Raw genomic sequence first — 1,052,896 nt, forward strand, 5'->3', positions numbered from 1 at the left:
TAATCATTTTTATGTATATTTTATGGCTTGTGAGCTTTGTATTGGTTTATATATACCATTTGCCTCTCCTATACTAAAATTACTTATTTTTAAAATTTTTCTTAATTTTTAAAAATTTAAAATTAAAAATATTTCTGTGCATCTGCCTTTAAATTTTAAATTTTAATTTTATACTTTTTATTTTACAGTCCACCTGGAATTAATTTTAGTGTATGAGTTAGTTACTTGTCTTAATACAATTTATTGAACAAGCCACCATTTTCTCCTTCAAGTTGAAAGGCCATCTCCATCATATACTCTGTTCCTTATTATATCAGAGTCTAGTTTTTCTAGACTCTGTTCAGTTCTGCACATCCACTCATGAATGGTTGTAGTTTTAATTACTGCAGTGTTTTATAACATATTTTACTAATAGTAGGGATAGTCCCTTCACTTCCTTTTACAAATTTTCTGGTTATTCTTGCCATTTATACTTTCATTAGACTTTACAGTCATATTATCTCATTTTTTGATAATTCTGATTGTTATTTTTAATTGAGATGAGGTTAAATTTTTAGATTAATAATTAATCATGACAGTATTTGTCTTCCTATCCAAGAGCAAGGTATTTGTTTTCATTTATACAAATTATCTTCTGTGTTCTTAATAGCATTTAATTTTTTCTTCAAGTAGATCTTTCACATTTCTTTACATTGCCATTTGAACCAATGTGTTGTATTCCATTGTGTAAATATACCATAATTAATTTAAACAATTCCATATCATTGGCCATATAGTAATAGATCATTTCCAATTTTTACTGATTAAAAACCTAGGGCCAGGCATGGTAGCTTGCACCTGTAATCCCAACTACTTGGGAGACTGAGGCAGGAGGACTGCTTGAGCCCAGGAGTTTCAGTACAGCCTATGCAACAAAGCAAGACTCCTTCTCTAAAAATTAAAAAATAATTAAAAAATAATTTAGCAATGAACACACTTGTAGCTATATATTTTAATATGTTCATAATGATTTAGTTAGGATAAATTCCTGGAAATTGAGTCTTTAGGGGTATGAACTTTTTGGGCGGCTTTTGATGCATAATGCTAAATTACATTCCCAAAATGTTTCAGAAATGTTTGTTCTAATTTTTGTAAATTATAAGTGTTACATGTGGTATAGTAAGGTCTCATCATACAATCAATAACTTACTTGAATTAAACTTTAAGGGTCAGGAAAGAAAGAGAAAGAGGAAAATGGCCTGTATTACAGGGGTTCTGCCTGTCCTTTCACTTCATGACTTCATGAGAAGGCGCCCTGTGCTGATGATACTAGAGAGGTGGCTCTGCTGTTTCCTCCATAGACCTCGGTTCCTATGACAACCCCACACTCTGTGTGTGTGATTCTAGTGTTCACACATCCATATTGTTTGTACAACATGATCCTAAGCACCTCCACAGCTTCAGTTGGAAATGAACAAAACTGGAAAGTGATCTGATCCACAGCCTGAGGAAAAGCTCATTGTGTTAGACCACTATGAGCCATATAAATAATTTTTTACTGTATCAAATTTTTGCCTTAAACATTGACATTGATATGGAAACTCAACATCAAGTGTACCTACACCCAGAGTTGATCTACCATGAAGATAAAGCATACGTTTTAGGACATCTAATTAGGAGCCTGGGAATGACTCTAGCAGTATATTAACATGATTAGATGTCTTTAATAAAATGTGCAAAATTAAAGATTTTTATTAAAATCTGTTAAGACAGCTGTTTTTTCTAGTTCTCAATCACACTTCTCCTTGTGCTGAGTGTTATCCAAGTGGCTGGAGGCATTTTTGGAAGTTGGCTACGATGAAATTGAAAATACATTTAAAGTTTGGTGGGACATATGTATGGAGCTACAGTGACTTCCATGTCCGTTTTAGCTATGGTTGCTCCCCAATAAAGGAATGGCTTCCCAAAACACTCCTACTGCCCACTGTGTCAACTCACTCAGCTCCACAACACCATAGGCAGAGATAAAGATTGTATCCTACTATGATCGTGGCCTGCAGCCTTGGTCCTGGAACTGCTTGAAGAGTAGAAGAGAAACACAGTTTGAAATGTACAGAGCCAGCATCTAGTCTGTATCTATTCTTCCAGTCATCAGATGTGGAAAACTGTGAATGGAGGGTTCAGTTCTCATCTGTACCCAGTCAAAATGATTCTCCTCTTTCAGGAACATACTCCATAATGCAGTATAGACCACTACAAATGCACTACATCTATTTTTTTAACTTTTTTGGTGGGCATGATGTGAAAGAGAACATATTAGAATGCCTGACTTTATAAAGCACAAACCTATAGCAGTGTTACAAACAGCAAGCAAATCTATGTGTGGAGTCATACGTTTTATGAATCTCAACTCTAAATAAGAAGAAATATAGTTCAATAAACTGTTAGGACAAATTATATTTGTATCCTCTCTACAGAAAATAGCAATACAAAGTTGTTGTCAAATGAAGAAATGATGAAAGTGTAGGCATCCAGAAAATATAGGAAAAAAATTATAAACAAGTCTTAGTCAATAAAAATAATATGTTATTTTTGCTGTTTTTTGACACTTGTGGGTTTTTTTAGCATTTGAAACATTATAGTTTGCTGTGATTTATTTTCTTATTCCAAATAATTTTTTTTTTTTTTTTAGTATTTATTGATTATTCTTGGGTGTTTCTCGGAGAGGGGGATGGCAGGGGCATAGGATAATAGTGGAGAGAAGGTCAGCAGATAAACACGTGAACAAAGGTCTCTGGTTTTCCTAGGCAGAGGTCCCTGAGGCCTTTCGCAGTGTTTGTGTCCCTGGGTACTTGAGATTAGGGAGTGGTGATGACTCTTAACGAGCATGCTGCCTTCAAGCATCTGTTTAACAAAGCACATCTTGCACCATCCTTAATCCATTTAACCCTGAGTTGACACAGCACATGTTTCAGAGAGCGCGGGGTTGGGGGTAAGGTTATAGATTAACAGCATCCCAAGGCAGAAGAATTTTTCTTAGTACAGAACAAAATGGAGTCTCCTATGTCTACTTCTTTCTACACAGACACAGTAGCAATCTGATCTCTCTTTCTTTTCCCCACATTTCCCCCTTTTCTTTTCAACAAAACTGCCATTGTCATCATGGCCCGTTCTCGATGGTCGCTGTCTCTTTGGAGCTGTTGGGTACACCTGCAGAAAGGCTATCACTTCACACTTGGAAGATTGCACAGCGGCCAGGCAGAGGCGCTCCTCACTTCCCAGAGTGGGTGGCGGCCGGGCAGAGGCGCTCCTCACCTCCCAGACGGGGCCAAATAAAATTCTTATTCATACTTAGTTTTGAAATAACAGTTTTGGAGACCCAGCTCCCACATTTTTTTAAGTTTCAGGCTTCACAAAACCTGAATATGTCCCCGTGTATTTTATTGTATTTAATTTGCATTCTCTACTGTATTCAGTGAAGTTGAATTTCATCTAATTGATTAATTCAATTTCTTTTTTTGGGAGTTGCCTTTCCTTATTCCTTACCATTTTTCTATCGAAGTGTGTGGGGGTTTTTTGTTTTTGTTTTTGTTTTGCCACTTTCTTATTGGTTTGCAAGAGTTCTTTGTATAAGGATAACAAACTTTCATATTTTATTGTGTTGTAATTTTCCCAGTATGTAATTTTTCTTTTAAATTTATCCATGGTATTTTTGACATACAGAATTTTAAAATATATATTCATTTATATTTTATCTTAATAGAGCAATTCATCTTCCTCCCTAATGCAAAAATTTTACATTTATTCCTTTTTTTTTTCTTCACAGAGAATCAGAAAGGAGTAATCGGGGTGTTGCAAGTCCTGATTACGCAGAGACATTAACCACATTTCATGCATCTCCAATCAGCCTATTCTTCCTGCCCTCCAAAAGGAGAAACAGGTAAGAATTATCCCACCTGATGATGCATTTATTCCTGTTCCAGTTTGTGTGTTTTATCTGGAGCAAGTCTTCCGGTCTTAGATTATTTTTAATCCTGATTCCATTATCAGTGGTATTAATGATCAGGACCAGTATGCCTGTTAGATTGTCTTCAGCTGTGAGTAACAGCACATCCAACCAAATGATATAAGTTCATCTTTCTCACATGACAAAAAGTCCATTTGAAGGTTGTGGGTTTAACAGCTCAACAATATCACGGCCCTGGGTCACCTTCTGTCATGGTTGAGCCAGGGCTTCAGTGGCTGCAGACAGTAAATCCTCACATGACCATCTCTCAGGCAGGAATGAAGGCAGAGGAGGCTTTCCTTCAGTGCTGCCCGGAGGCTGCCCACAGACTTTCCCTCACATTTCAGAGGCCAGAGCAGAGTCGAGTGTCATCCCCTCCACGATTCCTTGCAAAGGGAAATGAATGTACTGTGACTGGCTTGGGCCACTCATTTTCCCTCGAGTATCGGGCCACCTTCCCTGAGCACATTTCTGTGTGATGCTGAACAAACTCAGGGTTATGATGTAAGGAGAATGGGTGAATGGCAGCCGGGTAGGCAACCAGCAGTGTCTCATCTACAAGAAGGATAAATTGCTGTTTGGTTTGCTAATGGACTACCGTAACAAATTACCACAAAGTAGGAGGCTTAAAACCACAGAAATTTACTGTCTGTCAGTTCTGGAGGCTGAGAGTCTGAAACCAAGGTGTTGGCAGGGCCATGCACCCCTCAAGGATCCAGGAATAATCGCTCCTCAGGTCTCCCAGCTTCTGGTGGTTGCCGGCAGCCCTTCGCATTCCTTGGCCTCACTTCAATCTCTGCCTCTGAATTCACGTGCTCATCTTCCTTTGGTGTCTGTTTGTGCATCTCCACATGGCTTTCTTATAAGGAGAACAGTCATTGAATTTAGGGCGCACCCTGATCCAGTATGATCTCATCTTAATGAATTATCTGCAAAGATCCTATTTCCAAATAAGGTCACACTCACAGGTACTGAGGGTTAGGATGTCAACATTTCTTTACGACGGACACAACTCAGCCCCCAACAACTATTATTCATGCCTCCATCCAAATATCTGATGCAATGCTGAGAGACCGAGGCTGGGACAGACCCTCAGTGCATACTTCCAGGGTCCTCACCTACAGCAGTCAGGTGTCCTACTCCACATGATGGCCCTCTCGATGGCTCACATCCTAAAATCTCTCCCTGCTTTCCCAAAAGAAGCTCCATTTTCACCAGTCTCCCAGCCTCCAGCCTCTCCTGGAGCCCACTCCAGAGTGTTTGACTCACCCTGCTTCAGACAGACGAGAACCTTCTCAACCACAGGGCCTAGCTCCTGCCAATATCCCCATCCAATGGCAACTCTGACATCTTCCTTCAGTTAGCCTCACCCCTGCTGCCAATTCTCACCTTCAGGTTCAGAGAACCTGTAAGGACAAAGTAACTTTTTGGGGGCTTACTGGCAGCTTTAGAAATTAGGAGGAAGGGCTGGGCATGGTGGCTCATGCCTGTAATACCAGAACTTTGGGAGGCTGAGGTGGGTGGATCATCTGAGGTCAACAGTTGGAGACCAGCCTGGCCAACATGGTGAAATCCCATCTCCATTAAAAATACAAAAAAATTAGCCGGGTATGGTGGTGGGTGCCTGTAATCCCACCTGCTCAGGAGGCTGAGGCAGGAGAATCACTTGAACCTGGGAGGCGGAGGTTGCAGTAAGCCTAGATCATGCCACTGCACTCCAGCCTGGGCAACAGAGCGAGATTCTGTCCACGTCCCCACCCCAAACCCCTGCCAAAAAAAAAAAAAAAAAAAAAAAAGATATAATGAAAAGGGAGTGGTGTCCAAATTGGGACTGAGAAAAACAGGCTTCAGACAATGGTCTCAAGTCTCACTGGGCTTCTAGCTTCTACCTAGAAAAACCCACACCAGGACATCGATGATAGGGACAATCTGAGGAGTGCAGTGGGGAAAGGAAAGGAGGAACAAACAACCTTGAGCCCTGGCCCTAGCCAAGATCTCAGAAATTCGCCTGGCCTCTTGACCTGTGGATTTTGGTCATGTTGTACTGAGGTACCTAGCACGTAGGAGGGCTGCCTGACTCACAGGGGAAAACTCAGACATGGGAAGGTGGGGTCTGAGAGATCAAGTCTGGGTTGACACCTTCTCCCTGGCCATCATAGATTGACCCAGGGGTGGATAACTGACTCAAGCCAAACCTTCTCTGAGATTTTTCAAGCTGGAATCAGGGAAATGTAATAATCCCACTCTGATGGAGAGTGCATGGCTCAGAAGCTGTTGCTCTCATTTCCCCCTTTATGTGGAAGAAGACCATCAGGCTTAGGAGGAATTTAGGCTGACATACAGCAACAAGAGAAGGGAAGGAAGATGTCAATAGCACAATATCTTTGGTTCTAGAGCTCTGGGTCCAGCTTCATCCCTGACCTTCCCGTTTTTGTGAATATTCCAACCACACACCCTCTTTGGGCATAGGGTGAGCTTCTGGCACTTGCAAGGAAGAGTCCTGAGAAATAAATGTATTTCCCTGTGGGGCTGTTGGCTCCTGGCCAGTCCACCTTCTCAGAGACCCCAGTGAGGGATGGCCCAGATGGCACTGCTAAATTTTTTTTTTTTGGGCGGGGGGTGAACAGAGTCTCTCTCTGTCAACCTGGAGTGCAGTGGCACAATTTCAGCTCACTGCAACCTCCGCCTCCCGGGTTCAAGCGATTCTTCTACCTCAGCCTCCCGAGTAGCTGGGACTGCAGGTGCACACCACCGTGGCCAGCTAATTTTTATATTTTTAGTAGAGACAGGTTTTCACCATGTTGGGCTGGTCTCAAACTCCTCACCTCAGGTGATCTGCCCACCTCGGCCTCCCAAAGTGCTGGGATTACAGGCATGAGACACCATGCCCAGATGAGCACTGCTCTTACCACACATGCATCATGGCTGTTGAATAGCTCAGGTTGTCCATATTCCCCCAGCCATAGGCCAGGGAAGGGCAGCATAGACACAAGTGGGTTAATGTCCATGCTGGAGATGGGATTCATACAGTCAGGCTGGCCTGCAAAAGGCAGAGGGACAATAAGGGCAAAATCCTTGAAGGCAAACAGTTAAAACTCAGAGAAGCAAAATCTGATGCAGAGCCCACGAATGGGGGGGCCAGAGGGGGGCCTGAAAAGCTGGTTCATGGGACTAGATCAGCCAAGGAGGAAGGCAGGTCCCTGGCCTCTCTGCAAGCAGTGATAGGCATCTACAGCCCCTTTGCCTGCTTGGTGAGGGGATATGGTCAGCTGGATTAAAGGTTTGTGTTGAGAGGCCATGAGAACACGAAAATGCAGAGAGGCAGACATTTAGTGCAGTACTTTACTAGTTTGGGGTGAATTTATTGGCCTTTATGAGCCTAATTTCTTTCATCTATAAAATAGAAATAATGATACACACTTTATCTTGTTGTAAAGGCTAAATGTAAAACAACAACATCAATGCGGTGGTATTTTAAAATGTGAATTCTTTGACGCTCCTTTAATCAAGAGGTGGGGTCTATCTCGCATTCTGTTGGATCTGGGTGAGGATGTGATGGCCTCAATTAATATATTACAGAGGAAGTGACTTCATATGACTTCCAAGGCTAGGTCATAAAAGGCCACGTAGTTTCTGCTTATGTATTACACATTCTTGGAGCACTGAGCCACCAGGCTCATAAAAGAATGTGACTTCCCTGAGGCTACCATGCTATGAGGAAGCCCAAGGCACATGGAGAGGCCACATGTGGGTGCTTAGTTGATATTCCCAGCTGAGCCCAGCCTTTAAATCACCCCAGGCTAGGCACCAGACATGTGAGTGAAGAAGTCTTTGAATGATTCTAGACCTCAGTCATTAGAGTCACCCCTGGCCATCTGAGTCTTCCCAGCTGAGTCTCAATATATCTTGGAACAGAGACAAGGCCTCCCTCTCTCCCTTGCCTCTATTCCTGACCCACAGTATCTGTGGGTGTACATTTTGGGGTAAATTGTTACACAGCAATAGATGGGTAACCTGGATGCCATGTAAAGGGCCAGGTATAGTAGCAGAGTTGGGATTTGAACTTATCTAGCTGATTCTACAGATTGTGAACTTTCTACTTTACTAGTGGTTCCTGAAAGCTGGTGACTATCAGTGATAGCATTTTAGTGAGAGAAAAAAAAAGATCAGGAAAATGTAGTAAATTTTTTAATAAAGCCAATGTATTCCACTGAAAAAAATTATATATATATAAATTTATATATATAAATTTATATAAATATATATATAATTTATATATAATTTATATATATTTATATATAATTTATATATATTTTTATATATATATAAATTTATATATATATATATATATATATAGAGAGAGAGAGAGAGAGAGAGAGAGAGAGAGAGAGAGAGAGAAAGAGTCTCTCTTTGTTGCCCCGGCTGGAGTGCAGTGGCACAATCACAGCTCACTGCAGCCTTGACCTCCTGGGCTCAGTCAATCCTCCCACCTCAGCCTACTGAATAGCTGGGACTACAGGTGTGCACCACCATGCTTGGCTAATTTTTTAAAAAAACTTTTTGTAGAGATAGGATCTTGCTATATGCTCAGCCTGGCCTCAAACCTCTAGGCTTAAGCAGTCCTCCCACCTCAGCCTCCCAGAGTGCTGGGACTACAGGCACGAGCCACTGTGCCCAGCCAAAAAAAACAAATATTATTCTGAGATTGTCTTTCCTACCTTGGGAGTTATCCATATGTCATTTCTTTTATGACATAATGGTGATGGCACTTAGTGGTGGTTATTTTATTAATGTCCTTACTCAGCAAAGTAAAAAATTATGAAGCTTATGTTATTCCATTCAGTTACCTTTCCTTTTTAAAGCTTCACTGGTCTTTGACATTCAAAAGTCCAGGAGCCCCTGCTCTGTTCTCTCCTTGGGTATCCTAGATCAGAGGTGGATCCATTGGAAGCTTGACATTGTTGTAGGGTTGTGCGTTGTCTTTGGTCGTTCCCTGTGATGGTTGAGGTGCTGGCTTGACTGGAGATTGCTGGTAAAGCGTTGCTTCTGGGTGTGTCTGTGAGGGTGTTTCCTGAGAAGACTGGCATGTGAGTCAGTGGACTCAGTGGGGAAGAGTCACCCTCCATGTGGGTGGGCACCATCCAATCAGCTGGGGCCCCAGATAGAACAAAAAAGGAGAGAATAGGATTTCCTCCCTCTGTCTCCTGGAGCTGGGACACTCTTCTCTCCTGACCTGGGACATCAGAACTCCAGGGTTCTTGCCCTTTGGACTCCAGGACTTATGCCAGCAACCCTCCACTGCCACCCTGAGAATTACACGGTCTGCTTCCCTGGCTCTGAGGCTTTTGGACTTGGACTGAGCCGTGCTGCAGGCAACCCAGTGTCTCCAACTTGAAGACAACCTGTGGTGGAAAATCCCCGCCTCCAAAATTGCGTGAGCCGATTCCCCTAATAAATCCCCTGCCATCTATCTATCATCTACATATGTATATCCTATTGGTGGTGTCTCTCTAGAGAACCCTGACTAATACATTCCCTATTCCCTTTTAGGATTAGCACATGTGTTCATTTATAGTTTATACCCCCACCTGTTTCCAAAAAGGATAGTCTTTCTCCAGACACACCCCAGATTCCTGTAACAGTTACTGAGTCAGATGGGGCCCTTCCCCAGGCGCCAAGAGGATTCAAACAGTGGATGACAAGAGTGAATGAGGGATGACCTTGCACTCCCTGTTGAAGGCAAGGTCATCCCTCACCCACCCCCGGCCACTGTTTGAGATCTTTGTTGCCACAGTGGCCCTTGCCAGCGCTTGGCATGAAAGGCAGAGATTGAGACCAGTGGCCCTTAGCCCTCATCCTGGTCCAGCCCTCAAACGTGGGCTGGCAGCTGTGGCTTCTTCTGTTTCCTGGTGTGTGGCTCTTCAGACACCTGTCTTCAGGCTGTAAGGCTTTATCTTAGGCAACATGTCTTCTTAGGTGGCTGGCAAGTCTTTCTAGCCGTGCTTATAACGGATCACCCATGGTGGAATCCAAGAACTTACTCTTGGAAGGCTGGTGTGACCGAGGGGTTAAGAGTCTCATTTCCAGAGCCAGAGTGCCTGGATTGAACCCTGATTCTGCCACGTACTAGGTGTGTTGTACCCTTGGGCAAGCTACTTAACCTTTCTGTGCCTTAGTTTCCCTGTCTGTAAAATGGGAATAATAATAATGTGTACTTCATAAGGTTGTTGTGAGAAGTAAGTTAATAAAGCACTTAAAAAAGTGCCTGGGAAAGGCCATTTAAAGCCATGTTGAGATATCCCACCCACCCATGAGAACAGCTATAATTAAAAAGACTGACAGTACCCAGTGCTGTTATGCCTGAGGAGCACTGCAACTTTTGAACATTGTTGATGGGAATGTGAAAGGATACAACCACTTTGGATAATAGGGTGGCATTTTCCTATGAAGTGAAATATGCACTTAAAATGCATTAATATGAAAAAAGGCATATATTTTTACAAAACAAATAATTTTTTACCACACAGTCCAGCAACTTTACTGCTGGGTATGCACCCAAGAGGAATAAAAATGTGATTACACAAAGACTTGTACATGAATGTTCATAGTAGCATTGTACTGTGAACATTATAACAGCTAAAAAGGTAAGCAATCCAAATGGCCTTCAACAGGTGCATGGGTAGAGAAAATGGGTTTTGTGTATGTGTGCAATGGAATACTACTTAGCAATAGAGAGGAATGGACCACTGATACATGCAACAACATGGATGAATCTTGAAAACTTTCTGATGAGCAAAAGAACCCAGTAGCCAAAAATGGACTGTATGAGTCCATTTGTATTAAACTTCAGGGAAGACAAATACAACCTAGACTGACAGAAAGCAGCTAAGCGTTTCTATAGGGAAGACAGAGAAGATTGAGTTGGAAAGGGCACAGGAACTTTCTGTAGATGATGGAAATCTCTATGTTGATTGTAGTGGCAGTTGCACAGTATATACTTTTTTTAATGCAATAAATATGCCAGGCATGGTGGCTCACGCCTGTAACCCCAGCAATTTGGGAGACCAAGGCAGGCAGATCACCTGAGGTCAGGAGTTGGAGACTAGCCTGGCCAACACGGCAAAACCCTGTCTGTACTAAAAATACAAAAACTAGCCGGGCGTGGTGGCACACACCTGTAATCCCAGCTGCTCGGGAGGCTGAGGCAGGAGAATTGCTTACTGGCAGAGGTGCCAGTAAGCCAAGATTGTACCACTGCACTCCAGCCTGGGTGACAGTGCGAGACTGTCTCAAAAAATAAAATAAAATAAAAAAATAAAATAAAATTAAGGTACACTTGAAATGGTATGGATTGTATTATATGGAAATAACATCCCAATAAAACTGTTTTTCAAAACTTCTATCTATATGGAATGTGATGCCCTGGCTAAACGTTGGGCTACAAAGTATTTTGGAATTATAAAAGGAAGACACAAAAGGTGAGATGGAAGAATGAACTATTATTTAATCTTTGCTAGAAGATGTCTGTTCTAGAGCTCTAGTCTGGAATAGAAACTGCACAAGGGCAGAGCTCTTAGTTGGTTTTATTCTGCAATGGATCCCAAGCACTTCAAATAGCACCTGACACTTGGCTGGAACTCAATTAATGTGTTGAATGAATGAATCTTTGGGACATACTGTTTCTTTGACTTGACAAAAATGGCCAAAACCAGTAAAACTTTATGTGTCCGAAAGGTAAAGCAAGTGCTCACCCATTATTCTTGGGAAGATGAGGCCGTTGCTGTCATATGGTTACATGTCAGCATTAAGAGCCCTGGCTGGGAATGTGAAGTTGTTTTGCGCTCTTGCACCCTGTAGCTGTGGGATATATCCAGCCTTTCCTCTGTCTCTCTGCTTATCCTTAATTTCCAACCATGAGTAAATGTTATGTGGCTGGGAATGAATCTAGAAGGCAGTCTCCTTGAGAGGCTTCCTCTTGCTGTTGTGATGGGGGTGGATTTTGGTTTGGTTTAGTTGGGGGAGGGGCGTCACTTGCTGGGTCTGAGGATGGAGGGGAAGATAGGAAGGGCCTGACTTAATGAGAGAGTGTATGGAGCCTGAGACACAGGCTAGGCTGCTTGGAGACTGGGGTGAAGATGTGTGGTATTAGGGAGCGAGGAAAGGGTGTCCTTGACCTCTGCAGACAAACTGGACCTGCTTTGGCACGTGGATGAGGGAGCCGGGAGCCAGGGAGGCAGCTCCTTTGGCACAGTCCTCAAGATACGCAGGTGCACCACTGGCAGTGGCCATGCTGACATTGTCTCAGGTCTTTGGAACAAGAAAGGAAGGACATTGCAGCTGCTGAGTGGGAACCTTAGTGGACAGAGAGATTTGTGGATTCATGTGACGTGCTCCTTGGGGACCCTTGCGATAACCGAGGAAGACACTTTGTGGCGCTAGGAGGACCTGAGAATCAATAATCGAGGCACTGGGGTCTTGAGCAATTGTTTATTGAACATTAAAATTAATGAGAATCCAATAACCAATATTGTATATTATTTATGGGCATATACATATAGAGTAAAAATAGAAATAAAAAATACTAAAATGGAGATCCTTTACCTTTGGGCAGGAAATGGAGGGGGTATCATCAGATACAAATACACAGGATGTATCAGCCAGAGATGCAAAAACACCAGAAGATTATCTATCTATCTATCCATCTATGTATCTGTCTATCTATCTATCTATCTATCTATCTATCTATCTCTCTATCTACCTATCTATCTATCATCCATCCATCCCCCCACCCATCCATCCATCACTACATGTTCTCTGTTACAAGATTTGATCTTATGCAATTGTGGGATCTGGTTAAATGGTTTCTGGAAAGCTGTTATCTTCTCTGATGCTGGAGTTTAAAGTCCCCAGGGCAGGCAGTCAGGAAGGGGAGATGGATGTAAACTGGGGAAGAATGAGGACAAGATGGAACCCAGGAATATGAGCGGAAACCCACAAGAATGGGCAAGAAACTGTGTCAGTCACTCACCACCTCCCACCTTGATGAAGGGTGTCCTGCAGGAAAAGCTGGTACCCTTTGTCATGGAGCTAGACACACACCTGGCTCAGCAGTCATAGAACTGAAGGAAGGAGCAGGGCCAGGGGGAGCAGGTGCAGGCCCGGACGCCGTCCCCGCCAACAAGGTAAGCAGAGAGGCAACAACGTGCAATAAAAGCACCCACCTAGGCCTTCCATGTGTAAAAAATAATATGGCTGTTGCTTCAGCTCTGTCCTCCAAATCTCAAAGATGGTCTCCTGTGGCCCACTGAAGCAGAAACATCCAGGGAAGGGGATTCTGGGAAATGTAGCTCAGCCCAACCAAGTGGACCGATTACAAAGCCACTTTGAATTTGCAGTTTCATGTCTAAAAACTGGTAAGTATGTAAGTGTTCATTATGTAATTCTCTATTTTTTTGCATGATTGATATGTTTGATAAAAGTTAAAAATGAATTGCAGACATGTTGGTTACACCTGTCCCTAACCTATAGGGCCTGTACACAGTTGTAATCATAGATGTGGCAACTCAGACCCAGGGTCACCCAGCCAGCAATGGGCAGGACTAGGACAGCCTTTCATGTTCTTTCCTCTACCAGGGGTGTCCAATTTTTTGGCTTTCCTGGGCCACATTGGAAGAAGAATAATTGTCTTGGGCCATACATAAAATACACTGACACTAATGATAGCCAATAAGCTAAAAAATGCAAAAAAATCTCATAGTGTTTTAAGAAAGTTTATGAATTTGTGTTGGTCCACTTTCAAAGTTGTCCTGGGCTGCATGTGGCCCATGGGCCACGGGTTGGATAAGCTTGCTCTAGATCAAGCTGTCTTCAACAAATAGGAGTTACAGGTGACCTAAAGAGGCGGCTGCTATGTTGCACTATCTTTTTTCCTTAATATTCTGTTTTATTGTCTGTCTCTTGTCACTAAAATGTAAGCTCCATGAAAGCAAGGATATGTGTTCATTTTGGTCACTACTGTATCATCAGAACCTAGAATAGTTACTGGCATATAGCAGGTGCTCAATAAATACTTGTTGAATGAATGAATAAATGCTCTTAGAGGAATCAGAATGTTATATTCCTTACATCAGAGGAGAGCTTTGGATATAATCTTATTGAACCCAACAAGACATCAATAAATCTGAAGTGGGAGCCCCAGCCCCACCCCCTCCAGCCTAGGCTTCTAAATATCAGCCAAATATTCCAGAGTCATCATGGCTAGTTATAACCTTTCTAAGCTTCAGGGTTTCGTCTCCACCTGTGAAGTAACAATGATCTTTGCCCTTCTTACCTCATGTGATTGTTGTGAGGCTCAAATAAGACTGCTCTGTAAAGTCCTCCACGTGATTCTTGTTATCCCCATGAGATGTTTATTCCTTCCTGGAGTAGAGAGGAAAACAAGACTTGGATGTGAACATAAAGGTGTACAAAGGGCCCCTCTTCCCATCAAAGGCTTTCTGACCGCTGAGGAGCCCTGGAGGCTACGGGATATTCACCAACAGCCACTACAGGCATTGCAAGCCTCTGTGCTGGTTCTCTGTGAGGGGAACCCTGATGCCTACATCCACACCCCAGACCCCAAACCACACCTCAGCTCAGAAAGCCTCTCAAGAGTTTCATGTTCCTTCATAATTTATCACTTTCTCCTATGCTACGTGCAGTAGATCCTCATTATTTGCAGATTCTGGGTGTGTAAATTTGCCTACTTGCTAAAATTTATTTGTAACCCCACAATCAACACACACAGAACTTTCTCAGTCATATGCAGACTGTAGGGTCCCCCAGGTACCCCTGCTTTTGCTCTTGTGCTGACCAAGAAACACAGAGTGCTTTGACTGCTCTGTGACCCAGCCAGCTACTTGTTTTTCCCAGCAGGTTTGAACCCAAGCTGGAGCATTGAACATCTTCAGGCACTGATAAAGTTATCCAGGTGTTGCCCAAAGCACTGAAAGAAACAGCCCCAGCCCTGAGCCAAATTTCTTAAACCCTCATGTAAACTCCATACCCTGACCCGTTGCTGCAGACACACCTAGGTAGAACACCCGCTCCTTTCACCATCCCCCCCACCCCCCTGAGCACTGGCAGCGGCTCTCCTCTGTGAGTTCCCCTAGTAAATGCTTTGGATTGATCACCCTGAGGTTTAGTGCTTTTTTATTTTTTTTATTATTATTATACTTTAAGCTCTAGCGTACATGTGCACAACGTGCAGATTTGTTACATATGTATACCTGTGCCATGTTGGTGTGCTGCACCCATTAACTCATCGTTTAGCATTAGGTATATCTCCTAATGCTATCCCTCCCCCCTCCCCCACCCCACAACAGTCCCTGGTGTGTGATGTTCCCCTTCCTGTGTCCATGTGTTCTCATTGTTCAATTCCCACCTACGATTGAGAACATGTGGTGTTTGGTGGTTTGTCCTTGCGATAGTTTGCTGAGAATAATGGTTTCCAGCTTCATCCATGTCCCTACAAAGGACCTGAACTCATCCTTTTTTATGGCTGCATAGTATTCCATGGTGTATATGTGCCACATTTTCTTAATCCAGTCTATCATTGATGGATATTTGGGTTGGTTCCAAGTCTTTGCTATTGTGAATAGTGCCACAATAAACATACGTGTGCATGTGTCTTTATAGTAGCATGTGCTTTTTTCTTTGAAATCCCAATCACTCTATCTTGGGACATTTTGGAAGCACCCTCTTGTGGGAATTCCCCTGCCTCCCCTTGTGGGGTGAATCCAGCCATGGGTTCTGCCAGAGGGAACAGAATGGTGCACAGAACCAGACGTGCACAGAATGGTGAAAATTTTGAGTTGTCCAACGTGCAAGTTAGCAGCTGAGGTTGAACAAGCCAGTGTTCTGCTTTCTTGTTTCGGTTCTCATACTGTCATCAAGTGTCCTTTCTGTGATCTACTTCCTGTCCTCTTTTTTTTTTTTTGCTGAATTTTTGAGCTTTATGTTGGTGATTGTGCTGTCTGAAATGGCCCCAAACATAGTGTTGAAGTGCTGGCTAGTGTTCCCAAGTGCAGGAAGCTGTGATATGTCTCATGGAGAAAATGTGCATTAGATAAGCTTCATTCAGGCAAGAGTTATAGTGCTGTGGCAGTGAGTTCAATGTTGGTGAATCAATAATATATATTAAACAAGTTGTCATAAGATAGAAACACACATAAAGCAAGGTTATGTATTGATTGGTTGATGAAAATGTCATGTCCAGAGTCTCATAGGAACCTCACCCTGTATTGCCTCTAGAAGCACAAGTCCAGTATTTGCTAATTCAGTGTTTGTAGGTACTTTGTAGATCAGGACAAGTGGGAATAAGGACAATAGATTGTACTTTGTTAATTTATTTTATTTACTATCTCTCTCCCTGACTAGAATGTAAACTTACCTGGTTCATCCCCTGCCTTCAGGAAACAAAATTTTAGCTATTCTAGGAAGAAGAGTCTATCTCAGTAGAAATAATAATAGCAACAATAATTTATTATTAACTGTAGCTTTGGAAACCTCACTTTCCTTATCCACAAATGGTGCACAGGGTTGATTACAAGATAAAATGAAATCAGGTGAGGTAACACACATGAAGCAGATAGCACCAGGGAAGCCACAAAGAAATCACTCCATAAATTTCAGCTGCTTCCCTGCCACAACTGCAATGAAAGAAGATTGTTTTGTTAAAATAATAGTACCTGGCTATTGAATGAAAAGAATATAAATATATATTCATGTATAAATAAATAATATCTATATGCTCAAATATATTTATATAATTATTTAAAATACAAATATATAATATAAATACTACTTATATATGTGTGTATATATATATTTATATATATATATATTTTTTGAGATGGAGTCTTGCTCCATTGCCCAGGCTGGAGTGCAGTGGCACGATCTCAGCTCACTGTAACCTCCATCTCCCGGGTTCAAGCAATTCTCCTGCCTCAGTCTCTCAAGTAGCTGGGATTACAGGCGTGTACCACCACACCCAGCTAATTTTTGTATTTTTAGTAGAGACAGGGTTTCACCATGTTGACCAGGCTGATCTCGAACTCCTGACCTCAGGTGATCCACCTGCCTCGGCCTCCCTAAGTGCTGGGGCTACAGGTGTGAGTCACCATGCCTGGCCTATATAAGTATATATTTAAATAAACAATATATAAATATTATATGTATACTGCCTATTTATGTTATTTTCATTTGTACAAAACATTCTACCTTAACAAAACAATCTTTTGTTTTTATCTTTGAATTGATTTAGTTTTAAATGGTTACTTCAAAAACAAGATCAGAGTTAATACTTTGAGCCAGATTAGTGTGTGAAACTTGAAATTCTGGCTGTAATTTTAAGTCTGCTTTCTCTGATTGGTAGACTGGATTTTTTTTCTAGTTATTTTAATTCAGAATCAATTAAAGCCTTTTCTTTTTCTCTCCACGCAGAAGAGGGTTCTGTGAAAGCCTGGTGAATTACCACCATAAAGTCTAATTATTCCTTCCAGAGACACGTTATTGTAGTGAGTGCTGGTTAGTCGCTGCACAGGAGGGCCAGGCTTGCAGGACACTTGGATTCAGAGGTGGGAAGCATTTAAGCTTAGAGCCAGGGCCACAAGAAAAGCCTGCTTTGTTCTTACCGTTGAGCTCATTAAAGTGCATTACCATCAGGACAACCAACCCCCAAATGACAAACTCAGTTGTGCTGCAAGAGTCCTTTAGGAGTCTGTTGTGGAAGCAGGAATGCATTTCCCCATGGAAACTGTGCTGCCCATAGCGGTAAGGTGCCAGCCAGCATCGATGTCTGATTAACCCACATAGTAGCCGGGTATTCCAGCCCGGATTCTGGATTCCAACAGCAGGGAGCCCAAGGTGTGGGAGGAAAATGATCCTGGTGGGTTGTTTCTCTTCTCCAGACTGCAAGGAGCTGCCTTTCGACCTGAGGGTGTGAACCTGGGACCTACGAACCCTTTGTTAGTCCTGAAAAGTTTGTGTAAATGTTGGTTCATGTTTGCATACATGCATTGTTCCAGGGAGTGGATCCAAAGCTTCCACACAACTCTGAAAGATGTCATTGATAGCCCCACTCCCCAAAAGGGCTGAAAATCTTCATCCTGAAATTGCCAAGTGTATATCTAATCTCCCCTCCCACCTGTTCTGCTTCCACCTCCCGCTCCTGGCAACTCTCCTCATGACAGCCTGCCCCACCACACACAGGCCCCTCATTCAGGGGGCAGGGTGGGCCGAGGTTAAAGACTCACCTAGCCAGCTGGGGGTCTCCCTAGGGCCATCTCTTGGGACCTGCTCTTGTTTTTTTAATATTTAGGGCCATTACTGAAGACACAGATCTCTTTTTTCCTCTGGGTGCAGTCAGATCATAATGTTCAAATGCAAATTCCTCAGCCCCACTAGTCCAAATGTCCAGGAGTGGCAGGGCTAACATATCCGCCAGGCACAGTAGTCACCATGCCCAGGGGCCACATATATTTCGGACCCATGAAAATGTTTAAATTTCTTTTAAAAAGGGAAGGGAAAAAAATGAACATAAGTCTAGCCTGGATCATGTACTTTGTATCCATGGCATAGTAAAATATAATTTTTAATATATTTTTATGGACAAAGGGGCCATGAAAATTGAGCAAGTAGGTGCTCTATATGTTGACTGTCTGTGTGCTAAGGGCAGAGTAACTGGTCCATTTTTTAGAGGGAGGGTCTCACTCAGTTACCCAGGCTGGAGTGCTTACCTTAACCTTGAACTCCTGGGCTCAAGAGATCCTTTTCCCTCAGCCTTTTGAGTAGCTAGGACTATAGGCATGCACCACCACACCCAGCTAACTTTCTAAATTTTAAAAATTTTTTGTAGAGACTGGGTCTCAATATATTGCCCAAGCTGGTTTGGAACTTCTGGCCTCAAGGGATCCTCCTGCCTCAGCTTCCCAAAGTATTGGGATTACAGGCATGAGTCACCATGCCTAGCCATTGTTTTGTTTTACATGCCCCCAAATTGGAACAGCAATCAGACAAATACAAATATGCTGCTTTGGATAATGAGTGGATTGTCTCAGAAAACACAGGAAGCAGAAAGTCCTTAGTTATAAATCTTGAAAACATTCAGGCAGCACCTCAAAAACCCAGTATTTAAAAATCTTTTGGCTGGGTGCAGTGGCTCATGCCTGTAATCTCAGCAATTTCGGAGGCAGAGGTGGCTGAATCACCTGAGGTCAGGAGTTTGAGACCAGCCTGGGCAACATGGCAAAACCCCGTCTCTACTAAAAATACAAAAATTAGCCGGGCATTGTGGTGCGTGCCTGTAATCCCAACTACTCGAGAGGCTGAGACAGGAGAGTCACTTGAACCTGAGAGACAGAGGTTGTGGTGAGCTGAGATCATGCCACTGCACTCCAGCCTGGGCAGCAGAGTGAAACTCCATCTTAAAAAAAAAAAAAAAATCTTTCAAGCCAAGACATCTATCTTTACATTTTATTCAAATGCTGCATGCTATTATATGAACGTTTGCGTCCCCCCCAAGGCTTATATGTTGAAATCCTAACCCCCAAGGTGATGGAATTAAGAGGTGGAGCCTGTGGCTGATGATTAGGTTGTGTGGGCTCTGCCCCCATGATTAGTATCAGTGCCCTTTAAAAGAGGCCCAAAAGAGACCCTTCACTCCTTCCACCATGTGAGAATGCAGCAGGAAGGCACCATCTAGGAACTAGGAAACGGGCCCTCAACAGACACTGAATCAGTCTTGATCTTGGGCCTTCTGGCCTCCAGAACTGTGAGAAATACATTTTTGTTGTTTATAAACTACCCAGTTTATGATATTTTGTTATAGCAGCCCATAACTACACTTTAATGAATTTATACAAGTTCTTTCCATATCTGGCTTTGGTAGTGAATTATAAAAATATCCACAAGGCTGGGTGCAGTGGCTCATGCCTGTAATCCCAGCACTTTGAGAGGCCGAGGTGGGTGGATAACCTGAGGTTAGGAGTTGGAGACTAGCCTGGCCAACATGGTGAAATCCCCATCTCTACCAAAAATACAAGAATTAGCCAGGCATGCTGGCACACACCTATAATCCCAGCTACTTGGGAGGCTAAGACAAGACAATCTCTTGAACCCGAGAAGTGAAGATTGCAGTAAGCCGAAATTGCACCATTGCACTCCAGCCTGGGGGACAAGAGCAAAACTCTGTCTAAAAAAAAAAAAAATCCCCAAACACTAACCATCATTTTCTCAAAAATCACTGGGAGGTCTTCCTGTCAGATGTGAAGTCAGGGCTAAATTTGTGACACTGTATTTTTTTTCCCCTCTATATCCCTGCTACTACTCTCCCTCACTCTCAGTGAACAATAGCATCAGATCAATTCAAACATCATGTTCTAGCCCTGTAAAGATGCACCAATTAGAGGAGAGTCTTTCTGTGTTTCTTTGAATCTAAGTCCAGTCTCATGGATTTGTAGACCATGTCTCTCTCTCTCCCTGTGAGGGACCATTGGGTCAGATCCTAGGAACAGCAGTACTGCCACTGATGGGATGGGAGGTGAGAGAGTGAGCCTGTTGAATAGTGTCCCCTTCTTAATTCATAGTTAATAAAAGATATTTCTGGCTGGGAGCAGTGGCTCTTGCCTGTAATCCCAGCACTTTGGGAGGCCGAGGTGGGCAGATCACCTGAGGTCAGGAGCTCGAAACCAGCCTGGACAATATGGTGAAACCCTGTCTCTACTAAAAATGAAAAATTAGCCGGGTGTGGTGGCGCATGCCTGTAATCCCAGCTACTCAGGAGGATGAGGCAGGAGAATCGCTTGAACCCGGGAGGTGGAGGTTGCAGTGAGCCAAGATTGTACCACTGCACTCTAGCCTGGTCAACAGAGAGAGACTCTGTCTCAAAAAAAAGAAAGAAAAGATTTCTGATGTGCTAAACAAACTTTTGGAGACAAATTAGCAGCATGACTAATTTAGCCATTGCTGTCAGTTACCTTCAGACAAGTATCATCAGTTTCATAATACATTCTATATTTCTTTGCATTGTGTGATGTTTTTGTATATTTAAAAAATTGAAAGAAGAAATGTGTAGTGTGTTACGCCATTCTTGCATTGCTATAAAGAGATACCAAAGACTGGGAAGTTTATAAAGAAAAGAGGTTTGATTGGCTCACAGTTCTGTAGGCTTTACAGGAAGCATGGTGCTGGCACCTGCTCAGCTTCTAGGGAGGCCTCAGGAAGTTTACAATCATGGCAGAAGGTGAAGGGGAAGCAGACATATTACATGGCCAGAGCAGGAGCAAGGGGGTGGGAGGTGGGTGCGACACACTTTTTTGGGGGGGCTGTGTCGGGGAACGGTGTCTCGCTCAGTCACCCAGGCTGGAGTGCAATGGCGTGATCTTGGCTCACTGCAACCTCCGCCTCTCAAGTTCAAGCAATTCTCCCGTTTCAGCCTCCTAAGTAGCTGGGATTACAGGCACCGGCCATCATGCCCAGCTATTTTTTTTTTTTTGTATGGATAGGGGTTCACTATGTTGGCCAGGCTGGTCTCGAACTCCTGACCACCTTGGCATCCCAAAGTGCTGGGATTACAGGTGTGAGCCACTGCACCCAGCCCGGTGCCACACACTTTTAAACAACCAGATCTCATGAAAACTCACTCACTATCAATAAGACAGCACCAAGCCATGAGGGATCTGCCCTCATGACCCAAACACCTCCCACCAGGCCCCACCTCCAGCACTGGGGATTACAATTCAACATGAAATTTGGGTGGGGACAAATATCTAAACTACATCACATAGCTACTCAGAATCTGAGAATGTGACCTTATTTGGAAATAGTGTCTTTGCGGATGTAATTAGTTAAGATGAGGTCATACTGGGTTAAGCTGGGTCCTGAATCCAGTATCTAGGGTCCTTATAAGAGCAGGAAAAGACACACAGAGACACATCCAAGGAAGAAGACCATGTGATGATGGAGACAGAGATGCGAGTAATGCAGCTGCAGGCCAGGGAATGCCAAGGATTGCTGGCAATTGCCAGAAGCCAGGAGAGGGGCACACAAGAGATTCTCCCTCAGAGCCTCCAGAAGCCGCCAACCCTGCCAACACCTTGATTTTGTACTTCTGGCCTCTGGAACTGTGAGAAAATAAATTTCTGTTGTGTTAAGCTCCCCAGATTATGGTAGTTTGCTATGGCAGCCCTAGGGGATCATACAGGGAGGTTCCCTTCAGAGTCCCCCTTGGAGCTGCCTTTGCTTCTCCATGTCCTCTGTGGTCAGGGCTCTTCCTGCATCACCCACAGGGCCCAGGGTGGGACTCTCAGTTGTATGAGCACAGCATACAGGACTGTGGCTTTGTCACAGCCAGCCACAGGGTGGTCCTTCGAAAATAGCCCTTTGCAAAGTCCAGGGATTGGCTGAGAGCCAGGATGCACTGCGCATCTCAGTTCCCCACCCCCACTACAATAGAGATGATGATATACCCTAAGTGTGCAGGTAATATTAGTGAATCAGCAGAATTTTGTTAAAACTATGCAAGGCTGAGTGCACAGGAGACAACTAGGAGGCCACAAGCATTTAAAGGCTATAATCTAGTTCTTATTAATAATGTAATGACAAAACTGCCATTTATTGAGCACTTAGCATGGGCACAGAGCACTTTATAAGCATTGTGTCATTTTAGCCTCCCATCAGGACTTATGATGTAAATAACGTGCCCAAGGTCAAGAAGCTAGTAAGTAACAGAAGAGGGCAGATAAGACATGTGCTCTTTAAAAGAAAGGAAGGAACAACAGAGCTGAAGATAGCATGTGCGTAGGACACAATTTCGCAGAAGAAGCAACATGCAGTGGTAGAAAAATCTGTAAAATGGAGACAAAATAATTCCAAATTCATGGGGTTGTTCTGAAGTCTAAATGAGCTAATGTTTCAAAGGATTTTTCCTCAGGTGTCTAGCATATAGTAAGGTCTCAACAAACATGAGCTGTGCTAATTATTATTAAAATGCATGGGGCAGACATCCAGAGCCTTCCAGATGGAAAGACTGTCTAGAGAAAAAGTAGAGATTCAGAAGGGTATATTTTATCCTAAAGTCAGGTGTAGACCCTGAGCATGAAGATGAAGAAAACAGTTATGGGTGGCTAAATAACACTAAAGGCATTGGGAAAGTACTCTGTGGTCTCTGGAGCTGGAGGGTCCTGAGACTTGCTGGGGGAGGGATAGGTAGGAATTAGGTGACACAGGGCTCCAGGCCCTTTCCTACCTCCTCCACCCTGAGCCAAACTGCACTGAGCTGGGGTTTTTTTTTTTTTTTTGTCTCACTCTGTCACCCAGGCTGGAGTGCAGTGGCACAATCTCAGCTCACTACAACCTCCGCCACCCCAGCCCAAGCGATTATTGTGCCTCAGCCTCCTGAGTAGCTGGGATCAAGGCGCGCGCCATGACACCCAGGTAATTTTTAGTAATTTTAGTACAGACAGGGTTTCACCATGTTGGCCAGGCTGGTCTCAAACTCCTGGCCTCATGTGATCCACCTGCGTTGGCCTGCCCAAAGTGCTGGGATTACAGGTGTGAACCACTGCACCTGGCCAACACTGAGCTGTTTACCCACAGTATTTCATTATGGGATTATGTCTATGGAATGCTTAATTTTGCTCCCTGTAGCCTTGTGATGTTGGACACATCTCTTCACCTCTTCACCTGTCTGAACATCGGTGTCCCCATTGTGAAATGGGATAATATAGCACCTGTCTCTGAGGGTGGCCAGTAGCATTCTATTATTCAATGCATGTCAAGAGCATAGAACAGTGTGGACACCTAGTACTAGCCAAAAGATTCTGCTATCACTTATAGAGAGGAAACTGCTGACAAGAGACAGGAAACAACTTCTGCAGGTGGCCAGGCTGGCTAGTAACAAAGCCAAGCCAAACCAATCTTTGACCTGTCAGATAACACTCCCATAATCCTGACCTATGCTTCTTCTATGCCAGGCACTGCTAAGGGCCTCACAAATATCATTCTTTTAAACTCATGACAATCCTGAGAGGTGAATATTATTATTTTCTCACTTTACAGATAAGAAAACTGAGAGCCAGAACAGTTAGATAATTTGCACAAGGGCTCAGAGCTGGTTAGTGACAGAGCTGGGATGCAAACCCAGGCAGCCTGGCACCAGACTATTAAACTTTGCCTCACTCAGGTGATATATCCATTTGTGGTCCAATCTCAAGAGAGAGTCGGTAAGGGACAAAAGTCAAGAGGTCTGGGATATAATTTCAGGAGCAGAGGGAGGTTTGCTGGGCTGTGTGTGGGGCAGGCAGGCCTGGGTCCTTGGCCTTTGTAACTAGCTCTTAGGGGAGCTCTGGGGACAATGTCCTCCAAGACCCAGCCTGCTGGTCAATCCTGTCTCCTTGCTGAGTCCCCTTTGCCCTTGTCCAGGTGCCCTTTGCCTTGAGCTTCTGCAGTGCCCTGGCTTCCAAACAACCTACTCTGATAAGCTGCACAGTCTTTCAACTCCCAGGTTCAAAGCCCAGCTCTGCTACCTGCTGTCCTTGGATGAGTTTTTTATTTATCCTCCTTACACCTCATTCCTCACCTGTAAAACAGGGATGGTTTTCTTATATTTGCTTTGCTTTATTCCAAGGATGATATCAGACAGTGTCTGCAAAACAAATGGCACATAGTATTACTAAATTCACGTTGGTTCCTCCCCACCCCCAGTCTACTCTGCTCCCTCCTTATCTATCCCCACTTTCCTCTAATTGTGGAATCGCAATCGTGGCTCTTTTCTGCAAACATCCCTCCATCAGATGACAAAATACTCAACTCAAACAGAAGTCAATCGATCCAAACTTAATAGTAACTAATATAACAGTGCTATGCACCAGGCTGGAGGAAAGTGCTTTAAATGCATTTTCTCCTTAAATCTTCAAATGAATCGTGCAATTTCCTGTGGTTTCAGAGACCTCAGTGAGTAACTTGCCCAAGGTCACACAGGGATTTAGTGTCAGAGCAGGATTTGGATCCACCCACCAAACCCAAGCAGACGGCTCCTGTCCAGTGCCTGCACCCTGCCGTCTGTTCCTGTGAGAAGCCAGTCCGGGCCACCCAGTTTCTCTCCCCAGAGAGCCCCCTGTCCCAGAGAAGGACCCTGTTCTGCAACCCAGAGAAGGGGACTCCTTGGGGATTTGGCCTGGGGCGGGTGCGCCCTCTGGGGGAGCCAGCAGAGAACGCCTGGGAAAAAAAAAAAAAAAAAAAAAAAAAAAACGCGGTGGGTGGGAAGGAGGCGGGGCTTGAAAAACCAAATTGCTTTCAACAGGTACTTGGCCAATCGCGAGGTACCGCAGCTCAGTGAAATCCCTAAGTTAAACCCAAGTACCATCCAGACTGATTGAACACTTATCTCCTGTGAGGGTCTGGAATGAATTGGTAACAGATGGATGAGAATTTCAAAACCAGAGAGGTGCCCACAGGAGCCAGCATGGGGGACAGTCCCTAGTGCTGGTGAGCTGACATCTAGGCATCATTGTTCAGTCCTGGGCTCATCAGAGGCAGCCAGGCGAGGTGGAAACTGTTCATGTCCAACTCAGAGAGTGTCAGATGCAAGAGGAATAGGACAACTGGGAGCACTGGTGGTCAAAGGGATTTCTGCTTCGGGTGCAAAATTGGAATTAAAAAAAAAACAACTCTGGAGATTCTATGATTGAAATATCTGTCAAGAATCTGTGATTCTATTACAGGTGCTGCTCTAGGAAAAAATGCACTGTGGGGGTCCTGCTCACACCTGGGGTTAATCTAAGGATTACAGAAGTGCATTTGGAGGGAATATTGAAGCAGACGGAGTGGGCTAGCCTAGTGGGTCTGCGTGTGGCCCCTGAAGAGCGGCTTCAGTGTCACTTGGGACTTGGTAAAAACACAAACTTGAGGTTCCAACCCCAGGCCTACCGAGTTAGAAACTGTACAAGTAGGGCCCAGGAATCTGTTTTAATAAGCCCTCCCAGGGACTCTGATGCAAGCTAAAGTTTCAGAATCACTCTCTAGAGTTCATCTTAATCTGGTGGTTATTTTCCTCTGTATTTTCATCACACAGTACTGATATTTACTACTGTTAATATAACAATAGAGCATCCATCAATTCGGCATTTATTATGAACCAACACAAAAATGAAAAAGACGTAGTACCTTCTTAGTAGGAGCTCACAAAATGATGAGAAACTCAATTTTAACCCAGACAACTGTCATGCGCACCCCAGCCAAGGGATGAACACACTAAGGGTGCAGAGGAAGAAGGGATTCATTTCTACTGATAAGCTGGCAGAAAGAATCACTGAAACAATGATTCGTGATTTGGATTTTGAAGGACATGTATCATGTTCAGCAAGCAGAGAAAGAGAAATTGATTATTACTTAATAATAGTTCAACCGTCCTTAAACCAAGGGTTTGCTTTTAGACCAAACAGAGCAGAATAGTTGTTTTCCTTGATATCTTTATTTGTGGGGCAAGTCAGGCAGCATCATCTGCTGGTGGTTCTCATGGTAATGGGAAAGCAAAAATAAATGATCTTCATCAGTTCATAAGGTTGCTAATCACCCAAGGTCAGGACTGGAGACTGTGAACCCAGACGCCACTGGTTTTGAGTAGAGGAGCAATATGCAGAGAGGAGAACTACCTGGTGACAGCAAGGATGTGTTGCTGTGTGTGGAGGGCCAGGCGTCCAAAATGGGGAGCGGGAGATGGAAGAGACATCAGCAGAGAGGAGGAGAGAAGAAATGAAGGAGGATTTGACTGAACTTGGTGGAGGCTTTCAGGAAAGAAGAAGAATCAATCGTTCAGTAGTACCTGTATTTGGCCTCCTAAATTAAATGTAAATAAGGCTTTGCAGCCTGAAAGCATAAGAGGAAATTTAAGCCAGAGTTTCAATTATTTAAAACTGCAACACAGTACACTTGGAGCTGGGATCCAGACTGTTCTGAGGAGTCAAACCACATCACTCATTAGACAGATCTTCTCTGAGCTCAGGACAAGCTAGCCCCTGGATCAGTCAGGGCCTAAGCAGAAGAGAGACACCACACAATAATTTGAACAGGAAAAGTTCAATATAAAGAATAAATCATAAAAGTGAATTGGATAACAGGGGATTGGCTAAAAGAACAAAAAGAGAACTCTAAAGAATAGAGGAATGGCAGACATAAGAAGCAGCTGCTATGCTGGGGGCTACTTAGGCCCATATGATAGCAGAGTTGCTTAGGTGCTTGCCAGCACAACTTGCTGGAAGTCAGTCTTCTAGGGTGCTAGGGAAAGCTGCTCCTAGGGAGGTGTCAGTGGAGGCACTCCACTATAAAACTACCACAGGTGGAGTGCCAGGGGAAGCTGCTGGCCTCCAGATGTTGCAGGAGCCTGGGACTGGAGAAGCTGTGCTTGCCACAGGAACCTATTGAACTAGGCAGTACACTGGAAGCAGGAAGCAAAACTCTTTCCTCCTGCAATGTCTCTCCAGCGCCCTCTACTCACAAAACTTTCCTTGGAAAAAGAAAAATATTTATAGGTCCCAGCTTAATTTTCACAGAGCAAGCAAAAAGGGTGAATTTGGAGTTGAAAAGCAATGAATTGGTAACTGGGACACCCCATAACTATCTTAGAAGGTTCAGGACACTCAAAAAGGGTATCGTTTGATTCCATATTACCGTAGAAAACAGTTTAATCTTGTCTAAGTTTGGACTTTAAGCAGGTAGAGGCTTGCCTGATGGGTACCTGGCCATGTGTGCATCAAAAACTTTATAAAAATTGATGCCTTTTCATCTAGGACTTCCATTTCTAAGGACAAGCAGAGGTAAACAGTGGTTCATTGCTGTGATATTTATTAGAAAGACAGAAAACGTGCTTAGAAGTCTGATATCTGGGGAATGGTTCAATAAGTTCTGATGTGTTTACAAGGTGAAATATAGGTCATTAAAATGATATTTTAAAATAATTTTTAATGGAATGAGAATATACTCATGATATAATGTAAAAAGGAAAAAAAGGACATGAATAGTATCTGTGGTACATTCCCAATTATGTTAAAATGTAAAAGAGTGTGTGTGTATGTTTAATAAAACAGAAGGCATGATAATGGTGTTTATCTCTGGATGGTGATTTTTATTTTTCTTCTCCATGCTTCTCTATATTTTTCATATTTCCTAGACTGAGCATGTGTTACCTTTATAATTTAAAAAATGTGAGCATGTTTTAAGGAATATGTACATCTCCAGCATTCAGTAGCAGGAGAGAAGCCTGGCTTCACGATTCCTTCTGGAAGCTTACGTTTAAGATCTGATTTTTCTTCAGGAGTACAGACTTTTAACGGCCTGTTTACAGCTCCACTGGGGTGTGGGTGGAGACAGAGCTCTTTCTGCCCATATCATTTCCTCTTCCTATATCTCTTGAATCTTTCCTTCCTTTGTGCAGAAGAAGAGAGAGAACAAAAATATACAGCAGTGTGATAACATGGCCTTCATAAAACTCTGCTCCTGACAGCAGCCACTGTGTATTTACTGACTGCAGAACTTCCCTCCCTCCTGCTCAACCCTCCCTCCTCCTCTGCTAGATATTTACCAATTCATTTGTATCCGATGTTCCTTCTGAAACAATCACTGGGATAAGATGAGATTCTCTTTTTCTGAGGTTTTCGCTTGCCAGAACAGCATTCCAGAATTCTGGTTTTGTTTTTCTTTTTTAAAAGAACTCAGTTATGGTAAAGATATGCATGCTGCATAATGATAAAATAATCTAACTTTCAAGTCAAAAAATAAAATATATTAATCTATATTATTTTAATAGCTTCTTATACAATAAAAAAGCATTGAATTTTCATAGGACACTTTTAATAAGTCACAGTGTGACCAACTCCTTCCTCTTTTCAAGAGTCTGATGGAAGTCCAGCAATTTAATAACAGATATCACTAAGGAAACATGAAAGAATAAGATGAATGGGATAGCTACCGGGAGGGTTGTTTAAACTATCAACCAATATGGCCCCCCTATACTCACACACACACATGGTCACACACACATGCACACTAGAAAGGACATGAAACTCCTCTCTGGCCTGTGGGGGCAGAAGACAGCTGGAGAGGAAGCAAGACCTCAAATTAATTGAAATTTCAATACCCACACGAGGCTACGGCTCCTGTTTGGACAGCATAAACAGAGGCAGAGTAAGTTTGGAGAGCTGAGAGCAGAGGAGCTCTGTTCGCTCTTTCTCTCCAGAACTCTGGTACCTCATAGGAGTGTCTCATGCCCTTTTGCAGTGGAAACTGTAGCGTGACAATGACTGAATGGGATGCCAGGGACACAGGGGTTCTGGGACAGTCTTACCTGTATTCCCACGGCTCTTAAGTGGCATGAGGGAGCTGTCACATTTTTCTGAGCCTCCCTTCCCCAAGAAAGATACAGTAGTTAGATTTTAAAAAAGGAGAGAAATGCTAATCTCCAGGATCCCTTTGCCTTGAGGGAATACTGGGTAGAAAGTGGTGTGAACTCTATGACTGCTATCATATGAGACCAGACCAAGACTGGAGGCCTGGCTATCATGGGTTCTGGGGCACTCCTCCCATATCCCTTCTCCAGGGCAGATGCACTCATCTCTCAGCTGCTGAGAATACTGGTTGCTGACCAGTATCCACTGGGAATTGCCCTGGCTGTGGGGAATTGGCCCCCGGGTGGGAGCAGTCCACACATAGTCAGTGACTGGCTGAGGTAGGGATACAAAAGCCAGCCTGTCCTGCTTCAATTTGGAGCAATCATAAGGCATTGTTCCAGCTCAAGAGCTCCCCCTGGGATCTAGGATCTGTCACCACATTACAGGACGGTTTCTATCTCTCCCCATTCCTGCCTTCCTTGTTCCCTTATTCCCATCTGCAAGACGCATAACTGCCAACACTTTCCAATAACCCCTCTGTAAGCCTTTTTCCATCTCAGAATGTGAATTCATTGTAATATAGTTGGTGCCGGGAGTGGTCCTAGGAAGCCAACTGCAAAAAGGGATTTTGGAAATGGGTCATTTGCTGGCTAGCTGGCAATGAGAACCCTAGACCTGGTGGCTGAGCATATGCATGGGACAAGAGCCCCAGAGTGTGCTGGACAGGTAACATTGTTCTGATCAGCACTAACACAGCTCCTTGGAGGACATTGCAGGGTCTCTGGCTTGCATTTTGAGAAGCCAGTGGAGGATTTTGAGTACAGAAGTGATTTAACCTCACTAATTTACAGGGAATATAGGGAGAAGAGAAACATGTTAAAAGACACCAAGGGGAAACAATCAGAAAAATCCAGGCTGGCAGAAATCCTACAGGATAAACAATGTTGTTTGATTATGTAAAAATATCTTGAAAGATGGAAGACACTATAAGCCAGGTTAGATGACATAAGTGTGTCTACGCATACAGCAGCTCAGGAATGTTACCCAAGAAACTGGTAATGGATGTGCTGGGACCAGATGTAGGCAGCTGTAATACAGAGTGAGGAGGAAAATTACCTTTTGAAGTATTTTCTTTTTTGCATGTTGTTTACTTCACCACCCTATCCAAATAATTCTATTTTGGTATCAAGTAATTGTATTATTTCTTTGGAAACAATACCAATAAATAAATATATCTTTTAAAAAAGGTAGCAATAGACTGGGAAAATCGACATTAATATTCCCAATATACAAATATTTTCTACAAGTCAATAAGAAGAAGATGAACAGCGAAACAGGAAAAAAGCTATTCATCAATCCATCTTTTTCGAATGGTTTTGATGAATCCCAAGCACGTGCCCAGCACTATTCTACATGCTGAGGATAGGGTGCTGAAGTAAACAAACAAAGACTCTGCAATCCAGAGGCTAACATTCAGTAATGGTGGGGTGTGCACGGAAGAAGAGCACATCTACAGGCAATTGACAGGAACAGAAATTCTAATGGTTATAAAGAAATAAAAAATTCTCGACCTCAAAAACAAATATATACAAAGTGAAACAGGAAGACATGATTTTAACCCATGGAGTGTCAAAGATTAAGTAGACCTAGAGCATCCATCCACAGTGAGAGTGGGGGAATTGGAACTCCTTTGTAATGTTGAATGGTATGTAAACCAGTGCAAGAGTGAAAGAGCATAATTTGCCTGTGTGTGTTAAAATAGAAATTATACATACACTTATAGCCAGCAATAACACACTTAGGAAACTTTGGAAATAATACCAAAAGTGCAGAAAGGCATATTGAGAAGCAGTGTTTATTACAGCATTTTTTTGAAACAGTGAAAATGTAAAAACAATCTCGATGCTCATCAGTAGATGATAGTTAAATAAATTATGATATATCCATAAGTACAAAATAGTACTATTTTGATGTTAAAAGAATGAGGTAAAGAATGAGGTAATTCTATAGATATTCACCTGGAAAAAGAAGGTTGCCAAGCAGAATATAGGAATTGTTCCCTGTTGGGTTTTTAAAAAGCTCTATCTGTATGATAAAACTTAATTTGTTAAAAAACAAAACTCTGTATGTGTGTTTTAAACTTTTCTTTTTGGAATAATTATAGACTCACAGAAAGTTTTTAAACTGTCTTTTAATTTTTTTACTTTTAATTGACACAAAAATTGTACATATTTATGGGATACATGTGATATTTCAATACATGCATACAATGTATAATGATCAAATCAGGGTAATTGGCATATCCATCACTCAAACATTTATCATTTCTTTGTGTTAAGAACATCTGAAATCATTTCTAGCTATTTTGAAATATACAATAAATTATTGTTACCCATAGGTACCCTACTGTGCTATAGAACACTGGAACAAATTCCTCCTGTGTGACTGTAATTTGCACCATCAATCATTCTCTCCTTATCTCCCCCTCCCTTTATCCTTCCCAGCCTCTAGTAACATCTAGTGTTTCACTCTATACTTCTATGAGATCAACTTTTTCAGCTCCCACATATGAATGAGAACATGCAATGTTTGTCGTTCTGTGTCTGGCTTATTTCATTTAACATGATGTCCCCCAGCACCAGGCTCATCCACTTTGCCTCAAATGACAGGATTTCATTTCTCTCTCTCTCTCTCTCTCTCTCTCTCTCTCTCTCTCTTTCTCTCTCTCTCTCTTTCTCCAGGGTCTTGCTCTGTTGCCCAGGCTGCGGTGTAGCAGTGCGGAGTGTAACAGTGCGAACATGACACACTGCAGCCTTGACCCCCCGGGGTCAAGAGATCCTGCCTCAGCCTCCCATGTAGTTGAGACCACAGGTGTGTGCCACCATACCTCGCTAATTTTTTATTTTTATTTTTTGTAGAGATGGGGTCTCACTTTTTTGCCCAGGCAGGTCTCAAACTCCTGGGCTCAAGTGATCCTCCCACCTCAAACCTCCCAAGGGCTGGGAGCACAGGTGTGAGCCACCACAGTCAGCCATCAGAATTTCATTAATTTTTATGGCTGAATAATATTCCATTATGTATATATACCATGTTATCTTTATTCATTCATCTGTTAATGGACACATAGTTGATTCTGTATCTTTGCTACTGTGAATAGTGATGCAATAAATATGGGAGTGTAGATATCTCTTTGACATACTGATATGATTAGGCTTTGTGTCCTCACCCAAATTTCATCTTGAATTGTAATCCCCGTAATCCCCATGTGTCAAGGGAGAGACTGAGTGGAGGTAATTGAATTATGGGGGCAGTCCCCCTTACCATGCTGTTCTCATGATAGTGACTGGGTTCTCATGAGATCTGATGGTTTTATAATGGGCTCTTCTCCTCTTCACTCAGCATTTCTCCTTCCTGCCACCTTGTGAAGAAGGTGCCTTGCTTCCCCTTCACCTTCTGCCATGATTGTAAGATTCCTAAGCCTACCGAGCCATGTTGGGCTGTGAGTCAATTAAACCTCTTTCCTTTATAAATTACCCAGTCTCAGGCAGTTCTTTATAGCAGTATGAAATCGGACTAATACACATACTGAATTTTATTTTGTTTGCTGCATACCCAGTGGTGGTATGGCTGGATCATATGGTATTTCTAGTTTTAGTTTTTAAAGGAAACTCCATACTGTTTTCCATAATGACTGTCCTAATTTACATCCCCACCAGCAGTGTATAAAAGTTCACCTTTCTCCACATCCTTACCAGCATTTGTTATTTTTTGTCTGTTTGATAACAGCTACTTTAAGTGGGGTGAGATAATATTTAATTGTGGTTTTTATTAGTATTTCCCTGACAATTAGTGGTGTTGAGCATTTTTTTCACATACCTGTCAGCCATTTGTATGTCTTCTTTTGAGAAATGTCTTTTCAGATCATTTGCCCATTTTTAAACCAAATTATTACTATTATTATTATTTTAATTTTATTTATTTATTTTTTTGAGATGGAGTCTCACTCTGTTGCCCAGGCTGGAGTACAGTGGCGCCATCTTAGCTCACGGCAAACTCTGCCTCCTGGGTTCAAGCGATTCTCCTGCCTCAGCCTCCTGAGTAGCTGGGATTACAGGTGTGTACCACCATGCCAGGGTAATTTTTGTAATTTTAGTAGAGATGGGGTTTCACCATGTTGGCCAGGCTGGTCTCACTCAAACTCCTCACCTCACGTGATCCGCCCACCTTGGCCTCCCAAAGTGTTGGGATTATAGGTGTGAGCCAGAGCGCCCAGCCTATCTCTATTATTTTTGCTGTTGAGTTGTTTGAGTTCCCTCTATATCCAGGATATTAATCCTTTGTTGGATAGATAATTTGCAAATATTTTCTCCTACTTTGTATGTTGTCTCTTCACTCTGTTGATTGGCTCCTTTGCTGCGCAGAAGTTTTAAAAATTTTATATAATCCCATTTGTCTGTTTTTGTTTTTGTTGCCTGTGCTTTCGAGGTCTTATCCATAAAAATCTTTGCCCAGACTAACATCCTAACACATTTCTCCTGTTTTCTTCTAGTAGTTTCATTGTTTCTCGTCTTTAATTTAACTCTTTACTCTATCTTGAATTGGTTTTTGTATATGGTGAGAGATAGTGGTCTAGTTTTATTCTTCCAAGTATTCTTCAATTGTCCCAGCACCATTTATTGAAAAGACTGTCCTTTCCCTAATATATGTTCTTGGCACTTTTGTTGAAAATCAGGTAGCAAATCGGTGAATTTATTTCTGGGTTCTCTATTCTGTTTCATTGGTCTATGTGCCTGTTTTTATGCTAGTAGCCTTGTAGAATATTCTGAAGTCAGGTAGAGTGATGCCTCCAGCTTTGTTCTTTTTGCTCATGATGTCTTTGGCTATTCAGGCTCCTTGTGGTTCCATACACATTTTTGGATTGTTTTTTCTATTTCTGTGAAGAATGTCACTGGTATTTTAATAAGAATTGCATTGAATCTGTAGATCACTTTGGGTAGTGTGGACATTTTAATAATATTATTTCTTACAACCTCTGAACATAGTATGTCTTTCCATTTTTTATGTCCTCTTTATTTCATCAGTGTTTTATAGTTTTCATTGGAAATATCTTTCACTTTCTTGGTTAAATTTACTTCTAGGCATTTTTATAGCTATTATAAATAAAATTGCTTTCTTAATTTTTTTAGATTGTTTGCTATTAGTGTACAGAAATGCTACTTTTTTTTTTTTAAGACAAAGTCTCACTGTGTCGCACAGGCTGGAGTGCAGTGGTGTGATCTCAGCTCACTGCAACCTCCACCTCCTGGGTTCAAGCAATTCTACTGCCTCAGCCTCCCGAGTAGCTGGGACTACAGGCCCACACCACCATGCCCAGTTAATTTTTTGTATTTTTAGGAGAGACAGGGTTTCACTATGTTGGTCAGGCTGCTCCCCAACTCCTGACCTCAGGTGATCTCCTGCCTCGGCCTCCCAAAGTGCTGGGATTACAGGCATGAGCCACTGCTCCCAGCCGTTACTAATTTTTGTACATTGATTTTTGTATTATCCAACTTTACTGAATTCATCGATCAGTTCTAACAGTTTTTTAGTGGAGTCTTTAGGATTTTTAAAATATGAGATCAAGTTGTTTGCAAACAGGAAGATTTTGATTTTCTCTTTTCCAATTTAGATGCCCTTTTCTTTTCTTTTTTTTTTTTTTGAGACGGAGTCTCGCTCTGCCGCCCAGGCTGGAGTGCAGTGGACGATCTCGGCTCACTGCAACCTCCGCCTCCCAGGTTCACGCCATTCTCCTGCCTCAGCCTCCTGAGTAGCTGGGACTACAGGTGCCTGCCACCATGCCCGGCTAATTTTTGTATTTTTAGTAGAGACAGAGTTTCACCATGTTAGCCAAGATGGTTTCAATCTCCTGACCTCGTGATCCGCTCACCTTGGCGTCCCATTTCTTTTCTTTTCTTTTCTTTTCTTTTCTTTCCTTTCCTTTGCTTTCCTTTCCTTTCCTTTTCTTTTCCTTTCCTTTTCTTTCTCTCTTTCTTTCTCTCTCTTTCTTTCTTTCTCTCTTTTTTTTTTTTGCCTAATTGCTCTGACCTTAGACTTCCAGTGCTATGTTGAATAAAAGTAGTTAAAGTAGGCATCCTTGTCTTGTTCCAGATCTTAGTGGAAAGGCTTTCAAATTTTCCCTGTTCAGTATAACATTAGGTGTGAGTTTGTCATATATGGCCTTTATTGTTTTGAAGTACATTTCTTTGATACCTGATTTGTTGAGAGTTCTTATCATAAGAAATGTTGAATTGTATCAAATGCTTTTTCTGCATCTATTGAGATAATCATATGGTTTCTGTCCTTCATTCTGTTCAAGCAACGTATCACAGTTGTTGATTTGTGTATGTTGAATCATCTTTGCATCCCTAGATAAGTCCTACTTGACCATGGTGTTTTATTTTTTTGATGTGCTGTTGCATTCAGTTTGCTAGTATTTTGTTGAGGATTTTTGCATCTATGGTCATCAGGGATATTAGTCTGTAGTTTTCTTTTGTGTGTGTGTCCTTCTCTGGTTTTGGTATCAGGGTAATGCTGGCCTTGTAGAGTGAGTTAGAAAGAATTCCCTCCTCTGGAGTTTTTTGGAAAAGTTTGAGAAGAATTGGTATTAATTCTTCTTTGCAAGTTTGGTAGAATTCAACAGTCAAACCATCCAGTCATTGACTTGTCTTATTGGGAGACTTTTTATTACTGATTCAATCTCATTATGTATTATTGGCCTGTTTATGTTTTCTATTTTTTCATGGTTCAATCTTAGCAGGTTGTATGTGTCTAAGAGTTTACTCATTTCCTCTAGGTTTTTCAATTTATTGGCACATAGTTTTTCATACTAGTCTCTAATAATTCCTTGTATTCTGTGGTATCACATGTAACATATTTTCTAAATCTCAGATTCTATTTCTTAATCTAGCTAAAGGCTTGTCAATTTTGTTTACCTTTTTTTAAAACTAACTTTTGTTATGTTAATCTTTTATATTATTTTAGTCTCAATTTCATTTATTTCTGCTCTAATCTTTATTATTTCTTTCATCGTACTAATTTTGGATTTGTTTTGTTCTTGCTTTTCTAGTTCCTTGAGGTATATCATTAGTTTGTTTATTTGACATTTTTTGACTTTCTTGATGTAGGTGTTTATGGCTATAAACTTCCCTATCGGTACTACTTTTGTTGTGTCCCATATGTTTTGGTATGGTGTGTTTCATTTTCATTTGTTTTAATAAATATTTAAACTTTCTTCTCAATTTCTTCACTGACCCTTTGGTCATTGAGCAGCATGTTGTAAAATGTACGTGCATTTGTACAGTTTCCAAAGTTCCTCTCTTATTGATATCTAATTTTATTCCATTGTGGTCAGAAAAGATACTTGATATGATCTTGATTTTAAAAAATATTTTGTGGCTTGTCTTGTGGCTTAACATATGGTCTATCCTGGAGAATGTTCCATATGCTAATAAGAATGTGTATTCTGCATCTATTGGATAAAATGTTCTGTAAATGTCCATTGGGTCCATTTGGTCTATAGTGTAGTTTAACTCTAATGTTTCCTTGTTGATTTTCTGTCTGGATGACCTTTCCATTGCTGAAAGTGAGCCATTGAAATATCCTACTATTATGGCATCGCAGTCAATCTCTCCCTTTAGGTCTATTAATATATTTGCTTTCTATATTTAGATGTCCAGTGTTGGGCATATATGTATTTATCATTTTTATACCCTCTTGCTCTATTGACTCATTTATAAATACATAATGGCCTTCTTTGCCTTTTTTTTTTTTTTTGCCATTCTTACTTAAAGTCTATTTTAGTATAGATATCCTGCTCATTTTTGGTTTCTTGTCTAATATAAGTACAGCTATTCCTTTTTTTTTTTTTTTTTTTTTTTGAGATGGAGTCTTGCTCTGTCACCCAGGCTGGAGCGCAGTGGCACCATCTTGGCTCACTGCAGCCTCTGCCTCCTGGGTTCAAGTGATTCTCCTGCCTCAGCCTCCCAAGTAGCTGGGATTACAGGTGCGTGCCACCATGCCCAGCTAATTTTCTTATATTTTCAGTAGAGACGGGATTTCACCATGTTGGCCAGACTCCTGACCTCAGGTGATCCACCCACCTTGCCCTCCCAAAGTGCTGGGATTACAGGCTTGAGCCACCATGCCCAGACCTGGTTTTTATCTAATATAAGTATAGCTATTCCATTTTTCATCGAAATATCTTTTTCCATTTTTTCACTTTCAGTCTTGTGTGTATCTTTTTCCATTTTTTCACTTTCAGTCTTGTGTGTATTTATAGGTGAAGTGAGTTTCTTGTAGGCAACGTATAGTTAGGTCTTATTTTTTCTTTAATCCATTCAGCCACTCTGTGTCTTTTAATTGGATAATTAAATTCATTTACATTCAAGATTATTATTGATAGGTAAGGACTTACTACTACCATTTTGTCACTTGTTTTCTGGTTTGTTTTGTAGACTCTTTCTTCCTTTTTTCTGTCTTCCTTTGTAGTTACGTGGTTTTCCCTAGTAGAGATGTTTTGATTGCATGCTATTTATTTTTCTATTATAAATGTATCTATTATAAATTTTTGCTTTGTGGTTACCATGAAGCTTATAAAACACTCTTACAGTTATAACATGTTATTTTAAATGGATAACGACTTAACTTTATTAACAAAGCAAAGAAACAAAATTAAACTCTACACTTTAACAATATCTCCTCCACTTTTTGGCTTTCTGATATTTCAAATTACATCTTTTTATATTGCCTTCTAACCCATTATTACAGTTATTATTATCTTTAATACTGTTATATTTTAGTCAATACTAAAAATATAAGTGGTTTTGATGCCTTAATTATAGTATTAGAGTATTCTGAATTTATCTGTATATTCACTTTTACTAGTAAGTTTTATAAGTTTTACACCTTTAGATGTTTTCTTGTTACACATTAGCAGCTATCTTTCAGATTGAAGAACTTCCTTAGCATTTCTGTTAAGAGAGGTCTGGTGTTGATAAATTCTCTCAGCTTTTATTTGTTTGAGAAAGTCTTTGTCACACTATCATGTTTGAAGGATAGCTTTTCTGGGTACAGTATTCTTGACTGTTTTTTCCCCCCTTTCAAAACATTGAATATACCATCCTACTCTCTCTAGGCCTGCAGGGTTTCTCTTGAGAAATCTGCTGAAGGTCATGTTGGGGCTTTGTTGAATGTGATATATTTTTCTCTCTTTTTCTTGCTGCGTTCAGTATTCTCCTTTTGTCTTTGATTTTTGATAACGTGATTATGACGTGCCTTGGGGAACTCCTCTTTGGGTTGAATTTGATTGGTGACCTCTGAGCTTCCTGTATCTGGATGGTGTTGTCTTTTTCCATATTTGGGAAATTATCACCTATTATCTCCTTAAATATGTGTTCTAGGCCTTTTTCTCTCTTATCTCCTTTGGGAACTCCTGTTATGCAGATGTTATTTCACTTGATAGTGTCTCATAATTCCTGTAGGCCTTCCTCACTTTTTAAATTGTTTTTTCTTTTTGCTGTTCTGATTAGGTAATTTCAAATGTTCTGTCTTTGGGCTCTCAGATTCTTTCCTGTTTGACCAACTTAATTGCTAACCTTTAAGTTGCTTCTGAGTCAGGGAGACATTCCATATGAGCATGTGGGCTGTATGGGAAATCCGGCCAGGGATTTGGGCCTTCCTGTGGATCGTGCACCTCTGAAGCACTATGGTGCCCCACTGATCAGAATGAAGAGCATCTACTGAGATCTGCATGGTAGTTGCTGAGATCAGCACTCCTACTCTTTGTCTCCAGATCACCTCAGGTGGGTCAGCCCTCTTGTTACTCCCAATGCTTCTGGTAGAACAGGACCAAAGCAGGTTTTCCATGAAGATTCCGAGACTAGTAGGGAGATCAAACATCCACCTCCAATTCCCTCCTCCCAGCTCAGAAACTGTAGGTCCATCCATGGAAATTCTCCATGAATGGCATTATTCCAGCTTAGGGGAGTGGGTGGTGCAGTCTAAAACGACCTTTTCTTTTACTAGTTGTGGCTTTTCTCATTTCTGTGGGCCCAGGGAGCTTCTCTACTTCTCCCCCAAGTTCTGTGAATTCAGGATGGTATTGTTGTTTCTCAGTAGTTGCTAGTTGTACTTTTGTGCTGGGGGTTGTCTATTCACCATCTTGCTGACACCACTCTGGAAGTTTTAAAAATAGTACAGAAAGAGCTTGTGTATCCTTCACCCCACTCTCCCCAGTGATAAAATTGTACACAACTATAAATATCAAAACTTGGAAATTGACATGGGTACAATACCAACTAGGTTATAAAGCTTATTCAGAGTTCATCGGTTTTTATATGCCAATTTGCATATAAAAACCTCATTTGAGTGTTTGCATATGTAGGTTCTATGCAATTTTATCACATGTATAAATTCATATAAGCATGGCCACAATTAAGACACAGAACTATTACATTACATCACCAAAAGGAACTATCTCCTGCTACCCCTTCTCTAATGCCTGGCAACACTTATCTGCTCTCCATAGCTATAATTTTGTCATTTTAAGAATGTTATATAGATGGAATAATACAGCATGTGACTTTTGAGATTGGTTTTTTTCATTCATCATATTGTTCTTGAGATCCAAATTGTGTATATCAAAGGTTTGTTTCTTTTTACAGCTAGGTAGCATTTCATTATATGAATATACCATTATATTGTGTTTTTACAACAGCGTGCCTTTATAAGCAGTGGTGAATTTAGGAAATGATAAATTATAAACTGTAGGCAAGGTTAACTCTGGAGACTGAAATAGGAGCAGTCAGAAGCAAGGATTTTCACATATTTTTGTAACTCAAAAGAGAGGAGCTTAGGGGTATGTTTTCTTTTATTTTGTTTTCAGTGTCTTTTCCCCAAAGAATTAAAACACACTAAAATAAAGAAAATTAACTAGGCCAAAAAACTTGAACTGAATGTGTGGCAGTTTTCAAGAAATTTTATTATATATTCATATGTCTTTCTTATGTTGAATGAAACTTTGACTCCTACCTAAAGAAAAGTCAACAAAATATTTTTTGTTGCAGAGCAATTCTTGCTGCTCTGGATCCTTCCCCAATTAGGAACTCCACCCCCCACCAACACATATCTTTAGAGTTCAATTTAACAACAATATTTATAAACCTCATCCTGATGTTGTTTGTTTCTGAAAATACCCAGTGAGATGGACAAGGCTGGTATTATTTTTCCCATGCATCAAATACACCAAGGCTTGGAGAGCTGTGGATAGTGAAAGAATGACTATTGCCTCATCTAATGCTTTTCTCACTACATCAGGAAGGCAGAGTCTGGCTAAGAGCCCACCAAAACAGTTGCATTATGCTCCTGGCCACATAATTAAACAATACTTCCCAGCTCACTTGCCCTTGGGTTGGGGCCTGTGACTGAGTTCTGGACAATGAACTGTAGAGAGAAGTGGCATCACCGCTTCCAGACCTGCCTGGCCTACAATACCACCTATGTGATCTCAATTCTCTCTTCTCCATCCTTAGTACTGTTGGCAGGTCTGTGTTGAAAAAAGCAGCACTGTTAGATATGTATTTATTCTTACAGTTCTTCTGTTTATGGCATTTGATATCTATTTAGGTAAAAAACAAAAGGCATACCAAGAAAAAATTAACAAATGGTAGAAAGACATGTGAGGGAAAAATCATACAGGCAGTGCATGCGCAGGGTAGAAACATTGCATTACAACCGACCACATTTCTATTTTGAGTGCAGGCATGATCACTGGAGGTGAGTATAAGAGTGAAGAGATAGGCCAGGAGTGGTGGCTCACGCCTGTAATCCCAGCACTTTGGACGGCTGAGGCGGGCAGATCACAAGGTTAGGAGTTCGAGACCAGCCTGGCCAACATAGTGAAACCCCGTCTCTACTAAAAATACAAAAATTAGCCAGGCGTGGTGGTGTGTGCCTGTAGTCCCAGCTACTGAGGGAGGCTGAGGCAGGAGAATCGCTTGAACCTGGGAGGTGGAGGTTGCAGTGAGCTGAGATCATGCCATTGCACTCCAGCCTGGGCAATAGAGTGAGATTCTGTCTCAAAAAAAAAAAAAAAAAAAAGAGTGAAGAGATGAAAGACAGGGTGAATCTGGGGCGACATTGTGGGAGAGCTGTTCCTAGAGCATCCTGTGGCAGCTGTAAAAGTGTGTTGGGCAGGACAGGATGAGCAGTTCAAGCTTGCCCCAGTGACCCAGGATTCAATAAATACACAGTCAATGTGTGCGTAACTGGTCCCCAACATCTGAGTAAAAGCCTCCTTTCGGGAAGAATGCATATGTCTCTCTATTTGTGTCCCATGGCTGCTGGCCTGAGGCTGAACACTCAGGAGGTCATTTGGAATGTCAGGCATGGTAACTCTGGTGGAGGGGCAGGTGAGGTCTGAGATTTCAGTGCACCCTGAGTTCTGAGGGGATCACACTCCCCTGGCTGTCCCAGGTGAGCCACCTGCTGGAGCCCATGTTCAGACAGTTATGGCCTGTAGAAAACTTGGGAAGGCTCTGGAGTTTTAGCAGCTTGGGGATACCCACTTCCTGCAGCCCCTTGGCTCCTGCTGCTCTGGTGTGCATGGAAGGAGTAGAAATAGGGAATTTCAGAGAGCGGGTTAAGAGGGAATTGCATGAGGGGGAGCAGCCATGCCCACGGGAATGGCCCATCTGTGTCCTCTGCCCCTGAGGCCTCCTGGGCAGCTGCAAGGTGAGGAAATCTGAGGAGAGGCAGGTTGAGGTTACCCCCCTGGCTCTCATGGCTTGCTGGGTAGAAAGAGGTGGAATCCCTTTCTCACACAACTGTCTTCGTCACTCTCCACATGTCAGGCCCCAGACTCAGCTCCCCAAACCCCTGAGGCCCTGGGAATGCATGGTGTAGTGGTGGAGACAGCAGGTAAGTGGCTTTTTTACCTCAAGGCCAAGGAAGAGGAACAGAGGCCCCAGCCATGAGATGTGGGGCACAAGCAGAGAGGAACCTGGATGCGGGGCAGCCCCATGAGTTGAGGACCCTCACAGAGCTGACATAACTCAGATGTGGGGAGGGAAAGGAGGAGGAGCCAGTGGAATTCAATAGCACCCATGGCCCATCCTGATTCTTACCAGGTGCGATCATCTATTGAAAAAGTAGAAAATAATTGTTTTTCTCCTCTTTGTGCCCCCCTCCACTTTTCTCTTGTCCTCTCCCAGTTTTCCCAGGTGGCCAAGCTAAGTGGTCCCTTACCATCTGGACTTTTCTTGAAGCAGAACATCAGGATGGTGTTGAGAGAGAGCCCTGTCTGCTGTCATGGTGCAGGTCACCGCTAAAAGTATTATGATGGGTGTGTACACAGGTGCAACGCCTTTGAGAATCAGGCCCTCCCCCTGCACTCACACACAATTGAAAGGAAAGGGAACCAGGTCCGGAGGCATGTGAGCTGTGGTCACTCTTACCCTGCATGAGAGGGTAGCCAGGCCTCAGGAGGATGAGTGAGTATGGAGAAGAGGGAGGCTGAGACCCCAGTAGGGCATCCCCAACCTCAGCAAAGTTTCCTGGGCTCCATATGTGACCTCAAAGCAAAAAGGTACCCTACCTGGAAATACTACAGGCCTGGACAATGAGGAAGACAGAGGCAGCTGTGATGAAATGCAGAGTAGGGATGTTCCTCTGATTCTCAGGGCTCTATAGCAGCATCTTGGACACCCCGGCAGGAAGAAGAACCTAACAGTGTCCAACATGGATTATGTAGGAAGGACAAGGTCCTGGGGTCAGATTTAAGTTGGTTTAAGGAAAACAAATGTAGCAAGAGTGAGATTCATACCAATTATATTTATTTGATTGTACAGCTCCCTCTTTCCTACCTCACCCCCCTTAAAGTAGATTATGTATAAGCTATGTTAAAAGTAGATATGTATAAGCTATTTTACACACACACACACACACACACACACACACACACACACACTTATTTTTAGAACAGTTTTGGGATCACATCAAAATTGAGCAGAAAGTAGAGAGATTTCTTATATGTCCCCTGCGCCACATGTGCACAGCCTCCCCAGCTATTGACATCCTGCCCCAGAGTGGTACATTTGTTACAATCCATAAACCTACACTGCTACTTCCCCACTGTATAGTTAACATTTAGGGACTTTTCCATTTATAGTTTACACTGGGGACTGCTCTTGCTGTGGTACATTCTATGTGTTTGGGCGAATGCACAATTACATGTATCCCTCATTGCAGTATCATACAAAATAGTTTCACTGCCCTAAAAAATCCTCTATGTTCTGCCTATTTAATCCCTCCTTCCCTCAACCCCTGGCAACTACTTATCTTTTTTATAGTCTCCATAGTTTTGCCTTTTCCAGAATTCCAAGAGTTGGAATCATACTGTATATAGCCTTTTCAGCCTGGCTACTTTCACCTAGTAATATGCATTTAAGTTTCCTCCATGTTGTTTCATGGCTTGATAGCTCGTTTCTTTTTAGTAGTGAATAATACTCTATTGCCTGGGGGTATCACAGTTTATTTATCCATTCCCTACTGAGAGACATTTTGGTTGCTTCCCAGTTTTGGCAATTATGATTAAAGCCATTATAAACATTCGTGTGCAAGTTTTCGTGTAGACAATGTTTTCAATTCATTTGGGTAAATACCAAGTAGTGTGATTGCTGGATCATCTAGTAAGAGCATGTTTCGTTTTGCAAGAAACTGCCAAATTGCCTTCTGAAGTGGCCATACAGTTTTTCATTCTCACCAGCAATGGATGAGTGTTCCTTTACTCCACATCCTTACCAGCATTTGGTGGTGTCAGTGTTCTGAATTTTGATCATTCTAACGGGTGCGTAGCAGTGTCTCATTGTTGTTTTAATTTGCAATTCCCTCATGACATATGATGTTGAACTTCTTTTTGTATGCATACTATTTGTATATATTTTTTGGTGTGGTGTTTATTCAGGTATTTTCCCATTTTTTAATTGGGTTGTTCATTTTCTTATTGTTGAGACTTCTTTGTATATTTTGGATGATAGTCTTTTATCAGATGTGTCTTTTGCAAATATTTTCTCCCAAACTGTGGCTTATCTTCTTGTTCTTTTGACATTGTTTTTCACAGAGCAGAATTTTTTAATCTTAATGAGGTCCCTCTTATCAATTCTTTCTCTCATAGATCTGTCTTTGTTGTTGTATTGAAAAAGTCATTGCCAAGGCCAAGGTCACCTAGATTTTCTCCTATGTTATCTTCTAGGAGCTTACAGTTTTGTGTATTATGTTCAGATCTATAATCCATTTTTAGTTCATTCCTGTGAAGGGCATAAGGTCTGTGTCTAGATGAATTTTTTTTTATGTGGATGTCTAGTTGTTCCAACATCATTTGTTCAAATAACCATCTTTGTTCCACTGTATTACCCTTGCTCCTTTGCCAAAGATAATTATATTTATGTGGGTCTATTTCTGGGCTTTCTATTCTATTCTGTTCCATTGCCCAATTTGTCTTTTTTTTTTTTTTTTTTTTTTTTTTTTTTTTTTTTTTTTGAGACAGGACCTCACTCTGTCACACAGGCTGGGATGTGGTGGCACAATCACAGCTCACTGTAGCCTCAACTTCAAACCCTTGGGCTCAAGTGATCCCCTCACCTTAGCCTCCTGAGTAGCATGCACCACCATACCTGACTAATTTTTCTATTTTTTATAGAGACGAGGTCTCACTATGTAGCCTTGGCTGGTCTCGAACTCTTGGACTCAAGCGATCCTCCCACCTCAGCCTCCCAAAGTGCTAGGATCACAGGTGTGAGCCACCATGCTTAGCCTGTTTTTAAATTAATACCACACTGGCCAGTCGTGGTGGGTCACACCTGTAATCCCAGCACTTTGGGAGGCCGATGTTGGCGGATCACTTGAGGCCGGGAGTTCAAGGCCACCCTGGCCAACATGACAAAACTCTGTCTCTACTAAAAATACAAAAATTAGCCATATATGATTGTGTGGGCCTGTAATCTCAACTACTTGGGAGGGTGAGGCACAAGAATCACTTGAACCTGGGAGGTGGAGGTTGCAGTGAGCCAAGATTGTGCCACTTGCACTCCAGCCTGGGCAGTAGAGTGAGAGTCTGTCTCAAAACACAACAAAACATTATCAAGCTTAAAAAAAAATTAGTGTTACACTGTCTTTATTACCATAGCTCTGTAATAACTTTTGAAGCCAGGTAGTGTCACTCTTCTGATTTTCTTCCTCTCCTTCAATATTGAGTTGGTTATTCTGAGTCTTTTGCCTCTCCATATGAACTTTAGAATTGGTCTATAGATATCCACAAAATAATTTACTAAGATTTTGAGTTGGATTGCATTGAATGCATAGGTAAAATTGAAAAGAGCTGACATCTTGAAAATATTGAGTCTTCCTATCCATGAACATGAAATATCTCTTCCATTATTTAGTTTTTCTTTGCTATCTTTCAGAGTTTTACAGTTCCGTTCATATGAATCATATACATATTTGATAGATTTATAACTAAGTATTTCATTTTGAGGGGTGCTAATGTAAACGGTAGTGTGTTTTCATTTCTTTATTTTTATTTTTTACCATGTTCTATCATCAGTGTTTAAGTGGTTACATGTTTTAAAATTCAAATTCTACTTGTTTGTTGCTAGTATAAAGGAAAGTTATTGACTTTTGTATATTAACCTTATATTCTGCAATCTTGCTACAATCACTTATTAGTTCTAGGAGTTTTTTGTTGATTCTGTTGGATTTTCTTCATAGACAGTCAGGTCATCTTCAAACAAAGACGGTTTTGTTTCTTCTCTCTCAATCTGTGTACCTTTTTTTGTTTGTTTCTTGTCTTGTGTATTAGCTAGGACTTCCAATACAATGTTGAAAAGGAATGGTGTGATGGGACATCTTTGCCTTGTTCCTGATCTTGTGAAAAAGCTTTGAGTTTCTCACCATTAAATAAGATGTTAGTTGTATACTGTTTTGTAGATACCCTTTATCAAATTGGGGGAGGTCCCCTCTATTCTGTTTGCTGAGAGTTTCTAACATAAATGGGTATTGGAATTTGTCAAATGCTTTTTCTGAATCTATTGGTATGATCATGTACTTTTTCTTCTTTAGCTCGTTGATGTGTTGGATTACATTAACTGATTTTTGAATGCTGAACAAGTCTTGAATACCAGGTGTATATCCCACTTGTCCATGGTGTATAATTCTTTTTATACATGGTTAGATTCAATTATCTAATGTTTGTTGAGAGTTTTTGCATCTATATTCATGAGAGATATTGGTCTGTAGTTTTATTTTCTTAGAATGCCTTTGTTTAATTTTGTTATTAGATTGATGCTGACCTCATAAAATAAGTTAAGGTGTACTTCCTCTGCTTCTGTCTTCTGGAAGAGATTGTAGAAAATAGGTATATGTTTTTCCTTTAATATTTGGTAGAATTCACCAGTGAAGCCATGTGGAGTTGGTGCTTTCTGTTTTGGAAATTTATTATTTATTCAATCTCTCTAATTGTTATAGGTCTATTCAGATTGTCTATTTATTCTTAGGTGAGTTTTGGCAAAATGTGACTTCCAGGGAATTGGCCCATTTTATCTAGGTTAACAAATTTATGGGCACAGTGTTGTTCATAGTATTCCTTTATCATTCCTTCAGTGTTCTTGGGATCTGTAGTGATGTCCCCTCTTTCATTTTTTATATTAGTAATTTGTGTTTTCTTTCTTTTTGCCTTATTTAGCTTGGCTAGAGGCTTATCAATTTTTTTCATCTTTTCAAAGAACCAGCTTTTGGCTTTGTTGATTTTCTCTGTTGCTTTTCTGTTTTGAATTTCATTGATTTCTGCTTTAATTTTTATTTATCTTTTCTGTTACTTTACATTTAATTTTCTCTTTTTGTTGCAGTTTCCAAAAGTGGAAGCTTAGATGATTGATTTTACATCTTTCTTCTTTTCTAATATATAAATTCAATGCTATACATTTTCCTCTTAGTATTGCTTTCACTATATACCACAAATTTTGATAAGTTGTATTTTTATTTTTATTTAGTTAAAAATATCTTTAAATCTCTATTGAGATTTCTTCTTTGGCCTATGTTTTCTTTAAAAGTGTATTGTTTAATCTCCAAGTATTTGGCTATTTTCCAGCTATCTTTCTTTTCTTTTCTTTTCTTTTTTAAACAAACCACATGACTGTGTTAGCCACCTCTTTAGTTTTGCTTTTTTTAAAATTTATTATACTTTAAGTTCTGGGATACATGTGCAGAACGTGCAGGTTTGTTACATAGGTATACATGTGCCATGGTGGTTTGCTGCACCATAAACCCATCATCTACATTAGGTATTTCTCCTAATGCTATCCTTCCCCTAACCCCTCACCCCCAAACAGGCCCTGGTGTGTGATATTCCTCTCCCTGTGTCCATGTGTTCTCATTGTTCGACTCCCACTTATGAGTGAGAAGATGCAGTGTTTGGTTTTCTGTTTCTGTGTTAGTTTGCTGAGAATGATGGTTTCCAGCTTCATCCATGTCCCTGCAAAGGACATAAACTCATCCTTTTTATGGCTGCATAGTATTCCATGGTGTATATGTGACATATTTTCTTTATCCAGTCTATCATTGATGGGCCTTTGGGTTGGTTCCAAGTCTTTGCTATTGTGAACAGTGCTACAATAAACATACGTGTGCATGTGTCTTTATAGTAGAATGATTTATAATCTTTTGGGTATATATGCAGTAATGGGATTGCTGGGTCAAATGGTATTTCTGGCTCTAGATCCTTGAGGAATCGCCACACTGTCTTCCACAATGGTTGAACTAATTTACACTCCCACCAACAATGTAAAAGCGTTCCTGTTTCTCCACATCCTTTCCAGCATCTGTTGTTTCCTGACTTTTTAATGATCGCCATTCTAACTGGCGTGAGATGGTATCTCATTGTGGTTTTGATTTGCATTTGTCTAATGACCAGTGATGATGAGCTTTTTTTCATACGTTTGTTGGCTACATAAATGTCTTCTTTTGAGACATGTCTGTTCATATCCTTCGCCCACCTTTTGATGAGGTTGTTATTTTCTTGTGAATTTGCTTAAGTGCCTTATAGATTCTGGATATTAGCCCTTTGTCAGATGGATAGATTGCAAATTTTTTCTCCCATTCTGTAGATTGCCTGTTCATTCTGATGATAGTTACTTTTGCTGTGCAGAAGCTCTTTAGTTTAATTAGATCCCATTTGTCAATTTTGGCTTTTGTTGCCGTTGCTTTTGGTGTTTTATTCATGAAGTCCTTGCCCATGCCTATGTCCTGAATGGTATTGCCTAGGTTTTCTTCTATAGTTTTTATGGTGTTAGGTCTTAGGTTTAAGTCTTTAATCCATCTTGAGTTACTGTTTTTATAAGGTGTAAGGAAGGGGTCCAGTTTCAGTTTTCTCATATGGCTAGCCAGTTTTCCCAACACCATTTATTAAATAGGGAATCCTTTCCCCATTGCTTGTTTTTGTCAGGTTCCTCAAAGATCAGATGGTTGTAGATGTGTGGCATGATTTCTGAGGCCTCTGTCTTGTTCCGTTGGTCTATATATCTGTTTCAGTATCAGTACCATGCTGTTTTGCTTACTGTAGCCTTGTAGTATAGTTTGAAGTCAGGCAGCATGATGCCTCCAGCTTTGTTCTTTTTGCTTAGGATTGTCTTGGCTATATGGGCTCTTTTTTGGTTCCATATGAAATTTGGAACTCCTGACCTCAGGTGATCCACCCACCTTGGCCTCTCAAAGTGCTGGGATTACAGGCATGAGCCACCACACCCAGCCAATGATGAATTTTTTAAGAGAAAATAGCATTAGGAAGAATTAAAAGGAAGGCAAAGCCTCTGAAAGATCCAGAGGAAAATTTTAGGAAAGAGTTTGACCATAACCATGTTTTGGCCACTGGTGTATGGCATATACTGCATGCTATGGGGCAGCACCCTAGCCTCCCAGCTGTCACTGTAACTGAGCCCTCCACAGGCCATTCCACTGTTTAATCAAGCCAGCTGATTTGGGGTGATGTGTAGCACATGGCAAAAACAGTGAATTCTATAGATACAAGTAATGAGCTCACGTCTATAGAATGCCCTTCACCATAAAATGATCTCCTTAATAAAGGCAATTTTGTGTGAGTTGCAGATGTTGAGTAAGGCATTATTTAAGCCCACAAATGGTGCTGGCAGAAGGACTTCTATGGTGGGCATAGAAGACAAACTCGTATCTTGAATAAGTATCTATTCCCATAAAGACAAATTGCTGTCTCCTCCGCAATGGAAAATGTCCAGTATAATCAACCTAAGACATTGGGGCTGGCTGGCAGCCCAAGGATAGGTGTCATAATGAGGCCCCAGTGTTATCTCTGCTGTTAGAACATTGGGCACCCAGCAGTGACGTTAGCTAGATTAATCTTGGCGAGAGGAATCCAGCTTGGTGAGCTCATGTAAAATCTACCCCTGCCACCGTGGACATTTTGTTTATGGGCCCATTGAGTAAGCATCAAAATGTTTAGGGAAAGGAAATCACTTTCAGCCACACATGGGTTGTTTTGTGCACTCCACTAGACCACAGAGAGCTGCCTCTTCAGTAGATGCCCTTTGGTGAGCATTCATAGTGGTTACAAATATGTACATTTTTAGTGCCTGTTTTGAAGAGTTAATTCACATACTTCCTGAAGACTTCCTTGTCACTAGTCTTCCAATCTTGCTCCTCAGAAGTCAGTGACCACTCTTCTAATCCATTAATCCTTGATCATAAATTGGTATAGTTGCATACTCCAGGGCATCTCGCCTTCTACAGTAAGTGGACAACAGATGTACTGCTTAAAATTCTGCCTATTAAGAGGATTTCCTTTCACCCTTGCCTTTCAGACTCACTCTTCAGGGGAGCTGTAAAACAGCAGCTGTTCACTTGCAGCCCTATCATGCAGACCCACTGCAAACCAAGCCTGTGCTTTTTCTTCTTCTGTCAGCTAGTCCTAGGCAACTCCCCTTGAGGCCACTGGTGTGGGCTGAGAGAGGTGGTAAAGTAGTAGAAGCAAAAAATGTGGGAGGGTGAGCCACCTGCTTATGCAATATTCTTGAGCCTTTTATACCTGCTTGGGCCTTATCTTGTAAACACCATTTCCATTTTATACTGAGTACTGCTGCACATTCCAATTTTATGACTCAGTGGATTAGATAATGCCCAGTTCACAATGGACAGTTTGAGTTGCCTAGCTTGCCATAGTCAGGATTCAGACTCTATCAGGGACTAAATTCAGCCTTGTTCTGGGAATTGGTGCCTAGGTCTTGTGGTTTCATGGGGTTTTCTGGACTCTCTAAAGTTGGCACAGGGCTTCCTGTATGCAAAAGAAATCCCTACACTAAAGACTTCCCTGACATGATTGTGTTGCTGCATAAACTGTGATAATAATGACTAACCTGACTTTCACTTTTATTTAGTTAAGCTTCATAACAATTTGGTGAAGTAGGTTTTATGTTCTCCATTTAATCAGAAGAGAAAAACCTTGATACAGCTCTAGAGGTTAAATGCCTTGTCTGAGGCTACATGGCTCACAAGTGGTGACAGCTGGAGTCAGACTGCCAACTGCAATACTGTCCCCTTGGCCACCCGAAGTAGCTTCCCAAAGGCATATTTATATCAGCCACCTGCAGAGTCCTTTCAGTGCACAGAGACAAATTAGATTCATCTAGCCTGGGCCAAGGTATAGGGCATAGAGTAGGGTAGGTAAAGGCAAGGATATCAGTGGGTCTTGGTACAGGATGATTTTGTTGAATTCCTAAGGACCACATTCTCAATGGTGATGCCCACATTATAATATATACTGAAGCAATTATTGATAAAATGATATAATTTCTAAAATTTGCTTTAAATTAGCCAGGAAGAGAGAAACCAGTGATGAAATAAGATTGGCCATGTGTTGATAACAGTTGAAGCCTAGTGATGAAAATATAGTTCATTATACTGTTTTTCCACATACTAAAAAGTAAAAAATATATTCTATTCACCATGGCAGACCACATTATGGGCCATGCACCTATCTTAGCAAGTTTAAAACAACAGAAACTACACAATATCTGCTCTCAGACTACAATAGAATTAAATCAGAAATTGATAAAAGAAAGATAGCTAGGGCCGGGCACGGTGGCTCACGCCTGTAATCCCAGGACTTTGGGAGGCTGAGGCGGGTGGATCACGAGGTCAGGAGTTCGAGACCAACCTGGTCAACATGGTGAAACCCCATCTCTACTAAAAACACAAAAATTAGCCAGGCATGGTGGCACGCACCTGTAATCCCAGCTACTCGGGAGGCTGAGGCAGGAGAATTGCTTGAATCCAGGAGGTGGAGGTTGCAGTGAGCTGAGATCATGCCACTGCACTCCAGCCTGGGTGACAGAGCAAGACTATGTTAAAAAAAAATCATTATTTTGTTGTAAATCCAATATTGTTTTAAATTATTTAAATGTCACTTTAAATGTTGTTATAAATCCAGTTCTCTTCACTCCGCATCAAACAAGGCAAGGTGTGATCACACAGACTATTTGGGGGTGGGTGGCTGTGGGTCGTCATCTCCACAGTGCTTGGTTTCTCTTCTCAAATCTACAGCTTGGAGTAGGTTGATTTCCCTGCCTGTTTCCCAGGGAAGCGTTGCACTACCCATATGGCAGCTTTCTCATACTCCCTGTCTGCATTCCTCTGTTTCCCTAAATGAATGGAATATCTTGGATGAACTACTGCAAGGTCCTTTGGGTCTCTCCCACACAGTTTTGGCTCACTGCAACCTCTGCCTCCTGAGTTCAAGCGATTCTCCTGCCTCAGCCTCCTGAGTAGCTGGGATTACAGGTGCCTGCCACCACACCTGGCTAATTTTTGTATTTTTAGAAGAGACTAGGTTTCACCACGTTGGCCGTGCTGGTCTCGAGCTCCTGATCTCAGGGGATCTGCCCGCCTCGGCCTCCCAAAGTGCTGGGATTACAGGCATGAGCCACCACACCTGGCCCGATAATTCTTTACTCCTAGAACTAACTTCCCAAGATGTACTATACACACACTCACTTCCCCCAACCCCCACTCAACATACACATACACAAGACTCACTTACTGCCCCATTCCCTGGAATTGGTAGCCTCTATCTCCAGAAATATGGGATGTGAGAATGGAGGGTATAAAAGAGAAGGGAAGTGTACAAAAAATGCACAAAGTGCATAAATAAATATCCAAGGGATTTAGAGGGTGGATTAAATGCCAGCTTTTGTTCTTCCTATGTTTTGTGTGTCTGAGCCCAAGGACAAAACCTAGATGGAAGAATCAAGCTTGCTTACTTACATCCAGCACTCAGAAGGCAAAGCTGGGGTTCGTACCAGGAGCTGTAGCTTGGGTGCTTTCCTCAAAATGGTTATATCTGCCTCATAATCAGATCCCAATTTATCTGTCTATTGATTGCCTGTTGGTCGTAGTTTTCAGTGCTGCTGCAAGATCTGGTTATTTTCTTCATCTTCGTGGACAAAACACTGGAGGCAGTATTTTGAGGACTGCTACTCCTTCCCATGCTATTCAATAAATCTCCCCCAGTTCAGTCAGAAACACTGAGAAGTTACCCTGTGCCAAGCCCTGGATCAGGTGGCACAGGCTCCATGATCATTGTGTATGGGTGAGCTCATAGTCTAGAGCCAGTGCCAGCCGTGGGACTCGGTTAATGCCTCAGCAAACCTCCTGGCTCTCTGCCCCCCACCCCCTTCGCCCTTCGCTGACTTTCCCTTCATGACCCTGGTCTTTCCGTTGTGCCCGTTTCTATTTGCATAGACAAATACTTTAGCTATGCACCTATCTTGATTCTAGAAACTTAGGCTGTGTTTCAAGAAATGGATTGTTGTGGTCTCCATTTTGCCTCTGGAGCAGTGCATAGTCCACAGGGAGGCAGCATAGTCCACAAGCCAGGGTCCATGCTGAATTCCAGATAGAGATAGCAGCTGTGTGGCCTTGAGCTTCATGTCTCCAGCTCCCTCATCTGTCAAATGGGGATAATAATGTGCACCTGATAGAATTTTGTGGTAAGAAAATGAGAGGAAATATATTACAACACAAAGCACAGTCCCTGAAACAAAATGAAAGCTGTATAATACTCTTTTTCTTCCCCATCTTATACATAATGTGAAAACATTCCCTAAAAAACTTGGTTTTGGTCGGGCGTGGTGGCTCATGCCTGTAATCCCAGCACTTTGGGAGGCCAAGGCGGGTGGATCATGAGGTCAGGAGATCCAGACCATCCTGGCTAACACGGTGAAACCCCGTCTCTACTAGAAAATACAAAAAATTAGCTGGGCGTGGTGGTGGGCACCTGTAGTCCCAGCTACTCGGGAGGCTGAGGCAAGAGAATGGTGTGAGCCCGGGAGGCAGAGCTTGCAGTGAGCCGAGATTGCGCCACTGCACTCCAGCCTGGGCAACAGAGCGAGACTCCATCTCAAAAAAAAAAAAAAAAAAAAAAAAAAGAAAGAAAAAACAACTTGGTTTTGCCAGTATGACCTGTGAAGCTTTTCTGTATTCCTAGAAAAGAGTATTGTGTGAGTTGGATGACTGTGTGTGTGTGTGCACGTACACTCGGTCACACATGCACACTCTCCAGGTCTGCTAAATGGGGAATGCTAAAGTTAGTCTATTTTTGTTTGTTTGTTTGTTTGTTTGTTTGAGATGAGGTCTCACTCTGTCTCCCAGGCTGGAGTGCAGTGGCGTGATCTCAAGATCTCCTCCTGGGCTCAAGTGATTCTCACACCTCAGCCTATCAAGTAGCTGGGATCACAGGTGCACACCACCATGCCCAGCTAATTTTTGTATTTTTTGGTAGAGACAGGGTTTTGCTATGTTGGCCAGGCTGATCTCAAACTCCTGAGCTCAAGCGATCCTCCCACCTTGGCCTCCCAAAGTGCTGGGATTATAGGCATGAGCCACCATGCCTGGCCACCAAACTTAGTCTGTGTGTGTATGTGAGTATGTGATGTGCATATGCTCGTGCACACTTGCATGCCTGTCTTGGAGAAAAGAAATGACTCAGTTAAATTTGATTCGGATAATTGTCTAATAAATTAGTCTTTAATCAATCAGCAGGTCTTCCTAAAACCCTCACTTGCTCTAGATGCCAAGAGGCACAGATTGATAGAAAATATATCTTCTGCCTACAAGGATTTGCTGGTCAAAACTCTTTAAATTAGCTTAGGCACAAGGGTAAAATGTATTGGCTCAGGGAGAAAGACTATAGAAAGAGTAGGTTCAGCTGGATCCAGGGCTTAAACCGCCAGGACTCTCATACTGTCCTTGGGGCTCTGTTCTTATCTCCTTGCTAGCTTTGTTTTCTTAGACTGGCTTCTCCATAAGATAAGGGATGTGGCCGTGGGCAGTCCCAGCATTACATCCACACCGTGTGCAACCACAGCTCTCCTTTCCAAGTTTGAATGATAAAAATCTAACAAGAAAACTCTGATTGGCCAGGCTTAGGTCATGTGTCAATTCCCGGCCCAAACCAAGCCCTTGGGAGTTAATACTCCACTTGTGTCACCTGCATTCACTGGTGGCCAGAACACAGAGTATCACAAATGGCAGACTCATGTGGCTAGGGGGCAGTTTCCCGGAAGAAGGATGTTGCTATTATGAGCAGATGAGATAAATAATTACCTACGACACAGATGCATGCTAAATTTTGCAGTGGAGGAAATTAAGTCAGTGAAATAGTAAGTCGGTATTTTTTGAATTCTATTTTGATGGTGTCGGTGATATATTTATATAACTTTTACCCAGTTGGAACAAGCTATTTGCTTTTTGATAATATAAATGAACCACTTTAGTCAAAGTTTCATAAAAAAGGTATATTGATCCAGTTATTTTCAGCAAATTACTGTGGTTTTACAGCTCAATGCATGCCCATGAGATGAGTATTTTCTCATTTACTTTATAGTAACCTTTGTTAAGAGACTTATTAAGTCATAGCTTGTGGTACAAAGAATTTAAGTCATCTCTCCTCTCTATTCCACAAATGTCTAGGGCTTCTTTCTTTTTTGACCACTAATGCCTATAATTTCCAGTATTAATATCTTCTGACATGAACACGATAACATGAATCTACTAGATATAAACAGATGTAACAGCCATGGAATCCATTAGTGATGCTTTCAGAAAAAGAAATTTGGGATCCCAGGATCTGTCCCAACATTTGTAATATCTTGGGATAGGACCAGAAATTATGCAAGACTAAATAGAAGGCATGGATGGTCTTGGACTTACATATGGACTCAACTTACTGAGGTGGTGGTGAAATGGGGAGAGAGTGAATGAGTCAAGAATTGCAGAGACAAGATCAAGAGGCCTTGGCAACTGCTTGGGAAGGGGAACAAAGTAGAGGGAGGAGCCTGAGATGACACTGAAGTGGGGTGGAGGAGCAACTCACAGAACTAGGAGACAGGGAGGGGAAGCAGGTTGGAGGAAGAGTCCATTCCAGACACGGTGAAGACGAGCTACCAGGATTTGTTGGTAATATGGGAGATTTGTTGGTAATGCGAGATTGAAGCTCAGGAGAGAAAACAGATACTGGCTGAGCCATGATGGCGAGTAAGATCAGCAAGTCAAAAAGTGTAGAGAGAGAAGAGAAGACAAAGGAACTTTGAGGAACACTCCCTTAGTGACTGGAGGAAGTACTTGGAGCCAGAGAAAGAAGCAGAGAAGGAGCATCAGAGAGAATGCAGACACTGGAGAATGCCGTGTCGCATTAAAGAGCTTTGGAAGGAGAGTGGCCCATGGTGTCAAATGTGAAGAGGAGCCTGAGAAGGAGTCCCTGAAGCCAAACTGGAAAGTCTCTGCTAGGTTGGTGCAATGGACTGAAAGTGTGTGTCCCCCCACCCCACAAATTCTTATGTTGAAGCTCTAATCCCAGTGTGATGATATTAGCAGTTTGTGCCTTTAGGAGGTGATAAGGTCATGAAGGTGGAACCCTCATGAATGGGATTTGTGCCCTTATAAGAAAAGGTCAGAGAGTTAATACACTCTCCCTCGTGAGGATGTAAGAAGTCAGCTGTCTGTCACTGGAGGAAACCCTCACCCGAACCCAACCATGCCAGCACCTGTTCTCTGATTTCCGGCCTCCAGAACTGTTAAATTTGATTCAGATAATTTAAGAAAACTGTGAGAAATAAATTTCTGTTATTTATAAGCCACCCAGTATATTACTCTTCATTACAGCAGCCCAAAGGGACTAAGAAGGTTGGGCTTCCCTCATTTAGGAGAGATTCCTCAGAAGCAGTCTTGTGCAGTCGACTTATTCCAGAAGACATCTCTGAGGGTGTGGGGGGCAGCAGGACGGGGAAAGGTGTAGTACACTGGAAGAGGCATATCATGGCTATAAGATTAATGGCAGCCATAAGGCCCACTCATGCATCTTGCAGGGCTGGTACTACTGGTCACTTGGTAGTATGCTACAACCTGACCTGGAGATTTCCAACTCTGGTCCATGGATTTCCAGGAGACAAGGCCACCTCAGCATAGATGCAACTTTCATAAATCATAAAACAAAGCTTACTCTTACAAGAATAGCTTCAACTCCATTTATGAAAGAAACACTTTGTAACTGAGGTAATTGACCTGGACTGAATGCAGGTATAAGAAAGGGGGAAGGATCCCCCAAACTCTGAGAACAGTCTCCAGATGGAGACCCTCTCTGTCATTTGTCATCTGATCCCCTGACTGTATCTAGCCCATGCCACCAGCCTGCTCCTGTCTTATAAAAGTGCTGCCAGAATAAATTCCTTGAGCATTAGACAGTGTCTAAGACTCATGTCTGATGCAAATCTAACTGAAGGGGAAATATCACTCTTGGAGAAGCTGGTTAACTCAGACCACTCGAAAACCCCCAACACAACAAAAGCACAGCAGGTAAGCAAGGTGCAATTTCCAGCAAGTCCCAAGGAGGGGAGCTCCAGGCTGACCCTGCAGTGGGTGCTCTGGGCTTGCATTAGTCAAGGTTCTCCAGAGAAACAGAACTAATAGGATATATAGATGCTCCTCAACTTACAATGGGGTCACATCTTGATAAACCTGGCATAATTTGAACATATTATAAGTAAAAAAAAAAAAAATGCACTTAAGGGGCCAGGTGTGTTGTCTCAGGCCTGTAATCCCAGAACTTTGGGAAGCCAAGGCAGACAGATCACCTGAGGTGAATAGTCTGAGACCAGCCCAGTCAACATAATGATATCCCACCTCTACTAAAAACAGAAACTAACTGGGTGTGGTGGCACATGCCTATAATCCCAGCTGCTCAGGAGGCTGAGGCAGGAGAATCACTTGAACCCGGGAGGCGGAGGTTGCAGTGAGCTGAGATTGCACCACTGCACTCCACCCTGGGCGAGAGTGAGATTTTGTCTCAAAAAAAAAAAAAAAAAAAAAAAAAAGCACTTAATACACACGACCTACCTGAACATAATAGCTTAGCCTAGTCTACCTCACACGCGCTCAGAACACTTACTCTAGCCTACAGTTGGGCAAAATGATCTAACACAAGCTTATTTTATACTAAAGTGTTGACTATCTCATGTAATTTATTGAATACTATACTGAATGTGAAAAACAGAAAATGGTTGTATGAGTACTCAAAGTATAATTTCTACTGAATGCCTATTGCCTTTGCACCACTGTAAAGTAAAGAAATTGTAAAGTCGAGCCATTATAAGTCAGGCACAGTCTCTCTCTCTCTCTCTCTCTCTCTCTCTCTCCCTCTGTCTGTCTCTGTCTCTCTCTCTCTCTGTATACATATATGTGGAAATTTATTATAATAATTGGCTCACATGATTATGGAGGCCAAGAAGTCCCACAATTTGTTGTTTGCATCGTGGAGAACCAGGAAAACCAGTGTTGTAATTCAGTCTGAGTCCAAAGGCCTGAGAACAGTGGAGACAATGTTGTAACATATAATCCAAGTCCAAAGGTCTAAGAAGTAGGGGGCAGTTGGTATAAGTCCCAAAGTCCAAAGGTCTGATAACCAAGAGCTCTGATGTCCAAGGGCAATGGATGTTCCACTTCAAGAGAGAGATAATGCCCTCTTCCTCTGCCTTTTTGTTCTATCTGAGCCCTCAATGAATAGATTAATGCCCATTCACATTGAGTGAGGTTGGATCTTCTTTACTCAGTCTGTGATTCAAATGCTAATCTGTTTACCAGCTCTCTGTTTTACCAGCTATCTGGGCATCCCTTAGCCCAGTCAAGTTGACACCCAACATTAATCATCACAAAGTTGTCTTAGTGCATTTTAGTGTGTTACAGTGTTACAGGCTCACACCTGTAATCCCAGCACTTTGGGAGGCTGAGATAGGTGGATCGCTTGAGGTCAGGAGTTCGAGACCAGCCTGGCCAACATGGTGAAACCCCATCTCTACTAAAAATACAAAAATTATCTGGGCATAGTGGCCCATGCCTGTGGTCCCAACCACTCAGGAGGCTGAGGCAGGAGAATCGCTTGAACCTGGGAGGCAGAGGTTGTGGTGAGCCGAGATCATGCCACTGCACTCCACTCTGGGTGACAGAGTGAGATTCCTTCTCAAAAATAAAAATAAAAATAAACTATGTAAAAAAAAAAAAAAGAAGGTAGTGAATGAAACAGAACAACACCCCAGGGTAGAGAACAGTACCCTGGGGAAGCCTCCATCCTTCCTAGCTGAGCAAACAAGGCAATCTTGACTTGCCAGCAATGTGAGACAGGGAGAGAAGATCCCCTATTCTCTTGTACTGGGTTCCATCCCATCTCCACAATGCCTGGCAAAAGTGCTAATGGAAAGGTCTGAAGCTTTCTGTGCCATGCTTTGCCCATGAGCAATAATTACAAATGTGTATGGCCCAGGGCAGTTTCCAGAGCATTTTCCTGGATTTTCTAATTTAATGGCTGTGACAACCCCATGACATCAATGTTATTATTGCACCTTTATGAATGAGGAAACAGGCTCTGATAAGTAACTTGCCAATCTCCAAAGTGAAACATTGGAAGAACTGAAATGCAGACTCCAAGTCCCCAGCTGTAGCAAACTTAGTTAAAATGAGGGGTTGGGGTGAGATCTGAGGGGTATATGCAGGAGGCCTAGTTCCAAGAGCAATTTTTAATTTCCTGCTTTCATTTGATGATAATGTCAAAAATCGTTTAAACCATTTCTAAAGACAATATGTGAGCTTTTCTCAAACTGGGGGACAAGGACCTTGGGGTCCACAAAATGAGTTTCAGGGATTTTGTGAATTTTTTTTTCTGTTTAAAACAATTGTAAATTGTATTTAAGTTTGAGAAGCACTAGATTAGATGCCCTCGAAGAGGGGATCCAGCTCTAATATGCATTTCATAGATTTACTGTCAAGTAGGAACTGGGTGACTTGTTAGATTCTTTCAACATCTATTCATTTATTCATTTTTTTTTTTTTTTTGGTTAACCATTTATTGAATGCCTAGTATGCTTTGGGATTAAAGATGTTGGAAAAAATTAGACTGTATTCCTGGCTTTGTGGAGCAATGTCCAGTGAGTGAGCAAGATGTGAGGGAAAAACTAAGATACACATACACAAAAATGATATAATGCCCTATGTATTGCAATGGAAGAATTTACAGGGTAATATTATGCACAGGAGGTTGAGGAATTGGTTATGCCTCAAGGAGGAGCTATCGGTGGGGTGAAAGGCACAGCCATGGTTAGTGGAGGAATGAAAGGATGAGTAGCAGTGTTGGGGCCAGGGCCAGGGTGAAGCAAGTGAGGAAACTGGGGGACGATTTAAGGATGTGCTCCCTCTCAGGTATCAAGCCTGCACTTGTGTGACCCTGAGAGTGGGTGCCTTAATCACCTCACCTTAGACCCAGCTCTGAGTGATGTAATGGAACTCTGTTGTCGCCTACCCAGATCCCTTTATGTGAGTAAGACATCCATCCCCCAGCTGCTGTGGAGTTGGCCGCTAACAGCTCATGGCTGACTTTTTCTCCAGAGAATTGCCCTCAGCCAAATGGGAGCTGTCTCACTTCGGACATCATTTCCCTTCCCATTCCCCATTCATGAGTAGCCCATAGCCAAAGAAGAGAAATTGCTAGCATGACAGTGTCAGGGGCACTGTGGACCCACTCCTCAGTGAAACTGGTGACAATTATTTTAAAAAAAAAACCATTTAAAATATCTGGAAATGGTCCCAAGGACATATAGCAAATGAAGAAATATTTATTTAAGAAAATATAGGCCGGGTGCAGTGGCTCACACCTGTAATCCCAGCACCTCGGGAGGCTGAGGCAGGCAGATCACGAGGTCAGGAGTTCAAGACCAGCCTGGCCAACATGATAAAACCCTGTCTCTACTAAAAATACAAAAATTAGACAGGCGTGGTGGTGCGTGCCTGTAATCCCAGCTACTTGGGAGGCTGAGGCAGGAGAATTGCCTGAACCCAGGAGGCGGAGGCTGCAGTGAGCAGAGATCGCGCCACTACGCTCCAGCCTAGGTGGGCAACAGAGCAAGACTCCATCTCAAAAAAAAGAAAGAAAGAAAGAATGAAAATATAATAAAATTTGACATGAAAAGCAAGAGTCTGTTATATTTGAACCCAGACATGCTCCCTCCCTCCACCTTCCCAACTCAGTGAGATGGAAACTCCACTCCAGACTGGTTTAGCAAAGAACATAGGGCTCCTTCTCTCCCCAGTTCCCAGTTGGAGGTAAAGGGCATCAGTATTTCTCATCTGGCCTTCAGTTACCTATCCCAAATATCCCAAGTAAGTGTGGCTGACTGGTGGGGGCTCCTGTCTTCCTCTCAGCTTGCACTCATGGGGTGGAGACTACCTTGGGCAGTAGTACCCACTGAGAATACTGGGACCCCAATTTCCCTCACTCCAGCTTATAAGGCAGTGATCACTTGAGGTCAGGAGTTCAAGAAAAGCCTGGCCAACATGGTGAGACCCCATTTCTACTAAAAATACAAAAATTAGCCAGGTATGGGGCGCCTGTAATCCCAGATGCTCAGGAGGCTGAGATGGGAAAATCGCTTGAACTCAGGGGGCGGAGATTGCAGTGAGCTGAGATCATGCCATTGGACTCCAAATTGAGTGACAGAGTGAGACCCTGTCTCAAAATAAATAAATAAATAAATAAAGTAAAAAAGAAATGACTCCAGATAGTAACTCAAATCCAGAAAAACAAATGAAAAGAACTGGAAGTGATCAGTAAGAAGATTAATATAACAAAACCTATGAAATAAATCCTTATTGTCATTTCTTCTCTCAGCTTCTGTAAGACACAAGAAAACATATATAATAATGATTAAAACAATATATTTTTGGGTTTGTAACATTTATAAATGTAATATGTATAATAATAATACCACAAAAAAGAGAAAAGGGAATAGAGCTATATAGGAATAATGTTTCTATATCTCATTGGAATTAAGTTAGCATAAACCTAAATTTGTCCCTGAAGTTTTGTTGCATATAATGAGCCCTAGAATAACCACTAAGGAAATAACTCAAAATATATAGTAAAAATCATTAAAGTAATTATATGGCTGCATTAAAAACATGCATTTGAGGCATTAAATGAGTATTTAATGAATATATAATACATCAAATGAATATTTAAATGATTAAAGCTGTAAAGGAGGAATAGAGGAACAAAAAACATATGACACATAGAAAACAAAAAAGTCAAATGGCATGCATAAATCCAACTATATAAATAAAAACATTAAACGTGAATGAATTAGACAATACAATCAAAAGAAAAAATCATCAGACTGGATTAAAGAAAGCAAGATCTAACTATATGCTGTCCACAGGAGAAATATTTTGATTCAAAGATACAAATAGATTGAAAGTAAAAGATTAAGAAAATATATAGCATGCAAGTAGCAACCACAAGAAAGCTGGAGTGGGTATACTACTACCAGATTAAATAGAGTTTAAAATTTAAAAACATTAGTAGAGATTTTAAAAAGGATCATTATAAAATGTCAGTCCATGAGGAAGATATAACAACTATAGACATATATGTACCTAGTTACAGAGCACCAAAATATATGTGACAAAAATGGACAGAAATGAAGGGAGAAATAGGAAATTCAATAATACTTGGAGACTTCTATACTCTATTTACAATAATAAATAGAACAACTAGGCCAGAAGACTGAGAAGGAAGTAGAATACTTAACACTCTAAAACTAAGAGGCATTTATGTAACATTCCATTCAACAACACCAGAATATATATTCTTCTTAAGAGTACATGGATTCCTCTCCATGATAGACCATCTGCTGAGCCATAAAATAAACCTCAATAAGTTTAAAAGAATAGAACTAATACAAAGTATGTTCTCCCATCACGATGGAATGATGTTAAAAAGTGAAAACAGAAACTCAGGAAACTCACAATTATGTGGAAATTTTAAAAACACAATCCTAAATAACCAATAGATCAAAGAAAAAATCCAAAGGGAAATTAGACAATGCTCTGAGATGAATGAAAATGAAGACACAACATTTCCAAACTTATGAGATGCAGCTAAAATAGTGCTTAGAAGGAAGTTTATAGTTGTAAATACCTACATTAAGAAATAAGAAAGATCTTGGCCAGGCACGGTGGCTCATGCCTGTAATCCCAGCATTTTGGGAGGCTGAGGCAGGGGAATCACAAGGTCAGGAGTTCGAGACCAGCCTGGCCAAGATGGTGAAACCCCGTCTCTACTAAAAATACAAAAAATTAGCCGGGCGCGGTGGCGGGCGCCTGTAGTCCCAGCTACTCGGGAGGCTGAGGCAGGAGAATGGCGTGAACCCGGGAGGCGGAGCTTGCAGTGAGCCGAGATTGCGCCACTGCAGTCTGCAGTCCGGCCTGGGCGACAGAGCGAGACTCCGTCTCAAAAAAAAAAAAAAAAAAAAAAAAAAAATACAAAAATTAGCCAGGCACAGTGGCAGGAGCCTGTAGTCCCAGCTACTCGGGAGGCTGAGGCAGGAGAATCACTTGAACCCGGGAGGTGGAGGTTGCAGTGAGCCGAGATTGTGCCACTACACTGTAGCCTGGGCGACAGAGCAAGACTCCATCTCAAAAAAAAAAAAAAAAAGAAGAAAGATCTCAAATTGTAACCTCACATTCCATCTTAAGACACTAAAAAAAGAAGATCAAACTAAACCCCAAAAAAGCAGGAGGAAGGAAATATTGAATATTAGACCAGAAATCAATAAAATAGAGAATAGAAAAATTGCAAAATCACTTAAACCACAATTTGGTTTTTTGAAAGATCGACAAAACTGACAAACTTTAGCTAGATTAATCAAGGAAAAAAGAAAGAAGACTGAAGTGATCAGAATCAGAAATAAAAGAGGAAACATTATTACTGACCACATAGAAATAAATAGCATTGTAAAGGAATACTATGAACTGTTATATGCCAATAAATTAGATATCTTAGGTGAAATGGACACATTTCTGAAAAGACACAAACTACCAAAACAGACTCAAAAAGAAATAGACAATCTACATAGATCTATAACAAATAAAGAGATTGAATTAGTAGTATAAAACTGCACACAAAGAAAAGCCCAGGCCCAGAGAGCCACTCTGCTAATCCTATCAAACATTTATAAAAAACAGTACCAAGGCTTCACAGACTTTTCCAAAAATAGAAGAGAACACTTCCCAACTAATTCTGTGAGGCCAATATTACCCTGATACCAAAACCAAAGACATCAAAAGAAAAGAAAGCTACAGGCCAGTATCTTTTATAAATATGGACACAAAAATGCACAACAAAAAAGCAGACTCTGGAAGCATATAAAAAGAATTATATACCATGACCAAGTGAGATTTATCCCAGGAATGAAAAGTTGGTTTAACATTCAAAACGTGATATACCATATCAATAGTAAAAAAACAAAACCACATAATTGTCTCAATAAACACAGAAAAAGCATTTGACAAAAGTCAAACACGCATGCCTCTATCATAACATCTCATGTACCTCATAAATATATACACCTACTATTTAGTACCCACAAAACTTAAAAATAAAAACCTTAGGGCCAGGCACAGTGGCTCATGCCTGTTATCCCAACACTTTGGGAGCTTGAGACAGGAGGATTGCTTGAGTTCAGGGGTTCAAGACAAGCCTGGGCAAAATAGTGAGACTCTGTCTCTACAAAAAATAAAAACCAGGCATGGTGGCACATGCCTGTGGGTCCAGCCACTCAGGAGTCTGAGGCGGGAGGATCGTTTGAGCCTAGGAGGCTGAGCCTGCAGTGAGCCGTGATCGTGACACTGTACTCCAGCCTGGGCAACAGAGCAAGACCCTGCCTTAGAAAAAAAAAAAAGTCCAACACCCTTTTATAATAAAAACACTAAAAAACTGGGAATAGAAGGCAACTAAACCTGATAAAGAGCATCTACAGGAAACCACAATTAACATCATGGTGAAAGACTGTGTGCTTTGCTTTCCTCCTGAGATCAGGAACAAGATAAAAATGCCTACTTTTACCATGTCTATTCAACATTGTACTGGAGATTTTAGCCAGAGCAATTAGGCAAGAACAAGAAATAAAAGGCGTCCAGGTTGGATAGGGAGTAAAACTATCTTTATTCACAGATCTTATATATATTAATAGAAACCCTAAGGAATCTACTAAAGAACTATTAGAACTAATAATTGAATTCAGCATGGTTACAGGATATAACATAAGAAAAAGATCAACTGTATTTTTATATACTTGCATTGAACAATCCAAAAATGAAATTAAAAACAATTTTGTCAGGCATGGTGGGACATGCTTATAATTCAGTGCTTTGGAAGGCTGAGACAAAGAATTGTTTCTGGCCAGGAGTTTAAGATGAGCATAGACATCTTAGCAAGATCCCATCTCTACAAAAATAAATAAATAAATACACAAAAAATTAGCCAGATGTAGTGGCATGTGCCTGTAGTTTGGGCTACTTAGGAGGCTGAAGTGGGATGATTGCTTGAGCCCAGGAGGTTGAGGCTACAGTGAGCTATCACCATGGTACTGCACTCCAGCCTGGGTAATAGAGCAAGACCCTGTCTCAAAATGAACAAACAAACAAAACAATTTCAGTTAGCATAGCATCAAAAATAACACTCAGGAATAAATTTAACAAAACAAGTGCAAAACCTACACTCTGAAAACTAGAAAATATTATTGAAGGAAATTCAAGATCTAAATAAGACAATGTTGTTAAGGTGACAATATTTCCCAAATTTATCTATAGATTCAATGCCTACCTGAATCCCCATCTGAATCCCAGTAGACTTCATTGTAGAAATTAACAAGCTGATTCTAAAATTCATATGGAATTGCAAGGGACTCAGAATAGAACAATTTTGAAAAAAAAAGAACAACGTAAAAAGACTCAAATTTCCTAATTTCAAAACTTACTACAAAACAACATTAATCAGCTAGGCACAATGGCTCACATCTGTAGTCCTAGCATTTTGGGAGGCTGAAGTGGGAGGATTGCTTGAGCCCAGGAGTTCAAGATAAGCCTGGGCAACACGTGAGACTCTGTCTCTATAAAAAATACAAAAATTAGCTGAGTGTGGTGGTGCACACATATGATCCCAGCTACTTGGAGGGTGAGGTGGGAGGATCACTTGAGCCCAGGAGGCTGAGGCTGCAGTGAGCTGTGTTTGCATCACTGCACTCCAGCCTGGCTGACAGCGTGGGACCCTGCCTCAAAACAAAACCCAACATTAATCAAGACAGTGTGGCACTGACAGAAGGATAGACATCGGGATCAATAGAATAGAACTGACGGTCCATAAATAAATATGTCTATGGCCAACTGATTTTTGAAAAGAGTGCCAAGATCATTTAATGGGGAAAGAATAATCTTTTCAACAAATGGTGCTGGGACAATTGCATAGTCACATGCAAAAGAATAAACTTGGATGCTAACTTCACACCATATACAAAAATTAACTCAAAATGGATCAAAGACCTAAATGTAAAAGCTAAACCTATAAAACTCTCAGGCAGGTATGTTGTCTCATGCCTGTAATCCCAACACTTTGGGAGGCCAAGATGGGAGGATTGCATGAGGCCAGCAGTTCAAGACCAGGCTGGGAAACATAGTGAGACCCCTTTTCTACAAAAACAAAAACAAAAACAAAAAAAATTAACTAGCTGGGCATTGTGGTACACACCCGTAGTCGTAGCTACTCAGGAGGCTGAGGTGAGAGGATCACTTGAGTCCAAGAGTTCGAGGTGGCAGTGAGCTATGATCATGTTTTCCAGCCTAGGCAACAAAGCAAGATCCCATCTGTTAAGCAAACAAACAAACAAACAAACAAACAAAAAACTCTCAGAAGAAAACATAGGGGTAAATCTTCATGACTTTGACTTGACAATGGATTCTTATATATGGCACCAAATGTGTGACCAATAAAAGAAAAAATAAATTAGACTTCATTAAAATGAAAAACTTTTGTGCTTCAAAGGACACCATCAAGAAAATTAAAATACCCACAGAATGGAGGAACATATTTGCAAATAATATGTCTGATAATGGACTTGTACTAGAATGTATAAAGAATTCCTCCAGTTCAATAATAAAAAGATATTCCAATTATAAAATGGGCAATAAATCTAAACAGACATTTCTCCAAAGACGATATATGAATGGCTAATGAGCACTTAGAAACATGCTCAACATCATTAGTCAGCAGGGGAATGCAAATCAAATCACAATAAGATACCACTTCACACCCACAAGGATGTCTAGAATCAAAAGTCCAGAGAAGAGCAGGTATTGGGGAGCATCTAGAGAAATCAGAATTCTCAAATGCTGCTCATTGGAATGTAAAATGGTATAGCCACTTTGGAAAACAGTCTGGCAGTTTTCTCAAACAATTATACAGAGAGTTACCATATAACTAAGAAATTTCACCTCTAAATATATACACAAGAGAAATGCAAACCTGTGTCTAGACAAACATACAAATTTTTATAGCAGCACTCTTCATAGCAGTCAGAAGGTAGACACAACCCAAATTTCTATCAACTGATGAATGAATAAATAAAATGTGGTATATCCATACAGAGGAATATTATTTGGCCACAAAAAGGAATGAAATACATGCTACAACATGGATGAATCTTGAAAACATTATGCTAAGTGAAAGATGCCAGTCTTAAAAGACTGCATATTGTGTATGACTCCATTTATATGAAATGTTCACAGTAAGGAAATTTACAGTGACAGAAAGTAGATTAGTGGTTGCTTAGGGCTGGAAGGGATGGAGTATAGGGAGGTGATAATTAAGGGTACAGGGTTTCTTTTTGATGTGATGAAAATCTTCTAAAATTAATAGTGGTGATTGTTGCATATGTCTGTAAATATACTAAAACCATTAAAGTGTATCCTTTTAAATGGGTGAATTGTATGGTATATGTATATCTCAATAAAGATGTCTTTAAAAAGCCGGCTGGGTACGGTGACTCACGCCTGTAATCCCAGCACTTTGGGAGGCCGAGGTGGGCAGATCACAAGGTCAAGAGATCGACACCATCCTGGCCAACATGGTGAAACCCCGTCTCTAATAAAAATACAAAAAATTAGCTGGGCATGGTGATGCGTCCTTGTAGTCCCAGCTACTGGGGAGGCTGAGGCAGGAAGATCGCTTGAACCAGGGAGGTGGAGGCTGCAGTGAGCCGAGATCGCGCCACTGCACTCCAGCCTGGAGACAGAGTGAGACCCTGTCTCAAAAAAAAAAAAAAAAAAAAAAAAAGCCAGCTTCCTGACTCAAGGCAGGATCAGCACTGTAGTACAATTCACACTTCAGAGGTTCCTGAGTGGTCAGGCTGCTCAGGCTGAGACCACATCCTTGCCTAGCTCCTTCTCCCTGTTATCTAGCTTCCTCATTCCCTCTCTTCTGACGGCGTGGCCTTAACAAATCACATGCCCTCAATAATTCCATCTCAGGTTCCGCTTCCAGGGAACTTGATGATTGGTATTGAAATCAGTTCTAGGAAGCAGACTCTAAGAATGGAAATTGCTATGACATTCACCTGGGGTGAACTAGGATGGAATATACAGATGGAATACACAGGCTCATATCACCTCTCTGGCATTTGAGAGTACAGGAGTGTATCAGGTATCTATTGCTATGTAACAAATCACCCCTAAACATAATGGCTTAAAAATGATAATTTATTATTTCTGACAATTCCGTCATAAATTCTGTTCCAACGATCGTCATGGCATGGGTTGACTGGCTAATTCTTCTACTCCACATGGTATAGACTGGGGTAGGCGATGAACTGGTAGGTCAGCTGGGCTCAGCTGAAGTTAGTAGTCTATTTTCTTTTCTAAAATAGCCTGCTTGCTTGCTCTTTCTTTCTTTCTCTTTCCTTCTTTCTTCCTCCCTTCCTTTCTTCCTTCCTTCCTTCCTTTCTTCCTTCCTTCCTCTTTCTTTCTTTTCTTTCGTTCTCGTTCTTTCTTTCTTCCTTTCTTTTTCTTTCTTTCTTTCCTTCCTTCTCCTTCCTTCCTTCGTTCCTTTGTTCCTTCCCTCCTTCTTCCTTCTTCTCCCTTTCTTTTCTCTCTCTCTCTCTCTCTCACAGTGGTGTGATCATAGCCCACTGCAGCCTTGAACTCCTGGGTTCAAATAATCCTCCTGCCTCAGCCTCCCAAGTAGCTGGGACTACAAGCATGTGCCACCATGCCCAGTTAATTTAAAAAAAAATTTTTTTTTTTGAGATGGAGTCTCACTCTGCCACCCAGGCTGGAAAGCAGTGGCACAATCTCGGCTCACTGCAACCTCCGCCTCCTGGGTTCAAGTGATTCTCCTGCTTCAGCCTCCTGAGTAGCTGGGACTACAGGCAGCCACCACCACGCCTGGGTAATTTTTTTTGTATTTTTAGTAGAGATGGGGTTTCACCATGTTGGTCAGGCTGGTCTCAAACTCCTGACCTCAAATGATCTGCTGGCCTTGGCCTCCCAAAGTGATGGGATTACAGGTGTGAGCCACCACGCCTGGCCTAAAAAAAAATTTGTAGAGAAGGGTTGTCTCACTTTGTTGCTCAGGTCCTGGCTTCAAGTAATCCTTCCACATCAGCCTCCAAAAGAGTTGGGATTACAGGTGTGAGCCATTACACCTGGCCAAAACACAGATGTGTTTTTTTTTAAAAAAAAAAACACAATTGGAGTAAATGATACACATTGTTTTACACTGGCTTTTCCATTTAATAATATGGCCTGACAATCATTCCCTGCTACTTCCTTTCTTTTTCCCTGCTGCATAGTATCCCAGAGTTGTATCATACTTTATTTAACCAGTCTCTTAGTCTTATAGTGAACGTCTTTACATAAGTCACTGAGCATGTGCACATGAGCCTGAGTAGACCAGGAGGACAAAGTCTTTAAGATGGAACTGTAGAGTCAAGGGTAAGTGCTTACTACATTATGATAAATGTTGCCAAATGGTTCCTCCTAGAGTCTCAGCCTCAGTTTTCTCATCTGCAAAGTAGGTTTTAATAAAAGTAACTACTCCAAAGTGATGTTGCAAGGTTTCCACTCAATAATCCATGCCAGTAACATAAGGCAAGAAGATTCCACCCACACAGATGCCAAAAAGAAGATGGATCTTAAGTAAAGCCACCCTTAGAGAAGCTAACGGTTAGAAAAACCTTAGGAAAATTGACCAGTCTGGGAGTTTACTATGGAAATCAAGAGTCATTGGGTCATCCACATCAACAATGAAATCACCTGGGATGATTGCAGAACTACTGTCAAGCAGGAACTAAATTCTTCCTGGAATGTGGATGAGTGAGAATAAGGAGGGAAGGTGATACAAGCCAGTGGAACCAGTCTCTAAGGAGGAGGTGTTTTTACACAAAGGTGGAAAGGTTTGGGTTAAAAAGAGCACTGGCCTTTCCTCTAGGATGAAGAATGAAAATGAACTCCCCAACTCAAGATGCTACAGCAGAAGAGGGTTGCAGTTAAGGCCAGGAGATGAAAGAGGTTGAGGCTAGGAAGACTGGCTTAGCAGAGAATGCAGTTCCAGAGATGCAACTCATTGGTTCCATACAGAGTTCTGAGGGCTAGTCCTGACCTAGGTTTGGGAGGGGTGGGAACACTAGGAGGGTGGAGAGAAGGAGTGGAAGGACAGCGACAGCGCAGCTCTGGCAAATGAGAGGAGGTCTCCACAGCCGGGAAGTCTCTCGTGTCAGGAAGGGTGATTTATTTCTCTTATTGTTCTTTTCAAGTTTTTTCAGTAGTGCTGAAGAGCATGTGAAATCTATTAAGAAAAGCCAGCGAGACAGCTGTAGCCATAGCTGCAAATAAATCTCCCCAGTTTACGATGAGTTTTTCCCGAAGCTTTCAATTTCCCACCAACTTCCTGATAACCATTATGAAAACAAACAGTAAAGAGTCAAATTTAAGAATAGGAAGAAATAGATAAAACTATTAAGATGAAAAGCTATGTTTCTAAGGGGAAAAAGTAAAAAAATAAAAAGAGGAAGGAAAGAATCATGGTTCAAAGGCATGAAACAAATTCAAAACAGAAAAACCAGAAGCTTAATCATTCATCTGGGAAAATTAATGGCACAGTTTAAGTATAAAATTATTTTTAAAAGAATTTAAAATCATATAAAATATGAAAATGAACAGCAACAAAAAGTACCAAAATGACCTTTAAATAAATCCCAAAGCCAGTATGCCATGCTCAGTTAATAAAAGGGAATAAAAGGCAAAGAGCAGAAATTATAAAATAAATAAAAATAAAGAAGCTAAATATAAAGTTCTTTAAATGGCCTATAAAACTAAGCTAAATAATTTAAAACATAAATAATTTTTTAAAAAGACGGAAACAAGTAAAACTAGAAGATCAAAAATATTGAAGATAAAATAGTGATTGCTAAAGTATAGCAGGGTGAAAAAAGAAAAAGATTAAAGAAAGAAAAACAGCCCCCCAAAAACATTAAAAATAAAACAAAATGCTAGAAATAATTGTATGCAATTGTTCAAATTGCATACAAAATAAAAAGTTTAGGAAGAAAACATTCAAAACAGAAATATGAAAAGATTGGAAAGATAAAATTAGAAAATAGCAAAACTTGAAAGGTGAATAAAATAATACAATGTCAGAATAAAAAAACATACTAAGACAACACAAAGGTACAAAGGCAAAAATACTTCAGATTAAATCCTTAATGAGGTACAAAATGCACATGAAAAATATTTAAGGGTGAGTGTTTAAGAAGGAATTTAGGGTTGCAGTAGCCACGACAGGGAACTGAAAGGAGGTCCTGGATGGGGGCAGAGAAAGGGAGCAGGACCCCAGCCCCCACCCCCCAGTGGGAGCCCCCGGAAAGCTTCTCCAGGAAAGGAACCACACTGCAATAATAAGCAGCTGGCAGCCCAAATCTGTCAAAGCAACAGAGCCTGCCAGGAGGCCCCCTCACCCCTTGCATGTGCCCAGCGGCAGCTGCAGCAGTCAATAATCTCTATGGATGACAGGCACCTTTTCACTCTGAGAGTCATAAACAGTACAGGACCTGTAAACACATGCACCAACTTGAAGACACACTAATTCCTCCTTTGTAGCTCCATGCTCTTAGGTAAGTTTCCTAACTTCTCGAAGCCTCAAGTTTCTCATCAGAAAAACAGGAATAATTACACCTATCTTATAAGGCTATTTTGAAGACTCCACAAGATAAAGCTTACAAATTATGTTACAAACCATGAATGAATGACAGTCTTTATTATTTATATTATTCACTTGCTAGAAGAAAAAAAGTTCTTTTTTATTACAGCTATACAGAAAAAAAGACAAAATATTTTTAAGGTGTTAGGATTTTCTTGAGGGGGAACCGAAAAGGCTCAACTGGGATATCTTTTTTTTTTTTGGCTTAAAACACCACAAATTTATTATTTTACAGTTCTGGAGCTCAGAATGTTTAAAGTCAAGGTGGCAACAGAGCTGTGTTCCTGTTGGAGACTCAAGGGGAGAATCCATTTCCTTGTCTCTTCCAGCTTTCAATGCCACCTGCATTCCTTGGTTTTTGACCTCTTGCCCCCATCTTCAAAGTCAGCAGCATCTTCAACCCTCCCCCTCCCTTTCTTTCTCTTCCATGACTCCCATTTCCATTATCACATCTCCTTCTGAATCTATCTTTCTGAATCTGAAAAAAGACTTTTGTGATTATATCAGGCCCACTTGGATAATCCAGGTTAATCTTCCCATTTCAAAATCCTTAACTTATACACATCTGCAAAGTCTCTTTTGCATGTAAGGTGACACATTCACAGGTTCCAAGGATTAGGATATAGACATCTTTAGGGTATCATTATTCTGTCTACCACATCCCCTGAAAGGATTAGCCTAGTATCCATTGAAATGTGCATAGGTTTAAGCCCTAACTCTTAGTAGGGGCAAATTATTCAGATCTGGCTCTGAAGACCATCTAGACATCAGACCTCTGCAGTTAAGATTGTTGCTCCAGATCCTTGATCCTTATGCAAAAGGAGCCCAGCACTGAGTCCGGTGGCAAACAGAATCTTCCTCAAAAAGTGCCAGGGGGAGGAGGACTGGAGGCCCAGTGGTTTGTGGTGAAAGCCAAGGGGGCAATGTGCCCTAGACATGTTACCATCCCTGCCCAACAGGAAGTCACAAGGAAGGTAAAAAAGGAAGGAAAACTGGTCAGAAGGAGAAAGAACTCAACCAGCTTTCTACACTTTCTCAGCTCCATTTGAATAGGCTGCATGTGTGTGCGTGTGTGTATGGTGAAATTCACATAACATAAAATTCACCATCTCAATTATTTTAAAGTATACAGTTCAGTGCTGTTAGTACCTTCACAATGCTGTGCAACCACCACCACTGTCTAGTTCCAGAACATTTTCATCACAACCCCCTATGAAATCCCTATATCCACTAAGCTGTCACTCCCCATTGCCCACTCCTTCCAACCCCTAGCCACCATTAATCTTCCTTCTGTCTCTTTGGAATGTCATATTCTGAATATTTCATATAAATTGAATCACACAACATGTGGCTTTGTGTCTGATTTCTTTCACTTAGCCTACTGTTTTCAAGGTCCATCCCTGTCGTAGCACGTGTCAGTACTTTATTACCTCTTATGGCCTAAGGATATTCCATTGTATGGATATAGTGAATTTTGTTTATCCGTTCATTAGTTGACGAACATTTGGGTTGGTTCTACCTTTTGGCTGCTGTGAATAGTGCTGCTTATAAATATTTGTGTATAATTTTTCATTTTGTTTATTCGTTCACTAGTTGATGAACATTTGGGTTGTTTCTACCTTTTGGCTATTGTGAATAGTGCTGCTTATAAATATTTGTGTATAATTTTTCATTCAAGTACCGGTTTTCATTTCTTTTGAGAATGTAACTAGAAGTGGAATTGCTGGGCCATATGGTAAACATATGTTTTTAATAGACCATCTTTAAAAAATACTACATAAATAAAACAATTTTTAAAAATTATTATTATATTCTATTAGTAAGAAAGAGCTCTCAAGCAACCATGAGAAAGGAAAAGAAAGAGAAAAAAACAAAACAAAACATGCATTAGGATGCAGATTCCATTGCTATAAAAGAAACCAAAGTAACAATGGCCTGGACAAAATGTTAGTTTATCTTTCAATTAGGCAACAGTCATGAGGTGAGGGCCACTTCCTTCTGTCTTCAGCATGCAGCTCCCAAAATGACTCCTCCAGTCCCTACTACACTTAAGGTGACCAACCCATCAGTTTGCCTGAAACTTTACCAGTTTTTTCACAGAAACTCCTGCATCAGGAACCCATATAAACTGAGACACTCCAACCTGTATCACTCCAGCTAACTGGAGAGGGAGAAGAGAAAGTGAAGTAGAAATCATGTTTTCCCTTTAAAGAGAAGACCTGGAGGTATATTTACTGTTTCTGTTCTTATCTTATTAGCCAACAGTCCCATGAGCACATCTATTTATAAGGAAGGCTTGGAAATGTAATGTGGAGCTGGACAACTATGGGCCCAGATAAAAACTGAGGATTCATGACTAAAGAAAGGGGAGAATGGCTAGGCAGAGACAACTAGCTGTCTCTGCCAACACACGTGGTAAAGAAAGGTACCAGGACACGATGCAAGTAGGGAGAGATGTGCAAGGAAAAAATGTGGTATGTCACATGTGGTATGTCATTAATTGGTTTATAAGTTTGGTTGTTAAGTGATTATTTCTTCTTTGGATACTTATGATTCACCAGCTGGTAGTAGTGCCATATTAAACAGGTGTCCCTTCCTTCCTTCCTTCCTTCCTCCCTTCCTTCCTTCCTTCCTTCCTTCCTTCCTTCCTTCCTCCCTCTTTCCGTCTTCCTTTTTCATAAGGAACATGACTTTATCAGTCAGGATCCTGGCAGTAGTAGCATGGGTAAGAGATGACTGAGGAGAGTGGAATGAAGGGACTATACACAGGGGAAGGGAAACCACAGGGATGGTGTAATACTCCAGGGCTAGCAACCAGGTAGAACCATTACCACCCCTTGTCTGAAAGGAAGGAGGGGTTATGGGAGCTTGGAAGGAGCAGCTGTGGTTGTTCAGAGGGCCACCCAGCAGGGGCTGTGGCCTCCACTAGAGGAATAAAGTTAACCCAAGACCCAGCAGGGAAAGAAAGAGCCTTGGGAATAAACATTCACCTCTCTCTCCTTCCCTCCAATCTCCTGCCCGACAGGAGGATCAGCCTCTTGGGGCACAGAGAAAGGAGAAGGGCCAATCTGCAGGGGCAGGTACAAAATAGCCAGCAAATCAACTTTTCATTAAAACAGTCCTACTGTACAGTTAATAACTTAAATGAATTAATAAACATTACATAGTTACCTTACCTTTGAAATTAGCCTTAGTATTGTTGATTATAACTTCATTGAATCCAGGCCGGGCACAGTGGCTCACCCCTGTAATCCCACCATTTTGGGAGGCCAAGGTGGGCGGATCACTTGAGGTCAGGGGTTCGAGACCAGCCTGGCCAACATGGTGAAACCCCATCTCTACTAAAAATACCAAAAAAAAAAAAAAAATTAGACAGGCGTGGTGGTATATGCCTGTAATCCTTGGTACTCGGGAGGCTGAGTGGGAGGATTGCTTGAACCCGGGAGGCAGAGGTTGAAGTGAGCCGAGATCACTGCATACTCCAGCCTGGGCAACAGAGCAAGACTCCGTCTCAAAAGCAAACAAAAAACGCTTCACTGAATCCTGGTCTCATATAGATTTGCAATTCCCACCGCAACTCACCTTGAATCTGATTTTGAAACCTGATCTAGGACTCCTGCTTATCCACCAGATTCACTTTGTAGGTTTCTGTCTCTGTTTTCAGTAGGGTATTTTACCATATTATGAAATATATTTTGTTTATCCCTGCAATTATTCCTTTGAGGTAGCTTATTTGATAGCAATGCACTCCCCCTTCCAATAAAAACAAATAAGCCAAACAAAACAAGCCATCTTTCTGAGTATGCATTTATCTGGGGCTTCCAATGAGATGTTTTAAATAGGTTCCACGCTACCAGTAGTTATTAATCTTAAAAAAATCTACTTTTCCTTATAAAGAAGGCATATAAATCAGTAAGACCGGCACTATCTCCCTAACTAATCAATGGACAAGGATATAAATAAATTTTTTAAAAAAGGTAAGAAATATTCAGCTTTACTTGGAATCTAAGAAAATCAGTTTTAAAACCAACCAGGTACAAATTTGTTTACTAGAAAATTCAGGGAGAATGAAAGGATTTAGTATTTCAAAATATTATGCAGCACACAAGAACTGAAAGCACATGCTTCTTGAAGGTCATAATAAGAGGATACAGAACTTGGATAAATTATTTTTTTGGTGAGTTAAAGATACCATAATTGGCACCGTCAAGCTCAAAAACCCATGGAAATAGACTGTGGTGGCCCACAGAAGTAAGCACAGCCACTTTGGGAATGTCCCACAAAGAGCATCTGTGAGTAAGGCCACTGTGTGAAAATGGGGTGATACGTTGGCATGGGTTGCATCCTGAATCTCCTATTTTTCACAGCTCACAGCCAATCCATTGGCAAAGCCTTTAAAATACATCTATAATCTGATCATCTCTCACCACCTCCAGTGCTACCAATATCTCTCACCTGGACCAATAGCCTCCTAACTGGACCCCCAACTTCTGCTGTTGTCCCAAAGAGGATTGTGTTCAAACACGTCAGATCATTATCTGAAAGCCTTCCAGTGGCTTCCCATTTTGCTGAGACTAGAAACCAGAGTCTTGCACTGTCTATAAGGACTGACACTGGCCTTCTGTGGCCTGTTGACCTCATTCCCCTTCACTCACCCTCCTGCAGCCACTCTGGTCTCCATGGGGCATGCCAGGCACACTCCTGCCTTACAGCATGGGCTGGCCCCTCTGCCAGGAATGCTCTTTCCACAGTTACCCACATGGCTTGTTCTCTCACATCCTCAGGTCTCTGCCCAGAGGTCCACCTTCTCACTTAGGAGCCTGTTCTTAGCTTTATTTTTCTTCATAGCACTTTTTACCTTCTGACATTCTGTGCAATAGACTAATTTACTTTTTGCCATCTCCCTACTAGCATCTAAGTTCCAGGAGGGCAAGATTTTTTTCTGTTTTATTAATTATGGCATTCCTAGTGCCTAGAAACAAGGCCAAGCACATAGTAGGTGTTCGGTAAGTCTATACCTATTTCTCCACTATATCTGATAAATACAAAATTAAGCTGTAAGTATCCTTGGGCTGGACTCGCATCGGAACTAAAACAACTTTCCTACCAGTCTCCTATCTCACGGATAGTGTCATCATCTACTCCATGGCTCAAGCCAGAAAGCTGGGAATCATCCTGGATTCCTCCTATACTTTCAGCTCCTCTCTAAGCATCACCAAGTCCTGCTGATTGTTCCTCATTGTTTTCCAGTCCCTTCTATGTCCTTCCACCCTGACTGCCACTAGTCTGGATTAAGCCACTATCATCTCCCCTCTAGATTAAGAAAAGTCTCCCAACTCATCTTCCTGCTGCTCTCACCTCTTCCAATTTATAATTTATGATGTAGTTAATCAAAGGGATATTTCAGAATGCAGATCTGCACAGAGATGCTTAAGCTCCTTCAGTGGTTGCCCCTTACCTTAAGCATATGGTTCATATTCCTTAACATGGCTTAAAAAACCCTTTTCATCTGGGCACCATCTAACTATTTAGCCTCTTTTCTGTAGGCCTACATGCTCTTCCCATGGTATTAAATACTCTCTACATCTCCTCTTTGCCTGGTTTACAGATTTGGTGTCACTTCTTCCAGAAGGCTGGAGCTTTGACAGAACGCTGTACTTCCCTATCATAGCATCCACCACCCACTTTGTCGACTACTCCCACACCCCACCTCACTTACTCACCCTATTCTGTGAGTCCTGCAAGAACGATAATGAAGGCTTGGTGCTCAGCCCAGTCTCAGGGAGTGAGAGATGGCATTGGAGCTATGTCTCAAAGGCAAGCAGGAATTAGGCTTTGGAGAAGGGATGGGTATTCTGGGTTCTCAGTAAAGCATGAGAAAAATCACGAAATCAAGAAACAGCAGCATAGGGATGCGGAAGTACAGCTATGTTCACATTAATCAAGGTTAATATGAGCAGAGGAGGAACAAGTGGGGAGAGGGACAGAGGAGCTCAAAAGCCATCAAGGGTCTTTAGATTGTTCTTTCCAGCCACTGAAGGGTTTTTGCTATGGTCAGATTACACTTCAGGTGGACCATTCTGGTAGTTTTGAGGATGACACATAGGAGGTCAGGGGAGCAGTGAGGGGATTCCACTTCCCTACAGTACATCATGCATGATGACTATGTCCTCAAATCTTCCTTATCAATGGTTGTAACAGCCAAAACAAGCTTTCAGTTTCAATAATTAAGCCAATAATATGCCTAAGTTTTTATGGAGGTGAGAAAATAGTCATAATAATTTTTCTGTTGGAGAAATATTTAAGATAATCTCTGAATTATTTCATTTTTCATGACACTTCCCCAGTTTTCCAAGGTTAGGTTTTCTACAGCTCTTGTTAAACCAGGAACTAGAAGGAGGAAACTCAAAGAATGGATAAAATCATTTAATTTATTGTGGCTTTGTGATAAGAAATGAGAGGAATGCCTCTCTGACTTTAGGCAAATAAGATAGAGTTCAGAAAAACTCTAGACCAAAATAATCTATCAGACTTAAAAAAAATTCATTGATGGTTTTCACCATGAATTTTCTTAACACCATCTCACTTTTATTAATCCCTTGATCTTACCAGTCCAACTGTGAGCTCCTGGATAGTTTAAGAGTTATGACTCTTTGTGCCTTACATATATGTTTCATATTTCACAAAGTGAACCATCTCTTTCTTGATCTATTTGGATAATTTTTCTTATTCTTCAAAGGAACATGCTGTAATACTTTGCTATTTTTAAATCAATTTTATAAATACTGTGATGGAATATGTAGGCAAAATATGCATAACTAAACAACCTCTTTTCTTTCATTAAAATATTTCCATATCTGCCTATCTATCTAATGTATGTTATTTTATCTAACCCTATGTGGTAGGTGTTAGTGGAATAATTTTATCTTTGAGAAAACCAAGCCCCAATCAAATTAGATAATGTGCCCAATCATCCAGTAAGTGACAAAGCTAGGGCACAAATCAGGGCTTGTGAGTCAAGCCTTGTTCTTTCCATTGTGTAATTGCCTCTCCTTTTGTCTATTATTCTACTAGTGCAATTAAAAGCCTACAGCAACACCATGAATATCACCAAAAGAAAGACCCCTCACCCCCAGGAAAGATCTTAAAGGCTAAAAGGACTCTGTGGGAGATAAACCTGATGACAAAAGTAGAGATCTGAGGGGGCAAGACCCAGAAGCACAGCTGATTGTGGGTATGTTGAGATACAGGTGAGAAAGCTTTGTAGAGTCTTTGAAACACCTCTCAGATTCTACTATTACAGTCTACACCTAAGGCAGAGCCATTATGTTGGATTTATGTTTATTTCACAGGTCATCATTGCTTTACTGCCTGTTTTACTCTTATTTTAGATCTGTAAGCCCTTAGATACTTGATTAGAAGGCAGCAATATGAAAAATAAAATGAGTTATTTAAAAATTCTTAATTTTCTTTGAGTACCTTTATGGTTTCTTTTTTTCCTGGTTTCTCTGACCTTCTGGTATAAGGTGTGAGGTAGGGATTCAACTTCACCTGTTTTCACATGACTACTCAGTTTGTGTTGTGGGACTATTTGTCCTATTTGTAGCCACCCAGTGTCATTTGAATCATATTTCTATACTTGTGGATGTTCTAAAATTGTATTCTGTCTCATCAAAGTAAGGCAGATACAAAGTCAATTCCCCAGCTTCTCCTGTGGCTCTGAAGAAGGTGCATGACCTAGGTTTCATCAACTAGGTATGCATTCACGAAATCTTGATTTGGAAAAAACATCATGAGAAGGCAGGTACTACAAAACATAGTTCCCGAAGAGGGTGATGAAGCACAGCAGAAAAACATGGAGAAGTTAGCAACAGCAACAGCAACAGCAACAGCACAACTATGGTGTGAAGTATGTTGCCAGCACCAGAATGCTGCAGTCATTCCTTTGAATAGTTTGACAGGCTAATTCAGTTTCCAAGTGCTTCACCTCAAAGCCTAACTCTCTGGCCCATCTGGAAAATTTGTAATCTATTAATAATGTTTAATATACTTCTTTTCTGTTAAAACTGTCTCAGATTTTATCCTGTAATTGCAAATTAGAACCTATTAATATGTATCTTGACACCATTTATTGAATAATTTATCTTTTCCTCCACTGAGATGAATTGCACTTTTGGTGGACTTCTATTAGTTTCTGATACTGTTTCTGGAAAGATAGTATCAGGAACCAGATTTACCTTCTTGTATGAAACAACAAACAAACAGAAAAACTAGACAAAATATATGAAACAATGGGGTTCAGACATGACATCAAGTGGGGCAGGACAGTGATCCCTAAGAAAGGCAAAGCAAATAAAGTGAGCCCTATGATTACCCCAGCTTACTTTCTTTTTATTTTTTTTCCCTCCCTTCCTCAGATCCTCAGTTCCATCATGGAGCAACTTACTTTCTTGAGAGAGTTTTCAGGCCACAGTGCAGTATGCAGGAACTCAGGCAAGACCTGGAGGTCTCTCTGAATTGAATAGAGTTGGGAGATTGGGAAGTCTAAGGCACCTAGAGTTCCCACACACAGTGGCACAGGGGAAAGAGTTGCATAAAGAGAAAGTTCTAGATTCTGTAAAAGATTCACCTTGTCATCAGCTAAATACTGATCACAGCATGCAAGTAACTACTCAAAGCTAGAGAAATAACTGTCTCAATGGAATGTAGTCAGCAGAGCTCACAGAAGGCTAGGAATAGTCCATGGTTATACCAGGCAGAGTGAAAAACATCATAACTCAGGGGGCATTGGGTAGAGTCCTCTGAAGGGAAAAACAAGCCCTAGACTAATTGCCTCAATAGTATGGTAAAGTTAGCCCTATTGTAATAGCTGCTTGTCCCAGTTAACAAAGTCAAAAAGAAGTCTCAAAAGGATCCAACTGTTTTTACATAACTTAGCTGCATCTCATAACAAAGCTCAGTAATATTTGAAGGAATATAAGAATATCCAGCACCCAGCAGAGTGAAATTCACAATATCTGGCATTTGATCAAAAATTATGAGACACACTATGCAAAATGTGGAGGAAAAAAGATCAGTCAATTGAAACAGACCAAGAAATGTCAAAGAGGGTAGAATTAGTAGACAAGGGTATAAAAACAATTATTATAAATATCTTATATGATCAAGAAATAGAGGAAAGCATGAGCATATGAAGGAGAGACAAGGAAAATGACCCAACCGTACTTCTAGAGATGACAAAAACCAATGTCTGTAATGAAAAATACCAAGGAAGGGATTAGTAGCAGATTAGACATTATAGAAGAAAAAAATTAGGAAACTTGAAGCCAGAGAAACAAAAAATAATCTAAAATAAAACACGTAGGGTGAAAAGACTGAAAGACAATTTAACAGAACATCAAAGAGCTGTGGGACATCAAATGGTCTAATCTATATCCAATAAGAGTAACGAAAGGAGATGAGAGAGGAGAAAACAAACAACATTAAAGAACCCAAAGATTTTCAAATCATTTGAAAATAAAAAACCTACAGGTCCAAGAAAATCAATAATTTCAAGCATAAAAGCATGAATAAGACTATCTCTAGGCATATCATAAGCGAATTGCCTAAACTCACCAGCACACATACACTACAATAAATATTAAAGAAAGTCCTTCAGGCAGAAGGAAAAGGACACCAGATGGAAATCTGGATCTATGTAAAGGGATGAAAAAATCACAAATGGTAACTACATGGATAAATAGATAAGACTTTTTCTTATTATCTTATTCTCTTAATAGACAATTGACTTTAAACAAAAATAATAAAAATGTATTGTGGAGTTTATGACATTTGTGAAAGTAAAATGCAAAACAAATATAAAGGACTGAAAATGGCAGAGTAAGGAAGTTCAAAACTGTGTCTGTCTTCTAAAGCAATGATTAAGTTAGCAAGAGCTGTCATAATCAACTTTTACAGAAATCTGGAACATAATAAAAAACTTAACAACCAGGGGATGCTAAATGAAGAAAGAAGCAGCTACATTTTAGTAAGGGAGCATTGTAGCATTTTAACTTACCCACCTACAAAATTCACTCTCCAGATCATCAGCAGCAGCCACTAAACAAGTCTTAACACATTTTAAAAGATTGAAATTATATAAGATATCTTTTTGACCCCAGTAGAATTAAACTAGAAATCATTAACAGAAAGAAAACTAGAAAATTCACAAAGTATAAATTAAACAACACAGTCTTAACCAATGAGTCAAAGAAGAATCACAAGGGAAGTTAGAATATATCTTGAGGCAAAGGAAAATAAAAACACAACATAACAAAACTTATGAGATCCAGCAAAAACAGTGCTCAGAGGGAAATTCATACTGAAACATGGCATTAAAAAAAGAGAAAGATCTTAAATCAATAATTTAACTGTATACCTTAAGAAACTAGTAAAAGGAGAACAAAGTCCAAAGCTAGGAGAATGAAGGAAGTAATAAAAATTGAAGATAAATGCAACAGAGATTAGAAAAATAATAGAGTTAATGACCCCCAAAGTTGATTCTTTCAATATCAACGAAATTGACAAACATTTAGCTAGACTGATCAAGAAAAAAAGAGAGAAGTCTCAAATTACTAAAATTGGAAATGAAAGTGGAGATATTACTATGAACCTTATAACAATAAAAATATTACAATACTATGAACAATTGTATACCAACAAATTAGATAACATAGATGAAATGGAAAATTCCTAAAAACATACAAACCACTAAAACTTATGAAGAAGAAATAGAATATCTGAACAGATCTATGAGTGAAGAGACTGTAATCTCTTAATCAGTAATCAAAAACCTCCCAGCAAAGAAAACTACAAGACTATATGGCATCAATGGTGATTTCTACCTGGTTTCTTTAAGCATATTGTCTTGCTTTGTCCGTTTTTTCTTTTCAGCTATTTGTGCCCTGTCTTTGAATGCCAAGCATTTAAAATTCTCTTCTACTATGGGTATGTATGTGCCAAGGTTTTTCTCTAGTTATGCTCTGCTCACCTGCTAAGTCTGCCTGGTATATTTGCTGATCTCATAGATACGCTGGTATTTCTTGTCCCTCCTAGCCATGCCTGGTCATGTTCAATGTGCCGAAATGGATCCTGGACAACACAAACAGAGAAAAAGGCAAGGAATCAGGTAATCGAAGAACTATGCAAAAAAGATGTTGCTTCAGAATATAGAAGGTTAGAGGAATTGAGAAGGAATATGTGAGCAATAGATTTAAACTGTCCAAGGTCAGCACAATGTTTATTGAGCAACAACAGTGTGCTAGTAACTATAGATTCAAAGGAAAATAATACAGGATTGAAAAGCCAAAGCAGAATCTTAGAATAAGAAGACAGGCAAGCCCAGTTCAGATGCAGGGAATACAAAAAGATTAGGGTCAAGGTTGAGTCAAAGGCAAGTTGATCAGAGATCATGTTCATCTAAGGACTAAGAGTTTCAAATAGTGGATCAGAGTCAGCCCAGCTGTTATCAGAGGAGTAATAAAAGTAAACAAGAGACTGCTGCCTCTACTCTGGATGTAGAACGCTTCAAGATAATATTGTTCTAACTGTAATGATGAGAATGAGTTAAGAATGTACAGAAGCATAGCTATTTTAAGCCCCTTAGAGAGCTTGCAAAGAAACCTAATGAATGAAAATCCAAGAACTGGCAAGCCCTCCTAGGAAAGAATGGACCCATGGTAAAGTAGCAACTTCAGCAGAAGAGAATATCCATAGATGTACGCAATAACAAAGCAGCTGAGGCTGGGTGCAGTGGCTCATGCCTGTAATCCTGGCACTTTGGGAGGCTGAGGTGAAAAGGATTGCTTGAACCCAGGAGTTTGAAACTAGCCTGGGCAACATAGCGAGACATCATCTCTATTAAAAATAATAATAATAACAATAATAAATTTAAAAAGAAAAAAACAGCTGAATCTTTAATGCAATTGTAATGATGGAATGTGGGACAGTTTCGAATTCCTGGATGGTGAAGACACAGGGGAGTCTGAACCAAATTGATAACTCTTTTCCACAGGACTTTCCAATGAGTGCTCACAAAACAGGTTAGGGTAAAAGACCTGAGAGACAGATGTGCTACACCTGTTGAAATCTGAGGGTGAAGCAAGAGAATGGAGGAGCAATCTGGGCCTTACACAGAATATGAGGGAGCAATTGCCTACCAGTGGGGAAGAGACAGATAAGCTGAGAGACAACCTCCCTGAATCAGGCAGCAGCCATTTATGGCTTGGGGGAGCTCAGTGAGATCCCCTGAGGAGCAGTCACATGGACCCTGCTGACATTTGTGCACACATCAAAAGAAGGAAGGCAAATCCTCCAGGAACTCAGACTCCAAGCCCTGCTAAAAGAAACGTCTTGATATTAGAGGGCCAGGACTAAGGTGAGGCAAATAAGGTGAATGAGGCACTTGCCTTGGGCACAAAAGGGGGAGGCAAGAACACTCAATTAATCAATAAATAATATTTTAATGCAATATTTTAAAAATTCAGTTTGTGCAAAAAGTCCATGATGAGAAAAATATGAAAAAATTTAAAAAGGCCTGAAGTGTGGCTCAGGCCTATAATCCCAGCACTTTGAGGGTCCAAGGCAGGAGGACTGCTTGAGCCCAGGGGTTTGAGACCAGACTAGGCATCATAGGACGACCCTGTCTCTACAAAAATAAAAAAAACAAAATAAAACAAGATTTTTTTAATTAAAAAAAAGTTTTAATAAAGACAGAAATGGTCTTATTGATTTTTCCTTCTGCTTCAGGATTCAATATTTCTTGGTATAGCCCTTACTGATCCTCTCTCTTTCTGCACCTCAGCAAATGCCTCACTTGCCTCATCTTAGTCCTGGCCTTGATCTGCTCTCAATAATTCAAAGTATGTACTAAACTGAGTCTAATTAACATATACAAAGCCCAGTCGCATTCAATTTCAGACTAGATTGTCCCAACCCACTACATTAACAGTATGACAGAAGAAGAGATACACCTTTTCTGAATGTAAGTATTATTTACCCCAAGCTCTTCTGTTATTTGACACACAGTATATGCCAATAAATTTAAGATAGATCCAATCCCCAAGCATCTGAGAACAGCAAGATGCTGCCAGACTCCAGAATCTTGATCTATAAAGTCATCAAGGTGGCTGACTAGAGGTGCCCAACACTCACTTCCTCCACAAAGGACCAAAACAACAAATAACTGCACTTTGAGTAGAGTGCCTAAGAGAGGACAATGGAGTCCAGGAAGGAAGAAACAACAACTCTCTGAAGCACAAAATGTCAAGATGGCAGCATAGAGAGGGAAGTGCAACACCCAGCCAGGATTGGCTCAAAAGAAAGAGGGACACCCTACTGTAGGGAAAAAGTAAGCAGGAAATCCCCAGCAGCCCCCATTACCAACAGTCCTAGCCACAGGAGAACCCCACAGTCCTCATGGGCTTTGAGCACAGTACCAAGAGCTTCCTGGAGTCCACATGGCAGCAATATTCCAGAAAAAAAACCCATGCTAGGAAATTTCCACTCCCTAGGACCAAAGTCACTAAGGCACAGTGCCATTTTGAGAACACAGCCACTGCTAGAGTACATCCTGCTCTGGGTCTCGATAGCCACTGCATCTTCACATTGTTGGGGACCCAACATCAACCCACAATGCCCACACAAGAGGCTGCAATGCCACTACCCCAGCTAGACCCAGCAGTACAGCCATGGCACTGGCACAATTCAAGCCCACATAGCACCATACACCCCAAGGAACAGGGAGTCCTGCACAGCAGGGAGGCGGCCCCAAAGACTGAGGGAGATAATGTGTGTGTTTCCCAGGGCTTGAGAACCTCCTGCCTGGCCCCTGCCACTGCCAGCAACTCCACCCTCTTGACCAGTGGAACTGCTGAGCATGTGCCCCAGGAAATGGAAGCTAGCTTATCTAGTACCCACCACTGCCAGCAACTCTGATCCCTTGACTGGTGGAGCTGCCACGTGCAGAGCTCACCTCAGGGAGTGGGGACCAAGGACCAGCTGATTTGACACCTACTGCCACTTGTGCTGCCCCTCAAACTGGCAGAGCCACCATACCTGACATGGGACACTCTTCCACCCCCAGGGCTTGAGAACTGGCTGACTTGGCAATTTCTGCCCACAGAAAAGCCACACAATTGCCTCCACAAATGCTCATAATCTAGGCCACTCATGCACTTTCAAATACCACTGATGTTAATTATAGCCAAAGAAATCATATGGAGACTACATTGCTGTGCCCAGGCAGAAACAAAGCCAAAGCACCCTATCCAACTGACAGTATAGAATACACAGAAAAAAAAAAAAGTCCTTCCCTACAAAAGCTACTCCACAAAATTGGAAGAGGTAACTGTTCCACCAGATGTGCAAATATCAATGCAGAGACATAAGAAACACAAAAAAGCCAGGAAACATAATATCTCCAAAGAAGCACAATGATTCTCCGGTAATAGACCTCCCAAAAAGGAAATCTATGAAATGTCAGAAAAGGAATTCAGAATAATGATCTTACGGAAACTCAGCAAGACACAAGATAATACAAATAGGCAGCTTGATGGAATCAGAAAAACTATTCATGATCTGAAAGACAAACTCAACAAAGAGATACATTTCATAAAAAAGAACCAGACATAAATCTTGGGTCTAAAGAATTCACTGATCGGAATTAAAAAAAAAAACAAATGAGAGATTCAACAATAGATTGGATCAAGCAGAAGAAATAATTTCTGACCCAAAGACAAGTCTTTTGAAATAACCCCATCAGACCAAAAATAATAAAAATAATAATATTAAGAATAAAGAAGGCATACAGGACTTATGGGACACCAATAAATGAACAAATTTTCACATTTTGGGAGTTTCAGGAGGAGAAGAGATGGGAAAAGTCATATAAAATATATGTAATGAAATAATAAATGAAAACTTTCCAAGTCTTGGGAGAAACATAGATATCCAGATCCATGAAGCTCAGCGGTCCCTAATAGATCCAACACAAAAGGTTCTCTCTGAGGAACATTATAGTCAAACTGTCAAGAGATAATTAAAGACAATGAGATAATTCCACAAACAGCAGGAGAAAAGTGTTAAGTCACATGTACAAGAATCCCTATTAGGTTAACAGCAGATTTATCTGCAGAAACCTTACAGACCAGGAAAGAATGGAAAGATATGCTGAATACTCTGGGAGAAAATCCAAACTCATTGCCAAGAATACTATATCCAGAGCAAACATCCTTCAGAAATGAAGGAAAAGTAAAGTTTCTCCCAGAAAGCAAAATCTGAAGGAATTCATCACCAGTAAGCTGGCCTTACAAGAAATGCTTAAGAAAGTCCTACATCTTGAAGTGAAAAGATGATAATTAACACCATAACACATGGGAGTATAAAACTCAGTGGTAGAGCAGATGCACAAATGAGAAAGAGAAGAGAATAAAATCTTATCCCTGTAGAAAACCACCAAACTGCAAAGATAAACAAAAAAAGAGGACAAAAAATCAAAAACAAAATATATACAAAACAACCAAAAACAATTAACCAAATGAGAGGAGTTAGTCCTTACCTATCAATAATAACTTTGAATGTAAATAGATTAAATTCTCCAATTAAAAGGTATAGATTGGCTGAAGGGATTTTTAAAAGGCCAAACTATTATATAACATATGCTGCCTTCGAAAAAATTCACTTCACCTATAAAGACACATACGGACTAACAGCAAAAGTATGAAAGAAAGATATTACACACAAATGTAAACCCAAAAGAACCAGGAGTAGCTATACATATATCAGATAAAATAGACTTTAAGTCAAAAACTAAAAGAATACAACGAAGGCCATTCTATAATGATAAAAGGACTAATTCAAAAAGAAGATATAACAGTTGTAAATATACGTATGCATCCAACACTGGAGCTTACAGTTATATAAAGCAAATATTATTATATATTATATATAAAAGGAGAGATAGACTCCAATGCAATAATAGTTGAAGGTTTTAATATCCCAATCTCAACATTGGACAGATCATCTACACAGAAAACCAACAAAGAAACATGAAATTTAAACTGCATAATAGGGCCAGGCATGGTGGCTTACACCTGTAATTCCAGCATTTTGGGTGGTTGAGGCAGGCAGATCTCTTGAGCTCAGGAGTTTGAGACCAGCCTGGGCAACATGGTGAAACCCCACCTCTACAAAAAATACAAAAATTAGCTGAGTGTGGTGGCATGTGCCTGTAGCCCCAGGCACCTGGGGGGCTGAGGCGGGAGGATCACTTGAACCTGGGAGGTTGAGGCTACAGTGAGTCATGATTGTGCCACTGCACTCCAGCCCGGGCAACAGAGCAAGACTCTGTTTCAAAAATAAATAAATAAACTGCACAATAGACTGAATGGACCTAACAGTTATTTACAGAACATTGCATTCAAAAGATAAAGAATACACATTCTTCTCACCACCCATGGAACATTCTTCAGGATAGACCGGATGTCAGGCCATGAAACAAGTCAACCAATTTTTAAAAATTGAAATTATATCGAGTATTTTTTTCTGACCACAATATAACAAAATTAGAAATCAAAGGCAAGAGGAACTTTTAAAACTGTACAAATGCACGGAAATTAAACAACATGCTCTTAAACAACCAATGAATCAATGAAGACATTAAGAAGCAAATTTAAATATTTTTTGAAACAAATGAAAATGGAAATACAACACACCAAAACATATGGGATACAACAATAACAGTACTAAGAGGGAATTCATAGCAATAAATGCTTATATCAAAAAAGTAGAAAGGTTTCAAATAATCTAATGAAGGACCCTAAGAAACTAGAAAAGAAAGAACCAAACCCAAAATCACAGAAGGAAAGAAATAATAAATATCAGAGCAGAAATAAATGGAATAGAGACTAAAACAGAACTAGAAAGGATCAACAAAATGAAAAGTTTGTTTTTTGGAAAGACAAAATTAACAAACCATTAGCTAGACAAAGAAGAAAGAAGACTCAAAATAAATAAAACCAGAAATAAAAAGGAACATTACAACTGATGCCAGAGATATATAAAGGATTATTAGAGACTATTATGAACAACTATATGCCAACAAATTGGAAAATATAGAGAAAACAGATAAATTCCTGAACATATACAACCTACCACAACTGAACCAAGAAGAAATAGAAAACCTGCACAGATGAATAATGAAAAATGAGACTAAAACAGTAATAAAAAGCCTCTCAACAAAGAAAATCCCAGGACTGGATGGCTTCACTGATGAATTCTATAAAATATTTAAAGAAGAACTAATACCAGTTCTTCTCAAACTATTCCAAAAAATTGAAGACGAGGAAGTTCTTGCTAACTCATTTCACAATGCCAGCATTACCCTGATACCAAGACCAGCAAGAATGCAACAACAACAAAAGAAAACTGCAGGCTAATATCCTTGATGAACATAGATGTGAACCTCATTAACAAAATACTGGCAAACCAAATTCAACAGCACATCCAAAAGATTATATATCATGATCAAGTAGGAGATTTATCCCAGTGATGCAAGGAAGGCTCAGCATATGCACATCAATAAATATGATACACCACATTAACAGAATGGAAAAAAACACATATGACCATCTCAATAGATGCAGAAAAAGCATTTGATAAAATTCAATATCTCTCCATGATAAAAACTATAAAAAACTTAGGTATGGAGGGAACATACCTCAAAACAGTAAAGGCCACATATAACAAACTGACAGCCTACATCATACTGAGTGAAGAAAAGTTGAAAGCTTTTTCTCTAAGAACTAGAACAAGACAAACATTCCCACTTGCACCACTTGTATTCAACATAGTACTGGAAGCCGTAGGCCAGCCCAGAGGAATTATGCAAGAGAAAGAAAGGGCATTCAAATTGGAAAAGAGGAAGTCAAATTGTCCTGTGTGCAGATAACATGATTTATACATAAAAAAATCAAGACTCCACCAAAAAACTCTTAGAACTGATAAATTCAGTAAAGTTGGAGGATATAAAATCAATCTACAAAAATCCAAAAAATCAAAAATGAAGGTGAGGTTGGGTGCAGTGCCTAACACCTGTAATCCCAACGCTTTGGGAGGCCAAGGTAGGAGGATCACTTGAGGCCAGGAGTTTGAGACTAGCCTGGACAACATAGCAAGATCCTGTCTCTAAAAAAAATGAAGGTGAAATTAAAACCTATTGAATAGATGAAAGCTGAAATAATTTATCTCCAGCAGGTCTCAACTTCAAGATATACTAAAATAAGTTCATTAGAGTAAAATAAGAGCTAGACTTTACCTGAAAGCTGCAAAAATTAATAGTTTAGATTTATGTATAATAAACTTATTTAAACTTATTCCATAAGAAGAAAAATTAAGACAACTTATTTGAAAACAAAGATGAAGTCTCATCTTCCAATTGACTTTCTCATTAGTTTCTTCCAAAGTAAGGTCTCAAAGTGGTGACTGACACTTTTTTCATAATGAACCCTTTCACAACATTGTATAGCCTGTGGTAAGTACAAAGGTAAAGGAAGACATATTTAAGAGCTTTACTATCAGTATTAACTCTTCCTGGTTCAATTGTGTTCTTTTTTTGTCTATTAAGTTAAAATACAAACCAACATTGATATTCACTTTCCAATATGTTAAAACATAATGTTACTTATGAAAAATATTTTTCATGTAATTGTGTTATGTCTTGTATATATACCTCAAAGTCAAATGAATATCTTTCATGTATGTTCTAAAACAACATAAACAACACAACATTAATAATATCCTTAATTATAAACATAGTAAGATGTTTTGCCATTGCTGCTAAATGACATTTTGTACTTCTTTCCTTATGCTCTCTGTATTGTATTAAACAACTCCCAGTGCTGTTGAACTGCTCTTATTTTAAAAAACAAAACAAGAAAAAACCTTGACATTGCATACATTTTTTGGTTAATCAAATCATATACATAGAAACATGTAATGCAACTGAGTTGAATATATATCAAATTCTTGACTTAGTATTACCAATGAGCAGAAATGCACAGTAAGCAAATATTTTATTATGCCCTTTATTTGTCCTTATTGATATCTAAATTACTGAAAAAGGTATGAATCTATTTCTTAAGGCTGATTAGGCTGAAGGGAAATTATATCAGATGGAAGTCTGGTTTTTCAGGAAGAGATGCAGAAAGAGTAAAAATGTTGGAAAATATAAAGAGCAGAAAAGGAAAACAAATAAAACATTAAGAAGTGTTTTTAAACCCAAACATATTCATCGTATCCAAGAACTGAAAACAGTTCAGATATCCATCAACAAAGCATGGACATATTGGCTGGGCACTGTGGCTCACACCTGTAATCCCGGCACTTTGGGAGGCTGAGGCAGGTGGATCACCTGAGGTTAGGAGTACGAGACCAGCCTGGCCAACATGGTGAAACCCCATCTCTACTAAAAAACTACAAAAACTAGTCAGGCATGGTGGCACGCCCCTGTAGTCCCAGCTACTTGGGAGGCTGAGGCTGAGGGAGGAGAATTGGTTGAACCGCGGAGGCAGAGATTGCAGTGAGCTGAGATCACGCCACTGTACTCTAGCCTGGGCAACAGAGCAAGATGCTGTCTCAAAATAAAACAAAACAAAAAAAGCGTGGACATACAAACTGTGGCATATTCAGACATCGGGATACTACCCAGCAATGAAAAGGAACAAAATTCCTATAGATGTGATGACCTGGATGACTCTCAAAAACATGTTGAGTAAAGGAAGCTAGACACAAAAGAGTATATACTGTATTACTGCCTTTAAATTAAACAACGGGCAAAGGTAATTTATGATGATAGAAACTGGAACAACAGTTACTCTGGGAAGGAGTACTTCCTTCCCAGCATGAGGGAATATTTAGAGGTCATGGAAATATTCTGTCTCAGACTTTGGCAAATCTTTTCTATAAGGAGCAAAAGTATTATTATTTTTGGCTTTCAAGGACATACAGTCTCTGTTATAACTACTTAAGTTTATCACTGTAGTGTGAAATCAGCCATAGATAAAACATAAACAAATGGGTATGGCTATGTTCTATTAAAATATTCTTTATAGCTGAGTGCAGTGGCTCAGGCCTGTAATCCCAGCACTTTGGGAGGCCAAGGCAGGTGGATCACTTGAGCTCAGGAGTTCGAGAGCAGCCTGGACAACATGGCGAGACTCCATCTCTATTTTTAAAAAAATTATTAATAAAATAAAAATTAAAACAATATTATTTGTAGACACAAAGAATATAATAATAATATAATAATTTCTCACCAATTATATAAAATTTGAATTTTATATAATTTTAATGTGTCACAAAACATTGTTCTCGCTTCCCCCTCATATATTAAAAAATGTAAAAACCACTCTTGAAACGCTGTAGAAAATTAGGCAGTGGAACAGATTTGGCCTGTGGCTGTAGTTTGCTGACCCCTGTTCTATATCTTGATGGGGTGTAGGTTATTTGGATGCATGTAATTCATAAGCTGATAAAAATGTTCACTTAAGATCTATGCTTTTCTCTGGATATAAATTATTCCTCAACAGAAAAAGTCTTTAAAATACCCAGAGGCAAGGAGCTTAGCGCTGACACTCTGGGATGACTTCATTAATTGTCACAGGTGCTTTGCCTTAACAGAAATAGCATAAGACATTTAGATTTTCACATAAAACACGAGTTATTCTTGTGCTATTTCAGGGAAGCAGATTTAGGCAAAAATATTGTGCTCTAATTGTTTTGAAATTGAGAAATCAAGGTCAAGCATATTCCAAATTTTCTGTTGCCAACTTTCTTAAGGCATTTGGGAACTTCTGATGTCCTCTGGAGCTAGGGTTGACACAGCAAGTTAGTGTCAGGATTTGACTGGAATATATACCCTGAAGCTTGGATAATTTTTACTAACCAGTGGAAGTTATTTCTGGCAATACCCAGTGGCTAAAATATATTTGTTGGCAGTTTCAATATCCTGCTGCTCAGTCCTCCATCTGTCTTCACCTCAGTGTATCCTTTGACCTTACTGCATGGTCTTCCAAGTTGAAACTCTTTTTGGCTTGCTTCCAGAATGTACCTCTCACCTGGTTCTCCTGCTGCTTCTAAGAGATCTCTTGGTCTTTTCAGTGCCCACTGCTGGTCCCTACATGAATGCCCTCCTCACCCTCCTTGGGGTCTGACATCCATGTCAAATCACTCTCCTACACACTCTCCTCCCCCTCCTCAGGCTCTGTTACTCATGCCAGGCTTTCTTCTCATGTAAACAGTCTCTTCACTCTGTTTGGGCTCCAACATACCACACTAGGCTGCCCCCATTCATGGATGCCCTCCTCACCTCACTTGGACTCTAGATAACCCAGGCTAGGTTAACCTTTTGTGTGTCTACCCTTCTCACCCCACTTGGGCTCTGACTGTCTATGCCCGGCTATTACTCCTTACTCTTTAGAGCTCTAACATCCCATGGCTGACAGCCTCTCCTTATTAACACCTATCTTGCTCTGCCCCTCCTAATGGCCTCAAGACTGAAATGTTTAGAAAGAGGAAAGGAAAGAGAAAAAAGTAGAAGAGAGGAGGGAATTTTAAAATATTTTATTGGATTTTAAAATATGTAGCATTTTGATCTACCTGGAACTTATTTTCGTGAATGTTGGTGTAGGAATCTTGGTTATATATACATTATATACTTTTTTTTTTTGAGACAGAGTCTTGCTTCGTCATCCAGGCTGGAGTGCAGTGGCGTGATCTCAGCTCACTGCAACCTCTGCTTCCTGGGTTTAAGGTTCAAGTGATTCTTCTGTCTCAGCCTCCCGAGTAGCTGGGATTGTGGATGTGCACCACAACAGCCAGCTAATTTTTACAGTAGCGATGAGGTCTCACCATGTTGGCCAGGCTGGTCTCAAACTCCTGACCTGAAGTGATCTGCCACCTCAGCTTCCCAAAATGCTGGGATTACAGGCATAAGTCACTGCGCCCGGCTTATATATACATTTTTAATGGATAATCAATAGACCTCAAAGCATGTATTGCATAGTTTATTCTTTACACCCACTAGAAATATGTCGATCACAAACTAATTTTTAATATACACTGGGTCTGTTTCTTTGTTCTCTTCATTACTTATATATTTATGTCTTGATGTTTTTATTTGTTGTTTTGTTAGAGGAGAAATGACATATTTATCAGATCATATCAAGAGACAGAATTTTTCATCTTCTTTATACATGTCAGCAAAGTCTAATTTTCTTCATATAGGTTGTGTTCATTTCATGTATTAATTTTTAGGGATTACATGTTTTATTATCATTAATGGTTTTTATTTTTCTACTGTATGTTCTAATTGATGCTTGCTAAGGAATAGGAATTCTTTTGATTTTCGTTTGTTGATCTTTTATTGCATTATCTTTTTGATTCTTGTTTTAATTCTAATAATTTGTCACTGATGCTTTTGATTTATCTACAAATGTTTTGGGCTTTTTCTTCCATTCCAATGTTTACATTGTATTATTTTTCTTGTCTTATTACATTAGCAATTAACCTCTATTGTAACTTGAATAGTAATGACAGCATTGGGCATCCTTATCTTGCTCCTGACTTTATTGGGAATTTTTCTAAAATTTCACAATTAAGTACAATGTTTAAGTATATTTCTGGTAGATATCCTTTATAGAGTTATAAAATTTTCTTTTCTTGATAGTTTGCTAAGAGTTTTTATAATGAATGAAAATGAAGTATATAAAATTTTTGGTGTATCTATTGAGATAATCATATGTATTTTCTCCTTTAATTTGTTAATGTAGCAGATTCCATTAATGAGAGTTAAAAATTAAATTTTAAAAGTAACATGTGAGTACATTTACCTTATAAAATGAGAGAATTACAGGGAGTGGGGAGATTGGGTAGATGTTGGTCAAAGGACACAAAATTTCAGTTAGACAGGAGGAATAAGTTCAAATGATCTAATGTACATCATGGTGACTACAGTTAATGACAATATATTGTATATTTGAAAATTGCTAAGAGTGGATTTTAAGTGTTCTCACCACACAAAAAAAGATGAGTATGTGAGGGAATGCATATGTAAAATAATTTGATATAGCCATTCCACAATGTATATCTATACCAAAACATCATATTGTACACCATATAGTTTTACCTGTCAATTAAAAATAAGGTGATAAAAATGTAAATACAAAAAAAGTGTATTTATAAAAAATTAGAATTACAAATAATATGTGTTGTCTTTGACTAATACCCCTAATTCTAGTGTGCACCCCCTAATACCAGTAACCATTACTGTAAGTTTTAATAACCATATTTAACAGAACATATATACTGTTGTTTTTGTATGTGTATTTTGAAATAGTACCAAATGCAAATTTCTTTTTCATTCATAATGTATTTTGGTAACTATTTTTATTGGAACATCTAGCTGCTTTGACTCCTTTACAAATCCTCTACAACTTTCCAATATATGCATTACATTCCATTTATTGTTAATAATTTTATTTATTCCTTCTCCAACTGGAGTACACTTAGGTTATTTGCAGATGTTTTTTCGTTCATATGTGTGTGGGTGTTTTTCTGTGGTACGTAACTTATATTCCTAGGTTTTTAGAAAGTTTAAAAACATTTTTTAAAAATTATGGGTGGTATTGAATATAAGTGTACACTTATAATCTTCTTAGTTTTCTATGTAATTTAAAAATACTCTTAAGATCACAAGTGTTCAATGTGACTGCATGCTCTATTTAGCCCTAAGGTGAATATACGATTTTTCTTTTTTAACCTGTCATGGTGAATTTTAGTAATTTTCTAATCTTGAAGTATCTTTGCATTCATATAACACTAATTAATCATATCAATTACCTAAAAAAAATGCTGCTGGATTTAATTTGCTGGTATTTTATAAAAGAATTTCCCATCTATGTTCCTAAGTATAATTGAACCATAGTTTTTCTTTCTTATACTCGCCCAGTTCAGAATTTGTGAAACGGTTTTATAACTTTTATAAAATGCATTGGATATCTTTCCATCTTTTCTAAGCTCTGAAATAATGAATTCAACATAGAAAGTATATGTTCCTTCAGGTTCAATAGAATTTTTCCCTTGAGTTGTTTTTCAAATTAATATTTAATTACATAATCTAAGTTCTCCATATCTTCCCTTATATTTTACATTTGAGTTGCATATTTCTGAGATATTTATGTCTTCTACTCTGAAAACAAATTGTCAAATTTGTAAAATTTCTCATCGTTCATAGCGTCACCTTAGGATAGGCCATGTTTTTAGATTCATAACAGTTCAGGAGACCATACTGTCTTCATGGACTTTATCTTTAATATAAAATCCTTTCTCTTTTGATACTTTTAATTGTATTAATATTGCTATACTGCTTTCATTTGGCTACCATTTGATTAAATATTTTAGCCCAGTATTTTCAAGCTTCCTGTTTTGTAAGCATTTGCTTATGGTCAATTTATAGCTGGATTGTCCTTTTATTCCCAACTGTCTTTTAAAACTTGTGAGTGAAATTAACCCATTTACATTTATTGTAAATACTGATGTTTGGACTTTTCACATGAAAAACATTTTTACCATATGTTCTGGTTTCTTTTGCTTATCTCGTTCCCATTTCTGCCTTCTTTCAGCTGGATAGGTTTTTTCTTCTCATTTAGCAGCCCCCTTCCTTTAAATGGTCTACAGATTATAAATCCAATTTAATTCTTGTTACTAACTTTAAAAACTTAAAATCACATTCAGAATATGTATATTGAAAATCAACATCCAGAGTTGATTTGCATCTATAATCCCTTATATGTTTCCAAACATTCTCTGATTATACGTTTCCACGCTTGTAAAATGGGAGGCATGAGTTCTTCTTAAGGATTAAATGTGATGTAATGTCAAACACTAGCCTTTATGAACATATCTTCAATTTCTTCATTCCATTTCTTTTTCATTCAATCAAAATACTTCAGGTCCAGAGCACACAATCACCTCTAAACTCCTTTGTCCTTCAAAGTCACCTTCTCTTTCATCTCTTCCATCATTCATTATGGCCTTCAACTACTTTAAATTTCTTTGTAAGTATCTGAATACCTTCTCAATCCCACTTTGGAGAAAAAAAAATCTCATTATACATTGTATTTAAAGGTCTCTTTTGCTCTAAATTTAATGAACGTCATTATCCAGTAACTCCACGCCTTTCTTCATTTATCCTTCAAAATGGCGGACTTTAGACGTTCCACGATCAGTACCACGTGCGCCTGCGCCTCCCGCAGCCATTTCGCCCAGCAGCCTAAGCTCGGCGAGGCGCCTGCGCACGAGCCTCCAGAGCACTATCGCTCCTCCCTCTAGCTGAGTACGCCTGAAACCGCACGTTCTCTTCCCTGCCCTCCCCCGCTAACCCTGCACCGCCCTCACCCTTTCCTGTGAGATTCTTCCGCCAAGTGGAAGGCTCATCTTCGGTCGACAGCCTACGCGGTTGAAGAACAATCCAGTAGGCACTTATAGCTCAGGGTCTCGCCATTCAGTCTTATCTATGCGCCACAGCAATTTTCCTCCGGGCCCCAAAGTTGATAACCGATTTCGCGGGACTTTTTTTTTGCATACTGTGAGGCAACAAATGGAAAGAATAGGCCTATGGCGGAGGGATCACTCGCTTATTCTCTGTGTACTTTAACCTAATGGGGGTCGCCCGGGAGTCGGAAGGGGGAGGGGAAAGGGAGGAGGCAGCCAAGGAATTGTTTTTTTCTCTGGCCCCGCCCTCGCCCGGGGGGCCAATGGTGATGATCTGTTTCCCCCGGAGCCTCGCCCAGCTCCTGTGTTTCAGCCAATGAGCGGCGGAAGCGGCTCCGAGGGGGGCGGGTCCGGGAGGCTGTGCGTGTCTTGTGAGAGCTCTTGAACCAAGTCAGCGCTGGAGTCGGCTAGGCGGCTGGAAACGGCGGCTGCCGCCGGTGACTCAGGGAGGCGGGAGGCGGGGTAAGAGCGCCGCGGCCTCGGCTGCGGGGAGAGGGGAGAGAAAGGTGAAAGCGCCGAGCGCGCGGCCCCGTCGCCCGTTGGCAGCGGCGCAGGCCCGGGAGACGGGCGCCCGGGGTTCGGGGCCGGGGAGCTGGGCGCCGGGGCGGGGCGGCGGGGCAAGTGCGGAATCGCGGGCTCGCCCACCCTCCCCCGTGGGGCCGCCCGGGGCGGGGACCCAGCCGCCCGGGACCGGCTCTCTGCACCAGGGGCCTTTTCTTTTCGGGGCTGGGGGCTGAGCACTTTCAAATCCACTCGAGCCGCAGATAATTTTTCCCTCACTCCCTCTGCGGTTGCGTTTGAGCTGTTAGAAAAGCCAAACTTGGGAGAGCGAGGGTCACGCGGCGCTGGGGCCCGGGTGTGTGGCGGGGGAGGGCGGCGGGGGGCGGGAGGGCGCAGGAGGGGGGCTCGGTGCGGGTCCGCCCGGGGCCGCGTCCTCGCGCGGGTTCGGCGCCCTCCGCCCGCCCTCCCTGCTGTCTCCGCCCGGCCCCCTCCCACCGGCCGCCCCCGTCGCATTTTGTTTTTGTGTTTTTGCAGGGAGGAGCTCTTCCTGCAGGCGTGGAAACCATGGTGCTCACGCTCGGAGAAAGTTGGCCGGTATTGGTGGGGAGGAGGTTTCTCAGTCTGTCCGCAGCCGACGGCAGCGATGGCAGCCACGACAGCTGGGACGTGGAGCGCGTCGCCGAGTGGCCCTGGCTCTCCGGGACCATTCGAGCTGTTTCCCACACCGACGTTACCAAGAAGGATCTGAAGGTACAGGCGGCTCCGGGCCTCTGCCACCGGACGTTTCGCAGTTACCGTGGTAACGCGACCATCGGTTCCCTCCTTCCGTTTTCTGAAAACGGAGACCAGAAAGTTGGCATATGATCTGAAGGTGCAGGAAGCTAGATCTTGAAAGTCTTTGGAATGGTTGTATAGAGCCGAGTTGTGTTTGGCCCACAGCTCCTGGCTGCCTGGCTTTAATAATGGGCTTAGGGTTGTTCAGACACGCTTCATTAATGCCGGTGCTGTGTCCCACCAGGACTGTCTCATCTTTACTGCAGAGGAGGAGGAGTATTTTTGTTAGCGTTAGGTAGGGCCTGTAAGTGACGTTTGGAGTCATTAAGAATTGAAGGTTAGTGCTTGGAAGTACTTTCAGCTGGTTTTGTTTGTTTGTTCCTGTTAATTTATTCACTCAACTTTTAAAAAAACTTTCAGACTTGTTAAAAATGAAGTGAGTGTAGAGGGAGGAGCTTAAGTTCTGTTTGGCGTATTAGGATGGGTGTTTGTCCGTATATGGTGGGTCAGGGCAGGAGTGGGTTCCTGGTTGTCTGTGATGAGCCGGTGGGTGGGTGTGGGATATGACCATATATGGAGGGATGGGGTGGAGCTGTCCCATATATGGCATATTGGAGGACTGGCTTAGAAATACTGCACTTGGACGCATGAGGGGAGGGAGAGAATTGGGAACAAGTGCGGCCAGTGATTTTTTTTTAAATCATTATGACACTCAGAACCTTTTTCTGTTAGATCTTTTCAAAGACAGATGAATTCTGATTGTGCTCCCTAATAGAAGTATTGATGTGAAAGGATTGTCTGGGAACAAGCAGTGAGGAAGCCATTGTACCAACAAAGACTCCTTTGTGCGAAAATAACTGAAAAAAGGTTCCTAACAAAGACTCCAAAGTGGTGATAACTTGAAGGAAGCTTGTCAGAACAGAAGATATTTCCACCCTGCCTAGTAGATGTGTTTCAGAATCTTCACTTGGCCATCATCTTTGCTTTTTCTTAAACTATGTTCAAATAAAGGCAGCAAGTTTTAGCATTGGCAGTTGATTATATGTTGATTTCTGAAACACTGTTCATTTGAACACTTTCAGGGTGACAGTGTATGCCCAAACTGGTATTTATCTGCAAAGAGTTGTAGGAAAGGGGTATGCTGTTAGGCATGTTTTAAAGCTTCAGTGTTGTGCCTTGTCTCTTGTTGAAAAGGAGGAGTGACCGAAGAGCATTTAACCATGTGGCAAGCACTTCACAACTATGATCTCGTTTAATCCTTACAGCAGTTCTTGGGGGTAGGTACTAATATTGCCCCCATTTTATGGATGAAACTACTGTGCCTGAGGGACGTTAAGCATCTTGCCAAGGACACATACGTAGGAATTGACATAGCCTGTATTCTGTCAAACCCAGGAAGTTTTACTCCAGAAGCTGCCCTCTTAACCATCAGGCCAGTGATCAAGAGCTATGCCACAGCAGAGCTCCTGTCATAGGCTGTGAGGTTTGGTTTTTTCCTGCATTCGGCTCATTCTCCTGCCAAATCAGGTTTTGATGTTTATAGAGATAATATATTGTGGTGCAAGAATGGCCAACCTTTTTGCTTTGGGCTTATAACCTTTCTGTAAGCTGGGCTTTGTGTACTAGATTTCAGTCGTGCTTGTTGTGGTTTATTTCGCCTGCCAAATAAAATTTTCTCTAGTGCATTTGTTTTTATGTGATTTGAATGGAAACAAGATTTTATTTAAACTTTCCAGTCTTTAGTTCTTTGGCAGATGTTGAGAGACTAGGCGTTCCCTTCCCTTCTGTAGCAGCAATTGAGGACCTGTTGGGTTAGGCAGGCAATCTAGGAGGAACTTCACATGTATATATTTTTTAAATCTCCTCCCTCCGCCCCCATCCTTTGAGGAGGTGGTGATATCTTCATTTTCAGAATGAGGAAATAGATTTAGGAAAAGGAATCTTGTCCAGATTTGCATAATTAGCTGCGGAGGGAGGCTGCGAATCCAGATTGGGCCCAGTGTCTTCTCCACTGCACTTTGGTGCCTAACCTGAAGACAACTGGGAATTCATGTCAAAAACAATTTTGGCTAGGTTGGATTTTTGCCTTACTTGTACACATCACAACTCAACCCTCATGTAAGATGCCAATCTTCTGTCTCTTTTCTAGTCATGATTTATCACTGCATTCCTTAGTTGAGTAGCAGATGTTAAGTTTGGGGGCCATGTTGCATTAAAAAAAACCAGGATTTTATTTTACCTTGATTTTAGAGTTGGGGGGTCTTGTTGCCCAGGCTGGTCTGGAACTCCTGGGCTCAAAACACCAAAACCAATTTGTGCTTGGTGAGATGGAGGCAGGAACCAAGTAACTAAGACCATGCTTACACTAGGGTTTAGGGGCATTAAGTTTTTGGGGGGTGAGATGGGGGTGGGGCGAGGGGCTGAGATGAATGTCAATAAATAACATTCAAGTAATATGTAACCATTCTTCTATTATTAGGACAAATACAAGTCTGTCTAGACTGGCTTGTTTAGATAGTTATGGATGATATTAATGAGGCCAAGGCTTGTTAACTTTGTTTCACCTAGAGAGACTTTATAACAAAACCACTTACTTAGATGACAAAAAGAGAATATGTCTAGTAGTTGGTTACAGAGAAGTTAAGGTGAAGACATAATAACAGTGGATAACTATGATTAAATGGTTACATCAGGATTTAGCAAAGAAAAAATAATCATTAAATGGATATTATGTGGCGATTACTTCATTTAATCCTCACAAATATCCTAGATGGTAAACTACATTTTTAGTGTCAAAAACTGAGGCTTAAAGAAGTTAAATAACTTGAGTTTGTCTCCAGACCTTAAACACTAGGCTTTAATATTCAGGTAGAGCGAGGTTAGAGCATTTTATTTTGCTAGCCTCTATATCCCTAGCACCGAGAACACTGCTTGGCATGTAGTGTGTGCTCAGCTATTTGAATGGATAAGTGAAGGAATCATAAAATTATTACCTCTCCTATGGAGAAACAGTTTAGAAAGAATCTACTGATGAGGCAGTAGCATTCTCTTCATCTGGAATAACAACAGATCTTAATTAGATGTGGCTATAAAGACTGCTTTAATCTTATTTTTATCCTGCTCTTTCTACTTGAGTATGAAATGAGTTGCTTCCTAGCTGATTTTGTTCACATAATTATGCGTGGTGGGAATGCCCTGCTTCCTTAACTTGTCCTTTTTTCTTTGAAGCCTACCTTTTTCTTGAGTCTAATGCCCTGCTTCCTTAACTTGTCCTTTTTTCTTTGAAGCCTACCTGTTTCTTGCGTCTAATGCCCCTTCTTAGTCCTTACAGGTGTCCTTAGCAGGCAATTAGTCCTTGCCATCTGTATGTACCATTTCCTGCTATTGTCAGCAATTTGGTGCCTTGACTAATGCCTAGCCTTTCATTTTTGCACACCATTGAAACTTTAATGTTAGTGCAATCTGCTGCCAGTCAAGCCATGTAAAATGAAAAAACTTCTAGCACGGTATAAAAACTGTTTACCCCTTTTAATTGAATGCTGGACCTTGGGATCTTCGACAAACATTTAGGCATAAGAAGACATAAGTGGAAGCACAAGGAATTAATTTCTTTGTGGAGTAGTGAATTAAGTGGTATCCTGCATTGTAGTGCAAGGCATAAAATAGACATGTAATTAAAAATTTGTCTAAAAACCATATCATTCTGTGCTCCTGCTTTTAAACTTGGAAACATTTTCATTGGTGTTTCTGATGGCCTTTATAATCATATAGTCAGGTGAGATGAGAGTATGGTAAGAGTGGGAGATTTTGATATTAGTTTATTAGATACAATATTAATTCATATATCAGAAAGATTTTCTGTTGGGGAAACATTGGCTTGAAAAATCTGAAATATCGAGCATTTGGTCAAGGTGTTTCATAGGTACTAATAAGGTACACATTTGCAAAATACCCATTAAAAGAAGAGCAGATTTCACAATTATAGGTAGTGAATCATAGTTGACTCTGGCCTTTGAAGCCACACAGTGTAAGTCACATCTCATTGTGGGCCAAAGGAGCATGGGTGAAATAACACAATTTAGAATAGAAACTAGCTGCATCTGTCAGCTTGCATGAGCTTGGTCAAGTCACTTTAGTTCTTACTGAATTTAAATGTCTTTTTAGGCCAGGCGCAGTGGCTCATGTCTGTAATCCCAATAATTTGGTAGGCCAAGACGGGTGGATCATCTGGTCAGGAGGTCAGGAGTTCAAGACCAACCTGGCCAACATGGTGAAACCCAGTCTCTACTAAAAATGCAAAAATTAGCCAGGTGTGGGTGGCACTCACCTGTAATCCCAGCTACTTGGGAGTCTGAGGCACGAGAATCACCTGCATCTGGGAGGCAGAGGATGCAGTGAGCTGAGATCGCGCCACTACACTCCAGCTTGGGCAACAGATTGAGACTCTGTCTCAAAAAATAAAATAAGTGTTTTTTTGTAGAAATGTCCACAGAAGAAGCTTTTTTGGGGGATGTCATTAAGTGTAAAACCTCAAACCTTAAGGCACAAATGAAAGATGCTTTGTTTTTTCTGGAAATGGGGTCTCACTCTGTCACCCAGGCTGAAGTGCAGTGGCACAATCATAGCTGACTGCAGCCTCAACTTCCTTGGCTCAAGCAATTCTCCCACCTCAGCCTCCTGAATATCTAGGACCACAGGTGGGCACCACCACTCCTGGTTAATTTTTGTATTTTTTGTAGAGACGAAGTTTCCCCACGTTGCCTTGGCTGGTTTAGAACTCCTGGACTCGAGTGATCCTCCTGTCTTGGCCTCCCAAAGTGCCGGGATTACAGGTGTGAGTCACCATGCCTGACTGACATATATGGTTTTGATAGGAAACTTTTGAACAATATTGAAGAAAGCTCACAACTTGTTGGTTTTCTTATATATTTTTTAAAGTCATCTTTTTCCAAACCAAAATAATGTGATTTTTGGCTAATACAGCATAATATTTGAAAGTCATAAACTTAAATTGTTTTTAAGGAGGTAAACTTTTTTTTTTTTTTTTCAAATCACTCAAAAATTGGGATATGGAAAGGGGCCCTGTCTGTCTTTTGGTTTAGGGTTATCTTAAGCTTTAGATAGTGATCTGGTAAGAACTGTGATGTTGCTTAAGTTTTGGGAAACCACTTAAGATCTTAATCCTTCTTAATTCTGCACTTTTTTTTTTTTTTGCTGAATAGATATTAGATAATTGTGTTGAAGATCCTCTTTCCCCTGCTCCTAACTTAATAAGTGATACCTTGATAAGATTTGAATTAACCATGGAGGTATTAAAACTACCTAGTTGTCTTGCCAGACACTTTACATACACTGTCTTTTAAAATATGCCTAACTATGCAATGAGAGGTGTCACTTTTTTCATTTTGAAAAACATTGAGAGAACTTAGATTTTCTAAGTGAGGGTTCTTAACCTGGGGTGCAAGTTAGTTGGTTTCCTTTGTAATCATAAGTATTTTATTTTATACATGTAAAATCATTCTAAGAGAGATTCAGTGTAGCTGGGAATTCAAGGTCTCTGAATCTGGATCTAGAATTTGTGTGTGCTCATTCCTCTTATACCACATTGCTGATAAATAAGAAAACTGTCTACCTAAAGCTTGGTTGGGTTTGAGGTTGATGTGAATATGGAGCAGAAAGACTAGCCAATTTAGGGGAGATGTCAGAGCATATGGATTCTGTGGCTAGGAAACAGAAAGGAAGATGGGCAGTCTCTGCCCACCTTTATGAAAGACCATTTGGTTGATTACAGTGATAGAAAACATATAACCAGGGAGAAACGTATGTGGGCCTTGCCACGTGGGTGTTCACATTTATTCTGATTTGGAAAGTATTCAGTAATAACTGCAAAGTTAAAAGCCTAAAATACCAAGAAGATATGTAGTTTCCTAGGTAAAGTCGCCTGGGAGGTTAGGGATGCATGTTTTGTTGGCTGAGAAGGGTAGGATAGATCTTAGATTTCATTTATTTTTATCCTGTAGACTGGAGAAGGTTTGGGATTGGGGCTAATGTGGGAATTTAGTGCCTTCTAAGCAGGTGAGAGAAACAAGATAGGAACCCAATGCAGAGGGAAATTTATTCATTAATCTATGCTAACAAGTATTTGAGTACCAATTAGATTCCATATACTAGTGATATACAGTTGTAAGCAAAAGCAGAGACAGACTTTGACCTATTAGAATTTAATTGTCAATCAGTTAACAAATAAATAATGCAAAGTGTGGATAAGAGCTAAGACGGAAAAGTACAAAACTTTGAGTACAGTTAGTATGGGGACCTCTCTTGGGAGAGAGAGGCACTTTGGTAAGGGAAGGTTTGTTTGAGGAAAGGATATATGAATTGTGCTCTGATAGATGAAGTTAACTAGTTAATAAACTGAAGGTTGAAAAGGGATGTATGAGTGATGTCTGTAAAATGATGAACAGATTTGATAGATGATAGATGTATTAACTAATTCCTGGAAACCAAAATGAGAGACCTCTTTAGTAAGAGGAGGAATTTTAAATCAAATAAAAACAGTGATTTTTACACTGAATATCGAGGGAGTTTATTGTCATTGGTAGAATACAAAAAGCATTGAAGAGGACCTAGAGTAAGTTAAGGGGTAGCATATTTATAATAGGTTAAGGAAGCTGGAGTGTTTCAATGCTTTTATATGACTTTGAGTTTTATGGTTTTGTAAACAATTCCTACTCATAGATCACTCCCAGAAGCCCACTTTTAGACTGAATTTTCTTAATGTCTTTAAATATGTATACAGGTTTTAAGAGTTGTAGCCTTAGGGTTAAAAGTATTATGCAGGTCAGAAGCAGAAAACATTACAATTACTTGGAAAACAATATTTCAAGGTAGTTTAACTTTCATATAAGAAGCTAGAGATAGTTCTGAAAAACTTTGTGGTCATTTTGTTAATCACTCGTTTCTATGTTATCCAACAAGTAGTTTAAGACTCCAAATTCTGTGGTAAATTTCCTAGCTTATTCAACTGAAAGGGATATTGAAGATGTGCTGTATATTAGGCCTTGTGCTAAATTTACTCATTCCAGAGGAATTCAAAAGGAGGTGGTGGATTGTGGTGATGGGGGGTCATCTTAAGCCCACTTATATTGTCAATAGACAATTACAGTGCAGTTTTATTAAGTACATCTTTTGAGTTTCAAATTTTTGTCTTGCAATTCCAAAAGCTCAGATGTCTAATTAATGTATGTAAACGCCTGATAAGTAGGGGTTGTTTGGTTTCTGGGCTTCCCAGGGGTTTACTTTAGGGACACAGACTGGCCCAAAAAGCCTTGACTTCTGCATCCCGAAGTGAGTTGGGAGCCAAAGCCTGGTTCATGTGTGATTATGTATTGTGGGCTGTGACAGGAAGTGAGGGAGCTGGAAGGGGGAAAGCACATCCAGATAAAGGATTCAAATAGAATAATGAAGGTATAGTTCAGCTGGGGCATTTGTAATGCTTATTTTAATAAATTGAATCTGCTTCCCCCACCCCCCAATTTTGTCTGTCTAGGTGTGTGTGGAATTTGATGGGGAATCTTGGAGGAAAAGAAGATGGATAGAAGTCTACAGCCTTCTAAGGAGAGCATTTTTAGTAGAACATAATTTGGTTTTAGCTGAACGAAAGTCACCTGAAATTTCTGAACGAATTGTACAGTGGCCTGCAATAGTGAGTAAAACTTGGGCTTATTGAACTCCTGAGAAGAGGGCATTTTATCCATTGTGGGTACAAAAGGAATATGTAAATGTAATGCCAGAAAGTCAGAAAAGCTCCCAGGATCTCCTGCCAGCCCTTTTAAGAACTCTGCACTTCTGAGCGAGTCCCTTGACTTTGTTGGACCTCGTGTTCACTTGACAAATAGGGATGGAGGTAGTAGTGGGAATGTCTAGGTCAGAAGGCAGGAACTAGCAGTCATATGCAAACATATAGATCTGTTTGGTTTGGCCCTTGCAGTACTTTCAAAACATTTGAATTAATTGCCTACTTTAAAAAATGTGGAGAATACATCTGAAAATCTAGATTTCCATTGTCTCTTAAAAAATCTACAAGATAATGGCAACACTGGAGCCTTATGGCAGCAATGGGCTAGAGCCAAATAGTAGCTGTTGCCTTGCTCTCTGTAGGGTTTCCAGTCTTGATCTTATGATCTTTAAGGTTCCCTCTGGATTATTATATTTTTTGGCTTTAAAGATACTATAAGTCAGTATATGATTGTGCTATATCCACATTGTAAAGTGTGGTGCAAAGAGAAGAGTGAGCGCTGTCTGGAGAGGGCACTTTAGTCTTTATGGGACTTGAGCTGGTGCTTCAAGGAGGGAAGGTTGGATCTGGATAGTTTGGAAAGGCCGGGAGAATGGTTGAAGGCTGATCAGATTGTGATCTGATTTTGCCCATGAGTGAAAAGAGCTGCTATGGAGATTCTTGAGAGATGAGGGTTGTGGTTAAAGTTTTATTTTGCTCTTTGTATTTTTTTTTCCAGCTGTTTAGAACTGGTTAAAAACACAGGCCTGTCTCCCCAGAGAAGTGTGCATACAAACAGTTTTTGCATAAATTTTTGGGACACCATGAATCTGTGAACCCAGTCTTGAATATTAATAACTCCCAAATGTCTATCTGGTTTAAATTATTGGGTTTGAATAAAAATTGTATTATCTATGGCTGCATAAATAGTTGTTATGAGATAACTTGCAGTAAATAAAAAAAATTAGTGGCTTTATCACTTTCTCTGTGTGTGGAAAATTGCCAGTTCCTATTTTCAGAATTATGCTGACAGCAGTTATGATGCTAAAGTGTTTTCTTTTGTTTTAGACGTACAAACCTCTGTTGGACAAAGCTGGTTTGGGATCCATAACTTCTGTTCGCTTTCTGGGAGATCAACAAAGAGTATTTCTTTCTAAAGACCTTTTGAAGCCTATACAGGTAAAACATAGAAACAGTAGTAAACATTAGAAACAGAAATACGAACTCCTTTAACATGAGAAGTAAAGTACAGTTGAACCTTAAATAGTGTGGGTATTATGGATGCCTACTCCTTGCACAGTAAAACATCTACATATAACTTTGATTCCCTCCAAACTCTACTAATAGCTTACTGTTGACCATAAGCCTTATTGATAAACAGTTGGTTAACATATATTTTGTATATATATTATGTACTGTATTCTTACAATAAAATTAGCTAGATAAAAGAAAATGTTATTAAAATCATAAGCAGAATACATTTAGTATTCATTAAGTGGAAGTAGATCATTATAAAAGGTTTTTGTCCTTGTCTTCATGTTGAGTAGACTTTCGGTCTTGCAATCTCGGGTGACAGAGGTGGAAGGAAATCTGTTTATAATGGGGCCTGCACAGTCCACAACTGTGTTGTTCAGTGGCCAACTGTATATTGATGTTGACTGCTCTAATTTAAATACCTAACAGGAAAGAACCCATCCCATCAGCAGTTAGGTGTTAGACATCATTCCTCAATGTTAGCTTTTAGGTTAGTGCTGTCCATTTACGGTTGAAAGGACAAGGGTATTATAGTTGATGGTGTGTGTGTATGGAAACACTTAGGTGATATGAAAATAATATTTAAAAGTAGACCGTTGTTTATATACATATATGTGCATGCATACATAGACACTCATGCATACATATATACAAGCAATCCTCATTATTTGTAGATTCTATGTTTGTGAATTTACCTATTTGCTAAAATATATTTGTAACCCCAAATCAATACTTGTGGTGGTTCATGGTCATTCACCAGTACTTGCAGAGCTGCAAATAATTTGAGTTGCATGATGCAGGTTCCCAGCTCCTAGCTAAGGTTAAATAAGGTGATGTTCCACCTTGTTTCACTTATGCTGTAAACAGGTGTGCTTTTTGCAGTCTATTTAGTGCTGCATTTTTGTGCTTTTTTTTTTTTTTTGGTGATTTCACTGTTTAAAATGGCCCCCAAAAGCAGTGCTGAAGTGCCATGATGTGTCTTAAGAACAAAATACATGTGTTAGATAAGCTTCATTCGTCTGAGTTATAGTGCTCTTGGCTGTGAATTCAAGGTTAGTGCATAAGCAGTATATATTAAATAAGATGTCTTTCAACAGAAACACATAAAACAAGATTATGTGTCAATTGGTTGTTGAAAATGTGACCAGAGGCTTGAAGGAACCTACACCTGTATTTCCCCTAGGAGCAATGGTTCAGTATTTGTTAATAAAACATTTTTTTGCAACTTGATAAAACATAACTACTGCAAATGATGAGAATAGACTGCACACACGCATACAAACACACACATTATAATAATATTCATCTTTTAGATATCATTTATAAAGCTGAATAATCTTCTTTACCGCCTTCTGTTTTGTGACTTCATACCTGACTTGTTTCTTTGGGGTATAGAACTATGAAACCTATTTGCTAAAAGTAGTTTGGGGTCAGTGGTTATCAGGTTGCCGAGCCTGTATCGGGAAGCCCAAAGCACTGGCTTTTCCTCTACTTGAGTCTCATCCATACTTCCATATCTGGAAAGTGAGTGAAAACAGGATTCATAATCTGAACCTTATTTTATAATGTTTAAGTAATGGAACAGAGGAAGATGCTTTCACTTAGTTAATTTCAGACACAAGTTCTTGTGTTATACCCATCTTGATATTTTTCCTGACTTAAAAGGAAGACTGACTTGCTTGCAGGGATCAAATAACATACAGGGGGGTTGTGGATATTTTGCTTTACTGAGTAATAAAAGGAATTTTTTATTCTTAGTGCTGTTTTCTGAATTTACATCTTTCCTGTATTTAAGGTTTTCAATTAAGGTAGAACCCTAGTTTTGTTTCTTGGGATTGAGAAAGAAACATCTAAATTAGTAAGTTTATATTTGTTCTCGGGAAGAGGGGCTGTGGGGCTGTGAGCCATCAGTGTGAATGTTGTCATTAATACGATATACAATTAACTGGGAGAACTATAATGTGTGGTCTTGACTTTTAGTGATGTTGAGTTTTCAAAGTTTAGTACTTCAGAGAATTATCTTGTAGATATGGGTGTTCACAGTAGGCTGTACGAAATTCCACGTTGGGGGATGTGATTACCCCAGTAGGATACTTGCTCTAGATAATGCACAGAGCACCTGAAAATCATTTGGCATGTGGAAAAATTGGGATTGAAAGTTAGGGTCCGTCTTTAGATTGAATTTTACTCAGTTATCTGTTGGTAAGAAAAAGATAAGGTATCTGGACAACTATCTTGCACTTTCGTTAAGCCCTAAACTCTCCTAGGCAGCCTAATATTTTTCTACTTTATTGAAGCCCTTTGCGGCTCTTTCCATTGATACATACTTTCATCTTGTAGTAGGAATTGGAGAATATAATTAAATTTTTTGAAATTGCATAAACAATACATGCATGAGAAAAAAACAAAAACTAACCCATTCTGGTAATTAATGTTGATCTCTTATGGAGTCCCTAGGTTTGTCTAATGTTACTTGGCAAAAGAAATACATTTTTCCAGCACAGCTTCTCTAACAGACTAGTTATCCTTCCCAGTGGGAAAAATGGATGACCCATTCTTGGTCATTATCCATTTCACAGTGGCAGAAAAGCATAAAGCCCTGATATTGGAAGGGCTTCTGTGTTGAGCACTGTTTTTTCTTTGCCCTGCTAGAATTCGGTTTGGCAAGTTATTCCTATTGACAGTTTCTGTATTACATTTATCATAACTGGGTGTGCACACAAAGCCAGAAGACTGTGGAATAGTGCCAAGAATGGAGCTGCTGCCAAGAATTGAATGTTTCAGAACTGGCTTACTCTGACGCCTTAGGCTATTCATTCAGATTTTCTGTTTGTCCCCCCACCTCCCTTTTTGTAAAAAAGAATGCATTTTGTAATACTAGTTAGGTTAAATGAATCTGTGTGAAATGAGTTGTTAAAAACAGCAGTTTCTTACCAGGAAGGGAGCTGAAGCTTGGTCAGCTTTAAGGGGCCTTAGAAAATAGGGTTTTGGCCTAGGTAACCAGGCTGAGATGTGGTTCAAAATTTTCCCTAAAATTGCCATCATGGGTGCATGCTTGCTCATCCCCAGGGTGGCCACTGGGCACAGCCATGGGTTTACTAATGGGAATATGGAAAAAAGGGCTGCCCATTATCAGTGGACTTTGGTGGAAAGAGATATGTGTACCTCTGGAGTTAATCTTTACAATGTGTCAAAAGGTTTGGAGAACATTGATCAAGGAAACATTTTTCTGATTGATGAATAAACTAACTCTCAGTTATGGTCATCTACCCCTGCTAGTAGGTTACACAGTGTATTATATAGTACATGCAGTGTGTTATATAAAATAAAAAAAAAACCCAGACAGTAATTGCAATGAATCGACCATATACATCTGTCTCTTGTGTGTCATATCTGTGTTTTTTGTCCCTTGGATTTGGATTGTGATTTCCCCATCCCCAGTATTTAGGATACAGAGTGTTTTTTACTTGGATTGACCAGCTGTTTGTTTGCTTACTTTTTTCCCATTGCCAAAGTTAGTCATTTTTAAAATTATGCTTTGAGTTCCTCTTAATATTTCTCATGCTTCTAGCTTGGGATGACTTTACTTCAGTCTGCCTTATAGCTGTGATCATTTGATGGTCTAGGACTTTTTGAGCCATCTGGTTTACTGGAATTGGAATGATTTGGGCTATCACATGGTTTGTTGACACTACTTTAACCCATTTGATTAACCAATTGAAATAGCCCACTGGAATTTAAATAACTCTTCTTATTAACTGTTACCCTTAACATGTAATGATCTTTCATTTTTCAGGATGTAAACAGTCTTCGACTTTCTCTTACGGATAATCAGATTGTCAGTAAAGAATTTCAAGCTTTGATTGTGAAGCATTTAGATGAAAGCCATCTTTTAAAAGGTATATGCATTATCTAGTGGTGATAGTTCACGAGTTGACCAATGATTAGCTTGTGAGAAACTAGGGTTTAGCCTCTCATTCATTTGCTCATGGAAATTTCTTTTTTCTTTTTTTTTTTTTTTGAGACAGTCTAGTTCCTAGGCTGGAGTGCCAGTGGTGCTGTCTTGGCTCACTGCAACCTCTGCCTTACAAGTAGCTAGGACTACAGGCACGCACCACCACACCCGGCTAGTTTTTGTATTTTTAGTAGAGACAAGATTTCACTATTTCACCATGTTGGCCAGGCTGGTGTCAAACTCCTGGCCTTAAGTGATCTGCCTGCCAAGTGTGAGCCATCACGCCGGGCCATTTCTTACTTTTTTTCTAAAATAAATTTTTAAGAAATTTAAAATTTAAAATTCAAAAAATGTGTGTGTTGCTAAAACCTCTGAAATTTGGAAAGTTCAGGGATTATATGAAACTAACAGTAAAGTAGGGCCAGGCACAGTGGCTCAAGCCTGTGATCCCAGCACTTTGGGACATCCAAAGTGGGAGGATTGCTTGAGCCTAGGATAGGAGTTCAAGACCAGCTTGGGCAACACAGGGAGACGTCGATCTCTACAAAACATTTTTAAAAAAATTAGCCCGGTGTGGTGGCACATGCCTGTAATCCCAGCTACTCAGGAGGCTGAGGCAGGAGGATCACTTGAACCCAGGAGGTCAAGGCTACAGTGATCCCTGATTACACTGCTACACTCCAGCCTGGGTGAGAGCAAGACCCTGTCTCAAAAAAAAAAAAAAAAAAAAGAAAAGAAAAAAGATATTTTTAAAGCTCAGCTATATTTTGATGTGGAATTTGATATGTTTGGAATATCAGCCATATAAAATGGATAAGGCATTAATTTGATACTCCTTACCTTCCCATTTGTGTTACTGAGTTTCTACAATCATACATTTTTTTTCTGTGTTTTTTAGATTATCAGACATAGTATTTTTGTTGGGGTTCCTGAATTTGATTCCTCTAAAACTACACAGGACAGTGAGTGAGGTCTTGATGAATTGTCTAATACTACTTTGGTCCGATACAAAATAAAAAGTTTAAATTTTCTCATAGCTTTTCTGAAATGTCAGTCATCTTATGTTTGTAGTGATTCTTTTAATGTTTACTTTTGCGTTTTTTTAAAAAAGACTTAGGAAAAGATTGTCCTGGATGATGTTGCTATTGGGAGATAATGCAAATTGCTCTAAGATTTTTTTTTTTTTTTTTTTTTTAAGGTGACAAAAACTTAGTTGGTTCAGAAGTAAAAATTTATAGCTTGGACCCATCTACTCAGTGGTTTTCAGCAACCGTTATAAATGGAAACCCAGCATCAAAAACTCTTCAAGTCAACTGTGAGGAGGTAAAGACAACAATAACTCTTTGTAAGATAACTCGACAAAGCATGATAACTATACAAAGCATTTATGATTTTCTAGGCACTAAATACCTTTATTATTTTATAGGGTAGAAATAATTACAGTTGTTTTAAAAAGAAATTATTCATAAGAAGCTCCTATTGTTATGTTAATGAACCTGATTTTCAGTATGTTCTTGAGCATTTTTTATTTTCCGGTATCTTTGTTTCATTTATTTTTAAGATTCCAGCACTGAAAATTGTTGATCCGTCACTGATTCATGTTGAAGTTGTACACGATAACCTTGTGACATGTGGTAAGATATGTTATTAAAATCTTTCTTCTCCTTCCTCCTTTCCTCCGTTCTTCTCACATTAAGAGAAACAGGGAAGCCAACTTAACCTATTTTTAAATATTTTAGGTAATTCTGCAAGAATTGGAGCTGTAAAACGCAAGTCTTCTGAGAATAATGGAACCCTGGTTTCCAAACAAGCAAAATCTTGCTCTGAGGTAACCTTTATTTATGTCACTTGTGTAAAGCTTTCCTTAACTCCAACATTGCATGGCTAGTTTTTATTTTTTATTATTTATTTAATTATTTTTATTTTTTTAGAGATAGGATCTCACTCTGTCACTCAGACTGGAGTGCAGTGGTGCAACCAGAGCTTACTGCAGCCTTGAACTCCTGCCTCCATAGTAGCTGGGACTGCAGGCATGTGTCATGCATGACACCTGGCTAATTTTTGTGTTTTTTGTAGAGACAGGGTCTTGGTATGTTGACCAGACTGGTCTTGAATTCCTGGGCTCAAGCGATCCTCCCGCCTCAGCTTCCCAAACTGCTGAGATTACAGTCATGAGTGAGCTACTGCCCCTGGCTGCGTGGCAAATTTTTTTAGTGTTATATTGCTGTCTGCTCTTCTTTGCTAGTTCCAGATCTTGGCCATAATTTCTACACTGAAGCAGATGGAGATAATATAAGTTTATGGTTCACTATTTTATGTAAAAAAGTTTCATTTTTTGGTATTTGCTGGAGATTCTCAATAGATTTGACAATTTCACCATGTGGAAGTGTTCTTAAAGGTAAATTGAGTTGTGTGTGTCAATGCCTGGCATGAAAAGAGGGAAGGAGCCTTAGAATTCTGAGTAGTTTGGGTGTTGAAATAGGACCTTCACCTTCTCAATAATAAGGAATTTAATTGGTCATTTATGATTGGGTAAACAAATGTATTTCAAGGAAAGTGATTGGTTTGCCATTACTAATTTCTGTCCAGAAAAGTATAGGCTTTTGTGAATGCTACTGTGGGTTCAGGTACCAGATTTAATTCTATTCTGAAATAGTTACCATTTGGACCGAGACTATTTCTCTTTTAGGTGAATTAAATCATTAGGACCTATTCCAATACAAATAACTTTCTGGCACCTTAGGAATCCAAATGCCTAAATGTCACATGGATAGTTTCCTGTGTTATAATTATCAAAAACTCCTTTATAATGCTCTGCCCCAGGCTGGAGTTTAAAATTTAAAAACTGACCAAGGCCAGGAGAAATGGCATGGGGAGTGGGCCAGGAAGCCAATGAATAAATCTGGGTTTCTTGATTAAGGGCAGACTGGACTACAGCATCGACTAGAACCAAAGCTAGCACTGTGCCACACAAACACTTGAGTCTGTGTAGCTAGGATGGTTAATTGGCTTTCTTGAATCTTTCCTGTATACAGGCAACAGGAACTTTGATACTTCACCAAAAGCTTTGTAAACCAGTGTCTGAAGCCTCTGTCCTCCTTTGAAGGGTATAGGCTTTGACCTCTTGAGGCTCAGGTTGTTTAGGAAAGAATGAAGAGTTAAGTATGGAAATTAGTCTTACTACCTTTCATTTTTGCCTTAAAGTTTACAAGGTAATTTCAAGTACATCCATCCAAGAAACCATAGTTACTGTATTAAGTACTCACTGTGTGGTGGATACTTGGTCCTGGAGATTGAAAGGTATCTGGAGTTCCTGTCTCAGATTCCATAGGATAGTGAGGGAGACAGACTTCCAGAGGGCTCCCACAAGTGCAGGGAGAGTGCTCTGGTCAGGAGCTCTGCAGGTGCCTCAAGAAGCAGCCTGGGCAGAGCCTCTCAGACAGGGAGGACGTGTCTTGTTTGGTGAAGGGCAAATGTTTCATTGTGGCAGGGGCACAGGAGGCATGGAAAAAGAGAAGCAGGGTCAGAGATAGGAAGTTTGGGTTTTATGCTGCAGATGAAGAGGGGGTGTCTGGGGTGTTCAGGGGTTTTAAGTTCAGGAGATTGACTTAAGCTCTGTAGATGATGGATGAGGGAAGGACATGAGAATAGAAATGAGGGCACTGATGAGGTTAGTTGTATTGCACATCATAAATAGGCTTGAGGTGAGGCGGTAGCTAAGGGGGTGGAGAGCTATTTAGGAGACAGCAGTAGTTGGATTTGGTGGAAGACTAGGTGTTAGGACTGAAGAAGCACAGGAATCTAGCTAATGAAGTAGGTAGAACAAATGGAATGTCTGCCTCAAAGAACATGACAGTTCTAGCTTAGGAAGCCCAAGTGACATGGTCAGGCAATTATTTATGATACTATATAGTCTCCCAGTATAGAAAGGGGCTGAGCTGCTGAGGAATAGGGGTCCCTGGTCTAGAAGGGAACAGATAGTAAGGCTCTGGGTAATTAATGTGGCCAGGACTACACAGAGGATGTCAAGCTCAGAGACAATATTGTCAAGTAATCCATAGTATTAGAAGCTGAGAGATAAACAGGATATAATAATAATTTCTTTATGTCAGGTTTTAACGTTAGAGAAATTGTTGGCAGTCTAGAGTTAGAAGTAGTAAATATCAGTTTGGAGAAGTTGGTTGTGTGTTGCCTGTCATGGGGAATGTGTCAGTGTAAATTGGGAGTATGATGAAGAGGAGAGCTGAGCTGTGAGACTTGCTGAGGAAGAAGGGTTGGGAATAGGAATGACGTATCCTGTTGGATGGTGGAGCGATCAATCTGGGGTGCAAGCAGAACTGAGGTCAGTGGGAACCTCCCTTGGGGGAAGGTGCCTTCAGAATGTTGAGTGTGTCAGCAATGAGAAAGGTGTTTGAGCAAGTAAATTTCTAACCTTCAAGGAGGTACTTGTAAAATGTGGGCATATAGACATATATGATATGATCCTGTCTCCTTGATTCAAATTCTTGCAAGGCCAGAAGCATTACTTTTTTATCTTTCTCAGCATGTTGCCCATACTATGTGTGCTATTGAGCTGATTGTTGGGCACATTAGAAGCTATTAAAAAAATAAGCCTGCACTTCAGCCTGGAGATAAGTTTCTTAACTTCTGCATCTAATATGATAAACTAAATTAAGTGTTTTAAAAATGTACATTGCAGCTCTTGAGCTCTATGCTAGTCACGTCATTCTAAAGGAAGTCGAAGGTGGATTTTTACCTGGGTTTCAGAAGTTCTTGAAAATATTTTTTTGATTGTGAAGCTCATCTCATTTGAAAATTTTTGGTTAACCTAGAAAAGTATAGTAAAGAATAGAATCATCACTTGTAATCATACTTCTCAGAGACTCTCTGTTTACATTTTGAAATACTTCAAATGTAATGTAAGGAAATACTTTCCTTCTGTCTCTTCTCCCCCTGTATTTATCACAGAGACCTGATTTTTTTTGTTAGTTTTTTAAAACTAAAAACCATACTCTTGTAGCCTCCTTGATTCCCTTGCAATGTATTATAACTATTATTCCATATCGGTAAATGTCTTTCGTTCTGGGTGATTCTTGTAGTCAGACAAGTTTTGGATACACTGGCCTGGCCTAGATTTCAGGAGGGCTGGAGAGATAAAGGGAGCAGTGGGGAAAGAAAGTTTTTGAAAATGTATGAGTGAAAGGTGAGTACAGTAATGCACTCAGCACGATTCTCACTGTGTTTGCACTTCCCAGATGTGTTGGACTGGCACTTTTAGGGTGGTCTTTAGAAGACAGGCATTTGGGACTAGTAGGCAAGACTCTTGACTGTCTTGATGAATACTTTTGGTTAAGATAAACCTGTTTGCCAGTGATACCTGGCTCCTTGAAGGTCTTCTCTGCCTAGCAGACTATTCCTCAGAGTTACGACGTTGCCTGGTTAGTTGGGAAAGAGTCTGCTGAGGAATGTGAGCCGGCAGTGTCCTTTTTAGAATTCTATCATACACTCAATTATATTATCTCCGTCTGCTGGCAGGGAGGAACTATTGCCATGACTGGTATAGAAGACCTTCAGGGAAAACTCTTCAGGTAAGAAGAAACTTTGACCCTTTGTTGAGTCAGAGGCCAGTGCGGAGGTGCACTCGTGAACATGGGTTTGGGAATTGGAGTCCTGTTCCTGTTGAGCTAAACCTTAGGAAAGTTGTAGAAGGAAATACTTGAGTTTCTTAAAGGAAAAGCACGCTAAGTTGTGCTAATTCTAACACACGGTGACAGAATTGAGAAAATTTTCGCAATGTTTTTCTGCTTTAAGACAGCTCATCTCTAAAATTGATTTCAGCGCCAGGCACTATGGTAAAAGCACAGCCCTGTAAAGTATACTTCATGGGAAGAAAGTGCTAGGAAGTGTTAGAGACTGAATTTCAAACCAAAGGCTAACACCAAAATCCAGTACTCTTCATCACTGTGCTGTTGCCACTGCTCTCCAAATCTTCTCCTTGGTGTGGTGAATCACCCTTGTAAAAATAGCAGATTTCTCCTTTCTTCCCTCCTTCCCTCTGTTCCTCCATCCCTCCTTCCAACAAGTATTTATTGCATATTTAGTGTATGCTAGACTGATCTACAGTGGTGATCATCACTTCCTGTCACTTCAGGTAACTCATAAGACTTATTGATTTATAGCTATTTAGAAATGTTACATGCTAACAGCATTCACTCCTTGGTATGTTCATTCCACCAGTCTTATTTATTGAGCATCCACTGTATGTTTGGTTTTATGAGGTTATAACAGTGGGCGCAACAGCAGGGCCTCTGCCCATAAACAGTGTGTGTCCCATTGTGAGGAGACTGACAGTGAATAAGTGAAAGGTACTTTCATGGTGTGATAAGGGCTATGAAAGGTATAAACAGAAAAATGATAAAGAGTAAGGGACGGCTTTTGGGATGCTACTTCAGAAAGAGTAATCAGAAATTCTGAGAGTGTGACATATTAACAGACTTGAGGGTGAACAGAGAGAACCAACCAGCCACTGAAAACGATGTAGCCAGAGAGATAACAAGTACAAAGGCCCAGGCAAGAAAGGGCTTAGAACACTAGGAGATGAGAAAGGAAGCAAGTGTAGTTGGAGTACTGTGAGCAAGCGGGGCAGTGAAAGAGATGGGGGGAGGAGGAGCAGGAGTGGTAAGGAGACTGGACCACATGGGATTCTTGTAGGCAGTGGACTGCCGTGATCTTATTTGATTTATGTTTTATAGAGATTGCTCTGTGGTAGAAGAGATCTTGGGTAGGATGCAGAGGATTCAACAAGAATGGAAGGAAGGTTGGTTAGGACATGTGTAGCTTAGGGGAAAGATGGTAGTAGTAGTGACATGAAAAGAAATGGGTAGATTCAATACATACTTTGCAAATAGAGGCAAGATTTATTGGTTTATTGATTACATATGGGAAATTAGATGGAGGGTTTTTTTTTTTAACTTGAGCGGCTTGATTTTATACAGAGTAAAAATTTATGCTTAGGTTTATAATCCAAATTTCTTAAGTATGTTGCTCTTGGGAGAGTGAGGAAAGGTATTAGTGCATCAATTCTAAACATATTCAGAATAAGGAAGGTGACCAATATGAGGAAAGATAATTGGTAAAATTGAGCCTTGAATAAGCATTTCAAAATGATTTAGCATTAAACTTTGGGAGACTAACCTCAGATTAACAGGGAATTGCAAACTATTACAAGCAAAAGGGACTTTAGGAATAAACAAATTTCCTCATTTAAAGGATTAGGAAACTCAAAAAACACCCAAAACCAACCATCACACCTTCTGGAGAACATTAAGGTACTATTTAACCAAAATTGAGTTGACTGAAATAGTGTAATATATGATCAGATAATTTAGTGCCTAAAAATAGTTGAAACTATGCCAAAACTTTGCCAGTGATTAAATTCTTATTTTTCAGATATATCTGTATATGCTAGCTAGTCTTTTCAAGGCTGTCAAGTAAATTTCTGAGAAAAGCATTCATGAGTAGAGTACATATAAATATATTCGAAATTGTCAGGTTTTAAAAACCTGCTGGCCAGGCACAGTGGCTCATGCCTGTAATCCCAGCACTTTAGGAGGCCAAGGCAGGCAGATTACTTGAGGCCAAGAGTTGGACACCAGCCTTAACATAGCAAAATCCTGTCTCTACTAAAAACACGAAAAACTAGCCGAGCATGGTGGTACATGCCTGTAATCCCAGCTACTCGGGAGGCTGAGCCCTGAGAATTGCTAGAACCCTGGAGGCAGAGGTTGCAATGAACCAAGATGGCGCTGCTGCACTCTAGCCTGGGTGATAATAGTGAGACTGTCTCAAAAACAAAAAACAAAACAGAAAACCTATTAGTGGAAGTTGTAATCAAACTTTAGAAGTTAATGACTAGAAGATGAAGAAACTTTGGAGATTCTTCAAGTTTAGATTTGGTGGTAAGGCAAGACGATTGAGAAAGGTATATGACTTAAAAATTTAAGGTATATAACTTAAAAATTTAAGCACATGTGAGGAGCCTGGTGAAATGGGTGAATTGGTTTCACCTGGTTCAGCCTTAGACTAGTTGTCTTGAGTTTCTCCTTTCTTTTTTATGGTGGGAAGTTTATTTTTGTGAATGGTATAAACTGTTAAGAAGTTGATTCAATACTTCCTTTTTTTGAAGATTAAGTTACCTGAAAAGGGAACTGGGACAGGTGTCCCAACTTTGCCCACAGGCCTGTCATAACTTGATATTTTTTGCAGCTTGGGATGACTTCTGTGACTTGATGAGCCACATAAGAGCAAGAACTGTCCTCAACTTTTATTGCATTGCAAAGGCTTATCTGGGTACCAAATAGGCATCCCTGCCTACAAGAGTCCTATGTGGTCTGGTCTCCTGCCAAACTATGCAGTAAGTGCGTGGTGGGCACTCAAGTCATGCCAAAGTGAATGCATGTGAAGCTGCCACCATTTAAAACTGTCACTTAAAAGTTCACCTCTGCGTTGCATTAGTAAAGTAATTGCCACCTGACTGTTTTCCTGGCACAGTGGTTCAGAGGTCTGAAAAAGATAAGCTTGTGATCCTTTGTAGGAAGACATAAGTTTTGTGAAAAGCTGGAGTGATTACTTACAGTCTTAAAGCCCTGAATTGTATAGTTTATCACTTGTTTCACTTTCCTGTTTCTTTTTATTTGGCAATGGTATTATGTTTGTTTAGTATTAAGCAAATGATCTTAAATTTGGTAGCATTTTATTATTTCCTAACTAGGGACTTCCTTTTAATATCTGTTGGTTTGGTATCTTCTAGGCCTCTCCCAGTATGTGTCCTGTGCAGTCTGTACCTACAACAGTTTTTAAGGAGATACTGCTTGGCTGTACTGCGGCAACTCCACCTAGTAAGGACCCAAGACAGCAAAGTACTCCCCAGGCTGCCAACTCTCCACCTAACCTTGGAGCAAAAATTCCTCAAGGGTGAGTAGTGATTTGTTAAAGATGTTTAATTATAATAATAAAAAATTATTTTAGTCATGGCTCATTGTTTTTATCCCTGGTTGTCCAGGGAGGTTTTTCGTTAGAGTTTCTGAGAAAAGATGGATAGATGCTTTTGAAGGTGAAAAGTATAGAAGGCACACAGAGCAACATAGAAAATGGTATAGAAGTGAAAGGGGGCATGAGAAAAGAGACTGTCTTGATACAGTGTGAAGGAGCAATTGAAATAGTACCTTTGTAAAACAGGTGTCTTCTTTTAAGGAAAAGGGAACAGATTGGTTGTACATGGAAGACTGAGGTCAGTGGGAGTGTGAAGAAGCAGTGAGACATGGTTACAGTGAGAGATTCTCCGCAGCCTCGACATGAATTGACCCAAGTATAGTTGAGAAATTTGGCAGTAGAGAGGACTCTAAGAATAATAGAAATGAGGAAGCAATATCTGTAGGTGGTAACTGTTACTAACTTGTAGAGGAAGAAAATGAGTACGAAATGTAAAGTTTCACTAGAAAGTTTAAAGTAGGTACAAGGTTGACAGAGCAAGTAGTTTCAAGGGAAGGATCTCTTCTGGGAAGTGGTGGTGGCCTGCGTAGGCAGGCAGTTGATACAGCCTTAAGATGTAGGTCAGAGAGACTGTGGTATAGAAAAGTAGGTTTGGAAGGTGGGAGAGTGGCTGAGCACACTGGTTCACTGGGAAAAAGTAGTCAGTCTGGGATAGAGCTTGGAGGATGGCCATGTGGCAGTCAGACAGGAGGAGGAGCAGTCTTCAAAATAGAAACGGAGGGAACATTAGGAAGTTCAGTGATATCCAAGGAAAGATTTTTCATCTGAGTGTTTAAATGAAAAATTCTTCTCCAGGGTGAAGTCCTTTGGTAGAGGCAGGAACAAACAGGTATAATAGAAAAAAAGGACTTTGCATTTTTCTGGAGAAAGAACTCTAGGATGCTAAGAAACAAAAGTTCTTCAAGGCTATCCCTAGTAAGATGTACAGGGAAAATACCAAATCGTTCTGTGAATAACCAAGTAATCAATCAGCTATTCTATTTGCTCTGTGTGCTGATCACTGAACAAACAAGAATGAAATTATTCTCTGTTAGGGCTGGTTACATGTTGCTCATAGCAGAAAAGGGTTTTGTGCTGCTGCCAGTTTGTTAGTTTTTTTTTAGTTTTTGAGGTTTTTTAGAGACAGGATCTTGCTCTGTTGCCCAGGAGGGAGTGCAGTTGCAGTGGTACAGTCAAAGTTTAAGTTTACTGCAGCTTTGAACTCCTGGGCTCAATTGATCCTCTTGCCTTAGCCTCCCAAGTAGCTGGGACTACAGGCGCGTGCCACCACACCAGGCTAATTTTTAATTTTTTTGTAGAGATGGGGGACTTGCTATTTTGCCCAGTCTGGTCATGAACTCCTGGCCTCTAGCAGTCCTCTCATCTTGGCCTCCCAGAATCCTGGGATTACAGGTGTGAGCCCTTGTGCCTTGCCCATTGTTCGTTTTTAATTAGATTTTGTGTGAATATCTTTGAAGGGATTTCTAACATTTTTTATATACGTATATATTTTAGAATTTTTATCTTGACACATTGACCTTTACTAGAGGTTCAATTTTTGACTCTTGGCAAGTAGCAAGAATGGAGTTTTATCTTTAAAATTCAAACATAATCTTTACTATAGAAGAAAGAGTTTTAGCAGAGGTTTCTCTGAAATTTACACACAAAAAAAAAAAAAAAAAAAGAAGAAAGAAAACTTTCGGAATTGCCCCTACACAGACTTCTGGTTTTGATACTTATAAACCAGCTTATCTGCTGAGTATATTCTTTGGTTTCATACAATATTTTGTTTTGAGGGAAAGCTAAGGTTCATTGTGCTGTGAGAAGTAGAACTAACGTAAGAAGTTAAAGATTTCTGAGAACGTGCAGACATAATTTAGGGTTGTATTTTTCTGAGTGTTTATGATTTTTGCAGAACCATTGACTGATGACTTTTAACTCTAGCTCACAGAAATCTATCCTAAATTCTGTAACATATGAGAAATTTTCTTTTTTCTTTCATACTCGTTACCTTAGGGAACCAAACAGTTTGTTTGGGGAAGATAATGGAGAGATAAAAAGAGGCCTGGATGCTAGCTTTCTATATTATATTTTTCAGATGTCATAAACAAAGTTTACCAGAGGAAATTTCTTCCTGTCTAAATACAAAGTCTGAAGCTCTGAGAACAAAACCAGATGTCTGCAAAGCAGGGTTGCTCTCAAAGTCCTCTCAGATTGGAACTGGAGACTTGAAAATTCTGACTGAGCCAAAAGGCAGCTGTACTCAGCCTAAGACAAACACTGATCAGGAAAACAGATTGGAGTCTGTTCCACAAGCATTGACTGGCCTTCCTAAGGAGTGCTTACCTACAAAGGCTTCTTCTAAGGCAGAATTGGAAATTGCCAATCCTCCTGAACTGCAGAAGCACCTAGAACATGCACCTTCCCCATCGGATGTTTCAAATGCACCAGAAGTGAAAGCAGGTGTCAATAGTGATAGCCCTAATAACTGTTCAGGAAAAAAGGTAGAACCTTCAGCTTTAGCTTGCCGATCACAGAATTTAAAGGAATCTTCAGTAAAAGTAGATAATGAAAGCTGTTGTTCAAGAAGCAACAATAAAATCCAGAATGGTGAGTGTTTCTCAATATCTTTATTGGTAGAAGGTAAGAAATGGTAGATATATATATCTCTTTCTTGTCCTATGAGAAACTATGTGAAAATGACTTTGTAGAAATAGTTTATACAGTCAGAAAAGTTGAAAGAAGGTATAATTCCCAAATCTCAGAAACGATTACTGTTAATATTTTGGTGTACCTGGTTTCATGTATATAGAAATACAGATAAACTGTATTACACAAATGGGTTCATGCCAATAATTTTACCCTGTGAATTAGTGTAGGTGTCTATTAGTATTTTAAAGCAAGGATTCCATTATGTTCATTTACCATAGGATTTAACTGGTTCCTATTAGGTGGGTAATTAGGTGGTTCCCAATTCTTAGGTTAAGAAAATTTTGAAACAAAATCTAAAGTAATCTGGTGTTTACTTTATTTCAGCTTGTCACTGATCTTTCTGTTACATCCAGGTTGGAGTAGGAAGAGGTGATCTGTGACAGGTAGCTAAGATTTGAAATTTTAGAAAAGATGCAGAATTGTATCATTTCTGGAAAAAGGACTTGGGTTAAAGATGTTACGGATAGGGCTGAACTACCAGGAAGAGTCTCTTTGCTTAAGGGGAGGTCCTGCTGCACCCACAATTTAAAACTACTCTTCTTATGGGGAAATTGGTACGTTGTACTTGATGCTACTTATATGAAGTTTGAGGATGCATTATAATGGTGGTAGTTATCAGAAGCTCTGTTACTAGAGTTAGAAGAACAAAATGTTTTCAGCATGTCAAAAGGTTTAGAGCTATTAGAATTTAAAGATGCCTTTTGATCACTGTTAGCTATGTGGGAAATTGATATGGATTTTGTTAATGTTTTAGGCTGGGCATAGTAGCTAACACCTGTAATCCTAATACTTTGGGAGACCACTGTGGGAGGATTGCTTCAGACCAGGAGTTTGAGACCAGCCTGGGCAACATAGTGAGACCCCATCTCCACAAAAAATTTTTTTAAAAATCAGCCAGGCATGGTGGGGCACACCTGTTATTCCTAGCTACTGGAGAAGCTGAGGCAGGGGGGTTGCTTGACCCCAGGAGTTGGAGGCTGCGGTGAGTTATGATTGTACCACTGTACTCTAGCCTGGGCAACAGAGTGAGAGCTTGGCTCAAAAAACAAACAAACGAAAACAACCTACGAAAACAATTTATTTATTTGGATCAGTAAAAATGAATATATCTACACTATCTTTTTAACTGCAGGCCTCTGTGAAATTAGAGGGCAAGATGGCTGGATTTGACTTGCGAATCTTTTTAGTATAGCATTGGAAGAATAGAAAGAACTTTCTTTGCCTAGCAATACTTCTAACCTAGCTTCTTCATTGAGGCTTAAGTTAATATAGCTGTTAATTTGCATAAAATTAATTGCATAAGATTATCCTGTTCTCAGAAATTAGGTAACACTCAAAAGAAAGTACATATTCATAACCATATCCTTGTTCTATTTGTTGTTTTTGAATCATCAGCTCTCACACACAGCTAGTTTTTGAAGCAAATTTAATATTATGTGACGAAACAGTAAAGATTCTAGTGCAATAAGCACATGATAGATACACAAGTGAGTTACGGAGTCCAGCTTTGTCTCATTTAATATGTTATGTAGCTATTCCCCATCTAATGGATTTTAAAAGAAGTGAAAAACTTACATCCTGGAGTAGCACATCCTGCTATCTACTGTGACTTTTTTTTTTTGGTTGAGGTGTGAGAGTGTGATCAGAAGCCTACCGGGACTTCTGAGCTGTGTCCACTAGTACTGCATGTTAGTACAGAAGGCTTGGAAAACTTTTCTGCTCCTTTCTTCCACTTGGGGTCTAGAAAACAAAAGCAAACTGGAGTCAAACAGCTGCCTTTTTTTCCGTTCAGATAGATACGTGGCTCCTCGGAAGTGGGCGTTGCATTTTTCTCTTGACTTGGCTTTGAATTCAGAGAATCACTGATGGTAGCACCTGTTGCTCTCCTCAGTAAAGAGCTAGATTTAGACAGTTCAGCTTTCTTGTTTCTAGATATTTCCTCTTGTGAGCCAGGATAGAACAGATAAGATAACCTTCTTGCCTGTGATCTGTGGAAGCCTGGCTCAACTCAAAGGATGTCTTTCAATATCTGAGTAATTAAAATTACATCCTTGAACTACTAATCTCTTTATTTTCTCTCCTTTCTTACTTTACCTTCTCTTTCACTATAACTGAGTAGGAGTGTTTAAGGGATCAAGGACTAACAGCATCATGTAGAAATTTACATGTGGTCTAGTCCTGCTTTAAAAGAGAGGTAAGATTAGATCACCTCTAAGGTAATTATTGAAGATGTTTACTTTATTTAAAACCTTCTTTGGTTTGGGATCTTCCAATTTTCTCCAAGACTCACCTCTCCCACCCATCTCTCAACTAGTTCCCCAGAAGCTGTTGGTTTTTGACTTTCGTTTGTTTGCCTAAAAACCCACTTCCCTCTTCTCAGCTCTCTGGGACCCTAAGAAAAGGTCTTTTCTGTTTTCTATGAAATACTCCTTAAGGCTCTTGACATACAAATGGATTCCTTACTTTGTTATTTTCTCTGACACGGTGATTGCTCTTTCCTGATACATGTCTACCTTGTCTTTAGAAACCATGTTAACATTTCAAATTCTCCGGCCTATTACAAGTTAAAACATAAAATCTGCATTTACTTAGAATGATAATCCTGTCTGTAGCCAGTGCTCTTAATCCTGCTTGGACCACATGTGTGAAAGAAGGGGAGACATGTCAGGAGTCAAGTGACAGGCATTTAGAAGATGCTCTAACTCCATAGACCCAGGGGCTACGTAGGAAAGTGATTCGTTTATTGTTATTTTTAGAATGGTTAGCTTTTGCATTGTACTTTTAAAAACACACCTTAAACCAGTCTTTTTTGAATTTGGAAAGTGACAGAATGGACATCTACTAAGTCAGGCCTCTGCAGAAGTGAGCCTCGAGATCGAGTTTGAATTAAATGTCTGATTTGAAAACATCCTAAAATGTAGAGTTGTGAATAGAAGTATACATTAACTTTGAATTGTGAGTCTGGCTGTTTAATTTGGGGTTTTATGTTGCCAAATGGATTGAGCAAATAAGAATTGTTTTATAAAGAGAGTAAAACTTTCCCAGTTATTCTGATAGTTGTCTTCTGTTGAGCCATTTTTAGAAATTACAATTGAACCAGGAATTGAGAAGGGAGTTCTCTTTAAGGGAATATTGGGTTTTTGAATAGAATTCAGTCATATATGAATGTGATTTTTAAAAATTTGAGGTCCTGTCTCCTTAATCTTTTGTTTTCCTAGCCCCATCCAGGAAGTCGGTTTTGACAGACCCAGCTAAACTCAAAAAGCTGCAACAGAGTGGCGAGGCCTTCGTACAGGATGATTCTTGTGTGAACATCGTGGCACAGTTGCCTAAATGCCGAGAGTGTCGCTTGGACAGTCTCCGCAAGGATAAGGAGCAACAGAAGGACTCACCTGTGTTTTGCCGCTTCTTTCACTTCAGGAGGTGAGGCATTTTGGGAAAAGTTCAGATAATCTGGGCATACTTGTTATGCTAGATCATCTGGCATACTTTTGTTACTCTTTTATCAACAGTAAATCTAGAAGTAAAAAGGTGGTAGATGTTGCATTTATAATCTCTAGGTTGGAGAATCTAGATCTTATTGCATGTTACTTTTCATTCTTATTTTTGATTTTTTTTAAAGTAACAAAGCTTAAAAATATAAACTTCTATTTCAAAAAGTAACAGTCATTATAGAAAAATGTCGAAGGTTCTGAAAAACCACTACAAATAACTACTGTTAACTTTTCAGTGCACTGTATGATCATAAAATGTATACCTAGTTGGTATACCTAGTTGGTATATTGCACACCCTGTTTTGAATCTTACTTTCCCATTACATAGTAGGAACCTCTTGATCATAACCTTTTTCTTTAAATACTTTTGAATTTCTGTGTAAGAGCACATTATAGTAATGTTTGATAATTTATTTCACCAATTCCCTTGTTGGTATTAAGATTATTTTGTATTTTTTGTGACTGGAAGTAATGCAGAAATGATCTTCTTGTCCATGTCCCTGATTATTTGCTTTGGGAGGATTACTAGAAGTGGCATTTCTGGGTCAGAAGGTGTGTGTGTTTTAAGGCTTTGATACACCTGTTCTGCCAAGTTATCCTACAGGAAGGTCGCACCTGTGTCCTTGACAACTGCAGGGTTTGAGCATGCTCCCATGGTCTCTGTACCATTGCCAGCAGGGAGAGGCATACCTTTTTAAAAAATCTTTTCCAATTTTATAGGCAAAATTTTCATATATATATATGTGTGTGTGTGTATGTATATGTGAATATATGTGTGTATATATATGTGTATATATGTGTGTATATATGTATATATGTGTGTATGTGTATATATGTGTATATGTGTATGTGTGTATATATGTATATATGTGTGTGTGTATATGTGTATATATGTATATATATGTGTGTATATATATATATTTTCAAAATCATTTTCTTTAAATTCTTCTATCCTGAGTGAAGAAAAAAGCAGCCCTATCTTTTTTGTTCATATAGAAATGAACAGTGTTGGTATAGTTGAACTTGAGATATAATTCACTTTCTCAGAAATCTAGGTACTTTCAGGTTGGACTAACTCTAATCATAAACAGAAGAGTTGATTTCAATTCCTATTCTCCTCCTCCCTTTTCATTTTATCTAAGTTAAAAGATTGCTGATGAGCTGAATTAAATGCACAGGGAATTTAGATCATTATATCTGTGCTCGTAACTTTCAGATTCAGGCTTATTTAACGAAGTAAGAGTTTTTTAGGTACTAGTTTGCCCCATTCATCCCTTTGTAAATTGCAAAAGCACGTCATAAAGCATGTGGGTAGCATTTAGAGCTGTAATACTGTTAACGTATGTTAACATATGCATATATTAATATATTCTGAATAACGCCTGGCCCAGAATAAGCTGTTAGTAGAGGGTAACTCTGTTTCCCTTCCTCTCGAGAATTTTCTTCTTAAACAGTGTGTTACAATGCATATTCATTTGTATGTGTATGAATTTTGAAGACACTGAAATGGTTATGCTTTGTACAGGTCTTTGTGTTTCTATTCACTTGATTTCATGTTGTTATGGCTCCTCTGCTATGAAAAATATAACTAGATTGGATGAGAGAGTGGTTTAAGTTGCAAAGGCATTTTAGGGAAGGGATAATTTTTTTTTCTTTCTTTTGTTCTTTGTAATATGATTAGAGCTTTTTTTTTTAACCCACTACATTTTTGTAACAGTCTAGAAGTCATTGACTTTATGACTTAGCTGTTTTTTTCATTTTTGACTTCTTTAAAGGGGAAAGTACCTTTGCCTAATGCTGCGTAGTAGAAGCCAGTGTAGTAGAAACCAGAAGAAACTCATATCTTGGTAAAAGAATATCATAATTTAACTTTTTTCCTGATGTTTAGAGTGAAGATTGAGGCTGTCATTAGCCTCCTCATCAAGTTTGTATCTCATTAAACTCTTCTGCAAATAAAATAGGAGTAGGGGTAGGGTCTCAGTGGTAAGGCTCAGCTGCTAGGTCCTATTGCCATTACCTCCCACTTTGAAATGCTTTCAAATTTATTTTTTTGTGTTATGACTATCTCTAATTTGGGCCATCTTAAAAAATTAAAAACTTTCATCTCTCATTTTGACTGCTTGAAATAATTTGCGTGTGTTAGGTAACAGTGTCTTGTCCTTCCAGTTTATTCTACACTCTTTTGGACAAATGGTTTTTCTAAAACACAACTTTGCATGTGTCTCACATGATGACTTTTGATAGCTGCCCACTGCCTAGCAAAGTCAAGGTCCCCAATGAAATACTGAAGGCTTTCAGCAGTTGACCCCAACTTACCTCTGCAAGTTCTTCCTGATTCTTACCTATTTGAATAAACCCTTTAGTCTAATTAGTCTATTGCCACCCTGTTCACCTCTAGTTTTCTTGCTTTTATATGAAGTACTGTCTCTTGGACATACCTTCTTTACCTAATTGTCTACCTTTTCTTGCCAAAGCAAGCTCAATTACTCTCTTTATTATGAAGTCCTTGTCGTATTGGCCCACAAAACTCATAGTCAGCAGTCAGCACTTCCTCCTCTGCTCTTATAAGAATTAATGACTGTTAGGATATCTGTTACAGGCTACTTCATTGTGTTTTATATCTATTTCTTATGTCTCCTACTAGAAATATTTGTTTGTATGTATGTATGCATGTATGTATTTACTTATTTATGTTTAGAGACAGAATCTTGCTCTGCTGCCCAGGCTGGAGTGCATTGGCACGATCATAGCTCACTGTGTAACCTCAAACTCCTGTGCTCAAGTGATCCTCCCATCTCAGCTTCCCAGGTAGCTAGGACTACAGGCTTGTGCTACCATGCCTGGCTAATTAGAAAAATTTTTTTTTGTAGAGACAGGGTCTTGTTGTGTTCTCTGGGCTGGTCTCAAACTGAATCTGTCTCAGCCTCCCAAAGTGCTGTGATTACAGTGAGCCATTGTGCCTAGACAGAATACTGTACTTTTAGGCTGGGTATGGTGGTTCATGTTTGTAATCGAAGCACTTCAGGAGACCAAGGTGGGAGGATCGCTTGAGCCCAGGAGTTTGACAGCAGCTTGGGCAACAGGGCAAAACCCTGTCTCTACAAAAAATAGAAAAAGAAAATTAGCTGGGCGTGGTGGCACATGCCTGCCTTCCCAGCCACTTGAGAGGCTAAGGTGGGAGGATTGCTGAAGTCTGGGAGTGGGGGTTGCCATGAGCCGTAATCATACCACTGTACTCCAGCCTGGGCATTGGAGTGAGAGCCTGTCTCAAAAAGAAAAAGAAAAATTTTGTGTTTCAAAAATTTAAAACTAATACATAGCTTATGAAAAGAACATTCAAGTGTTATACAGTATTGAAGGCAGATAATGAACAAATGTTCTGCCCTTTGTTCCACTTCTTAGGTTCTGAGGCCCATTTTAATGCTTCCCTCTTTCCAGAAGCTTGGACGGTAACGTGCAGCTGGAATTTATATAGGCACCAAGTACCTCACAGACCAGTGTGGTCATTGCTTCAGTGACTATCTAGGGGTTACCCTTCTTTAGCTGAGCTTTTTTCTTGAAGCAGTAGTTGTATTTAAATCTGATCAGATTATTTATCACCTTCTGTTTGTTAACGACTTAACTTCTGTAGTAACTTGTGATTTTCCTTGCTCTTAAGTGTCAAGTCCAGCAAGTTGAACAACTATCCCTGGAGGCAGTATGATTATATTGGTTTGAGTGCAAAATATACCTCTCTCCCCTTCTCCTCCCTCCTCTTTCCCCTGTCTAGCTTGTCTTTTGGGGAAAAAGTGTTTTTAATCTTCCTACTGACATTGCCAAATAATCATTGGCTGTGATTAGCCATGGAGATTACAGAAAACTAGGAAGGACTTTGTTGATTTAAATAGTAATTACAAGTTGTGGATGGGCACGGTGGCTCATGCCTGTAGTCCCAGCACTTTGGGAGGCTGAGGCAGGCGTATCACCTGAGGTCAGGAGTTCAAGACCAGCCTGGCCAACATAGCGAAACCCCATTTCTACTAAAAATACAAAAATTAGGCGGGAGTGGTGGCAGGCGCCTGTAATCCCAGCTACGGGGGAAGCTGAGGCAGGGAGAGTTGCTTGAATTTGGGAGGCAGAGGTTGCAGTGAGCCGAGATGGCACCACTGCACTCCAGCCTGGGTGACAGAGCGAGACTCCATCCCAAAAAAAAAAAAAAAGTAATTACAAGTTGTAAATAAGTTGTGTGTGTGTGTGTGTGTGTGTGTGTGTGTGTGTGTGTGTACATTACATCTTTTTTTCCCCTGCTTCCCCTAGGTTACAATTCAACAAACATGGTGTGTTGCGGGTAGAAGGCTTCTTAACACCAAACAAGTATGACAATGAAGCAATTGGCTTGTGGTTACCTTTAACCAAAAACGTTGTGGGGATTGATTTGGACACAGCAAAGTACATCTTGGCCAACATTGGAGACCACTTCTGTCAAATGGTGATTTCTGAAAAGGAAGCTATGTCAACTATTGAGCCACACAGTAAGAGCATCTCTTAGGGGGTAGGATTTTCGAGCCCAATTTGATTTTTGTTCCTAAGTGACACCTAAGTCCTAATTGCTTGGGTTTTTTTTCACCCAGAAGTTTAGATAACTTTGGTATAATGAGGTTGCATTTTTCCTTTTGCAACAGGTTTGATCAGAGTTAGCCACCTATCTTTGGGGTTTATTTTGGGCCAATTAACAGAGGAGTGGAACTCCTTTTTTGTTAGGAAAGGTGAAGTGAGGGTGGAATTTGCACAGCCTCACCAGCAGTGCAGGCACACTAAAAGGGGATGAGGTCTCAGATTGGTTTATTTTAAAACAAAGGTTCTTAATCATGAATACATTTCGAGGAAAATAAGAATGGGAAGGCTGACTCTCAGACCTACCGAGTTAGAGTCTGCAGGGCTGGGTCCCAGACTTGAGAATGAGAACAGGTTCAGAATGGAAATGATTGTTAGAGTCAAGGTTTGAAGGGAATACTTGGAGGTTCTAGATGTGCATGTGCTTGTGTCTTCCCCTCTTTGGGAGCACTGTTACACTGATCTGGCAGCCATTAAGCCACAGGAATCAGGGTAGGTGGCACATTAGAGCCAGACCTCCTTCATGACATCTCAAGCTAGGATGTTTGGAGGACGGTGCAGCGTCTTCCTATCCATGTCCCTCTGTGGAAATGAGTTATCCAGCCAGAAGCACCATGGGGCATCTGTCTTGTAAGCCTCATATTTTCTTCCATCATTTTATCTTTACCAGTGGTTGAAGTTAAAAGTGAAGCCTTTCTATTCCTCTGGTGTGTCTCTTTTTAGACTTTGCTTAACCAAGTATGTTTGAATACAAGCATCCATGCCAGTCTTAAGAATTTTGATTTATTACCAGCAACTAACAACCTAGCTTAAGCACAAAAATAACTTATTGAATATATGTGGATACTGTCTCAGAGTCCAAGGAACAGGACTAGGTCATTCCCAGCTCTAGGAATCCAGAGCTGCCTGGGAGAAAGGGAATTGCGAGTGCCTGGGACAACCAGAGCTATTCTTTAGAATTACTTCATTCTGCTGGGGTAGTGGAGACTCTAAGTCAAGAGTCTTATTATACTTTTCCCCCTGTAGTCTGTTTAAGACAAGCAATATTAGTTTTCCATTTTCAATAGAGATACAAAGTTTCTTTATTAAATATATTTAAGTAAAAGTAGTAGATTGAAAGAAAAATTCCTAAGTAACTGGTCTGGCAGTGGTACATACATGACTGCAATGTGGAAACACTTTTTTGGAATGTATTAGTGGCTTTGCTCCTGAATCAGCAGAGCTGTTTTAAGCAAGTGATGGCTTTTTCTTTGATAAAGATGAGTCATCTAAAAAATGTTTTTTTCATATAGAAAAAGGCACAGTTATCTTTTACAGCATAATTAAGAAACTCTCCTTGAAGATTTAAATGGGATTAACCTCTCCTCCTTGCCTTTTTGATTATCCTGTTGCTCTTTCTTTTCTCTGTGACAAGCTGGTCAGACTGGAGAGAGAAACTCACTGTGAGTGATACTGAAATATGCCACCATACCCAGAAGAGTTTACCTCTGATCCTGAGATTAGGGAGCAGATCTCGACTATTACTACTTTTATTCTGTCCTTTCAGTGACAAATAATCATTAAACAGGTGGCTAAGAGATCTAAGAGTACTTTCTGATGAAACAGTCTAATCCAGGTGTCCAAGATGAAGTTCATAAAATCTCATTTGTAAGATGCCTAAAGCTATATGAATTGTGCCCTGTGCAATACATTATAATGTAATGGCAGAAGTTCATTCAGCAGTTGGATTGATTTTGTATAAACTAAAGCTTGGTCATTTGGGTTGTGTTCAGTCTGAAGAAGGAATGAGTTAACCCCAAACTGGATTAGGAAAAAGATGTTCTCCATAGAACAGGAGTGCAGCAGCTTTGATCCAGTGTTGTTCAGGAGAGAGAGAGACTGACTGCCAGGAGTCTCCTAGTCAGGAGACCTTGGGCTTTTCTGTGACCCACAGAAATGTCCTCCCTTTGCTCATACTTCTGAAAGCTTGCTGATAACCTGGTTTGGTTCCCTGATTTGGCACTCCTCCATCTAGGGGAAGGGTTCAATGGCCCATCCAGTTTTGGAAGGCCTCTCCCTCCAGTTATTAGGTCTTGGCCACTGGAACAGAAAATGCTGCTTTGTGGAATCCCCGGTCGTGCCTTAATCTGCTGGATGTTTGGTTAGTGTGAGTTAGTCCTGGGTGCCTGCATCATTCCTGGCACTGGCTAAATCGAATTTCTGACTGACTGGTGAAGAAACTGATCTTGGACCATTGTGCCTGCACAAAGTTAATGTGCAACTCCCTCCAGGCCCCCTGAGAACCTTGGAGTTTTTAATGGGCAGTCTGAGTGGATGTAGGGTATCTGAATAACCTGATACTCAGTGCAGATTACTGGGTTTGTGGATCTGAGTAAATTTTTCTTTTTTCCTTTGGAGAAAGCCTGGAACATGCTGCCTTTAAATTCTGAAAGGGACTCATGACTCAGAGGTTAAGAACCACTGTTGTGTGATAACCTGTGTCTGAGCTCCAACTTGTGTAACTACTGCTGCACAGTCTGAATAGGGATTCTGCTTGGAGTTCATTCTCCTAGAGGGAGGTGAGACTGTGCCTGAATACATAAAGTGAGAAGAGGCATGAATCTGAAGTACAAATTCAAGTTACTAGGAGTGCTGAGGGGATCCAGGAACACTTCATGGGGTGGAGGACAGCATTTGCAATGAAGCCTGAACAAAGTTAATTTGAAGTCTAGTCACAGGGAGGAATGACAATAACCCCTACCTTTCGTTTTTGGTTTCAGAAGCCCTCTCCTTCCAAAGACTAAGTGATTTACTGATTTTTGCAGGACAGGTTGCTTGGAAGCGAGCTGTCAAAGGTGTTCGAGAAATGTGTGATGTGTGCGACACCACCATCTTCAACCTGCACTGGGTGTGTCCTCGGTGTGGGTTTGGAGTATGTGTGGACTGCTACCGGATGAAGAGAAAGAATTGCCAACAGGGTGAGAACCGATTTGATTCTCCTCCAGCCCCTCTACACAGTTAAATCAAGTGTTTTTGTTGATTTGTGTTTGGCGGGTTTCTTGAAGCATGTGGAGACAGAGTCTGTAAAGAACAGTTACTACAAATCAGTTATTTGCAGGTGCTGCTTACAAGACTTTCTCTTGGCTAAAATGTGTGAAGAGTCAGATACATGAACCAGAGAACTTAATGCCCACACAGATCATTCCTGGAAAAGGTATTTCATGTGCTGCAGTGATTTTCTTTCCCCTTGTCTTGGTTAACTCATGGGAGCTGGTAGTTTTGTTTTCCTTTATTACTCGTTAAGTTTATTTTAGTGTGTATTGTAAGTTGTCCAGAAATATATTAGATAATTCCTCCAACACTTTTCGAGTCAAGTTTTGTGGGATAGTTTTGTAGTAGAAAAGAAAATGCATTTTGGGGAAGGCCTCTGGAGCAGGATGAAAAGGAGGGAGTGGGAAAAGTAATCCTGTGGGGAATGCCAGCTTCTGCTCTGTAATGTTGAGGTTGAAAGTTCCTAATATCCTTGTTCAGATGTTTGCCTCTGCCCTTTCTTTAGCACTCTATGATGTTGGAGACATTGTTCATTCTGTAAGAGCGAAATGGGGAATAAAGGCAAACTGCCCTTGTTCAAACAGGCAATTCAAACTCTTTTCAAAGCCAGCCTCAAAGGAAGACCTAAAACAGGTATTTACTGCTTATGTTAAATTCAACATCTCTTGTAATTGTCATTTGTCTGTTTTTCAAATAACCCAAGGATTTCTATCAGTGCATTTGAAAGGAACCTGGGGATAGCTATCAAGTGGAAAGAGAGAGAGAAAGAATTCATACAGTTCATGTGACAGTTCAGAGACCCGTTCTGACTTTTCACATTACTTTCGTAGACTCTACTGTGGCCTCTTGTAGTAGGTTTTACATTTTTGTTTCTTGAAGAAGCACAAAGTTCTAAAGTAGTCTACCTAATAAGTAGCTGTCGAATTTGTAAAGGGTTTAAAAAAATTTTTTGTGTATTTTGCAGAATTAAAATTATTAAGATAAGCTTTAACATTTTTAAAATTACTAAATATATTTTGCCTGTGTTTATGCAGAGTTGAAGGAAATGATGAAATGAACCTTTAGTTGCCCATCACACAATGTAAAAAATGTTAATTTTCTCAGTCCTCATATGTCTCTCCTTGGTGGCATCCCTCTCCTCCCCACCATCACATGTACGTCTTGCTGTCCCTTCTCCCCCTCGTTCCAGTAATCAGTATGCCGCATTGTGTTTAATAATCAGAAATTTACATTTCTATAAAGCTGTGGTGTCATAAGGCAGGATGGGAGAGCAGAAGACTTGTAATATTTGGAGTCAGAACTGAATTTGAGTTCTTTTCCTTCCACGTGCTAGTTGTGTTACTTTGGCTGAAGTGAGCTGGTTTCTATGTGCTTCAGCTTCCTCATCAGTAATATAGAAATAAGAAGCAATATTGATGATTGGGCATCACAGAATTACATCACATGTAAAGAGAGGGCCTGGACCACAACAGGGGTTTGAATATTTTTTTTCCTCCTTCTTATGTATGTATAAACTCACTCTTGCCAGTTTTTAAAATTATTTTCTTCTACAGCAGTCATCTTAGATTTAATTTATGGGTTCTTTTAAGAGCTCATCACATTTTTAAAGCTAAGTCAAAATAGCATTTTCTCTTTCTCTGCATCCCATTTCCTTCTGAAATCACCGCTTTACCTTTCCTGCCTGCGTCATTTATTCGTTTTTAACCATGTTTTCTGTGCCTATCCTGAATTCTGGGATGAGTTCATAGGGGAGACAGGCACAAACTGGTCATTTTAAACCAGCATGGTACATAGAGTAATAGGGATATGTACCAGCAGGGGCTGGTGAAAGGGTGCGGGGGGTAATACCTTGCTGTGTTTAAGTTGCTGACATCTCTCCTACCTTTTAGTTATTCTCTACTAGTGCGGGATTACTGCAGCTGTGGGGATACCCAGGGCTAACTATTAGGTGGTTTTGTTCTGGATATTTATCTTACTTGTTGGTCGGCTATTAGGAGAGAAGAAAAGAAAAGGAAGCTGTCATTCTTCAGCTTATGTAAAATCGTCCTTTAATGCTTAACACAGACTTCTTTAGCTGGAGAAAAACCGACTCTTGGTGCAGTGCTCCAGCAGAATCCCTCAGTGTTGGAGCCAGCAGCTGTGGGTGGGGAAGCAGCCTCCAAGCCAGCCGGCAGCATGAAGCCTGCCTGTCCAGCCAGCACATCTCCTCTAAACTGGCTGGCCGACCTAACCAGCGGGAATGTCAACAAGGAAAACAAGGGTGAGTGTTTCCTGCTTTTGTGTTTGTTCTTGAGTATTTTAGTCCATTCGTGGAAGGACTTGAGAGAACAGTGGTTAGAAGTCGTGTGGAATGGAAAGTGCTTCTCTGGAGTCATCCTGGAACCTGCCACAAATGAAAGTGTTTTTGAAATGCAGCACCAAAGAGGAGAAATTTTGCTGCATTAAAATTTAGGGACTTCCACCTTCTGGCTGTGTTACAGAAGAGAAGAATTGCAGGCCACTTCTTTCATGCAAAGATCTGGAGCAAAATTTTAATGAATCAAATTTGACACTGTAAATGAAGGAATATTTGAATGTTAGACTACATCTGAATTTCTGGAAAAACCTTTATATAGCTTTAAAAATGTGATAAGGAGCTCTTAAAAGAACTCATAAATTAAGTCTAAGATGACTGTTGTAGAAAAAAATAATTTGAAAAGCTGGCAAGAGCACAGCTGGTGAGTTTATACATACCTTAGAAAGAGGAAAAGGAATATTCAAACTCCTGTTGTGGTCCAGGCCCTCTCTTTACATGTGATGTAATTCTGTGATGCCCAATCATCAATACTGCTCATTATTTCTGTATTACTGATGAGGAAGCTGAAGCATATAGAAACCAGCTCATTTGAGCCGAAGTAAGACAATTAGCAAGTGGCCGGAAAAGAATTCAAGTTTTTCAAGGTTTTTCCAGAAATGAAGATACAGTCTGACATTCAAAAATGTAGAAGAATCATGGGACAAGATGCAGGAAAACATTAAGTAAAATTCAGTACCTGTTAATGATTTACAAAAAACTTCTTAAATTAAGAACATTCTTAATCAAGAGTTTAAACCAAAAAACAAGACTGGAGACATCATAAATAGTCGTTGAATTTTTTTAAAAATTTGTTTTGAGTTTTTTTGAGACGGAATCTTGCTCTGTCCAGCCAGGCTGGAGTGCAGTGGCATGATCTTGGCTCACTGCAACACTGCACTCTGCCTCCCAGGTTCAAGCCATTGTCCTGCCTCAGCCTCCTAAATAGCTAGGATTATAGACGCCTGCCACCACGCCCTGCTAACATTTGTATTTTTAGTAGAAGTGGGGTTTTGCCATGTTGGCCAAGCTGGTCTTTGAGGTTTTTGTTTGTTTGGTTTTGTTTTTTTTTTTTTAAACAGTTTCTGTGTTCAAGAACAAGACAAAGGATATCTGTTTTCACTCTTTATTAAGCATTGTACTGGAAGTCCTGGTCAGTGCATTCAGGGAAAAAAAATGTGTAAAGAGAATGCTGCCAATATTTGTAGACAGTACATGCAAAAAATCCAAAAGAATCTACATTTACTAAACATTTGTCAGGGTTGCTAGATACAAAGGTCAATTTACAAAATTCCATTGTACTGGATAGTTATTGTTTTTAACATCAGTGAGGAATCGTCTAAGTAAATCATATCATTCATACTTACTCCCTAAAGTATTTTTTTTGTTTCAGTAAATAGAAAGCAAGTTCTAAAGTAATTCTGCTAGTAGAATACTAATAAGGGATTTGCCTTTCAGAATGTTTTTTCATCTGGATGTTTTGGTTTTATTTTAGAAAAACAACCAACAATGCCAATTTTAAAGAATGAAATCAAATGCCTTCCACCCCTCCCACCTTTAAGCAAATCCAGCACAGTCCTCCATACGTTTAACAGCACAATTTTGACACCCGTAAGCAACAACAATTCTGGTTTCCTCCGGAATCTCTTGAATTCTTCTACAGGAAAGGTATGTGTTTGTTTGTTGGTATTCCATGTTTTAAAGTTGAAGACAGAACAGGAAGAGAGTAGAGAAGTTGGAACTGAAAGTAGAAAGGAGACTGAATCACATACTTACCTTTGTGGGTTCAGAAGGCTGAGTCACTGGAGGATGGGTTTTATGGGACTATAGTTCTGAGCTGGGCCACTTTCTCCTGTTACCTCACTTCTATGAGTTGTCAAGTGGGGACAGGGGACGTACCTTTTTGCCTGGGGGTCCTGGCTTGGAATCTTCTGGATATGTAATCTATACTCATTATGGGAATGGAGTTTCTTGATGGTAAGGGAATGACATATTTGAGACTTTTGTTCTTTCTCCAATTCAGACAGAAAATGGACTCAAGAATACACCAAAAATCCTTGATGACATCTTTGCCTCTTTGGTGCAAAATAAGACGACTTCTGATTTATCTAAGAGGCCTCAAGGACTAACCATCAAGCCCAGCATTCTGGGCTTTGACACTCCTCACTATTGGCTTTGTGATAATCGCTTGCTGTGCTTGCAAGACCCCAACAATAAGAGCAACTGGAATGTGTTTAGGGAGTGCTGGAAACAAGGGCAGGTAATGTAGGCCTCCCATCCTCCTGCCCTATTCAGAACCCCCTTCTCAGTTCCTTTAGCAGACTTCTGACAACCCCACCCCAGGCTTTCCCCCTCCTTCACCTCCTGTTTTATTCTTTATTGTTTCAGGTGAATATAATCAGGTCAGGATGTGGCCATGGGTCTTACTTTTTAAAGCAGATGGTCCTAAGCTGGACTTTTCCAGTCAGGTTTTTGTTGCTTCCTACCAGTCCCTGTTGGGTTTTTGACGAGGGCATCCAGGCTTGGTGATTCCTATGGTAAACTTCAGCAGAGGAAGTGAGGGTGTGACTACAGGCTGATGGGATTTGGGAGATCAGACAAAATGTGCTACAAAATCATGCACCCCTCTTACCTGAATGAAAAGCCTGTGCTGAAGGCAGTTCTAGGTGGGCTAGGGCCGCGTGGTGTCACATAGTCCCCAGGTGCCTGCTTCAAAGGGCAGTGTTGTTGGATCTTAAGTGCCGGTTAATATCTTTAGGAGAATTTCTAGGCCTGCTTCTGTGCTTTCTTGTTTTGGTTCTGTTTTCTGGATCTCTGGCTTCTCTGTTTGGCCAGATAGGGTCTTTGCTAAAGGAACACTCTGCTCTTGGACAAGAATTTGGGAGAATTGCCAAACAGAAAGATGTGAGTGTTTAACCAAAAATAAATTTCCAAAATGTTTTTCTCCATCCAGTGTACTAATAGGATTTGCTCATTTAATCATATATAGACAAGAAACAAAATGATGGGCTGAATACAGTTTATCGGCAGGCTTTCTTTCTTGCTTGTCAATATTTTAATGTTAGACTATTTCACATAAAGGTTAGAGCTTCTGGGTTGTCTTAGACGGCCAAAAGATTTGGCACCCTCACACAGCCAGTAGTAGTGAGGGGTGTCACAGGCCATATTCCTGCTTGGCAATAACAGGCTCAAGTACGGTGGGGTCAGTCACCCTGTTTCACTGGTGACTGGTGTCACTGGACACTCCTTCCAGCGCTTGTCTTCTTCACAGTCCGTCTTGCTGTAAGTAATGAGATCTTACTAGGAGAGGTGATCCTTTCTCCTAGATGCTTACCCATGTAGTTTGAGAGCAAGGGTGTGTAGCAGATGAATGGTGAAGGTTGGAGGTGCTTTGGGAGCTCAGAGAACTAAGCCGAAACTGTCACATCACCATCTGAGACGGAGCACCAGCTCCATGGAAATATACCAATAGCAGTGTGAAGAGGGACTGCCTTCGGGAGTGGGGACAGAGCTGGCAGAGTTCAGACTAAAGTTTTCCTTCTCTTCATTTAGCCAGTGATGGTGTCTGGAGTGCATCATAAATTGAACTCTGAACTTTGGAAACCTGAATCCTTCAGGAAAGAGTTTGGTGAGCAGGAAGTAGACCTAGTTAATTGTAGGACCAATGAAATCATCACAGGAGCCACAGTAGGAGACTTCTGGGATGGATTTGAAGATGTTCCAAGTATGTATGAAAGATCTTTTAAGGGGGTTGGGGATGTGAAAGGAGGGGACACAGGAATGGCAGGAGTCTGAGACCCATCAGTGGCAGCCGCAGCATTTTCCAGGATTTTGGAGTTTAAAATTAACGTCTCTCCTCCCCTTCCTTGTTACAATGTTTATGCTTTTAAACACTGAGGCATTATTACCTGTTCTGTTGGTCTTTGTTGTCCCTGGACAGAACATCAGATAGGGTCAGTCTCTCTCTCTGAGCAGAATAAGTAATTTCTGTTGCATGCTGGCCTCAGAAAAATGGGTTTACTAAACACCTGTGACCCTTGATGGTTGACGTGCATTGCTGTTGGTTAGTTGGGATGCTGCTCACTTCTTCTGGAACACTGTAGAGGAGGAGCAGATTGGATCGATGACAGCTGTTGAAATACCACCTACATGCAGTGGGCAAAAGGGAGCGGCTGAATCTCCCAAGAATGAGTAGCAGCTTAATAAGCTTCTAGGAAAGACAAGGCCCTGACACAGATCCATTAGTTGGTGATCTTTATTTTGCTGCACCTTGCTGCCTCCTGGGTACAAATGGATTTTTTTACACTGCAGAAATAAAATGGTGGATAGTTGGTAGGAGGGGAAAATTAAGGAAAAGTAATATTTGTATACTAAATTTATCAGGTTATGAAAATTTTGCAGAGACATATTTTATTTGTATTGTTGAGGCATAAAATGCTAATTTGTCATTTATTTTGGTCTGTTTCTGAATTATAAATAGTAATAGTTCATTCTGTTTACCTTTCAGATCGTTTGAAAAATGAAAAAGAACCAATGGTGTTGAAACTTAAGGACTGGCCACCAGGAGAAGATTTTAGAGATATGATGCCTTCCAGGTATGATTATGAAGGTGGGGAGAGATGATTCTGTCCTTCACTTGGTAGGATAAATTCTTTTTTGAGGTAGTGAGAAAACAGTTTTCAAGAAAATAACAAAAGTTCTGTAATTATACTGCCACTGATTTTTCATTTCTAGTCTGTAGTCATTGGAGGCATGTTTATTTTTAGATGAGATGAAGAAGTGATTGGCTTTTAGGCCTGGCTGACTAATGGAACACCACAGATTTTCCATGGTAGGCCCTGCTAGAGAAGAGGCTCACTTTTTCTTACAAGGCTGATTTGGAGGCAGTTGTGGAATCTGACCTGTCAGGGTCAGGACAATGTAGTCACAGCACTGAGTTAGACAAGAAGACATCTACTGGGTAGATCTATTTTCCTGACTGAGCTTGAAACTTTGAAAAGGGTGTCACAACTAATCAATGATATATCTCTAAGAATAACTTTTTGTCTAGAATTTATTGCTGAGATCTTTTGTCTGAACGGTTACAGCTGATTTTGACACATTGGTGTGTTGTAGGAGAGAGAGAAGACATCTTTGTAACTGCTGTACTTCTCATCTTAAATATTTGATGGCTGTCAGTCTGCATGATCACAGATGGATTTGTTCCTTTTGGTGTAGAAGGAACAAAACAGGTTACACAATAATGAATTAGAAAAGCAATCTAACTTTGCAAATTCCTGGTTCTGTTGTTCTAGGTTTGATGATCTGATGGCCAACATTCCACTGCCCGAGTACACAAGGCGAGATGGCAAACTGAATTTGGCCTCTAGGCTGCCAAACTACTTTGTTCGGCCAGATCTGGGCCCCAAGATGTATAATGCTTATGGTAAGGAGGAGATGGCTAACTTTAAAATGGAAATAAAACAATTCAAAATGTTTGGAAAATTGATTTTGTGGGAGGGAGAGGTGGAAAACACCCATAATCCTAATGCGTAATACAGCCACAGCTTTCATTTTTACATATTTCCTTTCGTTCCCTGGCCACATGTTTGTGTGTTTCTTTTCATAGTTGCAGTTGTAGGGCATATGCAATTTTGTGTTTTTCCCTTTACTGTACCTAATTTTACATTGTAAAATCTTTACATGTTACTTAATAGTCTTTAGATGACTTTTAATGGTGTGTGATACATCATTGAGAGAATGTACTTTTATTAGTGATTTCAGTGTTCGGACATTTAGGTCAATCTGCTGGCATTCTAGCTGTCTTAACATCTGCTACAATTAAATGCAGTGTTCTGTGTTGTTGAGTAGAAGTTAGTTACTTAGGATTCAAAGTACCCTTTGAGTTGGACTTTTATTCTTTTGACATGACTCAATACTCACTGTCTAACAAGGAGGATGCCTGGGATAAAGATTGGTTTCTCCATTTACCAGAGCTTTCTTTCATCATCATTATAACTGAGATCTTCGTCAGTTTTACACATGGCCTTTAATTAGGGCTGGATTCGAGTTGGCCATTTTGAAGGAAGTATGTATTGTTGAATGCAGTTCTAGTTGTTTGAATATTTCAGTGAATTTTATTTACTCATTTTTACTATTTGGCCCCTACTTTTCCAGTCCTCCTGGAAATTACTTATTTCTTCCTGCCATAATTACTTCCATGTCATTTTCCATTTCTAGCCTTAGACCTGTGGGTGTCTTTCTCAAAAAGGACAAGGTCTGTTGTTGTCTTCGCTATGTTCTCCAAAGACTGTTGGGGGAGGGAAGGGAAGGAGGGGCAAGGACTCCAGCCCCACAATTCTGTTACGGTTGAGTCAGCTCAGGGAACCACTAGGAGTGTAGTTGGGGACTGTTGTGACAGGGGAGTGTTTTTGTGTGCAAGCTCCCAGCAGTCTCCATGCCCAAGATAGTTCTGCCAGGGTAGGGGTACCAGAGAAATTGTGTGTGGGTGAGAAGACCCGGTGGGCACAAGGCCTCTTGCCTGTTCCTCACTTCTCAGGTCTCTGTTGGTGAGTCCTCCATGTGCTGTGGGTCTGCAGTGTGCTCTCTCGAGGTCCTGTCCCTCGAGCCCCTCAGAGACTGATTAAAGCAGCTGCATGGTTGGGATCTTGGGCAAACTTAAGTATATAAGAGCATTTTTCCAATAAATTGTATAGTTTATCCATGCTTTATAGAAATCCTGAAGCTTTAAAGGTGGGTATCTGAGAAATTTTCAAAAGAATTGCTTGCGTGGTTTAACTAGCTTGGCAGCGGGTCTTTCCCCCTAGACACTAATAGATGGCAGTGTTACTCTATAAAAGCTTTTCCTATGACAAAATGGTTCCCATCCAGAAGCAAGCATTCAGAAGGATGAAAATAATGATGTGTTCATTTTCAAACACCTTATATCTTATTGTAAACATCATTAAAGAGTGGTCTTTTCAAAGGTTGTGTGATTGAGCTGTGACTCTTCCATGAGAGTAAGTGCAAAGGCTCTTTGGAGAGATCATATAATCCAGCCTCTCTTCAGTTCCTGCAACACCCCCCATTTTGCAAATGAGGACCAGGACTTGCGGACAGTAGAAGGGGCATTGACTTGTTCAGGATCTCCAAGGGGCAGCTAGTGGCAGGTCTGAAACTAGTACTTAGATCTCCTGATTTCCAAGCTAGAGCCCATTTCCCTACTCTTCCCCCACTCTTAACTCCCCATCACCCAACAGCCCCTACTGTTTCAGCTTTTTTTCCCCCTTAAAAGTCCATGGTGTTTTGTTTCAGGATGTTTTGTTGTCTAGCACTCCTTTCCCTTTGACCATTATGTTTTTACAATTTTGGTTTCATCTCAGTTTACCATGGTTTAGAGTCTGGTTTTATCAATGTACAGTTACCCATGACTGGGATCCAGTGGACTTTGGGCCAGTGGCTGGGCAGCAGTTATTTCCTTGCTCGTTTTGCACTGTGGCACTGGCTGGATCAGCAGGCAGCCAGTCCTGCTGAGGCTTTGCCTCCTAGTCTCCTTTCCTTACTTTTCTTGCCAGCTCCATCCTCTTCCTATTGCCCTTAGTCTAACCACCATCTTCAAGTTTGTGTTTATCGTTTGCTTATATTTACAATTTTAACATATATATTTGTATTCCTGCACAATATTCTTTCAGTTTTTAGCCTGCTTTTGAACTTCATATAAATAGAATCAGATTTTTTATATTCATCCATGCTGTCATATATCATCCATGTGTTCATTTCATTCATTTTATTTCTATTACATTAATTGCTTTTTTCTGAAATTTTGCTTTTTACTATGGAACTATTTTTCAAATACAGTGAAAACTTGAGAGTCTGGTAGTGACTCCATATAACTCATCACCCAGTTATATAACAGCTTTTAACTTTTTGCCATAATCGTTTCATTGTCTTCTCTCTTTATGTTTTTTCATCATCCTCTCAACTATCCTATGATTTCACCCTAATACCAAACGCTTTACCTACTCCCAGGACTGATATTTCAGCAAGCTGGAAAGAAAGGAAAGTACAACAGGGCTCTGGGGGCCCTGGTCCCAAGCTGGAGTGAAGAAATGTGCCCTCTCAAAAGTATAGCCCCTCTAAAACCAAAGCCCCAGGCAAGCCAGAGATAAAGCCTTCCTCCAAAACAGTATTATGGGGCGTTTTCAGAGGCTGGCAGGTTAGAAAACAGCCGCTGCTTGCTCACTACAAGCTGTGCTTCTCCCTACTGCCCAGTCTAAGAAGCAGAGTCCTGGTGTTACAATGGGTTGCCCAAAGTGACTGCAGGGTAAGCTTCAGGATGATTGTTGAGCAAGGTGAGCTTTCTCCTGTGAGCAAGGAATTAGCCACAGACTGAACACTGTGGGGGACCTGTCTTTCTGGCTCACTCCTCACCCCTCCTCTTTTACAGTTGAGAGAACCAAGGAATGCGTTGGGCAGTATTCCTTCTTATACTCATGATAGCCATTTGACGTTCCAGGTTTATGTGTGTGTGTGGGTGGGTGCTTTCCCTTGGACTCCCCATCTCGAGTGGTCCTTGGGCTTTGTCTCTTGCCCCAGAACTCCTAGGCTGTGGCAACAATCAAAGCCTGAGCTCACTTGATCTAGCAGATGTCCTTTTGGCAAATCCCAGCTTCGGAAGCCTGCTTTAACCACTTCCATTTCCTGCTGTTTTTGGCTTCTGAGTATTCCTTCTTTTCTTGCTAGCACATCGATTGGTTAAAGAATTTTTTTGCAATAATTTGATCCAGAATTTTTATTCTCAGCAGAAGAGTCAATCAGGGACCTACCATCCCCCAGGTAGGTAGTGGAAAGACTGTGGCAGCCTTTGTTGTCTTTTGTAAAACTTAAGGCACTTTGTTTTTGCAGGATTAATCACTCCTGAAGATCGGAAATATGGAACAACAAATCTTCACTTAGATGTATCTGATGCAGCTAATGTCATGGTCTATGTGGGAATTCCCAAAGGACAGTGTGAGCAAGAAGAAGGTAGGGTGCTGAGCATAAAAGGAGGGCTTACTCTTTGAGCCAGGGCTTGTGGTCTGATATCTGCTTTCTCTTCTTGCTCTAGAAGTCCTTAAGACCATCCAAGATGGAGATTCTGACGAACTCACAATAAAGCGATTTATTGAAGGAAAAGAGAAGCCAGGAGCACTGTGGCACATATATGCTGCAAAGGACACGGAGAAGATAAGGGAATTTCTTAAAAAGGTGTGCTGCTTATGGCATGTGTGAACAGAGGCATAAGGAATAGCAATATTATGTTACTACATGTGGTGAACTGACTGGCTTGGCTAGGGGAATTGTCACAACCTGAAAAGTTAAATCTGTACCTGTCAGATTGAATAGGCTGAAGGTGGTTGCTAAGGAACAAGGATTCTAAATGATTAGGGTTACACTTCTAAAAAAAGCAGGCCTTGTCTTTTATGTCTGTGTTTTGTGTTAGAGTGCATTTAGAGATTTTTGTTCTCTGCTTTCAAGTTAGAAGTTAGTTCATCTGATCATCTCCCAGCATATATCTGTTTTTATTGCCTTGAGAATCTGAGCACTTCAGACGTTCATGTATCCTTGGCCCTGAGTGACCATGTTCTGAGTGAGTTGCTAAGTTTGGTTTTGTCCACTGTCATGTAGCAAGTGGTCCTACTTGTTACTAGCAAGGGTTGCAGGGATTTGGAAGATTCTAGGTTTCCCCTGTAGTTGGCAGGTTTTTTTTTCAGCAAGGGCTATGTGTGGAAATTCTAGGCAACTAGAAAGATGAGTCGTGTTCAGTTTTAAAATTGTTTGGCACTGAGGCTGCCGGTTGCAACTCAGGTGTCTTTGGCTGATATTCTTCAGTCATTCATGAGTCTTGGATATGAACATTCGTAACCTGTTAGCTGGCCCCAAGTATGTCTTTAACAAGCATTTGTTTGAATCAAAGTGTTTCTGGCTAAGGATCATTTGGCTCTTCCAGAAAACCGGCTTGGTCACCATATTGTTCTTTTGATATTGTCACTCTGAGTCTCTGCTTTACCAGTTACTGGATCAAGGATAAACAAGTCTAATCTGCAGCTGTCTTTGGGACTGTTTCGTAAGTCAGATTAAGTAAAGGCAGGTTTCTAATAACTTTAAAACAAGTTCATTTATAAGGATACTGAGCCTACTTATGTTTAAAAATCTAGACTAAAATATTGTTTAAATACAGTATTTACAAACTTATGCAGAGCCTGTCAGTCATGGTTTATGGGAACTGACATCACATTTTCTTCGTCATTCTTCTGTTGGTTCATTCAGCTGAAGTCTTTGATACTACTAGTCGTCTTCTGCCAATGGGGGCACTTAAGTTGAAGAAGGCCTGACATTTATGAACTGCCAACACTGTTTAGAGGAAAAAAATGGCTTATTGGGCCTTAGCATGTTACTGAGTTGCATAATATTTTGAATGTATTCTAGGTATCAGAAGAGCAAGGTCAAGAAAACCCAGCAGACCACGATCCTATTCATGATCAAAGCTGGTATTTAGACCGATCATTAAGAAAACGTCTTCATCAAGAGTATGGAGTTCAAGGCTGGGCTATTGTACAGTTTCTTGGGGATGTGGTGTTTATCCCGGCAGGAGCTCCACATCAGGCAAGAATCATTACTTTTTCTTTAATCTCTTTATGTCATGAACTTTTGGGTTTGTTACTGATATATTACTTGGTGTTTTTCAGGTTCATAACTTATATAGCTGCATCAAAGTGGCTGAAGATTTTGTTTCTCCAGAGCATGTTAAACACTGCTTCTGGCTTACTCAGGAATTCCGATATCTGTCACAGACTCATACCAATCACGAAGATAAATTACAGGTAAAAATAGCACCAATTCCTAGCATTCTTTGGCTATGGCTATGGCTTCATGGCCCATTCTTCACCTTATAAAGAGAGTCAGTGAACTTGGCCATATCGTACTTAGTACACAGTGAGTCGAGGAACTTGCTTTATATCTAGTACTACTATCTACTTAAGTGAGGGAGGAACAAGAGGAAATCTCACCTTGGTTTGATTTGATATTGTTTAGAATCTATAAGGGACTGTCCCCACAGAGAAAGGCCTTAGTACTGAAAATGAATAGATGTGACTTCTGATCTTGGCCCAGCTGCCTGTCGGGGTCTTGAACACAGTGCTTAACCTTCAGTGCTGCAGTGTTCTCATCACTCTTAGGTAGAGCAGAACTGAATCTCTGAGACTCAAAGAGGTCTGAGGGGGTGGTATTTTCAAAAGGATTTCAGTAATGAATTATGTAACATAATTTCATGTTTGGAAAATAAGGGAAAAATGATAAAAGCTGTACCTTGGAACTTGCCTCTCCCTGTACTCACTGTGAGTAGGTCTACGTGGTATCAAAACCTCTAAAAGGGGGAAAATGAGTTCTTGAAATCATGGGTTTAAAATGTATGTGAAATACTGGTCTGAAGGAGCCCAGGGACCTTTTGCAATGTTGACATTTCATACGAATATTGAATTTTAAATTCTGAGAGAAGGTAATAAAATTAGTAGGAGGAAGCTTATTCTTAGTGACAGGTTTTAGATTTAAATGTAAAATGCCCATATTTTCTCCTACTATTTTTAGGTGAAGAATGTTATCTACCATGCAGTGAAAGATGCAGTTGCTATGCTGAAAGCCAGTGAATCCAGTTTTGGCAAACCTTAATCTCCCTGCACATTGGAAATGAATTACAGGCAGCTGTTCAAACTCTTCAGGCAGGATTCCTGTGGACTTTGAGATTCATGTTACCTCATCTTCTTTTTTAAACTGTACCCAACTTGTGAGGGTACTCTGTCTAATGTATATTTCTAGTGTTTACAGACAGTAAATGTGTATATGTAGTAACTATTTACAGAACATGCATCCTTAAACTGTGACTTCTCACCTAGTGCAGAACTTTTACCAGGCTGTAAAAGCAAAACCTCGTATCAGCTCTGGAACAATACCTGCAGTTATTCTTCAGCTGTTTGGACAACTTAGATTGGGTTTATAACTATTAGGAATCACTGCACAGTTTATTTGGGTTGTGTTTTGTGTCTGAGTCCCCTCCCTCATCCCTTAGGGTCCAGAAGAGCAATGGAGGAAGTGACAGCTAATGTTGCAGTTCTTATTGTATGGCATAGGACTGGCATTATATAGCAGAAATCAACTACTGTACAATTTCTTGGGGTTAACCATCTTTAGTTAAATGGAATTTTAATTTAAATGACGCTTTGCTAATTTTAAGTGTTAAGCATTTTGCATTAAAATATTCATATAATATTTTGGCTCAGTTTATTGGCATTATCCTCTCATTGTGGTTTCAACACAACTTTCTTCAAATGCAGGTGTAATGGATTGCTCCAAGAACTCTTCTTAAAAGCAAAGAAATCAGATGCTATAGTGATTTTCTTAGTGATTATTACAAAGCTAACATGGAAATTTCTGCTCAGCCAGGTAGAAACCCTGTCACACTTTGTCAAGGAAACACCACCAATTAATTAAATTTAGAAACAGGAATTAACCAAGAAACCAAATAGTGCCAGGCTAAATGGTTCTAAAAAGGTAAGTAATGAAACACTTTGTTTTATGGCCCTTCATAATGTTAAGTTTATGAAGGAAAATGAAATTATAAGTTCTAGGACAGTACTACCTAAAATATTCATCTCTGTGAAGGAAAAAAATTCACAAAGAAGCGCCTTTCTTTAGCCCACTGATTCTCCTAGGCCACTCTTTCATTTAATTTCTTTAAAAAAAGGAATTAAACATAGAAATCAGATAGTACATAGACAAAGCCTAGAACCTGAGTTTTAATTTGTGAGCTGAGTAGGAGGCCAGAGGATCCGTATTAAATTTCAGAACCCATTGTCAAATCTAAGGTCAAAGATTTGCTCTAATGTTTTCTTCTAGGAGTTTTAAAATTTTAGCCCTTAAATTAAGTCTTTGACCTATTTTGAGTTAATTATTAAATATGGTGTAAAGATTCAACTTCATTTTTTTGAATATGGATATCCAGTTTTCCCAGCAACATTTGTCGTCAAACACTGTTCTTTCCCCCATTGAATGGTCTTGGCACTCTAGTTAAAAATCAATTGATCGTAGATGGGAAAGCATATTACTAGGCTCTCATATTCCACTGGTCTGTGTATCTGTCTTTATGCCAGTACTGCACTGTTTTGATTTCTGCTACTTTGTAGTAAGTTTTAAAATCAACAACTGTGAGTTCTCCAACTCTGGTCTTCTTTTTCATGATTGTTTTAATCAGGGTCACTGGAAATTCCGTACGAATTTTGGGATAGGTTTTTTTATTTCTGCAAAAAACACCATCTGGGTATTAATAGAGATTGCATTGAACCTGTATGTTCCTTTGGGTGTCATCTTAACAATCTAATTCTTGCAATCCATGAGCATGGGATGTTGTGTTTCCATTTATTGGTGTCTTCTTTAATGTCTTTCAGCAATGTTTTGTAGTTTTCAGTTGCATGAGTTTTGTACCTTCATGGTTAAATTTATTCCTAGGTATTTTATTCTTTTTTTGCTATGATAAATGAAATTATTTTTCTTTTTGTATTGCTAGCATTTATAAGTGCAACTGATTTTTGGTGTTGGTTTGTATTTTGCAACTGTACATATAAAATCATGCCATCCGTGAACAGGGATAATTTTACTTACTCCTGTATATAATCTGGATACCTTTCTTTTTCTTGCCTAATTGCTCTGGTTAGAATTTTCAGTTCCATGTTCAATAAAAGTAGTGAAAGTGGGCATCCTTGTCTTGTTCCTCATCTTTAGGGGAAAGCTTTCAGAGTGATTTAGCTGTGTATTTTTCATCTATGGCCTTTATGCTGTTAAGGAAGTTCTCTTCTATTTCTTAAGTTTTTATTGTTTTCTTTTTTTATCCTGAAAGGGTGTTGGATTTTGTCATATGCTTTTTTCTGCAACAGTAGAAACCACGTGGTTTTTCCTCCATTCTTCATTCTATTAATGTGGCATATACATTGAATAATTTTCATATGATGAACCACCTGTGTATTCTTAAGATAAATCTCACTTGGTTGTGGTGTATAGTCCATTTAATAGGTTACTGGACTTGGTTTTCTAGTATTTGGAAGATGTCTGCATCTGTAACCATAAGGGTTTGTTGTAGTTTTTCTTGTGGTATCTTTGTCTGAAATTGGTATCAGGATATTGCTGATATATTGAGATACAATTGTTTATAGCATTCTCTTAAAATCCTTTTTATTTGTGTAAAGTGGGTGGTGGTTTCTCCCATTTCGTATCTGATTTCAGTAACTTCTGCCCTCATCCTCATTCTCCTATAGTCAGTCTAGCTCTAGGCTTGTTAATTTTGTTGGTATTTTTATAGAACTGTCTTTTGATTTTGTTGATTTTCTGTACTATTTTTCTGTTTCCAATTTCATTTATTTCTGCTCTAATCTTTGTCTGTCCTTCGGCTAGCCCTCGGTTTAGTTTGTTCCTCTTTTTTTCTGGTTCCTTAAGGTGTACAGTTAGGTTATTGCTATGGTCTGAATGTTGTTGACTCTCAAAATTCATATATTGGAATCTAATATCCAATGTAAGAGTATTAAGAGGTGGAGCCTTTGGAAAGTAAGTTACGAGGGCTTCACCTTCATGAGTGGGATTAGGGCCCTTATCAAAGAGGCTCAAGCAAGTTCCCCTAACCTTTCGGGAATGTGAAAACACAGCTAGAAGGCACCATCCATGAAGCAGAGAGCAAGCCCTTACCAGACCATTATTTTTGCTGCCTCCCCTATGTTTCGGCACGTTTTGTTTTCATTTTCATTTATCTCAGGTTTTTTTTTTTTTTTTTTTTGAGACAGAGTCTTGTTCTGTCACCAGGCTGGAGTGGAGTGGTGCGATCTCAGCTCACTGCAACCTCTGCCTCCTGGGTTCAAACGATTCTCCTGCCTCAGCCTCCCAAGTAGCTGGCACTGCAGGTACGTGCCACCATGCCCAGCTAATTTTTGTATTTTTGGTAGAGACGGGTTTTCACCATGTTGGCCAGGGTGGTCTCAATCTCTTGACCTCATGATACGCCCACCTCGGCCTCCCAAAGTGCTGGGATTACAGGCGTGAGCCATATCTCAGGTATTTTCTAATTTCCCTTGTGATTTCTTCCTTGACCCTTTGATTGTTTTAAGATTGTGTTAATTTCCACATATTTGTGAATTTTTTAGTTTTCCTCTGTTACTGATTTCTAATTTTATTCCATCCTGGTTGGCAAAGATATTTTGTATAATTTCAGTCTTTTTAAATTTCTTGAGACTTGTTTTGTGCCCATATGGTTTATGCTGGAGAATGTCCCATTTGCATTTGAGAACAATGTATATTTTGCTGTTGTTGGGTGGGTCATTCTGTATGTCTGTTGGGTCTATTTGGTATATAGTGTCATCCAAGTCCTCTGTTTCTTTATTGATGTTCTGCCTGGTTGTCATGTTGGTTATTGAAAGTGGGATATTGAAGTCGCCAGCTATTACTGTAGAACTATTTCTGTCTTCAATTCTGGCAATTTTTGCTTCATGTCTTTTGGAATTTCTGTTGTTAGGTGCATATATGTTTATAATTATCATATCTTCTTAATGGATTGGTCCTTTCATCAACATATAATGTCCTTCTTTGGTGTCCTGAAATCTTAAACTGAAATCTGTTTTGTCTGACAATTATATAGATAACCCCAGCTTTCTCGTGGTTACCATTTCTATGGGCTCTTTTCCATCCTTTTACTTTTTTAACCTTTTTTTCTTTGTATCTAAATTGTCAGCATATATAGGTAGATCATGTTTTTTTATCCCTTCCATCTGCCTTTTAATTGGAGTTTAATACATTTAGAGTAATTAGATGACTGACTTCTGCTTTTTATCTGGTATGTTTTATCTGGTTTTTGTTACTTAAAATCCCACCATTACTGCTTTATTTCATATTTAGTTGAAACTTTGTACTGTACCATTGTTTCCCCTTTTCTTTCCTTTTGTATATATTTTTAAGTTATTTTCTTGGTTATTCTCTCAGGAACTGCAGTTAACATCTTAAGCTTTACAAACTTTGGGAGTTTTTCTTGTTTCATTTTTGAGACAGGGCCTCACTGTGTCACCCAGGCTGGAGTGCAGTGGCACAGTCTTGGCTCACTACATCTGCCACCTGGGCTCAAGTGATCTTCCCACCTGTTTCCTGAGTAGCTGGGACTACAGGCATGCGCCACCACACTCAGCTAATTTTTTTATTTTTTATTTTTTTGTAGAGACGAGGTCTCACTGTTGCCCAGACTGGTCTCAAACTCCTGGGCTCAAGCAGTCCACCCACCTCAGCCTCCTGAAGTGCTAAGATCACAGGCGTGAGCCATTGCACCTGGCTTATAAACTGCAATAGTATACAAAAACTTTGCTGCTATACATCTTCATCCCTCCTTATTTATAGTGTTATTGTCACAGATTACATCTCTATACATTGTGCCCATTAACATAGTTTTTATTTATGCATATTTGCCTTAAGGCAAAAAATAGGAAAAAATGAATTACAAACCAGAAGTATAACTGGCTTTTATATTTACTTGGAATTATCTTTACTAGTGCTCTTATTATTTTTTTGTATGACTTTAAGTTAGTCTAGTGTTCTTTCATTTCAGCCTTAAGGTCTCGCTTTAGCATTTACTATATGGCAGATCTGCTAGAAACAAACTCCCTTCATTTTTGCTTTTCAGGGAATGTCTTAGTTTCTCCTTCATTCTTGAAGGATAATTTCCCTGGAATATAATTCTTCATTGACAGCTTTTTTCTCCCCAGCATCTTGAATATGTTATCCTTACAGCCGTCTGGCCCCCGTGGATTCTGATAAGAAATTACATTGAGGATCACTTTTACATAGTGAGTCACTTCTCTCTTGCTGCTTTAAATATTTTTTTTTTTTTAAGTTTGTCTGTCGTGTCTCATTGTGGATCCCTTTGGGTTTATCCTGTTTGGAATTCAGTTTCTTGGATTCTTATCTTTCAGATTTTAGAGGTTTTCAACCATTATATCATCTTCAAATATTGTCTTTTTGTCTCCCTCTGATACTGCCATAATGTGTATGTTGGTGAGCTTGATGGGCTTCCACAAGTCCTTTGGCTTTTCTTCATTCTTTTCTCTTTCTGTTCCTTAGACTGATTTTTTGAGACAGGGTCTCACTCTGTCACCCAGGCTGGAGTGCAGTGGCATGATCACAGCTCATTGCAGCCTCAACCTCCCAGGCTGAGGTGATCCTCCTCCCAGTTCAGCCTCCAAGTTGCTGGGAACTACAGGTGTGTGCCACTATGCCTGGCTAATTTTTTTTTTTTTTTTGTAGAGATGGGGTCTTGCCATGTTGCCCAGGCTAGTTTCAAACTCCTGTGCTCAAGCAATTCTCCCGCCTTGGCCTCCCAAAGTGCTGGGATTACAGGCATGAGCCACCAAGCCCAGCCTCAGACTGTATTTTTTTCAATTATTCTGTTTTCAAGTTTGCTGGTTCCTCTTTGTACCTACTCAAACCTGCTGTTGAACCCCTCTAGTGTATTTTCAAAAATTTCAAGTTAGTATACATTTGAGCTCCAGCGTTTCTGTGTGGTTCTATTTTATACTTTGTTTCTTTATTGAGATTTCATTCATAGTGTTTTCCTGGTTTCCTTTTTAGTTCATTTGTCCATGGTTTCTTTTACCTCCCCAGCTTTTCTTCCCAGGTTTTAGGCAGTCCATTGTATATTTATTTCAACTATAATCTTTTACCTCAGATAAAAGGCGCACTTTTTTCCTGATTGCCTTACAGTGTTTTCAAGCAATGCCTTCAGCTTTTCTGCCAAGGAGGTTCTCAGGCAAACCGGAGATGAGCACCTTGTGTTAGTCTCCCAGACAGGTTTATGGCAGACACATATAACTTGTGAATAAGGCCTGCTTTGTTCCCTCTGGAACCAAGGACCAGGGTCTGTGGGCTGCTGTATTCAAGACCACTGCCATGCTGGGAGGGGCAAGTAAAAATGACACAAAGCTTTCTTACCAGTATTAAGTTTCCTTTTTCTTAATCCAGATTTACTTGGTTGCTTTACAGTAACCTTTGTTTTCCAGAGCTCTGACAAAGTGGGTTCAGGGGTGTTCCCCTCTCTGGAAGGATGGGTGTTTGAACCTGTCTACTCCAACATCTTGCTGATATTCTATAAATCTATTTTTGAAACTATAATTACGTACAGGAAAGAACTTCCTTACCCTAAAACAAGGTATTTCCCCACTATGGCTTAGATCTGCATTTCTGAGATGGTTCAGTGGCTGGGGGATGTTAATTCTGATGCCTCAAAAGAAAACTGTATTGGTCAAATAAATTTGGAAAAAGCATATGAAAGCCTTAGAAACGTTCTAAAGAAAACCTGTTTTATGTTTATTTTAACCAAACATTTCCAAGTCCTAAGATCCTTTTCTTACTGATAATCAAGATTACCATTTGAAGAGCACCTGTCACTACAGTAGGACAAGAAAAATGGTCCCAGTTAATTGAAAGCTTTGAAAGCTGTATGATTTGTCAGTTGTGGGATTGGAAAAAGGCCCAAAGCAGACATGACTAGTACTATTTGGAAACAAATGAGTCAGAACCCCATCTCTCCAGGAGTTCCAAGACAAACAAACACACACCTGGAAATACATAATCAAGGTGCCTAAAGCCATGTGAGCTGTATAATTGCTAAGTGTTCTGGAAGACAGACATCTTTGATAGGAGATTAGACGGATGGTCAGGTTACAGCCTGCCTGGAGTGAACTACTAGGTGACCACCTCAAGCTGAAAAGTGATTTTTAAAAAGCTATGTTTCAAAACAAACAAAAATGAGATGGTGGTATGAAATGATAGTTTGAGTGCCCTTGGAAATGAATAAATGGTTTTATTAGGGCACCAAGTAGATCCTATATGTGTTTGTTTGGGGTGAGATGTGGGATGGGGTGGGTGGGAGCTGATGCTGCTATTGCTGGATCCAAGTTGAGTACCTGAAAATGGAGAAACTTTTATTGCACGCCTGTACAACCATTATTTGCCTTCCACATCATAACGCCTTCTAGGGCTAAGTGTCTGACTCATTTTGTCTCCAGTGATGCGTGTGTTAGTCCATTCTCACGCTGCTATAAAGAACTACCTGAGACTGGATAATTTATGAAGAAAAGAGGTTTAATTAACTCACAGTTCTGCAGGCTGTACAGGAAGCATGGCTGCGAGGCCTCAAGAAACTTACAGTCATGGCAGAAGGGCGAAGGGAAAGCAAGCACCTTCTTCACATGGCAGAGGGAGAGAGCAAGCAAAGGGGGAAGTGCTACACACTTAACCAGATCTCATGAGAACTCACTGTCATGAGAACAGCAAGGGGGAAATCTGCCCCCATGATCCAATCACCTCCCACCAGGCTCTACCTCCAAGACTCAGGATCACAATTCAACATGAGATTTGGGTGGGGGGACACAGCCAAACCATATCATTCCACCCCGGCCCCTCCCAAATCTCATGTCCTCACATTTCAAAACACAATCATGCCTTCCCAATAGCCCCCTAAAGTCTTAACTCATTCCAGCATTAACTCAAATGTCCAAGTCAAGTCTCATCTGAGACCAGCCAAGTCCCTTCCTCCTGTGAGCCTGTAAAATCAAAAACAAGTCAGTTATTTCCAAGATACAATGGGGATACAGGCATTGGGTAAATGCTCCCATTCCAAATAGGAGAAATCAGCCAAAACAAAGGGGCTATGGGCCCCATGCAAGTCCAAAATCCAGGAGGGCAGTCATTAAATCTCAAACCTCCAAAATGATCTTTGACTCCACGTCTCACATCCAGGCCACACTGACACAAGGAGTGGGCTCCCAAGGCTCTGGGCAGCTCTGCCTCTGTGGCTCTGCATATAGTCCCCACAGCTGCTTTCACAGGCTAGCATTAACTGCCTGCAACTTTTACAGGTGCATAGTGCAAGCTGTCAGTGGATCTACAATTCTGGGGTCTGGTGGATGGTGGCCCTCTTCTCATAGCTCCACTAGGCAGTGCCCCAGTGGGGACTCTGTGTGGGCTCCAACCCCACATTTCCCCTCCACACTGCCCTCGCAGAGGTTATCTATGAGGGCTCTGCCTCTGCAGCAAACTTCTGCCTGGACATCCGGGCATTTCCATACATCCTCTGAAATCTAGGTAGAGGTTCCTAAACCTCAACTCTTCTGCACACCTGCCTAACACCACATGGAAGCCACCAAGGCTTGGGGCTTGCACCCTCTGAAGCAGCAGCCCAAGCTGTACCTTGGCCCCTTTTAGTCACAGCTGGAGCTGGAGTGGCTGGGATGCAGGGCACCATGTCCCAAGGCTGCACAGAACAGTGGGGCCCTGGGCTGGCCCACAAAAGCATTTCTTCCTCCTGGGCTTCCATGCCTGTGATGGGAGGAGCTGCTGTGAAGGTCTCTGAAATGCTCTAGAGGCATTTTCCTCACTCTCTTGGCTGTTAACATGAGGCTCTTCTTATGCAAATTTCTGCAGCCTTGAATTCCTCCCCAGAAAATGGATTTTTCTTTTTCACCACATGGTTGGGCTGCAAATTCTCCAAACTTTTATAAAAGCTCAGCTTCTGTTTTAAATATAAGTTCCACTTTGTTCATGCAAATGAGCATAGGCTTTTAGAAGCAATCAGGCCACATCTTGAACACTTTGCTGCTTAGAAATTTTTTCTGCCAGATACCCTCTCGAGTTCAGAGTTCACAGATCTCTAGAGCAGGGGCACAATGCCACCACTCTCTTTGCTAAAGCACAGCCAAGAGTGACCTTCACTCCAGTTCGGAATAAGATTCTCATCTCCCATCTGAGACCAACTCAGCCTGGACTTCACTGTCCATATCACTATCAGCACTTTGGTCACAACCATTCAACAAGTCTCTAGGAAGCTGCAAACTTTCCCTCATCTTCCTGTCTTCTTCTGAGCCCTCCAAACTGTTCCAACCTCTGCCCATTACCCAGTTCCAAAGTCACTTCCACATTTTCAGGTATTTTATAGCAATATCCCACTTCTCTGGTACCAATTTTCTGTATTAGTCCGTTCTCACACTGCCATAAAAAACCACCTGAGAGTGGGTAATTAATGAAGAAAAGAGGTTTAACTGACAGTTCCGCAGGCTGTACAGGAGGCATGGCTGGGGAGGCCTCAGGAAACACAGTCGTGGCGGAAGGGCAAAGGCACCTTCTTCACATGGTGGAGTGGGAGAGAGTGAAGCAGGAAGTGCTATACACTTTTAAACAACCAGATCTCATGAGAACTCACTATCATGAGAACAGCAAGGGGAAAATCCGCCCCCATGATCCAGTCGTCTCCCGCGAGGCCCCACCTCCAACACTCAGGATCACAATTCAACATGAGATTTGGGTGGGAACACAGAGCCAAACCATATCAGTGCCCAACAAAGTGTATGAGGGAAAAAGGAATGCGTGAACCAACAGTGCTCTTTCCTTACCTGAGAGCAAGCAAGAATGGAAAAAACGTGACCTCTCAACAATTAAACCAACCCTACGTTTATATCATTTTCTTTGAGTGGCTGGAAGAGAGGTTATTACTATTCTGGCTATCCAACCATCCACCCAGAACAAGTTTAATTATCCACATAAAAAATATTCAGGGATTATGAGCATCCCATATTTTCAACATCATCCTGTGAAGAAACTAGCTGGATTAAGGCTATCACAAAACAATAAACTGGCATTGCTGTATGTCAGTTTTTGCCAACTTGACCTGTGGATTCAATGCAATCCCAATCAAAACCCAGCAAAGTATTTTGTGGATCCTGACAAACTGGTTCTAAAGTTTACATGGAAAGGCAAAAGACCCAGAATAGCTGGCACAATATTGAAAGAGAAAAAGGTCAGAAGACTGATATTACCCAACTTTAAGACTCACTATAAAGCTACAGTAATTAAGATAGGGTGGTAATGGTGAAAAAATAGACATAATCACTGGAAACAAATAGGGAGCCCAGAAATAGCCCCACACAAATATAGTCAACTGATCTTTGACAAGGAAGCAAACGCAATACAATGGAGAAAAGACAGTCTTGGCTGGGGCAGTGGCTCATGCCTGTAATCCCAGCACTTTGGGAGGCCAAAGAGGAAGGATCACTTAAGTCCAGGAGTTCGAGACCAGCCTGGGCAATATAGTGAAACCTCATCTCTACAAAAACACCTTTAAAATTTAGCTGAGCATGATGGCATGCACCAGGGGAAGGATCACTTGAGCCCAGGAAGCAGAGGTTGCAGTAAGCCAAAATGGCATCACTCCACTCCAGCATGGGTCGACAGAGTGAGACCCTGTCTCAAAAGAAGTATTTTCAACATCAACAAATGGTGAACAACTGGACATGCACATGCAAAAAAAAAAAAAGAAATCAATCTAGACACAGACTTTAACACCCTCACAAAAATTAACTCAAAGTAGATCACAGACCTAAATGTAAAACACAAAATTCCTGGAAGATAACAGGAGAAAATCTAGATGGCTGTGGGTTTGGTGATGATTTTTTAAAATACAACACTAAAGGCACAATCCATGAAAAACACAGATAAGCTGGATTTCAATAAAAATAAAAACTTCTGCTTTGTGAAAGCCACTGTCAAGATAATGAGAAGACAAACCACAGACTGGGATAAAATATTTGCAAAAGGCACATCTGATAAAGGACTGTTAGCCAAAATAGACAACACTTAAAATTCAATAATCAGAAATACCCAATTAAACAACAGGCAAAAGACCTGAAAAGACAACTTACCAAGAAGCAAGCATATGAAAAGATGTTCAACATATGTCATGAGGGGACTGCAAATGTCAATCAATCAGGTACCACCACATAACCATTAGCATAGCCAAAACCCAGAACGCTTACACCACCAAATGCTGGTGAGGGTGTGGAGCAACAGGAACTCATTAATTGCTGGTGGGAATGCAAACGGTACACTTTGACAGTCAAACGAGACAAACCATATGATCCAGCACTGAAGCTCTTGGTATTTATTCAAATGAATTAAAAACATGCCCATAGAAAAACCTGCACAAAGATGTTTACAACAGCTTTATTCATAATTGCCAAAACTTGGAAACCACCAAGAAGTCTTTCAATAGGTGAATGGATAAACTATTCATCTAGACAATGGAGTATTATTCAGTGCTAAAAATAAATGCACTATTAAGCCATGAAATGACATGGAGGAACCTTAATTGCATATTATTAAGTGAAAGAAGCCAGTCTGAAAAGGCTACATACTATATGATTCCAATATGACATTCTAGAAAAGGAAGAACTATGGCGACAGTAAAAAGTGGTTGCCAAAGAAAGATCATGTCCTTTGCAGGAACATGGATGGGGCTGGAGGCCATTATCCTTAACAAACTAACATAGGAACAGGAAACCAAATATTCCATGTTCTCACAAGTGGGAGTGAAATAACATGGACACAAAGGAATAACATACTGGGGCCTACCTGAGGGTGGAGGGTGGGAAAAGGGACAGGACCAGAAAAGTAACTATTGGGTACTAGGCTTAGTACCTGGGTCACTAAATAATCTGTATAACAAACCCCCTTGTCACGAGTTTACCTGCACATGTACCCCCTGAACCTAATTTTTTTTTTAAAGTGGTTGCCAGGGGATTAGGGAAGAAAGGGATGAACAGGTGAAGCATAGAGAAGTTTTAGGGCAGTGAAACTATTCTGTATGATTCTATAATTGTAGATATCATCATACATTTGTCTAAGCCCATACAATGTACAACACCAGAGTGAATCTTCATGTAAACTATGGACTTTGGGTGATAATGATGTGTCAATGGAGGTTTATTGATTGTAACAAATGTACCACTCTGGTGTGGGATACTGATAGTGGTGGGAGGCTATGCATGTGTGAGGGCAGGGGATATATGAGAAATTTCTTTTTGTCCACTTTTGCTGTGAACCTACAACTGATTTAAAAAAATAATTATTTAAAATAATTTTTTAACTACACTCTGAAGATGAAATCAAGAGTAATAGGAGGGTCCTCTGGACTCAAAAATGAAATTTTTTTTTTTTTTTTTTTTTTTTTTTGGAGAGACAGGATCTTGCTATGTTGCCCAGGCTGGTCTTGAACTCCTATTCTCAAGAGAGCCTCCTGCCTCAGCCTTGTAAAGCACTGGGATTATAGGCATGAACCACCGCACCCAGCCAAGATTGCCATTTTGTATGATGAGACTGGAAGGACCCCATTGTTTCAGGATTTTGCTACAATATACAAAAAACAATCTGTGAGACAGTGGCTGGGCTTTTTTCCTGCCTGATTAGTTCAGTGCACATACAACTTGGACCAGAGGATCTGGGTTTGAATCCCATCTCTGATACTTCCCAAACTGAGCTGTTTTCCTTATTTGTAAAGACTAAGATCGCGTATGTCAAAGAGCTCTGTAAACTCTCAACACATACAAAGTACTACTGCTGAAATGATTTATAAATGTATCTTAAGAATGTCCCAGATGAGTGAATGTTGGTTATGATGCATGACCACACCTTAGTGTGCTCCTGGTCAGCTCCTGACTTTGAGAAAACACAGATAGGAAGGCCCATGTCCCACGCACAAGACAACCAGCTCGAAGCAGGGACAGGCAATGAGAGGTGAAAGAGACCTAGTACTACAGCTGTCTCATCTGGGTGCAACTTGCAATGGGAAGGAAGGGACAGAAGCTCTAAATAGACCCACATGCACACCCCAGGACATAATGCAGCCACCAGCCAACAGGACAAGCAGCACAATTCCCCAGCATCCTCTTGGTTAAATAGATAAAAGAATGGCTGCCATACCATGTCTGTGAAAGCCGGGGAGCAGCAACCACAGAGCAGAAGTCACTTCTGCTGAGCTTCCAAATCCCATATGCCTGGCCATAGCAACTCTTTCCACACCCAGCAAATGAAGCAATCTGGGGCAGCCGACACCTTGAAAGTTTACTGCACAGGGCAATCTACAATGGGGCCAAGTGCTAAAGCAAAAATTTATTAAAATTCATTTATATAGTGTTTTATAGACAAAAGTAGAGTCTTCGACATTCAGGCAATCACCTATATTTTCAGAAGTGCTTCATGAGCAGATGGATTTCTTTCCCCTCCCCACAATAAGATATATCTGTCTATACTCCTAAAAATGATGCATTTATTTATGCCACTTTTATAAGAACAATCCCTTTGCGATCCCAAAACCTGGGCAGAGAATGAAAAGAGACAAACAGAACCTTCTCCAAAATGGTAGTCCTCACAACAGAGGTGTAGTGCAAGAGACACATAAAATGGCAGCTCTTGAGAGGAGTGTGTGCACACCCAGCGGGGTAGGCAGCCCCTAGCTGCGGAGTGTGGCCAGCCGGGACTGCATGGCCTCCAGAGCCTCTTCCTCCTCCTCCTCATCCTCTGAGGCAGCCATCGCTCCTGGAGGTTCTGGCTCTGGAAGGGCATCAGTCACTTTACTGGGTGCTTTGCCCAAGGCCCCTGAAAAGAAAGAGCAAAGATGAACACCACATTGGCTTAAGGAAGCAGCCCCTCAATCTTCCCTGCCTTTCATTCCTGGACCAATCTGACCAGATACAAAAATGAGACAGTACAGCAAGCTGTTTTTGGGGGGGTTTACTCACTCTGGGAAATGTGCAAATAGCTACCTGTAATGATACCAAAGTCATAATAATTGTAAGGATTTTAAGAATCTCGGTTCTGAAGCTCCTAATCTAAATTCCTAAATGCTACTGAAAACTTTAAATCTTCTTTCTGAATAAAACTAAATTGTTTCTAAATCTTCACAAAATATTTTCTTGGAGTAACTGTCTTCCTTTCCCCAACAACTTAAACCCAACAAATGAACTAATAAAAATTAAACCCCACCATTTTTTTAATTAAACATAAAACTCAGAAAATCTAGAAGTAAAAATAAAGTTTAAAAACTCATTAACCATCACTTGGAGATTACTATTTTTATCATCTCCCTTCCAGACTTCTATAGACATGTTTTTACACAAAAGTATGTATTTCAGTAAAAAGGCTTTATTCACATGTTGTAAACATCATTCCATGTTAACGAGTATATTTCTATACCATCTATCACAATATATAGTATTCCATTAAAATAAATATAACACAAATGATTTTATTAGGCATTTAGTTTGTTTCGAACCTTTTTTTTTTTTTTTTTTTGAGACAGGCTGGACTGCAGTAGTGCGATCATGGCCAACTGCAGCCTGGACCTCCTGGGCTCAAGCAATCCTCCCACCTCAGTCTCCCAAGCAGCTGGGACTAAGGTGTGTGCCACCACACCCACCTACCTAATTTTTATATTTTTTGTAGAGACAGGGTTTCACCATGTTGCCCAGGCTGGGCTCCTGAGTTCAACCAATCCACTTGCCTCAGCCTCCCTCACAAGGTGTTGGGATTACAGGCATAAGCCACTGCACCTGGCCCTCAAACGTTTCATTTTTATAAATAATGCTACTACAGACATCCTTGAATTAAATATTTCAGCACATTCTTAATTATTTCATTAAACTCCCAGAAGTCAATCTATTAGGTCAAATTTTTTTTTTTAATATATATTTTTTTGAGATGCGGTCTTGCTATGGTTGCCCAGGCTGGTCTCAAACTCCTGGGCTCAAGCGATCCCCCACCTGAGCCTCCCAAAGTGCTGGGATAACAGGCGTGAGCCATCGCACTTGGCGAAGGCAAGGGCTTTTGAATGGCTATGGCCAAATTGCTTTCAAGAAAGTCTACACCAGTTTAAAATCCCAACAGCAGTATATGAGAGCAGTATCTTCCTTTAAAATCATGCAAACTCTAAAAATTTTAAGAATTGTGTTTTTTAAAAGATGGTTATAGATATTGTGCTTACTTTTCAAGAAATAAGCTGCACAGTGTAAAACGTTAAAAATGTAGAAGGGAGTTAATGCCTAAAGAAAAAGCTACTAGCTAATTTAGTGAATGAAGGAAGAATGGCCATAAAAAGAGAGGAGAAAGGATGGATCTCACGGTCATACCTGCTGTAATTTCAAAGAGAATTCTGTCAATTTCCATTTCTGCTTCTTCCTCCATTTCTTCCTGATCGTCCATGCTTTCAAAAGTGTCCTCTAACATCTCCTCTATGATCCCAGCCTAAACAGAATAAATATGTCACTTCGGTCAACTGTTAAATCTGTTCCCATCAGACACCCTACACATCACCTAGACCGAGCTCTAGCCTAAGTCCAGTCTATCCTTTCAAGAGCTGACACACGAGACAGCTGGCCAAAGGAAACACTGGATGTTGTCCTCTCTGCAGAAATGCAAAAGCCCCAAAGGGAAACGGCTCTCTAAATTTAACACCCTAGGGGTGGGGAGTGCTACTACTGGCTGTCAGCAGAGCTTCCTAAAGTAACCCAGACTTAATATAATGGCAGCACCTGAGAAACAGCTCACTGACAGATGAGTGTATTTCCAGCGCTGTTTTGGGAAGCATCTGTCCTAACACTGCAAATATAATCCGTGAACGCAGGGGTTGGAATATGGTATGAAAAGTGGTTGGAGCCGTAGTAGATGCCGTGATAAAAAAATGCCAACAGCAGGGTAAAAGCCAAAAAAGGCCTGAAGAGGACTCCAGCTTGTCCAGGTTACATCTGCCAGAATGGGGTAATCTGGTAGGTCTGCAAGGATCAATTAACCAAAATCTGATCACCCACTCCTGGGAGAACTAAGACAATACTTCTGGACTCAACAAGGTAAAGGCCAGACACTTTTCTGGAAGTCCTGTGCCTGGCAGCCTGCAGGAGCCAGCCAGTCAGCCTCCTCTGTTCTCAAGGCAGCATGGCACCACTGCAGGACACAAGCAAATGGCTTTAACACTGGCCCAACCCAACCTAGCCCTGCAGTCTTTGTGCTCAGCAGTTCCTCAACTCCCAGATAGGGCCCTACTGAATGTTCTTTGTTACTGAAGCAAAGGGTCGGAACAGCAACCTCCAAAGTCAACAAGAGGGCTGCTGACATCCCTGGGCAGAACAGGTACTGGGGGTGCTGAGTGGCTGTGGTGGAGGGCATGGGTTCAGGTTTCTGAGAAGTTGCTAGAAAAAGAAAATCCTGGTTGTCTTGCCACCTGAAAAAACTAAGTCCCTTGCTTTGTACCTTGATGTTTTGGTGATTCAAGGAGCAGAAGGTCACATGTAGCAGCTCCGGCCCTGGCTCCCTTGTACTCAGCCAGGGTACAATTCTCAGTGACTATGCTGAAGGGTTCAGATTTAAAGCAACCCTCTATCCTGCCTGCCTGAATCTAACTAGCACCCTATTCTGCCCATCCTCAGATCCGTTCTTCCCAACCAAAATGAACAAATAAATTCATATTCATGTTCACCCAGGTGAAACCCTAGGGCCTTCCTGAATGGGATCATCTTAGTACTGGGGGCTACCATAAAAGAAGTGCAATAAATGCTTGCTAATTGGTTAAAAAGAGTCCACCAGAATCCTAATTGTAATAGCCCTTCACACTCTGGAGGTAGAAGTTGTCATTTATTTATTCATTCAATCAGCAACGATTCATCAAAGTCCTGCTCTGTGCCACACAATAGGCCTGGGATAAACAGAATGACTAAGATGTGTTCTTGCCCTTGAGGAGCTGAGCCCCTACTGGGGCCTTCAGAATGTACTACACGCAAGCCTTCCTCCAAATCTGTATTACTCCCAGTATTCAGAAACCATTATGAAAAAGATCCCAGATTCTGAAAAAGGCTTCCCTCTCAGATCCTGGTGGCTGAGTTAAAATGAGCAAGCCTGAAGGCACTCCAAGAATGATCTTCTTATCTGGTTCTAGATGAACAGTGATCACCAACTTGGGGGCAAGACACCTACATGCTATTTGTAAAGGACATACCCTCCTGACCCAGTTCCTTCCTTACTGCTACTGCCCAAGGAGTTCTCATTCAAACAACCTGGGCCCTGGGCTTTCTATGTCATTTTTCTGCAATTTTCTTTTCCAGCCCCTCTCTCCCATGCCCTAAACCCTGTACATAATTCAAGTTCATAAATGAAATTCCCTGAGAGGAAGGGAGGTGATTTCTATGCACAGCCTCTATACAAGAATTTGAGGTGTACACTCTTGGTTGTCAGCCACAGGTCTGAAGCATGAAACAGCATCTGTGTGAGGGACCTCCCATCCTCATTTCCTCTGTGACAACTCACGTGATAAGGTCAGACTGCAGTGCCCCAACTCTATATCTTCACTTACAACCAAGGTGACCTTAGGGAAACTACCTGATGACCCAAAAGCTCAGTTTCTGTCTATGTAAAACGAGGACAAAAATCCCTACTTCTCACGATGGCTAGAAGAACAGACTAGGAGATAGGACAGTATGTGGCTGCCGGGGCTCGGCAGCAATGCCTTCTTTATCCCTGTCCTTGTCTGAGGGCCACGAGTACAGGTCCTTGCCAGACCCTGATCCTGGGGGTGGCAGGTATTTACGCACTTTCTATTTGATTCTCAGTCTCTCCTTTTTTAGTTTAAAACAGGGATCAGCAAACTACAGCTGCTGCAGGCCAAATACGGTCTCTGCCTGTTTTTGTAAATCAAGTTTCTTTCCATCTCCTTGCCTATGTTGGACCCTGCAAACTTTATTTCCTTGATCCCTAAATGGTTGCTCCTTGGATCCCCCACCTCCTCTAGAGCTCTGGGTAGACTTTTGCTTCTTCTACAGAACACTCTGGCAATCTGACCCAGCCTCTGCTATGCTGAGCTCAAATGGTTTCAATCAATGTTAACAGCTACTCCTTAAAATTAATTCTGTCTAGCAGGTGTAGTCTGTTCATCCCCACCCACCCTCATCCCTAGCCCCCTGTTACTTGTTTAGAGTGACTCTGGGGTTTGGAAAGGAAAGCAGGGCTAGCCCCAAGTCACCTTCATCATTTCTTTGGACAACTCCCTCATGGTGGCCTGAATCTCTGGAATCTTCACAAGACTTTGCATGGCCTTCATCACTTCTGTGCTCTTCTGCAGGGAACCAGCCACTCGCAAGACCGCTGAAAGAGAATGTGTACAGTCAGGATTGTTCAACAGGATGGAATAGAGAGAGACAGCCAAATTATGAGCCATTCCAATAAATGACAGCAGTAGCAGATGGACTCCCGAAGTTATTTGTGTGCCTTTAAATTAATTACTGTGCTAGTTGACCAAGAGATTGACTTTCCTAAATTGTATGCTATCTGGGTTACTACTGATGTGAATTCAATGAGCATGCACACCACATGACCAATCTGGAGAGTGGCCTGAAGCCACTCTTGACTTTTAGGAAAGGAAGCCAGCTTGGAGTAACTGTGACACCCAGGAAAATCACAAATGGGAGAAAGAGCTCCAGACCTTGTAAAGGCCACACTAGGAAAGAGAAGGCTTCAGGACCCGAGCAGAGCTCCCCACACACCAGCCTATGGACAGTATCTGTTCAGTATGGAGCCAGCTTATCATTGGTCCTCAGAAAAATGAGAGAAACTAGGACAGATACAGTGAATATGTGTATGTGTGTCAATGTGAGGTGGTTCCTTACTAGAGAAAAACCTTCTGTAGTCTGAGATTGTATGCCTACTACAATCTTCTTTATAAGAAATCACGGTAGTATCAAAAGATCATTGCCCCACCCTCAATGTCTTTAACATGTCAAAGAGTTGGCAACCATCTAAACCTGTTTTGGAATTTCATGAGACTTGAAGTTCTGAGAGCTGTCATATACAAGCTGTTCCCTAAAACCGGCACACAGACTTCCTTCCTCCTGGCTAAACCAGGAGTCACTACAGGTTTACTTCTGGTGGAATCCAGACCCTAGGAAGCTTTCACATCTAAGGGAAAACAAGAGTGACCAGAGAAATGCCTGTCTGACATTCATAGCACTGTGATTTTTCTAAAGGAGTAAGGGAGTTTGCTAGTTGCAGAGAACACTTCATTTCTCTTAACACTGAAATGGGAAAATAAAATATTTATTAATATTAGTAGAATGACAGAGGAAGTGCCAAGAATCTGTGAGGCTGAAATAAGCAATAAATTACATATGCCATTAAAATGATAAAAAAGTTATAATTACTTTTATAAATTTACTTTTATAAATTTATAAAATTTTATAATTTTATAAAAAGTTAAAAATTACTATTGATTATATAAAGGTGGGAAGAAAAGGGTAAAAATAAAGCAAATTCCATCCAGTTTTGTTTATAAAGCCTGATGTCTACATGAGCCTGTAGTTGTATTATTATTTTATAATTTGCATCCTGATACATCCTTATACATATTATAAGTTGTATTATTATTTGCATCCTGAGTCTGTAACCCAGAGAGAGTACCTGAACATGGTATGTGTTCAGTAAACATTTTTGGGCTGAATTAGTGAAAATAAGTAAACAGATGGGAGACATGGAAAAAACTGTGACTAGAGAAGTATTTAAACACTGAATCATTTGTATTCTGAAAAAGGTATAAATTTCTGATTATTAGAAGGTACAAGAAGGGAAGAGTCAATGTTGTAGGAAAAAGGGGACACAAAAATAAACTTAGAAATAAAACTTATTACAAAAACACTCAAGTTGATAACCAACCAAAATGGATTAGGTAAGTGGATTTTTAAAAGGCCAGACTAATTGTATGTTGTACACTTGAAACTCAAGACAAAGGTGGTTGCTATGGTTTGAATACGTCCTCTCCAAAATTCAGGTGTTGCCACTGTGATAAGTATTAAGAGGTGGAGTTTTTAAGAGGTGATTAGGCCATGAGGTTCCACCCTCCTGAATGGATTAGGTGCCCTTAGAAAAGGGCCTACAGGAGGCAGTTCGTTCTCCGTTGCCCTTCCTCCTGCCACGTGAGAACACAGCATGCCTACCCTCCAGAAAATGCAGCCCTCACCAGACAACCAACCCTGCCAGCACCTTAATCTTGAACTTCCCAGACTCCAGAACTGCATGAAATAAAATTCTACTCTGAATAAATTACTCAGTCTCAGGTATTCTGCTATAGCAGCACAAAAGAAACTAAGACAGGTATTTAAAAAATGTATTTCCTATGTTCCAAAAGGAAAAACGAAAAAAGGTGTGGCAGGTAAAAATTATTTCATAATAAAAATAGCCACACCTTCAAAAGAATGAAAAGGCAAGCCCCAAGCTGCAGGAAAATATTTGCAAAAGACATATCTGATAAAGGACTGCTATCCACAACATACAAAAAACTCGTAAAACTCAATAATGAGAAAATAACTGAACTTAAAAATGGGCAAAAGACCTGAACAGATAACTCACCAACATGATATATTAATATAAATGGCAAGTAAGCATATGAAAAGATGTTCAACATCTTATGTCATTTGGGGACTGTAAATTAAAACAATGAGATACCACTAAAAACCCCTTAGAATGGCCCAATCCAGACCACTGACAATACCAAATGCTGGCGAGAATGTGCAGCAACAGGAACTCTCATTCATTACTGATGGGAATGCAAAATGGTACAGCCACTTTGGAAGACAAAGCCAGACACACACCTACCATATGATCCAGCAAGTGTGCTCCTTGGTAGTTATCATAATGAATTAAAAATATGTCCACAGAAAAACCTGCACACAGATGTCTTATAGCAGCTTTATTCATAACTGCCAAAACTTGTCAGAAACCAAGATGTCTTTCAGCAGGTGTACGGATAAACAAACTGGTACGTCCAGACAATGGAATATTATCCAGTACTAAAAATAAATGAGCTTTCAAGCCATGAAAAGACAAGGAAGAAACTTAAATGCATATTACTAAGTGAAAGAAGCCAGTCTGAAAAGGCTACATATTGTATGATTCCAACTATATGACATTCTAGAAAAGGCAAAACTATGGAGACAGTAATAAAATCAGTGGTTGCCAAGAGTTAGTAGGGAAAAAAGATGAATAAACAGCACAGAGAATTTTTAGGGCAGTGAAACTATTTTGTATGATACTATAATTGTGGATATCATTATATATGTGTCCAAACCCATCGAATGTACAACACCAAGAGTGAATCCTAATGTAAACTATGGACTTTGGGTGATAATGACATGTAAATAGAGGCTTACTGATTGTAACAAATGTACCACTCTTGTGTGGGATGTTGACAGTGAATGAGGCTATGCAAGTGTGAGGGCAGGGGTATGTGGATTTTCTGTACTTTCTATTCAATTTTGCTGTGAACCTAAAACTGCTCAAAAAATAAGTTTACTAAAAAATAAAAACAACTATACCCTGAAGGTGAAATCAAGAGTAATAGAAGGGTCGTCTGCATTCAAGATTGCCATTTGTATCATGAGACTGAAAGGACTCCACTGCAGCAACACCTGGCATCAGGCATTCCATCCAGAATCTACAAAACCAACCTGCCAGAGAGCCGTTGGGCTTTTTTCCTGCCTGATTGTTTTAGTGCACATATGACTTAGACTAGAGATAATTGGGTTTGAACCCCAGCTCCGCCATTTCCTCACTGCCATCTTAAGCAAGCTGAATTATTTTCCTTATTCGTGAAGATTGAATGAGATCACATATGTCAAAGAGCTTTGTAAACTCTCACACACATACAAATATAAAGTGCTACTGCTGAAGCAGTTTATAAATATATCTTAAGAATGTCCCAGATGAGTGAGAGTTGGTTAGGATGCATGACCACACCTTGGTGTGCTGCTGGTCAGCTCCTGACTCTGAGAAAGCACTGATGGAAAGGCCCATGTCCCATGTACAAGATAACCAGCTCGAAGCAGGGACAGGCAATGAGAGGTGAAAGAGGCCTAGTTCCACAATTCTGTTCTAATATAAGCCACAGTGGTCAAGTTTTCCGTTATTTGCTGCTGAACATATTCCTTAGTTAATATAACAAAAGAAAGCAAAAATATCATCCATTATATTTTATGAAGTATATGTAACACTAATTCTAAAGTCTGAACAAAACTCTAATCATAGTTTTGCCAGATAGCATTCTAATGAGCTCACGTGCTATTTAAAGTATAAAACTATCCTCAAATAGACTGTACAAACCCATTAAGACCACAGTGGATTCACATTCAATAGGCATGGGTGGCTTAATCTTAAAATACCACATTCAAAAACCAAGAACACACATTATATACTAAAATATAAATGGCATCAGGGTAGTGACTGCGTCCCACTGTGTTAACAATATGTTGAATGCATAGAATGCAATCAACAAATAGGTGCTGAATGAATAAATGAATCAATCTATAAACAAAGCATTATTTAATGGTAGAAAGTCCCAGAAAGCATGTGTTAGACTGAAACAGAAATTCCTATCTAAAATCTTCAAAAGACTAGAGCATTCAAAGTATCGTTATATATTTAATTAAAATGTTAATTAAAATGCCAAATTTCCTGCTTAAAAATGGTTAAAATGGCAAATTTTCGTACATATATTTTACTATAAAACCTCCCCACATCCCCCAAAAAAGGTTAAAATTCTAGAGAAAACATTACTAAGTCAGTAATGTAAAAGCTAGTTGACCACATTTAAAACAACAAAGATCAAAGTAACACAGAGAGGAATATGAAATAAACTGGGCAGCATTTCATTGGTCACAGCTCTTTTTGCTGAAATCCTTCCCCACCCCAGGCCTGTCTGCAGATCTCTCTGGGTTCAGGCTCTCTCCAACTTCAGGGTCTCTCCACATGGTCCTCCCTCAGTGTGGAGTGCCAGTCCCACTGACAGCCCCATATGTAGAGGCTTGGGGGACAAAGTTAAAAAAAAAAAAATGGAATGCTTCAGAAGTTTGTATTTATCCTTGTGCAGGGCCACATTAATCTTCTCAGTATTGTTCCAATTTTAGTATATGTGCTGCCCAAGAGAACACTAGATTTCTTTCTTTCTTTCTTTCTTTTTCTTTTGAGACAGTCTCGCTCTGTTGCCCAGCTAGAGTGCAGTGGCACGATCTCAGCTCACTGCAAACTCTGCCTCCCGGGTTCTAAGCGATTCTCCTGCCTCAGCCTCCTGAGTAGTTGGGATTATAGGTGTGCGCCACCATGCCAGCTAATTTTGTATTTCTAGTAGAAGTGGGGTTTCACTATGTTGGTCAGGCTGGTCTCGAACTCCTGACCTCAGGTGATCCACCCGCCTCAGCCTCCCAAAGTGCTGAGATTACAGGTGTAAGCCACTGTGCCCAGCCACTAGATTCCTTTTATTTGGAGGACAACTCACTATTTTATTCCCAGTGCCTAGCACTGTGCCTGACACAGCCAACAATCAAATATTTGTTGAAAAAAACAATAAATGAATTTAACACTGAGGTGATTTTATAAAGACTCAAGTGCTCCTACATAGAATGAAAGATTTAGTATTGGGTCAGAAATATGTTTTCTCTTTTCTTTTTTGTATTGATCATTAAAATTCCAGAACATTTCTTTATTTAAAAAAAATTTTTGGCTGGGCATGGTGGCTCACCCCTGTAATCCCAATACTTTGTGAGGCTGATGTGGGTGGATCACGAGGTCAGGAGATCCAGGCCAACATGGTGAAACCCCGTCTCCACTAAAAAATACAAAAACCAGCTGGGTGTGGTGGCGCACGCCTGTAATCCCAGCTACTCAGGAGGCTGAGACAGGGAAATCACTTCAACCCGGGAGGCGGAGACTGCAGTGAGCCGAGATCGCACCACTGCACTCCAGCCTGGCGACAGAGCAAGACTCCATCTCAAAAAAAAAAAAAAAAAAGAAAAAAAAATTTATATGGCAAAAAGTGGGGAGAAGGAAATAGAAGCTCATTCTCCCAGTGTTTTAAATTACAGACAGAACATCCACATACTGGTGACAAAAAGCAACTGATGTAGGAAAAGAAATTAAAAACCAGAAATAAAAAAGGGTTCACTTTTAAACATTTCATCAAAGAGAATTTTGAAGACACAGAAAAGTAGAGAAGTATCATTTCACCAAAGAGGAGATACGGATGGCAAATAAGCACATGAAAAGATTAGCCACTATGGAAATGCAAAGTAAAACCACAATCAGCACCATAGACCTACCAGAATGCCTAAAATAAAAAATAGTGACAACAACAAATGTTGGAGAAGATGTAGAAAAACAGGATCACTCATACATTGGCTGGTGGGAATTTAAACCTGTACACTTTTATAGCAGCTTTATTCATAATAGCCAACAACTGGAAGCAACTGAGAAGGCCTACAATGGGTAAATGGTTAAATAAACTGGTATATCCATATAATGGAATACCACTCAGCAATAAAAAGAAATGAACTATGGATACATGTAAACACTTGAGTTAATTTCCATAGAAGTATGCTGAGTGAAAAAAGCCAATCCCAAGAAGTTACATAACTACATAATTCCATTTATACAACATTCTTAAAGTAACAAAATTATAGAAATGGAGAATTAGTGGCTGCTAAGGAGAAGGTGGAGATGGGAGGAAAGTACGTGTGGCTATACAAGGGCAACATGACGGATTCTTGTATTTATGGAAATGTTCTGTAGTTTGATTGCATCGATGGCAATATCCTGATTGTGAGATTGTACTCTGGTTTTGCAAGATGTTACTATCGGGGGAAACTAGGTGAAGGGTACACAGAATCTCTCTGTATTATTTCTTGCAAATACAGGTGTACTACATGTATGTGAGTCTACTATTTTCTAAAAACATAAGCCTTAATTTAAAAAAAATTAAAGCATATAAAAATAAAGTAACATTACATTCCCACACCTGATACAAATGAAAAAAGGATATTGTATGCATAAAACAATTTCTGCTATAAATATGACCATGTTGTAATATCAACAACTAACGCTGGAAGCAAAATAACTAAAAAATTAGTTTCATGGCCAGGAGCAGTGGCTCACGCCTGTAATCCCAGCACTTTGGGAGACTGAGGAGGGCAGATCATGAGGTCAGGAGATCGAGACCATCCTGGCTAACACAGTGAAACCTGGTCTCTACTAAAAATACAAAAAATTAGCTGGGTGTGGTGGCGGGCACCTGTAGTCCCAGCTACTCGGGAGGCTGAGGCAGGAGAATGGCGTGAACCCAGGAGGTGGAGCTTGCAGTGAGCCAAGATCGTGCCACCGCACTCCAGCCTGGGAGACAGAGCGAGACTCCGTCTCAAAAAAAAAAAAAAAAAAAAATTAGTTTCATAATCAGTAGATGTGGAACCCAGTGAAAATATTCTGAAAAGAATCTGGACACCAATAATGAAAGCAACAAAAACAGAGAATTCTCTCTACCTATCACAGGCTCTCATGGGAATTACAGTTAAATTTTTTAAAAATTAGCAAATAAAAATAGGGCCAGGCATAGTGGCTCACACCTGTAATCCCAGCACTTTGAGAGACCCAGGCAAGCGGATCACTTGAGCACAGGAGACCGAGACCAGCCTGGGCAACATGGTGAAACCCCATCTCTACAAAAAACTAGCTGGGTGAGGTGGCTCGTGCTTGTAGTCCCAGATACCCAGGAGGCTGAGGTGGGAGGATCACCTAAGCCACGGAGGTTGAGGCTATGAGAGCCATGATCACACCACTGCACTCCTGACTGGGCAACAGACCCTATCTCAAAAATAAAATGAAGTAAAAATATTGACACACTAGACCAACAGTGTGGGTTTTAAAAGCCAACTTAAAACAGGCATTTACAAACACAATGAATCAGATTATAAGAAAATATGAAATCTTATGACATTTCTGACAAATGAAAGCTCAGAGAAGGGATATTAAAAACATTTGAGCCTCAAAAGTAAAAATCCCTTGAGAGTAAGACAACTTTTCCTTGAAACAAGGTTAAGAAAAAAGAAAAGTTAAAAGGTACATCATGATTTCCAAAGAAATCTCTAACACATAATAATAATGAACAGAAAGATAAAAATCATAAGAAAAAGGAGATAGTACAAACATTCTATAATATGGTGAACCAAAACCAAAAGGATGTCACAAAAGAATGTTGAAACCATGTACATTTCAGAAACTTTAAAAATTTAAAGTCACGTTTATTTATGACTTACATGCCTCCACTTGAAAAAAAATAACTTGAAGCAGTTTATTAAAAAGATGTATATGGCAGATACAATAAAATAAAAAAAGCTCAAAAGTGTGAGTTGATTCCATAAATGTGGGCTGGAGTATCTCAACAACCACACTATTGACAGTCCGGGCTGGGTAATTCTTTTGTTGGAGGCAGCTGTTTTACGCATTCTAGGGTGTTCAGCAGCAGCCCTGGTTTCTGCCCACTAGATGCCAGTAGCAGCACCCCTTTTCCTCCTAGTTGTGACAACCAAAAATGGCCCCAAATACTGCCAAATGTCCCCCAAGGGGCAAAAATGCCCCTAGTTGAGAATCAGTGGCGTAGGCTAATAAAAGCTACTGCAACTGAGATAAAGTTTAGCTGTATCTCAACAGCTAAAACATGAAAGTTAATCATGTTTTGGGTTGCAGGACACTCACTGGTAAAAGCAACACTGTTTCACTGGGAAAAACTTTTTTTCAGGCTAAGTTCTAAGATAAATGTATTCCATGGCTTTTAATATTAAGGAATATTAAAGTATATAATCTTTATTGACTGCACCACTGATTGTATAGACGTTATAGAAATAATCTCCATGTGGCTGTTTCTTATCCACCATAAAAAAGCAAAGGAGGGCCGGGCACGGTGGCTCACGCCTGTAATCCCAGCACTTAGGGAGGCCCAGGCAGGTGGATCACCTGAGGTCAGAAGTTCAAGACCAGGCTCCTCAACATGGTGAAACCCCATCTCTACTAAATATACAAAAATTAGCCAGGCATGGTGGTGGGCACCTGTAATCCCAGCTACTTGGGAGGCTGAGTAGCTTGAACCCAGGAGGCAGAGGTGGCAGTGAGCCGAGATTGTGCCACTGCGCTCCAGCCTGGGCAACAAGAGCAAAACTTCATCTCAAAAAAAAAAAAAAAAGCAAAGGAATACTATGAAAACAGCTCAGCAAAGCCATTTCTGTGGGAAGAAACTGGAGGACGGAAAAGGGTTTCTGAGGATCCAGCTTGCTAACAGGAATTGGACTTTAAAATTCTAGAGGGAAGACTGCCTCATGTCACTCTCACTTAATGCCAATGATGTGTTTTTATATGGTATTTACAGAGTATAAAATAAACATTCATATGAGTATATGAGTATAATGAAAATAAACATTCATACAGTGTAAAATAAACATTCATATGAATAACAACTAAAATATGAAACAATCAGTTTGTGAGGAAGGCAGATGATTTTCACTCCCTTTAAAAATTTCATTTAATGTTGTATTTTGTTTATGCAGGGGAAAATATTTCATTTGAAAAAGACAATTATGAACTGTAGAACTTAAATCTGTAAAAGTTTTGGAGTGGAAAACTTAAAACCCTTGAATAAACACATCATGAACAATACATGACACAGATATGTATTTATTTTAGGAAATTACTTATTATTCAGCAAGCCTTAAAGAAACTGAATTTTAATCTTATATATGCTAGATCACAATTTAATATTAAATGCAAAATCCGTTTATTTAACGGCTCAAATTTGTAGACCTGAGTAATAAATGTGTGTGGTATGTATAAAATGACATAATGTTAGACTAACAAAAGCAAACTGCAGGACAGTTCATATAGCACTTGAATAGTAGTTATCAGTGGGTAAGGGGGCTGAGGCCAAGACAAAGAAATTGGTGAACAATTACTTTTATTTTATATATTTCTGTAGCATTTTTAAAAGCAATGTCAATATTAGTCCATTCTCACACTGCTGTAAAGACATACCTGAGACTGGGTTGTTTATAAAGAAAAGAGGTTTAATCAGCTCACAGTTCTGTGGGCTGTACAGGCTTCTGCTTCTGGGGAGGCCTCAGTAAACTTACACCATGGTGGAAGGCAAAGGGGAAGCAGGCACATCTCCACTGGCCGGCAGGAGACAGAGAGAGAGAGAGAGATAGGGGAGGTGCTATACACTTTCAAACAACCAGATCATGAGAATTCTATCATGAGACACCACTAGGGGGATGGTGCTAAACCATTAGAAACCACCCCCATGATCCAATCACCTCCCACCAGGACCACCTTCAACACTCAGGATCACAATTCAACATGAGATTTAGGTGCAGACACAGAGCCAAATCATATCAAAGTCTGTAACACATAAGTTAAAAATACTAGAACAGTCTTTAAAAATGTGTTTTGATTCAACAAATTGGTTTAAATTTCACAAACGTTATGCTTGACCCCAAAGATCCATACCTTGCAAATTCATTTTCAGGTACTCCAATCAAAGCACAGAACAAAACAAAACAAAAGGACAAAGGTAGCTAGGTGGATGTACTATCCTACCTGGGCCTCCCTTTTATTGCATGGCCTGTCCTTCTAGACACACTGTCATCACTATTGTCAGGCCTCTGAGCCCAAGCCAAGCCATCGCATCCCCTGTGACTTGCACGTATACATCCAGATGGCTTGAAGTAACTGAAGAACCACAAAAGAAGTAAAAATGATGACATTCCACCATTGTGATTTGTTTCTGCCCCACCCTCACTGATCAATGTACTTTGTAATCTCCGCCACCCTTAAGAAGGTTCTTTATAATTTCCCCCACCCTTAAGAAGGTTCTTTGTAATTCTCCCCACCCTTGAGAATGTACTTTGTGAGATCCACCCCTGTCCGCAAAACATTGCTCTTAACTTCACCGCCTATCCCCAAACCTATAAGAACTAATGATAATCCACCACCCTTTGCTGACTCTCTTTTTGGACTCAGCCCACCTGCACCCAGGTGAAATAAACAGCTTTATTGCTCATACAAAGCCTGTTTGGTGGTCTCTTCACATGGACGCGCATGAAAACTATATAAGAGCTTGGAGCTCTCATGCATCTCTGCCACTCAGAATCCCACGATAGCTCAGCACTCACACCTACCCCACTGCTTTAATAGTAAAATATACATAACATAAAATACATTATTTTAACCCAAAATTATACATAACATAAAATTTGTAACTTTTATCCATTTTTAAGTATATAGTTAAGTGGCATTAGGTACATTCATTCACATTTTTGTGTAACCATCACCGCCATCCATCTCCAGAACTTTTCTCATCTTCCCAAACTGAACCTCTGCACCATCACTCAATCAATCCCCATTTCCCCTTACCCTTGGCAACCAACACTCTACTTTCTGCCTCTACATTTGAGAATTCAAGGTACATCATATAAGTGGAATCACGTAGTATTCATCCTTTTTTGAGGTGCTCATTTCACTTAGCATAATGCCTTCAAGATTCGTCCATATTGTTGTAGCATAAGTCAGAATTTCCTCCCTTTTTACGGCTGAATAATATTCTATTATACAGACATATCACATTTTGTTTACCCATTCATCTGTCAATGGACACTTGGGTTGCTTCTACCTTTTGGCTATTGTGAATGCTGCTGCTATGAACACTGGCATCCAAATACCTATTTGAGTCCCTGCCTTCCATTCTTTCGGGTATATCTCAAAAGTGGAATAGCTGGAGCATATGGTAATTCTATTTCCTGCCCCACCTTTGAACCTCTCCCTTAACCCTCTCTTCCAATCAAAACACACTCATCATCTGTCTTACACTGCAAGGAGCTGCTGTCAGAAAGCTGTCACCTGGAAAGCACCTAATCATGACAATGTATTAATAGGTGACAAGGCTGAATAGATTACCCCTCCCCAGAGGCATCTGCATTTTAATAGGGGAACATCTTAAGAAAGAGGAATGACTTTGTCAAATCTTGGCTTTTCAATGCAGCAACAGGCTAGGGGTGGGATGGGGCCATAGAAAGATGACAAAGACATCTCAGGAACTTTGGTTACACTTAGTTTTCTCTTTTTCCACTCCCAAAATGTAGCCTTTTCCTTCCTGCCTTGTCCCAAGTTCTATCCTCGTACCTACTCTGCTGTATTTAATCTCCCAACAAGCAACACTCCACTATAAACCAACACAACAACCCTGTCTAGGAATCCTTCCTGTCAGCAAAAGCTTAGGTGCTGCAGAAGCCAGGTGAACCAAATAGCCACTGATTTCCTGGGGCTAGTCTGGTCAGCCCAAGTGAAGATTCCTCTCTTAGACCTGTTCCTCTCCCTGTGTTTCCAGTGTCTGTTAATGGCCCTGCAGTCTCTTTCCAGGCTCAAAGGCTCAGAGCATCTCAGCCTTGTTTATACCTTCACTCTGCACCTGTTCTTCTGTCTTCTACTCCATTCTCACTAGACTAACCTATTCCATTCCCCTACTCCACTCCATTACCTCTTAGGTCCCACTGCCTCCAATCACACTGCACTGTCCCTCCCTGCACCTGTGCTCTGTGCTTATAATGTGCTAAAGCTTTCAAATGTCTACAGAATAATTTAAATTCCTCAGCCTGATATCTCAGAACTCTGACTCCAACTTACCTTTCCAGTCTCACCTCCCACTGCTCCCCTTCATGCATTCCTGTCAAACTGTTTCCTGAACATAGCCTGAAATATTTCAACTGTGCCTTTGTATACCTAATCCCTCTACACTCAGACGCTGCCCTGATTCTCCCCAAAATACTTTTCCTCTTAACTCCCATTGCACTTTATCTGCATTGCTACAGCACGTCTTATTTTGAACTTGTCTTGGAGAAGCATTGCTCTCCTAACAGCTGTAAAAATTGTCATCTTCACCTCCTTGCCCATCCTCTCCAGCTATCCCTCCCACTTGCTCGGTACCCAACCTCCCAGACCTTCCTTCCGTGTTGGGAATGCACAGTTCTTTTTGGCCCCAGGGCCTTCACACATGCTAGCCATCCAAGTTGGCACACCACTTCCCACACCCCCACAAACTTAATAGTTCATCTTCTTTCAGGATTCATCAGTGCCTGAAAGGAGCCATTCCTGACTCTACATTTCTCTTTCACGTTCTCCTAGTGCATATCACAGTAAGCAATTATAAATATCCATTTGATTATTAAATTTATTATTTTTATTTTTTATTATATTTCTTCAATCATCTGCAATTTACCCCATACCTAGAGGGCAGTGATTGCGCCTGTAATATTCACGATTTTAACCCCAGTGCCCAGAAGTATGCCTAGCACATAATAGGGCTAAAAGAGATATTTATTAAATGAATTAACATTTTGGTTTTTGTAGCTCAGTCTATATGCCTGAAAAGACGAGGGAGGGCAGGTACTCAGAAAGCGTATACTTAAATCTAGCTTCCCCTACCCTCCTCCCTTCCACTCTCTCCTCTGCCTCCCTCCCTCCCACCTCTTTCTTTAAAAAGAGAAGTGGGATAGGAAAGAAGAGGATGATTGGGAGAAGCAGTTCTGAGAAACAATACACAGAATGTAAGAAAATTTCAAAAAGACAACTGTCATTAACAAAAGACAATACTGCACCAACGAGGAAGAATGGAATGATTTTTTAAAAAATAAGAAACTGAGAACTTTCTTGAAAATTAAGGTTAAGATAGCCAAAATAAAGAATTCATGAGAAAAAATGGAAAATAAAGTTGAGGAAATTTTGCAGAAAGTAGATTACACAGACAAAATTGATCATGATAATGATGATAATATTTAGAACCTATATATACAGCAATTACTATGCCAGGCAATGAAGTGAGCCTCACAACCTGCTTATGAGGAAGGTACTAACTATTATTATCCTCAAAATGGAACATGGGAAAGGTAAGAAAATTAAAGGAACAGTCTGAGAAATCCAATAACTAAGACTGTTTGCTTTCAGAAAGAAACAGAAAATACAGTGCAAAGGCAATGTACATGCACACATCCAAGCACTGTAGGATACAAGTCCCCAGGACTGAAAGGATGCACCAAGGAATAGAAGGATACAACACTTTTCTTTTAGAAATCCATATGTAAATACTTATAGATGAAATTACAGTTGGTCCTCCATATCTGTGGGTTCAGTGTTTGTAAATTCAACCAACCAAAGACAACAAAATATTCAATATCAAAAATATTCAACAACAACGAAAATGAAAGGCTGTGTCTGTACCAAACACGTATAAGCTTTTTGTCATTATTCCCTAAACAATATAGTATAACTATTATTTACATAGCATTTGCATTGTATTAGGTATTATATAATTAATCTAGAGGTTAAAGTATACAGGAAGATATGTGTAGGTTATATGCAAATACTACCTCATTTTATATAAGGGACTTGAACATCCACAAATTTTGGTATCTGTGGGGATCCTGGAACCAATCCCCTGTGGACACCGAGGGATAAATGTATATGGATTCCCAGAGGAAAATATAGGGACTAGGTGGGATGAATATAAATTCAGTAAAATCAGCCAAGAGTTGACAATTGTTTAAGCTGGGTGATAGGTACATAGAGATTCATTTGGGTATTCACTCTGCTTTTGTATATGCTTAATATTTCCATAATAAGAAGTTAAAGAGAAAACAATACAGGATGATTCAAACAATCCAACTTCTCTCCTCAGAAGTGAACCTTTTTCAGACCTCTGTTTATCCATTTATCATTTATTTACACAACTACACAAACACATCCTCTACTTATTTACAGAGTGCTATCATGCTATATATACTGTTCTGCAACTTGCTTTCTTATTAAATGATGCATCATTAACATCTTTCTGTAGCTGAATACTATGCTGAAACCTAAATAAATCATAATTTACTGATTCAGTCCTCCACTGAAGAAAAATAAAATGTTAGCAGTTCCCCTGTTACCAATAACTTTCTGTTGTTGGCTTTAATTATGTGTATTTTACTAATTGGGTAAAAATTCCCAATGCCTATAATTGTACAATTATAAAACTATTTCAAAAACAAAATTAAATACAAAAAACTTCAAAATCAATAAAATTCACATTAACAACGTAAATTTCATGTGATACTTTGCTGAACTAAAACACCACTTATAATGTGGGTTACGCTACAGGTAAAATACTTGATAACTATGCATATATATACTGTTCTCATCTATCTGTCTGGTGACTCCTTTCCCGCTTTTCTCCATTAAGACTACTGAGGTTGCAGTGAGCCGAGATGGCACCACTGCACTCCAGCCTGGGCGACAGTGCGAGATCTTGTCTCAAAAAAAAAAAAAAAAACTACTTAAAATCCTTGCATCAGATGGGATTCCCTCGGCAAGGACATTTACACAGTAAGTTGGGTTTTGCTCTTTTCACACTGGATTGCCACAGTGAAATTTGACACCAAACCTCATAAACAAAAATGCAAATGGGGGATTCAAGTCTCATGAAACTCATCAATTATAAGGTAACCCAGAGTATACATATGTTTAATTTTTTAATGATGCCAAAAATTAAAATAAAAAAAAATTCTCATAGTAGAAAGACTGGAAGAAGACAAAGTGGTGGGAGAAGGAAAATCAAGATTTTTTTATATCAATTTTGAGATACCCCTTGAGACATCTGAGTGGAGATGCCAATTACGCACTTAGAGATAAAGTCAGCCCTGAAGATAAAACTCAATGGCATTTAAAGGCATGGGGTTAGATAAGATCGACTACTGGGAGTAAAGATGGAAAGGAGCAGAGGATCTAGAATAGAGCCCTCGAGCACCTTAACATTCAGAGGCCAAAGAGCAAATACTTTACTTTTCAATTCTGGTAAAGCTACAGTATATATGAAATGAACAACTTAACATATTGTTATGGGTGTACATTTAAACGATAGGCTCTTATGTGCAGTGCACAGGGAAGCTTTTGTTATGTATACTGCTGAAAGTGTATGATAAAAGAGTTTTTGCATGCAGACTAATGATTACTTACTATGACGATAACTGGCTGAAAAGGTATTTTGGAATCAGGACACAGGAAGAAAGGGCAAAGAAAAGAGAATGCTCGAGTTTAGTAGCTCTGAGAGAACTATTAACACAAGATAACATTTCTCAAAAATAAAAAAGTCTGACAATACCAAGTCAAAAAGGTGAAAAGGTATGGAAAAAAAGAACTCATGAACTGCTGCTGGAAATATAAATTAGTAAAGCTTCTTTGGAGAGCAATTTTGTAATTCTAGCAAAATTTAAACCCAGCTACTTACTTAGCAATTCTACTTCTGAGTATACAACTGTCCTAAACCTTTACACACAGCAAAAACTGAAAATAACCTTAATATCCATCAAAAGGGGAACAGAAAAATAAAATGTGATACATCAATGTAATTTCATCTAGTAGTTCAAATCAATGGACTAGAGCATGCTCTCTCTCTCTCTCTCTCTCTATATATATATACACATACACATAGATAATTTTATTGTGGTTGCTGTTGTTTTGTTTTGTCTTGTTTTATAGAGACAGGGTTTCATTATGTTTCCCAGGCTGGTTTTGAACTCCTGGCTCAAGTGATCCTCCTGCCACAGCCTCCCAAAGGGCTGGCATTACAGGTATGAGCCACTGCACCCTGCCTACATTTATCCACATGAACATATTTCAAAAACGATGATAAATGGAGCAAAAAGACGCAGAATGGTATCTATAGTATGATACCATTCATAAAAATTTTAAGATTCATGATAGTGGCTTTCTCTGGAGAGGTTGGGAGAGAAGAGAATGAAACTGGGAAGGTGTATTAAAGGAGCTTCAACTTTTGTAATAATGCTTTTTTTATATATATATAATATAGAAGCAGGCAAATACAACAAAACGTTAAATTGTATTAGTTCTGGGCCAGGTGCAGCGGCTCACAACTATAATCCCAGCACTTTGGAAGACTGAGGCAGTGGATCACTTGAGCTCAGCAGTTCAAGACCATCCTGGGCAACATGGTAAAACCCCGTCTCTACCAAAAAAAAAAAAGATAAATTTTATTAGTTCTGTATAATAGGTACATAAAGACTTATTACATTATCCTCTGCTTTCATCTCTACAATTGGAAAAAAAAGAGGCTGTGCATACACTGCTTTATTCATAGAGGGAAAAAGGCAAAATAAGCAATAAGGAAAGAGTGAAAAATGTTTAAACAAGCTTATCATGGTCAACTGAACATGTGTCTTTTGAGCATGTTGCAGGAAAAATTGAGAATCAATCTGAATTTTTCAAGCTGGCTATAAAAGACAATAATACTTGAGCTTTCAACATGACAGGATTAAACTATTTCTTTATGGCACTGATACTCAGTTTGATCAAAAGGCATATCTAGGTGATATATCCAGTATTTCAAGAGCCTAAAATCATCATTTTAGGGCTGTAATAACATGGCATTTAAAAGTGAAGATAGGCCGGAAGTGGTGGCTCATGCCTGTAATCCCAGCACTTTGCAGAGCCGAGGAAGGTAGATCACCTGAGGTCAGGAGTTTGAGACCAGCCTGGGTAACATGGCGAAACCCCGTCTCTACTAAAAATACAAAAATTAGCTGGGAGTAGTGGTGGGCACCTGTAATCCCAGCTACTTGGGAGGGTGAGGCGGGCGAATCGCTTGAGCCTGGGAGGCGCAGATTGCATTTAGCCGAGATCACACCACTGCACTCCAGCCTGGGTGACAGAGAAAGACTCTATCTCAAAAAAACAAAAATAAATAAATAAAAGATAATCTTGATAGATTTTTTAAAGGATGATGTGGTACAAACATTTTGTCATTTTTTTTTTACTCTTTCCCAGCCCATGATTATTCTCTTCAGTATCTCGAGAAAGAAACTAATGATACATTCATGGTTAGGCATATTTTAAAACCACATTCGAATGTTAAAATTGAATGTGAAGAAAATACCTTCAGAACGAAATACAACCAAATAATGCATTAGAAACCCATTTGGCACCATCCTATAAATTAAAACACTTCATCTTCTAACTTCTTTTGAGTGTGATCAATGAAGTATCTGACAGAGAGTTGAAAATATTCTTCAGTGAAAAATTTCTCCATAATTTATTTCTTTTTTAGACACAGTCTTGCTATATTTATTGTCCAGGCTCAGGCACAGTGGTTATTCACAGGTGTAATCAGAGCTCACTGTGGCCTCAAACCCCTGGGCTCAAGCACTTAATTCTCCTTGCTCAGCCTCCTGAGCAGCTGGGACTACAACTGCATGCCACCATGCCTGGCTCTCCATGATTTCTGAGTCTGTATTCAATCTAAATATCTGACAGTCACTTGCTGCCATTACCAAAGAACTATAGTTCTGAGTTAGGACTACTTCATAATTTAATGGAAATTAAGAAAAGAAACCAACTAGATGAACGACCACAAACAGTACTGTACTGGACACTGAAAGGAAACAATGTTTATTCCTATTTTAAATATCATGAGTTCCTAAAAGTCATCTAAAATGGAGAGTTCACATGTATGCTGAATACCCATCACGTGGTCTACAGATTCCTAAGATGTGAGGAAGCATTAGGTAGGCAGAGATGAAGCAGAAAAGGAGGTGAACCAAAGCCCCACAGCCTGTTGTAACATTTTGCCTGGGGCTGCTCTGGACCTAGGACAAAGGTAGAAAGCTCTTTTCTTCATCCTCCCTCCAAACATCTAGGCTGGCCTCTTACTCCTACAACTCAATTCTCAGGCCACGTGATAACACTGTTCAATACATTCTAACTTCTAAACAAAGCAGATTTATATGTAGATTTCATTACTATTTAGAAAATACTAACAAAAGAAAACAAACAACATTATTATATTTTGCATTTCTACAACACTCAACACTAAGAAAATACAAAGAATAAAAACCAGAGTTGAGTTTTTCCTATTCAAGGAACCCGTGTTGATAATAACAGCAACCCCGGCATTATGAGGTGACTGTAAGGTAAGTGCAGCCTTACCGAGCTGGTTCTTCATCCCCATGAGCACTGAGTTCATGTGTGCTTTGGATGCATACAGCTTGCTCACAGCCTTCCTTGACCTGATCATCTCCTTGGCCAGAACTATGCAGACATCCTTCTGGCCCTTCTTGGCAGCATCTTTCACAGATCGTTTCACTTTTTCTTCTTCTCTTTGGATATCTAAATTTAGAACAGAACACCAAAAATCAAGGGTAAGTCAGGTTTATTGGCACTCAAATACATTCTTATTGTGATCTAAATGTATCTATTAAATAGAAAAACATATAGAAGGATATACATAAAATCAAAATAACGTAGTGAATATTCATCATTTCCAGAAACAACATCAAAGTTTAAAAGAAAAGTACGATCCTATTATACTTGAATTTCTAAACACCTTTCTAACATTTGTTGGTACTGGCCCTAAGAATTTTTAAAAAATTACTGTAAATGCATTCCAGAGCTTGCTCCAATAATCAATAAGTAGTATTCCCACAATTATAAGAGTACAGTTTCTATACAGTCACCAATCATTTCTAAAAACCTGCAACTTAAGGAAAGCCTGAACATATTATAAGTCTCATACTGGCATCAGCTAAAGGTAAGATAAGTCTTTATTATATGCTTTATGATCAGTAGTGTTTTCTCCAATTTTTAAAACTGTGGTAAAATACATAAAATATAACATCTTAACCATTTTTAAGTATACAATCAGTGGAATAAAGTAACATTCACATTGTTGTGCAACCGTCACCTCCACCCAGACACCCCGAACTCTTTTTTTTTTATTTTTTGAGATGGAGTTTCACTCTTGTTGCCCACGCTGGAGTGCAATGGTGCAGTCTCAGCTCACTGCAACCTCCACCTCCCGGGTTTGAAGTGATTCTGCCTCAGCCTCCCAAGTAGCTGGGATTACAAGCACCCACCACGATGCCTGGCTAATTTTTGCATTTTTAGCAGAGATGGGGTTTCACCATGTTGGCCAGGCTGGTCTCGAACTGCTGACCTCAGGTGATCCACCTGCCTCGGCCTCCCAAAGTGCTGAAATTACAGGCATGAGCCACCGCACCTGGCCCAGAACTCTTCATCTTTCCCAAAACTAAAATTCTGCACCCATTGAACAGTAACTCCCCATTTCTCCTTTCCCCTAACTCCTGGCATCCACCATTCTGTTTTCTGTCTTTACGAATTTTACTACCCTTGGTACTTCCTTTAAGTGGAATCATAATATTTTTCTTTTTCTGACTGGCTTATTTCACTAAGCATAATATTTTTAAGGTTCAAGCATTTTGTAGCATATGTCAGAACTTTCTTTTTAAAGCTCAATAATATTCCATTGTATGTATATACGACATTTTACTTAACCATTCGTCAGTGGACACTTGGGTTACTTCCAACTTTTAGCTATTGTGAAGAACATGAATGTACAAATGTCTTTGAGACCCTGCTATCTTTTGTGTATATGCCTAAAAGTAGAACTGTTAGGTTATAGGGTAATTCTATTTTTAATTTTTTGAGGAACAGCTGTACTGTTTTTCACAGTGGCTTCATCATTTTACATTCTCACTAACAGTATACAAAGTTCCAATTTTACCACATACTCACCAACACTGGTTATTTCCTGGGGGTTTTGTTGTTGTTGTTTTGATAGTAGTCATCCTAACGGGTATGAGGTCGTTTTGATTTGCATTTCCCTAATAATTAGTGATGTTAAACATCTTTTCATGTACTTACTGACAATTTGTACAGCTTATTTGGAGAAATTCCAAAAGTCTATTGAAGTCTTTTGCCCATTTTTGAATTAAGTCGTTTTATTGTTGTGGCATTTTAGGTGTTCTGTATATACTCTGAATACAACCTCTCATCAGATAAATGATTTGCAAATGCTTTCTCCCATTCTATGAGTTGCCTTTTCCTCCGTTGGTAACATCTTTTTATTTTTTTAATGTACAATTTTTCTTTTTCTTTTTTTGTAGAGATGGGGTTTCGCCACGTTGCCCAGGCTGGTCTCAAACACCTGGGCTCAAGCAATCTACCCACCACAGCCTCCCAAAGTGCTGGAATTACAGGTGTGAACCACTGTGCCCTGCCAGGTAATCTTTTTAAGATGCACAAAAATTTTTGATTTTCATGAAGTCCAGTTTGTCTACTCTTTTTTATTTTTTGGAGATGGATCTATGTTGCTCAGGGTGTAGTGCAGTGGCTATTCACAGGCATGATTATAGCACATTACAGCTTCATACTCCTGGCCTCAACTGGTCTTCCAGCCTCAGCCTCCCGAGTAGCTGGGACTACAGGCACACATCACCACGCCCAGCAGTTTGTTCTTCAAGTTGTGAAGTTTTACTCTGTGTTTTTTTCTAAGAGTTTTATAGTTTTAGCTCTTACATTTAGGTCTTTGATCCATTTGGGGTTAGTTTCTGTATACATTGTTAGGTAAAGGTCCAACTGAATTCTTTTGCATATGGATATCCAGTTTTCCCAGCACCATTTGCTGAAAACTGTCCTTTCCTCCACTGAATGGTCTTGCTACCCTTGTCAAAAATCAGTTGACAACAGACACATAGTTTTTCTGGATACCTATTTCTATTCCATTCGTTTATATGTCTTTATGTCAGTACTACATTGATTTTATCTCTGTAGCTTTGTGGCAAGTTTTGAAACCAGGAAGTGAGTTGTTAAACTTTCTTTTTTTAAGACTATTTTGATTATTTAGGGTCTCTTAAGATTCTATAAGAATTTTAGGACAGATATCTCTATTTCTACAAAAAATGTCATTGGGATTTTGATAAGGATTGCACTTTGAATGTATAAGATTGCTTTGGGGTACTACTGACATCTTAACAATATCTAATCTCCCAATACATGAAAATGTGATGTCTTTCCATTTATTTATGTCCAATTCCTTTCAGTAATATTTCATCATTTTCATTATACAAGTCTTTTGCCTCCTTGGTTAAGTAAATTCCTAAGTATTTGATTATTTTTGATGCTATTGAGAATGGGTTTTCTTAATTTCCTTTTCAGATTGTCCATCGTTAATATAGAGAAATACAATTTTTTTTGGTGCTGATTTTGTATCTTGCTGCTTAATGAATTTATTAGTTCTAATAGGTCTTTTTTGAAAAATCTTTAGGGTATTATACATATAGTATCAGCTGCAAACAGAGATTTTTACTTATTCCTTTCCAATTTACATACTTTTAACTATTTTTTTCTTGTCCAACTCCTTTGGCTAGAAGTTCAGTATCGTGTTAAAGAGAAGTGGCAAAAGTGGGTATCCTTGCCTTGTTCCTGATCTTAGACGAAAAGCTTTTAGTCTTTCACCATTTATTTTGATAGTCCCTGTGGTTTTTTTCATACATGGTTTTTACTATGTTCAGGTAATTTCTTTCTATTCCTAGTTGTTGTTTTTAGCATGAAAGGGTGCTAAATTTGGCCAAATGCTTTTTCTGCATCAATTGAGATGATAATGTGAGTTTCTTTTCCCCTTCATGCTGTTAATGTGATATATTACACTGATCAAATTTTACATGTTGAATCATTCTTGCATTCCAGGATAAATCCCACTGGCCGTGATGTATACTCATTTTAATGTGTTGCTGGATTTGGTTTGCTAGTATTCTGTTGAAGATTTTTGCACCAATGTTCATAAGAGACACTGGTCTATAGTTTTCTTGCAGCATCTTTGTCTGATATGATATCAGGACAATACTGGCAACATAGAATGAATAAGGAAGTGTTTTCTTCTCTTCAATTTCTTGAAGTTTGAGAAGCATTGGTGTTAGTTCTTCTTTAACTGTTTGATAGAATTTACCAGTGAAGTCATCAGGTCCACAGCTTTTCTTTGTCAGGATATTTTTGATCACTGATTCACTCTCCCTACTAGGTATAAGTCTGTTCACATTTTCTATTTCTTTATGTTTCAATCTTGGTAAGTTTCATGTTTCTAGTAATTTGTCCATCACATCTAGGTTACACAATTTATTAACATACAATTGTCCATCGTATTCTTATAATCTTTATTTCTGTGGAATCAGTAGTAATGTCTCCACTTTCAACTCTGATTTTAGTACTTTCAACTTTCTCTTCTTCCTTAGTCAATCTAGTTAAGGTGTATACATTTTTTTGTCTTTTTCAAGAACCAACTATGGATTTTGTTAATGCTCTCTATTCTTTTTCTGTTCTGTCTCTGCTTTAATCTTTATTATTTTCTTCCTTCTGCTAGATTTGGGTTGACTTTGTTCTTGTTCTGTTTCCTTTAAGTTGAAAGCCAGGTTGCTCATCTGAGATTTTTTTTTTTGAGACAGGGTTTCACTCCCGTCACCCAGGCTGGAGTGCAAGGTTGGTCACCATCACAACTCACTGTAACTTCTGCCTCTGGGTTCAAGCAATCTTCCCTCCTCAGCCTCCCAAGTAGCTGCGACTACCCACAGACCACAGCACCTAGCTAACTTTTGTATTTTTGATAGAGACAGGGTTTCGCCATGTTGCCTAGGCTGGCCTCAAACTCCTGGGCTCAAGTGATCTGCCCGCCTTGGCCTCCCAAAGTGTTGGGATTAAGCCACCACACCTGGCCTTCATTCTTAATGTAAGCATTTATAGCTATTAATTTTCCTCTGAGTGTTGCTTTTGCTGCACCTTCTAACTTTAGGTATGTTCTGATTTGGTTTTTACTTGTCTGTAAGTATTTTCTGATTTGCTTTGTGATTTCTTTTTTCACCCATTGGTTAAGAATGTGTTGCTTAATTTCCATACATCTGTGAATTTTCCAGTATTCTTTCTGTTACTGATTTCTAATTTCATCCTGTTGTGGTCAGAGAAGATACCTTATATATCTTTTAAATTTGACTGAGACTTGATTTACAGTCTAACATATGGTCTATCCTAAAGAATGTCTTGTGTATATGTGAGAAGAATGTGTAGTTTGTTGTTGGGTAGTATTCTGTATACATCTTTAGATCCAATTGCTTTATTTCTTTTTTTTTTTTTTTTTTTTTTTTTTGAGATGGAGCCTGTCTCCCAGGCTGGACTGTGGTGGCACAATCTCGGCTCACTGCAACCTCCACCTCCCAGGTTCAAGCAATTCTCCTACCTCAGCCTCCCGTACCTGGGATTACAGGCACACACCATGACACCCAGCAATTTTTGTATTTTTAGTAGAGACAGGGTTTTGCCAAGTTGGCCAGGCTGGTCTCAAACTCCTGACATCAGGTGATCCAACTGCCTCGGCCTCCCAAAGTGCTAGGATTACAGGTGTGAGCCACTGCACTCTGCCTTCGTTCTTCAAGTCCCCTGTTTTCCTACCTAATTCCTATCTAGTTGATATACCCATTGTTGACAGTGCAGTATTATCTAACTATTATGGAAGAACTATTTCTGTCTTCAATTCTGTCCACTTTTGCTGCATATGTTTTGACAGTCTGTTACTGTATACAAAAATATGTACACTTGTATTATCTTCTTGCTGTATTTAATCTTTAATTAATATATAATGTCCTTTGTCTCATATAATCTTTATTTAAAATCTATTTTATCTGATAATAACATAGCTGTCCCTGCTGTCTTTTATTTACTATGTCCACAAAATATCTTTTTCCATCCTTTTGCTTCCAATCTATTTGTGTTTTTGGATCTAAAGTCTCACTCTTGTAGACAGTATATATGTTTTTAAATATAATATTATGTTTTGTAAAATCCATTCTGCCAATTTGATTAGAGACTTTAAATCCATTTACATTCAAAGTAATTACTGTGGGCTGGGCACAGTGGCTCATGCCTGTAATCCTAGCACTTTGGGAGGCCAAGGCAGGAGGATTGCTTGAGTCCAGGAGTTCCAGACTAGCCTAGGCAACATGATGAAACCCTGTCTCTACAAAAAATATAAAAATTAGCTGGTGCAGTGGCATGCATCTATAGTCCCAGGTACTTGGCAGGCTGAGATGGGAGGATTGCTAGAGCCCAGGAGGTCGAGGCTGCTGTGAGCTGTGTCACGACGCTGCACTCCAGCCTGGGTGACAGAGCAAGACCCTATCTCCAAAAAAAAAAAAAAAAAAGGAATTATTGATAAGGACAAATTTTCTTCTGCCAACTTGCCATTTATTTTCTGTATGGCATAGCTATTTTGTCCCTTATTTCCTGCATTAATGTTTTCTTGTGTGTTTACTTGATTTTTTTGGTTAATGAAATGTTTTTATTCCCTTCTTATTTCCTTTTGTACAGCCATTTTCTTTGTGGATACCATGAGGATTATGCTTAACATCCTAAACTTATAACACTCTAATGTGAATCTGCATGAGCTTCTCTTTTTGAGTCTCACTTTATCACTCAGGCTAGAGTGCAGTGGCATCATGATCTCAGCTCACTGCAACCTCCGGCCCCCAGGTTCAAGCGATTCTCCTGCCTCAGCCTCCACAGTAGTTGCTATTACAGGCGCGCACCACACGCCCAGCTAATTTTTGTATTTTTAGTAGAAACTGGGTTTCACCATGTTGGTCAGTCTGGTCTCGAACTCCTGGCCTTAGGTGATCCGCCCACCTTGGCCTCCCAAAGTGCAGGGATTACAGGTATAAGCCACTGCGCCCAGCCTGCATGAGCTTAATTTCAAAAGCAGTAAGAAAACTATGCTCTCATAAAACTCTGTCTCTACCCCAGTTCAGTTACTGATGTCACAATGTTACATTTAGGCACTATGTGTCCAAAAACAGACTACCTTTTATTTCTTATTCATGTCTCTTAAATCATGTAGAATACAAAAAGTAGAGTTATAAACCTTTCTTTTTTTTTTTTTTTTTTTGAGACGGAGTCTCGCTCTGTCGCCCAGGCTGGAGTGCAGTGGCGGGATCTCGGCTCACTGCAAGCTCCGCCTCCCGGGTTCACGCCATTCTCCTGCCTCAGCCTCCCAAGTAGCTGGGACTACAGGCGCCCGCCACTACGCCCGGCTAATTTTTTTTTGTATTTTTAGTAGAGACGGGGTTTCACCGTTTTAGCCGGGATGGTCTCGATCTCCTGACCTCGTGATCCGCCCGCCTCGGCCTCCCAAAGTGCTGGGATTACAGGCGTGAGCCACCACGCCCGGCCTAAACCTTTCTAATTGTCCATGAATCTACCTTTAATGGAGATACTTATTTCTTCATACATCATCAAGTTACTGTATAATGTCCTTTCATTTCAACCTGAAGGACTCCCTTTATTACCTCTTGCAAGTCAGGTCTAGCTGTAATAAACTCCCATGGCTTTTGTTTATCTGACAGTTTTGCTAGACATAAAATTTTGGTTGATAGGCCTTTTCTTTCAGTATTGAATCCACTGCTTTCTGGCCTCTAATGTTTCGGATGAGAAATCTTCTAAAATCTTACGAGGATCCTTTGTATGTGACAAGATGTTTCTCTCTTGCTCCTTTTAAGATTCTCTCACTGTCTATGGCTTTCTACAGTTTGATTATAATGTGTCTTTCTTGGCAAGATCTCACTTGAGTTTATCCTACCTGGAGTTCACTGAACTTCTTGGATGTTTATATTCCTATCTTTCATCAAATCTAGGAAGTTTTTAGCCATTATTTCTTCAAATAATCTCTCTGCACCTTTCTCTCTCTCTTCTCCTAAAGTTTCCACAATGCATGTTGGTCTACTTGATGATGTCTGACAGGTCTCTTAGGCTCTGCCCATTTTTTTTTCTTTTTCTTTTTTTTCAGTAGACAGGGTCTTGCTCTGTTGCCCATGCTGGAGTGCAATGGCATGATCATGGCTTACTACAGCCTCAACTTCCTGGGTAGGTAGGACTACAGGCATGTACCACCACACCTGGCTAATTTTTGTTTTTATTTTTTGTAGAGATGAGGTTTTGCCGTGTTGCCCAGGCTGGTCTCAAACTCCTGGCCTCAAGCAACACACCTGCCTCAGCCTCCCAAAGTGTTGGGATTACAGGCGTTAGCCATTGCACCCAGTCTCTTTTTTTTCTTTCTGTTCCTCAGACTTGATAATTTCAATTGCTCTATTTTGAAGTCTGCTGATGCTTTATTTTACCTGCTCAAATATGCTTTTGAATCATTCTAGTAAGGTTTTCACTTCAGTTATTGTACTTTTCAGCTCTGGAATTTTGGGGTTTCTTTTCTTGTTTTCTAGCTTTCCATCGATTATTTCCATTTTGTTCACACTTCGTTTTTTAACTTAATCCACCTTTTCCTTTAGTTCTTTGCACATCGATACTTGCTTTAAGTCTTTGTTTAGCAAATCTACCATCTAGTCTTTCTCAGCAAGTTTCTGGTGACTTACTTTTTCCTGCTTTGAGTAGGCCATATTTTCCTGTTTCTTTGTATGCCTTATGATTTTACTGTTGTTGAAAACTGAATGTTTGAATCTTCTAATGTGGTAACTCTGGAGATCAGATGCTGATTCCCCAGGGCTCATCAGGTTTGGTTTGGTTTTCTTTTTTGCTTTTTTAAAATTGGCATAGGGTGTCTGTAGTAAAGATCAGCACAAGGTATAAACTCAAGGTCTTCTGAGCTATTTTATGAGCCTGTACCATTCCCTGGGCACGCACAGTGACTTCTACATTCCCTCATATATACAGTTACTTTTGAGTAGCCTAGCTCTTGATGATAGGAATGTAAAATGGCACAGCTGCCATGGAAAACAGTAAATGGTTCCCCCCAAAATTAAAGATACAATTATTTGATCCAGTAATGCTACTTTTGTTTATGTACGCAAAAGTACTGAAAAGAATTGAAAGCAAAACAGATATCTGTACATCCATCTTCAGAGCAGCATTATTCACAATAGCCAAAAGGTGGACACAATCTAAATGTCCATCAGCAGATGAGTATATAAATAAAATATGGTATATACAGACAACGGAATATTACTCAGCCTTAAAAAGGAATGAAATTCTGATACCTGCTACAACATGGATGATCCTTAAAAACATTATGTTAAGTGAAATAAGCCAGACACAAAAAGACAAAAATTATTTGATTCTACTTATATGAGGTACTTAGAATCGTCAAATACTTAGATACAGAAAGTAGAATAGTGGTTACCAGGGGCTGGGGGTAGAGAGAAATAGGAAGTTATTGTTTAATAGGTACAGAGTTTCAGTATGGATGAGGAAACAGATCTGGAGATGGATAGTGGTGATGGTTGCACAACATTATGAATGCACCTAATGCCACTGAACTGTACACTTAAAAATGGTTAAGATGGTCAGCTTTATGTAAATTTTACAATATAAATAAAAATCAGCAGCAAGACTAGTATGACTCACTTATAAACAAATGTTTGGGTATAAATACAAAAACAGAGAGAAATATATCTGGAAAAGGATGATCACCAAAGTGTTTGTGGTGGTTATCTCTAAGTGGTCGAACTTCAGGGTGATTTTAACTTTCTACTTTTCTGCATTTTCACATGTGTATAACTACCTTTATAGTCATGAGTGCTCACCCAAGCTGATTATTTTCATTTGAGGAGCAGATGAAATGAATTACCTAAATTCTTTCCAATTATTGCCTATAATGAGTGTTCAAAATGTGTTACATTTGACTGAAAACTAAAAATGTGGACTACCATAAATCTTCCATGAGAAGCTAGAACTCCCTATAGTTATATTTTGCTTTAAGTTGCTATTATTTTTCTTTAACTTGTTATTTAAGTATAACATATATACAGAAAAGTAAACATAACTGTACAGCTATATACATTTTCACAAATTAAACACACTCATGTAACCAGGACCTAGATTAAGAAACAGAATATTACGAACATGCCACAAGGCCCCCTTACGTTACCTTTAATCCACCATTCCCCCCGAGTAAGTATAGCCAATAGCTTGACTTCTGAGAACATAAATTCATTTTGCAGTTGCTCATTTTTACCCTAGTATTTCTTTTTAGATCCATTCACCTTGACTGCTAGCATAAAACCAAATGAAAGATCCTGATAGTGTTTCTGTGATAAATCCTCACATGCTTTCTTTCACAAGTAACATTTAAAGCAATCACATTACTTCATAGTCACACTTTATCAAAGTGCCCCATCCCCTTTTTTGGTATCACCATCAAGTAGTGAAGTCTCTACTGCATGCCAGGTACTGTCCTAAACACTTTATACATATTCACAGACTTAACTGTCACAACAATTCTATGAGATTCAAAGAAGTTTACTAAGGACAGGTGATATCAGAGTTTAAACCTGGTAATGTTAAGACTCCAAAATCCATGATCTTTTTCCTATATCATGTTAGAGTAAATTAATAAATTACTATTAATGACAAATAACAGGAAACCTACATGAAAGATATTGGGCTTGAAGATCATCATTTAAAAGGAAAAATGAGCTATGGATGTGAGAAGAATTATAGTAAGCATAGCACAAAAAAGGAATATGCAAGGCTGTGAGACACTAATGAAACTTATGAAGTTTCTAACATTTATTTTTGACACTGATCAATTATTATCATTGTCATACATTTTACCTCTACATGTTACAAGCCCCACAATACATTATTATTTTTACTTTTAAGAGTCAGTAAGTTAAAAACATTCTTAAGAGGAAAAAATAATTTATATTTACTTACATATTTACCATTTCCAGCATGCTTTATTCCTTCATATAAATCCAAGTTTCTATCTGGTATGATTTTTCTTCAGCCTACAACTTCTTTTAACATTTATTGTATTGGCAACAAATTCTTTCTGGCTTTTGTTTGAAAATATCTTTATTTCACCTTCACCTATGAATGTTATTTTCATTGGACTTAAGTCTAGGATAACATAGGGTTGTTTTGTGGGGTTTTTCTCACCATATGAAAGATATTCTAGTTTGCATCGTTTCTAATAAGAATTTTAAAATCATTCTTATCACTGTTTATTGGACCTAAATTTGTCTTTTTGGGGGGTTATCTTTTCGGTTTTCAGTAATCTTTTTGGTTTTCAGTAATTTGATTATGCTTTGCCTTTGTATGGTTTTGTGTTTATTCAATTTGGAGATGAGTTCCTTGGATCTGCAAGCTTAATAGTTTTCATCATGTTTGAAAAACATTCAGCTACAATTTCATATGATCCTTCCTGACCCCTCTTCTCCTGAGACTCAAATTATACACATTAGCTCACTTGATACTAGAAGCTCTGTGTTGTTGTTTTTTTCTTTTTTCTGTCTGTACTACAGTTTGGATAATTTGTATTACAGGTTGAATATCTCTTATCCAACATGCTTGGGACCAAATGTCTTTCAGGCTTTAGATTTTGGAATGTTTGCATCATACCATGCATCATACCAGTTGTGTATCCCTAATCAGAAAATCCGAAATCCAAAATCTGAAATATTTGGGTTGCTGACAGGATACTCAAAGGAAATGTTCATTTGAACATTTTGGATTTTGTATATCTTCAATTTCACTGATCTTGTTTTCTGTAGTGTCTAATTTGCTGTTAAACCCATTCAGTGATTCTTCATTTAATTTCACTTCATTTCAGATCTTTCAACTCTAGAAATTCCATTTTGTTGTTTTCTGTATTTTGTATTTATCTCCTCATTATGTTTAAGTTATCCTTTAATCTCAACATATTTATAATAGCTGCTTAAAAATCCTTGACTGCAAATTCAATCATCTTTTTTTGTGGGGGTTTTGGGTGTTTTTTTTTTTTAAATCTATTTCTATTACCTGGCTTTTCTCCTGTTTTGGGGTCACATTTTCCTGCTTCTTCATAATAGTATCTTATTGGATGCTGGCCACTGTATATGTTTCATTGTTGGGTGCCTGCATTTTGTAGTCTTCCCTTAAACAGTGTTAATCTTTACTTTGGCAGGCAGTCAAATTACCTGCAAATCAGCCGTGAAGTCTTTTAAGTCTTGTTGGTTGGTTGGTATGGGCTTGTGGTAGCCTTTTTTCTAGGACTACCTACCTGATCCTTATTATTAAGGTGTGACTCTTCTGAGGTCTCTATTGAACATCCCAGAGGTTCAACAAAGTCTCTTTTCTGTGTCTGATCAGAGCTCAACCACTTCTCAATCCTTTATTAGCTCTAAGAATTATTCAGCTTACAGCTTCCTGGTAGTTGTTCTGTTCCTAGTAATTGTTCTTTGCCCAGTCTCTTGAAATTTCACTCTAAGCATGCACAGCTTAGTATTCAGCCAAAGACTCCAATGGATCCTATGGAGACATTTGAAGTTCTTTCTCTGAGTATTTCCATTCTCTCTGATACTCGGCCCCACAAATTCCAGCCACTCCCTGAACCCTTATCTCTATTCTCAACCCAGTGAAACCACTATGCTCTGCTTGGAATGTCCTTCCATGGGCTATAATCCAGAAAGTATCTCCAAGCAGAATGACAGGGTCATATTAAGACTCTCTGTCTTTGTTTCTATTCTCTCAGTGATCACAACCCTGTACTGCCAGCTGCCCAATGTTTGAAAACAGCTGTTTCACAGATTTTTGTCCAGTTTTTTTCTCTCTTGCTTTGTCCAAATTTTTATTTACGATGAGAATGCAAGTTGAAAAGCAATTACTCCTTCATGGCTGGGAGTGGAATTTCCCTCTCCAATTCTTTTTAAAGAAAGTGATACTGGGATACCTTTATGATATTAACTCTTCTCCAATCATGAAAGTGTTAAAAACCTTAAAAGTTTTAAATATTACCATCCCTTTGCAAATCATCTTAAATGGTACTAAACAAAAAAAATCAACTTTATTTATAAACATACTGTCCTCAATTTACAGTCATGCTAAGATAGAGCAGTGACAATGAAATTGTATTTCTTACTTATGTATAATTTATTTAATTTGAATTCCATAAAAGGCATTTCTTTATAAGTAGCAAGAGGTTTCTTTTGCTCTTCCAAAATATAAAGTTTCTTCTAACTCATTATCTTTTTTTAATACTGATTACAGAATTAAAAAGCAAAATCAGTCAGACAGCTATAAATAACTGATATAGGAATAAACTATGTCTTATGATATATAAATGCAGTTTATTTTTATGAACTGAAGCAAAATATACCAAGAGGGTGAAAAATAGAAGACATAAAATGATAACTTACCCCTTATTTGCCTGTCAACAACTCTCATTTCCTTTCTTATCTTCAATGACCACTCATTGACCTGGGAAAATTTTTAGAAAAGGAATGAGGAGAAAAGCCGAAACTCCTAACTCAATCTAATTTAAGAATTTTGTATTAACTCCACATTTATTACAGACACAAAATTTAAAAAGCCATTTTCAAAGACAGAGCTTTAGGGTCAAATTTTACTTTTTTTTAATTTCACCTCTTTTTATTCACAGTGCACAGGAGTTTTAAGTTATTCAAAGATTCGTAGCCGAGGGCAGGCTGTAAGCAGCACTTTATATAAAACCTCGGAAAGAGTACGGTACTGTCTAGGTACACAAAGATTTGAAGAGGTCCAAGTGCACAGTTAGCTTTAAGAGCATCAGAAAATTTTCATCTTTCACAGGTAGTCATTTCAAAAACTACTCTGTCTGTGTCATGAGAACTCATCTTTCCCTTTTTCCCTTTAAAAATAATGCTTTTCCATTTTACAAAAGAAAAACATTCCCCTAACCTATGTCTCTTATTACCATGGTAGTTTCCTGACAGGCAAAAATTTCTGAAGCACTAAACATAGGGTGGACTGGAAATGCTGGTGGAGGTGTTGAGAAAGTAGTAAATTACTCTAATGATTACCAAATTATTATGCAAGTGAACTGTTTTCCAATTCTTCACGTTTCAAAAACACTGAAGGAAAACCTGAGTTATGAGTCAATTAATCATTAAAAGTCAATTTTATGCTAAATTACTATGTGCTTTTTAGTACATGACTCAGAAGCTCAAAAAACTGAGTGACACTGCTATAACTAAACTCCTTCCATTACCATTTTATTACATCAACAAGGTTTCTCAGCACTTGAGTCTGATAAATCATAAAACAGAACAGAATTTATGCTGAACCCTTGTAGCATTCATTCATGTAGCAGTCATCCATGGACATACAGACTAAATGGCATTTTTTAAAAGTCCATACCATTAGAAGATGAATTTCCAATAAATTTCATTTTTAATGTTTAATATTGAACAAAATCTGTAAAATATTTATTATGCAACAACAATTGTAATAATTTGTGAAAGTTGTCAGAATCAAAATGAAGTCACTAGTGTATTAAAAAATCTGACATATAGAGCTGGAAAGGCTAAGAGGGTTCTCACACTTGTATACCTAAACAAAACCTATCACAAAAGATTCTGCAAAAACCACAGCCTTGCTTGCTCAAAGGCACTGCAATCTTACACAAAAAATACTTCCACAAGGACATCTGCCCAGCAACTGCCTGTCCAAACTTGGACTGGCATCACTCTTGTTATTGACCTCTGTAGCCTATCATAATCATTTTAAAACAATTACATAATCCTCCTTTTCCCTTTAAAAATCTGTCTTCCTTTACGTCCTTGAATATATACATAGTTTACCACGGCAAGTACATTCCCACTGCAATGCTGTTGCCAAATAACCATCATTTTCTTCTAGGGAACCTCTCTCTGTTTTTTATTTAGGTTGACCAACTCCACTCAGAAAAAATACTTATGCACTTAAAACTGTGTGGTCATACAAGTTTTAAAAATCTAATCAGGTTTATGTACTTTTTTTGGAAGTGAAATTTATATAATTAACCATTTTAAAGTATACAATTCACTGGCATTTAGTGCATTTACAATGTCATACAACCACCACCTCCCTATACCCTTTAAATAATCTCTTCCTATCTCCCCCTCCCCAGTTCCCTGGCAACCACTAATTTGCTTCCTGTCTCTATGGGATTGCTTATTCTGAATATGAAAGGAATCACACAATGTGTTAACTTTTCGTTTCTGGTTTATTTAACATGATGTTTTCAAGGTGCCTCCATGTTGTAGCCTGTATCAGTACTTCAGTCCTTTTTATGGCTGGAAATTATTCTTTTATATGTGTATAACACAACTCGTTTATCCATTCAACTGTTAATGGAAATCTGGGTTGTTTACACCTTTTGGTTACCATTTCTACCACATCTCACCAATACCTGTTATTTTCTAATTTTTTTATGATAGCTGTCTGCTGAGTGTGAAGTGGTATCTCACTGTTTTGATTTACATTTTCTTTTTTTTTTTTTTTTAGTACTTATTGATCATTCTTGGGTGTTTCTCAAAGAGGGGGATGTGGCAGGGTCATAGGATAATAGTGGAGAGAAGGTCAGCAGATAAACACGTGAACAAAGGTCTCTGGTTTTCCTAGGCAGAGGTCCCTGAGGCCTTCCGCAGTGTTTGTGTCCCTGGGTACTTGAGATTAGGGAGTGGTGATGACTCTTAACGAGCATGCTGCCTTCAAGCATCTGTTTAACAAAGCACATCTTGCACCACCCTTAATCCATTTAACCCTGAGTTGACACAGCACATGTTTCAGAGAGCACCGGGTTTGGGGTAAGGTTATAGATTAACAGCATCCCAAGGCAGAAGAATTTTTCTTAGTACAGAACAAAATGGAGTCTCCTATGTCTACTTCTTTCTACACAGACACAGTAACATCTGATCTCTCTTTTCCCCACATTTGCCCCTTTTCTTTTTGACAAAACTGCCATCGTCATCATGGCCCGTTCTTGATGGTTGCTGTCTCTTCGGAGCTGTTGGGTACACTTCCCAGACGGGGCGACCGGGCAGAGGCGCTCCTCACTTCCCAGACGGGGCAGCCGGGCAGAGACGCTCACTTCCTAGACGGGGCGGCCGGGCAGAGGCGCTCCTCACCTCCCAGACGAAGGGCGGCCGGGCAGAGGCGCTCCTCACCTCCCGGACGAAGGGCGGCCGGGCAGAGGCGCTCCTCACCTCCCGGACGAAGGGCGGCCGGGCAGAGGCGCTCCTCACCTCCCGGACGAAGGGCGGCCGGGCAGAGGCGCTCCTCACCTCCCGGACGAAGGGCGGCCGGGCAGAGGCGCTCCTCACCTCCCGGACGAAGGGCGGCCGGGCAGAGGCGCTCCTCACCTCCCGGACGAAGGGCGGCCGGGCAGAGGCGCTCCTCACCTCCCGGACGAAGGGCGGCCGGGCAGAGGCGCTCCTCACCTCCCGGACGAAGGGCGGCCGGGCAGAGGCGCTCCTCACCTCCCGGACGAAGGGCGGCCGGGCAGAGGCGCTCCTCACCTCCCGGACGGGGTGGCCGGGCAGAGGCGCTCCCCACTTCCCAGACGGGGTGGCCGGGCAGAGGCGCTCCTCACTCCCCACTTCCTGGACGGGGCGGCCGGGCAGAGGCGCTCCTCACATCCCAGATGGGGCGACTGCCGGGCAGAGGCGCTCCTCACTTCCCAGACGGGGCGACTGCCGGGCAGAGGCGCTCCTCACTTCCCAGACGGGGCGACTGCCGGGCAGAGGCGCTCCTCACTTCTCAGATGGGGTGGCCGGGCAGAGGCGCTCCTCAGTTCCCAGACGGGGTGGCCGGGCAGAGGCACTCCTCAGTTCCCAGATAGGGCGGCCAGGCAGAGGTGCTCCTCACATCCCAGATGGGGCGGCTGGGCAGAGGCGCTCCTCACTTCTCAGACGATGGGTGGCCGGGCAGAGGCGCTCCTCACCTCCCAGATGGGGTGGCCAGGCAGAGGCGCTCCTCACTTCCCAGACAGGGCGGCAGGGCAGAGGCGCTCCTCACTTCCCAGACAGGGCGGCCGGGCAGAGCGGCTCCTCACATCCCAGAGGATGGGCGGCCAGGCAGAGACACTCCTCACTTCCTAGACGGGGTGGTGGCTGGGCAGAGGCTGTAATCTTAGTACTTTGGGAGGCCAAGGCAGGCGGCTGGGAGGTGGAGGTTGTAGCGAGCTGAGATCACGCCACTGCACTCCAGCCTGGGCAACGTTGAGCATTGAGTGAGCGAGACTCCGTCTGCAATCCCAGCACCTCGGGAGGCCGAGGCAGGCAGATCACTCGAGGTCAGGAGCTGGAGACCAGCCCGGTCAACACAGTGAAACCCCGTCGTCTCCACCAGAAATACAAAAACCAGTCAGGTGTGGCGGTGCGTGCCTGCAATCCTAGGCACTCGGCAGGCCGGAGGCAGGAGAATCATGGGAGCCCAAGGCAGGGAGGTTGCAGCGAGCTGAGATCACGGCAGTACAGTCCAGCCTCGGCAACAGAGGGAGACCCGAAGGGAGGGGAAGGGGGGGAGGGGGAGGGGGAGTAGGAGAGCTTGATTTACATTTTCTTAATGCCCAGTGAAGTTGGACTTTTTTTTTTTTTTTTGAGACGGACTTTCGCTCTTGTTGGCCAGGCTGGAGTACAGTGGCGCAATCTCAGCTCACTGCAACCTCCACCTCCAGCGTTTAAGTGATTCTCCTGCCTCAGCCTCCCAAGTAGCTGGGATTACAGGCGCTCACCACCACACCTGGCTAATTTTTGCATTTTCAGTAGAGACGGGATTTCACCACGTTGGCCAGGCTTGTCTACACCTCCTGACCTCAGGTAATCCACCTGCCTCAGCCTCCCAAAGTGCTGGGATTAAAGGTGTGAGCCACTGCACCCAGCCGAAGTTGGACATCTTTTCATGTGCTTGTTGGTCATTTGTATATCTCCTCTGGAGAATTGTTTATTCATATCTTCTGCCCATTTTTTAATTGAGTTGTCTGTTTGTTGGGTTGTATGAGTTCTTTTTACCTTCTGATAGTAGTAGACCCTTTACTGATATGGGATTTGCAAATATTTTCTCCCATTCAAGAAAGTCTTCTTTCTCAATAATGTCCTTTGAAACACAAGTTTTTAATTTTGAAAAAGTCCAGTTTATCTAAAGAATGTGTTTTCTGAACTTCTTCTTAAAGTCTCAGCTTAAATGTTACTTCAGGGAGACATTCCCTGACTCACAGAATAGGTTCAACCCTCCAGGCAGTACAACTGCACAGAACCCTATACCCCCACCTCTTTTGGAGAGCTCATTATACTTATGATTACTTACAAATATAGACTATAAGCTCCAGAAAGTCAAAGACCTTCTCTTATTCACCAAGCCCTTGCATAATGCCTGGCACAAAGGATAATAAATATCTGTTGAATTTGATTGCACGGAATACAAGATGTGATGGGACAAAAAATTTCAGCCATAAATAACACTTATGTAACAATCTTCAGAAACTTTCTATGTATGTTTTTAAATGTCAAAGAGTAAAAGTTTCATAAAATCTGTCAAAAAGAGAAATTCCTTCTAAACTTGTAAAATCAAAAGGGGCTTTGCAAAAAAGAAAAACTTACCTAAGAGAAATCTGAAGAACCAAAAGTATCCAGTCATGTCTCCGACCAGTGCTTCTCAACCTGAACTACACAAAAGTCAACTGGGAAACTTTAAAAATACTAATTTAACTGGGCCAGAGGTAGAGCCCAAATGACAGGTAGCATTTAAAATCTCTTCAGGTGACTATAATGTTATGTTAGAGTTAAGAAACACAGTCTAAGACAAAGAGCTCAAGAAAATGTATCAAGCAAGTCTCATAACTGTAAAGACTACTACAATAAAAGGAAATTTAAAACAGATGTAAAGAAAATTTGACAAATATTTATTTAGTGCCAATAGGATTTCAGTAGTAAATGAGGCCCTTATAATTAAGTAAAACAGAACATAACGTGTACAGAATAAAAAATCAACTAGTAAATTAGACAATATATTTGAAAACCACAAGGAACCTATAGAAAGAGTTTCACACTACCAAAATATTATCCTTTATTCAAATTCATTCACAGAGGTCTATTATATGCGAAACTAGGCAAAGGAAACTAACACCATTAAGAGGTTATTTTCCATGAACAATGCTGAGAGACAGCTTAAGACAAATAGAAAACAAAATGATTGAATTCCTGTTCCATCCTTCACTGAAATTCATTCTAGGTGGACTGAAGACATATGGAATGCAAAACTGTGGTGTTTTAAGAAGACAGTATAGGAGAATACATTTATGATTTCAGGTTAGAGGAGGAGTTCTCTTTTTTTTTTTTTTTTTTTTTAGTATTTATTGATCATTCTTGGGTGTTTCTCAAAGAGGGGGATGTGGCAGGGTCATAGGATAATAGTGGAGAGAAGGTCAGCAGATAAACACGTGAACAAAGGTCTCTGGTTTTCCTAGGCAGAGGTTCCTGCGGCCTTCCGCAGTATTTGTGTCCCTGGGTACGTGAGATTAGGGAGTGGAGATGACTCTTAATGAGCATGCTGCCTTCAAGCATCTGTTTAACAAAGCACATCTTGCACCACCCTTAATCCATTTAACCCTGAGTTGACACAGCACATGTTTCAGAGAGCACGGGGTTGGGGGTAAGGTTATAGATTAACAGCATCCCAAGGCAGAAGAATTTTTCTTAGTACAGAACAAAATGGTGTCTCCTATGTCTCCTTCTTTCTACACAGACACAGTAACCATCTGATCTGTCTTTCTTTTCCCCACATTTCCCCCTTTTCTTTTCAACAAAACCGCCATCGTCATCATGGCCTGTTCTCGATGGTCACTGTCTCTTCGGAGCTATTGGGTACACTTCCCAGATGGGGTGGCCGGGCAGAGGCACTCCTCACTTCCCAGACGGGGCAGCCGGGCAGAGGTGCTCCTCACCTCCCAGACGGGGCGGCCGGGCAGAGGCGCACCTCACTTCCCAGATGGGGTGGTGGCCGGGCAGAGGCGCTCCTCACATCCCAGACGATGGGCAGCCGGGCAGAGGTGCTCCCCACCTCCCAGATGATGGGCCGGGCAGAGGTGCTCCCCACCTCCCAGATGATGGGCAGCTGGGCAGAGGCGCTCCTAGCCTCCCAGATGGGGCGGCCAGGCAGAGGCGCTCCCCACCTCCCAGATGAAGGGCAGCCGGGCAGAGGCGCCCCCCACTTCCCAGACGGGGTGGCGGCCGGGCAGAGACGCCCCTCACCTCCCAGACGGGGCGGCCGGGAAGAGGCGCCCCTCACGTCCCAGACGGGGCGGCCGGGCAGAGGCGCCCACTTCCCAGACTGGGCAGCCGGGCAGAGGCGCTCCTCGCCTCCCAGACAGGGCGGCCGGGCAGAGGCGCTCCTCGCCTCCCAGACGGGGCGGCAGGGCAGAGGCGCTCCTCGCCTCCCAGACGGGGCGGCCGGGCAGAGGCATTTCTCACTTCCCAGATGATGGGCGGCCGGGCAGAGACGCTCCTCACTTCCCAGATGGGGTGGCGGCTGGGCAGAGGCACTCCTCCCTTCCCAGACGGGGCGGCCGGGCAGAGGCGCTCCTCAGTTCCCAGATGGGGTGGCCGGGCAGAGGCGCTCCTCACTTCCCAGACGGGGCGGCCGGGCAGAGGCGCTCCTCACTTCCCAGACAGGGCGGCCAGGCAGAGGCGCTCCTCACTTCCCAGATGGGGTTGCAGTCAGGCAGAGACGCCCCTCCCCTCCCAGAAGGGTCGGCCGGGAAGAGGCACTCCTCACCTCCCAGACGGGGCGGCCGGGCAGAGGCGCCCCTCACTTCCCAGATGGGGTGGCGGCCGGGCAGAGACGCCCCTCACCTCCCAGATGGGGCGGCCGGGCAGAGGCACCCACTTCGCAGACGGGGCGGCCAGGCAGAGGCGCTCCTCGCCTCCCAGACGGGGCGGCCGGGCAGAGGTGCTCCTCGCCTCCCAGGCGGGGTGGCCGGGAAGAGGCGCTCCTCGCCTCCCAGATGGGGCAGCCGGGCAGAGGCGCTCCTCGCCTCCCAGACGGGGCGGCCGGGCAGAGGCGCTTCTCACTTCCCAGACAATGGGCGGCTGGGCTGATACGCTCCTCACTTCCCAGACGGGGTGGCGGCCGGGCAGAGGCTGTAATCTTAGCACTTTGGGAGGCCAAGGCAGGTGGCTGGAAGGTGGAGGTTGCAGCGAGCTGAGATCACGCCACTGCACTCCAGCCTGGGCAACATTGAGCATTGAGTGAGTGAGACTCCGTCTGCAATCCCAGCACCCCGGGAGGCCACGACGGGCAGACCACTTGAGGTCAGGAGCCGGAGACCAGCCAGGTCAACAGGGCAAAACCCCGTCTCCTCCAAAAATGCAAAAACCAGTCAGGCGTGGCGGCGCACGCCCGCAATCCCAGGCACTTGGCAGGCCGAGGTAGGAGAACCACGGGAGCCCGGGGCAGGGAGGCTGCAGCGAGCCGAGACCACGGCAGTACAGTCCAGCCTCGGCAACAGAGGGAGACGGAGACGGAGAGGAGAGGGAGAGAGGGAGAGAGGGGGAGAGGGAGAAAGGGAGAGGGAGAAAGGGAGAGGGAGAAAGGGAGAGGGAGAGAGAGAGGGGAGTTCTTAAACAAGACACAAAGGCAATAACCACTAAAAGGAAAAGGCTTCTTATATTTATCTATATTGAAATTAAGAATTTTTATTCATCATGACTCCATTAAGAAAGTAAAATGTTACAAACTGGGAGATATATTCGTAATCATATAAATGGTAATAAATAAAAGGCATTTACTTATTTTTTAAGAATGGAATTCTCAATATTGTACAGTCAGCCCACTATATCCATGGGTTCTACATGTGTGGATTCAACCAACTACAGCTCAAAAATATTTAAAAAAACAAATGGTTGGCTGCATCTGTATGGAACATGTAGACTTTTCCCATCATTATTCCCTAAATACAGTGTAACAACTATTTACAGAGCATTTACATTGCATTAGGTATTATAAGTAATCTAGAGATTAAAGTACACAGGAGGATGTACATACGTTATATGCAATTACCTTTTTCTTTTTAAATCAAGTACTTCAGCATCCATGGATTTTGGTATGGGCGGAGGGACCCTGGAACCAATCCTCCTCAGATACCGAGAAATGACTACATATGAAAATCTGCAGGATAATTTAAGTTTCTGAATGATATTGTCTTCTTCCAAAGAGGAATTACATTTGCTTCTGGCAAACATATAGCTTAAGTGTCCTGGCAATTGGTTCTTAACTAATCTTAATTAATCCTATCAGGGGATAGAGATTATTTGAAACTGGTCTTCAGTCTTTGTGAAAGCCAGTCTACTTCCAGGTCACTATTATTGCTAAGGGGTATTCTTTCAGAGTCCCAACCACAAGCCCTGAATATCTGCTTATGAACTCCAATTTTTTTTTTTTTTTTGAGATGGAGTCTCTCTCTGTCACCCATCTCGGCTCACTGCAACCTCTGCCTCCCAGGTTCAAGCAATTCTCCTGCCTCAGCCTCCCAAGTAGCTGGGACTATAGATGCCTGCCACCACGCCCAGCTACTTTTTGTATTCTTAGTAGGCACGGGGTTTCACCATGTTGGCCAGGCTGGTCTCAAACAACTGACCTCAGGGGATCTGCCCACCTCGGCCTCCCAAAGTGCTGGGATTACAGGTGTGAGCCACCATGCCCGGCCATGAACTCCAATTTTTATACTCCCCAACCACAGGGTTTGTCAAAAACTCTACTCAAATTCTATTTGTCACCCACTGCATTAGGAATTAGAGGATCTCTTTAGGGGGAAGGTAGTCCCAAATGATTGGGTTCATGTAACTGAGCTTCCCTCTTTGCTGAGATCTTGATTTTGCAATTTCTCACTGCCCTGGTAGCTTTCAGTGATTTCAAATAGTTACACTTTTTGTTTAGCTCTTTTAGTTATTTTTGGCAAAGGGTTGGTTCAAAGCAACTTAGTCTATAAACACCTTCATGATTTTTTAAAGAACATGTTTCCCAGTTCTGTTCCATAAAAAGGCTTAGAAGCAGGGATACTCGAATAGCAAGAAGCATCAGGCTCACTCAAATTTTGGTATCTAAATAGCATTCCCGCTAAAAGAAACCACTGCATCTTGGAGAAATGGCCGATTTCAGGTCTCAGGCTAGGAATTCACAAATCATACCAGGATATATGCTAGAAAACAAGGAAGTATTCAAAGATTAGTAAAGTTATGCTAAAAGCAGATAGGAACTGGCTTGAAATAGCTCCCACTGACCAAATGTATAAGTTTTTCAGTATCAAACAGAATAATGGTTAGAACTATAACACACTAAATATATAAAAATCCATGAGTCCAAAACGGTGCTTCTGAGAGGAACGGGTGGAGAGAGAATGCAGTTGATACCACCGGATATTATTATACCAATTCTTTATTCTAAATATTAGCAATTAAATAAAGAGCATTAAGCACTTATCCTGCATTTTCAATAGAAACTCTATGTCAAGGTAACCAAATAGCCCCAGCTAATAAGGGACAGATCTTTATAGAACACTGCCAGCTAAAAATGAAAAAGAAATCAGAGAATTAGAAAAATCACCACTCTAAAAACCCTTATAGAATAGCTGATTCAGGAAAGGGACACCTATAAATGTTAATGTGTCTAAGTGAAGGATTACTGAAGAGCTGGACATTCACATGGTGCTAAAATATCACCCCTCAGGTTAGTTACTAGCATAAAAAGGAAAACATAATGTAAAGATCTGGTGTGTCACTACCTCAACCAGGTGGCCAAAGTTATTAGCATCATTAATTACAAGACAGACATTATATGCCTCCTGATGTGATACACTATGAATCACACAGGTTACCTGTGAGGCATTCTTGCTAAAATTGTTTAACCTGGATCTTATCAAACTTAGATCCAACTTCCATTTCATAGAAAACACAGGGGGTAGAGAAAAAAGCTAACCACAAAAGGAACAAGATCATGTCCTTTGTAGGGACATGGAAGGAGCTAGAAGCCATTATCCTCAGCAAACTAATGCAGGATCAGAAAACCAAACACTGCATGTTCTCGCTTATAAGTGGGAGTTGAATGATGAGAACACATGGGCACATGGAGGGCAACAACACACACTGGAGCCTGTCAGCCGGGGGTGGAGATCGGGTGGGGGCAGCTTGATGGGGGATGGTGGGGGAGGAACAGCATCAGGAAGAACAGCTAATGGATACTGGGCTTAATACCTAGGTGATGGGATGATGTGCGCGGCAAACCACCATGGCACATGTTTACCTATGTAACAAACCGGCACATCCTGCACATACACCCTTGAACTTAAAAGTTGGAGGAAAAAAAAAAAAAGCGATAACCACAAGACATAGACAAAACCATAACAAGGAACATTCTACAAAACAAATGCTCTATTTTACAAACGAGTCTTTATTCTTACAATGCTATAAGTAGAAAGCAGGGGATATTTATTTATTTATTTATTGAGATGGAGTCTTGCTCTGTCGCCAGCCTGGAGTGCAGTGGCACAATCTAGGCTCACTGCAACCTCCGACTCCCTGGTTAAAGCAATTCTCCTGCCTCAGCCTCCCGAGTAGCTGGGATTATAGGTGCACGCCACCACGCCCAGCTAATTTTTGTATTTTTAGTAGAGATGGGGTTTCGCCATGTTGGCCAGGATGATCTCAATCTCCCGACCTCATGTTCCACCCGCCTCGGCCTCCCAAAGTGCTGGAATTATAGGCGTGAGCCACCGCGCCCGACCCCAAACAGATTTTTAAATAAAATCAAGTAACAGCCAAACACAAACCTCGCTGAATCCTAAGTTTTAAAAAGTTATAAAAGACATACTGGGAACACCTGGGAAAATTTAAATATGGACTAGATATTCAATGATATGAAGGTATTTTTGTTATACAGAATTTCCATATATTCCAGAGATGCAATATGAAATGTTGCAAAATGTGTTATATTTATAATCTATTTCAAACTGACCGAGCTGAAAAATATATATCAAATAATAGCAAAGTGCTATCAACATTTGATTATACAGGTTTTCACTGTACGATCTGCTGTGGTATGAATGTTGGTGCATGTCCCCAAATTCGTATGTTGAAATCCTAATCCTCAAAGTGACAGTATCAGGAGGCGGTGCCTTTTGAGAGGTTATTAGGTCCCTTAGGAATGGAATTAATGCCCTTATAAAATAGGCCCAAGGTAGCTCTTTTGCCCCTTCAACCATGTGAGGACAGCAAGAAGGCACCATCTATGAACCAAAAAGCAGTGCCCTCACCAGACACTGTACCTGTCAGCGCCTTAATCACCGACTTCCTGGTCTCCATAACTGTAGAAAATAAATTTCTATTGTTTATAAATTACTCAGCTGGTAGTATTTTGTGATAGCAACTCAAATGTACTAACCACTGCTATTACTTCTACTTTTCTAAAAATTTAAAAATTTTCATAATAAAACTTTAAAATAAAGTAGTTGGCATTTCATAGGTGTTCTATTTCAAGAAGAAATTAAACTTGACAAAGTCTTTATGATAATATACACAATAATGAAATGACAAGTCACATAACTGGAGAAGATAAAGATGTTCAATCTCACTGATAATCAGGAAAAAGCCTGATATTCATTTCATTCCTCTAAGACTGGCAAAAGTCAAAAATTCAGTTAATAACAAGTGCTAGAGAAGAATATAAAGACAAGCAACTTTCATATATTGCTGATGAATGTACAAATCAGTTCAATCCCTTTAGAAACCAATTTGGCAGTATTTTTGTACAAAGAAGTCATATCCTAAGATCCAAAAATTTCCCTTGTACATAGCCTAAAGAAACTCTCTCACAAATACACAAGCATACAGGTATTAGAATGTTCATTGGATTGTTGTATTACACAAGGAAACAATCTAGAAGTCCATCAATAGAATAAATGTGTGTGCGCGCGTGTGTGTGTGTGTGTGTGTGTGTGTGTGTAGATTTTTTTTTTTTTTTTGAGATGGAGTCCCGCTCTGTCGCCCAGGCTAGAGTGCAGTGGGTGATCTCGGCTCACTGCGACCTCTGCCTCCTGTGTTCAAGCAATTCTCCTGCCTCAGCCTCCGGAGTAGCTGGGATTACAGGTGCCTGCCACCACAACCAGCTAATTTTTGTATTTTTTAGTAGAGACGGGGTTTCACTATGTTGGCCAGGCTGGTCTTGAACTCCTGACCTCAAGTGATCTGCTCGCCCCAGCCTCCCAAAGTGCTGGGATTACAGGCATGAGCCACCGCTCCCGGCCTTAGAACTAATATGTTGTCATAGATTTATACAATCAAACTCCATGAAGTTAAAATACATGAAATACATCTACATATATTGGTATGAATAAACTTCATTTTCAAAATATACAAACAATACTGAGCAGAAAGAAATCATACCAAATTTATGACAGTGACTGTCACTCTGTGTGCTGACGTAAGAAAATGCAATAAAGAGAGTAAGCATGTATATAAGTGTATTGTTTCCTGAGGCTGCCATAACAAAGTACTTAAAACATAAATGAGAATCAACTGAACCCAGGAGGTGGAGACTGCAGTGAGCCGAGATCGCACCACTGCACTCCAGCCTGGCGACAGAGCAAGACTCCATCTCAAAAAAAAAAATAAATAAATAAATAATAAATGTGCTGTTTCACAGTTCTAAAGCCAGAAATCTGAGTATCACTAAGCCAAAATCAAGGTAGCAGGAAGGCCATGCTTCCTCCAGTGGATCTAGGGAAGAATCCATTTCTTGCCTTCCAACTTTTAATGGCTACCAGCATTCCTTAGTTTGCAGTCTCACCATCCAATCTTCAAGGCCAGCATCTTCAGTGCTGTCTCTGCTCCATCCTCACATTGCCTTCTCTTCTTCTGTGTATGTCAAATCTCCCTCTAAATCCCTCTTATAAGGATACAGGTGATTGCATTTAGGAGCCACCTGAATAACTCCCCATCTCAAGAACCTTAATTTATTCATACCTGCAAGGACTCTTTTTCCAAATAAGGAACATAAATAGGTTCCAGGGATTAGGACCTGATCTCTTTGGGGGTGGGGAGCTTTTTCAGCCTACCACAATGGATATGTTATCCTCTGTTTTTTAACTTAAAATATTAAAGATTTTTTTACATATTTAAGAGCGAAATTAAAGGACTGGAAAAATATAACAAGCAAATCCTTAAAATACAGAAATACATAAAATCAATTTAAAGTAGGAAAATAACTACTGACTCCAGAAAACATTTTTAAGATAATTCCAGACTAGATAATACATTTTAATGGTACAAATTCAACAGCTATAGAAAGGCAAATAGTGAAAAGTTTCCCTCCCATTTTTGACCCTCAGCTACGTAGCTCCTCTCCTGGAGGCAATCTAGGATTTTGCATATCTTTCAAGACAATCTAAAATATACATAAAACTAGAAATCAGCCAAAAGCAACAAATACAAGTGACCTTAGATCAAAATCTGCCTATTCCTGTCACTGTCAGCTGAGTATATATCAGCTCAATCATGCTAGATTTCAAATGTCCAGGTGTTTTCTCTCACCATTGTAGGAGATCGGTCAGGGTGGTGGGAAAAATTGTAAAAAGATGCAAAGCTTCATGGAAGGTCGGGAGGTTTTTACAAAAGCTTCAGAAAAGGATTTGGCTGAAGGCAGCCAGATTCTCTTACCTGGGAGATGTAAGGGGATGTAAAGAAACTGATCTAGATAAGTTAGTTTACTTAGGCCTCGGAACCTGGCCTTTAATCATCCGCCAGCAGGACTGCTCTCTCGGGGAAGGCGGGGAGGGACCATGTTAATTACCCACAAGTGTGTTGACTCAAAGCCTTTGTCATTACATCTGTACTGAATAAATACTCGCAGCGCCGGCTTGTCAGGGCCGCGGTTGCTACAACACCCTCCTCGGGGTCTGTGAGCAGCCTGGTCCCCTAGCCCGCTTTTTCACTGGATACCTGTGTCTGAGTGTATTCTTTCATCCGTCGTTTGGCCAGGATCTGCGGGTCGGACCCGGAACACCATCCCTACTCCTGTCCATGAAACAAGTACCTGACGAGCTCTTTACACTTCCTGAGAAAGTTCAACATTATGCCAGCCCAGTGGATGATAGAGAATAAACAGAAACATAATCCTTGCTCTTAAGTTTACAATTTTGCTGAGGACACAAAGCAGAAGAGAAAAATATTCTTCCAGAATTTCCCTGTGTCTATCTTCTCTCATCTCTTAAATTCTGTCCAAAACTGAGCTCTGGCTCCTTCTCCTCCACTATCACCATTCCCAACAAACTTGCTCCTTTCCTGAATTCTCTCCATTTCAGCTCATGGCACTGCCATTCAGGGGGATGAACAGGTTTGACTGGGGTAGGGTTAAACAGAAACCTAAGAATCATCTTTGCACTCATCCCACATGCAGTAGTTCAGCAAATTCTGACTATCTATGCTAAATATTTCTAAAACTCATCCTATCCTCTCCATTCCCATTGCCATTCTAAGGCTCACATCATCTATCACCTGGGCCACTAACCGGCCTCCCTACCTAAATCTCTTCCTTCTAGTTCATGCCCTAACCCACTGTTCTGATTGCTCCCCATCTTTAGTAGGCATGACACACAGACCTTTATTAATCTGCCCTCTACCTACCTCTCCAATGTTACATCTTACCACTACCATCACTCCTCTTGCATTCCACTCAGAATAGCATTTCATCCTCCAACCATTCTGAATTTTTTCCCTAGTTCCTCTAACATATGTTCCACACTTCTAAACCCTGCATATTCAGTTCACTTTGCTAGGGATGCCTCCCCTTTCCTGATCCTATATCTACCGTCCACCTGGTGAATGCCACTTGTGACAAGACCGAGACCGTCCCTGACCAGCTTCCGTTCCCCATTCTGAATAATCACTCCCTCCACTATGGCATCAAAGACTTTGTATATACTTAAATTATTGCTCCTATCTCCCTACAGTGTTTATTTACATGTCAGTCTCCTCCAGTAAACTATATTCTTTGAAGTCATCTAGTGTCTTATTTTTGTAAGCCTTATTCCAATCCAACGCACACCAAAATCACTCGATATTTGTTGTATGAACTCCATCTCCCTTTCTCATTTTCTTCCCTTTTCTGATAGAATCCCACAACCATGAGTCATGACCCAGTCTAAGAACATAAGTCATATGATTTAAGAATTCTGATGCCATGGAAGGGGGCACTCTACCCCAAGACTAAATTAGTGAAGTCCCTAAGTAAGACAGAACAATTTTCCCAGCAGAACCTCAAGTCTAAGAGAAGAATCTCTTTCCAGCAGAATTCCATGTCCTCCTGATTCCCACCCCAAGACTGTTACAGGTTTCTAAATGGATTTTAAGGCATCCTCATCCTCAGCAGGCCCAGTCTGGTCTTTACTTGCATCCTTTAAAACAGAATAGATTCACCACTAAAATGTCTCCACCACAGTTTGTGCAGGGGCAAAGATTTTAGTCTGCAGAGGCTCCTAACATAGTTAATGTTTCCCTAGAGAGTTCCTTGAAACATTGCTCATCTTGGGACTACCTGACCTTAAACCCTACTAAACCTTATTCTGATACTCACTCATCATTTAACAAATATTTACTTAGCACCCACTGCACGCTGCATATTATATCAGAGCTCTGGAGATACCACCCATAATGTATCTTACTTGCCCGAATTGACCTGTCACCATGGCCTAAATGGTACCATGTGTGACAACCATGATGGTGTGATATGACTACACCTGGCCTCTGCTTATCCTGTGCCAGGACCCAGACCCACCTGCCTGCATCTTTCAGCCCCCAACAGAAGGAGCTGTCTTGTAAGTTTATCCCAACTCAAAAACTGCCCAGCTGAGACTACAGCATTTAGTCAATTCCCTCTCTCTCTAATGCCCCTTCCATTTCTGCCAACATTTTCTTATCTTTGAAAATTTCCTTCACTTGGCCTCTTAAGTATTTTCTTTCTCCCTTAAAAGAAAAAAAAAAAAAAAGCCAAACTAACATTACTTGGCTTCTTATTCATACACAGCTCTCAATACTTTATCAGTGCATCAGCAGTTCTACAGAGAAAAAAGTATTTCCCATCTGTGATGGTTAATTTTAGGTATCTCCTCAGCTGGGTTGAGGGATACCCAGATAGCTGGTAAAGCACTATTTCTGAATATGTCTATGAGGGTGTTTCTGGAAGAGATTGGCATTTCAATCAGTGAACTAAAGAAGATCAGCCCCCACCCAATGTAAGTGGGCACCATCCAATCAGTTGAGGGTCTGGACATAACAAAAAGGCAGAAGAAAGGCAAATTCTTGCTCTCTTCTGCATCTGGGATACCCGTCTCCTGCTCTTAGACATCAGAACTGTAGGTTCTCTACTCTCTGGACTCTGGGACTTCCATCAGTGCTACCCCAACTCACTAGGTTCTCCGGCCTTCAACCCTGGACTGAGCTACACCACTGGCTTCTCTGGGTCTCCAGCTTACAGACAGCATATGATAGTACTTCTCAGCCTTCATAATCCCCAGTCAATTTCCATATTAAATTCCCTCTCAACTACCTATCTATCCATCCATCCTATTGGTTCTACTTCTCTGGAAAACCCTGACTAATACACCATCCCTGCTTTATTGGCACCTTCTTGAATTACAGACTAATGCTAAGTAACCACAGCTGGTGACAAAACACTTTCTTTGTTCACAAGTCACAGGTGTGAGAGAAAGCCTGGCACTTGGTAGAAGCTGACCCTAAAGTGGATGGACATTCTTCTAACAAACTAAAACATATCAAAACTGAATGGGTACCTTGAAGAACTGAGGAGGAACTTGAAGAAAACCTTGGGCAGGGTATCTCCAGCACCAGATAAAGTGGATAATCTAACACTAAAAATCCTACTAAATAGTCAAGAACCCATTCATAGGCAGGAAGAGGATGGAACACATGACAGTGAAAGGTCAAACTGTTTCTGATCATCTCAGCCTGGAGATAATCACTCCAACCACTGAACTCCTATACCTGTGTATGTGGTACTGTATTAGTCGGTTCTTACATTGCTATAAAGAAATACCTGAGACTGCGTAATTCATAAAAAGAAAAGAGGGCCGGGCGCGGTGGCTTACACCTGTAATCCCAGACTTTCGGAGGCCAAGGCGGGCAGATCACGAGGTCAGGAGATCAAGACCATCCTGGCTAACACGGTGAAACTCTGTCTCTACTAAACACACAAAAAATTAGCCAGATGTGGTGGCACGGGCCTGTAGTCCCAGCTACTCAGGAGACTGAGGCAGGAGAATCCCTTGAACCCAGGAGGCGGAGGTTGCAGTGAGCTGAGATCGCGCCACTGCACTGCCTGGGCGACAGAGCGAGACTCCATCTCAAAAAAAAAAAATTATTGCAGCACTATTCACAATAGCAAAGACTTGGAACCAACCCAAATGTCCATCAATCATAGACTGGATTAAGAAAATGTGGCACCATGGAATACTATGAAGCCATAAAAAAGGATGAGTTCACGTCCTTTGCAGGGACATGGATGAAGCTGGAAACCATCATTCTCAGCAAACTATCACAAGATCAGAAAACCGAACACCGCATGTTCTCACTCATAAGTGGGAATTGAACAATGAGAACATATGGACACAGGGAGGGGATCATCACACACCGGGGCCTGTCAGGGGTTGGGGGTTGGGGAGGGATAACATTAGCAAAAATACCTAATGTAGGTGACCAGTTGATGGGTGCAGCAAACCACCACAGCACGTGTATATATGTAACAAAACTGCACGTTCTGCACATGTAACCCAGAACTTAAAGTATAATTTAAAAAAAAAAAAAAGAAAAGAGGTTTAACTGGCTCACAGTTCTGCAGACTGTACGGGAAGCACAGCAGCTTCTGCTTTTGGGGAGGCCTCAGGAAGCTTCCAATCATGGGGGAAGGCAAAGAAATAGGCATCTTACATGGCAGGAGCAAGAGAGAATGAGGGAGAAGGTGCTACACACTTTTAAACAACCAGATCTCATGAGAACTCACTATCTCAAGGACAGTACCAAAGGTGATAGTGCTAAACCACTCATGGGAAATCTGCTCCCATGATCCAATCACCTCATACTAGGTCCCACCTCCAACACTGGGGATGACAATTTGACATGAGATTTGGCGGGGACACAGATCCAAACCATATCAGGTGCCCTATCCAAACCAGCTCTTAAAATGTTTATCTTACTTGCTAGAAGTTAAGTTCTTTGGCTTCTTATTTCACCTTTATAATCCCTCTTTGGGAGGTAGTATAAATGGCATGATAATTCTAAGTATAGGCCTTAGAATACATAACCTCTGGTGCTGTAATTCACAAACTGTATGACCTTGGGCAAATTACCTAAATACTGTATGCCTCAGTTGCCACCTGTAAAGTGGAGACAATAACAGTTCCTACCTCATAACATTGCAGAGTGCTTAACACAATGCCTGGTTCAATATGTTAGCTAAAGGTGGTGGTAGTTAGGGCTAATCTTAATTCACTCTACAATCTTGCTACTCAAGTGTAGACCAGCAGCATCAACATCACCTGGGAGCTTATTAGAAATCTCAGACCCTATCCAAGACCTACTGAATCAGATTTTGAATTCTGACAAGATCCCTAATGATTAGTGTGCACACTAATGCTTGAGAAGCACTGCTCTACAATACCCAGACTTGTCCATAATGGGGGGAAAAACAACTAAAATTTTTTATTCAATAAATGATCTTACCTGTTCGGCTCTGGCAAGCATAGTTTTAAAAACCAATCTCATGCATCAACCCTGCCATTTTCCAGTGTCAATCAGCTTTCTCAGGTAGATTACCCTACTGAAGAGTGTACCAATATCGTGTTCTTAGCAATTTATCATTTAAAAACAATCTAAGTGTACAATATACTAGAGTAGTATAGTAGTACATATACTAGAGACTAGTTTAAACAATAAAGCAACCATTTCCCCAGCATCTTTTTTGCTTCTCCATAATCTTATCTCAATTTACGAATGGCAATGCCAAGGCCAAACACTGAAGACAACAAATAATCTCTCCCTACCACACTTCTACAATAACAAGAATCTTAGAATATACAGATGTCACAAAATGTGCATCTATATAATGTTCTATAGTTTCCAAAGTGATGTTATACCGTTATTTCATTTAAGCGCCACAATTTTTATTTTACCAAGGAGCAAAACTGAGTAAGTTTCCTGACGAAAATAATGAGTGTCTACTGTTCTAGGGCCTTTAACAACAACAACAACAAATTTACATTAACGCACATTATGTGCCAGGAATTGCAAGATGCATAAGATTAGTTTTTAAAATGTGCCTGCTAGAGCTGAACAGGTAAGATCATTTATTAAAGGATTTCAGGATTTTTTTTTTCCATTATGGACAAGCCTAGGTGTTGCAGAGCAGTGCTTCTCAAAGCACTGATGTGCACACTAATCATTAGGGAGCTTGTCAGAATTCAAAATCTGACTCAGTGGGTCTGGAGTGGTGTCCGAGATTTAACAAGCTCCCAGGTGATGTTGATGCTGCTGGTTGGCATTTGAGTAGCAAAGCTGTGCCGTATTTAAAGAATTAGCCCTAACTACCAATATGAAAACTTTACATCCCTGAATCTTCAATTACTCTGAGGTGACACTACTATTATTCTGGCTTCACAGTCGAGAAGGCACTGAGAAGTGAACTTTCCAGAGATCACAGAGCTGAGATGTGGGAAGGCAGGATTCAAACTTAGGTTGACTGACTGCAGGGCATTTTCAACTGTTTGCCTCCCAATATTATCTCAATTAATAGGTAACGAGAGTTCGAAGCCGGGTCCAGAGCTATCTTCTGTAACATTCTTCTGGGTCGAGTCCCTGCCCCGCTACGGTATGTGCCTAGGGTCAACACAAGGGCTGGGGAAAGAGGAAACTGAGCCTCTTTTTCAACACAACAGGGAGGACGGAGAACAGACGGCTCCTCCGGCAGACGCGACCCGGCCCGCTCCAAACAACGCTTCGGGCAGGAGAAGGTTCTCCGGGTGGTCCGCAGCCGGGCTGGAGGGGTGGGGCCTACGCTGGGAAAAGGTTCCGGGCGGGTCGTACCAACGCGCGCAGGGGGAAGAGGTTTCCGAGGCCAGGACGGTGTCGCTGCCTACGCGCTCAGTGGCGAGGTGGAGAAACTCTTCATCCACCCTCGGCTACCTGTTCGAGAGCCATGGCACCAGGAGCTCTCGCGTCCCACAGCCGACTCCTAAAGACTCTTCCTCCGGCCCCCCTGTCGAGTGGGAGTCCCCGGAAATGGGGGCCGGGCGGTATCGGGCAGGCGGTGGGGAGAAGAGTGTCCTGTCATTTACCAACTTCACTACGCCCCACACAGATCCACCCGCTTATCTGCCGCCGCCGTAGCCCTTACCAGTTCTTTGGGCGGCTTCTCCTGGGTCTTTCCAAACAGCCCCATGACGAACTGAACCCGTCTTGCCCCTTCCGGCTTTCAGTTCCCCGCGCCCAGGCAGGTCACGGGCAGCCGCCTGGGCGGGGCCCGCGGAAAAGGAGGTAGTCCCAACCCCCAGAGTAGGGAGCGGCGGCACTAGGGGATGTTGCGCATGCGCCATACGCCTGCGCAGAATCGAGTGAGTGGGAGACTAGTCAAAAAGGCTGACGTCATCGCACATGTTCTGGTCATGTCTGTGTGGGGGAGACCACGGATTCGGTGCTTTTCGTAAGGTGTAGAAATGATTGCTCTGAAAGATACGAATTTGTTGGCTACAACTGCTTCTAATACTTCACCTAAACCTAGATGTTGCACCAGAAGTCTGGATCTCCACGCAGACGTGTACACTTAGCATCACTTTCCCGACAGCTTCATCTTTGTGTCCAGTAGGCAACTCACAGGTGACAAACCAAAAATAACCTCTTTTTCCTCCCGCCAACCCACTCCTCCCCTCTGCTTGCACCACCATCACCTGGTCACTAAACCCTAGGCATCGTCCTCTCTCCCCTCTTACCAAGTCCCAACCATTCTAACTTCAATATGTCTGAACTTCAACCCTCCCCTTTCCATCCCAACTGCGGTCGTTTTTTTTCAGGCCATCGCCCTTTCCAGCGTGGGCGATTCCTGCCTAGCATTTGTCCATGTGTGTCCCGTCCTACACGCCACACTGACCGTGAGCTTAATCACACTCTCAAAGGAATCTGACTAAAGAGAACTAGACACATTTTAGCACGGACAGTTCCTGATTAGGCCTATACGGTGAGCTGATGGTTACTGTCATTAACTCATCCGAGGATGGTGAAGGGGACCATTTGTTACCTCAGCCCCATACTCCTGTCTCTGGTGGAATCATAAAATGGTTCGGCAGCTTTGAAAACATTTTGACAATTTCTTAAAATGCTAAACAAAGCCAGCCTTCCATTCCTAGCTATTTACCCAAGAGGGAAAAAAGCATATGTTCTTACAAAGACTTGTACACAAATGTTCATAGCAGCTCTATTTGTAATAGCCATAAACTGGAAACAATCCAAATGTCTATCAACAAGTGAATGGATAAACCAGTCGTGATTGATCCATACGAAGGAATAGTACTGAGCAATAAAAAAGTAAACTATTGATAAATGCAACAGCATGGATGAATCTCAAAATAATTCTGCCAAGTGAAAGAAGCCAGAACCGTATGATTCCATTTACATAACATTCTGGAAAATGCAAACTAATACATAGTGACAGAGAGTACATGGGCGGTTGCTAGCGGATAGGAGTGGGGTCAGAAAGAGGCAGAAAAGAGGGATTACAAAGAGACACGAAGTTTAGGGGGATGATGGATAATATCTTGATTGTGATGATGGTTTCACAGATGTATACAATATCAAAACTTACCAGGTTGGACACTAAGTATGTGCGATTTATTTTATGTCCAATCATACTTCAATAAAGTTGTTTTTAAAAAAGCACTGCCTGTTCATTGTGAAAAGTTAAACCCTCATTCTCACTTCCTCAGGGGAAAAGGTCTCAAAGGATTCACACCAACTATTAAATATAGTGTGAATCTTCTGAAACCTTTTCCTTTGGAAAATATACTTTTATTTTTATTTATGTATTTGTTTTTGAGACCGGGTATCACTTTGTCACCCAGGCTGGAGTGCAGTGGCAGGATCTTGCCTCACTGCAGCCTCTACCTCCCAGATTCAAGTGATCCTCCCACCTTAGCCTCCTGAGTAGCTGGGTGTCAGCCACCACGCCCACTGTGTTTTTAATTTTTCTGTAGAGACAAGGGTTAGCCATGTTGCCCAGGCGGGTCTCAAACTCCTGGGCTCAAGCGATCCTCCCACCTCAGCCTCTCAAAGTGTTGGGATTACAGGTGTTAGCCACCTTGCCCGGGCCTATTTTTACTTAGTTGAGATTATATTATATACATTGAGCCACCTCTCCCAGCCCTATTTTTATTTAATTGATATTATGTTATATACGTTGTCCTACAATTTCCTTTTAAACACATTTTATGTAGACTTTCATCAGTGTCAATACCTATGGCAGTCCATAGCAAGAATGTACCATAATTTATTTAACCATTTCCCTATTATATAAGATTGTTTCTAGTTTTTCCCTAGTAAATAATCCTGCAAATATAGGCACAGTTAAAAATTTTAAACTTAATACCAGTATCTTCCATATACATTGCACTATTGTGAACTCCTACCAATAGTGTATACCAGCACTCTTATTCCCTAAATCCATGCTAAAAGTGAATTTTAGCAATATTTAAAATTTTTGCCAATCTAAGGGCATAAAATATTGTTTTTAACTTTAATTTCCCGGACTATTAGTCTGGATAAGCATCTTTTCATATATTTGTTGGTCATTTGAATTTCTTCTGTGACTTGCTTCTTCATAACCCTTGTTCATTTTCCATTTATCTCCCTCCTTCCCTTCCTTATTTCCTTTCTTCCTTCCATTTTAAAGGTGAAGGAGTTCCTTGAAAATGTGGAATTTTTTTAAGTCTCTTTCACCTTTTTTTGAGAATAAACTATAAGCATTTTTTTCAAGTAGGAGGATACTGGATCGCCAATTAGTCAACAGTATTTCTCAAATGCCTACTATATGTCAGGCATTTTATAGGCTTCAGGAAAATGGCAGTGAGCAGAAAAAAATCTCCTACAATCTGATGAGAAGGACAATAGTATTAAACAATGGTTATAGACGAAATTGTATTACTACAAATGTGCAAAATTCTGACTATAAGAAGAAAGTGCTGATCAGTGACTCTTCCCTGAACAGATGACAAATAAGCTGAGACCTGAAGGATGAGCTAGCAGAGAGAGGAAGAGTATCCAGAGTAAAAGAAACAGCATGTGCCAAAGAGCCTTCCCTGTTTCTGGGTGGAGGATTTAGGCCACAGCCATTTCAGATCCTAAAGCTGCAGTTGTTCTAAAGCTGGCCATCAATGGCAGAGAGGCCTGGCAGGGTGTGGAGGAAGGTTTGACTTGGCACATGGCCTCTCAATGTCGTACAGAGCTCATAGGTACTGACAGAGCCCTATCAACACATCAGTGCAGTTCCTCTGCACCGTGCATCTTGCTTCCACACATTTTTTAGGCTCTATCTTTAGAGTAACGTGTACTCTCCATTTGTGTCCTGATACTGCTTTTGCATTGGACAGAGCACTCCTTAGTTGCGGCTGGGGCTCAAGTTCGTCCTTCCTACATGGACCTCAGGAAGCAAGCTACAGATCCTCCCACCTGCTAAGACTCACACATCTGAGTGGGTGGGAAGAACTAAGTGAGCAGGCATTCTAGCTCTTTACTCCTGCCAAACACAGCAAGTGTTTAACAGGATCACACTCCCCTGCCATATGTTCACATAGACGTTTGTTCACACACATTTTCAAAGGCTTTATGTGCATTCTCCTCCTGATCTCTGAAAAATATAAATAGATGTGTATCCTTGAGAGGTACTTCAATGCCTATGCTTTAAATCCTCCCCTGAATTTGAAATGAAAAACAGAAAGGACTGTTTTTCCTCCACCTTCCAGTTTTCCTTGCTCATTTCACTAAGATATCCAGTCTTAGGGAGCTTCCTGGCTCACAACTGTTCCCCATTTGCCAGGTAGATTGTTAAATGAAATGCTTTGGGCAAGAAAATCATAACCCAATTCCTGGCAAGACTTTTGGCTTTCTAAAGCCAAGATACACCTTGTTTTATACAACAGATGGACCCTGGAAATGTTAGATATAAATCAATGTTTGGAAACTGAACTCCCTCCCATGACTTATATAATAATTTTGGAGTGGATTTATCTTTATGACTAAACTTCAGGACCAAGGGTCTCCCAACCCACAACTTACGACTTGAGATAAGGCGAAGACAGACCTTGAGTCACCTCCTGTCCATTTCCAACCATTCTCCACCAAACTTACAATAATCCTTGTGTTGATTTCCTAGGACTGCCATAACAAAATGCCACAAACTGGGTGGCTTAAAACAATAGAAATGTATTCTTTCAAAGTTCTGGAGACTAGAAGTCCAAAATCAAGGTGTCAGCAGGGTCATGCTCCCTCTGACACTCTGAATAGAATTCTTACTTGCCTCTTCCTACCTTCTAGTGATGGCTGTCAATCATCAGCATTCCTTGGCTTGCTGCTGCATCGCTCCAATCTGCTATGAACATATAACCCGATTATATGTTCTCCCCATATGTCTCACTCCAGTCATATTGGATTAAGGGCCAATCCTAAATTCAGTATGACCTTATCCCAACTTACTGTTTACATCTGCGGTTATTATACCTTATTTTCAAATAAGGGTCATATTATGAGGTACTAGGGGTTAGGACTTCAACATAATCTTAACAGGTCACAATTCAATCTATTAACAACCCTTATAGACACATATGGGTGCCTCACCTTAAAGAAAAAAGAGTGTGGCCAGGCATGGTGGCTCACACCTGTAATCCCAGCACTTTGGGAGCCCGAGGCCAGCAGATCCTGAGGTCAGGACTTCGAGACCAGCCTGACCAATATGGTGAAACCCCGTCTCTACTAAAAATACAAAAATTAGCCAGGTGTGGTGGCACGCGCCTGTAGTTCCAGCTACTCCAGAGGCTGAGGCAGAAGAATTGCTTGAACCTGGGAGGCGAAGGGTGCAGTGAGCCGAGATTGTGCCATTGCACTTTGGCCGGGAGACAGAGTGAGACTCCATCTCAAAAAAAAAAAAAAAAAAAAAGAAAGAAAGAAAGAAAAGAAAAAAGAGGATGATAGAGGGTGAGGGGAGAATGGTTAGCTGAATCCTTCTAAAATAAACAGACCTCTATCCTCCATGATCAGGAAGGGAAAGTAGAGCTCTCAGGCTTGACCCTAGCTTGGAAGTGGCACCTTCCCCCCGGGAATCATAAAAATCACTGTGGCTGCCTCACATTGCCCTGTAGAGCACGATTTTTACCACTAAAGGTCCTCTCATGGAGGATTCACACACCTTTCCTTATTTCCCTGCAGCAGAGAAAAAGCCTGAAAAATCCAACTGGAATATTTAAACAATACTAAAGTCTCCAAAAACAGTATCAGAATTAGAAGAGTGGCATGTGACTTACACATTCAACATTATGGTAGAGTGGATGAAAAACCCACTACAAACACAGAATTTTGGTAAAATATAACCAGAATTATTTTATGTGCATGGATGATCTCTTTTTAAAAAGTAAGAGAAATCAGGAATGTCTGCCAATAACAGGAACCCAGAACCTGTTTGCATAATTTTTTTGATGTGATAAAGCCTATAGTAAGTAAAATGCACAGATCTTAAGTGTAAAACATGATTAATTTTTACAAATGTGTGTAAAAGCGCTATGTAAATATTTAAAACGTGTTCTAAATCTAAACTGGCTCCTTCATGCCCATTCTCAGGCAGTACCCTCAAAAGATAACCATTATTCTGATTTCTACCTCTGTAGATTAGTGTTGCCTGGGTGCGGTGGCTCATGCCTGTAATCCCAGCACTTTGGGAGGCCCAGGCGGGCGGACCATGAGGTCAGGAGATCGAGACTATCCTGGCCAACACGGTGAAACCCCATCTCTACTAAAAATACAAAAAAAAAAAAAAATTAGCTGGGCATGGTGGCGGGCGCCTGTAGTCCCAGCTACTTGGGAGGCTGAGGCAGGAGAATAGCGTGAACCCAGGAGGCGGAGCTTGCAGTGAGCCGAGATCATGCCATTGCACTCCAGCCTGGGCGACAGAGCGAAACTCCGTCTCAAAAAAAAAAAAAAAAGAAATAAATAAAATAGTGCTTGGTTTTAACGTTTGGGCAGGGGAACAAGAGGCAAGGCTTTTGGCTGGGCAAAATGGTGAAGCAAAATTGAGATGCCCTAAAGCTGGGAGCTTTAAAGACCTCATTCTCAGTGAAAAGACAGGCTAGGGAAAAAAAAAAAAAAAAAAAAAAAAATATATATATATATATATATATATCTGCCAACAAAGGGAGCCAACCAGAAAATGTTTGTTTTAGGCTGTAGCTCTGGTGAAAAAATAAAAATAGAGGTTTCCTTGAGAAACCACAATCATAAGGCTGCCCTCCTATAAGTCTAAATTTAGTCTACTTTCATGGTATTGGAAATCCCAAGCCTAGATATTAATTTAAACTGTTCTTAGGTTGATAACATCCTGGGGATCTGACGAAAGCAGTACAGACTCTTTTTGAATGAACATACTCCAAATCCAGACACTGTAGTATTTCTACAAATTATGGCCAACAAAAATTACCAAATATATGAGACAAACATTAATGGCCAGGAGTAAATTTTAAAAGCATCACATTTATGTTTCAAAGCACTTCAGATACTAGAATTCTCAAATGTAGAGTATAAAATGTTATGCTTAAAATGTTCACAGAAATAAAAGAGAGACTTGGAAGAAACAAGAGACCATTAAAAAATGACCAAGTAAAAGAAAGAAAGAAAAAAAAAAAACAAACAAAAATTGACCAGGTAAAATTAAAAATAAAAGAATTTCTAGACATGAAAAATGTAGTAATTGAAATAAGAAACATAGTCACTAAATAAACCTCAAGGACTAAGTTAAGCAACAGATTACACATAAGAAAGAACAAGTAAATCAGAAGATAGATTTGAATTATCCAAAATAATAACGCCTGAAGATACAAAGACATGAATATATAAGAAAGAAGATGAGATACAGATGTTAGAATATGGATATCAATTACATTAATTGAAGTTCCAGAAAGATTGACATGAGAAACTGGAAGAGACAAGATTTTGAAAAGATAATGGCTAAGAATTTCCCCAGATTTATTAAGATGTTAATCTTGAAGATTCAGGAAGTAGTCATGCATCACTTAATGACGGGGATACATTCTGAGAAATGCATTGTTACGTGATTTCATCATTGTGCAAACATCATAGAGTGTACTTACGCAAATCTAGATGGTATAGCCTACTAGATACCTAGGCTATATAAACTATTGCTACTAAGCTAAAAACATATATGGCATGTTACTATACTGAATACTGTTGGCAGTTGTAACACAATGGTAAGTATTTGTGTATCTAAACATAGAAAAGATACAGGAACAATATATATGATATTATAATCTTGTGGAACCACTGTTGCCTGAAAGGTTGTCATACAATGCATAACTGTACATAAATCTTAGGCAGATTAAATACAAACAGCTACACGTTATAGTGGCAGTGCAGAACATCGAAGACACCAAGATTTTAAAAGCAACCAGAGGCTGGGCCCAGTGGCTCACGCCTGTAATCTGAGCACTTTGGGAGGCCGAGGTGGGCAGATCATGAGATCAGGAGATCGAAACCATCTTGGATAACATGGTGAAAACCCATCTCTACTAAAAATACAAAAACAAAATTAGCCGGGCGTGGTGGTGGGCACCTGTAGTCCCAGCTACTTGGAAGACTGAAGCGGGAGAATGGCGTGAACCCGGGAGGCGGAGCTTGCAGTGAGCCAAGATCGTGCCACTGCACTCCAGCCTGGGCGACAAAGCGAGACTCTGTCTCAAAAAAAAAAAAAAAAAAAAAAAAAAAAAAAACAGAGAGAAAAGATAGAATACATACAAGAAGACAACACACACTGTCAACATCCTACTCAACAGCAACAATGGAAGCTAAAAGAAAGTGAAAGAACGTCTTCAAATACTGAGGGGAAAAAAAATCCCCAAAGATCTAAAAATCAAAACAATTGAACTCATGGAGATCAAGAGCAGAAGGATGGTGACCAGAGGCTGGGAAAAGTAGTGAGGGGTTTGGGGAAGGTGGGGATGGTTAATGGGTACAAAAAAAATTCTAAAGAATGAATAAGACCAAGTATTTGATAGCACAACAGGGTGACTACAGTCAGTAGTAATTTAATTGTACATTTAAAAACAACTAAGAGAGTATAATTGGATTGTTTCTAACACAAAGGATAAATGCTTGAGGGGATGGGTACGCCATTTTCCAGGACATGATTATTTTATATTGCATGTTGTATCAATACATCTCTTGTGTCCCGTAATTATATATACCCTGTGTACCCACAAGAATTAAAAATTAAAACATTTTTAAAATCCTCAAAATAATAACTTATAGTCATGCCCTGCTAAATTATCACCCCTATGTGAAAGTAAAATAAAGACATCTTTAATGGGGACAAAAACCTAACGACAGACACAAAAAGCCCACAAACCAACAGATCAACACTAAACAAAATTCTAAAGAATGTAGTTTAGAAAGAATAACCATGATCTCAGAAGAAAGGCCCTTACATATAAGAAGAAATCATGACAATTTAGTTAACTTGTGGTTAATCTTTAAAAAGCTGATTATATAAAACTCATCTAATTTGGGAAGTTCAAAAAGATGGAAGTAAAGCATTTTACCACAATCATATGAAAAAATAGATGAGAAGTCATTGAAGTTAAAATGATTCTGGACTCTAATTTTTTTTGAGAAAAGGTAAAGACATTGACTAATTTATATACTAAGTAAGTTTGTTAGAATTTTAAGGATAGCTGCTAAAATAAAAGCAGTACTTCCAAATGGTAGAGAAAAAATGGAATTAAGAATATTACTCAAAATAAGGTAGGACGGACAATACAGAAAAGTGGAAGACACAAAAGACAATTACAGAATTAAATTAATTAAGTTAAATTAAAGATACATTTGTATTCATAATAAAATGAACTAAATTCTCCAGTAAAAAGAGAGATTTTCAAACTAGATTTTTTTTACATCTAGTTTTAAGCTATTTAAAAGAGACACACGTACAACATAGGATACAGCAAGACTGAAAGTAAAAAAGTAAGAAAGACATGAAAAATCATATTTACCAGACAAATATTAACCAAAATAAAGCTGTTATAACTATATTATTATCAGATAAAATAGAGTTTCAGGCAAAATAACTTTTTAGGGATAAAAAAGTTTATTACAAAATGATAAATTTTTCAATTTACCCAGATGCTAATCATGTAGTCTCAAAAAAAGTGAAGCAAAAGTGACAGAATTTCAAGGAGAAATATAAACCCACTATATTAGTCTTCTCAGGCTGCCATAACAAAATACCAAACACTGAATGGCTTAAGCAACAAGAATTTATTTTCTCATAATTCTGGAGGATAGAGGACCCAGACTTCTCCCTGTGACCACACATGGCCTCTTCTCCATGTACCCACAAAGGGAGAGAGAGAGAGATCTGTGGGAATCTCGTCCTCCTTTTAGAAGGGCACCATCAGCTCTATCAGATTAGGGCTTCATCCTTATGATTTCATTTAACCTTAATTACCTCTCTAAAGGCCCTATGTGCAAATACAGTTACATTGGGGGTTAAGGCTTAAACATCTGAATTTCATGGGGACACAATTCAGTCCATAACACCCACCATCATGAAGGGAAATTTTAAGATTTTTCTTTCATTAATTAATTGCTTAAGAAGACAAACATTTGATAAAGACAGAGAAGACATGAAAACAAGATATGCTTGATTGAATTGTCACATCCTGCCCACATCAAGTAAATAATAAGTTACCACATATGGAATATTTATAAAAATTGACTATGTATTAGAATATAAAGGAAGTGAAGAAATCACTCTAATGCACATCACATTTCATGACCACATTTCAATTGGGTTAGAAATCAATGACAAAAAAGAAATCAAAACAAATATTTTGTAAATATAAGAACATATTTCCAGGCCGGGCATGGTGGCTCACGCCTGTAATCTCAGCACTTTGGGAGGCTGAGATGGGCAGATCACGAGGTCAGGAGATCGAGACCATCCTGGCTAACAAGGTGAAACCCCGTCTCTACTAAAAATACAAAAAAATTAGCCGGGCGTGGTGGTGGGCGCCTGTAGTCCCAGCTACTCAGGAGGCTGAGGCAGGAGAATGGCGTGAACCTGGGAGGCGGAGCTTGCAGTGAGCCGAGATCGCGCCACTGCACTCCAGCCTGGGCGACTGAGTGAGACTCCATCTCCAAAAAAAAAAAAAAGAAAAAGAAAGAAAGAAAGAAAGAAAGAAAAAAACATATTTCGAAATAACTCAAAAGTTAAAGAAATCATAATGGAAATTGGGGAGGCTGGATTTCCACCACATCTGGTAGTAACAAGACAACCATGGGGTGGTGTCAGAGAGGGCTAGTGGAGACCCAGAACTTTCACCATCACCCAGTGATAATGAGAGCACCCCTACCACTGTGTCTTTTGAAAATGTGTAGAGAACTGGAGCTCCCACCTCTGCTCAGCATTAAGCAGGAAGCTCTCCTAGATCTCACTGGAACTAAGCAGGGAACTTGGACTTCTACGTCCGCCTAGAAGCAACAAGGTGGCTCCCCGACTTTTCCTCCAAAGCAGCATCAGAGAAAGCCAGCAGAAACTGAAGTTTGAGTGGAATGCAGAATCTCAGGGCATAATATGAAAGTCCAGATTTCAAATGAAAATCACTCATCATACCAAGAACCAGGAAGATTTCAAACTCAATGAAAATAGACAATCAATAGATGCTTTACTGGATTGAGGAATGTCTCCCAAAAATTCATGTTCACCCGGAGCCTGTGAATGTGACCTTATTTGGAAATAGGGTCTTTGCAGATAAATCAAGTTAAGATGTCATACAGGGCCAGGCGCAATGGCTCACACCTGTAATCCCAGCACTTTGGGAGGCTGAGGCAGGTGGATCACTTGAGGTCAGGAATTTAAGACCAGCCTGGCCAACATGGTGAATCCCTGTCTCTACTAAAAATACAAAAATTAGCGAGGCATGGTGGCACAGGCCTGTAATCCTAGCTACTCAGGAGACTGAGGCATGAGAATCTCTTGAACCTGTGAGGTGGAGGTTGCAGTGAGCTGAGACCACACCACTGCACTCCAGCCTGGACAACAGAGCTGTCTAAAAAAAAAATGTCATACAAGACTAGAGGAGGCCCTAAATCCAATATGACTGGTGACTGTATATGGGAAATTTGGATATACACACACAGGGAAGAAAGTCATGTAGAGACAGGGGCAGAGACTAGAGATGCATCTAAATGCCAAAGAACACCAAAGGATTGTCTGCAACCACCAGAAGCTGGATGAGGCAAGGGAGGATTCTCCCCTAGCACCTTCACAGGGAGTATGACCATGCCAACAGCTTGATTTCAGACTTCTAGCCTCAACAGCCATGAGAGAATAAATTGATGTTATTTTAAGCCATCTAGTTTATAGTAATTTCTTACTAATATAGATGACAAGACCTAGATGATAGAGATGTTAGAATTATCTAGTAAAGATGTTTAAAATGTATTTTTAATTGAAAAATAAAAAGTATATATTTATGTGTACAACATAATATTTTGAAATATGTATACATTGTGGAATGGCTATATTGAGCTAATTAGTAATATGCATTACCTCATATGTATCATTTTTGTGTGTGCCAAGAACACCTAAAATCTACTCTCTTAGCCATTTTCAAGTATATAATACATTATTATTAACTTACAGTTACCATATTGTCCAATAGGTCTCTTGAGCTTATTCTTCCAGTATAACTAAAATTTTGGATCCTTTAGCCAACATCTCCCCATCCTCCTTCCCACACCCCAAATCCCTGGTAACTATCATTCTATTCTCTGCATCTAGGAATTTGATGTTTTTTCAGATTCCACATATCAGTGAGATCATGCAGTATATCTATGTGGCTGACTTACTGCACTTAATATAATGTCCTCCAGGTTCATCCATGTTGTCAGAAATGACAAGATTTCCTTCTTTTGTTTTTAGGAAATTGGGTAACTATGTTGCTCAGGCTGGTCAAAACTCCTGGCCTCAAGCTATCCCTCCACCTCAGCCTCCCAGAGTGCTGGGATTACAGGCATGAGCCACTGCACCTGGCTTCCTTGTTTTTTTTTTGTTTAAGTCTGAATAGTATTCCATTGTGTATATATGCAACATTTTCTTTATCCATTCACTTGTTGGTAGACATTTAGGTTGATTACGTATCTTGGCTATTGTGAATAATGCTGCAATGAACGTAAGAGTGAAGCTATCTCTTTGACATGCTGATTTCATTTTTTTTGGATATATATCAAATAGTGGATTGCTGGGTCAATCGTAGATCTATTTTTTTTTTTTTTTCACCCAGGCTGGAGTGCAGTGGCACGATCTCGGCTCACAGCAACCTCCACCTCCCAGGTTCAAGCGATTCTCCTGCCTCAGCCTCCTGAGTAGCTGGGACTACAGGCGTGCACCACCACATTTGACTAATTTTTTTTTTTTTTTTTTTTTTTTTTAGCACAGATGGGGTTTCACCACATTGGCCAGGCTGGTCTCAAACTCCTGACCTCAAGTAATTGGCTGGCCTTGGCTTCCCAAAGTGTTGGGATTACAGGTGTGAGCCACTGTGCCCGGCCAATAGTAGATCTGTTTTTAATTATTGAGTAACCTCTATACTGTTGTTTTCCATATGACTGTACTCTAACAAAGGTATAACAGCTACAATTTTTAAAAAATGCTTTAATAAGCGATTAAAAATATGCTTAAAACAAATGAAAAAAATGCAAAGTCTCAGCAATGAAAAGGAATATATAAAGAAGAACCAAATGAAAATTTTATAATTGAAAAATACAATAACCAAAATAAAAAAGCTCAGTGGATGGGCTCAACAGTATATTGGAGAAGACAGAGGAGAAAATTAGTGAAGTAGAAGATAGAACAATAGAAATTACCGACCAGGCACGGTGGCTCCGCCTGTAATCCTAACACTTTGGGAGGCTAGGGTGGGTGGATCATTTGAGGTCAGGAGTTTGAGACTAGCCTGGCCAATATGATGAAACCTTGTCTCTACTAAAAATAAAAATAAAATATATATACCTGGGCATGGTGGCAGGTGCCTGTAATCTCAGCTACTTGGGAGGTTGAGTCAAGAGAATTACTTGAACCTGGGAGGCAGGGGCGGCAGGGGTTGCAGTGAGCCAAGATTATGCCACTGCACTTCAGCCTGAGTGACAGAGTGAGACTCCATCTCAAAAAAAAAAAAAAAAGAAAAAGAAAAAGAAAAAAGAAATCACCCAATCTGACCAACAGAAATAAAATGGACTGGAAAAACAAACAAACAAACAAACAAAAAACAGAACAGAGCCTCAGCAACCTGTGGGACTATAACAAAAGATGTAACATTTATACAATCAGAAAACTGGAAGAAGAAAAGAAAGAGGGAGGGCTAAAAAAGTGCTTGAAAGCAGCAAGAGAAAAACAACACCTTACCTCTACAGAAGAAAACAGTTCAAGTGACAGTGGATTTCTCATCAGAAACCATAAAGGATGGCAGGAAGAGATGCAATATTTTTCCAGTACTAGAAGAAAAGAACTGTCACCCTAGAATCCTGTATCCAGAGAAAATATTCTTCAAGAATGAAAAATGTGGTGACTAATTTTAGGTGGCAACTCGACTAGGTTAGGGGATACCTAGATAGGTGATAAGGCATTATTTCTGGGTGTGTCTGTGAGGCTGTTTCTGGAAGACATTGACATATAAGTCAGTGCACTCAGTGGGGAAAATCTGTCCTCAATGTGGGCGAGCACCATCCAGTCGACTGGGGGCCTTGATAGAACAAAAAGGCAGAGGAAAGGTGAATTCACTCTTTCTGTCTCCTGGAGCTGGGACCCCTTTTTCTCCTGTCTTTGGACATAGAACTCTAGGGTCTCCAGTCTTTGGACTTCAGGGTTTGCACCAGTGGCTCCCTGGTTCTCAGGCCTTTGGCCTTGAACTGAGAGTTATACCATCAGCTTCCTTGGTTCTGAGGCTTTCAGATTTGGACTGAGTCATGCCACCAGCTTTCCTGGGTTTCCAGTTTGCAAATGGCCTATCATGGGACTTCTCAGACTCCATAATCACATGAGCCAATTTTCTTATAAATCTCTTCTCATCCATCTATGTATGTATTTATGTGTGTGTGTGTGTATCAGTCAATCAATTTACCTCCTATTGATTCCATTGCTATGGAGAACACTGATGGGAAATCAAGACATTCTCAGATAAAAGTAAACTAAGAGAATGTGTCACCAGAAGACTACCCTAAAAGAATGGGTAGTCTCTAAACAGAAAGTTCTCTAAACAGGAAAGAAATGATAAAAGAAGGAACCCAGTAACACTAGAAAGGAAGAAAGAACACAGTAGGTAAAAATACGGATAAATATTAATACCATAGGTTTTTATTCTCCTTTCAAATTTTCTAAGATGCATTTGACAACTGAAGCAAAAATTTTAACACTGTCTACCTAATGTGGTTCTAAAAGTACATAAAGGAGATAGTTAAGATAATTATATTGTAAATGGAGAAGAAAAGGGGACTTAAAGGGATGTAAGGTTTCTATACATCATTCAAACTGGTAAAATGATGGCACTAGTAGATTGTAATAAATTTTGTATATATAATATAACACCTACAGCAACCACTAAAAAGCATATGCAAAGACATACACTCAAAAATGCCATAGACATTAACCATCAGGGAAATGCAATCAAAACCACAATGAGATCCACTTCACACACTAGGATTGTATAATAATTTTTAAAAAGACAGATAATACCAAGTGTTTGCAAGAACCTGGAGAAACGGGAACCTTCATACACTGCTTGCAAGAAGGTAAAATGTTGCAGTAATATTGCAAAACAGTTTGGCAGTTCCTCAAAAAGTTAAATATAGAGATACCATATGATCCAGGAATTCCACATTAGGTATATACTGCCAAGAAATTTAAATGTATGCTCACACAAAAACTTGTACACAGATATTCATAGTTGTATTATTCAAAGTAGCCCAATAGTGTAAACAACACAAATATCCATCAACTGATGAATGGATAAATAAAATGTGGTATATCCATATAATGGAATATTACTCAACCATAAAAAGAAATGAAGTACGGGTTCAAGCTACAACACTGATGAAAAATTGAAAACATTACACTAAGTGAAAGAAACCAGACCCAAATGACACATATTATATGATTGCATTTATATGAATTATCTAGAATAGATACCACAGAGAGAGAAAGTAGACTGATGGTTTCCAGGGCCTAGGGGGAAGGCAGACTGGGTTGTAACTGCTAAGATATGGGGTTTCTTTTGGGGGGTGGTGAAAATGTTCTGGAATTAAATAGTGGTAATGATTACACAACCTTGTGAAGACACTAAAAGTCATTAAATTGTATGCTTTAAATGGGTGAATTGTACAGTATGTGGATTCTCTCTCAATAAATCTATTATAAAACCCTATAGAGATATCAAAATGGAATTCTAAAAAATGTTCAAGTTACACACAAGAAAAGAGGGAAAGAAAACAAAGAGGACAAATGGGAAACAAAATATAAAAGACATATTTAGTTCTAACATGTTGATAATTACATTAATTGTAAATGGCTTAAGTATAATAATAGAAGAAATTGGCAGAGTGGATTTAAAAACATGACCCAATTATATGCCATCTACAATACACTCACTTCAAATATAATATGAGAAGGTTGAAAGTAAGAGAATGGAAAAAAAAACTTTATCATGTAAACATTAATCAAAAGCATGAGTGGCTATATATACATACATATATATATATATATATATTTTTTTTTTTTTTTTTTTTTTTTTTTTTTTGAGATAGAGTCTCACTCTGTCCCCCAGGCTGGAGTGTAGTGGTGCAATCTTGGCTCACTGCAACCTCCACCTCCCGGGTTCAAGCAATTCTCCTGCCTCAGCCTCCCAAGTGCTGGGATTACAGGTGCCTGCCACCATGCCTGGCTAATTTTTGTATTTTTAGTAGAGACGGGGTTTCACTATGTTGGCTAGGCTGGTCTTGAACTCCTGACCTCAAGTGATGCACCCGCCTCGGCCTCCCAAAGTGCTGGGATTACAGGTGAGTGGCCATATTAATATCAGATAAAGTAGACCTCAGAAGAAAGAAACTCACCAGAGACAGACATACACATCATGATAAGAGTGTCAGTGCACCAAGAAGATACACCAATCCTAAATGTGCATACACCAATAGTAGAACTGCAAAATATATGAAGTAAATTTGATAGAACTGAAATGAAGAAATATACAGATCCATAATTACAGTTGGTCGCTTCAACACCCTTCTCTCAACGACTGATAGAACAACTAGACAGAAAATACACAAGGATATAGAACATCATCAACCAACAGGATCAAATTGAAATTTATAGGACCCTCCACCCAACAACGAAATACACATTCTTTTCAAGTGCCCACAGAACATCAAGATAGACTCTATCCTGGACCATGAAACAAACCTCCAGAAATTTAAAAGAATTGAAATCATACTGAGTATGTTATTCAACCACAGTGCAATTAAACTAGAAATCAATAACAGAAAAATCCCCCTTAAAACTTGGAAACTAAACAATACACTTCTAAATAATCAATGAATCAAAGAGAAGCCCCTAGGGAAATTTTAAAAGACACATTGAACTGAATGAAAATAAAAATATAACATATCAATGTTTGTGTGGTACAGCTAAAGCTGTGTTGAGAAGGGAATGTATAGTACTAAATTCATATATTAGGAAAAATTTCAGATCAGTAATCTAAGTTTACACCTCAAGAACATAAAAGTGAAGAGCAAAATAAACCCAAAACAAGCAGAAGGAAGGAGAGAAAAATAAGAGCAGAAATCAATAAAATTGAAAACAGAAAAGCAACAAAGAACATTAATGAAACAAAGAGCTGATTTTTTGAAAAGACAAAATTCACAAACCTCTAGAAAGACTGACAAAGAAAAAGAGAGAGGACATAAATGATCAATATCAAGAATTAAATAAAATATCACTACAGATCCTGCAGACATGAAAGGAATACTAAAGGATGAAATGGACTAATTTTCCCCAAACACAAACTGACAACCATCCAATATGAAATATGTAATATAATAGATATTGATAATACAATAGATGATATTTAATTAATAAAATTGAATTTATAATTTTAAAACTCCCAAAAAGAAATCTTTAGGCCAAGATAGTTATTCCACCAATGTTTAAAGAAGAATTAACAACTGTTATCAAAATCTCTCCCAGAAAATAGAAAATCGAGCCTTTCCCAATTCCTTTTATGAAGTTAGTATTACCCTTATATCAAAACTAGATACAGAAAACAGTATAAAATAAGAAAACTACAGACTAAAGTCCCTTGTGACATAGCCATAAAAATTAACAAAATATAGCAAATAGAATTCAGCAATATAGAAAAAGAGTTATAGATCATGATCAAGTAGAGTTTATTTCAGGGATACAAAGATATATCTATCTATCTATCTACATCTATCTATCTATCTATCTATCTATCTAGATAGATAATGGATATCTAGATAGATAGATATGGATATCTAGATAGATATCTCTAGATAGATAGAACTAGATAGATCTAGATAGATAGATAGACAGATGATAGATAGATAGATAGATAGATAGATAGATAGATAGATAGATAGATAATGTCTATATAGTCCCAAACTCCTGGCCTCAAGTGATCTTCCCACCTTGACCTCCCAAAGTGCTGGAATTACAAGTGTGAGCCACTGCACCCAGACTATTTTTAAAAAATAAGTGTAAGCCACCTTATTCATGGACTAAAGGAGAAATATCTCATGACCATATCAACTGATGCTGAAAAAGCATTTGACAAAATTAAATACCTATTCATAATAAAACAAAGCAAAAATCTCTCAGAAAAATAGAAACAGAGGGGAACTTTCTCAACTTGATAAAGATTGTCTACAAAAAACACAGCTAACATTAAACTTAATGGTGAAAGACTGAAAGTTTTCCCATAAGATTGGGATATCCACTTCCACCACTCAACATAGTGCTGGAAGATCTAACTACTGCAATAGGGTAAGAAAAGGAAATAAAAAAAATACCAACCAGAAAGAAAGAAATTAAACTTTTGTTGTTTGAAGACAATATGATTGTCTATGTAGAAATCCCCAGACATCTACCAAAAACTCCTAGAACTAAAGATGAGTTCTGTAAGGTCGCAGAATAAAGATAAATTTACAAAAAAATAATTTTATATATCATTCTATATACTAGCAATGAATACATGAGCACCAAAGTTTAAAATATATACCATTTACAATCACTCAAAAATGAAATACTTAGATCTAAATCTAACAAAACAGGTACAGGACTTGTATGCTAAAAATCACACAACACTAATGAAAGAAATTAATGATCTAAATAAAATGGAGACACATACTATGTTAATAGACTGGAAAATGCAATGTAGTAAAGATGTCAATTCTCCCCACATTGGCATATATAGGTTTAACATAATTTCTACCAATAAAAGCTAGTTATATATATATATATATATATATATATATATATATATATATATAGTGTTTCTATACACAAGCAATAGTTACAAAACGAAATTTATAAAACATTATTATTTGCAATAGCATGAGAAAATCAAATTCCTAAGAATACATTCAAAGAAAGATATACAAGACTCCTTTACAGGCAACCACAAAACACTGATGACAGAAATCAAAGATCTAAAAACATGGAGAAATATACCACGTATTGGAAGACTCAATATTGTAAAGATAACAATTCACCCCAAAAGTGATCTACAGATTTAATGCAATCCAGTTAAAATCACAGAAGTGCTTTTGGTAGTGAGTTTTGATAAGCTAATTCACAAATTTTATGTGGAAATGCAAAATACTAAAGTCAGAAGATTCATGCTACCTGATATGAATGGTATTTTTAAATTCTGAAAACTAAAATTCAATAGTGTTGTGAAATTATTATAGAGAACAATGGAACAGAATAGAGAATCGAGTAGCACAAAGATACATAAACACTGTCAGTTGATTTACAACAAATGCTACCACAATTTAGCGGAAGACGTGATATTCTTTCCATTAAGTTTTGTTAGGTCTATTTAGATATCCACAAGAAGGCCAGGCGCGGTGGCTCACGCCTGTAATCCCAGTACTTTGGGAGGCCGAGAGAGGCGGATCACGAGGTCAGGAGTTCGAGACCAGCCTGGCCAACACGGTGAAACCCTGTCTCTACTAAAAATACAAAAATTAGCCGGGTGTGGTGGCATGTGCCTGTAGTCTCAGCTACTCAGGAGCCTGAGGCAGGAGAATCGCTTGAACTTGGGAGGCAGAGCTTGCAGTGAGCCACGATCGCGCCATTGTACTCCAGCCTGGGTGACAGAGCTAGACTCCGTCTCAAAAAAAAAAAAAAAAAAAAAAAAGATATCCACAAGAAAAAGTGAACATAAATCTCTACCTCACACCACACACAAAATTAATCTGAGATGGTCCAGGCACGGTGGCTCATGCCTGTAATCCTAGCACTTTGAGAGGCTGAGGCAGGCGGATTGCCTGAGTTCAGGAGTTTGAGACCAGCCTGGGCAACATGGTGAAACCCTGTCTCTACTGAAATACAAAAAATTAGCTGGGCGTGTGGCATGCACCTGTAGTCCTAGCTACTCGGGAGGCTGAGGCAGGAGAATTGCTTGAACCCGGGAGGCGGAGGTTACAATGAGCTGAGATCATGCCACTGCACTCCACCCTGGGACAGAGGAAGACTCCATCTCCAAAAAAAAAAAAAAATTTAATCTGAGATGGATTGAAACTGAAATAAGACAGGTAAACAGACAAAGCATCCAAAACAGGAAAATATTTTCATAACTTTGAGGTAGGCAAAGGTGACTTAAACAGAACACAAATTTTAATTAGCTATAAAAAATTGCTAAATTGGATTTCTTAAACATTAAGAACTTCTGTTCATTAAAAGACGCCATTAAGAGAGTAAAAAAGGTCTGGATGTGGTGGTTCATGCCTGTAATCCCAGCACATTGGGAAGCCAAGGCAGGTGGATCACTTGAGGTCAGGAGTTCGAGACCAGCCTGGCCAATATGGTGAAACCCCATCTCTGTTGAAAATACAAAAATCAGCTGGGCATGGCGGCGCACACCTATAGCTCCAGCTATTTGGGAGGCTGAGGCAGGAGAATTGTTTGAACCCAGGAGGCGGAGGTTGCAGTGAGCCGAGATCACACTACTGCACTCCAGCCCGGGCAACAGAGTGAGACTCCATATCAAAAAAAAAAAAAAAAAAAAAAAAAAGAGAGAGAGAGAGTAAAACAAGAAGCCAGAGACTGTTAACATATTTTCAACAGAATACTCATATCAAGAATACAGAACTCTTGCAAATTAATAACTCATCATAATTTTTAAATGAGCAAAGTACTTAAATAGGCACTTCACAAAATAAGATATTAAAAGTGCCAATAACAGTATGAAAGGATGATTAATATCATATTCATCAGAGAAATAAAAACCATACTGAAATACCATGGAAAGCACTCACAATATCAAATGTTGGAAAATGATATGGAGCAACAGGGACTCATACACTGCTAGATAGAGTGTACATTGGTACAACCAGATTGGAAAATTCTTTAGCAGAATCTACTAAAGCTAAACATATTAAACCTTATGATAGAACAATTCTATTCCTTACATATATTCAAAATAAATAAGTGGTTATGTCCACTGAAAGTCATGTACAATAATATTCAAGGCAGTTTTATTCATAATAGCAAAAACTGGAAACAAATGTTCATCAGCCACAAAATGAATGCATAAATTGTGGGATATTTATACAATATAATATACAACAATATTAGTTTTTAAAGAAAGAACTATGGATACATGCAGCATTATGGCTGAATCTCATAGGAACCACCACGCTTTGCTTGGACTCAAGCTTTTTGCACTGCAGTCAGGAAACTGTCCTATGCAGACAGCTGAGTAATCATGGAGCCTACCCTGTTAGTTTCCTTTCTCTCAAAGATCTCAATCTTGTACTTATCTTGTACTTCCTGTTATTCATTGCCTGAAAACAGCTATCTCATGTATTTTTGTCTGGTTTTACAGTTATTTGTAGCAAGAGGACTAGTCCAGTGCCAATTACTCCATCACAGCCAGAAGTAGAAATCCTGAGTCATTTTAAGAGGTAGCACTGCACTTGGGAAAACTGGATGTTGGGGTTGAGAGCAGAATGAAGATTAGATGACTACAGGGGCCTTTACTCAGACTGGCATTATGGCATACAATATATAGGTGGAAAGATGACTAGCAAATTTTGGATATGGTGTGATTAAGATGCTGTCATAGTTAAAGGCTAAGCTGCTATAACAGATACCTCAAAATGCAATGACTTAAATAAAATAGAAGTTTATTTCTGTTTTGTGGAATAATCCAGTAATTTCCATAGTAGGGCAGCTCTGCTCTGTGAAGTCATGCAGAAACATTGGCTGGCTAAGCAACTGTGTCTGCCAGTCATACCTAACTTTCAAGGTTGCATCCATTATTAACATATCTAGCAGGTTAGAAGTAGGAAGAGAAAGAAATAACACACATACCCAATGTTTTAAGTCAAAACCCAAAACCGGCAGGCATTATTTTTGCTTACATTCTATTGGCAAGAATTAGTCACATTGCCCACACCTAGCTACAATGTGGGTTGAGAAATATAGTTAACAACTGGGTATTTGTTCAGCTAAATTTCTAGTATACTGATCAAAATCAAGGCAAGGATGTCCCTTCTTATCCTTCCTTTCAACATTATACTGAAAGTCCCAATGAATGCAATAAGACAAGAAAGTAAGAGGTATACTGATTGGGAAGGAAGAAATAAATCTTTGTTCAAACATGACATGATCATCTATGTAGAAAATCCAAAAGAACTGACAAAAAAAAAGAGAAAATAAAAAACCTTCTGGAGCTAATAAGCAATTATAACAAGGTTGCAGGATACAAGGTTTATATATGAAAATCAATTGCATTCCTATACAAATGGTCCCCAACTTACAATGGTTCAACTTACAATGGGGCAAAAGTGATTGGCAACCATGAAGTTTCAGATTTTAACCACTGGTGATTCTTTGTCCAGAGACTCTCTGGGCTGCATTTCAGGCTTACAACATTTTCAACATGGGTCTATTGGTACATAACTCCACCGTAAGTCAAGGAGCATCTACATACAGCAATGAACAAGTGGAATTTGAAATTTAAAACACAATAACATTGACATCAGCAACCCCTCCCCAGGAAGTACTTAGATGTAAATCTAACAAAGTAAGTACAAGATCTATATGAAGAAAATTACAAAACTCTGATGGAAAAAATCAAAGAAGAACTAAATAAATTGAAAGATCTTCTATAGGATAGGAAGACTCAATATTGTCAAGATGTCAGTTTTTCCCAACTTGATCAATAGTCAATGAAATTTCAATCAAAATCCCAGCAAGTTATTTTGTGAATATCAACAAACAAATTCTAAAATTTATGCAGGGGACAATAGGCAGAATAGCCAACACAATATTGAAAGAGAACAAAGTTGGAGGACTAAGATTATACAACTTCAAGACTTATTTTTAAGCTACAATAATAATATCACGATTAAAACAGTGTGATAATGTCAAAAGAATAAACAAATAGACCAATGGAACAGAATAGACAGCCCAGAAATAATCCCACATAAATAAAATAGTCTATTGGTATCCACAGGGGATTGGTTCCTGGACCTCCTGCAGATATCAAAACCCACGGATGCTCAAGTCTCTGATTTAAAATGGCATAGTATTTGCATATTACTTATGCACATCCTCCTGGGTACTTAAAATCATCTCTAGATTACTTATAATACTCAATACAACATAAATGCTATGTATTAGGTTGGTGCAAAAGTAATTGCAGTTTTTGCCATTACTTTCAAAGGTAAAAACCACAATTACTTTTGCACCAACCTAATAAATAAGTTGTTACACTGCATTGTTTAGGGAACATGTTCAGTATATTTCTAATATTTTTGATCGATGTTTAGTTGAATCCATGGATGTGGAACCCACGAATATGAAGGGCTGAATGTACAGTCAACTGATCTTTGACAAAGGAGCAAAGGCACCACAAGGGAGGAAAAGATAGTCTTTTCAACAAATGGTGCTGGGACAACTGGACATCCACATTGAAAAAAAAAAAAGGAATCTGGACACAGACTACACCCTACACAAAAATTAACTCAAATCGGATCATTGACCTAAATGTAAAATGCAAAACTATAAAACTACTGGAAGATAACATAGGAGAAAATCTAGATGACCTTGGGTTTGGTGATGATATAACTTGGTGATGATATAACACCAAAGTCACAATGCATGAAAAAAATTGATAAGCTGAATTTCATTAAAAGAAAAAACTTCTGCTTTGTAAAAGACAATATCAACAGAGTAAAAAGACAAGCCATAGAAAATGGGAGAAAATATTTGCAATAAACTCATTTGATAAAGGACTATTATCCAAAATACACAAAGAACTCTTTCAACTCACCTGGGGATGGTAGCATGAGGCTATAATTCCAGGTATTTGGGAGGCTGAGGCAGAAAAGTCTGTTAAGCCCAGGAGTTTGAGACTAGCTTGGGCAACATGGAGAGATACTATCTCAAAAAAAAAAAAAAATTGAGCTTTTGAAGCTCAGCAATAGGAAAACAAACAACTCCATTAAGAAATAGTTCAAAGACTTTGACACCTCATTAAAGAAGATATATAGATGGCAAATGAGCATGTGAAAAGATGCTCCACGTTATAAGTCATCAGGGAAATGCAAGTTAAAACAATAATGAGATACCACTGCACACCTACTAGAATGACCAAAATCTGGAACAACTGATAACAGGCAACACTGGTGAGAATGTGGACCAACAAGAACTCTCATGGGAAGCCAAGATGGAAGCCACTTTGGAAGACAGTTTGTCAGTTTCTTACAAAACTAAACACTCTTAACATGAGATCCAGCATTAGTATTTATTTAAAGGAGGTGAAAACAAAAATGTACACATGTATGTTTATAGCTGTTTTATTCATAATTGCCAAAACTTGGAAGCAACCAAGATGTCTTTCAGTAGGTGAATGGATAAACTGGTACATCCAGACAATGAACTGTTTATTCAGTGCTAAAAAGAAATGATCTATGAAGCCATGAAAAGACATGGAAGATGGCTGGGCGCAGTGACTCACGCCTGTAATTCCAGCACTTTGGAAGTCCAAGGCAGGCAGATCACTTGAGGTCAGGCATTTGAGACCAGCCTGGCCAAGATGGTGAAACCCCACCTTTACTAAAAATACAAAAAAAAATAGCTAGGCATAGTGGCGTGCGCCTGTAATCCCAGCTATTAGGGAGGCTAAGGCAGGAGAATCATTTGAATCCGGGAGACGGAGGTTGCAGTAAACTGAGATCACACCACTGCACTCCAGACTGGGTGACAGAGCGAGTCTCCGTCTTAAAAAAAAAAAAAAAAAGATAGAAGAAATTTAAATGCATATTAGCAAGTTAAAGAAGCCAGTCTGAAAAGGCTACATACTGTATAATTCTAACCACAGGACATTCTGGGAAAGGCAAAACTATGGAGATGGTAAAAAGACCAGTGGTTGCCAGGGGTTGGATGGAGGGAGGGTTGAATAGGTGTAGCACAGAGGATTTTTAGGGTAGTAAAACGACTCTGTATGATACTACAATGATGGATACATGCCATTATATATTTGTCCAAATTCACAGAATGTATAACACCAAGAGTGAACCCTAACGTAAACTCTGGACTTCGGGTGAGTATAACATGTCAATATAGGTTCATCAATTGTAACAAACGTACCACTCTGTGGGGGATGTTGATACCGGGGAGGCTACACATGTGTGGTGGCATGGCGTATAAGGGAAACCTCTGTACCTTCTCTCTTTTGCTGTGAACCTAAGAGCTCTAAAAAAAGTTCTAATTTTAAAAAACTTTGAAATCTAGTATAATGGAAGAATGGATTAGAGCTGGGGGAGGCAATCAGCAGTCTGCCTTGGATGCCTGTGGGTCATCCAAGTGAGATGTCCAGCAGATAGTCTATTTGCAGATCTGGTATTGAATAGAGTGTTCTGGACTACAGATGTAGATTCAGTATGTGGGAGTCAAAGACATGAGTATTGATGAAATCACCCAAATTGATTAAAAACTGGAACAGAACTCTAGGAAAACAATAACTCTGAAGAAGCAAGGGAGGAAGAAAATTCCAGGAAGGAAATTATGAAGGGAAGATCAGAGAAGTAGGTGAAAATCAGGTAGAGTAGTACCACAGAAGTTCAAGGGAAAGGAATTGCAAGGAGGAAATGCTTAACAGAGTCACCATAGGCAGAGAGCTAAAGTAATATAAGTAAGAAAATGCATTCACTGGATTTAACTATTAATTCAATTAGATATAATCCAATTAATATAGGAAGAATAAATAAATGACTGTTAAATTAAGTATTAAAGGCCTAACAGTTAAATAATGGAAACAAAAGGGCAGATTAGGGCAATGGAAGAGGGTGATTTTTAGTGAGGATATAGCTGAAACAAGGTTGGCTATGAGTCGATAATTGTTGAAGTTGAGTAGATGGGAATTAATCATATTAATCTCTCTACTTTTGTATATAATTGAAATTTCCTAAGAAAAAAAAAAGATTTAAAAAACCTTCTTCCTCCTAAAAAAGGAAAGCCACAGATTGGGAGAAAACATTTGCAATACATATATTTGACAAAGCACTCATATCTAAAATATGTACATAACTCTTATAATTCAATAAGAAAAAGATAGACAGAAACCCAATAGAAAAATGGGCAAAAGATTTTAACAAGCACTTCCCAAAAGAGGTTTTTCAAATTACTAATAAACATGACAACGGTTTTAGCCTCATTAGTCATTGGAGAAGTGCAAATTTTTCCGTTTGTTTTAACTTTTATTTTAGGTTCAGGAATACATGTGCAGGTTTGTTGTATAGGTAAATTCATGTCGCGGGGGTTTTGTTGTACAGATTACTTCATCACTTAGGTACTAACAAGGACGCAATAGCTATTTGTTCTGCTTCTCTCCCTCCTCTCACCCTCCACCTTCAATTGGTCCCTAGTGTCTGCTGCTCCCCTCTTTGTGTCCATGAGTTCTCATCATTTAGTTCCCACTTGTAAGAGAGAACATGCAGGATTTGGTTTTTTGTTCCTGCATTAGTTTGCTAAGGATAATGGCCTCCAGCTCCATCCATGTTTCTGCAGATGACATGATCTCATTTTCTTTTGTTTTTTGTTTTGTTTTGTTTTGGTTTTTTTGAGACAGAGTCTTGGCTCTGTCACCCAGGCTGGAGTGCAATGGCGCAATCTTGGCTCACTGCAACATCTGCCTCCTGGGTTCAAGCGATTCTCCTGCCTCAGCCTCCTGAGTAGCTGGGACTACAAGCACATGCCACCATGCCTGGCTAATTTCTGTATTTTTAGTAGAGACAGGGTTTCGCCATGTTGGCCAGGCTGGTCTCAAACTTCTGACCTCAGATGATCCTCCCGCCTCGGCCTCCCAAAGTGCTGGAATTACAGGTGTGAGCCACTGTGCCAGCCGATCTTGTTCTTTTTTATGGCTGCATAATATTCCATGGTCTACATGTACCACAATTTTTTTTATCCAATCTGTCACTGATGGTCATTTAGGTTGATTCCATGTCTTTGATATTGTGAATAGTGCTTCAATGAACATGTGTCTTTATGGCAGAATGATTTGTATTCTTCTGGATATATAACCGGTAATGGGATTGCTGGGTTGAATGGTAGTCCTGTTTTTAACTCTTTGAGAAATCACCATACTGCTTTCCACAATGACTGAAATAATTTATACTCCCACCAACAATGTATAAATGTTCCCTTTTCTCTGCAACCTTGCCAGCATCTGTTATTTTTTGACTTTTTAATAATAACCATTCTAACTGGTGTGAGATGGTTTGGTGGTTTTGATTCACATTTCTCTAATGATCTGTGATATTAAGCTTTTATTCATATGCTTGTTGGACATACGTATGCCTTCTATTGAAAATTGTCTATTCATGTCCTTTGCCCACTTTTTAGTGGGGTTTTTTTTCTTGTAAATTTGTTTAAGTTTTTTATAGATGCTGAATATTAGACCTTTGTCAGATGCATAGTTTGCAAATGGTTTCTCCTATTCTGTAGGTTGTTTGTTTACTCTGTTGATAGTTTCTTTTGCTATGCAGCTCTTAAGTTTAATTAGATCCCATTTGTCAACTTTTGCTTTTGTTATCTTTGTCCTGAAATCTTTGCCTGTTCCTGTGACCAGAATGGTATTGCCTAGGCTGTCTTTCAGGGTTTTTATAGTTTTGGGTTTTACATTTAAGTCTTTAATCCATCTTGAGTTGATTTTGGTATATGGTGTAAGGAAGGGGTCCAATTTCAATATTCTGCATATGGCTAGTCAGTTATCCCAGCACCATTTATTGAATAGGGAGTCTTTTCCTCTTTGCTTGTTTTTGTCAGCTTTGTCAAAGATCAGATGGTTGTGGGTGTGTGGTCTTATTTCTGGGCTCTCTATTCTGTTCCATTGGTCTATGTGTCTATTTTTGTAACAGAACCATGCTGTTTTGGTTCCTGTAGCCCTGTAGTATAGTTTGAAGTCAGGTAATGCGATGCCTCCAGCTTTGTTATTTTTGCTTAGGATTGCCTTGGCTATTCGAGCTCTTTTTTGGTTCCATATGAATTTTAAAATAGTTTTTTTCTAGTTCTGTGAAGAATGTCATTGGTAGTTTGATAGGAATAGCATTGAATCTGCATATTGCTTTGGGCAGTATGGCCATTTTAATGATATTTTTCTTCCTATCCATGAGCATAGACTGTTTTTCCATTTGTTTGTGTCAGCTCTGATTTCTTTGAGCAGTGTCTTGTTATTCTTATTGTAGAGATTTTCCACCTTCCTGGTTAGTTGTATTCCTAGCTACTTTTTTCTTTTTGTGGCAGTTGTGAATGGGATTGCGTTCCTGATTTGGCTTGTGGCTTGGTTCGTGTTGGTGTATAGGAATGAGAAATGCAAATTAAAACCACAAAGAGATATACCTCTATACAGTCACCAGAAATGCTAATATGAAAAAATATATGTAACATCAAATGTTAGTAAGAATATGAAACACTGGAACTCTCTTATACCACTGAAGAAAATGTAAATTGGTACAACTACTTTAGAACACTATTCGTGTTTACCAGAAATGAACATAGCACACTCAATAACGCAACACCCTCAAGAGAAATGTGAATATATATGAACCAAAATTATATACAAGAATATTCATAGAAGTAGTCTTTTTTGTCTTACTGTTTTTATTTTTTTATATTTATTTATAGTAGTACTATTTGTAATTGCCAAAAACTGAAAATAAGCTAGATTGCTCACCACAATATAATGAATAACTATAAATTGTGGTGTGTTCATACAATTCTACACAGTACTGAAGATGAACAAGCTACTACTACATATGACAGAGATGAACCTCACAATTGTAAATAAAAGAAACTGTAGGCAAATGACTATATCCTACATGATTTAAATTGTATAACACTTAAAAAGAGGCAAAACGAATCTATGAATGTAGAAGTTATCATAGAGATTACATTTGGGGAGAAATGTGAAGGTAGAACCTCCCTCTGGTTCCTTCTGAATGTGACAATTGTTCTGTTTCTTTATCTGGGTGATGGGTTACATGAGGGTGTTGACTTTGTGACAAATTAATATTCTTCATATTTGAAACTTGTATACTTTTACGAAGACATATTTCCCTTCAATGAAAGCTTTAACTAAAGGAATAAAATAATGTATTTTCCCTAGATGGCTGGAAATGGTCAAACAAGAGTTGGTGAGGATGCTGCACATTTGTTCCATCCCTTTCCTGTCCCAGCCCTCTCCTTTTTAGCTAATGAATACATGCTACGAGGCATCAAAAGCTCTTTCCACTTCCTACATGTGGTTTGCCCTATAGGAATATTATTTCAGAAAACACTACTACTCCATTCAGACTGTGGAATAACTCTCAGATAACATGTAGCTTATAGTTAACACCACATGTTCCTTGACTAAAAAATCCAAGCTGCTTGAACAAAATCTAGGACTCTGAAGACATGTTTTTCCAGAATAGGTTAATCAGATACATTCCTGCTTAGGTTAAAGGAATACAACTGAATGAGTTACTGCAGGCTTTTCTCATCCTTAGAAATCTTTGAAATTGTAAAGGGTCTTTAATTTCTGCATAGCCCAATCTAGTGCATAGTATGCAACAAACTCTCTTTTGCTTTGGTAGTGTTACCTCTCATCCTTTTCATGCTTTGGTAGTATTACTTCTCATCCTTCCCATAGCCACAGAAATATAGCAAAGTCTGTGTAAATCTGCCCTTGTTCAGTAACAGCAGAGAGTATGCTTGGCTGAAGCAGAAGAAAGCTGCTCTCTTGCCTCCTGTTCCCTTTTTTGGAGATGTTCAGGGTAGTAAAATGAGTTCAGTGCTGAACTCATGAGGATGATCTTTACTACCTTACATTCACAGGTTTCTCTCTAAATAAAAATCCTGGTTAACTATGAGCCATTTTGATGAATAATGGAAATATATTTCAGAGCAAGTAGGTTCTATTAGAACTAGCTTTTTAAAAAAGATAAACTCCTGACTCATCCTGCCTCCCAAAGATGATGACTGGGAAGTGTCCAACAAAGTGTCCAGATCTGGGCTTTCAGCACTTGCTCTTGCTGCGTTGCCAGCTCACTGCTCGCTTTTCTGTGGATCCTGGCAGGTGGAATGTTTATAGATTTTTGCAAATGTAGCATGCCTTTTGTCAGATGATAAGTGTGCCAATTTGTAACCGGGACATAAAAGATCTAAATTCATAGAGAAAATTGTACTAAATGACCTTCACATTTGCTTCTGACACTCAGATTCTATTATTTTAAACAGAAAAACTGTAAGAATCACATTCTTTTTTTTCCTCACTAAACAAACCTAGGTGCTTTTAAAGCAAAGCAATATACGTCAAGATTGGTCACCAAGTCCACCACATTCAAAACTAATAAGTAATTTTAACAAGATGGTTTTAAAATTCCAAGACATTGCCATGTTTGACATTTTGAGAGGTATCTCTTACCTAAGCCTCTGGCAACAAAGCTAGGAGTCAGCTTGAGGAATTCTGTTCCAGAAACCTACTGTTTTAGCCACTTGGCTCAGAAATTAAGTGAAAATAAATGAAGAGCACTTAAACCATAAAAATAAAAGCTACCCTGAAAATATCAAGAAGTTCTAATTTTCCTTTTGCTGTGCCTGAAACCCTACTACTTCATCTTTGTGAAAGGACCTCACAAAACCAAGTTACGCATGTGGAAACGTGGCCCAAGACTCTGTTTTGTCAATAAATAGACAGCATTCTCAAAGCAACTTCCCCAATGAAAAGAGCTCACATAATTTTAGAACAGTAGTGACACTAAATACACACTGCATGTGAACATCATTTTTATATTATACAACTGATGGCATGGTTTAAGGCAAAATTGGTGAGACTGTTAGGCCATTAACCTTTTTTTTTTTTTTCTTCCCATGTTCAAGCAATTCTCCTGCCTTAGCCCCACAAGTATCTGGGACTACAGGCATGCGTGCCACCATGCCTGGCTAATTTTTGTATTTTTTAGAGATTGAGTTTCACCATGTTGCCCAGGCTGGCATTGAACTCCTGAGCGCAAGCGATCTCCCCACCCCAGCCTCCATTAACCTTTTATAAGGGAATCTAGGAACAAGATTTCTGTCCTTCTCACTCCACCCCCCAAAATGAGTTTTCCTAGAAACAGAAACTTTTCACTTTGCCAAAACATTTCAAAGTTAATTGTTTCGAATTTTATAAAATGAATCTTCCTGACTTCTTGTGCAGATGATACTGGTAAAATATTTTTCTTGGTGACACAGAATCATTGTCGGCAAGATAGTGACATTCTTTCAAGACATTATTTGTTACTGCACTACCTGGCCACAAACTACTGTCTTTTGTTTTGTTTCTTCATAACTTCCATCCTTTACACCAAAGTTTGTAACTATGACCTCTTTGGCCTGCCTCTGGCACGCCCCTCCCTTACTCCATAGCTTCTATAGGTGTGACTCCTGAAGACTGGGAAGCCAGATCAACAAGCTCATTGAAATCTATGCAAAGTAAAAATAAATTCTCTCTGGCTCCTCATTCATTCAGTAGATGCTTATGAATAAGAAAACGTCTGCATGCCTTTGACATCTCTTTAGGTGCTTCTCTATTTTCAAGCTTACTTTTGTTCTTCATTATTAGATAAATAGGCTATAAATTTAGTTAAGTATCCTCTATGTCAACACAAAGAGTGTATTTTAAAAGAGACTGTAAATAAGAGTATTCAAAAACCATTTAACGTCTAATGTAAGGAGTCTACTATCCCATTATGCACATAAACAAAGGGAACTTGACAGTAATAAGTGTCAGGGATACCTTGTTTTACTGCATTTCACCTTACTGTGCACCACAGATACTGTGGGTTTTTTCTTTTTTTTCAGATGGAGTTTTGCTGTTGTCACCCAGGCTGGAGTGCAATGGCACGATTTCTGCTCACTGTAACCTCCACCTACCGGGTTCAAGCAATTCTCCTGCCTCAGCCTCCCGAGTAGCTGGGATTACAGGTGCGTGCCACCATGCCCAGCAATTTTTTTAAATTTTTATTTTTAGTAGAGACAGGGGTTCACCACGTTGGCCAGACTGGTTTCGAACTCCTGACCTCAGGTGATCCACCCACCTCGGCCTCCCGAAGTGCTGGGATTACAGGCGTGAGCCACTGCGCCTGGCTAGATACTGTGCTTTTTTTTTACAAATGGAAGGTTTGTTGTAATCCTGTGTCAAGCAATTCTATCAGTGTTATTTTTCCAACAGCATGTGGCTCACTTTGTGTCTCTGTGTCACATTTTGGTAATTCTAGCAATATATCAAACTATTTCACTATGATTATATCTGTTATGGTGATCTGTAATCCGTGATCATTGATGTTACTATCGTAACTGTTTTGGGGCATCATGAACTGAACCCATATAATACAAGGAACTTAATTGATAAATGCTGCATGTATTCTGACTGCTGCACTGGCCAGACATCTTCAATTAGGCCAATTAATAACCCTACAATGGCCTCTAAGTGTTCAAGTGAAAGAGTTGCAGGTCTCACATTAAATCAAAAGCTAGAAATGATTAAGATTAGTGAGGAAGGCATGTTGAAAACTGAGATAGGCTGAATGCTAGGTCTCTTGTGCCAAACAGCCAAGTCGTGAATGCAAAGGAAAGGTTCTTGAAGGAAATTTAAAGTGCTACTCCAGTGAATATATGAATGATAAGAAAATGAAACAGCCTTATTGCTGATATGAAGAAAGTTGTAGTGGTCTGGATAGAAGATCAAACTAGCTACAAAATTCCCTTAAGCCAAAGCCTAATCCAGAGCAAGGCCCCAACTCTCTTCAATTCTGAAGGCTGAGAGAAGTGAGGAAGCCGCAGAGGGAAAGTTGGAAGCTAGCAGAGGTTGGTTGATTCATGAGGTTTAAGGAAAGAAGCTGTCTCTGTAACGTAAAAGTGTAAGGTGAAGCTGTAAGTGCTGATGTAGAAGCTGCAGCAAATTATCCTGAAGATCTAGCTAAGATCACTGATGAAGGTGAGTACACTAAACAACAGATTTTCAGTGTAGGCAAAACAGCCTTCCATTGGAAGAAGATGCCATCTAGGACCTTCACAGCTAGAGAGAAGTCAACACCTGGTTTCAAAGCTTCAAAGGACAGGTTGACTCTCTTGTTAGGGGTTAATACAGCTGGTGACTTTAAGTTGAAGCCAATGCTCATTAACCATCCCCCAAGTTCTAGGACACTTAAAATTTATGCTAAATCCACTCTGCCTGTGCGCTATAAATGGAACAACAGAACCTGGACAACAGCACATCTGTTTACAGCATGGTTCACTGGATATTTTAAGCTCACTGATAAGATTTACTGCTCAGAAAAAAAGATTCAGTTCTAAATATTACTGCTCTTTGACAACGTGCCTGGTCACCCAAGAGCTCTGATGGAACTCTATAAGGAGATTGGTTTCATGCCTGCTAATGTGTGACAACATCCATTCTTCAGCCCATGGGTCAAGGAGTAATTTTTATTTTTAGTCTTATTACTTAAGAAATATAGTTCTTAAGGCTATAGCTGCCATAGATAGTGGTTTCTGTGATGGATCTGGGCAGAGTAAACTGAAAACCTTCTGGAAAGGATTCACTGTTATAGATGTCATTAAGAACATTCATGATTCATGGGATGAGGTCAAAATATCAACATTAACAGGAGTTTGGAAGAAGTTGATTCCAATCCTATGGATAACTTTGGGAAAGTAACTGCAGATGTGGTGGAAATGCCAAAAGAACACGAAGTGGAGCCTAAAGATGTGACTGAATTGCTGCAATCTCATGTTAAAACTTGAGTGGATGAGGAGTCACTTCTTATGGATGAGCAAAGTGACCTTTTTTTTTTTTTAGATAAAATGTAGTCCTGGTGAAAATGCTGTGCACATTGTTAAAATTACAAGAAAGGGCTTAGAATAGTACATAAACTTAGTTGATGAAGCAGCAGCAGGATTTGAGAGGACTGACTTCAATTTTGAAAAAGGTCTGTGGGTAAAATGCTGTCAGACAGCATCGCATGTTAGAGAGAAATCTTTTGTGAAAGAAAGAGTCAATTGATACGGTCAACTTCATTGTCACAGCCACCCCAACTTTCAGCAACGACCACCCTGCTCAGTCAGCAGCCATCAACATTGAGGCAAGACCCTCCACCAGCACATGATTATGACTTGCTGAAGGCTCAGGTGATCATTAACATTTTTTAGCAATAAAATATTTTTAAATTAAGGTATATACATTTTAAAAGACATAATGCTGGTCGGGAGTGGTGGATCATGCCTGTAATCCCAGCACTTTGGGAGGCTGAGGCGGGTGGATTGCCTGAGGTCAGGAGTTCGAGACCAGCCTGGCCAACCTGGTGAAACCCTGTCTCTACCAAAAGTACAAAAATTAGTCAGGCATAGTGGTGGGCACCTGTGATTCCAGCTACTCAGGAGGCTGAGGCAGGAGAATCGCTTTAACCCGGGAGGCAGAGGTTGCAGTGAGCCGAGATCAAGCCACTGCACTCCAGCCTTGGCAACAGAGCGAGACTCCGTCTAAAAAAAAAAAAAAATTAAAGGCAGATCATACACACTTCTGCTCTCATCACCCGACTTAAACTTTCCTGGGACCCTGAAGATATGCAAATTTGAAAGCTGCATCCTAGTCACATCTGTAACTATCTGCGTTGTCCTGAGTTCTTGATCGTCTGGTAAGTGGGAATTCTTCTACTCGACCTGTTGCACAGGGATTTTATGAAGTGAAATAATCTAGTATATATAAAACAATAAAATATTTTGATGAGATTTTACATCATTACAAAAAGTGTAATGATTTTACATCATTACATTTATTAAAAAATTAAATGAAAAGATTGCCTAAATTGATCATGTCAATATATTTAATTGACAACAAAGAACAAGAATGATTAAAACACAGATGATTAAAACATATTTTAACAATTAAATTTCAATTTATTCTTCTTTGAGTTTTTAATCAGATCCAACAGCAAAAAGGACCTAACACAAGATCCAGATCTTTCTCTACGTCACGTCCCTTTGGTAGAATTTTAAGGAATAATAAAATGGCCAAGGAGAAAAACGTGGGAGAGCAAGGAGAAAGATCACATAAATAATCTCCCAGGCTCTCAAACAATGTAAGGAATAGACGAAAAGAAGTATGTAACTATGGGGAACAATTAAGATTTTTGTCTTGGAGCAGGCCATAAATATTAATATTTTTGTCACTTCTAATGGGCACTAAAAATATAATCTGTTTTCTTCAATCTTTTCCACCTATTCTAAATGGATAGTAAAAAGTTTGGCAAAAGCTGGCACGGTGGCTCATGCCTGTAATCCCACCACTTTGGGAGGCTGAAGTGGGTTGATTACTTGAGGTCAGGAGTTCAAGACCAGCTTGGCCAACATGGTGAAACCCCGACTCTACTAAAAATACAAAAATTAGCCAGGTGCAGTGGTGTGCGCCTGTAATCCCAGCTACTCAGGAGGCTGAGGCAGAAGAATCACTTGAAACCAGGAGGAGGAGGTTGCAGTGAGCCAAGATCGTGCCACTGCACTCCAGCCTGGGCAACAGAATGAGACTCCATCTCAAAAATAAATAAATAAATAAATAAATAAATAAATAAATAAATAAATAAATAAAAGTTTGGTAAAGGGAAAAAATAAAATAGATTCTTAAAGTTCAAGCCAACAATTATTGACCGAATATCTACTCTGGTTCTAATATGTTAAGGATATAAGAGTAGATTATAGTGTTACTCCTGCCCTCAGAGAGCTTATCATCCTTAAAGAAAGAAAAGGCTACACAAGGAATTATTAGAGAAGACAGTAGAAAAACTCTTGATCAGAAGAAATTATCTGTCCTACCTACTATTACAGTTAACCATAGAGTTCAGTAACTACATAGCCCACGTACTTGAAATCCGTAGCTCATTACATGAGATAGGTTGTTCTAAGAATTCAAACGTTTATTTTAAACACAGCTAAAGTTTACAGTCTATCAACCTTAAATATTTCCTTCAATGCTCCACCTCCAGGAAAATCTGACAAAAGCATTATTACTTGTTGTGCTTGACAATTAAGTGATGAGTCAAGCTTGCCTGGAGACATGTAACTTTGGCAATTATTTTCCCACTGATCTCATTGTAATATTTTTATTGCATATCTAACGTTGAAAATGTATTATGTCTATTTTGTGCCGTCACTGTGGATACTTGGACAAACAAAACAGTTCCTACCATAAAGGAGCTCACCAAAGACACAGAGTTTTAATTCAATGCAGCTAAGTGTGACAGGCATGTACATGGTATATCAGTGGGATATGGAGGAAAGGCACACATTGGATGATGATAAGTTTGATCACTTGGGTGACATTCACCTGAGTGTCCATTGCATATTTTTGTCTCTTTATAAGCCTGGTGAGGAAGGAGAAGATAGGTAGGAAGGGACAGAATTTCTGGAGAATGTGGGATTTTGCCAGGCAAAGCAGAGAGGAAGGAGTGAGAATATCAGGTAGAGGGAATAGCAAAGCACCAAGCTGGGAAAAATTAGAGCATGAGCCTGGGCCACAAGCAGAATAGAGTGTCATGATGAGTGTAAGAGGTAGGCCAGGAGCAGATTATGAACCTTGAAAGCCAGTGTTAGAGATTGGTTTATCTTCCAAGTTAGTAGTCTCCAACATATGGTGTGCCCTGGAATACTGGGGAAATTTTAATTCTCTTAAAAAATTTCTATGCTTTTGTGTATATTTCATATGCATGCACGTGTATATATGTATATAAATATACACACATACATATATATACACGTGTATATATATAATTTTTCATTCACTGAAATCAGGACCTTAATTAAGAGGATGACTGGGGGTGGGATAAATGAATAAAAAAGCTCTCTTAGGGTCATTAAGTACTTAAAAACATGAGGAGAAGCTGTCCAGCAGACAGCTATAAATGAAAGTGAAGATCTAGGAGGGGTCTTTGCTTAGATATGTAGATTTAGGAGACATCCAATGAAGAGAGAAAAAAAATCAATGAACCAATGGCAGAATCTTGGGAAACACTAACATTTACAATAATATGGGCACTTAAAAATTTTTTAAAATTTGTTTTTATGCTCATATTTGAGAACTGTGAATGATTACTTTTTTCAAAAGTAAAATTAGAGCACAAGAAGCAGTGCTTGCACTTTTATTTAAAAACTCCCAAATATTAATACAAAGTAACTGCTAGGCCTTATTATTCCTTAGCATATGAAAGTGAGACACAATGCATCATGAAGGGGAAAAAATGTCAGCAGCAATTCAGAATGAAAAAAATTTCTTGCCATTTTGGGGGGCATCCAATTAAGGATTTTACAAGTCTACCATGAAACGGGCACTTTGAAGAAATGGCTGATTACAGGGCTGGCTCAGGGAAAATACAAAGTGAACTTAGGATACCTTTGTGTCAAAAGGCAAGGAAGTGCTTCGAGATTAAAGGGACTGTCAATAGGACATAAGAGCCGGCTTAGAGAGGCTCCCTCTAGCCTAATCTGGGATGATTTGAAAATCAAGAAGAATCATAAATTCTAACACATAGGGTATTTTAAAAAATCTGTGAATCAAAAGTGTGAAAAATGGAAAGTTCTTGTTCACAAAAAAGTCAATAAATGTAGAATGAATGATGGTATTAGAAAACCCCCATCTTAGCCAGGCACGGTGGCTCACGCCTGTAATCCCAGCAATTTAAGAAGCTAAGGCGGGTGGATCACTTGAGCCCAGGAGTTTGAGACCAGCCTGGCAACATGGCGAAACCCTGTCTCTAACAAAAAAATACAAAAATTAGCTGGATGTGGTGCCACACACCTGTGGTCCCAGCTACCCAGGAAGTTGAGGCTGCAGTGAGCTGTGATCATGCCACTGCAACTGCAGCCTGTGTGACCAAGACCCTGTCTTGAAATAAATAAATGAAATTCCCATGTTGCAACTCTTCTTTAATAACTGATTGATGCAAAGAATCAACAGATGTTAAAGCCATTGGGTTAGATTGTTGAGGAATAGGATATTTGCATAGTCTCAACAGGTTCCTTCTTAAAGTGAAAAAGTATCTTAGAATGGAAAGAAAAGGCAAATATCACTTTAACCAAATGTCACCAATAATAGGACAAACTGACATGTGCCTTCTGATGCCATACAAATGGAAAGTACATACCTTCCAGACAATATCCTTTAAATCTAATCATGAAAGAAACAGACAAATCTAGAATGTGGAGCATTTTATAAGTCAACCATCCTGTAGTCTCCAAAAATGTTAGTACCAAAAAAAGGCAACTAGCAAGGCATTATGGCTTATGCCTGTAACCCCAGCTACTCAGGAGGATTGCTTGAGCCTAGGAGTTCAAGACCAGCCTAGGCAACAAAGCAAGACTCCAACTCTCAAAAACAACAACAACAAAACAAACAAAAAACAAAACAAAACAAAACTTAGCACTGTGGCTTGAGCCTGTAGTTCCAGCTACTTGGGAGGCTGAGGCAGGAGGATCGCTTGAGCCCAGGAGTTTGAGGCTGCAGTGAGCTATGATGATGCCACTGCACTCTAGCATGGGCAACAGAGCAAGACCTTGTCTCAATAAAATTAAAATAAAATAAAATAATAAAATAAAATAAAATAAATAAAATAAAATAAAAAAATAAAATAAAAATAAGTAAAACAAATTGGCCAGGTGTGGTGACACATGCCTGTAATCCCATCACTTTGGGAGGCCGAGGTGGGCAGATCACCTGAGGCTGGGAGTTCGAGACAAGCCTGGCCTACATAGTGAAACCGCATCTCTACTAAAAATACAAAAATTAGCCAGGCATGGTGGTGCATGTCCGTAATCCCAGCTACTCGGGAGGCTGAGGCAGGGGAATCGCCTGAACCAGGGAGGCGGAGGTTGCAGTGAGCTGAGACCATGCCACTGCACTCCAGCCTGGGCGACAGAGAGAGGCTCCATCTCAAAAAAAGAAAAAAATGATAAAAGAAAAATAAAACAGAACACCAGAGAGAAATCAAAGAAGAGTCTACTTTTTTAAAAAGGGGGCAGGGGCCTAGCGCCGTGGCTCACGCCTGTAATCCCAGCACTTTGGGAGCCGGGGCGGGCAGATTACCTGAGGTCGGGAGTTTGAGACCAGCCTGGCCAACATGGAGAAACCCCGTCTCTACTAAAAGTACAAACATTAGCTGGGCGTGGTGGCGGGTGCCTGTTATCCCAGCTACTCGGGAAGCTGAGGCAGGAGAATCGCTTGGACCCGGGAGGTGGAGGCTGCGGTGAGCTGAGATCGCGCCATTGCACTCCAGCCGGGGCAACAAGAGGGAAACTGTCTTTAAAAAAAAAGAAAAGAAAAGAAAAAGAAAAAAAAGGGGTGGCGGCAGGGGGAATTACTCTAGAGGAAAGGATGAAAAGGAGGAGACTAAACTTAATGTATCGACTATGTCTGAGTTCACAATAAAAATAAAACAAAAACATTTAGATATAAAGGATATTTCAGGAGCAATTGGGGAGTATCGATTTTATATACATTAGCTATTATTGAGTCAATGTTAAATTTCTTGGGTGTCATAATGGTATAGTGGTTACATAAAAGAATGTCCTTGTTCTTAGATATGTGGTGATATATTTAGCAGTCAGTCATCATGATGACTGAAATTTATTTTCAAAAGGATCAGCGGCCGGGTGCGGTGGCTCATGCTTGTAATCCCAGCACTTTAGGAGGCCGAGGCGGGCGGATCACGAGGTCGGGAGATCGGGACCGTCCTGGCTAACACGGTGAAACCCCGTCTCTACTGAAAATACAAAAAATTAGCCGGGCGTGGTGGTGGGCACCTGTAGACCCTGCTACTCCTGTGAACCCAGGAGGCGGAGCTTGCAGTGAGCCGAGATTGCACCACTGCACTACAGCCTGGGCGACCCAGTGAGACTCCATCTCAAAAAAAAAAAAAAAAAAAAAGAAATATACACATAAGAGATAGGAGATAAAACATATAACAAAATGTGAACACTTGGTGAATTAGATAAAAAGAAATGGATGTTCACTGTACTATGTTTACAGCTTTCTGTAGCTTTAAAAAATTTCAAAAGTCAGAAAAAACATAATTTATGTGTGGCTAATATGCTATAGTTGATTTTATTTAGATGAATGTGCTAAGTACTGATAAATTATTTAGTACTTTTTCAAAAGCCCACCATGAAACTCTTTCCCATCACAGCTAACCAAGCTAAAAGGTGAACTGTCACATCTAGCAAGTGCCAGCAACATTTTGTCTTCCTCCCCAACGTGAGTCAAGAATCATGTTTGATCTATCTGTGAAATTAACAAACCAGCAAAACACCTATATCATTCAGCCACCTTATCAAAAAAATTTAACATTGGAAAATCTGTAATCTTCTGGTTTTAAAATAATTTATTTCATAGGTCTGTTTTAATTTCATGTCTCACAGCATACATTATTTAACCAAGAGGTGCTGGACAGAGATTGTAAAAAGGGAGGAAACATTTAGGATAAGAAACCGGCTCAATTCCATTAGAATTTGATCCTATCTTGTAAAGTCTTGCTAGGATAAATTTCTATAATACTTCTTTTGTGCTTACAAAAAAACATTAACTTCTGAATTTCCAATGTTGTAAATAAAAAAATTTTACAATTAGGTATGCATTCAATTAACACACAAGGCAACCAAATAAATTCTGTCATCAACATTAGCATAATGTGTATTTCCCGTCACTGCACTAACATTAAACTAAACTTCAAACCACAAAAACATTGTGACTAACATTAAAAAGGCAAGCTGTAAGATACTCAAAGCTTATAAAGGACAAATTGCACATGGTTAAGATGGGACATCATTTGACAAGGGCTGGTGTTGTGCATATGGCTGCTTTTTTTTATAAGAAGGCCACCGGCAAACAGGGCAACAATGTCGGCCCCCAGCCAACCACATCACAATGCAATTCTGATGAAACACATGACCACAAGGCAACCCCATTAGCAAACATCCATTTTCAAAATTCTCTAGGCAAACAACACATTCAGTACAGTGCAGCATATCAGCAGGCCAAGTTAACCAATCAGGTTCCATATCTTCATTAGTGTTATATGATCCATATGACCTCCCCTTCCTTTCACATGGGCTGGTCTGACAATATTTATTGGCACATGAACAAGCCTCAGCATCACAGTGACTTGCTGTTCCTGGAGAATTGTGAAGTACGCTTTGCTTATCTTCAAATACTTCCTTCTCACTACTCAAAGTGTCTGTGTTCTCACTTTCCGAGTCATTTTCAGTATCTTGAGACCCCTCCGACATTTCCTCTTCAGACTGGACTCCAAGACATTTAAATCGCCACATTGGTAAGTTTTTAATATAATCAGTTGGTATCAGAGGGTGAAGCCAAAGGTCAGGGAAAGCTAAGCGCTCCAAGAATAAGTCAGGGTCTTCGTCCCAATCAGATTCTACAGGAAAGTTCTGAAAAGAAGCAATCGGGTGGAAGAGGTAGCTGGTGTACCAGTCCCACAGACTTGATAACCATTCTAAGTTATTGGCATTGACTTCATCATTGTTGTTGTTGCGCCTTCTCTTCTTCTCAAAGTAATCAATTAGTAAACCATGACCAAGGTATGTACTGAGAAACAGGGCTGGGTGTGAAGAGTAAAACATCCAGTCTGCCCTTACCCATGAAGCCAGTGTGGTTGTATTGGAATATCTCAACAATTTTAAGCTATATTCATAAAAGCTATCTAAGTAAGGTAGCTGTAAAAAGCCCAACACAGGTAGCCAGGAAATAATTAATAGAGAATTATATGTCCCTAAAGTGCTTATGAGAACCACAAATCGCTTTATGGTAGCTCCTTGTGTAATAAATAAGTCCATCCAAGCCATAAGATTAACTAGAACCAAGCTCAAAACAAACAGATCATTTACCTCGGGTTGTAATGAGCGCAAAAATGAATCCATGGCCTGAAGGGATATAAATTCGCCTGTGTGGTTTCCATACCTGTAAATTCCTTCAGGAGTTCTAAGTATGTATGATGGCATATTATATATGCCAATATCTGTCATATAACTCTTGTTGTCCCAATTTTCTACATTAACAAAAATAAACTCAACTCTTCCAGTAAACTTTATACTTAGTGCAGAGAAGAAAGCTGGGGGCTGGTCAAGGTTTGCAAATAGGTATATTTTTAACCAATACTGATCACTTTTATTCCATTCTTCTTTCAAGTGTTCAGCATTATAAATGGTTTTGATCCGAGAAGCTGCATGAGCAGTTATCCATTTAAAAATGTGCTCTACTTCAATCTTGCGTCCACTGTATTCTTTAAGCATGACTTTCCCTTTTGAAGTACTTGTTTGTGGAACAGACATAATGAGTGTGGATCGGACCCAGCCTCTTCTCCTGCAATATCTACAAGAGAGGAAACTGTAAATAAACAGCTAGGCTGTAATGCAAACAATTTATCTTCCCTGACAAATTTCTTTAGCACCTCACCCCAAAGCCAAATAATTTCCAAATAATCAAAAAGTGGTACCACTACTTGGCAGCTGTGAAAAACAAGCTCTGTTTTTCTAGTTTGTTTTGTATTTCTGTGTTTCTTTTTTTTTTATTAAATAAAGTGTATCTTGAAAAGCCTCTGAGTCAAAGGAATCAGCAAATACTTCAGCATCTCTCATGTACCTACAACTGCGTTATGTGCTAAGATCCAGAAGACAAGAAAATAATTCATGTTCAGAAGGAATTTAAAATCCTATTAATGAGACAAAATAGAGATAAAACTGTATATATTCTGTTGCTAAATAATGCAAAAGAAGTTCAAAGTTTGGGCTGGTGCAGATTTCATGAATGGTTTAGGAATTGAACTAGGTCTTGAAGGATGGTTAGAATCCAGATGGGTGGAGAAAAGAGAAGAAAACAGATTATCCTAAGGCTGAGTCACTGGTTTGGTGCAAGCTCCTTGAGGGTAGGAGTCATGCTTACCCATTTAATTAACAACTACCACAATGCCTGACTGCTACAAAGTAATCTGCACAAAAGCCAACCAAGAAAAGAGCAACAGCAAGCCCCATATATTTTTGTATTCTCTTATTTCTTCAGTGAAGATCATGAAGGGGAGTATTTAACAAGAGGAAACAAAAACAGGAAGTATTTAGATTAAGAGGTTCACTTCAAGAATGATCCCCATTTTACAGCAGATTATATTCAGAAGAATTTAACTAAAATTAAATCATTCATTTAGATTTATGCAGTAGGATCATGACTCTTCCTTTTGGAAACCTGTCTATTGACAGGTTCTTGCTAGGATATTTGTGATATCCATCTTCCCTTAAAAAAGTAGGTAATGAGAGAAAAGAAATATTAAAAACTGAAAACAGGCTGGGTGCAGTGGCTCACACCTGTAATCCCAGCACTTTGGGAGGCCAAGGTGGGCAGATCACAAAGTCAGGAGATTGAGACCATCCTGGCCAACATGGTGAAACCCCATCTCTACCAAAAATATAAAAATTAGCTGGGCATGGCAACGCGTGCCTGTAATCCCAGCTACTTGGGAGGCTGAGGCAGGAGAACCGCTTGAACCCGGGAGGCAGAGGGTGCAGTGAGCCGAGATCACGCCACTGCACTCCAGCCTGGGCGACAGAGCAAAACTTCGTCTCAAAAAAAAAAAAAAAAAAAAAAAAAGAAAGAACAATGAAAACAGCTGTTGTATCCCAGTAAAGAGACTGTAAGTGAAAATATTTTCCTTTTGTTTTTATTTTTTAATTTTTAGTTATTTTATTTTTATAATAAGAGATAGGGTCTTTCCCTGTCACCTAGGCTGGAGTGCACTGATGCAATCACAGTTCATTGCAGTCTTGAACTCCTGGGCTCAAGCGATTCTCCTGCCTCAGCCTCCTTGAGTAGCTAGGACCACATATGCACGCCACCATGCTAGGCTAAGTTTTAAAAGAATTTTTTGTAGAGTTGGGGTCTCACCATGTCGCCCAGGCTGCCTTTTGTTTTTGGTTTTAGTTAGTTTTTCATGTACCACACAGAAGAGTTAATCTTTTGTTTTTAAAAAGTATTTTTTTTTCCAAAACCTACCATGTGAAATTTTTAAGTAAAATTTACCTCAATAAAGTTGTAAAAAAGACAATCTACCACATGGAAACGTTTTATTTGTTACAGATTTGTATATGCATAGTAATAAATATCTGACTTCGCATTTTGCTACTCAGAATATTGATGTAAAAGTCATAGATGTTATGCTTTACTTAGCATGGATTATATTTTATTAAATAAACATATTACACATCATATGATCAGATGAAGAGAAGAGTCTTGACGTAGGTAGCATATGGCTGTATAATGATAATATGACTAATTTTATCTCAGGGATTCTGTGATATAGTTTAAGATAAATGAAGACAACACGCTATGTCTTAAGACAAGGTTAGTGATGACTCTGGAAAACTGTCTAGGTGACTCAAAATCACAGACTGTGACTCTTAGCTTCTTGTTGAGTTGATTCACTACCTTAATAAGACAGATTCCATTAATATCATTACTGTTTTAACTGAAATGGTCTGAAAAGTATATATTCCTACAAAATAAATATCTTCTACTCAATGCAAAATAATAATTCATTGATTGACATGAATTCTATTTTTACCGTATCCCAAAAAAGTAACAAGTCAAATGCATATGGACAACTGTCTTATTTATATCTTAAATATCTTCAAGTATCTTTAATGTTTTCATTGCACTTGATATTTGTGATGACACATTTCAACTCTTGGCCATCTATTTTATCTTCCTACTATGGCCTCTGATTTGTGTCATAAATTAAATGACAGCCTTTCTGACAGAAAACTTACTTTGTAAAATGAACAAGTTCTAAGTGCAGACATTTCTTCACATAAGAAAACAAACATATTATGTGCTTTCTTTTCAGCTCAGAGCTAAGTAATAATTTTATCATTCCAGATAGAATAAGGTTGTATTACCTTACATCAATATAAAAACTTTTATTGCCAATTCAAAAAAAATTTTTTTATGATCTGAACAAATTCAATGACAATACCATGAAAATATCCTCTAGTTTTTAAACTAAACCTTTTGAGTTCTCTTAGAGAATTTTAAGACTAAAAACGATAGGAAATATGCCTTGTGAGTTTTGGTCTTCCAGTTGCTGATGTGGCATGCTATATTTAAGAAGAAGCAGGGCTCAGTGGCTCACACCTGTAATCCCAGCACTTTGGGAGGCCAAGGTGGGTGGATCACTTGAGGCCAGGAGTTTGAGAACAGTCTGGCCAACATGGTGAAACGCTGTCTCTACTGAAAATACAAAAATTAGCTGGGCATGGTGGCACGCACCTGTAATCCCAGCTACTTGGGGGGCTGAGACACAAGAATCGCCTGAACCCAGTAGGCTGAGGTTGCAGTGAGTTGAGATCGTGCCACTGTACTCCAGCCTGGGCAATAGAGTGAGACTCCATCTCAAAAAAAAAAAAAAAAAAAAAAAAGGAAGAAAGGAAGAGAGAGAAACCTTAACATTTCTGTTTATATATGCTGTTTTTTCAGACAAGGTCATTGGCCTCCTTGGTTTTCCTCGCTCTCTCTGCAATCCCCCCTTCTCTTCTCCTTCCCCGTTTTTTCCACAGGCCACCATCCCTGACACTCTTGCCATAAGGCTTCCTGTTTACCACTCAGCTCCTGCAATTTCCATGTCCTCTATCTTCTCTTTACTAATCCCCATCTCCCCAACCCTCTCTACACATCATTACCACCTCATCTCCTACTTTGTCAAAAAAAGTACAGAGTATGAACCTCACAGGAAAAGCCCTCTGAAATCGATCTGCTGGTTAGGGAATGAGAAGAGGTAGAGCCAGGCAAGGCCACTCCTTCTGGGTACATAGGGAAAGAAATTAAAGCTGCTACAACTAGACAGTCAGAAGTTGCTCAGAAGTGGTAGTCCTAAATGTTCTTAAGGGAGCTACTCTGGTTTGGTTATGGTTTGTCTGTCCCCACCAAACCTCATGTTGACATTTTCTTCCCAGTGTGGCAGTGTTGAGAGGTGAGGCCTAGTGGGAGGTGTCTGGGTCATGGAGGTGGATCCCTCATGAACACTTAGTGCTGCTCTCAAGTTAGTGAGTTCTAGCTTTGGCAAGACTGAATTAGTTCTTGTGGAAATGGAGTAGTTTCCTCGAGAGTGGGCTGACATAAAGCCACATGCCCTTCACATGTGTCCACTTCCCCTTTGACCTTCTCTACCATGTTCTGGCAGCACAGAAGCCTCACCAGAAGCTGAGCAGATGCTGGCACCATGGTTCTTATACAGCCTGCAGAACAGTGAGCTAAATAAATCTATTTTCTTCATAAATTACTCAGCCTCAGGTATTTTTTTTTTTTTTTTTTGAGACAGAGTCTCGCTCTTGTCACCCAGGCTTGGAGTGCAGTGGTGCAATCTCGGCTCACTGCAACCTCCACCTCCTGGGTTCAGGTGATTCTCTTGCCTCAGTCTCCCGAGTAGCTGGGATTACAGGCACCCGCCACCACGCCTGGCTAATTTTTGTATTTTTAGTAGAGACAGGTTTCACCATGTTGGCCAGGCTGGTCTCCAACTCCTTACCTCCGGTGATCTACCTGCCTCAGCCTCCCAAAGTGCTGGGATTACAGGCGTGAGCCACCACTCAGCCTCAGGTATTCTTATACAGCAACACAAAACAGACTAAGGCAGGAGCTAAACAGGTCAGGAAAGTACAGCTGTACAGTGGGACCAGCACACTGAAGTCAGCTGCCCAGAGGCCACCCCAGAGAAGGGACTACAGTCAAAGAATGCAGCATAGACAGTGGGGCACAGAGTTTTGGTATTTTTAAAACTCCAAAATCAAGATGATGACTCAATTATTCAAAATATGTGATTAAAACACTTCCTGAATAACACTATTCTCTGCCCACTTACACCCTGCATTGAAATTCTGAACACTCTTCTCTATATCTCTAAATTTTGTTCTTCTATATCTCCATAGTCATCAAAAGAAAAGAAAAATGACCCTGACTAAGCATAGCTTCTATGGCAAGAACAATTCTTATTCCAGTTGGAGGACTTTCCAAATGAGGAGTCATGGGCACATTATTGGAACTGGTACAAGTCACTGTGCAACAAAATCATTTTCTGATGAAGCTGAGTAGAAGTACTTTTTTAAATAACAAAAACTATAGCTACAATCAACAAAAAAGCAAAAAGTTATCCAAAAAAACATTGCTTCAATTGTAAATAAGAGGTAGGATTATTTGAAGATGAAGGATTTAGAGGAAAACATCTGGAGCTAGCTTGTATGTATCTCTTCACCATTTCTCAGCTAATACAGAATCAGAGCTTTTCAAAAGAAGAGCTAAATAAATTTGCACTAAAATCCACTGGACTGAATTATGATACTTCTGATGCACTCTGATTTATAAGATTATAAGATTATGGTTTGTCTGCCCCCACCAAATCATTCTTTCAGTTTTTCACGTTTAACAGATTATTTTTATTTTGTTTTTGAATTCTTTATTATCTAATAACATTAGACTTTAATTAATGCATTCAACTTTATATATTTTTAAAATGTGTTTTTATTTGATGTTTTCTAATATATTTATAAACTATAATGTTTGAAATGTATTATTTAGTTCCACTGATTTTTAAAAAATACATTGGGTATTTTAAAAGAAAATAGTGATATGAATACTGACTTTTGGCATAACTAAAAAAATCAAAATATCAGCATTATCATTTGTTCTAGTATTGTAAAAATCAGTGAGGAAGAAAAAGACCTTTCACTTTGACTCTATTTGGAAATGATGGAATCAGATCAAATCCTAAGTCTTTGGTAAATGACGAATGGAGATCAGAATGATTTCCTTTTCAAAAGAACATTAAGACTTAAGCTATCTCAGACATTTCAACAAAAGACATTGGGATGTGACTAAGATTCTGTGGTTACCAGCCTGGGCAACATAGCAAGACTCCATCTCTACAAAAAAAAAAAAAAAATTAGCCAGGTGTGGTGATGCATGCATGTAGTCCCAGCTACTTGGAATGCTGAGGTGGGAAGATCACTTGAGCCCATCCATCAGCTGGAGGTTGCAGTGAGCTATGATCACACCACTGCACTACAGCCTGAGTCACAGAGCCAAATCCTGTCTCAAAAAAAAAAAAAATCAGAAAAAAAGACTTTGTGGTGAAGATGAGCATGACAGCTTTGCAGGTAGATAAGGAGACTAAATGTGAGTTAAGAGATACAGGAACTTCCCTCCTATTCCCAACTCTTAGAGGAACTCTACCATCCATCTCACCCTATATTACTAGTGGGCAAAACAAGGGTTCTAAGCAGAAGAGAAGTAAATGTAAGGCTAAGGAAAGGAGGTATAGTAATGGTTTAGGAGAGTTTTCTACAATCAATGAATGAGACTAAGTTATAACTTGGTAGCAAGAGAAATGGAAAAAAAGGCATTTCAAAGAAGAAATAATGGAATAATAAAACAAGAAATAATGTGACAGACTGAATACTGGAAATGATGACAAAAAAACAAAACATAAACAAAAACACCTCTGAGGATTCTTATTTGAGAAAATGGGGGGGAAAACCGGCGAAGGACAGAAAAAAGAAAGGTAGAAGGATACATGGATGATTAAAGAAAAAGAGGATGAATCTGATTTCAGATACTAGGTTTCAGGGAAAAGAATATATCTAGGGATAGTTGCAGAGCAAATGGAAATAAGCAAAGAAATGCAAACTAGAGGTCAGAATGATAGAAGATTTATATCAGCACAGAGGTGTCACCTAAAGCCATGAATGTGCTGAGATCTCTTTGGAAAAGAAAGGTGAAATGAAAAGGACTAAAGACACAATCTTAAGAGATATCTTCAATAGAAAAAACACAGAAGAGCCAGAGAAAGGGACGGGGAGAGAGAGGGAGATAGAGGAGACAGAGAGAGATCTTAGAGTGAAAGTCATTAGCTGCCAGTTTATCAAAAACCATTAATCAAGCACCTATGTAACTAAGAGTGTGCTACACATTATAATAAGCTTTCAGTTCAAGCAGGCTTCTAGTATCATTGCCCTTTTTAAATAAGAAAGATCCTGGTCAGGACTCAAATTCTAAGAATTGCCTAATCAACTTACCTGGGATCACTGGAACAGTTAAATGTGCCTGTACGTATTCCAAATCTTGACACCTTTTTAACCATTTTCTCCCAGTGAATTTTGCCCACCAAGGGACTTCTGTCATTTGCTATGACCTATTCCCAAAAATAGAGAAAAAGAAACTTGAATTACCTAAAATGGAGTCAAGCCAACCGTTTACATCAACAATATAATTTCACTTAAAAAAAAAGATATTCTGTTCCCAGTTCTTGTTTACTGTATCATCACATTATCATTACAATTCTTATAGAAGGAGCAACTATCCAATAGGAAAAAGACTTGAAACACTGAAACGTAAATTAAACTCTCCCACACTCTGTGGCAGTTACAAAGAGAGGGAGGGAGTCAAAACTGTATTAAAAGGCTAGCCACATTCTCCACCATGTGGCCTCTTCTCTCTAATTAAGTTACACAGGAAGAAAATGGCCCTTGGAATAATTTCTCTTTGCTCTGAAAAGAAAATTTTAAACAATAATCCAAATAGAGCTTACTAAAAATTATCACATGTAGGTTCAACAAGTTCAAATTTCACTTTTTAAAAAGTATAATTATGGAGCCAAGAGTCAAACACATGTTTTCTATTAAAGGGTGCTTTGACTAAATCAATAAATACTACTAGTTCTATGGCTTTTTGCTTAATCATGAACGGCTCTAACATACAATAAGAATTACCATTCTTCTTATTCATTCTTTAATGTAATGAATTTTACATTATTGAACTTGTACTTCAAATTTGCAAGAGCTTTCAAACACAATTAGGATTAGGAAAAGCAAAAGATTCTTAAGAAAAGAAAAAGAGGCCAGGTGTGGTGGCTCACGCCTGTAATCCCAACATGTTGGGAGGCCGAGGCAGATGCATCACTTGAGTCGAAGAGTTCAAGACCAGCCTGGCCAACATGGCAAAACCCCGTCTCTACTAGAAATACAAAAATTAGCCAGGCATGGTGGCAGGCACCTATAGTCCCAGCTGCTCAGAAGGCTGAAGCATGAGAATCACTTGAACCTGTGAGGTGGAGGTTGCAGTGAGTAGAGGTTGCACCACTGCAATCCAGCCTGGGTGACAGAGCAAGACCTTCAAAATATGTCAAGACTTCTCTTATAAGTGTCAGCCTTTCTAATCATTACCACCTTTTCCCTTTATCTCCTAATCTTCCTGCCTTTAATGAAGGCAGAATTTCAATGCAGATACCAGTAAAAACCAAAAAACATTAAAAACAAGACCATAAAAATAACTAAATGGGAAGTTAAAGGAAAGCCAAAAATGTCTAAAGTCATCATGAAACCATCTGTTTAAGTCCAGGGTATATAGGCCAAGTTTATTTTCATAAATGTTATATTTCTGATACTATACAATTCAAAATTACAACATAATACTCTGGGGGCCTCTACTCTTTCTGGGAGGAAGGACCATTTTCACACTCACAAAGCCTCCAGGAAGTGAAGTTGCAGGTGGGTGTGTAAAATGAGTGCTGACAGTCAACTCCTTGGGAGACGCAAGAGGTGGTGCAGCCACCTCATCTGTGGCCTCTGTGCTAGAACGTCTAACAAATGTCAGAGGGCAGCAGAAGAAACAGCACATTGTGATGACAAGTGACTTGAAGTTCACTTTATGTGCCAAATAACCTCTGTGACACTCCACTACCATCCTCATACTTACCGAGACACACGTGCATACATAACATCTTATCACATAAGTTTGAAGCTTAATGAATACATATACACAATTTAGGGCATTAAGCAAATGGTTTTGATATTACATTTTTTTTTAAGGGACAGGGTCTCACTCTGTTCCCCAGGCTGAAGTGCAATGGCTCAATCATGGCTCACTGCAGCCTCAAATACCTGGCCTCAGGGTTCCTTCTGCCTCGGCCTCCCAAGTGTTGGAATTACAGGCATGAACCACTGCACCCAACCATGGTTTTGATAGTACTTTTTAATGAAAATAAGTGGTCTTATTGAGGCAGATACAATTTATTCAAATACTCAGACAGCTGAAGTAACCAGGAAGAAGGCAATCTGGGGACATGCACTTAATAGGTGAAAGCTCTTTTGAAGGATGCTCACACGTTTCCCTACCCAGTAAGTCCCTAGCTTTACATTTTTCTCTGGTCCAAAAGTACTTTATAAGTTTTACCTAGAAGGCCAGGTACAGTGGCTCATGCCTTTAATCCCAGCACTTTTGGAGGCTGAGGCTGGTGGATCATTTGAGGTCAGGAGTTCAAGACCAGCCTGGCCAACATGGCGAAACCCCGCCTCTATTAAAAAAAACAAAAATTTGCCGGGCGTGGTGGTGCACACCTGTAATCCTAGCTACTTGGGAGGCTGAGGCAGCAGAATCGCTTGAACCTGGGAAGCAGAGGTTGCAGTGAGCCGAGATTATGCCACTGCACTCCAGCCTGGGTAACAGAGCAAGACTCCATCTCAAAAAAAAGAGAGAAAAAAAAGTTGTACCTAGAAAATTAGGAAGATCAAGCAAAGCAGGCGCCTATTGCCTCTTGTTCTTTATTTTATTTTATTTTTATTGCTACCACTCAAGAGTCAATCTGGTAGTTCTTTTGGTCAAATAATCAAAGACAAGTTTAACTTATTTTTCAGATTCCTTAGGAAGATTAAGAAGTATCTGTGCAATCATACTACCATACTCTCTACTCTTTGCCCTCTTTTAAAAATAACTCACTTTTCAGGCATTATCCCATTTCTTGATCAAGGTTGCAAATAACCCAAACATTTCAGGTCTGTGTGCAGAATGACACTGCTCCAAGGAGTTTAGAGGTTGCCTCGCCAGTGTAAATATTTAGTTCCTAAGTCTGGAGGCATCTTTCAGTGAAGATCTTGTTCACTGCACAGGTATCTTTGAGACATGTGATAAGAGCTCCAATGTTAGGAAAAGAAGGAGGAATGAGAGGGGTTCTTCCCAGGTACCTCTTGGTTATAGCAGAGATAGTAGAAGTGAGTGAAAAGAGTTGGGAACATACCTGGGGCAGGTACAAGACAATGTTCAATGCCAGGGCCTTATTTATTCAGCAACGTGTTCTAGCATTTGGTTTTGAAGAGTTTAAGGATCCCTGACTGACAGAGCTACACAAAAATGAAAAATCTTGTAGGCATTGCATGAAAGCATTTTATATTACTTTATAGTTATATTTATGCAATTAAAAATGTGTCCAATGTCCTACATAGTTATATAATTCAACTGAAGGTTTAGCATAAATTAAATTTGGTGGAGTTTAAATTAACCAACCACTATAAAAATGCTAATATTTTCACAAAATAACTCATCTGGTTGAGTCACACAGCACAACAAAATATTCTCAGCCTAATATATATATATACATATGCCTTATATATATATATATATAATATATATACACACACACACTATGTCATACCAGTAAGAGTCCCCAATTTATAGCTCATATCCTAGAAGGATGCATGATGATTCTGAGTGGCATTCATATGGCTGGTCTCATTAAAAGGGGAGACATTTTCCTCAGCAGCTCAGGAAGGAACACTGTATGTGGGGAACATTTTTAAAGACTACAAAAAAACTGGACAAAGTACAGCTTGAGTTCCAGGTGTGGAACAGACCTGGCAATACAGGCTAGAAGTGAAGCAATCTTTCCATTCCCTTTCCCAGGGTATCTGCCTCTGGCATCCCCACACTTGCTCACCACTGTAGTCCCTGCAGCTAATACAGTGCCCAACTCATATGGGTGCTCAATAAGTATTTATGTCAAACCAAACAATTTCAGCTTCTTACAGTTTAATAACTCATTCTTCTAGTTCTGATTACACAGAGTCTCTAAAGGAAACTCTTAAGCTTTTGATTTCTGTTATAATCAAAGTCCCTTCCCCAGCAACCTGTACCAAGATGTTTTCTGGACAAACAGTGGCATAAATGGTACCCTGCTAAGCAACTGCATATTAATGTTCTTGACCTCAGTCAGACATAAAGATGTTTAATTCAGTGCATTTTAAAATGCCCATTATTTAGAGGTGAGGTTTATTACTGATCAAACCATGTGGCATACCCCTTTTAATACTGTTAATCTCCATACAACGACATCCAGGTTTAGTTAAGTAACATAACTCCCTGGAACAATGAGAGTATTGTGCTATGATATTTTCTGCATTCTCAGTATTTCATTATAATAGGGAGTCTCTACTTTCAAAATCATAAGCCAACCTAGTATATACATGCAAACTATATAAAACCATTAAGAGTAAGGACAAGTGATTGACAAAAAACAGTGGTCTTTTAATTTTTTTGTATTCTTACATAGAATTTATAAAATTTTTTACCAATACAAAATATAAGATAAAGTGGCTTGCTATGTGCTTCACCTCCATAGCAGTATCAAGAAAGAAATACGTAATTTAGAATCTCCTCGAACAAAACTTTTGTCTAGGAGCAAAGATAAACAAGTTTAAAATCAGCTATTAACTCTTGTCAGCCAAACAGGAAATATATTGATGTAATACTTCAGTAAATATTGACCCAAAGCTTTATTTTAAATCATATGATGCTTCTCACTGCTACCTCAATTCCAGTGACTTTAAATTCCATATGATGTAACACAGCCAGTAGGGAACAAATATGTCCTTCTTTGAACTATGACAAAAGTCAAAACGGAGAAACAGAAATGTTAGGAGGAGGATAAATCCATAAAACCCATAAATTATGCTAACTTCTCCACTTCAGAAGCCTATCCACTGTGCCATCTGCCTCTCTGACCAAGGGTCTTTTGAAAGAAAAGTAACCATCTTCTATTTGTAATGCTATGAAGACTGGGGCCAAAGAATCCACAAAACTGTTAAATGAATAGCTAATGAAAGATATGAGCTTGGGTTAGGGACAAAGGAGAAAAACAATGTTAGGAATAACTTAGAAAAAAGAGCACTTGGTTCTACATGTATTTCATAGTGTGTCATTGGTAAAGATGTCATATGTATGTTGCTACCTTGAAAACTAAAATAAATTCTGTTCACATTACAGAGACTATACGTAACATGGACCTGGAAAAGCTTAAAAATATGAAGAGGATTGAACTGGCTGCCATCTGTGCATCTTCATTTATGAAAACACTCCTCATAGACTTAAAACAAATGACAGAGAACAAATTAGTCAGCTTCTTCTAAAATACAGTGGTCTCCCCTTACCCTCAGTTTCACTTTCTGCAGTCAACTGCAGTCCGAAAATACTACATACAATTAGATATTCGGAGAGAGAGACACCACATTTACATAAATGTTATTTCAGTATACTGTTATAATTGTTCTATTTTTATTAGTTGTTGTTGTTACTGTGCCTAACTTACACATTAAACTTTATCACAGGTATGTATGTATAGGAAAAAACATAGACTATATAGGATTTGGTACTATCCACGGTTTCAGGCATCCACTGGGGGTCTTGGAACGCATCCCCCTCAGATAAGGGGGGACTACTGTAAACAGAAAATAACAACAATTCAAATTGTTAAAAACAATTCTTGAAAGTTATCCTTTACAATAGATTAATATATATGATCTGAGCTGAAAGAATGGCAAGCAATGGAGACAATATTTCTCTTCTGTTTCTAGTAGATATTTTCAATTTTAAGCATAGTTTTAAAAAGTACAACCCTCTTTTAAGGGCTTAAACCAAGGTGGCTGTGCTGATTGGCTTAGCTGGCTAGTTCACAGTGCCAAGGACAGGGTTTCAATCTCATTCTTCTCAGTTGTCCTGCCAGAGATTGTTCTTTCAGACCAGGCCAGCCATTTGACAGATGTAAGCCACTGGCCTCAAGGAACACAAGCCAGACAGTGGTGGTCAATGCAAACCTTGAGCATCACTGGAAAAATTAAGCAGGTGTCCTACTGCATTATTTCCATACATAGAAAAACCACAGAAATACATTCTATTTTTAAAGAGTTGTTTTTCAACTATTAATACCTATAAGGTTTAAAAATATTTTCAGAGAAAAAAAATTTAGCAACTAGAATTTATAATGCTACCATTTACTATCATTATTTGTCCTTCACTTCATTTGTCACCTTACCAGAGAATTCCTTGCCACTCTCATCTCCTTAATCTGCTTATTTTTCTTCTTACTACTTTCCACTAACTGATGTTATATTAAATATTTATTTATTTGGTGTCTGCCTCTCCCAACTAGAATGTGAGCTGCCTGACAGAGCAAGGCCTTAGCTTGGTGTGTGTTTCTGGTATATCTTCAGGGCCCAGAACAGGGCCTGGCACACCCACAACTGAATAAACTTTTGATGAATTCTGTCACATATTTATTACAGGAGCTTAATTCATGGATATCTTTAACAGGACATCAAAAACAGTAGATCATTTACAAGCCAAGAACATACTGCTAACTATTGAACCAGAATGTATTTGTTGTCTATAGGCAGCAGCCTATATAGCAAAAGAACTCAAGACTTTTGACATAGCCCTTCCAAGTTTCAAAGGTGTGCAACATCTTCACCATTTATTTCCATGGGATCATTCAATGTGGGTGACATTTAGACACTGAAAGCAGGGCAGTGGGACTGGCTATTCAATTCATCCTCAGTAATAAAATCTAAAATTATCAAAACCAGTGTCTTTCTCAATCAGACTATTAGAAATAAGTACCAGAGAAAAGAAACAGAATAACAATATACTTATACATTAAAGCTTTAAAAAAGCTCCACCTTATTTTTCAACTCCAACTGACACAGAAATAAACTAAAATTTAAATAGATAATGTATAGACTACACTCATACTCTCACATTCTCTCCCATTGCTGAACTTAAAAATTACTGAATTAGATTATCCGGAAGGTAAAAGGACAAATGCAATAGGAAGGATACAATAAAGAAAGGCCATGGATGAACAATGTAAATCTCTGGAAGAATTCCCAAACCTCAACCCTTTAGCACAGTGGACTACAGTACCATTTTATCCTTTTTAGATGTATATGTATTTATTTGAGGCCACGTGCAACAGAAAAATATACCTATTTACAATCATACTGCTAGTCAGTGACAGTACCAGACCTGTAACAGCGACAGTACCAGACCTGCAACTAATGTCTCTGAACTCATAGCTTTTCCTACCATATTTTGCAGTCTTTACTCTCAGAAAGAAATATGAAGAAACTGTTTTAATTTTCATGCCCTGAATCAAACTTTGCCCACTCCAGTGTGAAATGATAAGAGTACCAGTCAAGAAATCAGAAGACCTGGGTTTCATCCTGGTTCAATACTACCAACTAGTTCCATGACCTTGGGCAAGCTACTTCACCTCTCAGAGTCTCAGAAAGGGTTAGTCTGATATAATTTCCAAGCTTCAGCCATTCACAGACTACATTAATAATTTTAGCCACATTCACGCTGTTAATTTACTTGATATGTCACTTTGAATGTACAGTTTTAAAATGTAAATAACTTTAGTCCTGTCCTAAGCAAAATTTATGAAATTTATGTTAATATAATTTTTCTAATTTACATTAAAATATGTAAATGATAATGCATGCCCACTCACCATAAATTACATCTTGGAAAGCATAAAATATTTTTAAGGTCCATCATAGCTCTAAAATTCTAATATGCTAATTAAGTCTCACAGTTTTGCTATCATAAAAACAAGGGTTAAAAATTATAATCTCATCATCCTGAGTTACGTAATGAGCACCCCCACCATTTTCCACAACAGCTCCTCTATAGTCACAAAGTTGGCTATTTCCCTAATACAATGATTCCTTTACTTTTACTTTAGGGTTCTTACTTATATATAAAAATTACTCAGGCCACTGAATTAAAAACTGGAGATAATAAAAACTAAGAGAAACAGTGCAAATCACTAAATAAAAGGGATATATATGTGTATTTCTCAATTCAACAAAGGTCCAATAACTAAAATAGATTTGCTTCTGGGGATTCTAAACAAAAAGTTGACCCCCATCCCCCATCTTTCTCTTTCCCACTACTCAATTTTCATCTTCCTCAGTCTCCAAAACCTTTTTAAGAAGATACTGGAGCCTCCCTAAGAGAACTGAGTTATGTGTGAGAAACAAGACACAAGGACACGGAAGTGTCACTGGCTGGTACATACTATTTTGGTAAAAATAATTTTTTTAGGGCTCTCGAATTATCAAATTATTACTGCTTTTCATACCTGAACCAGCCAGATGCCATCTTTTGTGTCTTCCACAAGCTCATAGAAGTGCATTTCACCACTGAAATTGGTACTAGAAACCGATTCGGATGCTTCTTCTTCCTTGAGAGCAGAATAGAGCTCACCCTCCATCAAGTCACCTGAAGAAAGGAAAAGAATAACACTAATAAGGTTGCAAGAATCCTAGATTCCCAATTTCAGTAATTCTATTTTTTACACTGTTAAGAATCATGATATTGTACTTTCATTGTATTTTATAGACAAGAACTACTAGAAGAACCTGGATATACCCACTTAGGAGTCATACATTCAATAAATATGTAGTAAGAACTTCCTATGCATCAGGGAAAAGTGAACAAAATAGACAAAAATCCATCTCTTATAGAACAGGGCTTATATTTTAGTGGGGTTATCACATAATTATTAGGAACTTACCAAATTTGTACCACTCCAAAAAGGCACAACTTTCTTAATTATTTAGTTTTATGAATGACACATACAGGCTTCATATACATTTTTAAACAGTATGGCTTATATGCTTCTTACTTAAAAGATGTAGAATTGGGTTCACAGAATTTGCCATCAGCCCTGCTTAAAAGAGCAACAGGGTTTGTATGACTTGGAGGTTAGAACTTTACCTGTTAGACAGAACAAACTCCATATTCATATACAAATTTATATTATAAATTTAGAGCTTGTATCATTAAACAAAAAGGAAAGGAAAACACTAAAATCAAATTATTTTAACTTTCGCCTTAAATATTAAACAGTGAGAAACCAAGTACTGCACCATGATAGCAGCAAAACCATTCACAATAAACACTTAAATTTTAAACTGCTATACCATGACTTTTCTGCCATAAAACGTGTGATTTGAGTCATACTGGGCTGTGCGTCTTAAAGTTAAATGTGGACTTCTAGTACATTCAATGTGCCAAGTATTTTTAGGCCCAAAAGAAGGCAATAATAAATAACAGTCAAAAGAAAAAAAAATGTGTGACCAAATTATTTTCCATAAAAAAATGATGGCTTTGGCAGTTGAGACACTTCTCATCTCTAAACCAAGAGAGTTTATTTATTAGAGATCTTTTACCCTAGTTACTCCACTTCTTCCCCCTATGGTAGAAATAAGAATCGCCATAAACCAGTCAGCAAACAAGGGGCAAGAATAATATACGATTTTATATTTTCTCTAAAGAAACATTTATCACTTCTGCAGAGTGTGTTCCTCTCCTCTACCCTAATAGTGAGATATGAGTTTTATAACCCGCAACCTACAAATATCCAAGTGTTAAACTGCTAGCGAGCTCATACTCTTGTCTATCACGCTACATGTCTATAAGGTACTAAAGAAGGAAAAGATTTGTCTTGTAAAAGATACAGCTGACAAAAATACTTGAAACAACAAAAAAGATAACCATCAGTTTCAGCTGCTTCCCACAGCAACGCAGAAAGCCTTTCTCAAATTACATTCCACTTTCAGGAAGTATATCCAAAGATATACTTTGTGCAGCAGTGAAAAAAATTAACCATATTTCTCACCCAATCCTACCAAAACCAACAATTACTAAAAACACATTCTTTAAGACATTGAATATTCTCTCAGCACTATTTCACGTATATTTCTCAACCCATTAAACAATGCAAGGGTACCTGTGACACAGAAGACAAAAAAAATTTTTCTTTTACACATCCAAGATGCAAATTTTTAAAAATCCTAACAGAAATATAATATAAACTCGAACATGGCAGGCATTTATACAAAATGCTCGCCTTATTTTCACCAAACTTAAAGTCTGAAAAGCTAATACTGTACGGTGTATACTGTCTATATTCAAACTCATGATTTAACATTTAAATCCTAGGCCCAAGTGCCTCTGATAGTAAGTATTCCAAAGATGTGTCCCCACTCTGGGTATCTTATTATTACTATCGTGACAAATATTGCTATTGACAGACAACGTTTTGGAGTTTTTCTTACGTTTTTATGAACTTCAACTGACAAATAATGCTTTCCAGTTTGTAACTAGTTGATATTCCAGAATTTTGAGAAAATCACTCAACTTAGTAAACAACGCTAAGAAGCCACACTTTAAACTGTCATTTTACGATAACCTTAAAAGGATACACCAACACTCCTCCAAATAATTTCAGACTCCTCCTCAAAGCTGGGATCCGCATACTTGATTGTAGGAAGCTTGGACGAAGAAACCTGGGCAGCTTTAACGCTTCCAGGAAAGGCCTCACTCTGGGGGAACAGCCAGGTACCAGGAGGTACAGGTCGTCCCCTCTCCCAGGTGGAGGGGACCCTAGGGGAAGCCCGATACTCGCCTGACTTTTCCACCAGCTCCCGGACATCCTTCTTCTCGGGCAACCCTGAGTAGCCCAACCCCCGGCACTCCAAAATGGTCTTCAGCTTCTTGAAGCTCAGCGCCACCGGATCCACCAGCTGGGTGGCAAAGATGCCAGTTTCATACCACACAATGGCCTCAAAAAACCTGGCCAGGACGAACAGGACCAGGAAATAGAGGAGCAAGAAAAAAAGCTTCAGCCACATCTTCCCTGGAGTTTCCTCTCTTTCCAGAGAGCTCGGAATACGGGAGAGAGAAGGGTCGAGGGCGGGGGCCGCGGCTCGGTGGCAGCTTGGGCGAGGGCCCCGTGTCCACGCGCGGGCCACCCGGCGCCGTCACTGGCCGGCCATCCCCGGCGGGGAAGCAGGTGACGGGATCCGCGCGGGCGCGAGGCGGCGACGAGGGACGCAGAGACGCAGAGCCTCGCGCCGGGCCTCCCAGTCAAGAGCCGACAAAAATAAAGGGGAAAAACTCAAAACCCCCATCCATTAAGCACAGAAAGGAGAGGGGCGCGGGGAGAGCTCGCGGGGAAGAACAAAACGAGGGACGCTTCCCCCGGGGCGGGCACTGACCCAGGTGGCGGGGTCGGCCCTCCGGTGCCGCGATCTCAAGGGGGAGGGGGAGACCAAAAAATAACTCAGATCCGCCCAGGAGGCGGGGATCCGGGCGGCAGGCCGGGGCCCGAGGGGCCGTGGGGGCCGGACTCCCGCGGCCGCGGGTCAGGAGGGCGCGGCGCTCGGCCGGGCCAGGCCCGGGGCCCAGCGTGTTCTGCGCGGGGAGGAGCGGCCGCCGCAACGCCGCGCCCGAAGCCCAGGCCCCAGGCCCCGCCGACCGCCCAGGCTCCGCGAGAAGAGCGGCGGGCACGGCGGCGGCTCCAGGTTCGCTCGGGCCGGCTGGCGGGCGGCGCCTCTCAGGCGGGCGGGCACTGCGGCCCGGCCCAGGATGGGGCGTCGCGGTCTCTGCAGATGGAATCGGTCTCGGAGGGAAAAAACCAATAATAGGCCCCGAGACTGCTCCTCCAGGCGGCTACCCGGCTGCCTCCCGGCCACTCAGCGCCCGTCCCGCTCGGATGGGCAGTGCCGGTCGCAGCACCCGTCCCCAACACCCCCGCCACCTCCGGAGACCGCGGCCGTACCCTCCACAACCGTGTATCAGCGGCGGCCGCGGCCGGAGCCGAGACATAACAACTGACGTCGCGATGAGGCGGGGCCGGGGCGGGGCCTGCAGGGTGCGCCCGCAGGGGCCGAGGGCGGGGAATTCGGGGAGCCGCGGGGCTACCGGACTACCGAACGAGGGGCGGGAGGAGAGGCGGAGCCGCAGCGTGGTCGGGGCCTTCCCGCGGTGCCGAAAGTTGCCTCTCCGTGCTTTTGCGGCGTGGTCTCCCCTTTTGCCCCTCCAATGTTTAGCAATTGATTTTGTCTGAGGATTAGTCTTTAGATTGTATCACTTTGTGTATTTTTTGTAAAAATAGAGCAGTTAATTATTCTCTTAAAATCGGTGAAAATAGAAATGTACGTTTTTTGATGAATCCTGGTGAACAGGGAAATTTTTGGCACAGTTGGTTTGAGATGGTAGAAGGTTAAACCCAGAAAGCAAATGTTTTGCCCCCTCTTCATGAGAATGTGGCTTTGCACATGTGTGTTGGAGGAGGTTTGGCCAAAACTGGAGTTCGCGTTATACTAGGCCCAGTTGTCGCTGCCAGTTACAGCCTTTTCCCTCCTTCAGTCTCAAGGGTGTTAAAAGCCTGGTGTGGACTCCCTGAGTTCCTAGGACAAAGATTGTCGAGTGTAGATAAGTCCAGGTGCAAAGTTCCGGGTGCTTTATTTTGTACATGGGCCTGGCACAGTGGCTCACGCCTGTAATCCCAGCACTTTGGGAGGCCGAGGCGGGCAGATCACGAGGTCAGGAGTTCGAGACCATCCTGGTTAACACGGTGAAACCCTGCCTCTATTAAAAATACAAAAAATTAGGCCGGCGTGGTGGTGGGCCCCTGTAGTCCCAGCTACTCGGGAGGCTAAGGCAGGAGAATGGCGTGAACCCGGGAGGCGGAGCTTGTAGGGAGCTGAGATCGCGCCACTGCACTCCATCCAGCCTGGGTGACATAGCAAGACTCCGTCTCAAAAAAAAAAAAAAAAAAAAAAAAAAAAAAAGAAAGAAAGAAAAGAAAAAAAAGAGTCACATGGACAAGCATGCGATACCTGGTTCTGTGCTTATAAATTTAACCGGGCCGAGCGTACTCTTTACGTCAATCTCTGTGTCAGTCTTGAGGGAGGAAGGAGTTGGGTTCATAAACTGAACAAGGTTGGCTTTGACCAGCCCCTTTTGATAAGGAAGGAAAAAAAAAACAGTAATTACGGGGAAATGTTACTATTTGTGCAAAACTGTCAACTATCTGAAACTAGGGGTGAAAGTTTTAGGAAGAAAGGGATCATGATCCCAGGTCATGGAGCAAGGGAGGAACGGGAAGCAAAGAATGGACTGTGAGAATGTAGCCTCCGAATGGTGCCCATTTAAAATAAAGTGAACAAGGGCATTTCAGTGCCGGGCTAGTGGGGGAGGAGTTGGAAGGGGATGGGCCCAGGGAGCATTGAGAATCAGAGGAGGAGGTGTAGGAATGTCCAGCCAGCAACTGGACACTGCCCCTGTGTCTTTAGCTTCCATGTGGCTTTGTTCTCGTGGCTGGCAGATCAGTGTGGGAGACTGTGTTAAACAACTGATTCTAACAAGCCTGGTTCTGAAATTTCAGAATTCTTGGGCATGTCTTGGTGACCCTTTGATGATATTGTCCAAACCTTGACACTGAAGGTGATGTCCCTCACCTCAAAGGAATGTATGTACTCGCTAGTGAGGAGAGACTGACCCAATCTCAAAAATACAGAATAGGCATGGGCAGGGAAAGTTGGTGTGTGAGCTGAGGGTGGAACCAGTCAGGCCAGAGTTCCAAATTGGAAAAAAACATTAGAGTGTGGGAGGGACTAGAAAGAAGGAATTAAAGAACTCTTTTTAAATTTCTTGTTTGTTTCAACTGCCTCCCATCCCAACCCCCTTGCTTTGTTTCATTCATGGTTAACCCACAGGAGGGATAAAAGCATTGATAAGAGAACACATTGGGTCATCTGAATAAGAGAGTATGGACAAGCACATTCTATGTTGGTGGGGTATACAATGTGGGTTAGAAGCCCCCCATAAAATACAAGCTCTTTGGCACAGTAATCTCTCTTCAGGAAATTTATCTTGAGGAATAATTGGACATGGGCACAAAGATGTGTGTATAGAATTTCGTCGTTGTTGCAGAGTTAATGCTGGAAAGAAAAAAGGAAGAACCCAAATATCTAGTGACAGAGGATTGATCAAATACAGTAATTCAAATGATGAACCATGAGGCAGCCACTAAAAAGAAAAATGTAGACACACGGTTATGGACATGGAACCATGTCCAAAATATAGTGTTTGGTGAAAAAAACCAGGTGACTGAGAAGTTTGCGTCATATGATCCTATTTTTGTATCTGTATTACAAAAAGACAGAGATGTATCCACTAAATTGTTAGGTGTATTCACCTCTAAGTGATGGGATTTAGAATATTTTTTCTTTTATGCTATATCTCTGTTTTATTATATTTTCTGAAATAATCATGTATTACTTTGTAATCTAAAAAAAAAACAACAACAACAAAACAAAACAAAAAAACCCACTAGGACTGTTTTCCTGGTCCGGAGGTTTAGCGGCAGCGGTTCATCCTCTGGGACTCCAAAGATGACAGGGGTTGGAGGTGTGGGCTGTCTTCCCATGAGATTGATTTCAGTTTCCACTAAGCCTAGCTGGGCAGACTAATTAGAATTTATTTTCAAAAACAGAAGAATGTATGAATTATTCATTTTCATAATCTGTTTTTCTAATAGGCTATTAATCTGGGTTATTGGTTTTATATCTCAGATTCTGTTCATATGTAGGATGGCTTAAATGCTTTATCATTTGATATTGTGGCAAGAGTGTGCAAACTGCAATTAAAGGGCCTGGTCCAGTGGACTAGTGTCACCTTGGTAGACAATCAGAAGACCTCCCTAACCTCTTTTTTTTTTTTTTTTTTTTTTTTTGGGAGTTTTCCTCTGTTGTCAGGCTGGAGTTCAGTAGCACGATCTCAGTTCACTGCAACCTCCGCCTCCTGGGTTCAAGCAATTCCCCTGCCTCAGCCTCCCAGGTAGCTGGGACTACAGGCACGTGCCACCACGCCGGGCTAATTTTTTGTATTTTAGTAGAGATGGGGTTTCACCGTGTTGGCCAGGATGGTCTCAATCTCCTGACCTTGTGACCTGCCTGCCTTAGCCTCCCAAAGTGCTGGGATTACAGGCATGAGCCACTGCGCCCGGCCCCTCATTTTTATTATCTATAAAATGGGATAGGATGCTTACCCTATGAAGCTGTCGTAAGGATTAAATGAGTGAGTGATTGTAAAAGTGCTTTGAAGTACACATTGCTTGTAATTAATTTAAAATGAAGAATTAGTTTTTGGATACATTCTAATGTACAGAGGGTAAAAATTGAAAAAAAAAAAACCAAGAATCGGTTTTTGGAAAAAAGAAAATTAAAGTCTTTGACTGAGCTTGATGAACCAGAGTTATTTTATTTAAGGTCCAAAGAGCCTTCTCTTTTTATTTCACTGTTATCAAAATATCATGCACACATAGTTTAAAAAATGAAGTAGCATTTCAGGGCTACATACAAAACTGGGACAACTTTGGGAGTAAAAGGGGCAATGGTAATGAAATTATACCAGACTAGGGAGGAAAAACTGAGAATGTCCCTGACAAACCCTGCTTATAAAAAAACACATTGGCCAGAAGAGGTGGCTCACCTGTAATTGTAGCATTTTGGGAAGCCAAGGCAGGAGGATCACTTGAGCCCAGGAGTTCCAGACCATCCTGGGCAGCATAGTGAGACCCTGTCTCTACAAAAAAATACAAAAAATAAAAATAAACTGGGCATGGTGGGCACCCTCCTGTAGTTCCAGCTACTCAGGAGGCTGAGGCGGAAGGATTGCTTGAGCCCAGGAGTTTGAGGCTGCTGCAGTGAGATGTGATCCCGCCACGGTACTGCAGCCTGGGTGAGAGAGTGAGACCCTGTCTCAACAAAACAAAACAAAACAAAAGACCACATCCCCTGCTTTTCCCTACCATCTCTGATTCCCATTCCTCAGAGACACTGCCTTCAATTATTTTAGCAATTTTTTCATGTTTACCTCTATATTTTCAAAGAATAGGTTTTTACTGCTTTTCTTGCTTTTTCCATTTTATACATTATCTATTGATTTCTTACTATGGACGATGAGGAATTCTGTCTTTTATGCCCTGTATTCATACACCATTTCCCTCCCCTCATTCCCAACATGATTATATTATATATTCATCTTTATATTAATATGCCCATATAAATCTTGTTCATAGCTGAACCATGTAAGAAACCTTTCTTGTGCAATTGTTCATTGCCTCTGGAGTTAATAATTAACTCAAATTTTGGTTTGTTCTATTTTCTATGGCCCCAGCCACTTATTCATCCCCAAACTCTCTGAACTCTAAGATTACTCAAACAGCTAATCTATTAGTTTCATATTTTATTGGAAATAAACCTTCTGTCCTCAGTCCTCCCACTCCAGGTCAGCCTGGCTCCTGTCCAGAGCCACCCACAGCTGTTGTCTCAGGACTTCCCGTCTCTTCTCTTTTGTGCTGGATTCTCTGTTTTCTTGATCCCATGGTTGCACTTTAGTTCTTTCATTTTCTTGTTTGCATGAACACCTCCACGTCTACAGTGGCTTAGTAAGAAAGTGGGCACGGAGATAAACTTTGGATGCCCTACATGTCTAAAAATTCCTTTATTTTACCCCCATTAGTTGTATGGGTTTTTTTTTTTATCAAACTTGGAGAAGACTTAACTTGCAAGAATATTACAAAAAGTGTCCTTACCAATTCACCAATTGTTAACCTTTTGCCCTATTTGTTGAATTACATCTTTTCTCTAGATTATAAGCGCATACTTTTTTTTTTTTTGTGAACCGTTTGAGAGTTAGTTGCAGTTATCCTCATGTTGGATGATAGTTTGGCCAAATATAGAATTCTAAGCTGGACATCATTTTCCCTCAGAAGTTTGAAAGCACTGATCTATTAGCCTTTGGCTTCTATTGTTGCTGTTGGAAGGCTAGCATCGTTCTGACTCCTGCCCTTTAAAAGTGACTTGTTTGTTCTATCTGTATGTTTTTTGAACTTCCTTTCATCTTTGGTGTTCTGAACTTTTATGATATACCTTAATCCAAGTTTCCTTCCCTTCATTATGTTGAGTACTTTTCAATATAGCAACTCATGACGTTCAGTTCTGGGAATTTCTTTGATAATTTCCTCTGTCCATTTTCATTAGCAAGATGTTGGAACTCCTAAATTGATCCTATAATTGTATTCTCTTTTTTCTCCAGTTTTTCTTTCTTTGCCATTCATTTCACTTTCTAAGAGATGTCTTCGCCTTTATCTTTTGCTCCTTCTACTAAATTCTTTTTTTTTAGAGACAGGGTTTTGCTCTGCCACCCAGGCTTCAGTGCAGTGGTGCAATCATAGCTCACTGCAGCCTTGAACTCCCGGGTTCAAGTGATCCTCCTGGCTCATCCTCCGAAGTAGGTGGGACCATAGGCATGCACCATTGTGCCCAGCCAATTTTAAAATTTTTCTCTTGTTGAGATGGAGTCTTTCTATGCTGCCTAGGCTGGTCTCGAACCCTTGGCCACAAGGGATCCTCCCATCTCAGCCTTCCAAAGTACTGGCATCACAAGCGTGAGCCACCATAACTGCCTAAATTTCTAATTTTGTCTATACTCCTTTTTCATTTTCAAAAGCTCTTTCTTGTTACTGGGATGTGCCTTTTCTGTGGCATCCTATTCTTTTTATGTATGCAATATGTTTATTCTCCTATCTTTCTGAAGATATTAAGTATAGTGGTCCCCCCTGAGGTTTCTTTTGCCCTTTGCAGTGCCTCTGGATTCATTTTCTATTTGTTTGCTTTTGACTTTGCCTTTCACATTAGAGGCTCCCTTTAATTGCTCAGTAATTCTTGGGTCTGTATTCACAGGTCCATAAACTTGAGGCACTGAAAAGCTCATTAGAAATTCTTTGAGAGTGAATGGGGCTCACTGTAGGTGAAAGAGAAGAGCCCTACCCATTTCACTGGGAGGATCTATCTATAAGTCCTTTCTCCACGCTGTTCTCTTTCTTAAGAGAGGAATCCTGCCTAGAGAGTTCAAGTATGGCTGCCAGCATTCTGGGACTGAGTGGGAAAAGGAGCTGGGGTTATCAAGTCTTAGCCGTTAGGCTTGTGCCTAATCCCATGGTTTTCAGTAGGGTGTCTCATCTCTTCTCCCTTGCTTAGCTCTGAGCTAGGAGAGCCAATCCATTCACTTCAGAGGATAAACCTCCCACCTTCCACTGGGCTAGGAGAGGGGCAAGTGCCTGGCTGCACAGGGCCCAACTGTACTTTATGAGACTTTGGGCAAATCCTCGGTTTTGTGCCTCACCCTCCACCCTGGGCTTCTAAAGCGCTGTGCTTCCCATTTCTGACTTTTCCTGGGTTCTGTGGCACTAACTGGTTAGTGTGGCAGAGGTCATGCCACGGATCCAGCATGTCATTGTGTCTTCCCAGGAGTCTAAACGGACCATACCTTATGGCCTTTCTTGCAGTTAGGTTGGGTAAGTGACTGAATTGTAATTAGTGGGAGTGATGCCCACCCCTTTCAGACCTGACCCTAAAAAACAGCCTCTAGCCCTTTCCAGACTGTGTGGCCAGGGAGTGGGGTGGGCCCAGAGCACAGCCCTGAGACCTTTGCTCTATAGCAGGCCCTTTAAACTAGGGATGAAAGAGTTGGGCCCTGGGGCCCCTGGGATTTGTTCTCATCTTTAGCTGAGATATACATATCGCTCCCTCACACACATGTACACATACATACATACATATATATTTGCTATAGAGCCGTCTGCATCCAAGACGCAGTCAATTCCAGAGTACCAGGGGAGTAAGGCCCGGGCTCCCAGGAACCTGAGAATTGGGAGCATAGGAAAAATAATCCTTCACTACCTTGCTTTCTGTTGGGGCAAGGAGAGTGGCAGACAGAGGCAAAGGAAAAGACTCTATTGTCTTTACTTCGCTCCCTAACTGCATTATTAAGAACACATTTTGGTTTAAAAAAAGTGTAAAAATGGCTAGAAATGGTAAAAAAAAAAAAAAGGCTAGAAATCTGCATCTTACTTAGATAGATGGGATGGGTCGGTTTATTATCTTAGATCTGGCTGATAAACACAGCTAGGCACAGATTTTAGGCAGGTAAGCAAGTGACTTTAAGTCTGTCTCCTGGCCGGGCATGGTGGCTCATGCCTGTAATCCCAGTACTTTGGGAGGCTGAGGCGGGCGGATCACAAGGTCAGGAGATCGAGACCATCCTGGCTAACATGGTGAAACCCCATCTCTACTAAAAATACAAAAAAATTAGCTGAGCGTGGTGGTGGGTGCCTGTAGTCCCAGCTACTCTGGAGGCTGAGGCAGGAGAATGGCGTGAACCCAGGAGGTGGAGCTTGCAGTGAGCCAAGATCATGCCACTGCGGTCCAGCCTGGGCAACAGAGCGAGACTCCGTCTCAAAAAGAAAAAAAAAAAGTCTGTCTCCAGCATGTAGACATATTCGATATTTCATTTGGGGACATAAATATTAATTTCATTAGCGACTAATAATAAACAGTATGATATGGGTTTCCCTTGACCTAGGAAAGTTCACCCTTCAGCAGTTCGCCCTGGGGGCTCTTTGCCAGTTCCACAACTGTTACAAGGTGAAGCCAGGAGGTGCACACACACACACCCTGCCACCTACAGTCCCCCTGGATTCTTCCCTCTCAGCCCAAGCTCCTCTTCCCTTTTCTAGCCCTTTCCTCCCACATTTCCCACACTTACACAAGCCCACTTCCGGGGAGTCCCCTAAACAGTTAAACAAAGATCATTGAAAATACTTATAATCGATTTCTGTATTCCCAGACTGATTTACATTTTGAAAGCTTACCACTGGGCAGTATGTAATTGTATCATTTATAGTTGATTTAAATATGGCATTTATGGTCAATAAAAAAGGAGAGTTAAGATTAAGCCGTCAGCACGCACCTACCTACTGTATCGGTGCTGTGAGAAAATCCAACTTGCCACAGAATACCTTCTCCAGGCCCAGCCCCTGCTGCGATTGTGAGCCTCTTTCCTGTCCTTCCTGTGTGGAGATGACCCTGTTGACTGACTCACCACAGCATTGGTCCCAAGCTGCTTTTCCCAATGCATTAAGGCCATTATCTGCAGGAATGAGCAATGCCAAGTGCTTTATTCCGAGCTCTATCTGGCACTCGAGCTGGTGTCTTCAAAAGAAGGACTGCCTTTTCACCAGAGAGATACCTGTAGAAACTGGCTTTCAATAAAGCTGAAAGGAATGCACCCTGGGGCAGCTCGCTTTGTACATTGCCATCCCGATAATAAACAGCTCTTCTACTCTGGCCAGCCAGCCTGCCAGTCAGCTTTTTGAGTGATTTCCTTGAAGATGAGGTTGCCAAAATGAGGAATACACAGCGTCAAAACAGAACATTACAGGACTGCAGTTATGGGAGGTGATGGTTAGTCACACAGTTTAATAATCTCAAATTCCTGATTTCTCATTTCCCTTTTTTCCACCACCTTTTCCCATGCACAGTCAAAAAATTATATCAGGGCTGGGCACGGTGGCTCACGCCTATGATCCCAGCACTTTGGGAGGTCAAGGTGGGCGGATCACTTGAGGTCAGGAGTTTGAGACCAGCCTGGCCAACATGGTGAAACCCCTTCTCTACCAAAAATAAAAAAATTAGCCAGGCATGGTGGTGCATGCCAGTAGTAATCCCAGTTATTAGGGAGGCTGAGGCACAAGAATCGCTTGAACCCGGGAGGCAGAGGTTGCAGTGACCCAAGATCGTGCCACTGCACTCTAGCCTGGGCAACAGAACAAAACTCTGTCTCAAAAAAAAAAAGAAAAAAGAAAAAAGAAAAGAAGAAATTATATCAACGGTTGGCAGCTTCCTCTGCAGAAAACAGTCACCAGTGCTATCTTCTGCCAACACCAGTAACAGCAGGCAGTAGGACTCCCTGAATAAACATTTTGAAGGCAAAGGTAAAGAAGGGTGGAATAAGCAAATAAGAAGTCACCATTCCTCCTGGAGTAAACCATTCCCTCCTCTGATTGCCTGAAGCTAACCATGAGACAGCAGGACTGGCTACATAATTTTCCAGCCTAGTACAAAATGAAAATGCAGGCCCTTGTTCAAAAGGCTAGGAAGAAAAAGTGCCATTAAAAGTGCTGAAATACAAAGCTTTTCCTTTCTTTCACCATCTATCTTGACCTGTCGGTCATGATGTGCTTTTAAAATTTGCTCTTTAATATAGTTCGCCTTTGGGCAGGGGATACTCCCAGGGCAAGTGTGAGTCCTCACAGGCTCCGGGGTCCCCCTCCCTCCAGCCACAGGCCAATGCTTGGTGCCGGGCCAACCTGCAGCAGATGGTTGGCCCTGAAGGGATTGAAACCTCAGTGCCAGGACAAGCTCAGTGCCTGGATTGGGGGTGGGGCAGAGGCGAGTTGCCCCCTAACAGTTGTGGTGCTGCCAGGCCCTGCTGCAAAGAGACCCTGGATGCCCAGCCTCAAGTCTCCCCGGGTGCAACTCCAGGTCCCTATTGAAAGCAGAGGATGACAGCAGAATGTTACCCCCCAACCCCCACCTCTGCCAGACACAACATAGTTGCCATCCCAGTTAAAGGCAGGCAGGGGCCACAGTGGGGAGAGCAGATGTGGAGAGGGGGTGGCTGGGCAGGGTCCCAGGAACCAGGCAATGGAGAACAGGCTGCCAAGGACCTATTCTCAGGGAGGTGGGGAGCTGGCAGCAGGCAGAACCGCATGTAAGCTAATGGCACGTGCTTCAATGTCCATTGGACTTCACTTGCAAAACACAAATTCAAAGATTAAATTATTAAGAATTCAAGACACAAATTCAAAGATTAAATTATTAAGAATATCAAGCAACTGCAGAGCATTAAACTCCAAGCATGCAGGGCTCTTCTGAACCTGGGGCCATGTGCAGCTGCACTGTTCCCATACCCATGAAATCCGTCCTCTGCAACCAAATTATTGAAATCAGTGAAGGTCCAGAAAATGTGTGTTCAGAAACGTATTTGTAGCATTTCTCATATGCTGCCTTGTACATAGTCTTATTTCTATACTACCCTCTTTCCTTCCTGCATGCCATCTGCATGGCCTAGCTCCTGTGCTTTCAGGCTAATCTCTAGCATGTTAGAGCTCCCCTCTCTAACCCTGATCTGTAAAATGGAAACAATAATGATGATCTCATAAAAGTGTTGTGAGGACCAAATGAAGTAAAGCTTAGAAGCCATTTAGCCCAGAGCCTGGCACATGTTTGTTTGTTTGTTTTTGTTTTTGAGATGGAGTCTCGCTTTGTCACCCAGGCTGGAGTGCAGTGGCGTGATCTCAACTCACTACAACCTCCGCCTCCCGAGTTCAAGCTATTCTCCTACCTCAGCCTCCTGAGTAGCTGGGACTACAGACGTGCCCCACCATGCCCAGCTAATTTTTCTATTTTTAGTAGAGATGGGGTTTCACCATGTTGGTCAGGCTGGTCTCAAACTCCTGACCTTGTGATCTGCCTGCCTCGGCCTCCCAAAGTGCTGGGATTATAGCGTAAGCCACCGCGCCCGTCCAAGGCATATGTTTTATACATGCAAACACACACACACACACACACACACACACACACACGTGCCCACATACACTGATAGGAATGCATCTCTGCTATGACACATAGGGACAGTACCAGAGTACACAGAAGACACTTAATAAGTCTATTTTTAGACAAAAGAACACAGGGTGAACATGTTTTAAGTGTCAATCTGGCTAATGTATATTTTAAATGAAATGTAGTGCAAATGGAAGTCTGTTAAGTTACAGAGAGACTAGAAAAGGATTTTTCAAAAATTAAAGTCATTATGGTAGAGTAATTCTGAAAGTAAGCTCAATTTAATTAAGCACATGGCAAAAATAAAGTCTTAAAAAGCTTGATAAATATAATTTTAGTATGAAAATTAGGTCTTCTAAGGAAAGATGAAGAAAATTGGAATTGGTTAGCATGAAGAAAAGAAAGAGAAAGAGAACTTCAAGATAGCGAAATTGCTCTCAATTAAAAGGGGGAGATTAAAGTGTACATTTTGTGGACTGGGGTGGTGGCTAACGCCTGTAATCCCAGCACTTTGGGAGGCCGAGGAGGATTACTTGAGCCCAGGAGTTTGAAACCAGCCTAGCCAACATGATGAAACCCTGTCTCTACTAACAACACAAAAATTAGCCCGGTGTGGTAGTGCACACCTGTAGTCCCAGCTACTAGGGAGGCTGAGACATGAGAATCGCTTGAACCCTGGAGGTGGAGGTCGCAGTGAGCCGAGACTGTGCCACTGCACTCCAGCCTAGGCGACACAGCAAGGCTCTGTCTTAAAAAAATAATAAACAGTAGATTCTGAAACAGCTTTCCTTGCATGTCTAAAATAAAAGTATTGCATGTAAAAAAATAAATAAAATAAAGTGTACATTTTGTTACAAAAGTAATTCATATTTATTATAGAAGCATTAAAAAATACACATAAGCAAAAAGAAGAAAATGTAAAATAGGCATAATCCCACCACTCTCATATAGCAAACAAGTTCATATAAACTGAATATCCTACTGTAAATATAGGTTTGATAACCTCAATAGTTCTGGGCATTTTCATTTTTAAAAATATTTGCCAGTTTTGCAGCTGAAATGGTATCTCATTGCTATTTTAACTTAAATTACTTCTTAGAATAATAAATTACTTATTTCCTCATATGTTTATTGTTTACACATATTTTTCTTTCATGAATTGCCCATGTCCTCTTAGACCTTTGTTTTTGTTTTGTTTTGTTTTGTTTTGTTTTTAAGACAGGGTCTTATTCTGTCACCCAGGCTGGAGTGCAGTGGTGCAATCGTAGCTCACTGCAGTCTTGATCTCCTGGGCTCGAGAGATCCTCCCACCTCAGCCTTCCGAGTAGCTGGGACTACAGTTATATGCCACCACGCCCAGCACTTTTTTAGTTTTATTTATGTATTTATTTATTTTTGCAGAGACAGGGTCTTGCTATGTTGCCCAGACTAGTGTCAAACTCCTCACCTCACACAATTTTCTTGCCTTGGCCTCCAAAAATGCTGGTATTACAGGTGTGAGCCACCGCACCTGGCTTAGACCATTTTTTATATCCTAAATGGATATAACAAACATCCTAGTTTGTTTTTCTCTTAAAAAGTTATCAACATTTAAAAGAACATATAAAAAGTACAGAAAGTAACACAGCAGGCACAGTGTTTCTATGTGTGTTTCAGAAAAAGGGGCCTGCTAGGGGTGGGAGAGGGACTATATTAACACAATCGGCCATGTGGCTAGAAAAATAAGCAAAATGTCTTTTTTCCATGCTGACGTGCAAGAATGTTTTTGTACATTAAAGATGCTAACCCTTTCACATGCTATGAAGCTTTGGCCTGGATATTTCTGATCAATTCATCAGGGTGACTACTAAGAACAGAACAAAAGGAAATTTATTTAAATAAAAATAAACATTTTTAAGCAAAGCACAGTGGCACATGCTTGCAGTCCCAGCTACTTGGAAGGCTGAGGTGGGAGGATCCCTTGAGCCCAGGAGTTCAAGGCCAACCTGGGCAGAAAAGCAAGACCTTGTCTCTAAAAAGTAAAATAAATAAATTAAAAAAAAATTTAGTTGGATATGAAAAATAATTTCTTGACCACGAAGAGAATCAATTCAGGAAAAATTAATTTATCATTATGGAGTCATTCTCTGATCCACCATCCCCTGTCTATAATTTACATTAAACTTCATGGGCCAGAAGACAGGGGCTAGACCAAATGGTTGTTCATCCTTTCTTCTAGTTTAGTTTCTTTCTACGTTTATTTTCTTATATTCCAAGAAGTAGTAATTTCTAAAAGATTTGGGTTACCTGGTTAATCTTATTTAACTTTTGATCCTCCCCATCACAAGCAAAACAAGATCAATCTTTGCAGAAGTTTTGAGTCAGGGCTGCTAAGTCTAATGTTATTTGGTGGTTCTGCAAATGAATGTCAATTCTATTATGTAACAATTGGAACAAGTGCTTTATTTATTAAGAAACAGGGCCAGGTGCTGTGGCTCACGCCTGTAATCCTAGCGCTTTGGGAGGCCAAGGCGAGTAGATTGCTTGAGCTCAGGATTTTGAAACCAGCCTGAGCAACATGGTGAAACCCCGTCTCTACCAAAAATTAGCCAGGTGTAGTGGTGTGTAACTGTGGTCTCAGCTACTTGGGAGACTGATATGGGAGGATTGCTTGAGCCTGGGAGGCAGCGGTTGCAGTGAGCTGAGATTGCACCACTGCACTCCAACCTGGGTGACAGAGTGAGACCCCATCTCAAAAAGAAGGGAAGAGAAGAGAAGAGAGGAGGGGAGGGGAGGGGAGGGGAGGGGAGGGGAGGGGAGGGGAGGGGAGGGGAGGGAAGGGAAGGGAAGGGAAGGGGAGAACACCATGCTTACTGCAGAGTGTGGTAGTCATTAGTACTATATACAAATATTCAACTATTCTTCCAAACATGTGGTGAGAATGTACTCTCCGGCCTCCCTGGAGTTAGGTGTGGACATTTGGACTTTGACTGGCCAATGAAACATGAGAAGAAGTGACATTTTTCACTTCTGGGCTGAAGTTAAAAAAAAAAACACTTTATTTCTAAATGTGCACTTTATTGTACGTCAATTATATCTCAATAAAAATAGATATATGTGTATATATATATACACACACGCTAAAGTTTACACATAAATTTTATATTCAGATACATAAGCTTTATATATATAAACTTTACAGTAAACTACATGTTTAAAGTCTACAATTTTCTTTTTTTTTTTTTGAGATGGAGTTTCGCTCTTGTCACCCAGGCTGGAGTGCAATGGCGCAATCTCGGCTCACTGCAACCTCTGCCTCCCGGGTTCAAGTGATTCTCTTGTCTCAGCCTCCTGAGTAGCTGAGATTACAGGTGACTGCTACCATGCCTGGCTAATTTTTTGTATTTTTGGTAGAGACGGGGTTTCACCACGTTGGCTAGGCTGGTCTCGAACTCCTGACCTCAGCTGATCTGCCCACCTCAGCCTCCCAAAGTGCTGGGATTACAGGCGTGAGCCACTGTGCTCGGCCCAAGTCTACAATTTTTACATGTGTATACACGCATGAAATCCTCACTGCAGTTGAGACAGTGAACATACCTATCACCCCCAAAAGTTTTCTCATAAGCCATTGTAATCCCTCCCTCCCACACCATCTCATCTCCCATCTCTAAGCAGACACTGATCTGCTTTATGTCACTATGGATTGTTTGCATTTTCTAGTTTTATATACATTTAATCATATAGTATGTACTCTTTTTTTTAAGCAGGCTTCTTTCACTCAGTATGATAATTTTAAGATTCATCCATATGTTGTATATAGCAATCACTATTTTTATGGCTGAGTAGTATTCCATTTTACAGGTATGCCATAGTTTATCCATTCACCTCTTGATGGACAGTGGCGCTATTTCCAGCTTTTGGCTATTACAAGTAAAGCTTTTATGAATATTTGTATAAAAGTGTTTATATGGTTATATATTGAATTTCCTCTTGAGTAAATATCCAGGAGAGGAATGGGTGGATCATGCTGTCATGATCCATGAACATTATATGTTCAACTTCTTAAGAAACTGCCTAATTGTTTTCCAAAGTGGTTCTACCATTTACATTATCACAAAAATTCACAAGAGTGCAGTTCCTCCACATCTTCATAATGCTTGGCATGTCAATCTTTTAAATTTTAGCCATTCTAATAGGTGTGTAGTGTTATCTCATTGTGGATTTAATTTGCATTTTCCTAATGGCTAATAATGTTGAACACTTTAGTATGTGCTTCTGCAGAAGAGATATTTGCCTAATCTGAGGTCACAAAGACTTTCTCCTATGTTTTCTTCTAGAAATTGTATAGATTTATGTTTCTAAATTTAGGTCTATGATCCATTTTGGGTTAATCTTTGCATGTGGTGTGAGCTTGGTTCTAAGTTCATTTTTTCCCACGTGCTTATGCAATTGCTCCAGCATGATTTGTTGAGAAGGCTATCCTTTCTCTACTTCATTACCTTTGCACCTCAGTCAAAAATCAGTTGCCTATATTTGTGTGGATTTATTTATGTACTTTTCATTCTGTTCTGTTGAGTTATTTTTTAAACTTTATATCAATTTCATACTGTATTCATTAATGCTGCATTATAATAATTCTTGAAATCAGGTTGTGTCATCCCAACCTTGTCTTTTTCAGAGTTGTTTGGTTATTCTAGGTTCTTCGTATTTCCATAAAAATTTCAGATCCAGCTTGTCAATTCTGGAAAAAAAAAACCCTTCTGGGACTTTGAGTAGGATTGTATAGGATCCATAGATCAATTTGAGAGCAACTGATATCTTTATAACACTGAGTCTTCTGATCTATGAGCAGGGCATATCTCTCCATTTGTTTAGGTCTTCTTTAATTTCTTTCAGCAATATTTTGTAGTTTTAGTGTATAGGTAGTTTGCTAATTTTGTGAAGTTTATCTCTAAGTATTTCATTTTTGTATTTTCATAAGTGATATTTTTAAACATTTCAATTTCCAATTATTTGTTGCTAGTATAGAAAAATATATTTGATTTTTTATATTTTGTTCTATTCTAGAATCATGCTAGTCTCAATTATTAGTTCTAATTGATTTCTTTGTAGATTCTATGATATTTCCTACACAGTCATGTCACCTGCAATAAAAATAGTTCTATTTCTTCCTTTTCAATCTTGATGACTTTTATTTCTTTTTCTTGCCCAATCACACTGGCTAAAACCATTGGTACAATGTTGAATTTAAGTGCTAATAGCAGACATTCCTGACTTGTTCCTGGTGTTAGGGGGGAAGTATTTAGGCTTTCATCATTAACTATGATGGTTGCTATAGGTTTCTTAGCTGCCTGTTTTCAGGTTGAAGAAGTTTCCTTTTAATTTGAGTTTTCTGAGAGTGTTTATCAGGAATGAATGTTTAACTTTGTTAAATGTTTTCTCAACATCTATTGAGATAATCATATAATTTTTTTTAGTTTGTTAATATGTTGAATTATATTGATTAACTTTCAAATGTTAAGCCCTGCATTCCAGAGATAAATCTCACTTGGCCATATGATATATTGTCCTTTTAATAATTGTTGAATTCAGTTTGTTACCATTTTGTATATGGCTTATTTATGAGAGATATTGGTCTATAGTGTTCTCTTCCTGTAATGTTTTTGTCTGATTTTGTTTTAAGGGTAATCCTGCCCTTGGAGAAAGAATTGGGAACTATTCCCCTATTTTAAATATTTTTGAAGAACTTTGTGTAGAATTAGTATTACTTGTTTTCCGTAAGTGTTTGGTAGAATTCACCCATGATGTCTTCTGGGCCTGGAGTTTTCTTTGTGGTAGGTTTTTGAACTATGTCATTTTCTCTAATAAGCATAGGGCTATTTAGACTATTTATTTCTTTTTGAGTGAGTTCTGGTAATTTGTGACATTCAAGGAAATTATTAATTTCATCTAAATTGTCATATTTATTGGCTTAAATTGTTCATAATATTCCCTTATTATCCTTATAATATCTGTAGCATCTGAAATGATGTCACCTCTCTTATTCCTCTCATTGTCATTTGTTTATTCGTTTTCCACTAATATGTCTAGCAACATTTCTTATCAATTTTATTGATTTTCTCAAAGAACCACCTTTCGATTTCATTGATTTTATCTATTCTTTTTCTATTTTCTTTTTTTGAGATAGAGTTTCACTCACCACCCAGGTGGGAGTGCAATGGCGCAATCTCGGCTCACTGCAACCTCCACCTTCAGCAATTCTCCTGCCTCAGCCTCCTGAGTAGCTGGGATTACAGGCACCCGCCACCACACCCAACTAATTTTTGTATTTTTAGTAGAAACAGTTTCACTATGTTGGCCAGGCTGGTCTCGAACTCCTCACCTCAGATGATCCACCCGCTTCAACCTCACAAAGTGCTGGGGTGAAGACGTGAGCCACCATGCCTGGCCTGTTTTTCTATTTTCTGTTTCATTAATTTTGCCTTGATCTTATTTTTTGTTTTCTTCTGCTTAGTTTTGATTTAATTGTCTCTGCTTTTTCCAGTGCCTTAAAGAGGAAGTTGAGGTTATTTATTTGAAAACTTTCTTTTACTGTAAGTGTTTGGTGCTATAAATTTCCCTCTAAAAAATGCCCTAGCAACATCTCAAAAGTTCTGATTTGTTATGTTTTTCTTTTTAAAAATTTTTCAGCTGAATTTAAAATTTGTTTTTTTTTATTTTTACCCATTCAAAATAATTTTAATCACTTTTTAATTTATTCTACCTATATGTTATTTAGAAGTATATCATTTAGTTTCCAAATATTTGGGGATTTATCTAAAAATATATGTTATTAATATCTAATGTTACTCCATTATGGTCAAAGAACATACTTTGCACGGCTTGAATCTTTTTGAATGTATTGAGACTTGTTTTATGACCAGAATATGATCTATTTTGGTGAATGTTCCATACACACTTGAGAACAATATGTATTTGACTGTTATTGGTGTTTGATAAGTGACAATCAAGTCAAGTTGGTTAATATTATTTACATCTGCTTTATCCTTGCTGAATTTCTGCAAACGGTATTGAAATCTCCAATTCAACTTGTGGATTTGTCTACTTGACACTATCAATTTTTGTTTCATGTATTTTGAAGCTCTGTCACTAAGTGCATCATTTTGATTATCATTATGAAATGAACCATTATCCACAGTGATATCCTTTGTTTTGAGATCTACTTAGTCTGAAACTAGTGCAGGTATTTTAGCTTTCTTATGGTGCATCTTTTTCTCTTCTTTTACTTTGAACTTAGATCACTTGGTTAACATGGTGTCTGTCAGGTTTTTTAAATGAAAAGTTGTTACTGTTCTCTTTGTAATTAGTAAGTATCTGTGGAGAGATACTTAAAAACTATCCTGTTTCTCTTTTTTATTTATTTTTTGTGTGTGTGTGAGACAGAGTCTTGCTTTGTCACACAGGCTGCAGTGCAGTGGCTCGATCTCTGCTCACTGCAACCCCTGCCTCCCTGGTTCAAATGATTCTTGTGCCTCAGCCTCCTGAGTAGCTGGGATTACAAGTGTGTGCCACAAGGTTCGGCTAATTTTGTTTGTATTTTTAGTAGAGATAGGGTTTTGCTACATTGGTCAGGCTGATCTCAAACTCCTGGACTCAAGTGATCCATCCACCTGGGCCTCCCAAAGTGCTAGGATTACATGTGTGAGCCACCTGCCTGCCCCTCCCCCACTTTTTTTTTTTTTTAAGACCAGGTCTCACTATGTTGCCTAGGCTGGACTCAAACTCCTAGCCTGAAGTGATCCTCCCATCTCAGCCTCCTGAGTAGCTGGGACTACATGTGCCTGCCACCACACCCTCATTATACTTTGTCCATGAATTTTAGCATTCTTTGCTAAAATGATGCTTGCCTGCAACAGTTACTATTGTGGTATTTGCCAAATGGTGATTTTCTGTCTTCATCTTTCTATCTACATTTGTTAATTGGAATTCTCCTTCAAGGAAAAGCTGTCTATTCTCCTCCAATTATTTACTTATTCAATTTTTATATTAGTATGTACTCAAGGGTATTTATTTTATTCTATGATTTACAATCCATTACTATTCTTATTTTTATTGGTCACATTGTCCCAGATTTGGCCACTGGGAGCACCTTCACATTGACTCATCTATGTTTTTCAATATTCCCCTGGGATTTTTTAGCATTTTCTTACTTTCTTTTTCCAGAAGATGTTCTAGGCTTTTGTAACTTTTTGCCCTAACTTTGGAAAAAGACATTTCTCTGAGAAGCCCTGGTTTCCTTTAATGGAGAATGGAATTTTGAAACCAAGATCTCGATTCTAGGTGTGCTCATTGCTTCTAGGGTGTCATTGCTTCTAGACTCAACAGAGAGAACTAAGAAATGTATGTATGTTTGCACATACATATGCACACATCTACATTTATTTCTGTACTTATCTATTTGCATATATGTTGGAAACCAACAGTCCACTCTGAAACCTTCACTGCCAATCCAACACTATCAAGTTCATTCTAAACTCCCTGTTTCCTTTTTCCCTCTTCTGACAGTGAGAAACCTGGCTGTCATTATCCATAATACATTTATTTATTTTTGTAGTCCTAGAATACCCATAAAGTAGTTTTAGAATTGTTCATCTGTTTCTCTGTGAAAAACAAATTTATTAATTAGAATGCAATATTTGTGTTCCTTTTACTGTCAGCCTTGCAGTAGCCAGTCAAAATACTCTTTCCCAGTTACTTAGGTTAGTTCTTTTCTTTCCTACCACCTTCAGTACTGTTATTCATATGTATTACAGCTAGGTTGATTTGTTATCATTTGTATCTACTTGCATTTCCTCTGACACTTGTGGCTGATTTTATTTACGTATTTAGTTTAAAAGTTAAGATACAATTCACATTCCATAAAATTCACCATTTTAAAGTATACAATTCAGTGGTTATTAGTATGTTCACAAAGTTAGTCAATCACTATCATTTTCTAATTCCAGAGCATTTCATCCCTTAAAAAGAAACTGATATGGTTTGGATCTGTGTCCCCACCCAAACTTCATGTTGAATTGTAATCCCCAGTGTTCGATGTGGGGCCTGGTGGGAGGTGACTGGATCATGGGGGAGGTTTCTAATGAATGGTTTAGCACCATCCTCTTGATGCTGTCCTTGCAATACTGAGTGAGTTCTGTGAGATCTGGTTGTTTGAAAGTGTGTACCACCTCCCCAGCCCTTGCTCCTGCTCCGGCCATGTGAATATCTGCTCCCCCTTTGCCTTCCATCATGACTGTAAGTTTCCTGAGGCCTCCCCAGAAGCCACCAGATGCCAGCATCATGCTTCCTGTACAGCCTGTGGAATCATGAGACAATTAAATTTATTTTCTGATAAATTACCCAGTCTCAGGTATTTCTTTCTTTCTTTTCTTTTCTTTCTTTTTTTTTTTCTTTTTGAGACTCAGGGTGGAGTGCAGTGGTGCCATCTCAGCACACTGCAACCTCTGTCTCCTGGGTTCAAGTGATTCTCCTACCTCAGCCTCCTGAGTAGCTGGGATTACAGGCTTGTGCCATCACGCCCGGCTAATTTTTGTATTTTTAGTAGAGACGGGGTTTCACCGTGTTGGCCAGGATGGTCTCGATCTCTTGACCTCATGATCTGCCCGCCTCGGCCTCCCAAAGTGTTGGGGTTACAGGCATGAGCCACCACGCCCAGCCAAGTCTCAACTATTTCTTTATAGCAATGTGAGAATGGACTAATACAGAAACCCAGTACCCATTTGCAGTCGTTCCATATTACCCTTCTCAACCCCCCACCCCTAACACAGCTTCTGGTTACCACTAATCTGCTTTCTGTCTCTGGATTTGTCTGTCTGGATATGTTATATATTCTTCATCTAGCATAATGTTTTCAAGATTCTCCATCCTATAGAATGCATCAGTACTTCATTTCTTATTACATTCTTATTATATTTCTTGAATAATATCCCATTGTATGAATATACCAAATTTCATTTAGTCTATTTATTTTTTAGTTTGTGGAATCTCAACATGGTTCTAAAAGTTAGAACTATACAAAAAGGTATAATCAGAGAAGTGTAACTTCCCCTCAATCCTTTATCCTGTTCTTCCTCCTCCATTCTTCCCATCCTGGTCCCATCCGCTCTCTGCAGTTAGTTTCTGATGCATCCTTACTTTATTTCTTTTTGCAAAAATAAGATCATGTATACTTTCTTATAAACCTTTCTTTTTCACATGAAAGGTAGCATACACTCAACACTTTTCTTGAACTTTAGAAAGCAAAATTTTAAAATTTGTGAGTTGTGATAGGAAAATTATAACTTGGTGTTAACTGGTTACTGTCTTATTCCTCAGAAGCCCTCACAGCCAACCAAAGCTGTTGTCATGGTCTAGTTCCCAGTTTAATTCAAGTTGACAAGTGTTGGTTGAACACTGATTACAAATGCTCAAGCCCTCGCTTCTGAATGGATTACAAAAATAAGGAAAGCAAAGTGCCTGCTTTCAAGGAATTTACAATCTAAACATGAACTACTAAAACTAGGAAAGACATGGTAAATTCAAAAAGGGGATTAAACAAAGAGCAATGGGCATTCAAAAAAGGGAAAAATTAGGAAAGGTATCACCTAGGAGGTGGCACTTGAGAAGGGTCTTGACAAAAACAGCTCAATTTTGACAGATGGAGATAGTAGGGGCAGTCCTCCAGAGTCCTCCAGAGGAAACAGCATAGGCTCTGAGACAGGAAAACACAGTGTATGCTTGGGGAACATCATTTTGACTGGAGTTTTGGGAAGTAGTGAGAGATAAGGCTGTAAGGATAGCTTGGAGAATATTTATAAGACCCTGAAGTCTTTATACTTAGTTGGATAGGCATTTGCATGCCATTGACATTTTTTAGAGCAAAAGAATCTTTTCTTTTCGCCTCCTACCTTCAGGCCCTGGTGGGGCTACATCTACCATCAAGGTCTGGAAAATTTCAAGTGGTTGGATTACATCACTAACTCCCTTGCTTAAAACCCTTTACTGGTTCCCACTGCACTTAGGATAATCAAAATTTCTTTCCAGGCTCTGCATGGTTTGCCTTCTAACTATCTTATTTCCTATCTTTCTTTCCCCCCACTTTGTTCAGTACATTCTGCTTCCATCAGCCTCCTCTCACTTCCTCAAACACAACCAGGGTCTCTTTGCTCTAGACCTTCCCTCTGCCCTGAACATTCTTTCCCAGCACTTTGCATCCATGGTACAATAGGCAGTTTCTAAGATGGCCCCACTCACCCCTGCCTCCTGGTATTCACACCTTTGTAGAATCCCCACCCCTTGAGTACGGGTTGGATTTAGTGACTCGCTTATAGTGAATAGAATGCAGTGAAAATGATGGGTTACTCGAAGAAGGCAGCTCCCATTCAGGCTGCCCTCTCTCTCTCACCTTGCTGGCTTGCTCTGAGGGAAGTGCCTCCTACCTATTGTCAGCTGCCGAATGGACAGGCCCATATGACAAAGAACTGATGTTTCTGGCCAACAGCCAGTGAGAACCCAGAGCCTGCCAATAGTCATGTGGGTGCAATTGGAAGCCCATTCTCCTGCAGGACAGCCTTGGGCTGACTGGAGATCCAGCTAATACCCAGAATTTAGCCTCATGAGAAAGAAACCCTGAGCCAGACAAACCCAGGCAAGCCATGCTCTGATCACTGACCCACAGAAACTGTGAGATAACAAATGCTTGTAATTTTAAGCTGCTACATTGTGGGATAAGTTGTTATGCAGCAATAGGTAACAAACATACATGGCCGGCTTGCTCTCATCCTTCACCACTCAGCTCAAGCATCACCTTCTCAACAGCCTTTCCTAACCACCCTGGCTAAAGCAACTTTCTCCCTGTCTTGCTTCTTCCCCAAGTTACTTCCTAATATGGTGCCCGGTTTTCTTTCTTTCATAGCACTTATTACCATCTTTAATTCCTTTACTGTGTATTATCTGACATCCCACAACTGGAATGTAAACTCCTAAAGGGTAGGGCACTGGACTGGCTAGTTCACTGCTCTAACCCCAATACCTAGAACAATACCTGGCTCAAGTACTTGGCGAGTACATGGAAGGGAGTAATGTTTCTGAATTACTTTCTCCAGAAATTTCCTGGTGTTCAGAAAAGCCAAATCCGATGAGGCGAGCATAATCTATGCTTTGATAAGAACCTTGACAGCCAACAAGTCCTGGGGCTGTTTTCAGGTTTTAGCACAAGGCCTGCTTTTATTTTTTGGATCAGGAAAGTTACTTGCCAGAGCCACAGAGCTAGCAAGTGTCACAGCTGGGATTCAAACCAAGGTCTACCTGAGTTCAACGCCCAGATTGCCACAAAAAGAATATAAATAAATAAAATAAAAATACTTAAAGCAAAATAGAAGAAAGGAGACAATAATCAAGGAGATGGGGGAGGAGATGAAAACCACATACTGGTCCATGGACAATAGAAGTGGAAAAAACCTGGGACCTTGGGCTTGTTTAGAAGCCTCCTGGGTATGAGAAGGATCACATAGGGAGCAGCCTAACTGTGAGTGAGATGTGTCATGGTAGAAGCATTCACACTACCTTGGTGCCTGTTACCAACCCCTGTAATACTGGAAATATTTGCATCTCTTTCACATGCAAGTGTCAAGTAATAATCCATAGATAACTTGCAAGCACTGCATGAATTCCACCTACGGCCATTGTTTGTCACACTATATCATAATACATATTTATCACAATATAGAACATCCTTATTCTATTTCTCCAGCTTTCAGCTGGACATTTATGTTTACAATTATTCTTCTAGAAGCAAATAAAAGAGAGAAGAAACTAAAGGTGCTCCACATAGATAATTGTTACTGATGAAGACAATGACAAAAATGTTGGGGACATTTTTTCCTCAAATTTAATATAAATAGATTGAATTCAAACAGAATTTATTTAAAGATCACATGTGCATGCTACTCTGAGATGACCCATGTAGGGGAAAATTCTCAATTGTGGTATAAGGCTGATGTTTGGAATTATTATTATTATTATTGAGACAGAGTTTTGCTCTTGTTGCCCAGGCTGGAATACAATCGCGTGATCTCAGCTCACTGCAACCTCCACCTCCCGAGTTCAAGCAATTCTCCTGCCCTAGCCTCCCGAGTAGCTGGGATTACAGGCACCTGCCACCACGCCTGGCTAATTTTTGTATTTTAAGTAGAGACAGCGTTTCACCATATTGGTCAGGCTGGTCTCGAACTCCTGGCCTCAGGTGATCCGCCCGCCTCGGCCTTCCAAAGTTCTGGGATTACAGGCATGAGCCACTGCGCCCGGCTGATGTTTGGAATTATTTTAAGGTGTAGGTTTGTTTGCCAGCTCTTGGTAAGTTGAATGTGCCCCATCCATACTAGGCCTACTCTTTGCTCAGCCACCATGGTGTCTTGAACTGGATGTGTCTTGAACTGGATAGCCATGGAGAACTATGGTGTCTTGAACTGGATAGCCACGGAGAACTACCTCAAAGACTTTCCCAGGCATGCACAAAATTCTGAATATCAGAATCACCACTGCCTTTTCATTCTTCATAGGCCATATCAAACCCAACACTTCATCCCACAGAGTTTTCCGTGGAAATGTCTCCCACACATGACCTTGCCTTTCCATTGACCTTTTACTTTGTCACACTTTAGCATGCCTCCAAACCATTTCCTCGGAATACCTTTCTGTTGCTCTCCATTTGTCCATATCAGAACCATTCTTAAATTTGCAGGGTTTTTTTCTTTCTTTTCTTTTCACATGACAGTTTTTATTATTTTTATGCTGGAACTTGTATAATCAAGAGTTGTGCTCTTGAAGATAGTCAATCATCTTGGTTGAATTTACATGACTTTCTTTTTTTGAGAAGTTGTTTCAGAACATGCCTTTATTGTATTATTTCACACACCTTCAGCAGAACCTCATCTTGCTTCTTTTAGGGCAGCTTTGATTTCTCGAAATAGCCAAAATTCATCTGAAATGAAATCTACCAGGTAGAACTGGTAAACCAAAGAGATACCTAGATTTTTTATGCTGATGGAGATGTGGCTTTGAAATGATAACACTGATTTTGTATTTGGATTTTGAACTGGCCTTAATGACTGCGAGATAAACATAATGGCAGACTTATTGGTTTATATGATTTATAGGTTTATAATTCCTGAGGTTGCTTTTTCTTTTCTTTCTCCCTCTCTTCTCCCTGAAGCTACTCAGGTCCTTCTCTTGCTGCTTCTCCTGCCTCTGGCATCTCAGCTAATGATATTACCCACCAGGAGACAACCTCTTCTGAAGGAAGATATTCTTCTTCCTTTGAGACCAGCCAAAAGACATAGTTATCCATTGAGTCACTAGCAGCTGCCTCAGCCCGTGCTATCAATTCTTTTTCTGAATCCCCATCCTAGCTAAGTCCATACCTCAGAATGACTTACATGTCCTTAAACGTTTAGTTTACCAATTGTGTGTATATGGGCTATTCCTTGCACTATGCTTGTCCCAGATTGCTGTGTGAAGAAAATTTGAAGGCCATGACATAGGGAGGTAGAGCTGATGCAGGGACTAGCAGTCTCCCTAAGTTGAGGAAATGAAGCTCAGAATATGTGAAGACCAAGGGGGCTAGAGTTTGCCAGACAGAGTACCAAAGAGAGAATTTCACAGAGAGACTACTCCAGAAATTTTCAAAGGGTTCTCCTAAAGCATTTAGCTGAGCATTGATCAGCACATGCATGTGAAGGAACTGCCCAAGGTTGGGTAATGAACCATTTGAAAGGATTAGAGGTAACAGTGACTGCCATTCATACAGGGCTGGGAGTAGTCCCTCTTACCACCAGCCAGACTGAAAAAGTTTATGATTTACAGAGCATTGGCTCACATACAGGGAAGGATGTTGTCTCAATAGTGGAATAATTAGCTACGAACTGAGCACTGGTCCAGTTCCACCTAACAAATCATGATAGCAAGGTCCAAAGTATTAAACTGTTGCCAAGTAACTTAGCTACATGCCAGAACAAAGCTCAAGAATATTTATAGAAATCAAAAATATCCATCTCCCAACAAGGTGAAATTTACAATGTCTGGCATCCAATCAAAGATTGCCAGACATGGAAAGAAGCAGGAAAATATGTCTCATAGGAGGATTTTAAAAAAATCAATCAGAAATGAACCAGAACTGACACAACTTTTAGAATCAGCAGTTGATAACATTACAACAGTTACTATAACTGCTTTCTATAGGCTCAAAGTTAACTAGAGACATGAAGATATAAAACCACCCAAGTTGAATTTATAGAGATGAAAACTATAATGTCTGAGATTAAAAATACACTGGATGCTATTAATGGCAGATTAGACATTGCTGGAAAAAAAGATTAGTGAACTGAAAACCTAGCACTAAAAACTATCCAATGGAATACAGAGGGAAAAGTGAATTTATTAAAGAGAAAAGAAAATAAAAAGAACATTAGTAAGCTGTGGGACAACTTAAAGGCTAATATACATTTAATTGGCATCTCTAGAGGAGGTGGGAAAGAAATTAGAAAGCTGAAAAAATTTGAAGATATAATGGCCAAAATTTTCTTATATTTTATGAAAACTATAAACCCACAGATCCAAGATGCTCAGTAACTGCCCAAAACAAGAAATATGAAAAAAACTGCACTAGGTCACATCATAATCAAATTGCTAAAAAAAAATTGATAAAAAAAGTCTTAAAAGCAGCTAGAGGGAAAAGACACATTACAGAGGAATATTTATTAGAATAACAGCAGATCTTATTGAAAATAAGATGAAATGACAATTAAAAAAATCTTTAAAGAATTATAAGGAAAGAACTGTCAACCTAGAATTCTTTACCCAGCAAAAGTATCTTTCAAACATGAAGGACTTAGAGATAGAAAATAGATGAGTGTGACAAGATCTGTGGGGAGGGGAGAATGGGCAGTGGCTATCAATGAGTATAGGGTTTTGGGGGGATAAATGTCCTGGAATTAGATAGTGATGATAGTAGTGCAACCTTGTGAACATACTAAAAGCCACTGAATTATACACTTTAAAAATGGTAAATTTTATGATATGAGTTATATTTCAATTTTTAAAAACTAAAAATGAAAAAAATAATAAAGACTTTTCCAGACATACAAAAGATGAAAGAATTTATCATGAACCAACCTGCATTGCAAGAAATGTTAAAGAAAATACTTCAAGCAGAGGAAAATGATACCAGATAGAAATATAGATCTATACAAAGGAAGGGAGTACATTAGAGACATTATACAGTAAATATATAACTTTTTATTATAATTTAAATATCTTTAAAAGACAACTTTTTAAATGAAAATAATGAAATAATAAAAATGCACGATGGGGTTTATACCACATGTATTAGTAAAATGTATGACGACAATAGCATGGAGCAAGAAGTGACATCACTACATATTTTACAGATATTAAAAAATAATAAGGGAAGTTTATAAACTTCTTTATGCCAATAAAGTCAACAACTTAGAAGAAATAGTCGAATTCCTTGAGTGACACAAACTATCAAAGTTTACTCAAGAAGAAATAAATGATGCAAATAGCTCTATTTAAAAAATTGAGTTTGGGCCAGATGTAGCTCATACCTGTAATCCCAGCACTTTAGGAGGCTGAGGTGGGATGATTGCTTGAGCCCAGGAGTTCAAGACCAGCCTAGGCAACATAGTAAGACCCCCATCTCTACAAAAAAAATACAGAAAAAAATATTAGCTGGGTGTCGTGTCATGCACCTGTGGTCCCAGCTACTTGCGAGGCTGAGGTGGAAGGATCAGTTGCGCCTAGGAGGTCAAGGCTGCAGTGAGTTGAGATTGCACCACTGCACTCCAGCCTGGGCAACAGAGTGAGACTCTGTCTCAAAAATAACAATAACTAATTATTAAAAATAGAATTTATAGTTAAAAACCTTCCCAAAATGAAGACTCCAGGCCCTGTAACTTCACTGAATTCTACCAAATATGTAAGAAGTAAATAATATTGGGATTATACAAACTCATCCCTGATATCAAAACCAGAAAAAGACTTTACAGGAGAAGAAAACTGCAGAACAATATCCTTTATGAACATATACGCAAAATTTCTAAACAAAATCTTAGCAAATCAAATCCAACAATAAATAAAAAGGGTAATATTGAGAGGCTGAGGCTCACTTCAGGCCAGGAGTCTGGGGCCAGCTTGGGAAACATAGCAAGACCTGGTCTCTACAAAGTATAAAAAAATTAGCTGTGCATGGTGGTATGTGACTGTAGTCCCAGCTAGTTAGGAGTTTGAGGCAGGAGGATTGCTTGAGCTCAGGAGTTCAAGGTGGCAGTGAGCTATGATTGTGCTATGATCAGGCCACTGCACTCCAGTCTGGAGTGAGACTCTTAAAAAAAAAAAAAGGGTAATACATTGTGAGCAAATGGGGTTTAGTTTATGCCAGGGATGCAGGTTGATGTAACATTTGAAAAATCAGTCAATGTTATTTGTCATATTAACAAACTAATAAAGAAAAGCCATATGATCATCTCAATAGACACAGGAGAAGCATTTGTGATAAAAACTCTCAGCAAAGGAGAAATTGATGGGAATTTCCACAACCTGATAAAGGGCATCCAGAAAACCTACAGCTACCATCACACTTAATGGTGAAAGACTGCTTTCCACTCTGTTCCTCACTATGCTAGAGGTTCTAGCCAGTGCAATAAGCAAGTAAAACAAATAAATGGCATCCAGATTGGTCAGGAAGAGGTAAAATTGTCTTTGAGATGACATCATAGTCTACATAGGGAATCCAATTCTATTGTGGGTTTAGAAAAAGTAAGCTTAGTTAGTCATAAGATGCAAGATCAATTTTTTTAAAATCTTATATATCCTGTAGTAAACAATGGGAAATTGATATAAAAGTTACCATTTACAATAATATTTTAAAAAATCAAATAGAGATATATCTGACAAAAGATACGAAACACCAGTACACTGAATACTATAAAACATTACTGAGAGAAATTTAAAAAATTTTAAAATATAGAGATATACTGTGTTGATGGGTCAGAAGACTCAATATTGTTAAGATGTTATTTCTCCTAAAATTGGTCTATAGGTTTAATGCAATCTTAATAAAAATCAAAGCAAGTTTTTTAATGATAAAAATTGACAAGCTGATTCTTTTTTTTTGAGATGGAGTTTCGCTCTTGTTGCCCAGGCTAGAGTGCAATGGTGCGATCTTGGCTCACTGCAACCTCCGCCTCCCGAGTTCAAGTGATTCTCCTGCCTCAGCCTTCTGAGTAGCTGGGATTACAGGCGCACACCACCACGCCTGGATAATTTTTTGTATTTTTAGTAGAGATGGGGTTTCACCATGGCCAGGCTGGTCTTGAACTCCTGACCTCAGGTGATCCGCCTGCCTTGGCCTCCCAGAGTGCTGGGATTACAGGTGTGAGCCACCACACCCGGCTGACAAGCTGATTCTAAAATTCATATGGAAATACAAAGGATCTGAAATAGTTAAAACATTTGAAAAAGTAGGACAAAGTTAGAGAACTAACACTACCTGATTTCAAAAATTATTATAAAACTATAGTAATCAGGACAGTGTAGTATTGGCACAAAATCTGAAAAATAGATTAGTAAAACAGAATAGAGATACTAGCAATAAACCCAGGCATATATGGACAACTGATTTTTTACAAAGGTACAGGCAATTTAGTGGAGAAAGGAAAGTCTTGTCATCGAATGGTGCTAAAACAATTGGAGATATTCACATGCAAAAACAAAACAAAACAAAAACCACTTCAATCCATACCTGTATCATATATAAAAATTTACTCAAAATAGACTTAGATCTAAAACTATAAAATTTCCAGAAAAAAACAAAGTAGATAATCTTTGTGATCTTGGCTTATATAAACATTTCTTAGGTATATTATCAAAAGTAGAATTCATTTTTTTAAAAAACCCAAATTAATAAATTGGACTTAAAATTAAACACTTCTACTCTTTGGAAGACAATGTTGAGAGAATGAAAAGAGAAGCTACAGATCGAGAGAAAATATTTTAAAATCATGTATCTGGGCCAGGCACACTGGCTCATGCCTGTAATCCCAGCACTTTGGGAGGCTGAGGTGGGCAGATCACTTGAGGCCAGGAGTTTGAGACTAGCCTGGCTAACATGGCGAAACCCTATCTCTACTAAAAATACAAAAATTAGCCAGGTGTGGTGATGCATGCCTGTAGTCCCAGCTACTTGGGAGGTAAGGCATGAGAATCACTTGAACCTGTGAGGTGGAGGTTGCAGTGAGCTGAGATCTATACTACACTCCAGCCTGGGTGACAGAGTAAGACTCCATCTCAAAAATAAATAAATAAATAAATAAATAAAATATATGTCTGATATAAAAAGTTGTGGATCCAGAATGTATAAAATCTTTCAAAACTCAGTAATAAGCAAACCAACAACCCATGTAAAAGTCAGAAAACTATTTTAATAGACCCTTAGTTAAAGAAGACACATGGTGGGCAAATATACATCTAATAAGGTTTTCAACATCATTAGCCATTAGGAAAATACAGATTAAAACCATAATGAGATACCATTACGTGCTCACTAGAATGGCTAAGATAAAAAAAACTCACTGTTCCTAGTGTTAGAACTCTCACACACTGCTGGTGGAACTATAAAATGAATATCCACTTTGGAAAAACCATTTGGCAGGTTTTATTTATTTTTTATTTTTAAAGTTAAACCTATCCCTACTGTGTGACCCAGCCATTCCCTTCCTGGGTATTTTCCCAAGAGAAAATAAAGCATATATCCAAACAAAGACTTGTATATGAATGTGCATAGCAGCTTTTTTTTTTTTTTATGTTTTAATTATTTTAATGGTACTTTTTCCCTGCATTTTGAACAAGGAGAATCCCATTTTCATTTTGCACTGGGCTCTGCAAATTATATAGCCAGAGAAAATGCCCTTTGTTTTTTGGCTACATGGCTGCAGCTGCTATTTGGTTAATCTGCCCCTTATATTTGTAGGCTACTCAAGTTTTCTTTTCTCAAAAAGCAATCCAATAAACCAATTTTGTATTTCTGCTAGAATATTTTCCAACTTCCTCCAGAGGTGAAGTGATGTTTGAAGCTAGGTCAGGTGCTTTTTTCCTTTTAACCCAGGTTTGCCCCATTTGAGTTAGCTTATGGAAATCCTTTTTACAGACCAATTAATTAGGTTAATAGAATAAGCTTTTTACTCAGCTGGATCTGAATGTGAATTCTGACTCCACTCTCTATTTACAATGTCATCTTGAGCAAGTTACCTATCCTCCTTAAATCTGTTTGCCAAGCTCTACCCTCAGAGACTCTGAGGCAGTCTGACTTTATAATCAATTGACTAAGTGCTTATATGTAGATAGTATGCATACTGCTACTTGGGATTTCCTGGATAGGATAATTTTTAATTTGCCTTTTTATCCTTTGAGTTCATGATTCTATGAAGTACACAAGCTCCTCAGGTCCTTGCTGTGTATATGCCTTAGAATGAGGTATTTTCTGTTTCCTATAAAAAGAGCCAAATTCCTCATTAAGATGGGATCCTCAACAGCATGGTATGCAGGACAAAGCAAGTCTTTCTTAATCTGATCCAAATATCAGACAAAATGTGATATTATTATAAGGTTATAGATTTTCTTTTTTTTTTTTTTAAATTTTTTTTTTTTATTATACTCTAAGTTTTAGGGTACATGTGCACATTGTGCAGGTTAGTTACATATGTATACATGTGCCATGCTGGTGCGCTGCACCCACTAACTCATCATCTAGCCTTAGGTATATCTCCCAATGCTATCCCTCCCCCCTCCCCCGACCCCACCACAGTCCCCAGAGTGTGATATTCCCCTTCCTGTGTCCATGTGATCTCATTGTTCAATTCCCACCTATGAGTGAGAATATGCGGTGTTTGGTTTTTTGTTCTTGCGATAGTTTACTGAGAATGATGGTTTCCAATTTCATCCATGTCCCTACAAAGGACATGAACTCATCATTTTTTATGGCTGCATAGTATTCCATGGTGTATATGTGCCACATTTTCTTAATCCAGTCTATCATTGTTGGACATTTGGGTTGGTTCCAAGTCTTTGCTATTGTGAATAGTGCCTCAATAAACATACGTGTGCATGTGTCTTTATAGCAGCATGATTTATAGTCCTTTGGGTATATACCCAGTAATGGGATGGCTGGGTCAAATGGTATTTCTAGTTCTAGATCCCTGAGGAATCGCCACACTGACTTCCACAATGGTTGAACTAGTTTACAGTCCCACCAACAGTGTGAAAGTGTTCCTATTTCTCCACATCCTCTCCAGCACCTGTTGTTTCCTGACTTTTTAATGATTGCCATTCTAACTGGTGTGAGATGATATCTCATAGTGGTTTTGATTTGCATTTCTCTGATGGCCAGTGATGATGAGCATTTCTTCATGTGTTTTTTGGCTGCATAAATGTCTTCTTTTGAGAAGTGTCTGTTCATGTCCTTCGCCCACTTTTTGATGGGGTTGTTTGTTTTTTTCTTGTAAATTTGTTTGAGTTCATTGTAGATTCTGGATATTAGCCCTTTGTCAGATGAGTAGGTTGCGAAAATTTTCTCCCATGTTGTAGGTTGCCTGTTCACTCTGATGGTAGTTTCTTTTGCTGTGCAGAAGCTCTTGAGTTTAATTAGATCCCATTTGTCAATTTTGGCTTTTGTTGCCATTGCTTTTGGTGTTTTGGACATGAAGTCCTTGCCCACGCCTATGTCCTGAATGGTAATGCCTAGGTTTTCTTCTAGGGTTTTTATGGTTTTAGGTCTAACGTTTAAATCTTTAATCCATCTTGAATTGATTTTTGTATAAGGTGTAAGGAAGGGATCCAGTTTCAGCTTTCTACATATGGCTAGCCAGTTTTCCCAGCACCATTTATTAAACAGGGAATCCTTTCCCCATTGCTTGTTTTTCTCAGGTTTGTCAAAGATCAGATAGTTGTAGATATGCGGCATTATTTCTGAGGGCTCTGTTCTGTTCCATTGATCTATATCTCTGTTTTGGTACCAGTACCATGCTGTTTTGGTTACTGTAGCCTTGTAGTATAGTTTGAAGTCAGGTAGTGTGATGCCTCCAGCTTTGTTCTTTTGGCTTAGGATTGACTTGGCGATGCGGGCTCTTTTTTGGTTCCATATGAACTTTAAAGTAGTTTTTTCCAATTCTGTGAAGAAAGTCATTGGTAGCTTGATGGGGATGGCATTGAATCTGTAAATTACCTTGGGCAGTATGGCCATTTTCACGATATTGATTCTTCCTACCCACGAGCATGGAATGTTCTTCCATTTGTTTGTGTCCTCTTTTATTTCCTTGAGCAGTGGTTTGTAGTTCTCCTTGAAGAGGTCCTTCACATCCCTTGTAAGTTGGATTCCTAGGTATTTTATTCTCTTTGAAGCAATTGTGAATGGGAGTTCACTCATGATTTGGCTCTCTGTTTGTCTGTTGTTGGTGTATAAGAATGCTTGTGATTTTTGTACATTGATTTTGTATCCTGAGACTTTGCTGAAGTTGCTTATCAGCTTAAGGAGATTTTGGGCTGAGACGATGGGGTTTTCTAGATAAACAATCATGTCGTCTGCAAACAGGGACAATTTGACTTCCTCTTTTCCTAATTGAATACCCTTTATTTCCTTCTCCTGCCTGATTGCCCTGGCCAGAACTTCCAACACTATGTTGAATAGGAGCGGTGAGAGAGGGCATCCCTGTCTTGTGCCAGTTTTCAAAGGGAATGCTTCCAGTTTTTGCCCATTCAGTATGATATTGGCTGTGGGTTTGTCATAGATAGCTCTTATTATTTTGAAATACGTCCCATCAATACCTAATTTATTGAGAGTTTTTAGCATGAAGGGTTGTTGAATTTTGTCAAAGGCTTTTTCTGCATCTATTGAGATAATCATGTGGTTTTTGTCTTTGGCTCTGTTTATATGCTGGATTACATTTATTGATTTGCGTATATTGAACCAGCCTTGCATCCCAGGGATGAAGCCCACTTGATCATGGTGGATAAGCTTTTTGATGTGCTGCTGGATTCGGTTTGCCAGTATTTTATTGAGGATTTTTGCATCAATGTTCATCAAGGATATTGGTCTAAAATTCTCTTTTTTGGTTGTGTCTCTGCCCGGCTTTGGTATCAGAATGATGCTGGCCTCATAAAATGAGTTAGGGAGGATTCCCTCTTTTTCTATTGATTGGAATCGTTTCAGAAGGAATGGTACCAGTTCCTCCTTGTACCTCTGGTAGAATTCGGCTGTGAATCCATCTGGTCCTGGACTCTTTTTGGTTGGTAAACTATTGATTATTGCCACAATTTCAGAGCCTGTTATTGGTCTATTCAGAGATTCAACTTCTTCCTGGTTTAGTCTTGGGAGAGTGTATGTGTCGAGGAATGTATCCATTTCTTCTAGATTTTCTAGTTTATTTGCGTAGAGGTGTTTGTAGTATTCTCTGATGGTAGTTTGTATTTCTGTGGGATCGGTGGTGATATCCCCTTTATCATTTTTTATTGTGTCTATTTGATTCTTCTCTCTTTTTTTCTTTATTAGTCTTGCTAGCGGTCTATCAATTTTGTTGATCCTTTCAAAAAACCAGCTCCTGGATTCATTGATTTTTTGAAGGGTTTTTTGTGTCTCTATTTCCTTCAGTTCTGCTCTGATTTTAGTTATTTCTTGCCTTCTGCTAGCTTTTGAATGTGTTTGCTCTTGCTTTTCTAGTTCTTTTAATTGTGATGTTAGGGTGTCAATTTTGGATCTTTCCTGCTTTCTCTTGTAGGCATTTAGTGCTATAAATTTCCCTCTACACACTGCTTTGAATGCGTCCCAGAGATTCTGGTATGTGGTATCTTTGTTCTCGTTGGTTTCAAAGAACATCTTTATTTCTGCCTTCATTTCGTTATGTACCCAGTAGTCATTCAGGAGCAGGTTGTTCAGTTTCCATGTAGTTGAGCGGCTTTGAGTGAGATTCTTAATCCTGAGTTCTAGTTTGATTGCACTGTGGTCTGAGAGATAGTTTGTTATAATTTCTGTTCTTTTACATTTGCTGAGGAGAGCTTTACTTCCAACTATGTGGTCAATTTTGGAATAGGTGTGGTGTGGTGCTGAAAAAAATGTATATTCTGCTGATTTGGGGTGGAGAGTTCTGTAGATGTCTATTAGGTCTGCTTGGTGCAGAGCTGAGTTCAATTCCTGGGTATCCTTGTTGACTTTCTGTCTCGTTGATCTGTCTAATGTTGACAGTGGGGTGTTAAAGTCTCCCATTATTAATGTGTGGGAGTCTAAGTCTCTTTGTAGGTCACTCAGGACTTGCTTTATGAATCTGGGTGCTCCTGTATTGGGTGCATACATATTTAGGATAGTTAGCTCCTCTTGTTGAATTGATCCCTTTACCATTATGTAATGGCCTTCTTTGTCTCTTTTGATCTTTGTTGGTTTAAAGTCTGTTTTATCAGAGACTAGGATTGCAACCCCTGCCTTTTTTTGTTTTCCATTGGCTTGGTAGATCTTCCTCCATCCTTTTATTTTGAGCCTATGTGTGTCTCTGCACATGAGATGGGTTTCCTGAATACAGCACACTGATGGGTCTTGACTCTTTATCCAACTTGCCAGTCTGTGTCTTTTAATTGCAGAATTTAGTCCATTTATATTTAAAGTTAATATTGTTATGTGTGAATTTGATCCTGTCATTATGATGTTAGCTGGTGATTTTGCTCATTAGTTGATGCAGTTTCTTCCTAGTCTCGATGGTCTTTACATTTTGGCATGATTTTGCAGCGGCTGGTACCGGTTGTTCCTTTCCATGTTTAGCGCTTCCTTCAGGAGCTCTTTTAGGGCAGGCCTGGTGGTGACAAAATCTCTCAGCATTTGCTTGTCTATAAAGTATTTTATTTCTCCTTCACTTATGAAGCTTAGTTTGGCTGGATATGAAATTCTGGGTTGAAAATTCTTTTCTTTAAGAATGTTGAATATTGGCCCCCACTCTCTTCTGGCTTGTAGGGTTTCTGCCGAGAGATCCGCTGTTAGTCTGATGGGCTTTCCTTTGAGGGTAACCTGACCTTTCTCTCTGGCTGCCCTTAACATTTTTTCCTTCATTTCAACTTTGGTGAATCTGACAATTATGTGTCTTGGAGTTGCTCTTCTCGAGGAGTATCTTTGTGGCATTCTCTGTATTTCCTGAATCTGAACGTTGGCCTGCCTTGCTAGATTGGGGAAGTTCTCCTGGATAATATCCTGCAGAGTGTTTTCCAACTTGGTTCCATTCTCCACATCACTTTCAGGTACACCAATCAGACGTAGATTTGGTCTTTTCACATAGTCCCATATTTCTTGGAGGCTTTGCTCATTTCTTTTTATTCTTTTTTCTCTAAACTTCCCTTCTTGCTTCATTTCATTCATTTCATCTTCCATTGCTGATACCCTTTCTTCCAGTTGATCGCATCGGCTCCTGAGGCTTCTGCATTCTTCACATAGTTCTCGAGCCTTGGTTTTCAGCTCCATCAGCTCCTTTAAGCACTTCTCTGTATTGGTTATTCTAGTTATACATTCTTCTAAATTTTTTTCAAAGTTTTCAACTTCTTTGCCTTTGGTTTGAATGTCCTCCCGTAGCTCAGAGTAATTTGATCGTCTGAAGCCTTCTTCTCTCAGCTCGTCAAAATCATTCTCCATCCAGCTTTGTTCTGTTGCTGGTGAGGAACTGCGTTCCTTTGGAGGAGGAGAGGCACTCTGCGTTTTAGAGTTTCCAGTTTTTCTGTTCTGTTTTTTCCCCATCTTTGTGGTTTTATCTACTTTTGGTCTTTGATGATGGTGATGTACAGATGGGTTTTCGGTGTAGATGTCCTTTCTGGTTGTTAGTTTTCCTTCTAACAGACAGGACCCTCAGCTGCAGGTCTGTTGGAATACCCTGCTGTGTGAGGTGTCAGTGTGCCCCTGCTGGGGGGTGCCTCCCAGTTAGGCTGCTTGGGGGTCAGGGGTCAGGGACCCACTTGAGGAGGCAGTCTGCCCGTTCTCAGATCTCCAGCTGCGTGCTGGGAGAACCACTGCTCTCTTCAAAGCTGTCAGACAGGGACACTTAAGTCTGCAGAGGTTACTGCTGTCTTTTTGTTTGTCTGTGCCCTGCCCCCAGAGGTGGAGCCTACAGAGGCAGGCAGGCCTCCTTGAGCTGTGGTGGGCTCCACCCAGTTCGAGCTTCCCAGCTGCTTTGTTTACCTAAGCAAGCCTGGGCAATGGCGGGCGCCCCTCCCCCAGCCTCGTTGCCACCTTGCAGTTTGATCTCAGACTGCTGTGCTAGCAATCAGCTCGATTCCGTGGGCGTAGGACCCTCTGAGCCAGGTGTGGGATATAGTCTCGTGGTGCGCCGTTTCTTAAGCCGGTCTGAAAAGCGCAATATTCGGGTGGGAGTGACCCGATTTTCCAGGTGCGTCCGTCACCCCTTTCTTTGACTCGGAAAGGGAACTCCCTGACCCCTTGCGCTTCCCAGGTGAGGCAATGCCTCGCCCTGCTTCGGCTCACGCACAGTGCGCACACACACTGGCCTGCGCCCACTGTCTGGCACTCCCTAGTGAGATGAACCTGGTACCTCAGATGGAAATGCAGAAATCACCCGTCTTCTGCGTCGCTCACGCTGGGAGCTGTAGACCGGAGCTGTTCCTATTTGGCCATCTTGGCTCCTCCCCGCATAGCAGCTTTATTTGTGATAGCTATTGTCAGTTTTGAACCCCAGCTGAGGCCCAAGGGGAATGGGTGGACGGGGGGCAGGGAGCTGGAAGAATACTCAAGAGACAGCAGGTAGATGGGACATGGCTTCATTCAGCCCCACTCTCACAGTATCAGTGCTGCATTTATATGCCTCACAGACAACAGTGGCTCAGAGCCAGGTGATGAGCTTTCTTATCTTATGGCTACATAGCTGTGATTATATAATGTATGAAATTGTGCGCCTGTGCTCCAATCCTGCTGAGTCATGCAGGATGTTTGCCTCTGCCTATGCCTGCCTGGCTGCAGCACAGCCATGTTCCTTACAGCCATGTATTCACTTATCTAAAATTCACAACCATCCTATAAGTAAGTACCCTCCATATCCTTATTTTCCAGAATATTGTTAGGAAGTGGGGAAGTGTTGCGTTAGCCACTTAACACTTGTTCGCCAACTGGGCTAATAACAGCACCTGCTTCAAAATAGGTTGGGAACTTCAAATTGAATAATACATATAGAGTACCCAGTCCAGTGCTTAGCACATTGTGTATTCTCAATAATATAATTGATGATGATGCTGAAAATGATTATTTTATAGCAGGGCAATGATAGTCCAAATCCATGTAGTCAGATGCTAGAATTAAGAGGATCTAAGATATATGGGATTCTTTGCCATATTTTACTATATATCTTAGAGAAGTTAAAAATAAAGAGCTTGTTTTGTAAGGAAACAGTAACAAATTTTAATAAAATACTATTGAATTCTGGAGGCAGGCAGGAAGGTATGCAGATTTCATTCCTTTAGGAAACAGGCAAATCTACTGAATTAGGACCAAACTGTCTGCATCAGGGCCTCCAGATGAGAAGCCTCTAGTTCCTCACACCTTTACAGTTGTATGAGCAGAGGTGGTCAGGGTATAACATTAGAAGATCTGTTTTCTGAAGACATATTTCCTTGTGTCAGAAGGGCAGGCCCACAGTGCAACACTCTTTAGTGGCCTGGGAGAAGCAGGTAACTACTTATCTGGATAGGCAGGACTGTTAACTCTTCACTTAAGGTATTTTCCTTCCAGCCATCAAGACATTTTTTATTGTTGTCATTTGACTACACAAGTAATTTGTGATCTTCCAAGGAAAACAGAAAAATGTGATCAAACAAGATGAGAGTATAGAAGCCTTACGACCCCACCTATCTATTAATGCCTTCATGGATATCTTTCCAGAACTTTTTCTAAGCAGTTTTAAAAAGAAACAAAAATGGGATAATGGCACACATACATATTGTTTGTAAATTGATTTTTTTCACCTGACAATAGATTCTGAATTTTTTTTCATTTCAGTTGATGCATTTCTGTAACATCGTTAATCTTTGTATAGGTATATCATCATCTATTTAACTAATCCCCTAATTGTGGACATTTCCAATTATTTGATATTCTAACAGGGCTTTTCTGACCATTTTTAATCCTACCATATGATTCAACAAATTATCATGACTGATAATTTTCTTAGTGGAAACTGTCTAAAAGAGAAATTGCCTAGTGAAAGGGTAGGAACATTTTAAAGATTTTTTGATGCATTTCCAATTTCCCATCAATGAAGGTGTGCAACTCTCACTGTCAGTGCACATAATGTTACTTTAAGATAAACTCCATAAGGGAGAGAGTGTAATAAATTCATGTATTACTAGTGTATACCTTTTTATCTGTAAGCAGTCAAATAGTATGCAAATGGGGTCACTTTGTACATCTAAATTGGGATTAGGGTAGGCAGCTCAGGGTAATCAGGTCAAGGCAGATGGATTTATCCCAAGCTGAGGAGCATGAAACATTAACCAAAAGATAAAAATAGAAGAAATAGAAGTGAAAAGCCTACTCAAGGAAAGATGAAGCAATCAATAGTGTATTTTTTTGCTGTTGATCTTGTAAAATTGCTCCTATCTATCTATCTATCTATCTATCTATCTATCTATCTACCTATCTGTTGATCAAGATGGTGTCCTGCTATGTTGTCCAGGCTAGAATCAAACTCCTGGGCTCAAGGGAGCCTACTGTTTCCACCTCTCAAGTAGCTGGGACTACAGGTGCTCACTACTGTGCCCAGCGATATATGTATCAGAGTATGTTACACAGGCAGGAATGCAGTGGCGTGATCTCAGTTCACTGCAACCTCTGCCTCCCAGGTTCAAGCGATCCTCTTGCCTCAACCCCCCAAGTAGCTGGGATTACAGGCATGCGCCACCATGCCCGGCTAATTTTTGCATTTTTGATAGAGATGGGGTTTCGCCATGTTGGCCAGGTTGGTCTTGAACTCCTGACCTCAGGTGATCCAACTGCTTTGGCCTCCCAAAGTGCTGGGATTACAGGCATATATAGTTCTAAAAGAACAAAGGGGGATTCCATTCCAAGATGGCCCAATAGGAACAGCTCCGGTCTGCAGCTCCCAGTGTGATTGATGCAGAAGACGGTGATTTCTGCATTTCTAATTGAAGTACCTGGTTCATCTCACTGGGACTGGCTGGACAGTGGGTGCAGCCCACAGAGGGTGGGCTGAAGCAGGGTGGGGCATCGCCTTACCCGGAAAGCACAAGGGGTCAGGGGATTTCCCTTTCCTAGCCAAGGGAAGCCATGACAGACTGTACCTGGAAAATCAGGACACTTCCGCCCAAATACTGCGCTTTTCCAATGGTCTTAGCAAATGGCACACCAGAAGATTATATCCCACGCCTGGTTCGGTGGGTCCTATGCCCATGGAGCCTTGCTCACTGCTAGAGCAGCAGTCTGAGATTGACCTGCAAGGCAGCAGTCTGGCAGGGGGAGTGGTGTCCACCATTGCTGAGGCTTGAGTAGGTAAACAAAGCAACTGGGGAATCTCAAACTGGGCGGAGCCCATCGCAGCTGTGCAAGGCCTGCTGCTTCTGTAGACCCCACCTCTGGGGGCAGGGCATAGCTGAACAAAAGGCAGCAGAAACTTTTGCAGACTTAAACATCCCTGTCTGATAGCTCTGAAGAGAGCAGTGGTTCTCCCAGCATGGTGTTTGAGCTCTAAGAATAGACAGACTGCCTCCTGAAGTGGGTCCCTGACCCCCATGTAGCCTAACTGGGAGATACCTCCCAATAGGGGCCGACTGACACCTCACACAGACAGGTGCCCCTCTGGGACGAAGCTTCCAGAGGAAGGATCAGGCAGCAATATTTGCTGTTCTGCAATATTTGCTGTCCTGCAGCCTCCGCTGGTGATACCCAGGAAACAGGGTCTGGAGTGGACCTCCAGCAAACTCCAACAGAACTGCAGCTAAGGGACCTGATTGTTAAAAGGAAAACTAAAAAACAGAAAGGAATAGCATCAACATCAACATAAAGGACATGCACACCAAAACCCCATCTGTAGGTCACCAGCATCAAAACCAAAGGTAGATAGAACCACAAAGATGGGGAGAAACCAGAGCAGAAAAGCTGAAAATTCTAAAAACCAGAGCACCTCTTCTCCTCCAAAGGATCACAGCTCCTCACCAGCAAAGGAACAAAGCTGGATGGAGAATCACTTTGATGAGCTGACAAAAGTAGTCTTCGGAAAGTTGGTAATAACAAACTTCTCCAAGCTAAAGGAGGATGTTTGAACCCATTGCAAAGAAGCTAAAAACCTTGAAAAAAGATTAGACAAATGGCTGACTAGAATAAACAGTGTAGAGAAGACCTTAAGTGACCTGATGGAGCTGAAAACCATGGCATGAGAACTACATGACACATGCACAAGCTTCAATAGCTGATTTGATCAAGTGGAAGAAAGAGTATCAGTGATTGAAGATCAAATTAGTGAAATAAGGTGAGAAGAGAAGTTTAGAGAAAAAAACAGTAAAAAGAAACAAACAAAGCCTCCAAGAAATATGGGACTATGTGAAAAGATCAAATCTACATTTGATTGGTGTACCTGAAAGTGACGGGGAGAATGGAACCAAATTGGAAAACACTTTTCAGGATATTATCCAGGAGAACTTCCCCAACCTAGCAAGGCAGACCAACATTCAAATTCAGGAAATACAGAGAACACCACAAAGATACTCCTCAAGAAGAGCAACCCCAAGACACATAATTGTCAGATTCACCAAGGTTGAAATGAAGGAAAAAATGTTAAGGGCAGCCAGAGAGAAAGGTCGGGTTACCCACAAAGGGAAGCCCATCAGACTAACAGCGGATCTCTCGGCAGAAACTCTACAAGCCAGAAGAGAGTGGGGGCCAATATTCCATTCTTAAAGAAAAGAATTTTCAACCCAGAATTTCATATCCAGCCAAACTAAGCTTCATAAGTGAAGGAGAAATAAAATCCTTTACAGACAAGCAAATGCTGAGAGATTTTGTCACCACCAGGCCTACCTTACAAGAGCTCCTGAAGGAAGCACTAAACATGGGAAGGAACAACCAGTACCAGTCACTGCAAAAACATGCTAAATTGTAAAGACCATCGATGCTAGGAAGAAACTACATCAACTAACGGGCAAAATAACCAGCTAACATCAGAATGACAGGATCAAATTCACACATAACAATATTAACCTTAAATGTAAATGGGCTAAATGCCCCAATTAAAAGACCCAGACTGGCAAATTGGATAAAGAGTCAAGACCCATCAGTGTGCTGTATTCATGAGACCCATCTCATGTGCAGAGAGACACATAGGCTCAAAATAAAGAGATGGAGGAAGATCTACCAAGCAAATGGAAAGCAAAAAAAAAAAAAAAAAAAAAAGCAGGGGTTGCAATCCTAGTCTCTTATAAAACACACTTTAAACCAACAAAGATCAAAAGAGACAAAGAAGGTCATTACATAATGGTAAAGGGATCAATTCAACAAGAAGAACTAACTATCCTAAATATATATGCACCCAATACAGGAGCACCCAGATTCATAAAGCAAATCCTTAGAGACCTACAAAGAGACTTAGACTCCCACACAATAATAATGGGAGATTTTAACACCCCACTGTCAATATTAGACAGATCAACGAGACAGAAGTTTAACAAGGGTGTCCAGGACTTGAACTCAGCTCTGCACCAAACGGACCTAATAGACATCTACAGAACTCTCCACCCCAAATCAACAGAATATACATTCTTCTCAGCACCACATTGCACTTATTCCAAAATAGTTGCAAGTAAAGCACTCCTCAGAAAATGTAAATGAACAGAAATCACAACAAACTGTCTCTCAGACCACAGTGCAATCAAATTAGAACTCAGGATTAAGAAACTCACTCAAAACTGCAAAACTACATGGAAACTGAACAACCTGCTCCTGAATGACTACTGCGTAAATAATGAAATGAAGGCAGAAATAAAGATGTTCTTTGAAACCAATGAGAACAAAGACACAATGTACCAGAGTCTCTGGGACACATTTAAAGCAGTGTGTAGAGGGAAATTTATAGCACCAAATGCCCACAAGAGAAACCAGGAAAGATCTAAAATCGACACCCTAACATCACAATTAAAAGAACTAGAGAAGCAAGAGCAAACAAATTCAAAAGCTAGCAGAAGACAAGAAATAACTAATATCAGAGCAGAACTGAAGGAGATAGAGACACAAAAAACCCTTCAAAAAATCAATGAATCCAGGAGCTGGTTTTTTGAAAGGAGTGACAAAATTGATCGACCATTAGCAAGACTAATAAAGAAGAAAAGAGAGAAGACTCAAGTAGATGCAATAAAAAATGATAAAGGGGATATCACCACTGATCCTACAGAAATACAAACTACCATCAGAGAATACTACAAACACCTCTATGCAAATAAACTAGAAAATCTAGAAGAAATGGATAAATTCATGGACACATACCCCCTTCCAAGACTAAACCAGGAAGAAGTTGAATCTCTGAATAGACCAATAACAGGATCTGAAATTGAGGCAATAATTAATAGCCTACCAACCAAAAAAAGTCCAGGACCAGATGGATTCACAGCTGAATTTTACCAGAGGTACAAAGAGAAGCTGGTGTCATTCCTTCTGAAACTATTCCAATCAATAGAAAAAGAGTGAATCCTCCCTAAATCATTTTATGAGACCAGCAACATCCTGATACCAAAGCCTGGCAGAGACACACTAAAAAAAGAGAATTTAAGACCAATATCTCTAATATGATGAACATAGATGCAAAAATCCTCAATAAAATACTGGCAAATCGAATCCAGCAGCACATCAAAAAGCTTATCCACCACGATCAAGTTGGCTTCATCCCTGGGATGCAAGGCTGGTTCAACATATGCAAATCAATAGACGTAATCCATCACATAAACAGAACCAACGAAAAAAAACACACGATTATCTCAGTAGATGTAGAAAAGGCCTCGGCAAAATTCAACAGCCTTCATGCTAAAAACTCTCTATAAACTAGATATTGATGGAATGTATCTCAAAATAATAACAGCTATTTATGACAAACCCACAGCCAATATCATACTGAATGGGAAAAACTGGAAGCATTCCCTTTGAAAACTGGCACAAGACAGGGATGCCCTCTCTCACCACTCCTATTCAACATAGTGTTGGAAGTTCTGGCCAGGGCAATCAGGCAAAAGAAAGGAATAAAGTGTATTCAATTAGGAAAAGAGGGAGTCAAATTGTCCGTCTTTGCAGATGACATGATTGTATATTTAGAAAACCCCATCATCTCAGCCCAAAATCTCCTCAAGCTGATAAGCAACTTCAGCAAAATCTCAGGATACAAAATCAATGTGCAAAAATCACAACCATTCCTATACACCAATAACAGACAGACAGAGAGCCAAATCATGAGTGAACTCCCATTCACAATTGCTTCAAAGAGAATAAAATACCTAGGAATCCACCAAGGGATGTGAAGGACCTCTTCAAGGACAGCTACAAACCACTGCTCAACAAAATAAAAGAGGACACAAACAAATGGAAGAACATTCCATGCTCATGGATATAAAGAATCAATATCGTGAAAATGGCCATATTGCCCAAGGTAATTTATAGATTCAATGCCATCCCCATCAAGCTACCAATGACTTTCTTCACAGGATTGGAAAAAACTACTTTAAAGTTCGTATGGAACCAAAAAAGAGCCCGCATTGCCAAGACAATCCTAAGCAAAAAGAACAAAGCTGGAGGCATCATGCTACCTGACTTCAAACTATACTACAAGGATACAGTAACCAAAACAGCATGGTACTGGTACCAAAACAGAGAGATAGACCAATGCAACAGAACAGAGGTCTAAGCAATAACACCACACATCTACAACCATCTGATCTTTGACAAACCTGACAAAAACAAGAAATGGGGAAAGGATACCCTATTTAATAAATTGTGCTGGGAAAACTGGGTAGCCATATGTAGAAAGCTGAAACTGGATCCCTTCCTTACACATTATACAAAAATTAATTCAAGATGGATTGAAGACTTAAATGTTCGATCTACAACCATAAAAACCCTAGAAGAAAACCTAGGCAATACCATTCAGGACACAGGCATGGGAAAGGACTTCATGACTAAAACACCAAAAGCAGTGGCAACAAAAGCCAAAATTGACAAATGGGATCTCATTAAACTAAAGAGCTTCTGCACAGCAAAAGAAACTACCATCAGAGTGAACAGGCAACCTACAGAATGGTAGAAAAATTTTGCAATCTACCCATCTGACAAAGGGCTAATATCCAGAATCTACAAAGAAGTTAATCAAATTTACAAGAAAAAAACAACCCCATCAAAAAGTGGGCAAAGGATATGAACAGACACTTCTCAAAAGAAGACATTTATGCAGCCAACAGACACATGAAAAAATGCTCATCGTCACTGGTCATCAGATAAATGCAAATCAAAACCACAATGAGATACCATCTCACACCAGTTAGAATGGCGATCATTAAAAAGTCAGGAAACAACAGATGCTGGAGAGGATGTGGAGAAATAGGAATGCTTTTACACTGTTGTTGGGAGTGTAAACTAGTTCAACCATTGTGGAAGACAGTGTGGTGATTCCTGAAGGATCTGGAACTAGAAATACCAGTTGACCCAGCAATCCCATTACTGGGTATACACCCAAAGGATTATAAATCATGCTACTATAAAGACACATGCACACGTATGTTTATTGCGGCACTATTCACAATAGCAAAAACTTGGAACAAACCCAAATGTCCATCAATGATAGGCTGGATTAAGAAAATGTGGCACATATACACCATGGAATACTATGCAGCCATAAAAAAGGATGAGTAAATGTCCTTTGTAGTGACGTGGATGAAGGTGGAAACCATCATTCTGATCAAACCATCACAAGGACAGAAAACCAATCACCGCATATCCTCACTCATAGGTGGCAACTGAACAATGAGAACACTTGGAAACAGGGCGGGGAACATCACACATGGGGGCCTGTCATGGGGTGGGGGCAGGGGGAGGTATAGCATTAGGAGAAATACCTAATGTAAATGACAAGTTAATGGGTGCAGCAAACCAACATGGCACATATATCCCTATGTATCAAACCCGCACATCGTGAACATGTGCCCTAGAACTTGAAGTATAATAATAATAAAATTAAAAAAAATTCAAGAATAAAATAGATTCAGATTCTGCAATATCCATTGCTATCTGAACTTTCTCTTCAAACTATGTGAACTCAAGAACTAAATAGATTTGAATAAGAAGTGGAGAAAAAAAATAAAAAGAACAAAGCGTCTTCAGGGAGGTCATTCCAAGGCTGGAGGATGAAGGCATTAGGAGGGGGCTTGCAGGATCAAAAGCCAGTGGAAAAGAGTACCTTAGGAGGTCTGAATGGAAAATCTAATGATGAATTGTTAGTAACTTATGCTTATATAGCACTTTACAGTTTACACAGTCCTTTTAATGGTGCAAAGGAAGGCAACAGGAGCTGGTGGTGAATGGTGCTGGGGTTTTCAGCACTAGAGCTGTACAAACCATTCCTGACTTCTTGTAACTTGAGGGATATAAACCACTCGCTTTGTTTAACCACCATAGCCAACTATCTCTTACATGCAGGCAAATGCAATTCTAACTTACACAAATGATTAAATAATTTATAAAATTCCTAAGGGGGAGAGTGTTGTAAGATTTTATAGAACTGTGACAGAGTAAACAAAAGCATAGGGTCAGAAAAAGTCACAAAGCAAAGGAAATGCTGGCATATATGCTGGTGATAGGGCCGTGGAGAGTGGTCATTGTCACAGGGAGAATGTGAATAGTGAGGAAGAGAAAAGGGCCAAGGCAAAAACCCAAGGAAAGCTGAATCTTGGAGGTGGGTAGGGCCAGGGAAGAGCGGGCAGAGGAGGAAAAGAAGGAATGGCAAGACACCCAGGAAGAAACCAGCAGTAGGGTCACTGGCTGGAGAAGGAAGGCCACATATGCTGTGTTAACATATTTGAAGTTTCCTTATGGAAAAGGGATTAAACTTGTTTTTTGTTTGTTTGTTTGTTTGTTGTTTTTTGAGACGGAGTTTTGCTCTTGTTGCCCAGACTGGAGTGCAATGGCGCGATCTCGGCTCACCGCAACCTCCACCTCCCAGGTTCAAGCAATTCTCCTGCCTCAGCCTCCTGTGTAGCTGGGATTACATAAACTTGTTTTATATAAAAAGTAGGTAACAAGTATTTATCTAATATGAAAGGTAAAACAAAGCACAGTGGGTGAAGATGCAGGTAGGGGAATCTATTTCAATTCAATGTAGAAGTAGTAGTTCTTGTCTGTCAGGATGCCTTCACCTTTCCAGCTTCTTCTGTTAACAACCTGGTACTTGGTTATAGGAATGGGCAAGAGGCTGGGTGCGGGTGGCTCACGCCTGTAATCCCAGCATTTTGGGAGGCAGAGACAGGTGGATCACTTAAGGTCAGGAGTTTGGGACCAGCCTGGCAACATGGTGAAACCTGGTCTCTACTCAAAATACAAAAATTATCTGGGCATGGTGGCGCATGCCTGTAATCCCAGCTATTGGGAGGCTGAGGCATGAGAATCACTTGAATCTGGGAGGTAGAGGCTGCAGTGAGCCAAGATCATGCAACTGCACTCTAGCCTGGGCGAGAGAGTAAGATTCTGTCTCAAAACAACAACAACAAAAAAAATGGGCAAGGTCCCAGGTTGAATGAATAATATTATTCCATCCATCTGGCCACAGTGGCTGGTCCACGGATGGACATATGGCCCCAGCCAGGACAATCAGGATCCTTAGCCAAATACTTTCTAACTGGACTAGTCTTTTCTTCTCTTTTGGTTGCTGAATTTTTTGGCTATGGGCCCAGAACAGTTTGAGGGCATGCTCCCTGCTGCACAGGGAAAGTTCATCTGCAGAAGGCCTTCAACACAAGTGTTCATAGCATGAATTGGTTATGAGGTGATTGATCGATTAGAAAACATGATCTGTGTGATATTCCAACTGCTATTATTATACCCTCATCTAAAACTAGCAAGTAGAGCAGGAAAAACATAGTTGGAAACAACACCAGCTGCAATGTCTGAGTGACCTCATGCTTTGTTTATCAAAGCACTGGGTGATAACGTTGATAAGAATGTGTACGAGTTGTTCTAATGATAAGGGTGGTGGAGATGGTAAAAGAAGGGTCATCACTCTTGAGAAAGAGCCATATATAATGTAGAAATGGAAGACAATTAAAAGCCTAGAAACCCTTAGATTCAGACTAGGTTAATATTAAATGGTGAGAAGTGTTGGAATAATAAAATACAGATCACTATATAATAAACTTCTCTATGAGAAAAGGAGGAATCCTAAGGAAGACTAAAGAGGTCAGGGAAGGGCCTTATTTAAATTGAAATCGATTAGATAACTCATACGAAATGACTTTTTTTTCTAGGTCATATCTGTCAAATGACAGCAATTTCATATGATTCTCTTTAATACATAGGCTCTGTCTTTTGTTATGTCAAATGAGAAGCAAGATAGTTTCTGAGATATTAAATGGCTAATTACAAAGTTCCTGTTTAATATCCCAGGAAGGTTTTTTTTTTTTTTTTTTTTTTTTTTTGAGACAGGGTGTTGGCCTGTTACCCAGGTTGAAGTGCGGTGATGCAATCATAGCTCACTGTAACCTCAAACTCCTGTGCTTAAGTGATCCTCCTGCCTCCTGTCCCCCAAAATGCTGGGATTACAGGTGTGAGCTGCCATGACCAGCCCTTGGAAGGTAATATTTAATTGCAACTACATAGTAGGATTTGGGAATGCTTCAAGAAGAGGTATTTGCAATGGGTATTGAAGGCTGTTTGAATTAATGATGGAGATGGAATAGAAAAATATTCCAGATCAAGGACAGTAGCATAAGAGAATGCATGAAGAATAGAAGAGAATGGGTATAGTATTCTACCATATATATAAGAAAGGAAAACAAAGTGCATATTATTTACTTGTATAAATTTTTTAAATTTCTGAATACTCACAAAAAAACTCGTATCAGTGGTTGACTGTTTGGAATGGTGTGGATTCCAGGTGGATAAGGACAGAGGTGGATGGAAGATTAACTACTGGAACTAGAGTTTAAGGTCGCAAAGAGGATTTAGTGGACAGCAGGACTAAGATCTTGTTAGATCAGCAGAATCTTGAATGCTTTCCTATGAGGTTTATAGTTTAGTTTCTTAGTAATGGAGAGCCACTACAGAACTCTAAACACAAGACGGACATAATAAAATCTTCATGGAAGGCTTCAGAGTTTGTTCTGCAACACTAAAGTGCAAGAAATGTTACATTCCTTTGTGTTCCAAAATCAAATCAAATTTGCTTCAGCCCCCATTTGCCAGAGTTGGCAAAAAATCCCAGTCTCATTGGACATGGCAGTGGTGAGGAGGCATTCTTCCCAACCCCTCAACTCTGTTAGAATCATATGAGTTCTGAGAGCTTACGGGTTTCCTAAAGAGGAATCTTTCAGCCTGTGGTCTGAACTTTGCTCTCTCTTCCCACCCTAGGATCAGGACCAGCTACATAATTTGCAGGGCTCAGTATGCAATGAAAACACAGCCCCTTGTTCAAAAATTACTAAGAATTTCAAAATGGTAACAAGTGAGCATTACACCAAACACAGGGCCCTTTGGAGTACAGGGCCCTGTGTGACAGCACAGATCATAGGCCCATGAAGCTGGCCCTGCCTTGAAGGCAGGTAACCTAGGGTGGGACACACTTCTTTGCCAAACTGAGGTCTAGGAGTCTCAGCTGTGTTTTCCCCAAACCTGGTGCTCATTGTGTAGGCCCTGAACTCTTACCTCGTTAACACCAGCTGTGATTCTGCCACCTCCAGAGCACTGCTGCCCTGCTTCTTCAGGCCCTCCTCAATTTTTTTAATCATCTAAGGCTGGGTTCCCTGGAAGGAGAACCTGAAACAAGGATTTGGATTTAATAGTTTATTTGGGAAGTTGACCCAGAAGAAAGAGTGAGAGATAGGGGCAGCCGATGAGGGAAAGAGTGCAAGGCAATGTATAGATATATAAGTGAGCTGGACGCTGCTGACCACTGCTACTAGCGATTACTGCTGGAGTCAGAGGTGAGGCCAAGGGGATTTAAAGCGTTGAAAGTGAGGCACAAAAGGTATCCCTTACAATGCTTCCCAGACTTCAGTGTGCACCAATCACATACGGATCTTGTTAAAATGCAGATTCTGATTCAGTAGGTCTGGGTGGCACCTGAGATTCTGCATTTCTACAAACTCCCAGGTGCTGCTGGTGCTGCTGGTCTGTAGGCCACATTTTGAGCAGCAGGGCATGACACCATTACCTAGATGCACCTCAGCCTCAGCCCTCAGCCTCTCCTCCTGTCTTTCCAAGGGCTCAGACTTGGTATCCAACCTATTAGCACACAGAGACCTGGCTGCCAAGGATGGGGAAGGAGGCAGAGTTCCCTTTCTGTCTACAAGCTAGAAGACACATGATACTTAATTTCCTCATCAGGTTACCGGGACAGGTCTGTTTTGTAAAGATAACACAGGTGGCACTATGAGGCATGAAAAAGAACCACAGAGAGAGAGAGAAGGGCAGTTATAATCAGACAAGCTGATGAAGGCTGAATTGGGGCCCTTTGGGGATTAGAATGGAAGCAACCAGAGAGACTTTCCAGGAGTTGATTCAGTTGGCTGAGAAAGCCAACTGGATGTTAGCAGGAAAGTGAGAAGGAACAAAGTTCCAGAGTTTTGACCCTGGGATGTGGTTGGAATGATGAGGGTGCTATTACCAGAAGCAGATGGAGAGCAGCAACAGCTTGTGGGAGGAAAGGAATTCAGTTTTAGCCACATTAGGTTTTAGGAGCTGTATATCCATATATCTAGGACAAGTCCTAGGCATCTATCTAGGCAAGAAGAAATCAAATCAAAATGGTAAAAGAAATACAATAATGGGCATCAAATGAGTTCAGATATGAAGTACAAAGGTTTTCTAGAAATAAGAATGTGAGGCCAGGCACAGTGGCTCACGCCTGTAATCCCAACACTTTGGGAGGCCGAGGCAGGTGGATCACCTGATGTCAGGAGTTCGAGACCAGCCTGACCAACATGGTGAAACCCTGTCGCTACTACAAATACAAAAATTAGCCGGGCGTGGTGGCAGGTGCCTGTAATCCCAGCTACTTGGGAGGCTGAGGCAGGAGAATTGCTTGAACCCAGGAGGCGGAGGATGCAGTGAGCTGAGATCGTGCCATTGCACTCCAGCCTGGGGGACTACAGCGAGACTTTGTCTCAAAAAAAAAAAAAAAAGAAAAGAAAGAAAGAAATAAGAATGTGAGGACAAATGTTCACTGAGTGGAAGAAAACTAAAATAATGTAGTGTGGAGAGAGCTGTTTCGGTGGCATAGGGTAATGCTACTCAGAAGTCTAGGGGAAATAAAAAAAAACCTTTGCTTATAAGCAGGTATGTAGCATTTTCTTCTATAACAACCCATGAAAAATCTTTTGGAAAATCTTTGTGCAAAGCTTCCAAGAAAGCCGATCTGGTCCTTGCCATTGTCTGCTTTGTTGTTAAATATAGAATCTGAGGCTCTGGACTTGCTCATCTGGTATCTTTTATGAGTACTGCTTGTACATAAAATATTCTTCTGTGTCCCATTTAGTGTAGTCAAATGAATATATTTAGGCATGCGAGGTTTTTTTCCCTTAGGGCTTTTTTTAAACTGACAATTTTATGAGGAAAAAATTCATACCTATAAAACAACCTGCTACAGCTTTTTTGGATGTTTCTCCAATCCTTATCAGTGTAAACATATATGATGTACATCTTCACTTTAAGATTGGCTGTGAATCATTGGTGTGTAGACTGTTTAATGACCACATATTCCTCCCATCCCTTTTCTTATCCCCCTTCACCCTAGCTTCACCTCAGCCTCAACCCTCAGCCTCTCCTGCTGTCTCTCCAAGGGCTCAGACTTGGTGCCCAACCTATTAGCACACAGAGCCCTGGCTGCCAAGGATGGGAAAGGAGGCAGAGTTTCCTTTCTGTCTGCAACCTAGAAGACACATGGTACTTAATTTCCTCATCAGGTTACCTGGACAGGTCTGTTTTGTAAAGATAATACAGGTGGTAGTATGAGGCATGCCACCTAGAGGTGAAGTTGATTGCGTCTCCTCTTGAATCTCTGTTGGTCTTATGAACGGCTTTGCCCAACAGATTGTAGTTTCTGCTCTTGCCCTCCTGCAATGCTGCTGTCGTCATGTGAAGGAGCTTGGAATAGCCTCCTTGCTATGACAGACCATGTGGAGACAGAAAGGCCCACTTTCAAACACCAGACATGTGAGCAAGGCCTTTTTATACCATCCAACTTGAGTTGAGCTACTAGATGACTATAGTCACAAGAGTAAACCCAGACCAGGCCAACCAAGAGACCATTTAGCTGAGCCCAGCCCAAATTGCTGACCCACAGAATTGTGGGTAAATAAAATGGTTCTTGTTTTAAGTCATTAACTTTTAGGTAGTTTGTACATAATAATAGATAACTGATATAATTTGGTATCTGATATTTGCATTCTGATTTTGGAATCAACATTAATTTTTATATAATTTTTCATGTATTGAATAAGTTGTAAGATAATTTAAAAAGACCATACACAGTTCTATTATATTATCTTACCATACTTTACTTAAACTTTTCGCAATAATTGGACTTTTGGTTTATATAGAGTTTTTCATTTTTATGGATAATATTGTTCTAAACGTATTTGTACAAATGGTTTGTAAATTCTTTCCTGTTGATTTCTTAGAAAAATTTCTTACCAAAAGTGAATTAGTAGAGGAAAGAATGCCAAGTGTTAACTCTCTTTACATATTACTTGACTGCTTTCCAAAAGATTTTTATCAATTTATAGGGCAGCCAGCTGTGTACCTGTCTCCCTGTGCCCCCTCAGCAATTTTTTTTAATTTAGCAATATTTTTTTACCGAGGGGGATGGAGTTTTGCTCTTGTTGCCCAAGCTGGAGTGCAATGGCATGATCTCAGCTCACTGCAACCTCTGCCTCCCGGGTTCAAGCAATTCTTCTGCCTCAGCCTCCCAAGTAGCTGGGATTACAGGCGTGCGCCACCACGCTCGGCTAATTTTTTGTATTGTTAGTAGAAACAGGGTTTCACCATGCTAGCCAGGATGTTCTCAATCTCCTGACCTCATGATCTGCCTGCCTCAGCCTCCCAAAGTTCTGGGATTACAGGCGTGAGCCACCACGCCCTGCCTAATTTAGCAATTTTTAAATTGAGATGTGCTATGATCTGAAAGTTTGTGTCCCCCCAAAATCTGTATATTGAAATCGTAATCCCCAAAATGATGGTATAGGAGGTGGGGGCCTTTGAGAGATGATTAGGTCATGAGGTTAGAGCCTTGTGAATGGGATTAGTGTCCTGATGAAAGTGGCCAGAGAGATACCCCTTGCTATTTCTGCCATGTGAGGTTACAGCCAGAAGATCGTTAACCCTGAGAAAGCAGGCCCCCACCAGACACTGACTCTGCCAGTGCCTTGATCTTGGACTTCCCAGCCTCCAGAATTATGAGAAATAAATTCCTATTGTTTATAATCCACCTAGTTTATGGCATTTTGTTATAGCAACTCAAACGGACTAAAACAGGGTGTAACATATATGTGGCAAAGCATACAAATCTTAATTATATGGCTTGATTAATATCTACAGATAGAGATGGATAGATAGATAAATATACAGGCTCTGTGTAATCACCACCCATATGAAGATTCAAAACATTTCCAGCTCTCCAGAAGTTTCTCTTGTGCCCCTTCCTAGTCAATACCAGCTGCAGAAGTAACCACATTCTGACTTCCACAACCATAGATTAATTTTGCCTAATCTTGAACTTCACATAAATGGAACCATACTCTTGTGTACTCTTGCATGCCTGCCTTCTTTTGCTCATCACTATATCTGTGAAATCCATCCATCTGGTTGTTGCATATGGCAGTGGGTCATTCTTTTCATTACTAAGTGTTACTCCACTAAGTGAGGATGCCACCTTTTCTTTACCCATTCTTCATTTGACGGGCATATGTGTAGTTTTTCTTTTGATGTTATTAAACAATGTTTTTAAAAACTTTTTTCAATTATTTTAATAGCTCAATAGATGTGTGTTGGTGCCTTAGAGGTGATTCATTATTAATATCCTCAATTAGTGTTGGAGTGTAGCAGAGGAGGGACCAGGGACTAGTTTGAATGAGTGGGTGGGGAGCAGATGATAAAGGCTTTGTGAGCCATGCTGAGGAACTTGGACTTTGCAGCATGGACAGAGGGGAGTCACTGAAGGATTTGAAGCAAGAGAGGGAATTTCTCAAATTTGCATTTTAGGGAAATAACTCTGGCAGTGGGAAGGAGAATAGATGATTTGAGGAAAAGCCTGAAGGAGGAAGATTCCTAGGCAGAAGGCTAGGCAATAGCACAGATGAGAGATAAGCTGGGCCTTAGCTAATGTAGTGGCAACAGAACTAGTATCTGATGGGACTTGGGAGATGAGAAGGCAGGAGGCAGTAACTAAGGGTTTCTGCTGGGTAACTACGGTGGTGATAGGGTGGTGATACAGGCATGGACTAAAATAAGAAGTGAGGTTGGGGAGCAGGAAGAGACAATACATTGAGAAAGATGCCAAGGTTATCTTGGATATGTTGAATTTAAGATATCTGTGGCATGTCCAGGTGGAGCTACATAACGGCTGGATATGTAGCTCCAGAATTTGGGAAAGCAGTCCTATTAGAGATAGAGATTTCATCAGCACATGGTAGAAAATCCTGGAAGGTTGATGAGGTTAGTTAGAAAATCACTGAGGGCAAGAAGGTAGGCAGTGAAAAGGGAAGCCAACGAAGGAGGTAACAGGAAAGAAGTGGGTCTTAGAAGTCCAGGGGAGAAAATTTTAAAAAGGAAGTACCCACAGAGTGGGAGCCAGATTGCAGGGAGTTGAGGAGATGGAAGCAAGTCATTAGATTTCCTTTTTCAGAAACTGAGCTGCAGATAAGAAGAAAAATGATGGTGTCACGGCCGAGATCAACATCTTCTTCTTTTTTTCTTTTTTTTTGACCCAGGGTCTGTGTTGCCCAGGCTGAAGTGCAGTAGTGGCACAATCACAGCTCACTGCAGCCTTGACCTCCTGGGCTCAGGTGATCCTCCCATCTCCCACCTCAGGCTCCCAAGTAGCCAGGACTATAGGCACACCACACCATGCCAGCTGATTTTTTACTTTTTGTAGAGATGGGGTCTCGCTATGCTGCCCAGCCTGCAAGATCAACTTTTTTGTTTGTTTATTTTTTAAGCAATAGAGATATGAACATGTTTATAGGATGTGGAGAATAAAAGACTGAACAAGTATGGAAGGGAGACAATAATTGATGGAATGAGATCCTGGAGTTGGGAGCAGGGGGTGGGGATTATGCATAGAGATAGAGGGATTGAATAGGTAGAAGAGGCCATTTTATCCTCTGAGATGGGGGAAACCCCCAATAGAAAATGAAAATCATCAATCTGTGGAAATACTACCCTACTCAGTGGTGTGGTTTGCCCCAGAAGCTTTCAGCAACTTGGGTATAGGGGATTGTCTGGTTCTGCTACTGTTGATCACTGAGATAGCTTCTAGTTCTTCAATATTTTAGTAATGGAAAAAATTTATTTTTCATCACTTCCTCTCTTTCCTAAAAAATATAACATTACTAATAGAATTGAACACCTGATCACATTTCTTTCCTCTTCTTTGAGGTAACCACTATTCTGAAGTAGCAATGGTGTTCTCTACAGCTAATGTTATATTTTCACTAAGCCTGTAGTACCCATAACTAATATAAAGCATTGTTTTATATGCTTTAAGACTGTAAAAAAAATTGGTATCCTACTATATTATTCTGCAACTTGCTTTTATTCATTATCATATTTTTTGAAAATTATCTATATTAACTCATGAGGATAAAATCAGCTCCAATGTATTTTAGCTGCTGTGTTTTTTATTTTCAAAAAATGCCAATTTATTTATCAGTTCTCCAATTTTGTTTCCAGTGTTTCATTATTACAAAAAATGAACATATACAAAGCTTTCTTTGTGATAATGATTTCTTTTCTTTCTTTCTTTCTTTCTTTGTTTCTTTTTTTTTTTTTTTTAAGATGGAGTCTCACTCTGTTGCCCAGGCTGGAGTGCAGTGGCCCAATCTTGGCTTACTACAACCTCCACCTCCCAGGTTCAAGCGATTCTCCTGCCTCAGCCTCCTGAGAAGCTAGGACTATAGGTGTGTGCCACCAGGCCTGGCTAATTTTTTGTATTTTTAGTACAAACGGGGTTTCACTGTGTTAGCCAGGATGGTCTCAATCTCCTGACCTTGTGATCCGCCTGCCTCAGCCTCCCAAAGTGCTGAGATTACAGGCGTGAACCACCACGCCCGGCCATGATGATGATTTTCACATTAAAAGAATGTGTATCCTTTTTTTTTAGGCAGTATTTTGTGTAAACATCAATGAAATCAAGTTGCTCAGTAGTGTTGCTGAAATCTCTTGCGTCTTTACTAACTTTGTCTGTTCTATCAATTACTGAGAGAAGGGTATTAAACTGTTCAAGCATGGTTGTGGGTTTGTCTGTTTCTCCCTTTAGTTCTGTAGGTTTTGCTTTATATACTTGAAACTTTATTACTATATGTATACACATGTATAAGATTATGTCTTATTGATGAATTGACTCTTTTATCATTAAAATGTCCTCCTTTTTTTAAACTTTAAACTCACAACTACACTTAGAATATGTCTTCTTATTTCTGTTCATAATCCTTAACTTGAAGTCTATTTTGTCTAATATTAATATAGCCACTCCAGTATTCTTATGATAGTAAGTGTTTGCTTGGTACATTTTTGCTATCCCTTTACTTTCATCCTCCACCCTTCACAGGATGGAGAGCACAGCTGAGCAGGTGCAGGAGCTGGGGCGAGTACTTCTGGGTGTGGACAGGAGCAAAACTTTGTGTGGGCCCCGCAGCAGCATCTAGTAGGGAGTACCCATGACTCTTGAAACCCCAGAAGGAATGTTACAGGCAGCGCTCTTTTAGCTTTTCCATCCGCAGATGGCTTAAGTGTTTAACAGCTCAGTGGACCCTCTGCCTTTTCACAAGGGTAGTGGGTCACTGTTATAGGCTTCTGTATCCCAAGCTCTTGTCCAGAGTCAAGGAAAAATCAGATCGCATGGATGAATTGACGGATAGTAAATATAGGGGATTTTCTTGCTGATGGAAGTGGCTCTCAGTGGGAAAGGGAACTACAAAGGGGATGGAGCAGGAAGGTATTCTTCCCGGGATGTCCAGCTGTCTCTGGCCAGACTCTTCTCCTAAGTCCTGCTGTCAAGCTGTCCCTCTGAAGTCAAGAGACTTCTCTAACGTTCAGCTGCTTCTTCTCCCTTTCTCTGCTCTCTGCCAGTGGAGCCTGGGGTTTTCATAGGTACAGGATGTGGGGTGGAGTGGGCCAGGGGTGGTTTTGGAAAAGGTGACATTCAAGCGGGGAAAATGGGGATGGAAAGTTCTCATTCGGGGCTGTGGTTCCAGACTTCAGGGTGTGGCCCTCACCAGGGACCCCACTCTTTTCTGCCTAGAATTTCTCTGCCTCCTGTCCGAATCAATGATCACGCCACTGCACTCCAGCCTGGGTGACAAAGAAAGATCCTGATTTAAAATAAAAAGAAAGAAAAGAAAAAGAAAGCGAGAAAGGAAGGATTCTAAATAGCAAATAAATTTTCATCTTCCCTGATGACAATAAATTGTTCCTGTAAACTAATCAGAATATGTAATGTTTATGGATTTTTTTTTTTTTCCAAGACAGAATCTTGCTCTGTCATCCAGGCTGCAGTGCAGCGGCACGATCTCGGCTCACTGCAACCTTTGCCTCCAGGGTTCAAGCGATTCTCGTGTCTCAGCCTCCCAGGGAGCTGGGATTACAGGCACTTGCCACCACGCCTCGCCAAGTTTTGTATTTTAGTAGAGTCGGGGGTTTCACCATTTTGGCCAGGCTGGTCTCAAACTCCTGATGTCAAGTGATCTGCCCACCTCAGCCTCCCAAATTGCTGGGATCAGAGATGTGAGCCACCGCACCCAGCCTTAATGTTTATGTTTTAAATAAATATGTTCAAAATTCATTTAGAGTGCTCTGGAAAACCTCTAAGTAGGTTAGAAAATCCTGTTTAAAAGTTGTTTGCTTTTTATATTTAACTATGCAGATGGAGTTTTTAAAAATAATTTTTAAAGCAGTTTTAGTTTTACAATAATTGATAGGCTTAATTTTTTTTAAAGCAGTTTTAGTTTTACAGAAAAGCTGAGCAGAAAGTACAGGGAACTCTCATATTCTTCCCTTCTCTCTGCACCCACTTTGGTCCTCATTTCCCCTATTATTAATGCCTTACATTAGAAGTTTTATAGTTTTGCATTTTACATGTAGTTTTGCATTTTACATGAAGTTTTATAGTTTTGCATTTTACATAGTACATTTTACTATGATCCATTTTGAGTTAATTTTTGTGAAAGATGTAAGGCATGTGTCTACATTCATTTTTTTCCCATGTGAATGTCCAATTGTTTCAGTATCATTTGCTGAAGACTGTCCTTTCTTCGTTGAATTGCCTTTGCTTGTCTGTCAAAGATCAGTTGGCTATATTTGTGTGTTTCTTTCTGGCCTCTCTATTCTGTTCCATTAATCTATTTGTCTATTCTTTCACCAATACCACACTGTCTTGATTACTGTACAGTAAGTCTTGAAGTTTTGCAGCGTCAGTTCTCTGACTTTTTCTCGTCAATATTGTGTTGGCTATTCTGGGTCTTTTGCTTTTCCATATTAACCTTAGAATCTGTTAGTCAATATCTACAAAACGACTTGTAATTTTTATTGGTATTGCGTTAAATGTATAGATCATGTTGTAAAGAACTGACATTTTAACAATATTGAGTTTCCTATCCATGATTCTTTCATGACAGTTTAATAGTGTTCCTTATATAGCTCTTGTACATATTTTGCTAAATTTATACCTAAGTATTTCTCTTTTTCTTTCAGGGTGCTAATGTAAATGATGTTGTGTCTTTATTTTTATTTTTTATTTTCTTTCTTAAGCTAAGGACGCTACTGAAGATGTGTTATCAATTTCAAATTCCAATAGGTCATTGCTGGTATAGAGGAAAGCAACTGACTTTGTATATTAACCTTGTATCCTACAACTTTGCTATAAGTGCGTATCAGCTCCAGGAATTAGTTGCCTTTTTTGTTTGTTTTGTCAATTCTTTGGGATTTTCTACATAGAAAATCATCATCTGTAAACAAAGACAGTTTTATTTCTTCCTTCTTGATCTGTATATCTTTCGTTTTTTTTTGAGACGGAGTCTTACTCTGTTGCCCAGGCTGGAGTGCAGTGGGGTGATCTCGGCTCACTGCAACCTCTGCCTCCTGGGTTCAAGTGATTCTCCTGTCTCAGCCTCCCGAGTAGCTGGGATTATAGGCACACACCGTCATGCCCGGCTAATTTTTTTGTATTTCAGTAGAGACGGGGTTTCACCATGTTGCCCAGGCTGGTCTCGAACTCCTGAGCTCAGGCAATCCACCCACCTCAGCCTCCCAAAGTGTTGGGATTACAGGCGTGAGCCACCGCGACTGGCCAATCTGTATATCTTTTATTTCCTTGTCTTGTCTTATTGTGTTAGCCATGACTCTCAGAATGATGTTGAATAAGACTGGTGAAAGTATACTCTTTTGTGTAGCTCCTAATTTTAGGAAGAAAGCATCATCAGTACCTATGACATTAGCTGTAGGGGTTTTTGTAGATGTTCTTTATCAAACTGAGGAAGTCCCCCTCTACTCCTAGTTTGCTGAGAGTTTTTATGATGAATGGGTGATGGATTTTGTCAAATTCTCTTTCTGTATTTGATCATATGATTTATCTTCTTTAGTGTCTTGGTGTAATAACTTACATTAATTCATCTCTTCTCAGCCTTTTGGCTAAGATCAAATGTAGTCATATTAATTGATTTTGCATATTAGTCTTGTATACCTAAAATAAATCCCACTTGGTCATGGTGTATAATTCTTTTTAGATTTGTTGAATTTTATTTGTTAATATTTTGTTGAGGACTTTTGTATCTATATTCATGAGAGATATTGGTCTGTAGTTGTTTTTTCTTGTAATATCTTTGGTTTTAGTATTAGGGTAATGCTGTCCTCAAAGAATGTTAGAATGTATTCCCTCTGCTTCTATTTCCTGGAAGAGACTATAGAGAATTGTTATAATTTACTTCTTAAATATTTGGTAGAATTCACCAGTGAATCCATCTGAGCCTGGTACATTCTGTCTTGGAAAGTTATTAATTATTGATTCAATTTATTTAGTAGATACAGGCCTATTTATATCATCTATTTCTCCTTGTGAGAGTTTCGGTAGATTGTCTTTTAAGGAACTGGTCTACTTCATCTAGATTATCAAATTTGTGGGCATATAATTATTTATCACATTCTTTTATTACGCTTTTAATGTTCATAGTGATATGCCTTCTTTCATTTCTGATATTAGTAATTTGTGTCTCCTATTTTTATTCATTAGTTTGAGTAAAGATTTATAAATTTCACTGATCTTTGCAAAGAAACAGTTTTGGGTTGATTGATTCTTTTTCTATTGATTTCCTGTTTTCAATTTCGATGTTTTCTGCCCTGATTTTTATAATTTCTCTTTTTCTGCTTATGTTTAATTTAATTTACTCCTCCTTTTCTTCCTTCCTCCCTCCCTTCCTTCCTTTTTTTTTTTTTTTTTTTTTTTGGCATTTTGCTCTTGTTGCCCAGACTGTAGTGCAATGGTGCGATCTCAGCTCACCGCAACCTCTGCCTCCCAGGTTCAAGTGATTTTCCTGCCTCAGCCTCCCGAGTAGCTGGGATTACAGGCATGTGCCACCAAGCCTGGCTAATTTTTTTTTTTTGAGATGGATTCTTGCTCTGTTGCCCAGGCTAGAGTGCAGTGGCACGATCTCGGTTTACTGCAACCTCCACCTCCCAGGGTTCAAGCGATTCTCCTGTCTCAGCCTCCCGAGTAGCTGGGACTGCAGGTGCCTACCACTGTGCCCAGCTAATTTTTTTGTATTTTTAGTAGAGACAGGGTTTCACCATCTGGGCCAGGCTGGTCTCAAACTCCTGACCTTGTCATCCTCCTGCCTCGGCCTCCCAAAGTGCTGGGGTTACAGTGGTGAGCCACCGCGCTCTGCCTATTTTGTATTTTTTTTAGTAGAGACGGGGTTCCTCCATGTTGGTCAGGCTGGTCTCGAATTCCCGACCTCAGGTGATCCCCCAGCCTCAGCCTCCCAAAGTGCTAGGATTACAGGCATCAGCCATGACGCCTGGCCAATTTGCACCTCCTTTTCTAGTTTCCTGAGACAGAAACTTAAGTGATTAATTTTAGGTCTTTTTTATTTTCCTATATAAGCATTTAATGGTATAAATTTTCCTTTAAGCACTGCTTTCACTGCATCTGACAAATTTTGATAAGTCATAATTTCATTTTTATTGAGTTAAAATATTTTAAAATTTCACTTCTCTTGAGGCTTCTTCCTTGACCTACTGATTATTTAGAAATGTGTAGTTTAATTGCCAAATATTTTTGGATTTTCGAGCTATCTTTCTGTTATTATTTCTAGTTTAATCCCATTGTCAAGATTTGTTTTATCACCCAGAATGTGGTCTCTCTTGGTGAATGTTCCATGTGAGCTTGGGAAGAATGTGTATTTTGTTGCTGTTGGATGAAGTATTTTATAAATGTCAATTAGATTCAGTTGATTGATGGTGCTGTTTATGTTTAGTTCAACTATATAATTACTGATTTCATGCCTACTGGATCTGTCAACTACTAATAGAGGGGTGTTGAAGTCTCTAAGTATTATAGTGTATTCATCAATTTCTCCTTGCAGTTCTATCAGTTTCACTGCATGTATTTTGACACTCTTGTTAGGTATGTACACATTAAGGATTGTTATATTTTCTTGGAGATTTTTAAAATCTTGTACTGCTCCTCTGTATCCCTGAGAATTTCCCTTGTGCTAAATTCTTTGTCTGAAATTAATGTAGAACTCCGGTTTTCTTTTGACTAGTATTAGCATGGCATAATTCTTTAAGTTTTTATTTTTATTCTATTTGCATCTTTATATTTAAAATGGGTTTCTTTTAAACAAAATTTAGTTAGGCCTTTTTTTTTCTAATTTTTTCATCTTGTGGGGACTTGTTTTTTTTAACCACTCTGACAGTCTTTTTTAATTGGTGTACTTAGGCCATTCACATTTAAAGTGAATATTGATATCATTGGATTAATACCTACTGTATTTTAAACTTTTCTATTCATTGCTTTTGTTCTGTTTCTTTTTTTATCTTCCACTCTTTTTCTGCCTTCTCTGTTTTTGTTTTTGTTTTTGTTTTTTTGCCTTCTCTGGTTTTAATTGTGCATTTTAAGATTCCATTTTCTCTTCTCTCATATCAATTATATTTCTTTTTAGTGGTTTCCCTAAAATTTTTAATATACATGTATAACTAATGCAAGCCCACTTTAAAGTAATAGTGTACTGCTTCACAGTACAAGTACCTTATAATGGTTTTCCCAGTGCCTCCCTCCCACGCCTTACAGCATGCGTCCATTCATTTCACTTATTCATAAGCAATGGTCACTGAAAGCATGGATTGTATAGGTTAGAACTAAATTGGTATAGCGAAAATTTCATTTATTTTGTAAATAATTTTTCCCGTGTGGCTGTTATTGTGCTCTACCATTTTATATTTTATTAGTGATCCAGTGATTTTTGAAGACAAGGTATGAGACAGAAGAAAATATTATAGGCCTAGATCCATGGACTCTTCTGATGGGGTTGATGAAGAGTTTTAACCGATATTTATTTATTTATTTATTTATTTATTTATTTATTTATTTATTTATTTTGGGGATAGGGTCTCACTCTGTCGCCCAGGCTAGAGTGCAGCGGTGTAATTATAGCTCACTGTAGCCTCAAACTCCTGGGCTCAAATGATCCTCCTGCCTTAGCCTTCAGAGTAGCTAGGACTACAGGCATGTGCCACCATGCCTTGTTATTTTCTTGTTGTTGTAGAGAAGAGATCTTGCTATGTTGCCCAGGTGTTTTCAAACTACTAGCCTCAACCAATCCTACCATGTTAGCCTCCCAAAGTGCTGGGATTACAGATGAGAGCCACCATGCCCAGTCAAGAATTTTAATCCTTTGAAGCATTTTACTACACCAGACAACAAGGAACTCTGGTAATCCAAATTGTTCCATTCCTTTGTGCATTGTCTGTGGTAAACAACTTACACATCCAGCAATGGCTCTGGCAAAACTGCAAAGACTCTTAACTCCAAAGCACAGACATTTGACAAGTAAAAGGGCAGATTATTTTCGGTGGTTACTGGAACATTGAAAGACAGTAAAGCTTTTGTTAAAAAACAAACAAACAAAAAAAAGTCGTAGTCAGTGAATAGCCTCAGGAAGCAAGCTATTTAGTAGCAGTTATTTAATGTCCAGAAAAGGAAAATGCACACAGTAATGAGAACCTAAATTAGAGTAAATAAAATGCTAGGGCCAGCTCGAGCCCAGGATTGAGTCCAGTTTGGGCAACATAACGAGATGCTGTCTCTAAAAACAAACAAACATAAAATACTAGGACAAGATGTAGCATGCGAAAATGAAAAGTTTTCTCTCTCAATACCATTAGTCAACGTATTGATGATACATGCCATAAACGGAAACAAATGGTTCTCTATGTAGGTTGATGAATCAACAGATTTTACCAATAAATGTCATATTATAACATTAGTGGTTGTTGTTTGAGATGGAATCTCGCTCTGTTGCCCAGGCTGGAGTGCAGTGGTGCGATCTCGTTCACTGCAACCTCAGCCTCCCAGGTCCAAGCGATTCTCCTGCCTCAGCCTCTCAAGTAGCTGGGACTACAGGCACAGGCCACCACACCTGGCTAATTAATATCATAACATTTGTAAGATTTTTAAACAAGGTGGTTTTCAAGACTTTTTTTTTTTCTGGTGCAAAGAGCTGTCCCAAACAAGCAAAATCCCGGATAAATTTTTTTTTTTTTTTTTTTTTTTTTTGAGACGGAGTCTCGCTCTGTCACCCAGGCCGGAGCGCAATGGCGCGATCTCGGCCCACTGCAACCTCCGCCTACCGGGTTCAAGTGATTGTCCTGCCTCAGCCTCCCAAGTAGCTGGGATTACAGGCATGCACCACGACGCCCAGCTAATTTTGTATTTTTAATAGAGACAGGTTTCTCCATTTTGGTCAGGCTGGTCTGAACTGCTGACCTCAGGTGATCCGCCCGCCTCGGCCTCCCAAAGTGCTGGAATTACAGGCGTGAGCCACAGTGCCCGGCCCCGGGTGCATTTAATGTTCTGTCGTTGTATCTGGAATGAAAAGGTCTGATCTGGAAGAAATATGTGGGCATCTATACTGACAGGACTCACCAGTGAACTCCAGGAGCGGCAAAGGGAACACAGGAAATTCTGACTTCGTTCACAACACACTCTTTTCTTCATAGAGAGGTGCTGGTGTCAAAGCCTGTCAAAGAAGAAATTTTAAAAGTCTGGATGATGTGACAAAAATAGTCAACTTTCTTAAATAGAGCTACAGTCTGATCATGTACTGAAGATGAGATTTACTCATCTATCTCTTGACAAACTGGATTTCTATGAAAAAATAGTTTTCTGATATTCACGGGAAAGCAACGAACACCTCGGTGGTTTTTAACTTCTTTTTTTTGAGATGGAGTTTTGCTCTTGTTGCCCAGGCTGGAGTGCAATGGCTCAATTTTGGCTTTTGGCAACCTCTGCCTCCCGGGTTCAAGCAATTCTCCTGCCTCAGCCTCCCGAGTAGCTGGGATTACAGTCATGCGCCACCATGCACGACTAATTTTGTATTTTTAGTAGAGACTTGGATTTCTCCATGTTGGTCAGGCTGGTCTCGAACTCCTGACCTTAGGTGATCCTCCCATCTCGGCATCCCAAAGTGCTGGGATTACAGGCGTGAGCCACCATGCCTTGTTGGTTTTTAACTTCTTAAACTTGTAAATAAACTTTTTCTTGTTTTTGTTTTTTGAGACAAGGTCTCATTCTGTTGCCCAGGCTGGTGCAGTGGCATGATCAGAGCTCACTGCAGCCTCAACTTCCCGGCCTCAGGCCATCCTCCCACCTCAGTCTCATGAGTAGCTCAGACAACACATGCATGCCATCACACCTGGCTATTTTTCTTTCTTTTTTTTTTGCGGAGGCAGGATCGCCTTATATTGCTCAGGCTGGTTTTTCTTCTTTAAGAAGCATTTGAAATTGTCATATTTATGTTGAAAATTGTGTATTTGACAAGCAAATACACAAGCACAAGTTTCAATTAAGGGGTAGAGTCCATTCTTTAGTTTTAGTTTAAAAAAAGTGTTTAATACACTTTTAATACTTTTATATAGACCAATTAAAGAGATCAAGAAAGTAATACATGTATATAATAATTTTGTAATTGCTAGGCCTACATGGGAGTGTGTTAGTCCATTTTGTGTTGCCATAAAGGAATACCTGAGGCTGGGTAATTTATAAAGAGGTTTATTTTGCTCACGGTTCTGCAGGCTATACAAGAAGCATGATGCCAACATCTGCTCCTGGCTAGGCCTTCAGGAAGCTTCCAATCATGGCTGAAGGTGAAGGGGGCCCAGAATGTCACAAAGTGAGAGAGGAAAAGGGAGAGAAGGTGGAGGGCAGTGTTTTCTTAAACAACTAATTCTCGTATAAACTAACAGAGCAAGAACTCATTCATTACCACCAGGACAGCCTCAAACCATTCATGAGGGATCTGCTCCCATGATCCAAACTCCTCCCATTAGGCCCCACCTCCAACTTTATCATATTTCAACATGAAATTTGGAGGGAACAAATATCCAAACCGTATCAGGCAGCCTGATCATGTCACTCAGTAAGGAAACGCTTTTAAACTGTCTTAAAACAGTCTTAGGCCATTTTTATTCATATTGTTTTCTTTGCAGTTTTACTAACTTTCTTTTAACATTTTCAATAAATTTTCATGTTGTAAATAACATTAATTAAAATCAATTTACAACCTTTATATAAATTAAATCAACTCCTTCTACCTTTAGAAAAATTTCATTTTGTCTTAAGCCTGTATAACAAAAATGTATTATTTTTACTATATGAGTTTTAAAATTTTATGAAAAGCCACTAGGGAGATTCATTTCAAGAAAGGTAAGCTAATCTTAACTATCTGATTTTATTTCAGGGACAGATGGTTAAAAAGACATAGCAACCACAGTAGAATCTCATTTAGTAGAAATTTGTGATAAGAGTTTGGGACCTACTTGGATAAGGTAAAAATTGAAGTAGACATAATGTCTTTTTTTGGGAGGAGGAACCACATAAAAAGATAGGCAAATAAGTAAGCCAAAATAAACAGATCTTCAGGAAAAGATATCATTCTCTACTCAAAAGAGCATTGGCAATTATTATTGGATTGTTATATCTACAACTTACTGATCATGCTAATGTACTATGGGCTTAGATAAAATAATTTTTATACAGAGGTCCCCTGAGACCTGGAAATTATTTCAAGAGCTCCTCCAGAGGAGAAAGACTATGCTGGTCAACCTGCCTGTGGGATAAAAAAAATTGCATAGTATCTCCTCATCTCAGTACAAAGTACTGTATAGAGTCTATCACTTAGAATTTTAAAAATATTAATCATGTTCATGACATCCTGTAGCAAATACACTGTAATTTGTAACAATATACAAAAAATAAAAAGTATATGATACTATCTATAAATATACTTTTCATTTTAATAATTATATATAATTTTAGCAAATTATATACATAATACATTAAATTATATATATATAAAATTTCAATAATTTCTTTTTTTTTGAGACAGAGTCTTGCTGTGTCATCAAAGCTGGAGCATAGTGGCATGATTGCAGCTCACTGCTGCCTCGACCTCCTGGACTTAAGAGATCTTCCTGGCTCAGGCTCTTGAGTAGCTGGGACTACAGGCATGTGCCACCATGCCCGGCTAATTCTTATTTTAAAATTTTTAAAATATTTTGTAGAGATAGGGTCTCACTATGTTGTCCAGGCTGGTCTTGAACTCTTGGGCTCAGTGATCTTCCCACTTTGGCCAACCAAAGTGCCAGGATTACAGATGTAAGACACCACACCTGGCCTAATTTTAATAATTTCTTTCTGTACCTCAATAAATCATTTTTCATACATTTAGGGATGCATACACCCACTTTGGAAGCTACTGTTCCAGTCATAGAATTTTATCATTAACACTACCAACTAACCTCATTTGATTAAGATTTATTGACCATTCCACCCCACAACAACAGAATGTAAATTCTTTTCAAGTGACAATGGGAATATTTATTAAAATATAGCATATTTTGGGCCATAAAGCAAGTGTCAATAAGCTAAAAAGAATTTAAGTCACGTATAGTATGTTCTCTGACAACGATGGAAATAAATTAGAAATCAATGACTGCTGAAAAATTGCTGGGTAGACCCCAAATATTAGGGAACTAAATAACAGACTTCTAAATAATCAGTGGGCCAAGAAGAAATCGAAAGAGAAATGAGAGTATTTTAAATGGAGTGAAAATGAAAATCCAATATATCAAAATGTCTGGGATGCCCTTGAAGCAGCACTTAAGGAAAATTTTACAACACAAAACACTTATGTTAGAATAGAAAAAAAGGTCTCAAATCAGTGACTTCAGCTTCCATGTTAAGACACCAGAAAAAGAAGATTAAACTCAACATGCACAGAAAAAAGAAAATAATAAAGATTACAGCAAAAATAATGAAATAAAAATCAGAAAAACAACAGCAAAAGTCTGTGAAACCAAAACTGCTTCTTTGAAAAAATAAATCAATAAAATTAATAGACCTCTAGCTAAGGTGATTAGGAAAAAAAGATAGAAGATGCAAATTAACAATATCAGTAATGTGGGATGCAACATCACTGCAAGTTATACAGATATTAAAAGATAATAATGGAATATTATGAATGACTCTACACCAACGAATTCAACAAGTTAGAGCAAATTCTTTGAAAGGAACAAAATACCAAAGCTCACTCAAGCGGAAATAGCCTAAATAGTCCTATACTTATTTTAAACATTTAATTTGTAGTTAAAGGCTTTGTCACAAAAGACTCCATATCCAGATGGCTTGCTGCTCTGATGAAGTCTACAAAATCACAAAAATAAAATAAGACTAATTCTACTGAAATTCTTTTAGAAAATTGAAAAGTAGGGAATATTGCAATGAATTCCATAAATGAAGGATTAACCTGATACCAAAAAGCAGACAAAGAAAAGCAAACTACAGACCAATATTCCTCATGAGCACAGATGCAAAAATTCTAAACAAAATATTAGCAAATTTAATTCAACAATATATAAAAAGGATAATGTGGCTGGGAAGGGTGGCTCACGCCTGTAATCCCAACACTTTTGGAGGCTGAGGTGGATGGATCATGAGGTCAGGAGTTCAAAACCAGCCTGGCCAATGTGGTGACACCCCATCTTTACCAAAAATACAAAAAAAATTAGCCGGACATGGTGGCTCACGCTTGTAGTCCCAGCTACTCGGGAGGCTGAGGCAGAAGAATTGCTTGAACCCACAAGGTGGAGGTTGCAGTGAGCCAAGATGGTGCCACAGCACTCCAGCCTGGGTCACAGAGTGAGACTCCATCTCAAAAAAAAAAAAAAAAAAAAAAAAAAAGGATAATGCATCATGACCAAAGTGGGGTTTATTCTAAGAATGCAAGGCTGGTTTGAAATCCAGAAGCCAATCAAGGCCAGGTGCAGTGGCTCATGCCTGTAATTCTAGCACTTTGGGAGGCCAAGACAGGGGGATCACTTCAGCCCAAGAGTTCAAGAACAGCCTGGGCAACATAATGAGCCCCTGTCTTGACCAAAAAATAAAATAAAATAAAAAAAAGCCAGCTGTGCTGGCACTTGCCTATAGTCCTAGGTACTTGGGAGGCTGAAGTGGGAGGATCACTTGAGCCAGGGAGGTCAAAAGTGCAGTAAGCCATGATTTCACTACTGCACTCCAGCTTGGGTGACAGTGAGAAGCTGTCTCTTAAAAACAAACAAACAAAAACCAAAAACCAATCAATGTAATTTCCTATATTAACAAGCCAAAAAGAAAAAACATATGATCTTCTCAATAGATGAAGAAAATTCATTTAGCAAAACTCAACAACAATTTCTGATAAAAACTCTAAGCAAATTACTATTAGAACATCCTGAACTTGATAAAGGGCATCTAAAAAAATTACAGTTACCATTATACCTACTAGCAAAAACCTAAATGCTTTCTTCCTAACATCAGGAACAGATAAGGATGTTTATTTTCACCACTGCTATTCAATATGGCACTGGAGATTACAACCAGTGCAATCAGACAAGAAAAAGAAGTAAAGGGCATCCAGACTGAAAAGGAAGAAGTAAAATTGTTATTATTTGAAGACAACATGATCATTACGGAAAATTCAAAGGAATTTGCAAAACAGGTAGATGTTAGAAGTGACAAGTGATTAGAAGTAGGTTTAACAAGGTTATAGGATACAAGGTCAAAATACAAAATTCAATTGTATTTCCATACACTATTGAAGAACAATTTGAAACTGAAAAAAATTTAAAAGCCACACATATGATTGCATAAAAAATTAAATACTTAATGATGACTGAAAACTACAAAATATTGCCAAAAGAAATTAAAGAAGACCTAAATGGAGAAACACACTTTGTTCATGGATTGGAAGACTCAACATTAAGATGTCAACTGTCCCCAAATTGATTTATATATTCAATGCAATCCCAATTAAAATCTCAATAGGCTTTTTGTAAAAATTGACAAATTGATTATTAAATTCAAATGGAAATACAAAGTACCTAGAATAGCCAAAACAACTTTTACAAAAGAAGAACAAAATTAAAGAACTTTCATTACATGATTCCAAGGCACTATAAAACTACAGTAATCGAGACAGTATGGAATTGGCATTAAGACAGACAAATAGATAAATGGAAAGATGGTGGATCCCAGAAATAAACCCACATATATGTAAACAACTGATGTTTTCATAAACTTTAAAGGCAATTCTATTTTTTTCAACAAATTTTACTGGAACAATTGGATAGCCATATCCCCCCCCAAAAAAAAAGAAAAAAAGAAAATGAACTTTGATCCATACCACACAGTACACAAAAAAATTAATTCAAACTGGATCACAAACCTAAATGTAAAATCTAAAAGTATAAATGTTCTAGAAGAAAACACAGGAGAAAGTCTTTGTGACCCTGGTTTGGTCAATGGTTTCTTAGAAACAATACCAAAATCACAATCCATCTATAATTTTTTTTTACTTTATCCAAATGAAGAACTTCTGCTCTTTGAAAAACACTGTTAAGAGAATGAAAAGACAAGAGACAAGTGTTGGAAAAATATTTGTAAATCACATATCTGATAAAGAACTGTGTCCTTTAATGTGCAAAGAATATATATATTTTCAAAACTAACTAATAAAAGTTTAAAAAATTAACAACCTGCCGGGCACAGTGGCTCAGGTCTGTAATGCCAGCACTTTGGGAGGCCAAGATGGGCAGATCATGAGGTCAGGAGATCGAGACCATCCCGGCCAACACGGTGAAACCCTGTCTTTACTAAAAAAATACAAAAAAATTAGCCGGGCATGGTGGTGGGTGCCTGTAGTCCCAGCTACTCAGGAGGCTGAGGCAGGAGAATGGCATGAACCTGGGAGGCGGAGCTTGCAGTGAGCCGAGATTGTGCTACTGCTCTCCAGCCTGAGCGACAGAGCAAGACTCTGTCTCAAAAAAAAAAAAAAGAAAAAAAAAACATTAACAACCCAACACAAAAATGGGCAAAATAAGACTTCATCAAAGAAGATACACAGACGGCAAATAAGAAAATGAAGAGATGTTCAAAAAATCATTAGCCATTAGATAAATACAAATTAAAAATCATGATGAGATTCTTCCACACCCCAATTGGAACATCTTAAATTTTGAAGACTGTCCATGCCAAGTGTTGTCAAGGATGTGGAGCAACTGTAACTCTTATATATAGCTGGTGGGAATGAAAAATGGTTAACCACTTTGAAAAACAGTTTGGCAGTTTCTTAAAATTTAAACATACACTTACCATATAACCCAGTTGTAGGATATAATAAATTCCTCTTCAAAGGTTTTAGCCTGTAAATTGTTAAGTACAATGAGTTCTGGTATCAGTAAGTTCAGCTCCCTGTTCTTTATTTTAAAGCTTAACTTCCTCGTTCTCTTCTCTCCTTGCCCCTAGTTTCAGTAAACAAACTCCTCCTAGCCTCTATCACCTGCTCCATCCTGAGTCACCTCTGGTCACCTGCTCTGTCCTGAGTCATCCCTGGTCAGCTGCTCTGACCTGAGTCATCCTGAGTCACCTGTTCTGTAACCGTCTTCCCCGCTAAACAACGCACCCCACCACTCTGACTCATACCCCTGCTCTCTTTAAAATAGCCAATTGGAATTGGCTTAGACTGTGTCGTCCCACCCTAGCCAATAGGGGAACAACACAGCAGTAGGGGCTACCTGTGTCAGGAATAAGAACCCCTTCCCCTTCCTTGTTCAGATGTGCTCTCGCCATTGCTCCATCCACGAGGTGCGCCCTTCTATAGAAGTAAAATTGCCTTGCTGAGAAAATTAAATTTATGTTCGAGTGCTATTTCTTTTGTGGCATCAAAAATTTATTTCTAACACAGTCATTCTATTCCTAGGTATTTACCTAGAAGAAATGAAAGCATATGCCCATAAAATTTCTTTTGCACAATTGTTCATACCAACTTTATTTGTAAGAGCCTCAGACTAGAAATAACCCAAAAGTGCATCAATAGGTTAATGGATAAACAAATTGTGGTAAATTTGTACAATGGAATACTACTCATTCTAAGGAACAATAAAATAAATGAAATATTGATACATGCTATAACATGGATGAATCTCAAACTAATTACATGAAGTACAAGAGGGCAGGCAAAAAAGAGTACATATTGTATAACTCCATTTATGTAAAAGTCTAGAAAATGCAAAATAATCTATAACAACAGGAAGTATATCATGTGGATGGGCATAAGGCAGGGAAGTGCAGGAGGGAGAGATTACCAAGTGGCACATGATCCTTTTGGTGTGATGGGTGTATTCATTGGCTGGACTGTGATGATTGTTTCACAGATGTACACATATGTCAAAACTCACCAATTGTATACTTTAAACATGTGCTGTTTATTGTATATTAACCACATCTCAATAAAGCTCCATTATATTCTGTATTTCCTCCTTGAAGAAAATCTGTTTTAAAATAATGTTTTATCCTTATGGTTAGGTACTTTACAATGCTGTATTAATTATCATTTGGAATTCTATAAAATCATTTATAGAATTTACACTTTATGTCTATTGTGTAGTTCTTACAAAAGATTCATTAGAATATTTTGAAATCACTTAAAAGGAAGTACAGTTATAGATTTTGTATTGGTTCCATTTTATTCATTGTATTATTCAAACCTATTGTATCTTTACGAAATTTTTAAATTATTTTGATAATGTAGATTTATTGTCTTCAATTATAATTACACATTTATTGTTTCATTGATGATAGATGATTCTTTTACATATGCTTGACTGGGGTGTGGGGAGGGAGTCTTTTTTGAGGGTGGTTCTGTGGAGGCAACTTGAAATTTCTTAAACTCTACATTAAGTTGGGGCTCTTTTTTTAATTGCTTCAGAAATTTTATCTTCAATTATTCCTTTTTTTTTTTTCTTTTGACAAGGTCTCACTCTGTCACCCAGGCTGGAGTGAAGTGGCCCAATCATGGCTCACTGCAGCCTCGACCTCCCTGGCTCAAGTGATCCTCCCACTTCAGCCTCCTGAGAAGTTGGGACTACAGGCAAGCTCCATTACACCCAGCTTTTTTTCTTTTTTTTTTCCTTTTTTTTGAGACAGAGTCTCACTCTATTGCCAGGCTGGAGTGCAGTGGTGTGATTTTGGCTCACTGTAACCTCCACCTCCCAGGTTCAAGCAATTCTCCTGCCTCAGCCTCCTGAGTAGCTGGGACTACAAGCGCATGCCACCACGCCCAGCTAATTTTTGTATTTTTAGTAGAGACAGGGTTTCACTGGGTTGGCCAGGATGGTCTTGATCTCTTGACCTCGTGATCCACCCGCCTTGGCCTCCCAAAGTGCTGGGATTACAGGTGTGAGCCACCACGCCTGGCCTTTTTTTTTTTTTTTCAAGTACAGATGAGGTCTTGCTACGTTGCCCAGGCTGGTCTTGAACTCCTGGGCTGAAGTGATCCTTTCACCTCGGCCTCCCAAAGTGCTGGGTTTACAGGTATGAGCCACCACACCCAGCTTAATTATTTCTTAAATTGTGCCTATTGGCTGGGTGCGATGGCTCGCGCCTGTAATCCCAGCACTTTGGGAGGCCGAGGCAGGTGGATCACCTGAGGTCAGGAGTTGGAGACCAGCCTGGCCAACGACTCTGGAGACTAAGGCAGGAGAACTGCTTGAACCCAGGAGGCAGAGGTTACAGTGAGCCGAGATCGCACCATTGTACTCCAGCCTGGGCAACAAGAGCGAAACTCCGTCTAAAAAAAAAAATTGTGCATATTGCTGGCCTTTTCTTTACCTTCTTATATAGCTCTGTGTCTTGTCAGTTGGAGCTTAGATGCACAGAGCCACATCTTTTTTGGAAGAGACTTTGGATACTATGATCTCCCAACCTCTTCAACTTATAGACAAGGAAACAAAGGCACAGAGAATGTCTTACCTAAGGCCAAATAACTGGGTGAACTGGTTTGGAACATCAAAGTTTTAATTTCCTGTTCTATGTCCTTTGTACTCCACATCCTCTTTTTCATCTTTTTAGGATGGATCATCATTTCCATTTAAGGGTTCTCTGCTTAACTTCCCTGTGGCTTGAGACATGTTTTCATGTTGTTTCCTTTATTACTTGTTAGCTACATTGTCTCATTTCTCTTGGGGAAGCAAACCTGTGTTGTGTGAGAAAGCTTTTAATAACCTTTTCCCCCACCCTGCTACTCTATGACTATGACCTATCTTTTGATAAACTGTTTCCTAATTTTTAGTCCTCAGGTCTTGTTTTTTGGTTTTACTTTCTTTTCTTACAGTCAATTCAGTTGCTTCAGTCTCATGTTTGTGGTTCTTAAGATTTTCCCTCTATTTTCTTCCTTTTTCTTTGGGATCTTGAGGTTATAAAACCTTTCCCTCCCACCCTCATTATGACTGAGACTTACTTTGTTAATTCACGTCTTGTTTAATCTTATTTTGTTTGTCTTCTACATCTCTATTGTTACTTTAGTGGGTTTTCTCAAAACACTCATATTCATTCCATCTTCTTCACAGAACCCTTTTGCTTATAACTCGGGAAAACACAGAAGTTCAATTGTATTCTACAAACTATCATGTGAAGTAAATTATCAATAAAGATTAGGATGGTAAATAGTTTTTGTCTGACTCCTCCCCTTGTGAGCCATCTCTCTGAGCACCTCTTGTTTCCCTGATGAGCTCTTGCTACCAGGTATAGTAAACAGAATTGATATGAGATCAAATGAGAAAGTGTGCATGAAAATAATTTAACTAAGAATACACTGAGCAAATATATTAGTGTCAAAATCATGATATCAATTAACTAAGATTATTAATTAATGTTAAACTTTAAAATAAAAGATAAAGGATAGTTACATGTATATTACAGTTAAATTAAATGCTGCTTTTGTGGGGGCACATGGTGGACCCCTGTACTAGAATTCCTTTTCCCAGAACTATGCAGGCCAGAGCCACATTTCAGAAACTATTTTTTTAAAGGATCAGAAATCAATTGGAATTATAATAAAACATATGACACATCTGATGAAACATAATGTTCATATAAAATAAAATGTGCTTACTTGTTTGCAATTATCTATATGTATACATTTTTATATACAGTAAAAACAATCATCTATTTTTCAGACACTGAGCTGGAACCACCCAAGTAAGCTACTCCTGGATTTCTGAATGTCTGAAACTGTGTAACATGTTTGTTTTTTCAAGCTGCTAAGTATTGGGATAATTTGTTATGCAGCCATACTTAACTAATACAGCAACTCTGCCATGACATTTCCTCCAAACTCTTTCAGGGTACAAGGGACTGGGTAATGAGAAGGGAGGACCAGCTCAGGAAATTGTTCCAGGGCTTTCATCATTGGGAGTGGTTAGATCAATGCTTTGTCACTTCTTTTCCAATAGTAAATCGAGTCATGGATTTCCAGCACTCCCTTAGTTCTAAAGGGAGAACCATGACTCTGTTCATAGCAAGAACATGGAGTCTCTTACAGAAGGCATTTTTCTCTTTATGTGTGTATAAAGTTGATGTGTTGAGGCCGGGCATGGTGGCTCATGCCTGTAATCCCAGCACTTTGGGAGGCGGAGATGGGCGGATCACCTGAGGTCAGGAGTTCCAGACCAGCCTGGCCAACATGGTGAAAACGCATCTCTACTCAAAATACAAAATTAGCTGCGCGGTGGTGCTCGCCTGTAATCCCAGCTACTCGGGAGGCTGAGTCAGGAGAATCGCTTGAACCTGGGAGGCAGAGGGAGGTTGCGGTGAGCTGAGATCGTGTCACTGCACTCCAGCCTGGGCGACAGAGGGAGACTCCGTTTCAAAAAAAAAAAAAAAAGATAATCTGTTGAAAAATTAAGCAGTATCATCATCTTGAGCCCTCATCAACAGGCATTAAATGTAATTTTTTGTTTGTTTTTGAGACGGAGTCTCTCTTTTGTCCTCCAGGCTGGAGTGTAGTGGCGGAATCTTGGCTCACCGCAACCTCTGCCTCCCGGGTTCAAGTGATTCTTCTGCCTCAGCCTCCCAAGTAGCTGAGATTACAGGTGCGTGCCACTGCGCCCGGCTAACTTTTGTATTTTTACTAGAGATGGGGTTTCACCGTGTTGGCCAGGCTGGTCTGGAACTCCTGACCTCAGGTGATCCGCCCACCTCCGCCTCCCAAAGTGATGGGATTACAGGTGTAAGCCACTGTGCCCAGCAATGTAATGTATTAAACTGCTAATTATTCATTGGTCTTAAAAATTTCATTTCTAACAAGTGAAATTTATATAATTACGGTTAATATTAATGGTAATAGAAAAGGAGGAGACCTAGAATTTTTCTTAACAGTCAGTGCATCGCATTGACATATTATAATTTTTGTATTATAGAACAGAATTTTTGTTTTTTGATACAGGGTCTCACTCTGTCATCCAGGCTAGAGTGCAGTGGTGCGATCACGACTCACTGCAGCCTCAACCCTCAGGGCTCAAGTGATCCTCCCACTTCAGAGTCCTAAATCACTGGGAATATAGGCGCATGCAACCATGCCCAGCTAATTTTTAAATTTTTTGGAGAGAAGGGTCTTGCTATGTTTTGCAGGCTGGTCTTGAACTCCTGGGCTCAAGTGATCCTCCTGCTTTGGCCTCCCAAAGTGCTGGGATTACATGGATGAGCTACCACGCCTGGCATAAAACATAATTTTAATTCAGTGCTTCTATACTACTTAAATACTAGTGCTAAATTGGGAGAGGTGCAGGGAAGAGAAAATTGAAGATAAATTGACAATTTAGTGATCGGGTATGTTGAAACCAGTTATTTTTCTGTTCTCCTAAAAGGGATGCTGTCACTTTAAATTTAATATAAACCAAACACTGGTCTGCCAAGGGAAACTGGCAAAAGAGTTGTTAAATTGGTAACTTAGGTTAGTAAGTTAAAATTGCCAAACTGGGTTCCTAAGATGGCCACGGAAGACAGTAAAATTAGGTTGAATTTTCCTAAGTGGCTGAAAACTATCTTCTGTTTGGTGGAAAATATGCAAGAAGTTTTGGCTCCTGACTATAACACAGTGTCTTGTATGTTTTATATGGAGAAATGAGAGTGAGAAAAGTGAGAGTGCGGTTGGAAAAATATGTGACAAGCTGCCCAAGGAAGATTGAAAAAATCTTGTCACTGTTTTTACAATTTCTTTCAGAAGCATGTAGATATTTTACTTCTGAGTCTCAGGAGCAGTCATATAAAATTCTTCCCAGAAAAAGTAGTAAATTTGACAAACTGCCAACAAAAGGACTTAGTCTAAGTAAAACTTCAGGAAATTTAGAAAATTATAGAGTTTTAGAGGGCATTAAGAAACCATGAGGAAAGAAATCCATATGTGTCATAGAATATATACACACATGCATATACACACACATGCACACTCATGTATAATATTTTTAGTAAGATACTCTAAGGAAATATTGGCTTGGCCGGGCACGGTGGCTCACGCCTGTAATCCCAGAACTTTGGGAGGCCGAGGCGGGTGGATCACCTGAGGTCAGGAGTTCGAGACCAGCCTGGCCAACATGATAAAATCCTGTCTCTACTAATAATACAAAAAAAATTAGTCAGGCATGGTGGTGTACACCCATAATCCCAACTACTCAGGAGGATGACGCAGGAGAATCACTTGAGAGGTGGAGGTTACAGTGAGCTGAGATGGTGCCATTGCACTCCAGCCTGGGCAATAAGAGTGAGACTCTGTCTCAAAAATATATAGATAGATAGATAGATAGATAGATATAGATATAGATAGATAGATAGATAGATAGATAGATAGATAGATATAGGCTTTAGGTGACTTTAATTGCAAATTGTTTTAGCTGATTTCTGTGCTGTGTTTTGGAAGTCTAACTTTGGTATAGGGTCAGGCAGAAACCCACCATTTAATTAAGGAAAGACATCTTCTGCTCCTGCACCTTTCCCAAGGATTCCAAGAAAATGTAGCACTGTTTACCACCACTTGGTAAAGTTGTACAGCATCTGCAGGACTAACTCCCCCCTTCATAGACGTATTTAATCTCCAAAGGTCTAAAATTGCAAAACAATTCTCATGATATAACAGCTTTATGGTGGACACATTTATGAAAAGGTTATATTATAGTGGTTCATACCTGTAATCTCAGCACTTTGGGAGGCTGAGGCGGGTGGATCACTTGAGGTCAATAGTTCGAGACCAGCCTGGCCAACATGGTGAAATCTGTCTGCATGAAAAAATATAAAAATTATCCAGGCGTGGTGGCACACACCTGTAGTCCCAGCTACTCGGAGGCTGAGGCAGGAGAATTGCTTGAACCCGGGAGGTGAAGGCTGCAGTGAGCCGAGATCACGCCATTGCACTCCACCCTGGGCAACAGACAGAGATTCTGTTTCAAAAAAAAAGGTTATAGGCCTGGCCTGGTGGCTCACACCTGTAATCCTAGCACGTTGGGGGCTGAGGTGGCTGGATTGCTTGAGTCCAGAAGTTCAAGACCAGCCTGGGCAGCATAGTGAAACTCTGTCTCTACAAAAAATAAAAAATTAGCGGGTATGGTGGTGCACACCTGTAGTCCCCACTACTCAGGAGGCTGAGGCAGGAGGATTGCTTGAGGCTGGGAGGTGGAGGTTGCAGTGAGTCAAAATTACGCTACTGCACTCCAGTCCAGGTGGCAGAACCAGACTCTGTCTCAAAAAAAAAAAAAAAAAAGAAAAGAAAAAAAAAGGTTATAACTAAACAGAGAGTATTTGGTGAAGAACCAGAGTAAGCAGTGACAATTTTACCTACAAGAGAAATGTAGGCGGGAGAGGTCCCAGAGGGCTCCTGTGATGTAGAGAGGCTTCAAGGAAAAGGTGTGATTTCTGCTGGGCTCTGACAGTAGGAACAGATTTGGGATTGAGAGGAAGGCACTAGATTAGCAGAGGAGCTGAGGGGAGCACCAAGAACAGTGTGAACAGACAAAATGAGGCAATGAATTTAGATCAGGAGTAAAGGCTTATGCCGGGAAGTAATTTCCAGAACCAATGGATCAGTTGAGAGAGACAAGGAAGGTTATTGGGTTTAATAAATGGGCAGTGCATGGAGACCCCTGGAGGTGCTATTTCAGCAGATTAGTCATCTATGGACAGAACTATTTATTATTTATAATAAACCATTTGATTTTTTTGTGAATAAATTCCTTCATAGTTTTTTATGAAAAATAATATTTTATCCTAAAGATCCCTACTGGAGGACTTTATTGCTTTTTTTTGGCAGGATAAGGTACAAGGATTTTTATCCCTGATAGATGAAGTAGCTTGAGAAGCTCCCCTTATTTCAGTAATTTAAACCTAAAAACCTTTGTCTTCAAATCCTTGTTTAAAAAGAGGAAAACCATTTTCTGGCCCACTAGACCAGTAACAACCAAAAAAAAAAAAGATTTCAGTCATTATGCCATCGAAATATACACCTTGAGCAGACCTGTAGACTTTAGGTTCATTTCCTTCAATTTGCTTCAAGGCATTGAACTCAACTCTTCATTGAAAAAGCTGTTGCAGACCCAAGCCAGAGGATCCCGGCAAAGTATGAATAGTTGGTTCTGTGGCTTTTGCTTATGCCTTGGAAAATCATGGAGAGGAGGGTTAGAGAGAAAAGGGCACATGGTACTATGTATACCTACTCTGTTTTTCTTCCATATCACGGGGTGTAGACACTAAGACTGAATGCGCCCATATCTAGGGATTGGAGAAGTACCCCGGATATGATTGGATGAGAAATGATCTATTTCAATGCAATAATGTGTTTTAGCTGATTGTACATTATTGGATAACCATGATCGGGGTTGATTTGGAAAAAGGTGTATAAATTATCCATATTCCTTGCAATTGTGAACCCAACAGTAAACAGAATTATATGAACGAGCTTATTAAAATTTAAAACATAAAATGAGGTTTTACCTTCTGATCTCTTGCATCTTTGCCCTTGAATCAAACATGGATGTGAAATAAAATGATGCATGTTTAAAATGTAGTTATTAAATTCTCCAACTATATCAGTGTTGGAGGCCAAAAGAATGAGGGTTGTGATTAACTCAGTATACCACTGGAGGCTATATGAGTAAACAGCAAACTGTTCTCATAAAGGCAGAATGTTGGCAAACTGACAAATTGCGTCTGCCACCCAGAGGGAACGCTGAGTGCAGTCACGCCTCAGGCGCAAGTGTTTCTTGTGATTAGGCACATCTGAAGCCTGTTAGCAATAATGGGAACCTATGATCAATCAAGCAGCTGACGGATCGCTACCTCCTCCTCCCTGCTCTTTCTATCCAATAAATACGGAGGGCTGTGAAAGCTCAAGGCCCTTGCTCACTAGAAGCAAGGAGCCCCCGACCCCTTCTTTAAAATAGATTCTTTTGTCTTAAGTTTTCATTTCTGCGTTCGTCCTCTTTCATTCAGTCCCGTAGTAACTGTCACAAGCGGCGTTTGTCCTCCTTTGTTCAGTCTCGTAGTGACTGTTACATATTAGGGTATACAAAATTACAGCTAAGAAAAAAATCTTATTCTTTATTGTATTTTTATGGAATTTTATTCATATGGCTTTAGTTTTAGAGACATGAGTTTCTATACTTCTCTTTCATAATGAAGATTACCCTTTTCCTTTTGTTCAAATCAATAAGAAAAAGTGGCTGCAGTTACAAATAAGTTACAGTCACCTACATACAATGGGATGAGGCTCTGGGGGACTTCAGGAGGCAGTGAGTATATTGTGCATGTGGAATGTGAATCACGGGGGTCAGAAGGTAGACTGGGGTAGGCAGCCCCCAGATGGCTCCCAGTGACAGCAGCCTCCTCTTATTCTTGTTCTTGTATAATTCCCTCACATTGATTGTGGCCTGGATCTAGTGACTCGCTTCTAACAAATAGAATGCCAGAAAGGTGAGTCACTTCTGAGATTAGGTTATAAAAATAGGGTGAAGTCTATCTTGCTCTCTTGCTTGCTTATTCTGAGGGGGGCCAGCTGCCTTGTTGTAAGCACCCCACGGACAAGCCCTATGTGGCAAAGAACTGAGAGTGGCCTCTGGCCAACAGCTAGTGAAGAACTGAGGCTGAATCTAACAACCCATGAGGACTTGAATCCTGCCAACAACCACGTGAGTGAGCTTGAAAACAGATGAAGCCTTCAGATGACTGCAGGCTCAGCCAACACCTTAATTGCATCCTGTGAGTGACCCAGCTAAGCACTCCCAGATTCCTGACCCACCTGTGAGACAATGTTAAGTCAAGTTTTGGAGTAAGTTTGGAGTAATTTACAGCTTAATTTACACAGCCCTCAAGTAGCATATGGTCTAATTAAGTAAACTAAGCACATAAATAATAGCTAACAAGTATAATATTTACTATATGCCAGAGATTCTTCTAAGCATTTTACATTTAGTTAATCATTAATCATTTTTATTTATTTATTTTTTGAGACGGGGTCTCACTCTGTCACCCAGACTGGAGTGCAGTGGCGTGATCACTGCTCACTGCAGCCTCAAACTCCCCAGGCTCAGGTAATCCTCCCACCTCAGCCTTCCAAGTAGCTGGGAATACAGGTGCGTGTCACCACACCCAGCTAATTTTTGTATTTTTTGTAGAGATGGGGTTTCGACATGTTGCCCAGGCTGGTGGTCTTGATCTCCTGAGCTCAAGTGATCCACCCACCTCGGCCTCTCACAGTGCTGGGATTACAGGCATGAGCCATCACTCCTGGCCAATCATTAATCTTTATTTCTTTTTTCTTTTTCAGACAGTGTCTTGCTCTGTCACCCAGGCTGGAGTGCAGTGGCATGATCTCAGCTCACTGCAACTGCAACCTCTGTCTTCTGGGTTCAAGTGATTCTCCTGCCTCAGCCTCCCGAGTAGCTGGGATTACAGGCTTCCACCACCATGCTCGGCTTATTTTTTTTTTTTTTTTGTACTTTTAGTAGAGACGGGGTTTTGCCATGTTGGGCAGGTTGGTCTCAAACTCCTGACCTCAAGAGATCTCCCCACCTTGGCCTCCCAAAGTGCTGGGATTACAGGTGTGAGCTACCGTGCCCAGCCAATCATTTCACCTTTATGACAACTCTATTAGGTATTATTACTATCACCATTTTATAAAGAAATTAAGGCAACATGAGGTTAAATAACTTGCTCATGGTCACACAGTAGAGCTGAGTGTCAAACTCAGTTTGGTGCCGGATTTCACGTTCATTTGTACTGCCTCTTGCCATTTCATATACCGTAATAGAAGTATGTACGCTTTGTGGAAGTACTACAGCATGGAGAATGATTGTATCTGTAGGATAAAAGGGTCAGAAGATTTGCAGAGACTTAAGTAGGATTTGAAAGATGGAGGAAAGGGATTCCAGTCAGATGGAATAGCATATGTTAAGGTATGGGGGCACAGACTGACTGTTACTATTCCTTTCAAATGTTTGTAATCAGGTAGTGTGGTCTTCTTCATATTCTGACCTTCATTTCTATTGATAAACACCACCCTCTCTGAATTCTAGTAAACCATTACTCTTTTCAAGAAAAGTGTAATTCCTGATTCTGAACCAAGTGCAGTGACAGAGGCTCAGAATAAGTTGAGCAGAAAAATCACCTTGTTTGTTTTAACACGAGGTGATTTAGGGGATTAGCAATGGAGGCACTTGTCTCTTGTAGCAACAGCAGCACATTGTTTACACACTGTCTACATGCTGTCCACTTGGAGTGCCCAACCACTACAATGCTGTCCACTGATCTTGGGAATAAGGGGAAGATCAGTCATAAATTTGATAACCACAATCAAGTTTCTATATTTAAATGTAACTTTAAATAATCTTGGCTGGGTGTGGTGGCTCACGCCCGTAGTCCCAGCACTTTGGGGAGCTGAGGCGGGCGGATCACGTGAGGTCTGGAGTTTGCGACCAGCCTGGCCAACATGGTGAAACCCTGTCTGTACTAAAAATACAAAAATTAGCCAGGTGTGGTGGCGGGCTCCCATAATCCCAGCTACTCAGGAGGCTGAGGCATGAGAATTCCTTGAACCTGGGAGGCGGAGGTTGCAGTGAGCCGAGATTGCACCACTGCACTCCGGCCTGGGGGATGGAGTGAGACTCTGACTCCAAAAAATAAAAATAAAAATAAATAAATAATGTCACATCAGACCCAAATATGACAGAAGAAATGAAAACAGAAAAAAGGGGGGATTAATTATTCACTGGAAAAATTAAAAGAGGTAACACTAAAAACAGAAGAGGCTGTAGATATAACTAGTGACATAAAAAGAGTGGTTGCCTTTTCCCCTCATTATCATAATTATCCTTAAAGGGTCATTAAAATGGTTTTGAGATAGTTGTAGATTTAATGCAGTTGTAAGAAATAATGCAGCGTGATCCCATATACCCTTCACCCAGTTTCCCCCAATGATAACATTTTGCCTAACTACAGCGTGACATTACAACCAAAAAATTAACATTGATGAGTCCATGGAATTTATTCCATTTTCTTCAGTTTTACATGCACTTGTGTGTGTATGTGCTTACTTCTATGCAATTTTATCATGTGTGTAGAATTGTGTGACCACCACAATCAAGGTACAGAACTGTTCCATCACAAGGATCCTTCATGCCACACTTCTGTAGCCGCAGCCATTTCTATCCCTCTTATTGTCCCCAGTCCCTGGCAACCACCAATCTGTTCTTCATCTCTACAGTTTTGTCATTTCAAGAACACTATATAAAAATAATCTTTTGAGGCTGACTTTTTTCACTGAGCATAATTCCTTTGAGATTCATCCATGTTGTTGTGGTATTAACAGTTCATTCCAATTTATTGCTGAGTTGCATTCCATGGTATGGATGTACCGCAGTTTAACTGTTCACCCACTGAAGGGCATTTGGGTTGTTTCTTATGTGGAGCTATCACAAATACAGTTTATATGAGCATTTGTGTACAGGTTTTTGTGGGAACATAAGTGCCCAAGAATGTAATTGCTGAATGCATGTTTAGTTTTGTAAATGAAACAAAACAAAACACCATACTCTGTTCCAGAGTGGCTGTATCTTTTTATACTCCCACCAGCAACGTATAAGTAATCCCAATTTTTCTGCATCCTCAGCAGCATTTGGTATATTACTATATTTTATTTTAGCCATCTTGATAGGTGTGTAGCAGTATCTCATTGTGGTATACATTTGTATTTTGCTAATAACTAATAATTGTTGAATTCTTTTCATGTCCTTATTTGCCATCTGTATAGCCTCTTTAATGAAATGTATGTTCGTCCTTTACCTTTTTCTGATAGGATTTTTTGTACTGTTGAGTTTTAAGAGTTCTATGTATATAGTCTAGATACAAGTCCTTAGCAGGAGATGTGGTTTGCAAAGGTATTCTCTCAGCCTGTATTTTGTTTTTTCCAACATCTTCACAGAATCCTTTGCAGAGTAAAAGTTTTTAATTTTGATGAAGTTCAGTTTAACAACTTTTCATTTCATAGACTGTGCTTTTGGTGTCAAATTTAAGACCTCTTTGTGTAGTCCTGTGTTCCAAAGATTTTCATCTATTTTTTGTAAGTTTTACATTTTACATTAAACGTTTTATTTATTTATTTATTTATTTATTTATTTATTTATTTATTTATCTTTGAGACTGAGTCTCACTCTGTTGCCCAGGCTGGAGTGCAGTGGTATGATCTCAGCTCACTACAACCTCAGCCTCCTGGGTTGAAGCGATTCTCCTGCCTCAGCCTCCTGAGTACCTGAGATTACAGGCGCCCACCACCACACCCGGCTAATCTTTGTATTTTTAGTAGTGACGGGGTTTCACCATGTTTCCCAGGCTGGTTTCAAACTCCTGACCTCGTGATCCGCCCGCCTCGGCCTCCCAAAGTGCTGGGATTACAGGCATGAGCCACCGCACCCGGCCTCCTCTGTTGTTTTCATTTTCAATTTCATTGGGTTTTTTTCTTTATTATTTCCTTCCTTCTGCTTGCTTTGAGTTTATTTTGCTCTTCTTTTTCTTGTGTCTTGAAGTGAGACTTCCTTTCTGACCCATGGATTTTTAGAAACGTGCTGGTTAGTTCCCAAGTGTTTGGAGACTTTCCTGTTATCTTTCTGTTCGATTGTTTCTGGTTCAATTCCACTGTGCTCACAGAACATAACTTCAATTTCAATTGAACAAATTGAACAAATTTCAATTTTTTATAATTTGTTGAGTTTTGTTCTATGGCTCAGGATATGATCTATGTTGGTATATGTTTCATGGGCACTGAAAAAGAATGTGTATTCTTGGTGTTATTGGGTGGAGTATTCTATAATGTTGATTAAATCATGTCTGTTGGTGGTGATGCTGAGTTTTTTCAAATCCCTGCTGATTTTGTCTAGTTGTTCTATCAATCATTGATAGATGGGTGTTGAAATCTCCAACTATTATTTTGAATTGATCTATTTCTCCTTCCAGTTCTATCAGTTTTTTATTTCACATATCTTGCTGTTCTGTTGTCTAGTGCTTATATATTTTGAATTGCCATGTCTTCTTGACCCTCTTATCACTATATAACGTCCAATTCTGTCACTGGTAATTTTCTTTGCTCTGAAGTCTTCTTTAGGTGGTATTAATATAGCCATTTATGTTTTCTTTTGATTATGTTTGCATATCTTTTTACATTTAACCTGTCTGTATCATTATGTTTGAAATGAACTTATTGCAGACATCATAGAGTTGGGTCATTTTTCTTTTTCTTTTGAGTAAGGGTCTTGCTATGCTGCCCAGGCTGGTCTCAAACTCCTGGGCTGAAGTGATCCTCCTGCCTCAGCCTCCTGAGTAGCTGGGATTACAGGTATGCACCACAGCACCTGGCTTTTAATCCACTCTGCCAATCTCATTTTTAATTGTTATATTTGCAAATGTACATTTACATTTAATGTAATTACATGTTAGGGCTTATGTATGCCATTTTTTTGTTTCTGTGTGTTCTCTTTGTTTTCATTTATCTGATTTCCTGTATCCTGCCAGCCTGTGGGTTATTTGTTCAATCACCACTATTCATCTCCAGAATCTTTTCATCACCCCAAACAGAAACTCTCTACCCATTAAACAATAACACCCCTTCCCCTTTATCTACGTTTTTATTGCACCCCTTTGTATATCTTTTTAGTGGTTGCTCTAGGTTTTACATTATATATATTCATCAGAGTCTACTGGTGTCATCTTTTTACCAGTTTAAATATAGAAACCTTACCTCCCTTTACATTATCACCCTGTTTATAATAGTCTTAAATATTTTCTCTACATGCATTTAGAACTACATCAAACAATGCTATAATTTTTGCTTCCACTATCAATTCAGAAATTTTAAAAACTCAAGAGGAGGAAAGTTTATTGTATATACCCATATTTTTTTGCTGTGGTTTTCCTTCGTGTTCCAAGTTTCCTTCTTTTATAATTTCCTTTCTGTTTAGGAAATTTCTTTAGCCATTCTTTTTGGTAGGTCTGCTGGTGACAAATTCTCTTACCTTTCCTTCATCTGAGATGTCTCCATTTCCCTTTCATTACTGAAGGACATTTTCACTGGACATTGGATTCTAGGTAGACAATTATTTTAGTTCAGTACTTGAAGAATGTTATGCCATTTCCCTCTGGTCTCCATGGTTTCAGGTTAAAAATCTGCTGTCACTTGAATTGGTTCTCCCCTATCAATAATGCACCATTTCTCTCTGGCTGTTTTCAGTATCAATATTTTTTCTTTATCTTCAACCTTCAGAAGCTTAATTATCACATGTCTTAGCATCATAGATTTCTTTCAGTTTATCCTACTTGGGATGTGTTCAGTTTCCTGAATCTGAAGGTTCATCTCGTTTGCCAAGTAAGGGGAATTTTCAGCTATTCTTTGAATTTTTTTTCCTTTTAAATATCATGCAGATCCTTGAGACCCTGTTCATTATTTCCCCTATCTCTATTGTTCAGATTGGGTAAGTTCTATCTGTCTGTCCTCAATCACTGATTCTATCCTATGGTATCTTCAATCTACTATCGAGCCCATACAGCAAGTTTTAAAATTTTACTTGTACTTGTTTTCTGTTCTATAATTTTCATTTAATTCTTTAATAAATTCTATTTTTTTTTGCTGGGTTTTAAATTTTTGTTTCAAGAGAATTTGAATGATTGTTGAAGCATTTTATGATGCTATTTTAATATCATTGTTAGATAATTTGAACACTTGATTTATCTCATCATTTGACAGCCGTTGATTGCTTTTCTCATCCGTGTTGTGATTTTTCTGGTTCTTGGATGAATGATTTTTTATTGTATCCTGGATATTTTGGATAGCATATTATAAGAGTTTGGATTTGTATCCTATTTAATAATTCTTCTTCTTCTTCTTCCTTCTTCCTTCTTCTTCACAGGCATGTTTAGTTTCCCTCTGGGCCCCACTGACAGTAACTTGGCAAAACTGAAGTACTGACTCACATGGTCTTATTGCAAATGGTGGGCTGGAAGTTCAGCTCTCCTATTGCTCCACTGACAACATCCCAGTGAAAGTGTGGCACCATCTTCGACCACCTTGATGCCTCTGATTGGGGATGTAAGCTTGTCTCCTTGCTCAATCTGCTGGGGGAACTGGAGCATTGTCTGCTTCTATAAGGTAGGGAATAAAAGGTCAGCTCCCAGACAGACCTACCAAAGTCACCCACAGGGAACTGGAGAGCTGCCTCCCACTTCCATAGGTTAAGGGGTAGAGTGGAATATCAACTTCCTGGTTGGCTCTGCTGAAACTGTGCTGGGGGTTGAGGTTTGGGGAATGCAGTTGTTCCATCAGTGTTTGGTTGGACTAGGGAAGAAGCTGATGAGGTTTTTCATTGTTGGGCCACACTTTTTTCTATTCTTTGACTCAGGAAAACAGGCTTTCCATTGGTCTTTGTTTTGTCTGTGCCTATTCATGGTGCAGGGCTGCAGAATTCTGTAGTGCCTTGTCCGACATTTAGGAGGAAATGAGGAAACTAGGGAATTTACCACATGTCATTCCTCAAGTCTTGGGATCCCTAGGCAGTCTGACTTCTTTCCAACTTTCAAAGTCTTCCTATGCTTGTTTTTTGTGTTATATCCAGGTTTTTCTGAGAGGGCCTAGGAAAAATGGGACTACTCTATCTTGGTGGAACCAGAAGTCTCAAAAGGCCATTTTTATTTTATTTTATTTTTTGAAACAGGGTGTGGCTCTGTTGCCTAGGCTGGAATGCAGTGTTGTGATTTAGGCTGACTGCAACCTCTACCTCCTGGGCTCAAGCTATCCTTCTACCTCAGCCTCCCAAGTAGCTGGGACTACAGGCACATGCCACCATGCCCTGCTAATTTTTTATATTTTTTGTAGAGATGGCGTTTCGCCGTGGTGCCCAGGCTGGTCTTGAACTCCTCGGTTCAAGCAATCTCCCCACCTTGGCCTCCCAAACTGCTGGGATTACAGGTGTGAGCCACAGTGCCTGGCCTCAAAAGGCCATTTTTAAACACTTGCTTTAGTTTACCGCCTAGAGTCTCCTCCAGGTTGTCAAAAGCCATGAATCGTGTACTTTATCAATTTACAACCCAAACCTTACCCTGCACAGATGCATAAGATATATAAACAGGCTGAATCAAATACATAGGAAGACTTCCAGTTTCCAGTTTATGTAAGGAGTTTGGAAGTCATCACTCCATTCTAACCACAAGCAAAAACTGAACAAACTCTTCTTAGATTTTGTTTTGAGACAGGGTGTCTTTTTGCCTAAGCTGAGTGCGGGGGCACAATCATGGCTTACTACAGCCTCGACCTCCTGGGCTCAAGTTATCCTCCTGCCTCAGCCTCCTGCATAGCTGGGACTATAGGCGCACATCACCTTGCCTGGCTCATTTTTTGTAGAGGTGTTTTCCACCATATTGCTGAGGCCAGTATTCTTAGATTCTTCACAGACGTGAGGTCACAGGGCAAACTGCTGCCTCCTAAGCTGGGGGGTCAGATAAGCAGATACAGAGAATTGCAACATGCTGGAGCATCATCTCAGAAACAGAAATCTCTGAGTGAAGCAGTACTCATGAGGAAAACCTAAACTGTAATTGAAGAAATGCTGAGACTCACAGTGGACAAGTCTGAGAGTTAAAAACCCTAGGATGGGGCAGTGGGGCGAGGCTGCATGGAAGCTTCTCACACTTGTGTGGGTTTTACCTCTTAGAGCTTTGGTAGGTTCTCACAGTGAATATCAGAGAAAAAAAATCCATGCTTCTGGAAGGAGAAAGGAAAAAGTTATTTTGAAATATGCCAGAGCATTCAATGATAAAGAAAAAATTCTTGGAAGAGCCAGAGGAGAAAAGTACCTTACCTATAGAAGAACAAAGGTAAGAATTATATCAGGACTTCTCAGAAACTATGCAAGCAAGAAGGGAGTAGAATGAAGTAGTTCAAGTGTTGAGAAAAAACCCTCCAACGTAGAATTCTGTATCCTGTGGAATTATCCTTCAAAAACGAAGGAGAAATAAGCACTTTCTCAGACAAACGAAAATTGAGGGAATTTGTTGCCAGTAGACCTGCCTTGCAAGAAATGTTAAAAGAAGTTCTTCAGAGAGAAGGAAAATGATGTAGGTCAGAAATTCTGATCTACATGGAGAAAGGAAGAGCAATAGAGAAAGAATAGTTGAAAATAAAGTAAAAAACTTAACTTTTTCTTGTTGATCTAACAGATGATAGTTTATTCAAAATGATAGCAATGATGTATTGAATGATTATAGTTTATATATAAATGCAAAGAATGACAGCAGTTATACTGGAGGGAATAATTAGGGATATTTCATTATTATAAAGTATTTGCACTACCCATGAAGTGGTACAGTGCTATTTGAAAGTGGACTTGGATTAGTTGTAAATGTATATTGCAACTTTAGGGCAACTACTAAAAAAAGTTGAAAAAAGAAGTACAATTCATATGCTAAGAAATGAAAGACAGAAAGTGAAATCATAAGAGGAAATAATAGCACCCTGCACTTCTGTGGGGCTTCATGGTTTATGAGCACTTAAAAAAATCATATATATAAAAATATGTGTATATTTTTAAATATATGTGTAATTTAAAAATACATATTTAACAATGTTTACTTCACCTACCTTGCAACATTAATATATATTCTCTCAACAATGTTGCAAGGTAGGTGGAGTAGACTTTGTTATTGAAAACAAAACAAAACAAAACAATGAAGTTTGGTTAAAGTTTCCTTTATTCTACTGGACATAGCATGCTTAACAAGTAATCATGGAGCATAATTTCCCCTTTTGAAGTACAATGACTTACAAGTTATAGAGTCAGAAAGATTTGAATTCAAATTCCAGCTCTACCACTTTATCAGCTGTGTAATCTTGGATAAATTACTAATCCCCTCTGTGCCTCAATTTCTTCATCTGTTAACACAGGGATAATAATCCAAATACTATTTATTTTTAAATTTTATTATTTATTTATTTATTTATTTATTTATTTATTTATTTATTTTGAGACAGAGTTTTGCTCTCGTTGTCCAACCTAGAGTGAAATGGCACGATTTCGGCTCACCGCAACCTCTGCCTCCGGGGTTCAAGCAATTCTCCCGCCCCAGGCTCCCGAGTAGCTGGGATTACAGGCATGCGCCACCATGCCTGGCTAATTTTGTATTTTTAGCAGAGACAAGGTTTCTCCACGTTGGTCAAGCTGGTCTTAAACTCCCAACCTCAGGTGATCTGCCAGCCTCGGCCTCCCAGAGTGCTGAGATTACAGGCATGAGCCACCACACCCGGCATTATTTACTTTAAAAGGTTGCTTTGAGGACTGAGATAATCCCACATTTAAAGCAGAATGCCTAGCATGTTATAAGCACTCAATAAATTGTAGCTATTTATTAAAACCAAAATCAAAAATCAAAAATCCAAACCAAAACAAAAAAACAAACCTCATCACGTTTCCATAATGAGGAAGTAATGATTCAGACTCCAAGCTTTCGAAAACAGGAAAGATGCCTCTGTCTATTCCTGTTTGGTTGTGTTGCACCTCACATGTTACTTAATAAGCCCTGGCATCTCTGTAATTTTAGAACTGGAAGGAACTTAAAGGTCATCTATTCCAAGCTTCTCATTTTATAGATAAAGAATCTGAGGCTGAGAGGGGTTGAATGAATTACAAGATTACAGTGCTAGCACTCTTCCTGCTACAGCTGGTAAAGCACACCAACAGTGAGCAGGAAACAAACCTAAGAAAAACATCCAGATTCCAGAAAGGAAAAGACTCAGACAATAAAACCTGAGAGAGCAGGTTTCAAAAGTTATAAATAACCCCCTACAGGCTAAGCACCCAGGTACGAGGGCAGTGCCTACAAACTATACTCAAGGAAGTCAATGAGGTCCTCATGGAAGTCTATTAGGGGGTAATTTAACTGGTAGTCAACCAGACTAGAACTGCCCTGGACTTCAAGAGTGGTGAAGGCCACAGTGAGGAGGGCTATGCCGCTGAGCAGAGGCTATCTTCTACAAACAGTGGAGCTGAAAGACGGGGATGGTGGACACAGAAGTGCAATACTGTCAATACTGCATATCCAATCCCTAAGAGTCAGTCATAATGGCGAGCAAGTATCATTAATCCAGCCAGCAAACAGGCCCCAAACCACACAGGTGACATAAAAGATGTAGAAAATATTCAGATTAAGACTTTTTGCTAATAGTTGTGCTTTCACCCATTTCTTCAACTGGTCATAGCAGCAATTCCCAGAAATGTCTCAGATAGATATATATATTTTACTTGAAAATGATAAAAATGTGCCAGGCGCAGTGGGTAACTCATGCCTGTAATCTCAACTACTTGGGAGGCTGAAGCAGGAAAATCGCTTGAGCCCAGGAGTTTGAGACTACAGTGAGCCATAATTGCACCACTGCAGTCTGGCCTGGGTGACACAGCGAGACACTAACTCTTAAAACACAAAACAAAACAAAACAAGATAAAAATTGATTTGTTTAAATGAGAAGAAATGCTATTTTTTGCAATTCAGAATTTCTTTTAATAACACATTTTGTCAGTTTACTTTTACTTTTATATTAGTTGTGAGCTAGAGTAGTCAGGAAATTAGTTAGTTCTTTGCCAACCTCCCTGATTCATTTTTATTAACAGAATTATAAATGTAGTCCTTCTTACCCTTATCTGAAAGTGTGTTTTGCATAAAAGCAGAAGGTTTTTAAAAATATAATTTCTCAAATTTAAGAGATGAAATTTTTCCTTTTTCTATCTTGTCTCTCTCTGGTTTCAGTCTTCTAAGAATAATTCAAAGTGAAAATATGTATGAGATATGTTGAATAAGCTATAAGCTAGTGTAACAGCTATTAAGCATTTTAAAAAGATGTCAAAAGCAGTTCTAAAAACTGTTTTTGTTGTTGGAGGAACGTTAAGAGGACAACAAAAGCTGTTTACAAAATAGTAAATACAATGAGAGCGTTCTTTCATAAAAATGTGCATATGAGTTTATGTGTATGCACAAAAAAGAAAAATATCTGTGGAAATTCACCCCGAATGTTAAAACTGATTTTCTTTTTCTGGGTCTTGGGCTTTCATGGGACTTTTATTTCTGTTTACTTGTTTGTATTTTCTAATTTTCCTACAATAAATATGTATTTTGGCTGAAAGACAAAAGGTTTTCTTTTTCCTGTCTTTTTTTGATGTTTACTTACATTTTACAGAGTCAAATCTGGAGTGGAGGGGAAGACAAGAGCAAAGTCCAGAATGAGTATCAATTAAAGCTTCTCCAGGCTGAACAGCATGTGGGGGCAGGAGTCCACTTGATACTAAAGTGGGATTTTGTGTGTGTGTGTGTGTGTGTGTGTGTTCTTCCTTATTGTGTGGTGAAAATGCAATTATAGAAAACTAATTTGCGCGGCGCGCGGTGGCTCATGCCTGTAATCCCAGCACTTTGGGAGGCCGAGGCGCGTGGATCACGGGGTCAGGAGATCGAGATCATCCTGGCTAACACAGTGAAACCCCGTCTCTAGTAAAAATACAAAAAAAGATTAGCTGGGTGTGGTGGCGGGCGCCTGTAGTCCCAGCTACTCGGGAGGCTGAGGCAGGAGAATGGCGTGAACCCAGGAGGCGGAGCTTGCAGAGAGCCGAGATCGCGCCACTGCACTCCAGCCTGGGCGACAGATCGAGACGCTGGCTCAAAAAAAAAAAAAAAAAAAAAAAAAAAAACTAATTTGCAGTTGCTCTGAAAACTAAATTTCTTTCCCTGTTGTTTCTAGAGGTGCTTCTTTGACAATTCACAGTTTAGGCTTAAGGCAATTAGGCACTGTGTAGAAAGGGCCAATACAAAGTGAAGAAGCAACATAAATCTCTGCCCTTACAAGTACTATTTTTCTCTCCCAGCTAACTCTGAAGCCTCTTCTCCTCTAATCTGCGTATTCTTTTTCCTTTAACAAACACTTTTTTTCATGCTGATTAAATCATGGGAGATAAAAAGAAGTCAGCCCAGATCTGAAAACTGATAGTCTAGTTGAGTCAAAAAGGCACATGTTGGAAAAGTTAACTAAAAATATGGGGGCAGTATGCACTAAGGCATGAAATGACTTACACAGAGGTCTTACAGCAGTTAAAGGTAGGGCTGGTAACTTTACTGTGGTCATGGTCTAGATCAGCACTGTCCAACAAAACTTTTCTACAGTGATGGAAATATTTATTTTGCGCTGATTAATACAGTAGCCACCAGCTACATGTGGTTATTATTTGATATGTGGTTAGCACAATTGGGGAACTAAATTTTAAATTATCTAGCTTATATTTCAATTTAAATAGCTACACGTGGGTCGGGTGCGGTGGCTCACGCCTATAAATCCCAGCACTTTGGGAGGCTGAGGCGGGTGGATCACGAGGCCAGGAGTTTGAGACCAGCCAGGCCAATATGGTGAAACCCTGTCTCTACCAAAAATACAAAAATTAGCTGGGCGTGGTGGTGTGTGCCTGTAGTCCCAGCTGCTCAGGAGGCTGAGGTAGGAGAATCACTTGAACCCGGGAGGCAGAGGTTGCAGTCAGCCGAGATCCCACCACTGCACTCCAGCCTTGGTGACAGAGTAAGACTCCATCTCAAAACAAAAAAACAAAAAAACAAACAAACAAAAAAACCTGCTTGTGGCTGGTGATTATGGTATTGAAGAGTGCAGGACTAGGTTCTAGAAGGTGTCACTAGTTAAAGTAAGACTTGTCTTGTTACTTGAAGAAAGGGAGGATTCGAAAAACAGAATAAAGAAAAGTGTCCCAGAAGAAGGCAAAGTATGAATGGGCTGTACTCAAGTCACACTAAGGGTGGGAAAGTGCTTCATGCCTGGATAGGGGTTTGTGCTGTGTTGCTACACAGGGCAGACCATGTCCTTGAGAGAGGATCTGAAGCTGTAGGTAATGAGGAGTCATTGATTATTTGTGATCAGTGGATTATCATGGCTCTTACCTTGTGCCAGGCATTTTGTTGAGTGCCTTAAATGGAATATTTCATACTATAACAACCCTTTGAAGGAGAAGAAAAAAAAAAGACTGAGAAAAGGGTGACTGAGCTTATCAAGGAGATCCTTGAAGAAAAGGGAGGAATAAACATAGATTTGTCTAGGCAGTTTGGCAGTGAAAGAAATGAGTGCTTGAGGAGGGTTAAATTAAGTTTCCTCCCCCAGGTAGGTCAAACCCATTTGGGCTGAAAGTAGAAAGGAAGAACCTACTGCAGAGAAAGAGGGGGAAGATCTGGACAGGGGTGAGAGGCAGCCCGCAGGCCCCAACGGCTGTCTTGGAAAGGGAGAAGGGACTCCTGGTCCTTTGGGTACATGAGAATGTTCACAAAATGGGTGGTACACAGCAATACTTGGAGAAGAGTGATAGAAGTTGCTGGAGCTAGATTTTTTTTTTTTTTTTAATCTCAGTGAAGAATCAGAGACATCTGCCAAGAGGGAAGAAAAATGGGGTGGGGAGAAGGGAGATCTGAAATAATACCAGTTGGGGCTGCCCTAATAATGACTACTACCACCTTTATCATGTGGTTATCATGAGCCTATTATGGGTATTTACATATATTCTCCTTTATCTAACAATTTAGTTAAGTATTAATTCCAATTATTTCTCAGTTATACGGAAGTTAAGGCTCAAAAACGTTATCACGTTAATTTAAGAAAAAGAATTGCCTACCACCTCACGCCAGGGGCTGTTCTAGGCAAAAAATTTAGACAAGCAGGGGGCCTGCCGTCATGGTTTTATGTAAGTGGTGCAGACAGAAAAATAAAACATCAGATCATTTCAGAGTTTAAGTGGTGTGGAAATAATAAAATGTGTTATGGTATTAACGGTGGGGAGGAAGTACATTAGTGTGGTCAGCCAGGGGAGGACCCTGTAAGGGGACAAGTGAGCTGAGAAGAACTTCAGGATGAAAAAGGTAGGAGGAAGAGTTTTCTGGGCCAAGGAAAGGGCAAGTGCAGAGGCCCTGAGGCACGAACTAGCTGGGCTCCTGAAGAAATGCAAAGGTAGTGCAGCCGATGCTGATCAAGGAGGTCTAGGCCAAGGCTGCAGACGCCATAGCAAGCGATGGGAAGGATTTACCCGAGGGGGTAAAGCCGATCCGATCCGATAGCATAAGGCTTCCTAGGGAGCAAGGGCCAGGCTGCCCGGCTCTCCAGCGCGTGTTCTTTCCACCCGGCTAAGCTGCCCGGCACATGGCTCTGGGGCGAGGCCACCGTCAGGAGAGGTTCCAGGCCAAGGGGCCAAAGGGCCACGGTCCGCGGGGGATGGGGACATGACCTCCTGGGTGTCGCAAGCCCGGGGCAGCGCTGACAGCCGGCGCGGGCCTTTCGCGAGCAGCAAGCGGCTCCCCTCACCCGGGCCCAATCACCCCCGCCTTTAATTCCCATTAGGGACCCCCCGCCGACGCAGAACCAGCCCCCGGGCGGCCTGGCTTGGTTTTTCATTCCCGGGAGATGGATCCGTCGCCCAAAAGTTCGGAATGACGGTACCCCTTTCCCTTAAGATCGATGAGGAGACGAAATAAATTGGGATCAGGGCGACGTCCTATGGAAAACAGCCTTTTGTATTTTTGTCTAGTTTTCCCCCAAGGCTTTCCATAAACTACTCGTTTCTCGGTACGCTCTCCAAGTCACCCCCTCCAACAGCGAGCCCGTTGGTTTGGCCCCTCAGCCCGGATTGGCTGAAGGCTTACGCCTCGGCCAGGGATTGGCTTCTTACCACTCCCCGCGCCCATTGGTTGGGGTTCCCCGCTTCTGGGCGGAGTGGTGAGGGCCGGTTTCCGCCTCCTTGTTTATGGAGCGCGTAGTTGTTGCGCTCTCCGAGCGCTGGGGCTGTCTCCAAAGTTCCCTATTTAGCTCCTCAGGCCAATTGGGGCCTCGCTCCACCCTCGCCCTCTCCCTCGCACGCCTTCCGTGTGGTACGGCCCACACCATTAGAGTGGCGGCGCGTGTGGGCGCCCGTCGCGTTCCTCCGCCCGTTCTCGCCGGGTCGCACCCCCCACCCCGAGGGTGTACTTGGTACGGCCCGCGCCGCCTCCTTTCCTCGCCCGGGTGGCCATCCCCCTCCCCCCAGTCGGCGGCGCTTGGTGCCGCCCGGGAGAACCAGGTCATCGGTCGGTTCCCGTGAAAACAAAAACAATCGGCCGCGCCGTCGCAGGCACCCGAACGTCGCGAGCGGGGCCTGGGGACGCGGAGCCGAGTGCAGCGAGCGAACGGGAGCAGCGGCGACTCGCCGGGGGGCTAGGGCGCCATGGGGCAGGCGGGCTCCGGCTGCGCGGGGCTCCCCCGGCGCCGCGGCTAGTGCGCCCGCCGCCTCGGCCGCCTCAGCCTCCCGCGCCGCCCGCTTGGGGAACGAGGAGCAGGACGCGGCCTCGGTGGGGCCCGGGCCGAACGGCTGCGGACACCTGGGCGCCGAGGAGCCGAGCGCCGCCGCCTCCGGCATGGATCAGTGCGTGACGGTGGAGCGCGAGCTGGAGAAGGTGCTGCACAAGTTCTCAGGCTACGGGCAGCTGTGCGAGCGCGGCCTGGAGGAGCTCATCGACTACACCGGCGGCCTCAAGCACGAGATCCTGCAGAGCCACGGTAGGGCGGCCCGCGTGGGCGCGCGGGGCATGGCCCACTGCCCGAGCCCCGGTCCCGGCCCCGCGGCGGGAATCCCTCACCCACCCTCGCGCCTCTGGCCCGGCCCTTGCCTCCCCTGAGGCGCGGAGGCCCCCAGACCCCTGAGACTTTTTCCCCTCTTCGTCCGATTTACCTCGAACCTGCCGCGACCTCGCTGCCAATTCAGAAGGAGCGCGAACCACCCGGAAACCCAGCCGGGAGCGGCGGGCTCCAGTCCGGATAAACGTGGGTGAGGGGGCCGCCCATCGCACCTGCAAACTGCCGACCCCCGAGTGGGCGCCCCTCGTCCCCCGCTCCCAGCCGGCCCCGGGAGTCTCACGTGGTGCCCGCGGCGCTGTTCTGTGGGCGGTGACTGAATCGCCTGGGACCCCAGGTTCTGAGTGATGAGGGCAGTGCAGGAAGCTCCGTTTCCCCTCTGTGCCGCCCCGAATCCTTGGCCAGGGGACTTCGTTTCTTCGTTTTATTTTGGAAAGTCGAGCGTTATTCTTAGCTGTGGGTTAACAACAGCCGCTCCTGCAACTTCATGATTTGGCTGCTGTGTGGACGCAGCTCTTAACTCCGCAGCGGCTCTGACATGGTTCCTTGGAAACCAGCTCAATTCAACCCTTCTGTTCTCCCAGTGTACCTTCTGATGACACCGAGGAGGAACGGGCGACATTTGCCCAAGTAAATTGTGCACATGTTGCTAGTTACTTGCTTTGCCTGGTTAAGTTCGTTCAAAAAAAATAAATTTTCCTATAGAAGGTGTTTCACCTAGATTGTTTTTTTTTTTACTGCCCCAAGCCCTGAGGACAGGTACTTTTAAAGGTTTGGTTTTCTTACACTTTAGAAGTCACAGCGATGATTCCTTTTGATCAAGAAGTGAAGGACTTATTTAATGGGTCTTTAATAAGAGGCTGAGGGGGCTTTTCAGCTTGTGGGCTGAACAGAAATTTATGTGAAGGACGGTTTGGTAGCTGGGGGAAGATGCAGATTATTTGTGGCAGGTGAGATGAGGGCAGTGGCGTTAGCTGAGTGTCTCTCTCCTTCTCCTTCATTTTTTCACACTTTCCCAGACTGCGTTTCAGTTGAGGATGGGTGCTGGTCCATGGGAAAGGAGTCTTACAGCAGCTTCTCATTCTGGACACTGCAGTCATTTTTGAACTCCAGGAAGGAAGCAAACCTGCAGTCATAGTGGATGAGATTTTAATATGGAAAAACCGTATTAATTCTCATAGGAGTTGCAATACTAGTATGGAAAAACGAGCAGACCTTGGTGGCTGCCTGTGAAGGGAAATTTGACTGACGTGGCGATGATGATATAGTTGGTAGATACAGGGAAGTGAAGGTGGAATGGGACAGGAATCCTGGGAAGACTTTGAATTTGGTTTTGGACATGTGAAGTAAGGTTGAAGGGCTTAATGAAGATAGAATCGAGGGCTTTCCTATTTACTGGTGGCTGGAGATGCATAGGTCTAAGATTGTTTTCTGATGTCATTTCTAGGAGGACAGTGGAGGGGATCACTTAGATTGCACAGAAGAAAGACTAGAGTCTAACCACAGTCTTGAATTTTCCTTGGCGAGTGGAGAGCCAAGGCTAGATAGAGCCAGCAGAAATCGAAAAGGGCGAGGACTTAGAAAAGGAGAGATTGGTCAGCTTTTATTTGGCTATTGGGAGTCAGTAACCCTCTGTGCTTGCAGTTTCATAGAATTGCTAAGACAAGCCAGATTACTGGGGGTTAAGAAGAAAAATTCGATGTGAACCGAGGTGTGGGAAATCCAGTACAGCGGTGGGAGGTATTCCCTCTGTGCTCCCGGCCCTGCCAAGGAACCAGTGGAGGAAGAGAATGAAGGGCCTAGACTTGGAGAGGTGGAAGGAACATTTCGTTTTTAGGGACCAGGTCATAGGCAGAGTTTGAGAGGAAAATGATGGAACAGAAAGTACCTTTCTTCCATGAGAGAGGATGTAAGTTGAAGGGGGATGTGATTGTGAGCTTTGTTTTAGAAAATTTAGGGCCAGGCTCAGATGGATAAAATGATGGTGAGAAATTGCTGAGGCAGGAATTTGTTTTTGACTCTCCACTGGGTACTAGGGAACTTTTCTCAGAATTTATGGTTTGAGGGGTATTGGCCACACAGTATGCTATGCTGTTAAAAACAGTCTGAGTTGGTGAGTTTGTGTGTTCCCTTTTCAGCCTCCTAATTTTTTCCCTCTTGTCTACCAAATTGCTAGTCTTATATTGGTATCTCTTTGATTTCCTTTAATTCTTCAATAATAGGATTAAGTGACTAAAGGTAGTTATAAAACATGAAAGAAAATAAATACCACAAGTGCCAGGTCTAGTTTCCCAAATAAAATCTTTCTTCTTTTGGTGTTTTTTTGTGTAAAGATAAACATCATGCTTTGGCATCTGGGCTATGGTATTTTTGAAAACAGATGATTTCTAAATTAAAGTTCTCGGCAGGTGATGTGGTAGATATTACATTGAAACTTAAATATGCCCTTCTCAAAGGTATTTTACTGAAAACTGAGTTTGGAACTCTATTTTCAAGTTTAAAGGGAAGATTTTTGGGCTTCTGAATATACCTGTCTGGGCAAATGATTCTGATAACCTGAGAGGCTCTAATTGGGACCCCTCTGTCAGGACTTTGGACCTCATTCTCTGAGATTACTTGTGGTAATACTTGCAAGAATCTGGTATGAATAAAACAGAATTTTTGAGGACTATATAGAACACATCATTGCATCATACTGGTGAATGACTGTTGCAGAAGCATCCTTTAGCCAACCTAAAGGGATTGGTTCAGTTTCTGAGGATGAATGTTTTATGTTAAAATTTTTTTTTCATCTCTGAAGTTGTGAGCAGACAGCTATATACTAAATGAGCTGTTAGGATAGTTTGTGATGGAAACTGATCATACATAAATAAGAGTTTAGTTAGTAAGCCCATTGACAACCCTTTTCTAGTCTCAGCACCCTTATTCCAGATTGTAAATACTGCCTGATTGCTGGCTGGGAGATAGTCCTGCAGTGAGCCCTAAAATTTCTCAGGTGGTCTAAATCACCTTTAAGTAGCTTGAAATTCTTTTACATAAAATTTCTCTCGTTAATCTTTTTTAAAATGCAAGTTTCTTAATGCAGATACACTTGGGGAAATGAGGATAGTATGGGCTGGTCTCTCATACCTGGTGAATTGGTTTGTGCTCTGCCATTTAATCCACCTCTGGCCAAATCCGTCAGCCTGACAACAGGAATATCTTTTTTTTTTTTTCTTTTAAATGGGGTTGGACTGGTATCAGGCCTGCAGCAGAGAACAATAATGGAATATAAGGCTCTGAGAGGGAAGTGCAGGCTTCGACTTGGTGCCATAGACAGTTAGGGAATATTGGTGGTTCAGGGACAACATAGGTGTAATAGAAACATGAAGAGGCAATAAGAACCAGGGAGAATACTGAAGAGCTCTGCCGAGGCCAAGACATTCCTCTCCCTGGAGACTGACTCTAGACTTCTCTTCATGCCTTTGGAATTAGAAACCTTAGGGTGGTAGATAGGAGGGTGGGGAGTGATCCAGAGCCTGCAGTGAGGTGTCCAAGGTAAGAGGAATAGAGATCACAGCTTCTGTCATTTAGTTGTGCCAGCCTTTCAGTGAGAGTTTCCCTGTGAGCACGAAGTTTGGTCTAAGTTCATTGTGGTTAATGTAGGCTGGTGGTCATTCCCAGTGTGCCTCGATCTAATTTGTATAGTGCACTGGTGCTTCTAAAACTTCACTCATACACATGTGCACTCTTATTTTTCAGATGGATTCACGATTTTACTTAAGTAGATTTATCTTAGGCAGTGATATTTGTGTAGTCCTACATGTGGTATGTAGGTATTAGGTATAATAAACTACATGTTAAAATAAATTCATAACAATTAAAATATTAGTTTACATACTAGCTAAAATTACCATTCGCATCAGTGGTATGGGAGCGGTGCTTTGGATAACCCTGGCTTAACAGGGTTAACTACTGTATGGTTAACTTTTAGTGATTTGATTTGTGAGTATATGCCTTTTAGCATTTTTTTCCTATTGGCAAATTTATATTGTTTCCCATTAGCACCTCTGTGGTGGAAGGGAAAAACAGAAAAGAACTATTTATCATGTTTTGCTGGTATTCTGCACTCATACTTTGTGAAAGAAAATTAGGCAGAAACAGTTGGTAATGGTTTCAGGACACATTTAAAAGTATACTTGGGAAAATTGCAGTTTTTGTAAGAGTAAAGGACATGCAGTATTCTTTTCTGATTATTTTTAGACTAACGGAGTTCTAATGTGGTTTCTGAAAGTGACTTTCAAGGAATTTTCTAAATTTAAAATTTATTTATTAATTTTTAGTAAGTCATACATTCAAATGGTATCCATTCAAACAATGAAAAAGATAACCCAGTGAATAGTACATTCAAATGGTATAAACTCAAATGATAAAAAAGGACACCCATTGAAAAATCTTTCTACTCTTGTTCCTGGACCACCTGGTTGCCCACTTCACAGACATAAATGCCAGTCTCCAGAAAAAAAATTTTTTTGTTGTTTTTTGAGACAGCCTCCCTCTGTCACCCAGGCTGGAGTGCAGTGGTGCGATCTTAGCTCACTGCAACCTCCGCCTCCTGGCTTCAGGCAATTCTCCTGCCTCAGCCTCCTGAGTAGCTGGGATTACAGGCACCACCTGCCACCATGCCTGGCTAATTTTTGTATTTTTAGTAGAGACGGGGTTTCAACATGTGGGTCAGGCTGGTCTTGAACACCTGACCTCAAGCAGTCCACGCGCCTCGGCCTTCCAAACTGCAGGGATTACAGGCGTGAGCCACTGCGCCCGACCTCCAGAAAAAATTTTAAAAGAATCCAGTGAAATGACGATTTGTCACTTTTCCTTTTTTCTTTAACGCATCAGATATGTATTTCCATTTACTATGATTAAGGCTTAGTGTTATCTCACTTTGCAAGTTGGTAAAGATGTCTTCATCTGTGGGAGTGATCAACATATACTGTATTAGCACCTAAAACTCCTTTGGTGTGTGTGTATGTTGTGACTTCTAGTAGTAAAACTCATGTAAACCATAACTCCTACCCTTATCTCTTTGGTGAATCAAAGAAACTGTTGAAACTTTGGTTACCAGTTGGAGAACTGCTTTCTTTTTAAAAATGTGAAGGTAACAAATGAGAAGGTAAGTAGGCAAGTAAAACATGAAAAACAAAAAAAGAAACTTGTGGAGGTCACATTTTTAACTCATTGCTGTGGTATGATATTGCATCAGTACACAAAAACCAGAGGTTGAGGGTCGCATGTTAGGTATAATCTTCCAATCTAGAATTTGGGTTGTGTATATTAAACACATGTGTTGAAAAGTATGCTTATTTGTATATATGAATGATCTGTGCTTTTTCAGAGCCGACCAGTGTTGAATATATTGTTTTGAATGAAAGTAAATGTATTATATCGGGGCTTGGTAGACTTGTAGCTTGTTTACCTTTTTAGCCTTATTCTTTGGTGTGCATGGAGTAGGCCTCATAGCCAGGTTGCCCATTTGTTACCCAGACTTTTGCTAAATACTAACAAGACACTCTTGAGAGAATAGTGACTTTGTTTTGAATACAATTTGATATCTGTTTTTAACATCTAGTCTGGAAAATAGTATATCAGTAGGTCATAAATAAAAGTTTGGGAGGACATTGTTCAAACATTCTAAGAGAAGAACAGACTGGTTCTCAAGTTATTTAGGCCATTTTAGGTGGTAAGAATAAAAAGTCAGTATATTGGTGTTTCCAGTTGGGTTTAGAAGTAGATTTAACTTTGTTAGCCATTCTTTTTCCAGACGTACTCTGGAGATAATTAATTCTTTTTTATTTGGCACCGTATTCATTTAGACTGGCAGGTGACATAATAGTGTTCATTAAAATGGAATTTGTTGATGTATAAATAGGCTGAGGTTAGGGCTAGGCTGGCTCCAGGGGCACCAGGCATGTCATCAGGACTGATCTTGTTCTCTTCTGTCAACTGTTGGCTTTATTTTCAGGGTAGTTTTCTTCACATGGGGTAGAGATGACCAATGGAGCTCAAAAGACAGGAACATGGCCATTTTGTTGGAGATACTCCAGGGAGTACCTTTATTATTCCGTTATGGATCCTTTCCCTGAATCAGTAACTGGGACCAGGGAGTGAGGTCTTCTGGCCACCTTGAGCTGTGCTCACCCCCTCAGGAGGTATATGGCCTTATAATACACTGTTCATCAGGTAAAGAGACAGTTCTAGAAAGGAACACTTAAACCCAGACAGAGTAATATATGTCTATTACAGTGCAACAGCTACATGTTATATCAGTAACATTCTCTGAGATGTTTTCCTGACTAGCCTCGCCTTCTCAGCTTTTGCCTGGCCTCCTAACTATAATGCTCATATAATTCAAGTAGTGAGTTGTTAGTATGACTTAATCTATAGACTAGAGAATACAACTTGGTTCATGTTCCTCTAGAACTTTTTTGAAATTACTTTAATGCTTGACATAGTAAAGTAATTTTCCTAAAGTTATTTTATTTCTAAAGTAGTTTCTAACTCTGGATAATAACATTGGTAAGGAGAAACTTGCCAACACTTCTGTGATACTGTCATACTAGAGCTAATAGAGAAGTTTCTGTTGTTTTCATGTCTTAGTCTCTTAGTCTTTAGGATGATGAAAATGGTGTTTTAGCAAACTGTTCACTTGGAATATTAAAACTAACTTATTTTTATTTAGGGCCCTGCTTCTTCATCTGTAAGGCTTCCAAAATCTTTAAAAATGATCCAAAAATGCAGTTTAGGGAGAAAATTGTGGAGGGCCCTGGCTCTGAGCTATGTGTACTTGGAGACCCGTGGTACTTCCAGGAGATGATGCTCTCTAACTGGACGTTTCCTTGAAAGCTCTGAGAGTAGCAGACACTTCTGGCCATTCTCTTTAGATTAGATGTTAACTCAACCCTTCAGAGAACAAAGACTAGACTGTCTGGCAGGACTCGAGGATTTTGAGAAATACAGTATGCTTTCACCTTATATGGGTGTGGTGATTGTGTGGCTGAGCTCAAAATGGTTGTTTGGGAATGTCGCTTGGAGAGGCCATAGGCTTATATTACCAAGTCTTTCTCCACTTAAGATGGAGGCCTGGATGGTGATTTCGTCTGTTATGGGGGCACAATGTAGTGTCAGGCTGTGTGTTATTTATGATGAGTTTGTTGTATCTGCAGAATTCATATAGGTTTAATTCATCTTATTGATACATGAAGACATTTGGGAGGAGATGAGGAGAGAATCTTTTAAAAGAAACATTATTCATGGCCCTGGTCCTCCAGGAACTTGGAGGCTAATTGAGAAGATGAATCTGTATTTGTGGAATAGTACCTAAAATTTTGACCCTGGGCCCAGGAGGTCTGGGTTTGAATCCTTGCACTGCCAATTTACTGGTTCTACAATCTTTTTTTTTTTTTTTGGAGACAGAGTCTCACTCTGTCACCTAGGCTGGAGTGCAGTGGTGTGTGATCTCAGCTCACTGCAACCTCTGCCTCCAGGGTTCAAGCGATTCTTGTGCTCCCAAGTAGCTGGGATTACAGGTGTGCACAATGCATGGCTAATTTTTGTATTTTTAGTAGTGACGGAGTTTCACTATGTTGGCTAGGCGGATCTTGAACTCCTGGGCTCAAGTAATCCACCCGTCTCAGCCTCCCAAAGTGCTGGGATTACAGGCATGAGCCACCACGCCCGGCCTGATCCTACAATCTTGCTTAGCCAGTTTTTCCTTCAGTAAACTGACATCACAGAGTTATGAGAGTGAAATAAATAATAGACGTGAACTGGCTTTGAAATTTGTAAAACAGGGTAGACGTGTTATTTATAAAGTCTGTGCCTTAAGTGGTGTTAAGCTTTTTTTTTTTTGAGGCTGAGTCTCGCTCTGTCACCCAGGCTGGAGTGCAGTGGCATGATCTTGGCTCACTGCAACCTCTGCCTCCCAAGTTCAAGCGATTCCCCTGCCTCAGCCCCCGAGTAGCTGCGATTACAGGCGCATGCCACCAGGCCTGACTATTTTTTTTTTGTATTTTAGTAGAGACGAGATTTTACCATGTTGGCCAGGATGGTCTCGATCTCTTGACCTCGTAATCTGCCCGCCTTGGCCTCCCAAAGTGCTAGGATTATAGGCGTGAGCCACCACGCCGGGCCCAAGCACTGTTTAATTGAGACATTTTGGGTAATATTTAGGTGTCTTTATTACTGGTTTATGTTAAATACCACTCTGTGTCCAGTGGTCTGCTTAACATTGTAAAGAATGCTTAAAAGGTATAAGAAAGAGTCTTTAAGGAACTTAGAAGTTAGTTGGAGAGACCAGACTCATATTTGAAAGGGGGAAAAAACAAGACCACGGCACACAGTGTATAACAGTGCTTCTGGTGAGTACAGACACCAGTGAAGAGAGAGAGCCCTTAGAAAGAACTGCATGGGAGTAGATGGGCATTATTTCAACTGAACTTTAGATCACCTCATCAGTAGTTATTAATCACCATTTATAGGTAGAACTAAGCAAAATCTTCTAGGAGTTACAAAGAACAAGCATTTTCATCCTCTAAGAACTTTGTGTCCAGTTAGGGAGATGAGACTGGCATTTTTTAACAAACACACAAACAAAAGCAGTGCCCTGTAATGCACGGTTATGTATCTAGGCTAGATGCTACATGAGTGGTGTGGACAAAAAGGGGTGGGATTTGAGACAAGGAGAGACTCTTTTTACCTATGGGAAGTTTTAGTAGCAGAGATTGAATATGGATAGCAGAAAGAGCAGATGGAGTGCCTGGAGGGGAGGATGGCAAGAACAAAGGTGTAGAGGAGTGAGAGGTGAAGGACCAGATTGCAGGGGAAAGGCGATAAGAGCATTAAAATTAAATTGGAATCAGGTTTTGTAAAGCCATGGATACCAGGGAAAGTAGTAGACTGGGAAGATATTGAATTACTTTGGGGTGGGGTGGGGACATTTTGAATAGGGAGGGGACAGGGACACGATCAGAGACCAGTTGTCAGCAGTATTTAGGTTGGTTTGGAGTTGGGAGTGAGGTTTGACTAGAGGCAAGAACGTTAGCTAAGGCTAAGTGTCAACCTAGATTTGATGAAATAGGGACCTGTCTTTGGGTACTGGTGGTAGAAATTTAAAGGGACACATGAAAGGGATTTCTGAGGGAAGGAATGACCAGGAGTTGGTGCACAGATGGAGTCTGGCAGAGTAGGAGAAAAGGGCAGGAAAAACCAAAGGTTAATCCAAGGTTTTAAACATGAATGATGGGTAGATCATTATGGAACCAGGTAGAAAATAGGAAGTTTAGGAGAGGGGAAGGTGGAAATCTGAGTTTGATTTTTTTTTGTTTTTGTTTTTGTTTTTTTGGGGGGTGGGGGAGGGGGGGTCTCATTCTGTTGCCCAGACTGGATTGCAGTGTCTCGGCTTACCACAATCTCTGCCTCCTGGGTTCAAGTGTTTCTTCTGCCTCAGCCTCCTGAATAGCTGGGATTACAGGCATGCGCCACTACCGCCTGGCTAATTTTTGTAGTTTTAGTAGAGATGGGGTTTCACCATGTTGGCCAGGCTGGTCTTGAACTCCTGAACTCAAATGATCCACCCACCTCGGCCTCCCAGAGTGCTGGGATTATAGGCGTGAGCCACTGCACCTGGCCTGAGTTTGATTTTTAAATATGAAATCCAGATTCCAATGCTACAGGAAACCTAATGTGGTTCCACCATTCATTTCAGAGATAAATGAGATGCCTAGAGATTAAGTCTTTATATTTGGAATTTGAAGGGAGTGAATAGGTTCTCTAAAATGTGACTGTCACAGACATATGTTTAAAATCTTGTGCCTGTATCTTTTTTCTTCTCTCTGCAATTCTTGCCTCATATACTTTGAAGCCTTTCCTGTCTTCTCTATGATAGTCATTGATACTGTTCTTTGCTCCAGGAGCACTATTAGTCTGTACCATGTAATTTCACTCTAAATATTAACTTTATTTCGTTTTTTTCCCCTCATGTTTGGTTTGCAGCACACTGTGCCTCTAATTTGATGCACAGTCTTTAATAATCTCTCTGGATCAGAACACGTGTCTGTCAGTCTACTGTTCTCTGAAAGGTCAGGAGTTGAACACCAAATACCATACTTTCTTTTACTTTGCAGATTTACCAGCTACTAATATACTGGAAAAATTTTGTTTTCAGTGTTTACCTCCTCCAGAAAAAAATGAATGTGTTCTATTTGTGCCTTTTCTCTTTCCTCTAAGCAGCCGCTGTGTCCTAGGTGCTGAAGTAGCTCACAAGAATCCCAAATTTCAATGGGCCGCAGTTTATTTTACTACAGACAAAATGAAATAGTCCCTTATTTTTAAAAAATTCCAACCTTACCTTTTCAAGTTTCAAGTTTTTCTATTCTAGTACTTCGCAAGGATATCCATGGTCACCTTGTCAGTGACTTTTCTAGAGTCAGTCTTAGATCTTTTTATCCTTTATCTACTTTATTCCCATTCTAAATTTCTTAAATCTGTGTAGAAATTGGTAACATGGGAAAAGTATCTTGAACATTGCTGACACAGGCCTTCAGCACTCAATAAATGTTAATTGACTCTAAATGTTATAGTTCTCCCTTTTACATTTTTTTCTGTTTTTTCTTGGTTTCATTTTGTATTTTAAGGCATCAAGGCTTTTATAAGAGTGGTATATCATAGATTTCCCCCCCCACCAGCCTTCTTAGTGATGCCTAATACTCTTTTAGCTTTCTGATTTTAGTGTTTTTATTTAAATAGCTAATCTAGAATGAATTCTGGAGTATATCTCTATGAGGTCTGAGTTTTCATTTAGGTACAGTTAGGTTTGTTTCCTAAATGGATTTCTTTGTATTTATCTGCATCAAAACTTGTGTTCCATTTTGCTTTCCACTTAATTCTAAATTTAAGATCTCTGTCCATCTTATGAAAGTGGAGTTAACTTTTCATAACTCAGAAGAGCTCAAATGCGATACATGTAATATTTATAAACTTGGATATTTTAAATTTTTACTGCCTATAGGATATTCATTAAAATGTCAAGCCAGGTCTTAGTGATTTCTGCGGAATCTTATTTCTGTGGAAATATTCCAGTCTTAGGTGGTGATACTTTCAACCTTCTTGAAAATCATCACCATAACAATACTTTTTTATATTGTGCCTCCCTATTTTTTTATAGAGTGCTCTCAAGTATGGTGGGTCTCATCTCTCATGTGTTTGACTCGTGGGCAGCATGTATTTCATGGTGTAATTGACACCTTTAAACTGCCTTTTATAGACCAAATTAGAACTTTTTATTATCTCCTGATGGCAGACATTTCAGGCTGCAACATGGTGTGCTGCCTACCAACCAGCTGTTTAGTTTTAGCAATGCTATCTTTAACAGTGTGTTTGTGCAGTTGAACCCCCTCCCCCCATATCATAAAAATAAGTGGCAGACGGAAAATTAAAAGTGCAGATACTGAGTAGGGATGAGAAACGTACTTGTCAATATTAATGATATATTTGTCTAGATTGTATTAAGGTGAGCCAAAATAGTGGGTAAATCTTGTCACGGAGCTGGACACGAGACGTGCTTTTTTTTGAGGCTTGTGATCAGTAGGGAAGAAAGTAAAACAAATGTATGTACAAAATGCTAAAAGTGTATTGAAGGTGTAACCAAGGTATTAGTAGGGATTTTATAGTTTTTAGCTTTGTGCAAACCAGTCACCCTTTTAATGTGTACGTTTGTTATACCTTCCTATATTCTGACTTAGAATATACTTTTATAGGGTCACATTATATATTAGAGATGTTTCATTGCATCTTTGACAAATGTGGAAATAGTTTTGTAAAAAAGAAACTGTCTCAAAAGTGACTTGAGTCAGAGCACAAGCCCATTAATTCCTGGGGTTGGTGGGAGAGGTCATTATTTGGAAGAGAGAAGGAACTTATAACTGATGCCAGGGGACTCTTTTGTGAATGTGTCTTATTTGAAAATATGTGTGCATATGTGTGTTTGTATGTTTGTGTTGATCTTGGGTACTGTGACCTTGTTGAACTCTCATCTATTCTTGGATTGTGTTTGTGTGTAGATTCTTTGGGATTTTCTACTTAGGCAATAATGTTATTGACAGACAGGAACAGTATTATTTCCTAACTTACTTGGTATTTGCAGAACTTAGGCTGCAGTGTTACTGTGTAGAAGATGCTAAACATTCTGTGAGAGAGTGAGGGGTCAGTGGACTGCTGAGTGAAACTGCTGGCAATTTCAGAGGGTGTTGGTAGTACCAGACAGTCTTCAATGCTGGGTTTGAAATTGAGATTATGTAATACATAATTAATTATTTTCATATTTATTCTTTTGGTAACTAGTTACTGAACGTGTAGTATTTGCCAGTTACTATACTAAACGTTGGGGATTGGTCATATTTCCTACTAAAGTTAATTTTGTGGGAGTAATGGACAAATAACTATTTACAACAAAGTGTGAAACTCTGATAGGGAAGTATAGGATGCTATGGAAACAAACATTTTTCTTATTTATTGTTTCTGTGAAACTAGTGGGCATACATCCTAAAATGGCAAAGCAGTGAGGCTCAAGGGCAGAACTTGAAAATTTTGAGTATCGTGCTTAAAATCTGTTTATATGATAAAAGGTGCTGTTCTATTTTATTGAAAATTTTAACTTAATAAAGCAACACACGTAGATGGTCTACATATGTTCGTTCTTTGCTTATATTGAACATGCTAATTCTTACACTTGTTTAATCATAAAACTGACTTTAAAAAGTACTTGTGACCCTCCAGTGATGAGTGAGCATTGCGTCAGAGTTGTTTCTTTCAGGCTCATGCATTGGGCCTGGGTTCCCTGGGTTTACTACATTGGAAGACACAGTTAGTGCAGGACTTTCTTCTGGGTGACAAGTGACCACCGCAGTGGCCAACCTGGATGTAGTTATGGTGGAGATGGCTGTCACAGTAATTCCCCAGCTTTTCTTCTAGGAACTGAATCCAGTTTCTTTCACATAAAGGTTCTCCTAGAAGCAGGTTGTGTTTTCATACAGAGAAATCAAAAGAACATTAGAACTCTCCCAGTAGGACTTATAGAAGTTTGGTTGACTGTCAGTCTGGTCATTATAGCAATTTTCAAACCTGTTTTAAACCTTTGGCTGCTTTCCACTGAGTCCATTTGAAAATGCATTAGTGAACTCTTTCTCTCTTAACAGGGCTTTCCCAGGGTTCTCTTTCAGATTATTCCATTCTGCTTTTCTTGAGTTTCCAAATACCTTACAGAAATTATTTTTCCTTGGAGCATTCTGAGAACTCTCAGTATTAATTAATTGGCCATAAACTGCTTGTATCTGTCATTCATAAAATTGAAAACCAAAAATTAGAGGAATTTGTAGATGGTAAAGGAAGAAAAGGAGGTAACAAATAGCACCAAACTCCAGATATGTAAGTTACTACGATTTGAAAATATCAGTGGATTTCAAGGTTGGTGCGTGGAAGTTCAGTGGTAAATTCTAGGTGACCTCTTTCCTCCAGCTTGGCTTCATCCTTTTTTATTTTTATTATTATTGTTTTCGAGACCGAGTCTCGCTCTGTCACCGAGGCTGCAGTGCAGTGGCGCAATCTCGGCTTACTGCAGCCTCTGCCTCCAGGGTTCAAGCTATTCTCTTGCCTCAGCCTCCTTAGTAGCTGGGATTGCAGGTGCTCACCACCACGCCCAGCTAATTTTTGTATTTTTAGGAGAGATGGGATTTCACCATATTGGCCAGGCTGGTCTCAGACTCCTGACCTCAAGTGATCCGCCTGCCTCGGCCTTCCTTAGTGCTGGAATTACAGGCGTGAGCCATCGTACCTGGCACCCTTTTTATTTTTTGTATTTTTCCTACCTTGTTGTCTGCTGGTTGTAGAAATAAATGTGTCTGGATGGATAGGAGGTATGACTTCTTTTTAAAAACATTTTCTTTATTTCTGAAAGAAATCCAGTACTCATTAACAGTCACTCTCCATTCCCACCCTGTCTCCTCCCACTCCAAATACCATTAATCTATGTCTGTCTCTATAGATTTGTCTATTCTGTACCTTCCATGCAAATGAAATGACACAATATGTGGCCTTTTGTGTCTGGCTTATTGAATACTTAATGTAATATTTTCAAGGTTCATCTGTGTCATAGTATGTATCAGTACCTCATTTCCTTTAATGACTGGATAATCCATTGTTTATCCATTCATTCTTTGGAGGTTTGGTTTCTTACCAGTTTTTGTCTTATGAATAATGCTACTGTGAACATTCTGATTCAGGTTTTTGTGTGGACATGTTGTTCTTTTGGGTATATAACTAGGATATAACTAGGAGTGGAATTTCTGGGTCATATAGTAACTGTTTAACGTTCTGAGGAACTGCCAAATTGTTTTCTATGGTGTCTGCACCATTTTATATTCCACTAGCAATGGATAAGGCTTTGAATTTCTCCACATCCTTTCCAACAGTTATTATTGTGTTTTCCTGATAGCCAATCTTGTGGGCATGAAGTAGTATCTCATTGTAGTTTTGATTTTCATCTCATAATGACCAATAATATTGAGCATCTTTTTGTGTGCCTGTTGGCTATTTGTATATCTTCTTTTGAAAAATGTCTATTCAAATCCTTGACCTTTTTTTTTTGAGTTAGGGTCTTGTTTTTCATCCAGGCTGGAATGCAGTGGCGCAATCATAGCTCACTGCAGCCTCAGCCTCCTGGGCTCAAGGGATCCACTTGCCTCGGCCTCCCTAGTTGCTATGACTACTGGCATGAGCCACTGTGCCCAGCCACATTTTTGTATTTTTTTTGTAGAGACAGAGTCTCGCCTTGTTGTCCAGGCTAGTCTCAAACTCCTGGGCTCAAGTGGTTCACCTGCCTTGGCCTCCCAGAGTGCTGGGATTACAGGCGTGAACTGTGCCTTGTGCTTTGCCCATTTTTAAATTGCATTGTTTGTCTTGTTATTGTTGAGCTTTAAGAGTTCTTTATATTATTCTGGATACTAAACCCTTATCAGAATGTGATTTGCAAATATTTGCTCCCCTTCTATGAATTGTCTTTTCACTTTATTGATAGTGTTTGCAACACAAGTTTTTAATTTTGATGAAGTCCATTTTAATTATTTTTTCTTTGGTTGCTTGTGCTTGTGGTGTCATAGCTGAAAAACCATTGCCTAATTCAAGGTCAGAAATGCATCTGTTTTCTTTTAAGAATTTGATAGTTTCAGCTCTTACATTTAGGTCTTTATTCCATTTGAGTTAATTTTTATTTTTGACTTTATTTTTTTGAGACAGGGTCTCACTCTGTTGCCCAGGCTGGAGTGTAGTGACATGCTTACAGTTCACTGCAGCCTCTACCTTCTGGGCTCAAGCAGTCCTCCCACCTCAGCCTCCCTAGAAGCTTGGACTGTGGGCGTGCACCACCACCCCCTGCTAATTTTTGTATTCTTTGTAGGGATGGAGTTCTGCCATGTTGCCCAAGTTAGTCTCAAACTCCTGGGCTCAAGCAATCCACCCACCTCGGGCTCCCAAAGTGCTTGTATTACAGGCTTGAACCACTGCATTTGGCTCATTTGAATTAGTTTTTATATATTATGTGATTCTTTTGCATGTGGATATCTTGTTGTCTCAGCACCATTTGTTGAATATGGCTCTAACAAAAGCAAAAACAAAAACTATTTTTTCCTCACTTTATTTACCATCAATTCAGATACTTATATGTCTTGCACATTTGCAGGCACTATTAATATAAAACTGGAGTATACAATTTATAATAAGGACTTGGTCTTCCCTTGGGGGCTTATGTTTAGTAGAGACTGATGACGGTATATATATATGAAATTGTTAAAATGGGTTATAATTAAGTGCTGGGGGAGTAGGGGAGAGATCAGAAGTTACCAGGAATTCAGAAGAGGGAGTAAGTCTGTGGTCAGATGGGTTCATAGAGAAGATGAGGCTGTTGAGGTTAGGTGTGCTTTAGGTACAGAAAGATCAGAAATGGCCAGAACAGAGCTGCTGAAGCAATTAGATGCTTTTGGTCCAAGAAATCTGTGGAACACCTTTTAAACAGATTTTGAAATTTTCTTGAAGTACCAAGTCTTGCCTTAGCCTAAATTATGTTATTAGAAGTTGGAAGCCTAATTGTGTTATTGGAAGTTGGAAACACTTGATAGAAACTTTGTGCAACTGTATTTAGAGATAAGGAAAGCTTTTTTCTTATCTTTTCATTTATCTCAGTAGTTGTCATTGAACCAGACTTAATATAGTCCCTCTTCACAGTTCCCTGTAACCTTTTAGGATTTCTTTTCATAGAATTTTAGAGACACTATTCTTGTCATCGTCACTGATTACTTCCACATTGTAAATCCAGTGGCCAATTCTCAGTCCCCATCTTACTTGACCTAGTAGCACATCAACACAGCTGGTTACTCCTCCTTCCTTGACACATTTTCTTCTCTTGGTTTCCCCAACATTATACTTTTCTTGAGTTTCCTCCTCCATCACAGTTAGTGCTTCAGTAGTCTTTGTTAGCCTCCTTTTCCAGTTCTATTTCTTCCCAGCCTCATAAACTTGGAGTTCTCAAGACTCAGTTCTTTTATCACTTCTCTGTGTCTGTACTGACTCCCCTGGTGATTTCATATAGTCCCATGCATTAAGTATCATATATATATATATATATATGTCAGTGACTCACAAATTTGTATCTCCAGCACTAACACTGCTGTTGAACTCCAGGTTTGTATATCTCACCAACTCCTCCACTTATGCACTGTGGTGCCTACTCAATGTCTCAAACTTAACAAGCCCCAAACTGAACTTTCTCTCTCTCCTCTCCCCTCATACCTGCTTAGCCTTTATTCTTTTTTGGCAGGATGGGGAGTTGAGGTCTCGCTCTGTCACTCAGGCTGGAGTGCAGTGCTGTAGCTCCCTGCAGCCGAGACGTCCCAGGCTGAAGTGATCCTCGCACCTCAGCTTCCCAAGTAGCTGGGACCACAGTCGTGTGCCACCATGCCCAGCTAATTTTTGTATGTTTTGTAGAGACAGGGTCTGACTCTGTTGCCCAAGGTTGGTTTCAAACTCCTGTGCTCAAGTGATCCTCCTGCCTTGGCCTCCTGAAGTGCTGAGATTGTTTTTGTTTTAACTGAAGACAACTCCATCTTTCTAGTTGACCCAGGCTAGAAATCTTGGAGACATCTGTGAGTCCTTTTCTTCACTCATGTCCAGTCATGAAATCCTGGACTGAGCCAGTGTCATTTCTCATCTGGATTGCTGCCACAGCCTCTTATTTTCCTGCTCAGTTCTGGTACTCCCGTTGCCAGTTAGACTGACCATATTGAAATGTTTTATCGGCCAGGCATGGTGGCTCACGCCTGTAATCCGAGTACTTTGGGAGGCCGAGGCAGGAGGATTGCTTCAGCACAGAAGTTTGAGACCAGCCTGGGCAACATAATGAAGCCCTGTCTCTGCAAAAAATACAAAAATTATCCGGTGTGGTGGTGGGCGCCTGTCATCCAAGCTACTTGGGAGGCTGAGGTAGGAGGATTGCTTAAGCACGGGAAGCAGAGGTTGCAGTGAGCCCAGATTGTGCCACTGCACTCCAGTGTGGGCAACAGAGCGAGACCCTGTCTCAAAAAAAAAAAATGTTTTTTGTGGGTTTTTTTTTTAATTAGTTTACATGCCTTCTCTGCTCAAAACCTTGCAGTGGTCCCTTTCAGTCAAAGTAAAAGCATAAGTCTTTACAATGCCAAAGAGATCCTACCAAACCAGGACCATTATCTCTTGGACCTCTTCTTCTATTTTCCTTGGCCAGAAATCCACTTTTGACATGCTGACCTCTTTGTTGTTTGAATAGTCTAGGTGTATTTTTGCAGTAGGGCTTTTCTCCCCGCAGCCTGGCATGCTTACCCCAAAGTAGCCAGCCACATGGTAATTCCTTCACTTTTTTCAAGTCTTGCCTCCAGTGTCATCTACTCAGTGAAGCCTACCATGCCAGCACTGTTTTGAAGTTGCGGCTGCTCCACCCACACACACTCCCCATCTCGCTTACCCTGCTTTTCTTTCCCAGGTAGCATGTATCATCTTTTGTCGTAGTATATAATTTGCTTATTTTGTGTGTTACGTCTCTTGCCAGAAGTTAAGTTGTTGGGAAGGGATTTTTGGTTATTTTGTTTCACTGCTGTACCTGTCATATATAGTGAGTGCTCAATAAATATTGGTTAAATGAGCAGGCATCCTAGGGCTGTTTTACTCTTGGGCTCCTTGTTTAAATTCTCAGGTTCCATCCCGGACCTATTGAATGAGAAACTCTGGGGATGGGGTCCAGCTACTTTGTTTTAACTTTAAGTGATTCTGATGTAAATTAAAATTCAAGAAGCTCTTCTATATAATGTTGGTTAGGATTTCAGAAACCAGGCCTGTTGCTTACAGGTGGGAATACGTAGATAGAGAGAGAAATGACAAATACCATAACTGGGTTTGTTTTATCTGTCTGTTTTTCTCCCTTCTCCTCCTTTTTTTCCTGCTATAGGAACAAAATTTGGAGGGAGGTAGCTCAGGGAAAGGATGTAAACTGTAGTAACTTTTGGTTGATCTCATGTGTGTCAGGGGTCTTCAAAACCACCTTTAGGTTCCAGTGATTCATTAAAAGGAGTCACACAATTCAGCATATAATCATACTCTTAGCTAGAATTTATTACAGCAAAAGGGTGTAAAGCAAAATCACCAAAGGGAAAAGACTCATGGGGCAGAAGTCCAAAGTCCAAAGTTAGGCAGTCCAGAGTTAGGCAGTGGGTGCCCTGGTGACCAGCCCCCAATAAAAACCCTGGGCACTGAGCTTCTAATGAGCTTCCCTGGTAGGCAACACTTAACACTTCTCACAAACCATGGCTGCAGGAATTAAGCATATTCCATGTGACTTCACTGGGAGAGGACTATTGGAAGCTTTCTCCAAGCCAGGAGAAAGCCAGGTACTCACTGCCTAGCATGTATCAACATTCTAGATTCCCAGAAGGAAAGCAGATGTTCACCATAAATCACACTGTACAACAGTTTAGGCACAATGAGCCATTCTTTTCAGCTAGGGCAGGGGTCTCCAAACCCCCGGGTATGGACCAGTACCCCTCTGTGGCCTGTTAGGAACCAGGCCGTGCACAGCAGGAGGCAAGCAGCGGTGAACGAGCATTGCCGCCTGAGCTCCACCCACTGTCAGATCAGCGGCAGCATTAGATTCTCATAGGGGCATGAACCCTGTTGTGAACTGCACATTCGAGGGATCTGGCTCACGTGCTCCTTAGGAGAATCTAACTAACGCCTGATCTGAGGTGGAACAGTTTCATCCTGAAACCATTCCCCCCAGCCCTCGTCCGTGGAAGAAATGTCTTCCACGAAACTGGTCCCTAGTGCCAAAAAGGTTGGGGAACACTGAGTTAGGGAGTGATGGGAACACTCCCAAACTCCCAGGTTTCTATATGCCAGCCAAGAGGTGACTTTGTAAGCAGGACTTTCTAAGGGTAGTAGTCTATGACCTGCTGTGTTAACTCCTTTCTGCACATCGTGGTACCCAGGGAAGTTTGTTTTCTTCTACCTCTTTATATGGAATATGAAGCATTTGCACTAAATCATCTCTCTTGAGGAAATTTAGTAACAACCAGAACGTTTTGAGAATGACTTGAACAGTGTAACTGGGTTTAATAAGTGAGTTTATTCACTTAGACATATTTTCTCAAAAATAATACTGCCTTGACAGTATTATTCACAGCCTGTGCTGGTTGTTGTAATGATAAAAATGATTCCTTTCACAGTAAAATTTTCTTATTTCCAAAAATAAAAAAATTATATCTTTCTGAGTATCCATTTGAAAAATCACATCTATGAATGTGACCATCAGCTTCAAAGCAGATACTGGTTTTTCTTCACTTTTCTTCCATCTTTCATGGTCCAAAAGGCCCATTAGAAACTTGCCATCTTTGGGTTTGCTTAAGTGAGTAACCAATCCTTCCTTTGTTTTTTTATAGGCCAAGATGCTGAATTATCAGGGACACTTTCACTTGTTTTGACACAGTGCTGTAAAAGAATAAAGGATACTGTTCAAAAATTGGCCTCCGACCACAAAGACATCCACAGCAGTGTTTCTCGGGTTGGAAAAGCCATTGATAAGGTATGGTATTGAAAGAAGTGTTTTGTATTTTTTAGCATCATTCTTTTTCTTCTGTCAGTGCTTTGATAATACTAGCTTTCACAAATTACTTTATGCTATTCCTGTCATGTTTGCTTTTGATGACTTTTACAGGTCTAGTTTTACTATGTTATTCTTACTAAAGTTCCTTGTTGCTATTATTTAAAAAATAAAAGCAAAATTAAAACCCTCTGCTTTTATAGCTTTGTTGTTTATCCATTTGCATATATGACTAGAGCTCCTAGGGTCATGATAAATAAAGTTCCAAAGAAATTTTAACCCAGTATGTGGGAGTTTGTTTACCAGAAGTAACTTTTCCTAATTCCTGAATAATTCCCTAGCTGTGACTCTGTCTCTGTTATGGGATGATTAGAATAACAGCCTTGTATCAGTCTCCCCTGCATCATCCTAACTGTTTTCTTCCTATGGGCGTCCCAGCTACCTTTCAATTTTGCCTTCTGTGTGAATGAGTGAGTGAGTTGGTTGCTAGGCAGTGAGGCTGGTCACTTTGATTTGATGTTTTTTTTCTTGTGACATTTTTTGAGTAAGCCATCTTTGACCTGGTGGTTGACTTATAAGCAGTTACCATTTTTAGTACCAGCTGATTTTATTCATGGAGTTCATAGTCCTATTGGCACCTAAGAGAAGTAGTTCAAGGTTACTGTGTGATACCTCTGACTACTTCAGACATTGGGGAGATTGTGACTGGTTGGGGCATTTCTCTTCACACATCGTAAATGTCTGGGAGGGTAGGAAGAACTTTCGAGGAGTGCCCTTTGTAGCAAAGGCATCTTCTAAACAGTCTTATGAGTTAACTTAGTCTGTACTCACAAGAGTGATAGTTGTAACAGAGGTAATAGAAGCTCATTGAATCTGGAGAGTGGTTCGTGTAACTCATGGGTAGACCCAACTGTTAGAAATTATCCTGTGAAAAGGCTAGGCTTGACGCTGCTTGAGTCAGAACTATATGCTTATAAGGCAATACTGTTCACTGGTAGGTGTGGTATGACAAGACTGTGAGTGGCATGGGCTCAGAGGACTTGTTTTGGTAGTTGTGGCTTACAGAAGTGTTAGTGGCCTTTCAGAAAGTTCTCACTACTCCCATAGTGGTGTGAGGGGTTTGACTTGGCCAGAGAGTCGGAGGGTGGTTTTGGCAGCAGCAGGGTTCCAGCCACGTTGTTATGTCAGTGATGGCAGTCACCAGCAAAGTCTGGGAAGGCAGACTCTGGGGAGATTGTGACTGGGGAGATTGTGGGGAGATTGAGACTTTGGGGAGATTGTGAAATGGCTTTGAGGTTGTGAAGCCTGTTTGGTAACTCCAAGAGAGTGAACACAGTTTTAGAAGTGGGTTTGGCATCAACCCTCTCTGGTACTATGATATTTGAAGTCTTCAGTTGGTTCCTGGAGTGGTTGTTGGTGTGTATGAGCTTAAGAACTGTGGGAGTGGTGGTGGGACACTTTATTTTCTTCCAGCAGCTGTATCCTTCTAGAATGTGATGGGGCACTTTAGAGATGGTCTTCATTTGTGGGTGAAGAACCCTCAGTTCCTCTAGAGGTACAGTAACTACTGGTGGTGTCTAAGAAGATTCACATTTTGATGTTGACAGTGACCAAGGCATCCTGGTGATTCTAAATGGCTCAAAGTTCAGAGAGAACCCCAGGAAGTTCTTGGGGACATCTGCTTGACCACCAGGCTGCCTGCAGTTATAACAGAAGGTCAGCATTTGGACAGTAGAACCAAAGGTGGTATGACAGTGAGAAGAGCTAAAGCTTCCAAGGCAGCCAATCAGAGATTCTTGGAATAAGGGGGGATGGGCTCAGCAACTATAATTCTAGTGTGTGGGCTACTGACCAGGATCTGGAGCAGTTGGGCAAATAATTCACCAATTATGCTTTCTGCAGCTGGTAGGCTGACCATATATGCCATGTATGTCCCTGTTTCCTAGTTTATGTTTTTTGTCCTGTCATGATGATCAGAATCTTCTTCTGCTCTTGTCCTGCTTGCTCCTGGTGCCTGGCTGAGCATCTCTTACTCCAGACCTAGCAGGTCTTTATAGATATTCATAAGGGTTGTCAGATATTTTGACTAATCTTTAAGGCAAAACATTATCTGGATGTACTTGGTGCCAAACATGGAAGTATCTTTTTGGAAGTGGATATCAAGGGAACACATTTATAATGAATAATCTACATTCTGGCTTATTTGGGCAGGGGGATGTGTTCATGGTAAAGATTCCTAATCACATATTTTAATTTACTCATTGCTCTTTTGAGGACTTTTTTTTTTTTTATGCCCTTGGAAGTTATAAGGACTTTTTCAAGTAATTCTTATACAGTTTCTTTCAAAAAAATTGGGGTGTTTTTGGTTTTTGTTTTTGTTTCTGTTTTTGTTTTGAGAAGGACTCTCACTCTTTTTGCCCAAGCTGGAGTGCAGTGGCACCATCTCAGCTCACTGCAAACTCTGCCTCCCAGGTTCAAGCGATTCTCCTGCCTCAGCCTCCTGAGTAGTGCCCAGCCCAAAAAATTGTTTCATGTTCCTGTGAAAGTAGTTTTGGTTCTAGGTGACCTGGATTCTGGATTCTTCTCATTCGTCATATGAAACTATATTATTTAGTCGGCTGGGCGTGGTGGCTCACACTTGTAATCCCAGCACTTTGGGAGGCCGAGGCAGGCGGATCACCTGAGGTGAGGAGTTCGAGACTAGCTTGGCCAATATGGCAAACTCCCATCTCTACTAAAAATACAAAAAAAAATTAGGCACATTCCTCTAATCCCAGTTACTTGGGAGGCTGAGGGAGGAGAATCGCTTGAACCTGGGAGGCGGAGGTTGCAGTGAGTCGAGATTGCACCACTGCACTCCAGTCTGGGCAACAGAGCGAGACTCCATCTCAAAAAAAAAAAAAAAATACATACATACATACTATATTATTTAGCTGACACTGAATAGTGTTTGTGGTACTGTAGTCTGCCACCACAGAGGAAAGCCTGGATCTTTTAGCTCAGTTCCCTAGTATCTTTCAGTACACACTCTCCCCGTATTTTTGGCATCTACTTGGCCTCAGCTGAAGAGGAAGCTGTTTCCCCAATAGAAGTACCTAGACGTTGTGAATGGGCTTCTCACATACATCAGGAATTCCGTGTAGGCTGTTTCACATAAGACTGCATTGACTTGTTAAGTCCTCCAGGAGCTCTTTTAATTTGAACCTGGTAGTTGTGTAAGCTCTGGGCAGCCTGTTGTAAAGGCTGGGTGGACCTGATTGGTGGTGACCAAACAGGATAAAGCTGAATCCAGTGTGGCATAAGGCTTTTAAGAACCATGCCAAACAGACCTGAGTAATAAACTGGAATGTCCATCAGCCTGTGAGTACCACTTTATGGACACATGCTCCCACCCTTACAGGATGAGGACAAAGAAGCCAGTGGCTCCTGTATGAGCAGGCTGGTTTTGAGTGAGAAACATTAGTAAATTTTAGTCATGCTCAGTGGTATTTTTCCTTTTATATTTTAATACTTATGTTTTAAAGTTCCCTACCTATCATGTCTCTGAAAATATAAGCAGAATAGAAGTTTCTGGTGGTGGTAGCCAAGATATTGTTTGGCTTTTAATTATTATGAACAGAGTCTCGCTCTGTTGCCTAGGCTGGAGTGCAGTGACACCATCACAGCTCACTACAGCCTTGACCTCCCTGGGCTCGAGTGGTCCTCCCACCTCAGCATCCAAGTCCCAGACAAGTAGCTGGGCCTACATGCGCTTGCTACCATGCCCAGTTAATTTTTTTCATTTTTGCGTAGAGATGTGGTCTTGCAGTGTTGCCCAGGATAGTCTTGAACTCCTGGCCTCCCATTGTTGGGATTATTGGTGTGAGCCACTGTGCCTGGCCCATTATTTATTTAAAATAAATAATATTTGTTCTGTGACAATTTTTTTTTTTTTAGTAAAAATAATGTATTTGGGCTGTTCTTGATTTCCTCTCCCATTTTTAGATAATCTAGAATTCAGTCCAGTTTAGGGTATTTTATTCAGTATTTTATTTAGTCAATTGACTTTTAAAGTTTACTTCCTAAGAAAAGTCAATAAAAATGATTATTGCTTTAGACTTCTAGGTATGTGTGCATATGTGTTAAATAGTACTAAAGATTTTAATATCTCAAATCTGATGTGGTATAATTAAAAGCTGACCACATACTACATGTCCTTTATAAGATTGCTGTTTTGTATATGTAAAATAACTGGAAAAATTCTGAGGCTACATGAAAGAAGTTTGCATGGAATAGACACTGCTTATTATAAAGTAAAGGTAGTTGCTATCTTAAATTTGACTTGGAAGAGTGGGTAAGATTTAGAGCAGCAGAACAGTGAGATGAGATTTTTCCTTGAGGCTCGGAAAGGGCAAAACAGCAACTGAGAATATGCCTGACTCATGTTTAAGATGCTTCAAGATTGACTTGATTAGAGTGACTGCTCCTGTTGGGAATAGGGAAAGGTAAATGATGGAAGGCCTGAGAGGTGTGGATTTGATCAGATGATGAAAGCAGTTGAGGATTTACTTGACCTCATTAAGTAGGATGAAAACAGACTAAATAGTAGTCATAGGTAGGAGGATAATAGCTATCACATATTGAGTGTTGACCATGTTCCAGATAGTGAGCTAAGTGCTTTACATACATTTATATCTATCCCATGATGCAGGGACATTATTCCCATTTTATATATGAGGAAACTGAGACTCAATACCCAGGTATATAATTTGGAAGTAGTGGATCAAGGTTTGGAAAAAGTTTTTACTCAAGAATCTGTTCTTAAACACTGTGCTGTACTAGGAAATCACTGAGGCCATTGCAGAGCTGGTAATGTTGAAGGGGAACAATAATAGTTAAAAAAAATTTTAAACCTCATTATCTAAACAGATCTTTTGCCACTGGGTGGAGTATCTACATTGGTGAGGCAAAATGCTGACTGTATTAAGGAGTGAATGGAGTAATGGTATAAAAAAATGACATATAGAATATTTTAAGATAGTTCTGGGTGAGCAGTCCAGAACTGCCTTTTATGTTGGTATGTGATAAACAAGGTCTGTGTGTTGGGTAGAGAGGGACAAAAGGACTTAATATCCATTAAACTGTGCTAGCTAATCCAGTCTGCAATTGCATTTAAGTGCTTTTAAATTAATGAATATTAATATCTCTGCATGCTTTCGTGTATTTGTTTTTGTTTATATTTTCTAATAAGGATTCTTTTAAATACAGAAGCAGAAGGTTTGGTGGCAACCTGGCCCTCAGATTCAGCTTTGGTTAGGTTTGGCCTGGCTCTCAGATTCAGCTACTGTGTATTAAAGGTTTACTGATGGATGGATACTCATAGAGGTTTTCATGTACATTATTTACCTTTATCTTCACCAAAGACTTGTAAGGTCGAGATTATTGTCTCTAGATACAGATGTGAAAACTTAGATTTGTAAGTAACCTGCCTGAAGTCACAGAGTTGGGATTAAAACCCAGATTTTAAGACTTGGAGGAACCTTTCTCAACTGGAGTTCCTTGAGAGAATTCATCTCTAGTGCCCTGAGGGCACCCACTCTACATATGAATTTCTCTCCTTTCCATAGAATGGTAAGAGATACATATCATCCTTGGAAGAATTAATAAAATAGCCACAGAAAGGCAGATAACTAATAGTGGAGGGATAGGGATGCAAATGTGACAGAAAGGCCTGGCAGAGTGGTTTGGCACGTTACTCCCTCATTTTTTAAATAAAGCAATAACATAACAGTGTGAATCTACCTTTCTCTTAATGTTGATAACCAAAGAAGAGGTATAAATACCGTAAGGAGAATATGGAATGTCTACATCAAAAAATGCATCTACAAAATGCTGATTATGACACACTACCAAGTTTATTTTCCAGCCCTTGGTTTGTAAAGCACTGCTATCTGGTATATGCCTAAATATGGATTATTTCATCATAGGACAGGTGCCTCATTATCAGCTTTACTAGGTATTGTAAAATTTTCCCCTGAAGGGTTTATACCAATTTACAGCCCTACCAAACACCTATAACACTTCCTGCTTCCTCATTTCTCACCTATACCTGGTATTATCAGACTTCAAATGTTTAAAGATTAATCAGATGGGTGTGAAGTAGTATCTAGTTGTACTAATTTTGCCTTTCTTTGACCATCTTGAAGGTGGGGCATCTTCTCATGTTTAACATTAGGAATTTCCCATTTGTGCATTTCATGTTCTGTCCATTTTTTCTGTTAAGTTATCTTTCTTATTGAGAGGTGTGTGTTTGTTTCAAACTCTTCTGAATACTAATCTTGTGTGGTTTGTATGCGAAGTAGCTATCGTCTGTTAGTCTGAGGAGAACCAGAATCCAGGTCTTCTTACTCTGTTAAGTATCCTTTGCTGTCTGCCTCTCACTGCTAAACCAGATTAACTGGATGCTTAAAAGGGAAATTAATTCCTGGTAGGTGCAACAATAGCACATTTTGTTGGTTCATACACTAATTTTTCTTCAAAGTAGATGGAGAAGTTTCAAAATACATGTTAATACTATTAGGGAATTGGTACTTAGGAATTAAATACTGAGTTTTATATATATTGTGACCACTGTCTGCTCAGTCATTATAATTTTATAAAATATATTTGAGAAACGGATGGGTTTTTGACGGTAAACAGTGAAAGCCATTTCCGACTGATTTGTGTATTCATGATACGGCATGATACGGCCTGTTTAGATCGCACACTTTCATAATGATGTTGTATCAAAGTTATTTACTCCTCTTCTGCCTCAGCTTCTAGATTTAGTATGTCCTGGATTTCTCCTTCCAAGTCAGAACATCCTCTCCGGATGGACACACCCTTGGATGTGTGCTTTTTTGCTTTTGGTTCTTGTTTGGATCCTTTCTTCCCAATTAAGAACAGGATGCCAAAGCTTTTCTTTGCTTAAAAAATATGAAAAGAAAAAGTATAGTAAGACAGAAGATGTTAATTATAGATGGTATTTCTCTTCATTAGCCACCTCTTGGCTGGTTTGCAGTGCTGTGGATTTTCTGGACAGCCATGCAAATGAGCTTGGTTACCTAGCAACAGAAGCTGGAACTAATGCTAGCTCTGATGCAACAGTGAGTAAGAACCTGCAGTTATAACAAAAGGAGTTTGACAGTGTATTGCATTTCCTCAACCTCTATATATTTTATAATCTTAGCTTTAATTTTTAATGCATGTGACCAGAAAATAAGCTATGGAAGTTTACTTATCTACCTCAGTAGTTTATACTGGAAAATCAGAATGGTAGAAGGGAGCTCAGAAGTGTCCAGAAAACAATCGAATGCATTGCTTATTCATGCTTCTTTTCCAAGAGCAGCAAATAAGTTACGAGCTTGAATGTAGTTAGATTTTGAGTGTAAGGGTGTTTGACTTTTCTTACCTATGTAGTAGTGACCATAGTAAGCCTTAAGAAAATAGAGATACACATAGGGCATTGTTGTAAAACTTTGTAGCAAACCCAAAGAAAATTGTTTAAATATTAGACTCTTTTTGTAATTTTCTAGTTGATGAATATTTACTTTTAATATGTATATTAAGGAAAGAATTGAAGGGATTATTTTGTTTGATCTGAGCAAGTACTGTCAGATGGTAGCTTATTAAAATTCTGACCTAATATATATATTACCGGATAAAATTGTTTCAACATGATCTGTGCTTTGAGCTGACCAGCGTGTCTTCCAGCGTTGTTTTATTTTTCCCTAAGGAATAGGTACTAATAAATTTGTTGTTTGGGGAAAAATCATTAAATGAATAAGTAGAAACCTGAAGGTTGTATTTGGATTTAATGCAGTTGATAAGTTAGTGAGAGAACTTTCTTAATTCATCTCTCTATTCTTTCCTTATACTGTGCATTTAGACATTTAGAGAGTTATGGGCAGGTTCCTGAGTTTGTAATAAACTCATCTTCAGATCTTTAGAAACCCATTCCTTTATGCATTTGAATGGCCCTTTGGGAAGTGGAATTTGGGAGAGAACAGCGTTGATCAGCCTCTGAGCTCTACTCCAGAAGAGACAGAAAGCAGTACCATCTCCGGTGTTGTAGTTGTCATAGACAGCATAAAGATAAAATAATTTACTTAAAAATACTGATGAACTGTTATAAAATTAGCTCTCAACAGGCAGAATCTGATAAATAGAAATTAAACATAATCTTATACAAGCAGTTGTGGTTCTTCAGTGCTAGTTAACAGTTTTTTCATTATATGCATGGATGCTCTTGCTTTAGCATCTAGGTACTTTGTATTATTTCTTTTTCTTTCTTTTTTTTTTTGAGATGGAGTCTTGCTCTGTCTCTCAGGCTGGAGTGCAATGGCGTGATCTCGGCTCACTGCAACCTCTGCCTCCCTGGGTTCAAGCGATTCTCCTTCCTCAGCCTCCCAAGTAGATGGGATCACAGGCACCCACCACCACGCCCAGCTAATTTTGTATTTTTAGTAGAGACGAGGTTTCACCATGTTGGCCAGGTTGGTCTTGAACTCCTGACTTCAGGTGATCCTCCCACCTCGGCCTCCCAAAGTGCTGGGATTACAGGAGTGAGCCATCATGCCCACCCCGTTATTTCTATTCTTTAGGTTAAATACTTGGCTAAGAAAAATGTCTGTGAAAAGGAAATGAATAAAAATTAAGACTGACAATATTCTTGGTTTTTTGTGTTTGTTTTGTCTTGAGTGATTCCAAACCTTAATGTATGTATTCAGTTTTAGGCTACTGTTTTCACATCTAGAGATAGGGTAGATAGCTGTTTATAGGGAGAAAAATGTGCTTAATTTTGGAGAAAAGCACTCCTGCATTGTGATTGTAAATAGTGGGTTGTTTGCAGTTGCTGTTGCTGGTTACTTACTACCTGTTCTTGTACATCATGTAAAATAATCCCATATTGGTTGGACTGTATATTTAAGCAGTGGTTGACTAGGATTGCAATTTTAGTTAAATCTAAATGGCCTTGTCTAGTTAAGTTTATATATTTTTAAAAAGAAATGCAAAACATTTATTAGGGAGCAATGCCTATGAAAGATAAAGGGTGCTGAAGTGGAATTAGGCTGGGAAAGCTTTCACACTGTGATGTACGTTTGCTCTTCTTTCACTCTTGATGTTTCATGTTCCTTCTGGTGTCATTTTCTTCTGTCTGAAGACTTTAGCAATACTTTTAGAGCAAGTCTGATGGCAGTAAATTCAGTTTCCCTCCGTCTGAGAATGTCTTTATTTCATCTTCATTCCTGAAGGATATTTTCACTGGATATAGAATTCTAGGATGACAGTTATTTTCTTTCAGTACTTGACAAATGTCATGCCACTTCTTTCTGGCCTCCATAGTTTCTGTTGAGAAATCTGTAGTCATTTGAATCATGGTTCCCCTGTAAGTAACATGTCACTTTTCTCTGGCTGCCTGCAAGATTTTTTGCTTTATCTTTAGTTTTAACAGTTTGAATGTGAGATGTTTGGGTCAGATTTCTTTGAATTTGTCCATGTTGGAGTTCACTGACCTTCTAGAATCTGAGATTTATGTCTTTTGCTAAACTTGGGAAATACTCTTCAACTATTTTTTTCTGTACCATACTGTTTCTCTTCTCCTAGTATTCCGATGACACACACGTTAGAGCTTTTGTAATTTTCCCACAGGTCCCTGAGGCTCTGTTTTTTTTTTTTTTTTAAACTGGTGTTCAGATTGGATGAATTCTATTGATTTTCACTGACTTTTTGCACTGCCACTTTGCTTCTGCTGTTGAAAAATTCATCCAATGAATTTTTTATTTTGGTTACTCTATCAGCTTTTTCCTTGCTAAGTCTCTCCCTTTGTTTCAAGATTGTTTGTATTTTTATAATAACTGCCCTAAAGTTTTGGATGGTTCCAGCATCTCTGTCATGTTGGCATTGGTGTCTGTTGATCATCTTTTTCCATGTGAGTTGAGATTTTCTTGGTTCTTTGTATGCCAAGTAATTTTGCAGTATCTTGAACATTTTGAATATGTATTATAGTACTCTGGGTCTTGTTTAAGTTCTGTGGAGAGTGTTGGTATTTTTGTTTTAGCAGGCAATCAACCTTGTTGGATTCAGGCCACAAGTTCTAACCAGTCTTTTCTGGGTTGTAGTTTCAGTGTTAGTTTTGTTTCTAAAGCCATTACAGTTATTTAGATTTGTCCTGTGTGTGTAACACCTGGTAGCCAATATGGGACCTAGGAATTAGGTCTATTCCCTAGTTCAGTTTTCAAAATCTGTAGTATGCTGTTTAGAGTCAGGACCATGCATGTATAGCTCAAAGGCAAACCCAGAGGTGTAGATAAACCACTCTCTTAACTAGTTGGCCATGCCCCCACAACCACTTTCAGCCTCAATACTGCAGTTGTTGGGATGTGCCATGGATTATTATGTTGATAGGCATATGTGTTTTCTCCTTTTTTCCCCTCCCATTATAGACAGTGCTGCAGTGGGCATGCTTTTACAGGTCATCATTGCATTCCTCTAAAAATATTGCTGCATATAATGCCTAGAAATCAGTTCATTCGCTTGATTTTATTTTATTCATGGACACCATTATTAAATCTACTTTAAAAAAACATTATCTAAAAATATACCTATTTACTCTTCTAGCATGACAAGTTTTAGAAAGGAGCAGTGGAAAAATTCCTTCCTTTGGGACGCTATAAATTGCAGTTGGGTTCTTATTGGGGTATCTCAGACTGAAACAAAGACCATTTTTTTCCTGTTAAGTGGGGTGAAAATAATCTATTTATGATTCCCTTTCTCTTTCTTTTCCCCAGAATTTTGATTCTGACATTAGCAGTGTGGGAATAGATGGCTGCTGGCAGGCAGACAGCCAAAGGCTTCTCAATGAGGTGATGGTGGAGCACTTCTTTCGACAAGGAATGCTGGATGTGGCTGAGGAGCTCTGTCAGGTAACAGTGTGCCAACTGGGAGGATATGAAAAAGAAACAAGGGAACTCCTTGGAGTTTATAGTATTTGCAGGGTGGGGTTTTGAGTCTTCCTCTAGCTATAGATAGATTTTTAATATTTAAATTATCAGAGATGACCTCATTTTACTAGGAGTATTTTGGGGAATTTTTTAAGTGGCAAAAATTATAGTTCTAGAACTTGTTATCCAGATCATTTTTTTCTTGTTCCTGTCCCAGAAGGTTAGTCCCAGTTCATGAATCAAAGGGCGCAAAAGCGATATTCTTTCTTCATGTCCATTTTTGATATAGAAGGTTAGTATAGCAGACAAGAGGAAAGGGACAAAAACATTGATGTTTGTTCTTCTGTTCTAGCCCAGCTTAAACGATTTTATCAAATGAATTTCCAGCTAAAATTTTTTACTTCGCATTAGCAGCATTTGTCTTTTATTTCTATCACACATGAGTTAGAACTCTACAACAGTTTACCAATACCATGTAGTCATAATAGTAGTAGCTGCCATATATTGAGTGCTTACCTTAAGCCAAGCCCTGCCTTTATTCCTTGCTGCAATCCCATGAAGTAAAAATTATTGTTTCCATTCTACAGATGAAAAATCTAAGGTCTGGAGAAGTAAGTTGCCCGAGGCCTTAACAGGTTCTTTGTGAAAGAACTGGGATTCAGTCCCTGATTCATATGTCTTCACACTCCGTTCTAAGCCACCATGTGCTGTTGCATTTTTGTTTGGAAACATGAAGGACCGAAAGAATTAGTTTAAAATCAGTCTGTAAACCAAACCTCTAATCTAAGCCTTTTCTATTTTAAACAATTCAGATAAATGATAACTCGGTTTTTCTCTGTACCTTACAGGGATTTTGTGTATGTGTCCATGTAATTTCCTGCAGTAAACTGTCATTGAGGATTGTTTGCTTTTAAGTAACAAAAGACCCACAATTACAGTGGCTTAAGCAAAAGTGAAATTTTTTTCTTGCACAGAAATCGGTAGTAAGACGTCCACAGCATGTTTGGTAGCTCTGCATTGTGAAACTCTTAGGGACTTAGCACCTTGTACCTCTGTTATTCCCAGGGTGTCTCCTGTCTTCAGAGTCCAGGATAGCAGCCAAAGCTCCAGCCATACCTTTGTATCCCAGAAAGGGGCAGAGTGCATATTTATGTTTCATTGGTCAGAACTTAACGTCTTACAAAGCCATACCCAGCTTTATTCCATTTGCTTATGTACCCTGCTGAAATTTGGGGATTCTACTATGGAAAAGAGGGGAAGAATGTACTAGGGGGCAGTCATCAGTCTCTACTATAGGGAATTATCTTTAATGGCTTGCCCCATATTTTACAATCTAGAATATACTTTTACCACTAGCTCCTTACCCTGATTACTGCTAACAAAAGTTCTTTCTTTCTTTCTTTTTCCAGGAATCTGGTCTTTCTGTAGACCCAAGTCAGAAGGAACCATTTGTGGAGTTAAATAGAATATTAGAGGCATTAAAGGTCAGAGTTCTGAGACCTGCTCTGGAGTGAGTATTGAGTTTGCTTTCTTTTGAGTACTTTGAGAACTCTCTGTAAGAAAACTCAATCAGAAAACACATTAGAGATTTTTAGATATATTTATCTTACCTGTGGTAGACTTCAGAGAAATCAAAGGAGAATTATTTTATTTATTTTGGCTAAGTGAAATATGGGGGGTGTGCAATATGAGAAAATGGTTGGAGCTTATTTCACTTATCAGTTGGTCTGAATTCCCATGAGAGAAAAGGGTTTTCTGTTTCCAGGCTACACCACCACTTTGTGTGGGCTGACATTACAACAAGCACTATTGTTCAGCCAGTGCAAGTTTGATATTTAAGCTTCCTTCATGTGCTGGGTTTTGCTGGGTTTTATGCTAGCATTCTAAGAAATTATTGGTTATTGGAACTAGGTGGTGTGGATGAAGAGAACAAATATTTTTATAAAGCTACTCTATTCTTAATTACTGTGGATTTTGGTAATTGACCATGAACCTCTCATTGATAAGAATTGTCTGAAATTACTCTGTAAGCTATAATAAATATTATTCTAGAGCAGGGTCAGCAAGCTTTTCCATAAAGGACCAAGTAGGAAATATTTTAGGCTTTTCATTTCACATAAGGTCTCTGTCGCATATTCTTCATTTTATTTTACAACCCTTTAAAAATTTAAAAACCCATTCTTGGCCATCTGCTATACAAAACAGGCAGCAAGCTGTATGTGGCCTGTGCCATAGTTTGCTGGCCCCAGTCCTAAAATTTTTTACTGTGAGGATTACCAGGTTATTTGTAATAAATAGCTCATAAAATAAAGGGAAGAAACTGGATTATAGAAGCAGTGATTTGTTGTGAGCTTATAGCTTTGGAATCCTGGTATTTTAAAACCAGAAAAATTAACCATCAGTGTTACAGGGTTAGCTGGGAAGTTGACTTTTATAAAATGTACACTTTTTCCCTTAAAATTTAGTTCCACTAACCCATTTAATTCTTCATAGCTTAGTTTTTTCTTTCTAATCATTTCTCAGTTCTTTCTCCTTTTTGAGACAGGGTCTCACTGTCACCCAGGCTAGAGTGCAGTGGCATAATCATGGCTCACTCCAGCCCCAACCCCCCAACCTCCCGCCTTAGCCTCCTGAGTAGTTGGGACTACAGGACTGTGCCGTTATGCCCAGCTAATTAAAAAAAATTTTTTTTTGTAGAGACAGGATCTCACTATGTTACCCAGGCTGGTTTCGAACTCCTGAGCTCAAGTGATTCTCCCACCTCGGCTTCCCAAAGTGCTGGAATTACAGACTTGAGCCTCTGTACTTGGCCATTTCTCAGTTCTGAGAAAATTTTGTGTAGTTCTAAAACCAGCCCAGATGACTAGACAGAAATTCCTGTATAAATTTATATAAAATTCTTGTATAAATTATAATAGATCTCACTTAAGAACTGTATCTCTGTGTAAGATGCATATTACCTTTGTAGAATTTGTTTAAGCAAATTTCAGATTGTGACACATCTGGGAGATAAATTCAACCAAATACCTCTAACACCTCTTAAACAAAATATGGCAACAACTACTTTTTTTTTTTTTTTTCCCAAAGAGACAGAGTCTTGCTCTGTGGCCCAGGCTAGAGTGCAGTGGGATGATCATAGCTCACTGCACACTCTCAAACTCCTGGGCTTAAGTAATCCTCCTGCCCCGGCCTCCTGAGTAGCTAAGACTACAGGTGCACACCACCACACCTGGCTAATTTTTAAATATTTTATAGAGACAGGATTTCTCTATGTCGCTCAGGCTGGTCTCAAACTTCTGGCCTCAAGTGATCCTCCTGGAGCGTCAGCTGCCCGAAGTACTGGGATTATAGGCATGGGCCAATGTGCCCGAGAAAGCCTACATACATATATGAACATGTAATGGGTTTCCCAGTTGTTTTATAGTGATTAGCAAATAATATTTGGGTTGTTATTCAAGGTAATATTCACTTATCTATGCGTTTCTTAGGTTTTTTCATTAAACTTTGTTCATATGTGCTAGTCATGTACGTACTATGACTATATCTGTAGTCACTGGCACATAGTATTTGCTACCTTAGCCTTCAGAGTACTCCAGACTTTTCTCCTAAGAGCCTTTTAAACTTTGTGCGTATATAAGATATGTTTCTTATTGATAAGCATGTTATGTATATTGATTATTTCTGTAAATTTTGTCTATTATTTGTTGCCTTAAAACAATTCCTCTCAGGCAGAGAGAGGACTTGTTCCATAAGTAAAAATTTTCTCATTTCATGTTTCTGGGAGTAGTGTTTAATATCAGCATGAGGGAATGTAGTGGTAATCATAGTTAACTCTGCTTGAGTGGTTATTGTATGCCTAGCATCGTTCTAAGCATTTTACGTGTCTTAACCTATTCAACCCTCATATTAACCTATGAGGTAAGTCATCTTACAGAGAAGCAATTAGGGCCTAGAAGATCCTCTGTGAAAAAAAGTCAAAAGATTATATGAGAAATGCTTTACATAATAGTCCCCCAGTATTCTCATTTGAGGTTCATTTTAACTTATTAAGTGTATCATCAAGCCAGGTGCAGTGGCTCACACCTGTAAGCCCAGCACTTTGGGAAGCTGAGGTGGGCAGATCGCTTGAGCCCAGGAGTTCGAGACCAGCCTGGGCAACATAGCAAAACCCTATCTCTACAAAAAAATAGAAAAATTAGCTGGGTATGGTGGTGTACGCCTGTAGTCTGAACTACTCAGGAGGCTGAAATGGGAGGATCACTTGAGCCCAGGAGGCGGAGTCTGCAGTGAACCAAGACCACACCACCACTCCAGAGCCGAATCCTGTCTCAAAAAATAAGAAAATAAATAGAAGTAAAAACGTACCATCAGTAATCCTACAGTAAAGAAACTCATTTAACTTGGTATAACCCAGTGTTTTCTCTGTGTATTTGACCAATCTTGTTTTCCCTCCAGATAACACATTTAAAACCCATAAAATTGGAGTTATACAAAACATAAGATTTAATAGAAATCGTCATTACAACAATTCAGATTTTTCCAATTCTTGCCTATTGTGGGTGCAGAGCAGATACTGACTAAGCATCTTTCATGAGCTAGGTACAGAAAATTCCCTTTACTCAACTTACAGCAAAAGTTGAATGATATGGGACTCCAATTTGGGGAATTCTAGTTAAGGTACAAGGCGGGAGATATCTGCCAGTTATGCAGCATCCCATTTGTTCCTGCTGGGAAGGATATCATGGAGCTCACAAGGGAAAAGAGGAAGGAGAGGATGCAGCAATTCCTCCAGACTGCCTATGCGGTGAGAAGGCAGAGGCCAGCCAAAAATTTGAGGTGGCTAGGCCGGGCACGGTGGCTCATGCCTGTAATCCCAGCACTTTGGGAGGCCAAGGCGGGCGAATCATCTGAGGTCAGGAGTTCAAGACGAGCCTGACCAACGTGGAGAAACCCCATCTCTATTAAAAATACAAAATTAGCCAGGTATGGTGGCGCATGCCTGTAATCCCAGCTACTCAGGAAGGCTGAGGCAGGAGAATCGCTTGAACCCGGGAGGCGGAGGTTGCGGTGAGCCAAGATCGCGCCACTGCACTCCAGCCTGGGCAACAAGAGTGAAACTCAGTCTCAAAAAAAAAAAAAAAAAAAAAAAAAAAAAAAAAGTGGAGGTGGCTAAAGGCCATTGAGGGCCTAGGGGAATGGTGATATTGTGGAGAGAAGTGGCAGAACAACACCTGATTACATAGATCTAATCAGGACCTTGCCTGCTCCTGTGTTCCGTGCCCTTGTACCTCTGAGTTTGTACAGATTTTCCCCCTCATCCAGATTTCTTTTATGCTCACCCAGATTGTTTTATTTGCTTTTTGAATTTCTCTTGGCGCCTAGAGTAGTGCTTACCTCATAGTAGGCCCTCAATGAATAACAGTAATCTGCAGGAGAATTTAGAGCAAACTTGTCATCCTCTTCCATGGTGGCAGATAGAAAGCCAAAAATAGTGTTAACGAGAGAATAGTAACTTAATACAACGAGGTGGGGGAAATATTAGAAAAAATAGGAACTGTCCTTGTAGCTATGCCATTATTAACATACATATTGAAAGAAAGCACTATCTTTAGGGGAAGCTACTTGGTTGCCTTCCTAAACGTGTCTCAAAGAGTAATACTACCTTGCTGGATTTGCCACAGTCTAGTATCTGACTTTCAGCTTTGCAGACTTGGAAACTTGTTTTTGGTGTCCTTATTTTGTTTTGTTTTCACTAAGAACAGGCCTTTAAAAACGATAAAAACCTGAATTGCTAAGCTGCGTACATAGTTTGGATTATTAGGGGCTGTGAAACAAGCTTGTGGTAGGCAGGTCCATGTGGAAGGCACATGAGCTTGCAAAGCCTGGAGTTGGAACAAGAGGAGATTGTTCTAGAAAATGTTCAAAGTTCTCAGGCTAAAATGTCCTGATGCCATTATGTCCACCATGGAGGTTGTGTTGCAGAGCCGTTGGGCAGTTCAGACTTCATTCACTGACTCCTTTTCTCAAAATTGTCCTTGGCTTGCCTTGGTCGAGTTTTGAGTCAGCATTAAGTATCCCAATAGGTAATAAATAAGAGTACAAAATCAAAAGGCACAACAAGATAAAAATACAGTGAAAAGTAAATCTCCCCACCTTTGCCTTCTAATCACAGTTACTCTCCAAACAGGCAGCCACCATTAACTGTATTATGTATACGTACATTTTTATGCACAAGTGGTTGCATACTATACACAGTGTTCTGCTTTTTACTTGAAAAATTTTGAAGTATTTGCCTATATCAGAGCATATAGAACTATTTTTTTTTTTTGGTGGCTGCTTAGTGTTCTCTTTTAGGGATTATACCTTAATTTTATTTAGCCAGTTCCTATGGATGGACGTTTGTAGTTTCCGATATTTTGCTTTATAAGTGATGCAGCATTGAATATCCGTTGCACATTATTTTGAGCATGCCTGCTAGATATGTTGTCCAATATGGTGACCACTCCTATGTGTAGCTCTTACTAATCTCTGCATTACTGAGAACCTCATGTAAAAGGGTGTGTGTGTGTGTCTTAAATAGAGTCAGATATGCAATACCATAGTTTGTGTGGTTTCTTAAATAGCATGTGAAAAGGACAGAGACTCACACCAACTCTGAGATGAGTTTAATGGTAGTAGTTCCAGCAGTGGACTCAGCCCATAGCTGAAAAATTACCATTTGAAAATATCTAAGAAATGAAACACTGAGTGTTCTTTTCAGTCTCTAAAGCAAAGTTACAGAGTTCCTCACTTTTTTGACTGAACTTTTTGTCAGGTTTGCCATTCTCTGAATTTTTTTAAGCATTTGATTCATGTTACTAAGGACATTTCACCAGGTCCACACCTGTGGAGTAAAAATCAATGTCATTCATTCCCCTGAACTTCAGCTTTTACCCCCAAGAGTATAGCCTTAAAGGAAATTAGAAAAAGAGGTTTTTGTAAGCCTTTAAATGCTGTGAAAGGTTACAGTGGAATGTGCTGTGGGATTGGCAAGAGGCTTTTTTTCCCTAGTATTACTAGAAATAGACACCCACCCAGGCTGGCAAAATTGTAAGATTAGAGAGATAAGCCCACTAATGCTGTCTGTTAGGTTCCTGAGGGAGAACCGCTAACTATGAAGGTGAAATCTTGTATTTATTTTTGGAATGATGTAGAAATTCTAAATATGGAGGTAACTGTGTGCCAAGTCTTTTCACAGGCCTGACAATTAAGATAATTAATGCTAATGTTTCTGCTGGGTAATTGTATAGATGTGGATTGCTTCTAACTTAGTCTTCTCATAAGTAATATTGTTTTGGGGTTTGTTGGTGGAAAGGCCCCAAAAGGCTCTTCATCAGAAGAATGTAGTGGCAGAGATCAGTGTAACACTGTTGATCTTACTGTCATTTTTGGGGTTCAGTGTTTCTCTAAATGGAGTAATTCCAAAGGTGACAGTGTTCTCGTGGTCCACGCTGGAAATTTGGGATCAGAATTTTTTTAAAAAAATTATAGAGTTAATAATTTCACTGCATTTTTAGTTTGCTTGCCCCCCCGCCCCCCACCATCTCTACTAAAAATACAAAATTTGCCAGGCGCGGTGGTGAGCACCTGTAACCCCAGCTACTCGGGAGGCTGAGGCACAAGAATCACTTGAACCCGGGAGGCAGAGGTTGCAGTGAGCCGAGATCACGCCACTGTACTCCAGCCTGGGCAACAGAATGAGACTCTGTCTCAAAAACAAAAACGTGGGGAGGAAGGAAGGGGGAGGGGCAGGGGCAGGAATCATTTTAGTGAGAAATAGAAAACGAATTTCGTTTTCTTTGTAATTCTTTAAGATTTATGAGAATGGGCCACAGACACCCTGACTTGCTCAGGTTCTCAAACTTTATGTCTTTCCTCATTATATCAGTCTGGAACTTCTTTGTCTTTATAAAGTAACCTCTTACCACTGAGATCTCTGTGTCCTTTCTCTCCTGTTTGTATTCTTTTTTTTTTGAGACGGAGTTTCACTCTTGTTGCCCAGGCTGGAGTGCAATGGCGCAATCTTGGCTCACCACAACCTCTGCCTCCCGAGTTCAAGCGATTCTCCTGCCTCAGCCTCCTGAGTAGCTGGGATTACAGGCATGCGCCACCACACCCGACTAATTTTGTATTTTCAGTAGAGATGGGGTTTCTCCATGTTCATCAGGCTGGCCTCAAACTCCCAGCATCAGGTGGTCCACCCACCTCGGCCTCCCAAAGTGCTGGGATTACAGGCCTAAGCCACTGCACCCAGCCCTTGTATTCTTTATTGAACCTATGGGCAGTCTTTGCAGGTTTCTAACATACATAAATTCGTTTTTACCACAGTTTAGTTAAATAACACCTGGCTGCCAACAACACAGTTCAGATTTCAGTCACCATGATGTATTAACTGTGAGCAATTGTATAAAATACAGACTTCTCTGCCAGCTCTTCAGTCTACACATCTGGACATAACAGGAGCATCATGGTCATGACCAGTTTTGTCACTTCGCTCTTGATCACTGCACATCTACTGTCAGTTACTCTCAGGCAACAGCTGTGTGGGTTGTGTCACCTCTTTAACTCCCAGGGATAAACCCACGTGACATTTTACAAAAATGGATAATTGGAAGACGGACTTGGCAACAAGAAAAACCTCTAGAAGTGAAATTGAATGTGATTAGAAAGATTTGAAAAAGGACAACAGCAAGATGAAGCTAGGGCAAGACCTAAGCCTACAGGAAGCTAATGGTACAAAGCATATTGGAAAAGTCCTGTCACTATAAAGACGAGGGTAAAGTCACTTCACCATCTTTTCACTTATATTGCACTAGAATAGAAAGATGCTTGTGGTTTAGATGGAACATTTACTTCTACTTTGGATTGAGAGAGAGAAGTGTGTGTGTGTGTGTGTGTGTGTGTGTGTGTGTGTGTGAATCAGTTTGGCTACTATTCGGGCCAAATTGATAATAGTTGCCTTATTGAAAGAAGATGGTAATTACAAGGATATTGAAGAACTTCACAGCCAGTAAAAGATGCTTTTATCATGTTCAGAAGTTGTGAATTGACTAAAGCTATCTGAGGAAGCTGCTATTGTGAGTAAGGATGCTGCTGTGAAATTTGTACTCAGATGTCAAGGATTCATTAAGGCGGATGTTAACAATGATCATCACAGAAGGCAACTCTTGATACCAGAGCTTAGCAAGAGGCATAGAATAGTGAAGAATAGTGAATAGAGTTAAAAATAGATTGACTTTCTTATTAGGAGGCAGCTGCGGAGAGTGACTTTGAATAAAACCTATGCTTATTTGGCCAGTTAACTGTGGCCAGGGAATTGAGGTCAAGAAAATACAAATGTGGGTTTCTGGGTACAATCCTGGAGGTATAAGAGAGAGGTCCTATCATGTCAGGTGAGGATTTCACCTTAATTGCTTACATGTGCTTCAATGTTTGGGAGAGTTAAAAGTGGGGTATCTCATCCTTGGTTTAGAAAATGACATTTTGCCAGGGAGGGAGAAGCTTGGAAGTCCCTTGCCTTGTACAATTTAGTCTTAATATAGTATTAAGAAGTTAAATGAGGACAGTATTGTTTCAGAATAGGATGCAAAGAAATACGACTTTTAAGAAATTTGAAAACTTGTATTCTATGAATTTGGGTTTTGTGTTGTCCTCTCCTCCTCCCAGTTCCTTTTTGTAAAGGTATCTACTTACTTTTCTAAATATTTCTTGGCAAGGAGTGGGGAGGAATTAAGCAATGCTAGTTTTTTTCTTATTTCATAGCCTTGTTTATAGCAAAATTTGAAACTGTGCAAACATAAATTTAGTACATTAAAAATTATATTTGTCTAAATAAATGCCTCTCCAGGTTAAGTGGCGTACAGGTGTTTATAGCTTATAAAGCTTAAATTGATAATTCATAACTTTCAGGAAAAGTAATTTATAATTACTCTATAGGCCTGTTCATTTAAAAAAAGGAAGTTAAGAAATTTTACTTTTACATTAGCTTAAAAAGTTACTGCCTTTTAAAGTATAAAATTAATACATGTTCATTACAGAAAACCTGGAAAATATAGGACAGCATAGACTGTTACAGAAATCACTGTAATATGGTATTGATTGGTGTGTCTTCCTGGTGGTTTCAGACCCCTGGTGCTGATCTAAGAGTTGGTGCCTTGTTCCGATTAGTCATGGCCCATGGTATAGCAGTTGATAAATAATGCTTGAAATCCCAGAGTCATTACTGCTAAACATTCTGGTGTCTAAAAATTACTTTAAAAAATGTATCACTCTTTTGGCTGGGCATGGTGGCTCACGCCTGTAATCCCAGCACTTTGGGAGGCCAAGGTGGGTGGATCACCTGAGGCCAGGAGTTCAAGACCAGCCTGGCCAACATGGTGAGACCCTATCTCTACTAAAAATGCAAAAATGAGCTGGATGCAGTGGTGCATGCTTGTAGTCCCACCTACTTGGGAGGCCGAGGCAGGAGAATGGCTTGAACCTGGGAGGCGAAGGTTGCAGTGAGCTGAGATCTTGCCACTGCACTCCAGCCTGGGCAACAGAGTGAAACTCTGTCTCAAAAAAAAAAAATATTTTTTTATATATATATATATCATATATATATCATATATATCATATATATCATATATATCATATATATCATATATATCATATATATATATCACACTTTCAAGCTGAGCACAATTGCTCACACCTGTAATCCCAGCACTTTGGGAGGCCAAGGCGGGAGGATGGCTTGAGCCCAGAAGTTCGAGACCAGCCTGGGCAACATGGTGAAACCTTGTCTCTTCAAAAAAATACAAAACAGCTGGGTGCGGTGGCGTGCACCTATGGTGCCAGCTACTTGGGAAGCTGAGGCGGGAGAATCGCTTGAGCCTGGGAGGCGGAGGTTGCAGTGGTGAGCTGAGACTGCACCACTGCACTGCAGCCTGGGCAACGAAAGTGAAACCCTTTCTCAAAAATAAAAATAAAAAATAGAAAATCACACTTTCCTCCCATTTAACACTATATCATGAACATATTCCTATGAAAATGAGTTTTTTTGTGAATTGTCTATTTATGAATTTTTCGTTTTTTTCTATTGACTTTTTTAAAATTAAAATTTGTAGTTACTCTATTAGCTCCAGTCTTTGACTTTACAAGCCCTTACACATACATCTCGTATCAGAAAGAGAAAAAAGAAAAATCTTACTGCCTTTCCTTACTTGCTAGTAGGAAAACATACTCATGCTTATATGATTGAAGGGGTGTATAAACTTTTGAAAGTGATCTAATTTAAATGCACTACTTGGAACTGGAAATCTGTAAGGTGCCTGGCAGACTAGAGACTGCAAAAAGCACAGTGCTGTTGGTACTGTTGATTGATGTGGGGCATTCACGAAAGACCACTGCCAGAAGTATTTTGCTGGTTGGCCAGGCACGGAAGCTCACACCTGTAACCGCAGCACTTTGGGAAGCTGAGGCGGGAGGATCACTTGAGCCCAGGAGTTCAAAATCAGCTTGGGCAACATAGTGTTTACAAAAACAATTTTTAAAAAAATTAGCCAGGAATGGCAGCATACACCTGTGGTCCTAGCTACTTCAGAGACTGAGGTAGGAGGATCACTTGAGCCCGAGAGGCTGAGGCTGCAGTGAGCCACGATTACACTACTGCACAGAAGCCTGGGTGGCAGAGTGAGACCCCGTCTCCAAAAAAAAAAAAAGTACATTATTGTCAGCAGGTTTACCTGACTTGGTGTTACCACTTGACTGCATCATTTTAGTGCCAGGCAAGGAACCAAGGCTTACAAATTTAGGTAAATATTTCCAAGATCCAGATGATTAATATTTTTAAAAATCACTTTGACTTTGAAGTCAAAGAAGCCTCATGATTTGACTGTAAGGTGTGAATACATCAGCAAGTTAATTAGAATGTTTACATGCTTGTGCAGCCCTTTCTGGGAAGGTTAGGACCCAGTAAAAGTGCAGCTCTGTGAAGTCCAATCTCAATCAGCAAATTCATTATAAATAATTTGAAAGATTTTACTCTTGTGGTTTATGGAGTTACTGAGATTTTGTATTCTTACCCAGTTCAGATTCTAGTGGTCTTTGGTGAATTAGGTTAGGTGGGGAGTATTTGTCTAACTGATGGTCAAATTAAATAATATAATGCTAACAGCTTCTATATATTAATATATTTAGAGAAATAAAGTACTGTTTCCTTATTGCCTTATTGCAAAATTTGATTTTAACAGCTGGCTATATACTTTCCTGCCTTTGCCCTCACCTGACTTGGTAGTTCCAGTTCAAGATTGATTATTCCAACTGTTCTATAGAAGCCCGAGGGGCTGTATTTTGGCTCATTTAAAATTGAATCTTGTTTTTTCCCTTATTAGAACTATGTTTGTACAAATCATTTTGCACAGTAAGATTTACTGTATGATACTTGTCTAGCTTTATCTTCCTGATCAGATTGAAAGCACCTTGAGGGGAAATAATGGTATTTACTGTTTTTAATCACAAAGTGAACAAAATCTTGCAACTATTGAAAGTTTAAAAGTATAGTTCCCTTTCAGGATCTTTGATTCATGCTTGTATATATTAGGCCAGTTTTGTAGGAAAAGAGCAGTGGATCTAGGCAATTTAATTGTGAATCTCGTGGCTGACACCGCTTCAAAGTGTGGTCCTATGCAAGTTCAGATGCATCATGTGACACATGAGAGTCATTCTAGTGATTGTCTATCTTAATGCTTTTTCTTTCACTGGCTGAAGGGCCTCTGCAAGTGTAGTTATTGGTGGTTACTTTCCTGACAAAGGTCTGGGCCCTAGGGATTGATGTTACCATAGACTTCCACAAGATGGCAGACCAAGCCCCTTTTTTGTTTTACTGGGTTTCAAATAGTTTTTAAGACACCTTGCTTATGCTTTTGATTCTTAAAGTCTTTTTTGCCTTTTCTTTAGGTGGGCAGTGTCAAACCGGGAAATGCTTATAGCTCAAAACAGCTCCTTGGAATTTAAGCTACACAGACTGTATTTTATTAGCTTGTTAATGGGTGGAACCACAAATCAGCGAGAGGCATTACAATATGCTAAAAATTTTCAGCCATTTGCCCTAAATCATCAAAAAGGTGAGTCTAGAGTCAGATGTTATTAATGTTTGAAACAGGGCTATAGCCACCACTGTAACTTAACAGTTCTTAACTAGAGCTAATACCTGTTTGCCAGTAAACAGTTGTAGTTGATAATCACTTACAGGAAAAGTTCTGACTGGCTCTAGACAAAAACAAAAATATTAAAGCCTCTTAGAAGTCAGAGATGTTGCAGATTTTGGAATTCCATATTAAACTTAGAGGAGATGTGAGAAAGAGCAAGGTGTGCACTTGCTCTTTTCCACCCCCACCTGGCTGTATGCTGCTGCTCTTGCCACAGCAAAGTGTCAGAGAGCCAAGGTGGCAACTGTCAACCCCACGAAACTGTGTAGGAAACATTAACTCTGCAGTCAGAGATAATGTGATGACATAATTGTTACTTCTCTAGGTAATGGTAATTATACTATGCTGTAGAGAAGAATTTAAATTATAAGTTCAGTATTTTCACTGCTTTCCTTTTCTTCCCTTTTCTCTCCATGCTGTTTAATTTAGGATGAAGGAAGAAACCAAGCTTAAGGACCAGAATTTTAAAAGACCTGTTAATACATTATTTTAGGCTGTATCAGTATGGGTGGGGGTATTCTTGCTTTTCGCAGCTTATTACTGCAAGCAAACTAATGCTTTCTTGCTGGTGCTTTTTTTAGACATTCAGGTTTTGATGGGAAGCCTTGTGTACCTGAGACAAGGGATTGAGAACTCACCATATGTTCACCTACTTGATGCAAACCAGTGGGCTGATATCTGTGACATCTTTACACGGGATGCTTGTGCCCTCCTGGGGCTCTCCGTGGAGTCCCCTCTCAGTGTCAGGTATGGAAATTAGCCCTGTCTGTTATTGAAGTATGCACTGCATTATCACCTTCCCTTAACTTGTTTGGTTCTTGATGTTTAAAGCCAAAATAACTTTTGTCTTTCCAAAGAAGAGTGCAATTGGTATTTCAAAAGATATCACAATTGGCAGTGATGCTGTTTTAGAGAAGCAGTTTTGAAAGTGTGGTGTATGAACCTCACAGGATCCTGAGAGCCTTTTCCACTGTATTGACATTAGTACAGATGGTCCAGAAACAGTGGTGGACTAAACTGCTAGAGCCTTAGCACAAGTTGGGGCGGTGGTACAAACTCCACGAATAGCTGGATTCCTCACCACCACACACTTGCAGTTTAAGAAATGCTAGTTTTACTTAACCACGTCTGTAATCTCAGCATTTTAGGAGGCCTAGGAGGGTGGATCACGAGATCAGGAGTTTGAGACCAGCCTGGCCAACATAGTGAAACCCGCCTCTACTAAAAACACAAAAAATTAGCTGGACGTGGTGGCGGGTACCTTTAATCCCAGCTAGTCGGGAAGCCGAGGCAGAAGAATCGCTTGAACCCAGGAGGCGGAGGTTGCTGTGAGCCAAGATTGCACCATTGCACTCCAGCCCGTGCAACAATGCGAGACTGTCTCAAAAAAAAAAAAAAAAAAAAAGAAAAGAAAAAAAGAATATTCTTGGCCTGGTGTGGTGGCTCACATCTGTAATTCCAGCACTTTGGGAGGCTGAGGTGGGGGGAATCTCTTGAGGCCAGGAATTCAAGACCCACCCGGGTAACACAGCTAGACTCCATTTCTACAGAAAACTTTTTTAAAAAAGGATGTTCTTGGTGAAACATTAAAATTATTAGTTTTATTAAATCTTGACCTTTCAGTACACATCATCTTAATAATTTGTATGACAAAATAGGAAATCCACATAAAGCACTTCAGTTTCATGTCAAAGTATGGTAATTGTCTTGAGAAAAAGTATGTTGTTTTGAGTTATGAGCTAGCTGGTCACTTTTTTTCATGGAATACTTGTTTTGTTTGTTACTTGTTTTTTTCTTGCTTTTTTGAGATGGAGTCTCCCTCTGTCCCCTGGCTGGAGTGTAGTGGCGCAATCTCAGCTCACTGCAGCCTCCACCTCTTGGGTTCAAGCGATTCTCCTGCCTCAGCCTCTGGAGTAGCTGGGATTACAGGCGCCTGCCACCACGCCCAGCTAATTTTTGTATTTTTAGTAGAGACAAGGTTTCATCATGTTGGCCATGCTGGTCTCGAATTCCTGACCTCAGGCGATCCACTGCCTTGGCCTCCCAAGGTGCTGGGTTTATAGGCGTGAGCCACCGCACCAGCCTTGGAATAGTTTTTACTTGGAAGAATCATTAACATAGTTACGCACACTCAGGTTTTTGGCAGTCTTTTTTTTTTTTTTTTTTTTTGTCTTTTTTCTTAAATTTTTAAGACATTCTTGCTATGTTGTTCAGGTTGGACTCAAACTCCTGGGCTCAAGTGATTCTCCTGCCTCAGGCTCCTGAGTAGCTGGGAGTACAGTTGTGTGCCACATCACCCAGCCATTTTTTTAAGTGAACGAAGCAAGCCTGTCACATTTGAAAGGTCTTAATTAAGTATGATTTTACAAAAGCATGCATGAGTAAAAGAGTCATTCAAAGTACAAGACAGACAAATGGATTTTAATGTAGCAGGGTACAAAAAGTTTAATGGTAAAGTTTCAGATTCTGCTCTGCAGCGAACCTTTAGAAAACTACTACCTGTTTTGGCCAAAACTATGAAAAGTCAGTTTTCGTGTGGTATTAAGGAGGAGTATCCACAATGATCCAAAGTGATCAAAGTAGTACTACACATATGTGTGAAACAAGGTTTTTTTTCATTTACCTCAACCAGAAGAACGTATCACAATAGATTTAATGCAGAGTAAACTATAAGAATCCAGCTGTCTTTCTGTTAAGGTAGGCATTCAGGAGAGTTGTGAGAGTTTGGAACAGTGCCACTCTTCTCACACATATATTTTTGTTTTGGAAACTGTAGTTATTTTTTTATAAGAATGTTTGCAATAATGGCATGGTATTTTATTTTTACATGAACTAATCGGCACCTTTTATGTTTCTCATTTTAATTTCTAATGTATTAAAGATATAATCCACAAAAAGAAAAGCTCTTTGAGATCCTTAATACTTAAGCATATAAAGGGGTCCTGAAACCAAAACATTTTAAGAAACTGTTGTAAGAAAATAACTCTTTTTTAGCTCTTCTATTCATTTAATTCCACAAATGTTTTGCATACCTGCTATGTGCCAGGCACTGTGGGCACTGTGTTGGATATGAAGATGAATAAGGTGCATTCCACAGGGTGCTCCATCCTAGCGTAGGAGTGGACAGATGCAATTAGCTATAATGTGAGGCGCTGATGCCATCAAGTTCTCTGAGGAAGACTCTAAAGTGGGAATGTACATGCAGAAAGTTTACTGACATCAGCACCTGTGGGAGAATGAAAACAGCAGGATTGGGCAGAGAGGAAAGTTGGACTGTATTAGAGTGGCAACAAGGTGTCTCCCATCCGTGAGGAGCTCTGGAGCTGCTGTGGGCCCGTGGAGTTGTCCCAAATTGGGCCTATAGGGCTGGGGTTTTGTACCCTCACATGGAGCAATTGCTGGATGTGACTCTGGTCAGATGACTCTCTTCAACTGAGGACAGTCCTGAAGAGACGGACACAGCTGAGAGTTGGCTGCCAACACTTCCAGATCTGAGAAATGAGTGCTTCCACCCTGGACAGGGGTGATCTGGGGATAAGAGGAACTATGCAAAAAAAATGTTTCAGGAGCAAGCATGTCATTTGACTGATAAGCTGAGCCCATTAAATCCAGTTGTTTTGTGCAATATAAAACCTTTTTTGGCACTAATGTAAGATTATTATGAAATTCTTTATATTTTACTTTTTGAAACAGGGTCTCATTCTGTTGCCCAGGTTGGAGTGCAGTGGCACGATCGTGGCTCACTGCAGCCTCAACCTCCTGGCATCCTCCCACCTCAGCCTGCTCAGTAGCTGGGACTCTAGGCACATGCTACCATACCTGGCTAATGGCTAATTTTTATATCTTTTGTAGAGACGGGGGTCTCACTGTGTTTCCCAGGCTGGTCTCAAACTCTCAAACTTAGGTAATCCTCCCACCTTGGCCTCCCAAAGTGCTGCAATTACAGGAGTGAGCCACCACCATCTGCTGTTATTAAATTCTCTAAAAACCTTATTCTCAATTCTGTACTTCTTTCCTGTGGATTGAAAATGGTGTGTAAATCAGCACCATCTGCAGACCACATTTTGAGTATCATTGTTCTAATTAGCGTATACCTTGGAGCACATTTTGTAAGAAAAATAAGTCTGGTGGTATATGGTCTGTAAGGAAGGGAATAGGAAAGGAAGTTATGTCTTGTATATTGCTGAGTGAAGAATTTTGTGCAAGAACATCTCTTTTTCCTTCAAACTCAGATGCTAAAACTACTGTATTTGGAAGAGTGTAGTAGTTCTTAATTCCTGCTCTTCATTTGAATTAATTGGTTCTCCAAAGCTGCTTTCTTTTTTAAAATGCATGTTTTAAAACTTTATTTTTCTATTTTCTGAGGAAGTAAGCTAAAGTTAAATTACCCTAGCAGATGAGTTTTTTTTTTTTAACGTTTGCGTTCTTTAACTGCATTTACCCCCATATTGGTGAGGTTTATTTAGAAAATTTAGAGTTTTATTTTTTGTTTTGTTTTTTAACTGGGATTGGTTTTCAGTAACTTCAGGAAATATACCAGTGGGCCTGGGGAAGAAGGGGAGGGAAAACAAGTTATTTCTCTTCTAGTGGAAATGGCTGGATTTACTTTTAGCAGAACAGAAAGCTCTCACCCTGTCCAGTGGCCAGGGTCTGCAGCACATAGAGTCTGGAGAAATTGATGTCTCCTTGGACCAAGCGGCCTGACCCCTGGCCTGGCACTGACGTTTCCTCTTCTGCTCTCCCAGTTTCTCAGCAGGTTGTGTGGCGCTGCCAGCTTTAATTAACATCAAAGCCGTGATTGAACAGAGGCAGTGTACTGGAGTTTGGAACCAGAAAGATGAATTACCTGTGAGTTCCATTTTCTATTGGCTATTTACTTTTACTGCCATTAGAAGAATATGGCATCTTTAAATGTTCATCTTACCTTTTAACCAGGAAACATTGTAGCCATTTGACAGGAGTTCTTTTATGGATATATAAAAGATTAAACAATACAAATGAAGAGCCTAGTACATTTTGGGGACCCTGGAGGAGGAGTATTATAATTTTGACTTGAAGTGCCTTTGAAAGCTGGTGAAGGGAAACATCAGAAGTGGGGAGGGCTGTACATACAGTAGCAGGCAGTGTGTTCTGCAGTGCAGTTCACAGACCACTCCTGTGATTGTTTTTCTAATATAAACGCAAATTTAATTGGTTTTACTTTTGTCTTAACTATTGCTGTCGATAAGATCACGAGTTTGTGCTGGTTACATTTGCCAATAGAATAAGTATAGAGCTCTTAAAGGTCGTAACACCTGCAGTCATCAGTGGGTCTCTAGTACTGTATTTCTACTGCTCTCATGGAAAGGACCATGGTTTTAAACATCAGCACGATCACTTGCCAACTCTAGAACTTCTCTAAGCAGTAGTGTATTCATCTCTAAGACAAGCACCAGCTTTCTCTTTATGGGGCTGCTGAAGGCTAGAGATAACATAAGCATGCTTAGAATAAGACGGGATACATGGTAGGCACTCAAATTGTGGCTGCCATGGTGCAGTTATGATGTGAAGTGGCGAAGGTCATTGTATGTATGTTTCCACCAGGTCTCTGACAGGCACTGAGGCTCTGGCCTGGAATTGTCGTTCCTGTCATGATTGTGTCACAGACCCTGAAAAGCTAACATACGCATTTGTTTTTTTGCCCGTTTTATACCACACCTGTACACGGGTTTATTTGCAGTTACCTTGTTCTTCCAGCAGGTAACCCTGTCAGTTGGTTGCCCCAGCTTCTCCTCAAAGATCTTTTCTGATTAAAGGCACAGGTGCAGTCCTGGTCCTGAGTGTGGTCAGGACACAAGTAGCACTCCTGCTCTACTGCCGCTAACTTGAACAAGTGAAAAGAACTTGAGCCTTCACTTGTTTTGTGGAGGCAGGTGCCTGGCATCTGGCAGTTTCCCATTTATGTTGTAAGCATCTCTGACATGCACTAAGAGCAGACTGAAATCTGAATTCACCTAAAGACTGTGTGTCAAGCCAGTAAAGCCATTAGAGGTGGTGATCAGGTCATTGTTTGTCAGACTTGTTTTTACACTTTGTCAGCTTTCTTGAAAATAATCTTGAAGGCTAATTTAACACTTTGAATCACTAAGACTGTCCATCTGAGTTAGAAGAGTGCTATAGAAAGTTACATTCAGGTGAATAGATCTGATCAATGTTCTTTGCTGCACAGTGTATATTACCATGTGGATGGTTTTGTGAAATATGACTTCAGCTTTTTTACTTTTTTTTTTTTTTTTAACAGATTGAAGTGGACCTTGGTAAAAAGTGCTGGTATCACTCTATATTTGCCTGCCCCATTCTTCGTCAGCAAACAACAGATAACAATCCACCCATGAAATTGGTCTGTGGTCATATTATATCAAGAGATGCCCTGAATAAAATGTTTAATGGTAGCAAGTAAGTGTCTGACTTTTAAAAAATGTTAGCAAATAAATTTTGTTTTGGAACTTGGTAGGAGGATAAGAAGTGATGAGGATTAAAAAAATGTAGCTAGATTTAGAACTAAATAAATTTCTTAACTATTCATTTGGCAAAGTTGGTGGTATCTGATTTGAGTATTTTTAATGTGTCTATGGATTTGGTGATTAGATTTATAAGCATGTCTTTAACTTAACTTTTGGGGTAGGTGATAGATTTTCCCCTTTTTTATACAAATGGTCGCATACTAAAAAATGTTCTGTACTTTGCTGTTTTCACTTAGTGATGTATTTTGGAGATCTTTTTCTGTGCTGCAGAAACAGCCCTCATTATTTTTTTGTTAAAGCTGCAGTATATTCTACTGTATAGAAATATGATTGGGTAGCCAGTTCCCTATTGATGAACATTTGTTTCTCTAAACAGTGCTAAGTGAAGGCCAGGTGTGGTGGCTTATGCCTGTAATCCCAGCACTGTGGGAGGCCGAGGCAGGCGGATCACGAGGTCAGGAGATTGAGACCATCCTGGCTAACACGGTGAAATCCCATCTCTACTAAAAATACAAAAACAAAAAATTAGCCGGGTGTGGTGGCGGACACCTGTAGTCCCAGTTACTCAGGAGGCTGAGGCAGGAGAAGGGCGTGAACCCGAGAGGCAGAGCTTGCAGGGAGCCGAGATTGTGCCACTGCACTCCAGCCTGGGCGACAGAGCAAGACTCCATCTCAAAAAACAAAAACAAAAAACAAAACAAAACAAAAAAACATAGTGCTAAGTGAATTATCTATACCTGATACATAAATTCCTAGAACTGAAATTGCTGGTTCAAAGGATATATGCATTTGTAATTTATTTTAGTTAGTGAGCTCAGCTTTTTTTTTTTTTGCGATTGAGTCTCACTCCATCATTCAGGCTGGAGTGCAGTGGTGCTGTCTCAGCTCACTGCAACCTCTGCCTCCTGGGTTCAAGCAATTTTCATGCCTCAGCTTCCTGAGTAGCTGGAATTACAGACGCACACCACCACACTTGGCTGATTTTTGTATTTTTAGTAGAGACAGGGTTTCGCCATGTCGCTCAGGCTGTTCTCAAACTCCTGAGCTCAAGCATCCACCCACCTCAGCCTCCCAGGTGTGAGCCACCTTGCCTGGCCAAAATTGTTGATCTTAGTTCAGGCTGTACTGGTTTCATGTGTCACTGTGAGGCATGTGGGCCGTTCTTGGTGTGGGCTTGTAGCTGCCATCAGATTTGCTGCCCTTGAATGGATTGTGTGACCAGTACATTTGAAATTCATTTAAAGACTGTTGCAACCTAAACCTTTGGGAAAGAGAAATTGAATTTATTTTCGAAACCCCAAAAACAATTTCCAGAAAAGTTACCTTTGTTTTGTTTAAGAAACAATTTAGGATCTGGCATGGGTGGTATGTATTTGTGACCCTTCAAATCTTGGCAGTTATATTAAGGGAAAGCATAGTTCATCCTCAAAGCAAAATACAAACAGACTTGTTTTTGTGTGTTCTTATATGTGTGTATAATTGTTAAAGATACTCTATAACTAGATAAAAATTGAATACACAGTACTGAGCCTGCTCCTTCACTCAGTGTTTTCTTCTTTGTCTTTAGATTAAAATGTCCCTACTGTCCAATGGAACAAAGTCCAGGAGATGCCAAACAGATATTTTTCTGAAGAGATAACTTTAGTTTGCAATTTGTAAGTGAAACTGAATCGTGGGTGCATTTCAGAAGAGAACGTTCCATATAATGCAGCTAACCAAGGACTCCTGTGTTTCTATAAGCTAATGCTCCAGAAACTTTGCCAACCTGTTAGTGTACACACACTGAGGGGAGTGCTCCCGGTGAATATTATCATAGGGCTTTATTATATTCTTGGTCTTCATTTCTGATCAAGTAAATACACCAGCAGTTGTCATTCAATGCAGGTTTTTGTACTTAATTATATGGTGATTTTTTTACTTTTTAAGAGCAGAAACGGAAATTGACCTCCCCGCCATGTGTTTAATATTCCTCCTGCTTTTACTTTTGTCATTTTCTTGATAATCGTAAGCCTTGAGAGTGTTTGTGAAAAAGTTTTATTTCCTGTTATGTATACATAATTAAATGAAAATTCTTCAGAAAAAGTTTGATAAATTGAATTGTGGTTATGAAACTAATTTGCATTTTTATTTGCTTAAGAAAGAAAGCTGTGATAGATTCCAGATATGCTTTTTGATGTTTTCCTCTGCTCCAGCTCCAAGAAGTCAGCACACCTGCATTTTAGCTCTGCATGCAGCCCCAGCAGGCTGCGTGTTTAAGAATTTCATTGTTTAACTGGCTGGTGTGAGAAGTCTTCCGTTAGCATAGAGTGGAAGGAGTACTATTGTTTGGTTGGGTTTTTGTTTGTTTGTTTTTTGTTTTTGCTTTTATTGCCAAGAGGTGCTTGTTTTAAAAGTATGTTTAATAAAATGAAATTCTAAAGTTAGAAGTGTTCTTAAGTTGATATTTACTCTCTTGGTCTTGGTAGCCCTATTATATCATTGCAGACACAGTGTTGTGCATGTGTGTATTGTATATGTGCACCAGCATCAAACATTGTGTATCTGGAAGGAAAGCAGCATGTTCCAGTTCTAAAATGCAGTTACCAGACCCATCACTTTAAATCCTTAAAGTTAGAAGCTAGCAAATTTTCTGTAGTGCAGAACGTTTATTGCTGTTTTTGTGTTTGAATAGTATAATGTTTGATGCCTCTCTTCTGCAAAGCGTATCATCTCATTGACTGTGAATCTGTATATTATTCTGATGGATACAGATAATGATCTTTTCTCTTGTGAGGTATCTTCATTTATGCACTGTCCAAAAATAGCCATGTGTAAGAGTCTTTCTGTATGACGAACTACATGGAAAAGACTTCTGTGGACATAATTCTGACCGAAACCCATGAAGTTACTTCAGTATAAGAAGAACGTTACACGGAAATCACCAAATATTTTGCAACTTTATTTCTTCTGACATGGAGTGAACATCAATAGGAATACTTTCAAAGAAAATGAAAACACAGAAGCAAAGAGAAATGTGGCACTTCACATTTTAAACTACAGATGGACTTGGTTTGAGGGAGGGGGAATCACAGATTTGGTGCTAAGTTAATTAGAAACTGGCAGCGTTTTACAGTAGTACACCAGCCTGGATGTTTTTTCTAAAATGTTTACCTGGGAGAGCTGGGGTTTGTTTGTGAGGAGAAAGAGTACTGTGGAAAACCTCTGCTTGAGTACCATGTGGCCAGGCCTATGTGGATGGCTACTCCGTGCTGTGCGGCTTCACCAGCGGTTGGGATTGGCCCAGCTTGGAGTGCTTGTGTGGTCCAACCTCAGTCTGGCCCCATAGCGACTTTTGCCCCATGATTCTGCTTCACTGTTGGAATCCTCTTTGAAGTTCCCCCTCTCTTTGCTAAAGCAGTGAAGGAAGAGAACAGAGACAAACTCTTTGGACTGTGAAAGAGAAGGTAGAGAATTCCAGGCAACAGTCTGACCAAGGGTGTAAACCAGTTTATTATATATATATTTTTCCTTTGAATTAAAACCTAGAGTGTTGTATTTTTCTTTCTTTCTTTTTTTTTTTTTTTTTTTTTACCCTTTTTCTCCTTAGGCCAAGTTTAGCTTATTCTTATCTTTCCACCCAAACACCTACACAACGTTTAGGCTTCCTGTAAGGTTTGAATGAGACAGATGTACTCTGAAGGCTGGTGGTAAATGTGTTTGATGACCAGACTCTTCATACAGTCGGCTTGGGCCACTTTAAAGGACAAAAGCCAGAGCTCAGCTTTATCCCTCTCCCAGTGCTGGGAGCCAAAAAACTGTTGACGGTTTTTTGTGCAGCTCAAGAAAACTTTGAAAAGAACATGCTTTAACTGAAGCATTGGACTCTGCAGCTTTCTGTGTAAGGCCCGTGTACTCCCACTGGGCAGGGTGAGGACCAAAAATCTGAAACTCTTATGAATCTGACATATTATATGGAAATTATATCTTGTGACCGTCTTCAAGTGCATGGACTTAAAATTCATGAGAGACTAAATGTGAGGGAGAGGTGGATTTAAAGAGGCCAGACCTTAACCAAAGATGCTGAGATACAGCATTCTGTCCCCCCTGCCCTAGAAACTCCATAAATGCTGTCACAACCCTATCATCGCTGATGCTTTCTGCATGTCAGCAGTCCAGGAGGATGCTTTTTGTCTCTCTTTGCCTCCACTTTACAAAAGATAATATGATAGAGGCAACGTTTATAACAGTCACATTTAATTATAATGTACATCAAAGGCAGAATTTCAGAATGGTTTCTTAAATTTCCTTGGGAACCGTTTCCACATATCAGTTATAGACAAAGGCCATGGGACTATGCTAAACCAATAAAACCTTATTAGCAAATCTTTAGATTCTGACTTAGCCAGAGCATCTGAGTGTTCAAGTACAGTTTTACAGTGGCTAAGGTTGTCTCTTGATCTTTTTTCTCCGTTGTGTGATCACAGATGCTATTTCTGTTTTATTGGTGATTATACGAGACTTCTAATACATAAATGAACGGGTATTGGTGCCTCTTTATTTTAAAAAATTTGAAGAAAAGAGCCACCTCATATTCATAGGGTGTGTATTTTTTGAGTGTGAGCATTTAATTGAAAATAAGAAAGCTATGAAGTAAATGTTAACTTCTCTGTAGCAGCTAATGCATAGAGACACTAAAACCCACACCACATTTTGTGGGAAATGAGGATCCTGATCCTCTTTTGTCCTCTCCAGGTAGTCTCGCAGGTTATGCAGCTTAAGTTCAGTCTTCTTTATGCTGCGATTGATTTCCACCTCAGTGGCTTAGCCTTTGGGACAGTGGATACTGCAACAGCCAAGAACTCTTGGTTATCCGCACAAGCTGCTGGTAGACTACATTAGCCCTCTGGTTTTCCAGCTCAACCTCTGATAAAGTGGACTGAGAGCCACGCTGCTCAGTCTGTTTCGTCAGCCGACTCAGGTTATTTTCAGGGAAGGCATGGAGGCATAGTTTGGTTAGTTTCATCACTAGGATGTATAAGGTGACGACACAAACCAAATACCTTTCTTTCATCACTTAACTATACGTACTTTATCTCTGGTAACACTAGAATGCTGTGGTCTTGAGGGAATGTTAGCAAGGAACACATAGAAGATTTGGTGTTTCATAAGCCTGTCTAGGTGTGGCAGGTTTTGTGTGGTACACTGATGTTTACCATAAGCAGGTACAAGCTTCATGAACCGTTCTTAATGAACTATAATTGAATAGATACCAAAAATAGAATGACAAATGTATTTTAATAGCAGATGAGGCAGTTTTAGGATGAATTTTCCACTGTTGATTTTACTTCAAGACATAGCAAGAGAAACAAAATTTTGTTTTCAAGACATTTCCACTGCAGTTTCAAGCTGTAGTGGGCATATGCTTCATTTACTTCCAAAGAGGCAAAAGCAGCTGGAATTGGCTTACAGCACATGCTTTGTTTCATGTTATGGGTGAGGACCTACATACACTCTTACTTTAGCAGTCACTTAACCTTCTCCAGCAAGGCAGTTGTGGGGTTCACTAGGATTTAGTGCCTGATCTTTTTTTTGGGAAGGGGCGGGAATGAATGTGTTGGGGCTGGGAGGGAAGCAGAAGAAAATGGGAGTGTGAGTGAGTGTGCATGTGTCTGAAGTTCACCATTGCCCCCACCTGCACCTAGCAAGGAACAGGTGTTTGATGTATTTTGCTCATGACTGCAGTATGCATGTATTTTTTTCCTTCTCTGTGTTTTCTAAACTTACACTAAAGGATTCATCAAATCATCTTGTTCAGATGGCTCAGGATTGTATTTATTTTGCTTACCCCGTGCTCTTGGGTTCTATAGTATTTCTATAATTATGTAACGAGAATAGTGTTGCACTGTAATCTATCATATAGAGCTATATGTATGGAAAATTTTGATCAATTTTTTAAGAAATGTATCCTGTTTGCAAAGGCACAGTAAAGTTGCATCTTATAGACTATAGGCAATAAAGCTAACAATAAACCTTATTTAACACAAACCACATCCATATCCTCTGTTCATTTGATTTTGGAAAAAGTAGCATATCCAGTAGTTTCAGGGAATTCATTTTAACTTTAAGAATTCTGATATATTTAATTTATAAATTTCGGACTGATATAATAGAGTTTTGGAAAACTATAAGAAATGCTTTGTTAATGTGTGTATTCCTATGTAAAACACATGGCTTTTCCTGTGTATATTTTTAAAAATTAAAGAAATGCACATTTAAAAAGTGTTTTGTGGAACCAGTCTGTATAAATGTGCCAGGTGACAAAGGTATGAGGGAGGGAGTAGGGAGGTGCTGACTGTGAGAAGAGAAAATTGCTGTCTGTATTTGCTAAGGGTCTGCATGTCAAGAATTTAAGAAAATATCTGTCCCCATCTTACTGTGTTTCTGTGCCACCAACAGTGAGAAGAGAAGGTGACTGAGCAGTGTCCCGAGTTGTTTTTTGTTGTTGTTTTGAGACAGACTCTCACTCTGTTGCCTGGGCTGGAGTGCAGTAGCCCAATCTCGGCTCACTGCAACCTCCACCTCCTGGGTCCAAGCGATTCTCGTGCCTCAGCCTCCCGGGTAGCTGGGATTACAGGCATGTGCCACCATGCCCAGCTAATTTTTTTTTATTTTTAGTAGACAGTGTTTCACCATGTTGGCCAGGCTGGTCTCGAACTCCTGACCCTCAAGTGATCTGCCCACCTCAGCCTCCCAAAGTGCTGGGATTACAGGCGTGAGCCACTGCACCTGGCTGAGTCCCGAGTTTCTGAGTAGGGGATTGTTTTAATGTTTCCAGGCTGCTGCCCCCTCTCGCCCCTCCTGTGCACAGCGGGGACCCTGCCCTGTGTACTGACCAGAGTGGCAGTGAGTGTATGATTGGTAAAGTGGAGCCCGGAAACAGCTCGATGTCCAGGCTGCTGGAGGGGGTAGAACTTGTGCTGTCAGCATTACCAGGGAAGACCAGAAACTGAATTGCCTTGTCCTCCATGGCAGGCCAAGGTTGTAGAGACCAAGCACTTATTTGTACTCCTTTTGTATATTTTTTAAGAGAAAGACTTAGTGTTACCTGAGATTTTAGAATGTTTCTTACCTATGGAAACCCTTGTGGTCCCATCCAGTCAGGTTGGAGCTAGTGGCCCAGGTAGTATAGAAGAGGCCTGGCAGGCCAGGCCAAGGTCTCACCACCTTTCCCTCCAGCATTTGGGCTCCTCAGGACTCAAAGTGTGGTCCATGGACCAGCAGCATCAGCATCACCTGGGAGCCTGTGAGAAATGCAGAATCTCAGGCCTCAGCTCAACCCTGCTGAACCAAAGTCTGCATGGTCATGAGAAAACGGGCTTCCCTTATAAGGAGTGTCCTGGATGCTTCCTATTTCAGGAAGTATCCTCCCTCTTAAATGTGGCAGGTCAAGATCACACGTACTGAACAGAATTTACCCTTGAGGACTAAGGGTAAATCTGTTAGTCATCAAGAAAATTTAAATTTAGTGTGCTTTGAACTCTAGTTATTTTAAAAATCAGTGTATTTCTTTAAGCATCTAGGTAATTGAGGGAGTACTGTATTTGCAGTATGGTAAAAAGCATTTTCCACCCCCTCCACCAAAATGGGGAAGGTGAGTGTCAAAGATGAAAAATAATTTTCATAATGACAAAATAAGGACTAAAAATGCATCCTTAAACAAAACAGCTTGATGCTTCTTACCCCCCAGCAGAGAAACTTGATAATAAACAATATCCCAGCAGAAAATAGGCTTTCTTAACTTTTCTTTTTCCTTCAGCACCCAGTAAGAAGCTTAATAGCATAACCCTGTGTACACAAAATTTAGAATTCTGAAATATTTTACAAAACAATATTTAGTGCTACAAATGTGTGATTTTATTTTTAATGCTCACCAAGACTGATTTGATTTTGTGACCTGCTAATGAGCCAGTTTTTACAACCTTGCATGACGGGACAATGATGCAGTGGTCCACTTACCTACCAAACTTCTTTGAAATCTGTCAATATATCTGTGATAGAAAGTACTTAAAAAAAAAAAACACTTTCCTTGTAGGGTGTTTCATACCCTTGTGTGAGCCTCCTATGCTAGCAAATGTGGCGATACATTCAATGTTAGAAGGCTTGTATAATCCAGAGCTACTAATTACTGAGCTCTCCTGTGTGCCAGGCAATGTTGCATTTACTTAGCTATACTTCCTTTCAGCTTAGAAAAGTACAAAGTGCTTCATGCTAAACATTGGCACGTAAAGTAGAATCCTTTAATAAAAAGACGTGTAGTTTAACATGTTGTAGTATGACATCTTAGCAGTCACTCATCTAACAGATTTTTTAAATTCCACTCTGCTGGGCACTGAGATGAAACAGCCTACAAACTGCTGGAAAGTACAGAAAAGTAGAGCCAAGGTCCTGTAATGAGGTTAATAACAAGAGGGTGTTGGAAGAGAAAGGAGAGCTGTAATCGTGTATTTTTAAGGCCCACTCTAGCTACAATGGGATGAAGGGTGGTTGGGGAGGGGATAAGGCTAGAGCCAGGGAGGACAGTAGGTAGTTAAGGTCAATGTATTTATTGAGTATTGGTCTCGGGTACTCTTGGAGGTCTCGGATAGACTGGCGAATGAGGCAGACTTGTTCTCTAAGTGAGAATCAAGGTCATGAAGGAAATACAGGAAGGCAATGTGCTCATCACACAGTGCTCTGAACCTCCCATTATTTAGAGAAGCAGTATGATGTTCTTGTCTCAAGTGATAGTGGGCTTCCGTGCTCTAGCGTTTTAACTGTATTCCCACTTCTTTCTATTAGCTATGTTTTCTAGAAGGATGAATTTCTAACTTCACCAGTCTCTTTATATTGCTCTCCTACACTGTGTGGGTTATGTAAAATTCTCCCAAATTCCACTTGGGGCTGGCCTTTTTACTCTATTTAAAGACATTTAGTGGCTGGGCACGGTGGCTTATGTCTGTAATCCCAGCACTTTTGGAGGCTGAGATGGGGGGATCACTTGAGGTCAGGAGTTCGAGACCAGCCTGGCCAACATGGCGAAACACTGTCTCTACTAAAAAATACAAAACTTACCTGGGCACGGTGGTGTGCAGCTGTAGTCCCAGCTACTTGGGAGACTGAGGCGGGGGAATTGCATGAACCCGGGAGGTGGAGGTTGCAGTGAGCTGAAATTGGGCTACTGCACTCCAGCCTGGGCAACAGAGCGAGACTCTGTCTCTAAATAAATAAATAATATATAAGACATTTAGCCACCGCTCAAGTGTTGGATCCATTCAAACGAAGGATTCTGGTGTGTCATTTCCTCTCTGAAGTAAAAATGTCCTCAGCATTCTTAGAAGACATGTCCTCTTAGAAGACATGTCCTCAGCATTCAAGACCAAGCTCTCCCCTTCAGAATAGATTAGAAACGCATTTTAGGTTTTCTTTCATTCTTAAGCACAAGACTGTGCTGCCTTTAGTTATTTCAGATTAGTGAGCTAATCTGCCCTAAAGACGAATTTCACAAGGAATTATTAAGTTGTCTTGAAAACTTTCAAGGGTAGCTCAGGAAATATGGGGCTGAGGGCCTCTGTCCTTCCTAGGGTGTACCGTTAGGACTAGGCTTGGTGGCAGGTGTGGAGTAGGTAGCATGGGGTTTGTATGGTGGCTTCATGACCATCAGGGTCCGAGACTCCTTTCTGCTCCGTGGCCTTAACATACGACCTCAAATTTACCCTTGTCTAATCCTAGTTGTGTTCCAGGCAGGAAGGAAGAGGAAGTGGGCGGGGAAATAGCGAACTTCCCCATTGAGATAGCCCCTCTAGGAGTCCTTCCTGGAAGCCCCACCTGGCAACTTATTCACTGTGTATGGCTGCAGGTTGTCCGGGAAACGTGGTCTTTTAGGTGGACACAATACCACCTTTTCGGATTCTAATTGTGTGGTCTTGGGCAAGTGATAGAAACTTCCTACACTTTTGCTTCCTCATCTGCAAAGTAGAATGATAGTAGTTCCTATATCATAGTTTTGATGAGACCTAAATGAGGTACTGACCTATGGTGAATGTTGAATAAACTGGTGGTTTTATTAAGTCAATAAAACATAAATGACATTTGCAGACCACAGTCAGCTAAGGGGGAACAGAAAAGGAGGAGATAGTGACTGGCACTCAGAAGTGAGATGTGTCTGAAGGGATGGAGGGGCCTTCAGTAGGTGCCGAGACGGCAAAATGGTATAGCACACTTTTTTCCTTTTCTGCCTTTCCTCAGCTGCCCAGAGGATGACAGAGCTCCCTTGTGGAATGAATGGCCATAGCCATCAACAGCAGAAGTGGGGTGGTGGCACTCGGGATTCAAGGCTGAGGGGAATTTCAAATGACACAGTGCTGTCAGGGGCTGAGTCTATCTGGGATGGAGCTTTCCTGAGATGTTGCCCTGCCGTGCACTGGGTGCTGAGATCCTGGGGTATATGTAATAACATATATACTGGTCAGAAAGGGCTACTGTTTACCTGGGGGAAGAATAGAAATGAGAAGAATCAGACTCAAGTAGCTACATTCAGAGTATAATCAGTACGACACTGGTTTGGAAAATTCAGTACAAGTTCATTTTTTCAGCATATATTTATTATTTGCTTACCATGTTCCATGAGCTGTTTTAGGCAACTGAGAAAACATGTATAAACTCATGTACTTTGAGGTAGGGACTATTATTAGTTCCATTTTATAAGTGGGGAAACTGAGGGATCAAGACATTAAGTCGCTTGCCAGAGAACACGTAGTTAACAAGTAGCAGAGCCAGGAGGTTGGTTTATTTTGTTTTTGTTTGAGACAGTCGTGCTCCATTGCGCAGGATGAAGTACAGTGGCACGGTCTTGGCTCACTGAAGCCTCAAACGTCTGGGCTCAAGAGATCCTCCTGAGTAGCTGGGACTACAGGTGTGTGCCACCATACCTGGCTAATTTTTTTGTATTTTTTGTAGAAATGGGGTTTCACCATGTTTCCCAGGCTGGTCTCGAACTCTTGGACTCAGTCGATCTGCCTGTCATGGCCTCCCGAAGTGCTGGGATTACAGACCTGAGCTGCTGTGCCTGGCGTCAGGAGGCTGGTTTAGAGCCTCTGCGTTTAACCACTATGCTACTGAGGCCTCCTTTAGTTCCCTTTGGTGGAGAAATGCTGCTCAACCCTGCTTTTAGGAGCAGCTTAAGTGGTGCTGCCTCTTAAGCACCTCTTAAGGTATTGATAAAATTGCGTACAGAGAAGTATTTGCACACAGACCCAGGGCAGGAATGGGGGCAGTTTCCGGCTGATAGAAAAGGGAGATTTCTTCCTAACCCACTTGGATAAAGATTCACAGGGAATTTTCAAAGGTAGAATGGGCTCTCTTAAAACCAGCTGAAAGCTGGAGAAGGAAAATGACAAATTTCTCTCTGGCTTGTCTCTTCCACAAATAGGATATTTTTTATTAAATGAATGAATATTAAATGAACCACACTGAGGCTGGATTCCAGCAGCTGATACCAAGTTTACAGCATAATAGAGGAGTCATTTCTATCCTTTGTGTTTTTCAGGGTCAAAAAGAGCCTGTTATGGGCATCTTCCACATAGTAAGAGGGTTTGTAGAACCAATGTCTCAGGCTAGCAAGTGGCAAATAAACATTGTTGGACCCGAGGCTGGCAGGTCTGAACTGTTGGGTGCTCCTTCTGCACGTGTAGAATGAACAAGTTGGAGGTCTGTGGTTGTCAGTGATTGCTAAGCCTGAATTCACAGCCCACCATGAGCATGCTTTAGGCCTGCATGGCTTGCAGATTTGTTTTCTATTTTCTTCCTGGTCCAGAGGGCCAACTCTAATGAATGGATGTTCCTATATTGATATTTTTAATTTCCAAATTACTGTTTACCATTTTACTTGTGGCAAGTGAAATCCTGGTTGTTTTGAGGATATTAAAAAAATCAGTAAGTATTTGGCCCTCTCTGGAGCCTCCCAAGGGTGGCCTCTCCACCGCCCACCACCACCAACTTTGAGCTCAAGGTTGAAGAGGAAATGCTGCTTTTGGCAGAAATGCCCTTTTCCTGTTTTTGCCCTGGCACAGATTCTTTGACATTCATTGGTGCTCCAGGGTCAACTTCACAAGTTTCTCCCATGAGAAGGGGAGCGACCTGTTGTGAGATGCTCATCCTTCCCAGGGAATTCAGAGATAGCCCCGAGCCCAGGCCCTGCTTCCACAGGAGGCCTCAAAACCTGGCACCTGCCTTGACTGGGTGTGCTGGGCACCTCCTGGCCCTGTCAGCTGGGCTCAGGGAGGAGCGACATGGGGAATTTGTCTCATGGGTAATTTATCAGCTTTCTCTTCTGCTTTCACACATAGGCTACTTCATTTAGAGAACAGAAAGCCACTCTTGCTTTCCATTCTCTAAAAGTATCTTGGTTTTAAAACTAACGACAGACTTCTGGAGGGCTGATTACATGGGTGTGTTTGCTTTATGATGTCATCGAGCTGTACATTTACGACTTAAGCAATTTTCAGTACGAATATTTTACCTCAACAACAAGATGACTTAGTGATTTATCATGAAAGGAGCATCGTCTCCTCTGTTACCAAGAAAGAACAAAAGGAAGAAGGGTAATGCAGGATGAAGCTAATCTGTTTTGATTGATGTGAAAATGGCAGGCTCAGGTGAAGGTGGGGACTGATTCAATAATTTTACTTTTAGGTCTTTATCCTAAAGAAACAAAAATATATGCAACATTTTAAGAGTGTTATAGTAGGAAAAGGTTGGAAACAACTAAATATCAGGTAATAGTTAAATAAATGATGGCACAACCAAAATCGGATGCTGTTTACCCATTAAAGAGGATGCTACAAATGTTTATTCATTAAAGCCACTCATAACAGCATAGTACAACCCTATTTAAAAAAGAAAGACATATTTTACATGTATGTGTAGAAAATAATCAGGAAGAATGTACACCATATTAACAGGAGATTATTCCTAAGGTGAAGAATTATGAGTGGTTCTTATTTCCTTATCTACTTAAGTTTTTTCTCTCCAATGGGCAGGCATTGCTTGTACCATACCTTAAGCAAGGAAGTGCATGTTTGGGACAGCAGTTTGGGCTCTCAGCCTCCTTAAGAGAGTCAGGTCTGCCTCATCCCTGTATCTGCTAGTTGAGCAGAGGCCAGGGCTGTGTGAGGGGCTCTCCAACAATTGTCTTTACAAAGTATAAAAAGTCATCAGTGATCCCAGGAACATGTTTGTATCTCAAATTCAGAGATTCAAGAGGGCCTTAGTTTAACCTCACTGATGCTCAAATTCTATTTGTAAAGGGGTAGCCTGTCCTCTTTCATGGGCCCCTCTGCAATGCAAGGGCTGGGAGAGCAATTCCGCCTCCACATAGGGGTTTCACAGAGATTTTCTTTAGAGATAGAGGGATTCATTTTCCAGGGTTAAGCTCACCACTTCATTTTATTTTAGGTCTATACAATTTTAGGCTTGATTATAAAAAAAAAAAGTCTGATATTGTTTACATTATAGAACTCTGCCAAAGGCAGTTCTCTTCTTTAATTCATTACCTCCTCGAGGCTCTGGGCACAGTATCCCAGGTATCAAGAAGTACTTGTTCCCTTGCCGTTGGAGACTCAAGCACCTCACCCTGAGACAGGGGCCTCGGAAAGAAAGACCTGAATGGTGTGGAGGAAAGAGCCCTGAGCTGGGAGACAAGGTCCCTCCAGCTACTGCTCCAACCCTGACTTGCTGTGTGCCTTTGATCAAGCTGTCTCTGGGCTTTAGCCTCCCCCTTTGTAAAACGGGCGGGGAAGAGGTTGAGATGGCATGGGTGCCTCCAGCTCTCTCAGCATGATTCTGAGAACTCTGCGGGTAGCTCTGGCCTGCCCCTTTCCACGCCCTACCGCGATGTGCGCACAACAGTATTGTGACCCTTGTGGTGTACTGTAGATTTTACCTAGTTTTGTTTCCCGTCAAACACATAAAGAAAAAGTAATCTTTCCCACCCCGCCCCCACTAAAATAATAATCATGAGAATGAATACACAGGGAGGAAGACTGGAAAAAATGAAAGGGAAGGACTTGCTCCCTCAAAAGGAAGGATCTCAGTTTGAAGTAATGTAGTGGCTGTTGCACAGGGTTAGACGTATCTCGCCGAAAGGCTGGGCTTGTCTCCCGATTTGACCACAGGCCTGAAAGAGAGGAAAGCGACCATCATTGTAGCCAGAACCCCGCCAGTGCAGCATCCATCCAGCCACGTCCAGCCTCCCAATCCCCCAGCCTTTGAAAGGTCTGAGAACCTGTTCCTGGGGCACCAGCATGGGACTGGGTGAATGACGTCAGCACAGCACCCGTGCTAAATGCCTTACTTGCACCATCTCATGTAATCCTCACAGCAGCCTTAAGGGTGGGCACTGAGATTGAGAAGTTAAACTTGCCCAAGGTCACACATCTAGGAGGTGGCTGAGCCAGGATCTAAACCGAGTTAGTCTAGCTTCCTGGAGCCCCTGTCAAGGTCTCCACAGAGGTGTGAGAGTGAGACTGATAACCAAAGTCATTAGCTGACCTGATTCTCAGCCCCGGAGGATGACAGGGAGAGAGGAGGATGTGAGCAAATCACCACCATCAGCCAAATGATGTTACGCTAAAAACGTGTTAATTCAGCACCAGGCTAGCACCTTGTAAACATGCTAATTCATCATGAGCGTCATGTCTGCACTCTCAGCCCTCTAAAACCTCTCTGTTGAAGCTGAGCGGCCCACCATCATCACTGAGTATATTAACTCGGGTGTTGGAATTTCCCAGGTGTGTTTAATCTGTATAGCTTTGTATTTTAAGGCAGAACTTTATTCTCAGTTATTCATCTCAAAATGAGAGTTTTCAGAAAAGATCGAGAAAAGGGATGGTCCTTCTGCAAAAGTTCCAAAGTGCACCCTGAATAATAAAAATGCTAAAAACTGGCCGGGTGCGGTAGCTCACGCCTATAATCCCAGCACTTTGGGAGGCCAAGGCGGGCGGATCACGAGGTCAGGAGATCGAGACCATCCTGGCTAACACGGTGAAACCCCGTCTCTACTAAAAATACAAAAAATTAGCCGGGTGTTGTGGCGGGTGCCTGTAGTCCCAGCTACTTGGGAGGTTGAGGCAGGAGAATGGCGTGAACCCGGGAGGCGGAGCTTGCAGTGAGCCGAGATCGCACCACTGCACTCAAGCCTGGGCGACATAGCGAGACTCCGTCTCAAAAAAAAAAAAAAAAAAAAAGAAAAGAAAAGAAAAGAAAAGCTAAAAACTTCCCCCCCCACTTTTTTTTTTTTTTTTTGTGAGATGGAATCTTGCTCTGTTACCCAGGCTGGAGTGCAGTGGTACGATCTCAGCTCACTGCAACCTCCGCCTCCCACGTTCAAGCGATTCTCCTGCCTCAGCCTCCTGAGTAGCCCGGATTATAGGCATGCACCACAATACCCGGCTCATTTTCAAAGTCTTTATCCCCTTGGTATATCACCTGTAACATATGCATTGGAAATCCATTGCATTTCCATTGCTAAAAACAACAATGTGTAAAGTCCTGAACTTGGATTCCCTCAGAAAAATGTAAAGGAGTATAAAATGCAAACTCCAGGTATAAAATGTAAAATATTTCATCTACTGAAAAGAACTGGTGTACACAGTCGGTTATCCTTAACACTTCAGCCTGCAGCCATGGGGAAGGTGTCTGAGCTTTGGATGGAAGTTGCAGCTCCCGGGCAGTATGACCTTGGACAAATCACTAAATGTTCTAAGCCTCAGTTTCCTTATCTGTAAAATGCAGGTAATCATGACTACTTTAAAAGTTGTCATAAAACTTAAAATTAAAAAAAATCTATAAAGCAAGTAACGTGCGTTGTAGGCTTTCATCAAATGGTTATTACTATTGATAATCTGAGTTTAATGTGCCTTTGCCACTTTACTAATCCCTGAGCCATGAGATGGCACAAAGTTGCTGTGAGGATTAAGAGAGATGGGGAGTATTACCCCTATCACAGTGCCTGACTAGAGCAGGCACTTGTTAGATGCTACCACAGGGATGCCTCAGCCAACGGGTGGAGAGAGGTTTTTAACAGAGAGGGAGAGAGAGAGAGAGTGTGTGTGTGTGTGTGTGTGTGTGTGTGATCATGGGCTGAAACTGGATGAGGCAGTCACTTGAGCTGCCAGATAGCCAATTGTCCCTGCATCTCGTTCCCCTTTTTTCTACTCCAGTCCTTGGCAGCAAACCAAGGTCCTACATGACACAGAGAAGTTAGCAACCAAAGCCATTATTATTTTGGTTCAGCTGATAAAAGATTGGCTCTCCCTCAAAAAACTAGACCAGCCAAGTAGGAAAAAAAATTGTTTTCTTAAGAAAACAACAAAACCCAGATGGAATAATCAGAATAAAGAGGAGGTCAGGTCCTACGAGGAGCTAGGATAAATTGGGGGAATCCCTCAGGTTTTTTTTTTTTTTTTTTGGAAGTGCCAGGTCAAATAAGATGGAGATTTACTGGAGTCACACTGCTGTTGGCACCCGCCTAACCCGGGCCTCCTTTTTCTCAAAGACACAGGCCAGATGCCAGCCTTGGCCTCTCTTTGCTCAGGAACTGGCTGACTCCCTGCCCCAGGATTTCACGGCCATGACCTCTCTCTGGGAAAAGTTCCCACTATTTGCTGCTGGGGAAACCAGGACCCCACCCCAGGGCTGGCCAAGGTGAGCAGGCTGAGTTCAAAAGAGACTCACCGGGGACATTTGCAAACACGTCTTCGGTTCCCTGGATAAGGAAAAAGAAGGGAAAAAGTGAGTGCCCCTATCCATCAATAGTCCCCAAAGACAGTGTATTTTTTGTTGTTGCTGTTGTTGTTGCTGCTGTTTTTTGGTTTTACAAAAAATCATTTCAGAACGATCATGGGCTGAAATTGGATGAGGCAAATAGGGAATTGCCTCTACGAATTCTCCTTCCTTTCCCCTATTTCTTTGAGGATTATAACTCTTGAGAGCCGGGTAAGGGCTTCTTATCCATCCTTCGTCTCAAGCATCAATTAAAAAAAATTGCAACTACAGACGCGGGCGAAAGCGGGGAGCCTGCAGACCTGATCCGGCACCTCTCTTGCATGGGACCCAAAGCAGGGTGGGCGGTTCGCCGAAGAGGGCCAAGGACGAACCTCAAACTGATGGTGGTTTTGACTAACCCTCCTGGGCACTTGACTCGGCCACAGCGGCCCCCTCCCGGCGGGCGTTTGTCATGTGTCCAGACATGTGCGCGCGCGCTGCGGGCTTCGTCGACGGAACACACCCGCTGCAGCGGCTCTGGGAACGCGGCTTTGTCTCCCAAAACCTCTCCGAGAGCGCAAGGAGCGGGAAGGGCTTTCTCGCATTCTATCTCCCAGAAAGAAGTGCCTGTACCTGCGGGGCAGCTCGGGAGTCCCAGAAAACTCAACCCCAAGCTCCCCCCTCGCAAGGTCCGCCTGGAGCTAGCAGAGCCAAGGGCAGGAGCGGGGCCGACTCCTTCCCGCCGCGATTCCTCGGGACTTACTGTGGTTGCAGTAAAGGGTGATAACCAGTGACAGGAGAAGGACCCCACAAGTCCCGGCCAAGGGCGCCCAGATGTAGATATCACAGGCGAAGTCCAGCCCCCTCGTGTGCACTGACGACACCAAAGACGCCGACATTTAGGAGAGGGCCCGGGACCTCCCAACCGCCCCACCGTCCCGGGAACGTCTCTCCGCCTCAGATCTCGGTTTCCCACCACTTGGACAGCCCTTGACTCTACCTACAGTATCAGGGCTGTCCCTGGCATGGGCTCTCCCCGCGGTGCGTGCCGCCCCCGCCCCGGGCCCCCGCACGCCTCACCTGCGCCCCCCGCCGCTGGCCGGCACGCCTCTGGGCGCAGGGACAGGGGCTGCGACGCGATGGTGGGCGCCGGTGTTGGTGGTCGCGGCGCTGGCGTCGTGGTGGGCTTCGCTGCAAGAGCAACAGAGCGTGGTTGGGGGCCAGGCTGGGGTTATGGAGGCGCCCCAGCCCCGGCCTCGCGCACCTTTCCCCACGGGGACGCCTCCCCCCGGTTTTCCTGGGAGAAGGGATAGCAGAGGAGACAGGATGGGGACCCCGGGATGCGCGCGGACCCCTGTGCTCGGGCCTCGGCTCAGCCCAGCGCACCCGGCGCCCAGAGCCGGAGCGCAGGAGCCAGCTCCCCTGCACCTGGCCTCTCTCCCGGGCTGAACCAGCAACCCTGGAGCGCGGGTTGATTGCTGTCCGCATTTTACCCACGAGCAAACGGAGGCGCAGATAATTTAAGTCATTTGCCCAGAATCACACAAGAATCCGAACTCGAGTCCAGATCGGCCGGACGTAAAAAGCCATCCCCAGTCCCTACTCAGCCTCGCGTTAGCCTCAGTTTGCTGTGTCTGTGAAATGGGAACAGTATCTAAGTCGCTTCCAGGTGCGCTAAGAGGCTTGAAAGCAGGGCCCAGGTGTGGAAAACAGGTTGAGGTGAACCCCAAGCCCCACGCGGAGAGGTGCCGCAACCCGGCGCGCGGACCTGGCAGGAAGACCGGCACGAAGTGGCTGAAGTACATGATGGAGTTGCTCAGGGCCGAGCAGAAATAGTAGCCCTCGTTCTCTCGGCGGAAGTCGCTCAGGGTGAGGACGAAGGTGTCCCCCAACCTCTTGCCCGAGAACCGCTGGGTGTCCAGCCCCTCGGCCGCCTTGGGCTTGTTTTGGGAGAGGTATAGGAGGAAGGTGGGACTGGCGGCGGCGCCGCGCGGCTGGAAGAGCCACGAGCAGCCCGACGTCGGGTTGGACAGCAGCACCTGGCACTTCAGCTCCACTGTCTCGCCCAGGTTCCAGGTCCGATCCAGCGGCGACACCCGGAACTGGCTCGGCCTGGCGGCGTCTGCAGGCGGCAAGCAGCGAGGCTGAGCCCGCAGTCCCGCGCCCCCCGCCCCCCGCCCGCCCCATCCCCTGCCTTCCCGGGCGTCTCAAACTCACGGAGCAGCAAGGCCAGCGGCAGGAGCAAGGCGGTCACTGGTAAGGCCATGACGCGCTCCCCAGGACGCTGCTTGGCTCGAAGCTCGGGCGCGAGGGGAGGCGCGCGGGAGCCGGTGGGGCGCCGAGGGGGGAAAGTTGCGCCCTTCGGCCGGCCCGGAGCCTGATTTCGCATTTGGAGGATGTGATGTCACCCGAAGCCCCCGCCGAGGAGAGTCACCCTCCTTTTCGCGGTTGTCGCCTTCCAGCCCGGCGAGGAGGCTGGGGCCCGTGAATAGGGCCGTCGAGGCAGCCTGGCCAGGCAACTGGGGGCAGCTGAAAACTGCGGGTTTGGGGATGAGGAAAAGGGCTTGGAAATAGTCCTTGGAAATGGTTGTCTTGTGAGAGTGACAGAGTGGGTGAAGGGAGACCAAAGATTTCAAGAAGTGAGGGCGAGAGTAGGCAGCAAAGGAGGGGAGTGTCCCTTCCTTTGCCTTCACTAAAGGCGTCTCTTGTACTGTCACCTTGGGACTTTTTATTGGCAAAATGGGCACTGAGGGCTGAAAAGGAAGAGGAACTAGCGACCTGCCCGCTTCTGAGGAACTCGCTAGAGCAGCCCCAGTTTTCACCGAGGAAGGACCCTCTCCCTTCCCCCAGGAGATTTCCATGAGAGCGGCAGCAGCCGAAGCTTTGGGTGTCGGTGTCAGTGCGCTGCTGACCTCATTCTTCCGGCCTTTCATCCAGCGGCTAAACTCACCACACAGCCTCATCTCTTCTTGGAGCCATTGCAACAGCCTTCAATTCACACCAGTCTCTCTCCTGATCAGTCCTCCAGCCACGTTGTTATAAAAATTATTATTCTCACAAAGGGGATCTGACAGCGTCACTGCTGCAGCCTCCCATGGCCTGCATTGCTGGATGGAAATTCAACCCCCAGCTTGGTTGACCAGCCCTTGGGTGCTGGCTCCTCCCAGCCTCCGCACAGCCCCCTGCCCTGCCTTTCCCATACACCTGCAGCTGCAGCTTCACAGGCTTGAAGTCATTCAACCCCTGCGCTCTGTGCTTTCACGCCCTTGCACTTGCGGTCCCTCGGCCTGGAATGCTGGTCTGTTTAAGCCCTGGAGGCAGCTCCTGTGCTGTCTCATTTGGACCTCATTTCTTTCACCCCCAGCTCTGGGTGCTCTGCAGGGAGGTGTGGGTGATGTGGGTGAATGCTTGGGTAGAGGCGGTTTTCTCTTTTCTGTCCCTAACACATGTGTGTCCCCTTCCTTTTTGTTTCTTTAAAAAATAAAATAAAATAAAAAAGACTGGAGTCTCGCTGTTTTGCTCAGGCTGGCCTTGGGACTCCTGAGCTCCAGTGATCCTCCCACCCCAGCCCCCTGAGTAGCTGGGACTACAGGCTCATCTTTCCTTTTTGACTGTTGCTGTCCTGAAACCTTCCAGCTCCAGTGGCATGCCCTCTTCCCATTTCTTCAGGGTTTCTGAGTCTTTCCACTTTGAATCCCATAGTGGCTGCACCTCACATTGCTACTGCTTGATCCTAGAGACAAGACACCTGGCATTCTGTGTTCCATGTGTCTGCCCCACCCATTAGTTCTGCTGGGCGAGGACCATGCCGAGACTTCATGATGTGTCCTCCATCCCCAGAAACACAGCATGGGCTGAGCTGTGCTTGTTGAACTGCATTCTCCTTGTCCTTGTGAAGTACAAACTTAAGTGTTGGATGGGTTCTTTGTCGTTGTTGCTATTTTTTTTTTTGAGATGGGGTCTGGCTGTGTTGCCCAGGCTGGAGTGCAGTGTGGCACCACCTCGGCTCACTGCAGCCTCTACCTCCCAGGCTCAAGTGATCCTTCCACCTCAGCCTCCCAAGTAGCTGGGACCACAGGAGCACACCACCATGCCCAGCTAATTTTTTGTATTTTTGGTAGAGATGGGGTTTCACCATGTTGCCCAGGCTGGTCTCCAATGCCCGAGGTCAGGCGCTTTGCCCCGCCTTGGCCTCCAAAGTGTTGAGATTACAGGTGTGAGCCACCATATCAGGGCCTGGATGGGCTTTTTTTTTTTTTTTTAATTATTTTGATTTCAGTACCTCCTTCCAGCTCCCTCAAAGCATCCAAGATGCTTATTCTAGCATGGAACATGTAACATTTTATATTCAGAAATTTTTAAAAATGTCTTTTAAGTGACAACAGTGCAATATATTCTTGTACGAAAACAAACACAAAGTTCCCTGTCTCAACTCTCCTCACTGTCACCTGCTCCCCACAGAAAACCACTGTTACAGTTGAATGTGTCCCTTAGATATTATCTGTACATAAACAGATGTTTATACATCATCTTAGACACATGGGATTGTATGAGATAAATATTTTTTTGCAACCTATCTTGTTTCACAGTAGAAGGAGAGCGTTCAGCAGATGAAGATCCACCCCATTCTTATAAATGGGTGCATTATATATGGGTGTTCCATAATTTAATTCTGCTGTTAGTGGACATTTAGGCGATTTCTCATTATTGCAACACTAGCAAGGCTGTGGTAGATATAATGTATCTGTATCACTGAGGGCTTGCACCAGTACCTGCAGCTTTTTCAAATGGGAGATGAGGGAGTTGGGGAAGAAAACACCTTTACAATGATGGTTATAACTGGCCTATCGATGTATGCATGTGTGTGTGTGTGTGCATGGTATGAGGGTCCCTCGCTGTGTAGACACAGTGCTGTCCCTCAACTCACATGAATGAGGGAGACAAGGAAGCAATCAAGTCCAGACAGGCCACCAACACATCAATTCTTGCTGTAGATGGTAGTTTGCCATTTTGCTCAGCACCACCAGCACTGTATCAGGAGTGTCAAATGGCCCTGCTGGCCAAAGGCTACAATCAACAGGGTGGTAAGGAAGATGGCTAGACACGAAACTGCACTTGCCCAGTGGTGGAAGCACTGAGGGGGCCAGAGTCAACCTCCACCTATTTGGATCTTGAGAATCAGGCCCCTGAGTGTGATGATGGCCAGATTTGGGGGTGTACTGCTTTAAAATAGACTAGTTCCATCTTAGTCTCACGGAAATCAGCTTGGGGGCCTTCTAGCCCTGCAGCTCAGAAAAGTGTCAGCCAGTGGGGTGGCAGCCCCTTTGTACAGAGCACCATGGGGGTTGGGGTGGGGAGGATAAGGCAACATGTCAAACCCATCAAGGAGGCTTTGTGACCCCAGTGATATTTTTTGCAGAACGTGGTGGATTTTCGATGTGACCACAATGACATCCGCCTTGCAGTGGCAGAACAGATGCAATTGCACAAGTTCTGGAGAAACTTTCTGTAGACCAGGTGTGCAGAGGGCTGGGTTGGGCCTGTCCATCACTGCCAGGTAAGTTCCCAAACCCCACACTGTAGCACTGACTTGGGATGGCATGAAGAAATGTGAATGACTGCACTCCTTTAAGCAAGCCCCTTATTTAAAAAAATATCCAGAAGTAGATAGAGTAAGATAGTAACCAGTTTCTATGCTGATTTAAACTGGTCCATGGAAATGGAAAACTTTAATGTAGATTAAAGACATATTCAAAATGCAAAACCGGGCAGAGCAGTGGTAGGAAATCCATCAGGGTTCTGTGCCACTGCTCCTAAGACATGAACTGCAGGGACAACTTGGAATCATGGCTGGGAAATTGCCTGCTGTGTCCCCATCGCCAATTCAGGTCTATGGAGATGTTACTGTTCTTGGAAGGAGTTAGCTTGTCCAGGGCTAGAAACTCTAGAGTTATCAGGGCTTGTTTTATCTTAATTGGAAATACCAATCAATTTGGCCTCACTTCTGTCACCTTTCTTTTCCTCCACCCCGAGTTCCCCAAGTTCATCTAGCTGCTGTCCTTCTTTCCTGGACTTTTGCAATGGCCTCTTAACTGGCCAACCCCATTTCTGCTCTGGTCCCTTCTAGAGAAAATCTCATCATGCCAACCCCCTGCTTCAACCTGAAAGGACTTCCTGGTGTCCCTAGTAGAATGTCGGGGATCCCTAATGTTGCCTGTGAGGCCCTGCACACTTGGTTTCATAGTCTCTGTCCTCTTGTCTGTCACCTTCTTCACTCCTCCTAGGTTCCGCATCTCTCATTTCTCAAGCGGACCCTAGTCCTTTCCACTTCAGAGCCATTAAACATGCTATTCCCTCAGCCAAGAATGTTCTCACCTCTGCTCTCTGCTTACCAAACTCCTCTCCCTTAAGACCCAGCTCAAGCATCTCCTTCCTGTGGGGTTTAGCTCCTTCCCCCTCCCACTCCCAGACAGTACAGACCACATCCTTCTCTTCTCTGTGTCACCCGGACCTTGGGTATCTGCAGACTGGAGCACAATGGTTTGTTTGCCTGTCCAGCTTGACAACCAAACCCTTGGTCCCTTGAGGAAGGAGCCTTGTCCCTCTCATGTTTACACCAGGGTGCCAAACAGAGGGCTTGGCACACACTTGAGTGGCACACACTCAAGAAATTCTTGCTCAGTAAAAGCTAAAGGAAGGTAGAAGTAGGGTACAGCAGACCAGAGGAGGCTTAGATAGTTCATTCCAAGTAAGAGTGGTCAGGAAAGGCTTCACATATAGTTGGGTTTGAAGATAAAGGAAGAATTAGGAGAGAGGTTGTTTAGAATGAGGCATTTGATATGTCTGATCAAGATCAGCTGATACCATGCTTTAACATATAGCAATGGTATAGTTAAAAACAAAAGAAGAGGAGGAAGGGGAGAAGGCAGATGTACTCAAAAGCAAGATAAACGTCTTCAAGGATGTAGTTGCAGGACAATGGCTGGAATCAGGGGCTGGCTTGCTGGGATCTGTTCTTAGCAAACCATTCTTGGGCCTGGGTCTTGAGGGTCTGTTCTTAGTGTAGAGGCACCAAGAGTTTGACTCCTTCAGCTAACAGAGTTTCACAGTGCTTTGCCTATAGAGGAAGGCTGGAGCCAGGCTCTCTGCTTGAAACAGGGATTTGGATCTGATTTTCTCTTGATTGAAAGAGAGCCCACAGCCACCCATGTAAGGCCTAGTTCTGACTGTGGGCCCTGGAAAGTCAGAGGCTACTTTAAAAAACTCAGGAAAAGAGAGAGTAAAGAGAGGAAGAGATTTTCAAAAATTTCTATTCAAGATAACCCTGCACACACACTCGAAATTCAAAGTATACATAAAAAAGACTCAACAAGTGGAATGTGAATTCACTTCCAAAAAGAGGCAAATTATTGAACAATTTGAAAAATGTTTAAAACAAAGAGAACAACAAATGTAGAAAATGCAGAAATTAAAGAAGAACAGTTGAAGATGATAAATACTGAGCATACTGGAAATGAACACTCTACATATTAAACAAGGATATACTCTAGGTTGGACATAGTTGAAGGGATAATTAATGAATTGGAAGCTAGCATTGAGAAATTCATAGAGAATGCAACACAGGGAGATGAAGACAGAAGCAGTTTGAAAAAGCTGTTGAGATGTATATTAGCATGGTGAAGTGTTTAATAGGATTTCAGAAAGGGGAGAACAAAGGGAATGTGGAGAAGAAATATGGGAAGAAAGCATGGCTGAAAATTTTTCACAATTAAAGACAAACATTCTCAGATCAAAAATACTCTTAGTGCCAAGTATAAAAACATATACATCTTTGCACATATCAAGGTGAATTATAAACATCAAGAGTAAAGAGAAGAGGGCATCCCAGGAAGCTAGGATGTTTGAAATATAATTGGGAGAATCCTTGTTGCAGTTTGGATTGGGCAGAGAGGGTAAGAAGCTGAACTGTAATGGGGAAAAATATACACATTTTGGTTACACCTTGCATTGACTCTCTGTCATCCCCTCCCTTGGTGCTGACACATGCTTACTGTAAAACTGATCCAATGATCCCATAGAGTTGATGTTTGTGGTTTCTTTGAATAAACATATAAATTGATCCTTGCCTTCTTAAAACCTGAGAAAGTTACATTTGTCTTATCTGAGTTCCTTTCTAGGGAAACCAACTATCAGGCCTCCCAGATGGTAGCAATGAGCTGAAACTCACCAGATCACTTATTATGAACAATAAGACGTCAGACTCTTCACCTGGTATGATGGCCTAACTAACCTCCTGTTTCCTGTTGTCCAACTCCTTTTCCTTACTCCTCCCAACTTCCTGTTTTCCCACACATGATTACATGTCTTCCCTGCTATATAAACCCCTTAATTTTAGTCAGGTCAGAGGGATGGATTTGAGACTGATCTCCTATCTCCTTGGCTGCAGCACCTGACTAAATTCTTCTTCCTTGGCAATACTTGTTGTCTCAGTGATTGGCTTTCTGTGAGGTGAGCAGAAGGACCTAGATGGATCCCCCGGTGTTTCGGTAACAAAATTGTTTTGGATCTTTAATCTCAGTAACACTGAAACAGAAGCGTTCTGAATGCAACTGGAGAGCCAGGATTTGAGTTCAGAAGAGGGGTCAGGGCTGGGGATGTAGCCTTGGGAAGGAGGTGATAAGTTGTGAGAGTGGGTGTCATTGCAAAGGGAGGTGGTGTGGAAAGAACATACAGAAGAGTATATGGAACCTTCAGGGAAGGCTCGTATTGAAGAGCAGGAAATAAAACATTGGCAAGGAATCCAGGTAGTGCAGGAAATTCAGAATGGGGCTTGAGAAGGTGGAAGAACTTCACAGGGGAGGTTTGGGCTATAAGAGAAGCACAGAGAGGACATCAAAGCCTGTGGCAGGTAGAGATTGTAAGCTCATGTCTGCCCCTGACCCACATGAGGATGTCCCACATGTTTGCCATTGGTGGATGATAAGATGAGGAGGACTCACAGGAGAAAGGCCAACAAGGGAGGGTAGGGGCAGCATGGGGACTTGTGGAGGGCAATGTCAGATGAAGTGATGTTGACTTCTGAACTTCATTCATTATTCACTCATTTAAATATTTCTGCTATTCACTTTTTTAAAAAAAAGTTTTGAAAACATTTTAACATAGAACAATATGTCAAATAATATAAAATGCCCACTCTTTATAAGTGTTAGCATTTTGTCGCATTTCCTTCACATGAACATTACAGATAAAACTGTACCCTCCCAAGTACCACCCCACCCGCCTTCTCATGAAAAGCTAAATTTGGAGTTTTGTTCATTAATTATGACAGAAAGATGGTAAGTTTTTTAATTTTTAATCTGTTAACCTTTCCTATGGAGCTGAGAGAGAAGGATGCCGAATGTCCAATGAGTGTGGATTTGTCTATTTCTCCTTTTAATTCAGTTCATATTTTGTCTCCTATATTTTGAAGCTTTGTTATTAGGTGCATACACATTTAGAATTGTGCCTTCTGGATGAATTCACTCTTTTATCATTATGAAATGTTCGTCTTTACCTCTGCCTCTGGTAATACTTTGTTGTGAAGTCTACCTTTTATTCATAAGGAACAGAGCTTTCTTTCTTTTTTTTTTTTTTGAGATGGAGTTTCCCTCTTGTTGCTCAGGTTGGAGTGCAATGGCACGATGTTGGCTCACCGCAACCTCCACCTCCCAGGTTCAAGCTATTCTCCTGCCTCAGCCTCCCGAGTAGCTGGGATTACAGGCATGCACCACCACGTCCGGCTAATTTTGTATTTTTAGTAGAGACAGGGTTTCTCCATGTTGGTCAGGCTGGTCTCGAACTCCCAACCTCAGGTGATCCACCTGCCTCAGCCTCCCAAAGTGCTGGGATTACAGGCATGAGCCACTGTGCCCGGCCAGAAACACAACTTTCTTATGCTTCCCGTTTGCATAATGTATCTTTTCCTTTTTCTTTTTTTTTTTTGAGGCAGAGTCTAGCTCTGTTGCCCAGGCTGCAGTGCAGTGGTGCGATCTCATCTCACTGCAACCTTTGCCTCCAGGGTTCAAGCAATTCTCCTGTCTCAGCCTCCTGAGTAGCTAGGACTACAGGTGCACGGCACCATGCCCAGCTAATTTTTATATTTTTAGTAGAGATGGGGTTTCACTATGTTGGCCAGGCTGGTTTTGAACTCCTGACCTCAGGCAATCTGCCCACCTGGCCTTCCAAAGTGCTGGGATTACAGGCATGAACCACTGTGCCCAGCCTGCATAATGTATCTTTTTCTATCCATTTACTTTCAACTTCCCCTTCTCTGTTTTGAAATGTTTACTAGATATGTATACATGTATATGTGTATATATATCTATAAATGCTATATAATTTTATTTTCTGAGAGTTTCAAAATACAGAAATGTCATCATATTGTGTGTCTTTGAGCTATGTTGATACATATAGATTTATTTTAAATGCTGTGTGGTGTATTATCCTGTGAATGTGCCACAGTTTCATGTTCAGTGGTTCTTGAACCAGAGTGTTCATCTCTCTGGAAGTATATGGAGGCTGTCCTTGGGGATACACATAATTTTAAGGAAATTGTTTTCCAGATTCTCAACTCCCATTGGTTCTCTTCTCATAAAATGGACCTGCCCAAGAACAAGTCCCTGTGTTTAGGCTTTGTGCTCGTTCTCCTTTCTGGCCTATTCTTTCATGATTATTTTATTTCCCACTTTAAAACTGAAAGGCAAACTTCCCGCCCTCCTGTTCCTTACTATGCTCCAGAGGTGGGCACGTAATCCTCTGGGCCACCAATAAAAAGACAAATCCAAACATTTTTCATGTAATTTCCATCCGTTAGAAATTGCCAAAGAATGCATTTCTCCTGAGCAGAGTCCCCAGTATCCAGGTAGAGTCATCTGGGGGCCGGGCACGGTGGCTCACGCTTGTAATCCCAGCACTTTGGAAGGCCGAGGTGGGCGGATCACGAAGTCAGGAGATCGAGACCATCCTGGCTAACACGGTGAAACCCCATCTCTACCAAAAATACAAAAAATTAGCCGGGCACGGTGGCGGGCGCCTGTAGTCCCAGCGACTCGGGAGGCTGCGGCAGGAGAATGGCTTGAACCCGGGAAGTGGAGCTTCCAGTGAGCCAAGATCACACCACTGCACTCCAGCCTGGGCGACAGAGCGAGACTCTGTCTCAAAAAAAAAAGAAAGAAAAGAGTCATCTGGGAGGGATGCAGGAGGCAGAGTGCCTCACAGCAGGCTTTGGGGCCTCATCCCTCTACTCAGCTCTCTATCATCGAGCTAGAATTCAGAGGTGAGACAGTCATTATGAGGATGCATATTAACGTGTTCATTATGATTACAAAAGGAATCAGAATTCTTTTTTTTTTTTTTAACAGAAATTAAGTCTGAGTTGTTAATTGGTTTGACATTGAAGACCAGCTTTGCCAATGAGGTTAATGGCAGTATTTTAACTTTCCTTGAATCTAGTGAGCTAAATCTTTAGCTCCAAGGTTTTGATGAGAATCAAGTTTAGCGCTAAAGAAACAGCTTAGAAAAAGAAAGAAAAGAAAACACTTTTAACAAGTTTAAAATCTATGATAAGATAAAAGCATTTTGGCCAGGTGCGGTGGCTCATGCCTGTAATCCCAGCACTCTGGGAGGCCGCAGTGGGTGGATCACAAGGTCAGGAGTTTGAGACTAGCCTGGCCAACATGGTGAAACCCCGTCTCTACTAAAAATACAAAGAAAATTTAGTCGGGCATGGTGGCAAGCGCCTGTAATCCCAGCTACTCAGGAGGCTGAGGCAGGAGAATTGCTTGAACCCAGGAGGTGGAGGTAGCAGTGAGCCGAGATCACACCACTGCACTCCAGCCTGGGCGACAGAAAAAAAAAAAAAGAAAGAAAAAAAAAGATAAAAACATTATATCACAATATTGTTTGTATTGGAATTTGTCTTGAAATTAAATTAAAAATATTTCTAATACCCCAACACTTTCCAAGTTAATCAATTTCAGCAATCGTTTTTAAGTGAAAGAAGAATGATGTCATTGATGGCTACTTGGTAGGCTTCGGTAAAACCTAGTTTAGGGCTTCCAAAACCCAAGAAAGTGAATAAATCTAAAAATGGTAACAAACCCATGTGCAGGTCAGTGGTTCCCAAGTGTTTGCTTTCAACAAAATTGGAAGAAGGCCTTCTAGATTTGGCAACTATCACAGGTTGAATTGTGTCCCCCCAAGTATATTTGTTGAAGTCTTATACTCTAGCATCTCAGAATGTGACCTTATTTGGAGACAAGGTCCTTACAGAGGTAATCAAGTTCAAATGAGGCCAATAGGATGGGTCCTAATCCAATATAACTGGTGTCCTTGTGGAAAGGGGCAATCAGGACACACACACAGAGAACATCATCTGAAAACAAGGCAGAGATGGGGTGATGTTTCTACAAGTCAAGGAATGCCAAAGATTGCCAGCAACTGACTAGAAGCTAGGTGAGAAGCATGGAACAAATTCCTTCTGTAGCCCTCAGAAGGAACACACCCAGCTGACACCTTGATCCTGAACTTCTAGCTTCTAGAACTGTGAGGCAATAAATTTCTTTTGTTGAAGCCACCTAGTTTGTGGTACTTTGTTAAAACAGCCCTGGCAAACTAATACAGCAACTAATAGATCATTAAAATTAATTTTTGATGATAGATAACATTGTCTCCCTCCCTCCCTGCCTCCCTCCCTTCCTTCCTTCCTTCCCTCCTTCCCGCTCTCTTTCTCTCTCTCTTTTTCCCTTTCTCCCTTTCTCTCTCTCTCTCTCTTTCTCCCTTGGAGAAAGGGTCTTGCACTTTCGCCCAGGCTGGAGTGCAGTGGAGTCACTGCAGCCTCAACCTCCTGGGCTCAAACAGTCCTCCCACCTCAGCCTCCCAAGTAGCTGGGACTATGGGTGCACACCATCATACCTGGCTAAATTTTTGTAGAGATGGGGGTTCACCATGTTGCCCAGGCTGGTCTTGAACTCCTGGACTCAAGGAATCCATCCATCCACCTTGGCCTCCAAAATGCTGGGATTACAGACGTGAGCCACTGCACCTGGTTCATGCTTTTGTCTTTTTGAAAAAAAAAGGAAAAAGTTAAAAGATTTAGTGATTCTGCTGTAACAAAGCCAACTATTTATTTATGGAGACAAAATTTCTCAGTACTTACATTGTATGACAAACAAAAGCAAAACAAAATTAATACTGAACTCTGTCTCATTCTAGCAATCAATAAATAAAATAAATCCTGTTATTTTATGGGTTCATTAATTAATTGGACCACAAAATTCATTTGTGGGGGGTCCATTTCATTAAGAGCTGAATTTTCCCCCAAAATTATGTTTTAAAAAGCTTTTTTTGAGATAATTGTAGATTGACATGCACATACAAGAAAGGGTACAGAGAATTCCATACCCTTCACCCAGTTTCCCCTAACAAAGGTTACTTTTATATTTATTTATTTATTTTTAGAGACAGAGCATTCTTCTGTTGCCCAGGCTGGAGTGCAGTGGTGTGATCTGGGCCCACTGCAACCTCCGCCTCCTGGATTCAAGTGAGTCTCTTGCTTCAGCCTCCCTAGTAGCTGGGATTACAGGCACCCGCCATCATGTCTGGCTAATTTTTGTATTTTTAGTAGAGACAGGATTTCACCATGTTAGCCAGGCTGGTCTCAAACTCCTGAACTCTAGTAATCTGCCTGCCTCGGCCTCCCAAAGTGCTGGGATTACAGGTGTGAGCCACCATGCCTGGCCAAAGGTTACTTTTAATGTTCATTAATTTTGAAGACTTGCAGTTTATTTATGCTATAAAGGACAATTGTGCACTATTAATAGTCGCAATGATGACATAATCTAAGACTTTTAATATTTAGAAACTTATGGTTGCAGGAAATTAAAAATTCATCTCATGTGCTTTTTTGGCAGAGAAGTATGAAATATTGATCAATATAAGGTCCTTAAGCATATGCACCTATTAAACTTTTATGGAGGAAGTAGAATAGAATTCATAAGTCCATTTGTTTTTACTCTTTATTTTTTTGAGACAGAGTCTCACTCTGCCGCCCAGGCTGGACCGCAGTGGCACAATCTCCACTCACTGCAACCTCTGCCTCCTTGGTTCAAGTGATTCTCGTGTCTCAGCCACCTGAGTAGCTGGGATTGCTACTCAGGTGTGCACCACCACACCCGACTAATTTTTGTATTTTTAGTAGAGATGGGATTTCACCCCTTTGGCCAGGTTGGTCTTGAACTCTTGGCCTCAAGTGATCTGCCTGCCTTGGCTTCCCAAAATGCTGGGATTACAGGTGTGAACCATCGCGCCTGGCCTAGAATTCATAAGTTTAAGGAGAAAAAGGAGTGATGAAAAATTTCCAAAAGTTAAGAACTTTTTCTTGTATTTTAAAAATGAGTGACGGTTGAAACAAAATTGATATATTATTTATGTGCTATTAGAAATAATTAAAAAGAATAAGGTTTTCTTTTTTAAAAATCAACATTTACTTTGGAAATTATGTCCTTTATAGTGATGAAAAATGTTTGATGTCAAGTTAAAAGTGAGTAAAGAAGTACATTCATTTTATAACAGCATTTTTCACAGTAGCTAAAATGTGGTAGCAACCCAAGTGTTTATTACTGGATGAATAGATAAACAAAATGTGGACTCAGGCATCTCTCTTCTGGGCTCATACCCAAAGGAAATGAAATCACCACCTCACCAAGGTATCTGTACTCCTGTGTTTATTGTAGCATTATTCATAATAACCAAGATATGGAGACAACCTAGACAACCATCAATGGACGAATGGTTTAAGAAATTGTGGTACGGATATATACAAGGGAATTCAGCCTTAAAAAAGGAGGAGATAGCATTTGCCATAACCTAGACGGGCCTGGAGGACATTATGCTAAATGAAAGAAGCCAGACACAGAAAAAAAATATTGCACGATCTTACCTGTATGTGGAATCTTTTATTTATTTATTTTCTTAGACGGAGTCTCACTCTGTTGCCCACGCTGGAGTGCAGTGGCGCAATTTTGGCTCACCGCAACCTCTGCCTCCTGGGTTCAAGTAATTCTCCTGCCTCAGCCTCCTGAGTAGCTGGGACTACAGGCACCTGCCACCACACCTGGCTAATTGTATTTTTAGTAGATATGGGGTTTTGCCATGTTGGCCAGGCTGGTCTCAAACTCCTGACCTCAGATGATCCACCTGCCTTGGCCTCCCAAAGTGCTGGGATTACAGGTGTGAGCTACCATGCCTGGCCTGTGGAATCTTTTAAAAAGGTCAAATATATAGAGAATAAAACAGTGGTTATCAAGATTGGAGTAGGAGAGAGGAAATGGGCAGATGTAGGCCTAAGGATACGAAGTAGCAAACATATAGGATGAACAAGTCAAATAAAGTACAATATGAAGACTACAATTAATAATAGCATATTATTCCAGGATTTTTGCTAGATGAGCATAGTTGCTTTTGCTACAGGAGGAAATAAATGGGTAACTAAGTGAGATGATGCATAAGTCAATTTGTTTCACTATAGTATCCATTCTACTAAATATGTGTGTCTTATACCATGATGTTGTATATACCTTATATATACACAATAAAATTTATTTAAACAAACAAAATGTGGTATATACATAGAGTGGAATATTATTCAGCCTTAAAAAGGAAGTTCTGACACATGCCACAATATGGATGAATCTTGAGGATATTATGCTAAGTGAATTAAGCCAGTCACAAAAAACCAAATACTGTATGATTCTATGTATTTGAGGTATTTAAAGTAGTCAAAATAATAGAGACAGAAAGTAGAATGGTGGTTGGGACAGGCTGGGGAGAGGGAGGAGTGGGAGTTATGTTTAACGGTTATAGAGTTTTAGTTTTTCTAGATGAAAAGAGTTAGAGAGAAGGATGGTGGTGAAGGTTGCACAACAATGTGCATGAACTTAATACCACTGAACTGTACACTTAAATGTTAAAATGGTAAGATTGTTATGTGTATTTTGCCACAATAAATTAGTATTATTATTTTTTTTAGAGACAGAGTCTAGCTCTGTCAACCAGGTTGAGTGCATTGGTGTGATAACAGCTCACTGCAGCCTCCAACTCTTGAGCCCCCAACTCCTGGCCTCAAGCAGTCCTCCTGCCTCAGCCTCCCAAAGTGCTGAGATTACAGGGGTGAGCCATTCACTGTTCCTTGCTAAATCTTTTTTTTTTTTTTTTTTTTTTTTTTGAGACAGAGTCTCGCTCTGTCACCCAGGCTGGAGTGCAGTGGTGCGATCTCAGCTCGCTGCAAGCTCCACCTCCTGGGCTTAAATGATTTTCCTACTTCAGCTTCCTGAGTAGCTGGGATTACAGGCACACGCCACCATGCCTGGCTAATTTTTGTATTTGTAGTAGAGACAGAGTTTTGCCATGTTGGCCAGACTGGTCTCGAACTCCTGACCTCAAGTGATCCACCTGCCTAAGCCTTCCTAAGTGTTGGGATTACAGGCATGAGCCACCACACCTGGCCTAAATTTTTTTTTTTAATGAGTGAAGGAGTCCATAGTCTTTCATACTTTGGGGTGATACAAGAAAAGGAAAAAGGTTTAATGACAACTGCCACTTTCATTTATTCATTCCTTTGTTGATGTACTTTTGGGCTGGGTTTTGCTGTTATAAGCTAAACTACAATGGACATCCTTGTACACATTCCCTAGAGTCCAAGTACAAGATTTTCTCTAGGGTGTTTTCCTGGAAAAGGAATGACTTGAGGAGTATGGCAACCTTGTGAGAAATGACTGATTCGAAAGATGTGTCCCATAGCTTTTGATACATTTTTCTCCGAAGTCATGGTTCCAGTCCACACTCACACCAGCTGTGGAGGAGTTTTCATTTACCCACGAGCTTTGTTATTTCTGGTTTTGTCAGTCTTTTCAATTCTGCCAATCTCATAGGGTGTGATGGTATCTCGTTGTTTAAACCTGACTTCTCTTGTTAAGGTTGAGACCGAGCATCTGGCCCCATGTTTGCTGGCTATTCAGCTTTCCTCTTCTGCAGACTGCCCGTTTGTCCACTGCTCTGTTTCAGTAACTTCCATATACCAAGAACTCTCTGCCTTCCATAACTCACATCACTTAAAATACGAATTTTTTTGATGCTTAGAGAACCTGATTTCCTTCCAACCAATTGTGCTCTCCTAATTCCAACAACCAAATGAAGCTTCAACTCTTCTTTTTGTTCAGAGCCCTCCTGAGTCCTGTCCTACTCACAGTAAAGGCTGTGGCAAAATAAATAAATAAGTAAATAAAGGGGAAAAATACACTGCATCCAAAAAAGGCTCGTTTCTTTTTCTTTCTTTCTCTCTCTCTCTTTCTTTTTCTTTTTCTCTTGTTGTGACAATTGTCACAACAAAATGTGTATGTGACAATTTGTTATCTTAAAACAGTTTACCCAAAATAGAAACCTTACAAAGCCAGTGGAAACTTTTCTTTTTGCATAAGTTGGTTAATTCTTTTGAGTGCTGGCCTGGGATCCATGAAATAACCTCAACTCGACCATAAAACTTTTCACTCCCACGTTATGCAAACGGTGATGACCTTGTTGGTGGCAAGCCCCCCGTGTGACTTTCCGAGGGGATCTGAGTGGTGCAAGGTGGAGGACGCAGTGATGGAAACATTGCGAGAGGGAAGGCGTCTGTTTCCACCCACTTACCCTCAGAGCATGAGGGCTGGGCGAAGGCTCTGACTCCTGTAGGGGGTGACCCATTTCTAGGACTATAGAAGGAGAGGTGTGGACCTGGAAAAAGGAAGGAAAGACCACGGCAAGGAAAGTCAAGAAGTGGGAGAAGTCAAGGGCTCTCTCCTCCCTTCCTCCTTGTCCTTGGCCTGCAGCAACTCCTCTTTCTCTTTTTGTGGGGACAGACTGAAGAGGATTTCTTAGTATGGTTTGTACCTTCCCAGTAGAGCAGGAAAAAGAGGAACGAGCTGCTCCCTCCACACCTCAGACGCTGAGGTCAACTGCCCTTTGGGCGGGGCACGTTGGCTCACGCATCTAATCCCAGCACTTTGGGAGGCCGTGAGGGGAGCATCACTTGAGCCCAGGAGTTGGAGACCGGCCTGGGCCACATAGTGAGGCCCCATCCTCCGGCTTGCACCACTCAAATTCCCTCGTAAAGTCACACGGGGAGCTTGCCCCCAGCAAGGTCGTCAGTTTGCAAAACATGGGAGTGAAAAGCTTTATGGTGGAGTGTAGGTTATTTCATGGATCCCAGGCCAGCACCCAAAAGAATTAACCATCTTGTGCAAAAAGAAAATTTTCCACTACTTTTTTAAAGTTTCTATTTTGGGTAAATCGTTTCAAGATAACAAATTGGAGAGAGACCTAGAGAGAAATGAGCCTTTTTAAGATGCAGTTTATTTTGCCCCATGATGTTTTTGTTTTTGTTTTTGCCAGAGCCTTTACTGTGAGTAGGACAGGACTCAGGAGGCCTCTGAACAAAAAGAAGCGTTGAAGCTTCATTTGGTTGTTGGAATTGGGAGAGCACAATTGGTTGGAAGGAAATCAGGTTCTCTCAAAAAATAAAATAAAATAAAATAAAAAAAAAAGCCAGCGTGCTGGCGCGGGTCCATGGTCCAAGCTACTTGGGAGGCTGAGGTGGGGGGATCGCTTGAGCCCGGAAGTCGAGGCTGTAGTGAGCCGTGATTGCACCACTGCACTCCAGCCTGGGCGATAGAACAAGACCCTGTCTCTTAAAACAAACAAGAAACAAAACAAAACAAACAACAAAAAAATTCATTTGGGAATGTTTCTGCGCGTGCCCATAAGCAGAGCCATGCTATAGGATCTCCCCTGTGCCCCAACAATCAGCTTCTTACTTGGAGGGTAGAGAACGGTGCTTCCCCACGCTGCTGTGCAATGGATAGGAGCTATGTGAAGCTGGCGTATGGGTGGGGTTTGCAGGCTTCGTCCGGCTTCATCGCCGGCTGCTGACCCGGCACCAATTCCTGTTCTGCAGGTCTCACCGCAGAGGGGCACGCCAGCCATGAGGACAGATGAGGGAACACGTGATGCCACGATGGGGGTGCCAGGATGAGGTGGGTGCGGTCGCGGACAGGCGCACGAGGAGCCCAGCGGAGCGCCACCCGGAGCAGGCGCGGAGGAGGGCTGGGGAGGGCCACCAAGGCGACGAGAGCCGGTGTGCCTGAATCAGCCTAAAGGAGACGGAGGAGGAGTGTGGTGGGCGCAGGGGCAGGGAGCTGGGGGAAGGGCGGGGGGCTAGCCCAGGCTGAAGGCAGGCAGGAGCAGGGCCGCGATGTCAGACAAGAAACGGCAGCAGTGTGTTTGGGAACCTAGCACCAACCGCACCGGTGGAGACAGGGTCTGCTGTAGAGGAGGTGGGGCCGGGTCCCAGCTAAGTAAGGCGGTGGATCTTGCAGCCCTTCCATCCTCAGCCGCTCATTCTGCGCAAATCTCGGGGCCAGCCTTGGTGGAGCCGTAAAGCGTCCACCAGAACCTGGATCCCTCCGCCACCTTTCCCATGAATTCACCTTTCTGTACACAGCAAGCGCCTGAGCGGAGACGGCCGACACGTTTCCCACTGTTACCCCAGGAAACCGCGGCTCCTGAGGGGGTCAGGGCCTGGGCAGGGGGCAGAGCTCAGCGCGCCGTACTGAGGCAGAAACGGGGTCCAGAGAGGGTGGGGTGGGGGTACAGGGAAGGGTCGCCCGAAGGTCCCTGGCGCAGGGAGGACAGAGGAGGGATCTAGAATTCGTAGGGGAGAAGAGAACTCAGAAAAGATCCGGCCCAGCGCATTTATTTTACAGAGGAAGAAAAACTGAGGCCCAGGGAGGGTAAGTACTGCAGGTAACTAGGCACTAGCAGCAGGGGCACTAGCAGCAGGGACACTCCCTATCTCGCCTGTCACCCGCGTCCAGCAAAATCTGATGCCCTGTCGGCCCAGCAGGGGGCGGTGCTGCTTTAGTTTTGGCCTGGTCGGGGTTGAGCGGAGGAGGGAGCGACTTCGAATTCAGTCTGCACCTGACTGACCTCGAGCAAAAACGAAGCGGGCGCACGTTACCGTCTTCCATCTGGGGGCCCAGCAGCCTCCATCTTCGCCCTAGCCCCTACAGCCTCGTCCCTGGCTGGGGCTCCAGCTCCCCAATTTCTCACCCTCACCACCAGGAGCTACTTATCTTATCACAGGCTCACTTAGATTACCACTAGGAGATTACCACTCGGGTGGGGTGGAGGTGCGGTGGGATTCGCATTTTGCAAGGGATCAAAAGAGCGGCTAATTATGGCATTTCTAGCCCAAGGCATTGGCCAGAGATATTGCGGGTAGGCCCCTTAACCTCCCAGCATCTCGCAGTATCTACCGATTAGTGCTGAGCCTCCTGTGCAATGCATCCGTCTATAGATATGGCCAGAATGGGCCGGGCTTGGTGCGCGGTGGCTCACTGCTGTAATTCCAACACTTTGGGAGGCCGAGGCGGTCGGATCAACTGAGGTCAGGAGTTCGAGACCAGCCTGGCCAATATGGCGAAATCCTGTTTCTACTTTAAAAACAAACAAACAAACAAACAAAAAACAAAAAAAAAACTAGCCGGGCGTGATGGCGCAAGCCTGTAGTCCTAGCTACTGGGGAGGCTGAGGCAGAAGAATCGTTTGAACCCTGGAGGCGGAAGTTGCAGCGAGCGGAGATCGAGTCACTGCACTCCAGGCTGGGGGATAGAGCGAGACTCCCATCTCAAAATAAAAAATAATAATAATAATTTTTTAAAAAGAAAGAAATGGCCAGAATGCCAAAGCTTTAATGGTGGGTAGAAGTCCCCAGACTTGAGAGTCTCGTTCTCCCAACTCTCCTTCCCCGTCAGAAAGTGCGAAGGGACTGGAATGGAGATCCTGAGCGGTCCTGGGTGCCGGGGCCCCGACCGGGGCTGAGCTGGTCCCCTGGTCGGGACGGCTGGGCAGAGGTGCCGAGGGGCCGCGGGCGGCCCTTCGCTGGCTCATTCGCATCCGCAGCCCCTCAAGAAGGCCCTGGGCCCGCAGGGAGGAAGAGGTGAGCACCCGACAGGAAGGAGATGGGCTTGGGGGCTCGGGGCGTGCCCTGGGGCAGGTGGAGCGTCCGGCCTCTGATGTCCCGCGCAGGACACTGAGGTCGCGGTGCAGAGAAGGGTCGGCTTGAGGATCTGACAGCCTTGCCCGCGTTGGAGACGGGGAAAGGCTCGCAGAACTAAGGTGCGGGGCGGGGGTGCGGGTGCCAAGGTCCCTCTGAGGTTCGTTTGGCTTATTCACCGATTTCATTCCGCTCTTGGTTTTAGTTTACCTGGAAGGTCCTCTCCTGCGCTGGCTCTGGGGGTGCTTGGAACCAGAGCCCCTTAGTCGAAGCGCGTCCTGCTGCCAGCTACTACCAAGTCCTTAGGCCGAGCCCGTTTCTCTCCTGGTGATGTGAATCCTCGTTTTTTGTTGTTGTTGTTGTCGTTTACTGAAGTCCCGGGCTGATTAGACACAGCAATGGAAGCTGGGGGTGGCCTGGGCCGTGCATTGAATTTGTGACTTTAGCAAGTCCCTAAATTCCTCTCTGCCTCACTTTTGCTGTCTTTTTTAGGTTAAAAATATTTTGGAGAATAGAAAACAGAACAAAACAAAAATAATGGCTTATAGTGCCAATATGGAATTATAGTCACTCCTAACATTTTGGTATATTGTTTTGCATTTGCTTTGTTTCTATTCTATGCTTATATATTTTTAATTTTTTTCCATCACTGTCATCATATTTCCTATTCAGGTCTCCAGCCTGCTTTAAAAATTTTTTAATCATAAAGTTCCATAAAAATTTTATTTCAGCCAATTTCTTTTATAACACGTTCTTCATGAATCTTATCTGATATCTGCATAATATTCCACTCATACTTTGCACAATTAGACATTAAGGTCGTGTGTACTTTTTAAATTATGATACAGCAATTTCTAAATAGTGTATAATTTCAATTTTTGTTTCTTAGTTATCATAACAGTTCTTAAAAGGTGATAACAAATTTTTAAGTGGATACATTTTTTCCCCCTTCTTTGGTTTATAATTTTATTGCTCTGTGGTCTGAGAATGTGGCTGTATTTACGCTTTTTGAAATTGAAGTTTTTGATTGATGGTTGATTTCGTAAATAAGTTTAGGCACAGTTTTGTATAAATGATTGGGCACAAAATTCTTTATATTAGATCAAGCTTTGTAAAATGTATTATCCATATCTGCTATGTCTTTTTAAAATTTTTATCTACTTGATCTAATTTCTGAAAGAGCTGTAAGTTTTTTAAATGTGTTTGTGGATTTACTATTTCTTCTTTATATATATATATATATATATATATATTTTTTTTTTTTTTTTTTTTTTTTTTTTTTTTTGAGACGGAGTCTCGCTCTGTCGCCCAGGCTGGAGTGCAGTGGCGTGGTCTCGGCTCACTGCAAGCTCCGCCTCCCGGGTTCACGCCATTCTCCTGCCTCAGCCTCCCGAGTAGCTGTGGTTACTGGCGCCCACCACCACACCCGGCTAATTTTTTGTATTTTTTAGTAGAGACGGGGTTTCACCGTGTTAGCCAGGATGGTCTGCATCTCCTGACCTCTTGATCCGCCCACCCCGGCCTCCCAAGTGCTGGGATTACAGGCGTGAGCCACCGCGCCTGGCCTCTTGTTTATATTTCTAACAGTTTGTGCATTATATATTTTAAAGTGATGTTATGGAGTATAAAAACCATATGGCTGTTAAAGTAATAAACAAAGAAACATTTTGGCTTATATATCTTTTTGTGCATTTGAATTATTTTCTTGGTTTGAATTTTTAGAAGGAAATGGCTCTTAAAGGCAAGTTGGCCTTTTAAAGATTTGACAGATGTATACTGTTGGCTGCATCAGAGTTCTTCTTTCACTAACCCCTGGTCAGCCCCAGGAATTAAAAAACAAATTACACACACACACACACATACACACAGATACACGCATATAGTAAGTCTTCACTGTCATCCATAGGTTCTTGGAAACTGCAACTTTAAGCCAAACAACATATAATAAAACCAGTTTTTCAATCAACATTGTAACAAAACAACATTGAATGAAAAAATACTTTTTGAGGATCTGCTGTATGTTATTTTGCTTAAAATCACAGTTTCCAAGAACCTATACATGATGTTAAGTGAGGACTTAGTATGTGTGGTGTGTGTGCGTGTGTGTGTGTGTGTGTGTGTGTACATGCATCAGTGTTATTTTGGGAGAAGCAAGAAGTGGGATAATTTTTACAATCTCCTTTGATTTTTATTGCGGTTGACGGTTTTTCTGTAGATCTGTAATCACTTGAATTTTCTTTTTTGTGTGTGGATTGTCTGTTCTTGTCCTTTTGTGCTTCTGTTTTCTAACTTTTAACTGAAGGAGGTTAATGTCTTTCAGCTCTTAACACTGTAGGAATTACATTGCTATTTCTTCTACCACAAAACACCTTATTGAAAAAGAAAAACTCCAGCACACCAAACAGATGCCTCAAATTCACCCTGACTGCCCCTGCTCCCCCTGGATCTTAGCAGAAATTTCAGTGTGGCAAACAAAGCAGATAGAGTTCCTATGGGGCCTAAAGCTTATGCAATTTGGGAAACTTCTTTAACCATTTTTTTTTTGAGTAGTGAGATTTTAGCATATTTTGGCTAAAATATGGGGAAAAATAATGCCCAGTGAGATTACATGATTTTCCTGGGATTGATAGATTCATGTCTCAATTTCCATCAGAGAAAGGGAGTGGGGTGGTGAGGAAGGGAAAGTAGTATGGAGAGTTAGGACCCTTTGCCTTCTTTCAGGATAAGAAAGAAAAGGAATAGCCGAGCTTGCCATACACAAGCGGCCCCATTCATTTGTAATATTCCTTCGGTATCCTTTTATTGTCTGTGAGATCCATAGTGATGATCTCTCTTTTGTTTCTGATATGAGTAATTTTTGCCTTCTCTCTTTTTTCTTGGTTAGATTGACTAGAGGTTTACCAATTTTACTGATCTTTTCAAAGAAATAGCTTTTGTTTTATTTTCTCTATTGTTTCCTGTTTTCAGTTTCATTGATTTCTCTAATTTTTATTATTTTTATTCTTCTGCTTGCTTTAGGCTTGTATTGCTCTTCCTTCTCTTGTTTCCTAAGGTGGAATTTTAGATGGTCAATTTTAGATCTCTTTTCAAAATATGTGTATTTAATGCTATAAGTTTCCCTCGAAGTACTGCATTGCTGCATCCCATGAATTTTGAGAAGTTGCATTTTCATTTAGTTCAAAATATTTTAAAATATCTCTTGAGACGTCTTCTTTGACCCATGTGTTATTTAGAAGCATGTTGTTTAATCTTCAAATATTTGGAGACTTTTCAGCTCTCTTTTTGTTATTAATTTCTAGTTTAATTCTGTTGTGGTCTGACAGCATACTTTATATGATTTCTGTTCATTTCAGTTTGTTAAAGTGTGTTTTATGGGAAAGAATGCAATCTCTTTTGGTAAATGTTCCATGTGAACTTGGAAGAATATGTATTTTGTTGTTGGATAGAGTATTCTATAAATGTCAATTAGATCAAACTGGTTGAGAGTGCTGTTGAGGTCAATTAAATCATTACTGACTTTCTACCTGCTAGATTTATCAATTATTGAGAGAGAAGTATTGAAATATCCAACTATAATAGTGACTTTGTGTATTTTTCCTTGCATACCTATCATTTTTTCTCTCAGGTATTTTGATGCTTTGCTAATACATGTATGCATGTTAAGGATTGTTTTGTCTTCTTGGAGAATTGACCCTTTTAATATTATGTAATGTCCTTCTTTATCCCTGATGATTTTCCTTGCTATGAAGTCTGCTTTGTCTGAAATTAGCTACTCCAGCTTTCTTTTGATAGTGTTAACAAGATATATCTTTCTCTATTCCTTATAACCCATCTGAGTCTTACATTTAAGGTGGGTTTCTTGTGGACAGCATATGGTTAGGCCTTGCTTTTTTACTACTCTGACAATCTCTGTCTTTTACTTGGATATATTTAGACCATTCACATTGAAAGTGGTTATTGATATAGTTGGATTAGTATCTACTATGTTCGTAACTGTTTTCTATTTGTTACAGTTGTTTTTTGTCTCTTCTTTCCCCTGTCCCGTCCATTGTAATGACTGTTTATCAACGTTTTCCCAAAGATTGCCTGAGCTCTCAACCAGTATCATGTCTATCTCTGTGTGCAGCAAAATATACTTCCTCATACCTGTGCATAATAAGGCAGGTGCGAAGGTGTTCATGCAGCACTGCCTTTAAAGTGGGAAAACCCAGTCTTCATCAATGGGGCAATAGGAATTTAAATTATGGTTCACCGACCTACAGGAATACCAGGAGGCAGTCAAACATAAGCCAATACATCTATATGTCCTGGAATATAGCAAATTCTGACATATATTGTCAAGTAAAAAAAGCTAGTTGCAGACCAATATATATATTATAACTCTTTTAGGTAAAAATCGTGTGTGTGTGTGTGTGTCTGTGTGTGAATGTCTAAATGCACAGAAAAATGTGTGTCTAAATGCAGAGAAAAATCTCTAGGTTTATACAAACTGTGTGTTTTTACAAACTGATGGCAGATTTGGGAAAGCAAAGAAATATTAATTATATTTTTTCTGACAAAACTTATATTCATGTATTTGTAAGCTTTAAACACACACACACACAAACACACACACACACACACACACACACGCACAACTTATTTAAGACCAGACTGGCCAACATGGTGAAACCCTGTCTCTACAAAAATACAAAATTTAGCCAGGCATGATGCCAGGCGCCTGTAATCCCAGCTACTGGGGAGGCTGAGGTGGAAGAATTGCTTGAACCCGGGAAGGTGGAGGTTGCAGTGAGCCAAGATCACACCACCGCACTCCAGCCTGGGCAACAGAGTGAGACTCTGTCTCAAAAAAAAAAAAAAAAAAAAAGGGCTGGGCATGGTGCTCATGCCTATAATCCCAACATTTTGGGAGGCTGAGGCAGGCAGGTTGCTTGAGCCCAGGAGCTCAAGGCCAGCCTGGGCAACATAAGGAGACCCCGTGTCTACAATAAATACAAAAATTTGCCAGGTGTGGTGGTGTGCACCTGTAGTCTCAGCTACCCAGGAGGCTGAGGTGGAAGAATTGCCTGAGCCTGGGAGGTCAACGCTAGAGTGAGCCGTGATTGCACCACTGCACTCCAGCCTGGGTGACAGAGTGAGACCTTGTCTCAAAAATAAAAAATAAATTAAAAGTAGGCCGGGCCTGGGTGGTTCATGCCTGTAATTCCAGCACTTTGGGAGGCCGAGGTGGTTGAATCACCTGAGGTCAAGGGTTCGAGACCAACCTGGCCAAACATGGTGAAACCCCGTCTCTACTAAAAATACAAAAATTAACCATGTGTGGTGGCATGTGCCTGTAGTCCCAGCAGGCAGAGGCAGGAGAATCACTTGAACCCAGGAGGCAGAGATTGTAGTGAGCCAAGATCGAGTCCCTGCACTCCAGCCTGGGTGACAGCGAGACTCCGTCTCAAAAATATATAAATAAATAAAAAAAATAAATTTTTAAAAAGCAAAGAAGCTTAAAAACGCTTTCCTTCACAAGGAAAGAACATCTGCCTGACATAAGTAACCCTCTCTAACCTCAGCATTTGGCGGCTGTTCTGAAATGGGTGGTCCATACTCATAGTGATCTGGTGCTAGAGATGCAGGAAGCAAAGATGTTCCCCAGTACTTGCCAAGCTCAATGGTTCCCTTTTCCCGGTCTTTAGGATTTTGGGCAAATTTATTCAAGATGGATACATTTGGTTCCACAAGGGGGACACTTTGGGGTTCACAAGGATGGGGGCCACAGCTCACCAGGGCAGAACTTGAGCCCCCTATGACTTGGGGGGTTGATGGTGGCAGAGAAGTCTCTGCTGGGTGTGTGGGAGGATCCCTCTGAGCGAGGGAGGAATCTGGTAAAAGTAGTAAAGATCCACTCATCAGGACCTGTGCTTCTTGCCTATGTTTTCAGGATCCATGGGTTAAGCAGCTTCTGTGAGGTTGTAGTATTGCTGTAGTATCCATGCAGGCATTGGGGGACAAAGGTTCCTGATATACCTTCCCCTTGAGGCCTTGCAAAAAGAAAAACAAGAGAGTCTCAATACATGCACCAAGTCAAGGTGTTGGTTACTTATTAAGTAATGACTGATTTTTTTCTGTGACTCAGTCGAGTCAGATGTTGTGTCAAATTCAACACAGAAAGAGCCAGGCATATAGCACTTGATAGGCCTAGGGTTACCACAGGATCCAACCACATTTGATTCAGGATCTCAAAGCCAGAAACCTCTGTTTCTGTTTCTTGTGATTTCTTCTCAGAAAGAGGAAACCACACACAGAGAATTACCTGCTCAGTTATTCCCCAAAGTTAATATCATTTGGGAAAGCGGGTGAGGGTTTTATCCTTCCCTCTTGGGCATCACTGTCAATTTTATTGCCATGGTTAATCAAGGTGAATTTCAATAGTGTCTGACCTGCAAATTAGTTTTCTGCCATTTGGAATCAAGGATGTACGGGTCAACAGCTGCAGGAGACTTCAGAGAGGTCCCCATGCTTAAAAAATTTCTCTCAGGAGAGTAGTAAGGTAGGGTGGCTATTGTCATCACAGGTTGGAAGACAAGATGGTCACAAATGTTAGAGAATTTATTCTGATGGAAACTTCTCCTCCGGGGTACTTTATAATGGACATGAAGACTCAACTTCAGGAAGATGTAAGTTTTCCCCAGTTAATCTACAGATCCAGTGCATTCAAAATGCCAACCAGATTTTGCTCACAAGCTGATTATCAAATTCATATGGAAGTATAAAGGGCCAAAAATAGCTGAATAATTTTGCTGAAGGGTAAGGGGGGGACCCATTATTCCACATATCATGATTTATAAACTCTAGTAATTTAAACACAAATAGAACAATGAAAGAGAGTAGGGGGCCTAGAAAATACAGATGTGAACATGTTGGAGATGGCTGGGCACTCCTGTGGGTAAAGGATTCGATCATTAGTGCTGTGACATTGGCTTCCCATGTGGGAAAAACGTAAAACTTGAACTCTATCTCAAACCATTCACAAATGTATACTCCAGATAGAATAAATATGAAAAGCAAAGTTTCAAAACTTTTTTAAAAAATGTGTTTTTAAGACAGAGACATGATAAGGCACAGAATTTCTTGGTCAAAATATAAAAGGACAAGCCATAAAAGTGTGATGTTACCATTCGAACATTTGTTTAAAGTATGCAGGGCAAAAACCAATACAAAGTTAAAGGACAAGTCTCAAATTAGTAGAAGATATTTGCAGTGCATAAAAGCAACAGAAGATCTTTATCCATAACATATCAGACTCTCACAAAGTAATAAGTTAAAGACAGCAGAATTAAAAATGGGCAAAGTACGTGACCAAGCCAATATCCAAATAAAAAGATGCCAAACATTACTTGAATCAGTGAGATGCAAATGAAAACAACCAATATCATTTTATATTCAAATTAGCAAAATGAACAAGACCAATAACATCAAGCATGAGGGAGGATATGACCAAATAACTGTGATGCAGTGTTGATGGGGATGTAAATTGTTACAACTGCAGTGGAGATAATTTGGGATATCTAGTAAAAATATCTATTAAAAATGAAGATGCTCTGGCCCCAGAACTTCCACTTCCAGATTCATTGCTCAGAGAAGTTTTGATGTATAAGAGTGTTCACAGAAGCACAAACAACAGAAATTGGAAAATTGTAATAATAATTATAAACTAATATCTAATAGGGGAATGAATAAAATTGTAATACATTAATAAAATATGACACAATAAATGAACTAGATCCACAGGCATCAACACAGGTAAATCTCAAAAATATGTTGAATGAAATAAGCAAATTTTAAAAGTGCATGTACACTCTGACATTATTTATAAAAAATAAAAGCACATGCCATATATTATTCATTATTATGTCATTGTTTATAGATACTTACATAATAAGAGAATCACAAGTATAAAAAAAGCCTGGAGGCAGAACCCACAAATTTCAAGATAGGGTATGCAGTATGGAGGATGGAATAGGGGTGAAGAAGGGGTCTCAACACAAACATTTTATTGCTTGAAATAAAAGACTGAAGCAAATTTGGCAAAAGTTAAATTTGCTAAATCTGACAGATTTATTTAGCAAATCTGCTAATTTGCTAAATAAACTTGAAGCTAGTATGTTACCTTCAGTAGTTTTCTTTATATTTGGCATAATTCATAATTCATGGGAGGAGGTAATTACATATTAAAAATATATATTCACTGGCTGGGTGCAGTGGCTTATGCCTGTAATCCCAGCACTTTGGGAGGCCAAGATGGGTAGATCACCTGAGTTCAGGAGTTCGAGACCAGCCTGGCCAACATGATGAAACCCTGTTTCTACTAAAAATATAAAAATTAGCCGGGCGTGGTGGCGGGCACCTGTGGTCCCAGCTACTCAGGAGGCTGAGGCAGGAGAATTGCTTGAACTGGGAGATGGAGGTTGCTGTGAGCCGAGACTGTACCACTGCACTTCAGTCTGGGTGACAGAGCGAGACTCCATCTCAAAATAAATAAATAAATAAAAATAAATAAATAAAGTATATATTCATAATTAACAGAGTAACTGTATGTAATGAGTACCTGCTGTGTTCCAGGCACTGTTTAAAGTACAGGCATACCTCATTTTATTGCACTTTATTTTTTTATTGTGCTGCACGGATGTTGTATTTTTAGCAAATTGAAAGTTTGTGGCAACCCTGCCTGGAGCAAATCTATCAATGCTGTTTTTCAATAGCATGTGTTGACTTTGTGCCTCTGGATCACCTTTTAATAATTCTTGCAATACCTCAAACTTTTTCATTATTATTGTGTCTGTTCTGGTGACTGTAATCAGTTATTTTTGATGTTACTATTTTAATTGTTTTAGGGCACCATGAACCATGCCCATTTATGACAGTGAACTTGATCCATAAATGTTGGGTGTGTTCTGACTGCTCCATGACCAGCCATTCTGTATCTCCTTCTCCTTAGGCCCCCCTATGCCCTGAGCCACAAAAATATTAAAATTAGGCCAATTAATAACCCTACAATGGTTTCTAAGTGTTCAAGGGAAAGGAAGAATTGCGCATCTCTCACTTTAAATCAAAAGCTAGAAATGATTAAGTTTAGTGAGGAAGGGATGCTGAAAGTGGAGACAGGCTGAAAGCTAGGTCTCTTGTGTCAAATAATGAGCCAAGTTGAGAAGGTAGAGAAAAAGTTCTTGAAGGAAATTAAAAGTACTAATCCAGTGAGCACATGAATGATAAGAAAACGAAATAGCCTTATTGCTGATATGGAGAGAGTTTTAGTGGTCTGGGTAAATCGGAACAGCCACAAAATTCCCTTAAGCAAAAGCCTAATCCAGAGCAAAGTCCCAACTCTCTTAAATTTTATGAAAGCTGAAGTGGTGAGGAAGCTGCAGAAGAAAAGTTTGAAGCTAGGAGAGGTTGGTTGATTCAAGTGGTTTAAGGGAAGATACCATCTCCTTAACATCAAAATGCAACGTGAAGAAGCAGGTGCTAATATAGAAACTAATAGGTGCTGCAGCACAGCAGGTTATCCAAAAGAGCTTTCTAAGATTATTGACAAAGGTGGCTACACTAAACAACAGATTTTCAATGTAGACAAAACAGCCTTATATTGGAAGAAGATGCTACTAGGTCTTTCATAGCTAGAGAGAAGTCAATGCCTGGCTTCAAAGGACAGCCTGCCTCTCTTGTTAGGGGCTAATGCAGCTGGTGACTTTAAGTTGAAGCCAATGCTCATTTACCATTCTAAAAACCCTAAGTCCCTTAAGAATTATGCTAAGTCTACTCTACTTATACTCTGTAAATGGAATAGCAAAGCCTGGATGACAGCACATCTGTTTAGAGCATGGTTTACTGAATATTTAAAGCCCACTGTTGAGACTCGCTCAGGAAAAAAGATTCCTTTCAAAATATTACTGCTCATTGAAAATGTGCCTGGTCACCCAAGAGATCTGATGGAGATGTACAAGGAGATTAATATTGTTTTTCATGACTGGTAAAACAACATTGATTTTACATGGACCAAGGAGTAATTTTGACTTTCAATTCTTATTAAGAAATACATTTCGTAAGGCTAGAGCTGCCACAGATGATGATTCCTCTGATAGATCTGGGTGAAACCTTCTGGAAAGGATTCACCATTCTAGATGCAACAAAGAACATTTGTGATTCATGGGAGCAGGTATAAATACCAACATTAGGAGGAGTTTGGAAGCAGGTGATTCCAATTCTCCTGGATGAGTTGGAGGAGTTCAAGACTTCAGTGGAGGAAGTAACTGCAAGTATGGTAGAAATAGCAAGAGAACTAGAGATAGAAGTGGAGTCTGAAGACGTGGCTGAATTGTTGCAATCCCGTGATCAAACTTAACACATGAGGAGTTTATTCTCTCTGATGAGCAAAGAAGGTGGTTTCTTGAAATGGAATCTACTCCTGGTGAAGATGGTGTGAACATTGTTGAAATGACAACAGAAGATAGAGAATGTTACATAAACTTAGTTGAGAAAGAGGCGTCAGTATTTGAGAGGAGTGACTCCAATTTTGAATGCTGTTCTACTGTAGGTAAAATGCTATCAAACAGCATCGCATGCTACAGATAAATCTTTTGTGAAAGGAAGAGTCAATCAATGTGGCAAGATTTGTTGTTGTCCTATTTTACGAAATTGGCACAGCCACGCCAGCCTTTGGCAACCACCATTCTGATCAGTCAGCAGCCATTGACATCAAGGCAAGATGCCCTCCATCAGCAAAGAAATTATGACTCACTGAAAGCTCAGGTGATTTTAGCATGTATTTGGTAATAAATTATTTTTTGATTAAGACGTACTTTTTTTTTCAGACATAATGTCTTTGTACACTTAGTAGACTACCTTATAGGGTAAACATAACTTTTATGTACACTGGGAAACCAAAAAATGAATGTAACTGGCTTTATTGTGATATTTGCTTTATTGTGGTGGTCTGGAACTGAACCTGAGATATCTCTGAGGTTTGCCTATACTGGAATTTCCAAGGTTAGTGAAACATCCTTTCTGCAGCCTGAGTGGTGAGATTTAGGCTAGTCTCAAAAATATAAAAAATAACTAGAATATAATGTAATAACAGTGATCATTAAGATAACAATGCTAGCAGCTACCATTGACTGAGTAGTATGTGCCATGCACTCTGCAAGCACTATTTTATTAATGCTCATGTGTGAGGTAGATATTATCATTATTCTTGTTTTATATTCAAGGTTCAGAGAGGTTAATTCACTTGCTCAGAGTCACACAGGTAGCCCAGATCTGCTATGTGCCAGCCCTAATTACTGAGCCATCCTGTCTGTCCCACCTTTTCTGACCCAACTCCCCACTTCTGAACCACAGGCGGTGTAGCTGGCTTTGAATATAGGTGCTCTTTTTATATAGGTACTCTTGAAAGGATCAACTTTACTTTTTTTTTTTTTTTCAAATAATCCAATAACTTTGACTTTTTATTAGGTTACACTGGCATTCTCCCAAGTTTTTCATCAAACTCATGAAGCCTGCTGCTCCTTCAATTCTCAAGGCGTTGGAGTGAGGCCGCCTGGGGTGAATCGAAGCTTTCGGATTTATCAAATGTGGTGTGATTTCTAAGACGCCATTGAGCCCTGCTAAAGGAGTTGCTAATATCCACCTCGTTCTGCGGTTAAGAAACCAACAGGAAAAAGAACGCACAACTCCCAGCACAGTGCTGGCGCCTGTGAGGCACTCAGCCGACGGGAGCTTTGTTCTTCGTTGTATTGTGGCGGGGAAGCAACATGGGGCCTTGTCCTGCGGACACACTTGAGTTAAGATCACACTGGGGCTCCTTCAGGCCCTGGGCCAAGTTGGGGCACAGGCCGAGTTCGGTTGTTGCTGTAGCCTCAGAACCACCCAGAGTTGACTGAAGACACTCGGGGGCCTCCATAACTGAGAGCAGGCAGAGGCATTGTTTTTAACCCAGTGTGGACCCCCAAATGGAACATTTTCCTTCCCTAGGTGAACGCCTTCGGAACCCTCCGAAAATCGCAGTTTCACTTTTAGCAAAGAGCCCCGCTGCAGCAGGGGAAAGCCCCCACAAACCCCGTCCTCTCCAAAGGGAATGTTCCGAGCCCCCTGCTTCCTCCACCCTTCTCTTCCCCCTGGTTAATTCCTTCGCTCCAGCTCGTTCTGCCTTCTTTCTTTCTTTGCCTTTTCGAGGCCCGCTCTTCTCTGATTTTGAAGGGCTGGCGCAGGCTTGGGCACTTCTTTCAGGTTCTGTATTGTATGTCTGCCCTGTGGCTTCTCCTTTTGCAACTCCGAGCAACTCTGTGCTTGGATTGCAGCTCCCAACAGTCCTGCCCTGACTTGCCCCAGTCACAGGGCAGAGATGAACCAGGGACTGTACCCAGGGTTTTGAGTTCCTGCCATATTTATAGCATCAACTCTCCTTTAGCTCTTGGGAAAAAGGGTTTTAAAGTGCTGCAATCTTCTAACACAAAATTATATCAGTGCTGAAAATGTGTTTTCCACTTATACCCCAGCAGGAAAAAAAAAAAAGATGATATCTGTTTCAGGTAAGAGTCATGATGACCTCAGAAAGCAATATCAGAAGCTATCAAAATGTTTATACCTGTATATTCAGTAGTCCATTCTGGAACATTTCTCCAGTGGATGTAATCTTAGTCTTGGCACAATAGAGTATGAACAGAGATGTTAAATGTTAAAAGCAATGGAAATGTTCAGAAATAAAGCAATATTTAAGTAAACAATGATAATGCATTCAATATAATTTTAGGCATTAACATGATGATGTTTTAGAATTATGAAACCTATGGAAAGGTTGACAAGGAAAACGCAGACAGCATGCTTGATATAAACATACATTCAGCATGATTATAACTATGTAAAATGTAAAAAATGTTTTTAAAACATTAGAAGAAAATACACCAAGATGCGTTTCCCTTGCTGTTGTTTCTAGTGGCTAATTTTTGCAATGTGTATTACTGCAGTTATATCACCTTTACAAATGGAAAGCTTAAAAATAACTCACTTCCCTTCCCAGAGAGCAATGTTCAGTGCAAAGCCACACTCCACTCCAGGGATGGCCTTCAGCACTGGACTTTTTGGGAGCCAGAATCAAGCAGTATGTGTCACTTCTTATCTCATGTTGTTGGTGCCACTTACTCATATGTTGTCTCATCATTCTGCAGTTGTTTAATGTGTTTATATCTTTCTCTACAACCATTTTTTAAAAGCTATTTTTAAAATTGTGGCAAAATGTATGCATAACATAAATTTACCATTTTAGTCATTTCTAAGTATACACTCCACTGGCATTAAGTATATTTATATTTTTGTGCAATCATTACCACCATGCATCCACAGAACTTTTTCATCTTCCTAAACTAAAACTCTGTACCCACTAAGCACCAACTCCCCATTCCCCCTCCCCCAGTTCCAGGTAACCGCTATGATATTTTCAGTTTCTCTGACGAATTCAGAGACACCACTCTTGGTACCTCCTGCAAGTAGAATCATACTGTATTTACCTTTTTGCACAATCATTTTTTAAAACTTAAAAAAAATTTTTAATTAATTTTTTTGAGACAGTCTCACTCTGTCACCCAGGCTGGTTGGTGTTTGCAGTGGCACGATCATGGCTCACTGTAGCCTTCACCTCGTGGGCTCAAGTGATCTTCACATCTCAGACTCCCGAGTATTTGGGACTACAGGCACCCACCACGGTGCCCGGCTAATTTTTTAATTTTTTGTGGAGATGAGGTCTTACTATGTTGCCCAGGCTGGTCTCAAACTCCTAGGCCCAAGGGATCCTCCTACTTCAGCCTTTCAAAGTGCTGAGATTACAAAGCGAGCCACAAGCCTCGGCCTGCACAATCATTATAAAAAGCTCTCTGAGGATAAGGACCAAGGCCCTGATTTGTTTTCATTGTAAACATAATGTTCATTTGCTCATTGATTTGATATTGACTGTGCACCCACACGTGTGCTGGGCACTGTTCGAGGCAGGGTTTAAGAAACGCTCAAGAAGCACATGTGGTCTCTCAAGGGGACGGTGTAGTGGACAGAGATAACAAAGAAAAACACAGAGAAGAAAGAATGACGGAGAGTGAGAAGTGCTGTAAGTGCAGTGACAGACACCGCCCCAGGGCCTCCTGGACAGGCTGCATGTTTGTAGGATGATGGGGAGTGGTCCTGGAGAAGACTGAGGAGGAGCCCTGGGGGGTCCAGGCAGAGAGAGGAGGGGCACAGAGCTGGAGGACGGAAGGGCCTTTGTACAGCATGTGTGTGTGTGTGTGTATGCTGGGGGACACGCAGGGAGATGGCAGGCCTCAGCACTGGGGAGAGCTGGAGTGCATTCTAGATGCAGCAGGGAGCTGGAGCAGGGACCCTCTTCTCCCTGCCTGGCCTGAGAGCAGGGAAGGAGGCCCTGGGCTGTGGCTGATTGCAGTCAACACTGAGGAACAAGTGCCAATGCTTCATGCAGGGCACAACCTCTGCCACACTTTTACCTATGTGACCTTCTGGGCCAGGTACTGTGAGGTGCTTCATTTCTCAGATAGCAAGGCTGAGGCTCAGATCAATGCTGCTTTGCACACAGCTGGAAGTGGCCAAATCAGCCCGAAACCCCCATTTTGTTCTGCATCTTTGTGCAGGGCTGGGTGGCTGTGTGTGCAATGTCTGTTGTGCTGGACATGCAACAGGAAAGCAATTGTTACCTCTAATTTTTAGGAGGCCAAAGGGCAAGAAGCCACGTGCTCCAGGCCAAAGAGCAGCTAAGGGAATGAAGAGTAAATCTGTGATTGAATGAATGAGCAGATGAAAAGAGAAAAAGCCTCCCCCTGCACAAACCTGCAACCCATTCCCTTCCTGGGGTCCTGTGGGGAGGGGGCTTTTCATCAGTGCCCTGGGTCAGGGAAGAGAGAGGGAGGCCTTGTGGTGGAGGGAAGGGGAGGAGAGCTCACCATCAGAGGTGGAAAGAAGGTTCTAGTCCCTCCAGAGCACACTCAGGGATGCTTTCTTGTGCTTCTGTCCCAAGGCCTTGTCTCGACCTTGCTTACTATAAACACAGTGCTACATCCTGCTTTTCCTTTACTTCATTGCATAAACCTTCCCTGAATCGCTTCCAGAATCTTTAGAACCACCGTTTTTAAGGTTTGAATACTTGTATACCAAGTAAATGACCACAGCTTATTGAAACTCCTCTTTATAGTCAACCACTTAGGTTGTTCTATTGTTATTTCTAGAACACATAACTAATGCCAATAAATAATGATGATGGCACAGATTAGTATTTCCTGAGGATGGATCTCTTGCGTGGGTTCCAAAGCTCTAAGCAATTTATATGGGCCCTGGAGTTTCCTCCACAGCTCCTAAGGCAGCTCTGGCACATGAGGAGGCTGGGAAAAGAGCAGGGGTGATGGGTGCATCTGCCTTGGTAAGTGAACTTGTTGGTTCTGTCCCACGCAGCTTGGGTGTCGGTGTGGGGGGTGTGCTGCTGGGGTTGGAGAGGGGCCGCCCTACATAACGTCCCCACATAAAAGGGGCAGGTGTGCAGGTGGTCCCAGGGATGGCGGCAGCTCTGTCTGACTCCCCCCTACTGGGGGGCTATGGGGGCTGTGGGAGTGGAGGGTGAGGATCACCGTCCTCCAGGATCCCCCAACCCCTCCTTGGCCATTCCCTTTGACTTCCTTGGGAAAGAGTCCAGGCTTCAGAGGATTCTTTGCTCATTTCAATCTGACCCCATTTGAATCCCCAAGGGTCGCAGTAAACCCCAGGCACACAAAGACAGAGGCTTGTGGCTGGCTTGCGGTTGCTGTGATCACGATGGAATCAGACAACGGCTGCCCTGGCAGGCAGCACCCAGGCACCTCTCAGGTGGGAAAAGACTGAGCCAGGTGAATGTCCCAGAGCTCCAGCCAGCTCAGGCTCCTATGGGTGATAACTGCACTAGACACCTCTCCGAAGAAGCCAACAGAAACTGCATGCAGCGGCAACATGAGCAAAGATAAGTGTTGGGACCCGTTCTTCGCTGCCACCTCCAAGTCTGAACAGCAGGCTCTAAGGGGGGCATGGGAGCCCCTCAGAAAGGGCCACTGCCCATGCCTCACCTCCTGCCCGCCACTCCACTCTTTATTGTCCTACCTGACTGTAACAGGCTGCATGCTCAACATGGTGTCAGCTGCCCCAAAGAGCACCAGGAGGAGACAGGGGTGCCATTCGGACATGAACAGGAGCTCCTACCTGAATGTGCAGACCTCCGCCACTGGAGCTCTCGGGGGGAAAACATCCATGACAGCCTCCCTGAGCCTTGAAACATTTGCAGACCAAGCAGGCTCAGGTGCCCGTGTTTGCAGGCGGTTTTTTAGAACGTATCATTTGTCTTATATTGATGTACCCTTCAAAGCCCGGGAGGAAGTGTGGTCTTGTGGGGAGCTCTGTGCAGGCAACATGAGAGTCTGTATTGTCTTCCTAGCTCTGCCCCGGTTGTCAGAGGAGTCCATCTGGGCCACAGGGGTGAGGAGCCGTCACCCCTGCCTTTTGTTTAGCCGGTGACACCTCCCCAGTTGTGTGGCGGGTGATGCAGCAATAATGCCCACGAGCTCCTCTCAACAATCAAAACAAAACAGAGAGCCACTCTAAAACAGTGGCTTTCTTGCAAATGGAATATGCTGAGAATCTGTGACATGTGCAGGTCGGTAAGTGAGAAGGAAACAGGAACCACCAATCGATTCTGACAATGTAGAAAGCAGTGGAGGTTTGGGGCCAGGAGAACAAAAGACCTATGGGAGAGGCGGTGACCCAGGAAGGGTGGCCATGGACTTGGGTGCATCACCTGAGCCCTGTCACTTGGAAAGAACCCTAACGACCATCTTAATCCTGCCTGTATAGATACCTTACTGTGCCGCTGCTGGGTGTGAAGCGTGGCTACTAAAAATGTTCACTTCATTTTTAAGAAGTAGAACAGGTTCAAGGTTATTCCTGTAGACGACAGTGTCGCTCTCGCCCAAGTACACTGTGGGAGGCTTCCTTAGCAGGATCGAAAGGGGTGGAATTACAGTGGGCACTGGAATTGGCTGTGGTTCACACATGTAGACATGACTGTGAATTTCTTGTTTTTTTTTTTTTTTGAGACGGGGTCTCACTCTGTCACCCAGGCTGGAGTGCAGTGGCATGATCTCGGCTCACTGCAACCTCTGCCTCTCGGGTTCAAGCGATTCTCCTGCTTCAGTCTCCTGAGTAGCTGGAATTATAGGCACCTGCCACCACACCCAGCAATTTTTGTATTTTTAGTAGAGAGAGGGTTTCACCATGTTGGCCAGGCTGGTCTCCAACTCCTGACCTCAGGTGATCCACTCGCCTCGGCCTCCCAGAGTGTGAGGATTACAGGCATGAGCCACTGTGCCTGGCTGACTGTGGATTTTGTGGCAGCAAAGAGTTCATCTTGGTTCATCAGCTAAGACTGTGCTCAAGTGTAAGCCACTGAGTAGACTTGTTTATGAGTGATTCTTGGAAGCTTGCAAGGACTTCTTTTGAGTTAAAAAAAAAAAAACCTTCTGGTAGAGTTAAACATGAATTGGCTTGCCCTGAGAGTTCGGGTTTTATGTCACGAGAGGTAGTTAAATGTGGGCTGGGGGCCTGGTGTGGTGGCTAATGCCTGTAATCCCAACACATTGGTAGACTGAGGTGGGTGGATTGCTTGAGCCCAGATTGAGACCAGCCTGGCCAACATGGTGAAACCCCATCTCCACAAAAGTTAAAAAAATTAGCCAGGCATGGTGGCATGTGCCTGTGGTCCCAGCTACTCACGAGCTAAGTGGGAAGATCACTGGAGCCCAGGAGGCAGAGATTGCAGTGAGCCGAGAGGGCACCACTGCACTCCAGCCTGGGTCACAGAGCAAGACCCTATCTCAAAAAAAAAAAAAAAAATGTGGGGTAGACAAATATGGGGCAGGGTTGCTGTAAAGGGTGTTCACGTTTTATTTTGGAAGCTGAATAATGTAGACTTTAAATTGTTTTTGCAACATAGAGATCTACAGCTCTGGACTAATGGATCAGATTTTGCTAGTTGCAAAGATTTTTGAATTTTAATTGCAGTTTGCTGCTGTTTCACCCACAACAAAAGTAGAGGAAGAACTCATAGCTTATATGCAGTGATCATGAACTCTGGGGCTTTGTAGATGAGACTAGGAAAACTTGTGCAGGACCTGAAGTTGAACTGCCTTGGCTCTTGTTCCCATGTGCTGGGGGATGGGGCAAGGACATCTCACCAGGTATCAGTGGGTGGTCTACACTATTTGAGTAAAGTCCTATCCTTATAGTGTTGCTTTCCTGCCTGGTGACTTGACTGAGTTTAGGCTTAGCGACCTGCTTATAAAATGGCAAGAGTACGTACTTGCATAAGCGGTTAATTGACATAATGCAGGTAAATGGAACAGTACCAAACGCTTAATAACAAATGCTTAATAAATGAAGATGGTGGCTGGCAAGTGGGGGCGAATGTCAATAAACAACATGTAAAAATATGGATCATCTGGTCACTTTAAACTTTTAGTGAGATCAAATGTGGGCAAAATTTCTCTACAAATAACTGGAATTGTGTGTGTGTGTGTGTGTGTGTGTGTGTGTGCGTGTCTGGACCCACAGAGAAGTTTTTAATGTAGATATATAAAGTAGATAATCTCATTTATATTTTGGAAAATTTTAATTTTTAAAAATTTTTGTTATTTGATGATGATGATTTGTTTCCCCTTCAGAGGAGGTTTTCCAGCTCTAGGAGATGCTGTTGACAATCTCTCTTCTGAAGTTAAGGGGCCCTTTGAGTGGCTCTGGCCACTGAGAAGTGAAACCCTGGGAGCAGCTAGAGATGGCCAGCCTATGATATTCACAGCCAATGTGTTAAGTGTGAAGTTCTGTGCAAGTAGGTTTTAAATAGGTACAGCCTAAAATACATAATTTTCTTATTATCAAAATCATGTGCCTTTTTAAGGAAAAATCTAAGAAACACAGAAAAGCAAAGAGAAGAGGAAAATAAAGTATTCATATGGGCCTACCTCCAAAGATGCAACCAGCAACCTCTACTTTATTATCTTCTGGATTCCTTTACTCTCTTAAAAATGGGGTCCTACTCTAGTTGTTCTAATAACTCTTCATCACTTTTTAAAAACAGTAATTTGTTTCTTGTCATTATATCTTCTCCATATATACATACACACTCTTTTTTTTTTTCAAAATGGAGATTGCATTGTTGTTTTGCCTGGCTGTCAGTGTAATACTCAGATGGAAGTACTGCACATGCATAAACAAGACGATAAAGATCACTTGTAATCTGCCCCACACCAACCCCTGTCACATTTGGAGTTACCATTTTGGCATATGCTCTTTACTTTTTTTTTTTTTTTTTTTTTTGAGACGGAGTCTTGCTCTGTTGCCCAGGCTGGAGTGCAGTGGTGTGATCTTAGCTCACTGCAACCTCCGCCTCCTGGGTTTAAGCGATTTCCCCCGCCTTAGCCTCAGCCTCCTGAGTAGCTGGGACTACAGGTGCATGCCACCATGCCCGGCTAATTTTTTGCATTTTAGTAGAGACAGGGTTTCACCACATTGGCAAGGATGGTCTTGATCTCCTGACCTCGTGATCTGCCTGTCTCAGCCTCTCAAAGTGCTGGAATTACAGGCGTGAGCCACCGCGCCTGGCTGGCATATGATCTTTCTGAATATTTTGTTTACTGTGGATTCCTAATTAGGGAAAAAGGAGTCAGGCTGGGGGGAGTCAGGCGGGTGGGAGCAAGGGAAAATAAAAAGAGAAAGCAGATAAGCAACAAGTCTGCCTTTCTTTATGGTCCAGGACACACAGCCCTCCTGAGCAAGTAACTCTCACCAGACACGTGCAAGTTAGCTCACTGCAACCTTGGCGTTATTAATACTACACAAAGCCCTCTTCAACAGATAGCATAAACGCTACCCTGTAAAATCACCAGCAAGCCTTTGTCTCCTTGCAGTCAGTTTCTCTCTGCTGCCTGCCTATTGTCCCTCTGGCAATGTATTTTCTAATAAATCTTCTGCCTTCTTTTACCTGCAACTGTTTCGGTAAATCTTTTACCTCCACACCACCGGCTGTCATTCCCCCATGACATTTAACACATGTTTCTTACACACAGATAATTTCTCTCCTCTTCTGCCGAGAGCTGGGTTCATAGAATATCTAACGTTTGATAATCTGCTTTTTAAATTTAATAATGCATTGTGAACATCTTTCCACTTATTAAACATTCTTGCACAGCATTATTTTAATGTCATTTATTACCTTGCATGGATGTATTCTCATTTATTTCACTGGTAGATATGTAGTTTTTAGCATGTTTTTCTTTTTTTTGAGACAAGGTCTCGCTCTGTCACCTAGGCTGGAGTGCAGTGGTACGATCCTGGCACACTGCAGCCTCAGCCTCCTGGGCTCAAGTGATCCTCCCACCTCAGCCTCCTAAAGTGCTGGGATTACAGGCATGAGCCACAGGTCCCAGCCAGTTTTTAGCATGTTTTCAATATGCTTACAATACTCTGATGCATGTCTTTGCCACTAATAATTCTTGTGGGGCCAGGCATGGTGGCTCACACCTGTAATCACAGCACTTTGGCGAGTCAGTTGAGGCCAGCAGTTCGAGACCAGCCTAGCCAACGTGGCGAAACCCTATCTCTACTAAAAATACAAAATTTAGCCAGGTGTGGTAGCATATGCCTGTAATCCCAGCTACTTGGGAGGCTGAGGCATGAGAATTGCTTGAACCTGGCAGGCAGAAGTTGCAGTGAGCCAAGATCGTGCCACTGCACTCCAGCCTAGGGGACAGAGTGAGACTCTGTCTCCAAAAAAAAAAAATTATTATTATTATTGTGCATAACCAATAATATCATGAATATTTTCGTGATATATTCATAGAAGTGAAATTGCTGGTTCAAAAAAAAATACACAAATTTGAGGCTCTAGATATGTATTGCCAAATTGCCCCTCAGAATGGTGGGACCAGCCTGGACTCCCAGCAGTGGATTATGAATGGGCCCGTTTATCAGCACTCTTATCTATCTGAAATGCTATATTATGGTACAATCTGGTAAAATCCATTTAAAAATGCATTCCTTTTGTTTATTATTTTAATAATTCCAATTTATATTAGAAACCAGTTTGCATTTAATTTTATTAGATTTTGTTATTAATTAAATTACTAAATTTCTGGTTTCTGTCCTTTTAAGAAACGTTATTTATTTAAATCATTTAGAATTTCTTTTGGTGTCAGATATGAAGGGCTAAAACTCCATTTTTTCCAAATATTTAACCAATTGTCTCGGCACTCTTTATTATAATCTATTATTTTTGTTTGTTTGTTTTTGAGACGGAGTCTTGCTGTGTTGTCCAGGCTGGAGTGCAGTGGTGCGATCTTGGCTCACTGCAACCTCCACCTCTTGGGTTCAAGAGATTCTCCTGCCTCAGACTTCCAATCGCTGGGATTATAGGCACCTGCCATCATGCCCGGCTAATTTTTGTGTTTTTGTAGAAACGGGTTTCACCATATTGGCCAGGCTGGTCTTGAACTCCTGACCTCAGGTTATCTGCCTGCCTCGACCTCCCGAAATGCTAGGATTACAGGCATGAGCCACCATGCCTGGCTTCTATAATCTATTCTTTCCCCATGTATGTGACTGCTACATTTGTCATGTAATCCACATGTTCAAATGGAGTCTATTCATGCATCACTTCAGTGATTGAAATCAGCAATTTAAAATTGATCAGTAAATATCTAGCAGCTGATAATCCCATGAGGAGAGAGAAACTTCTTTTGCCTTTGAGAAAGAAAATGTTTTCCTTCTGATTCTAAAAGAATAGGTGAGTTGCTTTCCTCTATCTCTGCAATTTTTCCCTCTGCTGGGACCCACAGATGGGGAAAATGAGACCTCTGATGAGGCAGCAGAAACCCAGAAGCCAGAACACCGCTAACCAGTAATGAAGCTGTGGGATCACTGAAGCTCCCCTGCCCCAGGGAGACACGGGTGGTCAAAGTAGAAACTGAAGATCAGCCTCAGAGACTCCCAGACTGAGGAGTCAGCCTAATTTTCTGATAAGAAATTAAAGACTAGGGGCTGGGGGAGTGAGAGAAGTATTATTCTCAAACTTTTAGGAAAAAAAACAAAATGAAACAAAACAGTGAAAAGAATGATCAGGAAGTCAGTAACTTCATTGTGCCTGTGCTTACAATGCCATCTTTTTAACTGTAGGAATTGGCCATTGTAATAACAAATGCCACTGCTGTAAGGAAGGTATCAGTGAGTGGGAAAGGGTCTTAATTGTGCTGTCTCATCTGACGAGCTTGAGTGTTCACACCACGCAGCCACAGCCAGAGCAGCACACTCTATCTGGGGTGGTGAATTGTAATTTTAGGCAAATATCAGAGGAGAAAATAAATTACCTTGAGTGATTATAAAACTAAAAATAGTAAGAGAAGGATAGGTGCAGTGGCTCACGCCTGTAATCCCAGCACTTTGGGAGGCTGAGGAGGGTGGATCACCTGAGGTTAGGAGTTCAAGACCAGCCTGGCCAACATGGTGAAACCTCGTCTCTACTAAAAATACAAAATTAGCCAGGCATGGTGGTGTGTGCCTGTAATCCCAGCTACTCAAGAGGCTGAGGCGGGAGAATCGCATGAACCCGGGAGGCAGAGGCTTCAGTGAGCCAAGATCATGCCACTGTACTCCAGCCTGGGTGACAGAGTGAGACTCGATCTCAAAAAATTAAAAAAAAAAAAAGAGATATCATATCAAATAAGAGGAAGGGCACGGTCACATGAGGTTTTTATGCAGCACCAAATAACCTGCTCGAGTGGGGAATAAATGCCGACACTTCAGGTTGTGAGCCACTATGATACCCACTTTTCCTGCCCCCACCCTCCCTTCTGTTGTTGGTTTGCCCCCCAATTTACTGCTCCCTGTGTGGGTTGAGCTTTGTAAGCTGCCCCAAATCCTTTTTGGGAATTAGACAATGCAAGGATAAATAAAAACATTGATTCTTAGGAGCTTTTCAATGTATTATAAAATTGAATTTTAACAGACAGGTTAATAAAAATAAAAAGAGGAATACTTTTGTTTTGATCTCTTGTTATTTAAATGAAATTTATCCCTTTTCCAGGGGAAAGTTTTTGTTTTGACACTCATGGTCAGCACTGGTCTCCTCTCCTCTCCTCTCCTCTCCTCCCCTCTCCTCCCCTCCCCTCTCCTCCCCTCCCCTCCCCTCCCCTCTTCTCTCCTCTCCTCTTCTCTCTCTCCCTCTTTCCCCTCCACCCTTCCTCTTGCTGCAGCCTCCTCACAGGGTCATAGGCACAGGAACACAGCTACAGACATGAAGATGCTTTCCTGTGTTACAAAAAAGGATAGTTTAAATAATTCCCTGCATCCTGCTTTTCCTCCTTAATAGTACACTCTGGCAGTGTTGCCAAGTTAATCTGTCTTTTTTTTTTTTTTTTTGAGATGGAGTCTCACTCTGTTGCCCAGGCTGGAGTGCAGTGGTGTGATCTTGGCTCACTGCAACCTCTGCCTCCTAGGTTCAAGTGATTCTCTGCCTCAGCCTCCCGAGTAGCTGGGATTACATGCCCGGCTAATTTTTGTATTTTTAGTAGAGACAGAATTTTGCCATGTTGGCCAGGCTGGTCTCAAGCTCCTGACCTCAGGTGATGGCCCACCTTGGCCTCCCGAAGTACTGAAATTACAGGTGTGAGGCACCGCACCCGGCCCTCTCCTCTCCTCTCCTCCCCTCCCCTCCGCTCTCCTCCCCTCCCCTCCGCTCTCCTCCCCTCCCGTCCGCTCTCCTCCCCTCCCCTCTCTCTCCCTCCCTTTCTCTCTCACCCTTTCCCCTCCGCCCATTTCTCCCTCTTTTTCCCTCCCTCCCTCCCTCCCTTCCTTCCTTCCTTCCTTCCTTTTCTTGGGGGGCAGTGGGGACAGAGCCTTGCTCTGTTGCCCTGGCTGGAGTGCAGTGGCTTGCTGTAACCTCAAACTTCTGGACTAAAGTGACCCTCTTGCCTCAGCCTTCCTAGTAGCCGGGACTATAGGCATCCACCACCATGCCTGGCTAAATTTTGTATTTTTAATAGAGATGGGGTTTCACCATCTTGACCAGGCTGGTCTCAAACTCCTGACCTCGTGATCCGCCCACCTCAGCCTCCCAAAGTGCTGGGGTTACAGGGGTGAGCCACCGTGCCCGGCCAAATCATTCTTTTTAAGTCATTCTTTTGATGGCTACACGATATTTTTGGGTATAGATAGACAGCAACTTATTAAATGATTCCCTATTGATTATCTTGGGGTTGTTTCCCATTTTTATTTTGCCCAAACAATATGGATAGAATCATCTTTGTATATTTATTCTGATGCAATGATGCTTCTACTTTCCCGGGGACCCATTCCCAGGAGTGCTGAGTGACAGTCCCTAATTCATATTAAACACTACTAGATGGTGCCCACCTGTTTTCCACAAAGCTGTAGCGCTCGCTTATTCCAGCATCAGCAACACCTGTGTGCCCTTGGCCACAAGCTTTCCAGCAGTGAGCAGCATCACTGTTTTACATTTTTACTCAGTGACATTTGTATGCAAATGACAGATTATTATTTTTCTGGAAAATGTATGCTTAACCATGCCAGGGTCATAACTCATGCTATGAAAAAGATTTTGGTGTAGAGGTCATGGCAGAAGAAATGAGAACGTGTGAATCAGCTTTCTTCTCTTACACACACACACACACACACAAAAGTCTTAACTGAGCTTGGATATTAAAAGCAGTGTGGGGGAGAGGGTGGGGAGGTTTGGAGTTACCATCAGGAGCGTCTGACCAGGCTCAAACGTGGGATAGCTGTCCATTGAACAGCCCTGTATGTCACAATGACTAGGAAAAATTTATAAGACAGACGTTCCAGGCCGGGCACAGTGGCTCACGCCTGAAATCTCAGCACTTTGGGAGGCCAAGGCAGGAGGATCATGAGGTCAGGAGTTCGAGACCAGCCTGACCAACATGGTGAAACCCCGTCTCTACTAAAAAATACAAAAATTAGCTGGGCATGATGGCGCGCACCTGGAATCCCAGCTACTTGGGAGGCTGAGGCAGGAGAATCGCTTGAACCCGGGAGGCGGAGGTTGCAGTGAGCCAAGATCGTGCCACTGCACTCCAGCCTGGGCAACAGAGCAAAACTCTGTCTCAAAAAAAAAAAAAAAAAAAAAAAAAGACAAGCGTTCCCCTGCACCCGCCCCACCAAATCGCCTGCCACACACAGAAGCACGCACAGGCGCACTCTGAAATTACACAGATAAAAGGCCGACAGTATTACTCCCTCTCCCACTGATAAGCTCCTTTCTGTGCTGGGTGGGGCTGGCGGACTTTCTGATGGAGGAAGATGGAACTGCCAGAGTGAGCACTGGCTCTGGTCTGAGCCACTGTGAGCCTTTCTTCTCTCCTCCTTCATCCCCTACACCACAAGATAGACCACCCAACATGGCTTTCTGAGTTTCTAGGGAGCTGGGCTTTGAGCAGGGCCCACAAAAGGACTTCAACCAAAGCCTGCTTGTCTTGTGGAAGCCACCCTACCTCCCTGTTTCCAAACCAGAAGCATCAGTGTGGCTGCAGGGTAGGTACTCGGATAGAGGCAGGGACGACCCAAACTCCATCTTCTGCCCTGGCCCAGCTAGAGCCTTCGTGATCCGAAGGCAGGCCCGCCTTTTGTGCTGATCACGTTTACTGTTGCTCTCCCCTCCCTATGTCCCCCAAACTTGGCTGAGGCTGAGGTAAGGGTGGAGGGGTGGGAGTCATGGCCTCCCTTTTGCCTGGTCTGGTCTTGCCCAGACAGCAGGCCTAGCCCAGCAGGCAGCTTCAGGCTTGCAGGATGCTGAAGGGGTGCTGGGGAGGGGTGTGTGGGGAAGAGGAGCCTCCACCCCTCCACCAACACCACCTCACATCTTCCCCTCGTAACTTTGCCCTCACCCAACCGCAGAGACCTCCACAAAATCTGTAAGAGGCTGTGAACAACACTCCCAGCCAAACATAACTTTTTTGAGAAGGCAATCCATGCCCTCTGCTTGTGTTGGTATCACCCGGGTCTTTCTCTGGTCTGTCCGGGGCTGGCATGAGGCTGCAGCCAGTGAGGCACTGAGGCCACTCACTCTTGGAGCCACGCAAGTGCCAGCCTTGAGCCTGTGTCCCCCCGGTCATGAGAATGAAAGCCCGTGGGGTTAGGGACATCTTCTGAGCCAAATCTTTAGTGTCTGAAACACATGCCTGATTGAGATCTGAGTTGTTGAACTTGGTTCTCTAAGGGGATTGTCCATTGTACTTGGCAGAGTAAACATCCCGAGTGGTCCTCACAGCCTTGAGGAGCACAGAAAGGTGGGTGGGTGGATGGGTGGGGGAGCCAGCAGGGGAGGTGCTGGGAGGGGCAGTGGAGAGGGAGGGCTGTGCTCCCAGCTTGTGGGGGCCTAAGGACTTTCTATCTGAGCCTTTTGCTTTGTTCATTCATTCATTTCAGTTCTGGCCTCAGGCTTAGGAGTGATTTGTACAGGTGGCAGGAAAGAGCCAGAGGACCCCCACAGGCCTCGGCCCTGGGCTACTAGGGAGGGAACTGAGGCCTAGAGGCTGTAAGCAAGACTGCGAGCCCTGGGGGCCCAACTATGTCCATCCTGGCCATGCCGCACCCCTAGTCCCAGCACAGGGCTGGCTGGGCACACAGAAGTTTCCCCAAATAGATATATTTGAACCAGCATCAAGAAACTTAAGGGATTGGGCATGGTGGCTCATGCCTGTAATCCCAACACTTTGAGAGGCTAAGGTGGGAGGATCGCTTGAGCTCAGGAGTTTGAGACCAGCCTGGGCAACATAGCGAGACCTCATCTCTACCAAAAATAAAAAAAAATTAGCTGGGCATGCTGGTGCGCACCTGTAGTCCCAGCTACTTGCTTGAGTCAGGGAGGTCAAGGCTGCAGTGAGCCATGATGGCGCCACTGCACACTAGCCTGGGCAACAGAGCACTGTACACACACACGCACACCCCCAAGGAAGAGGAGAATTGAGTGCAGAGTTGTGGGTATTAGTTCAGTCATAAATGGGGACAGGAGTGGAAATGGTCTACAATTAAAAATGCATGAAAAGGCCAGGTGCTGTGGCTCATTCCTGTAATCCCAGGACTTTGGGAGGCCGAGATGGATGGATTGCTTGAGCCCAGGAGTTCAAGACCAGCCTGGGTGACATGGGGAAACCCCATCTCTACCAGAAATATAAAAAATTAGCCAGGTGTGGTAGTGCATGCCCATAGTCCCAGAAACTCAGGAGGCTGAGGTGCAAGGATCGCTTGAGCCTGGGAGACAGAGCCTGCAGTGAGCTATAAGTGCGCCACTACACTCCACCCTGGGTGACAGAGCAACACCCTGTCTCAAACAACAACAAAATTATGTAGAAGAATGGACATGGTTTCCTTTCAAATTTAGAAGTCTAAGCAAAGCTCTTAAAAGGGTACTCGCTTGTGAAAGGCAGTAAACTAATGGGAAAAGCAGGATCCAGGAGAGCCAACAGTACTGTGGAGGTTGTAAGTGTCTTTTTCAGCGCCTCTGCTTTCAGCTTTACAGGAATCACACGTGTCGTGCATATTTCTGTGAATCTCAAACCGACGCAGGGCTGGGGAATATGGTTTCCTTCTGTTTGAGTTATGTAACTGGGAGGACTCCAGGAACCAGTGACTCACAGTTCCCCGGGAGTGTCAGTGACGCATCGAAGGAGGTTTCCCAAGAAGCGACAGAGGAAATATCTTTTGGAAGGCCTCTGAAGACAGGGCTCTTTCTGTCTTTCCCTTTGACTGGGTGGTAGATTCGGATCAGCTTTGCAGCCCACGCGGGGTCGGGGATCACTTTCTGAAAACAAGTTGCCCACTTCCTACAGGTAGAGACACAAGCTGCGGGGCGGGGGTGGGGATGAGTAAGGATGAAAGGGAGGGGGTGGTGTAGGACCCCCCTTCTTCTTTTGAACAGGCCGGGGTGGGCTCCACACCTGCAGGCTACTTCCCACTGAAAGGAAGGGGGCGGGGGGAGGGGGGAACACCAGTGCTGCTCCCAGACCCATTAAGGTCCACAGAAAAACACAGAAAAGGAAGTACTATAGATGTTCTCCTTCAGGGCAGAGAACCCAGGCTCACCTAAGGTTGCTGGAGTGCAGCCCACCCCTGCCACGAGCCCAGCCCCATGTGAACTTCCAGACAAGTAAATGCAATTGCAAATGTAGCTCGCCCAAAGTCTACAGCTGGTAAAGACCCAGGCTGTGCTGTCTGGCCACCTCGGACCTGCCTCACCGTGATTTCCATGGTTCAGATTTTTTTAATTTATGAATAAATCTTTCGTTTGTGGATATTTTTATTGATTCCAATTTCTTATTATAACAATGGCCAGAGGTTCTTTTTTTCCAAACTTTTAATTGCTTTTTCCCCAACTACAAAAGTAATACATGATGTAAAAATTCACACAAGGAACTGTACAAAGCAGAAGTGGAAATTCCGCAGAGTAACTGCAATTAACAGCTGAAAGTAAATCCTTACAGACCTTTTCCTGTACATATACAAACAAATATACCCGGAGGCCTTGATTTATTATTAGAGAAAAAAGATCAAATCTGCAGAACAATATTAGAAGATGTAATTTTCTATATTCTCTATTTTATGTATTATATTCTCAAGATTTCAATTTTATGTTTTAAAAAATATGGGAAGAAAAAAAAACAAGAAACTTTTTAGAAAAAATTTATTTTTGAGACAAGGTCTGTCTGTGTTGCCCAGGCTGGAGTGCAGTGGCGTGATCACAGCTCACTGCAGTCTGAAACTCCTGGGGTCAGGAGATCCTCCCACCTCATCCTCCCTAATAGCTGGGACTACAGGCAAGCACCACCATGCCCAGAAAAAAATTTAAAAATTTTTTGTAGAGTCGAGGTCTTGCTATGTTGCCTAGGCTGCTCTCAAACTCCTGAGCTCAAGTGATCATTCTGTGTGGGCCTCCCAAAGTACTGGGATTACAGGCGTGAGCTGTAATCCCATGTGCTTGCTGAAGAAACTTCCAAATACCAATTTTACACATTTCTACAATGTTCTGTACTTGGATTTTAAAAAGTCTCTTTCTTGAAGTATAATTTACATCTATATCCATAGCTCTAAAGTCAACATATCTGAGTGTACAGCTTGATGACTTTTACTAATGAAACACACTCATATAAGTGATTCCCAGATTGAGAAGCAGAAATGCTCACCTTCAAACCTCATGCTCCCTCCTAATGACCACCACTGGACCAAGGGTAACTGTATCCTAACTTCTAACAACATATATTTGTTTTGCTTGTTTTCTTTTGTGCTTGAATTTTAACAGTGACTACATATTGTGCCATATATTGTATTAAGAATAATCTATACAGATGTTTTAAAAATATATGCATTTGTCATAACCATCATTTGATATCAGCATATATGGATCTAGCTCATTCCTTAGCAGCCGCCTAAACCCCCTTATTAGACTGTGTCTGAATTTATCTGACCAGTCCCTTTTGATGGACATTTGGATTATTTCCCATTTTTAGCTAGTAAGCAACACTAGAAGGAACAATCTGATGCGTATTTCTTTGTGCATGCCACTTTTTGATGTATTTCTTTCAGATAAATGCCAACAAGTGGAATTGCTAGTCAAAAGATAGCTGGATGGAGTTTGGGGGGCATATTTCATCATAATGGCCCTATAGAGTGTAGTAGCAGCTCAGCTCCTTCTTCAAACAAAGGTCAGGTGCTGGGTGCAGACCTTCTCACCGCAGCCCCCACCATTGGCAGCCCAGCCTGCTCCAGCTCCCTGGGCAGCCGGAGCTGAGCCCGCCTCGGCAGGTGCCTGCTGCACAGAAAACTGACAGAGGAGCGCAAACCACCCCTGCCCCCAGCCCAACCCCATGAGAACTTGTGAACAAGTACATGCAATTGCAAAGACAGCAGCAGGGAGACGGTCAAATTTCAAAGCCTGCAGTGGGACAAGAGGCCTTGTGGCCTGTTCTTACTTCCGCTGTGCACTGGGTGTGAGCCTTCAAGGAGGGCAGACCATGTGCACTGCAGGCCTTAATCTCTTATTTGTTTGTGATGGGCCGGGTGAGGGGCCCACCTGAAACACGAACCCTAGAGGAGTCTGGTCCAGCTGACCCCAATTCTTTCACCCCTCCCCTCAGCCTTGGAAGGCAGCCTGTCCCTTGTCCTCAGAGCTGATGGGCAGAGCTTTTGTTTCTTTTGAACACCTCTTGCTGAGGCAGGAGTCTAGGGTCTGGGGGCAGGGAATCTAAGGCCAATTCGTGCTGAATCAAGGAGAAACATCTATGTCCGGGGGCAGGGAATCTGAGGCCAATTTGTGCTGACTTCTCAAAGCTGGATCAAATGGAAAACACCTGGGTCTGGGGGCAGGGCATCTAAGGCCAATTCGTGCTGAATGAAGGAGAAACACCTACGTCTGGGGGCAGGGAATCTGAGGCCAATTTGTGCTGACTTCTCAAAGCTGGAGCAAACGGAAAACACCTGGGTCTGGGGGCAGGGCATCTAAGGCCAATTAACATACACCAAAAGGAAAAACCCCATCTCCCCACACTGAGTAACCAAGGATCAAAGGCTACTCTCCCTACAACCCTCCCCCTTCCACTGCATCTCAGATGGAAAGGGAGACGGCCCTGGATTGACCACAGACCAAGCACGGGCCATCCCTTCATCCGCATAGGGCGTCAATTCACCTCAGCCTTTCATTAGCCATGGACCAAATCCTTCACCCAGATAAGGGGTAGCCAACAGGTACCTCAAAAGGGGTACTTAAAACCCAGAAAACTTTGCAATTGGGCCCATGGGCTATCTGCTTAGGGTCCACTCCTACCATGTGGAGTGCTTTCTCACTTCAATAAATTCTTCCTTTTGCTGCTTTTATTCCTTTATTACTTTGTATGTTTTGTTCAGTTCTTTGTTCAAAATGCCAAGGACCTGGACAACTTACACTCAAGGCCCTCCTTCCGGTAACACTGCATCTATGCCTTTCTAACTCCACCCACCACACCTCATTCTGCTGCGGCCGCACCCCAGATGCCAGGAGAAGGTCACACTGCCCCTTCCCCAGAGTCGTCTTTCCTTTCCTGTTTTTTTTGTAACATTTCTTACATTCTGTGGTTGTCACAGGTAACTGAACATAACCTGATTTGTCAATGTCCTTCTTTGAGCTGGCCAGGAAAAGCAGGTGAGGCTGGATTCTCCCTGGACCTGGACGTGGTGCTTCTGTTAATGCAGCCTCAGGTTGCAGTGTTTTATGGTGCAATAGCTCCTAGGCTGCTAAAGCTCAGGTAGGGGCGGCTAAGATGGGTCTCAGGCACTTTTTCAAACCCAGGCACGAGGTCCTGCTCTTCACTCTCCACTCCTGCTCAGCACTTTCTCCTTGCTTTTTCCTTCTCCAACTGTCAAGGCTAAGAATCAATAAGAAAATGAAGAGACATGTGACAGAACCCCTCATGCCTCCTACCTTCTGTTTGGTGCCTGACTTGAAGCCAGGGATCCCTGCGGTTCAACCCGCGGTAGAAATGAACACGTGCTAGTTCAGCTTGGGAGTGGGCTGGGAGAGGGGCCTGAGGCACCTGCAGCCTGGCTCTGGGTGCCCTGGGCGCTTCCTAGCCTCTCTAGGACTCTCCACACCTACAACGTCGGGCAAATGAGGATCTCAGGTGCAAAAGGAGGATGTACAAATTTTCTCCTTCTGGTTTCTGTTCCACGGAGCACTGATGTCTTTGCTGTAGATGGGCTTTCGCACGTTTATGTCACAGGAGCCGTTTGTTATCTTTAACCTGGGACTTTATTTGTACAACTAAGACATTTGTATAAAACAAACAGAAAATGAAAGAAGCATTAAGCCATGGGAGAGTAGAAATGGGAGCTGAGAAACTTAAGAGTAGAAATGGGAGCTGAGAAGATGAAGTGAACTCCTATCCTCAAACCCGCAAGTTCCCGGCCCCAAAGGAAGCCCTCAGAGACTGATATGCCTTCTGGGAACTGGACAGCCCCTCTCAGCAAGCCTCATTCCCAACCTGCACCTGGCCTCTCTGCGAGGAAGGTCAGCCCCAGCCTGGGAAGACCAAGAGGGAGCCAGCCCAGCATCACCCCATGAAAGACCCAGGACCCAATGTTACTGCCCTACCAGGGCAAAGCAACCTGCAAAGATGGTGGCTAAATGGCCACCACTAAAGGTCCCAGTTCAGGGAAAGCACAGGAGCCGGAAGCGGTGGCATGGGCAGCATTTCTTACTCAGTCCTCCAGCACACTCTGTGAAGTGCCCTGGGGGCAATGAAACCTTCTCCCTAGTATTCCCGATGACCCACGAACAAGTTGCTCCCATGCACATCACACACAGAAAGGCCTTGCAGCAGTGAAAAGCAGGCAGCTTCAGCAGCCATTGAACTCTCCAGGGTTGAATGTGTCCCTTCTCTCATTTTTCCACATCGTGCTCGTTACTGACCGATGTCTTTTTGTAGCAGGACACCAAAACCGTATTCTCTGCTCATTTGTAAAATCTGAAAACAACAGCAAGTTGTGAAACCACTTATTTTCAGGCAAACGATATTGAATTTCCTGTAACAGAGACAAATGGCAAATGAGAATGCAGAGTTCTACTCCAAGTAGCCTGGGGCCGAGAGTTTTTTGTTAGTATGTTTCTAGGGCCCATCTTAGTCATTAAAAAGATTGTTAAGGCTAAAAAACAAAACAAAACAAAACTGCAGCTCAAAGAACGGTAGCTTTGAATTGGGTTACTTCCTGTAGTACCTCTAAGATAATCTAAGAGAATCACAAATTTATATCAAGGGGCCAGAAGAAATTAGCCTGCAGATGGGATGATTTTCTAAGGACAGTTAGAGGCTGGGGAACAACTACCTCAAATCGCAACTCAGATCTGTGAGCACCACAGGCTATTTCCTCCATGCCTGGATCATGAGAGCAAAACCAGAGGTGGTTTTCAAGCTTTTTTGAAGCCACAAACCCTTTTGTTCAAATGACATGTTACAGGTAAGTGTAAACCCAGACAATAGAAGAGAGTACGTCTGTTCAAAATGAAGAGAGTGAGGAGGTCTCAGGGTCCCCCCACGACCACCCAGAGCCCCTTCCCTGCCTCAAGCTGATCCTGGGCTTGCAAAAGCATGAGGTCCTGCATCCAGCCTCCCCAAAACTGGCATCAGATCACTGGGGAGCAAGTTAAAATGAAGGGGTGGGGACAGACCCAGACCACAGTTAGTACCAGAGAGGGACTTACTTTCCATGAAAGGTCATCATGGGAGACATTTTGAAAGGAACTTTCTTTTTTTTTTTGAGACAGAGTTTCACTCTTGTTGCCCAGGCTGCAGCGGAATGGTGTGATCTCTGCTCATTGCAACCTCTGCCTCCGGGGTTCAAGTGATTCTCTTACCTCAGCCTCTCGAGTAGCTGGGATTACATAGGCGCCTGCCACCACGTCCAGTTAATTTTTTGTATTTTTAGTAGAGATGGGGTTTCACCATGTTGGCCAGGCTGGTCTCAAACTCCTGACCTCAGGCGATCTACCTGCCTTGGGCCTCCCAAAGTGCTGGGATTACAGGCTTGAGCCACTGCACCCGGCCTTGAATGGAACTTTCTAGAGGTCTGGCCTGAGACAGCTACACTCAAGTTATTATCTCTTGGGTAGGGGGCAGCTTCTAAATCCAACACACAAGGTGAAAATTGTACACAATTAAAATATCATTGAAAATTGCCCATAAAATCCAGCAGGCATGTTTAAGCCACTCTCGATATAAATATAATGTGTACAACAATGCAGAGCATATAGTAATATGAATTTATATGGCTATTTACAATTTTAGAGTATTCAAAAATACATTTTGTTTGTCCATTGCTGCACTTGCAGAGTGGAATTTACTGAAGTGACTTGAGCTTGTGCTCTGACTCCGGGGTCCTGGGGCCACATGCTTTAAGGATAATACCCCAGTGAGTCCTCACACTGACTGTGAGATTGGCACTGTTAGCTCATTTAACAGACGAGAAATCCGAGACTTGGAGACGTGAAGTGACTTGCTGGCTGTCACATGGTGATTGGCAGACGGGATTCAAACCCAGCCCTGTCTCCACCTAAAGCTGGAGCTTTTGAGCAGGAGAACCTGTTGCCCTCTTCAATTTAGAGTTGTGTACTTTTGCTCCCCCAAACATTTCTGTATAGAGGGGGTTGTTCTAAGGATCAAATGTAATTAACTGGATAGGCAGATGTGAAACAGTCTCTGTTGTGAGGAACAAAAATCAAATGCAGGAATGCTGCCCTGGCCCAGGATGGCTTCCAACAGCCTCATGAAAGACCCAGGACCTAATGTCACTGCCCTACCAGGGCAAAGCAACTTGCAAAGGTGGTGACTAAATGGCCACCACTAAAGGTCCCAGCCCAGCCCAGGGTAAGTACAGGCTCTTTCTCAGCTTAGTGGGCCCCAAGAGTGCTATGTGACTCTGTCAACTCCTGGGACCCAGATGGGGTCGAGGGCAGCAGGTGGGACAAAGGCAGCTCCTAGGGAAGGAAAGCAATGGCTGGTAGAAGAGGCTGGTCTTCAAATCCGATTCCAGTAGTCTCTCCACTGATCTGTCAAATGAGGGTGATAACCCCTTATCTCACACAGTACCAAGGGGATGAAATAATAGGTGGGATGAAATAACGGATGGGATGAGTTTGGGATACTCTGCGGTATTCTGTGCATGCAAAGCCTGATTGCTCTCCTCAGGAGAGCTAAGAATGTTCTTGAAATACATTTAACTTACTGGTCAGGTTTTTGTTTGTTTAGGTTATCTCTTAGGTTCCTGAACTCTATCACCCCATCTATTTATACAGTCTGTAATTTTTTTTTTTAGATGGAGTCTCACTCTGTTGCCCAGGCTGGAGTGCAGTGGTACCATCATAGCTCACTGCAGCCTTGAACTCCTGGGCTCAAGTGATCCTCCTGCTTCAGCCTCCCGAGTAGCTGTGACTACAGGTGTGCACTACTATGCCCGGCCGAGTCTATGATCTTTGGAAGATGAGGTCTGACTTTGGCTCCTCGCTGCAGTTAGAGGCTGCAAGCTGCAGCAGGGGCTGAGGAACCCAAGGCCACACCCAGGTTATACACTTACTGTTTCATGAAACGAAGCCGGGCTCTCCTCCGCCGGCCTGGAAGAGGAAAGCAAGGGCGCCAGTCAGTGTGGGCTGTGGGTCACTGCGCTGAGCCCCAGAGGCCAAGGAGGATTGTCACAGGGGCAGCTGACACCTCAGCCCACCTCCCTGGTCCCAGACCCTGGCCCAAACACTTTACACATTTTAATCCCCTTAATGCTCACTGAAAACCTGAGTTGGATACTACTTTTAAGATCTCCATTTTATATGTGGGAAACTGAGACACAGAGTGAGTGAATTACTGGATAACATGCCCAAAGTCATGCAGCTAGTAAGTGGGAAAGCCAGAATTCAAACTCAATTAGTCAGCTGCAGAGTCTGTGTCCTTAAACACACCTGCTTGCCCTTCACAGCAGGTCAGACATGAAAGGTCCCAGAGACAGGCAGTCTCAGGCTAGGGCAATTGCATTCAGAGGGTGAGCGAGATTTCCCACTGGGAGTTAGGAAGAAAATAAAAGCATGTCTATTGACATTTGTATTTCAGCCTTTATTACTTTTGATTTTCATTTATTTTTTTAGGAATGGGGTCTTATTATGTTGTCTAGGCTAGACTTGAACTCCTGGGCTCAAGTGATCCTCCCTCCTCAGCCTCTCGAGTACGGGCACTTGCCACTACACCCAACTTACTTTTCATTTTGAAGCACATTTAATAACATACATAAAATATTAAATAAGTAAATACAGCCAACTGCTGCATTTACTTTATAATATTCAATTAGCTGTATTCGCTTATTTAATATTTTATGCATGTTATTAAATGTGTTTCAAAATATTTTACCAATGAGTTCCTTCCTTGATCGAGAGAGTTTGCAAACCACTGAAATTTATGGGTTTCTTAGAATGGGGTACATGGGCCCCTCTGTGGGGAACAATTGTAGGCAAAAGTATGCTCCTGGGTGCATTTCTGTGGGGAGAGGTCCGTTATTTTCATCGTATGTTCAAAGGGGTCTGTGACCTACAAAAGTTAAGAGCCACTGATCTAGTTCATGCCCTTGCTGTCCCACCTGCCCATTTCATAGATGCGCAGAGAGGGGAAGGGGCTTGCTCGAGGTGGCACAGGTGAGCAGAAGAACCGGGGTAGAGTCTGGGCTCTGGGCTCTAGGGCAGCCATGCAGGCCTCCCCTCTGGCTCCCCGTCTTTCTTGTGAACCCAGTGCTGTGCAGAGCTTGGGGTGGGGGCCATAGAAGGAGACAGTCCCGTCTCTGGGGTGGCTGGGAGCAGCAGTCATTTCTGTTTCCCACAGCCTCATCAATATCGGTGTCGTGGAGAGGATTTCTAGCTTCTAGGAACACAACACAAACCCCATAGGCAAACTTTTCTGGACACTGGGCTTTGGTCTCAACTGCTCACGTGAGTTCCCACTCACTGACACGTGCCGGGTGCCAGGCATTTGGGGTAGGAATTTACAAACAGCAACTCTGGGAGGTAGCTAATGTCCTACCCCCATCTGAGGCAGCCGAGGCTCAGAGAGACCGGGGCACTGGATCAGGAAACAGCCACGTTGCACTCAAACCCAGGTTTGCCTGACTCCAGGGACAGGGTAGTCTTTGGTTTTGGCTGCGTAGCCCCAGGCCAAGAACTACCTCTGGAAATACCGTAGGTTCTCTGAGGCAAATTCCCACCAGGCTGCCATCTGCTCTGCTCCCCTAGAGAAGAAAATATCCCAGGGACACTTCAAACAGCAAACAGGGACACCCAACAACCCAAGAGGAGACAACTCACAGCACAGGTGGATGGCCACTCCCAGGGAAACCAGCAGAACCAGGACGCCAGCCACCAGCAGGCCAAGGGTGATGGGGCTACAAAGTGGGCCTGGAAAACACACATGTGACATGTGTTCAACACGGAACATTTTTCTGCATGAGACACGCAGAAAAATACAAGGAGCGAAAAATTCAACTGGAAGCCCCACCTCCCAGAGAATACCACCATTTGTATTTCGATGTAATGTATTTTTCCTCAAGTATTTTTTTTTTTTTTTTTTTTTTTTTTTTGAGACAGAGTCTTGCTCTGTCACCCAGGCCGGAGTGCAGTGGTGCATTCTCAGCTTACTGCAACTTCCGCCTCCTGGGTTCAAGGGATTCTCGTTCTTAGCCTCCCGAGTAGCTGGGACTACAGGCATGTGCCACCATGCCTGGCTAATTTTTGTATCTTTAGTAGAGAGAGGGTTTTATCATGTTGGCCAGGCTGGTCTCAAACTCCTGGCCTCAAGCAATCCGCCCACCTTGGCCTCCCAAAGTGCTGGGATTACAGGCCTGAGCCACCATGTCCGGCCATCGTCTAGTCTTTGTAAGCACTTTAAACATTATTGAAATCATTTTATTATAAAATTTCATGTCCCACATTCAAATTTTTAAGAAGTAGACAATTTTCATGCCTGGTAATGAGTCTTTTACTATTTATTTTTAAAACTTTTAATTTCACAAGAAATAGCTGAATATATTTTCATTGTAAGACATTTAAATATAGGATTAGAGTGCTCCCTGACATCTTTGCTCCTTCACAGAATTAATCACCACTGATAATTTAGTAACTTTCTCTTTCCATGCCTATGTAATTTTTATATATACATATAGGGTTTGTTCGTTTGTTTGTTTGTTTTGACACAGAGTCTCGCTCTGTCACACACAGTCTCGCTCTGTCGCCCAGGCTGGAGTGCAGTGGCGCAATCTTGGCTCACTGCAACCTCCGCCTTCTGGGTTCAAGCGATTCTCCTGCCTCAGCCTCTCAAGTAGCTGGGATTACAGGCGTCCGCCGTCATGCCTGGCTAATTTTTGTATTTTTAGTAGAGACGGGGTTTCACCACGTTGGCCAGGATGGTCTCAATCTCCTGGCCTCAAGTGATCCACCCGCCTCAGCCTCCCAAAGTGCTGGGATTACAGGTGTGAGCTACCGCAACTGGCCTTAAATACATATAGTTTTAAAAAATATATAGAGTGGATTATACTGTACAAATTGTTCTTTTGTACCTTTATTTTTTCAACGTGCCTTTTTTCCTTCACTTAGTCAATGTGTTCTTTCTTCCAGCAGAGTAACATCTGACAGCATGGATGTACCATGAGTTACTTGTCATCAGTGGGCCTTTTGATTGTTTCCTGTGTTTTACTTTTACAAATAACTCTGCAGAAAACAACCTGTATATTTCCTTACAAAGGCACCTTCCTGAGGTAAATACTGAGAACGGGAACTACTAAACCACAGACTTTGCCCATTTTAAATTGTGACAGATGCTGTCAAATGCCTCCCTAAAAGGCGGCACTGACTTCCGTCCCCACCCACCAATAGTGCACCTTGCTGACCCTTGATATCATCAAAATGTTTTAGTTTTTGCCAGTCAAGTGGGGAAAAATGTTATTTCACTTAAATTCCCTAATTTCTTATAAGCTTTGGCCTATTTTCATATATTGGGAACTTGTATGATTTTTCTTCTACGAGTTGACTATCTGTTCCTTTGTCCATTTTGTGTGCTATTTAAACAGCAGACTTTACACTATCAATGTCCCAAATCCTCCTCTGACACCCTTCAGGCCCCTGTGGCTGGTCCCTTGAGTAGCTGAGGGGCAGAGCAGGGCCCATGGGTGAAAGGGCAAGGCTGCAGATTTGGGCTTGAGGTTCGGAAAATTGGAAAGCATTGTGGATGTCAAGGAAGAGAGAGAATTTTTACTGAATACATATGTGCTAAGTACATACTAAATGCAAACTCCCATCTTGTGAGGAAGAAAGGTATTGGTATTTTTAAATTATTTATTTATTTATTTATTTATTTATTTTTGAGACGGAGTTTTGCTGTTGTTGCCCAGGCTGGAGTGCAATGGCAAGATCTGGACTCACCGCAACCTCTGCCTCCTGGGTTCAAGCGATTCTCCTTTCTCAGCCTCCTTAGTAGCTGGGATTACAGGCATCTGTCACCACACCTGGCTGATTTTTGTGTTTTTAGTAGAGATGGGTTTTCACCATGTTGGCCAGGCTGGTCTCGAGCTCCTGACCTTATGTGATCCACCTGCCTTGGCCTCCCAAAGTGCTGGGATTACAGGTGTGAGCCACCGTGCCTGGCTTGCCATTATTTTTACCTCTCATTTCACAGTTCAAAAAACAAAAACAACAAGATTCAAAGAGGTTAAATTATATAACCAAGGTCACCCAGCTACTAAAAGGCAGGACCAGGGTGTGGACACAGATCCTCCGAGTTCCAAGCCCCTGTGGGTCCCACCTCAGCTGCATGAGGGCATGAGAGGTACAGGAGGGAAGGGAGTGGGCTGCTACATGGGTGGCAGCCCACTGTCACTAGAGGGGAACAAGCCAAGGCTGGATGGCTGGGGTGTGGAGAGGAGATTCATACACGGACAGGGAGGCTGGATGAGGGGCCCCTCTGAGATGCTGAGGGCATCTGCTGGGCTCCCTCTCACCTCCTATTTGTTCTCCCAACCTGGATGAACCTCAAAACATGGTGCTAAGTGAAAGAAGCCAAGCATGAAAGACCCCATGGTGTGTGATTCCACTTCTATGAGATGCCCTGGGGAGGCAAATCTGCAGAGGTAGACGGTAGATTAGTGGCTGCCAGGGGCTGGGAACAGAGATGAGCTGTGAACAAGCACAGGGAATCTTACTGGGGTGATGGAAACCTTCTAAAACTAGATTACGGTAACGGTCGCCCAACTTGGTAAATTTACCCAAAATCATTGAATTTGTATGCTTAAAATGGGTGAACTTTGCGGTATGCAAATTATATCTCAACTAAGGTGTTTTTTTTTTTTTTTTTTGAGACAGGGTCTTGCTCTGTCGCCCAGGCTGGAGTGCAATGGCGTGATCTCGGCTCACCACAACCTCCGCCTCCTGGGTTCAAGCGATTCTCCTTCCTCAGCCTCCTAAGTCGTTGGGATTACAGGTGCCCACCACAATGCCCAGCTAATTTTTGTATTTTTAGTGGAGACGGGGTTTCGCCATGTTGATCAGGCTGGTCTCGAACTCCTGACCTCAGGTTATCCACCAGCTTTGGCCTCCCAAAGTGCTGGGATTATAGGTGTGAGCCACCATGCCTAGCTCAACTAAGTTTTTAAAAACTGTAATGGAGGTGGGTGCAGGTCACAGGGATGTACAGGGCGGCACGGCTCCTTCCTGAGGAGAGGTCATGGTTAAGACCACTGTGGAGGCCAGCAATGTAGCTACAGGTCTCCTCTGGAGCACTGTCTCCCATCCAAAATTTGACTCTCCGGGAAAAGCTGCTGCTGCAAATAACGTGCTTGGGTAAGGGGCCATTTGCCAGAGCCACACCAACGACACCCCCAGCCCAGCCTTCCTCATCTTACCGGGGCCTCAGGGTCTCCTGAGCTCTGGATCTGCACTCTGCTCCTGAGTCTATGGTTTAGAAATGGTCCCCCAGCACCTAAGGGTGTTGTCTTAGGAACAGACCTAAGCCTCAAGGGGCAGTGCCTTCTCAGTGACCCCATGGGTTTCATTCATGATAACAGGCTTTGAGGTCTGTGTGGACGCCCCACAAGCTCTGAGTGCCTGGTGTATAATAGCATCTCATTTAGCCCTGCATCCCCCATTTTACAGACAAGGAAACTGAGGTTCATAGAGGCTGAATCACCTATTCAGTGTCTCATAGTACAGGCAGTGGTAGACAGAGATTCAGACCTAGGCCTGACTGACTTGCCACTAGGCTACACTGACCCAGGGCCACTCTCCTCAGTGTAACCTCCACCTACTTTCCCCACACCCATCCCCAGCCTTACTCCACTAGGTCACCTTCACACACATCCGGGTTATTCTTAATAACCTATTAATGTTTGGTTTGCATTTTGCCCTGGGAATTTACTGAGGGTTAGTACAAGAAATGATGCAAGAGGCCAGGCGTAGTGGCTCACGCCTGTAATCCCAGCACTTTGGGAGGCCAAGGCAGGTGGATCACCTGAAGTCAGGAGCTCAAGACCAGCTTGGCCAACATGGTGAAACCCTGCCTCTACTAAAAATATAAAAATTAGCCAAGCGTGGTGGTGGGCACCTGTAATCCCAGCTACTCTGGAGGCTGAGGCAGGAGAATCACTTGAACCTGGGAGGCGGAGGTTGCAATGAGCTGAGATCACGCCACTGCACTCCAGCCTGGGCAACACAGTGAGACTCCATTTCAAAAAAAAAAAAAAAGAAAGAAAGAAAAGAAATTATGCAAGAAATCTGAAGACCTTTGTTTTTGCCATCATTTATAAAAGTATGACTGAGTTTGCCGTCATTCAGCTGTCCTTACATGAAGATGAATGGGCAGATTGCTTCTCGAATTTAGTGCTAGGATGAAGGTTTCTTCTTTTGGTGGCAGGTTGTTTCTTTCTATCACTGGGGTTGGGGTGCCATACAACTTGGGGTCTTCCCTTTGTTTAAACTGATGTTGCCGGGTTCTCCACAGCCGTAGCACACAACCGGTTCTTGCGCCCTCATCTTAGTGGCTCTATTGTATTTGCCTTTTATATCCTTTTTATGGTAGTCTGCCTGAAATCGTTTAGGTGAAGGGGTCAGGGCATGGGACTTTATAAAATAAGGTTACTCTTAAGCTCCTTAAGACTTTACTCTTCTGTACATTGGTTCTGATTTTCTTTTTACTGTGACCTCATGTGACGGCAGCTTCCCACCCTGGTCTCCCAGATCCTATTCAGTGCCGTCCTCAATAATTTCTGGTGCTTAAAATATTTAAGACAAAGCAAACTGAGCAGTGCGAGGCAGTGCTCCAGGGGCTGCTTGTGGTTTGTTTTCTGGGTAGCAGCAGATGGCACTTTCTGTTTGTCACCAGTGACTTTTGCTGGGCTGAGGTCAGTATTTTTCCAGAAACACGTTTGGGCTGATGGGTTTAAGGAAAACGTGTGCATGGGCATGTGTGTCTGTGTGTGTGTGTATGTGGCATACACTCCAGCTGAGGTGTCTGGTGTAGCATAGAGAAGCAAATGTGTTCATTTGCAAACAAACATGTATTCATGAACTAGCACATACTGTGTATTAGGTCCTCTGTTAGGTATTAAAACTGGAAACTTTTTTTTGAGACAGGGTCTGGCTCTATCACCCAGGCTGGAGTGCAGTGGCAGGATCTCAGCTCACTTCAATCTCCACCTCCCAGGCTCAAGGCATCCACCTCAGCCTCCTGAGTAGCTGGGACTACAGGCATGTGCCACCACGCCCAGCTAATTTTTTTACATTTTCGTAGAGACAGAGTTTCACCGTGTTGCCCAGGCTGGTCTCTAACTCCTGAGCTCAAGGCGATCCACCCATCTGGGCCTCCCAAAGTGCTGGGATTACAGGTGTGAGCCACCACATCTGGCCAAAACTGGAAAAGTTTAAAGTGCTGGTCCTTTGAGTGGATTTTTTGTTTGTTAACAGCTTTATTGAGTTATAATTTACGTATAAAGTCCCCTTGTTTAAAGTGTACAATGTCATGGTTTTTAGTGTATTCATGGAGTTGTGCAACCATTATCATAATGTAATTTCAGAACATTTAAATTCCCCTAAAAAGAAACCTTATACCCATTAGGAATCACTCCCCATTTCTTTCCCAAGCCCCCAGCCTTAGGCAGCAACCAATCTACATTCTGTCTCTACAGAGGATCATATGCTGGATATTCCATAATCATGGAATCATATAGTATATGGATTTTTGTGACTGGCTCCTTTCATTTTATTCTTTATTATGGCCAAACAATATTCCACGATAATAAATAAGCCACATTTTGTTAATCAGCTCATTAGCTGGTGGATGTTTGGGTAGTTTCTGCTTTTGGCTAGTATGAATAATGAAGCTATGGACATTTGTGTGCAGGGGTGTGGGTGGAGATCTCCTCCATTAAGCTTTGTCCAGTAACAATTTATGAGTCTGTCTCCCACGAGACTGTGAGTTGCTGGCACACTCAGCATCCTTTCTGACCCTAGCTTAGGCCGGGGAGATAGGCTCTAGAGTTGACACTTGGAAAGTGCCTGGGGAAGGAAGGAGGGGAGGGAGGGAGGGCAAGGGGATGTCTGCCTTGTTTCTGAGGGTGCAGAGGGATAGGGAACTCACCCTTCTGGGTCTCTGGCCTGGGTAACCGGCACACTCTCTTCTTGAGGGTGGACTTCTTGGTGGGCTGGGCAGTGGTGGGAAGGAAATCAACTACAGAAAGAAAGCAAGACACATATCTTAGCCAAGTGAACACCACGTGGACTCAAAGACAAAACTTTGTCTTATGGCGGGTGCGGTGGCTCATGCCTGGAATCCCAACACTTCCGGAGGCCAAGGCAGGAGATCATTTGAGCTCAGGAGGTTGAGACCAGCCTGGGCAACATGGTGAAACCCCCTCTCTACAAAAAATAAAAAGTTTAGCCAGGCGTGGTGGCATATGCCTACAGTCCCAGCTACCCAGGAGGCTGAGGTGAGAGGATCACCTGAGCTTGGGAAGTCAAGGCTGAAGTGAGCCATGATCATGCAACTGCACTCTGGCCTGGACGACAGAGCAAGACCCTGTCTCAAGAGCAAATAAATGAACAAATGAACAAAATTTGTCTTACATCCAAGTACTGAAGTCCTTATGACTGTTCCCCAGGCTGCTACAGGGCTTGAAGGTCACAGAGCAATAGAATGTTTGATCTGCTTTCTGAATTCTCAGATGTTGGGAAAGGGGTGAGGGCCTAGAGATGGGGTTCAGCTTGGTGTCCTGGAGAGAGGAAGGCTCTGGAGCCACACAGAACTGAGCAGAGCCTACACCTCTGATTTATTTATTTTTATTTATTTATTTATTTATTTATTTTTTGAGACAAAGTCTCGCTCTGTAGCCCAGGCTGGAGGGCAGTGGCACGATCTCGGCTCACTGCAACCTTTGCCTCCCAGGTTCAAGCAATTATCCTGCCTCAGCCTCCAGAGTAGCTGGGATTACAGGCACGTACCACTGCATTCGTCGTGCCACTGCATTCGTCGTGCCACTGCATTCGTCTAATTTTTTGTATTTTTAGTAGAGACGGGGTTTCACCATGTTGGCCAGGCTGGTCTTGAACTCCTGATCTCAGGTAATCCACTCACCTCGGCCTCCAAAAGTGCTAGTATTACAGGTACGAGCCACCGCACCCGGCCGACCTACACCCCTGATTAACCGCTGTGTGACTTGGGACAAGTCATAGCATTTTTCTGTGCCTTGATTTCCTTATCTGCTGAAATAATGATAACTGCCACCTCCTTCTTGGGATTATCTGAGAATGAAAGGGACAGTGTGTCCAAAAAAAGTTTCAGTAGATGTGGCTCCACCTGGCTGAAGACCTTGAGCCCCAGGGCTGGATCGCCCAGCCTTTGGCACAACGAGCCCCTCCGCCCAACTCGGCATTCCCTAAGCACATGGAGGAAGCTCATGGAAGGAGGGGGTGCCCTTTTCTGCATGTAGAGTACCACACAGGTGTCATATTTGGGGATTGGTTTTCCTTCTCAGATGGCCCTAAAATATATATATAATACCAGAGCTAAGGGAAGTTCAGTCTCAAACTTTAATTTCAAAGGTGAACGCCAGAGATGAGGGGAGCTGGCCCCTGCAGCCCCAAGTGGTGAGTGCTGTGTTGGGACCCCAAACCCCTGTCCTGACTCCTGGATGGGTCACCCCTCTCCTTCATTTTTACCCAGTGACCCCTGCTGAAGTGTTGGGAGGGGCAGTGGGCCAGCACCCAGAGCAAAGGAAGACAGCTGTGGCTCTGATGCCTACTGGGGATGAAGGGGGCACTGCTGGCCACAGAGTCCAACCCTTGCCTTTGTGGGTTAAGGAAACAGATCTCTCTGCACTGATTTTCTCCAAAATGGTAGGAGAGGGAGTAAGGAGACACCATGAACCTAAACTCTAGAGTCAGGGGGACAGAAAAAAAAAAAAGAAAAGAAAAGAAATATTAAGGCTGGGCGCGGTGACTCACGCCTGTAATCCCAGCACTTTGGGAGGCCGAGGCAGGCAGATCACCTGAGGTCAGGAGTCCAAGACCAGCCTGGCCAACATGGCAAAACCCTGTGCCTACTAAAAATACAAAAATTAGTTGGGCGTGGTGGCACGTGCCTGTAATCCCAGCTACTCAGGAGGCTGAGGCAGCAGAGTCGTTTGAACCTGTGAGGCAGAGGTTGCAGTCAGCCAAGATCCTGCCACTAAACTCCAGCCTGGGTGACAGTGACTCCGTCTCAAAAAAAAAAAAGGTTTTGGGGGGTTGTAAGGGGGAACAGGCAGGGGAAGCCCACAGATCAGTCATTTTTGGGCTGGCATCTTCTATATAAAAGTAGACATTTTAACCCCTCACCTCTCTGAGCCTCCTCTGGAAAGCGGAGAGAACACGATCTGTTTGTCTGCTTCAAGACATTGATGGGAAGAAGCAACTAGGATGAAAGTGCACTAAGCTCCAACCATGTGTGGGGAGCAGTGCTGAGCCTTTCAGCATAAGTTTACTGGACACAACAACTTTTGGGGCAGGCACTGTTGTCCCCATTTTATCCAGGAGGAAGCCTAGGCTCAGAGAGCTGAAATAATGTGTCCAAAGTTAGACAGCCACTGGCTGCAGAGCCAGTATCTGCACCAAAAGACCTTGATTCTAGAACCTGTGCTTCTCGTTCTGCCACACTACCTCACGTGCAAAGATTTTCTGACAAAAGTTGAACACTTTAGGTCCACCCAAGGCCCTGGGTCATCATAGTGCTGAGGGCAACTATTGTAAGAGGAAACTGTCATCAGCAGGGTCGGAGAGCGTGCAACGAGCCTGGCCCTCTCCTGGGAGTGTTGCCTCCTTCAATCCTCATGGCCCTAGAAGTAGTTCTGTTTGACTTATTTTCTACCCGAGGAAGCAGGGACGTCTTTCAGATGGTCAGTGGTGAGCCCAGAGGGGAGCCAACTCTTTGGGCCCTCAGTGCCTTGGCTGGGCACCGCCGCCTGGGTCTAGTGGGAGACTCAGGTTGGGGGACTGTTCTGTTTTAAATTCTTCTTGCCTAGAGCCAGGTCCCCCTGGATTCCTCCTGAGCACCCAGTTTAATCTCTCCCTCTCTGTTCTTAAAAGGAATAAAACTTCGAGCCCATGATATACTTAAGGGCCTGAAAAAGGCCCTGTCTTTCCCCAAACACTTTCTCAACCATCCCAGCTTTGTCCTCTAAAAGGCCTTTCTTGGGTGAGAAGGTGGGGTTCGGCTCCGAAGAAGGTCTGGTTGCAAGCCCTGGGGAGAAGCAGGTTTGGCTGCAAGCCAGAGCTGGAGAGAGGCATTGACATTCCTATAGTGCTGGGAGGGGTTTGGGGTTTGGAAACACGGAAGTCAGGAGTGAGTGCGGTTGGGATGGAGGCGGTGGGAAGCTCTGGAAACTAGCTGTGTTTATTGTACCCTCCACCTTCTCAGACTCTGAAATCTCATGAGTGGAAAGGTGTGGGGCTTACAGAGACAAAAACAATAAGCTAAAGCCAAACCCCAAACCCCAAACCCCAAACTCCCAAAGTCCATTTTTCAATACGAAAATCAGTGGACCCCCACGTGAAGGGATGCCTCAGCTTCTTGCCTGCAATACACCCTCCCAGGCTAGCAAGAGGTGGCGGGGCATCACTTTGGTTTGTGTCTTCCTAATTGTGCTGCTGTCCCCAGCTGCCCCTGCACTTCCTCACGCTGAGTGGTCTAATTTCTGGGTCCCCTTGTGGCTTTTAGTGCCCTCAAGTGAGCAGGAAGCAGGGCAGTGGGAGCCCTGGAGGGGGTTGGCTCCAGCCTTGGGCCAAGCTGGAGGTGGGGCTAGAGCCAGAGCCAGGCTGTGAGAGTTACCACCCATAACTAAATGCCTTCTGTCCAATATGCCACAGGTGCTGCTGAGCACATGAAATGTGGCCAGTCTGAATCGAGATGAGCCATATGTTTTATGTAAAATGCTCATCGAACACTTAGTATGAAAAATGAATGTAAAATATTTCAGCAATACTTTTTATATTGATTACATGTTGAGATGAAAATATAGTTAATAAATTGAGTTAAATATAACATTATTTAAATTAATTTTACTTGCTTCTTTTTGCTTTTTTAAACAAGACTTTAAAAATTTAGAATTTCATCTGTGGCTTGAAATGTGCGTCTGCTGGACTTGCTGACTTAAGTCAGAGGTCTGCAGCTTCTCTGGGATTAAGTGGGTCATGGAGGCCATCAGCACCCCCGTGTGACACAGAAGAGAACACTGAGGCCCAGGGGAGAAAGCATGGCAAGTTTGCAAGCAGAGCTGGGCCTGGCTCAGTCTCCTTACTAACTTCGACTCAGGTATGAATTCGAGCTGTAGGCCCTCACAGAGAACATAAGGGCACCTGCCCCTAGAAATGCCCTCACTGGGTATATCAGGGCAGTGAGGGCCTCCTTTCCCTGTGTGCACACTCTGGGGATTTCTAACACCACTATAAGGCCAAGGGGCTCAGCCCAATCCAGCCGTAGCTTTGAATGTCCCTGATGTGGCCTGAAGGACAGCACTGCCCTGTCCCCATAAGAAGAATAATGCCTGGCCAGGCATGGTGGCTCACGCCTGTAATCCTAGCGCTTTGGGAGGCTAAGGTGGGTGGATCACTTGAGGTCAGGAGTTCAAGACCCACCTGGCCAACATGGTGAAATCTCGTCTCCACTAAAAATACAAAAAATTAGCCAGGTGTGGTGGCTCATGCCTGTAATCCCAGCTACTCGGGAAGCTGAGGCAGGAGAATCACTTGAACCCGGGAAGCAGAGGCTGCAGTGAGCCAAGATCGCACCACTGCACCCCAGCCTGGGCAACACAGTGAGGCTCTGTCTCAAAAAAAATAATAATAATAAATAAATAAAAAAGAGAAGCACAATGCTCATCTCTGACTCTGGCCCGTCTCTTCTAGTTTCATCTTATTCCCACCTAAAGTGGTTAGGTAATAGACCTACCTTCCAGGGTGGTTGGCAGCATTAAGCAAGCTAACTATGTAAACACTTGGAGGGGCTTGGCCTGGGTAAGTCTCCACATGTTCTTTCTGTTACTATTAGCAGCAGTGCCATTAGTCACGGCTGCAGAGTGGGGCACACTGAAGCCTGGTGGTCCCAGTGCCTGGCACGTGCCTGGCACACAATCGGTGCTCACTGATAGCATTGAGCCTGCTTCTTACCCACACTCAGCTGAGTTCCCTTCCCGAAGGTCAGCTCGGGGCTCCCGACGATCATGCAGAAGTAGATGCCACTGTCTTCCGGCTTCACGCTTGTGAGATTGAGAATGAACCGGCTTGCATCCCGAAACACAGCTATCTTCTCCTGTTCCACCTCTTCACCGTGGATAGTCCCTTTTGCGGAATCCCAGAGGGCCAGGAACTCGTGGTGACTGTCACTGCTCGGTGCCTGGCGCTGTCTCAGCCAGTAGATGCGCATGTTACTGAGGGAGATTTTAGCCTCGCAGGACAGCATCACCATCTTGTTGGTTTGCACCTTTATGTATGCAGGGGTCTGCTGGAGGACTGAGTTGCCATGGAGAACTAGGAAAAGCCAAGAACAGAGACATCACACATTTTCCTAGCCACAGCTGTGGGACCTTGCAGTCACACTGAGTCAAGTGTCAAAGGAAAAGCCATGGAAGGACCTGCCCAGTTACTGGGTCCAGGGAGTGTGTTGAGCGCAGCTGTTGGCTCCTGGACTCAGAGTTCACATACCCCACCTCCCAGGAGATCATCTGGAAGGGAGGTGTTTGCTAAGTTCAGCTTTACAAAGGTACAGGGGAGAGAGCTGCCATTTGTTTATTGTGTACTTATATGCCTGGCCCTTGCATAAAGGAACTCAATCAAGCCTCAAACTGGCTTTGGAATTTTTTAAAAGACATGGGGTCTTGTTATGTTGCCCAGGTTGGAGTGGAGTGGCTACTCACAGGCACTATCATAGTACACTTCAGCCTTGACCTCCTGGGCTCAATCTATCTTCCCACCTCAGCCTCCCAAGTAGCTGAGAGTATAGGCATGTACCACCACAAAAGGATAGATCCAGGATTTTTAATCCTCATTACACAGATGAGGAAACTGAGGCATGAAGTTACTTGTTCAAAGTCCCACTTACAGTATGTAAGTGGCCTAGGAGTCAAACTCAAGGATTTGAAGTCTGAAGCCAAAGCTGGTTGCCTTTCACCTCCCCTGGCTGCCACTGGATGTACAGCCCTTCGGTAGGCTCCAAACTGCCGAAGGAGACCCAGGACAGGCTGGGAGAGGAGCCCAGAATCACAGCAGAGCATGTGGCTGGTCTGTCCGTTGCTGGACAGACCCTGGTAGGTACAATTACAGCCCATGACCCCCGAGCCCAGCAACTGATGGGTCACTGGATCCCTATTCCCCAGTGGAAGGACAGACACCACAGAAGCAGGGCTGGGAGTTCATCTTAGACTCTGACGAGAAGCACCCGGCAAGCAGGGGCTTATTCATGAGGAGCTAGAGCAGGACTCACAGACCTGGCCCTGAACCCAGCCTCTGGCCGTGCCAGCTGTGAGACCTCAGGCCAGTCACCGAGCCTCTGTCTTCTTATGAACGGAGGACAGCTTGGGGCTGTTGTCCTGCCTGCCTCTGAGGGTTGGAAATAAATGAAATGCTGTCCAAAAAAGCACACTGTAAACTGTATGGCCATGTACACAGGTAAATACTGTCCCTGTGTCTCATATCACAGGGTTGTTACTGGAGGTAAATTAAATCTCAAGGAGAAGGATCAGAACAGGTTCCATACACACCAAGGCTGCACAGCTTCCAACAAACACAATCTGACCTGGTGAGCCCTTCATTTTGGCTGTGGAGCAAAGGGAGACATTGCAGGCCAGGGCAGAGATGCAGGAGTTGGGAGGCACAGAGAGGACACAGACCTGGGTAGGCAGAGGGGGCCAGAGGGCATGTGTGTGTGCCCAAGAGGAGCCAGCTTACTGAGCACCTCATGTTTAAAATCCTGCCTGCACTTGCAGCTCAGGCTCCGTGGCCCCATAATGGCCTTCTCCAACACTGATGAAATGAACTTCGACTTTTTGACTTCGCTCCTGGACCACTCTTAGCTTTCGCTCGCATCAAGAATGAAATGATGGGGCCGGGTGTGGTGGCTCATGTTTGTAATCACAGCACTTTGGGAGATCGAGGCAGGAGGATCACTTGGGCTCAGGATATCGAGACCAGCCTGGGCAACATAGTGAGACCTTGTCTCTACTAAGAATACAAAAATTATCCAGGCATGATGGCGCGTGCCTCTAATCCCAGCTACTAGGGAGGCTGAGGCAGGAGAATCGCTTGAACCCGGGAGGCGGAGATTGCAGTGAGCCAAGATTGCGCCACTGCACTCCAGCCTGGGCGACAGAGCAAGACTCCATCTTGGAAAAGAAAAAATTATTAAAAAATAAAAATAAAAATAAAAACAAGAAGGAAATGATGCCTGGGGCACAAGTGGCTGCTGGACTTCCTCTTGTTTCCCCAAACACCACACTGCGGTTCCAGCAGAGCAGAGGTTTTTCCTTGCTTTGGGTCACTCACTTCTTGGGGGAGTTAATAAGAACCAATAATGCCAGTTTATTGAGCTGTGCCTGGCATGGCGCATACATTATCTCATTTGATCCTCACCAAATCCTGTGGGGGAGATACTGTTTTGCACCTACTTTACCCATGAGGAAAGAGAGACTCAGGAGGGTTAAAGATGTGCTCAAGGTCACACAGTGATCCAGATTAAAACCCAGCTTGTGGGACCCCAAAACCTGACTTTGAACCACTGAATTGAAGAAACCTGCAATCCTCTCCCTGATGGTGGTTATGTGCTCACGAGCACACAGTGGGGCTGCAAGTACACAGGTGCCCGAAGCCCTTCCGGGAAAACCCAGAAGCGACTCCTGTAAGAGCAAGGCCTGGGCTGTGAGTGTGCATTTCCTCTCCTGGCTGAGACACACCCCGGCTCTTCCCGGGGCCCACTTGCTTTTTGTCCCCTAGGAACTGAATACTCCGGGCTGTGGCCAAGGCCCTGCTGTGTGCTGGACATGGAGCCAGGCCTCACTGCATGTTCCCCTCGGTAACCCAGGAATTCCATTCTCAGAGGGACCTGATGTTTCTAGATCCATCAGTAATGACTTTAGTGCTCTGAACGGCCTGGGCTGTTTCTATTTATGATGTTGCACTCACTGGGCCAGAACCCCCGGCGGGCAGGCCTTGTCACCCCCTGGCAAGATGACCAGCTTTGGGCTTTTTGGGCACGAGAGCAAATCGACCAGTTTGGGTAGTTTTCCGGGTGTGTGGAGGCTTCTTCCAAAAGGCAGTCTGGCTGGGCTTATTCAGAAGGACAATCCAGATGCCCCATCCAACTCCAACAACCCAACCTCCAGGCTGCTTCCTAGGGAGCCACGCTACCCATGACACCCAACACCAGCGACATCAGGGAGAACGGGAGCCAGAGGGATCACCCTGCCCTAGCCCTCCGAGAACTGAGAACGCCCGATGTTTGTCTGATTGTACTACAAACACTTCCCCGGAAGTAATAAAAATGTGTCCACAGGACCCATGGCCTGGCCAACCTTCCTCCGAGCACATCCTGCGGGGACCCTGGGCAGGGACCTGTTTCCTTCCCCTGGTGACCTCCAGCGACCCTCTCTTTCCTTCCCTCACTCGCTCCCCTTTTCACTGCCTCCCCTTCTCCTGCGTCCAGGCTTTTGAGGGGAGGTGGCCTCAGTCCAGGGGCTCTCCGGTCCCCCGGGGTAATGCGATATGGGGGTATTTTATTTCCACCCTTAGGGACCGTGCCTGCCAAGCTGCCTCCCGGGCGCCCCGCCACCGCGGGCTCGACGCTGCACCCTGCCAGGACCAGGGCCAGGACAGCCACTTATCACCTCCCCGCTCAGGCCCCGGGAGCGCAGACCCTTGGGTAGCCCGCGCGCCGCCGCCTTACCTGTCAGCTGCGCGGCCAAGAGGAGCCACAGCCGCGGCCGCATCGTGGCGCGCCCGGGACACCTGGCCCCGGGGGCTCGGCGGAGACAGTCGCGGCTGGGGTGGGTGAGGAGCTGGCCGGGCGGGGCGCCTGGGTCGGGGAGCTGGGGGGGCAGTGGGGAGGGCGGGACCGGGCGCGGTGGCGGCGGGAGTCTGGTGTTGGGGACCGCGAGGTCTCCGCCCTCATCCTCCTAGCATTGCAAAGGTCTGGGCTGCGTTTCCAGAGCCCACCAGGACCCTCCGCTTTCCAGAAAGGAGGGGACACCGCCGGCCTCCCCCAGGCAGCTGCATGTGTGTCATCGCCCCCTGCCCCGGGAGGTGCTCAGGAAAGGGTTGTGACCCCGAGTGACAGTAGAGGCTCAGAGAGGTCAGGATGTGTAGTGCATGGTGGAGCTGGCCACTAACTCGGGCCGCTTCTTGTCTTGTTTGAGTAGCAATTGAGGGGCTCCTGGGTGCCCCGGGCTGGGCTGGGCCTGGAGTCAGCAAGCCCCAAGTCTTGCCCTCCCTTGCCAGGGAGGAAGGAAAGGTAACCGGCTGTGACACTGAGGGAGGTGAGCTGGGAACTGGAGGTGCAGAGAAGGCCCCGACGCTGTTTGTAGGTTGTGGGGGTGCAGCAAGACCTAGATCTTAAGAATTTCGAAGGACTGTGACGATCACCGGCTGCGCCCTGCCGGCGAGTGCCCTGGGGCTGGCTCTATTTGTTGCGCGATCCAGCCCTGGTGGGGAGATTTGTGAGGGGAGACCTGGCTCAGGCTGTGTCTTCCTGTTCAAACGGGGGTTAGTAGAGAGGGGGTTGGGGAGGTCCAGGGAGAACTGGGCATGCAGCCTGCAGGGGAGAGGGACCCCTTGGAGGGCTGCGGGAGAGGCTCCTTGTAAATGTCAACAAAGACCCAGCCAGGCAGGTCCATGGGTTACCCTAAGAGCTTAGAGTTTATCGGAGAGGAAATGGCGTGTCCCCTGAGATCTAAAGCAGGCAGCCGGGCAAGGACACTGTCACATTTGGTCTCCACATCCAGTATTCTTTCCATCCCACTCTTGCCCCAGCCCCTCTGCCCATTGCTGGTGACAGCATTGCTCATGGCTGAGTTGGGTGCAGAGAGTTCAAAGGCACTGGGGGAAAAGAAGTCACTCAGCCCAGCCAGAGGCCAGAGTCTCGCTGGATACTGCCTTGGCTCCCATACAATGTGTGGTCTTTAGCGAATGGCTTCTTTGACTCAGCGCAATGTTTTTCAGGTTCATCCCCATTATAGCACCATTTCTTCTTATTGTTGAGTAATATTTTGTGTATGTACCTGTATATACCACATTTTCTTTATCTGTTCATCTAATGATGGACATTTGAGTGGGCTACTATATCTACTTTTTGACTTTTGTGAGTAATGCTACTGTGAACATTCTTGTACAAATATATGTTTGGGTGCCTGTTTTCAATTCTTTCAGGTATGTACTCAGGCAGTGCAATTGCTGGGTCATACAATAATTCTATGTTTAACTTTTTGAGGGACTAACCAACTGATTTCCATAGCAGCTGTGACCATTTACATTTCTGCCAACAATGAAAGGGTTCCAATTTCCCCACATCATCGCCAACACTTGTTATTTTCTGTTTTTGTTTTGTTCCATCCTAGTGGGTGTGAAGTGATATCTCATTGTGGTTTGGATTTGTACTTCCTGAATGAGAAATGATGTTAAGCATCAATTCATGTGCTTGTTGGCCATTTGTATTTCTTCTTTGTATGTGTATTCAAAGTATTTGTTGTTTAGAAAACACAAGCTACCTCTTTCTATCCACTCTCTCATGGGCGCCACAGCATTGCAAAAGGAACAACTTTCTCAGTAAATGATTAAAAGTTACTCACTGCTTTGTCAGGTATTGTCTAAAATCATAGACAGGGAACCCCTGGATGCATTAGTTATGGAAACTCTTGCGTCTGTGATAAATTAACCTCTAAATATTAGTGGTTTAACTCAATACAAATCCCCTGCATTGTTCTGTGACATTCAAGTGCAGTTGTGCCAGGGAGTAAGGAGTATTTGCTCCACTCAGTCCTGCAGGGGACCAGGGTCTTTCCCCCATCTTCAACTCATGGCTCCAGAGATCACTGTGCAAAGGGAAAAGAGGATGACTGCCTTCACCAGGGCAGTGTAGGGGGTGCTGGGGCTGGGTACCAGGCCTGGAAGCATCAACATCACTCTGTCTACTTTCCACTGGCCAGAGCTCAGTCACATGGACTCAATCATACCATAAGGGGCCTGGAAAATGGAGTGTACTTGAGTGCCCAAGAGGAAAGGGGAAATGGAATCAGTGAATACATAACCAGCATGGACCGCACTGGTATAGCAGAAAGAGCACTGGTTAGCATCACTTCTCTGCTACTTACGCACTCTCAGGCCTCTGTTTCTACGTGGATAAATGAGGAAAATAATACCAACCATGCCATCTCACTGGGTTATCTTCAGGGCTAAATAAAATCCGGGATCTGCTTGCCCATTGAACTTGGAGGAGGTAACTCAGCAGGTCTCAGATGAAGCTATCACTTTCTTGTGGGACTGGCTTGGAAAAACATTGAGGGCATGGAGATGGTCATATCGCTTGAGGTGGGCTGTGGGCAGTTAGTGGGTGGGGTCAGGGAAGCCAGGTGCACAGAAGGACCTTTCCTTTGATGTTCATGTGTGCCATTGGATATTCATTCAGGTGAATAACCTGTTTGTAATTAATTGTCTGAACCTGGAACAAAACTCAGTTTTGCCTGTCAACATAAAGTACCTTTCCCTCTCAGGTTTTGCCTTCTCTGAATGTAGCGGTTTTTAGTCCACCATTCACTTGTGCCTTTGCTCTTCCATTTTCCTGGTCTTGGCTACAGATCAGCTCATGCTCTGACTTCTCTTCGGTTGACGTTTGTTCAGTACAGGTTGGTATAAGTATTTGGGGACCTCACTATATTGTCTTCTGCAGCTGTGCCTGAGTGTTGACTGGTTAAAATACTTGTCCATTTATTATAAAGCAATCTCCTCTTTTATATAGTTCAGGATTTTTGTTGACTTGTTTTGAAATTACATGTGTAGATAGAGCCTATTATCTGTGAAATTCATTTCAGGACAGTGAAAGTATCATTACAAAGAGTCGTTCTGGTGAAGGAGGGCTGGTCTGATGGGTTGAGAACTGCTAGATTGGGTCATCGCAGTGTGACCCGCTGCCACTGTGGTGCCTGGCCAGAACTCAGTCACATGGACTCAACCAAACTGTAAGGGGCCTGGAAAATGGAGTTTAGTTGGGTGCCCAAGAGAAAAGGGAAATGGAATCAGAGAATACATAACCTGCCTGGACTGCACTGGTATAGCAGAAAGAGTGCCTGTTAGCATCGCTTCTCTGCTATTTACCCACTCTCAGGCCTCAGTTCCTATATTCATAAATGAGGGGTGCTCTTTAAATAGCTGTGGAAGGAGTGAACAGGTAAAAGGACTAGTGTAAAAATTAAGATAGTGCAGCCAGGCACGGTGGCTCAGGCCTGTAATCCTAACACTTTGGGAGGCGGAGGAGGGTGGATCACCTGAGGTCAGGAGTTCAAGACCAGCCTGGCCAATATGGCAAAATCCCATCTCTACTACAAATACAAAAATTAGCTGGGTGTGGTAGGGCACCTGTAATCTCAACTATTCAGGAGGCTGAGGCAGGAGAATCGCTTGAACCCAGAGGGCAGAGGTTGCAGTGAGCCAAGATCGCGCCATTGCACTCCAGCCTGGGCGACAGAGCAAGACTCCATCTCAAAAAAAAAAAAAAAATTAAGATAATGCAATAAGAAAATTCCAGAATACAAGCAGATTTTTAGATCAGTTTTACAGAGAACATTTTGAACCATGTAGAATAAAAGCTTATTAGGCTGATGCTCACTTTCCACTTGGAAATCTCACACTTAGTTCTAACCCAAATCAAAGAGAAGAAGTCTAGATTGCTTTTTATAGTCTCCTTAGGAAAAAGTCTCAAATATCAAACTAACCACCATCAAAGGGAGCCCAAATCAAACAAAAATATATTGAATAAGCCTCTTTTAGTAGGGAGTTAATGATTCCACTGTTACCATTAAAAGAAATGAAAGCAGAATCCCTCCTACTCAGAGAAGTGACATGAGGTGTAAAGCAAAGAAAATAATGTCTTTAGAGAGTTTATTTCCAAGTTGGAGACCAGGCCCATGGAATGCTCCCCTATTGGAGGTCAAAGTGCAGCTCCATATCTCAAAATCAAGTTCGTACAAACACTTTACTAGTACTACCTCCCCAAGGACACATTCCACCTTTTTTTTTTTTTTTTTTTTTTTTTTGTAGAGACAGAGTCTTGCTCTGTTGCCCAGGCTGGAGTGCAGTGGCGCTATCTCGGCTCACTGCAACCTCTGCCTCCCGGGTTCAAACAATTCTCTTGCCTCAGCTTCCCGAGTAGCTGGTATTACAGGCAAGTGCCACCACACTCAGCTAATTTATTTTGTATTTTAGTAGAGACAGGGTTTCACTGTGTTGCCCAGGCTGGTCTGAAACTCCTGAGCTTAGGCAATCTACCCGCCTCGGCCTCCCAAAGTGCTAGGATTACAGACATGAGCCACCGCACCTGGCCTCCCACATTTTTATTTTTCCACATTAATTTTCTTATTTTAGTGATTTTATTTTAAAATGTTGAAACACTATGTTCATATTGTACTGTCAATCAAAAATAAAAAAAAAAATGTTAAAAAACATAAGAAAGAATATCCAGGATTTTTAAAATCACATAAAGAAATGAAAGTCTCTTTTTCTGCTTCTACCAATTCCAGACTCTAGGGTGAGCCTTTTAACAAAAAGAAATTATTCAAATAAGAGAAAGAGGGCCAGGTGCAGTAGCTTGCACTTGTAATCCCAGCTACTCAGAAGGCTGAGGTGGGAGGATTGATTGAGCTCAGGAGTTGGAGACCAGCTCAGGCAATATGGTGAAACCCTGTCTTTACCAAAAAAAAAATAAAAATAAAAAATTACCCAGAGGTGGTGGCGTGTGCCTATAGTCCCAGCTACTTGGGAAGCTGAGGTGGGAGGATCACCTGAACCCAGGAGGTTGAGGCTGCAGTGAGCCATGATTGTGCCACCGCACTCCAGCCTGAGCAACAGAATGGAAACCTTGTCTCAAAATAAAAAGGGATTTTTTTTTTCAGGAGATCAAAAATGTTGATCCAGTAGAAAAGTTAATTCCTGGCCAAGCAGAGTGGCTCATGCCTGTAACTTTGGGAGGCTGAGCTGTGAGGATCGCTTGAGGCCAGGAGTTCAAGATCAGTCTGGACAACATAGCAAGACCCCCATCTCTATTAAAAAAGAAAAAAAAAGAAGGAAAAGCTAATTTAAAAATTATGACTACCCAGAAGACATCAACCATTTCTGTATCTAAATTAGCAAACTTATTGCAACATAAATCTCTGTTCCTTAAATACTTTTCAGACTAAGTGTGCCATGCTTGTTGGTCTTTTACTTCTTTGTGCACAAATGCAGTAGTAGAAGGAAGAAAATGAGATGGGCTGGGGTACTGAGTGTCAGTTAAGGGATCTGGCTTTGCTCAGGACCTTGGCCAATGAGAGATCTATCGGTTCTAATTATATCTATAGCTATATACGCAGGTGCATATGCATTTATATTATTTTACATAGTTCAAAACATTCTCTGATAGATTGATCTAAAATCAGCTTGTGTTTGGGAAATTTTCTTATTGTTTGGCAGTCTTAGCTCTTAGCTCAAACCTGGTGAGCAGAGTGGTCTAGATTCGAGCCCCCACTCACCTCCTTGGCTGAGCATCTGTATCTTGTGGCCCTGGGCCTATCAGCAAGACATAAATTGGAACCTGGGCTGGACACTAACTGGTGCCCTGCCTTGGGGGAATGGCTTTCCTATCTGGGTCCCACAGTTCTCATATGAATCACACCTACTTCACAGGACATTTTGTGTGATCAGAGTCAGCATGTAATGCAGTGTGTTCTATGCCCACCACCCCACACATGCTTACTGAGCACATGCTCTGCTATTCCAGGCCCTGTGCATTCCAGGCATTGTGCATATATTGATAAACTAAACAGATAAGATTTTTGTCCACGGGGAGCATAGAGTCTTGTGAGATAGACAAATAATAGGCCAGGCATGGTGGCACACACCTGTAATCCCGACACTTTGGGGGGCTGAGATGGGAGGATCACTTGAGGCCAGGAGTTCGAGACCAGCCTCGTTAATGTAGTGAAACTTCATATCTATTTTTTTAAAAAAGCAAATAATAAATAAATGCTATAAAAAATGTGCAATGAATGAGCCTGGTAAAGAAATAGAGGCCCAGATGAGACTTGGAAAATAAATTTTTTTTTTTTTTGAGGCAGTCTGGCTCTGTCACCAGGCTGGAGTGCAGTGGCACAATCTCGGCTCACTGCAAGCTCCACCTTCCAGGTTCATGAAATTCTCCTGCCTTAGCCTCCCGAGTAGCTGGAATTACAGGTGCCCGCCACCATGCTCGGCTAATTTTTTGTATTTTTAGTAGAGACGGGTTTCGCCATGTTAGCCAGGATGGTCTTGATCTCCTGACCTTGTGATCCACCCGCCTTGGCCTCCCAATGTGCTGGGATTACAGGCGTGAGCCACCACGCCCAGCCGGAAAATAAATAATTTAAATAAGTTGTTGCAACCTTATTCTGTGGCTTGAAGAAAATGTGACTGTGGAACCTGAGCTACATAGCTAACAGCTGCAACTTCTGCTTATCTGATTATAGATTCATCCTTTTTAAATTTTTTTTTGTTTGTAAAATGTTGTGAAAGACTGAATGGCACCAAGATAAGACCCCTTCCCTTCTGAGTCACTGATCTTTTGTTATAGATTAACTTCTTCTCTTGTACCAGGTGGCACAAAATACTCCATGACTATTAAATTACTCAAGATGCAGCTGGAAGCTGCATCAGCTCAAGATGAGCACCTTTATAATCTCCCTCACCAAAGTCAAAAAAAAAACAAAAACAAAAGAGCTTATCTAAAAAAACATAGAAATACACTTACTTCCAGATTTACAAACAAGTGGAGTTATTTCATCTAGTGGGTGCAGCATGCTGAACATAGTGGGTAAAGTTTCTCTAGCAATAAACAAATAATCAATTAATTACCAATACGAGTATGTCTGTGCACAAATTTTGCACTTCTATTGAAAAGAAATCTCCAGATTACACAAGCAACTAGAAACCTACTATCTCAAAACGCAATCTTCTGAACTTTGTACATACTATTTTTCACATTGTCTTCTATTTCATTCCTAGAAATCTCTCCCCTGAGAGTAATTCTATCAATGCACCAACAGAGGAAAATCAATATAGTCCAGAGAATTTCTGCAAACAGCAGTCATCACAGTACAGAACAAATGGAGTAATGTGTATAAAGCAGTCTTTTTTTATTGACCTCTCTTACTGGCAGTGTGTCTTTGGCAGCTAAGAAAGAAATTTATTCTCCCATACCTGCTGACAAAGGAATGCATTTTTTAAAAAAGGAAGAAACAAACTACTTCAAGTAAATTAAGTCTGCTTTTTTTTTTTTTTTTGAGATGGAGTCTCACTCTGTTGCTCAGGCTAGAGTGCAGGGGCATGATCTCGGCTCACTGCAACCTCCACCTCCCAGGTTCAAGCGATTCTCCTGTCTCAACCTCCCGAGTAGTTGGGATTACAGGCACACACCACCACGCCCAGCTAGTTTTTTTGTATTTTTAGTAGAGACGGGCTTTCACCATGTTGGCCAGGCTGCTCTCGAACTCCTGACCTCAGGTGATCCACTCGCCTCGGCCTCCCGAAGTGCTGGGATTACAGGCGTGAGCCATCGCGCCTGGCCAAGAATAACATTTAATTCACAGCAAAATAACTTTGTGGCTTTAGAGGAGCTGCAAAGGAACTACATAGGCTTTGGGTGTTTGTGTAACCATATAGGACTCTTGCCCTATGAGCAGCAAGTCAATACATGGAAACAACGGGGATTGCAGCAGATAAAGTGTTTTACTTGCAGGGCCACCGAACTAGGAGACTGAGGAAACTTCAAGTCAGCCTCCCAAAAGAGTTAAGGTCTAGAGGTTTTTTTTTTTTTTTTTTTGAGACAGAGTCTTGCTCTGTTGCCCAGGCTGGAGTACAATGGCATGATCTCGGCTTGCTGCAACCTCCGCTTCCTGGGTTCACGCCATTCTCCTGCCTCAGCCTCCCGAGTAGCTGGGACTACAGGCGCCCGCCACCAAGTCCAGCTAATTTTTTGTATTTTTAGTAGAGATGGGGTTTCACCATGTTAGCCAGCATGGTCTCGATCTCCTGACCTGGTGATCCGCCCGCTTCGGCCTCCCACAGTGCTGGGATTATAGGCGTGAGCCACCGCGCCCGGCCCAGAGGTTTTAAAGAGAGGGTAGTGGGCTAAGGTATTGATTGGTCAGAGAATGAAGGATGTAGTCATAAGACAGAGAGATAAACCACATTCTCATGCTAATGTGGTTCCTTGATGGGGTCTTAAGACTAGCTTGCATCATCTCAAAAGTCTTAGGCTCCTAACATTAAAAATGCTGTCCATAGGAACATGGTATATATAAACAGGTACAGGAAAGTGGATCAAAGGGCAATCTAATTATGCTTATCTGTACTTTTGTCTAAAGCCTGTTTGCTTCCTAACCTTGTGATGAAGGCTTTAACAGTTATCCACATTTTTTTAGTAATAAACTGTACTGTAATAGATTAATAATTAGATTAATTAGATGTAATAATTAATTAAAACCTAATACCCTTAAATCTGCAAGCATAACTGTTCCATGGCTAGAGTTATTCATGCCTCAGTTCTCTGGGTTTCGACCAATAATTGAAATTGATTGTAGTTATATATTTAGGTGGGATTGGGGGTGTCACAGCTACTTAAGACATTTGATAACCTATGTTTTTTGTAGATTGGTCAGCTGAAAGCAGTTCAACCTCTGATGAATTAGAGTAATGTGTGGTTTTTTATTGTTTTATTCCAATATGACAATGATCCCTTAGATGTACTTTTCAAATGAGGTTCTGGCATCTAACCAGAAATGACCTTAAATGTTGAGAAGCCATGTAGTTATGGGACTACAGAATACAACTTGTCTAAATACTTCATATATAAAGTATGGAAAAATTAGCGTATAGTAGTGGGAAACACGGGATAGGTGGTGCGGGACATAAGTACTTGTTGCATCTCAGTGGTTTCCTATAGTGGTAACTGTCAGTCTGTGACTAAAATGTGATAATTGCAACTGTCTGAATCAGATCTAGAATGCCCTTTTATGTTATGACCAACTTATACACTTACCAGTCTGATATAATTACTTGACACCTATGTAAGGATTAATGACTTGTGTGTTTATGGTATTTTTATTCTAGTTTTGAGTCTGGAAGCTGACCAGAATGTGTTTGAATTCATACAGAAATAATGTTGATATTTGGAACCCATGTCGAACTTCTATGAAGAAAGGACAACGAAGATTGCAGCCAGGGATTTGCAGGAATTTGTTCCTTTTGGTGGAGACCACTGCAAGCACCACCCTAATGCTTTGAACCTTCAACTTCGCCAGCTGCAGCCAGCTTCTGAATTATGGTCTTCTAATGGTGCTGCTGGCTTTGTGGGATCCCTTCAGGAGGTTACAATCCACGAGAAACAGAAGGTTCCATTGAGTTTCCCATTGTGTTTTTGAAATGTAGAGTGATATAATCTACTTGTAATTTAAGGCTACTAAGATGCAACTGAGAGATCGGTGTGATGCCACTTCTAGGGTAGAGTTAAGGTGTGGTAATTTCAATAAATGTTGAAAATAATGACTTTATTACATTGTCATAGCGACTTATTTAGATACCCTCTATAACTTGTGGTTTTATTTATTTTTTATTTTTTAATTTTTTTGTTTGAGATGGAGTTTTGCTCTTTTTGCCCAGGCTGGAGTGCAGTGGTGCGATCTCGGCTCACCGCAACCTCTGCCTCCCGGGTTCAAGTGATTCTCCTGCCTCAGCCTCCCGAGTAGCTGGGATTACAGGCATGCACCACCACCCCTGCTAATTTTGTATTTTTAGTAGAGATGGGGTTTCTCCATTTGGTCAGGCTGGTCTTGAACTCCGGACCTCAGGTGATCCACCCGCCTCGGCCTCCCAAAGTGCTGGGTTTACAGGCGTGAGCCACTGTGCTCGGCCAACTTGTGGTTTTATAATGTGAGTCAGGTTCAGTAGTACGATTGTTGTCCATTTTAAACCTTTTTCTTTTCACTTAATATGTGGGGACCAGATTTCATGTTATTTAATGATTAAATGGTAGAGATTAGAAGTAGTCCCTGCTGCAGAAGATTTACATGTTTCTAAAGGAGAGAAGAAATGCCACAAAAGTAGGTAGAGTAATAGTTTTTTTTTTTTTTTTCCTGAGATGGAGTTTCACTCTTGTTGCCCAGGCTGGAGTGCAATGGCACAATCTCAGCTCACCGCAACCTCTGCCTCCTGGATTCAAGCGATTCTACTGCCTCAGCCTCCCGAGTAGCTGAGATTACAGGCATGTGCCACCACGCCCAGTTAATTTTGTTTTTTTTAGTAGAGGCGGGATTTCTCCATGTTGGTCAGGCTAGTCTCAAACTCCAGACCTCAGGTGATCCACCTGCCACGGCTTCCCAAAGTGCTGGGATTACAGGCATGAGCCACCACACCCGGCGAGTAATAGTTCTTAAGTAGGGGAATGAGATGTTAAGTGTGTGTCAGAAAATGAATCCCTCCTGCCTTATTCCATTGTCATATCCCTTTGGGATACCAAAATCTCGGGGAGGGAAAGCCTATGTAGTTACAAATGGAAACTTCTCTTTCTTCCATTCATTTTGGTGGGTGGGACAAAGGAAAAGAAGGTGAATATATATGTGATTGTGAAGCAGGAAGTCTGCATTTGTGCGTAAACTCCCCGAGTGATTCCCACGTGCACCTCACTGTCCTTTCCCTACCCTACCTCATATACTTAATATGTCTTTTTAGTCTCCCAAGCATGTGATTTGACTTTTGGAACTATAGAGAAGGTGTACTTTTTGTTCGTTTTTGTTTTTGGCAGAGTAATATAGAGGAATAATATAAAACATTCAATATAGAGAATTATTGCGTAAATTCTTCATGTAATTCTGTAATGTAATGCATATATCCACATCCTCTGTTAATCAGTGTACCAAACTTTGTAGGAGTTGTGTTTGAATTGAGTCTTACTCCATGGGCAAATAAATTTTGTTCCAGATTTTTGAAGAACAAAAAAAGAGTCCTTGAATATGTCTTACATGTGTTAATTTTTAAGGAAAGCTGGCAGTTAAGGAAAGGAGTAAGTGAAATTGGAGAAGATGTGGACTATGATGAGGAACTCTATGTTGCTGGAAATATGGTGATATGGAGCAAAGGAAGTAAAAGCCAGGCATTGGCAGTTTATAAAGCATTTACAGTTGACAGTCCTGTTCAGCAGGTGAGTTGATTTGAATTTTAGCATTTGATTCACTATTTAATGCAATTAAAAAAAGTTTTGTTTTAAAATTTAACAGAAATGATAAAACCAGCCTAATGATCTCAGCAGCTGGGTGTACGTTGTAACATGACATAATGTAATGTGAAGATAATCGCAGGAAAATAAAAATTTAATTTTATTTTATATATCATCACTTTTTTTACACTCTCCTTTGTCACTTTAATGGTAATCTTTAAACACTCTGTCCTTATGTAATTCAATTTGTTATTGCCAGCAAAAACCTATGAAACATTAAGAGTACAGAAATATTTTAACACATGATTACTATAATTGATTGCAAAGATTTGAATAAATAAAAATCGTGGGATTCATAATGGTAGAGAGAAAGGAAAAAATCTGCTTTGCAACCATTGCAGTTGGCTGTTATAACTAACTGTTCTGAAAGTTGATAATGAAAGGGAAAGAATTAAGCATTTGCCATATTTTTTCAGGAAGACATGCAGTTCATCTCCATTTGATGAAGGAAAACTTGTACTTAGAGAAGAATGCCAGCTAATAAATGTAAAAGGAATTGTAGAATTAGAATATCACCATTTTGTAACCTCCATTGCAATAATGGATTCAAACAAGGATTGTAAATGGATACTAACACGGTTGGTTGAAAGAATATTACCATGGCACCAACACATCACCCTATGGATTACCTGGTAAATGTGAAGGAACAAATGTACCTCTACTTTGGAGTTATTTGTCAATCTCCACCTCAATCAAGTGATTGAGTTTAGCATAATTAGTAGTGACATGAAGGAATATTATGTGCTTCTAGCTGTAATACAGAATGAAGTACGTGATGTCATCTAAGTTTTCTTCCCAAAAATATGAATATTTAGACCTAACTTCCTGTTTATAGGAAATATAGGCAATAGAGAATTATATTTTAAAATACCATGAGATAAGGAAATAGATAGCTAGGAATGGCTAAAGCTTTATTATTATTATTGTTGTTTATTTATTTATTTATTTGTTTTTTGAGATGGAGTCTTGCTCTGGCACCCAGGCTGGAGTGCAGTGGCATGATCTCAGCTCACTGCAAGCTCTGCCTCCCAGGTTCATGCCATTCTCCTGCCTCACCCTCCCGAGTAGCTGGGACTACAGGTGCCTGCCACCACACCCAGCTAATTTTGTTTTTATATTTTTAGTAGAGCTGGGGTTTCACTGTGTTAGCCAGGATGGTCTCGATCTCCTGACCTTGTGATCTACCCACCCACCTCGGCCTCCCAAAGTGCTGGGATTACAGGCATGAGCCACCATGCTCAGCCAAGCTTGATAATTATTAAAACTGGCTGATGGGTATTCATTATCCTATTCTGTTTACTTTGTATTTATTTGAAATTTTCCATTATAAAAAGTTTGTAGTCTACATTCTGGTTTCTTTAAAAAAGTCACGGAGAAAGAAAAAAAGGTGGGGACTGTTCTATATTGAAAGAGACTGAAGAGACATCACCAAATGCAGTAATTTTTGATCCTTGTTAAATGAACTTTGATTGAGTCCTGGTTTTAGAAAACTAGCTAAAAAGATATTTTTGGGGAAAATTTGGGAAAGTTGAAAATTACTGGCCAGTAGCTGATGTTAGAGAAGTATTATTTTTTTCTTAGGGATGATGATTTTATGGTTTCATAGGAGAACATCTTTATTTTTAGAAAAGGCATGGTGAAGTATTTAGGGGTGAAATGTCATGATGTGTGTGCAATTTATTTTTAGACAGTCAGCATTCCCATTCCAAAAATCCCATATGTACACAAATGCACACATACAAACAAATATGGCAACATTTTCATGATTGTTGGATTTAGGTGAAATATGTCTGCTGCATTATTTCAACTTTTCTTACTGAAAATTTTTATAACAAAAAGTTGGAGGAAGAACTAATGCATTTATTGTAGATGAATTAGGGTTGACAAGAGGTTTTGGAGGCTTTGACTAATGTTAAGTTTCATTTTTGTAAACGCTGAAATCTTTGTATCTGGACACTGCTTCCTCCCACTCCTCCCACCTACCATTAACTATTTCCTGGTGAGTATTGTATTCTAACTATTTATTGGAAAGGATAAACTGAATCATTATTCCAACATTTGAGGGCATATGTGAAAGCATTTGTGTCCTGGAGTGTTGAAGCCAGTGATCTTTTTGATGGTAATTTTTTTCCCATATAATTCATATAGTTAGTATAGATGTGAAAAGTGCATTTGATGATATCCAAGTAGTTCTTTGCTTCTATATCTTCATCTTAATTTCTCCAAGAATGGTTGCCTGTTTACTAGATTCCATGGAAGTGCAGTTAGATACATTATCTCCTTTATCTTAAGATCACTTGTAAGTGTAATTGTAAGATTTGGAATTTCAGTCTTTTGATCTGGAAAATATATTGTTACTTAATCTTCTTGCTAATATGGAGAAAGATAATTTTCTATTTTGTTTATGAAATAATATCAGGTATATGTGACTCCGATTTTATCTGTTCATTGTTTTACCTATCCTGCAAGTATTTTTTTTTGGTTGTTCTTTTTATTTTTTCATTTATTCTTTTTGTTTTTTAATAGAGATGGGGGTCTCACTATGTTGTCCAGGCTGGTCTTGAACCCCTGGGCTCTAGTGATCCTCCTGGCTTGGCCTCCTAAAGTGCTGAGATTACAGGCGTGAGCCACTGTGCCTGGTCTTCTGCAAGTATTTAGTCTCACTCTGTTTCAGACATTATGCTGGGGCTACAAAGGTGAATGTAGTTTCTGCCATTGAAGGACTCATAGCCTAGAAAGGAGAACAAACAGATCAACTGAAATGCTGTATTCTGAATGCTGTATAATAACTACCTGTCCACAGAGTGATGAGAGCCCAAAGGACTGAGTGCCAAAGGGAGGGTTTTTCAAAGAAGATGCTATTTGTGTTATAAAATGGTGGCAGAAGGGCATTCTAGGCAGAGGAAATCATAGCAAAAAGAATTATGGAAAAAGATGACTTTTTAAACTTCAGAATGGCTGTACAAAAAGAGTGGGTGTGGAGAGATGCAAGTGGATGCTGGCAATATACAGACCAAAGGGCCTTGTATATAAACCAAGGAATTTGGATTTTAAGCTGTGTGCTGAAGGGAGCTTGCCAAGGATTTTAAAATGGAAGCGATCAATTTTGTGTTTTGAGAAGAGATTGCTTTGTTAGCAATATATATATAGGATTGACTGGAGAGGAGGGAGACTGTTGTCAGGGGCACTATTTTGTGACTGTTCAGGTAAAAGATTGGTGCCTTGGCAAAGAAGGGGTGATAAAGCAGAGGGAGATGTGGAAGGGGTTAGTGATCTCTTAGGTATCAGGGATAAAAGAGATGTTAAAATATTTACTTTTAGAGGCTGAGAGGATGGGATTTCATGAAAGGAAGTTGAGACTGTAATCGGTGCATTGTAGATTTTGGACGTTTCAGGTTGGAGCACAGCTCTCATGCATGGTTTTCTTCATGAATTTTCATTTCTTAACCATTAAAATCTCCCACAACTCAGCAATAAAACAAACTACCCAATTAAAAAATTGGGCAGAAGGACTTAAATGGACATTTTTCTAAAGATGCACACATGGTCAATAAGCACATGAAAAGATGCTCAGCTTCGCTAATCATTAGGCAAATGCAAATTACAACCACAATGAGATACCACTTTACTAGGTTGGCTGTTATTAAAGAAACATAACAAATGTTGGTGAGGATGTCCAGAAATTGGAACTCCTGTGCATTGCTGATGGGAATGTAACATAGCTGCTGTGGAAAAGTTTGGCAATTTCTCAAAAAGTTATACATGTAGCCAGGCATGGTGGTGCATGCCTGTACTCCCAGCTGTTCAGGAGACTGAGGCAGGAGGGTCACATGAACCCAGGAGTTCTAGGCTGCTGCGAGCTAGAATCATGCCTTGCATTGCAGTTTGGGTGACAGAGTGAGACCCCATCTCTTAAAAGAAAAGTTACGCTTAGAATTACCATTATGATCCAGCAGTTCCAGTTCTAGGTATATGCACAATTGAATTGAGAGCAGGAACTCACAAATACTTGTATACCAGTGTTTTCAGCAGCATTATTTATGACAGCCAAAAGGTAGAAACAACCCATGTCCACTGACAGATGAATGGATAAACAAATGTGGTATATGCTAACAGTGGAATATTGTTTAGCTTTAAAAAGGGATAAAATTCTGATACATGCCATAACATGGATGAACCTTGAAAACATTATGTTAAGTGAAATAAAAGAGATATAAAAGGACAAATGTTGTACAGTTTCACTTACATGAGATACCTAGCACAGGCCTTTTCATAGGGAAAGTGGAATAGAGGTTACCAGAGCTCAGGGCATTGGGAAATGGGGAGTATTGTTTAATGGGCACGGAGTTTCTGTTTGAGATGAGGAAAAAGTTCTGGAAATGTGCAGTATTGTACAAGCTCACAAATTGTACTAAGCTCATCAATTTAATGTTAATGCCACTGAATTGTCTACTTAAAAATTGTTAAAATGTTAATTTTCATATTGTGTATATTTGACCACAGTTTAAAAAAAACCACAAAATGCTGTTAAATAATAAGTGATTGCCAAGTATGTCAGTTAAAGTTTAATAGCTTTTCCTAGTTTATATTTTGTAAGATGGGCTTTTAAGAAAAGGAGGAGTTAATTTTTCTAAATACTTTTTCAAAAGTCAGTCTAGAGAGAGTCTAAGAATAAGATCAATTGTTTAATCTAGAGATTATAAAGTTTGAATAATCTTTAGTTTTATATAGGATATAGGGTTTAGTATGGTTTGAGCCACTATTTGAATTTTTGCTGCAAAGTTTCTATCTGGTAGATTTTTTGATTCTTGTCTTCTCTTTTTGTAAAATTTATTTTTTTAATTTAAAATTTTAATTCCTATGGATCTTTTCATAAAATTTAATTGTAAACGTATTTCGTCTTTCCTTATCATATTTATCATTTATTACTCTAATTTATTTTTTCTTATTCTTTTTGTTCCCATGATTGTACATGTTGAGCTGAGGAGGCAAAGTTATTATGTAGATGCTATTATTATTATTTAGATGCCATTAGTTAATAGATGATTATTTAGATATAATTTTCTTAGGTAAGCATTTTGTTTTGATTTTAGGCACTGTGGTGTGACTTCATTATATCACAGGATAAGTCTGAAAAGGCCTACAGTAAGTTTCTTTTTGAAATTTTATTTTTCTTATGATGATTCCAAATATTTATCTCATTGTATTTTTCATTCAAATGAAGTAGCCACTAGTAATAGTGGTTTACCATAAGCATCTTTATATTGTGCATTAAATAATTTGTGCTGTTAGGATTGAATTCCTTTGAGGGAAAAAACATATAAGTCTTGTTGTACCCTTTCTTTTCAGGTAGCAATGAAGTAGAAAAATGCATATGTATATTGCAAAGCTCATGTATTAACATGCATAGCATAGAAGGAAAGGATTACATAGCTTCCTTACCATTTCAGGTAAACAAGTGTTTCAAATTTTGGGGGGGTTTTGTTGGAGAACATTTTTGAATTAATTGGTTTTAGAGGCATGTCTTATGTCTCATGTTTCGTAGTAGTCAAAAATGTTATTTTTACTCAAAATAACTAAATTTTGGCAGCTTTAGTGGCTTACCATTTTTCTGTACTTCACAAAAAAATAAGTTATTTAATGAAGTAAATTAGGAAGTCTTCTGTGGTATGTGTTTGTTGGTTTAAATGATATGTAAGAACTTTTGGTTATATTAAATAAGGCATATGAATAACACCAGTCTTTTTTTGTTACTCATCGTCTTTTTAATGCCTAAGGCTATTGTTAACACATTGTCATTTTGTTACTGATCCTGGCCAGTGGCAGGAATTTCACATTGAACAACTCCTCTTTATTAGATTTGATTTTATCTTAGAGTTGCTTATTTGTATTACTTTTTAAGAAAATACCATATTTAATGATTATGTTACTTTGTAAAGCTATTACTAAATTGGAAAATAAAACATTCTGTAATGTTTCTTTAAAACATTTTATAAAGGGGTAGGTTCTCTTACTTCTATCTTTTCCCACCCTTTTACCTGAAAGGTTGCAAATGTTTGGCCCACTAAATATGGATTGTTGTTTGAACGAAGCGCTTCTTCACATGAAGTACCTCCAGGTTCACCCAGGTATTCATTTTATTCACTTCAGAATATTACTGCTTGGGATTTGTGTGTGTGTGTTGGTTCTGAGGTTTATCTAAAAGTCTGAGATGATGATAATTTTCATGCTGACAGCATAGATATATGCCATTTTCTCTCATCTCAGTACAAGTTGAGTATCCCTGATCCAAAAACCTGAAATTCTCCAAAATCTGCAACTTGTTGAGCTCCAGCATGACACTCAAAGGAAATGCTTATTGGAGCATTTCAGGTTTTGGATTCTCATATTAGGGTTGCTGTCATCAAAAAGATAATATGTCATGATCAAATGGGTTTTGTCTCAGGGATGCAGGGATGGTTTAACATACACAAGTCAATAAATGTGACACATCACATAAACAGAATTAAAAACCATATGATCATCTCAATAGATGCAGAAAAAAGCATTGGATAAAATTCAGCATCCCTTGATGATAAAAACAAACTAGGCATAGAAGGGACTTACCACAAATTAATAAAAGTCATATACAACAAACCCACAGCCAACATCATACTGAATGGGGAAAAGTTGAAAGCATTCCCCCTGAGAACTGGAAGAAGACTAAGATGCCTACTTTCACCACTTCTATTCAGCATAGTACTGGAAGTTCTGGCCAGAGCAATGAGGCAAGTGAAAGAAATAAAGGACATCCAGATTTGAAAAGAGGAAGTCATACTATCACTATTTGCTGATAATATGATTATATACCTAGAAAACCCTATAGACTCCTCCAAAAGACCCCTAGATTTGATAAATAAATTCAGTAAAGTCTCAGATTACAAAATCAGTGCACACAAATCAATAGCACCGCAATACAACAACAATGACAAAGCTGAAAATCAAATCAAGAACTCAGTCTCTTTTTTTTCGAGACGGAGTTTTGCTCTTGTTGCCCAGTCTGGAGTGCAGTGGCATGATCTCGGCTCACCACAAGCTCTGCCTCCCAGGTTCAAGTGATTCTCCTGCTTCAGCCTCCTGAGTAACTGGGATTACAGGCATGCACCACCACGCCTGGCTAATTTTTTGTATTTTTAGTAGAGACGGGGTTTCTCCATGTTAGTCATGCTGGTCTCGAACTCCCGACCTCAGGTGATCCGCCCACCTTGGCCTCCCAAAGTGCTGGGATTATAGGCATGAGCCACCGCACCTGGCCAGAAATTCAATCACTTTTATAGGAGCAGCAAAAAGCCAAAAACAAAAACCTATGAATACGCTTAACCAAGGAGGTGAATCATCTCTATAAGGAGAACTACAAAACACTGCTGAAAGAAATCACAGATGACACAAACAAATGGTAACACATCCCATGATCATGGATTTGAAGAATCCATATTGTGAAAATGATCATCCCGCCAAAAGCAATCTATACATTTCACCATAATTCTCATCAAAATACGATCTTTTTTTTAATAGAGTTAGAAAAAACAATTCTAAAATTCATATGGAACCAAAAGAGCCCAAAATAGCCAAAACAATCCTAAGCAAAAAGAACAAGTATGTAGCCATCACATATACTGCAAGGCTATAATTACCAAAACAGCATGGTACTGGTATAAAAGTAGGCACATAGACCAATGGAACAGAATAGAGAAACCAGAAATAAAGCCAAATACTTGTAATCAAGTATTTGATCTTTGACAAACAAGCATACAAAAACATAAATTGGGGGAAGGACATCTTATTTAGTAAATGGTGCTGGGAAAACTGATACCTTTTTTAGAAGAATGAAATTGGATTTTTTTATCTCTCACCTTATACAAAAGTCAGTTCAAGAGGGATCAAAGGCTTTAAGCCCTGAAACCATAAAAATTCCAGAAGATAACCTTGGAAAAACTCTTCTGGACATTGGCCTAGGCGAAGAATTTATGACTAAAACAACAGAAGCAAATGCAACAAAAACAATAAATAAATGGGACCTGATTAAAATAAAAAGCTTCTGCACAGCAGAAGAAATGTCAGAATAGACAGATAGTTCACACAGTGGGAGAAAATATTTGCAAACTGTGCATCCAACAAAGCACTAGTATCCAGAATATATAAGGAACTCAGATCAGCAAGACAGAAGCTCAAAAAGTGGGTAAAGGACATGAGTAGACAGTTCTCAAAAGAAGATATACAAATGGCCAACAAACATGAAACTGCTCAATATCACTAATCATCAGAGAAACACAAATGAAAACCACAGTGAGATCTCACCTTACTCTTTAAGGAATGGCCATTATTAAAGAGTCAGAAAAACAATAGATGTTGGCATGGATGTGGTGGAAGGGGAATGCTTATACACTGCTGGTGGGAACATAATTAGTATGACATCTATGGAAAACAGTATGGAGATTCGTTAAAGAACTAAAAGTACGTCTACCATTCAATCTAGCAGTCCCATTACTGGGTATCTACCCAAAGGAAAAAAAGTCATTATATGAAAAAGATACATGCACATGTATGTTTATTGCAGCACAATTCACAATTGCAAAGACAAGGAAGCAGCCTAAGTGCCCATTGACCAATGAGTGAATAAAGAAAATGTATATATACACCATGGAATACTAATCAGCCATAACGAGGAAATGAAATAATGTCTTTTGCATCAGGCTGGATGAAACTGGAGGCCATAATTCTAAGTGAAGTAACCCAGGAATGGAAAACCAAATACTGCATGTTCTCACTTCCAAGTGAGAGCTAAGCAAGGAGTATGCAGAGGCTATATACAGAGTGTTATGATGGACTTTGGAGACTCAGAAGGAGGAGGGTGGGAAGAAGGTGTGGGATAAACAAACTACATGTTGCGTACAACATACACTACTCAGGTGACAGGTGCACTAAAATCTCAGAATTCACCACTACATAATTCTGTGTCACCAAAAGCCACTTGTACCCCCAAAAGAATTAGGGCTGCTCAACTGTTAGTGTAAGGTAAATAATCCAAAACACTTATGGTCCCAAGTATTTCAGATAAGGGATACTCAGCCTGTAAGTATACTCATGAGCTCTACGCACTTGGCACTTAATTAGCCTTTTTTCCCAATCTAAGTGGTAAAATTGAATATGCAAATAAATGGCTTCAAAAAAGATTTGGCCAGGTACGGTGGCCCACGCCTGTAATCCCAGCACTTTGGGAGGCCGAGGCAAGTGGATCACCTGAGGTCAGGAGTTCGAGAGCAGCCTGGCCAACATGGTGAAAGCCCGTCTCTACTAAAAATACAAAAAAACTAGCTGGGCGTGGTGGTGTGTGCCTGTAATCCCAACTACTCGGGAGGTTGAGACAGGAGAATCGCTTGAACCTGGGAGGTGGAGGTTGCAGTGAGCCGAGATCATGCCCCTGCACTCTAGCCTGGGCAACAGAGTGAGACTCCATCTCAAAAAAAAAAAAAAAAAAAAGCAGACTTAATTTACTTGAAGTAGTTTGTTTCTTCCTTTTTTAAAAAATGCATTCCTTTGTCAGCAGGTATGGGACACACTGCCAGTAAGAGAGGTCAATAAAAAAAGACTGCTTTATACACATTACTCCATTTGTTCTGTACTGTGATGACTGCTGTTTGCAGAAATTCTCTGGACTATATTGATTTTCCTCTGTTGGTGCATTGATAGAATTACTCTCAGGGGAGAGATTTCTAGGAATGAAATAGAAGACAATGTGAAAAATAGTATGTACAAAGTTCAGAAGATTGCATTTTGAGATAGTAGGTTTCTAGTTGCTCGTGTAATCTGGAGATTTCTTTTCAATAGAAGTGCAAAATTTGTGCACAGACATACTCGTATTGGTAATTAATTGATTATTTGTTTATTGCTAGAGAATCTTTACCCACTATGTTCAGCATGCTGCACCCACTAGATGAAATAACTCCACTTGTTTGTAAATCTGGAAGTAAGTGTGCTTCTATATTCTTTTAGATAAGCTCTTTTGTTTTTGTTTTTTTTTTGACTTTGGTGAGGGAGATTATAAAGGCGCTTATATGAAAACTGACTTATAAAAATAATGTAATGTAAACATTTCACAAAAATAACTTCTATTTTGAATTTCTTGAATATCATGGTATTAACTGCTCAACAGTTATTTTAGTAAAAATAAGGTATATAAATCAGTGAGGAATACCGATATATTTATTAACCTACCTGTAGATGCTTTGTTCTTTAATAGTTAATAAGTAAATGAATGATACTTGGATGAAGTAAAGTTTATTTTTTGTTGTTGTTTTGGGTTTTTTTTTTTGAGAGGGGTCTTGCTCTGTGGCCCAGGCTGGTGTGCAGTGGCGCGATCTCAGCTCACTGTAACCTCTGCCTCCCGAGTTCAAGTGATTATCCTGCCTCAGCCTCCCGAGTAGCTGGGATTTCAGGCACACGCCACCGTGCCTGGCTAATTTTTTATATTTTTGGTGCAGACGGGGTTTCATCATGTTAGCCAGGCTGGTATTGAACTCCTGACTTCAGGTGATCCACCCACCTCGGCCTCCCAAAGTTCTGGGATTACAGGGGTGAGCCACCGTGCCCAGCTGCTTTTTATCTTCTATATTATGTCTTGGCAGACTGCAGGCCATGGGCTAAATCTGGCCTGCAGCATGTTTTTGTAAAACTTGTGAGCTAAGAATGGTTTTTTTTTGTTTGTTTGTTTGTTTTGTTTTTTTTTTGTTTTTTAAGACAGAGTTTTGCTCTTGTGCCCAGGCCAGAATACAATGGTGCGATCTTGGCTCACTGCAACCTCTGCCTCCTGGGTTCAAGCGATTGTCTTGCTTCAGCCTCCCAAGTAGCTGGGATTACAGGCGTGTGCCACCACACTCAGCTAATTTTGTATTTTTAGTAGAGACATAGTTTCACCATGTTGGTCAGGCTGGTCTTGAACTCCTGACCTCAGGTGATCCACCCACCTCGGCCTCCCAAAGTGCTGGGATTACATCATGAGCCACCGCACCCAACATAAGAATGGTTTTTACCTTTTAAAGGGTTGTAGGAAATAACAAAGATTATGTGATAGAGTCAGTATGTGGACAGCAAACTGCACTATTTAGTCTTTGATCTTTTACAGAAAAAGTTCAAATTTTATGTTGTTACTAATTGCAGACAACCCGAATAAACATACTAGGGCCTGGGATTAAATGGCATGCAGCCTTTTTTTTTTTTTTTTTTAAGTACAATTTCCATTTTATTTTTTCTCTGGAGAATAGTCTGTCTTCAATCTTTTTATTTTCATTTTGTTTTTTTTGAGACGGAGTCTCGCTTTGTTACCAGGCTGCAGTGCAATGGCACGATCACAGCTCACTGCAGCCTCCGCCTCCCAGGTTCAAGCGATTCTCCTGTCTCAGCCTCCCTAGTAGCTGGGATCAGGGGTGTGCCATCATGCCCAGCTAACTTTTTGTATTTTAGTAGAGATGGGGTTTCACCCTGTTGCCCAGGCTGATCTCGAACTCCTGAGCTCAGGCAATCCACCCACCTCGGCCTCCCAAAGTGCTAGGATTACAGACATGAGCCACCACGCCTCGCCTTGTCTTCAGTGTTTAAGGACTCAGCTCCTTACATGGGCTTTGGTGGGGGTTGTGGGGCAGCACTCCTCGAAGGTCTAAATCGGGGTGGGTGTGTTTGGTCCTTGTGGGCTTTACAAGGTGGATTCCTGATGACTTTTCTGTGAATTGCACATCTCACACAGTAATTTAGCTTCCCATACAGCTTGGGAAGCACATAGGCATTGAAGACACTCGCTTCAGAAATGTCCCTGACTGCTGCAGCCTCCACCACATTTCGAATGATGAATTAATTTCTTTTTTTTTTTTTTTGAGACAGAGTCTCACTCTGTTGCCCAGGCTGGAGTGCAGTGGCGGGATCTGGGCTCACTGCAAGCTCCACCTCCCAGGTTCACACCATTCTCCTCCCTCAGCCTCCCGAGTAGCTGGGACTACAGGGGCCCGCCACCACGACCCGCTAATTTTTTTATTTTAGTAGAGACGGGGTTTCACTGTGTTAGTCAGGATGGTCTCGATCTCCTGACCTCGTGATCCGCCTGCCTCAGCCTCCCGAAGTGCTGGGATTACAGGCGTTAGCCACCGTGCCCAGCCTCGAATGATGAATTTCTTAATGGCCTTGTCCTTGGGCACGCGTCAGGCACAGTTTGTGCAACGAATAGGCTGCATGTGGCTGCGCCCCTTTTTGGCACGATTGTTGTTCCTTCTTTTCTTTGTCTTCTTGGAGGCACGGACTGGAGGGAGGAGTGCAGCCATTATTGATCATATTTTTGAATAATATTTAGTGAACTAGAAGTTGCTTATTTGTAATGTCAAGTAGGATACAAAACTTTAACACAGTATGATTATAATTTTGTAAAAATGTATAAAGTGTGTATATATGTATGAAAAAAACAAAAATTCTCTAATGTATTAATAGTAGATATTTTGAGATGGTGGCATGATTTTTATTTATAAAGTATTTCTTATGATTATAAAATCATATTTTAAAATTTTTCAATATTTTAACTGAATGGGAAACATTTCCTGTCAAATAAGGATATGGAGACCAGTCCATGGTACTTTAGATTAAAAGCTGAACTCACTGGGAAAAACCTTATTTTGCATGTGTAACTAGTAAAGCAGAAACAACAGTGTACTGTTCGGCACTGTCTGAATAGTAATTATAGAGTACAGCTTTCATACAGAAGAACAGAACCAATAAGGAAGTCAAACTTGGCAGAATAGTTGAGTGCAATTTATAAATAAGTCAGTTGAAGAAATCATCGACCTTTTACCTGTGGCTGATTCGTGTAATGGTGAGAGTCAGCACAAATCTTAACATTTAGCAACAGCATGTATGTGAAGCTAAAACTTGTAATGCTCTCATCTTTAATGTATTTTAAGGAAGTTGATGCCTAAAGTAAATTTATTAAAAATTCAGAGTTAATTATTTAAGATAGTAATAGATTTCGTGCTCTCTTTGGCTTGGTTGTTCTTTATCTTTAACAATTTTAAGAGCTCCGTTCATAAATATCAGTCTTGTAAAGCCCGTTGTTCTATACCTGATTTTTCTATTTTATTTTTAAGGTCTTTTTGGTTCATTACGGGTGCAATATGTTGTAGATCATGCAATGAAAATTGTTTTCCTCAATACTGACCCCTCTATTGTAATGACTTATGATGCTGTTCAAAATGTGCATTCTGTGTGGACTCTCCGGAGAGTCAAATCAGAGGTAAGGAGAAAGGCAAGTCACTTCTCCTTAACAGGAAAGGGTAGGCTGGGTGCACTGGCTCACACCTGTAATCCTAGCACTTTGGGAGGCCAAGGCAGGCGGATCACTTGAGGTCAGGACGTTCAAGACCAGCCTGGCCAACGTGGTGAAACCCCATCTATACCAAAAATATAAAAAATTAGCCAGGTGTGGTGGCTTCTGTAATCCTATCTACTCGGGAGGCTGAGGCAGGAGAATCACTTGAACCTGGAAGGTGTAGGTTGCAGTGAGCCAAGATCGTGCCACTGCACTCCAGCCTGGGTGACAGAATGAGACTCCATCTCAAAAAAAAAAAAATGTATGTGTGTGTGTGTATATATATATATGTATGTATATATATGTGTGCGTATATATATGTATGTATATGTGTATATATATATGTATGTATATATGTATATATGTGTATGTATATATGTATATATATGTGTATATATATGTGTGTGTGTGTATATATATATATGAAAGAGTAGTTAATACTTCATACCCTCACATTTTTTTTTTGGAAAAATCACTTGTGAATAGTTGTTTTATTATTATTATCATCATCATCATCATCATCATCATCATCATCATCTCTAGAGACAGGGCCTCACTCTGTCACCCAGGCTGAAGCATAATGGCACAATTACAGTTCACTGCAGCCTTGAACTCCTGAGCTCAAGTGATCCTCCTGCCTCAGCCTTCCGAGTAGCTAGGACTACAAGTGTGTACCACCACTCCCAGCTAATTTTTAATTTTTTGTAGAGATGGGATCTTGCTATGTTGCCCAGGCTGGTCTTGAATTCCTTGGCTCAAGCTATCCTCTCGCCTCACCCTCCCAAAGTGCTGGGATTATAGATGTAAGCCACGGCACCTGGCCTCATTTGAGAAATAGATTGAGCTTCTTAGGAAAGAAGAAATACTGTGTCTTTAGTAACTGACTTCAACTTGCATTCTTACAAGGAAATTGCTATTTTATTCTAATTATTGTTTTTTTTTCCTCTTTCTCTTTATTTTGACTTAAGGAAGAGAATGTTGTTTTAAAGTTCTCTGAACATGGGGGAACCCCACGGAATGTGGCCACTAGCAGCTCCCTCACAGCACATCTCAGAAGCCTCTCCAAAGGAGATTCCCCTGTGATTTCACCTTTCCGGAATTACTCCTCCATTCACAGCCAGAGTCGCTCAACCTCATCACCCAGTCTACATTCTCGCTCACCTTCTATTTCCAACATGGCAGCTCTAAGGTAGAAGGGTTTCCTGGTTTTTCTTTCTAAGCTTTCTGTTTTGTTTTGAAGGATTTAGAATTGCTGTTGACAGCTGTTTTTAGGGGAAATATATTTAGGGGAGTTTTTTTTAGGGGAAATAGCCATTATCCCAATTGAGACCTTTTTTTTTTTTTTTTTTTTTTTTGAGACGGAGTCTTGCTGTGTCACCCAGGCTGGAGTGCAGTGGCGCAATCTTGGCTCACTGCAAACTCCGCCTCCCGGGTTCATGCCATTCTCCTGCCTCAGCCTCCAGCTGGGACTACAGGCGCCTGCCACCACGCCTGGCTAAGTTTTTTTTTTTTTGTATTTTTAGTAGAGATGGGGTTTCACCGTGTTAGCCAGGATGGTCTCGATCTCCTGACCTTGTGATCCGCCCACCTCGGCCTCCCAAAGTGTGGGGATTACAGGCGTGAGCCACCGTGCTCAGCCCTGAGCCAGTTTTACTAAGATTTCTAAGTTTACCATGTCACATTCTTTCCTGAGTCATATTTTGAAGCTGCCTATGCTTGTCCTAAGGTTAGTTGCCTCATTTCTACCACTATGTGGGCAACAGTTTGATGAATATTAATTCCCAAAATATTGTGGCACTATTTTATTTTTGCCTTAATTTATGTTAGTTTTTCTTTTTTTTCTTGTTATTTGATATCTAAATGTATCTATTTCTCTATATAGATATTTATTTAAATCACCAGATATGTATATCTGGTGCTACAGGGACATTGTTTTGTTGATATATATATGTCTGACTATACAGGGACATAGTTTAGAGCTTTTTGAATAATCATTCATTTTCCGAAAAAGAAGATGATCTAAGTTTTAGTTGTAAAAGATGAGTTCTTCTAATAATAATTCTAAATCTTTAGAATATAGTAAAGCACATTGACATGAACCATTTAAATAGCTACTCCTTTTTGAAAAATTTTAATTTCTGACCTGGATTATGCCATGAATGCTCTTCTGTCTGTGGAATTTTGGGAAGTGTCATTGGAGTGTGTGTCATATAAGCCTGCCCTGCTAACTGTGATGTACTCTCTCCTCTGTTTCTTTTGCAGTCGTGCTCATTCTCCTGCCTTAGGAGTGCACTCTTTTTCAGGGGTGCAAAGGTTCAACATTTCAAGCCATAATCAGTCTCCAAAGAGACATAGTATTTCTCATTCTCCAAATAGTAAGTCTAATGGCTTCTTTCTTGCACCAGAAACGGAGCCAATTGTTCCTGAACTGTGTATTGACCATTTGTGGACAGAAACGATTACTAATATAAGGTTTGTTATATATATTATTATATTCAAAGAAAAATGTTGCTGAAAGTCTTGGGAAATATATGGCATTTTGTTTAAAGTTTCCTTTTAATGTGATCAGTTATTAATATATGTAAAAATATATAGAGATATGTATTAAGGCCACCTCAGTTTCAGTAGAGGATATTAATGAGATTAAAGTGATCATAGGCTGGACGTGGTGGTTCATGCCTGTAATCCCAGCACTTTGGGAGGCTGAAGCTGGTAGATCACTTGAGCCTAGGAGTTCGAGACCAGCCTGGCCAACATTGTGAAACCCTGTCTCTACTAAAAATACAAAAATTAACTGGGTGTGGTGGTGCATACTTGTAATCCCAGCTACTCAGGTGGCTGAGGCAGAATTGCTTGAACCCAGGAGGCTGAGCTTGCAGTGAGCTGAGATCGTGCCACTGCACTCCAGCCTGGGTGACAGAGTGAGACTATCTCAAAAAAAAAAGTCATCATAAAAATATTATTTTGTCATCTGATATTTCTTCCTTTATAGTAATAATCTCTCATTTTTCAGGTGTTTTTTGTTCTGGGGAGAAACAGTTAATTTCTATCCGTGAGGAAATGTGGGTTTTTTAGCACGTTTCCTAAGTTTTATGTTCATGTTAGTTGAGTGCCAGCTTTACTTTTTGGGAAACATAGCTTAGATCTCTGTTCTGGGTGACCTTTCTTCTTTTATATTCTCTTTAATAATTCACGTGTTAATTTATATGCCAATGTGTGTGCTAGTTAACAGTCTAATAAGTCACTGTCCCTGTCCTCAAAAGAGGCAGATAGCTGAAGGATGGTGACACAGGAGGGACTACTTTTGCTGGTAGGGCTTTGAAAAATGAACAGGTATTTGCTAGGCAGGTAAGTTTAGAAAGACCACAGACGGCAGCTGGGATCAGAACAAAAGTTCTGGTGAGTGCGTGGTGTATTTAGGGAATTATAAATACTCCCACTCTGGTTTTTGCAGAGGGGAGGGAAAAGGCTAATGAAGAGGAGGCTTCCTAGGTGCAGTGGCTCACACCTGTAATCACTCACTTTGGGAGGCTGAGGCAGATGGATCACTTGAGCTCAGGAGTTCAAGACCAACCTGCCCAACATGGTGAAACCCCATGTCTACTACAAATACAAAAATTAGCCAGGCATGATGGCGTGCATCTGTAGTCCCAGCTACTCTGGAGGCTGAGGTGAGAGAGTCATTTGAACCTGGGAGTTGGAGGTTGCAGTGAGCCAAGAGCACACCACTGTACTCCAGCTTGGGTGACAGAGTGAGACTGTCTGAAAAAAAAAAAAAAAAAAAAAAAAGGAGGCTTGAGAGATTACTGATTGCCCTTTAGGCCTCTGGTCTGTTTGATGACAGCGGTAAGAAGGCACTTCATAAGTGTGTCGGAAGTTTGGGAAACAGCAGAACAATAAATGTGGAATTGTCAGCTTATAAGTGGTGATTGAGGTAAGAGAATTAGATTAGAATTGAAGAATTATTGTATTCAATAATTGTGTGTACATGTAGTATATAGGCCTTTTCCCAAGGAGAGGGTTTTAACAGTCCTTAGATTCTCAAAGGGATTTGTGGCCTCCAAATAGTTAAAATCCAGTGGTGTAGAATTAGAAGAGGGCTAGGAACTGAAGTCCTGGAAACTTAAGATTTGGGGAATGGAAAGAGACAAAGCTGGCGCAGAGAGACAAAGCAAAAGAAGTCAGATGGGAGAAGCAGCAGGAAATACAGAATACAAAAAAGAACATTTCAAGAATACAGAGATGCCAGTATTGCCAGGTACTGGTGAAGTGTGGCCCTGAGAGTTGAACCCAGAGAGGAGGTACCTGGGTGGCAGTGGGTTCCTTGGTGACCTTGGCCAGAGCATTTTAAGCTGGGAGGGTGGCGGGGGAAAGTGGGGTAGAAAAAGTAAATGGGGACTGAGGAAATGAACATAGGCATACAGACTCTTTAAGGAGTTTGCCTTTGAATAGGAATGAAGATACAAAATTAGAGGGAGTCTTGGTCAAGGAGAGTTTTGTTTTTGCTGAACTATAATAAAATTAGTTTTCATGACATCTTGCCCCAGTATTTTCTTTTTCTTTTTTTTTTTGAGACAGGGTCTCACTCTGTCACCCAGGTTAGAGTACAGTGAGTGACTCAATCACAGCTCACTGCAGCCTTGGCCTTCTGGGCTCAGGTGATTCCCCAACCTCAGCCTCCCAGGTAGCTGGGACTATAGGCACACACCGCCACGCCTGACTAATTTTTGTAGAGAAAGGATTTTGCCGTGATGCCCAGGCTGGTCTCAAACTCCTGGGCTCAAGCAACCTGCTTGCCTCTGCCTCCCAAAGTAATGGGATTACAGGTGTGAGCCACTGTGCCTGGCCCCCAATATTTTCTTACCTAACCACAATACAAGTTTTATATCCAGTCAAATTGAGAAGGTCTTTTATATACTCTAATGTTGAGTCTATTTTATATTTTAAGACTTTTAATGTGAAATAGTAGGCTATACGGACTATACTCAAGGGAAAGTATTGAAAATACAGAAGAGAGGAAACGATTGATGGAACAAGTAACCAGAAAGGTGCACAAGTGGTGAGATTAGCGTTGGGATAAAGAAGTGAAGGTTGATCAGATACGTAAGGCAGGAGGTTGAGCTCAAGCCTTAGAGCCTCATTTTATCTGAAATGGAAGGCAAATGCATAATCTTAGAGAGAATGAAATGGGGGATAGGTAGTCTGAAGAAAGTAAAGATGTGGATACAATGTTGAAGTAGTCTCTCTGGCTTGTTTCTCATATATCAAATAAAAGTATCCTACAATTATAGATCATTTTTCTTTAAATAACTTATTTGTAAGTTGAATATATTATAGACTCTTATTTTTTAGATTTATGGGTCTTCTGTAGCACTTTATTTATTTATTTATTTATTTATTTATTTATTTTTTGAGATAGAGTTTCGCTCTTGTTGCCCGGGCTGGAGTGCAATGGCCCGATCTCGGCTCACCACAACCTCTGCCTCCCAGGTTCAATTGATTCTTCTGCCTCAGCCTCCCGAGTAGCTGGGATTACAGGATTACTGGCTAATTTTGTATTTTTAGTAGAGACGGGGTTTCTCCATGTTGGTCAGGCTGGTCTTGAACTCCTGACCTCAGGTGATCTGCCCGCCTCGGCCTCCCAAAGTGCTGGGATTACAGGCGTGAGCCACCACACCCGGCCTTCTGTACACTTTAGAAGGAAGGGTTTGGGAATTAGAGATACAATTTCAAAAAGAGATGTGAATGAGGTCTAATCTGAGAAGGAGAGGGGGTAGATAGGAGAAACAGCATTATGAAAGATCTGGCCCTTTGCGGGATAGGAATTCAAGTTTGCATGCATTACTTTACAAGTAGGTGGCTTAGTTTGCATTACAAGTAGGGAGCTTAGATAGTATGTAATTTAAAAGTTCATCAGTAATTGTTAAATTTATTGTAGCTTTCCCCAGCAAAGCTGTGTAATGAGCTCATAATCAAAGAACTGAAAGGATCTTAGAGATCATGAAGTTTAATTCTTAGAAATGTTTGTGTCTTTGAGATTATTGCTTGACCTAAGTAGTTTTTAGATTTCTTGCAGAATATTTTCAAAGACTTTTTTTTTTTTTCTCTCTCTTTTTGAGACGGAGTCTGGCTCTGTCGCCCAGGCTGGAGTGCACTGGCGCGATCTTGGCTTACTGCAAGCCCCGCCTCCTGGGTTCATGCCATTCTCCTGCCTCAGCCTCCAGAGTAGCTGTGACCACAGGCGCCCGCCATCATGCCTGGCTAATTTATTTTGTATTTTTAGTAGAGACGGGATTTCACCGTGTTAGCCAGGATAGTCTGGATCTCCTGACCTCGTGATCTGCCCGCCTCGGCCTCCCAAAGTGTTGGGATTACAGGTGTGAGCCACCGCGCCCGGCCTCAAAGACTTTTAATAGTTACTGTGGTAGATTCTTGGACCAGTGCTGACAGTTACTTTATTGATGTATCTATTATAGAGAGAAAAATTCACAAGCCTCAAAAGTGTTTATTACATCTGACCTATGTGGGCAAATTTCCTGTGCTTTTCAGTGGAGTCCCAGCTCCAGTTATGGTAGGTGTATGTATTTCCCATTGTTTCTGTATAAATAACTCAGCATTGCTTTTTCTTTTTCTTTTCTTTCCTTTTTTTTGGCTTAAGTAGTTTTATTTAGAAATAATTTACATGTCATAAAATTAACATGTTTTAACTGTACAATTAAATGATTTTTAGTAAATTACAGTGTTATACAACCATCACCATGACCCAATTTTACAAGATTTATATCACCATAAAAAGATTTCCTTGTGCTTGTTTGTAGTCAGTCTTGTTCCCATTTCCAGCCTCAGGCAACCATGCTAGGCTTCTGCCTTTATAGATGAGTTTTTCTGGACATTTATATATATATAATGTATGTACACACAGTGTAGCTTTTTGTGTTTAGCTTTCACTTAGCGTGATGTTTTTAGGATCCACCGTTTTGTAACATGTATCATTATTTCATACCTATTGCTATGTAATAGTCCATTGTATAGATCTACCACCATGTTTTGTTTATCTGTTCATCAGCTGATGGACTTTTGGTTTATTTCCACCTCTTGACTGCTGAGAATTAGGACAGTATGAACATTTGAACAAAGGTCTTGAGCAAAAATGTGGACATATGTGATTTTATTTTTCTTGAGTAAATGCCTAGGATTGGGTCATTGGGTTGAATGGTAAATTCATATTTAACTTTTTAAGAAATCACCAAACTGTTTTCCAAATAGCCTGTATCATTTTATATTCCCACCAGCAAAATATGAAGGTTAATGTCTCTTTATCCTTGACAGGATTGGATATCATCACACTCTTTGATTGTAGCTATTTTCCAGTGGTTGTGAAATGGCTTTAATTTGCTTTTCTCTAATGCATTCTGATGTTGATCATCTCATGAAGTTATTAGCCATTCATTTATCTTCTTAGGTAAAATATCTATTCAGATCTTTTGCCCATTTATTTACCTTCATATTTTGAAATACGATAGATCACAGGAAGTTACAAAATAGTAAACAAGTCCTGTGTACCTTGCATTCTTTTTCCCTCACAGGTAACCTCTTGTACAACTATAATACATTATCATAACCAGGAGATAGATGATGTACACACTTTATTTCAAATTTCATCAATTTGACATGTACTCATTTATGTGTATGTATGGTTCTATGCAGTTTTTTCACATATGTAGATGTGTGTAAATACCACCACAATCAAGATACAAAACATCTTTATCTGTCTTACGTTAACTCCTTATAGTCACATACACCATTACCCACTGATCCTGGTAACCACTAATTCTCCATCTTGATAATTTGGCATTTGTGAATGTTTTATAAATGGGCTCATACAGTATGTAAACTTTTGAGATTGTCTTTTTCTGTTCAGCATAATACTTTTAATACCCATACAGGTTGTTGCATGTATCAAGTTTCTTTTTATTTTATTATTTAGCTGTGTAAAGTTTCAAGAGAGTAATGATAAAACCCAGCTCATCTTTGTTTCAGTGACCAACATACCAGCGAAGGATGCAGCACCAGTGGAGGTAATGTAGGCACATTTGAGAAGTTGACAATTACGCTTCATCAGATTTTTCAGTCAAAAAATCTATTAATTTGCTCAAATCGGGAAATAAATTTTTAGTCTTTTTTTTTTTTTTTAAAGAAAATAGACACCATGCTGGTCTTGGAAGGCAGTGGAAACCTGGTGCTATACACAGGAGTGGTTCGGGTAAGCAATAAGTAGCACTTCATGCCTTTAGTAGGACTTCAGGCTGCCTGCATGAATATTTGTAAAGTTACTTTAGATTGATATTTTAAATTTGTTATGTTCCTGTCTGCACAATTTGGCAGAAGAATTTTGTTAATAATTCTCAGTGAAGCTTCCCATTTAGGTGGGTCCTAATTTGGAGGGCTATGGCTCACTGCTATTAAATGCATTGGTACTCTAAACCTGTCACAGATGGGAAACCTTCAATGAGTATAGGTAGATTTTTTTTTTTTTTTAAAGTTAAACTAGTTTTGAAATTGAAGCATGGGTACCTTTGAAATTGAAGCATGGGTACCTTTGGTAAGTACTAAAGTTTTGGTAAAGTTTCACTATATTAAATGTGGTGTATGTTAGCTGTATTTTTTTTTTTTTTGAGATGGAGTCTCGCTCTGTTGCCCAGGGTGATCTCGGCTCACTGCAAGCTCCGCCTCCCGGGTTCACACTATTCTCCTGCCTCAGCCTCCCGGGTAGCTGGGACTACAGGCGCCCGCCACCAAGCCTGGCTAATTTTTTGTATTTTTAGTAGAGATGGGGTTTCACCGTGTTAGCCAGGGTGGTCTCGATCTCCTGACCTCGTGATCCACCCGCCTCGGCCTCCCAAAGTGCTGGGATTACAGGCGTGAGCCACCGCGCCCAGCTGTTAGCTGTATTTTTTTAACATTTGTGAAATGTACATAGAGAATATACATTTTACAAATTTAAATTATGAAATTTAAATACATACAATTTGAATAATAATAATGAAGTGAATATTCATCTACCCAGTACTCTGGTTAAGAAATAGAATATTGCCAGTATCCTTATTTTTATTACATTCTTTTCTGATTGCATCCTATCTTCCCCTGCCCTCGAGATAGACAGAATCCTGATTTTGTGATAAATCAGTTGTTTGTATTACTAGTTTTTACAGTTATGTATGTATCACTAAAGAATGCATTATTTAGTTTTCCTTGTTTTTGAATTTTTATATAAAAAATACCATGTACTCGCCTCTGATGTACTTATTTTGCTCAACATTATATTTGTTTTAGATTTGTCTGTGTTGATGCGTACTGTTGTTTACTCATTCAGTGTGATGTATATATTCAATAGTATTCCATCGTACCTCATTTTGTGCTTTGCTTTATTGTACTTCACAGATACTGCATTTTTTTTTTTACAGATTGAAGGTTTGTGGCAACTTTGTGTTGAGCAAGTCTGTTGGTGCCATTTTTCCAGCAGCATGTGCTCATTTTGTGTCACTGTTTCAAATATTGATAATTCTTGCAGTATTTCAAACCTTTTTGTTATTAGTTTATCTGTTATGGTGACCTGTGATCAGTGGTCTTTGATGTTACTATTAGAATTCTTTTGGGGCACCACGAACTGTACCCATATAAGATGAGGAACTTAATTGATAAATGTTTTGTGTGGTCTGCCTGATCATTTGACCCCTTTCCTGTCTCTCTCTCTCCTCCTGCCTCACTATATCCTGAGACAAAACAATATTGAAATTAGACCAATTAGTAACCCTGTAATGGCCTCTAAGTTTTCAAATGAAGGGCAGAATCACAAGTTTCTCACTTTACATCAAAAACTAGAAATGATTAAGCTTCGTGAGGAAGGCGTGTTGAAAGCTGAGATAGGTCGAGAGCCAGACCACCTGTGCACAAGAGCCAACTTGCGCATGCAGAGGAAAAGCTCTCGAAGGAAATTAAAAGTGCTATTTCAGTGAACATGGCAACTGATAAAGCGAAACAGCCTTATCGCTGATATGAAGAAAGTTTTAGTGTCTGGACAGAAGATCAAACCAGCCATAACATTCCCTTATGCTGAAGTCGAATCCACAGCAAGGCCCTAACTCTCTTCAATTCTGTGACGGCCAAGAAAGGTGAAGAAGCTGCAGACGAAAAGTTGTAAGCAAACAGAGGTTGATTCTTGAGGTTTAAGGAAAAAAGCCCTCCCCATAACACAAAAGTGGAAGGTGAAGCAGCATGTGCTGATGTAGAAGCTGCTAAGATAATTGATGCAGGTGGCTACACTAAACAGATTTTCAGTGTGGATGAAACAGCTTTCTGTTGGAAGAAGATGCCATCTAGGACTTTCATAACCTGAGAGGAGAAGTCAGTGCCTGGCTTCAAAGGACAGTCTGACCCTCTTGTTAGGGGCTAATGCAGCTGGTGACTTAAAGTTGAAGCCAGTGCTCATTTACCATTCCAAAAGTCTTAGGGCCCTTAAGAATTATGCCAAGTCTGCTCTGCCTGGGCTCTATAAATGGAGCGACAAAGACTGGATGGCAGCACACCTGTTTATAGCATGGTTTACTGAATGTGTTAAGCCCACTGTTGAGACGTATTGCTCGGAAAAAAGATTCCTTTCAAAATATTACCGCTCATTGACAGTGCACCTGGTCATCTAAGAGCTCTGAGGGAGATGTACAGGAGATGAATGTTGTTTTCATGCCTGCTGACACATCTGTTCTGCAGCCTGTGAAGGAGTAATTTTGACTTTCAAGTCTTACTATGAAATACATTACTTAACTAGAGCTGCCATAGATAGTGATTCCTCTAAGAGATCTGGCAAAGTCCATTGAAAACCTTCTGGGCCGGGTGTGGCAGCTCACACCTGTAATCCTAGCACTTTGGGAGGCCGAGGCAGGTGGATCACGAGGTCAGGAGATCGAGACCATCCTGGCTAACACAGTGAAACCCTGTGTCTACTAAAAGTACAAAAAATTAGCCGGGTGTGGTGGCGGGTGCCTGTAGTTCCAGCTACTCGGGAGGCTGAGGCAGGAGACTGGTGTGAACCCAGGAGGCAGAGCTTGCAGTGAGCCAAGATTGCGCCACTGCACTCCAGCCTGGGCGACAGAGGGAGACTCCATCTCAAAAAAAAAAAAAAACCTTCTGGAAAGGATTCACCTTTCTAGATGCCATTAAGAATATTCATGATTCATGGGAGGAGGACAAAATATCAACATAAACAGGAATTTGGAAGAAGTTGATTCCAACCCTCATGGGTGACTTTGAGGGGCTCAAAACTTCAGTGGAGGAAGTCACTGCAGATGTGGTGGAAATAGCAAGAGAATTAGAATTAGAAGTAGAGCCTGAAGATGTGACTAAATTGCCAAGATCTTATGATTAAACCTGAACAGAATTGCCAAACTTGAACAGAATTGCCAAAATCTTATGATCAAACTTGAAGAGTTGCTTCTTCTGGATGAGCAAAGAAAGTGGGAACATACAGAAAACAAACATTAAATGGCAGATTTAAATCCCACTAGGCCACTAATTAAATACAATGGTCTAACACAAATAACAGAGACTAGCAGAAGAGATTAGAAAATACAGCCCAACTATATATGTTGGTTATAAGAAGTGTTCTTCAAATATAATGACATAGGTAAGTTAAAGGATGGAAAGAAGATATATTATGCAAACAGTAATCAAAAGATAGCTGGAGTCGCTATAAAGTGGGAAAAAAAAAATGACCAGGAACAAAGAGAGACTTTAAAGGGCCAAATCACCAAGAAGGCACCCTTGAGTATTTTGTAAATGTCAGTTCATTCCATTTGGTTGATAATGTTGTTCATGTCCTCTCCAACCTTGGCAATTTCTTTTCTTCTTTTTCGATACAGTATCTCGTTCTGTTACTCAGGCTGGAGTGCAGTGGTGGGATCACAGCTCACTGCACCCATGACCTCCTGACTCAAGCGATCCTCCCACCTCAGCCTCCCAAAGTGCTGGGATATTACAGACATGAGCCACCACATCCAGCCTGGCAAACTTTTTATGTAGGAGTTCAGACAAGTATCTTAGCCTCTATGGGCCGCATGCAGTCTCTGTTACATATTTGTCTTCTGTTTTTTTTTTTCCTTAACCATTTAAGTACATAAAACCTATTCTTAGCTCACAGACTGTACAAAAATGGGATACAAGCCAGATTTGGTCATGGAACATGGTTTGCTGACCAAGGATCTAAATAGATGCAGAGAAATCATTTGATAAAATCAAATATCCGTGATGAAAAAAAATCCTCAGCATCGAGAAATAGAAGGGGACTTCCTCAAATAGACGAGGGACATTCAAAATTTTCACTGTGCCTCCTGATGAGGAGGAAGGGACGGCCATGACTTTTTTCTTGGTGTTTGCAAAAAGTAGGGCAGATATAGTGAAAAGTTTCTGTCCTGGTCGGTCATTCTTTTCCCAACACTTTGGCTGGAAAGAGTAAGATTTTCTTAGGGCGTGTTTTGTCTGTGAACGTTGGCATGTCTGTGTTATAGGCACTTTGAAAGCCTGAGGCCTGGTTATGTAAGGAGTCAAAAAAACCAGAAACCTAGGAAATTCATCATTAGGTCATTCCTGGGTCTCAGGTTACTAGCCAGTTTGTCTTCTTTTCTTCACTTTTTCAGAATCCTCTGTTAGTTGCATTATAAATTTTATTCAGTTTTTTTTCTTTCTGGTGATTAATGAGGGAATAGCATGGTATGTGCTTATTCCATCTTTTCGTAAATTAGGGGTTTGAGATAGCTTTTAAAAAATTATGCATAATTAGTTCTCACTGTTATTTTGTTTTTTAAGCCTAAGGATTTTATTGGGGCAACTTCTGTTATTTTGTTAGCTGTTGAGTAGTGTGTTAACATGAATATGTACGTTGTTAAGATCTCATTTTAGTTCTGAGCATCTCCTTTTTAGTCTTATCAAGTTTTCAGCCTGTACAGATGTGAATTTCTGTTTTTGCTAAGTACCCTACAGATAGCCAAAATAAGGAGTGGTTAGCACGGATTGTCAACTCATTCTTTTTTTTTTTTTTGAGACAGAGTTTCATTCTTGTTGCCCGGGCTGGAGTGCAGTGGCGCGATCTCGGCTCACTGCAAGTTCCGCCTGCTGGGTTCACACCATTCTCCTGCCTCAGCCTCAGAGTAGCTGGGACTACAGGTGCCTGCCACCATGCCCGGCTAATTTTTTTTTTTTAATTTTTAGTAGAGATGGGGTTTCACTGTGTTAGGCAGGATGCTCTTGAACTCCTGACCTTGTGATCCGCCTGCCTCGGCTTCCCAAAGTGTTAGGATTACAGGCGTGGGCCACCGCGCCTGGCCGCTGTTCTTACTGTCTTTATGACCAATAAGGTAGAAGAGTACATAGTGTACAGATTTTTATATAATGTGTTGACTATATTAACATTCCTCTCCTTGCCTTCCAAAAAAGTCTTCAGTAATGAAGAGAAGGAATCCAACCAAGAGAAATTATACCAAGGTATGAGAGGTCTAGGTGGGCAGATGGCTTCAGCCCAGAAGTTCAAGACCAGCCTGGATAACATGGTGAAACCCTGTCTCTACCAAAAAATACAAAATTAACCAGGCATAGTGGCATGTGCCTGTAGTTCCAGCTACTCAGGAGGCTGAAGTGGGAGGATCACTTGAGCCTGGTAGGTTGAGGCTGCAGTGAGCTGAGATCATGCCACTGTACTCCAGCCACAGGGAAAGAGTGAGATCTTATCTCAAAAAAAAAAAAAGAAATTATACCAACATATTTGCAGTTGGATAGTGGAATTCAATAGATTATTGACATTTGAATTGTTTCTTTGCTGTGTTTGGTGAGAATAAACTTAGAAATATCAAAAGAAATATATGTTTATATTCCTTAACATTTTATTTAAGGATGTGATGCATTAAAGGCAGTATTTTTTTTTTCCACATGTTTTTATTGCTTAAAGGTGGGAAAGGTTTTTATTCCTGGACTGCCAGCTCCCTCTCTGACGATGTCCAACACAATGCCTCAGCCCAGTACTCCACTTGATGGCGTTAGTGCTCCAAAGCCTCTTAGTAAACTCCTTGGATCATTGGACGAGGTAAGAAAAGGACTAGGTGCTGCCAAAAAGTTAACATTTTTTAAAGAAGTTTGGTTAAATATTAGTTCTTTCCATGGTTAACTTAATTTTAGTTTCTACTTGCAGAATAAATGTTTTCAAACAGAAGTGATTCAGTTAACATACGCTGACCTCCCTTGTGATGTATGTGATACTTTTTGAAGGTGCTGGAGAGATGGAAATGATACATTCTTTTCCATCTAGGGATCTCACAATCGTGTGGAGTTGATGTACTGTCTGCATAAGAAATTAGAATTTAAGAAAGACTCATGACTCAGTAATGTGGAAAAGAGAGTACCATCGTTGATTGACTGATGGGAAGATAACATCCAATGGGAGGACATGGCAAAATCAAAGCCTCATCTCTGAGAGACATGTCAGTCTTCGTTTGGACCTTGGGGATGAGTAGGATATCTGTAGGTAGAAAGGAGCATTCAGGGCAAGGAGAAACCACACAGGCACAGGCAGGAAGGCCAGATAATGCGGAACATTTTTTAATGGATATTTGTATCTTCATCTCCTAGTCATAAGGACTGAATAAATCTGTAGAATAAATACTTATAAAAGTACAAGTAGTCTGTAGGGTGAGGCAGGATAGGGTTTGGATAACAATAATAACCTTTTTTGAGCATTTTCTATGTGCTAGGCATTGTTCTCAGTGCTTTATTGGTAATAATTATTTCCTTAGAACAGCTTTATTGAGAAGATAGTACTATGATTCTTTTTTTTACAAATGAGATAGAGGTTACAAATGAAATAAACCTACTAAGTGGTAGAACTGGGATTTACACTCTTACTAATGTGCTCTTAAAGGGAGAAAGGATGAAAAGGTGGTTTTCTTCTGAATGCAATTGACAGGGCATTACAGGATTTTGAGAAAGGAGTTACGAGGTTTTGGATCTGTGTTGTAAATAGGTGTATTTTGGGATTCAAGATAAGGAGACCAGTTAGCCTCCAAGTGAGGTTGTCTGTGTCAGTTTAAGAAGTATGAAGAGGGTCTGAGCTAGGGCAGTATATGTGTGGAAAGGAGGGATTAATATGAGAGGCCTTGAGAGGTGGAAATGAGTTTGTCAGCTGATTGGTTTTGTGCTGCTGGGCTGGGGAAAGGTGATGTGGAAGGAGGCTCTGAATTCTCTGAACGACCTGGGAAGGTACCTGGATTTACCAAGTTAGGAAGCCTGGAGAAAAGTGGTTTGTATTTAAAGGACATGTGAGTGTGGATGTTTAGGGACGGTTCAAAGGGAAGGTTAGTGCTATCTGTTGTATTTGATAATGTCTATGTCTTCATTATATTTTTAAACATGTGCCACATTGAATTTTTTTTCCTTCAAACCAGCACATTTGCAGAACATTCAAAGGGGGAACTGGAGAAGTGTCAGAGTGTTTTGTGTGATTTGGAAGAATTTCTTTTATAATGGAAAATGGTTTCCAACTTTTTTAGAATTCTATAAGCCTGGTAATAGTGCCTTTTTGATAGGTGTAAGGTCATGGAAATGATAGTCTGACACATTGGCTGATGGCTTTTCCACTTCTCTGGAAGATTTTGCTAGTAGACTTAGAGCCAGGACCAGTGGAGCTGAATTTTTCCTGGTGACTTTTAGAGTAGAATCTGGAATAGAATAAATACATCTTAGTCTTGATTGTCAGTGTTGACAAGATATTCACTTAGAGATATATAAATTGAATTAAAGGAATCAAAAAAGGATCAGTGGTCATGACTAGAGATTAAGATTGGAAGCATCTGCATGTAGATAGTAACTAAGACCATTTAAATTTTTTGTTTGCATATCTGCAGTTAAGCAAATAAATGCTGTTCCTGTATTTTTGAATAAATAATTGCCTATAGGGGAAATACCACTAAATCCTGGTCTCATTTGTTGGCTTTTTCATTACTGTCCTTTCTTCCTGGGCTCTTAGTTCCTCAGCTGCCTCAAATCACAGTTTAGTCTTTTGTTTTTTGTTTTTTGTTTTTTTTTGAGATGGAGTCTTGCCCTGTCATCCAGGCTGGAGTACAGTGGGGCAATCTCACCGTACTGCAACCTCCACCTCCTGGGTTCAAGCGATTCTCCTGCCTCAGCCTCCCAAATAGCTGGGACTACAGGCACCTGCCACCGCACCTGGCTAATTTTTGTATTTTTAGTAGAGATGGGGTTTCACCATGTTGGCCAGGCTGGTCTTGAACTCTTGACCTCAAGTGATCCGCCCACCTCAGCCTCCCAAAGTGCTGGGATTATAGGCATGAGCCACCACGTGCCCCGGCTCACAGTTTAGTCTTTAGCCCTGTAAGGTTGCTAACAGTGCTGCTGGCTTCTCTCCCTCTTAGCTATGACTTTCCTTGCATATTGTCAGCCTTTCCATATGTTCCTCTTACCACCAAAATTTGCAGATGGCCAGAGCAGAAAAAGCAAGGTTCTCCAAGAACGTTGGCCCCTTTCCCTGCAGTTGCCTTCTCTCCTAGATCTTGGTCCCTCAAGTCCAGGTTGCTTCCACAGCTTTTCCACAGCCACCAATCAGATGTTTTCCTTTTACCTACCTTTTCTAGCTGTTTCCTGTGAGGACCTTGGTTTGCTGGTACTTCATTGTATCTGGAACAAAATGTTTTAAACAGCCTGGGTCTTGCCGTGTCATCCAGGCTGGAGGGCAGAGACTATTCACAGGCTCACTACAGCCTCAAATTCCTAGGCTTAAGTGATTCTCCTGTCTCAGTCTTCTGAGTAGCTGGGACTATACAGGTGTGCACCACCATGCTTGGCTTGGAGCAGAATGTTTTTGAATCATTACATATTATTGTTTGTTAGACCATATGCAAAAAAGAAATAGTTAAATTTCCTTGTCCTTAATTTCTCAGAAAACAATTCATTTGTGTTGTATTTACGACTTTTTACAGGTTCTCCTGTTGTCCCCAGTTCCAGAACTGAGGGATTCTTCAAAACTTCATGATTCTCTCTATAATGAGGATTGTACTTTCCAACAGCTTGGAACTTACATTGATTCTATCAGAGATCCTGTCCATAACAGAGTCACCCTAGTAAGTATAAACATTTGGTAGCTTTCCAAGAAGTGGGCTGGCATTTCAAATTTGACAGAATACAGAATTTTGTCTGAAAAATGACAACAAACATTTCTCATGATTTAAAAAAATCTATTGTGTCATTTTTTGGCACTATTTTACTTTTTACTATACAGTAATTCTGCTTGTTTTCTACAGTTTCTGTATTATTAAAAACTTAGTGAAAACAAAAGCTTGTTGAGTCAGTTGAATTGTAAATTGATGTGATTTTTTGTCGTCTCATTAAAAGTAAATGTCCTTTTGATGATGGTGACTCACTGTATAAAGATTAGACACTTTTTATTAAAACAAGCATTTTGGAAAACATTTTGCAAATAATTACATTTAAAGTTTCTGAAATTTGGAAGTGTTCATTTCTGTTTGAAAATTGTTTTTCATTTATTTTATTGCTTTGATGGGCAAAGTCTTGTACCAGCTATTTTTAAGACATTCAAAGACTTAGAATGCACAGATTTTATTTACTTTCTCATTTGTTTCCATCTAGGAACTGAGTAATGGCTCCATGGTTAGGATCACTGTTCCTGAAATTGCCACCTCTGAGTTAGGTACGATTGAGAAGTTTCATTTATAAGACATGAAGTAATTGTGATTTACATTAATAATTGGGGTTTTAAACATTATTTTGCCATTTTTGAAGCCACTGGATCAAGTTCTTAGCTTTGTAGAGGAGCCTTAAAGAGCTAGGGAGTGCTTTGTGATGTCCACTCTATGTGTGCTCTAAGGCTGGAGTACAGGTGAAGGATGTGCTATTTCTGTTCTCTGAGGTTCTTCTGTTGGGGAATATTGTGCAGTATAATAATATATGGACATGCCTGCTGGGCATGGTGGCTCACTCCTGTAATCCCAACATTTTGTGAGACTGAGGCAGGTGGATCGCTTGAGGTCGGTAGTTCGAGACCAGCCCGGCCAACGTGGTGAAACCCTTTCTCTACTAAAAATACAAAAATCAGCGGGGTGTGGTGGTGCACTTCTGTAATCTCAGCTACTTGGGAGTCTGAGGCAAGAGAATCGCTTGAACCCAGAATGCGGAGGTTGCAGTGAGCCGAGATCGTGCCACTGCGCTCCAGCCTAGGTGATAGAGTGAGACTCAGTCTCAAAAAAAAAAAAAATATATATATATATATATATATGTATATATATATATGTATATGTATATATATATGTATATATATATATGTATATGTATATATATATATGTATATGTATATATATGGACATGCCTCTTGCAAGAACATCTGGGAAACTGGAAGCCTAAGCGACTAAGATAATTCTTGGCATATTTAATGTTTTTTTCTGTAATGTATTAATGATGTTTTTAATTTTAAAATGAATATCTCAATTTTCAGATAAATTGTGAAAGTAACCTAATTGCCTTAATTGAATAAAACTTAATATTATTGTCAAAATACAATCAGAATTATCTTAATAAATATTGGATTCTGCTTGAATTATTCCTGAGATGCAATTTCAAAAATGCTAGAGGAGAATATTTCTGAACATAGCATAGTAAACAAAATGTTAGAATTGAAGGGATTTGCCAACAAACGTAGGTTAAGAAAAGAATGCCTGTATGATATAAGGAAGTTCATGACATATCTTGGTTTCCAATCTAACTGCCAAAGCAAGACATTGGCAGATTGTAGACAAGAATAACTTTTTCATTTTAGGAATTTTCACTGCTGGTAAATGGTATTCCAAGTTGCTATAGAGATTCCTTGCCTTCTAAAAGGTATTTCGTAATCACAAGGCCAGGTACCTAGAAGTATGATAAGCCTAAGCAAAATATATAAAAACAAATAATAATGGAAGAAATTAAATAAATAAAAACAAAAAATCTTACCCCTTTATAGCCAAATAGAAGCCCCATAGTTTATGCACATAAGTTTATGTACTTTACCTGCAAAGGGTTCTCACACACTCATGCAGCATTGGGTTTACACTTATTTTGGATTCAGCTATGACATACTTGGTTATATGGTATTTTAATATTATTTGCTTCCAACCTGTGCTGTGTGAGTTTGCATATTGCAAACTGACGGGATAGAGGATATGCTGATGAGGGTGGGCCCAGTGGCATGACAGTGGAAAGGGAAAAAAGAATCCTGGAAGAGAGGATATGTGAGTACACAAACATTGCAGTTTGGGATTATTTACTACTAAAAGCAGATTTGGGTCTCTTCACAGTGGTAGCCCTGGCCACTCTGAGGGGATCATTGTATGACAGTGTAGTGCTATAATTGATGTGGAGCCACTGAGAATGGTATAAGGCCAGGTGTGGTGGGCTCGTGCTTGTAATCCCCTCCCTTTGGAAGGCTGAGGTGAGGGGATTGCTTGAGGCCAGGAGTTTGAGACCAGCTTGGACAACATAGTGAGACTCGGTCTCTACAGAAAGAAAAATAAAATCAGCCAGGCATGCTGGCATGCATCTGTAGTCCTTGCTACTTGGGAAGCTTGAGCTGGTGGACCACTTGAGCCCAGGAGCTGGAGGTGACAGTGAGCTATAATTGCACCACTGCACTCCAGCCTGGGGACAGAGGAAGACCCTGTTTCCACTTACCAAAAAAAGAATGGTGTAAATTATGTGGTATCAACTCTTAACCCTTTTAAGGCAGAGAGCATGTGAAACATTTTAGAAACTGAACGACATCAGAAATAAAGTTATAAAGCTTTGGTTAATAGGCATGTTAAGTCATTTAGAACATCATGTAATGCTAGCTAAGCATTGCTATTCGTGGATGCATATATTGAATATTATATATTTACTGAAGTATGTAGGCAGTATTTTATATAAATGTATAAACATAGAAGTTGTATGTTTTTCATAGTGACTTTTTTTTTTTTGAGACAGTTTTGCTGTAGTCATCCAGGCTGGAGTGCAATGGCGTGATCTTGGCTCACTGCAACCTCTGCCTCCCGGGTTCAGGCGATTCTCCTGCCTCAGCCTCCTGAGTAGCTGGGATTACAGGTGCCTGCCACAATGCCCAACTAATTTTTGTATTTTTAGTAGAAATGGGGTTTCACCATGTTGGTCAGGCTGGTTTCGAACTCCTGACCTCAGGTGATCCACCCGCCTTGACCTCGCAAAGTGCTTAGATTACAGGCGTGAGTCACCATGCCTGGCCCATAGTGACTTTTAATTTGTCACCCGAGCTAGAACATCTTTAAGAGTGAAGGGGAGCAGTTAGTAATTGCTAGGCAATGGATGTAAATCAGGACTGTCTCTGGCAAACTGGGCTATTTGGTTACTTTATTTCTGATGCAAAATTAATGATCAAAAAGCTGTCCTTGGCCGGGCACAGTGGCTCACACCTGTAATCCCAGTGCTTTGGGAGGCCAAGGCAGGTGGATCATGAGGTCAGGAGTTTGAGACCAGCCTGGCCAACATGGTGAAACATGGTCTCTACTAAAAATACAAAAATTAGCCTGGGGCAGTGGCAGACGCCTGTAATCCCGGCTACTTGGTGGCTGAGGCAGGAGAATCTCTTGAACTCAGGAGGCAGAAGTTGCAGTGTGCCAAGACTGCGCCACAGCACTCCAGCCTGGGCAACAGAGCGAGACACCCTCTCAAAAAAAAAAAAAAAAAAAAGCTGTCTTCAGACCCCTTTCAAGCCCTGTTGAATTCAGTAGTTGGTTTTAGTTTCAGATGATGGGTTAGGTAATGTTTGCATCTCATTGGCTCTTTAATGACAGTTTTCTTTTCATAATAATTGGCCTTTACATAGTAGAAGTTAAAGAAACTTGGTTATTGAAAGGGGAAAAGAAATGCATGCAGAGTAAGAATACTAAAATTAATCTTTGCTTTTAATAGTACAAACGTGTTTGCAAACAATTAAGTTTATCCTGCCAAAAGAAATAGCAGTTCAGATGCTTGTCAAGTGGTACAATGTCCACAGTGCTCCAGGAGGACCCAGTTATCACTCAGAGTGGAATTTATTTGTGACTTGTCTCATGAACGTGATGGGTTTTAACACAGACCGCTTAGCATGGACTAGAAATGTAAGTAAATACAATTGTTTTCTTTATGAGTTATTCTGTTAATGTAATGGTTGCATAATTGGTAATATAACATTGAGACTATATAATAGGCGTACCATATTCAAAATAATAGAATAATATTAAGGTTTATTGTATCTATATGTTGTAAATCAAATCTCACTTAATATTTAATGTTAACATTTTACTAGTGATTATAATTACTGAGCTTTAGAATGTTAAAGCATATATGACTATTTCTCATTTCACCTTTGTAAAATGACTGCAAGTTATGCTAGGATTAGTGATAGTCTTGGTTTTATTGATGAAGAAACTGGATCACAAAGAAATCACAGATCTGTGATTTTTTAAAAACTATGACTAGACTGCATCTTCTGACTCCTTGTTTAACATTGTTTTCTGAAGATAAGATTGTCTTTTTACACACATATTGCTTGGGATGTGAAGAGGAAGGTTTGATTTGAGGGAGATTTAAAGTGCTTTAGCCTGAGTATCTACTCTGTTAATGGTAGAAAGCCTTACCTCTCACCCTCTTCCCCCAGTAACATCCTTACAGGCCCTTATTAGATTATTTACAAAATCAGCAGAGTGGTGTCTTCAGTATTGGTGATCTCCTTCTAGCTTTGGAGATCACTCCCAGGACAACTTTGCCTGGGTCACTCTGAAAAAAAATCACTCTAGACTATAATTACCCCTTTTCCAGGTAGCTCAGCTGTACCATTCTATATGTTTTAGCCTTGCACACCAAATCCTTTTTTTTTTTTTTTTTTTTGAGACAGAATGTCGCTCTGTCGCCCAGGCTGGAGTGCAATGGCACAATCTCAGCTCACTACAGGCTCTGCCTCCTGGGTTCATGCCATTTTCCTGCCTCAGCCTCCCGAGTAGCCGGGACTACAGGTGCCCGCCACCACGCCCGGCTAATTTTTTGTATTTTTAGTAGAGATGGGGTTTCACCATGTTAGCCAGGATGGTCTCGATCTCCTGACCTCGTGATCTGCCCGTCTCAGCCTCCCAAAGTGCTGGGATTACAGGTGTGAGCCACCGTGCCTGGCCAGCAAATCCATTTTTAAAACTTGTTTTTTGTCTTAATTATGAAAGGAAAATGTGGAAAATGGAGGAATTAAGAAAATAATTATACTACTCAGAGATAACCACTCTAAATATTTTTGATGTTACCTTCTATATAAAAATACCAATGAAAATTTCCCGTTATCATTAAAAATTTTTTCTAAAATATCTCCATCATTTCTTCATAGTGTAGTTTTATCATAATTAACCAATAGCTAATAATTGTACCTTGTGAATCTGTTGTTTTCGTTATTGGAATTTATAAACATCCTTTTTCACGACTCTTTAACCACATCTCTAGTTACTTCCCAAGAATTGAATCTTAAAAGAGAAACTGTGAGGTCAAGTAATGTTTGGAAAGGGGTTCCCAGGTGACATTCTTACTAGCATCATTTAAAAGCGCCCATTTCACCACAGTGTTTATTTGTGGTGTGGTGAACCTTTGCCAGCTTCCTGAGAAATTTTATCTTATTTCTCTATAAGTAAATGGGAATGGTTTTTTCAAAATTTCATCAGTTATTTATAGTTCTTATTTTTTGATTCGTATTTCATGTCCTTTGTCTATGTTCCAGTCTCTTCTCAGACCAGTGGCCAAAGTAATCCTGTTTGATAACGTCAGGTTGCGTTCGTCACGCCTCTGCGTAGAATCCCCCAGTGACTTCCCATGTCACTCAGAGTAAAGGCCATAGGCCTATAAGATGCCATGTGACCTAGCCCTTGCTCACCTTCCTGGTCTTATTTCTTAATGCTTTGCACACATCATCCCGGCCACATTGGCCTCAGCTCTGTTCCCTGAGCACTGCCAGCATGTTTCTGCCTCTGAGTGTTTGCACTTGCCATTACCTCTATGGAGAATGCTTTCCCTCCGACAAGACGTGCTTAGGTCTTTATTCAGATGTCACCTCAGTGCTGCCTGTCCTGTCTCTCTCTATAGAATTACACCTGCCTCCATACCTTTAGTGCCATTTACCTGTTTTTCTTTCTTCTCACTTAATTAAATATAATATACTATATGTTTTACTTATTTTGTTTTGTATCCCTCCTCCCCCAACTGGAATGTAAATTCTAGGAAGGCAAAGATTTTTGCTTAGTTTTGTTTACTACTCTCTCTCTCCAGGACCTGTGGTATTGCCTGGCATAGAAGGATACTCAGTGAACATTTGTTGAGTGAATGCCGTTTTCCATCTGAGTGAGGTACTGTTTTTAAGAGTTTGTGTCTATTTCAGCACATGAAGGAATTGCTGTCTGCAATTTCCTTTAGAAAAATCTTATGGGAAAATAGGGACAATTTTCTTTTCTTTTCTTTCCTTTTTTAAGACGGGGTTTCACTCTGTCGTCTAGGGTGGAATGCAGTGGCGCTATCCTGGCTCACTACAGCCTCTGCCTCCTAAGTTGAAGCGATTCTTGTGCCTCAGCCTCCTGAGTAGCTGGGATTACAGGCATGCACCTCCACGCCTGGCTAATTTCTGTATTTTTAGTAGAGACAGGGTTTTGCCACGTGGGCTATGCTGGTTTCAAACTCCTGAGCTCAAGTGATCCTCCCACCTTGGCCTCCCAAAGTGCTAGGATTACCTTCTTTTCTTATTTTAAACAATTGTATCCAAGTGACATTATCCCCAATTTTTCTGTTCTTTATTACATGTGAAAAGATTAAGCCTCATAGAAACTGGATTTCTACATTATGAAAAAGCATGTCAGCTTTCTGTAGTTTTGTGTATCATTGTCCTTGGAACTTGTTGATGAGTACAGATTGTTGTGTCCTAGTCTCTGGCAGAGAACCTATGCCCCCTCGCGTTTCCATGTTTTGGGGAGGACTGAGCACCTACCCATTTTTTCCTTTGCAAAGAAGGACATGGCTCTTTGACTTACTTATTGCATGATAATTATAAAGGAAGGAATAAGGAAATCAATTCTTGAGGCCAAGTTGCTTTGCCATTTATTTATAGGACTGCGTGGTTAAACCCTTGCTATCTTTTGTCCTCATAGTCAAAGCTTAGGATGAAATGGTCCTCATTGGCAAATGGTTTTCATTTTGCTTTGTTCAGATTTATTCTTTTTGTTTTCACATATATAATGTGGTGGAGTACAGAATTTCTGCCAATGACTCGTTACACAATTTTTGGCATTTCTTTGTGCTTTCTTTAATTTGCTGATGTGTTACATGAGTGCACTGGACTGTACATTGTAGGAACAGTTGCATTTGGGGTTAACTTTTTGTGGCTTTTGGGCTGCTCTTTTTTTCATTAGATAAATATTGAATCCCTGCTGTGGGCCAGGCATGATGCCAGGTTTCTCACATATACCCCAGACAAAACAGATTGTTCCTCTGGAATTGACTGTCTTGAGGGAAACAAATAAATAATATTTGATACATGTGTTATGATAGATGAAGGGTAAGGGTCCATAGGAGCATATAACAGGGTTGGCTAACCTGAGACACATTGAAAGAGTGAAGATTAAACAGATCCATGTATGGCACAAAGAGCCATCCTTATCAGGCAGTTTCTACTTTCTCATAACTCCAGGCCTTATGAATCTGATAATTATAGCAGGGACATTCTTTTTGACTGTGGGACTTTGTGTGTGTTACATTTTGGTTGAAGTTTTAGGTTAGATAGTTACTGTTATATTTGTTGCTTTGATTTCACTGTTACTACCAGGTTTTTTATAATATATATGAGTTGGGCTGTTTTTTATTTGAATGCTTCACAAGCAAATCTTCTCTCTCAATAACATTCGGTTTTAAAAATCACTTTATTGCTACCTATGTTTAGTTTTTATATAGAAATCAACTCTGTTTAGGTGAGTGAGTTGATAAATATGTAAGTTTTTCAGCATAGGAAAATAGCCATTGCCATTTATAGAGTTACAGTTTATTAGTTGATGGTCAATGTCCATGTGAAGTAGCTGGGGCAGCAAAGATTATGCCAGGGGAAATTGAAGAAGAGCAACTTGCAGAAAACTGCTTTGATGTAGTTGTACTAGTTAAAAGATAGGCTCACTATTGTAATAGAAAGGCCTCAAAAGATACAATGGCTCAAACACAATAAAAATGTCTGTCTTGTTTACATAACAGGGCTTAGCAGATAAACAGGCCACACAGTTATTCAGGAACCCAGGTTGATGGAGGATCTTTTGTCTTCGGTTCAAAGCTTGCCGTTGGTTGACTGCATTCCAGTCAGGTGGAAGGGGCAAAGAGCCTGGAGGAGCAGGGGTAGGACTGGACTGGTCCTGGAAGTGATGACAGTGACTTCCATTTATAATTAACTCTGTCAAAGGGTCACACCTAACTTCAAAGGAGGCAGACGTATGTATGTAGTCTGGCTGTGGGTTCAGTAGAAAGAGGAGAAAAAAGATTTTCCAGAGTAGCTACTTGTCTCTGCCATAGAATTGTTAGATAGTTTACTGTAGGTGGACTGTAAATAAATGTTTGCTTAGTTCTAACATTTGACTGATATTGGGTTGATCCTTTGAGACTTGGTATATTGTGGATATGCCTAAAGTTTCTTTTTCTACCAAAGATGTGATGTAATCTATGTCGTTACAGAAGTAGGAGAGGGAAGGAAACTACCATTAAAATCAGTCCTTAGGAGCCCAGGCACTGTTCTAGATGTTTGCATATATTAATATGATTTCATTTCATCTTTACAGTAACCTGGAAGAAAGATATTTAAATAATGACTTTCCAGATCAAAAAATGAGTTTTGATGGCTTTTCTCAGTTTTCATAATTGGCAGAACTGATTTCCGAATCCTTTAAGTTGATCAGTTGACAGGAATGCATTTATGATTTTTATCTTTTCTTTTGGGGTTACTTTTCAGTTTGACTTTGAAGGATCACTTTCCCCTGTCATTGCACCCAAAAAAGCAAGGCCTTCTGAGACTGGATCTGATGATGTAAGCATTATTATTTCTTGCTAATATAAATTAATTTATGGATATTCATACTATTCTTCCACTTCTGTGGTATTCCTATCAATTCCTCTATCTTTCCAACACCTTTCACTTTATTTATTTTAATACTGAATAGCAATTATTTTGAAGAGTAGGATCTGTTACATTTTCTAGGGTCTTTAATGATTATCCAAAAATTAATGTATGTATTACTGCATGATTTCAGTTTGGGTTTGTAGACATTTTATTATCAACTGATCACCTGAAATGACAGCATTTACCTTTTTTATGCAGTGTTTTTTAAATTAAGGTTCTCAATCGTATCAGGTTCCATGGTATATTCCTTTTTTTTTTTTTTTTTTTTTTTGAGACGGAGTATCGCTCTTGTTGCCCGGGATGGAGTGCAGTGGCACGATCTGAGCTCACTGCAATCTCCGCCTCCCAGGTTCAAGCAGTTCTCCTGTCTCAGCCTCCTGAATAGCTGGGATTACAGGCGCCCGCCACCATGCCCGGCTAATTTTTGTAGTTTTGGTAGAGACAGGGTTTCACCATGTTGGCCAGGCTGGTCTCCAACTCATGACCTCAGGTGATCCGCCCGCCTCCGCCTCCCAAAGTGTTGGGATTACAGGCGTGAGCCACGGCGCCCGGCGGGCAAGACACCCTCAGAGCACAGGGTGCTGCCAAGAGCCCGGCCGAGTGCAGCTGGAGCGCCGACGTCGCCAAGGATACACAGTGCTGACGCAGTACACAAGTGCGTCACAGTGGTCCTCCGCCGGCTACGTCAGTGGCTTTCAGGCGCTTTCCTGTTGGAATTGGCGACTGCTGCGGGGCTGAGCGCTGGTTTCACGCGTCTCGGGAGCCAGGTTGGCGGTGCGATGAGGCGCAGCAAGGCCTACGGGGAGCGGTACCTCGCCTCGGTGCAGGGCTCCGCCCCGTCGCCTGGAAAGGTGAGTGGATCTCGAAGAGACCGACGGCCTCGACCTGGCGGGGCGGTGGCCTCGACCTGGCCGGGCGGCGGCGGCGGCCTCGGCCTCGGCCTGGCCGGGCGGCGGCGGCGGCGGCGGCGGCGGCGGCGGCGGCGGCCTCGGCCTCGGCCCCGGCCTGGCCGGGCGGCGGCGGCGGCGGCGGCGGCGGCGGCCTCGGCCCCGGCCTGGCCGGGCGGCGGCGGCGGCGGCGGCGGCGGCGGCCTCGGCCTCGGCCTGGCCGGACGGCGGCGGCGGCCTCGGCCTGGCCGGGCGGCGGCGGCGGCCTCGGCCTGGCCGGGCGGCGGCGGCGGCGGCGGCCTCGGCCTCGGCCTTGGCCTCGGCCGGGCGGCGGCGGCGGCGGCGGCGGCGGCGGCGGCGGCCTCGGCCTGGCCGGGCGGCGGCGGCGGCGGCGGCGGCGGCGGCGGCCTCGACCTGGCCGGGCGGCGGCGGCGGCGGCGGCGGCGGCCTCGACCTGGCCGGGCGGCGGCGGCGGCGGCGGCGGCGGCGGCGGCGGCGGCGGCGGCGGCGGCGGCGGCCTCGGCCTCGGCCTGGCCGGGCTGCGGCGGCGGCGGCGGCGGCGGCGGCGGCGGCCTCGGCCTGGCCGGGCGGCGGCGGCGGCGGCGGCGGCGGCGGCCTCGGCCTCGGCCTCGGCCTTGGCCTCGACCTGGCCGGGCGGCGGCGGCGGCGGCGGCCTCGACCTGGCCGGGCGGCGGCGGCGGCGGCGGCGGCCTCGACCTGGCCGGGCGGCGGCGGCGGCGGCGGCGGCGGCCTCGACCTGGCCGGGCGGCGGCGGCGGCGGCGGCGGCGGCGGCGGCCTCGACCTGGCCGGGCGGCGGCGGCGGCGGCCTCCACCTGGACGGGCGGCGGCGGCGGCGGCGGCGGCGGCGGCGGCGGCCTCGACCTGGCCGGGCGGCGGCGGCGGCGGCGGCGGCGGCGGCGGCGGCGGCCTCGACCTGGCCGGGCGGCGGCGGAGGCGGCGGCCTCGACCTGGCCGGGCGGCGGCGGCGGCGGCGGCCTGGCCTAAGGTACTTCTGTTGGGGAATATTGTGCAGTATAATAATATATGGACATGCCTGCTGGGCATGGTGGCTCACACCTGTAATCCCAACATTTTGTGAGACTGAGGCAGGTGGATCGCTTGAGGTCGGTCGTTCGAGACCAGCCTGGCCAACGTGGTGAAACCCTTTCTCTACTGAAAATACAAAAATCAGCGGGGTGTGGTGGTGCACTTCTGTAATCTCAGCTACTTGGGAGTCTGAGGCAGGAGAATTGCTTGAACCCAGAATGCGGAGGTTGCGGTGAGCCAAGATCGTGCCACTGCACTCCAGCCTAGGTGATAGAGTTAGGGTTAGGGTTAGGGTTAGGCAAGACATTGGCAGATTGTAGACAAGAATAACTTTTTCATTTTAGGAATTTTCACTGCTGGTAAATGGTATTCCAAGTTGCTATAGAGATTCCTTGCCTTCTAAAAGGTATTTCGTAATCACAAGGCCAGGTACCTAGAAGTATGATAAGCCTAAGCAAAATATATAAAAACAAATAATAATGGAAGAAATTAAATAAATAAAAACAAAAAATCTTACCCCTTTATAGCCAAATAGAAGCCCCATAGTTTATGCACATAAGTTTATGTACTTTACCTGCAAAGGGTTCTCACACACTCATGCAGCATTGGGTTTACACTTATTTTGGATTCAGCTATGACATACTTGGTTATATGGTATTTTAATATTATTTGCTTCCAACCTGTGCTGTGTGAGTTTGCATATTGCAAACTGACGGGATAGAGGATATGCTGATGAGGGTGGGCCCAGTGGCATGACAGTGGAAAGGGAAAAAAGAATCCTGGAAGAGAGGATATGTGAGTACACAAACATTGCAGTTTGGGATTATTTACTACTAAAAGCAGATTTGGGTCTCTTCACAGTGGTAGCCCTGGCCACTCTGAGGGGATCATTGTATGACAGTGTAGTGCTATAATTGATGTGGAGCCACTGAGAATGGTATAAGGCCAGGTGTGGTGGGCTCGTGCTTGTAATCCCCTCCCTTTGGAAGGCTGAGGTGAGGGGATTGCTTGAGGCCAGGAGTTTGAGACCAGCTTGGACAACATAGTGAGACTCGGTCTCTACAGAAAGAAAAATAAAATCAGCCAGGCATGCTGGCATGCATCTGTAGTCCTTGCTACTTGGGAAGCTTGAGCTGGTGGACCACTTGAGCCCAGGAGCTGGAGGTGACAGTGAGCTATAATTGCACCACTGCACTCCAGCCTGGGGACAGAGGAAGACCCTGTTTCCGCTTACCAAAAAAAGAATGGTGTAAATTATGTGGTATCAACTCTTAACCCTTTTAAGGCAGAGAGCATGTGAAACATTTTAGAAACTGAACGACATCAGAAATAAAGTTATAAAGCTTTGGTTAATAGGCATGTTAAGTCATTTAGAACATCATGTAATGCTAGCTAAGCATTGCTATTCGTGGATGCATATATTGAATATTATATATTTACTGAAGTATGTAGGCAGTATTTTATATAAATGTATAAACATAGAAGTTGTATGTTTTTCATAGTGACTTTTTTTTTTTTGAGACAGTTTTGCTGTAGTCATCCAGGCTGGAGTGCAATGGCGTGATCTTGGCTCACTGCAACCTCTGCCTCCCGGGTTCAGGCGATTCTCCTGCCTCAGCCTCCTGAGTAGCTGGGATTACAGGTGCCTGCCACAATGCCCAACTAATTTTTGTATTTTTAGTAGAAATGGGGTTTCACCATGTTGGTCAGGCTGGTTTCGAACTCCTGACCTCAGGTGATCCACCCGCCTTGACCTCGCAAAGTGCTTAGATTACAGGCGTGAGTCACCATGCCTGGCCCATAGTGACTTTTAATTTGTCACCCGAGCTAGAACATCTTTAAGAGTGAAGGGGAGCAGTTAGTAATTGCTAGGCAATGGATGTAAATCAGGACTGTCTCTGGCAAACTGGGCTATTTGGTTACTTTATTTCTGATGCAAAATTAATGATCAAAAAGCTGTCCTTGGCCGGGCACAGTGGCTCACACCTGTAATCCCAGTGCTTTGGGAGGCCAAGGCAGGTGGATCATGAGGTCAGGAGTTTGAGACCAGCCTGGCCAACATGGTGAAACATGGTCTCTACTAAAAATACAAAAATTAGCCTGGGGCAGTGGCAGACGCCTGTAATCCCGGCTACTTGGTGGCTGAGGCAGGAGAATCTCTTGAACTCAGGAGGCAGAAGTTGCAGTGTGCCAAGACTGCGCCACAGCACTCCAGCCTGGGCAACAGAGCGAGACACCCTCTCAAAAAAAAAAAAAAAAAAAAGCTGTCTTCAGACCCCTTTCAAGCCCTGTTGAATTCAGTAGTTGGTTTTAGTTTCAGATGATGGGTTAGGTAATGTTTGCATCTCATTGGCTCTTTAATGACAGTTTTCTTTTCATAATAATTGGCCTTTACATAGTAGAAGTTAAAGAAACTTGGTTATTGAAAGGGGAAAAGAAATGCATGCAGAGTAAGAATACTAAAATTAATCTTTGCTTTTAATAGTACAAACGTGTTTGCAAACAATTAAGTTTATCCTGCCAAAAGAAATAGCAGTTCAGATGCTTGTCAAGTGGTACAATGTCCACAGTGCTCCAGGAGGACCCAGTTATCACTCAGAGTGGAATTTATTTGTGACTTGTCTCATGAACGTGATGGGTTTTAACACAGACCGCTTAGCATGGACTAGAAATGTAAGTAAATACAATTGTTTTCTTTATGAGTTATTCTGTTAATGTAATGGTTGCATAATTGGTAATATAACATTGAGACTATATAATAGGCGTACCATATTCAAAATAATAGAATAATATTAAGGTTTATTGTATCTATATGTTGTAAATCAAATCTCACTTAATATTTAATGTTAACATTTTACTAGTGATTATAATTACTGAGCTTTAGAATGTTAAAGCATATATGACTATTTCTCATTTCACCTTTGTAAAATGACTGCAAGTTATGCTAGGATTAGTGATAGTCTTGGTTTTATTGATGAAGAAACTGGATCACAAAGAAATCACAGATCTGTGATTTTTTAAAAACTATGACTAGACTGCATCTTCTGACTCCTTGTTTAACATTGTTTTCTGAAGATAAGATTGTCTTTTTACACACATATTGCTTAGGATGTGAAGAGGAAGGTTTGATTTGAGGGAGATTTAAAGTACTTTAGCCGAGTACTATACCATCTACTCTGTACTTATACCATCTACTCTGTTAATGGTATAAGGCCTTACCTCTCACCCTCTTCCCCCAGTAACATCCTTACAGGCCCTTATTAGATTATTTACAAAATCAGCAGAGTGGTGTCTTCAGTATTGGTGATCTCCTTCTAGCTTTGGAGATCACTCCCAGGACAACTTTGCCTGGGTCACTCTGAAAAAAAATCACTCTAGACTATAATTACCCCTTTTCCAGGTAGCTCAGCTGTACCATTCTATATGTTTTAGCCTTGCACACCAAATCTTTTTTTTTTTTTTTTTTTTTTTTGAGACAGAATGTTGCTCTGTCACCTAGGCTGGAGTGCAATGGCGCAATCTCAGCTCACTACAGGCTCTGCCTCCTGGGTTCATGCCATTTTCCTGCCTCAGCCTCCCGAGTAGCCGGGACTACAGGCGCCCGCCACCACGCCCGGCTAATTTTTTGTGTTTTTAGTAGAGATGGGGTTTCACCATGTTAGCCAGGATGGTCTCGATCTCCTGACCTCGTGATCTGCCCGTCTCAGCCTCCCAAAGTGCTGGGATTACAGGTGTGAGCCACCGTGCCTGGCCAGCAAATCCATTTTTAAAACTTGTTTTTTGTCTTAATTATGAAAGGAAAATGTGGAAAATGGAGGAATTAAGAAAATAATTATACTACTCAGAGATAACCACTCTAAATATTTTTGATGTTACCTTCTATATAAAAATACCAATGAAAATTTCCCGTTATCATTAAAAATTTTTTCTAAAATATCTCCATCATTTCTTCATAGTGTAGTTTTATCATAATTAACCAATAGCTAATAATTGTACCTTGTGAATCTGTTGTTTTCGTTATTGGAATTTATAAACATCCTTTTTCACGACTCTTTAACCACATCTCTAGTTACTTCCCAAGAATTGAATCTTAAAAGAGAAACTGTGAGGTCAAGTAATGTTTGGAAAGGGGTTCCCAGGTGACATTCTTACTAGCATCATTTAAAAGCGCCCATTTCACCACAGTGTTTATTTGTGGTGTGGTGAACCTTTGCCAGCTTCCTGAGAAATTTTATCTTATTTCTCTATAAGTAAATGGGAATGGTTTTTTCAAAATTTCATCAGTTATTTATAGTTCTTATTTTTTGATTCGTATTTCATGTCCTTTGTCTATGTTCCAGTCTCTTCTCAGACCAGTGGCCAAAGTAATCCTGTTTGATAACGTCAGGTAGCGTTCGTCACGCCTCTGCGTAGAATCCCCCAGTGACTTCCCATGTCACTCAGAGTAAAGGCCATAGGCTTATAAGGTGCCATGTGACCTAGCCCTTGCTCACCTTCCTGGTCTTATTTCTTAATGCTTTGCACACATCATCCCGGCCACATTGGCCTCAGCTCTGTTCCCTGAGCACTGCCAGCATGTTTCTGCCTCTGAGTGTTTGCACTTGCCATTACCTCTATGGAGAATGCTTTCCCTCCGACAAGACGTGCTTAGGTCTTTATTCAGATGTCACCTCAGTGCTGCCTGTCCTGTCTCTCTCTATAGAATTACACCTGCCTCCATACCTTTAGTGCCATTTACCTGTTTTTCTTTCTTCTCACTTAATTAAATATAATATACTGTATGTTTTACTTATTTTGTTTTGTGTCCCTCCTCCCCCAACTGGAATGTAAATTCTAGGAAGGCAAAGATTTTTGCTTAGTTTTGTTTACTACTCTCTCTCTCCAGGACCTGTGGTATTGCCTGGCATAGAAGGATACTCAGTGAACATTTGTTGAGTGAATGCCATTTTCCATCTGAGTGAGATACTGTTTTTAAGAGTTTGTGTCTATTTCAGCACATGAAGGAATTGCTGTCTGCAATTTCCTTGAGAAAAATCTTATGGGAAAATAGGGACAATTTTCTTTTCTTTTCTTTCCTTTTTTAAGACGGGGTTTTGCTCTGTCGTCTAGGCTGGAATGCAGTGGCGTTATCCTGGCTCATTACAACCTCTGCCTCCTAAGTTGAAGCGATTCTTGTGCCTCAGCCTCCTGAGTAGCTGGGATTACAGGCATGCACCTCCACGCCTGGCTAATTTCTGTATTTTTAGTAGAGACGGGGTTTTGCCATGTGGGCTATGCTGGTTTCAAACTCCTGAGCTCAAGTGATCCTCCCACCTTGGCCTCCCAAAGTGCTAGGATTACAGGTGTGAACCATGGCTCCTGGCCTTCTTTTCTAATTTTAAACAATTGTATCCAAGTGACATTATCCTCAATTTTTCTGTTCTTTATTACATGTGAAAAGATTAAGCCTCATAGAAACTGGATTTCTACATTATGAAAAAGCATGTCAGCTTTCTGTAGTTTTGTGTATCATTGTCCTTGGAACTTGTTGATGAGTACAGATTGTTGTGTCCTAGTCTCTGGCAGAGAACCTATGCCCCCTCGCGTTTCCATGTTTTGGGGAGGACTGAGCACCTACCCATTTTTTCCTTTGCAAAGAAGGACATGGCTCTTTGACTTACTTATTGCATGATAATTATAAAGGAAGGAATAAGGAAATCAATTCTTGAGGCCAAGTTGCTTTGCCATTTATTTATAGGACTGCGTGGTTAAACCCTTGCTATCTTTTGTCCTCATAGTCAAAGCTTAGGATGAAATGGTCCTCATTGGCAAATGGTTTTCATTTTGCTTTGTTCAGATTTATTCTTTTTGTTTTCACATATATAATGTGGTGGAGTACAGAATTTCTGCCAATGACTCGTTACACAATTTTTGGCATTTCTTTGTGCTTTCTTTAATTTGCTGATGTGTTACATGAGTGCACTGGACTGTACATTGTAGGAACAGTTGCATTTGGGGTTAACTTTTTGTGGCTTTTGGGCTGCTCTTTTTTTCATTAGATAAATATTGAATCCCTGCTGTGGGCCAGGCATGATGCCAGGTTTCTCACATATACCCCAGACAAAACAGATTGTTCCTCTGGAATTGACTGTCTTGAGGGAAACAAATAAATAATATTTGATACATGTGTTATGATAGATGAAGGGTAAGGGTCCATAGGAGCATATAACAGGGTTGGCTAACCTGAGACACATTGAAAGAGTGAAGATTAAACAGATCCATGTATGGCACAAAGAGCCATCCTTATCAGGCAGTTTCTACTTTCTCATAACTCCAGGCCTTATGAATCTGATAATTATAGCAGGGACATTCTTTTTGACTGTGGGACTTTGTGTGTGTTACATTTTGGTTGAAGTTTTAGGTTAGATAGTTACTGTTATATTTGTTGCTTTGATTTCACTGTTACTACCAGGTTTTTTATAATATATATGAGTTGGGCTGTTTTTTATTTGAATGCTTCACAAGCAAATCTTCTCTCTCAATAACATTCGGTTTTAAAAATCACTTTATTGCTACCTATGTTTAGTTTTTATATAGAAATCAACTCTGTTTAGGTGAGTGAGTTGATAAATATGTAAGTTTTTCAGCATAGGAAAATAGCCATTGCCATTTATAGAGTTACAGTTTATTAGTTGATGGTCAATGTCCATGTGAAGTAGCTGGGGCAGCAAAGATTATGCCAGGGGAAATTGAAGAAGAGCAACTTGCAGAAAACTGCTTTGATGTAGTTGTACTAGTTAAAAGATAGGCTCACTATTGTAATAGAAAGGCCTCAAAAGATACAATGGCTCAAACACAATAAAAATGTCTGTCTTGTTTACATAACAGGGCTTAGCAGATAAACAGGCCACACAGTTATTCAGGAACCCAGGTTGATGGAGGATCTTTTGTCTTCGGTTCAAAGCTTGCCGTTGGTTGACTGCATTCCAGTCAGGTGGAAGGGGCAAAGAGCCTGGAGGAGCAGGGGTAGGACTGGACTGGTCCTGGAAGTGATGACAGTGACTTCCATTTATAATTAACTCTGTCAAAGGGTCACACCTAACTTCAAAGGAGGCAGACGTATGTATGTAGTCTGGCTGTGGGTTCAGTAGAAAGAGGAGAAAAAAGATTTTCCAGAGTAGCTACTTGTCTCTGCCATAGAATTGTTAGATAGTTTACTGTAGGTGGACTGTAAATAAATGTTTGCTTAGTTCTAACATTTGACTGATATTGGGTTGATCCTTTGAGACTTGGTATATTGTGGATATGCCTAAAGTTTCTTTTTCTACCAAAGATGTGATGTAATCTATGTCGTTACAGAAGTAGGAGAGGGAAGGAAACTACCATTAAAATCAGTCCTTAGGAGCCCAGGCACTGTTCTAGATGTTTGCATATATTAATATGATTTCATTTCATCTTTACAGTAACCTGGAAGAAAGATATTTAAATAATGACTTTCCAGATCAAAAAATGAGTTTTGATGGCTTTTCTCAGTTTTCATAATTGGCAGAACTGATTTCCGAATCCTTTAAGTTGATCAGTTGACAGGAATGCATTTATGATTTTTATCTTTTCTTTTGGGGTTACTTTTCAGTTTGACTTTGAAGGATCACTTTCCCCTGTCATTGCACCCAAAAAAGCAAGGCCTTCTGAGACTGGATCTGATGATGTAAGCATTATTATTTCTTGCTAATATAAATTAATTTATGGATATTCATACTATTCTTCCACTTCTGTGGTATTCCTATCAATTCCTCTATCTTTCCAACACCTTTCACTTTATTTATTTTAATACTGAATAGCAATTATTTTGAAGAGTAGGATCTGTTACATTTTCTATGGTCTTTAATGATTATCCAAAAATTAATGTATGTATTACTGCATGATTTCAGTTTGGGTTTGTAGACATTTTATTATCAACTGATCACCTGAAATGACAGCATTTACCTTTTTTATGCAGTGTTTTTTAAATTAAGGTTCTCAATCGTATCAGGTTCCATGGTATATTCCTTTTTTTTTTTTTTTTTTTTTTGAGACGGAGTATCGTTCTTGTTGCCCGGGATGGAGTGCAGTGGCACGATCTGAGCTCACTGCAATCTCCGCCTCCCAGGTTCAAGCAGTTCTCCTGTCTCAGCCTCCTGAATAGCTGGGATTACAGGCGCCCGCCACCATGCCCGGCTAATTTTTGTAGTTTTGGTAGAGACAGGGTTTCACCATGTTGGCCAGGCTGGTCTCCAACTCATGACCTCAAGTGACCTTCCTGACCTTGGTGTCCCAAAGTGCTGGGATTACAGGCATGAGCCACTGCACCTGGCCTCCATGGTGTTATTCTTAAGTGGTCCAAATATGTTTTTTTAAATTGTGGTGTAATTTACAAAAATGAAATACATCTTGAGTTTACAGTTTGATCAGTTTTAATATATGCACACTCATGTAACCTACACTCCTATATAGACACAGAATATTTTTATAACTCCATAAAATTTCCTTGTGCGGTTTTTTTTTTTTGAGACGGAGTCTCGCCTTATCGCCTAGGCTGGAGTGCAGTGGCACGATGTTGGCTCACCACCTCCTGGGTTGAAGCTATTCTCCTGCCTCAACCTCCTGAATAGCTGGGATTATAGGCATGCGCCACCACGCCTGGCCAATTTTTGTATTTTTAGTAGAGATAGGGTTTCACCATGTTGGTCAGGCTGGTCTTGAACTCCTGACCTCGTGATCTGCCCACCTCGGCCTCCCAAAGTTCTGGGATTACAGGCATGAGCCACTGGGCCTGGCCCCTCTTGCTGTTTTTAATCAGCTTTATTCTCTTCTTCTAGCAATCACTGATCTGAATTCTGTCACCATATCTTAGTTATGCCTGTTCTAGAACTTGATGTAAATAAAATAATATAGTATGTAATCTTTGGTATAAGATTTATTCAGCATAATGCTTTTGAGATTCATTCATATTGTTACAGATACCCGTAGTTTGTGCTTTTTTATTGCTGAGTAGTATGAATATACCATAGTTTGTTTATCCATCCTTCTTCTGCTGGTAGATATCTAGGCTATTTCCATTTTTTTTTTTTAAGTCATGAATAAAGCAAGCTACTGCCAAAATTCACTGGCAAGTCTTTGTGGATATATATTTTCTTTTTTTGGGGGAGGGGGACAGAGTCTTGCTGTGTCATCCAGGCTGGAGTGCAGTGGCACGATCTCGGCTCACTGCAACCTCTGACTCCCAAGTTCAGGCAGTTCTCATGCCTCAGCCTCCCCAGTAGCTAGAATTACAGGTATGCGCCACCATGCCTGGCTAATTTTTGTATTTTTAGTAGAGACTGGATTTTGCCATGTTGGCCAGCCTGGTCTCAAACTCCTGGCCTCAATAATCCGCCCATGTTGACCTCCCAAAGTGCTGAGATTACAGGTGTGAGCCACCATGCCCGGCCCGTGGACATACATTTTCATTTCTTTTTTAAGAGACGGGGTGTCACTTTTTGCCTACGCCGGACTGCAGTGATGCTATCGTAGTTGGCTGTAATCTCGAACTCATAGGCTCAAGCCATCCTCCTACCTCAGCCTCCAAGTGGCTAGGACTACCGGTATGCTCCATCATGCCTGGCTAATTTTTAAATTTTTTTGGCAGAGACAAGGTCTTACTATAATATGTTGCCCAGGCTGGTCTCAAACTCCTGGGCTCAAGCAGTCCTCCTGCCCCTATCTCCCAAAGTGCTGCGATTACAGGCATGAATTTTAATTTCTTTTAATTTAATTTAATTTCTTTTAAATTAAAATTCACATCTGTAATTTTAATTTCTTTTAATTTAATTTCTTTTAAATGAAAATTCACGCCTGTAATCACAGCACTTTGAGGGGTAGGGGCAGGAGGACTGCTTCAGCCCAGGAGACCAGCCTGGGCAACATATTATATAGTAAGACCAGTTGTCTACCAAAAAAATTTGAAAATTAGCCAGGCATGATGGCGCATAACCTGTAGTCCTAGCTACTTGGAGGCTGAGGTTGGAGGATGTTAAACACTCTTTCATGTGCTCATTAGCTGCTTATGTATCTTTTTGTGAAGTTTCTGTTCAAATCTTTATCAACTTGTAAATTAGATTTTAAAAAATTTGTAAGCTGGTGAAGTTCTTACATGTTCTAGACATGAGTTCTTGACCATATTTTCCCTTAGAATGTGGCTTTAACAGTGTCTTTGATGAGCAGAATTTTTTATTTTAGTTATCCAATGTATCAGTTTTTTATTTTATTTTATTTTATTTTTGAGATGGAGTCTTGCTCTGTTGCCCAGGCTGTAGTGCAGTGGCATGATCTCAGCTCACTGCAAGCTCCACCTCCCAGGTTCACACCATTCTCCTGCCTCAGCCTCCCGAGTAGCTGGGATTACAGGCACCCGCCACCACACCTGGCTAATTTTTTGTATTTTTAGTAGAGACCACGTTTCACCATGTTGGACAGGCTGGTCTTGAACTCCTAACCTCAAGTGATCCACCAGCCTTGGCCTCCCAAAGTTTTGGGATTACAGGCATGAGCCACTGTGCCCAGCCAAGGATATTCTTTTTATAACATTTTCAAAAATTAAGGCATATTGTATATACAGGAAAAAAAATGAAGCCTATGATTTATATTTACAATTGCTTTGATTTAATACAAATTAAAATATTACTGTTTATGAGAATGAGATTCTAAATGTAAATGGAATTCACAGAATGCATAATTTTTTTCTCGTTTAAAGAAATAGAGTCTCGCTGTATGCCTAGGCTGGTCTCGAACTCCTGGGCTCCAGCCATCCTCCCATTTCAGCCTCCCAGAGTGTTGGGATTACAGGCGTGAGCCACCACGCCTGGCCTTGTACATGTTATATAGTGACCATTTTGCACAAGATTGTTTGCCAAATGAATAATTAAAAAAATCCATTTAGTGTACTTTCCTTTAAATATTTTCACACCTGGAGTTAAAACATTGTATTTTATAAAATGTTATTAATATAAAAATACTTGTAAATAAACTTGTGGCTATGTAGAATGTAGTAGAGGACTTTTGCATAAGCCCAGAGCCTAGTTTCTAAAGGTCTTTAGAAATATATAATAGACATAGAGGGGAAAGAGTTGGGGGAAATCAGAGGGAGGTATAATTCTGGTCTCTCGTCGTTCAGTTCTTTTTCATTCAGTTCTCTCAGGCACGACTCCAGCCACTTAGTTTTATATTTCAACTGGATGTTGACCCAATTAAAACAATTCACAGCTCCTGAAGATGAAATACTATGAGTCCCTGCTTTGGACACATCTGTAGTAGAGTAGGAAAAGATAAATATAACCCAAGTAATTGTTACAGAATCTTCTGAAATATACAAATGGTAAAAGGTTTTGTAGGGCGTGTACTGGGGAAAAAGATAATTTTTCAACATGAACCTTTTAAGAGCTTGTGAGTCTCAAAGAGTCTTTAATTGATAGGTGATATGGATAATACTCCCCTTTGGGAGGAGGTTTATAATACATAAACAACCTCCCCACCCTTCCCTCACAGCTTTCTGTCCTGTACTACAAGAACAACAAAACTCCAACTAGTCAGAATTGCAAGTGGTTTATGGCCCCCCATATAGATTGAAAACTTGCTAAGAGACTGCACTGGAGAACCTGAAAGGATGAGGATGGAAAAGATGATTATACTTTTCATTTGCAACAGGGCTTTCATTTGATTCTCACATTAATCCCATGTGGTAGTTAATTAAGGTAGTATTACAAGGTTCAGTGAATTGTCTGAGATCTCACAAATACAACCTAGATAAGAACCCAGGTATTATTATTTTCAGTCTTGCAATATTATTTTCCTACTTGCAATATTATCTTCACTCTTCATTAAGTTTGCACAGCAAAGTAATGGAATAAGTTCTGGGCTTTAATCCTTGAGTAGTTTGGAACTGTAATGTGTTACATTTGAGAGAGAGCCCTTCATTTTGAATAAAACCTTGGTACTGTTCCTGATCTTCTAACTTGGGTTAATGCTCTTCCCATTTTCATGATTTTTTTCATTTGTGAAATGAAGTAGTTGCACTAGATCATTTTCAATTTTCCTTCCCACTTAAATCAGTTTTAATTAAAAAAATTGCAGATGCCTTTTCTCAGATTGGAGTACACTTTTTGCTCCACACAATATCTGGTGTGTAAATTGGTATGTTCCGTGGAGTAAATACCTTTCCTGACTAGCCATTAACTTACTTCTGATTCCTGAATCCACTAATTTAACTATTGTTGAAATTACTAAAGGAAATTTTTCTTTAGCAAATGTAAAAACTCATATCAGGTCTCAGGTTTGATGTTGTAAAGCACTCTGACTCTTAGGAAGACTCTTTTTTTCCCCCAACCTCTCATAAACAAATTATTTCATTCATTATAAAATTTCATTCATTACATTTTCATTCTTCAGACTTGCAGTGTTTCCTCTCTGCTAAGTATAGTGTTAAACACTGGCAAAAGAACTCTGGACACAACATCATGAACTTGCTCTCTGGGATCTTATAATCTAGTTGCAGAAGCAGATTGGTAAATACATAGTATAGCACAAGTACTATAATGGAGGCCTGAACTGAGTGCTGTGGGGGTACACAGATGAAGGCTTCTGGGAGACATCATGGCATAACTAGACCTGGAGGATGAATAAAACTTTGGCCAAGTAAATACAGAGATACATGAAAAGCATGGATAAATGGCACAAGTAGGTTCAGGGATGATAAAAGTGTTAGTATGTGGAGAGTGTACAACTATTTTGGGGAATGGGGAAACAGATTAAATTTGGGGCCAGACCCCGAAGGATGTGGGGATCCCATCAAAGTCTTTTAAGCAGGAGAATGATCAGATGCATTTTTTGGTATACTACCTGGGGGATAGGAGGAAGTGGACTACAGAAGGGGAGATCAGTAGAAGGAAGACAAGTTAGGAAGCTTTTCAGTCATTTTCATTAAACATGAAGCTTAATACATATTGTTCTAAGATCAGGAATACAGCAATAAAGAAAAAAACTTGCTGTAATGAAACTTACATTTTCTTGGGAGAGACAGAAAATAAACATGAAAAACAGATGTGTTCAATGGTGATAAAGCAGAAAGGGAGATGGGGAGTCAAGTGCATGTGGGGAGGGTGTTTAGGGAAGCACTTATGAAAGAGTAACATTTGAGCAAAGAGCCCTGATACAAGACAACAATCCAGACCCAAGACATTTGAGGAAAGAGCATCCATATAAAGGGAGTGGGAGGTAGAGAAAACCTGGACCAGGAATGAGCCTGGTATGATTGAGGAAAACACAAGGGATGTGGCCAGAGAATAATAAGAGAATAAATTAGAGGGGTAATAGGCAATTGTATAGGGCCTTGTGAGCCATTGTGTGGACCTTGGATTTCACTCTTGAGTGACCTGGGAGCTAATGGGGGATTAAACAGAGGAGGGACAGGATCCTCTATGGTATATGGTAAATGAGTAGTATGGTAAATGAGGTAAATGAATAGTAAAAGGAACTGCTGTGGTAATTTAGGTAACAGATGATGATGGTTTAGGTGAAAGTGGTTGGATTGTGGATATGGTTTGATTGGTGTTAGAACCAATAGGATTTAGTGGTGGCTGGATGTGGACAATGGGAGAATAGAATGAACCAAAGCTATTGTAAACGTCTAGAAATCAGATGAGGACTTGACGAAAGGCATTGGCAATGAGAAAGTAGACAGGCACCATTCATGAGGTATTTCTTAGCATTGATAGAGTTGGATATAAATATCTGGAATTCTTAGCTGATTGAAATGTTAGTTGAAATGAATGATACCACTCAAGGTATGTGTGTCAAGAGGTATGGAGAAGAGCACAGAAGTTTTTGGAAACCAAGGGAGGAGAAAAGAAGGGATAGTCACAGAGCAGTAAAGAAAAATAAAGGTTAAAAATAGGTCACAGGATGTACATTATCCTAAGTTAAAATATTTTAAGGTTTGAATGAAAGGGTGCTGCAGGGTTTGCAAACTGGTGGGCTTCAGGCCTAAAATCTGCCTATACTGTTGTTTTTGCCTGACAGAATATCTTAAAATATCTGTATTTGAAAGCATTTAAGGCTTGACTTGTGCTCTACGCTCCACAGTCTTATCGTTCATAGTTTCTTGGCAAACTCACCACTCAAGCTGTGCCTCACTTATTTAGGAGATCTGCCTCACTAGGGTAGACATTTTAGGTTTATGACTCTTAAGTTTTCACCTGGACAGATTGGCTAACAAAAAGAACCTCACAGGTGGGTGACCTTGAATTCACCAGGTCATGCCATCAGTTCAGAGCGGCCGGAGAACTCTGTTCTCTTGTGCATTGATGCCCCCGGAGTTGTGAAACACAGTGGCCCTGCTTCAGTTTTTTAGATTTAGAAACTGGTCAGTGTCAGAGCGATCAGACACAGAAATGTTAATTCATGTTCAAAAATAATAACCAGGCTAGCATTTGTTTAGCACTTGCTATGTGACAAGTACTGTTTTAAGTGCTTTACATGAATTGTTTAATCCTCACAACAACCCTGGGAAATAGGTCCTATTATTAGGCGCCCTTTCTACAGATGAGGAAACAGACAACAGATTGGTAAATTTCCCAAGATCACAAAGTAAGTCAGTAGGAGCTCAAAGTAACCTGACTCCAGAGCCCACACTCTTTTTTTTTTTTTTTTTTTTTTTTTTTAGCTGGTTCACGTCTCTTTAATGAGATCAAAGGCTCCTGTGTATGTCTTGCGGGGGTAAAGCTAGCACAGTCCCCCAATACTGCCCCTCTCCTCAGGGCTCCAGCCCTTTCAGGCAGATTCTAGGTAGGCAGGGAGGGGCCAAAAGGAACGCAAGGAGTTGGGACTAGGGCTGTTTCTGGTGGGCAAGTAACCCATCCACCCTCTCAAAACTACTTATGGGATGTCCCCTTCACTGGAAGACAGCCCCATGGGAAAGACCTGCGGTACAGAATCTGGGGGCAGTGCACACGGGGAGTAGTCCTCCAGATCTGGCAGGGTGGCACTAACCCTCACCTCCTTGACTGGCTCAGCCTCACCGGAGGCAGGACAAGGGCAGAGCTTAATACCGGAGTCGCCAGTTAAACGGCGATAGCGGCAGGAGGGGGGTGTGGGGGCAGGGGTCACCCCTGCCCCAGACTCACCCTCCTGATGAGGGAGGGCACTCTGGTGGGAGGAAACACCTTCCACATTTGTTCCTTCAAAATGGGCAGGGCAGCTGGATGAGGAGGAACAGCAGGTTTGTTCACTGGAAGCAGTCAAGGGGCGGCCTGGGGCGACAGTATAAGGCGCGGAGGCGGGGGGCGGGGGGTGGTGCCTGGGCGGTGAACCACATCCTCGTAGGCTGGGGGCTTGAAGGTGCTGAGGAGGCGAAGGTCAAGCAGTGAACCGGTAGGGAAAGGACCAGCCCCATGGCATGCCCCATGATAAGCCAACAAGTTGATTTCACGCTGCCGCTGCTGTTGTTGCAGCCTGAGTTTAGCTCGTCGGTGGCGGAAGGCCCAACAGCAGCTAAAGAGGATGAGGACAGTCCAGAGCAGCCAGAACCACCAGAGCTCATAGTAGTAGGTGCAGCAGCCAGTCTCCCCGCAGCAGTGAACACTCTCACAGAGGTAGGGCTGGTTGTTCACTCCTGGGCACAGCTCTCGAAGCTGCTGTTGCGGCGCCCGAAGTGCCCCCCAGGCCTCCTCGCTGCCGTTCCCGCTGCTGGCCCGAGCCATACCTCCACCTACAGCCCCCTGAGGACCACAGCCTCCTCTACCGCCAGCCGCCCCGCCCCTGCCACCTCTGCTGCCACTGCCATGGTCCCTGCCCGGCCCATCTTCGCTGAGGCCACCATCACTCCGCGGCCGGAGCTTCCATCCCCAGAGCCCACATTCTTATCTGAGCATATACATCCCCATCACAAGAGAACGCCAGTTTATTCAAGTAAAATAAGGACTAGAAATTTACATCAGGGAATGTATTCTTTCACTGTAGAATGCTGAATGGAAAACCAAATTTCAATAGTTGCCTACTGAACAAGATCATGAGATAACAACAAGGGAGTTGATTATAAATGACTAGAAGTTTTAAATGGCATCGACTCTGATAAAGTGATAATCTCAGCTCCATGATATACTCGTCAAGCAGTTACTTACATCAATCTGCCTTATAGGATATCCTTTCTCCTGGTTAATGCTTATGTGATAGTGTTTTGTACCTTTCCTTTTTCACTGCTTTCATTACTGACCAAACTACTCACCCCCATATTTCTGGTAGATATATTTCTTTTCATTGCATGTTAGTATCTTAAATTTAGTCCTATCTTTTACTTGATCCTCCGTGCTTGACTTCCTAATCTATGTTCTGGTTTATGTTTTAGTTTTACAGTTGAGCTTTCTGAGGACATTCTTATTCCCAGTATCTTTTTTTGGGTGGTTGGGTTCTGGGAGGTGGTATTTGACTGCTGCTGATGTGTACCAACCAAGACAGTAGTCATTAAGTGACTAACAATAATGATTTCAGCAGATTATTACTCTTGGCAAAGAGCAAGCTTTCTCTATTATAAATGATTTTATATTTGTTTTGTTTTTCTTTATTTGTAATTTGAGTTCTAGCTTAACATTATTACTTCAGATAACTGTTAATACATTTTCATAAATCATACATTCTTGAATGGCAAATAAATAAATAATCAAGTTCCAAGTAGTTTCTAAAGAGAGTAAACATTAAAAGTAAACATAAAACTACATAAAAATCGATCACAGTCTATTCATAAAGTTGGTATGAAAATAAAGATCCTAGATTTGGAACCCTCATGATACTCAATATTTTACATATATCAGAGTTTGTAATTTCCATAACTTCATTTGGTAGTTAGACATATAGACAGAGAAGATAATAATATATTCATTATATATATATTTATGTATTATATTCATTATATATATATTTATATATAATATTCATATTATATATATATGTCTATAACATATAGACAGAGAAGATAATAATATATTCATTTTATAGTTTAGGAAACAGACTTGGAAGGGCAAATAACTTGTCTAAGATGACTAAGCAGCTGAGTGAGAACCACAGCCTATCTGTGGCATTCAGTTTCAGCCATCTTTCCCTTGCTTCATAAGGATAGTTACTCTGGTATCAGTTGCTGGATTGGGATTTTGGGCATTTATAAATGTTTTTATTTTGGATATTACTGAATCACAGACAATTTCATCTTAGTTAATTAAAAATTCATCTTACGTGACACTTGTCTAAATCTTAAAATATTAAAATTTTAATGTATAAGGATGTTAATAATCTTTATATTTTAAGAGACTATGAAGTCAAGTCTAGCTAACTTAGATCTGTAAGTTTTTAGCTATGGAAAGCAATTCTATTGTGTACAAGTTTCAGCCTGTGAAGGGAATTCATTGAAAATGTATAGAGATCAGAAGAACTAACACCTTTCTTGCATGGATTTTTCTTGATTATTGGCAGTTAACAATAAAATGTTATTAGATCACTGGTGCTTCTGTGTGGGGTTGAGTTTTTTATGATATCTTCTGTTAGACCCATAAGGGAGGCTGTGAGTTGTTTTCTACATCCTTGGAATATATAAGATCCTCTTTTAAAATTATATTTTATATAAGCACATGAAAATGGAATGAAATAATGAATTGACATAGGAATTACCTACATATTTTGGCTGTACATTTAGTGCACAAAATATCCCTTTTTTGAATGCCAAATGGCCAAGTGTGAAAACCAATATTTGTTAAAGCTGGAGCAGAAGTCGGTATCATCATCATAGAGTAAACTTCTGGCATATGTGAAGATATGAAATGTTATCCCTGAAGTTATTATAATTTATTCTCAGAAATATTAGTAATCTTATTTTAAGAGTAGGACATTATAGTGCAGTAATGATAATTTTCTCAGTGCTGCCTGTTGCTAGATTGTTCCTATGATTGCTGTCATGCACATACAGACACTAAATTGAGGGTCACTTTCCACTGAAGTTAGTGGAATACAAAATAGGTGGAGGAACTTTCTTCCTCTAACGTCTTTATATGTGTCTGTGTTTATATATACGTGTATGTATATAAATATGTATACACATATATAATATCTGGAGCAAAAATGATTATGTTGTAAGAACTTTTGGAGGTTTTCCTCCTCGTAAAATTCCGAAGTGGTAGAGTTAACATTCTGCTTTTAATTTATCTACAAAAACATGTGAAGAATCCCCAAATAAGATTTTCTCATAGAAGATTCATGGATTTTGAGTCTCAGAAAAAAAAGGAAGAAAAAAACTTCATGGTATAAAACAACTAAAAATTAAATATAGTCTTTAGAAATGATTTTGTTTAGTATAAATAATACTGGTATGACAACTGAATGCAATTGAAATTATGATATAAAATTTCTATTCTGCTTTGTATTTTTCATTAAAGTTTTTATAATTGTCATCTGAAAAAGGATTTAATATTCTTAAATTCATTAGCTAACTCTCTCAATATTATTACACTATTATTTGCCTATTTGAAAATTGTTACTTTCTTTCGTACATAAATAGCATTCATAATCATTGTGACATTTTCTTCTTGCATTAATGTACATTTATACTTCATCTAATTGAGAAAATTTTAACATACAAAGTGACACAAAAAGATTTTCATTCCAAGTTTTATGTAAAACACCTAAAATTGGAAAATGAATATTCAGATACTAAGAGTAAATTTTTTTTTTTTTTTTGAGACGGCATCTAACTCTGTCACCCAGGCTGGAGTGCAGCGGTGGGATCTTGGCTCACTGTAACCTCTGCCTCCCGGGTTCAAATTATTCCCCTGCCTCAGCCTCCTGAGTAGCTGGGACTACAGGCCCACAATGCCATGCCCGGCTAATTTTTGTATTTTTTGGTAGAGACGGGGTCTCACCATGTTGGCCAGGCTGGTCTCAAACTCCCAATCTCAAGGGATCTGCTGGCCTCAGTCTCCCAAAGTGCTGGAATTACAGGCGTGAGCCACTGCACCTATATGACATACTTGAAAAAATATTCTTGGGCCGGGTGTGGTGGCTCACGCCTGTAATCTCAGCACTGTGGAAGGTCGAGGGTGGATCACCTGAGGTCAGTAGTTCAAGACCAGCCTGGCTAACATGGTGAAACCCCATCTCTACTAAAAATACAAAAATTAGCTGGGTGTGGTCGCATGCGCCTGTAATCCCAGCTACTTGGCAGGCTGAGGCAGGAGAACTGCTTGAATCCAGGAGGCGAAGGCTGCAGTGAGCAGATTGCACCACTGCACTCCAGCCTGGGAGACAGAGCGAGTCTCTGTCTCAAAAAAAAAAAAAAAATTCTCACTTTCTGTTGTTGTTGTTTGTTTAATGATTAATAGACGATTTATTTAAGCAAGAATACATAGTCATCATTGCCAGACTTAATATGACAGGTTAAATGTTGGACCCAATTTTCCTTCCCAGATAAGTTTTTCTTTCCTATCCCTGTCAGTTTTGAAAACATAATACCAGAAGAAGAGGGGCCCAATTCCACACAGAGCTCCCAAGAGTGAGTTTTTAGGAGTGGGTCTGAAATTAGGAAAGACACTTGCTGATCTTGCATAGGTCCAAGGAATCAAGGCAGGATTTTCGATGAGCCCTCGGCAGTTAGGGTAAGCAGGTTTCAGCCAGGCTCTTAATGGTCAACCACTTGGCTTGCGCCTGCTGGGTTTCCGAAGACATGTCCTATTCGGCTGGTTTGAGGGCATAGTGGCCAGGGGTGAAGGAGTATACTTTGGGAACGACATCTTGGCGACCCAGTGCACAACTCACTTTTTTTTGGAAACGAGGTTGGCTCTGTCGTCCAGACTGGAGTGCAGTGGCGCAATCTCGGCGCACTGCAACCTCCGCCTCCCGAGTTCGGGCGATTGTCCTGCCTCAGCCTCCCAAGTAGCTGGGACTACGGGCGCACACCACCACGCCCGGCTAAATTTTGCATTTTTGGTAGAGACGGGGTTTTGCCATGTTGCCCAGGCTAGTTTTGAGCTCCTGGGCTCAAGCGATCTGCCCGCTTTGGCCTTCCAAAGTGCTGGGCTTACAGGCATGACACTCTGCCTGGCCAGATTTTTGTTACCCTGTTTAGATATGATGGTAACTGAATGATCATGCAATCTCTGACCATGTGACATTCAGGGATACCAAAAATGACTTGAGATGGGCCAAGGCAGAATTGGAGAAGCATACTTTGGCTGAATACTTAGGCCAAAGTATAATTTGGAACATTTCTTTTAAAAAATCTACTCCCCTATGCCTCCCAGTTGCAGTACCTTACAATTACAGTTAATCTAGTAGCAGATACTTGATTGGGATATTAGGTATTTACAGACCAAATGCCCATTGGGATATTACTCGGTAACAGGCAGTTTCACTCTGGTTCATTGTAGATTCATCCAGTAAGCATTTCTAGAGAACTGCTATATGAAAATATTGTGGAAAGTATCAACTTTTTAAACTTTTGATGTCATGACACCTAGAAGATTATTTTCTGATACTCATATTCTAAGGGAATTTTATTTTCTGAGATTTGTTTCTGTGGAATTTTTAGTTCCCCAGTCTGCACTGAAAGCCTAAATCAAGAGGATAATTTGAAAGGTAATGAAAGTAAATCAATTCTAGCTTAGATACCCAAGAGAGTAAATGAAATATAAAAATAATAACTTTTAAAATGTCTCAAAAAAAAGCTATGGTAAGCTAATTCTGTTTGGTTTATTCATGCAATAGTCTGTCTCTGCTTATGACATAAAGTATAATATATTTTAGGAATAGTGTGGTTTTCTTCATGATGTCAAACATACAAGCTTATGGATATATTTAAAAATTCTTAATTTTCTAGATTAATGTTCAGCACTACTTCTTCCATCTTGCATTGGATGGGGGCAGATAATTAATAATTATCAGATATTTTCTTATCAAAAACAAATTTGTTGGAAAAAAAATTTTTTTTTTTTGAGATGGAGTCTCGTTCTATCACCCAGGCTGGAGGTGCAGTGGCGCAATCTCGGCTCACTGCAAGCTCCACCTCCCGGGTTCACGCTGTTGTCCTGCCTCAGCCTCCCACGTAGCTAGGACTACAGGCGCATGCCACCATGCCCAGCTAATTTTTTTGTATTTTTAGTAGAGACGGGGTTTCACTGTGTTAGCCAGGATGCTCTAGATCTCCTGACCTCATGATCTGCCTGCCTTGGCCTCCCAAAGTGCGGGGATTACAGGCATGAGCCACCGCACCAGGCCTCAATAAAATATTTTATAAATACCTTTAAGGAATAATACAAACACAACCAGAGCTTAAATAAATAAATGTAAATCAATCTGCTTGCTGGTTAAGTAATGAGTTCAGTGTTTCCGCACAGAAAGTGGGAGAGATAGATGAAGAAGAAAATAAAGCTTATTACATGTTGGGAAGGATTCTAGGCACTAAGTTCCTTTTTTTGAGACAGAGTCTCATTCTGTCGCCCAGGCCGGACTGCAGTGGCTCCATCTTAGCTCACTGCAACCTTTGCCTCCCAGGTTCAAGAGATTCTCCTGCCTCAGCCTCCCAAGTAGTTGGGACTACAGGCACCTGCCACCATGCCTGGCTAATTTTTGTATTTTTAGTAGAGATACGGGTTCACCATTTTGACCAGGTTGGTCTCGAACTCCTGACCTGAAGCGATCTGCCCACCTTGGCCTCCGAAGTGCTGCGATTACAGGCGTGAGCCACTGTGCTTGGCCAGTTCTAGGCATTAAGTTATAATTGGTTCATTTGGGGACTCGAAATTCTCCATTTTATTTTATTTTATTTTATTTTTTCTGCTTTTGTCACAAAAGCACAGACATTGCTTAACAAAGAGGTCTGAGACAGGATATGAATGTTAAGCTCAGGGACATAGGGTCAACACTTTTGAGTGCACAGACTGGGAACCTGGCAGAGTTTTAACAATCCCCTCCCCTATTTTCACCATCCCTTAGTCCTGTAGAAGTAGAGCAGATGATTACGTATTCACTGCTGTATGGCTTATTACCTTTGTAGGAATTCTAACTGAAGGGCTTGGCATTTGGCCTGACTGAATATCAGAATCCCTTTATTTTTCGTTCCATTGCAAAATAATTTTTTGTGCCATCAGTGAAATAACAGCTATGCAGTGGCATATACAGCTCTGGAGACCAGGCATTAGAAGACTGAGACAAGAATAACCAGAATGATGATAAGGAGACACTGGAAGTCACTTTAGATTGATGACCAAAGATTTCCTTATTCTGACCAGGAGGTCAGATCTCAAGGGTCCTTCTGAGTCCACTTTTGATTAGCCAAATTGTCTTTTCTTTCAGTTTGACTATAGGTTAGTCAACCTTCCCTCCACATTCATCAGGGACTGTTAGCAATATGTCATATTTTTTTCTTGGTGTACCATTAAGCAATCTAAAGCTATGCTGTTACCTGTAACCACTTGGATTAATTATTTTAGATTAGTTGGTTATACTTCTAGGGCTTTATGGCTTTATCTTTTCAGTCAGCATTATTAACCAAGTTTTGATAGCTTTTTCAACTTTTGTAACCCCCATCCAGGGAGATCAGTGTCCTCTCAGACACTTCCAGGTAAGCATGATCTCCTGGAAGACATGAGAAGTCTCTTAAATTGTCTAATTATTACATTGGAGCTACATAATAACTCCAATATACCTGGAGTTATTATGTGTATATGCAAGTTAGGTTCTAATGAGGCAAATATAAGTAAATATGTTGTTGATTCAGGAGGTAAAAATTAGGAGAGCCACGTGTAGTTTTAAAAACAAAAGAGGAATTACTTGTAACAGAAGTAAGTAAGAAAGGAATTCTCAGTTATCTCTTGGGTAGAGATACCTTGCATAGAGTTCAGCAAAAATTGCAAAGGTTGTCATAGGACTATGGAGGCCATTAGGCTAATTAAAATTTATAATATTGCCCATATATTTGTACTAAGTCTCATTCCTGAAGGATTTTATATTTGGGTTGAGGCTTTGAGAAATTCTAAGACTGGCTTGGGCAGTAAAACAAACCAAGTAAAAATTGCCATGGCTGTAAATAGTCAAAAAGGGGTAAGCTAAGTTTCTGCAAACTAAACAATTTCAGAGGGTGTAAGAATGTATTGGATAAAGGATGAAGATAAAAAGCACTTTGGAGACTATTGATACTCATCAGATTTTACCACTGATAATTTTTCAAGAGGAACTGTTTATGAAACTATAAAGAGAAAATGGAGATACAAAAAGCCATCCAAGATGTAAATGCCGAAGGCCAAGTTTTGAGATAAACAGAAAATCACAAAAACTCATGTCAGGTGGTTCTTCCATGGCCCCAGTGTGAGCAGACAGTATTTTCCTTGAGGAGAAATACTAGTTTGGTGGGGGTAAGGTAGGGAGTTAAACTTTAAGGATTAATCAAGAGAACTATACATATGCTATTTAGGTTGAGGGTAAAGATCAGAGTAGGCATGGGCAACGCCTAGACTCAATCAAGTTACCTATCAAGCAAGCTGACATATTCAGACAAAGCAAGACTCCATCTCAAAAAAAAAAAAAAATAAATAAATAAAAAGAATTCCTTCATTATTTTGTCATGCTTTAAGGCCCAGGACAGGCCTAGGCAAAAGTTTTGATGGCCTTTTGTTACATCCCAGCCTTTGTATAAGGGCACTGGCTTTTAGTATTTAACTTCATTCAGTCATTACTGAAACAGTTGTTATGGAAGTCTGCATTAGTGAGACCTGGCCTGCCACAGGAGGTTGCAGTGAGCTGAGATCGTGCCACTGTACTCCAGCCTGGGCGGCAGTGTGAGACTCTCTCAAAAAAGAAAAATGATGCAGAAAGATTTGTTTGACACAGAGTGGGCATAAACTTTCAATTTGTCAAAAACATAGTATCTGTGAAGTACAATAAAATGTAGTGCAATAAAATGAGGTATGCTTGGATAGCAAAACATCATGTTGTACCTAGTAAAGGTATACAATTTTTATTTGTGAATTATACCTCAGTAAAGCTGGACAAATGAACTGTATTTGCAACATGGTAGGAATATATGACATTGGACATTAATGCAAATGGAATTTTCAGTGCCATGGTGAAAATGTTATACCACTGAACAAAAAAAAAGTAGTGTGAAATGAAGTAAAATGTGAAAATCCGTAATAAATGCAGAAATATGAACTGCTTATCCAAAAGAGAAAAGTCTTTTGAGTTCCTCAAGAAGATTCTCTCTTTGGATGCTGGGCACGGTGGATGCCGGGCACCTGTATCCGAGCACTTTGGGAGGCTGAGGAAGATGGATCACTGGAGGCCAGGAGTTCAAGACCAGCCTGTCCAACATGGTGAAACCCCGTCTCTACTAAAAATACAACAATTAGCCGGGTGTGATGGCACGTACCTGTAATCCCAGCTACTCGGGAGGCTGAGGCACAAGAATTGCTTGAACCTGGGAGGCAGAGGTTGCAATGAGCCGAGATTGCGCCACTGGAGTCCAGCCTGGACCACAGAGTGAAACTCCGTCTCAAAAAAAAAAAAAAAGAAAGAAAGAAAGAAAAGAAGGTTCTCTCTTTGGGCACTCCTTTTCAACATATTCAGCATAAATGAATTAATGATACCATTTTTACTAGGTGAGTGTGTTTGGGCAAGTTGCTTCAGTGCTCATTCTCTTGGTTTCCTTTTTTTTTTTTTTTTTTTTTTGAGACAGGGTCTTTCTCTGTCACCTAAGCTGGAGTGCAGTGGAGTGAACATAGCTCACTGCAGCCTCCAACACCTAGCCTCAAGAGATCCTCCTGCTTCAGTCTCCCAAATAGCTGGGACTACTGGCATGTACCACCATGCCTGGCTAGTTTTTAATTTCTCTTTTTTTGTAAGCACAGGGTGTTGCTATGTTGCCCAGGATGGTCTTGAACTACTGGGCTCAAGTGATCCTCCCACCTCAGCCTCCCAAAGTTTTGGATTACAGGCATGAGCCATGGTACCTGGCTGTCTTTTGCTTTCCTTATCTGTAAAAACTGAGGATAATAACAGTACCCTTACAAAGTTGGTGGAAGAATGATATTAGTTAATACAAATGAAGTGCTAACAAAAAGAGCTTTGGAACACAGCAAGTACTTGTTAGGTATGGCTATTGTCATCAACACACTTTTCAAGGCAAACTTGTGGTTTCACCTATCACCTGAGATATATGACTTCTAAGTTCATCAGATCTTCTCTTTTGGTTTTTATTTTTAAATTAATTAAATATTATTATTCTTATTATTTGAGACAGAGTCTGCTCTGTCACCCAGGCTGGAGTGCACTGGCACGATCCCAGCTCACTGCAACCTCCACCTCCCACGTTCAAGCAATTCTGGTGCCTCAGCCATCCAAAGAAGCTGGGATTACAGGCGTGCACCACCATACCCAGTTAATTTTTGCATTTTTAGTAGAGATAGGGTTTCACCATGTTGGCCAGGCTGGTCTTGAACTCCTGGCCTCAAGCAATCCACCCATCTGGGCCTCCCAGTGTGCTGGGATTACAGGCGTGAGCCATCGTGCCTGGCCCTCTTTTCATTTTAGAGATAGGAATCTCATTCTCTTCCAGAGGCTGGAGTGCAAAGGCATGAACATAACTCATTGCAGTCTCCAACTCCTGGGCTAAAGGGATGTTCCCCCCTCTGCCTTTGGAGTAGCTGGGCCTCAGAACTGTGCCACAACTACTGGCTTCCATCAAGATCTCTGTCCTACCATTTCATCTTCCTACTAGGCTATCCCCACATGGATAGATAAATGGTACCTCAAGTGAAAGAAATCAACTACCTAAAATAGGATTTTCCACTCCAAACTAGATTTTCTTTACATGTCATTTCTGTTAATGTGGGCCACACACACTGGTAAGCTCAGAATCATCTTTTTCTTTTCTTTTATTCACATCCAATATGGTTGAAATAAAACAAAATGCTGTTTTTCCTTTTTTAGAAAGGCAATACTTGTTCATTATATCAAAATTTAGAAAATATGGAAAAACAAAAAGGATAAAAAATTATCCACAACCAAAATAGCCCAAATTTCCAGTTAAAAATATCAACGCATTTGATATTTGTCCACATAATTAAGACTGTAATGTTTACACAAATGTGAGCTTTTAAAATCTAAAAGGCTCTCACTATTAAAAATGTTTTGTTAAATTTTGTTTTAAAAGTAAGATTTTAATATCCAAATTCCCAAAATAGACATTTTTGAAGATTTGGAAAATACAGACGGCTGAAAATCTTTACATTATTACTGTTAAATTTTGGTATGTTCTGTTATTCTGCTAGTGAAATATATATAGATTTGGGGGGCTATTCCTTTTCCTTTTTTTTTTTTTTGAGACAAGTGTCTCACTCTGGTGCCCAGGATGGAATGCAGTGGCGCTATCACAGTTCATTGTAACCTGGAACTCTTGGGATCCTCCCGCCTCGACCTCCCAAAGTGCTGGGGCTACCGGCTTGAGCCACTGTGCCAGGCGAATGGCTGTTCCTATATACACAGTTGACCCTTGAATAACATGGGTTTGAACTGCCTGGGTCCACTTATAAGCTGACAGAAAATACAGTATTGGAGGGGCCTGCATATAGAGAGGTCTGACTTTTCCTCTAAGTGTTCCACCCGCAGGACTGACTGCGGGATTTGAGAATGCGCTTTGTTTTTTTTTTTTAGGAAGTCTTACTCTCGCCCAGGCTTGAGTGCAGTGGCGCGATCTCAGCTCACTGCAACCCTCGCCTCTCAGTTTCAAGCGATTCTCGTGCCTCAGCCTCCCGAGTAGCTGGGATTACAGGGGCCCACCTCCACGCCCGGGTAATTTTTTGTATTTTTAGTAGAGATGGGTTTTCGCCATGTTGGCCAGGCTGGTCTCCAACTCATGACCTCAGGTGATCCGCCCGCCTCGGCCTCCCAAAGTGTTGGGATTACAGGCGTGAGCCACGGCGCCCGGCGGGCAAGACACCCTCAGAGCACAGGGTGCTGCCAAGAGCCCGGCCGAGTGCAGCTCGAGCGCCGACGTCGCCAAGGATACACAGTGCTGACGCAGTACACAAGTGCGTCACAGTGGTCCTCCGCCGGCTACGTCAGTGGCTTTCAGGCGCTTTCCTGTTGGAATTGGCGACTGCTGCGGGGCTGAGCGCTGGTTTCACGCGTCTCGGGAGCCAGGTTGGCGGTGCGATGAGGCGCAGCAAGGCCTACGGGGAGCGGTACGTCGCCTCGGTGCAGGGCTCCGCCCCGTCGCCTGGAAAGGTGAGTGGATCTCGAAGAGACCGACGGCCTCGACCTGGCCGGGCGGCGGCCTCGACCTGGCCGGGCGGCGGCCTCGACCTGGCCGGGCGGCGGCCTCGATGGCTCAGGCGTCATGGCTCCCGACGGGCGCTGCTCCCTGGCGCGCTCTGTTGAGGCGCCGGCCTCGACCTGGCCGGGCGGCGGCGGCGGCCTCGACCTGGCCGGGCGGCGGCGGCGGCCTCGACCTGGCCGGGCGGCGGCGGCGGCCTCGACGTGGCCCGGCGGCGGCCTCGATGGCTCAGGCGTCATGGCTCCCGACGGGCGCTGCTCCCTGGCGCGCTCTGTTGAGGCGCCGGCCTCGACCTGGCCGGGCGGCGGCGGCGGCCTCGACCTGGCCGGGCGGCGGTGGCCTCGACGTGGCCCGGCGGCGGCCTCGATGGCTCAGGCGTCATGGCTCCTGACGGGCGCTGCTCCCTGGCGCGCTCTGTTGAGGCGCCGGCCGGCTGGCGCAGTCCTGTGGGCGGCGTGGCGCTTGCAAGCGCAGGAAGAGTCCTGGGGGGACCGCGGTGGGCGGGATACCTTTGGCGCCGGATCTTCCTCTTTCTCCCGGTTTGTTCCCGACGGTGCTCGCTCGTGGGCCCGCCCTGGCCCGGGCTTTCTGGCCCCATAGTACCCGCGCGGCCTAGTTCTCGGGGGCTTGGGCACCCGGGTGCTGTATCGGCGGGTTTCTTCCCATGTCCTGGACATTTACTTTATATGCTGCGGCGGAGGTCGTACCTCCTTGGCCTGGAGGAACCCAGTGGGGACTGACGCAGCTCCGGGTGAGCTTTGGCGGCTGTGTCGAGTGACAACGTAGGCATCTCAGCACGGACATTTGCAGTGGCCCGACGGCGCAAATGACAGGGGAAGTCCCCTTGTTTTGAGTATGAGGTGTTTGTCGCTGTCCCTTTATAAGGGTCCAACTCCACTCATACTCACCTCCCTCGCCCCCCCCCCACCCCGCCCAGAACACTTTGGTAGCTGCCTTTGCTTAAAAAAAAAAAAATTCTAAAGTTCTTACAAATCGTTAGTATGGCTTACAATTTTTAACCTTTTCCACAAATGTTTTTAGGGTATTTTTCCTCTTTACAGGTAAATAATGTGATCTATTTTGGATTCAATAAGACTTTAGTAATTGGATCTAAAGAGTGACGGAAGAAGCTATTAAAGGTGGATGTGCACAGAATCTTGAGTCAGTTTGCTTTGGCTTGAATAATCACAGCACTGTCGTTTATAAGCTGGGTATTTGGGGCCAGTTACACTTTTCATCCATAGATGGAGTTGTAACATTAATAGAATTTGATAGGATGATCCATTTTAAACATTTAGGGTATTGCTTGACACATAGCACTAAGTGTTAGCTACAAGTCACTGTTTTTATTGTTGATGTTAAAAGGATATTGGCGGGGCGCAGTGGCTCACGCCTGTAATCCCACCACTTTGGGAGGCCGAGGAGGGCGGATTGCCTGAGGTCAGGAGTTGGAGACCAACCTGGCTAACATGTCGAGACCTCGTCTCTACTAAAAATAGAAAAAAAGTTAGCCGGGCGTGGTGGTGCACACCTGTAGTCCCAGCTACCCGGGAGGCTGAGGCAGGAGAGTCGCTTGAACCCGGGAGGTGGAGGTTCCAGTGAGCCGAGGTCGCGCTACTGCACTCCAGCCTGGGCGACAGAGGGAGACTCCAAAAAAAAACAAAAAAAAACCAAAAAACGGAAACTCAACGGATGACCATGATTATAATAGTAGCATAATTGTGTCTCTTATCATAACTAAGCATACGTTATCTTATTTTGCGCTTCCAGCAACCCTGTGGATATTGAGACCTGTAGAGATTTAAGATACTTGTTCAGGGTGAAATAGGTAGTGCAGCAGAATTTTGGCAGTGGGTCTGATTTAGTTTCTCTTGGGAACAGTGGAGTAAGTTACAGTCTATTCCTCCAGAGAAGAAGGATAGATATCTACTTGTACATTGTAATTTCAAACTGCTAGCATAGTATAAATATGAATGTGATGATAGAGTCTAAAACAGACCTTAATTGAGGGTTCCTGTAACTCCTGAAATTAAAGACTTTAATTTTTGTGTTATTTTTTTTTTTTTAGGTGGGGTCTCACTCTGTCACCCAGCTGGATGCAGTGGCGCTATCTCGACTCACTGCAACTTCCGCCTCCCCAGCTCAAGCGATCCTCCCACCTCAGTCTCCCGAGTAGTTGGGACCACAGGTGTACCCACCACACCTGCTGTTTTGTTCTGTTTTGTTTTTATTTTTGGTAGAGACTGGGTTTCACCATGTTGCCCAGGCTGTTCTTGAACTCCTGGGCTCAAGTGATTTCCCCGCCTCCACTTCCCAAAGTGTTGGGATTATAGGCGTGAGCCACTGCACTGGCCATTATTTTATTTTTGAGACAAGGTCTCTTTCTGTCTCCCAGGCTGGAGTGCTGTGGCAGGATCGTGGCTCACTGCAGCGTTGACGTCCTGGGCTCAATCCATCCTCCCACCTTAGCCTCCTGGGTAGCTGAGACTACAGGCATGCCAGCTACAGGCATGCGCCACCATGCCCGGCTTTTTTCTTTAATGTAGAGACGGGGTCTTACCATGTTACCCAGGCTGGTCTCCAACTCCTGGGCTCAAGTGATCCTCTCGCCTTGGCCACAAGTGCTGAGATTACAGGTGTGAGCCACTCTGCTCAGCCTGATTTTTTTTTTTTTAAACAAGCTTAAAAAAAAAAAAAGCATGTTTAGAGCCTTTCTGAGATTCTTAGTGGGGATCTTGGCTTCCAAAAGATTAAAAACCACTGGTCTAGACAGAAGTTAGAATGTTCTTTCAACTACATAACGTCTCCATTAAATAAAGTGGAGTGGTAGCAACATTTTGAGGATTGGTTATTATGACCACCTCTCTTACACTTAGAGTCTTTTTTTTTTCCCCCAAATTTAAAGTCATTTACATTAGAACCTGGGGATTTCAGCGGAATATGGATTAACTAGTGAGTAACTTTGGAACATGTGAAGCTATTCTGTAAAGTTAGGTTTGAGTGAAATGACAAAACAGGGTGCTTTGGATAGAAGGTAAGGAATGGAGGGAGAAGAGGCAGTGGCTGTGAAGAATATAAAGAGGTTAATATTCTCCCCCAGTTTGGCAGAGACTGGCCATCTGTGAACTGCCCATGCTTTCTAGAATGTCTGAGTTTTGGAGTGTGATGATGCGTCTGTATATCATATCTTTCTAGTCTTCCATTGTGCTTTCATTTGTTAGTCTTCTCTTGTTTTGCCATTTTTGTACTCCCTCACATGTGCTTTTGCCCTTCTTAAAAATATTCTTCGTCTGTAATCCAAGCACTTTGGGAGGCAGAGAGACCAGCCTGACCAACATGGTGAAAATCCGTCTCTATTAAAAATACAAAAATGAGCCGGGCGTGGTGGCAGCGCCTGTAGTCCCACCTACTCGGTAGGCTGAGACAGGAGAATTGCTTGAACCCTGGAGGCAGAGGTTGTGGTGAGCAGAGATTGCGCCACTGCACTCCAGCCTGTGTGACAGAGCGAGACTCTGTCTCCAAAAAATAAAAAAATAAAAAAATATATAATTCTTTCTCTAGTTTTTCTTTTTCCAGATGGCTTCTGTTTAGTTTTTCTATGTTCTGTCAAGTTGGTTTCTTATTCTGCAGCTGATTCCTACTTCTCAAACTCTACTTGACAGCTCTTATTTTTATTTATTTGTTTTTTAGAATAGGGTCTTGCTGTGTTGTCCAGGCTGCCATCAAATTTTTGGGCATAAATGATCCTCCTACCTCTGTTGCCTGAGTACTTAGGACTACAGGCAGGCACCTTTGACAGCTGTTAGTTGTTTTTTCTGCCCTTTACATCTATACTTCATGCTTCTGAGTAACACACACATATACTTTTGTTATTTTGAATTCCCTTTCTCCCATTTTAGACATTTTGTTTTCTTTTTTTTTTTTGAGACAGAGTCTCGCTCTATGGCCTAGGCTGGAGTGCAGTGTCGCGATCTCGGCTCACTGCAAACTCTGCCTCCGGGGTTCACGCCATTCTCCTGCCCCAGCCTGTAGCTGGGACTACGGGCACCCGCCACAACACCCGGCTAATTTTTTAGTATTTTTAGTAGAGACGGGGTTTCACCGTGTTAGCCAGGATAGTCTCGATCTCCTGACCTCATGATCCGCCCGCCTCAGCCTCCCAAAGTGCCGGGATTACAGGCGTGAGCCACCGCGCCCGGCCCCACTTTAGACATTCTGTACTGGCTATTATGCTCCTCCAAAACTGTCCTCAGACACTTTGCTTTGCCCCTCATTGTTTCAGTACTGTTATTGGAGTTTTTGTTTAAATGAATATTTAACATTTATATAAATATAAGGTAAATATTTTGCATTTGAATTGCCCTTGTTGTGCAGTTTTGTTTTTCCTGGACTGAATAATTGCTTTATTTTTTGGTTTGCTTGTATGTTGTGTTACTACTTGGTTACTTAAACTCAGCAACTTAAACCCTCAAATGTGGTCAAACTGGTCACATAATCCGATCAATTTCAGCTTAAAACATTGATTGATTGATTGATTGATTGATTGTCTGTCTACCTGGAATACCCTTACTAACCGACTTCTCCAACCCAGATTGGTTTTTCTTCCTCTTTGCTACACAGCTGTGCTCTTGGGACTTCCCTTTATCACCAGTTTGAGAATTCCCTTCATCTTTTTTCTGAGTTAGACCCTTTGTTTCTTGTATCTCATGTCATCTTCATTTACTTTCTTTGTTTTGGTGTAGCATAGTTCACTTGCTTTGAGGAAAAGTGGATGAGAGGTTTTTTTGTTTGTTTTTGTTTTGGGACAGAGTCTTGCTCTGTTGCCCAGGCTGGAGTGCAGTGGCATGGTCTCAGCTCACCACAACCTCCGCCTCCCGGGTTCAAGTGATTCTCCTGCCTCAGCCTCCCGAGTAGCGGGATTACGGGTGTGCGCCACCATGCCCGGCTAATTTTTTCTATTTTTAGTAGAGATGGAATTTCACCATACTGTTCAGGCTGGTCTGGAAACTAATGGTATGTCTTTAAAACATCTTTACTTAATTTAGTTGATCATTTGGTTATCGAATTCTGAGTTTGAAATAATTTTTTTCGCAATTTTGAAAGCATTGCTCCATTTTCCAGAAGTTCTGTTGTTAGGAGTCTGATGAGAGTCTTGTTCTTGGTAACAAAGGTTTTCTGGAAGTGTCCTTTCAATTGGGAAACTCATTTCTTTCAGTTCTGTAGCGTTTCTTGTATTATTTCTTTGACCATTTCTTACCCTTTTTTTAATGATGTTTACCTGAAAGCTGGAGTTTCTCTAATTTTTCTCTTATTCTCCTCTTTTGTTTGTTCTGCCTTTTGAGAGATTTCCTTACCCTTATGTTCCAGGGGAAGAAGATTGGGGAATTCATGTTTCAGTATCTAGACTTTTCCTCATTGTCCTGTATAATCACGGCCTTCACCCTTGTTGGGACTCCACAGATTTGGAGCTGATCAGATCGGTTTGTTGAGAACAGCAGCTTTTTTGGAGGATTTTAGGGGGAGGGAGATTCATTTGACTGTGCAAGATGGGCGACAGAGCGAGACTCCGTTTGAATTAAAAAAAAAGAGAGAGAAATTTAGAACTGCATAATGAAAAAGTAGGCCACAAATGTTAAGTTTTGGACAATTACAATTACATCTCTATCTTACTGTGCAAGATAGCGATGATGTGGCATCTCTTAGGGTCTTACTGTTCCTGTTTTCAGCCCTGCATCAGTTCTTGATATTTGGCAGCTTAAGTGAATTCAGGTATTTGCTTATAGTGACATCTGCTGTCATGTAAAGAAGTACTGCTTGAATCAGATATTGTCCTGTTTACATAACGTGGGCTGTGCTCCTTCCTAGCTGTATATCTTTAAACAAGGCATTTGCCTGCTTGAGCTTCAGTTCCCTTGTAAAGTGAGGTTAGAGGCAAAAGATCATACAGAAGAATAATTTGTAAAGTTGTTTAATTATCTTAAGATTGTCTACTTTAATAACATAGTTGGAAGCAAAGAAGGTAATGGAATTATTTTTCTATTATGTTTTGGCATTGTACCTTGAATCTATTTCTTCATTTTGAAAAGGGGGAACTGGCCGGGCTCGGTGGCTGAGGCCTGTAATCCCAGCACCTTCGGAGGCGGAGGAAGTCAGATTACAAGGTCGAGAGAACGACACCATCTGGCCAACATGGTGAAACCCCATCTCTACTAAAAATACAAAAATTAGCTGGGCATGGTGGCGTGCGCCTGTAGTCCCAGCTTGTACCCGGGACGCAGAGGTTGCAGTGAGCTGAGATCGAGCCACCGCACTCCAGCCTGGCGACAGAGCAAGACTCCATCTCAAAAAAAAAAAGGAAGCGGGGAACAAGCCTTGTTCCTTTATGTGCTGTCCTGACTGTTGTGTATTATTTTTGTTAAGATTGCTATAGTTCTTTTTTTTTTGAGATGGAGTCTTGCTCTGTCGCCAGTGCTGGGATTGCAGGTGTTAGCCTGGCATTGAGCAACGTTTTGTAATTTAAGCATACAAGTCTCTCACCTCCTTGTTTACATTTATTCCCAGGCATTTTTTTCATTTAGATGCGATTGTAAATGGAATTGCTTTCTTAATTTCCTTTTCTGATTGTTCGTTGCTGGTACAGTAGTCCCTTCTTATCCACAGTATTGCCTTACGTGGTTTTACTTACCTGCGTCACCCGTGGTCCAAAAATATTGAATGGAAGATTATATAAATAAACATTTCATGAGTTTTAAATTGCAAACAGTTCTGAATAACATGATAAAAATCTCACAGCCTCCTGCTCCGTCCTACCCAGGACACGAATCATCCCTTTGTCCAATATATTCATGCTGTATGTGCTCCCCACCCGCTAGTTACATACTAGCCATCTCAGTTATCAGATCAGTTGTTGGAGTATTGCAGTGCTTGTGTTCAAGTAACCCTTATTTTATTTAAAATGGCACCAAAGAGCAAGAATAGCGATGCTGGCAGTTCACATATGCCAGAGAGAAGCCATATAGTGCTTCCTTTAAGTGAAGAGGTGAGTTTTTGACTTAGGAAAGAAAAAAGATCGTATACTGGGGTTGCTAAGATCTACGGTAAGAACAAATCTTTTGTCCATGAAATTGTGAAGAAGGAAAAAGAAATTTGTGCTAGTTTTGTTGTGACACCCCAAACTGCAAAAGTTACAGCCACAGTGTGTGATAAGTGCTTTGTTGAGATGGACAAGACATTAAATTTGTGGGTGGAGGACACAAACAGGAAACATGTTTCGATTGATGGCAACCTGGTTTGATACTGTTCATCGTTTTGGACATTCACTGGGGTCTTGGAATTTCAAAAATAAGATGTTTGAGTGGCTGTATACTCTTTATCACATGGATGGAACATACTCTGGTTGTATCAGCTTTTTTTTTTTTTTTTTTTTTTTTTTTTGAGATGGAATCATTCTGTTGCCCAGGCTGGAGTGCAGTGGTGCGGTCTTGGCCCACTGCTGCCTCCCGGGTTCAGGCGATTCTTTGCCTCAGCCTCCCAAGCAGCGGGGATTACAGGCGTGTGCCACCATGCCCAGCTAATTTTTGTATTTTTAGTAGAAAGGAGGTTTCTGCATGTTGGCCAGGCTGGTCTCGAACTCTTGGCTTCAAGTGATCCACCCGCCTCAGTCTCCGAAAGTGCTGGGATTACAGGTGTGAGCCACCGCACCCAGCCTGGTGTGCATCAGCATTTTGGACTTTGGAGTTTACGTAACCAAGGAGCCAGGCTGTGGACCTTGTTTATTACTTGAAGAATTCAATATTTATTTCTGCCTTTTTGACTCCTTGACTGTAAAATACTGATCTGATCTGTAGAGAGAACAGTACATGTACTATTAAGGCACAGGGAATCCTCAGTGCCTTAATAGATCGTAAGTACTTACTTATTCTTTCCCATAGAGGCTTACACATGGTAGGAGAAGAGATTTCTGGAATACCTTTCCTCCCCAAAGAAAGCTGGTTTCTTTTGTTTGTTAAGTGAGAGAGTGGTACCACAGGGTTTCCAAGATTTCCAAGGCTGATGAAAATTCTTAACTTCTGTTGTCTGCTTGTCTTGCTTTCTTGAATTTATTTTTTGTATGTTATGTATTTATTATTTAGAGACAGGATCTCCCTGTGTCACCCAGGCTGGAGTGCAGTGTCACAGTCATAACTCACGGCAGTGTCAACCTCCTGGGCTCAAGTGATTCTCCTTCCTTGGCCTCCTGAGTAGCTAGGAACACAGGCATGCTCCACTATGCCTGGCTATTTTTTTCCCCCTGGAGACAGGATCTTGTTGTGTTGCACAGGCTGGTTTCAAACTCTTGGCCTCAAAGCTAGCCTCCCACCTTGGTCTCTGAAAGTGCTAGAATTAAATAGAATTAAAGGTGTGACCAACTGCACCCAGCTTATTTATGATGACGATGATGATGATGTTTGGGAGATGGAGTCTCTGTCGCCCAGGCTGGAGTGCGATGGCACGATCTCAGCTGACTGCAACCTCTGGCTCACTGCAACCTCCACCTCCTGGGTTCAACTGATTCTCGTGCCTTAGCCTCCCGAGTAGCTGGGATTACAGGCACCCGCCATCATGCCTGGCTAATTTTTCTATTTTTGTAGAGACGGAGTTTCACCATGTTATAACGCCAGGCTGGTCTCAAACTCCTGACCTCAGGTGATCCGCCCACTTCGGCCTCCCAAAGTGCTGGGATTACAGGCATGAGCCGCTGCACCCAGCTCTATTTTTTGTTTTGTGATAGGAAATTATAAAACATGGAATTATGCATTTGTCAGGCTTTAAAAAAAACTTTTAAGTGAATGAAAATGGCATATTTGAACATAAACTTAGGGCAGATTTTTACTACTTTTGAAAAAATGTTGGAGAATATTTCTGTATGAAACGTAAAACAACTTTTAATTTTTTTTAGAAGTTGAGAGGATTCTATTTTGCAAAGCTGTATTATGAAGCTAAAGAATATGATCTTGCTAAAAAGTAAGTACAAACTGTAACATGTATTCTTTTTTTAAAATCAATGCCTTTTCTCATTTTCTTCTTTGAAATAGGTAAAAATATGTTCTTAGTAGTTCTTCCTAAGTGTATTCTGGAATAAGGGATTTATCACTCAGACTGATGCTAAGGACCAGCCTAGATTCCATTGAGATTGAAACCGTAATTAGTGTTTTCTGCATGCTGCTGCTTTATACCAAGGGCAAGAAATTGTTTGGCTTAAAACACTTTTTCTAAAAATTGTCTTCTGTTGGAGTAAAAGAGGACCATGCCTATATCTTCATTTGTTTTTGGTTAGATATCTGATACCTTAATCAGATGGAAAATAGCAATGAATAAAAAACTGTAATTGTAAGGCAGGAGAATAGCTTGTATAAAAGATCTTTAATTGACACAATATGTGATGCTCTAAGGCTCTATCCTAGGGATAAGAAGCTTGGTGATTCTGATTTCCTGACTGGGAGTGGATTAAAGCAGGAAATTAAGAGGGAGGCAGGGTTTTTTTTTTTTTTTTTTTTTTTTTAGGCAGTATCTGTCTCTCTTGCTCAGGCTGGAGTGCAGCAGCTGGCTCCATCTTTGCTCACTGTAACCTCTGCCTTCTGGGCTCAAGAGATCTTCCCACCTCAGCGCCCCAAGTAGCTGGGGATACAGATGAGCACCACCACACCTGGCTAAGGTTTGCATTTTTTGGTAGAGACAGGTGTCACTATGTTGCCCAGGCTAGTCTTGAACTTCTGAGCACAGCAGTCTGCCTGCCTCGGCCTCCCATACTGTTGGGACTACAGGTGTGTGTTACTGCTCCCAGCTGGGAGGCAGGCTTTTAAAGGCATCCAAAGGAAGATGGAAATGCTGGTAAGAAAGGAAAATGGTGGTACATAAATTATGTAACTAGCAGCACTGTGACTGTTAACTCTTGTACCTTTTTACTGTGAGACTTTAATCCCTTAGTTTGGGTCTGGCCTAATTTCTCTGATGGTAATACTGTCAAGGAACCTAGAGGATATTTACTTATTTTAGTTGTTACTTGATTTGAGAAATGGAAATTTCCTGTATTTGGTACTGTAATTAGTAATTTGTCTTCTGTTCGATTTTAGCTGGATATAGTACTGTTAGAAATTACTTTCTTGCTTAAAGGGTAGGTGTATTTCCCTTTGTTGTTTGGGAAATTGTTGCTGTTTAGTATTTTGCATTATGATAACTTTAAAAATGTTTACTATAATCACTTCTAATTTATTTGCAAAACTGTTAGTGCTTTATTAAAATGTGATCAGGAAGAAAAAGCAATTTATATGTTCATTTCTTATGCGTGGATAACACTGGAGAAAAATTTGGTAAATGTGACATTTAATGGTAAAACGAGTATGTGGTCAACTCTATGTACGTGTTTTTAAGTATTACCCATTTCTTTCTATGAATACTTCTGAGTTATCTGCATAAATAGTGGTAGTTTTGAGTAACAATATAAACGAGTTTAGTGGTTGCTTTGGTTTAAGATGTATTCTTCGGTTAGCATTTAAAAGTACAGTTCTAAGTTTAATTTACTTTTGTATTACTTTTGAAAAACAGATACGTATGTACTTACCTTAGTGTGCAAGAGAGGGATCCCAGAGCTCACAGATTTCTGGGTCTTCTTTATGAATTGGAAGAAAACACAGAGAAAGCCGTTGAATGTTACAGGGTAAGTTATAGGATTCAAATATAGCCTTTGCATAGCCAAACACATGATGCCCAGAGAAATTTATATAAGTAAGTCAAATATATTTTATGAATATCATAAAACAGGCATTGGTATCATAGTACAATTATGTGACACAGCTTGGAACAGATTTAGAATTGTTTAACACCTATAAATTGTAAGTCTAACATGGTCAGAAATGGTGTTCTTTTGTGTTCTTTTGCATTCAAATGACACAAATATAATTTTTATTTGATTCATTTCCAGAAAATTCCAAGACACTTTTATTTTAACACCTTTGAAGTAACATGTTTTCTCTAGAAGTAGAATTTTTTAAGGGTTGGAGTGATAATTTTTAACCTTTATATATAAGTATATAAGTATATATACTCCTACATACATACATACAATTTATTTACTAATCTTTAATTTCTTTTCTGATATTAGCGTTCACTGGAATTAAACCCACCACAAAAAGATCTTGTGTTGAAGATTGCAGAATTGCTTTGTAAAAATGATGTTACTGATGGAAGAGCAAAATACTGGGTTGAAAGGGCAGCGAAACTTTTCCCAGGAAGTCCTGCAATTTATAAACTAAAGGTAAACATACAAAACATAAAGGGAGAAAACTTAAGACATAACCATTTCTAATATTTGGAGTTTAAATTACTTTTCAATAGCAAACCTTAAGCCCAGGTGTTTGTGTTTCCTTTAACATTTTTCTTTTAAAAAGTGTATTAAAACCTTTCTGAGCATCTGCTGTCTTATTAGGCATTGTTATACTTTATAAGTGACATCTCATTTACCCTTCTGGAATAATTAATATTTTAGGGATTTTACAGTTTAGTAGCTGTAAACTAAGTAGAGCTAAGATTTACATTAAGTTCTGTCTGGTATACAATTTTTGCTTCATTAAGTGAAAATTACCTACAGGATGACAATTTAGGGATATTTTAAAGAAGAGTTTTCTAATAACTATGGTCTGAAAGTAGAAGGGATTGTATTTTGAGATAGTAAAGTTTTCAAGGAAAAGATAAAAGGTGGTTTCTCTAGTATATAAGATGTAATTACTAAAAATGGTAGGAAGTTCTTGCTAGTGTATTGACTGGTCCTGATATTCTTTATAGAGCAAAATATAGTTTACTAAGTAACTGTTCTGGAGAAAATCTACACAAATATGTTTGGCAAACATTTAAAATGTATATTGTAATATTTTATATATTAATGTATACTTTATTGTGTATGTACAATATAAAATTATAAATGTATATTTGCCTTTAGCCTCCTCCTACCCCCATTGTATATGTTTCTGATAGAAATTTAAAAAATTTTAATTTTGAAATAATTATAGATTTTTTTGCACAGGAAGTTGCAAAGATTGCACAGAAAGATCCTATATGCTACTTCATTTTTCCCCAATGCTTATACAGGTTGAGCATTTAAAATCTGAAATCCTAAATGCTCCAAAATCTGAAATTTTTTGAGCACTGACATGATGCTCAAAGAAATGCTCATTGGAAAATTTTGGATTTCAGATTTTCAGATTTGGGATGCTCTGCCTGCTAAGTATCCTGCAAATATTCCAAAGTCTGAAAAAATTCAAAATCTGAAATACTTCTGGTCTCAAGCATTTTGGATAGGGGATACTCAACCTGTTTAACCCGACCAAAGCACAATATCAAAATCAGGAATTTTGACATTGGTACAATGTGTATGTATAGTTTTCTTTCATTTTATCATGTGTAGATTCATACCACCACTACTGTCAAGATACAGAGCTACTCTATTACCACAGAGATCTTCCTCATGCTGCCCCTTTTGTAGTCATGCTATTTACTTCTCTTCACTATGCCTGACCTCTGGCAACCATTAATCTGTTCTCCATCTTTATACTTTGGTGATTTCAAAATGTTATGTAAATGTCATCATGAAATGTGTGACTTTTTTTTTTCTTTTTTCGTTGTTTTTGAGACGGAGTCTCGCTCTGTTGCCCAGGTTGGAGTTCACTGGCGCAATCTCGGCTCACTGCCACCTGTGCCTCCCAGGTTCAAGCAATTCTCCTGCCTCAGCCTTCCGGGTAGCTGGGACTACAGGCACATGTTACCGTGTCCCGCTTATTTTTGTATTTTTGCAGAAACGGGGTTTCACCATGTTGGCCTGGCTGGTCTCGAACTCCTGACCTCATGTGATCTGCCCACCCCAGCCTCCCAAAGTGCTAGGATTACAGGCGTGAGCCACCGCGCCCAGCCAAGCATGTGACCTTTTGAGGTTGGCTTGTTCAGTCAGCATAATACCATTTGTGATCCATATTAAGTTTTGTATATCCATAGTTGGTTCCTTTACTTCTGAGTAGCATTTCATGGTCCACAATTTAACCATTCACTTTTTTTATTTTTATTTTTTTGAGACAGAGTCTTGCTCTGTCGCCCATGCTGGAGTGCAGTGGTGCTATCTCGGCTCACTGCAACTTCTGCCTCCCGGGTTCTCAGGTGATCCACCCACTTTGGCCTCCCAAAGTGCTGGGATTACAGGTGTGAGCCACTGTGCCCAGCCTTAACCATTCACTTTTGAGGGGCATTTTGGTTATTTCTAGGTTTTGGCTGTTGTTCAACTGCTATGAACAATCATGTCCAGATTTTTGAAGCTGAAAAAGCATTGAAGATGCTTCCAAAGATAAATATTACTGATAAGTTTTTCTCCCCAGTAATAAGCAGCTGGATTTTAAATATTAGTCTAAAACATGAGGTCTAATTGTGCAGATTTCTTTACTCTCTTAGGTGTTATGCCTCAAACATAACTCCCATATTGGGCGTGGCAATCCAGTTAATCTGGTGTCAGTAGTGTTAAAGAACATATGTAATGGCAGGAGATTGTTTTCTTGCAGTGTAACAAGTAAGATACTTTGAAGCACTCTTTAAAGATTTTCTTTAATAACTTGAAGGCACTGTTAACACCTTTCCTGTATCAGATTTTTTTTTTTTTTGGAATTGAAATCCATGAGATTTATAATTGTCATGCAAAGTAATTCCATTTCTCCTAAAATTTAAGGCTTGCTAAGGTAAACAGTTTCTGACATTTGTTTAATGAATGAGAGTATTACTGTTGAGAAGGCTTTTTCTCTCAAGTATGAGATAGAACTTTTTAAAAGCACTCATAGTGGTTTTTTAAAAAATGTTTAACATAGAGTCAAAGACTAGGGCTTTTGCAATAGGGAGAGACCAGGGTATCATCCATCTCATCCAGAAGAGGAGAAATTGATAAAGGAGAGAGGGGAATGAAATACAGAGTAGTAATGGACGGCTTGGTCTTGAGAGCTGGGGAAAGACGAGTTTAAGTAGGTAAGGTAAAATGGAATTTATATGTGATAGCATCAGGTTTCTCAGTGAAGGATGAATCTAGGTTATAAGTTGAAAGTGAGGGTCAAAGGAAGGTATGGGGAAGTTGAGGAAATAGGAGGAGGTGTGAAGTGTCAGGGAGTGGAGAAAGTGAGTCTGTTAGTACTAAAATGGCATTTTGTTTTAGGCAGCACCAGTTTGATGGTTGAGATAATGCAAATGAAATCAGTTAGCTTGGGGTTATGATTTCCCAAATCTAAGCACACAGAAACCAGTTGGGAGGGTTCTGAGGAAAAGAGGGAATTAGTTGAAGGGATCTGTAAGCAAACAGTAATTATGGATATAAGGGATTATAGCATTTTTTGCCTGACAGAAGAAAGTGTGTGTATATGTGTTTACAGGTGCTTAAAACTTGATGATGTTATTGTCTTGAAGGGAACTTGTCATGTGGTGGAGAAGTATATTTCTGAAAGTAAGGGTACGTAGGCCCTCAGTGAGGTGGAAGAATAAGAAGGATGGTATGGTCGTTTCGGTGGTATGACCAAAATGCAGATTTTGAAGACCTGTGTCAGTGGCAAGTGGATGGTTGAGGTTGGAGTAGAGGATAACATGACTGGAGATGAGGTGATTAAGGAACTGAGTAGTCAGCCTGGGCAACACGGCAAGACCCCATCTCTACAGAACGTTAAAAAAAAATTAGCCGGGCATGGTGGTGCATGCCTATGGTCCTAGCTTCTTGAGAGGCTGATGGAAGAGCATCGCAAATGAGAAGCGAGTGGCCACAAACCCTACTTCCTCTCCTTGTATGTAAGTTCAGAGAGAAAAAGCCATCATGGTAGTGGGGGTTATCCTGAGATGATACTGTCTTCATTTAAGATCAGGAGGTGATGACAGTGCTTTGAGATGATGATGAAGGTAACAGAACAGTGGGAGGAGAGGGGATGTGGGATTGAGTCAGATTTAAGGAGATACAGAGCAGTTTGAGCATAAGGACCTTGTTGCTGAGGATTGACTGGGGAGGTCTAGGCTTCTGGTGGTGACTCAGATGGACAGGGATGTGTGGCAATAGTCCTGGTAGTCTCTGAAGAGAGTATGAGCTACTGCAGTAATCACAGATGCTTTTCTTCACATACAGTTCTTGAGGCTTAGTTTCTGGGTTGTAAGCAACTCTCAGAAGGGACGAATAAGGTATATAGGATGGTGTTTTTGGTGGCATCATCATAAAACTAGACATAGTGGAATGGTGCTTTTTGGGAGCATGACTTGTTTAAAATTGCACAAGTGTTACTCTAATAATTTTTCTTTTTCCCCTCTAAATAGGAACATCTTCTAGATTGTGAAGGTGAAGATGGATGGAATAAACTTTTTGACTGGATTCAGTCAGAACTTTATGTAAGACCTGATGACGTCCATATGAACATCCGGCTAGTGGAGTTGTATCGCTCAAATAAAAGATTGAAGGATGCTGTGGCCCGCTGCCATGAGGCAGAGAGGAACATAGCTTTGCGTTCAAGTTTAGAGTGGAATTCGTGTGTTGTACAGACCCTTAAGGTAGATAAAAGCTATTGGGTCTTTACATTTCTATGTAGGCAATTAGCATACATCTTTTTGTACTAAAGCAGCAGTGCCCCGCAGGACTTAAATTTCTTTTATTTAGGTAGAACAGTTATAAAATGAAATTTTTACCAGGATCAGTTAAATTTATAATGGGAAAGTTGGGGAGATAACTATGATAAATGTATATATTTTTGGTGTTTTCATTTATAAGGTTGATGTAAAAATCAATGTAGTTTCACAAACGTGGTTAGAGTGAGAAAAGGAATTTGTAGGCATAAAATGGTTAATTTCTTAACACTTGATTAAGTTTTGTAACTTACTATTCATTCCACAAAATAGGAATATCTGGAGTCTTTACAGTGTTTGGAGTCTGATAAAAGTGACTGGCGAGCAACCAATACAGACTTACTGCTGGCCTATGCTAATCTTATGCTTCTTACGCTTTCCACTAGAGATGTGCAGGAAAGTAGAGAATTACTGGAAAGGTGCGTTGACTTTGAGGAGAATGCTTTAGTATAAATTGTAGTTTTTCTTTTTGCAGTAAGTTCATTGCTCTAAATTTCTTTACTGCATCATTATTTCTATAATGTACCTAGGAGTTATAGTTAATACAGTGAACCACTAGGAGGCAATCTTATTTTTCTTCTTTTACGGGGAAGTTCTAATTGGTTTTATATGACTTTCCTTTTTAGAGAACTCTTATAGTTCAAGCTTGATTAAAATTAGCCTTATGGTTAAATACTCAGGTTTGTCATAGTCAAGCTTAAAATGAATGTTCTAACTGCTATTTCATATTTTATTTTTTATAATAGTATAATCTTGAGTGAAAATTAAGGTTCATCTGTCATCAGATGGCTAGGTTCACATGTACTAGTATAAGCACTTAGCATCACTGGTATTTCAGAAAATACTGTTTTAGCTAAGAAACAAAATAACTCAACTATGTGATTTACCTTTTTTCCTAAATTTTGATTTTGAAAACCAGTGTCTCCATTTTGAAAATAAATTCCATTGAACAAAAACATCACTTGGATTTGTATAAAAATGTTAGTTTAGAGCAGGGGTTGGTTAGAACTTGTGGGCCAAATATGGCCCCTGCCTAATTTTGTTAATATTTATTGGAATGCAACATGCCTCTGTTTATGTATTGTCTGTGGCTGCTTACATACTACAAGGTTGGAATTGAGTGGTTGCAGCAGAGATTGTATGCCTGTAAAGCCAGATTAGTAATCTCCTCCTTTTTGTAGAAAAAGTTTACTGATTGCTAGTTTAGGCTGTCCATTTGTTTGGAAGTTAATTTATTTCCCCATCTGGTATAAGGAAAGAAGTTCATTTCACTGAGTGCAGGGAGTAGGTAATTTTCTTGAAAAAGTACATAGTGTCCTAAATTGGTAGGGTAAGAGCAGTATCTAAAAGAACTAACATAACTTTAAGATTATTTTAGAAAACATGTAGGATGTTTTATTTTGTGTTCTTTGTATACTCAAATTTTTTGGTCACAAGTTCCTTTTACATTTTTCTTAAGGACATCAAAGATCTTTGTATGTGGGTTCCTTTTTTTCTTTCTTTCTTTCTTTTTTGTTTTGTTTTTTTTTTTTTTTTTGAGATGGAGTCTTGCTCTGTCACCAGGCTGGAGTGCAGTGGCATGACCTTGACTCACTGTAACCTCCGCCTCCCGGGTTCAGGCGATTCTCCTGCCTCAGCCTCCTGAGTAGCTGGGACCACAGGCGCACACCACCACGCCCAGCTAATTTTTGTATTTTTAGTAGAGACGGGGTTCAGGATGGTCTCAATCTCTCTTTTTTTTTTTTTGAGACTGAGTCTTGCTCTCGCCAGGTTGGCATGCAGTGGTGCAGTCTCGGCTCACTGCAACCTCTGCCTCCTGGGTTCAAGTGATTCTCTTGTCTCTGCCTCCTGAATAGGTGGGACTACAGGTGCCCGACACCACACCTGGCTAATTTTTTTTTTTTTTGAGACAGAGTCTCGCTCTGTCACCCAGCCTGGAGTAGAGTGGCGCAATCTCGGCTCACTGCAAGCTTCACAATTTCCTCTCAATGCTCTGAATAAGAGCTTATCCTCCTGCCTCAGGTTGTTCCCCACCAGGAAGCCCCAGGAGGGCCCTGAGGACAGCCCTTGGCCCTCAGAGGGGGAGGCTCAGGAGGGGAGATGACCATGGGGATGGAGTCACTCAGGGGAGAATCCGGACCATGAGGGGGTGACTGGGGGCCTGAGGGGAGGACCCTGAGGAAGATAAAAAGCTGGTGCCACCCTAGGCAGTTTCACAGTGTGGCTTAGGGTGGTGGGTGACAGATGGTTTGTCAGATCAGTTAATCAGGACTCATGGGCCCTTTGTTACCCCCCCTTGTGAACCTCCCAGGTTCACGCCATTCTTCTGCCTCAGCCTCCTGAGTAGCTGGGACTACAGGCGCCCACCACCACGCTCGGCTAATTTTTTTGTATTTTTAGTAGAGACGGAGTGTCACCCTGTTAGCCAGGATGGTCTCGATCTCCTGACCTCGTGATCTGCCCTCCTCGGCCTCCCAAAGTGTTGGGATTACAGGCGTGAGCCACCGCGCTCAGCCCACACCTGGCTAATTTTTGTATTTTTAGTAGAAACAGGGTTTCATCATGTTGGCCAGGATGGTCTCGATCTTTTTTTTTTTTTGAGACGGAGTCTCGCTCTGTTGCCCAGGCTGGAGTGCAGTGGTGCCATCTCGGCTCACTGCAAGCTCTGTCTCCAGGGTTCATGCCATTCTCCTGCCTCAGCCTCCCGAGTAGCTGGGCCTACAGGTGCCCGCCACCACACCCAGCTAATTTTTTGTATTTTTAGTAGAGATGGGGTTTCACTGTGTTAGCCAGGATGGTCTTGATATCCTGACCTTGTGATCCGCCTGCCTCAGCCTCCCAGAGTGCTGGGATTACAGGCATGAGCCACCGCGCCCGGCTGGTCTCGATCTCTTGACCTCTTGATCTGTCTACCTTGGCCTCCCAAAGTACTGGAAGGTCTCAATCTCTTGACGTCGTGATCCGCCTGCCTTGGCCTTCCAAAGTGCTGGGATTGCAGGTCTGAGCCACTGCACCTGGCCGTATGTGGGTTATTTCTGTCAGTGTTTATTACATTAGAAATTAAAACAAATAAAAAATGTAATCCATTAAAAATGTAATAAGCCCTATTGTGTGTTAATAATAATAGCTTTTTTTTTTTTTTTTTTTTTTTTTATTTGAGACGGAGTTTGCTCTTGTTGCCCAGGCTAGAGTGCAACAGTGTGATCTCGGATCACTGCAACCTCTGCTTCCCAGGTTCAAGCGATTCTCCTGCCTCAGCCTCCCAAGTAGCTGGAATTACAGGTGCCCACCACCACGCCTGGCTAATTTTTTGTATTTTTAGTAGAGATGGGGTTTCACCATGTTGGCTAGGCTGGTCTTGAACTCCTGACCTCAGGTGACCCACCCGCCTCAGCCTCCCAAAGTGCTGGAATTACATGTGTGAGCCACCGCGCAGGGCCAATAATAGCATTTTTTATGAAAAATAATTATTTTCCAACAGCAAAAAAGTAGTCAGAAAAGTGTCATTGTTTTTGCATTTTTGTAAATCTTTTTAATGTCTCGCTTAATAGAACATAGCTAGATTCTCATTTACTTCCTCTTTCAGTCTGTAAAACTATTACATGTCATGAAGCCTCTAGAAAACTCAGCTCAGCGGGTCGCGGTGGCTCAGGCCTGTAATCCCAGCACTTTGGGAGGCCGAGGCGGGTGGATCACGAAGTCAGGAGATCGAGACCATCCCAGCTAACAATGGTGAAACCTTGTCTCTACTAAAAATACAAAAAATTAGCCGGGCATGTTGGTACGCGCCTATATTCCCAGCTGCTCGGGAGGCTGAGGCAGAAGAATCGCTTGAACCTGGGAGTCAGAGGTTGCATTAAGCCAAGATTGTGCCACTGCACTCCAGCCTTGTGACAGAGTGAGATTCTGTCTCCAAAAACAAAAACAAAAAAACTCAGCTCTACATACATGAGAAAATGAGTATGTAATATATAAATTTTTTTTTGGTATTATTGTAAAAGTAATTTTAACTTCATGGATCCCCTGAAGGGGTTTTTGAGCACCCTCAGAGATCTTTAGACCTCATTTGCTCTGGTTGCGTTATTGTAAGCCACTTTAAAATCATGCTTCACGTTTAAGTGTTTGCTTTTTGCTTTTACTTTTCTTCCAAAGTGAGGATTTGGAGAAACATTAGGATTTAGAAGAACTAATTTAGAATATAGATTACAAATAATAGGCCAGGCATAGTGGCTCATGCCTGTAATCCCAGCACATTGGTAAGCTGAGGCGGGCGGATCGTGAGGTCAGGAGTTCGAGACCAGCCTGGCCAACATAGTAAAACCCTGTCTCTACTAAAAATATAAAAAAAGTTTAGCGGGGCATGGTGGCAGGTGCCTGTAATCCCAGCTACTCAGGAGGCTGAGTCAGGAGAATCACTTGAACCTGGGAGGTGGAGGTTGCAGTGAGCTTAGATTGTGCCATTACACTCCAGCCCAGGCGATAGTGAGAGACTCTGTCTCAAAAAAAAAAAAAAAAAAAAAAAAAAGACAATTTATTTAACGCTGTAATGATCTATATAGTAAAAAGAGCAATTGCTGTATTGATACTCAAATACCTGTCAGTTATTTACTTATAATTTGGAAATGGTATGTCTAATTTGAGAAATTACAACTGTTAATTAAATAATGAAATTATATGATCAGGAAGAAACTACAAAATAGTCTCCCAACTTTATCCTGGTTTATTTTGAAATGTGCACCTATAATCACTAATCTTATATTTATCCTGTGATTGGAGGGCTGGAAATAACTGGGAATAAGACATCATTTGAGAGGTTAAGCATGAAGTATAGGAAGTATGCAGGATAAAAATAAGCATTAGATGATTCATAATTTATAACATGGGGAATAAGAATTATTAGAAGTTGAATGTGGAAGATGAAGCTTGAAATAAAATTTTTATTTTGTTTTGAATTAAATGAACCATGATTATTCACAGTGCAGTAAGTGTGTATCATCTGTTTGATATTTTCATATTACAGTTTTGATAGTGCTCTTCAGTCTGCAAAATCTTCTTTGGGTGGAAATGATGAACTGTCAGCTACTTTCTTAGAAATGAAAGGACATTTCTACATGCATGCTGGTTCTCTGCTCTTGAAGATGGGTCAGCATGGTAATAATGTTCAATGGCAAGCTCTTTCTGAGCTGGCTGCATTGTGCTATGTCATAGCATTTCAGGTAAGTCTTCCACTTGTAGGAGCAATTGACATTTCACGGAGTCTTGATGTGTTTTAAATGAAGGTGTGCTCTGGTATGTAATGACAATATGTGAACAAACTGTGGAATTAAAATGAAATAGTCAATTTGATACAGTGGAAAATAACTAAGCATACACAATACTGGTGAGGCTGGTGAAACAGGGATGTTGAGTGCACTCTTGTCGAAAGCCTGCATTGCCATGATTTGTTTGTAGACAAATTTGAAGAGTTTGATCTTTTTACTCTGCCATTTTTGGGAACATGATAAAGATGTAATCTCGTATTATGGGTAAAGCTTGATTCAAAAAGGTGTGTTACTTGGACAAAATCCTAATAAGTAGATGTAGGGCAATGGCTTTATAGCCTATGATAGAAGAATATGATTGCAATTTAACATGTTAATTGAAACACATGTATATAACATTTATGGCTGTATTGTGTATATGTAACAGTATATCTATTAATCTTTGAAAACATAAAACCTTTTCTTATTTTTTATTTTTTTATTTTTTTTGAGACCAAGTCTCTCTCTGTTGCCAGGCTGGAGTGCAGTGGTGTGATCTCGGCTCACTGCAGCCTCCACCTCCTGGGTTCAAGTGATTCTCCTGCCTCAGCCTCCCGAGTAGCTGGGACTACAGGCCCGTGCTACCAAGCCCAGCTAATTTTTTGTATTTTTAATAGAGATGGGGTTTCACCATGTTGGCCAGGATGGTCGCAATCTCTTGACCTCGTGATCTACCTGCCTTGGTCTCCCAAAGTGCTGGGATTACAGGCCCGAGGCACTGTGCCTGGCGTGCCTGGCCTTTTTTTTTTTTTGAGACGGAGTCTCGCTCTGTCGCCCAGGCTGGAGTGCAGTGGCACGATCTCGGCTCACTGCAAGCTCCACCTCCTGAGTTCACACCATTTTCCTGCCTCAGCCTCCCGAGTAGCTGGAACTACAAGCGCCCACCACCATGCCTGGCTAATTTTTTTGTATTTTTAGTAGAGACGGGGTTTCACTGTGTTAGCCAGGATGGTCTCAATCTCCTGACCTAGTCATCCACCTGCCTCGGCCTCCCAAAGTGCTGGGATTTACAAGCGTGAGCCACCATTCCCGGACTTTTTTTTTTAATGAGCTTGCATAACTTTTGAAAGGAAAAGAAATAAGCAGTCTTCCAAAAAAAGCATTAAACCAGGCTTAGAAAAATGATTAATTTTAGAGAAGGATTTTTTGCTTGGGGAGGGAAAAAAAAGGATTCATTACTTTTAGAGAAGGCCCCTCCTTCTAATATAAATCTTTTTTTCTTTTTGAGACAGAGTTTTGCTCTTGTTGCCCAGGCTGGAGTGCAATGGCGCCATCTGGCTCACTGCAACCTCCGCCTCCCGGGTTCAAGCGATTGTCCTGCTTCAGCCTCCCGAGTAGCTGGGATTACAGGCACACGCTACCACGCCCATCTAATTTTGTATTTTCAGTAGAGATGAGGTTTCTCCATGTTGGTCAGGCTGGTCTTGAGCTCCTGAACTCAGGTGATCTGCGTGTCTCGGCCTCTCAAAGTGCTGGGATTACAGGCAGTGAGCCAGCATGCCCTGCCTAATATAAATCTTTTTATTTTTATTTGAGACGGAGTCTCGCTCTGTCACCAGGCTGGAGTGCAGTGGCGCAATCTCAGCTCACTGCAACCTGTGTCTCCTGGGTTCAAGTGATTCTCCTGCTTCAGCCTGTCACGTATCTGGGATTACAGGCACACACCACCATGCCTGGCTAATTTTTTGTATTTTTTAATAGAGATGGGGTTTCACCATGTTAGCCAGGATGGTCTCGATCTTCTGACCTCGTGATCCACCCGACTCGGCCTCTCAAAGTGCTGGGATTACAGGCATGAGCCATTGAGCCTGGCCTGTAAATCTTTTAAAAACACCGTTGATAGACAGTTCACATGTTAAATGCTAATATTGGCTCAGTAGAAACTTCTGTGTTCATAAGGAATGGATTAGTGAAAATTAATGGATTTAGTGAGGTTCACTAGGTAATACAAACATTAAAAGGTTCTTATAGAAATTCTCAAGTAACTGATAGTTCTTATTTTTATTTATTTTATTTTTTTTTGAGATGGAGTCTCACACTCTGTCGCCCAGGCTGGAGCACAGTGGCACGACCTCGGCTCACTGCAAGCTCCGCCTCCTGGGTTCACGCCATTCTCCTGCCTCAGCCTCCCGAGTAGCTGGGACTACAGGCACCCACCACCACGCCTGGCTAATTTTTTTGTATTTTCAGTAGAGATGGGGTTTCACCGTGTTAGCCAGGATGGTCTCGATCTCCTGACCTCATGATCCGCCCACCTTGGCCTCCCAAAGTGCTGGCATTACAGGTGTGAGCCACCGCGCCCTGCCAATAGTTCTTATTTTTAATGGAAACTTTAAAATTTATCTGTCTGTGTGTCTATTAGAGTCTTGCTGTGTCACCCAGGCTGGAGTGCAGTTGCGTAATCGTAGCTCACCGTAACATTGAACTGGGCTCGAGCTTCCCAGAGTGCTGGGATTATAGGTGTCAGCTACTGCGCACAGCCTAAAATTTTTCGATATGTAGTTTTGGGAGGCAGAGTCTCACTCTTGCTCTGGCTGGAGTGCAGTGGCATGATCATAGCTCACTGCATCCTCGAACTCCTGGGCTCAAGTGATCCTCTCCTGCTTCAGCCTCAGCTCAGTAGCTGGGACTACAGGTGCCTGCCACCATGCCTGGCTACATTGTTAAATTTTTTGTAAAGACAAGGTCTTGCTATGTTTCCCAGGCTGGTTGGTCTTGAACTCCTGGCTTCAAGTGATCCTTCTGCCTTGCCCTCCCAAAGTGCTGAGATTACAGGTATGAGCCACCACACCTGACTGTGAACTTTTAATCATAATAAGTTAGTTTCCCTCTTAATCCATTCACTCAGGTCTCCTTTCCTAGATGACAGCTACTGTTAGGAGTTTCTTGGGTGTTCAGAAATATTTTTTGCATATGCAAATGTGCAATACATTCTTTCTCTGCTTTTAAAAAATATTGTGCCTCAATGTGGGTGTGCTTTACCTATTGCCAGATGCCTTGCTTTTCTGAATGTTTCTTCATTGTTCCACTTCAGCACAGAGATACCTACCTCAGTCTTTATTAGCTACCACATATTTCTGTAGAATGAATATATAATAGAAACATCTTAGATGCTTGTATTTTATTTGATCAGTTTATTTTAAAGCTTAATGAACAAATGATTATAAGCATAAAATGTAGGTTATGTGCTGGCATTTGGGTATTTAAGAATTGGCTAACTTTTATGGCAAGATTTTCAGACTCTTAATCAGAGGAATACTGTGGTTCTAGTAAGTGCATCTGCATTGCAGCTAGGTAGTTAACAAAGTATCTTGAAACCTTTTAGTTAAGATGAGGAAATAGCCAGGCGTGGTGGCTCACACCTATAATCTTAGCACTTTGGGAGGCTGAGGCGGGCGGATCGCTTGAGGTCAGGAGTTTGAGACCATCCTGACCAACATGGTCAAACCCCATCTCTACTAAAAATACAAAAATTAGCCACGCATGGTGGCAGGTGCCTGTAGTCCCAGCTACTTGAGAGGCCGAGACAGGAGAATTGCTTGAAACCAGGAGGCGGAGATTGCAGTGAGCCGAGATCGTGCCACTGCAGCACTCCAGCCTGGCGACGGAGCGAGACTCCATCTCAAAAAAAAAAGAGGAAATAGTGAATTGAGATGATTTGATTGAGTGGATTCACAACTAATTAACTGGTCACAGATTCAACTGTTGAATAATTTTGTAAAAGAGGCCGGGTTTATGAATTGAGGTCAGTTTGAAAACAAAAAGAATGATGTCAACATTTTGTTTCTTACTTTGTGTGCTCTTTTCAACATATAGATGACAAACTTTGACATGATGTTTAGAAAACTTGTGAGTAAAAGGATAGGCGATATGAATATTTCTAAAATTCAAAATCAGAAGCTTTTAGGTTCATAAATCATATATTTTGAAAAATGAGCATGTTTGGAAAGAATTATATATACATGGTTTAAAATTCTGGCGGCTCTTAAGAATATGCTATGAAGACTCCTTTCTGTTCCCTAGTTATTTACTTTCTCCAGCCCCAAAGAAACTAATGTTATTGCTTTCTTGTGTGTTCTTCAGGAAATGTTTTATGCATCTCCAAGTAAACACACATATATCCCCTGTCTTTAAAAGAAGGAGGAAAACATTTGAACATTGCATTTACTTTATTTCCATTAACTGTATCTTGGAGATGTTTCCATGTCAGTATATATAAAGGGCATTCTCATTAGTTTGGATGCTTGCATATTATTCCATTGTATGGATGTACTGTAGTTTTGGAGTTTTTAAAACCAGGGTCCTAAAACCAGGACATTAGCTTGCTTTTACTTTTTTTTTTAATGCTACTTCAAGTAATTTAGCAATGATTAACTTGTGCCATGAATTCCTGAAAGAATTGCAGTATCAAAGTATATCTGTGCATTTATAATTTTTAGAGCTGTTGCCAAATATCTAACCCTAAAGAGGTTGTATCAAATTACATTTCCACCACCAATTAAGAAAGTGGTGATAGAATTAAAAGCCGATGCTCTAGTCACCCATATAGTTACTTTTGGCATGTTTCTAGTAAGTGGGCATTGCCTGTGACTGGACGTTTTCAGTGATGGGCATTCATTACTTTTCAAGATAGCCCAGTGCATCTTTAGGTGGTTTGGCTCTTGGTACTTCCTTATATAGAATAAAAATATTCTTCAAGCCTTCTACCTGTTGGTCTTGTTTCTTCTTTTGATGATTTCTTTTATAAAATAATTTTAATACCTGAAGGCAGCTGTCACGTCTTCCCTTCGCCATTCTATTCATCATGCTTTTTTTTTTTCCATAGGTTATTGCATTAGGATCTCTTTAATTTCCTGGTTGTCCCATTTATTCTAGTGCTATCCCCTGTTATCCATACTCTGAAAATGTGTTATCTACAATGTGGCATTTCCAAGTGTCATTTCACCTGTACTTTTTAAAGTAGGGTGTCATATCTACTCAAATAGGACAACATCTGCTGTTGTCCTATTTATTCAGGGCAGAAAAGTAATATAATTAAATTTTCCATTTCTCTGAATGTAACACGAATGTGCTTTTAGTAGAAACTAATTTCTCAGAGCTGCTCTGTGTATGCTTTTTTTTTTTTTTTCTTTTTTTGGAGATAGGGTCTCACTCTGTCACCCAAGCTGGAGCACAGTGGCATGATCATGGCTCACTGCAGCCTTGACCTCCTGGATTTAAGTGATCCTCCTGCCTCAGCCTCCTGAGTAGCTGGGACCACAGTTGTGTGCCACCACTCCTGGCTAATAAAAAAAACTTTTTTTAGAGATAGGGTCTCACCGTGTTGTTCAGGCTGGTCTTGAACTCTGGGCTCAAGTGATCCCCCCACCTCGGCCTCCCAAAGTGCTGGGATTACAGGTGTGAGCCAACATGTCTGGCCCCTCTTTTTTTTTTTTTTTGCGATGGAGTCTCGCTCTTTCACCCAGGCTGGAGTGCAATGGCGCAGTCTCGGCGCGCTACGACCTCTGCCTCCCAGGTTCAAGCTATCCTTGTGCCTCAGCCTCCCGTGTAGCCGGAATTAACAGGTGTGTGCCACCACGCCTGCCTCTTTGTTTTTTTTTTTATTATTTTTAGTAGAGACTGGGTTTCACCATGTTGGCCAGGCTGGTCTCGAACTCCTGACCTCAAGTGATCAGCCCACCTTGGCCTCCCAGAGTGTTGGGATTACAGGTGTGAGCCACCACGCCTGTACCTGGCCTATCTTTCATAGGTTATATAAATTCCTTGGTTCCCAGTTTTTGCAGTCTTTTCCAATTCAGTTTAATTAATGGTTAACTGTTTATTCATTATCAAAAAAAGTACAGTGTAATAGACAAGACCATGTTACTATTAGAAGTATGGGTATCATCAAATTAAGATTTTTGATTCTAAAATTATTAGGTTCCAAGACCAAAGATTAAATTAATAAAAGGTGAAGCTGGACAAAATCTGCTGGAAATGATGGCCTGTGACCGACTGAGCCAATCAGGTAATAGTAATATTAAACTAATTTAATTTAAAAAGAAAAAGGAATTTCTGTTAAGGCATATCTTATGATAAAATCTTCATCTGTCCAGGAGATAATTTGTCAAAATTATTTCTTTTTGCCGTATCAGTTAAGAGCAATAGGTATGGAAGAGATGCGAAGAAATAGCACATTCTTTAAAAAAAATGAATATTTGATATTGTTTGTTCCTATGTGGAGAGGATTTCTTAACTCTTTCTTCATCTGGCTGCTAGAGCCTCTAGCCTGAATATTTAGTCACTTCCTGAACTAAGTATAATTATTGATTTGCCAACCATTTAACACCAGCTGATTCTAAAAACACTGCTGTGGGGATATAAAGATGAAGAAGATACGGATCTGTCTTAAAGAGCTGAGAGCATAGTGAGGAAGATAGAAGATATATACTTACCTTATATTAGGCTCTTGGAATTTGTGGATTTTTTTCCCCCGTTTTTGGCTTGGGATGAATCCTAAAGGTCTGTTGCATATTACCTGTGATTTTGCTAAGATACAAACTTTAAGGTAGTTAGATGGCCATTGAATCAAGCAGTGAACTGAAGAAACATAATGCTTCCTATAAGGAGCAGTTTTGATATAAAATTGGATGAATTTTGTAAAGAGCAAGATGTAATATTAAATCAAAGTTATTATAAGCTTTGGTGTATAGTTAGGCTGTTGGCCAAAGCTCACATTGCTCTTTTATTCCATAGCCCACTTTTTTTGTGGGAGCTAGGCTTTCAGTCCTTAAAGTGACTTTCTACTTTTTTCCTTTTCTCTTTTCCTTCTACCCTTGCAGGGCTCTCATAAGTGCCTTTGCATGGTGTCACAGTTAGATGAAAATTGCCTGTATTTTTTTTTTATGTCTTTGATCTGGGCATCCCGAGGGTGCCTCTGTAAGTGTGCTGAGACACAACTGTGTAGTGGTAACCAAACCTAATTGCCCAGCAGAATTAACTCAAAGGAGGGTTTTTAAAAAAAGTTGAATTGAAATATAATTCATGTACCATACGCTTCACCCATTTAAAGTGTACAGTTCAGTGGCTTTTACTATGTTCATAGAGTATTACCACTGTCACCACAGTCAGTTTTAGAAGATTTTCATCACTCCATGAGGAATTTCTTACCTATTAGCAGTTACTCCCCATTTTACCCAAACCTCTCAGCCTTGGCAACCGCTAATCTGTCTCTGTAGGTTTGCCTCTTCTTTTTTTTTTTTTTTGAGACGGAGTCTCGCTCTGTCGCCCAGGCTGGAGTGCAGTGGCGGGATCTCGGCTCACTGCAAGCTCCGCCTCCCGGATTCACGCCATTCTCCTGCCTCAGCCTCCCAAGTAGCTGGGACTACAGGCGCCCGCCACTACGCCCGGCTAATTTTTTGTATTTTTAGTAGAGACGGGGTTTCACCGTTTTAGCCGGGATGGTCTCGATCTCCTGACCTCGTGATCTGCCCGCCTTGGCCTCCCAAAGTGCTGGGATTACAGGCGTGAGCCACCGCGCCCGGCCGGTTTGCCTCTTCTGAACATTTCACATAAATGGAATCATGTAGTATGTGGTCTTTTGTGACTGGCTTCTTTCATTTAGCAAGGTTTTCAAGGTTCATCTGTGTTATAGCATGTATCAGTATTTTATCCGAGGACTATGATTTTTTGATTGCTTACTGTAAACCTATGGAATAAAAATCTCTGGGAACAAGGCCTGGAAATAATTCTTTTTTTTTTTTTCCTGAGACAGTCTTACTCTGTCGCCCAGGCTGGAGTGCAGTGGCGTGATCTCGGCTCACTGCAAGCTCCGCCTCCCGGGTTCACGCCATTCTCCTCCCTCAGCCTCCCCAGTAGCTGGGACTACAGGCGCCCGCCACCAGGGCCGGCTAATTTTTTTTTTTTTTTTTTTTGTATTTTTAGTAGAGACGGAGTTTCACTGTGTTAGCCAGGATGGTCTTGATCTCCTGACCTCATTATCCACCCAGCTTGGCCTCCCAAAGTGCTGGGATTACAGGCATGAGCCACCGTGCCCAGCCGGAAATAATTCTTAAAAGCTGTTTAAAGGAGGATTCTGATCAGCCAGGTTCAGAAATCAGTGTATCAGATCAGAGAATAAGAGCTTGTCCCTGTTCTCCTATGGCCACTTAAATCCAGACCTTTTCATCTAAAATGCAAATATGTTTGGCATTTTTCATACACATTCCTGTCTTTTTTCCCCCTTCTGCTGTCTTATGTAGATACTGAGAATATTAAACCTGTACTCTTTTCATTTGCTACATAAGCACCCGTTTTGTTGTCCAGCTGTATTTTTTGGGTTGGAGGGTTAGGTCTGCAATAATCATGTTATTTCCCCTTTGGGTATACAAATGAGACAACGTGAGCAAATACAATCTGTATTTTTAAAGTGATGGAAATAACTTAAATTTTTTTTTCAGGGCATATGTTGCTAAACTTAAGTCGTGGCAAGCAAGATTTTTTAAAAGAGGTTGTTGAAACTTTTGCCAACAAAAGCGGGCAGTCTGTGTTATATAATGCTCTGTTTTCTAGTCAGTCATCTAAGGATACATCTTTTCTTGGTAGCGATGATATTGGAAACATTGATGTACAAGAACCAGAGCTTGAAGATTTGGCTAGATACGATGTTGGTAAGTTATATGTTTCAGAGGAAATGGTCTCCGTCTTAATTATTATAAATTGCCCATAATCTTATTACCCAGAAATAACGACTTAATATTTTCCTGTATTCCTTTTGTGTGTGGGTTGGGCTGGGGGGAGTTTGAATGTGGTGCTGTAGGGGTGGCATGTATTTTTTGTTGTTGTTGTTGTTTTTGAGACCAAGTTTTGCTCTTGTCGCCCATGCTGGAGTGCAGTGGTGCGATCTCGGCTCACTGTAACCTCTGCCTCCCGGGTTCAAGTAATTCTACTGCCTCAGTCTCCCAAGTAGCGGGATTACAAATGCCCACCACCACGCCCGGCTAATTTTTTGTATTTTTAGTAGAGACGGGGTTTCATCATGTTGGTCAGGCTGGTCTCAAACTCCTGACCTCAGGTGATCCACCTGCCTTGGCCTCCCAAAGTGCTGGGATTACAGGAGTGAGCCACCGCGACCAGCCTTGTTGTATTTTGAGACAGGGTCTCGCTGTGTCACCTGGGCTGGAGTGTAGTGGCGTGATCGTAGGTCACTGCTGCCTTGAACTTCTGGGCTCAAGGGATTCTCTTGCCTCAGCCTCCTGAGTAGCTGGTACCATAGGCACATGCCACTCGGCCCAGATAATTTTTTTTTTAATTGGTAGAGACAGGGTCTCCCTTTGTTGCCCAGGCTAGTCTCCAACTCCTAGGCTCAAGTGATCCTCCTGCCTAAGCCCCGCAAAGTGTTGGGATTAGGCCTGGCACAGTGGCTCATATCTGTAATCCCAGCACTTTGGGAGGCCGAGGCGGGCAGATCACCTGAGATCAGGAGTTCGAGACCATCCTGGCCAACATGGTGAAACCCCATCTCTACTAAAAATACAAAAATTATCCGGGGGTGGTGGCATGTGCCTGTAGTCCCTACTCAGGAGGCTGAGGCAGGAGAATCGCTCCAACCCGGGAGGTGGAGGTTGCAGTGAGCCAAGATCACACTGCTGCACTACAGCCTGGGCGACAGAGCGAGACTTCGTCTCAAAAACAAAAGTGTTGGAATTATAGGCATGAGCCACTGCATCTGACCATATTTTTCATCTAAATGGTTGTTTATGTATGATTTATCTTGCTTCCTTCATGAATTCTCTCCCATAGTCTCTGTATTAAAACTATAAATATCACTTTTATTGGCAATATAATCTTTTTTATGAAGTAGTCATAATTTGCTTGCAACTTTCTGTTATTGGGCATCCAAGTTTTCTCAACTTTTCCACTGTTAATAATCATACTCTGATAAAAACTTCAACAAAAAGTGTCTTCATTGCAAGTTATTTCCATAGAGATACCTAAAAACAGAATTACTGAGACAAAGGACATGAACATCTTTAAGTCTTGCAAATTGCCAAAATGACAGAAAGATTATACCTCTTCATGCTTCCAGAAGCGCATAACCTTTTCTTTTCTTTTCTTTTCTTTTTTTTGAGACAGAGTCTCGCTCCGTCACCCAGGCTGGAGCGCAGTGGTGCAATCTCGGCTCACTGCAACTTCCGCCTGCCAGGTTCAAGCAATTGTCTTGCCTCAGCCTCCCAAGTAGCTGGGACTATAGGCATGTGACACCATGCTCGGCTAATTTTTTGTATTTTTAGTAGAGACGGAGTTTCACCATGCTGGCCAGGCTGGTCTCGAACTCCTGACTGCACATAACCTTTTCAATATTGACTTTCTTGTAGAAAAACAGATTTCTTTACTGTACCGATGGATTAATATAGTGGTGTTCCATTGCTTTAATGACTTAAAGGAAAACCCATTGTTTTGGGGTTTCTTATTAGGTTAGGTGTTCTTTATTTGGCTTTTGTCAGTTGATTTTGGTTTATTGAGTTCTAGTCAGTGTCATTTTTTAAGATGGACTTAAACATTCTTCATCACTACTATTTTTATTAAAATTTCTAGAAATAATCAAGTGAGAATGCATTTAATAAGAACATGAGATTTTGCCTAACATAGAATTCCCTCCAGCTTTGATATAGAAAAGCAGTTATATAATTAAGATATATATAATGTGAATTGTTTATGTTGGCAAAACTAATGGCACAAAGAAAAATTTCAAACCCTTAAGCCAATTTTTTTATTTTATTTCAGGTGCTATTCAAGCACATAATGGTAGTCTTCAGCACCTTACTTGGCTTGGCTTACAGTGGAATTCATTGCCTGCTTTACCTGGAATCCGAAAATGGCTAAAACAGCTTTTCCATCATTTGCCCCAGGAAACCTCAAGGCTTGAAACAAATGCACCTGAATCAATATGTATTTTAGATCTTGAAGTAAGCAAAGATTTTAACAAATTAAATATTCTGAATTTTGTTTAATTTTTTTTTCTAACTTAACTTTTCCTTAAATAAAACAGGTATTTCTCCTTGGAGTAGTATATACCAGCCACTTACAATTAAAGGAGAAATGTAATTCTCACCACAGCTCCTATCAGCCGTTATGCCTGCCCCTTCCTGTGTGTAAACGGCTTTGTACAGAGAGACAAAAATCTTGGTGGGATGCGGTTTGTACTCTGATTCACAGAAAAGCAGTGTAAGTAGTAAAACAAAAATATTGCTTTCACTTAGTGCGTAGGTTTTACCGGGGATTTAATCCTCATGTGAAGATTTAATTTGTCATGTGACCCATTAACATATATGTATGTAAGCGCTGAACTGTGTATTTAGAAAACAATTTTAGTAAATTGAAGTATTTTTTAGACCTGGAAACTCAGCAGAATTGAGACTTGTAGTTCAGCATGAAATAAACACTCTAAGAGCCCAGGAAAAACATGGCCTTCAACCTGCTCTGCTTGTACATTGGGCAAAATGCCTTCAGAAAATGGTGAGTTTTAAAGTATAAGCATTTTTAAAGAACATTACCTTAATTTTTTAAAATCATGCACTTTTTATTGAAAGTTTTTTTGTTCAGAAAACAGCAGCTTGGTCATATTATGACAGATGTGTTTTTTATTGCTGCAAAATAGTTAATGTAGTTAAATATAAGCACTTAGAGGAGCAATGCCTGGCACACAGTGAATGTTACATATTAGCTGAGCTGTTACTGTTATTCCTTAATAATTAAGTTCTGATAATTATTCAGCCTGAAAATTAAAAAAAAAAATTAGCACAAGGCTTTGTAGGTAAGACCATTATAGATCTTTCTAAATATTTAAGGTTTGTTTTGTGTCACCATTAGGTGAAGATGGTCAGCCTTTTGAACAAACTGACACTACAGAAGAGGCAGGTTTCAGCTATCTAAAAATGGCAACTGTTAAAAAGTAGTTGGGATTGCTACATTAGGGTGGTATCATTAGAAGTGTTTAAAAGTTGAGTGTAGAGGCCGGGTGCGGTGGCTCACATCTGTAATCCCAGCACGTTAGGAGGCCGAGGCGGGCAGATCACAAGATCAGGAGATCGAGATCATTCCTGGCTAACACGGTGAAACCCCGTCTCTACTAAAAATACAAAAAAAAACTCTACTAAAACTACAAAATTAGCCAGACATGGTGGCAGGTGCCTGTAATCCCAGCTACTTGGGAAGCTGAGGCAGGAGAATTGCTTGAACCTGCACGGCAGAGGTTGCAGTGAGTTCACTGGTATTAAGGTGGTTTAGTTATTACAGTATTTGGAAGTTGAACAAATGACTATTGAGGTACCATTTGGTTTTGACTTGAAATTTTAGCCAGTTCTTACAACCTGTAAATGAACTTTAGATCTAATCATGCGTGTTCCTTAAAGTTGTGTGCTTTTAACTTTCTTTTTTAGGGCAGGGGTCTTAATTCTTCTTATGATCAACAAGAATACATAGGGAGAAGTGTTCATTATTGGAAGAAAGTTTTGCCATTGTTGAAGATAATAAAGAAGAACAGTATTCCTGAACCTATTGATCCTCTGTTTAAACATTTTCATAGTGTAGACATTCAGGTAACAGAGTTCCTTTATGAATTTATTGGAGATGGGAATTTCCAGTTTATAAACAAAGACGTGGAGCTATAAACTGCTTAAATTAATTGCCTTGTTATTTAACGGTAATCTTGTTTTCTAAATTCACTAGCTCTCACAGATAAGATATGACAGAGAAGAGTAATGAGATGTTTGTCTCTTAAGATCATATAAAATCTTTGGAAAATCATTTGGGTTTTATATTCTGAGTATAAACAATTTGACTAAAAACTATTCTGTGTGTTTAGGCATCAGAAATTGTTGAGTATGAAGAAGATGCACACATAACTTTTGCTATATTGGATGCAGTACATGGAAATATAGAAGATGCTGTGACTGCTTTTGAATCTATAAAAAGTGTTGTTTCTTATTGGAATCTTGCACTGGTAAGTAGATGCAGTACTTGAGCTAAAAGTTTTATTTATTTATTTATTATTTCTTTTAAAAGACGGGGTTTCTCTGTTGGCCAGGCTAGAGTGCAGTGGCACAATCTTGGCTCACTGCAACCTCTGCTTCCCAGGCTCAAGCGATTCTTGTGCCTCAGCTCCCGAGTAGCTGGGATTACAGGCATGAGCCACCATGCGTGGCCAAGCTGAAAGTTTTTTGTTTTAAAAAGCTAATGATTTCATAAAAGCACTATTTGTATAGATTTTTCACAGGAAAGCAGAAGACATTGAAAATGATGCCGTTTTTCCTGAAGAACAAGAAGAATGCAAAAATTATCTGAGAAAGACCAGGGACTACCTAATAAAGATTATAGATGACAGTGATTCAAATCTTTCAGTGGTCAAGAAAGTAAGTAGCAGGTTGTTGTATGTACGTTCTTACTGATAACCCACTGGTCAGTGTTTTTGCGTTGGTCTTATATTTTGGTAATTTCAAAAATACTCAGTAATATGTTGTTATTAATGCACAGAAGGGATGTGTGTGTCTAAATGCTTATATTTGCTTGCTTTGTCTTAGGTTTGGTGTGTCTTTTTAAACTTGGGAATCTAGGTGTTATCTTAGCAGTGTAATCAAAACAAATATTATAACCTCAGGACTAATTCTTAATGAACTTTGCTGAAATTGAAAGTTGTTGCTGACAACTTAAGAGCATTTCTTCTCATCCTCATCAGCCATTATGAACGCCCTTGTTTTCTTGCTGTCAGCTGTTTGAGATTGTCATGATGATGTTAAATTATGTTCAGTCTTCTGAGTGTTTTGTTGATTAATTTGTGTTACTACTCTTTTATTAGGATTTATGTTGTCTGGTGTATTGTAGCATCTGTATTTCTGTCACCATTGAAAATCAGTTAGAAAACATCAGTAACTTATTTTGTTCACTTGGAAAAGCTTTCCAAGTTAACATTCCTCTACAATTATCATGGTTAACAGAAGTAATAGAAAGAGCATGGACTTTAGAATCAGAAGATGTTAGATTGTACAACACTTTTCTGTGTTCATGAAGAAAAAAATAGAATAAAGACAAAAAAATAAAAATAATAATACAAAACAGCAGAAAAACAAAGAAAAAAGATAATTAAAAAACACTTTCACGTGTATTATTATTTAAAGTGTAAAGTGCTTATTAAAATGACAAAAATGTAAATAAGATAAAATATATCATTTTAGAGTTTTTACTTTTGGAATTTTTTGCAAATGAAAGCCCTTAATTAATGTCTTTTATTTTTAGTTGCCTGTGCCCCTGGAGTCTGTAAAAGAGATGCTTAAGTCAGTCATGCAGGAACTCGAAGACTATAGTGAAGGAGGTCCTCTCTATAAAAATGGTTCTTTGCGAAATGCAGATTCAGAAATAAAACATTCTACACCATCTCCTACCAAATATTCACTATCACCAAGTAAAAGTTACAAGGTAAACAGGAAAGAATGGAATCATTTCATTGTGAAATTGTTTCTAAGTGTTTTAAATGCTCTTTTGTTATTTTTATTTTTTTTTTTAGTATTCTCCCAAAACACCACCTCGATGGGCAGAAGATCAGAATTCTTTACGGAAAATGATTTGCCAAGAAGTAAAGGCCATTACGGTAAGTCACTTAATTTCTCTAGCTGTACTTTTTATTCCAAGATTCCTTCCCTGGCCACTCTCTCACTTTTTTTCTGAAGCTGGTCAGAATGTCCCCTTGCCATCCAAATAGTATGGCAAGGGGACATTTTGGTCTTTTTTTTTTTTTTTTTTTAAGGCAGGGTCTTGTTGTGCAGGCTGCAGTACAGTGGTATGATCACAGCTTACTGTGGCTTCGACCTCCTAGCTCAAGAGAGCCTCTTGGCTTAGCCTGCCACGAAGCCAGGACTACAGAGAGTCACACGCCACTAGGCCCAGCTAATTGTATTTTTTGTAGAGATGGGATTTTTCCATGTTGCCCAGGGTGGCCTTGAACTCCTGGCTCAAACAATCCTCCTGCTTCAGCCTCCCAAAGTGCTGGGATTGCAGGTGTGAGCCACTGTGCCCAGCCTACATACCTTGGTCTTGACCCTTTACCATATTTTGTTTTGTTTTGTTTTGAGATGGAGTCTCACTCTGTTGCCCAGTCTGGAGTGCAATGGTGCGATCTTGGCTCACTGCAACCTCCACCTCCCAGGTTCAAGCGACTCTCCTGCCTCAGCCTCCTGAGTAGCTGGGATTACAGGCACCCGCCACCAGGACCAGCTAATTTTTGTATTTTTAGTAGACACAGAGTTTCACCATGTTGGCCAGGCTGGTTTTGAACTTCTGACCTCAGGCGATCTGCCCACCTTGGCCTCCCAAAGTGCTGGGATTACAGGTGTAAACCACCACACCCAGCCCTTTACTATATTTTTGAAAGTACTTTATGTGTCTCTCTCCTCATCTTCCACAAAATTTGAGACCTTCAAAGGTAGAAACTGTTTTATTTAAAATATAAGAGTTCCTGACACAGAGAAGGTTCCCGAGTGATTGAACTGCTACAGTGTACTAATCATACTCTGGTCTATGAGTTCATTCTCAGATTAGCTGTGGATTACATGTGTTTCAAATGTATAGCTAGGAATTGAAAAGTGGTCTGAGCTTCAAAAAGTCTTGCTATATTTTAATACTTCCATATGAATTTGACTTAATTATGTAAGGAAATAGTTATGTATATATATCTTATTTTAACAATAGGGTTCAAAGGAGCTTGACTTTTTTGGAATTGGAAATAAAAGTAGGTTCTTTCATGTTTATCAGGCAAGAACTAAATTATACTGCTAAAGTTACATCAAGGATATGCTGATGTGTGGCGATTATTACAGTGTGATCAGCAGTATTTGCAAATTGAGAGAATACTATTTGGTGGGGAAGACATTTTTGAATTTGCACAAAAATCTTGAATGTTAATTCTGTGTAGTCATGGCCTATGACAATTACATACAATTTTGACTTAACATACAGGTTTCAGGCTCCCAACATTGTATTCTGTGGAAGTATAGTGGAGCACTAGTCCATGAGCTTGAAAAGCTTGGTACTAGTACTGACTCTGCCATTAATTAATGATCTTGGGCCAGTCACTTCCTTCGTGACTGGCTTCTTATCTTTAAAATGAGAGAATTATTGAAGCCAGTTCTCATTACACTGAATGTTAAAAATTACAGTTACAGCAGTGATTGCAAATTCAAAGCTCTGGTGCGGATACCAACAGTGACCATAAAGTTTTCTAGGTGATTCCACTAGTTTCTTATTTCTTGGATGTGTATGTGTAGCATCTGGACTAGGCACTGTAGATGGATGAGTGGGGGAAATTTTATTTAGCTTGAAAATTGAGATAGTTTTGGACCTCATGGTTAGGTCTTTCTGGGAAATTTTTATTTGAAACACTTGTAGAAAAAGAAAGCAGACATGCTAGATCTGTCCCTGACCTCACTTGTTAGAACTGGTCGGATTCCTGGGCTGATACAGAGAAGTTTGAAACTTTTCAAAATTTACCTGTTTTCTGATACCACTACAATTTCTTTGGAAAAAGAATTTCCTGTTAAGTGTCTGTTTTGTAAGGGGACATTTTGTAGGTTCTAGGGTTGGGTATGGTGCTGTCATTTAGTTTTCTTCAGCAGAGATCAGGTAGCCACATAGCTACACTAGATGGCATTGTATCTATCTGCCATCTTGTCAAGGCAGCAGAGTTGTGTTAAGAGAACATTTTTGGAGTCAGATGTGGTTCAAATTCCAGCTGTTATTCCCTGCATCCCTTTCTCTCATTTTAAGATAGGAGCTAATATTGTTTACCTAACAGTGTAGATAGTATAAAAATTAAGAGTTTAAGTGCATTGGACGTATTATTATATACATAATAAATTATCTGCAGCTACTGCTTTTTTCCCTTTCCTGGTGGAGCATTTGAACGTCACCTGGAGAATTAGTTGTATTTTGTTTCAGCATGGGGTTAAGTGAAAAGCTAATTTGGGGAGGTGATTTGGAATGTCAGGTAGTCCAGATTGCAGTATAGAAAGAACACACTGAAAGGATGGTCAGTGTAATGTTAGAGGACTGTGAAAGTTGGGGAAAGAAGTTTAGTTTGTAGGTACTTGTTTTTTTGAGCAGGGAATTGTCTTGGCTGGAGGTGAATGTCAGAAAGGTTAATGTAGGCAAGTGTAGAATGGAAATGAAGGTGTGATCATTTAGGAGGTTATTTGTTTAGGTGAGAGAGTTAATGAATTAGGTTTTGTATTAACGAATGAAAATGGGAGCAGATAAATTTTTAACAAATTAAGAATCATATTTTAAAATCAGCACCAGGTACCTAGAACTCATTGGCAAATAGAAACTTTCAAAAGATATAATCAGGTCCGGGCGTGGTGGGTCACACCTATAATCCCAGCACTTTGGGAGGCTGAGGTGTTGGATCACTTGAGGTCAGGAGTTCAAGACTAGCCTGGCAAACATGGTGAAACCCCATCTCTACTATTATACAAAAAATTAGCCGGGTGTGCTGGCTGACGCCTGTAATCCCAGCTACTCGGGAGGCTGAGGTGGGAGAATTGCTTGAGCCCAGGAGGTGGAGGTTGCGGTGAGCCAAGATTGTGCCATTGCACTCCAGCCTGGATGACAGATCGAGACACCATCTCAAAAAAGAAAAAAAGAAAAAATCAGTTATTTAAATTTAAAAGAGTAAGTTTCCCCAGCACTGTTTCTGGCATGATATAATTAAATGATTAAAATTATTTGATTTTTTTTTCTTCCAATAGAAACTAAATAGCAGTAAGTCAGCATCCCGTCATCGTTGGCCCACAGAGAATTATGGACCAGACTCGGTGCCTGATGGATATCAGGGGTCACAGACATTTCATGGGGCTCCACTAACAGGTGAGCTGGCAAGTGCATAATCGCATATTTTAGTAAAACTACTTTACTTCCCTCTTTTAAGTAGATAACGTGTGAAATCACCTTGTTTATATATGTTTGTTAATATACATGTCAACGTCTGTTTATATGTGACTTCAAAAGCTGTATTTGGTGTTACGGAGATTTTTATAATCCCAAGCAGAAAAAACGAGCCGTATGTGATCACGTGTATATAAAGGCTTAAAGAACACTTAATCCACACCTCAGATGAGCTGAGATGAGATTATTCCTTAAATTGAAAAATGTTATTGAATAGAGTTATGCACTAAGAAATGCTTAATTAAGAACCTACACCTCTGGGGAATTATTTTGATGATAATGATGAGAGGCAGGACGTTATATAGGAAATCTTACTTAATTTGAAATATTATGGTTATATAAAGAAAGAAAAGGAGTTTGGACCTGAATCATACAGGGTTTTTAAGTTCTGCTCTATCACTTACTATAATAGCTGTGTAAGTTAACCTGTCTGAAATGTGGAGATAATACTTGCCTTACATAATTACTATGAGCATTTGTGTATGTGCAGGTGGGCGTGGGTGTGTATCAGACATTTATTAGAGTATACAGTAAACAGTTAATGAACTAAGGTTACTAATAGTGTTTACTGTGGGTTGGCTATGTGCAAAAGTGCTTTGTGAATGTAATTTGATTTAATTACAGTAACTTAGAATGGCCGGTACCATTATTAATCCCTTTTTTATAAATAAGGAAATGGATAAAGAAAGGTTAGGTAACTTACTCATTATTATACAGCTAGTTATTGATAGAGCCGAGATTCACACTCCAGTGGTGTAACTCCAAAGCACTTGCCAGTATAATACATTGCTCCCAGGCAGCCAGAAATAAAAAAATTGTTCCTTTTACGTACGACAGACTTCTGAAATGGTAGTAGTAGTGCCCTTTTTTTTTTCTCTTTTTAGCCCAGGAAAGATTTAGAATAAAATCTAGTTTAGATGAGCACATTTGTGTGATGGTTCCTATAGTTAAGGCAACCCCACTAGCCTTTTGTGATAGTATCTTCTCAACACAAGCAAAATAACAGAAAATCTTTGTGAAGTCAAGCTTATTAAATGTCGTAAGTCATAGATAAGTATATGAAATGTCTAACGTTCAAACCTTGTTTTCTTAAAACCTTACACATCATATAGGTCCTTGTAAGAGGATAAACAAACCGGCTAGCCTTTCCTGGGGCTTTTTTAGTGACGTGTGCAGTCAGTTATTTGGTGCCTTGTGGGTCATGATTTCCATTTCTTCTGTGTACAGGCATAAAAGGTCTTCTGTTCTTATACAAGCATGTAAATCCAACATTCTCATTGTCTCATTTTATTCTTGCAATGACCCTGTGAAATGTGTAGAAGCAGCATATCCTCATTTTACAATTGAGAAACATGGAGACTCCAAATGGATTATTTACAGGTTCACAAAACAGCTTTGTGGCACTGAAAGGGCGAGAGCCAAGATCTCCTGATTTCTGTTCCTGTGTTCATAGATTCTTTTTCCTTAATAAAAGTAAACATATATCAAGATGGTCCTTGTTTTTTTAAAATAAGATGATTAAAATTAAAGATTAATGAGCTCATAGGAGATACTCAGAAGTACTGAACAGGGTGAAGAAAACTAAAAACTAACCACCTTATTAACATTTCTTATATTTGAGAGCATTTCCTTCTGGTTCTTTCTCTATACATATAGTATTTTTTATGAGATTGTTACCATGTTACTATGTTGTGTGTAGATGAGCTAGCCTGTTTTTTAAATGTTACTTTAGTTCTGAGCATTTTTAAACTTAAATGTTTTTTGAATATTAATGAGTTCATGGTGTCCCATCACATGGAAGTACTGTAAATTCTGTTCCTTTATTTATGTTGTTTCTGGTTTATGCCATTACAAATTCTAGGACACTGTCCTAGTTTTGTAGGGTATTCAAAATATTCAGTTTATGCTCTTACCACTAGTATCTGATAGTGCCATTTTCGCACTTTTGCTAATGCTGACTTACTAGTTTATAAAATCCTTTGCCAATTTGTAGGAACAAAAGTTATATCAATTTTTAAGTTTTTTTAATACTAGTCATGCTCAACAATTCATGCAAATGGCAGTTGGTAGTTTTGCCATCTTCAACGTGGGTACCTTCCAGTTGTTTGGTTTCTTGGTAAAACTCACACAAAACAGATGGAGAAGAGTTTTTGTATATCAACATGAATGTTAATGTGATTTTTTTAAAGCCAACGAACACATTTGTGTTCCTTGTGAGATCCTGTGCATGAATTTGTCAGGTAATTTTTTTGACTTGAACATTCTCATAATAGCTTCAATTTGCACAATGCAACCTTGTCATTTTGCAGATTTTCAAGGCTCACTTCAAAAACATGTTCCTTGAGGCCTATTAACATTTCTTTCCTAAATTGTCTATTCATATGGTGCTTTAAAAAATTAGATTACTTTTAGTATATTTATTAGAGCCTCACAGTTTAGAGTCAGTAGTCAATTAAAGTCCCTACTTAAACTTCAGACTAAGATTTTTTTTTTATTTAATATTTTATTTTTTCTTTTTGCTTTCATGCAGACAGACATTTTGCAAGACTTTAAGATTCTTGGGCCATTTCTGTCAGGTTGTTCTGTGTTCTGTGCCTGCTTCCTCCCCATAGTAATTTCAAAATAGTTATCCTCACCTCTGTAAGGTTTCCAAAATCAAACTTGGGCTTCTGGCTAGCCTTTTCTAGGTCTTGATTTTTCAGTGCTTTCCAGAGGCAATTGTTTGGAACCTCTTCGCACAGTTTCTGTTTCTTCTTCCATGTACAGGCATAAAAGGTCTTTTGGTTGTTTTCTGGTAAAACTATCATAAAACAGTTCAAGCAAATGACTATTGGTAGTTTTGTCATTAACATGGGTGCCTTCTAGTCGTTTTGTTTCCTGGTAAAACAGACCAAACAGAGGGAGCAGACAGTTTGTACATCTGTATGAGTGTTGATGTGCTTTTTATTTTAAGCCAGGGAACACATTTTATGTTATTTATGACATCCTTTCCATGAATTTGTCAGGTGATTTTTGAGCTGAACATTCTCAGTAATAGCTTTAGTTTACAAAATACAACCTAGTCTTTCTGCAGATTTTCTAGGCCCACTTCAAATGCATTGACCATCAGATGGCATCTTGGTTCCTTACGTCCTTTCTGTGACTGAATGTCCATAATTCCACATCATACTGATCTTTCTTAGAAAAGGCAACAGTTACTTTCTCCTTTATTCCTTTTTTAATGCTTGTGAGGTAGTTCTTGTTGATCACAGCGATGCTATTCTCTTATTCTTCATGTCATATTTAGCAATTTTTTTCTAGTTTGTCATTTGATAATCTTGATTGGTATATTTTGATGTACAGAAATTTAAAATTTATGTAGTTAAATCTTTCTTTAATTTCTATTGCTTTTGTATTTATAGCTCTTGCCTAGATAGTCTTAACTGTAGTATAGACTTTAACAGTGTTTTCTTTCTTTTCTTTTTTTTTTTTTTAGTTGCAACTACTGGCCCTTCAGTATATTATAGTCAGTCACCAGCATATAATTCCCAGTATCTTCTCAGACCAGCAGCTAATGTTACTCCCACAAAGGTAACAAAGGAATAATTTATACATTTATAATTATTTTCTTTTTAAATTGTTTAGGGTTCCTTCAAATAAATTCAAGAGAGCAGTTCACTATTAAAACTTTTATGTCCCTTAAAATGTAGATATTTTAAATTTATCTCCAAATACAGAAATTATCCTTCTTAGTCACCTTATTTTTGTGTTAATAAGTGTGAATATTTAGAATATTTTAAAAATGGGAGTGGTGGTGGTGGATCCTTCATCGTTCTGTTTTAACAGAAATAGAACTGTAATGCCCTTGCTGACCCACTATGTGGTAAGTACTTTCAGGCCTGATACAGCTATATATATAACAATTGATTGAAGACTCAATATTACAGTGGTAGTTGAATGTGACAGCTTTGAGGACAGAGTGTTGGGGTGCATTTAGACCCTTGTTCTTCTGCTTATTTTGACCACAGGCAAGTTTCTTAACCTCTCAATGCATCAGTTGCCTCATATGTGAAATGAGGGTAATAATAATACCTTAATTCATAGGGTTTTTGAGGATATTAAAATGAGATAATAATGTAAAGTGCTTAGAACAGTGCCCAGCTGACACATTAATAAATGCTCAATAAATGTTATCATCATCATCATCATCATTATTGTTAACATCATTTGATAAATTGTTTAGGAATGAAGAAGGTATTTATTTCATGACTATTTTGGGCATGTGGATCAAGAAAATTCACCTTCATTTATGTTTCAGGGTTCTTCTAATACAGAATTTAAGTCAACCAAAGAAGGATTTTCCATCGCTGTGTCTGCTGATGGATTTAAATTTGGCATTTCGGAACCAGGAAATCAAGAAAAGAAAAGTGAAAAGCCTCTTGAAAATGATACTGGCTTCCAGGCTCAGGATATTAGTGGCCAGAAGAATGGCCGTGGTGTGATTTTTGGCCAAACAAGTAGCACTTTTACATTTGCAGATGTTGCAAAATCAACTTCAGGAGAAGGATTTCAGTTTGGCAAAAAAGACCCCAATTTCAAGGGATTTTCAGGTGCTGGAGAAAAATTATTCTCATCACAATGCGGTAAAATGGCCAATAAAGCAAACACTTCCGGTGACTTTGAGAAAGATGATGATGCCTGTAAGACTGAGGACAGCGATGACATCCATTTTGAACCAGTAGTTCAAATGCCTGAAAAAGTAGAACTTGTAACAGGAGAAGAAGGTGAAAAAGTTCTGTATTCACAGGGGGTAAAACTATTTAGATTTGATGCTGAGATAAGTCAGTGGAAAGAAAGGGGCTTGGGGAACTTAAAAATTCTCAAAAATGAGGTCAATGGCAAACCAAGAATGCTGATGCGAAGAGACCAAGTACTAAAAGTGTGTGCTAATCATTGGATAACAACTACAATGAACCTGAAGCCCCTCTCTGGATCAGATAGAGCATGGATGTGGTTAGCCAGTGATTTCTCTGATGGTGATGCCAAACTAGAGCGGTTGGCAGCACAATTTAAAACACCAGAGCTGGCTGAAGAATTCAAGCAGAAATTTGAGGAATGCCAGCGGCTTCTGTTAGACATACCACTTCAAACTCCCCATAAACTTGTAGATACTGGCAGAGCTGCCAAGCTAATACAGAGAGCTGAAGAAATGAAGAGTGGACTGAAAGATTTCAAAACGTTTTTGACAAATGATCAAACAAAAGTCACTGAGGAAGAAAATAAGGGTTCAGGTACAGGTGCAGCCGGTGCCTCAGACACAACAATAAAACCCAATCCTGAAAACACTGGGCCCACATTAGAATGGGATAACTATGATTTAAGGGAAGATGCTTTGGATGATAATGTTAGTAGTAGCTCAGTACATGATTCTCCGTTGGCAAGTAGCCCTGTGAGAAAAAATATTTTCCGCTTTGATGAGTCAACAACAGGATTTAACTTCAGTTTTAAATCTGCTTTGAGTCTATCTAAGTCTCCTGCCAAGTTGAATCAGAGTGGGACTTCAGTTGGCACTGATGAAGAATCTGATGTTACTCAAGAAGAAGAGAGAGATGGACAGTACTTTGAACCTGTTGTTCCTTTACCTGATCTAGTTGAAGTATCCAGTGGTGAGGAAAATGAACAAGTTGTTTTTAGTCACAGGGCAGAACTCTACAGATATGATAAAGATGTTGGTCAATGGAAAGAAAGGGGCATTGGTGATATAAAGATTTTACAGAATTATGATAATAAGCAAGTTCGTATAGTGATGAGAAGGGACCAAGTATTAAAACTTTGTGCCAATCACAGAATAACTCCAGACATGAGTTTGCAAAATATGAAAGGGACAGAAAGAGTATGGGTGTGGACTGCATGTGATTTTGCAGATGGAGAAAGAAAAGTAGAGCATTTAGCTGTTCGTTTTAAACTACAGGATGTTGCAGACTCATTTAAGAAAATTTTTGATGAAGCAAAAACAGCCCAGGAAAAAGATTCTTTGATAACACCTCATGTTTCTCGGTCAAGCACTCCCAGAGAGTCACCATGTGGCAAAATTGCTGTAGCTGTATTAGAAGAAACCACAAGAGAGAGGACAGATGTTATTCAGGGTGATGATGTAGCAGATGCAGCTTCAGAAGTTGAAGTGTCTAGCACATCTGAAACAACAACAAAAGCAGTGGTTTCTCCTCCAAAGTTTGTATTTGGTTCAGAGTCTGTTAAAAGAATTTTTAGTAGTGAAAAATCAAACCCATTTGCATTTGGCAACAGTTCTGCCACTGGGTCTTTGTTTGGATTTAGTTTTAATGCACCTTTGAAAAGTAACGATAGTGAAACTAGTTCAGTAGCCCAGAGTGGATCTGAAAGCAAAGTGGAACCTAAAAAATGTGAACTGTCAAAGAACTCTGATATCGAACAGTCTTCAGATAGCAAAGTCAAAAATCTCTCTGCTTCCTTTCCAATGGAAGAATCTTCAATCAACTACACATTTAAAACACCAGAAAAGGGTAGGTACTTTGTTGTTAAAGTTAAGCACAATTTTTCTTTCTTTTAATGTTTAGCTTGATGCAGACTCTTTGTGGGATACTAATGTTGGGATATAAACGATGCTTTGTGAACACCCCCAAAATATTTGAGCAATTTTTTTTCTCCCTTAATAAGTTCACGGTGAGGTTTCAAAGAGCAAGAGAACTTAGTTAAAGACATTTCAGTAACTGGAAGATACTTCTATCATGCTAGGGCAGAGCAAAAGAACTTGGTACAGTGTATGGACTCATGCTTGAATCATGCGCATTAACGTGAGTCTTTTTTTAAAGTGTTCATTTTCATTTGTTCTGTTTCTTTTGTCACTCAGAAAACATGATATTGAGGCTGGGCACGGTGGCTCACTCCTAGAATGCCAGCACTTTGGGAGGTTGAGGTGGGCAGATCACTTGAGCTCAGGAGTTCGAGACCAGCCTGGCCAACGTGGTGAAACCCTGTTTCTACTGAAAATACAAAAATGAGCCGGGCGTGGTGGTGCGTGCCTATAATTAGCAGCTACTCAGGAGGTTGAGGCAGGTGGATCGCTTGAGCACAGGAGATGGAGGTAGCAGTGAGCTGAAGTCATGCCACTGCACTCCAGCCTGACTGAGTGAGACTTTGTCTCCAAAAAAAAAAAAAAAAAACAAAAAAACAAAAAAAACCATGATATTGAGATGTTCTCATTTTATGTGTTGTATGTCAGTCTTGCTCATGTATTAAATGAGCAAAGAATGAAACTACAGGGATAAATGAATATGTAAGACAGTCAGATTGGTGGTATAAATTGAGGGATTCTGGCTTTTTATGTTTTAAAAGCATATTCATTTTGTTTCCTAAAATGTTAAAAAATGAAATATTCTTTATTTTCTAGGATTTAATTTTAGCCTTTTTAAATCTAATCCCATGGCCTTTTGGACTAGCACCCCTTCCTCACAGCCTGAGAGCAAAGGTATAGAACTAGCATTCTCAGTATGAGATAACAGCAGTTTTTAGCAGCTGGTAGCCCTTAGGAAAGTATTAATAACTGTGGCTGTATGAAATGAAGTACTTACCACTACAACATGAATGTTAAAGAATGCCAGTTTAAGCAAAGTACCTTTTGACTGGTGGCATGACACCCTTGTTGGTTTGTTTTTTAAAATGTACTGGGATGCTGATTTGTAATGTACTTCATTGCTCTGCTATTTCAGGTCTGCTCAGTGAAGACCTATGTTTTATCTAATGTTTATCTTTAGCCACTAACGTCTGCCAGTATTCACATGTAGTGGCAACGGCATGTATACAGTATGGAAGAGTGTCCCTGTAGGGCTGTTCTTTTGTGCATGGTTTAGAAAAATGTTGTATTTGAAAATGGACCCCATTTTTAACAGCCAGCATTCTACAGCTTGCATATTATATATGTTGCACAGATCATTTTTAGAAGTGTGGCTACTAGAGTGGAACAAGAAGTGGGATCTGTTGAAGGCCTTCAAGAACAGGTTAGGGAAGTGAAACCTCACCCTTAGTGACCAGTAACACATCTTAGCCATGCCAAACAAGTACAATGATAAAATAACAATCTCTGATTTTTTTTTGAGTATACCAGTTTTATTACCAGCTAAGGTAGCTCTTAATCTTTTATTTTAAAGATACGGTCTTTGAGAAATGTGAAAAGTGTTAACTTAAAAGTGGATGTATACTTGCGTACAGTTTCTGTGAGCTCTAGGTTAGGAATCCCTGACCTAAGAACGAATGTGCCTATACACTACTGTAGAACATAGAGCCTTATTCTGTTTTGAATCTGATAATGTCATTGTCCCAAGGGACCTTAGAAATGAAGACTTTAGACATGAGTAAACTGAGGCCAAGAGAGGCTATCTGATTTACCCAAGAGGTCTTTACTGAGTAATAGCAGAAGTGGAACAAGAATCTGTATCTTACGGTGTACTGTTATTTCTCCTAGCTAGGAAATGATACTAGGTTTTCGTTTATAATGAAGGAGAGGGACAAATTTAACATTGTAAAAGGAAGGGCACTGGTTCTGCAGAGCAGTGTCATCCAATAGAAATAAAATATAACCTGTGTATGTAATTTAAAATTGTCATTTGGTGCAATGGCTTGTGCCTATAATCCCAGTTACTTGGGAGGCTGAGGCAGAGGGATCACTTGAGCCCACAAGTTCCAGGCTTCAGTGAACTATGATCACATCACTGCACTCCAGCTCTGGGTGACAAAGCAAGACCGCATCTCAAATAAATACATAAATAAATAAATTTTCTAGTAGCCATATTAAAAAGAATAAAAAGAAACAGTTAAAAAGGGAAACAGATGAAAGTAACTTTATCGATAGATTTGATTTAACTCATTATGTCCAAAATATCATTTTAACTTCTAATTAATATAAAAATTAATGATATTTTACATTATTGTTTTTCACCAAGTCTTCAAAATCCAGTGTGTGTGTTTACACTTACTGTTAGCATGTCTTGATTTGGACTAGCCACCTTGTGAGGTTTTAATAGAATGTGGCTAGGCTACCATATTGGACACCATAGCTCTCAGAATGTTTCCCTGTCACCAGTTGGTATACATGGCATGCTTCATAACTGGCTTACTTTATTAAACTCCTTTAGCCAGAAGTTGTTCTTTACATTAATAGATCAGAACAGGTTGCATATAGAAGTTTTTTCTGTTTCTAATTTTTTGCCCTTTGCATTGATGGTGGCTGGGGATGGGTTGTTTTCAGCCATATGAATGGTCTTAGATTTTATAGTGTTAGCTACCCATAGAGTAACAGTTTTTATTTAATTTTATCTAGTATCATGCTTGAACACAGGCAAACTAGATGCAACTCTAGTCACCTTCCATTCTTGGCAATTGTTAACTTTCCTTACAGGAACTAATCACAGTTGGCTTTGGATTAGTTTCATATGTATACTAATACTTGCTTATGTTTTAAGATTTTTTTCAATTGCTGCAAATGCATGGATATTTTGGTAAACTATTGTATGCTAAGTATAGTTAGGCAACACTTTAAAATTTTTAACCTTTTTAAATTCTAGAAATTTGTAGTAATTCTTTTCAATGACTATTAAGTAAACACAAGATTTTTTTGTTTTCTTTCGTTTTAAATAGATTCTGTGTTCACTTAGGGTTTTTGGTAGAAAACTAAATCAGGATGCTAATTCTAATTCATGATTATCGTACATCTCTGCATCAAAGTATATGTGTTTTTTATCAGTATGCTGTTTTAACCTATAGATAGGTTCCATGGTTTTTATTTTCAGGTAGAGTATTAACGTCAATACTTAATACCTTATCTTTGTCAATTTTTTTGACTGGTGTTACAGCAAAAGAGAAGAAAAAACCTGAAGATTCTCCCTCAGATAGTCTCGGTCTCCTGACCTCGTGATCCACCCGCCTCGGCCTCCCAAAGTGCTGGGATTACAGGCATGAGCCACTGCGCCTGGCTGACACATGTCTTAATTCTGGTATTCACCAGATTTGTTTCGTGTTCTCCGTTGTTAGTCATCAAATTTGTCTACTTTTTAAATAGAAACATTAGCTAGAGCAAGGAACTTAGAAACACTCAAGCAGCACTGAATGTGTAGAATTGCATAACCAATATAGCTTCTTTGCTTTCATATTTACAATTAGTTGGAGTTTTAGTTCAGCCGTACCCAGTATCTTCCATTCTGCTTCCAGGAAGAAATGGAAAAATGTCAGCCATGATGATGCAGTATTTTAGTAGCAAGTTGATGGTGTTTTGGTTTCCCATGGGAAATATTGTCACTGGAGCATTAGCAGCTATCGGTCACTTATTAGGGTAAAAAAGCAACTTCAGAAGAATTTAACATATGCCAAAGAATCAACAAAGGAAGTAATCAGCCAGGGCAAAGGTCGCACAAGAGATTGTAATCTAGCAATCAGCAGTGGAATAAGCAGTCAGCTTACCAGAAACCCAGGAAAATGCTTTAGAAAGGGCAGTCAGGACTAAGGCAATTTAATGAAATGCAAAATAAATGAAATCTGAAGTTTAAAAATCTAGATTACAATTCTGGTTTCTAACTCAGTTATGAGACCTTGGGCAAAGTCATTAAATTTCTCTGAACTTCAGATTTTTGGGAGTCAATAAACCAATACATGTCAAAGGGCCCGATAAACTTTACAGTTTAGACCAGGCGTGGTGTCTCACCCCTGCAATCTCAGCACTTTGGGAGGCCAAGGCGGGTGGATCACATGAGGCCAGGAGTTTGAGACCAGTCTGAACAACATGGTGAAATCCCATCTCTATTAAAAGTACAAAAATTATCTGGGCGGGATGGCATGCACCTGGAAGTCCCAGCTACTTGTGGGGCTGAGGTGGGAGGATGGCTTGAGCCTGGGAGGCAGAGGTTGCTGTGAGCCAAGATCGTGCCACTGCACTCCAACCTGTGTGACAGAGTGAGACCCTGTTTCAGAAAAAATATAGTTTATCAGCAAACAGGAAAGTCTTGCTAGGCAACGTAATTGATTAGTTCTGTGCCCTGGATTCTGGGCTCTTAACTGTATGAGCACTGTAGGTGTGAGCAGCAACAATTAAGAAGCTGCAGAGGTAAAGGTATAAGGGCAGTGATTGAGGATGTCTACCAAGCAGATTTCGGCAAGTGTGTTTCAAGAAGTATGCCGCAATCTGAAATACCTAATCCTGAAAAATTGCTAGAATCTAGTCTTTTAATTTTGGCCAGTATTTAGCAGTAGTTTGGCCCTCTACTCTAAATTAATAAAAAATAAGTAGTACTATATTATGAGCTGTGTTATCTAACAGTTTATCTTAGCTAGTAGCAATTAATTTATAGCTGCTATTAAAATGACTAACGTAGTTAAAAGTTTGATGACTAAGTTTTTTTTTGTTTGTTTGTTTGTTTTTTTGAGCTGGAGTCTCGCTCTGTCGCCAGGCTGGAGTGCAGTGGCATGATCTTGGCTCACTGCAACCTCCGCCTCCTGGCTTCCAGCAATTCTCTGCCTCAGCCTCCCCAGCAGCTGGGATTACAGGCACCTGCCACCGTGCCTGGCTAATTTTTGTATTTTTAGTAGAGATAGGGTTTCACCATCTTGGCCAGGCTGGTCTTGAACTTGCTGACCTCGTGATCCACCCACCTTAGCCTCCCAAACTGCTAGGATTACAGATTTGAGCCACCACGCCTGGCCTTGATGACTAAATTTTAGGAAATGTTTTAGCAATTCTTCATACACCTTTCACTTATAGTTACTTAATTCCTCTACTCTTATCATTTGATATTTTCATTTTATTGTGTATCTCTGTAAGGCCGAATCAATAGATTTTGAACAATCTCACACTTAACCTTTAAAAAAAATCTAATAGGCCCAGTTTCCTCTCAGCAATCTTTGAAGAACCTTCGAGAAAGGAGAAACACAGACCTCCCGCTTCTAGACATGCACACTGTAACCCGGGAAGAGGGAGAAGGCATGGAGACAACTGATTACGGAGTCTGTGTCTTCCGCCAGCACATACACACAGTCTTTAGAGCAGCTGCTTAATTCTCCCGAAACTAAACTTGGTCTGTTACTCTGTCTAAATATGTTCTTCTTCTTTAATTTCACTGTCTTATTTAATTACTATTACACTAAGGTACATATGCTTTTTTGGGCTGCTCCAATAAAATTTCTTTCAATATTCCACTACCTGTTTGTATTAGGGTTCTCTAGAGGGACAGAGCTAATTGGATGGTTGGATGGATGGATGAGATGGATGGATGGATGCTTATTAAGTATTACCTTACACGATCACTAGGCCATCTGCAGACTGAGGAGCAACGAGAGCCAGTCCAAGTTCCAAAACTGAAGAACTAGGAGTCTGATGTTCAAGGGCAGGAAGCATCCAGCACAGGAGAAAGATGTAGGTTGGGAGGCTAGGCCAGTCTCGCCTTTTCAGGTTTTTCTGCCTGCTTTATATTCGCTGGCAGCTGATTAGATGGCACCTACCAGGTTAAGGGTGGGTCTGCCTTCCCCAGCCCACTGACTCAAATGTTAATCTCCTTTGGCAACACCCTCACAGACAACACTCAGGATTAATACTTTGCATCCTTTAATCCAATCAAGTTGACACCCAGTATTAACCATCACACTGTCCAAATGGAAAAATTATTAAACAAATCTTTTTTAAAATAAAATGCTAGCTCTTGCCCTAGGCTTGAACCATAAATAAGTGGTGGGAAGTTTATAGTCACAAATAGGTGGTGGGTATTAGAAAGCAGGATAAACTATCCTCTCACCCTTCCAAGAAACTGACAGTTTCAGTTTATTCCTCTTGATGAAGTAATGCTAAATTTTTGTAGTGATGTTTTGGTATATTTTATTACCTGTAATTAATATTACTGTTCAAAATTTAGGGGGAATCTGTCATCTTCCTGAAACTTCAGAATCACCTGGAGTAAGGGTCATTTGTATTCATGGTCACTGACCACATGGGGTAGAAACTGCAAGTCATGGTTCCTTCAGGCAAAGTTAATAGTGGTGACACGGAGGCATCATGATAGAGCAGCAGACTCCAGAAGCCAATTTGACTTTGTGATTTCTGAAAAAATTACCTGTCAACTGTGAGCCTGTTTCATTGTCTGTAAAGTTTGAATAATGATACCTACCCCGCCTGATAGAAGATTCTTATGAGGGAACATGATACGTGACCAGTAAATGTTAATGCTTTCCTTATACGTGAAATGACATAAAATCTTGGAATATTAATAGATGGGAAGAAGATGTGTAATAAAACTGTCTATAAACACAATTCTGACAAATTTCAGAACTGGGACTCATAGGGCTTGTATTCAGTTAGATTACATGCTTTACAACAGAGATACTGTTTTATTTGTGTCACCTACAACATATAATCTGTTGATTGAGGTATGTTGAATAGATGAATGGCAAAGAAAGCAGACCTATAAAATATCACATAGTAAGATATTTATATTTAGATTTTTCTTATTTAGAATCTTCATCTGTAATGTATGATTTTGAAAATTAATTCTTGGAACAACATGTTGCAGAGCCTCCATTATGGCATGCTGAATTTACCAAAGAAGAATTGGTTCAGAAGCTCAGTTCCACCACAAAAAGTGCAGATCAGTTAAACGGCCTGCTTCGGGAAACAGAGGCAACCAGTGCAGTCCTTATGGAGCAAATTAAGGTGAGATCAGAAACCTGGCCACTGTGAAAACCGCCAGTTTGGTTTTCTGGACCCTCCATACACATGCACCCAAGTTTAAAAATTCACATTGCAGATGCATCTATAACGTCTTGATCTTTATATTAGATTATTAGATTCCTGATGGTGAGAAATAAATATTGCCTTTTTTTTTTTTTTTTTTTTTTTTTTTTGAGACAGTCTTGCTCTGTCACCCAGGCTGGAGTGCAGTGGCACGATCTCGGCTCACTGCAAGCTCCACCTCCCAGGTTCACGCCATTCTCCTGCCTCAGCCTCCCGAGTAGCTGGGACTACAGGTGCCCGCCAACATGCCTGGCTAATTTCTTTGTATTTTTAGTAGAGACAGGGTTTACCATGTTAGCCAGGATGGTCTCGATCTCCTGACCTCGTGATCCACCTGCCTTGGCCTCCCAAAGTGTGGGTATTACAGGCAAGAGCCACCGCATCCAGCCAAAATACTTCTTTTACACCTATTACATAAAGATTATTTCTTAATTCCTACTTTTCCTAAGAAACCGTAATAGATTTAGAAACTAGAGAGATGTTCACAAATCATTGTTCACATATGCTTAAATAAAAAATGGGTGTGAGTCTTTGAATTCTAAAGATAACCAGTGAATTTAAATTATTCAACTGATATTTATAGTACTGAACTACTAAACAGTTTTCAGGTGGAGATGGCAAAGTGGCATGGGAAGTTTTTCCTGTTTAAAGTAGACACCAGAAACATCTAGGAATGTTGCAGAACAGTTGAGGATTACTCAAATGAGGTATTTCCACCCTGGCTCACTGATAAATCACCCCTCAGAATATAGTCATACTGCTTATTGAGGAGTTCTTATGACCCAGGCCCTGGGCTCTACATACATTATTTAATCTCATCACTGGTTGAGAGAAAAATTGAAGCTGGTAAATGGTGGAACAAAATTCAAACTCATAGCTGTCTGAAAAGTACATGCTTTTCCCCTGTACTTTGCTGTTCCTAGTAGATCTGTCCTGCCACTGTGCAAGGCCACTAGCTATCCTTGTCAGATTATTTTAAAGCCGAATTCAGTTATTTTCAGTAAATTGTATATATCATGACATTCCACCATTAAATACTTCAGTATGCATCTCTATAAAATAGCATTTTCCCACTAATAAAAACATTATCATAGCTAACAAATCACTAACTAGCCCAGTAAACCTAAATGACTTATTTAAATGTTATATTTTCTTTTTTTTTTTTTTTTGAGATAGTCTTGCTCTGTCACCAGGTTTGGAGTGCAGTGGTGCAATCTCAGCTCACTGCAATCTCCGCCTCCCAGGTTCAAGCGATTCCCCTGCCTCAGCCTCCCGAGTAGCTGGGACTGCAGGCACGCACCACCATGCCCGGCTAATTTTTTTTATTTTACTAGAGACACGGTTTCACCATGTTGGCCAGGACGGTCTGAATCTCCTGACCTCATGATCTGCCTGCCTCAGCCTCCCAAAGTGTTGGGATTACAGGCATGAGCCACCACGCCTGGCCAAATGTTATATTTTCATAAATTTATACTCTCTTCATGATTTCTTTGTCTTCTTTATTGTCACTTTTTTAAATGGTCCTAGGTTTGAGGACAAAGTTCGCTAACTTTCTTGCCTAACCTAAAATGAAAATATACTAAAAGCTATGGCTTGGTTTCAACCTGGAAATCTTCCTCAAAGACTTGAACATGATACTACCTTTTTTATATCGTTCTTTGCCTCATTTCTCTGATAGTGTTTTACATTGTCTTATATTCCTGAATTTTCACTGTGTCTGAACTTTTTAAGTGCCGTTCACTGTGGACGTCTTAACTGCCTGGGACTTCAGGAACAGCGTAGGGGCAGGGGGTTAGTGGAGGCTACCGATGTTCCCCTCAGCCCATTTTCAGAGCCCCATGCCATACTGGCTTAGTTTCTATCAAAAGTAGAAGGCAGAGGGAACATCTTGGTACCAACCCATGGCTCCAGTTAGTTGCTCCTCATGGAGACGTTCCATCAGTTCCCCAGCTTTCAACTCCATTTCCATGATACCCTGTGCTTCTGAGACAAGAACTCCAGTATTTACACAGGATGCATCCTCTCCTCTTGTCAGTGATACTTGGTAAGCTGCTGGACTGACTCATTTCCACCTCTTCATCTGTTTCTCGTGAGAATGTCTTGACGTTATCTCATCTACTTTTTCTCCTCTTGTATTAGCTTGTTGCTTTTCTACTTCACCCCTCTTCCTTCCAACCCCAAATAGCTTAGGACAATGGAGTCATATAGCCCAACACTTGGTTCATATGCAGCAATCCACTTTCTAGGCAAATGCAGCTTTGAAACTATCTCATAGTTGGAGTTCCGGTTTTCATGTCAAATGGATTTTATACGGTGATGTCATAAACTCCTTTGAAATGCTTCACATGCAGCTGCTGTAGTTAACTGAATTCCTTCCTTTATTGCCATATGGAGGGAAGGGGGAAATTTGGGGGGAAGAGAAGAAAAATACATGAGTTCAGTCTGCCATATTTAATCAGAAGCTCCTAAAGCCCATTTTTAACTCATTTCTCTAACACCAGCTTCTCAAAAGTGAAATAAGAAGATTGGAAAGGAATCAAGAGGAGTCTGCAGCTAACGTGGAACACTTGAAGAACGTCTTGCTGCAGTTCATTTTCTTGAAGCCAGGTAGTGAGAGAGAGAGCCTTCTTCCTGTTATAAATACGATGTTGCAGCTCAGCCCTGAAGAAAAGGGAAAACTTGCTGCGGTTGCTCAAGGTGGGTAAAAGGAGAGTCTCAGAACTTCTGACTTCTAACTTAAACTAAACAGCCTGGTGGTTGAGAAGTTGTCTGTATGTGTAACTTTTCAATTTTGCTCATTTGAATTGGGTCTGTCATATGAGTAGGCCGTGACTAGATTTGAAAAGCTGACTTTTTAACATCTTGAGGCAACTGTAGTACATTTATATAATTTTAACATTCAGCAAAATACAATAAGTGCTTAGCTTGATCTTCTAGCTCTTTGAAAATTGGATTTTTATCCTGGTGTTGAGTTCTGGTGTTCAGCTGAACGTGGTTTTGTTTTAAATTCTACTTTTTAAAAAACATTTATTAGCTTGTTCCTTTTCTACTTCACCCCTCTTCCTTCCTCCAACCCCAAATAGCCTAAGACAATGGAGTCATATAGCCCAACACTTGGTCTATATACAGCAGTCCACTTTCTAGGCAAATGCAGTTTTAAAACTGTGCCATAGGCCAGGCACTGGTGGTTCATGCCTATAATCCCACCACTTTGGGAGGCCGAGGCAGGCGGATCACAAGATCAAGATACTGAGACTATCCTGGCCAACATGGTGAAATCTCGTCTCTACTAAAAATACAAAAATTAGCTGGACGTGGTGGCATGTGCCTGTAGTCCCAGCTACTCAGGAGGCTGAGGCAGGAGAGTCGCTTGAACTCACGAGGTGGAGGTTGCAGTGATCTGTCACGCCACTGTACTCCAGCCTGACGGCAGAGCGAGACTCCCATCTCAAAAAAAAAAAAAAAAAAAAAAAAAAAAAAAAAAAAAAAAAAAAAAAAAAAAACTATGATGTAGTTAGAGTTGGTTTCCATGTCAGATGGATTTAATACTGTGATGTCATTAACTTCTTTGAAATGCTTCATATACAACTGCTATAGTTAACTGAATTCAAGCTGCATCTTAAGAATTATGGTTTCATTTTTGTTTTAGTTTTAAATTACTTTTATTTTTGACATTTACAAGCACAAGGAAGACGCTATAATCTCTCTTGAGTTGTCACCCATCTCTAACGGTTTTCAACTCATGGACAATCTTTTGGCGTAAATAGGGGAGAGTTAGAGACTTAAATCCCACACATCATTTCTTTCCCCAGTGAATAATTCAATGTTTATTGGATTTCTCTGTCACCTATACCTAGTTTATGTTCATTTTGCCTGTGTTATTGTGAATGTCTTTTTATAGTATCCTAAATAGGGCTCATATATTGCATTTGGTTGATGTTCCTTAAGCTTTATTTTGTTGTTGTGTTTTTGTTTGTTTGAGACGTAGTGTTGCTCTGTCACCCTGGCTGGAGTGCAGTGGTCCGATCATGGCTCACTGCAACCTCCGCCTCCCGGATTCAAGCGATTCTCCTGCGTCAGCCTCCCAAGTAGCTGGGACTACAGATGCACGCCAGCTAATTTTTCTATTTTTAGTAGAGACGAGGTTTCACCATGTTGGCCAGGATGGTCTCAATCTCCTGACCTTGTCATCTGCCCGCCTTGGCCTCCCAAAGTGCTGGGATTACAGGTGTGAGCCACCACGCCCGGCCATTTTGTTTTTTTTATCTATAACAATTACATATATAAATATATTTTTAATGTGCCACTTATTAATTGAAGAAAGTGGTCATTTATGCTATAGCAGTCCTATATTTGGTTTTTAATCATTACAGGGTAACACTGAGCTTGTTCTAATTGCCTATAAATAGGAAGATCCAGGTGCAATTGGGTGGGATGGTGGACAAAAATACACCATAGATGGTATTGTGTGCTTTCTAAGACATCAGGAGGCCCAGAATGTCCAGACATCTTACTTTTGACTGATTGACCTTATCTAGTTGGTGCTCTTTAACATGTTCCCCATCCCCTGTAAATCCTAATAACTAAACTGATAAGAGTCATCCTCAAAATTGAGCAGGCATCTGAATCATCTGGTATACTTACTAAAATTCCAATTGCTGGTCCCCAATTTCTGACCCAAGATTCTGCATTTTTAGCAATTCGTTGCTGATACTTCTGGTCTGGGGCCCATACCTTGAGAATCCCTGGTCTAGAGGCCTGATAAGATTCAGGCTTAATTTTTTTTACAGACATACTTCATAAGTAGTATTGATAGTTTCTTTGAATCTGGTTTTTAATAATCTTTCTAATGATGAAGGAGGAATGTTCTCAATACTGACAGTAATCTCAGTTCTTCAAACTATAGGATAGGTTTCTATAGCCACAATAGTATTTTTGTCACAAGGGCCCAAATAAGAATACATCATGTATATTTTTAGTAGTTATTCAAATTACAGGTTCACTGTCTTTAATTTATTCTAACAAAAGTAAACCTAATTTTATAGTTATAAAAAAGAAGAAATCTACTTCTAGTCACCTAAGAGTAAAACTGCCCCTATAAAAAACAAGACAGAAATCTCAAAATTATAACTAATTTTATAGTTATAAAATTAACCAGGACTTTAAGAATGTTTGCATTTTAAAATTAAAGTTTTCAATACAACAATGATATTATCTCAAAATACTCAGCATGTCTAACAGGTCTCTTTTAAAAGCTCAGCATGTTTAATGTAGACGTTGCTAACGTCCAGGTGGCTCCTATAAGTTAAGGGTCCATTGATTTAGAAGTTCTAAAAGAGACTAACCTAAGGGATACCAAGAACAGATATTTTTAAAGAATTTCATAGAGGAGATACACATTAGAAACCCAGAACTCTAAGATGTGCATTTGGTAAGTCCTGTAAACAGACAGGAAAACACATTTAAATTAGTTTGCCCTTTAAAGATTATTTCCTACTTGTCTCTTATCAATGTGAGTACATAAAAGAGACCTTATTACAATTAAAAACTGATGGTTTAGCAGCAGATTTAGATACCTTACATTTTCTCTTTAAGAGAGAGAATGTAAGGCCTGGCACGGTGGCTCACACCTGTAATCCAGCACTTTGGGAGGCTGAGGAGGGTAGATCACCTGAGGTCAGGAGTTCGAGACCAGCCTGGCCAACATGGTGAAACCCCGTCTCTACTCAGAATACAAAAATTAGCTGGGCGTGGTGGTGCATGCCTGTAATCCCAGCTACTTGGGAGGCTGAGGTAGGAGAACTGCTTGAACCCAGGAGGCAGAGGTTGCAGTGAGCCAAGATGGTGCCATTGCACTCCAGCCCGAGCAACAAGAGCAAAACTCTTATCTCAAAAAAAAAAAAAAAAAAAAAAAAATGTAAACTACAAGATAGTTCAAAAGAAATTACACAGAATTCAGCATGGGAGAAACAAAAAACAAGAGTGGGAAAAGACATCAAACATGTTTTTACTAATCGAAGTTCTAAAAGGAGAGACAAGAATACAGCACAGATAATATATGAAGAGAATGGCTGGAAATCTTTCAGAACTGTTGAAGGATATCTATCCACAGATTCAAAAACCCAATAAAATCTCAAGCAATATTAAAAAAAAAAGAAGAAATCTACTTCTAGTCACATAAGAGTAAAACTGCCCCTAAAAAAGACAGAGAGAAATCTCAAAAGCAGCCAGAGAAAGAAGACACATTGCCTCACAATAGACTTCTCAACAGCATTGGTGTAATACTATCTCATGTACTAAAAGAAATAACTGCCAACCTTTTATATTTTCCAAGATCTCTTCTGGAAAACAAAAACTTTAAGAATCTGCCTTCACTGAAAATTCTTAATGATGTACTTCAAGCAAAAAGAAAATTTCCTAGGTAAAAGTTCTAAGATGCCAGAAAGAAAGACATGCAAAGGAAACTTACCACCATATTACAGATATGGACTGTCAGTCTGACTGGTCACACTAGGGGCATTTGGTTACCAAGGCCTTGAAAATAATAACCAACACTGCATACATGAGGGATGCCAGAAGAAAGGTCTGAGAGCCACTCTTCCTGGCACTGAAGGAAACAGGGCCCATCAGAGCAAACAAGTACCTTTTACCTCTCTCCTTGGAAGCAAATGTTTATAATCTCTGGTTTTGTGTAAAGTTTATAACAGTATTTTTCATTCAGGTTGCTACCTATTAGTGGATGGTGAAATTAATTTGGTGGATCACATTCAGAATATTTTTTTAAAATCAAAAGAATACAAGCTGGGGTCAGTGACTCACAGCTGTAAGCCCAAAAGTTTGGGAAGACCAGGCAGGAGGATTGCTTGAGAACAGGAGTTCAGAATCAGCGTGGGCAACATGGCGAGACCCTATGTCTACAAAAATTTTAAAATATACCAGATCTGGTGGCATGTGCCCATAGTCCTAGCTACTCGGGAGGCTAAGGCAGCAGGATTCTTTGTTATAAGGAGTTTGAGGCTGCAGTCAAACTTCTGGTCGAAATCCTGGTCATGCCACTGCATTTCAGCCTGGGCAACAGAGTAAAACCCCATCTTTAAAAAAAAAATTAAGAAATAAAAATAATATGTGAAACATTAGAATATGTTGAATCTAGTAAGGATAAGCAATTATTTCTTGAAACTCTACATATATACATGAGTGTTGGTAAATACCTGACTGTATCATCAGCTCTAGATATAAAATGTTTATGATGTTGGCTGTGAGTTAATGAGGAATAGTTTTCCTTTCTGTGGGTTTGGGTGTATTTGGGAAACATTAGCTAAGGGGGTAAAGTAGGTTACCCAACTCTGAAAAGCAGCATCAAAATCTTTATAATAAACACATACTAGGGGCCCAACTTAAATTTCAAGCAGATGTCATGAGCTGCTCAGAGTAGCATGTTACAACTCTGCGTTATAAGGTAAAATGACACATTGCCTCACAATAGCCTGCCAGATCTGAGAACACAGCAAAATTTTTATTTTGTCAAAAATCTCATATTCAGCTTACACCATTCATTTCAGGTGAACATACAACAGTGCATTTCAGTTTAGGGAAATGTTTACAGTCATCTGGTTCTCTTTATTCCTGGGAACAAGGTTACCTCACTTGGAACACATAACCAGTGCCAAGTTGTCCATCCCTAAGCAATATTGCTTCCTTCTACTTTCTAGAAGTTCTTCAGATTGTGGAAGAGAAACTTTTCAGAGTTCTTTGCCCTCATTCCCTCCTCCAGAAATTCATGCCTTTGTATAATCTCTTCCCCCTGAGAGCCAGTAGGCTAACCTAATGAGTTATTTTTAACCAGTAGAATACAGCAAAAATGATAGATTACAAGAGATTGTGGCTTCTATCTTGCTAGCGGACTCTCTCTGTCTTCTCTGCTTGCACACTTTGTTGAAGCAAGCTACCATCCCAGAGGCAAGGAACACAGGCCATCAGTTTAGCAGCCTTGAGGAACTAAATTCTTCCAACTACCACATAAGTTTGGAAGTAGATTCTTCTCCAGTCCAGCCTTCAGATGAGACCCCAGCCATGCCAACATCTTGATTGCAGCCCTGTGAGAGACCTTGAAATAGAACCATTTCTGATCTCCTGACCCACAGAAACTGTGAAATAAATATGTGTTAAGGTACTAAGTTTGTAGTAATTTGTTACACAGCAGATTGTAAATAACACGTAGATAAAACCAGACAGAACAGAAAAATAAAATGGCTTTAAACCTAGAAAGTTTCCCCATGTAAAATTTTGAAAATGCTACTCTGCCTAAGGTCAAACCGTCATACATATATACGTATGAAAACACAGAAAGGTGTCTGGAAGGGTAATACCAAATTAAATCTTTATCCAAGAGGAATGAAAACCAGTATTCACACAAAAACCTATGCACAAACCTTGTGAATATATTAAAAACCAGTGACTTATGCACTTTAAAAAGGTGAATTATGTGGTATATGAATTATATCTCCAAAACATTTAATTAAAAACCTGTACACAATTATTCATAGAAACTTTCTTTAAAATTGCTAAAAACGAGGAAGATCTCAGTTATCCTTCAACTGGCAAATGAATAAACAAACTGGTACAGCCATGCAATTGAATACTGCTCAGCAATAAAAAAGAATGCACTGCCAGTACAGCAACATGGATAATTCTCAAATGCATTATGCCAGTTGACAGAGGTCAGACTCAAAATACTATGTACAGTGTGATTCTACTTATATGACACTGAAAAAAGCAGTACTATAAGGACAGAAAACAGGTTAGTGGTTGCCAAGGAGTGGGAGAAGCAGCCAGGGAGAACTTTGAGGAGGTAAAAATGTGCCAGGCCTTGGTCGGTGGTGGTACATAACTGTGCATTTGTCAAGACTCAGTGCTATACGCTGAAAAGGGCAGGTTTTACTATAAGTTGTACCTCAATAAACATGATTTTTAAATGATTAAAACTTTGGTTTTTGTTTGTTTTGGTTCAGTTTTAAGGTTTACCATAAATCTATTGGTTTTAGATTCTAAGTTGTATATAAGCTTCTGTTTTAAAAGAACTTTTTTAAAAATCCTCTTATCATCAACAATATTTAGTTGTGCTGGAAATTTTATTTTGGAATTGTTTAATAGAGAAAGACAATAAATAATGTTCAAGAACAGACATTGATTCATAACATCAAAGTATATTGTGAGAAGATGGTATTTCAGAATAGAGGAAGAATTTCTTATGTGCTGGTAAGATTGTAGATAATCATTTCTGCATAATTTTCATAGCTGGATTGCTTTAATAAAGCCACTTAAAGGTTAAGTTCTAGATTGCTTCATGTTGCTTATCAATGTTTTAAAGCTAAAATAGAAAATTAGCTGTTAAGTTGGCTCAACCGGAAATTCAGTATATCCTTTAAAAAGAGAAATTTAGTAAGCAGTGTGTCTAAAGAATGACATATGGTTGGGTACAGTGGCTCGTGACTGTAATCCCAACACTGTGAGGCTGAAGTGGGAGGATCACTTAAGCCCAGGAATTTGAGACCAGCCTGGAAAACAGCCCAGCCCAGCCCATGCCTGGCTAATTTTTTTTTTTTTTTTTGGATTTTAGTAGAGACAAGGTTTCACCATGTTGCCCAGCTGGTCTTGAACTCCTGAGTGCAGGCAATCCACCCACCTCACCCTCCCAAAGTGCTAGGATTACAGGTATTTGGTTTTTTGTTTGGTTTTCAAGCAACCTTTCTCAATTTTGCTATGCTCACTCTTTCTTCACATGTTGGTACTGGCTAGATACAGATTTTGCTTTCCTATTGGAGACTCTTTTGAGAGCTGGCTATTCCCTCTTGCTCCTTTTCTTTTTTCTCTTCCCTACTTTCAAGTTTCTTGCTCTTTTTCTTACCCCATAAGTTACCAGAAATTCATACCCCCTTGAGAGGGCTTTTTCTTTGAACTTCAGTCTTTAGTTTCATCAACTTTTCTAAGGAAATTGATCTGTTAATGAAAGTTGGCTTGCTTGACTTCAGAATATCTGTATTATTCAATGATGTGTTTTTCTGGTTGCTTTGTTTGAGCATAGTGTAAATATCACCCATTGCATAGCTATGGCAGTGACATAAATCTAGCAGCGTAAGATCGAGAAAAGCTAGAAGTCCCACCACAGATTGTATTTCAGTGAAAGGGATTCATTTTAACTGCTTATAAAACTAAAGAAAACTTATAAACATGGAAAACAATTATTAAACCCACCATATGCTCATACTGATATTAAATGGTGTGCCAGATTCTAGAAAGAGTTACCTTTTGGTAAGAGCACTGCTTGTTAACTATGGTTGGTTGCTTTAGATGTCTAGTGTGTACACAAAAGCATGAATTTTATTCCTTATAACCAAAGTAGAAACCTACTCTGAGCAATTTGACAAAAGGTTTACATTATTTATTTTAGTGTAGTTTAAGATTACAGTAAGATGCAATTCCCAAAGAGTGAAATATAAGGCTGGGCATGGTGGATCACGCCTGTAATCCTAACACTTTGGGAGGCTGAGGCAGGTGCATCACCTGAGATCAGGAGTTCGAGACCAGCCTGGCCAACATGACGAAACCCCATCTCTACTAAAAATACAACAATTAGCCAGATGTGGTGGTGCCCACCTGTAATCCCAGCTACTAGGGAGGCTGAGGCAGGAGAATCCCTTGAACCTGGGGGGGTGGAGGCTGGAGTGAGCTGAGATCATGCCATTGCACTCCAGCCTGGGCACACTCTCAAAAAAAAAAAAAGTGCAATATAACTTTTCACAAAATATGGAACTGTGGTAGTCTAGAACAATGTCTCAATATACCTCCTACACGAAGTATAATAGTAAATATCTGTATTTGGTGGCATAATATGCTCTTAGTATAAACCAAAAACACATGCTGAGCATTGGACATTGTCCAATGTTTAATTCATATGATTCATTCTGAGTTTCTGACTGAGATCATTCTTTCAGACTGTGTATTTCTCCTGGGATCCATAAAATATGCAGCCCTAACATGATTTCATTTTTGTTTCCTTTCCTGGAAAAGGAGAAATCATTCAGATCAGCTTTCATATTGCCTTATAGACGATGACTTCAAAATAGTTTTAAAGGGACTCCTTTGTTCTAGAACTGCTCTAACACAGTAGCCACTAGCCACATGTGGCTATTGAAAGATTGAAATGTGGTTATTCCAAATCAGGATGTACAGTAAATATAAAATACACACCAGATTTCAAAGGCTTACATGAAAAAAGTAATGTGAAATATCTCACTAGTAGTTTTTATAGTGATTACATGTTGAAATTTTAACATTGTGAACATATTAGTTTAAATAAAATGTATTGTGAAAATTAATTTCATGTTTCTATTTACTTTTGATAAAAGTACTACTAGAGGCTGGGTGTGGTGGCTCACTCCTGTAATCCCAGCACTTTGGGAGGCTGAGGTGGGAGGATCACGAGGTCAGGAGACCGAGACCATCCTGGCTAACACGGTGAAACCCCGTCTCTACTAAAAACACAAAAAATTAGCCAGGCGTGTTGGCAGGCGCCTGTAGTCCCAGCTACTAGGGAGGCTGAGGCAGGAGAATGGCGCGAACCCGGGAGGCGGAGCTTGCAGTGAGCTGAGATCGTGCCACTGCACTCCAGCCTGGGCTTCAGAGCGAGACTCCGTCTCAGAAAAAAAAACACTACTAGCACATTTTTAAATTACTTGTAGTGATCTCATTTGTAACACATTACATTTCAATCGTATACTGCTTTTCTAAAGAGTCACTGCTAAGCCCTGAAATTAACTCCAAATACCTCCCTGGGATACAGTGCCAAGGAAGGGGCTTCCTTGAACTTCAACCTCTAAAAGTAAGCAAGAATTGAGAAATATCTTCTGCTTTGAAAAATATTCACTCCCCAACGCTAATACATCAATTACATATTATTTGGGGGCTAACTAAGCTCCTATTTTAAAATGTAAACTGAAGAAATCAGGCCAGAGTCATTCCCATCTTAGTGCCAATCATATAATCAGATAATTAGATTGCTCTTTCCCTAAAGCCTGTTTAGTTTTTTTGTTTGCTGGTTTTGTTGTTGTTGGGTTTTTTAATTTGTTTTTGTTGTTGTTGTTGTTGTTGTTGTTTTGAGATGGATACTCACTGTGTCACCCAGGCTAGAGTGCAGCGGCATGATCTCTGCTCAGTGCAACCTCCAACTCCTGGGTTCAAGCGATTCTCCTGCCTCAGCCTCCTGAGTAGCTGGGACTGTAGGTGCATGCCACCACGCCCGTCTAATTTTTTTGTTTTTTGGTTTTTTTGTTTGTTTTGAGACAGTCTCGCTGTTTCCCAGGCTGGAGTGCAGTGGCACGATCTCGGCTCACTGCAACCTCCACTTCCGAGGTTCAAGCGATTCTCCTGCCTCAGCCTCCCAAGTAGCTGGGACTACAGGTGCATGGCATTATGCCTGGCTAATTTTTTGTATTTTTAGCAGAGATGGGGTTTCGCCATGTTGGCAAAACTGGTCTCAAACTTCTGGCCTCAGGTGATCCAGCCGTCTCAGATCAAAGTGCTGGGATTACAGGCATGAGCCACCACTCACAGCTCGCTAAGGCCTTTTGCCAAGACAAATTAGCTCTTAGAGAACCACAGGATTCCTTTTGTAATGTATTACAAACTAAAGTCTTACCTACTCTTGAAGAGTAGAAAACATGGAAAAGTTCTATGTTAGCCCTTAGAATAATTAAAAATTCATAAGCTCTGAAATAAAGACAGGTAATAAAATCATTGCGTATGACAAAACAAAAGTTTAAATTGGCGTTTGTAAACTCTGCATGAAAGCCAGGTTTCTCACTACTAGAAAAAAAGTTATAAATAAACCAAGGAGAATTCCAGAATGAATCCTGTGGTGCCAAATATATGTTAACTACAAGGAATAACAGTGACCTTACACTGGAAACACCTTAACCATGGGCCAAGGTTAAAGATATAACAGCATTCTCACACCCCTTGCATAGCTACCCCCAATGTTAACATAACTGTTAACAAATTATCAAAACTAAGAAATTCGTCTTGGTATAGTATCACTAACTAAACTCCAGACCTCAGTCAGGTTTTCCCAGTCTTTCCTTCAGTGTCCTTCCTCTGTTTCAGGATTCAATCCATGATCCTTGACACTTGGTACTTTGTCAGATGTCCCGCTGTATGGGTTTGTTTGATGTTTTCCCATGATTAGGGATAGACACTGCAAGACTCAGAGCTACTTTACAAAGAAGCCTCTAGGGAGCTCCCCAGAGAAGACAGGGGAGACAACACAAGGACACTAGAGGAAATTTTAGCCTCTGACATCCATGACTATATAGCAAAGAGTAAACAAAGCCTAACTCCTAGCCAGAGAAACACAAAATCTCATACTAAAGCCTTATTTAACTCAGTTCGTTTCACCCAGTACATCATATACAGCCTCAAACAAAAAATTACAAAGCATACTAAAAGACAAGAAACCCCACAGTTTGAAGAGACAGAGCAAGCATCAGAACCAGACTCAGATATGAAAGAAATATCGGAAGTATCCAACCAGGAATTTAAAATAACTAAGATTAACATGCTAGGGGCTCTAATGTAAAAATGGCATAACATGCAAGAACAGATGGGTAATGTAAGCAAAGAGATAAAAACACTAAGAAGAAATAAAGATGAAATACTAGAAATAAAAAACACCATAACAGAAATGAAGAATGCCTTTGATGGGTTCATCAAAAGAATGGATATGGCCAATGAAAGAATCAGTGAGCTCAAAGAGATGTCAATAGATACTTCAAAAGCTGACACACAATGAGAGAAAAGAATGAAAAAGAAAAAACAGAACAAGAGTCAAGAACTGTGAGACAATTACAAAAGGTGGAACATGGAGACTTTTTGGAAATACCAGAAAGAGAAGAAAAAGAGAAAGAAAGCCAGGCATGGTGGCTTACGCCTATAATGCCAGCAATTTGGGAGGCCGAGGCGGGCAGATCGCAAGGTCAGGAGATCGAGACCATCCTGGCTAACACGGTGAAACCCTGTCTCTACTAAAAATACAAAAAATTAGCGGGGCGTGGTGGCAGGCGCCTGTAGTCCCAGCTACTCGGGAGACTGAGGCAGGAGAATGGCATGAACCTGGGAGGAGGAGCTTGCAGTGAGCTGAGATCGTGCCACTGCACTCCAGCCTGGGCAACAGAGCAAGACTCTGTCTCAAAAAAAAAAAAAAAAAAGAGAAAGAAACAGAAGAAACATTTGAAGCAACAGTGACTGAAAATTCCCCCAAATTCATGATAGATAAAGCTATGGTCTGAATGTTTGTGTCTCCTCAAAAGTTATATTGAAACTTAATCCTCAATGTGATAGTACTGAGGTGGGGCTTTTGGGAGTCAATCAGGTTACGAGGGCTCTACCCTCAGGACAGAGATTAGTGCACTTATGAAAGAAGCCCCAGGGAATTAGCTAGCCCCTGACACCATGTGAGGACAAAGCCAGAATGTGTCATCTATGAGGAAGCAGGGCCTCACCAGACACTGCTAGTGCCTTGGTCTTGGACATCACAGCCCCTAGAACGGTGAGAAATAAATTTCTGTTGTTTATAAACTCTCCAGTTTATGATATTTTTGTCACAGCAGCCCAAATGAACTAAGGTAGACATAAAGGAACAGATCCAGGAAGCTCAAAATACATCATTTCAATAATGATCTTTAAAACTTTGTTTGAAATTATACTGATCATTCCGCTGACTGCTGAATGACCTGGCACCGTCTCAGGGTTTTAGTCTGGAGTTTTTGTTTATGCTCATGGCCTCACGGAGAACAATATTCACCTGAAGTGACGGCGCTTCTCTTTTTATGTTGTTGAGAAGCATGATTGGCTCTTTTTTTGCAAAATTATTCACAAACTTAAACTTTGATTCAGAATTATTGAAGTAACATGGTGAGGCAGAGTAATATGTGACTTAAATTTTATGGAGTACTAAGGAAAACGGGCAGACTTAATATAAAAGTGGTGCATTGGTGGTGCTTAAGGGCAAATACCGATAACATGGTGTACAAATAAAGGATCCCGATGATTCAAACAGGTGGAAGTGATGGGAGAACTGAGTTGTCACACAGTACCATATCCACACTGTCACACAAATCTCACCTTTATTTATTCCCTTTTGCACTAACGTAGCCAGAAATGTGAAACGATGACAGTTTTTTCAGTAGGTATTTTTTTTTTTTAGTTTTTATCATTGACCTTTGAGGTGCACTATTAAATTGCTCAGTCCATTAAAATAACGGATTGCTGATTTAAAAACTGGTTCCTTGCTTAGCTTCAGCAAAACAGCAAAGTCTACCACATTAAATGTATATTGTTTATTTGATTTTTATTGACTTTGTTGTCTTATTTTAACTACTTAATTGCAAATCTGTCTTGGGGTTAACACTGTGTAAGAGTTTTAAGCATAAGAAGTCTGTACTTAGAGTTTAGATGTAGTTTTATATTTGTACATGTTGATGTAACATTTTAATAATAATAATTCAGGTCTGCTGGGCATGGTGGCTCATGCCTGTAATCCCAGCACTTTGGGAGGCTGAGGCGGGCGGCTCACCTGAGGTCGAGAGTTCAAGACCAGCCTGACCAACATGGAGAAACCCTGTCTCTACTAAAAATGTAAAATTAGCCAGGCATGGTGGCACATGCATGTAATTCCAGCTACTTGGGAGGCTGAGGTAGGAGAATCGCTTGAACCCGGAGGCGGAGGTTGTGGTGAGCTGAGATCGCACCATTGCACTCTAGCCTGGGCAATGAGAGCAAAATTCTGTCTCAGAAAAAAAAAAAAAATCAGGTTAATTCTGGGATCTGAGCAAAGTTTTGCTCCTTTCCGAGAGGTGAACACGTTACGCAATTATTAATAATATCCCTGTGGGAAGGGGCTTTACAACAAATTATTTTACAGGTGAAGGGCAGAAATGAAAACATTTTCTAGAGCCACTCCTGCCCTTCACACTCAGGAATGTCGCAGTAGTCATCTCTCTGTTCTGGATCAGTAGTATAGCACCAGGGCCCCTGCGCATCGTTGTCTGGATTCCTCCAGTCCCTCTGAGGGGTGTGTAGCAGGTGAGAATCTGGGGAGGATGGAAGAGAAGCACTTAGACTATATTCTAAAAATCAGCTTGCTATTAGCAAGGCAGAAGGAGATGCTCTCGATTCCCATCTGAGATTGTCATCCAAATGCATTTCAGCTGGGTGCTGCAGCATTTGTGTGGTCAGATTTTCAATTTCTCTATTGATAGGCTGCTTCTGGCACAGTAGCTAATATTACCATTGCTACTGTGACAGCCAAGTCTTAGACAGAGAGCCAAAATATTTTTATTGCACAGTCAGGAGAAATATAAAGGCCTCAAAAGCCTGCCATGGTCTTAATTCATTCCAAACACCTGCTTTTGTCAGTTGCCCTTTTCTCTGTAAAAATTTTCGTAGTTAACACCATTTTGTCCATGTGAACTATGTGCCAGGAATTCCACTAACATCTTTCCACACATTCTCTCTTTTAGTCCTAATAAAAAAAACCATTTGAGGAAGGTGTTATTATCCCTGTTTTACAGATGAGAAGACTGAGTGGCAACGTAAAACAAAACAAAACAAAACTTGCCTAAGCATAAATAGCTATGAAGAAGCAGATCAAGAAGTCAAAGTTGATCTGTCTGATTCCAAAGTCCTGGTTTTCTCTGAAATGCAGCTTGAATTATTGGGGATGGAGGAGGGATTTAAACTTATTTTCAGTTCTAGAGATGAGTTGCTGTATAGAGACAACCATTTAGATGACAATCACAAGACTTACAGTCTAGAAAGGCAGGTTTTATTTCTGGTTCTTCTGTGAACCTATTTGGGTAACCCCCACCCCCCAAGACCTCAGTTCCCTCATGAAGATGAGCCTAGACTACCTCATAAAAATGGCCCAGAGTGTCTCCATGGCCCCCGATAGTCTCTGACTTCGCCATTTGGTTGAATCAGTTTTCATTAACTCACGGGGAATATTTGATCTGCTCATCTCATAGGGATATAGCAAAGGCAATTTGTTGAGTGTTGGGGGAATGGATAAAGGTGAGTAACACTAAGTTCCTATTTGATAAGTGTCATTACTGAGAACTTAAGGCCACCTAACACCAAACTGGGAAAAGCACAAAAAAATGCACTAAAATAAATAATAGGCAAGTTGTGACATTTGAATTTCACGTATCTTCATTTTCATTTTTATATTTTATTTACTATTTTGCTCCACAATTTGAGTCAAACATGTGATGAGAGTTCTAACTTGATATGTTTACTTCAGTCCCAAACATAGTCATCTTTGGTCTTTTCTCAGATTTGGCCTAAAACTCGTAGTTTCATTGATTTTTTTTTTTAACTAGGCATTCTTCTATGTTCTAGGTCTTCAAGAAACCTCCATACCCAAGAAAAAATAGAAAGCAACCATGTTCTACTATGGTGCCAAAAATAGTTGAACATCGACATCAAAAAGATTCTTTCTGTCTGCTTATTCACATATTCTGGTTTGAATTAAAAGTGATGAAATTATCCTAAATACAGTTGGCCCTCTGTATCCATGGGTTCCACATCCACAAATTCAACCAACTGTGGATGGAAAAGACTTGAAAAAGATGAGAGAAAATAACAATATGACAATAAAACATAATACAAATAAAAACAATACAGTATAACAACGATTACATAGCATTTACATTATATTAGGGATTGCACAAGAGAAGGTATGTAGGTTATATGCAAATACTGCACCATTTTACATAAGGGACTTGAGAAGCATGGATTTTGGTAGCCACAGGGGTCCTGGAACCAATCCCTCACAGACACAGACGGACACTTTACAGTAGATGAACACAAAGATGAAAGGAAAAGTCTGACCTAGGTTTGCGGGGAGAAGTGGAACTCCATTTTTGACAGGTGATGCCATTTTTTGTTTTGGACATCGTCCCTCTGTAGTTCTTTCCATTCCCAGTCTTGCACTCTGAAAGATACACTGAAGGAAAGTCCACACAGTGGTCAAAGTCTTTCACAAGACACCACGTGAAGGTCTGCACAGCACAGTCACATTGAGAAAAAGATCTCATGCACCAGACCCCCTGTTTCTGCTTTCTAAAAGATCATCTTTTGCACCTGCAAAAAGGCTGCAGTAAACTGGGCCATTCCATACTTTGATTCATGTATTCAAATGCTACTTATGAGCTCTCTGTGTATTGAGCCCCACCAGGATGCTGGGGACACACGGGGCACAGTGCAGCCAGAGGCTTGGCCATCATAGAGCTCACATTCTAGTGGAATCAGACAGGGGGGTTACAGGAAATATTCAAGTAAACAATATAAAATGAGATCACTTGATGATACATGGATACATGTTACATACATGATGAGACAGAGTAAGAGAATGGGGAAAGGGTTTTTAGATGGGGGAATGGCAGGCTTTTCCGAGGCTGAAAGAGATCCAACCCACTTCTATTTCTTCAGGCTCCCAGTGATATGAAAAAGTGCCAAACAGGACTATAAAATTGTGGTCTACTGTAAATGGTTTGCAGTAAAAGTTCTCAACCAGCTTCCACTCAACCAACTCACCAGTTAGACAATGGGCCCTCTCCTGTGTTTAAAACAGTCCGGTGCCCACCTGGGTCCACATGCAGCTGGCAGGTGTTTGCTAGTGTGCCCACCCATGTCTGTTCCCCCCACGTGAGTTATGTGCTTACAACGAGTCGTTTCTTTGCATTTTCCAACTTTCTTACATTTATATTTAATTAAAGATGATCTAAACTGAGAAATGAATGTGAAAAGAAACAAAGCTCTTTTTTGTTTGGTTTTTAACTAAATTAAATGTTTTTAACAAGTTGAAACGTGAATCATTTAAAAAATTGCTATCAGATCCACAGAGGGCAATCCACTCATATAGTTGACTATAAAGCTTGAGGAGGAATTCATAAAAATCTAAAGGTTTTACACATGCAGATTGATTAATAAATGTCGAGATATGGTCCACTTCAAAAATAAGGAAAGTAATTATTGTAGATGTTGCACTAGAGCATAGTTTATGCAGGAAATGCACCAGAGACCTTCTACTGGTGACCCCATATTCGAAGAAAAAAAGCCTCTGCTCTACATCAAGAGGTGTCAAGTACACTTGTGTTTTCAATGAAAATATAAAATGTTTAAGGTATATTTGCACCATCATTTAAGGTTACCCACTTTAGCCATTTTTAAATTCACTGATCAATCACATGGGGAGTACTCCTAACGTACCTACAGCAAACTAATGCTTTTAACCCAATACTACGTATTATGATTGCCAGTACATCTTCATTGGGACATAGTATTACAGTAGACATAAGACACTCATCAAAGTGTAAACTCAAGGTACTTTGTGAAAGGGAGGTCTAGGGGTCAAGGAAGATTTGCAAAGGAGGTGATGATTGAGCTGACACCTAGGCGATAAGAAGGAGCTGGCACAGCAGGACAAAGGTGAAGAGGGTCCCAGGCAGGAGGGCGTGTGCTTGGGGTGGTGAAGGAACAGAAGTAAGGCCAGAAACTTTGTAGAAAAGTTTAGCAAGCCAAGCAAACAGCAGCCGGGGGTTACGTAAATAATGCCGGGCCCTGGCACATTTGGGAAGTCTTTGGGTCTTATTTTAAGGGCACTAGGAAGGGCTTTAAACAGGGAAGTTATATTTCTTCGAGATCAGGTGTACAGCTACAAGTAGCCCCAACCAGTGGTGATAGGGTCTTGGACTCGGTGAAGGCAGTGTGGCTGGTGGCAAGTGGCAGAAGTAAACGTGATCTAACACTGACTGTTCCTGGCAAAACCCTGGCAGGTAAGTTAGCAGCAGGTCAATATCCCACAGCAACTGTATGTACCCACCGGAGTTTATATAACCTTTTGCTCCCTTCTGTCACTTTGAAAACAAGCAAACTAAGCCTTCAAACTTCACACTTCAAACTCAACCTACAGTCATTCCCATGTTCCTTCTGGTTAACAATTTACAAATGACATATTTAAATGTTAGCATTTTGTAGAGAGAATCAGGAGAATCAGGGTTTTTTGTTTTTGTTTTTAAATCTGGTACAATTAGGTCATCCTATTTAGTTTACCGTTTGCTTGCTACTTGTAAGAACTAATAACTTTACCAGATAAAGTTTAGATTTCATCTGTACTTTAATCTCAAGAATTCGAGATAAATAGTGGTAAGGAAGAAAGTACAATGCGTACAGCTAATGAAACCCAGGAAGATGAGTCAATGCATAGAAATAATTCCAACCCAAATAAATACTATTTAAAATGCTACTTGGAGTTTTGCCGTGATACTAGACACAATATGGCAAATCATCCTCAAGAATACAAGAACTAAGGTGTTTCCAGTCCTCTTTAACACCTGTGATGCAGGATATTTGGAGAGCTAAATTGTTATTATTAACAGTCTTAATACCTGGCCACCAACACAGTAGAGGAAACAGTTTTTAAAGTGTCATACATCTCTTCAAATATTCATACGCTTAATGAAACATTCGCACATCTAAAAAGGCATGCAATTTCTATTGAAATCCTGTGTGCCTCTTATTCTAAGCAGTGGGACTATTGACCCACATTTTAAAATAAACTATAGAAAAGGAACTGTAACTTTTACACATTTTTAAAAGACAACATATCAGAAATCTGAGAAAAATATAGACCATGTCCCCCAAAATGTGAAAAATTTAAGAGTAAAAAATAAGATTTGTGTCCCAATCTAAATGTTTCTGAGGATTAAAACACCTCAGTATTTCTGTTTTACAAGGCTTCGTCCAGATGTTAGGGCCCAAGGACCATGGTCACCCTGCAGAATAAGAAGCCAAGACCAAAAGGAATGCTTAGACTTCCCATCTCCTTGTTAAATATAAAATAATATTTTAAAAATCTTATTTTCAGGGTCATAGAGGTAGAAGTGATTTTGTAAATCTAATCCTTTCATTTTTTGAACAAAAAAAAATTAAATCTAGGAGGTGAAGTAATATACTCAAGCTGACATGGTTAGTTAGTAATCAAATCCTGTCCTAACTCAGAATTCAATTTTACAACACCATAGCACCTTCCTCCTCTGGTCTCATAAATTAAAGATAGAATAGAGAAAGAGGAAGAGTGGGAGGATGGGGAGGACAGTAGGAGGAGGAGGAAGAAAATGTACTCACTTTACTTTTCAAATAAAACTGCATCTCTCATCCTAATGATTATGGAGGACTTCCTGTTTTCAGCCATTATCACACATTGTTGCTCTTTACTGTGATATTGGAATGCCCTGCAGAACGAAGCAGGAAATCCAATAAGTATTTTTCTTTATTTAAAGAAAACAAATGTTTATTAATAAATGAGAAATGCTAAAGATCATTGACTATCTTGAGGGACCAGAGAGCTCAGAATTGCTGCCTCTTTCAGTTATTTGGGCATGGCATTGATGAAGTACTGAACAAAATACACCAACGTGGCAGTAAATCTTATCTGCCCTTACCTTCCCTCCCTCATAATTTTCTCTTTCTTTCTGTTTCAACTGTTTTACTTCTTCTTCACTCATCTTCTTAATTTTTGTTTTTGGGTCAGAAAGAAGCAACTCTGGTTGCTTTGAACCCATTCCCCAAGATAGTCCATCTCCATGACCTCCCAACTCTGATCAGTTCCCCTGAACCTCTGTCCCACATTCCACCCCACCCTGGCCCCTGACCCCTCCCATCTCCATCCCGTGGTCCTGCTATGGGTGCTCAGTCTGGCATCCATAGCTACTTTCCCAGGCTCATCACCTACACAAAGTCTCTGCTTTAGTCAACTTGATCTCTTAATGGTCCCCCTCAGAAAGTGCAGGGCCGCATCTTCCCCTGCCTTCCTGGTGCTTTTCAAGAGCTCTCTCAACTCCAAACCCAGCTCGGTTCCCACCTCCTCCCTGAGCCTTCTCTAGCTGCCTCAACCTTAGGCACTGTTCTTTCTTCTGGATCTGGGTAGAACATGCATTGATTATGCCTGTAGCTCACTTAGGCTGTCTTTTTTTTTTTTAACATTATATCCAGTCACCTTAAATACTGAAGGGCAGGCACTGGATCTTGTAGCTATAAGTCATTGCTCAGATCTATCTAGGACACTTTCATTCATATGATCCTCAACAAACATTTACTGATGATGATGTTAAAAACTGGAGCTCAGAACAATAACTGCTAATGTTTATGTCCGGTGTAAAAACAAATAACTTCCTTTTAGGGTATTTTTCTAATGAAGACTCCAGTAAACCTTAACAAGAAGCTGTTAGTATGGCTTCACATGCTATGAGCAAATATAGTTCCAAACTCTGGCTCCATAAATTTCTCTTTCCTCTTAAATCGTTAATAAATTTGTGAGTAAATTACTTGCCATCTGAATTACAGATTTCTGGGTAGGTGCAACGACGATGAAAATACCTGCAGGTGAATTCTTTGTCCTCTTCACATTTTGCTGCACATTCTTCTCTGCTTCCTGCCCCCAGCTGCTTCTTAGTGACACTGAACAGTGAAGGCCCCTGGGTATTCACATAGTCATCCAGGGGCTCTCCTTGACCTAGAGGTGGGAGATCCAAGTGGAATAAATGGTCAGTAAATCAATGCCAATGTCTAATTGTCATGACTTCCTTTTAATCTATTTGGTTAGCATTAACCAAATAAAACTTGCTGTTTACTGGAAGTAGAATGGGTAGCTATGAATCAAAATGTTTAGTTAAGAACACACAGTTGGGCATGTGGACATAAATAAAGATGGCAACTAAAGACACTGGGGACTACCAGAGAAGGGAGAGAGGGAGCGAGGCAAGGGCTGAAAAACTACCTATTTAGTAGGTATTTAGCTCACTACCTGGGTGATGGGAATCATTTGTACCCCAAAGCTCAGTGTCACGCAATTTAGTGATGTAACAAACCTGCACATGTACCCCTGACTCTAAAAGTTGAAATTATAAAACAAAGAAAAACAGTTTCATTAACAGATTGCAAGATAGTAAAAGATTAACTGGATTGATAAACAGGTTAGAACTATGGAACCACTACTATGTTACCATATTAGTGGATATAAATCCTTAAACAAGAACAAATTTTATGTTTGCTATCAATTGTGCCATGTCATGAGAGAAGAGTAAGGCACCATCAGTGGCAGTTGTGTTACCAAGATTGATGTTGATTTGTTCATCCCTGGGTAGAAATGGAACTTGGAGGCCATTGTTTGATTTCCTACAATATGCGCTTTGGTTCTGACACTGTCACTTGAACTGGTGGGAAGCATCCTCTGAATGGTCCCTCCTTGAGGCACATAAATTTTGGTGCATAGATGATGGTGGAAATAAACAAGAACTGAACTAAATTATGTTGCCACCTTGGACAAAAATTGGGCAAAACACTGGAGGGTAAGAAGCTCCCCAACAAAGAAGGCCATTTTTGTACTGGGCTGATGACAGTCACACAACACTACTAACTGGGGAGAAATCAGTTTTTCCAAGGTGTTGACAGGTATCTGGATTTCGGAGGAAATTGTAAAAAAGCAGAACCTGGGACAAATACTGGTCTTGGTTTTTCTTTGAGATCAAATCTGAGACAACGAATCTGTCCGAAAGCTGCTTTCTGCCTGGTCGTGGCAGAGGGTGGCCAAGGGGGCCTCAGCTGTGCTCCCACCACAAGGCTACAGGGTGTTCCCTTGTCCTGAGGCTCTTCCGGACATCTGGCTGAGCTTTGGTAGGTCTATTCCAAGCCTGGAGATGCCAGCTCCATCCTTCGCACAGAATGCTAGTGATTTTCACAGGGGTAAGAGGCCAAAAGAGGCTAATAAAATGAAGATAGCCAAGCTCCATGGAATTAGACAACAGGACAACCTTGACCACTTTGAGGGGCGTGGTGGGGGCTGCAGGCAGAGGGAGTGGGTTATAGAGTGACGAGGAGAGCAGTGGAGGCGGCAGCGGGAGACAAGCCTGGCTCTGAAGACAGCGAGCCCTCCAGGGAAGATGCGGTCAGGGGAGGTTCTGAAAGATGACACACTGCAGAGCACACTGGTTTGTATGCTGATGACAAATATCCAGTAGGAAGGCAAATGAACAGATTCTCATTCTCAGAAAGGCCCGTCCTGACCTCCTGAGGGTACACAGAGCACAGGGAGGAGGATGCACGCTCATCAATTCATGCAAAGTCCTCGGCCAAAGTCCCCCTGCTCCCCACCTCTGGGACTTCGTCCTTCCTCAATTTAAGACATTCCGGGCTGGAAAAATGGATTATTGAGCAGGAGTTGGCTGATGCATTCTAAACCTAATCCACTAAAAAGCACTTGAGAGATGTATCAAAAGATCACAAAGAAATAGATGCTTTAGGCCCATATCCATGTCTTTACCCCGCACTTTCTGCCAACTTGAACTCTCATTTCCAAGAAGAGTTGTGTTTTGGTTAATTCTATAGCTCGCAGTGTGACTTCAAAACACACAATAAATCCACAAAGTGTGTCCTACGGTGAGTTCAGTTAAACTTTCTGAAGAGTTTTTTTGAAGTATAGCAGAGCAGGCTACAATTGATATTCAAAAAAAGAAAACTTCCATTTATTTCCCCCTTCAATTAAGTTCTCTGTGTCATGTTATTATACTTCATAGCACATCGCTGCTGAGATCCCCTCCCCAGCTCCTGTCCCTAGGAAATATCCCAAAACAGAATCAAACTGTTTTCTTTTTAATTTGAAATAATTTTCCCCCATTTTTTTTTTCTCTTATTCACCTCTAGGACTCATATGGCAATAGGATTTGATAGGGCTTATTTGCTGGCAAGGAAACATCAAATCTTTTAGTGGAAAAATACATTTATATTATAGGCAAAATGCAGATGTATATTGCTACTGATGCAAATGTATTTTATTAATGGTGTGAGAATTTCTTCCTCACTGTGGTGTGTGAATGTGTATGCATATTTGCATGTGTAAAAGACTTAATTTGTGAAATGGAAGATGTTTCTCCACTTCCCACTAAGCATGGCTGTAAAAGAAACTTTTTCCTCTCCCCGGGCATTGCAGCACACTGGAAAGATGATACATCCACAGAAAGCCTGGCTTTCCAAAAGAGCTTATGAGAGAATGTTCCCCCCAGGTTGGTTAAAACATTGGTAATCCTGTGGCGGAGAAGTTTGTTCTAGCCTTTGGGTGTAGCCCACTGAATAAGTTCACAGTGATCTATGTCATAGTTTCCATGCATTGAAATATAATATTCACACCCCCAACATACACCAATTTCTTACAAAAATTTCTTTAATTTTCTCCTGCTCTGTATTTTGTTTGATAGCTCCTTGAATGGCTTCCACTAAATTCAAATGTATTTGACTCTAAAGTGCAACTTGTAAAATTTTATCTGGTAATTTATAGATTGAATTTCAAGTATACATTATTTACAGGAAGAACTACTAGCAAATCGTATGATTCCGTTCGTATGAAATGTTCAAAATGGCAAAGATATAAATACAGAAAGTAGATTAGTGGTTGCCAGAAGCTGCAGATCGGGGGTAACAGCTAAGGAGAGTGGAGTGCGTTTTTGGGGGTATGAATAGTTTTAAAATTTATTCTGATGGTGGCTGCACAACTCTCAATATATTGAAATCCATTGGATTGTATGCCTAAATGGGTGAATTCTATACATTAATTATATCTCAATAAAGCTTTTTTTTAAAAAAAGAAAAAGAAAAAGAACTACTAGGACATGTTTAGAATATTATTTCAAAGGCTTAAACAAAGCTGAAAAGTGAGAAGAGCCCTAGATTCCTTCTGGGAAACCTGGCTTAAATCCAGTTTTCTTTATTTCCCAGATTTGAGAATTTGGTCACTGAGCAAATAACATGATTTTCCTAAGTCTAGATTTCTTTGTTTATAAAATGAGGGTGAATATGCTACCCTACCTATACCGCGAGCTAAATAAGCTAGTATTTGTAAAGGACACACACTCACACTCACATTCACACACAGGTATGTATGTATGTGTAAAAATGTAGCGACCTAACCCAAGCACTAAGTGAGTATTTGTTGAATCACTGTCTGCACACAGCATCTGGCAAATGGATGCGTGTGATTTTTCCGGGGATTAGAGGCAAACGTATACTGATGGAAAGCCTTCCTCAGGCCATAACAAAGGGAGAAATGCTGAATCCCTGACGCTGCCACCACCATGAACTGGTGAGAGAACAGAATATATTCAAAGAGAAATTTCATTGTTTTAACTTGCAAGTGAGGGGAGCATGACACCGTAAGAGAGATTATATAAATTAGTCAAACTGAGAACCAGGCGAAGAGCTTAGCCGTCCTTTGCATAGTTAGCTACATTGGCTCTTTTTCAATTAGACTGGCCATTATGTGGGTGCACTCATTTAGATTTGAAAAACCACCCATTATTTTCTCTGCGCATTCATTCCAGCACGCTGACAATCTTCACAGGAAAACTAAACTTATTTCTTGAAGAATTCCTCAATCTTATACAAGATTTTCAACTGGGAGTTTCATGAATCAAAAATTAAATGAATTGCACATAAAGCCATGGCATATGTATTTGTACTGCATTGTGGGAGAAAAAATAATTATTATAATTTAAAAAAACTATGTCTTACCTGATTTCAGAAATAAAAGAAGTAGAAGAACCACTTCCTTATGTTCCATTTTGGGACTGGCCAGCAGTGCCCAGAAAGTGTGTCCCAATCCCAGGATGTTGTTGACTTACATGAGAGTAAACGCATCCACAGACCAGATAGTCAAATTAAGTTAATGATTCTCTCAGACACCCACGCCACTGGCTCAGCAGGGTTCAAACACGACCTTGAATAAAGGGTCCTTACAAAATGATTGAGGGTGGAATCTGCAATAGATGCTGGGAAGTGGTGAAAGCAATCTCCCCCCTCAGCTGCTCCATGCTGCCTTCATGTCTCCTTACTCCTTCCCTCACCTTTGTACTTTATCTCTCACAATTAGTCTTATTTCCTCCCCTCTTCTTTTATTCCCTTTCTTTTGGAGAAAATGAAATCAGAAAAGTATCTCACATTTGCTGGAACCTTCCATGACGAGACCCTCTGCCAAGCGCTGCACGTCCATAGCCTCCCTCAAGCTTCCCAACAGGCAGTGCTGTTCTCATTCCTGCTGTACGAGGGATGGGGCTGAGGCCTTCCCCAAGGTTGTGTCGCTACCCAGGGGTGCAGCTGATAGACAAAACCCTTTCAGGTCCTGGATGACAAACTTAAGTTAGGTGTAAATGTTAATATCTCCACATCCTACACCAAATGACATAGAAATTACGACATAAGTGAAAGTATCTTATTATCTTCAAAATTTCTTTATTCCCAGTGAACTCACATGTTTTCTGTAATTATAAATTATAAGACATCAATCTTTCCCCCAAATGAACGTATGGCATATTATTATATTCTCATTCTCATGAAATAAAGCAAGACTGGTAGCACTAAGTGGAAAGCGTCTATCTCAATTTTAAATGTTGAATCTGTACTTTTCCCTGGCTTAAGTCTAGAGCAACCAGGTAGTATATATGTTGTAAAACTTCTATTTTAGTGTTCAAAGATATTTAGCAATAAATCAATTGACCTCTCTATTTTAGATGTGAAATAAGGACCAGAAAGCATTGTTCCTCTTTCCAGGCAGTGAAATTCCTGCCTATTCATTAACTGGCAAAAGAGTAGAGGTGGGAGCCCAATGGTCTTGGGTGGAACGTCCTGTGGAATTCCCTGGGATTGAGGAATCATGCAGAACCCTCAAGAAGAAACCACACTGGGCAACAAGAGGGTGGCCCCATGTGAGGAACAGGGGGACCGAATCGCATTTCCTGATTTCCTATTCTAGCCTCACTCTCTTCTCTCCTCAAATTCTTACCACTCCCTTTATCCTCTCTGACTCACCTCGTGGCCCAGTTCATTAAAGGGGACAGAAGGTGGAGGCAAATTGAGAAACCAGCAGTGGGCAGACGTTTTATTTTTAATGTGAAATGTCTCTTAGGGGGCTTATGTTGATGTGCTTGAGAAAGTACTTTGGGGGAAAAAAAAACTAACTCTACTAATATATAATGCTTCCAGCATGTATTTATTTCCACTTAAAATATTATTGTAGCAGTTCCTCTTGGATAAGGCATCTTGGGAATGATGTTATCAGAAATTCTACATCCACATAATTTTCTTTTCCTGTTTTTTTGGTTTTGACTTGGGTAGTGTTGGTATAGCTTTTGCCCACCTTTCCCCTGGTAGGTGTTAGATGCATTAAATTCTACAAATGCGATTTTATAAATTAGTTGCCCTCCTAATGGCCTCCTGGCTGTACATTCTTCCCTACCTTCATAATCCATCAGCATCGTGAAAGCACAGAGGGACATTGAGCAGAGTTCTGTGCTGGCGCCACCGCACTCTGTAGCCTGTAAGAGAGCAGCAAAGAGGAATGAGTTGCTCAGGTATAGACAGGGGTGGATGCATAGAGACTTCCACTGTGGCACGGCCCTTCATGTCCAGGGTAGGCATGAAGCAATGGACTATTCCAGATTGTGCATAGGAAACCACACTGCACTCTTAGACGGATTTTTGCTCTAAAGACAACTAATTCAAAATAAGGTGCTTTCTACCTGAAATAATGGCATGAACTGAGAAAAGAGATATAGAGAGAGATCTCTGTGTACTACGATCAGGTTGCACATATTCTGAGATTTATGTATTCTTATTTAGTTCAATTCCTTATTTACTGACCACTTACTGTGTACAATATTGTATTAGATTCTTTTAGGATTACAGTTGACCCTTGAACAACTTGGGGGCTTGGCACACTGACCGTACACAGTAGAAAATCCAGGTATAATTCTGATTCCCCCAAACTTAACTACTGATAGCCTGCTGTTGACCAGCAACAGTTAATAACATGTATTTTGTATGCTATATGTATTATATACTGTATTCTTACAATAAAGTAAGCTAGAGAAAAGGAAACGTTTCTAAGGAGAAAATACATCTATGGTACTGTTATGTATTTATCCATACAGTAAGTTTACACCGCCTGTTTACAAGATGAATCATCTGTCTGAAATGGAAGCAACCCCAGCTACAGACCTCAGTCTCTGTTACATATCAAGCAAATCAAGTTTTTCTTGTAATGTCAAATGTCATGACTTTTCTCTGCTTCTTGGGAGCACTTCCAGCATCACTAGTGCCACTTCATGTGGATCCCATGGTGTTATTCAAGGTTTACAGTACAGCACGAAACAGGACGAAAAATACATGTGAACAGGGAGAGGGCACTTTTTACTGGGATGCGCAATTCACTGGGGATGACCTGCTCATGATGGAATGTTGAGTATCACAGAACGTTTTAAGTGGATACTTGCAACACCTGAGCTCATTGCAACAGCAACAGGAGGAGGCTATGAACTTATTACCGTACTGTGGTATGCACTACGGTTAAATTTATGCAGTTACAATTTAATACTGCATCTTGATGTTTGTATACACTTCTCTCAACTGAGAATAGCACCATATACGATCTGTGAGTGTGTACATAAGTTTTACTAAATTTTAACTTTTGCAATAGTTTTGTTATATTTTATGGTAGTAAATAATAAAATAGACTAGGTATCTACATACATTTTATGCATTCATGACATACTTAACTTTTTCTATTTTTGTTGATATTTCTAGCTGCATGGTTTGTCTTTGAGTTTTTTCAAATTGTTGCAAAACTCCAAAACATTTTCTAACACATTTATTGAAAAAAATCTGTGTGTAACAGTTCAGACGTGTGTTGTTCAATGATCAACTATATGTCTAAAGAGTACAAATCAGTCTGTAACCTTCCCCAGCCTCTCCATGCTAAAGGAACTACAGGAAACTTTCGCACTCAAGATGTGTGGAGATTCTGCTGCTGCACTTGTAGCAGGCATAAGAACGTTCAAATAGGCCGGGCGCGGTGGCTAATGCCCGTAATCCCAGCATTTTGGGAGGCCAAGACGGGTGGATCACGAGGTCAGGAGTTCGAGACCAGCCTGGCCAGCATGGTGAAACCCCATCTCTACTAAAAATACAAAAAATTAGCCGGGCATGGTGGCATGCTCCTGTAGTCCCAGATACTGGGGAGGCTGAGGCAGGAGAATTGCTTGAACCCAGCAGGCAGAGGTTGCAGTGAGCCGAGATCGTGCCATTGCACTCCAGCCTGGGTGAGAGAGCAAGACTCTGTCTCAAAAAAAAAAAAAAAAAAAAAGAACATTCAAATAAGATTGGAGACAAATTGAATTTCCTTAGCTCTGCCCAGCATAAGGCCTGCAATCAAGATCCACTCAGGTCCTCTTATGAAGGAATAGACGTCTCTTCCAGCATTAAAATGGTAAATTCCTTGCAAGTATTTACAAAGAAAGTTATAAACACCAGGAAACATCAACCTCACCAGGAGGTGAGGTAGAGTTCACCCTTCCATCTCACCTGAAGTGGAAAATGCAGCCAAGTCACAACTTCCTAGGTGATGCACGTCCATGCAAGCTGGACTGCATTGCTGGCCTGACATTTGCACCTGGCAGCTCCTCGCCACCCCCTCTTTCCACCTTCCTTGAGCCCAGGCTCTGCTGCCCGGGAACTGCCATTCTAGGACAGCTCATTTCATCAAGATGAACTTCTCTGAATAGCCCTAAGAGGACAGTATCATTTCCAACTGGAAATAGCAAGAACTTAATTAATCTACTAAGGATTCATATAAAGCATCCCTCTGTCGTGGTAAGGGTCCTCGGCAAGTTTATCTGTGCCCTCGATGCCAATGTGCAGGTTGTTTTTACTGCTGTTTTAGTGTATTAGAGCATATCAGCGAGGAGACTTCTACTAATTAACCTGGAGGTGGCTCTTCTTTCTTTAGTTGCTCTTTTCCACATGTTAGCCTTTGTTCATCAGTCCCCAGGACCATGCAATGAGGTGCTTATCAGCCCTCATGTCCCGTAAAGAGATAGCAGGCTATCTCTCAAGTTAGCACAGTGGTTAAAACGTAATCCACTAGGGGGCATTTTCCTTTCCTTTCTTTCTTTCTTTCTTTTTTTTTTTTTGGAAACAGAGGCTGGCTCTGTCACCCAGGCTGGAGTGCGGTGGTACAAACACAGCTCACTGTAGCCTTAACCTCCTGGATTCAAGCGATTCTCCCACCTCAGACTCCAGAGTAGCTGGGACCACAGGTGCACGCCACCATGCACAGCTATTTTTTTTTTTTTTTTTGTATTTTCTGTAGGGACAGGGTTTTGCCATGTTACCCAGGCTGGTCTTGAACTCCTGGGCTCATGAGATCCTCCTATCTCAGTCTCCAGAAGTGCTGGGATTACAAATATGAGGCACTTTGCCTGGCACTAGGAGACACTTTCTCAGTGAGACCTAACTCATTTGGGGCTCAGTGAGGTGATATTTTCTTAATTGAGTTGTGCTTGAAAAAATCTAGATATCTATTCATCTTTGAAAAAATTAATTTTCATTGGCTGTCTCCTCATCATTAATAAGCATGGCTGTGTTACATGCTTAAGACAAATATTAGCAGAGAAGAAGAAAGTCAGACCCGGATAACTTAGCAGCCTGCACTGAGGTGGCACCAGGACTCCCCAGAGGAGAGACGAGGGTCCTTCTGCTCTGAGGTCCAGACTCACCATGGATAAAACAGAGTTGCACCAAATCATCCTTCCCATCTCTCACATTGATTGTTCTCTAAGCTCATTCAGAGAAAAAAAAAATCTTATCTCACAGTATGTCAGGGAGATAAGTCATGTAGAAAAACCTTAAAATATTTTCAGGAAAGCAAATGAGTGCACAAAAAACCTGGTGAAATCTGAGCAAGGTCTGCAGACTAGTTTCTGATATTGTGCCAATGGCAACTTTCCAGTTGTAATCATGAACTATAGTTATGTAAGATACTGCCTGAGGGAGGCGGGGCCATAGGCACAAGGATCTCTCAGTACTATATTTGTAACTTGTTGTGTTTATACTTATTTCAAAACAAAAATTATATGTATATATTTATATATGTATACATGTTATGTTTGCAACACATGTGCCTATATTTGGATACATGTGTCTATTTTAGGAGGACCTAGGATGATGTAACTGCTTTCATACTAGTTAAGAGAATTCCCAAATTTCAGGGAAAGTCTAAAGTTATAGAGTTCCTAACTCAGGGTGCAGAACTCGGACTTTGGCTGATTCTCGTGAGCTCCTGGGATGAGTGGGTGGGACAGAGAGGCTTCTCCACCACCACACTCCTTCCCTGGCTGGAGACCAGATGGTTAAGGACTGATGGGTGCCAGAGAGCAGCAGCCCTCCATGTGGGTCCAGAACCCAGAGGCTGGAGTAGTTCATGCCTGCTCCTGCCTCCCAGGTATTCAAGGGAAACCCACCATCTCCACACACCAGCAAAACACCAGCAAAACAGAGGCCCCAAGTAATGACTTCTCCTTTCTCATCTTATCTTGCCACCTGACCAGCTCCTGGGCTCCTCAATCCAAAGTTGGGGAAGAGAGAAGGGAATGTCAGTGGAAACCACTTTTGCTATAAACTCTCATCCTTCAGATGTTCTTTCAGTGGGTACAGTGTTTAGTGCTGTGCTAGGTGCTGGGGAATCAAGAGTAAATAAGAGGCCATCTTTGCCCTCAGGGAGTTTTTGGTCTCATGGGTTTGGGGCAATGCAGGTCTGTAAACTGGAATTGTAAAAGTGAAGTGGCCCAGGTCCCATTTGTTGTAGTGGTGCACAGAGAGACAGTCTTGAGAGGTGAGGAGACATTTCCCAGAGGAAGTAACATCCAAGTTGAGACTTAGAAGACAGCTGGAAGGATGAGAAAGGAGAATAATTCTGTGGAGTCCTAATTAGGCAAAAGGAATCAGGCTGGTGACACTGAGGAAAAAAGAAAGAGAAAGCAGATAAGCTGTAAGTTTGCCTTTCTTCATGGTCCAGGACCATAGCCCTCCTGCACAAATAGCTCACAATCTTCCTGTGCCCAGCTACCATCAGGCCCTCAGCTGATGGAAAAATGCAGGTTATCCCACTGCAACCTTGGTGTTATCAGTACTGCACAAAGCTCTCTTCAGCACGCAGCAAAAGCAACATCCTATAAAACCCCCAGCAAGCCTTTGTCTCTTGGCATTCAGTTCCTCTCTTGCTGGCCTGCCTGTTGCTGCCTTGCAACATATTTTCATACTTTCTTCAATAAATCTGCCTTTATCTACAACTGTCTTGGTAAATTCTTCTTACTGCCCATGGTATACTGGCCTCAGATAGTTGCTTCACCTGCTACACATTCTTTAAGCAGAAGAAATATATGTGCAGGGTCCCAGAGGCAGGAGGAGCAGACAGATGAGAGGAATTTGGCTAACATGGGGAAATGGTCCAATTGCGCAGGCTTCTCACTCTGTTTCAAGAAGTTTAGACTTCAGCCAAAGAAAGGCAGGGACTACTGTTACTGAAGGCTTTTAAAATCCAAGGGTGGCTTGATCCCTCTGATTGCAGCACAGTGAGGAGGTCATAGGAGGTGAGAGATGAGAGGGGGTGAAAGAAGGCAGTGGAGAAAGAGAAAAAAGAATGGATTAGGGGGATGTTGAGAAAGTAGAATTGACATGATTTTGTGACTCATTGAATGTGGGGAATGAAATCAAGTATGCTGCCTGAATTTCTGGCTTGGACATCTGGTGGACAGTGGATCATTCATTAAGAAGGAATGCATAGGAGGGAATAAGATGAAATTGGCTGGGGACAATGTTATGTTTAGGAACTTGAGAAAACCCAAGTGGAAATTTCCAGAAGGGAGTTGAATATTCTGGTTTAGAACAGGAGTTGGCAAACTATAGCCCATGAAGCAGGCTTATTTTTATAAATCAAGTTTTATTGGAACATGGCCACACCCATTCTTTTACTATTTTCTGTGGCTATATTTGCACCACCTTAGCAGAGTTGAGCAGATGTGACAGAGACAGTACAATGACCAGCAAGCCGATAAAATATTTGTTATCATCGCTTTACAGAAAAAGTTTGCCAATTCCTGGTGTAGAGCCTAGGAAAGAGGTCTGAGCTGGAGATGTGGAATCAGCAGTTGTCAGCAGATAGGTGGGACTGAAGCAATGGGGGTGGACAAGCTTGCTCAGAGAGAAAAAAATAAGCCCTAGGATAAAGCCCTCAACAACACAAGGACCCAGAAGAAGAGAATTCTGTAGAGATGACTGAGAACAGTTAGCCAGAGGGGAAAATTGACAGTGTGAGTCCAGAGAAGCCAGCAAAAGTGAAAATTGTAAAAAGGTGGGAGTGGTCATGGGTACCAAAGACTTGTGAGAAATCAAGTGAGATGTATCCTGTGTATGCCAGAAGGTAAGAGCAAATGAGGCCAACATAACCTTAATAATACCAATCTCAATGGCCCAGACTCCAGCAAAGTCTACTCTAGCTACCGCTACCACTAAACATATGTAAAACTCAGTAAAATAGCAATTTTAATTAAACAAATTCCTGACCTATCTCTGTAATACTCCTTTCCCAACATTTTTGCCTGCATATTCTTTGATTGCCTCTTCAATAATGTTGTAATATCATAGTCTATGAGAGAAGAGAATAATAAACTATTTTGGCTCTAGTATTTTATTATTGATAGATTTAAATTTTTCTTCTGGCTTCATAGCTCAGGATCGATAATGGAAGATAAGTTTTCAGGATTCTTGGCACACTTAGGAAAATCTTTATCAAACTATTTTTATGTATGAACTGTAAGATTTGGAATAATTCCCAGATGGGATGAGCTACACTCTTTTCTAGCTTTGTACATTTCTATTTTTCTTATTCAACTTTTATTTTAAGTTCAGGGATAAAAGTGCAGGGTTGTTACATAGGTAAACATGTGTCATGGGGGTTTGTTGTGCAGATTATTTCATCACCCAGGTATTAAGCCTAGTACTCATTAGTTATTTTTCCTGATGCTGTCTCTCTTCCCATCCTCCAACCCTGATGGGCCCCAGTGTGTGTTGTTCCCCTCGATGTGTCCATGTGTTCTCATCATTTAGCTCCCACTTATAAGTGAGAACATGCGATATTTGGTTTTCTGTTCTTGTGTTAGTTTGCTGAGAATAATGGCCTCCAGCTCCATCCATGTTCCTGCAAATGCACATGTCATGTGACACAATCGTGATGTAATCTATGGTCTTGCATATTTACATTACACCACCAGGTAAATCAGCACGAGGGAGGTGAAGACTATTCTGAATCTGTTTTACACAGGGACAGCTAGCAATAAAATACACAGAAATGACTCCATACCACATAAATAAATCCCATGGAACCCAAACTCAATGACTCAATTCTTCTTTTGCTGGATCCTCAAAATGCCCACATCCACTCCACCACCACCCAACATGAGGGCAGAAAGAGATCAGAATTTTAGCCAATTACAGCTAAAATGTCTGCTTTTGTCAAAAGCAAATGACCAAATGGATACATTGCCAGGGCCCCTCCAGAGCCTCAGAAAGGGCCTGCTGAAGTTGCCTTTTGCTATGGGATGAATCAAACCAAAACACAGTGGCTTAAAATAAGATGAATTATTTTATTTCTGAATTCTGAAGGTCTGCTGGGCTTGGCCAGGTGATTCTCATTCTTGTGGTCTCTTATGAGGTCAGTGGTGGCTAGGGCTGAAACCATCTCAAAGCCTTCCTCACTCACATCTCATGGGTGATCCCAGCTGTTGCTGGAACCTCATCTGGGACTATCGGCCAAAACACTCAGAACTTCTCCATGTGTCTGGGCTTCCTAGAAGACACTGTTCAAGTAGAGGGCAAGACAATCAAGAATCTCAAGCTCTATTTCAAAACATTTCTTCCCACTCCACTACTGCTCTATATATTTTTCACAATACTTTATACCTTCTAACGTAATAGTTATTATAGAGGTACACGTATGTCTTACTATAACATAAACTCCATGAGGGAAGATATTTTTAGTTTTGCTCAATGAAATATCCCCAGTGCCAAGGAAGCACTGCCCTACACATTCATCCAAATAGTAAAATAATAAATATCTATTTTTAAACACTTTGTTAATTCTGCACACATTTACTTTTTCTAAAGGGAGAAATGTGGAACACTGAAAAGCTCCTTGAATCTTAGAATTTGTTTTTAATTAATAGACTTAATACATGGCATAACATGTTGTACTCAACTTACTCTTCATGCAACGTGTAAGCATAAATGCCAAAGATCTTACTTTCAAGCATCAGCATTAATATAGCAAGTTAGGAAGGTAGACGGTTTGGTAATTACAAAAGCTCTTGAAGTAGGCAAAAACCATTGTTTTACATGGTAGCCAAGATCACACTAATGATAAGTATTTCTGGCTTAACCAGTCCTCACAGCAATATGCTAAATTAATGAAAACAAACATGGGCATTGTTTGGGTGTTACTGACATCAACTACAAAACAGAAATGAACAGAAATTGAAAACTATATTGTCAAATACAATTAAAATAGCCAAATACATTTCTAGGTAAAATCTTTATAACTTCAAATACTGCCAGTTTTCTTTCAAAAACTTACAGTACTTGAAAGAACGAAAATCAGCTTAATCCAGCACAGGGGAAAGAAACACATGAGATAACTGAATTTTACAACCAAGGTCAGAGAGGATATCACACTATCACCGTGGGAGGAAGGGTGAGTGGGTAGAAATACCTGTTATTGGTTTTTAAGTAGATCATAGCCAAAGCTAGAGTAGCACCTGGACAAGTCACATCCACATTTATGGTATCTCCTTCCTATTGAAAGAAGAGTTTATGCATGTAAAAGAGTTCTAAATTTTTATAAAATTCCTCTGATAAGTATGCTTAAAATTAACATATTTACCAATGTCAGGATGAACACTAGTATTTTCCAATTAACTTCCCAGCTTCCAGACTTTTGATCTATTACTTTGCTGTGTACTTACTTTGATTTGATAACTTGGTGATTTATGTTTCTCCCTATGCATTCCTGTTTGAAAGCGCCTATGTCCTCCAACCATGTACTGATAGAGCTGCTCAGGCACATTGAGATCAGACATACCTATCAAATTGCTGCCGTGCTGGAAAAGACAATAACAGACGAGTGAAAAGAAATTTTATGGAGGAAGATCCATAACACATACCCATAACAAATATAAAAATGAACTAACTTCAAAGCAGGTTATTTCGGGTTTTGTTTTTTTTATTTCCAACTTAAAGCAAACATTAATCATGAGTTAATAAATATTAATAATTCTCATAAAAGTTTTAATACATGAATGTTCAACTTTAAGTACTGTCTTAAAATACATAAGAGCTTTAGAGTTAGTTACATTTAACAATAAAGAAAAATATTAGTTATATAATTGAAACCTGAACTGTAAATATCTGAATACTTTCATTATTGTACTTAAGAACTTTTCCAACAATAACTATGATAATAATAGTAATTTATTAAATGCATGCTCTGTGTCAGGCACTATTCTGTGTGTTTAACATGAATGAACAGCCATATCAAATAGCTACTATTAAAACCCTATTTTATAAATAAGGAAAGTGTGGCAAAGAGGGATTAAGCCCAAGGTTATACAGCTATTATAGTAAGTTGCAGGGCTATATATAAAACACGGCCATCTGGTTCAACAATCCATGAAGCTGATTAAGCAATAGACAATAATGTAGTTAAATGACTTGACTCACTAGTTAGGACCAGAATTCAAGTTGCAATTCCCTGTGTGATTCCTTTCTTTTTTTTTTGAGACGGAGTCTCGCCTTCTTGCCCAGGCTGGAGTGCAGTGGCACGATCTCGACTCTCTGCAAGCTCCGCCTCCTGGGTTCACACCATTCTCCTGCCTCAGCCTCCCGAGTAGCTGGAACTACAAGCGCCCACCACCATGCCTGGCTAATTTTTTTTGTATTTTTAGTAGAGACGGGGTTTCACCGTGTTAGACAGGATGGTCTGGATCTCCTGACCTCGTGATCCGCCCATCTCGGCCTCCCAAAGTGCTGGGATTACAGGCATGAGCCACCACACCCAGCTGATTATTTTCCATTATACCACCAGCCTCTTTAGCTCACGTGCCAATGTGAATTCAAGGCCCTAATAGATGGTCAACCACGAGGTGGATTTTCAGAACACACATGAGAAAAAATTCCTTCCACTACAACTTTTTTTTTTAAGATGGAGTCTCACTCTTGTTGCCCAGGCTGGAGTGCAATGGTGTGATCTTGATTCATCACAACCTCTGCCTCCTGGGTTCAAGCGATTGTCCTGCCTCAGCCTCCCGAGTAGCTGGGATTACAGGCATGCGCCACCACACCTGGCTAATTCTGTATTTTTAGTAGAGATGGGGTTTCTCCATGTTGGTCAGGTTGGTCTCGAACCCCTGATCTCAGGTGATCCGATCACCTTGCCTTATAACTTTCTTTATATCATTTAGTTTGACCATAAGAATGTATTGGTGGTTTTTCAAGGGGAACCACATTTCAAGTGAAACAATCATTTAATGAAACATTTCTGGTAATTCTGTACACATCTCTTGGATGGAGTTAAAGATGGGTCAATCTGATACTGCATTTTGTCACAAGGAAGATGCTACTGGGACAACATTCTGGGATACACAGTGAACATCACTATGGCAAAAGGGGGTTAGGGTTTGTTTCAAGCAGCTACTATAGACTCTTAAGGCTCCTGATCATATACATTTTCACTATTCTCTGTTTTCAGTCATAGTGGGCTGTCACTTATTCATTCTATGTCTTGAACACTTTAAAAAAAAAACTTTATTCCCTTTAGTTTGTTCATGAACACTGTAAGCTGGAGGAAAAGAAATCTTAAAGTCTCACTCTTGACCACAGTTTCTCTCAATTTGCAAATCTGGTACCTTGAAAAATATCCAAAAAGACAAGAGAGCTGGGCAGAAGATTAAGTCGTAGTAAGGGACAATATTCAGGTTTAGGTGTCAACGTTATTTGTCTCAACATGTAGATGTCCTAACTGAAGCATGGGAAGGCATAGGCTATGCTTACCCCCAAGCAGACCATGCCCAGGGCCAAGCCAGCAGCTAAGGAGTATGACTTTCTGTCAGTGCAGTATTCCATTTCAGGACCAGGAGGCCGTCCTGTAAAAACAAAAGCAACACAGTTCAAACTAGCTTCTCAAAATCTCATCTCATAAAAATCTTAGAGTTAACTTTCTAGCAAGTTGCACTGGAGATACGAATGGGATATAACTATTCAGAAAGTTATGACACTATAATAAATGATGTCCACAACTGTAGGTTTACCTACCAAAAAAAAAGGGCCCAAAATAGTTCTTTTTAAATTGCCAATTTAAGTCTTTATAAGCAATGATATTCAAATACTGTGAAACTTTGAGTCTTATCAAAAAAATTACCAAGTAGTAGAAAAAAATTTTAAAGGAAAAAAGGTAAGAGTATTCAAAAAAAAGTTTTATTATTTTTTTTAAAACATCTCGGCCAGGTGTGCTGGCTCATGCCTGTAATCCCAGCACTTTGGGAGGCTGAGGCAGGTGGATCACTTGAGGTCAGGAGTTGGAGACCAGATGGCCAACATGGTGAAACCCTGTCTCTACTAAAAATACAAAAATTAGCCAGGGTGGCAGGTGCCTGTAATCCCAGCTACTCGGGAGGCTGAGGCAGGAGAATCGCTTGAACCTGGGAGGCGGAGGTTGCAGTGAGCCAAAATCAGGTCACTGCACTCCAGCCTGGGCGACAGAGTGAGACACCATCTCAGCAACAACAACAACAAAATATCTTACATTTTGTTTTCATTACTTTCAAATCCACACATCACATGTGGTGAAACATGTTCGAATGATGATAATGAATAAGGAGGTCACTTACTTACGTTGTTAAGCTGTTAAATACTATGTTTAGACATTTATTTCGAGTGTATATAATAATGAGCCCTACTATGGTAGAATTTCTGTGTACTGATCCTAGAAGTCTGACTGGATACAAAATTCACACTTTTAAAAGCACCCTATAACTCTAACACTACCTTGTTGAAAACGACAAAATGTACTATGTATTAAAACCCTTCCCTCTGAAAAAATGTTCACATTCCTGAAATTTTATCCCTATAGGAAAAAAATGCAATTTAAAAAAAAAGAAAAAAGGCTGGGCGTGGTGGCCCTTGCCTGTAATCCCAGCACTTTGGGAGGCCAAGGCAGGTGGATCACTTGAGGTCAACGAGTTCGAGACCAGCCTGTCTGACATGGAGAAATCCCATCTCTACTAAAACTACAAAAATTAGCCAGGCATGCTGACAGACACCTGTAATCCCAGCTACTTGGTAGGCTGAGGCAGGAGAATTGCTTGAACCTGGGAGGCAGAGGCTGCAGTGAACCGAGATCGCGCCACTCCGCTCCAGCCTGGGTGACAGAGCGAGACTCTGTCTCTAAATAAATAAATAAATAATAAAAATTAAAGAAAAAATCACACACAAAGGTAATCAGTGTAATGTTTATACATAACAACAAAGGATTATTAGAAACAATCTAAAAGGTTCTAAAAGTTAAAAAAAGGCATTTTACAGACCATCAACTCAATGAATATTATACAAAATGTGTTTTAAAACCCATTTATAACAATGATCTATAAAAACAATTTTTAGGCTGGGCACGGTGGCTCACGCCTGCAATCCCAGCACTTTGGGAGGCTGAGACAGGCGGATCACAAGGTCAGGAGATCCAGACTATCCTGGCTAACACCATGAAACCCTGTCTCTACTAAAAATACACAATAATTAGCCAGGCGTAGTGGCGGGCGCCTGTAGTCCCAGCTACTCGGAAGGCTGAGGCAGGAGAATGGCGTGAACCCGGGAGGCGGAGCTTGCAATGAGCCAAGATTGCACCACTATACTCCAGGCTGGGCAACAGAGCAAGACTCTCTCAAAAAAAAAAAAAATTTTTTTTAATGTACATTCTGACAGTAATTATATAAAAAGGCATATACATATGAATTAAAGATGAAATCTTCTATATACAGTGTGAAAGAGGTATGCCGCAGCTGTGAGACTGTGCAATGACACCATTAGACATCATCATGATATAGCCAAAGAAGGGTAGACTACTTTGCAGATGAACATGCTTTAACAACCAGTGTTGAATATTTTCAGAATAAGCGTTTTTCAGATCTCTGACTTATGCTACCATGTATTGTGATAGCCAAAACATTTCAACTTTGGGAATAATTTCATTTATCATTATAGTAGACTAAATTATGGGTCCCAATCTTCACTGGTTCTCTCCTAGGTTTCTATCAACACCACGAGAGAAACACACCCTCCAGCCTGGGTCCCAGAATGAGGCAGGTGAGGCAGAACGGCAGCAGAACAGCCGGCTACACATCTACAGCCTAAAGCAGAGCTGCCTGGGCCAATGCTATGCCTGTATGTATGTAGCATCACTGTGGCAATAGCTATCTGATACAATGATACTAAAGAATAATACATCTTTAACAATATATTCACAAATCCATATAGAAAAGATCTTGAATAGGACATATAAGTATGTAACTAAATTGTTGAGCATATTAATAATGCCAATAGCATTTCCATTTGGCAGAAAAAGATGACAACACATTAAGATTTCCAAAAAGTTTGGACCCAATAAAAAACAGAGACAATGTTCACTAAAGTGAGTGTGTGGACCTTACCATTTCCAGGTTCATCACCAACATACCCACCAGCATGTAAAGGAGGAAAGCAGGAGTCCATTACTTGACTTCTATTGGAAGTGCTGTTATCCAACACAGTAAACACTGTGATGTGTTTAGTTTAGTGTCTCTCAGGGACCAAAACAATCTACTCTGAGTTTTAAGTGCAGGCCACTGCTAGACACTGCTGGTAAAGCCGGATAAACAGCATACTCATAGCTGATTAAAACCACAGGTACCTCATTAAATGTGACCACTGGAATTCAGTAATGAGCTAGCAAATAAACATGGAGGTTAATAACCTGCAGTTACATTAGCCTTGGATAACATTACTTAGAGTTTTGTTGTTTTTTTTAATTAGTACTAGATCATTCTTTGCTCACAAAAGCTACCATTGTCTTTCCTTAATTTTTATAATTTTACTATTTAATTGGGTTAATGTGGAGTGGAGAGTACATGCCTATGAAGATTCAGCACTATTAATCCCATACCTATCTCAGCCAACAGGACTTCTGCAGTATGTCTGTGAGCTGTCCCTTGATATACAAGGCCAATGCCAACCACTGCAGCCACTTGGACATTGTGAGGAACATCCAGCTCTGTGGACGTTGGGGGTAAGAGAGCAGGAATGCGAATGCTAAGAAGCCGAGTAATAGACATATCCATGGTGCCTAGTTTTGCAGCAGAAACACCAAGTAGCAGTCCAATGCTTGTCATTTCATGGCCCTAAGATAGAAACAAAACAAATACATAGTTTAAAATAAAATACTGCCTGCCACTTTCAAGAAGTACTTTTATGTTGACAGGCAAGGTGAGAGGCACTGAGAATACAGCAGTAAACTAAACAAACATGGTCCTTGCTCTCATGGACCTAATGACTTAATAGGAAAAAAAGTGTTAAATTAAAAAACATAAACAAATATATTATTAAAAAGTAGTACAATAAGAAAGTACAAAGTATTATGAAAGAGTATTTTAAAATAGCTTAATTTAGATTGGGAGGGACTAGAGGATTATTAGGGATGAAATCTCTAAAGATTATACAAAGAAATTTATATTAGGACCTGAAGGATGAAAACAAATTAGCCAGGAACAGTGGCAGGAAAGAGGACACTCAAGTTTAGAAGGTGAGGAAGACTGTTTCAGGTGATAAAACAGCATGTAAATAAATGGCTCTGAGGCGATTCAGAAATGAACCCTCACATTAACATCAACTGACCACAAGGGTGCCAAGACAATTCAACAGGTAAAGGGCAGTCTTCAAAAAACAGTGCTGGGACAAGTGGAAGGACACATTCAAAAGAATGAGGCTGGACTCAACACAATATAACAAGTGTTGGCAAAAATATGGAGAGATTGGAACTCTCATGTATTGCTGATGGGGTTGTATAATGGTGCAGTCATTATGGAAAACAGTTTACAGTTCCTCAAAAAGTTTAACAGAGTTACCATATAACCCAGCAATTCCACTCCTAAGTATGTACCACTACTTACCATTACTTCATTACTCTTGAGTAATGAAAACATACATCCGCACAAAAACATGTATACAAATGTTCATAGCAGTATTATTCGTAATAGCTAAAAAGTACAAATAACCCAAATGTTCATCAACTTATGAATAAAATGTACATTCATAAAATAAAACATTTATTCAACAATAAAAAGGAATGTATTGCTGATAGATGGTACAACATGGATGAACCCTAAAATTATCAGGCTAAGTGAAAGAAGCCCATCCTAAAATACCATATTTTGTATGACTCCGTTCATATGAAAGGTCCAGAAAAGGCAAACCCATAGACACGGAAAGTAGATTAGTGGTTGGCAGGAAGTGAAGTGAAGGTGGGGGGGTGAGGTAGAGGAATGGGGAGTCACCACTAGTGGGTACAAGGTTCCTTTATGGGGTGAAAAGATGTTCTAAAATTAACAGTGGTGATGGATGCACAACTCTGTGAATGTACTAAAAACCACTGTACCACACACTTTAAACAGTGAATTGTATGGTATGTGAATTTTATATATTTATATAAATAAAGATTCCTTAAAAAAAAAATAACGCTGTGAAGTGAAAGAGTTTAGTTTGCCAGAGAGCTAAAATAGCCAATCTGTATGGTTAGAGTGTGGGGGAGCAAGAAGAGTGGGGCTGGGTGCAGAGGCTCACGCCTATAATCCCAGCACTTTGGGAGGCTGAAGCGGGCAGATCACCTGAGATCAGGAGTTCAAGACCAGCCTGGCCAACATGGTGAAACCCTGTTTCCATCAAAAATACAAAAATTACGCAGGTGTGGTAGTGTGCACCTGTAATCCCAGCTACTCAGAAGGCTGAGGCAGGAGAATTGCTTGAACCTGGGAGGTAGAGGTTGCAGTGAGACGAGATCACACCACTGCACTCCAGCCTAGGTGACAGGGTGAGACTCCACATCAAAAAAAAAAAAAAAAAAAAAAAAAAAACGAAGAACAGTGGTACCACCTAGGGCTGGAGAAGTGAACAGGATCACACCAGCTCCTAGAATGTATATTAAGAGCAATGGTCGATCCCCCTTTGCCCTCTGGTGTTGGGAATTTTGGCCTTGTTCTAAACCAGTTTCCCTTCACAGAAGTTCAGCCATCGTGTGGGATCAGAATAAGGTCCTGGGGCAACTAAAGGTATCTGGCCAAGGGTACATCCGAAGGACCCTACACCGGCCCCCAGTCCCCAACAGCCTGTTCAGGTGTCGGACAAAGACTTCCAATCTTTCCTATCATGTTTTTCCTACTGCTCTTCTGAGAAATGTTACTTAGTTATGTGTCTCTTTGAGAAATTGCTTCTTTTCAGGGCAGGATGCTGGGTTATGCTTGATGAAGCTAAATAAACTGCCAGCCAGATGAGAATTATAGACAAATAATATGCAGGGACCCCCCCGGATTCATCTTAGTCTTGAGCTCATATAGAATTCAGAGAAATCAAAGGCAGTTGACAAGGAGGGTCAAGGCTGAGTGCAAGTGAACGCAACTACTCCTGCTGGCTTGATCCCCCCCTGGTCATGAATGGTGGCTGCGCGCACATCCACGACCAAGGTAAGCCTGAGAGACGCCTTGGACTCTAGCACAGCAGAGGGAAAGACTAAGGATGCCTTTTTCTCCCCTCTCTCTTTCTAAATGGGTAGCCTGCACTCCTCTCAAGTGCGAGACATTGGGACTCCTTTGATCCTCAGACTCTGAAGAAAAAATACCTGGTATTTATCAGTAGCAAGGCTTGGCCCAGCTAGAAGTTGGAAGATGGGGAGACCTAGTCAGCTGGGGAAAATAACAACTATAATACTATCCTATAGCTAGATCTCTTCAACCACAGAGAAGGAAAATGGTCCAAAATTCCATATGTATAGGCCTTTTTTGCCCTGCAGAATAACCGCAAGCTCTGTCAGCAATGTATAATAGACCTTGCACTTATAGCAGTGATATCCAGCCAGACTTAATCCAGACAGAAGGGAAAAAACAGTCTGCCTCCTTAGAAGAGGAGACAGAGGCCCCTGCACCAGCCCAGGTCCCAGCTCCTCTTGGATCATCTCGTCCCCCTTATCCAGGCCCCCTTTTGAACCTCATCCTGTTAGAAGAGTTCGACCTGGATGCGCTCCAGCATCACTTCTTCCTTTACAGGAAATGCATAGTGAATATGGTCCTATCAAAGTACAAGTCCCCTTTTCTTTACAAGATTTGAGGCAGATAAAAAGAAATCTAGGACAATTGTGTCGACCTGGATAGGTATATTGAAGCCTTTCAGAACCTTAATCAAATGTCTGAGCTTTCATGGAAGGGTATCATGTTACTTCTCAACTAGACTCTTAGAGCTTCAGAGAAGCAGGCGGCTTTACAGGTCACTGAGACATTTGGAGATGAAATGTTTATCTTATTATGGCACCTACCAAAAGGGGGAAGAAATTAGGGAGCCCTTTCTGACAGCCAAGCAGGCAGCATCCACCAATAATCCTCAATGGGACTCAGACACTGCTCTAGGAAAGTGGCCGAGAAAACATTTTTAGGGATGCACAGTGGAAGATCTGAAAACTAGAGGCAAATCTCTCAATTACATTAAGTTATCAACCATAAACCAAGGGTCTGAAGAGAACCCTTCTGTTTTCCTGGAAAAAACTGAGAGAGGCTTTAATTAAACACACATCTCTCTCCTGACTCTATAAAAGGATAGTTAATTTTGAAAGACAAGTTTATAACCCAAGCAGCCCCAAATATTGGAAGAATGCTGCAAAAAGTTAGCTATTGCACCAGACAGTACTCTAAAGAAAATCCTGAAAGTCACCACCTTGGTCTTTTATAATCGGGACCATGAGGAAGCCCAAGAAAAAGGGAGAAAAGGAACGAGAAAAAGGCAGAGGCACTAATAGCTGCCATACAGGCATATAAACCTCTCGATCCCAGGGAGCTTCTCATTCTATGACCGACTGTTATCAGTGTGGGAGCACTAAAAGAGAGTCTGCCCCCGAAATCAGAAGCAGCCCCCACGGCCCTGTCCAATCTGTAAGGGAGACTACTGGAAGACAAACTGCCTCCAGAAACATACGTCCCAAGGTTCAGAGCCGGCTTCTCAAATGGTCCAGCAGGACTGATGGGTCCCAGGGCTCTCCTCCCCAGCTCTGACAGCCCAGGCTGCATTACCATCCAGGAGTCCCGGGTGAGTCTGGAGGTCAAAGGACTCAGAGGACAGACTTCCTACTCAACACCAGAGCAGCCATTCCTGTTCTCCTCTCCATTCTGGGCCTCCCCTCCTCCCTTAGCACAACTGTGAGGGGCGTCTCAGGAAAGCCTCTGACTCGATATTTTTCTCAATCCCTTAGCTGTACCTAGGGAGACCTTTCGTTTACCTATGCCTTTTTAATCATACCTGAAAGCCCGACTCCTCTGAGGTAGGGATATTTTAGCTCACATGGGAACCACCATCCTTATGGCTCCAGGACAGACTCTTTGCCTCCCTCTGGTGGAGACTGATATTAATCCAGGTGTTTGGGCAATTCAGGAAAATACTGGCTGAGCTACAACAGTCTCACCAGTCCAAATCCATCTCAGGGATCTCATCTCCTTCCCTAATTAAAGACAATATCCCCTAAAACCAGAAGCTAGGAAACAACTAGAAGCCATCATTAATAACCTAAGGATGCAGGGCCTTGTTAAACCCTGTGACAGTCCTTGTAATATCCTAATATTGGAAGTACAGAAAGAAACCCAACAGGGAATGGAGACTGGTCCAGGATCTCCACCTCCTTAATGAGTAACTGGTGTAATTAACCAATTTACCCAGTGGTTCCCAATCCCTATACTTTGTTAACTTAGATACCTGAAGGAACTAAATGGTTTGCATTCTTGGAATTAAAAGATGCTTTTTTTCTGCATACCATTATACCCCAACTCCCAAAACTTGTTTGCATTCAGGGATCCCTCCAACCAGACTACCCAGCTAACCTGGATGGTGTTACCACAGGGATTCCAAGACAGCCCCCACCTGTTTGGGCAGGCAATCTCAAAAAGATCTCTCTGAGTTCTTTCAAACTCAAGTTAGTCTTAATATGTAGATTACACTCTACTCTGTGCCCCAACTGAGGAAATTTCTCAGAAAAGCAATAAGGCTCTTCTTAATTTTCTAACTGACAGAGGACATAAAGTTTCAAAGTCCAAGGCTCAACTCCGTCAGACTTCAGTGAAGTACCTATGCCTGGTCTTGTCAGAAGGGACCAGGACACTGGGCGAGGAGAGAATTGGATCCATTTTCTCCTTCCTTCTCCCCAAGACCCTCAGCTAACTAAAGGGATTATCAGGCATTACTGGATTCTGCAGCCTATGGATCAGAAATCTAATTAAAAGCATTGCAATGCCTAATTATAACATATCTAATAATCTAGGGGGACATGCCCATGACAACCCTATTTTGCAAAATCCTGGAATAGAACAGTCCATTTTCAGAGGTTTTCTTCCTGTCCTTTCTAGGTGTCCCTAATATATGGGCATGGATTTTCCCCCTTTTAGTTCCTCTTTGTGTTCTCATTGTAATACTCATATTTGGTCCATGTGTACTTAACCTCCTTGTAAAATTTGTTTTTTCTCGCCTAGAGGCCATCAAACTCCAAGTGGTCATGCAAATGGAACCTCGGTTGATGGCTCTCTTTTACCAGGGGACACTTAGATAGGCCTCTAAGAGAGACCTGACTGCTGTTTCCCAAAACAACACCCTCTGTCAGCATGAAGCAGAACAGTCATCACCCCTATCCGAACAGCAGTTAGATATACCTCTTCAGAGCGGGGATTGATGGCGGTAGGAGGCAGGTAAATTCTCAGATGAAACTCAACCTTCAAGCCAAGGACAGTCGAAAGCCTGAAAACCAAGCTACAAGTTCTGGATAAATCCATGGACTAGAGAGCTCTCATTCCTGTTTGGCATGCTCTCTCCTGATTGGTCCTTATCCTTCACCTACTTTACATATACCTGCCCTTCCCCAGTTGGTCCTCTACACTATCGTGCCTATTTCTAAATGGTGCTTTTTCAAGCATACCCACAGACCAATCAGCATGCACTTCCCCCATTTCAAGCCCATAAAAACCTCTAGACTCAGCCTCGTGGCTGGCAACCCACCTTCGGGTCCCCTCTCGCTGTTGAGAGCTTTCTTGTCACTCATTAAATTCTACTCTGCCTTACTCAGGGAAAAAAAAAAAAAAAAAAAGCAATGGGAGATCATTAATTAAATGGCTTTGACCAGGGAAGTGACATACTCTGATTTATGCTTTAGAAAGATTATTCCATGTACTATGAGACAAATGGACTTAGAAGTACAAGAATGAAGAAAGAAGAGCAAATAGAGCAATTAGGAGCTACTACAATAGCCAGCCAAGGCACAAAGCCAGGCACTGGGAGCACAGGTCTCACCTTGGTCAAGTAGTCATGGATATTGAGAGTCGCCAGCTTGGTAAGGTGCCCATTCAAACCCAGAGCCATGAGAAAGCCAGCATACTCATTGGCCAACTCAGCATGCTTGGGCTTATTGTAAACAATCCAAGCTGAGTCGATCTGGGAGGCAGGAGCTATCTTCAGGCCAGCAGCCACACCATTATGAAAGCTGGCCCAGCTTGTCATGTTGGGAGGCACATCGATGTTTCCACTATTAAGGTCTACTGTTGTGTTCCGAGGAGGGGCACGCCCTATCCAGCCAAACGAAGAACATTGAGAGAATAAAAATCCACAAAACCAAGATTGTTAAATTTAGATCTTTGAGACTAAGATTACTTACGTTTTCTACATTCAAAACCATTAACCCCATAATGCCTGGAACGTTAGGTCTCTATGACCACTTAAAACTTTTGTACATGTGAGTCAAACTTAATGGAACTGGAAAAACCTTCACTGTCTAAACAGTTCATTGTCCTTTTTGTTAAAATGTATGAGGCTATATAATGAGATAACTGATACCAATTTAACATTATACAGAGATGACTGGGATAATCACTCATTTTTTCTTTCAAACAGAGAGCTTAAAAACCAAAGTGAAGACTAACATCACTGTTAAACTATACAAGTTATAAATCCCAACATCTGATGACACTGATGTTAATTTCAAATGTTCTATCCTATATTTTCCCCTAGACATTAAGGAAAAATGACATCTTAAGAAAAGACAAAAGCCAGGCCTGGTGGTGCGTGCCTGTCCCAGCTACTTGGGAGGCTAAGGCATGAGAATCACTTGAACCTGGGAGGCAGAGGTTGCAGTGAGCCAAGATCATGCCATTGCACTCCCACCTGGGCAGCAGACAGAGACTGCATCTCAAAAAAGAAAAAAAAAAAGGAAACAAGAACCTTAATAAATCTGCTACAGGTCTTACCTATATATGCCCCCTTCTCTCTCTTTTTTTCTCTCTCTCTCTATATATACATACAGATATAGATATCTAATTATATGCTATCGTTTAAAATGCTTAGAGATAGTTTTGTAAAAAGCATCCTTTTATAGACTTGAGTCACCCAGGGAACTTCAAAAGGGCATTCACCAGATTATACTTTTACGGTCCATTTATTTAAGAACAATGTAAATTATATGTTCACAATGCTATATGTTCCCTACGAATTTTTTCTTGATTCTTTTCTTTTTGATCTACATTATACACAGCAAACATTGAATCTTTTTAAATATATTTTGAATATTGTCTTAAGTCATGGATAAAATAATTAACATAAATATTTTAATTACTGCATAAAGTTATCCATTTCACTGCAGCTTTAAAAATACCATTTTTAAAGAGTTCTAAGATGTTATGTAAAATAAATTTTAAGTAGATGCAAAGTGTCTTATTTGTAGCATGTACACATACACACACAAAGCACAAAGTAAGACTTATTTGTCTTTACTATATGCTTTTTGTACCTAAAAGCTAACTCAACTGCTAGTGTTAGCACCACAATGAGTAATAAGTTCATAAGTTACACTTGTACTTTCTCAAAAAAGGCAGACATATCAATATGAAAAAACTGAGTGACCTTTCTGAAACATTCATTCATCATATGCAAGAGACATAATATTTATACACGAGAGAAAATAAAATGCAAAGGGTAAGGTAAATTTTCTTCAATGAGAATAACAACATACAAAAGTACAACAGGCCACATCAGTGTGGGTTAAGCAACTATTTAAGAAAATATTCTTTCCTAAATTAAGAGGATAACCTTTCTTTTTGGCCTACCAGAATGACTAAAAGAATAAAATGTTGGATTAATGTCATAAACACATTTTAAATCATGCAAATTCAATTAAATGTATTCAGAAAAAAAGATGCATGTATATATTTTTTAAACCCACCCAAGTATCACTTGAGTGCTAAATCACCCAGATTGAATACATTTTAACATTTGCCAATTTTGCATTAGATTTTCTTTTTAATCTGCACTTAGTATATGAAATCTTTCATATAAACAGTTGGAAAGACTACTAAAATGAACATCTATATACCATGCCTTCCATCAAGAATCAATAATTGTTAAAATTTTGCCATAGGTGCTTTACCTCTGAGACAATTTAAATATTAAAAGCCACTCTGCTCACTATGTCCCTCAGTGAGATTAGGGCTCAGAATAAGCATGGTATGGAGATGGGAATGTGTTCTTTCACTTAGTCAATCTCATTTCCTGCATGCTGCTCAAAGCACAAGCTTTTCACAAATCTGAGTGGAACTCTGGATTTTTTAAAGTATGCAATTTAAAATACTGTATAATTATGTTTGCATATATTATGTACTATTTATCATATATTAAATTATACATTATATGCTACCACATATACTATACACTACTACAACATACATTATACATACATTTTGTATAGGTTTCACAAAACCATATATACTATAATAGAGTTTCAGTGATAATTTCAACTATGTAATTGTCACCTTTAGAACACATTCAAATCAGCATTAGGGGGACATGCACTATAAAATTCATTGTAATCAAGATTATAACTACAGTTATATATGGCAGAAATAAAAACTTGTGCCAGCCAGAAAGGCAATTTGACATGTTCCTTAAAACCATTCATCTTGCTGTCCTAAGAGTTCTACTTCTAAGCATTTAGCCTAAATACACAGGACGAATACGCCCCAACAATGTTTATAATACCAAAAAACTGTAATTTCCAACAATACCAGGCTGCTTCTATAAACTATGGTATATCCGCTGAATGAAATACTCTGAAGCAAATAAAAATGAATGTATTGATTAAAAACACGTGTATACAATACATACACATAATTATAAACACATACATTTATTTGCTAGATATAAAAGGATGTTCACTGTAAATTTTTAAAAAAATCTAAAATAGATATAAATTTTCTGATAATTAAACAAATATAAAATTATAAATATGTGGAAATAAACTTAGTAAACATATATACTAAAATGTTAAAAGGAGTGATGCAGAAGAGTGGGAGTACTGCAAGTGACCATTGTTTCTCTTTTTGCTTAGTACATTTCTTGATTTATACAATGATCATCTGTTTAAACTATGACGTAAGACATTTTAAAACTAAATATTTTTACATATTAAACTTAAGATTATTTAAAATTCAAGTCTCATCGTTATCAATAATATCTTTCTGAACTTCTCCAAGTGACTTTTTAGATCTTGAAATCACCTCATTAAAAAGCAAAAATGAGTAATGAACTATATTCTGCTTCTCTCAAAGTTTAGTTTCACATGGCATTTGAGCTTTGATAACCACTACAGCAGCTATTAGGAAAATTTTAAATCACTGGGGATAGAGGGAGCATTTCTTTTGTTTTAACTAATTTAAAGAACTACACTTAATGCATGTACTTAATCATTTTCCTTTCTCATTGAGCCCAGAATTTAACATACCAGTCAGATTCAATTTAGGAATAGGCAATGGCTCTGTTGGAACAGGATGGTACGAAAACAAGGTAAACATTCCTCGTCCTACAGGAAGAGCCATAGTTCGCTGACACAATTGGAGCAATCTGTAATTAAAGTAAAAACCAACATGTGAAAATGTTTAAAGCAAAGAGCAATTGAAATATCATCTGTAAGTATTTCAAAAGAAGGTGTACTGTATAAGATGAAGTTGTCTCAAAGTAAATTCATACACAGATGTGAGTGAACTACCCAAACATGATTATTTTCATTTTAATATTCTTGTTCCTATTACACTCTTAGGGAGAGACATATTTCCTCTGTTTTGTTTCATATTTACATTGAATGAAAACCACCTGGCCTATAAACCAAGCCGACTCTCTCTAGGCATTCAAAAAAAAAAAAGAAATTTAAAATTCCACTCCGATGGATGCTAACCTTCTCAAAGGAAAATACAGTACTTTTGGGGTTTTTATCACTGTGTTAATTTCAGTCTAGCTGTCCTCAGTACATGTGGGATCCTCCTCCCATCCCTTTTGCCAATACAGCCTCAGAAGTACCATTTCTGTGGCCTGTACACAAGAAAAGAAACAAGGTCCTTGTGTTAGAGGTGAATGGATTTCATGGTGTCTCCAAGGGAAATACAGATTGGTTTCACTTACATGATGGCTAGATTTATAGGACTAATACCATTATGTATCAGGTATGTTCAAGGTTAAAATGGTTTCTGTTGGCTCTACTGTGAAATTAATACACCACTCTTCAACTTCTTCCTATGTTAAAATAGCTTAACATTCCATATAGCCACTTAAAAAAAACTAACAGAAATTTTGGAAGTAGGGCATTTATAACTAAGAAACGCCTATACAAGCTATATCTGAAGACACAGAAATATCCCTTCAGAGGCTGACAACTGACAAACATTTTCTCTGCAGACAAAGCTATTCATAAGCATACACCCTCCTTAACTGGACACACATAACTGCTTTTCTAGCTAACTGGAAAGAAAAATTTTGCTGTCTTAAAGATTCTCTGGGAACACAACCGCAACATTAATTTGGGATCAGGAAAATTCAAAGCCAAGAGTCTGTTGCAACCCATAGAATTTTTTTAGAGGAAATCTTACACATAATTCACTTCAACTTTGCACAAGTAACAAAATTATAATGAGAACAATATTATATCCCCTGAATATAAGATGCCACTCATAAGATGTATCATTATTTCATGAGAAACTAAGAAAGAAAAAGCACTGCCAATTAAACTATGACGCCTGTTCACTGAAATACACAACTGATTTCAGAGATATTAAAAAGTGAAAAAACTTGCATCTTAGAATCAATGAACTCTACTACTAATAATGGCTGACTGCACTGAGCTTTACTATGTATTGAGCAGTATTCTAAGTGCTATGTAAAAATAATTCACTTGATACACAGCACCATCCCATGAAGTATGCCTACTTTTACAAATGAAGAAACTGAGGCAACAAGAGGTAAAGTAATTTAACCAAAGTCACCCAGCACAGCATGGCCATGCCTGGCTCTAGAGGCCATGCTCATAAATCCTATGCTCTAAACTCAACTTCTGTCACTCCATCTTTTTATTCACAGGTGACTAATAACTGGGTACATGTGGAGAGGAAACAGTTAATAGGGAAATCACAACTAATTCAGATCTTCAGCAGCCTGTGGCTAAGTGTGGGTGATGGTTCCCCTCAAAACAGTACCATAAAAAAAGTAAAGAGAACTAGAAAACAGTGGCAGATGAATGATAGATGATAGAGACAAGCAGATAAAAGAACAGGAGAGAATTTTAAAACAGAAGTGTCCCAAGAGAATAGCTCTGGAATGTCATAGGCATGTGAGTCTTATAATGTATCAAGGGATGTATCCTGTGCAGGGGAGTGGCAGAAGAAAGGCTTATCTATTTTTATTTGGAGTATCATCTATCATATCCAAAAAAAAAAAAATACTCATATAAGTTTAAACTACACTAAAAACCCCACTAACCTCAAAATCTATTCCTGATCAAGACACAGAAAAACAAGTCCAGTGTTTTCTTTGTTTGTAAATTCTTAAGGTAACTATCAGGCAAAATAGTTTTACATTCACCTTTTCTAAAGAGTAAAGTGTTATATGTATTTCAAGAGGAGGACGATATGAAATACAACAATTACGTCCTCAAAAGCCAAAGACATTTTGCTAACACACGTGGTTTGTTGAAGTTGGATGAAAACTTAAAACACAGGGCATATTTTCACTTGAAAGTATCTTTTAAATCTCTTTAGGGTTTTAAGTGCTAAAAACTTGAAGGAAAAACAAATATACACAAGACACAAATGTAACAATGAAACATGACAAGAGATAGTGCACGTGTTTTCTTTCACCTGTTTTCCTTTTCCTCGATGAACTCGTGGTCACTGAGCTCTGGGTACTGCACTACATTGACACGGACAGGATGCGCACTCTGAAGAAGCCTTCGCACATCCTGCACCCTTAAATCTTCACTCCATATTAATGACATGACCTCGTGATTCATGTCATTCATGCCGTCATCTTCCTCCTCAGTTTCTGTTCCTGAAGGAACATCTGATGAGAGCACCTGAGTAACAGACTTTATTGTAATAATAATTTCAAAAGCAGTTAACATGCACTTGCTGAACATGAGGATATATAGGCTGATGTGTCATGACTATACTAGCACAGAGAAAATATGTTTTCCAAAGCAGGCATGGGTTGGAGCCGCAATGTATACTGGGACTCTAATCTACAAATCTTTCTAAAAAGTACTATATTGCTGGCCGGGTGTGGTGGCTCACACTCTGTAATCCCAGCACTTTGGGAGGCCGAGGTGGGCGGATCACCCGAGGCCAGGGGTTCCAGACCAGCCTGGCCAACATGGTGAAACCCGGTCTCTACTAAAAATACAAAAATTAGCTAGCCAGACACAGTGGCGCACGCCTGTAGTCCCAGCTACTGGGGAGGCTGAGGCTGGAGAATCACTTGAACGCGGGAGGCAAAGGTTGCAGTGAGCCGAGATCGTGCCACTGTACTCCAGCCTGGGTGACAGAGTGAGATTCTGTCTCAAACAAACAAACAAACAAAACAAACAAACAAACAAAAGTACTACATTGCCTACTTGGAAATATTTGGAAATGACGGGGAGAGTTTAAATTTAGGACAACAGTCAAGGGGCTGGATACAAACAGAGAAATATTCTGAATAAACTATAAAAAAAAATCTAACTCATCCTGATCATTTTAAAAAAGAAATTATTGCAAGTAGAATATGAATACTAGTCACTGCTAATAATGCTAATTTAAATATTGTCTGTTCATTAATAGAAGGAGAAGGAAAAAAGCCTGAAAGGATATACACCAAGGGTTGGGGGAAGTCACACAATGAAATACTTTCTTACTTTACTACTTTTAATAGACAGGATCATGGTTGGATTTCATTATTAAGTTTTTTTTTTTTTTTGAGACAGGGTCTTACTCTGTCACTCAGGCTGGAGTACAGTGGTGTGATCATGGCTCCCTGCAACCTCCACCTCTTGGACTCAAGCGATCTTTCAACCTTAGCCTCCCGAGTAGCTGGGACTACATATGTGCACTGGCCACCCAGCTAATTTTTTTTATTTTTTGTAGAGACAGAGTCTTGCCCTGTTGGCCAGGCTGGTCTTGAACTCATGACCTCAAGGAGATCCACCCACCTCAGCCTCCCAAATAGCTAGGACTACAGGCACATACCACCACACCTGGCTAAATTTTTTAAAAAATTGTTTAAGTAGAGATGAGGTCTCACTATGTTGCCTAGGCTGGTCTCAAACTCCTGGGCTCAAGCAGTCCTCCGCCTTGGCCACCCCAAAGTGCTGAGATTACAGGCATGCGCCACCACACCCAGCCAGTTTTCACTATTTTTTAAAAAATGTGTTTCCAATAAAAATTTCTTAGAAGGAAAAGTACTGAACTGCAGCGAAACAAGTAAGAGGGTAAATTCCTTGATTGTCATCATGTTCTAAGCCCAGCATGTGCTTTAATATGGGGCTTCCCAGTCCAAATAATTAAATCTAACTGCAACACAGATGTGAATTGCATGGAATCATATCATATTCTCTCAAAAACAGTATTATACTCTTTTAACAAAAGAATAACTCCAAGTTGAAATGTTAAAGTTTTGCAACATTTAATGTGAAACCAACAAGGTCAGCCTGAAAAAAAAGTAGATACGACCAAATAATCACTTTTAGTTCCTAAAAATTCATTTTTAGTTCCTACAAAATATCTAATTTAAAAAAAAAACTGTATTCTAATGGGTGAGTTAGCTATAAAACATAGTCTCAAACAGTGACAAAATAAATTTAGATGGGATTAATTATAAAATGTAGCCTCAAATAACTGAACAAACTGTATTTAGACATAATTACTTAAAATCACGTTCAAATACAGATTAATGTTTTAATGCTAATGGTGCTGAACTGCTCTCTCTCACAGGAAAATCATTTTATAAGCAAAAAGATTTGTTTTCTGTTTAAAACAGGATGTAAATACTAATTCAACGAAGAGCTGTGATAGAGGCGCAGATTAAAGGAGAGAGATGCTGGGATGACCCTGCTGGAGATCAGATGCCCATGGAAACTGACTCCGGCATGGGTACACATTAGGCAACTCTGAGGTTAGGAATAAGTTTTGATATAGGCTCTGAAGAAGTAGTAATAAGACCTAAGGTGACTCGTAGTTACAATGTACTGATTATTATGTATTGATTCAAAAGCTACTAAGAGGCAAGGCCAAATTCCCACTGTCTTCTCAGGGACATGAACATAAAAGAGTCACCAGGAGTGGAATTATTATTCCTGAATCCTCCTTGATGAGATTCTACTGTTCATTTTTTAAAGTTACCTAGAATTCTAGAATAAGTTTTAAAAGTTTCATTTTCAAGTTTTGAGGATGATTTAAAAAGATAATTGGAGAGTAATGAAATAATTTAACTTTCTACTTGCAGGATTCCTAGAACTCATTTAAAAAAAAAAACAGACTTGATGACTGATGAAAGACAGTATTTCGGGAGGGATAGCTTAAGACATGTTTTTAAACAACTCTACTGAAAAAAACACATTTTTTCCCTGGGGCTGCAGTTTTATGTGATTAAACAAATATGTTTACACCTATTTAAAAGGTTAAATTCAAAAAATTCAACACATCAAAAAATATGCAGTAGAAAATACTTATATATAATTACTCATCCAAATTCAGGATATATGTGCTCTCCCTTTTCCTATGTAATAATTACAAAGTGGTTAATTACTAATATGGTACAAGTAGGGAAATAGCCATGGTAGTTTCCATGACTACCCTCAGGACTTGTCCTGATTCAAGGCAAAGAAAGATCCAGGCACAAGACAGAACATTCACAAAATCTCCTGCTCCTAATGCTCATCTTAACAATTAATAAGACGCGTACAATTACAAACCCCGTCTGGCATATAATATAAAAGACAAGCTAATATATATACTTAGAAAAAGCCTTAAAGGAAAATGAAGAACATTTCTACTTTATGATTTTATTTAAGGCTAAAATTGGAACTCTGAACTTTCTATGTTGATACTCACAGACTTCCCTTTGGGTAAGTTTCCTTCGCAGGCCTGCTTGGAAAGATCCTGACGTCCAATCAAGAGACAGACAGCTTCTGGCCAGTCTGAGGCAGGCTGTTCACGACAGTGATAAATTGCATCTCTGATGGGAAGAGCAATTCCAAAGGGAAGAGTTTCCAAATCTCTTAAAGTGAATCCTAATGGTTAAAGGAAGAGAGAAAAATTTTAATTTAGACTCGCCACTGTCCCAATTATCCTGACTGAAGTTGGCAACAATATCTATCCTGACAAATAAGTTCATTTTATTCATCTTACTACCAGACTAATGTCTTGACATCAAGGACTAGTATAGGAAGTCTCTTTGAAAGAACTTGTAAAAACCTGAAGAAAAAAAGACAATCTAATAGAAAAATATAAAGGACAAAAAGACATTTCCTAGAAGGGGAAACATAAATGGGCAACATGCATATGAAAAGATGCTCTACCTAATTAGTGATCAGGAAAATGCAAATTAAAGCTACTGAGAAATATAAATGTCAAAGCCAATCAATACTAAATGTTGGCAACTATGTAGAGCAATAATAATTCTTTTTATTCTTTTTTTTTTTTTTTTTTTTGAGATGGAGTCTCGCTCTGTCGCCCAGGATGGAGTGCAGTGGCGCGATCTTGGCTCACTGCAAGCTCCTCCTCCCGGGTTCACGCCATTCTCCTGCCTCAGCCTCCCGAGTAGCTGGGACTACAGGCGCCCGCCACCATGCCCGGCTAATTTTTTTTGTAATTTTTTTTAAGTAGAGACAGGGTTTCACCGTATTAGCCAGGATGGTCTCCATCTCCTGACCTTGTGATCCACAAGAGCAGAAGAAGATTCTGATCATCATGACAGGACAAAAAACATAAACTAGGAAACAGGGACATACATGGCATATATGGTCACCCTACCAGCTGCAGAAAGCATAATTGGTGAATTATTTGCCCAACTGCTCCAGATCCTGGTCAGTAGCCCACACACTAGAATTATAGTTGCTGAGCCCATCCCCCCTTATTCCAAGAATCTCTGATTGGCTGCCTTGGAAGCTTTAGCTCTTCTCACTGTCATACCACCTTTGGTTCTACTGTCCAAATGCTGACCTTCTGTTATAACTGCAGGCAGCCTGGTGGTCAAGCAGATGTCCCCAAGAACTTCCTGGGGTTCTCTCTGAACTTTGAGCCATTTAGAATCACCAGGATGCCTTGGTCACTGTCAACATCAAAATGTGAATCTTCTTAGACACCACCGGTAGTTACCGTACCTCTAGAGGAACTGAGGGTTCTTCACCCACAAATGAAGACCATCTCTAAAGTGCCCCATCACATTCTAGAAGGATACAGCTGCTGGAAGAAAATAAAGTGTCCCACCACCACTCCCACAGTTCTTAAGCTCATACACACCAACAACCACTCCAGGAACCAACTGAAGACTTCAAATATCATAGTACCAGAGAGGGTTGATGCCAAACCCACTTCTAAAACTGTGTTCACTCTCTTGGAGTTACCAAACAGGCTTCACAACCTCAAAGCCATTTCACAATCTCCCCAAAGTCTCAATCTCCCCACAGTCTCCCCAGTCACAATCTCCCCAAAGTCTGCCTTCCCAGACTTTGCTGGTGACTGCCATCACTGACATAACAACGTGGCTGGAACCCTGCTGCTGCCAAAACCACCCTCCGACTCTCTGGCCAAGTCAAACCCCTCACACCACTATGGGAGTAGTGAGAACTCTCTGAAAGGCCACTAACACTTCTGTAAGCCACAACTACCAAAACAAGTCCTCTGAGCCCATGCCACTCACAGTCTTGTCATACCACACCTACCAGTGAACAGTATTGCCTTATAAGCATATAGTTCTGACTCAAGCAGCGTCAAGCCTAGCCTTTTCACAGGATAATTTCTAACAGTTGGGTCTACCCATGAGTTACACGAACCACTCTCCAGATTCAATGAGCTTCTATTACCTCTGTTACAACTATCACTCTTGTGAGTACAGACTAAGTTAACTCATAAGACTGTTTAGAAGATGCCTTTGCTACAAAGGGCACTCCTCGAAAGTTCTTCCTACCCTCCCAGACATTTACGATGTGTGAAGAGAAATGCCCCAACCAGTCACAATCTCCCCAATGTTTGAAGTAGTCAGAGGTATCACACAGTAACCTTGAACTACTTCTCTTAGGTGCCAATAGGACTATGAACTCCATGAATAAAATCAGCTGGTACTAAAAATGGTAACTGCTTATAAGTCAACCACCAGGTCAAAGATGGCTTACTCAAAAAATGTCACAAGAAAAAAAACATCAAATCAAAGTGACCAGCCTCACTGCCTAGCAACCAACCCACTCACTCATTCACACAGAAGGCAAAATTGAAAGGTAGCTGGGACGCCCATAGGAAGAAAACAGTTAGGATGATGCAGGGGAGACTGATACAAGGCTGTTATTCTAATCATCCCATAACAGAGACAGAGTCACAGCTAGGGAATTATTCAGGAATTAGGAAAAGTTATTTCTGGTAAACAAACTCCCACATACTGGGTTAAAATTTCTTTGGAACTTTATTTATCATGACCCTAGGAGCTCTAGTCATATATGCAAATGGATAAACAACAAAGCTATAAAAGCAGAGGGTTTTAATTTTGCTTTTATTTTTTAAATAATAGCAACAAGGAACTTTAGTAAGAATAACATAGTAAAACTAGACCTGTAAAAGTCATCAAAAGCAAACATGACAGGAATAGCATAAAGTAATTTGTGAAAGCTAGTATTATCAAAGCACTGACAGAAGAAAAAGAATGATGCTAAAAAATACAAAACACTTCTTTCAATACCATACCTTATCAATGGCTTTTCCAACCCGAGAAACACTGCTGTGGATGTCTTTGTGGTCGGAGGCCAATTTTTGAACAGTATCCTTTATTCTTTTACAGCACTGTGTCAAAACAAGTCAAAGTGTCCCTGATAATTCAGCATCTTGGCCTATAAAAAAACAAAGGAAGGATTGGTTACTCACTTAAGCAAACCCAAAGATGGCAAGTTTCTAATGGGCCTTTTGGACCATGAAAGATGGAAGAAAAGTGAAGAAAAACCAGTATCTGCTTTGAAGCTGATGGTCACATTCATAGATGTGATTTTTCAAATGGATACTCAGAAAGATATAATTTTTTTATTTTTTGGAAATAAGAAAATTTTACTGTGAAAGGAATCATTTTTATCATTACAACAACCAGCACAGGCTGTGAATAATACTGTCAAGGCAGTATTATTTTTGAGAAAATATGTCTAAGTGAATAAACTCACTTATTAAACCCAGTTACACTGTTCAAGTCATTCTCAAAACGTTCTGGTTGTTACTAAATTTCCTCAAGAGAGATGATTTAGTGCAAATGCTTCATATTCCATATAAAGAGGTAGAAGAAAACAAACTTCCCTGGGTACCACGATGTGCAGAAAGGAGTTAACACAGCAGGTCATAGACTACTACCCTTAGAAAGTCCTGCTTACAAAGTCACCTCTTGGCTGGCATATAGAAACCTGGGAGTTTGGGAGTGTTCCCATCACTCCCTAACTCAGTGTTCCCCAACCTTTTTGGCACTAGGGACCAGTTTCGTGGAAGACATTTCTTCCACGGACGAGGGCTGGGGGGAATGGTTTCAGGATGAAACTGTTCCACCTCAGATCAGGCGTTAGTTAGATTCTCCTAAGGAGCACGTGAGCCAGATCCCTCGAATGTGCAGTTCACAACAGGGTTCATGCCCCTATGAGAATCTAATGCTGCCGCTGATCTGACAGTGGGTGGAGCTCAGGCGGCAATGCTCGTTCACCGCTGCTTGCCTCCTGCTGTGCACGGCCTGGTTCCTAACAGGCCACAGAGGGGTACTGGTCCATACCCGGGGGTTTGGAGACCCCTGCCCTAGCTGAAAAGAATGGCTCATTGTGCCTAAACTGTTGTACAGTGTGATTTATGGTGAACATCTGCTTTCCTTCTGGGAATCTAGAATGTTGATACATGCTAGGCAGTGAGTACCTGGCTTTCTCCTGGCTTGGAGAAAGCTTCCAATAGTCCTCTCCCAGTGAAGTCACATGGAATATGCTTAATTCCTGCAGCCATGGTTTGTGAGAAGTGTTAAGTGTTGCCTACCAGGGAAGCTCATTAGAAGCTCAGTGCCCAGGGTTTTTATTGGGGGCTGGTCACCAGGGCACCCACTGCCTAACTCTGGACTGCCTAACTTTGGACTTTGGACTTCTGCCCCATGAGTCTTTTCCCTTTGGTGATTTTGCTTTACACCCTTTTGCTGTAATAAATTCTAGCTAAGAGTATGATTATATGCTGAATTGTGTGACTCCTTTTAATGAATCACTGGAACCTAAAGGTGGTTTTGAAGACCCCTGACACACATGAGATCAACCAAAAGTTACTACAGTTTACATCCTTTCCCTGAGCTACCTCCCTCCAAATTTTGTTCCTATAGCAGGAAAAAAAGGAGGAGAAGGGAGAAAAACAGACAGATAAAACAAACCCAGTTATGGTATTTGTCATTTCTCTCTCTATCTACGTATTCCCACCTGTAAGCAACAGGCCTGGTTTCTGAAATCCTAACCAACATTATATAGAAGAGCTTCTTGAATTTTAATTTACATCAGAATCACTTAAAGTTAAAACAAAGTAGCTGGACCCCATCCCCAGAGTTTCTCATTCAATAGGTCCGGGATGGAACCTGAGAATTTAAACAAGGAGCCCAAGAGTAAAACAGCCCTAGGATGCCTGCTCATTTAACCAATATTTATTGAGCACTCACTATATATGACAGGTACAGCAGTGAAACAAAATAACCAAAAATCCCTTCCCAACAACTTAACTTCTGGCAAGAGACGTAACACACAAAATAAGCAAATTATATACTACGACAAAAGATGATACATGCTACCTGGGAAAGAAAAGCAGGGTAAGAGAGATGGGGAGTGTGTGTGGGTGGAGCAGCCGCAACTTCAAAACAGTGCTGGCATGGTAGGCTTCACTGAGTAGATGACACTGGAGGCAAGACTTGAAAAAAGTGAAGGAATTACCATGTGGCTGGCTACTTTGGGGTAAGCATGCCAGGCTGCGGGGAGAAAAGCCCTACTGCAAAAATACACCTAGACTATTCAAACAACAAAGAGGTCAGCATGTCAAAAGTGGATTTCTGGCCAAGGAAAATAGAAGAAGAGGTCCAAGAGATAATGGTCCTGGTTTGGTAGGATCTCTTTGGCATTGTAAAGACTTATGCTTTTACTTTGACTGAAAGGGACCACTGCAAGGTTTTGAGCAGAGAAGGCATGTAAACTAATTAAAAAAAAAACCCACAAAAAACATTTTTTTTTTTGAGACAGGGTCTCGCTCTGTTGCCCACACTGGAGTGCAGTGGCACAATCTGGGCTCACTGCAACCTCTGCTTCCCGTGCTTAAGCAATCCTCCTACCTCAGCCTCCCAAGTAGCTTGGATGACAGGCGCCCACCACCACACCGGATAATTTTTGTATTTTTTGCAGAGACAGGGCTTCATTATGTTGCCCAGGCTGGTCTCAAACTTCTGTGCTGAAGCAATCCTCCTGCCTCGGCCTCCCAAAGTACTCGGATTACAGGCGTGAGCCACCATGCCTGGCCGATAAAACATTTCAATATGGTCAGTCTAACTGGCAACGGGAGTACCAGAACTGAGCAGGAAAATAAGAGGCTGTGGCAGCAATCCAGATGAGAAATGACACTGGCTCAGTCCAGGATTTCATGACTGGACATGAGTGAAGAAAAGGACTCACAGATGTCTCCAAGATTTCTAGCCTGGGTCAACTAGAAAGATGGAGTTGTCTTCAGTTAAAACAAAAACAATCTCAGCACTTCAGGAGGCCAAGGCAGGAGGATCACTTGAGCACAGGAGTTTGAAACCAACCTTGGGCAACAGAGTCAGACCCTGTCTCTACAAAACATACAAAAATTAGCTGGGCATGGTGGCACACGACTGTGGTCCCAGCTACTTGGGAAGCTGAGGTGCGAGGATCACTTCAGCCTGGGACGTCTCGGCTGCAGGGAGCTACAGCACTGCACTCCAGCCTGAGTGACAGAGCGAGACCTCAACTCCCCATCCTGCCAAAAAAGAATAAAGGCTAAGCAGGTATGAGGGGAGAGGAGAGAGAGAAAGTTCAGTTTGGGGCTTGTTAAGTTTGAGACATTGAGTAGGCACCGCAGTGCATAAGTGGAGGAGTTGGTGAGATATACAAACCTGGAGTTCAACAGCAGTGTTAGTGCTGGAGATACAAATTTGTGAGTCACTGACATTATATATATATATATATATATATATGATACTTAATGCATGGGACTATATGAAATCACCAGGGGAGTCAGTACAGACACAGAGAAGTGATAAAAGAACTGAGTCTTGAGAACTCCAAGTTTATGAGGCTGGGAAGAAATAGAACTGGAAAAGGAGGCTAACAAAGACTACTGAAGCACTAACTGTGATGGAGGAGGAAACTCAAGAAAAGTATAATGTTGGGGAAACCAAGAGAAGAAAATGTGTCAAGGAAGGAGGAGTAACCAGCTGTGTTGATGTGCTACTAGGTCAAGTAAGATGGGGACTGAGAATTGGCCACTGGATTTACAATGTGGAAGTAATCAGTGACGATGACAAGAATAGTGTCTCTAAAATTCTATGAAAAGAAATCCTAAAAGGTTACAGGGAACTGTGAAGAGGGACTATATTAAGTCTGGTTCAATGACAACTACTGAGATAAATGAAAAGATAAGAAAAAAGCTTTCCTTATCTCTAAATACAGTTGCACAAAGTTTCTATCAAGTGTTTCCAACTTCCAATAACACAATTAGGCTTCCAACTTCTAATAACATAATTTAGGCTAAGGCAAGACTTGGTACTTCAAGAAAATTTCAAAATCTGTTTAAAAGGTGTTCCACAGATTTCTTGGACCAAAAGCATCTAATTGCTTCAGCAGCTCTGTTCTGGCCATTTCTGATCTTTCTGTACCTAAAGCACACCTAACCTCAACAGCCTCATCTTCTCTATGAACCCATCTGACCACAGACTTACTCCCTCTTCTGAATTCCTGGTAACTTCTGATCTCTCCCCTACTCCCCCAGCACTTAATTATAACCCATTTTAACAATTTCATGTATATATACCGTCATCAGTCTCTACTAAACATAAGCCCCCAAGGGAAGACCAAGTCCTTATTATAAATTGTATACTCCAGTTTTATATTAATAGTGCCTGCAAATGTGCAAGACATATAAGTATCTGAATTGATGGTAAATAAAGTGAGGAAAAAATAGTTTTTGTTTTTGCTTTTGTTAGAGCCATATTCAACAAATGGTGCTGAGACAACAAGATATCCACATGCAAAAGAATCACATAATATATAAAAACTAATTCAAATGAGCCAAATGCAGTGGCTCAAGCCTGTAATACAAGCACTTTGGGAGCCCGAGGTGGGTGGATTGCTTGAGCCCAGGAGTTTGAGACTAACTTGGGCAACATGGCAGAACTCCATCCCTACAAAGAATACAAAAATTAGCAGGGTGTGGTGGTGCACGCCCACAGTCCAAGCTTCTAGGGAGGCTGAGGTGGGAGGACTGCTTGAGCCCAGAAGGTAGAGGCTGCAGTGAACCGTAAGCATGTCACTACACTCCAGCCTGGGCAACAGAGTGAGACCCTGTCTCAAAAAAATAAAATCAAAAATAAAAATTAACTCAAATGGAATAAAGACCTAAATGTAAGAGCTGAAACTATCAAATTCTTAAAAGAAAACAGATGCATTTCTGACCTTGAATTAGGCAATGGTTTTTCAGCTATGACACCACAAGCACAAGCAACCAAAGAAAAAATAATTAAAATGGACTTCATCAAAATTAAAAACTTGTGTTGCAAACACTATCAATAAAGTGAAAAGACAATTCATAGAAGGGGAGCAAATATTTGCAAATCACATTCTGATAAGGGTTTAGTATCCAGAATAATATAAAGAACTCTTAAAGCTCAACAATAACAAGACAAACAATGCAATTTAAAAATGGGCAAAGCACAAGGCACAGTTCACGCCTGTAATCCCAGCACTCTGGGAGGCCAAGGCAGGTGAACCACTTGAGCCCAGGAGTTTGAGACTAGCCTGGACAACAAGGCGAGACTCTGTCTCTACAAAAAAAATACAAAAATGTGGCTGGGCACAGTGGCTCATGCCAGTAGTCATAGCAACTAGGGAGGCCGAGGCAAGTGGATCCCTTGAGCCCAGGAGGCTGAGGCTGCAGTGAGCTATGATTGCGCCACTGCATTCCAGCCTGGATGAAAAACAAGACCCTAACTCAAAAAAAAAAGGTCAAGGATTTGAATAGACATTTTTCAAAAGAAGATATACAAATAGCCAACAGGCACACAAAAAGATGCTCAATATTATTGGTCATTATGAGATGAAAATCAAAACTACAATGAGATACTACTTCATGCCCACAAGATTGGCTATCAGGAAAACACAATAATAACTGTTGGAAAGGATGTGGAGAAATTCAAAGCCTTATCCATTGCTAGTGGAATATAAAATGGTGCAGACACCATAGAAAACAATTTGGCAGTTCCTCAGAACGTTAAACAGTTACTATATGACCCAGAAATTCCACTCCTAGTTATATCCTAGTTATATACCCAAAAGAACAACATGTCCACACAAAAACCTGAATCAGAATGTTCACAGTAGCATTATTCATAAGACAAAAACTGGTAAGAAACCAAACCTCCAAAGAATGAATGGATAAACAACGGATTATCCAGTCATTAAAGGAAATGAGGTACTGATACATACTATGACATAGATGAACCTTGAAAATATTACATTAAGTATTCAATAAGCCAGACACAAAAGGCCACATATTGTGTCATTTCATTTGCATGGAAGGTACAGAATAGACAAATCTATAGAGACAGACATAGATTAATGGTATTTGGAGTGGGAGGAGACAGGGTGGGAATGGAGAGTGACTGTTAATGAGTACTGGATTTCTTTCAGAAATAAAGAAAATGTTTTTAAAAAGAAGTCATACCTCCTATCCATCCAGACACATTTATTTCTACAACCAGCAGACAACAAGGTAGGAAAAACACAAAAAATAAAAAGGGTGCCAGGTACGATGGCTCACGCCTGTAATTCCAGCACTAAGGAAGGCCGAGGCAGGCGGATCACTTGAGGTCAGGAGTCTGAGACCAGCCTGGCCAATATGGTGAAATCCCATCTCTCCTAAAAATACAAAAATTAGCTGGGCGTGGTGGTGAGCACCTGCAATCCCAGCTACTAAGGAGGCTGAGGCAAGAGAATAGCTTGAACCCTGGAGGCAGAGGCTGCAGTAAGCCGAGATTGCGCCACTGCACTGCAGCCTCGGTGACAGAGCGAGACTCGGTCTCGAAAACAATAATAATAAAAATAAAAAAGGATGAAGCCAAGCTGGAGGAAAGAGGTCACCTAGAATTTACCACTGAACTTCCACGCACCAACCTTGAAATCCAATGATATTTTCAAATCGTAGTAACTTACATATCTGGAGTTTGGTGCTATTTGTTACCTCCTTTTCTTCCTTTACCATCTACAAATTCCTCTAATTTTTGGTTTTCAATTTTATGAATGACAGATACAAGCAGTTTATGGCCAATTAATTAATACTGAGAGTTCTCAGAATGCTCCAAGGAAAAATAATTTCTGTAAGGTATTTGGAAACTCAAGAAAAGCAGAATGGAATAATCTGAAAGAGAACCCTGGGAAAGCCCTGTTAAGAGAGAAAGAGTTCACTAATGCATTTTCAAATGGACTCAGTGGAAAGCAGCCAAAGGTTTAAAACAGGTTTGAAAATTGCTATAATGACCAGACTGACAGTCAACCAAACTTCTATAAGTCCTACTGGGAGAGTTCTAACGTTCTTTTGATTTCTCTGTATGAAAACACAACCTGCTTCTAGGAGAACCTTTATGTGAAAGAAACTGGATTCAGTTCCTAGAAGAAAAGCTGGGGAATTACTGTGACAGCCATCTCCACCATAACTACATCCAGGTTGGCCACTGCGGTGGTCACTTGTCACCCAGAAGAAAGTCCTGCACTAACTGTGTCTTCCAATGTAGTAAACCCAGGGAACCCAGGCCCAATGCATGAGCCTGAAAGAAACAACTCTGACGCAATGCTCACTCATCACTGGAGGGTCACAAGTACTTTTTAAAGTCAGTTTTATGATTAAACAAGTGTAAGAATTAGCATGTTCAATATAAGCAAAGAACGAACATATGTAGACCATCTACGTGTGTTGCTTTATTAAGTTAAAATTTTCAATAAAATAGAACAGCACCTTTTATCATATAAACAGATTTTAAGCACGACACTCAAAATTTTCAAGTTCTGCCCTTGAGCCTCACTGCTTTGCCATTTTAGGATGTATGCCCACTAGTTTCACAGAAACAATAAATAAGAAAAATGTTTGTTTCCATAGCATCCTATACTTCCCTATCAGAGTTTCACACTTTGTTGTAAATAGTTATTTGTCCATTACTCCCACAAAATTAACTTTAGTAGGAAATATGACCAATCCCCAACGTTTAGTATAGTAACTGGCAAATACTACACGTTCAGTAACTAGTTACCAAAAGAATAAATATGAAAATAATTAATTATGTATTACATAATCTCAATTTCAAACCCAGCATTGAAGACTGTCTGGTACTACCAACACCCTCTGAAATTGCCAGCAGTTTCACTCAGCAGTTCACTGACCCCTCACTCTCTCACAGAATGTTTAGCATCTGCTACACAGTAACACTGCAGCCTAAGTTCTGCAAATACCAAGTAAGTTAGGAAATAATACTGTTCCTGTCTGTCAATAACATTATTGCCTAAGTAGAAAATCCCAAAGAATCTACACACAAACACAATCCAAGAATAGATGAGAGTTCAACAAGGTCACAGTACCCAAGATCAACACAAACATACAAACACACATATGCACACATATTTTCAAATAAGACACATTCACAAAAGAGTCCCCTGGCATCAGTTATAAGTTCCTTCTCTCTTCCAAATAATGACCTCTCCCACCAACCCCAGGAATTAATGGGCTTGTGCTCTGACTCAAGTCACTTTTGAGACAGTTTCTTTTTTACAAAACTATTTCCACATTTGTCAAAGATGCAATGAAACATCTCTAATATATAATGTGACCCTATAAAAGTATATTCTAAGTCAGATATAGGAAGGTATAACAAACGTACACATTAAAAGGGTGACTGGTTTGCACAAAGCTAAAAACTATAAAATCCCTACTAATACCTTGGTTACACCTTCAATACACTTTTAGCATTTTGTACATACATTTGTTTTACTTTCTTCCCTACTGATCACAAGCCTCAAAAAAAAGCACGTCTCGTGTCCAGCTCCGTGACAAGATTTACCCACTATTTTGGCTCACCTTAATACAATCTAGACAAATATATCATTAATATTGACAAGTACGTTTCTCATCCCTACTCAGTATCTGCACTTTTAATTTTCTGTCTGCCACTTATTTTTATGATATGGGGGGAGGGGGTTCAACTCTGCACAAACACACTGTTAAAGATAGCATTGCTAAAACTAAACAGCTGGTTGGTAGGCAGCACACCATGTTGCAGCCTGAAATGTCTGCCATCAGGAGATAATAAAAAGTTCTAATTTGGTCTATAAAAGGCAGTTTAAAGGTGTCAATTACACCATGAAATACATGCTGCCCACGAGTCAAACACATGAGAGATGAGACCCACCATACTTGAGAGCACTCTATAAAAAAATAGGGAGGCACAATATAAAAAAGTATTGTTATGGTGATGATTTTCAAGAAGGTTGAAAGTATCACCACCTAAGACTGGAATATTTCCACAGAAATAAGATTCCGCAGAAATCACTAAGACCTGGCTTGACATTTTAATGAATATCCTATAGGCAGTAAAAATTTAAAATATCCAAGTTTATAAATATTACATGTATCGCATTTGAGCTCTTCTGAGTTATGAAAAGTTAACTCCACTTTCATAAGATGGACAGAGATCTTAAATTTAGAATTAAGTGGAAAGCAAAATGGAACACAAGTTTTGATGCAGATAAATACAAAGAAATCCATTTAGGAAACAAACCTAACTGTACCTAAATGAAAACTCAGACCTCATAGAGATATACTCCAGAATTCATTCTAGATTAGCTATTTAAATAAAAACACTAAAATCAGAAAGCTAAAAGAGTATTAGGCATCACTAAGAAGGCTGGTGGGGGGGGAAATCTATGATATACCACTCTTATAAAAGCCTTGATGCCTTAAAATACAAAATGAAACCAAGAAAAAACAGAAAAAAATGTAAAAGGGAGAACTATGACATTTAGAGTCAATTAACATTTATTGAGTGCTGAAGGCCTGTGTCAGCAATGTTCAAGATACTTTTCCCATGTTACCAATTTCTACACAGATTTAAGAAATTTAGAATGGGAATAAAGTAGATAAAGGATAAAAAGATCTAAGACTGACTCTAGAAAAGTCACTGACAAGGTGACCATGGATATCCTTGCGAAGTACTAGAATAGAAAAACTTGAAACTTGAAAAGGTAAGGTTGGAATTTTTTAAAAATAAGGGACTATTTCATTTTGTCTGTAGTAAAATAAACTGCGGCCCATTGAAATTTGGGATTCTTGTGAGCTACTTCAGCACCTAGGACACAGCGGCTGCTTAGAGGAAAGAGAAAAGGCACAAATAGAACACATTCATTTTTTTCTGGAGGAGGTAAACACTGAAAACAAAATTTTTCCAGTATATTAGTAGCTGGTAAATCTGCAAAGTAAAAGAAAGTATGGTATTTGGTGTTCAACTCCTGACCTTTCAGAGAACAGTAGACTGACAGACACGTGTTCTGATCCAGAGAGATTATTAAAGACTGTGCATCAAATTAGAGGCACAGTGTGCTGCAAACCAAACATGAGGGGAAAAAAACGAAATAAAGTTAATATTTAGAGTGAAATTACATGGTACAGACTAATAGTGCTCCTGGAGCAAAGAACAGTATCAATGACTATCATAGAGAAGACAGGAAAGGCTTCAAAGTATATGAGGCAAGAATTGCAGAGAGAAGAAAAAAGATACAGGCACAAGATTTTAAACATATGTCTGTGACAGTCACATTTTAGAGAACCTATTCACTCCCTTCAAATTCCAAATATAAAGACTTAATCTCTAGGCATCTCATTTATCTCTGAAATGAATGGTGGAACCACATTAGGTTTCCTGTAGCATTGGAATCTGGATTTCATATTTAAAAATCAAACTCAGGCCAGGTGCAGTGGCTCACGCCTATAATCCCAGCACTCTGGGAGGCCGAGGTGGGTGGATCATTTGAGTTCAGGAGTTCAAGACCAGCCTGGCCAACATGGTGAAACCCCATCTCTACTAAAACTACAAAAATTAGCCAGGCGGTAGTGGCGCATGCCTGTAATCCCAGCTATTCAGGAGGCTGAGGCAGAAGAAACACTTGAACCCAGGAGGCAGAGATTGTGGTAAGCCGAGACACTGCAATCCAGTCTGGGCAACAGAATGAGACCCCCCCTCCCCCACCCCCCAAAAAAACAAAAACAAAAACAAAAAAAAATCAAACTCAGATTTCCACCTTCCCCTCTCCTAAACTTCCTATTTTCTACCTGGTTCCATAATGATCTACCCATCATTCATGTTTAAAACCTTGGATTAACCTTTGGTTTTTCCTGCCCTTTTCTCCTACTCTGCCAGACTCCATCTGTGCACCAACTCCTGGTCATTCCTTCCCTCAGAAATCCCTTTCATGTGTCCCTTTAAATTTCTACCACCAGTACCCAAAGACAGGTCCCTATTTCATCAAATCTAGGTTGACACTTAGCCTTAGCTAACCTTCTTGCCTCTAGTCAAACCTCACTCCCAACTCCAAACCAACCTAAATACTGCTGACAACTGGTCTCTGATCGTGTCCCTGTCCCCTCCCTATTCAAAATGTCCCCACCCCACCCCAAAGTAATTCAATATCTTCCCAGTCTACTACTTTCCCTGGTATCCATGGCTTTACAAAACCTGATTCCAATTTAATTTTAATGCTCTTATCGCCTTTCCCCTGCAATCTGGTCCTTCACCTCTCACTCCTCTACACCTTTGTTCTTGCCATCCTCCCCTCCAGGCACTCCATATAGCTCTTTCTGCTATCCATATTCAATTTCTGCTACTAAAACTTCCCATAGGTAAAAAGAGTCTCTCCTTGTCTCAAATCCTACCCCTTTTTGTCCACACCACTCATGTAGCATCTAGCCTAGATACATAACCGTGCATTACAGGGCACTGCTTTTGTTTGTGTGTTTGTTAAAAAATGCCAGTCTCATCTCCCTAACTGGACACAAAGTTCTTAGAGGATGAAAATGCTTGTTCTTTGTAACTCCTAGAAGATTTTGCTTAGTTCTACCTATAAATGGTGATTAATAACTACTGATGAGGTGATCTAAAGTTCAGTTGAAATAATGCCCATCTACTCCCATGCAGTTCTTTCTAAGGGCTCTCTCTCTTCACTGGTGTCTGTACTAACCAGAAGCACTGTTACACACTGTGTGCCATGGTCTTGTTTTTTCCCCCTTTCAAATATGAGTCTGGTCTCTCCAACTAACTTCTAAGTTCCTTAAAGACTCTTATACCTTTTAAGCATTCTTTACAATGTTAAGCAGACCACTGGACACAGAGTGGTATTTAACATAAACCAGTAATAAAGACACCTAAATATTACCCAAAATGTCTCAATTAAACAGTGCTTGGGCCCGGCGTGGTGGCTCACGCCTATAATCCCAGCACTTTGGGAGGCCAAGGCAGGCAGATTACGAGGTCAAGAGATCGAGACCATCCTGGCCAACATGGTAAAATCTCGTCTCTACTACAAAAAAAAAAAAAAAAAAAGTCAGGCCTGGTGGCATGCGCCTGTAATCGCAGCTACTCGGGGGGCTGAGGCAGGGGAATCGCTTGAACTTGGGAGGCAGAGGTTGCAGTGAGCCAAGATCATGCCACTGCACTCCAGCCTGGGTGACAGAGCGAGACTCAGCCTCAAAAAAAAAAAAGCTTAACACCACTTAAGGCACAGACTTTATAAATAACACGTCTACCCTGTTTTACAAATTTCAAAGCCAGTTCACGTCTATTATTTATTTCACTCTCATAACTCTGTGATGTCAGTTTACTGAAGGAAAAACTGGCTAAGCAAGATTGTAGGATCAGGCCGGGCGTGGTGGCTCATGCCTGTAATCCCAGCACTTTGGGAGGCTGAGACGGGTGGATTACTTGAGCCCAGGAGTTCAAGATCCCCCTAGCCAACATAGTGAAACTCCGTCACTACTAAAAATACAAAAATTAGCCATGCATTGTGCACACCTGTAATCCCAGTTACTTGGGAGCACAAGAATCGCTTGAACCCTGGAGGCAGAGGTTGCAGTGAGCTGAGATCACACACCACTGCACTCCAGCCTAGGTGACAGAGTGAGACTCTGTCTCCAAAAAAAAAAAAGATTGTAGAACCAGTAAATTGGCAGTGCAAGGATTCAAACCCAGACCTCCTGGGCCCAGGGTCAAAATTTTAGGTACTATTCCACAAATACAGATTCAACTTCTCAATTAGCCTCCAAGTTCCTGGAGGACCAGGGCCATGAATAATTTCTTTTAAAAGATTCTCTCCTCAACTCCTCCCAAATGTCTTCATGTATCAATAAGATGAATTAAACCTATATGAATTCTGCAGATACAACAAACTCATCATAAATAACACACAGCCTGACACTACATTGTGCCCCCATAACAGACGAAATCACCATCCAGGCCTCCATCTTAAGTGGAGAAAGACTTGGTAATATAAGCCTATGGCCTCTCCAAGCGACATTCCCAAACAACCATTTTGAGCTCAGCCACACAATCACCACACCCATATAAGGTGAAAGCATACTGTATTTCTCAAAATCCTCGAGTCCTGCCAGACAGTCTAGTCTTTGTTCTCTGAAGGGTTGAGTTAACATCTAATCTAAAGAGAATGGCCAGAAGTGTCTGCTACTCTCAGAGCTTTCAAGGAAACGTCCAGTTAGAGAGCATCATCTCCTGGAAGTACCACGGGTCTCCAAGTACACATAGCTCAGAGCCAGGGCCCTCCATAATTTTCTCCCTAAACTGCATTTTTGGATCATTTTTAAAGACTTTGGAAGCCTTACAGATGAAGAAGCAGGGCCCTAAATAAAAATAAGTTAGTTTTAATATTCCAAGTGAACAGTTTGCTAAAACACCATTTTCATCATCCTAAAGACTAAGAGACTAAGACATGAAAACAACAGAAACTTCTCTATTAGCTCTAGTATGACAGTATCACAGAAGTGTTGGCAAGTTTCTCCTTACCAATGTTATTATCCAGAGTTAGAAACTACTTTAGAAATAAAATAACTTTAGGAAAATTACTTTACTATGTCAAGCATTAAAGTAATTTCAAAAAAGTTCTAGAGGAACATGAACCAAGTTGTATTCTCTAGTCTATAGATTAAGTCATACTAACAACTCACTACTTGAATTATATGAGCATTATAGTTAGGAGGCCAGGCAAAAGCTGAGAAGGCGAGGCTAGTCAGGAAAACATCTCAGAGAATGTTACTGATATAACATGTAGCTGTTGCACTGTAATAGACATATATTACTCTGTCTGGGTTTAAGTGTTCCTTTCTAGAACTGTCTCTTTACCTGATGAACAGTGTATTATAAGGCCATATACCTCCTGAGGGGGTGAGCACAGCTCAAGGTGGCCAGAAGACCTCACTCCCTGGTCCCAGTTACTGATTCAGGGAAAGGATCCATAACGGAATAATAAAGGTACTCCCTGGAGTATCTCCAACAAAATGGCCATGTTCCTGTCTTTTGAGCTCCATTGGTCATCTCTACCCCATGTGAAGAAAACTACCCTGAAAATGAAGCCAACAGTTGACAGAAGAGAACAAGATCAGTCCTGATGACATGCCTGGTGCCCCTGGAGCCAGCCTAGCCCTAACCTCAGCCTATTTATACATCAACAAATTCCATTTTAATGAAAACTATTATGTCACCTGCCAGTCTAAATGAATATGGTGCCAAATAAAAAAGAATTAATTATCTCCAGAGTACGTCTGGAAAAAGAATGGCTAACAAAGTTAAATCTACTTCTAAACCCAACTGGAAACACCAATATACTGACTTTTTATTCTTACCACCTAAAATGGCCTAAATAACTTGAGAACCAGTCCGTTCTTCTCTTAGAATGTTTGAACAATGTCCACCCAAACTTTTATTTATGACCTACTGATATACTATTTTCCAGACTAGATGTTAAAAACAGATATCAAATTGTATTCAAAACAAAGTCACTATTCTCTCAAGAGTGTCTTGTTAGTATTTAGCAAAAGTCTGGGTAACAAATGGGCAACCTGGCTATGAGGCCTACTCCATGCACACCAAAGAATAAGGCTAAAAAGGTAAACAAGCTACAAGTCTACCAAGCCCCGATATAATACATTTACTTTCATTCAAAACAATATATTCAACACTGGTCGGCTCTGAAAAAGCACAGATCATTCATATATACAAATAAGCATACTTTTCAACACATGTGTTTAATATACACAACCCAAATTCTAGATTGGAAGATTATACCTAACATGCGACCCTCAACCTCTGGTTTCTGTGTACTGATGCAATATCATACCACAGCAATGAGTTAAAAACGTGACCTCCACAAGTTTCTTTTTTTGTTTTTCATGTTTTACTTGCCTACTTACCTTCTCATTTGTTACCTTCACATTTTTAAAAAGACAGCAGTTCTCCAACTGGTAACCAAAGTTTCAACAGTTTCTTTGATTCACCGAAGAGATAAGGGTAGGAGTTATGGTTTACATGAGTTTTACTACTAGAAGTCACAACATACACACACACCAAAGGAGTTTTAGGTGCTAATACAGTATATGTTGATCACTCCCACAGATGAAGACATCTTTACCAACTTGCAAAGTGAGATAACACTAAGCCTTAATCATAGTAAATGGAAATACATATCCGATGCGTTAAAGAAAAAAGGAAAAGTGACAAATCGTCATTTCACTGGATTCTTTTAAAATTTTTTCTGGAGGTCGGGCGCAGTGGCTCACGCCTGTAATCCCTGCAGTTTGGGAGGCCGAGGCGTGTGGACTGCTTGAGGTCAGGTGTTCAAGACCAGCCTGACCCACATGTTGAAACCCCGTCTCTACTAAAAATACAAAAATTAGCCAGGCGTGGTGGCAGGTGGTGCCTGTAATCCCAGCTACTCAGGAGGCTGAGGCAGGAGAATTGCCTGAAGCCAGGAGGCGGAGGTTGCAGTGAGCTAAGATCGCACCACTGCACTCCAGCCTGGGTGACAGAGGGAGGCTGTCTCAAAAAACAACAAAAAAATTTTTTTTCTGGAGACTGGCATTTATGTCTGTGAAGTGGGCAACCAGGTGGTCCAGGAACAAGAGTAGAAAGATTTTTCAATGGGTGTCTTTTTTATCATTTGAGTTTATACCATTTGAATGTACTATTCACTGGGTTATCTTTTTCATTGTTTGAATGGATACCATTTGAATGTATGACTTACTAAAAATTAATAAATAAATTTTAAATTTAGAAAATTCCTTGAAAGTCACTTTCAGAAACCACATTAGAACTCCGTTAGTCTAAAAATAATCAGAAAAGAATACTGCATGTCCTTTACTCTTACAAAAACTGCAATTTTCCCAAGTATACTTTTAAATGTGTCCTGAAACCATTACCAACTGTTTCTGCCTAATTTTCTTTCACAAAGTATGAGTGCAGAATACCAGCAAAACATGATAAATAGTTCTTTTCTGTTTTTCCCTTCCACCACAGAGGTGCTAATGGGAAACAATATAAATTTGCCAATAGGAAAAAAATGCTAAAAGGCATATACTCACAAATCAAATCACTAAAAGTTAACCATACAGTAGTTAACCCTGTTAAGCCAGGGTTATCCAAAGCACCGCTCCCATACCACTGATGCGAATGGTAATTTTAGCTAGTATGTAAACTAATATTTTAATTGTTATGAATTTATTTTAACATGTAGTTTATTATACCTAATACCTACATACCACATGTAGGACTACACAAATATCACTGCCTAAGATAAATCTACTTAAGTAAAATCGTGAATCCATCTGAAAAATAAGAGTGCACATGTGTATGAGTGAAGTTTTAGAAGCACCAGTGCACTATACAAATTAGATCGAGGCACACTGGGAATGACCACCAGCCTACATTAACCACAATGAACTTAGACCAAACTTCGTGCTCACAGGGAAACTCTCACTGAAAGGCTGGCACAACTAAATGACAGAAGCTGTGATCTCTATTCCTCTTACCTTGGACACCTCACTGCAGGCTCTGGATCACTCCCCACCCTCCTATCTACCACCCTAAGGTTTCTAATTCCAAAGGCATGAAGAGAAGTCTAGAGTCAGTCTCCAGGGAGAGGAATGTCTTGGCCTCGGCAGAGCTCTTCAGTATTCTCCCTGGTTCTTATTGCCTCTTCATATTTCTATTACACCTATGTTGTCCCTGAACCACCAATATTCCCTAACTGTCTATGGCACCAAGTCGAAGCCTGCACTTCCCTCTCAGAGCCTTATATTCCATTATTGTTCTCTGCTGCAGGCCTGATACCAGTCCAACCCCATTTAAAAGAAAAAAAAAAAGATATTCCTGTTGTCAGGCTGATGGATTTGGCCAGAGGTGGATTAAATGGCAGAGCACAAACCAATTCACCAGGTATGAGAGACCAGCCCATACTATCCTCATTTCCCCAAGTGTATCTGCATTAACAAACTTGCATTTTAAAAAAGATTAACGAGAGAAATTTTATGTAAAAGAATTTCAAGCTACTTAAAGGTGATTTAGACCACCTGAGAAATTTTAGGGCTCACTGCAGGACTATCTCCCAGCCAGCAATCAGGCAGTATTTACAATCTGGAATAAGGGTGCTGAGACTAGAAAAGGGTTGTCAATGGGCTTACTAACTAAACTCTTATTTATGTATGATCAGTTTCCATCACAAACTATCCTAACAGCTCATTTAGTATATAGCTGTCTGCTCACAACTTCAGAGATGAAAAAAAAATTTTAACATAAAACATTCATCCTCAGAAACTGAACCAATCCCTTTAGGTTGGCTAAAGGATGCTTCTGCAACAGTCATTCACCAGTATGATGCAATGATGTGTTCTATATAGTCCTCAAAAATTCTGTTTTATTCATACCAGATTCTTGCAAGTATTACCACAAGTAATCTCAGAGAATGAGGTCCAAAGTCCTGACAGAGGGGTCCCAATTAGAGCCTCTCAGGTTATCAGAATCATTTGCCCAGACAGGTATATTCAGAAGCCCAAAAATCTTCCCTTTAAACTTGAAAATAGAGTTCCAAACTCAGTTTTCAGTAAAATACCTTTGAGAAGGGCATATTTAAGTTTCAATGTAATATCTACCACATCACCTGCCGAGAACTTTAATTTAGAAATCATCTGTTTTCAAAAATACCATAGCCCAGATGCCAAAGCATGATGTTTACCTTTACACAAAAAAACACCAAAAGAAGAAAGATTTTATTTGGGAAACTAGACCTGGCACTTGTGGTATTTATTTTCTTTCATGTTTTATAACTACCTTTAGTCACTTAATCCTATTATTGAAGAATTAAAGGAAATCAAAGAGATACCAATATAAGACTAGCAATTTGGTAGACAAGAGGGAAAAAATTAGGAGGCTGAAAAAGGAACACACAAACTCACCAACTCAGACTGTTTTTAACAGCATAGCATACTGTGTGGCCAATACCCCTCAAACCATAAATTCTGAGAAAAGTTCCCTAGTACCCAGTGGAGAGTCAAAAACAAATTCCTGCCTCAGCAATTTCTCACCATCATTTTATCCATCTGAGCCTGGCCCTAAATTTTCTAAAACAAAGCTCACAATCACATCCCCCTTCAACTTACATCCTCTCTCATGGAAGAAAGGTACTTTCTGTTCCATCATTTTCCTCTCAAACTCTGCCTATGACCTGGTCCCTAAAAACGAAATGTTCCTTCCACCTCTCCAAGTCTAGGCCCTTCATTCTCTTCCTCCACTGGTTCCTTGGCAGGGCCGGGAGCACAGAGGGAATACCTCCCACCGCTGTACTGGATTTCCCACACCGCGGTTCACATCGAATTTTTCTTCTTAACCCCCAGTAATCTGGCTTGTCTTAGCAATTCTATGAAACTGCAAGCACAGAGGGTTACTGACTCCCAATAGCCAAATAAAAGCTGACCAATCTCTCCTTTTCTAAGTCCTCGCCCTTTTCGATTTCTGCTGGCTCTATCTAGCCTTGGCTCTCCACTCGCCAAGGAAAATTCAAGACTGTGGTTAGACTCTAGTCTTTCTTCTGTGCAATCTAAGTGATCCCCTCCACTGTCCTCCTAGAAATGACATCAGAAAACAATCTTAGACCTATGCATCTCCAGCCACCAGTAAATAGGAAAGCCCTCGATTCTATCTTCATTAAGCCCTTCAACCTTACTTCACATGTCCAAAACCAAATTCAAAGTCTTCCCAGGATTCCTGTCCCATTCCACCTTCACTTCCCTGTATCTACCAACTATATCATCATCGCCACGTCAGTCAAATTTCCCTTCACAGGCAGCCACCAAGGTCTGCTCGTTTTTCCATACTAGTATTGCAACTCCTATGAGAATTAATACGGTTTTTCCATATTAAAATCTCATCCACTATGACTGCAGGTTTGCTTCCTTCCTGGAGTTCAAAAATGACTGCAGTGTCCAGAATGAGAAGCTGCTGTAAGACTCCTTTCCCATGGACCAGCACCCATCCTCAACTGAAACGCAGTCTGGGAAAGTGTGAAAAAATGAAGGAGAAGGAGAGAGACACTCAGCTAACGCCACTGCCCTCATCTCACCTGCCACAAATAATCTGCATCTTCCCCCAGCTACCAAACCGTCCTTCACATAAATTTCTGTTCAGCCCACAAGCTGAAAAGCCTCCTCAGCCTCTTATTAAAGACCCACTAAATAAGTCCTTTACTTCTTGATCAAAAGGAATCATCGCTGTGACTTCTAAACTGTAAGAAAACCAAACCTTTAAAAGTACCTGTCCTCAGGGCTTGGGGCAGTAAAAAAAAAAAACAATCTAGGTGAAACGTCTTCTATAGGAAAATTTATTTTTTTTGAACGAACTTAACCAGGCAAAGCAAGTAACTAGCAACATGTGCACCATTTACTTGGGCAAATGTCGCCCGTTCCTCCTCGGTGTCATCAAAAGGTACACTGGGAGAACAGAAGGGTTGAATTGAGCTGGTTTCCAAGGAACCATGTCAGAGCCGCTGCGGAGTTAAGAGCTGCGTCCACACAGCAGCCAAATCATGAAGTTGCAGGAGCGGCTGTTGTTAACCCACAGCTAAGAATAACGCTCGACTTTCCAAAATAAAACGAAGAAACGAAGTCCCCTGGCCAATGATTCGGGGCGGCACAGAGGGGAAACGGAGCTTCCTGCACTGCCCTCATCACTCAGAACCTGGGGTCCCAGGCGATTCAGTCACCGCCCGCAGAACAGCGCCGCGGGCACCACGTGAAACTCCCGGGGCCGGCTGGGGGCGGGGGACGAGGGGCGCCCACTCGGGGGTCGGCAGTTTGCAGGTGCGATGGGCGGCCCCCTCACCCACGTTTATCCGGACTGGAGCCCGCCGCTCCCGGCCGGGTTTCCGGGTGGTTCGCGCTCCTTCTGAATTGGCAGCGAGGTCGCGGCAGGTTCGAGGTAAATCGGACGAAGAGGGGAAAAAGTCTCAGGGGTCTGGGGGCCTCCGCGCCTCAGGGGAGGCAAGGGCCGGGCCAGAGGCGCGAGGGTGGGTGAGGGATTCCCGCCGCGGGGCCGGGACCGGGGCTCGGGCAGTGGGCCCTGCCCCGCGCGCCCACGCGGGCCGCCCTACCGTGGCTCTGCAGGATCTCGTGCTTGAGACCGCCGGTGTAGTCGATGAGCTCCTCCAGGCCGCGCTCGCACAGCTGCCCGTAGCCCGAGAACTTGTGCAGCACCTTCTCCAGCTCGCGCTCCACCGTCACGCACTGATCCATGCCGGAGGCGGCGGCGCTCGGCTCCTCGGCGCCCAGGTGTCCGCAGCCGTTCGGCCCGGGCCCCGCCGAGGCCGCGTCCTGCTCCTCGTTCCCCAAGCGGGCGGCGCGGGAGGCTGAGGCGGCCGAGGCGGCGGGCGCACTAGCCGCGGCGCCGGGGGAGCCCCGCGCAGCCGGAGCCCGCCTGCCCCATGGCGCCCTAGCCCCCTGGCGAGTCGCCGCTGCTCCCGTTCGCTCGCTGCACTCGGCCCCGCGTCCCCAGGCCCCGCTCGCGACGTTCGGGTGCCTGCGACGGCGCGGCCGATTGTTTTTGTTTTCACGGGAACCGACCGATGACCTGGTTCTCCCGGGCGGCACCAAGTGCCGCCGACTGGGGGGAGGGGGATGGCCACCCGGGCGAGGAAAGGAGGCGGAGCGGGCCGTACCAAGTACACCCTCGGGGTGGGGGGTGCGACCCGGCGAGAACGGGCGGAGGAACGCGACGGGCGCCCACACGCGCCGCCACTCTAATGGTGTGCGCCGTACCACACGGAAGGCGTGCGAGGGAGAGGGCGAGGGTGGAGCGAGGCCCCAATTGGCCTGAGGAGCTAAATAGGGAACTTTGGAGACAGCCCCAGCGCTCGGAGAGCGCAACAACTACGCGCTCCATAAACAAGGAGGCGGAAACCGGCCCTCACCACTCCGCCCAGAAGCGGGGAATCCCAACCAATGGGCGCGGGGAGTGGTAAGAAGCCAATCCCTGGCCGAGGCGTAAGCCTTCAGCCAATCCGGGCTGAGGGGCCAAACCAACGGGCTCGCTGTTGGAGGGGGTGACTTGGAGAGCGTACCGAGAAACGAGTAGTTTATGGAAAGCCTTGGGGGAAAACTAGACAAAAATACAAAGGGCTGTTTTCCATAGGACGTAGCCCTGATCCCAATTTATTTCGTCTCCTCATCGATCTTAAGGGAAAGGGGTACCGTCATTCCGAACTTTTGGGCGACGGATCCATCTCCCGGGATGAAAAACCAAGCCAGGCCGCCCGGGGGCTGGTTCTGCGTCGGCGGGGGGTCCCTAATGGGAATTAAAGGCGGGGGTGATTGGGCCCGGGTGAGGGGAGCCGCTTGCTGCTCGCGAAAGGCCCGCGCCGGCTGTCAGCGCTGCCCCGGGCTTGCGACACCCAGGAGGTCATGTCCCCATCCCCCGCGGACCGTGGCCCTTTGGCCCCTTGGCCTGGAACCTCTCCTGACGGTGGCCTCGCCCCAGAGCCATGTGCCGGGCAGCTTAGCCGGGTGGAAAGAACACGCGCTGGAGAGCCGGGCAGCCTGGCCCTTGCTCCCTAGGAAGCCTTATGCTATCGGATCGGATCGGCTTTACCCCCTCGGGTAAATCCTTCCCATCGCTTGCTATGGCGTCTGCAGCCTTGGCCTAGACCTCCTTGATCAGCATCGGCTGCACTACCTTTGCATTTCTTCAGGAGCCCAGCTAGTTCGTGCCTCAGGGCCTCTGCACTTGCCCTTTCCTTGGCCCAGAAAACTCTTCCTCCTACCTTTTTCATCCTGAAGTTCTTCTCAGCTCACTTGTCCCCTTACAGAGTCCTCCCCTGGCTGACCACACTAATGTACTTCCTCCCCACCGTTAATACCATAACACATTTTATTATTTCCACACCACTTAAACTCTGAAATGATCTGATGTTTTATTTTTCTGTCTGCACCACTTACATAAAACCATGACGGCAGGCCCCCTGCTTGTCTAAATTTTTTGCCTAGAACAGCCCCTGGCATGAGGTGGTAGGCAATTCTTTTTCTTAAATTAACGTGATAACGTTTTTGAGCCTTAACTTCCGTATAACTGAGAAATAATTGGAATTAATACTTAACTAAATTGTTAGATAAAGGAGAATATATGTAAATACCCATAATAGGCTCATGATAACCACATGATAAAGGTGGTAGTAGTCATTATTAGGGCAGCCCCAACTGGTATTATTTCAGATCTCCCTTCTCCCCACCCCATTTTTCTTCCCTCTTGGCAGATGTCTCTGATTCTTCACTGAGATTAAAAAAAAAAAAAAAAATCTAGCTCCAGCAACTTCTATCACTCTTTTCCAAGTATTGCTGTGTACCACCCATTTTGTGAACATTCTCATGTACCCAAAGGACCAGGAGTCCCTTCTCCCTTTCCAAGACAGCCGTTGGGGCCTGCGGGCTGCCTCTCACCCCTGTCCAGATCTTCCCCCTCTTTCTCTGCAGTAGGTTCTTCCTTTCTACTTTCAGCCCAAATGGGTTTGACCTACCTGGGGGAGGAAACTTAATTTAACCCTCCTCAAGCACTCATTTCTTTCACTGCCAAACTGCCTAGACAAATCTATGTTTATTCCTCCCTTTTCTTCAAGGATCTCCTTGATAAGCTCAGTCACCCTTTTCTCAGTCTTTTTTTTTCTTCTCCTTCAAAGGGTTGTTATAGTATGAAATATTCCATTTAAGGCACTCAACAAAATGCCTGGCACAAGGTAAGAGCCATGATAATCCACTGATCACAAATAATCAATGACTCCTCATTACCTACAGCTTCAGATCCTCTCTCAAGGACATGGTCTGCCCTGTGTAGCAACACAGCACAAACCCCTATCCAGGCATGAAGCACTTTCTCACCCTCAGTGTGACTTGAGTACAGCCCATTCATACTTTGCCTTCTTCTGGGACACTTTTCTTTATTCTGTTTTTCGAATCCTCCCTTTCTTCAAGTAACACGACAAGTCTTACTTTAACTAGTGACACCTTCTAGAACCTAGGCCTGCACTCTTCAATACCATAATCACCAGCCACAAGCAGGTTTTTTTTTTGTTTGTGTTTTTTTTTTTTTGAGATGGAGTCTTACTCTGTCACCAAGGCTGGAGTGCAGTGGTGGGATCTCGGCTGACTGCAACCTCTGCCTCCCGGGTTCAAGTGATTCTCCTACCTCAGCCTCCTGAGCAGCTAGGACTACAGGCACACACCACCACGCCCAGCTAATTTTTGTATTTTTGGTAGAGACAGGGTTTCACCATATTGGCCTGGCTGGTCTCAAACTCCTGGCCTCGTGATCCACCCGCCTCAGCCTCCCAAAGTGCTGGGATTATAGGCGTGAGCCACCGCACCCGACCCACGTGTAGCTATTTAAATTGAAATATAAGCTAGATAATTTAAAATTTAGTTCCCCAATTGTGCTAACCACATATCAAATAATAACCACATGTAGCTGGTGGCTACTGTATTAATCAGCGCAAAATAAATATTTCCATCACTGTAGAAAAGTTTTGTTGGACAGTGCTGATCTAGACCATGACCACAGTAAAGTTACCAGCCCTACCTTTAACTGCTGTAAGACCTCTGTGTAAGTCATTTCATGCCTTAGTGCATACTGCCCCCATATTTTTAGTTAACTTTTCCAACATGTGCCTTTTTGACTCAACTAGACTATCAGTTTTCAGATCTGGGCTGACTTCTTTTTATCTCCCATGATTTAATCAGCATGAAAAAAAGTGTTTGTTAAAGGAAAAAGAATACGCAGATTAGAGGAGAAGAGGCTTCAGAGTTAGCTGGGAGAGAAAAATAGTACTTGTAAGGGCAGAGATTTATGTTGCTTCTTCACTTTGTATTGGCCCTTTCTACACAGTGCCTAATTGCCTTAAGCCTAAACTGTGAATTGTCAAAGAAGCACCTCTAGAAACAACAGGGAAAGAAATTTAGTTTTCAGAGCAACTGCAAATTAGTTTGTTTTTTTTTGTTTTTTTTTTGAGCCAGCCTCTCGATCTGTCGCCCAGGCTGGAGTGCAGTGGCGCGATCTCGGCTCACTGCAAGCTCCGCCTCCTGGGTTCACGCCATTCTCCTGCCTCAGCCTCCCGAGTAGCTGGGACTACAGGCGCCCGCCACCACACCCAGCTAATTTTTTTTTGTATTTTTACTAGAGACGGGGTTTCACTGTGTTAGCCAGGATGATCTCGATCTCCTGACCCCGTGATCCACGCGCCTCGGCCTCCCAAAGTGCTGGGATTACAGGCGTGAGCCACCGCGCGCCGCGCAAATTAGTTTTCTATAATTGCATTTTCACCACACAATAAGGAAGAACACACACACACACACACACACACAAAATCCCACTTTAGTATCAAGTGGACTCCTGCCCCCACATGCTGTTCAGCCTGGAGAAGCTTTAATTGATACTCATTCTGGACTTTGCTCTTGTCTTCCCCTCCACTCCAGATTTGACTCTGTAAAATGTAAGTAAACATCAAAAAAAGACGGGAAAAAGAAAACCTTTTGTCTTTCAGCCAAAATACATATTTATTGTAGGAAAATTAGAAAATACAAACAAGTAAACAGAAATAAAAGTCCCATGAAAGCCCAAGACCCAGAAAAAGAAAATCAGTTTTAACATTCGGGGTGAATTTCCACAGATTTTTTTCTTTTTTGTGCATACACATAAACTCATATGCACATTTTTATGAAAGAACGCTCTCATTGTATTTACTATTTTGTAAACAGCTTTTGTTGTCCTCTTAACATTCCTCCAACAACAAAAACAGTTTTTAGAACTGCTTTTGACATCTTTTTAAAATGCTTAATAGCTGTTACACTAGCTTATAGCTTATTCAACATATCTCATACATATTTTCACTTTGAATTATTCTTAGAAGACTGAAACCAGAGAGAGACAAGATAGAAAAAGGAAAAATTTCATCTCTTAAATTTGAGAAATTATATTTTTAAAAACCTTCTGCTTTTATGCAAAACACACTTTCAGATAAGGGTAAGAAGGACTACATTTATAATTCTGTTAATAAAAATGAATCAGCGAGGTTGGCAAAGAACTAACTAATTTCCTGACTACTCTAGCTCACAACTAATATAAAAGTAAAAGTAAACTGACAAAATGTGTTATTAAAAGAAATTCTGAATTGCAAAAAATAGCATTTCTTCTCATTTAAACAAATCAATTTTTATCTTGTTTTGTTTTGTTTTGTGTTTTAAGAGTTAGTGTCTCGCTGTGTCACCCAGGCCAGACTGCAGTGGTGCAATTATGGCTCACTGTAGTCTCAAACTCCTGGGCTCAAGCGATTTTCCTGCTTCAGCCTCCCAAGTAGTTGAGATTACAGGCATGAGTTACCCACTGCGCCTGGCACATTTTTATCATTTTCAAGTAAAATATATATATCTATCTGAGACATTTCTGGGAATTGCTGCTATGACCAGTTGAAGAAATGGGTGAAAGCACAACTATTAGCAAAAAGTCTTAATCTGAATATTTTCTACATCTTTTATGTCACCTGTGTGGTTTGGGGCCCGTTTGCTGGCTGGATTAATGATACTTGCTCGCCATTATGACTGACTCTTAGGGATTGGATATGCAGTATTGACAGTATTGCACTTCTGTGTCCACCATCTCCGTCTTTCAGCTCCACTGTTTGTAGAAGATAGCCTCTGCTCAGCGGCATAGCCCTCCTCACTGTGGCCTTCACCACTCATGAAGTCCAGGGCAGTTCTAGTCTGGTTGACTACCAGTTAAGTTACCCCCTAATAGACTTCCATGAGGACCTCATTGACTTCCTTGAGTATAGTTTGTAGGCACTGCCCTCGTACCTGGGTGCTTAGCCTATAGGGGGTTATTTATAACTTTTGAAACCTGCTCTCTCAGGTTTTATTGTCTGAGTCTTTTCCTTTCTGGAATCTGGATGTTTTTCTTAGGTTTGTTTCCTGCTCACTGTTGGTGTGCTTTACCAGCTGTAGCAGGAAGAGTGCTAGCACTGTAATCTTGTAATTCATTCAACCCCTCTCAGCCTCAGATGCTTTATCTATAAAATGAGAAGCTTGGAATAGATGACCTTTAAGTTCCTTCCAGTTCTAAAATTACAGAGATGCCAGGGCTTATTAAGTAACATGTGAGGTGCAACACAACCAAACAGGAATAGACAGAGGCATCTTTCCTGTTTTCGAAAGCTTGGAGTCTGAATCATTACTTCCTCATTATGGAAACGTGATGAGGTTTGTTTTTTTGTTTTGGTTTGGATTTTTGATTTTTGATTTTGGTTTTAATAAATAGCTACAATTTATTGAGTGCTTATAACACGCTAGGCATTCTGCTTTAAATGTGGGATTATCTCAGTCCTCAAAGCAACCTTTTAAAGTAAATAATGCCGGGTGTGGTGGCTCATGCCTGTAATCTCAGCACTCTGGGAGGCCGAGGCTGGCAGATCACCTGAGGTTGGGAGTTTGAGACCAGCTTGACCAACGTGGAGAAACCCTGTCTCTACTAAAAATACAAAATTAGCCAGGCATGGTGGCGCATGCCTGTAATCCCAGCTACTCGGGAGCCTGGGGCGGGAGAATTGCTTGAACCCCGGAGGCAGAGGTTGCGGTGAGCCGAAATCGTGCCATTTCACTCTAGGTTGGACAACGAGAGCAAAACTCTGTCTCAAAATAAATAAATAAATAAATAAATAAATAAATAATAAAATTTAAAAATAAATAGTATTTGGATTATTATCCCTGTGTTAACAGATGAAGAAATTGAGGCACAGAGGGGATTAGTAATTTATCCAAGATTACACAGCTGATAAAGTGGTAGAGCTGGAATTTGAATTCAAATCTTTCTGACTCTATAACTTGTAAGTCATTGTACTTCAAAAGGCGAAATTATGCTCCATGATTACTTGTTAAGCATGCTATGTCCAGTAGAATAAAGGAAGCTTTAACCAAACTTCATTGTTTTGTTTTGTTTTGTTTTCAATAACAAAGTCTACTCCACCTACCTTGCAACATTGTTGAGAGAATATATATTAATGTTGCAAGGTAGGTGAAGTAAACATTGTTAAATATGTATTTTTAAATTACACATATATTTAAAAATATACACATATTTTTATATATATGATTTTTTTAAGTGCTCATAAACCATGAAGCCCCACAGAAGTGCAGGGTGCTATTATTTCCTCTTATGATTTCACTTTCTGTCTTTCATTTCTTAGCATATGAATTGTACTTCTTTTTTCAACTTTTTTTAGTAGTTGCCCTAAAGTTGCAATATACATTTACAACTAATCCAAGTCCACTTTCAAATAGCACTGTACCACTTCATGGGTAGTGCAAATACTTTATAATAATGAAATATCCCTAATTATTCCCTCCAGTATAACTGCTGTCATTCTTTGCATTTATATATAAACTATAATCATTCAATACATCATTGCTATCATTTTGAATAAACTATCATCTGTTAGATCAACAAGAAAAAGTTAAGTTTTTTACTTTATTTTCAACTATTCTTTCTCTATTGCTCTTCCTTTCTCCATGTAGATCAGAATTTCTGACCTACATCATTTTCCTTCTCTCTGAAGAACTTCTTTTAACATTTCTTGCAAGGCAGGTCTACTGGCAACAAATTCCCTCAATTTTCATTTGTCTGAGAGAGTGCTTATTTCTCCTTCGTTTTTGAAGGATAATTCCACAGGATACAGAATTCTACGTTGGAGGGTTTTTTCTCAACAGTTGAAATACTTCATTCTACTCCCTTCTTGCTTGCATAGTTTCTGAGAAGTCCTGATATAATTCTTACCTTTGTTCTTCTATAGGTAAGGTACTTTTCTCCTCTGGCTCTTCCAAGAATTTTTTCTTTATCATTGAATGCTCTGGCATATTTCAAAATAACTTTTTCCTTTCTCCTTCCAGAAGCATGGATTTTTTTTCTCTGATATTCACTGTGAGAACCTACCAAAGCTCTAAGAGGTAAAACCCACACAAGTGTGAGAAGCTTCCATGACAGCCTCGCCCCACTGCCCCATCCTAGGGTTTTTAACTCTCAGACTTGTCCACTGTGAGTCTCAGCATTTCTTCAATTACAGTTTAGGTTTTCCTCATGAGTACTGCTTCACTCAGAGATTTCTGTTTCTGAGATGATGCTCCAGCATGTTGCAATTCTCTGTATCTGCTTATCTGACCCCCCAGCTTAGGAGGCAGCAGTTTGCCCTGTGACCTCACTTCTGTGAAGAATCTAAGAATACTGGCCTCAGCAATATGGTGGAAAACACCTCTACAAAAAATGAGCCAGGCAAGGTGATGTGCGCCTATAGTCCCAGCTATGCAGGAGGCTGAGGCAGGAGGATAACTTGAGCCCAGGAGGTCGAGGCTGTAGTAAGCCATGATTGTGCCCCCGCACTCAGCTTAGGCAAAAAGACACCCTGTCTCAAAACAAAATCTAAGAAGAGTTTGTTCAGTTTTTGCTTGTGGTTAGAATGGAGTGATGACTTCCAAACTCCTTACATAAACTGGAAACTGGAAGTCTTCCTATGTATTTGATTCAACCTGTTTATATATCTTATGCATCTGTGCAGGGTAAGGTTTGGGTTGTAAATTGATAAAGTACACGATTCATGGCTTTTGACAACCTGGAGGAGACTCTAGGCGGTAAACTAAAGCAAGTGTTTAAAAATGGCCTTTTGAGGCCAGGCACTGTGGCTCACACCTGTAATCCCAGCAGTTTGGGAGGCCAAGGTGGGCAGATTGCTTGAACCGAGGAGTTCAAGACCAGCCTGGGCACCACGGCGAAACGCCATCTCTACAAAAAATATAAAAAATTAGCAGGGCATGGTGGCATGTGCCTGTAGTCCCAGCTACTTGGGAGGCTGAGGTAGAAGGATAGCTTGAGCCCAGGAGGTAGAGGTTGCAGTCAGCCTAAATCACAACACTGCATTCCAGCCTAGGCAACAGAGCCACACCCTGTTTCAAAAAATAAAATAAAATAAAAATGGCCTTTTGAGACTTCTGGTTCCACCAAGATAGAGTAGTCCCATTTTTCCTAGGCCCTCTCAGAAAAACCTGGATATAACACAAAAAACAAGCATAGGAAGACTTTGAAAGTTGGAAAGAAGTCAGACTGCCTAGGGATCCCAAGACTTGAGGAATGACATGTGGTAAATTCCCTAGTTTCCTCATTTCCTCCTAAATGTCGGACAAGGCACTACAGAATTCTGCAGCCCTGCACCATGAATAGGCACAGACAAAACAAAGACCCATGGAAAGCCTGTTTTCCTGAGTCAAAGAATAGAAAAAAGTGTGGCCCAACAATGAAAAACCTCATCAGCTTCTTCCCTAGTCCAACCAAACACTGATGGAACAACTGCATTCCCCAAACCTCAACCCCCAGCACAGTTTCAGCAGAGCCAACCAGGAAGTTGATATTCCACTCTACCCCTTAACCTATGGAAGTGGGAGGCAGCTCTCCAGTTCCCTGTGGGTGACTTTGGTAGGTCTGACTGGGAGCTGACCTTTTATTCCCTACCTTATAGAAGCAGACAATGCTCCAGTTCCCCCAGCAGATTGAGCAAGGAGACAAGCTTACATCCCCAATCAGAGGCATCAAGGTGGTCGAAGTTGGTGCCACACTTTCACTGGGATGTTGTCAGTGGAGCAATAGGAGAGCTGAACTTCCAGCCCACCATTTGCAATAAGACCATGTGAGTCAGTACTTCAGTTTTGCCAAGTTACTGTCAGTGGGGCCCAGAGGGAAACTAAACATGCCTGTGAAGAAGAAGAAGGAAGAAGGAAGAAGAAGAAGAAGAATTATTAAATAGGATACAAATCCAAACTCTTATAATATGCTATCCAAAATATCCAGGATACAATAAAAAATCATTCATCCAAGAACCAGAAAAATCACAACACGGATGAGAAAAGCAATCAACGGCTGTCAAATGATGAGATAAATCAAGTGTTCAAATTATCTAACAATGATATTAAAATAGCATCATAAAATGCTTCAACAATCATTCAAATTCTCTTGAAACAAAAATTTAAAACCCAGCAAAAAAAAAGAGAATTTATTAAAGAATTAAATGAAAATTATAGAACAGAAAACAAGTACAAGTAAAATTTTAAAACTTGCTGTATGGGCTCGATAGTAGATTGAAGATACCATAGGATAGAATCAGTGATTGAGGACAGACAGATAGAACTTACCCAATCTGAACAATAGAGATAGGGGAAATAATGAACAGGGTCTCAAGGATCTGCATGATATTTAAAAGGAAAAAAAAATTCAAAGAATAGCTGAAAATTCCCCTTACTTGGCAAAAGAGATGAAACTTCAGATTCAGGAAACTGAACAAATCCCAAGTAGGATAAACTGAAAGAAATCTATGATGCTAAGACATGTGATAATTAAGCTTCTGAAGGTTGAAGATAAAGAAAAAATATTGATACTGAAAACAGCCAGAGAGAAATGGTGCATTATTGATAGGGGAGAACCAATTCAAGTGACAGCAGATTTTTAACCTGAAACCATGGAGACCAGAGGGAAATGGCATAACATTCTTCAAGTACTGAACTAAAAGAATTGTCTACCTAGAATCCAATGTCCAGTGAAAATGTCCTTCAGTAATGAAAGGGAAATGGAGACATCTCAGATGAAGGAAAGGTAAGAGAATTTGTCACCAGCAGACCTACCAAAAAGAATGGCTAAAGAAATTTCCTAAACAGAAAGGAAATTATAAAAGAAGGAAACTTGGAACACGAAGGAAAACCACAGCAAAAAAATATGGGTATATACAATAAACTTTCCTCCTCTTGAGTTTTTAAAATTTCTAAATTGATAGTGGAAGCAAAAATTATAGCATTGTTTGATGTAGTTCTAAATGCATGTAGAGAAAATATTTAAGACTATTATAAACAGGGTGATAATGTAAAGGGAGGTAAGGTTTCTATATTTAAACTGGTAAAAAGATGACACCAGTAGACTCTGATGAATATATATAATGTAAAACCTAGAGCAACCACTAAAAAGATATACAAAGGGGTGCAATAAAAACGTTGTAGATAAAGGGGAAGGGGTGTTATTGTTTAATGGGTAGAGAGTTTCTGTTTGGGGTGATGAAAAGATTCTGGAGATGAATAGTGGTGATTGAACAAATAACCCACAGGCTCGCAGGATACAGGAAATCAGATAAATGAAAACAAAGAGAACACACAGAAACAAAAAAATGGCATACATAAGCCCTAACATGTAATTACATTAAATGTAAATGTACATTTGCAAATATAACAATTAAAAATGAGATTGGCAGAGTGGATTAAAAGCCAGGTGCTGTGGTGCATACCTGTAATCCCAGCTACTCAGGAGGCTGAGGCAGGAGGATCACTTCAGCCCAGGAGTTTGAGACCAGCCTGGGCAGCATAGCAAGACCCTTACTCAAAAGAAAAAGAAAAATGTCCCAACTCTATGATGTCTGCAATAAGTTCATTTCAAACATAATGATACAGACAGGTTAAATGTAAAAAGATATACAAACATAATCAAAAGAAAACATAAATGGCTATATTAATACCACCTAAAGAAGACTTCAGAGCAAAGAAAATTACCAGTGACAGAATTGGACATTATATAGTGATAAGAGGGTCAAGAAGACATGGCAATTCAAAATATATAAGCACTAGACAACAGAACAGCAAGATATGTGAAATAAAAAACTGATAGAACTGGAAGGAGAAATAGATCAATTCAAAATAATAGTTGGAGACTTCAACACCCATCTATCAATGATTGATAGAACAACTAGACAAAATCAGCAGGGATTTGAAAAAACTCAGCATCACCACCAACAGACATGATTTAATCAACATTATAGAATACTCCACCCAATAACACCAAGAATACACATTCTTTTTCAGTGCCCATGAAACATATACCAACATAGATCATATCCTGAGCCATAGAACAAAACTCAACAAATTATAAAAAATTGAAATTTGTTCAATTTGTTCAATTGAAATTGAAGTTATGTTCTGTGAGCACAATGGAATTGAACCAGAAATACATAATACAAAAGTATTATGGGGCTCAGGACAGTTCAGAAGGAGAGGAGCCCTGGGAGAAGGCTGAGCTCAGATGGTTGGGGCAGTTGGGGGAAAGAAGTGAGCTGGCTCTGGAGGGCCAGGCTACTCCATATGGCACCCTGCTGGGCAGAGGCAGCTCCATGCCAGGGCACAGGACTTGGTGAGGGGAACAGGAGCTGGACCTCAGTCCCATTGGCCCCCTGGCTGGGTGCCCTCTTACAGGGGCCCAACTGTACATGGTGACCCTGGATGTTGGCCTGGGAACCTGTGATCTTCTACTACATCTGGGGCTGACAGAGGACTCGGGGGCTGAGAAGGAGACATGGTCTCACGATTTGGAGTAGAGAGAAGGCTTGACCAGAAGGGACTGGCTGTGCAGCAGGATAGCTGGAGGCCTATTGGCTGGGCATCCTGTCTACTGGGTCCTGGGCCGGTCTTGGCAGCAAAGTCAGGGCAGATAGCACCAGCAAGCCACAACCGTCCTGCTCCACAGAGCGCTAGAACAGCCACTCATCAGTTACAGCAGGACTATAACGATGACCAAGAAGAGAAGACAAAACAGAAGAGGGTAGGTAGACCAGAAAGAGTGTTCAGAAAGAAGCTTGAAAGAGGAGAGGAGAGACACTCCTGAGTAGTAGCACCAACCTACCAGCTAGATTTGTAACCTCCAACTACTACTTTCTGGCCTCAGTTTTGTCACCTGACTAAGAGGGTTGGAATAAAACGAATTTAAGTCTCTTTTACCTTTGACTAGGACTGACCCAGGCTGGCCTTTCACCAGCTCCTGTCCCCATTTCCAAGGGAAGCTGGGTGGGGGGTAGAGGGTGTGGATGACTTAGTGTGGTCCATCCTCAGACCAAAAACCCAGCTAGGGGCCCACACATTACTGTCTGAAACACCATGCTCAGGTGTGAACAAAGATGCTTGGTTACTGTGGACTTTTAGTTCCAAGGAGGGCTGTGTCTTTCTTAACTCAATGGAAGAATCAAATTAGGAGCCTGGCTGGGCATGGTGACTCACACCTGTAATCCAGCACTTTGGGAGGCTGAGACAAGAGGATCACTTGAAATCAGGAGTTCAAGACCAGCCTGGGCAACACAGCGAGACCCCATCTCTTAAAAAAAAAATAGGAGCCCACATCTTCAGATTCCCAGGGCTGAGATTCTGGGAAACTCAGCCAAACTCCAGAGCTGATGCAAGTAGCAAAGGACCTTTTTTTTGGTCACTGGAGCCTGGAGGACAGACAAGGGCAAGAGGCAGAGAATTCCAGCCTTTACAGGTCACAGAGAAAGTGGAGGAGGAGGAGGTAGCTGATGCCTCCACACCCAGGAGGGAGGGGGAAATGATGAGCAAGATTTTTCACCCTTTCAGTAAAACAAAAAAAATTATTTCTCCTATTTCCTTCTCTGAGATTAATGATAAACTGTCTATCCCCTAAAAGAAAATGATAAAGACTCTAATTTTACTTGGAGGCTTAGAAATGCCATTTCTACGCAAAACAGGGAGCCCATAATCAGACTTGAGCGGGGCAGAGCTTTGATAGAAAATGTTTTCCTCTCTCCCTCTATTTCTTCCCCTCCTTCCCCTTGCAAACCAAGATGCCCGACAGCTAAGAACAATGCTCAATAAAATGAAATAATATTTTAGTCAAAATAGGCCAAGACTGCTCCCAGCCAACTGTAAATTAGCATTTTGAGGGCAAATATGCAGACAATTTGAGATAATGAAGCCTGATTATTCAATCCAATGAATGTTAACTAGGGAGCAGAGGCTCCACTGCCTTATCTCACTCCCTTCGATTTATTTTTTTAATCGTTTCACATTTGAACTCTTTATTTGTTTCTGTTTTATGCGCCCCCTCCCTTCCTCTGTCACACACACACACACACACACACACACACACACACACACACACACACACACACACAGAGTCTCCCTCCCTTCTCTCCTCCATTCCTGCCCAGGCTGCAGAAGGGGACCGTTGCAGGGGCCATCAGTCTTTCCACCCAGCCTGGCCTTCGGGATGGGGTCAGCACGCCTCATGGAGCCCCTACTGTGTGCATGGTCCTTTGTAGAGTTGCAGGGATTTGGGGGTCAATGTGCACTAAACAGATGACACACACCCTGCTTCTTAGAACAGGCCTGGGTGCAGGAGCTGGAGAATGGCAGGTTTATAAAGGAACATGCCAGGTACATGTGGGGCTCAGGGAAGTGGGGGTGGAAGGACATTGCCTTTCATGTCCTTCAATCCACCCTCCATGAAAGGTCAATGTGGAGCACGCCCTGTCCCCAGGAGTCATGGAAAACTTTCTTAAATTATCCTTTGTCCCAGGCAGGACTCACTGCATAATTTGCAGGACCCAGTGGAAAATGAAATGCAGGGGAACTTGCCCAAAAATCATTGAGAATTTCAAGATAGTCATGGCAGAGCATTAGGACACCAAGCAGGGGACCTTCTGAGCTCGGGGCCTGGGCAACTGCGCACGCCACACACCCATGCAGCTGGCCTGCCTCCAGCAGCTAAGGGGCAGCCTCAGGCCAGTGGGAGGTAACATAATGAGGCCTTCTGAAGGAGGGTTGAAGCCCTTCTCAAGTGAAGAGAGAGGTTTCTGAGACGCTGGGGAGGGTCCCAGCTGACTGGGGCTAGCCCCTGGGGTTGCGGGTTGCCATAGGCAGGAGCCCCAATGCCTGAACAGCTGTCAGCATGGTGGTTTCCCCTTGGAGGTACCCATCCTTCAGCCTAGAGATGATGTTTACTTGGTGGCGGAAAGAACAGCTCCCAACTGGGCGAGGCTCCCCGCTGTTACGGTGCTCACCTGGCCTCAACCTCCTCCTTGGGTCCTGGCCCTGCTTTTTCCCTCACGAGTGTGGCCTCCCAGTCCCTGCCCTGTCCCCATGAGCTCCTGCCTGGGTCCAGCCCCTGCAGCTGCCCTTCCCTCGGGGCCCCCTTACCACTCCTTTCAGTGTGTGTAGCAGGAAGTCCCCGCCTGAGCATGGCCTCCCACCTTGTCTGCTCTGCTCCTCAGCTTGCCCTCTCCCCACCAGACCTCCTGCTTGTCGAGTGCCCTGTCCATCACTCTCATCTTCCCGCTGCCTCTGCTCATGCTGGGCCCTCACCTGGGGGGTCTTCAGCCCCCTTCCACCTCCTATCTCCTCTCCACCCATTTCTTCACACCCAGCCAAAGAAGGCAGCTCTGCCTTTTACCGGATGTGCTCTTGAGTGGGTGATTTCACCTCCTTGAGCTTTAGTTTCCCTGTGGGTAAATGGGATTGTAGTGGGGCCTGTCTCGTGAGGTGAGTGAGAAGACCAACCAAGCTGGTGTAAGTAAAGCCCCGACCCCGGGCTGGCCCACCTGAATGTGCATACCTGTTAGCTTGCACTCTGGGGAGCCTCTGGGAAGCTTCAGAATGCTACAGCCAGTTGGAACAGCTGCCCTCCTAGAACTTCCGTAGCCTTTGGAATCCTGGTCACGCAGTGTAGCCTGCATTCTTACACTGTTTCCTCCACCTGATAGAAGTTTCCCAAGAGTAGTGTGGTGAGCACTTAGGACGTGCTCCCTCAGCCTCCTGTGCCACCCTCCTTTTGTCTGGAGAGGCTGGAAAATTAAGAGCTGCATCTCCCAGATTCCCTTGCAGCTAGGCTTCTGGAAGTGAATTGGGTGATACTGATCAGTTAGACTCCTGAAACTCAGAAGGTGGACATGAGACTCTTTCCTGCCCTGGGTTTCTAATGGCTATCAAGATAGTAGAAACACAATTGCCTTTTTCTGCACCAGATTCCCATTGTCCATCCTCTAGCTTCTGGGTGTCAAGAGTCAAAAACTGTTGTTTTGGTTTCAGTAATGGCTTGATTCTGGTCCTTCCTACCCTTCCTTCCTTCTTTCCTTCCTTCCTTCCTTCTTTCCTCCCTCTCTCCCTCCCTTTCTTTCTCTTTCTTTCTTCCTTTCCTTTCTTTCTCTCTCCCTCTTTCTCTTTCTTTCTTTCCCCTTCCTTCCTTCTTTCCTTCCTTTCCTTCCTGTCCCTTCCTTCCCTTCCCTTTTCTTCCCTCCCCTCCCTTCCCCTTCCTTCCTTCCTTCTTTCCTTCCTTCCTTTTCCTTCCTTCCTTCCTTTTCCTTTTCCTTTCTTCTTTTCTTTTTTCTTTCAAGATAGAGTCTCGCTCTGTTGCCCAGGCTGGAGTGCAGTGGTGCAATCATGACTCACTGCAGCCTCAACCTCCTGGGTTCAAGCGATCCTCCCACCTCAGCTTCCTAAGTAGCTGGGACTATAGGTGCCACCACGCCCAGCTAATTTTTACGTTTTTTGTAGAGAGGGGGTCTCAGCCTTCTGCTTCAGATTACTAGTATAAGCCACTGTGTCCAGCTGATTCTGGGTTTCTTGATCTCTGTATTGCAGCTACAGTGGTTTCAAACTCAATTCAAGGGGTGGTCTCAGAGGTTGTAGTGCCACTGGGAGTTAGTTCAGAATTCTGGAATTCCTTCCTGGATGTTCAGGTTAGAACCTACCATTCTGGCTTTTCCAAAAATTTTGAAAGTATCTAATTCTCTGTTAAGTCTCTCTTTGGTGGGTCAGTGCAGTGGATCATGCCTGGAATCCCAGTATTTTGGGAGGCTGAGGTAGGAGGATCACTTGAGCCCAGAAGTTTGAGACCAGCCTGGGCAATATAGGAAGACCTCCCATTTCTACAAAAAATAAGTTTAAAAAATTAGCTGGGGCCAGGCATGGTGGCTCATGCCTGTAATCCCAGCACTTTGGGAGGCCCAGGTGGGCAGATTGCCAGGTCAAGAGATTGAGACCATCCTGGCCAACATGGTGAAACCCCGTCTCTACTAAAAATACAAAAATTAGCTGGGTATGGTGGCACCTGCCTGTAGTCCCAGCTACTCGGGAGGCCGAGGCAGGAGAATCATTTGAGCCCTGGAGGCGGAGGTTGCAGTGAGCCAAGATCGAGCCATTGTATTCCAGCCTGGTGACAGAGCGAGACTCTGTCTCAAAAAAAAAAAAAAAAAAAAAAAAATTAGCTGGGTGTGGTGGTGTGTGCCTGTAGTCTCAGCTTCTTGGGAGGCTGAGGTGGGAGGATAGCTTGAGCCCAGGAGATTGAGGCTGCAGTGAGCTATGATTGTGCCACTGCACTCTAGCCTGTCTCAAAAAAAAAAAAAAAAAAAACAAATTAGCTGGGTTTGGTGGTGTGTGCCTGTAGTCCCAGCTTCTTGGGAGGCTGAGGTGGGAGGATGGCTTGAGTGCAGGAGATTGAGGCTGCAGTGAGCTGTGATCATGCCACTGCACTCTAGCCTGTCTCAAAAAAAAAAAAAATCTCTCTTTGGTTAAAAATGCCCAGATGGGCTTTCTACATTAAATCCTGACAGGCACAAGAATAAACTAAGCCATCTCTTTCTCCTGCACCCCCACTGCACAGCACCTAGTGTAGGTCTCCCTCTTCCTAAGAAAGCCGCATGTCCCATACCAGCTGACCCGGCACCATGGCTGGCCTCTGAGCTGCCCGAGCACATGCTGGACATTTGCCTCTTTGTGCATCGTTCATTTCCTGCCGTTGCCCTGCTCTGTCCTGTAAGCAGGAAGCTGACTCCTGCAAATTACATTTCCCTTGTCCACATGCACAGTGCCTTGTCCACTGGTTTCTTGTTGGGTTCAACCAATGCAAAGCACTGGTGAGAAACCGGAGGGTGAGAGACGGGGAAGGCCAGAGTATTTCCTGTCCTCTCTCTGCTTCCAGTGGCATCTATTTTGTGGAGCCAGCTTCTGCCAGGCAACACCTGCACCACGGCCTCCCAGCTCCCAGCCATTGGCCCCTCCACAGTTAAAGCTCTGCCCTGGCACCCCAGCTCCTGGAGTCATGTAAATACTATCTCCCTGCTCTGACTGTCTAGATCTATGGGTAGTAGCAGCTTCCTGAAATTGCTAATCTTCGAGTTGCCTCACCCTCCCCTGTTTTCAGCTTTTCCAACACTGTCGTAACTGGGTTCTCAAATGAAATCACCTCTCTAGTGAGCTACCTGGTGAGCTGGGTTTTCCTGACAGTGTGGTTCCTCCTATCTGCTACAAGTGGGGTTCGGGGCCTTGAGCCACGTCTTCCCTCCTTGTGGACACAGTCTGTCTCCCCTGCGGCCTCCCTGGCCATTTTGTCCTGGCCCAGCCTGAAGAAACATCTGGGCAAAATCCTTCGGGGTCCCTTTCCCCAGCTGAGGAGTGGGGGGGCGCAGGGGAGGAGCCAGGGCGAACGGCAGCTTTCGCCAACACCTCACTGTTCTCTTCTCGACATGTTTACTCACAGGCTGTCTGGGAAGTGAGAATCCTCCCTAATGGATGTTTCACCCAATTAAATAATTAACTCCAAGTGTTGCTAAGCATCCTCGCCTCTCACCTTCCAGTCCTGGAGGCGTCCTCATGCCAGGCTGCGGCTGCTGCTGAGACAAGGAGCCTAGTGGGAGGAGCCAGGAGTGGGGGACAGTGCCCCTGATGCTTCTGTACAGGATGAGGGAGATAAATGCACCTGAGAGGGAAGGTAAGGAGGGCTGTTCAGATAGGAGGCTGAGGGGAGGCTGAGACTCACAGGAAGTGGCATTAGAACCTTCTGGAGCCTTTCTATTGAATATTAAGTCCTTGAAGGTTTCCCTCTCCCCCAATTCTTCCCATACGCCACAGCAGGGTCCTTGTTCCTTCAAAGAAGGGGAAAGGAAGGGACACAGGCTTCTTCCTAATGGGTAGTCTTGCGTTATGAGGAGTTACAGAGCTGAGCTGCTCTACTAACCAGACAGTCACATAAGGAACCCCGAGGGGAGAGGCTAAATACATTCATACTGTGGAATATCACTCAACCGTTAAAAAGAACAAGATACATTTTCCTGTATAGATAGGAAAAGATCTGTAAGATACTATAAAGTGAAAAAATGCAGATACCAGTACATGCAGTTTAATTTAAGTAAAAATAATGTGCACATGTATGCATATACTTGTCTACCTGTGGAAGGAGGACTGGAACTAGGGACACCAAACTATTCCGAGGGGTGATATATAGAACAAAGCTCCTTTCATGAAAAATTGAACTCACATTTCTGCAGTGTAATCACACATTCTATCTGGATTTATTGTTTAATTGTTTTCTATTGTCAAACATGTCTAAGTTATTGACATTAGAACAGAGAAACTCCAACAGAGAAAGGGAGCACAGCTACATTTTTTTTCTTAAAGATTATATACTATTTCTTTACATGGATGTCTTGATTGATTTAGTTATTGATTCATATTACAATGGAAGGCTGAATCAACTTATACGGCTTTGAATTAATTGTATACCTTCTATTGATGAGTGAATAAATAGTTTTTTAACATTCACCACAAAACATATAAACATTAACAATTTTGTGATATTTTACATAAAACGTGCAAGAAATTCTAAATTTGAAATTAGTATTTATTTTATAGAACATATTATGAAATACTTTTTAAATTAGTAATCAGAAAAAAGATGATTAAATAGTAAAAACAATCATTTGTATTTTTACCAGATATCATCACTTTTAAAAGTTTGGTTTATATTCTTCCAGATAGAACAATATACTAAAATAATATAAATAGGTTATTATGTCAACAAACATTTATATATATTTTTACAGCTGGTTACCCCCATGCAAAAACGTGCCATATGTAATTTTTCTATCTAATATATTTGAAAATGTATGTTATTTAAAAGTTTTCCTATTGTAAACAATACTATAATGAATATTATTAAAGACAGTCTTAAGTTAGCAAAGACTGAAAGGACATGTTCTCTAGTTTAGAGTGTATGACATTCAATCAAGACCTAGAAGACTTATGCCATCCCCCAAGAATGTACTAAAAATCATCTGGGATTATAGAAGGAATTCAGGGAACCCTATCTGCAAGATTATTTACATGCCAGATCCAGTAATTTATGATCTTCTTGGTGTCTGTAAAGTCATAAAAGTCACAGGATTACACCATAGTCATTTGCTTGAAATTGCATTCAAGATATCTGCATTCCATTCCTTAGATGCTTTCCAAAATAATAAAATACCTGGCAGGATTCTGTGTGGAATCTCAGTCTTCCTATGTGGGATGATCACATGTAGCATCCTTAGTGCCAAACCTAATAAAACAAGCTTATTGTTTTTGGTTTTGGCTTTTTTTTTTTTTTTTTTTTTTTTGGAGCATGGTTGAAAAAACTTATGATACCCAGAACAGGTTTAATAAATTTTTCTAAACTGGATATTGATTATCAAAGCCAATTATATGCCTCTAATATATTGATTTGGAGAATTTAGAAAATCAAATATTTCAAATATATCAGAAATCTACATACTAATAAATTTAAATGAAAAAATTTCTATTAACTAATGTATGTCAGCAGCTTTTATTGACAAACTCATTTTATTTTTCCAAAGGCATACAAAGTAGTTTCTATAATAAACCTGGCAAAAATAGATATCTAGCTAGCATTAGCCCAATAATACAAATAAAATCAAATCTTGAAAGAAATGGAACTTTTTACCATTCCAGATAGTATAATAAATGTAATAGTATAATAAATTCGCATAGCTCTATAACGCAGATTTGGCTAAATATGACTCTATAAAATGACATTTAAAAGAACAGTGTTGTATACAGCATATGGATGACATAGTTTCTTACAATTTTATAGTAAAATAATAATTACCTGAATAAGGTAACATCAATCACATTCATTTAAAATAGTTGATTTATAAACTAGCTTGATTTTAAAACAAATAAAAGAAACTATCTACTAAGGTAACAATGAGTATCAATTAGAGTGTCACTTCACAAACTTTAATGTTCATACATATGATGGCATCTTGTTAAAACAGAGCCTCTGTTTCAGTAGTTCTGCACCGACCTGAGAAGCTATGCTTCTCACAAACTTCAAGATGAGATTGATGTTGTTCTTCTATGAACTATACTTTGAGTAACACCAGATTATGAGATTATTAATAATTCAAAAAATAAGCTTATTTTTTAGGAAAAAGTATAAAAAAATCAGGCATTCAAACTCCACAAAAATACTTTTTAAGCCATATTACAAATAGAAGCTTTAAAATACATTTCTTTTCTCTGCATGGTTTATGAATCTTCATTTATAGGACTGGCTAACATTGACACAAAGTTCACAGTGGGTATTATATCCATATATCTACATAAGATGTTCAGCTTCTCTCATTCTCAGCAGGTATGGTCTCATTAACACCTGTGATTTTAAAAGCCTGAGTTTCTCCCAGCAAGATGTAGTTTTATTAATATGTGTTATATTTATATATCTCTCACTTTGCTATGTTATAATGTGGAACCAAACCTATAGCTATTGCTCTAGTATCTGTTTACTTCATAAATATTGACTGCTAGAGGTGTGAATCCTACTAGGGTCTTTTGCATAATTATATGAGGGTAAGCAGTAAACAAAAATGACTGAAGAATAAATGAAAATAATAACTTAGCTTAAATGTAAAGTAAGATGACAAGAATACCATGAAATAAGAGTCACAGAAAGAATGTTTGCTGCTGTTATTTAAATATAAATGTTATTATTTTTGAAGAAATAAATGTGTATACATCTATCTCTTTCAGAAGAATTGTGAATTGTTTACAAATATATTTTCTGAAATATCTTTTTTTTCTTAGTACTGAGGTCTGATGGTAAATGTTTAGTAACTAGCTTTGTATAATAAAAAGCCAGATTTATGGTGTTTTCAGATTTTCATGGTGTAAAAATTCCCAGTGGCCAATTTCAAACTACTGACATGAGATCTCGGAACATAGCATTAGGAAAAGATGCAGAAATGGGCTTTTTTAGAAGCCAGTGCATAATACTTCCAACACAACAGTGACTTAGCAGACTGAGCGTCACTTTACTTTAATGATTAATCACAATAATTGTCAACTGACATTTTTTATTTAATGACTTATAACATGGTTCCAATTATAAAATGTGGAAAATATAAGTAAAATAAAGACAAAATTAACAATAAATCTAACACCCCCAAAATGATTGTTACACATATGTATATATCCTTTGAGAGCTTTTATTAAAATATTTATACTTGTATTTGTTACAAAATTGAAAATGTGTTTTATTTCACTTTGGCATTCTACCCAAACTGACAATATACTATAATTTTCTACAATTATTACTTATTCCTTTAAAAGTACATACAAAACTGAATGAAACTCTATGCTCCCAATATACTAAAATCAAATGATTTTATTCTCTATAGTTTATAGTTTATATTCTATAAAATCTATAGAATGATTTTATTCTCTAAATATACATATTTAGAATGTTTTGAAAATTATTGGTCAATGAACATTCTGACGCAGAAATCCTTGTAAATATTACCTCTGCTTCTTTAGGGTAAATACCTAAAAGAGGAATTATTGAGCCAAAAAGTGCAATTACTTTGAGGGTTTCTGATAAGTGTCCCTAAATTGCACTCAGGAAAATTTGTGTAAGTTTAAACTCTTAAGTGGAGTTGCTGGAGACCCTCTTTCACCTGATTCATAAAACAATCTTAATTAGAAAGAAGAAACAATCCAAATGTCTTTGAGGTTCAAGTACACCACATACTATCGCATTTAATTTTTATAGTCTTTAATTTTATTAGTTCAATTTTTCATATTTGAATTGCCTGTTAGCATTCTTTTTCTTTTAATTTATGTAGGACTATTTACATAATAATGCCATCAATCATTTTTATATGTGTGTCAAGTTTATCTTCTATTGAATAATTTATCTTCATAATTTTGTTCATAATATTTATTGAAATTAGAATGCATAAATATTAAACTTAAAATTATGTTATATAGTATACCATGCATGATTATAAATATTATGTCAAATGTATAAAGTGGTTTTTGCTGTCAGTTTCTGATTTCTCCACCCGATATAATTATTTTATATTACCTCTAATACAACAGATTCAATTCTGGATAATTTGGGGAACAACATAAGAACAGTAGTAATCAAAACTAAATAAAATAACTACATGCAGTTTACAAAAAAAGTTCACATCCTATGAATATATTTAAATTATACTTCACTTAAATGTATCATTTCACTATGCATTTTCTATTGATTTCATAATCATATTCCTTTATTCCATTTTTCCCCCTCTGCTGGCAGAAAGTTTCTATTTTCTGTTGGCATTTAGAGTATCCTAACATTTACAACATGCATTCATGATGTATTAAACTATAACATGAATTAATATTTGCCTCAATTTACAGCAAAATGAAGACCTTCTAAAATTGTAACTCCATTTATTTTTCCCTTCCAACTTCCATGCTATTTTTATAATACATTTTAGTATATGCTATGACTCCCAAAAACATTGTTATTGCTATTATTATGCTACATTGTAAATATTCATTTAAATTTACCCACTGGAATACAACTTTGTGTTTCTTATTACTTCCTGAATCTATAAACTACCACTTAATACCATTTCATTTTTGTTTCAAAGGTAACCATGAGTGTGGGTTCTGTCTTAGTGAATTACTTCAGTTTTCAGTGATCTAAAAAGGTTTTTGTATTATCTTCACTTGTGAAGTTTTAACTGTATATGGGATTGAAGATTAGAAATTATTTTCTTTAGGCCGGGCGCGGTGGCTCACGCCTGTAATCCCAGCACTTTGGGAGGCTGAGGCGGGCGGATCACGAGGTCAGGAGATCGAGACCATCCCGGCTAAAACGGTGAAACCCCGTCTCTACTAAAAATACAAAAAAATTAGCCGGGCGTAGTGGCGGGCGCCTGTAGTCCCAGCTACTTGGGAGGCTGAGGAAGGAGAATGGCGTGAACCCGGGAGGCGGAGCTTGCAGTGAGCCGAGATCCCGCCACTGCACTCCAGCCTGGGTGATAGAGCGAGACTCCGTCTCAAAAAAAAAAAAAAAAAAAAAAAAAAAAAAAAAAAAAAAGAAATTATTTTCTTTCAGTGCATAGAGGTTATAATTCTATTGTCTTTTCACTTACATTGTTTCATTTAGCAAGTTAAGAGTCTAAAGGTGTTCTTTTAAAGGAAACGTGTTTTTCCCCTGACTGTCCATGATATTTTTCTCTTTTACTCTATGTTTCTGCAATTCCTCTCTGTGTCATCAGGTTTTGAATTGCTTTCTGTGTTTTTCTGCTTTGGATTCATGTTTCCCTTTCAATTAATAGTTTAATTCATTTAGAAGCATATCTTCCTTGTTCTTGCTCTACTTTCTTGAGCCCGTAATTATATGTAAGACTTTTCATTAACCTTTGCACTCTACAATATTTTCTATCCTTTTCTTTACTATGTTTGATTCTACATATTTTATTCTAACATACCTGCTAGATCATTAATTTCCTTATCAACTGCTCTCAAACCTATCTTTTGTGTTTTTTATATTGTTTCCTTTTCACATCTGAAATGCCAATTTTAAGCATTCCAATTATTTAATAAAATGTTTATATTTTGTTTTTTATCTTCAGAATAATTCTACTACCTGGGATAATTCTACTAGTGATGCACAATTTTTGTTCCTTAGCTCAGCTAGTTCAGATTCTTGTCTCACAACCAGGAAGAATTAGACAAGTGGACATCAAAGAGTGAGTGGAGTAGAATTTATTAAGTGAAAGGAAAGCTCTCAGGAAAAAAGAGAGGATGTGGGGGTTGGTTCTCCTACCCAAAGACAGGAAAGTTCCCCAATATGGCTGAGCCCAGGGTTTTTTGTGGGCTGAATAGGGAGTGTGTGCTGATTGGTTTGTGAGTATGCAGAAAAGGTTAAAGCAAAGACACCACTCAAAGGTGGGCATGACAACATAGAAAACCAATTAGGCGGCTGGGTGCAGTGGCTCATGCCTGTAATCCCAGCATTTTGAGAGGCCAAGGATAGTGGGTCACCTGAGGTCAGGAGTTCGAGGCCACCCTGGCAAACACGGTGAAACTTCATCTCTACTAAAAATACAAAAAATTAGCTAGGCATGTTGGCACGTGCCTGTAATCCCAGCTACTCGGAAGGCTGAGGCATGAGAAACGCTTGTACCCGGGAAGTGGAGGTTGCAGTGAGCCGAGGTCCCACCACCGCACTCCAACCTGGGCCACACAGCGAGTCACTATCTGAAAAGAAAAAAAAAAAATAGGTAAAATAGGTGAAAAAGGGGGATCAATCAGAGGAAAGCACACAAAACAGGAAGGTGGGTCCTCAATCCAATCCAAAGATTTACCCAGCACAGTTTCCAGCTTGAATGTTGGATTTCACGGGGAACTCATCCCTATCTGCCTTGGGATTTGTCTGCCTCCTGTCTCTATCAATCACTAGCTGGCCTTTTCTGTTATTTTGCTCTTTTTCCTTGTTTTCTTTCATTTTGTTTTGCCTCCTTCTGTGCTAGGTTATCTTTTATTTTATGCTGGATTTATATTTGAAAAATTTATTTTGTTCACTTGCAATACTCATTACAGATACAAAGAATGGCATTGTTTTATATTTTTATAATTTATTTAATGCCTGACTTAATATAAGACATGCTGATTTATTAGATCTACTTCTGCTTTCGGTATGTTGTGATATCATACATTATGTAGTCTCTGGAAAACTCTACTTACTTTACACATGAGAGAGAAAGAGAGAGAGAATGAAAAAATCAAATAAGATCTTAATATTGTTATATTATCTCAGGACCTCATCCCTTTGCCTCTTGAGAGTGGGATGTTAATGGCTTCACATTGCTCCTGATTCACTATTTTTTGTTTGTGCCATTAAGTTTGTCAAAACTATTGAAAACAGTAGAGACCTCACTTATACAGCCATTGACATTTATTCCTCTTTTTGTAACATTATGAATGCTAATCTCAAAAGCACAAAGTTTGAAAAATCGTTGCTTTTATCTTTAAATTACCTGGGTCTTCAATCTTTCATCCCTTTGGACAAGTGGAAAATTCCATACTTGTAGTTTTTGCTGGTAAAGTATCTGAAACTACCCTGTGGTAGGCACCCTCTGAGATAAACCCTAATAATTCCCGCCTCCTAGTATTCACAGCCTTAGGTCATCCCATCTTTACCTTAAGTGTGACGTAGACTGGCTTCAAAATAATTCTGAGAAACTATTTCACTTTCAAAATTATAGGCTATGAAAAGACTGTGATTTACATCTTGGGTACTCTCTCTCAGATGGTCTCTTGAATGGCTCACTCTGTGGATAGCCAGCTTTCATGATGTGAGGCAGTCTCAGATGGTCTCTTGAATGGCTCACTCTGCAGATAGCCAGCTTTCATGATGTGAGGCAGAGTCTTGTGGAGTAATCCACAGGGTGGTGGTGTTGAGGTCCACCAAAAAGCACATGAGTGAGTTTAGAAGAAGGTCCCTCCACCACCTCCTTTGAAATGAATCTTCAGATAAGATCACAACCCCAACTGGCAACTGCACAGCAAATTCAGGAGAGCCTTTGAGCCAAAGGTGCCCAAAAGCCATGCCTGAATTCCTGATCCTCAGAAATTGAGATAATAAATGCTTGTTTCTTTAAGATACAAAGACTTGTGCTAATAAGCTATGCAGTAGTAGATAGTTAACACAGTCTTCTCTTTCCTGGTTTATCACATTTGTGCCAAATATTCTCTTTGCTCAAACTCAAGCCCCTACTTCTAAAAATACAAAACATTGCATCTCTTCTCTGAATCTTTCTTGAGGCAGGTTCTTAAATTTCTATACCTCCATATGCACACAAAACACATATTCCTCCTGACATCTTTCTATCTTTCAGAACCGTTGCTGGTGAAAAGAGTGAAGGTCCTCTGCGTACTTTTTTCCTGAATTCTCATGGACCTCTCTGCCTTTTCCAAATAAGGGCAATCTCCTTTCCTTGAGTCATTGTTTTCCCACAAATCTTCTACTTGACTGAAGTGTTCAGGGCACATAGGATGACTTCAATATGCCTGAATTTACAAAAGACCTTTATCTTGTTTTTTATTTTTGATTCTATTACAGTATCTGAGGAAAGGAGTCAAGAGATTGCCTTTCTGTGTTATATGAATTGAGAGAAAGTTCTGTTACACACACATAAATTAATAATTTAATTTTTCACCTCAAATCTTTTCTTAAAACCAACTAACTATAATTTTCTAATTACAGAACAACTTCTTACATCAGAAAATGGCTCTACATTTCTACTCAGAACTCTCTCAGTTTAGGACTAATCTTACTAACTCATTAAAAGCTTACTAATTCATTATTAAAATGCTCTGGTTTCCCTTTTTATAAGTTGTTCATTACAGTCCATGTCCAAATGGAATGGACCTTTCTTTGTAATTCTTTACACACTGTCTTAGGCCAGTTGGGCTGCTATAACAAAAATGGCATATACTGGATGGTTTATAAGAAACACATATTTATTTCTCACAGTTCTGAAGGATGAGAAGTCAAAGACTGAGGCACTGGCAGATTCAGTGTCTGGGAGCACCCATTTCTCATAGATGACATCTTCTTACTGCACACTTACATGGTGAAAGGGTCTAGTTAATTCTCTGTGTTCTCTTTTATAGGGGCACTAATCACAGTCATGAGGATTTGACCCTTATGACCTAATATCCACCCAAAGTCTTCACCTCCTATTATCATCACACTGGGGGTTCAAATTTCAGAATATGAATTTGGTGGCGGGGGCACAAATGTGTTATGGGGGACAGACCATAACACATATATCTGTAATTGTTTTATTTTTTCAGAAAGTGATCGTATTATTTCTGTGACATGTTATGCCAGAAAATAATACTACCTTTACGCTTGAATCACAATGTAGCTATCAAATATACCTTTTCCTATAAAACTCCATTACATAGCATTTAATATTTAAAAGTGATATTTGAGGCAAATTATTGCCTCACAGCTTAATCCTTTCATTCCACATTCAAAGCATCTCCCATGATTGTCCTCATACAACAACAATCTGTCTGTGCACAAGTGGATTAATTCTTATCTATTTTATACTTTAAACACTTACACTTCTAAGTGTTCTCTACATACTTCCGATTAGACTGCAATTACTTCTGCACCAACCTAATACAAAATAACTTGTTTTTTTTTAATTTTGATCCCACAGGCCTTAATTTGTATCAATCACTTTTAATAAAAGTGAGGTTAAGTAATATTTTTTGAGTCTCTACAATTTATTTAGTGGCATATACACTGCAGATCTCATTCTCTTATCTTTCACATTAGTGATGCAGTTATATATTAGAACAGGACCTTATTAAGATAATAATGAAGATATTTTTCACTGCTCCAGTGGTCACGATTGGATTTTCATCATTCAGATACCTAAGAACAGTGGTCCACAGCCTTTTTGGCACCAGGGACCAGCTTTGTGGAAGACAATTTTTCCACAGATGGGGCACGGAGTACAGTTTGGGGATGAAACTGTTCCACCTCAGATCAACAGGAATTATATTCTCATAAGGAGCACCCAACCTAGATACCTCACATGCATGGTTCACAATAGGGTTCATGCTCCTGTGAGACTCTGATGCCACCACTGATCTAAGAGGAGACAGAGCTCAGGCAGTAATGCTTGCTCCCCACTGCTCACCTCCGGCTTTGCGGCCCCATTCCTAACAGGCCATGGACTGGTACAGGTCCCTGGCCCAGGGGTTGGGGACCGCTGCCTAAGAACATAAATATGGAAATATTTTTGCTCAAATGCACCTAACCTTCAGATGGCTAAAAACCTTTTAGCACCCGGGGTGTAGGATTGAGAGTGGAGATTACTGGCTGAGAGAAACAGCAAAAAACATTCCTCCCATTGAAATTAAATCACTCTACAATTGGGTTTAATTGCTGGACCTACCTGGTAACTAACAAAAATACTAAACATAATTGATTGCCTCATCATTTGAAAACAAGAGGTCACTGAATCAAATAAATGGTAGGAAAATTTAGAACCAATAAAACAAAACATTTTGGATAAAAGTTATTTCTCTCTTAGACCTGTTGCCATGAGAGTCCCATAAATGAACCAGATTTATAGTTAGCAGACTTTCTCAGTCACTTATAAATAATGACCACTGACACATAAAATGCATTCACAAGTAGATGCTTAGATTACCACAAAGGCCTTAAGACCTAAAACATCAATAATGTAATGAGCTTTGTTTTTTGCTACAGACAAACAAAAAATACACCCTGCAATTTTATAAAAAATTCAGGATTAAAGATTTATGTACGCTTATGACTCAAATGTAACCATTATTGTAAGAATGCATGGTAAGCATGACATTGTTTCACTAGTCTTGCTACATCTTAAAATTAATTCGTTCATTCATCTGTCCATCCAGAAAGGATGTTACTATGATATACAGCTTCTAAATGGCCCCCAACCAATCCCCAAATCTTGTCATTGTGGAATCCCTTCCTCTTGAGCATGGACTAGACCATGTAACTCACTTCAAATGAATGCAATATGAAAAAAGAGATGTTACTTCCAAGACTGATTATAAAGGGATTGTGACTTTTTCTCTACTAGGCCCTATTTTACTCTCTCTCTTTTTTCTTTTTCTCTCCCTTTCTCTCTTTCTGTCTGTCTCTCTCTCTGTTCATCTGTCTCTCACTCTTTCTCTCTGTCAAAACCCTGATTCTAAGGAAAACAGGAAGGTATGTTTTAGTGAATTCTCATAATTTTATTTTGGCCCAGCATCCATTTTGAATATAAATCTAACTTTCTCATACTAGAAGCAGGACTCAGTCACACTTGACAGTTTCCAGTTCTTTAACCACATCCACCCTCAGTTCCCAAATGTGATTGGTCCACATATTTGCCTGATACAACTGCTCCCTGGTGACCACTTCTACTTCCCTATGGGACAGCTAGACATAGCCTACCTGACTGACCCCACTGACCCTCAGACCTCACATGGACTGTACAGATATGTCACAGTGACTACCTGTCAGTCACAGCACTACGTCCTGGAACTCTAAAACTTATGTTTGCTTGCTTTAAACCCACCACTTAGAACTCCCTGTGGGTAACCTATTTAGATAAGGTCCTGGATCCAATAAAGGCATTGGCTGATAGGGTTCTCTCTCTCTCTCTCTCTCTCTCTCTCTCTCTCTCTCTCTCTCTCTCTCTCTCTCTCCTCTCTCTCTCTCTCTCTCCCTCCCTCCCTCCACACTCCCTGATCTCTTCGAGTGGCCTCCAGCATGCAGTGTAAATCTCAAGACCTCTAAGTAATAAAATTTTTATTTTCATCTTGTGTCTTGCCAAATCGTTGAAAGAATACTCTCTATCTTAAGGATCCTAAATTAAAATACATGCTATAAACAGCCCTACAGAGAGAGGCACATGTGCCAAAAAGCTTATCTTTCTGGCTAACTGCCAGTAACAACCGGAGGGCAGCCAACAGCCAAACAAGTGACCTTATAAGAGAATTCCACCCCCAGTGGAGACTTTAAATAATCACAACCCTGGCAAAGACCTTAACTGTAGCTTTATGAGAATTCTGAATCACAGGTGCACAGCTAAATAGTGCCTGGATTCTTAATTCAGACAAATTGTGATATAACAAATGCTTGTTGAATAAGTTCTTAAGATTGGGGGTTATTTTTTATGAAACAATACATAAATAAAGCAGTTAAGTATTAATACATAGACTCTATAATCAAATGACCTGTGATGAATTTCTGGCTCCATAATTCTTAGCTTCTTTATCTTAGTCAATTTATACATTTTTTATATATCAATGTCCTTGTTTATAAAGCAGGTATAATAATAGTACCTCTCACATCAAGTTCTTTCAAGTTTAAAACCCAAATGTACATACAGAGATCTTAGAGCAGTGCCTGATTCACAGTAGGCACTTAAATTTTAGCTACTGAAGCTCATTTATTTGAACAATAATATTAAGACTATAAAAAGTTACTAATACACTTTGCGAAATTGAGCAGGTGACATAATCACCTTGGGTCTCGGTATTCTTTCATTCATTCAAAAATATTTAATAAGCACCAATTCTGCATCAACCTGCGTATATATTTATAATAAGAGGGAGAGAAAGCAACAGGAATAATAGTGCTGCCACTAAGTGAAAGAGGAAGACTGCAGGAGAAACAGATTTCAGGGAGAATATACGGGGCAGTCAAATACCAAGAGTGAAGTTGTATGAGCTGTCAATGCTTGTGCAGTTAATATGTTATCATTATCTAAGGAGCATTATCTAAGGAGCAGTCATTCTCAAACATTTATGAGCATCTGATATAGGGCCCAAGAAGTTGCATTTCAACAAAATGACAAATAATACTACAGCTGCTGCTCCAGGAATCACACTACAGTCCATTAATGTGGAATATGTTAAAACAATAAAAAAAGTGAGTTTGATTATTATTATCATTTATAATAATCGGGGAAAAAATGCTTGTCCCCCTAAATGTAAAACCGTTCTTGGTTTAATTGAGAAATAATTGCTATGGTTGCTGTGGAATTTAGTAAATTTTATAAGTATAAAATATAACCTTCCAATCAACACATTTTTCCTACATAAATTTAATAAACATTGCATTGCACGTGGAAATTAATAAGTGGAAATCTTAGTTACACTGTCAGTTCCAAAATAAACAGACTTAGCTTAAACATTTGTTTCAGGTTTAAGTTACTAGCGACATAGAAGTTATCCCTATCTATTTAATGTTGTGCAATGTTAATTAAAATTGTATTTAAAAATTTTTTTTCAAAGGTTTATTCCTACTATGTATTGACTTTGTATTGGAGGCCGTATTAAATTTCCATATTTGCTCTTACATTTTTAATATCTTTCTTAGGATTTTCTACATAAATAGTCATTTGTAAACAAATGTGTTACGCTCCTTTATTTCCAATCAGTATATTTTTAAACGTTTTTTCTTGCTTAAATATATTAGCTACGGTCTCTAGTAGAATGTTAATTGGAAGTACTGAAGGCAAATGTATTTTCGTTCTTCAAAAATTAGGAAGGAATAATCAATTTTCTACCATTATGTATGATCCTTACTGTGGAATTTTTATAGATAGCCTTTATAAAGCTATTTATATTTTTCTGAAAATATTTATAACGAATAAATTTTTAATTTTGTCAAAAGCTTTTTCTGCACTTCTTAAGATGACCATAGATTTTTTTAAATTATAGCAATGTGGAGAAAATACCTTAATTGATTTTGAATGCTAAACCAATATTTCATTCCTGGAATAAAATCTTTTTTATGTTGCCAGATTTGATCGTTAAACTTCTATAAAAAAATCTTTGCATTATGTTTAAGGGGTACTCCTCTGTATTTTTAAAGTTTTGACATAATATGGTCTACAATGATGAATTCCTAAAATGAGTTTTAGGTATTTTCCACTAATTTTTTGGAAAAATTTTGTGTAAAAGTATTATTTTTTCTTGAAATATTTTATATAATTTACCAATGAAGGTAATTAGCCCAGGATTTTTCTTTTTTGGAAGATTTTTATTTATTAATTTAATTTATTTAACAGACATGGTGTTATTCTGGTTTTATGTTTCTTCAGTTATACTGTAGTTTATATTATTTAAAGCCTTTGCACATTTCATCAAGAATGTCAAATTTGACAAAGATTTATTGACACTTTTTCCTTTTTATTGTTGTAATACTTGTAGTAGAGGGTAGCAAACTTTTCTTCTGTAAGAGGCCAGATTGGAAATATTTTAGGCTTCTCAGTTAGTGTAGTCTCTGACATAACTCTTCAAATCTGTTGTAATGTGAAAGTAGCCATAGAGAACACAAAAATAAACGGATGTGGCTATGTTCTAGTACAATTTTTTTTTTCACAAAAACAGGCTATAGGCAATACTTGGTTTTGAGAACTTAATATGCTGATTCTAATTTAGAGATATCTAGATGTATAAATAGGATCAACTACAATGTGCCCTGTTGTATTACAGATATTGTCAATTTGTGTTTTTTCTTTTTTCCTCATCCGATTGTCTAGTGGCTTTTCCTTTTCATTTATCTATCCAAAGAGCAAAATTTTGGTTTGATACATTTTCTCTATCTATTTTTTTGGATATAACTTTCTTTTCTAAAAGTTTGGGTGAATATTTAAGGCATGCGTTTTAAACCTTCCTTCTTTTCTAATACAAGCACTCAAGATTTATAATTTTTCTAAGCATATAGAAGGAATTTGTACCCCACACGTTTTAATAAGATATTTAAAAATCTTTTTCAGTTTGAAATATTTTCTAAATATCCTTCTGACTTCCTCTTTGATTAGTTAGTTATGTAAAAGTGTGTTTCTTATTTTTCAAATTGTTCTGAAATTTTCCAGATATATTTTTGTTATTGGTTTCTATTTAAATTCCTGGTAATGAGAAACCAAACTCTATATAACTTCAAATCTTTGATATTTCCTGAGACTTTTAAAAGAATCACTCAACATATGTTCCATCTCATTAAATGATCCATGTATGCTTGAAAAAAATGTTTATCTATTGCACCACCATAATTCAGCCTGGACGACAGAGCAAAATTCTGTCTCCAAAAAAAAAAAAAACAAACCCTTGATCTTATCCTTTTTGAGTATAGTTTTTATAAATATCTGTTAGGTTATAAAGTTGTTTAAATCAGTTTTGTCTTTATTTTTGTCTATTATATCAATTACTGAGAAATAGATGTTAAAAATCTCTAAATATATTTATGAGTTTCTGCATCATGGATTCTGAATATCTTTATTGGTTTTGTCTTCATTGGCATTGTCATATCTTTTAAACAAATTTACTATTTTTAAATTATGAAGCACTACTTTAAGACGGTGAGTGGCAGCACTCACCGTCTTAAAGTGTATTTTGTCGGATATTAATGTGAAGACATTAGCTTTCTATAAGTGGTGTTTGCATAGTGCATCTTAAATTTTAATTTTAACTATAAAGTGAATATTTTATGATCAGCATATAATTGTCTTATCATCCTGATAAGCTCTCATTTTAATTGGATTGTTTGGTATCTTTATATTTTGTGTGATTTGTTATATGTTTTCTATTATGCCTACCATATTGTTATTTGACTTCCACTGTTTTCTGGTTCATAACTTTTCTAAAAGGAAGTCAGTAATAATTCATAATGCTGTTTTCTTTATTTAATGTCATATTTTTCTAGCTGCTTATACGATTTTTTCAACATACCTTAAATGTTCCATTATATTATATGTGCTTGAGGTTCTCTAAACTTATTATGTCTATAAATTAATATCTTTTAGCATATTTGGAAATTTTTGCCTTTTTAAGTCTTCTAAAAAAAAGTCATCAAATATGTTGTTATTCCACAAATATCTCTTCTCTTTCTCTAGGATATCAAGTACACTGCTCTTAAATTGATATGATAAACCTCTTAAACCCTTAAAATGATATGATAAACTTCTTGATATAGTCCCACAGATCACAAAGATTCATCATTTTTCTCCCTAATGGTCCCTCTATGCTCTTAAATCAGATATTTCTATTAATTTGTCTTTACATTTGCTGACTCTTGTTTCTATCATGTTTATTATGACAATCAGTTCATTCAGTATTTGTTTTTAATTTTAGAAATTTTGTTTTTTAAATATAATTTGCTTTTGGTTTAAAAAATCTTATTTTGGCTAAATTATATATTTTCATTTATTATGAACATGTTTTCATTTATGTCATTTATCATTACTATAGTAGCTACTTTATAATTTTTTCTGTTAAGCCAATATTTAATTCATCTCAATGTATATTGCAGTTGATTGCCCCTATTTTTTGCAATGTAGGTCTGCTATGGTCTAGATATTTATGATTCCCAAAACTCATATGTTGCAATTCTAACCCCAGGGTGATAGTATTAGGAGGTGGGACCTTGGCATGTGATTAGGTCATGATAATGGAGCCCTAAAGAATGGGATTGCTCTGCCTGTAAAGGAGACCTCAGGGAGATTTCTTGCTCCTTCACCCAGTGAAGTCGCAGAAATAAAATTTAGCTCTGAACCAAAAGCAGGCCTTCTCCAGATACTGATTCTGCTGGTATGATGACATTGGACTTCCTAGCCTTTAGATATGTGAGAAAGACATTTCTTTTGTTTATAAGCTACCCAGTTGATGGTCTTTTGCTATAGCAACACAAATGGACTAAGATAGGGTTATATGTGTTTTTAAAATCACACATAGCCTAACTATGAAAGAATGAAAAAATATATATTCAGTAAACAAAAACAGCCAGAATGGCCATAATGATATCAGACAAAAAAGACTTTAAGCCAAAACATGTCACAAGAGACAAGAAGAACATTATATAATGATAAATGGGCCAATTCACAAGAAAGATATAACTATTATAAATATACATGCATCCAACATCAGAGCACAAAAATATATAAAGCAAACATTGATAAAACTAAAAAAAGAAATAGCAAGACAACAGTAGTAGCATATTTCAATATTCCATTCTTAATAATGGATAAAACAACTAGACAGAAAAACAAAAAAGTAACATTTAACTTGAACAAAACTCTAGATCAAATTAACCAAAGACACATATAGAGAACATGCCACCCAACAACAGCAGAATACACATTCTTTTCAAATGCACATAGAACATTATTTAGAATATATCACATTTGGCAACAAAATATGTTTTAACACATTTAAGAAGATAGTAATCATACCAAGTAAATTTTCTAATACATATGGAATGAAACTAGAGATTGATAGCAGAAGAAAGACTGGAAGATTCACAAATACGTTGCAATTGACAACACATTCTTGAACAACCAGAGTCAAAAATAAATCCAATGGGAAATTAAAAAACATCTTGAGACCAACTAAAACTGAAACACAATTCACCAAAACTTATGAGATGCAGCAAAAGTAGTAGTAAGAGAAATGTTTATGGTAATAAATCTCTATGTTAAAAACGAAGAGAGTTATCAAACCAGTAACCTAACTTTACACCTCAAGGACCCAGAAAAACAAAATAAGTCCAAGACAAATGAAGAAGGAAATATTAAAGCTTAGTATAGCAATAAATAAAATAGAGACAAATAAAATGATAAAAAAATGAAAATTAGTTTTTTTTAAAAGACCAACAAAATTGACAAACCTTTGGCTAGACTAAAAAAAATAGATAAGGCTCAAATGAATAAAAGCAGAGTTGAAAGAGAAGACATAATTGATGCCACAGAAATAAAAAATGACAGTAAGAGACTGCTATGAAAAATTATATGCCAACAAATTGAGTAACCGAAAAAGAAAATGGAATAAAATTCTGAAGCAAAAAACCTACCATTTGTAATAGCATTAAAACCTGAAATATAAGAAACCAGATTTATCAAAATATGTGCAAGATATTTACATTAAAAACTACACAATATTGCTCATAGATATTAAAGAAGACCAAAGTAAATAGAGACCATGCTCCTTGGTTGAAACAGAATATTCTTAATATTCCAATTCTCCCCAAAATGATCTATAGAGCTAAGGCAATCCCAATCAAAATCTAAGCTGGCTTTAAAATAGAAACTGAAAAGCCATTAAGAAGTTCTTGTGAGTGTGGCTGGTTGGTCTAGGGCTATGATTCTCACTTAGGGTGCAAAAGGTCCTGGGTTCAAATCCCAGAGGAGCCCAACTTTTAGTTCAAAAGTTCTTGTGAAAACAAAAATAATCTAGCCAAAAATATTCTTGAAAGAGGAAGAAATTTGGCCGGGCGCGGTGGCTCACGCCTGTAATCCCAGCACTTTGGGAGGCCGAGGCGGGTGGATCACGAGGTCAGGAGATCGAGACCATCCTGGCTAACAAGGTGAAACCCCGTCTCTACTAAAAATACAAAAAATTAGCCGGGCGCGGTGGCGGGCGCCTGTAGTCCCAGCTACTCGGGAGGCTGAGGCAGGAGAATGGCGTGAACCCAGGAAGCGGAGCTTGCAGTGAGCCGAGATTGCGCCATTGCAGTCCGCAGTCCGGCCTGGGCAACAGAGCGAGACTCCGTCTCAAAAAAAAAAAAAAAAAAAAAAAGAAAGAGGAAGAAATTTGAAGATATACACAGTCTGCAGCCAGACACAAAAAAATTACATATTGGATTTTTCCTTTTTATGAAATGTCCAGAAAAGAGAAATATATAAAGAATACATAGGCCTGTGATTTCCTGGTCTGGGAGTAGAAAGGATACTGACTGTAAATAGGCATTAAGGTATTTGTTTAAAGTGAAGAAAGTACTCTAAAACTGGATTGTAGTTATCATTGTGTAACAAATATTTGTGAAAACAATTGAGCTGTTTGCTTATAATAGGTGAATTTTATAGTATTTACATTATACATTTATAAAACTTTTTAAAGTATTTTTAATAAAGCTGTGTCATTAAAAAGACCAATAATCTGCCATTCCTAACATGTTTAGTAAAAAAACATGAAACACGCAGCATAAGGATTTTAAAAAGATACTTTTTTGCCAGGTTAATTATTTTATTTTAAAAGCGAAGACTATTTTTTTCAAATTAAGTTAGAGAATCACCCAACATTATAATTCTCTGGGAAAATGTGAAGTTGTGACTTATAAGTAAAAAAACCTGAAGACCATGACTCCAGAAAAAGAAAATCTAATGCAAAGAAATTCTCCTTACTCCAAATTTTGAGTCCCACACATTTTAAAGATTTTTTTTCAAATCCTTTTATATTAACTAATTTATGATACTTAATGGGTCCCAGATTATATAAAAATTCTTATTCTATTTGATTCCAAAATCTGATGGAGCACAGAAAACAACCACCACAATATCGATGAGAAGAAAACACAACAAGATGTTATTTAGGAATATCGGGGGAAACTTTATTACAAAGCTGGGAAATTGAATTCATTTTATATTAAGAATTTAATAAGCTCTTCTGAAGATGAATTCATTTCATGAACATTTCAGCTTATAAATATAAATACAATTATTCTGTGAATGGTACAGAGTGAAAAATTTAATGATTGTCTTGATAGTGATTTAAAAATTATATAAAAGTATATAAACATCTCTATATATACGTATACCACACAAGCGTTGAGTTGATTTTACTGTGAGGCATCCACATTAACATTTAAAATTCAAAAAACAATTTTTTCAGGCATATAAATGGTTTAACATTTGTTTCCGGAAATTCTAACAAGTGAAACTTGACAAGAAAACAAAAATAAGTGTTGTGATTATTGAAAGAAAATCAACATATACTTCTATTTGCTGGTGATATGATTATTCTATTGAAAAGAACTGTTCACGTTTAAATGAATAGCATTAATGTGATACGCACAAAATAGTAAGCTTATGGCACAGAACTTTTTTGAGAGGCCAATGTAGAAAACAAATTGTTATTACCCTGATGATATTTTTATAAGAGAAAACCCACTAATGTGTTGATTGAACAGAATTTCTATCAAAATCTCAATATACATTTTGATTTAATAATTCAAAAAATATTTACAAATACTCAATTAGAGGAGATAAAAATAGATTATTCACTGAATGAATGACTTTGATGCAACTTTCTAACGATTCAGGGAAATTTAAAGTTAGATTCCTCCCCCACATTTACTGAAAACTAAATTTATTTCATAGCAAGTATATATATATATGTGGTAAGAGAATTATTACAAATATAGAATATTATATGTAAATATGTATAAAAGTTTGGCTGGAGAAGAACTGCCTAGTTGTGACACTAAAAGTGGAGACAATTTAGGAACCTATTTAAATATGTAACAATTAATATTAAAAAGCAAATAATTTTTTAAAAATTATAATAAATGCAAATAAAAAGCATTACTATTTCATAAAGAGCTCTTACAAGTCAATAAAAATTTAACCGGTAGAAAAATGGATAAAAGTTCACTGAAAGTAATCTCTAAAATAAATAATTTGAATAATTAATAAGCATCTAAAGAAGCATTGCACATCAATACATTGTCAAATTAATACATTTTTTAAAATGACAAGCTGTCACATTTTTCTGTTCAATAATCAAAACTAAAAATATGTTGCAATATCCAGCAGTGACTACAATGAACTGATATAGGCACTATCCTACATATTTTTAAGAAATAAAAACTCGCAAATTTTCTGGATGTCTACTTGCTAACTTTTAAAAACATTTAGCAAATGGAATGTGCATTTGTTTTACTAAACTATTCCTTTCAATGAATTAATCCTAAATAAATAATAAAAGTATGACACAGTTACAGGGATCTTTATAAGTTATGTTTATAGGAGCAAAAATTAGAACTATACAAGATGCTAACCCTCTATTAAAGAGTCATATTTCCTCCATACAATGGAGAACTGTGAGCCCATTAAAACCTGATAATGTCATGATCTCTAATACATAGTCAAGTGTAAAAATAGGTAGCAAATCAAAATTATCTTCTCTCAATGTACATCTGTGCAAGTCTGTATATGCTCACATGTGTGTGCATAAATCAGTATTTCATATTAATATAAAATATCTAGGTGAACCACATGTTGACCGTGGCTTTGCATTGGGTTTATTTTTATTTTTGTGTGTGTTGTTACAATAGAATTTGTATAACAAGAAAGAAAAAAGTAAATATGTTAAAGTTAAAATATCTACAAAGTACAAGAAATATGAATTAAGGAAAAGTAGAGAAATGGAATCCTGAGTCTTATAAAGAATAACAAGAATAATATCTATTGTGACCCAAACTTAAAAATTTCCCTCTTTTGACCAATTTCTCACCCTGTGTGTTATTAGTCTTCTTTTGATATCTACCTCTAATTTATGTTGGATTAACTGAGGTAAAGACACAGACACATTTCTCTGTGTCATTTGTATTCTGGCACCTCTCTCTATTTGGCTCAACATTAGACTGTCATTTTCATTTTCTCAGGTAATTAGTGATAACCGTGTACCAAATATTAAATATATAATTCATGACAATTACAGAACAATTTCCTGGGGATACAAAATATCTGAAATATAATTTACCCTCTCTGAGTGTTGCCAGTTGAATAAAAGAGTTTAAAGTTATTATGTTGCCTTGGCTATGTCCTTATTTCTGTCTTGCAATGCAATTCACTTTTGGATTCTTGCCTGTATTCCTCCAACAGATCAAGCAACACCTAACTAATAGCGTAAGAATCTGGCCCTCTAATTCAATTCTTGTACATTTTCTGGAAATTAAACTTGAGAAATTGACTTCTATTGTAGACTTGATCTTAGATTACTGTCCATGATCTCTGGAGTTTTTACTCTTGCCACTGGGATCCTAAATTTGTCCCCTTCCTAGTCTATCAGAAAAGTACACCCAGCACATTGGGGAATAATAACAATTAATTAAAGACAGAGGATAAAGCCTATTGAGACATAATACTTCCTCTATATTAATGACTTGGGAAATGTATTTTTATGTAATCAACAGAAGCATTGAGTCTCTATTACCTAAATTATCTTTATTTGATTAGAGACATTACTAAGAACCTTAAGCTTTGTAATAATTGAACCCAATATTTTCAATATGTGAAAAGTGACTTTAGTCCTTGAATATTATTTATTTTTGTTATGGCTACACAAATGTATGCCCAAACTGTATTCTAACAGATATTGTGGTAATTATTTGATAACAATTACAAATTGAATGGTTTTCATTTAGGAATTTTAAAGCCAGTTGGAGTGAAAATGTCCTCATCTTCTCTGGGACAGGTAAGGAAGTAACCAGTAAGTTTGAAAAATATTTGGAAAGTTACATTTAATTTCGTAATCAGTGTATTATTTCCTTTATGTTTAGCAAAATTTGTTGGTTCTTGTAATAAGTTTGGGGTCTTCCCCCAACTGCATAAAGATACATAAATTGGGATTTTTGCTGACTCAAGAAACCTTAGCCAAATTTCATTGATATTTCTTCACCATTCCTCTATTAACAAAGTTTAAAAAAAGATAAGAAATATGAACTCAAAGTATACTTTTATGATTACTATTTTTTAAAATCACCTATTTTTGTGACTGCTTTATTGAAACACTGAATCACTTCATGTATCTGCCTAGTGACTCAAAAAGTGTTATTACAATTCACTTTAAATGAAAGTGCCACTCACAATCTTGATAATTAATGCAGGTAACCGGCTGTGTGAGAAAGTTAACATCAGCCTTAACCTCATGCACTGAACTGTTTTTCACATGTCAGATAGGCATTTCATTTTGAGGAAAGCCATGTTTTTGTTCCTTTTGTGGTTGGAATTTATAATTAATTATACAACATGGAGATGCTGTATTTTAATTATAAAACATTTTAATGTGGAACACATGAGACCTAGGATACAGAATGTAGCAATCAAGTTGTACAACAAATAATCAAACCTCTAATTATGAAAGCTACAGTGGTTCCTGAAATCTAAAAGCAAAAGTCACAGGATGGTTTATTTAACAATAGAATTTATTATATTTTATATCTTCTTCAAAGCTTACTTTGTTTTTCCTCTTATAGGAAATCCTTTTTACCTACATAGAAAAGTTACGTTATTGGAATTTACATCCCTCCTCCATAAGAAAAAAGACATCTTCTCTTCCAAATGTCCACCATGCTAATTTTATCTCTTTCTTATTATATTTAACTTTAAAAATCTTGATCATTATAATTGCTGTGGGTCGTATATTCACTGTGAATATTCTGTGAGAGATGACAGTTTTATTCTTAATAACCTGCATATTAAGAATCGCCATGCCTTTTTCATGGTTAGTGTTCAATCCACATGTTAAAAGAATGAAAAATGCATTACTGAATTATCTTATATTACCCTTTTTTGCAGAATCATTCTTTGTAGTGTTAGTGAAATATGCCGAATATTAAAATAGGAACCAAACTTTTTATAAAATGCTGCCTCTGCTGTCTCACAATGCCTAATGCTACCTCTAAACGATAGTTATTATTCTTTTCTGTCATATAAAGAAACATAGTCATGCCAATTGGTTTTTTGCCACTATATATCCAGTGGGAATCACACAGAGAATCAATTCATTACAATGATAAATTACACCATTAAATAGTATATTATGCCAGAATAATCTAGAAGGTCATGAAAGAAAGATTAAGAGATGACAAGAGAATCTACAATGTGTAAGAAAGTGCATGATACATGAAAAAATAGGTTTTGGTTTGATATCTACCAAATATGTTAAATGAATATATAACCCTGTAAAAATTGAAAAATTACATACTTGTAAAATCAGAATAAAACTTGAGATACTCATCTTTTGTATAACTTACATGAAATTGTACCAAGTGATGACTTTTTAAATACAGTTCTAGTTATTTCATATTTCTACTCAAGTAATGTGGTTTGCTCCATAGGAGTTATTTGAAAATAAACCTCTTTTCAAATGCTCAAATCTATTATTGTTCTGTCAGTTGTGCAACTCATAAATACTCTTTCCTATTCTCTTCAAAACACAGAAGTAATATTAAAATCAGTGGGAAATATTCTTAGACAAGTCATTGATACAAAATATTAAACATATATAAAAAGTAAACTTTAATATTCACCATGTATGTTATTATTTTATATTCAATTTTATAATTTGTTAACACACAAAAGTATTATGTCCTGACCATATCACACTATCACCGCGGGAGGAAGGGTGAGTGGGTAGAAATACCTGTTATTGGTTTTTAAGTAGATCATAGCCAAAGCTAGAGTAGCACCTGGACAAGTCACATCCACATTTATGGTATCTCCTTCCTATTGAAAGAAGAGTTTATGCATGTAAAAGAGTTCTAAATTATTATAAAATTCCTCTGAATAATAACTATGCTTAAAATTAACACATTTACCAATGTCAGTATGAACACTAGTATTTTCCAATTAACTTCCCAGCTTCCAGACTTTTGATCTATTACTTTGCTGTGTACTTACTTTGATTTGATAACTTGGTGATTTATGTTTCTCCCTATGCATTCCTGTTTGAAAGCGCCTACGTCCTCCAACCATGTACTGATAGAGCTGCTCAGGCACATTGAGATCAGACATACCTATCAAATTGCTGCCATGCTGGAAAAGACAATAACAGACGAGTGAAAAGAAATTTTATGAAGGAAGATCCACAACACATACCCATAACAAATATAAAAATGAACTAACTTCAAAGCAGGTTATTTTGGGTTTTGTTTTTTTTATTTCCAATTTAAAGCAAACATTAATCATGAGTTAATAAATATTAATAATTCTCATAAAAGTTTTAATACATGAATGTTCAACTTTAAGTACTGTCTTAAAATACATAAGAGCTTTAGAGTTAGTGACATTTAACAATAAAGAAAAATATTAGTTATATAATTGAAACTGGAACTGTAAATACCTGAATACTGTCATTATTGTACTTAAGAACTTTTCCAACAATAACTATGATAATAATAGTAATTTATTAAATGCATGCTCTGTGTCAGGCACTATTCTGTGTGTTTAACATGAATGAACAGCCATATCAAATAGCTACTATTAAAACCCTATTTTATAAATAAGGAAAGTGTGGCACAGAGGGATTAAGCCCAAGGTTATACAGCTATTATAGTTAAGTTGCAGGGCTATATATAAAACACGGCCATCTGGCTCAACAATCCATGAAGCTGATTAAGCAATACACAATAATGTAGTTAAATGACTTGACTCACTAGTTAGGACCAGAATTCAAGTTGCAATTCCCTGTGTGATTCTTTTCTTTTTTTTTTTTTTTTTTGAGACGGAGTCTCGCCTTCTTGCCCAGGCTGGAGTGCAGTGGCACGATCTCGACTCTCTGCAAGCTCCGCCTCCTGGGTTCACACCATTCTCCTGCCTCAGCATCCTGAGTAGCTGGGACTACAAGCACCCACCACCATGCCCAGCTAATTTTTTTGTATTTTTAGTAGAGACGGGGTTTCACCGTGTTAGCCAGGATGGTCTGGATCTCCTGACCTCGTGATCCGCCCATCTCAGCCTCCCAAAGTGCTGGGATTACAGGCATGAGCCACCACACCCAGCTGATTATTTTCCATTATACCACCAGCCTCTTTAGCTCACGTGCCAATGTGAATTCAAGGCCCTAACAGATGGTCAACCACAAGGTGGATTTTCAGAACACACATGAAAAAAATTCCTTCCACTATAACTTTTTTTTTTTTTAAGATGGAGTCTCACTCTTGTTGCCCAGGCTGGAGTGCAATGGTGTGATCTCGATTCACCACAACCTCCGCCTCCTGGGTTCAAGCGATTGTCCTGCCTCAGCCTCCCGAGTAGCTGGGATTACAGGCATGCGCCACCACACCTGGCTAATTTTGTATTTTTAGTAGAGATGGGGTTTCTCCATGTTGGTCAGGTTGGTCTTGAACCCCCAATCTCAGGTGATCCGATCACCTCGGCCTTATAACTTTCTTTATATCATTTAGTTTGACCATAAGAATGTATTGGTGGTTTTTCAAGGGGAACCACATTTCAAGTGAAACAATCATTTAATGAAACATTTCTGGTAATTCTGTACACATCTCTTGGATGGAGTTAAAGATGGGTCAATCTGATACTGCATTTTGTCACAAGGAAGATGCTACTGGGACAACATTCTGGGATACACAGTGAACATCACTATGGCAAAAGGGGGTTAGGGTTTGTTTCAAGCAGCTACTATAGACTCTTAAGGCTCCCGATCATATACGTTTTCACTATTCTCTGTTTTCAGTCATAGTGGGCTGTCACTTATTCATTCTATGTCTTGAACGCTTTAAAAAAAAAAAACTTTATTCCCTTCAGTTTGTTCATGAACACTGCAAGCTGGAGGAAAAGAAATCTTAAAGTCCCACTCTTGACCACAGTTTCTCTCAATTTGCAAATCTGGTACTTTGAAAAATATCCAAAAAGACAATAGAGCTGGGCAGCAGATTAAGTCATAGTAAGGGACAATATTCAGGTTTAGGTGTCAACGTTATTTGTCTCAACATGTAGATGTCCTAACTGAAGCATGGGAAGGCATAGGCTATGCTTACCCCCAAGCAGACCATGCCCAGGGCCAAGCCAGCAGCTAAGGAGTATGACTCTCTGTCAGTGCAGTATTCCATTTCAGGACCAGGAGGCCGTCCTGTAAAAACAAAAGCAACACAGTTCAAACTAGCTTCTCAAAATCTCATCTCATAAAAATCTTAGAGTTAACTTTCTAGCAAGTTGCACTGGAGATACGAATGGGATATAACTATTCAGAAAGTTATGACACTATAATAAATGGTGTCCACAACTGTAGGTTTACCTACCAAAAAAAAAGGGCCCAAAATAGTTCTTTTTAAATTGCCAATTTAAGTCTTTATAAGCAATGATATTCAAATACTGTGAAACTTTGAGTCTTACCAAAAAAATTACCAAGTAGTAGAAAAAAATTTTAAAGGGAAAAAGGTAAGAGTATTCAAAAAAAAAGTTTTATTTTTTTGTTAAAACATCTGGGCCGGGTGTGCTGGCTCATGCCTGTAATCCCAGCATTTTGGGAGGCCGAGGCAGGTGGATCACTTGACGTCAGGAGTTGGAGACCAGATGGCCAACATGGTGAAACCCTGTCTCTACTAAAAATACAAAAACTAGCCAGGGTGCCAGGTGCCTGTAATATCAGCTACTGGGGAGGCTGAGGCAGGAAAATCGCTTGAACCTGGGAGGCAGAGGTTGCAGTGAGCCAAAATCAGGTCGCTGCACTCCAGCCTGGGTGACAGAGTGAGACACCATCTCAGCAACAACAACAACGAAATATCTTACATTTTGTTTTCATTACTTTCAAATCCACACATCACATGTGGTGAAACATGTTCGAATGATGATAATGAATAAGGAGGTCACTTACTTATGTTGTTAAGCTGTTAAATATTATGTTTAGACATTTATTTCGAGTGTATATAATAATGAGCCCTACTATGGTAGAATTTCTGTGTACTGATCCTAGAAGTCTGACTGGATACAAAATTCACACTTTTAAAAGCACCCTATAACTCTAACACTACCTTGTTGAAAACGATAAAATGTACTATGTATTAAAACCCTTCCCTCTGAAAAAATGTTCACATTCCTGAAATTTTATCCCTATAGGAAAAAAATGCAATTTAAAAAAAAAGAAAAAAGGCTGGACGTGCTGGCCCTTGCCTGTAATCCCAGCACTTTGGGAGGCCAAGGCAGGAGGATCACTTGAGGTCAACGAGTTCGAGACCAGCCTGTCCGACATGGAGAAATCCCATCTCTACTAAAACTACAAAAATTAGCCAGGCATGCTGACAGACACCCGTAATCCCAGCTACTTGGTAGGCTGAGGCAGGAGAATTGCTTGAACCTGGGAGGCAGAGGCTGCAGTGAACCGAGATCGCCCCACTCCACTCCAGCCTGGGTGACAGAGCGAGACTCTGTCTCTAAATAAATAAATAAATAATAAAAATTAAAGAAAAAAATCACACAAAGGTAATCAGTGTAATGTTTATATATAACAACAAAGGATTATTAGAAACAATCTAAAAAGTTCTAAAAGTTAAAAAAAGGCATTTTACAGACCATCGACTCAATGAATATTACACAAAATTTGTTTTAAAACCCATTTATAACAATGATCTATAAAAACAATTTTTAGGCGGGGCACAGTGGTTCATGCCTGCAATCCCAGCACTTTGGGAGGCTGAGACAGGCAGATCACAAGGTCAGGAGATCCAGACTATCCTGGCTAACACCATGAAACCCTGTCTCTACTAAAAATACACAATAATTAGCCAGGCGTAGTGGCGGGCGCCTGTAGTCCCAGCTACTCGGAAGGCTGAGGCAGGAGAATGACGTGAACCCGGGAGGCGGAGCTTGCAATGAGCCAAGATTGCACCACTGTACTCCAGGCTGGGCAGCAGAGCAAGACTCTCTCAAAAAAAAAAAATTTTTTTAATGTACATTCTGACAGTAATTATATAAAAAGGCATATACATATGAATTAAAGATGAAATCTTCTATATACAGTGTGAAAGAGGTATGCCGCAGCTGTGAGACTGTGCAATGACACCATTAGACATCATCATGATATAGCCAAAGAAGGGTAGACTACTTTGCAGATGAACATGCTTTAACAACCAGTGTTGAATATTTTCAGAATAAGCGTTTTTCAGATCTCTGACTTATGCTACCATGTATTGTGATAGCCAAAACATTTCAACTTTGGGAATAATTTCATTTATCATTATAGTAGACTAAATTATGGGTCCCAATCTTCACTGGTTCTCTCCTAGGTTTCTATCAACACCACGAGAGAAACACACCCTCCAGCCTGGGTCCCAGAATGAGGCAGGTGAGGCAGAACGGCAGCAGAACAGCCGGCTACACATCTACAGCCTAAAGCAGAGCTGCCTGGGCCAATGCTATACCTACAACTATCTGATCTTTGACAAACCTGAGAAAAACAAGCAATGGGGAAAGGATTCCCTATTTAATAAATGGTGCTGGGAAAACTGGCTAGCCATATGTAGAAAGCTGAAACTGGATCCCTTCCTTACACCTTATACAAAAATCAATTCAAGATGGATTAAAGATTTAAACGTTAGACCTAAAACCATAAAAACCCTAGAAGAAAACCTAGGCATTACCATTCAGGACAGGCGTGGGCAAGGACTTCATGTCCAAAACACCAAAAGCAATGGCAACAAAAGCCAAAATTGACAAATGGGATCTAATTAAACTAAAGAGCTTCTGCACAGCAAAAGAAACTACCATCAGAGTGAACAGGCAACCTACAACATGGGAGAAAATTTTCGCAACCTACTCATCTGACAAAGGGCTAATATCCAGAATCAACAATGAACTCAAACAAATTTACAAGAAAAAAACAAACAACCCCATCAAAAAGTGGGCAAAGGACATGAACAGACACTTCTCAAAAGAAGACATTTATGCAGCCAAAAAACACATGAAAAAATGCTCATCATCACTGGCCATCAGAGAAATGCAAATCAAAACCACTATGAGATATCATCTCACACCAGTTAGAATGGCAATCATTAAAAAGTCAGGAAACAACAGGTGCTGGAGAGGATGTGGAGAAATAGGAACACTTTTACACTGTTGGTGGGACTGTAAACTAGTTCAACCATTGTGGAAGTCAGTGTGGCGATTCCTCAGGGATCTAGAACTAGAAATACCATTTGACCCAGCCATCCCATTACTGGGTATATACCCAAAGGACTATAAATCATGCTGCTATAAAGACACATGCACACGTATGTTTATTGCGGCATTATTCACAATAGCAAAGACTTGGAACCAACCCAAAAGTCCAACAATGATAGACTGGATTAAGAAAATGTGGCACATATACACCATGGAATACTATGCAGCCATAAAAAATGATGAGTTCATGTCCTTTGTAGGGACATGGATGAAATTGGAAACCATCATTCTCAGTAAACTATCGCAAGGACAAAAAACCAAACACCGCATATTCTCACTCATAGGTGGGAATTGAACAATGAGATCGCATGGACACAGGAAGGGGAATATCACACTCTGGGGACTGTGGTGGGGAGGGGGGAGGGGGGAGGGATAGCATTGGGAGATATACCTAATGCTAGATGACGAGTTAGTGGGTGCAGCGCACCAGCATGGCACATGTATGCATATGTAACTAACCTGCACAATGTGCACATGTACCCTAAAACTTAAAGTATAATTAAAAAAAAAAAATTTCAAAAAAAAAAAATTTTGTCTATAAAACAGGTAACAATTTGAATGAAGAAAACAAAAATTTAATGAATGGCATAAAAATAAATTTCAAGAAAATGAAAGGTGTGTATGATGACTTAATTAAAAGAATGTAAAGGAAAAAAAAAAAAAAAGATTTTCCAGAGTAGCTACTTGTCTCTGCCATAGAATTGTTAGATAGTTTACTGTAGGTGGACTGTAAATAAATGTTTGCTTAGTTCTAACATTTGACTGATATTGGGTTGATCCTTTGAGACTTGGTATATTGTGGATATGCCTAAAGTTTCTTTTTCTACCAAAGATGTGTTGTAATCTATGTCATTACAGAAGTAGGAGAGGGAAGGAAACTACCATTAAAATCAGTACTTAGGAGCCCAGGCACTGTTCTAGATGTTTGCATATATTAATATGATTTCATTTCATCTTTACAGTAACCTAGAAGAAAGATATTTAAATAATGACTTTCCAGATCAAAAAATGAGTTTTGATGGCTTTTCTCAGTTTTCATAATTGGCAGAACTGATTTCCGAATCCTTTAAGTTGATCAGTTGACAGGAATGCATTTATGATTTTTATCTTTTCTTTTGGGGTTACCTTTCAGTTTGACTTTGAAGGATCACTTTCCCCTGTCATTGCGCCCAAAAAAGCAAGGCCTTCTGAGACTGGATCTGATGATGTAAGCATTATTATTTCTTGCTAATATAAATTAATTTATGGATATTCATACTATTCTTCCACTTCTGTGGTATTCCTATCAATTCCTCTATCTTTCCAACACCTTTCACTTTATTTATTTTAATACTGAATAGCAATTATTTTGAAGAGTAGGATCTGTTACATTTTCTATGGTCTTTAATGATTATCCAAAAATTAATGTATGTATTACTGCATGATTTCAGTTTGGGTTTGTAGACATTTTATTATCAACTGATCACCTGAAATGACAGCATTTACCTTTTTTATGCAGTGTTTTTTAAATTAAGGTTCTCAATCGTATCAGGTTCCATGGTATATTCCTTTTTTTTTTTTTTTTTTTTGAGACGGAGTATCGCTCTTGTTGCCCGGGATGGAGTGCAGTGGCACGATCTGAGCTCACTGCAATCTCCGCCTCCCAGGTTCAAGCAGTTCTGTCTCAGCCTCCTGAATAGCTGGGATTACAGGCGCCCGCCACCATGCCTGGCTAATTTTTGTAGTTTTGGTAGAGACAGGGTTTCACCATGTTGGCCAGGCTGGTCTCGAACTCCTGACCTCAAGTGACCTTCCTGACCTTGGCGTCCCAAAGTGCTGGGATTACAGGCATGAGCCACTGCACCTGGCCTCCATGGTATTATTCTTAAGTGGTCCAAATATGTTTTTTTAAATTGTGGTGTAATTTACAAAAATGAAATACATCTTGAGTTTACAGTTTGATCAGTTTTAATATATGCACACTCATGTAACCTACACTCCTATAAAGACACAGAATATTTTTATAACTCCGTAAAATTTCCCCGTGCGGTTTTTTTTTTTTTTTTTGAGACGGAGTCTTGCCTTATTGCCCAGGCTGGAGTGCAGTGGCACGATGTCGGCTCTTCACCTCCTGGGTTGAAGCTATTCTCCTGCCTCAACCTCCTGAATAGCTGGGATTATAGGCATGCGCCACCACGCCTGGCCAATTTTTGTATTTTTAGTAGAGATAGGGTTTCACCATGTTGGTCAGGCTGGTCTTGAACTCCTGACCTCGTGATCTGCCCACCTCGGCCTCCCAAAGTTCTGGGATTACAGGCATGAGCCACTGGGCCTGGCCCCTCTTGCTGTTTTTAATCAGCTTTATTCTCTTCTTCTAGCAATCACTGATCTGAATTCTGTCACCATATCTTAGTTATGCCTGTTCTAGAACTTGATGTAAATAAAATAATATAGTATGTAATCTTTGGTATAAGATTTATTCAGCATAATGCTTTTGAGATTCATTCATGTTGTTACAGATACCCGTAGTTTGTGCTTTTTTATTGCTGAGTAGTATGAATATACCATAGTTTGTTTATCCATCCTTCTTCTGCTGGTAGATATCTAGGCTATTTCCATTTTTTTTTTAAGTCTTATGAATAAAGCAAGCTACTGCCAAAATTCACTGGCAAGTCTTTGTGGATATATATTTTCTTTTTTTGGGGGGGGGGAGGACAGAGTCTTGCTGTGTCATCCAGGCTGGAATGCAGTGGCACGATCTCGGCTCACTGCAACCTCTGACTCCTGAGTTCAGGCAGTTCTCATGCCTCAGCCTCCCCAGTAGCTAGAATTACAGGTATGCGCCACCATGCCTGGCTAATTTTTGTATTTTCAGTAGAGACTGGATTTTGCCATGTTGGCCAGCCTGGTCTCAAACTCCTGGCCTCAATAATCCACCCATGTTGGCCTCCCAAAGTGCTGAGATTACAGGTGTGAGCCACCATGCCTGGCCCGTGGACATACATTTTCATTTCTTTTTTTTTTTTTTTTTTTAAGAGACAGGGTGTCACTCTTTTGCCTACGCTGGACTGCAGTGATGCTATCGTGGTTGACTGTAATCTCGAACTCCTAGGCTCAAGCCATCCTCCTACCTCAGCCTCCAAGTGGCTAGGACTACCGGTATGCTCCATCATGCCTGGCTAATTTTTAAGTAAGACCAGTTGTCTACCAAAAAAATTTGAAAATTAGCCAGGCATGATGGCACATAACCTGTAGTCCTAGCTACTTGGAGGCTGAGTTTGGAGGATGTTAAACACTCTTTCATGTGCTCATTAGCTGCTTATGTATCTTTTTGTGAAGTTTCTGTTCAAATCTTTATCAACTTGTAAATTAGATTTTAAAAAATATGTAAGCTGGTGAAGTTCTTACATGTTCTAGACATGAATTCTTGACCATATTTTCCCTTAGAATGTGGCTTTAACAGTGTCTTTGATGAGCAGAATTTTTTATTTTAGTTATCCAATATATCAGTTTTTTATTTTATTTTATTTTATTTTTGAGATGGAGTCTCGCTCTGTTGCCCAGGCTGGAGTGCAGTGGCATGATCTCAGCTCACTGCAAGCTCCGCCTCCCAGGTTCATGCCATTCTCCTGCCTAAGCCTCCCCAATAGCTGGGACTAACAGGTGCCCGCCACCACACCCAGCTAATTTTTTTGTATTTTTTTTAGAAGAGATGGGGTTCCACCGTGTTAGCCAGGATGGTCTCGATCTCCTGACCTCGTGATCCACCCGCCTCGGCATCCCAAAGTGCTGGGATTACAGGCATGAGCCAGTGCACCCGGCCCAGTTTTTTCTTTTATGGTTAGTTCTTTCTGTATCTAGTCCAATAATTTTTAATTTAGAATAACACACTGTATTAAGCCTTATAAAAACACCAGTAAATTCCAAGATCTGGAAATAGCATAAACCACATTCTCTGAACCAAATGCAGTAAATCACAAGTAGAACCAAAATAGACTGAACATTTGGAAAATGTAGTCCAATCAGTCTGAATATAAAAATCAGTTGATTATTAGATTATATTAGTAGCCCTGGCATCTTATACATGTGGAAAGATGAATACACCAGATGAATGCAGGTGGACCTTCCTTCTTACCAAAACACAGTTCAGTGTAGTGGCCACTAACTTGCCATCTACTTTTCCTATAAAACCTAGCCTGAGATAATCTTAAATTTTCTCTCTCAATCTCTACCTAAATAGTATAATTCTTCTCCCAATGTCTTTCCTAAAAGGGCATGAAAAGATTTTTTTTAATGGTTTTTAAAGGTGGCTTGCCTTAACGTTTATAACTGGCTTGCTATTTTATAGTTACTTCATTCTTAGCATTGTCTTTTTTTTAACATACTCTTAGATCAACTTAATGTGAAAATGAAACTTGAATTGTTTTAAGTGAATTAATTTTCTTATGATATTATAAGGAGGTATTATTTTTAAAAATTAATATTCTTTTTATTCTTCTCAGGACTGGGAATATTTACTAAATTCAGACTACCACCAGAGTGTTGAGTCTCATCTTTTGAACAGATCTTTATGTCTGAGTCCTTCAGAAGCTTCACAGATGAAGGATGAGGATTTTTCACAGAATCTCAGTCTGGATTCTTCTACACTTCTCTTTACTCACATACCTGCAATTTTTTTTGTTCTTCACCTTGTGTATGAGGAGCTTAAGTTGAATACTCTAATGGGAGAAGGAATTTGTTCACTCGTTGAACTTCTCGTTCAGTTGGCAAGGTAAATTTGTTTGTAGGTTAGAAACTGCCAGGAAGTCCTGAGATGACTGTCTTTTCCATGATATCATATAGGGACCTTGTAAATACGTTTCTGAAATCTGCCTTCTCAGAAAACTAGGACATCTCTGTAAACCACAGAGTTGTTTGAAGATACTGGTTTTGTAAGGGCCTGTGAGCCATGCAGGGATTTTTAGTCTTTGTCCTGAGATTAGTGGAAGGTCACGAAAAAATGGAGATGACCTGCTCAGATTTTCATTTTGACAGGATGACTGACTGACTATACTGTGGTGGGAGTTCTAGAATAACATCTGCTGTTTTGTAATATCCACATTCAAATAGTGCTTTATAGTTGACAAAATCATAGTTTACATATAAAGTCTCAAACAAGGTAAGTTTCCTATTTTAGTGATGAGGAAACTTGCCTAAATTTGTTTCCTGGGATATGAGTGTTTGATAGTTGTGGACTCATTTTGCTATGCTATCCTTGTTGCAGTCTGAGGTTGTCCCTGTCTTTGAGGCACTCATAGTAGATCCACAATAAGATAGTTCTAATAATACGTTTCAACACCTTTCAAGAGCTTTGAAGCACCTTGTGTATGGCTCAGAATTCTAGGGTCATACTTGTGTGTTGTTTGACCTTTATGACCTTTGGTGATAAAGAAGTTGAATTTGAATTGAAATGTCAGCCTCTGAGTTAAGACATAGTACATTTTCTAATTTCTGTTGTCTTTTTTGAGATCTTGAAATTCAATCCTGAGACATGGCAGTTTTAATCAATGGTAAATATCTCTTAGGATGTCATTACTATCATCAAAATTATTTTGTAATTAAATAATTTCCAAACCATAATCATGGCTGTCTGAAATAAGTAATGTGTATGATGTTTTACATTTTATCAGGTTTTTTTTTTTTTTACATATTTTATCTTATTTACTCTTTAAAACTTCAGAGTAAGTGAGCTGATATTGCCCCATTTCCTAGAAGAAAATACTGAGGTTTATAGACATGACTTATGGAAGATCACACAGCTAATGAATAGCAGAGGAGGAACTAGATCATGGTGCTTTTACTGTAGTTTTACTTCCACAAAATTTAGCAAAAAGAGGTTGGGTTCCATTTGTCACACTGGGCACTTTAAAGTCCAAAAATACAATAGAGAGACTCTAGATTTGGTTATCTTTCTCATAAGTAAGTTTTTAAATTTAAAGATTCAACTAATTAATCCTTCCAATTCTGTTGGGAGAAAGTGCTGTAATACCTTCTTTTTTGCATGCCCTTACTGTTTTAGGGACTTAAAATTGGGGCCTTATGTAGATCATTACTATAGAGACTACCCAACGCTTGTCAGAACTACTGGACAAGTGTGCACAATTGATCCAGGTAAGTAGTCGTGCTTTTAAATATTTTCTAAACAGTGTAGTGATATTTCCTTGTATCTTTCTCAATGAATAGCAGAGGATGTATTTCTTACCATTAGCTTCTAAGTCAGGGGCAATGCCTTTCCACCAGGCAGATTTTAGTTCGTAGTGCTTGTTTTCTGACACGTAGTAAGCCATAATATCTTCAGTGTATAGGGAAAATTTTACCCATCCCTAAGGTTCTGACTTGCAAAAGTCAGAGAAAGAGCTTCCAGTGTCAAGGATGCTTTTTTTTTTTGAGACGGAGTCTTGCTCTGTCACCCAGGCTGGGGTGCAGTGGCGCGATCTCGGCTCACTGCAAACTCTGCCTCCTGGGTTCACGCCATTCTCCTGCCTCAGCCTCCTGAGTAGCTGGGACTACAGGTGCCCGCCACCACGCCTGGCTAATTTTTCTGTATTTTTATTAGAGACGAGGTTTAATCGTGTTACATAGGATGGTCTTGATCTCCTGACCTCATGATCCACCCACCTCGGCCTCCCAAAGTGCTGGGATTACGGCGTGAGCCACTGCGCCAGGCCACCAACTTAGACTTGTAGAGTACAGTTAGTACCACTAACCATATGCTACTTAAATTCAATTAAAATAAAACATATATTTCCTCAGTGTACTAGCCGCATTTTGAGAACTCAGTAGCCACATGGGGCTAGTGCTACCATATTGGACAGTGCAGATACAGACACAGAACATTTCCATCACTACTGTACTGTCCTAGACCCTGAGCTAAAGGTACTGAAATTTGGGGCCCAGTTGTTGGAACAGAGCTGAATCCTGGATGTTTCTTTTGTTTTTTTCACCTTTAGGGTTAGGGCAAAATTTTTGGTTAGATTCTTCTTCTTCTTTTTTTTTTTTTTTTTTTTTTTTTGAGACAGGGTCTCACTCTGTCACCCAGACGGGAGTGCAGTGGTACGATCTTGGCTCACTGCATCCTCTGCCTTCCAGGCTCAAGCGATTCTCCTGCCTCAGCCTCCCAAGTGCCTGGGATTGCCTGGGGTTATAGGTGTGTGCCACCACGCCTGGCTAATTTTTGTATTTTTAGTAGTGATGGGGTTTCACCATGTTGGCCAGGCTGGCCTTGAACTCCTGACCTCAAGTGATCCACCTGACTCAGCCTCCCAAGGGGCTGGGATTACAGGTGTTAGCCACCACATCCAGCCTTTGGTTAGATTCTTTATATGCCTTGGGAACAAGAATTTGCTAAATTTCCATCCAGGGTGGGATAAAATAGAAGTCATTTAAATTCTACATTTAATAACATAGTTCCTTATGTGCTGTGGCAGAAAACATGAAGCATTTTGGAGAATATGGAAAAACGTTATTCCTTTTTTTTTTTTTTTTTTTTTTTTGAGACAGAGTCTCGCTCTGTCTCTTAGGCATGATCTGGGCTCACTGCAACCTCCACCTCCCGGGTTCAAGTGATTCTTCTGCCTCAGTCTCCCAAGTAGGTGGGACTACGGGTGCGCACCACCAGGCCCAGCTAATTTTTTTCGTATTTTTAGTAGAGACGGGGTTTCACCATATTGGCCAGGCTGTTCTTTAACTCCTGACCTCGTGATCCACCTGCTTGGGCCTCCCAAAGTACTGGGGTTACAGGCGTGAGCCACTGCACCCAGCTGGAAAAATATTATTCTAGTTGTTTCAAAATGACAAGTAACTGTTGATCATCTTCCGTTTAAAATAAAATAATGTTGTCTTAATGTATTTTCGTGTCTTTTTGAATATTTATCTAATTTTAAAGGTCAAACAGGATTTATGCATCATCCATCATTTTTTACGTCTGAGCCACCAAGTATTTATCAGTGGGTGAGTTCTTGTCTGAAGGGCGAAGGAATGCCGCCTTATCCTTACCTCCCTGGAATCTGTGAAAGAAGCAGACTTGTAGTCTTGGTATGTATGTGGAGTGTTACTACCTATCTCCTTTTTCTTTTAAAATTTAGTTTTAAAAAGTACACCTAATATTAAGTTTTTCTTTCTGTGTATAGTTCTGTGAATTTCAGTACATGTATAGATTCATGTAATTACTACAATGAGGATATAGAACATTTACATCACCCTCAAAAATTTCTCTCATGATTTTGAGACTCATCCAAGTTGTTTCCTGTATCGACAGTTCATTGCATTCTATGGCTAATTAGTAGTTTATTGCATGAATGTGCCATAGTTGGTTTTTCATTCAAGATAATTGGGTTGATTTCAGTTGTTAGCAATTGTAAATATAGATGCTGTCAGCATTCATGCTTAGCGTTTTATGTGAACATAAGTTTTGCTTTCTCTAGGACAGGTACCTAGGAGTAGGATTGATGGGTCATACAGTTAAGTTTATATTTTGTTTTTAAAGAAACTGTCATCTGTTTTCCAGAGTGGCTCTTCCATTTTACATTTTTACCAGCAATATTTAAGAGATCATTTACCTGCATTCTTGTTGGTATTTGGTATTGTCACTCTTTTTTATTTTTGTCTTTCTGAGAGATGTGTAGTTATACCTCATTGTGGTTTTAATTTGCATTTTCCTAATGGCTAATGATGTTTTCAGCGTTCTAGGTATGAGGTTTTGTCAGATATGTGGTTTGCAGATATTTTCTTGTGGTTTCTACCTTGTCTTGTCTCGTCATTCTCTAAATACATCAAAGAACAAAAGTGTTTAATTTTGATGAAGCTAGTTTATCTGTATTTTTCTTTAATGGATATTGCTTTCAGTGTCATGTCTAATAATTCTTTGTTTAACTTCAGGTTTTGAAGATTTTCTCCTGGGTTTCTTTGCATGTTTTACATTTAGATCTCTAATCCATTTTGTTAATCTTTTATAACATGTCAGGTTTTAAGTCAAGGTTTTTATTATTTCATTTGGATATCCAGTTCTTTCAGCACTGTTTTTTGAAAAGACTATCCTTCCTCTATTGCATTTGCACTTTTGTCAAAAGTTAATTTGGCCACATTCTTGTGTGTCTGTTTCTGGACTTTCTATTCTGTTTCATTGATCTTTGTGGCTGTCTACGCTGTCATTACTGTAGCTTTATAGTAAGTCTTTAAAATTGATTAGCGTTACTCCTCCCTTCATTACTCTTCTTGCCTTTTCATATTGATTTTATTTTTATTTTTATTTTTGAGACAGAGTCTCACTCTGTTGCCTAGGCTAGAGTGCAGTGGAGTGATCTCAGCTCACTGCAACCTCCACCTTCTGGGTTCAGGCGATTCTCCTGCCTCAGCCTCCCAAATAGCTGGGATTACAGGATCCCACCACCACGCCCGGCTAATTTTTTGTATTTTTAGTAGAGACGGGATTTCACCATATTGGCCAGGCTGGTCTTGAACTTTCAACCTCAAGTGATCCGCCTGGCTCAGCCTCCCAAAGTGCTGGGATTACCGGTGTGAGCCACCGCGCCCGTCCCCTACTGATTTTATAATCCGCTTGTCTATAGCTACAAAGAAAAATCTTGCTGAAATTTTTTTCAAAGAAACACTTCTTTATTTATTTTTATTATTTTTTATTTACCTCTAGCTGCAAATCTCATGATTTATTTATTTTTAGAAATTAGTTTGTTATTACTGGTTAATACATGTCCAAGATCAAACCTTCATATAGAACCATAGGGCTGTAACGGTGAATGAGGTAAGTTTCTTGGCATACCTGTTCCTCAGTCCCCCCATCCTGGAGCAGCCTGCTCATAGGCCCCTTGTGGGCCTTTTCAGGTGGGGTCTTCCCAGGCTTGCAGGAGAACCATATGCTTTTGTCCCTTCTCTCAAATGTTGGCAGACTGCAAATGTCTTTTCCTCCTGCCCTTCTTTTTCTTTACTTTACGTTTTGCTCCGCTTCATGGTGAGAAGTGCTTCAGAGTCCCCCCATGGCTCCAAAACAGACATACAGAATGAAGATTCTGTTTAAAAAACACAGATTTTTTTAATGATAGCAAAATATATATAACATAATATTTGTCATTGAAATTGTTATTATTATTATTTCTTGAGATGGAGTCACTCTGTTGCCCAGGCTGGAGTGCAGTGGCACGATCTCGGCTCACTGCAACCTCCGCCACCTAGGTTCAAGCGATTCTCCTGCCTCAGCCTCCCGAGTAGCTGGGATTACAGGCATGAGTCACCAAGTCTGGCTAATTTTTGTATTTTTAGTAGAGATGGGGTTCACCATGTTGGCCAGGCTGGTCTTGAACTCCTGACATCAAGTGATCTGCCCACCTTGGCCTCCCAAAGTGCAGGGGTTACAGGCGTGAGCCACTGCGCCCGGCCTGAAGTTATTTTTGAGTGTACAATCCAGTGGCATTGAATACGTTCACATTGTTATGTTGCCATCACCACTGTCCGTACCCAAGACTTCTTCATCATCCCCAACATAAACTCTGTACCTATTAGAGTGACTCCCCATTCCCCTTCCTTCCAGGCCCTGGTAATTCCGTTCTCTTTCTTATGAATTTGTCTCTTGTAAGTACCTCATATTATGGGAATCAAGCAATATTTATCTCTGTGTCTGGCTTATTTCACTTAGCATAATGTTTCCAATGTTCACCCATATTGTAGCATGTATCAAAATTACATTGTTTTAAAGGCAGTATTCTATATAGTATTCCATTGTATGGATATACCACAATTTATCATTTCACCTGATGATGGACATTTGGGTTGTTTCCACCTTTTGACTGTGGAATAGTGCTGCTGTGAACCATGGGTATGCAAATATCTGTTCAAGTCTCTGCTTTCAGTTCTTTTTAATATATACCTGGTGGTGGAATTGTTGGGTCATATGGTAGGTAATTCGATGTTTAACTTTTTGAGAAACTGCTAAACTCATTTTCATAGTGGCTATACCATTTTACATCCTTATCAGCAATGCAAGAGGAAGGGTTCCAATTTCTCCACAGTCTTGCCAACACATATTATTATTTTCTATTTGTTTTTTTAAAAATTATAGCCATCCTAGTATTTATGAAGTGATATCTCATTGTTTTGATTTGCCTCCTTAATGATTAGTGATATTGAGCATATTTTCATGTGTTTATTGGCCATTTACGTATCTTCTTTGAAGAAATATCTATGCAGATCTTTTGTGTATTTGAAAATTGGATTTTTATTTTTGAGTTTAGGCATTTTTATGCTCTAGATATTAATGTGTCAGATACATGATTTGCAAATATTTTCTCCCATTCTATAGGTTTTTCTGTGAATGTCTTTTCAGTAAAACTGGCATGAGTGCTCAGTTTACCTCTCTGGCCTTTCATCTTAGTTTTATCCTCTTGGTATTCCTTTATAACTTGTCAGCTCAGAGATCTATTTATAAAAATATGAATTTATTTTTATTTATAAAAATATTCTGAAAAATATCAACAGAAGCCCTTATTGATAGGTTTTTGGTTTCGTCATTATAAGTTTTATTGGACTTTTTTTATTTTTTATTTTTTTTATTTGAGACAAGGTCTTACTCTGTCACCCAGGCTGGTGTGCAGTGGTGCAATCATGGCTCACTGCAGCCTCAACCTCCCGGGGCTCAAGCAGTCCTTCCACCTCAGCCTCCTGAGTAGCTGGGACCACAGGTGCACACCATCACACCCGGCTAATTTTTGTATTTTTAGTAGAGATGGGGTTTTGCCATGTTGCCCAGGTTGGTCTTGAACTCCTGACCGCAAGTGATAAATTTTTTTTATGTGATGTTAGCTAATGAGACATTTGTAGTAACCTTCTAGCTTATGGTGGCTCTTTTTCTATTGACTCACTTGTATATGCGGAGATGGCATTGTCTGTGTACCATTTGTTGAAATGAGGGAAAGGAAGGAAGTGAGATAACATTTATTGGGAGCCTGTTGTCTTCAAGGAACTTCATGTATGTTTTCTCATTTAATACAGAGATCTTATGTACTTTTGTGTTTGTGTTATATGTTGAATATTTTAACTCTTTTGAGAGACTTTTTCCTTGGTCTTATCTTTTTCTTTTCCTCCTCAAAGCAAATACCACTACAGCTCTGTACTACTAGATACTTCTTAGATAGTGAGAGAGCACTATTCGATACCTGTTGGAATGACTGAAAATAACTTTTGGTGAGGATATGGAGCAACCGAAACTCTCATACATTACTGGTGGGACTGCAAAAGTGGCACAGCACTTTGGAAAACTGTTTGGCAGTTTCTTGTGAAGTTAAACATACACTTATATAAGACAAATTCCAACTGCTTGGTATTTACTTAAGAGAAATGAAAACATATGCCTACATAAAGACCCGCATGTATGTGAATGTCTTTGGGGCCAGGCGCGGTGGCATAATCTCAGCACTTTGGGAGACCGAGGAGGGCGGATCACGAGGTCAGGAGATCGAGACCAACCTGGCCAACATGGTGAAACCCTGTCTCTACTAAAAATACAAAAATTAGCTGGGCGTGGTGGCGCATGCCTGTAATCCCAGCCACTCTGGAGGCTGAGGTGGGAGAATCGCTTGAACCCAGGAGGTGGAGGTTGCAGTGAGCCAAGATTGTGCCACTGCACTCCAGCCTGGCGACATAGCGAGACTCCGTCTCAAAAAAAATAAACAAATAAAAAATAAAGCAGCTTTGGTCATAGTGACCACAAACTGGAACCAAATGTTCATCAGTTTTTGAGTAGGTAAACAAAGTTTGGTATGTCTGTATAATGGAATACTACTCAGCATGAAAAGGAAGAAACTAGTGATCCTTGGAGAGACGTGAATGAATCTCAAAGACGTATGCTAAGTTAAAGAAGTAGCACGAAAAAGACTACATATCATATGATTCATTCACATGATATTGTAGGATAGACAAAACTGTAGAGCAAGAAAACAGATGAATTGTTTCCAGTGCTGGGTGTAGGAGGAAAGGATTGACTACAAAAGGAACGAGGGAACTTTTTGGTATGATGAAAGTATACTATATGTGAGTGTGGTAGTGGTTATGTGATATAACATTTGTCGAAACTCACAGAGCTGTACACCTAAAATGGACGAATTATTCTATGTTATAATTATTTTCTAGTTACACTTCAATTATGTAGCTAGGTGTGGTGGCTCATACCTATAATCCCAGCAGTTTGGGAGGCTGAGGCAGAAGGATTGCTCGAGGTCATGAGTTTGAGCCCAGCCTGGGCAACACAGCGAGACTCTGTCTTTACAAAAAATAAAAATAATATAAAAGAATTAGCTGGGCATGGTGGTGTGTGCTTGTAGTCCTAGCTACTCTGGAGACTGAAGCAGGAAGATTGCTTGAGCCAAGGAGTTTGAGGCTGCAGTGAGCTGTGATTGTGTCACTGCACTCCATCCTGGGTGACAAAGTGAGATGCTGTCTCTGGAAAGAGAAAAATAATGTTAATTTTCTTCTTTTGCAGAGTATTGCACTGTACATACTTGGTGATGAGAGCTCGGTTTCTGATGAATCCTCACAGTATTTAACCAGAATAACTGTAGGTAAGTTGGTGCAATGTTGCCTCTGGAAACAAATTTTTGTAGATGTCAGTATCAGAATTGAAAAAAGAATTGAATTTTTCTTGTTTGCTTTGGCGGCCATGTCTTACCTTTTTAGTACTGTTCTGGTCTGTTGCGGTCTGTTGTCCACAACTAATTTTCAGGTATCAGGATTACTTAAAATCTAATAAATCTTGTATTTTCAGTGCGGGTAAAAAGGACTATTTTAGCCTGAAGGAAATTATTGTACCATTGACTCTTGAACAACATGAGTTTGAGTTGTGTGGGTCCACTTACAATGAAATTCTTTTCAGCCAAATGCAGATAGAAAATGCAGTATTCTCTGATGTGAAATCCATATGCAGGTTCTGCAGGGCCAATTGCAGGACTTGAGCATGCAGGGATTTGGGTACACATCGGGTGTCCTAACCAATCCCCTGAGTATTCTGAGGGCCTTGACTGTACTTTTCAGCCTGCCACAGTATTGCTTATTTTATTATTTTTTTAGATGTTGTTTGCTAATGGATTCTTATTTTCAAATGTCTTCTACATGTTACATGTTTTCTTTACCAGGATGACTATCAAAATTAAGTTTCATTTTGTTGCCTTTTAGCCCCCCAGAAGTTGCAAGCAGAACAAGTGGAAAACAGGTGACTTTTATTTAGACTGTGCTTTTATGTCAGACACTTAAAACAATATTATTTACTGTTCTGCTTAATTACTTTATGTTTTATTCTCTTATAGGTTTAGTTTCAGGCATTCTACGTCTGTTTCTAGTCTAGCTGAAAGATTGGTTGGCTGGATGACTAATGTAGGTGAGAGCTTCTTTGTTACCTGCTAACTAGGCCGTGCTTCCTCCAGACTAGCTAGAAGTGGAAGGCATGAGGAGAGAGGGGCTCTGGCTTTGTGAAAAGGCCTCACAAGATTGAGATTATGGTTCATCAAGCCATATTCTTTTTTCTCGACAATCTCACAACTTTCATATAATAATATGTGGGATACCAGCTTTTTATCTTGGTGCATAAGGAATCTTTATTTGCCATTACATTGGAACATTTGAGGCTATGGCTATGTAAGCTGGTCTCTGAGAATGGAGAACTCTAATCACCCTACATATACACCTGAAATCATTGTGATACTCAGATATCAGAAATGGGTGGTTTTGGCAAAGTCTAAAAGCAATAATATAAACATTTCAGGGTATACTTTTGAAGGATAAATGCACTTTTGAAGGGATTTCAGGCACCAAGATGAACATTGAACTGGGAAGAGGAAGAGGAAGGAAAAGCGTTCTATATTCCCTATTCCCCAAACCTATGCTCCTAGGTTTTAAATTAAGTAAAATACCAAAGAAATTTTTTTTCACAAAGAACTGAAAAACAAAATTAAAAATTACTGCCACGAAGACATGATTTTAAAAATGAGGATATTATATGGGATGTATGTTAAAAAGTAAAGTTTTAATGAATATTAAAAGATGTTTTTGAAGTCTTATCTAAAGTATGTTCTAAATGAAGTTTCTGACAGGTTTTTTTTTTTTTTTTTTTGCATTTTACCTTAAAAATGACAATAACTGTTGCGTAGTATACATACAGGATACCTATGCTGAAAAATATTGGATTAGTTCTATCCATTTGTATATTGCATAATATTTAATAAGTGTTATTCTCATATAAGGAAACATTTTTTGCCTCAATAGTTAATCGACTTTTTATATTATAAATAATGCATAGTATTATAAAATTTAGAAAATCATGATAAGAAAAACATGATTTAATTAACCTGAGGATAAAAAAATTTAAATATGAAATATGGTATACTTACAAAATAATATGTCAAACGTATATGTTTAGTTTAGAGAATGGTACTAAAGTGAGTATTGATGTACTGGTCACCCACCCCTAGAAATAGAACATTACCCGCATAGTAGAAGGCCCTTACATATCTGTTCTTGGATGGTCCCCTCCTGTCACACACCCCAATGTTATAGTGAACCACTGCCCTACCTACATTTGTGTTACCTTACTCTTGTTTTTCTTTATAGTTTTACATCTTTATAAATTGCTAGGTTTTATGTAGTTTTGAAAATATATAGATGTAAATATATGTTCCTTTTTCTTCACTCAACTTTGTTTTTTAAAGATTCATCCATGTCGACTCACGTAGCAGTAGCAGTGGGTCATTCATTTTCTCTGATATAGAGATTACTTTGTTTGAACATATCACAATTTAATTACCCATTCTGTTAATGATAGACAATCGGACTTACCCCTTTCTCCATCTCTTTTTTTTTTTCCATAGCAAACCAGTATTGCTAATGAATATTTTTATACCTGTGTCTTGGTGTACCTGGGTGTAAGTTTCTATATGGCTGTTGATGGATCAAATGGGTGGACTGACCTATACATACCAACTGTTTTCCAAAGTGGTTGTACCAGTTTACACTACCATTGGCTATGGATAAGAATTATTGTTGCTCGGGCCGGGCACGGTGGCTCATGCCTGTAATCCCAGCACTTTGGGAGGCCAAGGCGGGTGGATCACGAGGTCAGGAGATCAAGACCATCCTGGCTAACACGGTGAAACCCTGTCTCTACTAAAAAAAAACTACAAAAAAAATTAGCCGGGCATGGTGGTGGGCGCCTGTAGTCCCAGCTACTCGGGAAGCTGAGGCAGGAGAATGGCGTGAACCCGGGAGGAGGAGCTTGCAGTGAGCCGAGATTACACCACTGCAGTCCATCCTGGGTGACAGAGCAAGACTCCATTTCAAAAAAAAAAAAAAAAGAATAAAAAGAATTATTATCGCTCTACATAGTTGCCAACACTTGGTATTGATTGGCTTTGACATTTACATTTCTCAGTGGCTTTAATTTGCATTTTCCTGATCACTAATTAGGTAGAGCATCTTTTCATATGCATATTGCCCATTTATGTTTCCCCTTCTAGGAAATGTCTTTTTGTCTTTTATATTTTTCTATTAGATTGTCTTTTTTTCTTCAGGTTTTTACAAGTTCTTTCAAAGAGACTTCCTATACTAGTCCCTGATGTTAAGACATTAGTCTGGTAGTAAGAGGAATAAAATGAATTTATTTGTCAGGATAGATATTGTTGCCAACTTCAGCTAGGATAATTGGGACAGTGGCAAGTCTAAATTAAAATGTTTCTCTCTTCCTTTAACCATTAGGATTCACTTTAAGAGATTTGGAAACTCTTCCCTTTGGAATTGCTCTTCCCATCAGAGATGCAATTTATCACTGTCGTGAGCAGCCTGCCTCAGACTGGCCAGAAGCTGTCTGTCTCTTGATTGGACGTCAGGATCTTTCCAAGCAGGCCTGCGAAGGAAACTTACCCAAAGGGAAGTCTGTGAGTATCAACATAGAAAGTTCAGAGTTCCAATTTTAGCCTTAAATAAAATCATAAAGTAGAAATGTTCTTCATTTTCCTTTAAGGCTTTTTCTAAGTATATATATTAGCTTGTCTTTTATATTATATGCCAGACGGGGTTTGTAATTGTATGCGTCTTATTAATTGTTAAGTTGAGCATAGGAGCAGGAGATTTTGTGAATGTTCTGTCTTGTGCCTGGATCTTTCTTTGCCTTGAATCAGGACAAGTCCTGAGTGTAGTCATGGAAACTACCATGGCTATTTCCCTACTTGTACCATATTAGTAATTAACCACTTCGTAATTATTACATAGGAAAAGGGAGAGCACATATATCCTGAATTTGGATGAGTAATTATATATAAATATTTTCTACTGCATATTTTTCGATGTGTTGAATTTTTTGAATTTAACCTTTTAAATAGGTGTAAACATATTTATTTAATCACATAAAACTGCAGCCCCAGGGAAAAAATGTGTTTTTTTAGTAGAGTTGTTTAAAAAGATGTCTTAAGCTATCCCTCCCGAAATACTGTCTTTCATCAATCATCAAGTCTGTTTTTTTTTTTAAATGAGTTCTAGGAATCCTGCAAGTAGAAAGTAAAATTATTTCATTACTCTCCAATTATCTTTTTATATCATCCTCTCTTAAAACTTGAAAATGAAACTTTTAAAACTTATTCTAGAATTCTAGGTAACTTTAAAAAATGAACAGTAGAATCTCATCAAGGAGGATTCAGGAATAATAATTCCACTCCTGGTGACTCTTTTATGTTCATGTCCCTGAGAAGACAGTGGGAATTTGGTCTTACCTCTTAGTAGCTTTTGAATCAATACATAATAATCAGTGCATTGTAACTATGAGTCACCTTAGGTCTTATTACTACTTCTTCAGAGCCTATATCAAAACTTATTCCTAACCTCAGAGTTGCCTAATGTGTACCCATGCCGGAGTCAGTTTCCATGGGCATCTGATCTCCAGCACGGTCATCCCAGCACGTCTCTCCTTTAATCTGCGCCTCAATCACAGCTCTTCGTTGAATTAGTATTTACATCCTGTTTTAAACAGAAAACAAATCTTTTTGCTTATAAAATGATTTTCCTGTGAGAGAGAGCAGTTCAGCACCATTAGCATTAAAATATTAATCTGTATTTGAATGTCATTTTAAGTAATTATGTCTAAATACAGTTTGTTCAGTTGAGGCTACATTTTATAACTAATCCCATCTAAATTTATTTTGTCACTGTTTGAGACTATGTTTTATAGCTAACTCACCCATTAGAATATAGTTTTTTTTTTTAAATTAGATATTTTATAGGAGCTAAAAATGAATTTTTAGGAACTAAAAGTGATTATTTGGTCGTATCTACTTTTTTTTCAGGCTGACCTTGTTGGTTTCACATTAAATGTTGCAAAACTTTAACATTTCAACTTGGAGTTATTCTTTTGTTAAAAGAGTATAATACTGTTTTTGAGAGAATATGATATGATTCCACGCAATTCACATCTGTGTTGCAGTTAGATTTAATTATTTGGACTGGGAAGCCCCATATTAAAGCACATGCTGGGCTTAGAACATGATGACAATCAAGGAATTTACCCTCTTACTTGTTTTGCTGTAGTTCAGTACTTTTCCTTCTAAGAAATTTTTATTGGAAACACATTTTTTAAAAATAGTGAAAACTGGCTGGGTGTGGTGGCACATGCCTGTAATCTCAGCACTTTGGGGTGGCCAAGGCGGAGGACTGCTTGAGCCCAGGAGTTTGAGACCAGCCTAGGCAACATAGTGAGACCTCATCTCTACTTAAACAATTTTTTAAAAAATTTAGCCAGGTGTGGTGGTATGTGCCTGTAGTCCTAGCTATTTGGGAGGCTGAGGTGGGTGGATCTCCTTGAGGTCAGGAGTTCAAGACCAGCCTGGTCAACAGGGCAAGACTCTGTCTCTACAAAAAATAAAAAAAATTATCTGGGTGGGCGGTGCACATATGTAGTCCCAGCTACTCGGGAGGCTAAGGTTGAAAGCCTGCTTGAGCCCAAGAGGTGGAGGTTGCAGGGAGCCAGGATCACACCACTGCACTCCAGCCTGAGTGACAGAGTAAGACCCTGTCTCAAAAAAAAAACAAAAAAAAACTTACTAATGGAATCCAACCATGATCCTGTCTATTTAAAGTAGTAAAGTAAAAGGTATTTCATTGTGTGACTTCCCCCAACCCTTGGGGTATATCCTTTCAGGCTTTTTTCCTTCTCCTTCTATTAATGAACAGACAATATTTAAATTAGCATTATTAGCAGTGACTAGTATTCATATTCTACTTGCAATAATTTTTTTTTAAGAAATGATCAGGATGTAGTTAGATTTTTTTTTATAGTTTATTCAGAATATTTCTCTGTTCGTATCCAGCCCCTTGACTGTTGCCCTAAATTTAAACTCTCCCCGTCATTTCCAAATATTTCCAAGTAGGCAATGTAGTACTTTTGTTTGTTTGTTTGTTTGGTTTGTTTGGTTGTTTGAGACAGAATCTCACTCTGTCACCCAGGCTGGAGTACAGTGGCACGATTTCGGCTCACTGCAACCTCTGCCTCCCGCATTCAAGTGATTCTCCAGCCTCAGCCTCCCCAGTAGCTGGGACTACAGGTGTGCACCACTGCGTCTGGCTAGGTAATTTTTGTATTTTTAGTAGAGACCGGGTTTCACCATGTTGGCCAGGCTGGTCTGGAACCCCTGGCCTCGGGTGATCCACCCACCTCGGCCTCCCAAAGTGCTGGGATTACAGAGTGTGAGCCACCACACCCAGCCAGCAATATAGTACTTTTTAGAAAGATTTGTAGATTAGAGTCCCAGTATACATTGCGGCCCCAACCCAGGCCTGCTTTGGAAAACATATTTTCTCTGTGCTAGTATAGTCATGACACATCAGCCTATATATCCTCATGTTCAGCAAATGCACGTTAACTGCTTTTGAAATTATTATTATAATAAATCTGTTACTCAGGTGCTCTCATCAGATGTTCCTTCAGGTACAGAAACTGAGGAGAAAGATGATGGCATGAATGACATGAATCACGAGGTCATGTCATTAATATGGAGTGAAGATTTAAGGGTGCAGGATGTGCGAAGGCTTCTTCAGAGTGCGCATCCTGTCCGTGTCAACGTAGTGCAGTACCCAGAGCTCAGTGACCACGAGTTCATCGAGGAAAAGGAAAACAGGTGAAAGAAAACACGTGTACTATCTCTTGTCACGTTTCATTGTTACATTTGTGTCTTGTTTATATTTGTTTTTCCTTCAAGTTTTTAGCATTTAAAACCCTAAAGAGATTTAAAAGATACTTTCAAGTGAAAATATGCCCTGTGTTTTAAGTTTTCATCCAACTTCAACAAACCACGTGTGTTAGCAAAATGTCTTTGGCTTTTGAGGACGTAATTGTTGTATTTCATACCGTCCTCCTCTTGAAATACATATAACAGTTTACTCTTTAGAAAAGGTGAATGTAAAACTATTTTGCCTGATAGTTACCTTAAGAATTTACAAACAAAGAAAACACTGGACTTGTTTTTCTGTGTCTTGATCAGGAATAGATTTTGAGGTTAGTGGGGTTTTTAGTGTAGTTTAAACTTATATCAGTATTTTTTTTTTGGATATGATAGATAATACTCCAAATAAAAATAGATAAGCCTTTCTTCTGCCACTCCCCTGCACAGGATACATCCCCTGATACATTGTAAGACTCACATGCCTGTGACATTCCAGAGCTATTCTCTTGGGACACTTCTATTTTAAAATTCTCTCCTGTTCTTTTATCTGCTTGTCTCTATCATCTATCATTCATCTGTCACTGTTTTCTAGTTCTCTTTACTTTTTTTATGGTACTGTTTTGAGGGGAACCGTCACCCACACTTAGCCACAGGCTGCTGAAGATCTGAATTAGTTGTGATTTCCCTATTAACTGTTTCCTCTCCACAAGTACCCAGTTATTAGTCACCTGTGAATAAAAAGATGGAGTGACAGAAGTTGAGTTTAGAGCATAGGATTTATGAGCATGGCCTCTAGAGCCAGGCATGGCCATGCTGTGCTGGGTGACTGGTTAAATTACTTTACCTCTTGTTGCCTCAGTTGCTTCATCTGTAAAAATAGGCATACTTCATGGGATGGTGCTGTGTATCAAGTGAATTATTTTTACATAGCACTTAGAATACTGCTCAATACATAGTAAAGCTCAGTGCAGTCAGCCATTATTAGTAGTAGAGTTCATTGATTCTAAGATGCAAGTTTTTTCACTTTTTAATATCTCTGAAATCAGATGTGTATTTCAGTGAACAGGTGTCATAGTTTAACTGGCAGTGCTTTCTCTTTCTTAGTTTCTCATGAAATAATGATACATCTTATGAGTGGCATCTTATATTCAGGGGATATAATATTGTTCTCATTATAATTTTGTTACTTGTGCAAAGTTGAAGTGAATTATGTGTAAGATTTCCTCTAAAAAAATTCTATGGGTTGCAACAGACTCTTGGCTTTGAATTTTCCTGATCCCAAATTAATGTGGCGGTCATGTTCCCAGAGAATCTTTAAGACAGCAAAATTTTTCTCTCCAGTTAGCTAGAAAAGCAGTTATGTGTGTCCAGTTAAGGAGGGAGTATGCTTATGAATAGCTTTGTCTGCAGAGAAAATGTTCGTCAGTTGTCAGCCTCTGAAGGGATATTTCTGTGTCTTCAGATATAACTTGTATAAGCGTTTCTTAGTTATAAATGCCTTACTTCCAAAATTTCTGTTAGTTTTTTTTAAGTGGATATATGGAATGTTAAGCTATTTTAACAGAGGAACAAGTTGAAGAGTGGTATATTAATTTCACAGTAGAGCCGACAGAAACCATTTTAACCTTGAACATACCTGATACATAATGGTATTAGTCCTATAAACCTAGCCATCATGTAAGTGAAACCAATCTGTATTTCCCTTGGAGACACCATGAAATCCATTCACCTCTAACATAGGGACCTTGTTTCTTTTCTTGTGTACAGGCCACAGAAATGGTACTTCTGAGGCTGTATTGGCAAAAGGGATGGGAGGAGGATCCCACATGTACTGAGGACAGCTAGACTGAAATTAACACAGTGATAAAAACCCCAAAAGTACTGTATTTTCCTTTGAGAAGGTTAGCATCCATCGGAGTGGAATTTTAAATTTCTTTTGTTTTTTTGAATGCCTAGAGAGAGTCGGCTTGGTTTATAGGCCAGGTGGTTTTCATTCAATGTAAATATGAAACAAAACAGAGGAAATATGTCTCTCCCTAAGAGTGTAATAGGAACAAGAATATTAAAATGAAAATAATCATGTTTGGGTAGTTCACTCACATCTGTGTATGAATTTACTTTGAGACAACTTCATCTTACACAGTACACCTTCTTTTGAAATACTTACAGATGATATTTCAATTGCGCTTTGCTTTAAACATTTTCACATGTTGGTTTTTACTTTAATTACAGATTACTCCAATTGTGTCAGCAAACTATGGCTCTTCCTGTAGGACGAGGAATGTTTACCTTTTTTTCGTACCATCCTGTTCCAACAGAGCCATTGCCTATTCCTAAATTGAATCTGACTGGTATGTTAAATTCTGGGCTCAATGAGAAAGGAAAGTGATTAAGTACATGCATTAAGTGTAGTTCTTTAAATTAGTTAAAACAAAAGAAATGCTCCCTCTATCCCCAGTGATTTTAAATTTTCCTAATAGCTGCTATAGTGGTTATCAAAGCTCAAATACCATGTCAAACTAAACCTTGAGAGAAGCAGAATATAGTTCGTTACTCATTTTTGCTTTTTAATGAGGTGATTTCAAGATATACAAAGTCACTTGGAGAAGTTCAGAAAGATATAATTGATAATGATGAGACTATTGAATTTTAAATAATCTTGAGTATAATATGTAAAAATATTTAGTTTTAAAATGTCTTATGTCATAGTTTAAACAGATGATCATTGTATAAATCAAGAAATGTCCTAAGCAAAAAGAGAAAAAATGGTCACTTGCAGTACTCCCACTCTTCTGCATCACTCCTTTTAACATTTTAATATATATGTTTACTAAGTTTATTTCCACATATTTATAATTTTATATTTGTTTAATTATCAGAAAATTTAAATCTATTTTAGATATTTTTTAAAATTTACAGTGAACATCCTTTTATATCTAGCAAATAAATGTATGTGTTTATAATTATGTGTATGTATTGTATACACGTGTTTTTAATCGATACATTCATTTTTATTTGCTTCAGAGTATTTCATTCAGTGGATATACCATAGTTTATAGAAGCAGCCTGGTATTGTTGGAAATTACAGTTTTTTGGTATTATAAACATTGTTGGGGCGTATTCGTCCTATGTATTTAGGCTAAATGCTTAGAAGTAGAACTCTTAGGACAGCAAGATGAATGGTTTTAAGGAACATGTCAAATTGCCTTTCTGGTTGGTGCAAGTTTTTATTTCTGCTATGTATAACTGTAGTTATAGTCTTGATTACAATGAGTTTTTTAGTGTATGTCCGCCTAATGCTGATTTGAATGTGTTCTAAAGGTGACAATTACATAGTTGAAATTATCATTGAAACTCTATTATAGTATATATGGTTTTGTGAAACCTATACAAAATGTATGTGTAATGTATGTTGTAGTAGTGTATAGTATATGTAGTAGTATATAATGTATAATTTAATATATGATAAATAGTACATAATATATGCAAACATAATTGTACAGTATTTTAAATTGCATACTTTAAAAAATCCAGAGTTCCACTCAGATTTGTGAACAGCTTGTGCTTTGAGCAGCATGCAGGAAATGAGATTGACTAAGTGAAGAACACATTCCCATCTCCATATCATGCTTATTCTGAGCCCTAATCTCACTGAGGGACATAGTGAGCAGAGTTGCTTTTAATATTTAAATTGTCTCAGAGGTAAAGCACCTATGGCAAAATTTTAACAATTATTGATTCTTGATGGAAGGCATGGTATATAGATGTTCATTTTAGTAGTCTTTCCAACTGTTTATATGAAAGATTTCATATAATGAGTGCGGGTTAAAAAGGAAATCTAATGCAAAATTGGCAAATGTTAAAATGTATTCAATCTGGGTGATTTAGCACTCAAGCGATACTTGGGTGGGTTTAAAAAATATATACATGCATCTTTTTTTCTGAATACATTTAATTGAATTTGCATGATTTAAAATGTGTTTATGACATTAATCCAACATTTTATTCTTTTAGTCATTCTGGTAGGCCAAAAAGAAAGGTTATCCTCTTAATTTAGGAAAGAATATTTTCTTAAATAGTTGCTTAACCCACACTGATGTGGCCTGTTGTACTTTTGTATGTTGTTATTCTCATTGAAGAAAATTTACCTTACCCTTTGCATTTTATTTTCTCTCGTGTATAAATATTATGTCTTTTGCATATGATGAATGAAAGTTTCAGAAAGTTCACTCAGTTTTTTCATATTGATATGTCTGCCTTTTTTGAGAAAGTGCAAGTGTAACTTATGAACTTATTACTCATTGTGGTGCTAACACTAGCAGTTGAGTTAGCTTTTAGGTACAAAAAGCATATAGTAAAGACAAATAAGTCTTACTTTGTGCTTTGTGTGTGTATGTGTACATGCTACAAATAAGACACTCTGCATCTACTTAAAATTTATTTTACATAACATCTTAGAACTCTTTAAAAATGGTACTTTTAAAGCTGCAGTGAAATGGATAACTTTATGCAGTAATTAAAATATTTATGTTAATTATTTTATCTGTGACTTAAGACAGTATTCAAAATATATTTAAAAAGATTCAGTGTTTGCTGTGTATAATGTAGATCAAAAAGAAAAGAATCAAGAAAAAATTCGTAGGGAACATATAGCATTGTGAACATATAATTTACATTGTTCTTAAATGGACCATAAAAGTAAATCTAGTGAATGCCCTTTTGAAGTTCACTGGGTGACTCAAGTCTATAAAAGGATGCTTTTTACAAAACTATCTCTAAGCATTTTAAACAATAGCATATAATTAGATATCTATATCTGTATGTATATAGAGAGAGAGAAAAAAAAGAGAGAAGGGGGCATATATAGGTAAGAGCTGTAGCAGATTTATTAAGGTTCTTGTGTCTTTTTTTTTTTTTTTTTTTTTGAGATGCAGTCTCTGTCTGCTGCCCAGGTGGGAGTGCAGTGGCATGATCTTGGCTCACTGCAACCTCTGCCTCCCAGGTTCAAATGATTCTCATGCCTCAGCCTCCCAAGTAGCTGGGATAGGCACGCACCACCAGGCCTGGCTTTTGTCTTTTCTTAAGATGTCATTTTTCCTTAATGTCCAGGGGAAAATATAGGATAGAACATTTGAAATTAACATCAATGTCATCAGATGTTGGGATTTATAACTTGTATAGTTTAACAGTGATGTTAGTCTTCATTTTGGTTTCTAAGCTCTCTACTGTTTGAAAGAAAGATTTCAAAGCAGTGATTATCCCAGTCATCTCTGTATAATGTTAAATTGGTATCAGTTATCTCATTATATAGCCTCATACATTTTAGCAAAAAGGACAATGAACTGTTTAGACAGTGATGGTTTTTCCAGTTCCATTAAGTTTGACTCACATGTACAAAAGTTTTAAGTGGTCATAGAGACCTAACATTCCAGGCATTATGGGGTTAATGGTTTTGAATGTAGAAAATGTAAGTAATCTTAGTCTCAAAGATCTAAATTTAACAATCTTGGTTTTGTGAATTTTTATTCTCTCAGTGTTCTTCGTTTGGCTGGATAGGGCGTGCCCCTCCTCGGAACACAACAGTAGACCTTAATAGTGGAAACATCGATGTGCCTCCCAACATGACAAGCTGGGCCAGCTTTCATAATGGTGTGGCTGCTGGCCTGAAGATAGCTCCTGCCTCCCAGATCGACTCAGCTTGGATTGTTTACAATAAGCCCAAGCATGCTGAGTTAGCCAATGAGTATGCTGGCTTTCTCGTGGCTCTGGGTTTGAATGGGTACCTTACCAAGCTGGCGACTTTCAATATCCATGACTACTTGACCAAGGTGAGACCTGTGCTCCCAGTGCCTGGCTTTGTGCCTTGCCTGGCTATTGTAGTAGCTCCTAATTGCTCTATTTGCTCTTCTTTCTTCATTCTTGTACTTCTAAGTCCATTTGTCTCATAGTACGTGGAATAATCTTTCTAAAGCATAAATCAGAGTATGTCACTTCTCTGGTCAAAGCCATTTAATTAATGATCTCCCATTGCTTTTTTTTTTTTGAGTAAGGCAGGGTAGAATTTAATGAGTGACAGGAAAGCTCTCAACAGCGAGAGGGGACCCGAAGGTGGGTTGCCAGCCACGAGGCTGAGTCTAGAGGTTTTTATGGGCTTGAAATGGGGGAAGTGCATGCTGATTGGTCTGTGGGTATGCTTGAAAAAGCACCATTTAGAAATAGGCACGATAGTGTAGAGGACCAACTGGGGAAGGGCAGGTATATGTAAAGTAGGTGAAGGATAAGGACCAATCAGGAGAGAGCATGCCAAACAGGAATGAGAGCTCTCTAGTCCATGGATTTATCCAGAACTTGTAGCTTGGTTTTCAGGCTTTCGACTGTCCTTGGCTTGAAGGTTGAGTTTCATCTGAGAATTTACCTGCCTCCTACCGCCATCAATCCCCGCTCTGAAGAGGTATATCTAACTGCTGTTCGGATAGGGGTGATGACTGTTCTGCTTCATGCTGACAGAGGGTGTTGTTTTGGGAAACAGCAGTCAGGTCTCTCTTAGAGGCCTATCTAAGTGTCCCCTGGTAAAAGAGAGCCATCAACCGAGGTTCCATTTGCATGACCACTTGGAGTTTGATGGCCTCTAGGCGAGAAAAAACAAATTTTACAAGGAGGTTAAGTACACATGGACCAAATATGAGTATTACAATGAGAACACAAAGAGGAACTAAAAGGGGGAAAATCCATGCCCATATATTAGGGACACCTAGAAAGGACAGGAAGAAAACCTCTGAAAATGGACTGTTCTATTCCAGGATTTTGCAAAATAGGGTTGTCATGGGCATGTCCCCCTAGATTATTAGATATGTTATAATTAGGCATTGCAATGCTTTTAATTAGATTTCTGATCCATAGGCTGCAGAATCCAGTAATGCCTGATAATCCCTTTAGTTAGCTGAGGGTCTTGGGGAGAAGGAAGGAGAAAATGGATCCAATTCTCTCCTCGCCCAGTGTCCTGGTCCCTTCTGACAAGACCAGGCATAGGTACTTCACTGAAGTCTGACGGAGTTGAGCCTTGGACTTTGAAACTTTATGTCCTCTGTCAGTTAGAAAATTAAGAAGAGCCTTATTGCTTTTCTGAGAAATTTCCTCAGTTGGGGCACAGAGTAGAGTGTAATCTACATATTAAGACTAACTTGAGTTTGAAAGAACTCAGAGAGATCTTTTTGAGATTGCCTGCCCAAACAGGTGGGGGCTGTCTTGGAATCCCTGTGGTAACACCATCCAGGTTAGCTGGGTAGTCTGGTTGGAGGGATCCCTGAATGCAAACAAGTTTTGGGAGTTGGGGTATAATGGTATGCAGAAAAAAAGCATCTTTTAATTCCAAGAATGCAAACCATTTAGTTCCTTCAGGTATCTAAGTTAACAAAGTATAGGGATTGGGAACCACTGGGTAAATTGGTTAATTACACCAGTTACTCATTAAGGAGGTGGAGATCCTGGACCAGTCTCCATTCCCTGTTGGGTTTCTTTCTGTACTTCCAATATTAGGATATTACAAGGACTGTCGCAGGGTTTAACAAGGCCCTGCATCCTTAGGTTATTAATGATGGCTTCTAGTTGTTTCCTAGCTTCTGGTTTTAGGGGATATTGTCTTTAATTAGGGAAGGAGATGAGATCCCTGAGATGGATTTGGACTGGTGAGACTGTTGTAGCTCAGCCAGTATTTTCCTGAATTGCCCAAACATCTGGATTAATATCAGTCTCCACCAGAGGGAGGCAAAGAGTCTGTCCTGGAGCCATAAGGATGGTGGTTCCCATGTGAGCTAAAATATCCCTACCTCAGAGGAGTCGGGCTTTCAGGTATGATTAAAAAGGCATAGGTAAACGAAAGGTCTCCCTAGGTACAGCTAAGGGATTGAGAAAAATATCGAGTCAGAGGCTTTCCTGAGACGCCCCTCACAGTTGTGCTAAGGGAGGAGGGGAGGCCCAGAATGGAGAGGAGAACAGGAATGGCTGCTCTGGTGTTGAGTAGGAAGTCTGTCCTCTGAGTCCTTTGACCTCCAGACTCACCCGGGACTCCTGGATGGTAATGCAGCCTGGGCTGTCAGAGCTGGGGAGGAGAGCCCTGGGACCCATCAGTCCTGCTGGACCATTTGAGAAGCCGGCTCTGAACCTTGGGACGTATGTTTCTGGAGGCAGTTTGTCTTCCAGTAGTCTCCCTTACAGATTGGACAGGGCCGTGGGGGCTGCTTCTGATTTCGGGGGCAGACTCTCTTTTAGTGCTCCCACACTGATAACAGTCGGTCATAGAATGAGAAGCTCCCTGGGATCGAGAGGTTTATATGCCTGTATGGCAGCTATTAGTGCCTCTGCCTTTTTCTCGTTCCTTTTCTCCCTTTTTCTTGGGCTTCCTCATGGTCCCGATTATAAAAGACCAAGGTGGTGACTTTCAGGATTTTCTTTAGAGTACTGTCTGGTGCAATAGCTAACTTTTTGCAGCATTCTTCCAATATTTGGGGCTGCTTGGGTTATAAACTTGTCTTTCAAAATTAACTATCCTTTTATAGAGTCAGGAGAGAGATGTGTGTTTAATTAAAGCCTCTCTCAGTTTTTTCCAGGAAAACAGAAGGGTTCTCTTCAGACCCTTGGTTTATGGTTGATAACTTAATGTAATTGAGAGATTTGCCTCTAGTTTTCAGATCTTCCACTGTGCATCCCTAAAAATGTTTTCTCGGCCACTTTCCTAGAGCAGTGTCTGAGTCCCATTGAGGATTATTGGTGGATGCTGCCTGCTTGGCTGTCAGAAAGGGCTCCCTAATTTCTTCCCCCTTTTGGTAGGTGCCATAATAAGATAAACATTTCATCTCCAAATGTCTCAGTGACCTGTAAAGCCGCCTGCTTCTCTGAAGCTCTAAGAGTCTAGTTGAGAAGTAACATGATACCCTTCCATGAAAGCTCAGACATTTGATTAAGGTTCTGAAAGGCTTCAATATACCTATCCAGGTCGACACAATTGTCCTAGATTTCTTTTTATCTGCCTCAAATCTTGTAAAGAAAAGGGGACTTGTACTTTGATAGGACCATATTCACTATGCATTTCCTGTAAAGGAAGAAGTGATGCTGGAGCGCATCCAGGTCGAACTCTTCTAACAGGATGAGGTTCAAAAGGGGGCCTGGATAAGGGGGACGAGATGATCCAAGAGGAGCTGGGACCTGGGCTGGTGCAGGGGCCTCTGTCTCCTCTTCTAAGGAGGCAGACTGTTTTTTCCCTTCTGTCTGGATTAAGTCTGGCTGGATATCACTGCTATAAGTGCAAGGTCTATTATACATTGCTGACAGAGCTTGCGGTTATTCTGCAGGGCAAAAAAGGCCTATACATATGGAATTTTGGACCATTTTCCTTCTCTGTGGTTGAAGAGATCTAGCTATAGGATAGTATTATAGTTGTTATTTTCCCCAGCTGACTAGGTCTCCCCATCTTCCAACTTCTAGCTGGGCCAAGCCTTGCTACTGATAAATACCAGGTATTTTTTCTTCAGAGTCTGAGGATCAAAGGAGTCCCAATGTCTCGCACTTGAGAGGAGTGCAGGCTACCCATTTAGAAAGAGAGAGGGGAGAAAAAGGCATCCTTAGTCTTTCCCTCTGCTGTGCTAGAGTCCAAGGCGTCTCTCAGGCTTGCCTTGGTCGTGGATGTGCGCGCAGCCACCATTCATGACCAGGGGGGGATCAAGCCAGCAGGAGTAGTTGCGTTCACTTGCACTCAGCCTTGACCCTCCTTGTCAACTGCCTTTGATTTCTCTGAATTCTATATGAGCTCAAGACTAAGATGAATCCGGGGGGGTCCCTGCATATTATTTGTCTATAATTCTCATCTGGCTGGCAGTTTATTTAGCTTCATCAAGCATAACCCAGCATCCTGCCCTGAAAAGAAGCAATTTCTCAAAGAGACACATAACTAAGTAACATTTCTCAGAAGAGCAGTAGGAAAAACATGATAGGAAAGATTGGAAGTCTTTGTCCGACACCTGAACAGGCTGTTGGGGACTGGGGGCCGGTGTAGGGTCCTTCGGATGTACCCTTGGCCAGATACCTTTAGTTGCCCCAGGACCTTATTCTGATCCCACACGATGGCTGAACTTCTGTGAAGGGAAACTGGTTTAGAACAAGGCCAAAATTCCCAACACCAGAGGGCAAAGGGGGATCGACCATTGCTCTTAATATACATTCTAGGAGCTGGTGTGATCCTGTTCACTTCTCCAGCCCTAGGTGGTACCACTGTTCTTCGTTTTTTTTTTTTTTTTTTTTTTTTTTTTGATGTGGAGTCTCACCCTGTCACCTAGGCTGGAGTGCAGTGGTGTGATCTCGTCTCACTGCAACCTCTACCTCCCAGGTTCAAGCAATTCTCCTGCCTCAGCCTTCTGAGTAGCTGGGATTACAGGTGCACACTACCACACCTGCGTAATTTTTGTATTTTTGATGGAAACAGGGTTTCACCATGTTGGCCAGGCTGGTCTTGAACTCCTGATCTCAGGTGATCTGCCCGCTTCAGCCTCCCAAAGTGCTGGGATTATAGGCGTGAGCCTCTGCACCCAGCCCCACTCTTCTTGCTCCCCCACACTCTAACCATACAGATTGGCTATTTTAGCTCTCTGGCAAACTAAACTCTTTCACTTCACAGCGTTATTTTTTTTTTAAGGAATCTTTATTTATATAAATATATAAAATTCACATACCATACAATTCACTGTTTAAAGTGTGTGGTACAGTGGTTTTTAGTACATTCACAGAGTTGTGCATCCATCACCACTGTTAATTTTAGAACATCTTTTCACCCCATAAAGGAACCTTGTACCCACTAGTGGTGACTCCCCATTCCTCTACCTCACCCCCCCACCTTCACTTCACTTCCTGCCAACCACTAATCTACTTTCCGTGTCTATGGGTTTGCCTTTTCTGGACCTTTCATATGAACGGAGTCATACAAAATATGGTATTTTAGGATGGGCTTCTTTCACTTAGCCTGATAATTTTAGGGTTCATCCATGTTGTACCATCTATCAGCAATACATTCCTTTTTATTGTTGAATAAATGTTTTATTTTATGAATGTACATTTTATTCATAAGTTGATGAACATTTGGGTTATTTGTACTTTTTAGCTATTACGAATAATACTGCTATGAACATTTGTATACATGTTTTTGTGCGGATGTATGTTTTCATTACTCAAGAGTAATGAAGTAATGGTAAGTAGTGGTACATACTTAGGAGTGGAATTGCTGGGTTATATGGTAACTCTGTTAAACTTTTTGAGGAACTGTAAACTGTTTTCCATAATGACTGCACCATTATACAACCCCATCAGCAATACATGAGAGTTCCAATCTCTCCATATTTTTGCCAACACTTGTTATATTGTGTTGAGTCCAGCCTCATTCTTTTGAATGTGTCCTTCCACTTGTCCCAGCACTGTTTTTTGAAGACTGCCCTTTACCTGTTGAATTGTCTTGGCACCCTTGTGGTCAGTTGATGTTAATGTGAGGGTTCATTTCTGAATCGCCTCAGAGCCATTTATTTACATGCTGTTTTATCACCTGAAACAGTCTTCCTCACCTTCTAAACTTGAGTGTCCTCTTTCCTGCCACTGTTCCTGGCTAATTTGTTTTCATCCTTCAGGTCCTAATATAAATTTCTTTGTATAATCTTTAGAGATTTCATCCCTAATAATCCTCTAGTCCCTCCCAATCTAAATTAAGCTATTTTAAAATACTCTTTCATAATACTTTGTACTTTCTTATTGTACTACTTTTTAATAATATATTTGTTTATGTTTTTTAATTTAACACTTTTTTTCCTATTAAGTCATTAGGTCCATGAGAGCAAGGACCATGTTTGTTTAGTTTACTGCTGTATTCTCAGTGCCTCTCACCTTGCCTGTCAACATAAAAGTACTTCTTGAAAGTGGCAGGCAGTATTTTATTTTAAACTATGTATTTGTTTTGTTTCTATCTTAGGGCCATGAAATGACAAGCATTGGACTGCTACTTGGTGTTTCTGCTGCAAAACTAGGCACCATGGATATGTCTATTACTCGGCTTCTTAGCATTCGCATTCCTGCTCTCTTACCCCCAACGTCCACAGAGCTGGATGTTCCTCACAATGTCCAAGTGGCTGCAGTGGTTGGCATTGGCCTTGTATATCAAGGGACAGCTCACAGACATACTGCAGAAGTCCTGTTGGCTGAGATAGGTATGGGATTAATAGTGCTGAATCTTCATAGGCATGTACTCTCCACTCCACATTAACCCAATTAAATAGTAAAATTATAAAAATTAAGGAAAGACAATGGTAGCTTTTGTGAGCAAAGAATGATCTAGTACTAATTAAAAAAAACAACAAAACTCTAAGTAATGTTATCCAAGGCTAATGTAACTGCAGGTTATTAACCTCCATGTTTATTTGCTAGCTCATTACTGAATTCCAGTGGTCACATTTAATGAGGTACCTGTGGTTTTAATCAGCTATGAGTATGCTGTTTATCCGGCTTTACCAGCAGTGTCTAGCAGTGGCCTGCACTTAAAACTCAGAGTAGATTGTTTTGGTCCCTGAGAGACACTAAACTAAACACATCACAGTGTTTACTGTGTTGGATAACAGCACTTCCAATAGAAGTCAAGTAATGGACTCCTGCTTTCCTCCTTTACATGCTGGTGGGTATGTTGGTGATGAACCTGGAAATGGTAAGGTCCACACACTCACTTTAGTGAACATTGTCTCTGTTTTTTATTGGGTCCAAACTTTTTGGAAATCTTAATGTGTTGTCATCTTTTTCTGCCAAATGGAAATGCTATTGGCATTATTAATATGCTCAACAATTTAGTTACATACTTATATGTCCTATTCAAGATCTTTTCTATATGGATTTGTGAATATATTGTTAAAGATGTATTATTCTTTAGTATCATTGTATCAGATAGCTATTGCCACAGTGATGCTACATACATACAGGCATAGCATTGGCCCAGGCAGCTCTGCTTTAGGCTGTAGATGTGTAGCCGGCTGTTCTGCTGCCGTTCTGCCTCACCTGCCTCATTCTGGGACCCAGGCTGGAGGGTGTGTTTCTCTCGTGGTGTTGATAGAAACCTAGGAGAGAACCAGTGAAGATTGGGACCCATAATTTAGTCTACTATAATGATAAATGAAATTATTCCCAAAGTTGAAATGTTTTGGCTATCACAATACATGGTAGCATAAGTCAGAGATCTGAAAAACGCTTATTCTGAAAATATTCAACACTGGTTGTTAAAGCATGTTCATCTGCAAAGTAGTCTACCCTTCTTTGGCTATATCATGATGATGTCTAATGGTGTCATTGCACAGTCTCACAGCTGCGGCATACCTCTTTCACACTGTATATAGAAGATTTCATCTTTAATTCATATGTATATGCCTTTTTATATAATTACTGTCAGAATGTACATTAAAAAAATTTTTTTTTTTTGAGAGAGTCTTGCTCTGCTGCCCAGCCTGGAGTACAGTGGTGCAATCTTGGCTCATTGCAAGCTCCGCCTCCCGGGTTCACGTCATTCTCCTGCCTCAGCCTTCCGAGTAGCTGGGACTACAGGCGCCCGCCACTACGCCTGGCTAATTATTGTGTATTTTTAGTAGAGACAGGGTTTCATGGTGTTAGCCAGGATAGTCTGGATCTCCTGACCTTGTGATCTGCCTGTCTCAGCCTCCCAAAGTGCTGGGATTGCAGGCATGAACCACTGTGCCCCGCCTAAAAATTGTTTTTATAGATCATTGTTATAAATGGGTTTTAAAACAAATTTTGTGTAATATTCATTGAGTCGATGGTCTGTAAAATGCCTTTTTTTAACTTTTAGAACTTTTTAGATTGTTTCTAATAATCCTTTGTTGTTATATATAAACATTACACTGATTACCTTTGTGTGATTTTTTTCTTTAATTTTTATTATTTATTTATTTATTTAGAGACAGAGTCTCGCTCTGTCACCCAGGCTGGAGTGGAGTGGGGCGATCTCGGTTCACTGCAGCCTCTGCCTCCCAGGTTCAAGCAATTCTCCTGCCTCAGCCTACCAAGTAGCTGGGATTACGGGTGTCTGTCAGCATGCCTGGCTAATTTTTGTAGTTTTAGTAGAGATGGGATTTCTCCATGTCGGACAGGCTGGTCTCGAACTCGTTGACCTCAAGTGATCCTCCTGCCTTGGCCTCCCAAAGTGCTGGGATTACAGGCAAGGGCCAGCACGTCCAGCCTTTTTTCTTTTTTTTTAAATTGCATTTTTTTCCTATAGGGATAAAATTTCAGGAATGTGAACATTTTTTCAGAGGGAAGGGTTTTAATACATAGTACATTTTATCGTTTTCAACAAGGTAGTGTTAGAGTTATAGGGTGCTTTTAAAAGTATGAATTTTGTATCCAGTCAGACTTCTAGGATCAGTACACAGAAATTCTACCATAGTAGGGCTCATTATTATATACACTCGAAATAAATGTCTAAACATAATATTTAACAGCTTAACAACATAAGTAAGTGACCTCCTTATTCATTATCATCATTCGAACATGTTTCACCACATGTGATGTGTGGATTTGAAAGTAATGAAAACAAAATGTAAGATATTTCGTTGTTGTTGTTGCTGAGATGGTGTCTCACTCTGTCACCCAGGCTGGAGTGCAGCGACCTGATTTTGGCTCACTGCAACCTCTGCCTCCCAGGTTCAAGCGATTTTCCTGCCTCAGCCTCCCCAGTAGCTGATATTACAGGCACCTGGCACCCTGGCTAGTTTTTGTATTTTTAGTAGAGACAGGGTTTCACCATGTTGGCCATCTGGTCTCCAACTCCTGACGTCAAGTGATCCACCTGCCTCGGCCTCCCAAAATGCTGGGATTACAGGCATGAGCCAGCACACCCGGCCCAGATGTTTTAACAAAAAAATAAAACTTTTTTTTTGAATACTCTTTCCTTTTTCCCTTTAAAATTTTTTTCTACTACTTGGTAATTTTTTTGGTAAGACTCAAAGTTTCACAGTATTTGAATATCATTGCTTATAAAGACTTAAATTGGCAATTTAAAAAGAACTATTTTGGGCCCTTTTTTTTTGGTAGGTAAACCTACAGTTGTGGACACCATTTATTATAGTGTCATAACTTTCTGAATGGAGTTATATTCCATTCGTATGTCCAGTGCAACTTGCTAGAAAGTTAACTCTAAGATTTTTATGAGATGAGATTTTGAGAAGCTAGTTTGAACTGTGTTGCTTTTGTTTTTACAGGACGGCCTCCTGGTCCTGAAATGGAATACTGCACTGACAGAGAGTCATACTCCTTAGCTGCTGGCTTGGCCCTGGGCATGGTCTGCTTGGGGGTAAGCATAGCCTATGCCTTCCCATGCTTCAGTTAGGACATCTACATGTTGAGACAAATAACGTTGACACCTAAACCTGAATATTGTCCCTTACTATGACTTAATCTGCTGCCCAGCTCTATTGTCTTTTTGGATATTTTTCAAAGTACCAGATTTGCAAATTGAGAGAAACTGTGGTCAAGAGTGGGACTTTAAGATTTCTTTTCCTCCAGCTTGCAGTGTTCATGAACAAACTGAAGGGAATAAAGTTTTTTTTTTTTAAAGCGTTCAAGACATAGAATGAATAAGTGACAGCCCACTATGACTGAAAACAGAGAATAGTGAAAACGTATATGATCGGGAGCCTTAAGAGTCTATAGTAGCTGCTTGAAACAAACCCTAACCCCCTTTTGCCATAGTGATGTTCACTGTGTATCCCAGAATGTTGTCCCAGTAGCATCTTCCTTGTGACAAAATGCAGTATCAGATTGACCCATCTTTAACTCCATCCAAGAGATGTGTACAGAATTACCAGAAATGTTTCATTAAATGATTGTTTCACTTGAAATGTGGTTCCCCTTGAAAAACCACCAATACATTCTTATGGTCAAACTAAATGATATAAAGAAAGTTATAAGGCCGAGGTGATCGGATCACCTGAGATTGGGGGTTCAAGACCAACCTGACCAACATGGAGAAACCCCATCTCTACTAAAAATACAAAATTAGCCAGGTGTGGTGGCGCATGCCTGTAATCCCAGCTACTCGGGAGGCTGAGGCAGGACAATCGCTTGAACCCAGGAGGCGGAGGTTGTGGTGAATCGAGATCACACCATTGCACTCCAGCCTGGGCAACAAGAGTGAGACTCCATCTTAAAAAAAAAAAAAGTTATAGTGGAAGGAATTTTTTTCATGTGTGTTCTGAAAATCCACCTTGTGGTTGACCATCTGTTAGGGCCTTGAATTCACATTGGCACGTGAGCTAAAGAGGCTGGTGGTATAATGGAAAATAATCAGCTGGGTGTGGTGGCTCATGCCTGTAATCCCAGCACTTTGGGAGGCTGAGATGGGCGGATCACGAGGTCAGGAGATCCAGACCATCCTGGCTAACACGGTGAAACCCCGTCTCTACTAAAAATACAAAAAAATTAGCTGGGCATGGTGGTGGGTGCTTGTAGTCCCAGCTACTCAGGATGCTGAGGCAGGAGAATGGTGTGAACCCAGGAGGCGGAGCTTGCAGAGAGTCGAGATCGTGCCACTGCACTCCAGCCTGGGCAAGAAGGCGAGACTCCGTCTCAAAAAAAAAAAAAAAAAAAGAAAAGAATCACACAGGGAATTGCAACTTGAATTCTGGTCCTAACTAGTGAGTCAAGTCATTTAACTACATTATTGTGTATTGCTTAATCAGCTTCATGGATTGTTGAGCCAGATGGCCGTGTTTTATATATAGCCCTGCAACTTAACTATAATAGCTGTATAACCTTGGGCTTAATCCCTCTGTGCCACACTTTCCTTATTTATAAAATAGGGTTTTAATAGTAGCTATTTGATATGGCTGTTCATTCATGTTAAACACACAGAATAGTGCCTGACACAGAGCATGCATTTAATAAATTACTATTATTATCATAGTTATTGTTGGAAAAGTTCTTAAGTACAATAATGACAGTATTCAGGTATTTACAGTTCCAGTTTCAATTATATAACTAATATTTTTCTTTATTGTTAAATGTCACTAACTCTAAAGCTCTTATGTATTTTAAGACAGTACTTAAAGTTGAACATTCATGTATTAAAACTTTTATGAGAATTATTAATATTTATTAACTCATGATTAATGTTTGCTTTAAATTGGAAATAAAAAAAACAAAACCCAAAATAACCTGCTTTGAAGTTAGTTCATTTTTATATTTGTTATGGGTATGTGTTGTGGATCTTCCTTCATAAAATTTCTTTTCACTCGTCTGTTATTGTCTTTTCCAGCATGGCAGCAATTTGATAGGTATGTCTGATCTCAATGTGCCTGAGCAGCTCTATCAGTACATGGTTGGAGGACGTAGGCGCTTTCAAACAGGAATGCATAGGGAGAAACATAAATCACCAAGTTATCAAATCAAAGTAAGTACACAGCAAAGTAATAGATCAAAAGTCTGGAAGCTGGGAAGTTAATTGGAAAATACTAGTGTTCATACTGACATTGGTAAATGTGTTAATTTTAAGCATAGTTATTATTCAGAGGAATTTTATAATAATTTAGAACTCTTTTACATGCATAAACTCTTCTTTCAATAGGAAGGAGATACCATAAATGTGGATGTGACTTGTCCAGGTGCTACTCTAGCTTTGGCTATGATCTACTTAAAAACCAATAACAGGTATTTCTACCCACTCACCCTTCCTCCCGCGGTGATAGTGTGATATCCTCCCTGACCTTGGTTGTAAAATTCAGTTATCTCATGTGTTTCTTTCCCCTGTGCTGGATTAAGCTGATTTTTTGTTCTTTCAAGTACTGTAAGTTTTTGAAAGAAAACTTGCAGTATTTGAAGTTATAAAGATTTTACCTGGAAATAATGTATTTGGCTATTTTAATGGTATTTGACAATATAGTTTTCAATTTCTGTTCATTTCTGTTTTGTAGTTGATGTCAGTAACACCCAAACAATGCCCATGTTTGTTTTCATTAATTTAGCATATTGCTGTGAGGACTGGTTAAGCCAGAAATACTTATCATTTAGTGTGATCTTGGTTACCATGTAAAACAATGGTTTTTGCCTACTTCAGGAGCTTTTGTAATTACCAAACCGTCTACCTTCCTAACTTGCTATATTAATGCTGACGCTTGAAAGTAAGATCTTTGGCATTTATGCTTACACTTTGCATGAGGAATAAGTTGAGTACAAGACGTTATGTCATGTCTTAAGTCTATTAATTAAAAACAAATTCTAAGATTCAAGGAGTTTTCAGTGTTCCACATTTCTCCCTTTAGAAAAAGTAAATGTGTGCAGAATTAACAAAGTGTTTAAAAATAGATATTTATTACTTTACTATTTGGATGAATGTGTAGGGCAGTGCTTCCTTGGCACTGGGGATATTTCATTGAGCAAAACTAAAAATATCTTCCCTCATGGAGTTTATGTTATAGTAAGACATACATGTACATCTATAATAACTATTACATTAGAAGGTGTGAAGTATTGTGAAAAATATGTAGAGCTGTAGTGGAGCGGGAAGAAATGTTTTGAAATAGAGCTTGAGATTCTTGATTGTCTTGCCCTCTACTTGAACAGTGTGCCTTACTGTTTTCCTCCACCACCAGATCTATTGCAGATTGGCTCCGAGCCCCTGACACCATGTATTTGTTGGACTTTGTGAAGCCAGAATTTCTCTTGCTTAGGGTATGCTTTGTCTTCATTTGTGTTAACATGAGAAGTCTATTTGTGGTTCTTAAACTTAGCTTGTAAGCCGGGCACAGTGGCTCACGCCTGTAATCCCAGCACTTCAGAAGGTTGAGGCAGGAGGATTGCTTGAGTCCAGGAGTTTGAGACCAGCCTGGGCAACACAGGCTGTTCTCCATGACTGAATGAATGGCAAACATAAATGTCTTTACAAGAGAGCCTTTTATTTTTAATTTGTCATGCATATCTAATTGGCAGTGTTCATTTGAAATTTCACAAATAGGACTTTGGGAATCCCAAGAAAGGTAACCACGTTGATATTTAATACTTGGAGTGACATTTCACTGTCTCACATTATTATTCAAAACTTCCTAAAAAGCAACAAGTGATTAGGACTTTTTTACTGCTTTGTTTTACATTTTTGGATTACTATCAGGGATGTGATAATACTGTTAAGGTTGAATCTAAAGAAAGTAACAATTCACTTAATTGTCTAAAATTTTCCCTCTAATTCTTTTTTTTCTGATGTTTAAACGTAGCATATAGAAGCTTTTAAATTATGTGTAGATAGAGCTATGATTCTTTCCTTTGTGATTTTTTTCTTTTCCAGAGTACATTTTAAAAAGTACCCGCACAAGCCCTCTAAACTTTGGTGATATTCAACTCAATTTTAGTTTTTCTTTGTTAAAATTTAAATCTTTATTTTAATGAGTAGTTTAATGAGTAAGACGGTTCCCAACTTAGGTTTTTTAACTTAACCATAGTGTGAAAGCGGTACTCATTCAGAAGAAACTACTTCCAATTTTAATTTTAATTTTTTTCTTGTACTCCTGGCAGTATGATGCTCTCATGGTGTTGGGTAATGGCAGCAAGCTGCAGCTCCCAGTCAGCCATGCAGTCATGAGGGTAAATGACCCATACTCTACAGTTTACTATGCTGACAGAGAATTTCACTCAATTATAGGCTAATTTGAGTGTTCGGAGCATGTTTAAGGTAGGCTAGGCCAAGCTGTGTTGTTTGGCAGGCAAGGTGTATTAAATGTATTTTCTTTTTCTTTTTTTTTTTTTATGAGATGGAGTCTCACTCTGTTGCCCAGGCTGGAGTGCAGTGACACCATCTTGGCTCACTGCAACCTTTGCCTCCTGGGTTCAAGCTATTCTTGTTCCTCAGCCTCCTGAGTAGCTAGGACTACAGGCGTGTGTCACCATGCCTGGCTAATTTTTGTATTTTTAGTAGAGATGGGGTTTCACCATGTTGGCCAGGCTGGTCTCAAACTCCTGGCCTTCAGTGATCTGCCCGCCTTGGTCTCCCAAAGTGCTGGGATTATAGACATGAGCCACTGAGCCTGGCCTAAGTGTATTTTCAGCTTAAGGTATTTTCAACTTACAATAGGTTTATCAGTACATAACCTTACTGCATTTGCATATACTTATTTTTCAAAATTCTCAACAGTTGGGAACTGATTCTTAAATTGTTCTGTTTATTATTATCATTGTTATAAAATGTATGAACTTTACTTGCTCTAATTAATTTTATCTCTGTTGCATTTTTAAGACACTTGCTCGATGCCTGATTTTGTGGGATGATATTTTACCAAATTCCAAGTGGGTTGACAGCAATGTTCCTCAAGTAAGTACATATAATAAATATTATATCTTTAGTAGCATAAAATTATGATTTCTTATGGGATTTTTCAAAATTCTGTAAAATATTTTTTCTTATGAAGGCAATATTGATCATTAGGATACCTCTTAAAGACCTAAGAACTTCCATTTTAAGATTCTGTGCTGCACAGACCACCGCCTTCTCTTTTAGCCTCAGGTCCCTAGAAATTGTAGTTTTTAAAAATTAAATATGAATATCGGTGTTGCGTGGGAGTTAAAAAATGAAAGGAAAAAACTAAATATGTTTGCCAGAATACTCTAAAAAAGTGTTGATATTTTTGTCATAATTAAGTGCACATTTCTAAGATGCTATTTTACTTCGTGACAATTTTAGATCTCCTAATAACTCTTTTAATTACTTTATATCATATTTATTCGATAAGCCAAGTATACTAGTTAAAAATGAACAGATTTTTTTGGTAAAAACTGAAAACCGAATATTGTAACTAGCCACTGCCCTTAGACAACTGTCCATGTCTAGTGGTCTCAGTTTCTTTATGTAGATTGTTTCTTTCAGTATTTTCAGAGGAAAAATCTCAAAGATTGAAAGAAGTTAATATGAACACCCACATCACCAATAGACTCTATAATAATATTTTACTGTATAAACATGTTTCATCACTTATCTATCCACTTATCTATTCCTCTATCTAATCCAACATTTTTTGATGAATTTCAATGTTAGTTCCAAACAGTAATACACTCCATCCCAAAATTGTACCATATATATTAACTGGAATTGGTATTTACATTTTTTCCTTTTAAGATAAAATTTATATATCGTGAAATGCACAAATGTTAAGTATCCTATTGGATAAGATTTGACTAACACATAGACCTGTGGAAACCAGCCTCTATCCCTTGTGCCCCTTCCCTCTTTGTGCATTCACCTGTACCCCCAGGTAACCAATATGTATTTTGTTTATCTCCCAAAATATGTTAATTTCCAGATGTAGAACTTTATATTAATGAAGCCACATATGGCATATACCCTTTTGTATAAGACTTCTTTCAGCGTTTTCAAGATATTGAGTATATTAATAGTTCATCCTTTTTATTATTAGGTGGTACAGATTGAGTATTTCTTATCTGAAATGCTTGGGACCAGAAGCGTTTTTGGATTTTGGAATACTCGAAATTATACTTACTGGTTGAGCATCCCTCATCTGAAACTCTGACATCTGAAATACTTCAATGAGCATTTCCTTTGGGCATCATGTTAATGTTCAAAAAGGTTTGGATTTTGAGCATTTTGGATTTTGGATTTTCGGATTAGGGATCCTCAACTTGTGTATTCCATTTGCAATCCTATTAGGTGGGGCTGGAATTACTGAGGCATAGGGTAGATGGTATATTTAGTTTTATTAGAAATGATAAATCTTTTCCCAAAGCGGCTGTACCATTTGACACATTGACCAACAGTGTTTGAGAGTGTTGGCTGTTGCCCATCTAACCGATAATTAATGGTGTTAGTTTTTTAAGTTTTAGTGCTGCTGATGAATACGTAATGATATCTGACTGTTGTTTAAATTTGCATTTCTCTGCTGACTGTTAATGTTGAGAACTTTTTCATTGGTTTATTGGTCCTCCGTCTATCTTTTTTTGTGAAGTGTCTGTGCATGTCTTTTGCTTATTTTTTAAAAAAATTTGTATTTTTATTACTGCGTTGCTGGAGTTTTTTTAATGCATTCTAGAAACCCGTTCTTTGTCAGATTTCTTTTTTTTTTTTTTTGAGATGGAGTCTTGCTCTGTCGCCCAGGCTGGAGTGCAGTGGTGTGATCTCGGCTCACTGCAAGCTCCGCCTCCCAGGTTCACGCCATTCTCCTGCCTCAGCCTCCCGAGTAGCTGGGACTACAGGCACCCGCCACCATGCCCTGCTAATTTTTTGTATTTTTAGTAGAGACGGGGTTTCACTGTGTTAGCCAAGATGGTCTCGATTTCCTGACCTCGTGATCTGCCCGCCTCGGCCTCCCGAAGTGCTGGGATTACAGGCGTGAGCCACCACGCCTGGCCTGTCAGATTTCTTTTGCAAATATCCCTCCCAATCTGTGGCTTGCATATTCATTTTCTTAGTAATAATTTTAATGAGCAGAAGATATTAGAATGTTAAATAATGTCTGATTTGTCAGTTTTTTCTTATGGTTATTCTCTATTCCTATGAAAAAAACCATTTGTCTAACCCCATCATGAAGATAATCTTTTCTGCTTTTCTCTAAAAGCTTCCAAAGTTTTAGTTTTGTGTATACTTACATAATTCATTTCAAAGTAATTTTGTATATGATATGAGGTACATGTTGAGGTTGTCTACCAGGGAAGCTCATCAGAGACTCAGCACCCAAGTTTTTAATTGGGAGCTGACATGTAGGTAAGGTACTCTCTGCCTTGTATGTACCCAAGTTCCAGATTCTCAGGAGAATGTGTGTTAGCCTAAACCACGCTGTTTGTAGTTCAAGCACGGTAAACACAGATATATACATTTTGTTTTAAAGCAACCGGTTAATTTACTTGGAATCAGATTGTCATTCTTTCTTGGTTGCTAGCTCTAATCTTGGTGCACGTCTTTATCCTGTGGGCTGTTGGAGTCTGCCCTGTGCACACATGGTTCATGGATCAGGCAGACATTTGCACAGAATTTATATACAGAGCTTGGGGCCCTGTCTCTGTGGCTCTCTCCTTTGTCATATTCTGTCCTCACCTCCCAATGGGTGTGGTATTTTCCTGTATCCTGGTTGTTAAGGCCAAGAAGGTTATGAGCTTTTAATTGTAGCTTTTGCCATCTTTCTTGGCGCAGATAGACCTGCTTTCAGAGCAGAAACCGCAGAAAGGAAAATGTATCTAGTGGTGTTCCTCTCTTCCATGGATCGACTCTCCCCTCTAGAATCTGCTTGCGTTTGTCCTCACTCCAGTGTCTTGAGGTCAGGAGTTGGTGAATTAAGCCCACCTGATTTTTAGAAAGAAAATTTTATTGGAATATGGCCATGCCCATTTGTTTACTTATTGTCTGTAGCTGTTTTTTGTTACAAATGCATAGATCAGTAGTTGCTGGTATTTACTATTTGACCCTTTTAGAAATAGTTTACCGACCCCTGCCATAGATAGTTTGGATTTTATATTTTGTCTAGGGTTTACACTTGGTGTATGAGTTGATCTGATAGGAATTTATTCATCTATTATTTGAGGAAGTAGAACTCCTAGGTTTGTTTTTATTTGTTTAGTTCTTCCAGTTTTGTTAATCACTGATATGAAAGAGGTGAGGAAGAATTGTTTTAAATGACTCGCTCATTTGTTACCATAATTTTAACTCTAGCATATTCAGATGTCAGAGATTTTAGTTTTTTTGAAAGTGCTCTTTGAAATGTATATTGTAGGATGAAATACTTTTTCTTTCACTCCTTCATTCAGCACATACTCATGAATCCTCTGTAAATGCAAGGCACGTGCTAAACTCTGTAATACATTAAAGATACATCAGACATATAGAGTGTTCTCAAAAAACTTTAGTTTATTAAATGCACTAAGTTCAGCTTACTGAGATTAAACATGTGTACAAGTAACTGTAATTCCAAAGTGGAAAGTATAAATTCATGTCAGAGAGTGGTCTTTTTTGCGGCCTGGTGTGGTGACTCGTGCCTGTAATCCCAGCACTTTGGGAAGCCAAGGTGGGCACATCACTCGAGGTCAGAGTTCGAGACCAGCCTGGCCAGTGTGGTGAAACCCTGTCTCTACAAAAAACAAACGAACAAACAAAAAAACACAAAAAACAGTGGTCGTTTTTTGTTTTTATGAAAATATGGTTTTTGGACTTTTAGTATAGAATAACATCTCTCTCTTTTTTACTTCAGACTTTATAATGTTATATTTGGTCTTTATTACATCAGGGATACTGCAAATAGGAGAGATAACAATTTCACAGTTCTCCTGATTGATATTTCCTATCAGCTTCCACTTTTCTCTGGGTTCTCATCTGGAGCTACATTGATTCTGGAGCAGGGTTCCTTGTAGTGAGCAACCTAGCGTTAAAAGGAGGATTTTTTTTTTTAAAGGTCACTTTGTAAACTGCTTGTCTGTTTGAACTTAGGGCATATGTAAAATAACAACTAGCATCTTCATAGTACTTTTTCTTTCATAAAAAGCTTTACATACAGGGTGCGGTTACTCACGCCTATAATCCTAGCGCTTTGGGAGGCCAAGGAGGGTGGATTGCTTAAGCCCAGGAGTTCAACACCAGCCTGGGCATCATAGTGAGATCCCATCTCTACAGAAAAATACAAAAATTAGCCAAGCATGGTGGTGTGCACCTGTAGTCCTAGCCACTTGGGAAGCTGAGATGGGAGGATTGCTTGAGTCCGGGAGGTAGGGCTGCAATGAGCCGTGATCGCACCACTGCACTCCAACCTGGGTGACAGAGGGAGACCCTGTCTCAAGGCAAAAAAAAAGAAGAAAGATATTTTAAGTCTTTGATTTGGTGATATTCAGTACATAAGAAGACTGTATTATAAGTGCCTTCTAATATTTATTTATTTTATTTTATTTTATTTTTGAGACTGAGACAGGGTTTTGCCCTGTTGCCCAGGCTGGAGTGCAGTGGTGCGATCTTGGCTCACTGCAACCTCCACTTAGCAGGCTCAAGTGATTCTCGTGCCTCAGCCTCCTGAGTAGCTGGGATTACAGGCCCAGCTAATTTTTTGTTTTTCAGTAGATACGGGTTTCACCATGTTGGCCAGGCTGGTCTCGAACTCCAGGCTTCAAGTGATCCGCCTGCCTTGGCCTCCCAAAGTGCTGGGATTACAGGCGTGTAAGCCACTGTGTTCGGCCAATATTTATTGTTTTATTGAAGAAAACATCCTGAAATGTTAAGAAATCTTCTAAGAAATCTTCTCAGAAGATTAAAAGAATAAATCTTAAATACATTCATATGTTTAGCAAACATTAGCTTTATCTTTTTTGGCTTTTTTCTTTTAGGAGAAAAGGATCAAATGTCTTCTTGGTTGTTACAGCTAGATATTCTGTGTATGTTTTTCGGTAAATTGTTCATTACCTATACTAAAAGGAAAAGGATGTCTTTTCTAAACAATAGTTGTAACATAGCTGATAAACATATTGACAGTTTAGCTTATCTTAGCCTAGTGAATAACCTCACCTGTGGTAGGTATGTTGGATTAATGCTGGAAACATCCCGTAAAGAAGAAGTCTGATTAGAGTTGTCTCCTATTTCTCTTTTCCCACTTCTTCCCCTCACCCCTGCCCCAATTCTAAAGCCATCATCTTTGTATTTCAGTTGACTGGTATGCAATATTATGACCCTGTTACTGATTTAGAATATACTTACGTCTTCCTGTTTATATTTGTTCAGCCCTATTTAATTATTATTATTATTATTTTTTTTTTTTGAGATGGAGTCTCACTCTATCACCCAGGCTGGAGTGCAGTGGCGTGATCTTGGCTCACTGCATCCTGCACCTCCCAGATTCAAGTGATTCTACTGCCTCAGCCTCCTAAGTAGCTGGGATTACAGGCGTGCGCCACCACGCCCAGCTAATTTTTGTACTTTTAATAGAGATGGGGTTTCACCATGTTGGTCAGGCTGGTCTCGAACTCCTGACCTCGTGATCCACCTGCCTTGGCCTTCCAAAGTGCTGGGATTACAGTCGTGAGCCACCATGCCTGCCCTTAATTATTATTCTTACTTAGCCCATCTTAGATTTGAAATTTGATTACATTCAATGAGATTAAAATATAGGCTTTTGAGTGAAACGGTTTGGTAAAGCTTACTTTGTATAAATATAGCCATGATAAGCAGTATGTTATTCTTCAGATTATTAAATATTTGTAATGAGAACATTGATATCTAAGTATTCTTGCTTTCTATATTGACAGATTATAAGAGAAAATAGTATCTCTCTCAGTGAAATCGAATTGCCGTGCTCAGAGGATTTGAATTTGGAAACTTTGTCGTAAGTGATGTATAATGCAAATTAGCTATCCTAGCGTCTATCAGATAATTAAATTGAAATATACCATGTGGGAGTAATATTGTCCTTGATTTAAGTAATTATGAATCCCACATGTTTCTAACCATTATTTATCAGATGTTCATGACGTTGGTTAAAGCTCTCTGAAGTACAGAGCTCTTGCCCTCAAAAAGCAATATTGGAGATTTAACTTGTATGTATTTGTTTTTTATCCTTTCCATTAAAGAAATTGGCAACAATTTTAAAAATTGTTTTTGCTGCATATGAAACTGTAGGCAAGGGGCAAACTTCATGAGTAAGGTGACCCGATGCTTCTGCTGAAAAAAAAAATACATAGAAATCTGCTGACTGAGGGCACTTCATCATTCCCAGAAAGATATAAACTAGCTTAGAGAACTGGAATATTTATTGTTACTTATTTCAAGTTAATTTTAAAGTAAAATAATGATTATTAAATTTCTTGTCACCTGTTTTCAGCCAAGCACATGTCTACATAATTGCAGGAGCCTGTTTGTCTCTGGGTTTTTGATTTGCTGGCTCAGAAAACTTACCAGCATTTAACTGTTTGGTAAGAAGTATTTTAGTTTACTGTGTTCTTTTTTTTTGTTTGTTTTAACAAAGCTTTAAGATGCTTCTTATAACTTGGAATTTTTTCTTTTGTTTTTCTAGCATAAATTTGCCAAAGATTTTATGACTTATTTGTCTGCACCTAATGCTTCTGTTGTAAGTCTTTTTATCATTCTCCTTGGGAATAAAATTAAACTTGAAAAAAATTTACTGATGATCCAGTTACTTATGTGTTATCAGATATCTCTGCTGTTTTTTTAAATGTAGAATGAGAGATCTGAAGAACCATTAGCTCATCTTTTTATTTTTGTTTTGCGATATTAACTTAGGTGAGAATATGATTACCCTGGAAGGATGCACAGGTATCTAGTTCTTGTGACAAGAGAATAAAAAAGGCCATAATATTCACGGGTTGTCATACCTCATGTAATTCTGTCTCAGTATTAAATATTGGGAATTTCCTTTTTAAAAAATATTAGTACTTAGTAAGGATTCAGTTGCTTTTGAGGCATTGCTTCTCTGATGACAAGACTGAGAGATTTTATTTCCTGGTAAAAGCTACATGGATTTATGCAACACTATTTATAATATGGAAAAGTTAGAAACATCAAAAAAGTCTAAAAGTAGTTAATTAAATTTGATTATGGTTTATTTATATATTCTTACACAGTGGAGCTACCAAAATCACGTTATACAAGAATTTTTTGTGGCTGGGTGCAGTGGCTCATGCCTATAATCCTAGCAACTTTGGGAGACCGAAGCAGGAGGATCATTTGAGCCCAGGAGGTTGAGATCAGCCTGGGCAACATAGGGAGACCCCATCTCTACAAAAAATAAAAAATTAGCCAGGTGTGGTGACACACACATGTAGTCCCAGCAACTTGGGAGGCTGAGGTGGGTGGATCCTTTGACCCCAGGAGGTTGAGGCTGTTGCATCACTGCACTTCAGCCTGGGTGACAGAGTGAGAGACCCTGTCTCCAAAAACAACAACAACAACAAAAAAGAAACAACTTTTTTTTGTGAGTGAAGCTTGCTTGTAATAGGTCATTTAAAAGGTTAAAAATATTGTGTAGAGTAACATCTCCATTTCATTTGGAAAAAATATGTGTAGGTAAAGGAAAAATTCAGAGAAAAAGCCAAAACGTTAACACCAGTTATCTTTGGGTGTGACATTCCAAGTGATTGTTATGTCTTGATATTCAATATTTGAAATTATTTCTGTTGAACTTATATTTCATAATCAGGGAAAATATTTGTATTTACAGATTTTTTTTTTTCTCTGAGACAGCGTCTCGCTCTGTCTCCCAGGCTGGAGTGCAGTGGCGCGATCTCGGCTCACTGCGAGCTCCGCACCCCGGGTTCACGCCATTCTCCTGCCTCAGCCTCCCGAGCAGCTGGGACCACAGGCGCCCGCCACCACGCCCGGCTAACTTTTTGTGTTTTTTAGTAGAGACGGGGTTTCACCATGTTAGCCGGGATGGTCTCGATCTCCTGACCTCGTGATCCGCCCGCCTTGGCCTCCCAAAGTGCTGGGATTACAGGCGTGAGCCACAGTGCCCAGCCCAGATTTTTTTTTAAGTTACAAACTTTTGTAGTCTTCTAATGATGGCTAAGCTAGTTCTGATAATAAAGAAATGTAACACAACAGTTATAGTGATGTCATCTCTTCACCTGACAGACAGGTCCTCATAACCTAGAAACTTGTCTGAGCGTGGTGCTGCTGTCTCTCCCCATGGTCATGGCTGGCTCAGGAAACCTAAAGGTTTTGCAGCTTTGTCGCTTCTTACACATGAAAACGGGTGGTGAAATGAACTATGGTTTTCACTTAGCCCACCACATGGCCCTTGGACTTCTATTTTTGGGAGGAGGAAGGTAAGTGAATATGTATTTTTCCAATGAAAAGATCTCATTGGTGAGATCTATAAGGGTGACTTACGTTGATCTTGAAGATAACATGAAAAATTTAAATTCTGACTAGCTCTTAGCTTAACTAGCAGCATTATTCGACTTGATGGGCTTCTTTGTAGTTTAACCGTCAACTTATGGTCTACTCAGTAGAATTACCATCCTCTCTGACACACTGAGCATCACTGTATTTCTCAGAATAGTCTGTGCTCTGTTCTTCAGTGCATTACTGCTTGTGCCCACCTGGTTAAAAATTTTACCATTCTACTAAGCTACTTTCTCAGAAAGGTCACAAACAAAATCGTTTACCAGATCCTGTGACATTTTCTTAGTTTTCAGCTTTCTTGATCTTTTTCCAACATGTGCCATTCCTGACTACATCCTTTATAAGACTGCCCTGGCTTTAGATGAACCAAAAACCATGTACAGAAAAGTGTATAAATCATAGGTGCACAGGTCAAAGAGCTATCTACCACAGAAAAATCTCTTTGTTATCATGTAGATCAAGATTCTGTATAGCACTTTCAACTCACAGCACCCGTCTCTGCTTCTGCCATGCACCCCTCTCAATCACTATTATCTTCCTTTCCCCAAAGATAGCCCTATCTAGTCTTCTAACACCTTACGTTGATTTTGCCTGTTTTTGACATTTAAATTGAATTATACACGATGTATCCTTTTGCACTTTACTTTTGCTCAACATTATGTTTGTAAGATTCATGTTGTATGTAGCAATGGATTATTCAAGTTTCAGTGTTGTATTACACTTTCATTGTATGACTGTACCACATTTTATTGATCTCCCCCATTGATGGATATGCTTCTTGCTTCTAGTTTGGGGCTGTTATGAACAGTGCTGTTAGGGAAAGTTGTACATGTCTTCGATTTTGTTGTATATAGAACTGTGTGGAATTGGGTCATAGGTTGTACGTGTGTATTCACTTTCAGTGAATAATACCATCAGTGCTGCAGTGCACTTGTACCATTTTACATACTCATGGGCAGGATGTGAAGTTCCAGTTGTTCCATATCCTTGTCAACCCTTGTTATTGGTATAGTCTTTTTAGTAGTCTTTTTAGTTTTAGCCAACTAGTAGGTATATAACAGGATCTCATTGTGGCTTTAATTTCTGTATTTCTGAATAATGTTCTTGAGTACCATTTTACACTTTTAATAGCCAACTGCAAAACCTCTTTTGTGATGTCCAAATCTCTTGCTACCCAGTTTTTGTATTTATCTATGTTAAAATTTTTATTTGTGGTAAAATACACATAACGTAAAACTTATCAATTTTTAGGTATGCAATTAAGTAGTGTTAATTATATTCACACTGCCGTGCAACCAATCTCCAGAAATTTTTCATCTTGCAAAACTGACATTCTATAGCCATTGAACAACTCCCTGTTTGCCCCTCCCACCAGCCTCTGGCAGCCGCCATTCTACTTTCTGTTTTGATGAGGTTGACTGCTCCACATTGGTTTAGCTTTGTATTGATTTCTGTGGATTCTTTAAACTATGTCCTAAGCCCTTGGTCAGCTTTGTTTGTTGCAGCTATCTTTGCCACCCTAGGGCTTGTTTGCCTTTTCACTCTCTCTCAGTGGTGTCTTTTGATGACACAATTATTAATGTTCTTCTTTTATAGTTTTTACTTCTTTGTGTTGTTTATGAAATATTTTCTTACCCAGAGAAAAGGAGATATTCTCCTATCTTATCTTCTAGAAGTTTTTAGCTTTTCCATTCACATTTGAATCTAAAATCTACCTGGCACGGATTTTTCTCCATGTTTTTTTCCCGCTGCTATTGAAAAGTTTCTCCTTCTCCACTACTCTGCAGTACCACATCTATTATATAAGTTAAGTGCCTATACACCTGTGTTTATTTCTGGGCTATTAGGTTTTGCTGGTCTGTTTTTCTGTACTTGCACCAATACTCCATTGTCTTATGAGTCTTGGTATCCAGTTGAGTAAATCCTTCAAACTCGGTTTTCTTCTTCAAAAGTGTGTTTTTCTCTTGGCTCCTTGCATTTTCATATAAATATTGGAATCTGTTCCATACTAAATAATCTGATAAAATATTGATCAGAATTGCCTTGATTGTATGTGTCTGTGTTAAGGAGATTAGAATCTGTTACAGTATTGTCTTCCATTCTGTGAATATGGTATACCCCTGTATATATTTAGCTGTAGTGTGTGTGACCTTGATCAATGGCTACAGTGTCTGTGTAGGCTAATTTTCCCCTCTTCTTTAAGGCTGAGCTTACCATTGGAACTCACCTTTTCAGAAGTACAAAAAGTAAAGTTGATCAGAAAGGTGTGTATTTCCTCTCAACATGTTTTGTGGAATTGTCTTTCTTTAATTGTTTAGAATTAATAATGGTCAAAGAAATATTACTATGAAAATTCTTATTTATTTTATTCTATGATTTTTGAAAATTTTTTCCTTTCAAAATGAGCCTCTCCGTGTCTCTTAATCCCATCTTTCATTGTTCCAAACTGTATGACTCTCCTCGCTCTTCTTTCATATCGAATTGATTTTTCTACCATTCTGCTACTGCTTTTCTAGTGATTTTTGGTTTTTAAATGGTCATGTATACTCTGTAACAACATTTAAACTTAGCATAGCTACACCATTATGTTTCTACCCAAAATTTCTAACATTAGTATCTTAATATTTATCTTTGAATTTTGGTTTATCAAAAGGGTACAAAGAAAATGGCTTATTCCATGCACATGCCAAAATAGATGTATCTCTTTGCTTAAATTTTGAAATCTCTTCTTTCTAATCCATTAAATATATAAGCATATATAATGAATTATAAGTCCTTATTTAATACTCCAATTATTTTAAAAGACAGGGAAAGAGATTTGGGTATATGTGTGTGCATGTTTGTGTGTAAGAAAAGTATTTATACTCAATAGTTTTAGAAGTGGTTTTATGTGATGTCCTACACCATCTTTATTTCAAAATATTTTTTAGAAAAACTCTGGGACTTTAGATTAATTTGCCTGTTTGCTATACTAAATTTGAGCAACAATAAAGTAATTTAAGGAAAATTTTAATAGACCCTTTACCAAGAGAATATTTTTAAAGTCTATGAAACTTTATCTTAAAAGTGTATCATATTGGTGAGGAAAGAATTTATATTTAGAGGAATAGTTGTTTATACAGTCATTGTAACTTTTTTTTTTTTTGAGAAGGAGTCTCGCTCTTTCGCCCAGGCTGGAGTGCAGTGGTGGGATCTCGGCTCACTGCAAGCTCCGCCTCCCGGGTTCACGCCATTCTCCTGCCTCAGCCTTCCAAGTAGCTGGGACTATAGGCGCCCGCCACGGCGCCCAGCTAATTTTTTGTATTTTTAGTAGAGATGGGGTTTCACCGTGTTAGCCAGGATGGTCTCGATCTCCTGACCTCGTGATCCGCCCGCCTCGGCCTCCCAAAGTGCTGGGATTACAGGCGTGAGCCACCGCGCATGGCCTCGTTGTAACTTTTTAATGATAACTTTTGCCTTTTCATTTAGTCAGTCATTCTAAAGGAATCATCATGCTTCACAGAAACAGAAAAAAACTGTTTAAATACCAATTACAACATTCTGTATTTTTAAAACTCAGATTTATAATTGTATATTTATATACATAGGCATATACATAGGCATATACATTAATAAAATTGGATAAGAAGGTGGCATACTTGGTACATGACTCTTCAATATTTATAATTTCTAGGACTGCATTCATGGTCTTCACTACTCTGCTATTTTATGTTAAAACCTTGCTTCAAGGGTTGAAATTTAACATTTATGGGATATTACTTTGGCTTTAAATAGTGATGATCTTGAAATGGCCCAAGGACTAAATGAAAAGTGGAATGTTCACACCACTGACACTCTTGTATTATGAGGGCATCTTATCAGTATGCCTTACTATTATACCCCAGTTTCCTGATTCTCAAGAATGCCTTGAAAGTATGTGCAATATAATCAATAACATCTGTCCCCACCGAACTTACTTTGCAGTTACTCTTTGAGCACATCAAATTCTTCCATTGCCGCTCTTCTCTGTGCCCTTTATCCGCACTTCCCAGCTCACAGCACTGACAACCGGTGAGTCTAGTGATTCTGTCTTCAATGTGATACTTATTAAGTTCTCTAAGGGGATCATTTGGTTGTATTTTGGTTTCATGGAATTATTTCCAAATTAGCATTGTTTTGTTCTTCAACTTAGTTATATTCCTGGCTAAATCTTTTAAGAAAATTATCTCACAAAGTATTAGACCAGAGGATAACTTTGGACACCTGATGACTGACCAGTCTTCCACCATTCTCAGATCTATAGAACTGCTCTAAACCCAAAAGGAGATCAAGTAAAGTTGTCTTTAGGGAAAAAATCATCAGGTAAAGGATAGTTGCCAAGGGAAGTTCAGGATACTTTTTTTGTGCTCTAATTATTTAATTCCAAGAGAAAAGTTTGTCTGATTTAGTGGCAATGTCTGTATGAGTTTCTTTTTTTCCTTTCACATAGATGCCGAGAAATTGTGTATAAATGACATAGACGGGACAAGAAAAGCAAAATACAGCAAAAAACCAGAGACAATTTAGAAGTGGCAGTGAGCGGTAGAACTTCAAACCATGTAGAAGCAGTTAAAAGCTCTGTGTTTTAGGGTACGAGGAACCACCAACACTTAAGTTTCCCTAGATATAGTTTGAGACATAGCAGATCTCTTGCATATGGGGGCAGAGAAGAAAATAGCCCCTATAAGACACCTGAGCCCTGTGCTCAACTGAAGGCATCCCATGTTGTCTCCCCAGAGACAGGTCAAGAGCCCTTTATTGTTTATGGGAGAAGGGTCAGGAGCACTTATCACAGTAACCTAAGCCATCATTTTAAACTACACTACAATGTATAACCAACGACAGAAGAAAGATAGCTGTTTTACAAAAGTAGCCTAATCTGAAGACCACACTCTGATGGTAGGTGCAGCACAAGAATATTGTTAAGTTAATACACTTCTGACATGTGGCCTCATGCCTGTCATTTAGGAAAGATTTTTTGAGTTGTTAAAGCCAATTATTGGCTAGGGTACAGTGGAGAGCCACACTCACATACTGCTGGTCATAGCTATTTGGCTTAGCTATTGTAAACGAAGCCATTTTCCATTGGTGACAAGAATCTTTTTTTTTTTTTTTCGAGATAGAGTCTCGCTCTGTCGCCCAGGCTGAAGTGCAGTGGCGTGATCTCGGGTCACTGCAAGCTCCGCCTCCCGGGTTCATGCCATTCTCCTGCCTCAGCCTCCCATGTAGCTGGGACTACAGGCACCTGCCACCACGCCCAGCTAACTTTTTGTATATTTTAGTAGAGACGGGGTTTCTCCGTATTAGCCAGGATGGTCTCCATCTCCTGACCTTGTGATCCGCCTGCCTCAGCCTCCCAAAGTGCTGGGATTACAGGCGTGAGCCACTGCGCCTGGCCGGTGACAAGAATCTTTATGTAATTTGTTAGTGTCATTTTTTCTGATCTTTATTGATTTTATTTTTAATAGATTTATAGAAATAAATGTATTTGAGTAAGAAGAGGGAAGTTACTGTCTATAAAGCTTTTTAAAATTGAAGTCTCATTTTATCCTTCTTTTTTTTTTTTTGAGACAGAGTCTCACTCTGTTGCCCAGGCTGGAGTGTAGTGGTGCGATCTCAGCTCACTGCAAGCTCCGCCTCCCAGGTTCACGCCATTCTCCTGTCTCAGCCTCCTGAGTAGCTGGGACTACAGGCGCCAGCCACTGCGCCTGGCTAATTTTTTTGTATTTTTAGTAGAGACGGGGTTTCACCGTGTTAGCCAGGATGGTCTCGATCTCCTGACCTCGTGATCCACCCATCTTGGCCTCCCAAAGTGCTGGGATTACAGGCGTGAGCCACTGCGCCTGGGCGATTTTTTTTTGTTTTTTCTTCTGAGATGGAGTCTTCCTCTGTTGCCCAGGCTGCAGTGCAGTGGTGTGATCTCAGCTCACTGCAACCTCCATCTCCTGGGTTCAAGTGATTCTCCTCCCTCAGCCTCCCGAGTAGCTGGGATTCCAGGCATGTGCCACCAGGCCTGGCTAACTTTTGTCTTTTTAGTAGAGATGGGGTTTCATCATGTTGGCCAGGCTCATCTCGAACTCCTGACCTCAGGTGATCCACCTGCCTTGGCCTCCCAAAGTGCTGGGATTACAGGTGTGAGCCACTGTGCCCAGCCTATTTTTCTTTTATGAGATCTTAAAATATGAAAACTTTTTTGTTTTTACATTCTAAAATAGAAATCTTAAAGTTTAAAAAACTGTTTGAGAACCCCAAAGAAAAATATTGCCATACCCACATAGATGTTTGATGTACTGTGTTTCAAGGACGTGTGTATATGTATGTGCAAGTATGTATGTGTAGAAGAACTTTGCTGTCTGAGAAGAATTGACATCCTGTCTTCCCCCTTCTTCCCTATCAATCCTTAAGGAAAAAGAAAAAAAAATCTGAGAAGATAAAAACAGATGCCTATGTTGAGTAGAAAGGGATTTTTGAGAGTGATTGATTTTATAAGTGGTCAGTTTGATAGTAAATATTTTCATATTATGATACTTTTTACCTCCCTGTAAAACCTCTTCACTGTGAAGACTAAAGTAAAGAATTATTGGGTCAAAGGTCAGTTATATAAAATTTTTAAAAGATAATTTCTCCATTACTTTTTAATAGAATCTTATCTGCCTTTAAGATTTCTGTTCATTTGAAGATATTACTTGAGCTTCTGTCCTGTCTTAGCTTATAGGCAACAGCAGATTGCAGAGCTCATATTGTCACAGTTGTTTGTTACCCACTCTCTGTCTTTTTTGTGAACAGGTATCATCTCCAGGCTCTCCGGCACCTCTATGTGCTGGCCGCGGAGCCCAGGCTTCTAGTGCCTGTGGATGTGGACACAAACACGCCCTGCTATGCCCTCTTAGAAGTTACCTACAAGGTATCTCTCCCTATCATTTACTTGTAATTTTATTACCACTCATCCGTCTTTGCAGGTCATAATATTTCAAATGTGTTGTCCAGTAAAAGGTGATAAGTAATGAATTGAACTTTCATAAAAATGGAAGCTTCCAAAGTTATTGTATATCCTGCCAGGCCATTCATGCTCATTTATATGATCTGGGTATCACTTTTTAGGGATCATCAGCTACTCTTTTGTCCTTAGAGCTTATAATTTGAAAATGTCCCTGTTAACTTTATGTGACTGACAGTAGTGTTTTGTATAACTGATTGAGTTAGACCCATTCTTAGATTTGTTAGCTGAAACTTGAAAACCCAAAATTGTGTATTTGATGACAGCTTTCATTTAGATGCATAGATTACAAGTTTTATATCCTCCTTTCATTCAGCAAATTATTAAGTACCTTCTGTGACTCAAAACCGTGCTAGGCTCTGGGGTACAAAATGAGATGACATTGTCATTTTCCTTAAGGAACTTCTATCCCCTGGGGAGCCAGGCATGGATACAATGGGAATAGAGGGTGATAATTGGAGATGTCTGTGGAATGCAGGGGAAGCAGAGAAGCACCCTCGCTTAGCTGTTAGTTATGGGGTTGAGGCTGTCAACAGTGGACAGTGTTTGGACTAGGCCTGGCCCACTGAGTGGAGCTCCTTCCCAGCGGAGAAGGCAATGTGCAGAAACCCAGCAGCATTGGAGCACGGCCTTTGGTGCTGCTGGCCTGTGAGGAGCAAGGCTTGAAGTGATGGGAAGGACACATACCCTGTGAGGAATTTAGACATCAGTCCTTTAAGATTTGAGTACCAGAGAGGATTTTATGCCATTTAAAGGTCTCTGTATGAACTGCGGGGATAGGGGGAGGTATAGCGTGGAGATGTTTCTTCTTTGTTGTTTCCACTGACTACCTAGTGAATTGTGGCTGGACTTTTACATTTGTAAAGGGCACTCAGTGGTATGAACAAACCAAAGAAGAATTGATGGCTCCTACCCTTCTTCCAGAACTCCATCTTTTAAAGCAGGTAAGCTGGGTGTGTTCGGGAGTTGGGTCCAAGGGGTCAATTCAACAGAATGGCATAGCGTTAAAGATAGCTAAATAAAAGCCTCTGCTTTCTTCATGTATTGTAGCAGATAAGAAAGCTGCAGCAGGAGGAAAAGTCAGAAAGAATAGAGCAAGTCTTTTCTTAGAGATCTTTATTGATAGCTTAGGTGGCCTCAGAACATGATTTACATTCATTTTTTGTCTGGAAATGGAGCTTGTTACCTTCCAGATGCCTCTTTCTGGCTGTTATTGTTTCCTCTGAGAAACATAGGTTTCAGTTTGTCAGATGAGCATATTTTTCAGCTTTGGGTTGACTATGTTTACGTTTATCTTGACAGATTAAAGTAAAAGGCCCAAGATACTGGGAACTGCTCATAGATTTAAGCAAAGGAACACAACACTTGAAGTAAGTACATTAAATTTCTCAAATTTACCTTTTAGGAAGTGAATAGAAGTATATAAGAAGGTATAAATTATAGATTATTATCTGGAATGTGACTCATCACCCTTTAATCTCATTCAAGACTATATGTAGGGTATGTCTTCTGTAAAACAGTCTGTATCTTTGAAACAAGACTTGTGTTAGAAAATGAAAGTTTTAATTTCAAACTCCAACCCTAAATATTTATTTATTGAGAAACTTGCACTGACTTCCTTGTGACAGTAATGGACTTATCTCTTGGTATATTAACATAAGATTTAGTTTAAGAAAGTGTATTAGTCCATTTTCACACTGCTATAAAGAACTACCTGAGACTGGGTAATTTCTAAAGAAAAGGGATTTAATTGACTCACAGTTCTGCCTGGCTGGGGAGGCCTCAGGAAACTTACAGTCATGGCAGAAGGCAAAGGGGAAGCAAGGCATGTCTTGTATGGCAGCAAGAGAGAGAGAGAGAGGTGCAACACTTTTAAACCATCAGATCTCATGAGAACTCACTCACTATCATGAGAACAGCATGAGGGAAATCTGCCCCCATGATCCAATCACCCCCAACCAGGTCCCTCTCCTGACATGTGGGGATTACAGTTTGACATGAGATTTGGGTGGGGACACAGAGCCTAACCATGTCAGAAAGTAAAGCTGATTTGTACACGCACAAAAGAACTTTATTAATCAGTGTTTATCAGACCACATCTTTTGTTGCATCTCTTTACCATTCTTTTGCTAGAAAGTTCTCCTAAATTTAAGATTATTGTAGATAATATATACTACTCAGCCAGTTTATTTTGGGTGGAAATAATCACGTGCAGTTATTTTAGAGTGTTGATACATTTATACCTAAAGTAGCATGTCAGTTAAGCCTTTAAATTTCAAGGAAGTTTAACAAGCATGTAAAAGTTTTTATAGTTTGGTCCCAATGTGAATTTTTCCAGACTGTATATTAGCTGTTTTCTGTATTGTTCTGTCCTTAGATTTGCAGCATTATTTTCTTCTTGCTGCAAACCAATTAATAGATATTTAGTACCTCATGTACCCTAGGCATAGAGCTAGGGGATATAGGGAATACAAAGAAATGTTAGACAAAATGTTATCTTCGAAGCTCATAATTGAGCCAATAGTCAAAGTGCCTCCTCATTTAACAAGTTCCATGAATCTAGACACCAAAGAAAAACAGAACTTTATTCTAGGCTTTCTCATAGGGACTGATTTAATCTTAGACACAGTAAATAATCATTTACCTTAGTGGAAAATGGTAAAAGCTTCATCTCCTGTGAACATGGTATTGGGAAAACACTGTTTCCAGCCAAGAACTGCCAGTAATACCTTATATTAAATTCATTCTTTTTCTTTCAGGTCCATCCTTTCCAAGGATGGGGTTTTATATGTTAAACTCCGGGCGGGTCAGCTCTCCTACAAAGAAGATCCAATGGGATGGCAAAGTTTGTTGGCTCAGACTGTTGCTAACAGGAACTCTGAAGCCCGGGCTTTCAAGGTAGTATTATTGATTGGTAAAAACGGAAAGAAATAATTCTAAATTGCTGGCTTCCTCGCCCATTGCTATAAACTTCAAAGGTGGATCTGCTTCCTTTTTCATTGTTGCAGATTGTAAAGACTGACTGTGGCTCTGTTTGCTTTTTATGTGATAAAATAAATAATAAAATATAATGAATATAAAATACTGTATATAATAAGTAATATATATATAATAAAGTAAAATACTGTAAGTTAATGTTTACATTTAGCAGCAAGGACAGTCACACCATATCTTGACACTGTAACAAATAGTGATTTTATTATTGATCTTCAAATCGGTGAAGATTTACTTAATTTCATAGCAAAAATAGAAAACGAGTTTTGCAAGCTAGCAATTATTAACTCCATTTAAAAACCACCATTTGTTTCCTTAATCTCGGTGAGGATAAACTGATGACAGATTCAGACTTCTTTTATTAGTTTGCTTTATTATTTGCACAGTACTTGACTGCCAGTGCAGTAGTGTTTGAAATAAGGAAATAGTTACGATAAATGAGGGTAGGAAGCAATCTCATTCCCTTGGCGGGGTCAGCACATATTTTGCTCTATATTCTTGACTCAGATAAGTTTCCAACACAAGAAATTTGTCCCATAATCAGGCATTAAGACTTCTGAATTTAACTTCAGTTTCCTGTAATTCCATGAGCAACTGTGTCCCTGCTGGTGATACAAAGTAGAGTAGTCTAAAGTAGTTAGGACCCTAAGGAATAATTAGACGGCAAAAGTGGGGCAGGCAGACTGGATGAGTGGCAGCCAGAGGACTGAGTTAGCATCCTTTGTTCTTCCAAGTACGGAGACAGCAGTTTATTTTAATTCAACTCATATTTCATTTTAGTCAGTTACTTATGACCGAGCCTTTATAATGGTTCCCAGGATTGAAATGTATAAATAGTTCCCAGGGTTGACATTGGTGAATTTTGTTTGGCAGTATTCAGTAAGTTGTTTATGAAATACTTTTGAAAGATTTTTGGACACAGTTTAACTTAAATTTGTAGTATTGCTTCTTCTAAAAATTAGAGCATATTCCAAAGACTCTAACCCAATTTGTGAAGAAAATAGATAAGTTTAGACTTGAGTTTGAACGAAGAAAGTATATAAAAATTAAAAGCTATTTCTATTTCCTGCCTACTGGAGTTCAGAAATAAAATATAAACCTCAGTGGAAAATAGTAATACCTTCATATTTCATTTTCAATCTTGAACCTTGAGTGATACTGTTTTTTTCCCAAGTTTAAAAAGTTGTGGTAAAATGCACACAATTTATTGTCTTAACCATTGCAAGTTACAGCTCAGTAATACTAAGTGCATTCACATTGTTGCGCAACCATCACCACCATCCATCTCTAGAACTGTTGCATCTTGCAGACCTGAGATCTATACCTGCAACAATAACGCACAACCATCACCACCATCCATCTCTAGAACTGTTGCATCTTGCAGACCTGAGATCTATACCTGCAACAATAACGCACAACCATCACCACCATCCATCTCTAGAACTGTTGCATCTTGCAGACCTGAGATCTATACCTGCAACAATAACGCACAACCATCACCACCATCCATCTCTAGAACTGTTGCATCTTGCAGACCTGAGATCTATACCTGCAACAATAACGCACAACCATCACCACCATCCATCTCTAGAACTGTTGCATCTTGCAGACCTGAGATCTATACCTGCAACAATAACGCACAACCATCACCACCATCCATCTCTAGAACTGTTGCATCTTGCAGACCTGAGATCTATACCTGCAACAATAACGCACAACCATCACCACCATCCATCTCTAGAACTGTTGCATCTTGCAGACCTGAGATCTATACCTGCAACAATAACGCACAACCATCACCACCATCCATCTCTAGAACTGTTGCATCTTGCAGACCTGAGATCTATACCTGCAACAATAACCCCTCATTCTACTTCCCCTAGTCCCTGGCAACCACCGTTCTATTTTATGTCTCTGTGATTTTGATTATACTAAGTACCTCATTTATGTGGTTTCATACACTGTTTATCTTTTTGTGGCTGGCTTGAGTGATATTCTTTTTTCCTTACCTTTTCAGTAACAATTCTAGTTTCTGGTAGGCTTTTTAATTAGTCAGTGAAGGAGGGAAAAGCCTTTTTTGGATGAGTTGTGTAAACAGGAAGACCTGTTTGTTATTGGCCTTTTGATAAATTAGCAGCTCATGTTAACTTGTGCAAAAGCTTCTTGTAACTTCTTAGCAGAACAGGTTGATGAGGCAAGTTTGCATCATCTGGGATTTTTTGGGAATGTTGGGTGACAAAGGGGAGGTAGAGTTGTTAGAACTGTGTGTATTACAGTTTAAGCGTAAGGAAAATAATCTTTTGTTGTCTTATACTGTTGTGGTTGTTTGTTTTTTTAGCCAGAAACAATCTCAGCATTCACTTCTGATCCAGCACTTCTGTCATTTGCTGAATATTTCTGCAAGCCAACTGTGAACATGGGTCAGGTATATATTCTATGGTTTGCCGAGCCCCAGGACTAGAATTTGTTATTATTTCTATGCATGGGTCACCCAAAACATCTCTACTATCTATATCTATCTTTGAGATTGATGACATGCGTCAGTCACATTGGATGACTTTTGCTTGGCACGTATAGATTTGCATAGCCTAAAACTATTAAATTCAGCAACTTTCTACCTTGATAGAAGAAACAACTTAAAATTTATAAGACATCAGTTTTGACAGATGATAGTTTCTGTCATCTACAAGAATGATACCCATCCATATTCTGCTTTATGTTTTCAGTGTTTACCACCTTTCTCTTATTTTTATGTAATTTCATTAACTGTTTCCTCTGTATATTATAACCCTTCTTTTTATTGTTCATACACCTGTTACCTTCAAGATTCCAAGGGTGCTGAGCAGATTTTTCTTTATTTTTTTGTTTTTTGCTTTTTGAGACAGGGTCGGTTTTTTCTGTTGCCCAGGCTGGAGTGCAGTGACGTGATCATGGCTCACTGCATCCTTGACCTCCCGGAGTGAAGCCATCCTTCCACCTCAGCCTCCTGAGTAGCTGGGACTACAGGCATGTAGCCACCATGCCTGGCTACTTTTTTAAAAAAATTTTTTGTAGAGATGGAGTCTCACTATATTGCCCAGGCTGGTCTTGAACTTCTGGGCTCAAATGATCCTCCCACCTTGGACTCCCAAAGTGCTGGGATTATAGGCATGAGCCACTGTGCCTGGCCCAGATCTTTGACTTAATCCACCATAGAGACAAGGAAAGATTGGATGCATATATGGCCTTCAGAAAATTTCTCAACCTCTCCAAAATGTAGTTTCCTCATTTCTAAAAGTGATTATAATAGAACCTACCTTACAGTATTGTTTTGAGGATTAAGTGAAATAACCTTCCCCTCTCTTTTTTATTGAATCTTTACTATACATGGGACACTCTGCTAATACTTAAATGTCATTTAATTATGACCCTGAGAATAGGTATTTTATCATTCTGGGCTTACAGATGAGGAAACTGCCACTGAGAGATGTCACATGCCCAAGATCTCACAGCTAGTAAGAGCTGGGCTGTGCACTCCAGGTCACGGGTCTCTAATAAAGCCCATGCCCACCCTTAACCCCAGCTGGACTTGACTCTGCCACCTCCCCTAAACTTGTTCTGGTCAGTGTTTTTTTTCTTGCAGCTTTGTTACTCGGTTTCCTTTCTGGATCCTACTCTTCCCAGCCCAACCCAAGGCATAGCTCTGTGATGTCCTATCTACTCATTTTGTCCTAGTTTGGTCCATTCCTCTCTTCTGTAGCACTTACTATCCTTAACTGTCTCTTGGGACTTAATTTTTTTTTTTTTATTAATGTTTAATGTTACATGTGCTGTGGCTTTTTTAAAAGATTGTAGTGTTACTTTTATGTCATTCATTATAAAACTTAAGAATGGGCCATAGTAGTGCTATACAATTTGTTTTTGAATTGATTTTGGAATATACTTTGTGCTACAAAACTTCTGATTTTCTGCAGAAACAGGAAATTCTGGATCTCTTTTCTTCAGTACTCTATGAATGTGTTACCCAGGAGACCTCAGAGATGTTGCCTGCATACATAGCAATGGATCAGGTATGGATCCAAAAACCTATACCAATTCTGGTGAAATTTGTCCTGTAGTTCAAGTAACTCACTGAATAGTGTGGTAAGGTTCCTAGTGTCCTTCCTTTTAGTTTCCCATTTGCTTTTGGAAATTTAAGAAAGGAAACCATATAAAATTTGAAAGCTCTCAAAAATCCAAAAAGCTTGGGCTTTATGTTGACAGGAGTGCCCCTTGGGGGGCTGTCTTCCTTTAAGGGTTCCCATTCCTCCCTTTTGTCTCCCCTGACTAGGAGAGGAGGGGAGCACTCCCTTCCTCTCTCCCATCTTATTTTTGCCTCCCTCCTGGCAATGCCTCTTTGTAGAAGTCTGCATGTGAGCCGTTAGTGAACAGAACCCTAGCGATGGCAGTACTGTGAAATTAGACCTATGTGATGAAGCTTGCAAGAGGTTACAGAGTCCATATGCAGTTATCTAGGCATTGGAGTTCATTTTTAAATTTCTCTTGTTATTGCTATTTTAAAAGAGCCTAAAGGGGTAATGCAGAAAATAATGCTTAATAATGTTCTTAAAGGATCAGACCAATTTATTCACTTTAGGCAAATTAGTAATACATACACCTTTTCAGTATTATCATATCTTTCAGACCCAGATTTGGAGCTAAGCCAAGCCAGTAGTTTTCTAACCTGGCAGAAATTTGCCTTGGTATCTTAAAAATACAGATCCTTTAATTCCATGTCTCATCTATTGAATCAGAATTTCTGGGGTGAGATCCAGAATCTAGTTTTAAACAGCTCTTTAAGTGAATATAGTAAGTTCACAGCTGAGCATCTGAGACTCAGTGTCTAAGAGAAATAACCTTTAATGATAAAAATAATTTGCTAAAAAGCTGAATGGAAAAATATATTTAGCCAGAGGATAATTCCCCCAAACCAGAAAACACACAGTGTTAAGTAACATCATTAAAAACCAAGTTCCAATATAACTAAGTAGGCCCAGAATGCCATTATTGTCTGGAATCCACCCTTTTTTGGTTGGAAAGTATGGATATATGGTATCCACGCTGGCACTGCTTCTCACAGTGCCTCTTTGTATAGCAGCCAAATAACAAGTTGTGTTATTTGCTGGATGAGAATGTTGCTGGCTGAGAATGTGTCTTTTTACTCTCTGAACCCTCACACCTTTACAGTCATGGGTGGCAGGTCTTTATGCATGAATATCTTCTCTGGTTGCAGCTGTAGTGACTTGCAGATGGATCTCAAGGGCAGTATTATTAGTAGTGTTCTTCTTGCCCTCTACCCCCTGGGATCTCTGCCATGTCATTGTACCCAGCTTGAGTTTCCCAGAGGTGACTGGCTATGACCTTTTGGGTCTTGGTTATTCGGAGCTGTTGAGCCAAGAATGAGCTCATTCACCTTTGTTACTTTTCCCTGCAAGCTCCTCATGTAGGGCCATATTGAAGGAGGTGAGCCATTCACCTGTACCCAGTGACGGCGCCTCTGTGGGCAGACTGCATCAAAACACAGAATGGACCACCCCCCGACCCTTTATAATTCGGAGCCACATTTAAAAAATACTCAGTCTACAACTCTGATGAAGAGACAGAGCACTCTTTGATTAAATAGATTGTTGTCCTCTTTCCTCTTCAAGGCTATAAGAAGACTTGGGAGAAGAGAAATGTCTGAGACTTCTGAACTTTGGCAGATAAAGTTGGTGTTAGAGTTTTTCAGCTCCCGAAGCCATCAGGAGCGGCTGCAGAACCACCCTAAGCGGGGGCTCTTTATGAACTCGGAATTCCTCCCTGTTGTGAAGTGCACCATTGATAATACCCTGGACCAGTGGCTACAAGGTAATAGTAGCATTGTAGCATAGCGCTCTTGTGCTTTTGAGATACATTCGGTTCAGGCTTTTCTGTTGTAACTTTGTTTTTTCATTGGTAAGCAAGATAAATCTGAGTATAAGCAAGAATGGCTATAGATTTAACGTTTCCAGCTAGATGAATTAGACTTTGATTATCTACTTTAGCTTCTTTAGTAAAATACATCTGACCCAGGCAGATAATATTTATAGCATTTTAAATACCACTTGGTGCTCAGGACCTTGTTCTCTCTTCCCTAGCATCAGATCACATTTCCTTTCCAGTGCCTCTGTCTCCTGTTTCCTAGGGGTGTGGCCTGTTGCCTTCCTGAGGCCAGCAGCCATCCTGTTTTTGTACTGGCACCACATGTACATGTAGAAGTTGACGTGTGCTTGCTGAGTGAGCTTGTTGTACCAACTCAGTTTTGAAAACCTGGGACCGCACAGCTATGTGATGTCACAGTGGTGGCTTTCTATCAGCAGGATTTGTGATTGCAAGGAAATTGTAGTTACTCGTTAACAGTGTAGAAGTGATTCTGACTTACATGAGGCAAGCGATGGGGCCTTTAGATTTATGGAAATGTGTCTGTGTGTTAAATACACCTGAAACTGATTTTCAGGAGTAGACTCCTTGATCTTTTCATTCTTTTTAGTTCATTCAAATGCTCCCAGTAAATATCTGACAGTTGCTTGCTTTGGGTTAATACTAACCTTAGTAATAGTAGTAGAAACAATTCTTGCTTTGATTAGTGAAAACTATTAGTAATCAATAGACCCTAAGCGTTTGAATATAATTCAGTTTAAAACTATCCACCTGTAACACTAGGAAATAAATTTCTGAAAAAAATTAAATTGTAAACCAAGTTGTGAGGGATATACTTGGAAAGCCTGATTGCAGACTCTCCATGTTTATATTTAAAAGCTGCATTGTATTTGTCATTTCCTGTTCAGATTCAAAGATCATATAACTTCATAATTTTTTGGATAGTCATTTTTATCCTCATTTTTGGGGAAAAACATGTTATTTCAAAGGTTTTCGTGTTTCGTTTTTATTCAATTTAACATTTGATCACCTATGGCAGACCTTTGCTATTGATAATAAATACTTCCTTAAATCTTTGCAGATTCCCTGATTTGCACATTTCATATAATGTATGGAACTTTGGCAGTGATTAGAACATTCTCTAAAACAGGGCCCTGATTGCCTTGTTGCTCTTTAGCGCATTTGGTGGTTTCCAGCATTGCTGTCAGCCTCCATTGAATTTGACTTGCCACACAGATTTATCAAAAATGTGTTTATTTTTTAGTGAAAAACTAGAATTTTTTTTTAAAACAAAACCTCTTAAATATATAGTCTCCTCTCTTACAAGCACTAGCAGTTGGCATTGGGGTAGAGAACAATAAATTAACTGAAAATTGGAAATTGCATTCATATTTGTGTGTAAAAATCACAGATGCATATGTGGACTTTCAGGATCACTCACTAACAACTCATTAGATCTGAGATAACCCATTGAATCACTACACTAATCTGAAAATGCAGCCAATTTATATTATATAAATGTCGGTTTTGTTTTTTCTTTTTTTGAGACAGAGTCTCGCTCTGTCACCAGGGTGGAGTGCAGTGGCGCGATCTCAGCTCACTGCAACCTCCACCTCCTGGGTTCAAGCAAGTGTCCTGCCTCAGCCTCCTGAGTAGCTGGGATTACAGGTGCATGCCACCACACCCAGCTAATTTTTGTACTTTTAGTTGAGACGGGGTTTCACCATGTTGTTCAGTCTGGTCTCGAACTCCTGACCTCATGATCTACGTGCCTTGGCCTCCCAAAGTGCTGGGATTACAGGCGTGAGCCATGGCGCCTGGCCTATATAAATGTTTTGTACAGTATTTATCTCCTCAAATTATAATTTTGGGCAAAGAAAGCGGGTTTCAAGTTTAAGAACTTTAAAAAGTTTTATTAACTTTTTCATATTTTGTTATGGAAATTTAAAGAATATACAAAGTAAGTAGACTAGTGTAATAAACCACAACACCAATTTTAATAGTTGCCAGCATTCTCCTATTTTTGCGTCATTTGTACCTTCACCCATTGCCACACTCAATTTTCCAAATTGTGCCATTTTACTTTCCCACCAGCAGTGGATTGCAATGCAATTTTTGGCATTGTCCTTTTTTTTTTTTTTTTTTTTTAAGACTTGTCAAGTGCAGTAGGAAAGCAAAGTAAACCCAAAGCAAGCAAATAAAAGCAGAAACCAATGAAACCAAAAACAGATAAGCAATAGAGAAAATCAGTGAAACAAAATGCTGGTAGACATGAGAAAGTCATTGAAGAGAGGCTGAACCACCATGCTCTCCTTCATGATGAGCTGTTCAAAGAAGAATCTCATCTGTTCTCCCTTAACCTTTCTCCCTCTGCTGCCTCCCCCAAACCTAAATGTTTCCACCTCCCAGTAGACTGACATCCTCACAACTGTGTTCAGTGGAGTCTACAGTTTTCATCTCACTCCATCTCTACAATGGTGAGGCTTTTAGCTACATTTTCCTTCTTGAAATGAGCCTCCCTTGACTTTGTCATAGCACACTTTCCCAATTTTTAAAAAAAATCCTCTTTAAAAATTCTCAGTATTTGTCACCATTTCACTGTCACTCCTTTGTTGACCCTTTTGGAAGTCATCCTTGCTCCTTTCCCTCCTTCCCTTCTCTGCGATAGCTGACCCATTGCTGATGCCTTTCAGTCCTCATCATAGATATTTCTTGAATTTGTCCACATTTTACTATTTCTACCTAGAACAGAATGATGATTTTGTGCCTGGACCACTGTTATAGCCTCCTAAATAGCCTCCTTGCTTTTTCTCATCTCCATTCCAACCATCTCAATTTAACTGACAGAACAGTCTTTTAAAGAATAAACTGATGTAACACTCCTGCTTAAAGCTTTTCAATGGCTCCTGATTCAGCTGTGAAAGAAATCCCTACTGTGTGGCACCAGGACCTGTGTGACCTGCAAGGCGCCTGTTTTCCTCAACAAAGCCTCTTTTATACCACTTGCTCCCCACACCACCCTGGCCCCTTCCACTTGCTCAAAAACACTGAGCTCCTTTTCACTGTGGGGCCATTGAATATGCTGTTTTCCCTCCCTAGAACCTTTTCCTCTCATTCTTCACCTGCCCAACTCATATTTATCCATGCAGCCTCAGTTTTAATGGCATTTCCTCCCAGGCCTTCCAAGACCACTCTCCCTCAGGCAGCTTTCCTGACATCTTTAGCCTGCCCGCTCATGCTCTCTACCTTTTTTCTGTATCAAAATGCCTTTGTTTGCAAGTAACAGAAGGCCTGACTTAACCTGCCTTTAAACAGTAAGGACACAAGTATGCCTATGTTATTAGAGGTCTGCAGGTAAGGCACGTAAAGGGTCATCTTTTTCCAGTGTCTTCAACTCCATTTCTCTGAGGTTCCATCAGCTACATTCTGTGCCATGACTTTATCCTCAGTGCATTTTTCAGATGGTAATCAAATGGCTGTAACATGTTCACCTCTAGCTCAGCATGATACTCAGAGGAAGAATAGAGTTGCTTCTAGGAGTTTTGTGATGAGAATGAGGGAATTTCTTTCCCTGGAGCCTCCAGCAAGCTTGTCATTAAGTACCTCCTCAGGTTTCTGGCTCGAGTTGCATCTCATGCACACCTCTCAATCTATCCCTGTGGCAGAGAATGTCTCTTATTGAAAAAATGGCCTGGGTTTGCCTGTCTCTGAACTAACACTGCATCAGGAGAATGGGATTGCCTTGATCACCCAAGATCAGTGATTCTCAAAGTGTGGTTTATGGAGCAGCATGACCTGGGCACTTGTTAGAAATGGAGTTTTTCTGGCCCCACCCCAGACCTACTGAATAAGAATCTCTGTGCTCTGTGCATGGAGTGGGGCCCACTCATCTGTGGTTTAACAAGCCTTCCAGGTGATTCTGGCACATGTTAAAGTTTGAGGACCCCTGGCCAAGACTAGTAAGGATCTAGTTCTGGAGCTGAAGTCAGTCCCATCAAATATAATATATGGTGGAGGGTAGGGTGCGACAAGGGGTATTTCGGGGAGACAACCACAGTGACCACTGCACCTTTATAGCACTCATCACAATTTGTAATTATGCATTTGTTTGTGTCATTATTTGTGTAATATCTGTCTCCCCCAACAACACTCTAAACTCTACAATGACAGGGACTCAGTCTAGCTTGTCAGAGTAGCCTCAATACCGGCTATAGAACCTGCTTTATATATGCTGAGCGTTCAATAAGTTCTTGATGAAAAAGTAATAGAAGATATTTCTTGTGCCTCTCAGTTCTGTCATCAGTTGGTTCCGTTCCATTTGTTTCTCTCACAGTCGGGGGTGATATGTGTGTGCACGCCTACCTCAGCGGGCAGCCCTTGGAGGAATCACAGCTGAGCATGCTGGCCTGCTTCCTCGTCTACCACTCTGTGCCAGCTCCACAGCACCTGCCACCTATAGGACTAGAAGGTAATTGCATATCTAAGTCTTATCTTCAGTACCTCTGTTACCTACCCCTTTACGTTCTAGTTTCTCAGTAGTTACTGCCCCTAGTTTGACTTTCCTCTTCATTAATGTTGCAGTGTCATTGTTAGGGACTGTTTTGGAGCAAAAAAGAAAAAATTATCAACTTTATATATGAATAACTTTCATTTTTATTCAGAAAAGGATGGATTCTTCTTCACAGAGCCCCAAACACTGATCTATACTAATAAACTAAATATTCCATATTATTCTTTACTAATTGATTTTTTTATTAAAGCTATTTTTCTTTATTTTCTAGGTTTTCAGTTGGGTTTTTTAGAATCACATATAATCTTAATTTCTAATATTACAAAGCTTTACAACTAATAAATACCTAATTTTGTGTTTGAATTTTTTTATAATAGTTTTAAAAATTAATAGTATTATCACCTGATTGTATTTTTCAGAATACAGAAACAGATAAAAAAAATTTATCCATTAAGCTGAATACTAAGATATGATGAATTCTAAGCACCCAATTTTTCTGAGATTCTCAAAAAAAATATTTTCTGATAAGGGCAAAGATTGTTCCATTTAATCATTTAAACTTGAAGTTTAATTACATTACTAGTTTTTTGCTGTTTTGCAAGCCTCTGATAAAAGTTTACTATCTAGAGACTTCTGGTTATGGCCATGATGGAATTGCTTGTATTGGACTCACTTGCCCTCAAAAACAAATATAAAAGCTAAAAAAAAAAAAAATAAGAAAAGGGAAGTACAACAGGGAGAGCTTTATATTCACCCTAGCTTCTCCCCCAAAGGCATTTGCCAGTTCATAGTACAAGAAGTAGAGTGCCAGCAAAAAGCAGCAATGCTGCAGGGCTGAGGAGCCAGAGGTTGGGTTTGTGATTGCCCAAGAGCCTAGAACTTGAGGAACACAGTCTCAGGCAGGAGAGAACGATAGAAATCATAACTCAGACTCTGGATATACCTTTCCCTTGAGTTACTTAATGATATTTTAGCCTTCATATACATGGGATAAGACTTCAAGAGATCTAGCAGAAGCCACAAGGCCAAAAATGTAAGCAAAAATGTCAGCAGCAGCATAGGACTGAGGAGACAAAGGGTGGAATTCAACGCTTGTTAAAGTGAAGTGGCTCTGATCAGCATCCCAGCTCCTCAGGTGAATTAATACATGGCCAAGCCCTAAGCCTGCTCTAGCCTAATTTTAGATCTGGTCTGCTTCAGTTTCACTCCAAGCAGACTTGACCTACAATTAGCCTAGAGCAGAACTAAGGTGATCTGTGTGCTTTCTCCCCACCTGACAGAAGAAAATGTAACCTTCATAGGAGAAAGAAAACATACCCAGAGCCCCCACAATTTTTAGTCTACAGGATTCAGTGTTGAATCAAAAATTATGAAACATAATAATAATAAAAAAACAGATAATAGAAACAGACTTATGTGTGATTCAGATATTGGAGTTATCATACTGGAACTTAAAATAACTATGTCTAATGTTTCCAGGAAAATAGAAGGAATGATAGGGAATTTCACCAGAAACCTGGGGTCAATAAAAAAGAGTTAAATGGAAATTCTAGAACTGAAAAATATAGTAACTGAAATGAAGATCTCAGTATTGGATTATTTGAAGTGAACTGGAAGACACTTATCTGCTGGAAGACAAGTAGAAAGTAAACAAACTGAAGCACAGAGGGAAGAATGGTTAGGAAATACAGAGAAGAGTACAAGAGACATGTGGAAACCGTGAAAAAAAAAATAAACATGCATGGGGTTGGAATAAGAGAATAAGAGGAGAGAAAAAATGAGTTAGAAGCAATATTTGAAGAGACAGAAGCTAAGAATTTTGAAAAATGGTGTTAAATATTAACCCACAGTGAACCCTAAGCAGGATAAATACAAAGAAAACCATACCTAGTCACATTAATAGTCAAACTACTAAAAGGAAAAGGAAGACATTTTAAAAGTATAGACTTCTTTTCAGGCCAGGCTGGACAAACAGGGTTGTTCAATGGTCAACTGTATTAGAACCAGTAAAATACCACTTAGATAGTATTTGAAGGTAGACAGGCACTTTTGCACATTATATTTAAAGAATTTATATATATATATATATATATATATATAAAATTAAACAATATTAGTAGTTTCACATGTAGTTATAGGTCACTTTCTGAAGTCTAGAATGGGTAAATTCTATCAAATCATATACAGGTTTGAGTATCCTTAATCTGAAATCTGAAGTGTTTGAAATCGAAAACGTTTTGAGCACCAACATGATGCTCAGAGGAAATGTTCATTACAGCATTTTGGATTTGGGATTTTTGGATTAAGAATGCTCAGCCGAGGCTGGGCGCAGTGGCTCATGCCTGTAATCCCAGCACTTTGGGAGGCCGAGGCCGGCGGATCACGAGGTCAGGAGATCGAGACCATCCTGGCTAACACGTTGAAACCCCATCTCTACTAAAAATACAAAAAAAATTAGCTGGGCGTGGTGGTGGGCACCTGTAGTCCCAGCTACTCGGGGGGCTGAGGCAGGAGAATGGGTGAACCCAGGAGGTGGAGTTTGCAGTGAGCCGAGAGAGCGCCACTGCACTCCAGCCCCGGTGGCAAAGTGAGACTTCGTCTCCAAAAAAAAAAAGAATTCTCAGCCAGTAGGTGTAATGCAGATATTCCAAAATCTAAAAAAATCCAGAATCCAAAACACCTCTCTCTTCGGAAGCATTTTGGAAAAGGGATACTCAATTTACATTACAGTGTATTAAGGAATTTCATAATTTTAAATATTGTCTTTGCATAGTCATTTTCAAAGGGAAAAATGCCTGTTTTAAACATGATTGTGTTTCTGAAGCTTCCTTGAAAGGAGAGGTATGGCTGAATTTATTTAGAGATGTGACCTTCCCACCCCATTTCCATTTTAGGGAGCACAAGCTTTGCTGAACTGCTCTTCAAATTTAAGCAGCTAAAAATGCCAGTGCGAGCTTTGCTGAGATTGGCTCCTTTGCTTCTTGGAAATCCACAGCCAATGGTGATGTGACCGTGTCTGGCGGTGAACCTACCCTGAAACGTGACTTCTGCACAAAAAACGTGACCAAACATCAAAGCTAAAGCAATGTTTATAAAGTTTTATGGTATAACTAGGGGGAAATGAGCTGCACAAACCTCAATGTATTTTAAATCTGTTGCTGTCATCATTAACGGTATATGACATATAAAAGCAAGTTAAAATTTACTTTTGTAAATAAAGTTTTTGGTTTGTTTCCAAAACTCTTGATGATTGCTTTAGTTTTGGACTTAGAGAATAGAGCAGGGGTTGCTGGAGTGAATATTGATTTTTAAAGTCTTTGAACTGTGGTGGTATAGGTGAAGTGACTAAGCCCAAAAATGCCAAGTTTTAAAAGAAGCTATGTCATAAAGTTTTACTTTCTGTGGCAAAAGAGCGCTTTAGCATTTCCTCAGATGTCACAGTTGTCCTGTCTAAAATAAGTTTGTACTTCTGGTGACAATGCCAGACACTCTTATGATGTGATCACCTTAAACAGGAGAAGGAGATTTTTGCCCTCAGTTGCTCAACATGAAGTACTGTGGACTGAATTGTGTCCTCCCAGAATTATATATTGAGGCCCTAATCCCTGTGTGACTGTATTAGGCAATAGGGCATATAGGAGATTACTAAGGTTAAGTGAGGTCATCATAAGGGTGGGGCCTTAATTCAGTAGAATTGGTGGCCTCCTAAGCAGAGGAAGAGAGATTTTTCTTTCTCTCTCTGCCATGTGAAGACAGTGAGGAGTCGGCCGTCTGCAAGCCAAGAAGAGCCCTTATCAGGAACAGACTTGGCTAGCACCTTGATCGTGGACCTCCAGCCTCCAAAATTGCGAGAAAATACATTTCCGTCGTTGAAACCACCCAGTCTGTGGTATTTTGTTATGGCAGCCCAGGCAGACTAATACGTGAAGCCTGCTCTAAATAGATAAAATAAGAAATTACTACAGAGGGCTCTTTAGAAATTGTATTTAAAAACAAGACAATCCATATTTACCTAAGATTTACAGAACGTATGTCTGTAAAAGGAGGGATTTCTGGACTAGATGATGGTGAAAAATGTTCATATAAAGGCACCTCCAGCTTCGAGTTGCCAACACAGGAGGAAGAATGCTCCCTGCTGTTCAGATGCTGATATGTGTCCTGTGCTTCCTGGATGGCCAGTGGGATCATAAGCTGGTAGAAGCAAGATCTTCATCCACTGACTTCATATTTCTTCCACATCCTGAACTGTGGTGTTTGACTTTAAAAATAAATTAAAGCAAATAGAAATGTTTCCATTGAGATTTTGGCAAAAACCCACATGACATTTGCGTCTGCAGAGTAGACTTGGAAGGCATGCACCTGGAGGCCAAGTGGTATTCTCTGGACTCTCTGTCCTTGCATTTGCGTGGCTGCCCCGAGGACTCCCTTCTTCCTGGATGTGAAGCAGAGGCACGGTGGGGCTGACTGAGAGGCTGAAATGTGCTTCTCTTCACAGTTACATAGTTTTCTTCTAATTAAAAATAAATTTTAAGTGGTAGATTATGAAAATTCCATTTGAATCAAGATTTTAAAAATTCAATATCAAACCAGTTGTTACTGTCTTCACTCTCCGTTGTTTACGATTGTGTGCTTTTCCCTGAATAAAGAATGACTGGAGAGACATTAGTTGTTTGCACACATATTAACTCATACCTAAGGGAGAACAGCTTTTAGAACATTGTCGATGAAAGCAAATATCAGCTTTAAAAGAGAGAGGACAGAAAGACTGCAGATGGTCTGGAAGCAGCATTTTTAGGCCATCTGATTAGCTAGCAGGGAGCAAAGGGGAGGCTGGGAAGTCAGCCCTTGAGTAGGCCTGCTGGATCATCAAATAAATCAATTGCAGCTATTTTTGGGGCCTCAAAAAATCCTGAGGGTATGGCTCTCACCATCCAGAACCTGCAGCCTCCTTAGAGCCATGGCTCAAAGGGAAGTGCTGCAGAAAAACATTTGGCTGTTAAGTGTTTTGGCCCAAAAATAGCACACATCATTTCCTGTTAAAGCCTGTTGGCCCGAAGTAGTCACACTGCTCTACCTCATGTGCCCAGGACTGGGAGGAGAGGCAGACGCTGGTGAGGATCTTATGCCAGTTACATCATGGTTCCTAACTTACTAATTCCCTGTGCCCATCTTTTCTACTTAGATAGATAGAAATAGGTATCATCGCTTCCATAGACATAATTAAAGAAACCATACAATTTACACATACACTCAGAGTGGTGGTTCTTTCCCCAGTAGACGCTGACATCTGCGTTCCTCCCTTGCAGGTCTTCTGAAGGACCTAGCAGGAGACTCAGGTTGAAACCCTACAGAACCTCGCCGTGTGCCGCCGAGTCTTCCTTGAATAAGGCCATTTTCTCACCCTTTGTCTAGTAACTAGCTGACTCCACAGCTCATGGTAAGGGGCATGTCTCAGCTCAGGGGGTCTCCTGACATCCCAGAGGAAGCAATAAGGTGGGGGTCTTTCATCTCTCAGCCTGATGATCTGTGCACACCCACTTGGTGGGAGGCCAGGGTGCCTGTGGGCAGATGGGTCAGAGTGTGGGCCAGGATTTGGAGTAGAAGCCAGAGCATGTGAAAATCCAAACCAGGAAGACTTCGTTGCCTCCCGCATGCGGGGTTGAAGGCCTCTCTTCTGTGGTCTCCCATCCTCATGCTGATCAAATTGGGGGGGAATGTCTCACTGTGTGAGGATCACCCCAATTAAGCTGTGGGGGAGGACACAGAATCTGATCCCCTCTGTATCCTTAGCGCATGCTACCTCCAGCCACCAGGGGAAAGAAGCAGAGGTGAGGTGGGAGAGGTGGCCACTCTGGACGGTGTAACTGGGCTGGCTGCCTCTCAGCGCCCACGAGCACCCCACAGATATCCACGCTAGTGTACAAAGGTTCCCAAGTGGTGGCCTTTTCCTGCTTCCAAGGGCTGCCCGGGTTCCCCCCTCTCTGAAATAGATTGGTTGCTTCTCATTACATCACAAGCTGCAGAAAAAAAATTTAAATAAAAAGCCTCTACAGCTGTGTCCTTAACTCTTACCTGTGGATAAGGATGGACTTGCCTGCCCAACATCCTCTATCTTATGTCTTTGGGTGAAAGGGAAGCTGGAATGGGCAGTAGGGGCTGCTTGGGGCAGTCAGGACCTTCAGGCTTCAGGCAAGGAGACCCACTGATCAGACACCTGCATCAAATATTGGTGCTGACAGATCCCTTAGATGGCACCGGTCCTGCCCCTCCTACAGTGAGATCCCTGTGGCTCAGGGAGGGAGGTTGACTGCCCCAAAGCACCCATCACAACCCTAATGAAGCTGACTTTCAACCACACTTCCTATACTCCACCCTGAACCGGGTCCAGTACTGCCTGCATTCCCAGTCCAGCAGACTCTTAGGAGAAAGCAGTGATTAAATGTAAGTTAAAAGGACTTGGCACCAGGAAGAGTTTATGAACACATTTGAGAAGCAGACATACTAACTCTTCTTTACACCTTTGGAAAAGCAAAGGCTTTGTGTAATTGGAATTTGATTAACTGAATTAATCTATGTGTTGCTTTCTTGGTCACATTATAACAACCACCTTAATCTACATTTTTTTCTCATAGCTAAAAAGATTTATTCCTATTTCATATGGTACATTATTATATGAAATCTTAAAATAAGTTATTGATTGATTGAAGCAGAGTCTCCCTCTGTTGCCCAGGCTGGCATCAGTGACATGACCATAGCTCACTCCAGCTCACTGCAGGCTCAACTTTCTGGGTTCAAGCGATCCTCCTGCCTCAGCCTCCTGAGTAAATGGGACTACAGGTGCATACCACCACACCCAGCTAAATTTTTAAAATTTTTGTAGAGATGAAGTATTGCTATGGTGCCGTCTGGTCTCAGACTCCTGGCCTCAGGTGATTCTCCTGCCTTGGCCTCCCAAAGTGCTAGGATTACAGGTATGAGCCACTGCACCCAGCCTAAAATAAAATTTTTATACTAAATTCAATAAAATATATAAATAACTGGAAAGTCTTAATTCTCAGTGCTTGCCTTGTCTCTGTAGTTAAGGGACCTGTCACACTCAGGCACTCTTCCTTGTGATGCTGTAGGCCATGTGCTTTAAGAACTCAGGCACACTAGCTCATTAGGGGAGCTTAACATAAGGATGGAGGTTGGAAGCTAGTTGGTGCCACTCGTGTTTCTTTCATTTGTCTTACGTTCGTTTTTGTGCATATCAAGAATATTTTAGACCAGGCGTGGTGGCTCACGCCTGTAATCCCAGCACTTTGGAAGGCCAAGGTGGGCGGATCACCTGAGGTCAGGAGTTTGGGACCAGCCTGGCCAACATGGCAAAACCCCGTCTCTACTAAAATATATATATATATATATATATATATATATATATATATATAAATTAGCCAGGTGTGGTGGCACATGCCTGTAATCCCAGCTACTCGGGAGGCTAAGGCAGGAGAATCACTTGAACCAGGGAGGCAGAGATTGCAGTGAGCCGAGATCATGCCATTGCACTTCAGCCTGGGTGACAGAGGAAGACTCCATCTCAAAAAATAAGAATATTGTAAGTGCTGCTTACTGTACCAATTCAGAAATTAGGGCAGTTTCATCAGCTGGAAATGTGGATAAATGTATGCAACTCTAAAGTTGAAGGAAGATGCGTTAGCAAATCCATCATGGTTAGCATCCCTAGCTGCCATCTGCCTGCCCCGTTGGATCTAGAGAAGATGAGGTCAAACCTTTCTCACTCCATGTTCTATGCAAATTTCTGCAAATCCACAGAGCAGGGTGTAGGTGCTGTCTCCAATGTCACTTCCCTCCAAACTCCCTGCTCTGTTGCACTAATTCATTTGTGGTTCATCTCACTGTGCCCCATGCGTGGGCTGAATGTCAGTCAGCTTGGCATCTTCACTGCCTCCTTTTGTCTCTCCTTAGCTTCCAGCTGTTTTCCCTATGTAGTGTCAGATGAGAGTCTTCCAGTGGGAGATGCCCATGCAGGGCCTGGAGGATAGAGGAGGAGGTGAAGCCTTTACTCTCCTGCACTGGCTACAGCAGACACAGGGCAGATGGCATACTCCTGACTGCAGGAAGCTAATACCAGCTGTGGCAGGTGTCACCACTCCTGAGTTTCTGGAAGTTTACAGGAGCTTCTCTGTCCTCTGCTTCCTTCATTTTCCTGTTTGGATCTCTGAGCAAAATCCATGACCCCTTGAGGGATGCAATGCTCAGATGTAAAGTCGTCCCCATCCTCGAGTCCCACCAAAACCACCCACTGCCACTCAGGGACTAGGCTTTGCTTCTAGAATTTCTAGCCCTCTGGTTACCTCCTCTGAGCTCCCAGTGCTGTTCACTTTTCCATTCTCAAATCCTCAGTTGTTCTCTAAAATGCCAGAATTTCTTTGCAATTTCCTAACCCCTGAACAAACTCACCTGGGTGGCACCAATCTCAAAGCTGCAGCAGTGGGTCTCACTATGCTTTCAGTACAACCTTACATAAGTTCAGAGAAAGCCTGGACTGAGGAAATGAAAACCTGCCCTGCTGCTCATCAGGCTGGTGATTCTTTATCCAATCCACTGGTGGTGAGCCCGTGGGTTGATTCCATGTCTCTGCTATTGTGAATAGTGCTGGGATGAACACGTGAGTGCACGTGTCTTTTTGATAGAACAATTTATTTTCTGTTAGATAGATATACTCAGTAATGGGATTGCTGGGTCACATGGCAGTTCTCTTTTACGTTCTCTGAGAAATCTCCACACTGCTTTCCACAGTGGCTGAACTAATTGACACTCTCACCAGCAGTGTGTAAGTGATCCCTTTTCTCTGCAGCCTTCCCAGCATGTGTCATTGTTTTACTTTTTTAAAAAACAATAGCCATTCTAACTGGGGTGAGATGGTCTTTCATTGTGGTTTTGGTTTGTATTTCTCTGATGATTAGTGATTAGTGATATTGAGAATATTTTCGTGTTTGTTGACTGCTTGTATGTCTTCTTTTAGAAGTGTCTGTGCGTGTCCTTTGCCCACTTTTTAATGGAGTTGTTTTTTGCTTGTTGATTTAAGTTCACTGCTTCTTTGTTGTGGGAGGGGGAAGGCGGGGATGGGCGGGAGCTACAAGAAAAGAGGCATCCCCTCAGACACTGGGTTAAAGAAGGAAGAGGCTCTATTCAGCTGGGAGCATTGGCAGACTTGCGTCTCAAGAACCGAGCTCTCTGAAGAAAGAGTTCCTGGCCCTTTTAAGGGCTTACAACTCTAAGGGGTCCACGTGAAAGGGTCATGATAGATTAAGATCTATAGATAGCACATGTGGTTAGAGTGCGGGGTTAATCTTTTTCAGCTTTTACTTCCTCCTTCTCTTCAGAGACAGGAGACAGTAAGAGAAATGGCCTCTCTCCTCATTCCCCCCTTTGAGAACCTCACTCACTAGTGGGAGTTCTCACTTTCATCTTCACTATCCAGGTCTTCCTGAGAGACAGCTGAGGTCTTTTGATGAACTAAGGTGGTAACGGAGCCTCTTAGTGACTGGAGAAATATGGGTAATGTACAGGGGAGTAACATGCAGGTTCCTAATACTATTATTATTCCTATTATAAGAGTTTTAAATCCTCCTAGAGCTGGAAACCATTTTCCAAACAGGAATCCAGGATCAAGCCTATGCCAAACCTGCACGGGCACATGTGCCAGCTTTGTCATGTCTCTAACTATCCTCATGCTTCGGCTATGCATGGACCAGTCAGCTTCTGAGTGTGACTGGAGCAGGGCTTGTCGTCTTCTTCAGAGTCACTATGCAGGTGTTGTCCGGGCTTGGTCTCGCCTCCCAAGTCTCAGTTGGCCGGGAGCGTCCGCAGACTTGTGTCTCAAGAACTGAGCTCTCATCTTTTCCTTGAATGACCTGAGAGACTTTGTTAACATTTGTGGCCTTCTGAGCTCCCTTCTTTAACCCTTCCAGAAGGGCTTCCCTGTATGGGTTTAGCCTTTGCATACCCTGTCTTTCATTTGGGTCCCAGTGGGGGTCTGTTCCTGGTAATTGGATCCTCACATACTTTTGGGGGTTTTGGTAATCAGCTGGAACATGTTCTTCCACCCACTTAGTTGCTGCTTGGAGCACTCTCCTTTCATCTGTGTTAAAGAGGTACATGAGCAACTGGTGGCAATCAGCTCAGGTGGGGTTGTGGGTCTGGATAATAGTTTGGAGCAAACCAATTATAGCTTGAGGCTTTTCAGTATAGGATGGGGTATTGTTTTTCAGTATAGGATGGGGTATTGTTTTTCCAATTGAGGAGATCGACAGAGGTGAAGGGTTTGTACACAAAGGCATGCCTTTCCACTATATGCCCATCCTCATCTACCCAGTATACTGTTGCTTTCTCATGGGCATTTGTATCCCAGTTCTAGGCCTCAAATGGGCTGCCAAGGGAGGGGTTTCTCCTGAGGTCTCACATCCTGTCTTTTCTACCCTGGGTGGCCTAGGGGTATGTAGGCCTTGGGAAGCTCAGGCGCAGTGGCCTCAGGAGTGGGAGGCCTTCATTCTTGGTGAAACGGGGGGCCACTGGTGCCATTTCTTGCCATGAATCTTCTGATGTTGGGTCGGACAGGACTTCAGGAGCTGACTCCCCTCAGCGGGTGGAGCAGGATTCTTCTTTGGCTGTCTGTCCCTTTGCTACTAGTACTGCTGCTGCCTGTCCTCTTAACGACTGTGGGGGGTCTAAAACCAGCTGTAACCAAGTGTCTATGTACGGAAACTGGTCTGGGTGTCCTGGCTTACCAGTTACCTTGTGCCATACCTTTGAAACAAGGGGCCAGTCTAGGCTTCCTTCTGATGGCCAACCTACTTCTAATGCTGGCCAGTCTATCTCACACAAAGTTCTAAGTTTTCCTGGTGTCATAGTAACTCCATAGTCCCCATTAAATCCTTTCTTGAAATTTTTCAACATAGTTCCTAGTGGAGTGGGCTTACTTTGCGTTCCACCCATCTTCCTCCTGAGACAAAACAACACTCACACCACAAGAAGGAAAGTCTGAAGGGGTCACTCACTCATCTTGCCTGTCTCAAACTCAAGCACTCATTCACTTTCACTTTCCTTTTTGCAAACAAGTTAAGCCAAATCAAAATCAATATTGAGATCAAAGTGCCAATTGCAATCAAGTCAAGTCAAATCAAAATCAATACTGAGATCAAAGTGCTGATAAGGGCACATTGTGGGTGATCAGGCGACACTTCCACTCAAATGGAGCGGGCAAATTCCCAGGACTGGTCCTACTGTATTCCAGATGTCCAGACTCCAAGTGCCGGTTCCTTCCCGGTGTTCAGCTGCTGCATTGATCCTCCATGGGGCCCTGCCGTGCACTGCTGTGATGAGGCATTCCACCAGGGCAAATGCCTACCCGGCAGTGCTCTCAGGATCTGCATTGCTCAAGCTGGCTGGAGTCCCCCACAGGGATGCTCCGCAGGGCAGGCCAAAGCTGCCTAAGGGGCTCCCTCAACTGTCCATTAATCACCTCACTTCTGGGTCAGGGAACCAAGAAATGTAGCAGGACAAGCCGCAGACAAAACCCCTCAGACACCGGGTTAAAGAAGGAAGAGGCTTTATTCAGCCGGGAGCATTGGCCGACTTGTGTCTCAAGAACTGAGCTCTCATCTTTTCCTTGAATGACCTCAAAGACTTTGTTAACATTTGTGGCCGTCTGAGCTCCCTTCTTTAACCAGGTGTCTGAGGGGTTTTGTCTGCAGCTCGTCCTGCTACAGTGACACTTAGCCTCAGTCTCATTTCCAGTAGGGTCAAACTGATGACCTGACATACTTATTTTCTGTGCTCTCAGCTGTGTCTAAATATCCCTGTGAACCACTATAAATTCATGGGCAATCAAGCGTGGCCCAAAAATATGACCAGAGTGGCGCAAACCTGCCTACAATAGCCCTTGAAGCTGATTGAGGCAGTGCCTAGATGCCCTGCAAGAAGGCTGGTGACACCTACCCCTGTCTGAGGCATCTTCCTCATGTCTGGTAGATGCTCTCTTCCTGCTCCTCCCCCATTGTCCCTGGGGCTCCTCAAGGCTCTCGAGGCAGCCACTGATGGCCAGGTTCTCTGTGGGAGTTGGCTCTCCTGTCAGCCCTCCTTCCTTCTCTCTTTTGCCCACATTCCCTCCTCTCCTGTCTTCCCCCAAAATTCAAAAACTGTTTTTATTCCTGCTGCATCCCCAATCATTCATCTGGAGACTCACAGGTGGTCCCTTCCCCATCCCCTGAGACTCCTTGGGAGAAGATAGTTCAGGATCCGAGACTTGGTCTAGTACAGGAATGAGTGATAGCCACCCTGAGTGAGTGCCTTCATGGCTCTCTGGAGTTCCAGGCCCTTGAAGCGGAGCTTACACTTACCCAGAGTGCAGCCCATGACAGTGTGAAAGAGCACTGGCTGTAGCCAAGCGTTAGGGACCAAATGCTTCCAAGATTCCAGAGCGTTGGTCTAGATTCACTGATGTCATCACATCATTCCACGAGGAATGGCTCTTTGGTTTATAAAAGGCACTCAAGGAAAAGGCCATGAGCCTCACAGGGAAGGGGGTTAGTGTCCCAGCCCGAATGCTGGAGTCACCTGCTCTTACCCCAACATGACCTTCACGTGGGGCCTCATCTTGTGTTCAATCAAATCCATTAATGATTTCAAATGAAAATGTTACATTCACATAGCAGAAAATTGAGAATATGCAAAATTAAAAGTTGATTAACCTCTCATCTATACTACAAAGTTACAAATATTGTTTATTTTTATTGCCTTATTTGTGTTTAGTATCATATTAAAATTTAAAAATGTAAGCTTTAATATTTTGAGATAATCATAGATTCACATGTGATTGTAAGAAGTAACACAGAGGGGCTCTAGATACCCCTCATCAAAATTTCTCCAGTGGTAACAACTTGCATAACTATAGTTCAATATCACAATAGGAAATTGAGTTTGGTACAATCCATTGACATTGTTCAGATTTCATCAGTCTTATATACACTTGCTAGTGTGTGTGCATTTTGTTCTATGCAATTTTATCTCATGTATACACTTGTGTGACCACCACCAAGTTACAGAACAGTTGTATTATAAGAATACTTCCTATTACTTTTTTTAGAACTTCATCTTCCCTAATCCCTGGCAACCACTAATCTTTACAACCTTATAATTTTGTTATTTGAACAATATTGACCAGGCATGGTGGCTCACGCCTCTAATCCGGGCACTTTGGGAGGTCAAGGTGGGCGGATCACTTGAGCTCAGGGGTTTGAAACCAGCCTGGGCAACATGTTGAAACCCCATCTCTACAGAAAATACAAAAATTAGCCAGGCGTGGTGGTGTGCACCTGTAGTCCGAGCTACTTGTAGAGCCGAGTTGGGAGAATCACTTGAGCCCAGGAGGTCAAGCCTGCAATGATCTGTGTTTGTACTATTACTGGTGGTGAATCCACGTGGGTCTGCAGCAACCTCAGTTCTTGCCTCCTCAGAAGAAAGAATTCGACTGAAGAGCATAAGGCAGAAGAAGAGACTGGGGCAAATTTTAGAGCAGGAGTAAAAGTTTATTAAAAAGCTTTAGAGAAGGAACAAAAGGAAGGAAAGAACACTTGGAAGAGGCCCAAGTGGGCGACTTGAAGGACAAAAGTGCAGGGTTTGTTGGGGTTTGGTATGCAGGCATACTTCTGGGGTTTTGTGTTCCTTCTCCCCTGATTCTTTCTTTGGGGTGGGCTGTCTGCATGCACAGTGGCCTGCTAGCGCTTGTGAGAGGAGCATGTGCAGTGTGCTGACTGGAGTTGTATGCATGCTCACCTGAGGCATTCTTCCCTTACCAGCTGAATGCCCCTAGGAGGTCATACACCAGTTAAACTCTGCCATCTTGCCTCTTAGTCTGCATGTGTGAGCCTACTTGTTCAACTCCTGAGATTTTACTGGGAAGCTACTGATCACCAGGTTCAGGTGTTTTCTATTTATCAGGAAACTGCCTTTCTCTGGCACTGGCTGTAACCAATTATTATTTTAGAGAGACAGTTAACAACTGCTTGACCATCACCTGGTGGTTGCCTAACATTCCTGGTTTGGGGTTGTGAGGGGCTCTCTCCTGCCCTGCTCAGACCTGACCAGCTACCTACTATAACAGCACCACTGCACTCCACCCTGGGTGACAAAGCAATCCTGTCTCAAAACAAAAAGAAAACAAAAATGAAAAGCCCCCAGTATTACCTAAATGGAACCAGCCAGTATATAATCTGGGATTGGTGTTTTTCACTTAGCGTAATTCCTGATATCCAGCCAAGTTGTTGCATGAATCAATAGTTAATTCATTTTTATTGCCTAGTGGTGCTCCCAGTCATATGATAAGGGCACATTGACTTTGTAAGAAGCTGCCATACTTTGTTCTAGAGTGGTCCTGCCATTGTACATGCCTGCCAGCAGTGTCTGAGTGATCCATTTTCTCCGCATTGACAGTGTTTGGTGTTATCATTATTTTCTAGTTTAACCATATAAGACTGTGGTTTTAACTGAAGTATCTTTTCAATAACATCACACAGTTGGCAAATAATGTTTATCCTTTGCCCATGTCTTCTCATTATTGAGCCATAATTTTTAAAGATATTTTATTGGGTAAACATATTTACATAACAGTAAATGCCTTAATTGTCTTTGTATATTCTAAATATAATTTCTTTATCATTTATATGGCTTGCAAATATTTTCTCCCATTCTGTATTTTTTTTTTTTTTTTGAGACGGAGTCTCGCTCTGTCACCCAGGCTGGAGTGCAGTGGTGAGATCTCGGCTCGCTGTAACCTCTGCCTCCGGTATTCAAGCAATTCTCCTGCCTCAGCCTCCTGAGTAGCTGGGACTACAGGTGCATGCCACCACACTTGGCTAATTTTTGTATTTTCAGTAGAGATGGGGTTTCACCATGTTGGTCAGGCTGGTCTCAAGTTCCTGATCTCAAGTGATCTGCCTGCCTTGGTCTCCCAGAGTGCTGGTATTACAGGCGTGAGCCACCACGCCTAGCCCTGTCTCTTCCTTCCTTCCTTCCTTCCTTCCTTCCTTCCTTCCTTTCTTCCTTTCTCTTTCTTTCTCTTTCTTTCCTTCTTTCTCCTTCCTTCCTTTCCTTTTCTTTCTTTCTTCTTCATTCTTTCTTTCTTTCTTTCTTTCTTTCTTTCTTTCTTTCTTTCTTTCTTTCTTTCTGTCTCTTTCTTTCTTTGTCTGTCTTCTTTTCTTTCTTTCCATCTCTCTCTCCTTCCTTCCTTCCTTTCCTTTCTTCCCTCCCCTTCCCTCCCTTCCCCTCCTCCCTCCCCTCCCCTCCCCTCTCTCCTCACTTCCCCTCCCCTCTTCTCTTCTCTTCTTTTTTCTTTCTCTCACTACATTGCCCAGGCTGGAGTGCAGGAACCTAGATTCAAAGATACAATTTTAGCACTCTGTAACCTTGAACTCCTGGCCTCAAGTGATCCTCCCACCTCAGCCTCCTGAGTAGCTAGGACTATAGGCCCATGCCACAATGCCCAGCTCAAGGAGTGATACTTTGTCTTGTGCATCCTCTGTCTTGCCTTTCCACTTAGCTATGGCCTGGCTAGAGTTCTTAATGAGAGAAGTCTGCTATAATCCTTTCTCCCAAAGAGCCTCCTTTATACACTACATGGTCACTTTCTTCCATATACGAGAGAAGAGTAAGCTTGCTCTCTCACATCATCATTACCAAATCTCAGCTGGGCAATTAAAGGAAATACTTGGATATTTACTTATCCAAATACTTGGACAATTTCCAAAGTAGAATTATCACAGTTTTGGCTTTGAGAAAGAACTTGGTATTATTGCAGGTATTTTGGGAACACTTATATAATATTTTCTATTATACTTCTTGAGAGGGGTTGGTTATTTAGTGACATGAATTAAGGCATTATAATATTAAAGAATGGGGCATCAATTTCATTGGTAAGTTTCCTCTTCAGCAGAAAAGAGATAAGAATGTTCATTTATGCATAAAAGAACTTGTCAAATGCTTTTTTTTTCCCATCAGTTAATATGATCATGTAATTTTTCCTCCTTAGTCTGTTGATATGGTGAATTACACTGATTGCTTTTCAAATTTTGAGTCAGCCTTATATCCCTGGAATAACTTAGTCATGGTTAAGAAAAAATATATATTGCTGAATTTTATTTGTTGACATTTTGTTAAAGATTTTTATATATATCTTCATGACAAATATTGGTCTGTAATTTTTAAAATACCGTTTTTATCTGGTTTTGGTATGAGGTTAATATTAGTTTCATAAAATAAATTAGGAAGTATTCCCTGACTTTTTTTTTGTAAGAGATTTTGTAAACTTGGTGTTTAAACTTTTAAAAACATTTGTTAGAATTCTCGAGGGAAGTTATCTGAATCTAGAGATTTCTTTTATGTCAGTTTTACAATTACAAATTCAATTTCTTAAATTATCTATTTCATCTTGAGTGAGTTGTGGCAGTTTGTAAGTTTCAAAGAAGTAGTTCATATATCTAAGTTGACAAATTTGTTTGTAGAGTTGTTTATAGTATTCCCTTATTATCATTTAATGTTTTAAATATCTATATCCCCTCTTTCATTCATGATATTGATAATTTGTCTTTGTTTTCTTTGTTAGATTTGCTAGAGGTTTATTTTATTAATCTTTTAAAATAATCAACTCGTTGTTTCATTGATTCTCTACTGTGTTTCTGGTTTCAATTATATTAGTTTCTGCTCTTTACTATTTCCTTCCTTCTTTCTGTTTTGGTTTTCTTATATTTATTTATTTTAGAGACAAGGTTTGCTCTGTCATCCAGGCTGGAGTGCATGATTATAGCTCCCTGTAACCTTGAACTACTGGACTGAAGCAATCCTCCCACCTCATCCTCCTGAGTAGCTAGGACTACAGGTGCATGCTGCCACACCTGGCTAATGTTCTTTATTTTTTGTAGAGATGGAGTCTTGCTATGTTGCCCAGTCTGATCCCAAACTCCTGGACTCAAGCAGTTGTCCCAGTTCTGCCTCCCAAATCACTGGGATTCTAGGTGTGAGGCACCTTGCCCGGCCTGTTTTGGTTTTATTTTGATCTTTTTCTAATTTTTAAAGGTGGAAACTTAGATTATTGATTTGAGACTTTTCTTTTCTTATGTAAGTATTTAATGCTGTGAATTTTCCTCTTAGCACTGCTTTGGGTACATTTCACAAATTTTATGTGATAGTTTCATTTTCATTCAGTTCTATGTATTTTAAAAATTTTCTGAGAAATTGAGAACTTTCTTTTTGACCCATGGATTACTTATAATTGTGTTGTATAGTTTTAAAGTGTTTGAAGATTTTTCATATGTCTTTCTGTTATTGATTTCTAGTTTGATTCCATTATGGTATGAAAATATACTCTGTATGATTTCAATTTTAATTTTGTTGAGATTTGTTTTATGGCCCTGGATATGGTCTATCTTGATAAATGTTTTGTGAACATTTGAAAAGATAATGTGTGCTGTCTGATGTCACTGGGGCAATGTTCTACAAATCTCAATTATATTCTTTTCATTGACACTGTTTTTGTGTTCTTCTAAATCCTTGCTGATTTTCTGCCTAGTTGTTCTTTTTTATTATCACTTTTTATTTCTTTATTTGGTGGTTTTGCCTAGTTGTTCTATCAGTTGTTGAGAGAGAGTGTTGAAATTTTCAACTATAATGTGATTTCTCTCTTTCTCCTTTTGGTTCTATCAGTTTTTGCTTTACATATTTTGCAGCTCTGTTATTTGATGCATGTACATTTAAGATTGCTATGTCTTCCTGGTAGATTGACTCTTATCATTATGTAATATCCCTTTATGTCTCTGATAATCTTTTTGCTCTGAAGTCTGCTTTATCTGATATTAATAGCAACTCCTGCTTTGTTTTGACTGATGGTTACATGGTAACATGGTATATATTTTTCTCATCCGTGTATGTTGAACTTACTTATATTCTTATATTTGAAGTTAATTTCATATGGATAGCATATAGTTGGGTCATGATTTTTAATCCACTCTGCCAGTTTCTGTTTTTTAATAGGTCTATTTAGACAATTTACATTTAATATAAGTATGAGATATTAAGGCTAAGTCTGCCATTTTATCTATCTGTGCTTATTTGTGTGTTTATCTCTTTTTTTTCTCTGTTTTATCTTCCTTGCTTTCCTGTGGATTGCTTGAAAATATTTTATAATTCCATTTTGACTTATAGTGTTTTTTAAGTGTATTTCCTTGTATCAATTTTTTAGTGGTTGCTCTAGGTGCTACATCCTGTACATGTAACTCAGGAAAGTCTATTTGAGTTGATGTTTTATCAGTTCGAATAAAGTGTAGAAACTTCATCTCCCTTTAGATAACTTTACCCTATCACATTGATAATATAATTATCTTAAATAGTTTCTTTCTATATCTCGAGAAGTATATTAGACAATGTTATAATTTTTGCATCAACCATCATAGTTTAGAAAACTTGAGAAGCTAAGTGTAGCATATATTTACCCTTATTTTTTCTCTTTTTGTCCTTTCTTACTTTCTGCTATTAGAAGATTCTTTCTATCATCATTTCCTATCCATCTCAAGAAATTTCCTTAGTTATTCTTTTAGGGTAGGTCTGTTGGCAATAAATCCTGTTTGTTTTCCTTTATTTGACAATATGTTGATTTTCCCTGCATTCCTAAAGGATATTTGTGCTAGATATAGAATTAGGGGTTGACAGGTCTTTTCTTTCATTACTTGAAAAAAATCTGTCACCTCTAGTCTCTGTTGTTTCTGATGAGAAACACATTGTCATTTGAATTGTTTTCCTCTTATAGGTAAAATGTCATTTCAATGTTTTCAAGATTTCTTCCTTTAGTTTCAGAATTGTGATTATAATGTGTCTTAGCACAGATTCTTTTGAGTTTGGGATTTGGAATTTGCTCAGCTACTCGAATCTGTAGCTTTTTGTCAAATTTGTCATTTTTCAACCATTGTTTCTTTGAATACTTTTTAAGCCCCATACTCTTTCTCCTCTTTTTCTTGGTTTTTGATCATGCAAATGCTAGACCTTATAAAAATAGTCCCATGGATCCCTGAAGCTCTTTCCCCCTGCCTTAGTATATATTCTTTTTCTGGCTCAGATTGGGTACCTTCTATTTTTCTATATTCAAGTCCATTGATTCTTTTCTCTATCCTCTTGTTTCTGTTCTTCAGCCATATTGCTAAAATATTTATTTTGTTTATTGTATTTTTTTCAATTCTAAAATTTCTATGTGGTTCTTTTCAATATCTTTTTTGCTGAGACGTTTTTATTCTTTCATTTGTTTCAAGCATTTTCATAATTGCTCACTGAAGCTTTTCTATTTTAGCGAGTGTTCTTTGACATTGTGTTGGCAGAGGGGAAAAGGGCATTGCCTTCTTAGTGCCAGATGGGAGTGGAAGTCCAGGTTACCCATTTGGCACCATTGACACCTATGCTGGGAAGGGGTTCCTTGTTACTGCTAGGTAGAGGTCAGAGTCTAAGATTTCCATGTAGCTTTCACCAACACTACTGAGGGGGAAGGGCATGCTTCATTAATGCCAGGCATGAATGAAATTCCTGGATCTCATCTGGTTTTGTCCAACACCATTCTGGCTGGCGTGGGATGGGTAGGGTGCTTTGTTGTAGCCAGGAGAGGATGCAAGTCTAGATTCTCCACTCAGCCTTTGCTAACAAGTGTGGGGCTGGAGTCACATTTTTTTCATGGTGTTTGGCTGGGGGTGCTTATGTTGTAGACAGAAGTTTTCTGCCTTGTTAGGCTGACTTTTTTCTGGTCCTTTGGCTGGGGAAGCTTTTCTTGGGGCCTTTTTTTTTTTTGGCTGTGCCTGTTGGTATTTCTAGGTTGCTGCTTCTCTGGCACCCAGTTTGAGACATAAGAAGCCAAAAAGAGGCCAGGCACAATGGCTCACACCTGTAATCCCAGCACTTTGGGAGGCCAAGGTGGGCTGATCACTTGAGGTCAGGAGTTCAAGACCAGCCTGGCCAACATGGTGAAACCCCATCTCTACTATAGATACAAACATTAGCCAGGCATGGTGGCAGGCACCTGTAATCTCAGCTATTTGGGAGGCTGAGGCAGAAGAATTGCTTGAATTCAGGAGGTGGAGATTGGAGTGAGCTGAGATCACACCACTGCTGTGCTCCAGCCTGGATGACGGAGTGAGTGAGACTCTGTCTAAAAAAAAGAAGCCAATCAGAGAACTTATAACCATGTCATTCATTTCTTATGTCCTGGGATCCTTATTCAGTTTGTCTTCTTTCCATATTTCAAAGTCTTTCATGCTTCATATATAATGTCCAGTGTTTTTGCAGCACTTAGAAGGAGGAATAGAGAGAAATTTATCTACTCCATCTTGTCCATAACCAGAGGTTCAAGAGAGTAATTTTATTTTGCCATTAAATTTTGAGTGTCTAGAGGCCATTACTGTTAGCAAACTTTCTTCAACAGAGGGAGTGTTTACCCTGAAAGCTGCATTTATATAAAAAATAAGGTACCAAAAAATTAGGAAGAAAAATGCAACCTGAGAGTATGTGATAACTTCATGTACACTTCTTTTCTCTTTTATTTGTTCACTATTATACCTAAAAGTTATGAGAATAGAGAATAACATTAATAACGTTCTGACAATCCTTGGAATTCTAAGAGAATATAAGACATCCCTCTCTTATTTTAAGAAAGCATGGAATACTGATCAGCAAAAAAAGAAACGACTTGGGTGGATATCAAGGGAATTATTCTGAGTAAAAAAATCTTTGAGGGTTATATGCTGCATGATTCCATTTATATAGCATTATTGAAGTGACAAATTTATGGAGGTCGAGAACAGATTTGTAGCTGCCAGTTTAGGGAAGAGGGTAGGGAGAGGGATGGCTGTGGCTATGAAAGAAATAGCATGAGGATTCCTTGTACTGTGTTATCTGTGGTGGTGGTGGTCATACAAATCTACACATAATAAAACTGCATAGACACACACACATACTGGAGTGCATGTAAAAGTGGTGAAATATCAATAGACGAAAGGATTGTATCAATGGCAATTTTGTGGTTGAGGCCAGACACTACCCAGAGACTTCAGTGACCCTCCCCTGCTGGTGATATTGTACTATATAGTCCTGCAAGTTTTCACCATTGGGGAAACTGGGTGAAGGGTGTATGGGAGTCTCTCTAGTGTTTCTTATAACTGTATGTGTCAGTCTACAATGAATTCAAAAGAAAAAAGTTTTAAAAAGCAAAGCAAAGCATTTTGCTATTTTGTACTTTCTTCCTCTGCAGACTGCCCTACTCACTTCCCTGGTGCAAAGAGGAAATGGACAGTCTAATGTGGCTTCTGCTTAATAGTCTCTTGTGTGCATAGAGAACCTGTTTTTTCCCAATTGTGTAAGAGTTGGTTGTTCTTTTCTCCATGAACTATTGTTTGGGCTTTGAGTGAGTGAGGGGAGATTTGGTCCTATTCTGGAGTTACAAGAGGGAGAATCTGACTTATGTAGGCACCATTGGTTTCCACTGCTGTCCTTAATGCCCTTCTGAATAAGCCAGGTGATTTTCTCTGCACAGTCCTGAGGCTACATCCACTGAGACTGGCTCTGTACAAAGATGCTAAACGCCAGACACTCCCCAGATACCTCTGTGCCCCCTCCCCTATTGATGGAGAGCAGAAGAGATATGAGTCTTTCACGGAGGCTGACATCACATGCAGACTTTGGCCTCAAGTCTTTGTCACTTGCCAAGGACAGAAGAAATACCGTGAACTAGAAAGCTTTTGTGAGTATAAGGAGGAGAAAAAAATTAGCCAGAGTTGCAAGATGCTTTATGTTGTTTCAAGTTTGTTCTCATCTCTAAAGGTAAACTATAGGACCCACCTGCTGGGGCAGGTAGATGAGATAATCCTGCATTAGTGAACTGTAGCATCTGACTTTCATAGAGAATGGTTTTCTTAGTAGAAATTGGGGCGCAAAAAAATGAATGCAGTTATGGGAACTTTGCGATGAGATGCAAAATATCTGGGTAGAAAGCAGATAAATTACCCTCATGTATGTATTTTAGTATAAAGTGGACATGATTACTAGGTAAAATGCACAGAATTTCTCAGTTTTCATTGATGGTATGAAATGTCTCACACTCAAATGTCAGTAAGGGCCAGAAGAAAATGTAAATATAAGGAGTTAGTGGATAAACAATAATAGAAAGTATGGGGCATTGTCAATAAACTGGAGATCTTGGATTCAATATGAATGTTTTCAAATTCAAATTTTTAAACATTGTGATGGCTGGATAATCACATCTGACCACAGATGGTCAGCAGCTGCTTCAATATAAGTTGTGCTTGGCTTTTCTACATCATGAACCCGGAAATTAAGCTTTTCTGTATATAACAAAAGCACAAATATCAATGGCGTAAACAAGATTAGGTCACCTGCTTCTCGTTAGGATGTAGAAAGACATGAAAACTTTCCTCCTGTGGTGATGACAAGAATGAACCACATAAGAATCGTACGTTCATGGGGCTTTCAAAGATTGGAAGATGTAAGGAAGCTCTGATGAACTGAATTGTAGAGGGCGCGCCCTCTAGATGAGCCGAGACCCTGGAGCTCTCTGGGGCAAGTGCCTGAATGAGTTCAGGTGGGAAAAGTAGCAGCTGCCTACAGGCAGGAGGCTTTGCAGGGTTAAGAAGGAGCATCCTGCGTCAGGGGCAACATGTGGCTCTGGAGGAGTTCCAAATGCAAATATCCATCTCTCAGCCCAACAACTCTCTTCCTTACCTGGAATTTTGCTGGGAAAGTGGCATTGGAGAAGGGGTTGGTAGCAGGGAGAATACAGACAGCCTTACACATCTCTGTGAGGCTTGGGTTCTGGAGCCCTGCAGAAGGTGAACCTAAAGGTGAATCCAAACTGTCTGAAACAGTAGCCACTCCCCAGCTTCCAAACATGAAGAAAAGGTAAGAATCCTTTAATTATAGCAATGCAAGAGGCTGGGGTTGGGCTACCAGAGTTTCTTACATTAGATGTAAAGTGGTATGATATGAATTCAAGATAGAGATTGCCAGACTGGATAAAAAAGCAAGACCAAACCATACAGTATTTACAAAGATACACTTTAAATATGACACAGATACATTGAAAGTAAATGGATGGAAAAGGAAAAACATGGTAATGTCCAGACTCAATGTGAGAGGGAACTCACACAGAGGTGTGGCTGATTTTGGCATTGGGAGGTGTGACTCATTGGCATTGGGAGGCATGGGCCATTGGCACTGGGAGGTATGGTCCATTGGTACTGGAAGGCATGGCCCATTAGGACTGGGAGTTATTGAACATTGGGACTGGGAGGTACGGCTCAATGGCACTGGGAAGCATGGACCATTGGTGGGAACCATGGCTCACTGCACTGGGAGATGTGGACCATTGGCTGGGAGGTGCAGCTCATTGCCCTGGGAGGTGTGGACCATTGCACGAGGAAGCATGGACCATTGCACTGGGAGGTGCAGCTCATTGCCCTGGGAGGTGTGGACCACTGCACTGGGAGGTGTGGCCACTGCACTGGGAGGTGTGGACTATTGCCCTGGGAGGTGCGGACCATAGCACTGGGAGGTGCAGGTTATTGCCCTGGGAGGCATGGATCCTTGAACTGGGATGCGTGGACCATTGCAGTGGGAGGTGTGGGCTACTGGGGGCCATGTGGCATTTGAGTTATGGCAGAATGGGTCTGGGAAAGAGAATTCTGGGCTAAGAGAGTCTTCCGTTCTTTCTTGTTTCCTCCTCTGGAAATGGCTACCTCTTCTTCCTCAAAGGAAGCTGAGGAATGTCTGCAGCAGGCAGGCTGTGTGGGGACTTCTAGACCACAAAGGCCTGTCTCTGTGACAGCTTAGGCCTGGTGGGGTGTTCATGGCTGTGAACACCCCGGAGAGAACATGGCTGTGGTCTTTACCAGCCCTCCATTCCTCTTCCCCTCATAGATCTGTGAGAGAAAAGGAAAATGGATGTGTTCCTTCGTTTTAGGTAGAAGGGCTTTGAGGACTGGAGAACGCCTAGGGAGAAAGGGGTGATCAAAATATACCGTTGTTCCAGGATGTAATTATAAAAAACTGGGCTCCAAATATGAATTCAGGAATACTTGGTCCCCGTGCCAATGCAGCCAAGCCCCTGCACGGTGTGGGAGCAACTCCTGGGGTTGGTGGGAGGCCTGGCTGATGCATGATGGGTCTGAAAACCGCTCAGGCTTTGCCAGGTATGTGTCAGGCACTGATGGCGGCGATCGGACCGGCCTAGGTTGGCTTAGCGCGCCCTCTAGTGGGAGAAGGTCTAAAGAGCAAAATGTGAGCATCCTTGCCACAGGGCAGAAATGATGCTGAACGTGCACGCCACATCAAAGGACATACGTGCTTAAGGGACTTGTGCTTAACAATTACTGTGATTAGTCCGTTCTCACGCTGCTCTAAGGACACACCCGAGACTGGGTAATTTATAAAGGTGTTTTAATAGACTCACAATTCCACATGGCTGGGGAGCCCTCACAATCATGGCTGAAGGCGAAGAAGCAAAGGCACGTCTTATATGGTGTGTGCAGGGGAACTGCCCTTTATAAAACCATCCGATCTCGTGAGACTTATTCACTATCACGAGAACAGCACGGGAAAAACCCACCCCCATGGTTCAATTACCTCCCACTGGGTCCCTCCCATGACATGTGGGGATTGTGAGAGCAACAATTCAAGATGAGATTTGGGTGGAGATAGAGCAAAACCATATCAGTCACCATCTTAAATTGTTAATACATTGGAATTTGTTTATGTCTGTTGTAAAAAAGGCCAGTCGCTTAGCTATTTCATGGCGGTTTTGAGGAATTACCACCATAACTTATGGGAGAGTGTTTTGGTAAATGGTTACATAAGTATGAGGAATTTTAATTTTTTCATTAGAAATAATGTGTGGAATTTATAGGACAATTTATTAAGAAGCTTAAATGTATGTATGGTCGTTGATTAATCTAGGTCCATTTCTCTCCTAGAGAGCTGTCAATAGAGATTGAGTGTGTGGTAAGGCTTCCTCCTCGGTGGGCCTTTTAGTGATAGGATGGTCAAGTGAGGAAGGGCTGTGCTCCTGCGGCTCCTAATTCTGAATTACATTTATTGGGCCATGCAGTCTGGTTTAGTGCCTGAGTTTATGTATGGGAAATGAATTCCATTTCTACATGCTGGGTCCTTATCAGAGCAGAAAAAAGAACCCACGCTATGCAGATACATAAATGTCACCCACATGAACAAGGCACTGTCTTCAGTATGGCATGAAGGGGGCAGTGATGAATGGGCAGCTGGAGAGGGGAGCGTGTTCAGATGAGACAGGCTGGTGCAGACATCTGGGGTCAACCACAGCAGACACTAAAATGCAGTGGGGCCGTGGTGAGGGGGATGGAGGGGATGTGGGAGGTGAGTGGGAGCTGAGGGAAGAGGAGTGGCTCAGAATGCAGTGGGGGGTCTGCGAGAGGACCAGAGAGGGAGGAAGCCTCTCCTTGGGAAGAGTTGGGGGCAGGTCAGGAGAGGTTCCAGGTAGAGTCAGAGGTGGCTGGGCTGGGGTGGTGAAAGCCACCCTTATCCTCCCTGTGACTCTTAGGGTCATTGCACTGCTTTTCTGCTTCCAGATGAGATGGAGTAGCAGGGACGGCGTTTATCCTTTCACCTGACATAATTAACACAGGACAAAATAGATGAGGAAAAAAACAACAAAGCGAAACTGTTGCCATCAGACAGCGCAGAGCTGTGGTCCCTGAGAGGGAGAGACAGACAAGAGGAGTGCTAGGATTTCCCCAGAGGGTGTGGCCTGGACACTTTCCAAGCTGTGGCCCATGGATGTGGCTGCTGTCGTGGTGGGGTCCCTCCGGGGAAATCACTTTGTCAGTGAACAGCAACATCCTTTTCTGATTTTTCTAGTACCACGCATTGTTTTCTCCCATTGTCCAACAAAGGAGGCAAGAATGCAGTGTGCCGCATTCCTCCTGCAGCAGCGCTCCGGTGGCGTACCTTAACCTCGCTTTTGTTTTTTCATGTGTTGGCTGAGTCAGTGAGTGTGCTGTGGTGGACCTCTGCCATTTGTAGCTCCTCAAATCTTCAGCACCCTCTTCACAGTTTGATAGTTCCCCACAGTGTACCTCCTGCCTTCTAATGAGTCTCCAAATATTCCATTTCACAGCCATCCTTGTTTTTGAGGTGCAAACATATGATTTAGGTCCAGGGATCATAGGCACCCACTCAAGGCTTTGATCCCAAACAGTTCCCATGGCTGGGGCAGAGTGCGGTGGAGGGGCAGGGGCAGGGGCTGACAGCTGTGGCAGAGGCTTCCTGATTCAGCTGCCTCCAGATGGGGCCAGAGCGGCTGCCCCTCACTGCATTAGATCTATGGTATGGCACTGGGGGTCTCTTTCTTCAGCATTCGATTTGGTATGTTATCTTTTTTTTTTCTTTGATCAGCTTTTCATTATCTCTATTCACAAGTCGTTATAATATTGCTATTTATCAGTTTAATGTAACACATATGATAAAAACAGATGATAAAAAGTATCATATTAACAATGAGAACATTATTGGCTGGGTGCAGTGGTTCACGCCTGTAATCCCAGCACTTTGGGAGGCCGAGGAGGGCGGATCACCTGAGGTCAGGAGTTTGAGACCAGCCTGACCAACATGGAGAAACCCTGTCTCTACTAAAAATACAAAATTAGCCAGGTGTGGTGGCACATGCCTGTAATTCCAGCTGCTAGGGAGGGTGAAACAGGAGAATCGCTTGAACCTGGGAGGCGGAGGTTGCGGTGAGCTGAGATCGCGCCATTGCACTCCAGCCTGGGCAATAAGAGTGAAACTCCGTCTCAAAAAAAAAAAAAAAAAAAAAGAGAACATTATTTTACACAACCCATTTACTGAATATGCAGCCTCTTGCAACAATAACATAGTGGACCCAACTCTACCCTCTGAATGGACCACTTTTATGATTCTCCTAAAAAGTTTTGAGTTGGATATAGTTTCTTGTTGCTTCTCTCTGTGATCCGAGACTTAAGAATGAGTCTCTGGAAACGCAGCAATTGGAACCAGACCTCCCCAGGATCAAAGAGGACAGGAGTGGGAGAAAGGACGCAGGACACGACTCCCACCGTCTCCAGCGCTGCGCCGTATGCTTGACCTCAGAGCATGCAGGCACTCAATGTCAAGTGTGCAGCCACGTCTATATCCTGCATCTCAAGTGCTCACAACTGTGACAATTAGCAGATATGGGAGAGAGGAGGCATATCATGGAGGAATGAGTCAGTCCCAAAAATTACATGAACATTTCTGAAATTTCAATACCAAGGGTTAACTTCTAAAGTACTAGTGTATAAACAGAAGCCATATAGCTAGCCATGAACTGAAATGCATGTACCATACAGTGAAGGAGCTCCTGTGCATACAAAACCACCCACGTCTCATTTATCTCTAATTTTAAAATAACTCATTCCCTTGCTGGATATGCAAGTGAGTGGTGGAGAAAGAGGTCTATCTGCAAGGCTGGCGGGGGTTAAGGATTTCATTGCTTCCAAAAGACGTGAGCAAGAGAACTTTATTACTCACTGAAGGGGATTCTTCCTTCTCAGCCAAGATGGTCCCATTTAAATCACTTTTGAATTTCCTTTCAAGCTTCAATTGTGCAAATTCTAGTTGTGGTTGAGGATCGTCCCCAACAGCTTTTTGAGTTATTCCTTGGACTCTTCCTTTTTCTACTATGTTTTCATGAATAATTCTAGAATCCATATTTATATCCAGCCCAAGGCTTCTTTCCTATAGAGGTGTCGTTGAGTTGTGAGCTTCAAAGATCTGATCATACTGTTTAAAAGCAATAGGCTTGGGAGTCCAGATGTCAGCTTCTCAGATCCATTTTCACAGTCTGATGGTGTCTGCTAGCAATTATCAGTGCCTGACCCAGAAGCGGTCTATTGCACCTCAGCTTGGAGGAAAAAGTGAAGGCACATGCAGTCTGGGAAAAAAAGAGAAAGGAAGGAAAAGGCAGGCAGGCAGGCAGGCAGGCAGGAAGGAAGGAGAGAAAAAGAAAGGTGGTAGGTTTCTATGTACTGACTTGGATTTGTGTACTGTGTTCCCCAGGCAATTCTAATCCGGACTGCATTCCCCTCAATGTCTCTAAAGCTGTCACATTTGTAAATGCTTACTGCAGAATTTTCTTTTTTTTCTTTTCTTTCTTTTTTTTTTTTTTTTTCTGAGACGGAGTCTCACTCTGTTGCCCAGGCTGGAATGCAGTGGTGTAATCTCAGCTCACTGCAACCTCCGCCCGTGGGTTCAAGTGATTCTTCTGTCTCAGCCTCCCGAGTAGCTGGGATTACAGGTACCTGCCACTGCACCTGGCTAATTTTTGTATTTTTTTAATAGAGACGGGGTTTCACCATCTTGGCCAGGCTGGTCTTGAACTCATGACCTCGTGATCCACCTGCCTCTGCCTCCTGAAGTGTTGGGATTATAGGCATGAGCCACCGCGCCCGGCCTGAGGAATTTTCTTAAATGAATTTTTAAGTTGTTTCATATCAAAAAGGTCAGCATCTTCACCTGGTCCTTTACTCATCTGAAAAGCATCCCAAACTTTCTTGTGCTGATGAAATTGAGTATAAACTGTGTCTCAAAGGGCTGCGTCATAGGGATTTGCATGCTTCTCACACAGCAGAACCAAGTGCTGAATGAGAGAGTCCTTTCTCTGCCGGAAATTTAAAGTCTGCAGTTGATTTTCAGACAAAAAATCCCAGGCTTTAGGATTGTTGTCATTTCCGTCATGGGGATCCTCTTTCTCTCTTTTCTTTCTTTCTTTCTTTCTTTCTTTCTTTCTTTCTTTCTTTCTTTCTTTCTTTCTTTCTTTCTTTCTTTCCTTTCTTTCTCTCTCTCTCTCTTTTCTTTCTCTTTCTCTCTTTATTTCTCTCTTTCTTTCCTTTCTCTTTCTTTCTTTCTTTCTCTCTTTCTTTTCTTTCTCTCTTTCTCTCTTTATTTCTCTCTCTCTCTTTCTCTCTGTCTCTCTCTCTTTCTGCCTTTCTTGCCTTTCTTGCCTGCCTGCCTGCCTGCCAGCTTGCCTGCTTGCTTGCTTGCTTGCTTGCTTGCTTGCTTGCTTTCTTTCTTTCTTTCTTTCTTTCTTTCTTTCTTTCTTTCTTTCTTTTCTTTTCTTTTCTTTTCTTTTCTTTTCTTTCGACAGGGTCTTGTTCTGTCACTCAGCCTGGAGTGCAGTGGTGTGTGATCTCAGCTCACTGCAACCTCGACCTTCCGGGCTCTATCGATCCTCTCACCTCAGCCTCCTGAGTAGTTGGGTCTACAGCATGTGCCACCACGCCTGGCTAATTTTATTTTTTGTAGAGATGGGGTCTCACTATGTTGCCCAGTCTGGCCTTGAACTCCTGGGCTCAAATGATCTTCCTGCCTTGGCCTCCCAAAGTGCTGGGATTACAGGAGTGAGCCATCACACCCAGCCATGAGGATGTTTGAGATGATCCTCTTAATAAACTCAACAACAGTCTCATCCATCTCTCTGTCATGGCCCACGTCTTCAGCTACCTCTCTCCTCCTGCATGCTATCTTTGTCCTATAATAAATCGTTCACTCCTGAAACCTGGTAGAGGGGATTCTGTTGTCTATAACCCCCACCAGTGCATTTCTATCTAACGGTTAGGAAAACCTCCTTGGCTGGGCACAGTAGCTCTCACCTATAATCTCAGCACTTTGGAAGGCCGAGGCAGGCAGATCACCTGAGGCCGGGAGTTCGAGACGAGTCTGGCCAACATGGTGAAACCTTGTCTCTACTAAAAATACAAAAAAATTTAGTTGGCTGTGGTGGTGTGTGTCTGTAGTCCCAGCTACTTGGGAGGCTGAGGCAGGAGAATTGCTTGAACCTGGGAGGTGGAGGTTGCAGTGAGCCGAGATCACACCATTGCACTCCAGCCTGGGTGACAGAGTGAGACTCTGTCTCAAAAAAAAAAAAGAAAAGAAAAGAAAGGAAAGCTCCCAACTAAACACTCAATGGCCTGCTCATAACAGGAGACACAGGGGAGGTAGTCCAGGGTGGGCGAGTCAGCCGTTCAGCAGCATCGTGAAGAAGCCAGTTCCTTCCACCTTCTACTCATTGTTGTGCGGCTTCTTCCCCTTTGCGATCTGGTGCTGCATTCCATCTCTAGTCTTCGGGCATCACTACTTTTCCCTGTGGTGCTCAACAGGCCATACAGGGCAGCTCTGATGTTGGCCAAGTGGAACTGATGTGGTCAGGAGACACAAATCCATTGAGAGGAGGCAGCTTCTCCTTGGAAGCAGAATCTCCCTTTTTATATCCATGAGAAACAGCCAGGAGAGCAGGAAGCCAAGGGCTTTCTCCTTTTCTGTTGCATGCCAGCGCCCTCTTTGGCTATGAGCAGCAGGTCTCTCTCCCTTCACCACTGCATTTGGATGAGACTCAGAGGCTGCTTTTGCTGTCATCTGTTTGGCTTACTTGGTAAGTTTCTGTGATTTGAGGCTTGTCACCACTTGTAGAGTTTTTGCTTGATCGTGTGTTGTTTGTCCAGCTTTGGTTAAGGCCGCTTAAAACCCTGACCTTTGGAGACTTTGTGTGCAGGATTCCTATTTCATCATTGTCGTGTTTTGTCGCAAAGTCAGGTTTGCATCTTGGAGAGCTTTCTGGTCCCCCTTCCTGAGTTTTGTGCCCAGTTTTGTGGATGAGTCCATCATAAATCTTGTGGATGAAATCTTCCAGGTGCTTCTGGACTTTTCTGTTCTTTTGCTTCGCCTGTGTAGTGAGAGGGAGAAGTCCAACATTAAATGAGCCCTATTTTTACCCAACGTCTCTTTCTCCCTGACCACTCTGTGTAAAATGCAATCATAACTCCTCCTTCCTGACCAGCACTTCTAGTCCTCTTTATCCTATTTTTTCTTTCTCCATAGCGCTTATCACCCTTTCCTATGCCATCTCTGCCTCCAGATCTGGAATATAAAGTCCTCAGTAGGAAATACCTTTATCTCTTTTGTTCAATGAGGTATTCTAATTGCTCAGAATGGTACCTGACACATATTAGGTGCCCAATAAATAGTTTGTGAATAAATGAGTGAATAAATACTCAGGATTTTTAACAAAAGCCACCAAAGAAAACATGCTTAATTTATTCAGGAGGTGGAAATCTTGGGTGGGATGAATTCCTTATGAGACCTGCGAGAAGCGCAGGTGATAGTTTGTGTGTGTGTTCGTTGTGCATTTTTATTGATATAAAACAGAAGCACTGGAAAGTGTGGGAAGTGCGCATGTCATGAGGATGCAGGCCCTTGGCTGGCTTGTTTATTTCAGGGGTGGTTAGGCATTGTCGCCCTGGGTGGAGGGGTCAGCGACGAGCCCTCTGAGGCCATCCTGTGACATCCCCTGGGCACCTCCTAGTGTTTGTCATTCCCGACGCCCCAGGGCCAGTGTCCTTGGCCTTGGAGATCTCAGGCTCTGCTGGTTTCCCCACCTCCCTGGCTGTCCCTTTTTAGTCCTTTCCCACCTCCTGACCAGACACTGAACATCCTTGGGGCTGGTCTCCTTCATTTCTTGCTATATTCTTTTTTTTTAAAGACGGAATCTCGCTCTGTCACCCAGGCTGGAGTGCAGTGGCATGATATCGGCTCACTGCAACCTCCGCCTCCTGGGTTCAAGTAAGTCTCCTGGCTCAGCCTCCCAAGTAACTGGGACTACAGGCATGAGCCACCATGCCCGGCAAATTTTTGTATTTTTTAGTAGAGACAGGGTTTCGCCATATTGGCCAGGGTGGTCTCGAACTCCTGATCTCAAGTGATCCTCCTGGCTCAGCCTCCCAAAGTGTTGGGATTATAGACGTGAGCCACCGCGCCCGGCCACTATATTCTCTTTCTATTCAATTTCATTCTTCCCTGTGCCTCTGCTTACCATGGGGCACCCACTTGCAGAGGATGCCTGATTCCATGCCCTGGCTCCCTCCTTGGTGGCCTCATGCATCTCAAACTCAATATACCCAATGCTGTGCTCAGACCTTCCAGCTCAAATGCGCTCTGTCTCAGACATGCTGCAACCATCCTCCTGGGAGTTGACACCTCCCCACCGTATCCCCTCACATCCAGTCCCTCAGCATGTTCCCTTGATCCTAACTTCTAAAGTGTCCTTGAACCTACTCACTTCTACCTCCCATGTGCCCACCAGACCCAGCCCCAACCACTTTTCGCTGGGGTAACCTCAGTAGAATTTACACTGGTCTCCCTTCATTCTCTCACGCACACGACAAACCATTCTGTACCCTGAAGCTGGTATGGTTTTTGAAAAGCTCAAATTTGATTGTGTCTTTAATGAGTTCCCATTGCTCTGAGGTCAGTGTGGCATCTTTCATGGGGAAGGTCATGGCCAGCCCCCTTCCCCTTCTCTTCCTATGTTCCAGCCACCATGACCTGCTGTCCAGTGGTCATGAGCTGAGTCCCTCATACCCAAGGCTTTTCCAGATGCTTTTTCTCTGCTGGAACACTGTTCTTGCCTTGCGTTGCTAGCAAAGATCCCCATGTTCATTAAGCGCCTCTTAAATGTGACCTCTCCAGGGAAGCCTCCTCCACTCCCATTGCCCATTGCCCTGGCTCAGTCAGACCACTCTGTGTCTTCCTTGTTGGTGCTCTCTCCTCTTGTCATTAAATCGCTCCATGTTTAATGTCTGTATCCTCCACTTGACTGTATGCTCTACAAGGGCAGGGTCTAGGCTGGCTTGGATGTTATGCTGCTGAATCTACAGGGCGAAGCATAGGAGGTGCTCAATAAACTGAATAGATTTTGAATAGATGTTCACTGAGGGTAATACTGAGGAGTGGGGTTGTTCTCAATCCTTACTGTAGACTCCAAATGCCAGTACTGTTGGGCGTTGCTTCCTCTGAAACACTCCTTGAAGCTCTGAGTCTCCTTTGGATGGTTTTACCCAACTCCACTCGTGCCTCCATCCCTTGCTGCCTCTCCAGACATTTGCCTTCCTTGTCATTTTCAGGCCGTCAGCTACAGTGACTGGGAATGTGTGCCACTTGGCTCTCACACTCGCCTCTCACTGTCGTTTTTCTCTCACGGGAGTTTATCATCTATTCTTCTCATTTCCTTGCCTTTCTCTCTGCAGCACCGATAAATCATCAGTTTCACCTGAACTTCAGAAAGAAGCCATTCCTTAATTTTGGCAGAAGCACGATGGAGTAGAAAGTGACCAAGTAGACTGACTTCTGATCATGTCTCTATTGTGACATGCCTTCATGAGCTCCCATTGTTCTTGGGGTTAAGGCCTTTAATATATGTTACAAGGTTGGAATCACTCTGGGGAAATGGCCGAAACTCCCTGAGCTTTGTTTCCTCAAGAGGAATGTGAGGTGGATTGGATTAAATTCCACCTACAACCATTTCCATCTCTTACATTTCCAGAATTTGTCCCAGAATCATAGAAGCAAACCTTGTTCAGAGAGGCCATATCCAGCTTTGCAAAATAAAAAAAAAAGTCACTGTGCTGGTGAGATGGGCCTCAATCCTGGTCACATTTCTCTCTTCTCTCCAGATATCTATGCTTCCTCCCTCTCCTGCCTCCCCAGAATATAAACAGCTCCCTGAGGGTTGAGGATGTTCCTTCGTCCCACTCCCAACCTGTCACCCCCAACTTCCAGATTTCTTTAAAAGTCAAAGAGAAAGGAAATTTTCAGGAAGGAGATCATGTCTAAGAGCTTTTTATTAGTCTCATCTTCCAATTTCCTGTAGACTCAAGCTTCTTTCTTTCTGTCGTGCGGGGTTTAATATCCAGTGGCTGTTTGACAACAGCACCAGGAAATGGAATTTCCATCCTGATTCTGCCTGGAACCTTGGGCAAAGTGCCCAAACCTTCTGCCTCACTCTCCTCCTGGGAGTAACAGTCCCCACCCTACAGCCTTCTGGGGCAAGCAACAGAGACCTAATATGAAAATGGAACCAGAGAGTTCTGATGGATGTAAAGTCCTCAATAAATGCATGCAGGTATTATTTGTTAATTTTTGCCATAGGCAGGCTGCAGCCCCCAGGCAAACTCTGAGTAGAAGGAGCCTATAAAAACAAGCCTCCTGCTTCTCTCTCTCTCTCTCATTTTTTTTTTTTTAATTTTTTTTTTAGACGGAGTCTTCCTCTGTCGCCCAGGCTGGAGTGCAGTGGTGCGATCTCGGCTCACTGCAAACTCCGCCTCCCGGGTTCATGCCATTCTCCTGCCTCAGTCTCCTGAGTAGCTGGGACTACAGGCGCCCGCCACCATGCCCGACTAATTTTTTGTATTTTTAGTAGAGACGGGGTTTCATCGTGTTAGCCAGGATGGTCTCGATCTCCTAACCTCGTGATCCGCTCTCCTCAGCCTCCCAAAGTGCTGGGATTACAGGCATGAGCCACCACGCCCAGCCGCCTCCTGCTTCTCTCTTGAAGCCTGGGTTCTGCTCTGGTGTCTCCCCAGCTCATTGCCGGTTGACGGCACATTGGGCTCCCTGTCAGTCAGGTTGGCCACGTGAGGAGGAGTCAATGAGGCACTGCTTCCTGCCAAGCTGAGGCTGCCCTTCTTATAATAAGGAGGTGAGCCTGTCTCAGGGAAGGTTCTTTTCCTAAATTTCAGGTGGGATTCTAAACAGGACACCACTGATTTTTTTAAAAATGAACCTATCAAGACATGCATTTTCATGGGTGTAATCCTGTTTGAAGTGGTCACATTTGGGGTTTTTATGTACTTGCTCCTATTACTGGTGAAACTTCTGTGAATGGGCTTCAGATCATGAACAGCCTCAGTGGTGGCAGAGTCTCATGATTTCAAGTTACCTTATAGTTGAGAAATAGCCCCGCAGGGTAGGTGATGGCGTACTCCCCACTTGCCATTCTATCTGGAACCCGGAAGGTGGTCAATCCATATTCACTGAAATGAACCAAGAAATGAGACTGTGGCTATAAGGTTGAGGATGTTCATTTGCTTGTGAAGCTTCTAAACAAGATCTTCCAAACAGTTAAGAGAACACTTGGATATCTTTATGATGGTGTGTTTGCTTTGAAAAATAAACATGAAAGAGAACCATTATGTTATAGCTCCGCTTTCTAGTGAGTACCCCGTCAAGGCATCATATCCCTCTGTGTAGCAATGGAAAGGCATTTAACCCAATGATTGAACCTCTCTGTGCCTCAGTTTCCTCATCTCTAAAATAATAATAGAACCTAGCTCATATAACTGTTAAGGGGGATCAAAGGAGGTAAAATGTTGTGACAAAAGTTGCATAACACAGTGGAGTGTATTTCATTCATTCCCAAGTCTGAACTTATGTGTAGAATAATGCCACAATCTATGGCCCTGTGTCCTGAAATGCCCTTCCTCCAGGCCCTTTTGGAGCAAGAGCTCCAAGGGGCTGTTCCCTCAGATAATAACCTAGGTGATTGGAAACCTTGACTAGGGAGCACAGACCTGGAGGTCGGTTCCAGTGTGGGACAGTTGGTCATATTTCCCACTCACCCTCTGCCATGCAAAGTGGGTGAGGCAGTGGCTCTGGCCAGTTCATTGGCAGGTGGCAAAACCTTGTCTAGTCTTTGGCATTGGGCATGTGATACCATCGATGGCCAGTAGGTGGCACAAGTTGTCCATCACTGCCGCCAGCTTTGCTCCATTGGGTGCTTTCTCAGAAGGGGAAGATCTATTTCTAATCCAGTCCTGGCTTTATGGCAATGCTTAATCACATGGAAGGGAACATGCAATAACTACTGGTATTTCTGTAAACATGCATGCTAAGAATCAGCTGCCATTTGGAAATGAGGATGGAGGGAACACTCAGTGAGAGGTCTCCTGAGGACAATCTAAAAAAGGAAAACCTTGAGGGTTTTAAAATTTTAGAGCCAGTTAACCTTTGTGACTCATGGAGAGAAACGTTTAGAACCCAGAAGGACAATGAGAATACATCCTGTGGATTGTAACCTGGTCCAAGGTCCACCTTGCCCTCTCCACCTTCCTTCAGCTGTGAAGTTTAGGAAGGAGAGACAAGATCCCCTTGCATGGAGTCAGCTTACCCACTTCATGACCCCCAGCAGGGCCGGGCTGCACCTTCTGGGCTGTTTGCTTAATTTTTTATTCTTTTGTCCTGGCAAGTTGCCTGCTTCTTGGGTTTGTCGTTTCCCTGGAGGAAAGTTTATTTGAATCTCATTCTACCCTTAATAAAATTGGCACCAGATAAATACGAAGCGGATGAAGAGACACATTGCAGCAAAACAAAAAGTGGAACGTGGTCAACAACAGGGCGATGAGGACTTTAATACATGTGTACACTTTCTAAATAAAAAATTTTCATTGTAGTAAAATACACATAACATAAAATTTACCATCTTAGCCATTTCTAAGTGTACAGTTCGGTAGTGTCAAGTACGTTCACACTGTTGGGCAGCTAATCTCCAGGACTCTTCATCTTGTAAAACAGAAACTCTCTACCCATTACACAACAGCTCCCTGTTCTTCTCTCCCCCAACCCCTAACAGCCACCATTCTACTTCCTGTCTCTATGAACTTGATTACTCTAGTGTCAAAGAAAAGAATCAAACTCTGTAAGATATTTGAAGAGATTTATTCTGAGCCAAATATGAGTGACTGTGGCCCCCGACACAGCCCTCAGGAGGTCCTGAGAACATGTGCCCAAGGTGGTCGGGGCGCAGCTTGGTTTTATACATTTTAGAGAGGCATGAGACATCAATCAAATACATTTAAGAAATACAGTGGTTTGGTTCAGAAAGGTGGGACAACTCAAAACTGGGTCGGGGGGACTTCCAGCTTATAGGTAGGTTAAAAAATATTCTGGTTTACAATTGGCTGAGTTTATCTAAAGACCCGGGACCAACGGAAAGAAATGTCTGGGTTAAGATAAAGGATTATGGAGACCCAAGTTTTTATTTTGCAGAGAAAGCCTTCAAGTGGTAGGCTTCAGAGGGAACAGGTTTTAAAATGTTTCTTATCAGACTTAAAGTCTGTGTTGATGTCAGTGCTGGAGAGGTATCATGAGGCATGTCTGACCCCTGCTTTCCATCATGGCCTGAAACAGTCTCTCAGGTTAAATTTTAAAAGAGCCCTGGCTGAGAAGGAAGCCCTTTCAGATGGTTGCAGGGGCATGGGGGGATGCTTAGAATTTTATTTTTGGTTTACTCTAGGTACCTCATATAAGTGGAATCACACTATTTTGTCTTTTAGTGACTGGGATATTTCAGCATAATGTCCACAAAGTTCATCCATGTTGTAGCATGTGTCAGAATTTCCTTCCTGTTTAAGCTGAATAATATTCTATTGCATGCGTGATGGTTAATTTTATGTGTCAACTTGACTAGGTTAAGGGGTGTCCAGATAGCTGGTACAACATTATCTTTGGGTTTGTCCTTGAGGACGTTTCCAGAAGAGATGAGCATTTGAATTAGTAGGCTGAGTAAAGAAGGTCCGCCTTCGCCAGTGGGTGGGCATCAACCCATCTGTTGAGGGCCCAAGTAGAATAAAAAAGGCAGAGGAGGGCCGGGCTTGGTGGCTCATGCCTGTAATCCCAGCACTTTGGGAGGCCAAGGCAGGCGGATCACGAGGTCAGGAGATCGAGACCATCCTGGCTAACACGGTGAAACCCTGTCTCTACTAAAAATACAAAAAAAATTATCTGGGCGTGGTGGCGGGCGCCTGTAGTCCCAGCTACTTGAGAGGCTGAGGCAGGAGAATGACGTGAACCCAGGAGGTGGAGCTTGCAGTGAGCTGAGATCGCGTCACTGTACTCCAGCCTGGGCGACAGAGTAAGACTCCGTCTAAAAAAAAAAACGCAGAGGAGGAGCAAATTCTCTCTTTCTCTTCTTAGCTGGAGCATCCATCTTCTCCTGCCCTGGGGAATTGGAGCTCCTGGTTCTCGAGCTTTCTGACTTGGGGACTCATCACCCTTAGCCCCGCAGGTTCCCAGGCCTTCAGCTGAACGTTGGTCACTCCAATGGCTCCCCTGGTTCCCAGGCCTTCAGATTCAGCCTGAACGACACCATGGCTTTCCTAGTTTTCCAGCTTGCAGATGGCATAGGGTGGGCCTCTTTGGCCCCCTTAATTGGATGAGCCAATGCCTGTAATAAATCTCCTCTTATGTATCTGTATATATTCTACTGGTTTTGTTTTTCTGGAGAACCCCGACTAATAGAGTATGTACATACCACATTTTGTTTATCCACCCGTTCACCAACAGACACTCAGGCTGCTGCCTTCTGGCCATTGTGCATAACACTGCCATGAACATGGTGTAAAATGCCTCTTCAAGACCCTGCTTCCAACTCCTTTGGGTATATGCCCAGAAGTTGAATTGCTTGTTCATGCAGAATTTATTTTTAATTTTTTTTGTGTGGAACAGCCATACTATTTTCCATGGTGGTTGCATCATTTTACATGTCCATCAACAGTGCACAAGGGTTCCCATTTGTCCACATCCTTGCCAACATTTGTTATTTTCTGTTTTTCTTTTTTCTTGATGGTAGCCATCCTAATGAGTGTGAGATGGTGTGTGGACACTTCAAGTTTGCTCTTTCTAGGGCTTTTTCTGGAGTGGGCAAGGCTCCCTGATCCCTTCCTCTGAAAGTGGTGTTACTGTAAAGGTGGCATTTTCCTGCTGGTCATGGTGGCACGCGCCTGGAATCCCAGCTACTCGTGAGACTGAGGTGGAAGGATTGCTTGAGCTGAGGAGTTTGAGGCTGCAGTGCACTATGATTGCTCCTGGAAATAGTCACTGCACTGGAGCCTGGGTGACATAGTGAGACCTTGTCTCAAAACCAACCAACCAACCAACCAACCCACCCAGACATTTCCCCTTCTGCCCTCCCCTCAGAGCTCTGCCTAGAGAGCCTGCTGAGTGTGGGTACTTCTGGGTTGGTGTCTCCACCCTAGGAACCCACTTGAGAGTGACTTTATTTGGAACAATCTTCAGTCACAGGAATCTTCTGGGAAGTCACCAGACCATTGCTTTGAAGAGTACACAGCCTCAGACCCTCTGGGGACAGGAGCAAGGCAGGCTGATTTATTAACCACGCTGCGTCACCCTTTTGCCCTAGAGGTTAGATGGTCCCAGGAGCCCCCCTCGCCAAGACACTCCTCAGAGTGGGGGTAGGAGGGTGGGAAGTTCTAGATCCTCAGTCTGGCCTTCAAATATTCCATTACATTGCCGGGGACATGGCGCACCCACATTTATCCAAAGGACAGGGGTCTCCAGAAATGTCTGCCCGCAATATCCTTTGGTTACCTCCAAAACATTCTCTTGAAGTTGTTTAACTGCCATACATTGTTGTGGGCCGGCCTTTTATTCCCAGATTCACTTATTTAAAAAAAAAAAAAAACTCTCGAGCATCTCTGAAGAGAGAGGTTATATGGCAGATGCAAGTCAGCAGAAGGCAGAGAGCTGAGAATGGTGGGGAGAGAGACACAGGGCTCACGGTGTGACAAGCTTCTTGGTGAGTGGTCAAGTGCGTAATGGCCAGGTAGGCGGCTGGTGGGATGTGCTCAGGCAGACCAGCGTCTGAGTCCCAGGCTGGTCACTAATTTGCTCTGCGTCCTTGGGCAAGCTCCTTCCTTTCTCTGTGCCTCAGCTTCCTCATATACTAAATGAGGGTAGTGAGAGCTAGCTCAGAGCTGTTGGGAGGTTTAAATGAGTGGATGATGTAAATACAAGTGTCAGGAATAGTGTAGGTGCTCTTTAGTGTTCACCCACTGCTGTGGTTTGAGTGTGTCCAAAGTTCGTGTGTTGGAAACCTAATTCACAACACCAACAGTGTTTGGATGGGGGACCTTCAGGAGGTGATTAGGTCATGAGGGCTCTGCCATCATCAATGGATTAATAGTGTTACCTTAGGAGTGGGTTAATCATTGAGGGAGTGGTTTCTTGATTAATGGATAAGTTCAGTCCCCTTTCTCTATTGCTCCCTCCTGCTCTTTTGTCCTTCTACCTTCCCCCATGGGATGACACAGCAAGAAAGTCCTTGCCAGATGCAGTCTCCTTGACCTTGGACTTCCCAGCCTTCAGAGCTGTAAGAAATAATTTTTTTTGTTTTCTTTTTAAAATAAACCACCTGTATGTGGTATTCTGTTACAGGCTAAGATACTTTCTTTCTCCACTAGCCACTTGCTCAGTACAAGTTGAGAGAAGAGTGTTGTGAAGCCCAAGTTTAGGCAGAGAGGAGCAGGTTAGGGCAAGTGAGCAGGCAGGGTTTGTCTCTCACCCACCTGCATTTAGCCAACAGCTACCAGTGGCAGCCACTGGGCTGGTGGACATGTTCCCTGCCACGGAGAGAGGGGAGTGGTCCAGCTGCAAGGCTCTAGTTCTGGGATCTAGTCTTGGTGACGGAGGATCCTGGAACCATCTAACCTCTGGGGCAAGAGGGTGACGCCATGTGGTTAATAAATCAGCCTGCCTTGCTCCTGTCCCCAGAGGGTCTGAGGCTGTCTACTCTTCAAAGCAATGGTCTGGTGACATCCCAGAAGATTCCTGTGACTGAATATTATTCCAAATAAAGTCACTCCCTGGCAAAGGGATAAGTCCCTACCCAGGAGCTGCCCAAATTTTTTTTTGAAACGGAGTCTCACTCTGTCACCCAGGCTGCAGTGCAGTGGTGCGATCTTGGCTCACTGCAACCTCTGCTTCCCAGGTTCAAGTGATTCTCCTGCTTCAGCCTCCCAAGTAGCTGGGACTATAGGTGCCCGCCACCACACCCAGCTAATTTTTGTATTTTTAGTAGAGATGGGGTTTCCCCATGTTGGCCAGGCTGGTCTGGAACTCCTGACCTCAGGTGATGTGCCCACCTCGGCCTCCCAAAGTCCTGGGATTACAGGCGTGAGCCACTGTGCCCGACCTCCTGCCCAGATTTCTATTTTATTCTTGCACTCAGCTAACAGCCTGGCTGCCCAGAGGCAGGTACAACTTATTCAAGAGCAGGAGAATTCCAATTTTATTATTTAAAAAATCACATAATTAACTGAGTATTACAAGCTTTGAGATGTTTGTTGGTTAATAAAGATGAATGGGCTATTTGAGGTAATGGCTTTTAATTAAATGGAAGCTAATAACTTTGGTAAGTTTGTCCGAGTAGTAATCTTGGCTAACAGTTTGAAGTTTCGTACAATAATCTTGGCTAACAATTTGTAGCTTGCCTTGCACTGATTTCATAGCATTCATTGTTTACAACACGCAGAACACCCACTTTACAGATGGGAAAACGGAGGCTGAGGCTAAGGGCACAGGAAGGCTGTGGGGGGATTGCAGTCCACAGCAGCCCCGGGGGTCTCAAGGGCATATTCCTTTTAATCATGGCTTCCCACACAACATGCATCCCTAATTCTGTTCACCTGACCCCTGACTAAAGCTCAGCTTTAGGGCAGGAGATTTAAAATACAAACTCATTATATCTGCAGGTGTGGGCTGCAGGGAGGGCTTGGAGATGTAGAATCCTCCTTTGCTGCCATGTAGAGAGAGGAAAGACTGCATGCAGGCCCAGCTCTGCTACTCACGGCCTATACAACCCTGCACACTTTATCCCAGAGCTTAAATCTTTTCCCTTCTTGCAGCTCTTCTTCTGTTAAGGGACCTAGAGCAGGACATAATCATCTGTTCTTCTTATGGAGGGGCTAAGGAACAAGAAAAATGGTAAGGAGCAAAAAATGGGGCCAGGTCATTTGACAAGGAACCCTGGGAAATGCAAAAGTTGTATATTCTTTGCTGAGTTGGAGCATTAGTGACCTTTCTCTCTTTTCTTGTGAATTTACAGGAGTTGCAAAGGCCCAGCACCTCCCTGTGGCTTTTAAAACCAGGTATGTGGGCAATGCTCAGCAGAGACTGAGGACCATGGCCGGGGTGCCCTGCAGCCCTTTCATGCCGGGCAGCTGCAGCCTTTAATTTGGGGGCTATTGTGGTATTGTTGGTATTATTCAGGGTTTGGGCTTCAAGAGAACCTGTGATGATTTCTTTGTTATTTCACAGAAATTGGTCTGAACGGTTGGCATGTAATGCGGTGGCACTGGTTCTCCTGTGTTTGCCCAAAACCTTGCCAGGAGAACCAGGCAGTGGACGGGTGTGTGGTCAGTGTGGTGACCTGCAAACACCACTGTCCACACCTCATGCTCTTGCTCAAGAATTTTCCCAGGCTCCGTGCATGTGTAAATTTGCAAAAATAACAAAGCCAACCTTCATTGTTTGTTCTCTAAATAAGAAGAAGCTTCGTGGTTTGTGTTCGAGTGAAACAGCAAGGGAGAATTTTGATCCTGTGGAATCTGGCCAGACCTTACAGGGTTGAGGGGTCTCTGCACTCACATTTGCCGTGTTCCTGTCCCTCTGCCTCTCACCTTTGAATGCCTCCCTGGGGCAGATGCTCCCGGCTCCTACTCCTCGGATCCTTTGTGTAATTTCTCACAAATTTCTAGAGCTCACATGGACCTTCCTTTCATAGTCCAGGAACACACAGGGTTGATCCTCGAGGCCTGTGCCTCTCTCCGGGCACCCGTAACACCCTGCTCCATGTTTGCTTCACCTTGGAGTAATCACCTTGCACTCACCCCATTGTCTTTGGGGGCTTATGTTTTGTGGGTGATAGAGTGCATCATCTATGAGGTAAAATCTTTTATGTGTGTTTGCTTATTCCGGGATGCACTGGTGGCCAGGCTGTGCTCATTCTGGCTCACTGAGGGTGTGTTATCATCCTGCCATGGACCACCCTCTTCTAGAAGGAACAGAACATCAGGGTCTCCCTCCCAGCCCCCTGTTCCAGGTAACCACAGCGTACTGCAGGAACAAAGGTGTAGACTGAAAGTAAGTTAAAGGACAGGGCTGAGGCCTATAGACTGATTTTTCGGAGTAAGGAGGTGGGCCCTTTTGAAAATATTGAGATATAATTTATATAAGATAAAATTTACGGCTGGGCTAGGTGGCTCACACCTGTATTTCTAGCACTTTGGGAGGTCGAGGTGGGTGGATCACCTGAGGTCGGGAGTTTGAGACCAGCCCCACACAAAACCCTGTCTCTATTAAAAATACAAAAATTAGCCGGGCGTGGTGGCACGTGCCTGTAATCCCAGCTACTTGGGAGGCTGAGGCAGGAGAATTGCTTGAAGCCGGGAGGCAGAGGTTGCAGTGAGCCGAGATAGCGCCATTGCACTCCAGCCTGGGTGACAAGTGCGAGCGAAACTGCGTCTCCAAAAAAAAAAAAAAAAAAAAAAAAAAGATAAAATTTACCTATTTTAAGTGCACACAATGAATTTTGGTAACTGTATGCATTTGTATAACCACCCGACAATGAGATACAGAACACTTCATCACCCCCAATAGTTCCCTCAAGCCTCTTTGCAGTTTCTCCCCTCCCTTTGGCCTCAGCAACCAGTCTGTGAGTCTAGTTTTGCCTTTCTAGTCTTTCATGTTAATGGAATCAAGAAGTGTGTACTCTTTTATGTCTGGCTTCTTGCATTCAGCATATTTTGGAGCCTTGTCCGTGTCACTGTGTGATTTCTCTTTATTACTGAGTAGTAATGCATTGTACAGAGGTAGCACAATTTGGTTTTTCATTTACCAGTTGGTGAATATTCGAGTTGTTTCCAGTTTTGGGCAATTAGGAATAAAGTTGCTATAAACATTAATGTACAGGACTTTGTGGGGAGTTCTATTTTCATTTCTCTTTGGTTCATATTCAGGAGTGGGTTTGCTAGGTCACAGGATAGACATATGTTAAAACTTTGTAAGATACTGCAAAACTGTTTTCCAAGGTGGCTATACCATTTGTATTCAAAATCAACACTTTTAGCCTAGAGCATATAACTGGCCTTCCTGAAATCCATGGATATCTATCTGTGCAATGGTTTTAGAGACATTTTATTGCCTCCCACATGTAATTAAGTTACTTGGCTTTTAGGCAAAAGATGATACCATGTCTATGGATGAGATGACTCTAGTTTTGAACTCTGGGTTTTGCAGAAGAGTTTGCATTATCCTCCTCCTGAGGAAAGCAGATACATCCGCCACGATGCATGTGAGTCAGGTCTTCTGCGTGTCCTCTGAATCAGGTTCGCATGTGTGCCTCTAATGGCAGTTTCGAGTTCATCCTGTGTTGAGATAATGCCTGAAGGCGAGAGGAAAAAATATCTGTGGTTGTCAAATCGGGTGGAAAGTGATTAATCATGGAGACATTTACGGCATGCTGAACTGTTTCGTTTCCTGACCTTTGTCCCACGTGCGTTAGGGGCAGGCGGGGTCAAGTTTAAATCCAAGATGACAAGTGTCTGAGGCTAAGGAAGGTTTCTGCTGAATACTTGGCTTAGAGTCAATGGCTCCATGTTTCACACCTGGTGAAAACCGACTCGCAATTGAAAGAAACAGCATGGGAGTGTCAAACACTTGCTGACTTGGCCTTGGGCTAGAGCTTCTTGCGAGGGTTTTAGAACTGACACACCCTTTGGATGTGCTGGGGGCATCTGGTTTTTGGTGCCTGAGTCACAAATCCTGGAATACATTTGCCCACAGTGTTTCCATACCATTGGAAGTGCATTATGGCTGCTTCTCTTAGAGTCCTTTAACCTCTTCCTCAAGAGCCAGCTTTGTCAACTTGATGTATCTCATGGCAGGCATGGACTCATGCCTGTGTGTCCCATTGTATCCCCAGATCATGGGATTTGTGGGATTCAGCCAGTGTCATTTACTAATCACTAGGTCCAGGGCCAAGTTTAGGTGAGGTTCACTCCATCTAAGCTGTGTTTTGGGGGAGGGAGGGTCTCTATTTTTTCATTTAGAGAAGTGACTAGACACTAGAAAATGTCACAGAGTAAACGTATGGACTACAGCTTGTTTTCTGAAAAGGTTTAGGGATCCCGTGTTAGTATTGAAAGACCCTTTGAGGCCTCATCCCCTCCACCCAGTGGGCACACAGGCCTCTGACCTTCAGCGCCAAGTCTCCCTTGAGGTCAGCTTCTCTTCATCTTTCACTTCTTTTCTCTTCCTTTCACCCCTGCTGGTTGCAGCGACAAGGTCCCTGCCAACTGCGGTGTGCACACTGGCGGGCCTTCACCTCCCTTAAAATCCAGCTCTCGAAATGTCTGCAAGGGAGCAGCCTGCAATATTACCTAATTTGTCTTTAATCTGGTATTCCTAGAATAATCCAGAGAATAGAGTGGCCTACTGTACACACTGGATTACTCAATAAAGAACATGATGGGAAACGGCAGTATTTTTCTGTTTTAAAATAAGTAGGTTTGGAGGGAGCTGGGAAACTGCGGGCTTTAGTTACAAAATGACTATAATTGTGGGAGACGTATTTTCTTTGAATGTTGAAACACATTGGACAGGATATACAATTTAGAAATAATTTACAGTTAGAGAAAGGCCCTTTCATCTGAGAGGGGGCACATCTTCTGATTGGAAAGGATGGTCCCAGGGGATGAGGGATCGGGCCCCAGGTGAGCTTCATCTTTTTCTCTTCCAACTTCAGTGTGGCCAAACAGAGCGGAAAGTCATCACGTAGAAGGACAAAGTCTGTGTTTTTTTGTTTTTGTTTTTGTTTTCTCTCATGAGAGAAGCAGGCAAGTGCTGCCTGAGAAGGTGAAGGCTCACCTGTGGCAGGCTTGCTTCAAGCTGGCTGCAGACTGAAGGCCACCCAGAGGCTTTGGTCACCAAGGGTGGCATGATGGGTGGCCTTCTCCTTGCTCATGCAGCTCTCACCAGCAAATTTCTACTGAATGCCCACTCTGTGCAGGGTACTGTGCCAAGCACGAGGGATGCCAGGACCCGGAAGAAAGAACTCTGTTAGAGAACCACAGCTGATAGCTGCCAGTCAGCAGTAAAGGTTCAAAGCTTGGCCTGGCCAAGGAGCTATCACGGAGGGCTCTGTGGACCAGGGTCTTGTAGTGGGAGTGTGTCAGCAGAGTGGAGGGGTTGGAGGAGTGAGCCCAGGTATGCAGGGGTATGGATGGGCCGAGAGCCTTGGGCCTGGCCTGGCTGAAGGCTGTCCTGTTGAGGCACTGGCAAGTGGGCTTGGGAGGCAGACGGATGACCAGACACGGCCCCACAGAGATCAGCCCAAAGCGCTTGGACCCAGGGCATCTGGGATGGTTCTTGAGGTGAGCGCATGAAGCCTTGTTTTAGACACATACACTAGAGGACTCCAGCCTCCCTGCAAGCCCTCCTCCTCTCTCTCTCCTCACTGTTGAGGCGAGTGCTGTGTCTGCCTTAGATTCCTTCTGCAGGCTTCTGTCTGCCTGCCAGCAGATGCCTCTATGTCTGTCAGCCCTCAGAATGTCAGGCACATGCACTACCCACTGTGTGTGTGGGGTGTGTGTGTGTGTGAACATGTCAGATACCCACACAGGCTCTCCACTGTTCAGTGTGTCTCCAGTCTGGGACCTGGGGGTGGAAATAGTCACCGTCTACATCCATCTTCTTCTGCTTCTCTCTTAGGCATTTCCAATTCAACATACACCAGCCTGAACTCTTTATCCACATCCCTTTCCAGCATGCTCTTCCTCCAGCCCCTACTGACCCCATCACAGGAAAAAGCCATTCTGTTCTTCCAGTTACTCAGGGCGACAGCCTCGGAGTCATCATCGATGTCTTTTTCCTCTCACACCTGACACCTGACCTGTGGCCATCCTGTTGACTCTCCCCTTGAAATACATCCAGAATCCAGCCCCTTGTCCCCACTCCAGCACTCACAGTCACATTGCACCTGGTCTGGACCCCAGCAAGTGCTGCCCTGTGGGACTCCCTGCTTCTCCCCTTGCTCCACACTGTCTATTCTCTGTAGCCTTTAAGAACAACTCAGGTCATTTCACTGTCCTGCTCAAAACCATCAAATCGTTTCCCGTTTCCTTCAGAATGACATTCACAGTCCTTTCCGTCACAGCTCTGCGTGGCCTGTGGTGCCTCTGTATCCTCATCTCTGACTTAGTTTACTCCACCCCATTCTCCTCCTTCACCAGACTCCCAGGCACTCCTTCACGAGCAGCATGCACCTGCCCCAGAGCCTTGGCACCAGCTGCTTTCCCTACCCAGAACACTCTCCTTCCCACATCTTCACAGCCAGCTGTTTCATTCCCTCCAAGTCCCTTATCAGAGAGGCTTTTTCAGTCACTTTGAGTAAAACAGAAACCTACCTTTTCATCATTCTTGACCCCTTAACTAAACTTGCTTGAGTTTTTGTTGTTGTTGTTTGCTCGTTTTTTACTTATTACCACTTGACATCACTTTTGTGGGAATCCCCTTGCTTTTATGGAAATATGTAAGAGTAAAGAACTTCATCTTATTTTCCGATTATCCCCAGGTCCTAGAACAGTGCTGGCATTTGGAAGCTGTTCAGTATTTGCTGAATAAATGAAATGAATTATGCTGTGATTCACTGTGTGTTTGGAGGTGTTTGGAGGGACTGGCATGGGAGGATTGGATTCTACGGTGGTAATAGTGACATGGCATGATGAAGGCATGGAGTAGAGGGGCGGCCACAGAAATGCAAAGGAAGGATGACTGAGGGAGAGGCCTCTAGCTCGGTTGTTGCAGGACAGGGATGCTTGACTGGCAGTGCCTTGGATGACTCGTTATAAGAGCTGTACTCCAGACTCAGGATATGCTTTAACCATAGGTTTTCAGATTTCTCCTGGGGTCCAGTCAACTCCCATGCCAGTCCCTTGTTCCATGATCCCAGGCCCTGCTCCAATTCCTTAACTCTTATTCTGTAACCGTAACCCAAATGGCTAAGCCTGAGGTTGCAGGCTGACCTTTAGAGAAAAAGTTGAACTTTCTCTTTAAAGCTAAGTGGGAAAAAAACAATGACGGATAAAATGTAAAGATGTACAAAGGTACCAGTTTGTACCTGGGTGTTTGAATTTCTTTACATTTTGCTGTCAGTTGTACATGGCCATTTGAAATGAGTAATTTAATATTCTGCTGATTTTTAAATACATAGATCATTTTCATGGCACTACATAGTAAATCTGTGCTTTGCTTGTCTGCTATCTGTGTGTTTAGGTTCACACCAGTTCTGGTCGTGAAGCTATAGCTCAGGCATTATCATGGACTTCCTAGAAGCTGCCTTGCCAGCAAGGAGCCTAAGAGGTGTTCAGAAAAATTATCCAAAACTTGGAAATAAGGAAAGAGGATGACTCTATGTCCTTTAAAGTCCAGATCAGAGCATTGTCTATTAGATCCACTCAAGGATTATTTAAATCTCAAGGAGAATGTAACTTTGCTTCACATACTGTTTACTAGTAACTGGCTGCCTGTCAACTTGTGGGAGATAAGCTGGATACAATTTTGTCCAGTACAGATGCAAATGATTCCCTTCCCTTCCCTTCCCTTCCCTTCCCTTCCCTTCCCTTCCCTTCCCTTCCCTTCCCTTCCCTTCCCTTCCCTTCCCTCCCCTCCCCTCCCCTCCCCTCCCCTTCCCCTCCCTCCCTCCCTCATTCTCTCTTTCTTTTCTTTTCTCTCTTTCTTTCTTTCTTTCTTCTTTCTTTCTTTCCTTCCTTCCTTCCTTCCTTCCTTCTTTCTTTCTTTCTTTCTTTCTTTCTTTCTTTCTTTCTTTCTTCTTTCTTTCTTTCCTTCCTTTCTTTCTTTCTTTCTTTCTTTCTTTCTTTCTTTCTTTCTTTCTTTCTTTCTTTCTTCTTTCCTTCCTTCCTTCCTTCCTTCCTTCTTTCTTTCTTTCTTTCTTTCTTTCTTTCTTTCTTTCTTTCTTTCTTTCTGTCTTTCTTTCTGTCTGTCTGTCTCTCTGTCTCTCTCTCTCTCTCTCTCATTCTGTCTCTGTCTCATTCTGTCTCTGTCTCTCTCTCTCTCTCATTCTGTCACCCAGGCTAGAGTGCAGTGGCATGATCTCAGCTCATTGCAACCTCTGCCTTCCGGGTTCAAGTGATTCTCCTGCCTCAGCCTCCCAAGTAGCTGGGACCACTGGTGTGCACCACCACGCCTGGCTAATTTTTGTATTTTTAGTAGAGGTGGGGTTCTGTTATGTTGCCCAGGTTGGTCTTGAATTCCTGAGTTCAAGCAATCCACCCACTTTGGCCTCCCAAAGTGCTGGGATTATAGACATGAGCCACCGCATCCAGCCAGCTCTTTTATGTTTAAATCGGCCAAGCGTGATCGATTTCCTTCAGGTTCAAAAGATTACCCAAACATTACAGTTGTATTGTGCCATAGAACATTAACCAGTTTTGTATGTAACTTAGCAAACTTTTTTCAGCATTCTTTCTGACATACGATACATCTGTGTTCCTCAAATGCTTTGAGAATCAGCTTTTCCATCCTATGGGTTCCCTCAGTAATGAGTTAAAGAATTGTGCTTGCTACCTGTATGAGGGTATGAGAGCCAAGTTCCTAATATTTTGAAAATGATGTTTTGATGGAGGAGATAAAAAGTCTCCTGTGTTAGCTATATAAACCCAAACCTACAAAATGATGTCAAGTACCATAGAATGTATACAAAAGACATAACCTACTCCTCCCACCAATTTCTATTTTATTAGCATGCATTTCTCAGGAAAGACTGTTCAAAAGGTAAGGAGAGAATACCATTCTACCATTCTGCCAATTCAAGTTAGACCAGCTATTTCTCTTTGCTTATTCACTTCCTGTTTTCTCTTAATAAATTTATTTAAAGACAATTTATTAGAGAAAAAGTTGTCTTACAAATGCGAATTGTAAGTTGTCTTACTGATGTGATCCAGCAATCCGTCCTGGCCGGCACCCTGCCAGGTCTGTAATTAAGACTGGGGGTTTGCTCTGCAAGGACACATTCTCCACCTTTGTCTGGGGGGCTCTGTACTCAGTCTTGCGGTTTGTCTGTGGAGCTGAGGTGCTGGTTGGGAATCAGGAGACGTCAGTTCCGGTCTCAGCAAAGCTGCTGCGAGGTGCGGGGCAGAGGCCTGGTTTACCTGGTATACCACATGCCCTTGACTTCCCTGTGGTAGGTGCCCCTGATTCCGCTCCAGCTCTTGCTTTGCATGTAATTTACACTGAGGTTGCAAACAACTGCTTATTCCTGTGGGACTTAGTTTTTTCCTTAGGGCCAATCTGAAAAACTTACCTCCTTAGTTACATCCTACGGATTTGCAGACAAATAGGGGAAAGAAATGGAAGAAATAAGGGAAAATGTTATCCAAAGTTGGAAATAATAGAAGATTACTCTATGTGCTTTCGATGTCATACTAGAAGAAGCCGCTTTAAGTAGCACCATTATTCTGAATGGAGAAATCTGTGGTTGCTTTAGTCATGGAGACTACATCACAACTAGGGTTTTCCTTTTATTTTTGAGATGTGTGTGATGGGGGAGGATAGGGGTACAGCATTCTAGAAATGGCCTCATTTTGCATTTCCTTAGGTCCAAAGTTAAAATAACTTTCTGTTCTAAGAAGCTTTAAAAGTGGTTCATGGACCAGGCACGGTGGCTCACGCCTGTAATCCCAGCACTTTGGGAGGCTGAGGTGGGCGTATCACCTGAGGTCCAGAGATTGAGACCATCCTGGCCAACATGGTGAAACCCCATCTCTACTAAAAATACAAAAAAATTTGCTGGGCATGGTGGCGTGTGCCTGTAGTCCCTGCTACTTGGGAGGCTGAGGCAGGAGAATTGTTTCAACCCAGGAGGCAGAGGTTGTAGTGAGCCAAGATCCTGCCACTTCACTCCAGCCTGGTGACAGAACTAGACTCAGTCTCAAAATAAAGTGGTTCATTTCTTTCTAAAATCATTAATTGAACATTAAAAAACATTGGTAAGAAAAATTGAACCAAGAAGGTTTTGGGTTATACTGTAGGTCAGTGAGCTTTAAGTTTCTGTGTCTCTGAAGCTACATGGCTGGACGATAGCTGAAGTCAGTGCCCCGAGTGAAGCCTGAAGAGGAGCTGATGGATTTTTCTGGTGGGGAAGGCCTGTGACTGCACTCAGAGAGAGCTGGGCCAGGCGGGGTGAGGCACGGTCACTCTGAGTTCACAGACCCACTCTGATCCTTGAATGGGTCTGTCCTGAAATAATGGGGAATCCTGGAACATGCTGCTTTGTGTAGACGCCTTTCTCCTTTGCAACTTTTAAAGGTATTTGTCCCCTGGGTTTCATTTGAAATGCTTTTTTCTTCTTCTTCTTTTTTTTTTTTGCCAGATGCTTTCACTAGGAGCAGTATCCAGAAAGCTATGTTTCTAACCTACCTTGTTGTTTGCCTCTTGGGCAAATGGGTTTGTTTACCTTATTGACTCAGTTCAGTGGAAAATATTACCCTGATTGGGATGGAGATGGGGCTGCTGTTCTGAAATAACTACGCAAGTTTACCTGTTCAGGTGGGACACAGCTTCTTGTGTTAGTCACGGATGAATTTTGAAAATTTATACATAGTGCAATAAATGCTGGTTTCTTTCCCCTTCCTCACTCCTTCCTGGGGCCTATATGTGTGTATCTCTAACACACATACACACACACGCAGGCACACACACACTCATACACATGCACACTCACACACAAGAGGATACGTTGCATATACAGCTCAATGCTACAAAGAAGCCCTTTTACCAGAAGAGCACACGGGAACTCCGCTGAAGTTTGACAGGGTGATTGTCTTGTGGCTACTCTACCCTGAGGCCAGAGCACAGTGAGGGCCTCCCTCCTGCCCCCAGCCACACCAAAGAGGGGGCAGGGGTTCACAGGGAGCAAAAGAGGAGCTTTTTGCCATCACCATGAGACGGTGACCACAGGGGCCTGGCTCGAAGGTGAGGGTGGGGCTGGTGACTGGTGCCTGTGGATTCCAGAGTGGTTGGCCTACACAGCCTACTGAGAGGTAGAGCACGGTCCTTTGCGTCCCTGTGGACTCCGAGTGCCTGCCATGGTTTGGAAGGTCCACTGAAGGCTGAGTGCTCAGCGGCGTTGCCAGCCAGCTGGATGCATGTAAACAGCATTGTGAATGGAGAACATTCTTTCACCTTATTCTTGCACATTCTTCTCCCCTACTTAGCTTCTTATCCTTCCTATCTACTCATCTAGCTAGCAATCCCTAAAATTAAATCATTTATAAATGAGTCCGATGAGGGTCTTTTTTTGAAAACTGGATTTAGTGAATAAGGCAGACCCCTGTTTTTGGATAGGGCTTTGCCTCTTGTTATTAAGGAGGAATAACTTGTTCCCAACTTGGTTGGTGACCCCAGCTGAGGAGGAACAAGTGGCAGATGAGTCCCAGGGAAGACCCCTAGGGGGAATGGCTGGAGGTAGCTGTATCAGGGATGAAAAGGGTGGGGGTGGTGATGAGGGGAACGCAGCCCTTCATGCAAAGAAGTGGGTGTTTGAAATCAGTGGGTGACTATTTTTTTGGCAATGTGGGCTCCTTAGGTCATACACAGTGGCCTTAGAAAGCCAGCCCTGCCTCTCTTCCCTCAACTGATGGTGGATTTGTGTAATGAGATCACCGTCTTCTTGAAAAACACTTCCAGGGTAGCTCATTACAAAGCCTCGCACAGTGTTCGGAGCAGGGCGAGCTGCAAGGCCCCGGGCTTTCCATTCTGAAAGAGCTGTGGGTGTCGGGGTGGCTGCCAGCTGTGAGAGCTCCGTGGGTGGGGACTCTGTCCCTCAAAGCCACGCACTCAGGCTTGCCCATTCTAGTGTCTCTGTGGGAGACAATCAATGTAATTTACTCTATTAATGGAATGAAGGATTACAATAATAAAATCTTTTTCAAGGAATGCAAAAAAGCATTTATCAAAATTCAATATCCATTCATGGTAAAAACTCTCAGCAAACTAGGAACAGTAGGAAACTTCCTTAAAATAATAAAGGCATTTACAAAATTCCTGCAGGTTGCATCATGCTTAATGGTGAAAGCCTGAACTATCTCCTAAACCCATTTACTCCTCCTCAGGGAAGACTTCCCTGACCCCATGTTTAAGTCAAACACTCATTATACATTCCCTTAGGACCAGCCTCTCATCCAAAGAAGTGATCATAAATGCAATTTAAAATGTATTTGTGGTTGGGCGCGGTGGCTCATGCCTGTAACCCAGCACTTTGGGAGGCCGAGGCAGGTGGATTTCTTGAGGTCAGGAGTTCAAGACCAGCCTGGACAACATGGTGAAACCCCATCTCTACTAAAAATACAAAAATCAGTTGGGTATAGTGGTGCGTGCCTGTAATCTCAGCTACCTGGGAGGCCAAGGTGGAAGGATCACTTGAGTCTGGGAGGTGGAGGCTGCAGTTAGCCAAGATCGTCCCACTGCACTCCAGCCTGGGTGACAGAGTGAGACTTCGTCTAAAAAAAAAAATTATTTCTGCCACTATTTGCTTAATGTTTGTTTTCTGGTGTAGGCATTCAGCTCTGTGAATAAAAGCATTCTGCTGATTTCTGCTGCCCTGTATCCAGACGGAAGGAATGGGTGAGTGAATGACAGGCACCTGTTCTGTTTACAGTCAGTAAAGTAAACACAACACTACACGTATGAACTCCACCGGAAAGATGAACACTTATGGTATATTTGGTGCCACTGTCCCAGGGAGAGTAGAAGTACAGGGTTTTGTTCTTCTGACTTGAGAAATTTTTGTGCTAGAAGGGCCACTGAGGGTCATCCAGGCCTATCACTGCCCACCCCAAATTTATAGGTGAGGTCACTAGGGCCTGAGATCTGAAGCATGCATGACATCCCGAATGAACTACAAATCCTAGGTCAGAGTTAACAGTAGTGGTAACTGCACAGGATGAGTTGGTGCAGGGTGACAAGCTCATGCGTGGTAGCTATTTTGAATCAATACCCCGTAACTAACCTCTGCTGTTTGAAACACCTGGCAGAGTGCTGCAACTCACCCTTGGGCAAAGCCCCACTCTCTGAGGCTGTGGTGGGGTTCAGGGAATACTACCCCAAAATATGGCAGATTGGCATTGGAGAAAACGGCAGAAGCAGGAAGGCCTCTCTCACCTTCTCCTTGCCCTTCTTTTCCTGAAGCAGGCCATGAAACCAAGCTGACTTTCTCCTGGAGCAAGGCATAAGGTCCTTGTGTGAGAGGTGCCCACTCTTTACCTGGAGGGGAGGAACATCTTTATCTCTGAAGACACAGGGACGCAGAAGAAAAGCTGAACAAACAGGCCTTGCTGAGTTCCCCCTTGTATATAACTAATTAGATCATACTCCCTTTGTCCAATCACACTTCTCCACTACTGTCGACTTCTCCATCAAACTTACAATAAAAACACACAGGTGTCCCTATTCCCTATTTCTTTATCTTTTTCTTTCTTTCTTTCTTTCTTTTTTTTTTTTTAAGATGGAGTCTTGTTCTGTCACCCAGGCTGGAGTGCAATGGCGTGATCTTGGCTCGCTGCAACCTCTGCCTTCTGGGCTCCAGCAATTCTCCCACCATAGCCTCCCGAGTAGCTGGGATTACAGGTGCCCGCCATCATACCCGGCTAATTTTTAAATTTTTGTAGAGACGGTGTTTCACCATGTTGGCCAGGCTGGTCTCAAATTCCTGACCTCACGTGATCCACCTGCCTCAGTCTCCTAAAGTGCTGGGATTGCATGCATGAGCCACTGTGCCCAGCCTCTTTGGATCTTTTTTCCTGAGGTGTCTTATGTTACATAAAATTTAAATTAAATAAGTTTGATGTTTCTCTTGTTAATCTGTATTTTGCCATAGGTGCCTCAGCTATGACCCTCGTAATGGGTGAGGAAAAAACACATTTTCTTCCCTGCAGCTGCTTGGCCACCTGCCTTTTGCTTGGATTGGCAGAAATCTGGCTTAATCTGGCTTCTCCAGTCCTCCATCACCTGGCCAGGAGGTAGCCCTTGGTCTAACCCCTTCTCATGTTTGGAAGCAGACTTTCCCTTTCTTTCTAAGGACTGGTAGGCAGCTCCTCATGGATGGAGTGATAACTCCAGAATGTCTTCGTGTGATGGCTGTTGGAGTGGGAAGTGGGCTGGGAGGCTGTGCTGGCATAGACTTTGTGTAGGATTGAGAAGACAATAACTGCCAGTGTGAAGATCAGGCGGGAGTTGGGAAGACAGCTGAGAGTGGCCAAGGGGAAGCCAGAGCCTCTTCAAGTCATCTCTAGATGGGTGTGAAAGGGAGAGAAGAGGCCAAGAAACCATGAGATTAAAAGGTGGAGGTGGGGGCATAGAGATCCCAGCTGCTCTAGGGGACCCTCCCAGGCAAGTGCTGTGTGTGTATGCTCCTCCACTGTTCCTTCTGCAATGCATTCCATCTGGCTGCTAGATACGGTAAAGGGAATGAAAGGTGGGAAAGGCAAAGGGTGCATTTAATCCACTCTTCAGCTGTGAATTCTCTAGAGGAGAGCTAGTCCTTGTGTTTGTTGATGCAGCTGCCTCTCTCCTGAGACCTGTAAAATGACTTTTTTTTTTAAAGGTAAAATCATGACTCTTACACAAATGTAAAATGAACACATGTCAAAGATTTTATTTAGTTCATTAATTAATGAGGGAACCAGTAAGATGCTACAACCAGCCCAAAGGAGAATTAAAAATGCCACGCATAGCTAGGACAATAGGAATGCTGACATAGAATTTACAAATAGATGCAAAATTGATGATAGCCACTGGACAGTCTGTCCACATGTCCATGGACAAGGATAGTTGGCATTCCATGGGTCTTTTACAACTTGCAAACCGAGGAAAGTTTAGGTCCTCCTTTTTCCTTGCTGACCTTTCATGGGTCAGCCCTCATCTGGACATCAACACTCCTGAGACATGTGGTCACTGCAATAATTGACTGAAATCAGTAAAGACACAATTTCTCCCTCTGCTGCTCCGTGTTCCTGTCTAGAGAGTTGTTTTCCTCTCCAAGTAAAAGTTGTTAAAGAGCTTAAAGACAATGAAGGGCAGAGAGAGCCAGGATGTGAAGACTTTTCTGCTGTACTGTCTTTCACAGATCCATGTTGCAGCTGGGAGCACGGGGAAACCTGGACACGCACTTCACCAAAATGAGACAACTGTGGCAGGAGACAGGCTAAGGCGAGTGGGGACAAATCAATGTGCTGGATGCCCTGGTGTACCTGTGACGAAGAAGCAGGAGCTGGGAAGAGAGAGGAAAAGGAAATAGACAAGTGAATAAATAAATAAGAGTTCAGAAACCCCGTCTCCACCAAAAATACAAGAAATTAGGTGGGCATGGTGCTGGCGCCTGTAGTCCCAGCTATTCGGGAGGCTGAGGCAGGAGAATGACGTGAACCCAGGAGGTGGAGCTTGCAGTGAGCCGAGATTGTGCCACTGCACTCCAGCCTGGGTGACAGAGCAAGACTCCATCTCAAAAAAAAGAGTTCAAAGGAAGTGTAGAAGAGTTGAGAGAAGAACTCTATTTGCACATTCACTCTTCAGTTCATTTCCTCATTCATTTTCTGAACAGTGAATCTGGCTCTGTGCTGGATCCTGGAGCATAAAGACTAAATTAGCTGCACAAAGACCCTGATCACTAACATCCTAGTGGGAAAGACACACTGTGTATTAAGCTGAGTAATCACCACCTTCCCACCATGTCTGTATCCTGATCCCTGGAACATGTGAATATTATCGTATATGGCAAAATGGACTTTGTAGATGTGATTAAGTTCAGGATCTTGAGTTGGAGAGATTACTCTGCATTGGCCTAATGTAATCACAGGGGTTTTCATAAGGAGGAGGCAGGTGATCAGCATAGGAGAAGGCAATGTGATTATGGAAGTAAATGTGGGAGTGATGCAGCTACAAACTGAGGAAAGCTGGCAGCTCTGGAAACTGGAAGAGGCAAGGGACAGATTCTCTGCTGGAGCCTTCCAAAGGAGCCAACCCTCTGACACCTTGCTTTCAGCCTTGAAAGACACATTTTGGACTTCTGACCACCAGGACTGTAAGAGAATAGATTTGTGTTGTTTGAAGCCACTGAGTTTGTGGTAATTGCTATAGGAGTCATAGGAAACTAACATATATGCTGAACAATTGCATGGTCGCATGATTGCAATGTAGAGTGTTTTGAGGAAGGAAATTAAGGCAGCTGGGGAGCTGATGACAGGTGTCCTGGAGGAGGAGGTTTCCTGTGGAGAGCTGAGGGCTTTGAAGGAGGCCACCCATGGTGGTGGATTGGGGACGTGGCAGTTTCAAAGCATACACCATGTGAAGGAAGGACCCTGCAGAAGTCCCAAATCAATGTTTTCTTGCTTATCCCTGGTGGATGATGGAGGCTGGTGGCAGGGGCATTAATGTGTGGCCATGGTGGTCTGTGTGATACGGTGAAAATGCAAAGGAGATGAACTCCCAAGACTTTTGGGAGACATTTATAGGAAGATGGGTGCTAAATAAATCCAAGGCAGTCTTTTCAGACAGAGGGCTTGATACCACTAATTAGGCAGCTTGGATGAGTGGCACCATGGAACTGGCTGGTGGTTTTCTTGTGAAAATAGACACAAACTCCCTTCTCTCCATGTTCTTAGAAGATGTGAATTTAGAGGTCTCCACATTGCCTGACAAAGTCTGTTTTAACTGGGTAAAATAAAAAAAAAATTACCATTGTATTGCTCCTGAACCTTGCTTAAAATTCCCTTTAAAGATCTACAAAGGGTTTTGCTCATTTGTACAATCTTAAAGGTCACAAAATTAGAAGCTTAGCAGCCACATGCCAACTGCACACAGCATTTGAAATCTTTGACACAGACCGTTCCAGAAGTCACAACTGGCAAAGCTGCACTTCTTGTGACACTCAGTAGCCTGCACACCCATCTCCTGGCTTGTAAGCATATGCCTTTTTGTCCAGCCAGCTGAGGTACTTGGTTCCTGATTGTTTTCTTGTTTGTTTTTTAATGCTCAGATATTCTCATGTGGTGAATATTTGTGAGCCAAATTACTTGGCAGGAGCGTTTGATGCCATGGCCAAATGGGGAGCCCAGAGTCAGCATCTTTTTAAAGCTAACTCTTACTTGCCAGCTCCTCTTTCTGCCCACATACTCGCCCCGTACCAGGCCCAGTGGCTGTTGCACAGACAAACACCAAGCAGTCCTGCAAACCCCATTTGCTTCCTTCTGGGCTTGATGCTGCCTGGGAGTGGGCTTCTCCCTGGGTGGTATGTAGGAGTTTTCCTTACATTTTCATTTCTTATCAGCTTACCATTTGCAACTGATGCAGGACAGGCAAGACCCCAAACTGGGGCTTAGCCCAGGAGGATTCTTGGCTTTGCCCAGGAGAGAATTCAAGCACAAGTGGTGGTGTTAGACAGCAACTTTTATTGAGGCAGCAGCAGCTGTACTGCTCCCTGTGGAGCAGGGCTACCCCACAGGCAGTGTGCCCAGAGTAGCAGCTCAGGGACAGTTCAGCAGTCATATTTGTACCCACTTTTAATTACATGCAAGTTAAAAGGCAGTTGATGCAGGCATTTCTAGGAAAAAGGTGGTAACTTCCGGGTCATTGGGTTACTGCCATAGAAAGGGGTGGTAACTCTCAGGTGTTGCCACGGCGATGGTAAACTGACATGGCACACTGGTGGGCATGTCTTATGGAAAGCTACTTCTGCCCTGGCCCTGTTTCAGCTAGCTCTCAATTTGGTCCAGTGTCTGAGCCCAGCCTCTGGAGTTGAGTCCCGCCCCCTACCTCACTATCTTGGTTCTATTTGGAGATGCCCTGAAAGGCTGTGTCCAGTCCCACAGTGAGTGAGGAATCTATGCTGAGGTTCCTTTGGAGGTGAATTTTGAATGACGTATAACCCAGTACAGAGGAAAAGTCCAGAACTGAGGGATGCAGGCTAATATTAAAGACTCATAGTTTTGGGGGCTGTCTGTCCAAAGGCTCATGCATGGGCAGAAAGAGTTCACCTGACCTGTGCTGTGGGAAGTTTGCTGTAAACATTCTGATAAACATTTAACTTTAGTCCCTTTCAGTACCAGTGCCATGCCCTGCAGTGTTCACTAAGCGCCCACAGGCATCTGCTCTCTGTGACCTGCTCATATGACGAGCTAAAGTCGAGCATGCTTCATTCACAGCCAGGCCTCCTCCTTCTTTGTTGGCCTGAGTGTGTTGCTGACCATTCATGGGTCAGCCCCGACCTGGACATCAACACTCCTGAGAAATGTGGCAACTGCAATAATTGACTGAAATCAGTCTCTCCCTGTTTGCTGGTCCATGTTCTTGTCTAGAGAGTTGTTTTCTTCTCCAAGAATAAGAAGGTGGAATCGATTTTTCCACCTTTTGTTCCCCTCACCCCAGTGATGATGAGGCACCAGGAGGGAATTTTCTGACTTTCTGCAGGCATTTATGTTCTGCTTCACATCATCATATTTATTCCTTTAATGTAGGAGAACCTTAAATGAAGCTTGTTGGAAATAGGCCATCCTCCATAACCTGGGTTTGTTGGAGCCCATGTATAGAAATGATTTCTTGGCAACTCTAGTTCTCTTGAGCATGTGTGCTATGGTTAAAGAGGCAGAAGGGCACAAGAATTTTAGCACCCTGAGGACTGAAAACCTTCCATAGAACCAGCATACATATTGTTTTATAAATAAGGAGTATTCTTGGGGTATAGTTGTTTGCAAAGAAAGGGAGCTCCTTAAGATTTATGACCCAGCTCACAATAACCAGATGACCTGAATCAAGGGTGTATGTCAGGAACAGGATCCTGGAGGGGTCAATGACAGTGTCCATCTGTGGCCTCAAAGAGCCCGTTCCCAACTCTCCTGCCTTTTGACAGAAGGTCTGTCTGGTTATGGCTTTAGGAAGATAGATGACTTCTGTATAGTCACAGGAAGAGTCTGCGTGCCTGGAGCTGTGGGCTGGAAAGGAGGTGAGAGATGCTGGCCTCTCCAAGGCCTCGTCCACGTGCCCCATCTCCAGACAGGAGCAGCCAGGGCTCCGTTAGGCTGCAAACAATGGAAAACCTGAATAGCAGAGGCTTAAAAAACATGTGGTTTGCTTGTCTCACCTGAAAGAAGTCTGAAATTGGGAAGTCCAGGGCTGGGTCAGAGGTTCAGAGATGCTGGGGTTGAGGCCTAGATGGCTTTTTGGCCTTTTCCCCAGGAAAAAACAGAATCAATCAGAAGGTGGCTGATGTAGGTCAGGTGGGCTGGGGCTGGAGGGGATGGTAGGCTGTGAGTCTGGCGCTCCCTCTTGCTGGTGTGGGGATGGGTACCAGGAGGGCTTCTCTCCTCCACCTTGCTCTGTTGCTCTGTTGCTCTGTTGCCCAGGCACCCATTGCCAAGAAGCCAGACTGGAATTCCCAATGGGATGGGGCAGTCCCAAGGCACATGGAATCTTTGGTGGGACTTATACACCCTGTACTCCTGTGAGCTCCTCAGTCACTCTGGTCAAAAACTCTAATATTGTTCCTTTTAACACAGTCATCACCCAAAACCCTGTTAAACACCCAAATGCACCTGGGGCAACCCTTGACCTTATGGAGCCCACTTTCTTTGCAAACAACACAGATGTTGAGATGAAGCAGGAAGGAGTGGTTACATAGGAGGATCCAGAATCCCCAACCCCAGGGAGTTCGATATGGGAAAAATGCCTCTGAGTAGGGCGGAGGGATGCTCAGAGGGCTGCAGGGTCCTGGGAAGTGGCTGTGTCTCAAAGTGTGCTCCATATTCATACCCGTCTTTCCCCACTGCTTTTATTTGCTTCGCTTTTGAATCTGTGATTCACCTTCTTTGGTCTCACCTCTTCCTCGGGCCCTTTGGTTAAGGGCAGGCTGATTACTGCATATGGCTGTGCCCCAGCCCTCTGCTTTACCCAGCGATTAAGGAGAAGCCCACACCAATTCAACAAGGCTTGCATTTTAGGAGCAGACAAAAATCTTAGACCCAGAAGCCAGGTGTGCAGAAAATGCATGTTGGCTTCCCTTTAGCGTTATCTAATTTCCCAGGCTCAATTCTGTCTGGGTAAAGGAACATTATTCTTGGTTAGCTGAAGTCCCCTGCTTTTCCTGCAGATGTGTCTGATGCTGGGGGCTGGCATTGCTCCCCTTGGGGGCTGGGAGATGCTCTCCTTTCTGGTCTTTGGTTGTCAGAGCCTGCTGTTCACTGCTGTTGTCTCTTGTTCTGACTCCACCCCAGCTCTGCTTCAATCCTACTCTCTCCAGGCCACAGCCACCCACTGGGACCTCCCATGAAGCTCTTGGGAGCTCTCACCCATCCTGGAGGGAGCCCATGTAAATTTGGGCCTGGCTTGTTGATTCTGAATCACCAAATAGGCATTTGCGCAGCCTGCCTCTCCAAGGGAACTTCAGGGTTTTGCTGCCACTCTGGACTTTGTCTGAGGCTATCTTTCTGCACAAACTGCACAAAGTGGGGATGAAGCCCACTTCATGGGCACAGGCCCTTCCCAGGACACTGCAGCCTCTCCATACCCCTCCCCCCTACTCAGGAGGCCTCTGTGCTGCTGAGGCCAAAGATTTGCTTTGAAAGGCCAAATATTCTTCCTGAGCCCTGGTCTTAACCCGGGGCTGAAGCTTTGCTCTCAAAGGTAAAGGTGAAGACCTCCATTTTCCTCTGCTCTCTGCAAATTGCCTTTGGCTGAAGCAGGGAACAGGAAATGAATGACCAAGTTATGTGGCCTGGGAGAGGGAGAAGAGCCCAGTCAACAGCTCAAGAAATCCCGCCATGTCTACTTAAGGGGAAGAAGAGAGAAAGGAGGATAAAGAGAGATTTTTTTTCCTTTTAATATAATGCACATTAAATTTTAGGTTGTTTTTTTTTTTTTCTACATTTAGGTCCCTTATGTGGCAGAAAATTCCAAAATATATTAGTAAAAATGAACCCACCTTACATACTCTTGGGGTTTCGTTGAAATGTTGAGAAGTTAAGAAACTTTGTTAGATTATTTTACTTAATTTTTAAAAAATAGCCTATCAAGGAGTTTTCAAAACTTTTTAGGTGTATAAACACCCTATTTCGGAAACCACCGTATTTTACACTTTCACTTCCCACCTACACCAGCTCAGTGACAAGAAAGTGTCTGAAACAAGGTGCAAAATCAAGGTTCTCAGAAACACGCTTGGGACGTCTTGTTCCGCAGCTTGGCTGCTCTTTCCGCCCGGAGTGTCCTTAGCCTGTGCCCCTTTCGAACTCCGGCACTTTGTCTGCGGAGTAGCTCCAGCGCAGTCTCCCAGCGTTACCTGGCAGCCTCCTCCTTCCTGGAGCAGGAGAAGCGGCTCTGTCTCCTGTGTTCCATCATCGATTATGGCTGCTCTCACACTGGGTTAGGAAGGTTTGGTCACCTGAGTGCCTCCCTCCTCTGTGCTGTTGGACTCTATGGTTTACATACTCCTAGATGCTATTTTTTACATACTCCTAAGTTTTCAACCTGAGAAATCTGAAACCATCCCCTAACCTTACCTGGTTACCTGTTGAAAAATGTGTTATCCCAGAGGTAGATTCTTTGGGTCCTAGGCATCTGGACTTGCAAGAGTCTCATGTCAGTTTCATGTGCTTACAAAGGTGATAACAGAGAGGGACATAGCTGTGAGTTTTTCCCAACGGCCAGTGAGTGCTTCGTTCCCTGTATCATGTTTTATTTATTTATCTATCCCCAGGGCTAGTGCAGTTTGGACATAGGGTGCTATGGGTTGAATTACATACTTGTCAAATCCATATGTTGAAATCTTAACCCCTAGTACCTCAGAATGTGACATTATTTGGAGAGAGGGTATTTATAGAGGTAATTAGGGGAAAAGGAGGTCTTTAGGGTGGGTCCTAATTCAATATGACCGATGTCCTTATATAGAGGGAAAATCTGGACACAGAGCTGTATACATCCAGGGAGAACGTCATCTGGAGATGAAAGCAGAGATCAGAGTGATGCAGCTCCAAGACATGGAATGCTGAAGATGGTGAGCAACCCACCAGAAGCCAGGAGAGAGGTATAAAAGGTTTCTCCCTCACAGCCCTTAGAAGCCACCAACCCTGCTGATGCCTTGATCTCTGATCCTCAAGGATGTGGAGTAGCTGTGTGAGAGGCTGTCTGAGGGCTCTTCAAAAAGTTCATAGGAAATGCATATTATGAAAAAACTATGCTGGATTTCAAATTTTTTGCACCAAAATTGATTTGTACTACCTTTTTATAACATGTTCATGCACAATCTAGTTTGAGGCACTAAGAAGGATAATACATCAGTTTGAAAAGAGCCTCTATCAGAGCAATGTGAATTTCTGCTAAAATTGAAGTAAGAACAAACATCAAATTTATAGTGAAGCTTGAGGGGAAGTATAGTGAACTCATTGATGCTTTGTGAAAAGCTTATGGAGACAATACCCCCTTCCCCCAAATCAGCAGTTTACAAATAGATAACTTCTTTTAAGAAGGGAGAAGTTGAGGCTGGGCACAGTGGCTAATGCCTGTAATCCCAACACTTTGGGAGCCTGGGGCAGGTGAATCACTTGAGGTCGGGAATTCAAGACCAGCCTGGTTAACATGTGAAACCCCATCTCTACTAAAAATACAAAAAAAAAAAAAAAATAGCCAGGTGTGGTGACAGGCACCTGTAATCCCAGCTACTCGGGAGGCTGAGGCAGGAGAATCACTTGAACCCAGGAGGCAGAGGTTGCAGTGAGCCGAGATCATGCCACTGCACTGCAGCCTGGGTGACAGAGCAAGACTCTGTCTCAAAAAAAAAAAAAAAAAGGGAGAAGTTGATGTTGAAGATGAAGCCTGTGGTGGCAGACCATTCATGTCAATTTGCAAGGAAAAAATTAACCATGCCCTAATTGAAAAGACCTGATGATTAACAGACATTTCAGTTGGTTCAGTTTATGCAATTCTGACTGAAAAATTAAAGTTAAGTTTTCCACTCAATGGGTGTCAAAACCATTGCACCCAGATCAGCTGCAGACAAGAACAGATCTTTCAATGAAAATTAAACAAGTAGGATGAAGATCCTGAAGGATTTCTTCAAATAATTGTAATAGGAGACGAAACATAGCTTTACCAGTACAATCCTGAAGACAAAGCACAATCAAAGCAATGGATACCAAGAGGTGGACATTTTCCAGTCAAAGCAGAAGCAGACCAGTCAGGAGCACAGGTCACAGCAAGAGTTTTTTGGGATACTCCAGGCATTTTGCTGTTGACTGTCTGTAGAGCCAAAGAATGATAACATCTGTTTATTATGAGAGTGTTTTGAGAAAGTTAGCCAAAGCTTTAGCAGAAAAATGCCACTGAAGAATTCAGCAGAGAGTCCTTCTCCACCCTGACAATGCTTCTGCTCATTCCTCTCATTAAGTAAGGGCAATTTTGTGAATTTCAATAGAAAATCATTGGGTATCCAACTTGCAGTTCTGATTTTGCTTCTTCTGACTTCTTTTTGTTTCCTAATTAAAACAAAATAATTAAAAGGCATCCATTTTCTTCAGTTAATAATGTAAAAAGACTGTATTGATATGGTTAAATTCTCAGGACCCTCAATATTTTAAGAATGGACTAAATGGGTGGTATCATCACTTACAAAATTGTTTTGAACTTGATGGAGCTTATATTGAGTAATACAGTTTATAAAGTTGATATTTTTCATTTTTATCTTTTGATTCCATTTTCCATGAACTTCCTAAAGTCCTCTTGTATTTCTAGGAGGGTCTTGGATTAAAAAAAACAGGAGGAAGGAACAAGTGAGAAATTACTCTCATAGTTTATGGCGTGTCTTAACATCAAGTTACTTTTAAGTCTTTTATTCTTTTAGGAAGATATTTTCTCTTTCAGGGAAAATTAAGAAACATCAGGGCCTGAGTTATGTTGGAAAATCTCTCCCCTACTCTGACTGTCTGGCTTTATTCTGAGCTCCCAAGCTATAACAGTGGCACTTGGGTGGGATGAGAGTGGGGTGGGGCTCACATCTACATGGCTGAAGACCAAGGCAGAATCTCACACCCAAGTCTTGATTCTTTGTGCTGCTTAGCTGTTGTTCACACCACTTTTCCTGCTTGTGTCCAGATCTGAATGAAACTGATGGCTGTTGGAGAGGCCTTTGTCATCTGACTCTATCTGTTCCTCTGTCAAGTAATACCATCAATGATGCTATTCATAGAAACATTTCATGTTTGAGAGGTGTTAGGAGTTGAATTGTCTTCTAGAAGCTGTTGAATTCCTAACCCTTTATATCTGTGAATGTGACTTTATTTGGATATAGGTAGGGTCTTTGCAGATGATCAAATTAAGATGAGGTCAGTAGGGTGGGCCTTAATCCGTATTACTACTGGTCATTCTAAAAAGGGAAAATGCCGATACAGACAGATGCATTCAGGAGAATTCTGTGTGAAAATGAAGGTGGAGATCAGTGTGATGCATCTCCACACCAAGGAACACTAAAGGTCACCAGCAAACCACCAGAAGTGAGATGCGAGGCATTGAATAGGTTTTCCTCGCAGCTTCGGAAGGAACCAACCCTGTTGGCACTTTGTTCCTGGACTTCCAGCCTGCAGGTGGTTGTGTAAGCATTTCTGTGGTCGAAGCCACCTGGTTTGCAGTACTTTGTTAGGGCAGCCCTAGCAGACTAACACAAGAGGTCATTGAAAGTGTCATATCCAGAACAGTGTGCCTTTTGGGGGAGGAAAGTCCAGTTGGCCCTTTCACATACACGAACATCTCACATTTAAAGACACAATTCCAGGCTGTCTGTGGACACTCATAGGTGCCCGTGAAAGCCGCCTCAGCCATAAACTTCTTGGAGTCACATTGTGAAGTATTTATTTTTAATTACAGATTTTCTTTGATGATCCTCTTCTCTTCTCTTTTTGTTTCCTTGGCTTGTCACTCATTCGTTGTGGTAAATAGACTGCCTGCTGTTTACGATGAGAAGTAGCCTGTGCTTTGGTCTGGTCTCCTGACGCCCGGTTGCCAGCAGTCCTTGCTGTCTCTGGGTTGGAAGCCGTGATGCCTGCTCATGGGCTCGCTGTCTCCTCAGGCATGAAAGTGGAGGCATCCTTCTGGCTCTATTTTCAACTTACCTTGGTGAGGCCACAAGACCCTATTGACACATGAAGGGGAAGCACAGAGGGAAAGGGGGTTTTACTTTTCCTCTTCAACAGGGCTAGCCCTCGGGGACTGAGCAGAGAGAGTTGTGAATGCTGGGTTTTGAAACTGGCCCCAAACGATTGTCTCCTGGAATCAGAGAAGGAACAACCGACTGCACCTAAAAGAAACAGAGTGTTTACCAGTCTTGCTGGATGGCTTTAAAAACGCAAATACATACGCATTCTCATTAGCCCATAGCACTCAGCCATCTTCACCCCCATTAGAGAAAGCCAGTCTGCTGCCTGCCCCCCTCAAGTCACTGCTGAACTCATAGCATGTGTCGGGCTTCTGGAACCTCACAGATGTATTGCCGCAGACACCCTTTAGATGAGAGGTGTAGGTTAGGGGCACAGGCAAGGGAGCGGTCACTCCTAGACCTGAAGCATCTCTTCCATAGACGTCACAGTATATATCTTCCCAGCCAGCTCCTCCCCAGCCCTTCAGGGAAGGTGAACACAATTCCACACTAGAGTGGCTTTTAAAGAAAAATAACATGTATGAACTCTTCCCAGAATTCTATGAAATGAATGAGTTTGCATTACTTTTTCTAGCTTATGACCTGAGTCTTTTATTTTTTCAGATACATTTAGTTGTGTCTTTCAAAATCTATTTTTGCAGAACCTACCCTTTGTTAGCATTGGGCTGGAACCCCGGAAGGATAATTATGTGTGGGACTTGGTAGCTGCCCTTAGGTGTACAATCCCATAAAGGAGAGATGCCATATGCAGAATGATGAAATGCAGCATGAGGCTAAGTGTCCAGCATGGGTTATGGAGGGTAGATGAGAGAGAGGTTGGTGCCCAGAAGACAGCCGTCCTGCCTCGGGCCTATATGTCTGCAGAGGCCCACAGGAGTGGGGCAGTCCTGTTCAGGGAGGGCTGAGGGGTTCTCCGAATCTTATCAGGTAGGACAGGGAGACTTTAGAAAGGATTGGGCATTCAGTTTGTGGGTGTGTTATAAGCAAAGTCTGGAGCAGCTGTGAGTTGGATTTCACTGGGTTTCATGGAGCAGATGTCTCTTGCTGGGGAATGATGGGATGTAAGACTAGAGACAGACACAGTCAGAGGCGATGTCTGCCTTGAGGCAGACAAACAGATTTCAACTTGGTCTTCTGGGCCTAGGCAGTGAGAAGCCTGGAAGGTGTCTGAGCTTGGAGATGACCTCATAGAGCCAACTTTTTGGAAGATTGGTTGGGTGGCAGAGTACACTGTATGAAGGCACAGGAGAGAGAAAGGACAAATGCACAAAGGAAGGATCCAGAATTCCAGGGCAGGCTGGACATGTGGGCCTGAAGGAAGGGGAGGGGTGAAGGGAGACCTGACCATGGCTTCTGCCTGCTTGACCAAGCTTGGCATGTACATTAGAATATACAGAGTTTGAGGCCTGAGGACCCTTGTTCTTTTTCAATAAGTAATGGTATTTTAAAAACCATCTCTGGGTTTTATCATGAGCAGAGGCGAATTCCATGCACAGTGAGGACTGTTTTATTTATTTATACTTGTTGAATAGTAAACAGCATTGAAGAATGTTTTTAAAGAAACCCAAACTTCCTTTTCCATTTCTCAGTATTAACTTTCTTTTTAGCAACTAGGGACACAATTGAATGCTATTGTCTTAAACCTGCCTGACAGAGCAGAGGTACACGCTGGGGGGCGTGGGAACCTCTATTTGGCAAAGGGAACTTCTCCTGTTATTCCCATATGGAAAGAGACATAAATTTGGGGAGAGCTTGCTCCTTCCCTACATTTCTGTGATCCATGGTTAACAGTCTCCTCAAGTGAATTTCAAATTCTCTTTCCAATAAGCTGCAAAAGTACTTAAATCATTTATTTGTTCTGCTCCTGAAATGAGAGTTACTCACTAAAGTCCCAAAGTGTCCCGAACCATGAGGTGTCCACAGTGAAATGACATGTTTAAAAGTTGCCATAAATGCTGGTAACTGGACATGATAATAAATCTGAGTCATTTCACATGGCCAGTTGGGTCGGTAATAACAAGACATGCACTTAAAATATATATCTTTTTGCCTTTCGGGCTATAAAGATTAATAAATTGTGTAAATTTCCAAGATAAAGTGTGAGACATTCTGAATTTTATGTGAATGACTTGCATGGTGACAGTAACCATGTTCTGGCCCTTGGAACAGGAGGTAATTTACTGTTGATGGTTTCTTGGCATAATATATATACGTATTTGGGGGGTAATAATTTAAAATCATCCAGCACATGGTCTCTGATAAGGTGCATAACTCAGGTACTCAGAGTTGTTTTATAGGAAAAGAGATACAGGCACACCGTGCGACTGCAATCCCGGCACGTTCTCCTTCCTCAGGAATGACAAGGGATGGAAACCTGGCTCCCCACGGGGAATAATAAAGCATGCCTGTGAAAAATGAATCCTGGACCTGAGCTCAGGGCCAGAGTGCTCCAAAATTTGGGGCTTTCCCAGGACTTAGTCCAGATTTGCTTCTGTCCAGGCCAGTGACCGCTTGAAGCTGTAGAGGGCAGGGGAGGGAGGGTCCCCTTCCTGAAAGGGAAGTGCTGTGAGACGTGGCTGTCACTGATACCAGTGGGGACCTCTCTGCCCCCAGCCTCTAATCATGCTTGAAGGTTTACTCTCTGAGCATGGCTTGAGAAGACAAGGGAAAGCAATGGAGATTGGCCATCACAGCCAAATTCTGCCTGATATGGAGGCCTGAGTCCTTTTGTGCAGGTGGTGACTCACTGCCCTGTTGAATGGGAGGAAGGAACAGTGATCAGACCCAAACACTCTGGTTTTCTTCCCACCTGTTTCTCAGAAGTAATAAGTGCAGGGCTCATGCTCTGCCTGTGTGTGTGTGTGTGTGTGTGTGTGTGTGTCTCTGTGTGTCCTGTGTGTGTGTCTCTGTGTGTGTGTGTGCCTGTGCGTGTATGTCTCTTTGTGTGTCTATGTGTGTGCGTGTGTGCCTCTGTGTGTCTCTGTGTGTGTCTCTCTGTGTCTCTTTCTCTGTGTGTGTTGTCTCTGTGTGCACGTGCATACATGTATGTCCCTCTGTGTGCCTATGTGTGTGCATGTGTGCCTCTGTGTGTTTCTGTATGTGTGTGTTGCAGAGGAGCTGCTAATGTGTTCTCATGCTGGTTGTACTGCCCCGCCTTGGAACAACTTTATCCTTGGGTGCAGGGGCTGGGTGAGCCTGGAAGCTGCCAGATGCAGCACATGATGGAGGAGAAGGGCCTGGAAACTTTTGCAGTTGTCACTCAACAAACACTCATGCAGCTCCTCCTGTGTGCCAGGCCAGGTGCCAGGAGCTGGAGGGAATACAGAGAGTGAGCCTGCCGCTTTGGGATCTCATCTCCTGGAGGAGGAATAAGTTATCTACTTAGGTATTCAATTTTAACTGGTATTTAATTACAGCCATACAAGTGGTTCCATTATTAGTCAAGCTGAACTAAGTTTTGCTGCAATAACAAATTTTCCCAGAATCTCAGTAGCTTAACGGAGCAAAGGTTGGTTGCTTGTGAATGCTGTCTGTCCTACAAGGTGGTGCTCTGCTCTGTACAGTCACTCAGGATTCAAGGCTGACAGGCTACCTTCTTCTTTAGGCTGTGCATTCTGGAACATGGGGTTTCTTTAGCCTCTGTAGTGGGGAAGAGAGACAAGAGACTCACTCACAAGCTTCTCTATCATACTACCTTATGATGGAGGTGGTGTTATTAGCCTTTTTACATCTGAGGAAACTGAGGCACAGAGGAGTTAAGTAACATGTCCAAAGTTTCACAGCAAGTGAGTAGCAGAACCAGGATTGTGAGCTCCAGCCATCTGGCTCCAGAATCCCTGTTCTTGTCATGCTCTGCCATCTAATTAAACAGTTTCTTGGGAAGGGAATGAAGAGATGTCAGACAGGCCAGGAGCTCAGGGGACTAGAAAAAGAATTTATCAGAAGAAGGAAAGTATGTCGGGGAATGACAGGGAAGGATAAATGAGCAAGGCTAGAATCCCAGAAAAATAGAGAGACTTCATCTTGGCTGGCAGAATAGCTTTTGCAAATTCGGGATTAGAAGCCTGGTTTCATGAGTTTGGGACGAAAGCTACAGAAAATGCAGACACAGGGTGGATCTTACGGATTGTGAAGTCAGGGAGGTCTGAAATGAAATAGAAATGGCCCAAGGAAACCTTTCATATTCCTTTTTGTTTCCACATACATCTGGCCACAAAAGCTCTTTGGTGGTTTATCCCATCTCACTGCTTCCTTAGGGCTCTTTCAAACTCCTTGCATCTATGTAAGCATGGATAAGGAGCACAGCAGACATGGGACACACCTGTGTTGCTTTCTGGGCATGCTGTAGGATGCCACTTTTTGGCTGTGCACCTGGAGCAAGAGGCAGCAGGGCAGCAGCACCCAGCCCCCTGCAGTTGAAGCTAAAGACTGCAGCTGCAGCGCAGGAATTCCCCAGTAGGACAGGAAAGCAAACACAGGCAAGATAAGGTCAGAGACAGCCAACTGTTTACAGCGTCCAAGCTCTTCCTGGGTTTGGTCCACCCTATTAAAAGATAATAACCTCTTAAAACATTTCAAAGGATGTGTTGGCAGTGTTTAAGAGGAAACATAATTGTCACCACAGCCTGGGTAGTGTGCAATTGAGTAGGAGACCATCTTCAGGATAGGATGGGTGATGGGCAAGATTGTGCTGGGAGAGGAGTTCGTTTGAACTGCAGACTCCAGAAGCTACAGTGGCTGCCCAACCCATGAAAACACCCACAGATGCTGTAACTGCTGGGTATCTGTCATCTTTGGAATAAACCACTCATGCTGGGGTCTCACTTTCTAAGCCATTACCAGCTGCAAGGGTTGGCTTTGTGAAGGCAAAGGGAAGTTTACTTTATAACGATGTAGGCTATGTGGAGATATAGAATTATAGGAGCACAAAGTGCATTACTGACTCACTGTTCTGCTGCCCATAGAGCAGCTCATCCTGCTTTGTGAGGCATTGCTGTGAGTTGCCTTCAGGCAACTTGGGAGGAAGAGCTGCCTGAAACCCTTTCTTGAATCTTCTTTAAGGTTGCTGATCAGGACCCATCTACCATGGGAGGACTGTGGGGATTCCTCCATGACCTCAGTGCTGAGCTGATCTGGCTCATTAAGAGATGGTTCTTACGACCGGGTTCGGTGGCTCACGCCTGTAATCCCAGCACTTTGGGAGGCTGAGGTGGGCAGATCACCTAAGGCTGGGAGTTTGAGACCAGCCTGACCAACATGGAGAAACCCTGTCTCTACCAAAAAAATACAAAATTAGCTGGGCGTGGTGGCACATGCCTGTAATCCCAGCTACTCGGGAGGCTGAGGCAGGAGAATCACTTGAACCTGGGAAGTGGAGGCTGTGGTGAGCCGAGATTGCGCCATTGCACTCCAGCCTGGGCAACAAGAGCGAAACTCCATCTCAAAAAAAAAAAAAAAAAGAAAAAAAAAAAAAGAAAAAAAAAAGAAAGAAAGATGCTTCTTACAAAGAACTCTTTCTTTGCATCTCATGGATAATCTGAATTGTACATCTCACTGAACTACCTTCTTTGCCATGGCTGCTGGGGTGCCCAGAGCAAGTGACCATGGCATGCATGCTGTCACCTAAGTGGCTTTCTCTTATTTTTCTTTTCCTTCTCTGTTATTTATTCTGTTGTATTGTTTATATTTTGATAAACTCACTTAAATTCATTTTGGGACAAGATGGGATCTAAACCAAGAAGTAGATAAATATGTGTGCTTTAGAGGGTAGTTATTGCAGAGTCTATCCTGGGAAGAGTGGCTCCTTTGTTCAGGATGCCTTTCTGGGTATGAGGGGTGGGTTCAATTCCTTCCATCCCTTTCTAGAAGTATGTAGTCTTTGATGGATTCATTGAGTCACTGATTTGTTCTGTGGACACTTATTATGTGCCAGGCCCTGTGCTAGGCCTGAGGAAAGTGACGATGACCTCAGAGTTATGTTCCAGTGGTGGGAGATAGGCAAAGACTATGTAAGTGGGCAGAGACACTAATTACATGTAAGAACCACTGCCTTGAAGGGAGAATGAGGATGAGGGTGTGTCTTAGGTGGGCTGCCATAGCAAAATACCATCTACTGGGAGGCTAAAACAACAGACACTGATTTCACATGCTCTTGGTGGCTGGAGGTCAGAGATCAAGGTGTCAGCAAGTTTTATTCTGAAGCCTCTTCTTTTAGCTTGTAGGCAGCCACATCTCACTGTATGCTCACATGACCTCTTCTCAGTGTTTGAGCAGATAGAGAGAGAGAGAGTGCTTTGATATCTCTTCTTACAAGGATGTTAATCTTATTGGACCCCATCCTTATGACCTCATTTGACCTTAATTATCTCCACGAAGGCTTCATCTCCAAATCACATCACACTGAGGCTTGGGGCTTCAACATATGCATTTTGGGGTGGGCACAGACATTCAGTCATGACAGAGAGGGAGAAGATCTACTTCCTATGGGGTGACGCAGGAAGCCCACTCTGCAGAGGGCAACATGCATGCTGGAATGGAAAGGATAAGAATGAGGTGGCTGTGGGAGAGGAGGGTGGGGAGGCATGTGAGGGCGCGAGGTGGAGAGAACAGCCAGGGCAGAGGCCCTGAGGCTCCCTGAGCAGCTGGTGTGGTCGCAGCTTACTCAGGAGTGGAGAGTAGCACAGGGGAGGATGTGAGATGAGTGGGGCACGAGTGTGCAGAGCCTTGTAAACCAGCTATGGTGAGGGTTTTGGGTTTCCTACTACATCCAGTGCAACGTTACTGAAAGATTGTAAGCAGAGGGATGTCATGATCTGGCTTAGGCTTAAGGAGCTGTGTGGACAGTGGGCTGGAGGGATTGGGAATGGAGGCAGGAGACTGCTTGTCAGTTTTGGTAAGAGGCTGGGACCATGGTGATGGCCACGTTCTAGAAGAGAGAGTGGAATCTGTTGATGGAGGAAATGTGAGAGACAGGGAGAGGGAGCACTTAAGGGCAACTCCTAGGCTCTAGGCAGAACATTTAGGTGCATGGCGATGCTGTTTACTGAGCTGAGGGGATGCGGAAGGGAGCAGAGGCAACGTGTATGTAATGGGTAATTGCATGTGTCAATTTGACTGGGCTAAGGGATGCCCAGATAGCTGGTAAACATTGCTTTGGGGTGTGTCTGTGAAGGCATTTCCAGAAGAGACTAGCATGTGAATCAGTAGACTGAGTAAAGAAGATTACCCTCACCAGTGTGGGTGGGCATTATCCAACTGAGGGCCTGAATAGAACAAAACGGCAGAGACAGGGCAAATTCACTCTCCCTGCTTGATTGCACATCTTCTCCTGCCCTCGGACATTGGTGCTCCTGGTTCTCTGGCCTTTGGGCTCAGACAAGGTGATATGGTTTGGCTGTGTCCCCACCCAAATCTCATCTTGAATTATGGCTCCCAAGATCCCCATGTGTCATGGGAGGGACACAGTGGCAGGTAATTAAATCATGGGGGCTGGTTTTCCCATGCTGTTCTAGTGATAGTGAGTAAGTCCCACGAGATTTGATAGTTTTATAAAAGGCAGTTCCGCTGCACATGCTCTCTTGCCCGCCACTGTGTAAGACATGCCTTTCCTCCTCCTTTGCCTTCCTCCATGACTGTGAGGCCTCCTCAGCCATGTGGAGCTGTGAGTCCATTAAACCTCTTTTTCTTTATAAGTTACCCAGTCTCAGGTATTTCTTCATAGCAGTATGAAAATGGACTAACACAACAGGGCTTATACATCACCTCCCCTTTAGACTTGAACTGAGTTACATCAGTTCACTGTCTGCAAGCTGGAGGTTTTCCTGGGCCTCCAGCTTGCAGACAGAAGATTATGGAACTTCTCAGCCTGGGTAATTGGGTGAATGAAGTCCCATAATAAATCTCTTATATTTCTCTACATGTCCTGTTGTTTCTGTTTCTCTGGAGAACCCTGACTAATGTAGTATGTAAGGCACCCAGTCATAAGGGCAGGCTATCCTTCCATTAATGACCTCATTCCGGGTGTATCTGTAGCCTAGACCACTCTTCTAGGAAAATCCTATTCCCTTCTTGTCTCTTCCATGTGGAAATCTCACAGACATTGCAACCCAACCCATCCAAATCAGATGGGAACCAGGGGTTTAATGTTAACAGGTGATATCTGCTGCTGCCGGTCTGCCATTGTCCTAAAGCATTTTATACACATTTTCTTATCTTAGAAAGTCCCTGTAAGATAGGTGTGCTAACAAGAATCATTTTGCAGCTGAAGAAATGGAGGTGCTACTGGCTCAAGGAACCTGGATTCATTTAGAGAGTGTGCCCAGGATGAGACGTGTGGAGAGCCTGGCCTGAACCAACACTAACAGTCTCCTGGACAGGAGGTGAGTAAGGAAGAAGCGGCAGGGAAGGAGGGACACCGGGTGAAAGGAGGTGGGTGTAGGAGGAAGGAGATCACAACTGTGTTGAAAGTCCTAGCAGCCTGAGAAAGACGGGGGAAGAAGGCCCTGCAATGAACCCTGTGACCTTGGGAAGGACAAGTCCTCTTGCCCCTGGGGCCCACTGTCTGAGTCCCTAGGAAGTATATATACAAAGGGTTTCGGAATGCAGAGTTTGCAGATGTGGGCTGCAGCTGCACCCTGTGTGTGACTGGATGGAATTCACAGCTAGAAGTGGTTTTGTCCCTGGCTGCTGAATGTATCAGCTGTTGGTGCCGCTTTAGTTTTATTGAGTGGGAAGGATGTAGACCCTGAGTCTGGAGAATGGGACTGGGCTGGCCATGGAGCCTGGAGAAGAGAATGAGACCATGCAAAACCTTTATTCCTTGTTCTTGGTTTCTTGTTAAACAGGCCCAGTGCCACCAGATTAAGGAGGTGAGGGGGCGGTTGTAAGAAAGTAAGAGATCAGTCTGAAGATTATAAATATGGGCCAGTGCAACAAAGGGAAATTCTTGTGTCAATATTTTTCTGAGCCAGCACTTGGGAGATCCTGATTTCCTTAACAAAATGATAACAAACATTTTTTCATGTTAATAATGTAAGATGAACATTTCCTTCATGTTTAAGCCACTGAATGTGCAGTGAACAAAAGACATTTACATACAGGCATATTTGAGGATATGGAAGGTTCAATTCCACACCACTGCAATAAAGCAAATATCACCATAGAGCAATTTATACAATTTCTTTGGTTTTCCAGTGCATGTAAAAGTTATGTACATTATACTGTAGTCTATTAAGTGTGCAATAACCACTCCTTATCTGTCTAAGAAACATACATACCTTAATTAAAAGATACCTTATTGCTAAAAGATGCTAAAGGTCATCTGAGCCTTTAGTGAGTAATAATCTTTTTGCTTGAAGGAGAGTCCTGCCTCCGTGTTAATGGCTGCTGACTGACCACGGTGGCGGTTACTGAAGCTTGGGGTGGCTGTGGCAATTTCTTAAAATGAGACAACAATGAAGTTTGACACATCAGTTGACTTTTACTGTCAGGAAAGATTTATTTGTAGCATGCAATGCTGTTTGGGATAGCATTTTACCTACAGTAGAACTTCTCTCAAAAAAATGGAATCAAGCCTCTCAAACCCTGCTGCTGCTTTATCAACTAAATTTATGGAATATTCTAAATCCTTTTTTGTCATTTCAACGATGTTCACAGCATCTTCACCAGGAGGAAATTCCATCTTAAGAAACCACTTTCTTTGCTCACTCATAAGAGGCTACTCCTCGTCTGTTCAAGTTTTAATATGAGATTGCAGCAATTCAGTCACATCTTCAGGCTCCACTTCTCATTCTAGTTCTCTTGCTATTTCCAACACATCTGCAGTTACTACCTCCACCAAAGTCACAAACCCCGCAAAGCCACCTATGAAGGTTGGAATCGATTTCTTCCAATCTTATGTTAATGTTGATACTTTGACCTCCTCCCATGAATCAATGTTTTTAATGACATATAGCATGGTGAATCCTTTCCAGAAGGTTTTCAATTGACTTTGCCCACATCCATTAGAGGAATCACTATTTTTGGCGCTATAACCTTACAAAATGTATTTTTTAAATAATAAAACTGGGAAGTCAAAATTATGCCTTGATTCATGGGCTGCAGAATGGATGTTTTATTAGCAGGCATAAAAACAACATTCATCTCCTTGTACATCTCCCTCAGAGCTGATGGGTGACCAGGCATATTATCAGTGATGAGTGCTATTTTGAAAGGAATCTTTTCTTCTGAGCAACAGGTCTCAACAGTGGGCTTAAAATATTCCACAAACCATGCTGTAAATAGATGCTATCATCCAGGCTTTGTTATTCCATTTTTAGAACACAGCCAGAGTATGTAACTCATTTATTTATTTATTTAATTTATTTATTTTATTATACTTTAAGTTTTAGGGTACATGTGCACAATGTGCAGGTTAGTTACATATGTATACATGTGCCATGTTGGTGTGCTGCACCCATTAACTGATCATTTAACATTAGGTATATCTCCTAATGCTATCCCTCCCCCCTCCCCCCACCCCACAACAGGCCCCGGTGTGTGATGTTCCCCTTCCTGTGTCCATGTGTTCTCATTGTTCAATTCCCACCTATGAGTGAGAACATGCGGTGTTTGGTTTTTTGTCCTTGCGATAGTTTGCTGAGAATGATGGTTTCCAGCTTCATCCATGTCCCTACAAAGGACATGAACTCATCCTTTTTTATGGCTGCATAGTATTCCATGGTGTATATGTGCCACATTTTCTTAATCCCGTCTATTATTGTTGGACATTTGGGTTGGTTCCAAGTCTTTGCTATTGTGAACAGTGCCACAATAAACATACGTGTGCATGTATCTTTATAGCAGCATGATTTATAATCCTTTGGGTATATACCCAGTAATGGGATGGCTGGGTCAAATGGTATTTCTAGTTCTAGTTCCCTGAGGAATCACCACACTGACTTCCACAATGGTTGAACTAGTTTACAGTCCCACCAACAGTGTAAAAGTGTTCCTATTTCTCCACATCCTCTCCAGCACCTGTTGTTTCCTGACTTTTTAATGATTGCCATTCTAACTGGTGTGAGATGGTATCTCATTGTGGTTTTGATTTGCATTTCTCTGATGGCCAGTGATGATGAGCATTTTTTCGTGTGTCTTTTGGCTGCATAAATGTCTTCTTTTGAGAAGTGTCTGTTCATATCCTTCGCCCACTTTTTGATGGGGTTGTTTGTTTTTTTCTTGTAAATTTGTTTGAGTTCATTGTAGATTCTGGATATTAGCCCTTTGTCAGATGAGTAGATTGCAAAAATTTTCTCCCATTCTGTAGGTTGCCTGTTCACTCTGATGGTAGTTTCTTTTGCTGTGCAGAAGCTCTTTAGTTTAATTAGATCCCATTTGTCAATTTTGGCTTTTGTTGCCATTGCTTTTGGTGTTTTAGACATGAAGTCCTTTCCCATGCCTATGCCCTGAATGGTATTGCCTAGGTTTTCTTCTAGGGTTTTTATGGTTTCAGGTCTAACATTTAAGTCTTTAATCCATCTTGAATTGATTTTTGTATAAGGTGTAAGGAAGGGATCCAGTTTCAGCTTTCTACATATGGCTAGCCAGTTTTCCCAGCACCATTTATTAAATAGGGAATCGTTTCCCCATTTCTTGTTTTGTCAGGTTTGTCAAAGATCAGATGGTTGTAGATATGCAGCATTATTTCTGAGGGCTCTGTTCTGTTCCATTGGTCTATATCTCTGTTTTGGTACCAGTACCATGCTGTTTTGGTTACTGTAGCCTTGTAGTATAATGTGAAGTCAGGTAGCGTGATGCCTCCGGCTTTGTTCTTTTGGCTTAGGATTGACTTGGCAATGTGGGCTCTTTTTTGGTTCCATATGAACTTTAAAGTAGTTTTTTCCAATTCTGTGAAGAAAGTCATTGGCAGCTTGATGGGGATGGCATTGAATCTATAAATTACCTTGGGCAGTATGGCCATTTTCATGATATTGATTCTTCCTACCCATGAGCATGGAGTGTTCTTCCATTTGTTTGTATCCTCTTTTATTTCACTGAGCAGTGGTTTGTAGTTCTCCTTGAAGAGGTCCTTCATATCCCTTGTAAGTTGGATTCCTAGGTATTTTATTCTCTTTGAAGCAATTGTGAATGGGAGTTCACTCATGATTTGGCTCTCTGTTTGTATAAGAATGCTTGTGATTTTTGCACATTGATTTTGTATCCTGAGACTTTGCTGAAGTTGCCTATCAGCTTAAGGAGATTTTGGGCTGAGACGATGGGGTTTTCTAGATATACAATCATGTCATCTGCACACAGGGACAATTTGACTTCCACTTTTCCTAATTGAATACCCTTTATTTCCTTGTCCTGCCTGATTTCCCTGGCCAGAACTTCCAACACTATGTTGAATAGGAGTGGTGAGAGAGGGCATCCCTGTCTTGTGCCAGTTTTCAAAGGAAATGCTTCCAGTTTTTGCCCATTCAGTACGATATTGGCTGTGGGTTTGCCATAGATAGCTGTTATTATTTTGAGATACGTCCCATCAATACCTAATTTACTGAGAGTTTTTAGCATGAAGGGTTGTTGAATTTTGTCAAAGGCCTTTTCTGCATCTATTGAGATAATCATGTGGTTTTTGTCGTTGGTTCTGTTTATATGCTGGATTACATTTATTGATTTGTGTATGTTGAACCAGCCTTGCATCCCAGGGATGAAGCCCACTTGATCATGGTGGATAAGCTTTTTGATGTGCCGCTGGATTTAGTTTGTCAGTATTTTATTGAGGAATTTTGCATCGATGTTCATCAGGGATATTGGTCTAAAATTCTCTTTTTGTTGTGTCTCTGCCAGGCTTTGGTATGCTGGCCTCATAGAATGAGTTAGGGAGGATTCCCTCTTTTTCTGTTGATTGGAATAGTTTCAGAAGGAATGGTACCAGCTCCTCCTTGTACCTCTGGTAGAATTCGGCTGTGAATCCATCTGGTCCTGGACTTTTTTTGGTTGGTAAGCTATTATTGCCTCAATTTCAGAGCCTGTTATTGGTCTATTCAGAGATTCAACTTCTTCCTGGTTTAGTCTTGGGAGGGTGTATGTGTTGAGGAATTTATCCATTTCTTCCAGATTTTCTAGTTTATTTGCATAGAGGTGTACAGTGCAATCAAACTAGACCTCAGGATTAAGAAACTCACTCAAAACCGCTCAACTACACGGAAACGGAACAACCTGCTCCTGAATGACTACTGGGTACATAACGAAATGAAGGCAGAAGAAATAAAGATGTTCTTTGAAACCAATGAGACCAAAGACACAACATACCAGAATCTCTGGGACACATTCAAAGCAGTGTGTAGAGGGAAATTTATAGCACTAAATGCCCACAAGAGAAAGCAGGAAAGATCTAAAATTGACACCCTAACTTCACAATTAAAAGAACTAGAGAAGCAAGAGCAAACACATTCAAAAGCTAGCAGAAAGCAAGAAATAACTAAGATCAGAGCAGAACTGAAGTAAATAGAGACACAAAAATCCCTTCAAAAAATCAATGAATCCAGGAGCTGGTTTTTTGAAAAGATCAACAAAATTGATAGACTGCTAGCAAGGCTAATAAAGAAGAACAGAGAGAAGAATCAAATAGACACAATAAAAAATGATAAAGGGGATATCACCACCGATCCCACAGAAATACAAACTACCATCAGAGAATACAATAAACAGAGTATGTAATTCTTAAAAGCCCTAGGAGTTTTGGAATGAGCGTTGGCTTCAATTTAAAGTCACCAGGTGCATTCGCCCTAATAAAAGAGTCAGCTTGTCCTTTGGAAACAGGCATTGACTTCTCCTCTCCAGCTATGAAAGTCCTAGATGGCATCTTCTTCCAATAGAAGGCTGTTTTGCTTGCATTGAAAATCTGTTGTTTAGTGTGGTCACCTTCATCAATGATCTTAGCAAGATCTTCTGGATAACTTGCTGCAGCTTCTATGTCATCACTTGCTGCTTCACCTTTTTTTTAATTTTTTTTTTGACGTTTCACTCTTGTTGCCTAGGCTGGAGTGCAATGCTGTGATCTCAGCTCACTGCAACCTCTGCCTCCCAGGTTCAAGCAATTCTCCTGTCTCAGCCTTCTAAGTAGCTGGGATCATAGGCGTCCACCACTACTTCTGGCTAATTTTTGGTATTTTCAGTAGAGACGGGGTTTCACCATGCCTGGTGGCCAGGCTGGTTTCAAACTCCTGACCTCAGGTGATCTGCCCGCCTCGGCCTCCCAAAGCGCTGGAATTACAGGCATGAGCCACCACACCAGGCCCACCTTGCATTTTTATGTGATGGGGACAGCTTTTTTTCCATAAGCCTCATGAACCATCCTCTGCTAGCTTCAACCTTTTCTTCTGCAGCTTCTTCACCTCTTTCAGCCTTCATTGTATTGAAGAGAGTTAGTGTCTTGCTCTGGATTAGGATTTGGCTTAAGGCAGCATGGCTGGTTTGATCTTCTATCCAGACCACTTACGCTTTCTCCATATCAGCGATAAGCCTATTTCACTTTCCTGTTCATGTGTTCACTGGAGGAGCACTTTTAACTACTTTCAAGAACTTTTCCTTTGCATTCACAAGTTGGCTGTTTGGTGCAATAGGCCTAGCTTTCAGCCTGTCTTGGCTTTTGACATGCCTTCTACTAAGCTTGATCATTTTCAGCTTTTGATTTAAAGTGACAGATGTGTGACTCCTTTCACTTGAACACTTAGAGGCCATTGTAGGGTTATTATGGACCTAATTTTAATATTGTTGTGTCTCAAAGAACAGTGAGGCTTGAGAAGAGGGAGAGAGATGGGAGAACAGCTGGTCAGTGGAGCAGTCAGAACATACGAAACCTTTATCAATTAAATTTGCCATCTTATATGGGCATGGTACCCCAAACAGTTATAATAGTAACATCAAAGATCACCGATCATATGTCATATGTCACCATACAGACATAACGATGAAAAAGTTGAAAATATTGTGAGAATTACCAAAATTTAACAGAGACAGGAAGCGAGCACATGCTCTTGATACAATTGCTTGACACAGGGTTATCACAAACTTTCAATTTGTAAAAAATGCAATGTCTGGGAAGTGCGATAAAATGAGGTATGCCTTTACTGACTTTAATTTTAGTAAATGACTTCATAAGGAAAAGGAAAAAATGTCATTGTGAGGGCACTGTGTTTGTTATAGACTAGCTAGGTCATCAACTGGGTGGTTTTGATACTAGCAGAGTCCTCCATGTGCTAGGACACTGTTTGAAATTCTTGTTATAGCTTTAAAAGTCATGGTTTTATCAACTAACTCCCTATTAGTTACTGTAATTGAATTTTTATGTTAGCTTCCACTAGTAGCAAGTTTTTGAGTCAAGATGGCCCTTGGGTTTTATTGCCAACCCTGACAGCAGAATCCTAGACAGGGTCGCTTTGCTCTTAAAGCCTCTGATGTCCAGTTGCAAAGTGAGTATAATTGCTTCTCTCTCAGATCTGTGTTGAGGAGCTCAAGAAATAACGAATGTGGAAGCACTCAGATCAATTACTTTTTTTGTTTGTTTCTACCTTATCTAGTTTCCTAGGTCAAAAGTTTGCTTGGCTAATGGAAGAAAGGAGTCCCAACCTTTCCAAGTGGGACAGATTCCCTAGCTGTGCTCTGTATATTGAATCTGCTTCTTATCATTTGGCTGTGGTCTGTGTGAGTGCTGAAAAGGAGGAGATAATTTCACGCACTAGGGAAATGGAAAAGACTCCTGCTTGGCAGGCACCAGGGTGGCAAGAGAATCCAGGATGTGGCCACGCACAGCTTAAAGACTACATTTCCCAGCTGCCTTTGCAGGTGAATGCCATCAGTGAGACCTAATTGAGAGTATAGTCTGGGGAGTCTGGGAATGTTGCCTAAGAAAGGCTGATTTAGTTGGTGGTGCAACTCCCTTTTTACCTCCCCTCTTTCTCTCTTTCTGGAATGTGGATATGATGGCAGAACCACAGATGATCTTGAATGAGGAGGTCACTTGCTGAGGATGGTGCAACAGAAAGATGGAAGGAGCTCAATCCCTGATGAGCTTGTGGACCTACTGTATCAGTCCTGGATTACTCACTTTCTGTCTTTTATGGAGAGAATAAACCATCCTCTTTTTAAGTTGCTCTTCCCCCTTTGTTTGTGATCCCTCTTACCATAGACCAAACTTAATTCCTAATGAATAGATCTGCCAAATTGTTTATATCAGAGATGACAACAGGAACACATCTGTTTACATTTTCCTTTCTCCTGAAGCCCCACCTAGTCCCAGAGGGTGGTGTGTTTCTTCACTGCTATTTTGGGCAGAAGCTACCCGGCTGTGGTGGTTAAAGTCAGCACTGCTGTTAGCCCTTGTGGGGCCTTTGTGCAAATTGAAAAAAGGCATTCATATCCTAAGACACCTTCCTGTTCTTTGCCAGAAAAATGTCTCAATGCAAATTGACAATGTGTGGACAGGAATGGAACATGCCCTTGAGAAGCAGCCCCTGCACAGGATGCCACTGCTCAGCTTTGGGTCAATGTCCAGGCCAGTATCTGACCTCGAACTTCTCTCTAGGTCTTCCACCTTTACTTAGCACAGGCCTCAGAACAGTCCAGCCAGGGGTCTAGGAGAGAAAGTGGCTGAGACTGTGTGAGATGGGGATGGGGCAGAGGACGGATAGGGTAGAGGGTGGATTACAGTGAGTTTCTGGCTATTGACTGCTTTCACATGAGCAGCTCATTTCTGTGCCAACCATTTGACTAGTAAGTTGGCAGAAGCCCTGCCTGTTGGTCACATTCTGGCCCATGCTACAAGGCCACCTGGCAGGCTCAGGCTGCAGCACGGCAGGCTGTGTGCACACGGCTATCTCCCCTAGTCTGTCCCCAGAGCTGTCTGTGCAGTCCTGAGCTCCCATGTAAGCCAATGCTACTTTTGTGTGAAGAAGGTGGACGAAATCATCAGCAACTCTTGCTTATATAGAATGTGACCCAAGCAATGGAAAGAGAAAATCCAGGTCTTGGTTTTGTACTGGCTTGCGAGAAGTCCTTCTTTTCCTCTCTAGCAATTTCCCTACATCCATCCCTGCCTACCCACATTGGATTAAAGGGAAGAGAGAAAAATGCCCTAAGCCCCAGAGAGAAAGGTGGCAGAACCATGATATTGCTGCTCTTGACTTTGTAAGATGGCCAACATCAGCCCAGAGAAATCTGATCTGAAATAGAATGAGCTCACCTGACTTCGAAATTTACCACATTTGTCATGAGGCAGTCACTTAACCTAAAAAGTAAACAGGCTCTTACTCTGTCATAGTTTACATTTGTGTGTGTGTGTCCTTTTCTGTTTTCTTTCTTTCTTTCTCTTTCTTTCTTTCTTTTCTTTCTTTCTTCTTTCTTTCTTTTTAGTAGCTTTAACTTGTTCTGCAAACAAAGAATATGACAGAACAATGTACGTTCCTTTGAAATGGCACCATTAATCTTGATAGCAAGTTTCTAATTATGAAGGATAGAGAGCTTTGGCTGCTTCATGGAACTGTGTCCTGGTGACTTTTTTCAGTCCCTTTTTCTTGCTTTCCCTGTCTCCGGTAGCTTCCTTGAGAGCTGTGGTTTCTCAGTGTTAGATATTCAAAAGCACAGCAGCCTACAGGCCATGGCTAAATCTTCTTTACAACCAGATGCATATGAGATCTTAGCAGGAAGTAAGAAAAGTAAACGCATTATTAATAAACACACTTAAATGCATACAATAAAATGAATGCTGTTTCCTTCAAAGTAACCCTCCTTTGCAGATATAGTCTAACCAAGCCTCTATTGCCCTGCCCAGCATGGATCTGAAACTCTCCTCCGTAAATTCTCTAGAACTCTAGGACCGCCCCTTCTAAATGCCCAAAAGAATCCCAACTGACTGAGGGCAAAGATGCACCTTATTTCTGGCTCCCTTTCGCTTCACCACTTGACTTCAAATGACTTCAGGCTGATTCCAGAAAGCTAATACACCCTCAAAGGACAATGCACCTTCATTTAGCTCACTCAGGAGAGAGGCCACAGTCTTGAGGGGAGGCACTCTCCAAGGCACAGCTCAAAAATTGTTTCAAGCAATGGAATCTTCACGTGAATGGGCACATGGCCTCCCACAGCAAGGATGCTCGTTAATGGGGAAGAATCACTGAAAATCCGAATTCAGATGTGTTTCAGAAAGCAGCTTCAAAGTGTGTGACTGATCTTCCTAGTCCTGGGAAGAGCAGAATTGGCCCTTAGAACCGTTAAGAGTCAGATTGTGAAACAGAGAGTTCTTGTTCCCCATATGTTTCACTCTAAATGGAACATGAATCAGAGCTGGGAGAGGAGCTTCCAACTTCTGTCAATAATAAAAGCCTTCTTATGAGTCAAGTGCTTTGTAAATACTTTGATTGGTAGAGGAAAAAGGAATTGCATATTGAAAGAACTGTATTTCCATTAAAATGCATGTGTGTAAAGTAAAGAAGGGCAGGAAACATTGAGCCCAAGACTTTCTGAGTTTGAGTGAACCAACCTGCTGGAGTGGTTTCTGGCCATCACTTTGTGCTGCCATGTCTCAGCCTGTGCTAAGTCCAGAGGATCTGGGGTTCCGATATTTGCAAGAAAAAGCAAGGACAACAGGTTTGAAGTCAAGCAATGGGAGGGTCTCCCAGAGACCTGGAGCAGGGAGGATGAGTGCCTTAGCTGCTTCTGTCTATCCATCTTCCATCTGTCTGGCAATCAGGATATTTTCTGGGGCCCATTCAATGCTTCTCTGTTGGCTGGGGGCTCCCATCAGCTGCCAGGGGTTCCACCTGTTTTCAGTGGTCCATGTGCAGTACTCAGAGAAATGCCTCCTGAGGGAATGAGTCCAGCGGGTGAGCGCCTTTTAAGAAATGCGGTGGCTCACACCTGTAATCCAGCACTTTGGGAGGCCAAGGCAGGCAGATCACCAGAGGTCAGGAGTTTCAAACCAGCCTGGTCAACATGGTGAAACCCCATCTCTACTAAAAATACAAAAAATAGCTGGGTGTGGTGGTGGGCACCTGTAATCCCAGCTAATCAGGAGGCTGAGGTAGGAGAATCGCTTGAACCTGGGAGGCGGAGGCTGCAGTGACCCAAGATTGTGCCACTGCACTTCAGCCTGGGCGACAGAGCGAGACTCCATTTCAAAAAACAAGGAGTATGAAAATGCTTTCCAGCTCTTTGCAGTAGGGCCTGTCTCATGGGGTGCAGCCTGGAACTTGCGCAGGCCCCTACACAGAAGGACCTGTGCTTGGCCCAATGCTCTGCTCCTGCTGTCTTGTCATACTTAATACTTTTTTTAGCAAGAGGCCCTGAATGCCATTTGCATTAGGCAAATTCTATAGCTGATCCTGATGAGGCTCTTCTGTATGGGGACCTGCACAACTGCAGGACTGCACCCTATGACGCAGGCCCTATTGCAAATGGCTGGAAAGCGTTTTTGTATTTCTTAAAGGGTGTTCACTCCCTGGATTCAGTCGCCCCCAAAATAACGTCTTGGGTGTCTTATTTAGGTGGCACCTGCTTGGTCTGAAAGAGCTCATGTGACTTCAGGAAATACTGAATTTGTTCTGAGAAAGCCTCTTGCCCTAAAAAAAAGTGTATGGGGGGAGTGCTCCTAGTCTGTCATAGTTAAAGTTCAAAGGTTATTTACAGTGTGTTGCATCCACTGTGGTGACTCCTGGCAGATCCTGAACTTAAGCAGACGTGTGTTACAGATCTTAATGAGTGTGTTGATGCCGATGGGAGTTGCCCTGGATCACACCAAGTGGGTGATGGGTGGGTGAGAGGAGAGACATTCTTTTTGTTAACCCCTCATTTCCACGGTCAGTCTCAGATGGTCATTACAAACCTCTTCTAAATCTGGACCTCAACAAGCCCCCCTCACACCAGGGACAAAGTAAGGGTCATGCGATGGCCTCTGAGCTGACCTTCGAGTTCAGAGTGGCCGTGTGCTGGTGCTGTGATCATTAAACTGACTGCTTTGCAAGGTCAGCACTCAAGGCTATAGATTTATATCTCTCTTTTATTCTAAAACTAGACTATGCCACAACCAGGTGACTGTGGTGCCTCACTCAGGTGGTCTGTCTTCTGCAGTTGAAGGCAGGTCTTTTTCCTCCATCCATTCAGATTGAATCCAGGGGGTCCTCCCTGGAAGACCTGTGTTCCACAGAAGACTCCCCTGGAGCTTCTCCTCTCTGCACCTCAGCTTTCTTGTGGGTGCAGCAGGCCACCCAGGCCCAGTCCCTGCTCACGACAATGACTTCAGCTTTCCAGGGTCTTTCTCATGCATTCCCAACCATTAGACTCCCCAGTCCTCTCTCTATTTTTTCCCCTTATTTAGTAAATATTTATTGAAGATCCATTACTTGCACAAAAGACAGCAGGCCGCAGGGAAAGGGGTTTATAGTGGGAGATACGATGAAAAGATGATTAAGATTGCAAGTTCTCAAAAGTTTAGATGTTGAAGTATTATTTTCCAAAGTGAGTTACACAGGGTATTAATGGGTACCGCTCAAAGAAAGGGTTCTAGAGTGAATATGAAACATTGGCTTAAACAAAGTTAAACATTTTAAATTACTGCACAGCTTCTCAAAAGTTTTAATATGCTAATGTGTCATCTAACTTCCCAAAAGGAGAAACATAATATATTGGACTTCTTAAAAGTATTTATGACATTTTTTCTTGCATTGAACTAGTCCCAGATAGAAGACTTAGCCTTAAAGGGCAAAATAAAAAGATGAGTTCTTTTTCTTTTTAACTGACAAATAAAAATTGTATACATTTATGGCTTATAATATGATGTTTTGCAATATGTATACTTTGTAGGATGGCTAAACTGAGCTACTAACATGTGCATCACCTCCTATTTTTTTGTGTGGTGAGAACACTTAAAATCTACTCTCAGTGATTCTCAAAATACAATACATTATTAACTATAGTCAGCATGTTGTACAATAGATCTCTTGAATTTATTCCTCCTGTCTAACTGAACTTCTGTATCCTTTCACCAATATCTCCCCAACCTTCCCCATACCCCTGACTCCAGCGCCTGCTATCACCACTCTACGTTCTACTTCTGAGTTTGACTTTTTATAATAGATTCCACATATGAATGAGATCATGCAGTATTTGTCTTCCGTGCCTGGCTCATTTCACTTAGCATAATGTCTTCAAATGTCCTCAGGGTCTGCCCCTCTTTCTGCCTCTGTGGGGGCTCCAAGTGGGAATTCGTGGTTACTGTAATTGGCAGGGGGCGGAGATTTGGAGCTGGAACCTCTAGAGTCTGAGCTCTACCATGGAAAGGCCGTATAATGCTCAGCAAGTCATTTAACTCTTTGGTGTCTCTGTTTTCTCATTGATAAATGCAAAGATAATAGTGCACCTTCACTGAGCTTCACTGGGTTAGCCAGGTAAAAAGCCTTATGGGGCAATGCCTGGCTCTGGCAGGCTTGAATGCTGGCCGCTGGCTCTGGTTCTCCCATGTGGAAACAAAGCCTACGTCTCACACCCAGCAGCAGGAGCAGCGGGGTCTCGGCCCAGCCAGTGTGTCCTGAGTGGCACAGGGTCAGACATAACCAGGTCCATGAACATTTGTGTCTTTGTATAAGGTCAGACTTTTATTGATGCAATTTCAATCATAAAAGCCACTAGCTGCATGGAGTTCCCAAGGAGGTGATTTTCTTTAGTGCTACCTGTTTACTTGGTAGTTAAAGCCTCAGGCGCACTTTACAAATCAGTCAGTATTGCAAACAAGACATAGTAGTACACTTAATCAATATACAATTGCTATAGATTAAACCTTCTACATCAGTAAACATTCATAAAGTAATATTTAACATTAAGAGAAAGGGGGATAGGATAAACGGGTTAATGAACCAGTCCAAGAGGGTAACATGAACAAGGAGAATGTCCTGGTCTGATCTGGATGGACATCAACATTTTGTAAGAAAGAGACTATCGTGGCAGATGCTGGGTGCTGGTCATGAGTAACAGCAGGATGGGGTCTATGAAGACGGCCATCTGGAGCTGGTGAATTCTTCCTCTTTTTATAGCCCCCGAGTCCTCTGGTGAGGACTGATAAAGTGAACCTTATCTGATTGGGTATAGTCACTGTTGATTAGACAAACATCTGGCTCCTGTTGGCATGATGTCTTTTAAAAATGTAAGATGGAGTCTTTTTCTAAGATGGAGTCACTTAGGTCAAAGGTCCTGTGTCCACAGGGGCTGCCCACATTTCACCACAAGTTGCCATGAGACTGCCCAGGAGGACCCGAATGCCTGGAGTGCTCCAGCCATGCTCATGCCACGGCTTTTGTCCCTCTGCCTGTCTTTGGACACCTCTGGTGTGGAGTTGGAGATGAGGAGGAGAGGCTTGCATTCCTATCAGCAGTGTGGAATGAGCAGAGGTGCGGGTAGACTGAAGCTCTGTGTTTAACCTCTGTTTACAGAATATGGACGCTGAGAGAGAGTCTGGGGTACTTAAGGAAAGGCTTGATTGGATTGCAGAAAACAGTTTCTGAAACAGACTATTTCTGAAGACTCAAATTTTAATTCTTTTGAATTTATACAGCAACTCATCTCACAAATAATTATTAAATGATAATAACAATAATAATGATACTCTTCCTCCTCCTATTATCACCAAATAGCATTTACTGGGTGTTGGCAAAATGCTGGGCATTGGTCAGGAATGCTGGACTTGTATTTCCACTTGACCCTTCAAAAATCCTTGTGATCAATAAATTACTATGTTATATAATTAAAATATTAAAATTATTGGAAATTTTATTTAATAATAGCAATAATATATTAGTGTAAATACTTTTCTGAATAATGAAATATACAATAATATATTATGCACAAACACAAATGTGTTAAGTAAACACATCAGAGCTTGTTGCCAGCCATGATATAATGTGTATTATCATATGCTATACCGACATCCCCATTTGACATTGGAGGATATGAGCTCTGGGTTGCTAAGTGACATTTCCCAGGTTACAGCTCTCTGGAGGAGGCAGCTGGACTCCAGGACCCCGTGTTTCCTGAGACCTCCATAGCCTGCCTCCCGCTTTGCTGTGCTGCTTCTATGAGAAGATAAAGTAATTTAATAGCAGCTGTCGATATGCAGGGCCACCTCTCAAGTGCTTGAAAATAGTTCTCTTAAGCGGGAAATACTTTTTTTTTTTCCCAAAATAATTTATTATGTTTCAAAAGTATTTCCTCTAATTGCAGGGAATCCAAATCAAGCGCTTGCATTTCTTATAAACAAACACCTCTGTATACTTTCCCCTGACCATGGCTGACTTCAAAACCAGGCCGGCCTGCACCAGAGCCTCAGAGCCAGAGACCGCCCCAGGCAGAACCACAGACTATGCAGGGCACCTCTGTTCACCTCTGCACCCATCTCCCTGAAGTGCCGGGCTTGGCTTCCCGGCAACATCCTTCATTTCAACAGCTAAATACGCGGTCAACAATGGGTTGGTGAAAATGGGGGCGCCCAGGAGCCATTCCATGCCTTCAGATGGGGTCCGGGCTCACTGTGCAATGCATCATTTCACACAGGTTAAAAGGAAAAGCAGTTGCCAGTGCCTGTTGTTCATTTAAGGAGATTAAAATGATAGAAAAAGAGGATTTTGCATTTAGACAGTGAGCAGTGGAATTTAAAAAGCAGTGCCAGAAATCATTTAGTATGTGTTACATTCTATTCTTTTTTTTTTTTTTCCAGACAGAGTCTCACTCTGTCATCCAGGCTGGAGTGCAGTGGCATCATCTTGGCTCACTGCAACCTCTGCCTCCCTCAAGTTCAAGTGATTCTCCTGCCTAAGCCTCCCGAGTAGCTGGGATTACAGGCACCCGTCACCAAGCCCAGCTAATTTTTGTATTTTTACTAGAGACGAGGTTTCGCCGTTTGGCCAGGCTGGTCTTGAACTCCTGACCTCAGGTGATCCGCCTGCCTCGGCCTCCCAAAGTGCTGGGATTATAGGCGTGAGCCACTGTGCCTGGCCTTAGTATGTGTTACATTAAAAAAATCACTCCATAAAGATGTACAATTATTATGTATTAATAAAAAATGAAAATAAAAAGACCGTGTAAACTGCCACGTATTCCCACTGGAGAGCTGGTGAGTCTCTCCGTGGATCGTACCATTACCACAAGAGTCCTCTGGCCCACGCACACCCTGCTCTGCCCATCAGCAGTGCTCCCCCTCCTCTCCGCCATTGGCTTCTCATATCCTCCTGGGCTGATGTGCCCATGCTGTGTACTCAACACTGCCTCTGGCTGGTGCAAGCCTGGAAGGGAGGTAGACGGTATGGATGGCTAAGCAGGCGAGCTGGGCTGGCTGTGGCCTCGGCTGTCTATCACGCTGCTACCCAGCCTCGGATTCAGGTCGAACTTGCCTGCACTTTCTGAACACCTAGAAAGATGCAGCCCGGGCCCAGACAGTTCACTTCTCACTCAGCAAATGGGAAAAAAAAATGGAGAAGGCGCTGCGTCCTTTGAGGCTCCTGCCCTCCAGCCACCTTATCTACTGTGTCTCTCTGGGCTCAAATGGCGCTTTCCTCCAGGGCTCTCTTGGCGTCTCATCCCTCTACCTCCACAGGGTGTGGTACCTTCCTTTGTTCCTGTGGTTCCCACTGCACAGCTGGATCTCTGTTCTCACTGCCTGAAATTAACATTCCTGTTCCCGTTTCTCTTGCCTTCCTGACTTCCAGGAGGTGGTGGCAGTTACTCAGCTCTGCTTCCACACCCTCGCCATGTCTTCCTCAATAGACTCAACCCTTTGTCCTGCTAGTTGCTAGTACTCAGGTCACAGGCAGTGGAACTCGTCTTCGGCATTTAGTAAGAGATGGCCTTTCTGACTTTGTGCCCCAGCCACGGTGCAGTCTTCTGGATCTTTCCCAGCAGCGTCGACACCGTGAGTGCTGCCTGTGCACGCATTCGTTGCATTCTTGCTCCAGATGGCAGTCTGACCAGCACGACTCAACTCCCCTCCCCTCCTGTCCCTTTCTAGTAAAATTGCCTGTATGTTACCCCAACCTCTGCTGACTCACAGGTGACTGCTGTCCTGATTTTTAACCCCGCAGAATAATTTTGTCTGTTTTTGAGATTCACATAAATGGAATTGTATAGTACACACTATTTGGTGCCTAGTGGCTTGAATTTAGTACAGTGTTTTAGAAACACATCCCTGCTGTTTTGTCTGTCAGTAGTTTATTTGTTTGCTGGGTGATGTTCCATTGTATAATTATCCTATAATTTCTTTATTCATTCTCCTGTTGTTGTGCCCTTGTTTATTTCCAGTTTTTGGCTACTGTGGGAGACAGCATGTGTAGCAGTGGCGCTAGCTAGGCTTGGACATTAGTCTCTCTCCAGAACTTGGGACAGGCCATTAAGGACAGGACTGGTGAATGTGACCCAGAGCTTGCTGACCCTCAGCTGCCTGGGACAGCAGTGGCAGTCTGACCCTGGGGGAGTCAGAGGAGGGCCACGTGGTGACCGTTACACCCCAGGAGATACGGACTCAATGAGCAAACCCCTGTGGACAGGGGTCAAGGAATCTCCCTCCTAAGGAAATACAGGGTTTTGTGATTTTCTTTGGTTCAATGTCAAGAGAATCAAGTTGTGGGAAATGCTGGAACCCTCCTCAACTCAGTGCACTGAGTCCCTGAATGCTCACTAAAGGAGACAGGAAAGGTGGAGTGCAGGCCTGCACAGCAGCTACTGGGCTCTGGATCAGGGAGGGCATCGTACAATATCCAAGGAGAGAGCAACGGAAGGAAACACCAGTTAATTCATTTAAATCTCACAATAACATGTCATCTCTATTTCATAGATTTGAAAGCTGAGGTTCAGATATGTTAAATAATTTGTCCAGGGGTAGCAGCTAGTGTCAGAGCCGCTTCTTAATAACTGGCCACAGAACTAGATAATTCTCCAAAGATAAAATGCAAACTAAGTGACTAGTAGAAAACATTGATTATATATTAGTTTTATGCCAAATGCTATTCTTGCCAGGGTATTACAGTTAAAAAGACAGACAGAAATTCTTGCCTTGATGGTGCCCCAGGATGAGATGAATGATGAACAAAGTGAACACATAGAGTATTCTAGAAGGTGGTCTATGGAGAAAAATAAAACAGAGAAGAAACAGGGGTTGTGGTTTCAGGGGTATTTGCAAGAGTAAATATCTTGACCAGGAAAAGCCTATGAGAAAGTGGCATTTGAGGACAGACTTGAAAGAGATGAGAGCATGACCCTGGGGTGGGATTGAGCATTAAAGGTGAGGAAATGGCCGTGCAAAGGCCCTGTGACAGCAGTGTGCCAAGGCTGAGAAAATGCAGAGAGGGCAGGGTGACTTAAGTGACTGAGTGAGGGGGAGTCATAGGAGCTGGCGTCAGAGGGGGGTTTCTGGGGATGAGCTCAGGTGGACCTCACAGGCCATGGTGAGGAATGACTCTTTGCTGAGTAAGGTGGGAAACCATGGAGGGTTTGGAACAGGGGAGTCACATGCCCTGAGTTGCGTTTAACAGGATCGCTCTGGCTGCCCAGTTGACAACAGATAATTGTGGGACAGAAACATGAAGACCCTTAGGACATTATTGCAATAATTCAAGCAATAATTCAGATGGTGACTTTGACCAGAGTGGCTGTTCCACACGTGGTGAAAAGTGGTCACAATAAGGTTCAATTGGGAAAGTGGGACCCAAAGATTTGCTCACGGATAGGATGAGGGATGTGAAAGAATTGATTCTGACTCCAAGGATGGTGACATTGCTATTCACCGAGGTGGGGCAGGTGACAGGAAAGCAGCTTTGCAGGGAAGAACAGGAACTCATTTTTGGATACTTCACACTGGGAAATGCCAAGGAAAGCTGTTAGACAGCTGGATATCTGCATGTGGAGTTGAGGGAGGGGTCCAGCTCGGAAATATAAGCATGGGCGTCATCAGCGTACAGACTGTATTTCAAACATGAGAGTGGATGGGGTTATCTAGGGAGTGCCTCTGACATTCTGAGGTTGGGCTAGACCCAGGGGAGGAGACAGTAGAGGGGCATCCAGTGAGGGGAGAGGAAAGCAGGAAAGCAGCGGTGGACTGGAGGGGGTGTCTGGCTGTGTCACAGCAGCTCTTAGGTCAGGTGATCTGGGGGCTTGGCAATTTGGAGCTCATTTGAGGGAGATTTTGCAGCAAAAGCCTGAGTGGGTTGGGTTCAAGAGAATTGGGGACTGTGGACACAGACAACTGCAAAGGGTTGGGTGGAGAGGATGTAGGCCAAAAGAGGCTCTGTCCAGCCTGACCAACATGGAGAAACCCCATCTCTACTAAAAATACAAAATTAGCCGGGAGTGGATGTGCATGCATGTAATCCCAGCTACTCAGGTGGCTGAGGCAGGAGAATCTTTTGAACCCGGGGGTGCGGAGGTTGCAGTGAGCCGAGATTGTGCCATTGCACTCCAGCCTGGGCAACAAGAACGAAACTCCGTCTCAAAAAAAAAAAAAAAAAAAAAGGGAAAGAAAAGAGGCTTCTTCTAACTCTTTTTCATGGCAGATTTCAAACATATACAAACACAGGATGAAAGAACAAAATGCTTGTGTCTCCACCACCCACTTCAACAATGATCTTGACCAATCCTGCTCCATCTATACCATTCCTTCCCTTGCAAACCCCAAACATGTATATTAAATTAATTGATATTGCCCCACCTGCAAACCCCAAACATGTATATTAAATTAATTGATATTGCTCCACAGCTCACTGAGGCCCCACAGCTCACTGAGACCCTGTAAAAGTTTTTTGTTTTTTTTTTTTTTTGAGTTCTTCTCCCCTCTATGCTTCATTTGGGATAGGTGCCATGGGGCTGCCTTCTAGTTTGCTGATCTTTTCTTCTCCAGCATCTAATGTACCATTCATCTTATCCAGTGAACTTTCCATTTCTGATATTTTACTTTTCATTTCTAGAATTTCATTTGTTTGGTTTTTGTATCTTCCATTTCTTTGCTTGTCATGTTTATGCCTTCCTTTTTGGTGGCTCACGCCTGTAATCCCAGCACTTTGGGAGGCCGAAGCGGGTGAATCATCTGTGGTCAGGAGTTCGAGACCAGCCTGGCCAACATGGTGAAACCCCTTTTCTACCAAAAATACAAAAAATTAGCTGGGCGTGGTAGTGCATGCCTGTAATCCCAGCTACTTGGGAGGCTGAGGCAGGAGAATGACTTGAACCTGGTAGGCAGAGGTTGCAGTGAGCTGAGATCGTACCATTGCACTCTGGCTTGGACAACAAGAGCAAAGCTCCACCTCAAAAAAGAAAAAAAAAAAGGAAAAAGAAAATATTTGTAAGATTAAAAATAACTGTTTTAAGATTCTTATCAGATAGTTTCATCATCATTGTAATTTCTATTGACTATCTTTTTTAAAAATCCAGTTTATGGGTTATGGTTTTCTTGCTTCTTTGTATGCCTGGCAGTTTTTTATTAGATGCTCTATATAGCGCACTTTTCATTGTTGAGGGCTAGATTTTGTTGCATTTCCATAAAGAGTGTTGGATTTTCTTTTGGAACACACTTAAGTTGCTTGGGATCAGGTTGACCACTTCAAAGCTTACTTTTATGTTTTATGGCAGGCCCAGAGCAGCATTTAGTTTGGGACTAATTTAGCCCTACTGCAGCAATGTCCACAACTAGGGCATGGCATGGATGGAGTGGCCCATGCAGAGTAGGGAGGGGCAAGGCACGTTCAAGAGCTGAGAGGCCATTATAGGAAAGATCATCTTGTGACTATTAAAGTGGCCAAGGTACTAAATCTGTTTGTCCTTCCTTCCTTCCTTCCTTCCTTCGTCCTTCCTTCTTTCCTTCCCTCCCTCCTTCCCTCCTTCCTTTCTTCCCTCCTTCCCTCCTTCCTCCCTCCCTTCCTTCCCTCCCTCCCTCCTTCCCTCCTTCCTTCATTCCTTCCCTCCCTTCCTTTCTTTCCTCCCTCCTTCCCTCCCTCCATTCTTCCCTCCTTCCCTCCCTCCCTCCCTCTCTCCTTCCCTCCCTCCCTCCCTTCCTTCCTTCCTTCCCTCCTTCCTATCTCCTTCCCTCCCTCCTTCTTTCCTTCCTTCCTTTCTGAAAGTTGGGAAAATAAAGAACTAAATTCCGTGCATGATCCTAGATTGGATCCTGAATTGGGGGTGAGGTCCTATAAAAGATATTATTAGAACAATTTGATGAAATTTAAATTTGTACAGTATATTAAATAATAATACATAAATAATAAATTTCCTGAATTGGGCCAGGTGTGGTCGCTCATGCCTGTAATCTCAGCACTTTGGGAAGCTGAGGCAAGTGGATCACTTGAGGCCAGGAGTTTGAGACCAGGCTGGCCAACATGGTGAACCCCATCTCTACTAAAAATACAACAATTAGCCAGGCATGGTGGCGGGTGCCTGTAATCCCAGCTATTTGGGAGGCTGAGGCACTAAGAATTGCTTGAACCCAGGAGACAGAGGTTGCAGTGAGCAGAGATCATGCCACTGCACTCCAGCCTGAATGACAGAGTGAGACTCTGTCTCAAAAATAAAAAAAAAAACCATAAAAATGAATAAATTTTCCAAATTTGATCAGTGTATTGTGATTATATAAGCGAATTCCTTGTTCTTAGGAAGTACATATGCTGAAGTATTGAGATGCAAAGGGTCAATTTACTCTCAAATGGTTCAACGACATAAAGAGAGAAAAAAGAAAAAAGAGAAAGAGCACAAATGTGATAAAATGTGAACAAAGAATGAATCATTGTTGTACTATAATTCCCGGGATCCCAGGAATATGTACTCACTAGGACAGTCATTTGTCACGTTGCTTAGGAAGCAGGTTTGGAGTCTTGTGTGGGGAATTCGTCGACACCACCAGTCCCGAGTTTATGTGCAGTGGAAAATGGAGCAGTGTGGTCAGCAGTAGGAGAGCCAGCTTCCACCCTCCACCTGCTGTTCCACGTGGTGGGTCTGCACAGCCTGGCTTGTGAGCAAATCCATTTTTCCTTCTCTTTGGGACCAACATGGGCTTAGAGATGACATAGCCTTGGGCATCCAATAAATTCAAATTTGAGAATCTCAATGATTCAAAATTGCTGCTGTCAATTAATACATGATGAATTCATGTTGTTTTGAAAAAAGAATGATTGAGGTGACCAACAGAAGACTTCAATGTTTGTCCCCAAGTAGGTAGGCCACCCCAGATTTCCAACCCTGGGTGCATTGCATTGGCAATCTAAATCCCAAGGACTGTGAACTCTGTGGTCATTCTGCAGTTTCCTCTGAGAGTATTCATGGGTTGGGGAATCTCCTGCTGAAAAGGATATTGGGTAAAATTGCTTTATGTGAGCACTAGTAAACATTTAGCATATATTACCAAGAAAAGCAACACTGTAAGCCCAGGAAGCTTAGAGCTTCTCAAACAGAAGGGGATGATGGAGAAAAAAGGTGAAAAGTCTGGCAGGCAGGATGAAGGTCAATCAAAAAAGGGCAGCTGGCCACAGGGAAATATCATTTCACCCCTACTAGCGTGACTGAAAAAAATGTATGTTGGTGAGGATATAGAGACATTGCTGATGTCATTTTAAAATGGCATAGCTACTTTGGAAAACAGTCTAGCAATTCCTTGAAAAGTTAAATGTAGAGTTTCCATATGACCCAGCAATTCCACTCCTAGGTATATACTCAAGTGAAATAAAAACACATGCCCCCGCAAAAACAAAACTTGTACACGAATGTTCATTGCAGCATTTTTCATGATAGCCCAAAGTGGAAACAACCCAAGTGTCTACAAACTGATGAACGAATAAATAAAATGCGGCATATTCATACCAAGAACTATCCTTTGGCAAGACAAAGAAATGAAATACTGATAAATGGGACAATTGGGGTAAGCTTTGAAAATGTGCTGAGTGAAAAAAAGCCAGACACAAAAGGCCACATATTGTATGACTCTGTTTATCTGAAACATCCAGAACAGGCAAATCTGTAGAGACAGAAAGTAGATTAGTTGTGGCAGGGCTAGAAGGAGAGGGATTTAGGGAGTGATGACTTATGGGTGTGGTGTTTTCTTTTTGGGGTGGTGAAAATGTTCTGAAATTAGATAGTAGTGATGGTTGTACAACTCTGTGAATATACTGAAACTAACTGAATTGTACGTTCTAGAAGGATGAATTTTATGGCATATGCATGGCACCTAAAAAAACCAAAAGAGGGCAGCTGTGTATCCTGGGTTTTTCCTTGCTTCTTGTATGTGTGTTTCTGCAGTCCGGTTGAGCAGCTATGCCTCAACCCTCGGGTCTATCCTGGTCTTGAATGTTCCTGACTGTTGTCTTCAGTCTTGGAACCACACAGCACCACAGCACAGCCTGCAAGCCTTCCTGGGAAGATTTACACCTCTAGGCTGAGTCTCTGCTACTGCACTTTCTCCTCCCTCTCAAATGAAACCGCAGTGCCTCTCTGTGTGACCTTCTCAGTCATGCAATGACTTCTCTTTCATTTCCTATAAGCCTCTGAGCTCTGCCTTCTCCTTGCCAATTCCCCTTAGCTCCATCTTCCTTTGGCCGTCCGCCGTTGTGTAAATCTGTAGGGAAATGTCATTCAAAGACAAAACCCACTGCTTATTCTTCTTTCTTAATTGCTCCTTGGGAAATGTTTGCTTCTGTGTTCTTGGTGAAGGAAAGCTTAATTTTGTCTGCTTTTATATCACTAGTCTTTTCAGATTACACATTCCCAATCAATCACCTCTTGAATCAAGTAATTAGTTTTATTGTATCAGTCTATCCTTCAGAATTTCATTATGCAAATATAAACATGCATAAATACATTCATGTTTCCCCGCCTTTTACACAAAAGGAGGCACACTGTTTTGTGCCTTGCTTTCGTTTCACTTACTATGTCTGAGAACTTTTCACATCATTATATGGAGAGCTTCCCCTTTCTTTATCAGCTGTGTGAGAGTCCAGTGTCAAGATGGACTGTGTTTGGTTTCATCAGTCTCTGTGGAAGGATCCTGGCTGACCTGTGTCTTTTGCTTTTACAAACCTTGCTGGATGATCTCACAATCACCTTGTTGCATGCACACGTAGGCAGAGCTGTAGAATAGACTCCCAGTGGGGCAGTTGCTGGGCAAAGGGTAAATCTCTTTATAATTTTGGCACATATTGCCAGAGTGCCTTCTACAGGGTTCTATCAACTGCTGGGCACTCCTGTCAGCAGTAAGAGTGGCTGCTTCTCCCAGCCTTTCCAGTAAAATATGTTACCAACATTTGAAGCCAGGTGCAGTTGCTCATGCCTGTAATCCCAGCAACTTTGTTACTAACATTTGGGATTTCCGCAATGGTGTGTGCTAATAAATGTTTAACAACCACTTCTCCAAACAAAACGAAACAAAACAAAACCCAAAACCAAAAAAACAAGAAGCCCTAATTGTAGTATCTGCTGATTTCCATAGCATAAATACTTCTACCCAGGCCAATTGCAAGCTATCAACATGATGTCCCTGAACACGGAGTTGGGAAGAGATGGGCCGTAGCACCCACTGTATAGTATTTCTACCACACAGATGCAAGAGATGCAAGTAGCATGGATAATTGTGAAATGTGGTAAAATAATAAGGAATTTAAGAGTTTTTATTTCCTTTGTATTTGTATGATTTATTTAGTTATAAATTTATATAATTAAATCTTAGCAACAATCTGCATTTAACAACCTACTCATAAAACCAGCTCCTAAAAATCTGGTAATTATTCATGGTCAACTGTCAAGAGTCAGCTCCAGCACACTACTGCAATGCTGCCAATTTGAAAGGTAGCGAATGCCATCCCAATGTAGTTGTCATTTTTATTGTTATTGTTTTACTTGTTTAAGGACGATTTGCATTTCCTTTTCTGTGAAATATGTTTCTGTCCTTCGCACATTTATCTACTGAGTTTTATTCTCTTGTTGATTTCTAGGAGATCCTTATACATGAAGCTCCTTCTGCATATCTTTTGTCTGTGTTATAAACTGCAGTGTTTTTTCCCGGTTTGTTATTTATCTTTTGTGCTTGCCCATGGCATTTTTCTTTTTTTCTTTTTCTTTTTTTGCCATGAAGTTGTTGTTGTTATTGTTTCAAAATATAGTTGAATTATTTTTTTCATTTTTTCTGGTTTTTTTTTTTTTTTTTTTGACACGGAGTCTCATTCTGTCACCCAGACTGGAGTGCAGTGGCATGCTATCTCGGCTTACCACAACCTCCACCTCCCAGGTTCAAGCGATTCTCCTGCCTCAGCCTCCCGAGTAGCTGGGATTACAGGTGTGTGCCACCATGCCCAGCTTATTTTTTTTTTGTTTTGTATTTTTAGTAGAGATGGGGGTTTCACCATGTTGGCCAGGCTGGTCTCGAACTCCTGACCTCAAGTGATTTTCCTGCCTTGACCTCCCAAAGTGCTGGGATTACAGGTGTGAGCCACTGTGCCCAGCCCATTTTTTCTTTTATGGCGTCCAAATGTTGAATAACTAGGAACAACAGGATTAAATACATTTTTTTTCTAATCACAATCAAGTTTCACATACTTAAGCAAGTTTCTTATACTCTAAGCAGTCTGTACAATTCCTGTATCTCCTTGGAGTTCATTATATTCAATTTTGTCTTTTTCTTTTGAGTCAGATTATTATTTAAAAACCCTCTCTACTTAATGGTATCACAAATATGCATAATATGTTAGAGACAGGCCTGGCACACTTCAGCTAAAAAGAAGTATGCATAGAGGTTATAAAATATTTATCAAGATACCATCACTAGTTCAGTGGTGGCTAACCCCACCACTTTTCTGTGACTAGTATTATTTCCTACTGGGGAGTTTCTTCACTTGTGTTTGACTTCCCATGTGGGCATTGTCTTAGTAATTTTGTGTTGCTGTAACAGAATAGCACAGACTAGGTAATTTATAATGAATAGATATTTGTTTGACTTATGGTTCTGGAGGCTGGGAAGTCCAATATTGAGGTACTGCATCAGATAAGGGAAGCTCTCATATGGCAAGAAAGTTTACAGGGGAGAGAAAGAGAGGGCTGACCTTGCTTTTATAACAAATCCACTCTCAAGGTAAAGAATCCACTCCCTCAACAATGACATTAATCCATTCCCGATGGCAGAGCCCTCATGAAATAATAATTGCTTAAAGATCCTATTTCTCAACACAGTTGCACTGGGAAACAAGTTCCCAATGCATGAACTTTGGGGAACACATTCAAAGCATAGTAGGCATGTACTGGCTTAGTCCTGCATTGCTCTCTCCATCAGACTTCAAGGCCCAAAGCTCTAAGAATGATGCTGGAGTGTGGTTTGTGTTCAAGAAATATTAGTTGAGACACCACATTCAAAGGTATGAACCCCTCAGATAGACTTTCATCTGCATCTCCACCATCCCTGACAATGCCCATTAACATTTAGTCAGCAGCCACACATTTCCAGCATTACTTGAGAAGCTGTGCATGTGGTCTATGTGGTGTAGCCTCAGAATACGGTCATGCAGAAAGTTCTAACTCAGTGTATCTAAAAGCCACTTGACCACTTAGAGTGAGCTTTTATTTCTAGCATCTCATTTTTGGTTCTGACTTTAGAAATGTGAAAACCAGATCTCAGGTATGATATGTAATTTACCCAAAGTTACCTCATTGCTACTTTGGCTTTTAGTAGTGCGTCTGGCACATAGTAAGTCCTCAATAAAATGAAGAGCATTTGAGATGACATGATTTTCCCATTTCCCAGTCCAGGGCTCATGTCACTGTCCTATTACAGGTATGACCCAAGATGGTGGTGGCTGGATAGTTTCCTTCCAAGGTACTCTTTAAGGGGTAGACATGAAAGGCAGTGATCACTCATGCCAACACCCTATGCTTGTAACCTGATCTCCCCCTGGCTGGTAGGCCTTATTCTGTCAAGATTTACCCTTAGAAAAGCATATGATAAGTATAACAACTACAAAATATTGAGGGCATATTATATACCAGTTAATGTGCTATGTGTCCAATCCTCATCCAACCCTGTCTGGTGTTAATATTATTACTGTCATTTTATAGGGGTGCAGAGAGGTTATAGGACTAGTCCAAGACCAGACAGAGGCAACAGTAGAGCCAGGTGGAAATTCAGGTCTGTCATGGTCACAATGCTCTTTGTCCGTGGGGCATGGAGTTGCCCAATATATTATTGTTTTACAGTCTTTAGACACAGTGTCTTCGCTTGACAGGAGGCACGTTCCTTTATGTTGTAGGAAATGCACTGAACCTGAATAACTCTACAGGAGAGCTCTCATCCCCCCTTCCAGGTCGTCCCTGCTCTCAGCCTGCACCTCCCATTTTTTGATCAAGACAGCCTTGAAGTTCTTTATGTCTGTGGAAGGAAGGAGACGGAGCTTGTTTTTCACTTTTGCTGCCATGATTAATTATTTTTAGGAAAGCATTGTGTCTTTTGAGAGAGGATTGTAAGTGCTGGGAGAATAAATGGATCTTAGAGTGAGCCTTGTGTGCTCCAGACTTCCCCAGCTTGATAAACAGCTTCCTGACCAGTGGCTGCCAGTCCCTGGTCTCACTGGACGGACATTGGCTGGGGGCCAATGTCTGAGTTGAATGGCGAGGACTGGACAGTGCTTCTTCCCAGCCAGTGTGGCAATGAGCCCACTCTTAAGAAGGCGCCTTGGCTTGGGAAAACACATTGCACATTAGATGTTGGTATCCGCGGCAGGGACCTGAGGCTGGAGTCACTGCCAGGCACCTTCTGGGAGGCCTGGCTTTCCAGCAAGGCCTGCTTCACATTCTCAGGAGAACCAGACCCAGCATAGGAAATGCCCTATTGCCCAAGAGGAAACCCCATGTCGAGGAACTGATATAATTAGGATACTGATAAAAATTAGAATGAGAAGGGGAGGGCCTAAATGAAGGGTCATGGGGTGTACTTTTTAAAAAAAACAAACAAACAAACAAAAAAAACAAACCTTCCTGCCCTTCTCTGCATATGAATATACTACATGCTTATCCAAGAAAACTTTGAAAAGTAAATAAAAATTTCTTCCAATAATTTCACCCAGAAATTTAACTTCTACTATTTTTAAAGGAGTGTCTTTTGTATGCCAAACTTCTCCTATTTTTAAATAATATATCATGAAAATCATTTTATTTTGTAAATTGGACCTCAGGTGTATGAAACTGGGTTAATTGTGACCTATGATTCATAGTGCATGTATTAGTCCATTTTCATGCTGCTGATAAAGTCATACCTGAGACTGGGAAGAAAAAGAGGTTTAATTGGACTTACAGTTCCACATGGCTGGGAAGGCCTCAGAATCATGGGGGGAGGCAAAAGGCACTTCTTACATGGTGGCAGCAAAAGAAAATGAGGAAAAAGCAAAAGTGGAAGCCCCTGATAAACCCATCAGATCTCATGAGACTTATTAACTATCACGAGAATAGCATGGGAAAGACCGGCTCCCATGATTCAAATACCTCCCTGCTAGGTCCCTCCCTCAGCATGTGGGAATTCTAGAAGATACAATTCAAGTTGAGATTTGGGTGGGGACACAGCCAAACTGTATCATTCTGCCCCTGGCCCCTCCCAAATCTCATGTCCTCACATTTCAAAATGAATCATGCCTTCCCAACAGCTCCCCAAAGTCTTAACTCATTTCAGCATTAACCCAAAGGCCACAGATCAAAGTCTCATCTGAGACAAGGCAAGTCCCTTCTGCCTATAAGCCTGTAAAATCAAAAGCAAGCTAGTTACTTCCTAGATACAATGGGGGTACAGGTATCTATGAAATGGGAGAAATTGGCCAAAACAAAGGGGTTACAGGGCCCATGCAAGCCTGAAATCCAGTTGGGCAGTCAAATTCTAAAGCTCCAAAATGATCTTCTTTGACTCCAGGTCTCACATCCAGGTTATGCTGATGCAAGAGGTGGGTTCCCATGGTTTTGGGCAGCTCCGCCCTGTGATTTTGCAAGGTACAGCCTCCCTCCAGGCTACTTTCACAGGCTTCCATTGAGTATCTGCAGCTTTTCCAGGTGCATGGTGCCAGCTGTCAGTGGATCTACCATTCTGGGGTCTGGAGGACGGTGACCCTCTTCTCAGAGCTCCACTAGGCAGTGCTCCAGTAAAGACTCTGTGTGGGGGATCCAGTCCCACATTTCCCTTCTGCACTGCCCTAGCAGAGGTTCTCCATGAGCGCCCTGCCACTGCAGCAAACTTTTGCCTGAGGATGCAGGCATTTCCATACATCTTAAAGATCTAGGTGGAGGTTCCCAAACCTCAATTCTTGACTTCTGTGCACCCACAGGCTAAACACCACATGGAAACTGCCAAGGTTTGGGACTTCCACCCTCTGAAGTCACAGCCCGAGCTGTATCTTGGCCCCTTTCAGCCATGGCTGGAGTGGCTAGGACACAGTGCACCAAGTCCTTAGGCTGCACACAGCACAGGGACCCTGGGCCCAGCCCAAGAAACCACTTTTTCCTCCTGGGCCTCCAGGCCTGTGATGGCAAGAGGGGCTGCCATGAAGGTGTCTGACATGGCCTGGAGACATTTTCCCCAAGGTCTTGGGGATTAACATTAGGCTTCTTGCCGCTTATGCAAATTTCTGCAGGTGGCTTGAATTTCTCCCCAGAAAATGGATTTTTCTTTTCTATTGCACAGTCAGGCTGCAAATTTTCCAAACTTTTATGCTGTGCTTCGTTTATAAAGCTGAATGCCTTTAACAGCACCAAAGTCACCTGCTGAATGCTTTGCTGCTTAAAAATTTCTTCTGCCAGATACCCTAAATCATCTTTGTCAGGTTCAAAGTTCCACAAATCTCTAAGGCGGGGCAAAATGCCACCAGTTTCTTTGCTAAAACACAACAAGAATCACATTTACTCCAGTTCCCAAAAAGTTCCTCATCTCTACCTGAGACCACCTCAGTCTGGACCTTATTGTCCATATCACTATCAGCATTTTGGGCAAAGCCATTCAACAAGCTCTAGGAAGTTCCAAACTTTCCCACACATTCCTGTCTTCTTCTGAGCCCTCCAAACTATTCCAACCTCTGCCTGTTACCCAGTTCTAAAGTTGCTCCCACATTTTGGGGTGCCTTTTCAGCAATGCCCCACTCTACTGGTACCAATTTACTGTATTAGTCCATTTTCACACTGCTGATAAAGACATACCTGAGACTGGGAAGAAAAAAAGGTTTAATTGGACTTACAATTCCACATGGCTTGGGAGGCCTCAGAATCAAGGCAAAATGCACTTCTTACATGGCAGCGGCAAGAGAAAATGAGGAAGATACAAAAGCAGAAGCTCCTGAGAAACCTGTCAGATCTTGTGAGACTTACTATCATGAGAATAGCATGGGAAAGACCAGCCCCCATGATTCAATTACCTCCCCCTGGGGTCCCTCCCACAACAAGTGGGAATTCTGGGAGAGAGAATTCAAGTTGAGATTTGGGTGGGGACACAGCCAAACCATATCAGTGCACTCTCTTCATTTGACCATGCAATGCATGTTTTTAATAATAAACATCTCCATCCAATATGAAAACTCATACTGTAACTGTGATTTATAAAACCTTTGGCCCAATCTTTTTCCTACAACTACACTTCTCTTTATCTACCTTTTATTTTTACTTTTTGCTTACTTGAGCACATGCTATACATGCCCCTTTTTATGCCTCTCAGGAGGTTTACAGTGGTGGAATTTCATCACTCAGATAGCTTTCCACTCCACGCCCTTTGGATCCCAAAATGGACTGCCCATTTATCTCTTTCTGTGTGAAGGAAGTCAGGGTTAGGAGAGTCATCTGTATATGCCTCCTCGTTTATCTCTGATTCTTTAGCAAAACCACCCTGAAACCCAGGCAGATGTCAAGTCAGCTTGTCCTTGAGGGTCTCTGCTAAAGGAGAGGCCCCAGTGGCCACTGCAGCCTCCATAAATCGCTGTGGTCAAGCATGCATCTTGCCATCAGACCAACCACCACCTGATATGTGAAATTCACATTTGTTAATTATTTGCTAGAAATCTAAGAAGCTGTTATTTATTGTCATGTAGTTGAAAGCCTCTTTCCGCCTCCTCCAGAATTCACTTTTCTTTCTATCTTTCCTCTGATCATTGTTTTTATCCTTTGACTGTTCTTTTGTAGTTCTTTTCTTTATTCCTGAATTTATTTAAGTTGCAGATGAGGATTTTGGCTATGTCCACACCCCAGACTTCACCAGGAAGGTAACTTAGGGTTCCCCAAAATCCAACCAAACTGTTCTCAAATGCAGGAGGAGAACTCTCCCCTTCCCCTCTACCCCTGCCCCCTCATTTCTTCTCTTACAGGCTTTCCTAGCTCTTTTCCACCCCATGCCCCTTCTGTCTCTCCTTCCATCCTGGGGTTTGTGGTAGAGGATTACCCAGTTGCGGACGAGTCACATGCCTTATCCAGTGAAAATATTATTGTCTTATGGATGCCAAGAACAACTCCTGAATGTACAAACTATTTTTAATGCTCATTTGAGATTGATAGATATCAGGCAAATAATAAAAGTTTCACAAGATTGCTACAAATAAATAATTTTGAAAACAAAACCAACCAAAGCAAAAAACAAACAAACAAAAACAACCTTTTCTGTTGTGATTAGCATTTTTGCTAAACTCACCTTGGGCTTTTGACTTTCCAGACACTCTCATTGCAGGTGTTTGGAGCTCAGTTCTGTTCCTCCAGGCTTGTGCGCTCTCCTTGACCCCACCTTTTGTGCGTGTGCTGTCCTTGTCTGAAACCAGCCTGGAGCTCCCTATACAGATGTGTCAAGGTCAGGCCAGGTCAAGGCTGAGCACAGAGAAAGGAGCTGCTGTAGGAGGCCCACAAGGAATTTTGTTGGATCTGTGAGATCAGTGTATGCTCCAGCCCCTCTGACATATCCAGAGGAGACAGCCTTGAGTTTGGGCCCAGTACTGCCACTTATTAGCTGTGTAAACTTGAAAAAGTCAATTAATTTTGCATAAGTCTAGTGCAATAAGTAAGAGTCTTCAAGTCATCACCCTGTTGTGATGGATTACATGAGATCAAGCATGTAATGTGTCACCATGATAACTGGCAAAAATAAGTGCTTAGTAAATGCTGACCATTCTTCTTCTTAACAACATCATCATCATCATCATCATCATCATCATCATCAACAACAACAACACTAGGTGCAAGCGCCAGCCCCGGCCAAGGCCAATAGGCCCTGTGTAGGTTGCGGGCTACCTACTCAGTCTGGATGCTGGTTTCCTGTTCTCCTGCTCCTGTCTTTGCTCTTGACCTGTTTTCTTCTTGCCTCTGCAATGGACTCTGCTGCTGGTTGTGCCATCTCCTCAAGGTTGGACCCTTGGAAGCTGACGTATAGCTGGTACCTTCCAGCTACCTCTTCAACACCCCTGCATAGCTTGAACTCAGGTGACCTGCTCTGCTCCAGGCTCCGAGTCCCCCAGGTGCATTTTCCTGTCCTTGTTCCCACCATGGGCTCAGACAGTGAGTGCCTTGAAGGCAGGAATAGGGGGTCCTCAACCCATTCCCTGGCCCCTGACAAGCAGCTGGCTGCAGGATGTCCTCCACTACTTGTTAGTCAAATGCATGAAACATTGGATGAAGGCAAGAAGGTGAGATAGCCAGGTGTGGTGGCTCACTCGTGTAATCTCAACACTTTGTGAGGCTGAGGCAGGTGGATTGCTTGAGCCCAGGAGTTTGAGACCAGCCTCGGCAATGTGGCAAAACCCTGTCTCTACAAAAAAAATTTAAAAATTAGCCAGGCATAGTGGTGTATGCCTATAGTCCCAGCTACTTGGGAGGCTGAGGTTGGGGGATTGCTTGAGCCTGGGAAGCAGAGGTTACGGTGAGCTGAGATCTCACCACTGCTCTTCAGCCTGGGCGACAAAAAAGAGAATGTCTCAATAAATAAATAAATAAATAAATAAATTAGTTAATTAATTAATAAAGGAGAGATAGGAACCTTCTCCTTTGTTGAATCCAAGTTTAGTAGGATGTTCCTTTCTTTTCTCTCTCTTTCTTTTTCTCTCTTTCTCTCTCTCTCTTTCTTTCCTTTCTTTCTTTCTTTCTCCTTCCTTCCTTCCTTCCTTCCTTCCTTCCTTCCTTCCTTCCTTCCTTTTTTCTTTCTTTCTTGACAAGATCTCACCCTATCATCCAGGCTGGAGTACAGTGGTACAATCATAGCTCACTGCAGCCTTCAGCTCTTGAGCTTAAACTATCCTCCCACCTCAGCTTTCCAAGTACCTGGGACTCTAGGAGCAAGTCACCATGCCTGGTGGATGTTCTTTTCTATTGAAAGTCTAGAGTAATTCATGGCCAATACTTAATTTTAGCAGCTTTGTTCCTTTTGAATGAGCCCTCAAGCCAAAAACATATCCATCTTTTAACAGTTTCATTTATTTCCTTTGAAATCACTTCAACTGGATTCAATGCAATGCATTTGAACAGATGTTTACACAGTGTGTTGGGCATTGTTATGGGCACATGACTGAGAAGAGAATGGTCAAGTTTCCTGCCCTGGACAGAACTAAAATTTTACCAGGAAGAGAGATGCTGAGCACCTAACTAATAAATACACAGGGTAATTTCATTTTTATAAGAGTTTCCAAAGCAATTACCATCACCACCAAAGAATCAGGGTAGATTACTGGGTCTCGACAAGTGTGTGTGTGTGTGCGCACACGTGCGTGCGCATGCATGTGTGTGTCTTGGGGAAGAGATAAGGCCTGAATAAGGAGGGACAGCTGTCCTGTGGAGATCTGGAGAAGATTATTGTAGTAGAGGAATGGCAAGTTCAAAGGCCTGGAAGTGGTAGCAGAGTCATTGTGTTTCAGGGGCAGAAAGGAGGCCAGCGTGCCTGGGTGCCAAGGGAAGGAGGTGAGGGTGAGGAGGCGGACAGGCATCTCAAGTGCATGGAGAGCCACCTCTTCTTGGGTCCCCAGTCCAGGGCACTTTCTTTGGACCCAGGATGTAGGTACTGACAGCTGCCATGAATCTCGGAGTTGTCAGCATTCACAGCAAAGGGCATTTCCAGGCTAAAATCTAAGTAAACAAGCTCCAGAACAAAGAAGACACCATGTTCAAAGTGTGTGAAAATGGATAACAAATAGGAAACATTTAAAAACAAGCACTTTGTGGAAAACCATGTTTCCTTGATGTGCTTTCTGTCATGGTATCTGAAACACTGCAAAAGGACATTGAAGATCTGGGAGGGAGAGTTGACAATCTTCCCAAATAAGATACAGTTATCTTATTTCAAATAAAAAGGAAGCAAAATTGGCACAAGTTTGGGTCAAATTTCTCCTGTGCCAAGTCTAGAATCAGCAGGTAGTGCTGAAATCACTGTCCCACATCCCAGACATAGTGAGCATTCTTTTAAGGCTCCAGGCTCAAGTGTGTGCAAACAGAGGGAAATTACACTTGAAAAAAAAGATCAAGGACCGTGAATTAGATACAACCTTGGACAACAAAAGCAGCAACCATGAAAGGTTGTATGTACTTAAGAAGTCAAACACTTCTGGGAAAGCTGTGGGGAAGAGAGTTGGTATATGGGAAAAAAGTGGTAAACTCAAAACGCCTTTTGTATGGAGAAAGGCATTGGCCAGCTTTAAAGGCACTGCAGCATCAGTTGAGCAAGTGCTTTTAATAAATTACTCTCTTTTGTAGCTCTGTACTTTTTCTGATATGGATAAGCTATCTAGCATCCAAAGCAAACTCATCTTAAACCAAGAATTCAAACAAATGATAATAAAGATGGTAGAATGCCTATTCCACTCCATTTGAAAGAGATGCACAAAAGAAAATGGTAGGTGTTGCTTGCAGGAGTGTGATAATAGTGTTGCTCTTCTAAACTGGCAACTTTATGAGTAGATCATCAAAGCCAAGGTATTTTACTTTGTGGAATAAGAAACGATCACACCGAAAATAATAAAATTCAGCACTGCAGGTTTTCTGCCCTTTATAAATGTTTTTCAAAGACGGAACCGAAAGAATAGCTTGAGTGATAACAAGCTTTTCAGAAGGAGCTCTGGAAATTAATATGGGACAGGTGATGGAGCAAGACTTTCAGCATGAAGAAGCCCAGGAACTGGGAAAACACAAGTCTTTACTTCAGAATCACCCCATAGCCTCCAAGTAGTGTGTTGCAGGTTGAATCTAGCTGAAAATGGCATAAAACAGAATATTAATAGCTATATCCACATATCACTAAACTAGGTACATTCTTGATGTTCCTGAATATAAGGAGATTATAAATTAAAATGATTCTGAAAAACTACAGACATTGATGCAAGTTTCTAGTTTCAACCAGGATAATATCACATCTCACCTCAAACAAAAGGCATTTTCTTCAGAAAGGAACTAAAAAAAAATGGCCTTTATTCTATACTTGCTTATGGTTCTGGTTTAAAAACAAAAACAGGTTCCAGAAGACTACTTATTCAAAGACCCTGCCCCACATTCCTCTTGAGGATCCCAGTGAATGTGGCACTGATAATATGAATGGTTTACCTTCCGTGAGATTGCATTGAGGGGGGAAATATTCTTAGAAATAAAATTTTTAAAAAGAAAATATGATGTAAATTGACCAAGGGGTTTAAAAAATCTGTCAATCTCATATCCTATACCTAGCAAAAATATCCTTCAGAAATGAATGGAAAATTAAGACATTCTCAGATAGAAGAAAAATAAGAAATTTGTCACCAGCATTAAAGAATGACTAAAGGGATGTCTCTAAACAGAAAGTGAATAATAACAAAGGGAGGCTGGAACTTCAGGAAGGAAACAAAACAATGCAATGGTTAAAAATTCTCCTCAAGTGTTTAAAAAATTGTGTTGAAGCAAAAAAATATAACATCATCTGGTGAGATGTTCAGTGTCTGTAGTGGAAATATTTATTTAACATATTTGTATTTTAAGGGGGAGGGTAAACAGACCTAAATAAAAGTCAGATTTCTATACTTCACTTGAAGAGGTAAAATGCTGATACAGTTAGCTATGACATATTATGTATATATATTGTAATATCTAGGGAAATTAGTAAAAAACTATATGATGAAGAGATATATTAAAAATGTACTATAGATATGAATATATGTGTGGGTTAGTATACATACATAGTTTTCCTTACTCTGTCACCTGAGAGAACAAAGAAGCAATGACAACCCTCTAGCAATTAGCACACCGGACACACAGATCTTGGTTTCTAACACCATTCACCAATAAAACAAATCAGGGCTCCTTGGAGAAATGGCTGATTCCAGGCCTTGGGGGAAAAATATATGAGATGAACCTGGAGCATTTTGTAGCACCAGAATGTAAGGAAATGTGTGTGTGTGTGTGTGTGTGTGTGTGTGTGTGTGTGTGAAGAGACACAGGAGCCAACCAAAAGAGCTCTCAATGGCCAAACTTGGAATAATTGGAGCAAGAAAATAATAAAGTAGTAATGTATTATCACCCAAAATAAATATCCATGAGTCCATAGTGATATAAGTAAATACTTGAATAAATAAATGGGGGGAAAAAAGACAACTCTCTCTTATGAAGAACTGGAAATAGTTAATACAGATACTACAACCTGAAGGAGGAGAAGTGTAAGTTCCTGGTCCTTAGGTATGGGCCTACATAGTGATTTTCTTCCAAAGAGTGTAGAATAGATAGGGGGTGGGGGAAAGTAGATTTACACTGGAGACACCTGCCAAGCACTACTTCAGCCAGGTGATCATGGTCAACACCTGCTGTGATAAATCGTGGTGTGAGTATGTACCCTGGATATGATGTGATGAAAATGACACTTCACTGCTTTACCCATTACCCTTGTCGAATCATGAAAAAAGCCTCAGGTGAATTTCAATAAGGGGGTATCATAGAATACATTGAATATAGGATAATACCTAACCAGGACTCTTCAAAATTGTCAAGGTCCTAAAAATCAGGAAAAGTTTGAGAAACTGTCACAACCAAGAGGAGCCTGAGGAGATGTGATGACTAAACACAGTAAGTATCCTGGATGGGACCCTGGACCATAGGAAGATGTTAGGTAAAACTAAGGAAATCTAAATAAGATATAGACTTTGGTTAATAATAATGTATCAATATTGGCTCATTAATTGAAACAGTCGTGCTAATTAATATAAGATGTTAATAAGATGGGACACTGAGTGAGGATGTATATGGGAACTTTCTGTTCTACCATCTCATTTTTTTTAAACTTATAAAAAATAAAGTCTATTAAAACATTATAGCACTTTGGGAGGCTGAGGTGGGTGGATCATCTGAGGTCAAGAGTTTGAGATCAGCCTAGCCAACATGGCGAAATGCTGTCTCTACTAAAAAAACAAAAATTAGCTGGGCATGGTGGCAAGTGCCTATAATCACAGCTACTCGGGAGGCTGAGGCAGGAGAATCACTTGAATTTGGCGGGATGGAGGTTGCAGTGAGGTGAGATCATGCCACTTCACTCCGGCATGGGGGAAAGAGCGAAACTCCGTTAAAAAAAAATCATGAGTTTAAACATAAAACATAAAAATATATAATGTTTAGAAAGAATTCACAGGAGAAAATCTTTGGGACCTAAGGCTAGACAGAATTCTTAGACATGGCACCAGCAGCACTATCCATAAAGAGAGAAGAAAAAGTCAATATACTATACTTCGTTGTAATTAAAAACTTTTGTGGTGTAAAAGACTCGGTGAAGAGGATGAAAAGACAAACTGCAGACTGGGAGAAATTATTTTCAAATCCATATCTTTTTTTTGTTTTTTTGAGATGGAGTCTTGCTCTGTTGCCAGGCTGGAGTGCATTGGCGCGATCTCAGCTCACTGCAACCTCCAGCTCCCGGGTTCAAGCGATTCTCCTGCCTTAGCCTCCAGAGTAGCTGGGACTCCAGGCCCAGCTAATTTTTGTATTTTTAGTAGAGACAGGGTTTTACCATGTTGGCCAGGATGGTCTCGATCTCTTGACCTCGTGATCCACCTGCCTCGGCCTCCCAAAGTACTGGGATTCCAGGCGTAAGCCACCGTGCCCGGCCTCAAATCCATGTCTTACAAAGACCTTATATCTACAATACACAAAAATGTATCAAATTCAACAGTAAAAAGACAAGAAGAAAAATGAAGAATCCCATCAGAAAATGAGGGGAAAATATGCCCATGAATTTCACCAAAAAGACTATACAGATGGTAAAGAAGTGCAGGAAAGGATGTTCGATATCACTAGCCTTTAGGGAAATGCACATTAAAACCACCGTGAGATATTACTACACACCTATCAGAGTTGCTAAAATTGAAAACAAATTATAACACAAAATGCTGGCAAGTATGTGGAGAAACTGGATCACACCTACATTGCTGGGTAGAACAAAAAATATTATAGTCATTCAGATAACAGTTTGGCAGTTTCTTTAAAAACTAAATATGAAATTGCTGTTTGACCTGGAAATTGCATTCCTGTGCATTTATTGCGGAGAAATGAAAATGTATGTTCACACAAAAACCTGTACAAGAATGTTTATAGCAGCTCTATTCATAATAGCTAAAAACTGAAAAGATGCAAGATGTCCTTTAGTGGGTTAAACCATCCACATCATGGAATACTACTCAGCAATAAAAAGGAACCAACTATTGATACACACAAAACCCTGGTTAATCTTGAGAATTACATTAAGTGAAAAAAAGCCAGTCCTCAAAAGTTACATACTATGTTACTCTATTTATACAACATTTTAAAAAGGACAAAGTTACAGGAATGAAGAACAGATTAGTGGTTGGTGGGACAGCAGTGAAGTGGGGTGGTTGCAAAAGGGCCACATGAGGGATGCTTGTGGGGATGGAATTGTTTCATAGCTTGACTTTCTTTTTGTTTGTTTGTTTGTTTTTTTTAGACGGACGGAGTCTTGCTCTGTCACCCAGGCTGGAGTGCAGTAGTGCAATCTCAGCTCACTGCAACCTCCACCTCCCAGGTTCAAGTGATTCTCCTGCCTTAGGCCTCCCGAGTAGCTGGGATTACAGGTGCCACTACCACGCCTGGCTAATTTGTTGTATTTTTAGTAGAGACGGAGTTTTACCATGTTGGCCAGGCTGGTCTCAAACTCCTGACCTCCGTTGATCCACCTGCCTCAGCCTCCCAAAGTGCAAGGATTACAGGCCTGAGCCACTGCACCTGGCCAATAGCTTGTCTTTCAATAATAGTGTTCTTGCTGTGATATCATACTACAGTTTTGTAAGATATTACCAGTAGGGGAAATTTGGTTAAGAGCATGTGATGTTTCTATTATTTCTTACAACTGCTTATGAATCTACAGTTACCTCAAATTAAGTGTAATTTAAAAAATACTGGAAAACAACAACCCCCTTACCCCATGCAGATATTTTCATCTATTTTGGTTGTATTTATTTGGTATTGACTTCCACAATGTATATAGTATGTTTTGATTGCTAATCTATGATTTATTAATTGAAGACGATTTTAGATAGATCTGTATCTTTATGGTAGAGTTTATTTATTGTAGCTGCATTTTAATTTAAAACTTAATTACTGTTGCTTTGTTTCCTTCTGGTTTCTGCATGATTTCCACTGCGTCTCTTGTGTTCTGTTTGTTTGTTTTGGAGTTTCTCACATTGAGAGATTTTTCTCATTGTTGGGTAACCATGACTCTATCTTCCTGTTTAAGAATTAGGGGCTGGGCACCATCGCTCAGGCCTGTAATCCCAGCACTTTGGGAGGCTGAGGCAGGCAGATCATCTGAGGTCAGGAGTTTGCGCCAGCCTGGAGGGTTGGAGAAACTGGCTGTTGCATTAGTCCGTTCTCACACTGCTATAAAGAATTAACTGAGACTGGGTAATTTATGCAGAAAAGAGGTTTAATTGACTCAGAGTTCTGGAGGCTGTACAGGAAGCATGGCTGGTAGGCCTCAGGAAGCTTACACTCATGGCAGAAGGGCAAAGGGAAAGCAAGCACATCTTCACGTGGTGGCAGGAGACAGTGAAAGAAGAAGCACTACACACTTTTAAACAACCAGATCTCGTGAGGACTCACTCACTATCATGAGAACAGCAAGGGAGAATTCTGCCCCCATGATCCAGTCACCTCCCACCAGGTCCCTCCCTCAGTGTTGGGGATTGCAATTCAACATGAGATTTGGGTGGGGACACACAGCCAAACCATAGCAGCTGTTACCTCATGCTCCTAATTTTGTGGAAGATCAGATAACAACTTAGTTTCAGTTTGGTGGAATTGTAGCATAGATAACTCTGTTTTGATTTTTAGTCTGGTTGTTGGGGCGTAGTGAGGGGGCTTAGTGGGGGCCCTGTGTGTTTTATCTGGTGACCCTCCAGTTTCTCAGCGCCATGCATTTGCTTGTCCTGGCCTCTGCAGTCACCTTTGCTGGCTGTGGCATTGTGAGGGTGTGAAGGCTGCAGATTCTTAGAGGGGGCCTATTCCAGGCTCTCCTGTGTTCATGACTGTCACATCCCATCTTGGGCGAGGCCAGGCTAGAGTCCACAGGCTCCACTCAGGCTCTCTTTCCCAGACCCCGACACCTCTGTCAGCCTCGTTGTAGGTCCTCTTTTGATTGCTATTGCCTTGGACCTGGACAGTTTATAAACCAAGCTTGCCAAGAGGCAAGAGTGAAGAGGTCTGTTAAATAGGGAAAGAGCTTGGAGTCTCCTGGGCCATGTGCTCAGTACACAAGTTCTTACAGGTGGGTAGTCCTGTTTGGGATAGTTCAGACACACCAGAGTAGGGAGTGAGGGTCCCATGCTGGCCACCTTTCTTCTTCACCTCCCTCTTCTCATGCCTCCCTGCCACCACCCAACATTTTCAGCCTTGAGAAATTCCAAGTAAGCCCCTTGCTCAGGGCTGGGAATCCAGTTGGCAGTTCGGGAGGCGGTGGGGTCAGAGTTACCGCTTCTTTCCGGGCCTTTCCAGAGGTTCTGCTGCTCCCCCAATACGCCTTCCATTGTGCTCCAGTGCGTCCCTCCAGCACATTCCCACAGTTAGATTCTTCTGGGGACTGTTGTAGGCACATCCCTGAAATTCCCGAGGGATCTCCCCCTGGCTAGTGTACTTCCTTTTCTCAAGGTATGTGGGAACAGGAGCTGTCTGCCGGGATTAGCAGCCCACATGATTTCCCAGTCTCAGGACCTGTTTCCTGTTGGGAGCCCCTGAGCTCTGAGACATGTGGTTGCCAAGTGCTTGCAGCGCTGGGTGTGGTGGAGCCCCAGGCTGACTCTCCTAGGTGGCAGACTCTTGGGGGCGAGCTCTCCCCAGGGCGGGGACAGGCTGGGGGTGGCGGGCTCTTGGGGGTGGGCAGGATCTCCTTGGGTGAGGGGTGTCTCTGGGGGTTTGGCTCTGGGGAAGGGGTTCTGAGGAGGGGGCAGATTCTCCTGGGGAGGTGGGCTCTGGGGGTGGGGAGCAGGTTTTCCTGGGTGGGCCTCTCCTGGGACCAACTCTCCCTGGCCGCAGTCTCTCTTGGCCACGATTCTTTCCTCCACAGCAACATCCATGTGCAGAGGTGCTAGAGCTGCCAGTACTAGCTTACCAGCGCTGGCTACAAGATCTTCAGGAACTTTTTGGCCTGGTTGTTAACCAGAGCAACTATTAAAAATTATAGAACCTCAGGTAAGCAAATTAAATCGCAAACAAAAGTAATGGATACACAAAACTTATACTACCTTTTTTATGACATTTTACCATTTCCTGTGCCCTTGAGGCTCTTTACGTTATGGTACCTGTGTGGTGGAAATACTGTACTGGGCGACGGGGCAGCTGTGCTTCTCTCCCCAGTTCCTGCTTGTGTGGGAGTATTTCACCATGGAAATCAGCAAATCATGCTTAGTTATTTGGACAGCTGGTTATTAAACATTTACCAGCACACACCATTACCTGAGTTCTATCAGCTTATTAAATTAAAAAATAAATGGAGCCCTTTAATCACATTGTTCTTATTTTATTTTATTTTTTATTATTTTTTAGAGGTAGGCTCTTGCTGTGTTGCCCCGGCTGGAATGCAGTGGTACAATCATAGCTCACCATAGCCTGGAACTACTGGGCTCAAGTGATCCTCTTGTCTTAGCCTTCTAAGTAGAAAGGACCACTGGTGCTTGCACCATGTCTGACTAACTTTTTTTAAAAAATGCTTTTTTGTAGAGATGGGTCCTTGCTTTATTGCCTAGGCTGGTCTTGAACTCCTGGCAAGAGATGCAAGTGACCCTTGCGTCTCAGCCTCCCAAAGTGCTGGGATATAAGCATGAGTCATCGTGCCTGGCCTAATCACATTGTTCAAGCATTGTGCAAATCAATGGAAGCCTAGCTCACAACACTTCTGGTTTAAATGCAGGCACACTTCCCCTCTGCCTGGCCCTGACTCCTGCTGCCCTCTCCTACTCAGTTCTCTGGCAGCTCATCCCCCTCACCCACTCTACTCCATTCCCTGCCTGCTTTCCAGTCTCTCGACCTGGACAGGTTTTCTGTCCCTTTCCCCATTGTTTCTTTGAAGTATTTATTATGTACCTTCCTTTATCCTCTCAGCTAAAGGGTTTCCCTTTTCTTGCCAAGGTTTGTGATCCATCTCTCTCTTCTCATTCTCCTGATTCTGAATTTATCATAACATTTCCTGGGCACAATTTAAATATGCTTATTTGACCTTCCCAGGCTGTGCTAACAGCACCACCACCACTGCTGCTGCCGAAAAGAGTTAGTGATATTTATCTACACCTGTACCTGTGCCACCTGTGTCCCATGCCAGAGACCCCGGAGCACTCCATGGGCAGGTCCCATTTAATGCTGATACCTCCATGAGAAATGAGTGTTTGGTTGAATTTAAGTACTGTAAGGGAACTTTTTAGACTGCCCTAGGTGGTATGTGAAACCTGAGGGCTTTGTGGTTGTGCCAAGGGGCTTCTGAGTAGAGAAGAAGAAGGGATACCAGAGAAGATGAGACTCACCCACAGCCCTTCTAACCCCAGACCTAGCAGAGCATTTCACTGTCCAGAAATAGGAGTTGAAACTGTGGCCTTCAGAGCAATGTTTTAACCTGGCTTTAGTATTCTTACTAGCTGAGTGACCTTGGGCACTCTGTGCCTCAATTTCCTCATCTGAAAAATGGGGATAATACTATTACCTTATAAGGTTTTTTGTGAGGTTTAAATGAGTTAATGCACATAAAGCTCTTCAAAAAGTGTTCAACTAATAAATATTAGCCATTGTCATTACTGAGGCTATGTGCAAAATTGTACTTAATAAAATAATGCTTCTGGTAAGAGGTTGAAGACCACATATGTAGCTCTATGGCCTTTATTTTATAGTTGAGAAAACTGAAGCTCAGAGCTAAGAACTGGACACAGCCAGTGAGCAGCAGAGTCAGGACTAAATCCCTTTCTGCTCTGAATTTTTCAACAAATGGTATTAATCCTCTTCTTTGACCTGGAAGGGGCATGACACCTACAACATTTGATACCCATGGCATTTGACACCCACACCACTCAACACCCTTGTGCCTTTATTTTGATTAAAGGTGTGCCTTTAAAGTGATGAGAATAGTGTCCAAATAAATATGACAGAACCCTTCTATCCATTTTCTCTGGGAAGAAATGAATATTAATATCTCTGGTAAGATTTGAATATTAAACAAAGAGAAAGAACTAGCCCCTTTAGTGGATATAGCATGATCTGGGGAACAAAGAGACAGCCCAGATGGGAGCATGTTATTGGAGAGGGATAAGGAGCGTGCAAGGTAAGGTGTCGGTGAACAAAAGTTCTCTGTAAAAGAATTGGAAGGGAAGAGACTTTATTCCACTAAGCAGTTTGCAAAATGGGGAGATGTGACCTGTGGTCTAAAATGAAGGTTCCTTCCAGGGAGCAAAAGGAGGTTTCAGTTTTGACAGCAAAAGTTCCTGTCCGGGTTCCCACTCAAGTCCATTTATGCAAATGAAGGATTCAAACTTGCTTAGTTCTAATTACTTGATGAAGCTAAGTTCTGATTGGTTGGTTCAGGTGAGTTCTGAAAGTCCCAAAGTTGAACAGAGGTATGGGTTTTCTGTTGACACAGAGTACATCTGTGATGTCTAGTCAATAAATGACCACTAGGCTCAATGTTAAATTTAGGCCCAGTTAGCCACTAGGGATCCATCTTGAAGGACTGGCTCTTTCGGTTTCATATTCATTCCCATGACCGAGGCAGGACCCATCCTGCAGCTTTTGCCCAGCGGGTAGGAGACCAGGCTTGGGAGGCCATTAAGTCAACTTCAGACACTGTTTTACTGCCCAGGGTGGAGGAAGATCTCTAAACTAAATGCCTACAGCATCCACAGCTGAATCTGGCTGGCATGTAAAGAACCAGCAGTAAGCGATGTGCCTGGTGTGCTGGGGTACACGAACGGAGGCGAGCCGGGCCCTGTAGTGATAGTCAGTTTCACTGGGACTACCCTACTCCAGACAGGAAGTCCTCATTGCTGACAGCACTTAGGAGCAGTGCCTCTCCACCAGAAGTGTATTCTCAGCAGGGGTGGATCTGAGAGCAGAATACCTAGTGGAGAAGAGGGGTTTCCACTTGTGGGGTAGAGCTCTTTCAAGCACCCGGGCCACATTCAGAGAAGTTCCCCTGCACTGGGCTAAATGAGTCAGGTGGCCTCACTTCTCTCAGACACATCTGGCAACCTGGGCAGCTTTTGGGGTGACACTGCAGGACCACAGGAGGGACTCCTTCTCTCTGGCATTCTGAGAGGTGAAGGGCTTCACATTCCAGTGATGGAAATCTTGGCAACACTAGAGAAAGGAGTGCAGCTCCTACCTAACCAGTGAGAGAATATTATACATGATTTTGTATAATCTGATTTGAAACTTGAAATAATGCAACATTTTCTTAGTTGAAAAACAACAAAAAATACATAATTTCAAAGCTGTTCTTGGGGGCGAGGTGCGGAGCGTGAACTGTCTCCCACTTCAGGGGGTAAGCAGGTAGACAGGAATGTCACCATCCATTGTCTCGTGGGTGTGAATCACTGCTTCTAGACTCCTGTGCTTTTGATAATTATTGCAAAGTCATTTCAACTTTTGCTGTGTTATGATCTTTAAAACAAATAGTGTATTCTACTGCAGGATAGGTTAATTGTCATTAAGAGGTGATTCCAGTGGTATTGTTAAAAAAAGTACACCCACAATCAGTAAATTTAGAAAGAAAGTTAGGTGAGATAAAATATCATGAAGATTTAAAAACACCAGGAAATAAATACCAGTCTGCTAATTTTATGACAAGCATCCCAAGAAATATTGGAGATGATGCTGAGAAAATAAAAATAGCATTAAAGATCCTCAAACAGCCCCTGTTCCTCTGACTTTGCAGCATTTGGAGGGGAAAGCACTCTTACATTATGAGGGCCTCTGGAGCCCCACCTAAATCCTTAAGTGAAAACTCCCAGGGAGCATCATTTTCTGACAGTTGCAGCTGGATTAGCACCACGTGGGCCAGTAGCCTCAGAGAAGGGAGTGTGCAATATCAGCTTCCTCCAGAGAGATGCCGATGGGTCCATTCTGGGCCCCCGTTTCCATACCTGTAGCCTCTTAGGGGACACAGAATGACTGGGAGGTGCTGCCTATTCACCTGTGGAATGTGGGCACTTCTGGGGTCTGACTTTCTCCTATATAGCTCTGTAGCTTTTGAATACCTATAATAATTATGTACTTGTATTAATTTTTAAAAATCTATTAAAAAGAAAAAAAATAAAGGAAGAGGGGCTGAGCTCTGCTGTGGAAATCAGATCTATTTAGAAAGCAAGAAGGTCTGTGGACAATCCAATACAAGGTGGCCCAGCCTCCATACCACCTCCAGCTGTCCCCAGGCTGCTTTGCAGTAACAACCTATGGGCAAATGGCAGCGTGCGCCTCCGTCTTTCTGCCCTATATGCCTGAAGTCACAGCGGTCCTTCAGGAGTGTTATGACTCATTCCCATGGGGAGGTGGGGGCGTGCTAGGTGTCTTAGTCCATTGTGTTTGCTCTCATAAAATACCATAGACTGGGGGGCTTTAACAATAGGCATTTATTTCTTACAGTTCTGGAGGCTGGAAGTCCAAGATCAAGGTGCAGCAGATCTGGTGTCTGGTGAGGGCTCCCTTTCTGGTTTGCAGATGGCCGCCTTCTCTCTGTTTCCACACATGGTGGAGACAGGGAGAGCTCTGATCCCTTCCTTTTCTTATAAGGGCACTAATCCATCATGAGAACCCCACCCCCATGACCTCATTTAAACCTAATGATCTCCAAAGGTAATTACATAGGGGGTTAGAGCTTCAACATGCAAATTTGGCAGGGACAGGGGGTGGGGAACATGAACATCCAGTCCATTACCATAGAGATATTCAAATGGGGGTAAATGCTTCTGTGGAAAATCCCCCCGTGGGAGGCTGCTCTGGGCTGTGTGTCCACCCCAACTTGGTGCTCCCACGAGACTGTGGGAAAGGGTGGCAGTCCTCTATCCCCAGTATGGCCTTCAGCATGTGCAGTCCCTGGCCTGGCTACCTGCAGAAGCCCACAGGAAAGGGGCAGCCAGGGGTTGAAGGAGAAAAGAGGAGAGAGGGGTGGGGATGAGACACTCCATTCTGAGGAGAGGTCCCCAGGAAGAGGCTACGCAGATTCTTTGGAACTGGAATTGCCTGAGAAGGCTTAGGACAGCGCTGCTCATTAGACCACTGCCTGGGAAATGGCCATCAGCTGAGAATGTGGGACCTTAGTGTCCCTGTGTCTGGGGGAGTCCAAGAGAGAGAGATGGATACTGAAGATTTTGCAAAGTGGCATGGCTGGGTGAGTGGGCCCTCCACCAGGAGACACTGACTACAGGTGCTTGCTGGGCATAACCGAAGGAGGGCCCGGCAGAATCCAGACCCTCCCCATTGCCGTGAGAGGCTCAGGGGGCTAGCTTATGAGGAAGAGAACTAAAAACTAGGGGACACATTCTGAGGATACAAAATGCACAATGAGCCCTCATTTAGATGAGGGGTAGGGTCTTAACCAAACTCCAGCATTACACCCCAGCCTTTCCTTGTGGTTCTATGTTGTCATGCACCATGTGCTTAGCTACAGCTCTCCTGGGTGCTGCCTTCCAGAGATGGGACCACCTCAGTGACAGTGAAGAGATTAAGTGTGCAAGCTGGGGACAGCGGGCAAGTGATTAACATTTCCTGACTCTGACTCGTCCTTTGGAGGGTGATGCTACATACAGCCCATCATACGCACTATCATGGCCCAATCTCTCTGAAAGTGAAATCACTTCTCCCCACTGAGCTGCATCTGGAATTTTAGCAGCTTGGAGCAATGCAAAATAATGGTGCTTAAACTCAGACCAGCCTCCTCAATTTTGAGCTGGGCAATCCATTACACATACATTTTAGGCAGAATGGGATCCTGGTAAATTTGCTGTCTGTGTATGTGGCCCACAAATTTCCATTCATTGAACAGTTGTCATTTTTAAGAGCTGCAGGGCAAAAAGGTTATTTGTTGACTTTTTGTTTTTTGCAAATGATATTACCTTGCAAAAGAGCTTACCCTGAAACTGAAAAGAATGATTCTGTGTTACCATATGCTTTTATAGGCTTAGCTCTTGTCTGTGGGAAGTTTGCAAGCATTCCCTCCTCTGCTCCCCATTCATTTATAAAGAAACCTCCCACATGGTGCTATTAAAATAAAAACTTACTCATATGCTTAGTCAATGCCGAGCAGAATTTCTTTCATAGGTTCCGTATGAATGAGTTCTGAAGTAACAGGTTTAGAAAATGAAACTGCTCAAAAAGAATATGAAAATGACTTGAAAAGGTGCCAGAAAATACTTTGACTGTGTGTGCATGTGTGTGCACGGGGGTGGGGGAAATATCAGATCATGGGAAGGTTCCAAGACCTTCAGGTTATAATGGCATGTGAACAACCTCAGGAGTTGGTGTGGGAATAAACGATTCAGGCTTAAAATGAGAAACTCCTGTTATGGACACCACGGGATGTTCTAGTCAACAGATCTAAACACGTGGCCCCATGACTACCTGTTTATGTGGGTGTAATCAATGCCCAGCTCTGCTATTCACCAGCTGTGTGGCCTGGGGCAAGTTGCTCCACCAACCTGATCCTCAGTTCCCTTGCCTGTAACATGCTGATAATAACAGCATTTATTCCATAGGACATAGGATCCCCACAACCCCAATTCCTTGGAGCTCAAAAATTAGATGAATCTTGATCCTTGTTCACAGTACTTTCCACCACGGATCCATCCATGACTTTGTCATTTATTTAGTTATGTAACTAGTTATTTCCAATATTGTAATGAGCACCCATGAATCTACCACCAAACAAAAGCTAAGTCTAGGACAATAACCTACATCTTATCAGCTAGTCCCCAGTATCTTATTAACCTCTTCTCCCCACTTCTAAGGTCTACACCATCATGAATCTTGTGTTCCTGATACCCCTGCTTCCCATTTTATTTGGTTTTATGCTTCCATATGTATTTCTAGAAAGTAGGTATATTTTTATCTTAATTGTTTTTTAACTTTATAAAACTTTTAGGGACTTACTTTTTTCCATTTAATGTTATATTGCTAAGAGTCATTCACAGTATTGTGTGTCATTGTAATTTCTTTGTTCTGACTGCTGCATAGTAGTGTATACAAATAAACCATAGTGTAATCATCCATACTCCCATTGAGGGGTACTTGGGAAAGGAGAGGGTCCAGACTTTTGCTAGTTAGAACAGGGCTGTTATAGTCCTACTGGTACATGTCAGCCTTTGTACAAGTATAAGAGTTTCTCTTGGGTATGGACCTTCAAGGAGAATCATGTCAGAGAACATGTGAAAGTTCAACTTTAGGAGACAATGCCAAAACATTCTCTAAAGACTCTGTGCTAATCTACAATGCCACAGGCTTCATCCTCTCCAGCACTTAATTGTGTTAGGCTTTTTACTTTTTGCTAATTGAATGAGTATAACATGTTATTTCATTGTGATTTTAATTTTCACTTTTTTTCTTTAACAAATTTTTTTATTTTTAGTTTTTGTGGGTACATAATAGGTACATATATTTATGGGGTACATGAGATGTTTTGATATAGGCACACAATGCATAATAATCACATCATGGGAAATGGGGTATCCATCCCCTCAAGCATTTATGTTTTGTGTTATAAACAATCCAATTATACTCTTTTAGGTATTTTTAAATGTACAGTTAAATTATTTTGACTATAGTCACCCTTTTGTGCTATCATATACTAGGTATTCATAATTTTTTTCACTTTTCTTTTTGAATCTTTTCATAAGTTTATTGGGCATATATGTTTCCTCTTCTGTGAAATGCCATTGGTGCTTTTTTTCCCCATTATTATACTGGTTATTTGTGCTTTGTTAACAAAATTGATTTGTAGCAGTTCTACATATATTCTTGGTACTAAACCTTTGTGGTTGATATTATGAATATCTTGTCCCAGTTTTTACTTTGTCTTTTTACTTTTTAAAGGTATCTCTTGGTGAACAAATGTTCTTTATTTTGACATAGTTAAATTTATCATTTTATAGTCAACAATTTAAGTGCTTAAGAAAAACTTTAGCTGCGTGTATTAGTCCATTCTTGCATTGCTATAAAGAACTCCCTGAGAATGGGTAATTTATAAAGAAAAGAGGTTAAATGACTCACAGTTCTGCAGGCTGTACAGGAAACATGGTTGGGAAGGCCTCAGGAAACACAATTATGGTGGAAGGTGAAGGGGAAGCAGGAATATCTGCATATGGCCAGTAGGACAGAGAGAGAAGGGGATGGTACTACACACTTTAAATACAGAACTAGGGGGATGGTGCCAAACCACTAGAAACCACCTCTATGATCCAAGCACCTCCCACCAGGCCTCACCTCCAACATTTGGAATTACAATTCAAAATGAGATTTGGGTGGGGACACAGAGCCAAACCATATCACTACTCCAAGGTATAAAATAGTTACCTGTATTTTACTATAAATTATAAAGTTTCTTTTTTGACATTTAATTCCTGAATCTATCTAGGGTTATTTTTCGGATATAGTTTGAGAGAGATATTCAAGTTCATTTTTTCCCATATGAATAACTACTTTTTTCCACCTCCATTTGTTTATCAGCCTCCTCTCCTCACTGACCTCCTGTATCCTCTGTAATAAACCAACATTCTTTATTTGCATCCATCTTTTTCTGGGATCTTATTCATACCCCATGGTCTGTTTTTCTGTCTCTGCACCAAAACTACAGGGTTTTAATTGCTCCAGCCTCATAAAAGTCCAGACATCAATAAGGGAAACCCCTGATCACTACCTTTTCAGAAACATCCTATTTTTGGTCTTTTATGCTTTCACATAAGTTTAGAATCATTTTTTCAGGTTCTATTTTTAAAAAAATTATTAGGAATTTGACAAGAATTGCACTGAATATATAGATCAAATTACACTATTAAATTATATAATCCATGAACACAATATCTCTCTCCAATTACTTAGCCCTTTTTAATATCTCTTAAAGTTTTACACTTTTCCTTCTAGAGGTCTTGAAAATGTGTCCATTGTTAGGTTTATTCTAGGAGACTTGATATTTTAATTTTTTTTTTTTTTTTTGAGGAAGGGTCTTATTTTGTCATCCGGGCTGGAGTGCAGTGGTACGATCATAGCTCACCACAGCTTCGAACTCCTAGGTCCAAGTGATCCTCCTACCTCACCCTCCTGAGTAGCTGGGACTATAGGCACATGCCACTGTGCCCCACTAGATACCTGATGTTTTCTGATGCTGTTGTAAAGAATATTGTCTTTTAGCCTGGGCACAGTGGCTCATGCCTGTAATCCCAGCACCTTGGGAGGCTGAGGTGGGCGGATCACTTGAGATCAGGAGTTCTAGACCAGCCTGGCCAACATGGTGAAACCCCGTCCCTACTAAAAAAAAAAAAAAAATACAAAAATTAGCCATGTGTGGTGGTTTACACCTGTAATCCTAGCTACTCAGGGGGCTGAGGCACGAGAATTGCTTGAACCCGGAAGGCAGAGGAGGTTGCAGTGAGCTGAGATAGCGCCACTGCACTCCAGCCTGGGTGACAGAGTGAGACTCTATCTCAGAATTAAAAAAAAAAAATATTGTCTTTTAATTAAACTTTCTAGCTGTTTGATGTATGTAAATTTTATATCTTCACTAAATTTAATTGTTCTTAATCATTTGTTTATGGATTTTGGGCATTTTCTATATAAGCAGTCATACCTTATGTGGGTGATAATGGTTTCTTTCCCTCATAAGATGATTTTAAAAGTGAATGGGGTTATATAAACAAAGCAAACAACACAGTGGTTGGCAGCTAGTCAGTGCTCAGTAAATGCTTGTGACTACTGATATTATCGTCATTACTCATTAACAGAAGAATTTTAGAAATTTCTTTAACAAATTCCTTCATGTTGAAGAAAGAAACAGAGGCCCAGAACAAGTCCATGATTTGCCTGGGATGACATGACAACTCAATGCCAGGACTGCACCTGGAAAACCTGGGTCTTTGGGCTACAAAGTCAAGTGCCCTTTCTTTTAATCCCCAACAAATGCAGGCTTCTGTCTGGCATAAACTTTTGCAATTGTAGTGTTTACATGAATGGGGCTTTCTGGCACATCCATGAAAAAAAATCTATTAAATCAGCAGCATGAATTAAGCTCTTTCTGTGTGCTGGGCTTCCCACATTGCACACGCTTCTAGCAGAGGAAGAATTTACACCCTGCAACTCAGAGGGGCAGAAAATGATAATTTATTTCCTTTTAAATATTCTCTATATGGATCTCATCATTTCCTGTTGATGGCAGAGGAAGGAGGGAGAACCTTAAACTTGCCCATTGAAAGCAACTTAGACTCTTTTGGTCTAACTCACTTTCTTTTGGGTAAATACACAGTTAAATAAAAATTAAGATTTCCTTCTCAAAGGATGTCTCTTCACTCTCTATGTCCCAGGTTGGCAGCTGGAAGAGGGAAACAATTATGGATTCTCACAGTGTGGAGTGGTGCCTCTGAACTCATCCTGCCTTTGAGACATAGCAGGTGCTGATTGAGCTGGGCCTGGCCTGATCATGTCTTTGAGCATCCAATTCTGGGGCCACTAGGTCTAGCTGTCTCTGCTGGTGCTTTGGGACCTCCACTGCTCAGATCTTCCTGGCCCCAAAGATCTCTAAATCTCAGCTTTGTCTGTCATCTGTCTCTAGGCTCTGCAAAGGTGACCTCTCAGCAGTCTGGCTCGCAGCTACACCCTCTGGGGGCACGTAGAACACTGAGACCCCTTTCTGGCCACAGTGTAGCAGAGGAAGAGGCAGGCTGTGGGGCACATGTGAGGTATTCTCAGATACTAGCTCAGCCTTAACTTCTCTCATCTTCTCTTCTCTCTGCATCCCTCCCTCCCCAACTTGCCTCTTGGCCAGAAGAGTGTCTCCTTCCTGTTGGGTGGGGTTTCCCTAACTTGATGTCCTCTGTCTTCTCTTTATTCAGGCTTATAGCAAGCTCCACAGTCACACTGGCAAGGCCTAGCTCTTTGAAGATGAAGGGAACTTTCAGAATCTAGAATAATGTGTGTCCTCTTTCAACAAAACTTGACATTGGAAACCTGTTTCTCCATGGCCTCTAAAAATGTCAGTTTTGGCATGCAAATATTTTCTAAATATTATCCCAATTACCCATGGTTATGGCTGCCTTTGGGATTATGATGAAGACTGTAGTTGTGTAGAACATGTCATGCTCCTGACTCCCCTCTCGGGATATGGAGGCCACTGTCTTTGTGAGTGGATGGAGCTCCTTCCTCTGTCCATCTCTTAACTAATGAAAGCCAGGTCTGTCTGTTCTCAGCAGTCTTTCTCTGCCTAGCCACTGTACAGGACACTGTCACTAACACGTCCTCAAGGAATGACCTCTGACTTCTGGCCTGAAGATCTCTGTGGCCTCTATTCAACCTTTATTGAGAGCTTATTATGGTTACAGCTCTGTGCTCGTGAGAACCCAGAGAGAGCGAGACAGAATTGTCTTCAAGCTGCTCAAAGAGTAAAATCCATGCATAAAGACCTGGCTGTATCACAGCTGTGCTTATGATATTAGCAAAATCCAGTACAACTAGGAAGAACATGTACAGAGAAGGAAGGAAAGGCAAAACTGTTGGGTCTAGTTTTCTTGGTTCCTACATGAAAGAAGGCTGGGCAATATTTACCCTCGATAAAGTTCATTATGCCTTGGGTATAGTAAAAATCTGAAGTTTTGCCTCTGTAGACCACTATTCTGCCAGGGCTGGGTGCCAGAGTGTATTTTACAATGCTGACGCCTGTCCGAGACAGTGGGTTGTGGTTTCTGTTCCACTCTCCAATGCACTTTTGGGAAGGCAGGTGACTGGGATGGACCTGCTCTAGTCATCAAATGTGGCAGGCCCACTTTCCATTGCCAACAAAAGTTAAGTAAATTAAATAGGGCCCCAAAGGAGCTCTCTAGGAGTTGGTGTATCATGAAATGTGAAGTGGGCTTGCCCCTATGCAAGAACTAAAAGAAACACAATTTAGTTATCTTTGGCTTCTGAGGCATCGGCAGAGTTTTCTGCTGCCAATATGAGATTTCAGTGGAGAGTAGGGTTTCCCAAATCATGTTGAAACGTGACATTGTTTTCCTTAGGCCCACAGGGCCTTGGCCTGACACTGAGCATGTATTCGTGTGTGCACACACGACTGACCACTTTCTGCACGCTTCTTACACATCCGCCATGTGTCCGCCTCAGCCAGTGGAAGCCCTGTGCCACTCTTGAGATGCAGGTGGCTGTTTCTTGCTGCTGTCACTGTTACTGCTGCTGCCGCTTGCAGCCTAATTCCTCGCTGGTTTCAAAATGTGTCTCAGAGATTTCCCCAAATCCATTTCTCCAAATTCTGAGTTGTTCATCCATGGATAACAACAGGATGGCATGGATGTAGGCACTGGTAAAGAAGCACAGAAGCATGTACTGAGGGTGTTAATTCTGAACATGGAGAGACTGCATGTTCTGAAACACATCTTAGCATTTCTGTGTCCACATATGTGTATTGCATTTCAAGCATTTTTATTATTATTATTATTATTTTTGCTGGGTCGTGTCAATAGAACTGACAGCATCCTGTGACCATATCTTCACCTTTAGTGCTTTCTAAGTAAAACTCAGTGTCTTAATATAGCCAAAGGGAAGAAAATCCTAGTGAGAGAATGAACTTTTTCTGACATTCCTGGTTGGTGAAATGCAATCCTCTTTTCCTGGCATTTGGTGAGGATAATTGAATTTATGTCTGGTAACTAAGGGGATGCTCGGGAGCCTCAGGAACCATGAGCAGGAATGAGGATGGTCAGAAAGCACATTGGGTTATGTGGATTCAGTGACACAAACCCCAAGAAACCTGGTGGCTTTTGGCACTGCATGTGATTAGAGACAAATGATCTATTTTCATCTTCTGGAAAAATCAATAAATACATATATAAAAGAGTGCCTTCAAGTCCTTTGAGCTATTAAGAATAGCTAACGTTTTGATTGCTTATTGCATGTCTATTGCTGTTCTAAAGGCTACATATGTATTCACTCATTTCTTCTTATAACGTCCCTGTGTGGCCCACGGTCATGTTATTTTCATTCCCATTTTACAGATAAGAAAATGGAGGTCACGAGCTGGAGAACTCCTTGCTCAAGTTGCATAGCTAATAAGGGACTTAGCTGGGATTCCTGGCCAGCAATGTGGCTCCAGGCCTGGTTTCTAACTTCCCCTTCTTGGCAACCACCTTCACAGAGGAATGCAAGAGGTGAGTGGATTTGATGTGATATTTTATATCATGCCTATTTCTATCCACTTTCTCTGGAGTCCACTAAGATTAAAGAAGGAGAGAAATTCTCTAGTTCTACAGGAAGTGCGGGCTGTTTCCAGTGGGTCCTTGAAGTCCTTTGTCTGTTTCCAGTTTTTCCTTCAGGTCTTTTGAGCCCAGCTTCCCTCTGGCCAGCTCAGGCTCAGGGAGACGGGCATACACCGGTGGCCTGGGTGACAGTGTGCAGCTGATGAGCCACAGGACTTGGGCAGGCCATAGTGGGTCAGGAGAGACTGGACGCTTCGTCTTTTATGCTTCTGGGATTTCTGTTGTGGCTTCTGTTTTCACCGCATTTCAAATCCTTTAAGTTAGGTCATATGGGGAAAATGCTTGTGCTTCTCATTTATCTCCCTGGAGGCTAGCCTGGATCTCTGATGAGGAGGAGCACCAGGCCACTCCATAACCACCGGGCTGCAGGATCTCCAGGGCCACCCAGGAAGCCAAAATCAGAACAGAGCTCCTTGCTGTGGGGGCTTTGCTCACCCTAGTTCTGGGAGCCAGCCAGCTCTATCTTGGGGATATAACTTTCCAGGGACAAGAGATGCCTGATTTTGTGCAGACACCTGTGTCATGGAGAGTATTTCTTATGTTCCAAGCAGAGAAGTTCAAATTTACCAGTCTTCCTGTCACTCCACCCCCAAAATCTGGCGACCCCACTCAGCTGTTTTTCAGGGCCCACCCTCATGGCACCTTCTGGGGACTCCCTCTTTGCTACTGAGGTTGAGACCTAGCACTAGGTTTTGTGCTAGAAGCGCCTTGGGGGCAGAAACCCCCATATGCCAGCTGCCCAGGTCAGGACTGCATGTTTTCCTACTCACCGCCACCTTGCCTTGTATAGAAGAGGTGTGGCCACGTGCGGAATCCGCGGGCACAGGCAGCGAGGCCAATGAATGGTATCTTGCCTGCGGTCTGCTCTTGGGAAGGGTCCTCTAGTCCCGGTGTCCAGGGACCCACAGGCTACGTCACATAGTCTCCATGTCTTCTTGTGGGAAGGTACCGTGTGAGTCTTTTTAAAAAGTAATCTTAAAAGAGAACATCTTTGACTGGGCGCAGTGGCTCACGCCTGTAATACCAGCACTTTGGGAGGCCGAAGCAGGCAGATCACACGGTCAAGAGATCGAGACCATCCTGGCCAACACAGTGAAACCCCGTCCCTGTCGCTTGGAATCCCTGGAAGAAAGCAGAACCGAGAAGAGAAGCCCGGGTTTAACGCTGTGGTTTCTTTTTTGCAAGATAAAACCATGTGATTTAGATATATGCAAACAAATCTTGAGTTAAAGGAAACTGAGTTTCAAATTAGATAATTGTCTCTGAGAAAGGCATTCATATATCTCATATTTCATTTCTAACTTTTTATCATAGAACATCTTAAACATACACCAAAATAGAGAAAATTATAATGAGCTCCCATCTGTCACTTGCCTTCAACAATGATCAACTTATGGCCAATTATGTTTCAGCTACAACCCAATCTCGCCCCATTCTAATTTTTTTAAAGCATATCCTAAACATTGTATCATTTTATCTGTAAATATTTTAGTATATATCTCTAAATATATATGAACTCTTATTTTTAATAGACATAATCGTAATCATCATGATTTTAGGAAATGATTTTAATAAAAATCACACCCAATTCACGAAGTTAAAAAACCCTCCCAATATTCACACCCTTCTCATTACTCTTGGTTTTAAATGACTTTTCCTGTTGTTTGAAGCCTGCGTTGCAGTCTGACTCTGATCCTTCCAAAAACTGCTCCTAGAGAAGCTAGAGGTACACTCTGAGATTAAGCTACCTCAACTTCAAGCCTCTGGATTCTGGGAGGAGTTGAGTCCACCCTCTGATCTAGAGTTTCCAGGCATGGCTTTGTGAATGCACCTACCTTCTTCCCAGATTTTTGCCCGTCTGACCCTCTTACATGAGAACATCCCCATACATGGCTGTGGAAAATCCTCAAGTGCAATGAAGGCAAGACTGAAAACAGAGCCGCTGCCAAACAGAGCAGCAAGTTGAAGGGCAAGTGCCTGTCAACACAATCCCCTTGAAAGACTATAAAGAGCTGCCAAAACATGAGATGCATCTGACATCCAGATAGTATTAGCTGACTGCTTCCCAAATGGGTTAGCTGTCTACAGAAACGCCCTAGGTAGCTGATATGAATCGCAAATGTGCTGTGACTTGATTAATTTGTAACAGTCAGAAATTAGGTAGTTCAGTGCTAGTCATGCTCAAGCTTAGTAGTAGCTGGTTTAGTTGTTTTTTGTTTTTTGTTTTTTTCTGTGGGTAATTGGATCTAGGATGATAGTGTACCATCCCCCAGCAGTCATAGAAGACATGGTAAAAACTAGCTTTACACGGGTCCTGGACTTGAGGTCACGGGTGTGGAAGGTGATTCACTAGGGAGTTGGCTCTTAGCTTAGTGGGTCATGTATTTCTGAGAAGCTTCTTTCCTGAGGTTTACAGTCAGTTTCAGAGGTGAATGAACTGCTTCAGATGATCAGAAAGATACACTCTGTCATTATTCCCCCAAGAATAATCTTTGCTTCTGTAGTTACATTAAAGCTAAATTTTGCTGCCAGAGTAGGAGCCATCCATTATATTATAATCGATGACATGAATGTTTTGCTCAAGTTCAGATGTCTAATAAGAGTCATTTTCTTTCCGAGGGAGTGTTATCAGTTTCATGAATATGCGCTCTGTATTTCATTAGCATTCTTCTAGCAAAACATGATTCTGAGTCATTTCTGAAATATCTGCTCTCGCCTGCAACTTGTTTCTCAGTTTTTACAAAAATTGCCTTTTCTACTTACTGGCAGAAAAGTTTGATACCACACGAGCCTAAAATGGGTATGCTGAGAAAAAACACAGCACACCTATGGAACCGTGACCACAACAGTGCATCGGTCTCTGTCCCACCGTCTCATTCGAGGTTAATCCCTCTCCACAGGGCGGCACCTCAGCAGGGAAGGGCGAGTCTGAGGACTGAGGGTAAACAGTCATGACATGGGTATTCACTATCATGGCTTTCTTAGATTTTTAAGCCAGAATGAAGTTCAGAGAGCTTGTCAGAGGATGTTGAATGAACAGAAAAGGAAATTTGGAACCCATATGAAAAGAGCTGCTTTATGAATCACAGAGAGCTTTTGAGTTCCAGCTTACAGTAATTCAAATACCACTCACTTATATTCAACTGAGAGCAGCTCTGGCCCAGCCTTGTCCCCTGACCCCGGGGACACTTTCTCTAGGATGAACAAGAGAAGGTGTTCTCCACTGTACTAGCTGCCAGTGTGTTTCTTTCAACCAAGGAAGTATCCATGTCTCTTATTCTATGTCATTATTGTAAGAATGGTCTACCTTGATCCTTAGAAGCCAACCAGGATGGAGTCCCATTTTGCAGAGTCTGCTGTGACTGCCAGCCACCCCTGTACCATGGACTTCCACAGCAATGATGCTGTGCTGCATCTCCATCCAAAGGGATTGCATCTGTTTTAATTGCTTGACTTTCAAGGACACTCAGGGACAGGTACTCTTCCATAATTCTACGTCATCCCAGTTTCACAGGGGCGTGAATTCCCCATCCCCTGCAAGGTCTACTGCTCTCCAAAGTGTGTGTCTTTGAGATGGAGGCTCTTCACAGGGTTCACCACCTCTGCAAGTAGGGCTGTGACAACTCAGCCTTGTGCACTGCCACAAAAGGCCCTTCAAGAGCTTCTAGAAATTTCTGGCTCACAGAAGCCACTGGAATACTGTAAATGGAGTTGGTTTTGGTGGCTCTGTCCTTTGATGGGAGGCTCTGTCTCCTGAGGCCAAGATTGAAGGCAGGATCTGAAGATTGTGCGCCTGGATCAACTCTAATCCTTTCCAGCCCAAGAGAGTTGTTCTTGCTTCTTCTTGGACTGTTGTGAGAAACTTCCACACTGACTGCTTGGAAGTGTCACATGTTGGACCTCTTGGTACCAGTGTCTCTGACAGACTCATACCACTGGGAGCTCAGAGCGAGTGGCTGAGGCCAGCAGAGCTGAACACTTAGTGCCCTGTCCCTGCATTCTGTGGGATCAAGAATGAACTGGAAGTAGGATGCCGCCCTAGAGGAGGCACAGGTGCTACAGAGGCAGCTCAGCTCAGGAAGCGGACGTGAACCCCTTCCTACCCCCCATTAGTGCTGTGGCCATGAGGCCCCCTCACCTGAGGGGGAACACCTCTGTCAGCCTGGCTATCTGCCACCAACAAACACTTTTCCTGGGAAGGGGCCTGGATTCCTCCAGTTGAGCCTCCTTAGATGCACAGGTTGCACCAGGGTGGAGGCCACAGCCAAAACCAAACAGTGTAGCATGAACAGGCCAGGCTCCCAGAGTGGGAAGGGAGGACTGGCTGGAGGCAGCAGGAGGCTGGAGCCACATTTGCCTGCAAAAAGTCTTTTCAGACGCACATCTCAGGCCAGTTACGCAACTGGCTCCTGGATCCCTCTGCCCAGGCCCAGTCCCTCCCATTGCCTCTCAGTGTAAAGCAGGGAATGCTGCAGGATGGAGAGTCCTAAGCCTTAATCGTGGATCTTGGGATTCAGAGTCCAGAGAGGATAAAGAAGCAAATTCACAGTCAACACTTCCTTTTTTTGGATGTTTACCATAGTGAAGTTTTGTGCAAAGTGCTATGCGGACATGATCTGACACATCATGTTCCCCCACCCTCCCGGCCCAGGATCTGAAGGTCCAGCAGGAGAGGCAAGCCAATGCTAACCAAGGCTCAATCTGATACAGGGACACAGACTGCTCTGGACTTCCGTATATGCCTTTAAAAATATATATATATCTTTAGGCTGGGCGTGGCGGCTCACGCCTGTAATCCCAGCACTCTGGGAAGCCGAGGTGGGTGGATCACTTGAAGTCAGGAGTTGGAGACCAACATGGTGAAACCGCATTTATTTATTTTATATATATATAATTTTATTAATAAATACCCTGGAAGGACCTTGTTCCTTTAACGTGCTGGCACCTATAGCAGGGACCAAATTTGTACTTTTACAAACTGTCTGTACTGGTCTAAGGAGGAGCAGAGGCGCACATACAATAGCTGCTTATGCAGAATCACTGGAAAACAGGTGATTCCTGAACGTTGCTAGATGAATATAACTCAGAAATAACCCACAGCCTAGATTAGTAATCTGTGAAAGTTGGAGACCAAATGAAATTTGTTTAGCAATAAAATGCTTTTGAAGAGAATTTCTCTTTCTTTGATGTTCTTGCTCATTACTGTACACTCTAATGGTGTTGGGCTCAGAACTATTGCTCAATAGAGGTTTGATAAATGAATGCTCCAGAAGACACACAGAGGCTATCAGTGTGGTCGTTGTCAATGAGTGTCCCAGACATTAAATAAGAGCCTGCAATGCCTGAGAGCCATGCGCAGAGATCATGGGACTGACACCTGGGGAGAGGTTCTGAAGGGACCTAAGCACACAGACAGGAGGGAGGTGTCATCAGCAGATTCATCCAGCCCCATGTTTTGTAGATGAATAGTTCCAAGACACTTTTTAATAGTTATCCAATCCTGTATCTCCTGAGCATGCTCAGTGCCATAGAGCCTCAGTTTCCACATTTCCAAGCAGACTTTTCTGTTCTCTCATAAGCACATTTGAGAAAGGACTTGTTTCCCCTTGCTGTCATAAATGCCCTTGCTTTCAAGTTCAAGCCAAAAAGAAGCAGTGCAATTGTTCTTCAAGCTGATCCGGTGCAGAGGAACCGCAAATGCCAGCTCCAGCTATGGTTTCTAATTGAATATGACTTTCTTTGTAAATGCCTGTCCTTGCCCCCAGCAGCAAACTGACAACTAGGACTTGCCTTTGTGAGCTGAAATGATGTCGCTGATAACCAACAGCTTGTATTAATTTTTCCTGATAATCTCATAGTACTTTTAATGAGATTGGTGGCAAACATGCCATTCTGGGGCAAATTAATTTGTCCTTGCAAAACAGAGTGTCAGCGATTTTTATTTCCTTTGTCTGACGTGTAAATGGGTTGTTTCCAATGGCAATTGATACAACCTAGTATTTTCGGCTGCACTGAAGGGAGAACAAGATTTTGCCAAGAGCAACAAAATCAGCACAACCACAATTAAAGCAGATGATCGACATTTGGAAAATGGTCTGCTGATGTTTCTTCCTTCGTTTTCCATGCTGAAATAGGTTGTGATTTAGACAAGGGCCAAAGAGATGAACAAGGCAGCCAGCGGCTGCTCAGCCTCCATGTAGCCTGGTCATGGAGAAGCAAAATCGACATGAAATGTGACCCTCTCTCTTTTATGTGCTTTCACATGCTGTGGTCAGGAACCAAGTACTGTATTTGCATTCACTGCTCAGGCACTGTGCGGTGACCTGCTTTTATGCCACTTTGCATTGCTGAAGTGATGTGGGTGAAAACTGGAATCCTAGTTAGAAGGAAACATGGCATCCGACTCTTCCATTCTCTCATTTCCAATGTATTGTGTTGCCTCTCTCACCCGCCAAAGAAATGAAATGTGATTTTCTACCAGAGTTGGAAGAGTTTTGGCCACAATATAAGTCATTATGGCAGTTTCCATTTTCTTTGCTATACATTTTGAACAAGGAACCACAGTTCATGGAATTGCATTGAAAATTAACAGCTTTTTTTTTTCTTTTTTTTTTTTTGGCCAAGCTAGCCAGAAAGGAACTTGCATGAGAAATTCACTAATGCTAATGCAGTTTTTCAAGTGGTAATATTTCTAGAATTTTAATTAGGACTTTTTTTTTGCTTTGAAGGGTCCCATCACAGAAGAGAAAGGAATGCTAATATTTGTCTTTGATGGCCAGCAGGGTCCTGGAGGACATTAACGTTTTGCAAGCTGAATGAGGTCTTCCCACTGACACGAGCATAAAGAGCAGGTGGATTTAACAGCTTTCATTCCATTTTCTATTTAGTTTAATCAAGATACCAGTTAAGAACAAGGGGAGGCTGCTCCCAGAGCTTCTCTGTCCTTTTAGGGGTTGACCCTACTGGCTCGGCTGGCTGTGGATTAGACCACACCTGCTACAAATCAACAAATAATGAACTTCGGATGCTGAGAACCTGAAACACTACATAAAAGAGGGCATAAACAAACTCTTCTTTTTCAACATATGATGGGCGATTGAAGCGGTCAGTGGAAGATAGCTGTGCACAAGAATGTGGGCCTCCTCCCTTGAGCCAAGGTCTCAGTTTTATGATTCCTAACTTAGAGTTAAAAGAAGCAAGCCATACAGGTAAATGATTATCAGGCAGAGAGGCCTAGAATGCATTACAGTTATGCAAAACCTGGGTTTTTCATAGGTGTTTTTAATGTTGGTGTGAACAGTGGAGCCAAATAGCATCTTGTAGCCCCTACGTGGGCACGATTCTTTCCTGGGCGACACCGTCTGCATGCCCCATGGTGACATTCCTGTGCGCTTGCTACAGTTGGCTAGTAATCCTGGCTTTGAAGAAGGTTTTCCAGTGCCAATCACCATGTTCAAGACAATGTGTGGGCCAGTATTCTGGGTCATGCGTCTTCCCCAGGAGCTTTGGTTAAAGTGAGTTTGAGGAAAATATGGGTGCTCTCAGATGCTCACAGACCACGTGGATGTGAAATTTAGACTTTTATTTGGATGATAATAAAGACAGACTTTAAATGTTTTCAGAGTAACTGGACAGCTCTATCTGTCTCAATAACTGCAGGCAGTTCAAATTCAGCAGGAAACTACTCAGGTTCCTCCTAGCCCTGCCCCATTCTTTATAACATGGAAACCCTGATTCCCCCCGCCGAACACTTTCCTTCAGGTAGCAGGATTTTTGCTTCACCGTAAACACACCAGGATCACGGATGATGATAGCATTTATTGCTTGGAATAAAAAGTGATTTGCGGCCCTGTAAATAGGACAGCAAATAGTTTTGCTTTTGACCTAAGGCTCCCATGTCACTTCATGATTTCATTCATCTTCATATTCAAAAGAAGGATAAATAAACTGCTTTCCTGCTTAGTAGCTTGGTCATCTGAAATCCAGTATCTGACATCAATTCCCAGTGGGAGAAATTGTGCTTTGCTGCGTGTGTCTTAACTCAGTCTCTGATGTTCTGGTTCTGACTCAGGATGTTGGTGACAGCTGCACCACATATGCCACGTCTTTCATGCTAGACTAAGACCAGACATCTTTTCTGGTGCGCATGGAGTCACACTGTGACCTAGAAGACAGTGCTTTGAAATAATGACAAAGCACAGAGGCAAGGAATGAAGTTGACATTGCATACCAACGGCATCATCAAATTTGTCCTCAAATGTCACTGTGTAATGCTGAGTGATTTTTGGAATCTCCCTAGTTTCCCCCAAGCAAATTACATATCTTCATAGGCACATCGATATCAATGTTTTGAATGTAATATATTTTAATGAATATGTAAACATGTACAAATAAATATAATGAATATAACAAGTATGACTGTCCTATATGAGACATAGATATTTTCAATAAATGTATATTTATTATGAATATATATTTATAATATAAATATCAATACAATGTTGTTGAATGGGTGAATAAATCCTTTAAAGCAGCCTCAATGTTATAAGTAGTCACTGTGATTCATTCATCTCATACAAGCATTCTCTTTCTATGGATGTAATTAATACTTATGGCAAATTGACTTTTCTTGAGTCTCATGAAATAGAAAAATTCCTTTCTGACATTTTGACTATTCTAATATGGCACAATATTATAATTTTAGTGCATGTAATCTTTTCCACCCAGAAAATTGGCACTTTCTAAATTCCTGGTTTCTTATTTGAAAACAAAAAAGACAAAAATTATGACAAATACTACCAAATTAATATTTAAATTATATTTGAATGGCAAATTAATACTTAAAATTACATTGCTAAAAACTAATTCCAGATACGGAGCAAACTTAAATGAGAAAGATAAAACAATTTAAATTTTAGAAGAAAATATAGGAGGGCAACTTCATGATTTTGGCCAAGGCAAAGATTTCTTAATTAGGATGCCAAAAGCACCATTAAAAAAGTGGGTAAAATAAGGCATTGAAATAATATTGGGGGCTGGGCACGGTGGCTCATGCCTGTAATCCCAGCACTTTGAGAGGCCAAGGTAGGTGGATCACCTGAAGTCAAGAGTTCGAGGCCAGCCTGGCCAACATGGAGAAACCCTGTCTCTACTAAAAATAGAAAAATCAGTCAGGCATGGTGGTGCATGCCTGTAATCCCAGCTACTCGGGAGGCTAAGGCAGGAGAATCACTTGAGTCTGGGAGGCGGAGGTTGCAGTGAGCAGAGATTGTGCCACTGCACCCCAGCCTGGGACAGAGGGAGACTCTCTCGAAATAATAATAATAATAATAATATTGGGTACAGATAATAATTTCCTCCACATGTGTGAAAAAGAAGGTTATGAGAATCAGAAAGCAGGAATTTAGACAATATGTAGGGGCAGCAGATTTCCCTTGTTTTGTAAAACAGGCCTCAGAGAGGAGTATCAACTTGCAAATAGGTCAAAAACCCTTTGAGGGAAGGAAGTTTCTGGGCAGCAGAAGCTTTACCACCATCCACTGTCACATGGATAGGGATTGCAACATACTGGCCCTTCACTAATAACATCTCGTCCCATTTGGATGGCAACCCTGTGAAGTACATATGATCATGCTAGGGAAACTGAGGTTGAGTGAGGCCTGGTGCCATGCCCGAAGTTGGGCTGCTGTCCAGTGGTAAGGCACGGGCTAGCTGTGTCAGCCCTAAAGGGCACCCCACTACATATCCCCAAGATACAGGCCACGGGGCTGCACCCTCAGCCACGGCCCAGCGTCCCCAAGGCTCAGCATGAGTTTGCATCTGCTCCTTCCCTAGGAAGTCATTTATTTACATAAATGACTAATGATCCTGGGCAAGGGCTCCTGTTGGGCCACATGTTCTGCTTTTTAAAATTCAGAGCCTAGGTCAACTGTTTGATAGAAAAATGAAAACATAATGTAAATTCTAAATAAAGCTGATATGCAAAGAAACTGCCCTGTTAACTTACCTTACTTGTAGATCATATTTTCGGTGGAAGTCTGTTCAGTTTAAAGATAAACATGACATGATTAGAGGAGAAAGAGGATAGCCCCTCCCTTTAAGCTCCAAGATAATTCAAGACATCAGTTAACTATTGAGCGATTAGAGAAGGTGTTTTGGGAGCTGACCTTGACCTAGTATTCTCAAATCTCCTTCCCCTCCATAAGGCCTGGTATACTTCATGTTGCTGGCAGTCAACATCTGTCTGGCTTATGAAGAACGAGATAATCACACTCATTTTGGGGCCTCAGGCTATGAGCACCTGAGTGTGTTAATATCAATTAAAAACCCCAGTACCCATCTGTTGAGGTCAGGACTATTAAAAGTCAGGCGTGGCTGGGCGCAATGGCTCATGCCTGTAATTCCAGCACTTTGGGAGGCTGAGGCCGGTGGATCTCTTGAGCTTAGGAGTTCAAGATCAGCCTGGGCAACATGATGAAACCCTCTCTACTAAAAATACAAAAAATTAGCCAGGTGTAGTGGTGGGCACCTGTAGTCCCAGCTACCCAGGAGGCTGAGGTGAGAGAATCACCCGAGCCCCAGAGGATGAGGTTGCAGTAAGCCATGATCGTGCCACTCCACTTCAGCCTTGGTGATGGGAGTGAGACCTTGTCTCAAAAAAAAAAAAAAAAGAAAAAGAGTCACGAGTCAGGAGTCAGGTGTAAATGCCTGTATATCAGACTGTATTTTAGAAATTTGCTTTTAAAAGTTACCCTTGTGACTGAGACTCAAAAAGAAACTTCCAGGATGAATGTTCAAGCTTTTTTTTTACTTAATAAAAATACAGCTTTAAGGCTGGGCATGGTGGCCCATGCCTATAATCCCAGCACTTTGGGAGGCCAAGGTGGGAGGATCATTTGAGGTCAGGAGTTCAAGACCAGCCTGGCAAACGTAGTAAAACCTCGTCTCTACTAAAAATACAAAAATTAGCCAGGCACAGTGGCATGTACCTGTAACCCTAGCGACTCAGGAGGCTGAGGCAGGAGAATGGCTGAAACCCGGGAGGTGGAGGTTGCAGTGAGCCAAGATCACGCTATTGCACTCCAGCCTGGGTGACAAAGCCAGACTCTATCTAAAAAAAAAAAAAACAAAAAAAAACAAGTAAAACAAAAAATTTTGCCTGTGATACGATAATGAGTTTCTTTTAAAACTTCTGAGATTAGTGTCTTAGAGATTTAACTGTTGTGTTTTGCTGCTTTCAGCTTGTTCTCCCTTTAAAAAGGCCTGGGATCATTGCTGTCTCCTTTTCCTTTTTCATCAGCTCCTGTGACGTTTTCATCTCAACACTTTGGGAGGCTGAGATGGGCGGATCACTTAGGCCAGGAGTTCGAAATCAGCCTTGCCAACATAGCAAAACCATATCTTTACTAATATTACAAAATTAGCTGGGCATGGTGGTACATGCCTGTAATCCCAGCCACTCAGGAGGCTGAGGCATGAAAATAGCTTGAAAACTGGAGGCAGAGGTTCCAGTGAGCCCAGCCAAGATTGTGCCACTGCACTCTAGCCTGGGCAACAGAGCGAGACTCCATCTCAAAGAAAAAACAACAACAACAACAACAACAACAACAAAATGATCCCCCAAGAATCAATAATAACCAGAATAAGGAGCCATTATCAGATATTCTTTATTACTCTTAATTACTGTTAGGCTTCAGGAAGCCACTAGTTGGGTACAGCTGCCCAGGACTAAACCTGTTTCTTACAAGGTCCTACAGCCACAAAAGGTGGACACCACAACCTCCATTTATAAAACAGAAAACTTAAGGCTGTTGTTTTGCAAACACATAGATTAATAACATGGTTCTGTAGGTGGACCTAGGAGCATTAATTTTTCCCTCTCTTCCAATTATAATTTTCTTGTTTAACATCCTAGTAAAGTTTATGTCTTCTAAATTTCATGTAAAGATGATACGGTCTGTCATAAGTCTTCCAACCCATTCTGTCTTCTGACCCCACAAATGAATGCATCGTGCCATTGGGCCCCTTAGTTCAGGTACCAAAGATTTTTACTCCTCAAAGGCTAGGGAAGGCCTGCCCCCATAAAGTCAGCAGGAAGCACTTACAGAAAAGGGACTCTGCTCTTCTGCAGTCCCCTTAAGATTAAGGAGGAGTATCGAATCTCTGAGGGAGCAATGAGATAGGAGGTAGGTGGGACTCAACCCAGGACCAGATTGAAGACTGGCTGACACAAGGAAGAGACACTGGAAGCACCTGTCCATAACACATGCCCACCAGTGCCATATCAGTTTACCATTGCCATGGCAACACCTGAAAGTTATTGCCCATTTTCTAGCTATTTCTGAATAACCCACTCCTTTATTAGCATGTCATTAAAACTGGGGATAAATATGAGTGCAAAACTGCCCCTACGCTACTGCTCTTGGCACAATGCCTATGTGGTAGCTCTGTTTCACAAGAACAGTCACAAAGCTGTAACACTGCCACCTCAGTAAAGCTGTTTTCTTCTACCACCAGCTTACGCTGCATTCCTTCCTGAGTGAAGCCAAGAACCTGCCCTGCACCACTTTTGTCAAGTCAGTTGACATAAAATTACTCATAATATCCTCTCTTTATTTTTTGACTCCTGTAGGCTGTGTAATGACTTCTTCCTTTCCATTTATGATATTGTGTTTTGTGTCATTTTTCTTTCCCTCTTCTTTTTTTTTGAGACAGATTCTTGTTCTGTCACCCAGGCTGGAGTGCAGTGGTGCAATGTTGGCTCACTGCAACCTCCGACTCCCCAGTTCATGCCATTCTCCTGCCTCAGCCTCCCGAGTAGCTGGGACTCCACCACGCCCAGCTAACTTTTTTGTATTTTTAATGGAAATGGGGTTTCACCATGTTAGCCAGGATGGTTTTGATCTCCTGACCTCGTGGTCCGCCCGCCTTGGCCTCCCAAATCTTTCCCTCTTCTTTATACACCCTTCATCAAGTAGTCACAGGTTTCAATTCAGTTCTTTCTTGGTGGTAGTATGGCTCATGAAAAAAGCTGATTCTTCTGTGTTTGAGGCCATTCACCATGTTTATATGTAATACTGTAAAAAGTCCTGTGACATAAGCCTCTGCTTCACAAACTGACCGCTGTCAAACATCATCTCCCCACCAATAGATAATTTTTTTGTTCCTCACCAGTATAATTCACATAGGAGTAGAAATCTCAAGTTTAAAGTGTGGATTTGCACTTTACCACTTGGTGTATTCAAGAAGATGAATAATATTAATACATCAGTAGGGCCAGGCGCAGTGGCTCAATCCTACAATTCCAGCACTTTGGGAGGCCGAGGCAGGCAGATCACCTGAGGTCAGGAGTTTGAGACCAGCCGGGCCAACATGGCAAAACCCCGTCTCTACTAAAAATATGAAAATTAGCTGGGTATGTTGGCACACACCTGTAATCCCAGCTACTTGGGAGGCTGAGGCAGGAGAATTGCTTTAAATTGAGAGATGGAGGTTGCAGTGAGCCAAGATTGTGCCACTGCACTCCAGCCTGGGTGACAGAGTGAGATTCTATCTCCAAAAAAAAAAAAAAAAAAATCAGTAGCTTTGAATTTTAAACATCTATTTGACAAGAAATTCACAGTTCTTTCTCTCTTAAATAACGTAATAATTCTTTCAGTAATGAGCCTGGTTTGATGCCTCTCTCCCCAACATGATAAAAGTATCACATAAATCTATGAAAAATTCAATTTCCCTGTTCCTACAACTGTCTGGGATGGAAAACTTCTTCCCTTGCTCTAGTCCTTTCTTCTACACCTAGTTTCACCTAATCTGTGACTCAAAACAATACTTGTCAGGAAACATTCTGGAAAGAGCAAAAGGCTTCTAAGAGGTGTCAGAGATTCCTGGACCAACATCTGTCCATCTCTAGAGGGGGTTGTGAGTATGAGGAAGAGCAGAGCTTGTAAATCTTCTCCTTGCTTTCACTCCCACTGTATTTCCTAACAACAACAACCACAACCACATAATATCATAGAACAAGCATCTACTACTTCCAAGGCTTTGGTCTCAGTAAATCTTCTCTACCTCTATCACAGCATCTAGAAGGTTTGATACTCATACAAATAGTGCTGTAGCTTTCTTTTCATAACTGGAAAAGTGGGCAAGACTCAGTGTAATGCAGGCATTCCTTAAGCTACTTAGCATTCAGTTTTTAGATTATCATTGCACACATATACCCAGCATATGTCTAATATACATGTAAAAATCCATGAAGCAAGTGTTATATTAGCTTGTGTTTTCTATTGTATTAAATTTTTCTCTTATATCGTCTTCTCCTTTTTGTCATTAAAAATCTGTTCAAGTCAGTCAATTAATTATTGGATCATAAGTAGATAAAGTCTTTTATTTCATAACACATTGACTCAATGAATATGTTTCTTTGCAAGACACAGTCCTCATTTCCAAGAAAACAAGCCTGAAAAGATTATACTGGAGCAAGTCTACAAGTAATGATGGTAGTTTTTCCTTATTGTCAGTCCTGGGGCAAGAATAACATAAAAGATAACAAGGTAGAATAAAGATTACATAAGAAAGAAGGACAGCAACAGGACATGGGAACTATTTATAGGGTAACATTTAAATAATGGATGATGAGAAGTAATGCGTTAGACAGGGATGGATGGGAATGATTGAAGGTCTGAGTACTTTAGCACAGATTAAGATCAAATCATTAGGATTTTAAGAGTTGTGTACAGTTACTGAAGAAAATGCCTTAGAATTTAATTTGACTGTGGATAAAACATTCTTGGATTAGATTTAAGACTATTTTCCATGGTAAGTATATTTATAATGATGATGACTGTAGTGCTGAACATTTAAACAATGAAAACAAAATTAATTGCCACACACATAATGTCCTGAATACTACTGTAAATGTTTTATCTTATTTTCTTTAAACTGTCTACAGCACTGTAAGGCAGGTACCACTATTGTCACAGTTACACAGATATGGAAACCGAGACACAGGGAAGTTAAGTTACTTGATTAATTTCAAGCAATCGGGAAGCCATGGAGCATCTATGTCAGGGCTGCCAGGACATGTGACTGTAAACAGAAGTTTTTAACTCAAAGAGGGTATGTGTCTGGGTTAATGGAAAGCTTCAGGACCCTCAGAAAACATTACTAATAAGCAAATGAAAGGTGTATCTGGGCCGGGCGCGGTGGCTCATGCCTGTAATCCCAGCACTTTGGGAGGCCGAGGTGGGTGGATCACCAGGTCAGGAGATCGAGACCACCCTGGCTAACACGGTGAAACCCCGTCTCTACTAAAAATACAAAAAATTAGCTGGGCGTGGTGGCAGGCGCCTGTAGTCCCAGGCACTCGGGAGGCTGAGGCAGGAGAATGGCGTGAACCCGGGAGGCAGAGCTTGCAGTGAGTGGAGATCGCACCACTGCCCTCTAGCCTGGAAGACAGAGCGAGACTCCGTCTCAAAAAAAAAAAAAAAAAATGTGTATCTGGAAGATTAAGTTCTAACAGACTCTTCATTTCCATAGATCCAATAATGCACTTAGGGAGATGACTGGGCATATTGAGGACAGGAAGAGAGAAATGAAAACACAGCCTTTTATATTGTTCTTAACAGACTTGTGCCAAACATTATACGGGTGTATTTAGGTGATTGAAGAGAAGAAAGGCACAGGAGTGAAATTCTGTGAGCACAAGGGAGGAGTTCTACACTCAGACTGAGCCAACAGACTTTTCTGACCTGACAACCAAGGCGGCGCAGGATGCTCAGTGCAGAGAGGAAGAAGCAGGTGGTATCTGCAGCTGGAAGCCCAGCTCCCACCCCAGCTGCTTTGCATGTCCCTCCCAGCTGCCCTACCTTCCAGGGCCCATATCAATGCCTGGGTCAGAGCCCTGGGGAGGAACTGCTCAGTTAGGACCCAGACGGAACCATGGAAGCCCCAGCACAGCTTCTCTTCCTCCTGCTACTCTGGCTCCCAGGTGAGGGGAATATGAGGTGGTTTTGCACATCAGTGAAAACTCCATCAGGAGTTTTCTCTGATCAGCAAGAAATATAATTAAAATTCAAAGTAGATCAACAATTTTGGCTCTACTCAAAGACAGCTGGTTTGATCTAGATTACATGAGTGCATTTCTGTTTTATTTCCAATCTCAGATACCACCGGAGAAATTGTAATGACACAGTCTCCAGCCACCCTGTCTTTGTCTCCAGGGGAAAGAGCCACCCTCTCCTGCAGGGCCAGTCAGAGTGTTAGCAGCAGCTACTTATCCTGGTACCAGCAGAAACCTGGGCAGGCTCCCAGGCTCCTCATCTATGGTGCATCCACCAGGGCCACTGGCATCCCAGCCAGGTTCAGTGGCAGTGGGTCTGGGACAGACTTCACTCTCACCATCAGCAGCCTGCAGCCTGAAGATTTTGCAGTTTATTACTGTCAGCAGGATTATAACTTACCTCCCACAGTGATTCAACATGAAACAAAAACCTCAACAAGACCATCAGTGTTTACTAGATTTTACCAGCTGCTTCCTTTACAGACAGCTAATGTGGCCACTCAGTTTTAGCGTCTCTGCTCTATTTGGACATTTTGCAGTTCTAAAAAAAAATCATTGAATAATTTGGACTTTGATTCTTGGACTCTCTTCAACTGAGGCACCAGAATCCCAGGTTTCCAGAAATAGTGACTCACTGTATGAATCCTTATATAGCCTCAGTGGTTCTTAACTTTCCCAGTAGAGGTAGCTCAGTGCATGCTACACTGCTCCATTTGAATTTTGCAACATTCTAAGTAGTAGAAAATTCTATTTATTTATCCAAATAGTTGACTCAGTAAAAGCTGTTCATGTGAAGATACTACCATGGCTGAATAAATCCCATTCTTTTTCTTTCTTCAGGCTATCAACATTTCAGTGGCAAATGGTTATTATGGAAACATTTGCCATTTAAAAGTGAACTAAATTATTTCTTCAATTTTCTCTGTGATGCAGTAGACTGTAAAAAGATTAAAGTTTGTTAAAATAAAGTACATATTCGATAAGGAAGAAATAGATTATTCCTAATGACGTCTGCAATGACCTAGTAGAAGGAGTGATAGAAGCAGTTGTTTTCATTATTTTTGTCCAAAACTTCCTTCCAAATGGGATTTCATTGATCATATTCATTTATTACCACCTATAAGACATGTTGACATTATGTAACATCTGATGTGAAGCGCTGAGGATACATCTGTCTGTATTATTCTTGCCAAAAATTAATGGTGTGAATTGAATCAGTAGTAAACATCATATACAAACCCAACTAGGAGGACATTCTTCAACATACCTGGACAGTAAACTTCAAATGTTTGAAGGCCATGAAAGAGAAACAAAAGTGAAAAACTATCACAGATTTAAAGATATTAAGGACAGGATAACCAAATAAAATACAGAAACCTGAATTTTATCTTGTAACATAAAAAAAGTCATCAACGGGAAAAATCAGTGAAATCCATATGGTATTTTAAATGAGTTAACAAATAACATTATATCTATGTTCATTTCATGGTTGTGATACTTATGCTGTGGTTATTTATGATGCTGACATTAGAGCAAGCTGAAAGAGGCACATATGGGAATCATTTTTACTATATTTTTCAAATTTTAGGTCTAAAAGTATTTCACCTCTCTCCTGCATCCTGGGATTGCCTCCAATTAACTACCTGCTTACAAGACTTTTCTTTATTTTCTTTTTGCCTTTTATTCTTTACATGTAAAAGATGAGTCCATCTGGAGCTTATTTTAAAGCACAGTATGAGGACTGACATTGACCTGTTTTTTTAAATGAAATAACTAGCTGTCCCAACCCTGCTTGTTGGATAACACTGCTCTGTTTCAGGAGTACCCCCACTGTCATACACCCGTGGGTCCATACCCCTGGGCTCTCCATCTGGGCACTCCCCTGCCTGTGGCACCTCCTTCCTGAGGGCCGGCCTCACCCAGGGCCCAGCTGCCCTCTCCATGGCCTGTGTCTTCCTTTCCTGATGCCTCAGATTTCCCCCATTCTCTGGCACTCTTTCCATCCTCCTGGCCTCACTCTGCACCTCCCCTGAGGTGCAGGACTGCCCTGCCCCAGCCCCCAGCTTCCTCACTCCCAAAGCCTTGTGCCACTGAAGCACGAGCTCCAGAGTGCACCTGGATGGCAGCTTCTCTCCTGGCCAACAAACGCCTGGTGCTGGCTGCCCTCCCAGCATCTCCCCTCAACTCCTCAGCTCCACCCCAGGGCCTTAACACACACATGCATAGCACACACACATACAAACATATGCACACACAGACATGCACACAAATGTACATACGGACTTACACAGACACATACAAATGTGCACACACTCGTGCATACACAGATGTGTTCATGCAAACACACACGTGCACGCTCACAGGCACGTACACATGTGTAGGTTATGCTAAGAAATCCATTTTGTGTGGAAGACACTCAGGCTCAAATATGTGTCCAAAGTCACACAGCTATGGAGCGGCAGAACTCAGGTCTCTAGTGCACACAGCCCCGACTTACCGCAGTTCCACTTAACAGTTTTCAACTTTATAGTGATGCAAAAGCCATCCACAGTCAGCAGAAACCCTCGTGTGAGTCCCACACGGCCAGTTTTTCGCTTTCAGTACAGCAGTCAATGATTACATGAGGTATCCGACACTTGACTACAAAACAGGCTTCGTGTTGATGCTTCTGCCCACCGCAGGCTCAGGGCAGTGTTCTCAGCAGGCCAAGGTGGGCCCCCCCACGCTGTGCTATTCGGTAGTCAGGTGGACTCAGTCATTTTCCACTCGCAGCGGCCTTATCGGGCCGCAGCCAGGGGTAAGTTGAGCAGTGTCTGTACTTTTAGCTCCACCCTGGGTATTTTTAAGTGGCAGATTTACAACAAAAAATAAAAATAAAAATGAAAAAATACAGCGTTCCAAATAGTAGGGGCATAAAAGGAGAGAATGCACGTTGCGGTCAGCCCATGCCTGGGAGCATAAGCACTTCAGAGGCATCACCAGGCGTGACTGGCTGTTGTTCCTGCTCTTCCTGGCAGCAGCGGCCTGGGCCTGAGAGGGATCGCCCTGGCCACAGCTGTAGGCAAGGCTGCTGGGAGCCAGGAGCCGCCGCGCTCCGCGGTAGCGAGTCTGCGGCGCCACCTCGTGGGTGCTGCGTGGAACTCCCCGTGGTGCGGGCCGGGAAGGCCGGGTCCCCACAAAGCCGGAGCCCGAGCACAGCGGTGCGAGCTCGCCCCAGGACATCCCACAGCACCCGGAGACGGGGGCTGGTCCCCCAAAACCCTCAGGGGTGAGAGGAAGGAGGTCCCCAGCCTGCTGAGAGCTGTCCTCTGAGCACGCACTCGCGCACACTCACACGTGCATGTGTGCATCCTCAGGCACCCTGACGCGTTCACATGCACGTACACGCGTGTGCACACGCACAGTCTTTCACAAGAGTATGACGCATTCACACAAGAGTGTGACGCGTTCACACGCACGCACACTCCCTCTCCCTCGAGCCTGGAAGGTGCACTGGGCTCATAGGGGTGGAAACCTCTACCGCGGCAGAGGCACAGCACCAGGGCCAGGATGCTCGCTTTTATTTCAGACGTGAAAACCGAGGCCCGAAAGAGACAGCCAGTGTCCAACCCTGTCCAACGTCTCTGCTGATTGCGCCTCCTGTGTGTGGCCGGGGCCGGTGTGAGGGCAGCGGGCCCACCGCATGCCTGGCCCGCCCCAGGGCCTCGAGCCACTTCCTCAGGAGCTGCTGGCAGCTGCAGCGACGGCGCACCCAGAGCCCGAGGGTCCCATGGAGCCAGGCTTCCCAGCACACAGGCACGGTGGAGCCTCGGGGTGGGCATACACCCCGCGAGCTCGCGGGGGCTGGGCACTGCGGGTCCTCGGGTGGGGACTCTGGAGTTCAGTCTTGAAGGACACAGTCACTGAGGGTCAGGGAACCAGGAGGGTAGGGAGGGTAGGGAGGGGTGCCTAGGCCTAGTGGGAGAAGCATGTGAAAGTTCCCTAAGAGGGCTGGGGGTGAACAAGCTCTCGGCCCGGCCTCTCCGGGTAGACTGCTCTGGTGCCCTGGAGCCTCCCTTCTCCAAGGCCCCATGGACGCCCCCAGAGGGGTGACGCCCTCGCCCACGCTGAGCTCTGAGTGCTGCACGAGAACTCCCAGAGCCGTGTGCACACGCACTCCCCTTGTTATAACCGGCATTAAGTGCACTCACATTGTCGCATATCCCCTACCACCGTCCATCTCCAGAACTTCTTCATCTTCCCAAAAGGAAACCATACCCACTGAACACCAACTCCCTCCTTTTGTTAACCATTGCTCTTTCTGTATTTGAATTTGCCCATTCTGGGCCCCTCATGTAAGTGAAATCGCAATGTATTTGTCCTTTTGTGGCTGGCTTATTCCATCTAGCACAATGTCCTCAAGGTTCATGCGTGTTGGCACACCTCTCAGAATTTCCCTCCTGGCTGGGTGATATTATAGGCTCACGCCTATTATCCTAGCTGTTAGGGAGACAGAGGTAGGAAGATAGCTTGAACCCAGGAGTTCGAGACCTGCCTGGGCAATATAGCGAGACCGCATTTTCCACAAAAAGAAAGAAAAAAAAGAATCTCCTTCCTGGTAAAGGTTCAGTAACAGTCTACTGTATGCATAACCACATTTCGCTTGCCCATCCACTCACCCATAGACCCTCAGAATGCTTCTACCTTTTGACTCTTGTGAATCACGCTGCTTTGAACATGGGTGTGCAAATATCTGTGAGAGAGCCTGCTCTCAAAAAAATCCATATTCTTGGCACCATGAAGAATCACCTCTCACAGACACCAGCGAAAAGCAAGTCTGTCTGAGAGCAGAGGGTGAGGAGGGGAAAGCCGGGCTGCGGATCACAGTGGGCGGAGGAAAGCCCACCCTTGTGCTCCCATGTGTGGGAGGAGAGAGGAGAGATGCCCTCTAGTGAAGGAACTCTTGTAGCAGCCAGCTCCATTCCTGCTTGGCCTGTGGAGGGCCAGCTCAGGAACCCAGACCAGGAAGAAGTCAAATGACCGACAAGATCCATCAGGAAGCAGAAGTGTGCTGTGTCTCATCGGCAACAACAAACAGAGCTAGGACCAGCCACCCACCCCCCAACCCAGGGGAAATGCATCCACCACACAACTACCACCGCTGCGCTCATGACACTCTCAGAGACAGGCACGGGAGCTCCTGGCAAGGCACAACCAGGGCAAGTGACAGTTTGCCAGTCCTGGGCAAGCAGACACTTATCCTCTCTCCAGTCCCCAATCCCACCAGCCTGCACAAGCAGAGAAACATCCTGCATAAATTAAAAGATCATCCGGATCATCAAAAGATCTGAGCAAACAAAACGACTGAGACAAAAAACAAACAAAACAAAACAAACAAAAAACAGAACAACAACAACAGAAGAACACTCATTTTTACAGAGAGATTTGAGCCCATCCCAACAGAGTACAATGCTCTTTCCAAGCTCATGGATGGCGTTTGGGAAAATTTAGCTGTGCTAAAGGAGCAGGAAGCCTCAGCCCCTTTCCCAAGAATTGCTGTTACACAAATCACATTCTCTCACCAGGGTGCAACAAAATTAGAAACATGCAATAACAAAGACCATGTTAAAAGTGCATTTTGGGGCCGGGCACGGTGGCTCATGCCTGTAATCGCAGCACTTTGAGAGGCTGAAGCGGGTGGATCACCCCAGGTCAGGAGATCGAGACCAGCCTGGGCAACATGACGAAACCCTGTCTCTACTAAAAATACAAAAAATTAGCCAGGCATAGTGGCAAGAGCCTGTAAACCCGGCTACTAGGGAGGCTGAGGCAACAAAATCACCTAAACTTAGGAGGCAGAGGTTGCAGTGAGATGAGATTGTGCTACTGCACTCCAGCCTGAGTGACAGAGTGAAACTCTGTCTCAAAAAAGAAGAAAAAGTGTGTTTTGGAAACAAAGTTAGTTTTCACAATGAAAATTATAAAATGCCTGGAACTCAATAGCAATAGGGTATTACATATTAAAATTATGAAACTCAACAAAATTGACATTTAGGGAGAAATTTATATCCTCAGATTAATTTGTCAGAAACAGGATAAAAGGAGAAAGCTCATGATAATTTGAGTAAAAGAGAAAATAAAAACTAAAATGAAAAACTTTTCAGAAACAAACTACAATAAGTGTGTGACCTATCAAAATCTCTGGATGTGTCCAAAGCAGTTCTCAGGGGAAACGTTATAGCTGGAAGTGTTTGTTAATATGCTTCAACAGAAGACATATAAAATTATATAAACTAAGTAAACATACAAGAAGCTTTTTTAAGGGAAACAAGAAATAAATGTATTTAATTTTAAAACAGCCATAATAAAAGTAGACTTGATAAATAAAACCCAAAACCACTTCTTTGAAAAGACCGTTAAAAAAACCTCTGAGAAGTCAAGCAAAAGAGAAAGAAAAGGCACAAATTTTAAAATGTTAGATTTAGAAAAATGGCATAATAACCAACGTGGAGAAGCTGCTTCAAATCAAGGAGACGGGAGGCCAGCTTCATTCCATGGGAGGCCAGCTTCATTCCAGTAGGTTCCGTTTCACCTGGATGAAATGGAAGATTTTCTTGGAATGTATAAATTGGCTTAGCAGGAGGCAGAAAACCTGAACAAACAGAACAAACAGAAATGGTAAGCAGGTGCTCGAGGGGCTCCATCAGCCTCCAGGGATGGGCTGCTGTGTTAGGGAGGGCCAGAGCACAGGGGAAGTGGAGTGTAATTCTTTCTACAAGATTAGCAAGCTGAACTTGAATCTCACACACGCACACACACCACAGTGACGTGGAAAGAATCCACAGGACACTTATGAGAGGTAAAAATAGAAAGTTTCTGCACAAAACAATCGTGTGTGTTTAAAAGATACCATGTGGCAGAAAATAGTGATGTTTGTTTGCCAGTGTCTAGGAAGAAACCTTGAAGGCGCACGCCAGACTGGCGGCTGGGTTGGCTAGGGAGGAGACGATGGGGTGGGAGCAGCTAAGGACGACACACACTCTTTTAACTCTGTTCCTGCGTTGTCGGGACGTTTACAAACTGAAGATATATATTTTTAATTAATTATTTTTTTTTTTAAAATTTTACTTTAAGTTCTGGGATACATGTGCAGAACATGTAGGTTTATTACATAGGTATACATGTGCCATGGTGGTTTGCTGCACCTATCAATTTGTCATCTAGGTTTTAAGCCCTGCATGCATTAGGTATTTGTCATAATGCTCTCCTTTCCCTTGCCCCCAACCCCTGGATAGAACCTGGTGTGTGATGTTCCCCTCCCTGTGTCTACGTGTTCTCATTGTTCAGCTCCCACTTATGAGTGAGAACATGAGGTACAAACTGCAGATATTTATACATTACTTTAAAGTAATTAAGTTAAACTAAACTAAATGTAAGCCAACTACATGTAAATAAATAAAACCAATAATTAATAACAAGATAAAAATAATTAATACTTAAATAATTACTAATTTATTTCTCAGCTAAAAATTAAAAATTTAGAAAATGTGGAAATGTGTTTCATAATAGGAGGATATTTAAAATGAAAGGGCATTTCTGTAGTCAAAGGGGTAGGAGACTCACCCAAACAAGACACAACCTCAAAACCAAAAGGAAAACTATCAGGTTTGATTATACGAATACTGAAAACCTCTGAATACATGAAAGGCAAATTCTATATCCCATGAAACTACCCTTCAGAAATGAAGAGAGAAATAAAGACATTCTCAGAGGAAGAGAATATAGGAATTTGTCACTGGTCAATTTAGAAATGCTAAAAAGTGGCTACGGAAATATGTTCTGTCATTTCCACAATACAAAAAATTAAAACAAAAAAATCAAAATAAAAAAATGGCTATAGAAAGTTCTTATGCAGAAGGGATGAATATGGGACTATGGGAGGAGGGACAAAGGAAAGACGAGAAATGTGGATACATACGCGAGACAATCCACAGTTCTTAAAATCACATCTGACGACTGAAACAAAAACTATACCACCACCTAATACTCAAGCCAGTGATTTATACAAGTGGAAAAGGTAAAGAGACATAAATGCAAGGCAGGTTTCCACACTTTGAAGTGGTAAATACTGGTACCAGTAGACTACTATATTACAATACACATATTGTAACATCCAGAGCAAACACTTTAAGACTATACAAAGAGATACACGCAACAACATTTTACAGAAATAGATCAAGATGGAGGGAAAGAAAAAGGAAACAAAAAAGCAAATAATAAAAACATCAGGCATAAGCAATTATGTAACAATAAGCACCTTAAATGTAAATGGTCTAAATAAACCAAAAGACAGATTGATGGAGAGCCTATAATAAACACATGGCCCAACTAAATACTGTTCATGAGAAACTTCAAACTCACTTAAGGACCTAAGTAGGTTGAAAGTAAAAGAATGGAGAAAGATATCCTGTGAAATCATTAATTTTTTAAGGAAGCAGGAGTGACTATATTAATATTTCATGAAGTAGACTTCAAGCAAAATAATTTACCAGAGCTGGAGAGGGTCTTCGCTGAATTTTAAGATCTAAAATTTCCTATGCTGCCTTGACATCTTTGAGCCTCACAGGGCCCCAAAGGCCTAGCCGTGGGTTTTCCTGTTTCTACCAGACACCCCCTACCCCGCCACCCAACAGGAAAGGCTCCCCACCTGGCTAGTTCTTTTATCAGCCAGAACAGTTGCACCTCAGCCTAAGAAGTTTCGCTTCACCTGTCTGCCAGCCCATGAATTTATTCAAACAAGCCAATTGCATTCCCCCTCGGGAACCATTGGTCATCGTGTGCTCTTGTTACTACCAAGCCCGCCTGCTTCCTCAGCCCGCAGCCCTCACTCCACTACAGAGTGCGGTGCCCATCTGACCCTGTGTGGCATGCAGTGTCCTCCTCCGAGCTGTGGGTATATGCGACTAAAACACTGCTGTCAATCTCATCCATCCACGCCAGGTGTCATGTTCGGCCATCTCCTACACTTTAGGGCAGGGACCCCTCCTTCACCAATGGGGTGAAAAGGAAGTGACCATAACAACTGCTTAATGACAAAAGGATTAACCCACCAAGAAGACATCTACTTCAACATCCTCCTCTTAGCAACTGTTAAAACTAGGCAGAGGCCGGGCACAGTGGCTCATGCCTGTAATCCCAGAACTCTGGGAGGCAAAAACAAAGGATAGCTTGAGGCCAGGAGTTCGAGCCTGGGCAACATAGCAAGGCCTCATCTCTCCAAAAAATTTTAAATTTAGCCAGGTGTGGCGGCACACACCTATAGTACCAGCTACTCAGGAGATTAAGCCAGGGGGAGTACTTGACCCTAGGAAGTCAAGGCTGCAGTGAGTCATGTTCGTGCCACCGCACTCTAGTGTAAGTGACAGAGTGAAACTAGGCAGAAAAGGAGCAAGGATTTACAAAAGATCTGAACAGTCAACCAGCAAAATCTGACATCCGTATAACACCCCACTCCCCAACAGCAAAACACACACATTTTTAAAGCCAATAGAAATCTACCAAGATGAGGTACACTTGGGGCAATAAAAGAACTCACAGCAAATCTCGCTGTGTGCCCCTCTGCGCCGGCGCCGTGCCCCTCTCTGCGCCTTCTTTTCTCACCATGGGGAAGCGTTTGGGGGCCTCTTGAGGGACCCCCTAGATGCTTCTACTCAGAGCCCCCAAAGCCGGGGAGCCTCCACTCCTCTGTCTGCAGCCTCCCCTGTCGGTTCTCGCTACCCAGGGTTCAGTGGCCTGGGGGTGACGGAGGGGGTCGCCTCTGCCAAGGCCCCTCCCGGCGCCTCCCTGGCTCATCTAGCCCACCTTCCTCCCACGCTGGCTCACGCAAAGTGCTCTGGTCACCAGGAGCCCTTCCTGACCAGCCCCAGCCCCTTCTTGGCCTTCGCCCACCTGGCCTCCCCTGGAGCCCTGACCTGGGTGCCGGGCCTGCTGGGTCCAGAGCCCACCCCGCCCTGAACAACCCCGAGTCTCAGCCACCCTCGGTTCTTACCCTTTCACAGCTGGGGAGTGGAGCCTGGGCCTGCACCTCTCCGCGCCAGAGCCGGCGCCAGCGCCTCTCCGCGCCTGCGCCGCCGCTGCGCGCCTCGCCGCCGCTGTCTGCCTCTCCGCCGCTGTCCGTCTCTCCGCCGCGCCGCCGCTGTCCGCCTCTCCGCCGCGCCGCCGCTGTCCGCCTCTCCGCCGCTGTCCGTCTCTCCGCCGCGCCGCCGCTGTCCGCCTCTCCGCCGCTGTCCACCTCTCCGCCGCTGTCCGCCTCTCCGCCGCGCCGCCGCTGTCCGCCTCTCCGCCGCTATCCGTCTCTCCGCCGCGCCGCCGCTGTCCGCCTCTCCGCCGCTGTCCGTCTCTCCGCCGCGCCGCCGCTGTCCGCCTCTCCGCCGCTGTCCGCCTCTCCGCCGCTGTCCGTCTCTCCGCCGCGCCGCCGCTGTCCGCCTCTCCGCCGCTATCCGCCTCTCCGCCGCGCCGCCGCTGGCCGCCTCTCCGCCGCCGTCCGCCTCTCCGCCACGCCGGCGCCAGCGCTGTGTGCCTTTGCGAGGGCGGAGCTGCGTTCTCCTCAGCACAGACCCGGAGAGCATTGCGAGGGCGGAGCTGAGTTCTCCTCTGCACACACTTCGGAGATACAGCGAAGGCAGAGCAATGTTCTCCTCAGCAGAGACCCGGGCGGGCGGGCCGGTGGCACCGCGAGGGCGGAGCTGCGTTCTGCTCTGCACAGACCTTGGGGGCACTGCCTCGCTTTGGGACAACTCGGGGCCGCATGGACGGTGAATAAAATCCTTCCTGTTTGCAGCCCTGTTTGTGGTTGGTGGCAGCGATGGACACTGCAGCCAGCCAGAGCGTAGAAAGGCGTCGGGGTAAGTGCGCTATCCAGGCTGCACTGTGGGTGGCCTGGGACGGGTTGGGAGCCCTATCTCAGGCGTCACTGCCCGTCTTGGGTGGCCGGTTGGGTGTGCTATCTGGGGCTGTGCTGCCTGCACCGGGCGGGGGGTGGGGGGTGGTTTGGGGGCCAAACCGGGGCTGCACTGCCTTTGGTGGGGAGCCGGTTGGGGGCACTATCCCAGACTGTATTGCTGGCAACAGTGAGGTGGGCTAAGTGTGCTATCCGGGGCTGCACTGTGCGGCTGTCGGGGGGGTGGCGGTTTCGGGTTGAGGGCGCTATGGGGTGCTGTAATGCCCATGGTGTGGGGAGGCGGGGCAGTTTGGGTATGTTGGGTGTGCTATTGGGGGGGTGACACTGCTGGTGGTAGGGGGCAGGGTGGGTTGGGGGCCATATCAGGGGCTGCACTGATGGCTTTAGCTAGGATTTCTGGTACTATGTTAAACAACAGTGGTGACAGGGGGCATCCTTATCATGTTCCAGATCTTAGAGGAAAAGCTTTCCATTTTTCCCCATTCCATATGATTCTAGCTGTGGGTGTCTTTCCTGTAGTTTTTATTATGTTGCGGTATGTTTCTTCTGTGCCCGTTTCTTTGAGGATTTATAGCATGAAGGGATGTTGAATTTCATCAAATGCTTTTTCGGTTTCAGTTGACGTGATGATACTGTTTTTGTCGTTTATTTGGTTGATATGATGTATCACATTGTATGTTGAGTGACCCTTGGGTCCCAGGGATACATCCCACTTGATCATGATGAATTATCTTTCTAATGTATTACTGAATTTGATTCACTGGTATTTTGTTGAGGATTTTTGCATCCATATTAGAGATCCTGGCCTGTAGTTTCCTTCTTTGATGCTTTTGTCTGATTTTGGTATCACAGTAATAATGGTCTCACAGAATAAGTTTGGAAGTATTCCCTCCTGTTTTTCAAAATAGTTTGAGCAGGATTCGTACTAGGTCTTTAAATTGTTTGGTGTGAAGCCATCAGCAGTGAAGACATCAGTTCCTGGGCTTTTCTTTACTGGGAGACTTTTTCTGATGGCTTCAATCTCATTACTTGTTACCAATCTGTTCTGGTCTTGGATGTTTTCATTGTTTAACCTAAGTAGGTTGTATGCATCTAGGAATTTGCCAATTTCTACTAGGCTTTCCAATTTATTGGCATATAGTAGCCAGTTATGATCCTTTGAATTTCTGAAGTATTAGTTGTAATGTCTCCTTTTTTAATCTGTTGATTTTATTTATTTGAATCTTGTCTCTTTTCTTAGCCTGGTTAAAAGTTTGTCAATTTTGTTTAGCTTTCCAGAAAACCAACTTTTCATTTAATCTTGTATGTTTTTTATTTCAATTTTGTTTGTGCTACGATCTTATTTATTTTCTTATTTTCGGTTTAGTTTGTTCTTTACTAGTTCTTTAAGATGTATTATTTGAAGGTTTTCTTTTGTTTGGATGGTAGGCACTTATAGCTGTAAATCTCTGCCTTTGTACTGCTTTCTGCATAACAAGTTTTGGTATACTGTGTTTTCATTACCCTTTGTTTCATGAAATTTTTGAATTTCTGTCTTAGTATCTTCATTGATCCGCTAGTCATTTATTCAGGAGGGTAGTGTTTAACTTCCATGTGATTGTATTGTTTCCAAAATTGCTTTTCTTATTGATACCTAGTTTTATTCCTTTGTAGTGAAAGAAGATGGCCACGGAGACAGACAGCAGCGTGGTCAGAGTGGTAGGAGCCGGCCATCAGCGAGAGCTGCTCCATGCCTGGCTGCTGGGTCCTAGAGCCTGTGGCCCACTGGCTTGCCTCACTGTGGTTGGTGGTGGTGGTGACAGAGACTGCAGGACGACCAGATGGTAGGACAGGGGCTATCCAGGGCTGCACCTTTCGCAGTGTGGGGTGGGTTGAGGGCGCTATCCAGGGTGTCATTGCCTGCATTAGGGGTACTGGTTGGTAGCACTGTACAGGGCTGCACTGCCCACGGCAGGGAGGGTGGGTTATGGGTGCTTTCTGGGGCTGCAATGCCCATGGAGGAGGACAGGTTAGGGCACTATCGGTTATACGCTACTGGCGGCATTGGGGGACGGAGGTGGGGGGCGCTATTGAGGGCAGGACTAGCAGTGGAGCGGGGGCGAGTTCGGTGCTATCAGGGGCTGCACTGCTGGTGTCGGTCAACAGAGTTGGCATCCCAGGAAGGAGTGGTTCTCCTCTCCCTGACTCCACACTCCAGAGGGCGACCCACTCTTGGTCATACTGGAGTGCAGCAGGGCACGCAGCGTTTGCGTGGGAATCCTGAGCATGGCAGAGCCCCCACACCCACCGTGGTTCCTGGTTCCTGGGCCTGTGTACTGTGGGTCTGTGCCTCAGAGGCTGCCAGGCACCCCTGGGGACACCACGGGGGACAGGGCCCTGTGCGTGGAGGCGTCCGGAACAGGAATTGGCACCTGGGTGTGGAGGGCTGGCTGGGTCTGAATTTTTCTGCTTCTCCTGCTCCCCGAGGAGTGCAGCCCCAGTGGGCCCAATGGTTCCTGTGGAGTGGGGAGCTGGGTGCTGTGGTGTCTCCAGCACCCACCCCAGACCCCAGTTCCTGCCCAGCTTGGGCCAAAAGGAGAGGCTGGACTTTGGAGGGTGGGTGTGAGTGCCTTTGCTGAAACTGGCCCCTGCCACCCAGTGGCCGGCATGACAAGTTGAGGCTCTAACCCTTCCACCCCTCACGTCTTTCTCTAGGCTTTTCTGGCTTTGCCCGCCCAGCTGCTCTGTGCCAGGAAGAGGAGGAGACACCTAGAGCCTGCGACACCATGGCTCGCCTCGCTGCGGGTGGGCGGCAGTGACGGAGACTGCAGTGCGCCAGAGCGGTAGGAGAGCGGCTGCGCTAGGAGGGCAGGCGGCTGCAGCCAGGGTTGGGGGTCAGGCTTAGAGCGATGGACGGGCTGCAGCAGTGGCCAGATGGTAGGAGCCTTGTAAGGAGGGCTGGTGCATTGGCAATGGGCCTGGCTTTGCCCTGCGCCTGCCGTGGATCTGGCCCTGTACTGCCCTGCCTTGCCCTGTACCTGCCCTACTGTTACTTGGACTCTCGGCCCTGTCCTGCTCTGGTCCCATCCTGACCCTGTCTTGGCCCTGTGCTACCCTGTCCCTGCCCTGGTCTTGCCCTGGCACTGGCTCTGCCCTGAACCTGCACTGGCCTGACCTTGGCTCTGGCCGTGGCTCTGGCCCTGCCTCTTGTCCTGACCCTGGTCGTGTCATGGCACTGGCCCTGCCAATGGTCATGGTCCTGCTCCTGTTCTGGCCCTGACCTGGCCTTGGACATGTCCTGGCCCTGCTTTGGCCCATCCCTGCCCTGGCCCCACCATGGGCCTGCCTGTTCTGCCCTCTCCTGGCACTGACCTTGCCCTGTCATGGCCCAGTGGTGCCATTGCCCTGCCTTACCCTGCGCTGGTTGTGACTTGGCCCCGCTTGGTGCTGGCCGCTCCCTGGACCTGCCCTGGACCTGCCCTGACCCTGCCCTTGGCTTTTGCCCTGCCCTCACTGTGGCCTGGCCCTGGCCCTAGCCCTGGTCCTGCCATATCCCTGGCCCTGCCCTTATCCAGGCCCTGCCCCTGCTGCTGCCCTGGCCCTGGCCTGGAACCTGGTCCTGTCAAGGACCTGCCCTGACTCTGCCATGGCCCTGGCCCTGCTCTGCCTTGTTCCTGGCCCTGACCCAGACCCAGACCCTTTCCTGGCTCTGCACTGGACTTTCCCTGGCCCTGAGCTGGCAATGGTCTGCCCCTGGTCTTGCCATCACCCTGCCCTGCTGCGCTCTGGATGTGTCATCACCCTGCCCTGGCCCTACTCTGCCTTTGACCCTGCCCTGGCCTTACCTTGGCCCTCACCCTAGTCTTCGCTAGACCCTGCTCTGGAGCTGGCCCTAGCACAGACCTGGCCCTGATCCTGGCCGTGGTCTTTGTCCTGCCATAGCCCTGGCCCTGAAGTGGACTTGGAGGTGTCCTGGCCCCGGCATAACATGGCTCTGCATTGGCCTGTCCCTGCCCTGCCGCTACCATCTCCTTGCCCTGCTCTGTCCTGTCCCAGTACTGTCCCGGCCGTGCTATTTCCCTTCCCTACCCTGCCTTGGCTGTGCCCTGGCTCGGTTCTGGCCCTGGCCCCGGCCCTGCCCTGGACATGCTCTGACACTGCCTCAGCCTCGGCACTAGCCTGGCTCTTTCTTGGCATCAGCTCTGCTCTCTCTGTGGACCGGCTCTTGTCCTGTCCTGCACTGGCCATACCATGCCCTGCCCTGCCCTGCCCTGACTCAGTCCTGGCTCAGCCCTGGCCCAACCTTGGCCTTGGCATTGCCCCTGGTCATGCCATATTTCTTGCCCTGTCCCTACCCTGGCCTTGGCCCTGACCCTTACCTTGCTGTGGCCCTGCCCTTGCCCTAACGCAGCCCCTGGCCCTGTCATGGCCCTGCCCTGGACCTGTCCTGGCCCTGGCCCTTCCCTGCTTGAGAACTTGCCCTGGTTCTCCCCTGGCCCTGACCCTGAAATGCCTGGCCCTACCCTGGCCTTGCACTGCTCTGGCCCTTGCCCTGACTCTGGTCCTGTCACTGGCCTAGCCCCAGCCCTGTTGCTGGTCTTACCATGGCCCAGACCCTGCCTTGGCCCTGCCCTGACACTGTCCTGGACCCTGGCTGTGCCAAGAACCTGCACTGTCCTTGCCATTGTTTTGCTCCTGCCCCGAACCTGGTCTTCCCCAGGCCGTGGCCGTGGCCCTGGCCCTGGCCCTGCCCAGGTCTTGGCACTGTCCTGGCCCCGCCCTGCCCTGGCCCTATGCTTTCCTGGCCCTGCCTTGCCGGCCCTGGCCCTGCCTTGGCCCTAGCCTGGCTTTGACCCTGCCCTGGCCCTACCTTGGCCTTCACCCTAGCCTTACCTGGGCACTGTGTTGGACCTGGCCATAGCACAGACCTGGTTGTGGCCCTGGTCCTGCCGTGGCCCTGTCTCAGACCCTAGCCCTGCCAGGTACCTGTCCTGGCCCAGCTCTGGGCCTGGCTTTGTCCCTGGTTCTTAGATGAACCTGGTCCTGCTCCTGCCCTTGCTCTTGCCCTGGAACTGGCCTTGGACATGTCCATGGTCCTAACCCTGGCCCTGCCCAGGAGCTGCCACTGTCTTGGCTGTGCCCTGGCTCTGGCCCTGCCCCGGCCCCAACCATAGACCTGCCCTGGTTGGTCGTGAACTACCTTAACCCTGTGCTACCCTGGGCCTGCTCCACCCTGCCCTGGCCCTGCCCTCCCTTTGGCCCTGCCCTGACCCTGCCTTGGCCCTCACACTGGCCCTAGCACAGACCTGGTCCTATGTGTGGCCTTGGCCTGGCATTGACCCCTGCTCCTGACCCCGGTCCTGCCATGGCCCTGGCCCTGCCAATGACCCTGGCAGCCCTGGCCCTGTCTTGGCCCTGGCCCTGAACTGGCCCTGCCCTGACCCTGGCCCTGAAGTGGATTTGCAGGTGTCTTGTCCCTGATGTAACCTGGTCTTACCATGGCCCTGTCCCTCCCCTGGCTCTGTCCTGGCCTTCTGCTGACCCTGACCCAGACCTTGGCCCTGCCCCAGCCTTGTCCTAGATCTGGCCATGGCCCTGCGTCTGCCCTGGACCAGCGCTGGCACTGGCATGGACCCTGGCCCTGGCCCTTCGCTACTTAAGGCCATGCCCTGGCCCAGCCCTGGTCCTGACCCTGTCCTGGCCCTAATTTGGCGTGGCTCTACCCTGGCATGCTATTCTGGCCCTAGCCCTGACCCTGTCCCTGTCCCTGTCCTGGCCCCAGCCCCATTGCTGGTCCTGCCACGGCCCTTGTCCTGACATTGCCCTTTCCTGGTTCTGGCCCTGGCCCTGTCCCAGCCCTGCTCTGGCCCTGGTCTGAACCCTGGCCCTGCAATAGACCTGCCTTGGTCCTGCCCAGACCCTGGCTCTGGCCCTACCTCTGCCCTGGCCATACCCTTGCCCTGGCCTGGACCCCAGTCCTGGTCCTTGTCCTGCCCCAGCCGTGGCCCTGGCCCTGCCCTGCCTGTGCCCTGTTCTATCCTGGGCTGGCCCTGCCATGGCCTGGTCTTGCCATTGCCCTGCCCTAGCCTGCCCTGCTTGTGCCCTAGACCTGCCCCGGCCTTTGCCCCTGTCTTGGTTCTAGCCTTGACTGAGCCCTGGACCTTCCCTGATCTTGCCTCAGCCCTGGCACTACCCTGGCCTTGCCTTGGCATTTGCCTTACTCTCTCTATGGCCTGGCTCTGGTCCTGCCCTGCTCTGCTCTTGTTCTGTCCTGGCACAGCCCTGGCCCTGGCCCTGGCCCTGCCGTATCACTGGCTCTGGTCCTGCCCTTATGCAGACCTGACCCTGCCACTGCCTTGGCTTTGGCCTGGACCTTGGCCATACAGTGACCCTGCCATGACCCTTTCCTGGCCCTGGCCTGGAACCTGGCCCTGCCAAGGACTCGCCCTGGCTCTGTCATGGCCCTGGCCCTTTCCTGGATTTGGGTGTGTCCTGTCCCTTATTTGCCCTGGCCCTTCCCTGGCTCTGCCATACCCCTTCTCTGGGGTAGGGCCAGGGTCAGGACCAGACCAGGGCAGGGTCAGGACCAGGGTAGGGCCATGGTAAGGCCTGAAGATGGGAAGGGCCAGGGCAGCGGCTGGACCAGGGAAGGGTCAGGGCCAGGGATGTAGTAGGACTAGGGGCAGAGCCGGCACTAGGGCTGAGCCAGGACAGAGCAGGAGAGATTACATTGGGCTATTACGTAAAATTTTTATTTTAGATTTTTAAGATAACTATAGTAGTAGTAATGTCTATACTATATTGTTTGTAATAGTAATAATATTTGCAGTAATCACTAAATTTTAACTAATACTATCTTTGCTTCCAGTAGTGTTCTATGAGTATAATTTTATCAATATGTTAATATGTGAGGCATTGATTCTCACAATAATTCTATGTGCTAGGTACTTAAAGCATCCCCATTTTCCAAATGTAGGAAACAGGCATAAAGAAGTTAAATACTTGGCCAGATTACTCCTGTAATCCCAGCACTTTGGGAGGCCAAAGCAGGCAGATGGCTTGAGCTCAGGAGTTTGGAACCAGCCTGGGCAACATTGTGAAACCCCATCTCTACTAAAAATGCACAAAAAGAACTAATTTAAGTTTCTTGTAGGATTCTGGTTACAAAACACTGGTCAAACACACAGGGCATGGATAGGGCAGGGCCAGGGACAAGGTCAGGCCAGGAAGGGGCCAGGGCCAAGGCAGGGCCAGAGATGGACTTGGAAGTGTCCTGGTCTGATTTGCCCTGCCCCAACGTTGGCCCAGCCCTGCTCTGGCACTTCCTGTCATGCCCTGTCCCTGGCCTGAGCACTGGCCCTGGCCCTGTCCTGCTTCTGGCCCTGCCCCGGAGTTGACCAGGCACTGCCATGGCCCAGTCCTGCATTGCCCTGCCCTCCTCTGCCCTGGTGCTACCATGGCCCTGCTTGGGCCCTAGCTCTGCCTCTACTCTGGACCTGCCCTGACTCTGCTCAGCCCTGGATCTACCCTGACTCTGCCTTGGTGTTGCCCTCCCATCTCTATGGCCTGGCTCTGGCTGTGCCTTGCATAGATCATGCTCTGCCCTGCGTGTCCCAGCCTGGGCCCAGCCCTTGTCCTACCATATTCCTGACCCCAGCCATACCCTTCTTCTGGCCGTGACCCTGCCGTGGCCCTCTCCTGGCCCTTCCTTGGTCCTGCCCTGCCCTTCCATGCCCTGGCCTTGCCCTCACCCTGCATTGGCCCTGCACTGGTCCTGCCCTGCCCTGGCACTGCCTTGGCCCCGGCCCTGCCTTCTCCCTGGTCTTGCCTTTGCCCTGCCCTGGCCTGACCCCAGGCCTACCGAGTCCATGAAATGGCCCTGGACCTGCCTTGCCATCGTCTGTCCTGGCCCTGTATTGTCCCCACCATGCTCTGGTCCAGCGCTTGCCCTGGCCCTGTTGCTAGTCCTGCCACTGTTATGGCCCTGCCCTGTTTTTGGCCATGCCCTGTGCTACCCTAGCCCTGCCCTGCCTTGGCCTTGGCCCTACCATGGCCTTCTCCTACCCTGGCCTGGCCCTACACTGGCCTTTTCTACCCTGGCCTTGCCCTTCCCCTGGTCTTGCCTTGCCCTGGCCTTGCCCTGCCCTGGCCTTGGCTTTGCCTTATCCTGGTCCTGGTTCTGCCCTGACCCTGGCCTTGCTCTGGATCCTCTCTGGTTCTGCTTTCTCCCTGGCCCTGCCCTTGCTCTGGCCCTGTCCCTGGCCCAGCCTTGACCCTGACCCTGGCCCTGACAATCCCCAGGTCTGACACTGGCCATGCTTGGCCCTGGCCCCTCCTTTTGGCCCTGCCCTGGCCCTGCCTTGGCCCTGTGCTATCTTAGTCCTGCCCTGGCCCTGAACTCACCCTGGCCCTACCCTCACCCTACACTGGCCCCGCCCTACCCTGGCCTTGCCCTGCCCTGGCCCTGCCTTTGGCCTGCTCTGGCTCTGGTTCTGCCCTGGCCTTGCCCTTGCCCTGGACCCTCCCTGGCCATGTTTTTTCCATGGTCCTTCTCTGGCCTTGCCCTTGCCCTGTCCCCTTTCTGGTCCTGCCATATTTCTGGCCCTGTCCTGTCCATGTCCTGGACCTGACTCTGGCCCTGGACCTCCCTGTCCCTGCCCTGCCATACCCTGGCCCGTTCCTTGCTCTACACTGACCCTGCCCTGCCTTGGCCCTGTGCTACCCTAGCCTTGCCCTGGCCTTCTGCTGACCCTGATCCTGCCATGGCCCTGGCCCTGCCATGTCCCTGCCCTGGCCCTGGTTCTGCCCTGCTTCTGGCCCTGGCCTTGGTCCTCTCATGTCCCTGGCCGTGACCCTGCCCCTGGTTTTTCTCTGGCCATGACCCTGCCCCTGTTCTGTCCTATCCCTGGCCCTGTCTTAGTTCTGTCCTAGCCCTGGCTTTTCACAGTACTTTATGCTTAGTAAGGGCTCCATGGTGTCTGTGAGTTGAATGTTGTGTTCATAGTATCTGCCAAAACAGAAAGAAAAAAAACAAAATATTTTGATAAGAAGTTAAAGCTTTGTATATAATATGCCTTGAATTGTAAATGCCTGTTATTAGTTGTATTACATATAGGTCATGGTTTTGTACACATAACTCCAAACCATTGATACTGTTAAAAGAATATATGAATATATGAAAGAATGTGTAAATGTAAGAATGTATCAGTATCTAATTACCTTTCCAAATTAATTTTTATTTTTAGCTCTATTAGATTTTTCTCAGTGTAACAAATGTTTATTCCTATGTAATTAAGGGCGTATTTCCTGTACAGAATATTCATATTACCTAATTGAAAATTATATGATACAAAAATATAATACTATTTTTAGGCCAGGCATGGTGGCTCATACCTGTAATCCCAACATTTTGAGAGGCCAAGTTTGGAGAATCATTTGAGTCCAGGAGTTGACCAGCCTGGGCAACATAGTGAGACCTTGTCCTTATTAAACAAATAAATAAATAGGTTGGGCACTGTGGCTCATATCTGTCATCCCAGCATTTTGGGTTGCCAGTGCAGGAGGATTGCTTGAGCCCAGGAATTTGAGACCAGCCTGGGCAGAATAGCAAGACTCCATCTCTACAAATAATAAAATATTAACCAGGTGTGGTGGTGCGCACCTGGGGTCCCAGCTACCTGGGAGGCTAATGTGGGAGGTTTTCTCGAGGCTGCAGTGAACTGTGAATGCACCACTGCATTCCAGCCTAGGCCACAGAACAGGACCTTGTCTATGAATAAAGAAATAAGTAAAAATATAAATAAAAATAAGTAAAAAGAAATATTAGTAAATATAAATATAAATACATATAAACATAAAAATGCATGCATGAAAAGAAACAATTTTTAAATTTAACATCACTGAGGGCATCCTATCCATTTCATTTCATGATTCCATTATGTCATTTCACTTAGATGAAATGATAAGATGACTTGAGATGAGATGAAATGATGAGATGAAATGACAAAATGATGAGATGAGATGAGATGATGAGATGAAATGGAGAGTGGAAATGAGATGAAATGATGAGACGAAATGACAAAGCTGAAAAGAAATTGAAAGGAGATGAGATGAGATGAAATGAGATGAAATGATGAGATGATGAAATGATGAGATGAAACGAGATGAAATGATGAGATGAAATGAAATGAAATAATGAAATGATATGAAATAATGAAATTGAAATGAGATGAGATGAGATGAAATAATGAGATAAAATGAGATGAAATGAGATGAACGATGAGATGACATGATGAGATGAAATGAGATGAAAAATGATGAGATGAAAAATGAGATGAAATGAAATAATGAAATGAAATAATGAAATGAGATGAAATGAAATAATGAAAGGAAATTATGAAATGTAATGAAATTGAAATGAAATTGAAATGAGATGAGTTGAAATGATGAGATGTAATGATGAAATGAAATCATGAGATGAGATGAAATGAGATGAAATAATGAGATGAAATGAGATGATGAGATGAGATGAAATCATGAGATGAAATGATGAAATGAAATGAAATGATGGATGAAATGATGAGATGAAATGAGATGAAATGTAATGAGATGAAATGAAATGACATAATGAAATGAAATAATGAAATGAGATGAAATGAAATAATGAAATGATGAAATAATGAAATGAAAATGAAATGGAAATGATGAGATGAGAAGAAATGATGAGATGAGATGAGATAAAATGAGATGAAATGATGAGATGAAATGAAATGATGAGATGAGATGAAATGAGATGAAATATGATGAGGTGAAATGACATAATGAAATGATGAAATGGAATAATGAAATGGAAATGAGATGAGATGCAATGAGTTGAAATGAGATGAAATGATGAAATGATGAGATGAAATGATGAGATGAGATGTGATGAAATGATGACATGAAATGACATAAAATGAGATGAAATGTAATGATGAAATGAGATGAAATGATGAGATGAGATAAAATGATATGAAATGATGAGATGAATGATGAGATGAAATGATGAGATGAGATGAGATGATGAGATGAAATGATGAGATGAATGATGAGATGAAATGATGAGATGAGATGAGATGATGAGATGAAATGATGAGATGAACTGATGAGATGAAATGAAATGAAATAATGAAATGAAATTGAAATAAATAAAATTGAAATGAGATGAGATGAAATGATGAGATGATGAAATAAAATGATAAAATGATGAGATGTGATGAGATGAAATGATGAGATGAGATGACATGAAATAATGAAATGAAATAATGAAATGAAATTGAAATGAGCTGAGAAGATACGAGATGAAGTGATGAGATGAAATGATGAAATGATAAGATGAAAAGAGTTGATGAGATGATAAGATGAAATGATGAGATGAAAAGATGAGATGAAATGAAATGATGAGATGAAATGAGATGAAATGAAATTAGACGAAATGTAATGAGATGAAATGAAATGACATAATGAAATGAAAAAATGAAATAATGAAATGAGGTGAAATTAAATGAGATGATGAAATTAAATGATGAAATGAAATAATGAAATGGAAATGATGAGATGAGATGAAATGACGAGATGAATGATGAGATGAAATGAGATGAAATGATGAGATGCAATGATGAGATGAAATGATGAAATGATGAGATGAGATGTAATGATGAGAGGAAATGATGAGATGTAATGAAATGAGATGAAATGAATGAGATGAAATAATGAAAGGAAATTGAATTGAGATATGAGATGAAATGAGATAAAATGAGATGAAATAAGAAATGATGAGGTGAAATGAAATGCTGAGGTGAGATGAGATGAAATGAGGAGATGAAACGATGAGATGAAATGAAAGGATGAGATGAAATGATGATATGAGATGAGATGAGATGAAATGAGATGAAACGAGATGAAATGATGAAATGATGAGATGAGACGAGAAGAAATGATGAGATGAAATGAGATGAGATAAAATGAGATGAAATGAAGTGAAATGAAATGAAATAATGAAATTGAAATGAGATGAGATGAAATGAGATAAAATGATGAGATGAAATGATGAGAAGAAATGAGATGAAATGATGAGATGAGATGATGAGATGAAAAATGATGAGATGAAAAATGATGAGATGAAATGATGAGATGAATTGAAATGAAATGAAATAATGAAATGAGATGAAATGAAATGATGAAATGATGAAATAATGAAATGAAAATGAAATGGAAATGATGAGATGAGAAGAAATGATGAGATGAGATGAGATAAAATGAGATGAAATGATGAGATGAAATGAAATGATGAGATGAAATGAGATGAAATATGATGAGGTGAAATGACATAATGAAATGATGAAATGGAATAATGAAATGGAAATGAGATGAGATGCAATGAGTTGAAATGAGATGAAATGATGAAATGATGAGATGAAATGATGAGATGAGATGTGATGAAATGATGACATGAAATGATGACATAAAATGAGATGAAATGTAATGATGAAATGAGATGAAATGATGAGATGAGATAAAATGATATGAAATGATGAGATGAATGATGAGATGAAATGATGAGATGAGATGAGATGATGAGATGAAATGATGAGATGAACTGATGAGATGAAATGAAATAATGAAATGAAATTGAAATAAAATTGAAATGAGATGAGATGAAATGATGAGATGATGAAATAAAATGATAAAATGATGAGATGTGATGAGATGAAATGATGAGATGAGATGACATGAAATAATGAAATGAAATAATGAAATGAAATTGAAATGAGCTGAGAAGATACGAGATGAAATGAAGTGATGAGATGAAATGATGAAATGATAAGATGAAAAGAGTTGATGAGATGATAAGATGAAATGATGAGATGAAAAGATGTGATGAAATGAAATGATGAGATGAAATGAGATGAAATGAAATTAGACGAAATGTAATGAGATGAAATGAAATGACATAATGATATGAAAAAATGTAATAATGAAATGAGGTGAAATTAAATGAGATGATGGAATTAAATGATGAAATGAAATAATGAAATGGAAATGATGAGATGAGATGAGATGAAATGACGAGATGAATGATGAGATGAAATGAGATGAAATGATGAGACGCAATGATGAGATGAAATGATGAAATGATGAGATGAGACGAGAAGAAATGATGAGATGAAATGAGATGAGATAAAATGAGATGAAATGAAGTGAAATGAAATGAAATAATGAAATTGAAATGAGATGAGATGAAATGAGATAAAATGATGAGATGAAATGATGAGAAGAAATGAGATGAAATGATGAGATGAGATGATGAGATGAAAAATGATGAGATGAAAAATGATGAGATGAAATGATGAGATGAATTGAAATGAAATGAAATAATGAAATGAGATGAAATGAAATGATGAAATGATGAAATAATGAAATGAAAATGAAATGGAAATGATGAGATGAGAAGAAATGATGAGATGAGATGAGATGAAATGATGACATGAGATGATGACATAAGATGAGATGAAATGTAATGATGATATGAGATGAAATGATGAGATAAAATGCTATGAAATGATGAGATGAATGATGAGATGAAATGATGAGATGAGATGAGATGATGAGATGAAATGAGATGAATGATGAGATGAAATGATGAGATGAGATGAGATGATGAGATGAAATGATGAGATGAACTGATGAGATGAAATGAAATGAAATAATGAAATGAAATTGAAATAAATAAATAAAATTGAAATGAGATGAGATGAAATGATGAGATGATGAAATAAAATGATAAAATGATGAGATGTGATGAGATGAAATGATGAGATGAGATGACATGAAATAATGAAATGAAATAATGAAATGAAATTGAAATGAGCTGAGAAGATACGAGATGAAATGAAGTGATGAGATGAAATGATGAAATGATAAGATGAAAAGAGTTGATGAGATGATAAGATGAAATGATGAGATGAAAAGATGAGATGAAATGAAATGATGAGATGAAATGAGATGAAATGAAATTAGACGAAATGTAATGAGATGAAATGAAATGACGAAATGAAAAAATGAAATAATGAAATGAGGTGAAATTAAATGAGTTGATGAAATTAAATGATGAAATGAAATAATGAAATGAAATAATGAACTGGAAATGATGAGATGAGATGACATGACGAGATGCATGATGAGATGAAATGAGATGAAATGATGAGATGCAATGATGAGATGAAATGATGAAATGATGAGATGAGATGAGATGTAATGATGAGAGGAAATGATGAGATGTAATGAAATGAGATGAAATGAATGAGATGAAATAATGAAAGGAAATTGAATTGAGATATGAGATGAAATGAGATAAAATGAGATGAAATAAGAAATGATGAGGTGAAATGAAATGCTGAGGTGAGATGAGATGAAATGAGGAGATGAAACGATGAGATGAAATGAAAGGATGAGATGAAATGATGATATGAGATGAGATGAAATGAGATGAAACGAGATGAAATGATGAAATGATGAGATGAGACGAGAAGAAATGATGAGATGAAATGAGATGAGATAAAATGAGATGAAATGAAGTGAAATGAAATGAAATAATGAAATTGAAATGAGATGAGATGAAATGAGATAAAATGATGAGATGAAATGATGAGAAGAAATGAGATGAAATGATGAGATGAGATGATGAGATGAAAAATGATGAGATGAAAAATGATGAGATGAAATGATGAGATGAATTGAAATGAAATGAAATAATGAAATAATGACATGAGATGAAATGAAATGATGAAATGATGAAATAATGAAATGAAAATGAAATGGAAATGATGAGATGAGAAGAAATGATGAGATGAGATAAAATGAGATGAAATGATGAGATGAAATGAAATGATGAGATGAGATGAAATGAGATGAAATATGATGAGGTGAAATGACATAATGAAATGATGAAATGGAATAATGAAATGGAAATGAGATGAGATGCAATGAGTTGAAATGAGATGAAATGATGAAATGATGAGATGAAATGATGAGATGAGATGTGATGAAATGATGACATGAAATGATGACATAAAATGAGATGAAATGTAATGATGAAATGAGATGAAATGATGAGATGAGATAAAATGATATGAAATGATGAGATGAATGATGAGATGAAATGATGAGATGAGATGAGATGAGATGATGAGATGAAATGATGAGATGAACTGATGAGATGAAATGAAATGAAATAATGAAATGAAATTGAAATAAATAAATAAAATTGAAATGAGATGAGATGAAATGATGAGATGATGAAATAAAATGATAAAATGATGAGATGTGATGAGATGAAATGATGAGATGAGATGACATGAAATAATGAAATGAAATAATGAAATGAAATTGAAATGAGCTGAGAAGATACGAGATGAAGTGATGAGATGAAATGATGAAATGATAAGATGAAAAGAGTTGATGAGATGATAAGATGAAATGATGAGATGAAAAGATGAGATGAAATGAAATGATGAGATGAAATGAGATGAAATGAAATTAGACGAAATGTAATGAGATGAAATGAAATGACATAATGAAATGAAAAAATGAAATAATGAGGTGAAATTAAATGAGATGATGAAATTAAATGATGAAATGAAATAATGAAATGGAAATGATGAGATGAAGTGACGAGATGAATGATGAGATGAAATGAGATGAAATGATGAGATGCAATGATGAGATGAAATGATGAAATGATGAGATGAGATGAGGTGTAATGATGAGAGGAAATGATGAGATGTAATGAAAGGAGATGAAATGAATGAGATGAAATAATGAAAGGAAATTGAATTGAGATATGAGATGAAATGAGATAAAATGAGATGAAATAAGAAATGATGAGGTGAAATGAAATGCTGAGGTGAGATGAGATGAAATGAGGAGATGAAACGATGAGATGAAATGAAAGGATGAGATGAAATGATGATATGAGATGAGATGAAATGAGATGAAACGAGATGAAATGATGAAATGATCAGATGAGACGAGAAGAAATGATGAGATAAAATGAGATGAGATAAAATGAGATGAAATGAAGTGAAATGAAATGAAATAATGAAATTGAAATGAGATGAGATGAAATGAGATAAAATGATGAGATGAAATGATGAGAAGAAATGAGATGAAATGATGAGATGAGATGATGAGATGAAAAATGATGAGATGAAATATGATGAGATGAAATGAGATGAATTGAAATGAAATGAAATAATGAAATAATGAAATGAGATGAAATGAAATGATGAAATGATATTGAAATGAAATTGAAAGATGAGATGAAATGATGAGATGAAATGGTGAAATGTTGAAATGAAATGATGAAATGAATAGATGTGACATGAAATGAGCTGAAATGATGAGATCAAATGAAATGAAATGAGATTAAATGATGAGATGAAAAATGATGAGATGAAAAATGATGAGATGAAATGCTGAGATGAAATGAGATCAGATGAACTGAGATGAGATGAGATGAAATAATGAAATTAGGTGAAATAATGAAATGATATGAAATAATGAAATTGAAATGAGATGAGAAGAAGTGAGATGAAATGTTGTAATGAAAGGAGGAAATGATGAGATGAGGAGATGAAATGATGAGATGAATTGAGATGAAATGAGATGAAAAATGATATGAAAAATGATATCAAAAATATGAGATGAAATGAAATGAGATTATATGAAATGACAATGAAATAAATGAAATTAGATGAAATGAAATGAAATAGTGAAATGAAATGATGAAATGAAATAATGAAAATGAAATGGAAATGCGATGAGATGAGATTTGGTGAAATGATGAGATGAAATGATGAGATGATATGAAATGATGAGATGAGATGGGATGAGATGAAATGAGATAAAATGATGAGATGAAATGATGAGATGAAATGATGGGGTGAAGTGATGCACTGTCACGTGTGTGTCTATTCTTTTTCCCAAGCAACAAAAATTATAATTCATTAATTTTAATTTTATTATTTAAGAATATTCTTAAGAGTTGAAGGAAAAATAATATCTGTACATTATGGGTTACAATCTAAGTATAAATAATACATAAATATATTAAAACTTACAAAGAATATGTTTTGGAATCGAATATACCATGCTTCTGTGATGACAGTTATTTCATGCTGGTTGTCACAATTTTACATGAAAAACTAATGAAAAAATGTTTTTAACTGTTTCTAAAAATAACAGTTTCCAAAACAGTTTTACATTCGAAATATGAAAAAGTTGTCTTTGTGTTCCTTAATCTGATGAGATTTTCACACTCTGCACATGATAATTGTTAGATTTTTATTGTGTTGATAAATTGTATATCAAATAAAAAATGTTATTACCTCTTAAATTAGGATTTTTAGGTGATATAGGCAGAAAGGACAGCAAGTTTTTATAACTTTGTCTAAATGAACTTTCTAAATGCCTGAGTATTAAAAGATAGCATGTCTATAAATCACAATGTATATATTACTGTATGACCTAGGACCAATCAAAACCGTTACCTCTGATAACATTATATTGTGCCCAGTATAAAATAGATATAATAATACCTCAAACTTAAATCCGGGCATTGTCATTGAATATCTTAAGAATATGCAACAAAGGTGCTTTTAAAAATACAAGCTAGTGATTGTACCAAATTTGTAAATCACATAGGATAGTGGGTCATTTTAAGAATATTAGTTATTTCAATCTATAAACGTGGATGTCTTTCCTTTTTTGTGTTTTCTTTAATTTCTTTCATTAATATTTGTCATTTTTGTTGTCGAAATCTTTTACTTCCTTGGTTAAATTTATTTCTAAGTACATTTTTGTAGCTATTGTAAAAGGAATTGCTTTCTTAATTTCTTGTTTCAGCTAGTTTACTATCAATATATAGAAATGCTACTGATTTTTGTATGTTGATTTATATCCTGCAACTTTATTAATTTCATGTATCACCCTAAGAAGCTTTTGGTAGAGTCTTATTTTTTTCCATGTATAAGATCACATTGTCTTTAAACAGGGACAATTTGACTGTCTCCTTTCCAATTCAGATGTCCTTTATTTCTTTCTCTCACCTAATTGTCCTGGCTAAGACTTTCACTATGTGAAATATGATTGGTGAGAATAGGCATCCTTTTCTTGTTCCAGTAAAATCTTTTTCTTGTTCACAGTAAAAGCTTTCACCTTTTCCACACTCAGCATGATCTTAGTTGTAGATTTGTCCTTTATGTCCTTCTGTTTTAAGGCATATATTTTCTATACTAAATTGTTGAGAGGTTTTTTGTCATGTAAGAATATTTAATTTTGCCAAACGCTTTTATTGTGTTTATTAATTTAATCATATGGTTTTCAGTATATATCCAAAGGAAAGAAAATCAGTATATCAAAGACTTACCTGCACCCCCATGTTTATTACAGCACTATTCACAATAGCCAAGATATGGAATCAGCAAAAGTGTCCATCAACAGATGAATGGATAAAGAAATGTGATATACATATATAATGGAATACTATTTAGTCATAATAAAGAACAAAATCCTGTTATTTGTGGCAACAAGAATGCAAGTGGAGGGTATTATGTTAGGTGAAATAAACCTGGCATAGAAACATAAACACCACATAACTACGTGTTCTCACTTATGTATGGAAGCTAAAATTTTTAATCTCGTAGAAGTAGATAGTAGAGTTTTGGTTACCATATCCTGGAAAGAGTAGGAGAAAGAAGAGTATAAGAAAAATGTGGTTAATACATACAAAATTACAGCTGGAGAGAAGGAAGAAGTTCTAGTTCTCTACAGCACTGTTGGGTGACTGTAGTTAACGGGAATTTATTGTGTGTTTTCAAATAACTAAAATAAAAGATTTTAAATATTCTCACTGCAAAGAAATAATACATGATTTAGGTAATGGATATGATAATGACTCTGACTTGATCTTTACGCATTGCATAAATATATCAAAATATCACTCTGTACCCCATAACATGTACATTTATTATATGTCAATTAAAGTAAATTTAAAAGAGAAAAAATGAGGTAAAGGTAAATATACATAATTTAATTACTTTTTCTTCTATAAAACCCGAGTCAGTACCAAGAAGAGTCAATTTATTAGTTTTCTAAAATAAAAAAAATCAAAATCACCAAAAAAGAGCAATATCCAAGAAAACATTGAAAATGAAACACAACATTCAGTAAGAATAGAAAACTTGGGCACCGTATCACCCTGTTCCTAGATACCGATTTACTGATGGCCATTTAAATAGAATTTTATTCTATCTAATTCATTTATACTCCCAGAGTTCGAAATTACATTTTACCTACAATAAATGAGATAACACTTGTAAATTATATGGTACTCTGCCTAACACACGTTAATAACTCAATACATGTTAGCAATAAGCTTTTAATATAGTAGTCAAAGTATTAATTTCTCACATTGCAATTTCCTTCAAAGACATGAATACAACCTTTCTAATGACTCCTTGTTCATCAAGATACCTCTTCAAATTATTCTATTTGTTTCATTCAGTATATTATCTGTGTATACCGATATTACACTCTTTTCTTTTTTTGAGATGGAATCTCATTCTGTTACTGATGCTGGAGTGAGGTGGCATGATCTCGGTTCACTGCAACCTCCACCTCCCAGGTTCAAGCGATTCTCCTGTCTCAGCCTCCCAAGTAGCTAGGACTACAGGTACATACCACGATGCCTGGCTAATTTTTGTATTTTTAGTACAGTCAAGAGTTTCACCTTGTTGTCCAGGCTGGTCTCGAACTCCTGACCTCAGGTGATCCACCCACCATGGCCTCCCAAAGTGCTGGGATTACAGGCATAAGCCACCGCACCCAGCCTGATATTGCACTCTTGGATTTTGAACACTGAATATCTTTTTGAAAGATTACACCTCTTTACTTTGTGCTTCAGAAATTATTTTCCTTCAAGTGTTCTAAGAGTCTAATGAAGAATGAAGTCATGTTTTATCACTTTTGTCCTTAAAGATTTCAGACATGCTGAAACTGATTGAAGTATCATTTGCTACTAGATAGATTAATTATCTCCAGTTGTAGGAGTGGATACATCTTTAATGGTATATTTTGGGTTATTGTCTTATTTTTGATGCAGTATTCTATAAATAATTTATTAAACCTGGCATCCTTGGGTGAGCACAGATTTTTCAACTTTGGTGTTATATTGTGTTTGCTTTTAAAAACTGCTTCTGAGGCCAGGTATGGTGGCTCTTGCCCATACCCAGCACTTTGGGAGGCCAAGATGGGTGGATTACCTCAGGTCAGGAGTTCAAGACCAGCCTGGTCAACATGGCAAAACCATGTCTCTACTAAAAACACAAAATTAGCCAGGCATGGTGGTGCATGCTTGTAGTCCTAACCACTCGAGAGGCTGAGGCAAGAGAATCACCTGAACCTGGGAGGCAAAAGTTGCTAGGTTGCTGTGAGCCAAATTCGCACCATTGCCCTCCAGCCTGGGTGAAAAGAGCAAAACTCTGTCTCAAAAAAAAAAAAAAACCCACCAAAAACTGCTTTTGAATGGAGTTGTACATATAATTTTTATGAAAAAAATTAACAAGTGCATAAGTTCATAATAGAAAAACCAATAATACTCCAGGCACAAGTTAGTACTAAAAAAATTATGTTGAATATTCTCTAATACAACATGCTTTTTCCCTTCATGAACAATTTGTGTTTTACTGAGAAGAGTCACTGTTTATGGTAGACATTAGACTACAGATGAATATGTACTTTAAACACTCTTAGTTGCTTTCTTAATTTTATATCTGCTGCTTTATGCTTCTGTTTATTTTCATTCTTTCCAATGTCCACATTCTAGTAAATTTGAATATTTTAATCCAAGTTTATATACTATTTAATATTGCTTGTATAGTTTAGTATTTTTAAGACTCAAAAAGGTTTACAGAAAGAAGAAAAAGATCAACATGTTATTAATCATTTAAAGATCATTTTGAAATCTTTGACCTTTATATTTTAATGAATAAAATATTAGTAGTTATTAGTATAAAATAATTTATGTCTTTTGGACTTAGCATCCAGTATTTCTTTTTTAATAAAGAAAATAATTATTCTCTTGCAATGTACTATGTTTATCTGGGTTTTGAAAAGTGATGTTTCCTAATATGAGAAAGCCATTTACAGTTTTAAATCTACAAAGGCAAATGGAATGGTACTAAATTATTTACATAATAATGTTTAGATGGTGGCCCTTATAACATTCTTTCTATACTTCCTACAGAGTTGGGGATATGCAATCCTAGAATATTTCTGGGAGCTAATCCTTTAGCTTGATGAATGAAACAAGACTTTTAAATAAAATTAAACTTTCAAATTATCCAGGTAATGGGCCTGTCTTTTAATTCAATGGATATGGAGCATAATGAATTAACCCCTGTTCATTGGGTAATAAGTTCTCATTCTTATAATACTCAAAATGTCCTTTAATTTTTAATTTTTGATAGTCATATCATTATCCCTAGGTATTTTAGCTTCTATCTTAAATTCTAAAATAATTTTGAAATAGGAGAAAGTATTCTTTATTACTATATGTATTAAACATCATGGTTTTCAAATTGAACTGCAAATGTATCTTTTCATTGCTTCTTGATGACACCCTTCACCCTATCCATATTGTCACTACCAAGTGGTGATTACTTTTCAGGTTCACATACTTATTCTTCAGAAAAATCTTCTCTGTGCCTTATAAAGAATATGATTGTTGGCATTCAAAAGCCAGCGAAGTATACATTATTAGCCTGTTGCCTAACTCATTTCTTTAAGAAACTACACTAATTACCCACATACTTATGTTTTTATTTCCTCATTATTTCTGGAGAAAACAAATACTGCTAACATGATATTTGTAAGAGAGAAAAAAGTCTTTTCTTGAAAAGTGCTGTCATTGTAGTACTAACTTATAGTATCAACTTCTTTATAAACTCCTTAGACACTTTTTATTCTGAGAGAAATAAAAAAGCTAAAAGTCAAATGACTTTTTTTACTCTCCTTATTATAAGCACCCATCTTGGTAATTTAGGGTCTTTATAGTTAGGGTAAGTTGTGTCATACCGAGGTTACAAAATAAAAAGTATTTTGTCTTTTTGGGCCTTTCCTTATTCAGTAATACTGTCAGTTTGGCTTTTTTTGTAGGTCAACTTATTGAACTCAGTATTCTGAAATAATATGTTTACTATCTTTTGAGAAGCACTTAAAATATTAGATTTATTGTTACTCTTCTGCCTTTATTGGGCTGGAAGAATAATTGTTTCACTCCACAAAAGGCAAGTTGCGGAGAAAAACACATAGACATTCAACCGCAAAGCAGAGAAACTTGACTATTTTCTGCAATTTTAAAGTGTATATTGAATAAAACCATCTTTTTATTTTCTTTTTTGCTCACTGGCAAATATTAACAACATCAAGTGTATTATTATAATGTTATCTAGTTAAAAATCTCAAAAAGTTTTCATAATTACCATTTTAAAGTATATAAATAGGTGACCTAATGTTAATTTTTATTGTCTGAGACCATGTCTGTTATTTCACTCTTTAAATTCAGTTAGTAGTGCAGAACCTAGCACTTAGTAGATACTCAAAAATTATTTGCTGAATAAAAAAAGGTTAAACATGTAATATATACAAAATGTACTGGAAAAAAATGCACCAAACAATTTTGTTATACCAGTTTAATGTAAATATTGCCTTTAAAAGATAATATAGTTTTCAGGTGTCTACAGTGATTTTGTAATATTTGTGCACATATAAAATAATATTTCCAAAAATGTAATCCAGTGGGGAAATATACTTTCTAAATTCTAGATTTATAATTTAGGGTTTAAATTATAAAATCATTAAATAAGACACAAGTGAAATGTAGTCAAATATCCCCTTGGAAAAAAATTAAGTGGCCTCTAAAGTGAGGTATTCATATATGTAATTTTACAATCCTCTAGTGATAGAATTAATTAAATACACCACCAAATTGATTAATTCCTACTGTGTTAAAAGAGAAGCACTAACAATGCCAGTTACCATGTAACATGGATTTAAGCTACAAGTCATAGAAATGTGATGAGAAGCCTCAGCGCTGTAAAACAGAGGGTGGAGGAAAGCTTTTCCTCTCTCAAATGAGCTTTGCGAGGTATACTTCTTGAAGGATAGGAAGTTGAAGTGTTCAGGACTTTTATGTCTATTCTACTTTGGCTTAGTTTACATGATTCGTAGTTTATTAGCCTAGAAATGGCCAAGAAAACTTAAGGTTCAATAATTAGTTATAAATATGAAATATCCCCGATTTTTAAGATAAAAACAACTTATAAATGTATTTGTCTGTAAAAATTGTGTATATTTTTACAGAACATCTATTTCTTTTTTTATTTTTTTATATTTATTTATTATGCTTTAAATTCTAGGGTACACATGCACAGTGTGCAGGTTTGTTGCATATGTATCCATGTGCCATGTTGGTGTGCTGCACCCATTAACTCATCATTTATATTAGGCATATCTCCTAATGCTATCCCTCCCCCCTCCCCCCACCCCACAACAGGCCCTGGTGTGTGATGTTCCCCTTCCTGTGTCCAAGTGTTCTCATTGTTCAATTCCCACCTATGAGTGAGAACATGTGGTGTTTGGTTTTTTGTCCTTGCGATAGTTTGCTGAGAATGATGGTTTCCAGCTTCATCCATGCCCCTACAAAGGACATGAACTCATCATTTTTTATGGATGCCTAGTATTCCATGGTGTATATGTGCCACATGTTCTTCATCCAGTCTATCATTGTTGGACATTTGGGTTGGTTCCAAGTCTTTGCTATTGTGAATAGTGCTGCAATAAACATACGTGTGCATGTGTCTTTATAGCAGCACAATTTATAATCCTTTGGGTATATACTCAGTAGTGGGATGGCTGGGTCAAATGGTATCTCTAGTTCTAGATCCCTGAGGAATGGCCACACTGTCTTCCACAATGGTTGAACTAGTTTACAGTCCCACCAACAGTGTGAAAGTGTTCCTATTTCTCCACATCCTCTCCAGCACCTGTTGTTTCCTGACTTTTTAATGATCGCCATTCTAACTGGTGTGAGATGGTATCTCATTGTGGTTTTGATTTGCATTTCTCTGATGGGTCTATTTCTTTAAAACAAAGGGAGGGGAGTCTCTCATTTGCATTAGTTTTTTTCATAGCCTTTTGAACTTCACAATTTCTATGTTTCAGAACCTATTTCTTACAGTTTTTCTATGCTAAACTCTGTCCTAGTCAGTTCTAGAGTGTATGAAGAACCAAATGATGTAATAGTATGCCACCTGGCTGTAGTGGAACAAATTTGACTCTTAAGTATGCAGGCTCTAATTTTCCTGTCTGGTTTTGGCAAGTATTCCTTACATAGGTTTTTTCTTTGAAAATCTGGGATTGAGAGGTTGATGAATGAAAATTAATCCTTTCACTTTTTTGTATATAGGTTTGCAATAATTAGGTCAGAGTGGAGTTTTAAGGTCACGGAGGGGTCTGATGACTTACAAATAATGGGCTCTGATTGGGCAACTACTCATCTGAGTTCCTTCCATTTGACCTAATTAAGCTTGTGAAATTTACACTAAGCCATGAGCTCATCTTTAAAAAGTTTTATTAAAAGATTTTCAGCTGTTCCAAATGGGACTTATTACTGGAATGTGTTTTAAAGGATCATATCAGATGAATGAAAGGTATTTGATCCTTCGTTTCCTTAATAATAAAATGATGGTTTGGAAAAATAGGCTACAGTCTAACCACAGTGCTATTATTAGGCTTTCTTGTTAAACATAGGTCTAAGCCTAAGTATGTCAATACAACAAATACTTACTGTTTCATTTCTAGTAATGAAAAAAAAAAAAAAAACAAGTCTTTCTGGCATAAGGATGATTTTCATCTGGTTATTTTGAAACATTTTTGTAAAATAAATTTCCATCTATAAAGAACATTTTTATTTGTAAGGAGGGGTATGTCTCTGTGCACTGGAAGAGAGGGAGGACTAAATCACTGGGAAGTCTTATGATAAAGAAGCCATTGGCTTAAATCAGCGAAGCAAGCCGTCCCTTGGTTTAAGGTGTTTTTCCTGGCCATCCTGTCTTGACTAGAACTTTACCTACACCTTCCTTTTTGGTTTAGGCAAATTATAGTATCTAAAACTAAAGTCTCAGCTCTGTGTCTTTGACATATAAATGTTCTACCATGTCTTCTCTGGAATCTGATAACTATCTATCTCTTTAAAATGCAAGTCTAGGGAGATGACTCATCAGAAAAAGAAGAAAAAAGAGGTATTTGGAAATTGTGCAAATTAAAGCAGCCCCTGATGTCAAAGTCTACACATTCCTGAGTGAGTCAGTTCTGGCCAGTTCTAGCTGGATCAAGAGAGCTCTTCTGGGCAGGCCTGAAGAGCACCTGAATGGCAGCCACCTGAGGAGCCAGGTGCCTGAAACTTCCTTCACCTGCTTGAGGAGCGCCAAAGCCCAGGTGCTGGCTGGACAACCACTTCTGGCTGCCTAAGCAGATGGCAGAAGAAGGAAACAAGGTCAGAGGCAGAGTATTGAACCCTGCCTCCCAGGTGGGTGGAAGATGCCTGTCGCCAAACTAGGGCCCAGCTTGCCGGGTGAGATGGGTGAACTGGTGATCCCCCGAGAGAGTGGACGTCAGAACTACATGTTCCTGGACTTCACCTCGGCCAGCGAAGGAGAGAGAGGGTTAATGTTAACTGCACGAGGCCCACTCTAGCCTTAAATTCTGTAATTCAAACCCTTCCCTTGGAGACAAAACAAACATGACAAGGAATTCTGAGGTCAGGGGACAAGAATCACAAAGTGGGAGATTGAGGAGGCAGTGTCCTTCCTGCCCTTGGTCTACTGGCTAAGAACCTTCCTCAGCCTGACCTTTGCACATTGCACTTTCAGCTCTGTTTGCAATTTTCCTCCTTTAGTGCTGAGGGAATCCCAGTGTTCCATCCTGAAATCTATAGGTTCCTAATGGGTGGTTAAAAAAAAACCTCAGCGAGAGAAGCAGAAAATGTTTCCTCTTCCTGAAAAACTGTAGAAAGGCAGGCACCATTCTGGGTGAGGACATGGTCCTTGCAAATGTCTTTGTGTTGTTTTTGTTTTTGTTCTTGTTTTTGAGATGAAGTTTTGCTCTTGTTGCCCAGACTGGAGTGCAGTGGTGTGATCTCTGCTCATTGCAACCTCCGCCTCCTGGGTTCAAGCAGTTCTCCTACCTCAGCCTCCCGAGTAGCTGGAATTACAGGCACCTGCCACCACACCTGGCTAATTTTTTGTATTTTTAGTAGAGATGGGGTTTTGCCGTGTTGGCCATGTTGGTCTCGAACTCCTGACCTCAAGTGAGCCACCCGCTTCTGCCTCCCAAAGTGCTGGGATTACAGGAGTGAGCCACCGCGTCCAGCCTGCAAACGTCTTTAAAGACAGCGTGTTTCAGAGGCTGTGACAGTGCCCTGTGAACATGCCAATTCTCACAGTCCCGGGAGCTCTGAGGAGCAGGCCCGGCTCCTTGCCAGGCTGATGGTACTGAAACTCTGCTCTCCAAGACATAACCTGATGGCCATGCAAGATTTCTTAATCGACTGTGGACCGTGAGAGTCTGCATCTCATTTTAATTAAGATGGGAAAAGAAAGAACAAAAGAGCAACTCCCAGGTTATAGAGAAAGTGGATTTTAGTATAATATTCAAGTGTAGCATTGCTAATAATAACAAACCTTTCCCCTCCCAAACGGTAAACACTTGCACTGCCTATTATACAAAAATTCAACCACCCTCTCTGTTACCCCGATATCTCCTCCCCAGTGACCCCCCCTCTCATGCGGCCTCATGAGCCTGGCCAGTGGTGAATGGCACTTTCATGGGCATGAGACTCCACGTGAGTGGGACTCAGCTGGGACCCCTCTCCACGTGGGAGCTGGGGAAGCCACCCTAGTAGCAGCTCAAAGTGTCCGTGATGTCCCTGCTGCTGAGGTAGGGGCCGCCTCTGAGCTGGTCTCGGGGTGTGAGCTGCTGCTGGTAGTGGGCTCTGCCCTGAGGGCCTGGTGGCTGGTCAGAAGGGCAGGCACACATGGGTGACTCCCCAGGAACTCAGGCCACCTCCCCACCACAGCCCTGCACTGTGTGCTCCAGGCATGTGCTGAGTGCCTGGTCAATCACCAGTGCCCTATTGATCCCAGTCTCCAGAGAGAGCATTTAGTGTCACTCCACAGAGGGGAAACTCGGCCCAGAGAAGTAAAGTGACTCTCCCCAGTCACAGGGCTGGTCAGCAGTAGGATGGGAGGCTAGTCCCTTGCTGTCTGACTCCCTGAGCCCACCCATATCCCAAGGCAGCCAACCTCTGCCCGCCCTGGTTCAGGCCCCGACTGGCCCCTGTGGTGGGTGATGTCTATCTTCCTGGCCTTTGTGCTCCCAGCCAACTGGGATGGAGCCTCCAGCTGGCATGACAGGTTGTAGCTACGGACAGAAGAGTGGCTGTGAGGCTGCCAGGAATCTCACCAGGGCCCCCTCCCAGGGCCTGTCCAGAGTGAGGTCTGGGTACCCCAGGCATTGCCAGACCACAGGATCTGATGTTGGCCAAGAGGCCATGGCCACAGGCTTTCTGAGGCTGGCCCCCAGGGAGAGTTCAATCCTACTATCCCAATTCCTGTCCTGGCCTTACCTCTCAGTCTCACCGAGCCACTTCATGGTCCCAAACCAGGACCCAAAGTGCTGCTTGGGCTCAAGGTTGTAATTATTTGCAGCCAACTGGAGCAGTGGACCTCCTTGCTTACTTTGAATTCCTGGGTCCAGAGGGAAAAACTGGGTGATGACAGGGACTGGACAGGGATGCCACAGGGGCCCTGTGGGGGTGTTAGATGGGGTGGTGGCCAGTCTTTGCTCATAGGGGACCCCCTCCTCCTCTCCAGTCCTGTCCCCACCTGTTCTCAGAGCTGGCTCAAACAGCAGCTCCTCCAGGAATGTGTCCTTGGTTTCAACCTGGTACTCCCACCTGCAGGTCTTCCTGGAGTGTCTCCTCTTTCTCTCTGTCTCCCCATAAATCTAAGACGAGGGGGATGGATCTGCCCACTGCTACTCACCGTATGACTCTTGTGAGGTTGATCAGTCTCCCCTGGAAGGCCAACAGCTGAAGTCCATCAGAAAGGGTCCTCTGGCCCAGAGCCAGCCCCTGCCCACCCCTGTCTTGCTGCACCCAGGGTGCAAGACCCAGATCAGGTCTGGGTGACAGGAGGGGTATAGAGGGGCTGAGGCTCAGGGGCCTTCTAGCCTAACTTGTCTGGAGACAGTTGGGGAAACTGAGACCCCAAGCAGGGAGGTATGGCTCCGAGAGATTATTCTCATTAATCTGGAACATTTTTGCAAGCTGTTAGGTATAGGAAGTCTGTCACAGGTAAGAGAAATGCTTTTTAAGAGCATGAGAGACAGCAGGGTTGTGACAATATTGAAACACCACCGTGCAGATTCACCAATTGCCACCACCGGGAGCCCCCTGAGAGTCATTGCAGATGCACAGCCCTCCCCTGCAACCCCTGGACCTCCCCGTGGTCTGGCACCTAAAGGGTTATGCCTCATGGCAGGAATCAGGACCCTCAGGGTGCCCTGCCCACTCCAAGGTCTGCCTCTGCTCTGATTGGTCACTGACATTCAGATTGTCACCCAAATATAAGGACATTAGCAGAAAGACTCATTCAATACAAGTGGACTCAGACATAGATAGGAATTGGGTTGCAAGAAGCCCCTTTTGTTTCTTTTATTTTATTTTGGAAAAAACTTTTATTGTGAAAATTCACATATATATATATATATATATATATGTATATATAAACTCAATCAATGCAAAAGGATAGACAATGAACAAATGAATTCCCCTTCCACTCCAGATCCCCAACTCAGATCCAGACCTCCTGAGCCCACTTCCCCCATCTCATCACAGATCCAGACCTCCTGAGCCCACTTTCCCCATCTCATCACAGACCCAGACCTCCTGAGCCCACTTTCCCCATCTCATCACAGATCCAGACCTCCTGAGCCCACTTTCCCCATCTCATCACAGATCCAGACCTCCTGAGCCCACTTTCCCCATCTCATCACAGATCCAGACCTCCCCCACTTTCCCCATCTCATCACAGATCCAGACCTCCTGAGCCCACTTCCCCAACTCATCACCAGTGATTTCTTGGGCTCTGCATTAGTTTTCTATTGCTGCTGCAACCAACAGCTACAGACTCAGTGGCTTCCATTTCTGTCTTATAGTTCTGGTTGCCAAAAGTCCTAAGAGGATCTCACTGGGCTAAAGTCAAGGTGCTGGCGGGGCTATGTCCCTTCTGGAGGCTCAAGGGATGAATCGGGTCCCTGCCTTTTCTAGCTTCTAGGGGCTCCAGCTTCTAGGTTTGTGGCCTCCTTCCTCCATCCTCAAAGCCAGCAACAGCAGGTGAAGTCCTCGCCCATCATGCATCACTCTCCCTTCTTCCTCCTTCAACTTTTTTTTTTATATTTAGGGGGAACGAGTACCGGATTCTTACATAGTCAAAAAGCTCCTTATAGAGAAGCTCGGAACTTTCAATACAACTTTGCCTTTTCTGCCATTTTAATTTTCCATTTAATTTAAATGTATTCTCTCATTTGACCTTCATACTCTGTGGAGAAATATTCCTATTTCGGCTTGTATTGACAAGCTGTTTTCACACAGCCCCCACATCACCCAACCAACCAGCAAGAAACAGATAAAGAAACTGAGGCCCAGGGAGGCTAAGAGTCCTGCCAGGATCATTCACCTTTCAAGGTAAGGAGCCAGTTCCAGACCTGGGTTTGTGCAGCTCCAAGCTCCCCCGTCTTTCTACAATGCTAGATTTAGACTATAGCAATCTAGCAAGTGTGGCCACACAATGATCAAGTTGGATTTAGATGATGTTCCCTATAAATCCATTCTCCTCTCCCGTGTAAGCAAGGCAAAGTCCTCCAGGCCATGGGGAGTCCCTGAAGACTCGATGAACTGCAGTGGCCACATCAGGAGGTTGCAGGTTGACCAGAACTCACCGACACAGCAGGAGAGCAGCTTGGAACCTGCAACCTAGCCAAAACCTAGTGCCTTGGATTGGGGGAGAAAACAGGCAGCCATTCCTCTCTCTCTGCTGGCTAGAGGGGATTCTGGCTTTTCCTGCCAGAGCCACCCCTTTCCCTCCTCCTAAAGTTGATGGTGGTTCTTTAAGGAAAGGGAGAAGTGCACGGTGTGATAGGGCAGGAAGAGAAGAAAATGGAGGAGAGGAGGGGACTTTCCCATAAGCAGGCAGAAGAAAAGGCAGCTGTGGTGTGTGATGGACATGGATGCAGTGGTGTCCAATGTGGGGTCAGCCCTAGAGGAGAGACAGAGAGAGAGACAGAAAAGTGAGAGTCCTGACCCTTACGATTAACATGGGATCTGCCTGCAAATGCTGTTTAGGGCCATCGCCTCTTCCTGTACTGCTATTTTTGAGAGTGATGCTCCTGAGCCCCATGACCCAGTCAAATTTGATGTCCCCTCGAGCCAGATTCAGTGCTGGGAGTCCAGTGTGATCTGCCTGGATCTTGCTGCATTGAGAACAGGCCAGTCTTGACCCCAATACAGGGGCTGGATATGAACAGGCAACAGCTGGGTTTCTGAGTCAGAAAGACTTGGTTAATTGCTAATTGCTTAGGCGAGTAATTTAATTTTGTTGAGTCAGATTCTTCAGCTACAAAATGCAGATGACAGTACTTATTCCTCCAGGTTGTGGGGAAAATGGAGATTCTAAGCACGATGTCCATTTCACAGAAAGGTACCAATTTGGTGGCTTATTTTCCTTTCTACCTTCAGAAGTGGCTATCCCTGCCACCCAAACAGACCCTTGACTCTCAAGTGGACGGGGTCCCATTTGCACAGGGGGAGACCTTACAGCCTACGTTGAGTCTATACTTACCACTTAGTGAGCATTGTGTCCGCTCAGGGGCCTCTGTGGGCATCCGTCTCCTCTGCAGCATCTTTCCTCCCCACTGCTGGGTCTGCACATGACCCCCTCCTTGGGTTAGGCCTCTGATCAGTGATGACCTTGGTATGGTGGTGATGGTCAGTCTTGGCATCAAATGAGCCAGTTTATATCATCAGCTATTCAATAAAATACTAATCTAGGTGTCACCGTGAAAGTATTTTGTGACATTGTTATGTACGTGTTGTTACAAATGTGCATGATGCATTTACTACAGCATAGAATTTTGCCTGGGTGCCAGCCTGAAGTCTGTCCGACAGATCATAGCCATGTTAGTCCCACAGTCACAGGGGCCAATTGATTAAATTATTTTATCTCCCTTGAAAACTAAAAATAAAATCCTAAGCCCCCCACCCGACTTAACAGACCCCCTGTTGGCCAACGGAACCTCAAATAAATCTTAAAATTCAGTTCTTGGCCATGACAGGACAGGAGGTCAGACATACCTCCCTGTACCTCCCTCCCTCTTATGGTTTAGACCCCACAACTGAACAGCATTAATGTTAAAATAGAGATCATGAGACTGACAGAACAGACTCTTTGTGGCAATAAGACCTCAAATTATAAACAGGAGCTAGGGCCATGCCAGGCGAGCGTTAAGTCTTGTACCCTACTCTTAAAGAATTAACTAGATTCTAACTACCACGTGGGTTTTATTTTTCTCTAGCAACCAAGCAAGCACTGGCTGTGAGAGAAGCAAGATTAAAACAATTACAACTCACCCAGTTCACAGACGCTGAGTAACTGATCTCCTGCCCCACTAACCTTAATGACAGCTTTCTCTGGACAAGGGACTGATTTCAGTAACTTTCTCCTGATAAGAGACCATCCTCCATGGACTGGTTCTGGCCAGTTTTGGAGGCTGTGCCTGTACAGAGGCTGAGTACCTTCATGTCCCTGCTTCACTTTTTGATGTGTAGGGCCTAATTATAATACATTTAAATGTCAAGTCTCCACCCCAGAATGAACATGCATGTTTATGGAATATGCATGCATTAGGACCTCTTTTATGAGTATTCTCATAAAATGATATAGCTCCTCTGATATCCTATTGAGTATGTATATGTAGCCAATTCATTTGGCTCAAATTCCTGTCCTCTCCTTCCCTCCCTGGAAATGCCTGCCTCTGGCCTTGGCTGTAGGCCACACTTCCCAGCCTGTCATAATGGCCACCTTGCAGACTGCAAACCTATATAAGAAATAAAGCTCTCTTTTCTAAATTTATAAAATTGTGTGATTTTTCAGTTGATGCTCTCTTTCTACACACACACACACACACACACACACACACGCAATTTATACAGAAGGAAATCTGGAGAATATATGTGGGAATGGATATTAAGTGTGTGGCACCGTGGTGGAAGTAACATAAAGTTGGATTAGGCTAAATTTATTAATGTTGGCCCACTAAACAGAGATTCTGGACTCAGGGTTGTAGGTCAAAGCTTTAGAAAGGGCTCCAAGGGTTGGTTTGATCGGTTACTTGGTTGGTTGCTTGCTTGGTTGGTTGGTGCTTGCTTCCTTGCTTGGTTGTTTGGTTGGTTTGTTGCTTGCTTGCTTGTTGGTTGATTGGTTGGCTGTTTGCTTGTTTGGTGACTTGGTTGGTTGGCTGAAACAGAATCAGAGTTTACCTAAGGTACATAAAGTTGAGATGCCACAACTTCCTTGGTTTATGTGTACAGAAAGGTATGCAAAAACTCAGGGAGACTGGATTTATTATGTCAGACCTGCTCACTCACACTGGAGGGTCTACGGAACATACTCCTCACAACGATCATGAGAAAGAATATTGTGAGAGGAGCCCAGTATCCTGGAAGAGCTTTGAGCTTGTGCTCTCAGTAGGCAAAATGTTACAGCAGGAACTGCAGCCACTGGACTGGGATCTTTAAGTAAAATGAGGATAATTGAATCCTGGGGTGGCAGGGAACATGGGCTGTCCTTAATCACCAAAGATGAGGTGGGTGTGGTCACCACAGTGGAAAGCAGTGTCAAAGCAGCAGTCAGAATGGTTTGACTCACAGACACCCACGGCATTGTGTAGTCCATGGTATCCACAGGGAGAGCTAATGGGCTGTACCAAAGTCTTAGTTGTTCTTTAAAAAATGAAGAATTCTAGGTCAACTGAATAAAAGACTAACTCAAATTAATGAAACACAGATCTAAAACCCTCAATCAATTCCCAGACTTGAGCCAGTTCACAGGCCCACAACCCCTTAAGTGAAGGGGAGGCTGGGTGATCTTGGGGAAGTACGCTGCTACGTTGCCAAAAATTTACATTGTTAATCTTTTTCCCAGTCTTCCCCAAAGGGACTTACAGCCTTCTGCCAGGATGACTGTGACTTAAAGAAAAGAAAATTCTCAGATATTTGGGGAATTACTGGACACTGGCTCTCATTTGACACTATTATCACTATGTTGCCTAGGATGGATTCATGCTCCTGGGTTCAAGCAGTCCTCCTACCTCAGCCTCCCAAAGTGCTGGGATTACAGACATGAGCCACTGTGGCCAGCAGAGCTTTGAAACTAGAACATGGAGGTCCAGTGGTAAAGATTTGACAAGTCTGGGAAGAGATTGGGCCAAGGCAATGTTGATGATTCTTTTTTTTTTTTTTTTTTTTTTTTTTACAACAGAGTCTTGTTCTGTTGTCTAGGCTGGAGTGCAATGGCGCGATCTCGGCTCACTGCAACCTCTGCCTCCGGGGTCCAAGCAATTCTCCTGCCTCAGCCTCCTGAGTAGCTGGGATTACAGGTGCCCACCACCACACCAGGCTAATTTTTTATTTTTTTGTGTTTTTTGAGACAGAGTCTCACTCTATATCGCCCAGGCTGGAGTGCAGTGGCGCAATCTGGGCTCACTGCAAACCCCGCCTCTCAGGTTCATGCCATTCTTCTGCCTCAGCCTCACGAGTAGCTGGGACTACAGGTGCCTGCCACCGTGCCTGGCTAATTTTTTGTATTTTTAGTAGAGACGGGGTTTCATTTCACCATGTTAGCCAGGATGGTCTTGATCTCCTGACCTCATGATCTGCCCGCCTCGGCCTCCCAAAGTGCTGGGATTACAGGGATGAGCCACCATGCCCAGCCACACCAAGCTAATTTTTGTATTTCTTTTTTTAGTTGAGACAGGGTTTCACCATGTTGGCCAGGCTGGTCCCTGACCTTGTGATCCACCCGCCTCAGCTTCCCAAAGTGCTGAGATGACAGGCATGAGCCACCGTGCCTGGCCAATGTTGATGATTCTAAACAGCAGCCGTTAATGTGAAAACCATCCAACTGGAAGCCCTGGCCTTGCCCAGAGGACACAGTCTGGGTGGTGGGCAGAGACTTCAGCTGCCTTCCAAGGCAAGCAGCTCCTTGCTGCCCGCTTGCTGGGGATTTTACTTACAGGGCAGAAGCTGGCAGGTGATTTGGGGGCAGGAATTGCTTCCTGGATGGTATAGGATGAACCACACTCCCCAGGAAGGCACTCATCCTGGTGGCCTAACAGAAGCAGCCCTCACCCCAAAAGGCAATGCTGCTCCACTAGTTTTATGGGGTGACTCCTTCCTGTAGGTTCCTTCCAGCTTTACCAGAAACACAGAACATCTTTCCTGACAGGGCATTGGTTTTGTTTTTGAACAGAGAGATCCTTCTTTTAAAAAGTTAGTTTTTTGTTTTGTTTTGTTTTGTTTTTTGTAATGGAATCAACCTAGGTCCTAAGCCTAGCAGGTTGTTATTATTATTTTTATGATTATTTTTTGAGATGGAGTCCCACTCTGTGGTCCAGGCTGGAGGGCAGTGGCACGATCTCAGCTCACTGCAATGTCTGCCTCCTGGGTTCAAGAGATTCTCCTGCCTCAACCTACAGAGGAGCCAGGATTACAGGCATGCACCACCATGCCCGGCTAATTTTTGTACTTTTAGTAGAGATAGGGTTTTGCCATGTTGGCCAGGCTGATCTCAAACTCCTGACCTCAGGTGATCCACGCACCTCAGCCTCCCAAACTGCTGAGAATACAGGTGTGAGCTGCCATACCCAGCCACAGGTTATTTTTGCTGATCTTCTCCCTCCTCCCACCCTCAAAGAAAACGCGGTACATCTACACCATGGACTACTACGCAACCCTGAAAAGGAACAAAATCACGGTTGGTTTTTTTTTTTTTTTTTTTGCAGCAACATGGATGTAGCTGGAGGCCATTATCTTTTTTAATTATTTTTATTATTTTTTTTCTATTCTACTTTAAGTTCTGGGGTATATGTGCAGAATGTGCAGGATTGTTACATAGATATACATGTGCCATAGCGGTTTGCTGCACCCATCAACCCATCATCTACATTAGATATTTCTCATAATGCTGTCCCTTTCCCAGTCCCCCACCCCTGCAGTAGGCCCCAGTGTGTGATGTTCCCCTCTCTGGGTTGATGTGTTCTCATTGTTCACTTCCCACTTATGAGTGAGAACATGCACTGTTTGGTTTTCTGCTCCTGTGTCACTTTGCTGAACATGAGGGTTTCCAGCTTCATCCATGTCCCTGCAAAGGACATGAACTCATCTTTTTCATGGCTGCATAGTATTCCACAGTGTCTATGTGCTACATTTTCTTTATCCAGTCTATCACTGATGAGCATTTGGGTTGGTTCCACATCTTTGCTATTGTGAACAGTGTGGAGGCCATTATCTTAAGTAAATTAATAGAATGCTGCGTGTTCTCACTTATAAGTGGGAGCTAAATGTTGTGTATATGTAGACACAGAGAAGGGAACAGATATTGGGGTCTAGTTAGGGGGAGAGAGGAAGGTAGAAGGACAAGAGTTGAAAAAACCAACTGTGGGGTATTATGCTCACTACCTGGGTGATGGGATCACTCATACCCCAGACCTCAGCATCACACATCGTACCCATGTAAGAAACCTGTACATGTACCTCCTGAATCCAAACTGCTCCATCATTTGCACCAGCAATTCCAAGACTGGGCATCTACCCAAAGGAAAAGAAGTCATTCTACCAAAAAGACACATGCATGGTAAAGTTCCTTTTTTTTGTTTGTTTTTTGAGATGGAGTCTCGCTCTATTTCCCATGCTGGAGTGCAGTAGCAATCTCGGCTCACTGCAACCTCTGCCTCCAGGGTTCAAGTGATTCTCCTGCCTCAGCCTCTTGAGCAGCTGGGATTACAGGCATGCGCCACCATGCCTGGCTAATTTTTGTATTTTTAGTAGAGACAGGGTTTCACCATATTGACCAGGCTGGTCTCGAACTCCTGACCTCAGGTGATCTGCCCACCTTGGCCCTCCAGAGTGCTGGGATTACAGTGCCTGGCCCTGTAAGGTTCATCACAGCACGACTTACAATAGGAAAGTCATGGAATCAACCTAGTTGCCCATCAGTGGGGTACCGGATAAAGCAAAAGTGGTTCTTCTACAGCATCGAATACTACACAGCCATGAAAAAGAACAAAATCATGTCCTTTGCGGCCACATGGATGTAGCTGGAGGGCATTATGCTTAATGAATTAACACAAGAACAGAAAATCAAATACCACATGTTCTTGTCTGGATAAAGCAATTGTGGCCCTTCTACACCATGGAATACTGCACAGCCATGAAAAAGAATAAAATCATGTTTTTGCAGCCACGTGGACACAGCTGAAGGGAATTATGCTTAGTGAATTAACGCCAGGAAAAGAAAATCGAATACCACATGTTCTCCACTAGATAAAGCAAATGTGGTCTTTCTGCATCATGGAATACTACACAGCCACGAAAAAGAATAATGTCATGTCCTTTGCAGCCACATGGACACAGCTGAAGGACATTATGCTTAGTGAATTAATGCCAGGAACAGAAAATGAAATACTACATGTTCTCAACTGGATAAAGCAAATGTGGCCCTTCTACACCACGGAATACTACACAGTGATGAAAAAAATAAAATCATGTCTTTGCAGCCACATGGATGCAGCCAGAGGGCATTATGCTTAGTGAATCAATATGAGGAACAGAAAATCAAATACCACATGTTCTGCACTAGATAAAGCAAATGTGGTCCTTCTGCATCATGGAATACTACACAGCCATGAACAAGAATAAAATCATGCCCTTTGCAGCAACGTGGATGAAGCTGAAGGGCATTATGCTTAGTGAATTAACGCCAGGAACAGAAAATAAAACACCACATGTTTTTGCTTATAGGTGGGAGCTAAACATTGCCTGCACCTGGACACAATGAAGGGGCACCACAGACCCTCAGGACTAATAGAGTAGGAAGCAGGGGCGGGGGTACAAGGGTTGAAAAACTACCCTGAGATTCTTTGAATTTCAGGCAGAAGGCAGCAACTGGAGAGATCTTTGGGTCACGGATTTTTCTGTTGCATTTTCTTGCTTGTTTGTTTTCTATCTCTCTCTCTCTCTTTTTTTTTTTTCTTTTTTTTGAGATGGAGTCTCACTCTGTGACCCAGGCTGGAGTGCAGTGGTGCAATCTCGGCTCCCTGCAACTTCTGCCTCCTGGATTCAAGCAATTCTTCTACCTCAGCCTCCCAAGTAGCTGGGACTACAGGCACCTGCCACCACACCTGGCTAATTTTTGTATTTTTAGCAGAGACGGGGTTTCACCATGTTGGCCAGGCTGGTCTCGAACTCCTGACCTCAGGTGATCTGCCTGCCTTGGCCTCCCAAAGTGCTGGGATTACAGGCATGAGCCACTGCACCTGGCCCTCTTCTTATATATTTCTAGAACTCCTCTCGAATTTGGGGTTTGTTTTTCTTAATTACAAGGAATCAAGTTGAATCATTAGTGCATATATAAATATACATTTTATTTTAGTACACATTATATACCTCAGGAATGTACAATGCTCAGCGCCTGGGTGACGGGATTATTCATACCCCAAACCTCAGCATCGTACAATATCCCCAGGACACAAAGCTGCCCGTGGATCCCCTGAATCTATAATAATAATAATTAATAATAATAATAATAATAAATAAAAAGTGACTTTGTCATTCGCAGGGAAATGTGAATGACATTCACTCTGCCTCTCAGGCCCTTGGATTCCCAAAGTTTGTTTTCCTCACGCCCAGGGGACACTCAGAATGTCGTTTGCAGAACACGGGTTGTTTTTCTTAGAAACGCCTTGCAAAACAAAATAGGAAGCAAAATCTTTCTCACTCCTTCCACTCCATAATAGACAAAATAAAATGAGGGGGCAGGAATCCAGAGACTTTGACCACAGTTGGCAGATTTATTGTGGTACAGACATGAAGGCAAGCAGTGTTCTCTCTGATTCTACGAACCGTACAGCCCGGGCCAGCTGCCTTCTGCTTTCTGGATGGTGCAGGCGTGAGCTCCAAGCCCAAATTTCACTGGAGCTCCAAGAATCGAGCCTGGCCCAGGCACTCACTGCACGGGGGCCAAGCGTGAAACCAGTGATCGCTCCAGCAAGGTAACAGGACAGCTTGGTGATCCTTCTTGCCGGCCACAAAAGGTTATAGCCAGAATTCCACCGAATGTGGTCTTTCTGTGTCTCTCCCCAGATAGTGAAGCTGCACAAACCTGGGGGTGGGGGGTGGGGGGTGCTGACCTCAGTGGGGTGTCCTGGAGAGGCAGGAACCAGAGTTTACAGGGTGCAGATCCTACTGAAGCAAATGGACGTGGCATCCGTGGGCAGAGCTGGCTGTGGCTGGCCTTCCAGCCTGGATGTCTCCCCCCCCCCCGCCTGGGGTGTCACCAAATGCACCCAGAGACCCCTTCTAAACCTGGGGGGATGTGCTGACCTCAGTGGGGTTTCCTGGAGAGGCAGGAAGCTGGGTTTCCAGGGTACATATCCTACTGAAGCAAATGGACGTGGCATCCTTGGGCAGAGCTGGCTGTGGCTGGCCTTCCAGCCTGGACGTCTCCCCCACTGCCTGGGGTGTCACCAAATGCACCCAGAGACCTCTCTTCTGAAAGCCCATTCATGGGAAGCCTCCAGGTCTCCTCAGCAGGCAGCATCACGTCTGATTTCACTGCGTTATCAGGTAATGCAGGCCTGTTCTACCTGTGTGCGTGAGCGCGTGTGTGCCGTGTGGGAGTGTGTGTGTTGATGTGGGTGTGGGTGTGTGCTTGTGTGGCTGTGTGTGTGTGCCTGTTTATGTGATGATGAGTGTGTCTGTGAGTCTGTAAGACAACGTGTGTTTCCATGCGTGTTTCTGTGTGAGCGTGCATTCCTGTGTTTTATGGAAGTGTGTTTTTGTGATGGTGTTTTTGTGTGCACCTGCGTTTATCGTATTTGTGTGTTTGTGAATATGAGTGTATGTGTGTGAATCTGTATGGCAATGTAGAAATTCTTTTTTTTTTTTTTTTGAGACGGAGTCTCGCTCTGTCACCCATACTGGAGTGCAAAGGCTCAATCTCAGCTCACAGCAACCTCCACCTCCCGGGTTCAAACGATTCTTCTGCCTCAGCCTCCTGAGTACCTGGGATTACAGACACCCACCGCCACATCTGGCTAATTTTTCTTTTTTGATATGGAGTCTCGTTCTGTCACCCAGGCTGGAGTGCAGTGGCGTGATCTTGGCTCACTGCAACCTCTGCCTCCCAGGTTCAAATGATTCTCCTGCCTCAGCCTCCTGAGTAGCTGGGATTACAGGCATAAGCCACCACATCTGGCTAATTTTTGTATTTTTGAGTAGAGATGGGGTTTCACCATGTTGGCCAGGCTGGTCTGGAACTCCCGACCTCAAGTTATCTGCCCGCCTCGGCCTCCCAAAGTTCTGGGAGTACAGGCGTGAGCCACCTTGCCCGGCCCCAGTGTGTGAATTTTTATGTTTGTGTGTCTACATGATTATGTGAGTCTTTTTGTGACTGTGTTTCCATGAGTGTGTGACTGTATTTATGTGTTTGTGTGTGCTTGTGTGATTCTGAGTGTGTCTATGAGTGTGTATGACATATGTGAGTGTCTGTGTGGGTGAGTAGCCATCCACGTGTTTATATGAGAGTGTTTTCATGATTCTGTTTATGAGTGACTTTGTATGTATACGTGTTTGTGTGCTTTGTGAGAATGTCAATGTGCATGTGCACCCACGTGTGCAAAAAACCCACACATTTTTGTAATTGTGTTTGTGTGTGTGTCCCTGCATTTGTGTGAGTGTGCATGTCTTCGTGTGTCCATGTGTTTCTATGAGTGTGTTTTGTGATTCTGTCTGTCTTTGTGTTGATGTGTGTTTGTGTAAGTGTGTGGTTGCATTTGTGTCAGTGATTCTGGAGCAGGTGAGCTGATCACAAGTCTGAGCCGAGAATCCATGGAGCTCATTTACAACAGAAGCCGGGACCCTGTGCAAATCCTTCTGAAATATCCCCGGTTTACAGAGCTCCTAGGGGTGGGGAAGAAAAATTCCCTGACTTTTCGGCCTCAGGGAAAGAGAGAGACACCCCGCTGGCCGTACACCTCTGCTGTTTCTCAGAAAACAGGTGGGGTATCACTCTTTCCTAAATGACGGTGATTTTAAGAACGGTTCACCTTTTGAAGAGACGTTTCTGCCCTGGCGATCCATACATATTGAACCCAAATGAATATTTTTTAATTAAAAATTTTTATATAAATATACATTGTGCATACTTTATATTAATATATTGATATAAATATATTTTAATATAAACATGATTTTTATAGTTCATATAAATAAAGTTATATATAGTGTATATGTAAAATATACTTTTATTTGTGATACATAATTTTATAGATTAAATTTTATATACTAAGCAAAGTTACATGTGATATATACATGCCATATAACATCATTTATATAATATATCTTTATGTAAATAAGTATATAATAAAATTGATCTTATATTTGTTAATACATAATTATGTATATATACTATGTAAAAATAAAATTATATATTGTATGTGCATAATTATATTTCTATAAATACACGCTTATGTGTGTATTTATACATGAATGCCTGTGTTTGTGTGAGTACATCAGTGAGTGTGTGAATGTGTGTGCATGTGTGCCTGTGTTTGTGTGAGTGTAAGAGTGTTGTACATTTATACACTCACATTTTGTTTTCTGGTTAATAACAAGATCTATCTTTGATTTAGGATATGAAGAATTCTTATAAGCAACCCCCCACACAAAATTTGTATTTATTTTAAAATATTCTTAAAATATGGGTTCTTTTATTTTTGCACAAACAGACAAGAGTGTTTTTTCTTTCCAAAACTTTTATTTCAAATTCTGACCCTGAGGAGCAGAAAAAGAAGAAAACATTGTGTAACCTTATATACATTAGAAACATAAGTAGTTACTAAATGCAATACAGATTTTGACAACATGCATTTAGGAAAAATGAGGAATTCAAACTCGTAGCTGCCTCAATATTGAACTTTCTAAAGTTTAATTTTTTTTAATTAAAAAATATTCATTTGGGTTCAATATGTATGGATCTCCAGGGCAGAAATGTCTCTCCAAAAAGTGAACCACTCTGAAAATCACCGTCATTTGGGAAAGGGTGATGCCCCAGCTGTCTTCTGAAAAATAGCAGAGGCTTCCGGCCAGTGGGGTGTCTCTCTCTTTCCCTGAGGCCGAAATGTCAGGGAATTTTTCTTCCCCACCCCTAGGAGCCCAGTAAATGCAGAATATTTCAGAAGGATTTGCACAGGGTCCCGGCTTCTGCTATTTATGAGCTCCATGGATTCTTGGCTCAGGCTTGTGATCAGCTCACCTGCTCCAGAATCACTTCCCATCTTAGCTTCTGGGCTAAGACACCTCAAAACCAGCAAAGGAAAGTCCTCACTGGTCAACGCGTCCATCCCAACTCCCCCATCTCCCCTTAGGGTGGGTTTGGGGTTCGGGACTGCTTTACTGTTCCTTTCAAAGCAGACTGGGAGGTAAGATTTTATTCTGCTTCCAGAGGTTCAGGATTTCTGCAGACGGTCAGCAACTCTTTGCATCCTACTGGTAAAAGTTTTATATACTTTGTATTTATAGAAATACGCATTGTGTATATTTTATATGAATAGATTGATATAAATTATTTTAGTAACTTAACCATATGACTTTTATATTTTTATATAAATAAAGTTATATGTAGTGTATATGTAAAATACTTTTATTTCTAATACATAATTTTATAGATTAAATTTAATATATTAAGCAAAAATATATGTAACATATATAACATATAACATCATTTCTATAATATATAACTTAATGTAAATAAGTATATAAAATTGATATTATATTTGTTAATACATAATTATACATATATACTGTGTAAAAATAAAATTACATATTGTATATGCATAATTATATTTCTATAAGTACAATTATATACTATGTATAATTATGTATAAAATAATTGTATAATAAAATTATATAATAAATTTTGAAACGTTATAAATTATTATACATAGTATTTTATTGTATTAAATTTAGAAATGTGTTATATGTAATAAAATTTTATTATAATAAATGTAGATTATATAAAATCTTATTTATAATAAATTACCTTATGTATAATTATAATATGAGAAAATAATTACATATCATTGTATTATAATAAATTTAGAGATGTTATACATTATTACATATAAAATTTCATTATATTAAATTTAGAAATATATGTAATAAAATGGTATTATGTTAAAATTTTTATGTAACATTTTATTATACATGTATAATTTTATATAATGTTTTATAATATATAGAATATAAGTACACAGAATATAAGTACAAAAATATTTATATACAGCTACACGTAATATAAATACATCAGTGTAAGATGTTTTGTGTGTGTGAGATGGAGTCTCGCTCTGTTGCCCAGGCTGGAGTGCAGCAACACGATCTCGTCTCACTGCAACCTCTGCCTCCTGGGTTCAAGCGATTCTCCTGCCTCAGCCTCCCGAGTAGCTGGGATTACAGGCATGCACCACCACACCCAATCAATTTTTGTATTTTTAGTAGAGATGGGGTTTCACTGTGTTAGCCAGGATGGTCTCAAACTCCTGACCTCAGGTGATCCACCCGCCTCGGCCTCCCAAAGTGCTGGGATTACAGGCATGAGCCACAGTGTAAGATACTAGCTATTAAAAAATAAATATATATATATACTGCAACAGCTGATTTGTCTGGAAGAGTTTGGTCAGAAGACAGTGTATTAAGAAGACTGTGAGTTCCCAGAGGAATATAAGAATATACATCATGTTGATATATTATATATAACATAAATAGCTAACTACATCTGTGTATATAGTATAAACAAAAGTACAAAAATATTTGTATATAACTATATGTAATATAAATATATCAGTGTAAGATATTAGCTATTAAAATATATATATATATAGAGAGAGAGAGAGCAACCGGTGATTTGTCTGGAATATTCTAGTCAGAAGACAGTGTATTAAGAAGACAGTGAGTCCCCAGGAGAATACAAGAATGTGCATCATGTTAATATATTATATATAACATAAATACCTAACAACATCTGTATATATAGTATAAACTTAAAGTACAAAAATATTAGTATATTACTATATGTAATATAAATATATCAGTGTAAGATATTAGCTATTAAAATATACATATGTGTGTATGTATGTGTATATGTGTATATAAATATTATATATATATATAGTAACCGCTGATTTGTGTGGAAGACTTTGGTCAGAAGACAGTGTATTAAGAAGACAGTGGGTCCTCACAGGAAAATAAGAATATACATCATGTTTATATTATATATAACATAAACAACTAATTACATCTGTATATACAGCATAAACATAAAGTACAAAAATATTTGTATATAATCGTATGTAATATAAATATACCAGTGTAAGATATTAGCTATTAAAATATACATGTGTGTATGTATGTGTATATGTGTACATATAATATATATACATATATAACATATATAATATATAAGATATAGCATAATAATATAATATATTATATATAATATGTAATATGTAACATATATTATATAATTAATATATTCTATGCTATATAATATATAATATATTCTATGCAATAAAATATATAGCATATATATATATATAGCAACAGCTGATTTGTCTGGAAGAATTTGGTCAGAAGACAGTGTATTAAGAAGACAGTGAGTCCCCAGAGAAATATAAGAATATACATCATGTTTATATTATATATAACATAAATAGCTAACTACATCTGTATATATAGCATAAACATAAAGCACAAAATTATTTATATATAATATAAATATATCAGTGTAAGATATTAGCTATTAAAAAATATATATATATAGCAACCGGTGATTTGTCTGGAAGACTGGTCAGAAGACAGTGTATTAGGAAGACAGGCAGTCTCCGCAGGAAGCATGGTGCAGGTGGGATCTGGAGGTGACTCTGGGCTGCCAGAAGACGCCCCACTGCTTTGCGGCAGACACAGGTGGAGAGGTCCTCTCTGTAGCTTCAGCATGGACAGTGTGTGTGTCTTGCTGTGGGAACACTTCTTTCTGCTTCCCTCTCCACTGTGACCCCATCACACTCACTGACCTGCCCTCCTCCTTCCTCTCGCTCTCCGGGGCCCCTGTGGAAAGAGGGTCTTCCCTCCGTGCAGCAGGAACCCCCAGGACCATCCCCATGCTCCTGGGTTCTGAACTTCAGGGACATATGATCCTACCTGACCGGGCACAGGCTCTGTTCACCCTCAGGAACCCCTGTCCTCCCAGGCCACCGTGGACTGGAGAACTGGCCTCCTGAAAATCCAGAGAGAACTTAGCACTCACAACTTCTTTCTTTTTTTCTTTTTTCTTTGAGACTGGATCTTGCTCTTTTCCCCAGGCTGGAGTGCAATGGCATGATCTCAGCTCACTGCAACCTCCTCCTCCCAGGTTCAAGCAGTTCATCCTGCCTCTGTCTCCCGAGTATCTGGGATCACAGTCATCCACCCCCGCGGCCAACTAATTTCTGTATTTTTAGTAGAGACGGGGTTTCACCATGTTGGCCAGGCTGGTCTCGAACTCTTGACCTCAAGTGATCCACCCGCCTCGGCCTCCCAAAGTACTGGGATGACATATATTAGCATGATGTATATTCTTCTATTCCTCCGGGGACTCACTGTCTTCTTGGGCAGTAAACCACTGTGCCCGGACTTCTCTGTCCACATCTGCACACATCTAAACCTCTGTAGATTCTGAATTGTTTTTCCTTTTGCACAGAATGAGAGGAACTGAAGTCGGGAGGCCCAGCCCCAACACGGTCCCTGTGGCTCTGTGCTCAGGTGGTTTATGGCTGAGAAGGACTTGGGGGGTTGAGGGCTTCCTATCAGCCCAGGAGACATTACCTGGGTCTGGGAAGCCTGCTCTGCACTTGTGGGTCTCGAATTGTCTGTTGCATTTACCTGCCTCATTATTTTTTCTTCCTGTCTCTCTTCTTACATATTTCTTTCGAATTTGGAGCTTGTTTTTCTTAACTACAATCAACTTGAATCATTACTGCATATATAAATATAAATTTTATATTGAGTAGACATTATATACTCAATCTACTACACATTCCAACACGGGCCATATCTAAGACGAATATTTATATTTAATGTTTAAAATATGTTTACATTTCATATAGAAAAATATATTTATATTTAATATATATGTGTATATTTAATACAGGAAATATATATTTATATTTAACATATAAAAATATATGTTTATATTTAATATGGGAAATATATGCTTTGTTTAATATACATAATACATGTTGATATTTAATATAGAAAAGGTATAGTTATATTTACTATGCAAAATACATGTTTATATTTAATATAGAAAATATGTTTATATTTAATGTACAGGATACATATTTACATTTAATATAGAAAATACATATTTATATTTAACATACACAGTATTTATATTTAATGTATAAAATATGTTTACATTTAATGTGCTGAATATATGCTTATATTTAATGTCTAAAATGTCTATATTTAATGTACTGTATACATTAAATGTACCAAATGTATTCTTATATTTAATGTATAAAAGAAGTTTATATTTAACATATAAGATATGTTTACATTTAATGTATAAAATGTTTATGTTTGATGTATAAAAGATGTTTATATTTAACGTATACAATTTATATTTAATGTACCAAATATATTATTATATTTAATGTCCAAGCCAGCCAAGCCAGTCAGCCAAGCCAGCTAAGCCACCCACCCAGCCAAGCCAGCCAAGTGAGTCAGCTAGCCAGCCAGCCAAGCCAGCCAAACCAGCCAAGCCAGTCAGCCAGCCAAGCCAGCCAAGCCAGCCAGCCAGCCAAGCCAGCCAAGCCAGCCAAGCAAGCCAGCCAGCCAAGCCAGCCAGCCAGCCCAGGAGCCCCAGCCAGCCAGCCAACCCAAACAGCCAAGCCAGCCAAGCCAGCCAGCCAGCCAAGCCAGCCAAGGCAGCCAAGCCAGCCAAGCCAGCCAGGCAGCCAAGCAAACCAAGCCAGCCAGCCAGACAAGGCAGCCAAGCCAGCAGGCCAAGCGAGC

The 1,052,896-nt window shown here is 41.2% G+C and overlaps 10 protein-coding genes, 8 long non-coding RNA genes, 2 other non-coding genes and 11 pseudogenes across 63 annotated transcripts, besides 62 other annotated features; 14 read left to right on the forward strand and 17 right to left on the reverse strand.

The window, feature by feature from the left end:
• Positions 1–3,808: 3,808 nt before the first annotated feature.
• Positions 3,809–3,942, reverse strand: LOC124900517 (U8 small nucleolar RNA). The gene has a single exon (XR_007088708.1). It is a non-coding gene; the product is annotated as a U8 small nucleolar RNA (small nucleolar RNA).
• Positions 93,791–149,463, forward strand: KDM3A (lysine demethylase 3A). 8 transcript variants are annotated; one of them, XM_047445102.1, is made up of 26 exons: positions 93,791–97,709; positions 98,765–98,980; positions 106,554–106,709; positions 107,850–107,960; positions 111,832–111,934; positions 113,189–113,313; positions 113,552–113,624; positions 113,730–113,818; positions 120,800–120,963; positions 123,119–123,630; positions 126,951–127,155; positions 131,523–131,737; positions 134,624–134,776; positions 134,917–135,012; positions 135,355–135,482; positions 136,914–137,109; positions 138,677–138,849; positions 139,205–139,441; positions 140,734–140,905; positions 141,689–141,776; positions 142,476–142,606; positions 146,065–146,184; positions 146,267–146,406; positions 147,628–147,804; positions 147,888–148,022; positions 148,786–149,463. In XM_047445102.1, exons 2-26 carry the CDS (start codon positions 98,795–98,797, stop codon positions 148,864–148,866), a joined length of 3,966 nt encoding a protein of 1,321 aa, XP_047301058.1. In that variant the 5' UTR covers positions 93,791–97,709; positions 98,765–98,794; the 3' UTR covers positions 148,867–149,463. The 8 variants fall into 8 exon arrangements, with proteins under 8 accessions (XP_047301058.1, NP_060903.2, XP_047301057.1 ...); NM_018433.6 differs by lacking the exon at positions 93,791–97,709 and adding an exon at positions 98,118–98,191; XM_047445101.1 differs by lacking the exon at positions 93,791–97,709 and adding an exon at positions 98,118–98,166.
• Positions 97,187–97,730: an enhancer, noted in NCBI's record as "OCT4-NANOG-H3K27ac hESC enhancer chr2:86667563-86668106 (GRCh37/hg19 assembly coordinates)". NCBI's record gives its function as "activates a minimal SCP1, AML or CMV promoter by ChIP-STARR-seq in naive H9 embryonic stem cells {active_cell/tissue: H9 hESC(naive)}" and the evidence as "EXISTENCE:reporter gene assay evidence [ECO:0000049][PMID:30033119]".
• Positions 97,187–97,751: a biological region, named in NCBI's record as "OCT4-NANOG-H3K27ac hESC enhancer GRCh37_chr2:86667563-86668106".
• Positions 97,552–97,751: an enhancer, noted in NCBI's record as "active region_16159". NCBI's record gives its function as "activates an Ori minimal core promoter by ATAC-STARR-seq in GM12878 lymphoblastoid cells {active_cell/tissue: GM12878}" and the evidence as "EXISTENCE:reporter gene assay evidence [ECO:0000049][PMID:35858748]".
• Positions 97,832–97,911: an enhancer, noted in NCBI's record as "active region_16160". NCBI's record gives its function as "activates an Ori minimal core promoter by ATAC-STARR-seq in GM12878 lymphoblastoid cells {active_cell/tissue: GM12878}" and the evidence as "EXISTENCE:reporter gene assay evidence [ECO:0000049][PMID:35858748]".
• Positions 98,042–98,431: a silencer, noted in NCBI's record as "silent region_11712". NCBI's record gives its function as "represses an Ori minimal core promoter by ATAC-STARR-seq in GM12878 lymphoblastoid cells {active_cell/tissue: GM12878}" and the evidence as "EXISTENCE:reporter gene assay evidence [ECO:0000049][PMID:35858748]".
• Positions 98,652–98,701: a silencer, noted in NCBI's record as "silent region_11713". NCBI's record gives its function as "represses an Ori minimal core promoter by ATAC-STARR-seq in GM12878 lymphoblastoid cells {active_cell/tissue: GM12878}" and the evidence as "EXISTENCE:reporter gene assay evidence [ECO:0000049][PMID:35858748]".
• Positions 98,902–98,961: an enhancer, noted in NCBI's record as "active region_16161". NCBI's record gives its function as "activates an Ori minimal core promoter by ATAC-STARR-seq in GM12878 lymphoblastoid cells {active_cell/tissue: GM12878}" and the evidence as "EXISTENCE:reporter gene assay evidence [ECO:0000049][PMID:35858748]".
• Positions 138,553–139,752: an enhancer, noted in NCBI's record as "CDK7 strongly-dependent group 2 enhancer chr2:86708929-86710128 (GRCh37/hg19 assembly coordinates)". NCBI's record gives its function as "activates an origin of replication core promoter dependent on BRD2, BRD4, P300/CBP, MED14 and CDK7 cofactors, with strong dependence on CDK7, by STARR-seq in HCT116 cells {active_cell/tissue: HCT116}" and the evidence as "EXISTENCE:reporter gene assay evidence [ECO:0000049][PMID:35650434]".
• Positions 157,220–157,420: a silencer, noted in NCBI's record as "peak3779 fragment used in MPRA reporter construct". NCBI's record gives its function as "represses an SCP1 promoter by STARR-seq MPRAs in K562 erythroleukemia cells {active_cell/tissue: K562}" and the evidence as "EXISTENCE:reporter gene assay evidence [ECO:0000049][PMID:32103011]".
• Positions 160,177–220,190, reverse strand: CHMP3 (charged multivesicular body protein 3). Of its 4 annotated transcripts, none has more exons than NM_001193517.2 (6): positions 220,051–220,190; positions 198,999–199,059; positions 186,035–186,144; positions 167,105–167,176; positions 164,226–164,340; positions 160,177–162,696 (listed from the first exon to the last, which is right to left on the reverse strand). In NM_001193517.2, exons 1-6 carry the CDS (start codon positions 220,093–220,095, stop codon positions 162,551–162,553), a joined length of 549 nt encoding a protein of 182 aa, NP_001180446.1. In that variant the 5' UTR covers positions 220,096–220,190; the 3' UTR covers positions 160,177–162,550. The 4 variants fall into 4 exon arrangements, 3 of the variants coding, with proteins under 3 accessions (NP_001180446.1, NP_057163.1, NP_001005753.1); NM_016079.4 differs by having other exon boundaries at positions 167,105–167,226; positions 185,965–186,144; NM_001005753.3 differs by lacking the exon at positions 198,999–199,059 and having other exon boundaries at positions 167,105–167,226; positions 185,965–186,144.
• On the reverse strand, positions 160,177–377,869 carry RNF103-CHMP3 (RNF103-CHMP3 readthrough). The gene is made up of 8 exons (NM_001198954.1): positions 377,729–377,869; positions 344,979–345,072; positions 277,077–277,216; positions 198,999–199,059; positions 185,965–186,144; positions 167,105–167,226; positions 164,226–164,340; positions 160,177–162,696 (listed from the first exon to the last, which is right to left on the reverse strand). The coding sequence occupies exons 3-8, from the start codon at positions 277,206–277,208 to the stop codon at positions 162,551–162,553; spliced, it is 756 nt and encodes a 251-aa protein (NP_001185883.1). The 5' UTR covers positions 277,209–277,216; positions 344,979–345,072; positions 377,729–377,869; the 3' UTR covers positions 160,177–162,550.
• Positions 171,951–172,055, reverse strand: RNU6-640P (RNA, U6 small nuclear 640, pseudogene; annotated as a pseudogene).
• Positions 209,466–209,635: an enhancer, noted in NCBI's record as "experimental_59439 CRE fragment used in MPRA reporter constructs". NCBI's record gives its function as "activates a minimal promoter by MPRAs in K562 erythroleukemia cells, with activity observed for the non-introgressed 2:86779927 variant allele {active_cell/tissue: K562}" and the evidence as "EXISTENCE:reporter gene assay evidence [ECO:0000049][PMID:34662402]".
• CHMP3-AS1 (CHMP3 and RNF103 antisense RNA 1) lies at positions 218,817–274,196 on the forward strand. Of its 2 annotated transcripts, NR_183901.1 has the most exons (6): positions 218,817–218,994; positions 219,593–219,667; positions 220,015–220,146; positions 220,435–220,529; positions 220,724–220,887; positions 273,923–274,196. It is a non-coding gene; the product is annotated as a CHMP3 and RNF103 antisense RNA 1 (long non-coding RNA). The 2 variants fall into 2 exon arrangements; NR_183900.1 differs by lacking the exons at positions 219,593–219,667; positions 220,015–220,146; positions 220,435–220,529; positions 220,724–220,887 and adding an exon at positions 219,451–219,525.
• Positions 219,616–219,785: an enhancer, noted in NCBI's record as "active region_16162". NCBI's record gives its function as "activates an Ori minimal core promoter by ATAC-STARR-seq in GM12878 lymphoblastoid cells {active_cell/tissue: GM12878}" and the evidence as "EXISTENCE:reporter gene assay evidence [ECO:0000049][PMID:35858748]".
• Positions 219,796–219,895: an enhancer, noted in NCBI's record as "active region_16163". NCBI's record gives its function as "activates an Ori minimal core promoter by ATAC-STARR-seq in GM12878 lymphoblastoid cells {active_cell/tissue: GM12878}" and the evidence as "EXISTENCE:reporter gene assay evidence [ECO:0000049][PMID:35858748]".
• Positions 220,053–220,347: an enhancer, noted in NCBI's record as "tiled region #1991; HepG2 Activating DNase matched - State 1:Tss, and K562 Activating DNase unmatched - State 1:Tss". NCBI's record gives its function as "activates a minimal TATA promoter and a strong SV40 promoter by Sharpr-MPRA in HepG2 and K562 cells {active_cell/tissue: HepG2 | K562}" and the evidence as "EXISTENCE:reporter gene assay evidence [ECO:0000049][PMID:27701403]".
• Positions 220,506–220,565: an enhancer, noted in NCBI's record as "active region_16164". NCBI's record gives its function as "activates an Ori minimal core promoter by ATAC-STARR-seq in GM12878 lymphoblastoid cells {active_cell/tissue: GM12878}" and the evidence as "EXISTENCE:reporter gene assay evidence [ECO:0000049][PMID:35858748]".
• On the reverse strand, positions 260,140–280,624 carry RNF103 (ring finger protein 103). Of its 3 annotated transcripts, NM_001198951.1 has the most exons (5): positions 280,563–280,624; positions 279,408–279,574; positions 277,077–277,216; positions 268,906–269,021; positions 260,140–262,165 (listed from the first exon to the last, which is right to left on the reverse strand). In NM_001198951.1, the coding sequence occupies exons 1-5, from the start codon at positions 280,607–280,609 to the stop codon at positions 260,590–260,592; spliced, it is 2,046 nt and encodes a 681-aa protein (NP_001185880.1). In that variant the 5' UTR covers positions 280,610–280,624; the 3' UTR covers positions 260,140–260,589. The 3 variants fall into 3 exon arrangements, with proteins under 3 accessions (NP_001185880.1, NP_005658.1, NP_001185881.1); NM_005667.4 differs by having other exon boundaries at positions 260,145–262,165; positions 279,408–280,612; NM_001198952.2 differs by lacking the exons at positions 260,140–262,165; positions 268,906–269,021 and adding an exon at positions 273,164–274,760 and having other exon boundaries at positions 279,408–280,612.
• Positions 274,039–274,088: a silencer, noted in NCBI's record as "silent region_11714". NCBI's record gives its function as "represses an Ori minimal core promoter by ATAC-STARR-seq in GM12878 lymphoblastoid cells {active_cell/tissue: GM12878}" and the evidence as "EXISTENCE:reporter gene assay evidence [ECO:0000049][PMID:35858748]".
• Positions 279,433–279,482: a silencer, noted in NCBI's record as "silent region_11715". NCBI's record gives its function as "represses an Ori minimal core promoter by ATAC-STARR-seq in GM12878 lymphoblastoid cells {active_cell/tissue: GM12878}" and the evidence as "EXISTENCE:reporter gene assay evidence [ECO:0000049][PMID:35858748]".
• Positions 279,663–279,742: a silencer, noted in NCBI's record as "silent region_11716". NCBI's record gives its function as "represses an Ori minimal core promoter by ATAC-STARR-seq in GM12878 lymphoblastoid cells {active_cell/tissue: GM12878}" and the evidence as "EXISTENCE:reporter gene assay evidence [ECO:0000049][PMID:35858748]".
• Positions 280,013–280,552: a silencer, noted in NCBI's record as "silent region_11717". NCBI's record gives its function as "represses an Ori minimal core promoter by ATAC-STARR-seq in GM12878 lymphoblastoid cells {active_cell/tissue: GM12878}" and the evidence as "EXISTENCE:reporter gene assay evidence [ECO:0000049][PMID:35858748]".
• Positions 280,513–280,807: an enhancer, noted in NCBI's record as "tiled region #3990; K562 Activating DNase matched - State 1:Tss". NCBI's record gives its function as "activates a minimal TATA promoter and a strong SV40 promoter by Sharpr-MPRA in K562 cells {active_cell/tissue: K562}" and the evidence as "EXISTENCE:reporter gene assay evidence [ECO:0000049][PMID:27701403]".
• Positions 280,633–280,802: a silencer, noted in NCBI's record as "silent region_11718". NCBI's record gives its function as "represses an Ori minimal core promoter by ATAC-STARR-seq in GM12878 lymphoblastoid cells {active_cell/tissue: GM12878}" and the evidence as "EXISTENCE:reporter gene assay evidence [ECO:0000049][PMID:35858748]".
• LOC124907853 (uncharacterized) lies at positions 285,023–289,261 on the reverse strand. Its single transcript, XR_007087122.1, has 2 exons — positions 288,609–289,261; positions 285,023–285,235 (listed from the first exon to the last, which is right to left on the reverse strand). It is a non-coding gene; the product is annotated as an uncharacterized LOC124907853 (long non-coding RNA).
• Positions 289,559–290,082: an enhancer, noted in NCBI's record as "H3K4me1 hESC enhancer chr2:86859935-86860458 (GRCh37/hg19 assembly coordinates)". NCBI's record gives its function as "activates a minimal SCP1, AML or CMV promoter by ChIP-STARR-seq in primed H9 embryonic stem cells {active_cell/tissue: H9 hESC(primed)}" and the evidence as "EXISTENCE:reporter gene assay evidence [ECO:0000049][PMID:30033119]".
• Positions 351,430–352,629: an enhancer, noted in NCBI's record as "P300/CBP strongly-dependent group 1 enhancer chr2:86921806-86923005 (GRCh37/hg19 assembly coordinates)". NCBI's record gives its function as "activates an origin of replication core promoter dependent on BRD2, BRD4, P300/CBP, MED14 and CDK7 cofactors, with strong dependence on P300/CBP, by STARR-seq in HCT116 cells {active_cell/tissue: HCT116}" and the evidence as "EXISTENCE:reporter gene assay evidence [ECO:0000049][PMID:35650434]".
• Positions 376,231–376,764: an enhancer, noted in NCBI's record as "NANOG-H3K27ac-H3K4me1 hESC enhancer chr2:86946607-86947140 (GRCh37/hg19 assembly coordinates)". NCBI's record gives its function as "activates a minimal SCP1, AML or CMV promoter by ChIP-STARR-seq in primed H9 embryonic stem cells {active_cell/tissue: H9 hESC(primed)}" and the evidence as "EXISTENCE:reporter gene assay evidence [ECO:0000049][PMID:30033119]".
• Positions 376,885–377,074: a silencer, noted in NCBI's record as "silent region_11719". NCBI's record gives its function as "represses an Ori minimal core promoter by ATAC-STARR-seq in GM12878 lymphoblastoid cells {active_cell/tissue: GM12878}" and the evidence as "EXISTENCE:reporter gene assay evidence [ECO:0000049][PMID:35858748]".
• Positions 376,885–377,116: a biological region, named in NCBI's record as "ReSE screen-validated silencer GRCh37_chr2:86947334-86947492".
• Positions 376,958–377,116: a silencer, noted in NCBI's record as "fragment chr2:86947334-86947492 (GRCh37/hg19 assembly coordinates)". NCBI's record gives its function as "represses an EF-1alpha promoter that drives an FKBP-Casp9 reporter gene in an ReSE screen in HepG2 liver carcinoma cells {active_cell/tissue: HepG2}" and the evidence as "EXISTENCE:reporter gene assay evidence [ECO:0000049][PMID:32094911]".
• RMND5A (required for meiotic nuclear division 5 homolog A) lies at positions 377,038–434,788 on the forward strand. The gene is made up of 9 exons (NM_022780.4): positions 377,038–377,556; positions 397,674–397,816; positions 408,643–408,777; positions 410,205–410,305; positions 421,774–421,940; positions 422,606–422,771; positions 426,770–426,872; positions 428,305–428,459; positions 430,095–434,788. The coding sequence occupies exons 1-9, from the start codon at positions 377,415–377,417 to the stop codon at positions 430,156–430,158; spliced, it is 1,176 nt and encodes a 391-aa protein (NP_073617.1). The 5' UTR covers positions 377,038–377,414; the 3' UTR covers positions 430,159–434,788.
• Positions 377,595–377,654: a silencer, noted in NCBI's record as "silent region_11720". NCBI's record gives its function as "represses an Ori minimal core promoter by ATAC-STARR-seq in GM12878 lymphoblastoid cells {active_cell/tissue: GM12878}" and the evidence as "EXISTENCE:reporter gene assay evidence [ECO:0000049][PMID:35858748]".
• Positions 381,730–382,230: an enhancer, noted in NCBI's record as "H3K4me1 hESC enhancer chr2:86952106-86952606 (GRCh37/hg19 assembly coordinates)". NCBI's record gives its function as "activates a minimal SCP1, AML or CMV promoter by ChIP-STARR-seq in naive H9 embryonic stem cells {active_cell/tissue: H9 hESC(naive)}" and the evidence as "EXISTENCE:reporter gene assay evidence [ECO:0000049][PMID:30033119]".
• Positions 382,231–382,731: an enhancer, noted in NCBI's record as "H3K4me1 hESC enhancer chr2:86952607-86953107 (GRCh37/hg19 assembly coordinates)". NCBI's record gives its function as "activates a minimal SCP1, AML or CMV promoter by ChIP-STARR-seq in naive H9 embryonic stem cells {active_cell/tissue: H9 hESC(naive)}" and the evidence as "EXISTENCE:reporter gene assay evidence [ECO:0000049][PMID:30033119]".
• Positions 440,940–441,039: an enhancer, noted in NCBI's record as "active region_16165". NCBI's record gives its function as "activates an Ori minimal core promoter by ATAC-STARR-seq in GM12878 lymphoblastoid cells {active_cell/tissue: GM12878}" and the evidence as "EXISTENCE:reporter gene assay evidence [ECO:0000049][PMID:35858748]".
• CD8A (CD8 subunit alpha) lies at positions 441,352–465,143 on the reverse strand. Of its 9 annotated transcripts, NM_001145873.1 has the most exons (9): positions 464,866–465,143; positions 464,194–464,529; positions 458,258–458,404; positions 447,524–447,842; positions 447,075–447,428; positions 446,387–446,497; positions 446,070–446,180; positions 445,277–445,307; positions 441,352–442,718 (listed from the first exon to the last, which is right to left on the reverse strand). In NM_001145873.1, the coding sequence occupies exons 4-9, from the start codon at positions 447,570–447,572 to the stop codon at positions 442,667–442,669; spliced, it is 708 nt and encodes a 235-aa protein (NP_001139345.1). In that variant the 5' UTR covers positions 447,573–447,842; positions 458,258–458,404; positions 464,194–464,529; positions 464,866–465,143; the 3' UTR covers positions 441,352–442,666. The 9 variants fall into 9 exon arrangements, 4 of the variants coding, with proteins under 4 accessions (NP_001139345.1, NP_001369627.1, NP_001759.3 ...); NR_168480.1 differs by lacking the exons at positions 446,070–446,180; positions 464,866–465,143 and adding an exon at positions 464,684–464,789 and having other exon boundaries at positions 441,357–442,718; positions 447,524–448,413; NR_168478.1 differs by lacking the exon at positions 464,866–465,143 and having other exon boundaries at positions 441,357–442,718; positions 447,524–448,413; positions 464,194–464,789.
• Positions 442,823–443,978: an enhancer, noted in NCBI's record as "SphI/XmnI fragment". NCBI's record gives its function as "enhancer in JM and Jurkat T cell lines" and the evidence as "EXISTENCE:reporter gene assay evidence [ECO:0000049][PMID:8413295]".
• Positions 442,823–444,823: a DNaseI hypersensitive site, noted in NCBI's record as "HS2 and HS3; HPB.ALL and Jurkat cells; the nucleotide coordinates are approximate for this feature". NCBI's record gives the evidence for it as "EXISTENCE:in vivo cleavage assay evidence [ECO:0001075][PMID:8413295]".
• Positions 442,823–445,932: a biological region, named in NCBI's record as "CD8A intronic regulatory region". NCBI's record gives its function as "regulatory_interactions: CD8A".
• Positions 442,927–443,978: an enhancer, noted in NCBI's record as "SphI/AflII hCD8-ED deletion fragment". NCBI's record gives its function as "required for CD8A expression in NK1.1+ bone marrow cells in mouse transgenic model" and the evidence as "EXISTENCE:knockout evidence [ECO:0001091][PMID:8921442]".
• Positions 443,107–443,766: an enhancer, noted in NCBI's record as "653 nt core enhancer, defined by Tth111I/delta280 site". NCBI's record gives the evidence for it as "EXISTENCE:reporter gene assay evidence [ECO:0000049][PMID:8413295]".
• Positions 443,114–443,144: a protein binding site, noted in NCBI's record as "Ets-1 probe". NCBI's record gives the evidence for it as "EXISTENCE:protein binding evidence [ECO:0000024][PMID:8413295]".
• Positions 443,359–443,389: a protein binding site, noted in NCBI's record as "TCF-1 probe". NCBI's record gives the evidence for it as "EXISTENCE:protein binding evidence [ECO:0000024][PMID:8413295]".
• Positions 443,486–443,767: a mobile genetic element, noted in NCBI's record as "Alu stem R described in PMID:7853405".
• Positions 443,513–443,541: a protein binding site, noted in NCBI's record as "downstream LYF1 probe". NCBI's record gives the evidence for it as "EXISTENCE:protein binding evidence [ECO:0000024][PMID:8413295]".
• Positions 443,614–444,000: a sequence secondary structure, noted in NCBI's record as "cruciform structure or double stem-loop formed between two Alu sequences and supported by P1 nuclease cleavage". NCBI's record gives its function as "blocks enhancer activity" and the evidence as "EXISTENCE:in vitro cleavage assay evidence [ECO:0001058][PMID:7853405]".
• Positions 443,647–443,675: a protein binding site, noted in NCBI's record as "upstream LYF1 probe". NCBI's record gives the evidence for it as "EXISTENCE:protein binding evidence [ECO:0000024][PMID:8413295]".
• Positions 443,734–443,764: a protein binding site, noted in NCBI's record as "GATA-3 probe". NCBI's record gives the evidence for it as "EXISTENCE:protein binding evidence [ECO:0000024][PMID:8413295]".
• Positions 443,795–443,978: a transcriptional cis regulatory region, noted in NCBI's record as "delta204 to XmnI region". NCBI's record gives its function as "position-dependent negative regulator of enhancer activity" and the evidence as "EXISTENCE:reporter gene assay evidence [ECO:0000049][PMID:8413295, PMID:7853405]".
• Positions 443,847–444,000: a mobile genetic element, noted in NCBI's record as "half-Alu stem L described in PMID:7853405".
• Positions 445,532–445,932: a DNaseI hypersensitive site, noted in NCBI's record as "HS1; the nucleotide coordinates are approximate for this feature". NCBI's record gives the evidence for it as "EXISTENCE:in vivo cleavage assay evidence [ECO:0001075][PMID:8413295]".
• Positions 446,361–447,195: an enhancer, noted in NCBI's record as "H3K27ac-H3K4me1 hESC enhancer chr2:87016737-87017571 (GRCh37/hg19 assembly coordinates)". NCBI's record gives its function as "activates a minimal SCP1, AML or CMV promoter by ChIP-STARR-seq in naive H9 embryonic stem cells {active_cell/tissue: H9 hESC(naive)}" and the evidence as "EXISTENCE:reporter gene assay evidence [ECO:0000049][PMID:30033119]".
• Positions 450,724–479,209, forward strand: LOC105374846 (uncharacterized). 2 transcript variants are annotated; one of them, XR_940321.3, is made up of 3 exons: positions 450,724–453,577; positions 464,334–464,412; positions 477,936–479,209. It is a non-coding gene; the product is annotated as an uncharacterized LOC105374846 (long non-coding RNA). The 2 variants fall into 2 exon arrangements; XR_940322.3 differs by lacking the exon at positions 477,936–479,209 and adding an exon at positions 466,639–467,677.
• Positions 465,175–465,364: a silencer, noted in NCBI's record as "silent region_11721". NCBI's record gives its function as "represses an Ori minimal core promoter by ATAC-STARR-seq in GM12878 lymphoblastoid cells {active_cell/tissue: GM12878}" and the evidence as "EXISTENCE:reporter gene assay evidence [ECO:0000049][PMID:35858748]".
• Positions 472,116–518,633, reverse strand: CD8B (CD8 subunit beta). Of its 6 annotated transcripts, NM_172101.5 has the most exons (7): positions 518,570–518,633; positions 514,804–515,163; positions 509,744–509,833; positions 503,431–503,520; positions 501,669–501,705; positions 479,068–479,121; positions 472,116–472,465 (listed from the first exon to the last, which is right to left on the reverse strand). In NM_172101.5, exons 1-6 carry the CDS (start codon positions 518,610–518,612, stop codon positions 479,076–479,078), a joined length of 666 nt encoding a protein of 221 aa, NP_742099.1. In that variant the 5' UTR covers positions 518,613–518,633; the 3' UTR covers positions 472,116–472,465; positions 479,068–479,075. The 6 variants fall into 6 exon arrangements, with proteins under 6 accessions (NP_742099.1, NP_757362.1, NP_742100.1 ...); NM_172213.5 differs by lacking the exon at positions 479,068–479,121; NM_004931.5 differs by lacking the exons at positions 472,116–472,465; positions 479,068–479,121 and adding an exon at positions 494,914–499,066.
• Positions 479,459–479,659: a silencer, noted in NCBI's record as "peak3783 fragment used in MPRA reporter construct". NCBI's record gives its function as "represses an SCP1 promoter by STARR-seq MPRAs in K562 erythroleukemia cells {active_cell/tissue: K562}" and the evidence as "EXISTENCE:reporter gene assay evidence [ECO:0000049][PMID:32103011]".
• Positions 496,409–496,965: an enhancer, noted in NCBI's record as "H3K4me1 hESC enhancer chr2:87066785-87067341 (GRCh37/hg19 assembly coordinates)". NCBI's record gives its function as "activates a minimal SCP1, AML or CMV promoter by ChIP-STARR-seq in primed H9 embryonic stem cells {active_cell/tissue: H9 hESC(primed)}" and the evidence as "EXISTENCE:reporter gene assay evidence [ECO:0000049][PMID:30033119]".
• Positions 512,823–513,324: an enhancer, noted in NCBI's record as "H3K4me1 hESC enhancer chr2:87083199-87083700 (GRCh37/hg19 assembly coordinates)". NCBI's record gives its function as "activates a minimal SCP1, AML or CMV promoter by ChIP-STARR-seq in naive H9 embryonic stem cells {active_cell/tissue: H9 hESC(naive)}" and the evidence as "EXISTENCE:reporter gene assay evidence [ECO:0000049][PMID:30033119]".
• Positions 513,325–513,824: an enhancer, noted in NCBI's record as "H3K4me1 hESC enhancer chr2:87083701-87084200 (GRCh37/hg19 assembly coordinates)". NCBI's record gives its function as "activates a minimal SCP1, AML or CMV promoter by ChIP-STARR-seq in naive H9 embryonic stem cells {active_cell/tissue: H9 hESC(naive)}" and the evidence as "EXISTENCE:reporter gene assay evidence [ECO:0000049][PMID:30033119]".
• ANAPC1P1 (ANAPC1 pseudogene 1) lies at positions 518,534–569,725 on the forward strand (annotated as a pseudogene). Its single transcript, NR_037931.2, has 20 exons — positions 518,534–518,669; positions 528,054–528,290; positions 529,934–530,095; positions 530,587–530,802; positions 535,264–535,315; positions 535,520–535,620; positions 536,216–536,298; positions 540,103–540,176; positions 543,331–543,476; positions 544,520–544,740; positions 545,814–545,926; positions 549,835–549,928; positions 550,028–550,122; positions 551,592–551,629; positions 551,749–551,814; positions 557,545–557,679; positions 560,585–560,725; positions 561,252–561,312; positions 564,576–564,763; positions 569,650–569,725. The product of NR_037931.2 is annotated as an ANAPC1 pseudogene 1 (transcript).
• A 680-nt stretch (positions 569,726–570,405) lies between these two features.
• Positions 570,406–670,723, forward strand: RGPD1 (RANBP2 like and GRIP domain containing 1). 10 transcript variants are annotated; one of them, XM_011532845.4, is made up of 25 exons: positions 571,696–571,711; positions 574,238–574,425; positions 579,365–579,439; positions 608,043–608,107; positions 609,689–609,800; positions 610,245–610,397; positions 614,453–614,683; positions 615,029–615,174; positions 619,776–619,971; positions 625,975–626,062; positions 628,494–628,703; positions 630,820–631,001; positions 631,085–631,260; positions 631,428–631,551; positions 632,475–632,633; positions 632,900–633,037; positions 633,300–633,446; positions 634,327–634,506; positions 634,595–634,678; positions 637,830–637,947; positions 641,501–641,595; positions 642,323–644,546; positions 651,588–651,727; positions 654,310–654,505; positions 669,260–670,723. In XM_011532845.4, exons 2-25 carry the CDS (start codon positions 574,294–574,296, stop codon positions 669,292–669,294), a joined length of 5,406 nt encoding a protein of 1,801 aa, XP_011531147.1. In that variant the 5' UTR covers positions 571,696–571,711; positions 574,238–574,293; the 3' UTR covers positions 669,295–670,723. The 10 variants fall into 10 exon arrangements, 8 of the variants coding, with proteins under 8 accessions (NP_001397844.1, XP_011531147.1, NP_001019628.3 ...); XR_007074605.1 differs by lacking the exons at positions 571,696–571,711; positions 669,260–670,723 and adding an exon at positions 652,410–652,515 and having other exon boundaries at positions 574,362–574,425; positions 654,310–654,367; NM_001410915.1 differs by lacking the exons at positions 571,696–571,711; positions 574,238–574,425; positions 579,365–579,439 and adding an exon at positions 570,406–570,668.
• On the reverse strand, positions 586,467–587,656 carry WBP1P1 (WBP1 pseudogene 1; annotated as a pseudogene).
• NDUFB4P5 (NADH:ubiquinone oxidoreductase subunit B4 pseudogene 5) lies at positions 591,148–591,589 on the reverse strand (annotated as a pseudogene).
• Positions 598,997–599,760: an enhancer, noted in NCBI's record as "H3K27ac-H3K4me1 hESC enhancer chr2:87169373-87170136 (GRCh37/hg19 assembly coordinates)". NCBI's record gives its function as "activates a minimal SCP1, AML or CMV promoter by ChIP-STARR-seq in naive H9 embryonic stem cells {active_cell/tissue: H9 hESC(naive)}" and the evidence as "EXISTENCE:reporter gene assay evidence [ECO:0000049][PMID:30033119]".
• PLGLB1 (plasminogen like B1) lies at positions 666,971–678,591 on the reverse strand. The gene is made up of 4 exons (NM_001032392.4): positions 678,482–678,591; positions 674,300–674,435; positions 673,049–673,155; positions 666,971–669,866 (listed from the first exon to the last, which is right to left on the reverse strand). The coding sequence occupies exons 1-3, from the start codon at positions 678,528–678,530 to the stop codon at positions 673,050–673,052; spliced, it is 291 nt and encodes a 96-aa protein (NP_001027564.1). The 5' UTR covers positions 678,531–678,591; the 3' UTR covers positions 666,971–669,866; position 673,049.
• An 8,830-nt stretch (positions 678,592–687,421) lies between these two features.
• Positions 687,422–733,160, reverse strand: ANAPC1P2 (ANAPC1 pseudogene 2; annotated as a pseudogene). The gene is made up of 11 exons (NR_026846.1): positions 732,666–733,160; positions 712,405–712,547; positions 709,561–709,739; positions 706,336–706,550; positions 703,935–704,053; positions 700,460–700,731; positions 694,041–694,275; positions 690,899–690,990; positions 688,816–688,950; positions 688,563–688,645; positions 687,422–687,654 (listed from the first exon to the last, which is right to left on the reverse strand). The product of NR_026846.1 is annotated as an ANAPC1 pseudogene 2 (transcript).
• Positions 732,191–732,260: a silencer, noted in NCBI's record as "silent region_11722". NCBI's record gives its function as "represses an Ori minimal core promoter by ATAC-STARR-seq in GM12878 lymphoblastoid cells {active_cell/tissue: GM12878}" and the evidence as "EXISTENCE:reporter gene assay evidence [ECO:0000049][PMID:35858748]".
• Positions 732,361–732,440: a silencer, noted in NCBI's record as "silent region_11723". NCBI's record gives its function as "represses an Ori minimal core promoter by ATAC-STARR-seq in GM12878 lymphoblastoid cells {active_cell/tissue: GM12878}" and the evidence as "EXISTENCE:reporter gene assay evidence [ECO:0000049][PMID:35858748]".
• Positions 732,591–732,650: a silencer, noted in NCBI's record as "silent region_11724". NCBI's record gives its function as "represses an Ori minimal core promoter by ATAC-STARR-seq in GM12878 lymphoblastoid cells {active_cell/tissue: GM12878}" and the evidence as "EXISTENCE:reporter gene assay evidence [ECO:0000049][PMID:35858748]".
• Positions 733,071–733,130: a silencer, noted in NCBI's record as "silent region_11725". NCBI's record gives its function as "represses an Ori minimal core promoter by ATAC-STARR-seq in GM12878 lymphoblastoid cells {active_cell/tissue: GM12878}" and the evidence as "EXISTENCE:reporter gene assay evidence [ECO:0000049][PMID:35858748]".
• Positions 733,425–733,930: an enhancer, noted in NCBI's record as "NANOG-H3K27ac-H3K4me1 hESC enhancer chr2:87303801-87304306 (GRCh37/hg19 assembly coordinates)". NCBI's record gives its function as "activates a minimal SCP1, AML or CMV promoter by ChIP-STARR-seq in primed H9 embryonic stem cells {active_cell/tissue: H9 hESC(primed)}" and the evidence as "EXISTENCE:reporter gene assay evidence [ECO:0000049][PMID:30033119]".
• Positions 769,197–769,268, forward strand: TRP-AGG4-1 (tRNA-Pro (anticodon AGG) 4-1; annotated as a pseudogene).
• On the reverse strand, positions 775,282–777,728 carry ANAPC1P3 (ANAPC1 pseudogene 3; annotated as a pseudogene).
• On the forward strand, positions 781,963–853,606 carry LOC102724642 (anaphase-promoting complex subunit 1-like; annotated as a pseudogene). The gene is made up of 31 exons (NR_171620.1): positions 781,963–782,019; positions 785,294–785,562; positions 786,850–786,941; positions 788,716–788,864; positions 794,314–794,392; positions 795,003–795,039; positions 795,134–795,204; positions 797,574–797,752; positions 800,766–800,980; positions 803,258–803,376; positions 806,582–806,853; positions 813,027–813,261; positions 816,310–816,401; positions 818,364–818,498; positions 818,673–818,755; positions 819,697–819,775; positions 821,331–821,405; positions 827,318–827,394; positions 827,890–827,980; positions 828,082–828,135; positions 829,659–829,852; positions 833,895–833,981; positions 836,736–836,853; positions 837,813–837,890; positions 838,249–838,316; positions 839,706–839,844; positions 842,279–842,365; positions 843,894–843,989; positions 845,607–845,805; positions 850,190–850,324; positions 853,261–853,606. The product of NR_171620.1 is annotated as an anaphase-promoting complex subunit 1-like (transcript).
• MIR4771-1 (microRNA 4771-1) lies at positions 851,533–851,606 on the forward strand. The gene has a single exon (NR_039928.1). It is a non-coding gene; the product is annotated as a microRNA 4771-1 (primary transcript).
• CENPNP1 (CENPN pseudogene 1) lies at positions 877,961–879,232 on the reverse strand (annotated as a pseudogene).
• On the forward strand, positions 891,960–904,649 carry LOC107985771 (uncharacterized). Its single transcript, XR_001739109.1, has 3 exons — positions 891,960–892,099; positions 892,221–892,263; positions 903,747–904,649. It is a non-coding gene; the product is annotated as an uncharacterized LOC107985771 (long non-coding RNA).
• Positions 893,292–893,479: a silencer, noted in NCBI's record as "fragment chr2:87463668-87463855 (GRCh37/hg19 assembly coordinates)". NCBI's record gives its function as "represses an EF-1alpha promoter that drives an FKBP-Casp9 reporter gene in an ReSE screen in K562 erythroleukemia cells {active_cell/tissue: K562}" and the evidence as "EXISTENCE:reporter gene assay evidence [ECO:0000049][PMID:32094911]".
• Positions 904,650–905,818: 1,169 nt separating the features above from the next.
• On the reverse strand, positions 905,819–910,738 carry LINC01955 (long intergenic non-protein coding RNA 1955). Its single transcript, XR_940323.4, has 2 exons — positions 910,323–910,738; positions 905,819–906,458 (listed from the first exon to the last, which is right to left on the reverse strand). It is a non-coding gene; the product is annotated as a long intergenic non-protein coding RNA 1955 (long non-coding RNA).
• A 1,399-nt stretch (positions 910,739–912,137) lies between these two features.
• On the forward strand, positions 912,138–979,128 carry LOC107985908 (uncharacterized). The gene is made up of 3 exons (XR_001739577.3): positions 912,138–913,256; positions 924,637–924,754; positions 979,061–979,128. It is a non-coding gene; the product is annotated as an uncharacterized LOC107985908 (long non-coding RNA).
• DBF4P3 (DBF4 pseudogene 3) lies at positions 958,405–959,021 on the forward strand (annotated as a pseudogene).
• Positions 970,255–970,431: a silencer, noted in NCBI's record as "fragment chr2:87540631-87540807 (GRCh37/hg19 assembly coordinates)". NCBI's record gives its function as "represses an EF-1alpha promoter that drives an FKBP-Casp9 reporter gene in an ReSE screen in K562 erythroleukemia cells {active_cell/tissue: K562}" and the evidence as "EXISTENCE:reporter gene assay evidence [ECO:0000049][PMID:32094911]".
• Positions 976,166–983,503, reverse strand: LOC105374848 (uncharacterized). Of its 2 annotated transcripts, XR_940324.3 has the most exons (3): positions 981,157–983,492; positions 980,092–980,443; positions 976,166–978,366 (listed from the first exon to the last, which is right to left on the reverse strand). It is a non-coding gene; the product is annotated as an uncharacterized LOC105374848 (long non-coding RNA). The 2 variants fall into 2 exon arrangements; XR_007087123.1 differs by having other exon boundaries at positions 976,166–980,443; positions 981,157–983,503.
• Positions 995,472–995,822, forward strand: LOC100652743 (ig kappa chain V-III region VH-like pseudogene; annotated as a pseudogene).
• Positions 996,691–1,005,569, reverse strand: LOC124907854 (uncharacterized). 4 transcript variants are annotated; one of them, XM_047446730.1, is made up of 2 exons: positions 1,005,406–1,005,569; positions 996,691–1,002,009 (listed from the first exon to the last, which is right to left on the reverse strand). In XM_047446730.1, the coding sequence occupies exon 2, from the start codon at positions 999,197–999,199 to the stop codon at positions 998,354–998,356; it is 846 nt and encodes a 281-aa protein (XP_047302686.1). In that variant the 5' UTR covers positions 999,200–1,002,009; positions 1,005,406–1,005,569; the 3' UTR covers positions 996,691–998,353. The 4 variants fall into 4 exon arrangements, with proteins under 4 accessions (XP_047302686.1, XP_047302690.1, XP_047302689.1 ...); XM_047446734.1 differs by having other exon boundaries at positions 996,691–1,001,949; positions 1,005,406–1,005,519; XM_047446733.1 differs by lacking the exon at positions 1,005,406–1,005,569 and adding an exon at positions 1,004,953–1,005,392.
• Positions 998,204–998,707: an enhancer, noted in NCBI's record as "H3K27ac-H3K4me1 hESC enhancer chr2:91757725-91758235 (GRCh37/hg19 assembly coordinates)". NCBI's record gives its function as "activates a minimal SCP1, AML or CMV promoter by ChIP-STARR-seq in naive H9 embryonic stem cells {active_cell/tissue: H9 hESC(naive)}" and the evidence as "EXISTENCE:reporter gene assay evidence [ECO:0000049][PMID:30033119]".
• A 337-nt stretch (positions 1,005,570–1,005,906) lies between the features above and the next one.
• On the forward strand, positions 1,005,907–1,015,482 carry LOC105377635 (uncharacterized). Its single transcript, XR_940325.3, has 3 exons — positions 1,005,907–1,006,261; positions 1,007,971–1,008,140; positions 1,009,012–1,015,482. It is a non-coding gene; the product is annotated as an uncharacterized LOC105377635 (long non-coding RNA).
• Positions 1,011,168–1,012,012: an enhancer, noted in NCBI's record as "H3K27ac-H3K4me1 hESC enhancer chr2:87581544-87582388 (GRCh37/hg19 assembly coordinates)". NCBI's record gives its function as "activates a minimal SCP1, AML or CMV promoter by ChIP-STARR-seq in primed H9 embryonic stem cells {active_cell/tissue: H9 hESC(primed)}" and the evidence as "EXISTENCE:reporter gene assay evidence [ECO:0000049][PMID:30033119]".
• Positions 1,012,013–1,012,857: an enhancer, noted in NCBI's record as "H3K27ac-H3K4me1 hESC enhancer chr2:87582389-87583233 (GRCh37/hg19 assembly coordinates)". NCBI's record gives its function as "activates a minimal SCP1, AML or CMV promoter by ChIP-STARR-seq in primed H9 embryonic stem cells {active_cell/tissue: H9 hESC(primed)}" and the evidence as "EXISTENCE:reporter gene assay evidence [ECO:0000049][PMID:30033119]".
• Positions 1,015,483–1,052,896: the final 37,414 nt, after the last annotated feature.

This window comes from Homo sapiens, chromosome 2, assembly GCF_000001405.40.
Source record: "Homo sapiens chromosome 2, GRCh38.p14 Primary Assembly".
Classification (NCBI taxonomy): domain Eukaryota; kingdom Metazoa; phylum Chordata; class Mammalia; order Primates; family Hominidae; genus Homo; species Homo sapiens.

Bases quoted from the DNA above. Each gene is read 5' to 3' on its own strand.
- KDM3A (XM_047445102.1), top strand. From the start codon at position 98,795: ATGGTGCTCACGCTCGGAGAAAGTTGGCCGGTATTGGTGGGGAGGAGG. The intron at 98,981-106,553 runs GTACAGGCGGCT...TTGTCTGTCTAG, and splicing joins TTACCAAGAAGGATCTGAAG to GTGTGTGTGGAATTTGATGG. The intron at 146,185-146,266 runs GTAGGGTGCTGA...TTCTTGCTCTAG, and splicing joins ACAGTGTGAGCAAGAAGAAG to AAGTCCTTAAGACCATCCAA.
- CHMP3 (NM_016079.4), bottom strand. From the start codon at position 220,095: ATGGGGCTGTTTGGAAAGACCCAGGAGAAGCCGCCCAAAGAACTG. The intron at 199,060-220,050 runs GTAAGGGCTACG...AAATTTTCCCAG, and splicing joins AGAAGCCGCCCAAAGAACTG to GTCAATGAGTGGTCATTGAA. The intron at 162,697-164,225 runs GTATGACCGTGA...CTTTCTTTTCAG, and splicing joins TCTCTTTGAAATTACAGCAG to GGGCCTTGGGCAAAGCACCC.
- RNF103-CHMP3 (NM_001198954.1), bottom strand. From the start codon at position 277,208: ATGGAGGGTGAGCTCTATTCTGCTCTCAAGGAAGAAGAAGCATCCGAA. The intron at 167,227-185,964 runs GTAAGGCTGCAC...ATTCTCTTTCAG, and splicing joins GGGGATGAAGAACCAGCTCG to CGGTCTTGCGAGTGGCTGGT. The intron at 164,341-167,104 runs GTGACTTGGGGC...TATTCTGTTTAG, and splicing joins TGTCCAAAGAAATGATGAAG to GCTGGGATCATAGAGGAGAT.
- RNF103 (NM_005667.4), bottom strand. From the start codon at position 279,633: ATGTGGCTGAAGCTTTTTTTCTTGCTCCTCTATTTCCTGGTCCTGTTC. The intron at 277,217-279,407 runs GCGAGTATCGGG...TCCTTTCTTCAG, and splicing joins GGAGCTGGTGGAAAAGTCAG to GTGACTTGATGGAGGGTGAG. The intron at 262,166-268,905 runs GTAAGTTGATTA...CCTCTCTTGTAG, and splicing joins AACTGTTCCAGTGATCCCAG to ATATTGCAGGAGAAGAGGCT.
- RMND5A (NM_022780.4), top strand. From the start codon at position 377,415: ATGGATCAGTGCGTGACGGTGGAGCGCGAGCTGGAGAAGGTGCTGCAC. The intron at 397,817-408,642 runs GTATGGTATTGA...TCTTTTCCCCAG, and splicing joins TTGGAAAAGCCATTGATAAG to AATTTTGATTCTGACATTAG. The intron at 408,778-410,204 runs GTAACAGTGTGC...TTCTTTTTCCAG, and splicing joins TGGCTGAGGAGCTCTGTCAG to GAATCTGGTCTTTCTGTAGA.
- CD8A (NM_001145873.1), bottom strand. From the start codon at position 447,572: ATGGCCTTACCAGTGACCGCCTTGCTCCTGCCGCTGGCCTTGCTGCTC. The intron at 447,429-447,523 runs GTGAGTTTGAGA...TGCCGCCTGCAG, and splicing joins GCCGCTGGCCTTGCTGCTCC to ACGCCGCCAGGCCGAGCCAG. The intron at 442,719-445,276 runs GTGAGTCTCTTT...CCTCTCTTTCAG, and splicing joins CGTGTTTGCAAATGTCCCCG to GCCTGTGGTCAAATCGGGAG.
- CD8B (XM_011533164.3), bottom strand. From the start codon at position 518,612: ATGCGGCCGCGGCTGTGGCTCCTCTTGGCCGCGCAGCTGACAG. The intron at 503,521-509,743 runs GTGAGTTCCCTA...TGTGTTTTCCAG, and splicing joins CAGGCCAGAGACCCAGAAGG to GCCCACTTTGTAGCCCCATC. The intron at 501,706-503,430 runs GTGAGTTGTCTC...TTCCTCTTCCAG, and splicing joins AGTGGCCATCCACCTGTGCT to GCCGGCGGAGGAGAGCCCGG.
- RGPD1 (XM_011532845.4), top strand. From the start codon at position 574,294: ATGCTTGTCAAGTGGTACAATGTCCACAGTGCTCCAGGAGGACCCAGT. The intron at 608,108-609,688 runs GTAAGTACAAAC...TTTGAAAAACAG, and splicing joins GAATATGATCTTGCTAAAAA to ATACGTATGTACTTACCTTA. The intron at 610,398-614,452 runs GTAAACATACAA...CCCTCTAAATAG, and splicing joins CTGCAATTTATAAACTAAAG to GAACATCTTCTAGATTGTGA.
- PLGLB1 (NM_001032392.4), bottom strand. From the start codon at position 678,530: ATGGAACATAAGGAAGTGGTTCTTCTACTTCTTTTATTTCTGAAATCA. The intron at 674,436-678,481 runs GTAAGACATAGT...TCCCACCTCTAG, and splicing joins TCTTTTATTTCTGAAATCAG to GTCAAGGAGAGCCCCTGGAT. The intron at 673,156-674,299 runs GTATTTTCATCG...TTCGTTCTGCAG, and splicing joins GACAAAGAATTCACCTGCAG to GGCATTCCAATATCACAGTA.
- LOC124907854 (XM_047446730.1), bottom strand. From the start codon at position 999,199: ATGCCCACCCCGAGGCTCCACCGTGCCTGTGTGCTGGGAAGCCTGGCT.